Source organism: Lycorma delicatula, chromosome 9 (assembly GCF_047948215.1).
Source record: "Lycorma delicatula isolate Av1 chromosome 9, ASM4794821v1, whole genome shotgun sequence".
NCBI classification, from domain to species: domain Eukaryota; kingdom Metazoa; phylum Arthropoda; class Insecta; order Hemiptera; family Fulgoridae; genus Lycorma; species Lycorma delicatula.
This window is the reverse complement of record NC_134463.1, coordinates 118,772,743-119,807,795: the sequence shown is the minus strand read 5'-3', so window position 1 is coordinate 119,807,795 and position 1,035,053 is coordinate 118,772,743. Positions and strand designations below refer to the sequence as shown.

Sequence of the window (1,035,053 nt, the reverse complement as noted above, 5' to 3'; positions counted from 1 at the left end):
TCATCTGAAAGTTACTGGGTTCACATCTTCGAATTTTTGAGATTACTTGTACCTAAATTCTATGTCCGTCGTGACAATGGAATTCATCGATTCGATTATCGAAATAAATAAAAAATCCTCCAGTCTTTATTTTCCCGTCTAGATAGCGCTATGTGAGAGCTATAACTCTAGAAGGGAAAGTATTGTAATCGGTCCAATTTGGGCATATCCGGTTTTCATCGGATCTTCACGTTTTAACACCTAAGGAACCCAAACAAACGGATGGAAATTTTTCCGGATGTTGATCGTATGAACGTGTGTTCGGTGTTGGCCTATAAATCACCTTCACCTTATATCTCAGAACTACTGGACCGACTTTGACCTAACTTGGTCAGATTACTTCGGTATATGGGGCTGTATTGATGCCATTAAATTTTTAACTTAAAAGGACAAGGGGGTGAGTCTATAAAGGAAGGTCACCCTCAGTATCTCGAGATTTTGACTAATTAAGGTCATATTTTTCTTACACATATTTGTTAACGATTAAAAAATAACAATTTGTAAAAAAAAAATAAAATCACATCTCCGCTCCAAAAAATACGTTAAATTACTGGTATGCTGTGACGTCACAGATGAGCGGTAGAATTAAATAAATGAATAATATTTAAAGTATAAAAAAGTAACTCGGTCTGACTGAGTCTGGAACTCGATCGCCCGGTCCACTAGGTACCTGGTGCGTTAAGCCTCGCGGGTACACCAGTCTGCCGACCGTACAAGCGAAATTTGTTGTATGTAAGTTGAAATTACATTTGTTTACTTAGCGCCTACCAACGACACTAGTACCGCCACACCCGCGCGAATTAAATACGGTATGCGCGGGCACTTTAATTAGAATCATTGAATTAAATAAAAGAAATAAATATAATAATTATATAAAATTATAAATTTTTTAAATTAAGTGTGTAAATTGCGCATCAGAAACGACCCACAGTTGTTGGACTTTCCCAGAATGCGGCTTTAGCCGCCTGACGGGAAGGTCCCCTACACTATGTTGTCAGCTTTTTTTTTGTTATAATAAAATAAATCGTGTAAACTTTACACTTATTGATTTCCAGTTTCATGTAATTCAACGTCCGTTAATTGGTTTTTGATTACAAAATAACAATTTTTATTATTAATTAAAATAATTTTCATTAAATTGATGGTCGAGTTATAAACTATACATAACGAATTGTTTATAATCCGGTGAGAAAAATTTATTTTTTTTATACCGCTGTAAAAGTATTTTTATAAAAATATGTATCATTAAAAAAAAATCGAATCGCATACTTCTGTTTTATGTATTTACTGTCATTCCAAATTATTAGGACAGACGGAGATACATAGTGACGCAACTAAGGATTAACGACTCAGTACAGGTCTGCTTGTCATACGCATCATATCAGAAGCGATTAAAATATTTAATGTAGTAGATAAAAAAAAAAATAGAAAACGAAATGTTAAATAATAACTCTGAGATACTTTACAGACGCTATACTATTTCGATTGATTGAAATTTATTTTTCCAGTCTATTCATCTGATTAAGGACATCGTTACAACATATATGATAAATTGTCCGGGTGTAACGTTTAACACCATAACTTCAACTGTTATGGTCTAGGACTGTGATTCTCAACCTTTTTAGCTAAACGACCCCCCCCAACGCGTCTCCCCAAATCAGCTGATTTGGAAGTCGAGAGTTCCAGCGTTCAAGTCCTAGTAAAGCCAGTTATTTTTACACGGATTTAAATACTAGATCGTGGATAGTGGTGTTCTTTGGTGGTCGGGTTTCAATTAACCACACTTCTCAGGAACGGTCGAATTGAGACTGTACAAGACTACACTTCATTTACACTCATACATATCATCCTCATTCATCCTCTGAAGTATTATCTGAACAGTAGTTACCGGAGGCTAAACAGAAAAAAGAAAAAGCTAAACGACCCCCAAAAAGAAAAAAAATATATAATGAATATTTCGCGAACCCCAACCCAACCTGATGAAACCTATCTTTCCTTTTTCTGTTACCCTCCGGAACCATCGTAAGGTATTACTTCAAAGGACGAAATGTATGAACGTAAATGAAGTATAGTCTTGTACAGTCTCAGGTCGACCGTTCCCGAGATGTGTAGTTAATTGAAACCCGACCACCAAAGAACACCAGTCTCCACGATCTAGTATTCAAATCCGTTTAAAGTAATTTTATACCTTTATAAAGACTTTTTAGCTTTTACTAAGATTAGAACCTCAGAACTCTCGATTTCGAAATCAGATGATTTGCGATGACGAGTTCACCGCTAGACCAACCCGATGAGTTTAAATCGACGAAAGCTAGTTAAAAATTATTTAGCTACGTTAATAGCGATAGGTATAAAAATGCATGTATGAAGTGTACAAACATGAGCGATTTACAGCTTCCAACTTGATGTGTACGTGGTCCTTATTCGCTGAGAGATCGTCAAGTTTGAACATTCATCTGATACGTTTGAACACGTTGCTCTCAGCAGTATAAGAGAGGCGTAACGGAACGGAACCCAAGAATGGCGGGAGTTTCAATATTTCTCCCTACAGGTCGCAGAGCCTAGAAAATGTCCCTTGCTGCTGTATATTTCTATTATCGGGCGGATTTCAACGGTTATTTAGTGGCGGTTATAAATTTTAAGTTTTATTTATGGACGGATTTGGTAATTTGCGTTCCTATCCGCATGGACCATCGTGAAATTTATTTACCGATTCTGACCGTGATAGACTAAATGTTTAAGCCTAGTAATCCCGGCGTGATTCCCTTTCAGTCCATCCGCTGAAGTCCTTTCGGTACCAGCACCTATGTGTTAGCAGGAGTGCGCCTACCGGAGCCCTAGTTATTTTGAAGGAGAAATGCGCCCTGTTCTCCGAAGAGAGTCGCATATGCTGACTAAATGAAATTGTGGTCTCTTCGTGGGACGGTGTGGGGTGTTGTCTAGTTTTTTATAGTTTAAAAAAAATTTAATTGCGAAAACCGTCACTTTCGCGGCCGGAATTTTCGTGGCTTTCCATTTATAGGTTACGCGATATAAAGGCTCCTAAGCCTGGTTTATCATTTTTTTTTGACTCTCGTACCGCCTCTTCACGGTGGTTCGTTTAATACGGCATGGCGCCGTTTTCTTATATTTTGTGGAGTACGGTCCTCTCGGCAGATGTTCCGGAGATGGCCGTGTTCGGACACGGCCGTTCAACCGAACAGTTTGCGTGCCTGCGCCACCCCCCGCTTCGGATACGGTGTTAGTCCCGCATCGTAGCGAAGAGTGATATTTCTGATGAACCACGGTGCTCCAATATCGTCCGCAACGCTATGTTTTGGACAGCTTCTAATTTCTTTTGAAGCGTGGAGTTGAACAAAGCTCCCCATGCCGGGTAAAAGAGGCGTAAGGAATTGCAGGATGTCACTTTATTTTCGAATGCGAAGCGTGCGTCTTAAGTCTGTGAAAAGCGTTTCTCGTCTACGGTTGCGATAAGATCTATATATAGGAATTGTCTTTTATCGAATGAAAACAATTACTTTTGTGTTTCTAACATAGAGAAACTTTTAAACGAAAATCAAACGCAAGTTGCAATCTTGCAACTCATTAATTTGTTTTCTTTACATGGGTCCTTATAAATGTAAGTAAAATGTTTATTATAAATAATTTTTCTTATAAAATGATTTCATCGTTGTTTACGTGTAAAGTTTTAGGCTAATTTCGGATCCCCTTTCATAACCCCAGATTTAGAAACGCTGGTCTAGGACAATATAAACACTAATAAAAAGTTGAAAACGGAGTTGCTGTAATTTCCAGACGTTGAGAACTGAGATTATACTTTGGAAACTGATCTCCCCAACAATTTCAAGAATTTCCTACTTCTATTACTCTTCGACAAATTGCGAAAATTGGAGCCAAACAATTCCCTCTACTGTTTTTTTTTCAAATTTCCACGTTTATTTAAAAATATCGATGTAAAATTTTGAGTTTTGAGCCATAAAAGTGAAAAGTTTAGACGGTGATTGATAAATTTCTGAGAGGTGTGAATTTATTTTTGCAAATTTTTATTTTTGTAACGATTCTGAATCATGTTTTTATTCTATTATCGATATTAAATAATTTAAGAAATTTTAAAAGGTTGCTTAAAATCTTTACAAAATTTTCGAAAATTAAAAGGGAAGTATTCAAAGGTCAAAAAAGTTGTTAAATATGTATGATGTATGTGTTTATTTTATTCAGAATTCTGCGTGTGATTATTTTAAAGGATTGCTACTTCTGGCTATTACAAAAAAAATTTGCAAATTTTTTTAATGAAAGTATGTAGTACCTAAATGTTAAATTTTTTGCTAAAAATGTTTTTTTTTGTAAACCACCTAAGTAAAAAGTCAAAAATAAAAAATTCACAAACTTTCCTGTCCGTCGGAAAATGTTCACAAAATTTTAAATTTCGATACCTACTGAGTAAATTCGAAAAAAAATTAAGTTTATCTAACCTGAAGATTTCAGAGAAATTTAGTGCGACATACGTACATAAAAAAAATCCCATCTAGAAAAATGTATGTTTTTTTAAATGTTAACGAACTCTTAAGAGAGTGATACGCCGATATACGAGTCGTATGAGAAAAGTAATGAGACTGAATTTTTATTTACCAAAGTTTTTATTTTTTTCAAACTACAATATTATCCACTTCAAAGTAGTTCCCTTGGGCAGCTATACACCGGCGGAGTCGTTGTTCCCAGTACTAGTAGCAGCGCTGGAATTCTTCAACTGGGTAGGGCTTCTAACTGGTCGGTCACGGTCTTTTGAATGTTATTCTGAGTTCCAAAATGACGTCCTTTTAAGACACGTTTCAATTTCGGGAAAAGGAAAAATTCACAAGAACTCAAATCAAATGAATAGGGGGTAGAGGAACCGTAGGAATGCGTTTTGAGGTTTAAAATTCCCTGATGGAAATAGCCATGTGACACGGGGCATTGTCATGATGAAGCATCCACTTGTCTGCAATGTCTGGTCTCACGCGAATCACTCTTTTCCTGAGCTTTTCAAGGACACCTTTGAAAAACACTCGGTTGATAGTTTGTCCTAGAGGAACAAATTCTTTATGCACGATACCCCTACTGTCAAAAAAAGCAAATCAGTACGGTTTTGATCTTTGATTTGCTCATTCGATATATTTTCGGTCGACTCTTCGCTTTGCCGCTTTGTTCCAGGATCGTACTCAAATATACAGAGTTCATAACCAGTGATCACACGACTGAAAAATTCTTGGTCGTTGTCAATCCTCCTAAGAAGATCAACGCACACGTTTCTTCGATCGTTCTTCTGTTCCGTTGTGAGGTTTTTCGGCACCGATTTCGCGCAAACCTTTCGCATGTCCAAATCGTCTGTCAAAATTTGATGTACGGTGAAAGCGTTTAAATTTAACTGTTCACTCATCATCCTTATTGTTAAACGACGGTCGATCTCACAAGAACCCTAAAACGCTCAACGTTTTCGTTAGATTTTGAAGCCGAAAATCTCCCTGAGCGAGGTTGATCTTCAGTGTGCTCTCGGCCTTCCAAAAATGATTTGTGCCGGAGGAAAACTTGTGCTCTTCATAAGCAATGTTCCCTGTAGGCCTGTTTTAACTTTTCAAAGGTCACACTCGCGGATTCCCCGAGTTTAACACAAAACTTGATTGCACAACGTCTCTCTAAATTCCAATGCTCCATTTTCGTAACGCACAACAAAAACACAACTTCACTGATGGCGCTGTCAAAAATAATGTGTTGGCTGAAGGGATTTGAAACTCGTACTGAGGATGTAGAAGGGATGAAAAAACCGGTCTAGCACTGACCGGTAGACACAGCGTTGCCAGATCGCTCGCACTGTAACCAATCTCATTACTTTTCTCACACACCACGTATGTTTAAATCTGTTAGGTGATGTTTTAAGTAATCACCGTACTTCTCTTATACAGAGTGTTCTAGAATGTATTCCCCGAATTTCAGGTATTGATTCAGGACACAAAAATGGGCATAAAAGCTGATATCGACATATGTTCTTTTTCGCTTTTATTTTCCTTCTGGACGCCATTTTGTGATTTTCTACAAAAAAAATAATAATATTTCTCAGGAACGGATAAACTTACTTTAATTAAATTTTGGAAATGTAAGACTAGTGACTATTTCTAAAAAACAAAAGATTTTGAGAACGTCACCTTCAAAAATTTCAAAATGGCGGCCATCGTAATTTTTTAATCTTCAATATCTTTGTTATTATTATATTAGTATCATTGTTATTTTTTATTCATTTACTATTATTATTTATTATTAATAATTTTTATTACATTTAGTGGGGGAAATAAAAACAGGCTAAAGATGATCAGCTTGTACAGAGTAATTTTTTAGTTCATTACACAATTGTTAAAGTCTGGTAATTTTTTTCTAAGAAAGGGAAATTTTGTTTTGTGACACGAAGTTGGTAGCGCTACTCAACCGGTATAGATACGGCAGTGCGAGTTGATTCTCCTTGAGCTGTGTAAACCTTTGTGCCGTGTCCGGTCGTGTTACGAACATAATGTCTATTTTTACCATAGAACAACGAGTTTTCATTCCCGAACAATATTTTGCAATCGAGAAAACATGATTTTGCAATCGGAACCATCGAGATGGATGCTTCATCATTAAAGAACCCTGAGTTTAATAATTCGATTCCATTATCGTTTACGAGAAACCTAAACCAACGGCAATATTGCAATCGCTTGTTTAAATCTGGAGGCTGAAGCTCTTGGACTAATCGTACGCGATACGGATACCATTTAAATTTTTTAACAGCTCTCTGAACATTCGAATATGACAAACCGACTTGCGTGGAAAGTTTTCGTAAACTTTTCCGTAAAGAATTGAGCGATCTTGTTTTCACATTCTCTAAAACGTCATCTGTCAAGCGAGTCGGTCGACCGCTACGTTTTTTGTCTCAAACACTACCTGTCTCTCGAAATCGGTTTGCTAGCCTAGAAATTGACATTTTTTCTGGCGGTGGAACACCAACAAATTTAATTTGAAATGATTCTTTTACACTCGCGTACGATTTCGTAGCAAAATATTGTTCAAGAATGAAAACTCGTTGTTCTATGGTAAAACACATTCTGTTCGTAACACGACCGGAAACGGCACAAAAGTTTACACAGCTCAAGGAGAATCAACTCACACTGCCGTATCTATACCGGTTGAGTAGCGCTACCAACTTCGTGTCACAAAACTAAATTTGCCTTTCTTAGAAAAAAATTACCAGACATTAATAATTGAGTAACAGGACTAAAAAATCAGCCTGTATTATGGTGTGCAAGTCTACTGCCAGGTTAATTGTCTGCAATAACTCGATTGTTTGCCAATTGATTTTTTCAAATGAGGTGTCACTTTGTTCAAAATAAAATGATTAATGAATTTTGTAATAAGTAGAAATGTGATCAAACAAATAATTACAATGTTATCAAAGATTAAAAAATTAAGGTTGCCGCAATTTTGACATTTTTGAAGGTGACGTTCTCAAAATCTTTTATTTTTTAGAATTAGTCACTAGTCTTAGATTTGCCAAATTAAATTTAAAAAATACTAATAATTAATTTACGAGGGTAAGTCAATTATTATCCGCAGTGTAGTTATAAATTTTATTGCAATACAAATAGGAAACTTACATGTACATCATTTTTCAACATAGTCCCCTTGCATTTCAACACACTTGGTCCATCGTTGCACAAGCTCCCTGATGTTCTCATAAAAGAAGGTTTTTGGTTGAGCTGCTAGCCAGGAATGCACCGCTTCTTTCACTGTTTCGTTGCCGGACGAAACGAAACGAAAAGAAGTGAACAATGAAACAGTGAGGGCCGTATCGACGGCCCCTTATGGCCGTCGATTTACCTCGCACTGTTTATTGTCGTGTCCCTTTCCTCATAATGTTCCAGTACCGGGCCTTGTGAGTCACAAAAACCGTAAGCATCAATTTTCCTGCGGACGTTTGGGTCTTGAACTTTTTTTTGCAGGGCGAATTTGGATATTTCCATTCCATACTCTCCGGCTCGTAATGATGGATCCATGTTTCGTCACCGGTGTTGATTCTGTCTAAGAAGATGTCCCCCGTTCGTTACCGTAGCGATCCAAATGTTTTTGGTAGATGTCTAAGCGCGTTTGTTTATGCGACTGTGCGAGTCGTTTTGAGACCCGTCTTGCACAGACTTTATGAAACCCAAGTCTGTTGTGGATTATTTTGAAGGCAGAACCGTGACTAATTTGCAGACGATGTGCCACTTCATCGATAGTTACTCGTCTGTCTAAAAAAACCGTGTCACGTGCACGCTCAATGTTTTCTTCATTTGTGGCGGTAAAGGGTCGTCCGGCTCCTTCGTCATGCGTAACACTTGTGCAACCGTTTTTTTAATTTTCCGATCCGTTCGTAGACACTCCGTTGCGGCAACACACTGTTCCCGTACTGTACCGAAAGTTTTCGATGAATTTCGGCACCTGATACACCTTCCGACCACAAAAAACCGATCGCTGAACGTCGCTCTTCTTTGGTACAAACAGAAAGCGGAGCAGCCGTGGTTAACGGCAGGGCAGCGATAATGGAACTAACCTAGCAACATCAAACTTGCACAGACATAACAACAATTAAACTACGCATGCGTCATCTACGCAACACGACAGTACTACCAACATAAACAAAAATATAACTAAATTGTAGACAATAATTGACTTACCCTTGTAATTTATTAATTAGCATGACTGGTAAACCTACTTTAATTTTAGGACCCGTTCCTAAGAAATAATTTTTTTGTTGAAAATCACAAAATGACGTTTCAAAAGGAAAACAAAGTAAAAAAGTAGTTATGTCGATAAGAAGTTTTTTGCTCGTTTTGGTGTCCTGAATCAGTACCCGAAATTCTGGGAATACGTCTCGGAACGCTCTGTATAAAAATCTTATTTTGGTGATGGTTTTATACTTATTATGCCTGCATTATATATTTTCTTATCCGACCCAAAATATTATTGATTATACGAGTATTAATAAAAGAGATTTAATCACTAGATTTGTATTATTATACTTACAAATTGTCTATTTAATGCTTGAATGAGCAAGGTATATGAAGAAAAAAAAAATTGTTCAAAGAGATAATGAAAATAATATATATATATTTTTTGTTAACCATTAAAAGTAAGGCAATTTATTTCTAAATTTGCAAGCAACTAAGAGAAAAGTCCTCGGACTTGCCAAAATTTTGATTCATACTTTGGTGCATTATATGACGAAATTATTAGCTGTTGAATATTATTCATATTAGCTACTCAATATAAAATTACAGTAAGTTGATTAAGTACAAATTACATTACGTCCGTATTTGATGTAAATATATATATATATGAAGAAAAAAAATAGAGTGGTGTACCCCCAGATTAATTTATAAGTAATATTAAAATTATTCATCCGAAGTCCACGATCTTTTGAAAGAAAAGTAATTTTTGGAATTTTATTAATCAGAATGTGATTTATTTATTGATTTAAGGATAAAATCCCTTATACATACCGTATCATATTTATTTCTCAAGAGGATTAGGATAATAATAATTGTAAATTTTAATCAATTTCTATCTGTATTTAACTGCATATTTGAGTTATACCCTTTTATCTTTTGATTAATGATTTTCCATTAAGGACATTTTTCAAAATTGAAAATAATGGATATTTATAGCTCTTTTTTAGTATTGTTACTCTATTACAGAGCGCGCTAAAATATATTTTTCTTTATTCTTTAGAATTTGTAAAGAGATATCCTAAATTTTATTTTAATATTATTATTTATCGGTAATGGTGGCCTTTAATTTATAACTATTCAGCTAAAGAAATTTTATTTTTGTATTTTGCCTTTAATAATTTACTTATTACGTAGTTAGTCCTGCATAAGCCCCAGTTGATTCCGGTAGCGGTATACCCGCGTGCCATGCAATAAATGATTTGTTGGAGCTTTGTTTTGAAACGTTCTCTTCCTGGCTGTGTATATTATGTAAGTGTGTTTATGTGCGAGTTTGTGCGCGCGCGGTGTGTTTGTGTACGTATCGACCTGGTGAAGTGGTGAAGGTAGGTGGGAACTTTAAACTACTGGCTCCGCCCATTTATGGGTGGGATTTTACATGTAGGCGTGACGCTTGCCGCGTGTTACAACGTTGTAGGCGCATACGATCGAGTCAACAGGCCCCGGACGCTAACGAACTAGTCGCTTCCACTACACTTCTGTTTTTTATGTTATTATAGAGCCTATTTAAATGAAACCGACTTGCTGCATAGATTTCTATAACGAGACAAGCTTAAATATTTGACGTGATAACTTTCTTCTTCTTTTTTTTAACGTAGTGTAATCTTTTTAGCGGTTTTATCTTCATATATATTTCATTTACTTACTTTCAGACAGCGTGTAAACCTCATCTACTAAGTATTTCCCGTTAAAAATATTAGAAAAAAATTTAAGTAATTAAAAACTCTTTTTACTATTTTTACCATAGGATATATATATATATATATCAAGCTCTTTTTTTTACTGTTGACTGCTTAATTTTACATTATCAGTATATATTGAAAAATGTATTTAATTTAATGTAATCCCGTAAGACATAAATGCTGACTGCTTTCATATTCAAAATTAGCGTAAAAATCAATTACTATATAATTGTAGCATAAAATTTCCTGTTCTCTTCTTTACAAACACCAAGTTCTGTTAATTTTACTATTTATTTTACTTATTTTTTTGACGTAGCGTTCGTAGGATTCGAAGGCTTAATTATTAAAATACAATTAAGAAAAATTATTTTATTATATTTTAAATAATAAATAAGATTAGTTTTCGATTTGGTCAATGGATGGACCGCTTTTAATTCGCTTTTTGTTGTTTTTTTCTTTTTCCTTCATTTCAATTTGAGGTATTTTTATTTCTTCTGACAACTCTATCTTAATTTGTGGTTTAAAATATTATTTTATTATACATACATGTATATTTTTAAAATAAAAATACTAATAAATCATGATATAATTATTTATGAAAATGAAAAATTACCGTTAAATTTATTATAAATTGGAAAACAAGAACGCTTAAAACCCTTTTTTTTCTTTATTAAACATCAAAACTTTTTACTTAAAGCTTAAAATTTAATTTCCATTTCAGTTATTAAACTATCATCAGTGGTAATTTATTTTACTTTCACAATAATTATTTTAAAAAAAACGTAATTTTTTGTATGAAAAAGTGATCAAAATTTTGGAAACCCATTTTTTTCATTTCTCGATGTTTTGATGTGCATAAGAACAAAAATGAAAATGAAAAAAACACTCGGGAAAATTCTCTATTTATAAATATATATATGCAATTAATTCATTCATTATAATTGAAACGGATGAATATATCATGAAATTTTGTACGGTGAGCGACGTTATTAAATTATAATGAAAATCGAACAAGGGCGTAGAGAGGAGTTCCCCTTTAAGTTATGGTAGAAATAAATATAACTGGGAAGGTTTCGCAATCATGTGAAACATTGCTTTTCTTTTTCAAATTTTTATTACTGGGTTTTTATCCCGGAATAGTATTAAATCTAATATGTTTTCTGAGTATATATATTATAAATTTATTTTTTGCTCAAACAACTTACAAAGTACAAAATAAGCCGTGTATTATAATGTAATTGTGAAATATTTTTCAACATATTTTAACAGTTTAATTTAATTTATTCCTTTATTTTCCTTGTACAAAATATGACATAAAAAAATTACAATATATAATTAGGAAACATAAACCTGCAAAGGATAACCTATGCGCAGGTATAATATTTCTAAAAAGGGAATATAAAGATTTTTAAAATAAATAATAGTAAGTAAAAGTTCTTACGTAAATAAATAAAAATTCTTACAAACAAAAACTTAATTGTTAAAGAGTGAGATCAATTAAAATTAAAACTTAGAAATCTTAGAAAACGACGAAAGAATAAAAAAAATTGAACATATTAATACTATAACAAAAGAACATCCGCATCGATGCATTAAAATTTAACATTTTAGATTTAGTAATATCAAGTATATGAACACGATTTAAATAATATTTATATTGTTGTGCACTTTTATGCTTAGTACATTGTAAAAATTGAAGTACTGTTATATCTGTTTTGTTAAACTATTTTGTGACAATATAAAATAATACTAAATAATATTGGTATTAATATTATGACTATAATTATAAATTTACCCTTAATAAGTTTGACTTCCTTTGTTAGGAATTAGGTCCGTTATAGGATTTTGTATAAAAAAAAACCAAAATGTTATACAGATAGATTAGAAAATTAACTAATTTTCTATCATTTAGACAGGATGGGCAGAAATATGTTTAGAATAGTGATTCGTACACATTATTTGTCATTGTCATTATTCGCCCATCTATTTCTACGAAGTTTTTTCTTCGCTCTGCTATACGTAAATTTATCAGGAATAAGATTTATTAATTTAGCAGAAATATACATGAAATGTCTTCTGCAGACGAATAGGTCATTTCGAGGTATTATAAAGGTGATACTAGATAGTCTCAGATTATATAATGAATCACCGGTATTAAAGAGATTTATATTTTTATTAATATATAAAACAATGCTTTTGAAGTAGAGCTGTCTCTCATTGTCAACACGTTAAATTCCCGGAATAGGTCAACCGTAGGATAAAGTCTGGGCTTATTTAAGGCTGCTTTTATTAAGCGTTTTTGAAGCGCAAAAGCTTTATTAAAGTGTACGTTTCTTGCCCCACCCCATGAACGTATTCCATACTGCAATATCGATCGGGCATACAAGTCTAAACGGTACCGTTATTTTTTAGTTTACTAATTTGGTGGAATTTAAAGATTAAGTGTGTAATTATTTTGCGCATATTGTTAATGTGCGCGTCGCATTTAAGGTGAGGGTCTATCCATTTACCAAAATGTTTTATTTTATTTATTTTTTCTAGTTTGGAACACAGATGTGGAGTAAAATTTGGCGTTTTACAGGTTATTGAATGCACGGTTAAATTATTTAGGTTAGGAGGGTTGATTACCGTGATTTGTAGAAAACGTCATAAACACGCGTTTAATTTTTAACATGTAACGTTAGTAGATGTAGTTTATTTTACTTGTGAGAAAATTGTTTTACACGATTTTTTAATTTAATAAATAAAATTTTCATAGAGTAAATAACGTCTCAGCCCTCTTATCAGTGTAACTAAATTATCTTATCGTATTTTGTATTGATTTTCTTAACCTACTAATTTATACTATGCGTAACTTGAAATTTAATTTTAGCGCCAAATAAAAATACAATAATGTATGAAATTTTATAAATTCTTTATTGTATTTCTTTTACGTATTTTTGTATATCAAGAATAAAATTAACCGATTTCAGCGGAAGATCAGATATGAATAGGGTTATTTATAATAAAAATAAATCAATCATTTATCTTGATCGGTACATAATAATATGTATCATGTCAGGCGTAGATACATACGAGGTATGTGAGAAAAGTAATGAGACTGACATTTTAGTTACCAAAGTTTTTATTTTTTTCAAACAACAATATTATCCCCTTCAAAGTAGTTCCCTTGGGCAGCTATACACCGGCGGAGTCGTTGTTCCCACTCCTGGTAGCAGCGCTGGAAGGCTTCAACTGGTAGGGCTATTAACTGGTCGGTCACAGTTATTTGAATGTTCTCCAGAGTTCCAAAATGACGTCCTTTTAAGACATGTTTCAATATCGGGAAAAGGAAAAAGTCACAAGGACTCAAATCAGGTGAATAGAGAGGTTGAGGTACCGTAGGAATGCGTTTTGAGGTCAAAAATTCCCTGATGGAAATGGCCGTGTGACACGGGGCATTGTCATGATGAAGCATCCACTTGTCTGCAATGTCTACTCTTACGCGAATCACTCTTTTCCTGAGCCTTTCAAGGACACCTTTGTAAAACACTTGGTTGACAGTTTGTCCTGGAGGAACAAATTCTTTATGTACGATACCCCTACTGCCAAAAAAGCAAATTGGCGTGGTTTTGATCTTTGATTTGTTCATTCGACATTTTCTCGGTCAGTCTTCGCTTTGCCGCTTTGTTTCAGGATTCATCACCTATGATCAAACGATTGAAGAATTATTGGTCGTTGTCAATCCTCTCAAGAAGATCAACGCACACGTTTCTTCGATCGTTCTTCTGTTCCGTCGTGAGGTTTTTCGGCACCGATTTCGCACAAACCTTTCGCATGTCCAAATCGTCTGTCAATGTTTGATGTACGGTGAAAGCGTTTAAATTTAACCGTTCACTCATCATCCTTATTGTTAAACGACGGTCTGATCTCACTAGAACACTCACACGCTCGACGTTTTCTTCAGATTTTGAAGTGGAAGGTCTCCCTGAGCGAGGTTGATCTTTAACGTGTTCTCAGCCTTCCAAAAATTATTTGCGCCGGCGGAAAACTTGTGCTCTTGATAAGCAATGTTCCCCGTAGGCCTATTTCAACTTTTCAAAAGTCACCCTCGCGGATTCCCCATTTTCGTAACACACAACTTCACCGATGGCGCTTTCAAAAATAATGTGTGGGCTGAACGGAGATGAAACTCGTACTGAGGATGTAGAAGGGATGAACAAACCGGTATAGCACAGACCGGTAGACACAGCGTTGCCAGATCGCTCGCAGTGTTACCAATCTCATTACTTTTCTTACACACCTCGTATACGACTTCAATGATAAAATAAACTATTCCAGTATTTGCCTGGATGGATCAAGGGATAAAACTTTGATAAGAACAGCGTCAAAAAATACACAATTAATTATAAAATAAAAGGTGATGTGATTAAAGTCCATATTAATTATTTAAAATAAATAATTTGAAAAAAATGTTTTAAAATTAATTAATAAAGAGCAATCGTAATCGCCTATATTTTGCTATGTTAATATTAGCTATGTTGAAGACCCATTATCTCAGGAACTATTAATGCCATAGACTTCAAATTTCTTTCTGGATGCTTGGTATTCTAAGTAGATTAGATGCATCCAGAATTATAACCACAAACCACTTCCCTAATAAAATATTAATTAAAAATAATACATTTTTTTACGGATTTTGTTTTTTTTAACGGATAATTGTTCACATATTTTCATAATTCTAGGTGTATTGAAAGATATATAAATATAGAATAACGAAAAAAAAAAAATCAAGTTGTTTTCTTCAGCGGTTCCTAATATAACAAGTCATAAATATAAAAAAAAAGTTTTGAAAAAGGAGATTTAAAAATTACATAAACAAGAAACAAGTTTTTTTTAAGTTGCCTGTTTTAAAACTGTCCGAATTCATAATGTGGGTCATAGGTGTTAGCTTCCTGATCTTCTAACTTTAGCTTTTTGTTCCTGCTTGTATGTCTTGCCTTTTTCTGTATTTTTTGAACTGTTTTTTGCGCTTCGATTGTTCTCGTTCCTCGTCAATCTTTTTTCAAATGTTTACGGTATTAAGAACTAGATCGATTCCAATATGATGCAGAACTTCACATTCGTTGATGTTTCAATAATTAAATGTTGACACCGCATTGTGTACTCCAATCTCAAGCGTTTACTTTCTCACAAAAATATTTTTTGCAATCGGTTCCAAATTATGTAGTTCAAAGATTTGTTGGAGTTCTGCTTCTGTCCATGGAGAAATATTTTCAATAAATTTTTCATTAGATAAACTTTGAAATATTGACTTTATAATTTGAAGAAAAAAAAACAGACATCGGGAGAGAAGTTTTGTGAGAATAAAAACAGTTTTTACTGGTAAATGTGCCAGTTTTGCTGGCAAAAATCATAAATAAAAATCACTAAAAATCATAAATAATTTTTTTAAATCATAAAAAATTTATTTGTTAACATAAAGTTATGAATCTTATATCAAATGACTCAGAAAATATTGAAAAATAAACTAAGAAGAAATTTAAAAAACCCCTTACCCCTTACCGGTTACGACTTCCGTGATAAATATGTGAAGATACTAAATATGAAAATATAATGCAACGTAAATACTATTAAACTAAAATAATGAATAAATCACTATTTAAAAGGCGTTAATGAAAATTATTTCATTACATATTTTACGTGCACGTTGAACAGAATGAAAAAAATTCTGTTTAGATTTAAAAGTTTATCGACAGAATATAATATAATATTGTTTGCGTAAATGAAAAATCGTTATTAATTATATAGGGTGTCCCATATAAAACGCATCCCATCAATCACTCATACATGAAATTTCAAAAGTCAATCTTACTCCCCTACTCGTTACTGAAATGGACTCGTCCAACATCTGAACATCGCGGCACGCAGTAGAACACTACCGATAGTAACAACAATGCAATCATAACGTTCAGTGTATTGCTAGAGACAAGATGGTGTTTTCGCTAGATGAACGTGTTTTCATTGTCGAGTCGTACTTCAGTACGAAATCGGCGTTTGCAGTACAAGATTTGTTTCGCTATAAGTACCCAGATAAACCAGCTCCTAACAAAACCTCAGTATTAAGGTTAGTTGCAAAATTTAGAGAGACCGGTTCTGTTAATTACAAGGAACACAAAAGATCTGCGTCGGTGTTGAATGCAGATACAGTCACTTAAATCAAAGACCGATTACTCGCCTAGCCAAATAAATCGATCAGACGTTTATCTGCTGAAATTAATTTGTCTAAATCGACTGTTCATCGGGCGACCAAACGATTACAATTGCGACCTTATCGCATTCAAGCGGTTCATCGACTTCTTGAGCCCGACAAAGAAAAACGGCTACAATATTGTCAACGGTTCCGTCGATTTCTGCGTGAGGGAATTAACGTTATGGATTTGTTATTTTTCACAGATGAAGCACGGTTTCATTTGGACGGCTACGTAAACAGCCAAAAGAGTAGAATTTGGAGCGCTGAAAATGCAACGTTTATCACGAAAAACAATTACACCCGCAGAAGTCGGGCGTGTGGTGCGCGATATCGCGGAAGAAAATAATCGGTTCTATTTTTTTCGAGTACACCTTTAATGCAGAACGATATCAGGATATTTTATTTCAGTTCATCGCACTCTTAAAAGAGGAAGACAGACACTGCCGGCTACAACATGACGGTGCGACATCGCACTACGCAGGTTCAACTTCTGATTTCGCCGAGAAATTCTTTGGTAATCGTGTTATCGGTCGAGGCTTGTGGCCGCCAAGATCTCCAGATTTGACTGCGGCGGATTTTTTTCTACGGGGTTACCTCAAAGAAAAAGCCTACAGCGACAAACCACGAACACTTGAACGATTGAAAGTCAATATTGAACAAGCTGTATTAAATATCCGGCCACAAACTTTGAAAAAAGTTGCAAGAAACGCTGTAAAAAGAATTGAAGCTTGTATTCAAGATGGCGGCCACTTCCAACATTTACTCTAAATGTAAGGTAATAATAAAAATTACATTTACATTTACACATGCCTTTTTATTTTTTCAATACCTACCAATATAAGGATGGGTTGCGTTTTATATGGGACACTCTGTATTTTAAATAAATTATCGAAAGATACTATAAATGATTAGAAATTTATTAAAAATGGAAATGGAGACTCTTTCAAGTAGGACGAAGTATTATTGTTTGACCTAGATAAAAACAGTTTCATTGTCTGGTTCGGCAGTAGTGGATGCTATAATTTTGTTAAGAACGAATAACTTATTTTTAGCAACGATTGCATATTCATAAATATACGCAGTGATAAGTTAACATCTTTTATTTTTAAATATTGTCCTTCATGACTCTTACTTCTGAACGTTAGAACGTTAGTCCGTTTTTGTATCTTGAAACGTCTTTTTCACTTTTTTAGTGAACACAAAGAGATTATCTTATACAATGATATAAATAGAATGAAGTACAAAAGAAAAATGAATTTTATTACCGAAGCTGTCCATATTTCAAAAATTATGAATGAGATTTTACGCGTGTCTAAAGATTTGTCTGATCCCAAATGCATAGAAAATTATATAAGGGAAAAAGCAAAAACATTATGACAATCTAACACGAGACGAGGATAATATTATCTATAAAAAAAAACTTTTTAGTGTTGCTTTTCCCTTCATTTTCGCAGATATGAAGCTGTGACTAAATTAAATAAAGCCAAATTAGCCAAAATAGCCTCCGGAAGTACCGTAAAGTATTACTTCGAGGATGATATGTATGAATGTAAATGAAGTATATAGTCTTTTACATTCTCAGGTCGACCATTCCTGAGATATGAGGTTAACTGAAATCCAACCATCAAAGAACACCGGTATCCACTAATATTAGTAGTAGTAACTCTGGTAAAAGTACACACACCTATGACGAGGAAAACTGGTTTCAGCGATGATCAAAATGGATATTTCCGTTGAAATCTGAAAACCTAAATTTTTCGCGATTACTACTTCCTTTATTTCGTAAAAGGAAGTAAAAACGTGCACATATTTTAACTTTACTAATTTATGTTAAAACTTGGTGAGTGGCTATGTTTATTAAAAAAACGTATATATATATATATATATATATATATATATATACATTATATATGTATACACAACATATAATGTATAATATATATATACGTATAATGTATATATATATATATATATATATATATATATACATTATATTAACTGGTTCTCTTAATATAAGCTGTTATTTTGGATATCTTTAACCCGAACAATGCGTATTTATTTATCAAAATTCAAATATAGATATTATTTGTTTTTGTTTACTATACTAGACATGTAAAAAAAATTATTTTTTAAAAATGCTTTTATTTAACTAATATTAATATTAACATTAATAAAAAAAGGAAACAGATTAGAAAACCCTCTAAACAGTAAAAAATAACAATTAAATCAAATTGAGAATTTTAAACAAAAAAATGTAATATATTAACAAATATAAAAATTCACTGAAAAGTAAAAAATAAATTATATAAATATCTAATAAATAACCGATAAATAAAAAATAAATAAATGTAATAATTATTAAATTTTAAAATTAAAAGTAATGAAAATATTTAGTTAAATAATAGCGTGGCACAGTTTTTATAATTTATTTAAAAGAACACAACATTTATTTTTACAGCAATTAATCTTCATTTTCATTTTCAATAACGACGCGAGGAGGCGAAAAGGTCTGCTGGAACCTCTCCAGTTGAGACTGACTAGCTACAAGTAACAATCTTCTTCTTTTTCTTGTTCAGCCTCCGGTAACTACCGTTTAGATAATTCTTCAGAGGATGAATGAGGATGATATGTATGAGTGTAAATGAAGTGTAGTCTTGTACATTCTCAGTTCGACCGTTCCTGAGATGTGTGGTTAATTGAAACCCGACCGCCAAAGAACACCGGTATCCACGATCTGGTATTCAAATCCGTGTAAAAATAACTGGCTTTACTAGGACTTGAACGCTGTAACTCTCGACTTCCAAATCAGCTGATTTGGGAAGACGCGTTAATCACTAGACCAACCCGGTGGGTCTACAAGTAACAATCTGGGAAAATGCACCTGCTCGCTTTCTTTGTACGTTTTCTCACATAGTTGAAGTTCATCTTCGAATTCTGCTTGTAATCTAAGCCAAATTGAACGCACTCTTTCCGCTGAAAGTTTAATTTTAATTAATTATGAATTTTTATTTAACGAATTCATAATTACGATTACAATTATTATAACGATAATAATTAATAATTTTTCAGATTAGCGTCAAAATATAATAACTTTGTGCAAGATTTCTAAATTTAATTTTTATTTTTAATCTTATTAACCTTTAAAGGTCACTCGGTGCAAATTTGAACCATCAAAGAATTAAAACTTGAGTTATTTTATTGCAGAAAAATAAAGTATATACATGTACTAAACAACCTCATTAAACAAAAAATACATTTTAAAATTCAGCAAATTTCTATAAATACTTATTCGAAAACATTGTTATAAAAACCGCGCCACGCTTTTATTTAACTAAAATTTTCATTACTTTTAATTTTAAAATTTAATAATTATTATTACATTTATTTATTGGTTATTTATTACATATTTATATAATTTATTTTTTACTTTTCAGTGCATTTTTATATTTGTTAATATATTATATTTTTTTTGTTTAAAATACTAAATTTGATTTAATTCTTATTTTTTAGTTTTTAGAGGGTTTTTACTAATTTGTTTCCTTTTTTATTAATGCTAATATTAATATTAGTTAAATAAAAGCTTTTTTAAAAAATATTTTTTATAAGTAATCAAATATATTTTTGTTTTTTTATATTTTTTTAAGACTAAAAAAAAGTAAAAATATTTATTTTTACACAACGAAGTTACATACGTGTACCAAATTTCAATCATTTTCATACAATAGTTCATGAGAAATGAAACTTTTCAACTAAATGCATGAATTTAGCGTAGGGGTAGCGCGTGGAGGCGTGGGGGTGGGTCATATCAAATACAGTCACCGTAGTGCTGTATTGTTATCGAAGTTACATACGTGTACCAAATTTCATTGATTTTCAAACGATAGATCAAAAGATATAGCAGTTGCAACATTTGATTATTCCTAAAGCGAGTTAAATAAAAGCTTTTAATAAACTTTATTAATAATGCTTTCAATTCAATATCATTATTATCTTTAGTAAACTAGATATCGATATTCTTTTAAATTGACAGAATCATTTTCAGTCGACATTTGAGTAGCTTTTCAAAAAAAACAATCGAATAATAATTGTGACTGTCAATAGTAACAGACTGCTAAACCGGAGTTCCCGATCTGTTTTAGAATTTAAATCCGTCTGCATTGGAAACTGAATTTTAACCTACAGAACATACACTATTTTATCTATGTGGCTCCTAGATTATAATGAGGAAAAAATATTTAAATATAAAATCAAATTAAATTTAAAATATTTTTTCTACGGCTTATAACGTTTGAATTACGTGGCTGGAACCTACATCGTAATGAGGATCATTATAAAACAAATTTTTATTGTGTTCAACCGATCAAAAGCCTACTTTTCAATCACTGACCAATCAAAAGCGGGTATTGTTAAATGTATCAGCAATGCTTTTACTTCGATTTTAATCCGATTTAGTAGTTAGAAGCAGAAGTTAATCTGAAAGTACACCGATAGGTAACTAAGTTTCTATATTACACTGTTTATCCTTCTGTTTTACCAAAACAAAATATCTTTTACACCGATCGATATTAAAGAAAAGGTAGAACTTATAATTATACCTATTATCACAGAAATGTAATGTTTAATGTATTTTTGAGAGATTTTTAAAAAATATTCCGTTAACAATGTATTCTATCGTTGATTTAAATCAAAAATCGCAATATTTTCTCTGCCGTAGAAAAAATGCGGTATGCAACTCTATATAATGGCCATTAATGTACTCTTGCGAAGTTTACGACGTTCGCCAAGGCTCGTACTTTTTATTTATTTATTTTTATTTATTATATTTTTATTTATTATAGGCTCGTTGCATAATGCCTATTATGTAGGCTTAAAACCGGAAATAAAATTTTATTAAAGTTAATTTACATTTTCGAATATAAACTTTATTTTTACTATTAAGTTTGAGCAAAATGAAATGAAGAAAAAATAATTCATTTATTTAAAAAAATGAAGATTTTATAATATTAGCATAAATAAAAATTATGTTATGTTATTAACATTATATATATACTTAAGTGGTTACGGTAAAAAAAAATATGGGAAATAAAATTATTAAGGAACGGAGAATGACGTAACTTAAAATAATTCGATTGATTAAAAGGAAATATAAGACTGAATCCCAAAGGATAAGAAAAAATGAATTTGTTACAATCGTAATTTTACTTTCCCGTCTAGATAGCGGTGTAGTTCTAGAAGGGAAAATATTCTGATCGGTCCAATTTGAGAAAATTCGGTTTTCACCAGATCTTAACGCTTTAACACCTAAGGAACCCAAAAATAAAAAAAAGGATGGAAATTTTCCTGATGTTAATGTTCGTGTGTTGTGTGTGTGTGTGTGTGTGTGTGTGTTCGGTGTTGATCTCTAAATCACCTTACATCTCCAAAACCACTCAACCGATTTCGACCAAACTTGGTCGCATTACTTCTACATGTGAGGCACTGAACTCATTAGATTTTCGACTTAAAGGTCATGGAGATGAGGCTATAGAGCCGTGTCACCCTAAACACCCTAAATATCTCGAAATGTCCCCTAATTAAAATCATATTTTTGTTAGGCGTAATTCTTAACGATTAAAAAATAATAAAAATTAGCAAATATAAAACTTTTTAAAAATCTCACCTCTACCCCAAAAAAAATGCTATTGTAGTCGACTGCTATGTTGTGAAGTCACAGGTGAGCGGTAGAATTAAATAAATGAATAATATTTAAAGTGTAAAAAAATAACTCGGTATAGCCGGGTCTCGAAATCTAACGCCCGGTTGACTCGGTACCTGATTCGTTAAGCCTCTAGAGGCTATACAGTTACCAACCGTACAGGCAAAATATTTGTTATATATAAGTTGTGAAATTAGTTTATTTAGCGCTGACCGTCGCCGCTAGTACCGCCACTCCGCCCGAATGAAATACGGCATGCGCGCGCGCTTTAGTTAGAATCATTGAATTAAATAAACGAAAAAATATTATATATAAATAAAATGATAAATATTTTAAATTAGGTTTTGTGTGTGTGTGTGTGTGCAAGCGCGCGCGCGCGCGCGCGCGCGCATTAGAAACAACCCACAGTTGTAGGACATTTCCGTTACTCGGCTACTGTGTCGTCAGCTTTCTCCTGACCATTCCATCCTTTGTTTAGACATTTTTTTTCTGTACCGAGTCTATTTTAAAGGTATTTTACGTTTAGTTATATGGTTATTTATAAAGGATTGGCAAATATTATTCTGGGAATTCTGAATAGAAGACGGTTATAAAAAAACAATACGGATTTAGAAACGTAAGCGGAGATCTGGTATGCTACTCGGTTAATAAGCATTAGTGTTATTATGGAAAAGTGTATAAATAAAAAAAGGTAAATGAAATAAGCGGTTGTTTTATTGATATCAAAAAGTACTTGATAATAGAAAATAGGAAAATTTAATGGAAAAGCTGAAAAGTAGATTGGAAAAATAAAATATTTATTATAAAATTTTACCGGAATCAGAAAACGGTTATTTAAATTAAGGACAGAGTGCTTTGACCCGGGAAGAATGGTTTGACTTGTTTAATATTTATGTTGAAGATATCAAAATTGCTGTAAACGATGAAGGAATCACTATAAGAGAAAGGAGAATAAATTATATAAGATTAAACGATGATGTTGTGTTTTTTTTTTTTTAGTTTTTTTTAGGATATAAAACACAGGATAATTAATAAATGATTTCAAGATTATAAAACGCTACAACGTAATATGTAATAAAAATGAATGTTAGAAAAATTAAAATATTAAAAACAGGAGAACGAAAATCAATTAATCTCTGCATAGAAGAATTGAACAAATAAAACTATATAATTAACAAAAGTGAAGACTGAAAACAATGCTAGTAATGATAAAGAAAGCATCTAACAGAAACATCTTGTGAAGTGTTTTTATATGGATCGTACCTTTTTTATGGATATTAAATACGAATAGAAAGAAAAAGACTGAAAGCATTTGAAATAACGATATTGAAGAGATTGAAAAAGATAGATCAACAGACGAAATAAAAAAAGAAGTAATGCGCAGTTATAGTAAGAAAATTACTCGTTATTACTTTGAAGTAATGAAATTAGCATTCAAAAAAAAATGAAGATATTCACCTCAAACAATATAAACAAAACATTGAGAAAGTAATTGATGAAGACATTCGAATGTAGTGTTTTCATATATGGCAGTGAAGCATGGACCCATAGGAAGAAGGGAAAAAGAGAAGTGATGCATTTGAGCTGCACTGCTACCGACAGATCTTGAAGATTACGCGGAAGGAGAAAACAACCAATGAAGGAGTGTTACGAAGGATTGATAAGCTGCCATGTTTTCGGAACTTGTTAAAGAAACGGCGAGACACGAGTGTGGGACATGTACTACGGCATAACAGTACGTTGCACACTGTAATAGAGGGCATAGTCGAAGGAAACAATACAAGAGGAAGAATAAGACTAATGTATATTGAACAAACTATAAAGAATGTCGGGTGAAAAATATATATGGAAACAGATTAGCATAAGATAGAACTGCCTGGAAGAGGAAGACTGCTGCAAACCAATCCTAGAACTGATTACTATAACTTAAGAGGAAAATGATTTATGAGGCTAAAGCAGTGCTAGAATGGCAAGTAAAAAAGAAAAGAATCTGAAAAAGAGTAAAAAGGAAATAGGAGATATTAGGGGTTCAAAGGTTAACTTGTGAGTAAAGGTGAATGGAGAAACAACCAGTGCAAAGGACCTGCCTAAGGGCGGAAACCATTTGATGATGATGATATTTATTTAGAGAAATAAATAAATATTTTTATGCTATTTAGAAAAAATAGTTTTTAGTAATTTTTTCTTAATTGAAAGAGTAATATACGGAAGTAGTACGAATGAAATAAAATCAGTGTTTCTAATATTAATACGAATCAAAGAAGTTGTCTATCAACAATTTATATGGTTTTAAATTTTATATACGAGGGTTATTTTTTTTCAAGGTCCGATCGGTCGCGAAATAAAAACCCGCACAAAAATCGGATGAACCTTTGCGCATATGTGTTGCGCAGCGTCACTTCGTTTAGTTCTAAACACGCAGCTAGCACGTAAACATGTCTACAACAATAGCATCTCCCGCCAAGTGTGAAGTGCATGCGGAAATTCGATTTCTTCAGGCTGACGGGTGGAATGCGGCTGAAATACATCGACGAATAAGTAATGTGTACGGTGCAACTTCAATGCGTGACAGCAAAGTGCGACAATGGTGCAGGAACTTTAAAGCAGGACGTACAGATGTTCATGATGCAGGCGATCAGGGAAGGAAGCGAGTGTCAACCGATGATCTCGTTGAGCGAGTGGATGAGGCCATTCGAGAAAATCGTCGGTTCACAAGTTTGTATTGAACGATTCGTTTTCTGAAATTTCAAGGTCATCTCTACACCATTGTGAGTAACAGACTTCAGTACGGTAAACTGTGTGCGAGATGGGTTCTCAAGATGCTGTCCGACCATCACAAAACAATGAGAATGGACGCCTCCCTAACGTTTCTCCAGCGCTACCACAATGAAGGAGAAGATTTTTTGAAAATCGTCACAGTGGACGAGACATGAGTCCATTTCGAATCTGAAGAAACAAAAGGACAATCCAAACAGCGGATGCATTCTCATTCTCCCAGTAAACCAAAGAAGTTCAAGGGAACCTTCTCCAACAGAAAGCGTATGGCAACTGTGTTCTGGAACCGGAATGGAGTTCTCTTAGTGGAATTCATGGAACGTGGCACGACCATCACTGCAGCCTCATACTGCGTGACTGTTCGACGTCTACGAAGGGCAATTCAGAATAAGCGGAGAGGAATGTTGTCATCAGGCATTGTCTTTCTTCATGACAATGCTCGGCCGCACACTGCAGCTGTAACAAAGAAGCTCCTGCAGCGTTTTCGTCGGGAAGTGTTTGATCACCCACCATACAGCCCGGACTTGCTCCATCCGACTTTCACATCTTTGTTCACATGATCCGCTGGCTAGGAGGGCAACATTTTTGCACAGACATCGAGCTGCAGACCGGCGTAGAAACATGGCTGAAAACACAGGCAGCTCCGTTCTATGACGAGGGTATTGGAAAGTTGGTACCACGCTACGACAAATGTTTAAATCGGAGGGGCGCTATGTAGAAAAATAGCGTAACTATATAAGTACTTGTTACTAATAAATTTTTTTTTATTTTCACTGTGGTTTTAATTTCGTGACCGATCAGACCTTGAAAAAAAATAACCCTCGTAAAAAAGCTGACAATACAATAATAGCCGCGTGATGGGAAGGGAAAGTCCTATAACTGTGGGTTGTTTCTAATGTACGGGTTACACATAAAACTTAATTAAAAATATTTATCCATTTTACTTAAATATAATATTTTTTCGTTTAATTCAACGATTCTAACTAAAGCACGCCCGCGCATGCCGTATTTAATTCGCGCGGGTGTGGCAGTACTAGCGGCCACTTTAAATACTTTTAAGTAGATTTCATAAGAAAGCGACTTATTATAATGGGTACCATGATTCGACTTCCGGAAAATTTCGACATATCTTCGCGTTTCACATCCTCCAGACCCCAAAACCACCGTCAGTTCAAAATTTTATTTATATATATATATATATATATATATATATATATATATATATATATATATATATATATATATTCACTTTCTTGTGGACACGATAACTGCCTTAATTTTGCACTAATCTCTTTCAAATTGATACATAAAATATAACGACCGAAAATCTTGGTCGAGTTCGTTAACAGCCAAAATCGGACCATAGCGGTGAAAATGAGGGAAATTTTTCGAAAAAAATAAAATATCGGTATAACTTTCTTAGTAAGTAAAATATCGAATTCGTTTAAAGTTTCTACTATTCTTTGGATAAGAACCTAAAACTTATGCAACTAAAGTTTTTTGATATCACCAACCATCGGCTCAGGGAGTGTAGAAAACGGAGTTTCAAAAACTAAAATAAAATGATACTTCCCTTATTAGGGACAGTATCGAATCGGTTTAAAGTGGTCATTAGTCGTCTAAATATTACCTAAAATCTTTGTCTGAAACAATTTTTGATAAGACCAACCGTTACGGCAAGGGATGACCAAAATGTTGCTGGAATTGTAAGATGGGGCTTGTCGTATGCTAAACAGTGAAAATATTTTTCACATGCAACCATTGTATTGAGTAAATTTTGAAGTTTTTCTTAACTTTAAGGTGGACGTTTTTTTTTGTTACACTTTAAATATATTCATTTTTTTAAATTCTACCGCTCACCTGTGAAATTACAATATAGTGGACGACTACTGTTCAGTTTCATGTCCTCCTTATTAAACTATGTAATTCTTTCTTCTTATTTATGTAAGGCACATAAATATGTTAATCTAGTTGAGTTCAACAAGTGTTTTATTATATATATTTTGTCTTCATAATACTATTGTTAATTAATTCAATTCAGTAAAAGATGTATTAATAGTCGGTTCATTTCAGTTAAAGATGTAGTTAAAATTAAATTAGTTCAATAAAAGATGTATTTAAAGTTAATTCAGTTCTGTTAAAGATGTAACTTAAATGTGAATCTAAATAAAATACTTCTTAAAATATAAATATTCTACATTTACATCATAATTAACCTCAACAATGTGAAAAAATTTACTAATAATACGATATTAAAATAAATTAAATGTATCATCTTCTTTCTTTTTCCTGTTTAGCCTCTAGTAGTTATCTTTCAGATAATATACTTCAGAGGATGAATGAGGATGATATGTACGAGTGTAAATGAAGTGTAATCTTGTACAATCTCAGTTCGACCGTTCCTGAGATGTGTGGTTAATTGAAACCCAACCACCAAAGAACACCGGTATCCACGATCTAGTATTCAAGTCCGTGTAAAAATAACTGCCTTTACTAGGACTTGAACGCTGGAACTCTCGCCTTCCAAATCAGTTAATTTGGGAAGACGCGTTCATCACTAAACTAACCCGATGAGTTAAATGAAATTTATCATCGCACTAACAAGGAATTTATTGAAAGACATTAATGATTCAGCAGCATAAGTTCTGAATACTGGAAGGTGAATTTAGGTACAGTTCAAACAACTCCAACAGGATTTTTTTGAGGTGGAGGTGCGATTTTGCAAAAACTTTTTTTTGCAAATATTTGTTATTTTTTAATCGTTAACAAATGAGCCTTTATTAGGTAAAATCTCTAGATACTGAGGGTGACCTTGCTCTACAGCCTCACCCCTTTGACATTTTAAGTTGAAAATTTAATGGCATCAATTCCCCATATATAGAAGTAATCTGACCAAGTTTGGTGAAAATCGGTTCAGTAGTTTTGGAGATATAAGGTGATTTAGAGGCCAACACCGAACACACACACACACACACGTACATATGACATTAACATCCGGAAAATTTCCATCCAGTTTTTTAGGTTCTTTGGTGTCAAGATGCGTTGAAAACCGCGTATGCCCCAATTGGACCTATTACAATACTTTTCCTTTTAGAGCTATAGCGCTAACCAGACAGAAAAGTAAAAATATATGTTAAAGAAATAGGATAATTTCCGTTATGCCCAGTTGTTTAAATGTTACATGGATGTTTAGGGAGCTACCCCGTATTAAGATAGGCGTATCCAACTCACGGTCATAGATTGAAACGATTTCATAATTTACGTCTATTAAAGCATATATTATGAAATACTCAAGTCGTTATCATAAATAGGAGTGTTATTAGAGGTTAACAACTTCTGTTAATAATTACTGTTTCATGTAATTTTCCCAGTTTGAAAGAATGTGAACGAACATTCAAGGAATTTCAAGTTAAAAACTAATTAGTTGTAATGTAAGTTATAAATATAATACTTATTTAAATAACTATATTTTAACACTCTATTTTCTATTATTGCTCAGTCCTTTCTATTGTGGTATGATCTACAGAGATGTCAGCTCTTTATTATTATTATAATTCAATTTATTATTAGCTTCTTAGAACGCTATTTATATCTATTTGTTTATGTTACACTGCATACTCTATTAGTCTGTCCCTAACATATGTTCATGAATCACAGGACTCACGCTAAGAAAGGCGCAAAAAAGAGAGAGAGAGGATTCTGAAATACAAGGGGAAGATTTCTAAATATAATAAAATTTTTCCTACGGGTGTATAACATTTGAATTACGCGGCTGAAACTTGTATCATAATGAGGGTCATTATGAAACAGATTTTCATTATGATACATGTCTTCAACCGATCAAAATCACAATCAGAAGCGGGTATTGTGTTTAATGTAGCAGATGTTTTTACACGACTGCCCAAAAAGGAGTGTAATGTATTTAGGGTGTATGTATGTATGGGTGTATGTATTTAGGGTGTGTATGTATGTAAAACTATCGGCACGTAAGTTGGCACAAAAAACTACTAGCATTCAGGAAACATTTGGCACTGTATTAAGCCGACTGAAAACATTGTCAGTTTAGTTATAAATGATATTTATAACCAAAAATACATACGATGCTATTTAATTAAAACTATGTAGTATTCTAATTAATATTATTATTTTAAAGTACTTTAAATAATTATTTTTTCTTCTCACTTTATTGCTGTAGCTCGCAAATTCCGAAGTCTCTGTCGACGGTAGATTCTAAAGAGCTCATATCCGATTCTGAATTCATATTTATCACAAAATTATCGATGTGCAAATCATATAAATGTTCAACTTCAATGTATTTTTTTCAAGGTTGAAAACAGTTGCAAAAAATATTGAAATTCCTGTCCAGATAACTTAAGAACGTCCAACATGTTAAAAGTTGTATTTCTATTAGCTACTTGCCCTTTCACTTTACTCGAAATCATTTCGATGGCGTTTAAATCAGGATGATAAGGTGGCAACCGTAGAACTGTGTGACCATAATTTTCGAAAATGTCATCTATTAGAAATTTCTTTTCATTTTATTTGTGTAATTTTAAATCATATAATTCAGTTTTCGTCATAGCAGGAGAACAGTTAATTCGTTGTTCGGTTAACCATTTTATCATATAGCTTTTCAAAGAGTTAGAATTTGGCTGCTTTTGTAGCAAAACATTGCGATACGATGCGTTATTTAGTACAATGACCGAGCGAGGTGGCAAGTGGGGAATACACTTCTCCCGTAACCGTTTCGTGTACTTTTGGGAATCCATCGATTTGTGATTTTCATCTCCTTTCTTATTTGACTCATACGTAAGTAAAGCATTGTTAATGAATCCTTTATTAAAGCCGACATGAACAGTTATTAATAGTGAGGTCTTCCTCGGATACTGGTATTTTCAGTCCCTCATGCAGGTTTGTTGTCTACTCACGATTCTGGTGTCGTATGACTATGGTGAATGTAGGTTTCATCTGTGTAAACAATCGGTCTTTCTTCTTTGCGAAAGAGGGAAATTTTTCGTAGAAATTTTATTATTTGCGTTTTAATATCATGCCGTTCTATAGTATTTACCAGTTGTCTTCTGTTTTTTCCATCTAAATCCCATTTTACGTAATATTCTCCTTAAAGATTCTTTACTCCCTTTGTGATTAATTTCACTTTCGCGGGATTTCTGCATAATTCTCTTCATAGTAGGAACGCATTTTTCGGTTACATAAAATTTATTTATTAAACGCTTCGAAAGCATCCGTGTCAAAACGAATCTAAATTGCACACATTACTGGGCCGATTTACACGTTTTCTCGATGAAACGAACACGGATGGCTTCTCAGTTTCATTTGATTTCCCTTCTGTTATAAATTTTTGGACCGTTCGTTTTGATAGTTTTATCGCTTGAATAAACGTATTCAGCACTTCAATTTTCCTCACTATTACGGTTCCGGCATTGTTTCGTAAAAAGAAATTGTAAACATTGAATAGAATTTCCCTTGCCTGACTGTGAACTACCTCTTCTTCTTTCTTCTACTTTTTCCTGTTTAGCCTCCGGTAACTACCGTTTAGATAATTCTTCAGAGGATGAATGAGGATGAGTGTAAATGAAGTGCAGTCTTGTACATTCTCAGTTCGACCGTTCCTGAGATGAGTGGTTAATTGAAACCCAACCACCAAAGAACACGATCTAGTATTCAAATCCGTGTAAAAATTGACAGGCTTTACTAGGACTTGGAACGCTGGAACTCTCGACTTCCAAATCAGCTGATTTGGGAAGACGCGTTCACCACTAGACCAACCCGGTGCGATGACTGTGAACTACCATAATTTTCCTCCTAAATTTATATTTAAACTGTCTGAAAGTTGATCGGTCACCCATTCTTTTATTTAATTAAATACTGCGTAATGACGTTTAGTCCTTTATTTCCATATTTTGTTTTTTTTTTTTTAGTTCGATTAATTGTCGTTTTTTTTTTAGTTAAATTATTTATTTAAAAAAAAGTATTTTAGCAGTTGTTTTTTAATTTGTATATTTGTTTTTATTATTTTTTTTTTACTTTGATTTTAATCCGATTTAGTAGTTAACAAGCAGAGATTAATGTGAAAGTACAACAGTAGGTAACTAAGTTTCTACATTACACTGTTTATCCATTTGTTAATTATCTGATTCTAAGGAAGAAATGTTTTTAACACCGATCGATATTAAAGTATAGGCAGAACTTACGACTACTAATAGCATATTGCCATAGAGATTATTTTTTCAATAAAAATGTTGAAAAAATATTACCTAAATAACGTATTCTATCGTCGATTTAAATCAATAATGCCATTATTTTCTTAGCCATAGAAAAAATAAGTTATGCAACTCTCTATAATGGCCATGTATTACACTCTTGCGAAGTTTACGACACTTGCCTCGGCGAGAAAAACGAACAGTTAAAACAATTAAACTATTAAAATTAAATTCTGATCGTCCAACCCATTTTTGATTGGGCGATAACAATGTGTTTGTTTCAGGTAAGTAAGTTTAATTAAAAGAAGTATTAAAAAAATTGTAATAATTAGTTTTTTCAATTTTTAATTATTGTAATGATATTTGTGGTCAACTTTTTGGTTTAAATAGTTAGAACTTAATTTTTTTGATACCGTTTTGCTTGTCTCGCAAAGACCTTTAAAACAATCTATCGCATGGCATATCTCCTATTTAATATTTTTGAACCGCCCCTGAAGGCCTAATACTCTAAATTGGGGCTTACTGAGTTAGCCTCTCTTATCGGAGAAGATTTCCAAAGAGAGAATTGGGATACCTGAAATAAAAAAAAACATTAAGGGGAGCATACAGCCGTAGTTCTAGCTATCTGAAACGAGCACACTGTTGGCCGCCATTTTAGATTGGGTGATCAGAGTTCAATTTTAATCGTAGCATTTTTCTTGTCTCATCGAGCTTTTTAAAATGATATTTCAAATGACCGTTACTCCTGTTTGAAATTTTTGAGTTGTTCACCGTCCCCCACCGCCCAAAAATAAAAAAGAGTGAAAGTTATGTTCATTAAAGTAGCCCCTAGGTACAAGAAAGAATGCCGCAAACCACATCTAGTTATCTCAATATAAAAAATTTAGAGGAGGGGGTGTAAGTTACTTTTCGGCTACCCGATATTCATAAGCGAATCTTTGTATATAGAATGTCACTGCTCAATATAAATTCGTTTACAATCGATATATTTGCGCCACCTTTTCCTCACTTTTGGAAAAAGCCGACAGAGCACATTTTGACCCACGTTTTAGTGGCGTCTTTTCTTTTTTTTTTATTGCACCAAAGAGAGGAAACTCTAATTATGCAAGATCAGAGAAGGCTGTAGAGAAATAAGGAACGATAGTAAGTAACTTGTTCGTACGTGTCCACGCACGGGACAGACAGTCAGACAAGTCGCTACATATCCGCTGTGACATCAAGAACCCGTCGGCATTGCGTGTTCTTTCTTGCTAGCCGAATAACTGTTATTCTTATTGTTGCTATACACAAATAATTTCCTCAAATTACGGGAAATGGAAATGCATGATATAATACTTTTATATTATAATATATAAAAAAAGGTTTAGGATCGCTGATCGACTGCAATAATAAAAATAATAATAAATAAATATAGGTACTAATAATTTTGTATTATAACACAATTTTTATATTTTTTTTATTATAATATTTTTTATTTATTTTTGCGTCATACAGACGCAAAAATAAAAAATCTGCGTATCACAGTTTGAGAACTGTAGTCTTGGAAGATTTTTATTGATATTAAAAATGATATAAAATAATAATTAAATAAAATTTAAATTAAATTTATTGTAAGACATAGAATCGTATTTTTAATTTAAATCTAAATACCGATTGCTATTTTGGAATCTTTATGCTAATAAGTAATTTTAACTCTTTTGCAAACAAAATGCTAAGTAAATCATTTGTGGGATGGGTTGTGAACAAAAGAAAAAGTATGTAGAAACATTGTGAGGAAATTCTTTTCTTACTCGATATTTAAAAGCGATTGAAAGTTACTTTTCCTTTCTTTTGTTTATACGTTACTTTTTCTTGTTATATTTTATTAATTCTTTATCATTCTTTTTTTAATTAAGTTTACGTTCTTGTTTTTATTAAAAATAAAAATGTCTTCTATAAAGAATACGATTTCGTGAAAAAAAAAACCGTACATGTAAGTTGTGTGTCTGTTAACCGAACTTTATTAAAGTTTATTATTAATTTTACAGATTATTGGTTCTTTTCCTTTCCTTTCTTTTTCCTGTTTAGCCTCCGGTAACTACCGTTTAGATAATTCTTTAGAGGATGAATGAGGATGACATGTATGAGTGTAAATGAAGTGTAGTCTTGTACATTCTCAGTTCGACCGTTCCTGAGATGTGTGATTAATTGAAACCCAACCACCAAAGAACACCGGTATCCACGATCTAGTATTCAAATCCGTGTAAAAATATCTGGCTTTACTAGTACTTGAACGTTGTAACTCTTGACTTCCAAATCAGCTGATTTGGGAAGACGCGTTCACCACTACAACAACCCGGTGGGACAGATTGTTGGTTCTTGTCCCTTCAAAGTATTCCCCTCCCCTATTCACACACTTTCTCCAGCGGTGTTTCCAATTAGCGAAGCAATCCTGGATAGCTTCATTTGACCTTTAAGGTTCGTGACGAATTTTCTTTTGTCATCTCAAAAACGCCGTCCTTTCATCAGTGATTTTAATTTCGGAGATAAGAAATAATCGCAAGGAGCCAGGTATGGCGAGTAGGGACGCTGAGGGAAGACAGTCATCTGATTTTTGGTACAAAACTGACGAATTGATGAAGCTGAGTGTGCTGGCGCATCGTCATGGTGAACGAACCGTGAGTTGTCTTGCCATAACTCCGGTCTCTTATTGCGGACTTTTTCACGTAACAGTTGTAAAATGCCTCGATAGTGAGCACGGTTTACTGTTTCACCTTGAGGCAAGAACTCAAAACGCGCAATTTCATTAAAATAAAATAAAAAATAGTGAGAATCATTTGAAATCGGATCGAGATCGACGTGCTTTCTTGGGGCGTGGAAATCATTTGCCGATCCATTGTGATGATTGAACTTTTGTCTCGATGTCGCAGCCGAAAACCCGGATTTCGTCTTCCGTTATGATCCTTTGCATGAACGTTTCATCGTCATCGGCTTGTTAAGAAGTTGCTGACAAACGTCCATTCGATGTTCTTCCTGCTTTCGGTCATCAAACGAGGAACAAACTTTTCTGCGACTCGATGCATGTTAATTTTTCAATAAATTTCTCGATGTCACGGCATGATCCGATCTAATTGCTAACTTATTCTACAAGTTCTCTGTCAGTCGATCGGCGATTTGCAAGCACCAAATCGTTGGATTTTCTGAACGCTGGTGTCATCAATTGAAGTCGAAGGCCTTCCTGGTCGAGGGTCATCTTCGATTTACTGACAATCGCTTGTAAATCGTGAAAACCATTTGTAAAATTACGTACGACCCAGAGCATCATCTCCGTAAGCTTGTTTCAAAAGTTGAAACGCGTGTGTGAAATTTTTTCCCAGTTTTACGCAAAATTTAAATTTAAATTTAATTTCATGCAAAAAATTTTACGCGTATCGTTGCTTCCGAAAATCGCCGTTACAAGAATCGATACCAACACTTAAACACGTTGCACTCAAATCACAATAACACGAAAACTAAACGAGATATCAACAATCCAAGAACATGTAGTTATAGAGGAGGTTATGAGGAACACAGTGCTGCCAATTGCACGTCATATGCATATAATATAGTTTTATTCAGATTTGAATTATACGTTACAACATTTATGATAAATTGTTCAGTGTAACGTTTAACACCATAACTTCAACTGTTATGGTCTAGGATCGTGATTCTCAACCTTTTTAGCTAAACGACCCTCCCCCCCCAACGCGTCTTCCCAAATCAGCTGATTTGGAAGTCGAGAGTTCCAACGTTCAAGTCCTAGTAAAGCCAGTTATTTTTACACGGATTTGAATACTAGATCGTGGATACCGCCGGTGTTCTTTGGCGGTTGGGTTTCAATTAACCACAAATCTCAGGAATGTTCGAACTGAGACTGTACAAGACTTACACTTCATTTACACTCATACATATCATCCTCATTCATCCTCTTAAATAATATCTAAACGGTAATTACTGGAGGCTAAACAGGAAAAAAGAAATACCAAAATATAATAAAATAAAATTATAAAATAATATAAAATAAATAATATTATAAAATTATAATATATATATAATTATATGTATAAATAAATAATTATATATATATATATATATATATATATATATATATATATAAAATCAATGTTTGTTTGTCTGTCTGTTCCAACTTAACTCGAGATCTACCGGACAGATTTGTCTAAAATTTTGCACACCTACACTGAAGCCCTGCGGTGAACATAAGCAAATTTTTTTGGACCTCCGACATAACGAAATTTTACAACGAAATTTAAAACATTATTTCTTCCTTAAAGCTTATTTAATTTTCAAAATGACTTTGATTTTCAAGAAAAATTTAATTTTTAGCTAACATTTTTTTGAATCGATTAATTTTGAAAAGGGCTGAGGTTTTACCGTACAGTTATTCCTAAGTTTCAGTTGATTTAGCGCACATGCATATGTAATTTTTACGATTCATTCATTTACAATTTTTTTCAGCCGTTTAAAAACATAAATAAATAGCTGCTTTTGTTTATCATGTGTGTGTGTTACTAATTTAAAGTGTGTAAAGTATTTAACTGCAACCTTTTAAATTCTGTGATCTTTTTCAAAACATCATACCACCCCTAAAAGACATTCTTCAATCGGGAGAAATACAAAAAAAGCACGTAGGATGAAAAGTGTTCGTGCGGCAGAGACTGAAGACGAAAGACAGTCAAGATTAGAAAGCGACCGAATACACACAGCCCGATCTCGTTCGACTGAAACAATTGAGCGACGGAAAATACGTTTAGAAAGCGACCGAATACGCACAGATCAATCCCGCTCGATTGAAACAACTGAACAACGAGAAATGTGATTTGCCACCGTTACTGTTTGTGTGACTGACTGCACCTGCCTCCGGTTACTTGACTAATAAATATAAAATAAAAAGATTGACCACGACGGGAAACGCAAGTAACCATATAGCGCGAGCGAAGCTGTATATATATATATATATATATATATATATCAAATTTTTTCATAAAGCTTATTAATTAATTGATAAAATTTCAAAAATTGTTTAACCACGTGTTTTTTGTCAAACAATTAATTACTATGCAATTGATATCAATTTTAACTGAATTGGACAATAGTTTTACGACTGGTGTATATATTTAGTCAATATTTTTTATTATTTATGAAAAACAACTTTTTATGAATTCATAATAATTACGCAATTCTTACATTGTTATAACATCAAATCTTACGTTGTACTTACTTAAAGAAAGATACATTGTCCAATTTCGTATCTTTTGTTTTGCAAAACACACACTTCGCATGATTTTTATTCACAAATTAATTTTCAATTTACAATTATTTATAATCGGTTGTTTTTTTAATGCAATAAAAATAGGTGACTATTTAAAATATAAAATGAGAACACTTCTACTGCATCGGTTTAAACTTAAAACGTGTTTTTATCCCTACACTTACTTCTGCGCATGCGACGTTTCATTTTATTTAGTTTTCACTCATTTAATGGCGCTAGTTTATGGTTCAAAATTTTCAAATTCCAATACTTAGGATTCCCTATCCTGATACATAGAGATTAGTAGATCAGTGGTATTTTTATAAATTTACGGATCTACACGATTTGGGAAAATTTTGGGTTAAAAAAATCCCGGTTCATGTTATCGTTTTCTCAACAAATGATTTTTAGTATCCCTGGAGAAATTACCAAATTTTAAATTGCCAATTAATTTCTTTGAATTATTTTTCACGTACAGTAAATATAATTAAATGTATATTATTTTTTCTATTTCACGATCCAAGTCCAACATTTATGGTTCTAACTAAGAATAAATTTTTTTAGAAAAAAATAAGGAAATTTTTTTTCTTATTCCCATCAACAAATTTAATTAACTTCAAACAAAATAAAAAGATAATAGTTTATTTTTATATGTACTAAACAAGTATAATACATATTTGGATATTAACGGAACTTTTTCCATAGTTGGGTTAATTTTATTAATTTATAAAATCCAACATTTTTCTTTGATTTTAATTTTATTGGTGTAGCAATTAATCATCTTTTTTTAAATGTTATATTTAGATTAATTTTAGTTAGTTGTTTTCATATGACTTCCTTATTTACGTCATCTTTGATCTCTCCATTTATGAACAAATTCGTTCAGGTTTTTTTTTCTTTCAGGAAGTTTTGTTATTTTATGTAATTTAATATTGTTGTTTTTTCTCTATCCAAAATACTATGTAAAAGTACATAAAATATTAGTTTTCCATACAATAGATTCCTTAAAATATAAACAATTTTACAGATCTCATTACGAAAATGTGTAACTTAATTTAAGGCCTTCCAGCTTCATCATTACCTTGGTCGAACTGAGAATGTACAAGACTACACTTCATTTACACTCATACATATCATCCTCATTCATCCTCTGAAGTATTATCTAAACGGTAGTTACCGGAGGCTAAACAGGAAAAAGAAAGGTCTAAAGCTTCATCATTACCAAATTCATAAAAATTAATACGTAACTTATCTTAAAATTTATTTATGTAAAAGAAAATTTATAAAAATGAATTAGTAACTCTGCAGCATTAAAAATATATTGTAAATGCACTAAAAAAACAAAAATTTACATTTAAAAAAAATTTTTTATTCTCCTTTTATTTTTTATTTTTAGAAATTATAAAAGAAATAAATTACTTACTTTTATTTGGCTTCCGACTTTCAAAAGACCAAATTTTAAACGAGCATATTTTAAAGTATATTTCTAATTAATGCTTAATGTGTTTACGGTAATCGGTTTTATTATTAATCATTTATTTAAAAATTTCTATTTAAAATATGGGTTGGCTATAAAAAATGTAGTGCTATGAAAAAATCAGTTCATAAAAAACGTAATAAAAATAATAACTACTGAATGTGAGCTAAGGCTATTAGAGGTATTATGTCGGAATTTGTATTATATATTTTAAAATAAAAATATCAGAAAATAAAAATTATCAGAATAAGTTCAGGTTAGTTACATTATTATTCAATTACAATCCAAACTTAAGTAGTGATTACGAGAAACAAATAAAAAATAATAATTTTAAGTTATCAATGGCGACTATGTAATTTTTCATTTAAAGAAATCTTTCACTGATTTTATCTGAAAGAAAATTACTATAAGATCATCGATGGAAATTCGCATAAAAAAAAGTAAGATGGAAACGTCGAAATCAAAACATTGTTCGAATAGGTTTTTTTTACATACATACATATATATATATATATATATATATATCGGAGAGGCGAGGAGATTTGTCAGGGATTCAACGTTTTGTGCTTCACTCATTCCCACCATTACAAGTGGAGAATATATAAGATTACAATAAAGTTCAATTAATAAAAATGAGTAGATAACTCGTACAATGAAATAATTACAAATGATAATTATCACTTATCAATAACTCAGTAGCACACGAATTACAATATAAGATTAATTCAATTTAGAATTCAAATAATATTAAAACAACTTGCGATAGACCGAGGCTCAGGGAAATAACGAATTCGCGATCACCAGGACGTCTGTTCGATCTGGGTTCCAAAGCAAGACTACCCTTTCTCAATATTCTCAAATAATATGCCTACTGCATATTTCCTTTTCCTTATTAATTTAATGATACCCCTATCGTCCTGGGATCCCGACTACGTTGACAACCATGTGCCTACCTAGGCCTAAGCCTACCGCAATAAAACAATTTAAACCTTATTTTACAAAATATTACTAGTAATAGTACATTTCTTAAAACTACTAAAAATACAGTACTTTATTCTCCGACGGAGAATAAAGTACAGTGGAGTATCTTCCGACAAAACGATGAGAATATTCTTTAGAATATCTGTATTTTTAGTAGTTTTAAGAAATGTACTATTACTTGTAATATTTTGTAAAATAAGGTTTAAATTGTTTATTGCGGTAGGCTTAGGCCTAGGTAGGCACATGGTTGTCAACGTAGTCGGGATCCCAGGACGATAGGGGTATCATAAAATTAATAAGGAAAAGGAAATATGCAGTAGGTATATTATTTGAGAATATGGAGAAAGGGTAGTCATGCTTTGGAACCCAGATCAAACAGACGTCCTGGTGATCGCGAATTCGTTATTTCCCTGAGCCTCGGTCTATCGCAAGTTGTTTTAATATTATTTGAATTCTAAATTGAATTAATCTTATATTGTAATTCGTGTGCTACTGAGTTATTGATAAGTGATAATTATCATTTGTAATTATTTCATTGTACGAGTTATCTACTCATTTTTATTAATTGAACTTTATTGTAATCTTATATATTCTCCACTTGTAATGGTGGGAATGAGTGAAGCACAAAACGTTGAATCCCTGACAAATCTCCTCGCCTCTCCGACATATATATATATATATATACAAAGTATGTCTTAAAAGTTCCCGAACTAAATTTCTGTAGTCGATAAAAGTAGTGCCATCTCTCGTACAACCAAACAACTATGTCTGACGAGGGTGTACAAAATTTCATCACGTTTCGTCATTCCACATTCGAGTTATACTCGGCCGCGTACGTTGTGTTCATGTGACCTTGTGCGAGCTCCCGACATGGAACAGAGAAGCGCGATAAAATTTTGTGTTCAACTTCAAAAATCCTTCGTTGAAACTTACTCTACGAAACGACAAGCATTCGCTGATGAAGCCTCATCTCGTACTACAACATGCACGAGGTGGAAACGATTTAAAGACGGTAGAGAGTCGTTGGATGACGACAAACGATGCGGGAGACTTTCAACAGCTGTTCACGACGAAAACGTTGGGAAAGTGCGCGCGCAACTGGTTAAACTGTGAATTCTAAATTCTATTTGGAAGTAATGAAATGCCTGATGCGTTGCATTCGTTGATTTCGGCTCGAGTACCGGGATCCGGGCAGTTGAACTCTCTTACACGACAATGCCTTGGCGCACATAGCAACAGTTTTAACTCGTTATTACGTGGCAAATAAAATCACCGTCTTATCCCAACCGTCCTATTCACCAGACTTGGCTCCAGCAGACTATTTTTTGTTCCCGAAACTCAAGTTGAAGATGAAAGGCCGCTTTTTCGACAACATTCCGGCCATCCAAAGGGCTTGCACTGAATATTTGAAAGCGATCCTACAAATGATTTCTCCAGAGCGTTTGACGGGCTCTACCCAAGCTGCAACGAGTGTATAACTAGATAAGGGTTCTATGTAGAGGGCTGATGCGAGCAAATTCGCTTACCTTTAAATCTGTATTTTAATTCAGTTTAGTTCGGGAACTTTTCAGACGTACAGTGTATATGACAATTTAAAGAAACATAATGCGCTATATTTAATGTGGTTAGTTATAATATCAGATTTGACCGCATTAAATTATTAAATAATATTACAATTATTTGAGCAAAAGAATATTTAGATCAAATTTTTTTATAACAACTGTTGAAAGTGTCCACCATTTTCAACAATGCAAGTCCTTACCTTCTATTTCACATTCCGTGCTACCTTTCGAAGTGTACGTATTTTAATATCTCGTAATTCATGGTTTATATTGACTTTCAGTTCTTCAGTGGTGTGTGAATACATCTTTGAATGTACAACCTTTAAGATGTCTCCAGAGAAAAAATCTGAAGGGAGAAAGATCACGTGACCTAGCTGCCCATAAACCAGTCGATATTACTCGTTCACCAAACAAATTTCTCAAAAGGTCCATTGTTGCTCTTGCCGTGTGACATGTGACTCCATCTTCTTCAAACCACGAATTTCTCTCATTTAATTCTAAATTTGCAATAAATTACGTCACTATTTTTTGGTAGAGGTCTGCATTAAGAGTGTGTTTAAAGAATATGGAAATAATTAATCTTCATCAGGAAATTGCACATCACATTTATTATTTTCTGTTGGTGTAGAGATCCTGGACGGATGATGTGAGGATTGTTGGAACTCCAGTAGCTATCAACTATTAATGAAACCGAGCTTCATCTGCAAAAAATACATTATCCAACACTTTAATGCTCTCTCAAACAAACTAATTAAACCATGGATAGTAGTGGAACCTACCAGCATAATCGACTGGGTATAATTCATGTGATCAATGAATTCGGTATTACTTTTTGTTAAGTAGCCGGGAAGCTTTAAAGACATTATACATTAATATTCCTTTTTTTGCGCAAGTAATGATTACATTTTTTGTATTACAACCGAAAAAAACATGTTTTTAAACAAACGTTTGTGTTTTACGTCGAATATTATGAAAATACTGGAAATATCATTCTGGAACCTGTTTTATTCAATTTTTCAGGTCAAAAACTATAGTAAACCATCACGTTTACTCTTTAATTTCGATTCCTAAAATTTCAGTATGGTTTTATTTCACTCTTTGCCCAGAAATCAGAGCGAAATCTTTCGCTAGCAGTAACTCGCTAACGGAACCAATGTTTATGTAGACTTTTTTCGTTATTTTCGCTAGTAGAGTGTACTCAGAAAGCCCCGGTAAGACTAAGTGAATCACTTTGTATAATACATCTTCCTGAAATTTTTCTAAACTTTTTTTATGTTGTGAAATCGTAAAAAAATAATCCGACATCAACATTTTGGACTGAACACTATACTTTTCCTTTATAGCAATGATCCAGAAGCAGCAATAGAGCTATATATAGGAAACTAATAAAAAAAAAATTCATTTTTTTATTTTTTAACTAAAAGTTTTTAATCGAAATTTATTATTAATCGATTAGGTAAATAGAAGAATATATTTTATAAAATTAAAATAAAAATTTATTAACGGATCAAAATGAAAATCTTCTCCGTTTTTAAAGTCAGTTCTGAAGGACAATTTTTAGTTGTTTAAACTCTTTTTTTTTAATGGCGTAACTTTTTTCACATCTTACATCAAAAGACTGAGTTTTTCTGATTTTAAACAATTTATGATAGATAATATTCCTCAGAAGGAAATTTTTTTATAGTTTCTTTAAGACGCAACTGAAAAATGAAAAAAAAAGCCGTTTGTATTCTTGTTGTATATTAATAAATTTATAATTAACCGTATAAATTCTATTTTTTAATTTGCAGAGATAAACGATTATTGTTCTTAATGTTTTCAAAGTACGCAATAATGTAGCATTTAAAGGTAATATAACTTAAAAAATTACATTTTTTTGAACATATTTTTATACGGCCTTTAAGACCAGCTTAATTTATATAGAAATTTGATTAATGCAATATGTTTTCCTTTTTTTAAATTATATTAATATTCTCATTTCACCTACATGTTTTTTTCCTGTTTAGTAGCCTCGGAGAATCACTGTCAGGTATTACTTCAGAGGATGAATGAGAATGATGTGTGTGTGTGTGTATATATATATATACATATATATATATATATATATATAGCGAGAGAGAGAGAGAGGGGAGAGAGAGAGAGGAGAGAGAGAGTGAGTGAGAGAGTTAACGTACAGATAAAAATCTGACGTGACACCACATGACTTCCTTGTAGGCTTATTAAATTACATATACACATTTATTTAAAATGAAAAGTACATAAAATTTTATTTCATTAATAACTTCTGATATTTTTCATATATATATATATATTTATTATTACTATTGAATTATTATTTATCGTAAACATTTTTTCCATTTAGAGGTTAATAATTATTAATAAATCAATATATTTAAATAAAAAAAGAGATGAAGCCTGATTCGAACCGATGTGCCTTCCCTTTTTAAATCAAAAAATTTCACTAATTAAAATTTCATTTGGCTATAACGCTGGAACCAATGAAAATAGTACCATTTATGAATGTCATTGAAAAGCTCTCAATGGCTTATTACTGCATTTAAAAAAACGTCCAAAATCTAAATTGTTTTGGATTTTCGGCTTTTTGGAACACTTTTAGTTCAGTCGATAGCATTCAAAAGGGGAGTTGAGCAACTAGATGTTACAACAGTCCTAAATCCAAAATTTCAACATCTTACGGCTAATCGTTTTTAGTTATGCGAGATACATATATACGTACAGACGTCACGCCGAAACTAGTCAAAATGGATATTTACGTTGAAATCTGAAAACCTAAATTTTTCGCGATCACAGTATTTCCTTTACTTCGTACAAGGAAGTAAAAAAGGAAAAAATAAAAATTAATTTTATCAGTAGGTAAACAAATTATTTCGGTTAAAAATGACGTAAATAGGAAAAGGAAATACAACCTATTGTTTTGATTTATTTTTATTTCATTAAATGACTTATAGTAAAACATATATACACATTCACGGAGAGGGAAAGAGAGAGAGAGAGAGAGAGAGAAATAAATAAAGACAGAATGTGTCAGTGCAGTTGTTTATATAAAGAGTTCACTCCGGTGCTCGGGCACTGTCACTGTCGTTCGCTCTTTCATAATACAGAGTGGGAGCCGGTACAAGTGTATATGTTGTATATGCGCGCGTGTGTGTGTCTATGCGCGTAGAGGGTAAAATGAGGAGCGAGTGGTTTGTAGACAGGGAAGTATTATTCGGGGTTGAATCTGCTGGGGTTGGGGCAGGTCGTGTGCTTTACAATCGATAATGGAGATTTGCGCCGACGCACAGTTTTCCTTCCCCGGGTTTTAGTATATCCACTGCCCCTGGTACACGCTACTACTTATCTATATTTATTACAACCACTTTCTATGTATAACTGAGTACAATAAAAAAAAAACGTCGGTAGTATTTCTTCGTTTATCGCTGGGATATGTACATACTATATACTAATAAAAATATAGGTCTACGTATAAGTATTTATTCCTTATGATTATTCTAGAAATTGTACCGTATTGTCGAATGTTACATGCTAAATTCTGAATTCAACTTGTCATTTTATAGGTTGATACTTCCTGCAAATAATATTTTCTAAATTTATTGATTAATCTTACAACTCGGTTGGCTTATCGTTTTGTTAATATTTTGAAAAGCCCTTTAGGCCGTGTTCATCCAAATGTTTTAACCGATTTCTGAGAATTCAAGAAACAATCGTCGATTTTCATTAGAGTTCGTTCAGTAGTTTGAAAATTATTCCTGGATAAACAAACATATGAAATACGAGAATTTGTAAAAGCTTTCATAGCAACCTTCAGTTCTAATACATATAACAAAAGTTATACGTTTTTGATTTATTATCACTCTCTCTCATTCCCCCGTCGATTTTATTGAAACTTTACAATACTTTTAACGAAGATTCTAAAAATGTTCTGTAAAAATTTCAACCTTTTAGGATTCATAGAAACGAAATAGCGGATATCAAATAAAAATATCAATTTCAGATAAATCACATTTTTTATTCATTACATAATAGCTGATAAAAACGATTAAAAAAGATGTACGAGGTGTGTGAGAAAAGTAATGAGACTGATTTTAACTTACCTAAGTTTTTATTTTTTTCAAATAACAATATTATCCCCTTCAAAGTAGTTCCCTTGGGCAGCTGTACATTGGTGGCGTCGTTGTTCCCACTCCTGGTAGCAGCACTGGAAGGCTTCTACTTATAGGGCTTTTAACTGGTCGGTTACAGTCTTTTGAATGTTCTCCAAAGTTCCAAAATGACGTGCTTTAAGACACGTTTCAATTTTGGAAAAAGGAAAAAGGCACAAGGACTCAAATCAGGTGAATAGGGGGGTTGAGATACCGTAGGGATGCGTTTTTAGGTCAAAACTTCCCTGATGGAAATGGCCGTGTGACACGGGGCATTGTCATGATGAAGCATCCACTTGTCTGCAATGTCTGGTCTTAAGCGAATCACTCTTTTCCTGAGCTTTTCAAGGACACCTTTGTAAAACACTTGGTTGACAGTTTGTCCTGGAGGAATAAATTCTTTATGCACGATACCCCTACTGTCAAAAAAGAAAATCAGCATGGTTTTGATCTTTGATTTGCTCATTCGACATTTTTTCGGTCGAGGAAATTACGGAGTGTGCCACTCTTCGCTTTGCCGCTTTGTTTCAGGATCGTAGTTAAATATCCAGGATTCATCACCTATGATCACACGATTGAAGAATTCTTGGTCATTATCAATCCTCTCAAGAGGATCAACGCACACGTTTCTTCGATTGTCCTTCTGTTCTGTTGTGAGGTTTTTCGGCACCGATTTCGCACAAACCTTTCGCATGTCCAAATCGTCTGTCAAAATTTGATGTACGATGAAAGCGTTTAAATTTAACCGTTCACTCATCATCCTTATTGTTAAACGACGGTCTCATCTCACAAGAACCCTCACACGCTCAGGTTTTTCGTCAGATTTTGAAGTCGAGGGTCTCCCTGAGTGAGGTTGATCTTCAACGTGTTCTCGGCTTTCCAAAAATTATTTGTGCCAGCGGAATGCTTGTGCTCTTGATAAGCAATGTTCCCCATTGGCCGGTTTCAATTTTTCAAAGGTTACACTCGCGGATTCCCCAAGTTTAACACAAAACTTGATCGCACAACGTTGCTCTAAATTCCGATGCTCCGTTTTCGTAACGCACAAGAAAAACACAACTTCACTGATGGCGCTGTCAAAAATAATGTGTTGGCTGAACGGAGGTGAAACTCGTACTGAGCATGCGGATGGGATGAACAAATCGGTTTAGCACAGACCGTTAGACACAGCGTTGCCAGATCGCTCGCAGAGTTGCCAATCTCATTACTTTTCTACAAACCTCGTATTATTGGGTTCCGCAAACCACATTCGATTCCGTGCAAACGCAGCCGCATGAGATAGTCGAACTCGATGGTCCAGACGAGTGGACCTAATACACAGCCCTGTGGACATCCTTTTGACAGGGTCTTTCCTACCTGCGAACTGCCGTCACGAAGGACAACAGTTCTTTCGCTGAAGTAACTCGAGGGAGTCTTAATTTCATCCCGCGTGCAACCACGCTTCTGCAATTGAAACAAGGCAGAGGGCCACTACAAGTTATTAAATGTCCCGGATATATCCAAGAAGACACCGAGTACATATTTGCACTCACTGCCTGAAGCCAGATATAGGACCCTAAGAATCGCGTCCTCTGTACTCTTGCCGGGTCTAAAGCCATACTGGTCGTCCATCAGCATGTGATTTGAAGTCAGCCTACTATTAATGCGGAGGTAAAGTACCTTCTCGAAAACCTTTATAACAACTGGCAAGAGCGTCAGAGGACGGTAAGAAGAACTGACGGTGGGGTCCTTGTCGCCACCTTTGAATAATAGTTTCAAAATACCACGCTTCCAGCAGGCCGGGAAATACCCGGCGAATAAACACTACTATTGAACACCCTAGTCAATGGGCCAAAAATTACAGGCAGGGTACGAACAAGGAGCTCCACCGTAATACCATCATATCCGGGGGCTTTATTCCTAGCAAGGCTATAGATTACTTGGCGGACTTCCGCCTCAGTAATCTCCGAAGACACAGAGTCTGTGTTAAAATCTACAACCGCCGCTCGAACTCTCCGATGATACGAGGTCTCACCAACCTCGGCATCATCGGGGAGCAGATCGTCCATCAGAAGAGATAGAACACGATCTTTCTCAACTACAACGCCGTCTTGGATCGAGAGAGCCGACAGAAGATTGTCCTTTTTCCGCTTGTGACCAAGTACTCGATAAACAACATCCCAAAGGTCTATATTCCCTTGCTCTTGAACAAAAGAGCGCCAGGAATCTCGCTTCGAAGTCCTAATACTATGCAAGTTCCTTTTCTGACGATACTCCACAAACAGTACCTCGAGCCGGTCAGGATCACGCGCACGCTGTGCGGCTCTCCTGAGTCGGCCCACGGCCTGCTTTATCGCAGTCAAGTCCCGAGTCCACCAACCAGCTACTCTCTCTCGACCCGTGCTCCGGGGGATTGAGAGTTCTGCGGTTTCAACCACCGCAGAAGAGAAATTCTCTGCCAGGTTATCTAGAGGGACCTCGTCCAGGATGCGAGTGAACACCCGCATCCTGGCCGCAAGAATGCTAGAAAACTTGGGCCAGTCCGCCCGCCTGTGCAAGAAGCGCCCCTGCTGAACAGGGGCGTCCGCCCTAAAGACATCGCGCAGCCCACCTATCCAATCAAAAACTATTAGCCGATGATCGCTTTCGCAGTCATCGACTACAGACCAATTCAGAATCCTGCCAGGGATATCCTTACCTATGGTAACATCAATGTTAGTACCAAGGAAGGTCCTCCGCAATCCCACTGCGCCGGCGAAAGTAGCCAACTCGCCGGCGACATTGAATACTTCAAAACGGTGCTGCGCGATGAAGCCTTCTAGAAGTTCACCGCCGTCATCTGTGATCCCACTGTGCCAAAGAAGCGATTTGGCGTTCGCATAAACTCCAATAAGAATAGGACGACTCGCTATCAGCCTGACAATTCTATCCCATCTTTCCAAGTGTAAGTCAGTGGGATCTCTGTACTGAAAGTACGAACTAACCACAACTAGGTCGAAACCATCCACAGCAAGCTTAACAACGACGTGATGCGTGTCAGAGGCTTGGCGTATAAAGACACTATCTATAGACTTCCTGCACAGCACGGCGGATTTAATTTCGCCAACATGGAACTTATTCCAGCCTGAAAAACCTGGCAGGTCACTCTTGACAACGTACGGATGTTGTAGAAGTAAAACATCGAGGCTCCGCTTTTCAACGACGTTACCTAACTCTACTTGGACCGCATAGGCCCCCTGGGCATTAAGTTGACCGAACCTAACCATCGAGCGAGTTAAATTAGACCTCAACCGCTCTTAAATAACTACCACACTCCCTACTGTTGATGGAGTGCCTATGACTCTTGCGTAACCGCTTGCAGTTAACGCAAGTCGCAGCCTCTTTCTTTTGCGGACAATCGTCACGCTTGTGGCCCTCTTCACCACAATGCGCGCAGACCGACACATACTTACAAAACATGGCCCTGTGGCCAAACCTACAACATTTGAAGCACCTCTGCATGTCAAGGTATTCCTTGACACGACAAGAGGCAAAATCAACGAAGACCCTACCCTCGGACAAAAATTTCTGGTGGAGACCTAATTCGAAAACTCCGTGATACCGAGAGGCATCACGCTTTCCAGTCTTGAAGACTAGCCTGCACTGCTCTTTGAACGAGGTCTCATCCAAATCAGTATTCTGCTCCCGAATGAGAGACAGAACTTCCTCATCGGAGAGACTCCGCTCGATGTCATATATAATGACTCGGGGCTTCCTCAACCACTTGGGGTCCACCTTAACCTCAAGCTTCTGCACCGCTGGAGAGTCCTTGATGACTTGGACCGTCTCCTTATTATCCGCAACAACAACTAACCCTTTACTGGTCTCCCTTATGTCACGAATCCTAAGCTGATTCCGGAAGAGCTTCCCGGAAATCGCGCTTCAACTCGTGGTCTTCGAGCCCTCTGCCTTATTCACGAAAACAACCTTCGGCTTCTTTACCGCCTTGCTGGCCTCTCGTTTGGTTTTCAGAACCTCAGCGTAGCGCCTGGGCTGCACTGGGGCCTGGACAACCACCTTGGGAGCCTTGACCTATTGGGGCTTGGAGGCCAAGGCCTCGAAACCCTCACTAACCGCCGTAAAAAAGCTTCCCTCAACTTGCCAAGTCGAGGGAGAATAGTATTCCTCGCCCCCGAACTGACTCCGCCGGGAAGTGTCAGAAAATCTACCAAGTGGTCCAGGTCCTCCTGGACTACTTTCAACAACAGGGCAGAACTGCCAGGTCTGCCCTTAGAATTTTTGAAAGCCTCGACTACAGGGGAGGACCGCACCTGGGTGGGTGCCCCTGTATCCATCGCGTCGCTTACTTCGTCCTCTGAGGAGCTAGTCGACGGTACCGGCGCTGGTTTCCTCTTCCGCCTGGACTTCTTTACTTCTTGGAACTCCGACATGGCCGAAGATTCCCTAATGTCCTGACAAACTAACGAAATTCTCTCTGTCTTCCTCCTACTGAACTGGTTTGGGCAAGCCCACGATGTGACAACTACCCGCAGCGAGTACGGGCAACCGGAGACCCTTACGTTCTCCTGTCACGCTTTGTGCCTCTTGGCCGCTGCTGGAACGATTGATTGCAATACGAATCGTACGGAAAAAACCACAAATTACGGCCCTCGCTCTGATAAGAGCGCAGAAAGACTAAAGGCTCGGCCTTTTTTCTGTAACGGGGGCTAACGACCAGCAGTCGTTGCCACCTTTCAGCCCCGTTGAGGCGGACACACGTCGCAGAAAGCAATCTCCGTTCACTTCCGTAGAAAGCGAAAAGACAAGTCTTAAATTTCCTTGTGCTAACTGTGTTCGCAATCCCTCAATCGGTAAACTTGATACCACTGGAAAGTACTCACTCGACCAGCAGTCAAAAACACCAAAAGCAGATAAAAACACAGACCTCTGGACGCACTAAAGGAGACCAGAGATTCTCGTATTATAAAACAGCTGTTAAAATTGAATAAAACAAGTTAATAATTCCTTTTAATTATTCTTATTCTAATTTTCATCCGTTTTTAATTACTTTAACCAGCTGCTTTGTGGTTTATCTGAAATTGATGCTTTTATTTAAAAGCCACAATTTTGTTTTTATAAATCCTAGAAAGTTGAAATTTTCGTGGAACATTTTTAGAACCTTCCTTAAAAGGTCTGTAAACTTTCAATAAAATCGGTGGAGTAATAGACGAGTGATACTAAATGAAAAGCGTATACCTCTTCATTTAATTGCAGTAAAGAAAATTATGTATTAGAATAAAAAATTGTACTCGTAAAATGAATGGATGGTCTTTCATTTTCAATGCGACAATCAAATCCTAAGATTTATTTTATTTTTAAAAAAATTTTTAATTTTCAGGTTCAACGCACCCAATTGGATTTGTTTTAGTGGTGAAGCCGGGAGAATTTCCTATATAGTGGACGTAAGGCAGAGAGCAATAGAGAGGCATCAATTCTTGTTTTGTCAATGCAGCGGATCGGTATTGCCAAATATCAATAAATCTATTTATCGTTGGTAAACTGTAAGATTTTTAATTAAGGTCGTAGTGTAGCTTTAGCGTCAAAATACTTAAAATACATTGTTATTGTACTAGAGGGGGGCGCGATGAAAATTATGACTGAAAATTTGTTCGCAAATACTGAAAGGTTGAGAAACGCTGAGATATGTGATTGTCATTGAATTTCAGTTATCATTTAAGAATACAGAAAAAATATTTTTTTTAATACTTTTCATTACTTTGTCGCTATATCTCTATGTTGTTGTTGTTGTTACAGCATCATATCTATAAAAGGAAAGTATACCGCTGGGACAAAATTTTAAATACCGGGTTTTTGCAGATGTAGGCGTTTCAAGAGCTCCTTAGTCCAGGAAAAATAAAAACAGATTTATAAATTTCTGGAAGATATATGTACGTATTTGTATAGGCCTGTATTTTTACACGAATGCCCAAAAAAGAGTGTAATGTATTTACGGTGTGTGTATGTATATGTTTGTTCCACCGTAGCAGCTCAACAATAGAACCGATTTGGATGTATAACAGCGCGTTGGTTGCTTACGTTACCGAGAGTATCATAGGCTATGTAAATATATGTGTACGAGGGTACGTCAATTAATATCCGTAATTTAGTTATATTTCTGTTTATGTTGATAGTATTGTCGTGTTGCGTAAATGTCGCATGCGTGGTTTAATTATTGTTATGTCGGTGCAGGTTTGAAGCTGCAAGGTTAGTTCCATTATCGCTGCCCTGCCGTTATGGAATCGAAACATCCAAATTCGCATTGCAAAAAAAAAATTCAAGACCCAACCGTCCGCAAAAAAAGCTGATGATTACGGTTTTTTGGGACTCACAAGGCCCAGTACTGGAATATTATGAGGAAAGGAGCACGAAAATAAACAGTGCGCGTTACAGCGAGATGCTTACTGCTAAGCTGAAGACTGCAATTCGAAGCAAACGCCGGGGACTGCTGTCCAAAGGTATTGTGTCGTTGCACGACAATGCCCCACTGCTGTCACACTGCTGAAACGCTCCAGAAAATCAACTTTGATGCACCGGCTCGTCCTCCGATTAGTCCTGATCTTGCCCCTTCTGACTACCACTTGTTTGGTCCACTCAAAGAGGCATTAAGGGGCCGTCGATTTACGTCGGACCAAACAATGAAAGAAGCGGTACAGTTCAACCGGAAACCTTCTTTTATGAGGGGATCAGGAAGGTTGTGCAACGATGGACCAAGTACGTTGAAATGCAAAAGGACTGTGTTGAAAAATGATGTACATGTTAAGTTTCCTATTTGTATTGCAATAAAATTTATAGCTACATTGCGGATAATAATTGATTTGCTCTCGTATATATACAAAAAATGGTTTTTTAAAAAATATAGTATATACAAAATTGTCACCCGCACGCTCTTTGATTATCCTACATTAGTAATTATTTTGGCAGTTGTTTAATTTTTAACATATTTAAATTTATTATTAATATCTCCGGACTGTCTCAAAAATTGTCAACGTATGATTGCGTTACATTTTTTGACAAAATCAAAAAAGGGAGAGCAGTAGTTTTCGACATTTTAAAAAATTTTTGTCTAGTGGTCGTAGAAAAATGAATTTTAGGACGATGAAAATACTTATTAAATCGTTTAAAATATCAAAGTTTTTAAATCCATCGGTTTAGGAATGGGAAATATTTAACATTATTTCTAAAATGTTTTTAACTCGTATCTAGAAAATCCTTTGACCAAAAAAGTTGAAACTTGTCACAAATATTTGGCTACATATTTTCCAGCTTTGGCCTGATTATCGACCCCATCAGATAAGGAAGCTTCACGGTACCCATATTAAAATTATTTTTTTAATTTCGTTGAATAACATTAACAAATCGGCCCAATTTATTGTAGTAAATAATTTTTCCAATAATTAAATTTTTAAGCCCCATAAAACAAGAGTTGAATCGGATTTGTACTTAAAATATCAATTTTTTAAATTCAATGGTTTCTAGTATTAATGTAGCCATGGAAACTTTATAAAAAGAGATCCCATGGGACTCTTGAGAATTTTTAAAATTTGTTGATTTGTTATACTTGATCTGTTTTTCAATTTATGGCTGTTATATTATACGACGTAGCTGTCGAGCAAGGATATCAAATGGAATCCATATCTTTTTACTATTATTTTTTTTTTCAGAAATATACGAGGGTAAGTCAATTATTATCCGCAATGTAGGTATACATTTTATTGCAGTACAAATAGGAAACTTACATGTACATTATTTTCCATCATAGTCCCCTTGAATTTCAAGGGGACCACTTGGTCCATCGTTGCACAAGCTTCCTGGTGCCTTCATAAAAGAAGGTTTTCGGTTGAGCTGCGAGCCAGGAATGCACCGCTTATTTCACTGTTTCGTCCGAGGCAAATCGACGGCCCCTTAATGCCTCTTTGAGTGGACCAAACAAGCGGTAGTCAGAAGGGGCAAGATCAGGACTATACGGAAGACGAGCCGGTACTTCAAAGTTGAATTTCTGGACCGTTTCAGCAGTGCAGGCAGCAGTATGTGGACGGGCATTGTCGTGCAACAACACAGCACCTTTCGACAGCAGTCCTCGGCGTTTGCTTCGAATTGCAGGCTTCAGCTTGGCAGTAATCATCTCACTGTAACGCGCACTGTTTTCGTGCTCCTTTCTTCATAATGTTCCTGTATCGGGCCTTGTGAGTCCCAAAAAACCGTAAGCGTCAGTTTTCCTGCGGACGGTTGGGTCTTGAACTTTTTTTGCAGGGCAAATTTGGATGTTTCCATTCCATACTCGCCGGCTCGTAATGATGGATCCGTGTTTCGTCACCGGTGATGATTCTGTCTAGGAAGATGTCCAGTTCGTTACCGTAGCGATCCAAATGTTTTTGGTAGATGTTCAAGCGCTCAAGCGCGTTTGTTTATGCGACTGTGTGAGTCGTTTTGGGACCCGTCTTGCACAGACATTATGAAACCCAAGTCTGTTGTGGATGATTTCGTAGGCAGAGCCGTGACTAATTTGCAGACGATGTGCCACTTCATCAATAGTTACTCGTCTGTCTAAGAAAACCATGTCACGTGCATGCTCAGTGTTTTTCTCATTTGTGGCGGTAAACGGTCGTCCGGCTCCTTCTTCGTGCGTAACACTTGTGCGACCGTGTTTTAATTTTTCAATCCGTTCGTAGACACTCCGTTGTGGCAACACGCTGTTCCCGTACTGTAGCGAAAGTCTTCGACGAATTTCGGCCCCTGATATACCTTCTGACCACAAAAAACGGATCGCTAAACGTTGCTCTTCTTTGGTGCAAACAGAAAGTGGAGCAGCCGTGGTTAACAGCAGGGCAGCGATAATGGAACTAACCTTGCAGCACCAACCCTGCACAGACATAACAATTAAACCACGCATGCGTTATGTACGCAACACGACAGTACTACCAACATAAACAAAAATATAACTAAATTTCGCATAATAATTGACTTACCCTCGTACTTGTAATATCCATAATTTTTAAGGAAAAACGTTTCATTGATTTAGGAATTTAAATTGAATCAAAAATGTTTTACTGACAATTTTTCATTAATGTACTCTAAATATTGCATAATAAAGATATTAATATTTAAAAACTCTTTGTAATAAAAAAATTTGTTAATGGCAATCTGAGAAATAAAACTACTTTTTTAATAAAGAAACGATGATAATATAGTTACGTCAGGCTTATATATTTGTTTTATTCACCGTTTGTTCAATTTTTCTTTAAATTCCCCTTTACTAAAAACGATTTATAAGTAAATTATAAATAAATCTAACTAAGCGAATTATCTGTAGACGAAAAAGTTTCGTCGTGTCTACCAAAGACATAATTTAAAACGGAAATAACTTCCAGCGAAGCTTTTATGCGGTATTGATTTATTTTCGTTGTACAAGAGACAAGTATTGATCCCCCTCAAAAAAAATATACGAATGTCATTAGCCGATAAAGAAGCCACTGCTACTTAATTTAAAAAAAAACAATTTATTTCATTTAATCCATCAGATTAGCCCATCAGTTGAGTAATTTAAAATTATTAAATTTTACATAAAATGTTAAGAAATCAAATTGTAATGTTTATACACACATTTAATCTAATTGAATATCGGGAGACCAGAAATATAACCTATTTTGCGCAATTCATGCTTCCTAGTTCGTTAATATATTTTTTTTTTTAGAAATTCAGTTTGAAATCTATCAAAGGACTTTGTTTGATTTGAAGTTAAACTTAATTTTATTTTTTACCGGGAATCTGGTTGAACCCTTCAATCAGATCCCCTGCAAAATAATACGTTCAGATAATCCTTCATATTATAGAATCAAAGTATTGGCACGGGTTAACCATATAAGAAACCTGAAGGCTGTTTGCAATCTGAAGAAAAAACTAATTCTTTCAACATATATTTAAGCCGATCGATTCAAAAATCGTTGATTAATAATTTGTTATTCCCATCCTGAGTAAAGGTTTCCAATCTCTAGAAGTATTATAGTCACGATTATACGTAGAGGGAGTTTATCCTTGATTGATTATTTTTCGGTCTCATTTTATTTTATCCTTTACTGCTGAACGTTAGATATCCCCATCATATGAGTTATTAAGGAGGATGTAGGTGTCTCGTTGATTTATTAATTTCAACCTTTAGAAAACATCAAGGAAAATGCTCGGTAAATAAACCACATTTTTATGAAATTTTCAAGTTTTATATACCACTTAAACGCGACCCAACCACATAAATTTGGATTATTTTTAAATTTGGGATATTCCCGCCTGTAAAGTTCTTCAGTGTTTATAAATTCTATTTATTTTCTCTGATTTTAAAACACTCTCAAAAATATTGTTAACAAAAATGATAATATTTTTCATAATAATTGAGCGTGTTTACGAAAGTGATATTTTTTTATATACCCAAACTATAAAATCTTCAGCTATCCTTGCATATTACCTATTCGTTTCTATCTTTCTATTTTTTTTTTTTTTTAATTTAAAATTTGGAATGACATACGAAAAAATTAGTGCCCATTCAAAAAAAAAAAACCATATCCTCAACAAACACAAATGCAAGTAAAGTCCTGCGTCTTGGTAAAACGAAAAATATACATAAAATAATTTAATGATTTTTTTTTTTTGGGGGGGGCGAAAAACATTTTTATGTTATCATCGCCCGGAAAACAAAAATATGAAATATAAAATCTAATAAAACAATAACAAATATTAAAACAAAATAAAAACTTAATCTAAAATATTAAAAACTAAGACAAAATAAAAAACTTAAACTAAAATGTTAAACACAAAAACAGACAATTACTGCAAAACAAAATTAACCACGCTATTAAAAAGTAGTATTCGGAGATATAAAATCACCCGGTCCAAAACTTTATTATTGCACAGGATTTGACGAAAATTCCTGGGCAATTTAAATTTACGACGGAAGGCTGCGTAACATATACAATCTACAAGGATGTGGCGCATAGTCAAGCAGCAGTTGCATCGTACGCATAGTGCATTTACTATTGACATCTGCAACCTGTGAGTAGCTAGCTAGCTCTCTTCTGTTCTATCCGCAGCGGCAGAAGACCACTTCCTCTCGGTAAATTTACTAACGAAGGTTAGCTAAATACGAAATACCTTCTTTAATAAAAGTTTTCCAACGATAATCTTCTTGAAATATTTCGTGAATATACATTAAATATAAATATGTATTATATAAATATAAATATAATTACTTAACTAAATAGTTTTGACAACAAATAAAAAATATTTTCAAATTCTATATCACCATATAAATTTTCTATTAGAAAAATTTAATATTGATGTTACTTGGACGAAATATTATTTCTAGTTGAAGAAAGGAACTTCGTTTACAAAATATGGATCTCCATTAAGGAGTGGTTAGCGACTCAGCTTTTTATCCTAAAAGTCCTCGAGTCAGAACCCAAACCAAATATAGCTTTTTCATACGCTACAACATGTACATTACATGATCGTCCCCACTCGTGAACGCGAATTTTTCTGAATTAATTGTAAGATTCAAACATCCTTTTCCAACTCAAGAAGCTGAAGATGATCGCAGACGGATCACGAAGAATGAGGAAAAAAAGCCCAGCAGTCGCCAGACGAAAGAGAGAAGAGGCCTGCACTTTCCCTTATGTCATCCTTTTCAGGGCCACGGGATAATTCAAGGTTTATGAATTTTTTTTTTCTCGATGAGTCGGAGAAATATAATTTACGTACCCCTCATAAACGGGGGAGTATCGGAGTCGCACGGATTCGGCTAGATATTATTAAGAGCCTATGTGTTCCCGCACCCTACCGACTAAAACTCCTATCTCACCGTACCTCCCTCCCGGAGCCGGATCAGCATTTAAGCACTTACTCAGCTCCGGGGGTGCTTGCCTCTAACCACCAAAGAGAAGCCGCATCAGGCCCAAGTGTGCCGTTTCCAGCCGCCTCAATCAGTGGCCGGGTCTCGGTCTTTTCCACTCAAGTGGTCGGGATTTGGGATAAGATTTGTACACTATTTACAGCCGGCTTTACGAAAAGACAGGCTAAAGAAGACGAAAAGAAAGAACAGTGTGGTCGTCCCGCTACTACGGACTGGAATCCGACCGGACATGAATCCAACCGAGTTGCAGTAATGAAGACAGTCCGACTGAAAAAAGTTTCCTAGCTTTGTCTTACCACACACCCATCCTCCTACCTAAATCTTACAGTTATGTCACCGCCAGAACATGCGACTCTCTCCGGAAAGGGGAGCACATTGCATCCTCCAAACATAGTGCTCCTGAAAGGTGCATTTCTGCAACGCCGGAAAGCTCTAGCACCGAAAGGATTTTCAGGGAACAAACTGAAGGGAAATCACGGCGAGAGAACGAAGTTCATACGCGGCTAGTCTCCCAAGATCAGCCTCGGTCAAACAATTTCTTCCCGGTCTAAAGGATCAAAACGCAGCAAATAATTCCGCCCATAAATAAAACAAAATACATGTAACCGTCATTAAATAAATATTTACCCGTCCGTTAAAAAAAAAAAAAAACAGCAGCAAGAGACTTTTTTCCAGGTTCTGCGATTAGTAGGGAGGTATATAAATCTCCCTCTATCCTTGCATTCCGTTTCGTTCCTAACATTAAATATTTCCACGTATAAGCCTTCAGTCTTATTGGATGAATTAATCATTTATGAAGTAAAAAAAAATTATCGAAATTATCTGTTCAAATCTTGAAGTGTATGTAACACGTTAATATTTATGTATTACACATATATTCATGTATTATGCATATGTATAGTTGAGAGGAATTGAGCAATTTTTAGTTCCTTGTACAAAGTAAAGGAAGTATTGTAATCACGAAAAATTTCGGTTTTCAAATTTCAACGGAAATATCCATTTTAACCATCCCTGAATTCATTTTGACTAGTTTCGGTGTATACATACGTACGTATGTATATACGTACGTCTCTTGCATAACTAAAAAACGGTTAGCCGTAGGTTGTTGAAAGTTTAGATTTAGGACTGTTGTAATATCTAGTTGTGCACCTCCCGTTTTGATTGCAATCGACGAACCGAAAATGTCAAAAAAGGAAAAAACTAAAAAAAATATGGATTTTGGACGTTTTCTTAACTGCAGTAATAAGCCCTCACTGAGAGATTTTCAACCATATATCATAAATGGTACTTATTTTCATCGGTTTCACAGTTATAGCAAATTAAATTTTAATTAATGAAATTTTTGGATCTTAGAAGGGGAAGGCGCATCGGTTCGAATCAGAGTTCATTTCCTTTCTTTTTTTAAACTTTTTTTTTAATTTAAATATATTGATTTATTAATAATTATTAACCTCTGATTGCAAAAAAACTTTTACGGTAGTTAATACTTCAATAATAACGAACAAAAAAATATCAGATGTTATTAATGAAATAAAATTTTGTGTACTTTTCATTTAAAAAAATGTGTAAATGTAATTTAATAGGCGTACAAGAAAGTTGTACCCATCAGATTTTTTGTTTAAATCAATTTAAAAAATCTCTTTATATTTTACATATTGTAAAGTATAATTCAAAACGTGTAAGTTAAAAAGGTTTCCGCGCGACAAAATTCTTTTAAATTCATTTTAAAATAGGAAAAAAATTATCAGTAATTGTATAAATACGGTATAAATACGCGTATAGTAAGCTGGTAGAAGTTGTAAAAGAAGAATGGAGAGGTAAATGTTATACTTTACAAGGGTTTCTTGACGAGTTGTTCGGATTTGTTTCAGAGTAGAAGTTATGTTTTATATGGCGCAGCTGAGTAAAGACAGTATAGCCTTTACAAATAACTTTATTTAATTGTTTCAGTACAGAAAAAAATATATAATTAGTTAAAAATAAATTTTTGTTTATAAAAATTTTTTTATGATTAATTCACCATATAAGCTTTATGACACTTTCTTTTTCTGTTTAGTCACTTGAACCACCGTAACTTAAGGTATTATTTCAGAGGATGTATTACAGTATAAGAAGCTAGAAGTTTACGCTTGGAATAATTAAATGGAAATATTTAGCGCATGAAAAATGCCATGTCTGAGCGGGATCGATAACGGGACCTCCAGATTGAAAGGCTGAGACGCTACCACTCCGCCACATAGATCAGTAATTTGACCTGATGAGAATTATAGATTAAATATCATAAATTTTATAATAAAACATGTTTATTTGTCATTTAAATTATTTAACATAACGCTTATTCAAGTATTACTTAACTAATATTTAATGTTTTTATTTACCTTTATTTCACCCACTTTAGCAAACTAAAGAAAACACCTGAATTTAATTGTAATTATAAAAAAATAATAATGTTATAAAAATAAAATCGTATCGAAAATTAAAGACCTTACTTTTTACTTCCTTGTACGAAGTAAAGGAAGTATTGCAATCGCGAAAAATTTTGGTTTTCAGATTTTAACGGAAATATTCATTTTGACCATCCCTGAATCCATTTTGACTAGTTTCGACATGACATCTGTACGTACGTATGTATCTATTTGCCATATGATGTTCAAATTTTGGATTTAGGACTGTTGTAATATCTGGTTGTGTACCTCCCCTTTTGATTGCAATCGACTGGGCCAAAAATATATATACATTCAGACCTCTAAATAAAGCGTAGTTTCAATTTTAAAACATTTGGATTTTTGACTTTTCCTTAACTGCAGTAATAAGCCCTCATTGAGAGCTTTTCAACGATATCATAAATGGTACTTATTTTCATTGGTTCCAGAGTTATAGCCAAATGAAATACTTTGATCTTACAAGGCGAAGGTACATCGGTTGAATTCGACTTGATTTTATTCTTTTTTTTTAACTATTTTTTAAATTTAAATATATTAATTTATTAATAATAACCTGTGATTGTAAAAAACGTTTTACAATAAATAATAATTCAATAATAACAATAAAATAATATATATATATATATGGAAAAAAAATCAGAAGTTATTAGTGAAATAAAATTTTACGTAGTTTTAAAACTGTGTATATGTAATTTAATAGGCGTACAAGGAAGACATGTGATGTACACATCAGATTTTTTAGAAATACAAGCCGTTACAAATTACGCAAATGTGTAACGGCGGGTCAATGGCTAATCGATCATCGATCTCGATTCGTCGTTCTGTTGAAACCGTGCTACTTGTAAACTTGTAGTTATCATATATTAAAAATCTGATGCGGATACACAGATTTAATTTTTAGATATTTTAATTTGCGAATATGCCCATTAAAACATCAATCTTTAAATTATTGTAGAATTTTAACAAAAATTTAATGTTTCCTATGAAAACTTCTTTTAGGTACAAATCTAAAATCCGCATCATTGAAGCCGCGCGTAACAGCTTGTTACCAATAATTGTTTTGCTCCGAAAAAAGAATCTGTAGTTTTTATTTTTATTTTCAAATATATAAATTATATCCACTAATATTTGTAAAAGAAAAATTAAAATAGAAATCAAACAACCATCCATCGATTCATTTTGAGAATTTGTTAAAATTTAGGTAAAAATTAGCAGTTGGATTATATGTTGGTAATAATTTAAAATCTGCGATTCAGAATTATTAATCGGAATACGTTATAGGAAATTAGTTTTAAGTAATATAAATAAATTAATACGAGAAGTCCTAGTTTTTACTAAATAAATTTAGGAAATTACACATTAATAAATAATGAGGAAAGAGATTGTAGTACAGAAAGAAATTATCCCCTTTGTTATTTAATTTGTATTCGGAATACGGAAGAAAAAATTAGAGAATAAAATAATAATCAAAGAATATAAAATGAAACTGTTATTATAACTGAGGAATGAGACAGAATAACTATAAGTAAATCGTTAAGATTCATTCTCGGGTAGAGATTAATTTGAAAGTAAACCTGAATAAAACATAAGGAATGAAATTCGAGATAAAGGAAAATACAGAAGATTTATATGTTAAAATAAACAAAGAAGAAGATATTAAAACAGTCTTGAAATAAATAAAACGGAAAAGCTTTTATGACGAAAAAAATTTACATCAACTTTTTTTAATTTAAAAAAAAAATTATAAAAAACTACAAATGATTATGTGGACTGTAACGTTAACGGGAAAGAAATGTGGATTCTAGTCAAATTAAAAAAAGGATAATTATTTTTCAGATGTATTGTTATAAGAGAAAATTAGAAATGTAGATACCGTATTTATTCTAGTAAACCCCCCCCCCCCGCCCCTGAATAAGCCCCGCACCACTATTTTCCGGATCGAAAATCTTTAAAAAAAAATCGAGTATTTAACGGTATTTTAAAGTGCAACAGATATGATAAAAAAATATGTAAATACGTAAATATTCAGAAAGTAAAGCATTTAATACATTCATTTAAATTACAATATTAATTAATTACCGTAAGTACTAGTTTAGTTCAGAATCAGTAGGCCAGTAAAACGAAAGGAAGATCACGTTGAACAGGATCATTTCAATACGATTTTTAATACGGGATTTTATTTTTAATTAATCACTGTCACTGTCAATGTCTGTAGAAGAGTTACCGGTATTCTCCACGTCGCTCTGCCAAAGGTGATCCTCTTCACTACCATCAAGTTCATTAGATATTCCGCATTTTTTAAAACTTTTCCTTTCTAATTGCGTGGAAATACCTTCCCAACACAATCTTTTATCCCAACACAAATCCGGTTAAAATCTGGGCGTTTGATTCTTTCAGTAGGCGTGAGAAAGAAATTTTCATCAGCCATCCGTTTACTGTACGGTTGTTTTAATGCAGATTTGAACGGTTTATTAATGCAGACATCTAGTGGTTGCAATAGAGATGTCAATCCGCCTGGAATTATTACTTGGTCTGTCATACCCTTTTTAAAAATGTCTTTCACTTTATCAGTCGTATGCCCCCGATAACTATCCATTTACCGGTATTTTTTTTATTAAGTAAATCTCCTGATCGCTTTTGCCATACACACCTGATCCGATCTAAAATTAAGGTTTCGTCCATCCAACCTGATTCCTGTGCTCTGATAATAACTCCATTTACCTGTTCGGTAGGAAGAGTTTTTCTTTTATAAACAATATACGAAGGTAATTTTGATCTATCAGTAGTAATGCAAAGCATAACACTACACCTTTGTTTTTCATTACCACCGGTGCGAATAGTAACACTTTTTTCACCTTTTTTGTTTACGGTTTTGTCAAATGGCATTTCAAAATATACGGGGGTTTGATCAGCGTTTCCTATTTAAGAAGGCAAATAGCCTTTATCTTTTCTAAGATTTATTATGGATTTGTGAAAAAGTAATATTTTTTGTTCATAACGTCTGGAAGTCGTTGACAAATGGTCGTCTTTCGTCTTATTGACAAATCATTTTGTGCAAAAAATCGTGTTATCCATTCACGGTTTGCTTTAAAATCAACTTTATTCACTGATTTGGCGATTTCACGAGCGACACATTTCTGTCGTGACAGCATAACCGCATTTCCTTTTTTCCATAACAAAGTCGTACAATTTTTTTTTCTATGTCTGTGTATTTTGGTTTTAATCCACGAAAAGCCCTTTTATTACCAGCGCCTTTAACCAGAAGTTGTTTCTTCTTACGCCAGTCTCGAATGCGGCTTTCATCTACGTCAAATTTTCTTCCTGCCGCCCGATTTTCAATTTTTTCAGCCTCTTCTATAACGCGCAGTTTATCATTTACCGTAAAAGATCGTAGACGCTATCCTTTTGTACTCATTTTAATGCCGTAATTAAAATAAATCACCGTATTAAACTTTACAAGTAAAACTAAACAGATAAAGTGCACATAACCGTTACACATATACAAACAGTACAACGACTATGAATAAACATGACACGATGGGTAACTGATACTGTAACTGTAGTGTCATTAGAACCGGATGCAGCTTATACAGAATGAATTGGTTTTATAAAAATACCGTAACTTCGTTCCTATCGATAATATGAACAGGATGTTAATAATTAAGGATGTATTTTGTATAAGCGGCATCCGGTATTGATAAACGAAAGTTTAATGTAACTATATTTATGCGATTGAATTTTTTTTTTTTTTTTTTTTTTTATTTATCTTATTAAACACCCCAAGGCAACCAGCCTCCGCCCGTTAGGACATAGCATGGTCGCCTTGCAGTGTCGTGGCAGCAGTCTCTGCCCCCCCTATCTGCCTCCTGCCGGAGGATCTCCCGTCGGGGTCCCCAAAGCCTCTTCGGGGTGAGCCAACCACCTCATTTGGGCAGCTAACTCCCCCCTCCTCAATGGGGCTACCCTCCCCGTCCCTATCCTACCTGTAGCCGGCACGCCTTCCGCGTACCGCTACCCCCACGCGTTCCTCTCACACCTGAGGGTCCTTAGTGCCATCATCGGGGAGCTCCGACTCCATTATATGGGGCCAGAACACCCTAGGCAATAAGGCTACCTCCCTGGTCCCTAATCGTCGCCACGATTCATCCCCAGCCTCCAGAATTTTTTGAGGCTATGCGATTGAATTTAGGTACTTCTAAGTAAACGTTTACTTTACATAAATTATCCTGGCTAAAGGCTATGTTTCAAGTAAGCCCCGCACCCTTATTTTTTCTCTCAAATTCCAAGAAAAAAAGTGCGGGGTACTCGAATAAATACGGTATTTTCTATGAGGCAAAATATTATAAAGCAAGAAAGATTAGTGAATTTAATTCTAGATATTTGGTCTAATATACTGGTACAGAATAAAAACCAATTGAAAAGTACATAAAACCAGTTAAATTATTAAAAAAAAATTCTATTAAACAGCGATGAACTTATTTTTTCTGTCTGACATTTTTGCGTTCCCTGACAATCTATGAAGTTCCTACACCAGCTATAATTAAAAAAGAAAGTATGGTAATCGGTCAAATTTTTGAGTGTGCAGCTTTTATAAATCTCGAAGTTTTATGATCACTTATAAGCGAAAAACACAAAAAAACCTTTGACTAAGTATTGTATGACTTGCATGGATTTTTACAGTAAAACTTATCGGCTTCCCAGGAAAGTTTTTTGGGATTCAATCATTAAAAGTATTATTGCTATTTATTTTTTCTCTTTAGTCATTTAGTTGGTATTCATTTTGGGTGTGTGTAATTGTAACGCCACAGCTGCTGCAGTAGAATATGAAATAATTTTCCGAATCGCAGGATTCCATATCTCAAAACAATTAGCGCGACTTTCGCAATCTTCGGGGAAAAGGTTCACTATCTAGTATTCTTACTAGCAACGAACGATCTGTCAAACTCGACGCTGTTATTGATGAAATTATTAACGATGCAGTTCAGCGCAGCCCAGGCGTTACTACACAACGTCATTCTACGCGGATCGGATTTTCGCATTCGATGGTTTGGAAGACACTTAAACAAAACAAGTTTTATCCTTATCATAAACAGCCAATACAACATCTACACCCAGGAGACGATCCGCTTCGCTTGGAGTTCTGCAGCTGGTGAAATACAAATCGACAACTCTGCAAGTAAATTTTTTTTACCGAGTAGGCAAATTTTCACTCGAGACGGCTGGCGTGAACAACTTATACAACTAGCATACAAGGTTAGAAGTAAATTCTCGTGAAACGATGGAAGGCAATTTTCAACTCCGATTTAGCGTCAATGTATATGGTGGCGCCTTCTTCATAATCAGCTGTTTGGACCGTTTATATTACCTGTCCGCGTAAATGCTGAGGTCTGCTTGCACTTTTTCCAAAAAGAATTTCCGCAGCTTATTGATGATGTTCCTCTAGCGGTGAGATGCAAAGTACATTTCCAGCACGAGGACGCGCCTCCCCACTTCTCTTGTACCGCTTCCACTCATTGAAATCATATTTCCCTGAGAAATGGATCGGTCATAGTGGTCCGCATGCCTAGCCAATATAACACGCAATCGCCTCATATAACACCTTTAGATTTCTGTGTCTAGGGATGGATGAAAAATGTTTAATACAAAAGAAAGATACATTCTCGTGAGGAATTAATTGTCCACATTATGAATGCAGCTGAGTAACTTATTGACAGCCCTGAAGAACTAAAAACAGTACAGAAGCGTTCCGTAAAGTGTGTGCTTATTTTTGAACATTTTTATAAACCGGTATGTATAATCCACTTTGGTCTAGTGTACTGTTTCTAAATAAAATTCTAACTTTTCCTTGTTTTATTCAACTTATTACACCATTTTATTCAAAATTAAATTCTTTACAAGTTTTGTTTAAATGTTTTATGTTTTTATTTTACCCGTTTAACAATGTTATTGCACATCAAACTTAAAAAAAAAAAAAAACAGGGATTTTACCCCAATTTATTAGTTTTCACCCCAGATTTTTCAAAAACTACTGCAGATCCGGTTCTGGGACTCATTTTACTCGATTTTCCAGGTTAAAAACCATAAGAAGTCACTAATTTAGCTTCTTGATTAACGTCCTAAAAATGTCAGTAGAACCTTATTACATTTGGGTTGCTGAAATCCGAGCGAAATCTTTCGCTATCCGTAACTCGCAAACGAAGCATTTTAAGATATATGTTTGTATGAAGTTTTCCAATATTTCCACAAGTAGAATAGGTTATAAAAGTCCCGAGAGAACTTCGTGATCACCTACAAAGGGGAAAGCTTAATAAATTTCCTTAGGTAAACTCTTTTCTAAACCTAAAACTCCTTCAATAAAGACAAAAATAAGAATGTAAAAATTTCAAAATTTTTAATCGAATTTTTATAATCGCAAATTAAAAATTTGTTATCTGAAGTTAGTTTTTAAAATATTGTAATAAGACCGGTATAACGTTCCTGAGTAACTGTTTCTACCGATTATGAAGAAAGAAGTAGAAAATACAATACCGGGAGGAATCCAGAAAGGGGTTAAAAGAAACACTTTTAATAAAGGTAACAGGTCCGTTTAACAATAGTTTTTTGTAATACTACCCGCTGACACACCTAAACAGATGTTGTTCCGTAAGAAGAGTTACCGGACCCAGGTTAGGAATGCATGGGAATGAAAGGGCTCGGTCGATCGTTCTCATGCTCAACCGGGTCTGGTTCTGCAGGTAAAGAAGATAGGAGTATAAATACACCAGGGAAGACCAGTTGATATCAGTCAAAGCGAGACGTTATGATCTCAGTCGGCGAGATGCGAGTCTGCGATATCAGTTCCGCTAGATGTCAATCGAAGCGAGACGTTATGATGCGAGTCTGCTAGGAAAGTCTGCGAGAGTGCTACAATAGAGGAGTTATTATGCGAGTTCGACCCGATTAAGGCCAAGTTACGAGTAATTCCAGTTCACGAAAACAAGAAATGGTTCGGTGAGTTACTGTATGACTATAAGTGAAAGAGATAATGTACTAAATTTCATTCGTAAATTGTTAGAATAGTTTTATTTGTGAGCAGCAAAAGTATTTGCAGTAAAAGAAGTTTATACTTGTCTTATCTATTGTACTATTGCTATTAATACAAGACCAGCGATTAAAAGGGTTAAGATTATCGGTCATGTTAATGTCTTTTGTCAATGGGACTGAATTTTGCTTTTCAATATTTAACTACCTGTGAATAAATCCTGACGTGACGATTATTTTAAATTATGTTTTGTATGTTATCAGTGTTTGTTTATTATTATTATTATCGTGGGTGTGATTACTATTTTCATTATTTGTTTTATTATTGTCGTTATTATTATCATTATTATTGTTATTGTTTTACTTATGTTCTTAAAGTAATAAATTGTAATTATATAAATATTTTCAATTGTCAATCTCTCAATATCCTGATCGACCGGCGAACACGCAACAATATTTTTACATTTTGTATATAATAATAATTGATTTGATGAATTATAAGTAATACGAATAAAATCGGTAATATTTATATGAAATAATCTTATTTGAAACAAAAATCTGTTAGGGAAAAGTCAAGAAAGATATGTTGCCTGTTATTTTTTTCATTTTTCTAATTTTTATACTACGGGAAGAAATTTTTTTATAAAAGGAATATTTTAAAAATAATGTATCGTTCGAAAATGAAAAGGTAACGCAACATTTTTCAAAGTGCGCATAAGCTCTGCTGTTAGAATATCCCAATTTGTCGTATACATCCGTTTATAATATTGAAGCAAGCCGAAAAATATTCTGATGAGGGAGGATTGCATGCGTAAAACTATAATTAATATACGAGTATTTTCCGTCGTTTTGTTAAAGAAATATAATCCGATGACAGATGAGTTGGCTTATTCCGTCAGAATGAAATAACACTGGTTTCACTTTTACTGAGTTATTTATATACGTACCTTTTTCTTTATTTTTCATGATTTTATTACAATTTCCAGTTTCCCTATTCTTCCTTTGCCAACTAAAAGTAACTTCTCAATATTATAGAAAGTTTAAATTACAAAGTTAATCACATTAGTCTAACTAAATGAGTGCAAGAGAAAATAAAATTTTCAATTTTTTTTGTACAAAAAAATAATTCGTTTTCAGATTTTTAAAACCAAACTTATTTTTGTTCCAGAGGGTTTAAGTGCTTAAAGTTTTCTAAAAAATCATATTTTTAAATCCCTAAAATTAATGTTTTTAACCGTATAAAACAAAACAGGTAATATAAAATACGTAAGTATAAAGGGATTTGATAAACTGTGATGTTATAAAAATCATAAAAATTAATCTTTAAATATTAGCAAATTTATTTTTTTTATAATCTGATGTAGACACCACATGACTTCCTTATACACCTGTTAAATTACATATATACATTTTTTATTTTAAGTGAAAAGTAAATAAAATTTTATTTCATTAATAACTTCTGATATTTTTTTTTTTTTTTATTGTTATTGAATTATTATTTATTGTAAACATTTTTTACAATCAGAGTTTAATAATAATTAATAAATCAATATATTTAAATGAAAAAAAAGTTAAAAACAGGAGTTGAGTCGGATTCGAACCGATGTGTCTTCCGCTTGTAAGATGTTATTTGGCTATAACGCTGGAACCAATAAAAATACTTATTTCCATCATAATACTCTTCTTTTTTTTAAGTGGTACTTACCAGTTAAGATATATCGTTGAAAAGCTCTCAATGAGCGCTTATTATTTCAGTTAAGAAAAAGTCCAAAGTCCAAATTGTTTGAATTTTGGGCTTTTTTAAACACTTTTGTTCCATTGGTTTGCAATCAAAAGGGGAGGTGCGTAACTAAACGTTACAGCAGTCCTAAATCCAAAATTTCAGCATCCTACGACTAATCGTTTTTGAGTTATTCGAGATAGGTATGTATGTATAGACGTCACGCTGAAACTAATCAAAATGGATTCAGGGATGGTCAAAATGGATATTTCCGTTGAAATCTGAAAACCGACATTTTTAGCGATCACAATACTTCCTTTACATCGTATAAGGAAATAATACATATATTTTTTATAATTAATTTTATTATTAAACACATAAATATATGAAATAAACAAATCTTTTATTCAGATCGGTAAATATACAAAGTGTCCCACGAAGAAACGGAGACACACGAGAAATGAAAAATTTCATATAGTAGTAGTATTTAAACAAATTGTGATGAAAAAAATCAGTGTTTCCAACTCGTTTTCCGTAGGTCTAAAATTATTGTACCTACTAGACACATGTGTTTTCTTTTCTTCTAAGTTTTCGTCGGTCTTGTTAATAAAAGTCGACATGTTTAAAATTTTATTTCTTTTTTGTTTACATTATTTACATCAATCTACTTATAATTAAATTCTCTACAATATATGTTTAAAAAATGTATGATTTATCGCCAATTTAACAACGTTATTGTACGTCAAACGTAAAAAAAATGTGTTTTTTGACCTTATTTTTGGCGTTTTACACAGGATATCTTAGAAACTAAGAGAGATACAGTTCTGGGACCTATTTTTTTTCGATTTCCCAGCTCAAAAACCATAAGAAACAATCGAATTTGCCCCTTAATTGACCTTCCCAGAATTTCAGAAAGCCTTAATTTACCCGGAGGAACTGAAACTCGGGCGAAATCTTTCACTCTGTATAACTCGCTAACAAAGCGTTTTCGGACCTATGTTTATATGAACTTTTTTATTATTTTTAGCCTGTAGAATGAGTTGTCAAAGTATTGCCCTATCCTCCTGAATCACTCTGTATAAATTCCAGAAATCTTTATATTTCTTTTGTTTTTTTTTTTTTGTTTTACTAGAAGGTAAGCAGAACTAAATGTTTCGCGGGCCGAAACTCGCTAACGAGTCGTTTTCTGACCTATGTTTAAATGAACGTTTTTCTTATTTTTGACTACAGAATCATTTCCTGAGAAATTGCCGTCTAATTTGTAATCACTTTATGTAAAAATAAATAATTAATTCCAGGAAAGAATAACAATTTTGTCGAGAGCTTTTTTTATGTTTTGATAAATTTCTATATTTTGATTTTGAAATTAATTTACATTTCCCATGTGAGAATTTTTCTTAAAAATCTTTTCTATTGTTTCAATTTTGTTATTTGTAATTTTACCAAGTCTTTTCGATTTGTATGAACATTCCGGTTGAATTATTTTTTTATATTGTTTATTTTCGTGTTTCTGATATTAATTTTCTATTATAAAAAATTTTGGTAATAGTTGTACGCTATATTTACTTTTTTCTTTCTCTTCCGTTGATCAATAATTTTTATAATCAATTTGTTGTGAGATAATATCTCCTAAGTATTCTAAATTTTATTTAATTTTGTTTTTTTTTAATATACTTAATATTTGCTATAAATTCCGTTCTTTCAAAAAGATATGTTATAATTACTGGAGATTTTATGTAAATATTGTAATTTATTTTTGCACTTAATAAATTTGAAATTTTTTATTAATTTATAATTTTCTAAAAAAAATTGGATTATTAAAAAAAAATCAGTTTAAAAGATTAGCAATTATTATTCTTTATAAGAGATGATAATTTTGATTATTTTCTGATTTTTAAGCTCACGTAAAAAAGGAGTTATTTAAAAATGATATCTCTAAACAGACAGTAAACATTATTGTACGTAAATTTTTATACGGTTGTTTTAACCTTAACTTCTTAAGCCTGTACTTAATTATAACCTGACCTTCCAAACAACAAAACCAACATACGCCTTTATTCGCCTCCGAGTGCCAATTCACGGAAGCAAGGTTTTATCATTATTTAATACTTTGTTCTTTTCTTTAAAAAAAAAAAGAAGGATATTGGAAGGATCAAAGACTTTTCTTCATTATGTCTCTTATTTAAAAATAATTTTACGTTTCTACTTTTATTACCATCGGTCGTTTGACTGGCCAAATATAGCTTTCTATTCCTTTCCACTATGCTAATGTATTAGTCGCTACAAACCTTTTACATCCTACATTCTCCTTTAACTGTTTATTATATACCATTCCCTTTTAAAAGAAGAAAAATAAAAATTTGATTTTCAGAAAAATATAATTTTTCTAATTTTCCTTTTTATCAGTCGGTAATTGCACGATAGTTTTCTGTGTATTTTACTACATCGTACGTGCATATGTACGTATTTAACGAAAAGCATAAATAAAAAGATAGGAAAAATGCGTAGGAGGACCTTCTCCGGGAATCTAGAAATCACCAGTAATCGTTATTCTACTTAGCCGGCCTAATTTTACTTTCCCGTCTAGATAGCGCTATCGCAGACCTATAGTTGTAGAAGGGAAAGTATTGTAATCGGTACAATTTTAGAATATGCGGCTTTCGCTGAATCTTAACGTTTTGACATCTAAGGAACCAAAAAAACTATAAAAAAAACCGAATGGAAATTTTCCGGATGCTAATGTTAGTATGTGCGCGTGCGCGCTGCGTTCGATATCGGCCTCTAAATTATCTTATATATCCAGGACTACTGGACCGATTTTCACCAAACTTGTTCAGATTACTTCTATATATGAGTCATTGATGCCATTAAATTTTCAACTTAAAAGATCAAGGGGATGAGGCTATACAGCAAGGTCACCCACAGTATTCGAGATTTCGCCTAAGTAAGGTCATAATTTTCTTAGGCGCATTTTGTTAATTAAAAATAACAATATTTCCAAAAAAACATTTTGCAAAATCGTACCCTCACCCCAAAACAATGCTGTTGTAGTTGTCTGCTATGTTGTGACATCACAGATAAGGGGTAGAATTAAATAAATTAATAATATTTAAAGTGTAAAATAGTAACAACTCGGTCTGGCTGGGTCTCGAACTTGATCGCCAGGTTAACGCGGTAGCTGGTGCGTTAAGCCTCGCGGTTACACCAGTCTGGCTACCGTACAAGCTAAATTTATTGTTTTAGTTGTACCTTATTGTACCTTAAAAAATAAATCACAAAAAGGAAATCGATTATTTCTTTAAAATATTTTTATTTGTTTATTTATTTTTCAGAAATAACACGGTTTTGGAGAGTTAAATAAAAACAAAATCTACGACAGAATTGTTTCTCAATTTTTAATTTGACTTGAAGGAAAGAAATACTGTTCGGCTGCCTTCTTGTATGTTCAGCAGGCCTTCGACAACTTCTGGCTGCCTGGTCTGTTATAAAAGTTGAAAAAGAGCCTACATCAACCGTACTGTACTTGGTTCTGCGCAGCTACCTTCTTTTTTCCTGTTTAACCTACGGTAACTACAGTTTAGATAATACTTCAGAGGATGAATGAGGATGATATGTATGAGTGTAAATGAAGTGTATTAACTATCTATCCTGTGCACAGCTAAACGCCAGCCGTTATATGTACTCTCTGTTAATTCTAAGGAGATATCGCATAAACACACTGCCGACAACAGGCGCTGTGGAATAGTACGCCTAAAAATATTACATACCAAACTTACTATATTATGTAACTCCCCACAAAATTTTATACTTACTTTACACATAATTAATTTATTTAGTTATAATTATTATAATTTTAATTACTATTATAATTTACTTTATACTAAACGTATAACTTTTAATCCCTCACAAAATGTTTAATATAATAAACCCTACGAAAATAATAATATCCCAAACAATAACTACCATATTATTAAAAATAGGTTTATAGGTAAAATATATAACTTGAAAAAATCTTATCGCTTCGAAACGTTAAGAAAATTGCTTACCTTATTCTCTTTCAGTGTCCGATAAATACTGGATTCCCTCCATTATATCCGATTCTTCATCGCTCCCAGAAGTTGGCGTTGACGACGAATTATCTCTAACATTAATTATTTGTTTATCAGCCACAACATCGATAAAATTATCTTAAGTCCCACATCTTCTTTTCTTCTTCTGTAAAATGCTTCACACAATGTTTCCACTCAGCAGATGATACCTGATGAGTGCCTTTTTCAAGCAGGATTTTAACGTCTTTCATTTTATATATATTATTATTTCGGGCAACATAAACCTTTACTTGGCTCCACACTTACTCAATCGGATTAAAGTTACGGTGATAAGGGGTGAGCCTTAACACCGTATGACTTTTCGTTTCACCCAAATCATCGATTAAAAATGTATTAAATTTGTCACGATTGTGTTTTGCACGTTAAAGGAGTTCTGCTTTTAAACTGTTTTCTTCAAAGTGGATATTTTTTGTTCGTCGCCATAAAGTAATTTCTTGTTTCCTCCATGAACTGTTTGGAATATTTTCCAGTTTTACACTACGGCACGGATCATTGTCCATTACAACAATACTATTTTCGGTTAATAAGAACAATACTTTTTCAAACCTCTTCCTAAGAATATCTCTGTTCATGTTACCGTGGTAGTCTTCAGATTTTTTGGATTTAAAAACGAGTAAATCCTCCTCTAAAAATCCATTTTCATTGCCACTATGTAACACAATTAATCGCTTTCCTTTATTTTTTGGAGGTTGCAGGTCACTGCTTAATCCTGACAGAAATGCTGTTTTTGCCGATGTAACTGTTGTGTCACTCCAAATTCTTGAAGTGGTGTGGCCTTCATTTACCCCCGTCTCATAGAAATAAAATATATTTCTACCCGTTTTTCTATAAGTTGCTATGTTATTTAAATTACGCCGCCAAATTATGATCTTACTCGATCAACAATTATATTTTTTTATTTCTTTTAATAAATGTAAAATCTAACGACAACAGTAATTTGTATAAACTAGTGCGTTCAATATTTGGTAAACTCTTTTTACAGTTTATCACAGCCAGCAATTTTTTCTAAAGTTGGTATTTCATTTCGAAAAAAGAAATTATCAACGGTCAATCTTATTACATTTTTGTCAAATTCATCCAATTTTCCTAGCACAGGTTTTTCACGTTTTCTATTTTTAACAGGAGTTTCTACCTTTCCTTTCCTATTTATTTCAGTCCGTAATCTATTAGTACTAGTAACCGACACACCAATTAATTGAGAAGTAAGTTTCACTGCTTCCTTTTTAATCAACGTAGGATTTTTCTGCAGCAATTTATTGAATACGTTTAAAACTATTTTTTTTTCACCGCTTCGCAAATGTTTCCCTTTTCTTTGCTTGTTAAAAGATCAATTTCTCAGACGTGGTTACCGCTGATTTGTTAATAAATTATTAAATATTATTAAAAAGTACAAATCCACCTTAACAGGGATTAATTTTGAACTTCTCAAGATCTTTCAGTCCTTAGATGATTGTCAGTTAGTCAGTCATTGACTGCTTAATATTTTAATTCTTTAACTTTATTTTATAATGATATTTTAATCTCCTGACGAAGGTCTAACTAAATATTGAAGATCTTAAGAAGTTCAAAATTAATTGCTGTTAAGAAGGATTTGTACTTTTTAATAATATTTAATAATTTATTAAACGATGTTTCCGAATTATCAGCCATATCGATAAACTATTCGAATACGCACTATACAGGCTAATCACGCTATCAAATTTCACAATAATCAGTAATAATCGCACAGTAATCGATTATACACACACAGACACTCGTACCAAAACAAGTACTGAAACGCAGAACCACAATTAAAAGAAGATTAAAGATATCAAGTATGGAATAAGAGAATTTATACTGTTATTTCGAAGTCAGTGATAAACAAAGATGTTTTTTTTTTTTTAAATCTGGTAGTTACAACAGCTCAGCGCATACAGTAGTGTGCTGAATATGCACGCACTACCACACTGGTAGTTTGTTTATTTCATATCTCCTAAGATTTTTTTCCTTTCCTGTTTAGCCACCGCCAGGTATTACTTCAGAGGACGATATGTATGAGTGTAAGTGAAGTGTAGTCTTGTACAGTCTCAGGTCGTCCATTTCTGAGATGTCTGGTTAATTGAAACCTAACCACCAAAGAACACCGGTATCCACGATCTAGTATTCAAATCCGTATAAAAGTAACAGAGATCGTTAGAAATCAGCTGATTTGCGAAGACCCTGTGGGCTCTCCTTCTAAGAATGAACAGATTATAAGTATACGGAGCTATACAAAACGTTTTCATAAAGAAACGACTACCTAACTGTTCCACCCGTTCTATCCTTATATCTCTCTCGCACCTCGCATGCAATGTGCACAGTTATACGCCACCCGCTATACCACTCAATCCTTGGAAACAAATTAAGTAACCTCTTTTTTTATATAAAATTTCTAAATTTATTTATTATTGTTATTTCACTACAGATTAAAACTTATCGATTAAATAGGTTTTTTTTTGTAGCTTCCGGAACTACCGTAAGGTATTACTTCAGAGAATGATATATATGAATGTAAATGAAGTGTAGTCTCTTACAATCTTAGATCGACCGACCACTCTTGAATTGTGTAGTTAATTGAAACACGACCACCAAAGAACACCGATATCCATAATCTAGTATACATATCCGTATAAAAGTAACTAAGATGCCTAAGATGTGCCTTTACTAAGATTTGAGCCTTAGAACTCGCGACTTCGAAATCAGCTGATTTGCGATGACGCGTTCTCCACTACTAGACCAACCGGTGGGTCAATTAAATAGGCTATAAATTTAGCTCCCTCTGTGACCAACTGAAAATGTTTACTCAGCATGCTTTTTTAAATAGCGATGCCAATTAAGTTATTTAATTTATTTGTGAAAAAACTTCAATCATTTTAATTCTTTCACAACTATAAAATAATCAGTTATTTTTTAAAACTATATATCATAAAATTAGAAATAAATATTTTTAGATAAAAGTATAAAAAATAAAAAAAGAATTCATAATTTTGGTTATTATTTGTCTCTATAATTTTGGTTATTATTTGGTTATTATTAATAAAGAGTAATTATTTTATCATAAAGGTACAAAAAGAACTTTTTGTTTTTCTGTTTACCCTCACGGAACCACCCTAAGGTGGATGAATGAGGATCATATGTTTGATTACGGTCGATCGTGGTCGACCTGAGACTGTACAAGACTGCACTTCATTTATATTCATATATATCATCCTCTGACGTAATCCCTTACGGTGGTTCCGGGAGCTAACAGAGAAATAAGAAGCTCTTTTTGTACCTTTATGATAAAATAATTACTTTTTAATGACAAATAATAACCAAAATTATGAATTCTCATTTTATTTTTCATATTTTTATCTAAAAATATGTATTCCTAATTTTATAATACGTAGTTTAAAAAAAAATTAATAAACACAAAAAATTGATTATTTTATACTTGTGGAGGACTTAATGAAAGTTGAACGGTGGGATTATTTTTTGTATTCTTGTCCTTTTCCAAACGTATACAATAACTATAAGTACAGTAAGTGAATAATACACAACCAAAAATATTCAATTAGTCAGCTTGAGTTGGCTAATTGAATTGAATAAAAAAAAAAATTGAATTGTATTTAAATCTATTAATTTTAATTTTTGACGCCAACTTTTTTAACGAAATAAAGGAATAACAAAAATTTTTAATTAGTATTTTAGCACCACGATTTCGAAAAATATATTTCCGACTCTTTTAAAATTTACGGGTTCATACATCAGGGGACTTTTAATTATTAAAATATTCACTAAAACTGATTTTAAATAAATTAAAATTGAAATTTTAAAAAGGTTTTCCGATTATTTTTTTTTTAAACTTGGGAGTTCACAATTAGGAGAGGGTATTAAGTTATTTTACTGAGAAAAAGATCGTTTTCGATTTCAAGGCTCTCTTACTCACGGGGAAGCACTCGGGTTTAATTAATTTTTCTTATAATAATTCGTAAGTGGTGATAATAAATTAAAAAAAAACTTTTTATAATTACTTGTTTAAAAAATACAAAGATACAGACGTAATTATAAATAACAAAGTTGTAATTTTTAGGAAAGGGAGGGGTGAACATTTTTGGATAATTTTTTTCAAGAAATTATCCAGTAAGAGCTATAAAAAAGTTAACTTTTTTTTTCATTTTAATTGCAACGGGTAATTGCAGTCGCTTTAATGTGGATTTGAATGAATGCTAGACTGTGCATACCGGTGTTCTTTAGTGGTTGGGTTTCAATTAACCGCATTGGCAGGAGCGGTCGATCTGACTACATGAATAACGGGACACTTATCTGTTTTCATTGCATTACGTCCGCAGCTACGTCAGGCCGGGCAGGCCAGTAGTGGTAATTGCGGTTGCTAATCTATACACACGGACTCGTCAGTAGCTGGAAAAACTAATCGGGAAAAACAATTTAAAAAAATATTTTTTATTACCACAGACCATTGGAGCACAGACCTTTTCTGAAGCAAGATATAACTAAAAAATATAAATTACTTAATTTTTGGGGAGGGGTAAATATTAAATAAAAATTTTTGGTAATTTATGATCTCGATAAAAAAACTTTAACTTTTGTAAAAAAAAAATATTTTTGCTAAAGTGCCCCAGTAAAAATTTTTAATTTTATTTCTGCCAAAACACCCACCCCTTTTTCCAATTTTTATAAAAATTTAATACATTTTCCCCGAAGATAGTATCTGTCTACCGAGTTTGAAGAAAATCGGTCAGGGGAATCCAGAATTATAAGACACGCATACATGCGCATACTTAAGAACAAACGTTTGTCTGACAAAAATAGTTTTTTTGGTTTTCAGAGGATTGGATTAAACAATTTTTCTCAGATTATTTAAAATTAATTTAAATTTATTTTTTTGTTACAAATTTTTACTTTTACATTTATATAGCAGCGATAGCTACCAAAATTCAGCATATCCGGTTTTCACAGAGTCTTGACGAATTGACCCCTAAGGACCCCAGAAAAATGGCGTCGGTCAAAATTAGGTATATCCGGATTTTACCGAATCTTGACAAATTGACCCCTAAGGACCCCAGAAAAATGGCGTCGGTCAAAATTGGGTATATCCGGTTTTTACCGTATCTTGACAAATCAGGACCTCAGAAAACTGAAAATTAGCATAGAAATTTCTGCGGCAAAGTGTGCGTACGTATGTATGTTGGTGCGTAAATCACTTTACATCTCCAGAACTACTAGACCGATTTTCACCAAACTTGGCTATAATATTTCTATATTAGGGGCATTGGTACTATTAAATCTTCAATTCAAAAGGTCGTGAGGTGAAGGATACAGGGGGGAAAACGAAATCGTCTCAAGATTTTGCATAATTAAGGTTATTTTTTTAAATAATTTTGTGAATATCAATAAAGTAAATAACTTTTGTAATAAAAAACTCTTTTGCGTAATTTTACCGCTACCCCTAAAAATTACCGAATACACAGAAATCAGGGTGAAATCTTTCGTCAGCCGACATTCGCTAACGAAGCGTTTAAAAACCTATGTTTGTACGAACTTTCTTTTTTATTTTCACCAGTAGAACATGTCCTGAAAGTTTGTTACTTTCTTCGTGAATCACTGTGAATTTTCAATTTTCAAAACAGTTTTGTAGTTTCCGCTTTCTCTGTTTTATCTTACGTAAGCATTTGAATAATCCTTGTCAAATAAAAAATGTACTTAAAGCGCGAAACTCTCCTTTCTTTATAATGATTAAATATACAACATATATTAATTAATTAGATTTTCAAACATGAGTTAAGGAATAAAATATACCTTTGTACCTGTAAAATTTAACACACCAATATTTTTATTTACACTACATAAATAAATACGGTTATTTTTCAACATAATTCCCTTCTACTTATATCCACTTAGTATTTTGTTTATAAGCTTTTGAATTCTTTCCTGGAAGATGATTTTCGGTTTGGTACGTAGACAATTTTCCAATTTTTTCAAGATTTCTTCATTCAGTCGAAAATGATTCCTTCGTAATTGTTCGTTTAATGTTAAAAAAAAAATCGGGTGGAGCTGTGTCGGGGGACACGACCGTTGGTTTAACGTGAAACGTTACAGACCTTGGATGAAGTTCCTCCGAGCTACAGACCGACAAATCGGAGAGCCAGCATCGTAGTTTTTTTTAACAAAACTGAAAATCTCCAATGGATAATTTTAGCTCCTTCATTTGGCCAACTCTACAGATAAACTGGTCGATCTGTATGTCAGCGAGTCACTTTTAATGTATCGGATTAAAATAAAAACGAGACATTGACTGCGTACTAAATTTAATTTTAACTTAAAAGAAACTAAATGGTACATGATATTTATTTCGACTAATACTCGACGACAATTATTTTTCAACATTGGTCTGTGATATGAGAAATAACAGACATAAGGCATAATAAGCAGCGGTAGAGGTGCTCGCGCCGTCGGCGTCCTTCACTGAACCCGTCGTGCCCGATTTGCGACGCTCCCGAAACAATCTCTCTCGTTTGGCACCAGACACTGGGGTACCTGTGCGTGGACTATAACCTTCCCTTTCCAACGATATAGATAATTTATATTTCCGGCTGGCTTTTGCGCAGGCTGAGGCTGACATGTTGAATTTTTATACTTTTTAAAAGTTTACTTTAATTTCTTATACATAAATATTGTCCAAAATAGACTTATTATTAATTAAATCGATTTATATCGATTACTTCTAAACATAAACACACGAATTACAGAGCTATCACGTCTAAATTGTGAACTACACTGAATGGAAATGAGCGAGAGCGCCAGTTTTGGCCGATCTGCGCTGTGCCCCTTCGTCGCCAACCCGCTCGCCAGTGACGCAAACTCAAAGTTGTATCGGCGAGCTGACCGTGTCAGTTATAAAATAACACCGCACGAGACTAATAGTTAGGGAGTTATTAAGGCAGGACGATATAAACCTTTTCGTTACGCTACAAATATCTATTGTGGCACTCGTATGTTTCGGTGTGATTTTAAAGACGTTTTACGTCAACACGAAAAACGCTTGGAGACAGATCAAAATTTAACTGTGGGTGATGCAGCGGCTCACGACGGAGAACTTGAAAGAAGACCGTCAGTTTTATTGGCCGTTAAGAGTTCAAGGATTATCTTAATGAAAAATCGCACCTTTTGTAATTTTACTATGTCTTTTGGATTTGATTTTTGCTCTCAGTGATTGATTCCAGTAGCTCCTAATAATATTAATATTTACCGAGTCACCTTTAGGCATGAAATTAATAAAAACTGGCCCTTCATAATTCAGAATATTTTCATCATTAATTTTTCTGCAGATTTCTGCTTTTACACTAGGATTCAAAGTGAAGAACCCATGTTTCATGAACTGTAATTATCCAGTTCACAGATAAATCTCCTATGAAACTTCATAACGTTTCAAAAGACTCTGATAAATTTTTGAAACGATTTTCTTCGTAAATATCTGTCGATTGACATGGAACCTAGCAAACACAAACGTTTAAAGAATCGTCAATGATTACAGTTTCGAGCCGTGGTTTATATTCAACTCAGTTGTTACATCATCATAAGGGGTTCGATATTACCGGGTGTCAAATGGGCAAAGTCCCGTCTGTCAAGCTAATTTTCATTCATATAAAAAACCAGTAAAATAGTTGTTATATCATCGATTTTAATTCGTTGATTATTGCGGATGATTTATTTAACTGCTTTTATATTGTTGTTATTCTTTGAAATGAAACGCCTACCACTGGCTTAACTAAGGAGTGCAGAGGGTCGAGGTCCGCATCGGGTGTCACGTTGATGTAAGAATTTGCAGAAGATGTGTAAATTCTTTCTCAAATCTTATCCAACCGTTCCATGAATTCTCCAAAAAATAAATTATCTTTAAAATCGAGTGATTAAAAAAGACAAGCGGCTAAAATCGTCCAAAATGATTGCAGGAAGGTGTTTTTGTTGAAATTTTTGTAATTCATAATTAAAATTGAGTTTTGTGACTCTGTTCCAAACTTGGCTTTAGCAGTAACACTCTACTTGACAAATTGCTCTTCGACTGGTTCGTGTGAACGATGTTTTTCAGAGCTTAACTTGACTAAAATTTTCTTTCGTTCTACCGTGACCCGATCGAAGCTTTTAAATTCGTCTATTATCTCAGTCGAGCACAAAAAGTTGATATAATTGATTTTGGACGATTTAACAGTAAATTTACCGAAATCAAAATAGAAAGACACAAAATTGTAATATCTTGTAAAATCAAATTTAAAGTACTATTAGCATAATTTACTGTATGAATAAGAAATGATGTATTTAGTAAATTTCAAATTTCTTAACAGGTTAAAAGCGATATTAAAGTATTTTTAAATGGAAATGTGTATTTTGATTGATAGAAAAAAATATTTTTTCTTATAATTTTACTATTATTAAGCTACAATAAAATAGAGTTCGTTATATGAATTTTAGTTCAAATATGGGTCGTGTCCTAGTCAAGTTTAATACTGTATGTAATAAAATAATCACAGTACTACCGTTAACATTGTTTTGATGTTTCAGAATTTCTAAACGTTTCATTTGCATTGTTGAAAACCTAAAATTTATTTTTAAAATAGTAAAGACCAAGTCACTGGGTGTTATTATTAAGATATTATATGCGATCATTACTCGAATCTAAGTACTATTTAATTAGGGAGGTTTGAGGGTGTAACATTACGGGAGGGGGTGACAAATCTGAGTTCTGCATTGGGTAACCTAGCTACTCTACTGAGGCCATCCTTTCTGCTATTCACCACAGAGACAGATCATACCGTTGTTTTTTTTTTTGTTTTTTTAAGTATTAGATCAGTTTGTAAATTTCCTTCCAATCGAACAATACTATATTATTATTGTATTCTACAAATAATTTCAGACAGTTTTTAGCCTTCTTTGAATTGAAAAAAATATCACTGCTAGGATTTCTTACTTCGTCGAATCGGAATAAGGAGCAAAACATTTTAAATGATCTTTCAACATATAGATTCTGAACATAATGAAAAGATATTTATTATTATATATTGTCGCCGAATGGCTTCGACGGCACGTGGCACTTAATAACCTTGTAGTAGCCCTGAGAAGGGCTGTTGTCGTCGAATGGCTACGATGGCTCGTAATTTATAACCTTGTGTCGGCCCTGAAAAGTGCCGTTTTTTTCATTAGCTCTGACAAGAGCTGTTGGGGCCGGAAGCTTATATCCGGCGAAGTCGGGGAGTTGCGGCTTTCATCCATTTAAATCAGACCGGGCTTTCCCTCAGCGGGAGTTGGGTCCCCACTACAGCGTGGCAGTGGTAACCCCCAGAACCCCGCAGTAGGGTCGGCGTCGGTCGTCTTTCACCGGCGCGGCAAAAACGGTTCTCACCGAACGATCCCATGCTGGACCGGCTCCTGCTGCTAAGTCCGTCGGCCAGAGCGATTGAAGCCCGACGAGCTGGAGCGGGAAGGTAGCGTCTGCGTCCAGCGGTTTCCTCAGCGGGCCGGCCAGGCCTGCTGCTCCGACAGGGATGTTGGCATCCGCCGAGAGGTCCCAACTTGAGGCTGCCAGAGAATCTCTTCTGTCTTCTTCCATCTTCTCTTTCTTCTTGGTCTTCTCCGGGTGGTGGCCGACGATGAATTAAAACTTCGGAATGGAATGCAAAGTTGGCAGGAGTCTATTACTCCCTACTTTATCGCAGAACCTGGACAGAGTCCCTTGCTGCTGGATCATTCTAATCGGGCTTGTTTTTTTAAAAGGTTATTTTTAATCTCGGATCTAATTTTTCAATTTTTGTCTATTATTATTTTAGTGAATTTAAGACGGATTTAATTGCATTCCAATCCGTTGTTAAACCAGCGTTATCGAACCCATTTCATGGGCCGACCGCGGAAGGCTAGGCTTATAAAGCCTGTCCTCCCGACGTAATTCCCCTTCAGACCGTCTACTGAAGTCCTTTCGGTGCTAACTCTTTAATAAGCTAGCAGGAATACGCCACAACGGGGCACTACCTGTAAGGAGGGAGCAATGCGTCCCCTTTTCCGGAGGAGTCGCAATTGCTGGGTTATTTTATCTTATTGTAAGTTTTGAAAAGGAGAGGATGTTTAGAAGCTCTTCATCCGCTTCCGGTATGGCTGCCCTTCAGGACGCATCTCTGCTGGGCTCTGTTCCGGACTCCAGTCCGTGATGTTGAGACGAGTGGCTGGTCTTCCTTCTTCTTCATCTTCATCTTCTCCCTCTTCTTCTCCCGAAGACCTCTTCGTTCTTCTTTGGCCTGCACTTTCCTAGAATTGGTAGTAACCGAAGTTACATACCATTAACTAAAACTTCACTGTCGTGCACGCTCTTTTATTGGAGCCTGAAAGTGGTGGGGGCACAGCGTCGCTATGTTGGGAGAACTGTGCGGTCATCTGCGCGGCGGGAATGATACGTACCAGCGCGTACGTATACTGTGCTTCAGCTGACATCTGAGCTGTTATCGTGTTCGTCCGCCGATATTAACATATCTGTGGATATGTTAATATAACCACAGATATGTCTAATATATCGATATTAGACATATCTGTGATAACAATATATATATAGAGAGAGAGAGAGAAACGAAGTATTTGCCATACCTTACTTTATGTTAAACCAGTGCGGTAAGAAATTCTATTGATGCCCGGGCTACGTTCAATGTGCTGAATTAGGTTTGCTTCTTCTCCGACAGGATGAACTTGTCGTTCAGGAGTATATGAAAAAGACGGCATTTGCGTAAACACCGAAATATCGAAGCAAAAGTTGTGAGGTCTGGAATCTTGTTACTAGGAAATCTTTGATGATATTCTGGTTGTGAAGCTCATGCGTTTCAATTGCAGACCCACAAACAAAAATTTTGCCTGCGTATTCTTCATCGGAATATTTATAAGGCACTATTGGATTATTAGATAATGACATACCTACACTTATTTTGATTTTCATTATTCACCATTCACTTATTTTGATTGTTTGTCGCTGCTCAAACGCAATATAAAAAATTTAATTGTTGGATTCGGTTGTTACTATTACAAATTTGTGAAATAATTATTTCAAACAAATTTAGAAAAAATTAATTTTTAATTAGCTTTAAAGATGTCTAATAGTTTGTTTTATTTTATTTGTCATTCTTTTTTAGTTTTGATTGTTTGTTTTTCTGAACGATTTAATTCTTTCGTTTGGTAAGATTGAAAATTGTATTTAATACGTTATTAAAATCTGCCACATTTTGATTTGTTTTTAATAACCTTCAAATTTCACTACAAGTTTAGTTTAAAACTTTTACGTGTTTGTTTCCAATTTATTGAAGCTATTTTACGCCAAACATAAAATATGTGTGTTTTTTAACATAAAACATAACATTTTATGTCCTTTCCAATCTTCTTCTTTTATCTTAGATTTCTAGAAATCTACTAAAAATGCAGATCTATGATCTATTTTTTTTCTTCTATTTTTCAGGTCAGATTTCATATAAAACCACTAAATTTAACTCTTCGTTTGAGTTAATTTTATCAAAAATTATTAATTTATTTCATGCGGTTTAATGATGACTAATGTTAATGATGTCCATGATGACTAATGGAATTACTCAATTGCGCGTGCCACCTTGCGAGAATGTCGGGAATTAATAGTGTTAGGCGGAAATGAAATTTGAATACGTTCTATATTCAGAAACGGGTATCGAACAATTATGTAAGTTATTTACTTTTTTTAATTGTTAAAGTTTACTTTTGTAAAACTAATTTAGAAATATTCTGTATATCCTGAATGAGAAATGTAAATTTAAAAATAAAATTGAAAAAAGTCATTCGATGTTACATTTTGTGTTAATATATTTGTATAAAACTTAAAATAAAAATAAAACATTTCATATTTCCGCATTTCAGAAAGCTTAAGACATGTTCGATAATAATCTCTTTACTTAGTTACTCTGCGTATTTCTTTTTTTATTCTTAAGATGGTTATATCATTTTTTATGTTTCTTGAAAATGACGTTTTTTTTTCTTAAAACGTAGCGTTTCCTTGTATTTTACATAAAAATAAACAATATATAAATTAAAATATTATTTATTTATATATTAAATATATAAATAATTAAAACATAATTACTAAAAAATAATATCTTCCGTTTCAACTTTAATCCGATTTTTTTAATTTGGCACCAAAAGAAAAGTTTTGTAAATTGTTTATTTTTAATTAAGGACTCCTTTGACCGCCAGCTAATTTAGGGAAAACATCTAGAATCTACCAGAGCGATTATGAATTTGAGAAATTTGTATCGGATGATGGCCGTAAGGTTTTATGATATGGCCATTATAAAAAAAATTGATGTGAACACCACATAACTTCCTTGTACGCCTATTAAAATAACATATACACATATTTGCTGCAATTAAACTTATCTCATTTGAAAGTGAGATAAGATCCTCCATTTCATTAATAAAAATAGACAGTTTTACAATCGCTAAAATATTAGTTTTTATTAACATCAAATATTTATACAATTATTAATTCAACAAACATGAAATATTAGGTTAGAGTAAAAATCCTTTTATTACTCATATTATTAGATCAGTATTATTCGTATCTTCCTGAGTTGCTGATTAAGAAAAGTTTTAGATTTCTGGTGTGTCGTATAAACAAAAATTAATAATTAAACTATTCCGTTAAGTGAACTCCTGTATGCTGGTTACAAATTTTAATTTTGACCTTACGGTGTAAAATATTCAGTTTTTATTATTGGATTATTTGGTGAATAAACCGAAATGAAAAAGAAACAATCATACAGGAAAGAGAAATAAATATATCTCAAAAAACGACAATAAGATGAATATGAAGAGGAAGAAAATGTTAACAAACGGGGAAGAATAAAAAAATTAAGAGAAAATGATAAATATAAAGAGGAAGAAAACGTTAAAATCAAGGAAAGAGAGAGGATGATGAATGTAAAGAATTATATCAAACCAAAGAGCGATTAAATGATCGGCAACGAAAAACAAATAAACGAAAGGATGATCAACTCCGACTTAGGGAGAATATTGTCCGACAATATCAGAGGAGTAATGAACTAAAAGATAAGAATTTTTTGCAATTTATTAAAGATCGGGCATATATTCCTCAGTATATATGGTGTTCTTGTGAGAGTCTATTTTTCAGTCACTCTGTAGTTAACTTTAATGTAGATAAAATTAAACAGAAGTTCCAGAATAATTAAATAAAATTAAACAGAAATTAAACTACAAAATCCAAAAATAACACATAAATTATAACTTTCAATTCATGTTAAATAATCAGATGTTTCACCAGATGTATTATTTATACACATATGTAATGTCTATTAAATTACATTTATATATTTTTATAAGTACGTAAAATCATATTTCACCAATTTTTTTTCTTTTTTGTATTATCATTGAAGTATTATTTATTTTAATTTTTTTTTTATATTCACGGGTTAATAATTATTAAATCAATATATTTAAATTAAAAAAAACAAAAGGAAATGAAGTCTGATTCGAACCGATGTGTCTTACCTTTAAGAGCCAAATATTTAATTAATTAAAATTTTAATTTTAATTTCGATTGCAATCAAAAAGGGAGGTGCACAACTAGATATTACAACAATACTAAATCCAAAATTTCAACATCCTACAGCTAATCGTTTTTGAGTTATGCGAGATACATACGCACATACATACATACATAGTACGTACAGACGTCACGCCTAAACTAGTCAAAGTGGATTCAGCGATGGTGAAACTGGATATTTCTGTTGAAATATGAATACCGAAATGTTTCGCGATTACAATATTTTCTTTAATTCGTAAAAGGAATTAAAAAAAAGTTGAAAAGAAAGAAAAAAAGAAGATGAAATCTGAAGACCAAAAGTTTTCGCGATCACAATACTTCCTTTACTTCGTACAAGGAAGTAAAAAGTTGTTACTATATGAAACAATAATAATATCCATAAGGAGTTATAAAATATAAATTCTTGAATTATAGTTCAAATAATGCTATAATCCAGGGGTTCCTATCAAACATTTTGAGAATAATCACAAATGTCCTACAGTATGAAATTAAAAACACACAATTCATAGAGAGTTATTTGAAAAGAAAAATGTTCAACTTTGCTGGAAAAAGATTTAGAATTTTTTACAGTGACTAATAGACAAACGACAGAAATAAATAAATAAGTTTTCTATTCTGTTCGATACATAGTAACAAATTATGTAGTTTACGACAGGATTGGATAGATCCAATCGTGGATTTTTTATCCACTACATGGATAAAAAAAGGAACTGCCCCATCATTTACCTGGATGAATCAAGGGAAACCATAGTAAAACGTTGATCAGAGTAGCATCAAAATAATACACAGTTAATTTTAAAATTAAAGAAATAGATTTGTTCATTTAGAAGATTTTAATATAAAGTCCACATAGATTATTTAAAATAATATTTATTTAATTCATTCAAATAAAAATTAAAAGATATTTATTTAAAAATGAAAACAGTTCTTAGTCTAGTCTGATAGAGATGGACATTATTTATTTATTTATTTTTAAGAATAAGTGGTATACAGAGTGTTTCTAAAATGGTGGGCTGGCTATACTTTTTCGGATTCTACTTGTAAAACTAAATAAAAAATATCTCAGGAAAATGGCATTTTCGCCTTCATTCTCCCACCGTCCGCCATTTTGTTATTTTTATATAATAATTTATATCTCAAGTTCGAATAGAGGAATCACATTAATATTTGGTAAGCGTCTTGATAATAAGGTTTTAAAATTATAAAAAAACAGGACCTTTATAGCTTCGCAATTTACAAAATGGCGGCCATGTTTATTTTTCAATCCGTTATATCTCCATAAATATCAATTTTATCAAAATTTATGTTTTACTAAAATATTAAGCCTTTATTTTGAACAAAATAACATTTTATTTTTTTAAATCGGTTAGCAAATAGTTTTAGAAAAAATCTAAAAAATAATTATTTTAGGTACGACCTAAAATTTTCAATTTTGGTCTTTTGCTGGATCGGGGCTAAAATTGATCAAACGTTAAATCTTATATTGAGGAATATATTTTCCGAGTTTCTTGAGTTTTTACTAGTACGTTTTAGAACCCACCGGGGTTTTCTAGTGGTAAACTCGTCATCGCAAATCAGCTGATTTCGAAGTCGAGAGTTGTAAGGTTCAAATCCTAGTAAAAGGCAGTTACTTTTATACCGATTTGAATGCTAGACTGTGAATACCATCTTTCTTTGGTGTTTGGGTTTCAATTAACCACACGTCTCAGCAGTGGTCGGCCTGAGTCTGTTCATAACTACACATTTACCGATACATTTACATGCCAGACTCCACACAGATGCCTTGGCATCTCTATAGAGATGCCAAGGCATCTCGTGGATGCAGCTGTTCTTTGGTGGTTGTGTTTCAATTAACCATGCATCTCAGGAATGGTTAATCTGAAACTGTAAAAGATTACACATTATTTGCATTCATACAAAAAATTAAGTTCATTAAAATAAATTAGTTCATCCTCTGAACTAATACCTTACGGTGGTTCCGGAGACTAAAACAGAAAAAAGAAAAATACGTTTTGGAAATATATGAAAACAACTCATACAGTTTTACCGATGTACAAAATTTCAATCTATTACGATAACCCCGCAACAAATTGAAACGTTTAAAATGATGGTAAATATTCCACCCCCTTTTTTTGATTATGTTAAAAATTTAATGACATGAATGCCTCATTTACAGAAATATTTAAGCCAAATTTCAAATTTTAATGTTAAGGCTGTCAGGAGATATTTATCGAAATACAGCAAAAAATTTATATCTTCTGGAATTTATCATGATTTTTGTGTTTTTCAGTTAGGGGTGGGGGGTTCATAAAATATTGAGATTTGCAAAAAGCCCAAAAATATTCATATTTAACGATCACAAACCCTTTCTCATAGCTATACCACTGTAACAACTGTATACCTATTGCCGGGAAAGTAAAAATTACGTATTTAAATTCTTAGATCAGGTAATTTAAATAATATGTAATTTTAATATTTTTAAACAGTAAATAAACTTCTTGCTGTATTGTTCTATTACATTCCTTACAATCAATAAATCTCTTTAAACATTTGGGAAAAAATTATTATTATTATTATTTCTGTAGGTTATCAGATAAATCAGTTGTGGACATCTTATTTTTAAAGAAAAATATTTCTATCTTTTTTTGTCTAAAAATATCCTACAGGGAAGTAGTGTAAAGGAAGTGGTTAATTTTCTGTTTATTTTTTCTTTCTTTTTTATAGATAAAGTTTTTATCGGTTATAACTTTGTATCATTACGTCACGCTACGAACGAACTTTGTTTAACAACTTTGTGTTTATTCGTGCATTAATTTTTTTTTGTTGTGACGTCATTAGTTTTAAGGTGTATTTAAAAAAAATATATTTATACTTTCATTTAACTTTCTTGGGTTACGTTAAGGATATTTTGTTGAGCTAAATAACTTATAAAATTGGTTTACAGATTTTGGAAAACATTAACAAGAAATTTTGAATATATTAAAACGTTTCCCTGTTTTAGTAAATTAGGCGATCAATTTTGAGTACCACTTGAATATGTTTTGTAATTTTTTTAAGAAGGCCTATCCGTGTTAAGTTTTTTATTTAGAATAATTTACTTTTACAGGTTGAAATGTTACGTGAAGTAATTTTTAATTTCTCTTACTGCTGTTGTACTTTTTTTTTGTAATTTCATTATTTTTCGTTAATTCTACTCATTGCTTTTCATTTTTATTATGTTTTCCACGCCACTGCTTTCCGTATCTTTCTAATACTTCCTTGATGGTTAAAGAAATTTATATTTTATGAGAATTTATCTGGTTAGTGTTTATCCTTCTATAGAGTAAGCGTTTCGAATTTTTTCAAGAAATGCGTCGAATATTCACGGGAAAATTTATGAATGTCAGACTCCCAACTAAGAATGGCGTACACAATTTAGTTTTTAAATGGCATACAACGGGCTCGGTTTCGAACGCAAATTGACGATCTTCCTTTAGGACTCCAGAGGCTAGAGCCGATATTCAAAGAAGAATTTCTTCCGATCGGAAAAATATATACGTAAAGTTACAACAAAAAAGCGGTGTAATATATACATTTTCCCGTAAGATTCTTCGCGATTTAAATTATAAACGTATCGTATGATATCTTAAGAGATGAGATTAACCGAAAAATCTTAATTATTACTACCGGCTTGTCAAAAATATTGTCGATGAGCAGACGCATCGGATGCTGCATATCGTGTCAGATAAGGCACTATTAATTCGTACAATACTAGATATCGGATGACAGAAACTCCTTATCGGATATTTCAGCGTCCTCTTCAAGATGATAAAATATGATGAGCTGTTTCTCGTAATCGTATAGCGGGGACAATATATTTTTTGACCGGACTTTTAATAAAGAAAAGTACCGTAAAATTTTAGAAAAATTCTACGCTCTGTTAACAGATCGTGAAAAAAGAGTACCAGTTCTTTTAAAAAGACAAAGCAACGTATCTCACACGAAACGATTTACTGTACCCGTTCATGCGCCTTTTACAGAAGTACGAGCTATCAACAGAGGGCGGTAGCTTCCACGTTTCTCAGATTTGTCTAGATGCTAGATTTTTTCTTTGGGGCTCTTTGAATAGTAGAATTTACGAATCAAATAGGATTTTATGCTCGATAAATCGGAACGCAAAATTCTATCGCGGTACTCACTTTGAACATATTTTGTAAAAATATACATATAATATACTTTTATTCTGATGTGAATACTAGATCGTAAATACCGGTGTTCTTTGGTAGTTGGGTTTCATTTAACCACACATCTCAAAAACGGTCGACCTGAGACTGTACAAAACTAAACTTCATTTACGTTCATACATATCATCCTCATTCATCCTCTGAAGTAATACCTTACGGTGTTTCCGGAAACTAAATAGAAAAAGAAAAATACAGAATTCCCGGGTTCGAATCCCGGTCAGGCATGGCATATTTTCACACGCTACAACTTATTCATCTCATCTTCTGAAGCAATACCTAACGACAGTCCCGGAGGTTAAAAAAAAAAACAATTTAATTTTTTTATGTTTTAATTTTTTAATTTCATTCATAAAGTAGCCCAAATGTGTTTACTCGATAGCGGTTCGGTTTTAAGTTATTCATCTGGTATTATATAGTTAACGCGATGACTAGGAGAATCAACATATCGAAAGCGGACTTTTTATGCAGCCACCGAATGGAAAAGATAAATTCCTGACCAATCCCATAACTGTTCCGTTCCTGCCACAGAAATGCCCGACATCGCCCTTACATCGTTAGAATAAATCTAGAGAACGTCAAAATAATACTGTAAAAAAACAACTGCCCCGGTAATGATTTGAAATTTCATGTCGACCAAAACGCCCCCATCCCTTTTTAATTTTTTGCAAAAATGTAATATATTCTTTTCCCCCCGAAGGTTGAACCTGTTTATCAAGTTTGAGGGAAATCGGTACGGGCTCCAGAGTTATAGGACTAAATGCTTGCCAATATACATATGGAACTACCCACGACGTCTGTCACAAAAATAGATTTTTTTTTACACTTGGGAGCATTTGAATAAAAAGGTTTTTTTTGCAGATTATTTACAATTTTTTTTTAAACAAGTTTTTTAAAAGTCTTCTTAAGACACAAAAAATTAAAAAAGATCCATTTCTTTACCGAATTGTATACTTTCTCGTTATAACTACAGTTGCATATCGCTACAGCCGGGAAAGTAATATATAGAAAATATTTTTATTCAATTTAAAAGATTTCTCTTATTCTGAAAATCTGTCGACTGATCGTCTCTCCCTTTTAAAGAATTTTCTTTATATATTTTTATTTTCTAAATTCTTCCTTGTTTATTGTCTGTTAATATTTCAAAGATTCTTCGAAGAAAAAAAAAAGATCCCTTTTTTCCTCTTTCTTCTCACGATCTGGAAACAATTCCTTCTATGTATGTAACGAGTATCAGATTCCTGTTTCATTTTTCACAATGGCTCCCCATAATTCCTTATCTTTTCAATCCATTTTTCTTTCTCTTAAATCTTTTTTTTTCAATCAAATTCGAAAATTTTCTTTCATTTGTTATTTGTAATAATTTCAAAGATTTCATTAAAAAAAATCACATTTACAGATAAAACTTTGATATTAAAGAGAAAATTAGTTCTACATTTTGAGCGTGGTTTTTATTCTAAGCAATGCAGAATGGAGGTGAGTGATTTGTTCTTAATATAAATTTGATGTGGACACCACATAACTTCCTCGTACGCCTATTAAATGATTTATACTCATTTATTTAAAGAACATAAAATTTTATTTCATTAATAACTTCTGATATTTTTATTTTTATTTTTTATTGTTATTACTAAATTATTATTTAATGTAAAAATATTTATACAGTCAGAGGTTAATAATGATTAATAAATCAGTATATTTAAATTAAAAAGAAATAAGTTAAAAAAATGAGATGAAATTAGGTTCGAACCGATGTTTCTTCCTCTTGTAAGATCCAAATATTTCATTAATTGAAATTTTATTTGGCTATAACTATAGAACCAACGAAAATAAGTACCACTTATGATATATGGTTGAAAAGTTCTCGATGAGGACTTATTATTGCAGTTAAGAAAAAGTAAAAAATCCAAATTTTTTTTGGATTTTGGAATTTTTTTGGACACTTTTGGTCCAGTCGATTACAGTCAAAAGAGAAGGTGTATAACTAGATGTTATAACAGTCTTAAATCCAAAATTTCAACGTTCTATAGCTAGTATTTTTTGAGTTATGCGAGATACATACGTATGTAGAGACGTCACGCCGAAACTTCTCAATATGGGTTCAAGGATGGTCAAAATGGAAATTTACGTTGAAATCTGTAACTCGAAATTTTTTGCGATCGCAATACTTCCTTTACTTCGTACAAGGGAGTAAAAAATAAATAAAAAACATTGGAAAGAAATGAGACATAATCTTAGATTTAATTTTTTTTTTAATAATACTTTATAAATCTATTTTAGATTATATTAAGTTTGTGTAAGTCTGTCATATAGTAACCTTTTCCGGTCTAAGGTCGACTTTTCCTAAGATGTGGTTAATTGAATCCCGACCAGCAAAGAACACCGTTGTCTACGATCTAGTACTCAAAATCCTTATAAAAGTAACTGCCTTTAGTAGGATTTAAACCTTAGAACTCTCGACTTCGAAATCAGCTGATTTGCGATGACGAGTTCGCCACTAGATCAAACCGTGTGTTATAACCGGCATGTCTGCAGTAATGGAAGCTACAGCCGCTTCAATTCTGGACTTCAAAAAGAAGTACAACAGATAACAGTTCTGGAACTTATTATATTTAATTTTTCAACTAAATTCATAAGAGATATTTAATTCTATTCCGTAATCAACATCCTAAAAAAATTTCAGTACTTTTATTTTACTTGAGTAGTTTAAATTCGAACCGAATATCTTTCACTAGCCGTTATATGATTATAATGAAGTTTTTTCCATTATTTTTACTAGTAGAATAAGTTATGAAAACCCGTGGATAACTTCGCGACACATTCTATATAGAGTGATTACAAATCGCATGCAATCTCTGGGAGATGATTCTATTGCAAAAATAAAGAAAAGATTTATATACGAGGTGTGTGAGAAAAGTAATGACACTGACTTTTTACTTACCAAAGATTTATTTTTTCCAAAGAACAATATTATCCCCTTCAAAATAGTTCCCTTGGACAGCTACACACCGGCGGAGTCGTTGTTCCCACTCCTGGTAGCAGCGCTGGAAGGCTTCAACTAGTAGGGCTTTTAACTGGTCGGTCACAGTCTTTTGAATGTTTTCCAGAGTTCCAAAATGACGTTCTTTTAATACACGTTTCAATTTCGGGAAAAGGAAAAAGTCACAAGGACTCAAATCAGGTGAATAGGGGGGTTGAGGAACCGTAGAAATGCGTTTTGAGGTCAAAAATTCCCTGATGGAAATGGCCGAGTGACACGGCACATTATCATGATGAAGCATGCACTTGTCTGCAATATATTATGACGGTCTCACGCGAATCACTTTTTTCCTGAGCCTTTCAAGGACGCTTTTGTAAAACACTTGGTTGACAGTTTGTCCTCCAAAAGAATTTTAGGAACAAATTCTTTATGCACGATACCCCTACTGTCAAAAAAGCAAATCGGCACGGTATTCATCTTTGATTTTCTCATTCGACATTTTTTCGGTCGAGGAGATGACGGAGTGCGCCACTCTTCGCTTTGCCGCTTTGTTTCAGGATCGTACTCAAATATCCTGGATTCATAACTTGTGATCACACCATTGAAGAATTCTTGGTCACTGTCAATCCTCTCAAGAAGATCAATAAACACGTTTCTTCGGTTGTTCTTCTGTTCCGTTGTGAGATTTTTCGGCACCAATTTCGCACAAACCTTTCGCATGTCCAAATCGTATGTCAAAATTTGATGTACGGTGAAAGCGTTTAAATTTAACTGTTCACTCATCATCCTTATTATTAAACGACGGTCTGATCTCACAAGAACCTTCACACGCTCAACGTTTTCGTCGTCAGATTTTGAAGTTGAAAGTCTCCCTGAGCGAGGTTGATCTTCAATGTGTAATCGGCCTTCCAAACATGATTTGTGCCGGCAGAAAACTTGTGCTCTTGATAAGCATTGTTCCCCGTAGGTCTGTTTCAACTTTTCAAAGGTCACACTCGCGGATTCCCCAAGTTTAACACAAAACTTGATCGCACAACGTCGATCTAAATTCCGATGCTTCATTTCCGTAGCACACAGCAAAAACACAACTTCACTGATGGCGCTGTCAAAAATAATGTGTTGGCTGAACTGAGTTGAAACTCTTACTGAGTATGTGGAAGGGATGAACAAACCGGTCTAGCACAGACCGGTAGACACAGCGTCGCCAGATCGCTCGCAGTGTTACCAATCTTATTACTTTTTTCACACAGCTCGATATATATATATATATATATATATATATATATATATATATATATATATGTGTGTGTATATATATGTATATATACACACACACACGCCACTGTCAGGAAACGTTTCGTTAGCGAGTTTCGGTTCGCGAAACATTTAGCCCTGTTTTTTGTTTGCTCTGTGAAATTAAACCGTACTAAAATTCTTGGAATACAAATCGAGGTGTATGTTTGGTGCTTTGTTATGGTTTTTGATCTAACAAATTGAATAAAAGTTGTCCCAGACCTCTATCTCACTTAGGTTTTAAGAAAAATGGGGTAACATACAAAAAATGTTTTGTCGGAAAATATACTTTTTTACGTTTCGAATAAAATAACTTTGTTAATTTACTGACAAACAAATAAAAATTTCTAATTAACTTTTTAGAGAATTTAATTCTCAAAAAATAATGCAAATAATGCCTATTACAATTAGAAAAAATTGAGAAGTTCAGCTTTAATAAAAAACAAAATACACAAACCGGATCGGAAAAGTGATACGATTTTAAGCAGTACAATTTTCATCTACGCTTGAACAACATAATGTAAATGAAAACATATTAAGTAAAAAAGTGCGTTGGAAATGACTTGTAGCAGTCTCATGGAGGTTTTCTTCTGCCCAAGAATGAGTGTTTCGATCATTTAAAATGCCATTTCTTGTAAAACAGGATTCATCAATAACTAGAATATTATTTAGGAAATCGGGATTTTGTTCACATTTTATAATCAATCGTCGACAGAATTTCATCCCTTTAACAAAATCAAGTGGTAATAACTCTTGTACACGTGTTTAATGGAACGGGCATAATTATCGCTTCCGTAACGTTCGACACACACTTGATTGCAAAACATGAAAGCGATGTGACAACCTTCTAGTGCTTGAGGTGGGAGATGATTGTACCGCATTCAATATTGCATCATCAGCGTTGGCAGCGACCAATATTGAATCGTGGTTTTTAGGCATACCTGTTTCTGAAACTCGCCTCTCCAAAGCCTCAAATTACGTTTCCTTTTTTTTACGATTCGGTACTCTTTGATCTGGATAATTTTCCGGTACTCACGCACAGATCCGATCCATTTTCATTTACTTTACCGTAAATTAACAACACGTCCGTCAACCCTCCAAATGAAAACAAATTTGTGGCACCACCCGTTGCGAACGATTGACCGAGCAATAGCAGCACAAATATCGCTCAAATGAATATTCAAATATCAGTTTTTGATCAACTGTTATTGCCAACCTACAAAAAATAAAAATTTGTCATATGTTTTAGAAGGATGTCTTTCAAATTTATTTTATATTTTTTAGCATTTGTATGTAAATTGTTCTGTTTAAAATCGTATCACATTTTCGATCCGTTTGTGTGTTTTGTTTCTATTTTAAGTTGAACTTCTCCAATTCTTTTTTTTAATTTTAATAAAAGATTAAAGAAAAACAATCCAACATACATGACATTTTTAGACTTAAAAAAAAAAAAAAAAACATTTGATGACGTAGACTGGAATAAAATTTTCAGCATTTAAAAAAATTTAGAGTCAAATATAGAGATAGAAGAACAATTGCTAACATTTACAGGAACCAAACTACAACAGTAATAATCGAAGAACATAAGAAAGAAGCCGTAATAAAAAGGTAGTCCGACAAGAATGTTTTCTATCCCCGTTACTTTTTAATCTTTACAAAAAACTAGAGTTTTTTTATTTTGTCTTTGCTTTTAGTATTTTAGTTGAGTTTTAATTTTGTTTTTAGATTTCTACTTTACTTTTTCATTTGTTTTAATTTTGTTGTTGTCTAAGATTTTTTATTTTATTTCTATATTTCATTTTTTGTTTTCCGGGCGATGATAACACGGAAATGTTTTTGGCACCCCCCCCCCCCAAAATAAAGATGTTAAAGAACAATTTAGTTCCGAAGTAACAGTGCAAGGTAAAAAGTTAAGATGTTACGATTTGCTGATGATATAGTAAATCTAGCTGAGAATAAAAAATATTTAGACGAAGCAATGAACGGCATGGATGAAGTCCTACGCAAGAAATACCGCGTGAAAATAAACAGGAACAAAACGAAAGGAATAAAATGTAGTAGAAATAATCTACATGGACCACTGAGTATAAAATAGGAAGAGAAAAGATTATGGAGGTAGAAGAATTCTATTATTTAGGAAGTAGAATTACTAAAGATAAACGAACAGGAGCGATATAAAACGTCGAATAGCACAGGCGAAACGACCTTTCAGTCAGAAATATAATTTGCTTACATGAAAAATTAATTTAAACGTAAGGAAAACATTTTTGAAAGTATACGTTTGGAGGTACCATCAAATTTTCAACTTAAAAGGTCAAGCAAGGGGAGTGAGACAGTAGAGAAGGTCACCTTCAGTATCTTGAGATTTCACCAAATTAAGGTCATATTTTTGTTAGGCACATTTGTTAGCAATTAATAAATAATAATTGTAAAAAAAGGTTTTTTACAAACTCGCACCTCCACCCAAAAAAATTCTGTTTTAGTCGTCTACTGTTATGACGTCACAGGTAAGCGGTAGAATTAAATAAATGAATAGTATTTAAAGTATAAAAAAGCAACTCGGTCTGGCTGGGTCCCGAACTCGATCCCCCGGTTGACTCAGTACCTGATGCGTTAAGCCTCGCAGCTACACCGATCTGACGACCGTACAAGCTAAATTTGTTCTATGTAAGTTGTCAAATTACATTAGTTTAGTTAGTGCCGAGCGTCGCCGTTAGTACCGCCACACCCGCGCGAATTAAATTATGATATGCGCACGCGCTTTAGTTAAATCATTGATTTAAATAAACGAAAAAAATATTATATTTAATAAAATGACAAATATTTTTAATTAAGTTTTGTGTGTAAGCATCAGAAACAACCCACAGTTGTTTCCCGGTAGGACAAACGGTGTCTCCCACAGTTATAGGGACTTGTAAGTCCTGTAGGAGTCGTAAGTCCTACAACTGTGTGTTATAGTTTTTAAATTATTTTTTATAAACAAACAACAAATATTGTTTTTCCAGCTGTGTGTCATAGTTTTTTTTATAAGTTTTACTTCCTTGTACGAAGAAAAGGAAGTATTGTAATCGCGAAAAATTTCGATTTTCAGATTTCAACGGAAATATTCATTTTGGCCATTCCTGAATCCATTTTGACTATTTTCGGCGTGACGTCTGTACGTATGTGTCTCGCATAACTCAAAACGGTTGGCTGTAGGATGTTGACATTTTTTATTTGGGACTGTTGTAACATCCCCTTTTGATTGCCTCGACTGAACCAAAAGTGTCCAAAAATGCCCAAAATCCAAGAAAATGGATTTTTTCTTAATTGCAGTAATAAGCCCGAATTGAGAGTTTTTCAACGATATATCATAATGGGTACGTATTTTCATTGGTTCCAGAATTATAGCCAAATAAAACTTTAATTAATGACATATTTGGGTCATACAAGGTGAAAGCACATCGGTTCGAATCCGACTTTATCTTCTATTTTTTTAAACTTTTTTTTTAATTTAAATATATTGATTTATTTATTAACCTCTGATTGTAAAAACATTTTTACAATAAATAATAATTCAATAATAATAATAATAATAATAATCTGTATTCTGGTGTTGCATAATAAATAAAGTTTATTTATTAATATTTAATAAATAAAGTACTTTTTGAAATAATTTTTTTATTGTATTTAATTATTAATTGAAGGAGTAATGTCATAAATTTTGAATATTTTTAAAACATTTTTGTTGTACTTTTAATATTTAAAGATTTGAGTATTTTTAAATATTAATGGCATTTTTATTTAGCTTCCAAATTATTTTATATTTTATATAAAATGGAGCCTTTTTAGTAGAGTTCTGTACTTGTTAAACATGTTTCAAATACGCTTTCACAGTCACTATGCACTGCTCTAGTTGTATTGAACTAGGGTGTATTGCGCTATTGATTTTAACTAAGTGCTTTAAGGTACATCCATGTTAAAGTAGACATCACGTTAAACCTTCCGTTTACTTGTGTAAAATTCTGATTTTAATATTGCACAATAATATTATAAGACAAATTAATTTTCTCTTAATTTAAAAATTTTGTATTTAATAGAAGTTTTATTTATCGTAGTTATTATGAGAACATAGTTTTGGTATACGTAAGGTCCAACGATCGAATCTCGGTTTGAGCTTGGCGGTTTCTAATCGGCCAAAAATAATTTTTTTTTGTTGAATTCTTTTTTATTTTTTTATTCACATTAGCAACAAAAACGGTTAATTGTAGCCATCCTACTTTTTTTATGATATATGAATTTTTGTATTTAACCTACCGGTATTCGAACCCAGAACCTTCCGGATAATATATATATATATATATATATAAACGAAATTTTATTTTGGAATCAAATAAAAATGACAATTGTACTTTAAAATATTTCATATTGAAAATAAAAATCAGTAAATTTTTCTGTTAATTTATGCTATTTAGAACCTAACCTACCTCAAATAAATAAAAAACTGAAATACTATGAACAGTCGTAAGAAAAGGTTGATTTAAATATATTTTCTTTAAAACTGTTTTGCATATATATAAATAAAATATAATAGTTAAATGAATTACTATTTTTATTATTTTGTTTATTTATTCTTATTTATACTATTTTTAACTAGGCTTTCTGTAAACAATAGAACTCCCTAATTTTGTACTAAATTTAACGAATTATACATTATAATAAATTTGAAATACCGAAGTTTACTAAAATAAGCACAAATCGGAACCGTTGATTTTATTGAAATATTATGCAGAACCAAATATAATCTTAATGCGTTACCAATAACATGAAGCTGTTGATTTCAAGGTCACCGGATGTCAGTGACTTATGAATGTTTTACTTTTATTATATCCCCATGTTATTGTTTTTTTTTTTTTTTTTTATACTTTTATATTTTCAAATTGTTTTACAAACAGTTTATACATTAAACAGTATTTTTTTTTTTTTTTTTTTTTAGAGTACAGACAAAAAAAAAAGGATTTTAAAGCTAGTTAATATATCTTTTAAATTTGACTTACAGTAATGACTCACAAATAAAATGAATGATTAACTCTTACACTTTTCTCCGTGTAAGATTCAATGTGAGTGAGTACCTTTCTTTAATGTGTGTGAACACACGTCCAACCGACAAGAGAATTCCTATACTTTAACCAGCATTCTCTCTTTTTCTGTCTACCCTCCAGAACTACCAAAACGTATTACTACAGAGAATAAATAAAGATGATATGTATGAATCTAAATGAAGTGTAATCTTGCACGGTTTCAGGTCGACCATTCTTAAGATGTGTGGTTAATTGAAACCCGACCACCAAAGAACACCGGTATCCACGATCTAGCATTCAAATTCATGTAAAAATAACTGGCTTTACTAGGACTTGAACGCTGGAACTCTCGGCTTCCAAATCAGCTGATTTGGGAAGACGCGTTCACCACTACACCAACCCGGTGGGTTCGGTAATCTGATCTGATGTGACCGTCAGTTAACTATTCGTGCGATAGCTGAAAGTGTAGGAATTGACAAATTTGTGTAAGGCAAATTTTACATAACAATTTTTACATGCAAAGTGTATCCACGATATAGTATTGAAATCCATATAAAAGTAACTAACTGCCTTTACTAGGATTTGAACCTTAGAACTTTCGACTTCGAAATCAGCCGATTTACGATGACGTGTTCACCACTAGACCAAACAGGTGGGTTATAATCGGCATGCCCGCAATAATGGAAGCGACAGCCGCTTAATTCTGGACTTCAAATCGAGGAGGTCAGTACTTAGTGGAGGTACATTATTAATAAAACCTCAAACGAAAAAAAAATCACATCGGATTAGATCAAATAACCTTGGGGGCTCCCGCAAACAAACTCTGTCATCGGGTCCATACTGACCGATCCGGCGGTCGGAGAGAACGTCATTCAACCGATTCCTTACTGATTTATACCGGTGAGAAGGCGCACTATCTTGTCGTCAAATAAAATTCTCTGGTCCATCTTGCAGTTGAAGAAAGAGCTGCGTAGACGGCATATTCAAAAAAATCAGTTCCTGTTACGGTTAGTTTAACGAAAAACAACGGCCCAGAAAAACTTTTCGTCAGGTTTTTGGACAGAAAAAATATTTAATTTTGGAGAGTCCCTTTCTTACTGTAAGAGCTCATGGAGATATGACACATATATGCGTATATTATACGCGTTAACTTTTCCATTAAAATGAAATATCGATTCAAAGTTAAAGGCAATACTATCAAGAAAGTCGTTATCTTTATGTACCGACATTTCGATTGCGAAGTCGGCAAGCACAGCGTAGTGGATAGACTCAACTCAGTAACAGCAATAAACGGTACGGGAGTGTAAGTAACCGTTTCCTAAAACATTCTATACTGTTATTACCGGCATTGCTAATCGCAGATTTTTTTAGGACTTCGCAGGAAAGACTAGTACAATATTTCCTTCTGGCACTCTAGGGAGGGTACTTTTCCCTTTATACTGACATCCGGTTCTTTCAAATCGATTATGCTATCGAAGCATGTTATTGTCATCTGGCGAATCACAATTAAACTTCTCACTGAACGCACGAACTGTTACTACAGATTCTCATTTATTAAACTGTAAAATACAGAAGGCTGTTAAGAGTTGCGTCATCTTTGTTAGTGGCGCGTCAAGCTAAAACATAGGGAAACAACCTAAGGCCTTGCGCACAACTAAAACTGTCCTTTTTATTCTTTGATTCTAGCCTTAATTCAACACAGTACGCTACATCGATGAAATGTTATAACAAATTAAAACTTCGACTATACCAGTACAAAAAATAAGTATTCTATAACATTAATATTTACAAAGAGGTTGTCTTAGTGAAAAGATTGGGCTACCATCGACGCTCATCTAGTTCTACAAGTAATTTTTTTTTTTGTGTTGCTCTATTCACAATCAGTTTCCCGAACAATGAAACTATAAGTAAATTTACTGTAATAATGACATGAGAGGGAAGCATCTAAGAAAATATAAAGGTTTAAACACAGTACAGTACAATAAAAAATATAACGAATAAAAATATTACTTAGCGTAACAAAGTACAATTCGATAATTAACTGTTAAAAACAAAAACAAAAATTAAACGGTAACATAAATTAACTTTGGTATTTAGAACAAAAAAATTAAATGATTAATAACAGAAAAAGTTATAAAAAAAAATGTAACAAGTCATACAGGAGAAAAAAGAAGACATATATCAAATTAATACTAGTCACATAAGAAACAATGTCAAAACCACGAAAAAGTTCACAAAAAACAAAACAAAAGATTCTAAATTAAAATTATTCCTAAATAGTATCAGCTCAGTAACAAAAGTATGATATTCAACGCACAAAAGCCTCTAGATCTAATAGATGCAGCCTCTTTAGTCGTCTCACATCTTCGCTATTAACCAAAAAATTAATACCCAGATTGGTTTTCGTGCGCGTTAAAGCTTAAGCATATATTTTGAACTTTGCCGGTCGATTTCTTCAAGAATTAATGACATGCCTAGGAAATCGGGAATCTTCTTTTGTCTCATAAACCATGGCGCCTCCGAAAAGTACCTCAGCACTTTGTTCTTGAACTTTTGGATAATATCGATGATGTTGTTGAACTTTTGGATATTACTGTTGCTTGCCGTACTCTAAGCCCTTATTGGCTTTAAAAACGCCTTGTACAGCTTGATATTTAATCGATTCCTCTATTCTCTCACGTGATTTATTCCATGTTAAGTGGCGGTCCAAATGAAGTCCTAGGTATCGTACGTTGTCCGAATTAGGGATGTGAACTCCATCCAAGCAGACTCGTGAGCAAAATCCCCTCCTCATCGTAAACGTCACACGACTCGACTTTGCAATATTAACATGTTCCTACCATTCGACTAGCGATTCACTGAGAATGTCTAACTCCGAATTCAGTTTCTCCGACACTACTGTTAGGTTAACGTCAACCGGTATAATTACCGTGTCATCGGACGCAAGACATTTTCTGTGGAGGGAAGATCAGCAGAATAAATTGAATACCAAACCAGGCCCAAGACTGAACCCTGCGGAGCTCCCGATTTCGTATCAAAAAAGTCCGATTACTCTTGGCCATATTTAACCTGCAAGAGTCATTTTAGTCATTTTGAAACAGTGGCGGCTTGCGTACAAGTACTGTGGAACTGCAGCACCCGTATTTTCACTTGATATTATCCATAAAATTTAATGTAACGAGTCCTTTTTTCTATAATTCTTTCTTTATACTTGTACAATATATAATCCTTAAGCTTAATGTCAGTAGCTATCCTCCAGTTTATGAAAAAGATGTAAAAATCTTTGTATGAAACTGTGCTTTTCACAGTTCCAGAGGCGTGATGTTTGGCTGTTGTGCGTATGCGCTCATAAGAAGCTACACGCGAGGCTGCGAGAAAGAGAGAGCACTGTTTTTCCCGCAGTGCGACCCAGGCGTGCTGGTGGAAGGTAGTTTTTTTTTTTTACTCGCGTGTGTACGGACGTTCCTTTTTCTAGTTTAATCGGCCGAAGGAATATGAAAGGGGTTTAATTGTTAGCGATCAGAAGATGGCGGAAAGCAAGGGCTCTTTCATTAATAAATCTGTCCAAAATCATGCGGCAGGGCGAAACAGAAAGTAAATAGTAAAAACTAATTATGTTTTACTAAGCATTTGGCACCGTTGGTATTAACACAATTGTATAAATTAGAGTTCCACTTACCGACAATTTAAAAATATATTTCCAAGTACTTTCGTTAGATAATAGTCGTACACATCTTACAGACATGACGTTACAGTCTTATTGACGTACAAATTATTTTTATTTTTTGACAACCGACTATTATAAACGTAACAATTTTTAATTTAAATATAATTATACATTTTAATTATGAATTAAAATCTTATAAGAAATCCCTGATGATGAAGTAACAGCTCCGAAAGTAGTTGGAAATATATTTTGAAAATTGTTGATAAGTGGAACTCTAATTTATACAAACTAATTATGTATTTGTTTTTGGGTACATAGAAATTTAAACCGTAACCGTTCTGGGTACATTCATACTCGAAATTTTTACCGATCATCCTTGATCATAGCTGCTGCAGCAATCAGTTATTGCCATGAAAATTTTAAATAATCGTAATAGGGAAATTAGTTTTTCATAAGTTGGCAACATTCATATCACAATACGAACACATCGCATTGTTGTTATTATATTTAAAAATTTTACAGTTAATAATATGCCTTCATTGTACAGCACTCGTAAAATGTTTCCGTCAAACAGCAAAGGAAATGTGCTAATATAATTTATGTACAGGACAAATGTAAATTAATTCTAGGTAAATTATCATCTTAAGTCAAACGAACAGTTGCTCGCGTATAAATAACAAATAAATTCGTCATCGGTGACTGATAAGGATTAAAATTTAAAAAAATAAAAAACAGATTTCAGTAAAAAGCATTCGATCAGTGGATTTTAAAAATAAGCCTAGACAATTCATAGAGGGATTATGAATTCAGATATGTATTCTGATGTTTCAAAATCGAAAATGTTATGTACCATTAATAATGAACCACTTTTGAAGAAAACTTTTAAAACGAAAAAATAGACTTTTTTTTTCTACTTTTAAGGCCGCAAAGAAGCACTTTAGTCAGAATAATTCAAGTCTTTTTTGCCGATCTTTTGGCCTTTAAGTTCTTAGGTTTTACTTTCTCCCAATATTTAGTCATTCTTAATGATCTTGCTTTACGATCCTCTCCTGAATAAACCTTTTTTGTATAATTAAAAGTTCTTACTTTAAAGTCGGCATTCGGGTCTTTAATAACAAATTTTAATTTTTCGGATTTATTAAGTAAATCTTCGTAAGTCAAATTTAATTCTTGCATGTCTTCTTTAATTTCTTTGATCCATAATGGCGGATTTTTTAAAGACCAAAATCGATCGATAATTCTCTTAGTAATCCTATCCTGCGGTAATCTTAACAAGTGTGCTCAAAAAGAAATTCGCTTCTTTTTCATAGCATCGATTAAGGATTCCAAGTTTTCGTACAGAAATTTACTAGGTGATAATCTGTACTGATTTTCGTGTTTATATTTTTTGTTTATGTAAGTTCTAAGAATCCTGCGTTCAACTTTAAGCAAAGGTTCAGTCCTATTTTTCTGATTTAATCTAAATAAAGTCTCGCTCGCGTAAGTAATTACCGGTTTAACCGCAGTTTTGTAACGTCTAATTTTAGTGTAAATCGAGAGCGAGTTTTTGTTGTAAGTATTTTTGGTTACTTGTAGCACTTTAAATAATTTATTAAGTCTTTCAGTCCAATTTTGTTTTTCGTTACATTATAGATAATGATCTTTCCAAGCATATTTAAATTTTTCTATAAGTTCTACTTTGTTTCGATTAATATTCACAGAATTAATAATTAAAGGATCTATAGCCATCATTTTAGTCTTTTCGTAAGAAATTTTAAGTCCAATTTTATTCGCAAGTTCTTCTATATTTGTTATTTGTATTCTGGCTTCTGCGATACTATTAGCTAATAAAGCTAAGTCGTCGGCAAATCCTAGACAATTTAAATTTAAGTTATCTCTTTTCTATCCTATGTACTGGATTAATTTTAAACCGTTCACGCATCAGAAATTCTAGCGCACAATTAAATAATAAAGGCGAAAGTCCGTCGCCTTGTCTCAGTTCGGATTTTACGTAAAAAGGTTCGGAAAATTCGCCACGAAATAGACTGTTTACATAAAAGAGTTGAAGATATTTATTTTTGTTGTCGTCATTGATTAATATTGTATTTTAATTAGAGGGAATAGTTAAGGGATCAACATGGATCCTTTGATCCCTCCAGGCATATTATTTTATTCAGGAAATGTTTTATTCCTAATCTGATTATTGAATTTATTATTATATATGGATAAAATAAAATATTTATTTACCTTTAGAATAGGATATAAAATTTCTTTGAAGGTATTCGTATCAGATAATCTATAACCATCATAGTTCTTGTATTTAAGTACAACTTATGTAGATTCATTTCATTTTCTTTGACATGTTTTGAACTTTTTTCTTTTTTAATTATTTAATTTTGTGAATTTTTATAACTTTTTACTGGTTCAATAGAATAATTTAAAAAATATTTTTGATAACTAAATAATTAAGATTATAACAACAATAATTTAAAAAAATTATCACTGTGAAAAGGATAAAATTTTGAATTGTATGAAAATTTCAAGATAAATGGATAATTTTTTGTCCGGTTGTTTTCACGTTGCCTATTTATGATTTATTATTTTTATTACGTATTTAAAAGACTGATAAGATATATTCGAAACTTATTTTAGAGTAAAATTACGATAGCATGCTAAGAAATATAATGTGTTCTATTCATGCAAAAATGTAATATTTAAAGGCATGTTTACTAAAAAAATAAAATAAAAATGTGTATTGTAAAAGCTCAAATATTCGATTCTCCTTATTCCATATATTCCCATTTAAATATGGTATTGTGCTTTTAACGAAATTATACTAGCTACTTTTTTACTTCTTTTTACGAAGTAAAGGAAGTTTTGTGATAGCAAAAATGTCGGTTTCCAGATTTCAACGGAAATATCCATTTTAACCAACCCTGAATCCATATTGACTATTTTCGGCGTGACGTCTGTACGTATGTATGTATGTAAGTACGTATGTATCTCGCATTACTCGAAAAGAGATTAGCCGTAGGATGTTGAAATTTTGGTTTTAGGACAGCTGTAACACCTAGTTACGCACACCCTTTTGATTGCAATCGACTGAACCAAAGTGGTCAAAATACCCCAAAATCCAAACAAATTAGAATTTTGGATTTTTTCTTAACCGCAGTAATAAGCCCTCATTGAGAACTTTTCAACAATATATCATAAGTGGTACTTATTTTCATTGGTTCCAGAGTTATAGCCAAATAAAATTTTAATTAATGAAATATTTAAATGTTAGGGGAACGCAAATCGGTTCGAATCATACTTCATCTCCTTTTTTATAACTTTTTTAAAAATTTTATCTATTGATTTGTTAATAATTATTAACCTCTTATTGTAAAAAACGTTTTACGATGCATAATTCAATAACAATAAAAAAACCAGCAGTTTTTAATGAAATAAAATTTTATGTAATTTTAATTTTAAAAAAATGTCTCGATGTAATTTAATAGGCGTATAAGGAAGTCATGTGTTGTCCACATCAGATTTTTTATAGAAATGTTTCTTTATCATATAACTAAGAAATTATACTTATGATAAAATTAATAAATTTATGGTTGTAATCCGCTAAAACCTAAACCGACAACGTTTGTTAACGTCTATATGCCTACAAGCGCCCATGATGATGATGATGATGAGGTAGAGTGTGTATACGAAGAGATTGATGAAGCAATTAAACACGTAAAAGGAGATGAAAATTTAATAATAGTTGGAGATTGGAATGCAGATATTGGAAAAGGCAAGGAAGGAAATATAGTGGGTGAATACGGGCTGGGCAAAAGGAATGAAAGAGGGGACCGACTTATAGAATTTTGCACGAAGTATAATTTAGTAATTGCCAACAAAAACCTGAAGAAAAGGTGTCAGATGAATCGGTGGAATTTAGAGAAGCTTGAGGAAGAGGAGGTAAAGAAGATTTTTGAGGAGGACATCGCAAGAGGTCTGAGTAAAAAAGATAAGGTAGAAAATGTAGAAGAAGAATGGGAGAATGTTAAAAAGGAAATTCTTAAATCAGCAGAAACAAACTTAGGCGGAATAAAGAGAACTGGTAGAAAACCTTGGGTTTCAGACGATATATTGCAGCTGATGGATGAACGTAGAAAATATAAGAATGCTAGTGATGAAGAAAGTAAAAGGAACTATCGGCAATTAAGAAATGCTATAAACAGGAAGTGCAAACTGGCGAAAGAAGAGTGAATTAAAGAAAAGTGTTCAGAAGTGGAAAGAAAAATGAACATTGGTAAAATAGACGGAGCATACAGGAAAGTTAAGGAAAATTTTGGGGTACATAAATTAAAATCTAATAATGTGTTAAACAAAGATGGTACACCAATATATAATACGAAAGGTAAAGTCGATAGATGGGTGGAATATATTGAAGAGTTATACGGAGGAAATGAATTAGAAAATGGTGTTATAGAGGAAGAAGAGAAAGTTGAGGAGGATGAAATGGGAGAAACAATACTGAGATCTGAATTTAAGAAAGCATTAAAAGATTTAAATGGCAGAAAGGCTCCTGGAATAGACGGAATACCTGTAGAATTACTGCGCAGTGCAGGTGAGGAAGCGATCGATAGATTATACAAGCTAGTGTGTAATATTTATGAAAAAGGGAAATTTCCGTCAGACTTCAAAAAAAGTGTTATAGTTATGATACCAAAGAAAGCAGGGGCAGATAAATGTGAAGAATACAGAACAATTAGTTTTAGTCATGCATCAAAAATCTTAACTAGAATTCTATACAGAAGAATTGAGAGGAGAGTGGAAGAAGTGTTAGGAGAAGACCAATTTGGTTTCAGGAAAAGTATAGGGACAAGGGAAGCAATTTTAGGCCTCAGATTAATAGTAGAAGGAAGACAAACCAACATACTTGGTGTTTATAGACCTAGAAAAGACATTCGATAACGTAGACTGGAATAAAATGTTCAGCATTTAAAAAAAATTAGGGTTCAAATACAGAGATAGAAGAACAATTGCTAACATGTACAGGAACCAAACAGCAACAGTAATAATTGAAGAACATAAGAAAGAAGCCGTAATAAGAAAGGGAGTCCGACAAGGATGTTCCCTATCTCCGTTACTTTTTAATCTTTACATGGAACTAGCAGTTAATGATGTTAAAGAACAATTTAGATTCGGAGTAACAGTACAAGGTGAAAAGATAAAGATGCTACGATTTGCTGATGATATAGTAATTCTAGGCGAGAGTAAAAAGGATTTAGAAGAAACAATGAACGGCATAGATGAAGTCCTACGCAAGAAGTATCGCATGAAAATAAACAAGAACAAAACAAAAGTAATGAAATGTAGTAGAAATAACAAAGGAGGACCACTGAATGTGAAAATAGGAGGAGAAAAGATTACGGAGGTAGAAGAATTTTGTTATTTGGGAAGTAGAATTACTAAAGATGGACGAAGCAGGAGCGATATAAAATGCCGAATAGCACAAGCGAAACGAGCCTTCAGTAAGAAATATAATTTGTTTACATCAAAAATTAATTTAAATGTCAGGAAAAGATTTTTGAAAGTATATGTTTGGAGTGTCGCTTTATATGGAAGCGAGACTTGGACGATCGGAGTGTCTGAGAAGAAAAGATTAGAAGCTTTTGAAATGCGGTGCTATAGGAGAATGTTAAAAATCAGATGGGTGGATAAAGTGACAAATGAAGAGGTATTGCGGCAAATAGATGAAGAAAGAAGCATTTGGAAAAATATAGTTAAAAGAAGAGACAGACTTATAGGCCACATAGTAAGGCATTCTGGAATAGTCGCTTTAATATTGGAAGGACAGGTAGAAGGAAAAAATTGTGTAAGCAGGCCACGTTTGGAATATGTAAAACAAATTGTTAGGGATGTAGGATGTAGAGGATATACTGAAATGAAACGACTAGCACTAGATAGGTAATCTTGGAGAGCTGCATCAAACCAGTCAAATGACTGAAGGCAAAAAAAAAAAATCCGCTGTTGTTCGATATTTGTTGGGAAATTAATATACAGTTGTTGAAATAAATATAAAATAGAATACACTGAGAAATCACAAAACAACTTAAAATAGATGCGGATTTCGATTTTTAAATAATCATAATCAGTAGATACTGAGAAATTTCTATTTAAAATAAAAGAAAACAGTTGGCAAATTATTGAACGGCTATTTTTCAGTTTTTTTTTTTTTTTTAATAATAAAAATTAAAAAATACAGTCTAAAAAGCAAAACAGAATAAATAATTTTTAGAGGAATATATTTTAACAGAAGTTTTTCTAAAGATAATTATATATAGGTTAAACTTAACAAATTTGTGAAAACAGACTCTTATCTAAATCTAACACCACCTTCCATAGAGGCTAAAATAAGAAAAAGGAAAATTTCAAATAGATTTTTTGCATTTTAGGTCCGGAATATGTAATTTAAAACAATTGTAGACGTTTCTTAATAGCGCTATATATGAATTATAAACTTTCCAAAAAACTTAGAAAAATATTTAAACCGAAGGAAGATAGAGAAAAAAAAATATTTTTTTTAAATTTAATTAAACAAGTGGGGATTGATTTTGGGAAAAAAAATTTTTATTATGTATGCATTGTAGGTAACAAATTTCCTTTAATAAATTTTCCTCTGAAGAAAATCGAAATTGGTTTTCTGGACATCACCCACCTATTAAAAACTTTAAAAAAAAATTAATATGATCAATGCAACATATATATAGAAATATTTGAGCCAAATTTAAAGAAAATAGGTTTAGTCAATCCGATAAGATCAAAAGCAGTGTGACAAACATACTCGCATACATAAATATATATTTTTTTTAGTCTAGCTGAACTAGTTAGTCCCTAAACGAAAAATGTTCAAAAACCCGTTATTCCATTTTTGAAATGATCACCGTAATTTCTACTCTAATAAAGCTATTCTAATATTCGTCGGAAAAGTAAACTTACAAGGATGAAATAATCGATAACCAAGTAAAAGAAAAATAAGCATATAAGTTTATTATATCGGATATAAAAATAAAGCTTATTCAAAAATTTAATAACTTAATTTATTACCGAATTAAAGATGTCGGAATTAAAAGAAAAATAAATAAATAAATGAAGTATTATCTTTATATAATTTTTATTATTATCTTTTTTTAAAGGAAGTTTTATTTGAAAAAACTGAAAAGGCCTACAAATAACGTTCCCGGAAGATAAAAATCGCTATTAAGAAATGCAAAGATAAGAGACGTAGACATTAAAAAAGCGAATAATAAAAACAAACTACGTTATGAGATTACTTTCAATCATAATAGAGTATACAAGTAAGACTGATTTTTTAGAAATTTTATCTGATTATCTACTGACATCCGGGTATATCATTATGCTTTAATAATCCAATATTAATCAATGACAACAAAAATAAATATATTCAACTTGTTTATGTAAACAGTATATTTTTTCGTTTTAAAAGTTTTCTTCAAAAGTGACATATTATTAATGGTAAATAAAATTTTCGATTTTAAAATACCAGAATACACATCTGAATTCATAATCCCTCTATGAATTGTTAGGCTTATTTTTAAAGTCCGTTGATCGAATGCTTTTTACTGAAATCTGTTTTTTATTTTTCTAAATGTTCCCGAATCGGTACATTTACATTTGTCCTGTACGTAAATTACCATATGCCCTTTGCTGTTTGACGGAAAGATTTTACGAGAGCTGTACAATTAAGGTATATTATTAACTGTAAAATTTTTAAATATGATAACAAGAATGCGATGTGTTCGTATTGTGATATGAATGTTGCCAACTTATGAAAAACTAATTTCCCTGTTACGATTATTTCACTTTCATGACAATAACTGTACTATTGCTGCAGCAGCTATAAGGGAAGATCCGGTAACTTTCGAGTGTGAAGGTTTTTACTCGATGTTTCACGAACCATTGTAACCGATAAACAAAAACGTATAGAAAATTCTGGACGATGAATTTATGTACTTGTACGTGGGAGACGTTTGTATGTTGGTTTTCTTTTTATAAATAACTGTAGTCTGTCTAAATACTAAAACTTGAAATTAGCTTCAAGTATATATATATATATAGGACATTTATAAACCATAAACATGTATTTATATAGGACATTTATTTAACCAATACCCAGTCCAGAGTGAAATTCAGAGGTGAACTCTCTCAACCCTTCTACATAAAAACTGGATTGAGGCAAGGAGACGGCCTCTCACCACTCCTTTTTAACTGCGCCCTCGAATTTGTCATGAGAAAATGGTATGAAATAAATCCCAAAAATATAAAAATGGGTACTAAGAAAAACTCCATCACACTAAATTGCCTAGGATTTGCAGATGACCTCGCTCTTTTAGCAAATAATATTCAAGAAGCCAAAACACAAATCATGAGCCTTCAAAACCTAGCACAAAAGATAGGGCTTCATATCTCTTTCGAAAAAACTGAACTAATGGCCGTAGATCCTCTGGTAATAGAGCACATTGCGGTAAACAATCAGAAAATTAAAATAGTAAAACAATTTAAATATCTAGGGGAAATAATAACTTATAATTTAAATGAAAAAGTGACATGGCAAAACAGGACAAATAAAATGATTAAATCCCAAAAATTAACTCGGTCAACATATAACAAAAAATGCCTTTCTGCTAAAACAAAACTTAAACATTATAAAACTGTAGTACAGCCAGAAGTCACCTACGGAAGCGAGACCCTTTTCAAAATCACTCAGAAAAACCGAATTGAAAAAATTCTGAAAATAGAGAGGACAATTGTCAGAACGTGTATCAATAAAAAACACCAAAAAGAAGGCCGATGGTGGATTGTGCCAAATGAGGTGGTGTATCGAGAAATAGAGCCTGTTACTGATACTATGCGGAAAAAAAGAATCTCTTTCTTCGGTCATCTCATAAGGACACCGGAAACAAGACTGTCAAGAAATATCATTGAAAAGCTCTGGTTCCAAAAGCTAGAAGTAGGATGGATCAAAGAAATTAGAGAAGATATGAAAGAATTGGGAATTTCCCTGAGTGACCTACAGAATAAAACTGGAAAAATTACAAAGCTAAAAGATAAGAGCATTAGATTTAAACAAAAGACAGACAAACGACAAAATACAACGAAGAGGGTGTTTACGGATGAAGAAAAGAAAGCAAGATCTGAACGGATGAAGAAATACTGGGCAGCTCGAAAGAGTAAAATAACACGCTTTTCTCAGAAAAGATCCAACTAAAATTGACTTAAGTGGTCCCATGTTGGCCGTAAAAGCATAATAATAATAGGACATTTATGATCAATTGATACGCTGAATGAATTATGCAAGACTTATAATCTTGTAATTTCTGTCAACTACAAAAAAAATACGGTATTCAGGGGTAAGTGTCCGGTTCGTTCAAAGATAGTACTGGACAACATAATGTTTGAACAACTGTCTCGCTGCCAGTTGTCCTACAACTGTGTTGTCAGTTTCTTTTAGCAAAGATTGCACATTTTTAAATATAAGCATACAGATAAGTTAACATATTTAATTTTATAATTTTATTGATTCGTACTTATGGACGTATCAGTTAATGATCTGACAGCACATTTTTGTAAAATATAATAATTTTATATTAATAAAAATTATAATATTTACAAAAAAAATTTATTAATAATATTTCAGCGTTTTATTAAAATAATTCGAAGCAGTATGATTTGATTTCATATCAAACGACATGGACTGGATTAATCAAATAAAATTTATCATGTACTAAACAAAGATTCCGTTTTATGAGCAATAGAAATACTAACGTTATCGTTAATGGGAATTCCACCCGTACGATTAATAATGATACTGAAAAGTTCAATGCCACGATTTTATCCATATTTAAAGTTAGATGGCTACAATCCAATCGGTGAATAATTTACTGCTACGGAAAAGGTAAATTAAATTCCTTTTAAATAATAATCATAACACACCGGGTTGGGTGAACGCGTCTTCGCAAATCAGCTGATTTGGAAGTCTACACTTCCAGCGTTCAAGTTCTAGTAAAGTCGTCAGTTATTTTTATACGGATTTGAATACTAGATCGTGGATACCGGTGTTCTTTTGTGGTTGGGTTTCAATTAACCACACATCTCAGAAATGGACGACCTGAGACTGTACACTTCACTTACACTCATACATATTATCCTCTGACGGTGATTCCCGGAGACTAAACAGGAAAAAAATCTTGATAAACTTTGTATAATGACTTCTGAATACGGATTATTGATGGCATCTAATTTTAGTGTGGGCTTATTGATAATATTCCTCCTAAGTAGTAGGCTGACGATTGCATTGCCTTTTTGGCTCATAAATTGGTATTAGTCATACAGTAGTTTTATGTTTTAACCGATTGATCTTTAGATTAAGATATGAAATCAACTCTCAACAGATCTACTTCGAACCGATACCTCATCCTTTGTGGATGAGGTATCGGTTATACCTCACTTCTGTTCAATCAATTCAACTCACCGGGTTGGTCTAGTGATGAACGCGTCTTCATAAATCAGCCGATTTGGAAGTCGAGAGTTCCAGCATTCAAGTCCTAATAAAAGCAGTTATTTTTACACGGTTCTGAATACTGATCGTGGATACCGGTGTTTTTTGGCGGTTCGGCTTCAATTAACCACACATCTCAGAAATGGTCGAACTGAGACTGTACAAGACTATACTTCATTTACACTCGTACATACATCCTCTGAAGTATTATCTGAAAGGTAACCACCGGAGGCTATACAGGTAAAAGAAAGTTCAATCAATTCACTTTAATCCGATTATCGATTTCCTCTTTCAAATTTCATGTCATATACAGTAAATATCGTTTATAGTGACCTCGAAGGAACCGACGATTTTAGGCCACAATAACCGAGTTTAGTGGTACTACTTTAATATGCCATCTCTACATGGGTATTGTAATACAGTAATAACAATCATTAAAAATAATAATAATTTATTTCCGTAAAAAAATAATTTAAAAAATCCAAAATATCCAATAATAAATATAAATGCTGTAGAGTAAAAGAAGATAGAGAAAAATTGTAAAAAATATTTTTTCTGCAAAAAGTCGGTTATTTTGCTTTGTTTCGAATATTTCGTATTGTAATACAGTTTTTGAAGATCCTTTTCTAAGTCAAAACAAACACTCTTTGTTTGTTCCATAGCAATTTCTGTAAAACTGAGAAACCGCAAACGGTTTTCATTGCCGCTAAAATTTGTGGAAAATTTGGCGGGTTGATGTCTTCATTACCCTTCGCTGTCATTACCCTTCTATTTCTGGTAGTACTGAAGCCAGTACACCATCATCTATTAGTTTCATGCGTTTCTAAATCTTTGTCAACCTCTTGATAATCTTCAAATAATGCATTTGACACTATTGGTTTTGCAGACTATTGCCCCGTTCCGCTAAAGATTATTCTTTGCATGTAACGTCAGTAATTTCGCCAGACTGCGATAAAAATCCTGCATGTCGAACGCAATTTTTTACAGTCAGCAAAGAAACTTCATTCCATGATCTTTCTAACATAATTATAGCATCCAGAATAGATATTTTTGTTTCCTTTTTTTGATCTAAATCCTGTATCATTTATAAAATTAGGTGTTTTTTGTAGTTTGGAGAGACGTTAGAGAACGTATGGTGACCGAATGGAAGAACAGGTAGCGCGCAAGAGGAGTGGCACAGTGGACCAAGCGAAGTATTCATGACCTAGACGCGTGGAATAGTAGGAAGTTTGGTGAAGTAAACTTCTACATAGTGCAGATATTAACGGGACATGGTAATTTTCAAGATTACCTGCATAAAATAGGCAGACGTGTGTCACCGTCATGTATGTTTTGCGAAGACGACGACTGTGTTGAACATACAGTCTTCAAATGCCGAAAGTGGGATATACAACGGAATAGGGCGAGTATCGCACAGCGCACACCAGATACCCTTGTGAACTACATGTTACAAAGCGAGGAACACTGGAAGAGAGTCAACACATATGCCACGGAGGTAATCAGGAGTAAAATCAAGAGGAACGGTGCCGGGGCTATTAGTATAGGAACGGGAGGACAGCCCCAGAGGTGAAGGCTGGCACGCCCAAGTTTGCCAGTGTCTATGATCCTCTGGGGACTCCAGGGGATGGTAGACACAGTAAAAGAGATAGACCCGGCGCTGTGTTTTGGGCAGATATGTCCCCGGACACGGCTTCAAGAAAGGGCACAATAAAGACTCCTCAAAAGAGCTGACCGGCGAGCCCACCTACCATGCCGGATATATAGCCGGTTGGTGCGAAGGCTCGTTAGAGTAACCAGACACTCCTCTGGGTGGAGTTATATCCAACAGTCCGGACCGACCTAGAGGAAAAAAAAAGTTGTTTTTTGTAGTGGACTTTTACAGACTTGATATGTTTTGAACTGCTATTATTTTCAGTGGTAAGAACACTAATTTTATATACGAAAAATTTTCAACGTGTGGATGACCCGGACAGTTGTCAATGAGTAGCAGTATTTTGTAATTTTCAGTCTTTAATTCACGGTCCCATTTTCGTAACCAAGACGTAAAGTTATCACTTGTAAAGATATCCAAGCTTTCTTGTTACTTTCGTACATAACACGAAGCGATTTCAAGTTTTTAAAACATCGGTGTTAAGTACTTTTCCCTATAACCAGAAGGTTTTTTTTTCATTTCCAGTCATATTTGTAGCAATTAGTACTGTTAGTCCTTTTTGATAATCCCCCCCCCCCAACACGTTTCGCCTTTAAATCGAACGGTATTTTTGACGTCAGTTTAAAAAAAAGACCGGATTCATCAGCGTTTTAGATTTTTTGTCCGAATAGTCCTCTTTTAGTTTTGGCCAAATGGTTTCTAGCCTTTTTTCTGACACACCGGTTGGAGCTGCTGCAGCCTCGCCGCGTATTCTCCACGACATAATTCGCGACGCTGACGGTACCGTTGTATCCAAGCTGAAGTTATTTCAGGTGGTTTACCGAATCGTTCGTCTTAGTTTTCAATATAAGGCCGCTAATAAGGATATCACTAGCGCTCTGGTATTTAAACCATTTTAACAGCGCTTGGTCCATATCATTATGCTGACTAGGCCGTAATTTTTTTTATTTCATAGAATTTATTTCAAAATCTTTCTTAATTTTTTCACGGTTCTTTCTTATCACCGATATTGTCGAATGACCTACGCCTTGGGCCATGTTCTTATTAGTTTCACCGTTCTTTAACCGACAGATAAGCGAGCCTTTTCCTCTATCGTGAATGTTTTTCGCGAAGTCATAATTAAATCACTATTAAATGAATTACACAGGATACGTAAAATAAAATACGGTACCCGCATGATATGATACACCCACAGCAAAAGATTAATAATAACTGAATGTGGCTGCTTCAGTTTACAATAATCTGCTACAGGAAGTAGATAAAAAAACAAGAACTATAGTTCATATACAGGTCAAAAAGAAAAGGTGACTTATTTTAACCGTCAAAATATTTCTGTAGCTATACTACGTTACTGACTAGTCATTTCCGTCCGTCATTATAAGCGATAAATGTTGCATTGTAGTAGAGAAAATAAGTCATAATAATCGATATGTCACTACAACCGATGTAATTATAAACAATATACATACTGTATTTATGTATTAGCAGCAATTCAAATCAACCAAGAGGCAAGTTTCTGGTCACTGTTTCTGATATGTTATTATATCCGATGTCAATATAAACAATACTTACTGTATTTACGTTTTTAAAAAAATATTTTTCCATTACTGTTTTCTCGCTAGGGTTCATCAAGCATCACATGAACTTTGATTTATTAATATATGGTTACAAAACTACTATTATATGGGTTCAAATAAAGGCACTTGCCTTTATACGGATTTGAATAATAGATCGTGGATAACGGTGTTCTTTGGTGGTTGGGTTTCAATTAATCACACATCCAGGAACGGTCAACTTGAGACTGTACAAGACTACACTTCATTTACACTCGTACATATCATCCTCTGAAGTAATATCTTACGGTGGTTCCGGAGGCTAAACAGAAAAAGAGGGTGAGAGAGAGTTATATGGTGTTGTAGCGGCTAAATAATTTTGGTATTCGGCGTTATAATTTCTTATAACCTTTAATAATAATAATATCAAATATATTTTTTTTTTGAAACCAATATAGATATGTAGTGTTCAACTACGGGGCACGGCAAGAAAGTCAAATGTTTAAATCATAAAATGATTCAGAACAAATTAGCGAGGTGTGCAGCTGAGGTGCCGTGGTTTGCTAAAAACAGTGAAATCCACGAATACTTGGGCCTACGATACGTCAAGGAAGAAATACAGATTTCAGTTTGAATTATGAACTTTGGCTAAATGATCACACGTTAACCGCTTGGCCCTAAACCTCCTAGACAACGGTGAGGATGTTAGAAGACAAGTGGCTACAGGTTCGGTACCGTAGTAACTCTTTAATTGGTTCAATTTTTCATTCACTTCCTCTCTGATTCTCTTTACACTTTTACACATTTTTATTTTTTTCGTTGTGTTTCATCAATCTGCTAATTTTATTATTCTTGTTGTTTTTATTGTTTTCTACTGTACTACTCATAGAACAGTTCATCAAAACTACTCGTACGTACTACGTTCTACCCTCAGAAGTTCTACGTAGTACTGGTGTATAATTTTTGAAGAATTTCAATGGGGATTCCCTTTTAATACGTGTTTATATGTAACGTAATTTACTTAAGGTTCCTAAAAAATTTAACCGATTATAAATAAAAATTACAAACAAAAAAAAAGTATTTTTTTAGATAATCAAAATAGATTGATTTTATGTCTAATTAAATACTCACTATGAAGTAAGAGAGAAAGTAGATATTTTCCCACCCCCATAGAAAAAAAAAAGAAAAATAAAACCTTGAAACAATGAAGGGGATAAATAAACAGTTTGTAATATCATAGCCCAACTACCCGAAACAACTTTCTCCCATAATTTGTTGACTTATTTACTTCAAAGTTTATTCCAAGTAATATCTCTGTTAAATTTCTATAATAATTGTTCACTACTGTTTTGAAAAACAGAAACGATTTGAAACAACTAAGTTCCATTAGAAATTCGATGAAAGCCGTAAATTTAAAATTAAATTTTTATCCTAACCTACTAAACGACATTTGTATGTGTGTATGTGTCCGCGTCCCCCCTTAGATTAGCACCGGAATGTACCGATCACTAGCGGAAAATCCCGATTCATTGGAACATTTCTTGTGGTGGTCATTTGTATACTTGTTGTATTATTATATATTATCGATATATATAAATATCGAAGTTTTGGGAAAATTTAATACTTTTTAACCGGATCCGAATTTTCGGAAGAAAATCGTAAATATCTCGAAAACGGTCGGTCCTAGAGCTCTGAAAAAATTTTGTAAATGTAGATATACTGTATAATAAAGTACCCGAAGTTGTGCGTGAGAATATTTTATGAAAACTGGTCGAGTTGGCCGAATTTAAAGTCTAAAAATTTGAGCTGGGCAAGTTAGAAGGATTCGTTATGATGGTGCAAGTCGAAACGTTGACGTTTCTTTATCTGTAACATCTATTTTTATTATCTGCGGCGTCTAATGTTAGCAATATTTCGGCGTATTAAGGTAGCGTTATCTACTTTAGGGTTATGATGACCGGGTATGAGTTTAAGCGAGACAAAAGGAAACAAAATAAAATAACGAAAAGTCGGTCATCTTGAACAGAACTGCGCAAGAATTGTTTTGTGTTCATGATAGTTTTTAAATCTACTTTTTTATATTTTTTAGGGCATTATTTACATTTAATGTAATTAATTTTCAATTGAATATAAATTCATTATCAAACCGAAATAACTGTAATAAATAAAAACAAAGCAAATTGTCGGAAAAAATTATATATATTTATATATACACACATGTTATCTCTAAAAAACGTTTCGTTGTAAAAAGATTTATTCTGAAAACTTCATAAAAATTTTTCGTTGTTTCACGTGGCATGAAATCGATCAGCAGTATACCAAACCGACCGCAAGACTGTGGCCATCAGTTTGCCGTTCAAATAGCCGTGGCTTGACCTTTGTTGGTCTGGTTGGCGATTGAGGATGACGCCATTCACTTGACTGCCGTTTTCTCTCTGGAGTGTAATACGAAATTCATGTTTCATCGCCGTTAACGATTGAATTAAGGAACTCGATCACTTTATCCTGTGTGGCGCATCAAAAATTCCAAAGCAGATCCCATTCGGATTTTTTTTTGTGACGTTCCGTTAATACGTGCAGCACCCGAAGTGTAGAAACCTTTCTGAAACCTAAATGGTTATGAACAATGCGACCGATAACAGCTCTTGAACATCAGGAAAAAAAGGGCCAGGTCGGAAATCTTTGAAAGACTATCTTTTCTGATTTCATCAATGACGCGTTTCAACAAGTCCTCGGTGATTATTGAGGGCCTCTCCGAACTTCTTTCTTCGGGCATATTAATTCTGTTATTTCTAAAGCTTTCACACCATTGTCGGAATTTTCTTTCATTTGTTACATTTTCACCGTACACAGCAACCGACTGCCTATAAATTTCATCCGGCTTAATGTTTTGATGGTTTAAAAAACGTATGACAACATCGGCAACATCGATTTTCCTGTTCATCTTTTAACGCAATAACTCACACATAATCAAAGATACTACAACGCGACAACTTACAGACAACAATGCAGTGTGTACATTACTAGTGTGGCCAAGAACGACACAGGTTCGCCAACGTTAAGGAAGGAAATTTCCCAGCGGTCTTTACTTTAGAGATATCCCTCATATATCGCGTAAGCGGATAATAATTCAGATTTTTCCGGCACATTGTAAAGTCAAACGGTTATTGCAATGAAACTATATATCCTTTTATCAGTCGACTAGAAGACAAAATTTTTGGAGCGTACTTCCACCAAGATGGAGCAACGGCGTACACCGTCAAAGTTTCTCTAGATTTACAACGTGAAGTTTTCGGGACGGTCTCGTTTCAAAGCACATCTGGCCAGATCGAACATCTGCAGATTTTTATGTATGGGAATCGATGAAGGGATCTTTTTATAAAAATAATCCTCACGATTGAGCTGAACAACCCTGGATGAACTGAAAAATAAATAACCGAATAATAATAAAATAAAAATGAAAAAATAAATGAATAATAAAATAAATAACAATAATTTCTAAGCACGATTTAGAAATTCAACGTATATTTTCAAACATGGTGAAACGTGGAGGCCGTCTGAGCACTTCCTGTAAATAAAAGTTCATTATAGTAAGTATTATTTCTGTCGTTAATATTTAAATATAATAAATTAATTAATTTTAAACATCGAAACGTACCAAATTGTCCCCAACATTTGTGAATTGTACATAGGACAGTTTAAATTGGAACACCTATTACTGAGCGTTTTATTGAAAATATTCAATGTCGCTCAAGCTGATATTTAAAACTGCAGTTGAAGAAAGTTATTAATACTTTTATTCGTAGAATGAACTGGTGAGCTCACGTAATGAGCGCTCTACATCCACATTAGACAAAGAACTTACGGTTGGTAATGTTACCCAAGCTTATGTACAGATAATATATTTTAATTTATTTCACAGCCGATTAAAAATAATATATTCCGATTAATTTATATTTCGGTTTAATATAATATTTTCTTAGCGTATTTTTTTCCTCCTCTATGAATCATGAGACCTTGCCGTTGGTGAGGGGGCTTGAGTGCTCAGGGATACAGAGTAGCTGGACCGAAGGTGCAACCATATCGGAGAGGTATCTGTTGAGAGCCAGACTAAGGAATGATTCCTGAAAGAGGGCAGCAGCTCTTTCAGTAGTTGTTAGGGGCGTGAGTCAGGACGACTTAAACGGCCGTATCAACATCACTCAGTCCTCTGAGTACTGCGCAGCTGAAAGCAATGGAAAACTACAGCTGCTTTTTTTTTCCAAGAAAATGTGGCTCTGCATTTTCACATAACAATAATGGAGGCGCCTTCCTTGGTAAAATATTCCGGAGGTAAAATAGTCCCCCGTTCGGATCTCCGGGTGGGGACTACTAAGGAAGGGGTCACCAGAAAATTAAAAAATAACATTCTACGAGTCGGAGCGTGGAATGTTAGAAGCTTAAAAAAGGTTGGTAGGCTAGAAAATTTAAAAAGGGAAATGGATAGGGTGAATGTGGATATAGTAGGAATTAGTGAGGTTCGGTGGGAAGAGGAAGGCGACTTTTGGTCAGGTGATTTTAGAGTAATTAACTCAGCGTCAAATAATGGGCAGGCAGGAGTAGGTTTCGTGATGAACAAGAAGATAGGGAGGAGAGTGGAGTATTTCAAAACGCATAGCGATAGAATCATTGTAATAAGGATAAAATCAAAACCTAAACCGACAACGATTGTTAACGTTTATATGCCTACAAGCGCCCATGATGATGATGAGGTAGAGTGTGTATACGAAGAGATTGATGAAGCAATTAAACACGTAAAAGGAGATGAAAATTTAATAATAGTTGGAGATTGGAATGCAAGCATTGGAAAAGGCAAGGAAGGAAATATAGTGGGTGAATACGGGCTGGGCAAAAGGAATGAAAGAGGGGACCGACTTATAGAGTTTTGCACGAAGTATAATTTAGTAATTGCCAACACCCAATTTAAAAATCATAATAGAAGAATATACACTTGGAAAAAGCCAGGCGATACTGCAAGGTATCAGATAGATTATATCATGGTTAAGCAAAGATTTAGAAATCAACTCGTTGACTGCAAAACTTACCCTGGAGCAGACATTGATAGCGACCATAATTTGGTGATAATGAAATGTAGATTGGGGTTTAAAAACCTGAAGAAAAGGTGTCAGATGAATCGGTGGAATTTAGAGAAGCTTGAGGAAGAGGAGGTAAAGAAGATTTTTGAGGAGGACATCACAAGAGGTCTGAGTAAAAAAGATAAGGTAGAAAATGTAGAAGAAGAATGGGAGAATGTTAAAAAGGAAATTCTTAAATCAGCAGAAGCAAACTTAGGCGGAATAAAGAGAACTGGTAGAAAACCTTGGGTTTCAGACGATATATTGCAGCTGATGGATGAACGTAGAAAATATAAGAATGCTAGTGATGAAGAAAGTAAAAGGAACTATCGGCAATTAAGAAATGCTATAAACAGGAAGTGCAAACTGGCGAAAGAAGAGTGGATTAAAGAAAAGTGTTCAGAAGTGGAAAGAGAAATGAACATTGGTAAAATAGACGGAGCATACAGGAAAGTTAAGGAAAATTTTGGGGTACATAAATTAAAATGTAATAATGTGTTAAACAAAGATGGTACACCAATATATAATACGAAAGGTAAAGTCGATAGATGGGTGGAATATATTGAAGAGTTATACGGAGGAAATGAATTAGAAAATGGTGTTATAGAGGAAGAAGAGGAAGTTGAGGAGTATGAAATGGGAGAAACAATACTGAGATCTGAATTTAAGAGAGCATTAAAAGATTTAAATGGCAGAAAGGCTCCTGGAATAGACGGAATACCTGTAGAATTACTGCGCAGTGCAGGTGAGGAAGCGATTGATAGATTATACAAACTGGTGTGTAATATTTATGAAAATGGGGAATTTCCATCAGACTTCAAAAAAAGTGTTATAGTTATGATACCAAAGAAAGCAGGGGCAGATAAATGTGAAGAATACAGAACAATTAGTTTAACTAGTCATGCATCAAAAATCTTAACTAGAATTTTATACAGAAGAATTGAGAGGAGAGTGGAAGAAGTGTTAGGAGAAGACCAATTTGGTTTCAGGAAAAGTATAGGGACAAGGGAAGCAATTTTAGGCCTCAGATTAATAGTAGAAGGAAGATTAAAGAAAAACAAACCAACATACTTGGCGTTTATAGACCTAGAAAAGGCTTTCGATAACGTAGACTGGAATAAAATGTTCAGCATTTTAAAAAAATTAGGGTTCAAATACAGAGATAGAAGAACAATTGCTAACATGTACAGGAACCAAACAGCAACAATAACAATTGAAGAACATAAGAAAGAAGCCCTAATAAGAAAGGGAGTCCGACAAGGATGTTCCCTATCGCCGTTACTTTTTAATCTTTACATGGAACTAGCAGTTAATGATGTTAAAGAACAATTTAGATTCGGAGTAACAGTACAAGGTGAAAAGATAAAGATGCTACGATTTGCTGATGATATAGTAATTCTAGCCGAGAGTAAAAAGGATTTAGAAGAAACAATGAACGGCATAGATGAAGTCCTACGCAAAAACTATTGCATGAAAATAAACAAGAACAAAACAAAAGTAATGAAATGTAGTAGAAATAACAAAGATGGACCACTGAATGTGAAAATAGGAGGAGAAAAGATTATGGAGGTAGAAGAATTTTGTTATTTGGGAAGTAAAATTACTAAAGATGGACGAAGCAGGAGCGATATAAAATGCCGAATAGCACAAGCTAAACGAGCCTTCAGTAAGAAATATAATTTGTTTACATCAAAAATGAATTTAAATGTCAGGAAAAGATTTTTGAAAGTGTATGTTTGGAGTGTCGCTTTATATGGAAGTGAAACCTGGACAATCGGAGTATCTGAGAAGAAAAGATTGGAAGCTTTTGAAATGTGGTGCTATAGGAGAATGTTAAAAATCAGATGGGTGGATAAAGTGACAAATGAAGAGGTATTGCGGCAAATAGATGAAGAAAGTAGCATTTGGAAAAATATAGTTAAAAGAAGAAACAGACTTATAGGCCACATACTAAGGCATCCTGGAATAGTCGCTTTAATATTGGAAGGACAGGTAGAAGGGAAAAATTGTGTAGGCAGGCCACGTTTGGAGTATGTAAAACAAATTGTTGGGGATGTAGGATGTAGAGGGTATACTGAAATGAAACGACTAGCACTAGATAGGGAATCTTGGAGAGCTGCATCAAACCAGTCAAATGACTGAAGACAAAAAAAAAAAAAAGCGTATTTTACTTGTAGTTACGATCAGAAACTCGACGTCAGTCTACTCCTGCTTCGTTATTTACGTTTAATAAATATAAAATGTTTATATTAAAAATGTAATAAATGAATTTAATAAATTAATAATCTATTAAGAAGTAGATACTTAGACAGCGCTGACGTGTTTTATAAGTTAAAGAAAGTATTATTATTGATCGGTAAAATGTTTTAATCTGTAAATGTGCGCCTGTGAGTATGTATAGTTTCAAGATAGGGCGAGTTGTCTGGTTTTCTTCCTTTTTTTTCCTTTTAAAAAGTAGAAACACAACTTTCCGTTTCATTTAAAACACGGTCATACGTCACTCTCAATCTTTCCCCTTTCTCATTATTATTCGCTTTCATTCTTTTATTCGTTGTTTTTTTACGGCACTTTTATGTATTTTCTTTAAACATTAACTACTAAACTTTATGCATTAATGCGTAAAAGTTATTTCTTTCCATAAAAAGTAAACGTTTAAGTTTTTTATCTTTTTGACCGTCAGGTAGCGATCGTGTTTAATAATATCTGTATAGATAATGTTAGTTTTTAATGAAAGGATAAATTCCGTTACAATATTTTTTTCGGCTGGGGAAAAGAATAAAAATAGTTTCTGGGGCACAAACGTTTCCTTGGTTATTCAATGCGCATGTATTCGAATTCGTTTTACCTTTTTTTCTTTTTTTTCCCTACACTCCAGTGCCGGAACATAGAGTTAAGTAAAGCTCAGCCCAGGAGAGTGTCCTTTAACTCTAAGGGGTCTTCCCAGCTACCGGCAAGTCCGGCATGGCAGGTGTCAGCCTCCCCGGTTGGAGCTTTTATTTTAACGCCTGCCTCAAATCCTTGAATAGGGGTGAACCGGGCCCGGCTACGTCTTTCCCAGACCTCTCCCCAGAGACCGGGTTTCGGCCTGTACGTTTTAGTGCCTTTGCCCCTAGCCACCGCACGAGGAACCGGGTTCGACTATGTCGTTTCCGGGTCTCGAACGATGGTTGGGACTCGGTCTTTTATCTTATCCCATTCCTAAAGCTCCCCTGGAGTTCCCGGCCGATCGTTGAAACCGGCACACCTCAGCGGGTCCTCATGATTGGGGCTATCCACCCATCCCTAACTAAAAACCACGGTTCCTTCCTTCGGCGTCTTTGGTCCATAAAACCTCTCTTGAGAACTGATCCACGGTTCGCCAGTTATCCTCCGAAGCTAGTATATAGGTAACAAGGTTCTTAGGGCTCAAACACACAATGCTCGCTCGAGAGCGCAGTATATGCCATCTCGGGCAGAAAAATAGCGTATGCTTCGCCGTTTCGTCTGCATAGCAAAATATACATCCCGGTGTGTCACTTCTGCCCGCACGATGAAGATAAGACTAGAAATTTCTGTGCTCAAAAATTGATCTCACCTTGTCCCCTGTTGCACCAAATCATTAGATCAGGAATGATCCTTCTAGTCCATTCACCTTTTAGCCCATCTTTCCACCATTCACTCACCTGGAGTGAATGAACTCCAGGTGTTCATAGTAGTTAACGATTTTGCTCATGCCATCGTATCTATTTGTGCGTTCCCGCACCAAGAGATCAACAGGAAGTACAGTAGCTAGTACACATGCCGCCTCATACGATATTGTACAAAATGCAGAAATCACGCCCAACAACCCTTTACGATTTATACTCTGCATCCTTTGAAGAATCCTGCGCTTTTCCAAAGCCTTTCCCCAGACCGGGGCCGCGTATAATAATGCAGAAATAAATGCTGTCATAATAATTTTTCATTTGGACGACATAGGTGCAACTTGTGATGACATGATCCGCCTCAAGGTCACCAGAGTGTTCTCAGCCTTGTCACAATTGGCCAGAACGTGCTCGCTGAATCTACCACCTTTATCAATAAAAACTCCTAGGTAATTGACAGTACTTTTGGACTCAAGGTGTTGATCTCCAATCATCAGATTAATGCGGCTTATCCTCCTCTTCCCAGTTAATTTTATGTATTCACACTTCTCTGGGGCGGTTTCTAATCCGTGTCTCTTCATCCGGTTAACAATTATTTCTAAGGCCTCGTTTCCTGGATCCTGTAGTTCTATTTCCGTTTTATTACTAACCAAAATGGCAATATTTTCCGCATAAGCAATCAATTCTGTGTGTTCAGGTACTTACCTGGCTCTACGGATATATTGTATAGCTATACAGTATATTATTCAAGGGTCGTTTGGAAAGTTCTCAGACTGGCAAAAAAACGCAAGATTTTTCAGAATTTTTTTTATTTTTCAGTCTGGGAGATCGAGAGTGGCGGCTCGCATATAGGCACTTGTTATTATCGATAATATTTAATATAAGTTCTTTTTTTTTAATTCTTTCTTTATACTTGTACAATATATAATCCTTAAGCTTAATGTCAGTAACCATCCCCCAGTTTATGAAAAAGATACAAATCTCTTTGTATGGAAGTGTACGCTTCACAGTTCCAATGGCGTGGTGATTTTTCTCTTGTGCGCATGCGCACGTAGGAAGCTGCACACGAGGCTGCGAGGAAGAGAGAACACTATCGTTCCGGCAGTGCCGACCTTGGCGTGCTGGTGGAAGGTAGTTTTTTTTTTACTCCGCGTGTGTACGGAACGTTCCTTGTTCTTTTTCTTTTCTAGTTTAGTCGGCGGAAGGAATATGAAAGCAGTTTAGTTGTTTTTTTCAGTAGCGATCAGAAGATGGCGGAAAGCAAGAGTTCTTTGATCTCCAAATCTATCCAAAAACACGCTGGAAGGGCGAAAGAGAAAGTAATTAGTAAAAACTAATTATGTGTTTCTTTCTGTGTAAATAGAAATTTAAATGATGCACCGTTGGACTATAGTGTTTTTAAGCGGACATTTTATTAAGTTATTATCTGATAATACTAAGAAATTTTTTTCTGTACTGACATTTTATTATTTATTCGGTTAAACCGAATACCAGTTTTTAAGCACAATGTGCTTAAAAACCGTATACCTTATTCATGAATGTGATAAAGTGTAGAATCTTTCTTCCAGCTATTCTACTTAACCCACCGGGTTGGTCTAGTGGTTAACGCGTCTTCCAATATCAGCTGATTTGGAAGTCGAGAGTTCCAGCGTTCAAGTCCTAGTAAAGCCAGTTATTTTTACACGGATTTGAATACTAGATCGTGGATACCGGTGTTCTTTGGCGGTCGGGTTTCAATTAACCACACATCTCAGGAACGGTCGAACTGAGAATGTACAAGAGTACACTTCATTTACACTCATATCATTCTCATTCATCCTCTGAAGAATTATCTAAACGGTAGTTACCGGAGCCTAAACAGGAAAAGAGAGATTTTTTAAATATGGAAACAATTTTTTTTTTACTATTCTTAAAATCTTTTTTAAGTTGGATACAATAGTAGATTTAATTTATGGAATACAAATAGGGATAACACTCGTCAAAGTTTAGAAAAATCAGTTGATGCACAGGTCGGGAATAAATTGCTGGACCGATAAACTGGCTTCTTACAACGTACAACGTCCTTTCGCAATGCATTATCTTTTCCGTTATACTAATAGCAGTGCCGCTAATATTACAGATCCACTGGTATCTACTTGATATTCTACTTGATTCATTTTTTTTCAATTCTTTTATTTTACAAAAAGCGTTAACCATGGCCTTGAAAAGGTCCAGAAAAATATTTTCAGGAACACCACCCCAACTAATTTTAGCTACCAGCCGCCACTGAAAAACATACATAATAAATACAAACACATAAAAATTGTCCTATCTAGAAGGTGGACGCTTTTTCCGTCTGACGGAAAAAATTATGCTATTTCCAAATTGTAATGTGGTTTTCCACAAAACTATAAAAAATAAACATTTTTTGCCTCTTGCAATTTTTCTCGAAAAATTCATTGTTCTCGAGATATAAGCGAAAAATATGCTCGATATAAGGAACCAGGAATGCATCGCGGCTATTGTAAATAAAGTAATGAGACTAGTTTTATGCAGCCAAAGTGGCAACACTGAAAAGTTAGTAGTAAACATATGGTTATATGAACAGCTCATTTATATTAGGTATTAATATTTTAGTCTATTTTTGAGTACGACCCAGAAACAAAACGCCAGAACAAGGAGTGGCACACTTCAAACTCTCCAGGTCGCAAAAATAAGCAAATCAAAACCATGCTATTTTGTTTCTTCGATAGTAATGGTATTGTCCATAAGGAGTTTTTACCTACAGGACAGACTATCAATATATTTACTGAGAAATTCTTGAAAGACTGCGTTAAAAAGTTGCCCGCATGAGACCATCCATCAAAGACAACTTGATGCTGCATCATGACGATGCACCTTGTCACACTGTACTCTCAGTTAATGAGTTTTTTCATTCCTGTAGTTCCTCAACCACCTTATCCACCCGCTTTGAGTCCCTGCGACTTTTTCCTGTTCCCGACTTTAAAAAAACACCTCAAAAGACATCATTTTGGAACGGTAGAAAACATTAAAAAAAATGTAACCGACCATCTGAAGGATATTCCGGTTTTTGAATTCCAACCCCGCTATGAAGAGCGGGAAAACCGTTTGATGCGCTTCGTGGCTTCCCAAAGGAACTATTTTGAAGGTGATAAATCCGTGTATAATTTGATTGTAAGTAAAAAGTTTTTCTGAACCCGTCTCATTACTTTATTTACAGACCTTGTGTATATACGTTACACGCTACTTACATTATCATTCAAATTTGTATTTAAATAGCACAAGATTTCTAAGAAAAAATGTTTTATACCGGGTATCGTATCTAGTGATTAATATATAGAATGGTAAAGTTATTCAAGCAACAAAAGGCACTTTTTTTTTGTGTCTTAAGTCATTTGACTGGTTTGATGCAGCTCTCCAAGATTACCTATCTAGTGCTAGTCGTTTCATTTCAGTATACCCTCTACATCCTACATCCCCAACAATTTGTTTTACATACTCCAAACATGGCCTGCCTACACAATTTTTCCCTTCTACCTGTCCTTCCAATATTAAAGCGACTATTCCAGGATGCCTTAGTATGTGGCCTATAAGTCTGTCTCTTCTTTTAACTATATTTTTCCAAATGCTTCTTTCTTCATCCATTTGCCGCAATACCTCTTCATTTGTCACTTTATCCACCCGTCTGATTTTTAACATTCTCCTATAGCACCACCTTTCAAAAGCTTCTAATCTTTTCTTCTCAGATACTCCGATCGTCCAAGTTTCACTTCCATATAAAGCGACACTCCAAACATACTTTCAAAAATCTTTTCCTGACATTTAAATTAATTTTTGATGTAAACAAATTATATTTCTTACTGAAGGCTCGTTTAGCTTGTGCTATTCGGCATTATATATCGCTCCTGCTTCGTCCATCTTTAGAAATTCTACTTCCGAAATAACAAAATTCTTCTACCTCCGTAATCTTTTCTCCTCCTATTTTCACATTCAGTGGTCCATCTTTGTTATTTCTACTACATTTCATTACTTTTGTTTTGTTCTTGTTTATTTTCATGCGATACTTCTTGCGTAGGACTTCTATGCCGTTCATTGTTTCTTCTAAATCTAAATAAATAAATAAATAATTCTAAAAGGCACTAAATAAAATAATTATTAAAAAACCGACTATAATTGTTGATATCTACCTACAATAATTATGAAAAACGAACAAAAATAGTTAAACAAGTTTTTCTTTCTTTTCTTACAGGCATTTTTTCAGGATACTGTAAGTTAAACAGCGATATAAATTTTAATAGTAATTCTATATTTTAATAAGTAGTCTGGTGCCTGTATACGTACATGAAATTGTGACTTGAATGACCTGCACTTTGTAACTATTTTTAAATATTTTAACTATTTTTTGCTCGTTTTACATAATTATTCTAGGTAGATACGTACAATTAGTAGTCTGTTTTTGTTTTTTTTTTTAATAACTATTTTATTTAGATTAATTTTTACATAAATTATATATTCATGTATTTTTGTACTTATGTATTTTTTTTAAATTAATTTTTATTGTAAAGTAATTCATGATGTATCGAAATGAAATTACTCCGAGTAATGTTAAAAAAAAGTAAAATCAATAACCAAAAAAATATTTAGATTTATTGGTAATTATAACATCTTTATTAAAAAGTTCCTACATTCCATCCAGTTCGAATTAAATTTAATTTTCTTTCTTTTTTTTTGAAAAAAATTTCATTTTTAACTTTATAATGTGGAAGATAAACAAAAGGAAAAATTCTTAAATGCTGAAGTAAACAATTATAATATAAATAATTTATTAATATCTAACATAAAAGTTTAATATAAGTTACCTTTTTTATTTATTTGCTTGTGAATTCTTTTTGATTCGTATATAAGAAAAAAATTGATGTGAACACTTCATGACTTCTTTGTAACATATTAAATTACATGTAGACTTTTTTATTGCGCTTCATGTAAATTTATTTCGTTTGAAAGTAAGATACGATCATCCAATTCTTTAATAAAGCGGTCAGTTACAGAATTGCATTGTGTGTACACCACATTGCATCCCACTTTTTTTGTGGTGTCCGTATCAGCATTTTATATTAGTTTATATATTAATTTTGTTTCACATCCCTCAAGAAGTTATGTGGTGTAAGTGAGAACGTGTCTGATCCGTTAACAACGGACACATCGGTTCGAATCTAACTTTCATATACATGTATTTTTTTAACTTTTTTTTAAAATTTAAATATATTCATTTATTAATAATTATTTAACCTCCGTAAAAATATTTAAATTAAAATGAAAAGTACATGAAATTTTATTTCATTAATCACTTCTGATTTTTTTTTCTTTTTTTTATTATTAATTGTAAACATTTTTACAATCAGAGGATTGTAATAAATCAATATATTTAAATTTAAAAAGAAATATGTACATGAAGGCGGATTCGAACTTTTCTGCCTTCACCTTGTAAGATCCAAATATTTCATTAATTAAAATTTCAAAATTTTTTTGAATTTTGGATTTTTTTGGAAACTTCTGGTCCAGTCGAATGTAATCAAAAGAGAAGGTGCACAACTAGACGTTACAACAGTCCTAAATCCAAAATTTAAAAATTCTACGTTTAATCGTTTTTGAGTTGCGAGATACATACGTATAGACGTCACGCCGAAAATAATCGATGGATTGAGGGATGTTCATGGATATTTCCGTTGAAATGTGAAAACCGAAATTTTTCGCGATCACAATACTTCCCTTTACTTCGTACAAGTAAAAAAGTGTTTATATTTCGTTTTTTTTTATTAAATTTAAATAGGCCTACAAAAACGGCCTCCGTGACGCGAGTGATAGCGTCTCGGCCTTTCTTCCGGAGGTCCCGAATTCGAATCCCGGTCAGGCATAGCATTTTAACACGCTACAAAAATTGTTATTTACCTCATCCTCTAAAGTAATACCTAACGGTGGTCCCGGAGCAAATTCAATAACTGTGTTATATCTTTTAATTATTCCGTACGCATTCTCCAATTTCCAGTTGTTATCATGGATCGCCCCTTATGTTGCATCGTTTCTTTTAAATATTTAAATCTTTCGATTTTTTTTTAGGTTGGGCTGAATGAATTTTATATTTAAACAAATTATGTACAATTATTTATAATAATTATTATAATGATAATAATAACAATTACTATAATAATGTTAATTAATTATACATTCTATTTAAAAATAATTTTTTGAAACACTTTTTTCAATCGGTTACTCTAATTTTATCGTACATAAAAAAACGAAAGACGCACATTAGTTCATCATAATTAATTTTTAGGAAGTTACAGTGAGAAGTTCAAAGTAATCATCTAAAGTTAAAAAATTTTTATCTAAACTTTAATTATCCTAACGATTAAGAAACAGAGTTCTATTTCAGAATGAGTTTATGATAATGCTGGGTAGTAATCGCAAAACGTCGTGATGAGCATCAAATAGGTAGGTACTTCGATTATACGAAGGTTGCCAAATGTACCTTTTCGCGATATAAACTTCTACGTGGAAAAAAAAAAACAAAACATAATTCGTTACGTACCTTTATCTAAACCGATCAACAATTCATCGTTGTTACGTCTACACTTTACGCATATTATTACTACATCGATTTAATTTCACCGTTATTAACATCAACGGTTAATTTTGTATTCCTCGTTCTTTCTGTATTCTTAATTCTGTATTTTATTAATGTTTAAACGTAGTTATTCGACCATTAACGTACATTTAAGGCAGATAGTCTAATAATAATTTTAAATCGAACGAGATATCGGAGCAAGCGATATCACCTTATTTTTACCGAATTTTCAAACGAAAAAAAATAAAATAAAGCTTTCTCTGTATTTATTAACCGATGTTATTTAATAAAAACCATGAAATTTAAACGGAGATTTATTTAAAAATATTATTACAAATTTTAAAACATTTTTTTAACCGCTCTTTCCAACGCTAAAAATAATATATATAATTTATTGAATTTCTTATTCAAGAAAAGGGTCTCATGAGTAAAGTAAAATATAAATGTATATTTTTATTTTATTTTATTTTATTTTATTTTATTTTATTTTATTTTATTTTATATATTTATAGTTGTGGTCGTATAACCCACGAGACCACAAGAAAATATTATTTAATAGCTAATAATAAATCAATATTTTGAAATTAAAAGAAAAAAAATTAAAGAAAAAGGAGATGAAGTCTGATTCGAACCGATGTGTCTTCCCTTTCTAACATCCAAATATTTTAATAATTAAAGTTTTATTTGGCTAAACTCTGAAAACTATAAAAATAAGTACCACTTATGATATATCGTTGAAAAGCTGTCAACGAAGGCTTATTACTGCAGTTAAGAAAAAGTCCAAAATCCAAAAAATTTGGATTTTGAACTTTTTTAGATTCTTTTGGTTCAGTCGATTACAGTCAAAAGAAAATGTGCACAACTAGGTGTTACAACAACCCTAAATCCAAAATTTCAACATCCTACGGCTAATCGTTTCTGAGTTATGCGAGATACAAACGTACCTATAGTCATCACACCGGAAGTAGTCAAAACGGATTCAGGGAAGTTCACACTGGGTATTTCTGTTGATATCTGAAAACCGACATTTTTCGCGATTACAATACATCCTTTATTTCGTACAATGAAGTAAAATTATCGTCGATTCCTTTTTTATTTGACTGTAATCCTTAGGGTATGAAAAAATATATGTTCGTTGTTTATATATTCGTGTCCATTATTTATTACACTCTTTACAATTATAATTTATAAATATATAGTTAGTTATACGTAGTTGTATATATTCCGTTAGCACTTCTGCTCACTCTGAAATCAATACGAGAATACCATTTGTGCATAATCACATTAGTAATGACATTCATTTATGCATATGATCATTCATGCTGTTTGTTAGAAATAAGCTGATGTAAAAATTAGCGTCAAATTACAGATTAATAATAATAAATACTTACGTTTGCAATTTTGTTACTTAAAACAAAACACCCTAGTCGAACCTCAATTTCATATTAGTGCCTGAAAATATTATTTATTTATTTTTAAAATGATTTACCTAAGAATATATTTTTTATTAGGCGACTGAAATTCTTAATTTCTACTTTTTAACAAATAAGATAATAAATTACCATTTATCTGATGGTTTCAAAAAAAAGTATATATCTTATAAAACACATTCAAAAGCGTTCGTTATTAATGGCATCTTTAGCGACTGTTCAGACACATAAGTTGCGTAAGTGCTCCTGTCTTCTGATACAAACAAGCGTATTAATAATACATAATAAAATATTTGTTTTATGATCAGGTACCACCTTGTCGGGAAGTTCGAAAAAAGTTAAAGAGCGGACGAAACAGGGCGGTTGGCAATTTGCCGCCGCGTCATTTAGGGCCAGTCGAGGCAACGTCTAATAAGCGGTTACCGGCTACCCTTGAGTGTTTAAAAAAGGATAAAATAAATGGTATTATCTTATTATCATCTGATTTCGAAGTCGAAAGTTCTAAGGTTCAAATCCTAGTAAAGACAGTTACTTTTATACGATTTCAATACTAGATCGTGGATATCGGTGTTTTTATATGGTTGGGTTCCAATTAACTACACATTTCAGGAATGGTCGAACTGATACTTTACAAGAGGACTACACTTCATTTACATTCATACATATTATCCTCTGAAGGACCGTAATACCTTATGGTGGTTCCGGAGGCTAAAAAGAAAAAAAAATTATTCAAGAATTTTCTTATTAAAACAATCTGAATTTTTACTGATAAAAATATTAATATCTGTGGTACCGAAGGCGCTGGTTATAATTACTTAAAAGTCATATCTTACCAGTCCTAAACAACTATTTGAAATTTCACTTTAAATAAAAATATAAATACGAAATACAGGTCCTTACTTCAAGATGTAAAATGCAGAGTGCCATAGGATATATGCTCGGTACATCGCCTTTCTCATTTTTGTTAACGAAGCGGCTCAAAATTTTGAAGAAATAATTTTTACGCTTTTTCAGATGACACAACTATATCTATATCTGAAAATAATTATTTAATAGTAATTAAACGTTTTATGTCAGTAATTCAAAATATTATCGACATGATAAAAAATAAATAACGACGACAAACTTGTAAAAATAACTAACATAGGAAAATTAAATTTTGAAGAAAATTATATATCTTAAAATAGTTCGTTTAAAAAAACAGATTTACTCCGTTAATCGGTTAATATCCTATTAGCCAAAAAAATATGACGACACAGTTGTAGAATTCCCATCACGCGGCTTCCGGGAAAGTCCAACAAGTGTGGGATGCTTCTCTTTTATTTTCCCTCTTTAGCCTCCAGTAATTACCTTTCAGATAATGCTTCACAGGATGAATGAGGATGATATGTAACAGTGTAAATGAGGTGTAGTCTTAAACAGTCTTAGTTCGACCATTCCTGAGATGTGTGGTTAATTGAAACCCAACCTCCAAAGAACACCGGTATCCACGATCTAGTATTCAAATCCGTGTAAAAATAACTGACTTTATTAGGACTTGAACACTGGAACTCTCGACTTCCAAATCAGCTGATTTGGGAAGACGCGTTCACCATTAGACCAACCCGGTGAGTTGTGGGATGCTTCTATGCACGGCTTACATACACAAATTAATTTAAAATGTTTATCATTTTATTTAAATACTAACTGTAGGGCATGCCTACGGAACGCCTTCGCAGCTAGTAAAAATCTCTTGTGCAAAAATAATTTTTTTGAGTGATAAAAATTGATATAACGGAAGTTAAATTAAAAATTCAACCCTAAAAGTTGATACTAAAGAATCAGAATATTCCGCTAGTGATCGGTACATTCCGGTGCCTACTTTCTGGTTATAGTTCATTATTTTCATTAACAATTACATAAATAAAAAATATGTAAAAAAAATGTTTAAATCATTATTGTTAAACGCACTAAAAGGTAAAAATAATTTTAAAACGTATCTCAGAATGGATTTGACAAGCTTTGATGCTGATAGGTAAGATTATGTGAAAGATTATATGAAAGCGGGGTGCTGCAGGACCCACTCTTTAGACCATTCATCACGCAAATGAAAAAAATTGGAAAAAACATCAAATTTTTAATTTGAAGTTATGACCTTCACGTAATCTTACATGTCATCATCAAAGCTTGTTGTCAAATCCATTCTAAAATCTAATTATCCTAAAATTATTTTTTATCTCTTAGTGTGTTTAATTTCATAGTGCTGTTTTAAATTTTTTTTACGTATTTTTTATTTTCTACTTTTTATTCTTCATATGTTTATACTTTACAGCTGCGTTAGCCCACAGGTTTGAGCGTATTTAACCCAAAGATCGTATCGTTACGTTTTACGGTGGTTGAGTACGATCAAAGCATAGGACTAAACGATTTCATTTCCGGATAACCAAGATTCGGTTGATCAAGAGTGTACCTGATGCGTTAAACAGTTAGCGATCGATCTGCTGATACATACGCCGTTTGAATCGTGAAAATCGGACGAGCGGTTGCCGAGATAGTATGGTGGCATCCCATCGCAACCCTCTCCAATATCCGAACACCGTCCCGGGGGGGGGGGGGGGGCTTGAAAATATTATCATTCGACGGGTACCACTGGGATCGGATGGAGTTATTATCCCGTATGGAGGGTGGAGAGGAGCACTAGGATCGACCGATTTCGAGATAATTGCGATTTTCGTCCAAAAATTTGGATCTGCTTAAAATGTATTAAATTTTCCCAAAACTTCGATAGATACATAATAATATAACAAGTATACGACTGACTACCACGAAATATGTACTAACGAATCGGGATTTTCCGTTAGTTTTCGGTACATTCCGGTGCTAAGCTAAGATGGACGCACACACTGACACACATACAAATGCCGTTAGTAAGGTAGGATGATATTTTTTCGTTTATTTACTTCAATGATTCTAACTAAAGCGCGAGCGCATAAGTTACTGTAAGTTATTTAACTAAAGTGCGCGCGCATTTAATTCACGCTGATGTGGCGGTACTAGTGGCGATGGACGACGCTAACTAAATTAATTTAATTTCACAACTTACATAGAACAAATTTCGCATGTACTTTCGGCAGACCGGTGTAGCCGCGAGACATAACGCACCAGATACCGAGTCAACCGGCGATCGTGTTCGAGACCCGACCAGACCTATTTACTTTTTTACGTGTTAAATATTATTCATTTATTTAATTCTACGGCTCATCTATAACGTCACAACGAAGCAGTAGTTTAGAGAATTTTTTGGAGTGGGGGTGCGATTTTACAAAATTTTTCTTTGTAAATATTTTTATTTTGTAATTGTTAACAATGCGCCTAAGAAAAATATGACCTTAATTAGGCGAAATTTCGAGATACTGAGGGTGAACTTACTCTACAGCATCACTTCTTTGACCTTTTAATATATAAGTAGAATATTTAACGGCATAAACGTCTTATACAAAGAAGTAATCTAACTAGGTTTAATGAAAATCGGTTCATTAGTTCTGGAGATATAAGGTGATTTATCGGGCGACACCGAACGTTCACACATATATAGAGACGTTAACATTTGGAAAATTTCCATCCGGTTTTTGGTTTCTTTAAGTGCCAAAACGTAAAGATCCTGTAAAAACCGGATATGATAAATTGGACCGATTACAATACTTTCCCGTCTAGAACTACAGTGCTGTCTAGACGGGAAAGTAAAATTAAAAATATTTTTTAGAATAAAACAGTCAACCGGTAAGAATATCCGATAAATTTATTGATATTACATGAAATAATGGCTGGCCAATCACGGTTTAACTTATCCATTTAATCCTTTCCGATTCTTTGTCTCAAATTCTTTTGTCAGTTTTATTTTATATAATTCGCATTAAGTCGTTATTTTGTATGAGAATTGCAGTCGTGAAATTAAACATTAATAAAGTATTTCCATTTTTTATCGATTATTCTATTTTTTATTTATTAATTAATAATTTTTAATTTAACAATTTTCATTAATTATTTGGATAATTTTTATTATTATCACAAAAATACTGTTAACTGATAAACCCATCCAGTAAGTAGTTTTTTGAACCGATAATGTAGAATTTTCAAGTTCTTTTAAATATAATTATTTTCAAATATAATATCTTTAAAACAGATGTGTCATCAAATATGACAAATTTATCGACCTAATACACCACTACGTCATATTACAATCCAGCCAAACAGGAGCTGACATTGACTGATTCCTGTCCTTTATTCGGGCATTCTATCTGATTGGTTCATTTTTTTTTTCAAAATAATAGAAGCAATAAAATATTGTATAATATTTTGTCGTCTTAAATGAATCATTTGGTTATTACCAAACTTACAGTTTTATCGACACCGATGTTTCTTATTCATTTACAAATAAATTGGATTACATTTTGGTCATCGTAAAACTTTTCTCTAAATATATCGATTTGATAAGAGAAATGAAATAACGTAATTCGGTTAATCGTGAATCTTGGTTAAGTTATTCATCGGTTTCTAAAATCTATCATTTTACCAAATTTATTAAATAAAATTCAAATATAATTGATTCAAAATGATAAAATTAAGTAAAAATGTCTTCATTTCTAAATAATTTTTATATCCGTGTGTTTCAATATGATTATCGGGTTTTAACGTTATGTAATATTTATTGAGTTTTACTTACATTGATAAATTATACATGAAAGTGTACAATGCGAGCGCATTCGTCACACGGCAGACATCCAACAGATATATGAGTTTTATCACATTTTAATCAGCAAGTCTGGAGTAATTAATGCGTCAGCTGCTTCAATCCTGCGCCTCAAATCTGGTAGGTCAGCCTGTAACGGTGGTGGATACACTTGATCCTTTATAAACCCTCAAAGAAAAAGATCGTACGGGATCAGATCGGGTGAACGTCAAGGCCACGGCAACAAGTCCTGTCATCTGGTCTTCGGCGACCGATCCAGCGGTAGGGGAGAATTTCATTCAACCGATCACGTATAGAGTTATTCCGGTGAAGAGACGCACCATCTCGTTGTCAAATAATGTTATGTGGTTCGTATTGCAGTCGAGGAAAGAGATATAGTTGTAGAAAATCAAGGTAGTTCATTCAGGACACATTTGCTTCCGAGAAAAAGAACGGCCCGTCGAAATACGGCACAAAAAACATCCAGTTATGGGGATTCTCGTTTACAGTGCAGTATTTCGTGGAGATTTTTTAATCCGAACTTAACACATTATGAGTGTTTAATCTTCCATTAACATAAAATGTTAACATACGACACGATAAAGAAAGTTTTTCATTGTTACGGTTCACCGTTTCATTTGCAAACGATAATCTGCAGGCTTTCGAACTTGAACACAGCTAAAACCGTTTGTTATTTCATTCATGTATAATTAATACGAGGTGTGGTTATTAAATAACGAAACTAATGTTGCTACAGAAGAACTGCGCATGCGCCAAATTCGTATGACCGACAGCTGTGTAGCGTGAAGACTTCGCTTTCGATTGTTGCCACTCAGTTTCTGTAGACATATTAGTCTGGCCGTGGCCTTCGTTTGGATAACATCTATTTTTTTGCTTTCCCGAAAAAATAATAAGTTTTTATTAGAGCAAAGAATTGCCGTGAAATTTCATATGAAACTTGGAAAAATCGCAACTTCAAATTAATTTTTTGTTACAAAAAATATATGACAATGAATGTTTATCATGTGCGCGGATTTTTGAGTGGTTTAAGCTTTTACAAGATAGCCGAGAAGACGTTGAAGATGATGTTCGCTCGGGTCGCCCTTCCAGATCAAAAACGGATAAAAATATTGAAAAAATTGGTAATCTGATCCGATCTGACCGTCGGTTAACTATTTGTGCGGTTGCTGAAACTGTAGGAATTAATAATGAATACTTAAGGCAAATTTTACATAACAGTTTTATATTTTACAAATTAAATATGTAAGGTAAATTTTATATAACAGAAAGGAGTCCGGGACCGGTTGGAATCCCGGCTAAGGTGGTCAAGGGACTGGCTAATCTAGTAACATAAACCCTGGCGAATATGTTGAATAATGAACTGGAGAATGGATTATAATCCATTCCCAACCTGCTGAAAGGAGACTAAACTAGTCTTCCTTCCCAAGGGTAGAGACGAGAACCCAGTGGAGGGGTACCGCCCGTTGTGCCTGCTCAACAACTTGTCTAAGGCCGTGGAAAGAATGAGGTCGGTCCACGTTGATAGGATATATGTTAGAATCCAAAGATGGTTGGAAAAGGTTTGACGAATTTGCGAGAACAACGTTGCGTGAAAAGGATGAAGAGGGATGAAGAGGATTTTAGTTAATGTAGGGATGGGAAGGACAGCCCCAACCGGGAGGGCCAGCATGCCGAGGTGTGTTGGTTCAGATGAGCGGCTGGGGACTCCTTGGGAGATGATGTTAAATCATGGGGTTAAATTAAAGACCGAGTCCCGGCCACTGGGTTAGGACCCGGGAACGACGTAGTCGGGCCTGGATCCCCCTCCTGGTGGTTAGAGGCAGGCAATTGACTGACCGAATCCTGGTACCTGTGGGGGAGACCAGGAACAACATAGTCGGGTCTGGTTAACTGTCGCTGGAGATTTGAGGGAGGCGATTTAAAAATCCAACCTGTGAGTCAACCTGCCATGTTGGGCGTTCTGCCGGTAGGTGGGGGCCTCATTTGAGTTAAATGACACTCTTCTGAACTAAGCTTTCCTTGATTGTATGTCCGGTAAAGGGGAGTAGGGAATGAGAAAAAAAACAGTTTTAACATGCAAAAGGTGCGAGCGAAAATGGTGCCTAAAATTTTCATTATCGAATAAAAAGAAGCTCGTGAAAATGTTTGTTCTGACACTTTGAATGCCATTGAAATTGACCCGAACTTCTTGGAAAGAGTGATAACATGTCATGAATCTTGGTTTTTCACTTATGACCCAGAAACCAAGCATCAATTCATACTTTGGAAGACGTTAAATTCACCGAGAGCTAACAAAACTCGAATGAGTAAATCAAAATTCAAAGCGATGATTGGTTTTTCGATATTCATGGGATTGTGTACCTTCACTGGGTTCCTGAAGGTCAGAGACTATTAATCAACATTGTCACCTTGAAAACTTTGCTCAACTCCGAGAAAAAAAAAAGGAAATAACGACCGGAATTGTGGAAAAACAATTCACGGGTTCTTCATCAGGACAACGCAACGGCTCACACTGCATTGTCTGTCAAGACGTTTCTAGCCAACTATAACATCCCATTGTTAAATCATCCGCCTTATTTGCCTGATCTGAGACTATGTAACTTTTATCTTTTCCCTAAGATCAAATCTGTATTAAAAGGAACAAGATTTCAGATCGTTGTAGCGTTTAAAGAAAAAGCGGCACGTGTCATGAAAGACCTTACAGAAGAAGACTTTTAGCACTGTTTCGAACAATGGAAAATTCGCACGGAGCGTTGTAGGGATAAATAAGGGGGTGTATATTGAAGGGGATAATAAGTAAATATGTATAAATTTAAAATAAAATATTTTACAGCTTTTGTCTCGTTATTTAACAGCCACAACTCGTACGTGAAACTTGAGAAATAGTACGTAGCTTTAAAACCACGAAATTCATTTTGAAACACACGGTATCTATAATTTATTTATTAATTCAAATGAACTAATCCGTTTTGTAGTTGGTTCTAGTTTTTCGATTACCTTTTGCACCTTTTATTAACGATTTATTTTTTAAAAATCTTTTAACGATTGATTATAAATAAATTTTGAACGATAAAAAAAATCCAGTCAACCGTTTGGAATTTATCACAAATATGAATCGATCTGACCACAGAAATATTAGATAACAATATTTGGCATATCAAAACTCGTAGTTAATCTTAACTCTTAATTTAGACATTCAACTTAATTTTGCTCAGTTTAAAGATGGAAAATATAATTAATAAAATAAAATAAAATTCAAATTGCTTGAATAAAATAAAAATATAAAGTTAAAACAGCTACTTCTCTCATTTGTTTGTTATTTAAAATAAATTATTCTGCGCATGGAATGTGTCATACTTAACTGACATCCTGTACGGCCATTGTCTATCTATAATTTTTATTGTTGAAGTGCCATTTGTACGAGACAACAACCATATAAAAAGTTGAAAAGCATTTAACCAACAAAACTTAGGAAAATTATCAGCATTTTTACAAAATTACAAGATAAAGAAATCAAATCCAACGGGATTTAAGGTTAATGTATAATACATTTGTTTTCTCTTTCCCCCTTCCGTTGTTTTACCTTTTATATTTTGAAAATTAAAATAATTCAACGTTCTACTTTCCCGGGTGTATAATTATACTGTGTAGTTACACAGTATCCGAAGATCCTGGGTTCGAATCCCGGTCAGACACGGCACATTTTCACAGGCTAAAAAATTACAATTTCATCTCATCCTCTGAAGCAATATACTTGCCTAACGGTGGTCTTGGAGGCTAAAAAAAAAAGTTGTGAAGTATCCTATTCAAAGGAAAGTATTTTTATCGAGTCAAATTTTGCACGTCGGATTTAATGCAGGTCTCGATATATCATGATTCCCTCTAACCAAAAAAAACATATTTTACAACTGAAAAATCCCGGAAAGATTATATAGTCACATATATGTATAATAAATTTATTTTAATCTGGTACCAGAGGGGCGTGCACGAAATTTCGATGAATCATGATAGACTTGAGCACAAATCTAAATATGAAAATTATACTTTAGCAGGAAAAAATTATAAATCGTTTTAAAGATGAATAATTTAAGATTTGTGTGAAACTAGTTTCTTACATCTCATTTCCCCCTCCCACTCTCCCAGCAGAAGTTGAATTTCATCATACATTTACTTTCAAACAAGTGTTCTGAACGACTGCGTTGTCCGACTGCAATAAATTTAACGTCAAATGATAGGAAAAGTTTGAAATACTATATAAAAAATCGACAATTTGTGACAATACTGTCTGTTTTTAGATTTATGTAGCGTTTTGGAAAACATTTTATTGTTTTTCAGAATGTTGTTATACATAAACAATAAATACAATCAGAAATCAAGGGAACGAACACAGGAGAATGGATAAGAACAAAATTAATCGAGAAAAGCGACTTCACGAATTAACATCGACAGAACTAGTTAGAACTGTTTAGATAGCTAAACGCTACCAAAATAATCATAGCTGAAATAAGTTTTTTTTTATTTCTTCATCATCCAAAATCCATACATCCAAACATAGGTCATATAAAACATAAACACATTCACGTAAATACGAGGGCCGCCTTTAAGTTTTTACAAAAAGATTGAAAAAAAAAATTGGTACAAATCGTTTTATTGTTCCTCAAAATACTCACATTTTACACTTTTGCATGCGTTCGAACCAGTTCTCGAAACACTTTTTCCATACCGAACTTGATACCTCAAAAACATGGTTTTGGAAGGATTCAACAGCTTCTTGAGGAGATTAAAATAGTTGTCCACGCATTTTTTGCTTAACTTAAAGTCAATATTACAGACTTAATCACGAATATTTCCAATGCAACTCTTAAAAGTTTTTCTGCTAATATGCTGAAAAGAATCCGTACGTGTATAACAGCAAGGGGTGGGCATTTTGAGCATATTCTTTAACAGTTATGTATATAGCTTTTTATTAAATCTCTTTTGTAAATAACAAATACATTTCCACCTAAATTTCCCTTTCTTAAATTACGTTTAAAATTGGGTATCAGGACTAAAAAATCACTCTATAGTACCATACCTACCGAAACTACATTCCGTACCATACGTAACGGAATTATATGTTTCGCCATAAGAACCCTAAAATGTATGTTAATATTATTTTTGTCTAACAAATTGTTTTCAATTTTGACATACTTAGATTTTTTAAGGTCAAACTATAATTATTGATAGAATAATGTACCGAAAAATGTAGCTATTTCGTATTTATTCATTTATTTGTTATGATTAGAAATAAATATTTTTAACCTATTAATAGCAGATTAACACGTTCCTATTTATTATAGAATTTTTTTCATCTTTAAATGTTAAATCGATCTGAAATTAATTTTTTACCAGTAATACAGAGTGTCCAACGGAAAAACGAAGAAACTTTCAGGATATGTTGTACTGATAAAAATAATGAAAAACGTTAATATAAATATAGGTCTGGAACGTTTTCGAGTTACGGCTAGCGAAAGATTTCGCCCGGATTTTAGCTCTTTTAACAAAAAGAAGCCCTATTGTAAATTTTTGGACCCAAATTAAGGAATAAAGTTGGTGGTTTCGTATGCAATTTTAACTGGAGAATAGTATAAAACAGGTTCCATAACTGTAACTCTAGTAGTTTTTCATACATCTGACTTAAACCGCAAAATTAGGTGTCGATAAACAAGTTTTTTTTTAGATTTTAGTACGACCCACCGGGTTGGCCTAGTGGTAAACGCGTCTTCCCAGATTAACTGATTCGGAAGTCGAGTGTTCCAGCATTCAAGTCCTAGTAGAGTCAGTTACTTTTATGCAGATTTGATTACTAGATCGTGGATACCGGTGTTCTTTGGTGGTTAGGTTTCAATTAACCACACATCTCAGGAGCGGTCGAACTGAGACTGTACAAGACCACAATTCATTTACACTCATACATATCATCCTCATTCATCCTCTGAAGTAATACCTGAACGGTAATTCCTGGAGGCTAAACAGGAAAAAGAAAGGTTTCAGTACGATAACTTTGTTAAATGACTTAATAAATGAGGAAGATTTAGTAAAAAAACTTGTAGAGAATTTAATTTTAAGAAAATTAATAAAAATACAGCCAATAAAAAGTTTTAATAATCGGATTTTTATTGAAGCAAAACAGACGAAAATAGACAAAAAACCCGTATTTTTTTTAGACGCTAAATTTTATTTAGACGATTTTTAGAGGTACCTCTCCGCCATGGAAATAGGCTTAGTGACGATTAATTCATTCAATTTGAACGAATATAATTTATATTTTAATTTTAGAAAAGTACAACAAAAAATTTACTTCATCAATAAGATCTAAAGGTAAAAAATAAAATAAGACAAGAGAGCCGCGATTTAAAAAGTATGTTAGACAAGGAAGAATGCAATCTGTCCTTTTTACTTTTAAAGTTTTACGCAGATACGCAGAAGAATCAACATAAGAACTGAAGGACAAACTTGACATTTGTGTAAATATTTGAGAAGAAAAAAAAGTCATAATTCACCGATGACATTTGATAAAATTAAAAAAACGAGTTGAAATAAATTCAGAACGCTATAACTTACGAAAAAAGTTCTGTTTTTGAAATTAAATAAGATTTAAATAAAACAATAAAAAGCTTAAGCAAAAGACGAATAATAAGTTGAAAATTATTGTAAAGAAGCGTAATATCAAGTAATGTAAAGAAAAGTTTGACTTCTTTTGCAGGTTGGCGCAAATAAAAAAAGAGCGAAATCTCTTTTTTAAGTATGAAAATATTTACGTGACATCATTTTGAGGTATACTATCAATTTATCTTATAGAGAATGTATCACGAAGTTCTCCAGGAACTTTCATAACCTATTCTATTCGTGAAAATAATGGAAAAAGTTTATATAAACATATGTCCTAATTTGCTTCGTTTGCGAGTTACTGCTTGTGAAAGTTTTCGCTCGGATTTCAGCTACTAGTAAAATGAGGTCGTACCGAAATTTTTAGGACGTTAATTAAGGAGCCAAATTAGTGATTTCTTATGGTTTTTGAGCTGATTAATGTAATAAAATAGTTCCAGAACCCGATAAGCAAATAATCTTTAAGAAATCTGTGGTGAAAATCAATAAATTGGGTAAAACTTTTTTTTTTGTTTGACGTGCAGTAATTTTGTTAAATGGGTAATAAACATTTAAACAGAACTTGAAGAGAATTTAATTCTGAACGAAATGGTATAAGATAAATTGAATATTACAAAGAAAAGTTAGATAATTCGAATTTTGTTTAGAAAAATTACGTAACTAAGTTTGTCAGAAAAGTACTTAAAACAAAAACCAGTGGTGATGTGAAAAATTTGTATAAACCAAATTTTCTGTTAAAAAATTAAAATGGAAATTACATAATTGTAAAATAAAAATTATTTGGATAATAATTTTTACTTCCTTGTACGAAGCAAAGGAAGTATTGTGATCGCGAAAAATTTCGGTTTTCAGATTTCAACGGAAATATCCATTTTGACCATCCCTAAATCCATTTTGATTAGTTTCGGCGTGACGTCTGTATGGGAGATACGTACGTATCTCGCATAACTCAAAAACGATTAACGGTAGGATGTTGATATTTTTGATTTAGGACTGTTGTAACATCTAGTTGTGCACCTCCTCTTTTAATTTTAATCGACGTAACCAAGAAAGCCCAAAATCCAAACAAATTTGGATTTTAGATTTTTTCTTAACTGCAGTAATAAGGTCTCTCATTGAGAGCTTTTCAACGATATATCATAAGTGGTACTTATTTTTATTGGTTCCAAAGATATAGCCAAATAAAATTTTAATTAATGAAATATTTGGATGTTAGGGGAAGGTAATCGGATCGAATCAGACTTCATCTCCTTTTTTATTTATTTGAAATATATTGATTTATTAATAATTATTAACCTCTCATTATAAAAAATTTACGATGAATAATAATTCAATAATAACAAAAAAAGAAAAAAAATATGAAAAAATATCGTAAGTTACATTGACAAGCAGAATAAAATATTTTTAAAGTTATCTAAGTGTGATACAATTACTTGAATTGCTTGTAGCGTACATTACAGATCTGTAAATACAATTTTTCTATCACCCTTAGTTTTAAATAAATTACGCTACAAAAAAAAAATTAACGGAAAATATAGTTAAAATCTGTAAAATTTATAATTTTGCTTGGCCATGCCTGTGTTGGAATGATTTCGCTGATGCTTTTCTTTTATAAATATCCTCAGGCACATCTCGAATTAATATCCAACAGCAATCGGCTAGCATGTTGGTATTTCATTTCCTTTTATAGCGGCTTTCAATCACGAAAATGTCTTGGTGTAAACGTTCACTGTGTTCGTCACTTACGTCTCCGAGGTTGTCCGGGAAAAAATTCAGATGTGAGTGGAGGAAATGTATTTTCAAAGACATACGAGTATTATTACATCCTGTAGTTCTGTATGAAGTAAGAAGTTGATCAACAATATCGTGGTAATTGTCGGATTTTTGTTTGCCGAGAAAAGTTTTGTAAAAGTCTTTAAATTGCGCCCAACCTGCATTTTCTACATTATTTAAAATCGAGTTAAATACATCATCTTTGACCAACTCTCTTATTTGAGGACCAACAAATATTCATTTATTTTCCTTCACTTATATTCGGAAATTTCTGTCTGATGTACAAAAATCCGGGACTATCCTTCTACATTGCTTTTACAAAATTTTTCATTATTTTATGGAAAGGGATTTTTATGGATATGGAGAGGGAGTAAACATTTTTTTTGGGTTCAACTAAGAGCTCATGAATAATATTTTTCCCATTTGCAGTTAAGTTGTCTCGTTTCTTCCAGTCTTGAATAACATAATGTTTATCCCTAGCTCGGCTTTCTCATTCGCAAAAACATGTACTTAGTATAGCCTAATTTCATGCCTAACAAAATAGCTGTAACTTTCAAATCACCACATATATACCAGCTATGTTTTTTTATAATTTATTTTTTCAGGAACGTCTTTTATCACATCATATGTCTCTTTCCATTAATACCATTAGCGATTGGTATCGAGGGATATTTGTTACCGTTGTGTAGTAGAACCACTTTTAAACTATACTTGGACGAATCTTTAAAAAGGCGCCAGTCCTCAGGTTTATGAACTCGTCCTACGTGGAACATAAGCCCAACAATATTTGTGCAATAAACCAAATTATTTTCATCAATAATGTACTGAGAAATTTCTTTTTGTCGCCTTCGAAAGCCCGAAATTTTTGTAGTAAATTCCAATCTTGCAGTCTTGTTCCTAACAGTTCAGCTTGATTTTTTGATAAATTTAAATCCCTAACCAAGTCATTTAATTCACTTTGTGATATAAGATGTGACTTATTGGAAGATAATTCAAAATAAAAATCATTTTTGCCTTCTTCATCGCTGCTTTCGAAACATACATTCACAGGCGGCTCAGGAATTGGAATAATTTGACTGTCAGGTACAGGCCTGATTGCAATAAAAGATATTTTACATTACGTTTAGATTTTTTAGAAATTCCAGACACACTTGTTAAACAAAAGTAACAATCGGTTACATGATCCTTTGGTTCACGCCGAACCACAGGTACACCAAATGGCAAAGCCTTTTGTGTACGTTTCATCCATCCTATTAATTATATAGAGCAATTACGGCATATTATATGAGAAGCCAACGCCTTATCCTGATCACCAATTTTACACTGAAAGTACAAATAATATGGTTTTTAATTAAAGGTATAATGTTTATTTTATTTGATATTACGGTAAACTCACCATATACATAACAAAAGGCATCCACATCATTTACACAATTTCGAGGCATTATGATACTTCTTTTTTCTTTTCCTGTTTAGCCTCCGGTAACTACCGTTCAGATAATTCTTCAGAGGATGATATGTATGAGTGTAAATGAAATGTAGTCTTGTACATTCTCATTTCGACCATTCCTGAGATATGTGGTTAATTGAAACCCAACCACCAAAGAACACCGGTATCCATGATCTAGTATTCAAATCCGTGTAAAAATAACTGGCTTTACTAGGACTTGAACGCTGTAACTCTCGACTTCCAAATCAACTGATTTGGGAAGACGCGTTAACCACTAAACCAACCCGGTGGGTGAGGCATTATGATACTTTCTTTCTTTTCCTGTTTAGCCTCCGGTAACTACCGTTTAGATAATACTTCAGAGGATGAATGAGGATGATATGTATGAGTGTAGTCTTGTACATTCTCAGTTCGACCATTTCTGAGATGTGTGGTTAATTGAAACCCAAACACCAAAGAACACCGGTATCCACGATCTAGTATTCAAATCCGTGTAAAAATAGCTGGCTTTACTAGGACTTGAACGCTGGAACTCTCGACTTCCAAATCAGCTGATTTGGGAAGCATTATGATACCGCAATTATGAAACTTAACGCAGCAATAAGACTGTACAAAATTAATTCATTCTTAAATTCAGTTCGTAATACAAACAACACAACTGTGTTTTCAGGTACATGTTTCAACCTGCACAGACATGATTAATCTTGTCCATGAAGGCTCACAATTCAGTATTAGATAGATGTCATAATATGTGACTATGATATGATTTAATTCTTTGTCTAGTATTGTTTATTTGTAGCTTAAAAAGTATGTTAAAAAAAGTTAAACAATAAAAAATGAGCTAACAAAATACGATATAGAACCTTAAAAATACTAACTATATATAAATACTAAAAATACTAATTAAAATTTAATTTTTTTTTCAAAAATGATGGCTGATAGAAAGATTCTGAGTTCATATTCGTTTTCAGCATCAAAAAACAGATTAAAATCGTGTATCGCATGTTAGAAAACAAAAATTATGTTTATCAGTGTTATTAATAAAATAAAACTTTATGTACTTTACATTTTTTTTAAATGTGTAAATGTAATTTAAAAGGATTACGAGGAAGTCACGTGTTGTCCACATCAGATATTTTTATTTATGACAGAAAATACAATAAATTATTTGAAAAATTATTATTTCAAAGTTATCAATAGAATAACATCATCTGATCAACAATGCGGAATACTGTAACAGAAAAAATACTATTGTTATCATTAGTAGAAAATCTGTCCACACGATAAGCAATATTATATGTACCTGAAAAACATAATTTATCGCTTTCAACCACATTTGAAGTTAAATAGTTCTGGTGGTTTTATATTCTAGTGAAATTTTTATAACAGAAAAAAAGGGGACTGTTAAAATATTATGTTACAGGCGGGTATTGGAAATTAAATCGGTCGAAAAGATTTGATATGAAACTCTTAAAACTATAAGTAAAATTCCTGTAGTGTTGAACCGCGTAAGTGACTCATCTAAATTATAGAATCAGGTTTATTTAATTTGTTAATCGTGATGATTAAAAGAAAAAAAAGTCATTTTTCTGTAATATCGTTTATTGAAGGACGTAAGTTTCGTTTCGAACGAGAAGTTACTTTTCGAGTGTGGAGCTCAAAGCTAAATGAAAACGAATGATTTGATCAAACTGGCAACGCTGTAGAATTTTTAAACGTATTATTTATAAAAAGGTAAAAATTATTTTTACAACTATTTATTTTTCCTGTATTATATTTTACAGGATATACAAAGGGATATTTTAAATATTAAAAATGTATTATCGATTTTAATGCAACCGTATATTTTTTTCGTTTATTACGTATTTTTTAATCTACCGTAATATAAAATCAAAAATATTTAAATAGATATCTTTTATTACATTGGAAAGTACTAAAATTTTTATAACGTTTTAAAATAAAACGATTTATTCAGAAATTGTTATTTTTATTTTCTTCCGCGAAGTTAAAACCGAAAGGAAATGCAGGAGTTACAAGTAGAGCCACGTCTTTCACACAACGATCTGGTGTGGAATGTTGAATTCTGTCGTGTTGAACCGAGATATACGTGGAAGGGAGAGAGGATACTGTCCCTTTCAAACGAACGCCAATGCACATGCACACAGAGCTGTAAGGCGACTCGACAGCGAGAGTGAGACGAGTTCCATGTTGGTTGTGTTAGTGTGCATAACGGACAGGGGTGTAAGGGGGGATAGCGGAGCAGTCGACCGTAAACTACCGAACGTTTACGGATATGCTCGAACTTATCCCCTCTTTTAAACTCGTGCCACCTCTGTGCTTCACTGGCTCCGTGGTCCAACAACATTCGAGTAGGATACGGGCGAAGACGATTTCATTGTGAATATTATAAAACGGTGCATATTTTATGTGTTTGTGCGCGCGTGTTACGAAGTGTTATATTTTATTTATACAAATTTAAATTGTGCGCGTTACTGGAACTAAAGTGACGATAAATATAAAGGTTTGTTTTTTCAGAAAAATATTCTTTAAATGTTTTTAATTAGTAAATAACCTAACACACAAAGGAAATATCGAATGCGGTGTCTGTTGATAGTGCGAACCGGCCTGTATTGTTAGTAAGTATAGCGTCATTTGTTTAAAAATATTTAAACGTAATATCTAATGCATTTTTAAATTATTTATTTAATATTTACTATTAATTTTTCAATAATTTAACTGTACAATAGCCGTAAACGGTCACGTCTTTAATTAATTCGTGTTTTAATAATTATCTTAAACCTGGTTTTAAATAAAGTTAAACGTTTAATAAAAAAATTTATACATCTTTTGAAAGAATTAGTCAAATTGAATTGTTTTAACTCGTTAGACGTTAGATATTTATTATTAATTTTGAGTAAAACTTAAAGGTTCTATTTTCAGGAGTATTGCGTTGTAGAAGTAAAAAAAAAAAAAAAAATTGATATTATTACTGTTTAATTTTTGAGTATTTATCGAAGAGGTCTGTTTATTTAAGATAGAATATCTTTAATGGAATATATTTTAGTGTTACTGAAAGTGTTTCACTTATTTCTATCGAATTTCTTATAGTTCATTTTCCTTTTTTTTAATAAACATTTTGTATCGCCTTCGTACATTGTATTGTATCTTTTGTTAACAATTTTGTTTTTTTAACCGGTTAATAGAAAAATCCAACTAAATCCTAAGTATTTTTGGTTTTCCGGTAGAAAATCGTTAAATTTTGTTAGCAATATGTTATTTACATAATATTCTTAAGTCATTATTTGCTTAATTTTATACTGAAATTACATATAATTTTTATAATTGGTTTAGCTAAGTAAATTGATTTTAATATTTTCGTTTACTACAAAAACTGCTTAAAAAATATCTGCGTAATCTCGTTTTTATTATTTTTTATTGCTATTTTCCATTAAAATCGGTTGTTTTAAATATTGCGTAATATATCTGTTTTTTGTTTTTTTATTTAATAAATCATTGTTAATTTATATTGTTCGTTAAACGAAGAAAATAATTATATGACAGTTTGCCGGTATGGCCTATAACCATTTATTATTTATCATTGAAATGTTATTTTATGTTAAGAAATTCCTTATAGGCTAATGTCAGTATTCAAGATAATTAGTAAAAAAATGCTGTATATTTTTTTATTGTAGTTTTAGATTTTGTAATTTTTATTAAATTATTTTTTATCTAGTTGAAAGTCATTTTAGCTTCTAGGCTTATAATAATTTTTCTTCTTTACAAATTTAAACTATTTTGGTTGGTTTATATTTATTTGAGGAATTATTTAATTATAGAAAAAATTTAATGTATACTATTTTTATAATTTTATTTAATTTAAATTTAATTATTTATTTTAAAATTATGAATAATCATTTTTTTAAATTGTTTCTTGTTCTAATAATTTAAAACAATTTTTTATTTATCGTTTGATTTCTATATTCTGTATCATTCTGAGATATTTTTATTATTGCAATAAGAATTGTCGATATTTATTTATTTTAATATTATATAATAAATCGATTAACGTTGAAAAATGTTTGAATATTTGATAAAAAAACTGGTTTCTATTTTTCATTGTAAATTTATGCATAAACTTTAATATTATTTTACTTTTTTAATACTTAAGGCTATAAATTATTTTACATTGAATTCATTCCGTCTATTAATAATACTCAGGCCTTACTTCTTTTAATAGTTATTTTTAAAATAAATCTATATATTGTTTGTACTGGTAGTATGCATGTAGTTTTTTTTAACAAATAGTTTTCTAGGATTTATAAATAATTTTTATTAACAATAAAAGTTTTATTCCTCTCAGCATTTTATTTTTTACTTAGTTTTGTTCAGATTTTGAATTATAAATTAATATTATGATTATAGTAAATTTTTTATCGGTATTTAATTTTTAGTTACAAAAGTTAATCGAAAAAAATCTTTGTTACAATCTTGGTGAGAAGTTATATTAATTTCATAAAGGCCTATTTTTTAAAATATTGCTATTTAGTTTGTTGTATTTTAAATCGTTTTTAATATATATTTTTTACGCGTACGCTTGGATTCCATTTTATGATTTTTTTGCCTGTTAATGTTTCAGTGAAAATTAAATACCTTTACTGTATTCATTTTTTTTATCTGATGCTCTTTTAAAAATTACGATTTAATTAAATTTTTAGTTATTTTAAATTATTTCATGTTTTTGTGTTTTTATCTTGAAGAGAAACTTTTTATTGGCTAAAAGTATATTAACAAATTGGTTTAGATATAATTTTATTTCCCGGTTATTTAGAATATTTTATGTATTTGGGAGATAAAAATAAATTACCTAGAATTTTTTCTAGTTGAACTTTATTAATAAAAAATTACGGTTTTTACAACTATTATTCTTTATTTCTATAATTTAAAAAAAAATAAAATAAATGTTTATTTTTACGTCCTTTTTCTGTTATTATGAAGCCTAAATAAATGTCTATTATTTTTCAATTTTATTGCGATTTGATACTGTTATTTTTTATTTAAAACGCTTTATTTTTAAAAATAATTACTTTTATATTTTATAACTATAACAATAGAAATATTTTTAGATTTATATTTTGAAAGAAAAGAAAAAATGTAATTTTTCCTTATTTTTTTTTTAAATTATAAATTCTTTAATAAGTATTTTACGGCGTAAACGCTACCCGTTAAATTTAATTTTAACTTCACGATCGATATTATTTTTGTGATTTAATTTTTAACTCATATTCTGGCCGAAATAATTCCCGTTTATACTGTTAAGTATCGGCATTTAAATAATTTAAATGTATTAAAGTAATGAATTGTTTAAAAAATTCAGGAGGCTGGAATTATTTATTGAATTAGTAAAAAATTAATTAGTAGTAATTTTAACTCATTTTTCAATCTGTAATGTTTAAAATAAAAATTTATAAAATATTTTATACGGTTAAAGAATTATCGTTATATATTGGAGCCGAATTTAACTACAAAAGTTTTTTTTTTACACGTATAACTAAAATTTATAAAAATACTTATTTTATTTGAAAAAATATAATTTTTTTTATTAAAAAAATAAATATAACACGGCATTTAACACTTATCAATATTTTAGCCGTTTCAAAATAATGATTTTACATTTACTAAATTTTTAATCCTTTTTGAATTAATGTTGTATTAAGTTATGCAATAACTAAAACCCGTACTTTTTACTTTACAATGCAACCATGAGTTAATTGTAGCTTGGCATCCCCTTCCGAGTTTGTTTATTTTAAAAAGCCTATTCATTTCATTTAAAGGCCTAGTGTTTTTTTTTTATTTCATACAACAATTAAACGAACTTTTAGTTTTCTATCGTTTGTATTTAATGATCAGTGCGTCAACTTTTTTTCTTGTTGTATTATTTCACGTTTTATAATGTACTCATTCATCTGTATTTTTTAATAGTTTAATTAACAAGTTATATATAGCCAGACTTTTTATAACCGTTTATTTTTTGTTTAAAATTATGTACTTACAGTTATAGAAATTTTCTTATTGACAAGTTTAACGGGGAGATTTTAATTTCCGAAAATTTTTTTACGCCTATATTTTGCGCCATATTTATTATTATGCGTCGATGATAAAAATAGAATTCTTTTAGTATAGTCATTGTTGAAAAAATCATAATTAAGGAAATAAATAAAAGAAAAAAAATATTAGAATGAACGTAATTGCGTCAATCTCATTTTAAATTTAAACTTCGAGAATTGCGCGGTTGATTTAGAGAAAGAATTACACGAGTATATCGGCCAAAAAGATCCTTAAATTTTTTCTCAGATTTCACGCAATTTAAGCGTGACTGTGAAAAATTCTGTCTACAGTGGTCTGTTCTAATAGTATAAAAATAATAATTTAGAAATTGTATTTTTTTTTCTGGTTTCACCATGTCTAATCTTATATATTTAAACTACTATAAGCTCGAAGAGTGGTTGTTTTTAGAAAATGGCCGATCAGGCCTACAATTCGACTAGTAAAATAACTTACTATGTAACAGAAGCTCCGATATTTCCACCTTCCTCACAAGTAGCTTTTTCGTAAGATACATCGCGTACTACCGTCGGGTAAAAGCTTTATTGCGTATTTAAAGAACGGTTAAAGAAGTCATTTTTTTAAATTTAAAGAACTCATTCTTTTCGTCGTATAAAAAGACGATTAAAATCCAGATTTCTAGATCGGAAAACCAAATACATTTCTATTATGAAAATCTGTTATTAATTTAGAATTTTGTTTAAAAAAAAATATATGTAATATACAAATATATATATTAAACAATGTTTAAGCGTTCCATATAATAAGCAAAATATAGAAAAATTTGTTACAAAACTTACCGGCCCGATTTCTTTTATATGCAATATATACTACATTTGTTGTTTTAATAAATGAAATCGGCCCGGTAAGAGTTTTGTAAAAATATTTTCTATTTTTTGTTTCTTATATTGAACGTTTAAGAGTTTTTTAATATCGTGTTATTGTATTACTATTGTCTATAACGTATATTTAACGTGTATTTTTTTAAAGAAAATTCTAAATTAATAACGGATTTTGATAATAGAAATATAGTAAAGTACAATTAATTTTTTATATCGGTATCATTTCGCTGAAGAAATTTTGAGCGGAAGAAATATCTGCGAGACTTACCGTATACGGTTTACAATTTCATTGTAATTTTCTTTGTTATCGCTGTGATTTGTTAGATTATATTTTTATATATGTTTTTTATGAATTACCGATTGTTATGTTTTGGATTTATTATTAAAATTTATTTCCTTTCTAGAACTAAAAATATACATTTTTTAAATTTATAGGCCAATTTTTTTTATTATGGACATACCTACTTTACACACTATTTTTCCATTTTTTAATAAAACTATTATGTAATGCCCGTCACGAATCTAAGATCCGTGATATAATATTGCACTTATTATTTTGTTAATGTAACCTGCAATTTTTATCGTATCCGTGAACATATTTTATATTATTATTAAATTAACTTTTTTTTTATTTCTCCATCGATTATAGTTTTAATTGTAGAATAAAAATTTTACAGTTGGAATTTATTTCTGTTTTATGTAACAGATCTTTGTTGCCGCATTTGCAACACTTTCTTACTGTTCGTGTTTTTTGTGTTAGCAGCTATAATCTCTAGTAAACTAATACTTTTATTTTATTTTTAATGAAGTGATGCGAATCAAAAAAATTGTTTCGTCTTCAGTACTTAATTGAAATAAAAGCATTTACTATTAAAATAAGCTGTATTTTCTTTTAAATTTTATTATTTCAAGTTTTTGTACGGTACTTAGTAATATCAAGTTCTGCTATTTAACGGCGCGATTCGTAAACCCACACTTTTGAGAAAAAGTGACATATTCGAGTCCCGCGGTTCATCAAATGGAAGAAAAAAATGTTGTCTAACAAAATTCGAGGTATTTTTTGAAAATATTCTTTATTACAAATCTAATCGAACTGAAATATAATTTTTTCACGCTTATTTTTCCCCCATTTTTATTTTACTTTTAGGTTAGGTCGTGTGTAGAGCTGTAAACATAGTTCGTTGACTTCGTCGTGCCGTCCAGTTCTGCGGACTATTACCGGCGAAGTTCTAACGAACTTCTTAACAATAAATTCACGAACAAAAAAAAAACTATATTAATTGTTCTTTACAAGTACGGGATAATTGAGCGGTACACGTTTGTGAAACGCGTGAGGTACGCAGGAGTAAGTAAATTGTAAATTAAAAAATATTATACATAAAGGAATAACGTTGTATTTTCTATTATAAAATACAAATTTAAAATTAGGCTTAATTGAATGTAAAAAGCGTAAAATTTTATAAGTATATCTAGTACAATAAAAATGGATATTTAGAACGGAGAATATTACCGATTTAAAAAGATAAGATAATCATTTCCTTGTAGTAGAAACATCAACAAACTGGTGTTCTGGCGTAAATTATACACAGGAAATAATATTATAATACAGCACAGATAAAAATAAAAAAGGCTAAATTACGGTTGTCCGTAAATACAGGATTCTTTTTTTAAACAAAAATAATATTATTGTACTTCTTTTAATTTATAATTTATTTTGGTTTTTTTTTCGAAATCCGATTGCCAATTTTTAACTGTGGTTTTTTTTGTAACTTAATACTAGTAAAATAGCTAGTTTTTTAATGTTTGTTAAAATTATGTTGAAGAAATAGAGGACAGAACGATAACTTCACAGAAAATATTTGCGCTTATATATTTTTATTTCTAATCGTCGATTTTATTCAAATATCGGTCTTCCAAATGTATCTGAGAGAGGTCAAATATAAACTTTATTGCTTATAATTATAAATTAATCTAACGAACTTAACCTACGCTCGATAACCTTGACTAGCGAGCGTAGGTTAAATTTGGTTAGATTATATTTATAATTACTTTTTTTTAAGAAGCGATTAACAAAAAATTAAGCCCGAGAAATAACTCAAAATTACCCGTGAAGAAACAACCGTGTCTCTTCAAGAAATACGAACACCGGTTCGTATTTCTTGTATTTGTTATTTGTAAGTTGTTATATTGCTGAACAGAATGGCTGCATACACTTTTGTTTCAATCGTTCGAGATGTTAGTAGTACTGAAAAAGCAGTAAACGTTTTGCAAGAAAGAAAAATATTGTACCCTGTAAGATATTGTACAAAGAAGCGTGAAATGAAATGAAATTATAGCGCAAACAGTATTCGTCGCTTGTGCGATTAACGATCATACCTATAAAATATATATGTAAGAAAAGATACGCGGTTAAAAGGCAGCGATTTAACGCTTAAAAAAATTATTTTGTTTTGTCGACTAAATTTTGTCTTAAAAAATTGAAGATGCCGAAAATATCACCGATCGGAAGAAATATTATGTTTTAAGTTTGTGCAGATAATCTATTGAAAAATCCGATAAAAATTGGCGGTCCCGGTATGACAGTGGAGATCGACGAGTCTTCTTTCTAAAAAGGAAAATACAATAGAGGAAGAATTCTACCAAACCGGTGGATTTTCGGCGGAATCTGTAGAGAAACAAAACAGTGTTTTATGTATCCTGTTTCTGATCGTACCAAAGACGCTTTACTAATTATAGTTATTTCAATAATTATATCTGATAAATGGAAATCCTACGACGATATTTCTTATTTGGTAGACTACAACTTTCAACGCCTCACGTGAACCGTTTTGAAAATTTTGTCGATTCTGAGACATGAGAGTACACAAAATATTTAGAATTTTTGAATTGTGCCGAAGAACGAAATAAAAGGGAAAATGGAACATCCGGAGAATTAAAGGATATATTTTTATGGAGACATAGATAAAGAAATGAACGTTTTTTTGAAGTAATGTTTCAACATAGTGTGAATTTGTTTCTGTTTAATACTGAAAAAAAAATTGTATTTTGTATCGTCTAAATGTAAATTTTGTAACATATTTTTAATTAAACATTAAAAAACAAGCTATTTTACAAGTATTAAGTTAAACAAAAATTGGCCGATGGATTCCGAAAAAGTATCTTTGTTTTTTAATATTTAAAAAAAATCATAATTTCGATTAAATAGAGCGATTATAATTCTATCGATTTAATCATTTATCCTTCGCATTTAAATAGTAAAATAATTAGGCTGTTGGTGTATTTAATTTTGTTATAAAATTATGAGATTTAAAAAATATATCTAAGTTCTATTAAAATAAAAATGTTATTAACTTGGAACCGTATGATTTATATTAAACCGATTAATTTGTATATCTTTATGTTATAAGTTTTACATTATTTTTTTTAATTTCAGAAAAACTGTCGATATTTTTCCCCTGTAACAACCGTAGATGTTTATAATTTAAATCTTTATTTAGTATTTATTTACAGTCATTTAAACAGTTTTTCGTTTGGACCACCCACGATGAATAAAGTATTCAATTTCCTGTACTTCCAGTATTTAATCGTTCTTTCTCGACGCTTCTTTATTCTTTCTATTGCTCGTTCTAGGGTTTTTAAGATTTCAGAAATTAATTTCCTCTGGAAATTAATTTCTGAAATCAACGTTCTTAAAAGAAATCTGTCCAGTATATATTCTTTTAATATCTTAACCGGTTCGACTTCTTGAAACCATTTGATTTTAATTTTCCTGTCTTGAAAAAAAGTTAAATTTAGTTTCGTTAATCTACTGTTTCCTATTGTATACAGATGTCCGTAATATTTTTATTTTTTTTCCTCAAAAGAATCTAATCTCTCCCAGTTTTTATAAAATATTTTCTTAGTTTTTAGATTCCTTTCTCTAGAATCAGACCTTGAATTTTTTCGTAGTACATTTCTTTCCAAATTTTTTTTTTGTAAAGAAATTCAAGAATTCAGATAAAGGTGTAGGTAAAATTATTGTTTTATAATGTTCAAGTTTAGCGTTTCTCGATATTGATTTTTTTTATTATAAAAAATCTGTTGTAGACAGACATGAGTTTACGGCTATTAAATTACACATACACTTTTTTTTTTAATGAAAAGTACGTAAAATTTTATATCATTAATAACTTTGATATTTTTTTTGTTATTGAATTATTATTTATTGTTAACATCTTTTTATAATGAGAGGTTAATAATTATTAATAAATCAATATATTTAAAAAAAAAAAGAAAAAAAAAGATGAAGTCTAATTCGAACCGATATGCCTTCCGTTAACATCCAAATATTTCATTAATTAAAATTTTATTTGGTTAAGCTCTGGAACCGGTGAAAATAAGTACCAGTTATGATATATCGTTGAAAAGCTCTCAATGACGGTCTGCCTATGACTGCAATTAAGAAAAACTCCAAAATCCAAATCTTTTGAATTTTGGGCATTTTTGGAGACTTTTGGTTCAGTCGATTACAATCAAAAGAGGATGTGCACAACTAGATATTACAACAATCCTAAATTAAAAATTCAACATCGTACGGCTAATCGTTCTTGAATTATTCGCGATACGTACGTACGTATAGACGTCATGCCGAAACTAATGAAAATGGATTCAGGGATGGTCAAAATGGATATTTCTGTTGAAATCTGAAAACCGACATTTTTCACCATCTTTACTTCGTACAAGGAAATAAAAATTAGGTGTTTATAAATCATTTAAAAATTAAAATCTTATTTTAATATCTTATTAAACTATATGAATTTTATTAATTTGTTTTTTTTTTCAAGGTAAAAATTTTTAAATAAATTTATAATTTATTAAAAGTTAAAAAAAATTTGTAAATTTACATCATGACATGTTTTTATGGCCCATTTACGCTATATTTATTTAAATAAATCATCATTAACATGATTTTAATAAGATTGGTACTTAAAAGAAATATCTAAAAAATGAGATAATCGTAAAAGTTATTTTTAGATTCCTTTAAATCTGCGAAAAACGCCTTCAGATTTTAGAAAATTCCCTTCCACTGTTAATATAATTTTTTTTAAAATTATTTTATTTATAGACGCATCAACAATTAAAGCCAAAAACAACTTTATTGTAAATGTAACATTAAATGTGTTGTCTTGAACAAACTCAGAACGACCATTCTTAAGACGTGTAGGTTAATCGAAACCCAACCACCAAAGAACACCGGTATCCTGAGACTTCGAAATCAGCTGATTTACGATGACGAGTAATGTAATATTTATATCAAGAATAAAATTATAAAAATATATGTCAAAGAATTTTTTTTTTTTTTAATCTTAAATTTGCTAAGGTTTTTAACAGTTTTTTTTTCTCCGCGGATAGGCCTTCAAGGAATACGCAAATATTATTTCATGTAATTTCTTTTTTTTTCTTCCAGAAGTTCTTCATTTTTATGACTGTTTAGATCATTTTTAAGTTCGTTTTCCTCTGATAAGTTTTTTCTTTTCATCTTCAGCTTTCACCTTTGATAAAAAAAAATTATTTTTGTATTCTTTTGATCTAAGCATTCATTTTCTGTAATGTTGAACTTTTTTTTTTAGCTCTTATTTCTTCTTTTTAACGTAGCTATCTTGACCTTTATAGTTCCTAAATTCCTAATAATAAACAGTTAAAATTAAATGATAACAATTCCTAGTAAATATTAAAAAAAGACAATAGAAACAAAGTACGGCAAACAATTATTTTATTTAATTTACAATTATTATAAGAGTTTTATGAAAATCTGTTTTTTTAGCTTTGATCGGTTCATTCAGACTATGTGTCCACCGACAAGTTCAGCCGACGTTTTCTTATTGTTACTTTCAGGTCTTCAATTTTATTGTGTATTTCTTTATTTGATGTCGGTCTGTCATTTTTGTTGGAGTATAAATTCTTCTTTCTATCTTGAGTAGATTTACTATTCCATTTGTATTTGTAATTTCCATGCCGTGCAAGATTACCGCTCTTACAATTGTGCTATAATGCCTTAATTTGGATTTATAGAAAGGCCCTTTTTATTGTAAGTATTTTTTATGTAAACGTTTAGTTCTTTGTGATTTTTGGTGTCTATCATTAGTTCATCTGTTCCGTTTCTACTACTTATTTCTCAAAGATATGAAAAATTATATTTGATCTTAATTTTGCCATTCTTTGTTTCTATTGTATTTTTTTTTTTGTATATTTATTGGTGCTTGTCTTCATTTCATTTTAACTGCTTGTTAAATGTATATTTTCATTTCCGGTATAAATATCTAAAAATTAATACTCGTAAAAAGATTTTTATATTTTCATTTTTTCTACTCTTAATGGAATTTTATTTAATAAAGATGTGTCAACTTATTGAGCGTAATTTAATTATTTTTTAGTAATATATTTATTAAACAAGCAATACTGCTGATCCGCTGTGTTAGCGTGTTATTTATTTTTAAATTATACGAAGGAGAATTGTTAAATATAATACACACACAAACACTTTTTTTTTCTATATTTCGGGATTATTTTTTATTCTGCAGGTTTCATTTCCTTTTTTTCTAATTTTTTAAAATTAATTTTACTATATTGATACATTGAGACTTTTGGGTTTAGTTGCTATGTTGTAATGAGTTATTTTGCGTTTTTGAGGGTTTTTTGTATTTTCCGTACGTATTTATAAATTATTTTGTATATATATATGTTTAATAAAAGCGTTAAGTATTTTTTCTTTCTCGATTTGTTTGGCCATTATGGACCGAGTTATAGCTTTTATTTCTCCTTAATCTGTCGTTTTCTCTTTTCCATAATTCCTTCGTCATTTAATTGTAATGTTTCATTTTTCTTCCCATCATCGGGTCTTAATTCTTGGTTATTTTTATTTTTGACTTGAAAAATCTTCCAATTTTTAAAATTTTTTTCCCTTAAAAGGTTTCTCTATTTGAATTTCCTTTTCAGAAACATATGTTTTAATTAATATTTTTCCCGAGAGCTAAGTTAATTCATTTTTTTGTTTTTAAAAAATTCTAATAGTTCATTTGTCGATCTATTTGTTTCTCTATTTGAATTTCCTTTTCAGAAACATATGTTTTAATTAATATTTTTCCCGAGAGCTAAGTTAATTCATTTTTTTGTTTTTAAAAAATTCTAATAGTTCATTTGTCGATCTATTTTTGTCAGTTCTTAAAATATACCCGTAAAACATATTTCTTTTCGTATTTATCGAATCGGAAATTTTTTTCGCCTTTTTCGTTGAATATTTGAGAATTATTTTTTTATTCGTTCTCTTTTTTCAAATTTTACTATTTATTTAATTTATTCCCGTACGTTAAGACTTACGGGTTTAATTGTAGTGCTGTAATGCTTAATTTTTACACGACTGGACAAAAAGAAGTTAATGTATTGAGGGTTTATGTTTGTTCCACTGAACCGAATTTTATATATGACCCCACGTTGGAATCCTTACGTTACCGGGAGTGTCATAAGATATACATGTATATTTATATGTTTAAATAAATTTAAAAAATTCGAACAAAAATTATACCATATAAAAACACTATATACAAAATTGTCACCTGCCCGTTCTTTAATTATCCTATATTACAGAGCAATGTTTTTTTTTTCAACAGATAAGAGATAAATTTTTAAAATTTATCTCTTGCGTTTATGAAAGGTTTTTTTTGTCGCAGGTCCCTTTAATTATTTTGTACGCTTTCTTTGTTTTTAGAATTTTATAATGAGTAATCATTTTTTCTGAACAGTTCTGTAGGAACGTTTCTTATAAATATTTAAATTTTTCGATTCTGGTTTTTTCTAAAGTTTTGGGTACAACGAATTGGTGCGTTTATTTTATTTTTCATGAGTTTAGTTTTTCTATGCAAATCTTTAATCGGGGTTTTTCGCTGTTTCTTTGAAAAGATTAATTTAAATTTCTTACGATGGAAGTTTTCGGTTGATTTGCGAAAACTAAATACTTGATTTTGATTAATTTTAATTTCGTTCGCAGAATTATACGGTAGATTTCTAATTCTTTATACTAGAAATTTTATTTATTTTTTAGCGTTATCTACTAGGGTATACATTTACGGTAGAGATTAGACATAAGGTAGCCATTTAAAAAAAATTTTAAAATCGATTTAAAAGAATAATTTTATAACCGTTTTAATAATTTAACAGCATTTTCTAAAATAAAAATCGCTATAAACCTTTTTATTTTAAATTTTGATTTGATTTTAATTTTAAAAAAAATTGGGTAATTTACAACGGTATTTTCTGCAAGATAATTTTACATAAAAATATTTATACCTCTCCCTTCAGAATTTAAAATGAAATATTTTGTTAAAACCCGCTCTCTCTCCTTATTAGTTACTTAATTAATGGACGGCTCTTTAATTGTTGATATTAACGACAAGCAAGCAGTATAGTCTTATTCAGAGAAATTTATTTTTTGTAATAAAGTAAAATTTACGTTTATTTTCTCTATTATTTATTGACGAATACAAATTATCTATTACGTCTGGCGAAAATTGATTGAAAATTAGGTAAAAATATTTTTTTTTTAATTTGTTTTATAAATTTTTACAAATCTGTTTATTAATAAAATAAATAATTCATAAAAAATTAGCAATTTATTAAAATCAAGCATATATTACGCGTGATTGTTCTAAAAAATAACAGTATTGAGCAAAAATTTCCTTAGCCTATTTTTGTTGAAATTGTAACGTTAAAACAGAACATGTTACACCAAATTTCAATAAATGTATTATGTATATATATATATATATATATATATATATACATAAAAATATATATATATATATATATATATATATATACATATATATATATAAAAACTAACGAAATAAATTTTCTGTTTATTATCGTTAAGATAATAATTTTTTATTTATAAATGATTTCATTGTGTTATTTCTATCACGTCATTATTTAAAATAGTTTAATCAATAACGATATTTCTAATATTTGAAAATAAATATAATCAAAAATATATGAACAACATTTGCCGGTTATCGTTTAGCTTAATTACTTAAGGTCATTGGAAGTAGACTTTGAAATTAAAGAGAATAAGTCTACAAATATATATATATATATTATTTTGTGTTTGAAGAAATAAACGAATATAATATACCCGAAATGCCGACCTCCGTGGTAGAGTGTTACCGTCACTGCCTTTCATTCGGAAGGTTTCGATTTCGATCGCAATCACGTTTTGAATTTTTCAAACTAAAAATTCACGTATCATTAAACGATTTAAAATGCGTATATCATTAAAGCCTAATTTTGTTATTTACTTGATAGTTTTTTTTTGTCTTCAGTCATTTGACTGGTTTGATGCAGCTCTCCAAGATTCCCTATCTAGTGCTAGTCGTTTCATTTCAGTATACCCTCTACATCCTACATCCCTAACAATTTGTTTTACATATTCCAAACGTGGCCTGCCTACACAATTTTTTCCTTCTACCTGTCCTTCCAATATTAAAGCGACTATTCCAGGATGCCTTAGTATGTGGCCTATAAGTGGCCTCTTCTTTTAACTATATTTTTTCCAAATGCTTCTTTCTTCATCTATTTGCCGCAATACCTCTTCATTTGTCATTTTATCCATCTGATTTTTAACATTCTCCTATAGCACCGCATTTCAAAAGCTTCTAATCTTTTCTTCTCAGATACTCCGATCGTCCAAGTTTCACTTCCATATAAAGCGACACTTCAAACATACACTTTCAAATATATTTTCCTGACATTTAAATTAATTTTTGATGTAAACAAATTATATTTCTAACTGAAGGCTCGTTTAGCTTGTGCTATTCGGCATTTTATATCGCTCCTGCTTCGTCCATCTTTAGTAATTCTACTTCCCAAATAACAAAATTCTTCTACCTACATAATCTTTTCTCCTCCTATTTTCACATTCAGTGGTCCATCTTTGTTATTTCTACTACATTTCATTACGTATGTTTTGTTCTTGTTTATTTTCATGCGATAGTTCTTGCGTAGGACTTCATCTATGCCGTTCATTGTTTCTTCTAAATCCTTTTTACTCTCGGCTAGAATTACTATATCATCAGCAAATCGTAGCATCTTTATCTTTTCACCTTGTACTGTTTCTCCGAATCTAAATTGTTCTTTAAGATCATTAACTGCTAGTTCCATGTAAAGATTAAAAAGTAACGGAGATAGGAAACATCCTTGTCGGATTCCCTTTCTTATTACGTCTTCTTTCTTATGTTCTTCAATTGTTACTGTTGCTGTTTGGTTCCTGTACATGTTAGCAATTGTTCTTCTATCTCTGTATTTGAACCCTAATTTTTTTAAAATGCTGAACATTTTATTCCAGTCTACGTTATCGAATGCCTTTTCTAGGTCTTTAAACGCCAAGTATGTCGGTTTGTTTTTCTTTAATCTTCCTTCTACTATTAATCTGAGGCCTAAAATTGCTTCCCTTGTCGCTATACTTTTCCTTCCATTATTGCTTTTGAAAATGCAGAGAGCCACATTTTCTTGGAAAAAAAAACAGCTGTAGTTTTCCATTGCTTTCAGCTGCGCAGTAGTCAGAGAACTGAGTGATGTTGATGTGGCCGTTTAAGTCATTGTGACTCCCGCCCCTAACAACTACTGAAAGGGCTGCTGCCCTCTTTCAGGAATCATTCCTTAGTCTGGCTCTCAGCAGATACCTCTCCGATATGGTTGCACCTTCCGTCCAGCTACTCTGTATCCCTGAGCACTCAAGCCCCCTCACCAACGGCAAGGTCTCATGATTCATAGAGGAGGTCCCTTGATAGTAAATAATTAAATAGTGCTCCCAGGGTTTCGAAATTTTGGGTGTTTTGTTAGATGTTAAATTCTCGTAGGACGATCAGATTTCGTTTTGCCACAAAATCTAACTGTAGTATTTTCCTATGAATCATGATAATAAAGTGTTAGGCTTATTATTTCAATATGAAATATTTATTACGTCTCTGTAATATATCATCTCTTAAAAAAAGTTTTCAATCATTCATTATATGGCATCCATAAATATGAAAAATATAAACGATATTTTAATAAATTAAAATATTTATTTATGCGTTTATGAATGGACAGTCTATGCTAAAAAAAATTGTCACTTATTCGTTAAAAAAACTAACCAAACAATAAAACTTTTTTTGTGTAATTCGGCTTATGAAAACGGGCAATAATATGATCCGTTGCAATTTTTTAAAAATGAACCGTTTAAAAATCTTTCCATCAATTTATTTAAAATACAATTAAATTATTTTAATTAGAGAAACAACATTACTCTGTCGATAAATTTGTAAATAAAGCGATAAAAAAATGAATTCTCCACATCCGTTTAACATGTTTGAAATAACTGTACAAATAATTTTCACTAATGTTTTGACTTGCTATTATTCTGTAGTTTTTTAATTTTTTTTTATTTAGCGTCTGTTTTATTTAATATATTATTATTTTTAATTATTAATAAAGGATTTAACCGGTTATATTATATTTGTATTTTATAATTATTGTATATTTTGTTACGCTGATGTGATCAAAGTTTTACTTTAGATTTCTGTTGATAGAACCAAGGAAATTCTGAGGAAGTTTCTTTTTTCCGTGCATATCTATTTGTTCCGGATGGGATCTATATAAACACAGTAAAATATCTATTTTACCATATAAATATTTATTTTTTATGAAACTTTAATCTTTTTTATTGTTAATTATCTTTGATTATTGGTATTTCCGTTAATGGAACTATATATTTTATAAAATAAAAAAAAAATATTAAATCCCCTTTTTGTATAGTTTTTTAATATGCAATAATTATCGTATTCTCTTATAAGTTCATTCACTTTTCGAATTTTCTTTCATAATTTTTTATATCGATACAAATATTAGATTATTTTGTAATTTATAACAAAAATGTTTGTAATTTACAGTAATTATTTCTACTGAATTTCTTATATAATAGTGGTTATTTATTTGTTTTTATTTAGTGCCATTGTCTGTATATAATGGATATTTAGTCGCTATAAAAAATTCCGTCACCAGCATCCAGATTGAACAGCACTCCGAATCTTAATCTTAGTGATCTACAGAAATTGGTTCAAAGAATATGGTTTGCCATTTGGGAATTTATTTTACTTCAAAACCATCAATTTCAAAAAAAATTCCAATAGACGTTTTTTTATGTTTAAATTATCATTTAAAAATGGTCAGATATCAAGTTCCTCGGTGTTTTCCTTCTTCAAATGTACTGGAAATTTACACACACACACACACGCGCGCGCGCGCACACACACACACGCACACGCAAATATATATATATAAAGATAAAATGAAAAATTACCTATTCGCAAATTTGACAAATCTCAACTTTTCGCATTCCGAGTATTATGAGTCAAAAAAATATTTTTTTTTGGATGAATATATATATATATATTTTATTAGGGCGTGTTAAAATTATGTGTAAATTTTCCAATGGAAGTGGGGGAAATTGGAGATATTTGTTATTTTCGATTTTATTTATGTAGTTTTAGAAAAAAAACGTTTTGTACAAAACTCGCGTAGCTCTTATGTAATACTTATTTTCTTTAAATAATACTTTTAGTTTAAATGCAAACAGTTATAAGGAAAACTCATGAAATCATTGAAGGAACCAGTTTTTAAAATACAGCTACGATTTGTCTGTACCGAGAATATATAGCAACTCCTTTGCCAACTTTATCCACATAAATTCAGTGGAAGATCTTTTTAAACGAGTATTTTAGTATCTTGATGTCATTCTTATATTTTAAGTATTTACACGTGAAGTTAAAAAAAAAAAAATATATATATATATATTTATATTTCATTCCCACAGACTAAGAGAACGTTAATTTACTTACTAGGTAACAATCGTTTTACGTCATTTCTCTGTTTTTTTCTTTTTTAATAAAGTCTGAGGTTTGTACAGTTACGTTTCTTGCGAACTGCTTTTTTTTTAGGCCTATCTATATTATAAATATTTTTCTTTTTAAAATCAGGTTCATTTTTGTGGGAACCGTAAAAAAACTATATCACATATATTCATGTTAAAAAGGAATCCCAATTGAAATTCCTGAAAGGTTATTTATAAGTATTATATAGAACTTCTGAGGGTAGAAAGTAGTACGTTCACTTTGAAAAACTGTTCTGTGAATAGTAGAATGAAAAACAAACAAAAATCATTAAAATAGCGCAGATCGATAAAACGCTTAGAAAAGAAAAAAGATTACACCAAAAATAAAAAAAGTTAAAAATTAACGTGAAACAGAAATAGAGAAGAAGTGAATGAAGTACTTGACTGATGTCTAGGAGGTTTACGGCCAATTTGTTAAGGTGTTCGTTCAGCCGAAGTTTATATTTCAAACTGAAACGTTGTATTTCTTCCTTGATGTACCGTAGACCCAAATATTCGTCGGTTTCGCTGTTTTAGCAAACCACGGCGCCATTTTTATCCATCTCGCTAGTTTATTCTGAAACCTCTGTGTGATTTTAACATTTGACTCGCTTGCCGTACCTTACAGTCGGACGCCATTTTTCCATATATTGCCGAGTTTAAAAATAGCTTAATAGACAAAGATAACTCGTCCTTTTGCCCGGCAACCGGTACATTTCCTTGAACCTCGTATTAAATTATTTTTTCTACTCCTTCGCATGAGCCTTCCGCGTCAAACGACGATCCGGGTGAAGACCCGGGTACCTTACGCTTACAGTATGCGGAATTAAAATGCCATCAAGGTGAACCCGTGGGCAGTATCCTCTCCTCATTGCGAATGTCATGCGGCTCGTCTTAGTTTGATTAATCCTTATCTTCCGTGTACCCGGCCGCTTCAGATTATTGATTAGTTGAGGCCACAGTCGGGTTGTCATTAACAGTCAGAGTAGCCGTGGCAACGGCAAAAGTAGTAGCGCCATTCTCAACCGGAAGATCAGCAGTGAAGCGGAAGACCGGACGAATTTGGCAAAGGAAGAGACAATTTAAAAAAAAAATGTAAATGTGTAATTTAAATTCGTATAAAATTACAGCGTATAATAAATAAAAAAAAATTGAAAATAATTAATTAATAAAAAATTCAAAACTAATACCAAAAATGAATAAAATCCAAGTGGGTTTTACAGGGTTTTTTTGTTGCAAAATTTCATATAAAATAAATACAAAACCTAAGAATATTGGGCATTAACATATCAGATCATCGATCATAACCATATTTTACATATTAAAAATATAAGCATTACTACTTACAATTATAGATATAAATTAACCAAAGTAAACTTACGGTCGCTTCGCTCGTTAACCTCGTCTAATTAACAGTAATATTTTCATTATTTAACTAATAAATAATTGCAATAATTACCGAAGTTATTATTTAAATACTGAAAACATTACTGTGTTAATTATAGTCAAGGTTAGCGAGCGAAGCGCACGTAGGTTAAATTTGGTTAAATTATATTTATAAAATAGATAAATATAAATGTTTGTAAAAATGGTTATATCGGGCGATGTTAATAGTAACCCAGAAGTTTGTAATTTATTGGTTGACGGGCTAATACGTAAGTACCGAATATTATTATTAAAAAGAGGTCCTAAAAAATTCTGAAAAAGTTTAAACAATTTTAAATTTAAGCCATTCGTAGAAAAATAATAAAATCGTGATTATTAATTTTGATTACAAAAATTAAAAAAAAATAATTAAAATGTATCATAAAATTGAGTTTTATAAGAAAATTTTAATATTTTTATAAAATAAAGATTTAGCTTAAAAAATGTTTTAGTTAACAAAAATAGATAGGTGTAAAATTATAAAAAATAGTTTCAAAAATTATGAGGAACAAGTAGACGTAAATAATCTATTCAAAAAAGTAATATTTATTTAACGAGTCTAAATTTCAACATTATGTAATCGACGCCAAATTACGGATTGATAATAGTTTAATTGGTAATATTTTATTTGTCGTCTTATATTAATATTCGAAATTATAAATAGATTTTTTATTACAGTATTTTTATTTTTGCCGATATTATTTAATTTTATTTTTTTGAATAAATTGTTGGTTAAAAAAATTGTTATCTAACTTCCAATTAATAATTCATGACGCATTAAAATATTTCTTAACTAGATTGTTATTAAAATTTTTGTGGCATATTTTCAATAAATTTTATTTGTTTATATATATATATATATATATAAATTTTTTAATCTACTTATTTTGATATTCCGGTAATTATGGTTTGTTACTAAAGTCATTAGCGGTTGGAATGTAACTGTAAATGTACTGATAAACGTGTGTAGTATTGAACAGATTCAGGTCGACCATTCCTGAAACGTGTGGTTAATCCCAACCATCAAACCCACCGGTATCCACGATCTAGTATTCCAATCCGTAAAAAAGCAACTACCTTTACTATGATTTGAACCTAAGAATTCTCGACTTGGAAATCAGCTGATTTACGCTGACTTTTTTTTTTAAGCCTCTTTGACTACCGTTAGGTATTACTTCAAAGGATGAGATGAAATGCCAATTTTGTAGCGTGTAAAAATGTTATGCTTGACCGGGATTCGAATCCCGGATCTCCGGATGAAAGGCCGAGACGCTACCACTCGCGCCAAGGAGACCGGCACGATGAGTTTTACCGCTAGACTAACCCGGTGGTTTTGAGTTTTTATATTCAATAAGAAATTTAAAAAAATTCGGAGGTCCCGGTTTTGAATCTCGATTAAGCGTGGCATCTTTTCGTACGCTACCATCCATCGCGCTAATGATCAACTGTTGTTCCCGCTCTTGCAAAAAAATTTAATGTTGAAATTTAAAATTTTTGTTGCTAAATCGTACTCTAAAATTTAATTTATTTAAAACTGTATCAAACGTAAATTAATCAGTTTTACCGTTGAAATGTTTCAGTGTAATGAAAAAAAAAAAAATATATATATATATGATTTAGTCTATTTTCTAATTAATACATTTTCATATATATATTCTACATAAAAAAAGTTTGTTAATTATAAAATATATCCTGATATAAAATGGATATTGCCGAGTAATTTGCATTATTTTGAAAGTGGATTTATGTTGTTTTTTCGTTAAAATTGTTTTCTATTCATCGGAAAAAAAACGTAGAAAAAAATTGTCGACTTTCTAATATTTATAACGAGATAAAAATACTTTTTTTTATAGATAAAAATTCAGTTTTGTGAGTTGTACTGTCGCGCATTGACACAAACACGATTTTACTGTTTCTTTTTTCGAAAATTATTTTAATACTATAACGTAAATCAAACAATTTAAGATTTTTAATAGGAAAAAATATTCTGAATGTTTTTTTTTTTTTAAATAAATTTTAACGAAATGAAACTGTAATTTAAAGTCGTGTAGAACTTCGATTATCCGGATAGATTTTTACAAGGCTGAATACGAATAATTTGAAAACTAAAAAAGATTTATTATACGTACTTATATCATATTATGTTAAACGGGCATCACGGTTAACTAAAAAACAAAAATATAAAAAAGGAAATTGTTTCAGTAAAATTAAAGAAAGATAATTCAGAAGTCGAAGTGTTTTACAAATTGGAAAAATGTTAAAAAATTCAATAAAAACAAAGATCAATAAAAATACACTTCTTATTGAAGCGAAGTTTTATTTGAATTGTATTTTAGATTTTTAAATAGTTTATTCATTTTTTTTTTTAATGGATTAGTGTGGGTGTAAGCAGTCCTGATTATTCGACCTCTGGAAAACCGGCATCCAACTGTAGTCAGATGCTATTTTTTTTTTTACATTAAAAAAATATTTCAACGTTGCTTGTTGTCTGATAATATTGGAAATTTTATTTTCTTAGATAAATATAATTATTTTTTATATTTAATTTATTTATTTATCTTAATTTAATCTTTGATAATTAAAAGTTTTCAAAAAGTTTGATAATAATGTTTTTCCAATGTCTTACTGCTAGAATGAATGTAGATTTATCTAGGCCATTATTTCTCAAATTTTTTCGTCCCATCACCCACATTGAAAATCAAATATTTTCCAACGCCCCCCAAAATTTGTAAACTTATCATCTGTTAAAAATAATAATTGCAATTGCTGATTTTAAGATGCGCTCTTAAAAACAGCAATTATTGTTTTTAAACGTTACATATCCTATTTCTGAGTTGAAACTTTCATTTTAATTGAGAACAATTAAAACGCATATTTAATCATTTTTGGAAGTATTTATCTTAAAACTGTTTTCAAAAAAATTATAATTGTATCTATATAGCTACAGTAGTGATAGTATATTCATTTTAACAATACAATAATTAAAACAAAGTTTTCAGTTGAAAAATTACACTTACATTAATATGACCGATGAATCTGATGTGCTTTAACGAGTTTGTTAATGTTAGGCTCAAATTTACTTAAAAACAGCCGTAAGTCGCCGCGTTCGGTAACATGCAGCCGATTTTTCTGTTCGGTTAGTTACGTTGCTACAGCACTAAATCCACGTTCAGATAAATACGACGATGGGAATGCTATCGGAAATCGTTGAACAATCTACTATAATCCAGGATACATTTTCGGGATTGGCTTTTGCAGTCACAATTCCTGGTAGTCATACATAATTACAATTATTTTATATAATATATATAATAATTAATATACATTTATATAATAATATAATATAAAATAATTACAATATAAAATAGAATAAATCTTTTTACAATGAAACGTTCTTTAGAGATAATCTGTCGTGTAATATATACATATATATATGTGTATAATTTTTTGACAGTTATTTCAGTTTGATAATACAATTTTTATTCAATTGAAAATTAATTAAATTAAATTTAAATAATGCCCTAAAATATATAAAAAAGTAGATTTAAAAAACTATTATGAGCACAAAAAAATTCTTGCGCAGTTCTGTGCAAGATGACCGTTATTTTATTTTGTTTCCTTTTGTCTCGCTTAAACTCATACCCGGTCATCGTAACCCTACATTATTACCTTACCATCATAAGGTAAGGTCATCGTTACCTACCTTAGCGTAACCTAAAATAGGTAACGCTATCTTAATACTCCAAAGTATTACTAACGTTAGACACCACACATAATAAAAATAGATGTTACAGATAAAGAAACGTCAACGTTTCGACTTGCAACATCATAACGAATGCTTCTAACTCGCCCAGCTCAAATTTTTCGATTTTAAATTCGGCCAACTCGACCAGAGTTTTCATCAAATTTTCTCACGCACAACTTCGGATACTATATTATACAGTATATCTAAATTTCAATGAAATTGATGTAATAGTTTTGATAATTTTAGAGCCACAAAGATTTATATATAGCCCTATAAATAAATAAAAATATATGTAAGGAGATGCGAACTTAAATGAATGGTATTTTCGTACTTCTCGTAAATCAAAACGTAAAAAAAATTCAATTTCGCTTCCTAATCTTACCGCGTGAACGAAAATATTACCGTACTTTTCTTTGAAAAATTGGTAAAAAACAATCATTTAACTAAATACCCCCGTTTTTATATGAATTAAACATATAATAAAATAAAATACATATTTCAACATTTCAATAGAGCCTTAATTCGATTTATATATATTTTTTTATTTCTCTTTATTTTGAATTTTTTTCACGTACATATAGGTTTCTTATCTTTTTTTGTGAATTTCCTTATATATGTTTTATTAAAATTATATTGAAGATTTATAAATAAATTAATGTTTAAAATAAAACTGATAAATTTTAGTTAAGAAAAGGTAAAAATATATTTTTTATTAACATTTTGTAACCGGCGCCATCTTTTAAGAGTTCGTAGTGTAGTTTATATTTAGTTTGGCAACGCCTTAAAATGTAAAAATAATTGTAATTGTGTTGCTATTGTTATTGTTATTATTTTAAGTCTGTTATATTCTAGTTTATTTTATTTGTACCCATTGTTCCGATCGAAAGATCCATTCGCATCTGCGGAATAACTATTAAAAATACTTTCGATAAAACGGTTTCATTTAGTTTTTCGTTCTTTGGAAACGATGATATTTTAAAAATAAAAATACCCGCAAAAGATAACTTATAATTTATTTTCTTTTTATTTCATGTTTTATATAAATAAATAATTTTCTTTTTTTTTTTGTCTTCAGTCATTTGACTGGTTTGATGCAGCTCTCCAAGATTCCCTATCTAGTGCTAGTCGTTTCATTTCAGTATACCCTCTACATCCTACATCCCTAACAATTTGTTTTACATATTCCAAACGTGGCCTGCCTACACAATTTTTCCCTTCTACCTGTCCTTCCAAAATTAAAGCGACTATTCCAGGATGCCTTAGTATGTGGCCTATAAGTCTGTCTCTTCTTTTAACTATATTTTTCTAAATGCTTCTTTCTTCATCTATTTGCCGCAATACCTCTTCATTTGTCACTTTATCCACCCATCTGATTTTTAACATTCTCCTGTAGCACCGCATTTCAAAAGCTTCTAACCTTTTCTTCTCAGATACTCCGATCGTCCAAGTTTCACTTCCATATAAAGCGACACTCCAAACATACACTTTCAAAAATCTTTTCCTGACATTTAAATTAATTTTTGATGTAAACAACTTATATTTCTTACTGAAGGCTCGTTTAGCTTGTGCTATTCGGCATTTTATATCGCTCCTGCTTCGTCCATCTTTAGTAATTCTACTTCCCAAATAACAAAATTCTTCTACCTCCATAATCTTTTCTCCTCCTATTTTCACATTCAGTGGTCCATCTTTGTTATTTCTACTACATTTCAGTACTCTTGTTTATTTTCATGCGATAGTTCTTGCGTAGGACTTCACCTATGCCGTTTATTGTTTCTTCTAAATCCTCTTTACGCTCGGCTAGAATTACTATATCATCAGCAAATCGTAGCATCTTTATCTTTTCACCTTGTACTGTTACTCCGAATCTAAATTGTTCTTAATAATAATTTTCTTAGTATAAATTATTTATTATTAAGCGGCATTACAGCTGTTTTCCATTTCATAAAATTTAGTTTTTTCCCTAAAATTAAATTTCTTATTCAGTTTAAACAATTGATTTAAAAAAAATGTTGAAAACATTTGTGGTTGGAGATTGTATAATAATAGTTTTAAAAAATCTTGTTACACAAAATTAGAAATTTAAGTTAAGTGATTACCAAACTCTTATTGTTTTTTTTAATTTTTTTGTTATTTATTTTTTTAAAAGTTAAGTAGACAGATAATGATGACATTAAGTAATAATATAAGCACCCGAACGGAAGAGAACAATCGCGCTTACATATTTACGCAGTAACACAAACGTTTATTAAAAAACTATTAACTGTTAAAATAACGATTAAAAATAATTAACTGTTTCTTTTTTAAATTATCAATTTTTTTTTTTTGTAAATTTATGTATCTTTTTTTTTTATTTATTTTTTTATTTTCCTAACGTGTACGTTATAGCCTGTTCAACTAGTGAACAATAAACAACTCGCTCACGGTCCATTGAGATGTGGATGATATTTGTGTAATGCAAATAAGGTGTAGTCTTGTACAGGCTCCGGCTGACTGTTCCTGAGATGTATGGTTAATTAAACCCCAACTACCAAAGTACATCGGTATCTACTGTCAAGTATTCGATCCTATAAAAGCAACTAACGTTTATTATTAGGGTTCAAACTTAACTTCGACTTCTAAAATCAGCTGTTAATTGATTTGCGGCGACGAGTTAACCGGTGGGCTTGTATTTTATTAATAAGTGTGAAGAAAAATAAAAGGTATAAAAATATCTTTGAGAAGAATTTATTTCGGAAATGGAACTTCTATTATAATATAAGCGTATCAAGTTAAATATATTTTTGTAATCTCATTTATTTATATTTAAAAGAAAAAAATTATATTTATAAATTAATTTTATTTGTTTTTATTAATCGGTTAATTGTATAAGAAAATTTAAAAATCAAATTTTGTTACATCATTTTAAAAATATTACTCTTTAAGGGAGTTCATACACATATTCTATACCTTAATGTGAAAAAAAAAAATGATTAATACTACGCAATTCATATGAAATTTTTATTTGAATTGAATTAGGCAAATATTTATTTGCTTGAAACCGTTTTAAATAAAGTAAATTATGAATTAAAATTACAGATCTCCGTGGTGGACGGATAGAGTCTCATTCTTTCATTTGGAGGTCCCGGGTTCGAATCCCGATCAACCACGGCACTTTACGTACGCTACAAAATGTCCATTTCATATTCCTACGGCACAAATTTCGAGCTTATATGGTTAATTTATCCCCCAAAAATATATATAAAAATTGACAACACTGTTGTAAGACTATCACGTCACGCGTCTAAAAACCGCGTTCCGCTGTTAAAAGCCGCTGTTAAGCCGCGTTCCTGGAGAGTCCTATGACTGTAAGTTGTTACTGATGCACGGCTTCTACACTTATACACGTACAACTTAATTTAAAATATTTATTATTTTATTTAAATATAATATTTTTCCGGTTAATTAATGTAATGTATCTAACTAAAGCGCACGCGCATACCGTATTTAATTCGCGCGGGTGGAGCGGTATTAGAGACGACGGCCGGCACTAACTAAACTAATGTAATTTCACTTACGTAGAACAGATTTCGCTTGTACGATCGGCAGGCTGGTGTAGCCGCGAGGCTTAACGCAACTGAGCGATCAAGTTCGAGAACTAGGCAGACCTAGTTACTTTTTTACACTTTAAATATTATTCTGTTGTGTAATTCTACCGCTTACCTGTGACGTCACAATGTAGCAGTAATTTAAAAAATTTTTTGGTGTGGGGGTGCGATTTTGTAAAAAATCTTTTTTGCCAATATTGCTATTTTTTAGTTGATAAGTGTGCCTAATAATGTACCTTAATTAGGCGTATCTCGAGATACTGAGGGTGACCTTGCTCTACAGCGTCATCCCCTTGACCTTTTAAGTTGTAAATTTAACGGTTTCAATGTCCCCCATATATAGAAGTAATCTGGCCAAGTTTGGTCAAAATCGGTCCAGTAGTTTTGGACATTTAAGGTGATTTAGAGGCCAACTCCGAATACAAACGTTCATACGAACCTTAGAATCCGGAAACATTACCATCCGGAAAATTTCCATCCGGGTTTTTGTGTTCCTTAGGTGTCAAAACGACAAGATCCGGTGAAAACCGCATATGCCCAAATTGGAACGATTATAAAACTTTCCCTTCTAGGGTTATAGCTCTGTTATAGCGCTATCTAGACGGGAAAGTAATATATTATGTAATTGGGAGATATCAGAACAGTACCGTATGCGTTGAGCATAAGCTATTAATGGGAAACTACATTTCATTGATCGGGAGCTTCTCTCTTTTACAAAAATTACCGCAAAGAAAACAGTTTCTGTTTATACACATTCATCAAGACGTATTAAAAGAGAAAAATTACGTTTTTTTAATTAATTTTTTTTTTTAAACGAATGTTTTAATTTTGTATAAAAATAAAGTTTTTGTTTTCTTTCCACAATTAGTTTAGATTATTTAATTTAATCAACTTTTCTTTCTCTATTAATAAGCTCAGAAAGATTTAAGAAGTTTAACAATGTTAAGACGTAAAAAAACGAAAACCGTGTTTTTGAAGTTGTTGAAGTTAATTTTTAAATTGTATTAACATTAATTAAAACTGCATATTAAATTCTGTTTATTTACAAATAAAAAATTCCAGGAAAAGTATTTCTTCAAGAATGTCTGATTACTTCAATATTTTGACGATAAAATATTTTAAAAATATAAAACGATAGGGATTGAAATTTTTAAAACAGATATATATATATATATATATATATATATATATATATATATAATATATTAATATACACACACATGCAAACATATATTTACGATGTTTTTATATATGTTCAAAATTACTGAAAATATTAAGATTGATTTACATGAGTCTTTTCGCTAACTGTTTCATTAATTTTTAATACTAGAAAAAAGGCGGGCCTACGAGTCGTCGCGAAAATGTTTACATGGTTTATATTTTGTTAAATGTTTTTACCAATTATAACTAAATAACTTTCCTGAATTTAGCCTACTAACAACAACAAAAACTTTTACAACGAAAAGTTTCAAAATCCTGAAAATTTTTACCTTTTTTCCAAGTTGTGTTTTTTATCCCGATGTTTTTTCTTTTTATCCCTAAAACACAAATATAATTTTAGATAAATCTTTCGTATCAAGACGTATAATTCGTTCGAACGAAGAATACATTCGTGGGGCTGCGCGCAGCCGCCCGGCGTATTGGTCCGCTCTGGGCCAATAGCACCGAAATTGGTTACCTTACAAAAAATAAACCCACGCGCCATCATTTTTATCGGAAAGATTAAAGGTATAATTTTAAAATTTTAAATGATTATATATTCTAATAATTCGTACTTTTTTTGATATTATTTTTCTAAATTGTTAATAGTTAAATACATTTTAGATACTTACGTATTAACGCCACCGCAGCTACAACTTTATTTAAAAACAAAGTAGTCAATCGGATTTCGGTGGAAAACGAACAGTCTCTTTATTAATTTCAATAAATGGCTATTTATATTTATTTATTTTATTAACCAAACTTAACCTACGCTCGCTAACCTTGACTAATTAACAGGAGTGTTTTGATTATTTAAATAATAAATAATTGCAATAATTACTGAATTTATTAAATAAATACTCAAAAAATTACGGTGTTAATTAGTCAAGGTTAGCGAGCGTAGGTTAAGTTTGGTTAATAAAATAAATAAATATAAATAACCATTTATTAAAATTAATAAAGAGACTGTTCATTTTCCACCGAAATCCGATTGACTACTTTGTTTTTGTAAATAAAGTTGTAGCTGCGGTGGCGTTATTACGTAAGTACCACATTTTATAATTAAAATAATTTTTTTATTCTTATTTATTTCCTCTTATCTCATCTAATGTGATTTCGTTGTATAATTTATATATTACGTATTCGATATTTATTTTATCTAAAAATAATTATCAAATTAGATTTATAAAACAATTTTTTTAACTTTACCGCAATAAAATGTTAGTATTTTCTGTTTACGGAATTTAAAAAAAAATTAATTACTGTATGATTTTTAAAATTATTAAATAACAAAAATTGTTTTCTAGGCTCAGTTGTTTGGAGTTTGTTACATATGTGTAAATTATATAATGAATTTGGATGCAAAAAATTGTTGAAGTGTTTATTTTAATATAATTTCCTAATTAGAACATGTTTTAAAATTGTTTATAGAAATTTATGTAATATTTTCATATAGGGAATAAAAAAAATTATTTTGTTATAGTCATATTTAAGAATGTTTTCTATATATAAATACGTCACACTTTTTTTTCTGTATTCCTTTAAAAATAAATAATAAAAATGTAGTACACTGTTCTGTATTTCCGAGTGTTTTTATGTCAAAATGCTCAATCTTTTTATGTCGTCTTTGTATATTTTTTTATCAAGAAAAAGGTTTTACGCTTTCCGTTTATTGAGAACGGATTTTTTCATATTTTTTGATAGGTTTGTTCGTGCTATAAATAAAATAAAACTGAAAAATATAAAAGTTAAAAAAAAAATTGTAATAAATAAAAAAATTGAATTATTTATGATAGCGTTGTTAAGATTTTTCTTGATAACGTAAGTGGAATCCATAAAATATATTTTGAATCCAAAAATTATATGGTATACATGATAATTTAAAAATTATTTTTATTCATTTGTCGTTGTTATTCTGTACTGGAATTTTGCTGCACGATTATGTGTATAAAGTCATGGAAAAAGCTTGCAGCAATTTAAAAAAAGTCGTATCTCAGAAATTACTAAAGATAATCAAACGTGCATTTTTTCATAAAATCACCGATTCGAAAAGTTTTTTTTTTACAAGCCTTAGAATGAGGTCGGTTGGTTGCTCTGCATACATCCAGCCGATAATCGACTTCTCCCTAAGTCAGCTGGATCATCGCAGGCGTAACTTTAACAATAACAACGGTGGTCCGTTGTCTTAAATGTTTTGGCATAATTGTAGGATATGACGATTTCAGAAACCCAATAAAATTATTGAGTATGTACGAGAAGCCCCAAAAATAAATGTGTAGTGCGGATGTTGTCCGACCGTATAATCGACCAGTTCTTTTTTCACGAGCCTCCTATCACAGGGAATGTTATTATTTAAACTTGCTACAACTGTTCGTTTTATCGCAAGTGGACTAAATAGAACAAGAAAATAAAGTTGCTGTAATGTTTCAATAAGACGGTACGCCCCCGTAATTTAGCCTAGACGTTCGACGCGCTCTCGATGAAAGATTCCCTAATCGTTGGATCGGTAGCGCCCGGTCCTGTTCTCTGGCCTCCGAGAAGTCCAAATTTGACACTCCTAGACTTTTTTCTATGGAGATAAGTTAAAATCCTTGGCTACAGTAAAAAAAAATCAGGGATATACAACATTTAAGACAAGAGCGGATCACCGCTCTCATTGCCGCAGTTACGCCTGCCATGATCCAGCGGACCTAGGTAGACATCGATTACGGCTAGATGTTTGCAGAGAGACCAACGGAGCTCTGAACCATTCTAAGTTATGTAAAAAACCTTATTAAGTTTGCGAATTTTTTAAAAGAAAAAAGTAATTTGATTATCTCTAGTAGTTTCCGAAGTACGATTTTTTTAAATTGCTGCAACCTTTTTTCGATTACTGAATATTTCTCATAATCACTGAATTATCGTATGAAACTTCAAATAAAATTAGTTTCGAGATTTAAAATTAAAAAAATAAAATTAAATACATATTGCCTCCTAAAAATAGATCACGTTCTCGGTATAAAATAAAGGGCTGATTTTTCTTCTTAACATTTGCGTTCACAGTTACTGTTATTGTGTTTTTCCATTTAATTTCTTTTCATTTTTTTTTTGTTCGTCCAGAACACTACGGATCACGTTTGCATGATAGTTTGGAATTTCTTTTGTTTTCCCAATATTTTTTCACTCTGTTATTTTTTCTTCCTCGTTCCACTTTCTTCCTATATGCCTCTTATCCTTCTTCTCTGAAAACTTAGATTCACTGATTAATTTTCTAAATCGGCCTATATATTTAAACCGGTTTCTTTGAAGATTTAAAAGTTTTAAAATCGTTTTCTATTTCTTTTAACCGGCTATTTTTAATAGTTGTACTGTTATAAAAATTAAATGTTTGTTTTGTTAATCTGTTTTCGCTCATTCTGTATAAATGTCCATAAAATCTTTTTTTCGGGACGGTTTCGTTTATTTTTACTGTGTTTTTATACATTTCTGTTTCACTTTTTAGTTTGTAAATTCTGTTCTGGTAATCGGGTCTATATATGTTTTATATATTTTTTTTTCTATTTTAAAAAGGTGTTTATCCGAAAAATGTTTGCATACACTCAGCGCCATATAACGACTCCGGAAGAATAACTGTTTTGTAATGTCTGAGTTCAAAAGTAATTATTTTGTTTTATAAATTTCGTGTTTGAACGCTAATGCCATTTTCCGCGTTCTCTCTTTTAGCGCTTCCTTTTGTTGAGCGTTTGGGATGATTACTTCTTAGAGATATTTAAATTTTGATTTGTTTTTAATTTCCTATTTTTTGAAAATGTTTGGCGTTTGTAAAATATTAATTTTCATTTTTTTAATAAGATTTTTCTTTTTTAACTTTGTGAAGAGTTAAGAATTTCTCTAACAAGAAACTGGATAAACATTTTCTCTAACATGATTTTTTAAAGTTAAAGATTTAAAATTCATATTTTTTGGGATCTTTAAAAAATAAACGGTTAATAGTTTTTATTCCCGTATCCTTTCGTTTATGATATCGTTATATGATTTGTATAGGAATTTTTATTTATTTTAAAATTAAAGAAACGTTTTCTATTTTGCATCCCGGTATTATGGGGTTATTCTTTGAATTTAATTACAATAATTTATACAATTTTTAGTTTATATATATATATATAGGCATTTCTAACAAAAGATAACATAAAAAGTCTTTATTTGTCTTTTGACTTTAAAAATTAAAAAATTTCAAAACTTTAATTTAGTATTTTAAAATTAAATACCTAATACTTATTTTTAAATCCCTTCCAGATATTTCTTAAGACAATTTTACTTGTTTTAAAATTAAAGAGGTTTTTTTACATTCCCGGTAATTGGAAAATATTATTATTTATTTTAATTAGAACAGTTTATACAATTTATTTATTTGTATATATATATTTTTTGTGTGAGCAGTATTGAAAATAACAAATTATTGTACTTTTGGTTATATAGTTTAAAATACGTAGTTAGTTATAAATTAAGATAGTAGGACAAAATAATAAGTATATCATTGTCATTTCTTACGTCATCCGATTAATAAATATTTCGCTTTGATGTAAAAAAAAACTTCGCTTTCAGTAATATCAAGTACAGCTCTAAGTATGCTTGGTGAATTTATTTTTTGCACTGAACGTAAGAAAATTATTTTTTACAAATAATTTTGTTAGTTGTATAAGCAGTGATGTTTTTTTACGCGTAAAATCTGTGTAATACATTAAGAATTTTGGCACAAAACACATTCGTCTATCTTTTGTCGAATGAAGTATTATAAACAACTTCTTATAAATGCGTTTTAAAATAACTTTAGTGACGAAATTTTTTGTTAATTTTAATGGAATCGCAACGAATTACGTTACATTATTTTTTTAATCCTGAAGATGAACGTATGTCCCTGAAAACGTTTTTTCTAGTGAAATAAGTATGAGATTAGATTTATCTTAACTGTTTTGCTCTTTGAAGGAATTATAAGTTATTTAAAAATAACTACAGATTAACCGCCCACTTATAGCTACTTATGAAGAATGAATTTAGTAACGAATGAAAAATAACAAAGTTGATCGGAATTCCAATATTACGAATGAAAGACAGATAACGCTACCATTCTGCCGTGGAGGTCGGCTTGTTATCGTTTGTAACTAATATAATTTTATTTCCAAATAAAAAGTTTATTATAAGTTTAAATAATGAAAGTTAAAATTTGTCTTCACAAAACATAAAAGAAATATTATCAGCTGTAGCTTTACAGCAAAAACTTCTTAAGTAATTCTTTATTTAAACACAACAAAGGAAAAAGAAAAAGTATGTAAACTGTAAAAATAACAACTAAATTTCTTATAAAACCAATTTTAGTTCAAACGTATCAATATATATTAAACCGTTTTCCGTTTAACAGAAATAGTATTTTTATACGTGACGCGCACGAAAACATTTACATCCAAGGATTTAATAATACTCAAGGCTGTAAAATATTTCACAGACTCCCTGCGTTATCGATTCAGTCAATCCAATAAAAGTTTCTTGAATAAACGTCCATTATTCGTTGTACGAGGTCTGTAAATAAAGTAATGAGACTAGTTTTTTTTTTTGGCAGCCAAAGTGGCAACACTGTAAAGTTACTAGTAAACATATGGTTATTTCAACAGCTGATTTATATTAGGTATTAATATTTTTGGTCTATTGTTCTCACATGAGACGAAAACAAACTTTTCGTAAAACGAGTTTTTGTTTTGCAAAACTGAGTTTTTTGTTTACAAAAATGAGTGATAATAATTATGAGCAACGTTGTGCAATGGGAGGAACAACGTATAAATGCAGGACTGATGCATACCCGAGCGGAGCAGCTCTCGGAGTGGCTCTTGGCTATGTCCGGAAACTGAAATAATTTCGCAATATTTGCAAGAACAGTTATCAGAATAAAATAAGTTGAGGCAAGACGACTGGGATACTAAGGGGTGTAGATTATAGTAGGGCTGGGCGGACAGCCCCGTTCCTGAGGACTCACATGCCCTGGTGTGTGGGTTCCCGTGATGGAGCGGGGAATCCTGGGGTCCGTTAGGTGCGAATGAATGAAAAGACCGAGACCCGGCCGGCGGTGTGGGTTTCCGGATACGCTTTGGCGGCTTCGGCTCCTGCGCCGTCGGTTTGAGGCTGGCAAAAGGAAAGACCGAGACCCGGTCTCCGGCGGGGGGGCCGGGAACGGCATAGCCGGGCCAATTAAAAGATCCGGAAAGGACACGTCCCCGAGTCGAGTATACTTAATTGGATGTCCGGCTCCGGGATGTAGGCAAAAAAAAAAAAGAAAAAAAGAAAAACGTTGTGCAATCAAGTTCTGTGTTAAACTCGATTAGATTGCTAATGAAACTTTTTCAAAATTGAAAAGGGCGTATGGAGATGACGCTGTATCACATGCCCTAGTTTTTAGGCGGTTTAAAGCATTTTCAGGCGGCCGGTAATCTGTTGCGGACGATCCACGCTCTGGAAAACGGTTAACGTGAAAAGTGACGACATTGTTGAGCGAATCTGAGACTTGATACGGTACGACCGGTGATTAAATGTCAGAATGATTGCAAAACAATTGAATTTGAATCGTACCACAGTGCATCAAATTTTGAGAAACGAATTGAGATGAAAAAGGTTTTCACAAAGTTTGTCCTAAAAAACCCTCACTGTTGAACAGAAAAACAACAGGGTGGAAGTGTGTGTCGGGATCTTCTAGGGCGAATTAAAACCGATCCTGATTTTCTAAAAAAAAATGTTATTACTGGTGATGAATCTTGGATATTTGAGTACGACCCAGAAACTAAACGCCAGAACAAGGTGTGGCACACTTCAAACTCACCGTCCCAAAAAAAAGCAAAAACGAGCAAATCGGAAGTTAAAACCATGCTAATGTGTTTCTTCGATAGTAATGGCATTGCCTATAAGAATTTTTTGCGTATAGGACAGACTGTAAATCAATATGTTTACCGAGAAATTCTTGAAAGTCTGCGGAAATGAATTGCCCGGGTGAGACCAGCCATCAAACACAATTGGATTGCAACGCACCTTGTCGCACTCCACTCTCAATTAATGAGTTTTTGGCAAAGAGAAACATTCCTGTAGTTCCTAACCACCTTATTCACCTGACTCGAGTGTCTACGACTTTTCCGTTCCCGACTACACCTCAAAGGACACCATTTTGGAACAGTAGAAAACATGATAAAAATGTAACCGACCATCTAAAGAATATTCCGGTTTCTGAGTTCCAACACTGCTATGAAGAGTGGGAAAACCGTTTGAAGCGTTGCATGACTACCCAAGGGAACTATTTCGAAGGTGATAAGAGTCTCATCGTGTATAACTGGATTGTAAATAAAAAGTTTTTCTGAGCCAGTCTCATTACTTTATTTACAAATCCTTACACACACACAAATATAACATTTACGTTTCTCTGGAGAAAGAAATAATCATAATTTTTATTAAATAAAATTCCCTACACGAAGTACATACAATGTGCTATTTTCTCTGTAATAATATAAAAATTGTTTAGTTTCAACAATTTACCATAGCCGCCATATTTAAAAATTCACTCAAACTATCCTAACAAAAGTTATGAAAACTAAACTATTTTTTAAAAACAATTACACACTTGTGTATGTGTGTGTGTATATATATATATATATATATATATATATATATATTTCTTGTGTGCGTGTGTATGAAAGTGAACTCCTCCTAAACGACTGGACCGAGTTTGATGAAATTTTTTGTGTGTGTTCAAGGGGATTCGAGAATGATTTAGATTCACAATTTGAACCACTGGTAATTGTTTTTATAATTAATTTTCTATTTATAAGTAGTTCTTGATTTTGGAATGTTTTACATTGGATCCGGCAGACTGCACTACCATCGCGGTAACATTCAATAATATTCTATTTTAATTTTAGTTGTCCGGACAGTTGGTGCTGCGATCAAATTGAGAAAAATATTTCCTAATTTTGTGTTACAAAAAATCGCCAGAAAACAGTTTTTTAATAAATAAGAGGCTAATAAATCAGATGGAAATGTAAACAAAGGAAAACCAATCAGATCAATGTAAGATGGCCGCTGTCAAACACAAAGAGCCCGTATGGCTGTTGCCAATGTAAACAAAATCATAACTGACTAAGTAACAAGTAGGCAGCACTGCGATCTCGTTTAGAATTGTGCGCGTATTGAGAAATATTATATTATAGTATTATTTATTGAAATAACGTTTTAAAGTGTAATTAAAAAATATACATTGTGCAAATTTGTAAGGTACAGTATTGAAGTGAAAATGTTTTTTTAATTTATTTATTTGTTGTTGATCTTGAGTTGATTAAGGTTCACAATTGGGTCCGGTAGGCAGCGTGTGGGTCCGGTAGGCAGAGCTGCGATCGCGTTTTAGAAGTTTTTTTTTTAATTTTTGGTTTACAGTCAAACCCGGTAGTTGGTGCTGCGATCGGATTCTAGGAATATTTTTTATTTTGTTGCTTTTTCGCATATCAGTTACTTGCGTCATGGCTTAGTGTTGTTCTTACATTAAACTTCGTATTTTTAACGGACTACTGTGTTTAGAGAATAGTTTGTATTAAATCCGATAGGTAGTGCTGCTCTGACAGTTGGATTTATTTACATTCTGAATTTTATACAGTTAAAGGTGAAATTTTATAAGGTTTCGTAATGTTTTGTATGTTTTTTAATGTTCAGTATTAATTGTAATGATTTTGCAGCCACAACACCTTTCGTTAAAAAATATTTTCCACCGAATAATGTGATTAGACAGTGGTGTGAATTAAATCCGATAGGTAGTGCTGTTGTTTTGTCATTTGGATTTATTTACATTCTGACTTTTATAAAGTGAAAGGTTAAATTTTGTTAAATTGCTAATGTTCAGTTTTTTAAGGTTTTATGAAACTTTCAATTGTTGTCATTTAATCTGTATGTATACTCAGATCTAGCAATAGCGAAGCATTGTCGAGTCTGCAAGAATTGCGCGCTTATTGAGAGTATTATATTATATTATTATTTATTGAAATAACGTTTTAAAGTTTAATTAAAAAATGTACATTTTGCAAATTTGTAAGGTGCAGTATTGAAGTGAGTATTTTACATGATTTTTCATGAATTTTAATGATGTATACACGTGCATTCAATAACAATCAACTTACCTACAAATTTAAATTGTCAGTTCTCATTTGATTCTATGCAACTTATGAAGTATTGAACGGCTCTTTGAAAATATAAATTTAAGTTTGTAAAATAAATTATAACATTTATAAAATTAAAATATAAGTTACTTATAATATAGTTTAAAGTATATTTAAAAAATTGAATTTATAATGTTTTAGCCGATTAATTTTATAAAAAGTCTTCTAAAATTATTTTAAATTTACAATTATCTAAAATTTGGTAAAATAGATGTTAAAATAAAGAATGATAAAAATGATAAAAATTTCTATTAAAATTTTAACTACGTTGCTTTTTTACAGTACTTTAATTTTTTTTATTAATTGATTAATTAATTAAGCTGTTATATGGTTATGAAACATCAAAATTATTAAATAAAAAAAAAATATGTAGGAGGTACTTTTTTAGAATGATGTTAAGTGAAAATTAGTAGTAATGTGGATGAAAATTTATTAATCACACTAATTATTAATTTTACGACGTTCCGATTTTTTATTCAATTTTCATCGCACATCTCAATATTTAGTGAAAATAAATATTACCCATACTAAACATAATTAATCAATAAATCCATTACTGTAATTCAACAATCACAAACTGATAATATCATACTAATAGTCATTTTAATGAAATTTCGAACACATTCCTGCTAATTTTAACTTAAATAAGATACTTATATAAATGTGTTGTGCATGTACAGAATAATGCCGCGTCAGGACAACGTCTGTCGGGTCCGCTAGTATATATATATATATGTATTTTATAAAATTTTCCAATTTATCGGAAACTTTTTAAATTGGTTATTGCTTTTAGCTAGATAAACTTTCGGAACGGAACACTGGTATGTAATTTTTCTCACTTACTGGAAGAGATTGAACTGTAACTGAATTTTTCTTTAAAATTGATGATTTATTGGTAGCAGTTAAACATTTACGTACTAATAAAATATTTATTTCATAGTAGCTGTCAGCCAATATCAATGTTTTTTTTGTTTTTTTTATAATGTATATTGTTTTATATTTTTTAAAAAATCAATAAAACTTGAATTTGAGTAAATAAAAGAGATATTTTTTTTTTCTAAAAGAAAGATTACCGAAATATCATTTATCAATCTCCGTAACGGAGAGATAACTCTTTTGGCCATCCATCATTTGTTCGAATCAGGCATATCTTTTTTTGTACGTTACAAAATTTCTATTTATATTTCCACGATTAAAAAAAAAAAAATTATCGGTTTGTATCCTATAATAAGTAAGAAAAATTCAAAATTTTTCTTCGTACAATAATAAAACTGTTTATTACCTTGAAGAAAAAAAATCGTTTCAATATTAATATCTGGGAATTTTCGTGCGAAAGTCCCGGGTTCGAATTTCTGTCAGTTATGGCATTTTTCATACGTTACCACTTTTCACTGGACTAATGAAAATAGCTGTTGATGTCCGTTCTTTAATAACAAAAATTAAAATAAGGTGACGTATTAAAAATATAAAAAAACATTACTGACAATGATTGCTCTTTTTCTTGTGGTTTATAACAACGTGATTTTGTATTATATTAGCTAATACCCCGTTTTAATTTTTGCGAAAAAATGCATTTTGCGTTTTAATTTGTTGCAAAGATGTAACAAAATTTTCGAATAACCGTAATCTGTTAGATCGAGAGTTAACCTGATGCGTGCAAAAGTTAGCCTTCAACTTATTAACAAATATCCCGTTTGAATTTTGAAAGTCGGTTGATTGCAGAGATATTATAAGAGCACCCTATTGTACCTCTCAAAACAGCGCTTCAGAGGCACCCCGTTTGTTATTAGTTGACGGTGATGATCGGTCTAGCCTCGCCCGAGGTGCTTGCATGACCTCACCACTCTAGCCTCACACGCAGATGTTTTAGCCTCACACAGATATTTTTTAAATTTCTGTTATAAATTTAATATTATTTTATTTTATTTAACGTAAATTGAATTCTATTATTTTCATAATATTATTCATTCGATTCATCCGAATCATTCCAGGTTCAAATCGAGCTCACACAGTTAAAGAGGCCCACAGTTCACGGTTCATTATTTCAGTTCATTAAATTTTGTGCTTCAATCGGCAAATCTCCTCATACTCCTCAATTGTGTGTGTGTGAAATATAATTATATTCACACACACACACACACACATAATGTGTATTTATATGACCTATGAGACTCCCGGTAACGTAAAGATTCCAACGCGGGGTCATACATGTAAATCGGTTCAGATGTTGAGCTGCTACGGTGGAACCAATATACGTTTACATATATATATATATATATATATATTAGTAGACCCCTTTTTGGACAGAAGTGTAAAAAACCTCTTTGAATGGAAATTAAATTATGTTCATAACAATAAACAAAATAATATGAAATTTAATTATTAAATTAAATATTATAAAAGTGGGAATTTTAGTAAATCCCGTGATTTTTTTTTTTTTTATGTGGAATAGAACTTAGAAGTCGTTTCTAAACATCGAAAGTTTTTCTACGTTGTTATAAAAATATAAATACATTTATTGTTATTTAAAAATTAGTATGTAATTAAATAAAATAAATTCGAACATATTTTATTTAAAACAAATAATAGCCGTTAATTTGGGATGTGTGATTTTTTCATTATTATTAAAAACATAGGTAATATCCCAAACATAAGTGTTTACTTTTTTCTTTACAATCTATTACAGTATTATTTAGTATTTTTATTTCAGAAAATTGTTTTTTTTTTCATTACCAATCCAATAATTGAGTTGTAGCCCGTTTTATATGTTTCTAGAATTGCTTGTTTCGAAAAAAGAATAATTGCAGATTCTTCGTTACTAGGATTGCATTTTTTTTTCTTTAAAAATATGACGTAACATTACAATCGATATGTTTTCTGCGCTATCCAGGGCTGTAAACGTTCGTTTTATGTTGCCGTATTTACGGTGAGTCAGTAGTGAGCGAATGTTTACCAATTTTCTCAAATCTGTATTAACCAAATCTCAAATGTTCTATGTGAATATATCCAAATAACTGTTCGTGTCAAATTTTGAATTTATATTTTTCATGATTTTTTTAAAAAAATAATTATGTTGTAGATAATTTATATTTTTTATATAACTTTCTTTACTAGTAAAGTAATATCTGAAAATTGTAAAATTAAAAAAAAAATGATAAAAAAGAAAAAAACGTATTTACAGAATTTTTAATTTTAATTTTTTAACTACTTTACAACATTTCATAATTTGTACAATAGCTTGATATTTTTAATTTATTTCAGATTAATTCGAACGTTTTAAAAATTAAAGAATTTTTTTTTTGTAATGGTAAATTAATTTAACAGTTCATCACAGTTTTTTGAAACTTACGCTTAGGAATAAGGATATGGAATTTTGTAGCGTATGAAAAACTCCATGCCTGATCGGAATTCGAACCCGGAACCGAACGGCCGAGACGCTACAATTCCGCCATGAAGGTCGGTTATTTCTTTTCTTATCGCAAATTGAATTAGAAATCGCTCTATATAAGCCATATTTGACGGTGTTGTAAAATATTTTTTGGGATAATTCCTTTTAGCGAGCGTACTTATTTTGTCGTTATTTGAATCTGTTTTTGGAACTTGTAAGAGTAAGACCTATGCTTCACTGTCGAATATAATATTAACCGCATTGTAAACAGCGCTAGCGCTGTCGGTTCGTATGATGTGATATACGAGATGTCGAATCTTAAATATTATTCTTCATAATTTGGAAAAATCTGTTGACACTTTGGGTAGCTAGACCAGCGACCGGCTTCTTGTTACGATGTCCTGTCGCGGTATACTACCCCAACCATGAACGCTTTACTACTAGCCGTACTAACGCTACTTTAGACACTCCAAGTAGATTTAGTTTGCATCTTTGTGTTTTAATCTTAATTTTGACGAGTAATATATTACTTCTCGTCTACATAGCGTTATATTAGAGCTTTGTCAGATTACTTATATATATGGGACATTGATCCCATTAAATTTTCAACTTAAAAGGTCAAGGGGGTGAGGCTGTAGAGCAACGTCACCCTCAGTCGCGATTTTTCGTAATGAGGGTCATATTTTTTTTAGGGACATTTGTTAACAAGTAAAAAGTAACAATATTTGCATAATCGCACCCCCATCCCCAAAAAATGCTCTAAACCACTTCTATGTTACATCACAGGTGAGTGGTAGAATTAAATAAATGAATATTATTTAAAGTGTATAAGAGTATCTGTCTGCCTGGTCTCAAACTCGATCGCCCGGTTTACTCGGTAACTGGTGCGTTAAACCTCGCGGCTAAACTAGTCTGCCGACCGTACAAGTGAAATTTGTTCAATGTAAATTGTGAAATTATATTAGTTTTTTGTATCAACCGTCGCCGCTTTTACCGCCACTCTCGCGCGAATTATATACGTTATAGGCGCGCGTTTTGGTTAGATTCATTGAATTAAATATACGAAAAAATATTATACTTAAATAAAATGATAAATATTTTTAATTAAAGTTATATCTGTAAGCCGTGCAGCATCAGAAACAACACACAGTTGTTAGACTTTCCCGTCACGCGGCTGAAAGCCGCCTTCCAGATCCGGACCGCGGCTATGTTTTTTGTGTGTAACACGGTAATTGTGTTGTCAGTTTTTCTCTTGCTGTAAGACAAAGATCAAATTATTTCTGGTGATCGAATACTTACATCGGTACGCTACAAAATAGTCTTTTTATATAAATGGATTTACATATCCTGTAGAACTTTTAGATCGATTTATATGTATGTACTTAAGTATTGCATCAGTAAAAATTAAATAATTTTTTCTAATTCGACAATCAAAAAAGAAGAAGAGTTCTATTTTCTACGATCTATTTCAGTAAACCTTTTTTTTTTTTTAATTTTTTTAAATTATAAACAGCCGTTTTCTAAGCTTTTTAATCTTTGAGAAACCATAAACGATCACAAACATCGCCTTGCCGAATTTATTTTTCGTAAACAGGTTTTTGAAATTATCGATTATTGCGAGATCATTTAATATTAAACTCATTTTGTTGATAGAATAACGTATTTTCTTCGATTTATTTAAACCAAATATAACAATTCTGCATCGTTTCCTGTGTTATTATTGTCGACTGACATCAGTGACATCGGCGCTAGACCATCGCAAGTTGTACACGGCTCAGCGCTTATTCTCGAATGTTCGGCGGCGTGCAGTATCATTGTCTAACCGCTTGAACTCTTTCATTCCATGTAAGCGGTACCTTTCTCTATTGATCCTGTGATCTATTCTGTTATGTTCTTTCCCTTGATTTCTAATCGTGTTCATTGAGTATTTTTTTTTGTTTTTTTACAGAACGTTACACAAATCTCAGGTACCATATTTTATTATCACTAAATGCTGGTATTTATGTTATTTAAAAATTTTCTTATCGTTTAACGTTAAATTTATTGCGATCAGACAACGCGTTTGTTTGTTCACCGTGTTTATTGGAATGCGACTCATGAAATCCTTGTTTAAATTGCGAAGTTATTGAACAGTGGTAGGGGAAGTGAGAGGTACGTAAAAATATTACATCCTTCATCTTTAAAACGATATAAAATTTTGGTTAGCTAAAGTGTAATTTTCATATTTAGATTTGTAATTAAAGTCTATCGCGATTTCATTTCGTAGAATTTCTTGCGTTCAGTTCTACCGGGTAGTTATAGAACGATTCATTCGTGATATATTCAGATCAAAACTATTCCGATGTCAATAAAAACATTAATTTTATAACATGATACATTAAATATTAAAATTTAGCAGTTTTATCGTATTTTATTAGGAAAATTATTATAAATTTAGTTTTAGGTATTTTTTCTCGTATTATAATAATAATACGTATATATAATGTTCATTTATCTCAAATGAGAAAAAATGTTATAAAGTATTCGACAACAAAAAAAGTGACTGTTGGGGAACGACATCGTTGTGTAATATCGAATTTAAGTTAATAAAAAATAAATAAAACTATGTTTGCTGGTAATTCTGTGAACAGTTGACGTGACTCATGTACTTAAATTAAATTAAATTAATTTAAATGTCAGGAAAAGATTTTTGAAAATGTTTGGAGTGTTGCTTTATATGGAAGTGAAACTTGGACGATCGGAGTATCTGAGAAGAAAAGATTAGAAGCTTTTGAAATGCGGTGCTATAGGAGAATGTTAAAAATCAGATGGGTGGATAAAGTGACAAATGAAGAGCTATTGCGGCAAATAGATGAAGAAAGAAGCATTTGGAATATAGTTAAAAGAAGAGACAGACTTATAGGCCACATACTAAGGCATCCTGGAATAGTCGCTTTAATATTGGAAGGACAGGTAGAAGGAAAAAATTGTGTAGGCAGGCCATGGAATATGTAAAACAAATTGTTAGGGATGTAGGATGTAGAGGGTATACTGAAATGAAACGACTAGCACTAGATAGGGAATCTTGGAGAGCTGCATCAAACCAGTCAAATGACTGAAGACAAAAAAAAAATGTTGTACTTGAATTTAATAAATTGAGCTTAAAATTTAATTTTCATCTTTATTTTATCATGATTTTATTTCACTGAAATTAAAACGTTTTTACGTGAAAATTGTTTTGAATATAGAAATTCGATCGATACTGAATAGAATATTTTATACAGTAAAACTTCCCCAAAACGGAATCTGATGGGACCGAGTAAGAATTCCGTTTTGAAGAGGTTTCCGCTTTGCAGAGTTATTGAAAATCGAGTTAATTTATCTTGGGGTCCTGTGTTATGAATTTTATAAATGTAAAATGAAGTTAGACAAGGATAAACGTTTGGAATAATCCGGAAATTATACTGCTAGAGAACATTAACCCGTAATTTTTAAAAATTGCTCTGTTACACTAAAAGAGGGTATTTTATATTTTTACAATTTAGTAATTGTTCATTTAAGTTACGTTTAATTGGAAGACATATACTTAGCTTAAAAATAAATTGAAATAAAATCATTTTGTAAAATAGTCAGGTACAGTTTTTTGTTTCAATAATTTACTCTTGGAACTTTCGTTTTCAATAATATATTCTATTGTTTAACATATTCTGTCGCAAATCATCGCTGTTTATACGAATCGCGAATTATTCCACCTGTGCTACCATACCCAATGCTTCTCCCAAACTGTTAATTTTGTTTTCTATATCCTCTCCTTGTCCTTCTTCTTCTGAAATTTCGTTAATCTTGCTATTTTCAGAGAAAATAATTTCATCCACAGTCTGAAATCCTTTTTCGATTACCAAATCATTATCAATATCTACGAAGTCTTCAGTATGAACCGATGTGTGACCGCTTTCTACGCAACAAAAATTCAACTTCACGCAATACTGTTGTACTGCGTAAAGTACATGTATCGGGAACATAATCATTATCGATTTCAGCGCAGAAAATAGCTTCTTTAAACGGATTTTTAACATAGTTATTTGTAATTTGTTTGTACGATGAAAAGCGTCACCTTAGTGACGCGTCAGTTCTTGAATAGATGAACATGAATCAATATTAGCGACTAAGGAATGCAGAATGTGTTTCCGATATTGAATTTTTATGATTTAATAATCCCTTGATCCTTCAATTGAGTTACACTAGTTGTGTTTGGAGGAAAGAACACAAGTTTTATGTTAGAATAATTTTCATGAGGGTTACACGACGCATTGTCTACAGTAGAATGTTTCTATTTTCACTAACCATTTTTTCATTTAAATTATATATATATATATATATATATATATATATATATATATATATAGCCATTTTTCCATTATATTAGACGTCATCTAATACTTTTTATTAGCGTACCATTGCAGTGGTAACTGAACGACATTTTTGAAACAGCGAGGCGTCCAAGATTTACCTATCATCAACGGTTTAAGCAACGTGCCATCCGCAAAACCGCACAACAGAACAGTCTTTCTTTGGATTGTTTGCCTCTAATATGCTTTTCATTTTTGAAACACCGTATTTTGTTAGGTAAAGCTCGAAAAAAATAAATTGGTTTAATCGCAGTTACCGATAATTTTTGGTTCGTAACCTGCAGTTATTTCTTTAATTTTATTTTTCCAGTCGATCAATATTTCTTGTGTCTACATCTTTAGTCTCAGCTGAAAGTCCATCGTTAGATAAACAACAGTTACAGTACTGTATTATTATAAACAATAATCATCTCTACTGGATTTATAATTAGCAAACCGTGGCAATGTAAAATCTTCTTTTTTTTTTTATTTTTTGTCCGTCTTATGAAGACATTAATTTCTATAAAAATATATCGGGACTTGAGAAACCGTATGTTTTGCGGAGGTTCCGTTTTGTAGAGCTTTCACTGTATAATTTCTGCAATAAAAAAGGATGGTGCGTTGGTTTGCTTGCTGTTTGAGCTCACATTTTTACTTCCTTGTACGAAGTAAAGGAAGTATTGTGATCGCGAAACATTTCGGTTTTCATATTTCAAGGGAAGTATCCATTTTGACCATCCTTGAATCCGTTTTGACTAATTTCGGCGTAAATTCTGTACGTACGTATGTATCTCGCATAACTCAAAAACGATTAACTGTAGGATGTTGAAATTTTGGATTTAGCACTGTTGTAACATCTAGTTGTTGTTGTGCACCTCCTTTTTTAATTGCATCGGAATTAATATTAAAATTTTAATTATAAAATATTTGTATCTTAAAGGGAAGGCGCATCGGTTCGAATCAGAATTCATTTCCTTTTGTTTTTTTGTAACTTTTTTATTTATTTATTTTTTTTTTAAATATATTGATTTAATAATTATTAACCCGTGATTGTAAAAAAAAAATTACAATAAATAATAAATAATTCAGTGATAATAAAAAAATTGAGAAAAATTATTAGTGAAATAAAATTAGAAGTAAAATAAAATTAAAATAATAGATTTGGTGAAACATCTGATTATGTAATATTAATTGAAAATTGTAATTTAGAATCGTATTATTTTTGGATTTTCTTAGCAAATTCTTATAAAAAATGAATATTTATTTTAAAAAAATAATTTTTGTTTAATCTTTTGATAGAAAAATAAAATATATTTTTGAATTGTATTCAGTTTAAAGTAATCGTTGATTTTTTTTTTACTTGTGCGTAGTATGCACAAGATTTCTGGTGTGTCGTATAAATAAAAGTTAATAATAATTAAACTATTCCGTTTAGTGAAATCCTGTATACTTGTTAAAAATATTAATTTTGACCTTACGGTGTAGAATAATCGGTTTTTATTATTAGATTATTTGGTAAACAGTTTATTTAAAGAGTAATCAACGGAATTTTACTCTAACCTAATATTTCAGGTTAGATTGTGGAATTAAATATTTGATGTTAACAAAAACGAATATTTTATCAATTGTTAAACTGTCCACCTTTACTAAAGAATCGGAAGAACGTATCTCACTTTCAAATGAAATAAATTTAAATGAAGTGCAGCAAAAATGTGTGTATGTAATTTAATAGACGAACAAGGAAGTCATGTGGTGTCTCCATAAGTTTTTTATTTTCAATCACGCGCACTGATTGAAAATGTGCGCTTGATTGATCTAAAATTAGATTTCCGTTTTGGGAATAAAAAAGGAAACCATTAGGGTTAGAGCTGTGTTAAAAAAATCATCACTCAAGAAACGGCTAAAAATGTTCAGGATTTTGAACCTTTTCGTTGCAAAGGTTTTTTTTTTCTTAGGCCCCAAATTCATGAAAGTTATTTAGTTACAATTGGCAAAAACATTTAACAAAATCATGTGTAACGAAAAATAAATCATGTAACATTTTTGCGGTGGGTCTTATGTCCACCTTTTTTCTAGTGTTCTATAAATGTTTTTAGATTATATAATATTTTTAAATATTATAAATTTTCATATAATATTTGTAGAATTTTATAATATTATAAAATATCCTACAAAACGAAAAATAAATTCGAATCATTATTGCATTAAATCTTTTGTTTGTGGTTAAAACAAAATTGACATTGTGAACGCGATCAGAAGATAACTTAAAACATTTTGAACGCGTAAAGTAGCATAATACATTATAATTATTTATTCAAAAAACATAACTCCAATTTTTATTTCTTTCATATGTCCTTTCTTCCGAAAAAATATCCTGAAAAATTTCTTTTAAATTCTTTTAGAGTTAAGATATGATAGAATTCGTAAAAATATGGAATAACTCGTGATCTTATTACGCCCTGGTAATAAAGAAAAAAAGTAAATTCAAGTGTATTTATTAAAAAAAAAGTGCGCGCTCCCGCGACCGCTTGTGTAATTCTTCGTGTAATACACTTAGCATTTAATGACGTTTTTAATTACGTTATGATTGATTACTTTTATAAGGTGCTTTCTATAATTTATTATAATATATATTTTATGTAATGTAATGTAATTAATACATTCTCATTTTGTTGACAGTACATTTATTAATTGTGATAGTACTTTAATTTTTTTTTTCCTTTTAGTGATTATTTCAGCGGATCATATTACAAATTATTAATATTATTATACTGCTGCATAAGGTATAAATATGTTAGGCCCATTTTATCTGTGTCATTATTTTATAATTATCTACCAATATATATATCTTGGCAACGCGCGCAAACATACACACAGAGAGAGAGAGAGAGAGAGAGTGAGAGGGTGAGAGTGTGAGTGAGTTGAAGTAAGACAATCCTTAAATAACTTTACACCCGGTAACAAAAAAAAAAAAATAATGATATTTAGGAAATACTCCATCCTCGAAACGATCTATCTTTTCGGTATTAAATCATTGCATTTCGAGCACTCTGGGAACTAGTATGGGATGTAATTCAACAATTTTAAATGGAAAGAATAGGGTTATGATACATCATATTAAAGGTCATTGAAAAGAAAACTTTTCGTAAAACAAAGGGCTAAGATTTTCTTTATCAAAATGCAGTCATTTAATATTTTTTTTTTATAACTAGTTTCAAAACTGGTCTTCAGATAGATTCTAAACGGTGTTCTCATACCAAATATTTTTCGTTTTATGGTAGAAAAATTTGCTGAAATATGTTTTTTTTTTATAGTTTAAATTATTATTTAAATGGTGCTTTATTCCAGTTTTGAAGAAGCTGTGAAAGACGACTATTATGGGTTACAGTTGTCTTAGTCCGATGTTTTTTAAGTCGGAGATTTTTATTTTTCAATGCCCTGTAAAATAATGTGTCATATAAAATCTTACTACCGTTCCATTTAAAATTTTTGAATTGTCTCCTCTATGAGGGCCTCCTGGATTCTTGAGGTTGTGTTAGTCTCATAAAAAAATCCCTTTCGGCACGTCTGAAGGTGGAGGTAGATTTCACCGGTGCTAAGTAGGGGATAAAAAATATTTCCACTTTAAAATTAAGAAAAACTTCAAATTTACTCGATACGACAACGATTGCACGTTTAGCATACGACAAGCCCCATCTTCTTACAATTTGGTCATCCCTTGCCGTAAGGGTTGGTCATATCAAAAATTTGTTTCACAGAAAAGTTTTGGGTAATGTTTAGAGGACTAAACCGATTTGATACTGTACCTATTAAGGAAGATATTTTTTTTTCTTCGAAACCTCTTTTTTTCACCCGCTGGACGAATGGTTGGTGATATCAAAAAACTTTACTTATATAAATTTCAGACGCTTATCCAAACAATAATAGGAACTTTAAACGAATTCGATATTTTACTTAATAAGAAAGTTATAGCGATATTTTTTTTTTTTCGGAAAAGCTGCTCAATTTCCACCTCCATGGTCCGATTTTGCCTATTAACGAACTCGACCGAGATTTTGGGTCGTTTTATTTTATGTAATAATTTGACGCAAAGTGATTGACCCAAAATTACGGCAGTTTTCATGTCAACAATAAAGTGAAATAGATGTATAAATGTGTGCATAAACTTTCGAACTGACGATGTGTGCATAAACTTTCGAACTGGGGTCTCGGAGATGTGAAACGCGAAGATATGTCGAAATTTTCCGGAAGTCGAATCATGGTACCCATTACAATAGGTAGCTTTCTTATGAAATCTACCTAAATACATCATTTTCAAGTTGGATTAATTTCTTTTTTCTGTGTTTAACGGTTGAAAAGTTATTTAAGGATTGCCGTACTTTTTGAACGTAACAGCCTTCCCCATCACACATATATATATGTTTTTCCCCTCTTCTACATATTTCGTAATAATGCTAATTATTAAATTATATATATATTTATTAATTTTCTTAATGTTACATTGCAATCTATTCTACTAGTGAACAATAACCAACCTCCCATAAGACCCACTGAGATGATAATGAAATGTGTAATGTAAATGAGGTGTAATTTGGTACAGAATCAGGCCAACCATTCCTGAGGCGTGTGATTAATTTAACCCCAACCACCAACATATTCGAGTATCCATTGTCTAGTATTAGAATCCGTATGAAAGCAACTAACTTTTACTAGGATTTAAACCTCATAACCTCCGAAAATCTGCTGTTAAACAACTGATTTGCCACGACCACTAGACCAGCCAGACAGATGGGTTGCTAATTATTTCATCAAAAAATACAATTTATTTATTTATTCGCTATACAATACAGCAGGCTTAGCTTATAAAATATATCAGATTTGAACCGAGTCCGGATAAAAGTTAGTTACGCTACAACTTACGTCACAGAGGTCGGTAGTTAATAATCTTTATCTTTTTAATGAATATTTTAATCATGACCAACATTTTCTTTCTTTCTTCATTTTGTTACAAATAAACTAATTTTAATTACATTTAAAATAGCGTTAAAGTTTTGTATTTCAATAAATCTTCTGTTTTAATTTCCTTGTACGTACAAGGAAGTATTGTAATCGCGAAAAATTTCGGTTTTTAGATTTCAACGGAAATATACATTTTGACCATCCCTGAATCTATTTTGACTAGTTTCGGCGTGACATCTGTACGTACGTATGCATCTCGCATAACTCAAAAACGATTAGCCGTAGGATGTTGAAATTTTGGATTTAGAATTGTTGTAACATCTACTTGTGCACCTTCCCTTCATTGCAATCGAATGGACCAAAAGTGTCCAAAAAAGCCCAAAATAAAAAAAAAAATTATTTTGGACTTTTTCTTAACTGCGAGAGCTTTTCAACGATATATCGTAAGTTGTACTTATTTTCATCGGTTCCAGTTATAGCCAAATGAAATTATAATTAATGAAATATTTGGATCTTACAAGGGGAAGGTATATCGGTTCGAATCCGACTTCATATACGTATTTTTTTCGACTTTTTTTATTATTTTAATTTATTAATAGTTATTAACCTCTGATATAAAAAAAAATTACAGTGAATAATAATAAAAAAAATAAAAAAATATTACAAGTTATTAATGAAATAAAATTGTATTTACTTTTCATTTCATTTAAAAATAATGTGTATATGTAATTTAATAGGCGTACAAGGGAGTCATGTAGTGTCCACATCAGATTTTTTTTCTTTATGAAAGTTTAAAAATGTTTTTCTAAAAAAAAAAGAAAACAAAATTTTAGAATTATTTTTAATTTAACGAAGGTTTTGAAGAATATTGTACTTTTTGAACTTTTATTTTTCAGTATTTTTTTTTTTTCAATTAAAACTTTCATTGAAAAATTATTCCGGCTGTAATTTTTAAGATATTGACACATGGTTTTCATATCATTAAATTGAAAATAAAAAAAGAAATTAATTAAAATCGTAAAATTAAATTGTAATCTGGATTTTTTACAGAATATTATAAACAAATATTCAAGAATCTTATAGATACATTGGTATATAATTCCGAAAAAAAATACCTATGAATACATCCACTACTAAACCGTTAGATATTTCTACTTTTGTTTATAAAGCAATAAATATTAAACGAAAACTACGTAGTATAATTTTATTTAATCCCAGTTGAAACCGGAAAGTAAGTTTAAAAACAGTGTAAACCGCTTTGAGACTTCCAACTTTGTGGTTTTAACTATTTGTGAGTTTACTTTCCGCTTTCAATCGAAATTTAAAAACGATAATGCGTAGTAGTACTTAATAAATAAATATTCCATGTTTTTATCTTTATTTATAAACGTAGTAGAAACAAACCTACATTCAAAATTTGTTTACAAAATAATATCGTTTACTTGAAATCTAAAGATTGTATTAGATTGATATTTCAATTTTTAAACAATCATCACTAGATACTGAAGTAATAATATAAAATAAATAAATATATAAATAATAAATTAAATAATGAGAATAAATATTAATTCAAACAAATGAGCAATATTTAACGAAACACCGTAAAAAAAAACTGATATGGACGTTACATAACTTCCTTGTACGCCTATTAAATTATATTACATATTTTAAAAAAAAGAAAAGTATATAAAATTTTATTTCATTAATTCTGATATTTTTTTATTGTTAGTATTTATCATAAAAATATTTTTAAAATTAGAGGTTAATGACAGTTAATAAAAATCAATATATTTAAATTAAAAAACAGGAAATGACTTATTCAAACCGATGTGCCAAACCCCTTATAAGATCCAAATATTTCATCGGGTTCTAACTCTTGAACCGGTGAAGAAAAGTACCATTTATGATATATCGTCGAAAACCTCTTAATGAGAGCTTATTACCGCAGTTAAGAAAAAATCCAAAATCCTGATTTTTTGGATTTTAGGCTTTTTATCGACTTTTTTTGTCAAATCGATTGCATTCAAAAGGGGAGGTGTACAACTAGATATTACAATAGTCCTAAATCGAAAATTTCAACATTCTACGGCTAATCGTTTTTGAGTTATGCGAGATACGTACGTACGTGTACAGAAGTCACGACGAAACTAGTCAAAATGGATATTTCCGTTGAAATCTGAAAACCGAAATTTTTCGCAATCACAATACGTCTTGGCGTACGGTAATTGTAAATCCGTTATGAGGTTTTTTTTGTGATATTATGAAGGGTTGTGGAAGTATATTTTGTCACATGTCTAGTCTTCTTGCCTTGTGAGAAGTTTTCTCAACTTCAAGCGGATGTACGAGGTTTGTTAAAAAAAAAGACCGAACTTTTTTAATTGCGCGCCAACGGATACATTTAAAGATGTGCGCTTAGCAGCATTATGTTCCGTAATCTCCTCTGTAACCACATGTTCTTCGATTGTTGATGTCTCGTGTATGTTTTGTGTTATTATTATTTGAGTACAGCATGTACTCAACATGTGTTAGTAGCGATTTTTGTAACGCGTGATGTTTTGATGATTGAACTTTTGTCTCAATGTTGTATCCGTAAACCCAATTTTCGTCTCCCGTTACAATCCTTTACGTGAAATTTTCATCGGCATCGGCTTGTTCAAGGAGTTGCCGGCAATTGTCCTCTCGATGTTCTTTTTGCTATGCGGTCATCAAAGGAGGAACAAACTTTGCTGCAACTCGATGCGTATACAATTTTTCGGTCAAAATGTCATGGAATAATCCGATCCAGATGCTAACTCTTTCTTCAAGTTCTCTGACAGTCAATCGGCGATTTGCAAGCACCAGATCGTTAATTTTCTGAACGTGTGTGTCATCAGTTGAAGTCAAAGGCCGTGGATCATCTTCGATTTATTGACAATCGCTTTTAAATCGTAAAAATCATTTGTAAGATTGCGTACGACCCGGAGCATCATATCTGTAAGCTTGTTTCAATACTTTTTGTGAAAGTTTTCCCCGGTTTCAACAGAAAATTTTACGTTGTATCGTTGTTCCAGAAAAACCCACATTACAAAAATCACTTCGATTACCGGGCTTTTTTTTTTCCTGTTTAGCCTCCGGTAACTACCGTTTAGATAATTCTTCAGAGGATGAATGAGGATGATATGTATGAGTGTAAATGAAGTGTAGTCTTGTACATTCTCAGTTCGACCGTTCCTGAGATGTGTGGTTAATTGAAACCCGACCACCAAAGAACACCGGTATCCACGACCTAGTATTCAAATCCGTGTAAAAATAACCGGCTTTACTAGGACTTGAACGCTGTAACTCTCGACTTTCCAAATCAGCTGATTTGGGAAGACGCGTTAACCACTAGACCAACCCGATGGGTTTCGATTACCGGGCTTACAATTACCGTACGCCACCTGGCGAGCGCTACGAACCAGCGTGAGGAGATGCAAAATAAATCTCGCTAAACGGAGGTACATTGAAGGATATACAGTATGCTACATCATATTGATCAAGTATTACGAATATTTCCTGTTGTATCCTCGGTGACCTGATATAAAACAACTACAAGGGGATATCTACGTAACAGAGTACTATAAAAATCAAATGCCCTCCGGAAACGGAAACTAACTATTGTTGCGAATATACCGGCCTCTTTACTTTTTCCTTTGTTCTTAAAAAAAAAAAAAAAAGGTAAATTGTCATTCATTTTCTTCTCTTCAAAGATAAAAATAAAATAATGTAATAAGCGAATTTTTGAAAGTATCGTATTTTTTGAAAGTATTGTGTCGTGGTATTGTTAAAATCTTAGTCGGTTGTAGTTATTTTTTGTTATACGATTAATAGCTGTTGTCGACAATAAATTGTTGGAATCTATCGGCAGAGTTGTATGATAATTTGATTACGGGAAGTGACGGCGCCAGTGAATTTTATTGGGTGTAGTAGCTTTTTCAGGAGGAAGCCGGTTTTAGTTTAGTTTGTATGAATATCTTTACTATTCAAATTACGTATTATTATGCGTTTGTGACGGTTTTAAATTTAACTTTGTTTTTAGTTTGTTTTATATTGTTACTTCTCTTTGGGGATTTTATGCACAGGTATTTCGACGCCTTTTACGTATCTCGTTCTAATTTACTTTTAGGTTTTTAGAATAATTTTTTAAAATATATAAAAAAAATATTTCAGTTGTCTACGAAATTTAAAAATTAAAACGACCATACGAGAACTGCAGTTATAACTGTTACCTGCGAAGCGTCGGTTTGTTTTAATTACTATAAAATTGTTTTGACAGATGTTCAAATATGAACAATATTGCGTCGTCTATAAACGGTTATATATTTTTAAAACCGATAGGTAATTTATTATAATAAACAATTAAGGGCACCGGGTACCCTGAATCTTGGTAATGCTATTTTTCTGAATTTAAGACCAATTATCTCAGGATACAATAGAAATACAGCAGGGAAATTTAAGGTCTTTTTTTTAACTACTGAGGTTTTTTCACACTCTTACTACGGAAGTCTTTTTTCACTTACAATATTTATTCAGTTTATCTATTTTTAAAGTTTTTTTTTTACACAAAAAGTTATATATGCTTGAAAACATTGATCAATAACCAATAATATAGAACATTAGATCTTAAAAAAAAATTCAGTAGCTGTGTCTTACATACGCAAACAAACTGCAAAAATTTCATTTTCGTACTTTAGGCGGTTCATGAGGTAACGGATCTTATACGAGGTGTGTGAGAAAAGTAATGAGACTGACTTTTTACTTACCAAAATTTTTATTTTTTTCAAACTACAATATTATCTCCTTCAAAATAGTTCCCTTGGGCAGCTATACACCGGGAGAGTCGTTGTTCCCACTCCTGGTAGCAGCGGTGGAAGGCTTCAACCAGTAGGGCTTTTAACTGTTCGGTCACAGTCTTTTGAAAGTTCTCTAGAATTCCAAAATGACGTCCTTTTAAGAAACGTTTCCATTTCGGGAAAAGGAAAAAGTCACAAGGACTCAAATCAAGTGAATAAGGAAGTTGAGGAACCGTAAGAATGCGTTTTGAGGTCAAATATTCCCTGATGCAAATGGCCGTGTGACACGGAGCATTGTCATGATGAAGCATCCACTTGTCTGCAATTTCTGGTCTTAAGCGAATCACTATTTTACTGAGCCTTTCAAGAACACCTTTGTAAAACACTTGGTTGATAGTTTGTCCTGGAGGAACAAATTCTTTATGCACGATACTCCTACTGTCTAAAAAGCAAATCAGCACGGTTTTGATCCTTGATTTGCTCATTCGACATTTTCTCGGTCGAGGAGATGACAGAGTGCGCCATTCTTCGCTTTGTCGTTTTGTTGCAGGATCGTACTCAAATATCCAGGATTCATCACCTGTGATCACACGATTGAAAATTCTTGGTCGTTGTCAATCATCAAAAAAAGATCAACGCACACGTTTCTTCGATCGTCTTTCTGTTCCGTTGTGAGGTTTTTAGGCACCGATTTCGCACAAACCTTTCGCATATCCAAATAGTCTGTAAAAATTTGATGTACGGTGAAAGTGTTTAAATTTAACTGTTCATCGTCATCCTTATTGTTAAACGACGGTCTAATCTCACAAGAACCCTGACACGCTGAACGTTTTCGTCAGATTTTGAAGTTGAAGGTCTTCCTGAGCGAGGTTGATCTTCAACGTGTTCTCGTCCTTCCAAAAATGATTTGGTCCGGCGGAAAACTGGTACTCTTAATAAGCAATTTTCCTGATAGGCCTGTTTCAACTTTTCAAAGCCCACACTCGCGGTACAAAACTTGATTGCACAACGTTGCTCTAAATTCCCATGTTACACACAACAAAAACACAACGTCACTGATGGCGCTGTCAAAAATAATGTGTTGGCTGAACTGAGTTGAAACTCGTACTGAGCATGTGGAAGGGATGAGCAAACTGGTCTAGCATAGCCGGTAGACACAGCGTTGCCAGATCGCTCGCAGTGTTACCAATTTTATTACTTTTCTCACACACCTCGTACATATATATATATATTTCAATTTTTTCTTTATTTTATACATATACATATATATATATATATATATATATATACACATACACACACAGAAACACCACTGTCAGAAAACGTTTCGTTAGCAATCGCCCGCTTGGCTCGGCATCTGGTGCGTTAAGCCTCGCGGCTACACCAGTTTTCCGACCGTACAATCGAAATTTGTTTATATAAGTTGTGAAATTACATTACTTTAGTTAGTGCCGAACGTCGCCGCTAGTACCGCCACACCCGCGCCAATTAAATACGATATGTGCGTGCGCTTTAGTTTACAATCACTGGATTAAATATTAAAATATAATGTAATATTAAAAAAATATTATATTTAAATAAAATACAACTTTCAGTTGTTGACTGTGTCCTCATATTTTTTTCATGTTTAACTGTCTAGCATTTATTTAATAGATAATTACATCACTTTTTCAAAATAATCGAAAAAAAAATTTAACGATGATAATTTTGTTTAGGTTTATCGTAGACCTGTGATTATAACGTCAAAATTTTTGTTTTTCAATGCCTTTAAATATTTTATGTCAGAACTGTATCCTTTCCATTTAAAATGTTTCAGTTAATCCCTTATTCAGTGGTGGTTTAGGGGTATTACCGAAAAATAAAACGTTGAAAAGTTATTTTAAGGGTCGCCATACTTGGTTAACATACTTCGTTATTTATATATTGAGTTACGAATTGAGTTACGCGTACTATATATAAATAAATAAAAATAGATAAGATAAGCAATTTAGCAACGGATGTGATGGATATATAATATCGCATTGACAGTTATATTTAAAGTTCATACCGTATTTGATAAAATATAGTCATATGTTTGTACGGAATTTTTTTTCAAATATATATTTAAACGCAGTATTTTATAACTATTAAAACTGGTTTTGCATTTATAACATATATATACGCTTCTACCTACTACATTTAAAAATATTTTGTACAGCAGAATTAATTTGTTTTCTTCGTAATAAACTTTTATTATCTGGGTTATTATATATAAATAACATTTAATAGCAGTTGAACGTTAATATTGTCTAATAGCGATGGCGTTTTGCCTTTATGACTTATAATAGTATTATACTCGTTTTGAGCTACAATATACTATAATAAAACGTTGAAGTATAATTAAATTCTAACTTCTATTTTAAAAACATTTTGCAATTTTTTTTTTTAATTCACCATATAAGCGTAATATAAGCTTGCGCACTGGAATATGAAATGGACATTTGGTACGTATTTAAAATGACTGCCTACCAGGATTCAAACCCGGGACCTCTGGATAAAAGGCCGAGAGGCTACTACTCCGCCACGGAGATCATTTTAATATCGAAGCCTATTAATTAAAAAAAAAAAAAAAAAAAAAAAAAAACTATTTAGGTCGTCGATTGTGATTTAACTAATGATTTTAGTTAATCGAGACTAATAGATCATAAATTTATTTTTTTCTCAGTAATAAAATATGAGTAAATGTATAGTACGCGTAACGAAATAAAAATAATTTTTTTTTTTTTTTTTTTTCAAAGAGTTATAGAGTTATATTTTATTATCTACTCGAGTGCGGTATTTATGTTGTATACTGTATTAAATTTCTTATTTATTGCCTAGTTGTTATGATTTAAATTCCTTATTTTGAATAAAAAATTTAATTATTACCGAGAATTATATATTATTGAAAAGATTGATTTCATTCATATTTCAGTCCTCGAAAAAACTTCCCGCTTCCTTTTCAACATGGTGGTTTTTTTTTTACAAAATTATGTCATACAAAGAAATAATTATGTTAAGCAGTTACTAAAATAAATTCAAAATATACGAACTTACAAAAATAGTGTACATTGTCGTTTCAATTTTTAAACTATTATCGTTCCGATCCCTAGGGAAAACACACTTATGGCAATTCCTGTCGCCACATCACTTCCTCCGTTCCTTTTCCTGATGGAATGAACTGGAGGTATTCTTCTTGACCCTTGCGCACCGATAACGTTTCATAATCGTCGGCTGGACCTCTATAAGAATTTCTCCGATACAAACGATTGGGTAGTGATTTACACTGATAATACTCATTTATAAATACTGAAGAACGGGATCAGTCGACGAAAGGTAGATGGATTTGTAGTCTGTTTCTGGACCTCCAGAAACCGCAAGTACGGTGAACTGGAATACGAGGGAATACTTCACTAAATTAAAAATTCTTTTACACGTCGATATGCCAAATCCACCAATTATTAGATGATAATCAGCTCTGCGATAAGATTTTACCGTATTGCCTCAGGGGCTGTACCCTAGGATACCAGTTGACGAAGTCCCTGACCGGTCACGATCCTTTTAAAGCATACCTATGCTCGAACACGACCCTCCGCCGAGGGTGATTACCAGGGAAGGGAGGCAGAACACACCGTAATCGAATGCGACCGGTTCTAGCGGCATAGGGAAAAAAGATGAGGAGAGAAGTGCAAGGGTATATTTCACCTGATTCTTTGGGTCTGTGTTCGTAATCAAAATAGGTCTTTTGCGCCAAAGGAGAAATAAAAGAAATTAAAAAATCAAAAAAATTAGAAATTAGTTAATAATAATTTAATAAATTTATTTCCATTAATAAAATAATAAATAAATAACCAGTATAAAGTGAGAAGTCGTGGAAAAATAAAAGGTTGTGTGAGAACAAATCTCCGTAGAAAAAACTAAATTCATGACAGATATAAAGAATGATATTAGTTAAATTCAAACGTTACAAAAATAAAAAAAATAAAAAATAAAAATGTAATAAAACCTACGAACAACATGACCTAAAAAAAGTCCATCCACGAAAATAACGGGAAAATGGAGAAAGCAACAGAATAATTACAAGTAAAAAATTCCTTTTAACACAAACGCTAAAATAAGCTATTAACCGAAAGGTCTTAACGGATCGGAATGTTTAAACCTAAACATTAAAGGAGAAATAAAACTTTTAGGGCTCGTAAAACAGAACGAAACGTAGAGAATAATAAATATTCCAAAATATACTAAACTTTCTGATTGGATAAGAAAGAAAACATCAATAATATTTTACGGGCGCCTTGCAAGAACGGACAAAAATAGATTGACAAAGAAGTATTCGAAAATAAAAATTTGTTCAAAAATAAAAATCTGAATTGGATCTCCGAGATGAACCCACAAGGTTGGTCTAGTGGTGAACGTCTTCGCAAATAAGCTGATTTGTAAGTCTAGAATTCCAACGTTCAAGTCCTAGTAAAGACAGTTATTTTTATACGGATTTGAATGCTAGATCGTGGATACCGGTGTTCTTTGGTGGTTGGGTTTCAATTAACCACACATCTCAGAAATGGTCGATCTGAGGCTGTACAAGAATACACTTCACTTACACTCTTACATATTATCCTATGAAGTAATACCTGAAGGTAATTCCTGGATTCTAAACAGGAAAAGGAAGGATCTCAGAAATGAGAGACTTGACAGGAAAATTGACCTATGAAGAGGAAATGCGGTATTGGAAGATTATTAAGGAAAAAATCTAAAAATTGAATGAGTTCCGTATCAAAGTAAGAAAAAAATACAAATTAAGATCCACTGGTTAGGAAAAAAGGAACGGCATGGAAATGATGAAGGAATATTGGAACAAGAGAAAACAACCGAATTAGGTGAAATAAAAGTTGTAACTTGATCTTTAGTGGTAAAATAAATAAAAAAACAACAAAACGTTACAAAAAAATGTTTGCACGTGTTAATAAATTAAAATTAATTGTTTACAAAAAACGGCGCAGTTTTATTTTTTACATTTCAAGGCAAAGCAAAAAGTTACTATAAAAACGTATACCTTAGTTCATTATTGAATGCGATAAAGTTTTTATCTCAAGAAAAACAACAAGAATCTTAAAGTGAGTATCCGTTGCCAGCGGCTACCGCGCGAGTCGATTTGGAAAGGTTTTCCGCGGATAATGGAGATGTGGTTGTCTCGCGCGGTAGAGCGAACATTACTGTAATGAAATTTGCCTCTGGGCTAACTATTCATTGTAGGATTTTAAACCTGCGGTAATGAAAATTCAATACGAACAGTGATGTCGTCGGTGTAGACCAGCGGTTCCCGAAATTTTCCGAGTCGCGGCGCCCTTTTTTAATTAAAATCTTTCAATGGCGCCCTGCCGTAAGTAAAAAATAAAAATAAATAAAACTCGTGTATCTTATTTATTGTTTTACTTTATTAACATTAAATTAATAATTATAAGGTCTTCGTTCAATTAATTATGAAGATTTTATAATATTTCGCCGCGTACGGTTTGGGAATCACCGGTGTAGACGATTATAATGTGTTTCTCTTTTTGACGCGCGGCAGGAAATGGACGAATAAAGTGTACGAGTAATATGTTAATTAAGCTTTACAGCTCAAAAATTTATTGTACAACTTAAAATCACCTAATTATCAGTTGTCTACGCGAAGACGCTTCGGTTAATGGAAAAAGTTTTGTAAATCTGTGTAGTGTCTCTAGCGGCTAAGAAATTTAATATTACAGCTAATCTTTCCTGTACCGTAAATGGCTTTTTGAAAATTTGTGTCCATTTTCTCTACATAGATTTGAATCGGTGAGTATATTATGTTAAGGTAGTTTCTCTTCGTTCAGCTAAAATCTTTTATTGTATTTTTAATTGTTTGAAAAGACATCTTTTAATAATTTATTACCAAATTGAAATAGGTCGCGGTACGATTATTTAAACCAGATTAGGTGCTTTCGTTTAACAATTTATTTATACATTACGAATTAAAATAAATGTAACTGCGACAAGTGCTTTGTCCGCGTAACTGTTATCTAATGACTGACGAAAAAACCGGATCGCTTGTCGTAATAGGCGGATGGATTTTCTTGTCGAACTTAACCTCCCGCGGTAGCTGCAGGCAGTGGTTACTCACCTTTAAACCGACTAAATATTCCGTCTTTAAAAAAACAAATTAGTAAAAGAACAACTGTAAAATATTCTTATCGTAGAATCTTTACAAAAAATATAGTAATTTAAAAAATCTAAATTAGACTATTGGTTCGGCATCATTTTTCAATTTTTTATTAATAAAAATTAAGTAAATACCTCATGTTTATTAAAAACATTTATTTATTTATTTTTTTGGGTGGGGGGACCAGTGTCTCCCACTTGAAATTTTTAATTTATTAAAATTCAATTAAACTTTTTTTAAAACATAAGTACGGTCAACGATGACTGTTTGAAAGTTAATTTTATCATTGTTTATCGTGTAGATATTTTTTTTATCCAACCTTATAGGTTATCCCTTATAAGGCACATGGATTATAAACAATATTGAGCAATCATAGTTTGAGTTAAAATTAGTTAAGCCTTTTTTTAAGGTAACCTTTCCGCTTTCGACTGCGATTTAAAAAATTACATTTTAGAAGTGATTAAAAAAAAAGATACGCGTAATTTTTAGCCGACTGTTACGTTATAACAGTTAAAATGACCATTTTTTTTTATTAGATTTTATTTAAATTTTTTTGTAAACTGTTTATTCTTATTTCTTTTTTTACACGACTGCTCAAAAAGGAGTGTAATGTATTTAGGGTGTATGTTTGTTCCACCGTAGCAGCTCAATGGCTCAACCGATTTAGATGTATGATCCGTTACGTTACTGGGAGTGTCTTACGCCCTGTATATATATATATATATATATATATATGTGTGTGTGTGTTTAAATAAATTAAAAAACTTGAAAAAAAGTTACATATATAAATGCTATGTACAAAATCGTCATCCGCATGTTCTTTAATTATCCTATCTTAAAGAGCAATGTTTTTTTTTTTTTGGTCTAATTTTTAATATTTATTTCTTGTTTAAAATTTAATAACATTAAATTTGACTATTGATAGACATATAGTATGTATATATAATCGCATTTTATTTAAATTAACACTGAAAAAAATACTAAATAGTTTTTCTGATAATTAAACGTATTTTGTTTGAAATCGGGTAGAGAGATTATTTTGACGCGTTTATTTATTGTACGAATAATCTTGACCTTATTTTGTGCGTGCGTGACGTAATGGGACTGATTGATTACTATAATGAATGAATCATCTCTGTCAGGAATTACTTTAAATCTTATAAAATTGTACCGGTACATTTCCATATATAGTAGTCATTCCGTCTTCTGTATTTACTGTCGCCCACATAATTGTGTGTATATCCTACGTAATTTTTTTTTTGTTATTTACTCTTCATAATTAATTTATTATGAAAACTAGATTTTTACATTTTTTTTTAAAGTAGGGAATTTTAATTTTAATTTAGATGTAGGCTACAGTTTCAGTATAAATTTGTTGAAAAAATTATTTCCGATAAAATAATATTTTATAATAAAATTATTTTTGTAATTTAATAGTGCACAATATGGATATCATTTAGAAAAACATACGAAAAAACTTTTTTTTTTATCTATTAGTTCTTGCGGGTGAGCTTTATTTTGCACAGATATTGCTGCAGTCTCAAACTACATTTCCCGTAGTTTGATATAGGATTATAACAGTCAGGAATGTTGGCGATTATGGTGGGTTTTACATATCGATGTAAACAGTGGTACAGTGGTAGGGTGACCACCATCTTTTCATCCTATTTTACTTTTTCGGATATTAGATATTTTTTTGGGGACAGGTTATACGTTATATACTATCCGCGGTATATCGAGCCGTGTTATAGCGGGGCTGTATAATATATTTTATTATTAGTATAATTTAGTTTAGTTCATTTTTCCCTTACGATTTTAATGAAGATTGGATGCTTGAATCAAATTACTATTTGCAATTGTTAGTAAAGTTAGTTTTAAGTCACCATCTTAAGAGTAGAATTTACAAATGAAAACTAACTTACTAATCGAGTAAATAAAAAAACCGGTGCTTAAAAATGTGTATGTTTTCTTGAACATAGTGCACGATAAACGGAGCAAAGTTCTTTTGTTTTGTTGAAACTTTCTTTTATTTATCTTTATTGTAGGTCTTTGTTTTTTAAACTTTTCATTGTTTTAACTAAAATAATTTTTCTAACTAATAATGATTGTTAAATTTCTTGTTAAATCCCATTAATTTAAATCCTTGTTTTGGTTGTTTTTTAATTTTTAAATTGACGTAATTAAAATTTTCACGTCGCTAATTTTTATTTTAATTATAATGACGTATATATTTTTAATTTTTATTTAAGTACCAAAATGTTATCGGACTGGGTTATACTGTAATATAATTAAATCGTAAAACATTCTCGTAAAATCTTAGTATTTACAAGCAAATACTCTTATACAAAGTAATTAGAAATTAATTAATTGAACTAAAGATAAATTGTCCTAAGGATGCATTGGAATTATCGGTTACGACCGGGTAATTAAATACCAGAATTACATAGTTTAATTTTTTTTTTAATTAACAAATGCCCATAAAAGCTTTATTCATTGTATATAATAGTTATAAATGAGAATTTATAAAGAGAAAAAAATAAAAAATTAATTAAGCGTTTTATAATAAACGAATGTAATATGTTGTTTCCGCTTTCAATCCAGTTCTCTTCTGTTATTGAATAAAATTCACATGAAACAAACAACTCCGATGAGTTTAAGCCTTAAATTTTAAATTGTAAGATTGCTTTATCTTATAAGCCGACGTTAAATTTAAATTATTAAGATGTATGTATATCTTTTCCTTTTCCTTTTTATTATCGGTCCCTCGAATTATGTCTTTATATTTTACGTAGTTGTATTTTAAAAAATAATTGTAATTTTCTTAGAAAATAAAAATTTTTACCATATTATTATTTACACGATAAACAGGATGTCACTCGAAGAAATGTAAATAATTTCAGGAAGTGTTCTACAAATAAAAATAAAGAAAAACGTTCTTATAAACGTCGCTCCGGAAACGCTTCGACTTCGAGTTATAGCTCCGCTCTGATTTCTGTTGCAAGGATAAAATGAAGCCATGTTAAAATTCATAGAATATTTTCAAAACATTCCAACATTTTCAAACCTTTCTGCACATGTATAGTTACTAAATTTATTTAATCTGCATAATCTTCTAACAAATACCATATTGGCTATTTTCTCCACACACACACACACACACACACACACACACACACACACACACACACACACACACACACACACACACACACACACACACACACACACACACACACACACACACACACACACACACACACACACACACACACACACACACACACACACATATATATATATATATATATTTTTTTTTTTTTTCTTTTGTATTAATAGTATTGATGGTTTCATATGGCTTTTAACATGAAAAATTTAATAAAACAGATCCCAACACTAAACAACTAGTTATTTTTGCAAGAAAAATAATTATTGACGAAAAATACAATTTTTTTTAGGTTTCACGTGCAATATTTTAAGAGTAATTTAATTTTCAATAATTAATATATTTATTTATATCAGAAAATATTTATTTTTACAATAATTTAATTATGAGAAAATGTATGTAAATAACATAGACGTTACTATATTAAACACACTGTACGTCATTTACAGTCATCGAAAAAAGGTATCGGCAATTTAAAAAAATCGTATCTCAGAAAGTACTAGAGATAATCAAGAGTATTTTTTTTTTTAAATTCACCAACTCAAAAAAATGTTTTTACATACTATAGAATGTTTCAATATGAGCTCTGTTGGTCTCTGCAAACGTTCAGCTGATAATCAACTTCTCTCCAGGTCCCCTTGATCTAACCCACGGGTTGGTCTAGTGGTGAACGCAACGCGTCTTCCCAAAACAGCTGATTTGGAAGTCGAGAGTTCCAGCGTTCAAGTCCTAGTAAAGTCAGCTATTTTTACACGGATCTGAATACTAGATCGTGGATACCGGTGTTCTTTGGTGGTTGGGTTTCAATTAACCACACATCTCAGGAATGGTCGAACTGAGACTGTACAAGACTACACTTTATTTACACTCGTACATACCATCCTCTGAATTATTATTTGAAAGTAATTACCGGAGGCTAAACAGGATAAAGAAAAGAAATGTTCCCTGGATCATCGCCGGTATAACTGTGGCAGTATCTGCGGTGATCCGTTGTCTTAAACGTTGTACATCCCTGGTTTTTTCACTCTAGACAATGGTTTTAACGTATCCCCATAGAAAAAGTTCTAGGGGATGTCAAATCTGAGCTTCTTGGAGGCCAAAGCACAGGACTGGTCCTACTGATTCAACGATTAGAGAATCTTTCATCGAGAGCGCGTCGAACGTCTAAGGGTGGAACGCCAAAGTGCGGGAGCGCACCATCTTGTTAAAACGTTACTTTCTTCTTCAATTTGATAAACTCGTGGGAAAACGTACAGTTTTCGCATGTCTAAATAAACATTCCGTGTAAATAATAGGCTCATGAAAAAAGAATGGGCCGATCACACGATCGGACATCAAACCGCACCGCAAGTTTATTTTTGGGAGAATCTATGACATACTCAATAATTTCATCGGGTTGCTTAGATCCCCATATCCTGCAATTATGCAAAAACATGAACCACCGCTGCTATTGTCACAGTTACGCCTGCGATGGTGCAGCGGACTTTGGCAAAAGTCGATTATCGGCTGAATGTTTGCAGAGCGACCAACGGAGCTCATATTGAAACATTCTAAGGTATGTAAAGAAACTTTTCATGTTAGTGAATTATACAAGGGAAAAAATGTTTGATTATCTCTAATAGTTTATGAAATACGATTATTTTAAATTGCTGCAACCTTTTTCGATAATTCTGCATATTTTTTACAATTATTGTACTTACTAGATGTTGATAAGGAAATTATATTTACGCATCAAAATTTGGCATGTGGTATAATAAATAATCGCTTAAATAGAATTTTTTTACTTTGCCTCAAACCTATACGTCTCACAGAATTCATATTCGCTAACAACGGTCGATTTAATGACGTCTATTCTATCTTTGAGGCAAATATTCACATGCGGCTTGGAGTCTGACACAGAAGCTGGCTAGCGAGTATATGCATGATGTAACGAATGATGTCAGACCTGTACTACATTCGTTCCGTAAATGTTTCTCTAACTTCGACACGAGTGAATATCAACTTGAAAAGAGCGCATATATTCGTTTTACGAGTGGGAGAGGTACGGATAACTAAAGTCTAGAGGAGTTATGCTGCAAGAGGCGTGGTCGTACGTGTTTGAGGGAGAGTAACTGGTTATTTGCGATGGAGTGGGGACGCGAAAGATTCCCTTCTTAATTATATATTTAATTAGTCTGCAGTCCATGCGGAAATAATCACTATATACAATAAAAGTACTTGTAAATGATGCGATGATGAATTGCATTACAAATTCCTTTCACTACATCAAAAACTTTTGCGTACAAACGAAACGTGAAGCCTATACGGGTTTGGAACCATTGCCGGCCTCCGTGGCGGGAGTGGTAGCGCCTCGGCCTTTCATCCGGAGGTCTCGGGCTCGAATCCCCGTCAGTCATGGCATTTTTCACACACGCTACAAATCATCTTCTAAAGAAAATACCTAACGGTGTACCTGGAGGTTAAAAAAAAAAAATATTTTCGAACCGTGTACCTCGTTGAAGTCCTAAAAAAATTGCACTTATTTTAATTTATATCTTATTCTTTTGTGAATTTAATTTTACGCTATAATCGTTTCAGAAATATATATTCACTTTGCTACTTTTAATATTATAAAAATATGTACATTTTTCTTGTACGTCGCGATGTTTTAGGTTATGTAAAGAATACCCTGGTTCTGACTTAATAAAAGTTATGGAAAAGGATTCAAGCAACACTTTTGTAAACATATTATCAATATTTTTTTGTACAATTACATATCACTAGAATCTTTTTTTTACTTCTACAGGTTCAGCAGTTTTTTAAAATCGTTATTTGTGTTTACTTAACAGTTCAGAATATTTCAAACGCTAACATTCTTATACTGATAAAGAAAAAAAAATTATATATCTTTATATATATATATTTCTTGTGTGCGTGTGTATATCACTGGACTCCTAAACGGCTGGACCTATTTTGATGAAATATTTTGTGTGTGTTCAAGGGGATTCGAGAATGATTTAGATTCACAATTTGAACCGATAGAAAATGTTTTTTTTTTTTTTAATTTCTTTATTTATGTGTTGTTGTTGATCTTGGTAAGGTTCACAATTGGATCCAGTAGGCAGCACCGCGATCACGTTTAGAATTGTGCGCGTATTGAAAAATATTATATTATATTATTATTTATTTAAATAAAGTTTTAAAGTGTAATTAAAAAATATACATTGTGCAAATTTGTAAGGTGCAGTATTGAAGTGAAAATGTTTTTTAAATTTATTTATGTGTTGTTGATCTTAGGATGGTTAAGGTTCACAATTGGGTCCGGTAGGCAGCGCTGCGATCGCGTTTTAGAAGTTTTTTTTAATTTTTGGCTTATCAGTCGAATCCGGTAGTTGGTGCTGCGATCGGATTCTAGGAAATTTTTTTTATTTTGTTGCTTTTTCGCATATCAGTTACTTGCGTCGTAGCTTAGTATTGTTCTTACATTAAAATTCGTACTTTTAATGGACTACTGTGTTTAGAGAATAGTTTGAATTAAATCCGATAGGTAGTGCTGTTGTTTTGTCATTTTGATTTATTTACATTCTGACTTTTATAAAGTGAAAAGCTAAATTTTGTTAAATTGCTAATGTTCAGTTTTTAAGGTTTTATGAAACTTTCAATTGTGTTCATTTAATCTGTATGTATACTGAAATCTAGCAATAGTGAAGCATTGTCGAGTCTGCTAGAATTGCGCGCTTATTGAGAATATTATATTATATTATTATTTATTGAAATAACGTTTTAAAGTTTAATTAAAAAATGTATGTACCTTGTGCAAATTAGTAAGGTGCAGTATTAAAGTGAGTATTTTACATGATTTTTCATGAATTTTAATGATGTATACACGTGCATTCAATAACAATCAACTTAACCTACAAATTTAAATTGTCAGTTTTCATTTGATTCTATGCAACTTATGAAGTATTGAACGGCTCTTTGAAAATAAAAATTTAAGTTTGTAAAATAAATTATAACATTTATAAAATTAAAATATAAGTTACTTATAATATAGTTTAAAGTATATTTAAAAAATTGAATTTATAATGTTTTAGCCGATTAATTTTATAAAAAGTCTTCTAAAATTATTTTTAATTTACAATTATCTAAAATTTGGTAAATAGATGTTAAAATAAAGAATGAGAAAAATGATAAAAATTTCTATTAAAATTTTAACTACGTTGCTTTTTTACAGTACTTTAATTTTTTTTATTAATTGATTAAATAATTAAGCTGTTATATGGTTATGAAACATCAAAATTATTAAATAAAAAAAAAATATGTAGGAGGTACTTTTTTAGAATGATGTTAAGTGAAAATTAGTAGTAATGTGGATGAAAATTTATTAATCACACTAATTATTAATTTTACGACGTTCCGATTTTTTATTCAATTTTCATCGCACATCTCAATATTTAGTGAAAATAAATATTACCCATACTACACATAATTAATCAATAAATCCATTACTGTAATACAACAATCACAAACTGATAATATCATACTAATAGTCATTTTAATGAAATTTCGAACACATTCCTGCTAATTTTAACTTAAATAAGATACTTATATAAATGTGTTGTGCATTTATTACAGAATAATGCCGCGTCAGGACAACGTCTGTCGGGTCCGCTAGTATATATATATATATATATATTATATGGGCAAAGGTCTGCAATCTTGTCTCATCTCGGCTTTCTGTTGATGTAGGAAGGCGTTTGATACGGGGTTAGAAAGTTTATATAACATTAGAGCATCACATAAAGATATACCGCCATTACAGGTCAGGATGTGCTGAAAAGTTCCGAAAAATAATATTAGAAAATTATAATAAACAAACGTAATTTTTTTCTTGGTTACGTGTCCCTATTTATACGCGATTGCCCAAAAAGGAGTTTAATGTATTTAGGGTGTATATGTGTATGTTTGTTCCACTGTGGAGGCTCAACGGCTGAACCGATTTAGATGTATGAACCACGTTGAAATCCTTAAGATACCTAGAGTGTCATAGGGTGTGTGTGTGTGTGTGTGTGTTGTGTGTGCTAGTATTACTAGTGTGAAGATTTGTCGATTGAAGCACAAACTTTATGAATTGAATTAATGAACTATGTTATGAATTAAATTAATGAACTGTAAACTGTGAGCCTTTATCACTGTGTGTGCTGGGTTTGAACGAATGATTCCAATCAATCAAATTAATAATTTTACCAAAATAATAGAATTAAATTTACGTTAAATTTACGGGGTTGGTCTGTTAATATTACTCGTCATCGTAAATCACGTGATCAAGGTCAAGAGTTCTCAGGTTCACATCCTAATAAATGTAGTTGTTTTTATTCGAATTTGAATACTAGATCGTGGATACCGGTGTTCATTGTTGGTTGGATTTCAATTAACCGTACATCTCAGGAATGGTCGGCCTGAGTTTGTTCAAGAGACTACATATTTACCGATACAATTATATTACACCGATAAGTCTCTAATGACTTTAATTGTTGATGCGATTATAAATGAAAATATTTAAAAAAATACGTTGAATAAAATTGTCTAATATTAAATAGATAAAAAAATTCTCTCTAATAAACATTTCTATTTAATAATAATGGGATTCCTATAGGGGAAGGCTAGAATGGTGAGGCGATATGAGCATCTTGTGCTAGGCTAGACCAGGGGTCGGCAACCTTTTGAGTCAGAAGAGTTAAAAATTTCAAATTTACAAAATTTCAAAGTTTTTAAAGAGCCACAAACTTTTTTCGAAAATTGGTTTACTAAAATAACAATTTATAGGTACTTACACTTATTATTATTATTTTAACTCTAATTTTTAAATAATAAAAGCTATAAAATAGATAAATAATAAAATAGGTAATTTATTAAATATATATTTTAATAAAAACACTTTCGCGGTAATATCGAACAGTAGTACTTAGTTTCTTTTTTGACAATTCTTATTGACTTCAAAAAAGTAGTTAGGTATCTTATTTGGAAAAAAATATGTATTTTAAAAATATAATACTTATTATGTTACCTATCTTTACTTCGGTTTTTTTTTAAATTATTATTATATATATGTACATACATAACTTTGAGAAGATAATTCGCTTCTAACTCTTTTACTTGAAACAACAAACTACACGTCACAGCCAAAGCACTGGTGAAGACGCCAAATTGTCTTGCGTCGAAAGCGAATTAAAACCTACATAGAAACATCCGACGACGGCGTCATTCGAGAGCTTCTGACGGACTGACGACAGTGACGACGCGTGTCTCAGGGGGAGGGGTGCGGTGAAAAGCGAGTACAAGTGGCAAAGCGATAGAATCGGTGCCTAATCCTCGTTAATCGATTCAGAACGATTTGAAATTTTTTTTTTGATAAAATAAATAATATTTGCGTATGGACTAAAGAGCCGCAGCTTCACATCCCAAGAGCTGCATGTGGCTCGTGCGCCGCAGGTTGCCGACCCCTGGGCTAGACCGATCATCACCATCAACTGGTAAAAAAACGGGGTGCCCCTGGGGCTTTTTTTAGGGAGGTGACTGAGGTGCTCTTATAATATCTCTGCAATCGTCCGATTTTCAAAATTCAAACGGGGTATTTGTTTGTAGGTTGAAGGATAACTTTTGTATGCGTCAGTTACATTCTCGATCTAAAAGATATTTGGAAATGTACTTATATCTTCGCAACCAATCTTCCTATTTTCAAAATTAAAACGGGATGTTTGCTAGTGTAATACAAAATCACGATAGAACCATATTAAAGAGCAATTTTAATTTTTGTATTTGCGTTTTTTATTTTTTAATTATTATCACTTATTATAATTTCAAATCCTCCATTACAAAAATATTTTGATTATAATGGTTATTTTTTATTTTAATTACAAACTGACTTTAAAATTAATTTCTATGAAACAAAACTACGCAAAAACTATATGATTTCAAAACTAATTCATTGTAAGTCAGTTTGTTATTAAAGTAAAAAATGAACAGTTGTAATAAAAAAAAAACCTAATTCGTAGTTGAAATAATTATATGCTTACTGTTAAAAAATAAAAAAATAATTTTTGTAACATTTTGTAGTTTTAATGAAAACTTTCCTAACGCCGTCAAATATGTACACCAACTAAAAACCCTGATAAAAACATATTCCAATTTTCTGCCCAACCCTACATATATATATAAATAAACTAATAATTAGGTTCTGCTTCGCTGATTAGCGAAAAACTAATATTATTTTCAATGGATAATTATTTGATTTTATGTATTCATATAATTTTGTTCAGTCTTTTTAGATTCTCTCTTTTATTTTAGTATAATAAATTTTCTTCCCGTTAACAGATTTTAAATAAATAAGTATTTAAATATAAAACTGTACGATTTTAGTTCATCGCTGAATTCAAATAAATTCGTCAATAGACTTGGATATCGATTAGATACTCAATATTACGGATGATTTAACAAACTTGAAAATGTAACGGAAGAGCAGCTGCACGAATTGATTCAGTTTCTCTTTAAATGAAAAGGGGAGACTCTTGGGATGAATAAATGTACCCTGAAATTAAACGACCAAAAAAAATTCTGTTGAAATCGTACAAAGAATATATACTTGATACGTTTGGCGTTTGCATTAGTAAATTAAAATTTTCAATCGTTTGTGCAGTTGAATTTATTATTTTTTTTTTTTTTTTACATTCTTGTACTACTACAAAGAATTATTGTAATCGCGAAAAATTTCGGATTTCAGATTTCAACGGAAATATACATTTTCACCATCCCTGAATCCATTTTGAGTAGTTTCGTTGTGAGCTCTCGTGTATCATTCTCATCTCATTGAAAAAATAACTATTTTTTTTAGTTCTCTAATTTTTCTTTATTGTTCTTGAACGTTCAGAGAACGTTCTTTTTTATTTTTCTTCTAATCACTTATTCCCTTTAGATCCTCTTTGTAGTTTTTCTTCCTGGAAAACTTTTCATTCTTTCAAATTCATTCTTTCAAATATTAACCCTTGTTCAATTACTATTTTTTTTTCCAGAATTTTTCTAGTTTGTCCTCCTAACTTTTATTTTTGTTAAGTTTTCTATTTTCAAAAATATAGATTACGTATTTATTTAATCTTTCTCTGAACGGAAAGTGGCCATAAAAAGTAATTCTTATTTTACTAAATCCATCTGTTATTTTCTGGACAAAAAATGCTCAGTTCATAGTTTGATCGTATTCAATAACTCCCATCTTCTTTAATTTATAATACATATATTTTTTTAAGTTCTTAGTTTCCCTGGTAAGTAGAAAAAAAATTTAAAAAGAATTTACAAATGCAATTCATCTATCTAACTTTTGTGATGTTTTTTCCTTCTCGTGTTGTTTTCAAAATTGGTCGAACAATTGAATCTGAAATATTTATATAATAAAGAGTTATAGTATTATTTCATAAATTTGGTCTCTCTCGCTCACTATCTGTATCTCTATGTTAACGATGTTAATTACTAACGATAAAAAATAATTGTAAAATTACGTTTGAAACGTTTACATAATTTAACTGTAATATGCTTTGTAGTAATTTTAAATTATATACCGTTATTATAAAATTATTTGAATTAAAATTACTAGTTAAGAAGCTATTTATAATTATTCACCACTACTGAGGCGTCTGTAATCCTGTAATTACAGTTATTTACTTTCTGTGTATATAGAGTATACGTATATATATACGTGTATATATATTTTTTTAAACTAAATTCTACACGACGGCCCTTTAATACCCGTAGGGTATTTTTACTTTTTTTATATATGTGTAAATTTAAATTCCTTCAGGATAGTCGTGCATCAGTATAAAACAGTAGTTAAAAAAAGGAAAAAATTAAAATAATATGTATTATATTTTACATTGTAATTACTATTGTTGTTTACCGTAATTTTGTTACTATTATATGAAAATAATTAATCGTTTCATATTTAATTCATTCCTTACTTTATACTTTTTTTTTTTGCTATGTAATACTGATTATCCGATATTTGTTAATAAAATATTTGATTCAAATTATTGGAAATTCCAATAGTTGCACTCGTATAACTAAAATTAAGAATTATTTTAATTTTTGTTTTCTTCAAAAATTCGAGGTTCGATCAGTAATTCTTTTTTTTTCTTTTTACTGTTTAGTCTCCGGTAATTACCTTTTAGATAATTCTTCAGAGGATGATATAAATGAGTGTAAATCAAGTGTAATCTTATACAGTCTCAATTCGACCATTCCTGAGATGTGTGGTTAATTGAAACCCAACCACCAAAGAACATCGGTATCCACAATCTAGTATTCAAATTCGTGTAAAAATAACTGACTTTACTAGGACTTGAACGCTGGAACTCTCGACTACCAAATCAGCCGATTTGAGAAGACGCGTTCACTACTAGACCAACCCGACAGCGGTCGATCAATAATTAAAACGATAAATGACAACAGCGGAAAAAACTTAAACTGTTTGACGTTCAAGTTGGGACTCCTGACAGAAAATATCAACTCTTCGAAATGTTGGGTAAGCTTGAAACGTGTATCGCGGAAGAATAGCTTGCTGTGATAACTTGATAACGTTTTTATTTTTGAAGGTATAAAACCGGCTGAAATTCACTCGCGGATGTTAAAACGGAATTGTAAAAGGCATATTAACTGAAAACATTTTTTATTAGCGAATCGAACAGTTTAAATCGGGCAGTTCAATTAACCGATTTTCAGTGGCGGCTCGCGTTTAGGTACTGTGAAACCGCAGCATTCCGTATTTCCACTTGATATTATCGGTAACATTTAGTGTAATGAGTACTTTTTTCTTTAATTCTTTTGTTATACTTGTACAATATACAATCCTTAAGCTTTATGTCACTCCCCAGTTTATGAAAAAGATACAAACATCTTTGTTTTGTACTTTACGCTTCACAGTTCCAGCGGCGTTGTGTTTGGTTGTTGTGCGTATGCCCACATAGGAAGCTGCATACGATGCTGCGGAAACAGAACACTGTCGTTCCCACAGTGCCGACCCTTACGTGCTGGTGGAAGGTATTTTATTTTTTACTCCGACTGTGTGTGGAACATTCCTTGTTCGTTCCATTTTCCAGTTTAATCGGTGGAAGGAATATGAAAGACATTTAGTTGTTTTTTTCAGAAGTGATCAGTAGCTGGCGGAAAACAAGGGCTGTTTGATTGACAAATCTATCCAAAAACACGCTGGAAGAGCGAAAGAGAAAGTAATTAGTAAAAATTAATTGTGTATTTGTTTCTGTGCACATAGAAATTTAAATTAAGTACAGTTGGACTGTAGTGTTTTAAGCGGAAATTTTATTATTTATTCGGTTAAACCGAATACGGTTTTTAAGCACGATGTGCTTAAAAACCGTATTCTTGTGTGTACCTTGTATGTAAAAATATGTATTAGTTTTAACTATTTATTATGAATAAGCGTAATTTTTTTTTGCTTTTTGTGACAGCTTTTGTTTGATATTTCTCGTCTGGATTAACCTAATTTTATGAATTTTTTACGATGAATACAAAATTTGACTCGTTTATGCCATTTAATTTTGGTTACGGTTGGTGAAGTGAGTAAGGAGATACGAGTCCCGTGGTAAATTTTTCACAAAATTTTACTCGGACTTTAATAATTTTTTTCTTTACATAATTTTTTACTTATATACTTAATTTTTCACTTATTAATTAAAACTAATTTTCTCTATAAATAGTTGTCTTACGCAGGCAAAGCCAAAATTGCTGGCTTCTTTACTCATCGTATCATTGTAATTTTGACAATTACTATCTTTTTCCAATAAAAATTAGTCGATAACAGTGAGATTATATAATCTAGGAGTCCGCTTTACGGATCTGTATTATGCATGTTTCATGAAGATCGTTTAAGTGAAAATTATGTAAATAAAAAACACATGAAGTTTTATAATTTCGAAAGAAAATTTTCTTATATATTTGAATAATGTATTAGTTGAAATTTTAGAATAATAAAAATATAAAATAAAATTTCTAATATTTAGATTATCCACCAAAAAGGTTACGGAACAAAAATATTGTAAAGCGTTATTAATCAACCGATCAGAAAACTAATGGCTGTTTTAAGTTGACTTTTATTAATTTACTTAGGATTATTTCCCCTTAGTTGGTACAATTGTACTTATTCACATGTCCAAAGAGAAGAAATTTTATGTTTCATCTGATCAAAGTACTTTTGAAAAACAAATCTGGTTTCTAAGAAAACTGGTTTAGCATTATCTCATTTTTAATAAGCGAATTTGTTATTTAAATATAAAATTTATGTTCAATTAAACTGTGAATCAATGTAACCTTACATTGATTAGAACTCTTTGAAATGTCATTTTCAGAAGAAAATCTGCTGTTCAATCTATTTGGGTTCTGTATTAAACCGGTAACTCAAATGTCCTTCCTTATTTTTTCGATTCTTACTTCACGGTCGATCTATCTAATACTTTCCCATGATATAAAATTTATCGTATAAAAATATAAAACTGTTTTAAAATCGATTCCAATACAATTTACTTTAGTCTGATCTTGATAATATTCTGAAGAAACTTGATGTAATATAAAAAGTTAGTTTAAATTCTAATAAAATCTATTGATAATCGATTTTAATAACTGTTGAAATTATTTTATTTAATAAAAATAATTTATAAAAATTCAAAATCAAAAAAATATTCTATCTTTGATATAACTACATTTAAAAAAAAAATCTGATGTGGACATCACATGACTTCCTTTTACGCCTATTAAATTACATATACACATATTTTGATGCACTTCATTTAAACTTATTTCATTTGTAAGTGAGATACGATCCTCCGATTCTTTAATAAAGTGAACATTTACGCAATTGCAGAAATATTAGGTTTTATTGACATCAAATATTTATACAATTCAACAATCTTACATGAAATATTAGGATAGAGTAAAATTCCCTTTATTACTCGTATTACTAGATCAGTATTATTCGTATCTTCGTGAGTTGCTGATTAACAAAAGTTTCTGATTTCTAGTGTGTCGTTAAATTAAAAATTAATAATTATACAATTCCGTTTAGTGAACTCCTGTATACCGGTTACAAATGTTAATTTCGACCTTACGGTGTAAAATATTCAGTTTTTATTATTGGATTATTTGGTGAATAATCAAAAATGAAAAAGAAATAATCATACAGGTAAAAGAAAGATAACATGAAGAAATACAAGTAAAAAAAAAACGACTAGAAGTTGAATATGAAGAGAAAGAAAATCTTTCAAGAACAAGGGAAAAATAAAAAGATTAAGAGAAGATGATAAATTTAAAGAGGAAGGAAATGTTAAAACCAAAGAAAAAATAACAGGAAGCAAATGTTGCAAACCAAAAAAAATAATAAACGGGAAGAAATGTTGCAAACAAAGAAAAAAAAACATTAAGAGAAGATGATAAATATAGAGAAAGAGAAAATTTGAAAAACTAGAGAACGTTAAGATCAGATAATACCAATTAAGATCAGAAGAATTATTCAAACCAAAAGCGATTGAATGATTGGCAACAAAAAACAAATAAACGAAATGATCAAATCCGACTTAGGGAAATATTGTCTGATAATATCAGAGGAGTAATGAACTAACCAATAAAAGTTTTTGCAATTTATTAAAGATCGGGTATGTATGCCTCAATGTACATGTTCTTGTGAGGGTCTATTTTTCAGTCACTCTGTAAACTTTAATGTAGATAAAATTAAACAGAAATTCCATAATAATTAAATAAAATTAAACAGAGATTAAATAGAAAATCCACTAATAATACGATTCTAAATTACAATTTTCAATTAATATTAATCAGGTGTTTTACCAGATCTATTACTTATACACATATGTAATAATGCTTATTAAATTAGGTATACACATTTTTAAAAGTACATAAAATTTTATTTCACTAATAACTACTGATTTTTTTTTTATTGTTATTATTAAATTATTAGTTACTGTAAACATTTGTTTACAATCAGATGTTAATATTTATTAATAAATCAATATATTTTAATTAAAAAAAAAAAAAAAAAAAAGGTAATGAAGTCTGATTCGAACCGATGTGCCTTTCCCTAAAATCCAAATATTTCATTAGGCTCTAACTCTGGACCCAACGAAAATAAATACCACTTATGATATATCATTGAAAATCTTTCAATGAGGGCTTATTACTGGAATTAAGAAAAACCTTAAAATTCAAATTTTTGGGGAGTTTTGGCTTTTTTTGACACTTTTGGTTCACTCGATTGCAATCAAAAGGGAAAATGCTCAACTAGATGTTAGGACAGTTCTAAATCCAAAATTTCAACATCCTACTTATCGTTTCTGAGTTATGCAACAGACGTCACGCCGAAACTAGTCAAAATGAATATTTCCTTTGAAAAATGGGAACCGAAATTTTTCGCGATCACAATACTTTATTTCGTACAAGGAAGTAATTAACTTATTAATATGTCGTAACAGACTTGTAATTTAAGCCCTGTTTTTTATTTGTTTTCTCTACATGTACTATTTCTCTGTTGTGACATGCTACATTAACTCGGAATAATTCATGAACCTGTTAACCAAAAATCAATATTGTGCTACTACTAGATAATTACAAACCGATAACAAAATCAAACCACTGGTACACAGTATTTACTGATCGTAATCAGTAGTTGTGATCTATTGTACATGTTTACAGTTAGTTGATCCAGTACCAACCTAATAATCTCTAGCTTTCATATTAGAAGAAAAGTAAAAGAATTTTTTATTTTTTTAAATTTTAGTGTTGATTTATGGAACACCCGGTAGTATAAAAACACGATAAACGTTTAAAAAAAATAAAAAACATATACAATATTATATATGTTTTTAATAAATTATGATTTCCAAGCTTCATCTATTCGATAAACCAATGTAAAAAGAATAATGCCGTTAACCTATGCAGTATGTTAGAATATGGACTTTTACCTTTATGCTGATCAAATTCCACGTCGTTTCGTTCATTATTCGTAATGATATACTATTAAAACTATATTTTTTTACAGTAGTAAGCAGTTTTACAAAAATTATTTAAAAATTGGATTATCACGCTTACTGTACCGATGTTCCTGGGTTTGATTCCCAGGAGATTTGAATCTTATTCAGATCCTTATAAAAGGTTGAGTGGGGGTTAAACCTCCCTCCTTTTATTTATTTTTAACCATTTATTTTCTTTTCTGTCGATTCTGGACTCAAAGTAACATTCTTTTTCTAATTAAATGATTCCAATACATTAATATGTCATTTTAGTTGTTTATTTAGGCAGTGTCATTCGGGTATGGAGTTAATTTTTTGCGTTATTTCATCAGTTATGTAACCTGATTGACTAACTATTATGAAATTTTTACAACGGCTTCTAAATACGAGTCATTGATTCCATTTAATTTTGGTTGCAATCGGCCCAAGGATCAGGGAGATTAAGTGATCATGGGTCCCGTATTTAAAAATGTTATTTTTATTTAAAAAATAAAGTAATCATTATGTATACTAGAAAAAAGGCGGCCCTCCCACGAAAATGTCACATGGTTTCTGTTTTATTACATATGATTTTGTTAATTATTTTTGCCAATTGTTAACTAAATAACGTTCATGAATTTAGCGTACTAACTACAAAAACTTATATGACGAAAGCTTCAAAATTCTGAACATCTTCAGCTGTTTGTTGAGTTTTTATTTTTTAATACAGCTTTAACCCCAGTTTTTTTCCTTTTTCCTTCATTTTATGAAGTAAAGAAAGTATTGTAATCGCGGAAAATTTCGTTTTTCAAATTTAAACGGAAATATTCATTTTGACCATTCCTGAATCCAGTTTCGGCATGAGGTCTACACGTATGTATCTACGCACGTATGTAGCCCACATAACTCAAAAACTATTAGCCGTAGATTGTTGAAATTTTGGACTGTTGAAATAAGTAGTTATGCACCTCCCGATTTGATTGCAAACGACTTCAAATCGGTTCAAATCTTCCTAAAAATTATACTTTTATAGGGATCTGAATACTAGATCGTGGATACAGGTGTTTTTTGGAGGTTGGGTTTCAGTTAACCACACTTCTCAGGAATGGTCGACCTGTGGCTGTACAAGACTATACTTCTCTTACATTGATATATATCATCTTCATTCATCCTATGAAGTAGTAATTACGGTGGTTCCGGAGGCTAAATAGAAAAAAAAGAAGATAAATATTTATAAATAAAAATCCTGTTACAAGAAGAAGCAAAGTGCGTTGGTTTGTTTGCTGTATGTGCTCACATTTTTATTTTGAGTAAAGCGCTTCTTGGCAAAATGCAACAAAGTAATAAACCGCATTTGCTTTTTTATTTTTTGTTTTGAAAATTTTTCTTTTTTATGTCGAAAAAATAAAGCAAATTTATGCAATTCTTTTTATTATACTTCCATTGTTGTTGCTATTTTTAAAATAATTATTTTGTAGCTTTTCGTTGTAAAAGTTTTTTTTTTTGTTAGTACGCAAAATTCATGAAAGTTATTTAGTTACAACTGGCAAAAACATTTAACAAAATAATGTTAATGAAATATAAACCATATAACATTTCCTTGCGGATCATACGCCCGCCTTTTTTAAAAGTAGTAAAGAAGTATTGTAATCGTAAAAATTTCGGTTTTCAGATTTCAACGGAAATATCCATTTTTACCATTCCTGAATCCATTTTGATTAGTTTCAGCGTGACATGTGTACGTACGTACGTATCTCGTATAACTCAAAAACGATTAGCCGTAGAATGTTGAAATTTTGGATTTAGGATTGTTGTATCACCTAATTGTGCACCTTCCCTTTTGATTCCAATCGAATGGACCAAAAGTGCCCAATAAAAGCCCAAAATCAAAATCTTTTGGATATTGGGCTTTTTCTTAACTGCAGTAATACGCCCACATTGAGTGCCTTTCAATGATATGTCATAAGTAGTATTTATTTTCATTGTTTCCAGAGTTATAGCCCAATAAAAGTTTAATTAATGAAATATTTGGAACTTATAATGGGAAGGCACATCGGCGAGATCATCCGACTTCATTTCTTTCTTTTTTTAACTTTTTTTTTTTAATTTACATATATTGATTTATTAATAACTATTAACCTCTGATTGGAAACAAATTTTTACAACAAATAATAATTCAATAATAACAACAAAAAAAAACAACAAAAAATTGAAGAAAAAATGTAATAACAAACATAAATATATGCAAAAGGAAGTCATGTGGTGGCCGCATCAAATTGTATTATATTCATTTTGTTTTTTTGTTTTGTTTAACCTCCGTTAGATATTACCTCAGAGGATAAGATGAATGACAATTTTTGTAGCGTGTGAAAATGCATTTCCGACCGGGATTCGAACCCCGGACCTCTGGATGAAAGGCGGAAACGCTACCAGTCGCGCCACGGAGCCCGGCATATTCATATTATTAATTAATTTTTCATACACGATTGTAACTTATATTTTATTAACATACATCACTATATAAATAATTATCTATTATAATATCGTGAAGAAAAAATCATTGATTTTTTGCGGGCAGTTTGTTCAGTATCGTATTTCATTTCCTCTATATTTCTTATAAATAAATTTAACTACTGTCTCGTCTTCTTCTTTATAGAAAGCTGTATGTATGTTCAGTTGTCTTAATTACAGCTGATATTAATATATTTTATTATTTTTCAACGCATTGTTCACTATCGTTTATAACGACACACAGTTCATCTCGCTTTTTACGTTATAAATATAACGCAACAATATAATTCATGTTAAACGTAAAATATTTAAAATGTGTAAACGTTAACTAGAAATATTAAAACACTATTGAATTAGTGTAACCAGTGTATTTTATTTGATATAAAATGAACCGGTGGATTACAGATCTGGTACATTAAACAAGTACATACATAACATTTACTGACTGGTTTAATTGACCGGTAGAAAATGAAATCGCACTTTTTCTAACCAGGCTGTAATACATCTTTTCCGCGTGTCGTCTAGTGTCTTAAGATGTGGAAAAATGTCTGGTGTCTTTTTTATTATTATATAAAATTTTTTGAGTCATTATTAAATGGATATATATATATATATATATATATATATATATATATATATTATTATTGCATCTACTCAGTACTCGGTAGGAGTCTCCTACTGAGTACTGAGTAGATGCAATTGTGTTATATTAATTAATTAATTAATTTGTGTTACTATATTTTATGCAGTATAAAATATAATAACAGGAAAAGATGCACACGTTTGTTGCTTTATGCTACCTCCCCCGTCTTTCTTGTGGCTATTTTGTATATTATCTGAGCTACAAGTGAACAGGAGAGTCGTTTTCTTATGGAGAAAAGAGTTCACTTACAGCAGGGTTAGCGCTAGTGTTCCGCCGAAGGCAAACTCAAAACATCCACCCCCAAAAAAACATAAATTTTGTTTTTCAATAAAACATTTTAACGAGCTAACGACAACAAACTAAAACCGGTACTATAATAATATCATGGTACTAATAAATAGTAAATAACATTAAAGTAATCGAAATATATTTTTGTAGGTTGTGTTTATTTTTTTTTGTGCTCCAGTTCAGGCGGTTTTGCCGACGTAGGCAGTTGCCTACCGCCTAGGGCCGGCCCTGCTTAGAGCCATGGTGTGAAGGTAACACTTACAAAGCTGAACATTCCTACATTTCAGTGCCATGCCGAAGCACAACTATATGTTTGGTTCGGTAAAAAAGGGAAAAGGGAATTACTTCTTTACATTTTTGCCAGTAAGCTGGGCATGGGATGCTTAATTTACATTTAAGGTTAGTTGATATAAAACCTTTTTGATCATAGCACTTCACAAATATATAAAATGTAATTTCCTCATTTAAATGTCTCATAAAAATATTGAACATTTTGAAAAGAAGTGTTTTTAAATAAATTAAAATGGTTATATTTTGTTTAACTTTATTATAAATTTAAAATATTTTCAGTTAAACTATACTTTAGTTCTGTGCTTTGTGCATTTCATTGTTGTCCATGGTTAACAATGTACAAACATTGCAAACAAAAAATAAAAAAACATGTCTACTTGTATATACCGGTAAATATTATACATATTTAAAATATAAATTAAAATAAAATCACACTCAACTATTTTTATTTCAATAAAACCTGAAAATTTTGCGTTCAGTTCTCACTTTGTACACTTTTATTAATATTAAAATTCAAACAAGTTTATAAAATTGTAAAAATTTTAAAATAAGTTTTAGTTATTCTTCACTTTTTTTATCATGTGGCGTGTACAAACGCAAGAGATTATCAAAGCAATCTACAGAAAGTTAGAGAAAGGAAGTGGTTGACGAATATTAATTACAAAACACTGCCTTGTACGAAGTAAAAGAAGTATTGTGATCGCCAAAAATTTCCGTTTTCAGATTTCAACGGAAATATCCATTTTGTAACCATCCCTGAATCCATTTTGACTAGTTCCAAGATAACGTCTGTATGTATGTATCTCGCATAACTCAAAAACGATTAACGGTAGGATGTTGAAATTTTGTATTTAGAACTGCTGTAATATCTAATTGCGCACCTCACCTTTTGATTACAATCCACTGGACCAAAAGTGTTCATCAAAGCCCAAAATTAAAAAAAATTAGAATTTAGACTTTTTCGTAATTGTAATAATGAGCCCTCATTGAGAGCTTTTTCACGATATATCATAAGCGGTACTTATTTTCATCGGTTCTAGAATTGTAGACAAATAACATTTTAATTAATGAAATATTTGGATCTTAGAAGGGGAAAGCACATCGATTCGAATCCGTCTTAATGTTCTTTTTTTTTAATTTAAATATATTGATTTATTAATAATTTATTAACCTTTGATTGTAAAAAAAGTTTTACGATAAGTAAAAATTCAATAAAAAAAAATATGAAAAAATTTCAGAAGTTATTAATAAAATAAAATTATGTACTTTTCATTTAAAAAAAAAAATTTGTATATGTAATTTAATAGGCATACAAAGAAGACATTTGGTGTCCACATCAGATTTTTCTAGTTAAATAGTAAAAGCAAAATAAGAAAAAAAACGACAAAAAATTGAACTAACAGTTTAACTAACCACTGCTTCTTGGTACGAATGATATTTCAATATCTTTGACAAGGCTTGGAATTTTAGTATATTTTTTGCAAAGTTATTTTATTCGGAAGAGAAGTATAAAAAATACCACTGACTAACGGTTTTTTTATTTATTTATTGGCTCCTCTTGTTCAATTTTATTTATATCTTTAATTGTCGATTCAAATATTTCGTTTGAAAATTTATTTTAATTATTCGAATCTTTGTCAGCTTTTTTTTATCTTTAAATCGGAATTTATATTAAAAAAAAGTTTGGTGTGGAAGGTTGTTAAAATCATGTTTTATCCTCGTTCTTAAAAAGATTTATTATTTTGAATTTTTCTTGTTATAATTAATTGTTAATAAAATATAAATTATTACTAATGTATCTCTTTCATTAATACCAGTTTAAACTGTGGTGTTTTTTAACGGACTATATTTTTATATTCTTAAAAATTATAGTAAAATTGATACTAAGTTAATTACGTACCTAGGTAAAGTACATAAATATCACACAAATGTATTGTAATAAGAAGAAAGAAAAACTGTTCTCAATAGAAGAATCGGTAAATAATTAATCTTCGACAACATAAGACTTCTAAAAAAACTCTGTAAAGATAATAAAAATTATGTAGTGTTGTTCAGAAGTTAATTTATTGTGAAGTGTATAAAGACAGATAAAAGAAAACATTTTACTAAAAAAGAGTATTTTTAAAGAAATAAAGTTATTTTTAAAAGGTATATTAGCCTTTTTAATTTTTAAATGGATCTTTATAATTCGTCTTTAAAAAAAATTGTAAAACGGAATTTTTCAGTAACCGATTGTTTTTTTATGTTTGTTGGTGTCGAATAAGAATTAAATTTAGTTTCAAATTACGGTTTCCATTTTGCTCATAGGTTCATAATCTTTTTATGATCATTAGAGTAGGGATTCAACGGAAAATAAACCGCATTATTTATTTTTAAGTTAAGCAGTTTATTTCAATTTGAAAGAATGCCGTCTATCAAATAACTCGTTTATAATTTATAAACAGAAAATATTATTACGGAATACATGTTTGTAGTTGCTGAATTGATCTCGTTCATTTTGCGTATTATTTTTTTCTTAAATTATAGAAATTTTGTGATCACTTATTAGACGAGTAAAGTACATTTGTAACGGTAACTGACGAAGTTAAGTATATACGTTGATTTACAACAGCGCCACTCTCAAGGTACGTCTTCGCCAGTTATCAGAAGCGAACATTAAAGTAATGATAGGATTCAAATAAGTTGTAAAAAATTCTTGATTTTGTGCATTAATATGAGATTTTAGATCCGTATATATATATATATATAATGTAAATAAGTTAGAAAATTATCCAAATTAATAGAAAAATTTCTAATGCAATTCATTAGGTCAACAACCAAACAAACAAAATAACAAAAACAAAAGCAGAAAACTTCGACGTTTCATACAAGATGTAGGACTTTATAAAGACAAACCACAAATGACAAAAACAACGCCAACGAACACTTATAACCCCCCCCCCTCCACAGTTCTTCATCTTGGACGAAACGTCGAGGTTTTCATGCTTTTGTTTGTTTGTTTATTTGTTGACCTAATGGGAATTACATTAGAAAATTTTCTATTAATTTGAATAATTTTCTAACTTATTTAGTTTTTTTTTTTTATATTTGTGTAACCAAAGATAAGAGTTTAGTTATTATTTTTATATATATATATATATATATATATATATGTGTGTGTGTGTGTATATATATATACACACACACACACACACACACAGTTCGGATTATTTTAGAAGATAGTCTGAATTATTTACAAAACATTAATGTAAAATAATATTTTAAAAATAATAATAAAGAAAACAAAAACGTTCATTTTTTTGTGTTAATGTTGTTCGGTCTATCACAGATTTAATATTGTAATCTTTATTAATGATAAAAAATATGTTGTAGACACCACATGACTTCCTTGTACGCCTATTAAATTACATATTCGCATTTTTAAAAATGCATAAAATTTTATTTCAATAATAACTTCTGATATATATTTTTTTTATTGATATTGAATTATTGTAATTTTTTTTTACATTAAGAACTTAATTATTAATAAATCAATATATTTAAATAAAAAAATAAAGTTAATAAAAAGGAGATGAAGTCTGATTCGAACCGATTTGCCTTCCCTTGTAAGATCCAAATATTATATTAATTAAAATTTTATTTGGCAATAACTCTGGAACCAATGAAAATAAGTATATATCGTTGAAAAGTTCACAATGAGGGCTTTTATGGACACTTTTCTTTCAGTCGATAGCAATCAAAAGTGGAGGTGCACAGCTACATTACAACAGCCGCAAATCCAAAATTTCAACATACTACGGCTAGTCGTTTTAGAATTATGCAAGATATGTACGTACGTACAGACGTCACGTCGAAACTAGTCGAAATGGATTCAGCAGGGATGGTCAAAATGGATATTTCCGTTGAAATCAAAAAAATTAAATTTTTTGCGATCATAATACTTCGTACAAGGAAGTAAAAAAAATAAAAAAATCCGTTAATATTAAATTGTCGATTTTCATTAAGTTTACCGAATCAAATGACAACGCATATATTATAGTGATGATCTGTGAATAGAATGTTTTAATACCGCAGTAGCTCAGTTACTATCATCTTTGCAAATTAAAATACGATTCGCTGGTTCGATTCCTCGTAAGCTAATTTTTTTTTTAATGATTTTTACGGTATATGTTTCCGTATTTTAATTGAAGAATTCAAATGATTTAAATGGGATTATCGGGGAAAAAATGTTAATATTAACTATTAAATACTCTCTATACAATGGTATTAAACTCGCTGACAAAGCGAGATAAGCGGTCCTACTTTAATTCGGCCTTTCTTTCATGCCTCTGTTTTATTATTTGTGAATGCATTCAAGGCCGAACATGATTTCTTATTTTTATTAAATTTTCATGAAAGTTTTACGGTATTAACAGGAATAGTATATATTTATAATTTTTCATAAAATTTTCCGTCTCAAAGTAGCCGTTATAAATTGAAGTTCAGAGAGTAAATGAGAGAACACCACCAGAGAGAAAATTTGTGACGGGGAAGGAAATGAGTCTGGTGGAAGAAACTGGTTTGAGAGTCGGTTGGTGGGGAAGTTTCTGTCTGGACTGGTACAATTTAGAATCGGTTTAGGGATAGTAACTTCCCCTCTACCATGCTTTTGAGGGGAAGTTTCTATCAGCAAGCCATCAACACGTGGTGTTGGTCTTCGTATCTCTGCTTACATATTCACCATTTTAACTTGTTTCTCAGCGGATACGCCTTAGATACCTTCATTCTTTACTTTTTATATTATATTTAACTCTGATATTTGTCTTTGAGACCGTTCGTGCTTTTCTCTGCAGTATGTTAATTAATTTTACGGTAGTTTTTTATAAACATATTTTTAACACTTTTCCTTCGGACATTCGAAAAAACGTATCGATGTATAGGAAATATTTACTCGATGTTCTGTGGTTTCTAATGTTGCTGAAAATAATGTACGTTAGTGGAATATACAGAAAAGTTATTTTTGGCATCGGCTAAATTTTACACAATCAATTATAATTGGAAATTTGTTTTGTAGCTTAATTTTTATTTTTTATTTTTTTCGGTTTTGTTTTATATTTTAATCTGTTAAAGATTATTACAAAGCTAGTAGATTTATTTTCATACAAATATTAATGCTAATTTTTTAAGAATTTGGAAAAGGATGACGTGAATGACAAATGCTTCTTTATTAATGTTATTGCCAGAGTTTTTATCGATAGATTGATATGTGTATATACTTCCCTGCTGAATGTCCGTTGATGTTGGAAAAACTTCACTTTAGTATAAAGATTTGCTGATCTCCGTGGCGGAGTGGTAGGGTTTCTGCCTTTTATCCGGAGGTTCTGGGTTAGAGTCCCAGACAGGAACGTTATATTTTTTCATGCGCTAAATTAAATTCTTTTCTCATTGTTATAAGTTGGCAGATGTTACCACGATGCCAGCCAAAATAAGCGAGATATAGCGGAGTTAATATTACGGTTGGACTTTTTCTCTTTCAAGTTAATTATAGACGTTCAACACATATATTCATTGTTCCTAGGGAACAAATTATAGTTATTTAATCATTATATATACATATTTTTTTTTGTCTTCAGTCATTTGACTGGTTTGATGCAACTCTCCAGGATTTCCTATCTAGTGCAAGTCGTTTCATTTCGGTATACCCCCTACATCCTACATCCCTAACAATTTGTATTACATATTCCAAACGTTGTCTGCCTACACAATTTTTTCCTTTTACCTGTCCTCCAATATTAAAGCGACTATTCCAGGATGCCTTAATATGTGGCCTATAGTCTCTTCTATAAGTCTCTTCTTTTAGCTATATTTTTCCAAATGCTTCTTTCTTCATCTATTTGCCGCAATACCTCTTCATTTGTCACTTTATTTGATTTTTCACATTCTCCTATAGCACCGCATTTCAAAAGCTTCTAATATTTTTGTCTCAGATACTCCGATCGTCCAAGTTTCACTTCCATATAAAGCAACACTCCAAACATATACTTTCAAAAATCTTTTCCTGACATTTAAATTAATTTTTGATGTAAACAAATTATATTTGTAATTGAAGGCTCGTTTCGCCTGTGCTATTCGGCATTTTATGCCGCTCCTGCTTCGTCTATCTTTAGTAATTCTACTTCCCAAATAACAAAATTTTTCTACCTCCATAATCTTTTCTCCTCCTATTTTCACGTTCAGTGGTCCATCTTCGTTATTTCTACTACATTTCATTACTTAAGTTTTGTTCTTGTTTATTTTCATGCGGTATTTCTTGCGTAGGACTTCATCCATGCCGTTCATTGTTTCTTCTAAATCCTTTTTACTCTCAACTAGTATTACTATATCATCAACAAATCGTAGCATCTTTATCTTTTCACCTTGTACTGTTACTCCGGATTTAAATTGTTCTTTAACATCATTAACTGCCAGTTCTATGTAAAGATTAAAAAGTAACAGGGATAGGGAACATCCTTGTCGGACTCCCTTTCTTATTACGGATTCTTTCTTATGTTCTTCAATTATTACTGTTGCTGTCTGGTTCCTGAAAATGTTAGCAAATGTTCTTCTATTTCTGTATTTGAACCCTAATTTTTTTAAAATGCTGAATATATATATATATAAGTTTGTATGTACAGGGTGACGTTTAAAGATGAAGCCAAACTTTAGGAAGTGATTCTATTTAACATACTAAAAAAAAATGTGCAGCGAATATAGGTCCGGAAATGCATATTTTTCTTCTGTCCACAATTTTGTGTTTTTTAAGAACAACATATTTTTCAAGACCGGTTGGAAGTAATGCAATAAAGTTTTGTACTTTATTTTAAACTAACATTTTTTAATAGGAAAAAAATAACGATATTCTTCGTTGACAAATTTGAAAATGGCTATCGTTTAAAATTTGTCAATCTTAAATATCTTAGGAATTAGTAGATGTATCAAATTGTGTTATTATAAAAATTATGAAGCATTTTTTTTGTGAACAAAACGACACCTTAGTCGTAAAAATCCAATGAGACACAAAAAAAAGAGTTATTGTAAAAATTAGGCCTAAACCGATTTGGCGGCCATCTTGGTTTTTTATTATTATCGTGACTCACATGATAACTAAATCAAATTTTCTTTCATGGTTTCTGATTAACATTGCTAATTTTAGCTAGTAATTTTAATCAGAAACCGTGGTAATAAAAAAACAAGATGGCCGCATTATCGGTTTAGGCTTACTTTTTGCAAAACCTGTTGTTTCTCATCGGATTTTTACAACTAAGGGGTCGTTTTGTTCACAAAAAATGCTTCATAATATTTATAATACAACACAACTTTATTATTCTAATAATTCCTATGATATTTTAAGATTGAAGAATTGTGAAATGACCGCCATTATGAAATTTTTCAACAATGAGTATCATTATTTCTTCTTATTAAAAAATGTTAGTTTAAAATAAAATACACAATTTTATTGCGTTACCTCCAACAGTTGCAGAAAAATAATTTTTTTCTTAAGAAATACAAAATGGCGGACAGAAAGAAAAATATGCCTTTTCGGATCTATGTTCACTGGACATTTTTTCTTCAGTACATTAAGTAGAGTTTGGCTTCACCTTTAAAGGACATCTGTATATATAAAGATTTTGTTAATTCCGAAATTTTGAAAATTATTTTTTAAGTTATCGGAATACCTATAGACGATATCTGGATTATATTGTTTATAGAACCTTCAGTAGCTCAGACATTATCGATATTCTAGTATATCGAACAGCCCTACATAAATTGATTGATTAATCGAATAAATCGAAGTCAAACAAATTTTGCAGAAATAGTAACAGATACAAATGTAATTTACGTGGATCTATTGCGGTAAAAATTAATTTGCTTTCATTTCGTTTATATATCCTAAATCATCTATTTTATGATTAAATTCAAAAATTAATTAAATGTAGTTATTTAATATATGTTTTTTTTTTTTTTTTTTTAATTTTTATAATTTCTAAACATTACAGTGTAAATATAATTAAAAAGGAATTCGATAAAGACATCTTTAAATTATACATTCATATACTATGAAATTACGTTATGTTATTATTTTGTTCAATTTATTAATGGAGTGAGAGAGAGAGAGAGATTGATAGTGAACAGAAATAGCTACGTTATGCATATATTATCACATTCTTGGAATAATTAATTTATTGAATTATAGCAACACGTATTTATTTTTTCTTTCTTTTGTTTATCATTATTTTACATACCTTCAGCTGAGCTTATTCTTTATTCTAGGGTAATATTTCAATGAAGGTTATATTACAGTTTATAAAAAGAAAAACATAAATGAAAACAATTATATTTAGTAAAGCTATCTAACAATAATAAGTAATGATTTTTTTTTTTATTGCTAACAGGAATATAATTAATGTTTGCTGTACAGTCTTTTGTTTTTTTTATTTTTATACTATCTGAAATTTTCCTCATTGGTCTACGGGTTTTGGTAGAGGGGGATTCTCACGCCTCGTTAGCCTATCATTACGTAATGTAGTATATTACTCCCTCCAAATTCCTTATCGAACCACGGATGTGAGTTACGGAGAGTACGTGATATTAAATTAACGAATTTGGTTTACTACCCGTGTAAATGTTATGTACGGTTATGTTTATGGATAAATATCTCTGAATGTCAGATTTTTCATGAAGTATACGTAAAAGTTTTATCTGTTCATTTTATTATTGTTATATTTTAAAAAATATTTTTAGACGGTTAATTTGAATAGTTGTTTAAGGAAAATTCGAGAAAAACCTATGTTTAGACCTAACTTCGAAGGCTTTATTTATTACTAGATTTTTTCCTGATGAGAGGGGAATCCCATTTCCGGACAAAAGTGTCGGACTCACAACCGGTTCCGCTAGTTATTAAAGTGCGTTTAACGCCTGCGCCCTACCGATTAAACCTAACCAGCTCATCGACTCTCCATCTTGGAGCCGAATCCGCCATCAAACATTACACGGCCCAGGAACTGCCTTTGGGGAAGGAGGAATCCAGAATCTCCGCGCATCATCACCGCCGTCAACCTGCGCAAGCGCGGACAAGCGACCGCTCCGCAGGAAACTGCCCTTCACTTCCCCCTTCCGCGCTCAGGTCGCGTTCTTCGGCCTTCCAGCGGCCCTTCCCGTGCTGACACTCAGTCCTGACTCCTTATTCTCTAATGTAGGGATCCATGAAGGGGACCCACACACGGTGTCGGTTTTCTTCACGAAGGGACGAGGGAGTCCCAGTATCTCATCACTACCGCTCATCAGTGCAAGCACCGACGAATGGCGGCTCCGAAGGGGGCTGTACCTCATTCCCTAGCCGCTCTATCGTCTCAGCTTTTCCGTTGAAGAATACTTGTGGTAAAACTGGTTATTACCCGAAACAAACTCATCTACTCCGGACAACATACGCTCGACTGCAAGGGTCCCAGTGACCGTTTCACAACCGTGGCGATGTCCGGTAGTCGAACACGACGTGTTCCTGTGTGTCCAACTCCCCATAGTATAAACAGAGGTGGTTGTTTGCCCTCCTGGTATGTAAGCACACCCGGAACACGCTATGACCAGTCAGAAATTTATTACCAGATTACAACACACTAAAACCACGTGTAAAATTTTGAACGGTTATTCATTACAATACTTAAAGTGTATATTAAGTTGGCGTTCATAAAGTCACGGGACCCAAGTGTAAAACAAACTATATCCATATAATGATTAGAGTAATTTAATTTTATATGATGCAGGAAATTAAGTAGACTATATTTAAAATTTCTTTCCACTTAAATATCACTATAAATGTTAAAAATATCCACGTTGAGCGTTGATGTAGGCGTCAACTCGTTTCTTGGCGTTCATTGCAACTTTCCATAGATTCACACTGACCTTATAAATGCTGTCTTCGATATTCTTTCTTTCTTTTGGGTTCATCCAAAGTGTGAAGATCGTTATTGAAACCAGTATTTTTCAGGTGACCCCTCCCCTAAACCATAAATAAATATCTAGTGGTGAGAGATTTGAAGATAGTGGAAATTATAGTCGGCGAAACGGTTCTCAAAAAATTCACCTACTCTAAAATTCAAATCGACAGTATGAAATAGAGCTTCATGTTGTTATAACCATCTTTTTCTCCCTTTAATTTCAAACAAAGCTAGGAAATTTAAATGAATAACGTACTGCATTTAATGTTTATGTTAAATAAAAATGGATCCGACGACCACTTTTCGCCGCGAAATAGCATGTCAAATAGAATACCAACGCATTGAACTTTCACGGTAATAAGAGGATTCTCAGAACTTCATAATGTATTATTTTAAGCTTTAATATATCCAGAAAGATAAAATCTGACTAAAAACCGTTGCCCAAAATACGCAAACCACCTCGAATGTTACGTTTGATTCATTTTGCAGTATTTTAAATAAATGTGCCGAATATCAAAATATTCATGTTGTAATTTTTACGAACACTTGATTTATCCGCAACTACAATTGGCTAGGATATCGGGTATCTGTCTATTGATTTTATTATGAATTAAATTAAATATGAAAGTAAATTTATGATGAGATTTTTTTTTGCGCTGACCTGATTCCTCCCTGTTATAAAATGTTTCAAGATGTATAAGATGGTTTCTCCATAGGAATTCGATAATATTGTTGTCCCTTGCCATGTACAGATTTTTTTTTTTTTTTAAATAAAAATATGCTCATCGTAACTTTATTTTAATATCCAATTTATAACCTTATATTAGTATAAACGTCAATACATTATGTTCCATTTCTCTCAGAGTTAAATATACATTTTCGTAAAACGTATAAATAATGGAAAAATAAAAATATTTATTAATTTAAATTTAGTCCGATCCGTTTATAAAATTATGTCGAATCACGATTAAATTTAAATCATAAATTTTGTAAATTTTCATTAGTTAATATAAAGACTTTTGGAGAATAGGATTTTTTCTAGGATCTTTCTAAAAATAAAATCATCGAAATGTCTAAAAAATTTTAGCCAAAATGCAGTAAAATAAAAAAAAAAAGTTGTTTAAATTTATCAGGTCAAACTTTTACTCTAGTGATGAATTCATCATCACAAATCAGCTGGTTTAGAAGTAGAGAGTTCTAAGGTTCAAATCCTAGTAAAGGTTTTACGTATTTTATAGGATTTGAATAATAGATCGTGAATACCGGTGTTCTTTGATGATTGGGTTTCAATTAACCACACATCTTACGGACGGTCGACCTGAGGCTGAACAAGACTACATTTCATTTACACTCATACATATCATCCTCTGAAATAATACCTGACGGTGATTCCCGGAGGCTAAACAGGAAAAAAACGAAAAGTTTGGTTTACCGATTAGCAGATTGCGTTCACCGATGTTTTCTCTAATTCAGCGGTTATCAAACTTTTTAACTCGAAGCTCCATTGTTTGAGAATAACATATAATAGGCATATTTAACGTAAATTAGACGAGGTTATCGAGCGTAGCTTATGTTTGACTTAAATTTAAACTTCCCTTTTTTACGAGGGTTCTCGTAATCTATTTACCTTAGAGATCGGGTGATTTTTGTTTTATTTCTACTTATCATTTCGAGCCATACCAGAGCTTATCTGTTTTGGTCGACATATACCGGCGATGGTCAAAATCAGCAAATACTTCTTTCATTTATGTATTTGGTATGTGTCGACATTCACCGGTGAATATTGACATTTGCCAAATATTGATCTTTTACGGTAACATATATAAGTCAAAATGTCTACTGAAATTCGCTAGACGTTTTAAATGAGTATTTTACCAATATTTTTATTAGAATTTCAAAAGTCGTGTGTATTAATGTATCAAGTTAATTACATTACTGGTTGAACAGGAAATTCTAATCAGATAGCGTGTTTTGTTAAATAAATCACACAGATCTGTTACATAGATAAATATGATACCTACAAATGGAATTAGAAAAAAACAAACAATAAATAAATCTGTTTTTCACTTTAAACTATTCCCCGGCTATTACGATTTCTATAATTAAACAACTGATAATTTTTCGTAGCGAGCGCTATGTTCGATGAAATTTATAACGTAAATAAATAACTGTTAGAATAGTTTCTATTTTCACGGTATTTTTGAGTTCAGTATAAAAGAAAAAAAAAATCTTCGGTTAATATTACGAATTTTTTATAGCCGAAAGAATTTACACGATTGAAATTTTGTGTAAATCAGTTATTTTTTTCCCCTTGAAATATTTACTTTTGCACCCCCGCACCATGTTGGTAAAAGTAGGTTTTCGATATTTACTTACTCAGGATACAGTTTGCTAAGAGTCGGCAAAAAGTTGCATAAACTCTCCAGACTTCGCTCTTGACATATTTTTATTTTAAATACGTCAAAGGGTTTTTAAATATTAAAGACTTTATTATTATTTAAAATCGATCAAATTAATTATAAAAACACAAAATGCAAAACGATTTTAGTTAACAATTTTATATATTTTTTTTCTGATGTGACTAAAAATTCCTAAATATTAATATCCCGTTGTATAATTTCCTTATCAGGATGCAGTTTAATTAAATTTCTTGCTTTAATAAAAAAATATGTTAAATGATATTACATGAAAATTAAAAAAAAAAAAAAAAATTAAATAGGGTACCGTTTTACCCACTTTTCTGTAGGGACTTAAAACTTAATAATACAATTAAAATCTCATACTTACAAATATATTACCCTAATTTGGTGGATAATGCTTAAGCCGGTTTAGAAATATTATGCAAAATTAAAATAAAATAATAAATTGTTTTGCGTCTTCATCGATGCCAAAATTTAACGGCTATTTAACTTATGCAGATGAATTTTTTTTTTTAAAGTCTAAGTTTTTATTAACCCGGTTTGGAAATACGTAACAAAAGCTTTTAACACAATAAAGTTAATTATGTCTTCTCCCTTAGTTGCACAGATATTACCGCTGTACTTAATTTCAAATTCCTAGGATACTTCCACAAAAAGTTGAAAAAGTATGAAAAGTATTCTAATATTGTGGTAAATACCCCGCTTTCTTGTTTGATTCATTTAAAAATGTAATGTCAACATTATATGTAAATATTTGAGCCGTATTTCAATTTTAAGGTATTTATCAAAATGCAGGACAAAGTAAATAGATACTACATAAATTCATTCTTTCCGAATTTTACACGGTGTTTGTTTTTTGATTTTTCGGTTACAGGAATCATGAAACGTCCAATTTTCAAACAACTCCCATGCCGAAAATTTTCACCTTTTAACTGTATTTTCCCTTGCAGCTGTATTTAGCTATTACCGGAAAGTAAATATTATAAGTATTCAATATGAACATCATTCGTTACACGGCACTCATCTAACCGATAAGAAAGTTCATCCCGTACTTTAATCAGCAAGTCTGAAGTAATTGATGTGACAGCTGATTTAATCCCGTAACGGTGGCACATTTGATCCTTTATAAACTCCCACAGAAAAAAATCACACGGGATCAGATCGGGCGACCTCCAGGTTCGCCCGATCTGATAAAGCCAACGGTAAACAAGCTCTGTCATCTGGCCTCCGGCGATCGATGCAGCGGTCGGAGAGAATTTCATTCAACCGATCACGTATAGCGTTATGCCGTTGAAGAGGCGCACTATCTCGTTACCGAATAAAGATCTGTGGTTCGTATTGCAGTCGAGGAAAGAGACATATTTGTAGCGTATCCAAGATAGTTCATTCCAGACACACTTGCGTCCGCGAAGATGAACGGCCTCGTAAACTTGCCGTCGGGATACGGCACAAAAAACATGGAGAGTTTCGTTTACACTGGAATTTTTCGTGAGGATTATCTGATCCCCAATAACGCACATTATATGAGTGTTTACTTTTCCATTAACGATTGATTCGTCTCCGAATAAACGAGGTGTGTGAGAAAAGTAATGAGTTTGGTAACACTGCGAGCGATCTGGCAACGCCGTGTCTACCGGTCTGTGCTAGACCGGTTTGTTCATCCCTTCCACTTGCTCAGTACGAGTTTCAATTCCGTTCAGCCAACTCATTATTTTTGACAGCGCCATCAGTGAAGTTGTGTTTTTTCGTCGTGCGTTACGAAAATGGAGCATCGGAAATTAGAGCATCGTTGTGCGATCAAGTTTTGTGTTAAACTTGGAGAATCCGCGAGTGTGACCTTTGGAAAGTTGAAACAGGCCTACGGGGAACATTGCTTATCAAGAGCACAAGTTTTCCGCCGGCATAAATCATTTTTGGAAGGCTGAGAACACGTTGAAGATCAACTTTGCTCAGGGAGACCTTAAACTTCAAAATCTGATGAAAACGTTGATCGTGTGAGGGTTCTTGTGAGATCAGACCGTCGTTTAACAATAAGGATGATGAGTGAACGGTTAAATTTAAACGCTTTCACCGTACATCAAATTTTGACAGACGATTTGGACATGCGAAAGGATTGTGCGAAATCTTTGCCGAAAAATCTCAAAACGGAACAGAAGGACAATCGAAGAAACGTGTGTGTTGATCTTCTTGAGAGGATCGACAACGACCAACAATTCTTCAATCTTGTGATCACAGGTGATGAATCCTGGATATTTGAGTACGATCCTGAAACAAAGCGGCAAAGCGAAGAGTGGAAATGGCCATTTCCTTTTCCCGAAATTGAAACGTGTCTTAAAAGGACGTCATTTTGGAACTCTCGAGAACATTCAAAAGACTGTGACCGACCAGTTGATGCCTTCCAGCGCTGCTACCAGTGGTGGGAACAACGACTCCGCCGGTGTATAGCTGCCCAAGGGAACTACTTTGAAGGGGATAATATTGTTGTTTGAAAAAAATAAAAACTTTGGTATGTAAAACGTCAGTCTCATTACTTTTCTCACACACCTCGTATGTCACAAGAGAGTCTCCATCGTCAGGGTCCATCATTTCATTTGCGAAGCTAGCATGCAAACCATACTCCTTAGGCTTTATAGCTTGCCCATCGATAAAACTATTTGAGTTGCTCTTTCATTTCATGTATAATTAATCAATATACTTGAAACTAGAAAAATATTACGTACCTTAAAATCCCCGATATTCATTTTGAATCACACGCCCTTATTTTTACAAAACATTTTTTTTTTTAATTATGCACTCAGGATCAAATTTAACGAAAACGTTTAAGTGATGCACTATTAATATGATGCGATTGGGAATTTTTGTTAAAGACTTATAATGTTTAACACTGTAAGAAAATAGAATTCAGACATTTTTCTTACGAAATAGAAATTTATTTAATTTTTGTTTGAGGGTTTCCTTCCGGGTTAAAAATAAATACAATCTGATACCTGGAGAAGTAAAAAAAGGATATACCTTTTTTTGAAGTCTCAATTAGCGGTTCAATGGAGTGAACATATTTTTTTGAGTAAGAATAATTTGCAGTTTATTAATAATAACTTAAAAAATGTGTGACTGGTATTATTATTTTTTAATCTCCATGGTGGAATGATAATATATCTGGTTTTCATCCGAAGGTTCCGAGTTCGAGACCCGGTCACTCAGCATGGCTTTTCTTTACAAAATTCGTTATCATCCATCAAGTGACTATGTTTGGCCGTCGGCCTAAAATTTTCAAGTGTGTTATTTTTAATGATAGTGTGATAATCGTTACCGTTTATGAATAAATAAATTAGTTACTATTATTATGTATGTATCAAATATTTTTAGTTACTTTATATTATTGTTTAATTTAATTAAATCGTGTTAAAAAGTATTATAAAAAAAGAAGCATTCTATGAGAAGGAACTGCCTTGCTTCTATTCACTCATAAAAACTTTTGGTTCTTGTATTTTCTTCATCGTAGCACGAAGCTGCTGAAGTTAAATGAAATAACGCCGCGAGCCTCCTGCATTGAAAAAAGAACCAGCCAGATTTCTTTACAGGGAGTCCATTCTCTTCGCAGAGTTCACATCCTCTCTTCTAACAGACTGTATGCTCCACGTACTCTTAAGATTTTTAAGACTTCCAAACTGGTTTTCTATACATCATCCTTCAGGTCTCGCTATATATATGTGTGTATATATATATAAAATAAATTATACGTTATAATTTTTAACGCGATTGGAAATAAATATTTTTTTTTTAAAGAAAAAACATTTTAAAGGAAAATAACGTAGGTAATATAATTTATATTAGATTTTAAAGGCATTGTGACTAAAAATAAAAAATATATAAATGTAAACTATATATTAAAAATATCGACAATTAATTATTTTAAATATATACTTTGCATTCCGGTTTATTTTTTATTCTGTAAAAGCAAAAATATTATTTTTTTTATCTATAAATTAAAAATGTAATCTAAACCTGTATACAGGTGTCACAAAAAACGGAAATCATTTCAGGACTTATTTTTTATTTTATAAGTCGATACTATTAATTGTATTTGAATAATTTTATACGTTTTCAAAATTAAATTTTTCTTAATGTTCGGTTGACATAAGCAAAATCAACCGTATAAGGAAATTTAAACAAAAATCAAAATAATATTAATATTTAGTAAGAAAATTGTTTCAATTTTATTTACTTTAATTCTTTTTATCGATCAAAATGTTATACGAAAATTCCCGTCCATGCCGTTTTAATCATTCATCATTTAAAAGTTTTTGTTAAATTTGATCCTGGAGTGCATAATTAAAGAAAAAAACATTTATTAAAGGAGAGGCGTGTATAATAAACTATATGCAGCAAGCTATAAGGGAAAGTACCCTCACTCAGAATTAAATTCTTTACAAATTTTGTTTCAAAATTTTATTTCTGTATTAACAATTTAAGGAAGCTATTGAATTTCAAACGTTAACGATTTTGTTTTACGACACCAGTATTTTGCGTTTAAGAATATTTTTCTACAAAATGAGATGAGGTACACTTCTAAGACCTATTTCATTCAATTTTTCAGGTTAAAACCCTTATAGAAATATCAAATTTACCTCTTAATTTAAAGGATTTTAATGTAGCTTCATTTTACCCTTTGGAGAAGAAATATTTTTTTTTCATTTTCACTTGTAAAACATGTCTTGAGAATTTTGTTTATTCTTAAGATGTATTAATTAATATATTGTAAAAGTAAACAAATTGGGACTCTAAAACCGAAACAACTTTTTTTATTTTTTCATAGATTTTTATTACTTTTATTTTAATAAGAAAGATACGAAGAAATTCTAGTACGTGAAACCATGGAAAATGATTATTAAAAAAATGTACTGCTGTGTATAAATTAAGATGTCCCACTTTTTTCGTCTAATTTAGTAGATCAATCGCCAATACTTTTCTGTTAATAAATATTTTAGTTCGTAGAATTTTTTCCCTAACTTCCTTTTAGGAAGTAAAGAAAGTACAATAATCGCGAGGAAACCCACCGGGTTGGTCTAGTGGTGAACGCGTCTTCCCAAATCAGCTGATTTGGAAGGCGAGAGTTCCAGCGTTCAAGTCCTAGTAAAGCCAGTTATTTTTACACGGATTTGAATACTAGATCGTTGATACAGGTGTTCTTTGGTGGTTGGGTTTCAATTAACCACATGTCTCAACATCTCAGGAATGGTCGAACTGTACAAGACTACACTTCATTTACACTCATACATATCATCCTCATTCATCCTCTGAAGTATTATCTAAACGGTAGTTACCGGAGGCTAATCAGGAAAAGAAAGAAGAAGTAATCGCGAGAAACTTCGGTTTTCAGATTTCAACGGAATATCCATGACCATCCCTCGATCCATGTTGACTAGTTTCGACGTGACGTCTGTACGTACGTATGTATCTCGCATAACTCAGAAACGATAAGTAGGATGTTGAGATTTTGGATTTAGGACTGTTCTAACATCTAGTTGTGCACCTCCCCTTTTGATTGCAATCGATTGAAACAAAATTATCCAAAAAAGCCCAAAATCTCAAAAAAACTGAATTTTGAACTTCTTAATTCTTAACTGCAGTAATAAGCCCTCATTGTCAGCTTTTCAACGATGTATCATAAGTGGTATTTATTTTCATTGGTTCCAGACTTAGAGCCAAATGAAATTTAAATTAATAAAATACTTGGATCTTAGAGAAAGACACATTGGTTCGAATCAGACTTCATTGCCTTTTTTAAAAATTTATATCGTAAACAAATTTTTACAGTAACTAATAATTCAATAATAACAATAAAAAATAAAAAAATTAAAATTATTAGTATAATAAAATACTATATACTTTTAAAAATGTGTATCTGAAAATGAAATAGGCATTATTATATATGTAATAGATTTGGTGAAACATCTATTATTTAATATTAACTGAAAATCATAATTTAGAATCTTATTATCTTTGGATTTTCCAGTTTAATTTCTGTTTAAATTTATCTACATTAAAGTTAACTTTAGAGTGACTTAAAAATACACCCTCACAAGAGCAACATATACACTGTGGTATACTTGCCCGATCTTTAATAAATTGCAAAAAAATCTTATCTTTTAGTTCATTACTCCTCTGATATTGTCGGAAAATATTCTTCTAAGTCGGAGTTGATCATCATTTCGTACATTTGTTTTTTGTTGCCAGTTGTTTGGTTTGATATGTTTCTTTTGATCTTAATTTGTATACACGTTCTCTAGTTCCAGCAATTGTGTAACTGCCCACTTTATTAAAGAATTAGAGTCGTATCTCACTTTCAAATGAAATAAATTTAACTGAATTGCAGCAAAATTCTGTATATGTAATTTAATAGCCGTAGAAGGAAGTCATGTAGTGTCCACATCAGATTTTTTTCTTTAGGTGTCATCAGTCATTTGACTTGTTTGATGCTATTCATTCCTTTCTGTTCTGAGAGGAAATCTCTCTGGTCAGCCTACGGTATCAAAATCGTTTGGATCGGCACCCGAATTATTTGGCGGTCAATTTATTAGATAACACGTTCAGTGATTTTTCAAGATTGCTGAGGAACAATATTCTTGGTTTACCTTATATCGTTTCAATTAGGTGACTTTATGGTTCATATAAACCAGAGGTTTCCAAACTTATTTTTCTCATAGACCACTTTCAAAATTTTGCTGGTTCCGGTGGACCCCCTGCAGCTACATTTCTACCATATTTCCAGTCGATGGAAAATGTGAAGATTAGATCTAACTATGAAAATTTGCGTTACGGCTGAGTTCCACGAACTAACAGCTTCCGAAAAAAAAAAGTGAATATGGAATATGCAAGTTTTTACAAGTAACAGTCGCTGTGCTTCTCAAAACATTATCTGCCTAGATTCATACTCAAAGTCAAGCCAACATTTTATTTCTTTACTATCGAAACCAGATGAATTTTCATGGATCCCCGCTTACGAATTGTGAACCCCCATTTTTTTGTCACGCCAACGTCGAGTCTCCCGTGGACCCCTGGGGGTCCACCTGGACCACTTTGGGAATCAATGATAAACGTTCATCAGAAAATGTTAAATGTGCTGTTGTTATTAGATGTTAAACCAAAGGTTTTTCTTTCCTGTCCCTCTTTATTCAATAATTTTGAACTTGTGGATTTCTGACGGTGATTCTAATGTTTCACTCGACTCGTTGCTTTAGGCTTTTTGCAATTTAAAAGTTATTAAAAAATATTCTAGTAAAACGTTATTCCTAATTTTTATTTGTTTATTTTTTAATGAATTATTATAGTAATAATAAATCCGCCCAGTAATTCATCCTAAAAAAAGATAAGTAAAATAGAATAAATTAAAGTAAAAAATAATGTCAAAAAACATATCTGTGGTTATTATATATATTGCTCACCGGGCTGGTTTTAATGGAAGGTTCTGAGGTTCGAATCCTAACAAAAGGTATTTAGTTGCTTTAATACGGATTTGGTACCAGACAGTAATACCGGTGTACTTTGGTGGTTGGGGTTCAGTTAACCACACGTCTCAGGAATGGTCGGCCTGATTCTGTACATTAGTATTCCTTATTTATACGTCATACATATCATCTTCATGTCATTGATTCTTGGATGTAGGGGGTTGCTTATTCACTAATTGAACAGATTGCTATGTACGTATTAGGAAAATGGATAACAAATTTATATTCATTAAAAAAAAAAAGCAGCTGACCTCCCTGGTTGAGTAGGTAGCATCTTGGCATTTCATGTTGAGGTCCCCCGGGTTCGAATCCCGATCAGGCTTTGAATATTTTCATACACTACCAATTTCCAGCGGGCTAATTACTTTGAATTCTTCCTACTGTAATTTCTTAGTCTTTTCTGTTTTACTGTATTTTTCTCTTAGTTTCATTATCAATTAAATTTTACTTCAATTTTTAGGTTAATTAGTTTTGTTTTTGAAAAGATAAAGATGCTACGATTTGCTGATGATATAGTAATTCTAGCCGAGAGTAAAAAGGATTTAGTAGAAACAATGAACGGCATAGATGAAGTCCTACGCAAGAACTATCGCATGAAAATAAACAAGAAGAAAACAAAAGTAATGAAATGTAGTAGAAATAACAAAGATGGACCACTGAATGTGAAAATAGGAGGAGAAAAGATTACGGAGGTAGAAGAATTTTGTTATTTGGGAAGTAAAATTACTAAAGATGGACGAAGCAGGAGCGATATAAAATGCCGAATAGCACAAGCTAAACGAGCCTTCAGTAAGAAATATAATTTGTTTACATCAAAAATTAATTTAAATGTCAGGAAAAGATTTTTGAAAGTGTATGTTTGGAGTGTCGCTTTATATGGAAGTGAAACTTGGACGATCGGAGTATCTGAGAAGAAAAGATTAGAAGCTTTTGAAATGTGGTGCTATAGGAGAATGTTAAAAATCAGATGGGTGGATAAAGTGACAAATGAAGAGGTATTGCGGCAAATAGATGAAGAAAGAAGCGTTTGGAAAAATATAGTTAAAAGAAGAGACAGACTTATAGGCCACATACTAAGGCATCCTGGAATAGTCGCTTTAATATTGGAAGGACAGGTAGAAGGGAAAAATTGTGTAGGCAGGCCACGTTTGGAGTATGTAAAACAAATTGTTGGGGATGTAGGATGTAGAGGTATACTGAAATGAAACGACTAGCACTAGATAGGGAATCTTGGAGAGCTGCATCAAACCAGTCAAATGACTGAAGTTTTGTTTTATGTGAAAGCTATTGATTTTTAAACTAAAATATTCTATTTCATTTAGGCTTTAAGTTACTGATTATTATAATATCGACAAAGAAAAGTTATTAAAAAACGGCTCAAGATTTTGGTACACGATATTTTTTGGCCCATTACTCTGAAAATTTAGGTTTGCTTTAGTTTAAAAATAAAATATAAGATTGGCAGCAATTCTGTACTACTTATAAATACATTCATCGGCGTCTATTTAAGTTAATATCTTAGAATATATTAAAATATAATCATGAAATTTGATGGAGTGATAGGAATACAGCGATGCATTAAGACTACAATTTTTATGAAAATCGTACAATAGGGGTTGGCATAGCTCACAGCTTAACCCGTGGTGGAATTGAATACACCCAAGAAAGCTTTACGACCATGTCAGCTTTTTAAATAACTTTTTAAAAATAAAATTCAACACGTGCGATTTATTTTTTTTTTAATTTATTTCACCTATATGTGTTAAATTATTATTTTTTAGTTTTATATTCACTTATATTTATTTTGTACAATTATATTATTTAGAGTTAACTCCGGTTTTATAGTTGTATTGGTATAAATTACCATCGATTATTTTCGTCTTAAACAAAAAAAAAGAAAAAAGTTAGAAAATTAAACTGGCGCCCTGGAAAATTGCCCAGTTTCTTCCTACACATTTGGAAAGGGTTACTCGTACAGTTTTAAAATAGTATTATTTTAAGAAATGTTAAAATAATTTTTTTTTGTATTGTGCAATACAGTTTTATTTTTGAAAAAATTATTTTTAATGTTAAATATATTTGAATATTACATTAAAAAGTACAATACAATATTTTTTATTTATTTTTTAAGAAAGGTCATAGATGTAATTTTAATACAAATTTTAGTATGTCAGTGTTGTGTTATTCATAAAAATGAATTTTGTCACCAATAAATTCTGTTACTACGTATTAATAGAAATTATGTTTAGTAGCTGTTTTTAAGAGCATATCTTAAAATCAGCAATTGTAATTTTATTTTTAATACATGGTAATTGTAAAAATTGTCGGAGCCGATAGAAAATTTTTGATTCTCAATGTGGGCGGTAGGCGAAAAAGTTTGGAAATCAATGTGTTATAGAAAAATCCATTAGCGGATACATACGCTTGAATTCTAGTCGAATTGTTCCTTCTTTTCTAGTACATGACCTCTCCACGTTATACGTCGAGGGATACTTAGAATGCCAAGTCGATACGATTTTGGGGGTGCAGGGGATATTCAACATTATTTTGAACAGTTTTTATTTCGTTTCTCGAAAACCCGTCGACCAATAAAGATGAAATTCGGCTACTTATATTTTAACTTCGATCTGATTTTTCACCCCTTCGGAGAAGGAGGTATCTATCAAGTTATCTATTTTTTTTTTTAATTCATACATTTTTTTAGCCTTAATGAATTCCATCAATTTGAGCAGTTCATTGAAGTAAATAATTTCTTCGATCAATAAATTTTTAATTCCCAAAAAAAAGCGGGCTGAGTTAGACCCGTGGGTTAAAAAATTATTTTGTTTTTTATTTTACTTGTCAAGATGGAAAATCTAACTATTGTATACCTAGGATTAATCCAGATATGGAAACGTTTTAAAAAAACGTTTGTCCCGCGGTACCTGTAGGGTTTTAAAAATGTTTTAAGCTTTTACTTCCTTGTACGAAGTAAAGGAAAAATTTCGGTTTTCAAATTTCAACGGAAATATACATTTTGATCATATCTGAATTCATTTTGACTAGTTTCGGCGTGACGTCTGTACACGTACGTACGTATCTCGCATAACTCAAATTATTAGCCGTAGAATGTTGAAATTTTGGATTTAGGACTGTTGTAACATCTAGTTGTTCACACTTCCTCTTTTGATTGCAATCGACTGACCAAAAGTGTCCAACAAAGCTTAAAATCCAAAACAATTTGGTTTTGGATTTTGAGCAGGGAAAGGCGCATCGGTTCGAATCGAACTTCATTTTTTTTTTAAACTTTTTTTTTAAATTTATATATGTTGATTTATTAATAATTTAACCTCTAATTGTAAAAAAGTTTTACAATAAATAATAATTCAGAAATAACAATAAAAAAAAAACGAAAGAAGTCAGAAATTATTAGTGAAATAAACTTTTTTGTACTTCATAATTTTAATACATAATTTTAAATTTTATAATACTCCAAAACTTTATGGTAAAACGTCAAAATCGGACCAGTAGTTTTTATTTGAATATTTTTTACAATCGTATTGTAAATATTTCATAATTAAGACTTCACTTTAATATTTAGAAACCTATGGCAAATAAATCTGTCGATGGCAAAATCGAGAAAGTTATGTATGCAACTTTTTGTGGATTTTTTAATGTAAAATGAATAATTATATTCGGTTAAATAATGCATTTTTATAATAATTTTTAAGGCAAAATAATTGTCAAGGACAAAATAAAGAAAATTATGTAACTTTTTCCGGCTTTTTAGGTAAATTTCATAAGAAATGGGTACCATGATTTAACTTCAGGAAAATTTTCTACATAACTTCGCGTTTCACATCCCCCAGAGCCCATAATTATCGTCAGCTAAAAAATGTATATATATATATTTCACTTTCTTGTGGACACGATAATTGCCGTAATTTTCCGCCAATCACTTTCAAATTGTTCCTTAAAAATAACCGGTCCCAAAATCTCGGTCGAGTTCGTTAACGGCCAAGGTCGGACCATGTGAGTCGAAATTGAGGTCTTTTTCGAAAAAACAAAATATAACTTTCTTATTAAGTAAATATCGAATTCATTTAAAGTTCTTCTTTGATTAAGGGTCTAAAACTAAAAAATATATTCTAAACGGAGTACAAATGTCATAAATTTATTACCTTGCTTAGATGTACAATCGTGGCGGAAAAATAATAGTCTCTTCCTATAATCGGGACAAATCAGGTTCGAATCCCGGTCAGGTGAATCTTGTTATTTTTATTTTATTATTATTTTAAATAAAATGTTTAATTATAAACCATTAAAATAAAAATTATATTTCCCAACATAATGAAAATTATTAATAGTTTTGCAAATTTCCAATATACATCGTTTTATCAAAATTAACTAAATACAGTTGTGCTCAGCGATACGGAAATGTTCGATGAACAGTAAAAAAATCCATCGATACCATTTAATTGAACTGTGAAATTTGATTAGGTTTAAATATTCTGTGATAAAATTCATTCATCCATCTATAAATATTTTTTTAAATAAATTTTTTTCAAAAAATTGTTTAATCAAATTTTATATTAAAATTGTGTTTGGTTTTTGTACGTATCTGAACGCGTGCGGATGGTTTTCTATCAATTTATACTTTACAGAATAACATTTTTTATAAAAACAATTAAAAATAAACAAAACTGCATTAATTAGCCGAATTTATTCATTTTACATTTAAAAAAAAAAAACAATCATTTTTCAAAATCAAAATATGATTCTGATTCTTAAAATTTGTTTACATAGTATTCTAATGTTGGAAACTTTATTATTAGAAGTTTCATCGGTAGAAGTTTACGTTTACATAATGGATTAATTTAAAAGTTATAAGTATATTTAACTGTTTAAAATACATTATTAAACTTTAATTCCTTCTCCAGTTAGACAAAACCGTTTTTATTTGTAAATATACGCACGTTAAGCTTACTTTGCTAATTTCATGTAAAATGTATTTATTGTATTATACGCACACATATATATGTGTGGGTATATATATATATATATATATATATATATATACCTACACTAAAGGGTTACACTTAATAGCGGGAAATGGTTATAACACACGTTATTGTTGTTTGGTACACACCTTTTGATGCATTTTGTTTTACATATCTTTGTAATACTCTGTTGTATAACTAACTTATAAAGTACCGATTACGACCTTAACTGTAAACATACACCGGATGTTGTGTGTGTGTATATATATGTATCTGTGCTCTTTGTATTGTAAAACATTTGTCTTGCTTCTGATAAATTTGTATATAGGCTTGTATAAATACGTATCATAATTATTACAGTTATAATTAAAGGATTTTTTCTTTTTATTATTTTGGATTACATTTTCATAAATAATTTTTTTAATTTAATTTTCCTTAAAACTATTAAGTAATCCGTTGATTTATATGAAGGCTTATCGAGCATATAAAACTCAGGCTAATTTTTTTTTCAGTTTAATTCAGATAAATACGAAATTTGTAATTAAATTTAGCTAAAAATATTATATATATATATTTTTTTAAATCGTACAATAATTTTTTCAACTTTTTAGATTGTTATTCTTATAAAAACTAGAAAACAAATTTATTTGTTTGGCAAAGAAATACAAAAATACTTGATAATTAATTTAAATAATTACTTTAAGTTGGTTTGACATCACTAACATAAGTAAAAGTATTTGTGCGGTAAACTATATTCATAAGTAAAAAGTTGCTAGATAATATACATGATGATTATAAAGTCTGGGAATCGTTAAATCTTTTTTCAACAGTTAAACATAGAAAAAATAAATTTAAAAAATGTTCCTTTCTCAAAAAAAAAAATATTTTTTCGGTGTGAAACCACTAGAATTTCCTTCGCCTTGGCAAATCATTTTAAACCGAATTGAAAAAAATAAAATTTGATGTAAAATAGTTTAAGGCTACGACAACCTAAACCAAAATGGCGTCAATTTAATATTTTTACTTCCTTTTACGAAGTAAAGGAAGTCTTGTTATTGCAAAAATGTCGGTTTTCATATAACAAAGGAAACATCCATTTTGACCATCCCTGAATCCATTTTGACGAGTTTCGGCGTGACGTGTATGTACGTACTCAAAAACGATTAGCCGTAGGATGTTGAAATATTGGATTTAGGACTGTAGTAACAACTGGTTGTGCATCTCCCCTTTTCAATGCAATCTACTGAACCAAAAAAGCTCAAAATACCAAAAAATTTGGATTTTGATATTTTTCTTAACTGCAGTAAAAGCCTTTATTGAGAGCTTTTCAACTCTATATCACAAGTGGTACTTATATTCGTCGGTTCAACAGTTATATCTAAATACAATTTGAATTAATAAAATATTTGAATCTTACAAGGGGAAGACACATCCGTTCGAATCAGACTTCATCTCCTTTTGTATTTAAATATATTGATTTATTAATAATTATTAACGTATGATTTTATAACAAATTACAGTAAATAATATTTCAATAATAACAATAAAAAAAATGAAAAACATCAGGAGTTATTAATAAAATAAAATTTTATGTACTTTTCATTTACAAAAAAATAAAAATAAAAAATGTGTATGTAATTTAATAGGCGTACAAGGAAGTCAGTCATGTGGTGTCCACATCAGATTTTTTCATACCGAAACGAGAACGTTTTCAGGTAGATGCATTTGCTAAATTTACTTTTTATTAAATTAAATTTTCAAATTAACAGTTATTTTAGATGTACTGTTGACCACTTTTGTAACTATTCTAAATAATAAATCGTCGCAGTTTTGGTTGAGATTGTTGTAATCCGAAGTTTTCTTTTTATATTAAAAAGTTTTGTTTTTCAATATGCCCTGAAAAATGAAACATAAAATGCGGCTGAAAAGGGTATATGAGTCATGAATTTTTCGATCACATTCATAATACGTTTCCTTTTTCATAGTTTAAAAATAACTGCCCAAGTAACACGAGGTGGTAACAGTTAAACAAATAACAATCATTGTGAGTGATTGCAAAGACGAATAAAGTCAGTTTTGAAGTAGATATTTTTTTTTTTTTTTTGTTTTGTAGACATATACGTATAAATTATTATATACGACATAAAACGGAGGAAATGAATTAGAAAATGGTGTTATAGAGGAAGAAGAGGAAGTTGAGGAGGATGAAATGGGAGAAACAATACTGAGATCTGAATTTAAGAGAACATTAAAAGATTTAAATGGCAGAAAGGCTCCTGGAATAGACGGAATACCTGTAGAATTACTGCGCAGTGCAGGTGAGGAAGCAATTGATAGATTATACAAACTGGTGTGTAATATTTATGAAAATGGGGAATTTCCATCAGACTTCAAAAAAAGTGTTATAGTTATGATACCAAAGAAAGCAGGGGCAGAAAAATGTGAAGAATACAGAACAATTAGTTTAACTAGTCATGCATGAAAAATCTTAACTAGAATTTTATACAGAAGAATTGAGAGGAGAGTGGAAGAAGTGTTAGGAGAAGACCAATTTGGTTTCAGGAAAAGTATAGGGACAAGGGAAGCAATTTTAGGCCTCAGATTAATAGTAGAAGGAAGATTAAAGAAAAACAAGCCAACATACTTGGCGTTTATAGACCTAGAAAAGGCTTTCGATAACGTAGACTAGAATAAAATGTTCAGCATTTTAAAAAAATTAGGGTTCAAATACAGAGATAGAAGAACAATTGCTAACATGTACAGGAACCAAACAGCAACAATAACAATTGAAGAACATAAGAAAGAAGCCCTAATAAGAAAGGGAGTCCTGCATGGATGTTCCCTATCATCGTTACTTTTTAATCTTTACATGGAACTAGCAGTTAATGATGTTAAAGAACAATTTAGATTCGGAGTAACAGTACAAGGTGAAAAGATAAAGATGCTACGATTTGCTGATGATATAGTAATTCTAGCCGAGAGTAAAAAGGATTTAGAAGAAACAATGAACAGCATAGATGAAGTCCTACGCAAGAACTATCGCATGAAAATAAACAAGAACAAAACAAAAGTAATGAAATTAGTAGAAATAACAAAGATGGACCGCTGAATGTGAAAATAGGAGGAGAAAAGATTATGGAGGTAGAAGAATTTTGTTATTTGGGAAGTAAAATTACTAAAGATGGTCGAAGCAGGAGCGATATAAAATGCCGAATAGTACAAGCTAAACGAGCCTTCAGTAAGAAATATATTTTGTTTACATCAAAAATTAATTTAAATGTCAGGAAAAGATTTTTGAAAGTGTATGTTTGGAGTGTCGTTTTATATGGAAGTGAAACTTGGACGATCGGAGTATCTGAGAAGAAAAGATTAGAAGCTTTTGAAATGCGGTGCTATAGGAGAATGTTAAAAATCAGATGGGTGGATAAAGCGACAAATGAAGAGGTATTGCGGCAAATAGATGAAGAAAGAAGCATTTGGAAAAATATAGTTAAAAGAAGAGACAGATTCATAGGCCACATACTAAGGCATCCTGGAATAGTCGCTTTAATATTGGAAGGACAGGTAGAAGGGAAAAATTGTGTAGGCAGGCCACGTTTAGAGTATGTAAAACAAATTGTTGGGGATGTAGGATGTAGAGGGTATACTGAAATGAAACGACTAGCACTAGATAGGGAATCTTGGAGAGCTGCATCAAACCAGTCAAATGACTGAAGACAAAAAAAAAACCTATAAATTTTAAAATAATGGTAAGAAATTCAATGGTTGGTTATTTATCTACTATACGCTACAAAGAGAAAACCTTAATAACTTTGTAAACGAAAGTAGATTTATGCCCTTGTAAAATTACGAAAAATATTCTTCAAAATATATTTTAATAACCAATATTTTCCTATTAATATCGTTCGAATTTGGACGTTTTAGAATCTAGGGTTTACTGTTAACAAACAGTTTTCTTTCAATCAAGAATAGTTGTTTTTAAAAATTAAAAACCTAGTAATTTGTTTGAAAAGGTTTAGTAAGGAAGCGTATAGAATATTAAATATAACCCTTATTACAAGCCGGCCTGCGTGGCGTGAATGATAGCGTCTCGGCCTTTCATCCGTGGGTCCGAGGTTCGAATCCCTGTCAGGCATAGCATTTTCACACACTACTGATCATTCACCTCATCCTCTGAAGCATTACCTAACGGTGGTCCCGTAGGTTAAAATATATATAAATATATACACTTGTGATATCAAACAATACCTTTTCTTTCTTTTTCCTGTTTAGCCTCCGGTAATTACCGTTCAGATAATACTTCAGAGGATGATATGAGTGTAAATGAAGTGTAGTCTTGTACAGTCTTAGTTCGACCGTTCCTGAGATGTGTGGTTAATTGAAACCCAACCACCAAAGAACACCGGTAGCCACGATCTAGTATTCAAATCCGTATAAAAATAACTGACTTTATTAGGACTTGAACACTGGAACTCTCGACTTTCAAATCAGCAGATTTGAGAAGACGTGTTCACCACTAGACCAACCTGGTGGGTTTACACGCGTATATCTATCATTTTAATAAATTTCAGGACTTTAAACCTGAAATTCTTTGTAACGTTGGAAATAACGTTTCACTTGCAGTATTTATCAGCTACGCCGGTCTCGCTTGACTTAAAATTATTTTTTTTTGTATTCAATATCATGTAGTTGTATTTTATTAGAAGTAATTGAAGATAGATTAAGTGTATTATTATGTTTAATAAAAGTAATAGGTCAAGAAAATATGTCAACACAGCTGTAGAACTTACCCTTCACGCGGTTATTTATAAATAAAACATAATTAATATACTGACATATTGAAAAAAATCACACGTTAAAATTACAAGATAATAATATTGGCTTGAGGTTAAAACTGCAAATTTAACCACTAGATCACTACCACTAAATTTTCACTACTAGACCAATCCAATGGGTATCAATGAGTTCCTTTCTCTTTCTTTTTCCTGTTTAGACTCCGGTAACTACCGTTTAGATAATTCTTCAGAGAATGAATGAGGATGATATGTATGAGTGTAAATGAAATGTAGTCTTGTACATTCTCAGTTCGACCATTCCTGATATGTGTGGTTAATTGAAACCCAACCACCAAAGAACACCGGTATCCACGATCTAGTATTCATCAATTAGTAACTGGACTAATTCTGCGGCACGTCAACAGATAATGTTATAGAATTACGCGAACAGAAAACTTAACCTCTAAACTTTATAATGTAGTGTGCCAAGACATTACTGTGTTTATTTTGAAAGTTGTTAAATTGGTCCTTTTGTGACTAAGTGCGTGAGAGAGTCTACGATTACGCAATGGGTAAGAATTTGGAACGAAGAACCAACGTGAAATTTTGCGTTAAACTAGGAAAATCGTCTACTGAGACATTCAGTTGACTTCTGCAAACTTACTGCGATGAGGCAATGCTTACACTCAATATTTTTATCGGTTCGCACGCTTCAAAAGTGGAAAAGCGTTCCTGAAGGACGACGAGGATCCAGAAGACTTTCCACTAACATCGTCCCCGAAATATGATAAAAGTTCGGCGACTTGTGCATGAATACCGTTGGAGGACGCTCAACGTTGCTGATATTGTTGGTGAACATTTTTGGGGTTTGGAGCATAACTTTTGGCGAAAGAGAATAGATCTGTAGCTTGAGAAAAACTGGATTCTCCACGACGACCTTGTCACCGACCATTCCTTGTTCCTAATTTTCTGGCAAAGAACAACATATCGTTCCCACATCCGTCTTAGTCGTCAGATGTGGCTTCTGTGAATTTCTTCCTTTTCCCGAATATGAAAATGCAACTAAAAGGTCGCCGTTTTAATACCGTTTCCGAGATCCAACGCGAATCTCAAATTGTTTTTGACTCTCTTGCAAAAGACTATTTCAAGGCTGCATACCTGAATTTCGTGGAACGCTAGAACCCCTTACATTATTGTGCAAAGTGACTACTTCAAAGGAAATTATGTTTAAATTTAGATAAATAGAATACTTTTCTTTAAATAGATTTTGTCCGACACATTTTGATGCTGATTCGGAATTGTTGCAAAGAACTTCTATCAAACAATTATAACATAGTATTTAATGTAATTAAAGCGTACTTCTCGTAAGACAAGGTTGAGCTAATAATTTTCTGGCAAGAGTTAATTTAATTGTACATAGCCTTCTCTGGAACGAAATAATTTAAATATATTTTAATTTTAAAATGTTTTTTCGAAATTATTGTTATTCATACTTTTTCATTCAAATTAACAAAATGAAATTACGAGTTTTTTTTTTTTAATAACAATTCCTGACCGAAAGAGCCTTTATGGAAAAACGATTAGTATTTTGACATGTCCAAATTTATTGTAAAATTAAAAAAAATTCTTATGTGGACACCACATGACTTCTTAGCTTGCCTGTTTAATTACATATATACATTTTTGGTTCATAAAATTTTATTTCGCTGATAAGTTTGGATTTCACCATTTTTTTGGATTTTTTTTTTTTGGGATACTTTTGGTCCAGTCGATTGCAATCAAAAGGGAAGGTGCACAACTAGATGTTACAAGTCCTAAATCCAAAATTTCAACATCCTACGGCTAATCGTTTTTGTGTTATGCGAGATACAGACGTCACCCGAAACTAGTCTAAATGGATTCAGGGATGGTCAAAATTGATATTTCCATTTATATCTAAAACCGAAATTTTTCGCGATTCCTGTACTTCGTACAAGGAAGTAAAAATTAATTATTATATAAACAATGGGTATGTTTTTTATTTATTTTTATAGGGAATTAAATTCAACCCAACCGGGTTGGTCTAGTGGTAAACGCTTCTTCCCAAATCAGCTGATTTGGAAGTCGAGAGTTCCAGCGATCAAGTCCTAGTAAAGTCAGTTAGTTACTTTTATACGGATTTGAATACTAGATCGTGGATACCGGTGTTCTTTGGTGGTTGGGTATCAATTAATCATACATCTCAGGAATGGTCGAACTGAGACTGTACAACATTATACTTCATTTAAACTCTTACTTATCATCATCCTCTGAAGTAATAACTGAACGGTAATTCCCAGAGGCTAAACAGGGAAAAAATGGTGGTCAAATTCATCATATAAAGTTGAAGTTCGTGCTTGGGAATATGCTTAGTAAATTTTGTATTATATTAACAAATTACCTTGGCTGATTGGGATTCAAACCCAAGACCTTAGATTATTGTTTTTAACTGGATTCTTAAATAATATTATATTGGGTCACACATAAGTGAATGGAAAGTATAATCTAAATTAATCACGTTTCTTTACAGTTTTCATAAAGTAAATTATTAAAATTCAAACTCATCAGCAAGGATATAGAATCTAATATTAATCGGAACAATTATTTTTATGCATAAATACAGAAACAAAAAAAAAATAATAATGGTTTTCTTGTTTTACATTTAATTACAATATTATTTAAATATGAATTTATAAATATCAGTTTTAAATTGACTAATGTATTTTATTTGCATTTTTGTGTTTATTATCACCTAACTGCTTATTATTCTTTAATTAATATAATAAAATATTAGTAAGTTATTTTTAATGTATGTTTAATCTTGACTTTAATTAATGTTATTATAATTCTAGTAATTTTAATAATTATAGTATTATAAAAAAATTATTAAATTAAAAATATTTAGAATGCGATGTTTTTCTTTTATATATATGACTTGTAAATAATATATTAATAAAATTACAACATTATTTCCTCTCGAGATTTATTATTATGAAATTACAATTAACAAAAACATTTATTATCCGGGGTCATCGTAATAAGAGATGCCATTTTATTTTTTGACCATCACACATAAAACAAATGTTATTTATTAACAGTTTCACAATACTTCGTGGAGTTTTCCTTCGTCGTTTTGAAAAACTGTCTTGTACAGCAACTGTAAAACTAATGGATTAATTTTGAGAAAATTGGCCGAGTTAATTGATGTGAAAACATGAGCAAGGATATCATTATAACGGCATGTAAACTAAAAGTATTACTGCTGTTCGTCAATTCCATGACGTATTAACCGATCAAAGATTAGCTTATATCGCATTTTCAGTAAAGATCTTAGACAAAATTTTTACAAAATGCATCTGATGCGACAATTGAATTGGCGAAACCGTGGTAGAAGTCTAACGTTCGTCGATTTGTTATTAACAATTTGACCCGGTCATTTTTATAAAACCCTACCATAATTATCAAGCGATTTCTCTAGTTACGACTGGCTCTTAGGGGGGACGTTATGATAGGGCCGTATTTTTTCAAGAACGATAAAAGTACTACAATTGCAGTTAACAGACTGAGCCCTGTACAATGCTAACTAACATCTCCTGGTTTACATCGGACAAAATGGATGTAATCTATATTGATTTTCAGCAGGATGGCGCTACGAACTGTCAAAAAATTTTGTTATTACATGAAAAGTTCGTAGGACGGTCGTATCTTCTTAAATCGTTTCATGTAACTTCACTTCAAATTTTCCTTTAGGTTTTTGTGAAAGAATATTTCTACTCTGATAATTCACCAAGAGTTAAAGTTATTAAAGAGAATATTTAAGCTGATTATCTCAGGAAAATGATGTAAAGTAAAAATATGGTGCAGAAATTTCTTTTCCAGACTCCAGACTAAAATTTGTAAGCGAAACCAAATCAGCATTTATCAAATACTGTTTCACAGTTTATCGTAAATTTTATTTGATTTAAATTGAAATAAGAAAATTTTTCAAAATAATATTTATTTTATTATTAATTGAAAGTGTGATATATGTTAATGGAAAATAATTTTTTTGTTAAATTTTTTTCTGTTTTATAATAAACAAATTAAACATTTTACATGTAATTTAATTATCATTAATTTCCAGGGAAAAAAACCAAAATAATAGATTTTTTTAACTTTTCGAAGAAAAGTACGGTATGTACTTTCAGTCGCTGGGTGAGAGTGGGGGCTGAAAATGAATTTATTTACGTTTTGAGGTATGAGAAGTACAAAAATACCAATCATTTAAAATATAAGGAAACCGTTATATATTATATTTTTGTGTCTCGAAAATCTCCAAAACTACTCCATGAATATCACTGCAAGTTATGTATGCTGTAGTAGTGTAACTGAAGTTGTGCAAGTGACATTTTAATGAAGATTGGTTGAGTCATTCTTCAATTACGTTCAATTTAAGGTCGAAAAAAATTGGAGCGGGGCAAGTTAGAAGCGTGATTAGTTATGATGCTGCTAATTGAACTGGGAAACAGAATAAAATATCGAAAAAGTCGGTCTTTTTGTGCTGTACTGCACCAGATTTTAAAAAAATTTCTTTGTGTGTGTGTTAAAAGACTGATATCTGATAAATGTCGATACATACCAAATACGTCGGTGAAAGACCGAAATATTTGCTTATTCGGACGTTTCAGCTCTGTTGGGGCTCAAAACCTAACTAGAAATTCAAAAAAATCGCCCAATATCAATCTTTAACAGAAATACCTCGTAAAATACTAGAAAGCCTCGTAATATAGCCTCGTGAATATCGATATTTGCCAGACGTAGGTGTTTCATGTACATATTTATTTTTTGCTGTATTAATTTTACTTATACTTATTTTGTTTGTTATTCTAGCGAATAGATCTGTAATAATGAGGTAATGAAGAACTTTTCTAAGGTCTTACCACACGTTAATGGATATTTCTTGGCGCAGTGCCAGTGAACTTAACGTATATAATGTGTAGAAGCATCCATCTTATAGGGAAAAAGTGCATAAATAATATTTTAATTCTAGTGATTAAACTGCATTTTAATTATCTCCTCTTTCGCGTTCTATCTCTTTCTCTCTCTCTCTCTCTCTCTCTCTCTCTCTCTCTCTCTCTCTCTATTTTTTCCACAGGCATGTAGAAATTTTGAACGTCGATCTTAGTGGAATTTGTTTTAAGATTAAAAAAAATATTTTTAATAAATCTGTGTCTTATCTTAAAAGTTATATTGCTTCTACAATCATTTGTAGAAGGTAAAATGTTACGTTTTATTTTAATTCTGAATAATTTTTTTTACGTACTAGTAATATGTATTTAAAATAAATTCTGGCTAGATTTTTTAAAAAAATCATGTCATTTATTATTTTTTATTTTATTGCCTCAACTTGGTTTTGTTCTTTTAATTGTTTTACAATTATAGAAATTAGAAGGGGGTTGGCTTTATTTAATAGATATCTTAACGTATTGTCTAGTTATAGATTAAGACAGCTATTCCCAAACTGTACGCCGCGGCCTCTTCACACGGGCGCCGCGAAATATTGTAAAAGCATCGTAAATTAACGAACCAAGACATTTAATTATTAGTTTACAGTTAATAAAGTAACAAAGTAATGAAAATTCACGAGCTTTATTTATTTTTATCTCTTACGAGTATTCGTACTTTTACTTAGAGTAGGGCGCCATGGAAAATTGTTAATTGAAAAAGGGCACCGCGATTCGGAAAAGTTTGGGAACCACTGGGTTAACACATAATGAGTGCATAGTTTGGTTTCTTAGTTGATTCGTCCCCACCGTATCGCATAACACAAAGGACAAATTAATCATCAAATAACATAAATTAACATTCATAAAATAAATTTCCAGCCAAAACTCACGAAATACTATGAAGAAGAAAAATGGATAAGAGAGTAAATTACAAGAAAAGAAATTGTCAAAGCGGAACATCTTCTCAAAGAGGGACTCATAAAAAAAGAGAACAAAGCTCCATTTAAGTGCTTTGGAGGACACCAGAAAAAAAGGCTATGAGAATATTTGATATTTCCTTTTTTTTAAGTGTCATTTCCCTTTTTTAAGTTTGGAATGTCCCTTTCACCAGTTTGGAATGTTTGGGTGTATACGTTACATAGCAACTAACGATGATGAAATCCATACTGGTTTATCTTAACCTTTACCCGTTAATAGTTTATACTCCTGTATATATAATATTTTTGCTTGATAAATTCACCACAAAAGGTTTCAGAGAAGCTTGTACATGAGATTATGGAAATGGAATTTTGTAGAGTATGAAAAATGTTATGCCTGACCCGAATTCGAACCCGGGATTCCCAGATGAAACGCCGAGACATTACCACTCCACCACGGAGATAGGCAGATTAATGTTATTTTATTTGTAATTATCTTTTCTTTTTTTTTTTGTCGAAAAACGATTTCGCGTTACCGTCGTCCGGATCCAAAAAATTAACAAAAAAGTCCTTGTTTGATATTAAAATATTAATAAAATAAGTTAAAAACTAATGTAATAATTGGGTTAAAACTAAAATTATATAAGAAACGTAACCGTTAAAATATAAAATTATCTTATATGACAAAGATAGGTGAAATATCTGAAATTTTCTTAAATAACTTTATTCGACTGTATAACGAATTATTAAAGACGAATAAATTCATTGATCTTAAGGACAATATTTCATGACTCCGATTATTACTTTTTCTATCTCTGGCGTTAGATTTTTCCCATTGGTTGCATACAGTAATATTTTAATGTTAATGTTGTAATAATATTTTTACTGTATTGTAATTTTGGGATTATTCTGGAGCATTAGAAATAAAAGCTCTAAATCTCAAGTGTGAATCGTTTTAAATGCCGATCTTCGTGGCGGAGTGGTAGCGTCTCTGCATTTTATCCGGTGATCCCGGGTTCAAATCCCGATCAGACATGGCATTTTACAGACGCTAAAAATTTCTATTTTCATATTCCCATGTGCAGATTTCTGTAATGAATTAATTCATCAGAAAAAAAAATTATTACGAAACGTAATAATTTTATTATATGCCGTATATTGCTTCTTTCAGAAATCTAACAAAAAGATGTAAGTTTGACCCATATATACACACGCATATACACTCTTAATTTAATATATTTTGTTTTTAAGTAACAAGTCAATATTTTATGACTTGAGAAAAACGAAAATACCAACAGTATTGAAGCGAAATCTAAGTATGATGTTACAAAAATAAATCGGCGGTCGTAATTGGCAAATAATAAAGATATATATATTTAAATCTCTTATTCAAGGTGTTAAGTTAAGCAAAGTATGTTAGATTAAAGTATTTCAATAATTATATAAATCATAACCGCATTGTTGCAAAATGTTCGGTGTTCAGAATTAGGTAGAACGAATGAAGTCAAAATCTGCGACTTCAGTTCTATTAGTAGCGAATATTCTAGCTAAGATACTTCCTGATGGTGTTTGATCCTACTCAAATTTCTATAAACAGGGGGGAAAACACTTTCTTTATTGCAGTTAGTTTCTTGACCAAAAGTTTCATTCTTGTACAAATTAAATGATTCCTTTATATTAATATATTACTTTTGTTACATACTTGTAAAATTTCATTCAGTGGTGGGGAATAATAAGCCTGATTTTGTTCTTCAGTTATGTCATTGCTTCCCAAAATTTTTCAGTTCTCGGCGCCTATGGTGAAACCAGATTTTTTCAAATCGGTGTATGTCAAATTCTAATTAATACACTTTGCGAAATAGCCAATATGTTTTTACTTACTTTTACGAAGTAAAGGAAGTATTATGACGCGAAAAATTTCAGATTTCAACGGAAATATCCATTTTTACCATCTCTGAATCTATTTTGTCAAGTTTCAGCGTGACGTACATATGTATGAATCTCGCATAACTCAAAAACGATTAGCCGTAGGATATTGAAATTTTGTATTTAGGACCGTTGCAGCATCTAGTTGTGCATCTCCCCTTTTGATTGCAATCGACTGAACAAAAAGCCTCTAAAATACCCAAAATCCAAAAAAAATATTTTAGACTTTTTCTTAACTGCAGTAATTAGCCCTCATTGAGAGCTTTTGAACGATATATCAGAAGTGGTACTTATTTTCATCGGTTCCAGAGTTATAGCCAAATAAAATTTTAATTAATGGATCTTACAGCGGGACGGCACATCGGTTCAAATCCGACTTCATCTCCTTTTTTTTTAATTTAAATTATATTGATTTATTAATAATTATTAACCTCTGATTGTAAAAAAATTACAATAAAACATAATTTAATAATAATAATAAAATAAAATATGTAAAAATATCAGAAGCAATTAATGAAATAAAATTTTATGTACTTTTAATAATGTGTATATGTAATTAAATAGGCGTACACGGAAGGATTTGATGTCCACATCAGATTTTTTGTAATAGGTAAAAATAAATAAAAAATATTTTAGATCACAAATGTCATTGAATTTGAAAATGGTAATAAAATAGTGTAATATTTCACGGCGCCCCTGTCAGAAGGTCGCGGTTCCGCTGAGCGGTGAGGCGCACACACTTTGGAAACCACTAAGTTATGTTTCTCCCTTTCAATTAACCGATTGAAATTTTGTACATTGGTTACAGAATACGAGTCATTGATATTATTTAATTCTATTTACAATTGGTAAGTGGGAAAATACGATCGTTGTGGGTTCGTACCTTAAATTTGTTTTTCAAAAACTAAAATAATATTTTACATAATTCAACATTTCATAATAGAGACTTTATCAGCAAAGGAAAATGTTCGATGTACACTTATTTTGTCAGTATATGTAGCAAATAAACAGTATTATTTGTATTATCAGTATTATTATTTATTCTTTAAAACAGTATGCTGCAGAGAGTGAAGCCTTCGAATGTCAAATTTCCCTCGTTTTTGAACATGATAAAAATAAAATTTTCATGTGGTTATTTTTAAATGTATTAAATTAGCATTTTATATTAGGATTACGTCACAGTCTGTCTAATCTCACTGTTTTACAAAATCTATAAATATAAACTATTTTTCTTTTTTGTCATTTAATTTTCAAATATAATTTGTAGTAATAACCACATTTTATTATATATATATATATATATATATATATATATATATATATATATATATATATATATATATATATATATTATTGTAAATAAAACTAAAGTAATATAAATGGTTGGTCTTTGTGCTGTTATATATATATATTCCGGGTAACGAAAGATTAGATAACATTGCTGCAACAGTTGTAAATGTATTATGCCACCATATGACACATTTATTATTTAATCTGAAATTTAGTATATCAGTTTAAAAATATCCTTTAATCTCCCTTGTGTAATATAAGTGTGTGTGCCACACTTTTGCGAGTGCACAACGTAATTACGCACAATCTTGATCATGTATTCTAATATGCATAAATATATAACATCCGGTTTACGTATGTGGTTTGTTTCTTTTCTTCTCTTTATTTTGTTTAAAAAAAATAATATCTGACGATTTATAAATGTGCAACCGGTGCAATTTACTCTCTCTCTCTCTCTCTACCTTATGAATTATACTCATGAAAAGTAGTATTCGTAAAGTAGACTTAAATTATATAAGTCATCGAGACAGAAAGGGTTTTAACTTCAAAAAACCTTTGAAGTTTTTTTTTTAAAATTGTAACAGGATGAAGTTACGAATTGTTCAAAAAGAATGGAACTCTTAAAATAAATTAGGGTGTATATATGTTCGGATAAATTTTATGTTACAATTATTTATCAAATGGCAAGGTTGTATGTAGTAAATGTAAAAGGACATCGGTTGAAATAAAACTATGGCATACGTTAGTATCTATAATTTAATGTTGTCAGCTTTATCATTTAATGTTTTTGTGTTTTTTTTTCTTTTAATAAGTAGTAACTTGAATAACTGCTAAATACTGGAATAATAAAAAAAGAAAGAAATTTAATAAATGATCCTATATTGAAATTATCGGTTTTTATATGAGATTACTACTTGATGTCTACTATTCGCCATTTTTGAAACTGGCCCTGTGAAATATTATATAACCGGAATTTTATTTAAGATTATTATACTTCAATATTTTTAACGTCTATTTTTTTATTTTTCAATACCGTTTAAAATAATACAGGCTGTTCGAAAGTGACGTAACCTTGCGGGAAAATTAGTAAATAATAATAGTAGTTGAAAGTGGTCTCCATTATACGATTCACGTAATTGAATACGACTTTGCATGCTCTTAAACACATGTTGTTACTTTTGTTGAGGAATTGCAGCGACACTTCGTTCAATTTTGCTCTGCAATTCGAGAACCGTGTAAGGATTAGTTTTGTAAGCGGCATCCTTAAGGTATCCTTACAAAAAAAATCAGAGACCGAGGGGATCACAACCCCTTCGAAATCATTTGTCAATGAAAACACTGATCCGAGTAAGTTATTGTGTTCTCGGCTTCATGAGACGTAGCATTTTCCTACTGAAACTACGTGTACTCTATCCGGTCTACAGGTTTACAAATAGTTGCATTATCCAGTGGCTGCTCGCGTATAGACATTGTGGAACTGCAGGACCCTTTATTTCCATTTAATATGATCGATAAGATTTAATATAATGAGTCCTTTTTTTATACTTTTACAATATATAATCCTTAAGCTTAATATCTATAGCCAACCCCCCATTTATAGAAAAACCTACAAAAAATATTTGTATGGAACTGTGCGCTTCACAGTTCCAGCGGCGTGGTGTTCTTCGCATGCCACATAGGAAGCTGCACGCGAGTCTACGAGGGAGAGAGCGCAATGTTGCTGTCTGAGAGCAGTGCCGACTCTGGCGTACTGGTGGAAGGTAGTTTTTTTTTTATTCCGCGTGTGTACGGGGAACGTTCCTTGTTCGTTCCCTTTTCAAGTTTAGTCGGCGGATGGAATATAAAATAATAAAAATTTTTTTAGCAATGATCAGAATATGGCGAAAAGTAAGGGCTGTTTGATTGCCAAATCTATCCAAAAACACGCTGGAAGGGCGAAAGAGAAAATAATTAGTAAAAACTAATTATGTATTTGTTTCTCTGTAACATAGAACTTTAAATTAAGCACCATTGGACTAGTGTTTTTAAGCGGATATTTTATTAAGTTATTCTCTAATAATGCTAAAAAATATGATTTGTATTGTATTATTTATTCGTTTAAACCGAATACGGTTTTTAAGCACATTTTACTTAAAAACCTTGTCCACATTCTTGAACGTGATAAACTGTAGAATTAGATTATTATCCTGCTTCCAGCTATTCTATTTGATTCATTTTTTTTCGGTTATTTTATTTTACGGAAAACTTTAACCACGGGTTTGAAAAGCTCCAGAAAAAATTTTTCTGAAGCAGCACACCATTAATTTTAGCTGCGGGCCGCCACTGGCACCATTTGTATGTAGCGCTCACTGTTCAACGTCCCGTGAATGAATGACAAAGATTTTCTTTCATTGCACTTCTAACACTCATTTTTTATCCGTGCTACTGATGTGGATTTTCCGCACACATAATGCGTGAATTCTGTTTCATTCATGTATCCATCAAGGTGGAACCACGTCTCGTCAGACCGAAAGCAGTCGTCGAGTACTTCTCCGTTAGGCGTTACAGATAACTATGACCGCTGACAGAATGCTACACGTTTACCAGTGTCTGAAGGTAAAAACTCGTGAATAACACGAATTCTGTAGGTATGCATCTTTAAACTCTTACGCATTACCGTGTGGGCACCACCAATAGAGAGCTAGAAAGGCGTCGCAGATTTCCTGGGACTAACAGAATGTGCAGCTTGCACGTCGATCAACTTTCCTGGTTTTAGCATTTTCGGTCGACCACTTTTGACTGCATCTGCCATATTCCCTGTCTCTTGGAACTTTCCTATAACCGCTTGATGGTGGACTTGTTTGGTGCATCCACATCTTGTGAAGGTATTCTGGGTCTGGCACATCTAATATATTGGGAGACAATGAATATTCCATACCGCATTGTGTAACCCATTTTTCCACAATTAAACGTGCAACAAAAGAAGGAAATATTCTTCCGTTAGGTTGAGTCACTTTTTGAATACTCTGTATATTAGAATTTTGTCCATTTATATTTTAAATCTTTGAGTTGATGTTCCATGAAAGTATGATGGTCTCGTTATGAGAAATATATAATTTTATGGTTGGAGCATTTGCTGCTAAATTTTAACTTTTTTTTAAATATTTTACTGCGTTGAAAATGTTTGCCATAGTTTAACACCCGTTTTTTTTCTTTCAATTCGAAGGCTACGATAAATCAACATTTGAAAGTTCACTTTTTCATTTTCCTCTTAGATGTTTTTCTTTTTCTTTTAGGCCAGTACATTTTTTCAGAGAACTGTTGCTTGCGTTCCTCGCTCCATTTGAGTTTTTCTTTTTATGGGAATAGTTTAATCTTATTTTTAAATTTGTTCCTATCGTAAAATTTGTTTTTGTTTTTCATTTTTAATTCTTTAAGACTTTTCCTGACTTCTTTAAACCGGCTGGAACTTGCTTTTAGATTATCCATTTTATCAAAGATTTGTGTTGTTAAACTATCTTTGTCCATTTTTAAAAATTGTCTGTAAAATAGCACTCTTTTCTTCCTAATTCCGTTTGATATTTTCTCTATTTTGTTACAGGTTTCTTCCTTTGATGCAATATTGAAATACTTTTTATTGTATTTTTCTTTTTTTTAGGCCGAGTACTTGCAATTGCAATTGTGTTTCTATTATTTCATGTTTATCTTTTGAACCTTTTCTGTTGTAATTGAAGGTTTCCGCTGCGTAGAGAGCTTCAGGAAATATTACCGTGAAGGTCTTCAGCTACCGGTTTATAAAATAAATATACAGGTTTTTTTTAAACCATTAATTGCGCGTTATTTTTTAAAGTTTTTTTCCCATCAACAATCACATTCATTAGCGACTAAAATAACACTACATGATCATAAATAACAAAATTAAACAATAAAGAAACAGTAACAATGAAGAATAAACAAAGAAAATAAACAACAAACAAACTAAATTACATAAATCAGACAAAAATCGCTAAATTGCATTCTTCATTCCACTGTAGGAGAGGAACCGCAACAGACGTTTTATACCTTCTTTCCCGTTTAGTAGAGATTTCATATCTGTACCCAAGTCTAAGTTTTATCGGACGGTTCCAAAAATCGGGCAACTAAAAAGCAGATGGTGCACGGACTATTTGACCTTGTACGCCTCACGGATCTGCTGAGGAGAGCAAAATAGATGAGCGTTGGTAAGCCAGGTGTGTCCAATCCTTAGCCGAGTTAAGATCACTCGGTCGTTCGGGAAAAGAATTTTCTCGAGCACATTCTCCTGGATGTTATGTATAGCCGTGGGAGGACTCAGCAGCCAGAACTTATTCCATTGAGCTCGCAGTTTTACTCGGACAGATCTCGTGAAGTCTCTTTCACATTTTAATTGTACTCGTAGGCCATTTATCATCACTCTCCTTACAGCCTCATCGGCCCGTTGGTCAGGGACTTATACCGATACCACAATCTTATTTATTCTTGAAAGGATATCGTGAATAATCTAGACGATGGATTCAGATCGTCTGCAGCTCAAGCTCTCAAGTACATTCCTAGAGTCGGTAATTAATAGGAAGCAGTCGTTATTACGGCTCTCGATAGCTTTCAAGGCGGAGTAAATTGCATAGGCCTTGCAAAAGAACGCAAACGAACAGACATTAAGCTTATATAATATCTCGGTGTCCGGGAGTACAATAGAACAACCACATCCGTCGGCCGTGACAGAGCCGTCTGCAGGAATTAAAAGTGAGGACCTCTTTAAAAACGTATTTTCATCTGTCAACAATAGGCCATTAGTAAATCTATTTAACTGTTCAAATTTAGTTATAATTTGTTTTTTTATTTAGGAAATTTATTGATTAAAAAAAATCTGGTTTATTGTTAAAAATAGGAAAAGTTAATAATTTAATTAAAAGGTTTAAGATAATAAATTATTTAAAACTTAATTTATAATTTTCATTTGAATTAAGTTAAAGTAAGCAGTTTAGCAAAGTCTGTATCCCTACACGAGAAAATATTAAATTTTCTTCTTTTTTTCTTTACGCGATAAGTTGTTACGTAATAAGTGGATGACAATTTTTTTTTTCAAGTAAAATAGTTGAAGTAAACAAGAAAATCCTTTATTATAAGTTTTCTTGTAAACTATTTTAATTAAATAATTAATTATATATTCAAGGTTTATGAGAAAATTAATTTAACCTTAAGTAAATTAGCTTAATCAAACGAAGGTTGTATGTTAAGCGTTCGGTCATAAATATGCAATTTACGTATTTGTTTTGTTCTGTATATTCTAAGGAGACTTACGTCAGACGAATTTCCGTTTAAATGAAAGAATACGATTTTATAGTTTGTTTTGCTTGTTTGTTTTTTCTTCTTCTTAGACTATTTTACATTTCATTATTCGTCTTTTTTTTTATTATTTTGTTATGACGGAACGAAAATTTAATATTTTTAAATTTACGTAAGAAAAATATTTCTATTTCTATTTCTATTTTCAGGAAATTATTACGGATGTGCATCTCCCTCTCTACTCCTCCTCTTTCAACCCCTTTTCCTTTCTTTAATAGCCTCTCTTTTATTATTTGATATGAAATTGATATTTGTGGTTGTAAAGTGGAGTTAAGAGAGTAATCGAGTCGTAACTACGCATCTTCAATTAAAACAAATACGTAACAATTACGTTCCCTGGTGCCTGTAGCGGGAAATTATACAGATCGGTCTTTCCTTTTAAGTTTTGTCCCTTAAGGAGACATTAAAAAAAAAAAATTAAATAAATTGTAAATAATCTCCGAGAATGTTTTTATTCCAATGTTCCAAGTAAAAAAAAAAAGATTATATTTTTTAGACGGATGTGACGGAAGTATGTTGCTTTGTATTTGGTCATATTACTCTGGACCCCCCTCCAGTTAATCGTTTTTTTTCAAACTTGGTAGACGGGTACTGCCTTCGGAGGAAAAGAATTTATTAAATTTTTGCAAAAATTGAAAAAACGGCAAAAATAAAATTTTAAATCAATCGGTCTAACGGTAAACTCGTCGTTGTAAATCAGCTGATTTTGAAGTCGGAGTTCTCAGGTTCAAATCCTAATAAAGGTAGTTAAAATTTTATTCGGATTTGAATATTAGATCGTGAATAACGATGTTTATTTTTGATGTTTTGTGGGACCGAGAGGCTTATGAAACGTCAACAGAATTATTTTTGATGTTTTGTGGGACCGAGAGGCTTGTGAAACGTCAACAGAAGAAAAAACCCGATATCGAAATTTTGAACCGATCTGTATACTTTAACTTTAGATCTGTAGTTGATACATAACAGCGTAGCAACAATGGACGGGAAAGAAAGAAAAAATGGTTTTGAGACTACGATGAACGTATCTTCCGTTATGTAAGGGTGATGAAAAGAAAGAGAGATCGTTCGCTGATCGCACTTAGCAATAGTAACTTTCCTGTATATGTTTTAGTAGGATTGGAAAAAGTCAGAGCAGGTAATTTATTTCGTTTTAACATCTAGAAGATCTTAAAATAAAAGCTTTTCCTGTTTATTGATTCTTAAGTCAATTTTTTTCTGTTCTGCATCAGTGCTGCCGCTACATTATTTAACGATAATAATACTTCAACAAAAAAATTCTTTTATATTAAAAAACAAACATATATACTTAAATTAAAAGTATTTTTAAATTATTATTTCACAATTTAAATCAGACTCCCAAGTTATTCAGTGCATTTGAAACGTAAAAATCTAAATTTTTCTTTGTAGAGTTTACTCTTTCGTATTACACGAAAAAAAATTTCCCAAACATTATCACCCCCTTCCTAGAAAATTACATCTTTGTCTATTTAGAATTATGGTGTATCTTTGTATTCTTTAAAAATAATTTTGAAAAGCTCCTTTTTTAAATTTGGCACCACTTACGGATTATTTTCGTAAAAGTTATTTTTATCCGAATGCTTTCCCTTGAGAATGGAAACCCCCAAAATTAAAAAAAAAATATTTCGTAATTCAGATTTTTAATGTTCAAAACATATTTTACAAAAAGAAAAAACTGGCAACACAGTTGTTTCTGATGCACGGCTTACACACATAACTTAAGTTAAAAAACATTTATAATTTTCGTTAAATATATTTTAATTCAATGATTCTAACTTTTCGTTCTTTTTCCTGTTTAGCCTCCGGTAACTACCGTTTAGATAATTCTTCAGAGGATGAATGAGGATGATATGTATGAGTGTAAATGAAGTGTAGTCTTGTACATTCTCAGTTCGACCATTCCTGAGATGTGTGGTTAATTGAAAACCCAACCACCAAAGAACACCGGTATCCACGATCTAGTATTCAAATGATTCTAACTAAAGCGCACGCGTGTACCGTATTTAATTAGCGAGGGTGTGGCTGTACTAGCGGTGACGGTCGGCTCTAACTAAACTTATTTCACAATTTATATACAACAAATTTCACTTGTATATTCGAAAAACTGGTGTAGAAGCGAGGCTTAAAGCACCAGGTACCGAGTCGACCGGGCGATCCAATTTGAGACCTAGCCAGACTGAGTTACTTTTTTTTTTACATTTTAAATAGTATTCATTTATTTACTTCTACCGCGCACCTGTGACGTCACAACATAGCAGTAGTTTATAGGTATTTTTGGGGATGGGAATGCGATATTTCAAACAACGTTTTTGCAAATATTGTTTTTTTTATATCGTTAACAAATGTACCTAAGAAAAATATGAACTTAATTAGGCGAAATCTCGAGATACTGATAGTGACCTTGATCTATAGCCTCACTCCTTGACCTTTTAAGTTGAAAATTTAATGGTATTAATGCCCCATATGTAGAAGAATAATCTGACCAAGTTTGGCCAAAATCGGTCTTGTAGTTCTGAAGATATAAGGTGAGTTAGAGGCCGATACCGAACACACGTACATAAAAAACGTTACCATCCGAATATTTTCATCCGGTTTTTTGGGTTCCTTAAGTGTCAAAACGGGAAGATCCGGTAAAAACCGCATATGCCGAAATTTACAGTAAATTCATTACAGTAGTATTCATTCCTTCTAGACTGGTTTAGCCGGAAAGGTTATCCAGTTGACTGCTGGCGATTTTCTTGGATTGATACCCTTATATCTAAATCATACTCGCTCTCTCTCTCTCTCTCTCTCTCTCTCTCTCTCTCTCTCTCTGTGTGTGTGTGTGTGTATATATATATATATATATATATATATATATATATATACTATATATACATATATATATATATATATATATATTTACTTGCGCTCCAGTGATATTTTTAAAGTTATTGTTTTGAAAATTACGATCTATCTTCTTTTTGTTTTATATAAAATTGTCGGTTTCATATAAAGTTGTTTCTTTATTTTTTGTACTGTTAAATCAGATAATTTAGTTTCCTTCAAAGATGGATTAACGTGTGCGAAAAATTACTTAAAGCTGTCGTTTCATTTTTTGAAGATAGTTAATTATATAATGTATTAAATAATATTTTCTTATATTAAAAAATCTGATGTGCCCACTACATGACTTCCTTGTTCGTCTATTAAATTACATATACCCATTTTTGCTGTACTTCATTTAAACTTATTTCATTTGAAAGTGAGATACGGTCCTTCAATTCTTTAAAAAAACTGGACGGTTTTACAATTGCTAAAATATTAGTTTTTATTAACATAATAGTTATACTATTATTAATTCAACAATCTTATCTGAAATATGACGTTAGAGTAAAAGTCCCTTGATTACTCTTTAAATAAATTGTTCACCAAATAATCCAATAATAAAAACTGATTATTTTACACCGTAAGGTCAAAATTAATATTTGTAACCGGCCAACAGGAGTTGACTAAACGGAATACTTTAATTATTATTAACTTTTATTTATACGACACACAAAAAATCTGAAATACACACCAGAAATCTTGTGCATATTATGCACAAGTAGAAAAAAATTTCAACGATCACTTTAAATTGAATACAATACAAAAATGTATTTTTTTTCTGTCAAAAGATTAAATGAAATTATTTTTTTTAAATATGCAGTTGTTATATAAATTTGCTAAGAAAATCCAAAAATAATATGATTATAAATCATAATTTTCAGTTAATATTAAATAATCAGATGGTTTCACCAAATCTATTATTTTCATTTTATTTCACTTCTAATTTTATTTCCCTAATAATTTTTGTTTTATTAATGAATTATTATTTATTGCAATTTTTTTTACAGTCACGGGTTAATAATTATTAAATCAATATATTTAAATTAAAAAAAAAAAAAGTTAAAAAATACGAGAACAAGATAAAGTCTGATTCGAACCGATTTGCCTTCCTTTAAGATCCAAATATTTCATTAATTAAAATTTTAATTTCGATTGCAATCAAAAAGAGAGATGCACAACTAGATGTTACAACAGTGCTAAATCCAAAATTTCAACATCCTAGGCTAATCGTTTTTGAGTTATATAAGTACCTACAAACGTCACGCCGAAACTAGTCAAAATGGATTCAGGGATGGTCAAAATGAATATTTCCGTTGAAATATGAAAACCGAAATGTTTCGCGATCACAATACTTCTTCTCACTTCGTACAAGGAAGTAAAAAGTAAAAATCTGAAGACCGAAATTTTTCGCGATTACAATACTTCCTTTACTTCGTACAAAGAAATCAAAAACAGAAACAAAATTCGGTTAATTGAATAAATTTTTAAATTATTATTTCGGACTTTAATAATTATTATGTATAGATGTACGTTTGGAAGCATCCGGTCATGAAAGCTGCTCATGTTACGCCCGTATACTTTAGATTTTTTTAGAAATAGTTTTCATTAATATTTTTAAATATAAATATATGTATAACATGTCACGTTCTGTTAACTATTACAAATTTAATATTATTTTTTCACGTACAAAAATCTGCGAGTCATTAATTATATACTGGTCTACGTGCTTTGTTAAATAATATAATAATTTATCATTTTAGTAAATTTTACGTTTATTTTTATTAAAATAATAATAATAATTTATTTATTTGTTCTGTTTAATAAATTCGTCTTTCATATGCGTTTTATATATATGTATATATTGTCGTGAATGTAGGTTTATTTATACCTGGATGATTATTTTTATCAATGAAATACGTTATCGGTTATTTATTAGTTAGAAAATAACTATTTTACCTACGGATTTTACTTGTAAGTTATATCTTTTTTAAGGTAATTGTTCATTGTACGTTCTTTTATTAGTATTGTAGTTGCGTAACAGAATATAGTATTTATCCTTGACGCCTGATATTATATTCTGTTATTAATATTCTGCATATTTAAAAGGAAAGTATTAAACTTCTTTGCATAATTGCGCGTCATCTATATAAATAAAATGAAATATTATAATTTCTAGTACATGATTTTATTTATTATAATCTTAGCGTTACGTACTGAAAAAATATATTCTGTAATTTATTCTACTTAATTCTTTATTTTATCGATTTTAAGTAAAAAAAAGCTGGCAAAGTATTGCATAGCTTTTCTGGCTATTAATAATAAGACAAAAAAAAATATATATATATATACGGGTGATTCAAAAAGGATTTCACTATTTTGAAAGCATATAAAACTATATTGAGTTAACTTTCAGCTTTGGGTGAATTTCTATTTCAAGTTTCTCACCCTACATTCACTTTCGTTCGATATGGCTTCCATTTGTAATGCGACATACGTACCACCTGAAGTCGATTTCATTCCGAACTGTAGCCAGTAAGTCGGGGGTTATTCTCTCCTCTGCAGCTGCTGCGTTAATTCGAAATCTTAGCACAAATGATCAGCAGACAAAGGTGGAACGTAAACCCGATCTTTAATGAAACCCCACGTGAAAAAATCTAACTGGATCAAATCTGGAGAGCGAGGTGGCCGTGCAGTTGGATCTCCACGATCCATCCACCGACCTGGGAATCGAGTATCAGGAAAATCTGGGACTTCTAGGCGGTAGTGACGTAGTGCCCCTTCTTACTGATAATAATGGAGTCCATCTTGGTCATCATCGTCTAACTGAGGAATAAGAAAATTCCAGATAAAAGTCTGGAGTGATTACCAGTTACCTCCTGGATGAAAAAGGGGTCGTATAGTCTTTGTTTGCTTAGGGCACAAAAATCATTGATCTTTGGACTATTACGAATGTGCTGCAAAGTTTTGTTTTTTTTTTGAGGATTTTCGCTACCCTATATTCGGCAGTTACGGATGTTCACCTTGCCTCTGATGTAAAACGTCGACTCGTCGCTAAAACCAAAACAGAACGAGCACGTCTCACTATTAAATGTAATTTAACAACACTGGTGGCCGTATTCAGTACTAATGAACTACGTAAATCAAAACTTGATCTTTTTTGTTATGAAATGAGACTTCAAAACATTTAAACAAAACTTGAAGAGAATTTAATTCTGAACAAATCGGTGTTAAATAATTTAAATGGAAATAAAGTTAGAAAAATTCGAATTTTATTTACATACAGTACACTAGACCAAAGTGCATTATACGCATTATAGTAAAGTTTTAGGGGTTTATTATCCATTTAAGAAATTTATTATACGTCAAACATAAAAATCAGGGTGTTTTTCATCCCAGATGTTTTAAAAAACGATTGCAGATACGTTTCTGGGATCTATTTTATTCGATTTTTCAGGTTAAAAACTATAAGAAATTACTAATTCTGTCCCTTAATTAATGTCCCAAAAATTTCACTACTACCTCATTTCACCGGGGGTAGCTGAAATCAGATCGAAATCTTTCACTAGCCGTAACTCGCAAACGAAGCATTTTAGGGACATATATTAATATGATCTTTTTCCGTTATTTTCACTAGTAGAATAGGTTATGAAAGTCCCGAGAGAACGTCGTGATACACTATGTATATAGTTTAAGGGGAAAGAATAAAATTTAACATTTTTCAAAAATTATTCATACATACGTTAAGCTTAGATCGATATAAGTAAAATTTTCTCTAAATCTAATGCCCCCCCCCCCATCAATAAAGGCTAAAAAAAAAAAAAATTAAAAAAACTTTTCTGCGTTTAAGTTCTGAGGTTTATAATTTTTTTTAAATTGTAGACGTTTCTACTATTTTATATACAAAGTAAAATTTAACAAACTTTTGAAACATTTTTAAACCGAAGCAAAATAGAGCGTAAGAACAAATTTTTATATTACAATTTTAAGTGGGGGAGGTTGATTTTTGGGAAATGTTTTATTGATTATTTATGTGTTCAATGTAGAAAACAAATCCACTTTAAAGTTTTTCTTTAAGATGTCTCTGTAGAAAATCGAAATTGTTTTCTTCGCGATATCATCCCACCCCCTTTGTAAATTTTGAGAAAAAATTATTATGGTCAATGTCCATATAAAAAAATGTTTGAGCCAAATTTAAGGAAAATCGCTTATGTGAATCCTGAGATATAAAGTACGACGCACATAGATACCCATATTTTTTTTTTATTTTATTTTTTTATTTTTGTCTAGACAAGATAGTTGGACCCTGAAACATAAAGATTTAGAAAATAATCCGATACATTTTTTTAATATGATAATCATATTTTTCCCTTTAATTAACTCTTTGCTAGTTATATTCGTCGGTGAAGCAAAAATATAATGAACTTTTGAACCACTATAACTTGTCAGTTTCTTATGCATAAAATTTGTTAAGAATATAATTTTTTCCTTTAAAATTCATATATCAAGGGCTTACCTAAATAGTGATGATAGTATTAGATAATTAAGATATAAGAATTACTCGATAAAATTGATATATTTAGTCCTGAATTATTTTATTCATTTCAGCAGTATATTTACAATTTTTCACACGCGCACGCGCGCGCGCGTGTGTGTGTAAAATAAAAGTTTACATTTTAAGCATATTAATCTAAAATGATAAAATAAAAGTAATAATAACATAGCATATTCTTGTGATGAAATCAACATTTATTTATTAATAAAACTTCGGCTTACTCGTCAAATACAATTTGTATGACTAATCGAAGACAAACTTTAATGGCAAATTCAAATTAATAGCTTTTATTTTTAAATCTGATAATTAAATAAATGTTTTCTTCGATTTAAATTGTCGGCAATCTTTATTTACTCTTTAATTTTCAAGTCTGTCGCATCTATTAGCGAATTATTTTTTTAAACCTATAGCAACTAGAATAGCCTTACAAATATATCCTTTTTTTTTCAGGGTAAAGGACAAACAATCTCCTTTCTGACAGTTTTTATATTTTTTAGTGAAATCCCAACCCGTAGTACTACAATTTTCCTTTTATACAGAGTAATTCATGAAAAATGTAACAAATGTTTCAGGACATGTTCTGCAAGTGAAAATAAAACAGAAAGTCATATAAGCATAGGTTCGGGCAACTCTACACTTTTCTTTAGCTGTTAGACAACATTTAAATGCGACTGTTTTAAACAAGTAGATCGGACGTAACGAACCCATTAACTGGCCTCCAAGGTCGGATGACTTTTAATACATCTGGATTACTACCTGTGGGGCCGTCTGAAACCATTAGTATACGAACTAAAGTTTTATACGAGAGAAGAGTTAGTTTTTTAAATTCTCAGTGCGGTACAACTAATAAAAAAACAACCTTGTTGAAATACAAAAAGCCGACAAAAACTTTGTTCATCGGGCAGAGTGCTGCGTTCATTGAGTCGAAGGATGCTTTTAGTCGTTTATTTAATTATTTGTAAGTCGGTGTTTGTTTGTATTTGTTATTTTTCTAAAATATTTAATTATTTTGTTATGTTATCGAAAATTTTGTTTCGTTTAATTCTTAATTAAAAATCTACTACATACCGATATGTTTTGTTTATAATAAATTTCGAAATTGTTACGTTGTATTTAATTTTTGTGGACGTTATTCGTACTAAGAATCAAATTCTCTACAGATTTTATTTGAAACTTATTCGCGTTTATTATCCATTAACCAAGTTGTTTTACGCCAAACATAAAATAGTTCGTTTGTCGACCTCAATTTTTAGCCCGGATTTCTCAAAAATACTAAAAATACAGTTCCGGGTTCTATTTGTTTTTTTTCTCCAATTTATCATATAAAGCCACTTCTCCATATCCCAAGCCCGTTGGGGAAGACACCCGCTTTGTAACGCTTCCGGTTGCCACACCGACTCCCCCGTTCCTAGCCATGATGGGCTTTAACGGGAACATATAAAGCCACTAATTTTATCCTTAATTTGTACCCAATAATCACAGTGGAATGTAATTTAACTGAAGGCGCAGAACTCAGGGCGAAAAGTTTTGCCAGCCGACGAATAAAGCGTTCCCGGAGCTATGTTTAAATGAACTTTTTTCTTTATTTTCAGCAGTACATGTCCTTAAAGTTTGTTACATTCTACTGGAATCGTTTTGTAAAATTTTTAACATTATATATATATATGTTAAAATATATCATCATTTAAGTTGTCTTCGCTTAAAATCAAATATTCTCTTTTTTAACATTTGAAATCAGCTCTTCAGCCTCGTGGTCATTGGTAAGCCCTCATCCAAAGTTTTATATTATACATTACTATTTCTGAAAATTATATTTCCATATATATTTAAGAATAATTATATTACATATTTCAAAATATAAAAAATAGTATTAATTGCAATCTTTCTATAATTTTAGTCTAATCGTATTCTTTTTTTTATAATTTTCCTCAACGGTTTGGCGAGAAAGAAACGGTGCGTGGATACGATGTGGCTCGAACAAACAGGGCTGGGTCGCCTGAGAGGGATCGTTAATTGTTCGTTTGTTAAATTTAATGCAAATTTATTAATTTTAGCAGATGCGCGTATTTTCTGTGAGTCATATTATAATTTTTTCTAAAGTCTATTATATCGGATAAAACAATGGCAGTTGAATTATAATAATGTAAATAAATACAACTTTCGAATTTTAACAATTATTTCTAAAGGAAACAAAGTTTTATTATATCGTAACTTCTAATGTACTCTTTTAATTTTTCCCAATTTATTAATTGGTAATTATTAATACAAGTAGATAATCAATATTTATAAAATTGGTTTTTAGTTTCTTTTAACTGTAGCAAAAATACAAAAAAAAATAATGCGAAAACAGTTTTTTCAAACAATGCCGAGTAATTTTTTTTTACGAATGGTGAGGTTTTAAGGAATGAATTAAATAAACGGAAAAATGCGTAGTTATGTTGTTTTATTTATCAAATTCTCCATCTCAAATAGTTTTCTTACGTAATCAACAAATTTCAATATGCATGCCCTTCATATTCTAATCGATATTCTGTTTCTGTCCAAGAATGAAGTAAAATATGTTCTACTGTAATCGTTAATTATTTTCTTTTAAATTATTGAGATCACGTGATATTGAAAGTATTTTTACAATGAATCCGTCCGGACTTGGTAGCCAGTATATCGGGCTTTCTCGGCTTATCCATCTATCTGCAAATTTCTCATTCAAAGCCCGGTTAAACAATACATTAAAGTGTTAGCGTGCACCCATCTTGTCGGAAATAAATTCGATGTACGTTTTCGAGTTTAATGCGGTTGAGGTAAGAGACAGTCATTTAATATATCAAAATAAAAATTTCTATTCATAGTAATTTTACCAAAGAAAAAAGGCCTAATTGTATGATTTTTCATTAAACCACGACGAATTTGATTTTAGGAATTGTCCGTTTCAGATCCCAATAATCGTGTATCGTATCTATTAGTACATTTATTAAAGCAAAAAAATAGCTTCATTCGTAAAAAAACACTTTTTTTTCCAAAACTCCAATAACGAGCCAGAAAGGTTTTTTTTTGTGTCAAATAGATTTATTTGTAGTAACTGAATTGTGATGCATACAAGTGTAACCTTTTAGATAAAACTATGAGAAATTGTTTTTTTTTTATAATTACAAGAACGAGGATTTATTATTAATTCTGATCGCAGATCGTCTAATTTGTACAACACTTTTTTCTAATACCATGATCTATGGGTAATTTCTGTATAGATCCTGTTTATTTGAACCAATTAAACCGGGGTCGTAAAATATTTTCTTGCGGTGGATCCTTTATATATATATATATATATATATATGTGTGCTGACAACATAGTTGTAGGACTTTCCCGTCACGCGATTTATAATTTTATTTAAATATAATATTTTTTCGTTATTTAATTCAATGATTCTAACTAAAGCGCGCATGCGTAACGAATTTAATTCGCGCGGGTGTGGCTGTAGTCGCGGTGACGGTCGGCATTAACTAAACTTAAGTTATTTCACAATTTATGTACCACAGATTTCGCTAGTAAGGTCGGCAGACTGGTGTAGCCGCGCGGCTTAACATACCAGATACCGAGTCTACCGGGCGTTCGAGTTCTTGGCCTAGCCAAACCGAGTTACATTTATAGACTTTAAATATTATTCATTTATATAATTCTACCGGTCACCTGTGACGTTACAACACAGTAGACGACACAACAGCCATGTTTTCGGATGGGGTGCGATTTTGCAAGAGTTTTTTTTTTCTGTTATTATTTTTTAATTGACAAATTTGCCTAAGAAATGTATGACCTTAATTAAGTGAAATATCGAGATATTAAGGCTAACTATCCTCTTGACTTTTTAAGTTGAAGGTTTAATGCCCCTTATATAAGAGTAATCTGACCAAAAAGTCTTGTCCATTGGTCTAAATTTTAGCGGTTTTTCTATTCAGATTATATTGTTACCATAGTAACCGGCGAGGGCGTTAAATGATAACTATAATCTTAGATATGGAAGACAAGTCTTGTCCATTGGTCTAAATTTTAGCGGGTTTTCTATTCAGATTATATTGTTACCATAGTAACCGGCGAGGGCGTTAAATGATAACTATAATCTTAGATATGGAAGACAAGTCTTGTCCATTGGTCTAAATTTTAGCGGCTTTTCTATTCAGATTATATTGTTACCATAGTAACCGGCGAGGGCGTTAAATGATAACTATAATCTTAGATATGGAAGACAAGTCTTGTCCATTGGTCTAAATTTTAGCGGCTTTTCTATTCAGATTATATTGTTACCATAGTAACCGGCGAGGGCGTTAAATGATAACTATAATCTTAGATATGGAAGACAAGTCTTGTCCATTGGTCTAAATTTTAGCGGCTTTTCTATTCAGATTATATTGTTACCATAGTAACCGGCGAGGGCGTTAAATGATAACTATAATCTTAGATGTGGAAGACAAGTCTTGTCCATTGGTCTAAATTTTAGCGGCTTTTCTATTCAGATTATATTGTTACCATAGTAACCGGCGAGGGCGTTAAATGATAACTATAATCTTAGATATGGAAGACAAGTCTTGTCCATTGGTCTAAATTTTAGCGGCTTTTCTATTCAGATTATATTGTTACCATAGTAACCGGCGAGGGCGTTAAATGATAACTATAATCTTAGATATGGAAGACAAGTCTTGTCCATTGGTCTAAATTTTAGCGGCTTTTCTATTCAGATTATATTGTTACCATAGTAACCGGCGAGGGCGTTAAATGATAACTATAATCTTAGATATGGAAGACAAGTCTTGTCCATTGGTCTAAATTTTAGCGGCTTTTCTATTCTATTTATTTGTTTTCGCTTTCAGGTATATGTTATAATAGTATTAATACTATTAACTATGAAAATTAAGTGTTCTTTATTTTATTATTATTATTTAATTATGTTTATATAGTAAATTCTTTATGATGAATCATAGATTTCTGTGAAAACGATTAACGTGATAAAAAAAACATTAAGAGCGATATTCGTTTTATCCATATACATTTGTGTCGTATAATAATAAAAATCAACTTTGTTTTTAAAAGTAATTACCCAGATTATCTTCAAAATTGAAAAGAAATTAATTTTTATGTTTTTTTTCAGAAAATCAATAATAACTTTATAAGTGAACTTTCCTTTTTGTAATATTTCTTTAACGTCCCAGAAGCTATGCCTTTGAGCCATATTTATCTGGCAGACGCATTCTTTATCATTTTATTTTTTGGCACAAGCCTCTAAAATTATGTCGCAAAATAAATTTCCAGCTTAAATGCATTTTAATAAAGTATTTTAGTAATTCCACACTATAAAAGGGAATAAGAATTATTACATTTTTTTTTTGTTTTTCTTTTATCTTAAATAATTTTTATATTACATCTATAAAATGTATTTTGAACTAGTTCAGGAATGATTGATAAAGATAATAGGTAGTTTTATTTTTTTTATTGTAAAAATGTAGTTCCTAATCAAATTATTTGTAACAAAAAAATTTTGTAACTTGAATACGATCTACTTAGCACATTAAATATATTTTAATGCAAAAATGCAATGTTATAACATTGCATTTTTGCATTTCTTTCCTTTATTAAAAATTAGTTGTTTTTTAATCGTACATTATGTTGATGGAGGGGAAGGGGTTCTTAAAAAATATCTGTATATAACATCCCTGTTATATCACCAATTCAAATTTGTTAAGCTTAACCTCTATGTATAAATATTTCTAGAAAAAAGTTTCTTAAAATTTATTCCTCTCCACTAAAAAATATAGTTTTTTTTTTTTTTTTTTTTTAACCGGGAAATACTCTTTCAGTTTTTTTTATTTTTTAATTAATTATGTATTTTGTGACGCTGATCCTATCCATTTATCTGCCGCAGACAAATACTGTGGAATTCCTTTTTTTATTCTACGGAGTACCGTATCACCCCGTTCCTGACGTGATCTGTCTGTATAATTCGTTATTATGTATTGATCAGAATAAAACATTTTTTTATCATGAACCGCTTTTATTCTTTATTTAGCTTTCTTTTATTGTTTTTTTTCCTTTTTCTAATATTTCTTTATCGTTTTCACTTTGTCATTTCTTTCTTTTTTCCGATCGTTCGATCTAATTAGAAATTTTATGTTGGATTGGAAATGATCCAATTTTTGGATTTGTATACTCATGATGACGATCTCTGAAAACTTAAGTTAATTCAAGTTTTCTGTTTTTAAAGGATTAAAATATTTTTCATTATAAATCTATTTTTGTCCATCTTTTTTTTTTTTACTTTTTCTTTTTTATCGAATTGGAAAGTTTTTCTATTTAAAAAAAAATGTTTTGTTAACTATTTTTTTTATTCTTCATGTTTAGTTTTTATTTTATAGATGCTAAACTGTTTTTCTTAAAATTCTTCTTTTTAAATTTTCTATTTCTCTTATACTGTTTTAACATTAATTATCCCGAAAGCACTTTTTTTTTGTCTTCAGTCATTTGACTGGTTTGATGCAGCTCTCCAAGATTCCCTATCTAGTGCTAGTCGTTTCATTTCAGTATACCCTCTACATCCTACATCCCTAACAATTTGTTTTACATATTCCAAACGTGGCCTGCCTACACAATTTTTCCCTTCTACCTGTCCTTCCAATATTAAAGCGACTATTCCAGGATGCCTTTGTATGTGGCCTATAAGTATGTCTCTTCTATTAACTATATTTTTCCAAATGCTTCTTTCTTAATCTATTTGCCGCAATACCTCTTCATTTGTCACTTTATCCACCCATATGATTTTTAACATTCTCCTATAGCACCGCATTTCAAAAGCTTCTAATCTTTTCTTCTCAGATACTCCGATCGTCCAAGTTTCACTTCCATATAAAGCGACACTCCAAACATACACTTTCAAAAATCTTTTCCTGACATTTAAATTAATTTTTGATGTAAACAAATTATATTTCTTACTGAAGGTTCGTTTAGCTTGTGCTATACGGCATTTTATATCGCTCCTGCTTCGTCCATCTTTAGTAATTCTACTTCCCAAATAACAAAATTCTTCTACCTCCATAATCTTTTCTCCTCCTATTTTCACATTCAGTGGTCCATCTTTGTTATTTCTACTACATTTCATTACTTTTGTTTTCTTCTTGTTTATTTTCACGCGATAGTTCTTGCTTAGTACTTCATCTATGCCGTTCATTGTTTCTTCTAAATCCTTTTTACTCTCGGCTAGAATTACTATATCACCAGCAAATCGTAGCATCTTTATCTTTTCACCTTGTACTGTTACTCCGAATCTAAATTGTTCTTTAACATCATTAACTGCTAGTTCCATGTAAAGATTAAAAAGTAACGGAGACAGGGAACATCCTTGTCGGACTCCCTTTCTTATGACGGCTTTTTTCTTATGTTCTTCAATTGTTACTGTTGCTGTTTGGTTCCTGTACATGTTAGCAATTGTTCTTCTATCTCTGTATTTGAACCCTAATTTTTTAAAAATGCTGAACATTTTATTACAGTCTACGTTATCGAATGCCTTTTCTAGGTCTATAAACGCCAAGTATGTTGGTTTTTTTTTCTTTAATCTTCCTTCTACTATTAATCTGAGGCCTAAAATTGCTTCCCTTGTCCCTATACTTTTCCTGAAACCAAATCGGTCTTCTCCTAGCACTTCCTCCACTCTTCTCTCGATTCTTCTGTATAGAATTCTAGTTAAGATTTTTTATGCATAACTAATTAAACTAATTGTTCTGTATTCTTCACATTTATCTGCCCCTGCTTTCTTTGGTATCATTACTATAACACTTTTTTGAAGTCTGACGGAAATTCCCCTTTTTCATAAATATTACACACCAGTTTGTATAATATATCAATCGCTTCCTCACCTGCACTGCGCAGTAATTCTACAGGTATTCCGTCTATTCCAGGAGCCTTTCTGCCATTTAAATCTTTTAATGCTCTCTTAAATTCAGATCTCAGTATTGTTTCTCCCATTTCCTCCTCCTCAACTTCCTCTTCTTCCTCTATAACACCATTTTCTAATTCTTTTCCTCCGTATAACTCTTCAATATATTCCACCCATCTATCGATTTTACCCGTAAGCACATACTTTTCGGTTTTCGGTTATAATGTAGTTTGATGTTTATAGAAATGCATTTTTTATTGTAAATCCCTTTACTTATTCCTTACGTTTTCTCAGTTTTGCCAGTTTTTCCTATGCCATTTTTTCGGATCGTTTCTCCTAAATATTTTAATTATTAAACTCTTTAGATGTTCCCGAAGTTTTAATATAACGATTATGTGCATTTTTATATTTGTCATGAATATAGTTTATTCTATTTTTTATTATCCGGTATTTTCCGTTATTTCTTAAAAAAAACCATTAAGTTGAATCTCTACTGATTCCATATTTTCGATTAAAAGTCTTAAATCATCTGCGAAAGCTAAACAGTTGATTTCTTTTGTTTTCTTTCATATAATTATGTGGGAAGAGTCTATACATTTTTAAATTGAAAGTTCCATAGTCTAATTTCTTTGTAACAGTGTTGAAAAGAATTATTAGTAATCCATTTCTTGTCAGAAATGGTTTGGATATTTTCTCCGGAAAAAATAAAATATTTATTTGTTTATTAATAAATGTATATAATTTATGAAAGAGCAGGAAATATATATTTAATATAACTTATATATTAACATTAACTTGATAAAACATGATAGCATATGAAAAGATCCTATGCTGACCGAGGGATTCCGACCCGAGATTTCCGCATTGGATATTTTATTTTACACGTTTTTGTTAATATTTAAATCCAAAAAATTATACATTTATTTATATTTTGTTAATTTTTTTTATTACATTTTCATGTATTGGTTTTCAAAAAGGTAGTAGAAAAACTTTATATATTCAACTAATTTAAAAATAAAAATTTTTTAAATATGATTAATAGCAATATTTATGTTCTACAGGATGTCCCATATAAAACGCAACCCATCAATAATTCATCCATGAAATTTAAAAAGTCAAGCTTACTCCCTTACTCGTTAGTGAAATGGACTCATCCAACATCTGACCTTCGCGGCGACGCAGTAGAACACTACCGATAGTAACAACAATGCAATCATAACGTTCAGTGTATTGCTAGAGACAAGATGGTGTTTTCGCTAGATGAACCTGTTTTCATCGTTGAGTAGTACTTCAGTACGAAATCAGCGGTCGCAGTGCAAGATTTGTTTTGCCATAAGTAGCCAGATAAACCAGCTCCTAACAAAACATCAGTATTAAGGTCAGTTGCAAAATTTAGAGAGACCGGTTCTGTTAATAACAAGAAACACAAAAGATCTGCGTCAGTGTTGAATACAGATACAGTCGCTGAAATCAAAGACCGATTACTCGCCTCGCCAAATAAATCGATCAGAAATTTGTCTGCTGAAATTAATTTGTCTAAATCAACCGTTCATCGGGCGACCAAACGATTACAATTACGACCTTATCGCGTTCAAACGGTTCATCGACTTCTTGAGCCCGACAAAGAAAAACGGCTACAATATTGTCAACAGTTCCGTCGATTTCCAAGTGAGGGAATTAATGTTATGAATTTGTTATTTTCACAGATGAAGCACGGTTTCATTTGGATGGCTATGTAAACAGCCAAAACAAAAGAATTTGGAGCGCTGAAAATCCTCACGTTTATCACGAAAAACAATTACACCCGCAGAAGTCGGACGTGTGGTGCGCGATATCGCGGAAGAAAATAATCGGTCCTATTTTTTTCGAGTTCACCATTAATGCAGAACGATATCAGGATATTTTATTTCAGTTCATAGCACTCTTGGAAGAGGAAGACAGACACTGGCTACAACATGACGGTGCTACATCGCACTACGCAGGTTCAACTTCTGATTTCGTCGCGGAATTCTTCGGTAATCGTGTTATCGGTCGAGGCTTGTGGCCACCAAGATCTCCAGATTGGACTGCGGCGGATTTTTTCCTACGGGGTTACCTCAAAGAAAAAGCCTACAGCGACAAACCACGAACACTTGAACGATTGAAAGTCAATATTGAACAAGCTGTATTAAATATCCAGCCACAAACTTTGAAAAAAGTTGCAAGAAACGCTGTAAAAAGAATTGAAGGTTGTATTCAAGAAGATGGCGGCCACTTCCAACATTTACTCTAAATGTAAGGTAATGGATGGTAATAATAAAAATTACATTTACATTTGCCTTTTTATTATTTCAATACCTACAAATATAAGGTTGGGTTGCGTTTTATATGGGACACTGTAGAATAAACCACAAAATATTAAAATAATTCTTTTCTGTGTGAGAAAAAGTTCTTCTATTTAATAATTTTAATTTTAACTTAATTTTATTTTTAAATATATGTTAAGTAATAAGGTTTAAAAAATATATTTAATGGGGATTCATACTTGGCAGATTTTAAAACTATAATTTTATGGTCGTTACGATTTCTTAATAGAAACAATTTCTCTTCTTTTTTTTTTTGCTTTGTTTTTTTTACACTTTCTGCTACAGTTTTATCCTTTCTCAAAAATAAAAATTATTTGAAATTTTCATCACTTTTTTTTATATGTTAAAATTAAAACAAGAAAAAATAATTCTGTTTTCAGTTTTGTATATTTATATTCTAATAAAAACATTTGGTGTTATCTAGCAGGATTTTATTTTATAAGTTTATTATATTAAAAATGTTCTTTAATGTGAAACGTATAAATTTTAATTATGCGTGGATAAATTTTATTTTTTATTACTTGTGTTTTATATTCTTTTGTTATTATGTATGCTTATTCTCGTTTATCTTTATATTATTATGCGAATTCGTAAAGGTATAAAATTAAATTACTTCACTTGTACCTTGCTTTATTTTGAGTGGCGGTGAAGGAATCGCCATAAAAATTATGAAATTAATTTTAGCTAAATTAATTATAAAATAATTATCTGTTTTATATATTATATTATATAATACATATATACATTATATTAAAAAAATTTTTCTGTTAAATACACTTTATATACTTTCAAATAATGTGTATTAATTACTTTCTTATTGTATACGTACGTAGGCATATATATTTCGGTATAATTTTGCGTTTATGAATGTATTTAAAAGCTTAAAAATCAAATTAAATTTTAGTTTATATTCATCTTAGTAGGTTGTGAACGTGTTTTGAAAACTTTGTATGCTTTATCGAATAATATTTTTTATATTCATTTGTAATTATGATTGTAAGGCGTATAAATCCGTTTATAAAACAAACATTGAATGAAACATTTGAACCACGTATAGAGTACTTTTAAGTTGTTTGTTAAAGTCGGGTTCTTCTAGTTTTTGCACTATAATTCGATACGCATGTAACGTAATACCTTTTTCTTGTCTTGTGAACAATCCCGACCGAAAATTCAATTTGTCGAGAAGGTTTTCTTCTGTTTATTAATTTTCATGGAGCGAGCGGTGAAGAATACCGTGCAAATTTTCAACACGTAATACTTGATGGACGATCGGTTACTTTTCTATTTTCATGAGATCTAGACGCTAAAAGAAAAATAATCTATTCGTTTGATATCGAAATATCTGAAAAATTAGGTATAATAACATTCTGGTATTCGCTGTAAGACCGAGTGATTAAATATTCCACAATTGATATAGGTTAGGGTTGTGGAAACAGCACGTTTGTAGAACCGTTGCGAAACGACTGATTCAGGCGGAGGGACAACGATTCACGTGATTTATGCGTTTTGACCTTGCACAGTACAGTCTCAACAAAATATGTCCCTCTGTATGGACTTATAACAAACAACAAACTTTGAAGTGTATAATCAGCGTCCGTTTGGATCTCATGACTTTATAAACATTCTGTATAATAAATATTAATAATAATGATGAAATTGTACTATATATATAAAAAATGCGGTATTAAGAATGCATGAAACTGTGTTTGAAAGGTAAGTAGAATATATACTTATTTATTCAACGGAAGGTTTAATAAATAATTTGATCCTCTTTAACCTGAATCAGTCTTTCACTGTTCCAATAGAATCGCCGCTGAAAAATTAATATAGCTTTCCAAATTTGTATTTTTTATATACTTGAGAATGGAATCTCTTCTACCGTTTTTTTTTTACACGTAAGTCTCTATGTAGTGTGTCGTTTTTAATGTACCGTGGGATATTTTTTTAAATATTATAATTTATAAAATCGTTAGTTACAAAAAAAAAAAAAGGTTAATAAATGAAATACATATAAATAAAATTAACTGCGTAAGATAATTCAATTTAATATGAAGAATTTCCTGAATCCACTACTCACATATTATTCCTTAATCGAAAATTTTAAAATATTTACTTGGGGTTAAATTTATTAATTTGTAATAATAGTACTATTTGCCTTCTAATGACCATTAGTAAAATATGTTGGGAATTATTTAAGTAAGTTGAAAGTTATATAACCCACCGGGTTGGTCTAGTGGTGAACGCGTCTAACCAAATCAGCTGATTTGGAAGTCGAGAGTTCCAGCGTTCAAGTCCTAGTAAAGCCAGCTATTTTTACATGGATTTGAATACTAGATCGTGGATACCGGTGTTCTTTGGTGGTTGGGTTTCAATTAACCACACATCTCAGGAACGGTGGAACTGAGACTGTACAAGACTACACTTCATTCACACTCATACATATCATCCTCTGAAGTATTATCTAAACGGTAGTTACCGGAGGCTAAACAGGAAAAAGAAAAAGAAAAAAAAGGTTGAAAGTTGTAACCCACCCAGTTGGTGGTGAACGCGTCTTCCCAAATTAGCTGATTTCGAAGTCGAGAGTCCCAACGTTCAAATCCTAGTGAAGGCAGTTAATTTTATACGGATTTGAATATTAGATCGTGGATACCGATGTTCTTAGGTTAGGTTTCAATTAACCACACATCTCAGAAATGGTCGACCTGAGACTACACTTCACTTACACTTATACATATTATTCTCTGAAGTAATAACTGACGGTGATTCCCTGATTCCCGGAGGCGAAAAAAGAAAAAAAGTTTGAAAGTTATAATTACTGTGAAGAGATTGAAATTTTTTTTTGGTATTGTTTTCATGTGAAAAATGGGGTATCGGGTATTAGACTCCAACTACTCTATGTAGCCAAAAAAACATATGTATGCCGTAAGTCGCACTGTTTTTGATCTTATATCTCAGATTCGGTCGATTTACCGAACCGATTTCCCTCAAATTTGGGTCAAATATTTCATACATGTTGATCATATTAATATTTTTCTCAAAATTCTTTAAGGGGTTGGAGATATCGCGAAAAAACCAATTTCGATTTTATTAAAAATAAAAAATCGTTTCGATTATTTATATATGCAACGGGATAAACACATTTCCTGTAATGAAGTATTCTCTAAAATGCCTCTGAAGAAAATTGAAATTGATTTTTTTTTCAAAAAATTAATTCCCATCTCTTAAAATGGAAATATATGTTTTTGTTCTTGTGCTCTATCTCCCCTTTGTTTTAAATATTTTAAAAACATTTTGTGAAAGTTTATACTTCATATATAGAACTATGAAGACATGTCTACTTTTTTTAAAATAAATACCCGGACCTAAATGCAGGAAAGTTTTTTTGAAAATATTTTTATTATTTTAATCTTTATTCAAGAGAATGTTAGATTTAAAGAAAACTTTATTTAAATAAATTTGTTAATCTTAACCTATAAATGGAGTATTTTTTGACAAATTTATTTACACCTCCAAAAAAATATATTTTATTTTTTTGCCTCTAAATATTTTTATTAAAAACTTTTTAACGAACGAACAGTTCGTTATTGAATTTAATATGTGTGAACACTTTTTGTCTCGGATTTTGATTTTGAATTCGGATTAAGCATTTTTAGAGGATTACAAAGATACACGAATGGCTGCGATCGACCGTCAGGTTCACCTCAAAATGTCCGACGGTATTAAATTTTTTAAATAATCATTTTGCAATATAACGGTGTAAGCTATCAATTTGGTTCAAACGCACTAAGCTTTACTAAATTGTGTAAATTTAAATTTTGTAAATCATTTGTAAGACTCCAAAATAGCGTTAAAACTAACTTTTTATTTAAAATAAGTAGGAGTTAGAGATAATAGCTTTGTTGCAAATGAATTAATAATTGAGAGAACAGTAATAATAATAAAACGATCGTTTGGGAAAATCTTGCTAAACTTTTCATCGACAGCTAGTTTTATTATTTTTTTTTTTTCAATACTCAAAGGGCTATTAAATTAAAGTAGTTTTATCATCTACAGAGCTGCCCAGAAAGTAACTTATGTTTTGAAATAAAAAACCAACCAAATAAAAAAAAAAAATTATTATATACATTTGAAAGGGACAATCTTAAACTAATTTTCTACATATTCGCCACTTAAATTGAGGCTTTTATCATAACGATGTACAATCAATTCAATTCCTTTTCTAAACAAATCTGCCGCCTTAGATTTTTGACACCCATCTTGCACCAAGATAGCCTTGATAACCAAGCTTTCCCGATACAGTAAACTTCGTGAAATTTAGGGGAAATGAAGCGAACCCACCGGGTTGGTCTAGTGGTTAACGCGTCTTTCCAAATCAGCTGATTTGGAAGTCGAGAGTTACAGCGTTCAAGTCCTAGTAAAGCCAGATATTTTTACACGGATTTGAATACTAGATTGTGGATACCGGTGTTCTTTGGTGGTTGGGTTTCAATTAACCACACATCTCAGGTATGGTCGAACTGAGAATGTACAAGACTACACTTCATTTACACACTCATACATATCATCCTCATTCATCCTCTGAAGAATTATCTAAACGGTAGTTACCGGAGGCTAAACAGGAAAAAGAAAGAAAGAAAAGGGAAAATGAAGCGAAAGTTCCATAATTGTAAAGCGGCAATTTTCACGAATTTTATTGTTGATTTTCATCGTCAATTCATCAATCACAAGGCTACTCCGACCACTGCGGTCCTCATCATGAACACTGGTACGGCCATTTTTAAACTGAATGCTCTCTACTGCCTCACTCAACCTTTACTCATTATTCCATCTACGTACACCTCACAAAGTTTCCGATGAATTTCAATTGGTTAGAGGTTTTTTGAATCATTGAACGCATCTCACAACTCGCAGGATTACTTATTGATGCGCACATTTCAGTTATTCAAAACGAACAAAGTAGAAAAATCACAGTCCACATGCTACGACAGCCTGATGCGTACTGAGTGTAGAAACGTTTTGACGTCAAGATGGCGGCTCTATCCCCACCCATCTAGGCACAAACTTAAGTTACTTTCTGGACCGCCCTCGTTTATTATATTCCGGATTCAAAATTAGAAGCAATTTTTTTCATTAATTTTTACAAAAGTTTTACTTTTATCCACTTTTACTTGATTGGCGTAACCTGTAAAATAATGCAATACTTCTTTTTTAAATAAGTAAATAAAGCGTTTACATATAGTTGTTTAATCATAAAGAAATCTGATTTCTGCTTTTCTACTATAAAAGGGGTTTTCTAGCGGGAATAAACGCAATTTATTTTTTTTAATAACGAAAAAGTGTGGTTTATAAATGCGGTTATGACTGCGTTTAAAAGATGTGTTTTAATAATGATTAATTTATGAATCTGAACATCCAGTGCAGTTCCTCAAGCTTTTACATAATTCTGGAACAAACGCAGAGCATAAATAAAATATATTTATTTTGTTATAACTTCATTTTGCTTATTTTGTAAAATCGAACGATTAAAATGTTTATTTTTGCAGTCAGATAGAGCGCATAACACTTGTGTCTATTATGCAAAATATTATCAAATTAGTGAATATTTTAAATTCTTTCTACAGAAGATAATTAGCAGTTATTAAATGAAAAGGAGGCGTTATCGCAAGTCTGCCATTCAATTTTAATTTGATGCAAATGATTAGGATGTTTTTTTTTGAATTTGGGGAAAACGTGATAGACTTTATTTAGTTTTTATGTAGTTTAATGTTGGTATTATTTAGCTTATATCAACCTCAAAATCACTAATTCAGCCTATTGATAGCATTTCCCAAGAGTTATTTTAAAGAACAGTGTATCCAAGACGTCTTTCCATGATTACAAAAAAACTATTACAGTTACAGCAGTGCGGTTTGTGGCAAAAGGAAGAAAAAAATATCATTTTTTTTATCATGTCAATAAACTTCAACATAAGCGCCTTTTGTTGCTCGTAGAATGTCCAACCGATAATCAATTTCCCGCCATATGTTGGGCAACATCTTTTCGGTAACATTAACAACAGCTTCAGTTATTCTCCGTCTCAATGTATCGAGATCAGGTAAGGCTGTTGCGTTGACTCTATTCTTAACATAACCCCAGAGGATTAAGTCTAAGGGGGTAATTTCTGGTGATCGTGGTAGCCAGGAAGTGGGACCGTCGCGCCCAGTCATCTGCCGTGAAATTATTTATTTCGAAAATCTCGATCTAGTGATCCCAATGTGGTGGTGCGCAATTCTGCTGAAAAACCACACTAGGTTGCAACTCATTTAATTGAAATATAGCAAAGTATCGCAGCATATCCAGGTAGTTGTTAGAAGTTATTGATTGCTCGATGAAAAAAAGGGATCGATGATTCGGTTATGCATTAAACCGCACCACATATTCGCTTTAAGAAATTTCTAATTTTTTCCTTGGTAAAGTACGAATTTTTTGAGCCCCATATTCTCACGTTAAGCCTGTTTACTTCCTCTGAGATGTGGAATGTAACCTCGTCTAAAAAACACACGCTGCAGTTACTCGTTGTCGTTATCAATCCTTTGCAAAATTTCGGTCGCAAAGGCAGCACGTCGAGGGCCGTCATGCTGTAGATGTACCAATAACTGAATTTTATACGCAAGCAACCCTAATTTCTTGTGTAAAATTTTGTGCACTGTTGAACGGGGAATTCCTAGTTCACGAGATGAACTACGGGTAGATTTGGAAGGGCTATATAGAAATGTTTGCTGCGCAACTTCAACCTTCTCTTCACTAAAGGATGGCCGCCCTGTTCGCGGAAGGTCGAGTACACTTCCACTCTCCTTAAACTTTTCATACCACGCAACGATACTCTTGCTATCACTTGCTGGTCGTCCGTATTCACTTTTAAAATGTCGGTATTCCCTTCTAAAGTAATCGGCGATTTCCACTCGTGATACCACAATACACATTGCGCTTTCTTCTGGATTGATTATTAAAAATGTAGGTTTGGTTTGACTAAACTAGATTGAGTTTAGTAACCCACCGGGTTTGTCTAGCGGTGATCGCGTCTTCCCGAATCAGCTGATTTGGAAGTCGAGAGTTCCAGCGTTCAAATCCTAGTAAAGGCAGTTACTTTTATACGGATTTGAATACTAGATCGTGGATACCGGTGTTCTTTGGTGGTTGGGTTTCAATTAACCATACATCTCAGGAATGGTCAAACTGAGAATGTACAAGACTACACTTCATTTACACTCTTACATATCATCCTTATTCATCCTGTGAAGTAATAATACCTGAACTGTAATTCCCGGAGGCTATACAGGAAAAATTAAGATTGAGTTTAGTTGGTTGTGTTTCTTTTATGGTTGCTCATGGCTTTATTTCTTCTGTCTATTTTATTTAATTTATATTTTTTATGATCGTTTGGATAGACGAAGATTTTTTTTATTGTTGGGGGTCTTTTAAATTATTTGCTTTCTTTTATTTTGATTATATTTTGTGTGACGATTATATCTTGTCCTCCTAGATTAGTTCACTATTAAACCGTGTTAGAATAAGCTGTCAAAAAATATATTTCTTTTTAGAGAAGATTAATTGTTTTTCGACTCGAAATTTCCATTTCTAATCCGGGGCTTGATTTTTTAGAATTTATTTCAAGCGAATTATTTTTTATGGATGATGACATTTTTATATATTCGAAAACAATTTAAATATACGTAAATAAATTTGAATGTATAAACTGTTTTTCTATTTATTTGTTACTTATTCAGGTTCACCTTGTAACCTTTGCTACGTTTAAACGGTTGTAATACATCTGTTGTTATTTAAATCAGTTTAACTGCATGTCAAATCCATCTCTTACAGATATTTAATATTAAAAATTAACTTTGTAAAGCTACCGTTAGAAAAGAAAAGTTATCATTAAAATATAAGTAAACAACATTTTTTACTGTTAACTTATGTTCTTCACTTCGAAAAACAAAAAGACATTAAATGATTTAAAATCAGGTACGGTAATTAAATTTTAAATTACCGTTGTGCTACGCATACCTCATGATTTTTACATGCATTTGCTCGTAATTCATGTAATTTAGAAAAATAAATTTTTGCTAAACTGATTTAGATTTACACTAATACTCGTAGAAATACAAATACAAGTTAGTAGATTTGAATAGAAATTACCTTATTTTTTGATTTTTTTTAACCTCCGGGGCCCACCGTTAGGTATTGCTTTAGAGGATGAGCTGAATGACTGACTAGTAGCGTGTGAAAATTTCTTTCCTGACCGGGATTCGAACCCGGCACCTCTAGATGAAAGGCCGAGACTCTACCACTCGCGCCACCGAGACCGGCAGTAAAACAACACTGAAATGTTAAAATTATACTACTAAACGTCATATAACTTGGCGTTTAACTTTTCCGTGCTACTGTGTCGTCATAAAAACTGAATTAAAAAGGCGTGCATCGAACTACCTATCACGCACGCTTTTTTTTTTTTTAATTCGTACAATAAATTTATTTCCATTACGCGTCTCCTTAATTTTATATCAATGTCAAATTGTTATAATCGCAAATAATTGCTTTATTAATGATTCCAACCTGTTCTCAAGAAACGAACGCTATTCATATCCTGAAAAGCGCATTGCAAAATTCGTCATAGGTATTTTAAAAATCGTTTAATCGAACCGGTCTTTAGCGAGGTAACATATAAGAATTAGACGAACATGTTTGAATAAAAATCTGACAACACGGTTGTAGAATTTTTCCTTTGCGTTCCGGGAAATTCCTATAACTCTGGGTAGTTTCTTATGTACGGCTTACACACACAAACACACACACACGCGCGCGCGCGTGCACGCACGCACGCAAAACCTAATTTATCATATTTAACATTTTCTTTAAATATAATATTTTTTCGTTTTTTTTTTTAATTCAATGATTCCAACTAAAGCGCGCTCGCATAACGTATTTTAATTCGCGATGGTGTAGAGGTACTAGCGCCGACGTTCAGCACTAACTAGACTAATGTAATTTCACAGCTTACATAGAATAATTTCGCCCGTACGGTCGGCAACTGGTATAGCCGCGAGACTTAACACCTAGTATCAAGTGAACCGGGCGATCGAATTCAAGAACTAGTCAGACCGAGTTACTTTTTTACACTAAATATTATTAATTTATTTAATTCTACCGATCGCCTGTGACATCACAACATAGCAGACGACCATAGCAACATTTTGTGATGTGGGGGTTCGATTTTACAAAAATATTTTTTTTAAATATTGTTATTTTTGAATTGTTAACTGATCAGTCTGAGAAAAATATGGCGAAATCTCAAGATTCTGAGGGTGACTTCGCTCTACAGCCTCACCTCCTTGACCGTTTAAGTTGAAAATTTAATGGTATCATGGTCCATATATAGAAGTAATTTGACCAAGTCGAAATCGTTCCAGTATTTCTGGAGATATAAGGTGATTTGGAGGTCGAAACCGAACACACACACACACGTACATATGAACATTAACATCAAAAAAATTTCCATCCGATTTTTGGGTTCCTTAGGTGTCAAAACACCAAGATCCGGTAAAACCGCATTTGCCCAAATTGGACCGATTACAATAGTTTTCCTTCTAATGCTACAGCACTATCTAGACGGGAAAGTAAAAAATGTTTTAACGTATACAGTTTTTTTTATCTCCTGAGATAAAAAAAATTTTGTTCACGCCGATAAAAAAATAAATAAATAAACGGCAAACTACAAATACGCATTACTTCATACATTTATACGAAAAAAGGTTGATTATATTAATGGCAAAATTAAATATTTCAACAGTTTTTTTTTTTTTACGATTAAATAACAGGACAGAATTACACTACCATGTTGAAGACGCTAGTATAACTGCAATATACTTTTCTTTCTTTTCCTGTTTAGCCTCCGGTAACTACCGTTCAGATAATACTTCAGAGGATGATACGTATAAGTGTATAGTCTCAGTTCGTCCATTCCTGAGATGTGTGGTTAATTGAAACCCAACCACCAAAGAACACCGGTAATCCACGATCTAGTATTCAAATCCGTGTAAAAATAACTGGCTGTACTAGGACTTGAAAGTTGGAACATCGACTTCCAAATCATCTGATTTGGGAAGACACGTTCACCACTAGACCAACCCGGTGGTTTTAACTGCAATATACCTAACTACCTGTATGTTTACGACTTATTAATATTTGGAATTATTCAACATTTCAATTATTCATAGTTGGAAATTGTTCAATTAAAATTTTTTATCATCATGCGTTGTTTTATATAAAGGAACGACAAATTTACAAGTACATTCGAGATTGTTTATTTCAATTTGACCTTGAAAAACATCGGTCTCAAAATTTATTTAAATTTTTTTGAAAGTTCAGACTACGACATTTTATCGCACGATTTGTTCTTTACGTATTTAACGAGTTCATCAGTCACGAATGAATGTTGTCCTTTATTCGCCCCCTCGTCGTCCACATCTGTTCGCTTACCAATTATAGCCCCGACGATCGTGACTATCGCGCATGTATCGTGTTGCTATAGCAACCGGTTTATTTTCAACAGCCAATCGGAAGTCAAATTTTGAAATATTTCACGTACGTAACTGAAACTTTGAATAGAGTTGTATACGTAATATTTTCTACATATTTACCATTTAATTCAGGATTATCTTGATGGTACGACTGTAATTTCATTAATTTGCTAATTATTAATTATTGTACATCCTAAACTCGCGATACATAGAAATACATCGTTTTTTTGTTTAATTTTACACTCGATAGAGGAAACCGAATACTAAATTATATTCCGTTATATATAGTGTTATAAATCTACGATGATATTCCTCTTCTCATATTGAAATTATTAGAGGATTTTAACGGTTCGATATAGTTTTTGGGGACTTATTTTAACTCCAACGGAAGATTTTTCGTCTTAATAAGATTTTATCTATCTCTTTTGTGATTTGTTCTGTCAATATTTGTTTATATTTTTAGTTTGCTATGATGAAATTCTATCTTTTAAAACTACTCGTACCCTGTTTGTCTTATGTAGAACTTTGTTCAATTAAGAAGTCTTTATTTTTATGATACTTTTGTCTACTTTTTGTCCTTTTATAGTTCTTTTAGGTAGATTTCATAAGAAAGCTACCTATTATAATGGGTACCATGATTCGAATTCCGGAAAATGTCGACATATCTTCGCGTATCACATCCCCCAGACCCCAAAACCACCATCAGTTCAAAAATTTATATATATATTTCATTTTTTTGAGGGCATGATAACTGCAGTAATTTTGAGCTAATCACTTTCAAATTGATGCATAAACGACCCAAAATCTACGTCATGTTCGTTAATTGGCAAAATCGAATCATGGAATCATGGCAAAATCGAATCAGGAAATAGGGAGGATTTTTCGAAAAAAAAAATATCGTTATAACATTTTTATTAAGTAAAATATCAAATTCGTCTAAAGTTCCTATTATTTATCTTAGGAATTATTATTCCTAAAACTTATCTAAGTAAAATTTTTTGATATCACTAACCATTAGTCCTGGAAGTGGAAAAAATGAGGGTCCGCAGACAACAAAATTATACCTCCCTTAATAGGTACAGTATCGAATCGGTTGAAAGTGGTCGTTAGTCCTCTAAACATTTCCTAAAAGTTTTGTCTGTAACAATTTTTGATTTGATCATCCCAACCCTTACGGCAAGGGATGACAAAAATGTTGTTGGAATTGTAACAAGATGTCGTATGCTAACATGTTAAACTTTTTCTCATATTCAACCATTGTCGTATTGAGTAAATTTGAAGTTTTTTCTTAACTCCGCCTTCCGCTGTGCCGAAAGGGATTTTTTTTAAGTGTTTATGTTGCTTGATTTTTTTTTTTTTGGGAGTTAAATAAATTTTGTATTTCTTTTTTTTGTTTTTACAGTAATTTTACGTTTTTTTTTGCTTTGAGTTTTGTGAATAATCATTACTTTTGTATTCTTTTCGTTTTTTTTTTTTTATCATTACGGTGATATTGGATAAGGGCATCATCAAAGTAAATTATATATATATTATGGTTCTTAAATTTCGCCAATTTCTCGGTTTTTTTTTAGTTTAAATTTTTATTTTATTTTATTTCTTTTGAAATAGGATTAATTGGTTGTATTAAAATGTTATTTTATTTTTTTTTATGATTTCAATTTAATTTTTTTTAATTTTATTTTTATTTCAATTTTTTTTTTTTATTATTATTTTTAGTTAAAAATTTATTTATTTATTTTATATTTTTTGTTTTGTTCACAGTGGTTCCACATGTGTCCGTATTTTAAACGTGCAGTCAATTGTGGACTGTACCAAGTGTCATCTTCATCTGTGTTAACGCAAAGTACATCGTTGCATCTAGATTCAGCCGCTTCCTCTTCCACGACTTCTCTCATTGTTATTACACGAGTGACAATTTTCATTATCGAAGCAGTTTTATTTTACACAATATATAAATTATTACAACATTTTATTTTATTAAATATATATATATCGAAGTGAAGTGTTGTTCGTTGCCGTGGTGGATACTAACTTTGCAACAACCTGGCCAATAGATGGGGTGACGCTGGAACTGAGATTAGTCCCAGGTAAAATGATATTATTGTTATTATAATTATGATTATCAGTTAATTACAGTGAAAATTTCATTATTATTTAATTACCTTTACTTTTTTCATTTTACTTTAAATAATTATTTTTACGATTTAATAGTTGATCAATGTTATAAAATTCCTACGATATAATTTTATACCGTTTTAACTAATTATTTAGGATACGTTAGTTTTTTTTTTTTACTCACTCTTTCATTAAAAAAAAAAAATTATTTTTGATAAATCCGAAAATGTTAAACGTTATTCCAACAGTTAACATCCTTTTCCGTTCGAAATAGATTATATGAAATTTAAAAAAAACTCAAAACAGTCGCATGCTATGGAACCCCTTTTTTTAAATTTCTCATGTCGTGTACATTAATACGAGATTTAGTTGGGTTTTCAACCTTGAAAATTAAAGCTTAAAAAACTGATATTTTAAATACTGGTCCCCATTCGGTTACTTGTTTTTTAGGGCTTAAGGTTTATTTATTGGAAAATCGTTTACTTCAGAATAAGTAGGCCCTTTTCTATACAATGCTATTTCAAGAAGGATAAAAATTTATAGTTTTCAAAAAAAAAAAAACAAAAATGGGTCTCGTGGTACGCTTTGTACAATGAGGTCGAAAATCAAGCTAAAGCTGGGATATAGCCAAATATTTGTGCCGATCAGTTATTACGAGATCTAAAATAAACATTAAGTTACCGTTTACTAAAAACTTCCGTTCCGTATAAGTGTGAATTTTTTTTACTTCGTGATTTTGTTACGTCTCGGAACCCATTTCGAACACTTTTTGCGGTCATTCAGCTTTTCATGGATAATAAAATGGAGAGTGCTAGATGATATTTGCACTACGATTGCGTTAGTTTTTGGGTTTTTCCATGCGAATAAAATCATTAATGCGATTCGAAAACCGTCAATCCAATTGGTTTTTCGTTACGATGAAAATAAGTAACACTTTTTCTGCCCGATTTAAACTGTTTGATCGATTTATAAAATTTTACATAGTTAATACTCGTTTAACATATAGCTTAATCATCCGTTAGTGAATGTCAAATTTTAACATCTGGTTTTACATGTTCAAAGAATAAAAATCTTATCGCAGCACGCTGTTCTTCCACGGTACATTTTTTCAAATGCAATCAAATAGTTGAAATAAGCAAAACCGGTTGTAATTATGAAATTTTTTTTCTAGCGGTAGATATTTTCTATTTCAGAATATCAACTTTGACGTCAGATAATTTCAATATATTTTATTAAATAGTTTTTCCGCTGTTGCCGTTTGTCTCTTTAATTATTAAATGACCCTCGTCGTTTATTTCGTAAAAAGATCAATAACTTCTGTTCTTTTTATATATATTTTTTTTCTTTATATAATTTTTATCTATCCAGTTATAACATTTATTTATGGAATATAATTGTGAAATCAATACCGTTATGTTATCGGTACGTATAAATTTATAATAAAATAATTTATGATAAAAAAAGAAATTGTTTCCGTTAACTATTAAATTGCAATCGAATTAATTATTAGCAATAGATTTATTACAAATTACCTTTTTTTTCTTCTTCCTGTTTAGCCTCCGGTAATTGGAGGATGGTATGTATGACTATAACTGAAGTGTAACCTTGTATAGTCTCAGTTCGACCGTTCCTGTGATGTGTGGTTAATTGAAACCCAACCGCCAAAGAACACCGGTATCCACGATCTAGTATTCAAATCTGTATAAAGATAATTGACTTTACTAAGCCTTCAACGCTGGAACTCTCGACTTCCAAATCAGCTGATTTGGGTTCACCACTAGACTAGCCCGGTGGGTTTATTATTACAAATTAACTGGAAAATTTGAAGTTAACTTTATTTTATAGCATCTGAATGAAAAAATATATATTTTTTAATTGTCTTGGAAGGGAGGGCAATAAATTATCTATATCGGATATCCGTAGATTATATAATCATATATTTTTTACGTCCTTGTACGAAGTAAAGGAAGTATTGTGATAGCGAAAAATTTCGGTTTTCAGATTTCAACAGAAATATCCATTTTGACCATCTCTGAGTCCATTTTGACTAGTTTCGGCTATAACTCAAATCAATTAGCCGTAGGATGTTGAAATTTTGGATTTAGAACTGTTGTAACTAGTTGTGCTCCTCCCCTTTTGAGTGCAATCGACTGAACCAAAAGTGTCCAAAAAACCACAAAATCCAAATACGATTTGAATTTTGGACTTGTTTTTAACTGCAATAATAAGTCCTCATTCAGACCTTTTAAACGTATATCATAAGTGGTACTTATTTTGGTTGGTTCCAGAGTTATAGCCAAATAAAATTTTAATTAATTAAATATTTGGACCTTAGAAGGGGACGGCACTTAGGTTCGAATCAGACTTCATTTCCTTTTTTAAACTTTTTTTTTAAATTTAAATATATTGATTTATTGATAATTATAAACCTCTCATTATAAAAAAAAATTACATTAAATAATAATTCAATAATAACAATAAAATATTTGAAAAAATATCAGAAGTTATTAATGAGATAAAATTTTATATACTTTTAAAAATGTGTATAAGTAATTTAATAGGCGTACAAGGAAGATATATGGACCCGCATCAGATTTTTATTGTAATACTACTATTCCTGACAAATTCTACTCATTTACTGACGAAAAATTCAACCACTAGTATATTTACTTTACATATATTCAGTTGAACTTCTGAAATTTGTTTTTTTTTTTTGTCTTCAGTCAGTTGACTGGTTTGATGCAGCTTTCCAAGGTTCCCTATCTAGTGCTAGTCGTTTCATTTCAATATACCTATACATCCTACACCCCTAACCATTTGTTTTACATATTCCAAACGTGGCCTGCCTACACCATTTTTTCCTTCTACCTGTCCTTCCAATATTAAAGCGAATATTCCAGGATTCCTTAGTATGTGGCCTATAAGTCTGTCTCTTCTTTTAACTATATTTTTCCAAATGCTTCTTTCTTCATCTATTTGCCGTAATACCTCTTCATTTGTCACTTTATCCACCCATCTGATTTTTTACATTCTCCTATAGCACCGCATTTCAAAAGCTTCTAATCTTTTTTTTTCAGATACTCCGATCGTCCAAGTTTCACTTCCATATAAAGCGACACTCCAAACATATACTTTCAAAAATCTTTTCCTGACATTTAAATTAATTTTTGATGTAAACAAATTATATTTCTGACTGAAGGCTCGTTTCGCTTATGCTATTCGGCATTTTATATCGCTCCTGCTTCGTCCATCTTTAGTAATTCTACTTCCCAAATAACAAAATTCTTCTACCTCCATAATCTTTTCTCCTCCTAAATTTGTTTTTAACTTTAATAAATGTTATGTACATCAATTTTATCAGAATTAAATTCTTTACAAAGTTAACTAGAATTTTTTATTTGTTTCTTTAATAAAGTTATTTTATTCCAAACCTAAAAAAGTGCATTTCCTGACAAAGCCTTTTCGTATTTATCCCGTTTTTTTTTTTGAATTATATGTTTATAAGGGTGTATTTATCGTAAATTTTAAAGACTATAAAATGTTAAAAAGCAAATTCAATAATAGAATTTCCAATTTAAATTATTTTTGCACCTAATTATGCTTCGTAAGCTGCTTTTAAAACATAATCATTTTAAATAATATATCTATTATTGTTATAGTCGGGGGGTTAACTGTTCCTGTTCTTTTGTAAGTTTATATTAATATAAATAACTTTTTATACAAATTTATTCTTGAAACATTATTTTTTCAGAAAGGTTTTTCTTATTTTTATTTATTTTTTATTAATACGGTAGTTTTATAATCTAAATAAAACTGATTAAATCTTAATCAAAAGAAACGAGTTTAGTACTTTGAAAGCGGTACAGAGCTTTATATTCTGCGTTTAAATTAAAGAAGTTAGAACGTTATTAGATTTAATAAAACTTATAAAATGTTAATTTATTTATAAATAATTTTTGTTTTTTCAAATAGGATTTATTCTTTTAATTATATAACTTTGTCTTTCATAGAAAAAGGTATCGCCAAAGAAAATCCAGCTGATGTTAATAATATTGTCACGATGAAATAATTTTGCTCTTACAGAAAATATCATATTTTCTCTTCCATTAAAAAACAGTTGTTTGCGTAACTGTAATTTAGATAATATTTTTTATTAACTAAGCAACAAGTTTTTATTTTAAGTTCACGAACAAAAAACTAGCAGCACTCAGCAAAGTTAATCTGCGAAGTCATCTGTCTATCGAATTAAGAATTAAAAAGCTTTTTTTTTTTTTACTTTTTTTCATATTAAGTTTAAATATCGATAGGCAGGTCTACGTTAAAAAGTAATCAAGTACTGATACTTTGAAGTAAGTGTGAAATATAAAAAAAAGTAATTTATAAGAAAGAAAAAAGTCTTGATAAAGATAAGAAAAAGAAATACGTAGAAATCACGTTAAGCGATTTGTACCGATTTTTACTACAGCTCATTGAAAAATTGAATTTTTGAACCAATTTTTTTTTAGATAGAATAGTTTCGATATCAGAATGGTATCAAACTACACGTTGTTCTTGAACAACACAACACTATGCGGTGACAAAAAAAATCTTCCGACTCGTTTACGTTATCGTGTTTATTTTCATTTAAAAAATCTTCCACATAAATATTATCCGGGAAAAAACTTCCGACAAGACTATCAATGCAACTTTCTTTTTTTAAAAAAAAAAAAAGAATCGACGCTAGATTAAAGATTATTATATCTTATTACGAATATTTTAACGGAGTTCAAACAGGTATATTTGTAATAACAATACTTTAAACTATCATCCTATTGAAGTATGACTGATTACGTATTATTATTATAAAGTTATGAAACGTGTAAATATGTATAGTCAGGTACGGTTCGGTTGCTACTGCTAAAATACAAGGTTAAACAAGTTATCGTATTCTGCAGGGATGAGCGCGCCTCAGTTATCTGGTGACCCTTTTCTCTTGTTTTGCTTTAGATATTATATTACAATGAGATTGTTTTAATACGGCTTCATGTCATTCTTTTATTTTCTTTGATATCGTTTAATTTATATCATTACGCATGTACCACAGTAGATTATCTTAATTACAAATGCCGAGGTTACATGTGAATAGTAAAAATACATACAAAATAGTTTTGTTTTTCTTGGTTGGAGGATAACGTATTTCAGAATAATCGTAATTATTTTTTTAGAATGGTGATACTGTTTTTATGTTTGACTTATCTAAGTTTTTTACAACGTTTTAGTTTTTGGCAGCTAATAGCAATCGGTAATTTTTTTTTTTAAATTTGGATTTTATATAATAGGAAGTTTATTGTAATAAAACAGGAAACATTACAACACTCAAAAATCATTTACAAAAAATTTTTATTAAAATCGAAAACTATATACGCATTTCAGTTTTTAAACGATCATCACAGTAGATATACTGAGGAAATAGTATATAAAAAGTAATACGCGGTAAGACCAGGAATACGTTTTTTTTATAATCCAATTATACATAAACTCTATACCTTCGAAATAGTTCCCTTAGGAAACCACGCAACGCTTTAAACGGGTTTTCCACTCTTCATAGCAGTGTCAGGACTCAGAAACCGGAATATCCTTCAGATGGTCGGTTAAAGTTTTTTTGTTTTTGTTTTCTACTGTTTCTTTGAGTTGGATTGTGTCCTTTGAGGTATTTTTTTAAAGTCGGGAACAGGAAAAAGTCGTAGGGACTCAGGTGGTTGAGGAACTACAGGAGTGGGCTCCTTTGTTAAAAACACATTAATTGAAAGCGCAGTTGTCTTTGATGGCTGGTCTCACGCGGGCAATTCTGTTCCGCCGTTTTTCAAGAATTTCTCGGTAAACATATTGATTTATAGTCTATCCTGTAGGCAGAAACTCCTTATAGACTATGCCATTACTACCAAAGAAACAAATTAGCATGGTTTTGATTTGTTCATTTTTGCTTTTTTGGGACGTGGTGAGTTTAAAGTGTGCCATCCTTTGCTCTGGCGTTTTGTTTCTGGGTCTTACTCAAATATCCAAGATTCATCCAAGTAATAACATTTTTTTAGAAAATCAGGATCGGTTTTAATTCGCCCTAGAAGATCGCGGCATACTTCCACCCTGTTGTTTTCCTTTTCAACAGTGAGGTTTTTTGGGACCAGTTTTGCGCAAACTTTTATCATGTCCAATTCCTTTCTCAAAATTTGTTGGACTGTGGTACGGTTCAGATTCAATTGCTTTGCAATCATTCTGACAGTTAATCGACGGTCTTACTGTATCAAGTGTGATTCGATCAACATTGTCGTCATTTTTTAACGTTAACGGTTTTTCAGAGCGTGGATCGTCCGCAACTGATTCCCGACCATCTGAAAATGGTTTAAACCACCTAAAAATTTGGGCTCGTGACAAATGTCATCTCCATACGCCCTTTTCAATTTTGAAAAAGTTTCAGTAAGATTTTCACCGAGTTTAATACAAAACTTGATTGCACAACGTTGCTCATAAATATTATCACTCATTTTTGTATCTTACAACAAAAATTCGTTTCACTAAAGTTTGTTTACGTCTCACGTGGCAATAATAGACTAAAAATATTAATACCTAATATAAATCAGCTGTTGATATAACCATATGTTTACTTGTAACTCTATAGTGTTACCACTTCGGCTGCCAAAAAAAAAACTAGTCTCATTACTTTATTTACACATCTCGTGTGTGTGTGTGCGCGCGCGTATTTATAATTAAATACATTTTTTTAATTTTTTTGATCAAGACTATTCTGATAAGGAGAGAACTGCCACTAATTATTTTGAACACGGTTGTAGAAAAAAATAATTAAACATAATTACAGGCGCGACAACAAAAGTAATTAAACTTAATTTTGTAGCTGTTGTTGATTTGGAACTTTTAATCTAAAGCATGGAGTCGGCTTAAACAGAAACTTAATTTTCTCAATAATTAGCGGGAAATTACAAATCTCAATAGAAAAAAAAACTAAATTCATAACAAATATACAATACTTGGAAAAATTAAAATTAAAATTTTAATATTTAGGAAAAACAATCCGAAAATATGGCAATTCGTAAAAGGAATGAAAAAAAGGAGAAAACTTACGTAATAACTAAAGCGGTACTACAGAAAATGTATTTTTCATAAACTCAAAAATAAAAGATTTTTACACATCGATACGTTTAAATGTAATCACTTAAGGAGAAATAGAAAAAAATAATTTTTTAAGGAAAATTTTAGGATGTTCCTTAGAGAACAAAACCTTTTATTAATTCTCCTTGTTTAAAAAAAACGAATGATAATTGTACAACAGGACCAAAATTTGTTAAGCGTACTGTGAATATTGAAGCGTATCAATACAGTTTTCGAAGAATTCTACCCTCAGTTAACAGATCGCTAAAAAAGAGTAAGTACGCGTTCTTCCAATAAGACGGAGCAACGTGTCTCACATCAAACGATTCAGTAGCAAGCGCTTTATAGAAGAATGAATCTCTGAAAATAAAAAAAAGTTATGGACAAAAATAGATCGACAAACAATGTATTCGAATTGTTGACAAAAAAATAAAACTGAAATTAATTTGCTTGTAAGAGCTAAATAAGATTTGAGAGAAAAAATATCTCAAATGAGAAATTGAAGTATACAGAAATCTTTAGGGGAAAAAATCCAAAAGTGGTACTTCTGCAGTAGACGCCCCCAATTATCAATAAAAAAAAATAACTTAACCTAACCTAGTTGAATAGTAATAAATTGTGCGTGTTGCGATTCCGGCGGTCAGAAAGCGTGGACTGCTTTTATTATCTGGTCGAAGAACTCGGTCACCCGAAAGCATCTTCTTCAAAGGTATTCACAAGAAAAATTTTATAACCCGTAAAAAAGAAAGAAACCTGAAAAATAAAAAATAATTTCGAAAAACTTTCCAATGGAAAAACAAATTAATGTTTTACAGGTTTCTTTCAAGAATGGTAAAAAAATAGATTGAAATAGAAAATATTTAAATTGTTTAAAATTAGAAATTCCGAAATAATTTGGTTCTCAAAAATCATAAAAACTTAAGAAAAAAAGTAAATTTTCTTTAAGAAAATACTGTGTAGGAAACTTTTTAAGGAGAAAAACGGCAAGTTTGAAGGTTTTCGGGACAAAAATAAAAAAAAAAATCATCGCGAATTTAAGATCCAGTGATACGAAAAAGTAAAGAGACATGTTACAATGAAATGATTAAGGAATATAAAATAAGAGAGAACAGTAGAATTAAGGGAAATAAAAATTTTATGAACGCGGTCTCCAGCGGTTCAAAATTATACCTAAAAATAATGAAATAATACTTGTAATAAAAGAAATAAATTATTTGACTCCTCACTAAAAATTTAGAATATTCCTTTTTTTTTGTCTTCAGTCATTTGACTGGTTTGATGCAGCTCTCCAAGATTCCCTATCTAGTGCTAGTCGTTTCATTTCAGTATACCCTCTACATCCTACATCCCTAACAATTTGTTTTACATATTTTTAAACGTGGCCTACCTACACAATTTTTCCCTTCTACCTATCCTTCCAATATTAAAGCGACTATTCCAGGATGCCTTAGTATGTGGCCTATAAGTCTGTCTCTTCTTTTAACTATATTTTTCCAAATGCTTCTTTCTTCATCTATTTCTCGCAATACCTCTTCATTTGTCACTTTATCCACCCATCTGATTTCTAACATTCTCCTATAGCACCGCATTTCAAAAGCTTCTAATCTTTTCTTTTCAGATACTCCGATCGTCCAAGTTTCACTTCCATATAAAGCGACACTCCAAACATATACTTTCAAAAATCTTTTCCTGACATTTAAATTAATTTTTGATGTAAACAAATTATATTTCTTACTGAAGGCTCGTTTCGCTTGTGCTATTCGGCATTTTATATCCCTCGTGCTTCGTCCATCTTTAGTAATTCTACTTCCCAAATAACAAAATTCTTCTACCTCCGTAATCTTTTCTCCTCCTATTTTCACATTCAGTGGTCCATCTTTGTTATTTCTACTACATTTCATTACTTTTATTTTCTTCTTGTTTATTTTCATGCGATAGTTCTTGCGTAAAAAAATGTTTCACAGTTTTCTTTCTATAATATTCCTATCAGTATGTATAAAACAGTTAGAAAATACAAACTGCGCTCCTAATCGACAGCTGGAAGTTACCTTAAAGCATTCAATCTGTTAAAACTTCAAACTCAAGATTACCCCAGTCCGGTTGCATATTTTTCCACGACTGCCGAAAAACGAGTGTAATGTATTCAGGGTGTATGTATGTGTCTACCAAGGTAGCAGCTCAACGGCTGAACCGATTTAGTGTATGACCCCGCGTTGGAATCCTTTCGTTACCGGGAATGTCATAGGCTATATGTATGCTATATGTATATGTATGGCCATATGTAGGCTATATGTGTTATAATTTAAGAATTAAAAAAAAAATTATATACAAATACATAATTGTCACCCGCATATTAAAGAGCAATAGTTTTTGGCTGTCGTGCTTTTTAATTTTTATTATCTATCTCTTGTTTCGATTATAAAAATATTTGTATTTTGATTTTCTTGTTTACAGAATTAAATTGAAATGTATGCATTCAGATTTGTTTGGTTCCTATTAACAATTTTATTCTAGTTCCAGCTCCGCCTGTTTTTGGTAATTGTAAAGCAGAACCGATATTTTTTAAGCGGACTGCCAATACTGAAACGAACCATTATAGTTTACTGATAATTCTACGCCCAGTTAACATGGGAGAAAAACAGTACGGCTTCTTCCAGTAAGCAACGTGTCTCGCATGAAACGATTCAAAGCACACGCTTTTACTTCAGAACGAATTGTCAGCATTTCGTAGTTGCTTCACGTTTCCGAGATTTCTCTAGTTGCGTTTTTTTTTTCTTTCGGTACTATTTGATGGTTTATGCATCAAGTGAAACCATATATTCAACAATAAATCGACGTATGACAACGTTGTCGAAACGTTGCTTAGATACCGTTTTGCGTCAGGTGACTCACGATACGATCGACTCTAGCACAAATGCGGATCGCTGGACAGGTGATCACTTCGAACATCTAAAAATATGATAAATATTTAAAATTTTGATAATGTAATACAGAATTTAATTTTATTTACGTTTTTATTTTTCCTTTCATTCATAAAATGTTCATGTCTCATTTAGTCTTTAGCGGTTCGGTTTAAAGTTGCCAATTCGGTCGGTATTTGAATGATTAATTTCCTTGGAGAGCTGCATAAACCGGTCAAATGACCGAAGACAAAAAAAAATTTCCTGTTTATAGTATTTGCCTGCGATATACAGTATCCCATACATAGATAAAGTTTCCTTAGATAGAAAAAAAAAATATTTTTTTATGAAAACCATTTCTATTTATATAATATGCTCTACATACGAGGTGTGTGAGAAAAGTAATGAGATTGGTAACACTGCGGGCGATCTGGCAACGCTGTGTTTACCGGTCATTGCTAGACCGGTTTGTTAATCCCTTCCACATACTCAGTACGAGTTTCAACTCCGTTCAGCCAACACATTATTTTTGACAGCGACATCAGTGCAGTTGTATTTTAATTGTGTTACGAAAATGGAGCATCGGAATTTAGAGCGACGTTGTGCGATCAAGTTTTGTATTAAACTTGGGGAATCCGCGAGTGTGACCTTTGAAAAGTTGAAACAGGCCTATGGGGTACATTATTTATCATGAGCTTAAGTTTTCCGCTGGCACAAATCATTTTTGGAATGCCGACAACACGTTAAAGATCAACCTCGCTCACGGAGACCTTAAACTTCAAAATCTGACGAAAACGTTGAGCGTGTGAGGGTTCTTGTGAGATCAGACCGTCGTTTAACAATAACGATGATGAGTGAACAGTTAAATTTAAACACTTAACCGTACATCAAATTTTGACACGATTTGGACATGCGAAAGGTTTGTCCGAAATCGGTGACGGAAAACGTCACAACGGAACAGAAGGACAATCGAAGAAACGTGTGCGTTGATCTTCTTGAGATGATTAACAACGATCAAAAATTCTTGAATCGTATGATCACAGGTGATGAATCCTGGATATTCGAGTACGATCCTGAAACAAAGCGGCAAAGCGAAGAGTGGCACACTCCGTCATCTCCTCGACCGAAAAAATGTCTAATGAGCAAATCAAAGATCAAAACCGTGCTGATATGCTTTTTATCATGACAATGCCCCGTGTCACACGGCCATTTCCATCAGGGGATTTTTGACCTCAAAACGCATTCCTACGGTTTCTCAACTCCCTCTTCACCTGATTTGAGTCCTTGTGATTTTTCCTTTTCCTGAAATTGAAACATGTCTTAAAAGGACGTCATTTGGGAACTCTGAGAACATTCAAAAGACTGTGACCGACCAGTTAAAAGGCCTATAAGTTGAAGCCTTCCAGCGCTGCTACCAGGAGTGGGAACGACTCCGCCGGTGTATAGCTGCCCAAGGGGACTACTTTGAATGGGATAATGTTGTGATTTGAAAAAGTCAGTTAAGTAAAAAGTCAGTCTCATTAGTTTTCTCTTACACCTCGTAATTACCATTGTTTAGAAAATAAATTTCTGTGCTTGTCGTCCATTGTTGAAGAACACGTAATCCAATAAGTTTTCATACACAAAAAAGTTTTTTTTTTCTTGTATTCCTGAAGATGATTTATAAATGTTTTGTATCTTTTCCTGATGCACCATGGCGTTCATAAAAAGAAAAAAAAGGTTTATTTTTCCTATATATGGAAAGTTGTGGGACATTGTATATGCATAGTAGAATGCGTAATAGACTATTCTCGCCGTCATTTTCTTTCACGGATGGAATTTCTGTAGTTTCATTTTTGTTATCGGAATATTTACTAATTGCACAGATTCTGTTATCATTAATTCAGTATGACATAATGCTATTTTTTTTTTAATGCGGGAAAGATAAAATTACGTGTTTGAAGTGCACCTTACATAAAATAAAATGCTGTCTCATACAATAACTTTAATAGTTATTATTTTACTGTATAATTGTAACGTAACTGTATCCGTATAATTTTTTTTACCATCATTATTTTTAATAATATTATAATGAGAGAATTTTAGTCGCTTATTTGTGAACCGCGTCTCGGCCACGTGTTACGATAAGTAACGCGCTACTGCAAATCATTTCTTTAGTTAATAGTAGGGGACTGTTAGAATTCGAGTTCTATCTCTGTCTTCTTTCCCCTCTTAATATTCTGGCGTTACGGTGATCGTTCTATACGTTGTGAAGAGGGGGGAGGAGAATTTATTCTTTATCTCTTTTTAACATTATTGTACAATACTTTTTTTATTCCCTTCTCGCTCTTGTTCGCTTTATCTTTATCTTCTAACTTCCTTCCTTTTTTTTCTTCTTTCGTCTTTTCAAATCGTTCTGCCGGATTGGCATATTCTGTCGTCCTCTCTGTATATAATCACCCCTCCAGCGTTTTTGTTCTGTACTATCTTTACTTTTGATGTCAAGAACGAACACGGTATACGATTGCCTCCTACTTTGTTCGGTTAACGCGCTCGCTCGCGCGCGCGTATGTGTTAATTCGTTATGTGTACGTATTTTATAAAGAGTGTAGTTCGGGTATGACCATTAAAAAACGAGTCAAGGACTTTTTTCGACTTCATACCAGAAAACATTAAAACGTTTTTAATTTTTTTTAATGATGTGCGGTATTTTTATAACTTTTTTTTTTAACTGCCGCTTCAAAACAGGCTTTGGCAAATTGCATCGTAATAGAGCTAGCTGTTAATTAATCTGTAGTCGGGTCGTTGGTTGAATAAAATTCCAGTCCTTTACTATAATCTGTATACAGACCTTCGGTGTTAGATTAGGAATAATTAATTACATGATCTTTCGCATTAGAAAAAAAATTACAATTTTGAGACTGTGTGTGACTGTGTATGTATTTATGTGTTTTAAGTATAAATGAAATTAAAACTGTTATTAGTACGTTTTAGTTTTTTTAAATTATAAATATTTAAAATTTAGCTTTCATCATCGGATCGGGTAATTAAATTTAATTTACAGCTACTTTTTTAATTGTTATAAAAAACGATGTACAAGTGCTACACGAAGAAAAAATCCCTTTCGGCACGCCGGATGGCGGAGGTAGATTTCACCGGTGTTAAGTACGAGATAAACCCACCGGGTTGGTCTAGTGGTGAACGTTTCTTCCCAAATCAGCTGATTACGAAGTTGAGAGTTCCAACGTTCAAATCCTAGTAAAGGTACTTATTTTTATACGGATTTGAGTACTAGATCGTGGATACCGGTGTTCTTTGGCGGTTGGATTTCAATTAACCATACATCTCAGAGTTGGTCGATCTGAGACTATACAAGTCTACATTCATACGTATCCTTATTCATCCTATGAAGTAATACCTGACAGTGATTCCCGGAGACTAAACCGGAAAAAAAGTAAGAGGTAAAAAAGATTTTCAACTTAACGTTAAGAAAAAATTCAAATTTACTCAATACGACAATGGTTGCATGCAAAAACTTTTTCACATGTTTAGCATACGACAAGCCCCATCTTACAATCCCAGTAACAATTTGGTCATCCCTTGCTGTAAGGGTTGGTCATATTAAAAATTGTTTCTGAGAAAATTTTTAGGTAATGTTTAGGTGACTAACGACCGCTTTAAACCGATTCGATACTGTGCCTATTAAGGGTGGTTTTTTTTTTTGTCTTCGAAAGTTCTTTTTTTTTCACCCCCTTGGTTCAATGGTTGGTGATATCAAAAAACTTTACTTAGCTAGGTTTTAGGCCTTTATCCAAAGAATAGTAGGAATTTTAAACGAATTCGATATTTTACTTAATAAGAAAGTTGTAGCTTTTTTAAAAGCCCTATTTCCACCCTCATGGTCCAATTTTGCTCATTAACGAACTCGACTGAGATTTTGGGTCGATATATTTTATGTATCAATTTGAAAGTGATTAGCCCAAAATTACGGTAGTTATTATGTCCACAAGAAAGTGAAATATATATATATATATATATATATATATGTATGAATAAACTTTTGAACTGATGGTGGTTTTGGGGTCTGGGGGATGTGAAACGCGAAGATATGTAGAAATTTTCTGGAATTCGAATCATGGTACCCATTACAGTAGGTAGATTTCATAAGAAATCTACCTTATTTCAGCGCATATTCTTAAAAAAAAAGTGTGTATGTGTATATATATATACACATACGTATATATATAAGAAAAAAAGTTCATGTAGACGTAGTTCAGAAAACGGTTTATTAACAGTTTCAGCTCGCGAAACATTTAGCTTTACTTACTGCTCCCTTTGCAAAATTAAGCCGTGGGGACCTACTAAAATTCTTGGGATAAAAATTGAATGGTAAATTTGGTGGTTCCATATGGTTATTGGTCTAAGAAATTGATCAAAAATGTTCCCGGACCTCCAGCTTACTTAGGTATGAAGAAAAACTGGGTAAAACAAAGATTTTGTCACAAAATAAACTTTTTTAGGTTTACAATAATAATTTATTTTTAATTTACCAATAAAAAATAAAAATTTCTAGTTAACTTTGTATATAATTTAATTCTTAGAAAATTTATCTAAAAACGTCAATGTAAATTAAACACAAATTTGAGAAGTTCAACTTTAATTAGAAATAAAACCCACAAACTGAATCGGAAAAGTGAGACGATTTTAAATAATTTACATACAAATTATAAAAATAAATTTGACAGACATCCTTCTGAAATATATTAAATACTTTTATTTTTACTTTCCTGTACGAAATAAAGGAAGTATTGTGAAAAATGTCGGTTTTCTGATTTCAACGGAATTATCCATTTTGACCATCCCTGAATCCATTTTGACTAGTTTCAGCTAACGATTAGCGTAACTCAAAAACGATTAGCCGTAGGATGTTGAAATTTTGTATTTAGGACTGTTGGAACATCTAGTTGTGCACCTCCCCTTTTGTTTGTAATCCAATTTGACCAAAAATTTCCAAAAAGCCTAAAATAAAAAAATAAAAATTGGATTTGAACTTTTCTTAACTGGAATAATAAACCGTCATTGAGAACTTTTCAACGATATCTCATAAGTGATACGTATTTTCATTGGTTCCAGAGTTATAGGCAGATATAATTTTAATTAATGAAATATTTGGATCTTACAAGGGGAAGGCACATCGGTTCGAATCAGACTTGATCACCCTTTTTTTTAACTTTTTTCTTTTTAATTTAAATATATTGATTTGTTAATAATTATTAACCTCTCATTGTGAAAAAAATTACAATAAATAATAATTCATTATTGACAAAAAAACAAAAAGATCAGAAGTTATTTGTCAAATAAAATTTTATGTACTTTCATTTTTTTTTTTTTTTTAAAAGTGTATATGTAATTTAATAGGCTTACAAGGAAGTCACATGTGGTATCCACATCAGATTTTTAAGTAAATTATTATTGACATAAAATATTGATATCACAAATTAAGATTTTTTAGATTTGATATACAGTTATATTGCCGGTAAAGAATTAAAGTTTTGCAATAAAATTTGTGAGGATTTTAAAATTCTAAAAAAAAAAAAAATCGATATTACATCGACCGAACATGTAGACTATGTTTACATTTTTTTTCTTAATTTGAAAACTGAAGAATATGCATCGAATTTTTCTTTCTGTACATATCAACAAATGATCTTGCCGGATTTGGTAGCCTCTCGTCCGGAGTTTGTGGGTTCGAATCCCGTTCACGCATTATATTGTTTCCTCACGCTACAAAAAAATAATTTATTGTTATTATCTTCCATCGACAGCTGATTCAGCTTGAATAAAATTGCAAAGGAATTAATTACCGTTTTGTTTTTTCTCCTTTAAAGTCAATTATATTCGTTACATTTATTTATTGGACCGAGGGAATAGATTGTAGATATTTAATTGTATAAAAAAAAAGATTACATAATTTTATTAAAATATCGTATATTTAATTTTTGTTTTTATTTATTTTTAACAATTGATTACTGTTTCTAGTTATTTTCCAATATCGAAGTGATTCTTGTTTCATTGTAAAACATTGTTTTTATACCGCGTTTCGTTCTGTATTGTTTTTGGTAAATTTAATTTTTTTTAACTCTTTGCTCATTGAAGTTAATTATATTGATTTTCGTTGAATCAAATTCTCTATAAATTTTTTTTAAAGATTTACTGACAATTTGATGAAGCTGTTGTACTTCAAAAAAATAATATGTGATTTTGTGTCTTACCTTTTTGTGTTTTACCATAATTTTTTCAAACATTAATAGAGATGCTGTTCTTCAATTTTACAGGTCAAAAATTATAAGAAACATCAAATTTATTCCTCTAGGACTTTTAGTATGACTTCATTTTACCCTCTGAGCGGAAAATCAACGCAAAGCTATTACTTGAAAACAAAGCTTTTCCGGACCATATTTATACGATTTATTTTCTTTATTTTCATTTGCAGTTTACTTCTAGAAATTTTTTACGTTTTTTTCTTGGGATATTCTTTAGGTTAAATATTTATTTATTTTTTATTCCAAGATTCAGATATTTTCTTATCAGATTTGTTTTTGTTAAAGAAAATAATCCGTTTAAATTTAATGTAACTGTATTCCGTTCTACAAAAACCTTTGTGGAACCGCAAGTTGACCTGCATGAATATTCACCGGTTTAGTCGCTTAAGTTTAAATTTTAATATTTCTCGTTTTATTATAGTAAACGAATGCGATAATGCTTTGTGTCGTTTCAGTTTTCCTAAACGAGCCTCTATGACGATTTATATTATATCTTTTATCTATTTTAAAGTTCGGTTCAAAGGTTTTTTCGTTTTACTATTAGTTTATTGTTATTATTATTATTTGTGATTTATATTCACAATCTACATTATTATTTTATTTGTATTTAAAAAAAAAAATATGACTTTAAGATCGTTAACCTATTTAAATATATGAATTTATGCTGTAAAATTTCATTTTTAAAAATTTTTTGTTAATAAAGAAAACGTATAAAAGATATGATGATCTATTATTAACAATTGTTAAGGTCATCGATAAAATATATATTTTTAATCACCATTATTCGTCCTGAATTGTGTGAATTTTAAATACCTTTTTTTTTAAATTAAATTAATTAAAATTTTGTATTTATTATCTCATTAGGATGACATTAATTAATTTTATTATTAAAGTTCGATTTCTTATCTAATAAAGCCTGTATTCCGGTTGATCAGCTATGACCGATCATTCATTACATTTAAGTGTAGTCTCGCCAACTACAGTATAAACCACTTATCAATCTTATCAAATAATTTTATCTTCCATTAAAATACTTTTCAGGCAAATAGTGATTAAATGTTTTGTCAGTTTAAACTATTTATCTAATTATGGTGATTTGTTTTTAAAAAAAAAGCTGATAACGCAGTTGTAGGACTTTAACTATTTAAATCGTAAGCTAGATAAAAAGGATTAGGTTATTGTTGGTAAAACAAAAGAAATTTGATGTTTATTTTTTTTTATGTCATAGGAAATTTTAGAATTGCCAAAATACAGAGTGATTCAAAGAAACGGGAAAATTAAAAAATTAAAAAACGTTAATGAAAATTTTTTTTTAGAAAATGAATTTTATTTCATGTAATTGTACAAATGTTGCCATTTTAGGATACATACATTTTAGTTTATTTTTTAAAGATGACATCTTCCAGGTGACCTCCACTTGTACGTAAACACTCACGAAATCTCTTCGTTAAATTGTTCATAGTTTGACGTAACATCTCAACTGGAATTTCCGCAATCGCTTCTCGCATCTTTGCTTTCAGTTCTTCCGTTGTTGCAGGTCTACTGTGGAACACTTTGCTTTTAAGGTGACGCCACAAAAAGTAATCGCAAGCTGAGAGATCAGGCGATCTGGGAGGCCATCTAATGTCACAGTTTCTTGAAATGACACGTTGTCCAAACAATCGGCGTACAGCTGCCATCGATATTCGTGCAGTATGTGACGTTACTCTGTCTTGTTGATACCAGGCTGTGTTTAAAATTGGTGGAAATCTCTTTTGTTGTTCCACAACAAAGGTTTCAAGCACGGCTACGTAACGAGCCGACGTCACTGTAATCGCAAGACCGTTGTCATCCTCAAAAAAATAAGGGGCTATAACACCGTAAGATGACATAGCACACCACACGGTCACTTTCTGGCTGTGCAACGGACGTTGGTGTATCTGCGTAGGATTTTCTTGATTTTCTTTGTCCACTGAGGTGGAAATGCGCTTCGTCCGACATCCACAGTTCGTGAACAAACTCTTCGTTGTCATTAATCTTCTGAAGCATTACATTACAGAATTGTGCTCGCACAACTGCATCGTTCGGTTTCAGTTCCTGGACGATCTGCAACATGTATGGATGGTATTGCAAGTCCTTCACTAACATTCTTCGAACACTTGAACTATGCGATTGTAAAGATGCTGAGAGACGACGGATTGACCGATGTGGACTTCGTGTGACAGCATCTTGTAAAACTTGAACATTCTGTGGCGTACGGACGGTTCGCTCACGGCCTGGAGGTTTCTTTTTCGTTGCCGAACTAGTTTCCTCAAAATTAGATAACCATGTTTTAATTGCACGTGCTGATGGAACACGATCGTGCCGTCCCAGATTAAAATGACGGCGAAATTCTCTACGCGCTCCCTCCACACTGTCATTGTTTTTGTAAAACGCTTTGATAGCAAATGCACGTTGCGCACCACTCCAAGGATCCATGACAACTAAATGGCAGGTTAGGTTAGAGAGGCTGACGCCACTTATCAAGTGGTACCAATCGCCCACGGCTACCAACACAACTTTCAAAATTTCCCGTTTCTTTGAATCACTCTGTATAAACGGGTTTCGATAAATTTAATACGGCTGAAATCAGATGGATAATCCTTAAATTTTAAATCACCGAAGTATGACTTTCTATTCTTTTGAAAAATTTCCCGTAAGTTGTAACCGTTCACGAATAAATCAACCTAGTGCTAATCCGAGCGGTCCTCAAAGTTGGAGCTGAAGTGGGAGACTAGAGCTTATACTCAGCTCCCAATGGACCATACCTGAGGTCGTCTGGGACTTAGTTTATGCTGGCTGCACTCCAATCGTTTAATTAACGATATGTCGTTGCGGTGATTTAGACTGAATTTGCTGTTTGATATACTGTAGTGGCATACTTGTTGCATTAGTACGTACTGGGTACTTATAGTTTAGGGCTTTAAAGCGGTGATAGGCGCGGGGTCTCCGCGTGTAGGCATCTAGCTTAGTTCCTGAGGGCTACGCGGTAGTATTAGGTGGCTGATATCTTCTTTGAAGTCAAATTAATGGGGGTGAAATTACTGATATAGATGTCCCTCGGGGCATCTGCATCGGTGGCATCTCACGAGGCCGGAGTAAGCACTGTGGATTGTGATCAGTTTGAGGGCAAAAAGATGACCTCCGATTAAGCCACAACTGGCTAGGAACGGAGGGGGTGGTGTAACGACAAGACACGCTACGAGATGGGATCTTCTTTTCTCGGGGGCGGAATCGAGATGTTCACGAATAATTTTAAAATGAATTAGATATAAATTGAAAAAAAAAAACAAACAGACTTCTTAAGAAAAGAGCTCCAATTACATATAAAAATTTTGAATTTTACTTTCCCGTCTATAGCTCTAGAAGGGAAAGTATTGTGATCGGTCCAATTTGGGCATATGCGGTTTTCACAGGATCTTGACGTTTTGACACCTAAGGAACCCAAAAAACCGGATGGAAATTTTCCGATTGTTAATGTTCGTATGCGGGTTCGGTGTTGGCCTCTAAATGATCTTACATCTTCAGAACTACTGAACCGATTTTGACGAAACTTGGTCACATTACTTCTATATATATGTGGCGCACGAAATGATCCAACAATTGGTTTTGTGAAAAAATATTTATTTGAATACAATACAATAGAGAAAAGTAAAACACCGTATGTCTACTATATACCTGGAGATTATGTTCTGCTTATCATGTGTTCAATACGACCACCATCACGTCTAGCAACTTCTTCAACGCGAACTCCTATCTTGTTAATAACTCGACGACGCATATCTTCGGTTATCTTCTATCACGCCTCGACGATCAGCACTCGGAGATCCATCACCGTACGAGGATATTTGGGTAAAATGTTTTCCTTTAAAGATCACCAAAAAAAAATAATCACACGTATTCAAATCAGGACTATTCGGGGCCAGTTCTGACCACGCGCAAAACGATTAGAAAATCGGTTTGAAATGATGATATTTGCGTTGAAAGTTTCACGCAGAAAGTCTAAAACAACATTAGCTGTGTGCGGTCTGGCTCCATCCTGCATGAACTATTCGTTTTCTAATCGAAAGAAAATTTTTCAAGAAGCTGAGGAAGAAAATTATTTCGTAGTATGTTTATATAATGTTCACTGTCCAAAAGAGAATGGTCCTATTACCTCGTGACTTGAGATAGCGACCCGTACCGTAATTCTTGGAGCATGATGCAACTTTTCATGAAGCACGTATGGATTTTCGGAAGTCCAAAAACGCACATTTTGTTTATTAACAATCTCGTCTAAGCTAAAATGTGCCTCTTCTGAAAACCAAACGTTGTTCAATAATAAGTCTTGCTACACAGCCCGTTCAGCGAATGCCGTTCTTTGATGTTTGTTGTCAACCGTTAGTTTAGGCAAAACTTATTTTTTACGGATAAAAATCCAAATTAGTTTTTAAAATTCACTGCACAGATCGTCTAGAAATCCCAAATCGTTATGCTGCTTTTCTTGTTTCATTGCCCGGGCTCGTCAGCAACGCTGATAACTTCGACATTCTGTAGAGAAAGAACATCGGCCGGCCGTTCGCGCTTGCTCTCATATACTGAACTATCACTATGAAATTTTTCGTGAAGTGTACTTACTCTTTTAAATGAGGGCGACCACCGAGTTGGAAAAGGGGAATTAAATCGTCTTTGTGTAAGCACCAAACCTTTAGTTTTATTTAAAAACAATACAGTATTTACGCTCTGTTCAACAGTCAATCTTCGTTTGTGAGCCATCATGGAACCATACACAAACAGCGCACTCGGAAAGAGAAGAAACTCATATTCATGAACTACTGTCACTTCGGCCAACATAAAACACATTAATAATTATTAACAATTATTGCCAAATCATATGGTGAATCATTTCGTGCGCCATTTGTGTGTGGGGCATTGATGCCATTAAATTTCCAACTTCAAAGCTCAAGGGGATGAGGCTGTAGAGCATTGTTACCTTCAGTATCTCGAGATTTCGCCTAATTAAGGTCATATTTTTCTCAGGCTCGTTTGTTAACAATTAAACAATAAAAGTACATTAAAATCGCATTCCCACTCCAAAAAGCTTCTGCTGTGTCGTTTCCTATGTTGTGACGTCGTAGGTGAGGGGTAGAATTAAATAAATTAATATTATTTAAACTGTAAAAAATTAATTCGATTTGGGTGTGTCTCGAACTCGATCAACCGGGCTATTCTGTAGCAGGTGCGTTAAGCCTCGCGGCTACGCCAGTCTTCCGACCGTACAAGCTGAATTTATTCTATGAAAGTTGTGAAATTACATTAATTTAATTAGTGCCGACTTTCGCCGCCAGTACCGCCACAATCGCGGGAATTAAATACGGTATGCGCGCGCGCGCTTTAATTAGAATCATTGTATTAAATAAACGAAAAAATATTATGTGTAAATAAAATTATAAATATTTTCAATTAAGTTGTGTGTGTAAGCCGTGTATCAAAAACAACCCACAATTGTAGGAGTTTTTCTGGGAATGTTTTACAATGTATCGTCAGCTTTTTTCTAGCTTCCCTACCTACGTTCTGCTTATTATAGAATTATATATATGTATATTTTAGATTTAAACATTTTAACTGTTTTTATCCTTTAAACGTCGTTCTAAATTCAATTTCACCAATCCTGAATATATTAATATCGGTTTGCTGAATTTCTATTTTTAATATTAATGATTTTTAACGTACGAGTAAATTTTTCTTTTCACTGTTATTATCACTTTATGAAACTTTTTTAATTATATACTATGTCAAAACCTTTCCTCCTTGATTTTCAATACGATACTCCTTTAGTCTATAGAATTCTTTTAGATTATAAAATTTGGTTAGAGTACAGCGCAATTAAAAAATTTCTCATTGCATACGACTTTATTCGTGAAAAATTATTTCTTTAAAAATTAAAAACCACTAAATTAAATACTTCTACTTGTTAAGATTTTGTTATTTATTTTATTTAGTCAAATGGAAACGAATTTTATTATTCCATTATTGCGGTTGGTTAGTTTGTTGTGATGATGCAAACCGTAAAATATAAACGCTTAACTGATGGAACATGTTAAAAAAGGATTTAATGCCTTGACTCTTGCTTGGTTTGTTGGTTAAAAACCTGGTTGCTATTTTATACTATCTGACTAAAACTGCTTCCAGTTGTTCGTTAAATTAATAAAAAGCTGTTTGATAATTTCTTATATGTTTAATTTATTTATTATCTGTGTTTTTTTATCTTAAAAATTATTTACTTGTTTTATTTATTTTTGTGTTTTGGCTTAAGCTAGTCTCATATTATTATTCAAGCGATTTTTTGCTTCTCGTTTCTATGACTTAATGCAATATTGTGAAGATGTCTTTTCTTGAAAATTATCACTTCGATAAATACTTATCAAATTCTTGTAACTGAATTTGTATAAAAGTGGCACAAATTTCCTGATTTCTGTTATGTTTTTTCCAAGATGAGAATCAATGTTGTAAAAATACCTCAGTTGTATAATTTATTTTTCAACTTATTGCTTCATCTTTTTCTTCCTCTTTATTACTTTCATAGAGATCTCTATCTACTTCATCAAAACGTTTTGTATAGAAATAAAATTGAAAAAAATTAATTCAAAATATTAAAATTATAAAGATATTGATGTAAAATTGACTATTCTGTTTTTTTTTACAATTTTTTTCAGTTAATGTAACTATTGTTTTGGTATAAGAATTTAAATATACCATTTGTACAGTTAAAGTTAATTAGGTTAGAGATTGAATTAGGGACATCCTGTACTTTAAACGGGAAATAAAAAAATCAAAGAAATGAATGGAAAATAGTCTTTGTATTAAAAAAAAAAAAAAAATTATTTATGAAAAATATCTTTATCTGAAAAAATGTTTTTCTTTTCAATCATTTTTTTTAAATTTGCTATTGCAGTAGATAAAAAAGGGAGAAAAAATTTATATAATTATTAAAAAAAAAATATTGAACCGGTAAAAATTAGCCTCCGGTAATTACCGTTCATATAATACTTCAAAGGATGAATAAGGATGATGTGTATGAGTGTAAATGAAGTTTAGTCTTGTACAGTCTCATTCCTGAGATGTGTGGTTAATTGAAACCCAACCACCAAAGAACACCGGTATCCACGATCTAGTATTAAAATCCGTATAAAAATAATTTACTTTACTAGGACTTGAACGCTGGAACTTACGACTTCCAAAGCAGCTGAATTGGGAAGACGCGTTCACCACTAGACCCACACGGTGGGTACATCTGAAGGTTTAGATACGTTTTGGCATACTCATCGTAGTGAATATAGAAATTAAATACAGTAGAAGTCCGATAATCCGGCACGTTCGGGACCGGCTCGGTGCCGGACTACCGAAAATTCCGGTCTATCGGGCGGTAATTATAAGAACAATTAGGTTAATAATTAAACTACAAATACAGTATGCAAATACATACAACAAAGTTTATTTTACATTTCATATAATGTATGTACACGTACTGTAAAATATATTTCACTTAGATTTAAAAAAGTCACGAATGTCTTTTTGTTTTCTTGACTTTTGGCGTTTAGTATAAAATTTATTTCTAATGATATGGAAATCAATAATTTCTGAAGCACTGTAGCTAGTACTAGCCTCAGCAAAAGAGATAAAATTATTTAGTGATTCTGCAGCTTCTGCCCAACCATCAGTATAATTACATTCACTTTCAGCAACTCCTAAATCTTGGCCGAATTTCTTTGCCTTTTCAACAATCATTGGCCCTGTTACCGGCTTTCCTTCAGAACGTACTGCACTAAACCATTTGAACAGTACACTATCTAGCTGTTCCAGTTTTGGTTTTTTTAATGTTTGTCTAGAAGCCAATTTTTCAGTACTTACCGATTGAGAAGCAAACTTCATTAGTTCATCGTTTTGTCTTTTAATGTTATAAATAGTTGATGAGTCAATATTAAACTCATTCATTAAAATATTTCAAGTTTCTGATTGAGAGTCAGTGTTAAGTGTTTTCGTTTCTCTCCTTTTGAACTCGAAGGCTTAGGTTTTGAAAACACGGTCGCTGTACAGTTAGAACGCAAATCACTTTTTTTATAAACAGTTTCAAAAGTTACGTTTACTGCGATGTGAAAGGACACAAAACAACAACGCACAAAAAAATGGCGAAGACGCTTCGTGATTGATTAACGGAGCTGCACTGCACCTGAATTTGTTGTGACAGCTGAGACTAGCCGGCCGCTAATTGTTTCCGAACAATACCGAGCGCTTCCGGATGATCCCGAACTACCCCGAAAACTTCCGAATAGCTCTCGAGCGTTTTTATTTGGTTTAAAGACACAGTTTTGGAGAAAACCAAAATTTTTACAATTTTCCGGAGCGATGCCGGACTATCGGGCATTCCGGACTGTTGGATGCCGGACTAATGGACTTCTACTGTAGCAGAAGCATGGAAAATATTAATTTCTTTTGCCACGTCTTACTTCTGTGAAAATGGCATTTCGTCAACGGTTAGGCTAAAAACTAAGTATAGGAATCGTCTTTTATCACTTGAAAACAATTTGCTTTTGTTTGTTTCTAACATAGATCCAAGTATGGAGAAACTTTTAAATGAAGCAGCTATCTCTAATTTATTTTTTTATATGTGAATTTATCATTGTAAGTTAATTGTTTATAATAAATTATCTTTTTTTTACATAAAATGATTTCATTATTGTTTATGTGTAATGTTGTAGGCTAATTTCGTGACCCCTCCTTTTCATATCACCGCGACCCCCAGGTTCAGAAACGCTGTTAAAGATGAATTAGTTGGACTCTACAACTCCATGATACCCAATTTTTTATATGACCACCATGCTCTCTCTTTTGATCTAGTAATTCAATCTGTATTCTCCGGAAAAGTAAAAAAAGGAGATAGATGTAATCATTCAGTCCGTATTAAACACATGAAATAATGTTAATATTTATATATATATATATATATACCCGCGATTACATAAAGATTCTAAATTTTAAATAATAAATCACAATTCAGAAGGTGTTAATATTAATTATTTGCCACGTATTCGTATGTATATGTACATGTTAAACAGGTTGCAGAGAAATATATCTGTTTATTTATTTTTTTTATTTATTCATCAACAGAGTAGTAAAGATTATGTAAAAGAAAATCTATTAATAGTATTTAAAATAAATCAATTGGAAGATTTTTAATCGGTAAACTATTTCATAACGTAAACAATTTCAAAATACTTTTCTACATTGACATGTAACACAACGCCGTTCTGTTATTCACACAGTATTTTTATGAAAAAAATAAAAATAAATAAAATACTTGCAAAACAGGATGAAAATCAATATCTATTCATGAATTCTAGAGGGGTTTAGTTTATCCTGCAATATATTTTTGCGTCATCTCGCTGCATATATTATTATCATTTAGACGTAAGTCTGTTCCCTTTTTTTCTTGCGTACGAATTTTTTTTTAATATGGATTGTTTTTTTAAGACCCTATTCATAAAACTAATAAAAATATATATATATATTTTTTTTTTAAATTAAATTAAAAAAGATTTTAAGTACTAGAAATTGTAAAAAAAAATGTTTTTCTTTATTCATTAAATTTTAATTGTTTGAAAAGCCTGCGCGTCAAATTAAAAACTGTAGAGTTGTTTAATAATTTGTTTTTTGCGTCGATTTAAAGAAGAGTTATAAAATATTTTTCACTTTATTATGTTTTAATCAACGTATAAGAATAATTTTATTGTAAAAAGTGTTACGTAGAACGTAACAAATTTATATATAATAAGTTTAAATTAAATAAAATGTTTTAGTTTCTCGTCTAGATTGCGCTATAGCTCTTGAAGGGAAAGTATTGTAATCAATTGTAACCAGACATACGCGGTTTTCCCCAAATCTTGATGCTTTGACGCCTAAGGAACCCAAAAAAACCGGAGGAAATTTTCTTATTAATATTTGTATGTACGTGAGGTGTTGTTGGGGCATCCTTTCTTTTTCCTGTTTAGCCTCCGGTAATTATCTGTCAGATAATACTTCAGAGGATGAATGAGGATGACATGTATGAGTGTAAATGAAGTGTAGTCTTGTACAGGCTCACTTCGACCACTCCTGAGATGTATGGTTAATTGAAAAACCCAACCACCAAAAGGAAATCGGTATCCACGAGCTAGTATTCAAATTCGTGTAAAAAGAACTGCCTTTACTAGGACTTGAACGCTAGATCTCTTCACTTCCAAATAAGCTGATTTGGGAAGACGCGTTCACTATTAGACCAACCCGGTGGGTTGAGGCGTTGGCCTCCAAATCATCTTATATCTATAGAACTAACAGAGCGATTGGTCAGATTACTTCTGTATGTAAGGTATTGTTGGCATTAAATTTTTAACTTAAAAGGTCAAGGGGGAGAGTTTGTAGAGCAAGGTCACCCTCAGAATCTTGATATTTCGTCTAATTAAGATCATTCTTTTTAGGAAATTTTGTTAACGATTAAAAAATAACAGTATTTGCAAAATCGCAACCCTACCCCAAAAATATGACATCTGCTATGTTGTGATGTCACAGGTGAGCGGTAGAAATAATTTTTTTGTCTTCAGTCATTTGACTGGTGTGATGCAGCTGTCGAAGATTTCCTATCTAGTGCTAGTCGTTTCATTTCGGTATATCATCTCCTACATCCTACATCCCTAACAATTTGTTTTACATATTCCAAACATTGTCTGCCTACACAATTTTTCCCTTCTACCTGTCCTTCCAATATTAAACCGACTATTCCAGGATGCCTTAATATGTGGTCTATAAGTCTGTCTCTTCTCTCAACTATATTTTTCTAAATGCTTATTTCTTCATCGATTTGCCGCAATGAAAATTTCTTCATTTCTCAGTTATCCACCCATCTGATTTTTAACATTCTCTATAGCACCGCATTTCAAAATCTTCTAATCTATTATTCTCAGGTACTCCAATCGTCCAAGTTTCACTTCCATAAAAGCTACGCTCCAAAGATATACTTTGAAAAATGTTTTCCTGCATTTAAATTAATTTTTGATGTAAGCAAATTATATTTCTGTCTGAAGGTTCGTTTCGCCTGTCCTATTCGGCATTTTATATCGCTCCTGCTTCGTCCATCTTTAGTAATTCTACTTCACAAATAACAAAATTCTTCTACCTGCACAATCTTTTCTCTTCCTATTTTTACATTCAGTGGTCCATCTTGGTTATTTTTATTACATTTCATTACTTTCGTTTTGTTCTTGTTTATTTTCATGCGGTAGTTCTTGTGTAGGACTTCATCCATGCCGTTCGTTGTTTCTTCTAAATCGTTTTTACTCTCAGCTAGAACTACTATTTCATCAGAAAATTGTAGCATCTTTATATTTTCACCTTGTACTGTTACTCCGGATCTAAATTGTTCTTTAACATCATTATCTCCTAGTTCTATGTAAAGATTAAAAAGTAACGGGAATAGGAAACATCCTTGTCGAACTTTCTTTTCTATTACGGCTTCTTTCTTCTGTTCTTCATTTATTACTGCTGCTGTTTGGTTCCTGTAAATGTTGGCAATATAAATAAATTAAATAATTAGAATTAAACAAATGAATACTATTTAAGGTATAAAGAAAGTAATTCGGTCTGGATAGGCCTTGAACTCGGTCCCGGATGACCCGGTACTTGGTGGTTAAGCTTCGCAGCTACACCAGTCTACCGACCGTACAAGCCAAATTTGTTCTTTGTAAGTTGTTATTAATGATAGTGTTTAATTATGTAAGTATTTTTATTTAATACTATTTTTTAAAGTAAATTTTGTACGTTATCTGAATGATAGCTAAAAATCAAACTTCTCTCTCGCTCTCTCTCTCTCTTTCTTTTACTCTTATCAAGCCGGATGTGATAAAAGTATTACAAATGTAAAAACGCATTAAGAGTAAATCGTCACTGAACGTAATTGTTGCATAACTCTATAATCCGTTCCTCTAGCAATATTACCTTATCTTATTCACTTCTAGAATAATTTTGAAACTTTATAACATTATTTCGATAATATTGTTTCAACAGATGTATTAAACAAACATTATTTTAAAAGAAAAAAGCTGATAACACAGTTGTCCGTTTTTTTTATTATTATCTGTTATTATTTACAACAAACTATTTTACAGTAGAATACTTAGATTCGAACGGAAGAACTGTGGCATTAAAAGGAAATTCTCAGTAAACCTACCTCAATTTCAACAATTTAGTGTGCTGTTTTTATAATCCAATGCGTTTAAATATAGTTAAACACAATGTAGTTATGTTCATCAGTGAAATTAACCCTTAAACACTTACTGAAATAAATCCATTGGATGCTTGCGCATTTCAGATTTTGTATCATTTCTTCGTAGTGTAATAGATTTATTGGCAAATTATTTTTTCGTATTTATTGCTGAATTTTATAATTTCTTCTTTGATGAAAACGATTTCATCAAAAAGAATTCTGTATTATTCGATTCTGTATGAATAATTTTATGTGTAATGAACCATAGTGTTTCAGCAGAAATTTTGAATGGAATCACTGAATTATTTCTATATTTGAATATGATGATCTGCCCTGAAATTTAACTTCGTACGTCCATATTTTTTTTTTTTTAGTAGTATTTATGTAATAATTTATTATTAACTGGAATGTTGTTGAAAAAGCCAAAAGAATTGCTTAAAATTCGCGTATAGTTCTTGCGCATATGTCGGTAATATGTTTTTTACTTCCTTGTACGAGGTAAAAGAAGTATTGTGATCGCAAAAAATTTCGGTATTCAGATTTCAACGGAAATATCCATTTTGACCATCTCTGAATCCATTTTGATTAGTTTCGGCGTGACTTCTGTACGCGTGCATGTATCTCGCATAACTCAAAAACGATTGCTCGTAATATGTTGAAATTTTTAATTTAGAAATGTTGTAACATCTAGTTGTGCACCACCTACTCTTTTGATAGCAATTGACTGAACCAAAAGATTATGGAGGTAGAAGAATTTTGTTATTTGGGAAGAGAATTACTAAAGATGGACGAAGCAGGAGCGATATAAAATGCCGAATAGCACAAGCGAAACGAGCCTTCAGTAAGAAATATAATTTGTTTACATCAAAAATTAACTTAAATGTCAGGAAAAGATTTTCGAAAGTGTATGTTTGGAGTGTCGCTTTATATGGAAGTGAAACTTGGACGATCGGAGTATCTGAGTAGAAAAGATTTGAAGCTTTTGAAATGCGGTGCTATACGAGAATGTTAAAAATCAGATGGGTGGATAAGGTGACAAATGAAGACGTATTGCGGCAAATAGATGAAGAAAGAAGCATTTGGAAAAATATAGTTAAAAGAAGAGACAGACTTGTAGGCCACATACTAAGGCATCCTGGAATAGTCGCTTTAATATTGGAAGGACAGGTAGAAGGAAAAAATTGTGTAGGCAGGCCACGTTTGGAATATGTAAAACAAATGGTTAGGGATGTAGGATGTAGAGGGTATACTGAAATGAAACGACTAGCACTAGATAGGGAATCTTGGAGAGCTGCATAAAACCAGTCAAATGACTGAAGACAAAAAAAAACCAAAAGTGTTCAAAAAAGCCCAAAATCCCACCAAAAATGGATTTTGGACTTTTTCTTAACTGCAGTAATAAGCCTTCATTGAGAGCTTTTCATAGATGTATCATAAGTGGTACTTATTTTCATTGGTTCCAGAGTTATAGCCAAATAAAATTTTAATTAATTAATTATTTTGATCTTACAAGGCGAAGGCACATCGGTTGGAATCAGACTTCGTTTTTTTTTTTTTTTTTAACTTTTTTTTAGTTTAAATATATTGATTTATTAATAATTTTTAACCTCTGATTGTAAAAAAAAGAATACTATAAATAATAATTTAATAATTATAATGAAAAAAAGGTATGAAAAAAAATCACAAGTTATTAGTGAAATATATAAAATTGTATGTACTTTTAAAAATGTGTATATGTAATTTAATAGGGTTACAAGGAAGTCATGTGGTGTCCACATCAGATTTTTTTTTTCTAGTTAAACCTTATGTCCAAATACAAATATAGATATTTAGTAGTGTTTTTATTCGGTATTTATAAATGGCTGATAAATATATTATTAGGACAATATTCAACGCGTGTACGCTTCTTTACTTTTTTCGTTCTTAGGAGCTGTTCTCGAATAAAATTTAAATAATTTTCTAAATATAAAGATGGGTAGCGGGGTTTCTTGTACCGAGAGAATGTCAGTATCATTTTAAAAAAAAATACTATTATTTTGTAAGTTTATATTGGATAAGAAGTAAATCGAATGTATTTGAGAACTAATACGCTACCTTGTGGGACTCCAGCTATATAATAATATGGACTGTATTATTAAGTAGTCATTCTAAACTTTAACAATAAATGATCGATAGGAAACAATAATGCAAAAATTTCAAAGAAAGATAAAGTATAATTTATTTATTTTTTTTAATTTTGAAAACTAGATAAATATGTTTAGACCTTGTCAAATTCTTCAGTAATATCAAGAAAGTTACGTAGCATATTTTACGGTCTTAGAATGTGATTTTTATTTAGTTAACGAATCCATGAATTCGCCTTTAAGTTTCGTGAATCTATCGTAATTTGATTAGATCAATTTATTTTCAAAAGGTCGAAACCTTTGTAATAATTTGTTTCTAGTAATTTAGAAAATATAGGCAGAAGGCTGATAGGATGGTAACATTTTACGTCGTGGACCGGTTTATCTGATTTAAAAACAGCTCTATAACCGTTGCTTTACAATCATCTGAAAGTAATCGATGCCTACGGTAGAACTGAATAATATACTTAAATATTACACGTACTTGAGGAGATATCTAAGCCGGGTGATAAAATTATTTTTATTTTTTGAGTTATTTTCGAGATTCTGACGAGATTGAACTTTATCAATTCAAACATTTGCCTCTTTACATATTATACGTAACTAAATTTTGTGAGTATTTTTACAATTAATAATCCATTTAAGTTATTTTCGTTCTATAAAACGTACAGTGAGAAGGCCGACATTAAATCCTAAGATGGAATCTCATTGACATTTTTATTTTTGTACATTCTTATGGAAAGGAATGTTGCTGTTGTGTTGGATTTTTGTTTTAGTTAAGATTTAATAAAAAAATATTTATAATAGTAAAACAATTTAAAAATTCAGTTGTAATGATAATAATTTTTTTTCGCTTCATGTAAGACCGGTTTACGATTAAAAAAAACCGTTAATAAAGAGTCCAAATAGCTAGACTGGTGTGGTATTAAAGCGAATAATTATCATACGAAGCGTGTAAAGATCATTGTGTATATTGCAGCTCTAGAAACACGTAGATGCTTATAAATTACATCATACTTTTAGATGGAGGGAAAGATCTTTTAAAAACGTGACGATTTTGTGATGTAACTATAAAGAATTGAATGTCATGCTATTGCCGAGTTATTCAGATTTATATATAAAATAAAACTCCGCCAAATTTGATATATTTTTGTTCGCTAGAACTATTATACATTCCTAGCATTATATATTTTTTAATATATTATTACCACAATTTTTTTCAGGAATCAATAATATGAATTGTCTCTCGTAAAACTGCTAGGGGTATACTTTTCCTCCTGTAAAACAAATTCTCATAGTTTAGAAATAGAAAGATTTTGTGTTTTGGAAAATGCCTTAAATTAAAGGTTTTTTTTTTAAATTCAAAATAATACATTATGCAACGAGCCTATAATGATAGCCACTGTTGCACGAACGGGAATTAAGTTACTACACGAACCTTGGCGAGTTTCATAAACTTCGCACGAGTTCATTAGTGGCCATTATATAGAGTCGTACACCGTATTTTTTCTACGGCTGAGAAAATATTAGGATTATTAATTTAAATGGATGATGAATGATGGATGACATTGTTTACGGAATATTTTTTTTTCTTTTTACTTTTTCAAAAAATACATTAAACATTACGCTTTCGTGGTAATAGGTTATTAGTTAAAAGTTCTGCATTTTCTTTAATATCGATATTTGTTAAAGATATTTATTCCTCAGAATCCAACTTAATCATCAAAAAAATAAACAGTATAATATAGAAATATACCTGTTGGTTTTTCTTTCAGATTAACCTCTCCTTAAAACTACTAAATCGGACTGAATTCAAAATTAAAAATAAATTTTTTCTTATGAATTACGTACTTCAAATTTGATAGTTTTAAAAAGTTCCTAATTTATTTAATTTTCATTGTTTAGCGGTAAGTTGCTAATCTACTTAACCGGCAGTAGCTGGAAAACAGGTTGGAGAAAACAAACATAAGTTATTAGGAAAAACGTTCCTCGCTTTTAAATTTTGTGTGAATTTCTTTACATAAAATGTTAACGGTTTTAGATAATACATAAAATTTTAAGAAAATCAATTTCAAAATTTTTACCTTTAGTTAAAATTACTATTTATTTTTAAGTAAAATTACTAAAGATGGACGAAGCAGGAGCGATATAAAATGCCGAATAGCACAAGCTAAACGAGCCTTCAGTAAGAAATATAATTTGTTTACATCAAAAATTAATTTAAATGTCAGGAAAAGATTTTTGAAAGTGTATGTTTGGAGTGTCGCTTTATATGGAAGTGAAACTTGGACAATCGGAATATCTGAGAAGAAAAGAATAGAAGCTTTTGAAATGCGGTGCTATAGGAGAATGTTAAAAATCAGATGGGTGGATAAAGTGACAAATGAAGAGGTATTGCGGCAAATAGATGAAGAAAGAAGCATTTGGAAAAATATAGTTAAAAGAAGAGACAGACTTATAGGCCACATACTAAGGCATCCTGGAATAGTCGCTTTAATATTGGAAGGACAGGTAGAAGGGAAAAATTGTGTAGGCAGGCCACATTTGGAGTATGTAAAACAAATTGTTGGGGATGTAGGATGTAGAGGGTATACTGAAATGAAACGACTAGCACTAGATAGGGAATCTTGGAGAGCTGCATCAAACCAGTCAAATGACTGAAGACAAAAAAAAAAAAAAAAACCTTTAGTTATGAGAATATCACATATAGGCCTACAGTTTTTTTTTTAAACAATACAGCTAAAAAAAATAAGAACATATTTAATATGATCAGTATCGATATACTTGAACGCTACCAAACAAAAAAACTGCGGTAAATGCTCAACATACACTGGTACATAATAAGTAATAGCCATATATAAAATGATCTTAAGTTACAACCGTTCATCGGGAAATCTCTCTGGTCAGCCTACGGTATTAAAATCGTTTGGATCGGCATACGAGTTATTTGACGGTCAATTTATTAGTTAATACAATTCAGTGATTTTTCAAGATTACTGAGGAACAATATTCTTGGTTTGCCTTATCGTTTAAATCAGCTGACTTTACGGTCTGGCCGTACGGAGTGCTCTTCTATTTCATTATTAAATCACAAGCCGCTGGGTCTGTGGCAACTTAATGTTTGTTCAAATACATTTCATTTACTTATTGTTCAATTATCTTGCTGAACAGATTGTAAATTCGCTGTGTCGTTATAATAAAAAAAAAAAAAAAAACGGTGTAGCAGCATATATCGCTAGTGACGAAAAATTAAAAATCCTTTTTTCATGCAGGACCCAAGTTTTTTTAGTTCCATTTAAAAATAATTGTATATACAGAAAATTGTGGGTGTACATTTAGGAAAGAAAAAACACCGTATTATTTCAGTATAAACAATGTATATTGACTTTCATTACGTAAAACAATAACGTACTAGTAAAATTCCAATATATATATATATATTTTTTTTTAATTATTTGCAGTACTCCCAATTTATTTTTGGTTCAGGAAAATTTTTTCAAACATTTTCCTTTGCTGATTCTTACACCTACTATAGGATGTCGTGGTAACAAAACATTATGTAAATGGATACTGACCCATTTTATATATTTTTACTCTGTGTTACTTAATTTTATCATTCATATGGGAACATGTGTATTTAACACGTTTAAGGCCGCTGACCTTTGCGAAATATTGTGTAAATAAAAATAATATATTTATATTTACGTTCTCTTTATTGAATACGTTTATATAACTTGTTCGTACGTGCATTAAATTATTTCTAATTATTAAGAAATGTCATGTGTTTCTACTTATATCATTACGTAATAATAATAATTACTATTATTTATTTAATTGCTATATCGTAAAATCAAAAAAAAAAAAATTGTACGCTTCTCGAAGTGTTTTATATATATAAGGGCATTAAAACTTGTAAATTTCACCATATTTTTAACTTATAAAATTAAATGATTTCAGGAATAAAACTTTGAAAAAGATTTATGCTTTTAAATCGTTGAAAAAATGTTTATATAAAAATATTAACATTAGTGATTTCTATTCTTAAGCAATCATCAGTTGACACTAAAGAAAAAAAAAAAGAAAAAAATGCATTAATTCCCAAATAAACAGTGCTTATATATTATGAAATGAAAATTTTTAACACTGTTTTTTTTTTTTTTAAGTAAGACTAAAAAATATAAAAGTGTTATCGTTTTTATATTCAAATAAAAAACGTAAAACTGTAAAAATGAGGCTAAATGCTCCTTATGTAAAGTTCTAGGGCATTAACTTGGGGGCCGTGGCTGTAGGACCAGTAGCAAGAAATGTGACCTATCCGCTTTTCCTTTTGGGAACGATCTAGGGTTGGGACAGCCGCTTTCAGGAGGGGTGGGTCGCTCAGGTGCCCTGCTTTTGATGATTGGACGGGGACTCCCTTTCGAACTTCATAACGGGGTGAAAAGTAAGACCGTAGTCCCGGTGGGGGATCTCTCTGGGTTCCCAATTAGAGGTGTGGCGTCAAGACCGGAGTCCCGGTGGGGGGACTCCATTGGGTCCCCTCGTTAGAGGCATGGCAAATGATTAAAGACCGAGTCCCGGCTACTTGTGGGGGGGGGTACCTTAGTTCCTGCCGAGCTAGTTTGAGGCGATGGCACCCCCCCTGGACCTATGTACAAACTTTGTACGAATCCGGCTCAAGGGGGGGGGGAGATAAATAAAGGGTAACGATGAAAAAAAATAAATAAAAAGCGTTAATGCAGCTTCTTAAAAACATCTAAATCATGAAACTCCAATTTAGGTTGTTCGACATTATATATAAATTGAATACATAACAATTTATCTCAAGAAAGAATATAGCACAAGTCTTTAAGCCAATAAAAGAAATATACTTTCCCACGAACGTAATTTAAAATTTAAAGGGAGTTGTTTAATTTTCTTAGGATTAAAAAACTTTCGCAGAATTTTTTAAAAATATTAAAAGGCTTTTGGTTATTGGCTCCTATAATTGTTCAGTAAAGAAGTTTGTTCATCATTATTGCTACGTAAGTTATTTAACTTTGTCTAGTTTCTATTTCTTACAGACATTTTTTAAAGCTCTTTTTTTATAATAAACTAATTTTATGAATAAAATAAAAAGTGTAAATTAGAAACAAATCTGAACTACTAATATCATCAGTTGACATGATTAGTAAATTATTTGTATCGCTTAAAACAACTATTGTTTCTATTTTACTCTTATTCTAAATGTACTCATTTTATAGCGTGTCTCGTTTAGTTTTTCGTAGTGTCTACTGTAAATGGCTGTTTTACAATCGAAATGGCTATCTAGGTATACATTTTTTAAGTAAACATTTTGAGCGTAATTTTTTTTGTTTGATTTAGTGTGGCTCTTTATTTAAATATATATATATATTTAAGTTTAAGCTCACGATATTTAATTAGATGAAAGAAATCAAAGACCAGAAATAAAAAAAGAATCATAATTAATGGATCTTGGTGTGATCTTACGACATTGCAGATTTTGAAACTGCAATTCTTTATTTTTCTAAAAAAAGTTTATTTCTGGCATTTTATAAAAAAAAAATGATTAAATTACAAAAAAAAAGTCATCTATATATAAATTTATATTTATCTTTGTATTCATCCTAGAAAAATTGCATTCTTACAAAATACATATTTGAATAACCTTTGAAAAATATATTTAAAAAATACCTTTTCAAACTGTAACCTCTCACCGGAATTTTTTTGTGATTTACGTATTCGATACACGAATGCACAAACATACTCAGAAAATTTCTGCTGTACTTTATAGATGTATTTCTTTCATTATTAAAATAATGAAATATTTCATGCAAGAGTAGCTCTGAAAACGCTTCCTTTTTGGTTGACATTTAGCGATAGTTTTCCTTCTATTTCTGCTCTGAAGGTCAAATAGTGTTTTACTAAAACCCTACGGAAACAATTTTTTTGAGCAATATTAGTGGTTTTATACACAGTATTACACAAAAAAAAAAAAAATTAATTAAAAAAATAGATCCCAGAACTATAATACCAGTATTTTTGAGAGAAAATTATTGTTCAACACGAAATTTTGTAGTCAAAAAGCACACTTATGTAGGTTTGACCAGGTTTATTATGTCCTCTACTCAAAAAACCAAAAAAGGGAAGAAAGGATCTAGTATAAAAAAAACCATAATCCCTTTGAGGTAAACATAACTGAAAAAAGCTTAAAATTTAAGTGTCTGCCAAGTACTGGGTGTTTTTTTTTTTCATACAATTCTCTTCTACCTTTGGAATTATGTGACATCAATAAATGTCAGACTAACGAAAGACTTGTACTTTAAAGCTCAAATAATATTATAGTAAAGTTCTACGCATAAAAATTTACCGTGCAAAATCAGTGGTTTTATATGCAACCTTATAAGGAAAAGAATAGATGAAAAAGAGTATGTATAGACATAAATTTACGTTATTAAATTACTGATAACGAAATAAAAATTTAATTTAATTTTCAAAATCAATATAATTATATTATATATATAATTTTAATATTAGTGGTTAACCAACATTTCATTTGAAAAAAGTATATTTTTGTCTCAAAATAAAATTTATCGGTTACAATATTAAATAAATACGATCACGTACAATCATTTACAGAGTCTTCCAATGAAGCTACTCAAAACTTACACAGAGATAAGTCAGAAAACAGTACCATTGGTGGTTAAACACAACTAAAACAATCAAAGGATTAATATAAACAAAAGAAAAGAATGAAAGTAAAACTAGAATTAATAACGAAAGAATAGCAATTAAAACTGGGTGAAGTAAAATAATTAATTGATGGGTAATACTCAGTTGATGTACCGCAAACTCAAATCACATGTGTCACCAAGATGCAACACGTGGAGTCGTTTTGCGCCTTCTAACGTCTTTACCATTGTCTAGAAGGTTATTTGGTTTGCTTGGAATTTTTCCCGCCACCACCACATTCGGTCGTCCTAAAGCATAAGACCGAATGTATGTGCCATAAACGGCTACTGAGCCTCGAAACAGTTTACCGACCAGCGTCCTAAATAGCTCCTAGAGCTTACCTAATAGCATGAGCGGACTAAGCGCGGTGCCGTACACCACCGGCTTACGTATCCCAACCGCTCACTTGTCATAGATTTGCTAAAATGGGTAGGCGCACCCCATCAAATATATATGACATCTATAAATTAAAATTTACTTTGTCTAGACAGCAATTTGCTGCCACGCCTAGGTTGCTGAATGCCAGCAAGTACCTGTCCACTATATTAACGCGAAGCCTAAATTGGCTGGTGGTCAGTCATATATCTCTAGGTTAGCTTCCTACAGCAGTGCGGTAGGAGTCTTTCCTTTAAGTAAACTACTTATGTTGGTTGAACATAGCAACCGCATCACGGAACTCCCACACGTTTCGACAGTGCGGCTCTCGCCGCTTGTGAGTGGCCAATTTTCTCATTGACCTCTAAGTTCCAGGGTGGCCCGGTCTCTGGGCCCCTCGAAGGGTAGGATAGTCAAACATCAGATGTTCATTTGACTGGACCTCCCCGCAGAAGCACAGTTCATCAGATGCCAGGCGGAACCGAAACAGATATTGATTCAAATTATCATGGTTGGTGAGCACCTGGGCACCCGTTGCTCTTAAAAACGAACTCGAGGCATACTAGAAGGGGGGCATCTAGAAGGCATAATAACTCACATGGTTGTTTAGCCGTAGTTTATACTTTATACCGAATCGCTTTATTTCTTCTCGAACATACGATAACCAACGCAGATATTTGTGGCTCTCACTGTTTCTTACAAACTTCTGTTATGCTCCTCAGTAATTTGTTTTGGAACCGCTGTATGATTTTGACGTTGCTGCTTCTTGCAGTACCCAAATGCTGGATTCCACAGGTCCAAATCAGTTTTAAAATAGTCATATACAACCACTGCATGTTGAATAGTGAAAGCTTTGATTTCCTGCTCAGCAATCAGTATATTTCCTTAAACTTAATATCCAATTGTTTTCTCTTTTCCCTTGCATGAATTTTCCACGTAAGACGACGATAAAGATGACAGTCAAGGTACCGTACACTTTGAGCATGCAGTATGAAAAAGCCATCGAAGGGCATCCCTGAGCAGTCTACTTTCCTTATTGCGAATGTCACACGACTCGACTTCGCTCGATTATCCTTAATGTTCCATCTAGATAGCAATTTGTTGATTTGGTCAATTTCAGATTGTGGTTTAGTTGAACGTAGAGTTGGGTCAACATCGCAAAATCAAGCGACAGTGACTTAGTCCGGTGCCGGATGGTCCGCTGTGAAGATTGAATATAAATCAGGTGCTAAAACCGAACCTGAGGAACTCCTGATTTAGTGTCAAAGAACATAGATAATTCTTTATTATACTTCACCTATGAAAAAGTTCATCTAGGTGAACTACTCAGAAGCAAGTAATACGTTTGAGGTATGCTGTTTTTTTTTACTTATATAATAGATCTTACTGAGTTAAGCAACAAATTGGTTAGCAGCCTTTTCTCCGTCGCTGATAAAATTGAAATTAAATCTAATTCAAAATATTCTATACATATTTGTTTCTTTTAAACTTCGGTGTAGGTCTACTCTTCGTTAACGCACCGGGTTGGTGTAGTGGTGAACTCTTCTTCCCAAATCAGCTGATATGGAAGTCGAGAGTTCCAGCTTTCAATTCCTAGTAAAGACAGTTACTTTTATACGGATTTGAATACTAGATCGTGGATACCGGGTGTTCTTTGGTGGTTGGGTTTTCAATTAACCACACATCTCAGGAACGGTCGAACTGAGAATGTACAAGACTACACTTCATTTACAATCATTACATATCATCCTCTGAAGTAATACCTGAACGGTAATTCCCGGAGGTTAAAACAGGAAAAAAAAAGAAAGGTCTACTCTTCGTGGATGGATTTTACTGAAAATTTTTAGTAGTTAAAAATTAGTATAAAAAGAATTTGTTTAAGCTGTATTTATTTTTTTGGAAGAGTATTAAAACTGTGAAAGGGGATGTGTTCTCCTTATGAAAATAATATTTTATGATGTAATTGATAGAAATTTATTTTTTTCAAAACAGTTTTATTGCCCAAAATTTGAAAAACAAAAACTTTTGTTACTATTAATTTTGATGCAATATTATTATTGTTTTATTTATTTATTTTTCTGATAAGTAGATAAGAACTGCTTTCGTGAGGAATACTGGGTTACTCGTGTAATAAAGAAATACAAAATCAATAATTTAACTTCATCTCAGTGATCCTACATCTTCATAGATGACTTAATAAAACTAAAATAATATAATACTCGTAAATTAATCATTTTTTTTTTCATTTTTTTTAATAGACTTCTAACCTTAAATGATATTATTATTGTTTTTTAAGTATAGTCGTAAAGTGGACGTCTAGTTGTATTTTATAGCTGAAGATAATAGTAACGAGAGACAAGTGTTTTTAATAAGTTCATCTTGTGAACTGTGAAACTCAGCGGTTGATATTAATATTGCCTTATTGTTAATACCAGTATACAGTATATCGAATTATCTTTTAAATACGCAGTAACTTAAAATTAGTTCATGAATGTTATTTAATTTACTAATTCGGAATTTATATATATATATATATTTTTTTTTTATTAAAAAAATTCTTTCCAGATAATATTTCTCTCTTCAAAATTTTTTTTTCACCTTGATGTTCCTTTTATATTTCTAGTTGTGCTATAATATAGTATTAGAAAATATAACTGAAATATTCGATGAAAAAATGAGCTTCCGGACTTTTTTTTTAAATTCTTGACTTTCTAAGATCACTGAAATCTGAAATGAAAAAGTTTTCGCTAATTTTTTTTTGTATTGTTATATGAATTTTTTTATTGAATCACTTAATATAAACCATGAAATTTGTCGAATTAGGCTGAGTGTGAATTATAGATAATAATTAATTTATTATCTTTATTTCAATGCTAATAAATAGTCTAGCTAATTCATCTTAATTACAAAAATAATTATATATTAAAATAAATTTTCCTTTACTTACTGTTCATTATTTTTTTACTCTTTTTCATTATGTTAACTCCTTCTGCAGAGATCTCTGCTTCATTAGAATATATAAATGAATAGCTTTAAAAATATCGTTAAAAATAAAATATAGAAATGTGTTTCATTGAACGTAAACAGCCAAATTGAATGAATAGGTAAACATACCTTTTTAAATTTTATTATTTTAACTATTTTTTTAATTCAAAATTGATGTCTGATGACGATATCAACGAAAGCGCCCTGCATAGACAAATGAAGGAAAAAATTAATGAGAATTTACTTATGTAATTTTTTTTTATTCTCGTTCCAGTAACAACAAGGCATACACCCAATTACACTGTTCTTTTACTGGATAAAAATAAATTTAATATTGTAAAAATTACTTAATAAATGTCTATTTATTACACGACTGCCCAAAAAGGAGTGTAATGTATGTATGAATGTATCGTTTTTGTTCCACTGTAGCAGCTCAACAGTTGAACCAATCTAGCTGTATGACCCCAAACCCACCGGGTTGGTTAAGTGGTGAACTCGTCATCGCAAATCAGCTGATTTTTAAGTCCAGAGTTGTATACGGATTTGAATACTAGATCGTGGATACCGGTGTTCTTTAGTGGTCGGGTTTCAATTAACCACACGTCTCAAGAATGGTCGACCTGAAACTGTACAAGATTACACTTCATCCTCTGAAGTAATACCTTACGATAGTTCCGGAGGCTATACAGAAAAAGAAAGAAAGATTATGATCCCGCATTGGAATCCTTACGTTACTGGTAGTTTCATCATAGGCTTTATATATATATATTATATATAATATATATATATGAACATATATATATATATATGTTCATTAAATTAAAAAATTTAAAAAGAAAATTACACTATATACACAATACACGCACGCTCTTTAATTATTGTATATTAAAGAGCAATGTTTTTTTTTTAGGCAAGTCGTGCTTTTTTATTTTTAATATTTTTCTCTGGTTGATTATATATTTATTACTTGCAGGGCGTGCCTATGACACGCCTCCGCAGCTAGGCCTTCCGTGCGGGTTGTCCTAACGGGCGGCGTCTCGTAATGCTAGGTGTCCAAAATTGATTACCATTGGTGTAAAAATCTCTTTTTTGAATGATGAAAATTGATATAACGAAATTTAACTTTCGAAATTATAGTTACAGGATAGTAAGGAATCCCGTTTCTTCGCTAGCAATCGATATATTCCGTTGCCTATTTTTCGGTTATATTTCATTAACTTACGAAGAAAAATAATCATAAATAAATAATAAAATACGTAAAAAAAAAAAATGTTTAAAACACCACTTTAGTTACAACGCAGAAAAATGTAAAAAATAATTTTTAAACGGTATCTTAGATTGGATTATAAAAAAAAGCTTTGATGGTGATGCGTAAAATTATGTGAAAGTCAAATTAAAAATTTGATGTTTCCGTCAATTTTTGCAGTTACCTGATGTGGTGGGGGGTGCCACGGCACCCCACACCAACTTTTTAGTTTAAAGCTATGAATTTCACATAATCTTACATATCACCATCAAAACTTGTCGTCAAATCCATTCTGAGATACCGTCCTAAAATTATTTTTTTACATTTTAGTGCGTTTAATTTAATAGTGGTGTTTTAATTATTTTTTTTTACTTATTTTTTTATTTTCTACTTTTTAGTGCATTTAATATAAGAATGGTTTTAAAAAAGTTTTTTTATATCTTCTTTATTTCCTAATTTTCAGTCTTCATAAGTTTATACTTTACAGCTGCGCTAGCGCACAGGTTTGCGCATGTTTGGCGAAAGATCGGTAGGTTTTAAGGTGGACGACTGCAATCAAAATATAGGACTAAAAAATATTTAATTCTCGGATAACGAAGATCCGATGGCTCAATAGTACACTCGATGCGTTAATCACTTAGCCTTGACCTACTGATACATACGTCGTTTGAATCGTGAAAATCGGACGAGCGGTTGCCGATATATTACGTTGGAACCCCTTCCCCGATTTCCGAACGGCGCCCCGGGGACACGTGGAAATATTATCATCCGACGAGTACCATTGGGAGCGGATATGGTTTTCGTTCAGGGGGTCGAAAAAATTTTCAGAACGCTAGGACCGACGTTTTCGAGATATTTGCGATTTTCGTTTGAAAATTTGGACCCCGTTAGAAAGTACTCAATTTTCCCGAAACTGATTTATATATATATCGATTTATAATAATATAACAACTATACACCTGACCACTACGAGATATCTACAAACGATGACGATTTTCCGCTAGTGATTGGTACATTCCGCTGCTAAGGTTTGGAGCAAGCACACACACACACATATACAAATGCCGTTTAATTAGGGTAGGTTATATATCAAATTCCAGTTTTCTGAAATTGTAATATTAACAGGTTTATAATAATTGTGACTGGAAACCGTTCGGCAGGAATCACAGCCGATTACGCCATCATTCTGTTTCGAGCACACGTGTGTATATATATATATATATATATATATTTCTTTATTTAAAAATCGGCGTGGTAGGATTGAGGTCTGTATGTTTCTTCTTATACGTAATATTCAATGCGCCGAAGTGAGCGGTTACATTCAGCGCAATATTCGAATGTTGCTGACTAGTGTTATATTCCAGGTATCAAATCTCGATTAATTTTCAACATCCACCTAACACTAAAATGATTACCTTCGATAATTTTTAAATAAACGGGAGGAAAATAAGAAACCTCCACTTGCCACAATTAATTTGTAATTTTTTCTAACTTTTGACTTTTATCCAGTCGATTGAAATTTTTATTATTATTCGTTTTTCCAAAGTCAGACTTTAGTAATTTTTAAAATAATTTTCACGGTAATGCAACAATTGGCTGGGTGATTGGTAAAAGTTTTAATTTCATTTAAAATTATTTTTTGTTAAGTAATATACTATAAATTAAAAAAATAAATTCTATAATTTTTTTTATTGCAATAAAATTCATTGACTTTCTCCGAGTAAGGTTTATTATTTATATGAAAACATAAATTTTTAATTTATTATGAAAAATAAGCTAGAATAATAAAGGAAGTATTATTTAATAATAATAATATTACGCTAGGGTGTTTTTTTTTTTTTTTTATTAATTATTTTACGTATTACATGTTTATAGAATATTGAAGTACCGTGATTAAGTATAAATAATTTTTTTTTTCAATTTGTAACATAAAAGTGCAAGAAATGCTATAAATATTTCGGAAAGCTTATGTTTTTAATTATTTATTTGCACAAACACAACAGGCAAGGCACTGGCCCAATAATAATTAATAAAAATGAATTTTTTATCGTGTAAAAAAATTTAAAGGTTTGAGTAGGTCTCGAACTCACAATTTCCGAACGTAAAACAAAAACTTTACCACTACGCTACGACCTCGAAACAACTGTACTGCGACAAAATATCTTAATTAAGTCGATTGTAATCTTTAAATATATTTTATTTTAGAAGTATTTCCCTTTAAATGATATTTTGGTGATATCACGAATAATATTTTCTTGGAGTCTCGTGGGTTATACGACCGCTACTATAAATATATAAAATAAAAATATATATTTATATTTTACTTACCTATGAGATACTTTTCTTGAATAAGACATTCAATAAATTATATATATATTTTTTTTTAACGATTAGCATTGGAAAGGACGGTTAAAAAAATGTTTTAAAATTTTTAATAATATTTTAAAATAAATCTCCGTTTAAATTTCATGTTTGTTATTAAATAAGATCGGTTAATAAATATAGAGAAAGCTTTATTTTTTATTTCGTTTGAAAACTCGGTAAAAATAAGGTGATATCGCTTGCTGCGATATCTCGTACGATTTAAAATTATTATTAGACTATCTGCCTTAAATGTACGTTAATGGTCGAATAACTACGTTTAAACATTAATAAAATACAGAATTAAGAATACAGAAAGAACGAGGAATACAAAATTAACCGTTGATGTTAATAACGGTGAAATTAAATCGATGTAGTAATAATATGCGTAAAGTGTAGACGTAACAACGATGAATTGTTGATCGGTTTAGATAAAGGTACGTAACGAATTATGTTTTGTTTTTTTTTTCCACGTAGAAGTTTATATCGCGATAAGGTACATTTGGCAACCTTCGTATAATCGAAGTACCTACCTATTTGACGCTCATCACGACGTTTTGCTATTACTACCAGCATTATTATAAACTCATTCTGAAATAGAACTCCGTTTCTTAATCGTTAGGATAATTAATGTTTAGATTAAAAAGTTTTAACTTTAGATGATTACTTTGAACTTCTCACTGTAACTTCCTAAAAATTAATTATAATGAACTAATGTGCGTCTTTCGTTTTTTTATGTACGATTAAATTAGCGTAACCGATTGAAAAAGGTGTTTTAAAAAATTATTTTTAAATAGAATGTATAATTAATTAACATTATTATAGTAATTGTTATTATTATTATTATAATAATTATTATAAATAATTGTACATAATTTGTTTAAATATAAAATTCATTCAACCCAACCTAAAAAAAAAATCGAAAGATTTAAATTTTTAAAAGAAACAATGCAACAAAAAGGGCAATCCATGAAAACATATGGAAAGTGGAGAATGCGTACGGAATAATATTAAATGATTGTACAACAAAAAATGCATTGCAAAAAAAAATATATATATAAGACTGTAATTTAATTTCCTCTGGGATCACCGTTAGGTATTACTTTAGAGGATGAGGTAAATGACAAATTTTTGTAGCGTGTGAAAATTACATGCCTGACCGGGATTCGAATCCGAGACCTCCGGAAGAAAGGCCGAGACGCTACCACTCGCGTCACGGAGGCCGGTTTGTAGGCCTACTTAAATTTAATAAAAAAAAAACGAAATATAAACACTTTTTTACTTGTACGAATTAAAGGGAAGTATTGTGATCGCGAAAAATGTCGGTTTTTACATTTTAACGGGAATATCCATAACCATCCCTTAATCCATCTTGACTAGTTTCGGCGTGACGTCTGCACGTTTGTATCTCGCATAACTCAAAAACGATTAGACGTAGAATTTTGAAATTTTGAATTTAGGACTGTTATAACATCTAGTTGTGCACCTCCTCTTTTGATTGAATTCGACTGGACCAAAAGTGTCCAAAAAAGTCCAAAATCCAAAAAATTTGAAATTTTAATTAATGAAATAATTGGATCTTACAAGGGGAAGGGACATCAGTTCGAATCCGACTTCATATACATATGTTTTTTTTAATTTAAATATATTGATTTATTAATAAATTATTAACGTCTGATTGTAAAATTTTTTACAATAAATAATAATTCAATAAAAAATATATATGAAAAAAATCAAAAGTTATTAATAAAATTTTATGTACTTTTCTTTTTAATTCAAAAAATTTGACAGACGTTAATAAGTATTAATAAATGAATGTAATTTAAAAAAAAAAATGTTAAAACAATATATGTATATGAAAGTCGGATTCGAATCGATGTGTCTATGTTTAAGAATTTACACCACATTACTTCTTGAGCGACGTGAAACCAAATTAATATATAAAGTAATATAAAATACTGATACGTTCACCACAAAAAATGTGATACAAAGTGGTGTCCGCCACAATGCAATTTTGTAACTGTCCACTTTATTAAAGAATTGCAGGATCGTATCTCACTTTCAAATGAAATAAGTTTAAATGAAGTGCAGAAAAAAATATGTATATGTAATTTAATAAAGGTACAAGGAAGTCATGTAATGTTCACTTTAGATCTTTTTTTAAATTTTTATTTACAATCAATTGCATTATTTTATAGTAACCGTAAGTAAATTTATCACATATATTAACTTGAAAAGGAATACCCGTTGAAATTCCTGAAAGGTTTTTTTGTCTTCAGTTATTTGACTGGTTTGATGCAGCTCTCCAAGATTCCCTATCTAGTGCTAGTCGTTTCATTTCAGTATACCCTCTACATCCTACATCCCTAACAATTTCTTTTACATATTCCAAACGTGACCTGCCTACACAGTTTTTTCCTTCTACCTGTCCTTCCAATATTAAAGCGACTATTCCAGGATGCCTTAGTATGTGGCCAATAAGTCTATCTCTTCTTTTAACTATATTTTTCCAAATGCTTCTTTCTTCATCTATTTGCCGCAATACCTCTTCATTTGTCACTTTATCCACCCATCTTATTTTTAACATTCTCCTATAGCACCGCATTTCAAAAGCTTCTAATCTTTTCTTCTCAGATACTCCGATCGTCCAAGTTTCACTTCCATATAAAGCGACACTCCAAACATATACTTTCAAAAATCTTTTCCTGACATTTAAATTAATTTTTGATGTAAACAATTGATTTGATGTGCTATTCGGCATTTTATATCGCTCTTGCTTCGTCCATCTTTAGTAATTCTACTTCCCAAATAACAAAATTCTTCTACCTCCATAATTTTTTCTCCTCCTATTTTCACATTCAGTGGTCCATCTTTGTTATTTCTACTACATTTCATTACTTTTGTTTGCTTTTTGTTTATTTTCATGCGATAGTTCTTGCGTAGGACTTCATCTATGCCGTTCATTGTTTCTTCTAAATCCTTTTTACTCTGGGCTAGAATTACTATATCATCAGCAAATCTATATCATCATATCATGTAGCCTTGAAAAACTGTTCTATGAGTAGTCGATTAGAAAACAGTAACAGTTATCGTAAATGTAGTAGATTGATGAAACGCTTAGAAAATAAAAAAATAAACCAAAAATGAAAGTGAAAACAGAAGTAGAGAAGAAGGGAGTGAATGATTCAGCACACTCTGCGGTTGTAATTCCGTTATACATTTACTAAGGCCCGGCTCTTGTAGTCGCTTAAGTCCTCTAACATACTCACCGTTATTTAACAGGTTTACTGTCAAGCGGTTAACGTTTTCGTTCAGGCAAAGTTCATATTTCAAACTGAAACGTTGTATTTTTTATTGACTTACCGTAGACCCAAGTATTCGTTGATTTCACTGATTTTTATTTTAGCAAACTACGGTACCTCAGCTATACACCTCGCTAGTTTGTTCTGAAACCGTTGTATGATTTCAACATTTAACTTACTGCTATGCCCGATAGTTGAACGCCATAATACCATATTGGTTTTAAAACTTCTGAATATGAAAATAACATATTAGATAAAGATAACTCAGACCTCCTGCCCGGTAACCGTTACATTTCCTTATACTTCACATTAAGCAGTTTTCTCTTCTTCATCACAGTGTACCTTCAACGTCAAACGACGATCCAGGTAAAAATTGTAAAGAATATTTTTAATGTTTTTACTTTTCTCTTTTTTATTCATAAAAATAAGCATTTTTAAGTTAGCGCAAAGTAAGGATTGATAAATTTTCTTAGTATTTACTTATGATTTGACATTGATTTCTGATGTTGATATTTAAAAGAAATATGGCAAGTAGTTTTTTTTTTTTTTAATATAAATTGATCGTTTCTGGAAAAGTTTTAATGTTTAATTCAAGTACTTTTTTTATAATCTCTTATTACAGTGTTTGATGATTGAAAAAAAAATGATTCAGTTGTATGTAATTTTATTACTTTTTTTTGTCTTAATTCATTTGACTTTCTTTTTCCTGTTTAACCTCCGGGAATTACCGTTCCGGTGTTACTTCGAAGGATGATATGTACGGAGTGTAAATGAAGTGTAGTCTTATACAGTCCCAGTTTGACCATTCCTGAGCTGTGTGGTTAATTGAAACCCAACCACCGAAGAACACCGGTATCCACGATCTAGAATTCAAATCCGTATAAAAGTAACTGCCTTTACTAGGATTTGAACGCTGGAACTCTCGACTTCCAAATCAGCTGATTTGGGAAGACGCGTTAACCACTAGACCAACCCGGTGGATTACAGTCATTTGATTGGTTTGATGAAACTATCCAAGATTCCCTATCTAGTACCATTCGTTTCATTTCAGTATACCCCCTACATCCTACATCCTTAACAATTTGTTTTACATATTCCAAACATTGTCTGCCTTCACAATTTTTTCCTTCTACCAGTTCCTCCAATATCAAAGCGACTATTCCGGATGCCTTAAGATGTGGCTTATAAGTCTGTCTCTTTTTTTAACTATATTTTTTCAAATGCTTCTTTCTTCACCAATTTGCCGCAACACCTCTTCATTTGTTATTTTATCTACCCATCAGATTTTTAACACTCTCTTACAGCACCGCATTTCAAAAGCTTCTAATCTTTTCTTCTCAGATACTCCTATCGTCCAAGTTTCACTTCCGTATGAATCTAAGCTCCAAACATGTACTTTCAAAAATGCTTTCCTGACGTTGAAATTAGTTTTTGATTAAATTAAAATTAATTGTGTATTTACTACAATAATAATAATAATAATCTAGGAAGTGTTAATTGTGTAAAATATTATGTAACAGAAGTAGACAGTGGAGGTTAAATTCGTAGGCTGCCTACCTACTTCGATCGATGGAAATGTTTTATTAATTTAATACCATCTGCTAAAAATGGATTTTTTTTAGGCCTATTACGTCGCCAATTCATAATTTTATTATAAATCCGTTTCAGTATGAATACTTTTATTAAATAATAAGTTTTTTGATCACGAGGTAGAACGTATTATAATTTATTTAGGAAAAAATTGACAAGCAGCTGTTGGTCGGTCTTCGTGCGTTTTTATACTTATTACTGATATAACATAACCTATATAAAATATCGGTTTAAAATCTGTGCGTGTAGAAAATAATTACATTAAACAATTTTATGTTGAAATTTTAATGTAACTGAACAAATTTTGTTTTAAATTATATAGGTACGGGTAAATAATTATTTCTGTAAAAATATAACTTCCGTGTTTTGCCAAATTAAAATAAATCTTAAAAAAATATTAAAAAAATCGTGACTAGTTTTTCAAATATTCTCTATTTCTTAAAGTTATTATATAAATATTTCCAATAGAATTAAAAATTTAAACCTTAATTACACCAATATAAACGTTCATTTGAATTAAATATCTTATTTTTTATAACTTAAATTAATTTTCGTGTTTGATTTTACAACAAAGGAAAAAAACCGCAGTAAGGACTTACCTTGTCGTTAATTTACTCCAACAGCTAAAAAAAAAGTATAATATTTGAATGGGTCCCGGGCCAGTACGGCATCCTCGGGAACAAACGAGCTGATGAGGTTGCCAAAAGAGCCGCAACAGATGGCCTCCGTTTGGATTCGACTTGTGAGAACGACTTCACGAAGTCAGTTCGTGTAAAACTATACCGTTTGAATAAATTCTGGTTCTGAGTCCTCCACGGCTTACATGGCATCCGTGAGAACTCTTTGAGAAACATTTTACCTTTTTTTTTTTTGTCTTCAGTCATTTGACTGGTTTGATGCAGCTATCCAAGATTCCCTATTTAGTGCTAGTCGTTTCATTTCAGTATACCCTCTACATTTTGTTTTACATATTCCAAACGTGGCCTACCTACACAATTTTTTCCTTCTACCTGTCCTTCCATTTTACCTATTACAACAGAAGAGATCGAGTCATCCTAACGCGGCTGAGAATTGGGCATTACCCACGCCACCTATTTGGTTTTCCTCAGAAGAATTGTAAGGCGTGCAGTATAAAATGGGGCGTAAACCACTTAGTCATATATCGCCCAATGCTCGGAAATATTCGTCGTCAATTAAACCTGGATTCAAACGCGATGGGTTTGTTCAACCGGAAGTAATGTATCAAAAGACTGTTGCGGTTTCTCTGTGATAGCGGAATGAATTCAGTTTAGCGGTTTTGCTTACATAAGATCCAATACGGAGTATTGTGTGCGTAGTGAAAATAATCTGGTTATGTTCCTGTTTCTATATTTGTAATCCTGTGTGTTGTGTTTATTTCCTGATTACTTATGAAAAGTTAGCTTTATCTAATTCACTAATGACTCTTATCGTTGATGTGGTTATTTACAACAATAAAAAAAAAATAAAAAACGTAAATCGTCTTTGTGTTGAATAAAAACAGGTGATTTTTTAAAAATTTAACTAATATATAAAATTAAATTTTGAATTTATTGTATAAATTAATCCTAAAACGCATATGGTTGTTCAGCGTTCAGTTATGGGGAACTTCATCAAATCAAAACATAAAAATAATTCATCGTTACCACTTAATGTTTTTGAGAATAATTACTCAAGCACAATTAATATATTATAAACACACTTCTGTAATTCTTACAGATTTAAGCAAAATCGGTAAATTTAACTTAGTCTTTTTTTTTTTTTTTTTGTAAAAGATATTACAATTAAAAAAAAATCGATCGGGATATGAATTGTGATTATTTGATATAAAAAATATAATAAAAAAATTATATTTTTAATGTTTAAGAATATATATCCTTGTTTTTTATTTCTTACAAAAAAAATTTTTTTGCTTGGAACAATTAATGTTTGTATTTTTAAATTTAGTTAAACACAGTGTGATAATTTTAATTTTTAAAATTAACTTTTGAAACGTTAGTCAAAAAAGTCAATTAAATGTTTTCGCATTTTAATCTTCGTACTATATTCCGTAGGTAATACATTTATTTCCAAATTATTTTCGTGGGATTTCATTTTTTTCTTCTATTTATTGCTGAATTTTGGAATTTCATCTTTGACGGTATAAATGATTCTTAAATCTGTAAGGATTCTATTTCTATATAAATATATATTGTATTTAAATGCAGATATTTTGATTGGAAACGTTGAATTATTTTTGTATTTTAATTTAATGAAGGGTCACATTAGATGCCATGCATCCGTAACGACTTTAGGAATTATTTATATAAAAAAAAATTATTTTTTTATTATGTAATAATAATTTATGTACAGGAACCAAACAGCAACAGTAACAATTGAAGAACATAAGAAAGAAGCCGTAATAAGAAATGGAGTCCGACAAGGATGTTCCCTATCTCCGTTAGTTTTTAATCTTTACATGGAACTAGCAGTTAATGCTGTTAAAGAACAATTTAGATTCGGAGTAACAGTACAAGGTGAAAAGATAAAGATGCTACGATTTGCTGATGATATAGTAATTCTAGCCGAGAGTAAAAAGGATTTAGAAGAAACAATAAACGGCATAGATGAAGTCCTACGCAAGAACTATCGCATGAAAATAAACAAGAAGAAAACAAAAGTAATGAAATGTAGTAGAAATAACAAAGATGGACCACTGAATGTGAAAATAGGAGGAGAAAAGATTACGGAGGTAGAAGAATTTTGTTATTTGGGAAGTAAAATTACTAAAGATGGACGAAGCAGGAGCGATATAAAATGCCGAATAGCACAAGCTAAACGAGCCTTCAGTAACAAATATAATTTGTTTACATCAAAAATTAATTTAAATGTCCGGAAAAGATTTTTGAAAGTGTATGTTTGGAGTGTCGCTTTATATGGAAGTGAAACTTGGACGATCGGAGTATCTGAGAAGAAAAGATTAGAAGCTTTTGAAATGCGGTGCTATAGGAGAATGTTAAATATCAGACGGGTGGATAAAGTGACAAATGAAGAGGTATTGCGGGAAATAGATGAAGAAAGAAGCATTTGGAAAAATATAGTTAAAAGAAGAGACAGACTTATAGGCCACATACTAAGGCATCCTGGAATAGTCGCCTTAATATTGGAAGGACAGGTAGAAGGGAAAAATTGTGTAGGCAGGCCACGTTTGGAATATGTAAAACAAATTGTTAGGGATGTAGGATGTAGAGGGTATACTGAAATGAAACGACTAGCACTAGATAGGGAATCTTGGAGAGCTGCATCAAACCAGTCAAATGACTGAAGACAAAAAAATAATAATTTAGGATGTCAATTAAGCAGCAAAAAAATTTGTTTGAGCCTATGGTGGATGGATTTTTTCCTACTTTTGTCCTAAGTGTAAACGAAAATATTTGTTACAGTTCTCTGCGTACGTCGTTGGAAAATCAGTATTGACAGTTATGTCAACAGAGAGAGTAAATGTAACGTGTGTACTATTTCCTTAGTTGCTACGCGAAATAGTAGGCCTCTGTGGCGCAAGTGGTAGCGTTGTCGACCTTTCATCCGGAGGTCCCGGGTTCGAATCCCAGTCAGACATGGCATTTTTAAACACGCTATTGTCATTCATCTCATCCTCTGAAGCAATACCTAACGATAGTCCCGGAGGTTAAGAAAAAGAAAAGTGGTAGCGAAATAAACATTAATTTTTTAAAGAATCTAAAAATGTTAATTTTGAGCCTCCTTGTTGAAAAATTTCACAGTCTCAAATCTCAAATATTTTTGTATAATTTAAAAAAAAAATTGATAAAAATCTCAAATTTTTTATTGTTGAAATTTAAATTTTTTAATAATTATATTATGATTTAAAAGGTTCTACAACCCGTTTCTTTTATTAAAAAATTTAGTATAAAAAAACAATAAAATATCCTTTTTTGGAATTAAATTTATTATTTATTATTTGCTAAAAAAAATTTTTTTCCTAATTAGTTCTGAGAACATCGAATGCTTAATATTATTTATTTTCAAAGATTTTTCCTGTTAAGAAAATGTAGGACATTTTAACCTTTACATTTTCTATTAATATATTTTTTCTTTAACATCTTAGAATATATTACAGAAATAATATATCGTTGTGTAGTATTTGTTTATTAATTGTTTTAAGTACATTTGTTATTTTTCATTATCAGAAAGATATTATCAAATAAAATAACTTCTAATTAGGTTTTTGGGCGTAATTATTTAAATAGCATTACCAAAAGAAAAACTCTTACGCAGAACGGCGCAAGAAGTCCGACTTTTCGTTAATTTAATTTGGTTTAATATCGCTAACAATAGATACCGCAAATAAATAAGGTCAACGTTCTAGTATGCTGCAACATCATAAAGAATTACGCTCGTTCCTAACTTTTCCCGCTCAAATTTCTCAGTCTTAAATAAAACGTAACTTAAAAACGAGTTGTCCAGTTTATCATCAAATTTTCACATGTACATTTTCAAATAGCGTACTTACATTTCAATAAAATTGCTCTAATAGTTTTGGAAATTATCGAGCCATAAATTTTGAGGTTTACATTGACTTATTGAGCCTTAAGCGTTGTTTATATTTAAAAAAATTAAAAGATCAGTAAAAGAAATATGAGTAATTTAAACCGATCATTGAAAAGGCATTTCCACACATCACAAAATTTAAAAAAGGAATATTGTTCCCACATTCCACCTTCTTTTCTTTTTTCCTTCCTGTTTAGTCTCCGGGAATCACCGTCAGATGATGAATGAGGATGATATGTATCAAATGTAAGTGAAGTGTAGTCTTGTACAGTCTCAGGTCGGCCATTTCTGAAATCTAAAGTTAATTGAAACCCAATCACCAAAGAACACCGGTATCCACGATCTAGTATTCAAATCTGTATAAAAGTAACTGTCTTTAATAGTATTTCAACGTTGCAACCCTCGACTTCGAAATCAGATGATTTGCGAAGACTCGTTCACCACTAGACCAACCCGGTGGGTACATTCCAACTTCTTAGCGTAACTCAAGAACGACTCAAACAATCTTCATCGAATTTTCAGATGAACAACTTTAGATATATTACTTGATCAAATCTTTTTCTTGTTTATCCTCGGGAATTACCGTTCAGGTATTACTTCAGAGGATGATATGTATGAGTGTAAACGAAATGTAGTCTTGTACAGTCTTAGGTCGATTGTTCCTGAAATGTGTAGTTAATTGAAATCCAACCACCAAAGACACCGGTATCCACAATCTAGTATTCAAATCCGTATAAAAGCAACTGCCTTTACTAGGACTTGAACGCTGGAACTCTCGACTTTCAAATCAGCTGATTTGGGAAGACGGGTTCACCACTAGACTAACCCGGTGGGTTTAAGGTCAAATCTAAATGTTAATAAGATTAAACTAGTAATTTTGAAATTTTTGAGCCACAAAATTTTACACATGATTGATATTTTCGTACTTCTCCTACCTCAAAACGCAAAGAAAATTCATTTTCACCCCCCCCCCCCCGCAATCCTACAGTGCAATTTAAAGTAATACTGTACGTTTGTTCAGAAAATTCTCTAAAAAATTTTCTACATTCAAATTTGCCTTAAAATAACTGATACAGAAATTGATTTGCATATTTGAACATACATATGCTGCAATTACTAAAATACGAATTAAATATACTACAGAATACAAGTTAAAAATAATAAAACGTTATTAACCAGCCTATTTGAACAAGAACTGATGTTCAACACGTTTTTTGTTTTAATTAAGTTTCAAATTTACGTCTATCTAGAATTTTCATCAGTTTACTTCGATTTCAAATTTTTACAGTCAAATTCGTGTTATATTTGACTATTCCAACTATACAGATTTTATCTTAAAACAACCATCAGTTCCTGCAATCCGTTTTTTTTAATTAAAAATAAATCTTTTATGGACATTTTAAAAAGCGTTTACCCAGGATAAATGGAAGAATAGAAATTAAAATTTGTTTTATTATAATCTGTCATTTTTTATGTGTGTAAAACTTTGACTCTTTGAACAGGGAGAAAATATTAAATATATAAAAAACGACTGCAAAAAAAAAAACATTTCTCTTTAATATAGGATAATTAAAGAGTGTGCGGGTGGCGATTTTGTATGTAGTTTTTCCTTTTTTGTTTACATTTATTTTAACATATATACTCGTATTTATATAGCCTATGACACTCCTGGTAACGTATGGATTCCAACACGGATTCATACACCTAAATCGGTTCAGTCGTTGAGCTGCTACAGTAGAATAACCATAAATACACCCTAAATATATTACACTCCTTTTTTGGGCAGCCGTGTAAAAATCTGAAAAATCATTTTTCACTTCATCTATTTTCACTTCAATAAAAAGAAAAAATCTGATGTGAACACCACATGATTTCCTTGTTCGACTATTAAATTACATATACACTTTTAAAAAAAATGAAAACTACATAAAATTTTATTTCATTAATAAATTATTGAATTCTAATTTATGTTTATAAGCTTTTACAATCAAAGGTTTTATTAATAAATCAAACATGAACTTTATTTATACAATAAATATTATTACAGTTGGTATACATTAACTGTAAATAATTAACTTCTAACATCATTTTGCGTATATGTTAATGATGAATTAAATAGGACGATGAAGTGAATTGAACGAGTATTGCAGTAGAACTTTTCTCGACTAGAGAAGAAAACCAAGGAAAGAATAAGGATTAAAAAGGATGCGTTTATAAATTTAGATCAGAAGAATTATATCAAACCAAAGAGCGATTAAATGATTGGAAACGAAAAACAAATAAACGAAATAAAGATCAAGTCTGACTTAGCGAGAATATTGTCCGACAATGTCAGAGGAGTAATGAACTAACCAATAAAAGTTTTTGCAATTTATTAAAGATCGGGTATGTATGCCTCAATGTACATGTGAGGGTCTTGTGAGGGTCTATTTTTCAGTCACTCTGTAAACTTTAATGTAGATAAAATTGAACAGAAATTAAATAGAAAATCAAAAATAATACGATTATAAATTATAATTTTCAATTAATAATGCCTATTCAGTTACATATACACTTTTTTAAAACTACGTAAAATTTTATTTCACTAATAATTCCTGATTTTTTTTTATTGTTATTATTGAATAATTATTTATTGTAAAAAGTTATACAATCACGGGTTAATAATTTTTAATAAATCAATATACTTAATTAAAAAAAAATTAAAAAGGAGATGAAGTGTGACTCGAACCGATGTGCCTTCCCCTTCTAAGATCCAAATATTTCATTAATTAAAATTTTATTTGGCTATAACTCTGGAACCTATGAAAATAAGTACAACTTATGATATATCGTTAAAAAGTTCTCAATGAGAGCTTATTACTGCAGTTAAGAAAAAGTTCAAAATCCAATTTTTTTTTTGGATTTTGTGCTTTTTCGGACACTTTCAGGTCAGTCGATTGCAATCAAAAGGGGAGGCGCACAACTAGATGTACAAAAGTCCTAAATCCAAAATTTCAACATCCTACGTCTAATTTTTCTTTTTCCTGTTTAGCCTCCAGTAACTACCGTTTAAATAATACTTCAGAGGATGAATGAGGATGATGAGTGTAAATGAAGTGTAGTCTTGCACATTCTCAGTTCGACCATTCCTGAGATGTGTGGTTAATTGAAACCCAACCACCAAAGAACACCGGTATCTACGATCTAGTATTCAAATCCGTGTCAAAATAACTGATTTTACTAGGACTTGAACGCTGGAACTCTCGACTTCCAAATCAGCTGATTTGGGAAGACGCTTTCACCACTAGACCAACCCGGTGGGTTAACGTCTAATCATGTTGAGTTACTCGACGTACGTACGTACAGATATCACACGGAAACTAGTCAGCATGTATTCAGGGATGGTCAAAATGAATATTTCCGTCGAAATCTTAAAACCGAAATTTTTCGCGATCACAATACTTCCTTTACTTCGTACAAAGAAGTAGAAAGAAAATGACTCGATTTTTTTTTATACATATTACGCAGATAGTATTGGTGATTCTAATGGTGTAATTACTTATTTTTTTAATGACGCGATAATTCGTCAGTGAACGCCAAAGGTTCAAGAATATGTTCCTACAATTAAATTTTGTGACCCTTCGAAATCATATCTTTCATAATTTGTTGAATCCCCGAATAATTTTTTTTTTTATTACACTATATATTTCTATTTAATTTCCCCTTTTACCCATGTAACAGCCCAAGTTTATTTAATTCTTTAAATAAATTTATAGTTTGATTGTTGGCGATATCTTTGTCGTGCCGCATTGAAGTTCAGAAACCTGCAAATTGATACGGCAGTGGTATCCGGATTTTGATCTGTCGTGAAGTCATGCAGTGGCTTGTTTTTACATTATAAATATTTAACGTATTGTGTAGGCATAATAAAATAAATACGGACTTATAAAATGATGAACAATTATTTTTATTGAAAAACAAATATTTTTTAAAAGATACATGTTTTTATTTATTGGAAATAAATAAATATATATATATATTATATATACTAAGTATTAATTCAAACAGATTTCTTTCAAGTCTTTATCTTTAAATTTCCGAAAAGTTTATCAAGAGTGACTATCGCTTTAACAAAGTCAGTTATAAATTGACGTTTGATTTATTAGAAGATTTTTTAAAAACTTTTTTTCCTTAATCATAATAAATTAATACTAATGTTTGACGAACAGAAATAATTTTCTACCAGTATTAAAAAATAAATCATTTATAACCTACCTTTAACTAACTTTTTTTCTAATGCTGTGTTAAAAATTGGATTTTCAGGATAAAATTAAACGAAGTTTTCTGTTATATTTAACACCTAAATAAATTTATTTTTTGTACTGAAATTTAATTTTTATTAAAATTAAGGACGTTTCGGTAGAATATGTATGTATATATATATATATATATATATATATATATATATATGTAATTTTTTTTCAGTAAAATATTCGGTGATAATGAAAGGAGTATCTTGATAATATAAAGCAAGCGGTTTTCTAGTCGAGTTTTAAAACTTGGCCTGGTGCGGCTAACTCAAACAGGTGGTGTATGTAAGGTCCCAAACACACCACATCGAAGCCGTGTCGTGTATTCGACTTTAGCTACAACGATTCTCGACGTGAACGAGGAGCGACGGTCCCGCCACACGGGCTGTAAATCTTGCTTGTGTGCGGGTGAGTGTGCGGGTAAATGCGTGTGTGCGTGCTTGTATATGAGCCCTGCCTATTCTGAGAATCACCCCTGCCGGGCCTCTTCGGTCGCCCCTCCCACACTATCTGTATACCCGGCCCGCGTAGCTTGCTGAATTGCTCTCCACACTATTGCCTGCCTACCTATCTAGACGTCTGCTTCGACTAACTCCCCGCTTTTATTTTATGTATATGTACGTACTTAAAAACTTGTTTTATCATTTAAGGTTTTTTTTTTTTATTTTAAAACTGTAGATCACATAGATCGATTATTTTATGTTTGTGTGTGTTTTTTTTTTATTAATTTAAACATTTTTAATTGAATTTATTATGGGTTTCGCAGTTTAAAAAATTTTCTATATAAAAATCGTTTTGATTTTCCCGCTCAAATATTTTTATCGTTTAAAATGATTAATTAATGAATATTTGTCTGGTTTCAAATAAAGCCAGTCGGTTATTCGAGGCAGTGATTTATTTCTAAATAGAGGAAGTGTTAAATTATAACTTTAATTTTTGTATTTAAAGATTGTTTTTTAAATAATTATGAAATATGTTTTGTAAACTTTTAATTTCTTTTATATCAGTTTAAAGGTAAATATAAATTTCCATTTAAATAATTTGCTATATTTAAATGGATATCTCTTGTTTTTGTTTTTTTTTTAAATTAAATAAATAAATAATTTTAATATAGTAGTTATTAAATAGGGGTTTTAAACAAAGATATGTATCAATCTATTGTTATTTTCAGTTATAAGTGGAAGTTTTTTTTAAATTAAATAAATATTTTTTTTTTAATAAATTTATAGAAATAATTATTTTATTCACTTTTATAATAATAATAATCTTTTTGTACGATTTTTCTGAAACAAAAAAAAAACATAAAAACTAATATTTCGTCCATTTTTAAATTATATTTTTCATAAATAATAATTTTCTTACCTTGCAAAAAATATGTGTGTGTGTAAAGAAAGCCTCTCACCTTGCACACACACGTGCGCATGTAAAATTTATTATTTCTCTGTCCGTTTTTTGTAATTGTATCCATGTACTTTTTTAATATTTAAAATTAAAATAGCTCTTAATTTTAATTATAGTAAACATGATTATTTTCATAAATTCATATTTTCAAAGTATTTTTTATTAATATATTTAATTTTTATTCTAATAAAATTAATTTTTTTATTCTTTGTTTTAATTTTTACATTGATGTTTATGACGGAGTTGAAATGCGTTTTAGAGAATTGAAATGCGTTTGGGGAACAAACGAGTCTTATTGGTGATACGATCGCATTTCATGCTGCCGCATTTTTTGACCGACCGACTTAATTTAATTTTATATTATATTTTTTTTTATGTTTTCATAGTTTTTGAATAAAATTTGTTATAAGAAATACTGTATCCATCTACAAATCGCAACAAGAAGAATTCGGCACAAATAAAAATCTTATGGATTTCTACCCGTGTGAATTTTTGTGAGGATAGAGATAAGATCTGTTTTCGTTAATCCTTTCAGATATTACAAATTTTTGGCCACCAGATTAAATTTTATAATTTATAACTAAATTGTTTAAGCAATAAATTTAAATTTTTGGTCATTTTCTTAATCATTTTCATATATTTATATTTTCTTCGTATTTTGTAATATATTTATTTTTTTAATTTTTAAAATCACGGTAACCTTGAATATTCATGACGTATTACTTTTAATAGAGATAATTTTAATCTGGGCTGAAATCGTATTAAAAATAATACTCAAAAAATTTATTGAAGATATTTGTTAGTACGTATATAAAAAAAAAACGAAATTATTACATAATTATTTATGTGTTGTTATTATTAATATAAAACAATAATTATGTTTTTACTTAGTCTCTAAATAATACATTTTAGTATTGATTCCTTTTCCCAAAAAAATCAGTAAATCGTTAATTTTATTATAAACGAATCTCATATTATCTTTAAATTATGTAACATTTTTTCCGATATAAATTTCATTAAATTATAAATAATTTCTATTTTATTACAACATATTATTAATTTAATTTATTTAAATAACGGACGAAACATTATGTGTGTTATTATAATTTAGCGCCAATATTTAACGTAATTTTTATTACTCAAACTTTTAATCACGCGTCATCTTTCTATGTCGCTGGTTTTTCACGAATTTTCTATACTTGGGTAAAATTAAGTGGGTTATTTTTACTGTTAACTTTTAAAACTATTTTTTTTATATTCCCACATAAGCTTAAAACTTGAGCGTGAGGTATATAAATGTAATTTTGTAGCGTATGAAAAAATGCTCTGCCTGACCGGAATTGGAATCCGGGAGTTTAATTTTTCATTAAAATTTAATTACAGCTCCTTTTTATTAATTTAGTACTATTGACGAGAGGTCTTTTTTTGAAATTAATGATTATATTCCACATGAAGCTGGCCGGCTAAGTGGAATGGAATGTGAAGATTTTATATTTAAGCTTCAATATTAATTTCAGTTAAACTTGACAAAGTGATAAATTTTAATAATTAATTAAAACAATTGGAAACCACTTTACTGCTTGCTTTTCATAGGAATACTCATTTAAAAAAAAAAATTATATGATATATTAGGTATGATTTTTATTTTATAATAGGGATCGAGTTAACTTTAACTTTAACGTTAGATTAACTTTAACCATAACTTTTGTAAAATAACAATACCTTTTTACCTTTAACAGTATCTTTTTAAATTAAAATCTGTTTTTCAAAACGTGCTAAATATTCTTTACAAAGAAAAACAGTTTTTTTTAAAGTCATTTAACTTGTTTTATACCGTTCTATACTTCTTTCTCTTAAACAATCATTTTAAAAAGATGATTATTTTTACTTCCTTGTGCGAAGTAAAGGAAATATTCTGATCACGAAAAATTACGGTTTTTCAAATTTCAATGGAAATATCCATTTTGACCATCCTTGAATTCATTTTGACTAGGTTCGACGTGACGTCTGTAAGTACTTTTGTATCTCGCATAACTTAAAACCGATTAGCTGTAGAATGTTGAAATTTTGGATTTAGGACTGTCGTAACATCTAGTTGTCCACCTCCCCGTTTGATTGCAATCGACTGGACCAAAAGTTTCCAAAAATGCCAAAAATTCAAAAGATTTGGATTTTGGACTTTTTCTTAACTGCAATAATAAGCCCTCGTTTATAACTTTTCAACGATATATCAAGTGGCACTTATTTTCATTGATTCCAGAGTTAAAGCCAAATGAAATTTTAATTACCAAAATATTTGGATCTTATAAGGGGATGGCACGTCGGTTCGAATCCACCTTCATTTCCTTTTTTTAACTTTTTTTTAAATTTTAATATATTGTTTTATTAATAATTATTAACCTGCGATTGTAAAAAAAATTACAATAAATAATAATTCGTTATTAAAGAATTGGAGAATTGTATCTCACTTTCATGAAATAAATTTAAATGAAGTGCAGCAAAAAATGTGTATATGTAATTTAATTGGCGTTCAAGGAAGTCGTATGGTGCCCATATCAGATTTAAAAAATTTTAATTTTTTCAACAGATTGTTACGTTTTCTTGAAGATAATTTTTTTATAGATATATTAAAAACTTGTTTTGAAGTTAACTTTTAATCGCCTGACATCATGCGGTTAAGTTATTGAACCTTTATTAAACTTTTGTACAATTTCTCTCCGCTTTGTTGTTGTTACGTATTTATTTAGAGTTAGAATTCTATAAAAACCTTCTGATATGCGTAGGAAGATGATGTCTGCGAGTTGGTTTATTTTTCGATTCACAATAGATTCTTGATAATTCTGGGTGTTTGTTCCTCAAGATTATCGCAGGTATTAGAGAAGCTATATGTATATCGGTTTTCTTTTATGCATGTTAAAGCCCCTATCAAAGCCCTATGTAAAGGCTTAATTTCGTAACTTCGCACTAAGATATATATATATACTGAATCATTTCCACCGTAAGAACTAACAAATTTTTTTTTATTAAAAAAATTGAATTATTAGATAAAATAAACAATTCCGAAATAAACAAACAAAAAAATCGATAAACTTTCAGTTTTATAAGAAAAATAAACAGAAAGTCTAGGGAAATTTTTAGAAAAAAATTAGAAATTTTCAAGCCAAGACAAAAAAACACGAATCAAGGATCGAATAGTCGGAAGAAATGAATAAATGGCACAGTAAAATGATGGAGGAATATTAGAAAATGAGAAAACAACAGAATAAGGAGAAATAAAATTTGTAACGCGATCCATATTGGCCAAATCGAAACAAAAAAAAGAAACCTTATATATTTTTTATAAAAAGTAAAACAAGTTTTTTTTGGATAGCCATTTAAATGGTTTAATACCGTTTTGTACTTCTTTCTGTAAAAACGAATGATTTAAAATAAAAAAATATTCGTTTCTTTGTTAGATTTTAAATTTCCAGATTCTTTCGACTGACTGTGTTAACGTCTTTTTTGAAGATTATTTTTTTCATGTATTCCAGTTTTTAACTAATAAACAGTAACAGTAACAGTACAAGGTGAAAAGATAAAGATGCTACGATTTGCTGATGATATAGTAATTCTAGCCGAGAGTAAAAAGGATTTAGAAGAAACAATGAACGGCATAGATGAAGTCCTACGCAAGAACTATCGCATGAAAATAAACAAGAACAAAACAAAAGTAATGAAATGTAGTAGAAATAACAAAGATGGACCGCTGAATGTGAAAATAGGAGGAGAAAAGATTATGGAGGTAGAAGAATTTTGTTATTTGGGAAGTAAAATTACTAAAGATGGACGAAGCAGGAGCGATATAAAATGCCGAATAGCACAAGCTAAACGAGCCTTCAGTAAGAAATATAATTTGTTTACATCAAAAATTAATTTAAATGTCAGGAAAAGATTTTTGAAAGTGTATGTTTGGAGTGTCGCTTTATATGGAAGTGAAACTTGGACGATCGGATTATCTGAGAAGAAAAGATTAGAAGCTTTTGAAATGCGGTGCTATAGGAGAATGTTAAAAATCAGATGGGTGGATAAAGTGACAAATGAAGAGGTATTGCGGCAAATAGATGAAGAAAGAAGCATTTGGAAAAATATAGTTAAAAGAAGAGACAGACTTATAGGCCACATACTAAGGCATCCTGGAATAGTCGCTTTAATATTGGAAGGACAGGTAGAAGGGAAAAATTGTGTAGGCAGGCCATGTTTGGAGTATGTAAAACAAATTGTTGGGGATGTAGGATGTAGAGGGTATACTGAAATGAAACGACTAGCACTAGATAGGGAATCTTGGAGAGCTGCATCAAACCAGTCAAATGACTGAAGACAAAAAAAAAAAAAAAACTAATAAACATTCCACTATTTCCAAACTAACAAAATTTAATGTTTTAATAATGAGGCTTAGTTTTTCTAGTTCGTCACATTAAGGATTCTGCACTGTTTTTTCTCCTTTCTTGTTCACATTAAGGACTTCTTCATTTCGTTCTTAATTAATCCACTTAATTTTCTACACCTTCTGGTACACATTTCAAAGCCTTCTTTGTTTTTATTACTGGAAAAAAAAAATTTGCTTATAAATAGGTGTAAATTTTTTTTTAAAGTTTTTAAAAAATTATCTATTAGAAGAAAAGTCATTATTTTTACGAGTGTGTAACGGCGGTTAAGTTAATAAATAAATAATTTTTATAAACGAATATTTATGATCGTTTTAAGCTTTCGAAAATGTGTTAATTGATTATATCCGATAAGATGTGTGTATACCACATAATTTGTTTAGCGTCACCCCATATTTATCTTTAGGAGTTATAAGTAACAACTAGTTATGAAATCTGTAGCTTATTTTATATATATATATATATATATATATATATATATATTTATATTTTTTTTTTGCTTTACTGTGCAAAGTTTCATGTGAAAACTTCGTATAATTTTATATTGGAATAAAAAATTCGTTATGTTGGAATAAAGATTTCCACTTTAAGCTTCATTTTTACTTTCCCGTCTTGATAGCTTTTAGAGCTGTAGCTCTTCAATAGGAGGTAATGTAATCGGTCCAATTTGGGGATATGCGGTTTTCACCGGATTTTGATGTTTTGACACCTAAGGAACCCAAAAAAACGAATGAAAATTTTTCCGATGTTAATGTTAGTATGTACGCGTGTTTACCTCTAAATCACCTTGTATATCCAGAAATACTGGACCTATTTTGACCGAACTCGATTTCTTCTACATATGAGACATTGATGCCATTAAATTTTCAACTTAAAAGGTCAAGGGGGTGAGGCTGTAGAGCAAGGTCACCCTCAGTATCTCGAGATTTCGACTAATTAAAGTGATATTTTTCTTAAATACATTGTTAACGATTAAAAAACAGCAATATTTGAAAAAAATATTTTTTGCAAAATCGCACCCCCACCCTAAAAAATGCTCTAAAGTTTGAAGCTTTCTTGTGACGGCTATGATGGTAGTTTTTCATTGTGGTTTCTTCTGCTGTTGTCAAATTACGCTTAGAAATTAATTTTTACTAACTCGGGAGCCTTAAACCTCATCGAGCGTCCGACCCCAATAGTCGTGCATTTTTTAGCACGTCTTTCCGTTTTTTATTGTAATCAAGACCGATATAAAAAAATTAATTTTTTTTAAATTGAACTTCGATTCCCGCTTAGAGGTTCGCACAAAAAGTAAAAAAGAGGTATAAATTTATTTATTTTCAAGGGAGCTGAACACGATTTTAACATTTAAAGTTGTTGAAATAGAAGATTTTTTTTTAGTAATACCAGATTTGAAATTTGCAGTTTTAATCTCAAGCCAATTATAACGTGGGATTTTTTCAATATGTCATTAATATATTAATTATATTTTATTTATAAATAACCGCGTAACGGGAAAGTCTTACAAGTGTGTTATCAGCTTTTTATCTATGTATAAAAATATATTTTATAACTTTATTAATCTCTATAATTATAAAGTTATCAGAAAGCTAATTATGTAATAACTCCCTTAAATGGAAATTAACCTGTTCATCGGTACTTATAATATTTTGATTAAACGTATGAAATAGTTTTGCTAAAACTTTTCGTTAAATATTACTATAACTACAACTAAAGATGTTTGAAAAAAGTATAAAAAATAATAATGTGACTGGTTACCGAAGGAATGCGATAAGATTGTCATAGGATAGAATTGGATTGATAGAGAGTGTCATAGGAATCACAATTACCGATAATGTGATAGATTCCTATTATTTCAAAGAATTAATCGTTTTAAGTTTACGTAACGTTTTAGATAATTATTTTTTGATTAGATTTGAAAAATGATCGATTCTGATCTGTTGATTTTTTCTAATTTTATATCTTATGTAAAATAATATCATACTATTTTAGAATTTGATCACAAAAATTGCATTTATAGATAAATTTTTCATTGTTTACCAACTTTGCTGCTGTGTGTAGAATGAACTAATGTTAGTTAAATATCTTCTCTTACTTGCCAAGCCGTTTCTAATAATAATAAGTTTAATTTCTTTAGCCAAAAACCATTAGTCCTTGTTTGGCCTGATTTTTTGCTCGTTATACGAATTTATAATTTTAATATAAAACGTTATTTATTTTTAAAAACAAACTGGTATGTATAGTTTTTTTTGTTGAAGTAATAAAACGTAATATCTTTGGGTTTTTATTTTTGAGTTATGCAATATATACATACAATTATATTAATACGTCGTACGTAAATAAATTTCATGTTGCATATTGTAGTGAAATACTCGTACAATTGTTGTAGGCGAACCGATTAGAAAAACATCGTTCCTGAAAAGTGATTCAGAGATTACCTTCAGAATTAACTATAAACACCCGTGCAAGCATTCTGGGAAAATACCAGACCTGAAAAAAGAGCCTCTAAAAAAAATTACAAAATGCCTTCAACATAATTTACTTTCGTAGCAAATATAACTGGCTATATTAAAGGTGAAAGTGTCGTATGATGATCATTTGAAAAAGGGGTATCGGGTTTTTTTTCAAATCTACGTTTTATGATCCAGTTAGGTCAAGACAAAAAAAAAATCGGGCGGGGCTGTGTCGGGGAGCACAGCCGTTAACGTGAAGCGTTACAGACCTTGGATGAAGTTCTTCCGAGCTACAGACCGACAAACTTATCTGTAGAGTTAAATCGAAGAACAATCATATTTTTTTTTTAACAAAACTGAAAGTCTCCAATGGAAAATTTTATTTCATTCATTTGGCCGACTCTACAGATAAGTTGGTCGTTCTGTACGTTAGCGAGTCACTTTTAGTGTATCGGGTTGAGAAAAAAAAACGAAATATTGACTGCGTACTGATTTAATTTAAAAAAACAGACGCTAAATAGTACATGATATTTATTTCGACTAATATTCGACGAAAATTTTGTTCAACATCGGTCTGTGATGTGAGAAGTAAGAAACATAAGGCGTAATAAGTAGCGGTAGAGGTGCTCGCGTCGTCGGCGTCGTTCACTAAGCGCGCCGTGCCAGCTTTGCGACGCTCCCGAAACAATCTTGCTCGCTCGGCACCGGACATCAGGATACCTGTACGTGGTCCATAAGCTTCCCTTTCCAACGATATGCGTAATTTATATTTCTGGCTAGTTTTTGCGCCGGCTGAGGTCGACACATTAAATTTTTATACTTTTTTACACGTTTACTTTAATTTTTTACACTTAAATATTGACCAAAATACATTTATTATTATTTTAATCGATCTATCTCGAGAAACTCAAAACACAAATACACAAATCACCGCGTTGTCACGTCTAAGTCGTGAGCTACACTGAATGGGAATGGTGAGAGCGTCAGTTTTGGCCGATCTGCGCTGAGGCCCCTCCACGCCAACACGCTCGCCAGAGACACAACTCAGAGTCGTGTCGGCGGGCTGACCATTTAAGTTATAAAATGACACCGCATTTACGTGTCTGAGACTAATAGTTAGGGAGTTATTAAGGCAGGACCTTTTCGTTACGCTACAAATTTCTTTTCTGGTACCCGTATGTTTCGGTGTGATTTTTAAAGACGTTTCACATCAAAAACTATATGTGTTGATGTGTGCTATTCTCTGCTTTTGGCCTTAAATCTCTGGATTGACCTAACCGATTTTCATAAAATTTGGCTGAAATAGTCTATGTATTTGTATTGATAATATATCGTTTTTTGTTTTCAAAATTTGTTAAATGTGAGATGTCGGGAAAAGACCAATTTGGATTTTCTTCAAAGAGAAAACTTTGTTAAAGCAAACCTATAATGCGTATATAAATAATCCAAAAATTTTTTTTTCAAAAATTCAACCCTCATCTCTTAAAATTGAAAATATGTTTTTGTTTTTTGCTGCCTCCCTTCGATTTAAATATTTTTCAAAAATTTTTTTAATTCTTCGTATAGTATAGAACTATCAAGAAATGTTAACGAGTTTTAAAATTGTAGGCACTAATATTTTTTTATGTCAAAGTAAAATTGATATTCGGTTACAAATATAAAAAAAGCACAAATCACATAAAAGTCGAACCAAGGTCCAACACTTTGAGTCGTATTAGCCTTCCAACGTCTTCACTATTAGAAGGTTAATAGAAAAATAGTTCACGTGGTTGTTTAGCCACAATTTATATTTTGTACCGAGTCGCTATATTTCTTCTCCAACATACGGTAAACTCAGTTAGATAAACGTGGATCTCACTGTTTCGTACAAACCAAGGCGCTTTTGTGAGTCTCCTTAGTAATTTGTTTTGGAATCGCTATATAATCTCGACGTTGACGCTGCCTGGTGTCCAAAGCTGGATTCCATAGATCCAAATATTTTTCAGCATCGTCTTGTACAATAATTGTTAGTGAAAGCTGTGACCCCTTTGCCCAACAATCACCTTAAATTTAATATCCAGGTGTTTTTCATTTCTCTTATATGGAACTTCGGCGTTAGACGAGGATCAAGATAAAGAACAAGGTGATGTACACATTAAGCACGCGGTATGATAATGCCATCGAGGATCCACGGGAAGTCTCCTCTTCTCATTGCGAATGTCACACGACTTGACTTCGCTTGATACACTAATCTTCCATCTTGATAGACATCCGTTGCTTTGGTTCAGTTCAGATTGTAGTTTACTTTGAAAAAGATCGTAGTAAACTACGGTCTAATAAAAGTCTGTAGTCCCGGAGCGGGGACTCCTTTTGGAGGTTCGCAAACTATAGGCATAAAAGGCAGAGAGGACCTAGTCCCGGCTGTTCGGGTGGGCTGATGGGAATGGCATGACCATCCGATAAATTTAGAGACGAAAGGCATTCCCCCAAGTCTGAGTTATATAGTAATGCGGGTCCGCCCTTTGATAGGAGGGGAAAAAGATTGTAGTTTAATTGAACCTAGAGTCGAGTCAACACCTGCAAAAGAAGTGACACTGACGTAGCCGGATTTAAAATGAAGAAAAGGTTTTTTGACAATTTTATCGTTCTTATTTTATTGAATGGGGTGTTAGATTTAGAGAAAACTTTACTTGAACGGATTGATTATACTTAACCTATGTACGAATGTTTTTAGAAAAAGTTTTCTTAAAATATATTCCCAACCATTAAAAATTATACATTCTGTCTTTTGTTTTTGTTCCACCTCTTATTTTTTTAATCGCCAAGAAAGTTATGGAATACTTTTCCAGATTTTTTAAATATGTTCCAGCGTTCAAGTCGTAGTAAAGCCAGTTATTTTTACATGGATTTGAATACTAGATCGTGGATACCGGTATTCTTTGGCGGTTGGGTTTCAATTAACCACACATCTCAGGAATTGTCGTACTGAGAATGTACAAGACTACACTTCATTTACACTCATACATATCATCCTCATTCATCCTCTGAAGTATTATCTAAACGGTAGTTACCGGAGGCTAAACAGGAAAAGAGAGATTTTTTAAATATGGAAACAATTTTTTTTTTACTATTCTTAAAATCTTTTTTAAGTTGGATACAATATTAGATTTAATTTATGGAATACAAATAGGGATAACACTCGTCAAAGTTTAGAAAACTCAGTTGATGCACAGGTTGGGAATAAATTGCTGGACCGATAAACTGGCTTCTTACAACGTACAACGTTCTTTTGCAATGCATTATCTTTTCCGTTATACTAATAGCAGTGCCGCTAATATTACAGATCCACTGGTAAAATTACTTTGCATCTTAGTCTTTACACTTTATTGAACAATACATATTTTATTTTTATAATTCTATGAATTTAGAAAAAAAATCATTTTCAAGTGATTATTATAATTTACTATTATTATTATGTATTCTTTTTAGTTTTTTTTTTTTTTTTTTTATTGGAGAACGTTAAATTTATCCTTCAATTTTTATCCTTTCATAAAGAATTTTTTACATCCAACGAATTTCATTTTATTCAATGAATGACAGTAATCCGTGTCATAGATTACTGAAACGGGCAGCCCTGGTAAAAAAAAATTCTCCCCGTTCTAAAGGATCGGAACGCAGTCAATAAATAAAACAAAATAATTATAACCGCCCCTAAATAAATAATATCCCGCCCGATAAATGAAAGATACAGCAGCAGGGACATTTGTCCAGGTTTTGCGATTAGTACCGAGATAGAAATTCTCCCTTATGTCTTAACGACTCCCTTATGTCTTTAACGACAGCGATATATAACAAATAAAAGGTACAAAAAATCGTTGATTATCATTTAAATTACAAAGATTTAAAAACCCTCTAAAAAGATTTAAAAACCGCTATCCTTGCGTTCCGTTCTAGATTACTGATGAAGTAATTAGTTTATATTTTTATTTTGGGTTAAAAAATAATTAAAAAATACACACACGTACATTCTTAATTTTTTTTTAACCTCCGGGACCATCGTTAGTTATTGCTTTAGAGGATGACATGAATGGACAAGTAGCGTGTGAAAATGCCATGCCTGACCGGGAATCGAACCTGGGACCTCCGGATGAAAGGCCGAGACGCTATCACTCGCGCCACGGAAGCCGGCATTTTATTAATTTGATTCAATTTTTTATTTAAAATTCTCAATAGTTGTCTATATATTTTTTCTCTATTTTTGCTGTTCAAACTTTAGTTTTCACTAAATAAATCAATGATATGGAAATAACATTACTTTGGTGATTCCGACGTATGTTTTTTGTTTTCTCACAAAAAAAAAATCGAAAAATGTTTTTTAACAAAAAATAGATTAAAAAAGTGATTTTTTTCCCTTCATTGTTTTTGTAGTGCAATTATATATAATAATCTGATATTATTGTGGTATTTAAATTGAATTCACGCGAAAATTCAAGTCAAGGAAAAACCTTTGATAAAATTAATGTTAATTAAATCGGTTAAAAAAGAGATTACCGCATTCCGTAGAGCCTTTATACTTTTCCTGTGTGGTAAAGTTTTTTACGTCGTTTCCTTATATACTTTAATTATTCTTATTAAGATATAGATTTGTCTCCTTTTAGTATATTATTAAATGATATATATTTTTTTTTTAATGATGTAGTGTTTTCTTGTTTTTTCTTTTTATTGTAGGCGTGCCCAATTATAAGCGATTCAAAGTAAATTAAATGAAATTAGGATAATAATAATAGTTATGATAAAATCGACTTGAAAAACAGATAAATAAGGAAAAACTAAAACTGAAAAAATAATATTTTCATCAACATTTTTTAATTCAGTTTAGGATAGTTTTATTTTTATTTAATTTTAATTTCAAATACAATGCAACAGTGTTAACTTTTTTTAACAAAATTAAAATATTATTTAAACGTAGCTTATTTCGTTTTTTTAGCGTTTCTCTTATCAAAAAAAATATATACAACAGGTCGTATTGAGAATATTAAACAAAAAAATTGAATAAATTAAAAAAACTAACTTTTACCTAATGTACGTGTATTTTTAAATTATTTTTTTACCCAAAATAAAAACATAAAATGATTACACCATCAGTAATCTAGAACGGAACGCAAGGGTAGTGGGAGAATTTGTTTCTACGTTCTAATCGCAGAATTTTCTTACAGCAAACCTCAAATGAAAACCCCTTTTTTGAGGCAATCTGAGAATCGTATCCGTAAATTTTAGTTTAGTTTTAAATTTATAAATTTCTACTCTATTGAAAAATATTTTCTTTTTAACTTTTAAATGTAATTAAATTCAATAAAGTTACGTAATTATTAAAAATAATCATTGTGTTTCAAAAATAAAATTACACCATCATTCATAATATATCTTTTTCTTACAAATATTTTTTTAAAAAAAGCAGCGTGTAAGAAAAATAATATAAAAAAAGATTTTTTACTGAAAACTCCCGTATTACCAAAAGTAATTAATTGTAGATGTTTTCTAATTAAATAAATTTTATGTATTGAAAGAATAAAATTATTAATTATTTTATACACACACATAAATACATATATATATTAATTATATATATATATATATATATATATATGTCAACGTGAAAGACCGATATCTGGCAAACGACATTCACAGGAGACAACATATACCAAATACGTCGGTGAAAGACCGAAATATTTGCTTATATTATTGTATATTCCGATTTTCGCCGGTATATATCGAAAAAACACAGGTAAGCTCTGGTGAAGGTCGAAGAGATAAATATAAAAAATAATCCAATCTCTAATACCAATCTCTAAGGTAAAGAAATTACGAGAAACCCTTGTAAAAAAAGGAAGTTTGAATTTAAATCAAACATAATTTACTCTCGCTTCGCTCGCTAACTTCCTCTAATTACAGTATAGTTATACTTTATATTTAAATTAAATATAAGCCAAATATAACAAAGGTACGCTCGCTAACCTCGTCTAATTAACATTAAATATACAAATTATATTTGTAATTCTTCAACATTGGAAGCAATTAATTAAATTCTCCGCATTTATATAAAATTTAATCAAATTTTCAGTATTTTATAAATTGAAAGAGCCATTCAGGATATACAGAATATACATGTAATATACATCAGGATATACATGTTAACTGCACATGTGAACAATAACGATACAAATAAATGGCCAAACGGTTTGCCATTTGTTCAGTTTTTTACAAAAATATTTTTATTCAACTTTTACCATCAGTGCAATATCGACATATATCGTCGAAATATATCCGAATAAGCAATTTTCTTTCACCGACGTATTTAGTATGTGTCGAAATTCATCGGAGAATGCTGACATTTGCCAGATAACGGTCTTTTTCCGTGACATTTATATATATATATATACATACTGTATGCAGTTTATTAGCAGATTACTTAAATAAATTTTAAATAACTTAAAACGAACTCATTTTTTATATATGAGCCCACCATACGTAATGCTGTTAGGGGAAACTCATTTCAAACATTTTAAATTGAATAGATAGGGTTATAATATTATTTTAAAAACCATTGAAAAAGAAAAATTTTTTGTAAAAGACTTCAGGCTATAACTATCCTAACCGAAATGGTAGCTGTTTAATATTTTTTTACTGCTACGTTAAAAAGTGGTCTACACTTTCTGTTAAATAATTAGTTAACCGTAAAACTTCAAAAAATAAAAAAACTACTAATTTTTCGGTTTTTTTTTGTTTTTTTTGTCTTCAGTCATTTGACTGGTTTGATGCAGCTCTCCAAGATTCCCTATCTAGTGCTAGTCGTTTCATTTCAGTATACCCTCTACATCCTACATCCCCAACAATTTGTTTTACATACTCCAAACGTGGCCTGCCTACACAATTTGTCCCTTCTACCTGTCCTTCCAATATTAAAGCGACTATTCCAGGATGCCTTAGTATGTGGCCTACAAGTCTGTCTCTTCTTTTAACTATATTCCAAATGCTTCTTTTTTCATCTATTTGCCGCAATACCTCTTCATTTGTCACTTTATTCGCCCATCTGATTTTTAACATTCTCCTATAGCACCACATTTCAAAAGCTTCTAATCTTTTCTTCTCAGATACTCCGATTGTCCAAGTTTCACTTCCATATAATTTTTCGGTATAAGACCGAAAGAGTACTTGTTAAAATAGTTGAGACCTACGGATCTACGGCCTACAGTACACCCCAATTAGTAGTTTCACAACGAAAAATAGATCTGGTAGAACCATTTACTAAATTTCACATTTTTCTACGTTTAATTGTTGAAAAGTTATTAAAAGTTTGCCATACTTTGTTCTCTCCCTCACTAAATGTATATACATATATATTTATATTTAGAGAGAGAGAGAGAGAGAGAGAGAGAGAAAGAGTGTGTTTGTGTGCGAGAGAGAGAGAGAGTGATGGAAGGGAGAAAAACATACGATTTCCGATAGTAGTATATCTTTTATTTATATAATAGTTTCCAGTTACCGGAAATATTTCATAGTAATGTTCGAGCACTTTCGGATTATCAATCCATCCTCAGGAACAATGATCGTCAAAAAGTAAAATAATGTCAACGTTATCCGTTATTTGAACAATTGAGATATTCATATTGACATGACGGATAACGTTAACTTGCCACCGATGTAAATGCCTCGGTAGATATTTACATCAGTGATTTATAATTCAGCTTTTGCCTTCGTTGTAGGTCTCATCCGGACATCTTGAATGTCCTACATCGTTGCCCTCTGAACTAGCTAACCGAGTTCGCGGAAGCACGAACCCCGCGCCAAGTTCTACTTTTACACAATTCGTATGTAAATGTCTCATAATATTCGAGGCAATTGAATAAATAACAAACCACCAAAAATGTCGTTCGCAACAACGAAATTTATTCCTAGTTCCCTTAGTTAACTCAACTTTCAGTTCATACCACTGACTTGGACCAGAAAGGACCACCGGCCTCCCCGCCCAACTAGAACTCGTCAAATTCCGCATCATCGCAGTTTGGGGAAATGTAACCATTGACGAGGTTGAAAGGATTTGCAGTTTGGGGAAATGTAGCCCTTCACGAGGGTGAAAGGATTTAATTTCACTGCCACAATTCCCTTGCCGGTTGTGACATCCAATATAGCAAAGCGATTGCTGACATTCATTATTGCTACGTTACACTCTTCATCAACTAGCTAGTCTCTAGGGACTTTCTTGTGGTTCGGTTACGCTACCAAAATAAAGTCGATACTCATCTCCATCGCAACAGTCCACACACCTCATGTGCGACTGACCTTCTGCCGGCATTTATTTGAAGTCGATGATGTTCACACTCCTGGCCTCCGATCCGGTGTCCTCTTACGCCACAGTCTATGCACTTTGTAGGCTCTAATCATTCACCAATCTTGTAACGGGCCCACCTTTCATGATCCACCACCGGGTTATAAATGTTTTCATTTATGATCTTTTCTTCCTAATTCCCTCTTTTTTCAAGATTCTGCCACAAGTTTCTCTCCTCTCTTATTTATTTTTCTTAACACCTCTTCCTTTTGAATTTTAATTATCAATGTAATTTTATATATCTTACTATATAAAATAAAAATTCATATTTCTATTTTTATTTTCCTTTTTGTTTTTCGGTTGTCTGTATCTCGCTGTCATAAAGTACAACTCTCAAAATAAAATAATAATTATATGTAATTGTGTTTATTAATCATATAAGAATATACATTTCTATAAAAGGAAAACATTACAACTTACAATTAAATAATTATCATGGTCCTTGGACCGTCCGACGGATTGACAGTAAACATTAATACAAAAATCATTATAAGAAATAATAATACATTAAGAAATACAAAACAACATTAAAAGTATATATATATATGTAATTAAAATGAAATTTAAAAGTACAGCAAAAAAATTTTAAATTATATTCTTGAATCAAACGAAAACGTTAAGCCCAAGTAATATCTTTACAAAATTTACTCAACCTACCGGATAAGTCTAGTGCATTCGTTCTCAAAGTGGACGATAACGCCCCCTTATGGGTGCTGGAAGCTTTTTAACAGGGGGGCGGTAGAAGGCCCACAGAAAAGTGGGGGCGTTCAGGCGGTCTAGGAAGGCGATGGCTGATTTAGAAAAAAGGCAAAAATTATGTTTTCCTGATATTTCAGGAAAACGTAATTTTTACCATAAAACATAATTTTAATTTTATTAAAATTAAATACCTACTACACTAGTACAGAAATTAATGGGACACTACATTTTATGATAAAAAATTATTGTATTCAAACTACTTTATCTTTGCAATCAAGAGGCTTAGAGAAACGAATTTTTGACAGTATACTTCTGGTTTCAAAAATCATTAAATTAAAAAAAATCAATGAGACGAAAAGTTTTAATAATTTTGAAAGTTTTTCCTCGTGTTTGATCGAGCGCATGGGAGAAACGAAATTTTTTTCAGTAAACCGCATCAAAATCGTTTAAAACCTTCAGACTTGAACTTTAATTTCTTCTTTTTTTTTTGTATGTCTGAACCGAAATAATCCACTTTAAAGTGAAAAGGTCACTTTTGTCCTGCATATCTCCCGATCTAAGCAACGTATTGATACAAATAAATATGGAAACTGCCAATCCCGCAAGTGTACCCTGGATTATGGTCGATTATTCAACGATTTCCAATAGCATTCCCATCGTTGTATTTGTCTAAACGTGGATTTAGTGCTGTTGTTAATCAAAAAGAGAAATCGGCTACATGTAACCGAACGCGGTGACAGGCTCATTTTAAGTAAATTCGATCCTGATGTTAACAAACTCAAAGCAAAGCAAATCAAATTCATCCTTTACATTAATGTAAGTGTAATTTTTCAGTTGAAAGCTTTGTTTTAATTATCGTATTGTTATATAACAATTGTTACTATATAATATTATATTGTAATTGTTATAATATTATAACAATTTATTGTTATTATTGAATTTGCTATCACTATTGTTAAATAACAAAAGGGTGCCCCATATGAAACGCAACCCAACCTTATATTTGTAGGTATTGAAATAATAAAAAGGCATGTGTAAATGCAAATGTAATTTTTATTATTACCATCCATTACCTTACATTTAGAGTAAATGTTGGAAGTGGCCGCCATCTTCTTGAATACAAGCTTCAATTCTTTTTACAGCGTTTCTTGCAACTTTTTTCAAAGTTTGTGGCCGGATATTTAATATAGCTTGTTCAATATTGACTTTCAATCGTTCAAGTGTTCGTGGTTTGTTGCTGTAGGCTTTTTCTTTGAGGTAACCCCGTAGAAAAAAACTGCCGCAGTCAAATCTGGAGATCTTGGTAGCCACAAGCCTCGACCGATAACACGATTACCGAAGAATTTCTCGACGAAATCAGAAGTTGAACCTGCGTAGTGCGACTTCGCACCGTCATGTTGTAGCCAGCAGTGTCTGTCTTCCTCTTCCAAGAGTGCGATGAACCGAAATAAAATTCTTGATATCGTTCTGAATTAATGGTGTACGCGAAAAAAATAGGACCGATTATTTTCTTCCGCGATATCGCGCACCACACGCCCGACTTCTGCGGGTGTAATTGTTTTTCGTGATAAACGTGGGGATTTTCAGCGCTCCAAATTCTACTGTTTTGGCTGTTTAGGTAGCCATCCAAATGAAATCGTGCTTCATCTGTGAAAAATAACGAATCCATAACGTTAATTTCCTCACGCAGAAATCGACGGAACAGTTGACAATACTGTACCCGTTTTTCTTTGTCGGGCTCAAGAAGACGATGAACCGTTTGAATGCGATAACGTCGTAATTGTAATTGTTTAGTCGCCGGATGAACAGTCGATTAAGGCAAATTAATTTAAGCAGACAAACGTCTGATCGATTTATTTGGCGAGGCGAGTAATCGGTCTTTGATTTCAACGACTGTATCTGTATTCGACACTGACGCAGATCTTTTGTGTTCCTTGTTATTAACAGAACCGGTCTCTCTAAATTTTGGGACTAACCTTAATACTGATGTTTTGTTTGGAGCTGGTTTATCCGGGTACTTATGGCGAAACAAATCTTGCACTGCGACCGCTGATTTCGAACTGAAGTACTACTCAACGATGAAAACAGGTTCATCTAGCGAAAACACCATCTTGTCTCTAGCAATACACTGAACGTTATGATCGCATTGTTGTTACTATCGGTAGTGTTCTACTGCGTCGCCGCGATGTTCAGATGTTGGACGAGTCCATTTCAGTAACGAGTAGCTGAGTAAGATTGACTTTTGAAATTTCATGGATGAGTGATTGATGGGTTGCGTTTTTTATGGGACACCCTGTATATAGATAGATTTGTAATATTTTTTGAAAGCATTTTAATAAAAATACTTCCAAATATTATTAAATATGCGTTTTAATTGCTCTCATTTTAAATTTAAGTTTCAACTCAGAAATAATAGATGCCACGACTGCACCAAAAGTGTCCAAAAAAGCCCAAAAGCAAATTTTCTTAACTGCAGTAATAACCCCTTATTGAGAGCTTTTCAACGATATACGATAAGTGGTAGTTATTTTCATCGGTTCCAGAGTTATAGCCAAATGAAATTTTAATTAATGAAATATTTGGATCTTATAAGGGAAAGGCACATCGGTTCGAGTCACACTTCATCTCCTTTTTTATTTTTTTTTAATTAAGTATATTTATTTATTAATAATTATTAACCCGTGATTGTATACATTTTTACAATAAATAATTATTCAATAATAACAATAAGTTATTATTGTTATTGGCCCGTACTGACGGCAGTGTGAGCCCCGCACTGCCGTCAGTACGGGCCTGGCGGCGGCTGGCAGAGCTTTTTCCTCCGCTACGGAAATAAAAAAAATAATAATAATCACATAACAATAAAAAAAAATCAGAAATAATTAGTTAAATAAAATTTTACGTACTTTTAAAAAAGTGTATATGTAATTTAATAGGCATTATTAATTGAAAATTATAATTTATAATCTTATTATTTTTGATTTTCTATTTAATTTCTGTTCAATTTTATCTACATTAAAGTTTACAGAGTGACTGAAAAATAGACCCTCACAAGAACATGTACATTGAGGCATACATACCCGATCTTTAATAAATTGCAAAAACTTTTATTGGTTAGTTCATTACTGCTCTGATGATATTGTCGGACAATATTCTCACTAAGTCAGACTTGATCTTCATTTCGTTTATTTGTTTTTCGTTTCCAATCATTTAATTGCTCTTTGGTTTGATGTAATTCTTCTGATCTAAATTTGTAAACGCATCCTTCTTAATCCTTATTCTTTCCTTGGTCTTCTTCTCTAGTCGAGAAAAGTTCTACTGCAATACTCGTTCAATTCACTTCATCGTCCTATTTAATTCATCATTAACATATACGCAAAATGATATTAGAAGTTAATTATTTACAGTTAATGTAATACCAACTGTAATAATATTTATTGTATAAATAAAGTTCGTTTGATTTATTAATAAAACCTTTGATTGTAAAAGCTTATAAACATAAATTAGAATTCAATAATTTATTAATGAAATAAAATTTTAGAAAATTATTATTTTTTTTAATTATATTGATTTATTAATAATTATTAACCTCTGTAGAAAAAAAAAATACCATAAATAATAATACAATAACTATAACAAAAAAAATTATGAAAAAATATCAGACGTTATTAATGAAATAAAATTTTATGTACTTTAAAAAATGTGTATATGTAATTTAATAGACGTACAACGAAGTCATGTGGTGTCCATTTCAGATTTTTACGTTAATTGTATTCCCCTTTTTCTTAATACAACTAATTAACATCTTTTACATTCCATTACGTTTATAATTATTTAAATTTTCATACACCGATTTTCTATCTTATTAATAAATAATTCTGTGTTTATTTTAATTTATTTTTTGTTTCCGCTTAAAATTACGATCAGTAAATTTTAATAACAGTATTTCCATTCGTACCGCTTGACATATTTTATTCAATACTAATATTTTTATAAATGGTTTTTTTCTTTTTTTGTAAAATTAAAAAGAATTTTTCATTTCAGTTAATATTTGAGAAAATTGACAATATTTAATATCGGGGATATAGATAAGTATGAAATTGTAATTTCGTTTATTGACATTACTGTCTGTATAAGACCGATTTTTATAAAATGTAATCAGAATTTTGTCAAGCGTAAAAAGAATTTTATTCCAAATTTCGTTTGATCGCTGTCGTTTGGAATTGTCGTCGATTTGAGTTATTGATATGCACACACACTCACGCCTGGACGCAATCACTGTTATAAGAAATTGTTTGAAATGAAATTCGAAGATTGTAAATAAATCATTTCACAAAAAACTTTTCCTTTTTTTTTCTTTTTCCGAATGAAGTGATTTGATAAGGTTACACAATATATACGAGGTGCGACAATAAAGTAATGAGACTGATGTGAAAAAAATGTTGTTTACCGTTTTAGTCATGTTTAGTGTTGTCTCCTTCAAAGTAGTTCCCCTCTGATTGCATACACTTATTCCAGCGCTTCTGCCATTGACGGTAACATTTCTGGAACTCATCTTCTGTAATATCCTCAAAGACCCTCATCACAGCTTTTTGGACATCTTGTGTTGTTTGAAAATGGTGTCCTTTGACCGCCATTTTGACTCTTAGAAATAGAAAAAAGTCGCACGGAGCGATATCTGGTGAATAAGGTGGCTGTGGTAGAACTTAAATTTGTTTTGAGGTTAAAAATTGCTGTACTGACAAAGCATTATGGGTTGGCGCATTATCGTGTTGCAGAATCCAATCATCAGCGATGTTAGCACGGACACGAAGAACTCGTTTACGAAGTCTTTCTAAAATATCTTTGTAGAAATATCGGTTAACTGTTTGTCCAGGAGGCACCCGCTCTTTATGAACAATTCCCTTGGAATCGAAGAAGCACACAAGCGTGCATTTCACTTTTGACTTTGACATGCGAATTTTTTTTTGCTCTGGGTGATCCCTTTGAGCACCGTTGCGAACTTTGGCGTTTTGTCTCTAGATCGTATTGAAAAAACCAACCTTCATCGCCAGTGATAACACGGCTCAACAAATCTGGATTGATTTCCGTTTGCTCTAACAGACCGGCTGCCACATTTTCCGTGTTCCTCGCTGTTGTAGTGTGAGATTTTTGGGGACCATTTTTGCACAAATCTTTCTCGTACCAAGATCTTCAGTTAATATTAGACAAACCGTTTCTCGATCTATGTTGAGTTCTTCTGCGATAATTTTCACGGATAATCTTCGATCAGATCGTACGATTTCACGCACCCTGGTCAAGTTGAGATCTGTCCGTGAGGTTGATGGTCGTCCACTCGGGTCTTCATCTTCAACATTCGTTCTGCCTTCACTAAAAATTTTATGCCACCGAAAAACTTGAGCACATAACCTCCTCTGCAAAAGCCTTCTGAAGCTTACGTCGTCGTCGCGTTTTCACTCGATTTAACGCAAAAAGAAATGGCATACCGTTGCGCAATATTTTGCGGTTTCTCATTTCTGTGACGAGAGACACAAACACGTGTTCACTTATTACAGCACAACTCACGACTGAGCAGTTGCATCAATGTGCCGCTTGGACTAGAAGTAGCTTATAGACCAAGGTCGAAGATGGTGTGCCTACGCAAGCTGCAGGGTTGCCACATCTTGCAAAGAAAAATCAGTCTCATTACTTTATTGTCGCACCTCGTATGTATGTATGTAAATGTAATTCATGTTAAAATTAAAAATATTTATATATTTAACTAATACATTTCATTATTTCAGTTTAATCTTGTTTTTCTTTTGATGGATATGTTTTTTTTTTTTTTTTGTATGTGACGTGCTGTGGATTCTTTTTCTTTTACTTGACAAATCCAATAACAACTTAACTTTGTTATATAACGTTGTGTAATAGAAGAGCATTAAAAATTATGCAATCATATACGTATAAATTTATTTTTTGGTATCTGCGCTTCAGTGTCTTTTATATGAATATTATTTTTGCATATTTGATTTAAATTCCATTTAGCTTAGTAAATTTAAATTCAGATTTAACTTTTGACGATTTAATCTTATGTCGATCGTTGGTCATAAAACTATGTTCATTTTTTTTTTTAGATTTGAAGATACATGCATGTAAAATATTAATTTGAATTGTTTTTATTTATCACTTTATTTATTAAAAAAAAATATTTGTACAAAATTAATATTTTGTCTTCATTGAAGATTGGGAATTACTCTGAGCCCAACTTGTAAGTTTGTCGACTTTTTACGATTTCACTACTCGTAAAGTGATTGACAGATTTCGAAACTTATTGAATAGAAAAATCACTTCAGTAAGTGTTTTACAACCAAAAAAAAAAAAAGAAGAAGGGTTAATACTAATGAAAAGGAATTAATGTTTTACCCTTGGAAGAATTGCCATTCATACGAATCAAACAACCTCACCAAGAGCTCTCCTTTTTAAGGAACTAATCACGCGAGCCCATTCTCCATAAAATTCTTCAGAAATCGGTAGATAGTTTTACCCAAGTTAAAAATTAAATTAAGAAAAAAATTATTCTAGATATTTAAACAGCCACTCAGGAAGAGGTTAAGATTTACTACAGGAACTAATGAAACCTTTTCCTGAAGTTTTGAGGCGTTTTAAAGTTATCCGCAAACTATTCAACCGCATCTTTATTAAATATAATAATGTGCGAGTAATATGTAAACTCTTGTAGAATATTTTTTTTTCCGTGGTCTGGCAGAGGAATTTATAGTTCAATAGGATATTCCTTACGTCATAAAATTCTGAGGATGAAAAGGATTTAAAGGAATGCGGTAACTAATTGGTCGTAGGCTTAAATGTATCGGTGAGAAAGAGAGAGACATAGTCAGAGAGAATGAAAGACAATAAAATTTATCAAATGACGGTTATGTAATTAAAATATCTCACATTGTTTATTTTTAACAGCCTAGCAATTATATCATTATTTTGCCAACATTACAAAACAAAATCATCGTATTTAAAAAAAAAATTGTGTATTAATTAATAAATAATTATTGAAAAATAAAATTAAAAAATGTTATTAGGTATACATTTATATAATAATTATTAAATTATCTTCTACGTTATTAGTTGTACAGTTGTTCTAACTTTTATAGATTAGATATTTAAATCGCAAACATCCTATGCAATTAGAAAACAACAATACATCGTAAAAACGTTATTCTTCTACAACATACTTTTTTTTTTTAATTCCATCTTAGAAGCTTTCACTATAGAGAAGCTTGTACGTCGGAATATGAAAATGGAATTTTGTATTGTATAAAAAATGTTATTCCTGACCGGGATTGGAACCCGGGACCCCCATATAAAAGACCGAATCGCTACCACTCTCCCAAAAAATTTATTTCAAATTAAGTTTGTTTTCTTTTTAGATTTTTTTGTTAACATATTTTGTTGTTTAAATCAATAAATAAAGAAATTATTATTTTACAATTAATATTGTTAAAAACGTTCTTCATAGTTAAATGCTAAAAATATTTTATTATTTTCAAAACTATCCGTACTAAAATTTCAAATAAATCAAATTAATAACATATAATTTGACTTTTAGCTCGCCGTTTTCCCCTCTGATTATCACATTACATACATCATCTTTCTATTCGATTTTCTTTCAATTTTTATTAACCGTTATATGTTCATATATCTGTATTTCTTTATACTTTATACGATTTATACTTCTAGAACGATTCATTCGTTCGAACGATTTGTACTTCTTGATACAAACGATTTATCTAAAATTATATTTTTGTTTTGAAGATACAATTGGCAAAAACATTTAACAAAATCATGTGTAATGAAACAAACCATGTAAAATTTTTGCGGCGGTCCATAGATCCGTCTTTCTTCTAGTCTTGTTTTCCATAAAAAAGGATGGTGCGTGGGTTTGTTTTTTGTATGTGCTCACATTTTTATTTTAGCTGCTATTGGCGCAGAGCGGATCAATGGTGGTGTGCCGGGCGGCTGCGAGCAGCGCACGAACGATTTATTTAAAATTAAATTTCTGTTTTGGGGATAAAAAAGGAAAACATTGGGATTAGAGCTATATTAAAATATCACAACAGCTAAAAATGTACATAATTTTGAAACTTTTCATTGTAAAAGTTTTTGTTAGTACGCTAAATTAATGAACATTATTTAGTTATAGTTAGCAAAAACATTTAACAAAATCAATTTGTAATGAAACATAAACCATGTAACATTTTTGCGGCGGGCCATAGATCCGCCTTTTTCCTAGTATACGAGGTGTGATCAAAAAATACGGTGAATAATTTGTTATTAAAAAAATTAATAAGGTTACATAGAATTCGATTTAATCTCCTTCAAAGTACTGTCCTTGGTTAGCAAAGCACATATCCCAACGTTGACTTCATGACTGGAGGCATTTCTGGAAGGCGTCTTTCGTAAGGGCTTTCAGCTGCTCGGTCGTGGCCCTCTAAATGTCAGCAACGGTGTCAAAACGTTTTCCTTTAAGCGCAGTTTTAATTTTTGGGAAGAGCCAAAAGTCGCATGGTGCTAAATCCGGTGAGTATGGCGGATTGGACAGACAGGAACACTTTTTTCGGCCAAAGACGAATGAGAAGCGAGGTGTGACACGGCGCGTTGTCGTGGTGAAGAAGGAAGCCATCGGTCCATTTTTCTGGTCGCTTTCTTCGTACGCCGTTTCGTTTTGAACGGATCCGTACGAGATGTTAAGGTCTTCCGATAGCTCTCGAATAGTCATTCGCTTGTTTGAACGAACCATTGTTTCCACTTTTTGCACATTTTCAACTGTTTTTAAGGTTACTGGACGTCCCGCACGCTGCTCGTCTTCAACAGACTCATTTCCGTTTTTAGATAGGTCATACCACTTTATACAGTCTTCAAAGTTACCACATTATCACCGTACACCGATTCTAACGTTTCGTGAGCTTCTTTGACACTGTTTTGCAACTTAATGCTTTGTTCAAAATCCATGTTGCGTGACAGACACGATAAACACAACCACAATCTAGCGGCTCTGGCAGCCGACTGGCAAGCTCTAACGTGTTACAACTTGTCCCTGTCTGTCTCAGTTGATCACGCTATTGGACAAATTACAGCATATGGATGTAGTGGTTCTTAAGGGAACTAGGTCAAAATTTCGATGTTAAACTTTAGTGGGAAGTTTATTGTTGAGGCTGTTAGTGCGATCTGAGACATTCAGAAAGTGGCTCATTATAGCAGGATCTAGACGCGGGGTCTTCTTTCCGCGGTTAGGTTTCTAGCTTAGTTCTTGAGGGCGACGTGGTAGCTGCAGGTGTCCGTTGTCTTCATTCTGAAGGCATAAACTTGTAAATCTATCTCGGGGTGAACTTTACCGATGTAGATGTCCCTTGGGGCATCTGCATCGGTGGCATCTCTGCGGGGCCTAAACTGTAAGCTGTGGTGTGCATCAGTTTGAGGGCGAGAAGAAGTCCTCCGTTAAAGCCACTGCTGGCTAGGAACGGAGGGGGTGGTGTAGCGACCGGACACGCTACGAGGTGGGTTCTTCTCCCCTCGGGGGGGGGGGGGGAATCGAGATATGGATGTAGTGTCGGCAGTTGCCGCTATAAAAATTCATTCACCGTATTTTTTTATCACACCTCGTATGTAGAACCAAGTGATCATCTAACTGACTGAATCATCGACGTACACTCAAACCATTTAACTTAGGTATCCATTAAGAAAGAATTTTTGAAATTTTTGTCTTATGAGTGGGTGGAAAAGGGGAAAATGTTTTTTAATGATAATTCTATATTTTATTAAACTGAAGGTGTTACAGTCGTGAAAAGTAGTTCAGTATTAGGTTTTTCTTTAAAAACAAGAATACACGTGTTTTAATATTTTTCAAAAATCCAATTAAGGTAACAAAGAGGCGGACCAAAATTTTAAATCTGAACAGTATCTAATGGATAATGATTATATTCTAGGAGAGGACTCCGGTTCGTTTTTGAAATCGTTTTATCATTCAAATTCAGTGAGAAATATTGTTCTATTATCGCTCAAATAAAATTTAAATTTAAATAGACCGATTTGCCAATATATGCTGAAAAAAATCAACCTTTGAATTATGTTATAATTTTAAATAAAATCGAATGGTTTTTTTTTGAAAATTTACTCTAGGTATAAATCCAAAATCTACGCCATCGAAGCTGCGAGCAACTGACTAATATGTGAATATTTGTTAAAAAATACGTATAATTAATACTGTGGTGTAAATTTAAAATTTGCTATTATGTTGGATGAGTTAAATATTAAAAAGGAAATTTGTTATGTTGGGCGTTAAAATTATTATCTTTAGGCCTCAACAACGCCTATTCTCTCTAATCTTGTTTGATAAAATGTAATTTGTTCTTTGATTAGAAAATATTTATTATACAAAACTTTTGTTAGAAATTTAACAATAATGTATGTATTAAAAAAAAATTACCTAGTTATGCTATATCTACTTAGAATTTTGTTTAATTAAATAGTAATAATAAATTAATTATTTTAATTAAGTTTTATTCTTATGATTATAAAAATATAATTTCTTATGAAATTTTATGTAATAAACTACCGTAATTCTTTGCTTCATTAAATATAATTAAATTGTAGTTTACCTACATCAAATAATTACCTACATTATAATTTGCCTACATCAATTTCTCTAAAAAATGTTAATTTATTATTATTATTATTGAAAAACGGATTATTTTTATTGCTTTCTCGTCTAGATAGCGCTTCAGCTCTAGAAGGGAAAGTATTGTAATCGGACTAATTTAGACATATGCGGTTTTCACCGAATCTTGACGTTTTCATATCTAAGGAACCCAAAAAACCGGTTGGAATTGTTCGTATTTACGTTTTGGCCTCTAAATCACCTTATATCTCTATAACTACTAGACCGATTTTGATCAAACTTGGTCAGATTACTTCTATAATCGGGGGCAATCATGGCATTAAATTTTCAACTTAAAATGTCAACGGGATGAAGTTTTGGATCAAGGTCACCCTCAATATCTCGAGATTTCGCCTAATTAAGGTCACATTTTTCTTAGGCACATTTGTTACTACACATTAGTACAAATGTACTAAGTTAAAATTAACTCGGTTTGGCCGGGTCTAGAACTCGATCGAATGGTCGACTCAGTACCTGATGCGTTAAGCCTCGCGGATAATCAGTCTGACAACAGTACAAGTGAAATTTGTTCTAATTAAGTTTTGAAATTACATTAGTTTAGTTAGTGCACACGGTCGCCGCTAGTACCGCCACAACCGCGCGAATTAAATAAGGTATGCGCGCGAGCTTTAGTTAGAATTATTGAATTAAAGAAACAAAAAAAAAAATTATATTTAAATAAAATGCTAAATATTTTTAATTAAGTTATGTGTGTAAGTCGTGTATCAGAAACAACCTACAGTTGGGGCAGCTTTTTTTTTGCAAAATAATGTATCATAAATGTTTAGTTTAGAGTTTGTTTGCGTTTGATAAACTGTTTATTTTAATACATCATTTATGTAAAAATAAGAAAAAACCGATTTCGTGGCCGAGTACTTAGCTTCTCGGAATCTGGTGTGGTGGTTTTGACCAGGATTCGAAGCCGTCTCGGCTTCGAATCCTGGTCAGTTACGGCATCTTTCCATAATGTCTTTTTTCTTTCATCATATTTCAGTTTAATTTTTCTTTTTTTCTTCCGACTACTGGATCTTTGTTCGTATTTTTTTCTTTTTTTGGGGGGTTGGAAACCTTCCGGTTGTTAAATTTTCTCTCCAAAAATTTCCCTACACTAGATTTAATCTTCAGAATCTATTTTCAGAAATCTACCTTCAGAATCAAGTTTTTTCTAACTTCTGAAAATCAATGAAATCAATTCAGTTTATCATTTTTTAATTAAATCGAATATTTTTTTGGTCGACCTATTTTTGTTCTTAAAAGATAATCTTAATAAAACGTTTCTTTTTTATCGAATTAGAAAATTTTCGGTTATATATTTTTTTTGTTATATATTTTGGAATTATTTTTTATTCTTCATGTTTCGTTTTTTTTATAGGCCCTAAAACTTTTTTACTCATTTTACCTTCTCTGTTTTAATTTTTAAGCTTAATATCCCAAAGTGTCAAGCATTGACATGACAATACAAAAAAAATGCACCGAATTTTGTTAACTTTTAACTTCGAAAAAATTAATCAAAAAATGTAAGTATTTAGGAGAAACAAAACGATTGGTTTTTTCGCCGATTCTCTTAGCCGAATGGTATCGTCTCAGCCTATGATTTGGAGGTCCCGGGTTCGAATTCCGGTTAGGCTGGCTTTTCTCATACGCTATAAAAATTCCGTTTCCATATCCCATGCACAAGCATGAAGCTTCTTATATGGCGGTATCATCGAGCAAAGTAGAAAGAAAAGTAAGAAAATAGCTTAAAAAATATGGCGAACGGTGAAAGAATCGGAAAACTTAACTAAAAGGTTTTACAACAAAAAATTCCTTTCGTTAAACGCAGTTATAATATCTTACACGAATGAAATTATTTTTTAAATGATTTAAGAGTAAAATTCTCTCGTAAAAGAATGACACCTTTAGATTTTTTCTTGGAACTCCTTTTCATATTTTTACCCAGAAGTTGTTTCTCGTCTTTTGTGACTGACGTTGTTTTTTAATCGCAGTATTATAATCGTGAAAAATTTCGCTTTTCAGATTTCAACGAAAATATCCATTTTAACTAGTTTCGGCGTAACTTCTTTACGTATGTATCCCGTATAACTCGAAAACGATTAACCGCCGTAGAATGTTGAAATTTTGGATTTAGGACTACTGCAACATGTACACCTTTCCCTTTTGATTGCAGTCGCTTGACCGAAATGTCCAAAAAAATCCCAAAATCAAAAAAATTGGATTTTGGATTTTTCTTAACTGCATTTATAAGTCTTCATTGAGAGCTTTTCAACGATATATCATAAGTGGTACTTATTTTCATTGGTTCCAGAGTTATAGCCAAATAAAATTTTAATTAATGAAATATTTGGATCATACACGGGGAAGGCACATCGGTTCTAATCCGACTTCATTTCCTTCTTTTTTTTTTTTTATTATTTAAATATATTGATTTATTAATAATTATTAACCTCTGATTGTAAAAAAAAAATTACAATAAATAATTCAATAAAATAACATTAAAAAGAAATTTTAAAAATCAGAAGTAATTAACGAAATAAAATTTTATGTACTTTTCATTTTAAAAAATTGTGTATATGTAATTTAATAGGCATACAAGGAAGTTATGTGGTCCGCTTCAGATGTTTTCATACACGGTTTTTTTGTTTTTGTGTTGTAGGTTTACTGTTCGAAATAAAAATAACTTAAAACGTATAAAATTTAAAATAATATATAAAATCAACATAATTTTCACTAAAAAAACTAAAGAAATCATTAATTTCTTTGAAGTCGCTTTTAGTTTATTTTAATATTACATTATTTATGTCTTACTCGGTTGTATTTTTGAAGCTTCAAGAACGGAATTTAAATCTTGATAAAATCTATAAGTTAACCGTTTACAGTTCAGGGTAATTATTATGTTTAACTTGCTGCAAATTATTATCGGAATATATTGGGAGTATTCTGTTTCAAAACGTTTCCAGACTTAATACGACTAAATTCATAATTGTATTTTTTCTTCTTTTGATTACATACAGCAATACTGAAAATTCTTAAACTTAATTTACAAACTTGTGAAGTTTGAAATATTATTGGTAAAATAATGTAAATTTTCAGATTATTCCGCTAGACGGAACTACAGCAAATCGTTATTTATTTTATTTCAGTGAAGTGATAATGCTTGTATACCCTAAATAAAAAATAACTTTGAAGAAGTTATTTACCGTTACATAATTTATTTCTTTAACAATAAATTGTTCTAATGTAAGGACGAGATAAGTGAATAACGTTCTCCGAAGTTCTTTAAGATTGTAGTTAGGAAAAGATTTTCTTCCCGTGTTATTCTAATACTGGCTTTATTGAAATATTTATTTTTATTTTACTTTTAATTACTATTTTTCTGGTGTATTGTGGTCGTTGGGGTACAATTAACGGTAACAATTAATATTCCACTACTTTCAAAATTTAATTTATTTGTTTATTTATGAATACAGGTTACAGAATAACAGCACAGTGACATGTCAACATACCGTATCTACAGAAATGCCAAGGCATCTGGGTGGATTCTGGCATGTAAATGTATCGGTAAATGTGTAGTAATGAACAGACTCAGGCCGACCACTGCTGAGACGTGTGGTTAATTGAAACCCAAACACCAAAGAAAACCGGTATTCACTGTCTAGCATTCAAATCCTTATAAAAGCAACTGCCCTACAAGGACTCGAACCTTAGAACTCTCAACTTCGAAAACCAGCTGATTTTGCAATGATTTTGCAATGACGAATTTAACCTCTAGACTAACCCGGTAGGTTATTAAAATGGACCTAAAAAAATTTTCAAGTCGATTTTGCTTTTGTCTGAATAAAATGCAAACGATTATTTATGTTTTTAATTATGCAAATTTTTAGGTTTAAAATTATGTTTTGATGATTTTTAATTTATTAATGATAATTTTGGCTTTTATAAAATATGTACTGGAATGGAAAACGGACCAAATATATAGTTATGATGTATGTAGTAGACAATTCCTTTCTGTTTATTTTTGTAAAAATTTATATTGATTTACGGGTAATGCCGGTGACTGGTATATTTTAAAAGAAATATTTCTTTTATGTACTTTACTTAGTAAACTAAAATATTTATTCGGAGAATTTTTTTGTAATTTTATATATGCTGTTCAGATTTAGATTTTTTAAGTTTTTTCCCTCATTATCGTGTTTCGATTAGTTTATTGCTTGGTTCTTTTTTGTCGGATTTGTTGAGCATTCCGGTTTATTTATATTTAATTAATTCAGTAATTATGTGTATTAAAATAACATTATGAAATATTTTTAATTTTTTTTTTAGTGTTAAAATAATTTAAATTTGAAAAAGGGGGTACTTTATAGTTTGTTATATTAATTATTTTACGGACTTTCTGTGGTAGTTTTTATTTTTATTAGTTGGTTATGAAAATAAATAACTACTTTATTGATAACGCCAGCATTTCAAATCTGTGACAAGGTCAGTTATTTTGACCTTCCTGATATTGTTAGAAGTTGTTTTCTGTAGCAAGATACCTGACCTTGAATGTCTCAAACGTCATTTATCATTCGTACTTAAATACATTTTGATATAATCTCTAGATTATAAAATTTATATATATATATATATATTCAGGGTGTATCAGGAGATTCTGCAGGAACTTCGTGATTTCTCAAAAACTACTACAGATACAATTCTGTGACCTAATTAATTCTATTTTCAGGTCAAACATCATAAGAAAACACTAATTTACCCTTTCATTATCCTCCAAAAAATTACTGTACAATTTCATTTTTCATCGGGATAGCTGAAATCCGAGCGTAATCCTTCACTAGCCGTAACTCGTAAACGAAGTATTTTAGGACGTAAGTTTATAATTCATTAAAATCTCTTAACATACTTGGATAAACTTATATTTTTGAGATGCTTCAATCTCTTTCGAAAGACCGTTCATGCATGGTCAAAGTCCCGTGTGTTTTCGATTGAAAATAAATCTACTAACAATGCAGGTTTTTTGGTCGATTCCATTTTTTAGGGATTCGATTTTAATAAGAGAAATATTGTTTTTATCCTACGACGAATTCTACAGGATGAATTCAGTAACATATGAACACTATTAAGAATAACTTTTCCATTATTTTCATGCGTAGAATAGATTATGAAAGTCCTGTGAGAACTTCGTGATAAACTCATCTTTAGCATTTTATACCGATATTCCCTTTTTAAACATCTTTACTTCCAAGCCTCTTGCTACATCGTACCGCCAATTTCCTGTTATAGGTATTAAACCATATAAATTTGGTTACAAAGAAGAGTACATTGCAGATGTGTGCGAAACGAAAAGAATATCACGACGTTTTACTACAAAATAAAGAAAAAAACGCGCATTAAATGTGAATCCCGGAAATCCTTCGTTTTCGAGTTGTATTTTTTCAAAATTTCTCCCAGATTTCAAGAGATTTGACGGCGTCTTTAGATATTTTCCATTATTGATATATGATTTTATAAATTTAAAATTGTAATACAATATTTTTCAGATACATTTCGATTTATTTTATTTTTAATAAAAATGAAATTTTTTAAACTCTTTTTCACGTTAAGTTGACATTAGTTACGTAAATTTTCTCAGAATTAAATCTTTAAAAAAAATTGTATCTGTTGACTGTTAATTAAACGAGGCTCATCAAACCTAAAACATAGTCTTTTACGACACCAGTTTTTTGTGTTTTACAATATTTTTTTCAAAATTCATAGAGCTAGAATTCTGAACAATGTTTTATTCTTTTTGTTTGAACCGGATTATTTTTATTCCTTTCTCGACTAGATAGCGATGTAGCAGAGCTATAACTCTAGAAGGGAAAGTATTGTAATCGGTCCAATTTAGGCTTATGGAGTTTTCATCGGATCTTGACGTTTTGACACCTTAGGAACCCAAAAAAACCGGATAGAAATTTTCCAGATGGAAATGTTCGTACTTACGTGTTGGCCTCTAAATCACCTTATATCTCCTTAACTACTGGACCGATTTTGATCATATTTGGTTAAGTTACTTCTATATTCAGGACAATCATGGCATTAAATTTTCAACTTAAAAGGTCAATGGGGTGAGGTTTTAGACCAAGGTCACCCTCAGTAACTGGAGATTTCGCCTAATTAAGATCACTTTTTTTCAGGCACATTTGATAAAAATTAAACAATAACAATGTATTAAAATCGTCCCCCCACCCTAAAAAATGCTGTTGTGACGTCTCAGGTGAGATGTAGAATTAAATAAATGAATCACATGTAAAGTGTAAAAAAGTAACTCGTTCCGGCTAGGAACTCTATCCCCCCGTTGACTCGGTATCTGGTGCGTTAAGCTTTGCGATTACGACAGTCTGCCGAAAGTTCAAGCGAAATTTGTTTAATGCAAGTTGCAAAATACCTTAAGTTTAGTTAGTGCCGACCGTTGCCGCTATTACCGCCGCACCCGCGCGAATTAAATACGGTTTGCGTACGCGGTTTAGTTAGAATCATTGAATTAAATAAAAGAAAAAATTATTACATTTAAATAAAATAATAAATATTTTTAATTAAGTTGTGTGTGTAAGCCGTGCATCGGAAACAACTATTTTGTTACCTTTTTTATATAAATGTTTTAGTTAAACAATTTTTCCTTTTAACAATTAAAAAGCGAAATATTATTATTGCAATAATGTATTGTAATATAATTGCGGGAAAAGAAAGAAAAGGCTTTCTTCAACTGTTCTAAAGGATGTCTTTGTTATACAGTTAATTTTTTTTAATAAGGGTGCTTTTTAGAAACACAAGAAATTAATATTTTTATGATTTTTTTTTCAATTCATTATATATCGTTATTTAATTTTAGTTTTATACACCTGAAAACTACTGAATATTAATTTTTGTTTTTTATGATAAATAGGTAGATAATAAATAAATATTACGATGATTTATTTTAACTATTGTTAGTTTCAGTTCAGTTTTTTTTAAATTAATTTTTTATTGTAGGAACTTAAGAATTCATTTCCAGTGTAAAATGCTTTGCTCTACTTATCATCGAGGTGTGACGGTCTCTTATTACATAGAACAAAACCCTCCCCTCCACCAAAGTTACGTTAAGTGGGGCGTGTTCATAGTGAAACGGGGGTTGGTTTTAAACTATAATAGGAAGGGGTAAGTGAGTAGTTTACTTGCAGGGTTAAGAAGGATGTTGACCCTTTGACGTCATACTCTGCTTTCTCCTTTAACTGCAGAATTTTTAATCTAATTTTTCTTTTTAATCGATGTATTTTTAATTATAATTTTTTTGAAGTTAATTTTTAAATATTATTTATTTATTCCATACACCACCATAAATAACTAAGAATTAATTTTTTAATAAATAATAATGTTACTATTTTAACGAAATCACAATGCGCATATAAAAATAAGAATATTACCGATGTGAAAATATGTTTTTCATTTTTTATTAATTTCAAATTTTAAAGTTTGTTTTAATGTTGCCTAAGTTGTATTTCATTTGTTGCCTAGTTCAAAAATCGAAAATTAAGAACTGTTTTATTTATTAAATTTTTTTTGTTTTTGTTTTTTACTTCCTTGTACGAAGTAAAGGAAGTATGGTGATCGCGATAAATTTCGGTTTTCAGATTTCAACGGAAATATCCATTTTGCTCATCCCTAAATCCATTTTGACTATTTCGTCGTGACATCAGTACGTACGTTTGTATCTCGCATAACTCAAAAACGATTACCGCAGGATGTTGAAATTTTTGATTTTTACTACTGTAACATCTTGTTGGGCACCTCCCTTTTTGATTGCAATTTACTGGACCAAAAGTGTCCAAAAAAGCCCAAACTCCAAACAATTTGCATTTTTGACTTTTCTTAACTGCAGTAATAAGGTCTCTCATTGAGACCTTTTTAACGATATATCATAAGTGGTACTTATTTCATCGGTTCCACAGTTATAGCCAAATGAAGGTTTATTTAATGAAATATATGGATCTTAGAAGGGGAAGGCACATCGGTTCGAATCAGATCTCATCTCCTTTTAATTTCTACATGAAATAAAAATATTTAAGTAAAATAAAATATTAAGTATTTAAAAAATTTTTTTTTTAATTTAAATATATTAATTTATTAATAATTATTGTTAACCTTTGATTGTAAAAAAAAAATTACGATAAATAATAATAAAAAAATGTGTTTATGTAATTAATTAGGCGTACAAAGAAACCTTGTGGTGTCTACATTCAATTTTTTTAATAGAGATAGCCCAACAAAAACTATTATTCGTATGAAAAAAGTCGTGTGCAATAAACTTCAGGCAAGAAATTTGGAAATTAATTAAAAATGAAAGTAATTTCAGAATTTTTTTCGTACCGCTGGACTGTTCTCGTACGAGCTATTAGACTGTCTGGCGTGTTGGAATATTTATTACTTTATTAACATAAAAATTATTTTTTCTACAATATTTGTATATTGTATATTAGAATAACATCAGAGACTCTGTGCCAGTTTTATACCGTAACAATCTATATACTATTATATACAGAGGTAGAGGTTTTTTTCTTCTTCGGGATAAACAAAAAACCTACTTGATAAATTGCAAACTAATTTTTACCTGTGTTTTTTGGCATAACTGAGAAGTTTTAGATATATTTCATCTCGAATAATCTCAGAAAAAATACATATGTAGCATTGCAGATTTGCCGGTTAAAGCGAAAACTTTAATGAATTGAATTAATGAACTGTGAAGTGTGACTGTATCACTTTGTGAGCCGGGTTTGAACTGTACGATTCGAATCAATCGAATGAATAATATTACAAAAATATTAGAATTAAATTTACGTTAAATAAAATAACGTTAAATAAACTTTAAAAAAATTCTGTTTAGCAATAATGGGCTTCCTGTGGGGACTCCGCGTGAAACTAGAGTGGTGAGTGAATGCGAGCACCTCTTGCGAGATTAGACCGATGATCACCATCAAGCGGTAACGAACGGTGTGCCCCTGGGACGCTGTTTTGGAAGGTGCAATGGAGTGCTCTTATAATATCTCTGCAAACAATCGTCCTATTTTCAAAATTCAAACGGGGTATTTGCTGGTAGGTTGAAGGATAACTTTTGCATGCATCAGGTACATTTTCGATTTAACACATTACGGTTATTCGCAAAGTATATATATATATATATATATATATATATAGAAAATTTTTTGCCTGTTTGTTTGTTATTGCATCACGCGAGATCCAACCGACCGATTACTTTCAAATTTGCAGGATACATTCGTGTTATTTCAGGGAAGAAAGGTTTTAAGCCATCAACCGAGACTCTAACCTCCCTTGAAGGTTAAGATATTAAAAATATTATTTTTTCACTCCCAAGGAGGGTGAAGTTGTGAATTGCAGATATTCATCAAGGAAAAAATGTATTAAACCTATATATTAGAGGGTTTATTGAATTTCCGAGTTAAAGAGTTAAAATGGAGTAATAATGAGATTTACTATTTTTTTAATTTCTCGGTAAGATATCAGTTGGATTTTTAGTACGCGTAATCTTCGCGTGAATATTTAAAAACCAATTTCAAGATTTTCTGAAATTCGATCATGAAAGATGTCAAGAAAGGTAAAATAATTTTGAACAATGTTTGCAAATTTTCCCGATTTTTGACTTTATTTAACGAGATATTCAGTAGATTTGGTCTTGCAATAATTTTCAGATAAATATCTAAAAACCATTTTTCATTACTGTATGTGTGACACTACTGGCTACACCTGCTCCCCGTTTGACTAAAAAATATAAAATTAAAAAATTGGCCGCAACGGTAAAAGCAAGTAACCATATAGAGCGGTCGAAGCCGTGACGGGATGCTAATCTACGCACACGCACACACACGCATACCAAGGTGATAAAGAGTGGGAATACTTTTCAAAAGTGTTCAATAAAAAAAATATTAGAAATATTACGTCAGTTTGATAAATGGTAAATGCTCCTTTCTCGAAACGACAATTTTTTCGGTATGAGGCCACTGCGTGGGATGTATTTTAGACCAATTTAGAAACTAGCTGTGAAAAACATTAAATGGCCAACTTTTTTGGTTAAGGTTGTCGGGGGTTGATTTTTTTACATCCAAATCCTTTTTCAGGTACTTTTTCTTGTACCCACTTTTTTCACCTAAAAATTACTGAATATAGCATATTTTATAATAATTCATGAATAAAATATTAAGAGAAATACCGTAGTAACCCTATAATTCAATAAAAATAATATTTTCTGTTATTAGTTTAATGTAAACATAAACGTTATGGGACTGTCGTACGCCTTTATTTCTCTTATTTGCTATTTCAGTGACGAAGAGAGTGCTGCGAAATCTTTTTCATAAAAAAATCATACTTTCTACAAGGATTTGAAAAAAAAAACATCAAAATGAAATTGAAATTTCATTTAAAACATTCGCATCGGATGTGTATGAAAAAATTATCCAAATATCTTTTCTTACTCTTTTACTCGAATTAAATTTTCTCAGATTTAATTCTCAGAATTTTAATCAGATGGCTGGATAAAGTGACAAATGAAGAGGTATTGCGGCAAATAGATGAAGAATGAAGCATTTGGAAAAATATAGTTAAAAGAAGAGACAGACTTATAGGCCACATACTAAGGCATCCTGGAATAGTCGCTTTAATATTGGAAGGACAGGTAGAAGGGAAAAATTGTGTAGGCACGCCACGTTTGGAATATGTAAAACAAATTGTTAGGGATGTAGGATGTAGAGGGTATACTGAAATGAAACGACTAGCACTAGATAAGGAATCTTGGAGAGCTGCATCAAACCAGTCAAATGACTGAAGACAAAAAAAAAATTTCTCAATTTGGTTTGAGAAAAACACGTGGTTCGTGTCTAGTAAATTATTGCTACAAAATATTGTGCCGTTTATATACTGTGGGGCTCATGAATATACAACTAAATTTTGTTCTGGAGAATTGTAAATGTCAACTGAAGCGATAACAGATTAGAAAATATACCTGTAATAGGTGTGTGCTAATCGTTTATTAAAAGAAGGTGGTCTAAGAATAACGGTAGAAACAGACGGTTCTCATTTTCAAACGGGAAGTTTAATACAGGCAAAATACTTCCAAATTCGGAGATATTTGTAGAGAATACGTGATTGATTCATTTACGCTGTTCCGGATCGTACCAAAGATATATTTATTAATCGAGACAATAACAGCGTGCATTGAAAAAGCATCAACAATAATATCTGACAAGTGAAAAGCCTATGATGGATGATATTCCTCATGTAGATGGATTTAATTTTCAACATTATACTCTAAATTAATCAAAAAATGTTTTTCTATTCCATTACTGGACCTCATACATAAAATATCGAAAATTTTTGGGCTTGTACCAAAAAACGTAATAAAGAAAGTAGAACCGTTTGGTAAATATTATATTCATATTCATGCGAATTCATATGGCGTAATAGGCATAAAATGGAAGATTAATTTATTATTACATCAAAACACATTACTGAATTCTATCCAGTGAAATAAAAATTATTTTGTTTCATGTACATTATTTATATTTCGGTTTAGTAACTTAGTGCGTTTATTATGTTTAAACTAAACATCTTTGATTCAACCCACCGGCTTGGTCTAGTGGTGAACGCGTCTTTCCAAATCAGCTGATATGGAAGTCGACAGTTCCAGCGTTTCAAGTCCTTGTAAAGGCAGTTACTTTTATACGGATTTGAATACTAGATTGTGGTTATCGGTTGTTGTTTGGTGGTTGGGTTTCAATTAATCACACATCTCAGGAATGGTCGAACTGAGATTGTACAAGATACAATTCATTTACACTCGTACATATCATCCTCATTCATCCTATGAAGTAATACCTGAACGGTAATTCCTGGAGGTTAAACAGAAAAAAATAAAAATAAATTAATAATTATCGCTTACAATCGAGTTGTTTTTTTTAATATGTAAAATATGTTAATACGGAGAATGTTTAAAATGACCAGTATAAAACATCAGATCGTGGATACCGGTGTTCTTTGGTGGTTGGGTTTCAATTAACCACACATCTCAGGTACGGTCGAACTGAGAATGTACAAGACTACACTTCATTTACACTCATACATATCATCCTCTGAAGAATTATCTAAACGGTAGTTACCGGAGGCTAAACTGGAAAAAGAGAGAGTATAAAACATCATGCTATGATGTTTTCTGTAATGTTTTATTCATAAATTATTATAAAACATGCAGTATTAAGTAATTTTTACGTGAAAAAATGCGAATAAAGTGGGGGGCGTAAAATGAAAAAGCGCCTTTTTCCAAAGCGCTTAGAAAATGAACTTACTCATTCCATTTAAAATATTTGCGTCCCCCCACCACCAACTATGTGATGAATGTGTTGTGTTTATTATTTGATAATAAAAATTATAATGTCTTACATATCTTATCTTTCTCTTATCTAACCATTTTTACGTTTTCCACTTCCTTAGATTAGAAAATTAGCTAATACTAATGTCCTAGTGATATTATTATCAATTATTTGTATAAACTAAATTTTAATTGAAAGATTTTACCGATACAAACTTTTTTAAATTTATTTATTTTTACTGATCTTTATAAAGAATTATAAAGTATAATCTTTATAAAGTGATCTTTATAAAGTATAAAGAATTAGCTATGTAAATTGCTGGCTAAAATATTCACTATCTAATATACATTGAAAAAATTATTTATACGATTTAATAATAAAAAAATCTAAATGTGCATTTCAATTGATATACAATTATAAATAACAATTTAAGATCATAATTAATATGAACAGTAAATAGAAAACAACTTCAAAATTACAAAGAAATTTAAAAAAATACACCTAGTTATAAAATATAAAAAGAAAAATTTGGGAAATATCCTCTTCAGTTCAACGCATCTTCTTAACTTACCTACACGGATTGTTTGACGAGAACTTAAACCGTCTGAACTCTGATATTTAACTGGGCGTGGTGACTTTCGAGTGGTTGGATAGGTTGGAATTTTTTGTAGCTTATTCTTTAAAATTGATTATCTTTTTTCTAGTTTTAAGTTTTTATTTTATAAATATTATATGGGGAAACCGTTTTTGTGTGTGGGATTATTTCTATACTTCGTAATTATTTTTTATAATTCTATTATAATTATTGATAAGATTTTTTTTAATAATTGAAATGTACATTTTGTCCTTTATTTTCTCTTTTGTATTACCCGTTTTTGGTACCTACATTTTATTTATTTTATTATCCTTTTAGGTTTTATCTACTCCTTTTAAAAATCGTTCTGAGAAAATGTTTAAAAAATTTATTAACAATTATGTATTTCTTAAAGATTCTTGTTTTACACATATACAGTGTGAATATAATAATCTATTAAAATTAATTATATTCATATAGAGATACTTGGTTTCTCTCTCGCTCCATATTTCCCCTCTCCCTAACTCCTACAGGTTTTACGTTAAAATCTTTCCTAGTTTAAAAGAAATGAGTCGTGAAAACCCGTCAAGAAATATTGGACTGAAATAAAAAACTTTGATGTGGACAACATATAACTTCCTTGTACACCTATTAAATTACATTTACACGTTCTTATAAAATGAAAAGTACTTCAAATTTTATTTCATTAATAGCTTCTGATATTTTTTCCTTTTTTTTCTTATTTAGTTATTATTCATCATACATTTTTTTACAATGAGAGGTTAATAATTGTTAACAAATCAATATATTTAAATTTAAAAAAAAGAAGGAAATGAAGTTGGATTCGAACAGATGTGCCTTCCCCTAAGATTCAAATATTTCATTAATAAAAATTTCATTCGGCTCTAAATCTGGAACCAATGAAAATAAGTACCACTTATCATATATGGTTGAAAAGTTCTCAATGTAGGCTTATTACTGCAGTTAGGAAAAAGTCCAACATCCAACTTTTTTTTAATTTTGGTCTTTTTTTGGATACTATTATTCCAGTCGATTGCAATCAAAAGGGGAAGTGCACAACTAACTAGATGTTACAACAGTTCTAAATCCAAAATTTCAATATCCTACGGCTAATCGTTTTTTGAGTTATGTGAGATACATATGTACGGACAGACGTCACGCCGAAACTAATCAAAATCAATTCAGGGATGGTCAAAATGGATATTTCCATTGAAATTTGGAAACCTTTATTTTTCGCGGTCACAATACTTCCTTTACTTCGTACAAGGAAGTGCAAAAGAAATAATCAGATTTGGTCAGTTGTTTTTCTAACCGTTACTTTTAAGTATTAAAAAGATGGAGTAGGTGTTTATCATTCCCATTTAACTTTAGGTAAATATTAGCAAAATATATATTTTTTTAACATGAAAATCTTGATATCCATTTGTTAAATATTAAAAATTACGTACAAAAAAGTAAATACAAAATTTAGGTGTATAGATTTTTTTTGCCTTTAGAAAAAAGGTTTAGTAAAAACCTGGCGGATAAAATACATATATGTATACTAGCATCCCCTTTTCCCGCGCTATATGGTTTTTTGCGTTACCTGTTGCGGTCAGGTGATGTTTAGCCGGTCAGGACTCGCTTCGCTCTCTCTTCCCATCTAGCCAGCGGGCCAGAGGGATTCAGGCCGATTACTCCTGAGACGTTAATTGAAACCCAACCACAATAGCACACCGGTATCCACAATTTAACATTCAAATCCATATAAAACCCTTTAAATTAATTTAAAGGACTCGAACCGTAGAACTCACGACTTCGAAAATCAGCTGATTTTGTGATGACGAGTTTAACGAGACTAACCCGGCAGATTGTATTTTATATATATATATATATATATATATATATATATATATATATATATATATATAATTCTAATCGATACATAACATTACATGTACAACAACAATACAAGTAAGACAAACTGGGCATACGAGTGTTCAGACGGCTGATTCACAAGCATCTCCTGTAAATCCTCGTGCGTATAAAAGAAACTACGCGACGTTAGTTTTTTTTTTTTTTTGTCTTCAGTCATTTGACTGGTTTGATGCAGCTCTCCAAGATTCCCTATCTAGTGCTAGTCGTTTCATTTCAGTATACCCTCTACATCCTACACCCCCAACAATTTGTTTTACATACTCCAAACGTGGCCTGCCTACACAATTTTTCTCTTCTACCTGTCTACCTGTTCTTCCAATATTAAAGCGACTATTCCAGGATGCGTTAGTATGTGGCCTATAAGTCTGTCTCTTCTTTTAACTATATTTTTCCAAAAGCTTCTTTCTTCATCTATTTGCCGCAATACCTCTTCATTTGTCACTTTATCCACCCATCTGATTTTTAACATTCTCCTATAGCACCGCATTTCAAAAGCTTCTAATCTTTTCTTCTCAGATACTCCGATCGTCCAAGTTTCACTTCCATATAAAGCGACACTCCAAACATACACTTTCAAAAATCTTTTACTAACATTTAAATTAATTTTTGATATAAACAAATTATATTTCTTACTGAAGGCTCGTTTAGCTTGTGCTATTCGGCATTTTATATCGCTCTTGCTTCGTCCATGTTTAGTAATTTTACTTCCCAAATAACAAAATTCTTCTACCTCCATGATCTTTTCCCCTCCTATTTTCACATTCAGCGGTCCAATTTTGTTATTTCTACTACATTTCATTTCATGGCGACGTTAGTATTAAGTAACTATAATATTTATACAGATTTTATTTATACATATATATATATATTTGTATAAATAAAATAAATTCAGACAGTTTATATGAATGAATTTTTAAGTTATGAAAATGTCAATTGTTCATAAACAGTAAAAGTTTAGTAATATCTTAGATTAAATTTGTGTGATAATAAACAAATAATAAATTGAATTCAGTTTTCATCATTTGATTTAGAGAAATCCTTAGTGTTGCCAGTATTAAAAGAAACAACCGGAGGCTCAATTTTGTTTTCTGTTACTTTATCCGATTCCCAGTAATTTGGTTCAACAGTATCCGTTACTTGTTTTATACAGTGTTTCCATTCCTGCTGACCTGTTTTACCGATGGCTTCTAACCATAAATTATTAATATGAAATATTTTAAAATCAGTATTTTCTGACGCTACGTAACTTTATTTGTCCCCAAATTAACTCGATTTGAATACACAATGATAGAAAGGTAATCGAAGCGCGGTTTTACCACTGGAACTCATCAGTTTTATACAAAGTAAAATTACTTGTAATACGCGAATCCTTTTACAATAATTGGGCTTTAAGTTCAAAAATTGAACACGATTACAAAAGACTGATCATATGAAAAAATCAATGGTTTTAATGGAATTAGGAAAACATTACCGTTATATAAACTTTTGATTACATTTATTACTATATGGCAAATTAATTATACGGTGATTAATATATGAGTAATGATAATAGTGTTGTATATAGATACGGCCGCGTTGTGAATCGTCACTGATACAAGGGACGTGACTAAGCAGACTAATGACGAACTCACTCACACGAACGCAACGTTTCTTTATTCTTCACTCTACAAACTAACTGAATACAATTTAGGTTTAACTCGGTTGGGGCGGGGGGGCGTTATGGGTATTGAAAAACATTCATTATAATTTTTTTTTTACATTTGGGTGGTCGTGGAGCTGAACGGTTGAGAATCGCTGCTTTATAGATAACAGAAATCTTATCGCCATCATTAATGGAATTTTATCCAAGCGATCAGCAATGTTAATATACCTCAGAAATATAATTCAACGTTTTTATCCATATTTACGTACATTAATTAAAAAAATAATTTATCGAAGATATTTCATTGTAATACTCTGTATTTTACGTTTTGATTTGAAGATCTTCATTTTACGTATGTATTCTTGTCCAAAAATGAAATTTCCAACTTGATCGTCAATTTTAATTTCAATTTTCGTATTAATTTGACTTTATTGCTGGTCCAGCTTCTAATTTTATTTTCTTAATTTTCTCTTCCAGTTTACTTTTATCTTTATTCTGTTCCTTCTGGATGTTTTTCCTTAATCTGCTTGTTAATATATTTTTTTTTAAATTCATTATCCAACCGCAACATTCTTTCGATTAAGTACCTACCCGGGTAATCTACCGGGCTGGTCTAATGGTGAACACGTCTTCGCAAATCAACTGATATCAAAGTCGAGAATTCCAAAGTTCAAATTTTAGTAAAGGCACTAAATTTACAATTTACAAGTTTAGTAAAGGTACTTTTATACGAATTTGAGTAGTAGATCGTGGATACCGTTGTTCTTTGGTAATTAGGTTTCAATTAACCACATATCTCAAAAGTGGTCGACAAGACTACACTTCAATTACACTCATACATATCATTTTCATTCATCCTCTGAAGTAATACCTGACGGTGATTCTCGGAGGCTAAAAACAGGAAAAAAGTACCTACCTTGCATCCAGATGCAAGGTAGGTACTTTTTGTTTTAAATATATGTTTATGGAAAAAAATGTAGCCGACAGCTTGTAATTATTCGGTTAATTAATGATTTTGGATAGGCTACCAGGTGTTAAAACTTATAGTAAAATATTTCTATTTTAACTATCGTTAATTGGTAAATAGTTCAATAACCTTCCTGGCAATTACTGTGATTTAAAGACGTTTTTTACTATTTAACTTTTTAAATTTTTTTTTCGTTTTGGCCAACTATGAACTAATTTATCCTTTTTAAAGGGTTCTTCTTCTTCCTTTCTTGTCAGTTCTGTCTTTGGCTTTCTTCTACCATTAGTTTTTTAACCTTTTATTTAAGGTTTATTCCTATTTCACTAGAAATGTATCATTTAACTAGTGTTATCATAATTAAAAACCGCTTATTGCGTCAGAAAATTTAAATGTTTTTAATGAAACAAAAACAATTTCGACAATCGCTACCATATTACATTGTTATTCATAGACACTAATTTAGGTTTGATTTGAGATTTAGAATCTGTTAGGTCAGGAAAAGTAAAATGCGCATCTCGTTTGTAACTTGAGTTGACCGATTGAAATGTTCATGTTTTTAAATGTCATTATAATATTCATCTTTCTGTAAATTAACCACCAGGTTGTCCATTCCTTTTAGAAAAAACATAGTATTTTTATTTCGTAAAATTTAAAAAAACAAAAATATTTTCTATCTACCTATGAATTTTATATATCAAATTAAAGATAAAACACTGAAAAATAACTTAAAAAACCACACAATGTATTTAATGAGTTATAAGAAATATTTACGATCTGCCTGCTATTTTTGCCGATTAAAAAAATAAAAATAAAATAATAATAATAATAATGTATTGTCTTCAAAAGAAAAAACAATTCGATTTGTTTTTTAAATCTAAAAAAACATTTAAAAAAAGAAGGCTTAACAAAAAAAATATATTTTATATAAATTGATTACGCCTATATTAAACTGAATATATATATTATATTTGCTTCTGTATTAAATTTATTACTTTCTACGTAAACTGATTAACTCAAAAAATAAGTAGAAAAAAGTGACATTTTGTTTTAAATATATGTTTATGGAAAAAAATGTAGCCGACAGCTTGTAATTATTCGGTTATTTAAAGATTTTAGATAGGCTACCAGGTGTTAAAACTTATAGTAAAATATTTCTATTTTAACTATCGTTAATTGGTAAATAGTTCAATAACCTTCCTGGCAATTACTGTGATTTAAAGAAGTTTTTTACTATTTAACTTTTTTATATTTTTTTTTCGTTTTGGCCAACTATGGACTAATTTACCCCTTTTTCAGTGTTCTTCTTCTTCCTTTCTTGTCAGTTCTCTCATTGGCTTTTTTCCTGAATTCTTTTTTACTGTTTTTTGTTTTGGAACTTCTTCTTTATAGACAATACACTTTTCCAAGATTTCTTTTAATTTTTTTTTTATTGATTTTTTTGATTTTATTGTTTCAGAATTTGTATTCCTGTTTTGTTTAAGAAAGAAAGAAAACTCTTTTGTTTTATCTAAGAGAGATGTAAATCATTCTTAATTTTATCACGATAAAAATTTTTTGGTTTTCCTTTCTAGAAATAAGATGAAGATTTTCTTGGCATTAGTAATCGTTGAAATGTGGCCTTGAAATTTGTGAGAGTGAAATTTGTATGTGTGACATCCTTTAAAGGATCATATATTTTCCTTACAAAGAAATAATTTATGTTTCTTTTTGGATTTGTTTTAAAAGGTTCGTGTTGTTCATCGTTAAACATTCTGCAGCGTACAATGCTTTTGGACGAATCACTATTTAAATGGTTTAATTTTACATAGGCCAATTACATTTTGTTTTTGTCCGATTTCTTAGAGCTATTATTTTTAGTCGTTCAGTTATATTTGTTTCTCCGATCGATTTAAATTGTTTTTCTCGTTCTGTTTTTCCATAATTGATTTTTTTTATTTTAAATGAGGACATTTCGTGATTTTTGTCATATATTGCTATTTTTTTCAAAAGATATTTGTTTTGTTACTTTCTTTATTACTTTAAAAAATTAAAAACTGATAATTTCATTACTAATTTGCAAATTATATATTTTTTAATTCTATAAATTATTGAATAATATCACCACATAAGTCTGAAGCTTGTGCGTGGAATATGGAAATGTAATTTTATTAATTTTTCGGATGAAAAATGTCATGCCTAACCGGGATTCGAACCCGGGTTCTCCGGATGAAAGGCCTAGAAGCTGCAACTTCGTCATGGCAATCGGCGGGGTGGTAGCGTCTCGTATGATTTAAATCATCCATAGTTAAAATGAAATTCACTTGATATTAGATCTATTGGATTTCTGTTTATATATATATATATATATATATATATATATATATATATATATATATATGCACAGATTGTATCACGAAGTTCTTCCTAGACTTTCATAACCTATTCTACTCGTGAAATTAATGGTAAAAGTTAATATAAACATGTGTTCTAAATTGCTTCGTTTGCGAGTTACGGCTAGAGAAAGATTTCGATCTGATTTCAGCTACCCCGGTGAAATGAGGTTGTACTTAAATTTTTATGACGTTAAGTAAGGGGCGGAATTAGTGATTTCTTTTGGTTATTTATGTGAAAAGTCGAATAAAATAGGTTCCAGATCCGTATATGCTACTGCATTAACAAATCTTAGTGAAAATCAATAAATTAGGGTAAAAGACCCTGCTTTTACGTCTGACATACAATAACTTTCTTAAATGGGTAGTAAATACATAAAAATTTTAAACACATACTCGTAAATAATTTAATTCTGAACAAAATTTGTTTATGTTAAGTTGAATAAAACAAACAAAAGTTAGAAAAATTCGAATTTTTTTAGTTTAATCGGTTAATTCTGTCGTTTAATTAAACTCTTAAAAGTTTCAGTACGACCTCATTTCACCGGGGTTGCTGAAATCCGAGCGAATATTTCACTAGCCGTAACACGCAAACGAAGCATTTTAGGACATATTTGATACACATTTACGATATTGAATCACATTCGATTCAATCGTTGCAGATCTTAAAACACAGATGGTTTCGAACAAATGAATCGATTCTGAAAATAATATCGATTTAAAATCGTATGTATGATTTTTTTTTGGCCTTTTAGTTAAGTAAATAAACATATATACATATTTATGTGGCCTAAGACAGGCAACGTAAGGATTCCAAGGGGTCATATATCTAAACAGGTTCAGCCGTTGAACAGGTATGGTGGAACATACATATATTCTAAATACAATACACTCCATTTTGAGCAGTGTTGTAAAAAGGAATTTAGAAAAACAGTTCTCAACACAAAGGTTTCTGTGGTAGAAGAAAAAGACCAGAAACATTGATGTTCTAAAGAGAGGAGTAAAGCAGTAAAGGAAATACGGAAGAAAAAGAGAAATTAAAATGCGTGAGAAATTAAAATATGTGGATTAAAATAGTCGTGGTTTTCAGAAGGGCAATTTGTGAAAAAAGCGAGTAGCGAACTCTGACTGGAATATTTCGGTTATGTTTAAAAATTATTATTATTCTAGGATTAACATTATAAATAGGATTTTTATATTATTCTAGGATTATATTTAACTAGGATTAAAATTAATAAATTTTTTCGAAAAATATAATTCCGCTTTCCCACTCCCCCCCCCCAAAAAAAAAACTCCCGCTATATCATAATTTAGTATTTAAATAAAGGTAATTTTTTGGATGGACGGTCAAAGTTGTAAAAATTCATACATATTCGTATCTGGTAAATAATTAACATCGTAAAAGAAAATAGAGTTTTAATAAATTTTATTTATTTACTGTATACAGTTTAATATTAAAAAAAAAAGTTACATAATATATTTAATCTAACCTTCATTTTATGTAATATTATGGAAATAAACATTTTTTGTTCTGTTTCTAAAAGTGTTTAATTAGTGAGTACTGCAAAATTTTTATTTTCTTTTACATTGGCTTTATGACGTAAATCCTACTAAATATAGATTTAATCTTAAAAAAAAAAGAAAGATTAAGTATAATAATGTAGTCTTGACTAGATTGTTGTTAAATTTTTATAAGTAAGTTTTGGTAAAAACTTTTTTTTTATTGTAATCTTGATTATTGTGTTCTTAATTTAGTGTGTGATTACAAAAAAAAAATATATATATATATATTTTTACAAAGAAAACGGTAAGCTATAATGTAAAAATATATGTTTTTTTTTATTTTTATGCAGTGTCCTATTGGCGTGTTTTAAATAAAGTAAAAAATTAATGCGAGCACGCCATACTCGTACGTGCATATCTGATTTAAAAATTGCATGTTAAGATAAAGTTCAATTTATTTATTATTATTTTTTTTTTTATCAGATAATTTTCAACTTGTCCGATAAAACCGGAAGTTTTCTGAAAGTAGTTTTACATTTTTATAAAAATATTTTCCGGAAAAAAGTAATTTTTATAAATTCATTTTTTTATAAAAAAAAAAAATCTTAAAATCAACATTGACGTTTGGAGAAAATTTTAGATTTTCTTTATAATGGTGCTGATGTTTTTTTTTCTAACCGTATTTTGAAATGAATATCTTTCTAATTTTGATTTTTAATATATTATGGGTAGTGAATTTATAATTTAGGATTATTATAAATTTATAATATATTTTAAATAGTAATAGAATCTGTAAATAAGGCATTTTCTTGTAATCCGAAATATTGGGTTGAGTTATACGAAAACATAATTAATGTCTGGTTTGGTAGAATTGGATATTGATTTTGTTTTTAAAGAATAAGTAACAATTCTTTTTAGTAAAGATTCCGATTTCGTAAAATATAAACACAAAGATTTCGCGTGGATAAATTTTAATTAATGTCAACGACGTAATATGGTCAAATTGATTTCGTTTATATCAAAATGAAGCAGTCGCGTCGTACTGATTTGCTCTTAATTGCCTTAATAAAATGCTAAGCTTGTCATCAATATCATATATTTATTATGTCTACATTCTCGTGTAAAGTATAATATCATCTCTTGGGGGTTTCCTCAAAAAAGTATATATAAAGATACAAAAAAGAGCTACCTAATTATTAATTATTTGGCACCCGTAAACATGGCCATTGATTCTCAAACTTTTTCGCCCACCGCCCACATTGATAATTAACAATTTTTTAGCGCCTAAATTTTTTAATTTATCTTCTATTAAAAGTAATAATTGCAATTGCTGTTTTTAAATTGCCCTCCTGAAAACTACAATTACTGTTTGTAAACGTGGCATATCCTATTTCTGAGTTGAAACTTACATTTTACTTTACATTTTAGTTTGATAAATCAGGAAAACATAGTTTTTGCCTTTTTTTTTTATCAGCCATCACCTTCCTAGACTGACCGCCTGAACGCCCCCAATTTTCTGTGGACCTTCTACCGCTCCCCAGAAAGCCTCCAGCCCCCACAAGGGGGAGGCGCTATCGCCCACTTTGAGAACGAATGGCTTACATACACACAAAACTTAATTTAAAATAAAATCAATTTGTTTAAATATATTATTTTGTTTATTAATTCAATGATTCTAACCAAACTGCGCGCGCGTACTGTTTTAATTCGCGTAGATGTGGTGAAACTAGCGGCGATCCTCAGGACTAACTATACTAATGTAATTTCATGGAACAAATTTCACTTTCACGGTCGGCAGACTGGTGTACCCTCGGGGCTTAACACACCAGATACCTAGTCGACCGGGCGATCGAGTAAAGAGGTAAAAGATAAGACAAGCGAATGAATAGCGAAAAAGGAATCCACATTAAAACCACGAAACGCAATTAAAAATAAAAACGCAAAATATAAATATAAATGCATCAGTAACTGATACTAGGTGCCCTTTTTAAATTCCTTCGAGAGATCAGGGTATCTTTATCTAGACTTTTTTATTTCCTGTTTAACCTACGGGAATTACCGTTCAGATATTACTTCAGAGAATGAATGAGGATGATATGTATGAACGTAAATGAAGTGAAGTCTTGTACATTTTCAGTTCGACCATTCCTGAGATGTGTGGTTAATTGAAACCAAACCACCAAAGAACACCGGTATCCACGATCTAGTATTCAAATCCGTGTAAAAATAACCGACTTTACTAGGACTTGAACACTGCAACTGTCGACTCACAAATCAGCTGATTTGGGAAGACCCGTTCGCCACTAGACCGACCCGGTGGGTTAAGGCAATTGAACACTACAGCATACTTACCTCACGGGTCACCATCAGATGCGGGAGCGGAGTACCCATGGCCTCATCGCATCCAGGCGACCCCCACACGTACGGGGAACCCCACAGGCTCTCATCCGCGCGCTTGTCCGCCACCGCATCCTTGGACGACCCCTTCTTGCCCTACGATTTTTCTCGACAGTGTGTAATTTCGTCATTACCGCTTTTGCAAATCCGGAAACGGCAGACCAATATTCTTCACCATGTAGCATAATCCCCATTAGTTCCTCTGTTTCAAACATTACATGTCTTCCCATGGCATCCATCATCTCCTGTTGTACGTCAGACCTAAACAAATAATGTTTCAAAATACTAATTTTTGTATTATACAATAATGTTTTTAAAAACAATTCTAGATATACAATTGAGGAATACCTTTTTATTCAGTTTTACCGATCATAACCATTAAATCATGAAATTTACTTCTTAATTTCAGTTCTAAGAATTTCAGTGTGTCTTCATTTTACTCTTCGTTTTACTTCATTCACTCATTTTACTCTTGGAGCAAAAATAAAATCAAGACGACATTATTCGGAAGGTATAACTCAAAAGGGAAACGTTTTCCGGATCTATTTTGTGTTCTTTTTTCTTTAATATTCACTTGTAGTACATATCCTGAAATTCTTTCCTTTTTCTTAATGAGATACCTTGTGCCTAAAACATTTTTCTTTACTGGGAGTAGTATTAAAGCAGTTTAATCGTGTAAGGTTTTACATTGGACAAACAGGACATAATTTCAATTAAAGATACGAGTTTAGTAAAACGTAAAATAGTTTTACACAACATAATATATGCATTCTGCATCAATTTTGTAAATACAGTTACTAAGAACAGCTACCATTTTTGTAAGTTATAAAAAAAAAATCCTACATCTTAATTTATTAATTTTCACTTAATTAATAAATCCGTTGATTGAAAGAATTGATCGATTCTTACGACATTCCGGAAGTCTCTGGATATCTAATAAAACTTTCTTAATTTGGTTTCCGTTGGTAGTCCATCGTTTCGTATCCGGTAGTTGTTTACAGCTTATTATACCGATTTAACTGTATACCAAAATGTTTTGTTGATTAGAATCTGATGAGAGAATCATTTACGGAGGCAATATAGACGAGGTGTTAGCGTTAATATATAATCGGTTGAAAAAATAATCACCCGCATGGAAAAACTAACTGTTTACGTCACTCCGACTCAAGATAAACGTATATATAATATTATTCTTCTGATTAAATAGAGTTAATTAAAATGTAATACACTTTTTAGCGTATTTAAAATACGTGTATTCTCAGCCACAAGAAATCACCAGTAATATCTATGAATTGCTAATCATTATCCTCTGATTATAACAATTTCGAAAGCTACTAAGGTATAATTTTAAAATAAAAAAATTGACGCTAGCTTCATTTTATTTTCCCATAATTAATACTTTTTTTTAATAGGAAATCCTTTGAAGATAATTTATGCGGGTAATTTAGAAAAAAAAACTGACAACACGGTTGTAGGACTTTTCCCCCACGCGGATTTTTTCTGATGTACGGCATACAGACACATCTTTATTTAAAATATTTATCATTTTATTTAAATACAATATTTGCCAGTACAAAAAAAAAGTATAATCAAAAAGACCCACTGTACTGCCTTCTACAACGTTTCAAAATTATTACTATTTTCTGGAGTGTGGGTGCAATTTAAAATTTACAGAAAAGATTTTTTTTTTATAATTGTTCCCAAAAGTATTTAAAAAAAAACAAGTTTAGCTGCTTTTGAAAATGTGAAATTCCACACCACTATGTTTGTAACTTTCAGTGCGAACTTTAAATGGGGGTTTTTAGGGTCCGTCCGATAGGTGGGGGTTAGAGCCCTCATTTTGTGAAGGAAAAATTTTTGGGTACAACCAGAAGCCAGTTGAAAAAACTGCAACGATAATCACCCTTGTACTGCCTTATGCAACTCTTCAAAATTAAAACAATATTTAGGGATGGAGTGAAATTTAGAAAAAATATTTTTTTTACAAAAGTTCTTTATTAATATTATAAAAAAATTAATTATGCAAAATCTGGAGGCGATTTCGTTTTCCCATTGTATCGCGCACTCCCTGACCTTTTGAATTAAAAATTTAATACCATCAATGCCCTTACTATAGAAATATTATAGTCAAATTTAAAGAAAATCGGTCATGTAGTTCTGGAAATATGAGGCGATTTATATGCCAACATATATATATATATGTACGCACATTTTGTCGCGGACATTTCGATGCCATTTTTCCATTTTCTGGGGTCCTTAGAGGTCAATTCGTCAAGATTCCGTGAAAATCGGATATGCCTAATTCTAACCGATCAACATACTTTCCCTTTTATATACATAGGAAAGTAATAAAGGTAAAAAAAGGAATATTTATATTTTTTCAGCGGCTAAATATTAATTAGTAGGTTTTTTATAAAATTTAATGTTATACTAAGATTCTGGTGAAATAATGTGTTTGTCTTTCATCCAAAAAGTTTTATGTTCGAATTCAAATCTGACTAGCTATTTTACACTTATTACAAATTTTATGTCTTATATTCCCACGGCAAGGTGAAAAGATAAAATTTTTTTTTTTTTTGGTTGTTTGGAGGCGAAAAACGCCTGAGCGTTATCATCGCCCGGTAGTTATTATTAAAAGGGTAATATAACTCCAAAATAATAAGCTATGCAAGGTGTAAATGTAATATTAGTCATACAATAAAAATTTACTAAAACAAGCCAAGAAGGCAAAATAAAACCAAAAACTAATATCACAGACAAAGTTGTTAAAATATTAAAGATAAAATAATAGAATAAAGAAAGTATAAAAACTTACCTAACTCTGATGGGATGTGCAAAAATCCCCACCCCGGATAGTAAAATTAAACTAAAAAATCAAATCGAAAATAAAGGTTAAAATTATTAAAAAAACTCTTCTTAGAAAGATAAAGATGCTACGATTTGCTGATGATATAGTAATTATAGCTGAAAGTAAAAAGGATTTAGAAGAAACAATGAACGACATAGATGAAGTCCTACGCAAGAAATATCGCATGAAAATAAACAAGAAAAAAACAAAAGTAATGAAATGTAGTAGAAATAACGAAGATGGACCACTGAATGTGAAAATAGGAGGAGAAAAGATTATGGAGGTAGAATGATTTTGTTATTTGGGAAGTAGAATTACTAAAGATGGACGAAGCAGGAGCGATATAAAATGCCGAATAGCACATGCGAAACGAGCCTTCAGTCAGAAATATAATTTGTTTACATCAAAAATTAATTTTAATGTCAGGAAAGATTTTTGAAAATATATGTTTGGATCGTCGCTTTATATGGAAGTGAAAATTGGACGATCGGAGTATCTGCGAAGAAAAGATTAGAAGCTTTTGAAATGCGGTGCTATAGGAGAATGTTAAAAATCAGATGGGTGGATAAAGTGAGGTGGACAAATGAAGAGGTGTTGCGGCAAATAGATGAAAAAAGAAGCATTTGGAAAAATATAGCTAAACGAAGAGACAGACTTATAGGCCACATATTAAGGTATCCTGGAATAGTCGCTTTAATATTTGAAGGACAGATAGAAGGAAAAAATTGTGTAGGCAGGCCACTTTTGGAATATGTAAAACAAATTTTTAGGATGTAGGATATAGTGGGTATACCGAAATAAAACGACTAGCACTAGATAAGTAATCTTGGAGAGCTGCATCAAACCAGTCAAATGACTGAAGACAAAAAAAAAATTTTCCCACGCTCATCGGTGGATTATATATAATAAAAAAAATAGTAAAATTTTAAAGCAATATTAAACAAAATATATATTTGTTATCGTTGTTCGTAACAAATATACTGATCTGCATATAAAGGCTTTCTTAAAAATATTCTTTAAAAAACTTTTCTTAGAAAGTTACATCATTATTTATTGATTACATATAAAAAAAAAACTTGTATCCGGGGAGCCTTAATTAATAAATCCTTGATAAAATCAACTATGCTAATATTTTATCGCTTTCATTACCCAAGTTTTTAACAATTTAATGAAGAGATTTTTTCCTTTTTTTTTTAATTTATTTTTAAATTAATCTCTGATAAGTCTTTAAAAACTGTCAAGACGTTTTTTTTCATCTTTTGATTATAAATCTTGTGAATTTTAATTTTGAAAAGTTGGCAAGCGTGATATAATTATTTTTTCCTTAAGAAATAGTTATATTAATACGCTTAGTATAAGAACTAGATGAAATAAATCCTTGACTCGGAACATTAAAAGAAGAAAACTTACAAGGTTTTTCTTCCTAGTATTATATTTATTACGTAAATTAAATATTACATCGGCTAAAAATGGTATCGTGAGGTTTTCCTTGATAATTTTTTTCCAAGAAACAGAGAAGTATTTTTATCAACTCGTCTGTATTAATTTCTTTAATATTTATTTAATAATTTATTCATAGAACGTTTATCTAAATAATATTTCATGTTTTGCGGTTTTAGTTTGTATTTATATCGATTCCTTGTTTTTCTGTAGTCATTCGTTTTAATTTCTCTACTATTATAGTAACATCTATCGAAGAAAGCAGTGTACAGTGGAAAAAAACTAAGAAAATGATAAATGATGTCCACTCCCCTATTATTTTTGGGTTTGTATTCCTCCCTCTCATTGTTACTCAATAGAATAAATATTATTTCTGTATGATGTAATGAAGGGGTTCGCTTCTCACTCCTTTTAGAAAAAGAATAAATGAGAGATGTTGGGACAGAATGGGAGAAACCTCAACATCTCTTGTTGTTTCTAGTGTAGTTATTGTTGACCGTGATGATTTAATTTTAATTACAGAATACTATGAGGAAAATTATAAATGTTTAAGTAAATATCTGTCGTAAATTTTTGATGTATAATGTACATTATAGAAGTCATTTTTATTACAGAATAATATTTATTTTTTTTCAGTGAACGGACAGTTCGTTATTGAATTCAATATATTTGTATGAACACTTCTCGTCTCGGATTGTGATTATGATTACGGATTCGGATCGTTAGAGGTTGACGGCCAATCGCGGCCATTTGTATTTTTGTGGTTCACATTTCATTCGTATTTTGAAATTCACCTCAAAATAGCCACCAAAATTTATACTACTTATAATACACGGTTAATTTTTTTTCTTACGTAATTACTGTACATTGCGTAAGTCCTTTTCCTTTTTTTCTGTTTAGTCACCGGTAATTATCTTTCAGATAATACTTCAGAGGATGATATGTATGAGTGTAAATGAAGTGTAGTCTTGTACAGTGTCAGTTTGACCATTCGTGAGATGTGCGGTTAATTGAAACCCAACCACCAAAGAACACTGGTATCCACGATGTAGTATTCAAATCCGTGTAAAAATAACTCCCTATACGAGGACTTGAACGCTGGAACTCTCGGCTTCTAAATCAGCTGATTTGAGAATACGCGTTTACCACTAGACCAATCCGGTGGGTATTGCCTAAGTCCTAGGCAAGATAGTAAACTTCGATTTTATTCTGATAAGTAATTTTTTTTAAACCTTAACCGTCTTTTCTTTAATCTGGATCCTTTACTCTCGTTATCGGTTCTGCCGGTGTCGATTGAACCTGCTGAATTCTCAATGCTGAAAGTGTCTGGATCGATTCTTGTTTCCCTATACGTGGTTTCACAAAACGCCTATTTATGTTTTATTTTTTTTTGTCTTCAGTCATTTGACTGGCTTGATGCAGCTCTCCAAGATTCCCTATCTAGTGCTAGTCGTTTCATTTCAGTATATCTTCTACATCCTACATCACTAACAATTTGTTTTACATATTCCAAACGTGGCCTGCCTACACAATTTTTTCCATCTACCTGTCCTTCCAATATTAAAGCGACTATTCCAGGATGCCTTAGTATGTGGCCTATTTTTTATGTATAGTTTTTAAATTTTAAAAAAGATTTTTGATCATAATTTAGCGTTAATCAATGTAGTAGCTTATTTTTTAATTTTTAAAATGCGTGTTATATTTTCTGAATATCCTGTAGTGATTTAAAAGGTAAACTACATTTAAATTCTTACGATATACCCTACCTAACAAGGGTTTGTAATTTATTTATTATATCCTTCTAAATTGTCATATTTGTTAATTATTTTGTTATTCTTTTAATTAGATTTTGTTTTCAAAGATTTTCTGTATGAATTTGTTAAAATTCATTTTCCTTAGAAAAAGCTTTTTTTAAAAATGTGAATGTTTTCTTGTTTGAATTGGTTTTTTTTTATGATGAATTAATTTGTAAACAATTTATTATTATTTACCTGCTTATTTGCATTGATATCTTGAATTATCTAAGTTATAACATGTAATACTTACGTTTAGACTTTTTTTAAATGAGAATATTGTCGGTTTGTTTTAAAAGTGGATGAATCATAGCTAAGTAATAAATGTTGAGTTTGCAGTAGAAGTAGTTATTTTCTAACATAAATCTTTGAAAAGTTATCGTCCTTTCTTTTTATCCTTTTATTGAATCGGTTTATTCATTTTCTCTTCTTTTATAACCTGGTTCCTTCTTCCTTTTTTTTATCCTTCCTTTTATTATTCCGTATAAAAATTTCTCCGCACTCAAATCCTATTTTATGAAAAAATCGTGAAATTTTTAAACGGTCAGCGTATAAAAAAAATATTAGGCATAAGACATAAGTAGCGTACATATTGTTGGGGTTTTTGTCATTTAATAGAGAAAAATATGTAGATTTATCGTTTTTTAATTTAATTTTATTGTTATCTGATTTATTTTCCTTTTCTATAAAATTTGTATTTAAACTGATTTTATTTTTTTTAATTCTTTGTACGAAGTAAAGGAAGTATGTGATCGCGAAAGATTTCGGTTTTTAGATTTCAACGGAAATATCCATTTTGACCATCCCCGAATCCATTTTAACTGGTTTCGGCGTGACGTCTATACGTACGTATGTATCTCGCATAAATAAAAAATGATTAGCCTTAAATGTTGAAATTTTGGATTTAGGACTTTAGTAACATCTAGTTCTGCATACCAGGTTTAATTGTCGTCGATTAGATCCGAACATTGGGGAATCTATGAGTTACTGGTTTACGGACAATTTTTCATTGCACGCCTTATAGTTCTGCTGAGGAGAGCCAAATAGATATGGAAGTGGGTTAGCTTTATGTGCCCGATCTTCGACCGTGTTAGGTTTAGTTGGTCTCTTCTATTGTTTGGGATAAAAGATTTCTGGAAGATTTTTTAGAGACTGTCTTTGTGAAGTCGCTCTCACAGTTGTGCTCGCATATGGGCCCTGTGGAATTGCTGCACCGCTTATTTCCACTTGATATTATCGATAACATTTAATATGAGTTTTTTTTTTTAAATTCTTTCTTTATATTTGTACAATGTATAATCCTTAAGCTTAATTTCAGTAGCCATCCTCCAGTTTATGAAAAGATACAAAAATCGTTGTATGAAACTGTGCGCTTCACAATTCCAGCGGTTTGGTGTTTGGCTGTTGTGCGCATGCGGACGTAGGAAGCTGCACGCGAGGGCGGAAGAGCACTGTCGCTCCCGCAGTGACGACCCTGGCGTGCTGGTGGAAGGTAGTTGTTTTTTTTACTCTGTCTGTGTACGGGACGTTCCTTATTCGTTCCCTTTTCTAGTGTAGTCGACGGAAGGAATATGAAAGCGGTTTACTTGTTTTTTTTTCATTAATGATCACAAGATTGGTGAAAGCAAGGGTTTTTTCATTGCCTAATCTGTTCAAAAAGATGCTGGAAGGGCGATTACCTTCTATAAGAAGGTAATCAGTAAAAACTAATTATGTATTTGTTTCTCTGTACATAGAAATTTAAATTAAGCACCGTTGGACTATAGTGTATTTAAGCGGACATTTTATTAAGTTATTATCTAATACTATTAAAAATTATATCTGTATTGACATTTTATTATTTATTCGGTTAAACCAAATACCAGTATTTAAGAACGATGTGCTTTAAAGCCGTGTTTCATATTCTTGAATGTGATAAAGTGTAGAATTAGATTATTATCCTGCTTCTAGTTATTCTATTTGTTTCATTTTTTCAGTTATTTTATTTTACAGCAAACGTTTGAAAAGTAACGGCTTGAAAAGTACAGAAAAAGATTTTCGGGAACAGTACCCCCATTAACTTCAGCTACGAGCCGCCACTGAAAAGCACATACAATTTCATTTTGTAATTCCTGAGATATCGGTATTTCTATTTTTCGGAAATATTATTTTTGGCATATATTGAACTCCATCGGACTAGGGTTTAATGATTAACTCTTCGTCGCAAATCAGTTGTTCAACAACTGATTTTCGAAGTCAAAGGTTCTCAGGTTCGAATCCTCTCTCATTTACTGTTTAGCCTCCGGAATTACCGTAAGTTATTACTTCAAAGGATGAATGAAAATTATGTGTATATGTATCTAAATGAAGTGTAGTATTGTACAGTCTCAGATCGACCGTTCCTTAGGTGTATGGTTAATTGAAACCCAACCGCCAAAAAACACCGGTTTCCACGATCTATTATTCAAATCCGTATAAAAGCAACTGCCTTTACAGGTTCGAATCCTAGTAGAAGCTAGTCGCTTTTATACGTATTTAAATATTAGACAGTGGATACCGGTGAAATTTGGTAGTTGGGATTCAATTAACCACACGTCTCAGGAATGATCGGCCTTTTTTTACCGTTTAGATAATTCTTAAGAGGATGAATGAGGATGATATGTATGAGTGTAAATGAAGTGTAGTCTTGTACATTCTCACTTCGACCGTTCCTGAGATGTGTGGTTAATTGAAACCCGACCACCAAAGAACACCGGTATCCACGATCTAGTATTCAAATCCGTGTAAAAATAACTCCCTATACTAGGACTTGAACGCTGGAACCTCGACTTCCAAATCAGCTGATTTGGGAAGACGCGTTAACCACTAGACCAACCCGGTGGGTTGGAATGATCGGCCTAAGATTGTGCAAGATTACTCCCATTTACATATCATAAATATCATCCTTATTTCATTGGGTTTTATGGTGGGGATTGCTTATTGTTCACAGGTTGAACAGATTGAAACGTACACAGTAGGAAAATAATTATATTGAAGTCAATGCCGAAACAAAAATTACATGAGATAAACATTGATGTATTCGGTTTGTCACCAAGTGAAATATCACCAGTAGTATAATTTGAATATGATGGGTTCAGAACATCTGCAGCTCAATCTCTCAAGTAATAAGTAATTTAAACAATTTTATTAAAGATATAGATACGATTGTCATCCGCGAAGAGAATTCGATGACTCATACTGAGATCCCGGTCAGAAATGACATTTTTTCATACGCTAAAAATTGTATTTCCATATTCAACGCACAAGCTTCAAGCTTATGTGGCAAAATTATCAAGCAAAAAGAAAAGTACAATGAATGGGTCAGCATTTTGAAGTGGACCATTAAAGATCAATAAGAAAATCAACGGACCGAGGAAACTTCCATTAAAATTAATTAAATAAAGCAAACAAGAGGTTAATATATTAGTTTTATAAAAAGGAATATAAAACAATTAAAAAAAGTTAATCGATTGGGTAAAACCATAAATATTTATCTGCTAAGACATCCCCCATTTTTTTTTAGCGCGAAAACCTTGATCGATCAGTGTTATTGTGCTTTTTGTGGTGTTATTATGTTAAATAATGTTAGAAGTAAAACATTTCATCCGATTGGAGTTAATAATTGTAAATTTAAACTGGTTAACACCAGGTTAAGTAACTATGTGTTGTAGTAATTATGTGTTGCCGCCAACTTTTTCCCCTTTCGGTGCTACAGTTTGGTATTACTTCAGAGGATGAGATGAAATGACAGTTTTCTAGTGTTTTAAACTGCCGTGCTTGATCGGGATTAGAACCCGGGACTTCCAGATGAAAGGCCGAGACGCTACCACTCGCGCCAAAGATCCCTGTAATGTTCTTGCCACCAATCTTTCTTTTTTTTTCCTGTTTAGCCTCCGGTAATTACCGTTCAGATAATACTTCAGAGGATGATATGTGCGAGTGTAAATGATGTGTAGTCTAATACAGTCTCAGTTCGACCGTTCCTGAGATGTGTGGTTAATTGAAACCCAACCACCAAAGAACACCGGTATTCCCGATCTAGTATTCAAATCCGTGTATGTTGCCGCCAGTCTAGATAAAGATAACCCACCGGGTTGGTCTAGTGGTTAACGCGTCTTCCCAAATTAACTGATTTGGAAGTCGAAAGTTCCACCGTTCAAGTCCTAGTAGAGGCAGTTACTTTTATACGGATTTGAATACTAGATCATGGATACTGGTACTCTTTGGTAATATGGTTTCAATTAACCACACATCTCAGGAATAGTCAAACTGAGACTGTACAAGACTACACTTCATTTACACTCATACATATCATCCTCATTCAACCTCTGATGTAATACCTGAACGGTAATTCCCGTAGGATAAACAGGAAAAAGAAAGAAAAAGTCTAGATAAAGATGCCGTGATCTCCCGAATGAATTTAAAAGGGCACCCAGTATCAGTTACTGATGCATTTATATTTTTATTTTGCGTTTTTATTTTTAATTGCGTTTCGTGGTTTTAATGTGGATTCCTTTTTCGCTATTCATTCGCTTGTCTTATCTTTTACCTCTTTATCCCTTCCCCGAGTTATTGTGTATTTTTCGTTTAAACGTCCACTGGCGTAGAGAATTATGGGTTCTACGTGTTACGTAATTTAGTGGTTGTAATTGTCAGTTAAATGCTTTCTGAATTACAACCTTTACTTATCGCAGATTTTTTCCTACGTATTTATATTATTCTGGGTAATATTTACGGCAGGAATGTAATAATAACTGTAATTATATATACACACATGAAATTTCACTCCGATATAACTTAACTGAAGTAGATTTTGTAATAAGATTTATACTAGCAGAAATAATTGCTAACTTAAAACCGATAAAAGAAAAATTTTACACTTAACAAAATGGTAGTAACCGTAATTAAAAATAATTTTTCCTTAATAAATTTACTACGCATTTCGTTTCAGTTGATTTTTTTGTTTTTTTTATTTTATATTTTACTAAACAAACTCACATAATCTTAGGTAGATTTCATAAAAAAGCTACCTATTGTAATACCATGATTTGACTTCAGAAAATTTCGACATATCTTCGCGTTTCACATCTCCCAGACCCCAAAACCACCTCAGTTCAAACGTTTATATTTCACTTTTTTGGGACACGATAACTGCCGTAATTTTGTACAAATAATTTTTAAATTGATACATAAAATATAACGACTCAAAATCTTGGTCGAGTTCGTTAATGGGCAAAATCGGACCATGGCGGTGGAAATAGAGGGGTGGGGCTTTTTCGAAAAAACAAAATATCGCTGTAACTTTCTTATTAAGTAAAATATCGAATTCGTTTAAAATTCTTATTATTCTTTTGATAAGGCCCTACAACTTATCTAAGTAAAGGTTTTTGATATCATTAACCATTAGCCCAGGGGCTGGAAAAAATGGGGTTTCGAAGTAAAAAAAAAAAAAATCATTTCGCTCTTAAGAGGCACAGTGTCGAATCAGTTTAAAGTGGTCGTTACTCCTCCAAAATTAACTAAAACTTTTGTCTGAAACAAGTTGTGATATGACCATCCCTTATGGCAAGGGATGACCAAAATGTTGATGGGATTGTAAGATGGGGCTTGTCGTATTCTAATGTGAAACTTTATTCACACGCAACCATTGTAGTATTAAGTAAATTTGAAGTTTTTCTTATAAGGTTGAAATCTTTTTTATTCCCTATTTAGCACCGGTGAAATCTATCACCGCCTTCCGGCGTGCCGAAAGGGATTTTTTCTTTTTTACAATTGTATAAGGTAACCTTATTGTGTAGGTAATATTATTCAAATTTTAGAATTATAAACTTTTGTAGAATTATTTTTTTCATTTATTATCGTATCCAACTGGGCTAGTGGTTAATTCGTCGTCGTAAATCAGTTAAAACAGCTAATTTTCGAAGTCAAATGATCTGAAATTTATATCCTGGTAAAGTTGGTTGTTTTTATATAGGTTTGAATATTAGGCAGTGGTCACCGGTGTAATTTTGTTGTTGGGGTTCAATTAATCACACTTTTCGGGAGTAGTCCCTCTAAGTCTGTTTAAGACTGCACCTCATTTACGTGTCATACATATCATCCTCATCTCGTTGAGGGCCGTGGATGTTGGCTATTGTTCACTGGTTGAATAGATTGCACTGTACATATTAAAAAAAAAAGAACATTATTATTGTCAATAAAGATGTCAGATACATTTTAAATTAGCGGTTTTATGAATATAAGTTGACTTCATCCATTTTTTAATGATTTTTAAATTAATGAATTAATAAAACCCGGGACTGCCAATTGTAACCGATTTTGTAATGTATAATCAGTACCAAAAATAATCTTAATATTTTAGCAATAATCGCAGTTTGCTGGGACCCCAGACTGGTGATTGTCGAAGAGAATAAAGTACTTCTATTTGATTCTGTATTAAAAAAAAAAAAAAAATGTATATATATATATATATAATAATTATATATATATATACATATACATATACATGTAATTACAGGGTTAAATAAATATATCAAAGTTAATATTTACCTAGAAATATATACAAATAACAACATCCCCCTTCTGTGCTCAATCTGTAATACATTGAGTAAAAGGTTATTTTTGATGCTGTTTCTAATAGTCCCCTCTTGTCTACGATTTGGTCATTACGGACCGTATTACAATTTTTATTTTACCTTTACCAGTTTTTTTCTCTTTTTCCAGTACGACATCTTCATTTCATTTCGCTGTTTTTGTTCCTTTTAATCACTGGGTCTTAATTCTGTTTTGTTTTTTTTTGCCTTTGAAACCTTCCAATTATTGGATTTTTCCCGAAAAATTTCCCTACAAATGGGTTTCCTCTTGGGAAACCTGTTTTTATTTCAAGTTTTTTTTTTTTCGAATTCATGAGAACCAAGTCATTCAGTTTTTGTTTTTTTTCTCCTAAAATTTGAAAAATTTTCTATGCCAATATATTTTTATCCATTCTTGAAATATGACTGTATATTAATTTTTTTTTCTTACGGAGTCGGAAAGAATTTTTAATTACTCTTTTTTTCTTCTCCAGGTTTCGTTCTATTTTTTTTTTTTTTTTTTTTTGTTAAAATTGTCTTTTCTACTTCTACTTTATTATTCAGATTTAAATTATTATTTAATTCCATAAAGACTTTCGGGTTTAATTACAGAGTTATAATATTTATCTTAGTGTTTATAGAAATGTATTTTTTGATGTGGTTCCCATTAGATATTTCGTGTACTTTCTAAATTTCCACAATTATTTTATGTAACATCAGTTTATCGGATCATTTCTCCTAAATATTTGGATTTTTCCAAAATTTGAATTTTAACAAACTTTTTATATTTATAATGAATTTAGTATTTTTTTTAATGTAAATTTGTAAACCGATTTTTCGTTATTTCTTTGAGTAGTTAAATTGAATCTCTGTTTATTCGATATTTTTGATTAGAAATGCCAAATCATATGCCGAAGCAAAACGATTGAATTTTTTATTGTTTGTAGTATTTTTGGAATATATTTCTAATTCTCTTAATTGTTGATTCCAATGTTTAATTTTTTTTTACGACCAGATTGAAAAGATGTAATATTCCATCCGTTGTCTAATTTCCTGTATTTATTAAATTAATCATTTTATTGGGTTTTAAAAATTATAATTTATTTTTCTATGATGGTGGAGATAATTTTTAAATTTTAAACTGTTTTTTTAAATGTTAAAAACAAAACCTTTCGTCGTTTGGTCGACAGTGTATTAATTTTTAAATAATTTGTTAAAGCATCGTTAAATTATTAATTTATTTTTATAATTTAATTGCGTTTAAGTTATTATTTTTAACGTAAAAACTGCAGAGTACTTTTTCCAGTGAATTTTGTTGGCGGACCTAACATAATATAATGTGAAATGTACGCCGGATAATATTTAGTGTGTATTTGGCGAGCTGTTTTTTGTGTGTAGTTAGTCAGTCGGACGCGGGTGGCAGGCTGTAGGATGGGTTGTTCTATAGAAGTTTGGCAACGTCGCACGATGGCTGTTCGTGTAGGTATATATGTGTGTGTGTGTTTGTGTACTAAAACATCTACCTGAGTGAGCCCTATGCTAGCCATCCAGTTTAGTTTCGAGATGTAACTGACTTAACCTAGGCGGTTCTACTTCTTATCAAACCGTGCATCAGTGTGCCTTTTCCTTCCTTTTTTACGCTTCTTTCTCTATTGCTTTCTGTCTTCCTTGTACTTTACTTTGTTTTCCTGTTCCTTGCGTTTATATTTTAACATTTTTCGTTTATGCTATATAAACCTTCGTCATATTCAATACTTATTATGTGTTGCGTTTTAATCTTTTTATTTTTAATGAGGAAGTTTGGACGTGAACCAGAAACAAAAATATATTTATAACAAAAAAATCAGTACCTTATTGTATATCAACAAGTGGGCAGCGGAAATTTCCCGCAAGAGGTCACTGTTTCCTTTACACGGCTATATAGACGCATTGCTTTACCCGTTCCTTCTTCACTTCCTTCTACGAATTCTGTTGTAACAAAACTGGCGGGCTCGCTTTTTGCTCCGCCCACTTAAAGATTTAAGAAAGTTAAGGCCGTAAAATATAACACACACCTTTCTTCCTTTTTTTCGCGCGAAAAGTTTTATTTTGTTTTTTTTTTTCTTCACGATCGGTCCTTAATTGTATTAGTAATTGCTGTGTTTTCTGTATTTAATTATTATTATTATTTTTTTTTTATTAACTCAAATTAAAATTTATTGTTGTTGTTTTTGTTTTATAAGCGTTCCTAAATGCACGATTTTGATATTTTAAATTTAAACTTTAAAATAAAAAACTTGAAATCGTTGCATTATGATATCCTTTAACTTAAAATTTCGTTTTATGTGGAGCGCTGTATTCTGATAAAAGTTTTTTCTTTCAACAAAGAAAAAAAAATTAGTAAGAGATTAACTTCTTTAATTCGATCCTAACTATTTATTCGACTGATTTCTTCTTTTTTTTTAATCAATGAAGTAAAATCATTAATTTCATTCATTCTTCAACGAAATTGAATAAGTAAAATTAAATCAAATTATTTATCGTAATTACTTCTGGAAGGTGTAGTGCAATAATAAAATAATTTTGCTATGTCATCAGAATAGTAAGAATTGTAAACCAGTTATGGCTATTTGGTAAATGTCGAGGAAGTACTACCGCTATATTACAAATTAAAACAAAAACATTTTTTAAAATCTTTTTTAAATTTGTTGTTCGAAGGAAAACTACCTTAAGATTAAAAAAACTGTAATAATGTGCATAGAAAGGTATCACGCTGTACATTATTAGTAGAACCGGTTCACTGAGACAAATTCTATTATTATAGTTGAATAAAACATGAATACGTAAAAGTATCTTACGCGTAGCCGATGAAATACAGTTTGGAAACAGTGTGAAGTCAAAAAAGGCTGACAACGAAGGTTTCTCCTGAAACACGGCTTACACACACAACTTAATTAAAAATATTTATCATTTTATTCAAATATAATATTTCTTCTTTTATTCATATCAATGATTCTAACCATAGCGCGCGCGCATACCGTATTTAATTTGCGCGGGTGGTGGCGGTATACTAGCGTTGACGTTCGGGACTAACTAATGTAATTTCACAACTTAGATGTTAGTAATATAGAATAGATTTCGCTTGTAAGGTCGGCAGACTGGTGTAACCGCGAAGCTTAACTCACCAGGTACCGAGTCAACCGGGCGATCGATTTCTAGACCCAGCCAGACCGACTTACTTATTTACACTTTAAATACTATTCATTTATTTAATTCTACCGCTCATCTGTGACGTCACAACATAGCTGACAACAGCGTTTTTTGGGGTGGGAGTACGATTTTAATGCGTTGTTATTGTTATTTTTTTTAATTTTTAATAAATGTGCCTAAGAAAAAAATGAGTTTAATTAGGCGAAATCTCGAGATACTGAAGGGCTATCCTTGCTCTACAGTTTCACCCTCTTGAACTTTTAAGTTGAAAATTTAATGGCATTAATGCCCTTTACATAGAAATAATTAAGTTTGATTAAAATCGGTCCAGTAGTTCTGGAGATATAAGGTGATTTAGAGACCGAACACACGAACATCCGGAAAATTTTTATCTGATTTTTTGGGTTCCTTAGGTGTTAAAACTTCAAGATCTGGTGAAAACCATATATGTCCAATTTTTGACCATTAGAATACTTTCACTGATAAAGCTGTAGCATTGCTGTAGCGTTATCTAGATAGGAAAGTAAAAATGAATAAGAAACCCCGTGCTCAGTCTGTAACCCTAACGGTAGCTTGGTAACAGTTGGTAACACCCCACCCCCTATTATATAAAATATATCAACTGCCATTTTTTAAATTTTATGAAAAAAATTATTTCAAATAAATCGTTTCAACCACTAGCAACGAATCATATTATAAATTCTTATAAAAATTTGGAAACGCGTTTCGATTTAAATTCATCCCAGACACATTTAGAGACAAACGAAGTGCAAAAGATTAACTTAAAATAGGATCTCGCTTCGTCCGATCAAAAATAGTATTAAAATTTGGCATCTGAAATCAGCAATTTTTAATTTTTATTTACATTTAGGAAATACGAGTATTCTTCATAAACTTTAGTTTTTTTGTTGTGTATTTCAATCTAAAGAGCTGTTTCGTAAATTGAAATTATTAAAAAAAGATCTAAAAGTATTATTTCATCATAAAATAAATATGATCCAAGCACGTAATTTTTGTTTTTTTGTTAATTATTTTCCGGTGGTACTATTTTCTCATAATTATGTATGTTATACTCAACTTTTTTTTACGTGTGTTTTTTTTAATCAAAACTAAAAAATATTTAATAGAAAATAAAGAAAAAATTAATGTAAAATAATGTTTCATATTATAATTGAAGAGATAATAAAAAGAAGATAGAAACACAAATAATTATGTAAGATTTCTCACGCCTTTTGTTTTAAATCTACTCGTTCTTGGTCGATTCCTTGGAGATAAACATTTCACTTCATGTACGAAGTATTGTAATTGCGAAAAATTTCGGTTTTCAGATTTCAATTTTGACCATTCCTGAATCCATTTTGACTAGTTCCGGCGTGACGTCTGTACGTACGTACGTATCTCGCATAACTCAATAACGATTAGCCGTAGGATGTTGATATTTTAGATTTAGGACTCATCTAATTGTGCACCTTACTTTTTGATTGCAATCGATTGGACCAAAAGTGTCCAAAAAAGTCCAAACTCCAAAAAATTAGCGTTTTTGATTTTTTTTTAACTACACTAATAGGCTCTCATCGGGTGCTTTTCAACGATGTATTATAAGTGGTACTTATTTTCACTGGTTCCAGAATTGAAGCCCAATGAAATTTTAATCAATGAAATATTTGGATCTTACAAGGGGAAGCAGATCGGTTCGAATCCGACTTCATCTCCTTTTTTTAACATTTTTTTTTTTTTTTTTTTAATTTATATATATTGATTTATTAATTGTTATTAACCTTTGATTTTAAAAAAGTTTTACGATAAATAATAATTCAGTAATAACAACAAAAAAATGTAATAAAAATATATGTAATTTAATAGGCGTACAAGGAAGTCATGTGGTTACCACATCAGATTTTTTACGAGAGTTTCTCGTAATCCATTTACCTTAGGGATTAGTATTGGGTGATTTTTTTCAATCTCTAGTTATCATTTCGACCCCCACCAGAGCTTATCTGTGTTTGTCGACATATACCGGTGAAGGTCCGAATAAGGAAATATTTCTGTTTTTCACCGACTTATTTGGTGTGTTTCGACATTCACCGGAGAATATCGGTATTTGCCAGATATATGTCTTTCACGGTTACATATATATTGTAAAATTTTGTATACATAAATAACGATTTTAAAGGTCTTTATTCATTACATGATGTCAGTGCTCAAAAAAAAATTGTTTTGGGCATAAAGAAATTCAAGGGCAAAAAATTTTCTTGTAATTTTGATTTTAATATTTTACACAACGTAAATGATAAAGCATGGATTTTTTCTTTTATCGCTTGTAATAATATTTTTAAAAGAAATTTTGGAGGTTTTGATATATTCATATGTATCTTGCGTTTGATGCGTCAGTTAAAACAGATTAGTTTTAATTGAAAATAATAGATTTAATGGAAAATAAATACATTATCATAATACGGCCTGAAGTCTGTATTGTATGTATGTATGTACCTAACTCAAATCAATTAGCCGAAGGATGTTGAAATTTTAGATTTAGGGCTGTTGTAACATCTAGTTGTGCACTTCCCCTTTTGATTGCAATCGACCGGACCAAAAGTGTCAAAAAAAAATTGTATTTTCGACTTTTTCTTAACTGAAGTAATAAGACCTAATTGAGAGCTTTTCAATGATACACGCATCACTGGTTCTTATTTATATTGGTTCCAGGTTATAGCCAAATAAAGTTTAAATAATGAAATATTTGGATCTTACAAAGGAAAGGCACATCGGTTCGTATCAGACTTCATCTCCAGTACTTTTTTTTTAAAATTGAAATATATTGGTTTGTTAATAATTATTAACTTCTGATTTTAAAAAGTTTTTACGATGAATAATTCAATAATAACAGAACAAATATCAGAATTTATTAATGAAATAAAATATTATGTGCTTTTTTATTTAAAAAAAAAAAAAATATGTACGAGTATATGTAATTTAACAGGCTTACTAGGAAGTCATGTGATGCCCACATCAAATTTAATTTTTTTTTTTTAATTGGGCAGTAGCCAGAATATTTTGAAAACGGTCGTGTAAATTACAAACGATTATTTAAAATTTCATGGATTTAGTTTTTCTATAGAAAATTATAATTTCTTTGTTTGTCTATATAATCCTGGACACAATTCGGTATTTTTTTAATCTTTGATCAGTTAATCTAATAATGCTTCGTATATTCGTTTGGTTCGTGTCCCGTTAATCAAATGTTGTGACAATATTTCGTTTTACCGATCAAAGTAATGTTTTAAGTTCAAATTCGAATATAAAGTTGGAGAAATGATCCGATCTTTATTTTACCAAGCAAGAATAACGGATTGGTAGGTGCTGACCATTTTGTTGCGTACCTGATCTCCGCATTTATCGATGAAATCTGTTATAAAAATTATGAATAAATAAATCAAAACGATGTCTATTAGAAGCCTTTTTAAAGATTATAAACTCACAATATAATTTCTATAAAGTTCACCTTAAGCTTCTACTTTAAACGTATAAAAAAAGACTTAAATGCAAACTATAAGAGATCTCGCAGATCTCAGAGGATCATAATTACTTTCTACACTGGAAATTAATTGTATCTATTCAAAAGAACCAACCGATTTTACAAATGAATTAAAACTTCATTAGTAATTCCCTAACGTTAAATAAATTTTCGAAATTTTATAAGAAATGAAAAAAAAAAAACAAATTCAGTTTTATGAAAAATAATGATTATGAAGTTTCCTTATGTTTGTTAAATTCAGTGCACAGTGACTTTTCAAAATAATATTATATATTTTAACAAAAGAATGAAAAATAATTTTTAACTAAAGGATATAGTATTAAAAGGCGCGCGTGCGCGCACACACACATTATATCCGTATTTAATAAAACTCTTGCAGCTGTAGGTAGGTTAGGAACAAAATAACAGCAGATGTTAAAAGTTACGGCAAGTGCACAGTTGTGTACTGTACCATAGACTGGATTCTACCCGGTTAGTCCGTGTTATCCCCTCGTACAGTGACGTAATACTCAACTCATGCGCGCTCGCGCAGGTACGCACACATACATACATACAATGTGTTCTTTTTATATAGTATATAAATATATATATTTAAATATCAGCTGAGACAACATGTACTTTAATGCATATAATATGTAACGTGGACAGGGTTTATGTAGGTGCTAGTAAAATGTTTTTAAACTTATAATATTTTTCAGTATAACTTTTATTTGTTTTAATAAAAAGATACTTCTCTTAATTTTCATTTAACATTTTCTCGGTTAAAAAGTGTAGTTGGTTTTGAATTTTGTTATTACTGTAAAATCAATTTTAACCCGTGTTTCTCTCTGTTCTGCATATTTTTATCACCCGGAAGGGAACTGTTATTAATTGTATGTATTAAACTCCGTGTTTATATTTATATACAATAAATTATAAGAAATGTTTTATTAAAAAAAGACGATGAAACCCACGCCGGTCCTTTTGACGTGTAAAATAAAAAGTTTGTTCAAATTATGAAAAAAAAACTTTCAAAGAAAGTTGTTATAAATTTTATTTTCATCCATTTAATGTTTTTTTTTTTTTTTTTTTTTTTTTAAATAATCATCTAAAGACAAGATTGTAACTTTTACTTCCCGTTTAGATAGCGCTAAACTCTAGAAGGTAAAGTATTGTAATCGGTCCAATTTGAGCATATGCGGGTTTTCACCGGATTTTTAGGTTTTGACACCTAAGGAACCCAAAAAACCTGATTGAAATGTTCCTGATTTTCATGTTCTTATGAACGTGTGTTTGGTGTTAACCTCTAAATCAACTTATATCTCCAGAACTACTGGACCGATTTTGAACAAACTTGGTCAGATTACTTCTATATATGGGGTATTGATGCCAGTAAATTTCCAACGTAAAAGATCAAGGGGGTGAAGCTGCAGAGCAAGTCATTCTCAGTATCTCGAGCCTACTTAAGGTCATATTTTTCTTAGACACATCTGTTAAAAATTAAAAAATAAGCATATTTGCAAAATCACACCCGTACCCCAAAAATGCTGTTAACTTTGACGATTTGTTGCGATTGCTGTGTTGGTTGTATTTCATTGTGCATTGTGGTTTCTTCTATTGTCTTATTACGCATATAAATTAACCTTTACTAATAATTTTTGTTTCTTCTCCTCCGGGCCGGATCCTCAGATAAGTATTACACAGCCCAGGGGAGTGTCGTTTACTGTAACAGGCCTCCACGTCTCGGCCCGCCGGTCGGATCATCTTACTTTGCGCCCGCCTCAAACCCCCAGAGTAGGATCCACCAAACTCGGCTATCCCGTCCCTGGGTCCCCACTCCTGGAGCCGGGACTCTGTCTTTATGCCAATGCCTCTAACGGAGACACCCTGAGTGGACCATCCCCGCCGGGACCTCGGTCTTTTTCGCTCGGGAGTGCGAGAGTCCCCGCACTTCCGAGTGATCTTTACTAAATTGGGAGCCTCAAACCTAATCAAGCGTCCGGACTCGACCAAAAGTCATGCATTTTTTAACATATTTCTTTTTTCTCTTTTTTATTGTAATTAAGATAGATTTAAAAAAAATAATTTTTTATAAATTTTGATACCCACTTTGGGGTTCAATACGCAACAAACATGGTCGTGTGGGTTATCAATTTATTTATTTTCAACGGCGCTGAAAACGATTTTTATATTTAAAGTTATTGAAATGAAGTTTTTTTTTAGCATAACAGATTTTAAATTTGCAGTTTTAACCTCAAGCCAATATTATTATCTTGTAATTTTAACGTATGATTTTTTCAGTATGGCAGTATATTAATTATGTTTTATTTATAAATAGCCGCGTGAAGGGAAAGTTCTACAGCTGTGTTGACATATTTTCTTGGCGTATTACTTTTATTAAACATAATAATACACTTAATCTATCTTCAAGTACTTCTAATAAAATACAACTACATGCTATTGAGTACAAAAAAATTAATTTTAAGTCAAGCGAGACCGGCGTAGCTGATAAATAAACGTTATTTCCAACGTTACAAAGAATTTCAGGTTTAAAGTAAGCGCTAAAATTTATTAAAATGATAGATATACGAGTATAAACCCACCAGGTTGGTCTAGTGGTTAATGCGTCTTCCCAGATCAGCTGATTTTGAAGTCGAGAGTTCCAGCGTTCAAATCCAAGTAAAGTCAGTTATTTTTACACGCATTTGAATACTAGATTGTGGATACCGGTGTTCTTTGGTGGTTGGGTTTCAATTAACCACACATCTTAGGAATGGTCGAACTGAGACTGTACAAGACTTTATTTACACTCATACATATCATCCTCATTCATTATCTGAAAGGTAATTACTGGAGGCTAAACAGGAAAATAAAAGATATACGCAAATAAGTTGACATGTTATATATATAGAAAGGGTTTTTTTATAAAAAATTACTTCGGATGTTTCATCTATCTAGAAAGGGTTTTTTTTTTAGTTAAACTTCTTTTAAATTGAGAAAAAAATGGTTTACCCGATTTTTATGAATGCAATTAAAAAAAAAATCAATTTATTTGTTAATAAATTCATTTGAACAAAAGGATTTATTATTGAACATGATTTTGTCGGCGATTCAAAAGTATTATTTAAGACGCTGTAAAAAATAACGAATTTTTTTCGATTTAAGCTTAATTATTTGTTCAATAATAGGTTTATCTAGATAAATTTACAAAAAAGGTCTTCCTTAAAATTCAGTAAATACAATTATAAAAAAATCATTCAGATTTACTGCGATTCCTGCTTATAAACAAATATTTTCTCTGTACCAGATATATAGATTTGATTTTTTTATGTTTTTTTATGTAAGATTATATAACTAAATATAGAATATGTAAAATATTGATTTTTTTTTTTCATAATTTTGTTAGTTACAAAATTGTTATTCTTGCAAGTATCGTAAACAGAAGGTTTACATTACCGAATGAATAATCAAATATGAAAGTATAAATGCTACTTTGTACGTAACTTTTATTAATAGGTAGTCATTACTGCACACTAATAATAAAGCCATTTAACTATCAAGGTCGAAGATTTTGGTACAATAAACTATCTATAATCTGTAAATTCATCCCTTCATTCGATTGGTTTCTCCTTTACTCTTTTGTTCTGTAACCAGTTTCCCTTCTTTCCGATTCTCATTCTACTTTCCGCCTTCCCTTTAGCTTTTTATATGCGGGCTCCGTTGAATGTCCATTAATATTAATAAATATTAATGAAAATAGTAATTCGTCAAAACACCTTTACTCTTAAACAACTTTTGTTCTTTTTTTTTAAATTTTAATTATTTTAAACTTGGATTAATTTTTTTTATGATACTCCAGTATTACTTGGATTGTTTATTTTTTGTTATTATTAAGTAAATTTTAACACTAAAAAAAAATTGAATAAAATCATTTCTCTGGCCTTAAACGTTTTTCATTATTTTAATTATATTACTTTTTGTAATGGTAAAAATGATTAAAAAAAGAAATTTAAAAATCATATAAAATACTTTAACGTGAAAAATATTAATTGGACGGTCAAGATAAATTAAATGTAAATTGAAAATTACAGTCTGCCTCGTTTAATTTAATTTTCTATGCATATAATTTCCCTTCCTCTCCGTTATTACGTAGACAGATTATATAATTCATCAGAGCTCCATCGGAGCAACGGTCCATCCATTACGGAGATATTACCACATATTAAAATTTATTAAAATGATAGATATACGCATATAAACCCACCAGGTTGGTCTAGTGTTGAACGCGTCTTCCCAAATCAGCTGATTTAGAAGTCATGAGTTTCAGCGTTCAAGTCTTAGTAAAGTGAGTTACTTTTACACGAATTTGAATACTAGATCGTGGATACCGTTATTCTTTTGGTGGTCGGGTTTCAATTAACCACACATTTCAGGAATGGTCGAACAGAGACTGTACAAGACTACACTTAATTTACACTTATACATATCATCCTCTAAAGTAATATCGGAACGGAAATTACCGGAGGCTAGACAGGAAAAAAAGGGTCCGGAGATATTAAACAAAAAAATAGGCCAGTATAGTACGTACACAAGTTTTTCAAATATAATTTTTATATTTTAATAAGGAATGTCCATGAAACGAGAAGATCTGGAAAACGCTGACAAGTAATTTATCCTGAATATAATATTGTTCCTTATATTGTATTGTTTACTGTATAGTTATGATAAAACTTTGTCGACAGCAATCTAAAAACCCACCGGATTGGTCTAGTTGTGAACGCGTCTTCCCAAATCAGCTGATTTGGAAGTCGAGAGTTCTAGCGTTCAAGTCCTAGTAAAGCTAGTTATTTTTACAAAGATTTGAATACTAGATTGTGGATACCGGTGTTCTTTGGTGGTTGGGTTTCAATTTACCACACATCTCAGGAATGGTCGAACTGAGACTGTACAAGATTACACTCATACATATCATCCTCATTCATCCTCTGAAGTATTTTCTGAAAGGTAGTTACCGGAGGTTCCTGTCTTTCATTCAAAAAGAATGAAAGATGTAAAAATGAGTCATTTGTATTAGTAAGCGAGAGAAAATGTCGGCAGATTTATGATTTTTATTTAAAACTTCTAGAAAAATCAATAAAATTAGTGAAGTTATTTTCCAAAATATTGATAAAAGAATATTTATAATAATTTAAATTATTTATTAAATGTTCAGCTCTACAAAGAATGCATGTGGTAATTATTTATTTCTATATTATACAAGGCTGAATACTAGATTTTTTCCGGTGTAGACCAATCAAATTAGATTTCTACGTGCCAAAATTAACTTCGTTAGGTAAGACAAGTAAAAAATAGGAAAATTTTCGTAGAATTGAATGCACTACTTTTCCACCCTCTCATTTTTCCGCATCATTTTCAAAATGACGTCCAAAATAGGCGAAAAACAGTTTTTTTCGTTTTAAAGAAAAACTAAACTTTTACAAAAACAAGTTTTAAATAAAAGTTGTAAGCCCTGTCCCATATCAACTGATCTACAAATAAAATAGTTATTGCCAAAAAAAAAAAAAAACACAAAATAACGTTTTTCACAATTAATAATACTTTTAATATGAAAAAAGATTTTTTGACGAATTTTACATAATATGTACTTTGCGAGTTGAATAAATACCTTTTTGAATTTTGCAAAATATTCAATAGTTTTTGTAAAAATCGAGATTTTCGAAAAAAATACGTTTTCTTAAAATTCGAATAACTCATACTGTAATGCACCTACGTGGCCCATCCGGGGCTTAAAAGTTTCTTTAAGAGTTCCTCTGCAAGTAGTGTGGTGATTCCAAAGAATTGAAAATATGCAAAAAATCGAATAAAAAATTGACTTTTTTTTCGGCTCAAAAAACGTCAGTTATATTTTAAAGTTGGAATTCCATCGAAATAGCATTATTGCCATTCTATAGCTGCCATTTATCTACGAATTTAAAAAAAAAGTTTTGCTCTACGACCTACTGGAGCCAAAATATGTATTTATTTTTTTTAATATCTACAACCACATTTGTCAATATTAAGGTCTGAAATTCACACACGTTGTACTCGAATACTTGTATATTAATATAAAAATTATTCCGCAGCGATCGATTTTGTTTTTTGCACTGTAAGGTAAATTATGTTGGACCCCGTAAAATGCTTATTTCATTCGGCACGTTGATGCGCATGGTACGGGGAGATAGACTTCGACTTGGCGTCCTCAGCTAGTCTGTCAACCGACTAGTCGAAGACTCTCCGCCCACCACGCGCTTCAACGTGCCAAATGGAATAAGTATTTTACGGGGTCCAACATAATTTAGCTTACGGTGAAGAAAACAAAATCGATCGCTGCGGAATAATTTTTATATTAAAGTACAAGTATTCGAGTACAACGTGTGCGAATTTCAGACCTTAATATTGGCAAATTAGGTCGTAGAAATGTTTAAAAAAAAAATTATCTTAATAATATTATCTAATATTATTCAATAATTATTTAATCTAATATTTAATTAATTGTTCAATAAATTTAATTATTTAAATCTAATATTATTTAAGATAAATATTATCTTAAAATAATAATATACTTTTTTTGGCTCGAAAAACTTATTTTCGAGCCAAAAAAAGTCGTCTTTTTGGTCGATTTTTTTTGCATATTTGCAAATTGTTTTGCACGCAGGTTAGTACAACTCTTAAAAGAAAATTATAAGCCCCAGATTGGCCACGTAGATGCATTACATTATGAGTTATTCGAATTTTAAGTAAACGCCTTTTTTTCGAAAACTAGAGTTTTGCAAAAACTATTGAATATTTTGCAAAAGTAAAAAAAGGTAATTATTCTACTCGCCAGGGACTACATATTCTGGAAGTAACGTAAAGTAACGTAAATTATTAAAGATATTAATAATTGTAGAAAACGCGTTATGTTGAGTGGTTTTTTTTTGTGCAATAACTAATCTATTTGTTGATCAATTGATATCGGGAAGGGCTTATTTTTTTTTTTCAAAAAGTTGTACAACTTATATTTAAAACTTGTTTTTTAAAACTTCAAATTTTTCTTTAAAACGAAAAAAATTTTTTTTCGTCATTTTTAGACGCCATTTTGAAAATTATATGGAAAAATTTTAGGGTAGAAAAGAAGTTATTCAATTTTGCTGAATGTTTCCTATTTTTAAATATGTCTTACTCAACAGAAGCTAATTTTGACAAAAACGAGGTATTCTCGACAATTTGATTAGCCTAATAGGGAACCTTGCTTCTTCACACTCACTGGATGTAGTCAACAGTAAAAGATTGATAAAGATTTCCAGAATATTTAGTTGTATTGTAAAAACGGTTTCAATTATATTATATTTGTGACATTAAGTTTTGATAGATTTCATCGAAATATTTGAATTCATTTATTTTATATAGTTATTTTTTTTATGAAAATTGATGCGTTTTACTATATTATTGAATTTTCAGGTCAAATAAAATTAGCTTCACTGTAGGTTTTAGTATCTATTGAAAATAAACTGATTTAATCGGCATCCTTTTCATATTCACGCTGAATTAAACGGTATAAACAAATTCAACTGTCATATCCGGAGACCTAGTGTGTGAAAAAAATAAATAGATTATTATAAATGTATCATAAATTATTCAGAATGTTTTTTTTCTTTAAAAAAATATTTTAATCTATGCATTTTTATAAAACTGATATTTATGTTAAATTGGATTAAACTATCATCATAATCTTTCATTTTCTTTGTTAGAAATAAAAAATGTTTAGCGCATGACTTCCTTCGAATATTTATGTACAAAGGGTGGTATAATTTCCTCGTTTTTATTTTATCTATAAATTGCCTTTATAGTTCATTAAATTGTTTTGATATTTTTAAATTTAAATTATTATGATAGTTTTATTCATAGTATCGTTTATACAAAAAAAAACTTTTTTATAGGTGAAATAAAATATCGACCCAGTTTTTATCATTTTATTTCATCTATTTATTCACGTATCAGTTTAAGAAACTTTAATGATACTGAATAAATTTCTTTTACACTTGATTACAAGCTAGGCCTAAGCCTTATTTTAAATTTTTCCCAGAAATCCTTCCGTTCTAAAGAAATACTGGATTTATTATCCTCGAAAAAATCAAGAGTGTCATCATCTGGTGTTCTTTCTGGTCCCTTCCATCGCTGTCTCCAAGCCTTTTTCTTCGTTCCCTTGTAATTTCCAGTGTTCACCTCATTTATTAACTTCATCCTTCTTTTATTTCGCTTCCTTCTTCCCTCTACTGACCCTTCCGATGCAGTGATTCCGCTTCCTCTAACCATATGTCACAACCGGTTTCATTTTCTATGTACTTGCCGCATAAATGCCCTTTCTTATTTAATCCTGTCATTACTTCCGTATACCTCACTTTATCCTTCCATCTTATTTTCTACATATCCACATATCAAAAGCCACTCTTCGTCTATTTCATCGTCCATGATTTTCTTCCGTACAACAGGACACTTCTTTATACATAAACCTTTTGCTAACCTTTTCCGTAACTTTTTTCTGTTTAGCCTCCGGAACTAGCATAAGATGGATTCACTTCACAGAATGATATGTATGAATGTAAATGAAGTTTAGTCTTAGGTCGACCGTTCCTGGAGACGTGTGGTTAATTGAAACCCAACCACCAAAGAACACCGGTATCCACGATCTAGTATTCAAATCCGTATAAAAGTTGCCTATACTAGGATTTGAACCTTAGAACTCTTTGACTTCGAAATCAGCTGATTTGCGATGACGAGTTCACCACCAGACCAACCCGTGGGTTCTTCCTTAACTCCAGACTTTTAGTAATAAAATTCGTTTTTCTTACAGAAGGCTTCCTTTATCATCTTACCGTTACTTTTATTTGCATTTCTGTTACAGTCCTTTTTCAACATAGGGTGTCCCATATAAAACGCAACCAAACCTTATATTGATAGGTATTGAAATAATAAAACGGCATGTGTAAATGTAAATGTAATTTTTATTATTACCATCCATTACCTTACATTTAGAGTAAATGTTGGAAGTGGCCGCCATCTTCTACAATACAAGCTTCAATTCTTTTTACAGCGTTTCTTGCAACTTTTTTCAAAGTTTGTGGCCTGATATTTAATACAGCTTGTTCAATATTGACTTTCAATCGTTCAAGTGTTCGTGGTTTGTTGCTGTAGGCTTTTTCTTTGAGGTAACCCCGTAGAAAAAAATCCGCCGCAGTCAAATCTGGAGATCTTGGTGGCCACAACCCTCAACCGATAACACGATTACCAAAGAATTCCTCAACTAAATCAGAAGTTGAACCTGCGTTGTGCGATGTCGCACCGTCATGTTGTAGCCAGCAGTGTCCGTCTTCCTCTTCCAAGAGTGCGTGCAATGAACTGAAATAAAATATCCTGATATCGTTCTCCATTAATGGTGTACTCGAAAGAAATAGGACCGATTATTTTCTTCCGCGATATCGAGCACCACACGCCCAACTTCTGTAATTGTTTTTAGTGATAGACGTGGGGATTTTCAGCGCTCCAAATTCTATTGTTTTGGCTGTTTACGTAGCCATCCAAATGAAACCGTGCTTCATCTGTGAAAAATAACGAATCCATAACGTTAATTCCCTCACGCGGAAATCGACGGAACCATTGACAATATTGTAGCCGTTTTTCTTTGTCGGGCTCAAGAAGTCGATGAACCGTTTGAATGCGATAAGGTCATAATTGTAATTGTTTGGTCGCCCGATGAACAGTTGATTTAGACAAATTAATTTCAGCAGACAAACGTCTGATCGATTTATTTGGCGAGGCGAGTAATCAGTCTTTGATTTCAGTGACTATCTATATTCAACACTGACGCAGATCTTTTGTGTTCCTTGTTATTAACAGAACCGCTCTCTCTCTAAATTTTGCGACTAACCTTAATACTGATGTTTTGTTAGGAGCTGGTTTATCCGGATAAACACATCTTGCACTGCAACCACTGATCTCGTACTGAAGTACGACTCGACAATGAAAACACGTTCATCTAGCGAAAACACCATCTTGTCTCTAGCAATAAACTGAACGTTATGATTGCATTGTTGTTACTACCGGTAGTGTTCTACTGCGTCGCCGCGACGTTCAGATGTTGGACGAGTCCATTTCAGTAACGATTAGGGGAGTAAGGTTGACTTTTGAAATTTCATGGATGAGCGATTGATGGGTTGCGTTTTATATGGGACGCCCTTACTACCCAAATATCTAGAATTTTTTACTTTTTCTATACTTCTTCACGTGTTCTTATCATTAAATCTTATTATATTTATTTCCATTGCTTTAGTTTTTTTTTATGTTTCTTTTCATTGCTTCCTCCATTGCTGTTGCCAGTCTTTGAAGCGCGTGAATATCATCAGCTATTACCGCATCATAAGTAAAACATATACATCTTTTCGCCCTCCTATGCTTCTTCTTCTCTTTCTTCTAATAAATTCCTTATCGTATCCTCAATGTAAATATTGAACAGTATCGGTGAAAAGCAGTATCCTTATCTAACACCTCGACCTATGACCCATTCAATTAGTCATATTCCTATTTACTTTTCATACGTATGGTTCACATGCTGATTTATATATCTCATAGCATATTCCTGTCACGTTTGCAAAAATTAAATTTCAATATGTAACCCAAACTGCAAATTTGTTCTGAATTTTAAATTCCTAGTTCTTTTTTCCTCCCATCGTCTTACTGAAGATCACAGTTGAAAAAGATAGGGGAGAGTCCGCCACCTTGTGGATTGGCGAATTTTTATTTCGATCTGTTCTGGAAGATGATCGAAAAATTTTATTTTTGAAATTATTCTTTTTAATGTTTTCTTAATGATAATTATCTACGTTATATTTTTTGAAAAGCGACTCTGTGAATCGAGTGGTTTGGTTTCGTAAAATCTAAAAAAATTGATGTTACATCGTTATGAGGTGGATTATTATTATTAATTTTTTTTTTACAAAATTTTTTTGAAGTTTTGTTTGCTGTTTAATGGAATTTTACAATGTTTAAACGTTAATTATAATGCTGTCGGTTGCTGTTTTGTGTATTTCAACATTTCATTATAGTTTGCTGTTTGCTACTTTATTGTATGATGTTTGCTATCTCATTCGTGTTGTGCTGCTGTTTATTATACGTATCTCTTTTTATGCTTTACCATTCATTTACAATGCTGACTCGATTCTCTGAATAATACATTCATACCGTGCAGGATATTATTATGTATTGCTTATCAAATTGCGTTCCATCATGTGTAGCCTACACGTTCCACTGTTCTCTACGCATTCATTCACACTGGGTATCTTAATTCTTTGTGCCTCTTTCTGTGTACTTTACTCTCTTCTACATATTCTCTTTTTATCTATGTTTATTTAAATTTCAGTATTTTGATGTACTTATCTCTTTTGAACCCTTTTCCACGTTTACTTATACAAAACGTTTTATCGTTAGATTTTTTTTTTTTTTTATCTGACGTTTACATAACTTTGGAATTTTGTTATTGTCTTGAAATATTTTATTTTATATTTAACAAATAAAAGAAGAAAAGTTATTTCGCTTTGTCTTAAAATAATTTAAAAAAATATTTGCAAATTTATTTTGAAATTATTTTTTTAAAAATTTTAATAAATAACATTTAAATAAAGTTCACGATGCTACTGCATTTTTAACCTTTCAAAATTATTGACTTTATTTATTTATAACTGTGTGAGTTTTGCCTACCTCTGTGACGATTGATAATATATTTGTCGCTGATCTGTAAAGTTCTTGATTCAAATACCAGTTTGGCTTATTTTCACACTCTAAAAAGATTAATTTCTCTCATAGAAATAAGAGTGGTAGCTAACGTAATTGGGCGTAACCCATAATTAACCGAACGTAAAATAATTAATTTTGCTTAGTTGAGCGTAATTTAATGGTTATTTATATATTTACATATTAAGGTTGTACATATTACGGTGAAATTTAAAAAAAAAAAACGTCGTATTTGCACTTTCTTTAATGTTTAATATAGTTTTTGAGTTAAAAAACAATAATAATTTGTAAATTCGGAGCGGAATTATTATTAAATTCTAATTTTTTAGTAATCCTTAATTGTCCTTTTAAAAATTCCTGTATCAGTGTTAATATATTACTCGAGTTTTAACTTTTCCGATGATTATGACGTTTAATAACTCGCTTGAAAAAATTGAGATTGGTTTTTTCCTGCATCTATGTCAGATTCATTCCTAAAAAGGTTTGTAGATATTACGTTACGAGGTATAAGTCACTCCTAAAATTATTATAAGAAAAACAAACCAACATACTTGGCGTTTATAGACCTAGAAAAGGCATTCGATAACGTAGACTGGAATAAAATGTTCAGCATTTTAAAAAAATTAGGGTTCAAATACAGAGATAGAAGAACAATTGCTAACATGTACAGGAACCAAACAGCAACAGTAGCAATTGAAGAACATAAGAAAGAAGCCATAATAAGAAAGGGAGTCCGACAAGGATGTTCCCTATCTCCGTTACTTTTTAATCTTTACATGGAACTAGCAGTTAATGATGTTAAAGAACAATTTAGATTCGGAGTAACAGTACAAGGTGAAAAGATAAAGACGCTACGATTTGCTGATGATATAGTAATTCTAGCCGAGAGTAAATAGGATTTAGAAGAAACAATGAACGGCATAGATGAAGTCCTACGCAAGAACTATCGCATGAAAATAAACAAGAACAAAACAAAAGTAATGAAATGTAGTAGAAATAACAAAGATGGACCACTGAATGTGAAAATAGGAGGAGAAAAGATTACGGAGGTAGAAGAATTTTGTTATTTGGGAAGTAGAATTACTAAAGATGGACGAAGCAGGAGCGATATAAAATGCCGAATAGCACAAGCTAAACGAGCCTTCAGTAAGAAATATAAGTTGTTTACATCAAAAATTAATTTAAATGTCAGGAAAAGATTTTTGAAAGTGTTTGTTTGGAGTGTCGCTTTATATGGAAGTGAAACTTGGACGATCGGAGTATCTGAGAAGAAAAGGTTAGAAGCTTTTGAAATGTGGTGCTATAGGAGAATGTTAAAAATCAGATGGGTGGATAAAGTGACAAATGTGGAGGTTTTGCGGCAAATAGATGAAGAAAGAAGCATTTGGAAAAATACACTTAAAAGAAGAGACAGACTTATAGGCCACATACTAAGGCATCCTGGAATAGTCGCTTTAATTTTGGAAGGACAGGTAGAAGGGAAAAATTGTGTAGGCAGGCCACGTTTGGAATATGTAAAACAAATTGTTAGGGACGTAGGATGTAGAGGGTATACTGAAATGAAACGACTAGCACTAGATAGGGAATCTTGGAGAGCTGCATCAAACCAGTCAAATGACTGAAGACAAAAAAAAAAAAAAAAAAAAAATTATTATAACCAATTTTTACTTAACAATTATCTCATGTCAGGTTTAATAAGGAAAGGAAGCAGTGAAGTCGTTTTCCGTTGACATCTTAAGTTCGCTAACTTGTGGGCCACCAAAATATTGAGCACAAAAAGTGATAATCTGCATTCATTCCCCTTGAGAAACTGGTGGTGTAATGATGTTCTCAAAGAAAGCAACTATCTATCTACAAGTGTCTCGTGTACCGTAGGAACCTTACGAGCATCACAACCATAAGAAAATTGGGACAGAAAGTGTAATCCAAAAATGTAACGTATTCTTTTCGGAATAGATTAAATGTATTATTTAAAGTACTTCAACTCACCGGTACAAACGGGAAAATTTAAGTAATAAGATTATATATATTCCTGCATAATGTATAATATACATATATATATATATACCATATTATTATGGATGAATTATTATCTTTGATTTTTTTTAATAAGTTTTAAAACATTTCGTACTCATTATTATCTTACAAGTAGTAATCCCCAACACGAAAACAATTTAATCATCTGTATTACGTGGTTGTTCCAAGTACATTATTCTCTCCTGGGGAACAATTGTATTAATTTTTTTTTTTAAACCGCTTCATTTCGTTTAAAATAATGGTTACCTTTAATTATTAAAGTTCTTTTTTCTTCATTACTTCATCAAAATAAACGTTACAGTTTTTTAATTTTTAAAAATATAATCCCATTACTGACTAAAATAATATTGTAATTTAACGAAAAAAAACTATTGTTTAGATAACGCTCAAATTTTGGGAGTATAATTGTAAAGAATTAAGATAATATTTTGAATTTATTTGCCTATTTCATAGAAAATTTAATCGAGAAAGGTTAAAATGATTTTAAAATAAAAGTGATTCTTCAGTATTTGAGAACAAATTTTAAGAATTGTAATTTAATAGATAATACGAGGGTTTTCTGTACCTACATCGTTAAGAAGCAGGTCCTAAATAGTTCTGAACGTCCCAGATATCTCCCACCGTTTTATAACAATTTTCATGAAATAAAAATTGTTTTGTAAAGAAGGAATTACCTTTTAGATTTTTTTTAAATTCTTTTAACTATATCCCAAAATTTATTATCAAACTTGTTAAAGTTTGAGTGTAATTTACATTAAATGTTGAAATTTTGAAAAGGAAATCTAGTAATACTGAAAATTCAGCATTTATGAAAACCAGTGTTGTAAAATGGTCTTTAAGCATGTAATTTGGACCACGTAAATGCTTGTAACAACAAATTACGTAACCGACTTTTGTGCACCTTCATTCTTTTTCTGTTTAACCTCCGGAAGCATCGTAAGATATTACTTCAGAGGATGATATGTATGATTGTAAATTAAGTGTAGTCTTGTACAACCTCAGGTCGGCCGTTCCTGAGATGTTTGGTTAATTGAAACCGAACCACCAAAGAACCCCGGTATCCACAATCTAATATTCAAATCCCTACAAAAGTAACTTGCCTTTACTAGCCCAAAAGGCTGGTTTAGTAGTTAACTTGCCATCACAAATCAGCTGATTTTGAAGTCGAGAGTTCCTAAGGTTCAAATCCTAGTAAATGCAGTTACTTTTATACGGATTTGAATATTAGATCGTGGATACCGGTGTTCTTTGGTGATTGGGTTTTAATTAACCACACATCTCGGAGACGGTCGACCTGAGACTGTACAAGACTATACTTCATTTACTTTCATACATATCCTCTGAAGTAATACATTACGGTGGTTCCGGAGGCTAAACAGATAAAAGAATAATACTTAATCGCGCAGCAATACAACCAAAAATTCGGTTCTCAATCATCGTTATCGTGTATATTCATATTTAAAATCTACATGATTTATCATTAGTTTACGAGATATAGGTTAGGAAGGAATAACCCACCGGGTTGGTCTAGTGATTAACGCGTCTTCCCAAATCAGCTGATTTGGAAGTCGAGAGTTACAGCGTTCAAGTCCTAGTAAAGATAGTTATTTTTACACGGATTTGAATACTAGATCGTGGATACCGGTGTTCTTTGGTGGTTGGGTTTCAATTAACCACACATCTCAGGAATGGTCGAACTGAGAATGTACAAGACTACAGTTCATTTACACTCACACATATCATCCTCTGAAGAATTATCTAAACGGTAGTTACCGGAGGCTAAACAGGGCAAAAAAAAAAAAAAAAAAGGTTAGGAAGGAATACTGAACTGTCCGCGCGTGGCATTCATAGAAAAATTCTTGTGAACTACTTTGATTTTCCGGATGACACCTATAATTGTGAGATACTTCGGCGTTCTGTTGTGTTTCGATATTTTGCCTCTGTGCTCGGAGGAATAGAAAAGTATTCTATTTGCAGAACTTTTTTAATAGAAAACTGTTTGGGGGTAAATAAAACATATTTATCTTCCTTTTTGTTTATTACGAAGGAAGTTAGTTACTAAGATATAAACTCATCCGTAAACGTTTGTATTGCGCAACGAAGTATATATTAAGTACTATATATTTTGACGGTTGATTTACTTATCCGTGTTATTTTATCGTAACAAAAATACTTACAGAAAATCTTTATTACACCATTAGATTCATCAGTCTTTTTTTTTTTTTCGTAAAATGTTACAATTGTATTTTTTTTATCCACATAAAAAAGTAAGTTTTTCAGATTTTCTAAAATGTAAAATTTAAATAGCTATATCATTTTATATGACGATAAAAACTGTGTATTCTAACATAAATTGTTTATCTAACTCTAATTTATTACTTTGTTTAGTATCATTTCGATTTAAGGTTTACTTAAACGCCTACCACTTTTTTTTTTACAAAGGAAACGCGTTCAGGGATCTGTCGGGTGTTTTACGATAAATTTATTATCGATAAAATCATCAACGCAACGTGAATTCGACTATAAAAATTTGAAATCGAAATAAAAATGATGGAATCGCTTAATGGATTGAATCTGTTTGATTGATTAAAAACTTGAGCGTTGAACAGCAGTTTTCTCGTTTAAGTAAAGTCTGTTGAAAATATGTTATGTATCTGTAATATTTTTATTATCATGAAGTCGATTACGATGGTATAGTTTTAATCAGTTGACTGTTTTTTCTACCTTTAGCCTCCGGAATCATGGTAAGGTATTATTACTTCAGAGGATATGTATGAACGTAAATGAAGTTTAGTCTTGTACAATCTCAGGTCGATAAATCGTTCCTGAGATGTGTGGTTAATTGAAACCCGACCATCAAAGAACACTAGTATCCACGATCTAGTATTCAAATCCGTATAAAAGTAACCATCCGTATAAAAGGATTTGAAACTTAGAACTTTCGACTTCGAAATCAGCTGATTTGCGATGACGTGTTAACCACTAGACCAAACCGGTGGGTTGTCAAGACGTTTCTAGCAAAGTATAACATCAGTGTAAGAACATCCGCCTTATTCGCCTGACCTGGTACCATGTGATTTTTATCTATTATTCAAGGTCAAATATTCATTAAAAGGAACAAGATTCAGACCGTTGAAGCTGTGAAAAAAAAAGCGGTACGCGTCATGAAAGAATTCACAGAAGAAGACTTCCAGCACTGTTTCGAACAATGCAAAATTCGCATGGAGGGTTGTAGGGAAGTAGATAATAATTAAATATGTATAAATTTAAAATAATATATTTTACAGCTTTAGTCTCGTTATTTAATAGCCACATCTCGTATGCTATTAACACGTAAAGGGACTTTTCGCCCACTACATAGAATGGACCATTTTACTAGACCCATCCGGATACTTCAAAATTTTTTTGGCAAGGCTTTCGACTATTACTATCTTAATTGAGGCATGTTTCGGCCTCCGTGGTGCGAGTGGAAACGTCTCGGCCTTTCATCCGGAGGTCCTGGATTCGAATCCCGGTCAGGCATGACATTTTCACACGCTACTCCGTCATTCATCTCTTCCTCTAAAGCAATACCTTACGGTGGTCCCGGCGTTAAAAAAAAAATTGAAGTACGTTTAGGGACTTTTTCTACCTGATCTGATCGACAGAAAAATTTTGTCCCTATATTCATATTTTGAATCTAATGTTCTTACTCTGGATTCAAATAGCATTTATCGGGTAATTAATGATAAATTTATTTTTTTGTGGTGATGTAATTTTCTGTTACACAATTTATGACATTTGTAGGGTACAGTGATTACATTTGTTAGGGTTAGTATTATTATTGTAATCGTTATAATATATATAATTAATCGTTCGCTCATATTACATTAATTGGCGGTATCTTTTGTAAAGTTTATCACACTATGCTTTTATTATATTATTTATATTTTATTTTAATACGTTTATGTTATTCATTCTTTTTTTAGTTCGTCATTAAAATACTTTTATATAAATTCGTAAAAAAAAGTTGAATTCAATAACGGAACTGTTCGTTCGTTGAAAGTACAAGTAGTTGTTTTCAGATTGTTTATTGAGATAACATCAAACGACATTTTATTTGTATTTTTACTCTTATTCTGATCTAAAAATACTTGTTTAATAGTATTTTGTATAATACTGTTTATTTTTCAATCAGTACTTCATTATTGATTCCGTAACTTTTCATTTATTTAAATAACTTTTTTTTGTTGTAAACTTTGTTTTCAGTACCCGTTTATTGATGTAGATAGTTTAATAGCCATCCAGATTTAAATTTAGGTAAAATGTTTGTAACGGATTTTTAATCTTGTTTTCCAATTTATTTCAGTAATCGTTTAGCATAGCTTATATTTGTATAATTAAAGATTAAATTTTAATCGATTTAAAATTACATAGGGTGATTTTTTCCTGTCTTTAATTTAAAAATTTTCCTTCATTATTTTTATTTATTTGTTTACAGCAAGAACAAAATCATGAAGATAAGTTTACTGTTCATAATAATACAACAATAACATTTTTATTTATGTAACGATATACATAATAAAAAATGCAGTTTATGTATGAAATAAGCAGGTGCTTTAAACGTTATTACATCGAATAAAATTGTGAAAAGAAAACAACATATATCAAACCCAGCAATCATGATATAATTATGGTTTATTTGTTACATATAATAATGATTACAGGACTACATGCGCTACGTAAAAATTTAAATAAAGAATTACAAAAAAAAAAATTACTAAATAAACTTTCTTTTTTCTTTTATTAATTTTTTAAAATCAGAAATTACAAATTATAGAAATACCTAACATACTAATTTGAACACGAACCCCTTTTTAAGTTTGTATAAATTCTACGTACGTATTTTTTACGAAACTATTTCTGAAAAGCATCCAGACTTTCTTAAAACAGACACATAACTAAAAATAATCTACAAAAAAAAATTAACATACATCAAGAAGTTCGTTAGAACTTCGCCGGTAAGAGTCCGCAGAACTGGACGGCACAGCGAAGTCAAAGAACTATGTTTACAGTTCTAAACATGACTTAACCTAAAAGTGAAATGAAAATTGAAAAAATAAGCGTGAAAACATTATATTTCAGTTCAATTAGATTTGTAATAAAGATTACTTTTAAAAAATACTTCGAATTTTGTTAAGACTTTTTTTCTTCCATTTGATGAACAGCGGGACTTGAATATAATTTTTTCCTCAAAAAGGTGGTTTTAAGCGTTCCATATAATAAGCAAAAAATATAAAAAATTGTTACAAAACTCTTACCGGCCGATTTTATTTATATGTAACACATATGACATTTACAGAAATAATACAATTCTTCTGATTATTCGTTATTTAATAAAGGATATCGGGCCGATCCAAAATCTTTCTTGTGGACCGATAACTGTTAAAATTTTGCGCTAATCACTTTAAAATTGTTCCATAAAAATAACTCGTCCCAAAATTTTGGTCGAGTTCGTTTACGACCAAAACTGTACCATGGAGGTGGAAATGGGGGAACTATTTCGAAAAAAACAAAATATTGCTATAAATTTCTTATTAAGTAAAATATCGAATTCGTTTAAAATTCTTACTATTCTTTGGATAAAGGCCTAAAACTTATACAAGTAAAGTTTTTTGATATCACCAACCATTAGCCCATGGGGTTAAAAAATGGGGTTTTGAAGACAAAAAAAAATCATACCTCTCTTAATAGGAACAGTATCAGATCGGCTTAAAGGGGTCGTTAGTCCTCTAAACATTACCTAAAACTTTTATCTGCAACAATTTTTAATATGACCAACCCTTACGGCAAGGGATGACCAGAATTTTCTGTAATTGTAAGATGATGGGGCTTGTCGTATGCTAAACTTGTGAAATGTTTTTCACATGAAACCATTGTATCCAGTAAATTTGACATTTTTCTTTACTTTAAGGTGGAAATCTTTTTTATTCCCTACTTAGCACCGATGAAATCTACCTCCGGCTTCCGGCTTTCCAAATGGGATTTTTTAATTTTAAATAAGATGTTAAAAGAATCTTAAAAAAGTATTAAAAATTTCAGACTGGTTTTTTTCCCCCTCGTTTAAGTCATTTAATAGATTAAATACAATCCTTCATTCACATCTATTCTGTGCAGTTTTTTTTTACCCTTAATCCTATAATTATCCGTAATATATATATATATACAGGGCGTTTCATAATGTTCTTAGGAGTTACAAAAATTCAGTACAAAAAAAAGTATTTCACTTACCTAAATGAAAGTTGTACGAGGTGATGCAGGGACTCAAACAGTCTTTGTTAAAAATTTATAAATATTCAATATGTGCTCCTCTGGTAACACGGCATACATCAACACGAAAGTCTAGCTCTTGTCAAACTCGTTCTAACATGTCATTTTCGATAGAGTTGATCGCATCGATTATGTGATCCTTTAGCTCAGCGATATCTTGCGCCATCGGTGGGATGAACAGCTTATCTTTCACGTAATCCCAGAGAAAGAAATCACATAGCGTGAGGTCTGGTGATCTTGGTGGCCACGGCATAATGTGTTTTTTTCCCCCTACATTCCTGGGCCGGACATCCACTTAAGTATACCCGGCCCAGGAACGTGTCCATTTGACTCTAAGGGGGCGTCCCCCGCCCACCGGTTTTACACACGGCACGGCAGGTTAGCCCCCCCGGTTCCGGATCTTTTTTTTTAGCTCCTGCCTCAAATCAGCACATAATGTGTTGGTCTTCTTCAGACGCACGTCCTATCCAGCGCCGAGGTAATTTTGTGTTAAGGTACTGTCGAACCTCTTTATGAAAACGGGCAGAACAACCGTCTTGCTGGAAAATGAAGTCGTTGAGTAGCTGAGGCGTAAGCCATAATTATAACATATCCAGGTATATCGTGTCGGTTACTGTCGTTTCCATAAAAAAGAACGGCCCATACATTGCCTCACGAGAGATCTCACAAAAAACGTTTACTTTCGGAGAATCCCGAATTTGTTCTACATTAGCGTGTGGGTTTTCAGTTTCCCAAACTCGCACGTTATGACGGTTTACTTTGCCGCTAATATGGAACGTAGCTTCATCGCTGAAAATTATCTTGTTTAGAAAACCTTCATCTAACAACATCTTTTCCTGTAACTGTAAACAAAAATCGAGCCTACGTGTTTTATCTCCTCAGAAAGACGCTGGATTAATTGAAGTCGGTACGGTTTGCATAATAAACGTTTACGGAGAACTCTCCACGCTGTTGTTTTCGGAATTCCTAATTCTCTGCCTGCAGCCGCAGTCGATTTTAACGGGCTGCGAATGAAACTTGCACGCACACGTTCGACATTGACTTCTGAGGTTGATGGACGACCGGTTGATTTTCGCTTGCACAAGCGACCGGTTTCACTGAATTGTTTATACCGTGCACGAATTGAATTGTCGCTTGGTGGCTCCTTATGAAATTTCAACCGAAACGCACGTTTCACAGAAATTACTGACTTTGACAAGTGAAATTCTAACACACAATACGACTTCTCGCTTCCCGTGGCAGCCATTTTCTCTACGCCTAGCGAGCAAATTTTTTTCCACATATACTAACTGCCTAGTATATGTCAAAAAAAACTATTTGAAGTACTCTTTCGTACAGTACTTGTTTTCATTGAACTGCCTAGTATATGTGGAAAAAACTATTTGAAGTACTCTTTCGTACAGTACTTGTTTTCAGTGAAAAAGGTTGCAGCAATTTAAAATAATTGTATCTCATAGATACGATTTATGGTATTTTACTGGTCCAGGGAGCAGAGCCCCCGGCTAGTATATATATTCCAGTTTATTTATCCTTCAATTTTTAGTAATATGTACAATATTTCAAAATAAATCTAATTTAAATTTAAATTAGGTTTGATAATTAAAACGGGGTATACTTCATCGATATAGTTTTACTCTGTCTGCCCCAATATGAATACGACCTTAATCAACTTACTTAATAGAGTCCTTACTATAACTTTTCTATTTTCGTAGTAAGTCTGGTATTGCAAACTTATTATTTTTGATAACGTTATTCGGCTATAACACGTGGATCGTTTGAGATCACCTTCAACCATTTTGTTTATTTTGTAAAAAATTGTTAATAACATTTAATTTACAAAATAAAAGCAGTAATGTACTTTTATGAAATTTTAGTTTTCATTTGTGGAATACAATAACGAAATTTTTTTTAACTTTTTTATAATTAATTTTTGAAAAATATTACAAAAAGCGTGTTTATTATTATAAAACGCTCCAACGTTATTATTCATTTCGTATCCATTCCCCATTTGTGTATTAGAACCTCTGATATCATATAATCTATTTGTTTTATATAAGGCATGAATGTTATCGGTAGGTTTCACTCGATCTTAAATACATTTTTTTTAAATAATATTTTCGTTTTTAGAGTAAAATTCACAGTATGACTTTTAAAATGTTTCTTCATGTAGATAAAATTTACGAACCGAACATTTTATGGCATTATTTCTTCGTTAAATGACCGTTCAGAAATTATTATCTTGTTTTTACTTATCGTACCACTCTTTATCGATTTTTTCTTTATTCTTCTTCCCACCCGTCACCACAACAGCGGTAGCGTATATATTTATAGTCTTGTTTTTAATGAATTACGTAATATTGTGGTATTGTTTGTTTTTTTTTGTAATATTTATTAGACAATTGTTAATTAAAATACAGCGTGTTTTTGTCACTTAGATTTCTCCGCCATATGCGTTAGTCAATTCCATGATGACAGATCTCTCTCACCACTACTAGAATGACGTAATTTTTTTAATGATACTGGATTCTCAGAAGACCGTTTTCATGGAAATTTATAATTCTACAATTTTCTGGTTATAAATACAGATAAGAAATAATTTTGTTTAAAATCCCCGTTGAAGTTAATTTTTTTTTTATAAATATATGTATATTATTTTAGTTTGTATTTGTTTTTGTCATTTAATTAAGTGATTTCTTGTTCTATTAATTAATCTGTTTTGCCGGCCTCCGTGGCGCGAGTGGTAGCGTCTCGGCCTTTCATCCGGAGGTCCCGAATTCGAATCCCGGTTAGGATACAAAATTGACATTTCATCGCATCCTCTGAAGCAGTACTTAAGGGTGGTCCCGGAGACTAATAAAAAAATAATCTATTTTACCAGTTAGTAACTGGAATAATTATATCTATGGATGAGGATTAACAGCTGTAATGAAACAAAACCTTAGAAACTCAGTTTTTTATTCCTTTTTTGGTACATATGTTTTTTAAAGTCCATAACATCAATTAAAAAAATAAAATAAATCACTTAAAATATGTTATGATTATTCTTGTTTATACGTATTTTCATTTATTTTTTTTATATTTTTTTTATTATAACGATATAGCAACTTTACAATTTATTCAGCAAAATAATTGAACAATAAATAAATAACATGTATTTGAACTAACATTAAGTTGCCACAGTCACAGAGGCTTATGTCTTAATAATGAAGTAGAAGAATACTCCGTACGGCCAGACCATAAAATCACCTAATTGAAACGATAAGGCAAATCAAGAATATTATTCCTCAGAAATCTTGAATAAGCACTGTTATCTAATAAATTGACCGCCAAATAATTCGGGTGCTGATCCAAACGACTTCGATACCGTAGGCTGACCAGAGAGATTTCCTGCCGAATGGTTCGCAACTTAAGATCATTACATATAAGGCTATTACTTATGTACCAGTGTATGTTGAGCATTTTCCGCAGTGTTTTTGTTTAGTAGCGTTCAAGTATGTCGATACTAAAGTTGTACGCAGTACTCCACAATTCAAGCCCGTAAGTTCAAACAGGCTTCAAAACGGATTTATAAATCAATAATTTACTTTCTGCTGAAAACCGAGATGTATATCCTATCAGCCAGTACGCGTGTTTAAACTTGAGATCCAACTGTTTCCGCTTAGAAGTGATGTTATTCGCTCAAGAGCTCAAGAGCTGTTATTCGCTCAAGTAAGTCGTCGATCAAGATGAAAATCCAAATATTTAGTCTTGAGATCTCAGAATCGGATCATTTAAGATAGAAACAGAAGGACAGTGTTCCTTACGAAGGGTGAACGTTACGTGCTTTGATTTTGTTTCGTTTATTTTTATTTTCCAACATGTAAGCCACGATGGTAAAATGAAAAAAAAAATTAAATTGTGTATTCAATTTCAGAAATCCATAAAAACTTAATATTCACGATAATTAACGATTTAAACATACAATTTCAAATATTTTAATCATTCTTAATATTAAATTATGTTAAAGAAAGTGTAAAATAGATACGATACGCTAAGATGGAAATACCTTTTTCATTTTTAAAGGAACTATACTGGTTATCAGGCAGGAAATCCGGAAATATCTCTACCTAGCAAGCTATTTTTATACAAAGTGATTGTAAAACCAGTTAGGATATACGGAATCCTACTCTAGGGTACGGTGAATATCAGCAATATAGAGATTATTCAACGTTTCCATAATAAATTCGGGAAATGTATTACACAGGCGCCACGATTCGTACGGAACCACGAAATTCACGAGTACTTAGAGTTACTTGTAAGTTCGGGAGGAAGTCGATCGATTTTCTACTAAATTCAGAATAAACCTAACGACCACGTAAACTATCTAACTGTTAACCTCTTACACAGTGGGGAAATTGTAATGCGATTAAAGCAGGTACTTGTACTGGACCTAGGAACCTAATAGCTATACTTATGGCGAGGCCTTAAGTTATGCATCATCAAAGTTTTTATAATGATTTATCATTTATGTTTCTAATGTTATTTGTTCCAATGTTACTATTTATATTTTTATGTTGTGATTTTATTCGTAGTATTGGACGTTGTTGTGATTTCTATTTCATTACTGGCTGGACTTTATCAATGTTTATGCTATCTGTAATTTACTGTTGATGTCTAGAATGTATTTTATTAAGGTATTTCAATGGAAACTCTTTTATAAGTTGATTATTGCGATAAAATTTACTTACGGTTTTTAAAATCGGTCTACAAAACCGATTCCAAATACATAAAAAAAATTAAAGATATGCATCAAAGGAAAGGCAAACTTTTATCACTAAAATTAAAAGACGTGACATTTTATAAGAATACGTTAAAAAAATACGTATATATTTTTTCTCTTTAAATTGTATGGAATTTGGAAACCGTGTGTGTGCCCCAAAAAAAGTAAATAAAAATCTTTTTTTAACGTTTTTATACATATGAGGGTTATTCAATAATTAAAAAGACAAATAAATAGCTGTACAGCAAAAATGGTTTATTAAATAAATACAATTTTTTTGTCTACTTTTCCACGTAACTCCCATCAATATTTCTGCACTTGCCCTATCATTTTATGAGTATTCTTGTCCCCTCAGCAAAGGATTCTTTACCTTGATCTCGAAGCCAGTTTTGTACTTTTTTCTTCGTTGTCGTTGAACTTGAAGTCGCGGAAAGCTTCTTACATCGAACCGAACAAATAAAAATCCGAAGGGGCAAAGTCACGGCTGTAAAGAGGATGAGGTAGGAGCTTTCAACCCACTTTGCCCATAATTTCCAGCGTCAGTTGTGCCGTACGAAGTCGAGCGTTGTCTTGAAGAAAAAGCACAACTTTCCTTTGTCATCCCGGATATTTCCCCTTCAACGGGGGCTTGACTTTGTTCTCAATCATGGCTGAGTAGTATAGGCTGTTGATAGTGCGTTGCTCCTCCAAATAATCACAGAAAATCGGATAATGGACAGCCCAAAAGATGTTTAACATGACCTTACCAGCCGACGGTTGCGTTTTAAATTTCTTACGGACAGACTATTCAGGATGTTTCCACTGCACACTTTGACGCTTGGACTACGACTCAAAATGATGTATCCAAGTTACATCACAGGTTAAAATCCTGTCCAAAAATTCGTCACCTTCGTTATGGTAACGATTTTTAAGTTCGGTGCAAATGCGAAATCTCTCGACTTTGTGATGAACGGTATGCTCTCTGGGAACCCTTTTTTCTTTTTCCTGTTTAGCCTCCGGTAATTTCAGTTCAGATAATACTTCAGAGGATGATATGTATGAGAGTAAATGAAATGTAGTCTTGTACAGTCTCAGTTCGACCGTTCCTGTGATGTGTGGTTAATTGAAACCCAATCACCAAAGAACACCGGTATCCACGATCTAGTACTTGAACGCTGGAACTCTGGACTTCCAAATCAACCGATTCGGGAAGACGCCTTCACCACTTGACCAACCCGATCCGTTGCTCTCTGGGAACCCACCTTTCACAAGTCTTACTTACGGTAGTTCAGTTTGTTTTAAATGATGGAATGAGTTATACCAACACTTACTCGTCATTTTTCAGCTATTTGTTCAACTGTAAGTCGTCAGTCTACTTGGATAAGTGAATCAATACGAGAATCTAACACCGAGGTCGACACTGTTATCGGACGCTCGGAGCGGTGCTCGTCGGTCACGCTTTAGCGGCATTTATTGCCGTATTGTTTGTTCATTCAAAAGAATATTTGTGATGGTTGTACACTTTCCGAAAGTAAAAATCGGACCACAGAATTCTTTACTTCAAAAGTAATTTCTTCCAACGGACACCAAGACTTTAGAGTTTATGTTTACTTAAATATTAATCGAACAGCTGTCTAATACTCTTTGGAAGGTAACTAACACTTAAAAAAGTTTCAAATTGCCTGCATTAAGTGTTTTCTTCACTAAAAATATTTGTCTGTTTAATTACTGAATGACTCTCGTACATAAATTAAATGCTTATTATTTAAATAAGTTAATTTTTGTTTATTGTATTTCGTTATTTTTCCTTTATAGAAAGAAAATAAACGGTTTTTAGTATTAGATAGATTAAAAAAAAACTGGTTTATCTTTTTTATATTACGTAATAAATATATAGAAGGTTATTAAATTTATTAAAATGATGATAACGATCAGTTTAAGTATTGAAAATACCAGTAATTTAATTGTTCTTTTCTATGTTAAAGACAGTTTTTTTATTCATTTTTTTGTAGATTTTTCCCTATTTTATCGAAATGAAATAAAATTTTTTTTAAAAATATTACTGGAATAGTTTTTTTGTATTTACAATATCATCAACTATTTCAAGCCTTAGGCCTTTGTACCTGTTGCGAACTTGTCAATTTTCTTCCATCTCTTCTTGGGTTTTCCAATATTCCTGTATCTCATCGGTCTGTAGTGCATTATCTTCTTGGGAAAACTATAATTATCCATTCTATCTACATGTTGTTTCCAATTACTTCTATATTCAATAATTTTGTCGTTCAAATTGAAAATATTCAGTTGTTGTCCCACTTCGTCAATTCGTAATCTATCCCTTCGGGTAATTCCTGTAACAGATTTAAGACTTTAACTACTGGAAAACTTAAAGTAATATAGTTTTTTAAGTTTAGAAAATAAAAAAAATAATAAAAAGAAGTTATTTCATAAAATAATTTATTGGATGAAATTACAAGTTAAAATATTTTTAAAATAGCATATTTAGAGACTCGATTGCATTAGAAAAACAAATTTCACCCTATGAAATATGACGGAGAGTTAGATCAAGGCTACATAACGGAAGTTTTGTTGATAATGTTATCGCAACATGAACACTATATAATGTAGTATATAAATTTTTTATGCATATACAGACTATTTCAGGAAGTTTCTGCCATTTTGCATACACATTTTTCTCTAATCATAATAACGAACAATTTTACATAATATAACTCTTTGTTTTTAAGTTAAGGCTAACGAAAGATTTCGCTCAGATTTTTTTCTAAAATTGAAATCATTCTTTACTAAACTCTTGACACAAATTATAAAGTAAGCAAAATTTAAACATTTATATAAAAATAATGTTTTACTTGGAAAAAGGTGGAAAAGAATTTAAGAACTAATGTACAATAGCTTTCGAGAAAATTGATTTATAAAACGCAAAAGTTTTGTAGCCGAAAGCACGCTTTTTTTAAGTTCGTCCAGGTTTATCCTGTCTGTGTCTTATACCCGTAAATACCGTAACAGGAAAGAAAGGATCAAGTATAAAGAAACTATGATTCCTTCGAAAAAACAAACCAGAGGCACGATTAAAAGTTAAGTTAATCTCTTAAAACCAGGTTCCGTTTTTTATCTACTATTTTCCACTACTCCTGGAATTATGTGGCTGAACAAAAAATATTGAAATTAAAAAAAATATTACAATTTTAAATAAATATATGAACATTTAACAAAAATTTGAAATTCTGTTCAAACATTTCTACATATAGAGTATTGATTTATAGTAGTATTGATTTATTAGACCTTGATATATGGTTCTATTAAGATCTGTTAAATTTTGGCCTTGATCTGACTAGGATTTGGCGGTTTCCTGAACACTATTTTTTTTAGATTTTCCCTGATATCTCTAAAGAAGTTTAACTAAGTCCTAATTAGGCGCTTAAGATCTTAATTGTATTAAATTTTAAGCCCTACAGCAAAAGTGAATTTACGCGATACCCAATTCCATATTTTATTAGTTTAACTCCGATATCATTAAACAGATTTTTATTAAAGCGTTTGGCTTGAGAATACACATAAACGCACAAAAAAAAAACAATCTCAAGATCTAGTTCACAATTATCCCAAGTGTTGCATTTTTAATTATAATGACAACAACAAAAATTCAAATTAATTTCATTCTGTCGTTCCTGAGATATGATGTTTTTTGAAGAAAAAAAAATCACATATTTTGAAGTCAAGGCCTAAATAAAAATTACATGATATAGCGGGCAGCGTATATTTGTGCACATTGCGTGCGAGAGAGGATTATTCCAGGATAGTTAATAGCGCGGTAAGCCAGTCTACAGCTAATGTCCGCAACAATACGCCGCCCGATATAATGTTAAATTCGGCGCCCTCTATCCATTATTGATATATATCACCGGAACCTTTTGTAGAATCGTTTTCCACGTTCTATAATTGATTTTAAATGATGATAATAATAATAATGAATTTAATATTTAAAAACGCAATCGTATATTTAAAATCACAAGGGCGAAGGCGGGAAAGTTATGCAATTTTGTCCGGGGTTTTTTCTGCTCAGAGCATTTTTTACCCGATTTAATGTACTAATATGTCAATTAAATACCAGATTTTTCTTCTATTATGATATTTGAAAGGACAAATTTTTTTCTTTCAAATAGAGGACGTAGTCAGAGGCATTTTATATTATTTTGAATTAGTAGTTTTACTTTTGTATTATTATATGTAAGTTTTGTATAAAGCTAAAAGTAATTATTTTGTTTCCTGATATTTGGAATGATTGTTTGTATCGAATTTAGTCTTGATTTTATAAATAGAATATCCTAAAATATTATTGAGCATTTTATTTTATTTTTTTGTTGAAAAGTGATGATTTTAAAGTGTACTTTGAAAATGAAATTAATGCTGTTGTTTAAACTTTTAACGTAGGTAGATTCTCACCGACGCAAGTTATTCCCCAGGCTTGAACCATCGGGTATCCCGCTGAGATACGCTGTTCGGGTTAGACCATCTCCTTTAATTTTTAGCACAATAAATCATTTTATATTTTATTAAAATTGCTATCATCGTTAATAATGTTTTTTTTTAATTTTATAACTTTTAAAAACTTGTAAAAAAAATTAATAAACAAAAATATTTTCATATTTTTGTAAAATACATAGATTATTTATTTTCATATGAAAATTTCCAGAATTATTTTGTACTTTTTGTAAAATTGTTCGTTCTTTTTTCCCCAATATTTTGTCAAGATCTCTTTAAACCATTGGGGTTTCGTAGTACACAGTGTTTTTGACCTTATATGTTACTGTTTGTTTACATATCGTACTTTATTTCACAAGGCACGTTTATATCAACCCTCCCGATTCTCTTTGAATCAACCTCCGTCCGTTCTCTCTCTTTTTTTTAACAGAAGAAGCCTTTTTCCAATAACCGCTTTTATAAAGCCTATCTTTCTATCAACTGTATATCATTAACTATAAAAAAGGCGGGCTTATGGCCCGCTGCGAAAGTGTTACATGATCTATGGTTCATTACACATGATTTCTTTAAAGGGTTTTTGCCAGTTGTAACTAAATAACGTTAATGAATTTAGCGTACTAACAACAAAATCTTTTACAACGAAAAGCTTCAAGTCCTGAGCATTTTATCATGTTTCTTGAGTTGTGATTTTTAACACGGTTCTAATCCCAAATATTTTCCTTTTTTATCCCCAAGACACAAATATAATTTTAGATAAATCGTTCGTATTAAGAAGTATAAATCATTCGAACGAATGAATCGTTCGTGCGCTTCATTCGAAATAAAAATGTGAGCACATACAACAAACAAACCAACGCACCATGCTTTTCTATTGAAAAGATTTTTCTTTATTACTTAGTTGGAATAGAATCCGAGGTATTCAGATATAATTTTATTTACTTTAATATTTTAAATACTGATATTGCATACTTTTTTCACATACATATTGTTTGTGTTACAAATCCCATATTTCATTTTTTTTTTTAATCTAGATTTTTTTGTGTAGAATTGAAAAATCAGTTTTATTAACGTGATTTTTAATTTTTATTTATTTTAATTCTTGTCCATCACATTTTTCTTAAGTGCATACCGAATAATGTAAATCGTAAAAATAACTCTGCTAATGGGAGACGCAACTGTTTGAATTACCATTAAATATTCCTTATAACTTAATTAATTAAAATTTTGTTATATTGTATATTTATTTGATTTTTTTTTCAAAAATTCATTTTCTGAGAATAAATAATTAAAAAAATTATTCGTTTTTTGCTGCCCCTTCACCACTATGGAAAGAGTAGTAATTTTCGAAAAATTGTTTCAGAAAAGTTTTTTCGAATAAAATTGTACCGTAAATATATCCACAATTTGTATATAATTATCTAAAAAAGTATTACGATAATTTTCTATGACTATTGTTAAAAATACACAAGTAAAATTGAGGTCTCACTTCAAGTTTTAGAATACGGAGTACCCGATCATCCACCCCCCCTCCCACACACTCTCACTCTCTATCTCTCTCTTTTTGTGTGTGTGTGTGTGTGTGAGCGCGCTTTCCTTTTTGTTTTGTCATTAAAATGTTGATTTAAAGAAAAAATGAACCACAGTACCACGTATTGACGCATGAAGTACGATAACTAAATAAATATTAAATATTGTTATGTCAGCTAGACATAACATGGATAGAATTTCGATTAATGATAACGATAGTATTTCGGTTATGTATAAAAAAACCTGGTAGTTTTATTAAATTAAAATTTTTCTTGGAATGATAAACACTCAACACTTGAGTGTTAAACACTCAACAAAACTGTAACTTTATCATTATTATATATTTATTATTCTTATATACATATATATATATTTTTCTGTTTGAAATATATTAAAATCTCTTCTCTGAGCTTCTCAAAAAGTCAGAATGAGTTTTTAAGATATTTCTAATAGGCTATAAAATCATTTCTTTTTCCTAATGTGTACGTTGCATTTCAATTTTGTAAATTATAAGCAACCCCACGGCCCAATGAGATAAGGATGATATGTAAATGAGGTGAAGTCTTTAACAAACTCAGGCCGAGACCTGCCTTTCCAGACATACAGCCGGCGGGCGGGAAGGCTCGTTTGAGTCCCCTGAGCTGAGTTATATTTAACTGTGGGTCCGCCCCAGGGAAGGGGAATAAAAAAAAATAGAGGCCGACCTTTCCTGAGACTTGTGGTTAATTGAACCCCAACCACCAAATTATACCGATATCCACGGTCTAGTATTCAAATCCATATAAAAGCGATTAACTAGTCGGATATTTAGAGAATTAAACAACTTATCGTTGTTTAATTCTTCTTTGTTAAGAAGAATAGTCTGTTATTCTTAAATGCAAACAATAGCCACTTCTACAAAATAAGATAACAGAACTTTCTTTATTTCTTTTTCCTGTTTAGCCTCCAGTAACTACCGTTTAGATAATTCTTCAGAGGATGAATTAGGATGATATGTATGAGTGTAAATGAAGTGTGGTCTTTGTACATTCTCAGTTCGACCGTTCCTGAGATTTGTCGTTAATTGAAACCCAACCACCAAAGAACACCGGTATCCACGATCTAGTATTCAAATCCGTGTAAAAATAACTGGCTTTACTAGGACTTGAAACGCTGGAACTCTCGACTTCCAAACCAGCTGATTTGGGAAGACAACCCGGTGATACCACTAGACCAACCCGGTGGGTAAGATAACAGAACTGCTTTCGTGTAACTCACCTTAATAATCCGGGTTATTTGAAAGTGTCTTATTTTACTTCGGTTGCCATTTATAATAAATTAACGAACCGTAAAAAAAGATTTTCGTCAATTTGTTTAAAATACAATGTAAAACATTTTCTTTCTTCTACAGAAACAATAATATTATTTTTCCAATGATATTTAATGATAGATATTAAAAAAAAAAAAAATAAAAAAAACTGAATTTGTTTCATCTCGTTCAATATAAACGTATAAATATTCGCTGAAATAATTCACATTAAAGCCTTCTTAACTGTGATTAATTTTGTAATTATTGTTTTTTTTTTATTTAATATTTCCACATTTATATAACATATATCTATTTTCAATCAAAATTTTAAATTTTGTGATGTTTTTTATTACCGTTTTCCTTGATCCATCCAGGAAAATATTGGGGCTATCCGTGCTTCGCATATATTAAATATTCCTAACCTGTATAATATATTTTTAATGTCTCGATCAGAAAAAAAAGATTATTTATTTGTAATTCATTTCTTTTGTATTCCCCTTCCCGGAACAACCAAAAGATTATGGGCAGTTTAGACGGTTACAACCTCGTCTAAATAGGATTGTCGTCACCTCCTTTGGTTTCTATGTGAGCTGGTCGTCGGCACTTACCAGTCAATCATTTCCATCGTCTGATTCCTTCTTTTTTTATTTTTAAATTCTGCGAATGAAAATGTGATTCTACTAATTTCACGCAGAAGATACTACGGCTTGTATCCAGTATCTGCATCGTTTAAAAGTTTTTCAAGGCCAAAATTTCTTTCTCTCTTCTTCAGTCGCTTATAAAACCGCTTCATTTTATATTTTACTAGCCGGCCTGTCTAGCCAGAAACTGAACCTTCAGGGATTATGTCACCCCTGGCGAATTTTGCGGCCAATTCAAAGGCTCCTAGGGGCCTACCTCATACCGCAGAGCTCGCTTCGCTCGCCATTCCCAATTTGCCAGGGGCACCGGCGTCCTGGATACCTGCAGAGCATCCCATCTATCCGGAGGGTTCCACCCCTGGACCCCGCATTGTACGTTATCCTCATGGTTGTGAAAATAATACTGATAAATAATAATTATAGTATGACATTCAGGCTTTTTAGAAACCTGAAAAAGAACACAATTACAAAAGATAGAATAATAGTAACTATGGTAACTAAAAAGGTACACCTACCTTTGCGGATGAAAAATTCATAACTTACTTCTTTGCTTGTTTGAAGAGATATTATAAGAGCATCCCATTGCACCTCCGAAAACAGCGCCCCAGGGTCACTCAGTTACTAGGTTAAGTTTGTTAACAGTTGTTGGTGATGATCGGTCTAGCCTCCCACGAGGTGCTCACATCGCATATCTTACACCCGCAGTCCTCACGGGAAGTCCATTATTTTTAAACAGAATTATTTTAAATTTATTTAATATTATTTTATTTAATGTAAATTTAATTCTATTATTCGAATCATTTAGTTCAAACCCAGCTCACACAGTGATAGAGACTCACAGTTCATACTTCATCAATTCTTTAAAGTTTGTGCTTCAACCGCATATCTCCACTACTACATATATATATATTTATGTGTGTGTGTGTTTTTCGAGATTTTTCGAAATGAAATATATCAAAAAACCTTCTCAGTTATGCCATGAAACACGGCTAAAAATTTGGTTGCGATTGATCGAGTAGTTTTTTGTTTATTCCGAACAAACAAAAACCATCTTCCTCTTTATGCAACTGTATAAATTATTAACTTCAACAGGATGATATTTCATTATTTCCTGTGGTTTTAATCAATAAAAAGAGCGAGTACATTTAAATTTTTATGTATTAAGAATTTACTAAGCTTAAATATTATGATTAATCATCCATGTCTCTCTCTCTCTCTCTCTGTGTGTGTGTGTGTGTTTGTGTGTATGTATGTGTGAGCGCGCGCGCGCTTTCCTTGTTGTTTTGTCATTAAAATGTTGATTTAAAGAAAAAATGAACCACAGTACCACGTATTGACGCACTAAATACACGATAACTAAATAAATAAATATTAAACGCATTAACCAAGTTGCTTTGGTTTCCTTTGCTTTGCATTCGTGTCTAAAAATATATTTAACTTCTCACACGCAGTTTTATAGTTATATAAACTCACACATTCACTTGTACAGTGTTATATCAGTAACCCTCTCTTACTTGTTTATGTTTACAAGAGGAGACCATATGGTTCAAAATTTGCTTTTAATGAGAATTTTTTTTAAAGGCGTAGCTTTCATTAATTTTGTATTTTTATTTTTTAAATAAATTAGTTATATCAGTTTCTCAATTAACGTTATACGAGAATCATAAATTAAATGTCGATTGAAAGAATAAATTACACCTAAAATTGCCGACTTGAATTAATTTTAAACAAATATGAAAGATAAATATTTAATGTAGTTCATTTTAACATGATTATTTTATCATGAGTCCGGTTTAGAATAAATATATACTTACAATAAATACTACATAGTAGTTAGGAATTCTTATACTTAACAATAAATATTACTTTTGTTGTAGCCATAATGTTACCGAACTGGAGTAAGTTAATCTTCAGAGGTGTATATACTAACTTCCATGCTTTTAGTTTGGTAGATGATTTAATTTACCGATAAGTTCGAATTTTGTAGAGGAAAGAATAACATTATTTTTGTACGGCTCTAAAAACAGAACTATAAAAGAGACTATAAAAACGGAACTATTCTCTCAATCTCGTGGCCAAGTTTGTAACTTGTCGAGAGAAGTCTTGTGAGTAACTTAACCAAAGCTCATTAAGTTCGGATTAGCGGTTCATATTGTACATCGGTTTTTGTGAAGGTATTTTTTGTACCTATTGTCTGATTCTAAAAAAATGGAACAAAGAGCGAACATAACATTTTTTTGCTCGAGAAAAGTACTGCAGAAACGTTTGAAATGATAAGATAAGAACATAGAGATGAAGATAACTCTCGTTCGAGTTATTTGCTCGTTGTGATGGTCGGAATCATTAGATCACGTGAGTGGGGGTGGTCGGTAATCAGCTGTAGCGATGAAGAAATAACAAACGCGTGCGTGAATTACTGCTGCTATCTATCAAGATGCCCTGAAACGTTTATTTGACCGAATTCGTCGCGTGCGACCGCATTTTCATAAAATCATGGATCGGTTCCTGCTTCACATCCATACACCAGCTCACAGCCATTATTGTACCGCAGTTTTTGACGAATCGAAAGGTGACAGTGGTGAACCACACTCCCACCACCTTCGCCAGTTGTAGGCCCTGCGGACTATTTTCTATTTCTTAAAGTCAAGATCTCTTTGAAGGGGAAGCGGTACGATACGATAGGTGTCATATAAGAGAGTGTAAGAAATTTTCTCTAGAATCTTTGAAGATCTTTATAACTGACCTAAACATTTTATCTCCATGAAGGGGGACCATGTGGAAGTATAAATATTTTTCACATTTTCCTCTGACTTTTTGTGTTTCATTCATAGAAAATTTTGTACAGTCTGTATACGTTTTTAGCAAGGGTCCATCAAGTGTGTAGCCGGGGATCCGAGGACCAGTATAACGATTGGTTTTTCTCCAGATTTTTAGGAATCTCCTATTGAGTTGCAGTTTAGATTTCGCAAAACCCTCCGGTTTAGTCTAGTGGTTAAACTCGTCATCACAAAATCAGCCGATTTTCGAAGTTCTTAGGTTCGAATCCTTGTAAAATCAGTTGCTTTTATATGGATTTGAATTTTAGACTATGAATACCGGTGTTCTTTGGTGGTGGAATTTAAATTAACCACACGTCTCAGGAACGGTCGATCTGAGACTGTACAAGACTACATTTACATTCATTCATACATATCATCCTGTGAAGTAATACTTTACGGTGGTTCTGGAGGCTAAAAAAGAAAAAAGAGTTGAGGTCTCGTAAAGGAAAATTATTTCCTTGATTGTTCGTGAATTATATTAAAAATAATAAAATCCAACAAAATGACACATCGTTTCACCAATCTCAACACTGGTGGGACTCAAATTTGTATACAAGGATACTACAGGCTCGGAAAATAAATAATTAAAAAAAATACGTATTAGTAATACACTTAAAATAATCAGATAATACATTATCCTATATTTTATCACTTGGCTTTTAGTTATGTAATTTTCCGGCAGAGCGGGTTCCTGCAACATATTATCTTTTTTGGTCCATTATGAAGTAATTCTTTATCAACAGATGAAGTTAAAATTTATCGCAATAAAACTAAATGCAATGAACACTCTATTAAACGGCCAAATATTATTCAACGTATTTTTTAAATTAACCTGGCGATTTTTTTATTCGATATTCTGAGCCGATAACTTTCAGTCGTATTCGATATTAATTGGGTTGTGTACAAAAATATTTTTATATTTTTGCAAATAAAACAGGAAAATGACGAAGTGTTAATGATCCTATACCGCAGGACAGGCAGGCAACGTTTGGAATATGTAAAAAAAAAAATGTTAGGAATGTAGATTGAAGGAGGTATACCGAAATGAAACGACTGGCACTAGATAGAGAGTCTTGGAGAGCTGCATCAAACCAGTCAAATAACCGAAGACAAAATAATATTGCAGTACTTTATCATGTAATTATAATCAACTTCCGAAAAAATACTTCCTGTACATTTTTCTACGAATGGCACAGACGCAGGGAGATCTAATGTTCTCTCTTTTTATATCTGGTATACTAATGATAAACTGGTGTAGATTTCAAATATAAGTACAGTCAAACCTCTCTAATTCGAATCTGAAAGGACCAGATTTTTTTCAATTAAGGGATATTTCTATTTGTACAGGTAAAATAATGAAACACAAATTATACAAAGAAATTTCATAATTTAATAAAACGTTATGTTAATCTATAATAATGTACTACATTACTAAATTACGTCAGAAAAGACAAAATATGTATAGTGTTATATAAAAATAAAAAATAAAAGTACAGTACAATACCTTTAATTATTTCTTAAAGTCTAATTTTTTTTAATTTTCTTCTTGCAGTTTTGAAAATCAAGGGCATTCTCAATCTTCACTAATGCACTATCTTTTACTTCGCTTGAATTTTCGAAGGTTATTTGCTGCCGATTTCGCGGCTTTTGCTATAATTGTAATTTCTACTTATTACGTCTTCGTCATCGGAATCCTTATCGAAGGTTGAATGTGACACAAAGGCGATGATATGGCACTAACTGCAATATCATCATCAAAATGTGCGACAAATCAAATGAAATTTCGTCTATACTAATATTAAAGTTTTTACAAATTACACTCAATTTTTTTCCTAAAATTGAGAAATGGTCTACAAATTCTTTTTTATTTTTTCCTGATGAAAATTCTCAAGTTTTCACACAATTAACAATTGTTTCTGGGTAGACATTCCTCCACACTTTGTCAGCGAAACGTACAGCCTGTAACATAAAATTCACATTCCACACTAACGATCGCTATACACTATTAAACTGAATTTACAGCTATCTATGCTTCTTTGGAAATCGTGTACAGTAAGTAAATTCTTTATTGAAAACGTTTTCATCAAAGAAATAATATGTATATCAAGGTTTTCGAAATTTTCGAATGAAGCCGGTGAATTAATTCGATTTAAAGAGAATTTTTCAAGGGGACAAAGTAAATATTCGATTTAGGGAATTATTCGAATTAAGGAGGTTCGGTTTGACTATGCATACCTTTAGGTGGAATAAGAGCCGAGCCTTTTACGTGTACACGACTAAATAGTACTATATACACTATACTATATACATATACTATATATAGTACTATATAGTGTATATATAGTATAGAGATATACGGTTTTAGTGCCCCTAGTGAGGCGCACTAAAACCGGTTGGATAATTTGTTGTTGAACGCGTTGCAAGCGTTTACGGTCCCAAATTACAGGCTTATATAGTAGAACATTCTGCAACACTGCGGTTTATACAGATGCATTTTAAAAGTTCATATTATTAGATTTGTTTATACAAATTCGATACATTTTTTTAGAAGTAATGTAAAATACTCTCAAACTTTGTCAAGTTTTGACAATAAATTTCGAGGTATAGTTAACAAATTTGAAAGAAAATCAACCGTTTCTTTACAGATCGTTTTTATTTCGTGAAAATCGTTTATAAAATGATGAATATTTCTGGGACCACTCGAATCTATTTAGGACCTGCTTCTTAATTCGTAGGTAGAGAATCCTCTTTAATAAAATTCGAAACCGATGGAAAAACATTTCCGACGCTTTCATTAATGAAAATTTCCTTACCTTACGTAAGATATTAATAAATAAATATTTTATACTGATCGGTACATAATAAATTAATACAAAATACATTAATAATATATAGATACATATCCGTGCGGGACCTTCACACGAAATACCGAAATCTCGGACGAAATGTGGAGGTCCCGGGTTCGAATATCGTTCAGGCATAACATCTTTTCACACGCTACCGATTTCCACCGGGCTAATCAACAAAGTTGTTGATGCCCGCTGTTTCATAACAAAAAAAAAACGGATAAAACTATTTTAATAACAAATATTTTTTGTACGAATTTACGGAATGTGTTGCCGAGGGGTATACAAGTAAAAAAAGTTAAAACTGATGTTTTAGAACGTATAACCAACCAGCCGCCACACCGTTGAGAAGGTTTTTATTAGCTTGTCGGTTTAGCTTCTTCCTTTTCTTCCGCGCCTGACGTTATTCGTATTCGCACATGCGCTATTCATGTAATGACGTGGTGGGGACCCCCGCACAGTACATAATACAGCAAGCGTTGTTGCATCATTCCTTCAAGTTTTACTTTTCTTTATGTTATTCATTCGTTATATATTCTCAAGTTTTTAAGCGTACGCTTTAGATAAAAGAAAGTGCTTTAAATAATTTATGAAGTGTTTAACCAGATAATTATGCGACTTCTTTTTACTGTATGACAAGTCATTCGGTTGGAACTTCAAAATCGTCATCGTTATTATCACTATTTTTTATTATCATCATTCGCCATTCGCACAATCATTCCTGTTTTTATTATTACATCTATCTGTACGATGTCTTAATGAAATATTTGACTTTCGGATAACAAAAACAAATTAATAAAACCAAAAAACAAGAACAATAACTCATCCAATTAATATCACAATGTACAAAGAAAAAAGCGGATGGTTGTTGTCGGTTACAATTATTTAAAAATATTAATTTTACAAAATAAGAAGTTATCCGTAAATAAAACGTTTTAAAATAAATTGGAATGAAAGAAAGTACTTAATCGGTTAAATTAAATTTTATTTCAAATTTACAACTGAAGATAGTTCAGTATTTATTCAGAAAACTGTTAAGTAGTCATTAGTATTAGATTTTTTTTAAAAAATCTTAATACAGTAAAAAGGATATAATTGTATACAGAAGCCCACCGGGCTGGTCTAGTGGTTACCTTGTCATCGCAAATCAACGATTTCGAAATTTAGAGTTCTACGATTCAAATTCTAGTAAAGGTAGTTGTTTTTATACGGATTTGAATACTAGATCGTGAATACCAGTGTTATTTAGCGGTTGGGTTTCAATTAACCACCAGATCTCAGGAACGGTCGACCTGAGAGTGTACTTTATTTATATTCATACACTTTATCCTCTGAAGAAATACCTTACGGTAATTCCGGAGGCTACACAGAAAAAGAAAATATTGTATACCGGGATAGTGTTTGAAACATACCAGGAAGCCAATCCTGGTTCAGAGTCCATTTCCACCGTGCTCGTTAACTGAGCTTTCTAAATTTTTTATGAGTAATGCATGTTTTACGACTAAAAAAAAAATAGTCATTAACAGTAATATTGTTTTTACAAAAGGTAATTATTTAATTTAATTTTAAATCAATTATACCTGAGTAATTATGTAATGTAAAAATCAATCTGTTGGTGTTTTTATATACGTGAATATTTTTTTATTATTTTTTTTTAATTACAATTTTAAAAGTAACTTCCATGAAATTGTGTACATGACCAACTTTTTGTTTTCGACGCCCTCACTATTTCGCAGTCAGAAATGCACAGATTTTTAGAGTACAACGCACTACAAACGTTCGATATCTCGAGAAGACCCTACAACAACCAATGTGAAATTTCGATTCACTCGCCGCTGTGACTCACTGCATAAGCAGGTATGAAAAATACACCACTACGTAGTCAATTTAACCTCAGATTGAGGTTATATTGATTTTGTTGTGGTGTAAATTTTATGTCAAAATAGCCTCAAATTGAGGTTATGTTATCCTCAAATTATTACATGCATAACATCAGATGCAGTACTGTACGATAAGTAAATTTCAATGAAATTGATTTAGTAGCTTTGGACATTTTTGTGCCATAAATTTTATACATAGGCGTGTATACGAAAAGTTCCGGGACGTATTAGCCGAACTTAACTGATTCAGAACACCAAAATGAGTAAAAAAGTTTGTATCGACATAAGTCCTACTTTTACTTTGTTTTCCTTGTGGATGCCATTTTGTGATTTTCAACAAAAAAATTATTTCTCAGGAACGGATGACTTGTATAATAGATTGTGGATACCGGTGTTCTTTGGTGATTGGGTTTCAATTAACCACACATCCCAGAAACGGTCGAACTAAGACTGTACAAGACTACACTTCACTTACACTCATACATATCATCCTCATTCATCCTCTGAAGTAATACCTGACGGTGATTCCCGGAGGCTAAACAGAAAAAAACATTTTAATATAAGTCGACAACCTTACTTTATGAATGTGCTTTGTAAAAGAAAAGAAAATATTTACGACTCTCTAAATACAAAAAGGAAAATGAATCGAAGAATAAACCTTACTCTGAAAAGTTTTATAAATGTAAAATTTTGTTTTTGTAATATTTTACCTGACCTGAAATATTTAAGTGAAGAAAAACTGATAAAAATCTATTCTTTCCAAACAGTTACGTCGTTCCTAATAGAGGTTTTCTTTTGATTTTAGTCCCCAAATACACTTGAGATATTATTAATCACTAAAATTTTTACTGTTTTATTTTATAATCTTATTAATACTAAAACTTATTTTTGTGAATTTGTATATGTTAAATAATATAAAATAACATAAAATAACAGTGGTCGTTTTTTTAAACTCTGACGATTATGTCATTTTAAACTATAACTATTTTAGACTATGACGATCACCGTATTTTATATTATTTTACATAAAAAATTCACAGGACAAATAAGTTTTAGTTTTAATAAGACATACAATTTTTTTTTAATTTCTGATGATGGAATTTTATTTAGAAAACGTTTGAACACGTATATAAAAGAATAGTTGGAAAGTGGTTTTTTTAATTATTAATTATATTATCATGCCAACGGGCGATGCTTGATAAAATTATTATAAAACACTTGAGATATTATTTAAAAATAGATAAGCCCAATTTTAGAAAATACCGAATACTTGAATGTTTTCTGTTTTAAGGTGGAAACTATATCTTGTAATGTGGACTTGAGATCAGACAAGTTTTATAACTTATAAACTGGTTGTCAGAACAATACACTCTTTCTAGTTATTTCATTTCAAAACGTTGGAACTGCCTTACCGTATTATATTTCTTCTTCTTTTATCGTAAGATATCGGAATGGATAGCTTTACTTCTTCGGTGAAATATTAGTAGTCGGTTTTAAATATGTAACATCCCGTAAAAATATTTTACCTTTCCATGAATATTTGAAGCAAAACAATTTTTAAGTAATATTGAATGTATCTCAATTCCTAAACCTGATCAGAATAAAACTTTGGAATTTTAAATAAAATAATATGTCATTTCTTCAGACTAATGCTCAGTTTTCTACCACAAATTTAGAAAAAGTAAAACAAATATTAAAAATGGCAAAAACCATTCTTCCCCTTTTTTTTAATTTTATAAATATTTAATGACCTTTTACTAGAAATTTTTTGAGATATTTTCGAAGAATTTTATGAAGACTAGTTCGCGTTTGTTATTCGAAATACAGGGGAACATACGCAACCCATCGGGTTGGTATAGTAGTTAACGCGTCTTCCCAAATCAGCTGATTTGGAAAGTCGAGAGTTACAGCGATCAAGTCCTATTAGAGTCAGTTATTTTTACATGGATTTGAATACTAGATCGTGGATACCGGTGTTCTTTGGTGGTTGGGTTTCAATTAACCACACATCTCAGGAATGGTCGAACTGAGGATGTACAAGACTACACTTCATTTAAACTCATACATATCATCCTCTGAAGAATTATCTAAACGGTAGTTACCGGAGGCTAAACAGGAAAAAGAGAGAGGAGAATATACGTACGTACAAACATCTTCCGGAAATTTCTATAACTCTTTTTCTTGTATTTTGGACTTCTTAATTTTTCTGTTTAGCCTCCGGGAGTTACCTTTCAGGTATTACTTCAGATGAAGAAAGAGAATGATATGTATTAGTGTAAATAAAGTGTAGTCTTGTATATTCTCAGTTCGACCATTCCTGAGATGTGTGGTTAATTGAAATCCAACCATCAAAGAACACCGGTATCCACGACTTAATATTCAAATCCGTATAAAAGTACCTGTACTAGGACTTGAACGCTGGAACTCTTGACTTCCAAATCAGATGACATGGGAAGATTCACCCCTAGACCAACCGCTGGGTTCATGTTTTTGGACTTAACGTCATGTCCATAACTTTTACATTTAGGTAGCGTTATAGCTCTAGAAGGGAAAGTATTGTAGACGGTCCTATCTGGGCAAATTCGGTTTTCACCGGATCTTGACGTTAAGACACCTAAGGAACCTAAAAAACAGGATGGAAATTTTCCGGATGTTAATGTTCGGTTTTGACCTATAAATCACCTTATTTTTTAGACTTTAAATATTAATTATTTAATTTAGGTTATATTTCAAATGTTGGTAGCACTGAAGTACAGATGTTGTCGTCTGCTATGTTGTAACGTCACAGGTGGGCTGTACAGTTAACAGAATGAATAATATTAAAGTTTAAAAAAGTAAATTGGTGTGGCCAGGTCTCGAAGTAGATCGGTTGGTTGACTTGGGTACCTGGTGCGTTAAGCGTCGCGGCTACGCCAGTCTGCCGACCGTACAAGCTGAATCTGTTCTATGAAAGTTGCGAAATTACATTAGTTTAATTAGTGCCGATTTTCGCCGCTAGTACACCCACACCCGCGCGAATTAAATAAACTATGCGCGCGCGCTTTAGTTAGAATTATTGAATTAAATAAATGAAAAATATTATATTTAAATAAAATTATAAGTATTTTAAATTTCGTTGTGTATGCCGCGCTTCAGAAACAACCCACAGTTACGTCATGCGGTTAAAGCCGCGTTCTGGGAAAGTTCTACAACTTTGTTGTCAGCTTTTTCCGTCAGTTTTTGCGTCTTTTAACGTTGAAATTTGTAAAAAAATATTCCCAAAATTTTGGCTGATCCCTAATCTTTTCTTCTAGCAGCAAACAATAGTCCTATATATGAGAAAATAAAAAATACGAATTATAATTTATCAAAAATTAAATTGAAAAAAATTTCACAACTTTACTTATTTAATTTTTTATTATTATTACGTAAATTCAATGTTATTTAAATGCAAATGCTTGAATAATATTTTGTTGTCTCATTTCTGAATATTTATTGAGGTGTTGAAATATTTATTCTAAAATGTGATGTTGAGTAGGAGAACATGTTTAAGAAATACTGAGTTTTCTTAAATCTTTCTTATAGATTTATAGTAAATGACTCTGGTAGCTTCTTTAAGAAAAATAGTTCATGCGAGAGAAATTTTAATTTAAAAGTAATTTTTGCGAGGGAAAATATAAATATTTAAATAAGATTAATGTATATGCTTATTCAGTATATATTTGTTATCGTGAATGACCGAAATTAGAGAATGTCAATATTCTCCGGTGGATGTCGACACTTACTAGATACGTCGGTGAAAGACAAAACTATTTGCTTACTCGGACCTTCGCCGGTATAAGTCGACAAACATAGACAAGCTCTGGTCTTAACTATAACTAGAAATTTAAAAAAAAAAAAAAAAAACACCCAGTACCAATTTACAATAAACAAATTTCGAGAAACCTTCGTAAAAAAGGAAGTTCAATTTTAAGCAAAACGACCTACGCTCGCTAACCTCTCTACTTAAAGTTAAATATACAAATTATGTATGTTATTCTCCAAAATTGGAAGCGATTAATCAAAATTCAGATGCATTAATGGTGAAAGTTGAGTAAAAATATTTTTATAAAAAAGTTGAACAAAGGACAAACCATCTGACCATTTATTTACATCGTTAACGTTCATTCATCCGTGCAGTTAACATATTCTGTATATCCTGATGGCCCACTTTATAAAATACTGAAAATTTGATTAATTTATTTTTATTTTTATAAATGCAGTGAATTTGATTAATTGCTTCCAGTGTTTGAGAATAACATGTACGAGTATAATTTGTATATTTAACGTTAATTAGACGAGGTTAGCGAGCGTAGGTTTGGCTTAAATTTAAACTTCTTTTTTTACTTCCTTGTACGAGTACAAAGAAGTATTGTAATCGCGAAAAATTTTGGTTTTCAGATTTCAACTGTAATATCAATTTTGACCATCCCTGAATCCATTTTGACTAGTTTCAGCGTGACGTCAGTACGTACGTATGTATGTACGTATGTATCGCATAATTCAAAAACGATTAGCCGTAGAATGTTGATATTTTAGATTTAGGACTGTTTTAACATCTAATTGTGCACCTTACTTTTTGATTGCAATCGACTGGACCAAAAGTGTCCAAAAAAGTCCAAACTCCAAAAAATTAGCGTTTTTGTTTTTTTTTTAACTACACTAATAGGCTCTCATCGGGTGCTTTTCAACGATGTATTATAAGTGGTACTTATTTTCATTGGTTCCAGAATTGAAGCCCAATGAAATTTTAATCAATGAAATATTTAGATCTTACAAGGGGAAGCAGATCGGTTCGAATCCGACTTCATCTCCTTTTTTTTTAACTTTTTGTTTTTTTTTTAATTTAAATATATTGATTTATTAATTGTTATTAACCTTTGATTTTAAAAAAGTTTTACGATAAATAATAATTCAGTAATAACAACAAAAAAATGTAATAAAAATATATGTAATTTAATAGGCGTACAAGGAAGTCATGTGGTTACCACATCAGATTTTTTACGAGAGTTTCTCGTAATCCATTTACCTTAGGGATTAGTATTGGGTGATTTTTTCAATTTCTAGTTATCATTTCGACCCCCACCAGAGCTTATCTGTGTTTGTCGATATATACCGGTGAAGGTCCGAATAAGGAAATATTTCTGTTTTTCACCGACTTATTTGGTGTGTTTCGACATTCACCGGAGAATATCGGTATTTGCCAGATATATGTCTTTCACGGTTACATATATATTGTAAAATTTTGTATACATAAATAACGATTTTAAAGGTCTTTATTCATTGCATGATGTCAGTGCTCAAAAAAAATTGTTTTGGGAATAAAGAAATTCAAGGGCAAAAAATTTTCTTGTAATTTTGATTTTAATATTTTACACAACGTAAATGATAAAGCATGGATTTTTTCTTTTATCGCTTGTAATAATATTTTTAAAAGACATTTTGTGAGGTTTTGATATATTCATATGTATCTTGCGTTTGATGCGTCAGCTAAAACAGATTAGTTTTAATTGAAAATAATAGATTTAATGGAAATAAATAAATTAATTTTTTTTTAATTTTCTATAAATGATAAAAATAGAATTTATTCGTATTAATAAATTTTTTATCGAAGAATTTTACGGGTATTCCGTTAAAAATACTTAGGAAATTCCTCATATAAATTATCTTGGCGTCTTATTATCTAATACAATAACATTATGTCGTTACGATAATATCAGAAATAAAGAGAAATGATCCCTTATAGTAAACGTACCCAGACGTTGAGATGAGTCTCTTGTGACGCCTTTAAGAATTACAACTAAAAACTCTAATTAATATAAATTGACCTCATAAATTCCTTCGTAGTCTCTTTTGATAATAAATAACCGACCGGTTCCCAATTTCAAACTTGTATCTTTGACTTTAGATGCTGTATGACTCTTTAATTGACTTGTTACTCTCGATCCTAATGAATCTTCATAAAAAAAAAAGGTTTTAATTTTTCTGTTAAGTACGAATATCAAGAAAGTGAAAGTAATAATTTTTCGAAGTTGTATTACATTATTATTATATTACCTTTGTTATGGAGGCCAGAGGCTATGTATTTAATAACACGGTGGGTTTCAAAATTATGTTACAATTCAATCGGGATGAATATTTATCTATCTATTAACCATACACCAAACATGTACGGTATTGAACTTTAGCCTAAAGCTTACAGTGAATTACGTCGAAGTGGTAAGCAATCGCAACTAACACATAATTAACAAACACAAGCATAAAAACTAGTCCTAATTGAAGCTAAAGTTCAATGTCGTACATGTTTGGTGAATGTGTAATAGATAGATAGATAAATATTCATCCCAATTGAGTGGTAAAATAATTTTGAAACGCTCTGTATGTTGAAACAACCATAATCTTTGTGGCTCTGGTGCTATATAATCTCTCCACCAAGTAAGACAGTTCAGTAATCCTCGACTGACGACGCACTCCACTTTATTTCTTTGTTTGGTCAACTCCTTACTTTCAATCGATACCATCTAAGCCCTGTCGGGATGTATACGAGATTATGCCCACGGTTGACGTTCTTGTGATATATATTGTACGGTAAAGTTTCGAATACTCCCACAGGTACGATTAGGTAACATTCGTCAGAAATTATTTTGTTTTATTTTTTTCTTAGTAGTAGTAATGGTTTAGAAAACATCAAACAGTCGACTAAACTGTTGTTTCTCAACAACAAAAAAAAACTAACTGTTGTTTCATTTCGATACAAACTGTTTTTTTCCCGTCCAATAGCATAATATTGCGTAATAAACACGTTGAATCACCAGCTGTCAACTCACTCTTTTTTTCTCCGGAACCACCGTAAGGTATTATTTCATACGATGAATGAGGAGGATAATACGTATGAATGTAAATGAAGTATAGTCTTGTATGGTCTCAGGTCGACCGTTCCTGAGATGTGTAGTTAATTGAAACCCAATTACGAAAGAACACCGGTATCCACGATCTAGTAATTTGTTAGCTCACTATAACAAACCCTAAGTTGACGAAACCAGATAAATTGAATTAATTGTTAGCCGTTTGCTGAAAACGTGTCATTTACCCAAACCCACCGGGTTGGCCTAGTGGTGAACTCGTCATCTCAAATCAGTTGATTCATAAGTTCAGAGTTCTTAGTTTCAAATACTAGTAATGGCAGGTTAAATAAATATAGGTTAAATCCTAATAAAGGTGACTTTTATACGGATTGGAATACTAGATCGTGGGTACTGGTGTTCTTCGGTAGTCGAGTTTCAGTTATCCGCACATCTCAGGAACGGTCGACCTGAGACTGTACAAGACTACACTTCATACATACATACATACATATTATCTTCACACATCCTCTGAATTAATACTTTTACCCGGTGGTTGTTGTGGATGTTAAACAGAAAAAGAAGGAACATTTGCCCACCAAACTGTTATATCTACATTAATTATTCTGTAAGTTATAATACTGAATAATATAGCTGTAATAGATCTTAGCAGTTTTAATATCGAATAGTTTCACAAATCAAATAAATTTTATTCGTGAAAATACTCAAATATTAAAGTGCATAATGAATGGGTCATAAATCTGTCAAAACTTGTTATAAAATTATATATGGTATTGGCTGGCGTCAACGTGAAACATTCTGTAGTCTGCTGCCAATACATCGAGAAGTATATTAAAATGAAACTGTCTTTAAAAGCAAAAAACAAGCAGTTTAATAGAAAAATGAGTAGTATTAACAGATTAACAATTCAATCTGTTTTTTTTTTTTTTTTTTTTTTTTTTTTTGTTGAACAAACAGTTGTTTTCTCAACGAATAATTCGTTTGACTGAAACAACAGAAACGTACTTCAATTCAATAATAGGCAGCAATGTTTTCTTACATCTATTTTGCAACAAGGAAAAGTTCTTTTTTAGTCCTGCAGTAACCGTGGAAAACTCATTGCTGCGATAAGACCCGGTCTACTTTAATTTTCTGACATAAATTCATCGATTTCCACAGTTGAAACCGGTTGCCGATCGCCAATTGAGATTGTTTTAACAATTTATCGGTACACTTTTCGCGTATAATTTTAACGATCCACAGAAACAGTGGTTTATTTACAATTCTTGTTCACAGAATCTGACAGGCGACAAGCCGTCGTCCAGCAGCGATTATGAAATACAGTTTTACGAAAGTGTAACCTTTAACCCTTAAGAAATGTATCCTAACGAACCTATGTAAATTCCCAACCACCTTTTTGGCATACATCCAACAATTCCGTGTGCCTAAACGCAAAACCATATCGTGTTCTGTAGCTCATTCTCGCTGGTTATGTAAAATTCGATACGCTTGCAGAAACGTGACCGCATCTTGTTCGTCTTTTACGGGGTCAGCTAATATTATAAAATACCGATTCAGTCTAAACGATGTTTTATTTCATTTATTATTGTACGATTACCTTATCGCATAATGTAATAATATTACGCACGATAACTTAGAAAAAGTAGTAATTTATTTTCTTGACACTAAACAGAAAAAAATGCGGTAGTTGTACCTAAGTAAATATATTTAAAACAAATTACTTCAATACATGAAACTCTTTACATAAATTGAATGCTTGAATATTTTCTTTCCCGGTTATATAACTATAATATATTAAAAAAACTTTTAAAAACAACTCTTATATTAAATGCACTATAAAATAGAAAATAAAAAATACGTAAAAAAATGTTAAGACACCACTCTTAAATCCACTAAAAGGTAAAAAATAATTTTAGGACGGTACCTCAGAATTGATTTGACAAGCTTTGGTGGTGATATGTAAGATTATGTGAAAGTCATAGGTTTAGATTAAAAATTTGATGTTTTTGCCAATTTTTTCAAATTGCCAAAACAATGGGGAGGTTTTAAAAATCTTTGCTCTTTCAAATAATCTTACATATTACAATCAAAGCTTGTTGTCATATCTATTCTGAGATACTGTCCTAAAATTATTTGTAATTTTTTAGTGAATTTAATATAAGAGTGGTTTTTAAAAAGTTTTTTATATATTTTTTATTTTCTACTTTGTAGTCTTCATAAGTTTATACTTTACAGCTGCGCTAGCGCGCAGGTTTGAGCGTATTTAGGGAAAGATCAGATCGGTACGTTTTACGGTGAATAAGTGCAATCAAAACATACGGCTAAACGATTTACTTTCCGAATAATTAAGATCCGATCGATAAAGGGTGTACCAGATGCGTTATTAAACAGCGCTCGACCTACTGATACATACGCCGTTTGAATCGTGAAAATCGGACGAGCGGTTGCCGAGATATTACGGTAGCACCTCGTCGCTTTCCCTTCCCAATTTCCGAACAGCGTCTCGGGGACACTTGAAAATATTACCATCCGACGGGTACCACTGGGTACGAATGTGCTTATCGGTGTCGGGGGCAGAAAAAATTTTTCAGAGCGCTAGGACCGACCGTTTTCGAAATATTTGCGATTTTCGTCCGAAAATTCGGATCCGGTTAAATAGTACTGTACGTAATTTCTAGTAGCAACTGTATACACTAATATATATCTCGCTTGTTTATAAAACTAATAGTATGCTATCATTTAGCTCCAATAAGTTGTTATAGTAGGTAGAGCCTCCCTACGTTTCGGTAAAATTATGTATTTCATACGTGAACGAATTTTAGATCCAAACTTACCAAAACACTTGGTTATCTTTCACTAAGAAAATATGCATGTCAACGAGGTTACATAATTTCAAGGGGCATTTTTTTTTTCAGTCAGCAACTTAGGGGCATCTTAGCGACTTGAAAATTGTTGCTAAAAATGTGTTGTCATCAGGATCAAACCTGTATGCACAATTTCAGATCGAATGGATAAGCGGAAGTGCTTCAAAATTAGACTGCAAGGTTCCGTACCGTGAATCTCACATAGTACAACAGCGACTTCATATAAGAGCGGTAATAAAAATAAAAAGGGAAAGTACACTTGTACGGTTACTTTTGTATATCTGGGTTTTCGTAGAGCTTGCCTTTTCATAACTCCCGCTAACCAAAAAAACATAATTTTAGCATCGATAAATCCCGGAAGGATGTTTGTATTTGGTCTGTTTTTTTTTTTTTTTTTGCTTGATTTCTCCTGGTGGATGAATGAATTTGATACCATTATTTAAGTACATAATGCATGATCGCCATTTAAGTTTGGTTACAAACGGTCAAGGGAGCAGAGTCAACCCACCGGGTTGATCTAGTGGTGAACGCGTCTTCCCAAATCAGCTGATTTGGAAGTCGAGAGTTCCAGCGTTCAAGTCCTAGTAAAGCCAGTTATTTTTACACGGACTTGAATACTAGATCGTGGATAACGGTGTTCTTTGGTGGTTGGGTTTCAATTAACCGCACATCTCAGGAACGGTCGAACTGAGACTGTAGAAGACTACTCTTCATTCACACTCATACATATCATCCTCATTCATCCTCTGAAGTATTATCTAAAACGGTAGTTACTGGAGGCTAAACAGGAAAAAGAAAGGGAGCAGAGTCATACGTATCTCATTTACGGGAGGTCCGTATCTATTTTTAAATAACGACCTCAAAATCAAAAACAAATTTACTCAAAGGGTAAGTACGTCGTATTAAATAATTTAATGCTTCCTAGATACGTTCTGTGTTCTTATTCATTATCCACATCCGTAAAGGGAAGGGAGCAAGAAACATATATTTTTTATCGTTTCAGGACTCAAACTCGCATTTCTGTACCGATTAGATGATTTCATTGCATTAGTATACCACTGCGGTTATGTATTTTGGGAAATTTCATCTAGGGATTATAAACGTAATTTATTTTTTTACTTTTGTCGTCGTTTAGGGTTTCGTTTGATAGTTTTAGACTAGATTAACCGATTTTTATGAAATTTTGTACGATTACTTGTGGATTAATACCGTTTAATTTTGGTTAGATGGGTAATTTTGGAGAGCTGCATCAAACCAGTCAAATGACTGAAGAAAAAAAATTTGGTTATAATCAGTCCAGGGGGTGGAGAGAAGACAACGACACCATAACTGTATCTTAACATTTTATTCAAAGAGTAGAATAATTTTTTTTTTTACATAATTCTTTACTTGTTTATTTATTTATACACTAATGTTTCACTTAATTTTTCTCGGTATTTTAATTTACTTAATTTCAAGTAGTATTTTGTCGACGGTGAAGTCCTCTGTAATCAAATTTTCTGGCTTTTTTTAAAATATAAATTTTGTAAATGTATTTTTTTTTAATAATTTTACTAAATAAAAGATCATAATAAAATAAACAGTAGATTTTTATATTTTTATTTTTTTTACACGATTGCCGAAAAAGAATTGTAATGTATTTAGTGTGTACGTATGTAAGTTTGTTCCACCGTAGTAACTCAACGGCAGAACCGATTTAGATGTATGACCCAGCGTTGAAATTTTTATGATACCGGGAGTGTCAGATTATATATGTATGTAGAAGTACAGATTTGCCGGTTGAATCACAAACTTTAATAAATTAATTAAATGTGAACTGTTGAACTGTAAGCCTCTTTCACTGTGTGAATTACGTTTGAACTGAATGATTCAAATCGATCGAATGAATAATATTACAAAAATAATAGAATTAAATTTCTGTTTAATAATTATTAGTTTCCCATGTTGAGGCTAAACCAATCATTACCATCAACTGTTAATAAACGGGGTGCCCCTGGGGCGCTTGTTTTGGGAGGTGCAGTGAGGTTTTCTTAAAATATCTGTGCAAACAATCGTCCGATTTTCAAAATTCAATCGGGATATTTTTTAGTATAATACAAAATCATCTTGGACCCAAACAATAACAAAAATTAACCGATATACTCATAAATTGACTTAATTACACGACTGCCCAAAAACGAGTATAATGTATTTAGGGTGTATGTATTTGTTTGTTTCACCGTAGCAGCTCAACGGCTGAACCGATTAGATGTATGACCCTGCGTTGGAATCCTTACATTACCGGGATTGTCATAGGGTATATAAATAAATTTGAAAAATTTGAAAAAAATTATACTATATTCAAATTCTGTAACAAAATTGTCACCTGCAAGCTCTTTATTATCCTATATTAAAGAGCAGTGTTTTTTTAGAAATCGTGTTTTTTAATATTTATTTCTTGTTTGTCGACCGACTGAATTCTGCCAGTTTGGTTAAGTTTCAAATCCACTAGAGAGCAATTAATTTTTTTATAGAACTATAATGGTTTATTGTTTTAAAGCGATTTAAAATATTACTTATTTAATATAATAATAATTAAGAATAGTTAATTTAAAATCAGGATAAAATGTAATTAATGATTATGCATTGTTATTGTTATTATTTTTATTGTTAATGATTAATGTATAATATTATTTTATTTACATAAGTTTTAGCTATTTCAGTTAATTATAAATGTTCTGTTCAAGGAGTGTATTTAATTTTGAATTATCTACACATGACTTATTTTATGAAATTATTTCAAGGTCTGTAATTCTGATAAATATATCATATTATTATTATTATTACGTTATTTCCATGAAAATTTATAGGCCTACTTGTTTTCTGTGTTAATTTATTATAATATTTATCAGTTTTATACCACCTGCTTTTTATGAATAATAAAAATAAAATAGGAATAAATTAGCTTTTTGACATTTTTTAATATTGATTTTTATTCGTTATATAAATATTTGTAAACTGCTTTTATGATAATTAACTATTTTATTATTTTCTTAATTTTTATTTGATAAGAAATAATTTGTTTTTCAATCGTTATTTCTATGTAATATAATTATCTTAGCCATTTCCGGTGTTTTAGCATCTTTTTTGGCGTTCGTCGCTTGGAATATCCTGACTCGAATCGTCGGGTTTATCCACATATTTGTTATTCCTTAAAAACTTTGTTTACCATATTCCCCCGTTGCGGGGAGTTGGTAGTTACCTCCATCGGGCGCGTCCTGTGGAAATCAGGGACGTTCTCTGGCTCTATATAATTTCGGCCGGGGGGTACTGGCGAAATTAAATAGTCACCGTGAAATAAAAACTGTCCCTGCCCGGGACAGTTCCACGCTGGGTAAGTTTTAAGGGAGTAGATGGGCGTTCCCACCCGTGGCTCTGAGGGTTGGATCTTATCAAAGAGACAGCTCAGTAAAATTCAGGCAGCGGAAATGAGATAGCTGTATTCGGTAAAGGGGTGCACTTTACATTAAAGTGCACCCCTTTACCGAATGACAAGATCGTTTTAGGAACGAGGATATCAGAAGAGAGTTAAATGTTCTACCCTTGTGCGACACAATAGTAGAGAACAGGGAGAGGGGGAAGGACCATGTTAACAGGATGGTAGACGGAAGGTTCCCCAAGGAAATAATACACTGTCGACCGAAGGGCAAAAGAAGTGTGGGTAGGCCAAGAAAGCGCTGGTAACCCTTTGAAACCGGAATAGGTGAATCGCCTATACCGTGATGGAAGAAGAAGAAGACCTTATTCCCAACCGTAAAACTTGAACCTTATATTTTTAATTAATCATCTAAATAAAAAAAAAATAATGTTAATTTGTATAAAAATAGGTAGTTGTGATTAAAAATGGAAGACCAAGAAACCGAAATTCCAAGTATGGAAAAAGTAAAAGACAAAAATATATTTATTTAAAAAAAAAATTTCAGTTTACATTTACAAGACGCAAAAAATGATTTTATAGAAAAAAATTTAAAGAGAATTATCAATTAGATGAGAAAGAAATGATTTATTGTTAACATAATTACTTTTACTGAAACTGAAAGGAAATATAAGAAATAATGGATGGTAATTAATACTGACAGAAGAGAAATATAATTAATTTTTTTGACTTGATGATTTCACGTCATAAGCTTGAAACTTGTATATAGGAAATATGTACTAGGATTCGAATTCGGGAGCTCCGGATGAAAGGCCGAGACACTACCGCTCCGCCACGAAAATTTAAAATAAATAAAAATAAAATTAAATGCTGAAATATGATAAAAATAAAAATAATAAAAGTTATATTTTGAGTTAAGAAAACCTACCACTAATTTGAAAACTAAAAAACGTCCAAGAACTTTTACAATAAGAGATTATTTAAAATTAAAAAAATACAAACTAAATGATCAGTAGATACTGTTAAAAAACAAACAACAAAAAAAAAAAAAATTTGAGTTAGTTACACCTGCAAATTTTGATATGAATTTGTCTTATGTTGTTAGAATACGTGGATATTTATAAAATAAAAGGAAAAAGGTTTTATTTCAAAAGCGGACATTCCTTAATTGATATTCAGAAGAGAAAGGATTCCTGTCGATGTTACGTTTGCCCCTCATGAATTCGTATAAATAGGAGTCAACGTAGATTTCGATTTAGTACACTGCTTGCGATTCCATCTTTACGCTGCCGCCCGTAAAAGAATTCGGGCTGCTGCCCGATGTGTAAAATTGCAGCCTTGTGAATTACATAATCATCGTGATTGTCAAAACTCATATTCCTCCCAGGTGTAATATACTCCTTTATGACAGTAAATTTTATCTTTCGTTCAATCGGGGACCGAATAAACGAAACATTCTTTTGTTTCTTTGCAAATTCCCAGAAACACCAACCATTCTTCTTTTATTCTGTTTAGCCTTTGGAACCACCGTAAGGTATTAATTCAGAGGATGATATGTTTGAATCTAAATTAATTGTAGTCTTGAACAAACTCAGGTTGATCATTCCTGAGATGTGTAGTTAATTGAAACCAAACCACCAAAGAACACCGGTATCAACAATCTAGTATTCAAATCCATATAAAGTAACTGCCTTTACTAGGATTTGAACCTTAGAAATCTCAACTTCGAAATCAGCTGATTTGCGATGACGAGTTCACCATTTGACTAACCCGGTGGGTCCACAAACACCATCTGCTGACTGTAAACTATCCTCACATTATATTTTCGCCTTAAAAAAATAAATTTTTCTATTTCCACGTTCAAACCATTCCTGCCAGGGTTGAAGTAACATATCCGCGCGCACACTTCCGTTACAAAGTTTTTCCAAGTTATAATGGCATTACCTATACAAAATTCTTCAAAGTTTTATAATTGTAAAAAAAAAAAAATAAATTGGTATATTTTCTATTCCATGCTTACAGGAAATACAATGACTTCCAATTTCAGTTTGCTGGATTGCTCCTTAAACGACCAAAATTGCGATAACTTGCCTTTTCACAATGCCATTCATCTTTCCCGTTGCTTAACGAAAGACATATTTTTCATGACCTCTGTACGCAGAACCTAAGGTTATATAAAATAGCTTTGACTTGTAAAAAACGAACATCCCAACCCCGTTGGGGAAGACACCGCCTTATGACGCTTCCGGTCGCCACACCATACCCCCCCCCCAGCCCTGATAGGCTTTAACAAGATTCGTCTTTCGCACTCTAATTTTTTACATCTCACAGTAATAAGCCAGGTCTCGTGGGGATGCCACCGATGTAAATGCCTCGGTAGACATTTAAATCGGTGATTCTTAAACTGAGCTTTTGTCTTCGATGTAGGCCTCGTCAGGACGTAAAAAACGAACATGTTTATTTGTCACCTTATGGAAGTCATCAAATCCATGTCGGGTGAAAGTAACTAATTGCACCGACTAGTAAACGACTAGCATGTTAACTATGATAAGACAGGTTGAAATATAATTACTATAGTAACAGATAAGATAAACTTTACCTGTTTAATACTGTATATTATTACGGAATCCATAAATAAATAATTTACATAACTCAAAAAGTGAAAGTTAAAGAATGATTCCGTTTTCAAATTAAGACCCGACAAAAGTTATTTCAGTTTCTCCGGCTCTTCATATGCGTTAAAGAATATTTGATCAATCGGCTAATATTTAGGTACAAATATTCGTGTACGATTGATCGCCATTACTTTCTGTCCACACATGCGTAAAAAATAAAATAATTATTCGACTAGCAATAAAACTGAAAAAAAAAAAACATTTACTGATGAGAGCTTAAACACAAATAGAGCCTGTCCAAACTTAGTTTGCAAGTATGCGTGTGTGTCGAAACAGAAATAAGACGAATATTCTTCCACTTTCATTATTAATTTACCAATTCAAGACAGAAAATATTCATTTTCGAGCTATGAATACCGAGTAATCATTACCAAACATGAATTTTTTATCAGCACATATTTTTAATTATTAATGTATAATATTTTTACATTATTTCGTACGATTATATTCAAATAATTTTTACGGTATTAATCTCATGTATTTTTTTGCGTAATAATTTATGTTTTTATATTTATAATTTATCTTTTGATGATGCGGTCGATATAATGTATTATTCTGCACCGATCAGAGTGAGAGTTTATTGATTTATTTGTACGTGGAGTCAGGATAGGTTGTAATAGTTTATTTCGGCGGCCCGCTGTTTCTTCGTTGTCCTAACGCCGTAACTCGTTTAGTCGATGTGACCGGCATCTTTCTCGACCCGAGTTCTATTCTTATATGCCCTTTCTTTAATTCCTGATTGTATCCTTTATGAATTTATATCGATGTTCTGTAAAACAATTATTTTTCTTTTTACAGAACGCTACACAAATTTAACAAAACATTATATTTTCATTAATTATTAGTTTTTAGTTTTCGTATCGTTTGAGGCTAAATTAAATGCGATCGAACAACGCGTTCGCTTAGAATGCTTCATTGAAAGTGATTGTATGATGAAATACAAGCCCAACTTGTGAAGCTTGGTGGGGTGAAAGGAGGAGGTACAAAACTGGTTTTCCACATCTTAACATCCTTCATCTTTATAATGATATACAATAGAGTTTGCTAAAGCTTAATATTCATTTTTAAATTTGCGATTCAAATTTATCATGATTTTATTTCTTCAAAATTTCGTGTATCTACTTCTACCCTTGTTATAATACATAAAATGTATTCACGTCAAAAAAAAAATTACAGACGATGAAGAAGAAAAAATCTAATTAAACAATGCTACAAAAAAAATATATCTTTATATATTCATATATATATATATATATTTCTTGTGTACGTGTTTATGTCACTGAACTTCGCATAAACGGCTGCCCCGATTTTGATGAAATTTTTTGTGTGTGTTCAAGGGGATTCGAGAATGATTTAGATTCACAATTTGGTCCACTGGAAAATGTTTTTTTAATTAATTTTTTATTTATAACTAGTTGTTGATTTTGGAATGTTTTACATTGGATCCGGTAGACTGCGCTACCATCGCAGTATCGAATTTTCAATAATATTCTATTTTAATTTTAGTTTGTCCCGACAGTTGGTGCTGCGATCAAATTGAGAAAAATATTTCGTAATTTTGTGTTATTATTGTGTTACAAAAAATCGCGAGAAAACGGTTTTTTAATAAATAAGAGGCTAATGAATCAGATAGAAATGTAAACAAAGGAAAACCAATCAGATCAATGCAAGATGGCCGCTGTCAGACACAACGACCAATCACAAAGAGACCGTATGGCCGTTGCCAATGTAAACAAAATCACAACTGAGTAAGTAACAAGTAGGCAGCACTGCGATCGCGTTTAGAATTGTGCGCGTATTGAGAAATATTATATTATTATTTATTGAAATAACGTTTTAAAGTGTAATTAAAAAATATACATTGTGCAAATTTGTAAGGTACAGTATTGAAGTAAAAATGTTTTTTTAATTTATTTATGTGTTGTTGATCTTGGGATGGTTAACGTTCACAATTGGGTCCCTAAGGCAGCGTGTGGGTCCGGTAGGCAGAGCTGCGATCGCGTTTTAGAAGTTTTTTTTTAATTTTTGGTTTATCAGTCAAACCCGGTAGTTGGTGCTGCGATCGGGTTCTAGAATTCTTTTTATTTTGTTGCCTTTTCGTATATCAGTTACTTGCGTCGTAGCTTAGTGTTGTTCTTACATTAAAATTCGTATTTTTAACGGACTACTGTGTTTAGAGAATAGTTTGAATTAAATCCGATAGGTAGTGCTGTTCTGACAATTAGATTTATTTACATTCTGAATTTTATAATGTTAAAGGTGAAATTTCATAAGGTTCCGTAATGTTTTGTAAGTTTCTTAATGTTCAGTATTAATTGTAATGATTTTGCAGCCACGACACTTTTTGTTAAAAAATTATTTTCCACCGAATACTGTGATTAGAGAGTGGTGTGAATAAATCCGATAGGTAGTGCTGTTGTTTTGCCATTTGGATTTATTTACATTCTGACTTTTATAAAGTGAAAGGTTAAATTTTGTTAAATTGCTAATGTTCAGTTTTTTAAGGTTTTATGAACTTTCAATTGTCGTCATTTAATCTAAACTACCGTTTAGATAATTCTTCCGAGGATGATATATATGAGTGTAAGTAAAGTGTAAGTCTTGTACATTCTCAGTTCGACCATTCCTGAGATGTGTGGTTAATTGAAACCCAACCACCAAAGAACACCGGTATCCACGATCTAGTATTCAAATCCGTGTAAAAATAACTGGCTTTACTAGAACTTGAACGCTGTAACTCTCGACTTCCAAATCAGCTGATTTGGGAAGACGCGTTAACCACTAGACCAACCCGGTGGGTGTCAAGGAGGTTAGAAGCGTGTAATCCTCTTCCCACATCTCCAGCATCCTTATACTTCATGCTAGTCCATTCATGTACGTACGCTAGCCGTGAAGATATATGTTTGACTGAACCCCGTGTTAAAAACTTTGTAATTATAAAATTTTATTAATTTTTGTGAATTATCTGGCGTTATTACTAAATTCGCACTTAAACAAATTCCTTACTAATTTCCATATTATTCCTATTTTTTTTTAATTTCTATTCCTTACAATTTCTATTTCCATTAATTGAAAAAAAAAAAAACATTACTCCCCCTTTTGCTGGTAATTTACCGGGAAAATATAATGAAACTCATTTAACCTTGTCTTTAATCAGTATTTTATTAAATTAAACTGGTGCGCTAAATAAAAAAGTCCCTTATCTATTGATGCACTTGTCATCTAAGGGTCAAATAACCGACACGTTTTTGACGTCGGAGTGAGATTTATTATATTACACTGTTAAATGTAAATGTGTTGTTTATAAGATAAAACAGTGACATATGATAAATAGTTTTTACGTAATAAAAACAGTATGTTTAAAGTTCTCTTTCATTGTCAGTAAAAGAGTTTAAAAGGAAAAATGTGATTAAATTTTGAGAGGATTAAATTCATTAAAATATGCTTGTTTATTTATTTTTTATTTTTTTAATAATTTTATATTAATTCAGGTTAGTCAAATTTCTTTATTTTGATACATAAATCTTAATTTTTTTATTAAATTTTATTCAGATTTTATTAGGAATCCAACTTATGTTGGAACTTAATTTTTTTTTTTTGTCTTCAGTCATTTGACAGGTTTGATGCAGCTCTCCAAGATTCCCTATCTAGTGCTAGTCGTTTCATTTCACTATACCCTCTACATCCTACATCCCTAACAATTTGTTTTACATATTCCAAACGTGGCCTGCCTACACAATTTTTCCCTTCTACCTGTCCTTTCAATATTAAAGCGACTATTCCAGGATGCCTTAGTATGTGGCCTATAAGTCTGTCTCTTCTTTTAACTATATTTTTCCAAATGCTTCTTTCTTCATCTATTTACAGCAATATCTCTTCATTTGTCACCTTATCCACCCATCTGATTTTTAAAATTCCCCTATAGAACCACATTTCAAAAGCTGCTAATCTTTTCTTCTCAGATACTCCGATCGTCCAAGTTTCACTTCCATATAAAGCGACACTCCAAACATACACTTTCAAAAATCTTTTCCTGACATTTAAATTAATTTTTGATGTAAACAAATTATATTTCTTACTGAAGGCTCGGTTAGCTTGTGCTATTCGGCATTTTATATCGCTCCTGCTTCGTCCATCTTTAGTAATTCTACTTCCCAAATAACAAAATTCTTCTACCTCCATAATATTTTCTCCTCCTATTTTCACATTCAGCGGTCCATCTTTGTTATTTCTACTACATTTCATTACTTTCGTTTTGTTCTTGTTTATTTTCATGCGTTAGTTCTTGCGTAGGACTTCATCTATGCCGTTCATTGTTTCTTCTAAATCCTTTTTACTCTCGGCTAGAATTACTATATCATCAGCTAATCGTAGCATCTTTATCTTTTCACCTTGTACTGTTACTCCGAATCTAAATTGTTCTTTAACAACATTATATGTTTTTATTTTAATATTTAGTATATGAAATTATTTTAAACCACGAATTATCTTAAAAAAAGTTTTGTTGGTTTACTGAATCTTCATTCAAAACCATAAGATCATCTGTTAAAGGTTTATTTTATTTTCCAAATTATGTACTAGTAAAAAACAATCCGCATTTTTTTTTTTTTTTTTTAAGTAAAACGTATTTATTTTTTTAATCACCGGTTATAAATCGTGTATTAAATACATTTCTTGTCAGTATTATTTGTATTTTTTAACTCTAAATTTTTAAAATTTAGAGTTAAAAGTTTAAAAGCATTTGGTTTTATCTTTAAATTAATCAAAGTTTATCAGTTTATTATATCAAAACATATTTTGTGAATTGATTTACTATATATGAGTACGCAACGTTAGAAAAAATAAGAATATTTGCTTAGGCTTATCACATTTTTTTTTGTGATGACGTAATTACCATGATTTACGAGGTCGTAATTAATATTTATTCTATCGAGAACAAACATCTTTTTTGAATACATACCGATGGATATACAGTTAAATCATCATATTCCGGCAAAAAAAAAACCTAGGAAGTGAAATAAAAATATTAAAAATTAAATAAATTTGTAGTCAATTTATTTTTTAAATTTATTTAAATTTAATTTTAATTTTTAATTTAATTTATTTAAACTATTTTTCTTTCCCGGATATAGCTATGTTGTATGCAACATGATAATTCTAAAGGAAATGTAGAGCGATCGGTCAAAGTTTTTTGTATTGGGGTTTTTGCAAATATCGTGGTTTCAAAACAACCTTAATCCAAACAAATGTTATAGAAATTTCCAGAACACACGTATTCCCCAGTGTTTTAATTAATATTTCCGGGTTGCATTAACATAAATTTTGAGTCAAAAAATGACTTAAAACATTTCTGTATATAGACCAGTGATGAGAGGAATGAATTTTGGACATATTAAAAAAGGGGGAGGGATAGTTTTCAACAATTTTTTTATTTTAGGCTTTTTGTGTAGTCATGGATAATTGAACTTTAATACCATAAAAGTATTTATTAACTTATATAAAATTCCGAATTTTTAAATCAAACGGATTTGTGAATGGGGCAAATAATATTCAACATTACTTCTGTACAGTTTTTTCTCATACTTCAAAAACCCGTTGAATAAACTGTTGAAATTCCGTACAAATATTTGGCTTTCTCTATCTCTCTCTCTCTCTCTATATATATATATATATATATATATATATATATACACATACAGGGTGTCCCATATAAAACGCAACCCAACCTTATATTGGTAGGTATTGAAATAATAAAAAGGCATGTGTAAATGTAAATGTAATTTTTATTATTACCATCCATTATCTTACATTTAGAGTAAATGTTGGAAGTGGCCGCCAACTTCTTGAATACAAGCTTCAATTCTTTTTACAGCGTTTCTTGCAACTTTTTCAAAGTTTGTGGCTGGATATTTAATACAGCTTGTTCAATATTGACTTTCAATTGTTCAAGTGTTCGTGGTTTGTTGCTGTAGGCTTTTTCTTTGAGGTAACCCCCATAGAAAAAAAATTCGCTGCAGTCAAATCTGGAGAAAAAAAGCCTCGACCGATAACACGATTACCAAAGAATTCCTCGACGAAATCAGAAGTTGAACCTGCGTAGTACGATGTCGCACCGTCATGTTGCAGCCAGCAGTGTCTGTCTTCCTCTTCCAAGAGTGCGATGAACTGAAATAAAATATCCTGATATCGTTCTCCATTAATGGTGTACTCGAAAAAAATAGGACCGATTATTTTCTTCCGCGATATCGCGCACCACACGCCCAACTTCTGTAATTGTTTTTAGTGATAAACATGGGGATTTTCAGCACTCCAAATTCTATTGTTTTGGCTGTTTATGTAGCCATCCAAATGAAACCGTGCTTCATCTGTGAAAAATAACGAATCCATAACGTTAATTCCCTCGCGCGGAAATCGACGGAACCATTGACGATATTGTAGCCGTTTTTCTTTGTCGGGCTCAAGAAGTCTATGAACCGTTTGAATGCGATAAGGTCGTAATTATAATTGTTTGGTCGCCCGATGAACCGTTGATTTAGACAAATTAATTTCAGCAGACAAACGCGTGATCGATTTATTTGGCGAGCCGAGTAATAGGTCTTTGATTTCAGTGACTGTATCAGTATTCAACACTGACGCAGATCTTTTGTGTTCCTTGTTATTAACAGAACCGGTCTCTCTAAATTTTGCGACTAACCTTAATACTGATGTTTTGTTAGGAGCCGGTTTATCCGGGTACTTATGGCGAAACAAATCTTGCACTGCAACCGCTGATTTCGTACTGAAGTACGACTCAACAATGAAAACACATTCATCTAGCGAAAACACCATCTTGTCTCTAGCAATAAACTGAACGTTATGATTGCATTGTTGTTACTATCGGTAGTGTTCTACTGCGTCGCCGCGAAGGTCAGATGTTGGACGAGTCCATTTCAATAACGAGTTGGGGGGAGTAAGCTTGACTTTTGAAATTTCATGGATGAGTGATTGGGTTGCGTTTTATATGGGACACCTATATATATATATATATATATATATATATATCCCAGCTATGGGCTGATTTTCGATCCTATCGGACAAGGAAGGATCATAGTATTCATATATCCTTTTTAATTGTAAATTATATTTCTTTTAGGCTTGTTAAATCACATTGTAACAAATCGGCCCAGTTTACTGAAGTATAAGTACTTCAAAAAATAAACTTTTAAGCACCCAAAATTTTTAAGATTGAAAATCCAATTGCATATAGGGTTTTTTTTTAATTGTACAGTGATGCATAATTAAATTTTATTTAAGAATAACAATTTTTTTTAGTACTTTTTGCATCAGTTTTTAGATCTATTTTTTTCATCGAATAGGAAAAATTTACTTTAATCTGTATTTTACTTTCAAATAATTATTTAAAAATTTTGGTCATTTTGAAATGAAGCTTGTTTGTTTTTCTATATATGTATGTTCATGTGATGTATTTATTTAATTAAGAAATTATTTTTTTTACCTTGAAATTTTAAATAAATAGATAAGAAGCTTAGACGCCAAGGAAAATTTTAAAAAGAAGATTTTTTGGGACCCAATTTAAAAATTTGAAAATAAATTATATAATTTTTGGTATTTTTATTTTTTGAAGTACCAAAATCAAAAATTTTTTACTAAACGTTTTGACTTTTTTCTAGTTATCCTCTAAACACAATATAATTTTTACAATAAAGACATCATTTCGTCCAGGGGGTCATCTAGAACCCAAATGTTTTTATTAAGAATTATTGAATAATTCTTAAGGCAAAAATGCCATTTGCCTTATACATTTTGTCTTAAATGTCCTTTGCGTGAACACATACGGTACAAAATATCCAACGGTGGTCCCGGAGGTTAAAAAAAAAAAATGGAAAATTGATGCATTCGAAATTTGGGCATACAGAAGAATACTCCTGTCGCATGGACGAAATTGAGAACTAACAACACGATTATAATAAACGATCCGAGTGTACAGAGGAGGTTGTCCGTAATGTTCTTCCAGTGCATCCTCCGCTTGTTTGGCGAAAATCTTGAAAAGCTAGTCGTACAAGGAAAAATCGAGGGCAGCAGATCACGCGGAAGACCGCTGAAAAGATGCTGCACCAAATTAAAGAGATAATTGGAGGAACACACATTGATTCGAATGGCAGAGGATCGTGAGCCATGGTGGGAAATTGTCAGCGGGATATGATTCGGGCAACCAGTGCTACATCAGAAGAACGATCACTGGTGATTAAAATGTATTATAAATGTGCTTAATTGTTTTAAGTGCACAACATTAAAATCGCCGTAAAATTCACTAATCTTATAAAACTAATAGTGCTACGCATCCTTTTAGCCGTGTATAAATTTTACAAAAAACCGTAATGCTACCTAAGTTTTCAAAATTATTATTCGTTTAAAATAATAAATAAATAATTTTTCCCATGTAATAATGAAATTCTTTCTTTCCTTAAACGAACAGTAAAAATGTTTGTTCATCTATAATTTAAAAAAATATATATCAGTGTTCTGTTTTATTGATTTTTTTTTTTTAAGTTTTTGTTTGCTTGAGGGGGGTTTATTTGACATAACAAGATGTTTCTCTCTTTTGACCTCGTTGTACACTTAATCGATATTGGTTATTGTGATAACATCTCTTTAATTTTATTATCTTTTAATTTCTGGTAATTGACTTTTAGTATTTATTAAAAATCAATTTATAATTACATATTTTCTCCATTATCCTGAAAAGATTATGAGTTTATTAAAATATACTTTTTGCAACTAGCTGGTAATTTAAAAAAATTAATAATTTAATTGGAGTAATAGATTGAAATAAATTTACTCTATTAAAATAGACAGCCTTGTTTATTTTATTACATTTTATATTGCATTAGTCACATCAGAGACAGAGACACAGTTTATTTAATATAGTTTGTTTCAGTGTCGAATCCCTCGCGATTATTTTCACTTGCATCATTTTGTCGTCATCATCGTGGATGATGGCCTTTGCACCGAATTCACAACGTTATGAGTCATCGCCAACACATAATCATGCGCTCTGCTGGTTTTAACGACCACTTTTTATATTACAGCGGTTTTATTACCGGGGTTTAATTATATTAAACATTTCCTTGAAATAACTTTCAATTAAATTATTTTATTTTTAAAAATGTCCGTAAAATGTTACGCTATAATTATGAATATACTTTTGTCTATCGATGTGGTATAATCTACAGATATACATATAATTTATTATTTGTAGTTGTAGGGGTTTTTTTTTATTATATCAGCCCATCAGCTCTAAATGGAAATTTTGTAGGATACGAAAATTACCGTCTCAGACCAGGTTTCGAACCCTGTTTGTGCATTAGATTACAAAATGTAATTATCGCATAATGAAAACCTTAAAATTAACGGAAAATTAGTAATAATATAAAAATTATCTGTTAAGCCTTCGTCCCTCCCCGTAAGTTTTGGTATTACATTAAAAACGTATGAATAAAGAAAATTTTCTATAATATATATTCAGTGTTATGATCTGACTTATATAAAATTATTCAGTCCTTTGTCTGTTATCATTGTCAATGATCCAAAAGGAAAGTGCTTCAAATCAAGAGTAAAAGCGTAGTTACTTGTACTATTTTGTAATGTATTAACAGTACCGTCTTTGAGTTAGTTGTTAGTTGGTAGCAATGAAATTTCAAATTATAAAATATATATATTTTTTTTTTCCCCGCGTAGATAGCGCTATAGCTGTAGTAGGGAAAATATTGTGTAATCGGTTCAATTTAGGCATATGCGGTTTTCATCAAATCTTGACCTTTGACGCGTAAGGAACCCAAAACTCAGGTAGAAATTTTCTAAACCCACCAAGTTGGTCTAGTGGTGAACGCGTCTTCCCAAATCAGCTGATTTGGAAGCCGAGAGTTCCAGCGTTCAAGTCCTAGTAAAGCCAGTTATTTTTACACGGATTTGAATGCTAGATCGTGAATACCGGTGTTCTTTGGTGGTTGGGTTTCAATTAACCACACATCTCAGGATTGGTCGAACTGAGACTGTACTTCATTTACACTCATACATTTCATCCTCATTCATCCTCTGAAGTATTATCTAAACGGTAGTTACCGGAGGCTAAACAGGAAAAAAGAAGAAGAAGGTAGAAATTTTCTGGATGCTAATATTCATATGTACGTTTGTTCGGTGTTGGCCTGTAAATCACCTTATATCAGCAGAACTGCCGAACCGATTTTGACCAACTTAGTCAGATAACTTCTATACGCTATTATATTTTCAACTTAAAAGGTCAAGGAGTGTAGCTGCAGAGTAAGGTCACCCTCAATATCTCGAGCGCCTAATTAAGGTCATATTTTTCTATTTGTTAACAATTAGAAAAAAAACAATATCTGGAAAAAGGTTCTTTTTTTGCAAAATCGCACCTTTACCCGAAAAAATGCTGTTATGTTGTAACGTCACATCTGAGAGGTAGAATTAAATATGTGAATAATATTTAAAGTGTAAAAAGGTACGGTGACTCGGTCTGGCTGGGTCTCGGACTCAATCTCACGTTTGACTCGGTACCTGATGCGTTTAGTCTTGCGGCTACACCGGTTTGCCGACCTTACAAGCGAAATTTCTTCTGTATAAGTTGTGAATTTACATTAGTTTTAGTTAGTGCCGACCGTCGCTGCTAGTACCGCCACACCCGCGCGAATTAAATACGGTTCGCGCGCTCGCTTTATTTACGATCATTGAATTAAATAAACGAAAAGATATTATATTTAAATAAAATTATAAATATTTTAAATTACGTTTTGTGTTTAAGCCGTGCATCAGAAATAAATCCACATAGACGAGAATGCCTTAAACTACGTTGTCAGCTTTTTCAGTCTTTTATTTCCTACTATTTCCCTTCTCTATTCATTCTGTTTTTAACCGGTGATTATATCAAATCATTCAAATTATATTTCGCTAAAATGACCTTCTTTTAACTCGTTCTTAATTAGGAAGTAAAAAAAGTGCGTGCAATTTATATGGTAAAAGGGCATATCGCATGAAAATCGTTAATCCTTGAATGACTATTTGATAACTTATTACAGAAAAAATCTGATCAACGGCTTGGTTATTCGGAAGAATGGAGGACAGTAATCGATTGACTGTGATACGTAATTTTCTTTTTTTGTAGTTATTCAACGGCATATGCAAAATAATGATTTACTAAAGTACTGGAAATGTGTTTTTAATGCGTTTAGAGATTGGAAAAAATATTTACGAGAAATTTGTGCGATTTTCAACAAGCATCGCGCGGTAGTTCAATAATGATTGGACAGTTCCGGCCAAATCATTTTAAAATTGACGAATATTTTTGTAGTAAGTTCATATAATATTTTGGAATTCCGCTAAATTACAAAATAGACGTTAATGAGAAACGAGCCGTTACTGGACTCGTATTTAAGTTATGATGATGAAGCCGTATTAACATGACGAATGGCGGAAATTGTCGTCTTGCGGCCATCATAGTAACTAAACATCGTAGTATAGCATCAACATTATACACAAAAATCTTTTTTTTCATTTATAATGAAAATATATAACGTTCCAGTTATTACAGTGTAACAATTTTCATACTGAACTCAGATCCCTAGTTGAGGTGTATACTTTTGAAAATACTTCAATTGGAATTCATTTAAGTTTACGGACAAAATTTAGCGATAGGTGTATACAATCACATAAGTCTACATTGTTTGATCGATATATCTCTTATTGAATTGATTCATTAACAAAAACATGATTTTTCATGTTAATGTTGAAGAAAAAGAGTACAATATTGGGTAATCTCATCGTTGAACGATTGTAATAGATTTATATTAATAATCGTAATGTAAATTTATCGATTCTACAAAAACATGTAAATCTGATAATAAAAAATAAATTAAATACTTCTGTTTTATATTTTTTACCCTTTATATTCTCGTATTTTAAAAATTATTTCTTTTTTAAATTAAATATATTATTATATTTATTTATATATATATATATATATTTTTTTTTTTTTTTTTGTTATAAAATAGGGCACAGCGCCGGCCCTGGCCTGGCAACAGGAGGCGCTGTGGTGGCGGCCATGTTGGATCCTGCCGCTGGTTACCGTGCACCTGGCCGGCCTATTTGGGCACCTCATCATCATCAAACGCCTGCGGATGGTAAGATAAATTATTATTATTATTATTAATTTTTTAACTTTAAAATTACTATTTTAATTATTTTATATAATTAACGATTTTTTTATTATAAGTATTTTAATGTAATTTTTATTTTTAATAGTTACATTTTTTGTGTTTTTTTTTTAATTGTTTATTTGCGAAAAACGTGGGTTGGGGAATGGATTGGCGGGAGTTTTTCTTATTTTTTTTTAAATTTTATATATTCTTTACTACATTTTGTGTTAAGAGTGTGTTGGTTCGGTGAGATATACGTAATATATTATCTAAAATCTTCTTTCACCATTTTTTTCCCCTATAAATTTCCCTTCTCTGTAACACTTGTTGGTTTATGCAGTAAATAATACCGTCTTTTATAAATTTTAAGAGGATGAATAATAAGTTAACGGTTCGATGTAACGTTATAAACTACACGTGGTAAACGTTTTATGTACTTAACTTGATAAAGGATTCCATTACATTAAATTTGATCGCATATTAACTTTTTTATTTATTTTTATTTTATTGTTGAATTAATTCACCGTAGAAACTTTGAGAGTTTGTACTTGGAAATATGGAAATGGAGTTTTGTAGCCTATGAAAAAATGCCATTCCTGACCGGGATTCGACCCTCGGTTGAAAGGCCGAGAAGCTACCATTCTAGCACGGAGATCGACAATTAATTTATTTAGTAAAATTAAATAATTTTTTCTTCTAACCGGTACATAATTATAGTTTAATCTAGATATCTAAGCTGGACAAGCATTTGAATCATCTGACGCTCAATTTCCTGACAATTGAGGAGTTTGACGAGCGTTTGACCTGCGCGAACTCTTAGTTGTCTCGATCCAGACGGGAGTTTCGATCTGCAGATAAGAATATAGAGAGCAAACCTTCATCTGCAAAAGAGGCTGTAGACCTTGTGATGGAGGCATGTCATCTGGAGTGGCACATCACGACTAAGGGAAGATCCTTGTATAAATTTACACAGGATCTGGGGGGATGGTATGCCTCGGCTCGTTTTAAACGGCAACTGGTGCCCAAGTGCTCACCAACTATGTTAATTTAAACTAATATCCGTTTCGATTCCGCCTGCAGCTGAATTGTGCGTCTGCGGGGAGGTCCAGTCAAATGAACATCTGATTTTTGACTGCTCTTGTGAGGGGGGGGGGAGTGGCAAAGGCCGGGCCACCCTGGAACTTAGAGGTCAGAGGGAAAATTGGCCACTCACAAGCGGCGAGTCAGTGTGGCGAGACCCGCATTGTCGGACCGTGTGTGAGTTCTTGATGCGGTTGCTTTGTTTAACAGATATCAGTAGTTTACCTAATGGATAAGACTCCTACCGCACTGCTGTGGGAAGCTAACCTAAAGATATGTATGGCTAACCACCAGCCAAGCCAATTAAGGCTCCAAGCGCTTTAATATGGTGGAAATTCAGCAACCTAGGCTTGGCAGCGAATTGAGGTCTAAATAACAAAATAAATTTATGGATGTTATATATATATATATTTAGTAGTTGACGGGGTGCGCCAACCCATTTTAGCAAATATATGACAAGTGAGAGGTCGGGGCACGTAAGCCGGTGGTGTATGGCACCGCGCTTAGTCCGCTTACGCTATTAGGTAAGCTCTAGGAACTATTTAGGACACTGGACGCTAAACTGTTTCGAGGCTCAGTAGCCGTTTGTGGCACAGACATTTGGTCGTTTGCTTTAGGGCAACCGAATGAAGTGGTGGCGGGAGAAATGCCAAACAAACCAATCCTTCATCTACAGTAGTAGTTTAGAACACTCGGCTCCATAATTTCACTTTCGCCAAAGTTCCTTAAGTGTGTAATATATCACACTTCAGTAGCTAATCGTAAATCTACTTCAGTAAAACAAATCTTGTCTTCGATCTTGTCTTAACTATGTTTAGATAAATGATCGTGGATGGTGACATTAATTCATGATTTTTTTTATTTCTAAGAATCATTATTGGCTCCATAAATAATTCGTAATAGACAATAAATTATCACATTACATATAACACTTTTTTTCCAAGTTACTCTATTTCTTCAATTCCAGTCAGTATGCCCTCCTCTTCATCACCGAAGATCAATGGAACTGTCAGAACTAAATCAGTTTCATTTAATTTTACAATAAAACGCTCGGAAATCTCATCTAACATAGGTTCAGGTCATAACAAATAATTTTTCTCACAATTCTCCTCAGTTTTGCGAACTGCCTTTTATAAGTTTATATTTGTTTCTCTAATTTTTTTTTCCAGTTCTATTGCCTCTTCTAAACTGAATGTTACATTATTTTGGTTAATGAAATTTTTAATACATGTCCAGACATTCTCAGTAGCATTTAAGTCGGATGACAAGGTGGTAATCCGACAAAAGAATGATCTTTTTCAGCAAACAAAAAATTTATATTGTACATTTAAATCGCGGTTTATGTAGTTTCATAAGCGTATATACAATTCAGGTTTGAACATCTCGTATGAAAATGGTATCTTGTTTTTATTGAGCCAGTCGATCATGTCTTGTTGAATCATGTTTATGTTGTATCCCGGTCAGACGTGGCATTTTTCATAACCTACAAAATTTCATTTTCATATCCCAAGAAAAAGCTTGAAGTTTATGCGGCAACATCATCATGCCCCTCCCTCCCCACCCACCCCAAAAAAAAAGAAAAAAAAGGGCGATCCAGAAAGAAACTTACGTTTATGCCTAGCGTGGAGATGGGTGGGGATAAAGCCGCCATCTTGGCGTCAAAACGTTTTTACACTCAGTACGCATCAAGCTGTCGTAGCGTGTGGACTGTGATTTTTCTACTTTGTTCGTTTTGCATTATTGAAATATGGGGTTTAATAAAGAAATCCCGAGAGTTGTGAGGTGCGTTCAATAATTAGCGTTTTACTGGCAAAAAACCTCAAACCAATTGAAATTCATCGGCAACTTTGTGAGGTGTACAGAGATGGAATAATGAGTGATGGTGGAGTGAGGCAGTGGTACATTCAGTTAAAAAATGGTCGCCCCATTGTACATGATGAGAACCGCAGTGCTCGGCAAGGCCTTGTGATTGATGAATGACTATGAAAATCAACGAAAAATTCGTGAAAATCCCTGCATTACGATTTCGGAACCTCGCTTCATTTCCCCCATATTTCACGAAGTTTGCTGGATGAAATTATATCGGGGAACTTGTTCATCACACTTTGTGCAAGATGAGTGCAAAAAATCTTGACGGAAGACTACAAAAAAGCGTCTTGCTACATCGCTGAATTTCCTCTAAGCCTACGACAAAGATGGTAACGCACTACTCGATTATGTCATAACGGCAGATGGGACATGGGTAAAGCATGTCAATTATGAGGCAGAAAGACAGTCCATGAAATGGGGGTACACGATTTCTCCCAGAAAACCAGTAAAATGTTTGCAAATGTTGTCAGCCAGAAAGATTATGGCAACTGTGTTTTGGGACGCTTAGGAAGTGCTTCTGGTTGATTTCCTTGAACGTGGCAAAACAATTAACTCAGAAAAGTATTGTGAAACATTGATAAAATTAAGGCGAGCGATACAAAACAAGCGTCGGGAAAACTGAGCTTAAAAGTGTTTTTTTTTTTCACGACAATGCACGTCCACACACGACTAATCGTACCCTAGAGCTCTCGGATGGTTTGGGATGTGAGGTATTTGATCACTCACCGTACAGTCCGAATCTGGCGCCAGGCGTTTACCATCTCTTTCCAGCGATGGAGACCTTTTCTTTCTTTCTTTTTCCTGTTTAGCCTCCGGTAACTACCGTTTAGATAATTCTTCAGAGGATGAATTAGGATGATATGTATGAGTGTAAATGAAGTATAGTCTTGTACAGTCTCAGTTCGACCATTCCTGAGATGTTGAGATGTGTGGTTCATTGAAATCCAACCACCAAAGAACACCGGTATCCACGATCTAGTATTCAAATCCGTGTAAAAATAACTGGCTTTACTAGGACTTGAACGCTATAACTCTCGACTTCCAAATCAGCTGATTTAGGAAGACGCGTTAATCACTAGACCAACCCGGTGGGTTAGCGATGAAGACCTGGCTTGCAACACAGCGATTTGACAGTGACGCAGAACTTCATGCCGGTGTTAACCAGTGGTTGAAATCTAAAGCGGCAGATTTGTACAGAAAAGGAATTGAAAAGTTTGTACATCGTTATGATAAGTGAGTGCCTCAATTTAAATGGCGATTATTTAGAAAAATATTTTAAGATTGTCCCTTTCAAATGTGTATAATAATTTTATATATATATATATAGTTCTTTCTTTTTCTTTGTAATTAATAAAGAATATAGTCGTAAAACTGATTAGATAAAGTAAATTAAGAATTTTTTGATTTAGTTTTTCTAAATTTATTTTTTCTACAAAATTGTATTAAGAAATAAAAATTGTTTAGGTTAATAGAAAATTAAACTGGAACATAAAATACGTAAGACGAACCTCAATATTTTATAAAATGAGTTATTAGCTTCAAATTTATCGCCGATGATATAACCCGTTTTTTTTTTTTTATCTACTGTTATTGTGATTAAAATTTGTTGATGCAATACGAACGATATCTATATCATATAATTATAAATGATTCATTAGATCGTAGATACGGTTCCATCATTTTAAAAGCTGTCATTTTACAATCCTTTTACATATCTCTACTAATCTCACGTCAGCAAAATAGTAAGAAATAAAAATAATTTCCTTTAAAATGCTACGTTAAATTATTTATTTTTCAGTATTAATTGGGTTTTTTATTCGTCCTTTTACGTGCTACAATTAATTATTTTCAAATGTCATTACGGTTTTTGTATTTAATAAAATGTACTGTACATAATAATAGTCTTTTTTTATGTTTACTGCCAATCATTATCGAAATTACGTAAGAGTAATTTTTTAAAAGTATGGGCTTTTTTTTTAATCAAGAAGGATTATTTAAAAATTAAACAAAAATAATATATATTTATTTTTTGTAAATTGGATATTAAAATGTGTAAAATAATAATAATAACAACAACAAAAGGTCAATCATTACAACATGAAAAAAAAAATATTTGTAAATAAATATTTACACTATATAGGAAGGGGGATAACGTAGCGATCTGATGGATTTGATTTTACTCATCGTTTACGATGAGCAAAATCAAATGGTTATTTGGTTCGTGCTTTATCAATATATATATATATATATATATATATATATATATATATATATATATATATGTGTGTGTGTGTGTGTGTGTGTGTGATCAGATTGTTAATATAGAATAAAAACCCTTAAATAACTTTTCAACTGTTAAACAGAAAAAATAAATTTAGTAATCCTACCACTTAAAAAGTCCTTTCTTTTCTTTTTCCTGTTTAGCTTACGGGAATTATTCTTCAGATATTATTTCAGAGGATGAATGAAGATATGTGTGATTGTAAATGAAGTGTAGTCTTATAGTCTCACAGTTCGACCGTTCCTGAGATGTTAACCACACAATTTCAAAACTTTCTAACAAATAGCTTTCGTACTTGTAACGGACAGTTTTAGGGGATCATACGACCGATGATAAAAACTGAAGAATCATCGCTGTTAAGTGTGATCAGGTTATTATTCCTGATAGAATGACAACTATTCTTCAACTTCCAGACATCTGGATTAACCGACCATTTAAATTTTTTCCCGTTAGCTTCCGGGAATCACCGTCAGGTATTACTTCAAAGGATGATATCTATGAGTGTAAGTGAAGTGTAGTCTTGTAGAGTCTCAGGTCGACCATTCCTGAAATATGTGGTTAATTGAATGAAACCCAACCATGAAAGAACACCGGTATCCACGATCTAGTATTCAAATCAGTATAAAAATAACTGTCTTTACTAGGATTTGAGCGCTGGAACTCTCGAATTCCAAATCAGCTAATTGGGAAGACGCGTTCACCACTAGACCAACCCGGCGGATTACCTCAAAATACCTATTTCTCGGTATGAGACCACCACACCTAAGCATCCAGAGATGCTAAACATTTTAAATGGAAAAGATAGGGTTCTGATATCATTTTAAAGAGCATCGAAAAAAGATTTAAGTAAAAAAAATCGGGCTACGAATCCCCTTATCAAAGTGGTGGCCATTTAATAAAATTTAACAAATGCTTAAAACAATGATTTAAAACAATCTTAATTCTTCGTTATGAGAATTTCTTTTGGCGGTTTTTATAGACTTATTAAGTCCTATAATTTACGAATATAGTTTTTATTACTTAGTTTAGTCCTAATAAAAAGGCCACTTTTTAAAGTAGTAACAAAATTAAACAGTAATCATTTTGGTTTAATATGTCATAGCCTGATTTTTTTTCATATCAAATTTTTCTTATCCGAACCGTTTAAAACGATAGTCCACAATCCTACCCTATCCACTTAATTTTTTTAGTTCTCCCATAGACGCCCCCTGGTTGCTTGTAGCTGTGATGATGATCTTATGCTAAAAAGTTAAGTTGTTTTGAAATATGACCGTTCGCTAAATTTCCATTTTCTATATTTAACAGTTTTCATATTATTATCATCTGGTAAATACGAGTATATATAATAAAATATTCCTTTTGGTATATTTCTTGAGAAAAATTTACAAGATAATTTGTAAAATTTGAGCAACCGTGAATTATTTTGCTTGTTTATTTAGTGAATGTAAGATTTTTCATTCGTAAAGTGAAACTTACCGACTAATTACCGATTCTAGACGTTTACTTGAGAGCTTGAGCTGCAGATGTTCTGAATCCATCGTCCAGATTATTCATGATATCCTTTCAAGGATAAATAAGACTGCGGTACTGGTACGGGTTCCTGGCTATTGTGCCATCCTCGGGAACGAACGGGCCGATGAGGCTGCTACGAGAGCTGCAATAAATGGCATCCGAGTACAATCGACGTGTGAGAGAGACTTCATGAGATCAGTCCGTGTAAAATTGCGGGCTCAGTGGAATAGGTTCTGGCTGCTGAGTCTTTCCACGGCATTACATAACATCCGGGAGAATGTGCTCGAGAAACCTCTTTCCCCGAGCGGAAGAGTTCATCTTAACTCGACTAAGGATTGGACACACCAATTTTTTTCACAAGAGGGTAGCATAAGAATATGAAGGGAGGCAATCAAATACCAACATATTTTCGCGGAGCGCTAATCAACCGCGGATCATTGTGATGGGAAAAGGTTTATAATACTATTAAATGAAAAATCCACCAATATAAAACAAGCATTCTTTGAAATTCGTTCGTCGTGTGGTGTGTCGATCTTTACTTAATGAGATGGTGTGTTAAAAATTGGTTTGCTGGTGAAAAAAATATTAACCAGTTGAGTCCACAAATTATGGTTTGTAAATATTTCTACGTAATCCCCTCCCTATTTCATGCTTATTTAGATTTGGAGGGCCCCTCCCTATAAACATTTCTTGATCTACTTCATTATTGACGGTTTTTTTTATTTATTTTTTTTATATCGTACACTTTAAGTAATTATAATTTACTTGTGATAATGTCTTTTTAATTGCAAATTTATCACAGTTAAATAATATTTTTGTTATTATTCCTAATTATCGGTTGTAAATATTTAAAAAAAATAAAATAAAAAAAGAGTTTGTTTGTGTTTTGGTTTTTTTTATTATAACGATTATAAAATGAATTATTTTCGTAAATGTGTTGCTTCGAATAATCTTTAATAACGGGCCAAGTGTTTTTAAAATTAAAAAAATGACGTGCCTCTACTGAAAAACAAAATTATTTTTTAATTTTATAAATCGGTTTTCGGTATTTAAACATTTCAATTTACTATGCTGCGGTTATATTTATTTTATTAATATATCTTCCTCTATTTTTTATAACATTTTTAATTTGTATTCCATTTCAAAATATTTATAAAAATTGTTCTTATTAAATCTCTAATAAGTTTACTTTATTCGACGCATATCTATTAGTTACCTTAGTCGAGAGTTCCAAGGTTCAAATCCTAGTAAAGGAAGTTCTTTTTTTACGGGTTCGAATACTAGATCGTGGATACCGGTGAAGGTAGTTAGGTTTCAATTAACCATACATCTCCGAAATGGTTGACCTGAGACTATACATGACTACTCTTCATTTACATTCATACATATCATCCTCTTAAGTAATACCTTACGGCGGTTCCGGAGGTTAAATAGAAAAATAGAAAGATCGGTTAGTTAATGATTTGACCGGTATGATGCGCTTTTCAATTCCTTTCTGTTCTGTTTTATTTTATTTTTAATTAAATATATTTACTGCATCCTCAATTATTTGTTTTATTTATAATAATCTTCATCTTTCTCTGCAGTTTTCGTCATTTCATGTCCGGTCGTAATTTTTTCTTAATCTCTCAGAGAACTACCGTTAGGTATTGCTTCAGGGGATGAGATGAAATGAGAATTTTGTAGCGTGTGGAATTGCCGGGGATTCCAACCCGGGATATCTGGATGAAAGCCCGGGAAGTTACCGCTTGCGCCGTGCAGGTCGGCAAATTAATTAAACTTGGATTTTTAAATACATACAAGAGTTCACTTACAAGAGGACCGTGTATAACTTGGTGAAGTGATTTTGTAATGTTTGTCTCGTAAAAATATAAATAAAAAATCGTAGAAAAAATTTAATTACACCATTCGAATCATCAATCTTTTCTTAGTAAAAAAAAAATCAAATAGCACTTGCGTTGGGTTGTTTACTTTATTATTTTTTTTTGTTTATTTTTTTTAGCTGAAAATCTATTAAGAGATTTTAGAAAAGTATATAAAATTCTTGTTTAAATTCGGTCTAATTGATATTAATTATATAGATATAATAACAGTTGAATTATTTAATCACATAGTTAAGCAATTATGTAATTATTATAATAACAGATTGCTTTGACATTAGTTGAAATTTTATTGAGCTACTTAAATATGAAAGCAATAAAAACATACTGATTGAAAACAATTTTCCTTCCTTATTTTTATTTTTTTTTAATATTTCAAGCTTCAAGTTTTATATCACTTATATTGATCTAGATGTAGAATAAACAGCTTCTAAAAATAAATATGAACGATTTATGTAAGTCATATTTATCGATGTTATTTAAATTTAATAGAAAAAAAACTTTTTTTATAGATTTAGTAAATATTTAATAAATTTGTGTAATAAGAAAGAAAAAAATATTTTATTACTTGCAACAGAATGTTTGTTCAGGTGAAATTGTGTATACTTGAACGAGAGAACTATCGTTCCACGTGCATCTTTTTTAATTGATGAAATAATTTCCAACCTACAGCTATAACGTGAGGCGTATTGCTTTGCACATAGGCTGACGGTTGGCTTACCGCACTATTAACTATGCTGAAAATATCTTATACTAACTTAATTGCTGTTTTTTATTTTTTTAATTTAAACAACACAACTGCTGTTTATGCAATCTGTTAATATAATTATTATTACTAATATAATTACTAACATAAATAGCTTATTACCGTTACTTTAATTACCTTGCATGTATAAGGCATCCGTCAGATTTCTTAAAAAATGATTCGATTCGTCACTACTAGACGTATAAATGTCACTATCACTATTTCTAATTATAAAGGATTCCGAAACACTGTCTATTAAAGGCTCTCGCGATCGATATTCATTTTAGATGTCTATCATGTGATCACATTTCAGCACCCAGTCTTCTGGTCCCATTAAATTGGTTTGTTCCTCAAACAGACTTTTCACTCTTTCAATATTAAATTCCGTATTTCGATTGCGAATGTATTGTTTTACTTCTGCCCATTGAATGATATGGAGGCAGACGTAATACATTATGGCCTTCTTTTTCTAACACGTCATCCAAAAGGAAGCGCGCGAATCTTTTTTTTTTTTTTGACTTTATTATTTCATATAATTGCGTTTTAAGGAAGCTCTCACAAAATCCTATTCCTTTTTGTTTAAGCCAAGATATCATTTCATTTTTGGTGCTATTAGATGTCGGTCTTTTTCAGTTAAAACGTTGTGATAAAAGGCATTATCAATTACGAAAACACTTTTTACTTCTTTAGGAAAGTTAGATAATAATTTTTCACTGATCCATTTCGTATAAATTATTCTTGTTCATTTGGCCGTGGTAATCTGAACTGTGACTAGCCTGCCGCGTAGTGAGAACATTAGGAACAAATCCCCTTTCTCCTCCGGCATGGATAACGATCAAACGCCCTCCCTTAGAGATCGGTTGTCGAAGGACTTTTCCTGAGCAGTCTCTTCAGGAATTGCCAGAAACATCATTACTAGGACGTAAGTTTCGTCCGTGTAAACATTTTTACGGTCGGATTCCCTGTAATATTGTATGTCTTTCTTTCTTTTTCCTGTTTAGCCTCCGGAAAGTACCGTTAAGGTATTACTTCAGAGGATGATATGTATGAGTGTAAATGAAGTGTAGTCTTGTAAATTCTCAGTTCGACCATTCCTGAGATGTGTGGTTAATTGAAACCCAACCACCAAAGAATACCGGTATCCACAATCTAGTATTCAAATTCGTCTAAAAATAACTGCCTTTATTAGGATTTGAACGCTGGAACTCAATATTTTATGGCTTGCAAATACTTTATCCTTTTGTCCCGTGTATCACTCCTTTTCACTAGTACCAAACGATTATCTTGGGTCTTTCGCCACGTAAAACCGAGATCTTTTAATATAATTCGAATACTCTTTTCTCAACCGTTAAAGTCAATCCTGTCTTTTAATGCTGCGTGCAATAACTCAGCTATCGGAAAACGATCTTTTGTTATGTGAAAGTTATACATCGATCTTCGAAGATCACATTTATCAAAATCGTACAGTCCAGTTGTTGACCTTGATTTTCCCCGGCGTTTGGTAGGGCTTACAACGAATTATGAAAACGTATTATGAAATATTTGATTGTCCGAACTCGTAGAAGCAGAAATCGAAACAACCATTTTTCAAATTCGTTTTTAATTTTTATAATCAGTCGGGTCGAAACGCCAGTGGCTTGAGCAGCCCGATCTCGAGATTTTGTTAGTGGGATCGTTGGGGCATTTGTTAACGCCTCTTTTTTCACAATGTTATATACTCTCCAAACGACTTCTGTACTCTGAGTATGAAGCACTTTACTTCCAAGTTTTGATAGAAAATGAATGTCCTCCGTGATTATTGGATGATAACAAATACCGTAATTTAATTTTAAAGAATATACAGGTTTAGACAAAACACTCGCGACAGACACCAAATTTAATACATTCACTATGCCTATACATTCACTATATGGTTTAAACAAAAAAGGGACATGAAATTATTGCGCACTGTGTTGAATACACTCTCAAGACTGAACTGTATAAAGTTTAATGCTATTTTACTTCGAATTAATGACATCATTATACCTTGAATATTCAGCATTTCGCTATAAAATTTGTCATGACTATTAGCCCTAAATAAAATTAATAATCGATTCGTACCGTTACCAATAATAGGTAAAATTTTTCATGCGTAAGGTGATATGATTTTATTGTTTTGAAATTTATAAAGTAATTACGATATGTTTAGACCACGTACAGTAGTCGTTGGTAAAATTAAAGTATTTGTAATTAGTATTTTTAAATAAATAAAAGATGTAACTTGTAATAAATTCCTGACAATGCACTTTTTTCTTTTGAAATCCAACCACCAAAGAAAACCGGTATCCACGATCTAGTGTTCAAATCCGTATAAAAGTAATTGCTTTTACTAGGACTTGAACGTTGGAATTCTCGACTTTCAAATCAACTGATTTGGGAAGACGCATTCACCATTAGACCAACTCGGTGGGTTTCTGACAATGTACTGCATAGTATGTAAGTATACGGAGCTACAGAGATATTATTGTAAAGGAATGACTATGTAACTTTTCCAACCGTCCTGTCTTTCTTTTCTTTTTCCTGTTTAGCCTCTAGTAATTACCGTTCAGATAATACTTCAGAGGATGAATGAGGATGATATGTATGAATGTAAATGAAGTGTAGTCTTGCACAGTCTCAGTTCGACCATTCCTGAGATGTGTGGTTAATTGATACCCCAACCACCAAAGAACACCGGTATCTACGATCTATTATTCAAATCCGTGTAAAAATATCTGGCTTTACTAGGACTTGAACGCTGGAACTCTCGACTTCCAAATTAGCTGATTTGGGAAGACGCGTTCACCACTAGACCAACCCACTGGGTTCCACGCGTCCTGTCGTTTGTCTCTCTCACACGCAGTGTGCACAACTATACGCCGCAAGATATTTATGATATTAAATGAATTCCAACGTTCAAGTCCTAGTAAAAGCAATTACTTTTATACGGATTTGAATACTAGATCGTGGATACCGGTTTTCTTTGGTGGTTGGATTTCAAAAGAAAAATGATATTAAATATCATATTTAAATGATTTTATTTAGATTCCAAATTTTTACAGTCGAATTCATATTGAACTAACAATTCCAATACCGAATTTATCGCAAAAGATCCGTCGCATCCCTAACCCGTCTCTCCGCGAAAAAAAAAACAACGTAATGTGCGTTTTTTGCTATATCTTAAACTGTTATTTTGTTATTTACGCGTCTTATTATTATTATTTATTTATTTTGTAGATCCATGTTTATTCATGGATTAATACTACTTATACGTGCATTCATAAATAGGTATTCATTTACGTCACCTAATATTCAGTTGATGTACATTTATTTCTTTTACTTTTTAACAGTTACACCAGTCGAATAATAAATTTATTACTACTTTAAAATTAAAAATTCGTAAATATTTCTTTAATCAAAGCTGATAATGATGGTGTAAAGTATAAAGAAAAATCCATAAGATTGATGAAGATAAAACATTTATTTTAATATATTTTTTAATTTTTACCTTCTTGTACGAAATAAAAGAAGTATTGTAATAGCTAAAAATTTCGGTTTTCAAATTTCAACGGAAATATCCATTTTGACCATCCCTGAATCCATCCATTTTGACTAGTGTTGGCGTGACGTGTGTACGTATGTGCATATGTATCTCCATAACTCAAAAACGATTAGCCGTAGGATGTTGAAATTTTGGATACAGGACTACATCTAGTTGTAGTATAGTTACAACATAAAAAATTTGAATTTTGGACTTTTTCTTAACTGAAGTAATAAGCCCTCATTGAGAGATTTTCAACGATATATCATAAATGGTACTTATTTTTACTGGTTCCAGAGATGTAGTCAAATAAAAGTTTAATTAATGAAATATTTGGATCTTAGAAGGGGAAGGCGCATCGGTTCGAATCGGACTTCATCTTTTCTTTTAACTTTTTTTTTTAATTTAAATATATTGATAACTATCAATCTCCGATTGTAAAAAAATATTAGAAGTTATTAATGAAATCAAATTTTATACTTTACATTTAAAACAAATGTGTATATGTAACTTTATATGCGCAAAAGGAAGTCATGTGACCGTATCAGATTTTTAAATTTTTATTTTTCTACAAACTATCGATTACGGTAAATCATAAAATTACATATTAAGAAAATTTAGTTGGAAAATTTAATATCGAATAATAAAAATCGCCCAGTTTTGGCTCATTCTAATCGTATGAAGTTTAAAACGCCGACGTTTACAGACTCATCATTTGTATACAGATCACTAGGTAATAACAATATCAATAAAAAAGTAATAAAAAATGAAAGGGTATTGCTTTATAATTAGTCGTTTTATACATGAAGTTGAAGGCTGTTCTATGTTATGCTTAAGACTTAAAGGTTAACGCTGTTTTTTAATACGTCATAATAACTTGATTTCTTTTTTAATTTCAAATGCCATTTCACTCCTTTGTAATGATGATTGCTATAAATTCCATTATGCATTTTATTTTTCGGTTAATAAAAAATTAACTTACTAGTTTTTTCTTTCCCTGTTATCTAATTTGGCCGTATAACGTTACAGTATTTTATGTTTGGGTGGGGTGGTGGTTGGGTCGGTGTTTGCACGTCGGGCTTTTTGTAACTCTACTTTTTATGGTCTCTCTAAACAAAAATCAGAATTTTAACAAAGAAAAATTCTGGAAGATGTATATACATGCGCGTACATATGTATGTTGGCTTCTTTTTTGGTTGATATTTCCAGAACGGATAGACCGTGAAATTTGACACGATGATTTCTGTATTTGGGAAATTGATGCCATTTAATTTCATCAGAATTGATCGAAGAGGCAGGGAAAAAGTTTACTCAAAGGTTAGGTAAATTTTTCCATATTACCTCTTACTAAGATAATTTCCGATGATGTTTGATTTTATTCAACCCCCTTCCCCCATAAAGGAATGGGGTTCAAAATATCCTTTTTTTATCGCTTCTGGACTCGCATCAGATTCTTATATTAATTAAACTATTCTGTTACATCAATATCTCTCTTTGGACAATGAATTCATTTTATGTGAAATAAAAATTACAGCAATTCTTTCTTTTCTTTTTAAAGTTATTTAAATATCCTAATTTTGATAATAATGGTGTTGTTTTTAAATTTCATAATATAATGAGACGATGACGAAGCTGTGATTCTGTTTGACCGGCAAATTACACAGATGATTGATGGGGCCGTATCCATAACTCATTACGAGGGGGGGGGGGGGTCTTGTACCTAGGTGTTCAGGCGTCTTGAAGAATTATCGGGTTTAGAATGATTAGCAGAATGTATATCCGTGCAGTTTCACCTATTTGTATAATCAGATCCATATTTAAATCGAGCATATTTTTTTCGTATATATATATATAAAGCAAAATAGTTAATCGATCAAAAGCATAGAGCGTTTAATTTCAAGTATTGAATCTTTTATGTTGGCAATGCATTCTGCGATGTTTATTTTTCCAGTTTCGTATAAGTGGCAGATGTATTATCGTCTTTTATTGCCCGTAACAATCTGTTGAAAGTACACCTTAGATATTACGAGTAAGCGTTGAAACCAGCCAATAGTGTATTTCGTGGCAGAAATGAAACGTGTGTAATAGGATTTAAATTTATCTTTCCGGATCTGGATCGTTATCTATTACGAATGGCCCTTTAAAAGTGATTTTGACTTCGAATAATTTTCTCGTTTTTATTTCGTCGAACACCGTTCATTATAATAAGCAGATCGTAAAAGCAAATACTGTAATATATGTACAGTAATGTCTATACAGTATGTCTCACTTAATTTAAAAAAAAAAAATGTATTATTATTAACAAATATAACTAACTGATAATCATTTAATTAAATCATCCTTTTTAATTAATTAACTAATTAATGATTTTAATTTATTTATTGAATTTTTTAAGAAATTTTTTTCAAATTCTTGTGACCGCGAATAAGAGAAACCACGAATGGCGAGGGATTATAATAAGTTTACAAATATATGTGCGTAATTCTCACCTAATTTTTTATACATTTGAATTAACGTTGAACTAAAATGTATTTTTAGTTTTAATCTTCAAAACCAACGCAGTAACGTTAACTTTTATCTCGATTGACATTCGATGTACTTGTATACACAGTTGTCAATATTTAAAACCTTATCGAAAAAAAAATTTTACAGAATACGATAAACAGATTTAGTTGCCTTTTAAAATTGATTGGTACTATAGTTGTACTTATATAAAACTCCTTAGTATACTGTTCGAGAACCGTTTAATAACTTACCTTCTTCTATAATCATATTTTGACAATAAAAACTGTAATTTTTTTTTTTTTTTTTTTTTTTTTGTAAATTCGCTAATAAATTTTGAGGTTTTATGTATTACGAGTTCACGTATTTTTCGATTGACCGACTTCTTTTTACTTTATTTTATATTTTTTATCGTTTAATAGTACTGGATATTACAGTTTTATATACTAAGAAATAATCTATCCATTTTGTGAATTTTTTTTAGCGACAAGTAATACATTGCAAGATCTATTTTTGCAAATTTTTCAGTACATTTTAATGATTTATTTAATATTTGTATTGAAAACTGTACACGCATACAACCACGCTTTTTCAAAATAGAAATTTTTCTCCGTATTTATTTTAAAAATTAGTGATCTTTTTTTTTTGCAAAACAGAATATTTAGGGGCAAGTATGACTTTATCTACATGGAACTCTATGGATAATTCCATCTTTCAACTCTATGAAAAAAATTAAATCAAAATACATTCTATCAAGCTTAAACTTTTATTCGATCATTTTCCTTCTACATGGTTTCATTTTTATTTCAATATCGAATCAAAGTCCCGTCTATTTTCGATTAAAAATAAATCGAGTAATGGTGTGGGTTACTGGTCGATTACATTTTTTTTTTTTTTAGGGATTCCGTTTTAAGACGAGACATAGTGTTTTTATTCTAGCTACAACTAATTCTACAGGATGAATTCAGTTAGATACGAAAAAGTATTAAGAATATTATTTAAAAATAGGTTGCGATATATTTGTTCATCACATCTATTTCATTATGATCTAGTACATAAATGATCTGCAAAACACATTTAGCTCAATATAAATATGTTTAAGTTTGCAGTTTTATATCCGGGCTGGTCTAGTGGTGAACGCGTCTTTCCAAATCAGCTGATTTGGTAGTCGAGAGTTCCAGCGTTCAAGTCCTAGGCAAGGCAGTTATTTCTTTACGGATTTGAATACACTAGATCGTGGATACCCGTGTTTTTTGATGGTTGGGTTTCAATTAACCAGACATTTCAGGAATGGTCGAACTAAGACTGTACTACACTTCATTTACACTCATACATATCATTCTCTGAAGTAATACTTGAACGGTAATTGCCGGAAGCTAAACAGGAAAAAGAAAGAAAAAGGTATACAGCTGTATGTAGAAAAACATATCTTGTATTGAAATATACGAGTAAAAGAATCTTCATGTAGCAGGAAATGATCGAATGAAAGTTTCAGCTTGACAGAATGTTTTGATTTCATTTTTTTTTTTTTCATAAGTTAAATGTGGTATTACCCAAAGAGTTCCATTTAGATAATTATACTTACTCCTAAATAATCTTTTTTTGTAAAAAAAAAATGATCACTTATTTCGAAAATTGATTCGGAGAGAAATTTCTCTTTTGAAAAAGCACGGTTGTATGCGTGAACAGTGTTTAATACAAATATTAAATAAATCATTAAAACACTTGACGGATGTGTTTTGAAAAAAAAAAAATATATATATATATATATATGCCATATGTAGGCATATATAAGCCTACATATAAAATTGTGAGGGTCAAAAATCCCCGAACTACTACATCAGTTTCGTTGAAATTTAGATAACGCGTGTTAAAATTTCATCAAATTGGTTAAGTCGTTTTGACCGATCAGGATTAGCTGATCTTTTCTGAAGTCTGAATATTTTTATAATAGTTACTGTGGGATTTTAATGCGTTCCATTAAAAAAACAATAACGCTAACCGAAAAACTGTACTGCGCATAAGATTTCATTTTTATTCAGGATTCTTAAACACATTATTCTTATTTATTTAATGAAATGAATTTATAGGTACATAAGGTGCCGTCGAAAAACCCTATTTTACAGATTATAGTGATAGCGTTGCCGCTTCTCTGTCAAGTTGTCATACTTGCCAGTGGGGCGCTAACGACGCCCTTGATTTTTTGGTCAACAGAATAATCGGTGTAATGGCGGAGTGGTAGCTATCATCTGGAGGGTTCTGTGTTCGAATTCCAACTAGACTTCGTTTTTTTTTTTGTACTCCACAAAATTAATTTTCCATAAGTAACTGTGATTAAGTCGTTAGTCTGTAATAATTAAAATAAAAAAATAATTTTTAATTATATTAATACATTTAAATTTTCTTAACGATATTTATATTTTTCTTTATATTCTTTAATATATCTTTCATTTTTTTTATTTTTAAAAATACTTAATTCTTTAAATAAGTTTAAATAATATTTTAAAAAATAAATTGAAATTTATGTCACATCAGAAATGGTGCTCGTATAACTAGAACCAAATTTATTTTCTATTTAAATGTAGTAGGTACTCCTGTTGTATTGCTACAAGATGGCGTCTGTTTTAATAAACCAAAAAAAGATCGTTCTTTATTGTTAACCGAGGTATAAAATGTTGGAGAACTTCACATTTTTATGTTTGTTCTTACCTTCAACTTTTTTTTAAATTATAAATTCGTAAAGACTTTTTTTGTGGTATTTACATTTCAAAATGGATTATGGTTACAATTAAGATATTTTTTTTAAAGTTACAACCAATTAGTTTTGCTAGTTCGAAACTACGAAACACACATTACGTATACATCTATGTAAGACGCACATCAAAGTTTGAAAAATTAAAAAAATTGTTGCTTTTGCATTTTATAAATAAAATTATCGTAAAAAATTGAACGTATAACAATATTTGTTATTTGGATAAAAATCTCTCTATACTGTAATTATGTAATTAAAAGCATAAACGGACTTCAGAAGGTCTTAATTATAGTCATCAGTGTTCGAGTTCTGTCATACGTACAATTTTAACTATCTTCGTAATCATTTAACAACAAATAATCATCCTAACTTCCATCGAGAGCGTTTGAAATACAAAGTTTCTTGAACGAGTTTTTAATCAAATCATCCGGTATTTCGGACCAAGCCACAGTAATCCACTCACAAATCTGTATCAAAGGCAGTTCCTTAATTTTATCAGATGATGTAGTCTCCCGGTGGCCATTCAGTTTGTATTGTGTATGCAGAGTTCGGTTTTAAATGGACCAATTAAAACCGATGAAGTGAACATGATGAAGTGCGGGGGCTCTCGGGCCCCTGACCTAAAAGACTGAGTCCCGGCGGGGCCGTCCCTCCGCGGGTGTCCCCGTTAGAGGCGAAGCACAAAGGACCGAGTCCCGGTTGTTGGGTGATGAGGCCGGGAACGGCACAGCCCGGCCTGGCGTTTCCCTCGTCTGGCGACTAGAGGCAAAGGCACCTCCCGGAACCGTGTTCATACTTAATTGGGGGTCTGGTTCCGGGAGGTAGGGGAAAAACTCACCGGGTAAGTCTAGCGGTGAACGCGTCTTCGCAAATCAGCTGATTTCCAAGTCGAGAGTTCCAACGTTCAAATCCTAGTAAAGGCAGTTACTTTTATATGGATTTGAATACTAGATCGTGGATACCGGTGTTCTTTGGTGGTTAGGTTTCAATTAATCACACATCTCAGAAATGGTCAAACTGAGACTGTACAAGACTACACTTCACTTACACTCATACATATCATCAACATTCATTCTGTGAAGTAATACCTGACGGTGATTCCCGGAAACTAATGGTAAAAAAATTTAAATAGTCGGTTTACCCAGATGTCTGGAAGTTGAAGAAATGTCATTCTATCAGGAATGATGATAACCTGATCACACTTAACAGCAATGATTCTTCACTATTTATCATCGGTCGTATGACCCCTAAAACTGTCCGTTACAAGTACGAAAGGTATTTGTTACAAAGTTTTGAAATGTATAAAGTAATTAGGATATGTTTAGACTTCGTCTTTGGTAAAAAGAAAGTATTTATTACTAGTATTTATAATTATAGTATTAAACAAATAAAATATATAACTTGTAAGTACTCTGACAATATACTTTCTTTTCTTTTTCCTGTCTAGGTCTCCGATAATTACCGTTCAGATAATATTTCAGAGTATGAATGAGAATGATATGTATGAGTGTAGTCTTGTACAGTCTTAGTTCGACCATTCCTGAGATGTTTGGTCGATTGTGAAACCCAACCACCAAAGAACACGCTATCTGCGATCTAGTATTCAAATCCGTGTAAAAATAATTGACTTTACTAGGACTTGAACGCTGGAATTCTCGACTTTCAAATCAGCTGAGTTAGGAAAACGCGTTCACCATTAGACCAGCCCAGTGGGTCCTGACAATATACTGCATATTATTTAAGTATACGGAGCTATACGAGATGATTTCGTAAACGAATCTCTACCTGCTTTTCCACCCGTCCTACAAGTCTATCTATCTCGCACGCAATCTGCACAGCTATACGCCGCCAGCTATAAATATCATTATAAAAATGAAATTAAAATGTTAGACTCAAATAATTAAAGTAAGGTTATTTACTTGTTACGTAAGTATTTGGTCCCGATTTGGTTCTATACAAAACTATTGTTGCTACAATATTGTAAAAGTAGTCTTCTTATACAATAAATAATGACAATATTTTATGCCGTTGAATATTTCGATAAGATTCGAGTAGAAGTTTTAATGTTTTTTAAAAAACTGAATACTGAATACGTACAGCGGTGTACGTTTATTGTATGTGAATATAAAATAACACCAGGTGGGTTGATGGAGTCAGTACGTGATCGCGCGGTTCGCATAGCTTTGTAGCCCATTCATTATTGTTGATATTTGCCTTTTTCTCTCCACTGTGTTTGTTTGTATCCCCACCAACTTTATTCTTAGCTTCATTTGATGACGTCACTTACTACTCCCCGCCTTTTTTTCTTTTGATATCCCAGTTTGCCCTTTATTATATTTATTAACTATAATTTATTATTAACGTTACGTAATTTGTTATGCAGTTTATCCAGTTACTATCATTAATGTTATTATTTGTTATTTTATTTTACTAGCGTTTTATGCGTGCATTCATGCATGCATGCATTACGTAGTAAATTGGTTCTGTTCTTTTAAATTAAAAGATGCTTTATTCTTTGAATAAAGTGGACTTAAAAAACATGTTTCTTCCAAATTTTTTTAAGCTCATAATTATTTAGCTGTTCTTCATAATAAATATTTTTTTTTGTCTTCAGCCATGTGACTGGTTTGATGCAGCTCTCCAAGATTCCCTATCCACTGCCAGTCGCTTCATTTCGGTATATCCCCTACATCCTACACATCCTACATCCCCAACAATTTGTTTTACATATTCCAAACGTGGCCTGCCTACACAATTTTTCCCTGCTACCTGTCCTTCCAATATTAAAGCAACTATTCCAGGATGCCTTAGTATGTGGCCTATAAGTCTGTCTCTTCTTTTAAGTATATTTTTCCATATGCTTCTTTCTTCATCTATTTGCCGCAATACCTCTTCATTTGTCACTTTATCCGCCCATCTGATTTTTAACATTCTCCTATAGCACCACATTTCAAAAACTTCTAATCTTTTCTTCTCAGATACTCCGATTGTCCAAGTTTCACTTCCATATAAAGCGACACTCCAAACATACACTTTCAAAAACCTTTTCCTGACATTTAAATTAATTTTTGATGTAAACAAATTATATTTCTGACTGAAGGCTCGTTTCGCCTGTGCTATTCAGCATTTTATATCGCTCCTGCTTCGTCCATCATTAGTAATTCTACTTCCCAAATAACAAAATTCTTCTACCTCCATAATCTTTTCTCCTCCTATTTTCACATTCAGTGGTCCATCTTTGTTATTTCTACTACATTTCATTACTTTCGTTTTGTTCTTGTTTATTTTCATGCGATAGTTCTTGCGTAGGACTTCATCTATGCCGTTCATTGTTTCTTCTAAATCCTTTTTACTCTCGGCTAGAATTAGTATATCGTCAGCAAATCGTATCATCTTTATCTTTTCACCTTTTTTGTTACTCCGGATCTAAATTGTTCTTTAACATCATTAACTGCTAGTTCTATATAAAGATTAAAAAGTAACGGGGATAGAGAACATCCTTGTCTGAACCCCTTCTCTTATTACGGCTTCTTTCTTATGTTCTTCAATCATTACTGTTGCTGTTTGGTTCTTGTAAATGTTAGCAATTGTTCTTTTTTCTCTATATTTGAAACCTAATTTTTAAAAATGCTGAACATTTTATTCCAGTCTACGTTATCGTATGCCTTTTCTAGGTCTATAAATGCCTAACCCATAGGGTTGGTCTAGTGGTTAACGCGTCTTCCCAAATCAGCTGATTTGAAAGTCGAGAGTTACAGCGTTCAAGTCCTAGTAAAGCCAGTTATTTTTACACGGTTTTGAATAATAGATCGTGGAAACCGGTGTTCTTTGGTGGTTGGGTTTCAATTAATCACATCTCAGGAATGGTCGCACTGAGGATGTACAAGACTACTCTTCATTTAAACTCATACATATCATCCTCTGAAGTAATACTTGAACTGTAATTACCGGAGGCTAAACAGGAAAAAGAAAGAAAAGGTCTATAAATGCCAAGTATGTTGGTTTGTTTTTCTTTAATCTTCCTTCTACTATTAATCTGAGGCCTTAAATTGTGAATCTTACCTCCATAATCTTTTCTCCTCCTATTTTCACATTCAGTGGTCCATCTTTGTTATTTCTACTACATTTCATTACTTTTGTTTTCTTCTTGTTTATTTTCATGCGATAGTTCTTGCGTAGCACTTCATCTATGACATTCATTGTTTCTTCTAAATCCTTTTTATGTTCGGCTAGAATTACTATATCATCAGCAAATCGTAGCATCTTTATCTTTTCACCTTGTACTGTTACTCCGAATCTAAATTGTTCTTTAACATCATTAAATGCTAGTTCCATGTAAAGATTAAAAAATAACAGGGATAGGGAACATCCTTGTCAGACTCCCTTTCTTATTACGGCTTCTTTCTTATGTTCTTCAATTGTTACTGTTGCTGTTTGGTTCCTGTACATGTTAGCAATTGTTCTTCTACCTCTGTATTTGCACCCTAATTTTTTTTAAATGCTGAACATTTTATTCCAGTCTACGTTATCGAATGCCTTTTCTAGGTCTATAAATGCTAAGTATGTTGGTTTGTTTTTCTTTAATCTTCCTTCTATTATTAATCTGAAGTCTAAAATAAGTAGTAGTTATATTTAAAATTATTTTTATTATAATTGATAAATTCAAATGATTGATTTGAGTTGGAAAAATATTACGCAGAATATTTTCAGTAGAATATAATTAATCTAATTTAGAACTTAATTAAATACAACTGTTTCATCGATTAGTCTTTAATTTCATTTAAACCAGAATTAACGGATTTTTTTTTAACGATTCCGTTGTGGTAATATGAAATCAAGTAGTCATAAAGAATATTTTTTTTTTCAGTTTTTCATCACTTTTTTAAGTACAAATTTCAATAGTGAAATTAGACTTTATAATTTGATATAAAAATAAATTTGGAATAATATAACACTTAAATTTTAAATAAATATTATTATGTAATAAGATAATAAATAAAAAAACTCATCGACAATGGAAAAATTAGTTTAGGGATAATCTATTTTTAAATTATGGAACTTATTGGTTATTTTCCTGCCACGCACAATCGTTGAACTAACGTTAGTTCTTAGATGGCGCCACTGAAACTTTATATTGAAATAAGAAAATATATAAATATAATTTAACCAGACTTAACCTACGCTCGCTAACGTGAACTAGCGGGGATAGGTTAAGTTTGGTTAAAATATTTTTAATATATTTTTTTAATAATATTTAATATTAATATATTTTTTATTTATTTAGGTTAATATATTTTTTCATTTTCTTATTATTTCAATAATAATTTGTTTACATCAAAAATTAATTTAAATGTCAGGAAAAGGTTTTTGAAAGTGTATGTTTGGAGTGTCGCTTTATATGGAGGTGAAACTTGGACAATCGGAGTATCTGAGAAGAAAAGATTAGAAGTTTTTGAAATGTGGTGCTATAGGAGAATGTTAAAAATCAGATGGGCGGATAAAGTGACAAATGAAGAGGTATTGCGGCAAATAGATGAAGAAAGAAGCATATGGAAAAATATAGTTAAAAGAAGAGACAGACTTATAGGCCACATACTAAGGCATCCTGGAATAGTCGCTTTAATATTGGAAGGACAGGTAGAAGGGAAAAATTGTGTAGGCAGGCCACGTTTGGAGTATGTAAAACAAATTGTTGGGGATGTAGGATGTAGAGGGTATACTGAAATGAAACGACTAGCACTAGATAGGGAATCTTGGAGAGCTGCATCAAACCAGTCAAATGACTGAAGACAAAAAAAAAAAAATTATTTCAATATAGAGTGTCAATGGCGCCATCTAAGAACTAAATGTTCTTAGTTAATTCAACGATTGTACCTGGCGGGAAGATAACCTATAAGCACTAAAATTATTCTTTACCGGCTTACTTAAATGTTAAACAGTGAAAAACTAAAAAAAAGTTTAACTTATCAAATGCTCCTACCTCAAAACGATCCATTTTTTGCTATTAGACCGCAACTTAGAGTATACTGAAGAGCACTATTGAAACTATCGATAAAAAAATATTAAATAGCCGCCATTTTGGTTATGATTGTCATTGCCTGACGATTTTTACGTCAAAAAGTTTTTTTTTAATGCTCTTTAAAATTATAGATCACAATTTCACCCTTTAAAATTAGCTAATCTGTGATGTCCTGAGAATAATGTTTTTTTGTTATTTCTGTGATACAGTAAATATTATTTTTGTACTGGATAAATCTTCCACATTTAATTATTACCGATAACTTATGTTATAGAGTACGGTTTATTAAATTTCGTATAAAATGAACTAGGTGTACTCTTCACAGAGCTAATTAAGCGTTCTATCAAATATAATAATGAAACACAAGTTATTAAGCACATAAAATTTTTTACTATGCTCATTACCATTTATATTAGCGGCTTTCCCCACCACTTTTCGGTAGCATCTACTTGCCTTGTCATCCCCACTACGATCCAATTTTACTCCCACTCCGCGTGACCGTACAAGTTACCGCGAAAACAATGCCGTGCTTTCGCTGTTCAGTGTATGTGTACCCTATGAACTGGACAAAAATTACAGCGAGCAAAATATTGCGTACTGTTTTAAATAGCCTGTGTATGAGAGAGCATATGTGTGTATGAACGAATTCCAGTGGTGGGGGACTATATGCTGCGCGCGCAACCATTCTGTATTTATTGTAATTAGTATAGTTTTGTTTGATTATTATTATTATTATCATTAATCTTTTATGACCTGGGACACTTTTAAAATTATTTCTTTCATTTTCCTAAGTCGACAAAACTACGTGTACCCACCCTATGAACTGTACAAAAATAACAGTGAGCAAAATATTGCGTACTTTTTTAAACATCTTTTGTATGAGGGAGCATATGTGTGTATGAACTGAAATCTAGTGGTGGGGGACTATATGCTGCGCGCGCAACCCTCCTATATTTATGGTAATGAGTATAGTTTTGTTTGATTATTATTATCAGTAATCTTTTATGAGCTGGGATGCCTTTAAAATTATTTCTTCCATTTTTCTAAGTCGCCAAAACACTTAATATAAATATTTGAAGTTTTTGGTTATCCATTTTGGTTAGGGTATTTCATAGTCTGAAAATATTTACGCCGAAATGTTTGTTTATTAATGCGCTTTAGAATGATGATCCTACGCGCTTTCCATTTAATATTTTTGAATTATCCCTCTGGGGGCTTAGGACTGTGGTAAAATAACATCATACTGAAAAATAGATTATTTCAAGGTAGGAACATTTGCTGTGATTTGGAAGTCGAGAGTTCCAGCGTTCAAGTCCTAGTAAAGTCAGTTATTTTTACACGGATGTGAATACTAGATCGTGGATACCGGTGTTCTTTGGTGGTTGGGTTTCAATTAACCACACATCTCAGGAATGGTCGAACTGAGACTATACAAGACCGCACTCGTACATATCATCCTCTGAAGTAATACCTGAACTGTAATTACCGGAGGCTAAACATGAAAAAGAGAGAGAGCGACAAACATTGCTATATTTCATTTTTCTATGTTAAATTGTTGAAAAATCTATTTAAAATTTATTTTATTTTTTTTATGCAGAATAATCGCATTGATTTTTTTTATGTTTTGATATTTTTTGAGAATAATTTAATAATTAAAATATAAGCGTCATGTTTCTTGGCAAACACTTTAATATTTAATTTATACGAACGATACGAAAATATAAATTCGGTCAGGTTGCAGATAAATTTATTTAATGTAACGCTATAAACATTTTAATGCCCAACTATTTATTAATATTAAAATTCCATCAGTTAGTAGAATAATAAAATACAGTAGAAGCAAGGCATATTTATTTCATTGTAAATAATTATTAAATATTTTTCTTTGTGATTAATTCTTTTATGTTTATTCATTATATTTAATTGCTTGTAATGTAAATAATATTCTTTGTTTTCTACTCTGTACTGTTAGTCATTTCTCTTTAGGATATTTCATGAATAAATTTAGTATTGCCATTTACTTCTAAAAAATGATTCATAGAAATATCAAAAGAAAATAAACAACGCATGATATTAGATATGTTATTTTCTAATAACATATTTTCTTATGATGGTGTTTCATCGATTAACGACTGCGTCTAACGATCATAGAAATTATTCATTTTTAATTAAAGCGTCTGCAGTGATAATCTGAAGTTAGAATTTTCTTTTGTGTATTTTGTATTTATATATTTATTTCAAAATAATCGCATTAAATAAATAAAGTTTATTTTTGGACAATTTGCGAATGTAAAAGTAGTTTCGGATACTTTTTGGAGAATTTATACTCGTGTAATAATGTTCATGTTACCGTGAAAGACCTATATTTGTCAAATGTCGACAAATACCAAATACGTCGGTGAAAGACAGAATTATTTGCATATTCGGACCCTCGCCGGTATTTATTGACATTCAGTACGCACTGATGGAGAAAGTCGAATAAAAATATTTTTATCCAAAAATTGAACAAAGAGCAAACCATCTGATTATTTATTTGTATCGTTATGTTCATCCATATCGGTTAACATATTCTGTATATCCTGATTGACCGTTTCAATTTATAAAATGCTGAAAATTTGATTAATCGCCTCCAATGTTGAAAAATAACATATATCATTTTTATATTTAACGTTAATTAGACGAGGTTGGCGGGCGAAGCTAGTGTATGCTATATTTGGTTTAAATTTAAACTTCCTTTTTTTTGTGAGAATTTCTCATAATCTATTAACAGAGGATAGTATCGGGTGGTTTTTTTTTAATTTCTAGTTATCATTTTGATCCCCACCAGAGCTTATTTGTATTTGTCAACATACGAGGTGTGTGAGAAAAGTAATGAGATTGGTAACACTACGAGCGATCTGGCACACTGTGTCTACCGGTCTGTGTTAGACCGGTTTGTTCGTCCCTTCCACGTGCTCAAAACGAGTTTCAACTCCGTTCAACCAACATATTATTTTTGACAGCGCCATCAGGTGTGTTTTTGTTGCGTGTTACGAAAATGGAGCACCGGAATTTAGAGCGACGTTGTACAATCAAGTTTTGTGTTAAACTTTGGGAATCCGCGAATGTGACCTTTGAAAAGTTGAAACTGGCCTACGGGGAAGATTGCTTATCAAGAGCACAAGTTTTCCGCTGGCAAAAATAATTTTTGGAAGGCCGAGAACACGTTGAAGATCAACTTCGCTCAGGGAGACCTTCAACTTCAAAATCTAACGAAAACGTTGAGCGTGTGAGGGTTCTTGAGAGATCATACCGTCGTTTAACAATAAGGATGATGAGTGAAGAGTTAAATTTAAACGCTTTCACCGTACGTCAAATTTTGACAGACGATTTGGACATGCAAAAGGTTTGCGCGAAATCGGTGCCGAAAAACCTCACAACAGAATAGAAGGACACTCGAAGAAACATGTGCGTTGATCTTCTTGAGAGGATTGACAACGATCAAGAATTCTTCAATCGTGTGATCGCAGGTGATGAATCCTGGATATTTGAGTACGATCTTGAAACAAAGCGGCAAAGCGAAGAGTGGCACACTCCGTCATTTCCTCGACCGAAAAAATGTCGAATCACCAAATAAAAGATCAAAACCATGCTTATTTTCTTTTTTGACAGTTGGGGTATCGTGCATAAAGAATTTGTTCCTCCAGGACAAACTGTCAATCTAGTATTTTACAAAGGTGTCCTTGAAAGGCTCGGGAAAAGAGTGATTCGCGTGAGACTAGACATTGCAGAGAAGTGGATGCTTCATCATGACAATTCCCCGTGTCACACGGCCATTTCTATCACGGAATTTTTTACCTCAAAACGTTTTCATACGGTTCCTCAACTGGAATGGAATGGAATGCAAAGTTGGCGGGAGTTTATTACTCCCTACTTTATCGCAGAACCTGGACAGAGTCCCTTGCTGCTGGATGATTCTAATCGGGCTTGGTTTTTAAAAGGGTTATTTTATATCTCGGATCTAATTTTTTCAAGTTTTGTGTATTATTATTTTAGTGAATTTAAGACGGATTTAGTTGCATTCCAATCCGTTGTTGAACCAGCGTTATCGAACCCATTTTATGGGCCGACCGCGGAAGGCTAGGCTTATAAAGCCTGTCCTCCCGACGTAATTCCCCTTCAGACCGTCCACTGAAGTCCTTTCGGTGCTAACGCTTAATAGGCTAGCAGGAATACGCCACAACGGGGCACTAGCTATAAGGAGGGAGCAATGCGTCCCCTTTTCCGGAGGAGTCGCAATTGCTGGGTTATTTTATCTTACTTGTAAGTTTTGAAAAGGAGAGGTTGTGTAGAAGCTCTTCATCCGCTTCTGGTATGGCTGCCCTTCAGGACGCATCTCTGCTGGGCTAACAAACTGTCAATCTAGTATTTTACAAAGGTGTCCTTGAAAGGCTCGGGAAAAGAGTGATTCGCGTGAGACTAGACATTGCAGACAAGTGGATGCTTCATCATGACAATTCCCCGTGTCACACGGCCATTTCTATCACGGAATTTTTTTACCTCAAAACGTTTTCATACGGTTCCTCAACTCTATATTCACCTGATTTGAGTCCTTATGACTTTTTCCTTTTCCCGAAATTGAATTATGTCTTAAGAGGACGTCATTTTGGAACTGTGGTGAACATTCAAAAGACTGTGACCGACCAGTTAAAAGCCCTACCAGTTGAAGCCTACCAGCGCTGCTACCAGGAGTGGGAACAACGACTCCGCCGGTGTATAGCTGCTCAAAGGAACTACTTTGAAGGGGATAATCATGTTGTTTGAAAATAATAAAAACTTTGGTAAGTAAAAAGTCAGTCTCATTACTTTTCTCACTCACCTCGTATACCGACGAAGTTCCGAATGTAAAATAATATTAGCAAATATTTCGTTCTTTCACCGAATTATTTGGTATGTGTCGATATTCACCGGAGAATGTTGACATTCTCTATTTTCGGTCTTTCACTGTAACATATTTATTAATCCGCTCATATAGTAATATTTTTAACTTCTTAAAATATTAAGAAAAAGGAGTTTATAAAATCAATTCGTGTTCTTTAAATCAATATTCAAGCCTTATGTACCAAATGATCTGTAATTTCAGCAATTTTTTTTTTTGTATGGCCGAAGTGGTGGTTTCTCCTATAAAATTTTCCAGATAATTGAAATGTATAGTGTGTCAATAAGAACCGGTATTTTAAAAGACCATTCTCGATCTATAAAATTGTTAACTCTCATGTACAATATCTATTATTGTAAGACTTAGAGGTTATTAGATGTACCATGTTGCAGATTGAGAGCAAAGGTTATTTATTGGAAAAATCCGTTACGAAAGGCGGAAACGATGAGAAAATTATATACTTATTTCGGTAGACACAATGCCTTATCTCGGTCAACTGTTGAAGAGTTGATTAAAAAATCTGAGCATACATATTCCCTCAAGGACGATGCGCCGCGTGTGGGACAACTTTCCGGTCGGTCTGCACAAAATATAGCTGCGGCGAGCGACTGTAAAATCCTAAAACATAACGCTATCGAGTACAACAATTAGACATTTCACCGGCTACAGTGTTACGAATTTTTATAAAAGACCTTCGGGCGCACACAATTTAGTTGCAGATCTTTAGTGACGGATAATTTCAGTTTTGTGAATAAATGAAGTTGTTGAATTTGTGGCGGTGAAAACCCAAAGGTAGTTTACACGTATTCCATGCATCAAAAAAAGCGATGATATGGTGCGCAGTTTGGGCTGGGGAAAGTAATTGGGCTCTGTTTCTTCGAGAATGACAGTTGAGGTACTGTTACGGTAAATTCTGATCGTTATCGTGCGATGATCGAGTATAATTTTTGTCAGATTGGGAAGATGTGGGCATGGACGATATATGTTCTAAGAGGACGATGCGACTTGTTATACAGTACATACCTTTCTTTTTCCTGTTTAGCCTCCGGTAACTACCGTTTAGATAATTCTTCAGAGGATGAATGAGGATGATATGTATGAGTGTAAATGAAGTGTAGTCTTGTACATTCTCAGTTCGACCATTCCTGAGATGTGTGGTTAATTGAAACCCAACCACCAAAGAACACCGGTATCCACGATCTAGTATTCAAATCCGTGTAAAAATAACTGGCTTTACTAGGACTTGAACGCTGTAACTCTCGACTCCCAAATCAGCTGATTTTGGAAGACGCGTTAACCACTAGACCAACCCGGCGGGTTTGTTATACAGTACATGAAACCAACCAATTTTCCAGAGAAAATTTCTAGGATGTGAATCTCTCGTTTTGGAGTTCAAAACTGGCCAGCAAGGTCGATCTCTTACTTTCTATTTCTAGAAGATTCTCCACTAGTCTCTATTTTGGAAATTTAATATAAAATAATATTTTTTCATTCCAGAAAGTTTTTGTCTTTTGCTCGTTAATATTGTTTTTCTATTTTATCCAGGTTTTCAACATTTATTTTATTGCCCGTTTCTTGTTATCATACGCAAATCGTATTTTGGAGGCCTATTCAGATTTCGAAAAAAAAAACAGTTAAACCATGGCCTCTCTTTTACTTCCTTCCACATTTTTATTTTTTATTATCCCCTCTCTTTTTTTTTAGAAGAAAATCGTTGCACTGGTCCGGTACAGTATATTTTAGTTATTAAAAAATTATCTTAATTTCCACTTTAAAATTTGAAAAAGAAAAATTGATATTATTAGAAAACGATATAAAAATGTTTGTAGATTTAAAAAAAAAATATTTGAATCGGTTATTGATAATAATTTCTATTCAAAATACTCAGAAAAGATGGGCAAATTGAAAATTAAGCGGTTCAGGATTATGTTTATTGGAACCGTTTTTCGAAATTGTATGAAGGAATTTATTTGCGAAGTTATTGATTGTATTTAAGAGCCTGTAAACATATACAATCACAAGTTTCATGCGTATAATTCGCAGTGACAAAAATAAACTAATCTTTTCATAAATATTAAAAAAAAAAAAAAGAAAAAATGTTGGGGTGATAAATTTTACATTATTAAAATATATATATATATATATATATATAGGTGATTAAAATTGTTAATTTGCTGTAACAAGACAATTCGTGTCTTCTGTTCCCACGGAGAAACATTCTACCAGTCATCTGACTTTGAAAGTATTAGTTAATAACGAATAAGTTAAATTCATATTAATTACCATTTTCTATAATAACTGAAATATTCATAAATTATAATTTAATTTAATTACACATAGTTTTTTTGTTTTCCTAACCCTTAATTTCCCTTATTTTAATACCAAAGCATTTAGGCTATATCCGGGGCTCTTCTAGACACAGTTCTTATCTTCGTCAGTAAAATTTCCTTAGTACCTTTTTAGTTGCAAGAATTTTATATCGTTTCCGTTTATTTTATAAATATATATGTTTTTTAAGTTTAAGTTTATTATCAAAAGAGGAAGGAAATTGTTGAAGCAATAACCGTACAAAAATATTATAATCAAGTGCATTTTATCTTCACGTAAAACAGTAACGAAGAGGATGTCGTCGATCTATTATAGATATCTACATCCTTTCTTGATCACGATCGGTACTCGATCGAAAATCGGAATGTGTGTAAGTGCGTCATCACGCATCATAATCGATAATGTTATTTTAGAAACCTATCGAACGGTTGTATTTTATCAGGCTTCTTTTGTTTTATTTAAAACGTGTTAGGATTTTACTAATAAAGAAACACAAAGTTTAGCGCCGTTTAGTCGGAATTTTTAAGCGAAGATATATCCTCATCGATTCATTAAATTCCATTTTGATATATAAAATACAGATATTAATTCGTGAAATTTGTTTTCATTTATTCTGTCTGTTTGATAACGTTCCATTTTCTACATTATTAGAGTAAGATATAACGAACATAAATTCTCTTCGTCCTGATCTCTGCTCAGTAAAATATGTATTCTACGTTATTACTATCGATAATATCGTTATCGTTGTTCGATTGAATTTTATGTTTCAGTTTTATTTTACGTATTTTGCTCCTTACAAGTAACGCATTTACGAACAGACGGTGTTACAAAATATTGCTTAGGTAGTCGGTAAGTCTCGGGATATATTAACTTTAATATTGAAAATTTTTACGTCATTTATTTTAAATTGTTGCTTTCTATTTAGTTTCCGTACAAATATAGTGTAATTATATATTCGATTTTTTTTTTGCGGCGATCAGAATTGTTTATTTATGTGTTGATTCAGGATCATCAAGAGTAATAAATCTTACATAAAAATTATTTTAAGCTAATTAATTTAGAAAAATTATAATTTTTTTATACGGATATTTGAAACTTTCTTGAAATATATTGAAGTCCTCATAAAATAATAGCTTTAATTTAAAATTTATAAAACTATTTACTTGTTTACTTGTGTTATAAGTACTTCAGTTGACACTTTGGTATTATATTTAAAAAAAAAAAATGTGTTAGTTGCTGTGATGCGAGTTATCTTTTTATTTTATATTTAAACAAAAAGGTTAAAAAAAAATATTAAACAGTAAAAAAAAAGATTGTAAATTATATTGTGAGATAAGTTTTCCCAGTTTAATCCCATTTTGTATTATCAAGACTTTGATGTATATCGGCTTTGATGTATATTGACGCTTATTTAATTCTAAAAAGCTCGAACTTCCTAAAGCAATATTGAGCTCTATAACCTTGTATTAATTAATAGAGTGGTAGAGGAGAGCTTAGGGTAAATCTATCTCTAATCCGTTTGACATAGCTATGAATTTAACTTCATTATTGTTAGGTTTTAGGATTTCTATAAATTTAGTTTGGTTTTTATTTAAAATTATTATGTATTGACTGTCGAAAACTAAATCTTAAGACTATTTTATTAAAAAAAAAAAAAAAAAAAAAAAAAAATGAAATAATTACTAATAAAAATGAATATTCAATTTCGACTATTATACGAGTTTACTTTACTGTTTACTCTAGTACAGTTAATAGATATCTAGTTATGACTTACCGGGTTAGTCTAGTGGTGAACGCGTCCTCACAATTCTGCTGATTTGGAAATCAAGAGTTCAGCGTTCAAGTCCTAGGAGAGAGTCAATTATTTTGATACGGATTTGAATGCTAGATCTTGGATACCGGTGATCTTTGGTGGTGGGGTTGGGTTTCTTCAAACTCACTCACACATATTCTCGTTTATCCTCTGAAGTAATATCTGAATTGTAATTCTCGGAGGCTAAACAGGATAAAAAAGAAAGAAAAAGAAAGTAGATAGATATAAAGTATACACGAGAAAATAATTCTTGACGTTATTTCATTTTTTTCTGAGAGTGTGGTAGACGATGTGTTTAGTAATTAATTAAAGTTATTTTAAGAGACATTTTTATGTTTCTTATTTACAAACATGCATCATATTTTATTAAATGTGTGATACATAAATTATAATATGACACTAGATTTTAAAACTATACATACAGAGTCGTTCGGAAGGTTTTCCGCTTGATAACATAGATAGCGTAAGTAGAACTAAAACACCATGATATTTCTTAAATATCATTCTTTAGATAGCGTCATCTGAAGTTTTAGACGCCTGCATTTAGTTGCTTGTTTGTGGAGTCGAATAATTAGATACAGCAACCCACCGGGTTGTTCTAATGGAGAACTTGTCGTCGCAAATCAGCCGATTTCGAAGTCGAAAGTTCTAAGGTTCAAATCCTAGTAAAGGCAGTTAATTTTATACGGATTTTAATATTAGATCGTGGATACCGGTGTTCGTTGGCGGTTGGGTTTCATTTATTTCACACATCTCAGGAACGGTCTATCCGAGACTTTATAAGACTACACTTCATTTACATTCATACATATATCATCCTCTGAAGTAATACCTTACGGTGGTTCCAGAGCAGTGGCGGCTCGTAGCTAAAATTAGTGGGAGTGTTGCTCCATACAATTTTTGTTCTGAGCCTTTTCCAAGGCCATAATTAAAGTTTTCTGTCGAATAAAAGAACCGAAAAAAATGAATCAAATAGAATAATAGTTGGAAGCAGGATAATAATCTAATTCTACACTTTATCAGATTCAAGAATATGGTACACGGTTTTTAAGCACATTGTGCTTAAAAACCTTTTAGATTTAACCGAAAAATAATTAAATGTTAATACAGATAATATTTATTAGTATTATTAGATAATAACTTAATAAAATATCTGCTTAAAAACACCATAGTCCAACGGTGCTTAATTTGAATTCCTTTGTACATAGAAAGGAATGCGTAATTAGTTTTTACTAATTACCTTCTCTTTCGCCCTTCCAGCGTATTTTTGGACAGATTTTGTAATCAAAGAGCCCTTGCTTTCCGCCATCTTCTGATCGCTACTGAAAAAACAACTAAACCGCTTTCATATTCCTTCCACCGATTAAGCTAGAAAAGGGAACGAACAAGGAAAGTTTCATACACACGCAGAGTAAAAAGCAATCGAACTTCCACCAGCACGCCAGGGTCGGCACTGCGGGTGCGACAGTGCTCTCTGTCCCTCGCAGCCTCGCCTTTTTTTTCTTTTTGACTCTGCTCTCCTGGGCCAGCCCGACTGGTTGGTATTACGCCACCCAGGGGAGAGCCTGTTATACTCTAATGGGCCTCCCCACCTACCGGCTGTATGTCCGGCAAGGCAGGTCGGCCCACCGGTCAGGTCTTTTGAGTCTCATTTACCCTTCTGTATCGCTACGCCATACCTTGGAAAGTCGTGACGCATCGATGGGTGTTTTACACTTGTATAGACCTATTCTCCCTCGGAGTCCCCAGCGGATCCTTGGAACTGACACACCTAAGCATGCCAGCCCTCACCACTGGGGCTATCCACCCTACCCTAATCTATTCACTCAGAAGCCCAGTTTCCTCTCGTCTTCGTTTTTTACTGTTAAGATATTCCTGATAGTTCCTTCAATTCTTTTCCAATTGTCCTCACTATGTAGCATGTTACTCATAATCTCCTCAGGTCTCATCGTTGATAAATTTGTGTCCCGTCTATTTTGTATCCATCTGATGCATTCCTTGAAAGTATGGTCTGCATCGTCCTCAATGCCGCAGTACATACAGGCCGGCGTTTGTCTTCTCCCAACTCTGTGAAGATAATAATTAAAATTACCGTGGCCCGTAAAGTACTGCGACAAAAAGAAGTCCACCTCCCTGTGTTTCCTATTGATCCAACTCTCAAGGTCAGGGATTAGCTGTTTTGTCCTGCTAGCAGGTCCTACCTCTCTCCACCTTTCTTTCCACCTAGTTATCAGCCTATGCTTAGCCTCCTGAGTTTCCAGTCCTTGCGATATCTCTACCCTGTAATGGGCCATTAAGTCGATTCCTCCAATCGACTTAGCCTCGCCTGCAGCATCCTATGTGCACTTGCGCATAACAACCAAACACCACGCCACTGGAAATGTGAAGCGCCTAGTTAGATACAAATATTTTTGTATTTTTTTCATAAACTGGGGAACGGCTATTGACATTAAGTTTAAGGATACATTGTACAAGTATAAAGAAAGAATTAAAGAAAAAAGGATTCATATTAAATGTTATCGATAATATGAAGTGGAAATGTAAGGGGTGCTGCAGTTTTACAGTGCCTGTACGAGAGCCGTCACTGCTATGGACGCAAATCACAAATCTATCGATATCGAGAACTTTGATATTTTACACGTACTCACATATTGAGTTTTGGAGATAGGTCATCTTTCTCCCCTGTTTTAGTTCAGTTTTATTTCAAAAGTATAATTATATTTTAAATGAATTTCTTTATCCATTCAGTTAAATTTTTGTTAAAGAATCTCGTACAGTATAAACTCGTTTATCGGGAAGTTTATCCACTCATCGGGACGATTTCGGCAACGAATTGTTTAAAGTACATACATTCATTTTTCTACAAAATTTTAGAGATCCATTTTTTTCGTAATTTTGATACGAGTTTTCATTTTCAAAATTTACACAGTATTATGAAATGCAGCAGTATTCCCTTGGTCTCGCTTAAAAATATTAATCGCAATACGTGATTTTGCTTAACACACATCCGCATTTACATTTTTAATTATTTACATATTTAAATATTTCATATACATAATTAGATACGTATTAGTAGTAATAATGTTAAGTTTGCCTCTATTTAATTTAGTTCTCACTAACAGTAAGTGCTATCAAAAACTTAACGGTTACTTTATTTATTTTTCCCTCAGCTTTAAAAATACCATATTGCTATTTTCAATTCACTTCCAATTTTATTTTTTAGTTTCTCGTCTAGAGAGCGCTATAGCTGCATAAAAGAAATTATTGTAACGAGTCCAATTTGTGGGCATATGCGGTTTTCACCGGATTTTGAGGTGTTGACACCTAAGAAACCCTAAAAATCGGATGGAAATATTCCGGATGGTAATGTTCATATGTACGTAAGTGTGTTCGGTGTTGCCTTTTTTTTGTGGGGAACTCCACAAAAAAAGGAGGAGTTCCTCCTTTTTTTACTCCATTGTAACTCCAGTGTGGAGGAACTCCATTTGTGGGCGCCGAAACAGTGTCGGACTCGTTAACAGGTTACGCAAGCTGTTACATAAAATACGTATGTATTCCTGCGCACTACCGACTAAACCTCCACTCCTGGCAATCCTACCTCCTGGGAAACCGCTAATAAAGCATTATTTCATTGGCCGAGGGGGGGGGGGGGAAGCGCTCACACACATTCGTTCTCCACTAGAAAACATCATCCATACCAAACCACTACACGCACACACAGTATACACCACAAATACCTAAAGGAGGAAAACATCCAGAAACATAGCACACGTAACAGGTACTAAGACGTACCACACGCATTTCTACATTCATACAATCAAGCCAACACAAGACAAGTGCACCACAATCAAGAAGGCATGGCCACAAGACGTATCCACCAAAGCACACTCAACAGTTAATTAAATTTCCACAATCTCATCCAGAGAACACAAACTCAACTACTTACAAACTTATTACTTACCCATACGACCGTCAGCCATAATCACTAAAAACGTGAGCAACGCTCTCAGGAACCGGGAGCGGAGTGTCCAGGCCTCACCGCCGGTGAGGCTGACCTGTTGCCCTCTAAATCACTTTATATCTCCAGAACTACTGCACCGATTTTGACCAAATTTGGTCAGATTACTTCTATATATGGGGCATTGATTCAAATTAAAAGATGAAGGGGCAGGCTGTAGAGCAGTATGACCCTCAGTAATTCGAGATTTCGCCTAATAAAGATCATATTCTTCTTAGGCACCTTTATTAATAATTAAAAAATAACAATATTTGCAACAAAAAAAATTCAGTTGGACTTTCCCGTCACGCGGCTTCAAAAAGCCACGTTCCGTGGCTAAAAAGCTGATAACTGTGTTGTCAGCTTTTTTATTTTTTAATAAAGCTCGTAATTTTTTAGCCCGTTATCTACAGAAAACGTAATTTTAAGATTTTTTTATTCTTATATATATTTTCAAGAACCTGTTAGTACGTGTATTTTGTAATTAATTTTAAAAAGTTATTGTAAAATAAAACTAATCCATATATGTATAATTCTTGTCCAAGAACATAATAAGATTTCATATTTCATCCGGTATTTTAAAGTTCTACATAAAAAAAGATCTAATATTATTATCCTAATATTATTCAGTTATTACTGTTATTATTGTACGTTTTAAAAAAACAAAATATCGCTAATCTTTGAATATAGATATTGCATTTTGCTTATTTCTTGGAATTAAGTGAAATGATTTAAGTATAATTTATTACACAAGTCAGAATTATTTGTAGCTAGCTTCCTTTTAATATACCAAACCAGTAATAAATAAACAACCGGGTTTGCGGTTTCTCATCATTCAGTTTACTTTTTTTATTATCAAATGAAATACATCAGTAGAATTTAACCGTATTACTTATCAAAGTTTCGAAATTTTTGTTGACTTAGAGGGCAAGAATGGATCAGTTACTTCCTACGAATTCTTATCGCAGTAAAACTACTCCTTCCACTTTACTGTATTAAAACTGCCCACATTTTTGATACCATAATTAATTTAATTATGAAACATAGATGATTACTGCTAATGTTAACGCTTTTTAAACTTAGATGAGTAATATTCATATTTTCGTGTAATTTTTCATATTTACAGGAAGTATATTATAAAAATTTATCCTCTTAACTTTTGGATTAAAAACCTTTTTCATTCTTTATTTGAAAGATTCTTTAAGGTTAACCGAAAAAAGAGTTTAAAAAGTCGATTACAAAGGCCTTATTTTGTCTAAATACAAATCGTAAATATCTAAAACCTGATTTCTTCAAATTTTAAAACATTATTTTTTAGAGGAGTGATTCCCACCCAAACTGTGCGCCGCGGTGCCCCGGGGAACCGTGGCCGCTTCACAGGGGCACCACGAAATATTGTAAAAGCTTCATAATTAATTGAACCAAGACATTTATAATTATTAATTTAATGTTAATAAAGTAAAAAAATAACGAACATACACGAGTTTTATATATTTTTAGCCATTAGTTATGAGTAATCATACTTTTACTTAGGGTAGGACGTCATGAAAAAATTTGGATTGAAAAAGGGCGCCGCAATTCGAAAATGTTTGGGAACCACTGTGTTAGGGTGTTACATTAATTAAAGGATCTCCCAAATCTCAGATCTTAATTTTTGTTATTAAATAACTAATTTTTTTATTTTATAAAGATTTTATTTTTTGTCTTCAGTCATTTGATTGGTTTGATGCAGCTCTCCAAGATTCCCTATCTAGTGCTAGTCGTTTCATTTCGGTATACCTCCTACATCCTACATCCCTAACAATTTGTTTTACATATTCCAAACGTGGCCTGCCTACACAATTTTTCCCTTCTACCTGTCCTTCCAATATTAAAGCGACTATTCCAGGGTGCCTTAGTATTTAGTTTATAAGTCTGTCTCTTCTTTTAACTATATTTTTCCAAATGCTTCTTTCTTCATCTATTTGCCGCAACACCTCTTCATTTGTCACTTTATCCACCCATCTGATTTTTAACATTCTCCTATAGCACCGCATTTCAAAAGCTTCAAATCTTTTCTTCTCAGATACTCCGAACGTCCAAGTTTCACTTCCATATAAAGCGACGCTCCAAACATATACTTTCAAAAATCTTTTCCTGACCTTTAAATTAATTTTTGATGTAAACAAATTATATTTCTGACTGAAGGCTCGTTTCGCTTGTGCTATTCGGCATTTTATATCGCTCCTGCTTCGTCCATCTTTAGTAATTCTACTTCCCAAATAACAAAATTCTTCTACCTCCATAATCTTTTCTCCTCCTATTTTCACATTCAGCGGTCCATCTTTGTTATTTCTACTACATTTTATTACTTTCGTTTTGTTCTTGTTTATTTTCATGCGATAGTTCTTGCGTAGGACTTCATCCATGCCGTTCATTGATTCTTCTAAATCCTTTTTACTCTCGGCTAGAATTACTGTATCATCAGCAAATCGTATCATCTTTATATTTTCACCTTGTAATGTTACTCCGAATCTAAATTGTTCTTTAACATCATTAACTGCTAGTTTCATGTAAAGATTAAAAAGCAACGGGGATAGGGAACATCCTTGTCGGACTCCCTTTCTTATTACGGCTTCTTTCTTGTGTTCTTCAGTTATTACTGTTGCTGTTGGTTTATAAAGGTAAGATTTGATATTTACCACACGATGGAGATGAGTGGCTATCGACTAATTCCATTACTTACTTCAGGGGATTTTGTACTCTTTTTAGGATAACACCATTACCTTTTTTAAATTGTGAATTATTATTTTTTGTTATATATTTCGTTTTTCACATATCACGGACTTCGTTAGAACCTCATCGTAAGAGGCGACGAAGTCTATATACTATGTGTACAGTTCTAAACATGACGTAACCTAAAAGTGAAATGAAAGTGGAAAAAAATAATCGTGAAAACATTATATTTCAGTTCAGCTAGATTAGTAATAAAGAATACTTTCAAAAATTAACTAGAATTTTGTCAGACAACATATATTTTTTTCCAGTTGATGAACCGCGGGAACGAATATGTCATTTTATTCATTTTTTTAATGTACCTTTACGAATCGCGCCGCTAGATAGCAGTACTTCATAGTACTACGTAGCGTACGAAAACTTGATAATGTACTTGAAATAATAAAATTTAAAGAGAAAATATGCTACAGCTTGTTTTAATTGTAAATGGTGTTATGTATATCAAAGTACTGAAGATGACACATATTTTTTAATTCCCATCACTTCTTTAAAAAAAAAGAAATAAAAGTATTAGTTTACAAGAGATTATACTAGTCTTATTAAAAAAAGAAATAAATGAAACAGAAATAAATTCGATTGGTAAAATTGAATTTAACGATAAAAAACGAGGGTTACACTTACAAAGTAATAATTGCAATATTACATCACGGATTTTCGATTCGTAAAGGTCATTACACTAGTTTTTAAAAAAGGAAAAACATGGTATGAAGCGAATGATATGACTATCAACAAAAAAAAAAAAAATTGGCCGTGAAATTCAATTTGTTTGTTTTAGAAAGGCAATAAATTTTAACAATAAATCCATAAGTTAACAATCAGTAAGTATATCATAAAAAAAATAATAAAAGAATAATCTAACAAAACGCAGTGATATCAAAAAAATTTTAATGAAATTGTAAACCGTACGGTAAGTCTTGGGAGATATAATTTCTTCCGTTCAAAAAACAAAAATTCCTGTAATATAAATAAAATGTTTTTTTAATAACAAAACGATACTGATATCAAAAAAGACAATGTACAATAATAGATAATAAAAATTGTTACAAAACTCTTACCGGCCCGATTTCATTTATATGTATTACATATCACATTTACAGAAGTAATACAATTCTTTTGATTATTCGTTGTTTAATAAATTAAATCGTAAGATGTAAGAGTTTTTAACAATTTTTTTTTTTTTTTGCTTATTGTATGAAACGCTTAAACATTGTTTATTAACTATTATTGTGTATGTATTGTCTATTACATATATTTAACATGTATTTTTTTCTTAAATTATAAATTAATAACAGACTTTGATAATAGAAATGCAGTGTCTTACCTTTTTTAATATCAGTATCGTTTGGTTAAAAACGGTTTTATTTATATTGTTGAAATTTTTGTTTTTTGAGCGGACGAAATTACATCTACGAGACTTACCGTACGGTTTACAATTTCATTGTAACTTTTTTTTTAATATTATTTAATTTTTTTATATTTTAAATTATTAATTACATATATTTACTTTCTCGGTTACATTATTGCTACTGTAACATAGCTATAAAGGGAAAATGTAGCGATCGGCCAACATTTTAGGTATCGTGGTTTTTTTTTTGGATATGTGCAAATCTTAATGTTTCAAAACCCCATCGGTTAAAAAAAGTTATAAAAATTCCTGTAATGCAAGATGTATGTTTGTAGATATCTGTATTTTGATTAATATCTCCTAGACGGTTCAACGTTAAACTCACCGGGTTGGTCTAGTGGTGAACGCGTCTTCCCAAATCAACTGATTTGGAAGTCGAGAGTTCCAGCGTTCAAGTCCTAGTAAAGCCAGCTATTTTTACACGGACTTGAATACTAGATCATGGAAACCGGTGTTCTTTGGTGGTTGGGTTTCAATTAACCACATATCTCAGGAATGGTCGAACTGAGGATGTACAAGACTACACTTCATTCACACTCATCATCCTCATTCATCCTCTGAAGTATTATCTAAACGGTAGTTACCGTAGGCTAAACAGTAAAAAGAAAGAAAGAAAGAAAGAAAAGTGGTTCAACGTTACTTCTTCGAAAATGGCTAAAAATGTTTTTATGTATGATGCATCAACGATATTAAATTTTGGATAAAAACCTGAGAGGAATAGTTTTCGCAATTTTTAATTTTTTGTATAGCGGTCGTAGAAAATTAAACTTAGTTACAATGAAAGTACTTTAATTTAAATTTCCATCCGGTTTTTTGGGTTCCTTCGGTGTCAAAACGTGAGGATTCGGTGAAAACCACATATACCCAAATTAGATTACAATACTTTGCCTTCTAGAACTATAGCGCTATCTAAACTGGAAACTAAAAATCTGTCAAAACCAAAAACGGGAAGTTATGCAATCGTTTGCCGACCTTTTTTCCTTTGTATAACAAAATTGTCGACATTTTTGTTAATCCTGACCGATTGTATGATTTCAGAATGTTATATATTTACCGAACGCTTTGAAAATAAATATTTATGAAAATAATTGCACGTATTTTTTTATATTTATTCCTAATTTTTAATTGTGCACTTGAAGAAATTTTACGTATAATTATTTAAAAAAAAAAGTGTAATTACAATTTATTGCGATAGTAAAATGAAAATAATAATGATAATATGTATTTAATACTAGATACATTTACGTAATGATGAGAATTATAATATAATATTACAATAGTTATGTTTCTTCCTGTTATGCTTTAAAGCTCTTTATTGCTGTACTATAATATACTTATAAATAAATAACTTTAGCGGTAGTAACACTACGAATTGTATTGTAGGTGTTATTCTACGGTCATGTGATATAAAGGACAGCGGAAACAGAAATAGAATTCTTAGGAAAATATAACCCGTGAATAGTATCATTATATTATGTTGGTAGGTTGGTAAAAGGTGTGCGTTGTTTTTATTGTGTTGGCTGGAGAGAGAACATATACATGGTTTTTGTAAATTACAAAAGTTCAGGTAGTCAAGATGGACGTACGTAAACATTTTTAATATGTTGTAACCTTTATTCTGTTAAAATTAATTTTATCTTTTTTATTTTTGTTAACAAAACGAAATGCTAAAATGTTTAACCAAAATTTCAGCATAAATTTGGCAGACATATTTATATTAAACAATTCGACAGATGTTTCTACTAGAAGGAAGTTTTATATATTAATTCGATAAAAATAATGTAACAATTCTAATAAACTATCTTGTTTAATCATTTATTTATTATTAATAAATAATTGATATAAAAAATTAAAAAAAAAAAATTTAATTGATTTTTTTTTTTTATAGATATTTTTCGATATTGAAATGATTCTTGTTTTGATTTAAAAATTATGTATAATACAGTATTTTTCTGCCATATTTTGGTCTGTTTTATTTTCTCGTCTCGATAACGCTATACCTCTAAAAGGGAAAGTATTATAATCGGTCCAATATGGTCACATGTGGTTTTCATCGGATCTTTACGTTTTGACAATTACGGAGCCCAAAAAATCGCATGGAAATTTTCCGGATGTTAACTTTCGTATTTACGTGTTGGCCTCTAAATCACCTTATATCTCCATAAATACTGCATCTATTTTGACCAAACTTGGTCAGATTGCTTCTACGTATGGAGCATTGATGTCATTAAATTTTCAACATAAAAGGTCAAGGGGGTCAGGCTTTAGAGCAAGGTCATCCTTAGTATCCTGAGATTTCGCTTAATTAAGGTCATATTTTTTTACGCACATTTGTAGAAAAATTATAAAATATTCGGGAAAAAAATTTTGCAATATCCCACTCCACCCCAAAAAAATTCGGTTGTAGTCGTTTACAATGTTGTGACGTCACAGGTGAGTGGTAGAATTAAATAAATTAATAATATTTAAAATGGAGAAAGTAACTCGGGCTGGCTGCGGAGGGGGTCTCAAACTCAATCACCCGGCTGACTCGGTACCTAATGCGTTAAGCCTCGCGACTACACCAGTCAGTCGACCTTACAAGCGAAATTTGTTCTATGTAAGTAGTTCAATTCTTAGTAGTAGTAAATTAGTTTAGTTATTGCCTACCGTCGCCGTTAGTACCCCCACACTAGTGCGATTTAAATACAGTATGCGGGCGCGCGCTTTAGTTAGAATCATTGAATTAAATAAACGAAAAAATATATTTAAATAAAATGATAAATATTTGTGTTTTAAGTTGTGTGTGTAAGTCTTCCATCAGAAACAACTTACAGTTGTAGGACTTTCAACTTGTAGGTCCTTACTGTCAGCTTTTTTTCTCAAAAAAGTTGATAACCTTTCTTTTTAAAAAAAAAATATTTTCTTACATTTTTTATATGATTACAGTAAAGGAAGGATTGATTACACTAATAAACAAAAAAAAAATGTTTAATGTTTCTCTAAGTGTGATACCATATCTTGAATTGCTGTTTTGCGTACTTTACAGATCTGTAAATATAATTTTTTATCACCCTTAGTTTTAAATAAATTACGGTTCAAAAAAAATAACGGAAAATTTAGATTAAATCTGTAAAATTTTGCACGGTCATATCTATGTTAGAACGATTTAGCTGATGCTTTTCTTTTATAAATAGCCTCAGTCACATCCCGAATTATTTTACACTGAAAGTACAAATGATATGTTTTTTTAAAATTAAAGCTGTAATGTTTCTTCCATTTGATTGTATTACGGTAAACTCACCACATACATAACAAAAGGCATCATTTACACAATTTCGAGGCATTATGACACTCCACTGTTAACAAACTTAAGATAGCAGTAAGACTGAACAAGATTAATTCATTCCTAAATCAAGTTCTTAATTCAAACAACAAAGCTATGTTTCCAGCTACATGTATTGACCTGCACAGAAATGATTAAACTTGTCCATGAAGGCTCACTCTTCAGTATGCGACTATGATATGATTTAATTCTTTGTCTATTATTGTTTATTTATAGGTTACACATTATCTTAACAAAGTTAAAAATAAAAAATGAGCTAACAAAATACGATATAGGAGCTTAAAATACTAACTATATGTTAAAAAATGAAAAAAATCCTTTAATTAAAATTTAAACATTTTTCAAAAATGGTGAGTGATAGAAAGATTTTGAATTCATATTCGTTTTCAGCATAAAAAACAGATTAAAATCATATATGGCATGTTAGGTAACAAAAATTGTGTTTATCAGTGTTTTATGTTTCTGTAGTTTATTTATCTCTGGTCCTGTAATTCCAGATCGGCTTACTGGCAATAATCAAATAAATATAACGGATGATAGACGCCGTACAAATTTGAATTTATTATAACGCTATATAACATTAATCAACGAATGATACTTAGAACAGTATATATATATATATATATATATATATATATATATAGGCAGAAAATTTTACTTGACGTATTATACCATTTACGGATGAGTATTAAACATAATGATAACTTGTTAATAATAAAATTAAAAAAATTAGTGTCTTATTCGTTTATCCTTATAATTTTTCTGTTAATCTCTAGAATTTCATTTCATTCATTATTAAAGGAATCATTCAATCATTAAAGGAATTAAGAAAATTTTTATTTGTAGTTTATAATAATTTTTTAGTATTTGCTAGAAACGTCTAAAAAGTAAGAATGTACAACTGCATAATATAAAACAAAAACATGGTGGGGTTTACAGTTTTTCAGTTATCCGTCGTTTTTAAAGAAACAGTCATTTCGGCCAGGAATGATTATTTTTAAATATTAAAATAAAAGTATATTTGTTTTCATAACTTGAACGAGATAAGTATAGTACATGACTAAGCGAAAGAAAGTCCTATTAAAGAAGACTTAGTCACTTTTTTTTGTGTGGGTAACAGACATTCATTTTCGAATTATTTAATGAAATTTTGTAATAAATTTCCTTACAACTAGATGAAAAAAACCTAATTGCGTATTTCACAACGGTATAGGCAATCTGTAATGATGTTTTTTTTTCATAAAATTTTCATTTTTAAAATGATGGCGGCTTTTATTTTTTGGTATCGGTGGAGGGGTGGTAATTATTGAAACGGAAGGAGGAGAAGTTTGCCGGCATGAATACAAACTTCTCCTCCACGCCAGACGTCTACTACCATTTCCAGTCTTCGTCTATTGGTTACGCATTATACGTTTCGAGCTCTCACCTTTTACTCAGTTTGTAATGTAATATTAGAATTTTTGCGACCGGTTTTTCTTCCGTGTTGTTCCTGATGCGTTATTAAATTAGTTTGCTTTTAATTTCAAAAAAGCAAATAGTGAATTGTTTGTATGTAATAAAACACTAATTATATATATAACAATGTAGCACCTAAGTTTACGTAGAAGTACTTTATATTGTTTTGCAATTGAATTGTACATAAAATTGTTATAGATCTTTGCTAAAGCATTTGTTGTTAAAAATATATTTTAAATACCGGTTTAATATGGCTAAAAATTTAATTTTGTTTTATGAAATATTGTTGGCAGTGCACACATATTTATTTTATATGGAGAATTATAATTATTATAATAAAGAAGTCATTGAAATAATAAAGTTATCGTGTAAATGTTTTGCTTATTTATCGGTGATTCATTGGAGTCAAAACAAAATTAATTTAAGAACACATTTTGTACAGCAATTAGAAGAATTATATTAAATATTAATGTTATTTAATCAGTTTACATTACAGTATTTAAATGCTGCATAAATTTACGATAATAGATATCCTTGTATAAAAACTGCAATAATCATTTGTTTCAGTTCTTGGAAAAAAAATTATTATTACTACTAAAGGAAAAAAGGTCTTTAATATTTGTATAAATCGAACCGAATATTTCAAAAATATCTTTTCAAGTTCCTTCATTCACGATTCTAGTTTTGTAGACAAACAAAATTGTAAAATTACTTATTACTATATCAAAAAACTACTTCCGTTCCATTTATATAGATGGAAATTTTTTTTCGCTCTCTGAGCGAAATTAATAAAGGCCTGAAATTTTGTGAGAGTAAAAGTGTAAATTTTATGGAATTTTTTACATTAGAAATTTCACATTAAAATTTTTTGAATTTTCATACATTTTCCCGCAAACGTCAATATTGTCGCCGTTTCTTACTGTTAAAATGACTAAATATAATAATTTAAAGCAGATCAGTTTTTAATTCGGTTAGCATTATCCTTTATTCTGTTATAAAGTTTATAATAATTTAAACTCGGATGCTTTGTTTTGTTAATCGGGTATAAACTGCTATTTGACTGTGAGAAACAGTTGAACGACTATGTAGCCTCGCACCCAGGTTACTATATTACTTTTTTTCTGTTTAGCCTCCGGAACCACCGTAAGGTATTACTTTAGAGGATGGTATGTATGATTGTAAATAATATATAATCTTGTACACGACCGTTCCTGAGATATGTGGTTTATTGAACCTCAACCGCCAAAGAACACCGGTAGCCACGATCTGGTATTCGAATCCGTGTAAAATATTTTATTTGCAATGCCTTTACAATGACTCGATCTTAAAAACTTCGAAATCAACTGATTTGCGATGACGAGTTCAGCACCAGACCAGGTGGGTTAGATTATTATATTGCTAATAACGAAGTATCTTGCCTTATCGAGTAATCGCTATCGGTTTTTATGTAACAATTTGGTTGCATGGTTCTCTAATTCAAGCTAACGTAGCACGATTAAAAATCGTGCAACGATAGCTTGCATGATACCTTGCACGATATCTTGCAGGAGACCTCCTCTTCTACGTAAACACTCATGAAGTCTCTTCGTTAAATTGTTCGTGGTTTGACGTAACATCTCAACTGGAATTACCGCAATTGCTTCTCGGATCTTTGCCTTCAGTTCTTCCGTTGTAGCAGGTCTACTGTGGAACACTTTGTTTTTTAGGTGACCCCGCAAAAAGTAATCGCAAGCTGAGAGATCAGGCGATCTGGGGTGGCCATCTAATGTCACCATTTCGTGAAATGACACCTTGTCCAAACAACCGGCGTGCAGCTGCCATCGATATTCGTGCACTATGTAACGTTGCTCCGTCTTGTTGAAACCAGGCTGTGTTAAGAATCGGTGGAAATCTCTTTCGTTGTTCCACAACAAAGGTTTCAAATACGGCTACGTAACGAGCCGACGTCACTGTAATCGCAAGACCGTTGTTATCCTCAAAAAAATAAGGGCCTATAACACCGTAAGATGACATAGCACACCACACGGTCACTTTCTGGCCGTGCAACGGACGCTGGTGTAGCTGCGTAGGATTTTCTTGTGCCCGGTATCTGAAATTTTGCTTGTTAACAAATCCACTGAGGTGGAAATGCGCTTCGTCCGACATCCACAGTTCGTGAACAAACTCTTCGTTGTCATTAATCTTCTGAAGCATTACATTACAGAATCGTGCTCGCACAACTGCGTCGTTCGGTTTCAGTTCCTGGACGATCTGCAACTTGTACGGATGAAATTGCAAGTCCTTCACTCTCGTATAGCAACAGTGAAAATAAAATGATCTCATATTTATCGGTTTTTACTGATTAGTGTGCTAACATTATTTTTATGTAAATTGTGTATACTTTCCTAAAAAAAAAGACTTTTACCTCTTTTGTATATTATAATTATCTTTACCATTTTTTATTTTATTTATTTACTACTTTCGAATTACTGTTATGAAGAATGAATTATTAAAAAGAAAATCTGAAAGAGTAAAATGCATAATTTAATTCTTAGCGTCTAAATTTTTTTCGTTAGCTACTGTAGTTTTAAAAAGAGTTTGTTAATGCATTACGTAGTACATACACTGCTCTATGTACAATCTATTTACGTACAGTATTAGTGATAGTGAACATTTGTAATATGTTAATAAGTATTTTGAATAAACTTCTGAATATTACTTTTACGAGGTACGTAATAGCGTACTGTATTCTATTTTACGAGGGACGTTCAGTATAATTAACGAGACAAATTGATTTCGGGAAAAAACTATTTATTCATTGACAATAAAACTTTCACTGCTTTTCAACATAGTCTCCATTTAGACACCTGTTCCACCGTTCTGTGAGCTTTCTGATTCCCGCAGCGTGGAAGTCTTTACCTTGCTGTTTGAACCATTCGTGTACCTCTTTTCTGACCGCTTCGTTGACGTCGAACTTCTAGCCGCTTAAAATGTCTTTGAGCGAGCCCAACAAATGGAAATCGGACGGGGCGAGGTCTGGACCGTAAGGATTATGTGGCAACAGCTCCTGGCCCGACTTCTCAAGCGTTTCTCCGGCTGTCTTTATGGACTTGAGTCGATTATCTTGGAACTCGTCTCAAACACTGGTTTTTTTTTTAACTTCCGGGATTACCGTTACTTATTACTTCAGAGAATGAGATGAATGATTTTTAGCGTGTGAAAATGCCATACCTGACCGGGATTCGAATCCGGGACCTCCAGATGAAAGGCCGAGACGCTACCATTAGCGCCACGGAAGCAGGCCACTCGAACACGGTTTTGCGATAATTCAGCACTTCATCAGTGATTGAATACGCGGTTCCAACGCTAATATTACACACACTAGCAATTTCAGAAATTTTTACTTTACTATCTTCGCGAATAAGATCATTTATGCGATTTTGCAGCGCGCTAGTCGAAACTTCAACTGGTCTTCCAAAGCGATGGAGATCAGTTGGATTTGTTCTGTCCGAATTAAACTGTTCCATCCTCTTATACACATTACTGCGGTTTAAACGCTTTTCACCATATCGTTTCAACATTTCTGAGTAAATTTCCACCCGTTTCACACCTTCTGATAGCAAATATCACTGAACTTTTCCCTTCGGACGTACACGTTTCAAGCGGACCTGACATTCTGAAATCCATAAAAGAGATTATGTTTAGATTAATTATGATCGAACAGCTGATTAAATGTGTTACCAAGACTGCTGAGTTTGCCCTCAAAAAGGTTCTTTGTCACTGAATGAACCGTTTTACATGCTTTTCTTTATCTCACTTTTGTTTTACGATTAACGGATTGTACAGATACGCAGATGGAGAAGAGTAGTAGTACACATGCGCAGTAGGTTTTTGGGATGTACGTCGATGTAGTCGATCAACCAACGAACGCTTCGAACAACCTTGTACGAGATATAGAAAACCACCCGTATTATATTAAGTTTTCAAGATATTCTGTAACATTCAACCTTCTTTTTCCGTTTAGCCTCCGGAACCACCGTAAGGTTTTACTCCAGAGGATGAATCAGTGATACGCATGAATGTAAATGGAGTGTAGTCTTGTAAAGTCTCAGGTCGACCGTTCCTGTGATGTGTGGTTAACTGAAACCCAACCACCACAGAACATCGGTATCCGCGATCTAGTATTCAAATCCGTGTAACAGTAACTACTTATACTAGGATTTGAACCTTAGAACTCTCGACTGCTTATTTGCGATGACGAGTTAACCACTACACCGTCCGGATGGGCTGTTCTAAGATTTACATTCTAGTAAAGGCAGTTACTTTTATACGGATTTGAATACTAGATGGTGAATACCGATGTTCTGTTTGGTGGTTTTTTTTTGTTTTTTTTAAATCCCATCCCCTTAGGACCGGACCCGCCGCAGAAGCACACTCTGTCCTAGGGGTGCCACTGCCTCTAACCTTCCGGGCGACCATGCCGAAGCCGGCTATGCCGTCCCCGGCACGGGTACCACCCGGTCAGCCGGGACTAGGTCTTCTCACTTACCTGCCTCAAATCAGGAGTCCCCCAAAGAGGTTCCCTAACCGGGTCTCGGTCTTTATTTGCCTGCCTCAAATCAGAGGTACCCCAAACAGGGGACCTCCGACCGGGACTCGGTCTTTACACTTTCCCTTCCTACTCACCCCAGGAGTCCCCGCTCACTCATCGGAAGTGCGAAACCTCAGCATCGCACTCCTCATGAACGGAGCACACCCTACACTACCCCACTAGGTATCATCCTCTTCCTCTTCAACTTTCTCCATCGCCTTCCTTTTCAAAACGTTGCCCATCATTCTACCAATTAGGTTCCAGTTTCTAGGGCTATACCACATTGCCTCTATCACATTATCCGGTGTTATGGCACCAACAATAGCCAGCACTTCCCTCCTAGCCTCCTCCCATCTAAAACAGTTTAACACCGTGTGTTCAACCGTATCGCATAGCCCACAATACCTACACTCTAGCGACCTCTTCTTCTTCCTATCATAGAGGAACTTATTAAAACAGCCATGGCCAGTCAAGAATTGTGCCAATTCATAGTTGATCTCACCATGTTTCCTGACCGGCCATGGCTTTATCTGCGGCATTAGCCTCCTCGTCCACTGTTTGGTGGATGGGTTTAAATTAACCACACATTTTAGAAATGGTCGCCCCAAGACTGTACAAGATTACACTTCATTTACATTCATATATATCATCCTCTGAAGTAATAGCATATAGTGGTTCCGGAGGCTAAACAGAAAAAAGAAAGATGTTCTGTAACAACCACAATACCTCCATCTTTCGTCGATCTAGGTAGCATTTTCTGGTAGTATTTAAATATCATACAAATAAAAAAAAATTGAAATACAATTTTCAGATGAGGTTGTGTTTTAGTTTTTGCAATAAATTGAATTTTTAATAAGTCATCTTATTAAAGTATTCGCAAAATTTAGTGTCCTTTATAAAGTTAGCTCACTTCTCTTCAGTTTCTCTTTTTAACCACGGTAATTTACCCGTTTTCTTTTCTTCCTCTTTTTATTATCAAGTATTTCGACTATGATTATTCGTTATCGGAAAATTGGGCCATCTTGGAACGGTGATTTAATACTTTACAGTAGATATACCAATATGTGCGTATAGACTGTAGTATATGAGTAGATGCCCAATTACGCTTATGTAAAATTACGTTTTTATTAATTTTTTGTTGTTGTAATATCCACAAGACTGATCGGCTAACCAAAACACATTTATTTATCCCAAAAATAATTTAAAAAAATTTTTTGCCAGATTTTTAGGAAAGGTAAAATATTTTATCTTCCTTTTTTATATCTATCTCTAAAATGAAATGTTTCGTACATTTAAAATCTGATAAATAGCACTAATTGTAAGGTATTTTAAAACTTAACGCATTATATATTTTTCTATATTAATTTTAAGTAAGCTATTTTTTGAGTAAAACACAAAGTTTTAGCTTGTAAATTTTTTTCCTTTTTTTTTAAAAAGACAGAGCATCTACGTATCTTCTATTCAAGAACGATTACCTTTTTCCCTTAAGGAAAACAGTATGCCGTACAAACGTGCTCAGTAATAATAAATAATCAGTGAATAATACTTCAAGCAGTATATTTTCAGTTCTTTTAAATAATATTTGAATCAATGTAATAAATTACTGAATAGGTGTTGTTGAAAAGCAGGATTTTTCTTTTAAAGAAAAAAATTTATTTCATTTATTTTAAACATTTTTAATCGGATTTATTTATAACCAAACTTTTCTCGCTATATACTGATCTTCGTAGCGGAGTGGTTGCGTCTGTTTTTCATTCGAGGGTTTCAAGTTCGAATCTTGTTCAGGTTTGGTACTGTTTATCATATCCTTTAAAAATTTATTATTAACATCCATTAGGAGCTGTTATAGAGCGGTCAGCTTTTTATAAAAGATAATAAATGATAAATATTTAAAAATTACGTGTAATTATTATATATTAGCTGACCCGATAATTCTTCGTTATTGCTAGATTTAAGTATACGAATACATACATAAATATTAAACACGATACACACATACATAAATTAACTGAACACGATTGAAAGTTTGATAAAATATTAAAAAACTTAACATTGCGGAACTTTACAAAATTTACCTTTTCACTTTATAAAAAGTCAGAATTTAAATAAATCCAATCGGCAAACAACACTATCTATCGGATTTAATTCAAACTACTCTCTAAAAACAGTGGTCGGTTCAAAATATCCCTAATTTTCTTTCTGTTGGTCAGATCGAGGATTTCAGTAGCTTTAAATCTACTCCAGACAACGCGGACCATTTTGCACAAAAAAAAAACCGCGCGTAAATCGGTCCAGTAGTTTTTTAGTCTATAGCGGACACACATACAAATATTGCCTTTTATGTATATAGATTGATTATAATTTATAATTAATCAAACGCTCTAGTTCTTCCCGCTTAATTTAAATGTAGAGGAAAGTAAAGGGTAAACGAGAGATAATTTCATCTATTTACATCGGTTGATTAATAACAAGAACGGGGCCTGTCTTCAGCTATACTGTATTCAGTTAGCTTATAGAGTGAAGAATAAATAAACGTTGCGTTTGTACGAGTTAGTCATTATTCTGCGAGTTACTTCTCGTGTATCAATGCCGATTCACAACGCGATCATACCTATATACAACACTAGTAGTCGGGTTTGTCAATGTTGGTGTCTTGATTTTTAAATCTAGATCTACTTGAGGCTATCATATTGAGATGAACAGATAAGTCTTTTGAGAAATTGTTTAGCGATGTCTTACCCCTTCTGGAAGATAATACAGTTATTGTTTTAAACAACGCCCCGTATAATTCAGGAAAAAGGAATAAATTCCAGCCGTTCTTGTAAAACGAATGATATCAAACCGGGGTTTCGTTCAAAAGTGATTTTTGAAGAGGATGAACTTAAGGTCCGATTATTGCAAAGGGTTTCGCGTATTAAAAATAGTTTTAATGTATATAAAATACTTACAACAAAAAATCGCTCTCGATTAACACTAAAATTAGACATTACAAAACTGCGGTTAAACCGGTAATTACTTACGCGAGCGAGACTTTATTTAGATTAAATCAGAAAAATAGGATTGAACCTTTGCTTAAAGTTGAAAGCAGGATTCTTAGAACCTGCATAAACAAAAAATATAAACACGAAAATCAGTACAGATTATTGCCTAATAAATTTCTGTATGAAAACTTGGAATCCTTAATCGATACTATGAAAAAGAAGCGAATTAAAGCAAATTATAAATTAAAGCAGGAATCAAGAGTGTTCGTAAATATTGTAATAAAAAAATGCCTTGCGGTTACAGTTTTAGGGAAAAATAAGGTTAGAATCGATAAATGAGAGTGCGGCGCCTATCTCATATGAATGCACGTTAACCTATATCATTTGAACAAAAGGGAAAGTTAATGAAAGTAGGAAACCATACCCTGGTTTATCGACTAAAGTAGAATATTTTGTAATCATTACTTATTTCTTACTTAAGAATAAAGCTATGAAGAAAATAATTCTTTTCTAAAAACTAAGCGATTACAAAATTTTATTTTAGCATCGCGTAATTGTGATTTTTAATTTAAATTTTTCTTCTTTTAAATATTTTGATCGATTGGTTACTATTTGAAAAATAAATCTGTAAAATATATTTTATTTTAAATTTAACAAATTTTTAGAAATATAAATTGGTAAAAAAAAAGAAATTAAAATAAAAACACGTATATTTACGGAATACTTTTCTATTTGAGTATATCATAAACTTCAACCGATCAGATTTCAAGAATAAAATGAGAATTTTAAACAAAAGCTGACTACACAGTTGTAGGACAGTCCCGGAACGCGACTTAAGATTCGTGACGGCTAAACCTACAACTGTGGATTGTTTATGATGAACAAACGCATACACGTACAACTTAATTTAAAATATTTATCATTTTTTATTTAAATAAAACGCGCGCGCGCGAATACCGTATTTAATTCGCGCGGATGTAGCACTAACTAAACTAATCACAACTTACGTAGAACAAATTTCGTTTGTACGATCGGCAGACTGGTGTAGCCGCGAGGCTTAACGCAACAGATACCGAGTCAACCGGGCGATCGAGTTTGAAACCCTGCCTGATTGAGTTATTCTTTTAAATTTGAAATATTATTCACGAGTGTCTTTCGTAAATAGTGTTGTGTAGCCGTTTCAACACGGGTTCGGTTTTATGTTGCTCATTCTGCATAAGTACGCTTCCTCCGGTATTGACGTCAAATGGCTGCCGGTATTAATAAATATATTGAATACAATACATTTATTGTATTACTGAATACAACACATTTTTCATCCGTGCCTTACTATTTTATTGAGACATAAGTTGTGCTTTCATAAGATATTTATACATTAAAGTTTTTATTTTTTTTAAAATCGATGCAAGTTTCTTCCGAAATTTTCTTGTGAGGCAAAGGTGTCTGTAATCGATGATTTAAAAATATTATGGACGTTAAGCCTATTTTGTAGATTCTACTTTTATCAATTTCTAATTTTACAAAAATAGATTTTGTGCCATCTGTATAACCCGATAAAAACTACATACGTTACGTACGATTCCGAATAATTTACGGTGCAGTGTATACTTGGAAAAGTATGTGGTTTTTTTTTAGTACCATTTATTTTATTTTGCTCACATTTTCGAAAAGGGATTTCATTTAATGAATGTTATATAACAATTTATTTATTTTTAGCGGATTTCCAAAAAACTTCGAAATCGTTACTGCGCCAGGTCAAGTTTATTGTATACGTATACATACATGTATGTATTAGATTTTTCTTCCGTTTTTCTAGATCCAAATAAATCTTAACTGATTTTGACGTTACTTGCTGGAAATAGAGCCCTTAAACTTATTGGAAATAGAACCCTGTTGATTTTCATGAGAATCTGTTCCAGAAACCGGAGTTAGAGAAAAAAAAGAGGTTGATGTACAAAAAATCAATTTTTAACTTTTAATCGTTTTGAACTCCTGACACTAACATAACATGAAATACAAAAAAAATACCGAAAGCATTATTATTTTCAAAAATCATTAAACGAGTGCAGTGATTTCTTTCTTAAGAAAAACCGAAATCCGCACTCCTGACGCATTTATTGCGATAGAATTTTTAACTTAAGTTTGTACTATTACATCAGTAGGTTAGTTTTTAAAATTATATAAAATTAATTTTTACTGTTTGTTTTTCAGGGTATGGCGTATATTCGTTGTTCCCAGAGCCAGGTTATGCAGTGCCCAGACAAAGTTCACCATATCATGCTTTATTAAGTCCACATAAAGGTAAACAAATAATTGAAATAATATTTTTTTAAATATTAAGATTTTGTGTTAATTTAAGATAACATTTCTCTGCCGTGTATTGCGATGTTGATAGATGCCTTATTGATTTAATTATTTGAAGTCTTATACGTGTAGATATTGCGATTGATTGCGTTATGTTAGTACTTAGGCTTTGCAGCTCAATCAACTTTCTGCGTCGTAAGAATTATTGTTAATTTTAGCTTCCATTAATTTAGTTTATTATTTTTTTTAACACTTCTTGTGGAATTTATACTGGTAACTAATTATTTTGGACAATCTTAATTAAATTTGACTTATTTAAATTTTAAAAAAAAGTTAAGAAAAAGGTGATGAAGTTGGATTTGAACCGATGTGCCTTCCCCTTGTAAGATCCAACTATTTCATTAATACAATTTTTATTTGGCTATAAATCTAGAACCGATGAAAATAAGTACCACTTGTGATATATCATTGAAATCTCTCAATGAGGGCTTATTACTTCAGTTAAGAAAAAGTCCAAGATCCAAAAAAAATTGGATTTTGGGCTCGTTTTTGTCACTTTCGGCCCAGTCGATTGTAATCAAAAGGGCAGGTGCATAACTAGATGTTACAACAGTCCTAAATAAAAAATTTCATTATCATACGGCTAATCGTTTTTGAGTTATGCGAGATACATACAAAAGTCACGCCGAAACTAGTCAAAATGGATTCAATGATGGTGTAAATGGATATTTCCGTTGAAATTTGAAAACCGAAATTTTTCGCGATCACAATACTTCCTTTACTTCGTACAAGGAAGTAAAAATTACCTTACTGGAGTAGTTTTAACCGTGATTCTTTCTGTTTAATTCCTGTTATGTTACATTTAAAAATTAATTAAATAGTTAACTTTGCTTTTCGAAAAGAAATTGTAGCTTGACAGATAAAAATTAAAAAAAAAAAAAAAGACTAGTTTTTCTTTTGCTGTTTGCTGGCAAATCGATGTATTTTATTTGGGCATGCTGGTAATATGTGTTATATATATATATACATACAAGTTAACTGAATTTCCCCATTTCATTTTATGTATATTTGTTATAACGTTCGTTTGAGTCTCCTTACGTTGTTCGATCTCGTGGCCTTCCTAATAATCATCACATGTTTGTAGCCGACGAAACGTTGTCACACGCCGGGGCTAATTATCAGTTAAGTAGTTAGACTTTCCTCCGATAGAGGTGACTGTATGAGTTATGTATACGGTGTTAATCTTTTCGTCATTAGTTCGTACGCGTTGTTTACGGTGGTTGTATAGTGTGAATTATCAGTAGTACTCTTTGTGATTACTGTAATTTTTCTCTTTAGTGTGGATTATTATTTAGTTTATTCTATTCGAGGAGCTGTTATTATTATCTACTTTTTTTTTAATTGGATCACTAATCAGTTTTGGATTGGAATACAATGTTGGCGGGAATTAAAGTTATATTTAGAGCTACTTTAATAGATAACTCATGCGGAGCCGAGTTAAAATGAAAAGTTCGTCTGATCATTCCTTGATCTTCGTTTAATTTAGATAAATGAGTGTTAATGACAGTTATTTTGGAAGTTAGTTGCGAGTTATCTCGAACGCGAAATCCCACAGGATAGTACGATATAGGTTAGGTTAGTGATGTGATTTAATAACCGTTAGCCTGTTATAGTGCAGTTGTAATTTCATTTAATTTACAAGAAACACTTTGTTACAACAGTTTTGTTCAGTGTAATATTCTTTCCTTGGAATTTTAATTGTGTTTTTGTAACTATTATCGGAAACGTATAATCAATTTATTATATTCTTGTGTAATTAACCGTAAAACTTACAGACGATTTTTCCTATTCAGTTACAATTTTGTCCTTTGTGTACTAAAAAAATAGTTTTAAAAATTCAACTGTATTAATGTAATGATAAATTCCCTTTTCGTGTTATTTTTACGTAATATATTGAATGAATTTTTTTAGTAATTAAACATTTTATTCTACGGTCGTAATTTTTTCAGTTATCAGTTTTGTTTCCTGTGATAAGGTTCTACAAAAAGAAACTTGACTTCTAATAGTAATGGAAGAAATCTGATTATTTAACTTTTTTGGATAGAGGTGTTAAAAGGTGTGTTCAGGTATTTTCTTATTATATTTCTTTGTACTTCTCCGAATTTTTGTTATTCATTAGACAAAGAAATACATTTTTGAAGTGAAATGAACCGGTTAGGTCATTTTATGAGTTTTATGTCAGTGTGAGATTTAATTATTCCCATGGTGGGAAATAGTTGACTATATAAATGAAGAAACTTTGCAATGTAAGGTTACAGCCCAGTGTAATACATTAGGAACATTAATATGATACATTATTACTGTATCACAATTCACTGTTGAAAAATTCTATTTGAGCGATAGGAATTTACAATAATATGAAAAGAGTAACTAAAAACTAAACAAAATCATGAAAAAAATTGCAAGATAAATTAATATACTTTTAAAAAAATTTTGTAATTTTTTTGTTTTCTTAAAAAACAGATAAAAAGTAATTATAAGCAGTTACATGAGATTGGTGATTATTTGAGACTTAGTTTTTTAAATGTACAATATCTTGATAAAAATTACTTAAATTATTTTCTAGTAATGTTTAGTATCCAAGACATGTCCTCATCTGTAAACTGAAAAAAAATGATCTTGGATTTAGCATATTTTTATTAACTCATGTGGTTTTACTTTTGATTATTGATTTTAACTTTTTGGGGATTGCTAGTTCCATCTAGTATTTAATATAAAATGATTAGTATCTCATTTGATATAAGGAATATCATTATTTTGATGAAAAATTGAATTTTAATATATTCACATCACTAGTATACTATTTTATGAATATTGTAACATTAGATCTACTGTAGTATTTGTGCTTATATAATTAAATCCTTAAAAGTAGATTTTTTTAAAAATTAAAATGTGTTGTATGTTTTTTTAATGACTATTTGAAAATTTATTTTTACAAACAAATCAAAACTCAATAAAATTTGAAGTAAGATCATTTTAAGGAGAAATTTTGGTTTTACTATCACGTGAAAAAAATTAATCCAGCTTTTTATTTTTTTACAATGCTATTTTTTTCTCCTTTTCATCTTATTGTGAAATGTTATAAGCGAAGGGAATTATGTTAAAAATTGTTTTAAACTTACTAATATGCCAGATGTTATACTATGAAGTCAGATTTCTTTTTTCTATTGTATATATACATAAAAAAATAAACCAGTGTACTTGGAAGTCTGTTATAAATTTGCAATTAAAATTTCATTTCTTATATTTAGTATTTATATTTAGTTTCATTGCTTATATTTAATTTTGTTTTTTCAGCAGAGTCAATTGGTTATAATCTTAGTACTGTACACAGTAGTCATACTGGTATATCTTCAGTAATACCGGGTCATATACCGTCCCATTCTGCAGCACCACATGCACCAGCTGCTGCCGCATTGCCTGTTACCCAGCATAAGTCACGGTTATCTAAAAGTGCTACCATTAATGGTAGCAACAGCAGTAATACCAGTACTATTAATAATAATAGACGATCGTGGGATGAATTGCCGCAAATTAAACAAGAAAATAGTACACTCAGGAACAGCTGTGCATGTTCTTCAGGTTAGTGTATTAACTCTTAGTTTCAATCTTAAGATGTATTTTATTTTAAGGGATTGTTCTGGCTTTGAATTTCACTTACTAAACTGTTTATTGAAAATTTTCTGTAGTTTACTTTTTTATAAGACAAATGAATTTAATTATACGTTATGTGTGGAGGTAAAGGAAAATGATCACCCATTTACCTGTGACTTTTATGTACAGCAGTGCTTTCTTGGTGTTATGTAGGAGCTGTTGGTAGCATTGGAGAAAGCAGATCTATGTTTACTATGTTCTTATTTACTATCTATAAAAAAGTTAAATTAATTTTTCCTTTTGTTCCAAACTATGTGCTATAATCTACTTTGCTTTTTTTTTGGGGTGGGAAAAGTTTCAGGGCGGGACAGTTTTTCCCTTAACAGTCTGGACATCTCCGATTGTAAATGGTAGAAACTTTAATAGTATTTTGTTGCTAATATATTGTGGATAAGGTTTCCTGATGATTAGGAACATTCTATCATTTAGTAAGAAAAATTATAATAATAATAGTGAAAAATTTATTTAGCTACTCAACAGGTGGGTGGCTTGAACCTGAAATCTCTGGATGAAAGGTGCTGGTTGCTGTGCTACTAATCTTTCATGGAGGTTGATGGAGAACTAAAACTATTTCAAAAAATTATTAAAGCTAGAGATTTTTCTTCTAGGATTTGATACAAAGTATATTTTTCAAAATGTCGCTAAGAGTTAACATTTTTAACATCTGTTGCAGTTCTTAGTTATGAATAAGTATTTATTTTATAATTCAATTGGTATTTAAAATTGTTTATGGTAGTTAAGTCTATTTTTTAGTATTCTGCTTTTCATTTTTTATTACTTCACAAAGGTCTTAACTCTTTCTCAGTGAGATCTGGAGTTAAAAGTACTGAAGTACTAAAACTTATACACCCCCTCCCACCCTATTACTCTTGCATGCGTGTGCACACACACACACACACACACACAGACAATGGGTGTGTGCATCTGCATGCAAGTGTGGCTTTATATTTTAGAAATGTTTTACCGCTACTGGAGTAAAAGGTGGGGTAATGGGAATATATTACGTGTAATGTTCCTAATCATCAGGAAATAATTGACTAGCAAGAACCTTATCATTGCCACATAAGCAACTAAATAGTATTAAAATCTCTACCATTTACAATCAGAGCAGAGTTAGGAATAAACACATACCTCATTACAATGATAAAAACCAATGAAACCAAATAAGTAATGAATACTAATGATAAATACAGTGTGGAACAAGGAAGTAGGAAATGTTTAAGTAATTCTAAAAGTAGTAAAAATGAATTTACAAGTTTTATTTTTGAAAACAAAAAGTAAAATACGTGCTCTTAAGTGTCCCATCACAAAAGATTTCAAAAAACAGTGTTCATAAGATGGTCATTTGAATGTATGCATTTCTGGAAGCTATTGCTGAGACTTTACAAGGCACTTTGAAACACTTCCGTGAGAATTGCAGTGATTTCTCGAATCTTTGTTTTCAATTTGGCGATTGGTGTTCACTTTACTTTTGAAGTGGCCCCATAAGAAAAAATTTCCCACCGACAAAACTGGTGATCTTGGAGTACAATAAATGTTGCCAAACTATGAAATTACTTAGTTATCAAAGAGCTGTCGAATGGCTGCCGTTGAACCCTGGCAATATTGTGTGTGGTTCCTCTTTCTGAAACCAAAGATTATGAAGATCAGGAAAGTTTTGATGTTATTCTGCTACTAAATTTTGAGCATATCAACATATCGTTCAGACATTTTTGTCATTGCATTTCCACTCTCATCCTCAAAGAAATAAGGTCTAATCACACCTCATGTTGATACGACACACCGAACTGTAACCTTTTGGCTCTACAATGGTTGTTTATGCAGTTGACAAGGATTTTCAGCTGCCCAATATCAGCAATTCTGCTTGTTTACATACCTGCTGATATGGAATTGAGTCTCATCCAACATAAGGGTTGTCGGACAGTTCGGTTTAAGTTCAGTGCTGCTGTGTGCTTTGTTGCCGATCGTTGTAGGTTCCTTTCAATTGAGGCCTGAACTGCTTCAATGTTTTCGGGGGTTCGTTGAATTCATTGATCTCCTGGTAGTTTCTTTTTTATAAGTGAACCCGTCTTGATGGTGTAGCAAGATGAAACACGACCCTGATGTCCTAAATTGTAATATTGGAATTCCTGTTTGAGGAGCAGTCACACTGTCTCCATTCTTGTAAAATGCCTTCATGGCAAATGCATATTGTGTACTGTCCCACTGGTTCATGATTACTAAATGGCAGGTAGTTGTGCACAGAAGGATGCCACTCCCACCTTTGTACTAGCTCCTCAAGGCTGCGATTGCTATTTCCAAATTTATGTTTCCCTATGCCACTCAGTACAAATGATAAAATTTATTTTGCACAAATGATAAAACGGTAACTTTTGTGATGTTATTTATTGTTATTCATTATAGTTCTTCCTATTCCTATAATATGTTATATCATAGTATAAATATATATTTTTAAAGTCAATTTTAAGACTTGTATTCCTCTCTACTATTATACAAATATAAATAAGTAACTTGATCCATGAAGTACAGAATAAAATTAAATTAGATAGGATGAGACTTACCTTATATCTTTATATATGCACAAGAATACTTTCATGATTTCTCGCATCTTCAGTTGATACAATCATTTAATTCACATAAAATTACATGTTATAAATACACAACATTAACAAAATAAAATCTTGATAAATATAATAAAACAAAATTTGTTAAAACTTTGGATATAAACTTTAAAATCAATTCAAATCAAAATGGAATTAAAATGAATAACATTTTTAATTTTAAATTTAACATTTAAGATAAAAATTAAAACTTAAAAATTCCATACGTAAAAATATGTTGTCAATTAATAAAAATATTAATTATAAGTTAAAATGATGAAGTTAAAAAAGAATGAATATGTGTGTGTGTGGTTTGGCTGCTAGCCTATATTATATTACTGTGCCTGTGTAGACACAGTAATATAAGTTTTAAATATTATAAGACACAGTAATATATGTTTTATATTATATTTTAAAAAGACGTTTTATATTATATTTTTAAAAGACGGGCCCGATTATTCATATGAAGAAATGTCAGTCTCTTATAAAAGAGATTATGTTGTGTAGTTTCCTGCAATACTAGTTTGTTTTAATTGTAGAATTGTGATATTTCAAGGTTCGCTAGGGAATGTGAAAATGTTGTTTCTTATTGACTTCTTCACCAAACCCGCATTTATTGTATTGTAACCCGTGAAACTATCAGAATGGGCCTTATTTAGCCCTAAAACTGGTATCTTCATTCTGTTCACTTCATAATAAAGTTACCAAGTTTAGTAAACATCATTACTTTTGCAAAGAAACTGACTGGTAGATGTAGATATACCTCAAATGCTTTATTCATTACAGCTAGAAGAAAAATTAGCTAAATAATAGAAAATAAACAAATCAGTGTTTCTGTTTCTTTGAAATCAGTAGTGTATAATTATTTTGTTAAAATTAATTTTATTTGTATGGGGTATTTTTTGTTACCTCTGTTAAGTACTTTTACGGATGTGAATATTTATAGAAAAAAAACTACTGAGATTTACTACCAATTTTTTGAAATACAGTAACTTCTACTGTATTACATCTGTTGGTAGGTAATGAAATTACAATCAGCATAGAAAGTATTTGCAATTGAGTCTCAAGGCTTTACAAAAATAACTGCCATCTGATTTTGGAACAAAAACAAAATATTTTACTATAATGAGGACAGATAAAAGTATGGTTTCTTTTAGCTTTCTTTTGTGTACCTAACAGCTTGTTGTTACTAAAAACTCCCTGGACCAATCACATTCAAATTCTTACACAGACTAGCCAATTTTATTACCTTATTACCTGTTAAATTTCAGATCAGTATCTTTAATTATTTTTAAGTTATTACTCGATTTGAATTTCTGATAATTAACCTGTTTATCAAGTTGTGGCTTTAATTAATAAACTTGTAATAAACAGTAAGGAATAGAGTAGGATCCAATTTTTTTTTTGTCAAGGGGGATTAGCACCCAAAAGTTTTGCTGAACATTTTGATATGTTTCATAATGATACTATAAACATGGCATAATTGTTTCTTTTTTTGCCCAATATTTCTTCATTCTATCAAATCTTAATTTTCCTTCTTCGTTTGAAATCACCCTTCCTATTGTTTGATTTTTGGGTACTTACGTATTAACGCCACCGCAGCTACAGCTTTATTTAAAAACAAAGTAGTCAATCGGATTTTGGTGGAAAATGAACAGTCTCTTTATTAATTTTAATAAATAGTTATTTATATTTATTCTTTTTATAAATATAATTTAACCAAACTTAACCTACGCTCGCTAATCTTGACTAATTAACACCGTAATTTTTTTATTATTTATTTAATAAATTCAGTAATTATTGCAATTATTTATTATTTAAATAATCAAAACACTCCTGATAATTAGTCAAGGTTAATGAGTGAAGCGAGCGTAGGTTAAGTTTGGTTAAATTATATTTATAAAATAAATCCATTTATTAAAATTAATAAAGAAACTGTTTTGAATCTATGTTAAACTCTATATCGGCCCATTTTCCACTGAAATCAGATTGACTACTTTGTTTTTAAATAAAGCTGTAGCTGCGGTGGCGTTAATACGTAAGTACTGATTTTTGTTTGTAGTGTGGTCTTTTTGTCTTGGAGGTTCTTGATTTTGCCGTTTTGTTTTCCAACTCTTCTATTGTAATTTTGAGTTCCTTCATATCTTCTTTAATTTCTGTGATCCGTTTTAAGTTACTTTTACTGTTTCATAACATTTTTATTATTTTCCTGATAATGATGATATGTTCCTTGTAAGGTGTTGTGCTTTGATGAGTTCGTTTATCCTGTTTTGGCGTCTCTGTTTTTCTTTGAGTTTATATGTTATAATCTCCTCAAGATTCCTGAACCTGTTCACAAATTTTTCTTTACATTATTAATTATTTATTTAATTAATAACATATTTTCAGAATTTGAAATAAAAATTTCCTTTTTGTCCGTCTTTACTTTATAAGAGAAAATAATGATTAGAAGTGATAAGAATTAATTTTAATTAGTTAAATTCTGGTGTAAGGAGGAATACATTAAGTTTTTCCAGTCTTATATAAATTTAATAATTTTGAGTTTTGTTTGTTTTACATTTTTTTAATTGCTGTTGTCAATTTATTACGTATTCAGTTCACACTAAAAAAAAAAAAACAAAAAAAAAGTATAGTTTTCCCTTACAGCTATCAAATTACTATAACATTAATCAAATTTTTATTTTAAGATTTTTGAAATTGAATTCAGTGAATCTATTAAAAAGGTTGTATTCTGTTTTTTGATTGATAAGATTAGATTGTCTTATTGTTTGTTTCCTTTAATTGTATCATTTTAGATTTTGATGGGCAGTTTGGATTTATATTTGATTATTTTATGTAAGGCATTGTTTATTATAGTAATAATTCATGTACAGAAAAAATGAGGCATTGCAAAATTTGTAGTTTTTCTTACATATTTACAATACTGTTTTTTTTCTTCAATAATATTTAATTGGTTCAGCATTTTGTTAAAATATATTTTTTTAAATTTATTTCAGTGTCATCAAAAAAATTAAGTAACTCTTCATCTTCAATTTCCGTTACAGAATCTGGTTGTTCTAGAACGACACCAGTTAGTTTATCTGTTGTAAAAAAGGAGCCTTCCTCGACTCCATGTCAAGTAGCAGAGGTGACAACAAGTGTCAGGGTTAAACAAGAATTACCTGATCCTGTCCAGAATAATACACCTGCTACTAATTTAACTACTGGTTAGTCTATTATAATTTTTTTTTCTTGTAAATTATTATTTATTTTCTTTAGAATCAACAGTTTGGTCCTTCTAATTACAATTTTTTCAGGTTGATATATTATATAGCATTAGAAAAAATGCCAAACTTGACTGCTGAGATTTAGTTACAAAATCTTCTGGATGAAAGCCAGGAACTATTACTCTGCCAAGGAGGAGTTGAAAATATTTTTCAATAATAAGACACTTGTAGGAGGATTGATTTATTGTTTTTAAAGATAATCAGTGGTAGACTGGCTGATTGGAAAGTGTGGGATGTTTTCATTGAGTTTATTCTGATGAAGCATATATGGCCTGTCTTTTAACAATTTTAAAATGATATTTTTTCTTTCCCCCGATGGTGTCCTGAATGTGATTTTCTAGTTTAACATATTCTACGAAAATTTACATTTTCAAAACTCTTTGGTCAAATTGCTTTACTTTCTTTTATCACTAAAAAATGAAATTTTTTTAGACATCTGGTTATTACAATGAAATAATTTCCATGAAGATTTAGGGTATGTGCATAGTGAAAACAGGAAGTGTTTTCCGGCAGATAGTGCAAACATGAGCTGGTTGTCAGCATAGTTGGGGGTTGATAATGGAGAAAAATTATAGGCAAAGAAATGGTAGTAGTGATGAAGAAGCTACTTTTTTTACCAATAACTATAGAAAATGCAGCATTAAATTGAAATAAGTGGTGTTTATCATATTGATAAGTTTAGAGAGGCTTATGGTGAATACTATTATCTTTTTTTTTACTGACTTCAAAAGAATACAGTACTATTTTTGGTCGCATGGTGGAATTGGGGGGAGTCGAAAAAGAATTTTACGTTTTGAGATGTGAGAAGTATGAAAATACCATTCACTTAATATGTAAATTCCTTTTGTATATATATATATATATATATAGAAAGAGAGAGAGAGAATGAGAGGGCACTATGTATAAAACTTTTGGCTCTAAAATTCCCAAAACTACTTGATCAATTTCATTGAAATTTAGATATGCTGTAATAATCTACCTGAAGTTGTGCATATGAAAATTTGATGAAGATTGGTTTAATTGTTTTTCATTTATGCTCAATATAAGGTCAATAGCAGTCAACATAACCACAAATTGAGACTGTGTAGTGATGTATTTTTCATACATGCTTATGCAGTTTGAGTGAGGAAATTTGATGCTTATGTGGAGGGTCTTCTCGTTAATTGAAGGTATATGTAGTTCATTGTACTCTGAAAAATAATGTGTTTCTGATTCCAAAATGGTGAGGGCATCTGAAATGAAAAGTTGTTTTTCCATAGAGCTGCACAAGAGTTTTTTTTTTCAATTAAAGAGAGCCCGTGACAAGTTTTTTGATTGTTTTAAAATGGAGATAGAAACTTTTTATTCCATTTTAAAGAAAATTTAAGATTTTTATTGAAGATTGATGTAGTTCTTAAAAACACTTGTTATAGAGTTTCTGTATCTATTATTATGATATAAAAACAAAATATTATAAAGTAAAAACAGTAATCGTCTCAAAAATTAAAACAAAACTCAAAAAATTATTTTCAGAAAATTATCTTAAATTTTTAAATTTAGTTTTTAATTATTGTTTAAGTAAATGCTCTTATATCTGAAACCAGAAAGAACATTTTATTCCAAAAATTCATCTGACTCAGTCTACCAGCATGTCTGTGCTGATGTCTGCTGCCGCTGTGAGCTGTCTCATTTAAAGATTGGAAATTTCTCATGTTGATCAGCTGTGGTTGTCAGAATTCAACTTCCTTGTTGCACTATGCACATAGTTTAAAAAAAGTTAAGTCTAGAAAAAATATTTTCACCAATCTAATAATCCTAAAAAAAAACCTCTGCCAGCCATAGACATTTATACTGAAAACAACATGTAATTTTACTTTATACTCAACATTTTAAGATGAAATTTATAAAAAAAAATTAATTACGTGTAAAGTAACATTTAATTTTTTTTTATATGAAAAATTATCCCCAGTTGATGTTGAAGTGTGATGAATCAACATTATTTTTAATAGTGGTTTTGCTATTATAAATATTTTCACTGTATACAAGTAAGAAAATGTACTGATTTATTTATTTTTATTAATTTAGGTTCAAACTCGAATATTCCAGTTGGTATCGCAGTTGCAAGACAGCGATCATCACAAGATCATCATCACCATAATAGGCATCGTGATGATCCACAAGTTCCTCCTCCAGCACCGCATCCATTACCACCATTGTGTAAGTATAGAATTAATCACTTTTATGGTTGATATACGTTAAATTAATATTTTTATGTGACTGTTTACTGGTTTCCTTAATTTAATAGGTACATCTTTGCCTTCAGTACATTTATTGCAATTGAAAAAGTCAAAATTACTATTTGAAAAATTTAAATTTCTATTTAATCCATGCATTTGCTTTATAAAAGAAATACCCGATTCTGTTTTAGTTAATTGTTAGGCCGGATCAGAAGACAGCATGTTATCTGATAAAGAGTACCTGCTGTGTTCACGTGATAGTTATCTGAAATTGAATTGTGAATATGCATGCATTTATTGTCATACAAATGCCTCAACTGCCTGTAATTTTGCACATTACAGATGTTTGGCTTTTGCTAGCTAATAAAAATGACATTTTAAGATTTTACGCGTGACAATTTTTTTTTATTGTAAGTATTTAAAGATGGATCTATTTATAAAATTATGTTGAATAAAATTTGGGAGGTTGAACTGTGCATGTGGAGTATTTTTATGTGTTCATTAGTTAGTTAGCTGTGTAATTATTTTGGTAATGCTGTGTACAAGTAATTTACGGTATAATTATTGCAACAAATAACTTCCAGTCTGTTAGATTGTATTTACTGTGATCTGGTTTTTGTTTTGCTTAAGTAGTTTGTGTTATTAAAATTTATAGATACATTTTTTAAGTGATGGATTGAAATGTATGAATGAATAAATTTATTGATGAATTTTTTGAATTTATGAACAAATTGAATTGAATGCTGTTCAGTGGTAACCGTAAGGTGGCAACAAGAACTAATTGTTTATTGAGAATTATTGAAAAGGCAAGATATTGTTGGAACAAAATATTTGATATTATGAAATTAAATAAATAAATAAATATTTTATGATAATAATTTATAGCATTTGGTACCAATATATTTATGATGTATGGTGTGACTTTTTTTTTATGTACAAAGTAACAAATTTCATTTTGCTATGAACATATATTTAATAATTAAATGGAGATTTTTTGTCTCTTGGTATTTATTTATGGACTGATTTTATTATTTGTTAATTCTAGAGTAAAATTTGTTAAATTGTGGCACAGAGGTTTGTTGCTTCCTGTGCAACAGATAGACTATATGTTTGAGGTCAGGCCTGATTTGTATTTTAACAATAAAGACTCAAAATTACCGCATAGCCACCATTCAGTTGTCTCATTGTAGCCTGGAGTCAAGAAGTATATAAGTGGCAGTATTGCTTATATGATGACCCCTGTATAAACAAAGTTATGTAGAGAATTTCAGAATATCATACAATCAATCAAAACTATACGTTATTAATGATATCTCTTGAAAATAGTGCTGTCTGAATGATTATTTCCATAAAGAGTGTAAAATTGAATTTAAAAGGATTTTTGTTTAATTAATTTTTTATTAATGCAAAAGTTTTTTTATGTATGGATGAAAATTAAGTAGTCATGATGATTGTAATGAAAGATAGATTAGGTGATATCAGTGGACTTTAGAATTAAGGTTAGTTTGTAGATTAGTGTGCAATTGAATTATTTCTTAAAGTTTATAGAAGATTTTAATGCAGTTTTACTGTGTAAAATTGATATTTATAACATGACAAGCAACGAACAGACACAAAGTACATAGCAGCATCATCTATAAACATATAATTATATTATAGTCATAATCATATTACATATAATCATATATCATAATCAGCGCATATGTTACTTAGCTTGTTATTGATAATGAATAACGGTATCAGTGGAGTCATATGTTTATGTGTCTTAAAGAAGTTCATTCTAAGTTATTCTGGTCTGTTCGTTGCTTAGGTAACAATTATCTTAGCGTGTATTTGTGCAGTAGACCCCTGAATTATGACTGCTTGCTGTAACAACCCTCTTTATTTACTAAAACTTAGTGATTGATGGATCACACAGAGGTACGATATTTATTGCTGTCTATGAATCAGTACAGAAGTAGTAATAAATGTTTTTTATATTACCTCTTAAACCAAAACTTGACTTTTCTTTCATTTTAAATTTCTTCCTTTCCAATATTGGTTTTATTTCATTTTTACTCTATTTTGTTTCCCTCATACAGTATTTTTAAACATGATTGCAGTTTTACGTTGATGGTTTAAAATTTTGAAAATAAAAAAAATCTTTTGTTCTGATGTGAGTTCTCAACGTTTTTAACATTTTAATCACAAAATTTCTGTTATCATGCGTTTTGTAGTATGGTATACAAGAGTTGTGTGTGTGTCATTAGTGGATTTCCAAAGAATTTGGAAATTGCTACTGCACCTGGTCATGATTATATACATGTGTAAGATTTTTTTGTCGTTTCTACCGGAACAAATCTTAACCGATTTTGATGAAACTTGGTGGGCTGATCTAAACCTATTGGGAATATAGCCGTATTGATTTTTAATTGAATCGGTTCGTAGGGGCTGAAGTTAGAAAAAAAGACTGACTTCATTATTTTATTTTGATCTTCTCTGTTACCTTTCACCAGTGAATTAAATCATACACTTAAACTAATGTTTTCATGAAAATTATGGCTTCATTGAAGTATACATCAAATTTTAAGCTAATTATTTTAAAATGTATTTCATAGTAAACATTTTTTAAATTATACCAACAGTAATACTGATAAAAAATACAACTTAATTAGTTAAAAAAAAACATTAATTAAATAAAAAATAAATAGTACAAAAATAATAATTCAGAAAAAGGTATGGTTAAATGTATTTGCAATAAAACTACTTGTGCTGCAGTTTATTTTATTTGTTCTTAAATGGAGCTTTAGTTATTATGAAAGCATTAGTTTAAGAGCATGATTTAATCCAGTTTTGATAGATAACATACGAGATCCTTTTTGTGACCTTAAATTAAGTGTAAGTCAAGACAACTCTACCAATTTTCATCAAATTTTCACATGCACAACTTCAGGTACTTTACTACAGCATATCTAAATTTCAGTGAAATTAATCAAATAGTTTTCTTAGATCTTTGAGTCACAAAATTTTATATGTGGGTATTTAGAAACCCCATTTTAAGTGAATGGTATTTTCATTCTCCTCATATCTCAAAATGTAAAGAAAATTCATTTTTATCCCTCACTCCCACCATGTGAATACTGAAAATAATAATGTAAAAAAAGTAAGTCTGTAAAAAAACAATTAAATTTAAAAAATATTTTTACTGTAATGCTAAAGTCTTGCAATAATTCAAAATGCGATCTGGTATGAAGGAATTAGTGTCCAAAAAATCAATTACAAGTTTTAATTATTTTGAACACATAGGGTAATATGAAATACAAAAAACACTGAAAACAATATTATTTTCAAAAAATATTACAGCAGTACAATATTTATTCTTAACTAAAACCGGAAATCCTTTCTGATGCACTTACTGCTATGAAGTTTATTTTATAGTGTTTTTTATTTACATTAAATAAATATGTTACTAATGTCTGTTGAATGAATTATCAACATAATTAAAATAATTAATATAAATTTGTAGCCATAAATTAGAGTGATAATAATGATAGAAAAAGGAAATTGACAGTCTCTTGTTAAAAAAAATCTGAGGAAGATGATTAGAGGAACACGAGATTCTGAAACTTAAGTGATGTGATTCAGGTAAGAAAGTAAATGAAGTATCCTTAAAATTTAAATTGTCATGTTTAGTTATATATAATTTAAAAACGAGGACAAAACATTAAAAAAAAAGTGCTACTCTGACAATGTTAAAAGACTTGAAGGACTCTTACCAAGAGATAGAACAAAATTTTGTAAAATTGAATTCAATTTAACAGGTTGACACCCTTAGAGAATTTGACTCACTATGGCATATTAATTTTTGAGGGACTAATAATTCTCTCATGTAAAATTTTGAAAATTCTTACATGAGGGTGATTGGACACCTACTTGAAGTTATTCAATAGTGTGCATGTAGTTGCCACAGGGAGTTGTATGTCGTTGGTTTGATCGTGAATCCAGGACTCGTGCTATTTCTATTCTATAATAAATATATTTCATGAATATAATTATATTACATGGACAAAAGTTTTTTAAACAATAAAAATAAGATATATACATATATATATTTAATATTTATTAATGTATATAATTAATTTGATGTTTTATTTTGTTGATAAAACCAATTTAATTGAAAACAGAAACATTGCTACATGTATTGTCAAAAATTTACACACTGGAGTCTCACAAGTAGCGAAAACATGCAAAAATGTTATTTTTTACTTGAAGTAACTGATCGGACTTAAAACTAAAAAATAGCACTGAAAATATTTTCAAGTCTCAAAACAAATAATTCAAGTGAAAGAAACTGAAACTTCTGTAAAAGCATTTCTTTTTTTTTGATAAAAAAATTATGAAATTACCGTGGGTCAACCTGTTAATTAGAAAGGTATTTCTACTATGGTATTATTAACAGTTCAGTTATTAAAGCAATTCCAGTATGAAACCCGAGTAAGCAATTGAATCAGAAAAGGGTGATTTCTTTGGTTTAGAAGATGAGCCTGATTATCCAAGATTATAATACTAGATGAAGTAATAAGTGCAGATGTTTTAGATGCTGTTGATTGTTCTAACTTTACATGTAGGTAGTAGGTGAAGATGATACTATTCAGAATTGATGAAATAGGTGGCTACTGGAAATTTATTGTCATCACAACCACACATCTCAGGAATGGTCGACCTGAGACTGTACAAGACTACAGTTCATTTAAATTCATATATATCATCCTCTAAAGTTGGTGGTTCCGGAGGCTAAACAGAAAAAGAAAGACAAATATGCACAGCTAAGAAGAAATGATGTCTGGTTTTAAGGCCATGATACAGCTAGATAGCTGTGTTTTTATGTAATACAGAGTAACATGATATCAGATTGCTTTATGAAAAAACTAATTTAATAATTTAATTTCACAAAAAAATAGACCTGTTACTGAATCTGCAGCAATATTGCTGTGGGCTCAACTTACAATTCCCCGATGTGTGAATCCTCTCTTGAAACCAGTTAGGTCATTATAGTGGGGGTCTACTGTAATTTAAAAATTTAGGGTGTTACATTATTTTACTTATTATTGTTATTATTATCAGTGGTGGGTTGCGATGATAGAAGTGTGTGGCCAGCTGCTGCGGCGGCGACTGCTACACAGTCCAATTTACAACATTGGCAGTATTCAAGTAAGTACTTAATTTAAATTTATCTAAGTGTATTAGATCGTGAATATGCAATTAATATAATTTATTCTTTCTTGTGTGGGAGTTGATTAAACAACTTTGGTGTTTGGTTAATCAAATGTCTAATGTTTTAATACGAATGAAACTGTTCTGATTGGATTAAACATTTTTAAGTTGTTAGTAAAAAAGTATGGCTTATCTGAGGAATGGAGAAAAACTAAAATAAAGTTGTACTCTAAATTGTGATGAACCGACCCAGTCAGTCGGTGTAGTGGTTAGTATGTGTAGGCTTCCCCTTTGATTGGTCCATTGTTTAATTCCTAGCAGTATATGGAACCTTTTGAATTCAGGGTTCTCGAATTGTTAGTAATTTCTAATATATATATATTTGAGAATTCATTTTTATTTTATTTAAATATTTTGTTAATAGTTTAATTTTTGTTTATTGTACATATAGCTTGGATGTGTTTCTGATATGATTTTTGAAAACTTCTGTTAGTCATTTCTTAATAAAATTTACCACTGTCTTTTTTAAATTATTTTATTTATACCTTATTTATTTAAAATATTATTTGAACTTTTTTTTTTACTGAATGTTTTTTTATCTCTATTACATGTGATATTGTATTATTAAAGATGCTGATTTGTAAAAATTTTGCATGTGTTTTTATTATACATGATGGGTATGCAAATGTAAATAATTTTGTCTTATATTGTTGAATTCTTATCTATTGTATTTGTATTTAATTTTATTAATTCTTTTATAATTGTTGTACTTATTAACAATGTCAATGTAATTTATTCAAATTGAATACTCTTTAGTTTGGTATTACCACCTATATATTTCAATGTTCTGTTGTAGGTTGCAATTTTTTGTTGAAGTTGATATGTTTCTTGTAGTATAGATTTTCTATAAAATTCCCAAATAAGCTTATTAATCCTGTATTTATGTTAATGTCAATAAAATTAATTATATTTTTGCTTTATCCAATATAAATATTATATTCAAAGTTAATCTGTTGTAGATTTAAAGTCACAGATCCTATCAATAATTTTATTGTATGCATATTTTTAAAATTTAAAAATTAAATATATTTATATTTTATTATTGTAAACAGAGGTAATTTCTAATTTTTCATAATTATATTTTTGCTTTATCCAATATAAATATTATATTCAAAGTTAATCTGTTGTAGATTTAAAGTCACAGATCCTATCAATAATTTTATTGTATGCATTTTTTAAAATTTAAAAATTAAATATATTTATATTTTATTATTGTAAACAGAGGTAATTTCTAATTTTTCATAATTAGTTTTTCCAGTTTATGCATGTGTATATATTTGTCTATCAAACAATATAATAATTAAGTCAGTTGTTTAGTAATGACATTTATACAGCAGTGTTAAGCAAACTCTGATTAAAATTTTGTATTTTTCTACAACATTTTTAAGACGAAAATATCTGAGCTTACTAAAAGATATTGCTCCTACTGTAATATTGCTCCTCAGTTTAATATTAGGAGATTAAACTGAGCTCATCTGGCAGATTTAACTTTAAAAAAATCTCTGCCTTCATGCTTCAAAGAAGTAATAAATCTTTTATTTTATTCTGATTGGTAAATCCTAAAGAATGGGTAGATATGCTACAATAAGCGTATCATATCAAAAATGGGTAGATATGCTGCTCAGCAGATAAAAAAAGGAACTGTCCTACATTTGCCTGAATAGATGAAGGGAAACTGTTAAAACCTCGATAAAGAGCAAGGTTTTATGATTAACACTTGAGCAACACAATTAATTATAAAATAAAAAGAATATATGATTTGAGTCCATTCTAATTGTTTTAAAATATTGACTCATGAAGTAACATTAAGGTAAGTGCATGAAGATAAATGAAAAAGATAATTACAAAATAATTCAGAAGATTTTAATGAAAATTATTTTAGCATAATATTACATACATTGGATGAATAAAGAAAATTCAAGGTGTTTTTTCAGATTTTTTAAATTAATATTTTAAAATGAGGATTTGTAAGATCTGGTGTGCAAAATCCCAAAAAAGATAAACTGAAGCCAAAAATAAATTAATAGAAAAAATGCGTATCCACAGTTTTTTGCTTCATTGAAGACGTATTGCATATTTTAGCAGAATAATTCCCTGAGAACAGAAATCTAAAACAAAGAATGGGTGGTCAGAAAGGGCTTAAGATGCAACTGTGAACTGTACTAAGAAAACTAGCAAGAAAAATAATCTTGCATAGCTACTTTGAGAAAACAGCTAAATAGATTTATTTTTTCATTTTTATTAGTTTTCTTTTGTGTAAATATTATATTTATGTAATGTGAAAAATAAATTTAAGTTCATGAAGATAAAGAGCTTAAAGCAATGTTCATATCTGTTCATTTTAATCTTACAATATTTTTTCAATTCTGCTCTGTTTAACATACTTGTGGACTAGTAAACCAGTGATGTTTTACAATTTTCAATTTGCTAGTGTAAAATTGCTTGCAGTTGCTACGACGTCTGTTCAGAAAATAACCAAATATTTTTAATTTGCACCAACAGAGATATTTAGTGATGTGTGGTTGGCAGCATTGTATTCTGGACAACCTCCTTTGTAATCGCATGTTACATGTTGGTATCTCGTTTAGTTTTCATTTTATTGATATTTGAATGCAACATGTTTAAGTTTTGTAGCGATTTCTATATTGTGCCATTTCCGGGAACAACAATACGATGTAAAATTTTGCGTGAGACTGGGAAAAACTTCGACAGAAATGTTTAAACTTTTGAAACAAGCTTATGGAGACAATGCTCTGGTCATATGCAATGTTAGAAATGGTTTTCTTGATTTAAAAGTGGTCGTTAGTCAATTGAAGATGACCCTCAATCCAGACAGTCTTCAACTTTCACTTTCTGAACGTAACCCATGTTCAGAAAATCAATGCTCTGGTACGTGCAAATCACCGATTGACTGTCAGAGACTTGCAGAAGAGGGGGGTAGCATCTTGATTGGATCATGCCGTGACATTTTGACTGAAAAAATTGAACATGCATTGAGTTGGAGCAAAGTTTCTTTCTCGTTTGATGACCGAACAGCAGAAGAACATAGAGTGGATGTTTGTCAGCAACTTCTTAAACAAGCCGATGACAATGAAACATTTATGCAAAGGATCATAACAGGAGATGAAAGCTGGGTTTACAGCTATGACATTGAGACAAAAGTTCAATCACAAAAAAATCGCACCTTAAAAAAATTGCTACTAACACTTAAAGCATGCTGCACTAAATAACAGTAATATGAAAACTAAATGAGATATCAACAGTTCAATAACATGTGGTTACATAGGAGATATTGCAACACTACCATTTGTAATGCGGAACCATTTGTCACTAAATATTTATCTATTGGTGCCTAAATAAAAATGTTTGGTTATTTTCCGAACAGAGCTCATAGCTTGGATGTACGAGGTGTGATAAAAAAATATGTTGAATAATTTTTTATTAAAAAAAGTAATAAGGTTACATAGAATTCGATTTAATCTTCTTCAAATTACTGTTCTTGGCTAGCAATGCACTTATCCCAATGTTGACTCCATGACTGGAGGCATTTCTGGAAGGCGTCTTTCGGAAGGGCTTTCAGCTGCTCGGTTGTGGCCCTCTCAATGTCAGCAATGGTGTCAAAACGTTTTCCTTTAAGCACAGTTTTAATTTTGGGAAGAGCCAAAAGTCGCATGGTGCTAAATCCGGTGAGTATGGCGGTTGTGGACAGACAGGAACACTTTTTTCGGCCAAAAACTCGCGAATGAGAAGCGAGGTGTGACACGGCGCATTGTCGTGGTGAAGAAGGAAGCCATTGGTCCATTTTTCTGGTCGCTTTCTTTATATGTCGTTTCGCAAACGTTGCAGTACACCCTTATAAAATTCAGTTTACAGTTGTTCTCCTTGGAACGAACTCTGATTGCACTATGCCCTCATTAATGAAAAAAAACGAGATTGACCTTGATGTTGGATTTTGACTGACGTGCCTTTTTAGGGCGAGGAGATGAACTGGTTTTCCATTGGGAACTCTGCATTTTGATCTTAGGGTCATAGCCATAGACCCAACTATCATCTCCAGTTATAATTTTGGCCATGAAGTCTGGATCTGCATGAAGACGACCCTTCAACTCTGTGCAAATTGACACATGATTTTCCTTGCGCGACAGACACGATAAACACAACCTCACTCTAGCGGCTCTGGCAGCTGACTGGCAAGCTTGAACAGGTTACAACTTGTCCCTGCCTGTCTCAGTTGATCACGCTATTGGACAAATTACAGCATATGGATGTAGCGTCGGCAGTTGCCGCTATAAAAATTCATTCACCGTATTTTTTTATCACATCTCGTATATCTATATACTTACCACATTTTTACTTTGTCATAAGTTTTCACATTAAACCCTTCTATTTGTTTACTTAGTCCAAAAAAAAACAAAATATTCTTTTATTTAAAAAAGAAAAAAAATTATGATCGTATACATTCTTGGTTGTCAATTTTCAGTAATTAATTAATTTAGTATTTAACCATTGATTATTGAATATCAACCTAAACAATTATCAAAGCAGAAACAAAATTTCATCAACATTCATCTAATCTTAGTCATGCCATGCACAGAAAAATAGAATGTTGCTTTTTTCATTATAGTTTCTACAGATTTAGTCGCTACAGGAAATACTGAAAAAAGATGCTTTACATTGAAATGTAATAGACTTTTCTTGAATGTAGAATCCTAATTTTTTATAAAATTAACTAATTTGCTGAAACAGCAAAGAAATGACTAAAATTGTTAAAAAATTTGGATAATAATGCGATTGTAATAGAATTATACTAAATTTGGTTAATATTTTAGTTTTATTACTGTTCTGGAACAGTTTGTTATGTTCTGGAATAGTTATGTCATTAAACAAGAATTTACTATGTGCATATATATATATATATATATGCACACTCTGTAAATTAACATTCTACTACTGTAATATCAATAATTAAAAAGTATTATTTTTATTCATAGTTGGTGATCCTCAACCACATACAATCCCAGTTGGTTTTCAGCTTGCTCGTGACCCAGTTACAGGACATTTTCTACTTCTGCCTGCTACAAATGTTGGTTAGTATATTGGGTTTCATATTTGTCTATGTTGAATAAAATATTATTTTTAAAATAGTTATATTAAAAGTAATCATTTCTTTTTCTTTTGTTTATTGAAATCATATTTGCGTTAATTTTAAAAATTAGGTTCCATTTGAATCATTTTTGTAATTATAAAAACTGTACAATGGGAGACCAAAAAATAATCAGAGTATTTTAATTTTGTTTGCTGCCTTCGACCGAGTTCTTCTTTTTCTCTATGCGATGGCTGCACTGTACAACAATATTTTCAGCCATATAAGATGGATAGTTCAAATTTGACAGTCAATTAATTAGGGTGTGTTTTTTTCAAGTGGCGATTTATTTTGTTTGAAAATGTCTTAACAAAGAGTTTGTATTAAATTTTGTGTTAAAATGGAATAACATGCAGCGAAGTGGTGAAGGTGTAAGAGAAAGCTTTTTGCTGCTATGGTGATGCCAAGGGTTTATGAGTGGCACAAACAATTGAAGAAGGTCATGAAGACATTGAGGATAACAAAAAGGTGGTCAACATCCTAACACATCAACGATTAATGAAAAAATAGTGATCAGTAATTGTCAAATCATTATTAAAAGAAGTAGTTGAAGAGTTGGGAATCTCTTATGGATTATTTGAAACAAGTTTTAGTATGAAACATGAAAAGCAGCAAAATTTGTTCCAAAACTATTGTTTTGAAAGAAACATTGCAAAAACATCGCAAAACAGTAGTTAGCCGACATTGCTAATGAATCAGACTGATGTCATTAATTAACTGTTATGATGGATGATGTATTAGAATAGGTGATGAAATGTGATTAATGATATTGTCACTAAGGTCCAGTCATCCCGATGGAAGCTTCCTAAAAAATCAAGACCGAAAAAGCACGCAGAGTTTAATTGAATGTTAAGATTTTACTTACATTTTTTTTTTTGTTACAATGGTGTCGTCCATTATGAATTCTTACCACAAGGTTGTATAGTCAGCAAATAGTTTAATTTATGCTATATATTTGAGGCAGTCTGAAGAAAACTAACAAAGGTGGGCAAACAGTTCTTGGATTTAGCAACACTCTAATGCTCCTGCATTAAATTCATGATTATTTAGAAAAAAAAACAAACATTTTACTGATGCTGCAGCTTTCTTATTCCCTAGACAAGGCACCCTCTCTCTCATTTCTCTCTTTCCATTGATTAAGAGAACATTAATAGAATAATGATTTGTAGGGATAGATGAAAAATAATTTCTTTGTGAACTTAAAGCTAAATAAAAAAAATTGCCTTCTATAAATGTTTTGAGGATTTGAAGAAACTTAAACATAATTGTGTCATATTTCTGAGGGACCACTTTGAAGGGAGACAATTTCAGTAAGGAAGACGTATTTCTCTTTGATAAACAAAATTCTTTTAATTTTTTAGTACATCTCAATTAGTGTGTATTTAAATTCTGATTTTCAGTGCTACATGGGACTAAGAACATATGAGACATCAGTAAAAGTTGGATTTATTAAATTTAATTAGTGAAATCATTAATTCTTAATAATATCTATCATTTTTTACATTGATTTGTTCATAAAAAGTCAAAACATGATATAGAGGTTACTTAGCATTTGGCAGTGCTGCAAAAATTGACTTAACGTGTTTAACAATATTTTTTATCAAATGGATTTTAATTATTTTTTAATACGTCTTTGTATACAAATAAATGTGCTTGTGTGCAACAGTTATTGCAACAATACATTTTTTATATAAAGAAAAAGATAGAAGCATTTGGGTAGTAACATAGAAAATTATTTTAAACAGGACTGTGCTTATTTTTTTTTATGAACTATTTAGTACGGCAAAAGTATAAAGAGTGGTTCAGATTTTATTGGTCTTTAGGAGTATTGGTGTATAATATAGTATAACAGTATACTAGATAACATGAAGTTTTTAGATTTCTTATTTTTAAATTACTTGTAGCGAATGTAATTCAGGTAGCATTTTTAATTTTATGATATTTATTTTATTAAATAATTAAAAATCATTTTTGTTATTTGTGGTGGGAGGTAGGATATCATTATGGTATAATTTTAACTATGCAATTTAAATGTATTTGATTTTATTTGTCTTAAATAACAATTAAAGTTTTTAATCACTCTTTTTGAATATTGATCAAAGTATTGAATTGAATTGCACATGTTTATGTTTACAAATAATATTTATTTATGCTAATTAGTTTATTTCAAATGTAAAATTATGCTCATTGTGGAATACTTTTTTTATTTATCTATTTACATATTGTTTATATAACCAGTAAATTTTCATAGTTATGCTTTTCTAATGTATTATTTTATAGCTTTATTATTACGTACTTTAATATTCATAATATTTAATTGAGGGCTTTAACTTTTCAATATGGTGAATAAATTTCTTGTAAAACTTATTTTTGGTGAACTGTTTTTCTTTTCAAAGCTTGTTCTTTGGTAAATAAATTTTTACATTCCTATTTGTTGGAGTAATTATCATCTGTCATTTCTTGTTAAAAATTCTATTTAATCAAAGTTAATTATTATTTGTTTAACAACAAATAACTGAGATTTTGAATGATGGTAAAGAACATTTTTTTAATACATAATGGTTGTTTAGAACTTGGAATTTCTAAAGAAGTACCTTAGAAAAGGTAAATTGTGTATTTTTTTTACACAATTTCTTTTGAAGACATGTTTAATGAACTGGTTCTCATATAATATAGTTATTTAATCATTTTCATACTGCAGCACATTATTATGTAAAAAATTAAGAATTCATATGATAGCTCTTATTATTTATTTTGGATCAGAATTTGATCTGATCTTTATCAGTTAATTTTTATAATTTACAAATTTAGTATTCTTGCATTTTCCGTTTTTATAATAGTTTTTTAATTAACTAATTTTATATAATATTTGTAAAAGAAATGGCCAAGGTGGAAGACAATCTTGGAGTTCAAACTCTTACTAAACATAATCAGTCCCTCATAGAATATACAGATATATTTTCCTGAATCATTGTTCCTTTTTTCCGTATTTTTTGGTATTATGGGATTTTAGTCCCCCATTACTATAAAATTTTGATCTCCTTTTACATATGTGATTAGATTAAATCAGCATTTCTCAACCTTACAGTGTTTGCGATTCAATTTTCAACCATAATTTTCATTGTGCCCCCTCCCATACAATAACAGTGTATACAATAATAATGCATTTTGACACTAAAGGTACAGTATTACTTCAATTACAAACCTTACAAATTACCAAGAATAAGTAAATTTATTGATATTTGGTGACACTGATTCACTGCATTGACAAAACCAGAATCTATGACTCTATTGCTCTCTGTCTTACATCAACCGTAGTGGACATTCTTGCAGCTTCACGGGAAGTTCAGATTTGTCTGGAACATTTTGGAATGTCTGTATAAATGCTGCACCTCGTTTAATTCCAGCCAGTCCCAGTCAAGTCGATCGTTCTATCGCTATCAAATCTATTGTGAATGTGTATGTTGTAATTTATGTTTATTGCAATTCTTGGTATTAAATATTCATGGCACTTGATTTAAACAATCGTGGATAAATTTTTAAATGGGTGTAAGTGAGCATTAGGTAGTGAAACATTTACAAGTGCTAAGACGAGTGTGATTCTGAAAATAAAATCAAGAACATATTGCCCTGAGGTAGGTAATCCCCACGTCCGGAACACAACATCTACGTTCCACGTCCAGGGCGGTAACAGCCGTACTTATGTACAATACATATAGCTGGCTAACGGGGCTCCGAGTAAATTCCTCGGATATGCTTTCTTTTGACCTGTTTCCACCTTCAGGTCCCCTCATGGATTGGATTTTTTGGCCACCTGCAGGATATGAACAATTTATGGATTAGGAAGTGGACATATACCAAACTTAGAGCTGGCGATGTGGCGGCTATGGTCGAAGTTATTTGCAGGTGTAACGGAGACCTTTTGTTGTCCACATGCCCCTCGCGATGGCAAGCATGTAGTTAAGGTGCCCATGTTGTTCGGAGCATGGGAGCCCTGAAAGCCTCGGTGTGTAAGGGCCTGGAGACAGTGCAGAGACTGCGCATCCGCTCTCTGCCAGGACATATGCCGGTTCCACCGGAGTACCGGAACGGACCTCCAGGGTTGGTAGCCCTGGAGTGGGGGTGTACTCCGGCGGCTAGCCTTACTACAGAAGGGATTTATTGTTCATGCAAGTTGAGCAATTAAACGTGGCAGACGTAAACACCCTCGTTTAGAACCAGCCGTTTCGCCTGAGGCAAAACGGAGGAAAAGTGCCGAAACTAAAAAGATAGAGATTGAGGCTAGAAAAAGCTTACAAAAAGCTTTTTTCAAGAACAATAATACACCGAAACCTAAATATTTGGTTGTTACCAAGGAGGATGGAAATTTTTCGAAGGTGAGTCCTTTTCTCATCGCTCGGGAAATAACCAAATGCGCTGGTGGCCCTGTAAAAGAAATAAGGAAGACCTTCATAGGACTTCATGTTGAGACTGTAAATGATGTCCAGTCTCAAAAGATTCTAGGGCTTAAAAAGATTGGAGAACTGGCTGTGCATGTTGATCCCCACGGTACGCTCAACACCTCAAGAGGTGTGGTCGTCTGTCGGGATCTTTTAAATTGTACGGAGCAAGAAATTTGAGGAGTTGTCAACACAGGGAGTCATAGAGTGTCGCCGATTGAACATGAGGAGGAATGGCGAGGTCCTACCTTCAGCCTCTCATGTTCTCACATTTAACCGGCCTACCTTGCCGGAGAAGATTAGAGCGGGGATACATCGATTGGATGTGCGGGCATTTATCCCGCAACCAATGCGATGCTTCAAGTGCCAACGTTTTGGCCACACCGCCATCAAATGTGAGAGAACGCAAATATGCGTGTGCGGCGAAGAGGTGCATGAGGGAGAGCCGTGTAAAGAGCCCCCTACATGCATCAATTGCAAGGGACAGCATTCATGTAGATACAGGAATTGTCCTGTCTACAAAGAAGAAGTAGCTGTGCAGGAAGTTAAAACTCTGCAGAAAGTCAGCTACATCGAAGCTAAAAAGATTGTTAACGCCCGCAAACCCAGAGCAACAACATCTTATGCTCAGGCTGCGGCTACTGTTCCTGCTCCTGCTCCAATTGCTGTATATGAAACTCAGCTCATCAGTAAACTTGCTCCGAACTTGGCTAACATGATTGAAAGAATTATCGACAATAAAATGAAATCTTTCAATATTAAAGATACAATAAAGCCAAAGATATTAGTACAGCCTCCTCCCGAAGATAAAACAGCGAAAGCTGCTCTCGCGCTGAGGAAAACGGACCCCAAAGCAGAATACCAAGTCCGTCTTAGTGAGATTCTTGATGTAAAGAAAACAACAATACCTACAGAGACTGTTATGGAGGCTCCAAAGCCTCCTGCAACTGAAGTGGCCTCTAAGCCTCAGAGGCCACAAAAAATCACACAGGGGGGGCGAGTGTCCCCCCTCCCTCAGGCGGTTGCCGGTGCTATCCCCGTGTCGGGGAGTGGCCAGGTTGCCGCCTCTCAATCGGCGCCTGAAACCGGCGCCGATCCATGTCCATCGTCGTCGGCGGCTTCGGTGGTCTCCGACACGGAGACCGGAAGCCTTACAGGCGACGACCTTCTTTCTCCGCGAACATGCTGCTGTTCGCAACATGGAGAAGAAGCGAAAAAAAGGATGGCCGAAAGGAAAACCCAGACAATAATTTAATTAAAAATTAGCGAGTCGATAGTACAGTGGAACATCAATGGATGTTTTTCAAACATCCATGAGCTCCAACGCTTGGTACATGATGTAGACCCGATCTGTATATGTCTGGAAGAAACACATTTCCGCCGAAATGAAAATTTTAAATTAAAAGGATTCAATATATTTCGGCGAGATCAACCGCCAAATATAAGAGTTAGAGGTGGAGTAGCTATATTAACATCGACTAGAGCTACCACCGAAGCGGTTGTTCTAAACACAAACCTACAAGCGGTCGCCGTTAGAATGAAGCGTCCGCTCCAGGTCACTGTCTGCAGCATATACTTGCCGTATTTTGATTGGAATAAGGATGACATAGCAAGACTAATTTCCGAGCTTCCCCCACCTATTTTACTGGTGGGTGACTTTAATGCTCATAATTCTCTTTGGGGATCAGATCGAGTAGATCCCCGTGGAAGAGAACTGGAAGGGTTCCTGATTAATTCAGAACTTATTATTTTAAACGACGGATCAGGAACCTTTTTCAATGCCAGAGATGGATCGACGTCCTGTATAGATCTTGCACTTATAAGCGGATCGATAGCACCAAGGTACAGCTTCCATGTCATAGATGATCTGCATGGGAGCGATCATTTCCCGGTGCAAATTGTAACTGATGTTACAAGAACAATATATCCCATCCCTAAAAGATGGTTATTTGAAAAGGCAGACTGGACGAGCTTCACAGCTAGAACGATACTCCCGGAAACAACTGGAGTTATCGGAGACGATGTCGACGCCATAACAAATGCAATAATTGAGTCGGCATCGAGATATATTCCCAAAACATCTGGGAAACTTACAAAGAAACCCATTCCATGGTGGAACGATGAAATAAGTGAAGCTATAAAAAGAAAGAAAAGGGCGTATAACGCCTTTAAGAAGCGTCCTAGTATAGAAAATCTTGTTGCCTTTAAGAAATACAGGGCGTATGCAAAACGTCTTATGATAGATTCGAAAAAACGATCCTGGCAGTAATACGTGTCATCCATCGACAAAACTACAACTGCATCAGATGTTTGGAGGAAAGTGAAGGCGATTTGTGGGCGTAATGATTTTGCTCCCATAACTAGCCTTCAAGATGAAGATGAAATAAAAGATACTCCATATGAAATTGCAGAGCTGTTATCCAATCATTTCGAAAAGGCCAGCAAAACGGCCAACTACGAGGAAGGTTTTCAAACCAAAAAAGAAGAACTCGAAGGTCTACTAAATTTTAGAACTGAGTATAATTACTCATATAATGTACCATTTAAAATGGAAGAATTCGCGAAAGCGTTGGAAAAAGCAGGTAACACAGCTGCTGGTCCGGATGAAATCCACTATAATATGATCAGGCAGCTGAATACCACTGCAAAGTGTAGATTATTAGAACTTTATAATAAAATATGGCGGGATGGAACGTACCCGCAGCAGTGGAAAAAAGCTCATGTTGTTCCAGTACCAAAGAAAAATAAAAATTTAACAGACCCCAATAGCTACCGTCCTATTTCTTTGACGTGTGCTATGGGGAAAATATTGGAAAAAATGATTAATAATCGACTCGTCTGGGTTTTGGAAAAAGAAAACCTGATATCACCGTATCAAGCAGGTTTTCGACAATACCATTCTACCACTGATCAAATGATCAGCTTAGAGGACATTATATATAACAGCTTTATTACAAGGAAACATTGTGTCGGAGTCTTCTTTGATCTTCAGAAGGCTTTCGATATGACCTGGCGTCATGGTATAATGCTCCAGTTACATGAATGGGGCATTCGTGGCAATCTGCCTATACTGTTCAGCAACTACATGAATGACCGTACCTTCCAAGTACGCGTCAAAAATGAATATTCATGTGAAAGAATATTGGAAAATGGCATACCGCAAGGTTCGCCGTTGAGCGGTACCTTGTTTACCATTGCCATTAATAAATTGATATTAGCCATTCCAGTAGAAATCAGCAAAAGCGTCTATGTTGATGATCTGGCAATCGTATATGCCAGCAACAAGACTGCTATGGTGAGGTACAAATTGCAACGAGCGATCAATGCTCTAAATGAAGTTGCAAGGAATAACGGATTCCAATTCTCACCAGAAAAAACGTGCTGTGTACACTTTTGTAGGAAGAGAATTCCTCATCAAAGTCCGGCGTTGACAATTGATGATAATCCAATACAATATAGAGACAGCGTAAAGTATTTAGGACTAGTATTGGATAAATCCCTTACATGGGGATTACATATACAGGACTTGAGTGATAGATGCAAAAGAGCCCTAAACATTATAAAATGTTTATCGAACTTAAATTGGGGCTCAGAAAAAGAGACATTATTGAGACTGTATAAAGCATTGGTTCAATCTAAACTAGACTACGGATGTATCGTATATTCATCCGCTAGAAAGTCGCACTTAAGAAAGTTAGACGTAGTTCATAATAGCGGAATAAGATATGCAACAGGTGCTTTCCGCACAAATCCGGCGGCTAGTCTGATGTCTGAAGCCGGAATAATGCCACTACATATAGAAGAGAGATCCTCTTGTTAAGATATGCAGCAAATATATGGGCTTTCCCTGCTCATATAAATAATAAATTGTTTACGACTCATCCCATGGCTGCATTATACGAACGTCGTGCTACCTATTCCAGACCAGCCGGAATTAGGTACCACGAATTAAGAAGAAAATATGAAATTGCTATACCAGAGACTCTAGCAATTTCTACTAGAGAAATACCGCCATGGCTCTTGCCAGTGGTAAATACAAGTTTGGATCTCTCTCAAGGAGAAATAAAAAAGAAACCAGCAGTGATCATCCAGCAGGAATTTTTGGCAACCGTCAGTAACTACGAAGAACATATTAGAATTTATACTGACGGTTCTAAAACCGAACATGGTGTTGGATGCTCGATATATGTAAATGAAGAAGCCCACTTTTGGAGACTGCCAGATGTGGCCAGTGTCTACACGGCAGAACTCACTGCAATTCAGCAAGCTCTTCGCTACACTGAACACTATTGCGAAGAGAGAGTGCTAATATGTTCCGATTCATTAAGTGCACTCGTTGCAATTCGGAACAAGAACATTAAGGATGTCCTTATTGCAAACATCCTGTCCATTTTATACGTACTAAAACAACGAGGACAGCGATGCTTTTTTGTATGGGCTCCGGGGCATGCTGGTATTACAGGAAATGAAATCGCAGACGAAGCTGCCAGAAAGGCAACAGTCTGCGATGATTTGGATGCATTTCCTGTAAGAGTGGCAGATGTTAAAAACCGTCTAACCAACATAGTAAGAAACAAGTGGAACGCTGAATGGAGGAGTTTAAATACAAAATTAAACTCGGTTAAAACTTTTCCTTATAAATGGAAAAGCGACTTTAAGTTGACTCGCCGTGAACAAGTAGCGGTGACCAGACTTAGAATCGGTCACACGCGATTAACAAATTTATATTTGTTAACCAGCGAAGTGAGACCAATGTGCGGTGTTTGTAATAAAACACTGACAATCAAGCATCTAATAGAAGAGTGTACCATATATGAGGACCTCAGAAAGAGGTTCCGTCTTACAAATAATATTAGTGCTGATCTGGATAATGGAAATGAAGAAAATATAGTTGCATTTTTACACGCCAGTGGTCTTCTTAAAAGTCTATAAAATGGAAGTTTAAAGCTGTGGTAAAAGATACTCTAAGCGGTAGTTTTATATATACATATAAGGGAGTCTTATATGTATATATAAGACTCCCGAAGCGTGGCACGTATAGTGACGGGAGGTAGCCCTCTTGCCTAGGCCATTTTGGCTCACCTGCATTCAAGAGCAGTGAGTCGGCGTGTGTCCGATGATGGCATGGGGGACCCTCAAGGGTGGACTGAGGGCGCGAGGCTATGGGTGTACGCCGTGCATGCCTATGGCCTGATATAAGAAGGATTCAACTGCCACGGCACCCTGGCACGACTGATATACTGCTCAACGGCGGTTCTGGTTGCCCCGAGGGTGCTTAAGCAAACTATAAATGAGACTTCGTAGAAGAAAGAAAGATATGGTATTGATTAGTTTAATTTTAATTTTAAGTTCATGGTCTTTTGAGAACCTATCTCAAATTTTAATATTGGGGCCCTTTACACCCCGTAAGTGTTTGTGATTGTCCTTGTCTTTCATGTTTTAATGTTTATTGTGAAGTTTGTGTTTTTAAATAAAATGTAAGGGCCCTTTACACCCTTACATATGACGATCCTGTTGGAGATAATAATTTCTTTTAAAGAATGTGACGAGGGCTAATGACCTTAGCAGTCGATGCCCGTAAAAATTCAGTTAAAAAAAAAAAAAAAGAACATATTCTCAAGAATACTTAAATTTTGGGTTTAAAAGTACTGAAGTAAATGAAGAAGAAAGGCCCTTATGTGTCATTTGCTCAAAAATTTTGGCAGCTGACAGCATGAAACCTAATAAACATAAACGACATTTGGAAATGCTTGACAGTGAGTACTTTAACAAACCCCGAGAATTCATAGAATTATAATTAAAATCATATGAAAAGCAAACATCATTTTTAAAAAAAAACCTTGTGAAAGAAAAAGCTTTACTTGCCTTTTACAAAGTTTCATATGAAATAGCCAGTTGTAAAAAGCCTCACAGCATTGGTGAAAAGCTTATTTTTCCAGCTGCAGTTGGGATTGTAGAAACTATATTTGGAGATAATTTTGACAAACTATTGTAGTCCATACCTCTATCAAATGATATTGTTGCTTGTTGAATCAAATTATTTTCAGTTCAGCTTGATGAGGCAACAGATAGCAATAAACATAGATGCTCATTTCATTACCTATGTTCAATTTTGTGATGGTATGTCAGCAGTTGAAGAACTACTTTTCTGCAAGCCAATAGAACTCAAATCAACAGCACTCACATTATTTGCTATTTTAAGTGATTTTATAAATGAAGCAAACATAGAGTGGAAAAATTGCATCGGAAAATGCGCTAATTGTACTCAATCAATGTCTGGAAGATTTGAAAGTATACTAGCACTTGTGAAACAAAAATCTCCACAGTGTGTCTGGACACATTGCATGATACACAGAGAAACTCTGGCTTCCAAAGAAATGAGTCTTGGTCTGAATATGTGCTAACAACAGTTGTAACCATAGTAAATTATATAAAAATGAGACCCCTAAAATCAAGAATCTTTTCTGCACTTTGTAAAGACATGGTTGCAGTACATTCACCAATACTATTTTATTGCGAGGCAAGATTGTTCTCATTGAAATTTTTGCAAAGTGTTTATGAATTAAGAGATGAAGTCACCATTTTTCTACAAGAGGAAAACTGACCAGAAGCCAAGAAGTTTCAAAATAGTTTATTTGTGATGGAATTGAGCTACTTTGTCGACATATTCAAGAAATTAAATCTTCAACTCCAAGGAAAAAATACACATATGTTGGATATGAGTGATATATATATTTCTTTTTGTAGGAAATTGGTGCTGGTGCAGAAATTTAAAGCAAAAAAACGTAGAAATATTTCAAATGTGGATGAATGTGTTAAAACCTATAAGGCTGAAGAACATGTAAAAATTGTTTTTGTAACCATTGAACATTTTTTCCCATGTCAGCAAAGAATTTTAAAATGTATTTTCATATCGATGACAACTTTGTAGCAAATTACAACTGGGTTAGGGGATCCGTTTCAAAATACTCCCAAAGCACTTGCAACTGCCGAAGAACAAAGCTTCATAGACTTTGCAGCAAGTGGCAAAATCAAAAGAACATTTTATTGTATTTTGATAAGAGTAATAAATCACTCTTTGAATTTTGGGCAGATGTGGATGAGTTTTCTGGATGAAAACAAGAGCATTTCGTATATTATTATCATTTTCAACATCCTACTTTTGTGAAACCGGATTTTCTGTTGTGGCTGCTTTGAAGACAAAATATAGATCTTGGCTAAATACAGAAAAAGAACTCTATTTGAAATATTAAATAGAGAAAAATAATGTCTATTTGTAATATTAAACCTTCCTTCAAAAACTTTGCAAGACAGGTTTTAGGGAGTTACTAATAATTATTAAACTTGTTTTTAATTTAATATTGATAAGTTAATTATTAAACATTGTAAAGTACTGATATAATCTTATAAATAAGTGTATTATATCAATGTAAATGTGTATTTTATTATTTATTACATCAGAGTGTATTTTGTTTTGCTTTCTTTTCAGTAAATTAATAAATTTTTTAATCATATTTTCTTTTTCAACAGCTCATGCTCCCATTTAGTGTTACCAAGCCCTCGTAGGGGGGTGCGCCCCATAGGTTCAGAAACACTGGATTAATTTCATATATGCTTTCTACCTCTGGCAACTCCTTCTTTGTTATTTTTTTAGGCCTTGGTTTTGAATCTATCCTGATAAAAATACTGAATCTTTCTTGACCAAAAAATTGTGGATTTTTCACTTTATTTAATTCCATCTCTGTCCATTTCTTTTTTTAAATTATGATGTAGCGTTCACTTCTTATGCATTTAACATTCCATGCTCTAACTTTAAGAACAGCTTGTTTTTGTTTATTGATAATATTGAACAACGGGCTCTGTAAGAAAGATGTATAATGTATATTTTGAGAATTTTTTATTTTAAGACAAGTAATTTGTGTGTAATAAATGATAATAAACATTGTTTAACTTCAGTGATTTATTGATTTATTGTAGCAACTGATGTATCTATATAGTTATTAAGTTGTAAAATATTTTTATCAAGAGAAGTATATTGTCTTATATTTTCAGTATCAAGTTTAGGGTTTCATTAGGTAATTATAACAGCTGGATAACTTGAAAATTTAAAGAAATATTTTCTGAAACCTGTAGTTATTTTCTTGTAATTAATTTATGTCAATTAAAAATTACAAAAATTTTCTATGTTAAAAAATGATATTTAAAAAGATATTTTATTGTACATAAACCACATTTTCCATTATCTAAAAAAATAATTTGGGGGTTACAGGTAAGTCGTGAGAAATATTAATTTTAATGCAATGTAAGTAAATAAGAGTTATATTCATAAAGTAAGGGCCGCTTGGTCATTTTGAAAAATCAACTCATGAGGAAAGGTTTTTACTTATGTTTTAGTTTACTACATATCTACTCAGTTTTCCACATAATTGCCATTCAGTTCCAAGCACCTTTTGTAATGCTGCACCAGTTTCTTTAACCCCACTGCATATAAGTTCGCCACCTGGGAACTGAACCAGTTGACAATGGCAGTCTTGAGTTCCTTGTCGTTTTCAAACCGTTGTTCACGAAGCCACTTTTTCAGATGCAAGAAGAGGTAGTAGTCGCTAGGTGTAAGGTCAGGACTATATTCAGGGTGGTCAAAAAGTTCCCTTGAAAATCTTGAATCTTCTTGGTTAGACAGTGGTGTGTTGTCGTAAAGGAGAGTTATGCTGGACGACAATTTCCTACATCATTGATTATGGATTGCATGTCTCACTTTGGTGGTGTTTTGCAGTACACTTCACTGTAATTGTTGATCCATGTTTCATGAAATCAACCATAATGACATTCTTTTCATCCCAAAAAATGGCAGCCAACGTTTTTCGACTCGAGTACAGAGATTGGTTAAACTTTTTTATTTATTTTGGGGAACTTGAATGGTGCCACTGCATTGACTGTAGTTTCGATTATGAGTTGGTGTAGGATATCCACGTCTCGTCACCCATAACAGTGTGGGAAAACAAATCATCTCCATCTTGTCAGTAGCGGTACAAAGATGCTTGTCCACTGCACATCTTTGCTCTTTGTGTTCGTCGGTGAGCATTTTCAGTACCCACCTAGCACACAATTTGTTATATCTGAGCTTTTCTGTGACAATCGTGTAGATAGAGGTGCGTCCAACATGTGGAAATTTATCAGCCAGAGCACTAATCACCAATTGCCGATCACATCACAGTTTTTGGTTCACTTGTTCAACGGTTTAGTTTGTTGTAATACTGGGCCTGCCACCCTGCTCTTCTTCATGTACATTTTTGGAGCCATTTTAAAAGTCTTGACACCATTGTCTAACTTTTCCTTCCATCAGTACTGTAGGTCCATATTCTAGGCACAACCCCCAATGAATTTCAGCAGCTGAAGATCCTTTTGCACACAAAAATCAAATCACAGCGCACCCATCACAACTTGCGGAAGAAACAGTTGTTGCGGACATTGTGATCTGCATTCACCAGCAGGCAAACGACTAGTGAATCAAAACAACTACAGTGGCTTCGTAAATAACCAATAGATGGCCATGAATGCATGAAACTGTGTTCAGACCTGCTAATATTTAAATGTAAACCGACGGCCCTTACTTTATGAATATAAAAAAAAATCATACAATTTAAGTTGGCATAGTTCTAGCTTGATAGTAATATAGATTTATGATATTTCAGAAATTTTAGTGATTTTTGTTTATAGCTTATAACAATTTCACCAAAGAATAGGTTCCATGTGGCCTAACAATGTTTGTAGATTACCAAACATTTTTTTAATAATAATTTTATAATTATACTGTAAGATTGGCTAAAGAAATTGTTAGGATTGCATTATGCATAAATCTCATGGTAACCGTCTTAGTTTGTTAGGTTGCTAAGATAAAATTGCAGTAAGGGAGTGGTAGAGGATATTTACATTGTGAATATTTATATAAGTTGGTTAAGTCTTAAGTCTTTTCTCTTTGGTAGCAGTATTATTAAATATTATTATTTATTGTAATTTATTATAAGTATATTATTTCTTTTTCTGCACTCTCATTTGTTTTAAAAGCTGTGGTCTTATATTATTTTGTTAATTATTCTAATTTCAGCTAGGCATAAAAAATTGATGTTGTATACATGGAGAAAGGTTTTATCAATTATATAATTTACATAATTTATTAGTCTTCATAATTTAAAAACATGTAATTAATTTACTTTCATAGCATTTACAATTTGATATCTTAAAATAATCACATTATTTTAATAGGAGTAATGCTACCTTGTGAACTGGGATCAGCAGCGAAGAGTTCACCAGTTAATTCATCACAGCCGATGTTAGCTCCAACTGCAGCAGCAGCTGCCGCAGCGGCTGCTGCTGCATCAAATTCAGGTTTGACATTGATACAACAGTTATCGGCGCTCAGTAACACTCCACAATTCTCTACAGGATCTGTATTTATACAACATATATCAAATACAAACACTGTAAGTATTTGCGTTAATTTTGTTAGTGTGCATAATTTAATTTATATTATGTTCAGAATATAAAAAACCTAGGTTTTAATGATGTATATATTGATAAAAATGTATGGAAAATCTTACAAACTTATCTGAGCCAATGACATATTATCATTTCTTGCAGATAACACTCTGAACTAAAAAAATATAATAAATTATATCTTCATTTTTAAAAAAAAATCTACCTATTTAAAATATTTCGTTTGGGATTAAGCTTCTTCTGAACTATTTTTTTTTAAGAACTGTACAGAAACGGGTTTTGTGTTCAACTAGAGACTAAAATAATTGTGTTCATTCATTCCAAGTAAAGTGATGTTACCAAATTGTAATATTACCCTAGTTATTAGTTATGTTTGTTATTTGACTATCTGTATTCTTGTAATTTCTTGATTGATGGGTTGAAATGAATTAGGGAATTACTGGTTTAGAGTATTTCTTTTTCTAAGTAGCTTTTTAATGTGAGAGTATAGCCGATCGAATAAAATGAGGAGGATTTATCTATCAATCATATCCTACCTACTCCATTAGCAGTTTTCAGTAAAAATTAAAATGCTTATGATGTTGCACAGTATAGGTAGCATTAAATATATACATTTTCAGTTGTATTCTGTATTTGTAAATAAAGACTTTATATTAAAGGAGTATGGAATATGAATAAAAGAAATTGTATAACAGAAATATGCAATTTTTTATAGAGGAATTAACCCATTAACTGCCAGACATAAACATACACAATTTGTTCTAAATAAACCCCTTATTTTATCCATTATTAAGTATATATAGCTAGAAATACGAGGCTTGGCTGATAAATTTTGCACATATATGCTTAGCATGGGAATGAAAAGAGAATTGGAATGAAATAAAAAATGAATAAAAGTACTTCTTTGCTTAACTGTACTTTTAGATGTTCTTCTCTTTACTTGTAATCATTTACAAGAATTTAAAATAAATGCTCTTTGTTCTAGCCATGAACATCCCAGAACTAGTCGTTAATTGCAATTCTATGCTCATTTATTTTTAAAGCACACCTTTTTTTGCCCCTTTCATCACAGTTAGGCTTAATTTTGTGATTTAGTTTCTTAGTCTCTAATTTAATTTTCTTCCTTTCACAAATACTTTCATCATATTTTTTCCATTTTTTTTTTTTTTGGATGTTAGCATTGTCTTTATCTGATTTAGCAGATAACTGTGAATTATTGTCATATTTGTGATGTGCGACAGGAAGAAATTTCTGTTCCATCATTTCCACTGATATTTATTAAATAATCTACATCAGACTGATCATTGTCAACTCCAACATCTGTATTATTTGTAATATTAATGTCAAGAAAACTCAAGTCAGAAGAATGTTTTTCAATGCTAGAAACAGTTTGTGAATTTAGTTGATTGTTTTGACTTTCACCCTCAAATTGGCTGGTTATTTCAAGCCTTCGACCTACATTATTATGATCATTCTTGAACAAAATTTCATTATTTTTAAGCACAGTATTAGATAACATAACTGGTTCATTGCATTTAGAATGTTTTTATGCTTATTATCATTAGCTGTATAGGCCTAGAATTATTAAAATTGTAAGTTGAGTTATTACTAATTGCTAAATCAAATAATTGTTTTATTCTACTCAATATTGAAAATGAAAACTCAGAAGAATGAGCTAAACTCATTGTTTATAACTGCAAAAATATTTTGACAAAAAACACAACACAAACGCACCATGTGTACTACTAACACAGACAGTACTAAAATTAAAACAAAACACAGTAAATTAACTAAAACACATCATGAAACCAACTTAATTATGAACCAATATTATTTATTACCTTTACACGTGGTTATATTAACGTTAGTAAAACAACGTTAACATACCTTAAAATCAAATCCCATATAGTAACTGAATCAGATGTAATGAAAGCTGTCTTCATCTAAACAAGAAGGCAGTAACACAGTCCTAAGCAAGATGGCAGTAAATGCCATACATACTGCCTTTTTCCTTAGTAGTATGTAGTTACTGCCTTCGTACATAGTATTGTCTTTATTTTTGTGCAGATGCTGTTAACTTCTATAGCTGTATCTCCAAAACCACAGCAGATATGGCATTTTTGATTGACTAGTTCACTGAATTTCTTGTTCCAAAGTACATAAGAATCATTTTTAATCTGAAAATCTTCATTTTTGTAAATACTACCTTTTTCCTTAGCAGGGCAGTATTACTGTTGTTATTTGTTTCTAATTATTAAACGTTGCTTGTAGTCCATAAAAATTTTAATTCAATTCATCGGCATTTAGATCCATAAGTTCCTTTTAATTTGGTTTTCCTGAAATAAATTTGTGATAAATTAATAGGTGAAAATTATTTAGTTACCATTTCTCCAGTTACATAATTATTTTTATTTTCTGTAAATTTGTTAGTAACATCAGAGCATTGATCACAATGTGTGGTTAGTGGAGGTAGTGCTTTTCTAAATTCAGTTGGAGATTTGCTAGTTAAAAGCATTTTAATTTATGATATTTCATAGCAGAAATTTTTAGAAAAAATATTCAAGAGACTTCGGTAGATACATTGTGATTATTAACTAAAAATGTCACTGTATTAGTGAAGCAGTGAGTGGGTTTTTTTTATTACTTATATATATTGATTTTCTTTTTTGAGTGCGATTAAAACGTTATTGTTTTCTTTATTATTTTTAGGTACCACAACCACTGTTGCCTCAACAAAGTGCAGGTTCTGTATTAATAAGCACTCAACAGTTAAGTGGTACAGAAACGGCTACGGCTCAACCGATCCATTCAACAGGTTCAGTAATGATAAGCAATCATTTACCTTCCCTTAGTCCTCAACTACTCGGGCAGTTAACTACTGCTGGTGATGCTAATACTACACTGATAACTACCCCGAGTTTAGTTATTGGTCAGTCAACATCTGTGACATCAGCATCAGCCACATCAGTGTCATCAGCATCTTTACAATCAGATGAAACATGTCAAACCAGTCAGATTATTCCTAAATCTGAGAAAACTGATGTCAATGCAGTTGCAGTCACCGATTTGTCATGCCAGAATAATAATAATAATTCCTCTAATACTAGCAGTGCTGTTAATAGTAATAGTACTACTAGCACCGGTAACAATCATCTAAACAGTTCTGATGCATCATTTGTAACTCCATCGAGTGGAAGAAGATCACAGGTATGTAATTCAACATTATTTATTATGATTAGAGTTTCTGGTTGGAATGGATGCATGACGTAGTCAATTAATTAATATCACCATCTTCAGGTGACTGGTGATAATGTGCTTTCACAATTACATCATCTTTACAGCTAGAAGCACATTATAAAAAGACATGCATTTATCTTTTTATTGTTTTGTAATAAATACACTCTAAATACAACTCTTTCTTATATATATATATATATATATATATATATATATATGTTATGAAATAATGTAAGTATTTATTTAAAATCTTATAATAAACAGAAGCGGTTATCATCATATTCTGTGTCTAGTCTCTAATAGCTCTCTGTACCTAGCCAACAGTTTTTTCATATTTATTCTAATTTCAAATTTCTCGCTTACTTACAAATGCAGTTAATGTGAAATGTACTAAATTATTGGTTGTAGATTTGATATTTAATGTGTGAACTAATATTTTGAAAATTTTGTTGTTAACCAATTAGGGTAGAAAAGATTACATTTCATTATTAATTGTATAATTACTCATCAGGGTATATTTTATATCCAGATCTAAATAGACAAAAATACACTTAGACTCATTTTTAACAATGAGTGTTATTATTCCACGTCTATATATGTATTTGTATTTCTGTAAATGAAGAATGTTTTATGTTTTGTTGTATTTTTAATGGTCTGAGTATAAGTTTTATTTTATAGAGAATTGTGGTGTAGGACCTTGTTTTTTTTGACTACATAATTTACAATTTTAAGTGGTAGTAAATTTTTCTGAATAGATTTATGGAAAAAATTAACCATTTGATATAACAATTAATACAATGAAAAATAAAATTTAATTTATTTTAAAAATAGTAAAAGTGGAGAAAAAGCCCATTTCCAGACCACAGCAATTAAAAATCATTGATATCATTTAACATTTTCAATAGGAAAAGGTTGTACATTTAAAAATATATATACAATTTTTTCGAAATTTTAGGAGTGGTGGCAGCTTACTAGTTTATTGTGGTCTTTTGCAGGGTGGTAGGAAAGGGGATCCCTACTTTAAATTCAGAATGACAGCTTCCAACTAGGCTCTATTTTTAAATAAATTTCACTTAAAGATAGAATTTAAGTTTTTTGAGTGCTTCCAATTAACCTATTTTTTACCCACAGTCACAGCATTTCAGTTTCATAATCGAGAGGTCTCGGGTTTGTGTAAGTGTTATTTTTTAATTTCTATTTCTTTCTTACATATACAGGGTGTTCTGGGATGTAATACCCGAACTTCAGGTTCTGATTCAGGACACTAAAATGGCAAAAAAAGTTTTTATTGACATAAGTCTTATTTGCTTTGTTTTTCTTCTGGACGTCATTTGTGATTTTCAACAAAGAAATTATTTCTCAGGTACAGGTAAACCTACTTTAATTAAATTTGGCAAATCTAAGACTAGTTCTACAAAAAACACTGTATATAAGCGCTGATAATTTTTTTTTAAATTATTTTGAAGCAGACTTCTAAGGACCTGTACATTTATTTCCTTCTTTTTTTTTCTATATTTGCTTCGCTTCATATTCTTTGAGTGCCCTCGTTTTTCTTCTGTACATTTTATTGACAGAAGTTTTTATATACTCTTTGTCATAATAATATTTTTAAGAACTTGGAAAAAATATGTCTATTAAAAACTAATAATCTATTAAATAAATCTATAAAAACTATTAATAAAATCTCTTTATTTTAATTTTTTCAACTTTTATAAAAACAAAATCTGCTGTTGTGTATTTGTATTTTTTCATTCTTTGTGTGACCTGTGTTCCCACCTGTTCATAAGTATTCTTATGTTAATTGTTACATTCAAATAAAATAATTGAAAAACATGAAATTCATGTAGTTTTTTCTAGGTTTTTGTAAATACTATAAAATAAAAAAATCATTGTGGTATCTTATGTGTAAGAAAAAAGTAAAAGTTAAAAACAAAAAACAGTTTTGAACCCGAGACTTCTTGATTATGAGACCAGAATGCTCACCATTTGGTTACTGCTACTACGACTATGATATACAAATAAGCTAATTATTTACTTTGAACCACTCAAAGATCTTCAAATTGAATTTATTCCAAAATGGTGCCAAGGTGGCTGACATTTTGGATTTAAAGTAGGGACCTCAAACTCTAACCACCCTAAAAAAGGACATTAATAAACTGTTGTAAGCTGACCGACCACTTGCCCTTGTAATTATAGTATCATGTTAACACGTAATCAGTTGTTAGTATCAATATTATTCAGTACATACTGTTCAAGGTGTTTGACATTTTCATTTGAATTATAAGCTTCAATTTAAACAAAAAAGTTTCTTATTGTTTGTACAATTCAGATTCAGCTTCATTTTCTCTAAAAAATTTCATCCTTCCAGTCGTCATTGGAATGAATGAAATTTGTTTATCTTCAGATTTTTCTTTGTTTTAAACATCAAGAAGGATCAACTATATCAATAATGAAGTTATCCCAGAATGAAAAGTGAATAAAGTAGGAAACAGATAAAAAATAATGATCCTTGAAGTGAGTCTCGCGTTCTGTTAGTTTTTCTAGAATTATTTTTTTTTTTTTTTATGCTTATAATGTATTGTTGAAAAAGTATAATTCCAAGTGATATAACAACTAATTACTATATATTATTATTTTTTTGAGTCGTCAGTCATATGAATGGTTTGATTCTGTTCTCTGTTGTGTGCTAATTTATTAACCTCCTGTTAATGTTAATTGTAATGGTATATTCTCGGCTATCTACTTTATATATTAAAATTTTTGCCCTCCTCTTTAATCTTTACATTTCCCCCTACTCTTTCACTTTCCAAATTAACTAAACATTGATGTTTTATTGTGTGATTCACCGACCTTGTTCATCTATTTTTAAGGTTCTATCACAAGTTTCTTTCCACTTCTTTTCATTTTAACAGTATTTCTCCATAACTTGCATAATTTTTATTGTCCTCAACATAACAATTTCAAAGGCTTTTTATTAATTTCCTTTCTGCTTTTAGAATTGTTGATGTGTTTCTATGAAAAGGTTCTACACGCCTTACAAATATTTTGAAGATTTCATTTTAATTCTTGGATATATACTTTATATACGAGCATACTTCTTTTCTTCCATGAAAGCTCTTTGGTCATGCCCATTTGCTTTAGATCTCTACGTCCATCTTTGTTATTGTATCAACTAAGTAAAAAAGTATTGTAATCTGTAGAATATTGTGATTGATAATTTTAATATTTAATCTTTTATTTTTTCTGCCATGCATTATATTATTTCAAAATTAATCCTTAACGTTAAAATTTCCTGTTAACTTGTCACTTATGCCAAAAAAAATAACATTGTCATCAGCGATATACTCTTTTATTCCTTCTCAGATTGTTACTCCACTGTCAAAGTTGAACTTCTGTTATAGATTTTGCGAATAAGTTTTTTTTATTATATTTTAGTCCAGTTTTCCATAAAATATTAGTATATTTTGGCTTTTAACTTACAGATGGAATTGAAAAGAAAATTATTAGTTTAGAACTATCTTTGTTAATATCAGTTGGTTAAGTTTATGTACTATAAAAATAGACATTAGGTAGAATTTTTTAATGATCTTTTTATTCTTGAATGATTTGCGGGATTTAATTTGTAGTTTTTCCATTATTTGTAGATATTGGCTGTTTACAATATATATGACTGTCAAGACTAATTTCAGATGCAAACATGATATGATAGTCTTATTCATTTTTCATTATTCTCAATCAAATTCTCTCACTCAGAATTTCCCTGGCATTTGAAGAAGATTTAGAAAATGTTGCTTTATTGGTTACAGTAAGGCAAAATTAACATGTTATTAATTTTGGTATACTGTTGTGAAAAAATATCATGTTTTGTTTAAAGAGCAGAAAAGTTATTTTGTTATTTTCAAAATCATATTTGCATTATGTTCATGAATTTTTTATATCTTTCAATTCTTTTTACTAGGCAACATCTCCTGTACCGTGTTTAAGTGATGGCATAACAAATGGTGGTGATGTATTGGCCGAATCTGAGGAGGAACCACACCAAGTAGTTCATACTTCATCAAGTACAACAGTTCAGGATGCTAGTAACCAGACCGATACACCTCCTTTAAGTGAGGATGAATCCGGAATTCGTTCAAACACTCCGCCATCTGCATCCACACAGTTATTGCCACCAACACCTCATAAACCATCATCAACATCACAACTACTCATCGATGATGTTTCTGATCTTAATGGTCTGGAGTTGTTGTCATACAGTATTGAGCGATATGCTACTCACGCTGATACAAGAAATGTTGCAACAGCTCCTGTTATAACTACAAATACAGATATTAATTCACCAAAGAGAATAAAAATTGAGAGTGACAGTAGTTGTGATGCACATAAACATGTAACAGATGACACAGTTGAGGAAAAGTTTGTAAGTATTTCTTTTTTTTTTTCAGATATTAATGTAATTTTATGTTCCCTAACCTATTAGGTATCAGTAAAAAATGAATGTTAAAATTTTTATGTTTTTCAATGTTTAGAAGTTCTGTTATCAAAAACTTTTATAAAATTCTGTGTTATTGAACATATCATCAATTGATTCAATAAGTTACTTTTTTTTTTGTAGAACCCCAAAATCAGTAAAACAACCATTCAACTTAAAATGTTTATAAAAATTCCACAGTATTGTATGACATCTTTAGGCACATGCAATTGATGTTTTATAAATTATATAATAAAAATAATATAAGCTTCTTATGGCACCAGGCAGTTTTAAGATAAAATTTGTAAAGCAGAAGGTACTACAATCTTTCTATTTTAGATGTGGTACCGATTGGCATTTTGTTTAATTTGGCTCCAGTTTCAAACTGGTAAAATATGAGAAATAGCTGGCAATTGTAGTGTGCTCCAGAAATTTCATTATTTTTTTTAAGGAAATAATTATTTTATATGAAGAATTTTATTTATCAAAATGTGTGATTGAGGACAAGCAAGTATTGGGAAATTGTGTTAAATGGCCTTTATTTGCCATTAATATAAAATTCATTTTAAGGGTAGGTTAGTATTTATACAGAGCATAGTTTTTGTGGTGCTAACTAAAATTTCCTGAAATAGCACTAAATACAATCACATTACACCTAGATTTCACCATTACCACCTTCAGAGTAGTCTTGTTAAGAGCTTAGACACTAATATTAGCACTTCTGCCTTGAGCAGAATGCATTCTGCAAGTATTTTTCTTTGGTGAATTTTTTCAGACACTGATTTTGCTTGAATCTCTTCTGTTGTTTTAAATCTTCACCCCTTCAACTTGATTTTACACTTGGGGAAAAAGAAAGAAGTTGCACAGAGCCACATTTGGTGAAAATGGTTGATGCGTTACAACTGCTAATGTTGTTTTTCCCTAGAAACTGCTGCATGATGAAAGTGGTATATGGTATTGCATTGCCATCATGAAGAATCCATTCCTATGCCCAGTTTTCTGGTCACTTTCTTCTCGTGCCCTTCCTTCGCCCTTACAAGAGTACAATAGTCCTGTTCTCCATTAATTGTCTGAACAGGAAAAAAGACTAATTTTAGATAATATTATTAGTATTGAAGAAAGAGATCAATTTGATGTTCTCAATTTAGCAGGCTTTTTTGGCTTAGGTGAAAATGAGCTCTTTCACGAAGATAATTGCAACTTAGTTTCAGGGTCAGGGTGTTTTTTGGTGTAATGCCAGTTGTCCTGAACGTTCATCATCATCATCATCATCATCATCATGAAACTAGTTGGACATTTATGTTTAGCCAAGAATGTTGTTATTGAATGCTTGGACTACATTTTGTGGGTTTCTGAAAATGTTTTATCAAGTTTAAAACAGAACAAGATATTGATATGCTTTCTATGTGAATGTTCATTGCAAAATCACAGTTGCAGTGAAATGTGATGGTGGAAAATTGTCTGCCAGCAGCAGACTCATCCACTAAGATCAAACTCATGAATGATGTATTCTGCTATTGCTAATGCCATCTAAGCTAGCACTAATTCATGTGCGTAATATAATTATACCACCAGGCTGGCCTAGCGGTTAACTTGTCATCGCAGATCAGTTATTTGACAGTTGATTCTCAAATTGATGATCCTGAGGTTTAAATTCTAGTAAATGTTAGTTGCTTTTATATGAATTTGAATACTAGATAGTGGATGCCAGTGTACTTAGGTGGTTGGGGTTCAATTAACCACATGTTTCCAAAATTGTCGGCCTGTTTTTCTTTATTCTGTTTATCCTCCAGAACCACTGTATTGTATTACTTCACAGAATGAATAAGGATGATGTATGAATGTAAATGAAGTGTAGTCTTGTACAGCCTCAGGTCGACCATTCCTTAGATGTGTGGTTAATTGAAACCCAACCACCAAAGAACACCGGTATCCACGATCTAGTATTCAAATCCGTGTATAAATAACTGGCTTTACTAGGACTTGAACGCTGTAACTCTCGACTTCCAAATCAGCTGATTTGGGAAGACCCGTTAACCACTAGACCAACCCGGTGGGTTAAAAATTGTCAACCTGAGTCTACAAAACTACACACCTCATTTACATGTCATATACATCATTCTCATCTCATTGGGCCATGGAAGAATGAGGTTGCTTATTTTTCACTAATTGAACAGATTGCAATGTACACGTTAGTTGAAAAAGATTGGGAACTTTTAACTAGTACCTTGTACTTAATGAAATAATGGTACTGAGTCAGTTTTTTTAAAATATTTTCTTGGTGTTTCCTATTAATTAAATGAAACTTGTATTCAATTTTTTTAGTAAGTTTATTACACATGATAAGCAGTAGTGATTTTTTAAGCTTGCATAAAAAGATTAGATCTGTTTTTAAAAAATTGATGTCTATAGTATTTTCATAAGTTTTTTTTATTCATGTAGGTTTTGCCAGTTTTAAACACTGATAAGATGAAAGTTGAAAAACAAGAAGATTTATTGGAAGAAGAACAACTGTGCAGTGAAGAAATGTATAAACGCCAAGTAAAATCATTACATTCTGATATTAAACCTCTTATAATTGAGAATAAAACTGAAAAATTAGCTGAAAGTTCAGAAACATCTCTTAAGCAAACTGAAAATAAAATTGAATCTGATAATGTTTTGCCATGTAACGAAGTTGGTAATCTTGGTGGTCTGAATTTATTATTGTGTGCTTTAGCTCATCAAAAATTGATAGACCAACCCGAATCAGAAGTAAATGATGATAACTCCTTCGTGTGCAATGCAGATGTAACACAAGTTATGTCAGAAAAACAGCAAAATATAACAGGTAATTTTATGTAGTAGTTATTTTGAATCCATTTCTATTTTTATAATGCGTAGAGTAGTTATTTGTTAAAGTAGTGAAAAATTCATATTAACTTCTTGAAATTCGATTATAAATGCTGTTTAAATTATTACATTTATTCAGATTACATTACAAACTGTATTAGAGTGTTTTGTTGTTACAGATTTTTTTCAGGAGAAAATGGGAATATTCTGATACCTCAGAAAATTAAAACCTAAGTCAAATTAGAAATCTGTTTCCCTTCCATTCTATAGAGTTAATTACTTTTGTTTTAATAAAACCTATAATTGTTGTAATTTTGCTATATAAAAATTGCCAGAAGTAGGAATCAGATATCAGAAAAGAAAGCAGATATCAGTCGTTATGGATTTTGGTTTTGGTAGGCCAGTAAAACTTTTCTAAAGCAGATGTCATTGAAAACTTTCTATTTTTGTAGGTTTTCATTTTTCAGGGAATTTGTTTCACGTTGATGGAATTGTAAAAAAAAAGATTTAATATCATGACAGGTTAATAGTTTTATTAATACAAATTGTCTATTAATATTAAATTTAATTGTTCAAAACTGGGTTGTATCTTTCAATATATAATAGTATTTTACTCTTATTGCATTTACATACCTAGCCACATAGTAGACTTGTTTCCATATGAATTTGTTGTTCTTAAAGTACTTGAACTAACCACTCAGTGCTTTGAATGTGTTAAGATTTATTATAAAACTTAAAAATCATTGACCTAAAGAAAATTAGAGTGAAGTACAGTCGCTGCCAAGTAACGAGCTTGGAGTGCTGACGATTACTACCTGAAGTAAAATCATATGCCTCATTCTTAGTAATCCCCCTTGCCAAGTAATTATTTTTTTTTAACAAGTGATTGCAACAATTTTGAAATAAAGTACTGTACATTGTAAAATATAATAACAGATGACAAAATATTATTTCCAACTAATTACACAGTAAATATTATGATAGATGGTTATTACTGTAACTTTAATTACTTAATGGAAAATTAATTATCTGTTTTTCACAGCTAGAATGTTATCCTCACTGTCATCACGATCTTTAGTGTAATTGTCAGTATTATCACTGTCATTACATAAAGAGACAATGAAAGAGTCTGTCAGGTAATTATTAACGATTGTTGGCTCCAATATTCACCTTTGATTTTTTTTAACCTTTCACAGTAAGGGTTTCAGAGTTCGTTGCTCATTCGTTTTATCTTTACACAGTTTCTGCACTTCTACATCTTAAACATTGTAATTGTGGCTCGCGACATGTTATTTTCCTGTGACTGTATCATCTCGATTGGATTTAAATCAGGTTGGTAAGGTGAGAGCCACAGAACTTGATGCCCATTCTTTCCAATAATTCATCAAATTGGTATCATTTTCTGTTACTTTTGTTTAGCTTAATTAGTTCATACAGTTGTGGTTTAAACATTTGAGATGAAAATGGAATAGATGTTTCTGTAGCCAGTCATGTCTTGTTTCTTGCTTGATGACACTGGAAGTTTTTCATGAAGGATATTAAGATACGAAACATTGTCAATAACTACTACAGACTCAGGAGGAAGATTAGGAATTAATCTTTCTTAAGTCCATTTCAAATAATTTTTAGTATTCATGCTATCTTGATAATCACTTTTTGATTTGGCTGCCCAAGTTAAGATTGCATTAGGAATAAAGGTCATTTCACGTTCGACATGAATTATAATTAAATTCACCTGTATTTATTGGTTAATGATGACCTGCACCTCTGTTGTCAGCCCATGAGTTTGCCGTTGATTGAGATGATAAAACAGGATTCATCTAAGTATACGATTGCCAGGTTACATTTTCTAAAATCACTGATTGCCTGCAAATATGAAATCCTTTTCTGACTAATATCATATTTTGCAACTAAAATGTTCCTTTTGTTTTTTGTTTTGCACCAGTTAAAATGTAAGTCTTTCAAAATTCTTCTTAAACTACTTCATCGTTGATAAAATTAATTTTAATTTTCAGTTCTTTACAGAGTTTGTTGACTTTGGCAGCTCCCCTATTTTTGAGTAAAATTCATTCACAGTTTGCCTAACCGCAACTTTATCAAAGTAATCTAATCTAGTAAATAGTTTAGAACGTTTCTTTTTCAGGGTAATGAACGAACATTCTGGCCCCTTAGATCGAAGAAGTTCTATTTTTTTTTATTTAGGCTTTGAACTTGAGTCCTGGAAATGCCACAGGCAGCTGCAGTTCTCTTTTCCTGGAAAAAAGAATGACTGCCCAATGCTTTTAAATTTTTATGTAGCAAATATTTCAGAAATTGGAAGACAACTTTGAGAATGTAGTAAATATGTGAAGAGAAGGGATAAAAATCTTTAGAATCGGTGATTTTTCTTTGCTTAAATGAAAATGACATAAATCCTAAATGGAAAGGATTCATTAAGAAATTTGTTTTGAAACTCTCATGATGAAATACAAAAGAAAAGAGAAGTTAAACGACAAATTAAACATTAAAAAAGATCATAATATACCAGAAGTAGCAGAACGTTTTTATTTAGGTAATGCAATAACAAAGGAGGCAAAATAAGGTAGAGATCAAAAGCAGTCTGGCACAACCAATGAGCTTTCATAAAAGAAAAGAAATGTACTAGTATCAAATGTACTTTCTAAGAATTAAAGAGAAATTCTTTAAAATATTTCTGGAGTGCAGAACTTGGTAGCAAAACAATATGAAAAGCAGACAAGGAAAAGAATAAAAGGCCTTTGAAATTGTTGTGTTGTAGGAGGTTATTAAAAGTTTATGCAGGTTGATAAAGCATGAAATGGAGAAATATTAATGAGTTGGGGGAAAAAATTCTTCGTATTTTAATGCAAACGTAAAATACAGTATTTTTATGTTTCAAAAAAGTTTCAACCAAGTTCTGTTTTATATGCAGTCAAAATAGATTTGATTTTTTGATAAAACGGACTCCTGTTACTGTAGAAACTCTTTGTTTTCTGAATGAAAAACTGTGATTTTCACAGGCCTTTTAACTTTATACTTTAAAGATTTAAAACATACAAATATATATTATACACACACACATTTATTAACAAATAAGTATTTAAATCCACCAGATACAGTTCAATAAAAGGTAAAAACACTTACCTATTTGTCTGTAGTGCTTTCAGAGCTTTAATTCTATTATCAGCAGATCAATTTTTATAAAATACACATAATTATATGTAAAATATGTAGTTAAAAATATAGTTAAATTAAAAAAAAATATATAGTTAAAATGTTTAAATCATTAGTATGTATATACTATTGTCATATTTAAAAACTTCCTCCATCCACTATGATAAAATAAAGAATAATAATTATCAATGTATTCAATCATTATGTCAGGTCTACCAAGTTAATATATTATCAAATCCAATTTGTTTATTAGTAAGTTCATTTTTATATTTACTTTTTATATTATTTCTCTAATGTATCAATTTCTTTATTATTTTTTTTATCTAAAATCTTTATTGATGTCAGTAAATTTATTTTTTTATTAGAAGTTCTGTAAAATTTGAAAATTTAATATTAACTTTTTTGAACTTTTTTTAGTACACTGGAAATCTTTTTATAAATGACTGATGTCTCTATGTATAACAAAAATATAATGACTGGAGGGTACCGGTTCAGCAGTGGGTGTTTGTCTAAATAATAAACAGGCAAATGAAAAAGTTTTTCTTATTTGCTGTAGCAGATCTTGCCATAGTATTGTAATGATGCTTATGTGCAGTCATACTATCTCTAAGCAACACACTTAAAATGGCATACATATATCCTAATTGATATTTTATAGTTAATCTTGCTGAAAATTTTGATGATCTTAATCTGGTTAACATATAAGGTCTGTTAGGAAAATAACTGTACATTTTTAATTACGCGTCAACAGAGATATTTAGTAACATACCATTGGCAATATTGTGTTCCACATAACCTCTTCTGTAACCACATATTCTTGGGTTGTTGATACCTCGTTTAGTTTTCATGTTACTGTTAAAGAGTCCAGCATGTTTAAGTGTTAGTAGCGATTTTTGTAATGTGTGACTTTCAGGAGCAATGATACAACGTAAAATTTTGCATGAAACTGAGGAAAACTTTCACAGAAACGTTTCAACTTTTGAAACAAGCTTACAGACATGATGCTCAAGGTCATGCGCAATGTTATAAATGGTTTTCACAATTTAAAAGGGGTCATCAGTCAATTGTAGATGACCGTCAACCAGGAAGGCCGTCGACTTCTTCCTTTCTGAAGGTGATTTATGTTCAGAAAATCAACAATCTGGTGCGTGCAAATTGCCAATTGACTGTCAGAGAACTTGGTAGACGAGGTTACACTATTTTACAACGGTTATGTGAAAAATTCCACAAAAAGAGACCAAAGTTGTGGCAAGACAACTCGAGGTTCCTTCACCACGACAATGCGTCCGCACATTCAGCTTTGTCAGTTTTGTGCCAAAAATCAGATGACTATCCTCCCTCAGCCTGCCTACTCGCCAAATCTGGCTCTTTGCAATTTTTTCTTATTTCTGAAATTATAATCAGCGATGAAAGGATGCTGTTCTGAGACTATTGATGACATTAAAGTAAATTCGTCACGGATCTTATAGGCCATTTCAAATGAAGCTATCCAGGACTGCTTTGTGAAAAGTTTTGCCTGCTGGGAAAAGTGTTTGAGTAGGGGAGGGAATTACTTTGAAGGGGGCAAGGACCAAATAATGTGTAAAATTAATAATAAATATTAAAAAAATAAAGTTTGGATATTTTCTGAACAGACTTTGTACATCAGTAAATCTTTATAGTGCAATCATCTTTCTTCCAACATAAGCCATTTAAACTAATTTTAATGATGTTAGCAATAATTGGCCTCTTCAGCAGGTAAGTTTATATTTTTCAAAATTAGTGTACTACAACTGAAGAGGAAAGGTTTCATAGTATGGGAGAACAATTAACAGAAAAGTACTGTCTCTGGTCTTACCTTAGTGAGATAGTGTTTTCAAATTCCCAGAATTTGTCTTTTGTTAGAAAAAATCATTAATAATCTATTTTTCATCATCATTCATAAAAGCCCCTTGAATTAGATAATGTATTTTCTCAATGGTTTTTTTTTTATAATAAATATTTTCTGTAATTTAATACCTTTTGGTAATTTATTAGTGATTATAGCACGTAGCCAAATTCCAGTTTAACTAATTTTAGATGTACAGCGGTCTGCTTATTGAATATAACCAATTAAAAAGACTTATTTGCATCGAAATTTGACAGGATATTTTTAATAAATGTGGTTTTTATATATAGAATTTGTAGTTATTGATAGGAAATAGTATATCAGTTTCAGCTGTACTACCAATTAAATAGCAGTGGGGTTGTAATTTAATAAAATCTCTTAGTTTATATATTGTGTAGTATTTATTCAATATTACTTTTAATTAATTAAAAAAAAAGAAATTAACATAAAACTGATTAATTATTACTTGATCAGTTTACTATTAAACTAGGATTAAAAAATATTGCCTTGTTTTAAATATATAAAGATATAATTTGTAGAAATAGTTTTGAGTATTTTATATTTGTCATTTTATTTATGAAGAAATTGTAATCTATTTATTTTCTTGTAGATAAAAATGAGATTAAAAAAGGTGGACTAGATGATTTAAAAAATGCTTTACCATCTACATTACTTTCAGTAACCCAAACGACATCGGTTACTACATCAACAGTTACGACAACGACAACTGTGTTAGCTGGAGTTCCGCATAATTACAGATCAAGAGAATCTGAACAAGAAGTAAGAAAAATACTTGCTAGTAAACAGACTTATGAAATGTATCGTCCTTTAAGTCCATGTGATCCTGCAGAACGCAATATGAGAACACAACTTGCTGAATTACAAAAACAGTACAGAGCGAAACAACGTGAATTGTCTCGACTTTCACAACCATTACGTAAATTATCCACAAGCAGTCATCATAATAATAATAACGATAATAATAATAACGGATCTAATCATACCACTACTGCTAAAAGAGGGCCTGGTCGGCCACGTAAAAATACTGATGATAGTAATTATAGTTGTAGTAGCACTACAAGTGGTAAACATAAGAAGCATTCTTCGACTGAGCGACATTTGTCTCCTGAAAGAAAGGTAATTATATGGGTTTATTATTTAAATTATAATTATGTTATGTAATTTGTGTCATAACTTAACATTTATTTATTTTTCTTCATCTTTGTTTTAACCTTAAATAGTATATCGGCAACACTAATGACATTTTTATCTATCTTTATTGTGGAGATTTACTGTGTTGAGATGTCATGCCTGTAAATCACTTCTAAATTTAATTGTCATTTTTGTTTTTTCTGTTTTTCTAGAACCTTGTACCTCTTTATACTCTTATTTTTAACTTGTGGCCACAACATTTGGCCTTCCTTCCACTTATTTTTTTCACTGTGCTTACAGTTTTCATTTCTATTTGATTATAATTTTATTTAAAATTCTACTTTCTGTTTCTTTTTATAAAAACTGAAGACAATCTTAATGGTTTTGTCCCTGTTATATCATCTCTTACTTCTACTTTCCTTTTATTAATCTTCTGATATATGTAACATAACCGATATTAATTTTTACTTATATCCTAATTTTATGTTTTACAAAAATCTTATCCTTAAAAATTAAAAATGTTTCTCTTGATTTTTTTATCCTTCTTATTTCTACTTAAAATGTCCCTGGGATTTTCCTTTACTGTCCACTTAATGTTTAAAATTTGACTCTATCATTTTTTATGTACCACTTTGTCCATTTTTACATTCCACAAACATTAAAAAAAAGTGTCAGTCTACTTTCATTTAATGTTTCTGCATAATTATCACCCAAATCATCTAGCTTTACTTTTGAAATTTCATGGATGAGTGATTGATGGGATGCGTTTTGTATGGGACATCCTGTATATATATATATATATATATATATATATACAAAAATAATGTTTTTTAAATGATTGAAAGTATTATGCTCTATTCTATTCAATTACCCATATATTAATAAAATATATATAAATTATATTATTTAAGTAACATAAAAGATTATCATCATTATCTTGTTTGCCTGGTGGGGCAGAACGTAGTAAAGGCAATTCCTTTTATACAGATTTGAATACTAGATCGTGAATACTGGTGTTCTTGGTTTTTGGGTTTTAATAAACCACACATTTCAGGAATGGTCGACCCGAGGCTGTACAAGACTACACTTCATTTACATTCATACATATGATCCTCATTCATCCTTTGAAGTAATAGTTACAGTAGTTCCAGAGGCTGAACAGAAAAAGAGAAGAAGGTCCCTTATTTACCTCTTTCTTTTTTTCCTGTTTAGCCTCCAGTAACAGGAGGCTAAACAGGAAAAAAAGAGTTTAGATAATTCTTCAGAGGATGAATGAGGATGATATGTATGAGTGTAAATGAAGTGTAGTCTTGTACATTCTCTGTTCGGCCATTCCTGAGATGTGTGGTTAATTGAAACCCAACCACCAAAGAACACCGGTATGCATGATCTAGTATTCAAATCTATGTAAAAATAACTGGCTTTACTAGGACTTGAACGCTGGAACTCTCGACTTTCAAATCAGCTGATTTGGGAAGACGCGTTCACCACTAGACCAACCTGGTGGGTTCCCTTATTTACCTCTGCCTCTCCATTTGTATCCCAAGCATTCTTCTTTGTCCCCTTTTAGTTTCAAATCTTAAATTTATCTATTCACTTCATCCTTCTTCCATGCTTTCTTGCTCATTTTACCAGCTGTTCCAATGCTGTTGTCAAATTTCTACTCATAAACCAGTTTCCTTTACTTTAGTGTACTTCCTGCATAAGTGATATTTCTTCTTTAATCCTGTTCATTTCTTCCTCATTCCTCGCTTATCCATCTATCTTATTTTTTCCATCCTTCCCCATATTCAAGTCTCAAAAGCCTAAATCCAGTTCCTCCACCTCTTTCTCATTGTCTATGCTTCTCTTCTGTACCACACATACCATTCTGCTAACCTCTTCTTTAACTCTTAAATCCAGACTTTCACCAAGTTGTAATCTCCTCTTCTTACTGAAGGTTTCCTTTGTCATTGCTATTTGTCATATTTATTTCCATTGTGCTCTTCCAGTTCTCTTTGTCACCATAGTCCCCAAACATCTGTAATTCTTTACTTTTTCTATTTTTCCTTCTCGTATTCTTGCCTCTAACTTTTCTTTGTTGTTTATTTCCATTACTGTTGTTTTTCCTACTTTTGTTTTCATTATTATAAAAGATATAATAAGATAATAAACTTAATAATCTAATAATTATGTGTACATAATGTTCATTGATTAACTGTGTGAAATTAGACTCCTCAAGTAGATGAGATATATATTTTTTTAAAAGATATTTTTCTATACAAGGTGTATTCAGAAAATAACCAAACAGTATTTTTTTAATTTTTATTAATTTTACAGATTATTGGTCCTTGTCCCCTTCAAAGTACTTCCCTCCCCTATTTACTCACTTTTCCCAGTGGTGTTTCCATTGGGAAACACCACTGCTTTCGCGAAGCAGACCTGAACAGCTTCATTTGAAATGGCCTTTAAGGTTTGTGATTAGCTTTAACGATAGTTTCTCTGGTGAGTAGTGAGGCTGAGGGAGGACAGTCATCTGATTTTTGGCACAAAGCTGAGTGCCAGTGCATTGTCATGGTGAAGGAACTAGGAGTTGCCACAACTCTGGTCTCTTTTTGCAGATTTTTTCACATAACCATTGTAAAACGCCTTGATAATACACACACGGTATACTGTTTCACCTTGAGGCAATAATTCAAAATGTACATTTCCATTAAAAAAAAAAACATCACTGACATTGGATCAAGAAAGACTGACGTGCATGGGGCATGAGGATCTTTTGCCAATCCATTGTGATGATTGATTTTTTGTCTCCATATTGTAGCCATAAACCTGCTTTTGTCTCCCGTTATGATGCTTTGCATGAATGTTTTATCGTCATCGACTTGTTCACGAAGTTGTCGACAAATAAACACTCAATATTCTTTCTGCTGTTCAGTCATCAAACGAGGAACAAACTTTGCTGCAACTCGATGCATGTTCAATTTTTGAGTCAAAATGTAATGGCGTAAACCATTCTAGATGCTAACCTCTTCTGCAAGTTCTCTGACAGTCAGTCGGCGGGCGGCGATTTGCATGTACCAGATTGTTGATTTTCTGAGCGTGTGTGTCATCAGTTTAAGTCTGAGGCCTTCATGGTCGAGGGTCATCTTCAATTGATTGATGACCACTTTTAAATTGTGAAAACCGTTCATAACATAGCACACAACCCAGAGCATCATCTCTGTAAGCTTGTTTCAAAAATTGAAACCGTTCTGTAAAAGCTTTCCCCAGTTTTACGCAAAATTTTATGTTGTGTTGTTCCCAAAAGTCGCACGTTACAAAATCGCTACTAACACTTAAACACATTGCACTTAAATAGCAATAAGACGAAAACTAAACGAGACGTCAAACAATCCAAGAAAATGTGGTTACAGAGGAGGTTATGCAGAACATAATGCTGCCAACCGAACGTCACTAAATATCTCTGTTTACGCATAATTAAAAATGTTTATTTATTTTTTGAACAGACCTTGTAAACTGTAAATCAACTTCAGTCTTGATTTTTAACTAGAATTTTCATTTAAAAACAAAAGGTAGTTTTATTTAAATATAATAATTATTAATTCACTAATAATTGTTATATATTTACTTGTTAAATGTTGCGTATTAAATTCAGTGTTTCTATATGCATTTTAAAAAACTAATGTGTATTGTAATATTTAAAATGTGTGATTTTTTTTTTTGTAATAATTTTTATTTTCATGATCTTTCTAGGAAAAGACAGCAAAACGATATAGATCATTATCTCCAAAAAGACAATCATTATCAGATGGTGATTTATCACCTCCTGTTTTGGAACCTTCATGGAGTGCGGTACCACAGTGTAATGATTCAAGAGTACCTCCTATATTGACACCAAATGATGATAATTTGGTAATAAATAATAATGATGATCCTTTGGCATCATTTAAATATTCCAGTAATAATAATAATAACAATAATAATAATAATATTAATCATAATATTAATAAGAAAAAGATAAATGATAAGGTCGTCTGTGATAATGATGATAATAATGACATTATCCCACCTGATATTGTTAATGAAAGTTTTGTAAATAGTACAAACATTGATAATACAATTAATACAAGTGTAATTAAAAATACTATTACAGATATTGAAAATAATAGTTGTACAACAAATTTGATCACAAACACTTCATTAACAGCTACTACTAATTCTACTAATCAGGTAAAATAAAATAGTAATTTAGTAATTAGATTATCATTAATTTTATTAAATGTGCCAAAATATTAATGTTTTCAGGTATAATTAAGAGTGCCATTTGGAAAGTTCTTGGCTCGACAAATAAAACATAAAATTTTTCTGTTTTGATACATTTAGACTAATGACTTTTGAACTTTTTAATATCCTCAGTAGAAAATTTTGTGATTTGTGCAGCTGCTAAATAAGATGTTTGTCTTAGCTTTGAACTCATAATTTGAAGTGAATCTTTGCCCAGTGAGCTATTTCTTTAGGTTTGAAAAGAGGCAGTAATTGCTGGGAACCAAATCTAGTGAATACAGTGCATGTGAAAGCACTTAGAAGTGTAGGTCGTAGAGTTTAAATATCATCCTTTAATTGGTTCAGTAGTGAAGAACTGTACTCCCCATTGATTCCAAGGAGTCTATAAGAATCGCACCATGAGAATTCTAAATAAACTTATAGCCTTGACTTTTCATGCAGATGGAAAAACTGGTTTTGCTTTTTTTGGTGCATTTTTACTTGTTCCCACTCGACTGTTGTTTGGTTTCTGGCATACAGTGGTGAATGTACTGTTTTAAAATGTTTCAGCTGTTGTTAAAATACATAGAAGAAACACAGACTAATCTTATTTAGATAAATCTAAATACCCTTTATAAATTTTCAGTCGAGTACATTTTTGGTTGACTATTAACAAACGCAGTGTCCAACACAAGCAGAAAATCTTTTCATATCCAAAAGTTCGTATACCTCCAGTCTATGATTATTTAATATAGCATTGTGTATTTTTTTGATGATTTCATAGTTTTTGACATCCCAAGTATTCATCATTTTGAATTGACATGACCACATTTATTTTCAGCTGACCACTTCTTTACTGTCAAAAATAAAGGGGAAGAATCATTAAAGTGGAATGTTAACTCTTTTTTTTATGTCTATTGAAGTTAAACCTTTATAAACAAAGCAGTTCAAAACAATTTGGTCCTTTTTTTGTATTTCTTCTGAAAATGTCAAAATTTGTTTGCTTTACTTGATTGCTGTAGGCAAGCAACTAAACCCATCCGTCAAACTTTGCAGCATGCTGTCTAAAGAATTTTATTTACTGATATTATACTCATTTGTTCACAGTTGCACAATCTCTATGTCAGGTTGAGGGCTTTCTTATTTTAGTACAAGTAAATTAATTAATATCCTTAATAAATATTATTACACTGTACAAATAGATCTTTAATAATAGGATCAGCAGCATAAATCAATTTTTTGACTCATGTGCATTTTGAGTGTAGCAGTGTTATTAAATTATAGTAATGACCATTACTGTATTTTTTATTATAATCTTGATTTGATTTTAATTCTTTATCTGCATTAGAATTTTTTAAATTAAAATGTGGATTATATATTTTTTACTTTTTAAACATATTTATTTGACGATAAAATCTGTTTGGCACTTTTATTATAACTATGTTGCCTTTTATGTTTGTTGTTTATGCTTTCTGGTTTGTGTATTTGTATTGGTGTAACATTTCTTGCTGTGTATTTTTACATTATGTAAGTTATAAAATTAATTGTTATTGATTCTTTTTACCATGATTTTTTTTTTAAATAAAAAAATTAATTCAGGAAGGTGTATCAACCAAATTCAGAATTCTTTTCAATTAAAAAAAAAACACATTGGTGTTTTTTATAAATAATTTGTATTTAATTTAATTTCTGTTAATTCTTTGGTTTAGGGAAAATATATAGTGAAAAAGAAATGGAAAAAAATATGTTATTTTTTGAGTAAACTGATGAATAAAAATTGTATATCTATTTTGTACTTTATTAAAGAAAAAAAAAAGATTTAAAAATGGCTTGTAAACTTATTAATGTAGTTTGTCCTGCCCTGTAAGGATATCTTTATTGCTGATTTTGCTTAAATATTACGTATTTCTGTCCTAAAATAGATAAAGCATTAATAAATTTAAATACAGTGGAATTTATTATGAAGTCAGATGTGATGACAAAAAATTCTGTATAAAAATCCCATAGGTTCAGGTAGAGATTTTCAGGATATATTAGATAAACCCACCGGGTTGGTCTAGTGGTTAACGCGTCTTCCCAAATCATCTGATTTGGAAGTCGAGAGTTACAACGTTCAAGTCCTAGTAAAGCCAGATATTTTTACATGGATTTGAATACTAGATCGTGGATACCGGTGTTCTTTGGTGGTTGGGTTTCAATTAACCACACATCTCAGGTATGGTCGAACTGAGAATGTACAAGACTACACTTCATTCACACTCATACATATCATCCTCATTCATCCTCTGAAGTATTATCTAAACGGTAGTTACCGGAGGCTAAACAGGAAAAAGAAAGAAAGGATATATTAGATAATTTAGAAATAAAAATGTGTAGGCATCATGTATTGTCAAGGATTTTATATAACCTGACCACAGAATAAGCTCTCTCTCTCATGATCGTAAAAAAAACAAAATTTTTTGGAAAAATTTTCATTTATAAATATGAAAATCAATATTTTTTGATTAGTCAACAAGTGGTACATTGGCATGATGGTTTTTTCCAATTACAAGATAGTATAGCTTATATATATTCACAATAGCGTGCAAATTAATTCAAACATAAATAACATCTGTGTTCAAAAAAATAATTTAGAAAAAAATTCACACTTTTATAGCTTGTGAATATCTTGTAATTAATATAACCTCTTTTATTCTTTATCTCTTCATGTAAACAGTTTTGTATTGATTCAGCAAGTTTACTACATTTTTTTTTTCATCATGAAACCATACTTATATTATTTATTGCTTTAATGAGGTCAATTTTTGTGGAACAGTCCAGTTTTGAGACTCCAAAGATTTTCAATTGGGATGAAGTCTGGGGAATTGCTTAGTCATGGGAGCACTTAAATGTTTCACTCATCCAAAACTTTTTCCACTTGTTTGGTAGTTCGGCGTGGCGACAAATCTTGTTGAACCACTCCATTGCCTTGTGGGAATTTGTCTTGAAATTGTGTCACAACCTTTTCTTCAGGATTGTAATACATTCATCACTTTTATACATACCATCTACGGGAAGTAATGAACAAGGCTTTTAAATGTAAAAGAACACTAAAACATTTTTTCTGGATATGTTTAACTGATTGTTGGTTATGAGCTCGTGATGTATTTTTATGTGATTTTTTTTTCTAACATATGAACCCTTTGCCCTTGTACGTAAAAATATGAGTTGTCAAAGAAAACATAACATTTTTTCAATCTTCTTTAGTCCATTTAGTTCGTGCTTTGGTCTGCAAGAGCCTTTTTTTCCTATTGCTGATTTTAAAAGCAGCTTTCTAGCAAGCAGACTAGCTTCCCATCCAGCTGCAAGAAGTTGGCTCTAACAGTTGTCACATGTAAATCTGTTCCATTGGTTGTTAATTCTTGATTTAAATCCACAGCAGATAATTTTGTATCATGCGTACTTTTTCTCATTAATAACCAAAACTTGTGGTTAGAGAAGTTTTTCTTTTATGGCCACATTTGCCTTTGCAAGGTGAAAAGGAAGTATTTTTGAATTGTTTTAAATAACATTCACTGTCCCTAGTCTAATACCACACTCAGAAACTGTTTGTCATTGTGTCATACTAGTAAGCTGAGAAAGAGAAACAATTTTTGAACGGTTTCATGGAGTTATGTCCATCATTACTGTATATATTCAACACATATAAAATAAAAGGTACGATAATATGATTTTGTAATAAAAATTAACCAAACTTTCACAAAACACTATTTATGACATGAAAATTGTTAAATAACCAAAGAACAATAACCTCACATTACACAGACAACTTAAAGAATATGGTCAAGCTTGTAGCAATAGAAATAAACAAAAAAAATCTCCTGTGTTCGAATTAATTTGCACGTTATTTTATATATTCATACAATTGATAGTATGTAATATAATAATTTTTACAATGATTTCAGTGTTTACTAGTTTTTTAATTTGATTTTGTAGTAGTTTATTAGTAGTTAAGTTTAATATTGTATTAAATTTATATGATTTATTTCAGGAGTGGTTGGATCTTGACTCTCCTGCCAAATCACCACCACCATTATCTCCAGCAACATCTTTACCATCAGATTCAAATAATCTTTCATCCTCATCTTCATCTCATTCATCATCAAAAAAAAGAAAAGTTGGGCGACCGAAGAAAAGAGATGAAATGAGAGCTGTTTCTACAGAAATGATTGTGGCCAAAAAACCACGTTGTTCAAAAAGTTCTTTTGTTAATTATATATTGAATAATAATAATAACAACAATAATAATAATAGTAGCAACAATAATACATGTAATAACAACAGTGTTGCAACTCTACCCCATAAAATACGACCAAAATTAAAGGCTGAAGTTAAGGTATGATTTTATTAGTTGTCTTGTTTTTTAATAGTTAAAAATGTTTAGGTATTATTTTTACTGTATCATTTGGGTCCGGGGCAAATGGTAAATTACCTCCATCTAACCTGATCATAGAACATCCTTTCTTTTCTCATCAGTCAACACATTACAAAGGATGGAATCATCCACCCATTTTTCATCTTTTTATTTCCATAAATGGTTCTCTGGATCAGCCTGCCAAGTAATGACTAGCAGGATCTTTGTATCTAGAAGGGAGAGGGCTGTTTGTGAACTGACTTTGAGACTATTTACTGTTCAGTGGGTGCACAAGCCCTAAGATCGCTGTGCCTTTCAGGTAAAGCTCCTTATTCCCTTCCCCACCTATAATGATATCGTAGTAAACTGTCATAATTTTTATCATAAATAAGTCATCCAGAAATGTTAACCTTTTCCTGATGATAAGGAACAATAAATTAAAGGAAATCTATTATCCAAACATCTGAGTAGCATGAACTCTTGTCTGATTTAAGTATAAATACTCTGAAGAAATCACAAGTTCTAACTTGCTGCAAATTCTAAACAAAATTTTATTGATAATTACTTCAGATTTGGTTTTTTTATATTAGTACGTAGTTAACACTTTTAATTGTACTGTTAAATCGTGCTTAGCATGAGCAATGCTAAGCAAACTTAAGGGTAAAAATAAGTGATCAAAATAATGTTAACATCAAATTTTTTGTGAAAATCTGCAAAACTGCTACTGAAATATTGTTGGAAGTAAGTAGGTGCTTGATGCCGTTGCTCTGAAAAAAACATTAGTTACTTTTTATGGACGTAAGACATTTAAAGGCAAGATGTGAATGATTAATCTATAAGTTAGCGGTTGTAAGAATGTTGAAAACGAGTACAAACGGTGCAGTTTTTATTATGGTTGATTGAAAATAAGTGTTTGATTAATGGCTGATGAAATATTAATGTTATCGAAAAGATTACAAGATTGTAATTCAATCTGAGTTCAGTCATCCTTGTTATTTATCTGACTTAGTCCTGTTTGAATTCTGGCTGTTCCTATATTAAATAATGTACTAAAAGTCAAATGTTTTATGACGTTGATATCCGTATAATGTTATGAAAAGAAACTAAAGAATATTGCAGAAAAAAATGTCAAGTCCGTTTTCAGAAATTGGAACACCGATTTAAACAGTTTATAGATGCAAAAGGCAGCAGTTGTGATTAATTTACAGTTTGGATGCATGTTATTTACAGGTGCATTCTGGAAATTAAATTATCACATACACATAACTTGAAATTTATCTAGAATATCATACAGGGTTGTGGGCAACACCATATACCACCTTAATCTACCCTGTTGGGTAAGTCATCCTTTTTTACCGCCCATTCCTTTTCTGTATTCTTGATACCTTTGGTTGTTTAAGTGCTATGTCTGTCCTATTGGGCTCTCCACATGAAGAATGCCAGCATCTGAAGCAGTCATTTGCATCCTTGTTATCAGATAGAGGGGTTGCCTTTGGATGATTTAGGAACTTCTTTCATGTCTGGTGATTGTACAAGAATCCTAATGGCTGAAGTACTTATCATATAAAGCTTGAATTTGCAGATAAAATTTGTAGATGGATTTGGGAATTTGCTAATCTCCCCCAAAAAATTATCTCTTGTAATATTTTACTGTTTTAAAATGATTATTTTTAAATGTAAAATTATTTATGTGGTATAAACATAACTATGAGAGTAAGCTTAAGTTATAAAAAAACTTAATAATAAGAAAAGCCATATAATACTATCTAATAAATGCTTTAAAGAAATTGTTGATGTATTGAAAATTAATATTGGTAGCTAGAGAGAAGTTTCCCTTTATTTTCTCTATTTATTTTAAAGCCACTGAATGAAACATTGTGAATGTTAAGAAAATATGTTTAAAACACTATACTATTGAGATTTGGTTTAACATTTAAATATTTTCCATTATAATAATTTTATGCTTATACATGTTACATCTTAATTGTTTATAAGTGAATTTTTTGAAGTACGGCTTATATTCAAGTCAGTAAGGATAGAGATTCAGAATTATTTCTGTACGTATGTATATCTTCATTCTCAGGTTAAATCATGGTGTGAAGATGAAGATATGGATTGGAATGGGACTAATAATAGTAATAGTTCAAGCCGCAGTAATTATGAAAATAATAATAGTACCAGTAATAATAACAACAATAATGTTAATAATAATAGTAAGAAATTGGAACCTCTGAAACAAATTCATCGTAGGACAAGTCTACCAGAAAATACTGATTGGACTCCAGTTGTACCTCCTTCAATAAAGGTAGTGTTATATCATTTATCTGTTAATTCTCTTTGTTTTTTCTGATCTGCTTAATCATTTAGTATTGTTTCTTGATCTTTTTATAACACTGTAGTTTCCATTTCTGTTTCACTTTCTAAAAAAGTGACTTTCTATACAAGCCTGTTAAAGATCTTCTTTTTTTTTATAGGGCCAAATAAGAACTTAGTGGAAATTTAGTGAGCTTTTTGTGAATCAAATAGTACAGACACTTTGGAACCGTGTTAATAGTAGATTGGAAAGTTAAAAACTTAATAACAAAAAAAGTATTGGCTAAGAAAGAATTTATTAGACAGAAACAGTTTACTTACCAAGGCTAGTTTGTAAATCATTTGGCTTCATGTTTGATTCCAAGAGTCTGATATTTTTTCACCTATTGTTTCATTCAGCTCATCTTTACCGTTAAAATATTTGCAAGCGTATGACTGAAGTGATGAAAAAAGAAGCTTTTGTAGTGATATGTTTGTCTGGATGTATTTAAAATGTAAGCTTGAAAGAGGAGATTAGATAAGATTAAATATACAGAGTGGAAAGTGAAGCAATAAGGAGAATGAATGAGAACATATAGAAGCTTAATCACATTGATTCTGAATGGTAAAACAAACTGGCTGTTAGATATATGGTGAAACAGGTTTAATTTAAAATTGTGTTAGGAGCATCAGTAGAAACTGCAAAAAAAGCGGTGACTGGAAAAGAGTAAAATTTGAAGATGTTCTAAAAGGAAATGGAAGCTCCCATTAGGAATTCAAAAGGAATAAAGGAAAGTTCAGACACGGTGCATGGGCTCTGCTTAAGGGCTGATAATCATTGATTGTGTAGTGAAAGTAACATAAATTCAATTTATTAACTTCAGTTAACAATTTAGACACTACCTATCATTATCTGCTTGAAGTAGGAGAAAAAATATTTTTTACAAGTAATTTGTTGTCCTAGACCGGTTGGTAAAATGTGGAACCTTGCCAAAATGCATTGATATTTGATTTTGCTGTCATCTAATGATATTTCAGCTATTATCAGTACACATGAAACTAATATAGTAGTACTTATGGTCTGGTGAATTAGAATTTGGAGTAATATTTTGTAAGCTCATAATCTTATTTATTTTTCTTTGCATTTTGATGGCTTATGTTCCAGCACAAGGTATAAAACAACCTTTAACTCTCATTGGGCTGATAGATTAATTACCTCTCTATTGTTTTATTCTTTATCCATTCTTTGATGGACAGTTCCATAGAACTGTCCATTTATCATCTGGTAGACTGAGAAGAAAAAGCATCCATCATGGGCTTGAAGTGCTGGGGAATATGTCTATATTTCTGTGATGAGAATTCTGTTACCTATCCAATGGTTGCAAAAGTGGCCATCTAATAGCTGAAATGTCTAGCCATCAGGTAAATCCAGGCATCAAACTGTTATCAAATCTGAGTAGCAGTTAGATATTTTGATTTTTAAACAGTTTGTGATATAGAAAAAAAAAATACAATTACATAAAAATAAATATTATTGCAGATCTTTTCAATAGTTCTGAAGGTTTTCTTAGGGTGATACAGTTGATGAGGCCCATCTTATTTTTATAACTGATATTTATATTTTTTAATTTATTTTTCAGACAAGCTCTGTTGAAGGCTTACGTCGACCGATTAAAAGTAAATCATTACCTGGTAGCGGTAACAGTATTACAGAAAGAACAAGATATCATAGAAATAGTAACAGTTCTGTTACAGTAACTAAAAAGTTGAGGCTGAGATCGCAACAACAAAATTCACCATCTCCGACTAGAGTCACAACATCTGGTTCACCAACATCTAATGGAGGTAAGTTTGTTTCAGTTTGATGTGAAGAAACTTCGCCGTCATTTTAGGATTAGTATTAATCATAAATTTTCAATAATTTTTATTCCAAAATTAAAAGGGAATTTCAATATGTTCTGACCGTTAAATTCAATAACAATTTTATTTTGCTAATTAAATTATTATTATTCATTTAATTTTCTTTTTAAATGTTTTCAGTTGCAGTTGGTAATAGTAATTGTAGATTTACTGTTGAAAAATTAGCTGTTGATAAGTTTCCTCTTCGTGTACTTGTTGCTAAAGGTGGCTTATTTTATGCTGGTGAATTATCAGCTGTAAGAGCACCTGATTTATATGGTGTGACATTGGATGGTGAAAGAGCGCACCGTACTCATATACATACGCAAGAGGAAGTGTTGCAAGATATTGTAAGTATTGCAGTTATTATAATTTCCTTGTATTTCTTGTAATTGTAATCATTATAATATTTTAGTTTTAGTTTTTGAAATTTTTTTAAATTCCTATTCTTTCAGTAACTAAATAATTTTTTTTAATTTAAAAAATTGTTGACTGAAAATTTAAGACAGTTGCAGCTTTTCAGTGAGAATAAAAATAGTGTTCAAAGTACTTTTTGAGTTAATAGTTTTGTTTACATCTAAAAGGATGGGTTTATATGGATTTTTAAGCAAATAAAGAAGAATTTGTTCTTTTAAGAATGTGGAAAATTTGGTCATTAAGAAAGAGTACCTCCCTACCTAATGATTGGTTGATTGGTACTGCACCTAATGATTGCTGATTGCTACATTATTTGAATATATCTTTGTTCTTTGTCGCAAGAAATAGGAAAACATATTTGATTCTAAAAAAATATATCTGTGTATTTAACAAAATAAATTCTTTTTTTTATTTTTGTCCATATCCTCTTCTGTATTAACCAAAAGACCAAAAGTAAAACTCAGCAATCTACTACAGTACAGAATCCAGTAATATTTTGTAGCTTCTTTTATTACTTGTTCATTTGTACATCAAAAGTGCTTTCAAGGATTTTTCCCTCATCGTCAGTTGATCAAAAAATTAAAAACTTCAAAATTATATATTAAAAAATTAAAATTATTGTGTATATAGTGTAAAATATGTAGTCAAAAATTAAAATTAAAAATTCTTAATACCAGATTTTTTTAAAAATTTCTTATTCATGCCTATGGCCAGCCGCTACATACAGTGCTGTTCTAATATTTTATGAATTTTACTTAATATTTACAAAAGTGTTGCTATCTATAGCAGCTTTGGTAAGAAAATCGTTATCAAATTCTGTCTGCAGATTAATCAAGCTGAATTTTTGTCTATTTAATATTTTTCTAAAATGTCCAATTTTTTATTATTATTTTCTTTTGTAATTACAATTGTTTTTAAATTTGTTTCTAAATCAGTAATGTAATGTTTGTATGCTGTTAAATGGTCGGCAACATTAGAAAATCCTAACTTATTGTTTTTATAATGTCTAAAATGTTCTGTAAACTTTTCCCTAAATGATCTATTAGTTTTCCCAATATAAATTTTATTACAATTATTACATGTTATTTTATAAACCCCACATAAATTATTAGAATTATATTTATCATTATGGAATTTTAAATGTCTTATTATATGGTTGTTTGGCTTGTTTGGCTGGTTAATATATTTTATCATTATAAACATTAATTAAATTTTCAATAATATCATTAGTATAGGAATATTTTATGTAGATATTGTCACTGCTGTCTGTATTATACAGGTTTCAATGTTTTATTAGTAGATTTTAATTTTTGTTTTTTATAAATATTATCAATTAATGAGGTACTATATCCATATTTGCTGCAGTATTTTTTATGATATTTATTTCTGTATTTAATTTTTCCTTGTTCAAATCTGACAACGATCAAGATTTTAAAAGTGCATCACAGCCTCTTGATTTTAAAAGTGTCATTTTTGAAATTTTCTCATTATTATCTTATCTGTTGACTGAATGAAGAATATGAATATGAAAGAAGAGCATTAATTGAAGAAAAAACATTACTTACAATTGTAAGTAAAATTTAAATTATGTAGTATTTCAAATGAAAATGAAAAAAAAATTACACTAACAAATTAAATTTATCTATTTTTAATTATGTAATATAAGTTTCTATCCATTACTTTTGTGGTCTTTTTTACTATCTATATCTTTTCTTTTTATTTTACAGATAAGAGAGGTTAAGCCAGAAGCTGTTCCATTGCCAGGTACAAGAGTATGTGCTTATTGGTCGCAACAGTATCGTTGTTTATATCCTGGTAGTGTTGCTGCATATACTGATAGGATTTCATCCCCACGTCCGTATAATAATAGCGGTGATAGGCTTATATGTGTTGATTTTGATGACGGTGATAATGGACGAATTGCAATGGATGATATTAGGCTTTTACCAGATGATTATCCTATTGTCGGTTAGTAGTAATGACGATATTATTATAGTAAGTGATGATATAGTAATATTTAATATTAGTTTTACAAGTGATTAAGTTATATAAGTTTTTCTGATGTTAGAAGAGTAACGATAGGTTATAAATTTGGTAGTTGTACGTATATAATCAGATTTACATTTTAACTATTCACGAGTTATGTTTTAATGTTACGGGGGAGAGGATGAGTTATTTTTATCTACTTAGTCAAGAGGCAATTACTGCGGGGGTTGATTGCCCTGTTTTGTTTCCTTCTCCTTTGATTAACCTTCATTCCTTCTTCTACAGATGAATACAGTAGGATTCAGTTCTAAAAGTAGATGCTATTAAGTTTGCCTGCCTTTCTACATTTTATATATCTTCATTCTGGGATTGCAAAATCTCTTTAGTTTTGACTTCAGTAAAAAAGTTTTACAGATAGTTTGATACTGCTTGCAACTAATATATAATCTTTCATTCACTTCATAATATTCCTTTACTTATTAACCGATAGAAAGTTGCAGATGCAGGGTTTTCCATTCATGTTTTATAATTTCTTTCCTAGACATCTTATTAAAGAAATAAAAATAATCTGTTTTGGGGAAAAAGTTTTAATATTCTGGATGTGTTATTTGTTTTCAAGTTATTCATAACTACTTGTTGATAAATTTAATAACTGAACAATAATTTTAATTTAAGCATTGTCAAATAAAATTTATATACTGTGTGTGTGGCATGATTTATTTATTCCTTCCTGTGCCGTTTTCAAGGAGTGTAAAATATGAAAAATATTTAATTGAAATTCAGTTATGGATCTTGAAGTTATAACTAATGAATGAAGTTTAAATGCTTTATTTGAAACTGAATGTTGACATCTCTAATCAGAAATAAGTGGGCAGCTTAAATTTAAGGTCATGGTATTTATGCAGCAAGGTCTATCAGTTAATACTGAAAAAAATCAACTGTTTCATTAGATGAGGGCAAAGATAATTTTTAAAAATGATTGACTAATAATTCAAATTATTTATCCTAATTTGTATTAATTAGTTTTATTTTAAAATATATTATTTAGAGAAAATCTTATGGTTTGTTAATAGAGTATGATCCTAATCCATTGTTAACACTGGGTAAACGTAAACGTCGTAATTCTGCTGCTAGCAGTGAAAGCGTCAATAAACCTCCAACACTGGTACGTTGAAAATTTTATATTTATTTATTTAATTTTTTTACCTAAGCTATATTTTTATACATTATACTAATTTAAATTGAAATATATGTTAAAAAATGAATATTTTGGTCATAATAGTAATTATAATGTATTCAGGATTTGTAGTGTTATTGTCAAGTAATTAATGTTAATTTTACAGTGATAGCAATTAAAATAAATTTGTGAAACTTATTTGAAATTCTGATTAAAATTTAATATGGCAAGGGCTGTTTCAAAATAATGTTCAATACCAGGTAAAAAGAAATATAATGATAGATTTTATTATAAACATTGTTTATCCAAATTACTTTTCAATATAGTTATGATGCACATTCATCAGACTTGTATTTTAACAATAGTAACCTGAAAGTATAAGCTGTAAGGTAGTAGAAAATACCATACTGAATTGTTCAGGAAAAGCATTTGTGCAGTCTACAAACCATCAGCTGTTATGCAGAAGAACAATCTGATGTTGTTGTGTTTTCATAGTTTCATGTACCTCATTGGCATAATTTTCTACACTGACCTTGTTAGTAACATTAATATCACTTTCAGCTTCACTAACTAGAGGTAGCCTGCACTTAGAGGCTGGCTATATCTATATTTCTCATGCATAGCAAGGTATGTATGTTCACAAAAAAATAATTTTTAAGTTTACACCAGATTGAATTCTCTTCCAGGAAGGAATACTAAAGTTTGTTAAAAAAAAGACTATGCACATAGAAATAGTACTAGATTATGTTGAAAAATAAACATATTGTGGTTATGAAATGCAAATAAAAATAATAGTGTTTTAAATTTCATCTTATTTATTGACTTACTCTCATATGTTCAAGATGATAAACAATGGGAAAAAACTTTGATGTTATCGAACAGTGGAAAGCATTAACACGAAAGTAAAGGGTTTTTCATTTTCACAAAAAGTAAAATTGCAATAAAACAAAAAGTATGTGTAATGCCAACCAAAATTTAATTTTATTTAAAGCTTATAACATTTCATTTTGTTCAAAAACCAACATCATTCATTTGGTTTCCATGACTTTGCTTGACGTAGCCGAGTCTATCAACAAAATTTTCTTGACTTTCACACAAATCAGATTGAATTCCACTAATAACATGGTTGAATACTTGTTTTTAAGTCATCAATCATTAATGGTTTTTTGTTATAGACTTTTGGTTTAACGTAACCCAGAGAAAAAAGTCTAAAGGAGTCAAACCATACAATCTTGGTGGCCGATTGAAATTAACATTTTATGAAATTATTGAATTATCAAACTTTTGATGCAATAACTGAATTGTTTTAGCAGCTGTGTGTCATATGACACCATCCTGTTGAAACTACATCTTATTTAAATTAAAATTTTCCAAATTTGTGAACAAAAAATCATGAAATATCTTGATATAGCATTCACCATTACTGTAACAGCATCTTCTTACTCATGTTTTAAAAATAATGGCCCGGTGATGCCACCAGCCCGTAATCCACGTGAAACAGTGATTTTTTATTTTTCGGATATAATGGTTATTGTTGAATCATTTTTGGATTGGAATCATCCCAAATATGGCAATATTACTTATTTATAAAGCCATCAACAAAAAATGAGCATCATCTGAAAAAATTATTTTTCTTTGATGAAAATTTGGATCCGCTTCAAGCAGCTGTAGAGTCAAATCAGCAAATTGTTTACATAAAGAATATTCCCCTGGCTTTAATTCTTGAGTTAATTGAATCTTATATGGGTGTAGACCAACAACTTGAAGTAAAATTAGTCATGCTGAAAAAGGGCCAATTCTTGTGATCGATGTGAAACTGATGATAAACCTTGATTTTCAGGAACAGTTGAACTTAGCAACAGTATTATCTTGAATCTTAAATTTTTTTTGTGAATTGGTGTTTCAACATCAAGTAGCGAAAATTCTCTTTGAATTTTTTAACTAAATAATGAATTGTGCGTTTGTTTGGTCGATTAAGCACACCATAAATATCGTGAAGTGCATGATACGTAGCTGTAATTGATTCCATATTTCGATATTAAATTTTTATGATTTCTAAATGTTGAGACATTTAATGTTCTATGATTATTTGTCATCAACTACTGAAAAGAAACAACACTTGAAATATAAAAAAAAATTAATGTTGCTACCACAATCAGTTTTTTGCGCTCAGTTAGAAAGTTAATGTAAAATAACTGCTAGCACTTAAGTTCCAATTGATACTGTATTTTACAGTTAAAATTTAAACATATCACACAAAATTTTTACGTGAAAGATTATTAGAAATTTTTTTTATCTTACCTTACTGTGTACACAAATCTTGGTATACATGTACACAAACATTTTTACACATGAAGAATGTATTTTCTTTTATAGAGTTATATCATGTCTATACCTGCTATTGCACTTAGACAGCTTCTCTGTTTTTGAGAAATTATATGTCTGTATGAACTTGTGAGCTCATTCAGGTAAAAGGTTAGTACATGTCTTATTTGAGCCCAGTTCATAATGATGTCTTATTGTTTCATATTATACACTTCGGAGAAAATTGTATAAGTAGATACCAATTTCATGTGGGTGGACAATATTTTAGATGCTAATTTTGAAAGGTATAATTTTTTATCGTATCAGGAAATTTAAGTAATTTGTTGAAAATGAAGTAACTGCATAGTTATGTATAACAAATGCTAGTAACTGAAGTGCTAAAGAAAAATTAACCGTAATACATTCAAAAATAAAATTGAGATGTATAAATAGATATTTATATATATGTATTGGATAACTTATGAAAGGAAAAGAACATCTAAATATGTACATATGAATATGTTCTTTTCCTTTCTCTTTAAATTCAGCTAAAAACACTGAAAAATGTTCTTCCTCAATCTCTTTAAATTATTTTGATTAAAGCACTAGTTCCTATTAAAAAAAAAACAAAATAAATTGTATTGGTGGTATTAATCTTAGCGAAGATATGAATAATAGTTTAAGCAAGCCTCAAGTATCCTGTGAAATTATTTATAATCCTAAAAGATATTTCCATATTAGTTCTTATTTGAAACAGCTTGAAATTGAAAGAAAGGAGAGATTATTTTTTAGCTGTAATTTTATATAAGATGCTGTTAAAAAGCTTTGTCCTTTTCTAAACGATAATTTTATACATGTATATAACAGTTCAATCAGGGTCATAAAATCACATGTGCGTTTGTGTGTATTTGTTTACTGGGGTCTGCATCAAGCCATTTTTTAGACTTAATTTTTTTTACTGACTTCTTGAAGAAACGTACAGTGTAACTTTCATTTGCATGGTGGTAGAGGGGGTGAAAATTAATTTCTTTGTTTTGAGGTATGAGGAATATGAATATATTCACTTAAATTGAGGTTTCCATATATATGAGACCATGCATAAAATTTTGTGGCTCAAAAGTCTCAATAACTATTAGATCAATTTCATTGAAATTTATGTATGCTGTAAGTAGTGTATCTGCAGTTGTGTGTGTGAAAATTTGATTGTTAAGTCATTCTTGAGTTACGCTCAATTTAAGGTCAAAAAAATTATAGTATTGGGGAGGTTAGAAGTGTATTCGTTATGATGCTGCAAGTTGGAACATTGACATTTCTTTATCTCCAGTATCTATTGTTAGCAATATTAAACCAAAATAAAAAAAGCATTTAAATCAAATTAAATTAACAAAAAGTCGGTCTTGTGCAAAACTGTGCAAGATTTTTTTACTTAAATTTATATAAGAACTGAAGAAAAGCTATTGTATTTCTGGTATTTATTACATTAATATTTATTTTTTTATAGTAATATTGTCAAATATTTATGTGTTTTTTGCTTGTGTTGTGGTGTATGTTGTAAAATTTGTACTGCATGTTGTGTTATTTAATATTTTATTTAGAATATCAAGACTGTGAAGGAGGAAGATGAAGAGGAAGAAGAAGCTGTACAAGAAGTTTCATGTGAAATTGAACCTCCAGAACCTAAAATATTGATAATCGATAAAAAAGAAGCGATCCCAATATTATCACCTTCTGCAACTTTTGAACGTGAAGAACCAGCAGAGGAAGAAGAAGCAGAAGAAGAAGAGCATGAGGAAGAAATAGATCAAGAACAGAATGAAGAATTTCAAGATGAAGAAGAAGTAGAAGAAGAGGATGATGATGATGACGATGACGAACAACCTCAACAATTAAAACAAGAATCTGAACAAGAACAATCAGAACAACCAGAATTTGAACTCGAACATGTTTCATTACAACAACCGTTTGACAGTTCCAACATTTTATCGACAAAACTAACTGATGTAAGTTATTACATCAGAATAGTCAGTTATAATAACTGTTTTTTTTTTCTTTCATGTAATCCAGATTCACAGAAATGAAGCATTAATATTGCTTATTGCTTTTTTTTTTACCTAACATTTAATTATCATTAGCAGACACATGCATGCTTCTAGCTTTTTGTTTCTCCTTTGTAATCTGAATTATCTTCAATATTTTTTAAATAGCATAACATTTAACTGTAATAGTATTCTTTCCTGTCACGGTTGCTAAAGTTTTACTCCTAAGACGATTAGCAAATTTATTTATTTATATGCACCTTGTATTAAAGGTTTTCTGTTGCATATGTTATCTATTAATGTCCTAATAAATTCAGGCTGCTTTAACTTCATACTATTATTATTTTTTTTGTGAAAATTTTTTATATTTTATGAAATTATAAATTTATTTTTATTTTGTAATCATCCCATTTTTATACTGACTTGCTTGTTCTGTGTTTATTTTTATTCACTGTAACATTATTGTTTAAGGATAGTTGTTAAATTTAGTAATGCTAAAAAGGTAAATTACTTTCGAATGGTAAAATAGTTTTTTTATTTAATATATTGGCTGGATATTTAATTACAATACATGGCTTCTCTCAATTTCTGTTATGTGTAGCAGGTGTATTTTCTTCTACCTTCATCATTTTTTTTTTGTCAGGTGTGTTAAAAATATTGAGCATTTATATTATTTTAAAAAAATGTTTATAAATCATTCAATTTTTAATATGGAAATATAAGTAGATTGTCTACAAACTTTAGAACTATATTAGAACTCATAAATATAGCACTTTTGTTCTTAGTGAAGTAAATAACAGACTTATAAAATCATCAATTCATTCCCTTTCACTTGCGTTCTCTCCTCTCTCAACCCAACTTGAGTTACTGCAGTTTTGTTGTGTCACTACCTTCTCAGACATCAATCTTTTTTTTTTAAAACGTATAATGTAGTTAATCCTTATGCATATTGGTTGCTTATTATAAATTCGAATTGTTACTTTTAAAAAACAGATTCTTGTGAGCGAGAGAAATATGTTATTATAATATTTATATTAATATCCTAAAAAGTATAAAAAAGAATCACAGAATTCTGTTATTTATTTATTTTTTTTAAATTATGGTTACTTACAGTTAGCTATGTAACATAATTAAACTACTGTATGATGTTTTTACCAGACTACATATGTAGGAGGAGTGGTTATTGTATTTAACTGTTATGTATATTTGTTCCCTTGTAGCTACACAGATCTAACCAATTACAACCAACTTTTGAGTAGTAACAGGTCTTTGGTTTAGAAATAGCATGCATAGGCTATCTTAAAATGTCAACTGAATGGGGGGGGGAGGGTTGCTGTAATGGGGACAAAATTTTAAAAATATGCTATTTTCAAATTTTAATGATGATATTCCATAAGGTAATAAAAAAGAAAGACCTTTTGGCTTTTTATAATTTTTCAAAAAATCATCGTTCTTCTGATAAAAGGGTTTTTTACCTTTTTGTCTAACTTGTACAAAAGGAAGCAGGAATGCATTATGGCTTGCATATACACGTGTTATTTCAAATGTTAATGATAGTATTTCATAAAACAGTAAAAAAAGAAACACTTTTTACCTCTTGTGATTTATTCAAAAAAATTCATCATTCTCGAGATGTAAGTGAAAGATGTGCTCAGCAAAAGGAAGCAGTAATGCATTGCAGTTAGCACGTGTGTTACACACATGTAAATTATGATTTATTAACATTTAAATGTTATTTTTTAGAAACTTAACTAGCATAATGTTTATAAAAGTAAAAAAAAAAAAAAACTTATACCAGTAAGTTATGGAAACAAAAAACCCAAACTAGTAATTGTTCACATCTACCTAGAATAGTTATGAAAAACGAACAGAAAATAAGCAGGGTTTTTCTTTTCTTACAGACATTTTTTTAGGATACAATGAGTTTGTCAGCTATGTGAAATTTAATATTAGTTCTACATTTTATGTTGTAGACTGGTGCTTATGAAATGATGACTTTAATGGTTTCCACTTTGTTAAGATTAACAGGCACCCAAATACATCATAAAATGTAGAATTAATATTAAATTTCTCATCGCTGACTAACTTACTATATCTTGAAAACATACCTGCATGAAAAGAAGAAAAACTTGTTTTACTATTTTTTGTTTGTTTTTCATAATTGTTCTTGGTAAACGTGTACAATTAATTGATTAGTGGCTGGGTTTTTATTTTTTAATAATTAGTTTATTTTCAAAAAAAAACCTGAAATTTAAATTCATATATAAAATAAACTAAAATTAAGTAAAATAATAAAGAAATTTTAAAAGCCAGAACAAAGAGATTAACAATAAATTAATGAAACTTCAAACAAAAAGCTAGTTTAAACATGTAAACAAAGAAAAATCTGAACATTAGAAAGTTCTTTAATACTGGCATTTTTATAAAAAAAAGAAAAATTATATTGCTGCACTACTTGTCAACGTTATGAATAAAAATTAAATCAACTAATTGGTGTCCTGACTTGCATTACAGTTGGATACCAATAAATCAGTACCTTAATGTTAAAAAGATTAATTCCAATATTGAAAAATCTTATATAAATAAATTTTTTGTATTGAAACATTTATGATTTATTTCATTTTTTACTTCTAAAATACCCTGTACATTTTGTATGTGGAGAGGTAGGATTGCAATGTTTTTATTAGAAATAAGTGATGTTTAGCAACAAGTTTGGAAGATTAGATTAAAAATTAAAAAAAAAATTATTTGTCATTATTTATAAATTTTCTTCTAAAACATTTATAGCATTTACTTGCAAGTTGATGTAGAAAGTTTTTAGTGTTCCTACTTCCATTTTATCTGCACCCATTCTGCTGAAATATTGTAAAACTTATTTTATGCTTTACATGATTTAGCAGATAATAATGTTATAAAATTATCACTTTGGAAGTAACAAGAAAAATGTTTGAAAATTTCTTAATCTTTCTTAAAGAAGTTAATTCATTAAACCATACTGTAGAACTTGTTCATGTTAAATTTGTTATCTATTTAACATAATTTTTTTTTTTGAAATTGATAATTTAAAAGGAAGGCATGACGGTTTTGTTTAGCATGACTTATTTGATTTTGATTATTAATTATTTGGTATCAATCTTCTAATTTCTGTTTCTTTTGCAGTGCTTTTAATGAATTTTAATTTTTAAACTTTGCTTAGCTTCAGATGTTAATAAATTTAAAAAAAGATTTTTAAGATTATGTCATGTTTTAATTTATTTATATTAGCTATATAATTATAAATGAATTATTTTTTTAAAAATTTTGATTTAGAATTATTACATAATCTTAAATTGTGGATTCAGTTTAAAGCATAATTTTTATACTCATTTTTTATAGAGTCATTTTAAGAAATGGAAGGAAATTTTGCCCCTCTGGCTGGAAATAAACTTACAGCCATTGAGATATTACACTTAATATATTTGTTACAAATTTGTTTGTAGTGTGCTGTAAAATTTACACCTATTTTAACAGATTAAAATGCTTTAGCACAAATCTTTTCTTTATAGTGTTGTACCGAGTACTGTAATCTAAACACAACTCTCAAATCAATATGCTTACCCCTATCAAAGGTATTGAAAAATATTAATAGATGTGCTGTAAGTATATGTGAAGGCAGTTTGATATTAAAGTTCCTGTGATTAAAGCTCCTGTGATCTTCATCTCAGCAGTTAGAACTTTTTAAGTTCATACTGGAAATGTATGTTTCCTAAGAATTATGTTTTTTTATTGTAATTTCCTTTTCCCATGCATTCATATGCTGTGATAGCTTTATATTAACATTAGATTATTTATTAGGAGACTGGGAAATTTAGTTGCAAAGTATAAACTTAGTAAATTACAATATGGGAGTTAATTATTCCTACTTGCTAAAGCACTGCAAATGATAAAAACAAATATTTTTAACTTGTTTCTCCTTAATAATATACCTCCTTATTTGCTTTTAATTGAAATGTTTTTTCTTTCTTATAATTAATTGAAGTTTTATTTAATTAAAAATTAACATTTTGATTGTTACTTTAGGCTGAACTACGTGAGAGAAAACGACTGAAGAAAAAAAGAAAAGAAAAATACAGATTAGAGTGCGAACAACGCGGTGAAACAATTGTTGAGTCAAAAAAGCATAAACATAAGCATCATGATTGTTTAAAACCGCATCGACATCATAAACACAAACACAGACATCGTAAACATAAACATAAATATACTGTTTCTAATATAACAGGTAATTATTTAATTAATTAAACAGTTTTTTTGCAATGTAAAAACTGTCTTCTATACATATTTATGATATGTATTACATTTTAACTTTGAAATATTATTTTTTATCGTTAATGGTAACATTTTTTTCTTCAATTGATTTTGAAGTATTAAAGAAATTGTAGGAGCACAAGAAAGAAGCTGAAATTTGTTTCATTAGTAATTTATAATAGCAATTTTTATTTAAATGTTTTCTCATTGCATTTATACATTTGTTTTTTACATTCAGATCATGTATTTGAATTTACTTGTACCATTTGAGTATGAGATAAAAGTATATCTTGAAATCTATTACTGTATTCAATTGTAAAGTAATAGCACGTTTAAAAACATTTTTAATCCATATACAGTGCTTTATCGGTTTAAAAAATAATCTAAATTCATTGTTAAATGGAAAAAAAAATTTTGTGGGCAAAAGCAATCACTGTTTTTATCATGGATATACTTATAACATGGATCTTTGCCACATCTCTTCAAAGTATTAAATCCTTTGTATTTTATATGTATGAAGCGTTTTATTTTTGAACTCTGATTTTTTATGGAATGTTTTCTTCTTCAGCTCATTGATGTCTATAATTTATTAATTTTCAATTTAAAATTAATAACAACTCAATTATACAATACCTGTGGTTTATCTTGTAAAGGATTAGGCATTTTTGGAAAATTTAATTTGGAATGGATTTGATTCTCAGATCTCTTAGGTATGGAAGCTTTCATGCTAACAACTCAATCAAATCCGCCTATCAGTGAATTTAAAAAAAATGTGATGTATATTTTATTAAAATTTTTTATTGGGTTGTAAATTTTTAATTATTTCATTTATTGATTCATTTATTCTTATGATTTCTTTGATGCACAACTTGACACTAAAACTTCAGCATCATGTTACCCAAAAATGATTTTATCAGTCCATTTTATATAAAATATAACCAAACGTTCAAATAAAATAAAGAATTTTTTATTGGTATATTAAATATTACCTATAAACTGCACTATATTGCGTTACATTGTAAGTTCAGTAAGCAAAAAGAGCAAACAGTAGACTTTTTTGTACTACTGGAACCGTGTATATTTTGATTGTGATGATTCTCTTATTCCTAAAATATATCATGAAAAATGTTGTTTACTAATTCCAGTTGAAAAAAAAAACCATGATTATGGAGGGAGAACAACATAATACAAACTTGTATAGCTAATACGCTTCTTGATGTTCTGAAATTTTTTTTGGACAAATATTTATTAAACATTTTGAAAGAAAGTAGTAATTTTAGAAAAATGATTTTAATAACTTATAATTAATATGCAGGATTACAAAATAAAAAGTAAGTTTTAATTTTTTTTTTTTGTTTGGCCAGGAATATTACAAATCTACCTTTTTTCATTAGCAGTAAATTGATTATTATTTTTTCTCAGTTATTAAGATGATGACATCATTTTCACTGTTTGTGTTTGGTAATATTTAATTTTTTTTTAAGTTTTGATATTTTTATTTTATTTTTAATAAAAACATATTATTATTTATAGTAATAGGAGATGTGACAAGCGATGGTAATAAAAATGATGATGATGGTGATGATAATGATATTGAAGAAGCAGGCGATGAAAATAAGACTCCACCTACGTTATCTCCTTTAGAACAGTCACCACCATTAATTCCTGTTGATAGGCCTCAAGCTTCAGCTACATTGGCTTCACCTATTCAGGAAATTACCATCCCACAGGTATATTGAAGAATTTTTTTAAATTTCTATAATTTGTTGTAAAAATTTAGATATTTCATAGCCAGAAGACACAAAAAAAATTTGAATTATTTCGTAATTCTCTTTTCTTTCTTTCTTTATTTATTTCAGTTATGTTATTGAACTAGCCTTGATCTATTTTCTCTATCCCAAGCCATTCTCCCCTTTAGAGCTTTCTCTTCTTCTTCTTCTAATTTGTTCTTCCTCTCCAGCAATTTGATTGTAGCATCTGTCTACAATCTAGTCTTAAACTTCATTTCTTCTAATATCTACATTAAACAATGTGCAAGATTTGAGACTTTAATCATTAAAGTTCCAATTTTATTCATTTTTATTCCTGGTATCTTCAACAGTAAATTCTTTTTCATTTCAAGGTAACTTTTGTTGCTTTGAATCATCCTGTTACTCCTGGGATAGGAATTAATTTAACATTATAGGGTTTTATAGTGGTTCTTTGGTAGAGATCACGCTCTAAAAATGCTCAATGCAGTCCACCATTTATTTATCCGTGTGACGACTACAGATGCATTTCATTCAAGCCCTTGGTAAATCTGCTAGTGTTCAGTGTTGTGCCATCTCTTTAAACTAGACGAAACCAAATGAACTGCTTCTACGTAGCACGCATTAAATCACAACCATATCATCCTATCTGTCTTTGATGCAGTGTTCTCCAACCCATGTATTATTCAATATCAGGAACACCTGAGATCTACCGCTCTGCTAGGCATCAGAGTTTAGCACCTTTTCTTAGTTATAAATGTACAATTACCTCCTGTATCGCCCATTTTTCAACATTATTACTCCTCCTGATGGCCTTTTCTTGTGGCTTCATTTCGGTCTTCTTATTGCTTTAGTCTTGGTCAATATAAAAAAAGGACACCAATCCAGTTCTTAGAAAACAACTTTTTTAATACTATAAATAGTGAATCCAGATGTTATATTTTATACAGATGGCTGTAGACATGATAATTCTGTTGGTTCTGCTTTTGTGGTTGGTGATAGGACATTCATGTTTGGCTTTCTCAGTATTGCCAGTGTTTTCATTATGGAGATGTTTGCGATTAACAAGGCTTTAATATACGTAGCTCAGAATTCAAACATGTACTTGTTTTCTTAGATTCCGTGAGTGCCTTGTAAGCTATTAGTGACATGTGTTCCAGACATTCTGTTGTCTGTGATATACAGTCTTTCATCTCTGAAATGTGAGCTTCTGCTGGATCCCCAGCCATATTGGAATTTCAGGCAATAATAATGCTGATTGTGCAGCAAAAGAGGCTTGTTTGCCGCCTCCTTTCACTAATTGTGCTGTTTTGTATGATCTTGTCAGTTTTCTGAAGAGTGGTTCGTGATGAATGGCAGAGTGAACAGAATGTTACAATCAATAATACACTTCGACCAGTTAAGGATATTGTGTCTCCCTGGGGCTCTTCATGTAGGAATAACTGTTGCGATGAGGTTATTATTTGATGTTTGTGAATAGGGCACACCAGGCTCACTTATGGATGTCTATCTGATAACTCTGACTGATGCATTCATTTGTGTTAGCTGCGACTGCCAACTGTCAGTACACTACATACTTGTAGACTATGTCTGTTATACGTCATTGCGTCAGAAGTTTAAACTAGGGGCTAACATACAAAGTATCTTAGGCAACAGTGTATCGATATTGTCTAATGTTATAAGATTTCTTAAAGCCATACATCTGGATTCAAAAATTTGAATAATACAACATGTTTTTATAATCATTTACTATAGTAATTTTGTGTCCAGGTGCTGATAATACACCTCGTTCATTATCAGGAATAAACTTAATGGGGAGACTGTCACTTCACAACATTGAATTGAATTTTGAATGCTCTTTGAATTTTCTATCGTTGTTTTGACATACTGCTTATGTCATGTAATTGTGTTCATTGATGTATTTCGTGGTTATGCAGCCTTTGGATAGTCTCTCTGAGGTCATTAGTCTGTGTAAATTAGTATTTTAAATTGGTTTGAGATTCTTGAGAGGAATAAATTAATTTTAAATTTAAATTAAACAAGTTTAAATATAGTCTTGTTCTAAGGAACTGAGGGTGATGTTTCTATTGTTCATTACATAATTCTGTAAAATTTGATCTAAACCGCATAAAATGAAAATCTAGTTATAACAGTTACAGATTATAAAATTTTAACAGTTCTTGAGAAATTGTTAATTTTTTTTGCGTTTAGTATGTCCAGCCAATGCAGATTACATTATTGATTTTATTAAAAATGTAATGTTGGAGTTTGAAAAATTAATTATATGTTATAGATGTATTTGAGCATTATGAGACTATGAGATTTCATAAATATTGACAAGTTATGCTTGCTGCCATAATGAATGTATTTTTCCTATTCAAATGTAATATCTTTTAATGGATTATTTTAAGGTATTTCAAATTCCACTGCTGAGAACAGCAGGCAGATATTTTTGAATATTATAATATTATTTCATGTTTCGAAAGCTTTTTGATATAATGAAGTATAAATTATGATATTTTGTTTCTTAAACAATTTAATCTTTAGATTTAAAGGATTCTTCTCAAAATAATTTAGCAAACAGCTGTTTCATTACACGTTGGCTTATCTCCATTGTTATACTGTTTCTTTACCATTGTTTAGACTTATGGATTTTTTTTTATATTTAATTGTTTTATTGTTTATTTTATAATAGTTTATCAAAATCTATCTTATCTCAAAGTTATTGAAAATATTCTATATGTATAGACTGTATATAAACTTCCTGATTTAGAATTAATTAGTGCAAGAAATAAATAATTAAAAATTAATGTATTAAAGCTATTGACTTTTTTTAATGTAACTTCAGAAAGAAAAAAATTATTATAACTTTTGAATTATGTTTTCATTATTAAATTTATAATTTTTTTTTGGAAACTAATTTCAGATGTAAAATTTGTAAGCAAAGGAAAACTTACAAATAGCTTTTCTAACAGCTGTTAGAAAAGGTAATATATATTTTTGAAATTATGGTGAATATATTGGAAACAGGTTTAAATAGTTTCTATTATATTAGTCCAAAATTATTTTTTGTCTGAAGACTCGCTTTGTTCACCTGACCTTCTAGGGGGGCTTTGCCCCCTGAACCCCAACGCATCCGTTATCCACGTGGTTGTTAGAATATTAAATATTTTACAGATATTCATTAAAGAAAAAAAATGAATCGTTTACTTTCTTATATTTCTGTTGCCATGGTGACAGAAATATAATACTGAAGTAAAAGGATACTTTTTTTAATGAATGTCTTAAATTCACAAATTTACTTATGTGGTGGTGGCTTAAAACCTTCCATGGGATTAACACAAATGTATCCTGAAAATTTGAAAGAAATCAGTTGGCTGGTTTTCATGTGATGTATACGATTTTTAAGTTGTGATTTTTTAACACAACTCTAGCCTCAATGCTTTCCTTTTTCCTAGCCTCAATGCATTTTCCCAAAACACAAATATAATCTTAGATAAATATTTATAAACAAAAAATAAATAATAAAAATAGTTCTATTTCAAAAAAGTCAAATGAAGAAAAATAATGACAAAAAATTGAACAACAAATGTGTAATAACTTGTATTGTCTACTGTAAACAGTATGTTTGTTTTTAATGAATATTTATTTTGTAATTGCTTATTTTTATAAAATTTCAAAAACTTATGTCCACAATAGTTTTTTTTTTTTTTTTTAACAAAATGTATTAATATAATAAATGTTAATGCTAACAACATACTGTTTGTAATGTAAAATACAATTTATTATACATTTCAATTTTTTTTCGCTAGATGGAAGCGTTTCATTGAAAATAAAAATGAGCACATACATAAAACCAGTGCACTATCAATTTTTATTAGAAAAAATAAATAACACATTTTTTTATAAGCTTGTTTGTGTATAATATCAGCAAAAATAGTAGTTGTCATTGCCTTCCCAAGTGATAGATAAATAGTTCAAGGCTTGCCAAAACCAGTTATAGTTGAATATGGAATTGTAATTTTATTTATTTTTTTAATAAGTATTTTTTTTATTTATTCAATACTATTATAGGTTGAAGATAAAAGAGAGAAAAAGGATAAATCTTCGACCAAGGGTGATGGAAAATTAACTTCTACTGCTAGTAAAGTTAAAAAGGGTAGAGATCGACAGGGTAGTGTTGAAGGTCGTAGTAAAATGGCAGCATTTTTGCCTGCGCGTCAGTTGTGGAAATGGTTAGGCCGCGGTTACAAAAGGCCAGGAAGTAAGGGTCGTGGTCGTAAAGAATTTTATAAGGCTATACATCGTGAAAATGAAACTATATCGGTGAGTATTAATTCTCTCTTTTTTAAATAATATTTTTAAAATTGTAGACACCACTATAAAACTGAGGGCACCTGACTATTTAATGGCATATTATTATGTAAAGTAGTAAACATTAAAATGAAAAGTTAATTTAACATAATGAATGAATGTATTATTTATCTTAAACTCTTGACGAGTGGGAAAAAGTCTTATTACATATTCAACTTTGTGTAATATAAAGTATAAGGGATAATAAGGTGTTTTTGTTTTTTATTTTTTTAAAAGAATGGTTGTATTAAGTATAACAAATGTTTAGCTGTCAAATATACACGAATAGATATTGTACTAACTAATAAATTATTTGTAAGTAAACACTGCTTCATACATTTGCTACTTTGTACAGATGAGCAGTTATGAATAAGTTTTATCTAATTTGTTGTAAACAGGCATAATTTGTCTATTAGAGGGAATTTTTTAATGTATTAATAGAACGCAGAATATTTTCCGTCTTGGGTTTTTAAGTTTCTAATTTTGTTACACAACTAATTTAAAATTTTTAATATATTTATTTAGATTTTATGTTGTGTAATTTACATTATAACAAAACTTAATATAAAAAAAAATCTGGCAATGGAATGGATAACCTTCCCAGCATGCTTTTCTTCTGTTAAATAAATTTTTTTAGATTTTCTTTTGTGTTGTTTTTTTTTGGGGAGGGGAGCTTTCCTATCAGGGGGATATTAAGTTATTTTATTGACTACTGTTTTATAAAATATGTGTGAGTTTTTTATATGAAATTCTTTAAGAAAATAATCCCAAATGGTGATAATAAATTAAAAGGATTTTTTAAAAATTGTTTAAAAGATAAAAAATACAGCCGTAATTCAAAATGAACATTCTAATTTTCTAGGAATGGGGTAAAAAGTTTTGGCTAACTTTTTTCAAGTAATATTAAAGAAAGTAAGGGGTATCAAAAAATTAAGAATTTTTGCTTTTTAAATGCAACGGGTAATTTGCGAAATAGATTTAGATTTAAAATAAATTAAAAAAAAAAATATGTTTGTTACCATATTGTTATGAAACAAGTAAAACTTTTTATAGTAGTTTAAAGGAATCTTTACGTAAAAAATGTAGATGCAAAAATTCTCAATAACTCCTTTTCTGAAGATAAGAGCTAAATAAAGAAAAATATATAGTTATTATATGTTAATTATAATATATAGTATATTATAGTTAATATATGGTGAGGGGGAATAATGAATAATTCAATTTTTTCCTAAGTGCCCCGTAAAGGCTTGACATTTTATTTCTACCAGTACTCCCTCCCACCCCCTTTTTTCTTTACAAACATTTAATATATTCTTTCAGTACTTGTTTACAAAGTTTGAAGAAAATCGATCAACTGGGCTCAGAGTTAAAAGATCAGATATAGGCTAACATACATGTGCACTTTTGTCTCCTGACTGAAGTTGATTTTTCTTTTTTGCAAATTATTTAAAATATTATTTAATTCAGTTTTTTTTTTTTTTTTTGTTAAAAAATTTGTTGAAATGTCTCCTTTAGGCACAAAAGTTAGAAAAAACATATTTACCATTATTTTTTTTTAATTTCCTTTACCTTTTACAGTTTGTTCAGAAAGTTGCTGTGCACTCAAATTATGGAAGTGTAATGACAAAACTTTCTTTATTATTACTTTGTATTTTTATTTCATTTTATAGAAACAGATATTACAGTAACTGGAGTAGTTAATTAAGGTGTTAAAAATGACCTCTTCCAACATCAATACAACACTGCACATGTTTAAATTTTTTGAAACACTAATTAGCTGATGTACTGGAAAGTCTTGTATGTATGCCATTATTGCGGTTATTAGTTTATCAGTTATGTATGGTCTGTTGTGATACATTGCTTGTTTCGCTGCCTCCTCCATAGAAAGTAATTCGGGGTGATCATGCAGGCTGAAAATCTCACAAAATAATTCATTCACCAGAGGTATTTTATAAAAACTTCATTGACCTGCTAGCTGTGTGCACTGTGGTGCCATATTGTTGGAACCAACTGTGATTGATTTACACTTTTGTTAACTTAATGAAGTTTATTAAAACAGCAGAATAATGATTACTATTACCTGTATTCAAAAAGATTGAACCCACACTACGTGTTCTACTAACGCCAATTTTTGCATCATAAAAAAGATTGTGACTGATTCATTGGGGTTAATTTTGTGAATTATACTTTCCCAAATGAAACCTTGCTTCATCTGTAAAAAGGTACGTCAAGGATACCCACAGAATTTTAGTCAATAATACATTTAAATTATTGACATTAATTTAGTTTTTTTGCATGATCTGTAGGATTTATTTCTTGAACACATTACTTTGTATTTCACTTCTTTTCATATAGCTTTATGTGCGGTAACAAGTCCGATATCTTTCTGCTGTACTAACTTATTCAGTGACTTTGATGAACTTTCAGCTATAGCTTCTGAAATATCAAGCAGCAAAATATTATTTAGTTAGGTGGCCTTCTACTCTATCACCATCTTCTAGAGCCTGTTGCATAAAATTTTTTGATAAGAGTTCGAACTGCATTGCGATGAGGATCAGGAGAATTTGGAAATCTTTCAGTAAACTGCTTCACTGAATCAGTATACTTGTCACCTTTATGAAAGAACGTGTTCAGTGAGTAAATGCGTTCCTCTATCGAATGAACCATCATATTTCTCCCAACTGTTGATTTTGATAAACAAAACTACATGAACTGAAACAAAACACGTTCAGTCACAGCTCAACAACTGGCATCTTGGTTTACTACTTAGCAGCACCCAACAAATCCACAGGGCTATCAACCTAACGAACAGAATGCACTATCTAAAGAACAGAATGCGTCACGTAATTTTAAAGCATACTGCACAGCGACTTTCTGAACCTATTGTAGCTATTATATGAACCTGTTGCAGCATATATGGTTGTAGCCAGGAAAGGAATGTTAAAATGTTAAAAAAACAAAACTAAATGGTATTTAAGTAAGATCTTAGATCTTTATGTCTTAATATGATTTATTTCCCAAGAAAAACTTGAAGAAAGATATACATTTTTGTCATTTCATTTTAAATCTAGAGAAATAAATTTAGAAATAATTTATTAAAAATAATTTATCTATTATTTTATATTTTTTGAACATTATTTATCGACGAGTTAATTTTGAGCAATTATCATGCTTAATATTTTGCATGTTACATATGTGTTCACTAAAACTTAACTCTTGTAAAATTATATATTTGTGATATGTTAAATTAGCAGTATTATTAAACAATAATTAAAAAAGAAAATCCAAGGTCGTATGTACAGCATGACCAGAAGTAAACATCACATTTGGAGAATATGTTAACTAAACACTTTTAAACTGCTAGTTAATTCAGGTTATACAGTTTCAGGTAGGTGCAGTTGTCTTTTAGACAGTCTTAGCAGTTGTCTTAATAGACATCTATTAAGTAAGATATCTATCTCTAAGCATAGATATTTTCTTAATTATTATTACTAATAAATATAACAATTATTTTTTTTTTATTACTATTTATGTTTATTATAGATATTAATATTTAATTTTCAGTTATAAATTGAGTCTTGCAATTCTTTTGATTTTATTGTCTATCTCAATGTCTTTTTAGCATTTATTTCTCCAGTGGTTAAGACCATACAAGGACAGTCCACAAGTAAGATGAAACTACATTCATTCATAGTGAAGATTGAAATATTATTAGCAATGTTTTTAAATATTTTGATAAAGAGAGAAAAAAACAGGTAGATTACTTCATCTACCTCAATTGAAGCTGTTATTTCATATTTTTCTGCATGTGAAATTGAATTGGTTGTTGATTACAGTACTATGCCTATCAAATCCAGATGCAATGTTAATGTGGTTGCGTGGTATAGTTTTTTAAAGTTTTCTTTTAATTATTATATTTTAACCATTTATAAAACTTCAGTATAATCTGTATTTCAGTTTTTTCTGTGTCTTAATATAAATTTATTTAATGTGAATTGTCTCTGTTTATTAAGTTGTATAATGGATGATCTTCTGCAGTGTGAAAAAATTAAGCACTTGTTTTTTTTTAGATACCTCCCTATATGTATATATATAAATCTGTTTCTTAATTAAAGCATTTTGTTTAATGCATTGTTTAACATATTACAGGATTGCTTTCCTTGGTGTATGATGTTGTTATTCTTGTGAATAGTTATGTTATTTTTGGGAGTGATTTTTCTTTTGTCATCCTAAAACTGTTATAATTATAACACCTAACAAATAAAAACATCTAGGTCTTATATATTGTATAAATCTATTTTTAAACATATTGAATAATTATGTTTAATTCATATATTATCTTGTCATAGGTCGGTGATTGTGCTGTATTTCTGTCAACTGGGCGACCTGATCGACCGTACATTGGTCGTATTGAATCCATGTGGTCATCGTGGACTCATAGTATGATAGTTAAAGTCAAATGGTTTTATCATCCGGAAGAGACGATCGGATGCTTGGAGAAACTGCCTTATCCAGTCAGTAATTGTATAATAAATAAATATGTTTTATGGTTTTGAATGTTATAGAAGTGGTTTATTTTGATAGTAAAGTAGTAACATATCTTTCTTTCTTTCTTCTTTTGAATAATATTTTAATATCTTTATAAACTTTATAATGTTGAAAACAAATTCACTTAGATAGTTTAAGCTGTGTTGTTTAATGAAAATTTTTATGTTCCGTTATTAAAAAAAATTAGAGCAACTTTGATTTCTTGTTTTAGGAATTACATTAATCTATTAAATAAAAAACTGTATTACATGCATTCAGTAAGCTTTGTCTTATAGTATTTTTTACACAGATTTCAAATCTACAACTGAATGGAGGGCAGAGATTTTAGTAACACAGAATTAAAGCAGATATTTGTTAAGTTATTATATAACATGTAGTGTATTATATTACTTAATATCTGCTTTTCTTTAGTTTTCTCTTATATACAGCCTCTGAAATGCTTCTTTTCAGTCTCCAGCAGTAATCAACAAGCATATTTTGGCTTAATTTTCCCTAGAAGAAAGTTTCCATCATTGTTATGTCATGGTGAAAATGTTCACTGTGCCCATCATTGACTTTGTCAAGGTTTGGTGGAAAAAAGTCCAGATATGAATGCAACATGTGTATTTTTAGAGACATATTGCGTGACAGGTTTTTATAGTTTTCAAGAAGTTCTGAAATGCTTCTTTTCAGTCTCCAGCAGTAATCAACAAGCATATTTTGGCTTAATTTTCCCTAGAAGAAAGTTTCCATCATTGTTATGTCATGGTGAAAATGTTCACTGTGCCCATCATTGACTTTGTCAAGGTTAGGTGGAAAAAAGTCCAGATATGAATGCAACATGTGTATTTTTAGAGACATATTGCGTGACAGGTTTTTATAGTTTTCAAGAAGTTCACTCGACAATTTTGTATAGTTCTCAGCCTTCTTATTGCCCAGGAATAATTTAACAATATTCGTGCCGCTTTCTCAAATTCATTGAAAGTCCAGATTTTTCACTAACTTACATATCTGTGGTCCAACAAATATTATTACTTTAATTTTTGTGTCATTCATTCTGAGAAACGTGGTGTTAAGGTGTAAGAAACCTTGGCCATTATGATTTATTGCTTTAACAAAACTTTTCATCAAACCAAATTTTTTGTGTAAAGGTGGAAGATAGACTCTCTCTAGATTCACAAGAGCTTGACAAATAATATTCGTTGCCCAGAGAGCTTCTCTCTTTTACCAGTCATTTTTAAATGGTAGTTTTTCCTGTCTTTACTATCCCATTTTGATGAGAAACAACAGTACTTATTTAACCGAACTGCAGTCGTAATAAAATGGCTATCATTTTTAGGTCTCCATATAAATGCCAAGAATACCTTTCATTCTGTATCATCATCAATAAAAATTTCTTGTTTTTGTACATCTTTCATTTATGCTGAATAGCAAGACGAATTCATAGTGTCAAAAGAGGATTCTATTGTGAAGAGGATTTAAAACTCATAAACAATTAACATTAACTATAAACAATCCATTCTGTAGGATTGTTTGTTTTCTGTCCATTCTGTAGGATTGTGATACTATTTTAGTTAATCAAAATAAGAATTTACATCATTACAATACACCATATTATCTTTTAAGGAGAAGAGGCGCTGAAATCTTGCTCTCTAATATGGAATAAATAAATTTTATTGCCAGTTTTCAGAAGGTTGCAGCGTTTTTACCTTGAAGCCAGTTATTCTGATTGCATTCTAGACAAAGTAAGATCGCATACCAAATCATTAAATTCTGCTCAAGAAATTTTGTAAGGTTCATTGCTGTCCCCTTAGAAATCTGGATCCTCTTGTTCATTACTTTTTAATTACCATAACCTTCATTTCAACATATTCATCCAAATTCCATATTTCTGCCAGAACTGTGTGGAATAGGTCTATGGGTAAAGGGTGACTAGAATAAGCAACAGATTTCTTGAATTTACTAATGATGCCTTTGATTTTTGTGATACAAAAAATATCATTCTGTCGAGTGGTCCTTCGGCTCTCTTCGTATCATATGAACAGCAAAAGGTTTTGTCATGGCTTCTCACTTAGTCAGCCGCTTAGTAAAGTTACACAAGAATTACAGTAATCAAGACTTGTCCTGTTCTATTTTACACTCGGAATAGAGATCATATGATCTTTTAACCGAAGGAGTAATATTTTTTTTTTTTTTTGAAATTCAAAGTTTACCCACCACTCCCAAAGTAAAAATTGTTAGGATGATTTACCCAAGTATGAGGGATTTTTATATAAATTACTAAAATTACACAAACATGTATGAAGCACAACAAAAACAATAAATATCTGTTTCTGAAAAAGCAAGAATAAAACAAAAGACCAAACCCACAATAGTGTTCACATGAAAGCCAGAATGAAACGGATTCTTTGGTCTGGGTTACATTAAAAATAGTAACTAAAATGACTATATCAGTTATGATGCCATTAATATAGACTACTGATTAAATCTCATTACGGTGGTAAATTTATTTCCCTTCAAGGAATGAGTTAACTATTAACTAGTCTCAGTGTCATTCTATTATATGCCATATTGACTCCTCTAAATTATTCTACTCTGAGCCATTTATAAATATCTTCAGATGTTCATTTCAGTTTAATTATTAATAAAAATATTGACTCGCAACAAATCTTTACAAGTGTTTATTCTTAGTAGAGAAAATAAATTGTTTTAACAATTTTTCATTTTTTTACTAGTGACAATTACAAAAAAATAAAGCCCTTAGGGCAAATTTTGAGTTCATATTTGGATTCAGTATCAAAAAATGCATAAGAGTAAGCTATCAGTATCTTTATAACAAAACTCTTGTAGACCATTGGTATTAGTGACTTATAAGTTAATGATTTTTTAAAAAGTTTTTAAAAAATATATATTATTACCTAATATGTTTGTTATATAATTATGTCTTTATTATTATTACAGGGTGCTTTATTTGAATCGTCTCATAATGATGAAAATGATGTTCAAACAATTTCACATAAATGTGAAGTTGTTTCGTTAGATGAATATAAGAAATGGTTAGATACAGATCCACAGCGTCTTGAAACCGTTTATGACTATAATGATATATATTATCTTGCCGGACATTATGATCCTACTACACTACAGCTAACATTCGAACCTGGTGTTGTCTAAATAAAGTTGCACATTAATTGTGATCATATTTTTGAATGATGTACTATATGTTATAAGATAAAATGATATCTTTTAATCATTATAACGTATATTATTGTAAAATGATTATGACTGAAAATATGATTTACGACTGAAAATGTTAATTCATTCCATGTTGTATTTCTAATATGACTGATTTATATAATATTTTCTATATATATATATATGTTTTTTTTTGTTTATATTGCTTGTTATTAATAAAGTATTTATATATATTATTTTTTAAATTATCAGTTACCAGAAATCTCATTTAACAAAAAAAAGAACCAATTAATAAAATAAGAAAATTTTTAAATAAAAACCTTTTATATTGTGAAAATTACCACTTTGAATAACATTATGCTAAATTTATTATTTTTTAAATTGCATATACAAGTTTTGTTGTAAAAAATTTATCAACTTATAAAACTGAAGGATTGCCATTTTATTTTTAAAGCACTTTTTTTTATAAAAATTTAATACTTTTGGGAACATGAATTGTGAATTATATGTTAGTTCGTACAGTCCTGCTACAAAAGTATATTTCAAATACTTAATTCAAATTGTACTGAAACGTTTATTTTTGTTAAAAGGAATTATGCTATGTAAGCAAGACTATTGGAAAGAAGGATCAGTCTCAGTCAAACTTAAAGAAGAATAAATATAGTTTTGTTTTTTTTTTATAAATTTGGTTATAAATCATAGTTAAAAAAAATCAGTAATTTAACAAAAAAAAAAAATAAATTGTGAAAAAATAAAAAAAAAATTATATAACTTAATGTACACATTTAAAGTAGTTCGTGTTTACTCTGATATCAGTTATTAGTTTTGTAGTTATTAAGTAAAGTAATAAAACAAGAACTAAAGTTAATATTAAAATATTAATTTAATTTTCTTAATTGAAATTTTTATAACAAAACATGATTGTAGGACTAAATTTATCAAGAGGCAAACCTTTTTTTTTGTATTTTATTCTTTACTACTGTTATTAAAATTTATATTTTATCAAAAGTAAGATATTCCTGTTATTAAAAATCAAAAATAAAAATACCTTGTGTATAGGATGTGGTCTATATCATATAGTTACAGCTTGGGAGTTACATAATCTACAATCTGCAATATCCAGTATTACAAGCAGGTGTATTTCTGATTTATTTACCCATTGTTTTTTTTTGTTTTTCAGAATAATTTACTGAACCTGCCATTATAGGTTTGATCATTCTGATTGGCTATATATATTGACATAAAATGTCAGTTCCAAAAAAAACTATATAAACGAAAAAACAACCTTTTAATTAGTTATCATTATGTACTATTTATTTAGCTGTTGTAATTTTTAAGTAGAAATATTGATTATTTTCACATAGTGTATCGTAAAAACATATAAATAAATAACTGTATGTTATTACAGTTCAGTGTATATATATATATACTATATACTAGGAAAGGAAATAAAATATACTTCTCTATTAGGTTCCTCTACAGGCTCAATTAAATAAACAGTTGCTCATGCTGATTAATTACACACCTTATACCAGAGATGGTGAACTTTTTTGAGAAGTGGGCCAAATTTTGTTCATAATATTTTTTAATACTAGCCTGTAGGTCACTAATTCAGTAGCGTAACTTGGAAAGAGTGAAAAGGTGTGGTAAAAAGATTACCAATGATTAGAAACACTGAAAATTTAATAGAAAAACTTGGCAGCAGTTGCATTTTTTTTCTTTTGGTTCTCACTTTTAAAATCCTCTAAAAAGTTTTTTTTTGTTTTAAAACTTTTACTTTTGCAAGTGAAGAGCAAAAAATAAAGGTCGACGTAAAAAAATTGCTATCAACAGGGTAATACCATCAATTACTGCTCCAGGTAACACCATGTCTAGTCATGCCTCTGCTCTGAGTGTTTGAATGATTAAGGAATAAAGAAAAGTACATATATATTATGAAATATTCTTTATTAATAAGCATATTTACAGATATGTGTATGTATAATAAAGTTTATAAAAGTTCATATGAAATCTGTTTTGTAATATCAGGTCATATTTTACATTCATTATTTTTAACACATTTTGCAGTCAATTCATTCTCTTGTTTATTTCTGTTTGTAGATTTTATAAATTCATTGAGGAAAAAATTTTTCACACAGATATGTGGACCCAGACACATTGTTAAAAGAACATTAATAAGTTTCTTATTGATATAAAATTGTTTGGTAAAGAATCCCATACATTTAATATAATACTTTCAATTTTTATTATCGATCATTATTATCTGCACTATTTCCAGAAATTTTTCCTTCTGCTTTGGAAATCAGATTTTCAAATTTATTTTTCCACCCTATGTTGCTTTGAAATTCAGCTAATTCCATTTCTAAATCATGGATATCCAGCCATATAAATTCGGTTTACTCCATAGTTTCGAATTCAGTTTTATGTGGATATAAAATAAAGTGAAATGTATTTTTTAAACTTGTAAATTTATTAAATCTTTGGTCCTTACGTATTAATGCCACCGCAGCTACAGCTTTATTTTAAAACAAAGAAGTCAATCTGATTTCGGTGGAAAATGAACAGTCTCTTTATTAATTTTAATAAATGGTTATTTATATTTATTTATTTTATAAATATAATTTAACCAAACTTAACCTAATATAATTTAACCTACGCTCGCTTCGCTCGCTAACCTTGACTAATTAACACCGTAATTTTTTAAGTATTTATTTAATAAATTGAGTAATTGTTGCAATTATTTATTATTTAAATAATCAAAACACACTCCTGTTAATTAGTCAAGGTTAGCGAGCGTAGGTTAAGTTTGATTAATATATTTATAAAATAAATATTAACCATTTATTAAAATTAAAGAGACTGTTTTGAATCTATGTTAAACTCTATATCGGCCCATTTTCCATCGAAATCCGATTGACTAATTTGTTTTTAAATAAAGCTGTAGCTGCGGTGGCGTTAATACGTAAGTAGCAAATCTTTCCTAAAAAGCTTGCTTTATTTCCTGTATAATGATGAAATATTTTTTAATTGCACTTTCTTGAATGTTAAGCATATTTTCAAAAATTACTATTTTTTGAAAATGTTTTTGTATTTGAGGAAAATATTTCTTGATTTTTTATTTCCAGATTTTTAGTGAAGATGTCAGTCAAGTTTTGTCAGTATTTTAATATTCTCAAACATCATTAACACAATTTGTCCATTTTCCTTAAGTTTTTTATTCAGTTCATTGAATTTCTGAATGATGTCACATAAGAACATTAAATCATTTAACTAATCTATATTTGAAAATTCATCATAACTATTGTTTTTTCATTCAAATTGTTTGTGTTTCCAATTGTGTGTTCTCTCTTTTATGGTATAGAAAATAAGTTTATAAAAATCAATGCGTAAGTCATTTAAAACTTTTGTGAGTCAGTGTCTGACCCATGGGTCATAATTTTGCCACCACTGCCGTATACCATTCTTCCTCGTTAGAATTTTGTGACCACACATCTAGTATGTATTCATGCGACATACTAAGTTTATGAAATACGTAAAAGTAATATAAGCATTGTAAAATGTACAAGAAACTAATTTGCTTTCAAAAGTATGATTGGATAATTTTTTAATTTATTGAGTCTTATAATTTTTATTTGTAAACAGTAATAAAATATTGTCAATTCTTCTGTGTGTTCAGTACATCAAAGTAGCAGTACTTAATAGATCAAACTTTATATTTAACAAGATCATGGTCCTAAAAGTATGAATTTTAGTATTGTTTTTGCTTAAACTGATAAAAAGCATAAATCAGGCAGTTTATATTGTGCTTCCAAAATTAATCCTTTCACTCATTTTGATCAGTATATGATCCATTCTTACAATTTATACTTAATAATTTTTATAACCAATAGTTGAGGTATTTTCTTTTCCATATTTACTTTTGTAAATCGATTAATTTTTATTTTGGTGCATGTTAAATGCTTCTTTTTTTAAGAAAAAAAAATTCATAATTTAAAAATATTATTCATAATTAGATTTGGATTGTTCAAGAAACCTACTTAAAAAAATAAAACATTTGTTTTTGGATTTTTTAAATTAATAAATAAATAAACAACTTGTAAATATGATTTTTCAGTATACATGAAAAAATATATGTATAACAACACTCACTGTGTCCTGGAAAAGGTTTTTGAGTGAATGGTTAAGCTTATAGATTTATTTACTTTCATTTGTTATGTATTGTGGTAATTTTTGAAAATAAATTGAAAAATACAAAGTTACTTACTTCATTATGTCTAAATTAATTAATCTAATAATCATTTTGAGATTTTGTTAATTGTAATGATTATTATAATTTATATTATATTATTATAATTTTTTATTTATTTTGTGAAACAATGTTGTTTACATAAATAGAGAAAAATAAATGAAAAATCATTCTCATATTTGTTACAGATTAATATTTATCTTATAATTTTGATTGATAAATTTAAATAAATAAGAAGTATATTGTATAGATTCTGTAATTAACAAGAACTTTGTTTATGTGTTTATTTATATTTTATCTTAATTAAAACTATCATATTATGTTTAAATACCCTATATTGTTATGCAAAAGAGAGTCTTCCTTTTTACACTATGTATATTATTATTATTATTTGTATACTTATTTTAGTTGTAGTAACAATATTATGTTTGAAGCGCTTCAACAGTTACGCTTTGTTAAGCTTGTCTTATAGGTTTTTTCCTATTGATGTGTGTATTTTATGTATGTACACATTAATTTTTACTTTATATAGTATATAGTTATGTAAATAAATATCGTGTGAATAGATTTAAAATAATTATAATATTTATATATATAATTATACATATAAATAAATGTTAAAATATTTTTGTATTGCTATATAAATTTATAAATAATTCATGTATTTTTATACATATTAAAACAATACATGTTTTCAGTAGATGTATTGCATTTTACATCTCTTTTTTAAATTCCATTATAGTATTATATTCACTGAATGATATTCAAGTTTATGGGTTTTCAAATTAAAAATTGGGTGTTATGTATTCATTAAATATTTTTTAATGCTGATTGATTTAGGTTTGAGGAAATTTGGTGGTTGGCTCGATGAGATTGTGGTAATTTTTAAAAAGAGCTTATTTTAATCCCAGAAAGAATAACAGGAATTATTAAATTATATCCGGAATTGGAAAGCTGTGTTTTATTGACAGAGATGTTTCTTAAGATTACGTTATTTGCTTAATACAAAGTCCCTTTAATTTTTTTTAAGGAATATATTATCTTGAAAAAAATAATGGCATAGAAGATATTTTTTTTTTGTTAACTCTACTGGTTTCAATTAAACTTAAACTTTGAACTGTAGGCTTTTGTATAAAATGAAATGCAGTTTCATGAAGAAATTTTATTATGTCATATGGTACATAATATACATGTTTTGTGTAAAATCCATAAAAAATGTGGATTTCAGTACAGTATTAAGTATTATACAACATGTACATATTTTATTCGATAGATTTTTTATGAAATAATATTCACCCAAAAGAATGATTTTCATTTTGTAATGGATGAAGATATCTGAAAAAAATATTGTTGTTTATAAAACATAGTTGTCGCTCATTCATCAGAATTTTGGCCCAAATTGCTTTTAAATAATATGTTTAAATTACAAGATCTTAGCTTTTTCCTTTCTGTTCATCATTTTAAAATTTTTACTAACTTAAATGGTGAAAATACATGATAATTTGCAAATTATTTTTATTTATCTTAAGAGCAGAGATAAGATGATAAAAACAACGTAGAGATTATAGTGTGTGGGAAAATCTGGATACTTCTATAAACAAACTTGATAAAATTTATTTATTGTATAAAATCATGTTTATAGTTTAAAAAATAAATTATAAAAAACTTATGATAATAAAAATAATTTTTATTCATAAAAAGTTGATCACTTTCTAATATCTAAATTATGATTATTTTCCTATTAGAGTTGATCTCTATCTATAGATATAATTTGAATCATAATGTTTACAACTTGTCACATTTCAGGACAGAGAGACATAAACTTTGTAGCTTTATCGCTAGGATTTTATAAAAAAATACCCAGACTTCTGACCATATCTGATATAAAGATAATTTGAAACTGAGAGAAAAGAACTTCCCAATATTTTTAGGCATTTCTCTAACTCTATATAACAACAAATTGTTAATGTTTTCATTTTTTGGCACTAAACACAAAGAGAAATAGAATCACACAATTTAAAAAAGAAGTACATGTTGCACTGTTGCTGTTGTCACAAAAATATACAGGTGAGCCAAATAAAAATTTAAAAATGAAAAGCAAAAAGTAGTATTAAATTATTTACATTTATTGATTCTTGATTACAGTGCTTTCAAAAAAAGAATGTTCACAATGTTGCAATGTAATTTTAAAGTTTCTGTTCAAAATGCTCACCACCATCTGCTACACATAGTTCAGCATGACTAATAATGTTCTGAAAAACTTTCTGCAATTTTCCAACTGGAATGCTGGCAATCTATTGTCTTTCAACTATTCCAACGTCTGTGCGTTCTTGTAGACTATCCCTTTCAAATAATCTACAAGTCTTTCAGATTTTTCCCAGAGGTAAAAACCGCACAACGATAAGTCTGGAGATTGAGGTGGCCACAAGTCCTTACTGTTTTTTCTTTTCCTTTGTGAAATCATGGTGGATTCTTGTGAGAAACCAATCTGAAGTATGGCAAGTCTTGTTCAAAGTATCCATATGAAAGTTTTAGAGTCAAGTTATGCATAAATTCTTCATACAATCATAAATAGATGTCTGTATTAACAGTCTCCTCAAACAATATTGGTCCGATGATCTGGCTTCCAGAAATTGGACACCAAACGCCAATTTTTAAATCATGGAGTAATTTCATTTAGGTTTTGGTAGCTCAGTGCCACGTACTCTGAGAACTAACGTAGCCGATAAATGGAACCGTGCTTAATCTGTTGAAATGAAGAGAAAAGGATCAAGGACTCCTTCGCTAATATTCTGTAAGAGCCACTGGCAGTAATTTACTCATTTATCCTTAAATCATTCACATGATAGGCTGTCATTTATAAACCGTGAAGTATATGCCTACATGATATTTGAGAAACTCCTGTTTGTTGGGCTAATTGTCATTTTGACTTGTGAAGACTCCTTCCAATACAATTTGCTACGTCAGTGACAACTTCTCGAGTTTGAACAGTTGGTTGTTTTATTCTTCACATTGAAGAGACAACCGGCAGAGCTGGTTGTCTCATTACTAACTAATAGGATTGTCTCTTGAAACCTTTCACAAACCAAATTTATAAAGTTGTGCTGACATATTCCTCCTCAGTGTGTTATGAAAGCGCACTGCTTAGTTGAATATACTGTGACGCACAAATACTACAAACTTCTGAATTGGAGGGGAAGACTGAAAACTTATGAGTGAATCAGTGACCTTCAACAAATACTCATGCACGACAAACGTACAATCTTTTGACACTCTCTGTTAGAAGATACTATGTCAGACAGCTGAGACTGGTTTTATATGGCCCACCTGGTATATAAATTACTTATTAAATTTGGGTTATTATAATGGGTATTTAACTTATTAAATTCTCAAATATGTTAATTCTATGAATTGTATAATTATAATTCTTGTTGTAATTAGAGTTACTAATTATGGTTCATGGATATTGTCCGTAAAGAAATTTTGCTACATAATTAGATGAAGGCAACTGGGATTTGAAAATATTATACTCTTATTTACTATAAAAATAGTAAGGGAGAAATTTTTGTAATAATTTTATATTGGTGCAATTGCACATAAATTTTGTTAACTTTAGTAAAATATGCCCTTTTTTCAATGAATTGTTTCTGTTTTCAAAAAATATATCTTACCTTTTTTAATAAATTTGCATTTAATTTAAAACAGAATGATTTTCAGCATCTCTTCATCAACAGAATCAGTGTACAAGTTGAAAAGACATTGTATATTAGTTTTTTAATGCTACAGTCATCTGAATAATTAGGTAGTTTGCTCTCATTACATAGGAAAATATATAGTATAGTTTTTTATCTTAACTCATATTAATTTTTCTTTCTCATTTCTAGGGTTACATAGTTAACAGTCAAATGCTCTTCATGATCCCACACCATTAGATATTTTTTATGATGAAGTATGGATATAAATTTTTCACTTATCATCAGTAGAAAATTTTGCTCAAACTTTTGTTTACTTCTATTTTTATATGTTTATATTTTGTACAATTGTTTTTATATATAGGATCTGTTTTATTAAAACAAAGGACGTTATTATTGTAATTTCATGATTCAAAATTCATTTATTATTAAAAAAAAGGATTAGGATAGCTTTTATAAAGTAAATTTTAACTGTAGTTACCAAAGGAAGAATAAATAAATAATGCAATTAACGTTTATATGATATAATTAACAATATTTCATCGGTTTATACTTTTTATTTATGTTTATGCAAATCCCATTAAAATTTTAGTTGGTTATTTTAAAACTTATCTATATATTTTTAACATGTTCAGAGTTTTTGAAGTTAGTGAATATTACATAATTTTACCGAGGTGGTGCCTAATAGTTTTGTATGCCTCCTTAGGAAAGTTCAAGATTCATCCCTGCTTTCACTAGATTGATATTTACAGCAAGCTTCCAAGATATTTCTGCAATAATATTTTAAATGTGTCTTGCATATTTGAAGTAGGTTTGCAAATAAAATGAAGGAATTTGGATGTTGGAAAAATATATTAATTAATGCATATTTTTTCTACGGCTTTATTATAATGTTTGGATTATGCAGCTAGAACATTTGTCGTAATGAAGGGTCATCATTTTCATTATGATACAGGCGAAGGTGATTATGAAGATTTTCATTATGGTACTACAGGTTCGATTAAAAGTTCTAAAACAGATTCTATCAAAAGTTCTTTCAACCACTGACTGATCAGAAGCGGGTATTGTTTAATGTATCAGTTTCAATCAATTTAATAGTTAGAGGTTAATTTGAAAATATATCATCAATAGGTAACTTAAGTTTCTAAGCAGAACTTATGACTAATTACCTATTGTCACAGAAATGTATTGTTTAATCTATTTTTTTTAATTAAAAAAAAGGATTGTAAACAATATATTCTCATTGATTTAAATCAATAATCCCATTATCTTCTCAGCCAAGACTGACTTGCCAAGGCTTGTGTCAGAACTTACTTTGCACTCATGTTTTAATGACTATCATTATAAGTTCGTTGCATAATGCACTATTGTTGTATGTAATAAATATATTATTTAATACATTAAGGCCTTTGTGTTTCAAAATTTTAAGTTGATACATTAAAGGTTTTTAAACTTTAAACAGTAAAAAAACTTTTTATATTGTATTAGGGTGAATAATTTTTTTATAATTACTTTTTCATTGTTGATAATGATCTAATTTTTGTTATTGGTAAAGCAAAATTCCTTGGTTAAGTTTGAAGCAAATTCTGAGTTTTTGGCGTTGTACCAAATTTAATTTTGTGGTGTCAGGTTATTAAAAATATTTATATTTAGGAAATAAACCACTAAATGATTAAAAATACCCGACATTAATAATATACATAATAATTATTTAGTATATTTTTATACTATAAATTACTGTTGGGGAAAAAAAATGTTCAGCTCAGTTTTGAAAAATAATAAAACTGCTTAATATTTTATAGCAATACAAATAGAATTTGATAAAAGAGCTTGAGTGTAAATAACACCTTTTTTTAAGTAAATGTAACATTTCATATCAATTTGTCTTATTTATTATACTTAGAATTTAATTTGAGTGCAACATTTACAGTGAATAATGACATTTACATAAGCTTAATTTTCTGATAGTGAAAATATGTGGGTTTTTTTTATAAGCTGAATCATATTTTCAGCTTTATAAGCTGAATCATAGTTGTTTTTAAAAAAATGTAAATGAATAGCGCCACTTAAAAAACTGCTAAGTCCTATGTTTTTTTTATGATTGGTTAAAACAATTTGAAATTTGAGGTGGATTAATTTTTTTAATATTTTTTAATTACCATTCTGCTGTTTTGTTTTATTGGTTATTTACCATTAATAGTTTAGATACAAAATATATATATATAGTAAAAATCTGGTGGACAACTGTACAACTATTTTATGGATCCCCTTATTACAGTATTTCCTGATCCCCAACTCATATAACAAATTAATATTTCAGTCATTACGGCATTCCAGTCACCTTTTTAATATTTCTTGTAATTTTTTTTACTACTGATTAGTTTTTAAATATTATTTTCTTTTTAATTATTAATTTTTTACCTAAAAATTTGATTTTATTTTCAGATTTGAATTCATGTATTTTCCATCAAAAATAATTGATAGGCCTACACATTTATTTCCTAATGTGATTAAACAAGACTTTTAATCTGAAATACTTTATTATGTTTTTGCAACAACTAAATTTAATTTGAGATTATAATAATTTTAACTATTCGTCCAACTCGGATTGTTATATTCATTATGTTAAGATATTTATATTAATCTTGGCAGTGTCTGCTGTTAAGAGATTTTACTGTATATAGTCAGTTTTTTTTAATATATACATTATTTATTCATAATCTTATTTTTTAAAGTAATCGTTATATTAAAAATAATTTCTGTTAAATTTAGATAATGTTATATGTTGTTGGCTGTTAAAATAAAAATTAAATTATGAAAGTGCTGCTCATATAATATTTTATGTATTAAGACTTAACTTAAATTTAAATAAAATAACAAGAAGATAAATTTTTATTTAAAAGAAAAAGTAGAAAATAAAATGTATTCATGTTCTGCTAAATTAATGTATATTATAATTTACATAAATAATGTATTTAAAATATGTGATTGGAATTTTTTGTTTGATTGATTATTAGCTGAAATTTTCAATAAAAGTTTTTTCATAGTCATGAACATTAATTTAATTTTAATAAATTTGTATTGAACTGTTTAAATATTACTAAATAATTTAAAAAAAGTGCAAATCCACCTTACCAGCAAATTAAATTTGTACTTTTTTATCAGCGGTAACCATGTTTAAATATTCTTCGGTGAACCTTTATTTCAGTCGATTTTAACTGACTGTCCTCTTTATCTCTTCCTTAGTATCATTTCATTGTTGCTTCTTTCCTTCTAGTTTTCACTCCATGATCCTTCTCTGATTACAACTTTGGTGTAGAATATGCTCAAATTATGATGTTTTACTCTTTCCTATTCTTCTCAGAACTGAATCATTTCATATTTCGTCTATCCATTTCATTTTTTTGTTTCTTTTTCATAACCATTTTAAAACTATCAAAATCCTTTTTAATTTTTTTTTTGTTGATACTCCACGATTTAAATTCAGATAACATATTCTTCACAAAACATTTGGTAAATCTCTTCTTCGTTTAGTCGAGTTCCTTCTTATTATCATAATCTTTTCATTTTTCAAAAAACTTTTCCTCCATTGATATTCTGTTTCTTACTTTCATTCCAAATTGCCGCATTCTCCTATTACATAAATAGCCATACTTATAATAATTTTTTCCAGTGAACTTATATTAACAGCCTTTTATTTTCGGTTCTCATCATTTTATTTTAATTCTAAATTCTTTATTGTGAACTACAGTCCCTCCTCTAAATTCCTCTAAGACCACTCTGTCATCAATATACTTAAATAAATTTGTATTCTTTCCCCTCCCAAAACTCACACCTTTCGTCTTTTTTTTATTATATAGTGATAGAAATTACTTTCATAAATATTTTCAAACTTTTATAAATTTTTGTCATTTTTTCATCTGTTATATTCATTTCGTGTTCCTTATTAAAATATATGTTAAGGATTTCCAAGATCTTAATAAATGAAATAATAGAATATTCATTTTAACCAATGGAGGAGAGTGAGGGACTGTCATCTGTATCATATTAAAAAAAATATATATACATATATTTTTTAAATTGGAAAAGTTAATTTTACAGCACTTTATGTATTTTTACATAATATACAGATTATGTTTTAATTATAATAAAAAAGCAGAAAATATTTAGTTTATTGAATTGTCATTTATGTATTATTTATTAAAACAAAAAAAAATTATGCTTAAGTAATTAAAAATGTAATCTTTTCTTTTTCTTACAAAAAAGAAAAACTTAAAAATGTACCTGCTCATAGTGACAGTAGTTTTTAATTATTATTGTAGTTTAACTGTTAGAAAATATTCTAAGCTTTTCTATTATGTGTGTATTTGTATAGTAAGTGTGTTTTCAAAGTTATCTTTTGAATAAATTGCCAAGTACAAGTTAATAAAATGTTTATATTAAATATTGTTAAACTTGCATCTAGTTTTTAATAATAAATAAAATTAGATGTAATGTGATGTATTTTAAGAGGTTTCATGAGTTATATGAGGTGAATAATATTGTTAATAGTATTTATTAATAATCTGGAATGAATATTGTATAATTTGTTCTCATTTATTTTCTGGATTAGTAGGAAAAACAATTTGCAAATAATGTACCGGTAACTTAGTAAATTAAGTTGAAAAAACCCAAATATTTCTTAAATTTTGCTTTACCTCTATAAAATTGAAGCTAGAGGGTTAATTTAAAAAAAAAAAATTAATTTTGACAATGAAAATGATTGCCATATTGTTGAAGAATGTGGTTATGAGCATGTTATTTTGTAAATTTGGATATAATTTGGACTACTCAATTCACAGTTTTATTTTGGTGACCATTTTATCCAAGAATGCAAGTTGATAGTGGATAATGCTTTTGTAGATGATTTTTGTTGTGTTGTATTTTTTATGTTTCATTGCTACTTAGTTTATTTACATGTTGCTAGTTAAATGTAAGATTGCATATGATGACATCTGTATAGAGTAGAAAAAGAGATGGTCATTATGCAGTAACTATATATTTGTTGCTATTCATATAAAAATAAAACAAATTGACTAACTTTTTAATTAATGGAGAGCATGGTGGTAAGTGTGGTGGATATTGAAGGAATTTCCTGAAATTAAAAATTTTAGCAGTTTTATAATCAGTTAACATTAGCACATGAAGTAGACTGTATATAATGAAATTAAAACTAATAATGTTTGGCTGAGATAGCCTGCATGTTGTCAATATTGATCTTGAAATCTTTATTACTTTATTTTTTTAATGAAGTACTTGTAAACTACAACTCTGCTTCTTTTGTACGTCAATTTTCATTAATTTTATTTTTATCTCCTTAGATGAATTACTTCCTCTTTTTCCTTTTGCGCTAACAAACATGATAAAAAGTTCTCCATAACCTTAAAAATAAACAAAAACTCTTAATGAGGATCTTTTGCTACTAACATTCCAGATGTAATAAATATAAACTTCAAAATTTATATGTAACACCGTTAAAATACCTCTACTACATTCTTGAATATATTTTGTTCACAGTAGAAAAATATTTTGGAAATGATAGAACTGCAAACTTATACAAATAAGGGTCAAAGACTTGAGACACCAGGTTACTAATTGCACTCCAAAATTCTGCCTTGTCTTTAACTTGTTACAACTTCACAATTGAGTAGCTTATTTCCAAAACCTACTATTTTAGTTTTAGTAAATATGTTAGGAAAGGCAAAAACTGTGGTAAATTTTTCCATGATTCTATTTTAAAATTTCTTTTTTTAAAAATTACATAAAAAATAACTTTATGTTTCTCTAAATTGTATTAAAAGCTAATTAAACTTGATTTCCTATTGCTAATTTAGTTATAAAATAGCATGTGTTAGAAATAAACTTTAAAAATATTAAGTTTTGAAAAAAATAAAGGTTTCCAAGTATTTACATTAATAAAAGATGTATTTACTTTAATAAAAGATACCAAAATATAATAAAAGAGAAAACTTGACTACAGTTTTATTACTATTTAAGCATAACATAACCCTAACATTAAAATTTAATAAAAAAAAAGGTAATTTAAACTTTTTAGTCCATTTTGATCACCGCTTGAAGTAATTAAGTTTTGCAGTGATAAAGCCTCTTTATAAAAGTCCATTGTTTCCCACCAATATCCTACAGCAAGTAAAAGTCCTTTCTCATCTGTAAGTTTTGCTGAACTGTCATGTTTTGAAGGTGTAATGGTTTTCAGCAATAAAATATAAATTCATAATCATAGATATTGTATTTTTCTATATTATAACAAAAATATTATATATTTTCATTATTTTTTATTTTATCATAAAACTTGTACTTTGTAATTAATTTGTTGCTTAAATTTAAATTTTGTGATCTTTTTAGTAGATGTGTAAATATTTATTAATGTAAATATAAATTTATATAAGTAAGTTGGTTTGTTGGTTATTTTTGGGGGTGTATAAATTTTTAAAGATTTAGCTTGAGTTTGCTGTAAAAATTTGCTTATATACGTATAATATTATAATATTTTATTTTTAATTACTTAATGTCTCTTATATACATACATATTAGTCCATTTTTATATACTAATATGTTTGCATATTTGTGTATACAATATACATTAATAAAATTTTGATATGTTATTTCATTGAACGTATGTAAATGTTATATACATACAAAATATATATACATTGTAGTTAATACATGATATATATGTAAAATAAAAGTAAAAAAAGAATAAAAAAAATAACCTAGTTTAATAATTAGGTTCTGAATGTATTGTTAATTAAAATAAATTGAAAAATAATGCTGTATTTTTGATACATCAGTAGTTCATAAAAAAATACATATTTTTGTAATTTTAATATTTTTAATGATAAAAATATATTATTTAAAGTTTATTACAATTTTGTATTTTGTTTTGTGCAAAATAATTAAAAATAATCTTTCCTGATAATAAAAATATCTTCAGGGAATTCTTAATAATAATAATAATTACAAAAAAGAATAATTAAATAATGTTTAAATTAATATATTAATAATTAATTAGTCATGTAATTTTTCATTAATTAAAAAAATAGTTTATTTTGTCTTTTAAATTAATTATAAACATTTTATTTAATATTTAACGTGTGTGTGTGTGTGTATATATATATTAAATTTAGTTCAACTTGTTTAACATTATTCTTAAAAGGAATAAAAAAAATAGAGAATCATTCCAGATCCTTGTTAAAATTAAACCCTTCAATTTCTAAGTCTACTGATGTAATGTATTTTAAATCTGTATGATTATTAAACAAATTAATTTATTCTTAATTGTAATGAATTGTTCTATGCATAAATTTTTCAGAATAAATTCTGCCCAGATGAGCACATTACAAACTTGTCATTACTTAATGCACATCAGAATAGTAGACTGCTTGTGCTGTCTATGTATTGATAAGCATGTAAGATAGAAGATTGAATTTAAATTTATTTATGTTTGCCAGTTACCTGATTATATGTTTTCCAGCAGGCAGTTGGCAAACAGATAAACCATCTAATGAGTGATTGGTCACATGTGAATCAGTAGACATAATTTCACTTGCTCACATAAACAATATACTGGTTTTGTATGTGTATGTATACATGTGCCTCTTGTATTTATCACTGTTTATTGGTTAGATCATAATGTACTTTTGATTTTTGCAGTATTTAATAAGTATGATCCTTAAGTGTTAATTCAATATTATATAATATGGTTTTTGTCACCTGAATTGCAGTTTGTTGTCTAAATATGGAATTCTATAATTCCTATTGCTCCTAATTTGCTAGGGGGTTCTCCATAAGGAAAACCAGTATATTTTTCAACAATAAAATATATTAATTACATGTACATATTTCAGTGTATATGTACGTGTATCTACTTCTATCATACACTTAAATATGTGTTGTACATTAAACCAGTATTTCTCTGTAACCCAGTATTTAATACTTCTTTAGAACGGTAACAAACAGTTATTGTAACACTGTATGTACTTTATTACTTATTCTAGACTGGAAACAGTAGTCCATGATGCTTGTTGCATGAACTGTTCTTTGTGTTCTATCATATCATTTTAATGACACTATCTTAGTAACTTTTCCTATGAAATATACAAAAGTAACAAGAATTATTTTTTAGAAAATCATGTAGTTTTACATTTTGAAAATTTTGTCACCTTTAAACTACTTTCCATTACATCCAATACACTTGCCTAAATTATTTTCCATTGTTCAGAACAATTTTTGAGCTTGTCACTTGTTCTGTTTTTTGTTTCAAATCTGCCATGCCAAATTGCTTTCCTTTGAGGTCTCTTGACATCCTTGGAAATAAAAAGAAGTTGCTAGGTATAAGAGATAAGAGTGAATACAGCAGATAGAGCAAGGAGGTCAATTCTTTCATTTCTTGTCAAAAGCTAATGCACAAAGTGCAGTGTGGGCAGGAGTATTGTGATGGAAAAACCAGTCACATATTTACCATAATTTCAGTCTTTTTCCGTATAGAAACATGGGATTTTTTGAGACCTTCAGATAAAATTGTTGGTTCGTCGACAATCTTCATTGATGGCATCATAAATTTTTTTAACATTTTCATTGATTTGAATGTTGGAGGAGACCCAGATCACTGATGATATTCAGTCGATATTGCTCCTCATTTGAAGTGTGAAAATCACTTATAAATACATGTTTTGCTCATCACACATTATTTTGAAGGCTTTCTGAATCATTTCAGGTGTTTGCACTGTGTTTTTCCCTGAAAGGAAACCAAACTTGATGGCCGAGTGTCGTCATAATTTTCAGCCATCATGTTTTCACCAAAATCAGAAAATAATTCATGTTAAAAATTCACTGTGGTTCCATAGTACATCTCAAAACAGTGCTATCTCGCATACTGATTTGGAAGGGTTCTGCCTAGACTCTTCCTCCAACAAAAGTGGAAACTACTACCTTATCACCCACCATAATAGAATTCCCATTATTTTTGGCTCTCCCTCCTTGTACAGACTGATTTTGGTTATATGAATTACCATGTTACACAGTAGGTGAAATGCAAGATGTTTATTACAAACAAAACCACATTTGCAGAAATGCTTTTGATTCAGTTTCCAGAGCTAAAAATATAAGCTATTAAATTACCAAGAAGTTAAAACATAATACATACTTGGCTGTAATTATGGAACATGAGTTCAGCTGTGTTATGTTATTTACTATAATATCCCTACCTGGAGGAAAACATACATATTGTTTGTAATTTCAAGCTGCATACATAATTATGTTGTAATATCTGTTGTGAAGTGACAAGGATGACTTGTGTTTACATAATATTCATTTAATTTTGTTTATTGATCCTAAATTGAGTAGTTTCTTTTTTCCATTCTTACAGAATGTCAAACTTTTCCAGTTTGATTCTGTTTTACATTATTCATAAATTATGGTTTGACAATTTTTGAACCGTATATCAGTTAATAGAAGTTTGATTGTAACAAAAATGTAAAGCATTAAAATACTTTTAAATATTATTCAAAATCGACTGGCCTTATTTTATTTATTCAGTAAAACCATACTTAATTAATATTTTATTCTTAGATTTATCAAATTATTAAGATGCCATGGATTTTCAGTTAAATTTTTAACATTTAGTATAAAATTTTCTAATTTTTTTTTTATTATTTTATTTTTTAATTTTATTTACTAGCATGAATTGTTTTGGAAATTTGTGTATAATGAACATATTAATGAAGGCCTTTAAAGCTTACATTTGTATTTTGGGAGTATTATGTAAGATTTTATATTTTTTCATCTTTGTGAAATTTTTTCGTATTCCCATATTTCATTTTTGTTTATTATTAGTTTTTAATAAAAATATTAATAAAATTTCTGTGTTAAAAAATTTACAAAAAATTGTTTTACTACACTACTAAAATCAGAAATTACCATTTAAAATAAAATAATTTATTAATCAAAGAAACCATATTATTTCAATTTAATTTTTTTAAATAATTAATTAATTGTGCCATGAAAACATATTCTTCGTGATATTAATAAAATTTAATATTATGCCAGTTATTATCGTAATTTTTTTTTTTTAAACTGATAACAAATAAAGTTGAAATTATTGTATTATTAGTTATAATTAATAGTCATTACATTTATATTTTACTAATTTTATCAAATAATTTATAATTGTGCCATAGAATATATATTTTTTACATTGTATTATTACAAAAAGTGAACAATTAAAAATAAATATTAATATTTATTTTATTATTTTGTACATTTATTTTTTTTTAGTTATACATATTTATTTATAGAGATGGAATGCATAATAAAAATTATGGTTGAATACTGATAAAAGAAAAATCTACGTAATATGGAGGATAAAGATATTGTAAAATTTTATTTTATAATTCTTGAATAAAATGATAAAATGAATTTATCCTAGAAGTGTCAACTCTATTCATTGAATATTTCCAGGAGTTGATTTAACTTTGTACAGTAGTAAATTAGTATGTTATTTTGAAACTGATTTCTTAAATTATTTTATATTTACTATATAAATGTAATATTTAGTTTATTACAATTGAAATATATATAAACAAATATTTATTTTTAAAATAAAATTAAAAATTTAAAAAAAATGTGAGTGGCTCTATATTTTATAGAGCAGGTTTTGATAAATATTAATCTAAAAAAAAAAAAAATTGTAGATGTAATAATAGTGGGATAGGTGGATTTATGACTAATATCCTTTGCCTTAAAACCTTTTCTTTTTTTTTTATATTCCATTAGCTCCATGTTCCAAGTGTATGTTTTTACAGTAGCAATTAACTTCTTATTGTTATCATCTAAATTACATAATATGCATTCAGAAGAAATGTCTAGTTCAAAATTGGAATTATCTTCATTACTTTAAAAAAAAAAAAATTAAAATTACAACTCTCATCATTAAGTATATCTAGTCTAAATACAATGTTCTTTTTAAAAAATGTATAACTGATTTTTATTAAAAAAAATAATAAACAATGCAATATTTATGACATTCACAAAAAACCTATGTGTTAAGTAGTGGGGGATTTTGTACTTAAAAAAATATATATATATAAATAAAAATACCATTATATTGGTTGTAGTGTGTTCAACAGATACTAAAAGTAACAATGAACAAATCTACAAGTGGCTTTTCCAGTAGTAGAAAATATAAAATCAATCAAATGTAGCTTTTCTAACGTTAATATTTTGAATTTCATTGTATTTATAAGTTTAATTGAGAGTTTCTACTTCTAGGTTTAAAAAAAAGGGGGAGTAGTGTAAAATTATTTAATTTCTTGATATTTTTAGTGACATTATTACCCTATTTTGAACATACTTGAAGTAAAAAAAATTAAGATAAATCTCCTTTTGTTCAGGTTTTCTTTTATGAAAGAATTTCTAAATTTTTTAGGATCTTCTAGGTTTGTATGTCTTAGTAGTTGTATTTAATTTAATTCTGAGAGAGCAAAACAAAATATATTATTATTTATATATTATATCATTCTAAAAAAAAAGAAAAGTTGTTTAGGACAAAAATTAAACCCTTGAGAGTTAGTATAAAGACCTCAAGAATGAGAGTTCCGTTTGTTATTTGAAGGTTGATGGAAGGCTGACTTCTTACCTGTTGTTCTTCTAACATTAAATATCAGCAATATGTAATATGATTGAACTTTTTGATTGCAAGCTATTGGTATTTTTATCATATTTATTTTTGGTTGTCTATTATATATCAGATATCGTAGACCACCACCCGTCCACCCCTTCTAAAATTGAAGGAAGTGAGTGATCTTTCTGGAAAATTCAAAAATATTTGAAAACTAAGTTGAGGTTACTCTACCTTTTGCTCATATTGCCAACTTCCAGTTTCGACTGAAAGTTCATTTTTTTAAATGGGACATATTTTCACCGCAAATTTCTATTCTAGGGACAAAGATACGTACTTACAATGACAACACAAAAAAAAAATATTTTGTATATATATATATATTTTGTGTTCATTTATCTACAGAAATGATCCTGATAGGTTTTAATTCTTAGATACAGTGTAAAGAATGAGGTGGATGAAAGAACAGTAATATTTATAAAAAGATAAGTCATAAAATCATGTAATTAGTTTTGGTACTCATATGAACAAAAATTGGCAGTTTAACATAGCTCTTACTGGTTCCAAAGACACCATTGTATGTTTGGTGTAAAAGATGTGTTTGATTGTTCAAAGCATTTTTTTTTTCATGGATGAGAGCATAACTTCATCTTTGTATTATAAAAAAAATTGATCAAGTAAAAATATACATTTCAAGTTTTATTTTATTATACACATCTTTAAGGTAACAAAAATAACCACACCATCTTAATGAGTTAAAAATGAATGATACTGTATTATTAGAAAAAATAGTTCTAATAATAGATTATTTAAAATTGAATATGAACTTTCTAGATGAATTAGAAAATAATTTCAGATTAAATAGAATTAATTGTATATGCCCCCATTCAAGATTTATACTGGTGCATGGACAATTTTTGCCTAAATAGACACTTGGTCATGTTTCAAACCAGTTTATGTAAAAAAAAAATCTTAAAAATTATTAAATATAAACAAGACTATTTATTTACAAATGAAGGATATGTTGGATATGCAATTAATAAAGGAAACTCTTGCCCTGTTTCATTAATGCTTTATATTTTTTCTTTTTTTTTCAAAGATATAATTTATTAAGCCATAATTTTGGATAAATAAATTTTTAGTTCATCAAGACTTGCATCTTAATTATATAGAAGTTGATTCATTTGACACAGATACAGCAAAATATAAATTTATTAAAATGTTTATAAAAGTATATATTTTTTAAAAATTGTATGAATAAAAATGATAACTTATAAAAAATTAAAATTAACAAGTAATTATTAATTTAATTTTTTTAATTTTAAAATGTATAATAATAAAAGGTATTGTATTTAAATAATTTCAGAAAACCAGTTATAAATCATATATATATAAACAGAATATATTTGAAAAAAAAACCGATTGTGATATATTAGTTGTAAGTATATAATTGTACATAAATGTATTGAAAAAAGAAGCATTTACTAAAAAATAATCATTTTGACGTAGAGTAGATAAAGCTACTGTAATTTTATTTTACAGCTGGTTTAATAATATGTAGTTTAAATAGGTATAGGTTTTTTTTAGAATTTAATCGATATATACATATATTATTATTATATGGAGATTTAGGTTAAGTTAGGTTAGAATTAATTTTTATTATTGTATATTTCATTAAGTGTTTATAATGAATGTTTCTGATACTTAATATTGTATTAAATGTTGTTGAAACATTTTAATTTTATTGTAAGATATTTTTCTCTTTTTTTTAATTGGTGCTCTGTGTTTGAATGAATAATCAAAAATTTATTTTATTTTTTCATTTGTAATTGTAAACCATAACTATCAAAATGTTATTTTTCAAATTTATAATGACTATTAGAAATGCTGTGCTTACCAATCATATGTCCATCTCATTTCAGTCGTGTTGCGGTTAATTAGGTTATTTCCATTAGCAATATACTAATGTTGTAGTTATATTTGGGCAATAGAGGTTAATATTAACAAAAATAATCTTTGTGTAACAATAATTGATGGACATTTATTTCAAAATTTTTATAAAATACTATATTTTGTATCTTTATGTGTTGGCATGTTTAATATAAATGAATGATGATGTCTCTAAGCCTCTACCAAACAAAAAGTATTCTGTAATGTTGGCAGTTACACCACCCAGAACTTTTACTGGGCAACATAAAAATCATGATTTATTTGGAAGGAAGTTTTTTTTCTTAAAAAGAGATTTTATTTTTAATAACATAACTTAAAATTATTTTTTTTTAAATAAAAATACAGAGGTAAAATTTTTGATTCCGGATAGGTGATGAAGGTTATCATTAACTAATAACATTAATGAGGTTGTACCTCATTACTATTTTGATGTGTGAGAATCTAATATACACTACAAAGAGATTGGACTAAACCTTTACTGTACTTTAAACTCTGTAGGTTAGTTTTGACACTGATATTTATTATTATTGTTTAAATAAAGTTTTGTTAATGTATGTGTATTCATGTACTGCCTATTAGCGAGCAGTGTTTTGTAGATATAACTGTCTAACGCCCAGAAATTACTAAAACATTACAGGAATCAAACTTTTCCCAGTTTTTTCAGTAATCTTTTGATATATCCTAATCCCATAGGGGAAGATATTGCTTCCCTTACTGCCTTGTAACAATCCCAGTCACCACACCACCACTTCCATTGCTAGTCAATGGACAGGGTGGCCCCTCTGATGCAGCATATGTTTTCTTTATTCTGATTTTTAGTTTAATGAATATAATAAAAAATAAATGCTGTTTAAAACTTAAAATAATGAACTCCCAATAATTTTTTTTCTACTGACCTTAACCACAGAACCGTAAGAAATCCAGTTGTGGCAGTTTATTTTAATAGATTTTGAATGTACATTTTTTTGAAAATGTAATATTTAAAAATCACTTCATTATTGAAAACAAAATTTTTGTCTTTCTACTTTTTCTCTAATTTGTTGCTTATAAATTATTTTCAAAGTACTAGTGTCAAAATACACAGAAGTATATGTTTTTATGTTGCTTTGATACATGAATGTACGGTTTATAATAAATATCTAAAATAAAATTAATAGAAATTATAAAAACCTCATCATATGTAAACATGTTAGACAAAACTTGAACAGTTAGTTGAGTTTTAGCTATTGTGGTAACTTGTAAAATTGTTACGTCTAATATCAGTACCAAAAAATTAAGACAGTCAAACGAGAATTTATGATTGAAATATTGATTATTTTAAGCAACTCTGTAAGATGTATTTCCACTAGTGTGACTTAGGAAACAAAATTAACTAAAAAAAACAGGCAGGTATTAGTTTTTTCAGCAATTTTGTGTCTGTTGTCATGCATACTAGCAAATAAAAGCAACTTTTATCTAGTATCCAATTTTAAATTATGATAAAGGTTACTTACAACACTTTATGTGCTTAACCAAAATAGGATATGTTTTAAAACTTGTATGTTACTTGAGAAAGTCTTTAATTTGATTTGCTTGAGTGAGTAATAACTTGTTCAAAGACTTAGCTCTATAGTTCTGCAAAGCAGTCTATCAATAGTTATTTAATAATTCATGTGATTTAAGCCCATAACATATACAACAAAATTGTTGTATATATTACAACAATCTTAGTACATCATCGATCTGTTCGATGTACGGTTTTGGGAAAAATATTCAAATCTTACTTTCCTACTCGTAAATGTGGTGTGTAAAAATCATAAATTTATTGACTTCTGGTTTGTAGAAGGATTTTTATTTAATGTAGCATCATTGAGTTTATGTTCTGATCTTTTTACTTCATGTCTTATTCATGTTTTATATAGATAATGTATTTTTAATATAAAGATATTCTTTGAAATGAAGTTTTTCCTACTCATTGTGTATGTATTGCAGTAAAAACCAACAAAAAAAAAAACAATAGCAATTTTCTCTAATTTTTACATTTTGTGAAAAAACTGATAATTTTTTATTTATTTTAGTTTTAAATAAGTCTTGTTTGGCCATTTTCTCTGGTTTCTAACAAAGTTAGAAAATTATTCTCTGATTTCTCATTATTTTCATTACTGTTCTTTATCATTGATAACATGATTTCTCCTCTAATTAAGCTGCATTTCATCTTAAAAAAAATAATAAAAACCTGTAAGTGTTATTCAGATTGTGGGAAAAACACAAAAAAACCTTTAAAGTCTCAGTGGGAACTAATCCGTGAAATTAAAGTAAAAAAACCAGTGCCAACAAACCAAATGTATAATATGCTTCAAATATTAGAATTAATATTATTTTAAACCACTTTGTATATTTAATAAATTATTACAAGTATATGAAAACAATTACTCTAAATAATTGTGATAATGAATTCATTAAATAAATTAAATGTATAGAAGAAACCTCATATGCCTTCAAACAACACAAATCACAAACAAGTAAAAAAGTCTTAATCAATGTTATTTATTAAATTATGTTAATTTAGATACAATTATAAAAGAAAGGATTAAACGTTAAGTAAACTGCATATCTCTTTTTTCTTTGCAGTCGCCATAACATTCATTTCGCATATATTACCTATTTTCAAAGCAGTTATAAGGTACAACATATAGAAATGTGATGTTAACTATGTAAACACAGTAGACAAACAAGGTTTTGGCGCTGAAGTGATTTGCATTTTTGTAGATAGATTGCTCTGTTCTGACAATACACATACATGCTATTTACCAAACTAGAGAATGAAATTCTGAATCCACTGATGTGCATAACTCATTTTCAACCAAAATCACACTTATAAGGTTTTGAACATAGCCTTTGATATGTTAAAAAATATAACATTTAAATATAAATCTTTTTTTTTTGTTCTTCCTTTACCCAACTTCAAGTTGGATGGGGCCTCTCAGAAACAACCACCATTTTTCTCTATCTTTCCATACTTCATTTTGCAATACTAACAGCACATACTCTCTTCCTTCACCTTACCCATCTATCTTTTCTGTGGTCTTCATCTCTGCTGCTTCCCATGCTGAAGTTCCATACACTCTCTTTACCATCCTCTGAATTTTTATTCTCATATGCCCAAACCACCTCGATTTATTTCTTTTGGTCCTTTTAGACATCATACCCATTCTGACCTAACTTCTTCATTCATCAGTCTATCCTTCCTTGTTTTTGTCATATGAAGCAACTCATGTGTTTGTTAGGGTCGGTTCATAATATGTTTCGAACAACATTTCTTGGGAATATCTACTCCACATCAAGCTTTTCTCCATCCACTTCAATAACACCTTTTCCCACCTTCTCCCCTCGATGCCATAACTATAGTCTTACTTTTCTTCCTATTTAACTTCATTCCTCTCTTTTCAATGTCTGTGTTCCACACATATTCTTGGACTTCCTGTTTCCTTTCCTCCAACATCACAAAATCATCTGCAAACAACTACGCTTTCTCCTTCTTTGCCCTTTCTCATTGTACTTTCTTTTCCTATTTTTTTTTAATTGTTAGCTAAATCTAAAAAAAATTCTTATTGCTTTCTTTTACAGACAACTGCAGTAGTACAGCAGGAATTTTTAATTTGAAACACTTTTGACATGAGCTATGTTGGCTTGGGATAGTGGCATTTTTTTTTAATCGAAATTTGTTACAAGTTGTAATTTTATAATAAATGTTTAGTTAACATCACTTGAAAATTAAAAAAAAGTATTTATTTTATATATATTATATATATATATATAATAAAGATATTGTATACTTTTAGTAATGATCTGCCTTGAATAACCTATTGTAAAAAGATAAAAAAAAGTGGTTTAGAGTAACAATTAATTAAAAACTATATTGAATATTGTTACATACACTTTTGGAAACTGCAAGAAACATTTTAAGCTTTTGAAATGTGATGCTATAGGAGAATGTTAAAAATCAGATTGGTGAATAAAATGACAAATGAAGAGATGTTGTGGCAAATTGTTGAAGAAAGAAGCATTTGGGAAAATATATATATATATAAATAAATATAAAGAAGAGACAGACTGAAAGGCCACCACATATTAAGGCATTCTGGAATAGTCGCTTTGATATTAGAGGGGCAGGTAGATGGAAAACATTATGTGGGCAGGAATACGCAAAAGAAATTGTTTTTGATATAGGATGTAGAGGGTATACTGAAATGAAATGCTACTGGCACTAGATAGGGGAATCTTATAGACCTGCATCAAACCAGTCAAATGACTGAAGACAAAAAAAAAATTTTTTCTCATAAAACTGTGTTCCTTGAATAAGCCCAGATCACTTTCTTCAAAAGGTCCTTAAAAATTTTAATCATTGTCATAATCTTATTCTCCTTTGCATTTGGAATTGAATTGAAGAACTGATTTTTCAAAGACTTGTGCAGACCTGTAAAATAATATAAATGTTATTTTGCAAAATCATTGCAATACACTTTGGATCTGAATTAATTTATGAATAAGTTTTGACATGAAAGAAAAAATATATTGATTTTTATTTCAAAATTACATCCAGTAACCTAATCCACAATTAGGATTTATTATTATTATTATTATTATCATGTGTAAGCCCTGCCAGAATTACACGAGACAATTTCATGTAGTGTGGGCTTGGTTTTCCTCCGTTTTCTTACTTCTTGGTTGCCCAGCAAATTTCATTTTTTGACTAAGCTCCTGCTTTCTTCTGTCCATTTTGTAGCAGTCTTCTTTTTCTCTTCCTCCTGGTTCACCTCCTACTTGTGTATTTTATGTTTGAAGATGTTTCTCTCGTTTATATCATTTAGTTGATTTCAGGTTTCTGCAAGTCTTTTTGGACTTCTATGTTCCATGGGATGTTCTTGATTGATTCTGTGTAATCTAGGATTCTTCTGGTCAAACATGGAATTTTCTTTGTGTTCATAAAATTTCAACATTCTCTTTCTCATATCCTTTACTATGTTAGGAAGTTCTCTGGTTTCTTGATCTTAATCTGAAACCTTCCTGTCATTTTAGGACCAAGGATTTTTCTTATTATTTTCCGTTCTTGTTTTTAGAGATCCTCTAGTTCCCCTTTTGTGTTCATTACCAGTGGTTTACAAGCATATAAAACTTTGGGTTTAATCACCATTTTATAGTGTCTGATCTTTGTTTGTTTGGACATGCATTTTTTTGTTATAAATGTTTCCAGTTGTACAGAATGCTCTCTTTATTTTTTGTAGTCTATACTTCTGAGCTTCTCATTTTGTCCCTGTGACCTGCATGATTTCTCCTAAGTATTTAATGTTTTGCACTCTACTTATTTGTCCATATTTTGTGGTCATTTTCGGCGGGTTTGATGTAAATTTTGTTTTCTCAAAGGAAATTTGGAGCCCTACTTCTGCTATTTTCAGCATTTCAATCTATCTTGTGGGCGTTACAAAGTTATCTGTAAGTTATGCAAGACTGTCTGCAAATGCTAAGCAAGCAATGTTCAATTGTCTTCCCGCGTGCCCTCTTTTCAGTGGTCTCCACAGGTTTTATTATTCTTTTATAACTTTATCCAGTATTATGTTAAACAGTAATGGGAATAGTCTGTCTCCTTGATGGACACCAGTGTTTATCAGAGGTCTGGAAATTTCTCCCAAGAATTTCACTTTGGATTTTATGGTCTTTAATGTCTCTTTTATAAGGTGTATGGTTTTACTGTCCAACCCTCATTCTTCTAAGATATTTATTAAGGATTTCCGGTCTATTGAGTAATATGCTTTCTTAAAGTCAACAAAAGTGCAAATGGTATCTCTGTTCCTTTTAGTTTGATAGGTTAATATGATTTTTAGATTGAAGATTTGCCGAGCACAGGATTTGTTAGGGTGAAAACTTGCTTAGTATTCACCTACTTTGTGTTCTTTCTAGAGACACGGAGAGGATTTTGTAAATAACTTGCAGGAGAGAAATTTTTCTGTAATTGTTCACATCAGTTCAGCCTCCCTTTTTGTGCAACAGGTGAATCAAAGCGCAATTCCTACCTTCTGTAATTCCTCTGTTTCCCAGATGTTCCCAAGAATTTGAGTTAATTCTGACAGTGTGTTCGGTCCAATTTCTTTTAATAGTTCTCTAATAATTCTGTCTTCTCCAGATGTCCTGTTTTTCAGCTTTTTGATGTGCTTCATGATTTCCTCTACTGTAGGTGGTGAAGAATCTCAGGTTTCTTTTCTGAGAAATTTTTGCTAGGAATCTTTCAGTTGTTTCAGGGCAATCTAATAATTCTTCGAAGTACCTTGCCAATTCTTCACAGCTTTCTATGTTGTTGAGTGCTAGTCACCCGTCTTTATTATGGGAACACAAATTTTGTGTTTAATATTCCTGTTAATCTTGTTCGGAATGTTCTGTAAAAGTCCCTGATGTAGATTCTCAAGTTCTCTCTATGCTTTCCAACTGGCATTTTAAATGTTGTCTTTTAGTGTTTCTAATACTTGCAGCTGTTTTTCTTATCATTTGGAAATGTTCTAAGTTACTTTCTTCTTTACGACTACTATATTTCTGGAAGGCGAGTTTCCTATTAAGGATTGCATTTTCACACTCCTCATTCCACCAAGGATGTTTCTTCTTTAGTGGAATGAGTTCTGAACTCATTATGCTATAATGAGTTCTTTATACAATTAGGCATTATTATACAAATTAATTCAATGAATTCTAAATAATAAACTCCAAATTTATAATCTAGATCAAATAAGATTTTTATATATATTCTCTGATTTGCCCAATAATTTTTATTAGGAATAGAATAATTTAATTTCTCTTAAATAATTTTGTAGAAGTTAATTTTGTAATTATCCTCTTCTCTAATCAAAAAGAACACTTAACAGTGTTTGATGGTTTTTAGCTGTTAAAGTTATTGTTCTGGTGGTACTGTAGCCCATGATTTATCTTTTTTTTTGTAAATGTAGGCTGACATTTTTTTAAATAATGCTATATATATATATAAATGAAATAAATACATTTATTAACATTAGAACAAGTTATTAATGGTTTGCATTATCTTTTATGTTTTGTTTTCTGTAATTTCATAAGTTGGTAATTTTAATGCTAATTAAAAATTAAAGCAATTTATATGTCATATAATTTTAAATATATAAATATATTATTATATACATATATTACAAGAGTACGCTTAAATAATGACTGTTAAATGGTATAAAATAATAAAATACATAATGTATATATTTATATTATGTATTATGTTTATATTGTACAGAGGTGTTTGTATTAATTATTATTAAATGATAATGATAATAACAGTTTATTTTAATTTTGTCTAAATCTATTATAAAATCCTTTGCTTTATTATTTCTTTCATAGTTTTAAAATTATTACTAGTTTTTTTGTTTTTTTTTAATTTATGAAGTAGTAGACTAGTTTAAGAAATATTTTCTGAAAGATTGTTTTATTAATAATTTTTTTTTGGAATAAAAGGTGCTATTATGTTATTCTTTTTAAATTAATTACTTTTACCTTTATTGAATCTTTACTAAACTTTATTAAACCTATATTGCAAAAAGATAGAGTAAAAAGATAGTCTTTTTACTCTCGGTGGTTGTAGTTGTCATTCCCACCCAAAAAAAAAATTTGTATAACCTTGATCAAAAGTACAACTTTTCAATATCTGGATATTCAGGAATGAAATGAAATTCATTTTATATTTACAAAAATATCAAGCAAGCAGATCCTATCACATTATGTAAAGGGTCGTTTAAAGTTCTTGGCTTGACAAAGAAAACAAGATTTTCCAGAATTTGTTTAAATTTATTTTTCAATGTAGTCAGTCATTTTGTAATTTTAAACAAATCAATGACTTTACAAACTTTTTAATACTCCCAGTATAATGTGATTTGTGTATCTCTGCAAAATAAGTGGTTGTCTCAGGGTTGACATCATTTGAAGTGATTCTTCATCTAGCAAACCTTTTCTTCAAGGTTAGGAAAAGGAAGTAATCCCTGAGAACCAAATCCAGTGAATACAACACAGGTGGAAAGTTTTGCAGCAACAACCCAAGACGTATATGCAGGTGCATTATTGTGAAAAGCACTTTCTTTTTGTTCAGATGTTGACATTAGCCTGATTAGCATCCTTCAATTGGTGCATTAATGAAGATCAATACTTTCTGGTGGTGGGCCTTTAATCTCTGAGTACCACATTATGAGATTCCAAAAAACCCTAATGCTTCTTAAGCATGTTTTTCACATGCAATCAAAAAACAGGGTTGATCAATCATGACTATTTTTCTAAACTACCTGCTCATTGATGTATTCTTTCCTAGATTATAAAATTCTGTAATAGGCTAAGACTGCAACTCTTATTTATACTATAACTGTTTAGTAAAAAGTATAAGTAAACGCAAATTCCTAAGGTCTATCTATACAAATAACTTGAAAAATTCTTATCATTAACTTATGCAGTACAGTAACAAATAATAAAATAACATTATGCTTAGGAAGTACATTTAGTAATTTAATAGTGTATATTCATAAAATGTAATAAAATAATTAAACATTTAATATGGACTCTACACTCTGTGAAAAGAATTATTATTTCAACTATGAAACAGTGGCAGGTTATAAGTATTGTGCATGTATGGTATTAGAATTACATATAACAAAGTCATGAATAAAAGTAACTACTGAATTTGTAAGGGAAATGTGAGTCAATATGTTTTGTTTGTATAATTAAGTTCGGCATTGACAGTTTAAAAAAGCAAATTTTGTTTTACATAAAGTTGTTCATAATATATAATTTAAAAGACAAACTGTTTTTATGAAGAGTACTGTAATATTCTGCTGGTTTGGCTACTTTTTTGAATAACGATTCACCCAAAACTAATTATATTTTTTGTTAATATAGTTGTTTTTAATAAATACGTAAAGTTATAAATACATTAAAAAAAATGTTTGAAAGAAAAGTTAAAATTTTAATTTGTATCTGCAAACCATATAAACATTTCTTGTTTCTGAATCTAATTAAACAAAATACAAATTCATTAAGATTGAAATTAAAAACAAAGAACAAGTAAAATGTATTGAACTTCTTTTTCATCAAGTGATAAACTTACAAAGACATGGAGGAGCGCAAACTCCTTAGTAGGAGTTTGTAAAAGATGGCGGGGAGAAAACCTGGTTTTTTTTTTGAAAGCGTGTCATACATTTCTTGTTTCTGAATCTAATTAAACAAAATACAAATTCATTAAGATTGAAATTAAAAACAAAGAACAAGTAAAATGTATTGAACTTCTTTTTCATCAAGTGATAAACTTACAAAGACATGGAGGAGCGCAAACTCCTTAGTAGGAGTTTGTAAAAGATGGCGGGGAGAAAACCTGGTTTTTTTTTTGAAAGCGTGTCATTAATAGTTTTATATTTAATATTCATGATGATGATAAGGTAGAGTGTGTATATGGAGATTGACAAAGCAATTAAACACGTAAAAGGAGATGAAAATTTAATAATAGTTGCAGATGGGAATGCAAGCATTGGAAAAGGGAAGGAAGGTAATATAATGGGTGAATATGGGCTGGGCAAAAGGAATGAAAGAGGGGACCGACTTATAGAGTTTTGCACGAAGTATAATTTGGTAATTGCCAACACCCAATTTAAAAATCATAATAGAAGAATATACACATGGAAAAAGCCAGGCGATACTGCAAGGTATAGGATAGATTATATCATGGTTAAGCAAAGATTTAGAAATTAACTCGTAGACTGTAAAACCCTGGAACAGATATTGATAACGACCACAATTTAGTGACAATGAAATGTAGATTGGGGTTTAAAAACCTGAAGAAAAAGTGTCAGATGAATCTGTGGAATTTAGAGAAGCTTGATGAAGAGGAGGTAAAGAAGATTTTTGAGGAGGACATCGCAAGAGGTCTGAGTAAAAAAGATAAAGTAGAAAATGTAGAAGAAGAATGGGAGAATGTTAAAAAGGAAATTCTTAAATCAGCAGAAGCGAACTTAGGCGGAACAAAGAGAACTAGTAGAAAACTTTGGATTTCAGATGATATATTGCAGCTGATGGATGAACATACAAAATATAAGAATGCTAGTGATGAAGAAAGTAAAAGGAACTATCGTCAATTAAGAAATGCTATAAACAGGAAGTGCAAACTAGCTAAAGAAAAGTGTTCAGAAGTGGAAAGAGAAATGAACATTGGTAAAATAGACGTAGCATACAGGAAAGTTAAGGAAAATTTTGGGATACATAAATTAAAATCTAATAATATGTTAAACAAAGATGGTACACCAATATATAATACGAAAGGTAAAGTCGATAGGTGGGCAGAATATATTGAAGAGTTATATGGAGGAAATGAATTAGAAAATGGTGTTATAGAGGAAGAAGAGGATGAAAGGGGAGAAACAATACTGAGATCTTAATTTAAGAGAGCATTAAAAGATTTGAATGGGAGAAAGGCTCCTGGAATAGACAGAATTCTTGTAGAATTACCACGCAGTGCAGGTGAGGAAGCGATTGATATATTACACAAACTGGTGTGTAATATTTATGAAAAAGGGGAAGTTCCGTCAGACTTCAAAAAGAGTGTTGTAGTCATGATACCAAAGAATGCAGGAGCAGATAAACGTGAAGAATACCGAACAATTAGCTTAATTAGCCATGCATAAAAAATCTTAACTAGAATTCTGTACAAAATAATTGAGAGGTGAGTGGAAGGTGTAAGGAGAAGACTAATTTGGTTTCAGGAAAAGTGTAGGGACAGGGGAAGCAATTTTAGGCCTCAGATTAATAGTAGAAGGAAGATTAAAGAAAAACAAACCAACATACTTGGCATTTACAGACCTAGTAAAGACCTTCGATAACGTAGACTGGAATAAAATGTTCAGCATTTAAAAAAAATTAGGGTTCAAATACAGAAATAGAAGAACTATTGCTAACATTTACAGGAACCAAACAGCAACAGTAATAATTGAAGAACATAAGAAAGAAGCCGTAATACGAAAGGGAGTCCGACACGGATGTTCCCCATACCCGTTACTTTTTAATTTTTACTTAGAACTAGCAGTTAATGAAGATCCTGAGTAACAGTACAAGGTGAAAATATAAAGATGCTACGATTTGCTGTTGATATAGTTGAGAGTAAAAAGGATTTAGAAGAAACAATGAACAGCATGGATGAAGTCCTACGCAAGAACTATCACATGAAAATAAACAATAACAAAACGAAAGTAATGAAATGTAGTAGAAGTAATGAAGGTGGATCACTGAATGTAAAGAGAAAAGATAATGGAGGTAGAAGAATTTTATTTGGAAGTAGAATTACTAAAGATGGGCGAAGCAGGAGCGATATAAAATGCCGAATAGCACAGTAGAAACGAGCCTTCAGTCAAAAATATAATTTGTTTACATCAAAAATTAATTTAAACGTCAGGAAAAGATTTTTGAAAGTATATGTTTGAAGCGTCGCTTTATATGGAAGTGAAACTTGGACGATCGCAGTACCTGAGAAGAAAAGCTTTTGAAATGTGGAATAGGAGAATGTTAAAAATCAGATGGGTGGATAAAGCGACAAATCGATGAAGAAAGAAGCATTTGGAAAAATATAGTTAAAAGAAGATGCAGACTTATAGGCCATTAAGGCAAACTGGAATAATCGCTTTAATTTTATTGGGTCAGAGGTAGGAGGAAAAAACACTGCAGGCAGGCAACGTTTGTAATATGTAAAACAAATTGTTAGGGATGTACGACGTAGGGAGTATACCGAAATGAAACGACTAGCACTAGATAGAGAATCTTGGAGAACTGCATCAAACCAGTCAAATGACTGAAGACAAAAAAAAATTAATATTAAATTATAACATTCTATTACACATAAACGTATTGGAAACTGTGAGAAAATTCCATTACTTTCGCTTGATTTAAAAATCAAAGTATTATTAAGTAGTGAATACAAGTTAAATTTCATTCTGTATATCTTGAATAAAATGAACTTGTATTTTCTTGAATTAAAAAATTTGGGATCTTGCAAAATTACTCTTGGTAATCGGTAGTCGTAAATTTAATAACTTTTCAGAATGGACAATGTATTTTTAACTTGAAAAAGTAGTATGATTTGCGATTGTTGTGGAATCGTACTGTTGGCAATACTCCTATGGCGTACTGTTGATTGTACATACTAGTACACAAACCTGGATAAATAACAGAATCGTGCTGTCTTTTATGTAATCTTACTCTTGTTTTTGTCCTAGTGTTCGATTAATGATTATGAGTACAACCACCTTAGGTTTTTTCTATTTCAAGAAAAAAAAACAAGCTTAGAGTTCAAATATAATTTCACTCCCATGTACGGAGTTACTCTCAGGGATAAGTTATGTAATTTGAAGGCAGACAGTATTCAGACACAGAGGTCGGCAGAATTTACAAATAATAATTTTTTTAATTAAAAACTTGAAAAACCGATGAAAATGAATTGACATAGTGAACTGTTGGGTAAACTCTTGTCTGTAAAGGCGGTGATTTAGCTGTCAGGAAGCAATAAATACTCAGTTATTGTGATTTAATTTGTTTATGTTAAACCTTTTCATGGTTAATAACGAGGTGTCATAATGCGTCGTAGTGATTATTGCAGGTTATGTACTAAATTCAGTTCTTCTAATGTTCACATTTTTGAAGAACGAGGACGTAAACTACTATTGCATTTAAAAATCCTCAAACATTCGGGTATTGTTGTAAGTATGTACATTAAGTCAATAATTGAAATGTTTACTATTTTCATTTAATGTTTTTGCGAAAGTGATAAATCTGTAGCCATGTTTTAACTTTTAATTATAATTTCTATCATTGTTTTATCCAATTTTTAATTCATCCACTACTGCGTTTTAAACTTAAATATAATATAATTAGTGTTTGATTTTGAAAACAGTTTTGTTTTGTATAGATTAACAGTGTTGGTAAAAATAATGTAATGTGATAACAAAACTGAAGAGTAATATAAGATTATCTTACTGAGCCTTCTACAAAGATTAAACTAACATTAGTTCAGATTGGAACAGTGTTCATGAAGTCTGGTCTACATTTATAAATGATCATAGAAAAAATTAGGTGAATTATAGAAGTTATAAATCTTTTGAGCCATTTCAATGTGAAATCATTACAGAGGCAATGTAAGAAAACCCATAATGGATCTTGGGGGAGAATGTTTGGAGAAACTAATGAATATTTTCTTGTTCAAGTATCTGAAAAATCATTTCTAATGATCCTAAATGTGATTACTTGGAATGTAAAGCAGGAATTGTGATTTAGAGACAGGTTTCATCACTTTAAAGTGATTTTGTCAACACCATGACTTATTTAATCATGCGAATAACTGAAAGGTTTGGGTGCTTGAAATGGTATATCAGAAACAACAGGGAACTGTATATGTATATTGACTGGATGACCACAAATTGTTGTACATTATAAAATTTAAAGCTCATAATTAATAAGATAATGGATTGATAAAAAAAATCTGATTATCATACTAAAGAAATGAGTTACATTTATTCAGATCATAACTCTGCCAACTTTTGGGGTGAAGTGGTAGCATTTGTGAAAATAATCTGGAAGGTTCTGGATTTGAATCCTAGTCAGGATTCGCCTTTTTTTCATGTGGTATAATATTCATTTAATATCATTAAACAAAAAAAGAAGAGGAAATGGTTAGTTATAATAGGATAGGTATGGGCACAGAACTATGGTTACAAGAAAGAGAATAATTTACAATGATAGATACAGATCATGCAAATTGTATCAGAGGTGCTAGGTGAGCAATTCCACTGACATGAAAAAGGATGTCAAAATTTTTCAAAAATTTAACTTATTTACAGAAACATCTCTGAATGTATTGAAATTTCATTGGCATTTCTTTATTAACACAGGAAGGGTAAATCCAATTGAAGTGACAAGGGTGGTTGCTTGAGCAATTAAAAAAAATTGAAACTTACCCACTTGTTTCCTACATGTTTCAGGATCTTAAAACTACTTTTTTTAAATTTTTTATTTAAGCAGTTTATCTGTGGCAGACATTTTTGTTACAGTGCACAAACCTATTTTTGTGATTGTAAGGGTTTATGGAAAAAATCATAGCTAAAAAACTATTGGTCCTGGAAGGATGAAACAAAATGCAATTTAATTACATTTTTTCAAGGTAAAAGATTAGTCCAGTGGTTTATATACCAAACTTTCTTCATTTTATCAGAAAATTACCAATAAAGTTGAACATGAAAAACTGTGAAATTTCACTTTCGGTAATTTTTTTTTTAAGAGGAATGGATGACATACACAGTTTGAATTATTTTTTTATGTGTAGGTATATGTTAGTAGTTTAATCATAAATAATATTAATGATGATATGCTTACCCCTAAGTTTTTATGAATTTTTGAAAACTAATTTAAAAAACAAAAATCTAAATATGGCTTTAATAACTGATGGGGCTGGTGATAAAAATCTCAAATTTGCACAACTTAGTGTTTTTGTAGATGTTTATGGCAAATAAAAAAGTTTCTTGTGTATTGTACTAATAAAAAAGTTTCTTGTGTATTGTACTAATAAAAAAGTTATAATCTCTCAAATATCATGAATTACCTGTTAAAAGTGACGCCATTTTGATTCACTAAATAAGTGCTCCAAGGGGGTTTCTTGTCATCTTTGCATTTTTTTTTTATATTTAGCCCCTATGTTTTTTAAGTTACTGTTTTCAATATTTATAAAATAGTTTTTTTTTTAAATTATTAATTTAGGTCTTAATTTAATGATAACTTAACCAATACCAGTAACCTAATACAATTTTGATTCAGAAATTCTTGTAAAACTTAACCAAACTGAGATTTCAATGCGTACCTTGCATCTTTTTTCAAGAATTCAGTTTTATTTTTAACTGCCGTGTTCATGTTATAACATAACAGGTGCTTGAAGTCATTTCCAGTTGTCAGGAAAATTCTTGTTACAATATGCTCATTTCATCATTTAGCTTAGCAGTTACAGACTGGTCAGTCTGACAGTAGTCAGTAACCTGTTCATATCTGTACCAAGTGTCTCAAATTTCATCCTGTGTTTGGAAGTTTTTATTAAATAAAGAAGTTTTACGTAATAATATTATATTTGAAAATTTTAAAAACAGTTACATTTTTACATTATTTTCAACTAATTTCACATAAAACAATATTCCATAGGAAATTATGTGAATGAAGAGTGTCAAAACTGTATACAGTACAGTGCAAAAGAACTCATTAAAATTTGTGAATTTGGTGATGAAAACCAACAACTTATTTTTGATGTGTTAATTCATATGTCAGTAGTGTTTATAAATATCATGAAAAACGTTTTTGTCAAAATTCAGTCGCCTGTTTGGAAAGTTCTGCTGTGACCCTTTGAGAACTCATAAAAAAACAGTTAAGAAAAGTTAAGACAAATAACATTAGAGCAAGCTCTTATAGAACACATTTTTCATCATTTAAATTTAGTTCCTAGAAAGTCTCTTTCTGTTAACTTTCAAAAGTACTTTTTTCTCAGCAGAACAAAGAACTATGTAAATGTAAAGACCAAGAGAAATACATTGCCCCACATCACAATATTGAACAATTGGATACTGCTTGAAGCATTTTGGGAGTATCACCTCCATGAAAACTGAAAAAATTAAGTACGATTGAAAGGCCATCTGCATTAAAATTTAAAGTAAATGAGGTATCTGAAAAATAAAAATAGAATCTTGAATTGTGTTTTGACTCAAATGTTTTTAAAATTAAAATCCAGAATCTTCTTCACATGAATATGATGACTTTATTTTAAAACTAAACATGTTATCTTTATTTTAACTAAGAAAAACATGTTCTTGCTTCTAAAGAAGATAAGGTTAAAATTATCAGTTTACTTCCACAATGTTGGACAAGATCCAAAATAATATCATAGTTCAATGTGTCTGAGCATTTGGTTAGACTTACTAGAGAATTAGTTAATAAGCAAGGCATTCTACTGGAGTTAGGTAAAAGATATAAAACAGGACTTAGTAACAACACAAAAAGTTGTGTTATTTTATGAAGATGACAATAATAGCAAACTGTGTCCTGGTAAAAAGGTTTGTGTTGCCACACGTGTTGATGGTGTCAAAGTGCATAAGCAAAACCGCCTTTTTCTGATAAACTTAAATGCGTTGTCTCCTTTAAAAGTGAAAACCCTGAGGAAAAATTGGAAGATCAAAGTTCAGCGAACTCTGTCCAAAATGGTGGATCTTGGCTAGTGCATCTGGGACTCAAACAGTTTGTGTCTTTCCCCACCAACAGAACATCACACTCATGACTGATGGTTCCAAACTTAATGTTGATTATAATGACTTAGTAGCAGACAACTTTGCTTGTGACAAGGATAACTACAGCTGTATGATGGATTTGCACCAAATGTCCAGGTAAGCAGGCAGTGTTTGACATGCTCAACTTTTCTGAAGAGTATGATGTGTTGCCAGATACAATAATGTACTATGGGTAACATCTGATAGGACAGAGATGATTACTGTTCTTCAGACCAAATATGAGTTTTTCAAATCACTGGAAAAATTGAAAAGCTGAAAACTCAACATTTCATGTCAAAATCTCAAGCTCAATTTTTCAAGAAGAATGAATCAGAATTAGGTGAAGAAGAATGATTGATGTTTAGAGACTTTGCAGAAAACCTTTCATTTCATGTTCAAGATGAGATACAAAGCTTCCAGTGCGTCAACAGGCAAACCACATTTACCGTTTTTAATTTTAATTTCAATACATTTAGAGATGTTTCTCTAGATGAGTTAAATTTTGGAAAAAGTGATAAAGATTTTTAAGTTTTTTTGTACTATATTTTGTAACTTTTCAAAGATTTTATTAATAGTCTGAAACAGTTTGGCATTTTATTCTTTTGTGTTTCTCGGGCAGTAATAACCTTCCTAGTTTTTCAGTTAAAAAAATTGCATTATCTATAAAAATTCAACTTATAAAATTTCATACTATTATGGTATATGGTCTCAAAATTAAATTGCATGAAATTGTAAAAATTGAGTACCTTTTTTTAATTAACATTTAAAAAGTGGCCTGATTATTTATATTACTGGTATTGAACATTAATTACTTAAGAAAAGAACAAGCTTTAAAATGAACCCTGAATCCAATTTTTACAATTTCTCATTGATGAAATACATTGTTTCATTTTTCATTTTATGCACTATGCAAAATAAAAAAATAATTCTGTTTAATTCTTCTGTAAATCTTTTACTTTTTAATGTGATTTTTGAGTTCAATTTTATTATTATTTTAAAAATATTTTTAGTTTTTGTTAAAGCATTTGGACTGTACTCTTCTGTGGAAACAAATCTCTTTAATTTCAGAAAATGAGAGAAAGGACGTAAAGATTTTAACATATTAATGACAATTAAACTTTCGATCAGTATTGTTCGATCGAAAGTTTAAGAAAGATTCGATCGTAAAGCGTAAATCCTCCGGATTGGTGCATTTAATTAGTAATTTATGTGTGATGGGGGGGGGGGTTGAATTTAGGTTCACTCAGTTTGTTTTTTCTCTTAATTTAATTATAGAAATATTTTAGCCAAATAAACTACTGTGTCATGAATTTAATATTATTGAAATTTTTTAACTATACAGGTTACTGAACGTGATCCATTACCAAAATATGTGTGTATAGTTTGTGTTGGAAAGTTGGATTTTGTTGAAAGATTCTTCACAGATTGCAAAAATTCTCAGGTGTTCTTCAGAAGAGACCAGTCTTGGAAATTAAATGTAAGTGAATTTGTTATAAGGTAATTTTTTGCGTTTGTTATATTTCTGTATTCTCTGAAAATCATGTTATAGAATATTTTCATAAGTTCTTAAAATTTCTTTACTTCTTGTTACTCTTCACAATTCTATAGGAAGGCATCAATCTTCTGTTTGCTGCATTAGAATAGGTTCATCAGATTCACTAACTAAACATACTATGATTGTTCTCCTGTGAAAGTCTTGCAGTTGTAATGATTAGCAATCTGTAAACATTTGGGATTAATTTATATTTAGGGGTTACGTTCTTATATGTAAAAAAAAAGCAGGCAACGTGTTGCATGATTTTCCCAGCGAACTTTTTTTTTTTAATAATAAAAAAATATAATGAGTTAGAGCCAAAAAAAAAACTAATTTTTAGAGTTGGGAAATAAATTTTAAGGAAGATGTTTCTAAAAATATTCGTGTATATATTATACTTAACAAATTCTCTTAAGTAAAGTTTTTTTCTAAATCATCTCCTTTGATATAGGCTTAAATAAGTAAAACAAAATCTTCAGAAATATGTTTTTGCATTTTAGGTCCGAAATCTATAATTTAAAAAAATATTGTAGTCATTTCTTTATTACCGTATTTTCAAAAAAAACTTAATAAATAAATAAAAAAATAGAAAAATATTTAAATCAAAGGGAGATAAAAATAACAAAAAACACGTATTTTAGTTATTTAGTTAAGTGGGTTTGACTTAAAAAAATTTTTCTGTTTTTATTTTTATGTAGATTGTAGATAACAAATTTACGTTAATAAAGTTTTCTCTAAGATGCCTTTGAAGAAAATCAAAATTGGGTTTTTCACGATATCCCCAGCACTGTAATTAGTTTTGAAAAAAATTAATGTTTGATTTGTGTGCGACATAAATGAATGTTCATACACATATGCACAAACATAGATATGCTTTTTGTCTACATGAATTAGTTGGACCCTAGAATGTAAAGATTTTAAAAAACCAGATTCCTCATTTTTGAAAATATCACTTACTTTCTTCTGTAATATAGTAACTATTCTAACTATATTCACCTGGACAGTAAAACAATCTTAATAATAATAATAATGGGAATGTAAGTTACCCTTTGTGAGTATAAACAATATTTATATTGCATATCTAATTGTCATAACAATATCATCAACACAAAGTTCTTGCAGAATATCTATCACAATTTTGTTATACCATACAAGAGAAAAATAAAGTCCTCTTACAATTTTTGAATAATTTAATATTAAACTTAATCTTTTTATTCTGTAAAATTATAAATTGATGCTAGATATTGGAGATAGCACCACTGTCAAATTATTAAAATAAATAATATGGGTTGTTTAGTAACCAAATAATATATAAATAGAAACATCTGTTTTTTTTATTTTATTTTTTTAATATAATTTCTTGTTATTTGTGGTTGCTGTCTTCATCATGATGTAATTGTTTTTTATGTGAATATGAAGCGTTAATACATTAAATTTGTGTTCTAACAGTATCTTTCGTCATTTATAGCTTTAAATTTACAAACCTGGTGGGAATGAAGTAGCACCTATTAATATATGAATATCGATATAGTCCACATGTTATTCCATTTTTATATCTTTCTCCATCACTAGACTAGTATTCTATTTTAAAAACTAAATCCAACAATATTAAAAAAATCCTTTAAGTTTAAAAAACAAAATTAAATTATACATTCTTTCATATTTGTTATTAAGCAATTAATAGTTTTACATGCAATATATAAATAGTTCCTTTAAAAACACTCCTTTTTTGGCTTAGTATTATAATTTACCAGTATCTCTAAGAAGTGTTTCAGACTTAATAATTGAATTCCCCTTCACCACTCCTGAGGAGAAAAAAAAAATTAATATTACTTTATGAAAATATAAATTCTCGATGGCAATAAAACTGTAAAAGAATGAACTCTACTAAGTAATCAGAACTCAAGGTTATCCTAATAAAATAAACTCAAAATTATCCTTACCAAATGTTTTTGGCCAGAGATAATAGGAAAAATTTTATTAAAATAAGCTTCTTACTGTTTCCTTTTATTCAAAACCTTATCTCTATCTGGACTCAGTCAGCGCTTAGTGAAACATTTTCAACACTTATGTAATGCTCTTATATATTTGTTTTTAAAATTTTTGTATGGTTTTCTCCAGATAAATTAGCATTGATAGTCAAACCCAAACATCTAACATAATTGGCCTGTTAATTTTTGACCCTTTATGTAGATTTACTACCTTCAACCCTATCATATGAAGGAGTAATATTTCACTGTCACATTTTTGGGCACATTACCCTTTAACTAAAATTTAATGTAATTAGTAATTTTAATGTTTACTATTCTTATTAAGCCACCACCTTCACCTCATCAGGTAAAGTTTTCTTCTATCATTCTGTTCATTTCACAAAAATTTCCTCCTTCATAATTAAAAGTTGTGTCATCACCAAATTGAAGTGAGACTTCCTCAAAATCCACCAGAACATTTATCATTTACTCATGTTAAAATAAAATTGGCTACAATGCAGAAACTTTTGTTTATAGCACACAGTTAATTCATAAGTGATTTGCATTGATTCCCCTTGAAGAAAAGCCTATTACCTATTTACATGCAAAATATTTTATTATTAAATTCTATCAAATCAATAATAATTAAAAAAATTGTAATATTAAATGAAAGAAAAATATGTACAGTGATGTTATAATTTCATATTGTATGTCAAAAAGTTTCAGAAAAAGATTTAAATACTTGTTTATATCTGAGTTTTATATAATTTTTTTCCAGATATTATATAATACCACTGTTACTCAGTGGTATATAAGCAAGTAAAAGCATATTAATAATCTGCTTTTCATTCTTTTGCTGATTTGTGTTATGTTAATTTTTAATATTTCATATTAGATTTACTATTGTTTTAGGTGCTGAGTGGTTCAAATGGTGCAGATTGTTTGCTGGAAAATAGTGATCATGAAAATAATATGGTTTCAATTGTAGATGATGATGATGATGATGATAATATAAATGTGAGAGATCCTTTTGATATAAATGTGAGAGATCCTTTTGATATAAATGTTATAGAAATATTACCTCATGATGTTGATGGTGACTGTAGAATAACTGAAGTTAGTGTTGAAAATATCATTGCAAATAATGCTGAATTACAGAAAAGTGATGGTAATTTTTTAAAATATGTTGTATTTTATTTTTTGTTGTGTTTTTCTCCTTCAGCATTGCTCGATTACATGGTAGATTTTGACACAAGATAAATTGTTTTCGATACCTTTAAGTAAAACGTTTCATTTGATTTATTTTAATTTAAAAATAAAAATGGAGAAGAAAAATGGATTACAGTCATCTATTCATCAGAAAAATAAATTTACATGTTTGGTATAGCAATTTGTTGGTCCTCATGCGATCGTCATTTTTTTGCCCTGTGAAATTACTCATGAAATCACTCCCCTGGAATCCCAAGAGACTCCCAGGGCTCCTTCAAACCTTAATTGACATATGACGACTAATAATTGTGATTAGTTAGAATTAACGGTGGCCAGACTGTTAAAATGAGTAAAGTTTAGTAAAATTGAAAGTGGTAAAACGTATTATGTTGCCAATTTTTTCATATGTCAGAAAAATGTATAAAATGTTCATATGGATATTTTGAAATTGAAATTTTGAATTGGCCTTTTTTATGTCATTTTATGATTCTTAAATGGCATTTATATATCTGTTAAAACTTGTTCTTAATGATCTTGATTAATATAAATTTTTTTGGGTGAAATAGATACATTTACATCTCGGATATAACAATTCACGTCTGTGTATAATGAATAAAAATTTAACAATAAATTAATAAAAAAAGGCAATATAGAAATATTTGAATTTCATGGTTCAGTAATTAATAACTATTCAGTATAACCAATGATGATTATGTAGGGAAATTCAGAATTGCACTATAATATTTGAGTGCTGATTTGGAATATTAGCTCAGATTAAAGTTGAAAGTTTAAATCGAGGCCTATATTAAAATTCTTTGGACCAAATTGAGGGGAAAATTTATTGGCTTCATATGTTTTTGGCCTGAAAAATTGATTAAATCTGGTACCATAAGAGTGTGTGTACTGAGTTTTTGATAGAAAATAGTTCAAAATCTAGAAAATGGATGTGGAAAAATGTAGTTTTAGGCATCCCACATGTTGGTTGTATTAAGCTGTAAATAAAGTCTTGGCTGGTTCGAATTAACATTTATTATTCATTCAGTAAACTGTACTATACTATAAGATTAAATACAATATCGGCAATGCATCTGTATTGTATGGATGCATACAGTGCACTAACTATAAAACTACTAATGCCTGATATCACACTAGAGAGCAACAGCACTGCCTAAACATGATAAATTAACTTTGTTAAATCGCCAATAAAGAAAAAAATTTCTAGCAAAATTTGTAAAGACTTTATTTATGAGAAAATTGATTGAAATACTTAGTCAATAAAAAAAAAATCCTTTCAAAAAATTGACTAAAATTAGTTTCAAATCAAAATTTAGCAGAAAAATGTTTGATCTGTTTAAAATTATAATGCTATCCTGCCACATTTTGGTCTGATTTTTTTTTCTAAATGTGCAGTTTCTTAAATTTAGCTTACTTAGATAGTATGTTGTTTTTTGAAAATCCAACACTACCTTTATTTTTTTAATACTATTTTGTATTATAATATAATCCTTTAATAAATTAATTGTGAAATTGAATTTTATAAAATTACTTGCACTCTGCAGTAGTTCATTGGTTACTCAAGCTCTAAAAATCAGTATTACTGCTATTACATAGTTTAAATATTACTTCTAGAATTTTCCCCCTTCAGAGATTTTAAACCTAAATTTAAAGTATAACAAAATATGAATGTTTCAAAGCATATTATTTTGTTTTAGAAAGAGATGAATGTTCAATTAAAGATCATTTAGATTCTCGGGAAATAAAATAAAAATAAAAATCCTAAAATTAATTAAGATATGTGAAATTTTAAGCATTGATCCATTGATCAAGACTTAAGGTTTATTTAAATATCAGCCTACTTAGATTAATGATTTTTTTAGCATTTAATAGTTATATCTGATGTGCTAAAAAAATGAAAAATTGCTTACTTTTCTATTCTCATTCTTAGAAAAATCAAAGAATTTTATTTTTTTGAAAAATAAAAAAAATGAGGTAAAATTATGTATTCCAATAAAATATTTTTATTATATTTTTTCACGTGTATATTTCAGTGTAGAACTTCTAACTTAGGTCGTGTATTTCCTGAACAGAATACTAGACTAAAAAAGAGGGCAATTTTGAAATTAACTTTGTTTGGTTTGTTAAATAAGATAATAATATTTTGTTGTATAAATTATTTGCTTATCTACATTTCTTCATGGAGATGCGATCCACATTCATGCACTTGTGTTACAGTATCAACTTTTGGAGACCTTTGTCAAACAGCTCAAATTGGTTTTAAAAAACTGGTTAGCCAGCATCGTATAATTTTCATACTTAATGAGGAAAGGTTGGCCATTTGGTTTAAGATTGGGCTTTGTAGATATTGGTGATAAACATCCCGTGTGAACTGCTTGAAGTGAGACAAAGGAACTATGTGTAGTCTGTGGAGTAAGGGACTTACTACTGCATTGTGAAATAATTTTCATGAGAATCATTTGTTGTTTTTAGTTTGATCTCCGATTCATTGAGTAAATAGTTGTCAGTTGTGTGCGTAAATTTCTTGAGATTTATTTAAAAATTCAGAAATTCTGAGAATGTTTATCGTGAACCTTTTGAATAGATTTACCAGTCATGATTACTCGTTTAATTGATATCGATTTATGACAACCGAATAGAAAAAAATAGGAGACAGGAATGTAATAAGATTATAGATCATTGGTGACCATTGTATTTCTAGTGGTGTTATGTTGAACAAGTATTCAGATTTATTATTTTTTATTCAGGTATTCAATTTTTGGATTAGCCATGTTATTTTATAAGTAAAAATTCTTTATTTAAAATATATATTTAAGTTACGATCTTTAGAATTGTAGAACTTTTACTGGAGTACATTTAATTAAAATTTCCTTTTAGGTAAAATCTCTTTCATATCAAATTGTGATGAATTTAACAATGGAACTTTGGATGCCAAAGATGCGGGAACAAATTTGGAAAACGGTCTGATTGATGATAATGTGATTGTTATAGATGATGATTTAAGTAATAAAACTCATTGCGATACTGAAAGTGATGAACATAATAATCTTAGTGTTTTTAAAATTAGTGCTGCATTAGAAAAAGTTGTCACTGGTGATGTATCAAGTCGATCAAATTCGGTTATCGATGAATGCAGTCCTGATAGAGGTACTAGTGTTTTAAAAATATCAGAAAATTTATTTAATGAGAAGGAGAAATTTTTAGGCAGCACTGTACTTCATGATAACAGATTAGATTCTAGTAGTACTGTTGACAGAAGTAGTGTTTGTTGTATCGAAGATCAAGAAAGATTTGATAATCAGGAATGTAATCGTAGTCCAGATGTAAATGAAAAGGCCGATAGTGATGATGAAATTTCTTGTATACAAGAAGAGTTTGATGATCCAGAAAATTCTAATGAGGAGAGTTGTTCCAGTGATAATGGTGATAGTCTGCTAAATGTAGTTAACAAATTAGAGGTTGTTTATGGTGATAATGCAGTTGTAACTTCCAATATTGATCTGTATATGAAGTAAGTTTTTTACATATACATTTTTTTTATATTTGATAGTTTTTCTTTGTTCTTAATCCTATTTCCTAAAATAAAATTTTAGGAAAATTTCAAACAAAATTTGCTAAAATTCAAAACTGGTAAAATTTCTGCATAAGAGTAATTGCACCAATTATGTGGGAAACAATTTTCAAAACATCTACTTTTATTGTTAATAATGGTTAAAAAATAAAATGCTTATATGTATTCACATATTCGTTATATATATATATATATATATATATATATATATAATCTGTCACATGCTTATGCGTGCAATACTTATATTTAATAGCAATAATTGCATTTCTCATTGCAGTCGCTTGACTTGGGGCTTTGCTCCCTGAACCCTTTGTGTTCAATAAACTCCTGCATGTGGGAATAATAATGATAAATAAATATTAAAGCCTGTTTATAAAAAGTGTCAGTGTATTGTAATTTCTCCAGAGCAACAATTTTGTCAGTACAGGACCTGAAACTTTGCCTGATCTGAAGAATATGTGGGTTTCAAAATAGTTAGCCTCCATCTTAAAAATAGTTGATGTAGCTGGAACTACATCAACTAGGAGGTGACCGTACTTTGTCATTTTTATTTTTTTTTTATTTTATGTTTTTTAGTCAAGTAACTGGAGGCAGTCAATTGTGCTGCGCATATTGTAAGAATGGCAGTGTGGCTGTGTTGGTTGAGACGCTGCACCATACACCATTGTACCCCTTAAAAAATTGAAATTAAAAAACCCAAAAATGGTTTTTTAGATATTTATCTGAAGAGAATTTACAATCCCACATCAAGTGAATCTCATTTATTATAGTTGGAAATTGGGAAAATTGCAATTGTTACAAAGAAATTAAAAAATCTGTAAATTTCATTGTTACTACTTTTTAACCCACTTTTTCCCTCCATTTCAAACCGAATCTCAAAAAATCCTTTCTTAGTGTGCATTTACATCGTAAGAACTTGTACACAAACTTTCATTAGTATGTCTTCAGTAGGTTTTTCTGGGCGTTGATTAAACTTTGGTGAGTTGTGCGCATACCCACGAAGGTTTCTGAATCAGTTTGGATCTGCTAGGTGGTGCTGGGGTTGAGATGTTTAAAAAAAATTGTTTTTATGGTCTGATTTGGCTCATATTCAGAACATATGAGGTCGGTAAATAAAGTAATGAGAGTTTTTTTTGGCAGCCAAAGTGGCAACTCTGTAAAGTTACTAGTAAACGTGAACAGATGATTTATATATTAGGTGTTAATATTTTTAGCTATTGTTGCCACGTGAGATGTAAAGAAACTTTTTGTGAAACTAGTTTGTTGTGCATTACAAAAATGAATGATACAAGTTATGAGCAACGTTGTGCAATCAAGTTTTGTGTTAAACTTGGTGAGAATGCTACTGAAACTTTTTCTGAATTGATAAGGGTGTATGGAGATGATGCTCTGTCACGAGCCCAAGTTTTTAGGTGGTTTAAAGCAGTTTCAGATGGTTGAGAATCAATTGCGGATGATCCATGCTCTGGAAGACCTTTAACGTCAAAAAGTGACAACAATATTGAGCAAATCAGACACTTGATACAGTACAACCGGTGATTTACTGTCAGAATTATTGCACAACAATTAAATTTGAACCATACCACAGTCCTTCAAATTTTGATAAACGAATTGGATATGAAAAAAGTTAGTGCAAAATTGGTCCCAGAAAACCTCACTGTTAAACAAAAAAACATTAGGGTGAAACTGTGCCACAATCTTCTAAGGTGAATTGAAACTGATCCTTATTTACTAAAAAAAAATGTTATTACCGGTGATGAATCTTGGCTATTTGAGTACGACCCAGAAACAAAATGCCAGAGCAAGGAGTGGCACACTTCAAACTCACCATGTCCCAAAAAAGCAAAATAAGAACAAATCAAAATTCAAAACCACGGTAATTTGTTTCTTCAATACTAATGGCATTGTCCATAAGGATTTTTGGCAACAGGACTGACTGTAAATCAATATCTTTACCAAGAAATTCTTGAAAGACTGCGGAAAAGAGTTGTCCGCATGAGACCAGTCATCAAAGACAACTGGATGCTGCATCATGACAATGCACCTTGTTATACTGCACTCTCAATTAATGAGTTTTTGGCATAGAAAAACATTCCTGTAGTTCCTGAACTACCTTATTCACCCGACTTGATTATTCACCTGCGACTTTTTCCTGTTCTTGGCTTTAAAAAAACACCTCAAAGGACACCATTTTGGAACAGTAGAAAACATTTAAAAAAATGTAATCGACCATCAGAAGGGTATTCTGGTTTCTGAGTTCGAACACTGTTATGAAGAGTGGGAAAACCATTTTAAGCGTTGTGTGGCTTTCCAAGGGAACTGTTTCAAAGGTGTAGAGTCAATGTATAATTGGATTGCAAATAAAAAGTTTTTCTGAACCAGTCTCATTATTTTATTTACAGATCTCGTGTATTAGTTACATAAAAATAAATATTTTTGTGAAAAATGAAGTCGCCAGGTGGTGCTGGAGTTGAGATATTTAGAAAAATGTATTTATGGACCGATTTGAGCCAAATCGGCCCATAAATATAAATCATATTTATCCATAAAATTATATATTCAGAATATATAATTTTTATATGAAAAATATTTTGGCAAAAACTACACCCGCTAGGTGGCAGTGGTGTCAATATATTTACAAAACAAACATACAGACTTTCTTCTTCTATATACATAAAATGGCAATGTTCATATGTGTGTCTGCTATAGACTAAAAAAAATTACTGGACTGATTTATGCCTGCGGAAAAAGGAAGAAACGGAAAAAAGCAAAGAGGGAAATAGGGATTAATGAAAAAAAAGGAAAATTGGAAAAGGAAAACAGAAAAGGGAGAAAGTGATTAAGGAAAGAGGGGAATATGGAAAGGGGGTCTAGGGAAATGGAAAAAAGGGGGTAAAGTGAAAGGTTAAATTTTATGAATTCTGTAATGTTCAGCTATTTTATGTTTTATCAAACTTTCAATTGTGTTTATTAAATTTATATATACATAAATCTAGCAATAGCAAAGTGTTGTCAGGTCAGCAAGTATATGTATAAAAATGAATGTTTGTCCTGTATGTGTTCCTATACCATTCATCCGATCGGGATGAAACTTTGGTGAGTTGTGCACACGTCCTTGAAGGTTTCTGAATTAGTTTGGACCTGCTAGGTGGTGCTGGAGTCAAGATATTCTGGAAAATTTTATTTATGGTCTGATTGGACACATATTCAGAATAAGTGTTACTTACATGGAAAGAAATACCTCTGCAGAAAATGAACTTGCTAGATGGCACTGGAGTTAAGATATTTGGAAAAATCGCATTTATGGTCTGATTTGGCTCATATTCAGAATATATATTAGTTACACGAAAAGAAATATTTTTGCGAAAAATGTGAAAGGGAAGAAGAGAAGAAGGGAAAAAAGGGAAAGGTTAAATTTTGTGAAGTTCAAGGTTAAATTTTGTGAAGTTCTGTAATGTTCAGTTTTTAATGTTATATCAAACCTTCATTGGTGTTCATTTAATCTATATATATAATATATTTTTTTATATTTTGTTACCTTTATTATGTTTTTTATTTTGTTCCTAATTCTATTTCCTAAAATAAAAGCTCACAAAAATATCAAACTGGTAAATATTTGCTGAAGGTAATATTTTTTTTTTTATAAATTAACTAGCATGCCCATCATGGCTTCACCCGAGGTGTATGGTTACTTGCTATTCCTGTTGTGGTCAAGTTTTTATTTATCTGTTTTTTTAATCAAGTAACTGGAGATAGGGGCAGCCAGCTTCATTGCACATACAGAGTAAGTGGTAGTGGTAGTGACTGTGTTCACTGAGCTGCTACGCCGTACACAGTCGCACCCCTTAAAAGATCAAAATTCCAAAAAACTCAAAAATGGTTTATAGATATTTATTTGAAGAGTATTTAACTTGTACACAAGGATTCAGATTAACACACTTAAAAAATCAAGTTTAAAGTTTAAGTTTAATTAATGCATATAATGATAATAAATATTAACCTGCTTATAAACTTGATAACCATGTAATAAAACAATTAAACCATTATAATAATAAAGTAGTAAAAAATAAATTAAATAAAATGCAATAGTTGTGAAAAGATATATATTGGAAAAACAAATAGGTTTCTCAAATACAGCAGATCATTTATTAATTTAATTAACAAACATAACTAGTTTGGAAAATAATTTAGATATAATTGAAAAAGTAAATGTTGAACATGTAAGTAATAATAAAAAATTATATATATGTATAAATTCAGCCTCAGCCTCATAAATCGTAAGTCAGCCTCATGAATCTGCAGACAGAATTTGATGGGGATATTCTTATAAATATTATTTCTGTTGATAATACATTGATAAGAATTTACTCACATAATCAGTACATTACACTATTAACATACAAATATCATATTAAAAGAAAAATTTTAAATGTTTCAATTTTTAAAAAGAAATTTTATTGACTGAACAAATATTTCTTCAATAGATTGTAATGTATTATATTTTATTCTAATGTATAAATTTAAGAAAGAAAAAATGGAAAGGAAGCTCTAAACTAGGCAGAAATTTACAAGTGATTTGCCCCATTCAGAAATAGCCAAATGTTAGTTGAAGATGGACATTCAGGTTGCCCCTTAAGTTCAAGAACAGATGTAAATGTTAAAAAATTGTGCGTTGCCATCAGATACAATTGTTGCAGAACAATTGATGAATTGGAAGAAATAATTGGAATTTCCAGGAGTTCATATCAAAGATCGTAACTGAAGATTTTTACATGAAATGCATCGTGGCAAAGTTTGTTCCTTGACTGCTTTCTGATGACCAGAGGGAGAACTGTCTGAAAGAATGTCAGGAATAAAAAGAAATGCCTGATTTTTTGTTGAAAGTCATAACACGGCTAAATTTTTGTGCTTTGGCTATGATCCTGAAAGTCAAACTGCAGTCCAGCCAGTGGGTGACAGATACATTGCCTAGACCAAAAGAAGCACAATAAGTGAAATCAAATGTGGATTGTGTGATGATTTGTTTTTTCTACATCAAAAGAAGTTAACATTGAATTTTTTTCACCATAGGAACCAAGATTAATATTTGGAAGTGCAGAAGTGCTTGCATGAGGCAGTGAGAAAAAAATGGTCTGTGGTGACAGGGGACTGCCTGCTTCATCATGACAATATTTTTGCCTGCACAGTGTTGAAAATCAACCAGTTTTTGATTTTGACAAAAAATGGGATGATAACAGTTTCTCACCCCATTATTCACCCGATCTATCCCTATTCCCCTGCAACTTCTTCTTATTCATTCCCAAGAATGAAGAAAAACTTAAAGAGAAAGTGTTTTCAGGACATAGAAGAGGTTAAGAAAAATCACTTAAATGCATTAGTTGAGAAGAATATAAAAAAATGGAAAAAACATTTTTTATATTCTTCTCAAACCATTGGGACAAGTACATATCATCTAATGAACAATATTTTGAAGGTGATTGATGTTTTCAAGATGTTATCTTGAAAGATTTAAATAAATAAATAAAAAAAGATTGAAATAAATAATTCTTGTTTTTTTGGGTACCCCCTTGAAACACTTAGAAATGGAATGTTGGGTAGGCACTAATTATCAATTTTTAGATGATTAATTCTCCATGTAAGAAAAAGCACATGAGGGTGGGATTTACAGTTTGGATTTTTTTGGTATATGAAAATTGCGTAACTTGACCGGTATTTAATTCTAGAACCATATATTAAAAGGCTGAGAGATGCTACTACTAGTTTTTTAGACAGGTAACAGAGTTCAATACTCCATTCGATTGAACTATTTATTATGTTTTTATTAATTTGATTGATTTATTTTTACGTTTCAGTAATGTTGAAAAACTAAATATGAATAATCTAATGAGTGAATCATTCTCAAGATATTTTGATTGCGCTGAAAATATATTAAATGGAAAGTGTTCAATTATGCCTTATTTTATAAAGTGGCCACGTCCAGGTATCAGTGATCGTATTGGATTTAAATGCTTCATATGCACCAAATATTGCTATTCTCGAAAAGCAGTAATAGATCATTTGTATAATCATCTAAAGTTAATCTGTCAGTTTTGTAGACAGGTCTTTAGAATTAAATCTAAGTTTAAAAAACATGTACTCCAGAAACATTTTTTTGAATTGAATAACAAAAAATTGAGGTGTTCTGATTGTGATGAAAAATATTCTGATATCGATTTGTACTTAAATCATGTACAAGTTCATTGTGATTATTGTTGTGGTCTCTGTTCATATATAACAAAAAACCCAAACAGTTTCTCAATTCATATAAAAAAAAAACACAGCGAAGGTAAAACTAACTGTAATGACTGTTCGTTGATCTATTTTGATGATGAACAATCATTTAAAAAACACATATTGAAAATTAAAAAGGAAAAATATGTATGTTTGTCCTGCAGAATGATTTTTCATTCAGAAATGTTTTTAAAAATACATTATGAAATTTATGGAATGACTCATGGTGCTTCAACTTCATTTACTGAGGAAAATTCAAGGTATGAGTTTATAATATTATTTTTAATTTTTCTTATTTATTTTTTTCTAAATTATGTAATTGTTTCAATCAAAATGGTTAATTTAAGGAATTAATTTTTTGGGGGATTTGCTTTTAATAAAAAATTAGTAGTCTGCTGTGATGCTGTAAAAAAAAAAAATACCACAGCTTATACACTGTGCCATAAATGTTACCTATAATTTCAGCAAATAGTTCTTTACAATGATTGATTTTTTTATGTAGCCTTATTTTAAGTTGAATTTATAATAATTAAGTTTTATAAAGACAATCAGTATTTGTTATAAATACAACAAAATTGTCAAAGGTTATTGTCCAATCAAAATTGCAGAAAAGAATTTGTCTCCCAATGTTCAAAATTTAGTGGGACTTCAACCATCTTGAAAATCAAGATTTTCAAGTTTTTAAATGAAAATTTAGTTAAATTTAATTTAAAATTAATAATAGTTTTGTTTGGGATTAGAATAAAAGTTATTTTTAATTTTAAATAATAAAAATACGAATTTACTTAACAGTCGATTAAAAAAGACCATTTCATTAAATTGTCTAAAAGATATTCAATCTTTACAAAAAATACAAGGCATGTTTTTAATTTATGGTCCTTTCTGAATTTTCCATCCATCTACACAATGTAAACCGAAGTGCTTGCTTATTTCTGTCAGTAGTCATCTGTTGGCAACAGTAGTTTATCATTTTGTATTTCATACGCTTCCATTTATAATGAGTGTTATAATTTGTGATCCCACCAAGTTTGAAGTACAAGGAGTAATTTAATATTTAATGGTGAAAAATAATTCTGCAGCAGAAATTCACTGACAAATTTGTGAAGTTTACAGGCTGAATATTATGAGTGGTGCTAAAGTAACATAGTGTTGCCATTCATTTCCAGAAGGGCAAATGAATGTTCATAATAAAGAAAATAGTGGCTGTCTATGATATTGCATCCGTTATGAATGAAAAAGTTGATGACAAAATTTGAGAAATTGGCATTTCACTGTTACAATTGTTTTTAATTTTTCACGATCTTTGATTTATGAAGTTATGATTGAAAAATTGGGTGCCGAAGTTGTTTAACCAACATGCGTGTGCGCTCACACACACAAGGAAAAATTATGTTTTTGCAACATTACAAAAATGGAATTTGATCATACTGTTATCAGAGATGAAACCTGATTTCTTATTTGAACATCATAAAGCAGCACTCAGTGCAATTTTGGCATTTATCATCTTCTAGATCAAAGAAAAGTTTAAACAAGAACGATTGTAAAGAAGCTTATGACTACTAATTTTTAGAACAAAAAGGTTGTCTTGCTTGTTGAATTTAGTGATTGCAGACCAATTGAGAATACAGATACATATTTTGAAATGTTACAAAATCTTAGAAGAGTTGTAAAAAGCAAATTATATGGGATGCTATCTCATGGGCTTTTGTTTTGGCATGATAATGCGTAGCCACACATAGCAAATCAGTGTGACAGTGAGGCAACAGGAAAATCTTCCGCCCAATAGCCTTAGCTCCCAGCAATTATTTTATTTTGTACAGTGATTTGCATCACAAAGGTCTGATAATGATATAAAATTGAAATATGGTTTTTTACTTGTGGTTTAAGTCACTGGTGATAGAATTTCTTGAAGAGAGGAATGAAAAAGTTAAATGCTTTGAAAAATGTAGTAATATTATCTGTTGTTCAAGCCCATGATCATCAAGGATCTGTATCATCAGGGGTACATAACAGTCCTGTATAATTGTTTAAATAAATCATTTATTATGATGAAATAATAACTGATATATTTCCTAAAAAAAAAATTACCATGCTTTTTTTTTATCATTTGTGACAGCATTAAAAAAAGAAAGGTTTCTGTATAGTCATGCAGGTGAATATTTCTAACAATATTAATACTGTGCTGACTGCCTTATTGTATTAGCTCCATCTGAGACAATATGTTTTTTTTTTTTTTTTACCATTTTCATAATCGTTTAAAAAAGTGAAAAAATAAAAATCTTGCTAAATATAAAATACAAAGTAAGAAGTGAAGTTATTAAATAAATTATAAGAAAATTTCGCCATAGAAGATTGTGGGCAAATAGGAGGACATGAATTGTTATAATCATCATGAATGAAATAAACAGAAAATGGTACATCATGATCAGTAAAGTATAACAAACATTATTGTAGATGATTTTCTGTTCTGAATGAGGAACTGAAGAAAAAACTAGTATGAAATTTTTAAACAAGTCACTACTGGTTAATCTATTGCTTGTCTCATTTCTTCAAATTGCAATGTCTTATACATGAAATGATTTGTGAATATTTTGGATGTAATGCAATTTTTATCAAATGGTTACCCTTGACAAAGATAGTCTCTGAGCATAAAAAGTGAACAGGAGAAGCCTTGATGTCTCTAATAAATGATGAATGTCTATTGGTGATGAAAAATGGATGTGTCATAAAACTGCAGGAAGCAATTGTCAGCCGTTCACTCTGTATTCAAAACTAGAAAAATCAGGCAAATACATGGAACGTGTTCTCTTGACCATTTTCTGGGATCAGATAAATAACTCAGATTTCATGGCAAGTGGAAAACCAGTATATTAATGGGCTTATTATGGAATCCCCAGTGAATTTCATCGCATTGTACAGAATACCAGTGCAGCCAGTTAGCAGACTTAATTTTGTATAATGCAGATTTGCTGCAATAACTCTTGTACTGCTTTAAATATTTGCTTGGGAAACTGTGATCCCAAATCAGATCAGGATGTGATCCTGATCTGATTTTATTTTTTGTAAATTAAAATAATTTTTATGTAGTAGCTATTGTGGAAGCAATGGTAGGTAAAAAAATCTATTTCTGAATTGCTAACAAAAGTAGCAGTGAATAATAAAAATAAAATTAAAGAAATAAACAAAAGAAAAACATTTTTTAATTATTTGTTTCAATGAATGAGCCTCAAACTGTACTATTAAGTATATGAACTTATGAGTTATTTCTGATTAAGATTAACGGTTTTTTTTTTTACAGTAGCAAGGATAATTCTTGTAATGAAGTTAAATTGAGGAATCATAAAGAAATCATAAGATATTTTCAAGATATATTAAGTAAGAAAATACCATTGGAAAAGTTACAGCTATCAAGAAAAGAAGTTCAAGGCCAAAATTTGAGCCATGGATTCGAATGTCCATTCAGTTCTTGCAAAAAAGTGGTCGGACTAATAGAAGAAAACATTTTTAAGCACATTCAGAGTCATCTCTTATTAATTTGTTACAAATGTTGTCAACTTTTTTCAGATACTAAACGTTATGTAAACCACATGCAACATCATAAGAGTTATTCATGCTTTAATTGTTGCATATGCAACAACATTAAATTTGATGGTTTAACGCAGTACATGTCTCATGTTAGAGATCATTTTTGTAGGAGAGTGTGTTTATATTGTTTTGAGGTATTTTCTGATAGAAATGAAAGGGTTCGTCATACAACTAAGCATCATAAAGATAAAATAAGAGAAATCATATGTGATCAGTGTGGTAAAAAGTTTAAAAACAATCAAGCATTGCGAACCCATATAAATAGCATTCATGCTATTGTAAAGATCAATATGAAGAAAGTTTGTCCTACTTGCGGAAAATGTAAGAAAACTCATTGTTGTCCCTTAGGAAGTGATAATAAAGAAAAGGAAGAATTTATTTGTGCATACTGTTTAAAGATATTTCATAATAAATCATCATTAGAAACTCATATTTTAGCACATATGAATGAAAAACGTTTTGAATGTAAATATTGTATCAATAAAAAATTTAATAGAAGGACTTCCTTAGATAAGCATGTGAAAGATTTTCATACAGAAAGGAAGTGGAAGTGTGTGGTTAATGACTGTTCAAAGTCTTTTACATTTAAATCAGCTTTAGAAACTCATATGAAGGCAGGTCATAAAATAGTTTAAAAAAGTATTAAAATAGGTGTGTGCTTAATAAAATTTTGATTTGTTCATACCTAATTTTTAGTATTTATTTTACAAAATGTTTATTATTTTTTGTTTGATTGAGCTGTAAAATTTTGTGAAACTGTTGTAAAGTAGAAAATTATAAAACTATCAGACCTACAGTTGATTATGACAACTGTTCGTTTTGACTTATGATGAAGGTAATGGATTGCCTGGAAAAGTATTTTAATAACTAATGATTCTACATCCATAGTCTTGAAAAGGCTTAGCATGTTAAATGCTAAGTTTGCATCTATTGGGGTTGGCAAGAAGGTAATTTCAGTTTTCACAAATAGTTTTATGTTTGTTTTGAAGAACTTTGGAGATTTTTTTTGAAGAATTGGATCATCATATAACGGAGAGATTGTAGAAAGATTAAATGTATCGCACACAACAACTGAAAATCACATCGAATGTCTTTGACAAATTAAGAAGCTTGATATTTGGGTTCCACTTGAATTGAAAGAGATTCACTTAATACAATGAATTTATATTTGCAATATGCATCACAAACACAATGAAGTTAATTCTAATTTGAAACAAATCAGCATCGATGATGAAAAATGGAACGTGTACAATAACATCAATTGAAGACGATGACGGTGTAAGTGTGATGACCAGCAGAAGCCAGACCAAAAGCTGAAATTGCATAAAAAAAAGATCTTGCGTGTCAATTTGGTTGGATTACAAAGGTGTTGTGTGTTTTGTGCTGTTTCCAAGGAACCAATGATCAGTTCATGTGTTTACTTTTGACAACTAATGAAACTGGAGGAAGTAATCAAAGAAAAATGGCTAGAATTGGCAAATTACAAAGGAATTGTATTCCACCAAGCCAGTGCAAGGCTTCACGTGTTTTTGGTAACTTGTGGAAAAAAACTGGAACTTGTTTGGGAAGTGGTATCTCATCCCCCATATAGCCCTGATCTCAGACCATACGATTATCATTTATTTTGAAATTGAAAAACTTTAAATGGTAAACTTTCACTGAAATCACACTTGGTTCAGCTCTTTGCTGATAAGGACCACCGGGAGTTCTATGAGTGTGGAATCGTGAAGTTACCAGAAAGATAGCAAAAGGTTATTGGACAAAATAGAAAATATGTATTGATTAAAATTCATTGTTTGTATAAAATATTGGAGTTTTATTTCACACTGCAAAATTGAAATTACATTCTTGCCGACCCAATAACTTGTTAATTTTTCTGTGTATATTAATGATTTATGTTATTAGTTTATTTTACCAGTTATTTAAAACCAAACCACTACATACTAAACACAGTTTCAACATTTCATTCCCTGTCTTGATGCATCCATTAAAATCCAGAGATGTAACAAACTAGTAGTTCACTTGTTATGTATATAATCAGCTAGCCAGTGCCAGTTTAAAGTTGATTTTTAGATAAATCAACTCTTTTTCATTGGAAAATACGGTGTTCCGCTGTTGAAATAAACATATTACAATAAAAATATATTCTTCTTTATTACAAATAAAATCTTCCTCTCTTCAACTGGATTATGAATTAATACATCATATTCACACACACGTGTATATATACATACACACTGGGTGTTATTTAAGTGTGGAAACAGCTTTATACTGGGTATCTGAGAGTTATTTGGAGGCAGAAAGAAATGGGTTCTATATATTTAAAAAAATCTACATTATGGTTGGTTTTCGATTTTTGTCCACCATCTTGAATCAGACGTAATTTTTTTTAAAGAGGAAGGTGGGCATGTGATGCATGATTTCGATTTAAAGCAGTCTTCTTTACCAATTCATAAACATTTAAAATTGACAGAAAAATCATGTCAACAATAAAACAAGGTAAACACACTGGTTGGACAATTTTATTCCATTTTACATTCATAATGCATGCAATAACGAACTTATAATTAACAATACAGAATGGCAACATTATATGATATTATTTTATAAATAAAAATTAATTCCAGTATTAATATCAACTGATGTTTTTTTCACGTAGCTTTTAATTTACAACAATACAGTTTGTATTATTACGTTGAAACAATGCAACTTATTAACTCCTCAAAAGTTAAGAACTTTAGTATTTAAAAATATTTGTCATTTAATTATACAAAAAGATAAATTCTGTTCAAAAAAATGTAACATGTAAGAAGTAAAATTATTTTATATAAATAATATTTTAGTTGAAATTTTGAAAATTAATTTCTTTTCTTGATTAAAATGTAAGATGTATGTTTCTACATTTTATATTCAAGGAAAAAAATCTTTAAATTCAAAATTTACAATGTGACAAAATTACTATATAATTACACATAAAATAACACAAAATATCAATGATTGTGTTAAGGTAAAAGGTAATATCTTTTATATGCTTTATATTTATATGTTTTTCTATATATATAAAAGGTAATATCTTTATATATGTTATGGTTTTCCACAACAATGTTCTCTTTTTAAGAAAGGAACATTTATTTATTTCAATTAATATTTTACAAATAATATGCGTATACTTGATTAATATTAATTGTACAATTAATCATTATTTGGCATACATGCTGATAATGTAAAATAGGATGGTTATTATAAATTGAGTATAATTATACATTATACGAATGAGTATCTAAGAGCACTGTTTATCATACATGCTGACAGTTTGAATCTTGAAGAATACTGAATAAAAATTATAAACTTTTGTACTGAATAAAAATTATAAACAAAGGCTGCAGCTTGGAAACATTTTCTGAGCATAGTGCTTTTCCAGCAAATTAATGGGAATGTGATGAATTATCACAGCTGATGTCAGGTATAGAAGAGGAAATAAGTGAGATTAACAAGTAAATTTCAGCAATTTAAACTCAATCTTTAGGAAAGAGCTACGTTTAAATTATGTAAGTATTAATTAAATTATTATTATTATATTAATAATAATAGAAATATGATGGATTTATGATTAAATTCTAAAAAAAATTAATTTTTAAAAAGAAAAATTTTTTAAATATACACACACACACACACACACACACACATATATTACACACATATATTAATAAAACAAATAGGATATGCTGTAAATTGAAATAATGGTGACAGACATAAAAAGAAGGAATTGTATGAGATTTAAATATGTTCAGAGCAAAACAAACACAAGAAAATTTAACAACCACATACATGTAATTCTATTTAATTGTTTTTCATAAAACCGCAATTAAAAAATAAAATTTAAGCTTATTAATTTAATCATTAAAAATTATATTATGTATTATAAAAGTCATTTAGATAAATGTATATTTTTTTTATTCATTTTAAACTTAAAAATATAAATTTATTAAGAGGTATTCTTTAACTATACATTAATTTATTCTCAAACTGGCAACAACAGACTTTAATGTCTGATTTACAGTTATCCCTTTTTTTTTACAGATGTTAATGAACGATAATGATTTCTACACTTGCAATATTTTTTTATATGATAATTAGGTAGAACTATGGGGCCATTCAATAAATAATGTAAGCATAAAGGAGAGAGGATCTAGTAAATTCTTATTTATGTTGTGAGGAGGAGTGTGAAATATTTTTGTCAATGATCCATGGCTGAAATTTATAGGTTAACAATTGTAAAGCAATATTTTAAGTAAAAAAAAAAGGTCTTTTAAACTAAGCTAGAAAGTCAAAGTAGCACTAAATATTCATTTAAAAATCATCACTTTTGATTTAATACTATCTACATAAAGTCGCTGGGTATTTTATTTCTACAATGGATAGAAGTATTACTTTGTACATTATTTTACTTAGTAACATTATTATTACTTTATGCATAATGCTACTAAAAATACACCAAATTTACTGTATTTAAATTCTTATATTAAAAATCAATGAACAATCTAAGCACATTAATAACACAAATTAGGTACTTCTTGTTTAAATGGTTAAAAAACACAAACCGTATATGTGTTGTTTTATTTAGATTTGAAAAAATTTGAACATATAAAAAATGACTTTTTTCCTTAATTTCTAATTTAATTTTTGAAGTAAATTAGTTATTGAAATTATGAAGTATGTAAAGACATTTAATTTCTGCCTTATTTCTTTTTAGTTACTTCCAAAAAACAATCAGATTATGTTTTAAACATTGTATAGTCTTTTATGAATAATGTTCTGATTAATTTGGGTGGTTGTATTACTAATAAATAAGAACTAGGGTAGGAAATGTTATAAAAACTAGCGAATCATATTTGGTGGACAGAAATCTGGAAAACTGTACTGTAAATTTACACTTACATAATTTTATGAACAACACCTTCTAAAGGAAGTTCAAATTTTGAAATGTTTAAATTGTAATCTAAGTTAATAAAATTCATTGTTTTTAAATTGAAAAAAACTGCAGCAAAGCAATAATGTATGTAACAAATTGTGTGTAGATTGAAAAAAAAATCTATTTATTTCTATTATTATAACTACTAAATATTAAATATCTACTTATATTTTATTATTATAACTATTATTCTTTATGAGTGCATAGAATCACTTTAGTCCATTATCCAAGTCTCTTCAATGGGACTGTTTGGCCTTGCGGCCCTCCCAGTACTTTTTCGTATGTTCCAGTGTTGAAAATGTTTGTGTTGTTAATTTTTTTCTTGTGAGTGTGAAGCGAGTGTTTTTGTTCTTGATTTTCTTGTTCTTGATTTTCTTGTTTAATATTATTTTATCTGTGGTCTCTTCTGGTGTAAGGCCAATTTCCTTCAGATCCTCTCTTATTTCTCTCATCCATCTTCATCCTGTCTTGGTGTTTTTCAAGTCGAGGTTGCACTGTACTAGCTGTTTTAGAAATCTTGAATCCTCATGATATGTGTAAAGAATCCTTTACACATGGTATCAGTTATGGGTTGTAACTCTTTGTACAAGACTTTGTTGGGCCCAATCCTGGGGCTGCCCATCTTTCTGTTACTTTTTATTGATGCAGGTTCTTCCAATTCTTTGATTTTCTGGAGTCTGGTCTGTCTTTGATTGTTGATCAGCTGGAAGAGCACTTCTGCTGCATAAGTGGTGTCTGGTTTTTATAACTGTGTTGTAGTATCTTATTTTTGTGTTTATTTATAGGCATTTTTTATTGTAAGTGTACCAGGTTAAGTTTTGATCTTTAGCTAGTTTTTCTTCTAATTTGGATTTTTTTGGAAGTTTTTTTGTTTAGATTGTTATTATTTCTCTGAGATATTTAAATTGGGTTACTATTTTGATTTTATTATTGTATATATTTAGTTCCTTTTTAGGCGTTTTTAGGGCGTAATTTCTGTCTTTTCGATTGATATTTTGAGGCAAATTTTATTTTCAGTGATTTAAAGTTCTAATATCCATGATTTTGCTTTGTGGATGTCATTTGCTAGGAGTGCCAAGTTGTCTCTGAAACCAAGACAGTTTGTTCTGATTTTTTGGTCTATTTTTACTTTTGGGGGCATTTTTTGAGCCATTCTCTCATTACTATTTCCAGAGCACAGTTGAATAATAGTGGTGAGAGTCCATCCCCTTGGCGCAGAACTGTTTTGATCTCAAATGCTTCTGACAGCTCGCCTCTGAATTTTACATTTGACTTAGTGTTTGTGAGAGTCAATTTTATCATGTTTATTAATTTGGTATGTAGTCGAAGGTGTCTTAGAATTTTTAGTAGGGATTCTCTGTGGATGCAGTCATAAGCTTTCTTGAAATCTACAAATGTTGTCTCTGAGTGAGATTCCTCTGTAATTGTTAGGGTCTGTTTTGTCCCCTTTTTTGTGTAGTGGATGGATAAGGGCTGCCATCCCCTGTTCTGGTAGTTCTTTGATCCAGATGTTGACTAGCTGTAGATGATAGGCAATTTTTGCTGATCTTCCTGCATGTTTCCAGATCTCTACGAAAGTCTAATCTCCCGCTGCTTTGTAGACGTATTTTACTGTGGGAGGGTTGATGTTTTCTGGTGGTGTTGTTATTGGGATGTAAGTTTTAAGTTTGGAAGTTCTGTTGCTTCTTTGCAGTTTAGGAGTTTGTTGAAACATTTAACAAAGACTTCCGGGTTCTTTATTGTTGTTCTTTATTGTCAGTTTACTGTTTTCATTCTTTATTAGCAGGGTTGGGGGTTCATATTTTTGGAGCTGATTTTTTAAGGTTTTTTAGTAGTCTCTTTCTTAACTGTGTTTTATTGTTTTCAGTGTGTCTTTGTGGTGTGCCGTTTTTTATTCTCCTTATGGTTCAGGTGGTTTCTTTTTTTTATTACTAGAGATTTTGGAAGGATTTTTGGGATTGGTGAAATATCTATCCTTGATGTCTTTTCTCCATTGTTTTGTCACATTCACTGTGCCACTATTGATGTTTTTTACGGGATTTTATTAGGGCTAATTCTTCTATGATTTGTTTAAGGTTGTTGGCTAGATCTTCAAGTTTATCGGTAATTATTTTTTTTGGTTGTTTTTTTTTTTCAATCCAAATGACATCAACAAGACTGGAGTTCTACCAAGTAAACTGCAAATATTTGTGGGAGTCAAGATGATGTTAAGATCCAACATTGATGTCTCTTAAGGTTTTGTAAATGGTGCAATCAGATACATCATCAAAATTATTTGGCCAAACATTCGTCATGGGCAAAAGTATGAGATTGGCATTCCATCAATTTGCATAGATTTTGGTAGAGATGTCATACACAAAATTTAACTAAAGTCGATACAGTTCCTGCCAATCGAGGATATGGAATAGCTGAAATAAGAATACTGCCAATAATTTTATCATGGGCATCAACAGTACACAAGTTGCAAGAATGTTCAGTGGATTATACAGTAGTGTACTTCAAAGCTCTTCGAGGCATACATTGCCTTAACTCAGGTTCATTGGTGTGAGGATTGAAGAACTTGACAACATGAAGCTTACTAGAAAAAAAATCGTGCAATAATGCCGGTGGTAAGAAAAAAATAATAAATAAATAAAAATATATAAATTTAAAAAATGCTCTAAAAGTAGAAAATAATTTTTCAATGATTGTAAGATAATCAAAATAATCATTTGTAAAAAGAAAACTATTACGCACTTATAAAATATTACTGAAGAACTTGAATAGGTGTTCTGTGAGAATTCATAAAGGTAAAAATGTGAACATAAATTAAAATGATTAGACAAAGTAACATTTTTTAAGCATACAATGGTTTTCTTTTTACAAATGTTAAAAATTATTTTGATAATCTTACAATCGCTGAAAAATTATTTTCTACTTTTTAGAGCAATTTATTTAAAAGAAAATCATTGTTTTAAAAATCTTTTTTTAAAATTTATTTATAAATGCTAATTAACATTAATTTTAATTAATAATGTGCTCCAAAATAAATCACTGAATATTAACAATAAAATAATAAATAACTTACATATGAAATGTCGTTAAGTATTATTAAGTGTTGTAATTATTAAATTGATATTAAAATTAATTAGTTATGTTATTATTATTTTATATATACATTTATTTAAAAAGGCTTACATTGAAGGCACAAGGTCGATAGTTCACTTAATAAAATATTAAAAAAAAAATTTTATTTATAAATACAGTGGTTCTGAAACATACAAAAGTTCACAAATTTATGAACTAATTAGATTTTCCTGCAAATTTTTATTTTATTTAAACTATAATAAACTTATAAAATAAAATACTATACTGTAACACATAAAGAATAAAAGGTTTGCTAATTTATTAAGCAAATACTTTTAAAAGTATGAGGTAAAGTATTGTGTGCAATGAGGTAAGGTTTAAAAATTAATAATATATTAAATACTAAGCAAAGAGCTGTTTACTATATCTATGTTTTTATATACATACTGTTTAATGTATTTATTAAAATTCTTATAACCTGGCATAAAAATAATTATTTTATGGTAATAAACTCTGGATATAAAATAATTAATATTACAACTGGAAAAACAAATAATAATGATTTGTTATATAAGGATCAATCCATTGGTTACATGACCAATTAAAAAAAAAAAAAAACTGATGTGGATAACACATGACTTCCTTGAACACCTATTAAATTATATTCACATTTTTTTTTTTAATGAAAAGTAAATAAAATTTTATTTCATTAATAACTTCTGATATTTTTTCTTTTTTTTTTGTTTCAATTATATATCTTAAAAAAGTTTTTACCATGAGAGGTTAATAAAGCAATATATTAAATGAAAAAAGGAGATTAAGTCTGATTCGAATCGATGTGCCTTCCCGTAGATCCAAATATTTCATTAATTAAAATTTTATTTGGCTGTAACTCTGAAATAAATGAAAATAAGTTCCACTGATGATATATTGTTGAAAAGCTCTCAATGAGAGCTTATCACTGTAGTTAAGAAAACATCCAAAATCCAATTTTTTGGAATTTGGACACTTTTTTCAGTCAATTGCATCTCAATTCCCCCCCGAGGGGAGAAGATCCCGCCTCGTAGCATGTCGGGTCGCTACACCACCCCCTCCGTTCCTTGCCAGTAATGGCTTTAACGGAGGACATCTTGTCCTCAAACTGAAACACATTCCACAGTGTTCAGCCCGGCCACGGTGATATGCCACCGATGCAGATGCACCGAGGGACATCTACATCGGTAATTCACCACGAGAGATAGTAATGAGTTCTGCTTTCCGAAGAAGACAGCTGACACCTAACGCTACCACGTTGCCCTCAGGAACTAAGCAAAAGCCTAACTTGCGGAGAAGAAGACCCCGTTCAATCAATTGCAATCAAAAGGGGAGGTTGCAACAGTTTTAAATCCAAAATTTCAATTTTTTTTAGGCCGAAATGGCCTACAGCCTTTAACAGCCTATGGCCAGAAACTAATCAAAATGGATTCAGGGATGGTCAATATGGATATATCTGTTGAAATGTGAAAAATGAAATTTTTCACGATCACAATACTTCCTTTTTTCGTACAAGGAAGTAAAAATTGAAACTTAACCCACTTGTTTCCTACATGTTTTAGAACCTTAAAACTATTTTTTTTTTAATTTTTTATTTAAGAAGTTTACGTGTGATGGCCATATTTGTTAGTGTGTATGCACACCTGATTTTGTATTGTAAGGGTTTATGGAAAAAATCATAAAAAAACTATTGGTCCTGGATGGATGAGAAAAAGAAATTTAATCATATTTTCTCAAGGTAAAAGATTGGACCAGTGGTTTATTTACCTATCTCTCATCTTTCTATAAGAAAATTACCAATAAAATTGAACATGAAAAATGGTGAAATTTTACTTTAGATCATTTTTTCAAGAGGCAGGGTTGGCATACAGAGGATGAATTATTTTTTAATGTGTAGGTGTATGTTAGTAGTTTTACCATAAATAATATTAATGGTGATATACTTACCCCTAAATTTTTATGAATTTTTGAAAACTATTTTTTTTTTTAAATTCACATTTTGGCTTCAAATAACTCTTGACAGGGCTGGTGATAAAAAATCAAATTTGCACAACTTAACAGTGTTTTTGTAGATGTTTATGGCAAATAAAAACGTTTCTTGTGTATTGTATTAATTAAAAATATGTAACCTCTTAAAAATCATGAAAAACCTGTTAAAAGCGATACCATTTTGACTCGCTAAGTGGTGCTCCAAGTGGTTTTTTTTTATCTTTGCACGTTATATTTTTTTTGAGGTTGAGGAACCTCATTTACTACAGGTGCTGATGCAGTCTGACTCGCTAACAGGTCCCACAAGCTGTTGCAGAAAATGTGTATGTATTCCTGCGCACTACTGACTAAACCTTCTCTCCTGGCGATCCGCCTCCTGGGAAACCGCTAATAAAACATTACTAAAGGAGGGAGGTAAGCAAGCACTAACACACACATTCGGTCTCCACTAACAAACATCATCCATACCAAACCACTACACGCACACACTGCACACCACAAATATCTAAAGAGAAAAACATTCAGTAAATTGAACACCTATTTATACATTCATACAATCAAGACAAGTGCACCATAATCAAGAAGACATGGCCACAAGACATAACTTATCCACCAAAGTACACTCAAAAGTTAATTAAATTTCCACAATCTAACCCAGAGTACACACAACTCAACTAATTACCCACGCGACAGTCAGCCTTTAAAAACGTGAGCAATGCCTTAGGCACTGGGAGTGGAGTGTCCATGGCTTCACCGCACCAAAGTGACCCCCCTTCATGCTTGAGAGGGCCCCAAAGGCACTCAGCTGCAGACCTGTCCAACCCGGCACCCTCCAACGCCAAATTTTCTTGCAGGCCGCACCAATACTCAGTCTCCTACGAGTTTTTTCTGTTTTACTAAGTTCTTCTAAAACTTTTCTATTATATTTTTGCAATAATAGTCCACTGCTTCACTCCCTGAAGCATTATCTGCTGAAAATCCTCAGGTCTGAACATGTCCACCCGACCCAGGGCATCCAGCATGCACCTCCATGCAACAGAAAAAGACATGGTACAGTGTTTCCAACATACCGCAGGCTGGACAGCGGTCTGGATGGTCAAGAGTGAACCTAAACAGATACGATCTGTAACCACCATGCCCAGCCAGGAATTGTGTAAGACTATAATCAATTGATCTGAGAGTCCTACTGCACCAACTCCTTACATTCCCAATCATACAATAAGTCCACCGACCTTTCTCTTCGGCATCCCACTGTTCTTGCCAAGTATTCATCAACTGTTGTAAATTGGCCACAATCAATCTCTTCTTCTGCAAAGAAGGAAGCATCCTTAATTCTCTACGCTTCCTTCTGTGAGCAATTAGCAGGTGAATTGGCATAACACCAGCCAGCACCTCTGCAGCCTCTCTTTTGAGATCGTATGATAAGCTGCCAAAATCCAGAGGCAGTATCTCTTACGCAGCACAGCAAGTATTCCATATACCTTTTATACCTCAGAACATCTACCCAGATTTCTGCCCCATATAAGAGGGAAGAATACACCACACTTGTTAATAACCTCCTCCTGAGTTTTCCAGACCCCCTGGTGTTCGGAAATAAGATGGCAACCGCATGTATTGTCCTCTCCGCCCTCTTACAACTTTTCAAACATGGACTTCGTACCTCAATCGAGCATCAATCCAGATGCCAAGGTATTTAATGGCCATTCTGGAATCAACCCTCCTTCCCACCAGTTCCAACGACAATGTTTGACGTTAAAATTCTTTTCAGGGGCCATTTCAAGGCCAATCCCAGCCATCCAAATGCTGATCGTAGTATACTAAGCCTGAATTTTATCCACAATCTCTGTTTGTAGTAGCCCCAACTGTGAGTACTATGTCATCCGCATAGCTGATCACAGCCACGTCCTCCGGAAGTGAAATTGGAAGGACTCCATCATATACCGTATTCCATAAGGTTGGTCCAAGGACCAACCCCTGCAGCGCACCCCAATCAATGGTCCTAACAGTCGTGCCATTCTCTGCCATATAAGTCAGTCGCCTGTCTCTAGAATAATAATTTTAACAGATATGCAGATTTCAGAGAGCATTTGCAATGGCAACGTGAGAAACTCAATTGAATGCGTTTCTTACATCCAACTCCACCAACGCACACATTTTACACTCTGCAAGGTACATCCGAGCTGTGCCTGTCACCACATCAAGTGCAGACCTACCAGCTTGAAAAAATTATCAAGTTTTTTTTATCATGTCAATAAACTTTAACATATGCGCCTTTTGTTGCTTGTAGAATGTCCAACCAATAATCAATTTCACACTATGTATTGGTCAACATTTTTTTGGTAACGCTAGCAACAGCGTCATTTATTCTCAGTTTCAATGTGTCCAGATCAGGTTACGGGTGTTCACAGTTATATCTGGTGATAAGTGGTGAACAGGGAATGGGACCATTGCACCCAATTTATCTGCCATGAAATGATTCATTCAGAAAATCTCGAACTAGTAATCCCCAAAGTGATGATATGCCATCCTGCTGGAAAACCACCCTAGGTTTGCAAGTCATTTAGTTGAGATATAGCAAAGTGTTGCAGCATATCCAGGTAAATGTTAGCTGTTATTAATTGCTTAATGAAAAAGAAGGGACCAGTGATTCTGTTGTGCACCAAACTGCACCTCATATTCACTTTAGGGGAATCTCTAATTTTTTCTCTGGTAAAGTATGGATTTTCTGAGCCCCATATTCTCACATTATGCCTGTTACTTAACCTGAGGTATTGGTTAGCTGGCATCTCTCCCGCCACCACCCCATTCGGTCGCCCTAGAGCATAGACCAAATGTTCCGTGCCAAATAACGGCTACTGTGCCTCAAAAACAGATTTGCGACCTCGTTATTCTTAATGCTCCTAGTGAGTGGTTAAGCTGGGTGCCGTACAGCACCCGCTTTATGTGTCCCTACCGCTCACTTGTCACATTAAAACTAGATCGGGGAGGCGCACCCCTTGTTACAATTTAAAACTAAAAAAGTTATAAGTTAAAAAGACGGCAATTTAAGCCGCCATGCCTCGGTCGCTGTTTGCCAGGTAGTGCCTGCCCACCATTTAAAGCGCTGGAGCTTATTACTGGCTGATGGCAGCCATTATTTCAAGGAAGACTTCCCACAGACACGCTACAGGAATCAATATCCCATTAAATTAAACAATCTAACGATGACGGTTGAACATCGCAACCTCATCGAGGAACTCCCACACGGTCCGACAATGCGGCTCACGCCACATTGACTCGCCGTTTATGAGCGGCCAGTTTTCCCCCTGACCTCTAAGTTCCAGGGTGGCCCGGTCTCTGGCTCCCCAAGAGCAGGGCAGTCGAACATTAGATGTTCGTTCGACTGGATCTCCCCGCAGACACACAACTCATCAGCCGCTAGGCGAAACCTGAACAGATATTGCATCAAATTCACATGGTTGGTGAGCACTTGGGCACCCGCTGCCCTTAAAAATGAACTCGAGGCATACCATCTCCCCAGATCCTGTATAAATCTATACAGAGATCTTCCCTTAGTCGTGGTGTGCCATTCATGCTGCCATGCCTCCATCGCGAGGCTCCAAAGCCTCTTCCACAGGCGGGAAACGGGCAACTGTTCGAAATTTAAACCCGGTGCATTGTGATAGCCGTTCCGTTCCGGTTCTAGCCCGGCCCGAGGGCTAGAATAACCTGAGGTATGGAAAGTAGCCTCGTCTAAAAACCACCTGCTGCAGGTACTCATTGTCGTCATCAATTCATTCTAAAGTCACAAAGGCAGCATGACGAGAGCCATTATCTGGCTGTAGATGTTGCAATAGCTGAACTTTATATGTGTGCAACCTTAATTTCTTGTGTAAAATTTTGTGCACTGTTCATGGAAGGTCGACTACACTTCCACTCTCCTTCAACTTTGCATTACCATGCAACAATACTTTTGTTATCAGGTGCTGGTCGTCTGTATTCCCTTCTAAAATTTTGCTGTGCAATAATCTGTGATTTCGACTTGTGATACCACAACACACACTGCGCCTTCTTCTGGATTGATGCCATTTTATAAAAAAATTGATCACAGTGTCCTCTACCTGCAACAAACCAACATTATTTTTTGTTTCTTTTGCCACAAACCGCACAACTGTAACTGTTACAGTTTTTTTGTAGGAAATTTTTTTGTTATCATGGACAAACTTTATGTACACTCTGTATTAATAAACAACATGCTGTTGTATTGGGCTTGAAATTTTTTTCCGTTTCAATTTTAATTTTCTAAACACCTATTTTTATAGATTCATCTTGTTGAGAACAATGAATTACATACAACAAATATCAACATGAGTTGATATTTTTATATGACTTTTGAAATTCAGTGAATAGTTTTAAACATCAACATTTGATTTTCCTCTAACTCTTCATATGGATATAGGGTTGAATTTATCATTATTTTAATATTTTTCACATTACAAGAATCACATTGTGAAATTTCTTTAATGGCATTATTTTTTCTATCATTCTGAAAACCTACAATAACAATGCGATTTATCTAACTGTGATAATGTTTTTATATTCCATCTTATAGAATTTGTTTGAGGAACTGTTGGATTTTGTGAAGTTTCCCATTTTCATAAGCAATTCTTTATTTTTATCACGCAATTTAACTATTTCCAATTGAACTTAAGGTGGCTTTTAAATATAGTACATTTCATGCGATTTCTAATTTAGATTTATTATCTGAAATTACAGCATGGAATTGTATTTACATCATTATTACTATGTTTCAATACTAATTCTTGTCTATTGTGAAGATGTTTTTTTTTTTTTTTTTATAATCTTCAGCAAAACCCATTAACATCAATATTAGTATACACGATAGTAAAATTGCTATCGTTATCTATATAAATTGTATTATTTTCACCATAAATCCAACTGGCATTTTCAGCTGATGAAATTAAAGAATTTGTCATTGAAAGTACATTTTTCATGACTGTTGTTACACCTACATTTCTAGTATTGGCTATTTCTTGTTTAAAGAAATTTAATCTCGTCAAATAAAAATGCACCTGCAAAATTGACCAAATCTGATGTTGATTTTAGTTCGAAGCAATCCAACCCTGTTGACACTGTCAACAGCCATTGTTTTAGTGTTAGGTATATATTGTAATGCTCATTGTTATTGCATGTTACTTGACAACGGTTCGCAGTCAAATTTTATCACTGAGAAAACTGCTAATTTTTAAGACTACCATCAAGAAAAACATGTTACAATCTACGTGGTATAGGCACGGCCACAACCATTACAACTCATTCCATGGAATGTGCTATTAAATCAAGAGTGAACACTCAACAATTACCCACAGTTAAAATTAGAAAATCAAGTTTGCAATTACCACAGAATTTGCTACTGGGTGATCCAAATTTCCACAATCCAAGTGACATTGACATGCTTCGTGGTGCAGAATTATACTTTAAACACTAAAGCAAGTGAATCAAATCCAACATTTCAAAATACCCAAATTTGGCTGCGTAATTTACAGAAAAATATCAATCGGTCAGGATTCAACAGTTTTTACATCTGTATGCAATCTATCTGCTTTACATCACATCAATGAAAACATTAAAAAATGTTGGGAATTAGGAGACTGCAGCTCTACTGAAAAACAATTTACAGGAAATGACAAAATTTGTGAAGAATTGTATGAAAATAATATGGTAAGATACTGGATGAAGATCCCTTTGAAAGGTGATGTAAACCAACTTGGTGAATAAGGAACTGCTACTACTTTATTACTAATAAAGTGCAAAGGCTTCTTTCGCTTGAGAAACATCTGAATTCAAATCACAGTACAGAAACCTAGCGAACATGACAGAAATATCAGATGAAGAAGTTGCAGGGTCTAAATCATATTACATTCCACACCATTGTGTTATACGGGAAGATTCATCTACAATGAAAGTAAGAGTAGATTTTGACGCTTCCAGTAAGACAATATCTACCCACCGGGTTGGTCTAGTGGTGAACGCGTCTTCCCAAATCAGCTGATTTGGAAGTCGAGAGTTCCAGCGTTCAAGTCCTAGTAAAGCCAGCAATTTTTACACGGACTTGAATACTAGATCGTGGATACCGGTGTTCTTTGGTGGTTGGGTTTCAATTAACCACACATCTCAGGTATGGTCGAACTGAGAATGTACAAGACTACACTTCATTCACACTCATCATACATATCATCCTCATTCATCCTCTGAAGTATTATCTAAACGGTAGTTACCGGAGGCAAAACAGGAAAAAGAAAGAAAGTAAGACAATATCTGCGATTTCACTACACGACTTATCTATTGTTGAACCTATGGTACAGTCAGATTTAATCAGCATTATCATCAGATTCAGAACTCATGTATATACTATGACAGCTGACATGGAAAAGACGTATAGGCAAATTGAAATCTATGCTTCTCAAACAAATCTTTAGTTAATTCTTTATGGCATGAAAACTTCAGTGAGGAAATAAAAACATACAAATTGTTAACGATGTGTCGTATGGGACTTCAAGTGCACCGTACTTAGCAACAAGAATGTTAAAGCAATTAGTTCTAAATGAAAAGGAAACATTTCCAAAGGCATCTTTTGTAATGACAGATGACTTTTATGTGGATGATCTTATGACAAGTGCACCTTCACTTCAAGAAGTAAAACAACTTCAGAGAGATCTAATTGTTTTTGCTAGTCGTGAAGGATTTCACCTCAGAAAGTGTTGCGCAAATAATCAAGAACTAGTGTCCATTATTCCACATGAAGATGTATGTCAGACTGATTACAACATTGATCAAGATCCTAGAGTTAAAACTTTAGGATCAATTTGGAATCCTGTGAAGGATGCATTTCAGTCTTATTTCACAGGGAAAGCCAAACACAAAAACCAACAAAACGAACAATCTTAGCTGTGATCAGATGAATATTTTTTATCCTTTCGGATTACTTAGGACTGTCGTAGTCATTGCAAAACTTATTATGCAAAATCTAAGGTCTTGCAAGGTTGGTTGGAATGATGAGATTCCAAATTTATCTCAAATCCATTGATGCGTCAAACAAGATCATGGTAAACTTAATTACATAAAAGTCAAGAGTAGCTCCGTTAAAAAAGGTATCATTACTGTGGTTAGAATTATGTGGTGTGTTGCTTTTTTCCAAATTAACGAAAATTACCACAAGTTCATTACTACAATGTAATGCCTTCTCCAAGGAAAAAAGTGATTTCAAATCCTTGAAACCAATTCAAAACAATAGTCAACTAAAACCATTAAATCCATATCTCGATGATAATGATATACCAAGAGTTGGAGGGTGTTTACAGAATTCCAGTCTTCATTCTGACCAAATGAACCCCATAATTTTACCAAAGAATCACATCTTGACGATCTGATAAACCGACACGTATATGTCAAAAATTTGCATATTAGACCACAATCACTATTGAACATGATTAGACAAAAATATTGGCCTATTGGAGGAAAACCTTAGTTCGTTGAATATTTCATCAATGTGTAAAATGTTCCAAAGAACAAGAGAATCATCCAGATAATGTGAAACCTACCCAAATCATGTGTAAATCTAAGTCTTAGACCATTTGTAAGCACTGGGATTGATTATTGCAGACCATATTAGGTAAAATTATTCAGAAAACGTGGAGTCACAGCTCAGAAGTGTTACGTATCATTATTTGTTTGTTTCATCACTAAAGCCATTCATTTAGAGTTGGCTGAAGATTCATCATCAGATTCTTTCATCTCAGTGCTGAAATGCTTCATCGCAAGGAGGGGCAAACCTACCAGTGGTTCCTCTCAGTGTTCCACACTTTGGCATATGCTGGGAATCATCAGCAGTCAAACTTATTAACAGTCACATGAAAAGAGTAATTTGTACTAACAGTAGTAGAATTTACCACTCTACTGACCCAAATCGAGGCATGTGTAAATTCCCGACCCTTAACTCCAATATCGGATGACCCTTCTGATCTTTCGCTAACACCGGCACATTTCCTAATAGGTGATATCTTTAGCAGCCTTCCAGGGCCAAATTTGCAACCCTTTCCTGTAAATAGACCTAATAACTGGTAACAGATTCAGCAACAATTGCAGCACTTCTGGTATTGTTGGTCCAATGAGTACCTGAACAATCTACAACAATGATCAAACTGGAAAAACTGTATTCCAGATTTGCAAGAAAGCGATTTGGTCGTTAACAAAGAGGACAACCTCCCTCCATTCCAATGGAAAATGGCTCGTGTCATCAATATACATCCTGGAAACGATGCAAAAGTGCATGTGGTGACACTTAAAACTTCAACCCGAACATTAAAGACCAATTTCAAAAATATGTCCATTACCAAAACAACAAATTCAATGTTACATTATGATTTTCTTGTGTATTATGTGCATATCTTTTATATATATATAAAACGTGTATGTAGTCTCATGTGTTATTGACATTCATGTAATTAATTTTATTTCTTGAAGGTGTTCCTTAAAGGTGGGAGACATGTTGGACATTTTTATGTATGTGCATGTTTGTGTTTATGGTGTAGTGGGGAGTTTTCCCACTCCCTTGTTCATGTGTGTTGCTCCCTCAGTTGGGTTTGTGAAGTGGATATGACATCATTCTTTTATGTTTGTATGTATCGATTATGTTTTTATCACAAGTTTTCTTCAGTGTAATGGTATTCAATTATGATCAGTGTCATCTAATACAACAAAGGTGTCATAAAGTTTTAGTTACATTCAAACTGTGTCATTTTATTATACAGTCCACTTAACCATTTTATAACCAGCATCCATTTTCAATGATGAATGGCAAATTTACATAGTAATAGAGTGAATATACTGAAAAAATACACGATGAAAGAGTGGTTAAGGTGTAATGAAAAAAAGTACAATAAAGAAAGACTGTGGCTCAGCACATCAGGTTTTGATGCAAAATGTGAGGTTTTTATACTAATACTGTTTTTATGAAAAAAGTACTGTTGTATACAGCTGACTGCTATTTTTTGGATAAAAATTCCATTCAAAACTAATTTTATTTTTTTCTAATATATTCATTTTTTAATAAAGATACAAATTTATAAATACAATAAATAAAACCTTTTGTGAAAAAGTCAAGATTTCTATATTTTCAAACCGTATAAATATTTCTTACTTACGAATACATGGAAGAGTCTGAACTCTTGAGCAGGGGCTTATTAAAGAGTGGGATGAAAACATGTTAATTAATAGTTTTATGTCTATTATAAAATTTTATTACATACAAAAACGTATAATGCTCAGAAGGATTACGGGCAGTCATTTGCACATGGTGTACCAAGGTGTCTTTGAAAGTATGGCTTCTTATGCTGCGTCTGGGTGCATAAGTTGGACAGAAATAGAGCACTTATTCAGAATTTAAGAGTGCTCAGCGTAAAGCCTTAATAATAAGCACTGTGTTTTTAAAACAACCTCCTATTAAAAACCACCAAAACAACCACTGTATTTAGAAAGGCTCTCCCAATCAATTTAGTGGTGAAAGCTTGGGCAGTCATGTGGAAGTTGCGAAGAGGCAGAGAGGCCGAGGTATTTGGAATGTGGTTTCGAGCCGGGCCTGTACCGGAGCAGAATGGTGATCACAATGCATCGGTTCTAAATTTCGTTCAGTTGCCCATCTCCTGCCTGCGGAGGAGGCTTCACAGCCTCGCGATTGATGCATGGCAGCAAGAATGGCACACCACGACTCATTGAAGGTACTTGTATAGATTTATACAGGACTTGGGGGGGGATGTTATGCCTCCTTAGTTTTTAAGGGCAACGGGTGCCCAGGTGCTCTCCAACCACGCGAACTTGAACCAATATTTGTTTCGGTTTCGCCTGGCAGCTAATGAGCTGTGTGTCTGCGGGGAGGTCCAGTCGAACGAACATATGATGTTAGACTGTCCAACTCTTGGGGGGCCAGAACTCAGGCCACCCTGGAACTTAGAAGTAATTAGCTACTCTTAAGCGGCGAATTAATGTGGCGTGAGCCGCATTGTCGGACTGTGTGTGTGTTCCTTGATAACGTTGCTCTATTCAACTGGCATCAATAGTTTAAGGGAAAGTCTCCTATCTCGCTGCTGTGGGAAGCTACCCGAGAGTTATGGTTGGCCATCAGCCAATTAAAGCTCCAAGCGCTTTAATATTGGTGGACAGGTACTTGCTGGCATTAAATGACATATGCATGGCAGCGTATTGCTGTCTTGACGAGATAAATTTCATTTATTGAATGTCATATATATTTTAGTAGTTGACGGGGTGTGCCTACCCATTTTAGAATATATGACAATTGAGCGGTGGGATACGAAGCAAATGGTGTGTAGCACCATGCTTAGTTAGTTGAGCTAGTTAGGACACTGTTGCTAAACTGATTCGAAGCCGTTCCGTTTGTGGTACAAACATACGGTCTTATGCTCTAGGGCGACAGAATGGGATGGTGGCGGGAGAAATGCCTTGCAAATTAGTACAAAAACGTATTGGAAACTGTGAGAAAATTTCATTATTTCCATTTGATTTAGAAATCAAAGTATTACTGCGTATGCATGCAAGAGTTATATTTCATTCTCGATCTCTTGAATAAAATTAGCCAAAACCTTGGGATCTTGAACACTCGCTCGTCTATAAATGTTTGCTAATGGATAGTAGTAAAATTGATAACTTTTCCTAACGGATAGTACAGTTATGACTTAAAAAAAAATCAATAACGTTTCCTAACGGATAGTACAGTTATGACTTGAAAAATTTAATATGTTTTTGCGATTAAGCGTTATGGTACTATACTCGTGGCAGTACTGTCATAACCTTGTTTCTACTGTAATGAAAGTTTAATGGTAATGAGTACCACTAATATTACAGTTTTTCTTGTTGAAAAAACAAGCTTAGAGCTCAGATGTAATTTCATTCCAATTAGAAATAATTATCGTGTAAAATTAAAAACTTAAGAAACCAGTAAATGATTCATTGAAATTTAATTGACATAGTCAACTGTTAAGCTTTAAATGCGGGGGTTTAGCTGTCAGGAAGCTATTAGTGTTGCTGTGCTTTAATTTGTTGTTTGCTGTTTCTTTCAAGGGTAATATCAAAGTGTCATAATGCGGCGAAGTGATTATTGCAGGTTATGCACTAAATTAAGTTCTTCCAATGTTCACATTTTTGAAGAACGAGGACATAAACTAATGTTGCATTTAAAAATACTCAAACATTCGGGTATTGTTGTAAGTATATTCATTATGTACATAATTGAAATGTTTCCTGATTTCACTAAATCTTTTTGCGAAATGGATAAATCTGTGGCCATGTTTTAACATTTAATTATAATTTCTAGCACTTAATTTAGTAGAAGAACAATTTTTTCCTGTTTTAAAAAACGAGCAGTGGCAGAGTTTAAATGGATTTCAGATCAGTGTCTAAATATACTTTTACAAATAATTTTCATTTTATGTTTTGGAAGATCATATTTTAGAGTAAATATTACATTTTTTGTTGTTTATTAGTAACTGGTAAATTAAGAAATCCAAATTTGGAGTTAAGAAATAACCTGTTGATCCATGTTGTCTGTCATGGCAAAATTTTTTTATTCCCTGAAATAACTATGATCTGTCTTTAGTTATAAAGTTGCTATATTTTATTTGTGGTGATAGTTTTAATGATAGGGGAAATTTAATGATGAAAGATGTCAAGCTTGCCTACAATTTAAACATAAAATCTTCAAGGTAAGGCAAAGACCTCTGGGTGACCACTCCATCACAGGATGGAAAGATAAACTATTTTTCCATTTTACAATAATATATTGTTTTTTATACTTTTTTTTTAAATTCATCTATTATTATTCTTTAAACTTAAAATAATTTATTATAAATATTATAATTATTTATTTATTTTCTAAAAACAACTTTAATATAATTAGTGTTTGATTTCCAAAACAGTTTTGTTTTGAATGATTTTAAAGATTTGGTAAAAGTAATGTAATTTGGTAACAAACCGAAGAATAGTACTGGATTGTTTTATTGATCCTTATACAAACCGTAAATGAGTTCAGATTGGAACAACGTTCATTTATAAGTGAACATAGAACAAATTAGATGAATTACAGAAGTTATAACTTCTGAAATTCTTTTCATTGGGAAATCATAAAATTAGTTCACCCAGTTGGTTGTTCTCTTAAGTTAATTTTAAGCTGTATAAAAATATTTTAGCCAAATGAACTACTGTCATGAATTTAATATTAAGTTATTTAACTACAGGTTACTGAACATGATCCATTACCAAAATATGTGTGTATAGTTTGTGTTGGAAAGTTGGATTTTGTTGAAAGATTCTTCACAGACTGCAAAAATGCTCAGGTGTTCTTCAGAAGAGACCAGTCTTGGAAATTAAATGTAAGTGAATTTGTTGTAAGGTCATTTTCATGTGTTTGTTATATTTATGTTTTCTCTGAAAATCATGTTATAGAATTTTTTCATAAGTTCTTAAAATTTCTTTACTTTTTGTTAGTCTTTGCAGTTCCATTGGAAGGTACCAATCTAGTATTTTTTGGTATTCACTACCAAAAAGTACTATAAATATTCTATGGAAATTTTACAGTTGTAATTATTAGCAATCTTTGAACATTTGGGATTAATTTGTGTTTAGGATTACTTTCTTATGTGTAAACAAAAGCTGCCAAAGCATAGCATGATTTTGCAGCAAAGTTTTTTTTTTATAATAAAAAAATAAAAAGTTAGAGCCAAAAAAATATATGTAGGTTTTAGAGATGGGGAATAAGTCTTAAGAAAGATGTTTCAAAAATATTCATATATAGGTTAAGCTTAATAAATTTGATTCAGTAAAGTTTTCTCTAAATCATCTAACATCCTCATTGATAGAGGCATTGATGGCAATCAAGGCATTGATAAATGAGAAAAAGCAAATCTTCAAAAAACTTTTCTGCATTTTAGGTCTGGGGTCTAATTAAAAAAAATTCTAGATATTTCTTTATATAAAATAAATAAATTCATATAATTTCTTTATATAATATATATTTTTTCATCATTATATGCTACTGTATCAAATAAATTATTTAAAAAATAATTATTAAAATGCACCAAATAAGGTTCTAAGAACTCACTATCAATTGCACCTCTTTTTTTGCTCCAATAATAGTTTTTACTTCATCAGCACACCAAATTTTATAAATTACACATAAATTAAATTAAAATATATATTTAAATTTTTGAAAAACTTAAGCATGTATGTACTAGTATCATTATAAAACTTCATATATCCACTTATATGTTTTATAATATCCATTTCTTATATCCATTTATATGTTTTGTATCTACTACTTAGGATCAGTATCTACTTTCTTGGATCAGTATCTACTATCCAGTGACGTGTTTAAATTGGTAGACCCGATGTAACAATTTATAATTTGATAAATACTATTCATTATCTTATGACAGTGGATATTAGAAGTTTTAAATATGACACTAGTACATACTTAATGAAGTTTTTAAAAATTCCAACTAAATATTTTTAACTGTATATGAGATGCGGTTCAAAGTAAAGGCTGATCTTTAATAAAATGAGAACAATCGAAATAATGAAAAATTTATCAGTGGTTTCAAGTACTTAAATTTTACTTAATTTTTTCTACATAGTTACCATTTCATTACAAATACTTTTGATATTGTGAAACAAGCTTTAAATTCACTGTATAAAATTCTGCCACCTAGGATTCTAGAAACTTATACTGAGATTTTCAGCCGAGTTTTTGAGGTGTAGGAAGAGATGGTCACTGGGCGTGAGATTAGGACAGTAAAGGGATAATCAACATCTTGCATCTGAATTTTTGAATTGTTTCTATTGTGCTTTAGTGTTGTGTCAATGTGTGTTATTGTGTAGAACAATTCCTGACCTCAGCATTGCACTTGTCTGTTTTGAATGGCACAACGTAATTTAGAAAGTGCTCACAATAAACTTGTGATGCATTGAATGTTCCAGGTTCCATGAAATCAGTCAAGAGCCATACTCTTTTGGTCCCAGAATACAGTTGCCATGATTTTCCTTCAAGACCGGGTTTGTTTGAATTTTTTTGTTTATGTGAACAAGAGTGATGCACTTATATGCACTTAATATGGAAAAAGATTTCTCTCCCTTATGTTTAAAACGATCAAGAAAAGCATGTGCATATATCATTCTGTGATCTTTGCGAGTACTTGCCAACATTTTTGGCATCCATCGTGTACACAGTTTATGATAGCTTAGAGTGTCAGTCACGATTCTCAAAAAGGTTGTCTTTGATGTTCTGGAAATTCTAGAGAAAGGTTACTAATCGTAAAGTGACAATTTTCACTTGCATTGCATTCATACATTTAACAAGATTGTCAGTCTGAACTCTAGGCCTTCCATATTGCTGTTCGATGTGAAAATTTGAATAGCCTTTCTTAAACGTAAACAACATTGCCTCACTTTTCCTTCACTCACTGCAGTAGGCCTATATCACACAATTAACAGTGAATTTCAGTATAATTATGTCTTCTGCATTCAGAAATCTAATCGCTGATCGAACTTCACAACTTGTGGAATTTGTTATTATTGCACTCATTTTAGCATACTGTCTCGCAAAGACAAATAATAATGAACTGATGACTATGTGGCAGTTACATACCCAACATACCACTTAAAGCTACTGCGCATGCAGGAACTAATCAGTGTTGCCAATCGCTATTTAAAACTCATTGGCTCTTACTTTTGAACCACACCTCATATTTTAATTTATAATAATGTCCAATTTATAAATGCTGATGATTGAGTAAAAATTCTGAAAGTGCTGAGATAGGTGAGTTTTTTAACTTTTATTTTAACTGTGTGTATATTGTGGAGTTAAATAATTGTTTTTAAAATAATATAAATGTGTGTGCCTGTATATATATAGGGGCACACATATACATATACATAATATGCATTATTCAATACAATATTATATATTGTATTATTAAGCTTGTATACATTATACAAGTTACGTATATGTGCATAATATGCACATATACATAACTTGAATATATATATATATATATATATATATATATATATATATATATATATATATATGTATTTCAAGTTATGTAATTGTTGTTAATAAAAAAATTAAATTACTCTATTTCTAATCTGCTTTTTATTCTTCTACTGATTTGTCTTATGTTAATTTTTAATACTTCATATTGGGTTTTACTATTTTTTTTAGGTGCCAAGTGGTTCAATTGGTGCAGATTGTTTTCTGCAAAATACTGATCATAAAAATGATTCGGTTTCAGTTGTAGATGATGATGATAAAGCTGATATAAATGTGAGAGATCCTTTTGATATAAGTGTTGTAAAAATATCACCTCATGAATATTATGAGGACTGTAAAATAACTGAAGTTAGTGTTGAAAATATAATTTCAAATAATTCTGAATTACAGAAAAATGATGGTAATATTTTTAAATATGTTATATTTTATTTTCTGTTGTGTTTTTCTCCTTCAGCATTACTTGATTACTGGATGGATTTTGACACAAGATAAATTGTTTTCAATACCTATATGTCAGACAGTGCTTGCTAAATATTTTATTTGCTTTATTTTAATTATATAATAAAAATCGAAGAAAAATCGATTACATTCATCTATTCATTAGAAAACTGTATTTTCTTGGTGTTATGATTTGTTGGCCCTCATACAATCATAATTTTTTTGCTCTGTGAAATTACTCATGATTCTCCAGAAACCTTGGAATCCCAAGAGACTCCCAGGGCTCCTACAAACCTTAATTGACGTATAGTGATTAATAATCAAGATTAATTGGAATTAATGATGGCCAGATGGTCAAAATGAGTATAGTTTAGTGAAATTGAAATTTGTAAAACATGTTGCCAATTTTTTCTTTTGTCAGAAGAATTTATAAAATGTTTATATGTATATTTGGAATTGAAACTTTGAATCTGCATTTTTTTTTGTCATTTTATAAATCTTAAATGGCATTTATATACATATAAAACTTCTTCGTAATGATCTTGATTAATATAAAAATTTTTTGGGTGAAGCTAGATACATTTACATCTCAGATAAAATAATTCATTTCTTGTGTATGATGAATAAAAATTTACCCATAAACTAATGAAAAAATGCAATTTAGAAATATTTGCAGTTTATGGTTCTGTAAGTAATGACTATTCAGTATAACTAAATGATTATTATGTAGCGAAATTCTGAATTGCACTATAACCATATTTGGGTGCTGATTTGGAATGTTAGCAAAATGTTTTGTTTATACATATATTCAGAAATGCTTTGTTTTGTGGTACAGCTGTTGAAATATTTTCCCCTCCCAGATTAAAGTTGAAAGTTTAAAACGAGGCCTATATTAAAATTCTTTGGACCAAATGAAGGGGAAAATTTATCAGCTTTATATGTATTTTACCTGAAAAATTGAATATATCAGGTACTAGAACTGTGTGTACTGAGTTTCTGATAGAAAATAGTTCAAAATCCAGAAAATGGGATTTGAAAAAAATGTTTTAGGTATCCCCCCTATGTTGGTTGTATTAAGTGAACTGTAAATAAAGTGTTGGTTGATTTGAATTAATATTTATTATTTGATACACTTAATGATACTATAAAAGTAAGATTAAATATATAAGATTGGTGGCTCGGCCGTATTGTATGGATATGTGTTGTGCATTAACTATAAAACTACTGATGTCTAATATCACATTACAGAGCAGCAGTGCTGCCTCAACACCCTAAATTAACTTTGTTAAATTGCCACTAAAGAAATAAATAATTCTAGTAAAATTTGTAGAAACTTTAATTCTGAGAAAATTGATTGAAATATAGTCAATAAAAAATAAATTCGTTTCAGAAAATTGACCAAAATTTATTTCAAACCAAAATTCAGGGGAAGAATGTTTGTTCTGTTTAAAATTGTAATGCTTTCCTGTTACATTTTGGTCAGTTCTCTTTTTTCTAAATGCACAGTTTCTTAAAATTTACTTGACCTAGATATGTATTTTTCTGAAAATCCAGGACTACCTTTATTGTGGTAATAGTAGTTTATAATATAATCCTTTAATAATTTTGTTGTGAAATTGAATTTTATAAAATTACCTGCATTCTACATTAGTTCATGGGTTACTCAAGCTCTAAGGGTCAGTATTATTGCTATCAAGCAATAATGTAGAACTTTCCCATTCCGATTCATTGTTCAGATATTTTTAACCTAAATTACAAAAAGTATAACAAAATATGTGTGTTTCAAAGGACATTCTTTTGTTTCAAATTTTGAAGAAAATGATGAACTTTCATATTGCATTCAATAATTATATGAGACATGCTAAAAAGATGAAAAATTATCTACTTTTTCCATTCTCATTCTTACTATACATCTGAAAATTGATAGAGAAATCATATTTTTTGAAAAATGCGAAAAAACTAGCTAAAATTATATATCTGATTAAAATATTTTTATTACATTTTTCCAGATGTATTCAGTATAGAACTTCAAACTTAGGTCAATGTATTTCCTAAACAGAATACTAGACTAAAAAAGAGGGCAATTCTAAAATTAACTTCTATTTGGTTTGTAAAAAAGTAAAATAATATTTTGTTACATAAACTAAAATCTATATTTCTTCATGGAGAAGCCATCCACATTCATGCACTTATTGTGCCGCTGTATCAACTTTTGGAGACCTTCATTAAACTGCTGAAATTGTTTTTAAAATACTGGTTAGCCAGTATAGCGTAACTTTCATACTTTGTGAAGAAATTTTGGCCATTCAGTTCAAGATTGGACTGTGTAGATGTTGGTAATAAACATCCCAACCGAACAGCTTGAAGTAAGGCACAAAGGAACTTTGTGCAGTCTGTGGAGTAAGGCTGTTTACTGGCTTGTAAAATAATTTCCATGAAAATCTTATGCTGTGTTAAGTTTGACCTCGATTAATTTGAGTAAAAAGTTTGTCAGTTACGAGTAAATTTTTTTAAATTCATTTAAAAAGTTCTAAATTCTGAGAACGTTCATCATGAACTTTTTGAATAGATTTATCTGTCATGATTACACACTTGTTTCATCGATATTGGTTTACTGGCATTGAATAGAAAAAATAGGAGATGGGAATGTAGATTATAGTTCAATTGTGACCATTGTATTTCTAGTAGTGCTATGTGGCTACTGAAACAAGTATTCTGATTTATTGTATTATATTCAGGTATTCGATTTTGGAATAGCCTTGTTATTTTGTGAGAAAAAATTCTTTATTTAAATTGTATATTTACGTTACGATCTTTAGAGTTATATAACTGTGACTTTACTGGAGTACATTTAATTAAAATTTCCTTTTAGGTAAAGTCTCTTTCATATCAAATTGTGATGAATTTAACAATGGAACTTTGGATGCCAAAGATGCGGAAACAAATTTGGAAAACTGTCTGATTGATGATAATGTGATTGTTATAGATGATGATTTAAGTAATAAAACTCATTGTGCTACTGAAAGTGATGAACATAATAATTTTAGTGTTGTTAAAATTAATGCTGTATTAGAAAAAGTTGTCACTGGTGATGTACCAAGTCGATCAAATTCGGTTATCGATGAATGCAGTCCTGATAGAGGTACTAGTGTTTTAAAAATATCAGAAAATTTATTTAATGAGAAGGAGAAGTTTTTAGGCAGCACTGTACTTCATGATAACAGATTAGATTATAGTAGTACTGTGTGTGAAAGATTTGATAATCAGGAATGTAATCGTAGTCCAGATGTAAATGAAAAGGCCGATAGTGATGATGAAGTTTCTTGTGTACAAGAAGAGTTTGAAGATGATCCAGAAAATTCTGATGAGAATAGTTGTTCCAGTAATAATGATGATAGTCCGCTAAATGTAGTTAACAAATTAGAGGCTGTTTATGTTGATAATGCAGCTGTAACTTCCAAGATTGATGTGTATATGAAGTAAGTTTTATTTACATATACAATTTTTTTATATTTGATAGTTTTTCTTTTTTCTTAATTCTCTTTCCTAAAATAAAATTTTGAACAAATTATCACTAAAATTCAAAACTGGTAAAATTTCTGCATAAGTTAATTTTTTTTTATCTATATGTGGGAATCTAAAGTAAAGACCGCTGAGAAATTTCTTTCCTTGAGGTCGCCAACCTTAAGGAAAGAAATTTGTAATGCACAACACAGATTCGCCAAATCTGTGTCGTTCATGGCCACACTAGTAATGTACACACTGCATTGTTGTTTGTAAGTTGTTGCGTTATATCTTTGATTACGTGTGAGTTATTGCATTATAAAAGGAATAGGAAAATCGGTGTTGCAACAGAATGTAAAATATGTGGAGTCCATACATTTTTTAAACCATCAAAACGTTAAGCTGGTTGAAATTCATAGGCAGTTGGTTGCTTGTATGGTGATAGTGTAATGAATGACAGAAACGTCTGAAAATGGTGTGAAAGGTTTAGAAATAACAGAATTAATGTGCATAATGAAGAATGTTCAGGGAGGCAATCATTGAGGACTTGTTGAAACATGTTGATAAAATCAGAAAAGATTGTCACTCAACGATTTCCAACCTGGCCCTTCTTTTTCCTGATATTTCAAGAGCTGTCACATTGTTCATGACCATTTAGGCTTCAGAAAGGTTTGTGCAGGATGGGTGCCGCACATCTTAACGGAACGTCGCAAAAAATCAGAAGGGGATCTACATTGGAATTTTTGATGTGCTACATAGAGAAAGGTGATGAGTTCCTTAATTCAACTATTACTGGCAATGAAACATGGATTTCGTACTACACGCCAGAGAGAAAACAACAGTCTGAATGGCGTCATTCTCAGTCACCAACCAGACCAACAAAGGTGAAGCCATTTGGATGCAGACTGATGGCCATAGTCTTTTGGGATTGGTTTGGCACACTGAAGATTGATTTTATGCCATGTGAATGACCATAAATGCAGAAGCCTATTGTGAAACTACGTAAGTTACGGCATGCCATTCACAATCAGCGACATTGGCAGCTAACAATGGTGTCGTCTTGGTGCATGATACTGCATCTCCACATGTTGCGGGTCTGACACGTAATTTACAGATAACATTTGAATGGGAAATTTATGATCGCCCACGATATAGTCCAGACTTAGCTCCTTTTGATTATCATTTGTTTGGTAAATTGAAAGAAATTTTGAGTGGTAAGCAATTCGCAGGTGACAATGAACTTAAAAATGGTTAATCTGGTTAAATGGACTGGCGGCAGAAGAATATGACAAGAGAATATTGAAGCTGATGTATCACTAAGATAAATGTCATAATTCATGTGGTGATTACATAGAAAAGTAGTTTAAGGGGAATAAAAAATATTTGAAATAAATTTTTACAATGAAACGGTCTTTACTTTAGAAATAACCTCTTGTAAATTAATATAAAAGAATAATTGCACCAATTCGGTGGGAAAGAGTTTTCAAAACATCTACTTTTAGGGCTAATAATGGGTTAAAAAATAAAATTTATATATGTATTCGCATATTCTTTATATATATATATATACATACTGTCGGATGTTCATGGTTACTTGCATTTCTCATCGCAGTTAGGGGATGTTTGGCTAGGAGCTTTGTTCCCTGAACGTGTTGTGTTCATTAAACTCCTGTATGTGAGAATAATAATGATAAATAAATATTAAAGCCTGTTCCATTAATAAAAACTGTTGGTGTATTGTAATTTCTCCAGAGCAAAAATTTTGTCAATACAGGACCTTTGCTTGATCTGAAGAATATGTGGGTTTCAAAATAGTTAGCCTCCATCTTAAAAATACTTGATATAGCTGGTTGCTTACCTGTCCTTTGTATGGGCAAAAATATATTTATCCCAGTTCTTAGTGTTATCTGATAAATACCACTAGGAGGTGACTGTACTTCGTTTCTTATTATTTATTTTATTTTATGTTTTTTAGTCAAATAACTGGATGCAGGTGTAGCCAGTTGTACTGCGCTTACAGTAACAGTGGCAGTGGTTGTGTTGGTTGAGATGCTGCCCCATACACGGTTGAACTCCTTAAAAAATTGAAATTCAAAAACCCCAAAATTGGTTTCTATTTATTTATTTGAAGAGAATTTGCAAGCTCACATAAAGTGAATATATCATTTATTATAGTCAAATGGGAAAAATTGCAATCATTGTTCGGAATGTTTTTAACTTTTTTCACCCCTTTCATGAATGAATTTCGATAAATGTAGAAATTTGTTTTTAGATATTCACGTCTAGATTATATTCTCCAAAAATAAGTTGATATCTTCATTTATTACAAAGAAATAAAAAAATCAGTAAACTTCAGTTACTCCATTTTAACGCAGTTTTTACTTCCATTTAACTCTCTAAGATTATGTATTTGGATTCAGGTACGTTAAATTTATCTAAATCCAAATACATTATCTTCCAGTTAAAGGGTGAGAAAACTAGCAACTCGTATGTTAGATATCATAATCTCACTTGCTCTAGAATAGCGGCGTGTAGTTGCAGTAGTATTGATCAAGTCGATAGTATGTGAAATATCTAGGAGAAACTATTGATTGCAATCTTTCATGGGAAAAACATATTCCTAGTCTAAAGAATGAAATATGTTACGTGAGAAAGTTTTATTATCTTCGGGATTTCTGCCCGATCGGTGTTCTAAAAAATGCTTTACTTGGCTTTGGTTGAATCTCGTTTAAGATATGGAATTTAGTGTTGGGGTGGTGCATATTTTAATAAAATTCTACCTATAGTGGTAGGCTAGAAACATGTATGTATAATATGTAGAATACTTGCTAGGACGCATTCATTCTGGTTTTTTTTGTTACTTGAACTTGCTCCCCTTGAGGTATTTACACTTATATAAGGTAGTAAACTTTTCTTTCTTAGGAGTGGAGATAAGTCTCTTAAATATAGACTAATTGACTGAGATAAGCGACACAAGGGTAATTTTGTACTTCCTAGACCCCTGAAGGAGTGTTTTCGTAGATTTTCCACTTACGTGGTACCAAAGGTTTATAATTTTTTGCAAAATTGTGTGATAGGTAGTCTAGGTTTAAATTTGTTCAGAATTTCTCTTGAGCGCTGGCTCATTCAGTATGAAAATGTTGAGTTCTTTTTTGATTCAATTATGACTAAAATTTACAAGTCCTAGGGAAGCATTAAAGCTTATGGCTTTTGTGAATCACCTTCTCACTTTAATGACAAACTGAATGTTTTTCCCTCTCTTTAACATTTCTATAATTTTTAGCAATTCTTAAATATCTATTCAGCTACTTTTCTCTTCATTGGCGTATCTTTAATATAGTTCAATGTTTTAATCATTAATCGATGGTAATTCCTAAAGCAGAACTCTTGTCCTCAAGGAGTACCTAATTTTCCAAACTATTATTAAATTACAGAAAATATTATTTTATCATAAATTATTGCATCAGTTTTAAATTAGAAAACTATAGTTACTCTTGTGAGCCTGTTGTAGTCCAATTAGAACCTAAGGGAACAAGCTGTTTTAGGTCAACAGAAGTATTTATATAATTCATACGCTATGCCTAATTTGCATCTATTGTATATTGTAAATGATATTGTATTGTTTGTCTTAAAAAGTGTATTCTTAGTTTGGAAAATAAATTATTATTTTAAATTGAATCTCAAAAAATCCTTTCTTAGTGTGCAATTATATCGTAAGAACTTGTACACAAATTTTTATCAGTATATCTTCATAACATGTCATTTTATATACACGTAAAAAAAATTATAGAATGAAAACAATTATATTGTTTTTATGATTTATTTTATTGTTCCAGCGATAATGATGAGAATCCACTAAATGTAATTAACAAGTTAGAGGTTGTTGATAATAATAAAGATGTAACTTCCAATATTGATCTGTATATGTGGTAAGTTTTCTTATACATTCATTTTTTTTTTGTTTAGATTTTGATACTTTTAGTCTGTTTCTAATTTTATTCCCCAAAATAAAAGCTCACAAAAATTTCAAACTGGTAAATTTTTGCTTAAGGTAATATTTCTCTTTTATAAATTAATTAGCATACCCGTTGTGACTTCACCTGTGCTGTATGGTTACTTGATTTTCCTGTTATGGTCAGCTTTTTAGTCAATTTATTGGAGATAGGTGCAGCCAGTTGCACTGCACATACAGTAAAGTGGTAGTGGGTGTGTTGACTGAGCCCCACTACGCCTTACACCGTCGCACCCCTTAAAAGATAAAATTTCCAAAAAACTCAAAAGTGTTTTTTAGATACTTATTTGAAGAGTATTTAACTTGCACACAAGGATTCATATTAACACTTAAAAAGTCAAGTTTATATCTTCATTTGTTACTGAGAAATTAGAAAAAATACTAAATTTCATCGTTAAACCATTTTAACCCTTTAAACTCTGAACTTAAAGAGATCCTTTCTTAGTGTACACTTACCTGTAAGAAAAACATGTTCACAAATTTTCATCAATTCATCTTTAATAGTTTCTGCTGGGCCTTCATGAATCAGTCAGTCAGTCAGTACAAATTGCTTTTTTGGTAAAAAAATTATATATATATATATATATATATATATATATATATATATATATATATAAAGAATAATTGCAACAATTAGGAGGGGAACAGTTTTAAAAAATCTACTTTCAGAGTTGATGCTGGAATAATGTACAGGTGTCCCATGAAGAAACAGAAATTTTCAGAACCTGTTTTACTGGTAAAAATAATGAAAATATAAATATAGGTCTGGAAACGCCTTGTTTTCAAGTTACTGATGTGAATGTTTTGCTCGGATTTCAGCTCTTCTAATAAAAAGAAGCCCTACTATAATTTTTGGTACCCAAATTAAGAAGTAAAATTGGTGGTTTCTTATGTAATTTGAGCTGGGAAATAGGATAAAACAGGTCCCAGAACTATAGCTCCAGTAGTTTTTAAGATATCAGATGTAAAACACAAACTTTTGTGTCAAAAAACAAATTTTGGTGTCAAAAAACAATTTTTTCAGATTTGTAGTGCAATAGTTTTGTTAAGTGATTAATTAATGCAGAAGATTTGGTAACAAAACTTATACAGAATTTAACTGTGAGAAAATTAATGCAAATAAAGCCAATAAAAAATAAATAAAAACTTTTAAAAATGGGTTTTTTTAAGCAAAACAGATGAAAAATGGACAGAAAATCATATTATTCTGTACGTAATAAAGATTATTCTTAATATAACAAAATAAAAAAAGAAAATATATGATAAACGGTATCAGAATATCAAACCTCAGTTACAGCATTTGTTTGAAATCCCCTCCTTCACAATGAACATAGTACTTTGCCTAACTTAAAATATTTTTTGGTGGCTTTTCATATCATCTCAGTATTGTTTCATATAAAATTAATAGCATTTTACATTTTAATGAGTAACTCTTCTTTAGTATTAACCTTATCAGTGTTAGAAGCTAATGACAGAAGTTTAACTGCCGGGGATAGTCTGTTGGCTGCAAATTTTGAACCTTCTGCAGGTGGAAAGGATGAAGATTTTCTTTCTATAGGATGTGCCACAAACCAGTGCATTTTGTTTTCTCACAAATCAGTGTAACATGCAATTAGTCTTGTACAAGTGCGTGGGCTATGCTGAATCACACTATGTTCATTATTAATACGATGATTTACTTAGCGTTCAACAAAAAATGAACACGTTGGAAATGACACTTTTGTTTATTAATGCTGATATAGTGAAGAAAAGGTTTTCAAATATTTGGAATCCGCCTTCCAGGAAATCTTTCCTAATATTCATGTCTAGCAGTTTCAGAATTTCCATTACTAAATCCATAAACAAAAATTATATTGGCATATTTCTTGTTAGAAAATAGAAACAGCATTTTTACACTATGATATAACACTACACTTTCTTTATCTATATGATAATTTATGACAACAGATTCAAATGAAGTACACAATTTTCATTGTTAACCAGCTGTTAGTATCTCCAGTACCGTCATTAGGTATTGCTTCAGAGGATGAGATGAATGGTTTGTAGTGTGTATGAAAATGCCATGCCTGACCAGGATGAAAGGCTGAGACGCTACCTGCTGTTAGTATTGCCAAACTATACAATAACATTTTAAAAAAATATTTCTGAAGTAACATATATTTTAATTTAGTCTTTTATGTAATTATTTCATTTTACCTATATAAATTACTGAATATACAAACTAAAATATTGTTTTATACATTTTGTATTTCAAGTTTTTCTTCAGTAATTAGTTTTTGTTTTTAAAAAGAATGTTTATTAGGTGTAGAAAGAATAATATGTTTTCTGTTTACTTTTTGTCTGTTTTGATTCAATAAAAAACTGATTTTTGAAAGTTTTTATTTGTTTTTTATTGGCTGTATTTACATTAATTTTCTCATAATTAAATTCTCTAAAAGTTTTATCACATTTATTAATTATTCAACAAAGTTATTGTACTACAGGCCTAAAAAAAACTTGTTTTTTTACCTCAAATTTTGTGTTTTACGTTCGTCGAATATCTTATAAACTACTGGGGTTATAGTTCTTCAACCTGTTTTATCTTACTTCCAACCTTTTTAAAATGATTTTTTCTTTCTAGCAGTTTTTAAAGGTTTGTATTTGGTTTCCTACTTTGCTCATTGTTTATAAAATGTTTTTCCTGTAGTTGGATTTTACTCAAAAACTATTTAAATTACAAAACTAAGAGAAAATATAGTTTTAAAATTTTATTTTCTTTCAAATTATGATGATAAATTTTTCTTTCTTGTATTTTGGCTGAAGTTTGTGGTAGAAAACAAAAACACAACTCAGTTATAATTTTATTTTTTAAATACATTATTGGAAATCATGTTTTTACTTTTTATCTTAATTTTTACATAAATTGTGTTTTTGTGTAAAAATTTGACTATTGGAATTTTTGTATGGTTTTTGGGGACTGGACTTGGAGTAGAGTATAATCTATGAGTATACAGTCTTCAGAGAGAGAAAACATAAAAGTTTATTTGTAATTTTTATAAATATCACACTTTGAGAATGCAACAGTATATTTTGCTCATTGTATAAGTCATGGATGGGATGCTTGTTATTCATAGGATTGGAATGCCATGTTATGAGTGATTTTTTATTCTTTTTGTCATGTTGGCTGTAACCATTTAGTTACAGCATCTTTCTGTCACATATGGCTAATTGTGATCAACAGGTCAGTTAATAAATAATTAAAAGATTAATCTGTTTCTGGTTGAAGTTGCAAACTATTAATGAACTTTTTTGTCTTCCTCTTTTTATGAAGTGTCTAATCTTGAATATAATTGAGTTTAACCAGGACCGTTCCCAGTTGAACTTACTGATTCATGTTTAAAGTTAAAGGATATGCTAGAAATTTTTATTCTAATTCATGAGCTTATAAACTTTTACCTAAGCGTAAATTTTTACCTAATTTGCCCATTATGCTGCTAGAACATGGGGTGAATGGGTTGAAAGTGTCTTTGAAAGACTTGGAATGCTGATAAGGAATGGTACATTCAGCTAAATGAAGAAGACAGTAAGAAACAACTTCACTTCTTATTTCCTCTCTAATAAACATGATATGGTTGTTATTTTTGAAATTTGTTTGTTTTAAATAAATAAATATTGCTAACTGTCATTGACAAATAGAATGCTCTCTTTCTGATAAATATTTACTATAATGAAATAAAATAGTAATTATCACAAAATATGTTGGCATGAGGATAAAGTTTCTTTGTAGTGTGATAAATGGCTTTAGGATTACATGAATGTAATAGTATTAATGAAATTTGTCAAGATTTGCGTGCTTTGGAAAGGTGACAAATTGTTGAATCTTTTTTTAGGAAGGTTTGTTTATATTAGTTTATTTAAAAGTTATTGCATCTTGAAAATGAGTGAAAATAAAGAAGAAATTTCATACATTTTGAAATTTTATTACAAGAAAAAGGAAGAATGTTACTTGGGATATTAAAAAAGGTGTTGTTTAGGGATATATTGTGGCATCAGTACATGTAACACAAAGCTGATGCATGGGTTTTCAAGTTGAAGATTTTAAAATCAATGATGCACCTTCCTCTGGTCGGCCTATGACTGAATCACGGGTAAGATTGAACAAGATTGGAACATTAACAATCATAATATCAGTAACAAAGAATTTATTAACCACAAAACAGTTTTAAACATGAAGAAGGCTGGGTACCCCAAAAAGTGATGTTTGAGTGCCACATGATTTAACAATGAAAGATTTCATGAATTGAATTTTCACCTACAAATTGTTGGTGAAATGGAATGAAATTCAACTGTTGTTAAATAATCTGTTGGTAAAATTGAACACGTTTTGTAATGGCTCATTATGAGTAATGAGAAATTTATTATATACAAAAGTGTACAGAAAAGATTGAAGCAAGGTGAAGCTCCTGGAAGCAGTGACAAAGTCAGGATTTATGCCAAGAAAAGTGATGTGTGTGTGGTAGGACTGGAAAAGAATTGTTCACTATGAGCTGCTCCTATTGCTGAGAGTCAAATGATTAATTCTAACCTCTTTTAATCAAGAGTTAGAAAGATTACGATAGCGACCGAGATAAGTGACCAGAATTGATCAATAGAAAAGGCATCATCTTCCATCAGGACAACAGCAGACTCTGCACATATTTTGTGACCCATTGAAGATTGAGAGAGATTAACAAACAGGTTTTCACTATCAGATTACCATTTTTTTAAGTCTTCAGAATTCTTAATCGTATAAAGTTGGCTTCACAGAGGCCTGAGATAATCACTTATCATAGTTTTTCATCCAGAAAATTCAGAAGTTTTACAGTGACATGGTATGGGATTTTAATTTTACCTGAAGATTACAGAAGGTGGTAGATCAAGATGGCTTATATTTGGTTTAATAAATCTCATTTGAAATTTAGTAAAACCTATTTTAATTTTGCAATAAAATACAAACAAAAGTTATTTCCTCAACAGAATAATAAAAAACTGTTGTAAGATTTAATAAAAATTAAATCTTTTTCTGTATTAAAACTTATTCTTATCTACATTATTTTTGAGAGTTTTGAGTTATTTGAAGAAAATAGTTATGTTTAACGTAATGAGAATTATGAAAAATAATTCCCATAATGTTGGAAATTATGGGGAAGTGTGTATCCCATTTTTAACATTTAAATGTATTCATTACATTAAATGCTTACATGTAGGTGTAATAAATAAAAAAAACAACTTTTATTGCAATTTGTATATATTTATCAATGAAATTTACATATATTTATCAGAGTTTATATTTGTTGTAATTCTAAAAATAATTGAAAAATTACAAAAAAAATAAAAATACACTGGGATATGATGAAAGTTATTCTGGTTAGCGAATTATTCTCCAAAAAAAAAGAAGAGAATTATTTTCTGTCTGAATGTCAGTGCTGCTCTCTCTCCTGTTAGTACGTTTACTAGAGACCCTCCCTGCTCAGTTGGCCAGGTAGCATTCATAAGAAACCATTGCAGCAGACAGAGTGATTGTTTTCTTAAGCCCCCAAAGCTTTTTGCAATTTTGTAATGGCAAACTTTAAGGAGCAATGTACCAACATCAAATTCTCTTTCAATTTAAAGAAAACAGTGGTATAAATAGTTTCAATGCTTTGTGAAGCTTATGGAAAGGAAGCTCTAAACCAGGCAAAAATTTATGAGTGGTTTGCCACATTCAGAAATAGCCAAATGTTACTTGAAGATGGTGGGTGGGGGACTGACTGCTTCATTATGACAACATGTCTGCCTGGACAGTGTTGAAAATGAACCAGTTTTTGATTTTGACCAAAAACGGCATGATAACAGTTGCTCACCCAAGTTACATAATAGGTAACTTGGAAATGGAATGTTGGGTAGGCACAAATTATCAATTTTTAGATTATTAATTCTCCATATAAGAAAAAAACTGCGAGGGTGGTGGATTTACAGTTTGGAAATTTTGTGGTATATGAAAATTGGATAATTTGACCAGTATTTGATTCTAGGAAATTTCAGTTAAAAGGCTGAGAGATGCTATTACTAGTTTGTTAGACAGGTAACAAAGTTCAATAATCTTTTCAATTGAATTGCTTATTATGTTTTTATTAATTTGATTGATTTCTTCTTGTGTTACAGTAATGTTGAAAAACTAAATATGAATAATCTAATGAGTGAATCATTCTCAAGATATTTTGATTGTGCTGAAAATATATTAAAAGGAAAGTGTTCAATTATGCCTTATTTTATAAAGTGGCCACGTCCAGGTACTAGTGATCGTATTGGATTTAAGTGCTTCATATGCACCAAATATTGCTATTCTCGAAAAGTAGTAATGGATCATTTGTATAATCATCTAAAGTTAATCTGTCAGTTTTGTAGAGTGGTTTTTAGACTTAAACCTAAGTTTAAAAAACATTTACTCAAAAAGCATTATTTTGAATTGAAAAACAAAAAATTGAAGTGTTCTGATTGTGATGAAAAATATTCTGATATCGATTTATACTTAAGTCATGTACAAGTTCATTGTGATTATTGTTGTGGTCTCTGTCCATATATAACAAAAAACCCAAACAGTTTTTTAATTCATGTAAAAGAAAAACACAGCGAAGGTAAAAATAACTGTAATGACTGTTCGTTGATGTATTTTGATGATGAACAATCATTTAAGGAACATATATTGAATATTAGAAAGGAAAAACATGTATGTTCATCCTGCGGAATGATTTTTCATTCAGAATTCTTTTTAAAAATACATTATGAAATTTATGGAATGACTCATGGTGCTTCATCTTCATTTACTGAGGAAAATTTAAGGTATGAGTTTATAATATTGTTTTTTATTTTTATTTTTCTCTAAATTATATAATTGTTTCAGTCAAAACTGTTAATGTAAGGAATTAATATTTTGAAGGATTTGCTTTTAATAAAAAATGAGTAGCTTGTGTGATGGTGTAGAAAAAAGAATCACAGCTTATACACAGTGCCAAAAATGTTACCTATAATTTCAGCAAATAGTTCTTTGCAATGATTGATTTTTTTTTATCTAGCCTTATTTTAAGTTTTGATTTATTCATAATGAACATAGTGACTGTCTATGATAACTGATGATTTAATTGAAAGAGTTGATAAAATTTGATAAAACTAGCACTTCACTGTTACAGTTGATGTTTCACGATCTTTGACTTATGAAGTTGTGATTGAAAAATTGAGCGATAAAAAATTGTTTGCCAGATGGGTGCTGAAGTTGTTTAATCGACACATACACTCAGAAAAATGACTTTTTTGCAACATTACAAAAATGAAATATGATTATATTGTTATCAGAGATGAAACCTGATTTCTTATTTGAACATATTCATAAAGCAGCAGTCAGTGCAATGTTGGCATTTGTCATCTTTTAGATCAAAGAAAAGTTTAAATAAGAATGTTTGTAAAGAAGCTTAAGACTACTGATTTTTAGAACAAAAAGGTTGTCTTGCTTGTTGAATTTAGTGATCGCAGAACTATTGAGAATAGAGATACATATTTTGAAATGTTACAAAATCTTAGCTGTAAAAAGCAAAACTATGTGGGGTGCTATCTCATGGGATTTTCTTTTGACATGATAATGCCTAGCCACACATAGAAAATCAGTGTGACAGTGATGCAATTGGAAAATATTCCGCCCAATAGCCTTAGCTTCCAGCAGTAATTTTCTTTTCTTTTATTTTGTACAGTGGTTTGTATCACAAAGGTCTGACAATGATATCAAATTGAAAAATGGTGTTTTTACTGTGTGGTTTAAGTCATTGGTGACAGAATTTCTTTAAGAGAGAAATGAAAAAGTTAATAAAAAGCTTTGAAAAATGAGTTTAAGTTTAGGCAGCTGTGTTGAAAAGTAGTAAGTAAGTATAGTTTTTGCTTAAGCAATAAAGTTTTTCCACATTTTGCAGTTATGTTTTTATTTCAAAGCAGACCTTACTTTAAAATCGTGGTATTTTCTGAAGCCATTACTAGGTATTTTTTGTTTTTAAAGTACTGCTTTATATATATTTTATTCTTGTGTAACTTTATCTCTAGGTTGGAATGTTTATTTGTACAGCAGACTCATTTTGTTAAATAAATTTTATTTTTGTGTCCAAATCAATAAACTGTTTCTTATCTACAGAGCAGGTAAACAATCAGAAGCTCATTCTACCAGTCTACCTTTTAAAGTAATGAGAAAGAAAGTTGTATTAAATAGCAGTGTATCAGATAACCAAAAAGTGAATATAAAACGGTTATAGATTATAAAATACTATACTAGGTGGTTCCAGGTATACTGAATTATAATGAACACTATAAGTTAAAGGGAGATTGTACAATACATGATAAATTGTAAAATTATTTTTAATTAAGGTTTTCAGAAATCAGTAATTTAATCATAAAGCACTTTTTTGGTGTTGGCTTAGTGGTTTGATGTCCTGACTCTTCTGTGCTACTTTAACATCGATATACTTCCTATATCCTATACTTTAATTAAATAATATATATAAATTATGGCAGTGGTTATTAGTTGAGTAGTAGAGACTTTATGCGTAACCCTCCAACCAGATATTTGTTTTTGATTCAATTAAAGATGATAACTTAGAAATTTAAGAATTAAGTGAACTTTAGACTGAAAAGTTTCATCTGTTTTGTTTTTTGTGTAGTTTTGTTTATTGTGATGTACAGTTCCAGTGTTGATATAAAGGTAGTGAATACATAGTATGTATAAATGTTGTAATTTCTGTTTTGTTATCAGGTTTTATATTACTGCTTTTGTTGAATTGTAATTTCAACCGAGTTATGAAGTGAATTCTGATTCAATGTTATCAAGAATGACTCTAGAATTAAAAAAGATTACATAGAAAACATGACCTATTATGCCTATTATCTTCAATTATAGGGTTGTGTATTCCAGTCTGTTTTCCTTTGCAGTACTTATACCCTATACTCTGTTACCAAATTATCTAAATCTGAAAGCTTTAGTAAATGGTTTATCAATCTGGTTTGCCTTATTATAAGATTTTACTATGAATTTCTCTTCTCTCTGTTTGTCTTTAAGACTTTTTCTTTTTAAATTTTATCAAGTCGTCTAATTCTAGACCATTATTCATATCCATGTCTCGTTTCGTTTGATGTGATACTAACAAATGTAAGATTCTAGCAAATCTTTTTTTGCATACAAGCTGTTCTTGCTTGTATGAGTTCATCTATCCTTAATAATTTTACTACTAAGTAATAAAATTATGTAATTTCTGGTTTATTATGTTTTTTGTCTTAGCTAATTCCACATTATCCTCAAGGGAAACAAAAACTGTAAAAATTAATACGATTATATAGTTAAGAACCTTAAATAAAATAAAGCAAGAAGAAATGTGGACGGTTTTATTTATGTAATGGATAAATTATTTGTAGGCTTATGTTTCATAACAGCACCTATGAATTATTATTTAATAGTATCTTGAACGTTGAACTACACACCTATAAAAGTAATCACAAAAGTGAAGATCACAAATATAGGGAATCTACAAATGTTTAATAAGTCAATACACTGTTAGTAATTTTGATATATTAGTTTATACAATCTTCAGAAGTTTTTATATATATTGCATTTATTAATATTGCGTGTTGTTCAGACCCATGATCATTAAGGGTCTGTATAATCAAGGGTACATCATGACAGTTGTTTAAATAATCATTTATTATGATGAAATAATAACTAATATATTTCCCAAAAAAAATTACCGTACTTTTTTTATCATTTGCGAGTCTAAGGATCATTCAGAATTCAAAGAAGATAGAAGGTTTGTGCGTAGTTGTCATAGAGGTTAATTTTTTAACAATACTAATTGCCTGCTAACTTCTTTGCTGTATTAGCCCTGTCTGAGACAATCTATTTTTTTACCATTTTCATAATCGTTAAAACAAGTGAAAAAATAAAAAATTGCTAAATATAAAATACCAAGTAAGAAGTGAAGTTATTAAGAAATTTTCACCGTAGAAGATTGTGGACAAATAGTGAGGGAGACATGAATTGTGATAATCATCATGAATGAAATAAACAGAAAGTGGTACATCATGGTCAGTAAAGAATAACAGAGATTATTCTAAATGATTTTCTGTTCTGAATGAAGAACTGAAAAAAAACTAGTATGAAATTTTTGAACGTAGATAAGTCCCTACTGATTGATCACATATCTCATGTCTTCAAATTTCACTGTCTTGTAGATGAAATGATTTGTGAATATTTTGAATGTAATGTAATTTGTAAAATGGTTACCCTTGACAAAGATAGTCTCTGAGAAACATAAAAAGTGAACTAGAGAAGCCTTGACCATTTCTAATAGCCATCAGAATGTCTGTTGGTGATGAAAAATGAATGAGTCATAAAATTGCAGGAAGCAGTTGTCAGTCGTTCACTTTGTATTCAAAACTGGAAAAAATCAGTCAAATACATGGAACATGTTCTTGACCATTTTCTGGGATCAGATAAAGCTCGAATTTCATGACTAGTGGAAAAACAGTATATTAATGGGCTTATTATGAAATCCTCAGTGTATCTAAATATGTAGTACAGAATACCAGTGCAGCCAGTTAGTCGACTTAATTTTGCATAATTCAGATTTTCTAAAATAACTCTAGTACTGCTTTAAATATTTTCTTGGGAAACACTTGAGCATCGTGATCTGATTTTATTTTTTCTAAATAAAAGTAATTTTTATATAGTAAAAATTATTCTGGAAGCAATGGTAGGTAAAAAATTTATTTCTGAATTGCCAACAAAATTAGCAGTGAATAATAAAAATAAAATAAATAAATAAAAAAAAACATTATTTTTTAATTATTATATTTGTTTGAAATTATTGCAGATTACTTTATGAATGATCCCCAAACTGCACTATTAAGTATGTGAACTTTTGAGTTATTTCTGATTAAGATTAATCCTTTTTTTTTTACAGTAGCAAGGATAATTCTTGTAATGAAGTTAAATTGAGGACTAATAGAGACATCATAAAATATTTTCAAGATATATTAAGTAAGAAAATACCATTGGAAAAATTACAGATATCAAAAAAAGAAGTTCTAGGCCAAAATTTGAGTCATGGATTCGAATGTCCATTCACTTCTTGCAAAAAAGTGGTCGGACTAATAGAAGAAAAGGTTTTTAAGCACATTCAAACTCATCTCTTATTAATTTGTTACAAATGTTGTCAACTTTTTAAGGATACTAAACGTTATGTAAACCACATACAACAACATATCAGTTATTCATACTTTAGTTGTTGCATATGCAACAACATTAAATTTGATGGTTTAACACGGTATATATCTCATGTTAGAGATCATATATGTAACAGAGTGTGTTTATATTGTTTTGAGGTATTTTCTGATAGAAATGAAAGGGTTCGTCACACGACTAAGAATCATAAAGATAAAATAAGAGGAATCATGTGTGATCAGTGCGGTAAAAAGTTAAAAGACAATCAAGCTTTGCAAACCCATATAAATAGCATTCATGCTGTAGTAAAGATCAATATGAAGAAAGTTTGTCCTACTTGTGGAAAATGTAATAGAACTCTTTGTTGTCCACTAGGAAGCGATAGTAAAGAAAAGGAAGAATTTATTTGTGCGTATTGTTCAAAGATATTTCTTAAAAAAATGTCATTAGAAACTCATATTTTAGCACACATGAATGAAAAACGTTTTGCATGTAAATATTGTATCGATAAAAGATTTAATAGAAAGACTTCATTAGATAAGCACGTGAAGGATTTTCATACAGAAAGGAAGTGGAAGTGTATGTTTAATGACTGTTTAAAGTCTTTTACATTTAAGTCAGCTTTAGAAACTCATATGAAGGCAGCTCATAAAATAGGTCTGTTAAAATAGGTGTGTGCTTAACAAAATTTTGGTTTGCTCGTACCTAATTTATGATATTTATATTACAAAATGTTATTTATATTACAAATTCAGACCTACAGTTGATTATGACAACTATTTATTAGTTTTGACTTATGATGATGAAGGTAATCCTTATCCGAGAAAGTATTTCAATAACTAATGATTCTGAATCCATAGTCTTGAAAAGGCCTAACATGTTAAATGGTAAATTTGCATCTATTGCGGTTGGCAAGAAGGTAATTATCAGTTTTCACAAATAGATAGTTTTATGTTTGTTTTGGAGAATATCTTGAAGAATTGGATCATCATATAATTGTGCGAGAAATTGCAGAGAGGTAAAATGTATCACATACAACAATTGAAAATCACATCGAAAAAATTTTGACTTGTTAAGAAGTTTGATATTTGAGTTACATATGAATTGAAAGAGATACAATCAGTATTTGCAATATGCATCTCAAATGCAATGAAGTTAACCCATTTTTGAAACAAACTATCATTGTTGATGAAAAATGAATTGTCTACAATAACATCAATCGAAAATGATCATTTTCTAAGTGTGAAGATTGGCACAAGCCAGAAAGCTGAATTGCATCAAAAAAAGATTATGCTGTCAACTTGGTTGGAATATAAAGGTGTTTTGTATTTTGAGCTGTTTCCAAGGAACCAGTGATCAATTCACATGTTTAATGTCAACAACTAATGAAACTGCAGGAAGTAATTAAAGAAAAATGGCTAGAATTGGCAAATTACAGAGAAATCATATTCCACTAACACAGTGCAAGGCTTCACATATTTTTGGTAACTTGCGTAAAATTACTAGAACTTGTTTGGGAAGTGATGTCTCATCCCCCATATAGCCCTGATCTCAGACCATCAGATTATCATTTATTTTGAAATTTGAAAAACTCTGAATGGCAAATTTTCACTAATTATGATGACCTGAAATCACACTTGGTTCAGCTTTTTGCTGACAAGGACCAGAAGTTCTACGAGCTTGGAATCATGAAGTTGCTAGAAAGATGACAAAAGGTTATCAAACAAAATGGAACGTATATAATTGATTAAAGTTCATTGTTTTTATAAAGTATTGGAGTTTTATTTCACACTGCAAAATAGAAATTACTTTCTTGCCGACCCAATAATCTGTTAATTAATTTGTCTGTGTATATAGTTGATTTATGTTATTGGTTTATTTTACCAGTTACTTAGAACCAAACCACTACATACTTAACACAGTTTCAACATGTCATTCCTTCTCATGATGCATCATTAAAATCCAGAGACGTAACTAGCTGCTAGTTCACTTGTAATGTATTTAAGCAGCTAGCCAGTGCTAGTTTGAAGTTAAGTATTAGATGAATCAACTCTTTTTCATTGGAAAATATTATGTTCCACTGTTGAAATAAACATATTACAATAAAAATATTTATATTCTTCTTTATTACAAATAACATCTTCCTCTCTTCAACTGGGTTATGAATTAATGCATCATATAAATGTATATATATATATATATATATATGTACACATACACATACACACCCAGTGTGTATAACACACTGGGTATATAACACCCAGTGTGTATAACACACTGGGTGTTATTTAAGTGTGGAAACAGCTTTATACTGCATATCTGAGAGGTATTTGGAGGCACAAAGAAATGGGGTTCTATATATTTAAAAAAAATCTGCATTATGGCTGGGCTTTGTCCGCTATATTGAATCAAACTAAATTTTGTTTAAATAGGAAAATGGGCATATGACACATAATTTAGATTTAAAGCAATCTTCATTATCGATTCATAAGCATTTAAAATTGCAGTGATGGAAAAATCATGTTAACAATAAAACAAGGTAAAACGCCCTCAATCTATTGTATTTTACATTCATAATGCATGCAATAACAAACGTATAATTAACAACACAGAACGGCTTTATTAACTGATATTATTTTATAAATAAAAATTAACTTCCAGTATTAATATCAGCTGATTTTTGTTATTTAGCTGTTAATTTACAACAGTGCAGTTTGTAATATGTTGAAACAATGCAACTTATTAACTCCTCATTTCAGGTTTTTACTTTAGCATACTTGTAATGATAAAATTTGGTAATGAACAATTCCTTTCCAATCCAATGCACAGACACAGAGCATCAGTTTTGTTAGTATCAATCCTGGCTTTTCCACTGCTAGTGGAGCTTCTCCCTGCTTTGACAAAAATATTTCCTGAATATTGTTGTATGTAATCCATTTTTTAACGCCCACTTAATAAGCTGTTTCAAAAATGACTTGATTTAATTTCACTTTAGCACAGAACATGATTTTTAAACTTCAAAACCAATATGTATAAGTATTTTTAAAATTTCAATGGATGACATTATTCTCTGCTTCAGGGAGCAAAATCCATTCTACATATTTATTCAGTGGTATAAATAAAAAATGTTACCTAATTATTAAAGTTATTAAGAACTTTTTATATTTAAAAACATTTATGTCATTTAATCATATAAAAAGATAATCCTTCTGCCCTAAAAAAATTAACTTGTAAGAAAAAATTGTTTTGTGTAAATAATATTTTAGTTGAAATTTTGAAAATGAATATCTTTTCTCAATTAAAAAGTAAGATGTATTATTTTACATTTTATATTCAAGGAAAGAAATCTTTTAATTCAGAATTTACAAAATTACTAGACAAGGATAAAAAAACAAAATATAAATGATTGTGTTACAGGTAAAAGGTAATATATATATAAAATGTTAAGGTTTTTCACAACAATTTTCTCTTTTTAAGAACGGATCATTTGTTTATTTCAATTAATAAGTTAGAAATAATATGATATACTTGATTAATATTAATTGTACAATTATTCATTGTACATGCTAATAATGTAAAATAAGACATTAATTATACATATCAATGAACGAGTATCTAAGAGTACTGTTTATCGTACATGCTAATAGTTTGAATCTTGAAGAATACTGTGTGTGTGTGTGTGTGTGTGTGTGTGTGTGTGTGTGTGTGTGCATGTGAGTGTGTGTGTGAGTGAGACAACATTGGGACACTGATGAAACAGCCGATCTATCAACCACTGATCTTCAACGACTCGTTCTCAATGAGCAGCTGAAACTTGCAAGAATGCAGATGAAGACAGAGGAAATAAAAATTAAGGGATGACAGAACTGGAACAGGAGAAAATTAAATTAGAGAATAGAGATTTTGATCTCAGCCAATACATATTGTTGAAGTAATCCTTATTTAGTATTTCTGTTAAAATAATTATGTGTTTATTTTCGTATTTGTAAGCCTTAATAAAATAAAATAAAATCCTATCACTTCCAAAAAAAAAAAAAAATATTAAAAATCCATTTATACTTGCGAGGGCTGCGTGCGTGTGTGTGTTAACACATGTTCATTCATATGCAGGCACACACACCAGTATAAAATAGAAGTATCCAGTATAAATGATTAATTTTGTTTTTTCTCTTTTACTGATTTTTCCTTTCTTTATTTTTCTCCTGTTATTTATACTAATTACATTTTTTTATGTACAAAATGAGGTAAGGAAAAGGGTAACAAATTTATAATAATAATAAATTTTATTTAAGTTTTTAATAAATGATAAATATAAAAAAATGGTAAAATGATAAGGAGTTTATTCCAAATCAATTTTCCACAACAAAGCCATGATTTCATTTCTTCTTGCCTGCCCTCTGAGATGAATTCCATCCTCTTAAAGTTCTTCTGGTTCTTTGTTTTCATCCTCTTCTCTTTCATAATTGATATTTTCTTCTAACTCACAATATTCATCATTTAAATGTTTTGCAACATTGTGTAAAACAGAACATGCCACAAATACTTTCGGAATTTTTTCCAATTTTACACGAACAAGATTCGCCAATATCGGGAACCGTTTCTTAAGTTGACCAAAAATGCGTTCAATAACAACTTTTTCTTTAGAATGTTGTTTATTGAACACTTCTTCCTGCCTGTTTCCCTCTGGTTTAAAAGGTGTTATTAACCATGGGGCAATTCCGTACCCACTGTCTCCCAAAAGGCATACTGTACCATTAATTTTAGCCATGGTTTGGCAAACACTGCTCCGTCTCCAAATGCGACTGTCATGGGAGCTACCTGGCCAAGAAGCATCAACGTTAGTGATTTTTTCAGTGGAATCATATGTTACCTGAACGTTGATGCTGGGATACTTCTTACGGTTTATGTAACAGTCTCCGTAGTGTGCTGGTTTATTTATTTCAAAGTGGGTGTAATCCACAGCACGTATTACGCTCAGCATTTTAAAGCGAGAACTACATTTTCTCTTGGCTTCATTTAACTCATGGGCATTCTGTGGAAAGTGAATCCACTCAGATGCCTTTTCATTTATTTTGTTTAGAACGTAATTATAAGCTTCTATTCTTGTCAACAATTTCTTTATTATCTCTTCATTTTGCAGTTCATCTATTCATTTAATCTCCATTTTCTTAAGTATCAGTTTTGTTTTATTTATTCAACTGTTTTTTTTTTTTTTGTAGATATTCATGGGCTTATTTCTTCTTAACCTGATTACTTTTGTTTTCTTAACATTCATTGCCACTATTTTGTAATAATGTATTCTAATTTTGAATATTATGTGCTTCAGCTCCAAAAAAAAAATTGTAAAATTACTGTAAACATTTTACAATTTATTTTCCTTTCTCCTAGATTTATTCTAACATCTTTGATCATATCTTCAACTACATATTAAATAAAGGCAGCATCCTTGCTTATTCCTCTTCCTAGGTTAAACTCAGTTTGAGCATCCTTTATTTTAATAACCAATTTCCGATTCAGGTGCAATTCTGTAATTAATTTTGTATATTTGGATTGTACATTTGTTCTTTGTCTTTTAATTATTTACATTAGTTTTTTTATTTGACACTGTATACTTATTTCTTTACTTCTTTCCATGTACCTATTACTAATGGTTTTGATTAGCCTAATCACATCTGTAGTGCCTCATATTTTTTTTTTTTACTCGGTCTTTCTGTTGAAGAGAAGATTAAAAAACTTAACGACAACATGCTTCTTGGGAAATGGAATTGTGATTTTTATAAGAAAATTTGACTACATCCCACTGTTATAGATCTCATTTATGTAATATTGTTGTCTCCTGAAATCCTCCTTTAAGACTTCTGTTGATGCTGATGAAGCTTCCGATTTTAAGTTTTGCTGCTTCTACTTCAGGTTTTTTAATTTTATTCCAGCTTCTATAAGAAGATCATTTGGCTTCCTTTTAAGCAGTGTTGTTCCTTTATACACTTATTCTACCTTTCAAATATCTTTTCTTCTTCTTACAATACTATTATTTTTACTGGCAATTTCTTTAGTGTCTGTATCTCTACTTATTCCAAGTTGCTGTTTTTTACTATTTTGCACATAAGTTCATACCGCCTGTTTTCCTGAATTTTCTACGTGTGAGTGGTCTCACAAAACCATTTCTTTTTTACTTTTTTGTGTTGCTCTTCTTAATTCATTATTCAGTTTTCTCCATGATCTCTTGTTTTCGTATTTCTTGTAAGATGAAGAAAAATGTAAGAGGCAGATAACCTTGGTTTCGTTAACAAAACCAATCGTTCTTCTGTCGCTTTATTATGGAATTTTTCATATTCACATTGAATTCATTTGCTCTTTTGCCCTATTTATTTCTTACCTTCCATAAAATAAAAGTATATGAATACCTGTATGATAGCCTTTTACTATGTTTCACAAATATTTAAGTACTAGCTGGCCCGTCTAGCCAGAACCTGACCCTCAGGGCTCAGATCAGCCCAGACAAATCCCAAAGCCAACTCAGGGGCTCCTGGAGCCAAGCAGCCAGGGGGCCTACCCTATGGCCTCAGAGATCACTTCACTCACCATTAACAAATTGTGATTATGAACCTGACCTTCGCAAATTACAAAATGGCGGCCATGTCTATTTTTCAATCCATTAAAACTACGTAAATATTAGATTCATCAAAATTTATATTATTTGCTAAAACATTAAGCCTTTTATTTTGAATAAAATGACATTTTTTTTTTTAAATCGGTTAACAAATAGAGGAGTTATGGCAGAAAATTGATGCCTCCACTTTATGTTCAATTCTATTAAATATTGTTTTTATTTCTACAAACTTCAATGCAACATAGAATCTAATAATATATTTCTGGTAATATCATTAGATATTTGATATTTATGTGGACATCTAGGTCATAGCGGCTTTCTGGAAGGTTCTGGGTTTGAATCCTAGTTAGGCAAGGAATGAGTTTTAATGACTAATCGTTTTAAATCATTTTAAAAGCGATGGATTACAATTTAAAAAAATATATTCATTTAAGCTTTCGGGGAGACTCTATATACCGTTACGGTATCATTCGATTTTTTTCAGATTTATTCTTCCGTTAGACATTTACCAATGGAAAAGTGGTTATCTTTTGAACTCGCCGCATTAAACCCTTTAATTATGTACTTATCACCAGGATCAGGGTCGAGGGCTTCAATTTTGTTCATTAAATTAACTAAGGGAAATTTAGAAACTCTGGAATTTGAAACTGTATATTTATGAAAAATTATGATATTTCTTTTAAAAAAATAGGGTTAAAATTCGTTATATGCCCACAACGCTTCCTTACTTGCCCACCTACGCTCGCTAACCTTGACCAGCGAAGGTTAGCGAGCGTATGTTAAATTTGATCGGATTACATTTATAATTCTATTTATTTATTTTCTTATTTCAATATAGCGTTTCAGTGGCCCCGTCTAAAAACTAACAAACTGCAGAAGCGTTGTGTGCATATAACCGATTTTAACCAAAAATAGTAGGTCTAGCGATTAACGCGTCTTCCCAAATCAGCTGATTTGGAAGTCGAGAGTTCCAGCGTTCAAGTCCTAGTAAAGCCAGTTATTTTTACTCTGATTTGAATACTAGATCGTGGATACCGGTGTTCTTTGGTGGTTGGGTTTCAATTAACCACACATCTCAGGAACGGTCGAACTGAGAATGTACAAGACTACACTTCATTTACACTCATACATGTCATCCTCTGAAGTATTATCTGAACGGTAGTTACCGGAGGCTAAACAAGAAAAGAAAGAAAGAACCAAAAATAGTAATCGATCGCCTTTAAAATAATTTAAAACAATTAGTCATATAGACCCGTTCATTTCTAACTCGCCGGGTTGGTCTAGTGGTGAACGCGTCTTCCCAAATCAGTTGATTTCAAGGTCGAGATGTTCTAAGTTTTAAATCCTAGTAAAGGCAGTAGTTTTATACGGATTTGAAAACTAGATCGGGGATCGGGTGGTCGGGTTTCAATTAACCACACATCTCAGGAACGATCGACCTGAGACTGTACAAGACTACACTTCATTCATTCATATCATACATCCTCTTAAGTAATACCTTACGGTGGTTCCGGAGGATAAAGAGAAAAAAGGACTGAGGAGAAGTCCGACGCGGATGTACGTGTTTCATTGGTATCCGTAGGCTCCGCTGTGTTCCTTCCCGACCATTATCAGACAGGTCCGGTCTTCACGAGTTATTGTGATGGGGCGGGGGAGAGTTTAGACTGTGAGACCCGGCACTTAAAAAAGAAGACAACTAATATAAAATATTTGAAATAAAGGAAGGAAAGTGAAAGGAAGAATACAAGGGGAAAATGGAGAAAGCGCATATGGGAAAAACGAAAATGAGCACAAGGGGAAAGGGAAAAGGGCGAGAGGGTAAAAGGAAAGGTTAAATTTTGTGAAGTTCCGTATTGTTCATTTTATTAATGTTTTATCAAACCTTCAATTATCTTCATTTAATCTATACTCAAATTTAGTAATAGCGAAGCACTGCCGGATCTGCTAGTCTTTTAATAAGTCTGTTGTGCAATATATATATATATATTGTACAACATTTATATATATAATTTTTTTTTCCATTACGGAACGGAACGGAACGCAAAAGTGGCGGGAGTATCACAATTCTCCGTACGAATCGCAGAGCCTGGACAGTGTCCCTTGCTGCTGTGATACTATAAAAGGGCGTGTTTCAAGGGTTTTCTTTTAATGTCGGTTATAGGTTTTAATTTTTGTTTTATTTATGGACGGATTTAGTGATTTGCGTATTTTCCATTATTATAACAAGATATCGTATGTACTGAAGTATACAATTGCATTTCTTGGCATCACTGATCGTTTTACGGATTGATTTAATAGACATTAAAATATATATATATATATATGTTGGTGTTCACTTTCGTTTATGTAACTATGTAAGTAATTTTATCCCATGCTAATATTAGTTAATAGAATATAAGTGAGATTTTGTTGAGCTTCGTATTTTCCCAGATGTTAATTCTACGATTAATTCAATTCTATTTTGAAGTGCTATACAAAGAATTTTATTTGTCAAAGGTAAGAGGGGAAATCCCTATGTCGTTATTTACTTCTGTTTCATCTTATTTGTGTAGCGGATGTATTAGTGCATTTTCTGGTCTTGTAGGATTTTTTCAGGTTTCCATATCTCTTCTAGCAAGTTCTTCAGTTTTTACTTCGTTGTTTTCATGATTATTTTCGTAATTCTGTTGCAGTCAAGCTATCACCTTCTACATTGTTTAATTTCTGATTTATCTATTTTCATATAATTTTTTTTGTGGATTTTTCAGTTCATGTTGCTAGATTTTGAAATTGAAATCTTACCTTGGTGTTTGGTAGTTTAATAATTTTTCAAAGTACTTGCTGGAATTTTGCAATTGTCTTTGTTGTTATGACCTAATTTTCTATTTTTACCCTAAAGAAAAGGCTGGGTGATTGGTATTTGGTAAGTTTTTAGAGTTTGGTAATTGTGGTAAATTTTAAAGTGTACTTATTTACTTAATTGAAATAGACAGGCACAAAATCGATCAATACAAAATCATATTAAAAAGAACATACATACATAACAAAATTATCATTCATAAGTTAGAGTAGCTCTTGATAAGATATTAATTGTACCTTAATGTACATTATGTAGTAAATGTAGCCTAGTAATAGGTGATGTATAGAAATCGATTGAACCGAGAAAATATTGAAAATTATACCTAAGCAATCTAGTTCTTAATATATGCAAGTCAAAAAGCTGCAATAAATTAGGGGAGTCAACGTAATTGCTAAAAATTTTATTAGCAAATATTAAATCTGCCCTCGTCAGAGATGATTCAATTCTTGATATTTTTAACAAATTTAAAATACGAATAAGCTATGATTGGTAAAGAACATAGAATCACAGATTTTATAGGCGGCACATCTAAGAAAGATTCTATGTAGTCTTTCTAGTAGTTTTAATTGCAAGTCAGCTAAAGGTCGCCAAACAACAGATCCATAATTTAATACTGTATAAGTGTATGACTAAAATTCTGCAGAGTTAATATTTCTGTAATTTGTAGAGAATCTCTCGATAAATTTTCCCATTTTAGTGAAGATACAGTATAACAAGTTTATTCACTGAAGGATAACTTGCTATCAAAACATACAGCCAAGTTTTTAATAGAAGATATCTTTTGTATTGCAGTATTATTTTATATTATTCAGTTTCACATTTATATCATTATCTGCAAACCTTCAACATTGAATATGAAATTAATTTTTGTAAGTTAGAAGAAATACTATTTGTTGCATCATTTTTTCACAAAGTTCAAGTCAGTTGGAAGTAATTGAATGTAAACTAGTTTTGTAATAGGCTTAAACAATTTCATATTATCTGTGAAATATAAAAAAAAAGTGATAGGGTATGAATAAACTGTTATCTATAAATACTACAAAAATTGGAAAACCTAATAAATGCATGCTTTACCTTACTCCACATCTAACATAAATAGGCTTAGAGATAAAATTATCAATTTTAATGTAGGGAATTCTGTATGAAATGAATGTATCAAAGACAACAATTTATATTATTAAATTGACACGCAGCAAGTTTTTTTTAATAGGTAATTTGATATTAACTACATCAAACACACAATGAAAATCAGTATAAATTGGATCAAGATAATTACAATCATTTAGTGCATCAACAGTATCTTCCGTATGTACATACAAGTTTGTTCAAGTAGATTTACCTTCCAAAAAACCATGATGTTATAGAACGATATAAATTTCTTTATGCAAGTGTGTTTTTCTTATAAATTAACTTACCTAAGATCTTTGCAGAAAAATTGTATTTGCCAAGGGCAGTAATTATTGATATCTGAATGTCACCATTTTTAAATAATGGACATATGTAACAAATTTTTAACACTAGGATGTAGACTATTTAAAGAATGATTGAAGAGCTTAGTTAAGAACTGTATAAAAAAGACAGAGCATTTCTTCCCTAAAAGAGGATGAATATATTCTGTGCTTGTCAAAGAGTTAGCATTAAGTCAAATGGCCTCTTCAACATCATTTTGAGTTAAAATAATGTTTAACTGCGGCAATCATTACAACTAAATTTAATTTCAGTTAAGGAAAAATCATTGTTAATATAGACACTCCCAAATTTTTTAGTGAAGTTGCCCATACTCATTTCATAAAGAATACAAGATCTACTGTTGTCATTTTTATTAACAAATTTAAAAAATCTTTGGAAGCATCAGATTAAAGATCCTCAACTTTTAACAGTGTAATTTAATAACAAATCTTTATGACTGAGTATTGCATATACTTTGTTCTTAAATAATTCTTAATAATAAGTAGATCTATATTGTTTTTGAAGCTTATAGAACTTTTTGTTATTAGTAATTGTGATAATAATTTCACTACAAAATTACATTTTTTTTTTGCAAGTAGTTTTGGTACGTGACTTTCAACAATATTATTATAGTGGTTGCCATGAAAGATGGCACTTGTGTTTAAACTGTTGTATTTCAGTTTAAAAAAAAATCGCACAAAAAATGAAGGTATCATTGGAAACTGCAGTTTTTTTTTTGCCAACTGGATTTGGCCGATTTTAGTTAGTCATTTGTTTGAAAATTAGGGGTGTGAGAAGCGGAAAACTCACAATTTTTTGCATTTTTTTTGAGAATGTCAACTTTGATTGATGTAAAGTTAAACCCGATGTAGATAAAAGTCTTCTGCTTTTGGAGGTAGGTTAAACGATTGTTTCTCAATAATTATAATTAGGATTTATCCCAAATCTAGTATTATGTAAGCATGCAGAATGTTTTTTTATGAGACAAAAGTTTAGTTTCAGTGAATATTTTATGGAAAAACACATCGCTGTAATCATTGAAACAATTTGAATAAGATGACGATATTTTGAATATAATGTATTTAATATTAAGCTTTTAATTGAGATCGGAAAGGTATGAAAAGTTCATTCAAAAAGTACAGCCGCAACCAATGCTTGGCGTGTGTCCTGTTTGTTGCTATAATAATCAGCTACATGTAGGCATGGTTTAATATTGCCTTTCACACAGTTTTATCAGATTACTTTATACATGGTTAATATACATGGATAATATTAACTAATAAAAAAAGTGGTTGCAAGCAACGACTTTTTTGTGAAGCTACTGTTGGATTTCAGCTTTTCTCCAACTGTTGGAGGTAACTTTATTTACCGCAAAAGGGTAAGTTGTGTTATCTATTATTATTATTATTACATTCCCTTCTTGTAAGTAATTCAAAAACTCATTTGTAAACCAAATATTGAAACTGTTCCTATTCATTTTTGAATGATAATCACAAGAATTTACTACCAATACTTTTTTTAATGAACCCTTTCTTTAGCCTTGACATTATGACTGGAGATGTCAAAAAAGATTCCTTAGCAATTGAAGAGACCAACTTAGTTAAATCAGAAAATTTAAAAGTTGAAAATGAAGTGGTAAGAGTTTTAGATTTTGCATACAGTGGAACACTGATTATCCAGATGGACCTTGGAAGGCCAAATCTGGATAATAAAAGGATAATTTAAAGAATGTTGTCTTATTTAACTGCACATATCATTCTAATGTTTAGTGGGTAAGGCACTAAGTAAAAAAAATATATGTAAAAAATAAATAATTGTATTTTAATAAAATTAAAAAGAAATTCAGAACATATGTACTATGTAAGAAAAAAGATGTTCAGTAATACGGTTAATAAAATACACTGTGTAGATATTTATAATTAGTTTTATAAAGACTAAAATACATATATGTTTTTGCTAAATGAATTGAAAAAAAAATAACTTAAAAAACCTGGTAAAATTAAGATCTATAAAAAAAATTCCTATTGAAGCGAAGATCTATTTGAGTAGTATTTAAATTTTTCAAATTATGCATTAGTTTTTTTAAGTTGTGTAGTGTGGATTTAAGCAGTGCTGTTAGTTGGACATCTGGAAAATTGCTGTCCCACTTATATCTTTTAGTCATCGACTGCAGTGGTCATATTAGCCGTAAATTTTCATTATTACCATTATTTTTATTGTTATTGTTTTCATCATCATCATTATTATTATTTTAATTAATCATCAGCATGGTGACCAATGTGTCAAATTACCTCAAATAATAAAAAAAAATCACCAAACACAATAACAGAAACCTTTAAAAACCTAACACCAAAGTTGACTTAAGTAGCTTCCTGCATTATCAGTCTGTATAAAATTCCAAAAATATATCAAACAAAAACAAAAAATAAATAAATTAAAATTAAAATTTAGAAAACAAAAACCCCAATAACGACAAAACTTGAGGCCAACTGGAATGATAATCATTCCATTTGTTGTTCAAGTTTTGCCATTATTAGAGCTTATATTTTCTAAACTTTTGTTTTTATTTGTATTTTGTTTGATGTAATTTTAGAATTTTGCACTGACTGACGATGCAGGATCCATTCAAAGTTGAATTTTAGAATTAGTTTTTTAGGTTTCTGTTACTGTGTTTGTGGTTATTTTTTTTTGGTTATATATATATATATAGCTCACCAGGCTGGTCTAGCGGTTAACTTGTTGCAAATCAGTTGTTTAACAGTTATTTTTGAAGTTGAAGGTTCTCATGTTCAAATCCTAGTAAAATAAAAGTTACTTCTTTTTATATGAATTTAAAACTAAAGAGTGGATATTGGTTGTTGGGGTTCACCCAACCGCACGTTTCAGGAATGGTCGGTCTGAGTCTGTACAAAAGTACCTTTTGTTTACATGTCACACACATCATCATCATTTAATTGGGCCATGGTGAACTAAGTTGACATGATGATGACGATTGAAGGATCTAAATATGCATCTCCTACGTATATTTTTCTCACCATAAAAAAAAAAGTCTACAGAAGACATTTCATGTATATTTCTTCTAAACTAATAAATCTTATTCCTGATAAATTTATATATAGTAGAGTAAACAAAAAACTCCTTAATGAAATAGATGAGTGGATAATGACAAATAATGTATATGAATTACTATTTTAAACGCGTTGTCATCCTGTGTAAATTATACATAATTAGTTAATTTTTTAATCTAATCTTAATAATATTTTGGTTTTTTGTATAAAATCTTGTAACAGAGCAAATCAAAACTGAGGAAGGCAAACATATAAGGGTAAATCTATAATTACAATTATAGTCATAATATTAATACTAAGATTATTTAGCGTTATTTTATATTGTTACAAAATAGTGTTAACAACATAACAGATATAACAATATTCATTTTACTCCAATTTATACAATATTTCATTTTACATGGCAAAATAATCATATGTGTGAGCCAATTATTTAAAAAAAAAGTAATCTGTGAGGGCATTGAATGTTAGGTGTAATCTAGATACATAAAAATAAACGTTTCTTGGCTTTCATTTAATTTTTACTGCTTTCTCTTTCTGATAATGTAATTATTTAAGTATTCTCTGAGAACCCAAGTAAAGTATTTCTGCTTACTACTGATATCTATCCATGTACATAATATAAGAGAAATCTATAATAACCATTTTGCAAAAAAAAAAAAGTAAATGTTATTTTTCATTTATTATTTTAGTTAAATAGTATTGTAAAAATAATACATTAGATTTTACAGATTATAAAAATCTAAGATAAATACACATCTTACTTAAATAAATACACATCTTAAGAAGAAATCTTACTTTCAAACTTATGCATGTTCAAATTAAAATGTATTAAAAAAAGTGCATCTCCTGATTTTATAACACTTTTCTGACTCAGGTGCAATCCTTACATCTTCTATCTTTCCAATTTGTTCTCTGCCTTTTTATTATTTTCATTAGTTTGACATGATTGAAGGCATTTTATCCGTATCTTTAATAATAGATTCACTTATTTCTTTATGACTTTCTAAGTCATAAACCTCTCACAGCAGTTAATAATTAACCCGATTATGACCCTTGTGTCTCTTTCCTTTCAAAACCCTTATTGTTTTTCTGTACATTAAGTGCGCTGAAGGTTTGCCTCTAACTTTGTTAACTGATCTGTCAGCTGTCTTAGGCAGCATCGACTAACGAGGTTTGTTATCTAACTAAATGATATCATCTGGCTAATGTGACACATTTGTATATAAAATACAAACACAACAAACTAGTACAATACAGCAACTAGTACACTAGATGTAGCAGTCCACAAGGGGAAACTTTCAGCTCATGTATTGTAACCGTTTGCTTTATTTTCTCTACATTAGGCTTCTGATCAGCCAGTTCTGATCAGAATTATCAGGAGAATTTTTGTTGAATGTGAATTAATACAATATGATTACTAGTTAATTCTTTGCTGATTGCAAATTAAACTGGCTGTCCCATAATCTTAATGCTTTATTGCACTATGCCTTTAGGAAATTGGAATTCAATTTCGTTGTAAAATGTAAAATATCTTACATTTCTGCTTTATTTTAATATTTTAAATGCTATTTTTTAAGCATTTTAAATTTTATAATACCAATGTTTTTCAATAGTTTTTTGGTTGTTTTTCTTTATCTACTTCCACCCTTGTAACTCAGTTAATATTTTTACTTTGTTTGAACTTATCTTGCATTAAATCACCCATTTTAAACATGTTTTTTAGATATCTTAAATTTACCAATTTTTGTTCAAATTTAATTTACATAATTAAATATAAATAATAATATAAATATAATAATATAATATTTAAATATAAATATAATTAAATAATAATAAAAAAATGTCATATAAATAAAAAAAAGAATTCTTAGAAGGAAATTCTTTATCATAATTAAATATTTATCTTGTATATGTGAAGAAATTTATTTAAATTGTACCATATTAAACGACAGATTTGTTAATCCTGGCATATAAGAAGGAGAAGGGTATAGTTGCCACCAAGTTACGACGAGCTTAGAGGTGACGATTGCTACTCAACATATCGTGCTTCATGTTTATTCTACTAAGAGATGATTAATCACGGTATGCCAATATTTCAGAGAACAATAGTATAGCAGTGATGTGTGGGCTGATCATCCAAGCTCGCTGTTACATGTTGGCTGCTGTATAGTTAATTGAGATTATGAATATTTTCAGCGTAGTATAATTTCTTATTAAAAGAAAATATTTTTGATATTTTAATTAACAAGTTACATATCTTGTAACTTATACAAGATTGAAGTAGGTTACTTAATCTACTCTCAAATTTGGAATGAATTATTTTCTTTTCCATCTCCATGAGAATTTTGTTTTCGTGCCTAAAATTAAAATATTTTAACGTATCACGATTTCATATTTAGTTTTCAGGATGAACTTAATTCAGGAGTATTAAAAGTGATTTCTCCTTCACCAGCCTATTATCCAGATACGTCTAGACTGAGGATAACATTAGGTGATTCTCCAGAGAGAGTTTGTTGGCGTAATAAACAGAATTTAGATTTTGCATACTTAATGAAGTATTCTCAGCCTAAAGCGGTTTTTTATGTTCAACTAGAAGATAAAATTTTAGCTAAATCTCACTTTATAACGATTATAAAAACAGCAGCTTAGATCATATTACTAAAATTAAAAACAAATACGCACTCAAGTTAGTTTGCCGACAAGTTTACCTGTCTTTAGCTTTCTGACTGAAATACATTTACTACATGTTTTTAAATACATTTAAGACATTTTTTTATCAGAAAGCTGAAATATATAGAAAAATAAATAATACACTTGTCATCATTATATTGATTATTTCATAATCCTGTGCAGAAACAACATCGTAAAACTACTATAGAGTCCTCATATTCAGCGATTAATAACATCTCTACTTACAACATTTCATTATAGTTTGTGAACACAATAAATTTCCAGTGCGCTTGATCTCTCCATACCAAAGTTATGTAAAAAAATACCTTTAAAATTTATAGACAAGCCTTTACAACCGATAATTTACTTATTCTCCAACACATCTAATCTAATCGTTCCGATCACACAGATTGGCAACTTTCTCATATATTTAATATAGGCTTACCGTACAACTGGGATTAGCTTGGACAGTCCTGATTTTTTAGTGCTGTCCAGGGTTGCAAATATGTCCGGAGTTTGAGAATTTTATGACCGGTGAGGATTTTTTTTAATTTTAGTCCTATATGTTCGACATTGCATTTTTAAATATTCTCTTATGGCTGTACATCTCTCAGTCGACCTTGGAGCAAGCGTTGATGCTGATTTTGATGGAGGCGTGGCTACCGGTCTTGCCACAACTTTTTACTTAGTCACTTGGCAACACATCAGGGGCAATGTGTTTATGTTGTTTTTGTGTGTGAACTGACTTTTCTACACATTTTTTATCATTTTATCTCTTATTTGTTTTTTGTCTCATCGTTTAGCAACGAGCAAAAGAAAATGCACGTTTAATGTTAACCTGCAAAAGGAATACAAAATTTTGAAATTGTGTAATGACAGTAACAATGAACGTGTTTATTGCATGCTACATACTGGAGAATTTTCTGTTGTATGTAAAGGAAAGGGTGATATTGAAGACCACCTGAAAATGGCTAAACATAGGAGTGCTATTAATGCTACTGCTTCTTCAGCAAACATAAGAGATTTTTTTAAAGCCAAAAATGGGACTAACAATAACACTGATCTGGAGTATCCTGCTAAAGAAGCTATATTTTCATACCGCACTGCTAGACATGAATTCGGTTTCAAAACATCAAACCGGTTAAAAAGTTATATGACCCTAAATTTTCACTTGCTAGAACCAAAACCGAGGCGATTATTGTTAACGCTATTTCACCATTTATATTTGATAATGTGTTGCGTTTTTTGGAAAATATTAATTATGTAATAATAATGATGGATAGCTCAAACAGAAGTGAAATGAAACTTGTTTTGATTGTTGTAAGATATTTCAGTCTGGAGGAGGGAATTCAAGTTAAACTTTTAAATTTTGATGACATGTCAGGTGAAACTGCTTTAATTTTGACTTTGTATATTTTACAGTGTGTGAAAAAATACAAACTTGAAGAAAAGTTGGTTTATTATACTGCTGATAACACAAACAGTAATTTTGGTGGTGTGAAGAGAAAGAGGAATGCAAATGTGTTCAGAAAAGATCAAAGTGATTTAGATAGACCTATTTTAGGAACTGGTTGTTCAGCCCGCATTGTACACAACTCAGAACAAACAGCATGTGATTCTCTCCCTCTGGACATAAAAATTATTATAAAAGTTTATAGATATTTTCACATATATACAGTAAGAGTAACTAAACTTAAAGAGATTTGTGAATTTATGGAAGCGGATTACAAAAAAGTATTATCTCATAACAGCACAAGGTTCATTAGTTTGTTACCTGCAATAGAAAGAATTCTTTCCATTTTTGATGGCCTAAAATCATACTTATCTTGTGAAAAATGTCCAAAATTATTATTTGATTTTTTGAAAATCTAGAAAGCGACTGATAATAATAATCTGGTAAGCTACAGTTATTTAATAATGTAGTTCTGAAATTAGAAGCTAATTTTATCACCGCAATAGAAGCATTTCAGACATATTCTGAACTAATTTGTCAACTTCAGGAAAGAAAAACCCACAAATTTATACCATCTTCTGCCAAAGAATTGCTATGCACTCTAAAAGAAAATAATGATGTTCAGGAACAAATATTCTTCTCGAGCGTAGACAATTTTTATAATTCTAGTATCCAGTAAGAGTTGTGGAGAACCGGTTTTGATAAAGTTAGTAATATTTCAGTGGATAAATTTATGAACTGATTGCCTGGTCTGATTTAGAAGAGAGTGCACAAGTTGTTAATGAAATTATAAAAGAAGATTCCATAAATATTGATGACCTATTTGATGAACGTACATTGTTGAACCAGGTAATTAAAAAACCAAAAGGTAGGTTGTGGTTCAAGTTCTGAAAAATACCAGATATTATTGGAGAAAAGTGGAATGCAATTTTTAAGGTGTTTTGGAAGACCAATATCTCCAGTTGAGAGAGTTTTTTCAATTACGGGAAACATTTGGTCTGTAGAAAGGACTATCAGCATCTACTGCTAAACATCTGCTAAATGTTAAAATTAATTCAGAATTTTCTTGTTATGAATTTTATGATGTAATTAAAACAAATCTTTTCTGAAAAAAGAGTCATGTCTAGTAAAAAATACAACTGAATAAATAAAGTTTAATGTTTCAGTAAACTGCTAAGACTTTTAAGTTATTTAAAAAATATGTCCTGGGTCGGACCCAAAAAAATATGTTAAGCCTAATTTAATTTCACCTAATACACACATTTGTGTAAGCAGACAGTTATGCTGCTAAACTCAACACAGTTGAATATCTGATATAAGTTGGCTGACCATTATTTTTGTAATCAAAATACTATTAATAACACAGAACAAAGTCATGATTACATAGTGATATATTTTAACACCCAGAACTGCCACAATGTTCAAGGAAAAAGGTATCCATGCAGCTTTAAAACAACACACAAAATTCATGAACTTCATAAACAAATTTACAAAATATAGTAACTTTACAAAATCTAGAGTATGCTGATTGAAGTTTAGTAACTTTACAAATATAATATTAGGTAGATTGGATGGAAATTTACTTTCAGATATTTGGAAGATATGCTAGCAATATGCAGTATTTATTTAATGAATTTTGTAATTAAATTATAACCAAATATAAATCTGTAGTAATAGTTGATTTTGATTGAACTGTAGTTATCTCGTCCCTCACATATTAATTGCAGCGTACATGACAATTGAATTCTTTTGGCCATGAACTAACAGAATATCTTATGCTGATGTTGTCAGTGGAAAATCTCATTGGACACGATCACAAAATATGATGCATGAAAATTCTGGCAACATTAGGACTGCTACCTAACAAATGTTTTACAGATTTGACTTATTTTTGAATAGATGATGAATCACATAATTGATCTTACGGAAATTATTTCCAGCAAGTCAATCAGGCCATTCATTACTAATTTCACTGTAAGATGCAAACAGCTTGTTAGGAGGAAAACAATATTTTTTTTAAATGTAGCAACATTGATCTAATTTCTGAAGTGAGGTTATTTGCAGAACATCACCGTTAAGTGTTTCAATTTTTTCAGTTTCAAATAGTAAAGAAAGCAATAACAAAAACAAATTTCCTTCCTAAGGTATCTGCCAAGTTCTGAAAGTGATTGATAGATAAATAAATAAATGCAAATTTAATCACCGGCCATGTATTAGAAGCATCACCAGAAGCACGTATTAGAAGCATTACAATCTAATTTTCTATTTTTAAATATATATAAAAATAAATCTATTTTTTAGTTACAGTTATTTTCAACATCATTTTATGAATCAGACATTTCTCCAGACTTTTGAAAATAGCATAACTATTATGATTCATAAGCTGGTAAATATCTATGTGGTGTGAAATCTCATCCATTATTCTCCTTCCAGTATTGCTTAAAGTGTTTAACTGTTCTTTGGCTGAAATCATTTCTCTTTGATTTTATGAAAGGACAGTCATATAGCAAGTTTTTCCATGTTGTCAGATCGGACAAAATTATTTTTGAATCAAAGGAACTGTTTTGTCTGTGTATCTGGATGTTTGATAAGTTGCGGCATTATTTTAAATGTAAAAAGAACTATGTTTTATAGAACTATCTATAAAACATTATGGTAGGTCTTTCCTACCATAATGTTTTATAGATAGTTCTAAATTCATACCTTGAAGTAAGCTGTTTTTAAACTAGATTTAAGATGTTCTCACAGATTTGTACGATATAAAATCCAGTGTTCAACAAGGAAGTGTTCTTGGCCCAATATTGTATTAAATGTACACTGCAGATTTGCTTTAAACTGACACCCATTCTTCTGTTTATAGAAATCCACGTGTTACCTCGGAGAAACTGTAAATTTTTTAAATAGTCTTTGAAAGCGGTTAGATAAATGGAGGGTGAAGGTCAGTTAGTCGGATCTACTTATGTCACGTTTACAGTATCTAGGAACAACTTCCTATACAGGAATACTCACCAGTAAGTTTTGTTGACATCACTCTATTCCAAGCAGATGATGTACATAGGATTTTATCTTGACCATCACCTGTACATGAAGAAGCATATACTATCTAAAAAGACATCTTAAGTCTACAAAAAATTTATCGGTTACTTGGGTGTAAATCTAAATGAAATAATTGAGCATTTGGAAGCAAAAACGCTCACAAAAGTGTGTAATGCACATCCACAACAAGCATATCAAGATCTTAAAACGATTACTGTTATGCAAGAAATAATCTAATTCAGTTCAAATTATCAATAAAAGGTAATCAGTTTATCGTCAAGTAAAGTGTAATAAAAAAAAAGAACTAGGTATCTTTCAAATAAGAGCGAGTAATGATTATGAAAAAGGAATAATAAGGAAACTATTTTGAAAGATAAAAAGGAACAACAGAAGGCCAGAAGAAGAAAACAAAATTGAGCAAAATTTATGGGAAAGAAAAATATAAAGTATTTTTTTTAATAAATATAAATAAAATATTTACCACAAATAATAATACCCCGTAAATTTAGAAATAATATAGAAGAAAGAAACTATTATAACAAAAATGGAGTACACCAAATAAAATGTGAGTGTAACAATGATATATATATATATATATATATATATATATAGGACAAATGAGATGACAATTTAGAACAGGATTTAATGAAGTATAAAATATAAATATGGAAAAAAGGATTCAAATAATGCAACACATTTGGTACAAAAAGGACATATTACCAGTGAAATGATAAAAATCCATAAAAATTAAATATTCTAGAAGACATGGAAATATTCAAGCTGAAATTTAAAGATCAGCCGATAATTAATGTACAAATAAACACTCGATTTGATGTAATTTTTAAAAAAAATTTAAAATTGTTAAAATGAAGAATCAGGATTATTTTCAAGAAATTATATAACTGTTAGAGTAGGAGGGACAAAGTAGAATAGATGCTAGGATGCACAGAAAATAACACTCAATCAGTCAACAAAGGCTAATGAACGTCCAAATTTTTTAGCACCTAACCTCGTCGATAGTCGTTCATTCTGTAAGATTAAAAAGATACAATTTTATATAATTAATTAATTTTGGGTAATTACTGTGCATAATGTAAAAGTTTTAAATAGTTTAATTATAGTTTGTTAATTATATTAACTTTTGGTCAGGTGACTTTAGAGAAATTAACTCAGCGTCAAATAATGGGCAGGCAGGAGTAGGTTTCGTGATGAACAAGAAGATAGGGAGGAGAGTGGAGTATTTCAAGACGCATAGCGATAGAATCATTGTAATAAGGATAAAATCAAAACCTAAACCGACAACGATTGTTAACGTCTATATGCCTACAAGCGCCCATGAAGATGATGAGGTAGAATGTGTATACGAAGAGATTAATGAAGCAATTAAACACGTAAAAGGAGATTGGAATGCAAGCATTGAAAAAGGCAAGGAAGGAAATATAGAGGGTGAATACGGGCTGGGCAAAAGGAATGAAAGAGGGGACCGACTTATAGAGTTTTGCACGAAGTATAATTTAGTAATTGCCAACACCCAATTTAAAAATCATAATAGAAGAATATACACTTGGAAAAAGCCAGGCGATACTGCAAGATATCAGATAGATTATATCATGGTTAAGCAAAGATTTAGAAATCAACTCGTTGACTGCAAAACTTACCCTGGAGCAGACATTGATAGCGACCATAATTTGGTGATGAGTGGATTAAATAAAAGTGTTGAGAAGTGGAAAGAGAAATGAACATTGGTAAAATAGACGGAGCATACAGGAAAGTTAAGGAAAATTTTGGGGTACATAAATTAAAATCTAATAATGTGTTAAACAAAGATGGTACACCAATATATAATACGAAAGGTAAAGTCGATAGATGGGTGGAATATATTGAAGAGTTATACGGAGGAAATGAATTAGAAAATGGTGTTATAGAGGAAGTTGAGGAGGATGAAATGGGAGAAACAATACTGAGATCTGAATTTAAGAGAGCATTAAAAGATTTAAATGGCAGAAAGGCTCCTGGAATAGACAGAATACCTGTAGAATTACTGCGCAGTGCAGGTGAGGAAGCGATTGATAGATTATACAAACTGGTGTGTAATATTTATGAAAAAGGGGAATTTCCGTCAGACTTCAAAAAAAGTGTTATAGTAATGATACCAAAGAAAGCAGAGGCAGATAAATGTGAAGAATACAGAACAATTAGTTTAACTAGTCATGCATCAAAAATCTTAACTAGAATTCTATACAGAAGAATTGAGAGGAGAGTGGAGGAAGTGTTAGGAGAAGACCAATCTGGTTTCAGGGAAAGTATAGGGACAAGGGAAGCAGTTTTAGGCCTCAGATTAATAGTAGAAGGAAGATTAAAGAAAAACAAACCGACATACTTGGCGTTTATAGACCTAGAAAAGGCATTCGATAACGTAGACTGGAATAAAATGTTCAGCATTTTAAAAAAAATAGGGTTCAAATACAGACATAGAAGAACGATTGCTAACATGTAAAGGAACCAAACAGTAACAGTAACAATTGAAGAACATAAGAAAGAAGCCGTAATAAGAAAGGGAGTCCGACAAAGATGTTCCCTATCTCCGTTACTTTTTAATCTTTACATGAAGCTAGCAGTTAATGATGTTAAAGAACAATTTAGATTCGGAGAAACAGTACAAGGTGAAAAGATAAAGATGCTACTATTTGCTGATGATATAGTAATTCTAGCCGAGAGTAAAAAGGATTTAGAAGAAACAATGAACGGCATAGATGAAGTCCTACGCAAGAACTATCGCATGAAAATAAACAAGAACAAAACAAAAGTAATGAAATGTAGTAGAAATAACAAAGATGGACCACTGAATGTGAAGATAGGAGGAGAAAAGATTATGGAGGTAGAAGAATTTTGTTATTTGGGAAGTAGAATTACTAAAGATGGACGAAGCAGGAGCGATATAAAATGTCGAATAGCACAAGCTAAACGAGCCTTCAGTAAGAAATATAATTTGTTTACATCAAAAATTAATTTAAATGTCAGGAAAAGATTTTTGAAAGTGTATGTTTGGAGTGTCGCTTTATATGGAAGTGAAACTTGGACGATCGGAGTATCTAAGAAAAGATTAGAAGCTTTTGAAATGTGGTGCTATAGGAGAATGTTAAAAATCAGATGGGTGGATAAAGTGACAAACAAAGAGGTATTGCGGCAAATAGATGAAGAAAGAAGCATTTGGAAAAATATAGTTAAAAGAAGAGACAGATTTATAGGCCACATACTAAGGCATCCTGGTATAGTCGCTTTAATATTGAAAGGAGAGGTAGAAGGGAAAAATTAAAAATTGTAGGCAGGCCACGTTTGGAATATGTAAAACAAATTGTTAGGGATGTAGGATGTAGAGGGTATACTGAAATGAAACGACTAGCACTAGATAGGGAATCTTGGAGAGCTGCATCAAACCAGTCAAATGACTGAAGACAAAAAAAAAATTATATTAATATTGATGTTGCCATAACCGTAATGACATATCTTATCATTGATACTATAGTCTTCATCTTGTATAATTGCTGACTAAATGGCAAAAATAGTTCTAGAATCAGTAATGGATTTGATAATAAAAAAGGTGGGATACATGTACACTTTTAAAGACGAAAATAATATTGAATAATGTATAATAAATATGATATCAGTGACCAGATTTCACAAGTCTTTAGTTATAGGATTGTTAGATCCCAGGAAATTAAATTAAAAACAATAATTTAAGTGTTTATGAATGCAAGTGTTTATAAAAGAGAATAATATGATGTATTCCACCGCTTCTTATTCCGGATACACAGTTAACTGTAATTAAATTATTCATGGAAATATTGTTAAACAAATGGCTTATTTTCTTCCAAATGCATTGTCTTAAAATTTTCTATTTGAAATCAACAACACTGATAAACAACTTTTTTTCCTAACAAGCGATACATGATTTTAATATGTTTTTTGACGCTGGAAACGAATATGAACTCAGAATCTTTCTACCACCCAACCGCTTTTGAAAAACTTTTAAATTTGAATTTAAGGTTTTTTCAATTTTCAACGTATAATTAGCACTATAAGCTAAGCTCCTACATTGTATTTGATAGCTTCTTTTTTATTGTTGTTTAACTTTGTTATCGTAATTTGTAAGTTATAAATAAACAACATTAGGCAAAGAATTTAATCATATCATAGTCACACATTAGGACGTGATATCTAATAGTGAATATTGAGCCTTCATGGATAAGATTAATCATGTCTGTGCAGATCAAAACATATAGCTGAAAACACAGCTGTGTTGTTTGTGTTAAGCACCGGATTTAGGAACGAATTAATTTTGTTCAATCTCATTGCTGTCTAAGTTTATTAACATTACACCATTAATTAAAAAAGCATATTATTTGTACTTTCAGTGTAAAACTGGTGATCGAGATAAGACGCACTAATTCTATATTTAAGAGGATGTCTGAAAGGTACACGGAAGGCTTTGCCATTTGGTGTACCTATAGTTTGGCGTGAACCAAAGGATCATCTGACCGATTGTTACTTTTGTATTTGGAATTTCTAAAAATATAAACATACTGTAAAATATCGTTCATTGTAATCTGCAATTGGGCCTGTACCTCACAGTGAAATTATTCCAGTTCCTGAGCCGCCTGTGAATGTATGTTTTGATAGCAGCGACGAAGAATCAGGGAGTACTGAAGAAGACAACAATGATTTTGATTTTGAATTACCTTCAGATACCGTATCTTATATCACAAGGTGAATTAAACGATTCGGTTAGGGACATAAATTTATCAAAAAATCAAGCTGAATTGTTAGGATCAAGACTGCAAGGTTGAAATCTACTTCAAAAAAATACAAATATTTCGGGCTTTCGAAGCAGACAAAAAGAACTTTCTCAGTAGTTCATTGTTGAAAATAATTTGGTTTACTGCATAAACATTGATGAGCTTATGTCACATTTAGAGCAAGTTCATAAACCTAAGGATTGGCACCTTTTCATAGATTCGTCCAAGTACAGTTTAAAAGCGGTATACTACGAGTAAGTACATGTGTTTTCTTTGCGAACGGGACAGCCGAGCTAGGATAAACATTGTTACCAAAGAGTGGAATAAACGAGAGCACTTAACTCCAAATGGAAAAGATATTATTCATGAGCCGTTGGTTGAACCAAAAAAAAATTTTTTTACTCCGCTCACCATACGAAGCTAGGACTAAGAAAAAATTTTGTAAAAGGAATAAAGAAGGATAGGCCTGGATTTTACATCAGGCAGAAATTTCCGAATGTAAGTGAAGGAAAAATTAAAGAAGGAATATTTGTTGGTCCTCAGATAAGACAGTTTGTCAAAGATGATGTATTTATGTCGATGTTAAATAACGTAGAAAGTGCAGCTTGGGCTTCATTTAAAGTCGTTTGCAAACATTTTCTCAGAAAACACAAATCACCAATTACCACGATATTATTAATCGACTTCTTACTTCATACAGAGCTATGGGATGTCTTTGAAAATCCATTTCCTGCCCTCAAATATAAATTTTTCCCCGGACAAACTTCAAGACGTAAGCAAGACATTTCGGCAATATAAAGGAAAATGGTTAAATTACTGTTAATACTGAAAAAGAAGAGAGTTGACTGGAAAGAGAGGAACCTAATAAAAGTGCTATACTATAACCAGAGAATAAAAGTGAGGATAGGAGGCAAAATGACAGGAAAAAAAGGGATTGGAAAGGGAGTGAGACTGGGATGCTGTATGTCACCAACATTGTTTAGTATATATCTGAAAGAAATAATTAAATTCTGCCTGAATGGGAAAGAGAGATAAAGATCAGGGGAAGAATAGAATGTACACGATTAAGATACGAAATTAAGTTTTAGAGCAGGTGAAGATATTTCACTACATAGAGAGCTTTATAACTGATGTCCTGACTTGCAGAAGAGAAATTAAACAAGAATATCAAGAAGTAACCAGACATTTAGAAGGAAAGACTGCTATGCGGAAAGATAAACTTAACATTAAGGAAGAGATTAATGAGATGTTTTATTTGTAATGTGATGCTCTATGGAGCTGAAATGTGGACGATGAGAAGACAGACCAAAAAATGAATTGAGGCTTTTGAGATACAAATGTGGCACAGAATGATAAATGTCAGATGGCAAGACTATGTAACAAAAGTATTAAGGGGAATCGGAGCGAATAGAAAATGCTAAATGTAATTGAATATAGCAAAAGGAACCAGGTAGGACATTATATGAAGTGTTTATTAGTGAATGTGATAAAAGTCATGGTGAATGGAAGTAAAGGAAGAGATATCAGATGATGGATAGGATTATGAAAAAGGGAAAACATGCTGAAGATGATAACAAAGTATAGGACAAGGTAGAGAACAACAGCCATGGCAGGACCTGCCCTAATGGCAGAACACTATGAATGAATGCACCTATAATATATTCTGAATCCAAAAGAAGAAGCAATCTTTTAATTATTTTCATAAAAGTTATACTTTTTTTAATGTTTTTAAACAAATCTCTTTTTTAATTAATTTATTTTTTATAAATAATTTTTTAAGTATCACACCTTTATACAAAAAGCTTCACTAAATTGGCCCCACAGAGTACGGGATAATCAATAAAAAAAAGCTCCATTGACATGGGGACTCCAAAATTAGAAAAAAAATTCAACTTTTTTGTTACTTTTAAAGGTTTATTATGGAAATAAAAATAATACTTTTAACAACTGCATTCCAGTGACTTTCTGGCGAATTTACATTTTTTTTTTTTAAATTAAAGATGTTTTGAAAAAGTTAACATCTAACAAAATGTGATGCGATTAATACTATATACTTTTCTGTTTCTGTCTCAGAACTGTATCTCACATAGTTTTCACGATATCTAACATATAACAGAAAAATTTGATGATAAAAGACAGGTTATTTTAGGTTTATAATTCAACAACTTTGTTAAATGACCAATATGCATATGGTTTTTATAAAAGCTAGTGCTGGATTCAATTCTGAGAAATTAATGTAATAAATTCGATAAAAATCAACTTTTATTATTAACTAGAAAAAAGGGTAATATTTTACTGGTTTATGTTTCATTACAAATGATTTTCTTAAATATTTTTGCAATTGTAACTAATTAACGTTCATGAATTTAGCGTACTAACAACAAAAACGTTTACAATTAAAACCTTTAAAATCCTGTGAATTTTAATTGTTTTTTTCAGTTGCGAGTTTTTAACATAGCTCTAACCCCACCCAATGTTTTCCTTTTTTATCCTTAAAACACAAATATAATTTTAGATAAATCGTTCATATCAAGAAGCGTAAATCGTTAAAATGAATGAATTGTTTGATCGCTACGTGCAGATGCACCACCATTGGTCTGCTCTCCGCCAATACCAGCTAAAATAAAAATTTAAGCACATATAACAAACAAACCTACGCAAAATAAAAACAAATCTAAATGTCAAAACGTAATGAAATTAAAAGCACTTGTTTTTAGTACAATAAATGTAGACCTTTGAAAAATTTGTAAAAATTTAAGCAAAGAACACAACTTACATTTGAATTATCAATGATATTGTAGATTGACAAAGTATACACAATGATAACAATATATATAATGTATGGATATGCGATATCATATCCCAATAACAATAGAAATGTTCGTATATTATTAAGATATTTAATGATTATCATTTTTATTTTTAAAATAAATCTTTGGCTTTATTATACAGAAAAAAAATCTTATTAACACTCTTACCGCAATGCCTTTTTTTTTTCCTGTTTAGCCTCCGGTATCTACCGTTTAGATAATACTTCAGAGGATGAATGAGGATGATATGTATAAGTGTGAATGAAGTATAGTCATACCGGAGATGTGTGGTTAATTGAAACCCAACCACCAAAGAACACCGGTATCCATGATCTAGTATTCAAGTCCGTGTAAAAATAGCTGGCTTTACTAGGACTTGAACGCTGGAACTCTCGACTTCCAAATCAGCCGATTTGGGAAGACGCGTTCACCACTAGACCAACCCGGTGGGTTTTAGCGCCATGCCTTTCTTTCTTTTTCCTGTTTAGCCTCCGGTAACTACCGTTTAGATAATTCTTCAGAGGATGAATGAAGATGATATGTATGAGTGAAAATGAAGTGTAGTCTTGTACATTCTCAGTTCGACCATTCTAGAGATGTGTGGTTAATTGAACCCAACCACCAAAGAACACCGGTATCCACAATCTAGTATTCAAATCTGTGTAAAAATAACTGGCTTTACTAGGACTTGAACGCTGTAATTCTCGACTTCCAAATCAGTTGATTTGGGAAGACGCGTTAACCACTAGACCATCCCGGTGGGTTTTAGCGCCATGCCTAAATCAGTAAAACTTCACCCCTGGCCAGACATTTTTATGCATCAAACAAGACCATTACGTGTGCATCAAAATTATACACATGGCTGTTTTGACATTGCTAAAAATGTATCAGATTGATACGCATGGCACTAAGAGTGTTAATTAATTTAGCCAGAATTAAATTTCTGTTGAGAATTAAATCTAACCTATAAAACATTTTCATTCATTTATATAAATTGATAATAAATATAATTTATTATTACAAAGGATCATTAGGAAAGTTGTCGGTCTGAAACAGAGATGGTGCATGTCTATAACCAGGGTTCCCAACCCTATACCTGTGAACACAATGGTGCACATCAACCAATTTCTTTGTGCCCACTGCAATGCACTTAGGTGGCCTACTCGAGTAATGGTGGGTAGAAATGGATGATATTGAATTCTTCAAAGAAACTGATAATGATTTTGATATTCGATTATATTTTGATTTATTCAATAATTTTTACAATGCGTGATACGAAACTAGTAAATATCACGAAACGAATAAAAAGAAATCAAATTCAAAATTATTGTCAGATGTGATCTGATAGCAATTGGATTCTGTGTTCAAATTCAACCGTCCGGACAGTCTTCGTATCTTACGATACTTAAGAAAAAACTTATTTTTTATATAAAGGCCTAGTTAAGAGATCAAGATGATAAATTAGCGTAGAGAAAGAGAGGAACTTAATACGAGGTAGTGATAACGGCTGATGATTTTTAAGCTTGATTGAAGAAATAAAAAAAAGTACCCTAATGCCAAAAATGTTAATTTTGATGAACTAAATGACTGTTGATGGCCAATGGATTTGGGCTTTCTCACAGACATCGTGTATAAATTGAATCCTTTAAACACAGAGTTGCAAGAAAAAGATAAAAACATTTCACTAAAAAGATAATCTCTGTAAACTTATTAAAAGTAAAACTGGATTTCATGAATATCACAATCGAGGATGGATTATTTTGTTCGTTTCCCAAATAAAACAAAATGGAGTTGACTAAGTGATTCCGTAGGGGAAATAAGTATTGTCGGTTGCTCCGCTATTTAGTGGTTTTTGGATGGTTGACAATAATAAAAGCTATGACAAAAATACATAATCCACCAAAACAGGGACCTTCACGTTGCCGGGTGGCAGACTGGGGAATCAGGTGATGAAGATATTAGTCTACTTAACAAAAGATAGAAAAGACCAAGTTCGAGTCCTACTGGCAAAATCAGAACCTAGTCAGGAAAACAAGAGTTCGGGGATCAAACACTCTACCCCATCCATGAAGGGATAGCCACTCAATAGGGGTGAATGCCAAAGGTAGGGACATACATGGATTTCCTAAAGACAATGAAGCAAATGGTAACTTATGAAGCAGGAGAGGTACTCTCACTCAGGTAGGGAAACAACGAACTATGCATCCGGCATAAGGGGAAGGAGAAAGTCGAAGACTTCACCACTATGTTGCATAACAAGACATGAGGTGGAAGGTGGACAGTTGTTCATTTGAAAGGCTACGATTTTGATACAACTGAACAGGACATCAAAGACGCTATAGCACAGATTATTGAAAGAACAAACGACTTTAAGCTTACATCAATCAGACCAGCTTTCTCACAAGACAAGACTCAATTATGTTTCAACTATGGAAGACCGAGTCAAAGCACGCGAAATGCACCATTCCGATGACATGTGCGATATGCGGAGAGGAGGGCCATTGGACAGGAAGATGTGCGCCCCAGAAATAAATATCTTGCAGTTAAACATGGACCGCAGCAGAGGGGCACATGACAACTGCTGTGAGATAGCGATGCAACAGAGGAGAATAGATATTATTATTGCAGCGGAACCTAATGCATTAATGATTACTTGACCCGAATGGACCAAATTTGAGATCATGGTTGCGGTAATTGGTTTCCGTTCAATGGGGACACTGGTAGGGACATGCGGATCTGGCAAGGGTTATGTATGGACAGATCTGGGTGACAATGTGATCGTTTTGTATGTCACTCACCAAATGAGGGAGTCACAAGTTTTTGAACTTTGCTTGATGAACTGGGAAATGAGATCACGAAACTAAGAGGTAAAAAGATAATATTGGCTGGCGATTTTACTGCAAAGTCACCAGATTTTGTGGGGACAGTACATAACCTAGAGTGGCAGTATCTAGCTGATAAAATCAATGCTTTAAGACTGACGTGCATGAACGAGGATAAGCCAGTCATTTGTCATGGGAAGAGCTCTGCGATTGAATTCACCTTTATTTCTGAACAGCATGTCTCTATCTTATGTAACTGGAGAATACTAGAAAAAACTTATTTTTTATATAAAGGCCTAGAAGAGATCAAGATGATAAATTAGCGTAGAGAAAGAGAGGAACTTAATACGAGGTAGTGATAACGGCTGATGATTTTTAAGCTTGATTGAAGAAATAAAAAAAAGTACCCTAATGCCAAAAATGTTAATTTTGATGAACTAAATGACTGTTGATGGCCGATGGATTTGGGCTTTCTCACAGACATCGTGTATAAATTGAATCCTTTAAACTCAGAGTTGCAAGAAAAAGATAAAAACATTTCACTAAAAAGATAATCTCTGTAAACTTATTAAAAGTAAAACTGGATTTCATGAATATCACAATCGTGGATGGATACCGAGAATCGAGAATACCTGTCAGATCACCTCATAATAGCATATGAGGTCACAACGGAACCAAGACTAGTGAAGCCGGAAAGAGTAATCACCTTGAGGAGTGGGTATTCTAAAGTGATATGTGTAAAGTTGGCTGACATAGTCGATCCAGAAGAATTGACAGCAATAGTAACCGCAGAATGCGATAAGGGGAGAGTTTTAGTAAAAGTACCAGAAAAAAGACATGCGTACTGGTGGGTACCTGAACTACAACTACTGCGTTAAAGAGCCTGGGCATCCAAAAGAGTGTTACAACGAGCAAATAGACGTGACTGTCAGTCTCGTAAGGACAATGCCAAAAAGGAATATGCTGAAGCAAAATCCGTGTATGCGTCTTTACAAAAGCCAAGACTAAATGTTGGAAGGAACTATGCAGGGACAGTGACAGGTATCTGAGGGGAAGAGGCTACCAGTTGGTATCAGAAAGATTAGAATGACGGTTACTGGTGATCATGAAGGATAAGGTGTGTGAACACATATACTGGAGCTTAAGACTGCAGGTAAAAAAATGAAGCTGCATAAGAGTCCGGGTCCGGATGGAATTCCGGTTGGAGTTGTCCGGATCCTGGTAGAGGAAGCTCCAGTTACTATTCTACACTTAATGAATAAAATGGCAAAGGGTGATTTTATCCCTACTTCTTGGAAGACATCACGACTGGTCTTAATACAGAAACCTGGGGCACCGAAGAGCGCAGTACCATATAGACCGATCTGTTTAGTTAACAATCTCTGCAAGTTATTAAAGCGAATTTTAGAGGCCTGGCTGAGGAATTACATTGAAGAGAGAGGTGGCCTTAGTCAATGGCAATTTAGTTTCCGGTCGATATCAGCCACTGGTGCGGTAAAAGAGGTGATGAAAATTGTCGATAATGCGGCGAAACGTACTTCGCGTACACGTCAAATCCCAGTGGTCATATTGGTAGATGTCCACTCCTCTCAGTTGGGAAGCTGTATTCAAGGTGTTGAAAGAAGTCAATGTGCCTGCATACCTGAGAAAACTGATTTAAAGATATCTACAGGAAAGAATCTTGGTGTACCGTATGGGCAACAATGAGCTCAAGTTTAAAGTTTCTAGTGGGGTACCCCAGAGTTCAGTCTTGGACCCTATACTATGGAATAGTACTTTTGTTGGGATCTTACGCCTAGAGTACCCAGAAGGGGTGAACGCAGTAGCGTTTGCCAACTGCCTTGCTTTGGTGGTTGCAGCAAAAAAAAAGGAAATTTTGTGAGGGCAGCAAATGAAGCTTTAGACATGGTAAGTAGATGGATGAAAGCCAGAGGCCTTCGATTACACATGGGAAAATAGTGGCTATCTCTATGACAGGTAAGAGAATTATAGGACCTATACCGATTGTGGCCCATGAAGGACCGATCCAGGCAGTTAAGACTGCAAAATACCTCGGGTTTTCAATCAAGGAATCAGGACTCAAAAGAAGATTGTATTCACACATCGTAAATTCCATTTTGCTGTATGGTGTACCGGTACGGTACAGAGCTCTGAGGTATGATCATAACAGACGACAGGTGGAGGGAGTACAAAGGAGGATAGCTCAGAGAATTGCGTGTGCCTAAGCCTCAGTGTTCACAGAGGCTTTATTTGTGTGTTTCCGCTGCAGCAGTTGGCTGATTTACGGGTGAAGATAATTGAAGATATGAGTAAAGAGGTATGTTGTGAGCTATTAGAGAAGTAGCAGATAAGGTGGACGGTTTCGTGTAAAGGTGAATGGACAAGATGATTAATATGCGAGATTGGGTTGTGGATCGTGAGAGAATTTGCGAGCTAAATGAAATGTTTATAATTATATTTATACTATCATTATTACTAGTACTGTTATTATTATTACAACAAAGTAGATCTCCGTTGCGGAGTGGTAACGTGTCTGATATTCATTGGGAAGGTTTTAGTTTCAAATCCCAGTCAGGATTGGTATTTTCTTCATTACGCATAAAATTTATTATGATCCGAATGGGTGTCATCCCAGTCGCGTCTTCACCAGCACATCATGGTTACTCGCATTTCCCATTGCGGTCGATTTTTTTAAATTTTATGTTTTTTAGTCAAGTAACCAGAGGCTGCTACAGTCAATCGCATCGCACATACAATAAGAGTGGCAGTAGCTGTATTTGTTGAGCTGCCATGCCATATACTGCTTGCACTTTTGATATTCACATGAAGATTACACACACACACACACACACACACCAAATATCAAGTAGATATCAGAGAAATTCAAAAAATAATAAATTTCATTTAACTCAATTTGAACCTTTAAACTCAAAATTTCATAGAATTCTTTCTTGGTGCTCACTTATACTGTAAGAAAGACATGTATACAAATTTCCTTAATTTCAAATTAATCTTCTTTAGTGATTTTTGGAAGTTTTTTATAAATGACTCTCATGTTATTTTATATTTATAGATATATTTGGATACAGTTTTTAATATTCTTTCTCAATTACTTCTAATACACTCTTAACTTAATGAATTACCTTTGTAACAATGTCTTAAACTTGTAGTTTTAATTTGTTATACATGGAAGTCTAAAAAGTAATGAATGTTTTGTAAATTATATACTTTAATGTCCTAAATCCAGGGTATATGATTCGCAGTGGATCAGGCCGAGCGTTATTTGACAGCTGGCAGTTGAAGCTATTTGTGTGAATTTCTATCTGTGAATCTCTACCGAAACGTCACAAAACTGAGCCATTTCTGAAGCCATTTGATCATCAGTGATGAAAAGTGTATAACTTAACAACACAATGATGAAAAAGATTGTGACTGAACCAAGGAGAAACTCCATAGTCTGTGACAAAGCCCACACTAACAGCCAGGAAGATTATGTTGTGTTAGGTGTAACTGGAAGGGTGTATCACAAGCTGCTGCTGCCAAGCAGTATGATAGACTCAAACCTGTACTGATGGCATTTAGTGCGACTGCACTTAGCAATTAAAAAAAAAAAAAAGACCGGAATTACTTAACAGAAAGGATGTCATACACCACACTGATAACTGCCAGACTGCGACATCTTTAATGACCTATCAACAATTGCAAGATCTTGACTGGGAGGTTATGATGCATCCACCATATAGCCTGGACCTAGCACCGTTAGCATATTACTTGTTTCAGTCTCTGCAATAAATCTCTGAATGATGTTAAATTAGTTTCAAAAAAGGCCTGTGAAAACCATGTATCACAATTTTAAGAACAAAAACCTTAGAAGATCGATAGTGTAGGATTTATGATGTTGACAGAAAAATAGGAGAAAGTTATCAAAAAATATGGTCTTGGTAGTCTCAAAATGTTGTTTTTCAATAACAATAAATGTATTCTACATTTTGGACTCCAAATGCTCAGTACTTTTTAGACAACCAGAAATAAAGGAAATATGAATCATGTAATATGCAAGTTATTACAAAGCTTTATTAATAGAATTGTACATATATAATACAAATAGTTCCAAATGATCTTATTTATAAACTAATTAGTTTAGAGTAGTGTATACAATAATGTAAAAAGAAAAAACTAGACACAAACTGCACAGACCCTATAACAGAGACAATTTATACCACTCTGTAACTAATTTGATTTTTGTGTAAAAGTGTTTAGATAAAAATTACAAATGAAATTTTCTAACCCATATGAATAGAGAGATGTCTTTTTAAATTACCCCTGCGACTAAATGTTTTCTTACAAAAATTACAAGTGAATTTCTTCTCAACAATATGAATAGATAGATGTGTTTTTAAACTACTCTTTAGACGAAATGTTTTCTTACAAAAGTTACAAGTGAATTTCTTCTCACCAGTATGAATAGATAGATGTCTTTTTAAATGATCCCTGCGACTAAATGTTTTCTTACAAAAATTACAAGTGAATTTTTTCTCACCAGTATGAATATATAGATGACTTTTTAAATGATCTCTGCGACTAAATGTTTTCTTACAAAAATTACAAGTGAATTTCTTCTCACCAGTATGAATAGATAGATGTGTTTTTAAATTATCCCTGCAACGAAATTTTTTCTTACAAAAATTACAAGCAAATTTCATCTCACCAGTATGAATAGAGAGATGTGTTTTTAAATTACCCTTTATACTAAATGTTTTCTTACAAAAGTTACAAGTGAATTTCTTGTCACCAGTATGAATAGAGAGATGTGTTTTTAAATTATCCTTTAGACGAAATGTTTTCTTACAAAAGTTACAAGTGAATTTCTTCTCACCAGTATGAATAGATAGATGTCTTTTTAAATTATCACTGCGACTAAATGTTTTCTTACAAAAATTACAAGTGAATTTCTTCTCACCAGTATGAATAGATATATGTGTTTTTAAAGTACAGCTTTGATTAAAAGTTTTTTTACAAAATTTACAAGTGAATTTTTTCTCATTTGTATTAGTAGAGATATGTGTTTTTAAATTACTGCGTCGAATAAATGTTTTTTTAGAAAAATTACAGGTTAAGTTTTTTTTGACAATATGAATAGATAAGTGTGATTCTAAATTAGATCTCTGAGTGAAACTACTTTCAGTAATTCTTTCCTCCACATCATCGATAACTTCTTCAACAAGATCCTAGAAAAAAAAAAAATAAGTGTTAAGTTAAAAATCTATCAGATTAATTTGTTATTTTTAATAACGTCAACTACAAATTGACAACTTATACTCTAACATTAAATATCTTATGTTCATATTTATGCAAGCACAATATGTTTGTTTCAACGTAGCAAAAATAAAAATTTCTTTAGTATAAGAAGTTAAAATACAGAAGACAAAATATAACACAATCAAACTATACGCTACATAGCACAGAAACTAAAAATTGGCAGTCAACAAGCAATTTCATAATACGAAATAAAAAAAAAACAAATTTAAATAAAATTACTGTAGTTTATTTCTGTTAATATTAACCGAAAATAGAAACCTGACAATAAGTGTAGATATTTTCCAAATTCATCCCCAGATAATGATATTGGTCATGTGTTCTTAAAAAATCAAACACAGAGAAGAGTAATAAGATCGGTTTATCATTTTTATTCGATTTTCATCCTATGGAAGAATTGAATGAAATGAAAAATAAGAAAAAACAGGTTTAGTATTGAATGGGTGAGTCAAGTTAATAATCAAAGAATTAATAAGCATAATGAGTATATACAGACAGTGAAAATTAGTATTTTATTAGATTTCCAGGAATACTGGTTCCTAATCGATATAGTGTAAGAACACTAATCGAAGAATTTGGGGAGATTGGATCAGTAAAGAAATATGAGTGAAGTGGTAGACCAACAGTACGTACTTATGAAGACGTATCGACTACTATGTGATGTAGTCTTAACAAATCCGTACAAAAGTTAGTTAACAGAAAAACAACTGCAACAAGGCAATTTGTAATAAGCTCAGTCTTGTCCCATATAAAGCAATTCAAAGGTTATTAGGCCGAGACTTATCAAAGAGAATTCAATACAACATGGAATGGTTTCAACAGTTTCTAGTGGATGTTTGTGAGCTGCCAACTATTTAAGCAGAAATTTAATTTATACTACCATATAAATATGAATTCAATTCTCTGTGAAAAGAAACTCTAAGAAATTAACCTTGTTTTGAGAAAGCCGATGCCGTCCATGGCTTCAAAAAAGCAGGTTTTTTTTGCAAAAAAATAGTGACATTTCAATATATTCTACTAATTTTCAGATTTATATCATGCAATACTCATATTACTATTGTATAATTATTTTATTATAATTACCGATTATAATTTAATACACATGAAAAAAAGATTCTAATCAATGAGTACTGAAAAACCCCAGAGAAATGGCATTAAACCACATTAAAAATCCCAAGGAACCCTCAGAAAACTCATAAATACCACACAAAAACTATTCATGCTGTACAGATCCTGGAAGAGTAGCCTCATGGCTGTTATCAAAGACCAATAAGAATGATATTACAATATTTCTTATGTTTTATGGACATATGTTTTATGGACTTATGTTTTATGAACAGCAATAAAACAACATGCAGTCTGTTGGCAGGCAAGCAGTTTGTTATGTTACAGAATTTGATATGGCTGTGCCACATTTACAGTACCATAAGAGACACAATGAAGCAGTTTCTCTGAGGACAACAATGTACTTTATAAAACTGGTTTCTGTGAATAGATTATAAATTTACTTGCAAGAATATATCAGCTGCATTTCAGTAGGTTTGTTGTGTAATGAGGAACAGTATAGTTTGGCACTATGAAGAAAGAAACAAGAAACCTTACATAAAACCTTGCACGGAATGTTTATTCTTTATGAAAATACATGAGTTTTCAGGAGTGACTTGTGACTTCTCAATTGTACAATCCTACACATACTGTTTTATCATTTCACATACAGTTTGGTATCACTTTTTTAAGCTTTTAATCAAAATATCTAGTGTTAAACAAGAATGCTATTATTAGGTAAACCATCAAAAAGTAAATGAAAATATCTTACTTGTCTAGATGTTGTCAGTTTATCATCTGTCATAGCAACAGGAGCAATCAAATTTTCTGTTCGCTCTGTTTCATGTTTGATTTCATTTTTTATACCGAGAGATAATGGATCTTCATCAAAAAATGAACTATCAGTTTGTGCATCCATACTCTGAAGCAAAACATAAAGTAATAATAATAATAATAATTTATTATCGTTGTATAATTAACATCTATTAAAATATATCTATTTTTCTTACAATGATAAAATAAATTGATTTTCATAGAAATAACTCATCTGTGTGGTTACTTCTATAATAATATTCATCTGGAACCTTTCAGTAAATAATCACACTTGATAGTACCAGAAAAGGGAATTATTGGAGGCATTGGCAGTAAATTAATAGATCAATAGAAAAATATTTGCGCTTAAGCACAATCAAAATTGTTTGGTAAAAGAAACAGGTTGCTGGTGCAAATATAAAGAAACACATCAACCTTGTTTGGAAACGAAATTGTAGTGACATAGAATAAGGATTATCGAAACCTACAACAAAGTTTCTTGTAACTGAACATGCTTCATAAAGACAAGGATAGCCTTTGAACTCTTATATACAATGTTAAATGTGGGTATAAAATGAATACGTTAGTCACCTTTGTTTAAGGCATGAGGCATCTGCTCACTGTATTGTATTTGTTACGTATTGTACAAAAGTTTTGTCTACTATAAAATGTTAGATGCAATCTGTTAAACAAAGCTGTTTACCACCTATCCTTTACAAATAAATATTTTTTACACAGTATAACGGAATATCACCAAAAAATAGGCATGAGTAAGCAATAACAGTAGAGTTCATTGTTTCTTATTACCTACAAGATACACTGTTTTGCAAAAGATAAGAACAGTCACCTGGGGAAGCAGTCAGTTCCTTGTATCAGCTAATGTTTTAATTATTTTATAATAATGGTTAAAGAAAACTTCAAAAAAGACAGATCAAAAAATATTGCTTAAAATTTTCTATACATTCTTTTTCAACAGTATGCAAACACAAATGAATAGATGTATAAGAGATTATATGTTAATTAGTTACATCCTTTAAATCCTTTATTGTGTTTTACATTCTTTATGGATGTCTTACATCGTTTATTGGATCTCAGAATAGTTCAAAAATGTGTACATCAATTAAAACATGAATAACACTGAAATGTATTTACTATATGCTCTATGTTCACTTAACTGAATACAAAGTTTTCCTTTTACTAAATTTTCTGCTACTCTTGTTTAATGTATTTGACCAAACAGTTTTATAGTTCGTATTATATTAAGTCCGTACCGTTTTCTGATGGAAAAGTGGAAAAAAGCCTCATAAGTGTAAGAGGGCAACCATTAATTTAGTGCCAATCTACGAAGAATCCAAGAACCCAAAAACACCTTTTTTTCTTACTTCGTTAATAACTTTCTTTTACAATATAAATCAAAAAATTTCAAGTTACATATAAATGCAAAATGTTATTTGGGCTATAAACAGTAAATAAAAATATCATCATGAATAGAATAATTAAGAATTCTTACAATTACTCTGTTTTATGTTTTTAACTTACAACAAGACAAAGAATAAAACGGCTTACTTGTTTAAATATTGTTAGTTCATCATCAGACTTGGCAAGATGTGCAAACAAATGTTCTTGTTGTGCTGTTTCATGCATGTTTTCTTTTTTAATGGGGAACGATAATGGATTTTCTTCCATAACTAAATCACTAGTTTGTGCATCCAAACTCTGTAAAAAAAATATTATGTAATATTAATATTCTATTACAAAAGTGTGACTTAAAATAAGCATGTTAAATGAAATATTACTGAAATGTAACATCTGATGAAGTCAAGAGCTTGGAACTAATTATATTGTTAAAGATAATTTAAGACTTTATGTCTCAAAGCGGGTTTTTAAGCACTGATCAGTGTCTGAAATGTATGGATATGACTTATACAAATAATCTATGTTTATAATTAACACCACTTGAAAACCAGAGTTTTATGGTATAACTTAATTTCTAAATCTCTAAAAAATATACATATATCCATGAGTAGTCAATAACAGTAGAGGTCATCGTGTTTTATTACCTGAAGTGATACAGTTTTTTGCAAAAAAACGTTTTCACTGGGTATACAGACTTTGATGGTAAACTAACCAAGGATTATTGCATGTTTTTTTAATAATAATGGAAGCCAATTCAGTTGTATAAAAGACAAAAATTTAATTTTACAGAAACAAAAAATTTACACATAAAAAAAGATTAATATACTTAGATACATAAATAATACACACTTCTTTCACTCTGTAAAAATAATTTTAATGACTACCAACCACAATCTGACAGAATAGATTTCATATATATGTTACTGAGGGTGTCAACAGAAGACAGCACATAAAAGGAATGCATATCAGTTATACTACTATGCTACTGGGGTGTTCGTAATCATACATCACAGTCCACAATACATGTAAAACCAATGAAATAAGGCGGTGAGCTTGCAACCATCATGGATCCTCAAAGCCTGTACTAAACAGTACTGTACTGATAACACTGTACAGTACAGTACTGTACAAAGCCTGTACTGATCAGTTAAGATGCCAGTAACATAAAATAAGGCTGTCTTCCATGAGCTATTACAAGAACGCGAATCAAAAACGAGTGTCCTAACCTGACCCTAGTTATAACTCTGTCACACAAGCATCTTGGACTGACAAACGCCAGAGCTGATACTTATCGATTAGCATAATATGACATATGACATTTCAATGTTATACTGTGTTTTTAACACAGGCATACTATTCGGCTACTGTAATTGACAAGCGTCTTTCCCTTTTAATTAACTGACATAGTAACATTTAACATGAAAACTTGTAAAACTGCAGCCTCTCATATGCCATTATCAACCAACCATTAATAAACCCATTACTGATTTTTTTTTAATGAAAATTTCAAGAGAAGCATACGATTAACTAAACATCTAAATTTATTATACTGTTTCTGGTAATGCCTGACTACATTAACTTTCTGCGGTATACAGAAGCAATTGTGGAAAAGTTAAAAATTTAACAGAAAAATATCAGATTATCTTTTCTTATAGAAAGTTTACGAGAACCTTCAACAACTATCTTTCAGAGAACTGAACAATCACGACCAGTATATCAAATTTAATCAAATATATAATTTATATGATATGATTCTAATTGAAAAAACAGAAGCACATCATAATCTGCCTATTTCCAAGAATATGTTTAATGTTTTTGTTAACCTTGTTTCAGAATACTTCAAAGTATTTCGCCTCCAGAATAATACTGAATATCTGTGTCTCTTGTTGTTTACGACTAATTTCCCGTTTGCTAATTAGCAAGTCTGACTCTATCACGCTAAGATGCTATAAGCTCTATTAGATGCTTTAAAACAACACATGAAAAAAAGATTCTAACCAATGAGTACTGAAAAACCACAGAGAAATGGCATTAAACCACATTAAAAATCCCAAGGAACCCTCAGAAAACTCATAAATACCACACAAAAACTATTCATGCTGTACAGATCGTGGAAGAGTAGCCTCATGGCTGTTATCAAAGACCAATAAGAATGATATTACAATATTTCTTATGTTTTATGGACATATGTTTTATGGACTTATGTTTTATGAACAGCAATAAAACAACATGCAGTCTGTTGGCAGGCAAGCAGTTTGTTATGTTACAGAATTTGACATGGCTGTGCCACATTTACAGTACCATAAGAGACACAATGAAGCAGTTTCTCTGAGGACAACAATGTACTTTATAAAACTGGTTTCTGTGAATAGATTATAAATTTACTTGCAAGAATATATCAGCTGCATTTCAGTAGGTTTGTTGTGTGATGAGGAACAGTATATTTTGTCACTATGAAGAAAAAAACAAGAAGCCTTATATAAAACCTCGCACAGAATGTTTATTCTTTATCAAAAGCAACGAGTTTTCAGGAGTGACTTGTGACTTGTCAGTCATACAATTCTACACACACTTTTTTATCATTTCACATACAGTTTGGTATCACTTTTTTAAGCTTTTAATCAAATTATCTATTGTTAAACAAGAATGCTAAATATTAGGTAAACCATAAAAAGGAAATGAAAATATCTTACTTGTCTAGATGTTGAAAGGTTATCTTCTGTCATAGCAACAGGAGCAATCAAATGTTCTGTTCGCTCTGTTTCATGCTTGATTTCTTTCTTAATACTGGAAGATAATGGATCTTCATCAAAAAAAGAACTATCCGTTTGTGCATCCATACTCTGCAGCCAACCATAAAGTAACAATAACAGTAATTTATTATCTTTATATAATTAACATCTATGAAAAAATATTATTTTTCTTACAATGATAAAATAAATTGATTTTCATAGAAATAAATCATCCATGTAAGTATATCTATAAAAATATTCATCTGGAACCTTTCAGAAAATAATCACACATGATAGTGCCAGAAAAGGAAAATATTAGTGGCATTGGCCGTTAATTAATAGATCAATAGAAAAATGTTTGCGCTTAAGCACAATCTAAATTGTTTGGTAAAAGAAACAGGTTGCTGGTGCAAATATAAAGAAACACATCAACCTTGTTTGGAAACAAAATTGCAGTGACATAGAATAAGGATTATCGAAACCTATAACAAAGTTTCTCGTAACTGAACATGCTTCATAAAGGCAAGGATAGCTTTGTACTTTTTTAAAACATTTATATACAATGTTAAATGTGGGTATAAAATGAATATGTTAGTCACCTTTGTTTAAGGCATGAGGCATCTGCTCACTGTATTTTATTTGTTACGTATTGTTCTAAAAATTTTTATCTACCATAAAATGTTAGATGCAATCTAACCCCTTATACTCCACTAATAAATGTTTTTTACACTATAAATCAAAATATCTCTTGTCAGACATTAATGCTAAATGATGTGTTGGCTATTAAACAGTAAATAAACATATATTTACGAATAGAAAAATTAAAAATTCTTACAATAACTAGTTTTCAAGTTTTTAACTTAAAACAAGATAAAGAAGAAAATGGCTTACTTGTTTAAATATTATCAGTTCATTAGCTGTCTTCGCAAGATGTACTAACAAATATTCTTGTTGCCAAATTCCAAATTCCAAAACACTTTTTATTGTAACAAAACACAATTTAATGTAATTTTTATTATTGCCATCCATTACCTTACATTTAGAGTAAATGTTGGAAGTGGCCGCCATCTTCTTGAATACAAGCTTCAATTCTTTTTACAGCGTTTCTTGCAAGTTTTTTCAAAGTTTGTGGCTGGATATTTAATACAGCTTGTTCAATATTGACTTTCAATTGTTCAAGTGTTCGTGGTTTGTTGCTGTAGGCTTTTTCTTTGAGGTAACCCCGTAGAAAAAAATCCGCCGCAATCAAATCTGGAGATCTTTGTGGCCACAAGCCTCGACCGATTACCAAAGAATTCCTCAACGAAAACAGAAATTGAACCTGCGTAGTGCGATGTCACACCGTCATGTTGTAGCCAGCAGTGTCTGTCTTCCTCTTCCAAGAGTGCGATGAACTGAAATAAAATATCCTGATATCGTTCTGCATTAATGGTGTACTCAAAAAAAATAGGACTGATTATTTTCTTCCGCGATATCGTGCACCACACGCCCGACTTCTGCGGGTGTAATTGTTTTTCGTGATAAACATGGGGATTTTCAGCGCTCCAAATTCTACTGTTTTGGCTGTTTACGTAGCCATCCAAATGAAACCATCCGTAATCTGTGAAAAATAACGAATCCATAAAATTAATTCCCTTACGCAGAAATCGACGGAACCGTTGACAATATCGTAACCGTTTTTCTTTATCGGGTTCAAGTAGTTGATGAACCGTTTGAATGCGATAAGGACGTAATTGTAATTGTTTGGTTGCCCGACGAAAAGTTGATTTAGACAAATTAATTTCAGCAGACAAGCGTCTGATCGATTTATTTGGCGAGGAATCAGTCTTCGAGTTCAGTGACTGTATCTGTATTCAACACTGACGCAGATCTTTTGTGTTCCTTGTTATTAACAGAACCAGTCTCTCTAAATTTTGCAACTAACCTTAATACTGATGTTTTGTTAGGAGCTGGTTTATCTGGGTACTTATGGGGAAACAAATCTTGCACTGCAACCACTGATTTCGTACTGAAGTACGACTCAACAATGAAAACACATTCATCTAGCGAAAACACCATCTTGTCTCTAGCAATACACTGAACGTTATGATTGCATTGTTGTTATTATCAGTAGTGTTCTATTGCGTCGCCATGATGTTCAGATGTTGGACAAGTCCATTTCAGTAACAACTAGGGGAGTAAGCTTCACTTTTGAAATTTCATGGATGAGTGATTGATGGGTTGCATTTTACATGGGACACCTGTTTAGAGACAATACAGGGTGTCCTAAACTGACCGTTTTCATAACTTACTCAAATAACCTTGGTCTAGTAAATGCCAGAGTTGACGATATAAAACAACATTTCAATGGTTACTGCGTTTTTAACACAAGCTTACTTTCAACTTGCCTAATATCATTGATAAGCATCTTTCTCTTTTCAAAAATCTTACCTAGCAACATCTGATGTCAAAACATGTAAAACTGCAGCCTCTGGTAAGCCATTCTACACCATTATTAAACACATTACTGATATTAGCATGAAAATTTCAGGAGAAGCAAACGATTAACGAAACATCTAAATTTATTACAGTGTTTCTGGTAAATCCAGACTGCATTAATTTTCTGTAGTACAAAGAAGCTATTGTGGAAAAGTAAAACATTTAACATAAAATTATGAGATTATCTCTTCTTATAGAAAGTTTACGGGAACCTTCCACACCTACCTTTTAGAGAAATGAGCAATCACAACCAGTACATCAAATTTAATCTAAAATATAATACATATGTAGGATATGATTTTAACTGAAAAGTTAAAATCATATTTTACCTATTTCAACCAAACCAATCAGATTTTACCTAGGTAAAATCTAATTGGTTTGGTAAAACACACAGATTACTTGTGTAACCGTAAAAAAAAACATATCAGTCTAGTTTGAAAACATAAATGCAGTAACATAGAATAAGGATTATTGACAACAATAACAAAGCTTCTCGTAAGCAAGGTTACCTTTGTACTCTTTTACATCTTTATAGAAAATGTTGAATTTGGGTATAAAATGAATATGATTAGACGGCTTTGTAGCACGAGGTATCTTCTGATTGTATTTTCTTTGTTGCATATTGTTGTGTAAAATGTTTATCTACCGTAAAGTCTGAAGTGCAATCTGTTCATCAATGCTGTTTACCTCCCTATGCTTCGTTAATATCTTTTTTTGCACTATAAATAAAAACATCTCAAGCCAGACATAAATGCAAAATGTTATGTGGGCTATAAACAGTAAATAAAAATATCATCATGAATAGACTAATTAAGAATTCTTACAATAACTAGGTTTTATGTTTATAACTTAAAACAAGATAAAGAAGAAAATGACTTACTTGTTCAAATATTGTCAGTTTGTCATCAGTCTTGGCCAGAGGTACAAACAAATGTTCTTGTTGCCCTGTTTCATGTATGTTTTCTTTTTTAATGGGCAAGGATAATGGATTTTCCTCCAAAACTGAATCACTAGTTTGTGCATCCATACTCTGAAAAAAAAAAGAAAGTATTATTATATTCTACTACAAGACTGTAACTTAAAATAAGCGTGTTAAATGAAATATTACTGAAACGTAACATGTTACAAGTCAAAAGCTTGGAGCTAACTATATTGTTAAAGATAATTTAAGACATGATATATGTATTAACATAAAGCACTAACCTGTGTTGGTTGTGTATGGAAATGACTTGTTATACAAATAATCTATATTTATAACTAACACCACATGAAAACCAGAGTTTTATGGTATAACTGAATTTCTAAATCTCCAAATAATATACATAAGTAGACAATAACAGTAGAGGTCTTCTATTTTTATTACCTGAAATGATACAATTTTTTGCAAAAGAAAAGTTTTCACTGGGTATATAGACTTTGATGCTAAATTAAACAAGGATTATCGCATTTTTTTAAAGTATTAATGGAAGTTGTATAAAAAAAGATAATTTAATTTTTACGGAATCAAAAAAATTTTCGGATGTAAAAAGATAATTAAAGAGTTAAGGTGACAGTAACATAAAATAAGGGTGTCTTCCATGATCTATTAGAAGAACTCGTGTCAAAAGGGAGTGTCCAAACCTGACCATAGTTATAACTCCCGTCACACAAGCATCTTGACTGAAAAATGTCAGAGTTGACACTTATCGATTACATAATATGACATGACATTTCAATGTCATACTGTGTTTTTAACACAAGCATACTATTTGGCTTGGCTACTGTAATTGAAAAGCTTCTTTCCCTCTTAATTATTCTGACATAGTAACATCTGACATGAAAACATGTAAAACTGCAGCCTCTCATAAGCCCTTACACACCATTAATAAACACGTTACTGATTTTTTGGATGAAAATTTCAAGAGAAGCTAAATTTATTATACTGTTTCTGGTAATGCCTGACTGGATTAATTTTCTGTGGTACACAGAAGTCATTGCAAAAAAGTTAAATTTAACAGAAAAATATGAGATTAACTCTTCTTATATAAAGTTTACAAGAACCTTCTAAAACTATCATTCAGAGAATTGAACAATCAAGACCAGTAGCTCGATTTTAATCAATAATATAATTAACATGTAGGGTATGATTTTAATTGAAAAAAAAAAAAACACAACGAAATCTGCCTATTTCCATAAATATCTTTAATATTTTTATTATACATGTTTTGGAATACTTCAAAGTATTTTGCCTCCAGAATAATTCCGAATATGTCTCTTGTTTTCCACGACATATTACCCATTTGATAACAGGAGAGTCTGACTCTGTCCCGGGTGAGCTTCCATAATTTCACAAAAAATACATAAGGATTTCTTACCTTCTGGCTATGCAAATAGGATTAATTATTAAATGTTTTATTATAGAGTTTACTATATTATTATATTTATTTATAGTAATATACTTACAAAACGTATATAAAACACACTTCTTTCACTCAGTAAAAATAACTTTAATGACTACCAACCACCATCTGACAGAATAGACTTCACATATATTTTACCGAGGGTGTCAACAGATGAAAACACATGAAAGGAATGCATATCAGTTATACTACTGTACTATTAGGGTGTTTGTAATCATAGATCAGTCAACAATATATGTAAAAAACAATGATATAAGGTGGTGAGTTAGCAACCACCACGGATCCTCAAGGCCTGTAACCAATAGTCATGTGGGGAACCACTGAGTTCCTTGTAGCAGCTAATGTTTCAATTATTTTATAATACTGGATAGAGAAAACGTAAAAAAAGACAGATTCAATATATTGCATAAAATATTCTATACATTCTATTTGAACAATGTACCAAACACAAGTGAATAGATTTATAAGAGATTATATGTTATTTAGTTACATCCTTTATAGACATCTTACATTGTTTATTGGATCTAAGAATAGTTCAAAAATGTGTGCGTCAATTAAAACATGAGCCCCACTGAAATGTCTTCAAAATATGTTCATGTGCACTTAACACTAACTGAATACAATGCTTTCCTTTTTCTGAATTTTCTGCTACTCTTGTTTAATGTATTTGACCAATCAGTTTTATATAAGTGTTCAAGAGGAGAAAGTCCATACCGTTTTCCGATGGAAAAAAGGAAAAACCTCATAATGTTGAGAGGGCCACTATTAATTTTTTTCCAAGCTATGAAGAATCCAATGACGCAAAAACACCTATTTTTCTTATAGTTACAAAATAAATTGATTTTCACAGAAATAACTCATCTATGCCAGTGCTTCAGTAATAGTATGCAACTGGGATCTTTCAGTATATTATCAGTCTTCATAGTCAAGAACACAGTATTGGCATTGGCATTAATTAATCTATCAATAAAAAGTTGTTTGCACATAGGGAAAATCTAATTGGTTTGATATACCGCACAGGTTGTTTGCGTAAACGTAAAAAAATACATCAATCTTGTTTGAAAACAAAAATGCAGTAAAACAGAATAAGGATTATTGACATAAATAACAAAGCTTCTCTTAAATAACATACTTCATAAAAGCAAGGATAGCTTTGTACTGTTTTACATCATCTTTGTAAAAAATGTTGAATCTGAGAATATAATGAATTGTATATTTTTATTGCGATTTGTTGTACAAAATGTTTATCTACCGTAAAGTCTTAATTACAATTTGTTCATCAAAGCTAATTACCGCATAATTACCGTATAATTCATTAACTATTTTTGCACTATAAATCAAAATATCTCAAACCAGACATAAATGCAAAATATTATGTGGGCTATAAACAGTAAATAAAAATATCATCATGAATAGAATAATTAAGAATTCTTACAATAACTTAAAACAAGATAAAGAAGAAAATGGCTTACTTCTTTAAATATTGTCAGTTCATCATCACTCTTGGCAAGTTGTACAAACAAACATTCTTGTTTCCCTGATTCATGCATGTTTTCTTTTTTAATGAGCAAGGATGATGGATTTTCTTCCAAAACTGAATCACTAGTGTGTGCATCCATACTCTGCAAAAAAACAGTAAGTAATTATAATATTCTATTACAGTAGTGTGACTTAAAATAACTATGTTAAAAGAAATATTACTTAAAAATAACATCTGATGAAGACAAGAGCTTGGAGCTAACTATATTGTTAAAGATAATTTAAGAATGTTATGTATTAACATAAAGCACTAACCTGTGTCGGTTATGTATGGAAATGACTTGTTATACGAATAATCTATATTTATAACTAACACCACATGAAAACCAGAGTTTTATGGTATAACTGAATTTCTAAATCTCCAAAAAATATACATGAGTAGGCAATAACAGTAGTGGTCATCGTTTCTTACTACCTAAAATGATACAATTTTTTGCTAAAGAAAGGTTTTCACTGGTTATATAGACATTGATGCTAAAAAAACAAGGATTATTGCATGTTTTTTAAGTATTAATGGAAGCCAATTCAATTGTATAAAAGAAGAAAATTTAATTTTTACAGAATCAAAAAGTTTCAGATGAAAAAAGATAATTATAGAGTTCTGGTGCCAGTAACATAAAATAAGGCTGTTTTCCATGAGCTCTTACAAGAACGCGAATCAAAAGGACAAGCATCTTGGTCTGACAAATGCCACAGTTGATAATTATCGATTAGAATAATATGACATTACATTTCAATATTATACTGCGTGTTTAACACAACCATACTGTTCAGCTTGGCTACTTTAATTGACAAGCTTCTTTCCCTTTTAATTAATCCGACATAATAACATTTGATATGAAAACTTGTAAAACTGCAGTCTCTCATAAGCCCTTATGCACCATTAATAAACACATTACTGATTTTTTGGATGAAAATTTCATGAGAACCATACAATTAACTAAACATCTAAATTTATTACACTGTTTCTGGTAATGCCTGACTTGGGGTGTTCGTAATCACACATCACAGTCCACAATACATGTAAAAATACTGAAATAATTTGGGAATTTCAACCACCATGGACTCGCAAGGCTTCTACTGAACAAATATGTAAGGGACCAACGAGTTCCTCACGCCTTCAGTATGATTCTGAATACCTGTCTGTTGTTGTTCATAAGTGATTTCATATTTTCCAAAACGGCAGTTATTACTTGGTCCCATTATTTCACAAAAAATATGTAAACTTACTTACTTCCTGGCTTTTCTATTATGATTTAATATTCAATACGTTATTATAATGACATTATTTTTAGGTTTTGTTGTATTCCATTGTTCGATTTATCGATGTATGTTTTGGAGCATTCAATAAAATCTGTTTTCAGTATTCTATTAAATTTTCACTTTTGTCTTCGTTATTTATGTTTTAATTAGTAAATATTTTTCTATAATCTGAATACGCCTGTCTTTATTTAAATAGAAATATAACATTAATGCAACGAGGGGAGAAATTTGTGAACATAAAAAGTAAAAAAAAATAACTTGCTGTGTTTTTACACATTTAAACAAATTTGAGTAAAACGATCGACAGATGACATTCCATGACAAATTCCATGAATAAAATTTTGAATAAATAACACTTAAATTAAATAATATTTATTTTATACAGTCTCTTTAAATTTTGCAACTAAGCTTAATACTGATGTTTTGTTAGGAGCTGGTTTATCTGGGTACTTATGGTGAAACAAATTTTGTACTGCAACCACTGATTTCGTACTGAAGTACGACTCAACAATGAAAACACATTCATCTAGCGAAAACACAATCTTGTCTCCAGCAATACACTGAATGTTATGATTGAATTGTTGTGACTATCGGTAGTGTTCTACTGCATCGCCGCAATGTTCAGATGTCGCCATTTCAGTAACGAGTAGGGGAGTAAGCTTGACTTTTGAAATTTCATGGATGAGTGATTGATGGGTTGCGTTTTATATGGAATACCCTATATAAAACCTTGCACGAAATGTTTTTTCTTTATCAAAACCCACGAGTTTTCAGGAGTGACTTGTTACGTCTCAATTGCACAATCCTACACATACTGTTTTATCATTTCACATACAGTTTGGTATCACTTTTTTAAGCTTTTAATCAGAATATCTAGTGGTAAACAAGAACGCTAAATATTAGGTAAACCATCAAAAAGTAAATGAAAATATCTTACTTGTCTAGATGTTGTCAGTGTATCATCTGTCATAGCAACAGGAGCAATCAAATTTTCTGTTCGCTCTGTTTCATGCTTGATTTCTTTTTTAATACTGAATGATAATGGATCTTCAACAAAAAATGAACTATCAGTTTGTGCATCCATACTCTGAAGCAAAACATAAAGTAATAATAATAATAATAATAATTTATTATCGTTGTATAATTAACATCTATTAAAAATATATCTATTTTTCTAACAATGATAAAATAAATTGATTTTTATATAAATAACTCATCTGTGTGGTTACTTGTATAATAATATTCATCTGGAACCTTTCAGTAAATAATCACACTTGATAGTACCAGAAAAGGGAATTATTGGAGGCATTGGCAGTAAATTAATAGATCAATAGAAAAATATTTGCGCTTAAGCACAATCAAAATTGTTTGGTAAAAGAAACAGGTTGCTGGTGCAAATATAAAGAAACACATCAACCTTGTTTGGAAACGAAATTGTAGTGACATAGAATAAGGATTATCGAAACCTACAACAAAGTTTCTTGTAACTGAACATGCTTCATAAAGACAAGGATAGCCTTTGAACTCTTATATACAATGTTAAATGTGGGTATAAAATGAATACGTTAGTCACCTTTGTTTAAGGCATGAGGCATCTGCTCACTGTATTTTATTTGTTACGTATTGTACAAAAGTTTTGTCTACTATAAAATGTTAGATGCAATATGTTAAACATAGCTGTTTACCCCCCCCCCCCCTATACACACCACTAATAAATGTTTTTTACACTATAAATCAAAATATCTCAAACCAGACATAAATGCAAAATGATGATATGCGTGCTATAAATAGCGAATAAAAATATCATAATGAATAGAATAATTAAGAATTCTTACAATAACTAGGTTTTATGTGTTTAACTTAAACCAAGATAAAGAAGAAAATGGCTTACTTGTTTAAATATCATCAGTTCATTAGCTGTCTTCGCAAGATGTACAAACAAATATTCTTGTTGCCCTGTTTCATGCATGTTTTCTCTTTTAATGGGCAAGGATAATGGATTTTCATCCAAAACTGAATCACTGGTTTGTGCATCCATACTCTGCAAAAAAATATTAAGTAATAATAATATTGTAATATAATAGTGTGACTTAAAGTAAGAGTGGTTAATAAAATATTACTGAAATTTAACATCTGACGAGTCAAGAGCTTGAACCTAACTGTAATGTCAAAGATAGTTTAAAACATGTCATGGATCAGAGCACTTTCCATAGCATCAACCTGTCTTGGTTATGTATGGAAATGACTTGCTAAAAAAAAATCTATGCTTATAACAAATATGACGTGACACCAGAGTCATTCAGTATAACGGAATGTTCTCTGAATTTCAATATCTCCAAAAAATAGACATGAGTAAGCAATAACAGTAGAGTTCATTGTTTTTATTACATACACCTACAAAGATACTCTTTTTTGCAAAAGAAAAGAACAGTCACCTAGGGAACCACCGAGTTCTTTGTAGCAGCTAATGTTTTAATTAGTTTATAATACTGGTTAGAGAAAACTTCAAAAAAGACAAATACAAAATATTGCCTAAAATATATGTGATTTAGAAACATGATAACATTTCTCGACAAATGTGTAGCTCACTCTAGTAGGAAAATAACATACAATTATTTCAGGTTTTTTCCCGGCATACATTTCTTTTCTCATGGCACTCTAATTTTTGTATATCAGAATGTATTAAAGAGAAATTAAAATTCTTTGTTTGACATTTTCATGGTCAATTAATATAATTTTGGATCTTCAGTATATAATTCTTTCATTATTAACTTGACTCACCCATCCACTACTAAACCTGTTTTCTCTTATTTTTCATTTCATTCAGTTCGTCCAGTGGATGAAAATCTAATAAAAATGATAAACCAATCTTATTGCTCATCTGTGTTTGATTTTTTAAGAACAAATGTAATGACCAATATCTTAATCTGGGGATGAGTTTGGAAAATATCTACACTTATTGCCAGGTTTCTATTTTCAGTTAATATTAACAGAAATAAACTACAGTAATTTTTTTTTTAAATTTGTTTTTTTTTAATTTGGTATTATGAAATTGCTTGTTGACTGACAAGTTTTAGTTTCTGTGCTATGTAGCGTACAGTTTGATTGTGTTACATTTTGTCCTCTGTATTTTAACTGCTTATAATAATGAAATTTTTATTTTTGCTACTTTGAAACAAATATACTGTGCTTGCTTAAATATGAACATAAGATATTTAATATTAAAGTATAAAGTGTTCAATTTGTAGTTGGCATTATTTAAAATAAAAAATTTTTACGATAGATTTTTAACTTAACAGTTACATTTTTTTTTTAGGATCTTATTGAAGAAGTTATCGATGATGTGGAAGAAAGAATTACTGAAAGTATTTTACAGACATCAAAATGTGTGATTTGCAATAAATTAAAATATAAGTGCATTTGTGACTGTCATCAATGAAGAATATGATGATTTCAACACTTTTACTTTAAAAGAAAAGAGCTTGCAAATTACAGAAAAACCAGTTAAAGAAAGGAATGTCATATCTTCTCATCTTCCTGTTCACACGAGTTTTTACACTAGAGTGACACACAGGAGTCTCTCACTCAGAGTTCTACTTTAGAGTCACACTTATCTATTCACGTTGTCAAAAAAAACTTCATGTAATTTTTCTAAAACAACATTTATTCGACGCAGTAATTTAAAAACGTATATCTCTACTAATACAAATGAGAAAAAATTCACTTTTAATTTTTGTAAAAAAACTTTTAATCAAAGTTGTAGTTTAAAAACACATCTCTCTATTCATACTGTTGAGAACAAATTCACTTGTAATTTTTGTAAAAAATCATTTAGTCAAAAGAGTAATTTTAGTAAATTTAGCAATGGCAAGTGGCATGTTTGTTAAGCAGAAATAACAGTCAGAATAGTTATTTTTGGGTTCCCTCCAAATCACAGGTATAGCAATGGCATGTGGCATTTCTCCACACAGTGAGAAGCCTAGAACATGATAAACAACTGATATATGGGACCCAGGCCCTTGTTTGGTCCTGATTTTACACCAAAAATAAAGTTCATTACACTTTTTTACTAATGGAGTAAGGTTTTGTCTTTGGGACTAGACTGTTACTTCACAACATAAATAAATAAAAAACTTAAAATGATTGATAAAAACTCCAGGCATTTTGTAACTTACGACTAATTAAAGAAATAAAGTTGTAAACATGTAATACAAAAAAAATTCAAACATACAAAGCATTCACAATGACATGTTTACTGGTTCACTACTATCTCACAAGTGGAATTGTTCTGATGAATGTATGCAGCACTAGGTAACATTTGTATATGTTTATACACGTCTGAATCTACACAAGAATAGCAATGCTACTCTTTGAGTTAGTTCATTTGGTTCCACCATATTTATAATTCTTCAGGATCTTTTAGTTGACAATGGACAATAAAAGTTTTTAAATATTTAAAAAAATTATTATAACAAAGAAGCTGTAGGTAATGGAGAAATTATGAATACATATTTGAAAAAAGGATAAAGAACTGCATTAATTACACCTATTGGTACTCGTGAGACAAAAATCATGTTGACCAGTGTTATTGGCAACTTTACATGAGATATTTGGCACTTGAAATTTGCAAAATCAATCTGAATATAAAAGTGACCCATGATGAGCTTCCTTAACAAATTTAGAAGTGATGTTGTATTCCATTACTTTCTTCTGTGAGCTAATCATACTTTTTTGTAAATTTATATGTCAAACCTACTAAAATGTAAATCCTGCCTACTAGTGACACCTGGAAAGAAACTAATTGTATAGTGAGTATTATTAATTTGAATAAAGTAATTATTGTGGCTGATGCCACTTACATGTTTTCATTCAATCGACTCTTATTTGTTTTCATTCAATCCCCATAAAAGTAGCTACTTTTATGGGGATTTCAGATCTGCAAGGGCAGGGTATTTAGAAATACAAATTTAAAGAAAATCTGATTTTTTAAGGAATTGTATAGTACAACATCTCATTGTACCACGGGTTAGTTTATTGTTTACAAAACTCAGTTGGATAAACGGAAAGAAGATTCTGCAATTACCTCACAAAATGAGCACATGCTCAGCATTGTTACTATAAGCTGTTTTACAATTCTGCAAAACCCTTGGTTCTAACAAAACTAAGTGAGAAAAAATAATTATTTTAAAACTAGATTTAAAATACTACCACTAATTAAAATTCAGTTTTCTCGTGATGTGTTGATATGATTATTTGTTAAGCTTCAATTTCAATTGAGAAATCATTAAAAAAATTTTTTTTTACTATGTGTAAATAAATTATTTTTATAATTTTGAGCTTTACTCAAGCTTTACTCACTGTGTGGAAAAATGCCACACGCCACATGTCATTGCTATCCCTATAGCAATTCTGGTGATACAACTTACGAACAAAGCATTTTATCTGAGCCTCATTTACCAACTCAAGAAAATCTTAATGAACTCATAAAAGATTTAAAGTATCCAAAAAACAGTCTGGAATGCTTGCTTCCCAGTTAAAAGGATGTGATTTTCTTCAGAAGAATACAAAGAAATGTAGCACTTATCGTCATCATCATTCTGAATTTAAAGTCTATTTTTCTGAAGAAAATGCCTTAGTGTTTTGTAATGACATTTCTTCTCTTATGCAGACTCTTTGAAATGAACATAACCCAACAGAACGGTGCTTGTTCATAGATTCCTCTAAAGTTAGTTTAAAAGCTGTGTTTCTGCATAATGGCAATAAATTCCCATCAGTGCTACTATGCAAGAAACTTATCAAAATTTTAAATCTATATTGGAAAAGCTTCAATATGGAGTATCTAAATGGAGTATTTGTAGTGATTACAAAGTGATTCCATTTATTCTTGGTCTGCAGCTTGGTTACATAAACTACTGATGTTTATTGTGTGAATCGGATAGTAGGGACAGAAAAAGACATTTTATTAGAAATGAACAGCCTAAACCCATGGCCTAAAAATGTGTATCTACCTCTGTTAAATATCAAACTAGGATAATTGAACAATTGTTCATTAATCCTTCGTCAAGGACATGGACAATACTCCTGGTTCATGTACTTAAAAGAGAAGTTTTCTAAAATTATCTGTGAAAAGAAACTCTAAGAAATTGTTTTGAGAAAGCTGATGCCCTCCATGGCTTCAAAAAGGCAATTTTTTTGGCTAATAAATAATGGCATTTCAATATATTCTACTAATTTTCAGATTTATATCAAGCAATACTCTTATTGCTATTGTATAATCATTTTATTATAATTACCGATTATAATTTAAAACACATGAAAAAAAGATTCTAATCAATGAGTACTGAAAACCCCAGAGAAAAGGCATAAAACCACATTGAAAATTCCATGGAACCCTCAGAAAACACATAAATACCACACTAAAAACTATACATGAAGTACAGATCCTGGAAGAGTAGCCTCATGGCTGTTATCAAAGACCAATAAGAATGATATTACAATATTTCTTATGTTTTATGACATATGTTTTATGGACTTATGTTTTATGAACAGCAATAAAACAACATGCAGTCTGTTGGCAGGCAAGCAGTTTGTTATGTTACAGAATTTGACATGGCTGTGCCACATTTACAGTACCATAAGAGACACAATGAAGCAGTTTCTCTGAGGACAACAATGTACTTTATAAAACTGGTTTCTGTGAATAGATTATAAATTTACTTGCAAGAATATATCAGCTGCATTTCAGTAGGTTTGTTGTGTGATGAGGAACAGTATATTTTGTCACTATGAAGAAAGAAACAAGAAGCCTTATATAAAACCTCGCACAGAATGTTTATTCTTTATCAAAAGCAACGAGTTTTCAGGAGTGACTTGTGACTTGTCAGTCATACAATTCTACACACACTTTTTTATCATTTCACATACAGTTTGGTATCACTTTTTTAAGCTTTTAATCAAATTATCTAGTGTTAAACAAGAATGCTAAATATTAGGTAAACCATAAAAAGGAAATGAAAATATCTTACTTGTCTAGATGTTGAAAGGTTATCTTCTGTCATAGCAACAGGAGCAATCAAATGTTCTGTTCGCTCTGTTTCATGCTTGATTTCTTTCTTAATACTGGAAGATAATGGATCTTCATCAAAAAAAGAACTATCCGTTTGTGCATCCATACTCTGCAGCCAACCATAAAGTAACAATAACAGTAATTTATTATCTTTATATAATTAACATCTATGAAAAAATATTATTTTTCTTACAATGATAAAATAAATTGATTTTCATAGAAATAAATCATCCATGTAAGTATATCTATAAAAATATTCATCTGGAACCTTTCAGAAAATAATCACACATGATAGTGCCAGAAAAGGAAAATATTAGTGGCATTGGCCGTTAATTAATAGATCAATAGAAAAATGTTTGCGCTTAAGCACAATCTAAATTGTTTGGTAAAAGAAACAGGTTGCTGGTGCAAATATAAAGAAACACATCAACCTTGTTTGGAAACAAAATTGCAGTGACATAGAATAAGGATTATCGAAACCTATAACAAAGTTTCTCGTAACTGAACATGCTTCATAAAGGCAAGGATAGCTTTGTACTCTTTTAAAACATTTATATACAATGTTAAATGTGGGTATAAAATGAATATGTTAGTCACCTTTGTTTAAGGCATGAGGCATCTGCTCACTGTATTTTATTTGTTACGTATTGTTCTAAAAATTTTTATCTACCATAAAATGTTAGATGCAATCTAACCCCTTATACTCCACTAATAAATGTTTTTTACACTATAAATCAAAATATCTCTTGTCAGACATTAATGCTAAATGATGTGTTGGCTATTAAACAGTAAATAAACATATATTTACGAATAGAAAAATTAAAAATTCTTACAATAACTAGTTTTCAAGTTTTTAACTTAAAACAAGATAAAGAAGAAAATGGCTTACTTGTTTAAATATTATCAGTTCATTAGCTGTCTTCGCAAGATGTACTAACAAATATTCTTGTTGCCAAATTCCAAATTCCAAAACACTTTTTATTGTAACAAAATACAATTTAATGTAATTTTTATTATTACCATCCATTACCTTACATTTAGAGTAAATGTTGGAAGTGGCCGCCATCTTCTTGAATACAAGCTTCAATTCTTTTTACAGCGTTTCTTGCAAGTTTTTTCAAAGTTTGTGGCTGGATATTTAATACAGCTTGTTCAATATTGACTTTCAATTGTTCAAGTGTTCGTGGTTTGTTGCTGTAGGCTTTTTCTTTGAGGTAACCCCGTAGAAAAAAATCCGCCGCAATCAAATCTGGAGATCTTTGTGGCCACAAGCCTCGACCGATTACCAAAGAATTCCTCAACGAAAACAGAAATTGAACCTGCGTAGTGCGATGTCACACCGTCATGTTGTAGCCAGCAGTGTCTGTCTTCCTCTTCCAAGAGTGCGATGAACTGAAATAAAATATCCTGATATCGTTCTGCATTAATGGTGTACTCAAAAAAAATAGGACTGATTATTTTCTTCCGCGATATCGTGCACCACACGCCCGACTTCTGCGGGTGTAATTGTTTTTCGTGATAAACGTGGGGATTTTCAGCGCTCCAAATTCTACTGTTTTGGCTGTTTACGTAGCCATCCAAATGAAACCATCCGTAATCTGTGAAAAATAACGAATCCATAAAATTAATTCCCTCACACAGAAATCGACGGAACCGTTGACAATATCGTAACCGTTTTTCTTTATCGGGCTCAAGAAATTGATGAACCGTTTGAATGCGATGTCGTAATTGTAATTGTTTGGTCGCCCGATGAACAGTTGATTTAGACAAATTAATTTCAGCAGACAAGCGTCTGATCGATTTATTTGGCGAGGAATCAGTCTTCGATTTCAGTGACTGTATCTGTATTCAACACTGACGCAGATCTTTTGTGTTCCTTGTTATTAACCGTTTTCATAACGTACTCAAATAACCTTGGACTAGTAAATGCCAGAGTTGACAATATAAAACAACATTTCAATGGTTACTGCGTTTTTAACACAAGCTTACTTTCAACTTGCCTAATATCATTGATAAGCATCTTTCTCTTTTCAAAAATCTTACCTAGCAACATTTGATGTCAAAACATGTAAAACTGCAGCCTCTGGTAAGCCATTATACACCATTATTAAACACATTACTGATATTAGCATGAAAATTTCAGGAGAAGCAAACGATTAACGAAACATCTAAATTTATTACAGTGTTTCTGGTAAATCCAGATGCTGTTTACCTCCCTATGCTTCGTTAATATCTTTTTTTTGCACTATAAATAAAAACATCTCAAGCCAGACATAAATGCAAAATGTTATGTGGGCTATAAACAGTAAATAAAAATATCATCATGAATAGACTAATTAACAATTCTTACAATAACTAGGTTTTATGTTTATAACTTAAAACAAGATAAAGAAGAAAATGACTTACTTGTTCAAATATTGTCAGTTTGTCATCAGTCTTGGCCAGAGGTACAAACAAATGTTCTTGTTGCCCTGTTTCATGTATGTTTTCTTTTTTAATGGGCAAGGATAATGGATTTTCATCCAAAACTGAATCACTGGTTTGTGCATCCATACTCTGCAAAAAAATATTAAGTAATAATAATATTGTAATATAATAGTGTGACTTAAAGTAAGAGTGGTTAATAAAATATTACTGAAATTTAACATCTGACGAGTCAAGAGCTTGAACCTAACTGTAATGTCAAAGATAGTTTAAAACATGTCATGGATCAGAGCACTTTCCATAGCATCAACCTGTCTTGGTTATGTATGGAAATGACTTGCTAAAAAAAAATCTATGCTTATAACAAATATGACGTGACACCAGAGTCATTCAGTATAACGGAATGTTCTCTGAATTTCAATATCTCCAAAAAATAGACATGAGTAAGCAATAACAGTAGAGTTCATTGTTTTTATTACATACACCTACAAAGATACTCTTTTTTGCAAAAGAAAAGAACAGTCACCTAGGGAACCACCGAGTTCTTTGTAGCAGCTAATGTTTTAATTAGTTTATAATACTGGTTAGAGAAAACTTCAAAAAAGACAAATACAAAATATTGCCTAAAATATATGTGATTTAGAAACATGATAACATTTCTCGACAAATGTGTAGCTCACTCTAGTAGGAAAATAACATACAATTATTTCAGGTTTTATCTCGGCATACATTTCTTTTCTCATGGCACTCTAATTTTTGTATATCAGAATGTATTAAAGAGAAATTAAAATTCTTTGTTTGACATTTTCATGGTCAATTAATATAATTTTGGATCTTCAGTATATAATTCTTTCATTATTAACTTGACTCACCCATCCACTACTAAACCTGTTTTCTCTTATTTTTCATTTCATTCAGTTCGTCCAGTGGATGAAAATCTAATAAAAATGATAAACCAATCTTATTGCTCTTCTGTGTTTGATTTTTTAAGAACAAATGTAATGACCAATATCTTAATCTGGGGATGAGTTTGGAAAATATCTACACTTATTGCCAGGTTTCTATTTTCAGTTAATATTAACAGAAATAAACTACAGTAATTTTTTTTTTAAATTTGTTTTTTTTAATTTGGTATTATGAAATTGTTTGTTGACTGACAAGTTTTAGTTTCTGTGCTATGTAGCGTACAGTTTGATTGTGTTACATTTTGTCCTCTGTATTTTAACTGCTTATAATAATGAAATTTTTATTTTTGCTACTTTGAAACAAATATACTGTGCTTGCTTAAATATGAACATAAGATATTTAATATTAAAGTATAAAGTGTTCAATTTGTAGTTGGCATTATTTAAAATAAAAAATTTTTACGATAGATTTTTAACTTAACAGTTACATTTTTTTTTTAGGATCTTATTGAAGAAGTTATCGATGATGTGGAAGAAAGAATTACTGAAAGTATTTTACAGACATCAAAATGTGTGATTTGCAATAAATTAAAATATAAGTGCATTTGTGACTGTCATCAATGAAGAATATGATGATTTCAACACTTTTACTTTAAAAGAAAAGAGCTTGCAAATTACAGAAAAACCAGTTAAAGAAAGGAATGTCATATCTTCTCATCTTCCTGTTCACACGAGTTTTTACACTAGAGTGACACACAGGAGTCTCTCACTCAGAGTTCTACTTTAGAGTCACACTTATCTATTCACGTTGTCAAAAAAAACTTCATGTAATTTTTCTAAAACAACATTTATTCGACGCAGTAATTTAAAAACGTATATCTCTACTAATACAAATGAGAAAAAATTCACTTTTAATTTTTGTAAAAAAACTTTTAATCAAAGTTGTAGTTTAAAAACACATCTCTCTATTCATACTGTTGAGAACAAATTCACTTGTAATTTTTGTAAAAAATCATTTAGTCAAAAGAGTAATTTTAGTAAATTTAGCAATGGCAAGTGGCATGTTTGTTAAGCAGAAATAACAGTCAGAATAGTTATTTTTGGGTTCCCTCCAAATCACAGGTATAGCAATGGCATGTGGCATTTCTCCACACAGTGAGAAGCCTAGAACATGATAAACAACTGATATATGGGACCCAGGCCCTTGTTTGGTCCTGATTTTATACTCTGAAAAAAAAAAGAAAGTATTATTATATTCTACTACAAGACTGTAACTTAAAATAAGCGTGTTAAATGAAATATTACTGAAACGTAACATGTGACAAGTCAAAAGCTTGGAGCTAACTATATTGTTAAAGATAATTTAAGACATGATATGTATTAACATAAAGCACTAACCTGTGTTGGTTGTGTATGGAAATGACTTGTTATACAAATAATCTATATTTATAACTAACACCACATGAAAACCAGAGTTTTATGGTATAACTGAATTTCTAAATCTCCAAATAATATACAAAAGTAGACAATAACAGTAGAGGTCATCTTTTTTTATTACCTGAAATGATACAATTTTTTGCAAAAGAAAAGTTTTCACTGGGTATATAGACTTTGATGCTAAATTAAACAAGGATTATCGCATTTTTTAAGAGTATTAATGGAAGTTGTATAAAAAAAGATAATTTAATTTTTACGGAATCAAAAATATTTTCGGATGTAAACAGATAATTATTAAACAATGTTAAATGTCGGCATAAAATGAATATGTTAGTCACCTTTGTTTAAGGCATGAGGCATCTGCTCACAATGAGTTATGGCAAAGTGCGATAATGGTGCAGGAACTTTAAAGTAGGACGTACAGATGTTCATGATGCAGGCGGTCAGGAAAGCAAGCGACTGTCAACCGATGATCTCTATGAGCGAGTGGATGTAGCAATTCGAGAAAATCGTCAGTTCACAATTTCTGTATTGAGTGATTAGTTTTCTGAAATTTCAAGGTCAGCTCTCTACACCATTGAACAAAATTGTCAGAGGGTACAAGACATGGGTCCACTTTGAAACTGAAACAAATCCAAACAGTGTAGGCATTCTCATTCTCCCAGTGAACCAAAGAAGTTCAAGCGAACCTTCTCCAACAGAAAGTATATGGCCACTGTGTTCTGGGACCGGAATGGAATTGTCTTGGTGGAATTCATGGAACGTGGCACGACTATCACTGCAGTTGAAGAGTCACGCAGTATGAGGTGTGACTCTTCAACGTCTATGAAGGGCAATTCAGAATAAGCGGAGAGGAATGTTGTCATCAGGCATTGTCTTTCTCCATGACAATGCTCGGCCGCACACTGGAGCTGTAACAAAGAAGCTCCTGCAGCGTTTTCGTTGGGTGTTTGATCCCCCACCATACAGCCTGGACTTGGCTCCATCCGATTTTAATCTCTTTACTTACATGAAACGCTGGCTAGGAGGACAACATTTTGGCACAGATATCGAGCTGCAGACCAGCATAGAAACATAGCTGAAAACAGAGGCAGCTCCGTTCTATGACGAGGGTATTGGAAAGTTGGTACCACGCAACGACAAATGTCTAAATCCGAGTAACGATTATGCAGAGAAATAGCGTAACTATGTAAGTACATGTTACAAATAAAAAATTTTTTATTTTCACTATGGTTTTAATTTCATGACCAATCGGACCTTGAAAAATAAATAACCCTCGTATTAACCCCCCTATTCTCCACTAATAAATGTTTTTTACACTATTAAATCAAAATATCTCATGTCAGACATGAATGCTCAATGATATGTGGGCTATGAACAGTAAATAAAAAATACCTTCACGAACAGAAAAATTGAAAATTCTTACAATAACTAGCTTTTATGTTTTTAACTTAAACCAAAGTAAAGAAGAAAATAGGTTACTTGTTTAAAAATTGTCAGTTCATAATCAGTCTTGGCAAGATTTACAAACAAATAATCTTGTTGAAACAAATAATCATGCATGTCTTCTTTTTTAATGGGCAAGGATAATTGATTTTCTTCTAAAACTGAATCGTTAGTTTGTGCATTCATACTCTGCAAAAAAAATATAGATATATTAATATCCTACTACAAAAGTGTGACTTAAATAAGCATGTTAAATGAAATATTACTGAAACGTAACATCTGATGAAGTCAAGAGCTTGGAACTAACTATATTGTTAAAGATAATTTAAGACATGTTTGTATAAAAGCGCGTTTTAATGCACTAAACTGTGTCGGTTATGTATGGAAATGATTTGTTATGCACATACTCTATATTTATAACTAACACCACATGAAAACCAGAGTTTGATGGTATAACTGAATTTCTAAATCTCCAAAAAATATACATGAGTAGGCAATAACAGTAGAGGTCAGTTTTTTATTACCTAAAATGATACAATTTTTTGCAAAAGAAAGGTTTTCACCAGGTATATAGACTATGATGCTCAATTAAACAAGGATTATTGCATGTTTTTAAGTACTAGTGGAAGTCAATTCAGCTGTATTAAAAAAAAAATTTTATTTTTACAGAATCAAAAAATGTTCAGAAGAAAAAAGATAATTAATGAGTTAAGAAGCCAGTAACATAAAATAAGGATATATTCCATGAGCTATTAGAAGAACGCGAGTCAGAAGTGAGTGTCCTAACCTGATCCTAGTTATAATTTTGTCACACAAGCATCTTGGGCTGACAAACGCCAGAGTTGGTGCTTATCGATTAGCATAATATGACATGACATCTCAATGTTATACTATGTTTTTAACACAAGCATACTATTCGCCTTGGCTTCTTTCTCTTTTAATTAATCTGACATAGTAACATTTGACATGAAAACTTGTAAAACTACAGCCTCACATATGCCATTATCAACCAAACCAACCATTAATAAACACATTACAGATTTTTTGCATGAAATATTCAGGAGCAGCATTCGATTAACTAAACATCTAAATTTATTACAGTGTTTCTGCTAAAGCCAGACTGCATAGATTTTCTGTGGTACAAAGAAGCCATTGTGGAAAAGTTAAAAATTTAACATAAAAATATGAGATTATCTCTACTTATAGAAAGTTAATGAGAACCTTCAACAACTATCTTTTAGAGGATTGAACAATCACAACCAGTACATAAAATTTAATTAAAAATATAATTTATATGTAGGATATGATTTCAACTGAAAAAACACAAGCACATCGAAATCTGCCTATTTCCATAAATATGTTTAATGCTTTAATTATACTTGTTTGAGAATACTTCAAAGTATTTCGCCTACAGAATAATTCTGAATATCTCTCTTGGTGTTCCCGACTAATTTCCTGTTTGCTAATAGGCGAGTCTGACTCCGTCCCGGGTGAGCTTCCGTAATTTCACAAAAAGTAACATAAGGATTTCTTACCTTCTGGCTATGCAAATATGATTAATTATTAAATCTGTTATTATACAGTTTACTATATTACTATATTTAGTTATATTAATATACTTACGACACGTAAATAATACACACTTCTTTCACTCTGTAAAAATAATTTTAATGACTACCAAACATTATCACAAAATAGATTTCATATATATATATATATATATATATAACCGAGGGTGTCAACTGTGACAGCACACGGTAGGAATGCATAATCATACACCACAGTTCACAATATATGTAAAAATAATGAAATAAGTTACCGAATTAGTAATCACCATGGATTCTCAAAGCTTCTACTGAACAAATGTGTGAGGAACCAATGAGTTCCTCTCGCCTTCAATATCATTCTGAATATGTCTGTTGTTTTCCATGACTAATTTCCTATTTTCCAACAGGTCGGTTATCACTCGGATCAATTATTTCACAAAAAATAACTAAACTTTTCTTACCTTCCGTTTTTCTAATATATTCAATAGGTTATTATAATACTACATAATTTTAGTTTTTGTTGAATCCCATCGTTCGATTTATCGATGTACGTAGATTATCGATGTAACTTTTGGAGCCAGTCAATAACATCTGTTTTCAGTATTCTATTCAATTTTCACTTTTGTCTTTGTTATTTATGTTATAATTAATAAATATTTTTCTATAATTAGAATACGGGTGTCTTTAATTAAATAGAGCCATAAAACACGTTGCGACGAGGAGTAATATTTGTGTACAAAAAAAGTTAAAAAAAAACTTGCTTGTTTTTACACGTTCAAACATATTTGAGCCAAACTATCGACTGACGACATTAAATACATGAATAAAAGTTTAATTGACTAACACTTAATTTGAATAATATTTATTTTATACTGTTAAAAATGATTGAAATATTCGTCATATAAAACAAGTTCATAGAATATATTTTGAGTAGTTTAGTTCCACTAATTCTTCGGATGACGATTTAATAGGCAGGAGGGTTACCGGCGGCTTATGAAAGGATATGATACAAACAATTTTATTTTATTATAGTCCATTTTATCAGAAATTTTGTTTTTGGTGAATTTAAAATTATTTATGAAAAATCAACAATTTATGTCATACTATTTTCTGTATCATAAAAAATTTTACTCATAAAAAATAATACATAACTATAACCTCAAACCTTGATACACTATTTTTACAAAATAAATAAATAAATATGCGCTGCAATATAAATACATTTTTATGAATATGAACAACAATATTCACTGTTTGAAATATACATCCTCTCATTTCAGCTTCTGTGTTGCAGACATGTCAGAGACAAGACATAAAAAGGATGGCCACGCCGATGACTGAGTACTAACAACAAAATGTAGATCATTTGAAGAGTCGCAGGAGGTCCTGATGACTGACCAGGAGAAAATGGGACCACAGAGCAGAATAACGAAATCCCATGTATTACTCAAAAGCGCCGGGTTTTGACTTGCAACGTAAGACTTGGTCAACGCTAAACAGAATACAAACTCAGCATGGTAGATGCGCCTATTTCCTGTATAAATGGGGTAAAACACCGACGCCGCTTTGTGAGTGTGGTGAAAATTACACTGTTAAAACACATTACAGAAGTTTGCTCTAGGACAACTCATGAAGAGAATCCTGAAGATTTCCTGATGGCAATTCCAGAATTAATTTGTTGAATGTTTGTTTGTAATTTTTGACTGTAATTGGTGTTGCGAGTTGGAGCCATATGCTAAATAAATAAATAAATATATATTTATTACGACTCAATCAATATTATTAATATTTACAACTCGTGCTAATCATTTAATTGCACTGAACAACAGACTGAATTTGACACTACACACATGTGTAAAGTCAAATTTTTCAAAATTTGAAAAAAATTTCAACAATACAAAGAAAGATTTGATAACTTTCTTATTATGAAGCGATTAACCGTAGATAAAGGCACATCAAAAACAGTCCTGTTAAATAGTATAGACCCTGAAAACTTGGAGGTTTAAAGTTATCAGTGACACCAAGAAAACTACATACCCTAACGTATGACGAAATAGTTCAAACTTTGACCGATTAGTAAGTGAGAAAAAGAATCTATTAGTTGAAAGACATAAATTCCTCTCACAAAAACAAGGATCAAATCAACCAATTCCAGATTTTATCACACAATTACCTAAATATATTTCAACATGTGAATTCCAATGCAAATGTAAAAAGTTTATACCAGATCTTTTTCTGCATTCACAATTTACTAGAGGACTTTCCAACCAAGACTACGTCATCAATTGTTGCTAGATGATTCAAAATCTTTTCAAGATGCAGTTTCGAAAGCTCAAACCTTAGAAGCACCATTGTTGGCTATCAGCAATTCAATGTCCAGTAGAAAATTCCTCAACCAATGTACACAGAGTTTCTAGACCACGAAGTAGACGTACGAGCAACTATGAAAACTTTTAAGATGGAAAGTTTTTAATCTGTTTAAAATTACCTATAATCTTTATCGGATTTGAAGCTTGATCTCATCATCCAGTGGTTGTTTATTAATCATGTATTTGATTTTCTACTCCTATAAGTACATTACAGTCTAGAGATTTGTAAACAATAAATTAACCCGTGTTACAATGAGATGTTGTACTATACAATTCCTTAAAAAATCAGGTTTTCTTTAAATTTGTATTACTAAACACCCTGCCCTTGCAGATCTTAAATCCCCATAGAAGCAGCTATAAGACCCGATTGAATGAAAACAACATGTAAGTGGCATCAGCCACAATAATTACTTTATTCAAATTAATAATACTCACTATAAAATTAGTTTCTTTCCAGGTGTCACTAGTAGGCTGGATTTTCATTTTAGTAGGTTTGACATACAAATTTACAAAAAAGTATGATTAGCTCACAGAAGAGAGTAATGGAATACATTTTCACTTCTAAATTTGTTAAGGAAGCTCATCATGGGTCACTTTTGTCTTCAAATTGATTTTTGCAGATTTCATATCTCGTGTAAAGTTGCCTATATCACTGGTCAACATGATTTTTGTCTCACGAGTACCAATAGGTGTACTTAATGCAGTTCTTTATCCTGTTTTCAAATATGTATTCCTAATTTCTCCATTACCTACAGCTTCTTTGTTATTTTAATTTATTTAAATATTTTAAAACTTTTTTGTCCATTGTCAATTAAAAAGTCCTAGAGAATTATAAATGTGATGGAATCAAATGAGCCAACTCAAACAGTAGCACTGATATTGTTGTGTAGATTCAGATGTGTATAGACATGTACAAAAGTTACCTAGTGCAGAATACATTCATCAGAACAATGCCAGTTGTGAGATAGTAGTGAACCAGTAAACATGTCATTGTGACTGCTTTGTGTGTCTGAATTATTGTGTATTACATATTTACAACTTTATTTTTTTTAATTAGTCGTTAGTTACAAAATGCCTGGAGTTTGTTTAAATCATCCAAACTTTTTTTTTATGTATGTGGTGAAGTAACACTCTGGTCACAAATGCAGAACCTTACTCCATTAGCAAAAAAGTCTAATGAACTTTATTTTGGGTGTAAAGTCAGGACCAAATGGGCATGGGTCCCATATATCTGTTGTTTATAATCTTCTAGGCTTCTCACTGTGTGGAAAAATGCCACACGCCACATGTCATTGCTATCCCTATAGCAATTTTGGTGATACAACTTATGAACAAAGCATTTCATCTGAGCCTCATTTACTGACTCAAGAAAATCTTAACCAACTCATAAAAGATTTAAAGTATCCAAAAAACAGTCTGGAATGCTTGCTTCCCGGCTAAAAGGATGGAATCTTCATCAAAAGTATACAATGATATGTAGCACTTATCATAATCATCATTCTGAATTTAAAAGCTATTTTTCTGAAGAAAATGCCTTAGTGTTTTGTAATGACATTTCTTCTCTTATGCAGACACTTTGTAATGAACATAACCCAACAAAATGGCGCTTGTTCATAGATTCCTCTAAAGTTAGTTTAAAAGCTGTGCTTCTGCATAATGGCAATAAATTCCCATCAGTACCTCTGGCCCACTCTGCTACTATGAAAGAAACTTATCAAAATTTTAAATCTATATTGGAAAAGCTTCAATATGGAGTATCTAAATGGAGTATTTGTAGTGATTACAAAGTGATTCCATTTATTCTTGGTCTGCAGCTTGGTTACATAAACTACTGATGTTTATTGTGTGAATCGGATAGTAGGGACAGAAAAAGACATTTTATTAGAAATGAACAGCCTAAACCCATGGCCTAAAAATGTGTATCTACCTCTGTTACATATCAAACTAGGAATAATGAACAATTTCGTCAAGGACATGGACAATACTCCTGGTTCATGTAAACAGAAGTTTTCTAAAATTAGTGATGCAAAAATTATAGAAGGATTATTTGTGGATCTTCAAATATGGTCCCTAATGCATAATGAAAAGTTTGAGAAACTATTGAATCCACTGGAGAAAGCAGCTAGACAAGCATTCAAAAATGTTACTCAAAATTTTTTCGGAATATCGAAAGCCGGAAAATTACTGTGAATTGTCAACAATCTTATAAAAACTTGGGTTGTAATATATCCTTAAAAGAACACTTCCTGCACATGCACATAAATTTCTTCCTGGAAAATCTTGGCGCAGTGTGCGATGACCACGGGGAACACTTTCCTAAGGAGATTTCAGTTACGGAAAAGAGGTTTCAAGGCAAATGGAATCCTAATATGCTGGACGATCAAGAGGGATACTCCACAGGTGAAGTGTAACAGAAAATCGTCATTTCTTACTTTCTAGGTGAGCCAAATGTTTGAATATTTTGTAGTGAAGAATGCAGAAAGTATTAAAATGTTTGAATTATAAATTCTTATCTCTCGGAAACCTTGCGTGATGAGGAAAAATCAATATCATATTTCAATTCAGAAGAATAAAATACTCTCAGAATCACATATTTTTCTTCCTGAGACAAAAAAAGAATTCTTTTTTGTCCTCAGTGTTAGCTTTTGAATTATAACAATCAACATACATATACATATAACTTAAAATATTTTATAAAAGAATCACTTATTCTTACATGAATGGCCAAAAAGGAGTGTAATGCACTTAAAATGTATGTAAATTATTATATAATTTATTTAAATATATATTTATTTATATAGCCTGTGACACGTTTGGTAACATAAGGATTCTAAATCGGTTGAGTCATTGAGCTAATATGGTGGAAAAACATACGTACAATCTAAATACATTACACTCCTTTTGTCTAGTTTGGTTTCATCGTGATTTTGTATTGTACTAGTAAATAGCCCGTTTCAATTTTGAAAATCGGAAGATTGATTGTGAAAATATAACATTTCAGAAAAATCATCATTTGTTAGATCTAGAGTATACCTGATGCATACAAAAGTTAGCCATCAGTCCATTAACAAATACCCTCTTTTTAATTTTGAAAATCAGACGACTGTTTACAGCGATATAAGAGCACCTCATTGCACCTCCCACAATAGCGCCCCAGGGACACTACTTTTTTACAATTTGATGTTGATAATTGGCCTAACCTTGCAATAGATGCTCGTATCACACCCAGTTCCCACAGGAACCCTGTTATTATAAACACAAATTTTTTAATATTATTTTATTTTATTTAATGTAAGTTTAATTCTATTACTTTTGTAATTTTTTTCGATTGATTTGAATCGTTCAATTCAAACCCAGCTAACACAGTTATAGAGGCTCACAGTTCATTAAAGTTTGTATGTCAACTGGCAAATCTCCACTACTAATATATATTTATAAGTAATACATACATATACACATATATTTATAGCTTATGACACTCCTTGTAATGTAAGGATTCCAACGGTAGGGGCATAGATACTGTAAAATTACTTACACTTCCCATCGCCTTCCTACCGGTACGATAGTGGAGGAATGGAATCTCGCAGAATCCAGAAATAGCCAGTACAAAACTGTAGATGGCTTACGGCTGGATCTGGGAAGAGGTCATTGCCTCTCTGGTCTAATTGAAAAACGTAGTTGGAACATTCTGTATTACAAATATGCAGTACTAATGACTTTAACATTTAGCTTCCTCAACTTCATCAACATCAACTTCCTGTTTTCATTTTTATGGGCATAAATCAAACCCTGCTTTGTCCATTCTAAGATACACTTTCTTGATATCTGTTGTTAAGGAGGAGTAGTTACTTGTACTGAGTAAATGGCAAAATAATATTTTTGTCTGGAGGAGTTAGCATTCAACCCCCATTGAATAATTTTAATTTCACTATCAATTCATAATAAAAACTTTATTAAAATTAGTTCCCCCATTATTGAGTGATGTACAAATAAATTTACTTCACAGGTAACATAAACAAATTTGCTAATTATAGTAAAAAGGTTTATTATTATTATTGTAAAATACCTAAATAAAGTTAAAAAAAAGCTGACAACACAGTTTTACAACTTTGGGGTTTTTCTGATGTATGGCTTAAACACACAATTTAAGATATTTATTTTATTTAAATATAATATTTTTTAATTTATTTAATTAAATGATTCTAATTCGCATGGGTGTGATGATACTAGTAGCAACAATCGACAATAACTAATGTAATTTCACATCTTACATTGAAAACATTTTGCTTGTACGGTTGGCAGATTGGTGTAGTCATGAGGCTATATGCACCAGGTACCGAGATAACCGGGCGATCAAGTTTGAAACCTGGCCCAACCTAGTTACTTTTTTACACTTTAAATATTGTTCATTTATATAATTCTACCACTCACCTGTGACGTCCCAATGTAGCAGTAGTTTAGACCACTTTTTAGGGTAGGGTTGTGATTTTGCAAAAAACTTTTGCAAATATTGTTATTTTTTAATTGTTAACAAATGTGCCTAAGAAAAATATGACCTTAATCAGGTGAAATCTTAAAATACTGAGGGTGACCTTGCTCTACAGCCTCACCCCCTGACCCTTTTAAGTTGAAAATTTATTGGCATCAATGTCCCATATGTAGAAGTAATCTGACCAAGTTTGGTCAAAATCAGCCCAGTAGTTCTGGAGATATAAGCTTATTTAGAGGCCAACACTGAACACATGAACGTTAAACATCTGGAAAATTTCTATCCAGCCTTTTGGTTTCCATCAAAATGTCAAGATCTGCTAAAAACCGCATATGTCCAAATTGGACCGATCATCCTAGTACGTTATTAGTAGTAAGTCATCCTATTACTTTTTTTATACATTCCAATCTTTGTGCTATTTCTAGTGTTAAAAATATTGTGAGTGATGATATATCCGGAACAAATAGGAGAAATTTGTCTAGGGAACTGAATCTAAACACCGGAACGAGTTCCTCGACAGCAGGAAGAGCCACCTCGCCAGAAAGACGGGGGCGACTGGCCGACCGAACCGGTCCATAGGCATCCCTCATGGATCAGCATCCAGGTCAGTAAGTAATCAGCTCGTTCCAGACCCTACCCTAGCGTCCTTTATCGCTACGTTTAGTGAGGAAGGGTCGACCTGAGACTGTACAAGACTAAACTTCATTCACATTCATACATATCATCCTCATTCATTCTCTGAAGTAATATCTCGCGGTGGTTTCGGAAGCTAACAGAAAAAAGAGATGAACATAAAAAACCGCTTCAAAATATTAGAAATAAAGTAAAAACAATGATAAAAATTCTAGGCACCGATAGAATTATAGACATCAGTGTTAAAAAATATATTGCTAGTACTTAGAATAATGACTTTTTTTAATAAAAAGGTATACATAAAGATTTACCTCTTCATTCAGTTCGTGATCATCGAGGGCGGTATTCATTTTAAATAAGTCTTTCATGATTTCTCGAATCTGAAATTTCAGAAAAAACAAAATTTTTACTTATAAAAATTGCAATATATATTACGAATATATTCTAAATACTCATGTTTAAAAGAGTTAAATTTTTTATTTATAATTATTGTAAATGCTGTTGTAAAAGATTACAATACGCATCAAGATGATTCTGAATTATTTATTAATTATTACAAAAAGAAATATCTGTACGCTATTTTTATCGGGCTGGCAATTTTTGAAGTTATTACTTTAAAAATACGGTTTAATTTTCTTCATTTGTGCTGTATATTTTTTACTTTCTTTGAATTTATTTTTTTAATACGTAAACTTTTTTTATTGATGTTTAGGACCGTGATTGTTACGCCAGTCAACGGTATGAAACAAAACTATCGGTTAAATATTTACTGTTAATCTTTTCAATACTTCACCAGGAAAATGTATGTATTTTTCGTTTTTGCACGCTTTATTTTTGCCTTTAAATAAATCTCTGCTAGTCTTCTACAAGTTTACAAATATTTAAAGCGACTAAAGTATAATTAACAGCAGTTAAATTATTTTCTATAGCTAATTTAGATTAATATGCCGATATATTTTTTGACGATCAGACAAAAATCTTAAATTAAACCTAATATATTTTGGTTCTTGGATTAGATAAAGAAGGTTTCCGATATTTTTAGTTAGAAAAAACTATTTAAGATATAAAAAAATGCGATTAAGAGCGCATAAATTGTAAGTAATAAATGAACAAAAAATCGGATGGGGGTGTGTCGGGGTGTACGGCCGTTGGTTTAACGTGAAATGTTACAGACGTTGGATGAAGTTCCTCCGACTTACAGACCGACCAACTTATCTGAACAGTTTAAACGGGAGAGCCACAATCGTATTTTTTTTTAACAAAACAAAGTCTCCGTTGGAAAATGTTAGTTCCTTAATTTGGCCAACTCTACAGATAAACTGGTCGGTCGGTATGTCGGTTTTGGGCTTTTTTGGTCATTTTTAGTCAAGTCGATTGCGATCGAAAGGGGAGAGGTGTACAACTACAACAGTCCTAAATCAAAAATGTCAACGTCCTACAGTTAATCGTTTTTGAGTTATGCGATATACGTATATATGTATAGACGTCACACCGAAACTAGTCAAAATGGATATTTTCGTTAAAAACTGAAAACCGAAATCTTTCGCCATCACAATACTTCCTTTAGTTCGTACAAGAAAATAAAAAACATTACGCGGCATTTTACACCGTACAAAATCATTTTAAGGCGCTGCTGTTTTTAATTTTAATTTTGACCTGTCGATTAAATTTCACTTTTGATCAAACTTTCGACTTCCTGCTTTTAAACGTAAATGCAAATTCGTCAATAAGACGTTTAACTCTAACGGCGTGTGAAATCGATCAAAATTATTATCGTTTGAAATAATGGAAAAGAAATTAATAAATTCCGGTAGTACAAGAACAAGCGATAAGAAAAGGGGAAGATAAGTCGCTTAATATTTTTATGAAATTATGTATCCTGTTTCGTTATTAATTCCGCTTCCACTTTTGATAACCGCCCTGTAATTCAGTATAATATATACGAACAGTATAAATAACAGGAACCCATCGGGTTGGTCTAATGGTGAACGCGTCTTCCCAAATCAGCTGATTTGGAAGTCGAGAGTTCCAGCGTTCAAATCCTAGTAAAGCCAATTACTTTTACACGGATTTGAATATTAGATCGAGGATACCGGTGTTCTTTGGCGGTCGGGTCTCAATTAACCACGCATCTCAGGAACGGTCGAACTGAGAGTGTACGAGACTACATTTCATTTACACTCATACATATCATCCTCTGAAGTATTATCAAAACGGTAGTTACCGGAGGTTAAACAGAAAAAAAGAAAAAGAAAAGTATAAATAATAGTAAATGTATTCCAAAATCCAGGTGTACTGGCGGCCGGTAGCGACACTAAAGGATTTCGAAAAATAGCCGTATGAAAATTGTAAAATTAAAATCGTTAATATTGTTGCAAATATTAGCGTACAACTTGCAACAGTCAAATAGTAGTAAAAAGAAAGTGCAGAGTTTACTATCCAAAATATCTTGCAAAATTTATTTCCAAAAATTTTTATTCCTCTATCGGTAAAACTATTATATTTATGTACCTTAGAGGAGCAGTTAACTCGACGGAGTTGTGCAGGCGTAGGTGTATGGAAAAAGGCAGGGTGAAAAGTAAAAGATTCCTTAATAATTTGTTACAAAATAAATGTTCGCGTTCTCATCGATTAATTAAATTTTACACTTCGAATAGTTTTCTATATATCGGGAAGAAATAATTAAATCCTGTCTGAATGGAAAATGGAAAAAGTATTGGAAGAAGAGCCAAAGTAAACTAAATAAACCGCTCGATAAATTAAACGAAGTTTACCAGAGTCGGGGTATGACGAACAGCAATAAGAAGACAAAACGTACGGTATTACGCGGGAAAGAGGTGAAGATATGAAATTAAGTTTTAAGTTTTAGAACGGGTGAAGAAATTTCAGAATTTAGGGAGCTTTATAACCGATGACCTGATTTGCACGAAAATTAAACCAAGAATATCAAGAAGCAAGCAGGCATTTAATAAGAAGGAAAGACTACTGTGAGGAAGGTTAAAATTAGTATCGAGGAGGAGATTAATGAAATGTTTTATTTGGAGCGTGATGCATTATGGAGCTGAAACGTAGACGATGAGAAACACAAACGGAAAACGAATTGAAGCACTTGAAATGCGGGTGTGGCTAAGAATGATAAATTTCATATAGTAAGACCGCGTAACAAACGAAGAATTATTAAAGAGAATCGGAGAGACCAAGAAAATGCTAAATGCGATCGCATACAGTTAAAGGAAACGTTATGATATTGTACGAGAGGAATGTATTTATTGGCGGAATACGGTCGAAGGCTCGGTGAATGGAACGAAAGGAAGAGATTTCAAATGACGGATGGGATAATGGAAAAGGAAAATGTACTGTAACAAAGAGGTTAGCGAAGGATAGAACAACGTGGAGAACAGCAGCCTGAAGGACCTGCCCTATCGGCAGAACACTATTAATGATTGAATATACCGAGTCTAGATCAAATAGCAACCAAAAACACAAAAAAAAAATCTTTAACCCTCCGTGAATTAACTGAATTAGACGATCGCTAAAACGTAAAGGAGTTACAGACAAATCGAAGGCAAGGAAATGTATTTATAATAATATCTTCCTAAACAAAGATAAATCTGTTTCGTATCAGAAGTTTTATTATACATTTTTATGAAACAAATTAAATTTTACAAAAGTTTTATACATATTTTTATAAATCACACGTTTAAAAAACGCATCGATAATCTTAAAAATTGTAAAGGAAATATTGTTTTATATTGATTTTCGTTTTTATCCAAAAAGTTTTGAAGAAGAAATACAGTAGAAAAATAAAAAGGGATCATTACTGTACACGAGTAAACGAATCGCTTACACTCTTCTATCGCAAACAAAACAACCGGATTCAGATGTTGTTTCCTCTAATGGAAGCAGACCAACGGTTTTTTTTTAAAAAACAAAGCGTTTTAAAAAGAAGATTAATCGAATCATCAGTAATACCTATATATACCGACAAAAAACAAACCAACGAACTTAAATTTTCCATACCCCGACTTGTTACACGGAATCGTTTTGACTCTTTCCATTGTGGAGAACGAGCGTTCATTATTACATGTTGTTACCGGAGTCGCTAAAACTTGTAAGATATAATGAATATTTGGCAAATATTATTTATTGCAGCGATCTAATATTCCATTCGCTTCTAGATAGCAATTTAAATTTACCGACTTATCTCCTCGCACCAAATAAGATACTTGGTTTTCACCGATCTTCAGGTTTTGAAATCTGAGGAACCCAAACAACCAAAAAGCGGATGGAAATTTTCCGAATGTTTGTACGATAGTGGGCGCGTCTGTATATATATTTCTGTGTTCATTGATGGCCACTTAATCGCCTTATTTCAGACCGATTTTAACCAGACATGATCAGATTAGTTCTATATATATGGGGCATTGATGCCGTTAAATTTTTAACTTAAAAAGTCAAGGAGTCGAGGCTGCGGAGCAAGGTCACCATCAACATTTCGAGCTTTCGCCTGATTAACTCGTATTTTTCTCAGGCGTATTTGTTAACGATTAAAAAATAACAATATGTGCAAAAATTATTTTTTGCAAAAACCCACCGTAAAATCGATATAAACGATATGGATGTGGAATTTTGGGCTCGTAAACTAGTCATACATTTTCGATTCTGTTTAATTAAATAAATATGTTTATTTTTCAGATATATATCAAAATTTCTGGCCACCAGCCAGATAAGCTCAAAGCGCTGTTAATGGTGGACAGGTATTAGCTGGCATGCAGCGACCGAGGTGTGGCAGCTTAAATTGCTGTCTTTTTATTTAATTAACTTCGATAGTTTTAATTGTAACAAGGGGTGCGCCTCCCGGATTTACTTTTAATTTTGACAAGTGAACGGTTGGGACACATAAGCGGGTGGTGTATAGCACCCTGCTTAATCCGCTCGCACTGATAGGTAGCTCACTAGGAGCTTATAGGAAACGAGGTCGCAAAACCGTTTTAGAGGTACAGTAGCCGTTTCTTGGCAAGGACATTTGGCCTATGCTCTAGTGCGACCGAATGGGGTGGTGGGGGGAGAAATGCCAGTTAACCAAACTAACCGTTGTTAATACTATAAAAGTATGAAATTTTTTTCAAAACAAAAGCGATAAAAAAATAATTATCTAAGAAAATCCAAAAATTTTATTTTCAAAATAGCATAATCAAATAATTAAACTTTTATCTTCATAACATAATTTTCAAAATAACAGTAATTATTATTATCGTTTTAAAAATTAATCTGGAAGATATTCGTTCGTTAATATTCATTCGAATAATAATCGTTTAAAGCGGTCGTCTAAATCTTACAAACATAAGATTTTAATAATTTAGTTCGGAAATTAAAAAAATGGTAGCACCTATTGCGAACAAATAACAGCGTTCATATTCAACACAGGCGGGTTTTCAAAGTAGGTGACACGGGGACACAATATAAATCAACAGTGTTAATATCGGACACCGTAACATCAGCGGACAAACAGTATCGCATAAAAAAAGTTACAATTTAACCGGCGCAACAAATAATAATATTTGAAAGCGATAGTCGGGGTAAAGATCGAGCGAGAAGAAATAAATCTTAACTGACAATACGAAAAGACATTATCAGTCGGTATAGCCGACTTAAAATATGAAATATGAGAACGTTGAAGTAAGGAGAAGAGCAGAGAAATGGCTGAAACGTCTGAAAAGCAACAGCAGTTTAGAACTTCCTTCCCTTAATAATGTTAATAATATAAATCCTGACCGAACCTGGAACCGACAGTTGGTGTATTACTTAAAAAAGAGCTGCCGCGTCAGTACCATCGTCTCATCTCCTTTATTCACACCTCTTCTACAAGTAGTGTACAATTTCAACCCCGCCTGCTTTCATTACACTTCTTGTTTGTTTCATTACAAATATTGTTAATCTGTACCCTCTAATTACCCCTGAACTCATCTCTTTCTCTTTTATTTTGAGTTTCATTTACTTTCTCATATAATAACAACACATTTCAAATAGTGTTAAAATAGTTTTATTCAATTATTAAAATGAAATGCTACCTGCATTAGAAAAAACTAAATAAAAAGATAATAAAGTTTACACATTCCTTCTCTAGTTGTATAACTGAAAAAAAAAAATTCTAAATAAATATAGTTTTTTCTGCAGTATTGAAATATATTTAAAAAAATATATGTTGAGTATATTATAATAGAAAACTAAAGATAAATTTAGCTATTTCATTCGTTTAAAATACTAATCGCTAATTAAACAGCGTATATAATATTAAATGAAGTACCGACACGGTTTGATTCAAGTTTACTAAAACAAACAAACAAACATTAGAAATGAAATTTATTTTTGTCTTATCAACAACTAACGCTTGTTCAGTTAGATTGAAAGATCATTTTATAGCTTTGAAAGTATATTTGTTGCCGGGCAAAGTCGTTTAATAAACATCGCCCGGGTTGTGTTGTGAGTACTTTCTTTTCCTGTTTAGCCTCCGGTAACTACCGTTTAGATAATACTTCAGAGGATGATATGTATGAGTGTAAATGAAGTGTAGTCTTGCACATTCTCAGTTCGACCAATCCTGGATTTACCAACTGGCTTTACTAGGACTTGAACGCTGGAACTCTCGGCTTCCAAATCAGCTGATTTGGGAAGACGCGTTCACCACTAGACCAACCCGGTGGGTGTGTTGTAAGTACTGCTACCGATACATGTCACGTCTCATTATCGTAACATAATATAATTACAAATTAGCGTAAATGTAATCGGCGTGAAATCGATGTATTAAAAATATAAAATAACGGGTAACTTACCGATAACATTAATTTCAACAGATGTAACACAATATTAAATAATAATACAATTATTAAATTATAATATTTCCTCTACCAGAAATATTACCTTATTCTGTAATACTGTGTTGGTTACTCAAAAGTTAGGTATACTAGGAGGTATAAAGAACTGTGCATCTACGTAATTACAAAATTACTGCGTTACGTGTGAAATTTACTACTATTTATTTATTTTTTTAAATTTTATCCGCCTTGGATCTAACACTTTAAATCAAACTTTTTCAGAAAGGTGGATGTACCGATATTTGTTTTAATTATCAAAATATCTAATTTTAAATTTAGTTAAATGTTTTCGGTCCTGAATTATTTCACACAATAAATTTTAAAATCGTACCGTTCTACAAGAAATATTCAAAATGTATGTCCTTAACAGACTATGGCAGTGGTAAAATTGAAAGACCGTATAAACTGAACTGAGTATACACTTCTTTCAAGGTTGACTTCCACGTAAAGTAGTCTAGATAAAAAAAATTAAAACACCATTAGGCCCCGGGTGAAAGTTAAACCCGCGTCCAGTCCCCTTATCGATTACGATTCTATCGAACGTAAAGCAATGCAATTTAACGAACCGATAATTTTGAGTACCAAACAAATAATCGACAGGTACTTAGCGGAATAGGAATCTCTCGCCAAAATGTATAGGCACGAAAAGTTCTCGCAATATATTTTTATAAATCTATTGCAGATTTTAAACGTAAACGAGCAAATTATAAAATTAATAGCGCAGCTAAACCACACCGTCCACTCGCAGACCGTTAACACACCACACCGAAACATAGTGAACCAACACGCCCGCAGTAGACCGACTAATCGATAAATTTCAAATTGGACATGTGTGTACTCTTTCTATATGTGACCGTTGTAGTGACTGATCACTTATACTATACCAGTAACCAGAAAGGAACTACTAAGGGAAACCAGTCGCATCGTAGACCTAATTACGGCAAGTCCTTCAACGACCCACCGACTCTAGGATATAGCTCTACGAGCATGTTAGTGTGGGGGAATTGTAGCCATATACATCACAGAAATGAACCGTTAATAAATAGACAGACCAAAAAGCGAATCGTACGAAACGTCAATTTGACCTAGAAATACATCAATTCAAATCTGCGTAAATGACATCGAGCGGGAACTTGTAAACACATTCGACCGTCCCCAAGCGTCACAAAATGCGACTTGCTCATCCTAAAATGTTCAGAAGAAACATTAAACAACCTAGATATTTTACATATGCAGTTCTCTCAATATCATTTGCTAGCGGTCATTTTATATACTGTAATAATTTGAATAAAAATTTATTCTGGATTCCAGTCAATGACAGTGAAGAACAGAGTCCTTGCATTCATGCTAATGCCCTGCTGCACTACTCATGGATTCAGTAATAAAAAAAAAGATAACCAAAAAATACATAAGAGAGAGAAGTAACTGATAATTAGAAGTATGACTATCAGAATATCTCTAAAACATTTGTAAAGGAACAGTCAGAAAAGTTATTTAAAGAGAAAAAAAAAATTTATAAAAATTTTTAAAAATTTTTTAAAAAATCTTATAAAAGCATAGAATAAGATATGCAATAAAACCTACACTTGCCGGGGGTGAGGCCCTCGCCGCATTTCCCCTTTCCACGTTTCAAATGTTTTTTAAGTAAAACACCTTAAGTAAAATCGGTTTGTAACTCGCTACTAAATTACTACAGAGTGTTTTACTTGGTTTCATTACTACCGCGATTTTTCCAAAATTTATTGCTTATAATTTGATAACCAAGGCGTTTAACGACACACGGTTTCTACCGTCGATTTTCTCACAAAACGTTACATCAAAACCGTATGCTAACCTTCCTATCTAAATAAATCTTTTCGGTCAATATGGCGCGCAAAACGAAGAAGTAAAAAAACATTCATACCAAAAAAGAGTAGTTTTGTAACTGTAAATCCGCAGTTGTTTCAACAACCCAGTATCCTAGATTTTGAAATATGAACCCGTTTCTTCACTCTAATGTCACTTTGTACATTTATACATATATATAAACAATTATTTTTTCTATAGAAATTGCAGTTACTCAAAATCTTCTTAGGGAAAAAATTACATCACAGAAGATTTTTATTTACAATCGTAGATTTTTGTATAAATTAAGTTAGTTTATTAAATGAAACGTTCTATTAATATGAAAATAATTTTTCGTAAACAATGTTTGTCTATATTGTAATTTCAGTTATTTATAGTAAAAGAATCATTTTTCGAATGACTTTGTAGTATTAAGTTTTTTTTTTTTTATATATAAATTTCACTGAAATATTTTTAAGGTTCAAATAATCTTATTTATTTGTTTTAAATCTATTGTGAAACCTTTGCAATTACTACTTAATTCCTATATAATGTTTAAATAATGTTCCATGTAATCTTTACATGGAACATGGAACTAACTAAACATGGTTAATGATGTTAAAGAACAATTTAGATTCGGAGTAACAGTACAAGGTGAAAAGATAAAGATGCTACGATTTGCTGATGATATAGTAATTCTAGCCGAGAGTAAAGAGGATTTAGAAGAAACAATGAACGGCATAGATGAAGTCCTACGCAAGAACTATCGCATGAAAATAAACAAGAACAAAACAAAAGTAATGAAATGTAGTAGAAATAACAAACATGGACCACCGAATGTGAAAATAGGAGGAGAAAAGATTATGGAGGTAGAAGAATTTTGCTATTTGGGAAGTAGAATTACTAAAGATTGACGAAGCACGAGCGATATAAAATGCCGAATAGCACAAGCTAAACGAGCCTTCAGTAAGAAATATAATTTGTTTACATCAAAAATTAATTTAAATGTCAGGAAAAGATTTTTGAAAGTGTATGTTTGGAGTGTCGCTTTATATGGAAGTGAAACTTGGACGATCGGAGTATCTGAGAAGAAAAGATTAGAAGCTTTTGAAATGCGGTGCTATAGGAGAATGTTAAAAATCAGATGGGTGGATAAAGTGACAAATGAAGAGGTATTGCGGCAAATAGATGAAGAAAGAAGCGTTTGGAATAATATAGTTAAAAGAAGAGAGACTTATAGGCCACATACTAAGGCATCCTAGAATAGTCGCTTTAATATTGGAAGGACAGGTAGAAGGGAAAAATTGTGTAGGCAGGCCACGTTTGGAATATGTAAAACAAATTGTTAGGGATGTAGGATGTAGAGGGTATACTGAAATGAAACGACTAGCACTAGATAGGGAATCTTGGAGAGCTGCATCAAACCAGTCAAATGACTGAAGACAAAAAAAAAGTTTCAATAAATAATATGTATTTAAACACTTTACTATATTTAATTTTTTCCTTAGATCTTTTTAAAGATCGTTATTTATTCAATAACCTTCAAAAACCGATTAAAAAACCCCGCTTCATAGTTTTACGATGATATTACTAAATATTATTTTTTTACGAGAAAACTGTTTCGGTAGAATCGTAAAAAATTAAACTTTATAAAATATCTTCCGTTTATTTGGAAAATTATTTTATAAAAGACTTTACTATATCAGCGACATGGAAATCAAGTGGTATCCAGTAATTACAATTTTTTTTCTACTCTTACCCGATCGCTAACGGCTATATGAAGCCTGGCGTTGTCGTAAAGAAGAATCGCATCTCTGATCGATCGGCTGACGATTCTTTTGTTTCTATAGGAGGCTTTCACTTTCCCCGAGAGCCAGAACTAATACGTAACATTTATACCGCAACATTCGTGGAAAAAACGACGTGAAATAGGCTTTTCCGGTCTATAAAGACGATCGTGAGAAATTTAAGTTGACGAACGCGTTTTCGCCTTTACGTGCTTATCCTACCGTTTAAAAATGTTGCTCCCCAAATTCTCCCTCTTATCCCGGAAATCGACAAAATTATCTTTTCATTTATCGCACATTTTTTAACGAATTTTTTTCTTTTCATCTTCGTAAGCATAGTAATAGTACAAGTGTTGTAAGTGACCAAAAAACCTTTGGAGGCAATATTGTTGGTGGGGGAGTCGATGAAAGTTTAAAAATATAAGATATCAAATTTTGGAGTATTTAAAAAAATTAATATTACGATAATAAAAATCTACATTATTCACCCCCACCCCTAAAAAAGAAATGCTAGATAACTTAAGTCGTACATTTTTCAGTGGAATTTTTTTTATTTCTTCCATATAACGTAGTAAATGAAAACAAATGCAAAAATTTTTCTGAGAGGTGATTTGATGCGGGAGAGCAGAAAATGTAATAAAAATACTGATTTTTTTAAATTTTTCTTCAATTATTATTTTTGCACTATATAAGAATAAGTAACCAGAATCAGGAAAGTATTAAAACAGCTTTACACCGGTCACAAGCCACAACCAATAACTTCAAATGCGTTCTCAAGAACAACAAACAAAACGTACCAGGTTTACCTAGGAAACGTCAGGAGTGAAGCGGTTTCCTGTTTCCTTCGTTAAACTGAATACAGTGCTGTGATTCTGCCTTGAAGTAAAATTCTGGCAATATTCAGCTTTACAAATGACATCTCTCCGTTCTCACTATGATCGCGGATGTAGTAAACATCATTACTATCAGAAAAATTATTACTTGAATGTCGGTTCTTGTACTTCATTTGTTTTAAATGCGTTCAATTTCACAAGAAATACTGTAATAGATTATAAAAATATTTAAAAATCTAAAATATTCTGTAATTTACTGTAATCGCAACTAAAAGTAATCAAATGCAATAAAAACCACGACTGTAAAGGTTTTTTCTTGATTATAAAATTTATTTTTCCTTTTTCAATATTTATTTTATATAAATATATATTCGAATATAACAAAAAATAGAAGGAGTTTGTAAAAAATATTCAAAATTTATTCATTTATTCCACAATTTCTTTTCTGCTTACTGCTTTACAAAGGGAAAAAATGTAATTATTATTAATAAAGTTAACAAAGATTCATTCCAGCGTAATAGTATTTACAGTTATTACTCAAAAGTGATACCGACAGGAAGTTGTTACGCGTTCTAATCTTTGTGCTCATAAACAAAAATTAGATTATGCTGACAAAAAAAAAATCGTAATTAAATAAAAACATATTTATATACATCAATAATAAGCACTGTAACCGATTTATACATCAGCACTTTAAGGCGAAGTTACAAAGAGAAGAACAGCAATAAAAACATTATTAGAAATCCAATTATAAAATAGATGGAACTGAATTAAACAGCATACATCAATTTTACAAACCGTACAAAAAACAATCGCAAATAAATATTATTATCTAAATTACTTCAAAAACGTTTTCTCCCCGTTCGTGCCTTCAAAAAACTCTTTTAATTGACTTAAGAATCTTTTGATTTTTTTTAATGAAAATTTAGCAACTAATTAAATAATCTGGGACTTATATATTATTTGTACTAATAATTTATTTATTATTTAAAAAATAACTCTCTTGCTAGGAAGATTTTTGTGCTGTAAGTGCATTACAGTATTTATATGTTTTAAGAAATTGCTTCTTTTATATGTATAAATAGAAAACATAGATTTTTTTTCTAATTAAAATCACTGTTATTTAACTTGAGATTAAAAAAAAAAATCAGATTTACTATGAAAAAATAATATTTACAGTAAATAATAAATGTAAATTTCCATATTTCACGCACAAGTTTCAAGTTTATGTGGTGATTCAAGAAAAATAAAATAACGCACAACTGCACTGTAGCAGGAAAAGTTTAAAACTGATAAAAACAGACGATTAGTAATAGCAGTGTTAAACGCGACGCTAAAATAACTGCAGTTCGAGTTGATTAGGTTCGATTTTAAGTTGCTCCCGGTATTGCAATAATGAAAGAACTGCTTAAAAGTCTGCATAAGTGCATTTATTTATAAATCTATTCAAATTTTACCCAATTTTCCTGTTAGGCCGATTTTTGATAAACCGTGTTTAAATTAAAGTATGAATTTATATAATAATATGTGAATTTTTTTTTGTACCGGTAAATGCGAATCGTGTGAATTTAGTAAATTAAAATTTCTGTTTCCGTGCATTTACATTTACGAATGGTAACATTTGTTAAAAGCTAAATGAATTTAATATTTTATTAGAAATTAAAAAGAAAAAATTGCAATTATGTAACAGATTTCTTCCTTTGCGCGCGCGCGCGCGCGTGTGCAAACTCTTGCATTACCGATAAAGACATATACACATATAGTTTTATCAAGCTGGAACATTAGATTTTATTAAATAATAGAAAGCTTCATCAACCCCTTGTGTACACCGGCATGTTAGTTCAATCTAGTTTTGAAGGTACAGTTTTATTTACTGTAATACATAATTTGTGCTAGATTTAAAAAAAATTGAATTGTGATCAAAGCGAAGAGTTTAATAAAAAAATAAAATGAAATAAAAGTAATAAGTAAATTCTTTATAGTAATAAATGCTTTAAAAAAAAAAAAAAGAAAAAAAAAGATAGCCAATGATAAAATAAAACGATAATTTATAAAATTGTAAAGGTCATAGGCTGACAGAGGACTTTTGCTAAGATGAATTTTAGAGGTAATTCTTTTTTCGTTTAATTTTTTTGGGATGACGACGTACAAGTAAAAACATCTGTCTGTCTGCGACTATACGAGGGTGGTGGACGGCGAGAGGGGGAATGAAAAAACACAGGCTTCCTTCGCTCTGATTGGCTACCGTCGGACAGTAATGATCACGCCATGGTACAATTCAAATACAACCGTAAACTTGTGTATATGTGTGCGTACGTGTGTGTATTGTAGTCCAGCAACAATATTAATATCTCTATTTCTTATATAGACGTTCGATATAATTAAATTAAATCAAGATTTGTCGATTATTTTATGTTTATTAAATTTTATTTAAAATAATAATTAATCTCCCTTAATTTTAATAAATTTATTAAACATATTACGGTAAGGTTTATCCGTTTTGTAAAGTAATTTACAAAAAAAAAAACTTCTAATAATACATAACAGATAAAATTTTTCCAGTTTTATTTACAATTCGACCTCGTAATATCCTACACGTCTATTTTAACGAGCGAAGAATTTGCGGTAAATGAAATTAATGAGATATTAAAAATAAAGCTAAATTTTTGCCCAGAATCAAACCCGACACCGGCAGATTTAGAAGCCAACATGCTAACTTATCGACTGATCGACCGGTTTTTAATACGATAAAATGTTATAAACTTATTTCTAAAATGAAATACAGCATTAAAGGGTAAAAAAATGAATATGTAAAACTTGTAATTAACTCGATTATATTTAAGGTTGTAATAATAAAAATAAGAGACGTCCAGATAAATACAATGTTGCGTTAGAAGCGTCTAACGCAACATTGTTGTATTTATAAGCGACTTACATTCCTACATTTATGTAATCCTTTTATGTTTACATAAAAGGATAAAGTGACAAATGAAGAGGTATTGCGGCAAATAGATGAAGAAAGAAGCGTTTGGAAAAATATAGTTAAAAGAAGAGACAGACTTATAGGCCACATACTAAGGCATCCTGGAATAGTCGCTTTAATATTGGAAGGACAGGTAGAAGGGAAAAATTGTGTAGGCAGGCCACGTTTGGAATATGTAAAACAAATTGTTAGGGATGTAGGATGTAGAGGGTATACTGAAATGAAACGACTAGCACTAGATAGGGAATCTTGGAGAGCTGCATCAAACCAGTCAAATGACTGAAGACAAAAAAAAAGTATCGGCAATAGACTGACATCCAGTTCGTCACTTACTTTTATTTTAATTTTTAATAAAGCGTATAAAAAAGCCAATTCTGACCGGAATTTGAACCCAGCACTTTCTGTCTACCAGTACTACCTACAATTCTGGTATCTTTTGCCAGAATGTTTTATGTTATTATTATTTTTGTTTTTACTTTTTATTCTCGTAAATACAAGTTTAAAATTATAATTTATCACTGATGAATTATTTTAAAATACGAAATTTAATATTTCACAAGCGAATAAAAACGAAATACCGTAAAAATTTGGTAAGATAACATATACTTATTTAGGGAATACGATTATCAGAATAAGAGTCGCTCTTGCAAAGTAATCTAACATCACAATCACTATCATCACCGTCTCTCTTTAACCTCACTCTGTCCCTGCCATGCCTCATCGGGATTCGAACCCGGGACCTCCGGATAAAAGGCCCCGCAATTAGTCGAAAAATGTTTGAGATATGGAGGTCCGAATAATCGACGTTTTAATAAACATTAATCTCAGATTATATTTAATTTGAATCACAATTTTGTAACAAGGAAATCTCTCTGATAATTCGAGTACTTAAAACAAGCAATAATTTATGTAACTTTTACGGATAAATAAAATATGTAAGTCCGGTTAACTGAGGTCGGATGTATAAGATCAGTGATTATTTGACTAACTAAAATAATAATAATAAATATTAATAATTAAATATTTTATTAATAATTTAATAATTATAAATAATAATAATTTTACTAACAAAATTAAAATAAACAAAAAAGTTATCAAGTATGATTTTTAAGTTTTTAACGCTAATTCATAAACGATAAATATCAATATTGTCAAATAGAGAATTTAACACGATTTTATTTTATTTATTTTTTTAAATAATAGTAAAATAATAATATGACTCGTTATTAAATTTAAAAAAAATTAATAATAAAAATTTTATTAAAAATGATTTTTTGTATTCTTTTTGCTTACTGGTTTAGGTTGGAAGATTTATTCTACGTAAATGGGACCGATCCCCCTATCGCCCCTCTCTCAATTCCTCTCCATCAACCTCGCTCTCTCGCCCGGCTACTCTCTCGCACTCTTCCCGGTCTGTCTCTCACTCCCCTTTCTCTCACTCTCTCTCTCTCAGTATGCGGTGGGCTACTTAAACATGTTTGTATTTTTTCAATTTTCTCATTCAAAGTGCATTTTTACAAAAACTTTGTAATAAAAAAATTGACCGTTAAGGTTTTCTTAAAAATAGTTTTCCTCTAAAAGAACGATCGACTATACATTTCAACAATTTTGTGATTTTTTTAAATTTAGCTGAAAAAAATATAAATTAAACACGGGAAATGTTAAATATAAAAATTTGTAATGAACTATTTGTTGTATATATCTCGTTGTACTGTTTACGAATAATTTCTGCTTTAAATATTATGTACGCATAATTATTAAGATGATACACGATTATACAGAGTCCTTAACGGGAGTCGAACTCATATTATAAAATATTTGTTGCCTTCTACAAACTCACTACCGATGTTTTTTTCCTTTCTTACGATTAATTATTGTTAAATATATATGTTAAATAAAAAATACGACGATAGATTTCTAAAAATATTTTTACAAATTTATTAAAATGATTATTTGTAGCTTTCTTTCCTATCAAAAATTAATTTTTCCAAATTTTCGTGTTATTCCCGAGTATACATTCATTTATGAATATTTAACGACATTAACTGAGATCGGTGAAGAAAAGGTAAGCTATTTTGGTTGTCGAACCCAGGAGCTCTAGTCAATCAGTATATTCTTTATAACGATACAGATGCGAATTATTTTCTTGCTTTATCACTCACGAAATAACTTTTGCTTATATCAGTTTAGTTAAATATATAATGGCCAAATAACCTAAAATTACAACCGAACATATAACTTGCTTCTCTTTATTATTTTTTCGATATTGTTTAGTCGCTATTTAGAACTGTTTGGATAAATTATTAAGAGATAAATACAACAAATTTATTTATTTATTATTATTAAATTTATTAATTTACTTTGTAAAAATCAATCGGCATTAACTGGAATCTAACATTTTTAATCTAATAAGTAATTTGTAATACAAACAAAGAATAAAACAACTGCAAATTATTGTTTCAAAAATTGTAATAATATTTTAAAAATAAATAAAACTCACCTTAATCACTAATAAAGAATATCTCAATAAAAAGATGAAATTTGGATGATTTTACAAGTTAGGTTAAGCAAGAATGTTAACTGGAGGCATAATTACACTACGTATTCAGTCGCCTATCTACCGATAATTCCCGCCAATAACTAACTACAAGACAAAACATCTCGGTGAATTTCTTTAGTTACACTCATAATGGTTCTCATCGTCTCCCCACTGCGGAATGACGTCATCTATAGACTATTTTAAACAACAAAATTATTCCATCTAAAAACTTGGTTCGCAAACTGTTTCATTTACCATCAATTTTTTTTTAACAACCGACCATCCATTACACGCCGTCTAATATTAAATTGTTTTTAAAATTTACTATCAATCTTGCCGAACTTATAATTAGATAAAATATTAAAGAGAATAAATTTTCACTTAAAACTATAAATGGACATATTACTACAACAGCCAACCATACACAAAGGGGTTATAACGAGATTTTTAATTATTATTTAATTACATATAATAATTATTTTATATACGAAATCAAGCTCAAGATATAGTACATGTAAATACGGACCCGCACGCGCGCGCACATACAATGTTGTTATTAAGTGTTACTATATTTTTTAAATATCAAATCAGGAATTAAAAAAAAAAATAGTATAAATCTTTTTTAGATGTAACATGACCTATTAAAGAGGTAGCTACTTTACCTGCTAGACTAAAAGTTCCAGATTCTATACCCGGTTAAAATCTAAGAAATATATAATAGTGCAGTCTCTAATGACTTTCAGTCATCTTCTCAAAAAGAAAAATAACAGAACTGCATCTTTTATGATGTAGATTATAGAAACCACGAACGTTACGTAAGGAGGTAATGAATGATTAGTATTATTTCTAAATGTCAAAGTTATCACATCTAGCCGACCTCCATATTTCACGGTTCAGCCCGTCTACAATATCCAAATCAAATGGGTGTGTAAGCGCGTACATACACCCGTAGATCTATTTATTAATTCACTTTATTATAAATGTAAAGCCTAATTTTATTTTATTTAGATATTTAAAAATACATTTCGTCGTTTTTAATTAATACGTGGCTCTCAATGAATAAAACAATTTAATCCAAAAATTTTTGACTTTATTTAATTGTGTTATAAGATAAACTCAATCCTGCTATTGCGTAAGTGATTTATAAAAGCACTAAACTCTGTGTTAACCTTGAACGTTCGTAGTAGGTGGAGTGAGGAATGTTTACAAAACAACGAAAGCCGGCTAGACAGCGCAGAAAGAACTTTTTTTTACGCATTTAAAACAAATATTCTTATCTGTTTTAAATAATTTATAAATTTTAACTAGCAGACCCGGCAATGCTTCAATACGCTATATTTCAGTATATATATATAAATGAACACAATTGAAAGTTAGAAAAGCATTAACAAAATGATCATTACGGAACTTCACAAAATTTAACCTTTCCTTTTTACCCTTTCGCCCTTTAACTTTTCCCTTCTCCCTTCCCAATTTTAATTTTACCACGTTCCCTTTTCCTTTTCACCGTTTCTCTTTCCTTTGTCTGCCTCCCTCTTCCTTTTTCTCCTTTCCCGTTTTCTCCTTCTTCCATTTTTTGATTTTTTACTTTTCCGATTTTTCCCTGTATCGTATAATCTTTATCTTTTCACCTTGTACTGTTAACTCCGAATCTAAATTGTTCTTTAACATCGTTAACCGCTAGTTCTATGTAATGATTAAAAAGTAACGGGGATAGGGAACATCCTTGTCGGACTCCCTTTCTTAGTACGGCTTCTTTCTTATGTTCTTCAATTATTACTGTTGCTATTTGGTTCCTGTAAATGTTAGCAATTGTTCTTCTATCTCTGTATTTGAACCCTATTTTTTTTAAAATGCTGAACATTTTATTCCACTCTATGTTATCAGATGTCTTTTCTAAGTCTATAAATGTCGGTTTGTTTTTCTTTAATATTCCTTCTATTATTAATTTTAGACCTAAAATTGCTTCCCTTGTCCCTATACTTTTCTTGAAACCAAATTGGTCTTCTCCTAACACTTCTTTCCACTCTCCTCTCAATTCTTCTGTGTAGAATTCTAGTTAAGATTTTTTTTAATTAAAAGCGAACCAAATCGAACTGTCAGTTACAAATCCTTTTGTTTTTTTTGTGAAAAAATTATTAATTATACATTTAAAAAATACATTTTTAAATATATTATATTGATAATAGTTTAAAAGTATTTTAATATAAAAACTATTAACTCGAACATTAAAACTAATTAATGCAGATTAATAAGGAAATAATAATTTTAAAAAATCTAACAGTATAAAATAAAAAGGTGGCTTCTGAGCAAAGATATAGTGGAAAAAAAAATTAAAATTGTGGTAACTTTGTATTAGTGGTGATTGTATAGAGAGAATGGACACCAAGGTCACGTAACTTCTGAAGTGTATCTGTCACTCGTCCATCCCCTGGTTCGCGCCGGATTCGTCAAAACAACTTGACAACAGTGTCAAAATATGTGTTACATTGATGAAAAATTATATCACTTTATAATATTATTAGCTGCTTCCAATGTATAAAGCGATGTAGTGAAAATAAACAAAACTGACATAGTAATATTTTCTTTCTGATAACTTATTAATCTAATATAAGTATTATTAACGTTGTCAAATCAGCAAATAATATTTATTTCTGTGCGATCTGTGCGTTTTTAAAACAGTATCAAATTTCGTTTATATGATTATTTATAATTAGCGTATTCGTATATATAGGAGTATTTTATATGAATCTAAACAACCTTTTAGAAAAGAATTTCGGCGTGTAAACTTGGTAAGTTCTTTCAATAATAATATTTTATATTAAGAAAAGTAGTTACACAATTAAATAATGTGATTTGCATTTAAGTTAATATTAATTACAAGGTTAGGAATAGGTAGCATTAATTAATGGATTTAATGAAAACGTTTTATCATTTGCACTCTGTAGGCTTTAAAATATTATTATTTTTAGTTTAGCCGAATATATTTTAATTAAATAAAATAAAATTTATATATATTACTTTATAAAAATATACAATAAAACAAAATAATTTTCTTTCAAGTAAGTTCCGATACACTAGAAGAGGAATTGGTAATTCATTTGTAGATTTGAATTGTTGAATATTTTATAGTAATATTTTTTACAGTATTAAGTTAATATTTTAAAGCAGGTGAGCTTGAAAAGACCTTAGGTAAGAATAAGTTTTCAAATATGTCTTTTATCCATAACCTGAGTATAAATTCCCTCTTTTGCAAATATTATTATGTATAATGTTTCATGTGTTTTTTCATTACATGTCAGTTATTTTTTTTTAAATTTAAACTGAACATTTTCATTTTTGCATCTATATATATATGTATATATATGCAGCGATTTTTTCATGTCATCTCCTTCATATTCATATAAATGCGGTTATTTTAAATTTATCACATGACAGAATATATTCTACAAATATTCACTTAACTTCTCTTACAATCCTCACTCAAGTAAGAAAGTAAGAATAGTATGTATTTCCATTTCCTTTACTCATCTATCTTTCTTCTGCTCATTCTTTCTTGTTTTTTTTTTTCTTTTTTTAATGAGGTTAGGGTAGTTTTTTTTAGAAGTATTGTTTAGAAAGTGAACCAGCAAATCAATAATTTTTTTATATATTGTTTTGGTCATCGTGTTAATCACCAATAAACAAGAAAAAAGTGTTACTCTATCGTAGTTTTTAAATTTTACCATCTTTTTATTGTAATGATACTGATTGATTTTTTTTTACTTTTTCTTAACTTATGAGAAGGGCATAAGGTTTAATTATGACACAAATATTAGTAATCAAATAATCATATTTTTATAAACTTTTTCTAATGGAAATGACTCTCATATAGAAAAAAAGAACCAATTCAATTCATACTTTACTAAGTATCATCCGAGTTAGTCCCTCGTAATTAACAGACTATCCCCATGAAAAGTTTTATAATTCAGTACTGTGCAAATGTAATATACATTATTTATAGACTAAATAATTGGTTATTGTATACAATTATTTATAATTAAGGTTAATAAGACAACATTGGCGAGGGTTAGATTATGTTTCCTGCCGATATATTACGAAGTTCAGAAACTCGTTTAATTCTATTAAATGTGAAGTCAAAAAATGCAATATAGTGAAAACATTATAAGCCAAGATTATTATCTTTGAATGCGCATCATCTTTCTAAATAATTACTGATCCTGTTATTGTAATAAGTTATAAAAGAATTTGTTTTTCGATTTAATTACATATTTATTATTTTTTTATGATATATATCATGCTTTATTATATATATATTTTCCTGTATTTATAATATTTTTTCTTTTTTTCTGCATTTATAGAGGGCAGTAATGGCATAAGTCGTACAATATCACACATCATTCATCATCATTGCGGGGCGTATTTGATCCATTAACATCACCAGGTGTTGGACGTACCGGTCGTTTAGTTAATTTCAGCAGTTTTCGAATCTCACATAAATCGACACCAAACCCGTTGAGACGTAATACTACACGAGCAGGAAGACAATTGAGTCAACCGGTAGATGATACGCACGCAAGATCATATCAAAATATATGACAATTATCTGTCGATCCGACTTTACTACCTAGAAATAATAATCATGGTATTTTATCGGGATTACAATTAATTCAGAGATCGGCACCGCAAACCCCATTAATCGATAATAACAATCAGACGAGCCAACGATCAAATAATCCTACGATTACATCGAATGAAGCGAATCTACATCACAATCGCCTGTTAATAATAAATCGTCTTTATTTTTATCGTCTGTAGGGAAATCTGAATCGCCGAACGATATAAAATTAAATAGATTATCAAGTGATAATGTGTTTAATAAAACTACACACAGATCTGTCTCGATGAATTTTAGTACAACGTGTGGTTGTGGAAATTCTAATTCTCCATCTTCGTCGCATTTAACTGAAACTATACCGTCAGATAGCGTAAGATGATTTTCAGATTACTAAGATTATCTTTCTTTTTTATATTACAGGTGATTTTTTGAAAACGCTGAATTATTTACGATATAAAAAAAGGAGATAATCTTAGTCCATATTTGATTTTACGTCAATATAATTATTGTAATGTCGCATGATTATTGAGAACTTTTTAGTTTTTCTATTTTTTTTTCAAATATATAAAATACTTAGTCAAAACGTTTGTTATACCTGTTAAACATTTTTATTAATTGTACTTGGGTCTTAGCTGTAAGTAATTTAATTGCGTTGCTTATAATATTTTTGTAAAATAATGGTGGAATTTTTAAAAAGTCAGTTAATTGAATAAAGTAAAATGAAAAAATGATGAACAATTTTCCAAGAATTTTACCTGTTCATTAAACTCTGAAATGTCCTTCTTTAGTTACCTTACAGTCAACAAAAAAACATTCAACGATTTCCTGTACATGGGGTGATAGAAACCGTTTCAGTATTTTTCTTTTAAAAGTTGTAAAATTTCTTATTTCAACACTTGTGTCTAATGATTTCATATATAAAAAATCCATTGAGGTAAAATATGTATATATTGGAAGGCAACCTACTCGTCCTTTATGAATCCCTTTCTATTTGGGGCACTCCATATCCTTTTAAAATATCAAGGAAATTGTTTCCCATTATAGCCTATTTCGGGTAAAAAATTGGAATCTATAACTCGTGTCTCATGTCACGCATTAAGTTTTGGGTCATAAAATTGATTTCCAATAATACGTAGAATTTCAATACATTGGTACATATTCGATTGTTCAGATTTACTTGTCCCAAAACATGAAGTGTAAGCTTCACCAATGAAAACGTATTATCTTCTGTGGTGTGTTGATAAATATTGTATAACATCTGAATTTTATAATCTGTAAAATATAATTGTCTTTTTTTTTTAAATATGGTGAAAAGATTTTATTTTTTTGGAACACTTAACTTTATAGAACCACTTTTGTACTGTTTTTTTTACAAGCTACAAAAATAACATGTACACATACAATAACTTATACACTGATTTTTATTGTGGTTGTGACTACGTCAGTAGGTTGCCCATTTCACTTGAGTTACTTGTCCTGTTGGTGAGTATTATTTTTGATTGGTATTTCTTCATCAAATACGCAACGGTATTCATACCTTTCTTTTCCCTGTTTAGCCTCCGGTAATTACCGTTTAGATAATTCTTTTTTGGGTTTCTGAAAATCCACATGCTTAATGAAAAAGTGCATCACGCTCCAAGAATTACGGTATGGGTCGCTATCTCAAGTAACGGAGTAATACAGCCATTCTTTTTTGAAGACAGTGAACAGTGAACGTTTTTTTTTTCATGTTTAGCCTCCGGGAACTACCGTTTAGATAATACTTCAGAGGATGAATGAGGATGATATGTTATGAGTGTAAATGAAGTGTATAGTCTTGTACATTCTCAGTTCGACCATTCCTGAGATGTCTGGTTAATTGAAACCCAACCGCCAAAGATCACCGGTATCCACGATCTAGTATTCAAATCCATGTAAAAATAACTGGCTTTACTAGGACTTGAACGCTGTAACTCTCGACTTCCAAATCAGCTGATTTGGGAAGACGCGTTAACCGCTAGACCAACCCGGTGGGTTAACGGTACATACCTAACACTTCCTCAAACTTAGTGAACCACAAAATATGTTGAATCGTTCTCAGACTAACCAACCTTGTAACTTGAATTTATTTATTGAAAAACTTAAGAGTTTTTTCTTAATTTTTATGTATTTATGTGCCGTGCTTTGTTCCAATATTATGATTATTTGAAACCCACCATTATTTCACAGATATGTAAAGCATCATAAAGTTATAAGAAGTGATGTTTAGACAAATTTCAATTTAAAAAAAAAAAAAAAAATATTATAATTAATAAAAAGATTTATTCATTTTATTGTGGAATGGAAAATTATTTAATGATTGTTTTCAGTTATCTGCTGAGACGTCCATCTATATTTATTTTTATATATGAATCATTAATCATATTAAAATTTGAACATAAACTAACAAGGGAATGCTGATGTTTATCATCTTTTTATTAATAATTCAACTTTTTGTGGGGGGATCATAGGAACTTGAAATTTATTACACCGGCTGTACTATATGAATTGTTTACAATCCTGAAATTTTAAGTCGATCAAACTTAGTAATGGGAATATAATTAGCTTAATTTTATTAGAATTTTTTATGCATTTCTGAATTGGATTACTAAATATCCAAGAAACTTGAAAGATATATTCATTTACGTAGGATTTTTTACTATTTAATTTTAGCCGTGAACCAATATACAGGTTATCATAAAAGAATGGTGCGGTTATGAACATGGTTTAAATTAAAACAGAATTAATTACAGTTTATGTTTTTTATTTTTCAAATTGGTCGTCTCAAACATTCTTTTACATAATTAATAAATTTCAATATGTGCGCCCTTAGTCGCTCGACAAATGTCCAAATGATACTCAACTTCTCTCCAAACATTAGTTAACATTTCTTCGTTAATGGTTGTCATTGCTTCATTAATCCTGTTTTTTAAGTGGTTTAGGTCGCAAATTTTTTGTGTATAAATAACGCTTCTGATGTACCTCCACAAGAAAAAATCGCAAGGTGTCAGGTCTGGACTCCTTGGAGGCCAAAGTAGGGATCCTTGCCGGCCTATCCATCGATCTCCAAATTTTTTGTTCAAAGCGTCGTTGACCGATGCATTGAAGTGCGGGGGAGCACCATCTTGTTAGAAATGAAGTCGATGAATGTTTTCCGAGTTCATCCGGCTGAGGAAAGCAATAATCGGTTAACATGTCAAGATACGCAACTCCATTAATTGTTTTTTCAGCAAAGAAGAAAGGCTCTATTACACAATTTTTCATTACACCACACCAAACATTAACTTAGGCTAATCGCTTTGTTTCTTAATAATTGCGTGTGCGTTTTTAGAGCCCCATATACGTGAATTGTGTCTGTTAACGCATCCATTCACATGGAATGTAGCTTTGTCTGTAAAAATGATATCGTCTAAAAACGATTCGTTTTCACTTATTCTGTCCGACATTTCAACAGCAAAATTGTAATGTTTTACACCATCATCGGGTTTCAATTTTTGCAGTATCTGGATTTTATAAAGGTGTAATTTCAGTTTTTTACGTAAAACTTTGTGAACTGTTGATTTTGGAATACCTAATTCGACGGGGGATGGCCTTCCCAGGACTTCTAATTGCCGATCGTCTAATTAGTTCAACCGTTTCGTCTGGTACACTTGATCTGCCGGTTGATTTCTGTTTCTTAACCGATCTAGTTTCTTCTAATTGTTTGAACCGACGTGTTATGTTATTTTTGTGTGGCGGATCTCTTCCGAATTCACTTCGAAACGCACGTTGAACTAAAATTACAGATTTTAATTCAGCCATCAATAAAACACACTTTGCTTTGTCTTTATCCGAGACACTGCTGGCAAGGAACGGAGGGGGTGGTGTAGCGACCTGACACGCTACGAGGCTGGGATCTTCTCCCCTCGGGAGGGAATTGAGATGTCTTTATCCGAGAACATAGTAAATCACTAAACTCACTGATGTTGTGGTTATTACTGCTGATAAACAAACTTTTGGGTTGGACATCTAGACATTGGGTTGGACATCATTTGGGTTAACATCTAGAAATTTCCCTACATTCTTCCTATGAATTACTGAAACCGCATCATTCTTTTATGATAACCCTGTATTGTTGTAACAAAAATAATTGTCATTTTGATTAAGCTTATAATGTTTCAAAATCGACTTTATTTAACACAAGATTATGCCAGGGTACATGAGATCTTAATTATGTAAAGTTTTATCCCCCTGCAGACAAATGTTGTTAAGACGCTACGTGATTTCATCTGTTGTTAGTTTTCTTATGTTATCATTAAACATATTTTATAAATTAAAATGTTTGAATCGTTTAACTGGACATTAATTTTTACTCGAGTAAACATTGTTACGTACAGCACGTTCTGTCTTCTAGTATAATATCACCGGAATCTGTAGTAACACCTTGTTGTAATCAATTTCTAGTCATTTACTAAATTTGTTATGTAAAATGGTTTTCCATTTGAAATGGAAAACCATTCCTTTCATTTGAAAGGAAAATCTCTCATTTCATGTTATGCAATCCTTTGCTGATTTTTTGTATTACGATTTTAAAATGTTCGCACGTTGTACATCACTCCATTGTTTAATAGTAACAATACTATTGTGTTGCGGTGTGTATACAGACATGTTTAAATAAATGGCAGTCTTGCCATCATTATTATGAAAATTTCATTATTATATTGTATTAAACTATGACTGTATGTTATTTCTGATAAAATTTTTGTATAATGCAGGAATTATTAGTAATAAATAAAGAAATATTGATTTTGACTTGTTTTTTTTTTTTTTAGTAAACATAAAATATAACATTTCTTATAAATAAGAATAATTCTCAGTATAATTGTATTTTGTATATGTTTGTATACATATATATATATATTTATTATTCGTCATTTAGATTAGTAAATAACCGACTTACTACTATATGTGATTTATATGGGTACCATTATTTTAAATGTTTTTTTCTTTAAAAGGAAAAGCAAAAAAAAAAAAAAAAACATTAATTAAATACAAAAGTTGTAAATAGTTGATGTGAGAAAAATAAAACAGAAGAAATATATATATATTTATTGATGTGATGTAATTTAATTTATTAATTATTAATTTAGATTTAAGTTTATTCTGATATAATTATATTATTAAATAACTATCGAGGTGTGATAAATCATATACTTTTAATTTAAAATCAGCATTCTAGTTAGGATATGCGACTCCTTGTAAATAATTCCTTTATGGATGATTAATCCTTAAATGAGTTTAAGTTTATATAATATCTATTATTTTACGAGTATGAAAAAAATAAATGAATCAAAATACGATAGAGGTACGTTCTTGATTCACGATTCCTTGCCACGGCGGAAAAAAATGATTAATTATCCGATAAAACTATAGATTGATTATACTTTCTTTATAATTAGTGAAGTGAATAAACTATACTTTTTACTTTAAAGTAAATACTGGTCAAGTAAAGTAAACCCTTGAGACTAAGTGAATAACCTTTTACTAATACATGTTATGTTATATACATGTTAATTAATGTTACTAATAAATGTTACAAGTAAACACTTGTAACATTTGTAGTTGTCCAAGTATTTGCCAGTAGTTTTCCCATTTTGCTTTTACTTATCCAGTATTCTCTTTACTTATCAAGGAAACACTTATATGATTCATATCCTGTAGATCATCATGTTCAGGCACGTTTGTCAATACATCAAACGTTTCTTTTGTTTTAATCTTTTCCCATCGCAATGATCCGCGGTTGATTGGTATCCGCGAAAATATGTTGGTATCTGATCGCCTCAAAAATTACGATAATTTAATTGCAGAATTATTTTGCGCATTTCTACCGCGTTTTTTATTAGCGAAATTTTTTTTTTCTTTCTGTTATGAAACATAGATTGCTGATTTTAAAAATAATACTTTCAAGCAAATCGGTTGAAAATTGGGCAAAATATGATGAAAAACCCGTGTCATAAATCACAGATTAGTAACATATGTTAGTATAAGTGAACGTAGATTCAGAAAACTACGTTTTATAAAAATTCCCACCACTCAAAAGGCTATTCATATTGACAAAAAACCATTTTTACTGTAAACTCTTATTCATTACGAATCGTTATGTGTTACATGTTTACCGATATCATTTGTCAGAAAAGATATTTATAGACCTAAAGTAAAGTGACGTATTTATGACCACAAATTCTTCCTTTTTTTTTTTGCGTGTCGTATATCATAATTTATTATGTGTTTCAATACATCGATATGTTGCTAGTAAGATAAGCTATACATTTCTGAGAAAAAAATGGTCATATTCTTTCTAGTCTAAATAAAACATTTTACATCGTATAAACAAAATAAGCGACTTAGATGCCATATGAAATGATTTCGTAACAGCGTTTTAAAACTGTCTCCCAAAAGGCATACCGTACCATTAAATTTAGCCATGGTTTGGCAAACACTGCTCAGTTTCCAAATGCGACTGTCATGGGTGCTACCCGGCCAAGAAGCATCAAAGCTAGTGATTTTTTCAGTGGAATCACATGTTACCTGAACGTTGATGCTGGGATACTTCTTACGGTTTACCTAACAGTCTCCGTAGCGTGCTGGTTTATTTATTTCTAAGTGCGTGCAATCGACAGCACCTATTACGCTCGGCATTTTAAAGCGAGAACTCCATTTTCTCTTGGCTTCATTTAACTCATGAGCATTCTGTGGAAAGTGAATCCAATCAGATGCCTTTTCGTTTATTTTATTCAGAACGTAATCGAAAGTTTTGCATACTGTAGAACGGTGAATCCCGAAGTCTTCACTGACACCGTTTTGAAATCCAGGGTCTGATAAGTACCGCAAAAATACTTCCATCTTCTGTTGCGATGACAGAGCACCTCCTCGCTTTTCATTACTTTCTTCCAAAAAAGCGTTCGTCATAAATTCAACTGATTCTTTTGTAAAACGAATTAGTTCTTCATATCTTCTTGGACTCAATACTCGCCTTTCTTTGTAAGTTTTTGGTTGACAAATGTTGACAAAGGCAGCCATACCAAGTATAAAAAATTAAATGAAAGTTTGATAAGGTTACTAAATAACTACCTTGAAATTCTACCGGTAAATACTTGAATACTCTTCCGAACTTAGGATTTTATTCACTCGTTTTAAGTAAAGTCTGACCGGAATCAGTAATTGCGTGTAGTTACAAGTAAACGCTTGATAAGTAAAGGTTATTCACTTCCCTATTTTACAAGTAAAGAGAATACTTGTCAAGTATTTGGTTTACCGTTGTTTATTCACAGAACTGCAAGTAAACACTTGTATAATTGCAAGTAAAAGTAAATACTGGTTTTTATTCACTTCACTAAATATCGTGTTATTTGCAGTGAACAGTTTTATCATATATATTATGGAATAAACTTTGTTGTACATAAATACCTAAACTTTTTTTTTTTTATTTTGCCTATATTGCATAGCATTACAGTATACGAATACAGGGCGTTACATATTGTTTTTAGGAGTTACAAAAATTCAGTACAAAAAAAATATTTCACTTACCTAATGAAAGTTATACGAGGTGATGCAGGGACTCAAACAGTTTTTGTTAAAATCTATAAATGTTCAATATGTGCTCCTCTGGTGACACGGCACACATCAACATGAAAGTCTAGCTCTTACCAAACTCGTTCTAACATGTCATTTTCGATAGAGTTGATGGCATTGATTATGCTATCTTTTAGCTCAGCGATATCGTGCTGCATCGGTGTGATAAACACCTTATCTTTCACGTAACCCCAGAGAAAGAAATCACATGGCGTGAGGTCTGGTGATCTTGGTGGCCACAGCATAACGTGTTGGTCTTCTTCAGACTCACATCCTATCCAGCGCCGAGGTAATGTGTTAAGGTACTGTTGAACCTCGTTATGAAAACCGGCAGGACAACCGTCTTGCTGGAAAATGAAGTCGTTGAGTAGCTGAGGCTATAATTTCCTAAAAAAAGAACGGCCAATACACTGTCTCACGAGAGATCGCACAACAAACGTTTACTTTCGGAGATTCCCAAATGCATTTCGCATAAGCATGTGGGTTTTCAGTTCCCCAAACTCGCACGTTATGACGGTTTACTTTGCCGTTAATACGGAAAGTAGCTTCATCGCTGAAAATTATCTTGTTTAGAAAACCTTCATCTAACAACATATTTTCCTGTAACCGTAAACAAAAATCTATCCTACGTGTTTTATCTCCATCAGAAAGACGCCGGATTAATCAAAGACTGTATGATTTGCATAATAAACGTTTACGGAGAACTCTCCACACTGTTGTTTTCGGAATTCCTAATTCTCTGCCTGCAGCCGTAGTCGATTTTGACAGGTTGCAAATGAAACTTGGACGCACGCGTTTGACATTGACTTCTGAGGTTGACGGATGACCGATTGATTTTCGCTTGCACAAGCAACTGGTTTTACTGAATTGTTTATACCGTGCGCAAATTGAATTGTCACTCGGTGGCTCTTGATGAAATTTCAACCGAAACGCACATTGCACAGAAATTACTGACTTTGACGAGTGAATTCTAACACACAAAACGACTTCTCGCTTCCCATGGCAGCCATTTTCTCTACTGTCGATGCCTAGCGCAAATGGTTTACTAACTGCCTAGTATATGTGAAAAAACTATTTGAAGTACTCTTTTGTACAGTACTTGTTTTATTCTTATAAGTGAAATAGTTTTTTGTTAATGAATTTTCGAAACTCCGAAGAACATTATGAAACGCCCTCTATAAAGAAAAGTACTCTAATCAAATCAAATTTTGTATGTCGGGTTTTGCATATCTTAATGTTTTGCTACCCACTCTCGCAAAAAATAATTCACAATTTTGGTATTGAAAGATTCTGTAAGGATAGTTGTAGAATATGTATTTTGTACATAAGTCTTTTTTTATCTTAATGTCATCATGCTGTTTGGATAAAATTTGGCTTGATAATTTCTGTAAATAGAATATTGATGTTACTTAATTTTGTCAGTTACAATCAGTTAATGGGCCAAAAAGATGTGCAATTTACGGTTCCTATATCTCAAAAGGATAAGAAAAAAATTGTTCCTCATAATTTAATGCCTTTTAAGTAGTTAAAATATTTTCTGATGCTTTTTTAATATTCAAACCAAAGATGACCGTTTCTAACATAATTTTTCTGTTAAAAATGTTTCTTAAATATATTTTTTAGAAATTCCTTAAATAGTTATTTTTCTGAGAAAACGTATCCAGAATATATATCGAATTGGAACTTTTATGAACCGATCCCCGAGTGTAGAAAAAATTTGAAATTTTATGTGTAAGAAAAAAAAAGAAAAAGTAGTAAAAACTGTTCATTTGAAGTGCGTCATCATTCAAGATCTTCTGAAATAGAAAATTATGAAGAACTTTAAATGGAAAACTTATCCTAAATTTTCGAGTCCATTATCAAAAATACTCTTCAGGAATGTTTAAAATGTTTCCAGTAAGCCAGTAAATCTAACTTTTTTAAACAGAAATTATAAAAACATTTTTACGTATGAATTTTGTATCTAAGCTGTTTCCCCTAAACACAACCGCTCAGTAGTTACACCTCATCTACAAATGTACTTATTGTCAATATATAGAATTATATAACATATTTTTTAAAAAGTGAGACTTTCTAAGACTTTCATGGATTTTTTGGATTAACTTCCATAAATTTTAATCGTATAATAATTATTTTAAAAACTTACTTGCAAATTTATATGTATTTTTAAAGCTGTTTTTCCCAAACTTTTCAATTCTGAGTACCTTTGATGAATTCAGATTTTCCCAAAGCATCGTATGTCAAATTTTCACAAGTTTTCTTTGCAAAATCGCCAATAATTTTTCTAAGACTATGGACAAATGAATTACACAATTTTTGATCAAATGGTAACTAAGTGGTCTGCATCAGTTCCTACACTAAATATTTTGTTGTACGATATTGAATTGAAAATAGAAATAAAATGTTATAATGTAGTAGGTGATCTACTGATGTAGTTAGTTCTTAGATGGCGCCGCTGAAATGCTACATTAACATAAGAGAATAAATATAATCTAATCAAACTTAACCTACGCTCACTACTTAAAGTTGGCAAGCATAGGTTAACTCTTAGCGCCACGCCTTTTTTTTTCTGTTTAGCCTCCGGTAACTACCGTTTAGATAATACTTCAGAGGATGAATGAGGATGATATGTATGAGTGTAAATGAAATGTAGTCTTGTACATTCTCAGTTCGGCCATTCCTGAGATGTGTGGTTAATTGAAACCCAACCACCAAAGAACACTACCACTATAGATCTAGACCACTAGATCGGTATCCACGATCTAGTATTCAAATCCGAGTAAAAATAACTGGCTTTACTAGGACTTGAACGCTGGAACTCTCGGCTTCCAAATCAGCTGATTTGGGAAGACGCGTTCACCACTATACCAACCCGGTGGGTTCTTAGCGCCACGCCTAAATCAGTAAAACTTTATTTATCCCCAGGCCAGACATTTTTTATTTATCAAACAAAACCATTAGGTGTGCATCAAAATTATACACATGGCCGTTTTGACATTGCTAAAAATGTATCAGATTGATACACATGGCGCTAAGAGTGTTAAGTTTGGTTAATTTATAATTTTATGTCTGATGTAGGTATTCAGATATCAAGTTTAGCTAAGAGATGGATTTTGTTTTTGTTTAAGCGATAGTTTTATCTTTATTAGATAAACGATAAATACGTAAAACAAATTGTTAGGGATGTAGGATGTAGAGGGTATACTGAAATGAATCGACTAGCACTAGATAGGGAATCTTGGAGAGCTGCATCAAACCAGTCAAATAACTGAAGACAAAAAAAAAAGAAAAGATAAACGATAGCGATATGTAGGGAATACTAAATAAGTACATCCTATTTAGATATTCAGATATCCAGTTTACCCTTCCTTACTAGCTAAGCGATAGCGATAACCTTTCAGTGGCGCCATCTAACATCTAACTTACCGACAACAGATCGGTTGCAGGCATCTTCTTGAAAAGTACCCCATTTTCTTTGCATAGATTAAATATTTACAAACTTTTTTAAAATTTTATCACAGCTTGATTTAAAAATTGTTTTACAGCAAAAAATAATGCCAGAATAAATAATAAATAATTGTTTTATGTATAAATTAAAATTTGTTCCTTATTGAAATCAAATTTTTAAATAAAAATAAAATAATTTCAATTTGTTTTAATTTATTTATTAAAAACCTTTTTGTTATATTTACATTAAATTTTTTATTCCTCCTAAGATAGTAAGATGAAAAATTACGTTTATTTCAATTGATTAGTAAGTATCTTGGTGCTCCCTCAAAACATCATTGTTTAGTGTCGATAAATATAATCAGTCATGCAGTCCAATATTTGAAAAAAATAAATATTATAATAGCTCCTTGCATTTATATTTACGAATGTACAATCTTTACTAAAAAGAAAATGATTATTCGTTAAAATAAGTAGTATTCTCATCTAAATCAAACTACTGACAACGGTACACAGCTATTTTCATATTAATCAACATCAAAATATTTCAACTTATAAGAAAGGACTTTATTATTCATTAAGAAATATACGAACTGTTTAAAATAAAATTAAGAAGTTTTCTTTTACAGAAACAATTTTACTTTTTCGATGAAGTTTTAAATAATACTAATTAAACATTTTTTAAATGTTTAATTAGTATTAACACATTATTAATATAATCTTTGTAAGTATGTACTGGTCTGAATAAAAGATATTTTTCATTATTTCAATGTAAAATTTTTGTTATTCTTATTTATGTGAAATTATTTACAAAAACTCAATTCTGTGATTGTATTAGTATTTTTTTTACGGGTGAATATACATTTAGTCTTGTGAGATACCTCTCCCTTTATTTCCTGTGTGATGTAACAGGGTTGCTAGTTAGCTTGACGATAAATCTGACTGTGCTTTTAACTAAAGTAAAACGACTGACATTTAAAATTTAAAAGGATATTTAAGAGGTTAAAGTTGTAAAAAGAAACCTCATTAAATAAAACATTTAAACTTTATATTCTAAAAATTATCAACACTTAAAAATCATTTATTAATTTATATACTTTTATCTTTTTTTGCTGTTGAATTGTAACATCAGATTGCAATACGAGTACGAGACTTGTAGAACCTAAAAATAAAGTAAAAATAATTTTATTATCATTAAATTACTTAATTGACTTCTAACATTTTTTAAGTTATGCTTTTTTCTCCAATCTTCCATTCTTAAATTTCAGGGCTCACTGCTTTTGGTAAACTTTGACCTCTTAACAATCAAATTAAACTGAATACAAAACCTTTATATTCAGTTATTTGTCACCTCTATTTTTAACCGTACTTGTTAATCGTTTGATTTAATCAACGGATCAAAGTTTTATACTAAACATTTAAAGTAATCCCAAGAAGAGAATTTCTACGGCTTCAACATTATGAGTAAAAAAAAGTATCTATTTTGAAAAATATGCAACGTGCACAACAGTTTTGAAAGAAATATTACAATTAGATATGCTCTATATATATTTTTTTTTGTCTTCAGTCATATGACTGGTTTGATGCAGCTCTCCAAGATTCCCTATCTAGTGCTAGTCGTTTCATTTCAGTATACCCTCTACATCCTACACCCCTAACAATTTGTTTTACATATTCCAAACGTGGCCTGCCTACACAATTTTTTCCTTCTACCTGCCCTTCCAATATTAAAGCGACTATTCCAGGATGCCTTAGTATGTGGCCTATAAGTCTGTCTCTTCCTTTAACTATATTTTTCCAAATGCTTCTTTCTTCATCTATTTGCCGCAATACCTCTTCATTTGTCACTTTATCCACCCATCTGATTTTTAACATTCTCCTATAGCACCGCATTTCAAAAGCTTCTAATTTTTTCTTTTCAGATACTCCGATTGTCCAAGCTTCACTTCCATATAAAGCGACACTCCAAACATATGCTTTCAAAAAATTTTATTGACATACAAATATACATCAAAAATAATTAATTTTTGATGTAAACAAATTATATTTATGACTGAAGACTCGTTTTGCTTGTGCTATTCGGCATTTTATATCGCTCCTGCTTCGTCCATCTTTAGTAATTCTACTTCCCAAATAACAAAATTCTTCTACCTCCATAATCTTTTCTCCTCCTATTTTCACATTCAGTGGTTCATCTTTGTTATTTCTACTACATTTCATTACGTTTGTTTTGTACTTGTTTATTTTCATGCGATAGTTGTTGCGTAGGACTTCATCTATGCCGTTCATTGTTTCTTCTAAATCTTTTTACTCTCGTCTAGAATTACTATATCATCAGCAAATTGTAGCATCTTTATCTTTTCACCTTGTACTGTTACTCCGAATCTAAATTGTTCTTTAACATCATTAACTGCTAGCTCCATGTAAAGATTAAAAATTAACGGAGATAGGGAACATCCTTGTCGGACTCCCTTTCTTATTACGGCTTCTTTCTTATGTTCTTCAATTATTACTGTTGCTGTTTGGTTCCTGTACATGTTAGCAATTGTTCTTCTATCTCTGTATTTGAACCCTAATTTTTTTTTAAATGCTGAACATTTTATTCCAGTCTACGTTATCGAATGCCTTTTCTAGGTCTATAAACGCCAAGTATGTCGGTTTGTTTTTCTTTAATCTTCCTTCTACTATTAATCTGAGGCCTAAAACTGCTTCCCTTGTCCCTATACTTTTCCTGAAACCAAATTGGTTTTCTCCTAACACTTCTTCCACTCTCCTCTCAATTCTTCTGTATAGAATTGTAGTTGAGATTTTTGATGCACGACTAGTTAAACTAATTGTTCTGTATTCTTCACATTTATCTGCCCCTGCTTCCTTTGGTATCATGACTATAACACTTTTTTTGAAGTCTGACGGAACTTCTCCTTTTCATAAATATTACACACCAGTTTGTATAATCTATCAATCGCTTCCTCACCTGCACTGCGCAGTAATTCTACAGGTATTCCGTCTATTCCAGGAGCCTTTCTGCCATTTAAATCTTTTAATGCTCTCTTAAATTCAGATCTCAGTATTGTTTCTCCCATTTCATCCTCCTCAACTTCCTCTTCTTCCTCTATAAAACCATTTCCTAATTCATTTCCTCCGTATAACTCTTCAATATATTCCACCGATCTATCGACTTTGCCTTTCGTATTATAAATCTGTGTACCATCTTTGTTTAACACATTATTAGATTTTAATTTACGTTCCCCAAAATTTTCCTGTATGCTCCGTCTATTTTACCAATGTTCAAACTCTTTCCACTTTGAATCAGTTTTCTTTATTCCACTCTTCTTTCGCTAGTTTGCGCGTCCTGTTTATAGTATTTCTTAATTGTCGATAGTTCCTTTTTTACTTTCTTCACACTAGCATTCTTATATTTTCTACCTTTATCCATAATCTGCAATATATCGTCTGAAATCCAAGATTTTCTATCGGTGTTCCGCCTAAGTTCGGTTCTGCTGATTTAAGAATTTCCTTTTTAACATTCTCCCATTCTTCTTCTACATTTTCTACTTTATCTTTTTTACTCAGACCTTTTGAGATGTCCTCCTCAAAAATCTTCTTTACCTCGTCTTCATCAAGTTTCTCTAAATTCCACCGATTCATCTGACACCTTTTCTTCAGGTTTTTAAACCCCAATCTACACTTCATTACCACTAAATTATGGTCGCTACGAATATCTGCTTCAGGGTAAGTTTTGGCACGATTTAAGAATCAATTTCAACGCGTACCGGTTATGGAATACGTGCTCGATGCCCTAAGCTATATAAAACATTAGACCGATAATATTTACGGAACACGCTTGAAAGATAATACTTTGAAAATTAGTGACAAATCTATCCATTTCGATTAAGACGATGGAATTTTTATAGGCGACAAAAAATCCAAAGGCACTCGCGGATTGTTCCTTCTTAATAAAGAACCGAATCCGTACGTTAATACCGAAGAAGACGCGAGTACATCCACTCTGTCCAACGTAATAGTACAATCGGTAAAATTTAATATATACATTATTTTTTTTGATTTATAATTCAAAATATTACTGTAAACCTTTTCCAGAGAATTTTGACAATACTGTACGATATTTGGGAAAGAAAAAATTAGAAGCTTTTGAAATGCGGTGCTATAGGGGAATGTTAAAAATCAGATGGGTGGATAAAGTGACAAATGAAGAGGTATTGCGGCAAATAGATGAAGAAAGAAGCATTTGGAAAAATATAGTTAAAAGAAGAGACAGACTTATAGGCCACATAGTAAGGCATTCTGGAATAGTCGCTTTAATATTGGAAGGGCAGGTAGAAGGAAAAAATTGTGTAGGCAGGCCACGTTTGGAATATGTAAAACAAATTGTTAGGGATGTAGGATGTAGAGGGTATACTGAAATGAAACGACTAGCACTAGATAGGAAATGTTGGAGAGCTGCATCAAACCAGTCATAAGACTGAAGACAAAATAATGCTAATATATAAGTACAAGTTACCTTTAGTAAGAAATTTAAATCCAATACATATAAACCGGCCGGCTCCATTTTCAATGGTTTTTGAGTACCGATTAATAACATTTTGATTCCGTGTTTAAACCATATCGGTTTATTTTGCCACGGGCTTGAAGCTACCGCATTCCATAGATGTTCACTCTAAAAAAAATAATAATTATAATTTTACACGTAAAAAAGTACCGACTATCATCCGCAAACATTCAATAATAAGTTACGTTATCCAAAATTATCTTACCGTATTTATTAGATATTGTCCCATAACGCAGATCATTCCGTAACAGCCAATAGTTGCTAAATATGCCATCACATATTTTCCTTTGCCAGAAATTTTATTGTTCTAAAAAAAAAATATATCATTTTAAAATATAAATACATTTTTGAACGCTTAGTATGCTGATATATAAAAATATATTAAAACGAATAAACAACGGGAAACCAATTCACTACTAATTTCCTGGGCCCGTAACAAATTGACTTCATCGGTGATGATTGCCTATGACGTATGCTAAAAGCGAAATAAAACCGCGATGAATTATTACATTAATAATCCATATTAAAACAATAAAATTATCATCTACCGTACGCCAAAATATATAAAAATCAAATCTTTGAATATAAACGGACGGACTTAAGAAATCTAAAGCATTCGAAAACATCGTCTCATTTTTCCTAAGGTATTAGAAGTTAGCTTCTAAATTAAACTTTCGACGCGATGCCGCATAATAGACACAATCCGCAAGGGTGCTGTGTACAATTAATTGCAGGCAACAGAAATGGGACATCGTTCTGAGTCATATACGCATGAGATATGCTTGGTGTGTCCTATTCGCAAACGGCAAATTCTCCTTTCGACGGTTATTCGTGCACGGTAGCTCTACGGTGATAGAGTATTCTTAACAGGACCAAGTTGATTGTGGACGGTAGCATTCCGTACAGTTCACCACAGGTCACGGGCCACCCTCTTCATAAAAAAGGCAAGATCATCAGAAAGAACACAATTAGTGAAAGGAGGCTGAAAAAAATTCTTTTGCCGCCATACCGGCGCGCTCATCGCCTGTAATTCCAATATGGCTGGGGATCCTGCAGAAGCTCACAGTTGTGTTACGTTGAGTCATTTGAGAAATAACACACTGAATCTTACTGGTAAGAGGGTGACTGGAGTACATGTCACTAATCGCGTATAAGGCACTCATGAGATCTGAGTATATCATATTATGGTATTTACATTAATAAATGTGGAATAGTAATAAAATTAATAGTATGGAAATTAATTAAAAGGTAATAAAATTGCGTTTATCTATAATAATAAGTGATATAACAGTGACTTTTAATATGTTTTTATCGGACCATACTGTGATTCATGTGTTAATTGCGTTAGATTCATTTAAATATCTGGCATCTCAATCCTTCGTACTGTAAGAGGTTATAGTTTTTTCATTTGTAAAAAAATGCACGACAGAAGCATCACGACTGTTAAAAGATCAGGTGATCTTTTTACAATCATTCAACACACTTGTATATTAAATATTATTATTATTATCATTACCTGAAACATGCAATACAGAAGAACACTGAAATGGAAGCATATCACTTGATTAAATACCAAAAAAGTAAATTTCAGTGAATTATATACATCTTTCACCTTCCTGAAAAAAAAAATAAAAAATAAAATTTAGCCCGAGACAGAATTAAAAAATCTCTCTGTTTTATCCAACAGAATCTCGGTTTGAATCGCACTCAGGCTTGATATTTTCATGCCAAGCCTAATTCTCACCGTTCTTTCGACAGAGATATCTCATTAACTACTGTAACTTATGTTTTTAAGTTGAATTATAAGTTGTATTTGCTTTAAATAAAATAAATAAAGAAACCTACAAAAGTTTACAGACTTAAATTTATGTCAAAACTAAAAAACAAATAAATTTTTAAATTCAATTTTCTAAGGAAACAAAAATTTTTGTTTGTATTAATATTTTTTTGCGATCTGAATAAAGAATTCGATTTAATTGCGCATTTTTTATTAATGAAAAATCATAACAGATATGGCATCGGAATAGCTGTTTACAATCAGTTTCATTAAAAATTTACCAACCGCAAATAAGTAGGTGAAATTTCTTCTTTTGATAAGAATAGACATGTAAATTTAGATCTGGATGTAAAACGCGGATTGCCTTGGAGAACTGTTCTAGGTCCCTTGCTTTTTCTTTCTTTATTAAACGAGGTGTCACAAAATCTTAACCCGTTTATTATAATTATTCTCGCCGATGACATTACTATACATATATATATTTTTTTTTGTCTTCAGTCATTTGACCGGTTTGATGCAGCTCTCCATGATTCCCTATCTAGTGCTAGTCGTTTCATTTCGGTATACATCCTAGATCCCTAACAATTTTTTTTACATATTCCAAACGTTGCCTGCCTAAACAATATTTTCCTTCTATTTGATCCTCTAATATAAAAGCGACTTTTCCAGGATGCCTTAATATGTGGTCTATAAGTCTGTCTTTTATTTTAGTAATATTTTTCCAAATGCTTCTTTCTTCATCAGTTTGCCGCAAAACCTACTCATTTATCAGTTTATCCACCCATTCGATTTTTAACATTCTCCTATAGTACGGCATTTCAAAAGCTTCTAATATTTTTTTCTCAGATACTCCGATCGTCCAAGTTTCACTTCCATATAAAGCGACGCTCCAAATATATACTTTCGATTATCTTTTCCTGATATTTAAATTAATTTTTGATGTAAACAAATTATATTTCTGACTGAAAGCTCGTTTCGCCTGTGTTATTCGGCATTTTATGTAACTCCTGCTTCGCCCGTCTTTAGTACTTCTACTTCCGAAATAACAAAATTCTTCTACCTCCGTAATCTTTTCTCTTCCTATTTTCACATTCAGTGGTGGATCTTTGTTATTTCTACTACATTTCATTACTTTCGTTTTGTTCTTGGTTATTTTCATGCGGTATTATATATATATATATAAAATTTAATACAATCAAAAAATTATTCACTGGATTAAGTGTAACCACCTAAATTTTATATACGGTTAAAACCGTTGTTTTTCAAATAGATTTATTTTTTATTTTATTTATCATTTATTTATTATTTATTTTATGATTTATCATTTACTTTTTAGTGTAAAAATAAATGGGTCAAAATTCCATTCAAGATATCGGTAGGATTTTATTTGCCCGCAGAGCGAGATTTCTGAATGTTTTATAAGATGGAAAATTGTTGTGAAAATATAAAGAAATTTTGTTAGTAAGAAAATAAAACCGTACTGTTTTTTTTCGAAGCGTCTTAATAAAAATGTAATATTGCCGTAATTATTAAAGATTATATTTAATATTTCATTATTAAAGATTACTAATTATTAATACGATTCTAGATTAAAATTATTTAATATAATTTTCGTGTAATATCATTTCTTGGGCTCCCTGATGATGTCTAACAGAGTTTTTTTATGTATAAAAACAGGTTTTCAGATCATAAGTTGAATAGTGTAGACCTATATTTAGAAAAAAATGTTAACTTACTCTTGAGGTTATATTTATAAATGTAAAATTTTCGCTAAAATGAATAATAGTCACTAATTTTAAAAAAGAAAATATTCACCTTTATAAAACCACAAAACGGAACTATTTTCGTACCTAATTTTCTAAAAAAACAATAAAAAGATTTTTCAATAAAAACAATATTGCTTTATAGATGAATTGTTAAATTAATTAAAAATCTACATTTTCTAAATCATGTTCGACATGTATATAAAGAAATGTACAGAAGAATTGAGAGGAGAGTGGAGGAAGTGTTAGGAGAAAACCAATTTGGTTTCAGGAAAAGTATAGGGACAAGGGAAGCAATTTTAGGCCTCAGATTAATAGCAGAAGGAAGATTAAAGAAAAACAAACCGACATACTTGGCGTTTATAGACCTAGAAAAGGCATTCGATAACGTAGACTGGAATAAAATGTTCAGCATTTTAAAAAAATTAGGGTTCAAATACAGAGATGGAAGAACAATTGCTAACATGTACAGGAACCAAACAGCAACAGTAACAATTGAAGAACATAAGAAAGTAGCCGTAATAAGAAAGGGAGTCCGACAAGGATGTTCCATATCCCCGTTACTTTTTAATCTTTACATGGATCTAGCAGTTAATGATGTTAAAGAACAATTTAGATTCGGAGTAACAGTACAAGGTGAAAAGATAAAGATGCTATGATTTGCTGATGATATAGTAATTCTAGCCGAGAATAAAAAGGATTTAGAAGAAACAATGAACGGCATAGATGAAGTCCTACGCAAGAACTATCGCATGAAAATAAACAAGAAGAAAACAAAAGTAATGAAATGTAGTAGAAATAACAAAGATGGACCGCTGAATGTGAAAATAGGAGGAGAAAAGATTATGGAGGTAGAAGAATTTTGTTATTTGGGAAGTAGAATTACTGAAGATGGACGAAGCAGGAGCGATATAAAATGCCGAATAGCACAAGCGAAACGAGCCTTCAGTCAGAAATATAATTTGTTTATATCAAAAATTAATTTAAATGTCAGGAAAAAATTTTTGAAAGTATATGTTTGGAATGTCGCTTTATATGGAAGTGTAACTTGGACGCTCGGAGTATCTGAGAAGAAAAGATTAGAAGCTTTTGAAATGCGGTGCTATAGGAGAATGTTAAAAATCAGATGGGTGGATAAAGTGACAATTGAAGAGGTATTGCGGCAAATAGATGAAGAAAGAAGCATTTGGAAAAATATAGTTAAAAGAAGAGACAGACTTATAGGCCACATACTAAGGCATCCTGGAATAGTCGCTTTAATATTGGAAGGACAGGTAGAAGGGAAAAATTGTGTAGGCAGGTCACGTTTGGAATATGTAAAACAAATTGTTAGGGATGTAGGATATAGAGGGTATACTGAAATGAAACGACTAGCACTAGATAGGGAATCTTGGAGAGCTGCATCAAACCAGTCAAATGACTGAAGACAAAAAAGAAATGTACATAAATACGTGCTCAAAATTATTTTCAGTGTCGTCTTCAGAACAGTAAATTATTTTTTATTTATTAATTTTTTTTAATGTTTAATATTCTTTCATGCGTTTATACGGTAAATAACTAATATGGACTTTAATCAAATGTGTTTTTTATTTTATAATTTATCTTATATTTATGTACCTATTAGAATAGATATTTATTTATTAATGTCAGCTGTTAGGACAACTCTGTCGTGAATGCCGTACTATCATCGCGTTTCGAATATAAAATTTCCCTAACTAATTCTAAAAATCTTTTTTTAATCAACCTTACCGAACCTTTCCTATAAAGAAAATAATCTTCCGTAAAAATAAAATAAAAAATGAACACTTACTGTATTATTATGAGGTGATGGCGATGTACATTTATTAAAAAATCTTTCAATTTTAAATCACTTAATTCAGTGTCTATCGCTGATAAATCTCTATTAAAATTATTTTCATTCAATTTATCGATTACGTTATCCATATTTTCAATGATATCGCTTAAATATTTCAATTCTAAACAAACGAAAACCAAAGAACACGTATCTAATAATAACCACATCAAAATCGTTGTTAAAGATACAGTATATATTATTATTTGCATAATTAAATTTAGACTCAATATTATTATGTTGTCATTATTATAAATTGTAATCAATAATAGCGACGGAAAAGGTGTAATTACGTCATTTAAATCGATTTTTTCAGTATTTATCGCGTGTAAAATGTATGCGATTGTTGGTACAACGCACATAAATCCCCAGTACACAGCTGTTTCAATCGATATGAACCTGTAAATAAACCGATTAAAAACAATAATTACCGTTAAGGTTTATGAATTGACTTTTTATTTATCATTTTCAGTTCTCTTGTTTCTGTTTTGATAATGATGAAAAATTAATTTTACATGACGTTTGAAAAATATTAAGTATCATCGGGAAGCGAACGCAGAACTTTCTGAATCAGAGCTGAGACGCTTCCGCTTCCATTAAGCGGGTGATAAAATACTATAAAAAATCAGATTTAAATGTACTCACTCGTTTCTCATATCCCTAAAATATTTTTCTTTACCGACTGATGAATTAATGACCGCAAAAGCTTAAAAAGATGCTTATTGAACCTGGAACTACGAATGCAAATATAGCCTATTATATTATTTATATTATTCCGTTGCCTATTATACAGATTGAGCAACATAAAATTGAACCCGTAATGAAACCGCTACCCAACACTATTTGTGAAAGATTCTCACACAACTAGCGCGATTAGTGGATGTATGTTACTACCGATTGTTGCTGCCGTTTGTCAGGTGGTTACTTACTAGTGCAGTATACGTTTTGTTGCACTGCAGTTGTGTTTGTGTAAAATGCCTCATTCAATCCAGGAGAGGATAGCTGTAGTTGAGGCTTATATTCGTTTTGGATCGTTTAAATAATCACGTCGAGTATTCGTAGAAAAATTTCCAAACGTCTAGATCCGAGCGAAGAGTTGCAAACACGATTTAGTTAAAAAATGACGTACAACAGGTTCGGTTTCAAATGCAAAATTAAATAGGCAACCTTCCGTTAGGACTCCACCGTCCATTGCCGGTATTGAAAGGAGAATTGCTGCCGGTCCAAGTTATTCAAAAAAATCTGGTGTTAAATATACATCTTGTAAAATTCTTCACGAATTAAAATTAATCGCGTTACAAGAATGCAATAACTGAAGATAACAGGCAAAACGAAACGACTTGATAATTTTATTTGGTTTCTCGAAAACAGTGTTGGTGAACAGATAGACCCGATGTCGTATTTCATGTCAGACGAGGCATGGTTTCATTTATCCTGTCGTGTTAATTCGTAGAATACCAGGTATTGGATGGTGAGGAATCTTCACGAGATATTCCTCGTCTAATCACGATGAGAAAATTAGTGTTTAGTGTTCCGTTTCCGGTAATCGTATAGTGGGACCGATAATTTTTGACCGGAATGTCAATATTCAAGTTTACCTCACAATTTTCGAAGAATTCTATAATGAATTAACCGATAATGAAAACGAATACAGCTTCTTCCAAAAAGACGGCGCAACGTATCACATCAAACGTTTCATTGAATCACTTCATACAGCTTTCACAAATGAACGAGCTATCAGCAGAGGACGGTGGCCACCATGTTTCCCACAGTTATCTAAGGAGAGGGTAGGCATGTAATTCCCAACCACCGGGTTGGTCTAGTGGTGAACGCGTCTTCCCAAATCAGCTGATTTGGAAGTCGAGAGCTCCAGCGTTCAAGTCCTAGTAAAGCCAGCTATTTTTACACGGATTTGAATACTAGATCGTGGATACCGGTGTTCTTTGGTGGTTGGGTTTCAATTAACCACACATCTCAGGTATGGTCAAACTGTGAATGTACAAGACTACAGTTCATTCACACTCATACATATCATCCTCATTCATCCTCTGAAGAATAATCTAAACGGTAGTTACCGGAGGCTAAACAGGAAAAAAAAGGCATGTAATTCCCACAATATTGATGAACTGAAGGTGAACGTTCAATGAGAAATCAACGCAATTGACAACAACGTTTTGCGTCAGTCGAGCACAAAACCGCATCGATGCTCAAGGTAATCGTTTTGAACGTATTTTGTAACAATCAGGTAAATAAATACAGTTAAATAGAGTTAAATACAGTTAAATAAATACAGTTAAATTAGGTTTTATGTTTTTCTTATTTAATTTATCCGTATATTTATAAAATCTCATTCCAACATAACCAACCGATTTTGCAGCGGTTACGTTATGGGTTTGGTTTTAATTCGCTCACTTTATTATTACATTTATGTTATCAGAAATAGGGTTACAGTTTTATTGAAAGATCATTTTATTTTTAAAGCTTTTTTTAATTTCTGTATTTTTAAACTTTTAATTTTGTTATAATCCGTCCTTGACCTCTTATAAAAAAAAACAGAACGCCACCGTTACGGAGGTGCCGACCTCCGTGGCGCGAGTGGTACCGTCTCGGCCTTCAATCCGGAGATCCCGGGTTCTAATCCCGGTGACGCATGGAATTTTTCATACTCTACAAAAACTCCATTTCCATATCCCGCTCACAAACTTAAGCTTATGTGGCGATATTATCGGGCGAGAAAAAAAAAGAGTGACACACCCAACCGAAAAAAAAAATTTGTCCCGTACTTTAACCGAGATGTCTGGAGTAACGGAAACGAAGTTTTTTTTTAATCATACGCCTGAAATCGGGTAGATGAGAAGGTAGAGGAGATGCTTTATGAAATCCCAAAAAATACATCAGATGGATCGGCAAACAAGCTCTGTTATCGGGTCAGCGCCGACCGATCCAGCGATTTTGGAAAACATCATTCAACCGATACTGTACAGAGTTATACCGGTGAGAAAGCGCACAATTTTGTTGCCGAATAAAATTCTTCTATTTATGTTGTAGTCGCGGAAAGAATCGTACACGCTCAATATTCGAATTAGCGACTCCTGTTACGCAGAAAGAAAAACGACTCGTAAGAGCGCCGTTTCATATGTAAACAAAAACATTTCATTTTTGCGTTCATTGAATTTGTTTTCGAATTTTAAGAGTCGATACTGATTATATTACCTCAGGTACAGACATTACGTGAGCTGAAAAATTTTCTAAGATGAATCCACTAAGCGCAACAAGATCCAGGATACCGTTATTTCATGCCGTAACAATTCGATCGCGAAGTCTCCAAGCGCAGCGTAATCGGTAGTCTTCACAACATAAAACTGCTGCTGTAAACGTTGCCTTAAAACATTCCACACTGTTATCACTGACATCGTTATTTCACCGCCACCATACCGTGCAGATTTTCGTGCATTTCTTTTTACACAGATATCCGATTATGCCATCGACGATAGTTATATTATTACTCGAAGAATCACAATAAAAATTTCTACGGAACATTCTGTAACTACAGATCTCATTCGGCAAACTGCAACTGCAAACACATAAGGCTTTCTGCTCAGTAAGACACCGACTTAGAAAGTGGCCCTCTGAAGTCGATAGATGGAGAATCAATTTACGGTCATGCACGTATCTAAAACTGTCCTTTTTGCTCTTTGATTCTACCTTTAAATCAAAACTGTTCATTCCATACACAAGATATTATTACAAATTAAAAGCCTAAGTTTACTTTTGGTACACCCGGTGTATATTTTTCTCAAATTAATTTTTTTATTGTGAAGTGTTCAGAACAGAATTTTTTATTCTCTTAAATTCCTTCATTACATTCATTTTTCTAGAATCTCCTCCATTTCCGTATTTAGAATGCCACCAGATTTTTTTTTTCCTCGATCTATTTTCTAACATTCAGAGTGTTAAACTAGCAAAGTACACATACATTCACGAGGTGATCCTAGAATTATGATAACGGCAACAATCAATACATTTATAAATATGGATTTCAATGTTTTATAGTTACGGCTTCCGAAACATTCCACCCTCATTTTTGCTCTGTAATAATAATGTATAATTTTTTTGCATGCTATTTATAATAAAAATTATCCATTTTAGGTGGATTTCATAAGAAAGCTATCTATTGTAACGGGTACCGTAATTCGACTTCCGGAAAATTTTGACATATCTTCGCGTTTCACATCCCCCGGACCTTAAAACCACCGTCAGCTCAAAAATTGATATATATATTTCACTTTCTTGTGGACACGTTAACTGCCGTAATTTTACGCCAATCACTTTCAAATTGTTCTCTAAAAATAACTCGTCCCAAAATCTCGGTAGAGTTATTTAACGGCCAAAATCGGACCATTGGATAGAAATGGGGTGCTTTTTCGAAAAAAACAGAATATCGCTATAACTTTCTTATTAAGTAAAACATCGAATTCATTTAAAAGTTCCTATTGCTCTTTGGATAAGGGCCTAAAACTTATCTAAGTAAATTTTTTTTATATCACCAACCATCGGCCCAGGGAGTTGAAAAAATGGTCTTTCGAAGACAAAAAACCATCACTCCCTTAATGAGCACAGTATTGAATCGGTTTAAAGTGGTCGCTAGTCCTCTAAACATTACTTAAAGTTGCGTCTGAAGCAATTTTTGATATGACCAACACTTACGGCAAGGGATGACCAAAATTTTACTGGAATTGTAAAAAGATGGGGGTTGTCGTATATTAAATATATGAAACTTTTTTCACTTGCAACCATTGTCGTATTGAGTAACTTTTTAGCGGAAATCTCTTTTATGCCCTATTTAGCACCGGTGAAATCTACCTCAGCCTTCCGGCGTGACGAAAAGAAATTTTTTTATTTATCTTTAAAATTATTTTTTTTTTGTGATTCTCAGGAATGTACCTCTAAAAATCTGTTTAAAAAAGGTATTATTTTTAGTTTCTAAGTAATATTACTTTCCAAAAATGTCAATCGACTGATAAAAATAATATTAATATAACAAAAACCTTTGCATAATATAGACCGCAATAGTGAAATTTTATTGTACCTAAAAATTATATGAAAAATTAGAGGTTTCAATTTTAAAACTGAAGATGATTTCCATATCTGTGAAAAACAAAGATTTCAATCGTGCCGATAGAACATTTTTAATAATCTATTAAAAATCAGGAAAAGTATTTAGGTTAAAATCCTTAACAGCTTTTCTAGTTTATAAGAACTCAATGATGGCACGCTTAAAATTTATGCCGCGCACTTAAAAACACTGAATTTCTCGACTGTATATAGTTCAGTTTACGGTAAAGATCTATTAATTGAACTCTAACGACTAGCAAACATAATTTTAAGCGACTTACCGTATTACCTTTGTTGCAATTGAATCGGCTTTATCCATTAATTTATCGATGTCAGTTTCACTCATATATTTGTATTCTTTAAATGCAGAACGTTGCATTAAGCCGACTAATGTTTTACAATTATTTGGCGTAAAAATAAAATCGTACACAAATAATAAATAACTGGAAAAGGTTATAATATCTTCTAATATTACTTGCCTGTAATTTGTATCGTTCCAATATACGTAAATACTAATAATACTACAAAATAATGAAATAATTGCCGATAATAACAGAATTTTTCCCCTTAATGGTGTTTTTTTATTTTTTTCATTTATCAATAATCTGTTACCCATAAGTGCTAATACCGTAGTAAACATTTCAGCCACCGCATTACATTTACTCATGTTTGAATATTAAAAAATAAATTACCTGAAATTATAATAAATTTATTAGTAAATAAATAATATTTTAAATCTGGGAAAATCAGACAATATAATTAGGTTTTGCAATAAATTCTTTATGATCATAAAAAACAACGGTCGGGAAATTAAATTCTTAAATAAAGTACGGGATATTTAATTTTGAAATCGGAAATTAAATTTTTAAATAAATTATAGAGTTTTGTTTTTTTTAAACGTGAGATATTTCATTTTTAAATAAAACTAGTTTAATTCAGATGTTTATGAATATTTGTGACTAATGAGTGTAGGTAAAATAATACGAGGGGTATGAGAAAAGGAATGACACTGATTTTTTACTTACCAACCTTTTTATTTTTTCAAACAACAATATTATCCCCTTCACAGCAGTTCCCTTGGGCAGCTATACACCGGCGGGGTCGTTGTTCCCACTCCTGGTAGTAGCGCTGGAAGGCTTCAACCGGTAGGACTTCTAACCGGTCGGTCACAGCCTTTTGAATATTCTCCAGAGTCCAAAATGACGTCCTTTTAAGAACGTTTCAATTTCGGGAAAAGGAAAAAGTCACAAGGACTCAAATCAGGTGGATAGGGGGGTTGAGGAACCGCAGGAATGCGTTTTGAGGTCAAAAATTCCCTGATGGGAATGGCCGTGTGACACGGGGCATTGTCACGATGAAACGTCTGCTTGTGTGCAACGTCTGGTCTCACGCGAATCACTCTTTTCCTGAACCTTTCTAGGACACCTTTGTAAAACACTTTGTTGACAGTTTGTCCTGAAGGAACAAATTCTTTACGCACGATACCCCTACTGTCAAAAAAGCAAATCGGCACGGTTTTGATCTTTGATTTGCTCATTCGACATTTTTTCGGTCGAGGAGATGACGGAATGTGTCGCTCTTTGTTTTGCCGCTTAGTTTCAGGATCGTACTCGAATATCCAGGATTCATCACCTGTGATCACACGATTGAAGAATTCTTGGTCGTTGTCAATCCTCTCAAGAAGATCAACGCAAGCGTTTCTTTGATCGTCCTTCTGTTCCGTCGTGACGTTTTTCGGCACCGATTTCGCACAAACATTTTGCATGTCCAAATCGTCTGTCAAAATTTGACGTACAGTGAAAGCGTTTAAATTTAACCGTTCACTCATCATATCTATTGTTAAACGACGGTCTGATCTCACAAGAACCCTCACACGCTCAACGTTTTCGTCGAATTTTGAAGTCGAAGGTCTCCCTCAGCGAGGTTGATCTTCGTCGTGTTCTCGGCCTTCCGAAAATGATTTGTGCCGGCGGAAAACTTGCTATCTTGTTAAGCAATGTTCCCCTTAGACCTGTTTCAACTTTTCTAAGGTCACGCTCGCGGATTCCCCAAGTTGATTGCACAAAACTTGATTGCACAACGTCAATGTAAATTCCGACGTTCCATTTTCGTAACGCACAACAAAAACACAACTTCACTGATGGCGCTGTCGAAAATAATGTGTTGAAACGGAGTTGAAACTCGTACTGAGCATGTGAAAAGGATGAACAAACCCGTCTAGCCCAGACCGGTAGACACAGCATAGCCAAATCGCTCGCAGTGTTACCAATCTTATTACTTTTCTCACACACCTCGTATAACATGATGTTTCCCTACACCTCTTATTCCGTTTATACAATTTAATTTTGGTTTAACTAATCATGTTATCGATTGGAAAACGGACTGGTTTATAAAACGGATAATTATTAAATAGTAGTTTAATATTTTATTAAAGTAATTTTTGGTGAGTAATAATTTCCAGGTTCAGAAAATTATAGATTATTTAATACAGGAATAAAAGAGTCGGATTGAAAGAACCGATAGGGCATGCACATATATATTTTTTAATAAGTTTTATATCATATTTCGGAAAGTCGCTTCATAGCCGTAATTATTTCGGAAAATAAATAAGCAAGTGTATTGTATTATCTTTGTGGGTTAAGTGTACGTAATACTCGCAGGATGATTAAAAAAATATATCTAAAGAGTAAAAGGCGATTTATATAAAAACGTGGAAATTCGAATAATACTAATATATTAGATTATACGAAATAAATGGTCGGGAAATTAGAATTTTAGATAAAATTTAATTATTAAACAAAATACAGGATTTTTATTTTTTCAATAAAAAATATGGTATTGAATTTTCAGATAAGACTATTTGGGTATTTAATTTTTAAATGACGTATAAAAATGTTGAATTTTTCTTTAAAATTATTTTAATAGTATTTGTGCGCCCGAATTTATTATCTTCGTTATTAATTTTATAAAATTATTTGTATATTTAGATTAAAGCCGTGGGATTCTGACGCTTTTTAAAGAAAAATGAGATCTTCATACTTTCATCTATTCCATGTTAATGGGAGAAGGATTCGGCTCGAGGATTTGTACTTCCATCCGTATAAAATATAGAGGTGCAATAAGCACGATAAAGAGAGTTTAACGCAAAACTTGATAATTTAGAGCGACGTTGTCGCTCTAATTTCCGACTCTCCACTTTCGTAACGCACAACAAAAACACAACTTCACAGATGATGCTTTTTTTGAAAATTGTGCTAAGATTGACGAAGCGCATTTTCAGTTATCAAACAAAATGTTTGTTACTGGTCTTTTTGGAATTGCCCAGTAACGTCATCCTCTACACGACGTAAATGTAACGATCTGGTGTGTTATGACAAGTTTTGGACTCATCGGCTCTTATTTTTTGCTCCTGAAATACGTCACTGTGGGTTCAACTTGAACATGGTATTGTTCCGACCGGATGAAAGTAGATTTTCAACAGTCCATTTTATCAGGAACGGAGGGGGTTGTGTAGCGACCTGACACGCTACGAGGTGGGATCTTCTCTTCTCAGGGGGGAATTGAGTCCATTTTATCATGTGGCTGTTACTTACGTGCGGTAGAATTGTACTTCAATTCCTTGGATAGTTATTATCCTTCTTTGAAGCTTGGTGTTTGCACACAGAGTCAGGAGAGTTGTTGTTATGGGTCTCAGGGTTGTTTTTCAATACCGCCCATCGTCAGTCGGGTGATCTGCCACGTCGTGTAGTTGTTGTGTGTTAATATGATCCAACTCATTTCTGATGCGGAAGGCTGTATGTTGTTTCTGCGATGCCAAATCGCTTCTTTGGGAATTTATTTCTCGACCGCGGGTTTCTGGTTGTAAGGCTCTGTTTGCAGAGTCGATTCCGCATCGGACATGAGTGGATTCGGCCTTTAGGTTCTTAGTCCCAGTCTTGGACTGGGTTGCCGCATTTCTTGATGGTGTCGGCCTGGCAGAGATTAGGTATCCTAGCGGTTGGTGCCGCTGTATCCATAATTGACTAGCCAGTGCTTCTCTAACCTGTGTTGGCGTTTGCGAGGCCTTGTCCTGTAGGTTTCTCGGGTGGCTAGGGCACCGCCCAGGCAGTTCAACTGGCCAGAGGTAGGCGCTTTGGCACCGGCCTCGGTTAGATTTTTGACTTAGTTTCAATGGAGGTTGTGCCCGGGGAGTTTACTCCCCGAGTACGATTTACCAACTTTAGCATGGCGATTGGTCGAATTGGAGTGCACACTTATTAAGAGAGGTAATAAGTAAATGTTGGTTGCGATCAACCTAGTGCTATTCCAAGCGGCCCTCAAAAGTGGAGCTGTAGTGGGAGATTAGAGGTTATACTCAGCTCCCGACGGACCAGACCTGAGGTCCTCTGGGACTTAGTTTATGCTGGCTGCACTCCAATCGCTTAAATTAACGATATTTGTTTACGGGTGACTGAAGTTTTGCAGATTGATATGCTGTCGTGGCATACTTGATGCATCTACGCACCTGGGTGTAGTTTAGGGCTTAAATAGTGTAGTTTAGGTCTTCCGCGAGTAGGCTTTCAGCTTAGTTCCTGAGGGCAACGTGGTAGCTTTAGGTGTCAGATGTCTTCTTCGGACGGCATAAACTCAATACTATCTCTCGAGGTGAATTTATTGATGTAGATGTCCCTCGGGGCATCTGCATCGGTGGCATCTCACGTGGCCGGACTGAAAACTGTGGAATGCGATCAGTTTGAGTGCAAGAAGATGTCCTCCGTTAAAGCCACTGCTGACAAGGAACGGAGGGGGTGGTGTAGCGACCGGATACTCTACGAGGCGGGATCTTCTCCCCTCGTAGGGGAATTGAGAATCCATTTTATCAGCGCATCCGTTAATCGCTTTCGAAATCTCTTTGAACATCTCGGTTCAAGAGATACTCTCCGGTTACGTAATTTCCAGAGAAGGAGAATCAGTACGCGAGGATTTTTTCTGGGGTTATCTCAAGTCAATACCATTTACTGATAACCTAGGGATATTAACGAACTTAAAGCTTCCACACAAGAAGAAGTCACAGTCATGCTACACATCAAGGTGCGAATAGCGATGATCTACATTATACATTTTTACCAGTACAGAAAATGATGCGACACATTTATAAAAAATGAAATACCTCTTTTTATGGCATCAAATTAGTTGAAATTTGTTCAGATTCATTTGTTTTCTTTGTCCTCTTGCTTATGTAAACATCTCCTGTAATATTCTTATTTGTTAAAGAATCAGCCGTTCTTAATTATCGTTAAAATTATTAACGTACGAATTTTTACTTCTCTTTACAATGTGAACCGACTAACATGAAATGTATATCTGTGCTAGCCAGAATGATTAACCTAAATTCATAATTTAATAACCGATTAATGTAAAATTAAAATGAAAATAAAGAAAGTAATTATTAACAAATTTACGAATTGCTCTACGGCTGAAAATTAAATAAGTTTTTTAAGTTTTGATTTTCATTTTAAAAATCATCAGTTCCCATGGATTATCCTGTGTTTATTAATTACTAGTTTTTTCTGAAATAATTATACGACTGAGTAAGTAACAAGTTAAATTTTAACATATAATTACGTTAATGCGTTATAGTAATTTTGTAAATAATCGTATAAAACAAAGTCGTCAAAGAATTGCAACTTTCTCGGTACTGTTCCTTACTGTCAAAAAAATATTAAAAATAGATAATACAAGAAAATTAACTTGTAAATACTATTAGGCTTTTACGAAGGCAAGATTCAATCGATATCTAGCATCATGAAATTAATAATTTTGTTAAAATTAATAAAAATAAGATTTTTAAAATTATATATACTAGCCGGCATTTCTTGGGCTCCCTGATGATGTCTAACAGAGTTTTTTATGTATAAAAACAGGTTTTCAGATCATAAGTTGAATAGTGTAGACCTATATTTAGAAAAAAATGTTAACTTACTCTTGAGGTTATATTTATAAATGTAAAATTTTCGCTAAAATGAATAATAGTCACTAATTTTAAAAATGAAAATATTCACCTTTATAAAACCACAAAACGGAACTATTTTCGTACCTAATTTTGTAAAAAACAATAAAAAGATTTTTCAATAAAAACAATATTGCTTTATAGATGAATTGTTAAATTAATTAAAAATCTACATTTTCTAAATCATGTTCGACATGTATATAAAGAAATGTACAGAAGAATTGAGAGGAGAGTGGAGGAAGTGTTAGGAGAAGACCAATTTGGTTTCAGGAAAAGTATAGGGACAAGGGAAGCAATTTTAGGCCTCAGATTAATAGTAGAAGGAAGATTAAAGAAAAACAAACCGACATACTTGGCGTTTATAGACCTAGAAAAGGCAATCGATAACGTAGACTGGAATAAAATGTTCAGAATTTAAAAAAAATTAGGGTTCAAATACAGAGATAGAAGAACAATTGCTAACAATTGCTAACAGGAACCAAACAGCAACAGTAATAATTGAAGAACATAAGAAAGAAGCCATAATAAGAAAGGGAGTCCGACAAGGATGTTCGGCTAGTATATGCCAGAACCTGGATCCTCGGGGTGTAGGTTGTCCAGGCGAATACCAGAGCCAACTGAGGGGTTCCTGGTGCCTCCCGGGTTCTTGGACACACGCACAGCTTGCTTCGGTCGCCATTCCCATCCACCCCGTGAACTCCCGCACTATACGTTATCCTCATGGTTGTGAAAATAACACTGATAAATAATAATTATAGTATTCAGACTTTATAGAAACCAGGAAAAGAAACTAAATTAAAAAAAGATAAAATAATAGTAACTACGGTAACTACAGTACACACACATCTTTTTCGACGAAAAATTCACAACTTATTTCTTTGCCATGGAGGAAAAATATAATGAAATAAAAGGATTAATAATCTTTTTTCCCCTTAACAAATATTTTTAATACTCAACTTCATCCTCCTTGGGGGCGAAGAAATATAAATATATATGTACGTATATATTTATACGTACAAGGTGAAAAGATAAAAATGCTACGATTTGCTGATGATATAGTAATTCTAGCCGAGAGTAAAAAGGATTTAGAAGAAACAATGATGACATAGATGAAGTCCTACGCAAGAACTATCGCATGAAAATAAACAAGAACAAAACAAAAGTAATGAAATGTAGTAGAAATAACAAAGATGGACCACTGAATGTGAAAATAGGAGGAGAAAAGATTATGGAGGTAGAAGAATTTTGTTATTTGGGAAGTAGAATTACTAAAGATGGACGAAGCAGGAGCGATATAAAATGCCGAATAGCACAAGCTAAACGAGCCTTCAGTAAGAAATATAATTTGTTTACATCAAAAATTAATTTAAATGTCAGGAAAAGATTTTTGAAAGTGTATGTTTGGAGTGTCGCTTTATATGGAAGTGAAACTTGGACGATCGGAGTATCTGAGAAGAAAAGATTAGAAGCTTTTGAAATGCCGTACTATAGGAGAATGTTAAAAATCAGATGGGTGGATAAAGTGACAAATGAAGAGGTATTGCGACAAATAGATGAAGAAAGAAGAATTTGGAAAAATATAGTTAAAAGAAGTGACAGACGTATAGGCCACATACTAAGGCATCCTGGAATAGTCGCTTTAATATTGGAAGGACAGGTAGAAGGGAAAAATTGTGTAGGCAGGCCACGTTTGGAATATGTAAAACAAATTGTTAGGGATTTAGGATGTAGGGGGTATACTGAAATGAAACGACTAGCAAGCACTAGATAGGGAATCTTGGAGTGCTGCATCAAACCAGTCAAATGACTGAAGACAAAAAAAAAATGTACGTATAAGTGTGTGTGTTTGTTTGTTCGACAGTGTACCTGATGCATGCAAAGTTAGCCTTCAATCTAATAACAAATACCCCGTTTGCATTTTGAAAATCGGACGATTATTTGCAAAGTATTAAAAGATTATTACTCCATTGAACCTCCCAAAACACCGGCCCAGGGGCACCTCATTTGTTACAAGTTGATGGTGTTGATCGGTCTAGCCTCCCTCAAGGTGCTCGCACACCTCACCAATCCAGCCTCACACGCAGTTCCCACGGGAAGCCCATTATTGTTAAACAGAAATTTTTTTAATTTATTTAATATTATCCTATTTTATGTAACGTAAATTTAATTATATTATTTTTGTGATATTTTCATTCGATTGATCTAAATCGGTCAGTTCAAACCCAGCTAACACAGTGATAGAGGATCACCGTTCACAGTCCATTAATCCAATTCAAGTTTGTCTTCAACCGGCGAATCTCCTCTGCTACATATATATATATATATATATTCTTTTTTTCATTTTTTAGATGAAGTATATCTAAAGACCTTACTTTTGCCAAGAAACACGGGTAAAAATTTGGTTGCGATTGATCGAATAGTTTTTTGTTAATCCCGGACAAAAAAAAACGCTCTTTACTTTAAATAATAGTATAGATACATTTGTCTTCTAAAGTAGAACTGATATTTTGTTTTGTTTTTTCCCCAAAAAAATGATCAAATTTTTATAAAAATAATAAAGAAATTATCGATTTCAGAAAAAGTATTAAGATACAGTATTTTCGCACATAAGAATAACTTTAATTTGGCTTTCTTAAATCTGAGATAATGTAACTATTAAATTATTCCTTTCGTCGAGCAAAGTTTTGAGATATTGAACCCATGGTGATCGTATTTCTCTATCATCACTATTATATATATAAAAAAAAAAAAAAAAAAAAAAAAAAAAAAAAAAAAAAAAACTAGTAGGGTTATCTTCCAAAAAGCATTGTCTTTGACCGTCTTGATATTTTTCGTTATGGCTTTTGATTTCTTGAGTTTTTTGTTCGAGGATTTATGTTTTTGCTAGGTTTTTCAGTTTTTAGTTTAGTTATTGTTCTGTCTTGTTACTTTAGAATAATTTCACCCTAATCGATTCATCCGGTCTGGAACTATCAATAAAATTAAAAAAAATAAACAGTCCATTATAAAAAATTCCAGACGGATTCATATATATATTCTGTTGGAATTTTTTTATCTTAAATTTGTAATTTTTTTGTTAGTTTCTTTGAATCGCAAAGATTTATAAAATGCCTTAAGTGTCAAACTTTGAGCCGATTTGCTTTCTTATATAATATACAATATACTACAAATAAATCACAAAATAAAAAAGTAATGCTTTAATTTTACTTATAATTAAAGCATTCACATTTTAAAAATTTAATATTTAAAGTTAAAAAAAACATAAAAATGAAATGCTTAAAAAAACTTTTAAACATTACAAAACATAACGCTAATATATGAAAGAAATTTAAAGAACTTTCACTAAAAAAGAGAGAAATATATTTTTTTAATTGATACTGACTTAGGATGAGTGTTACAAATTTAATAAATATTTATCTATTCAAAATTTATTTCGAAATAAATTGTAACTTACGTTAGACGATAGATTAAAAGGAAATAATTTCCTTTTTTTATAAAAAAAATTAATATTTGTAAAATGTTTGGTTAATTCCGATTAATTTGTAAGCATAACCTTTGGCACCCATTACTTATACGATAAAAAAATTTAGATACGTTTTGTAATTATATAAAAATCTTATACATATTACTTACCCGACGTACGATGCGTATATTCACAAATAAAACGAAATATTCTGAAACGGGTTTTATGTACTATCAAATATATCGATTTCTTTTTTATACTTATTCATACTTCAAGAAATAGATGTTTCTTAGAAAAATACTGTTCATATTTAATGGAAAATTTGAATATTTTATTAGACCTCAGATATTTTGGTAACAATATGAAATTTTTTATGAAACCTTGAAATAGACGTTGGAAAAAATATTTTAACTTAAATATAAATTCTAACTTAAAAAAAAAATTATTTAAATTTTTATATTCAAAAAATATGTTTGTCGTGTAAAAGCTAAGCATATACTGATCACTAAAGTTTTTGAGATTTTTTTTAATAGAAAATAAATACCTTTACGTACTAAAAAAACTTTGAAAATAAAAAAACTATCTATAATATTGCCAACCGCGCGAAATTTAATTATCTTCTACTAATAACAATGTTTGATAACTATTTTTTTTAGGCAGTGCTGTTTTTTAATTTTTTTTTTTTATTGCATATGTTTTCAACACATTTTTTAAAAATATCACTATAAATCCTATATATGTTAATGTGTGTGTGTGTGTGTGTGTGTGTGTGTGCGCGCGGGTGTGTGTTTTAGTGTGTGAGTGTTGTGTTGCATGAGCATGTGAGGGTGTGAGAGTGTGAGTATGTGAGTGTGATTATGTAAGAGTATGTGAGTGTGAGTGTGTGAGAATGTCAGCGTGTGAGTGCGTGAGTGTGTGAGTCTGAGAGCGAGTGTTGAAAGTGTAAGTATGTGAGTGTATGAGTATGAATGTGTGAGAGTGTGTAAGTGTATGAAAGCGTGAGTGTGTGTGAGTGAATAAAAGCGTGAGTGTGTGTGCATGAGTGTGTGTGAGAGTGTGAGTGAGTGATGGTGTCAGAGTGTGAGTGTGTGAGTCTGAGAGTGTGGGAGTGTGTGTATGTGTGAGTGTGTGAAAGTGTGAGAGCGTGAATGTGTGTAAGTGTGTGAGAGTGTATGACTGTGAGCGTTTGAGTGTGTGGGAGAGTGGGTCTGTGAGTGTGAGTGTGGGACTGTGAGCGTGTGTGAGTGTCGGGGTGCGATTGTGTGAGTGTGTGAATCTGAGAGTGTGGTGTGTGAGAGTTTGAGAGAGTAAGAGTGAGTAGGGAGAGTGTGTGACTGTGTGACAGTGTGAGTGTGAGTGTATGTGAGAGTGTGAGTGTGTGCGCGCGAGTCTGTGAGTGTAGGTGTGTGAGTCTATGAGAACGTGGGTGTGTGGTTTAAGTGTGTTAGAGTCTGTGCGAGAGTGCTGGTGTAAGTGTGTGAGAGTGTGAGTATAAGTATGTGATAATGTGAGTTATGAGTGAGTGTCTGAGAGTGTGAGTGGGTGTGTGTGAGAGTGTGAGTGAGTGTGAGTGTGAGTGCGTGAGTATGTATGAGAGTGTGAGTGTGTGCACATGCGAGTATGAGAGTGTGGGTGTGTGAGTGCATGAGAGCATGGGTGTGTGGTTTGAGTATGCTAGAGTGTGAGCGTGTGAGAGTGTGTGCGAGAGTGTGAGTGTGTGAGTTTGATAACGTGAGTGTGTGAGTATGTTGCGTGAGTGTGTGAGAGTGTGAGGTGTGTGAGTGTGAGTATGTGAGAGTGTATGTGAGAGTAACGGAGTGTGAGTGTGGGAGAACGTGAGTGTGTGAGAATGTGAGTGTGTGAGAATGTGAGTGAGTGGGTAAGCGAGTCTGAGAGTGAGTGTATGAGAGCGTGAATGTGTGAGAGTGCGAATGTGAGAGTTTTAGAGTGTTAGTATGTGAGTATGTGAGTCTGTGTGTGTGAAAGTGTGAGTATGAGTGGGTGAGTATGAGTGTGTGAGTATGAGTGTATGATAATGTGAGTTGTGAGTGAGTGGGTGAGTGAGTGCTTGTGTGCGCGTTAGAGTGTGTGAGTGTGCGTGTGGGTGTGTAAGAGTGGGAGTGTGAGTGTGTGAGAGTGTGGGTGAGTAAGTGTGTGAGTGTGTGAGGTCATGGGTGTGTGGTTTGAGTGTGTTAGAGTGCGTGAGTGTGGGTTGTGAAAGTAAGAGTTTGAGAGTGTGAGTGTGTGAGTCTGAGAAATGAGTGTGTGAGTGTGTGAGAGTGTGTGTTGCGTGAGTGTGTGAGAGTTTGAGTGTGAGTGTGTGAGTGTGAATATGTAAGAGTATCGGAGTGTGAGTATTGAGAATGTGAGTGTTTGAGTGTGTGAGTGTGATAGTGTGAGTATGTGAATGCGTAAGTATGTGAGTCTGTGAGTGTGCGAGTCTGAGAGTACACCTACACACTCGGGTGTGTGAGTGCATGAGAGTGTGAATGTAACAGTGTGAGTGTGAGAGTTTTAGAGTGTTAGTATGTGAGTGTGTGTGTGAGTGTGTGTATAAGTGTGTGATAATGTGAGTTGTGAGTGAGTGCGTGTAAGAGCGTGTGAGAGTGTATGAGTGTGTGAGAGTGTATCAGTGTGAAAGTGTGTGTGTTTGTGAGAGTGTGTGAGTATGAGTGTGTGATAATGTGAGTTGTGAGAGAGTGTGTGTGAGTGCGTGTGTGATTGTATGAGTGTGACAGTTGTGTTAGTGTTAAAGTGTGATTGTGTGACAGTGTGTGCCTGTGTGAGTGAGAGAAGGTGCGAGTTTGAACGTGTAAGTATGTGAGTGTGTGAGTATGAATGTATGAGAGTTTGTAAGTGTACGAGAGCGTGAGTGTGTGTGCGTGAGTGTGTATGAGAGTGTGAGTGTGTGCGTCTGAGAGTGTGAGTGTCTGTGATTGTAAGTGTCTGGAAGTGTGAGTGAGAGAAACTGTGAGTTGTGAGTGTGTGCCTGTGAGAGTGTGTGAGTGTCAGGGTGTGATTGTGTGAATGTATGAGTGTGTAAGAGTGTGAGTGTGATAGTGTATGTGAGAATGTGAGTGTGAAAGTATCAGAGTGTGAGTGTGCGAGTCTGTGTGTGTGTGTGTGTGAGTATTGAGAGGGAGAGTGTGAGTGTGTGAAAGTGTGAGAGTTTGAGAGTTGGGGGAGAGAATGTGAGTCTGTCGGGAGTGTGTGTGTGGCAGTGTTAGTGTGAGAGTGTGCGAGTTGTATGAGTGTGAGTGTGTGCCTATGTGAGTGTGAGAAGGTGCGAGGTTGAAAGTGTAAGTATGTGAGTGTATGAGTATGAATGTGTGAGAGTGTGTAAGTGTATGTGTAAGCGTGAGTGTGTGTGTGAGAGTGTGAGTGTGTGATGGTGTCAGATTGTGTGTGTGTCTGAAAGTGTGAGAGTGTGGGAGTGTGTGTATGGGTATGTGTGATTGTGTGAAAGTGTGAGAGCGTGAATGTGTGTGAGTGTGTGAGAGTGTGTGACTGTGAGCGTGTGCGTGTTTGTGAGAGTGGGTCTGTGTGAGTGTGTAACTGTGAGAGTGTGTGTGAGTGTCAGAGTGTGTGAGTGTGAGTGTGTGATAGTGTGAGTGTGAGAGTATCAGAGTATGAGCGTGTAAGTCTGAGAGTGTGAGTCTGTGAGTATTGAAAAAGAGTTTGTGAGTGTGTGAAAGTGGGAGAGCGTGTGTGTGTGAGAGAGTGTGAGTGTGTAGGGGAGAGTGTGTGTGAGTGTGCGACAGTGTGAGTGTGAGTGTATGTGAGGGTGTGAGTGTGTGCGCGCGAGACTGAGAGTGTAGGTGTGTGAGTCTATGAGAGCGTGGGTGTGTGGTTTGAGTGTGTTAGAGTCTGTGCGAGAGTGTAGGTGTAATGGTGTAAGTTTGTAAGTGTGTGAGTATAAGTGTGTGATATTGTGCGTTATGAGTGAGTGTGTGAGTGAGTGAGTGTGAGTGCGTGAGTATGTGAAAGAGTCTGAGTGTATGCGTGTGCGAATCTGAGAGTGTGGGTGTGTGAGTGTATGCGAGCATGGGTGCGTAATTTGAGTGTGTTAGAGTCTGTGTGAGAGTGTATAGGTATGAGAGTGTGTGTGATTGTGAGAGAGTGTGTGTATGAGTGTGTGGTAATGTGAGTTGTGAGTGAGTGTATGAGTGAGTGCGTGTGAGAGTATGTGAGAGTGTATGAGTATGTGAGAGTGGATCTGTGATTGTGAGAGTGTGTGAGTATGAGTGTGTGATAATGTGAGTTGTGAGAGAGTGTGTGTGAGCGCGTGTGTGAGTGCGTATGTGAGTATATGAGTGTGTGAGAGTGGAAGTGTGAGTGTGTGAGTCTGAGAGTGTGAGTGGTTGTGATTGTGAGTGCTTGGAAGTGTGAGCGTGTGAGAATGTGAGTTGTGAGTGTCAGAGTGTGTGAGTGCCAGGTGTGATTGTGTGAGTGTATGAGTGTGTGAGAGTGCGATAGTGTAGTGAAAGTGTGAGTGTGAAAGAATCAGAGTGTAAGTGAGTGAGTCTGAGTGTGTGAGTGTGTGTGTGAGTATTGAGAGAGAGAGTCTGAGTGTGTGAGTGTATGAAAGTGTGAGAGCGTGAGTGTGTGAGACTTTGAGAGTGGGAAAGAGAATGTGAGTGTGTGGGGGAATGTGTGTGACAGTGTGAGTGTGAGAGTTGTATGTGTGTGTGTGTGTGACAGTGTGTGGCTGTGTGAGTGTGAGATGGTGCCAGTTTGAGGTGCCAAGTGTAAGTATGTGACTATGAATGTGTGAAAGTGTGTAAGTGTATGAAGGCGTGAGTGTGTGTGAGCGTGTGAGTGTGTGATGATGTCAGAGTGTGAGTGTGTGAGTCTGAGAGTGTGAGAGTGTGGAGTGTGTGTATGTGTGAGTGTGAGTGTGTGAAAGTGTGAGAGCGTGAATGTTTGAGAGAGTGTATCTGTGAGCATGTGAGTGTGTGTGAGAGTGGGTCTGTGTGAGTGTGGGTGTGTGACTGTGAGATTGTGTGTGAGTGACAGAGTGTGTCAGTGTCAGGGTGAGATAGTGTGAGTGTGTGAGTATTGAAAGGGAGAGTGTGGGTGTGCGAAAGTGCGAGAGCGTGGGTGTGTGTGAGTGTGTGAGAGTTTGAGAGTGTGTGAGAGATTGTGAGTGTGTATGAGAGAGTGTGTGTGAGTGTGTGACAGTGTGAGTGCATGTGAGATTGTGAGTGTGTGCGCGCGAGTCTGAGAGTGTAGGTGTGTGAGTCTATGAGAGCGTGGGTATGTGGTTAGAGTGTGTTAGAGTGTGTGAATGTGTGCGAGAATGTGGGTGTGTAAAAGTGAGAGTTTGAGATTGGAAGTGTGTGTGTGTCTGAGAGCGTGAGTGTGTGAGTGTGTGTGTGAGTGAGTGTAACAGTGAGTGCGAGTAAGAGTGTGTGGGTATGAGAGTGTGTGTCTGTGTGAGTGTGTGTGTAAGTATGTGAAAGGGAGAGTGTAAGTGTGTGAGTGTGAGTGTGTGTGAGCGTGAGTATGAATGAGAGTGTGTGTGCACATGCGAATCTGAGAGTGTGGGTGTGTGAGTGCATGAGAGCATGGGTGTGGTTTGAGTATGTAAGAGTGTGAGCGTGTGAACGTGTTGCGAGAGTATGAGTGCTGAGAGTGAGTTTGAGAGTGTGAATGTGTGAGTTTGACAACGTGAGTGTGTGAGAAAGTGTGTTGCGTGAGTGTGTGAGAGTGTGAGTGTGAGTATGTGAGAGTATCGGAGTGTGAGTGTGTGAGAGTGTGAGTGTGAGTATGTGAGAGTATCGGGTGTGAGTGTGTGAGAATGTGAGTGTGTGAGAATGTAAGTGTGTGAGTAATCGAGTCTGAGAGTGAGTGGATGAGAGCGTGAGTGTGTGAGAGTGTGAGTGTGAGAGTGCGAACGTGAGAGTTTTAGAGTGTTAGTATATGAGTATGTGAGTCTAAGTGTGTGAGTATGAGTGTATGATAATGTGAGTTGTGAGTGAGTGGTTGAGTGAGTGCGTGTGAGAGTGTGTGGGTGTGAGTGTGGGTGTGTGAGAGTGGGAGTGTGAGTGTGTGAGAGTGTGGGTGAGTAAGTGTGTGAAGTCATGGGTGTGTGGTTTGAGTCTGTTAGAGTGCGTGAGTTTGGGTTGTGAGAGTGTGAATTTGAGAGTGTGAGTGTGTGAGTCTGAGAACATGAGTGTGTGAGTGTGTGAGAGTTTGAGTGTGAGTATGTGAGTGTGTGAATGTGAGTATGTAAGAGTATCGGAGTGTGAGTATGTGCGAATGTGAGAGTTTGAGTGTGTAAGTGTGATATAATGAGTATGTGAGTGCGCAAGTATGTGAGTCTGTGAGTGTGCGAGTCTGAGAGTACACCTACACACTCGGGTGTGTGAGTGTATGAGAGTGTGAATGTGAGAGTGTGAGTGTGAGAGTTTTAGAGTGTTAGTATGTGAGGGTGTGTGTGTGTGAGTGTGAGTATAAGTGTGTGATAATGTGAGTTGTGAGTGAGTGCGTGTTAGAGTGTGTGAGTGTGTGAGAGTGTATAAGTGTGTGAGAGCGTATGTGTGTTACAGTGTGTGTGATTGTGAGAGTGTGTGAGTATGAGTGTGTGATAATGTGAGTTGTGAGTGAGTGTGTGTAAGTGTATGAGTGTGTGAGAGGGGAAGTGTGAGTGTGTGAGTGTGAGAGTTGTGTTAGTGTGAGAGTGTGAGTGTGTGAGTGTGTGACAGTGTGTGCATGTGTGAGTGAGAGAAGGTGCGAGTTTGAACGTGTAAGTATGTGAGTGTGTGAGCATGAATGTGTGAGAGTTTGTAAGTGTACGAGAGCGTGAGTGTGTGTGCATGAGTGTGTATGAGAATGTGAGTGTGTGCGTCGTCTGAGAGTGTGAGTGTCTGGAAGTATGAGTGGGTGAGACTGTGAGTTGTGGGTGTGTGCCTGTGAGAGTGTGTGATTGTCAGGGTGTGATTGTGTGAGTGTGTGAGAGTGTGAGTGTGATAGTGTATGTGAGAATGTGAGTGTGAAAGTATCAGAGTGTTAGTGTGTGAGTCTGTGTGTGTGTGAGTATTGAGAGGGAGAGTGTGAGTGTTTGAAAGTGTGAGAGTTTGATAGTTAGGGAGAGAATGTGAGTGTGTGGGGAGTAGGTGTGTGTGTGTGTGTGTGTGTGTGTGTGTGTAGCAGTGTGAGTGTGAAAGTGTGAGAGTGTGAGAGTTGTATGAGTGTGAGTGTGTGCCTGTGTGAGTAGGAGAAGGTGCGAGTTTGAAAGTGTAAGTATGTGAGTGTATGAGTATGAATGTGTGAGAGTGTGTAAGTATATGAATGAGTGAGTGTGTGTGTGAGAGTGTGAGTGTGTGATGCTGTCAGAGTGTGTGTGTGTGAGTCTGAGAGCGAGAGTGTGGGAGTGTGTGTATGTGTAAGTGTGATTGTGTGAAAGTGTGATAGCGTGAATGTGTGTGACTGTGAGCGCGTGCGTGTGTGGGAGAGTGGGTCTGTGTGAGTGTGAGTGTGTGAGTGTCAGAGTGTGTGAGTTTGAGTGTGGGATTGTGTGAGTGTGTGATAGTGTGAGTGTGAGAGTATCAGAGTATGGGCGTGTAAGTCTGAGAGTGTGAGTGTGTGGGTATTGAAAAAGAGTGTGTGAGTGTGTGAAAGTGTGAGAGCGTGTGTGAGTGTGAGTGTGTGCGCGCGAGACTGAGAGTGTAGGTGTGTGAGTCTATGAGAGCGTGGGTGTGTGGTTTGAGTGTGTTAGAGTCTGTGCGAGAGTGTTGGTGTAATGGTGTAAGTGTGTGAGAGTGTGAGTATAAGTGGGTGATAATGTGCGTTATGAGTGAGTGTGTGAGTGAGTGTGTGTGAGTGCGTGAGTATGTGTAAGAGTCTGAGTGTATACGTGTGCGAATCTGAGAGTGTGGGTGTGTGAGTGTATGCGAGCATGGGTGTGTAATTTGAGTGTGTTAGATTATGTGCGAGAGTGTTGTAAGTGTGTGAGAGTGTGAGTATAGGTGTGTGATAATGTGAGTTGCGAGTGAGTGTGTGAGTGCGTGTGAGAGTGTTTGAGTGTGTGAGAGTGTATCAGTATGAGAGTGTGTGAGTATGAGTGTGTGATAATGTGAGTTGTGAGTGAGTGTGTGAGTGAGTGCGTGTTAGAGTGTGTGAGAGTGTATGAGTATGTGAGAGTGGAAATGTGATTGTAAGAGTGTGTGAGTATGAGTGTATGATAATGTGAGTTGTGAGTGAGTGGTTGAGTGAGTGCGTGTGAGAGTGTGTGGGTGTGAGTGTGGGTGTGTGAGAGTGGGAGTGTGAGTGTGTGAGAGTGTGGGTGAGTAAGTGTGTGAGTGTGTGAGGTCATGGGTGTGTGGTTTGAGTCTGTTAGAGTGCGTGAGTATGGGTTGTGAGAGTGTGAGTTTGAGAGTGTGAGTGTGTGAGTCTGAGAACATGAGTGTGTGAGTGTGTGAGAGTTTGAGTATGAGTATGTGAGTGTGTGAGTGTGAGTATGTAAGGGTGTCGGTGTGTGAGTATGTGAGAATGTGAGTGTTTGAGTGTGTGAGTATGTGAGTGCGCAAGTATGTGAGTCTGTGAGTGTGCGAGTCTGAGAGTACACCTACACACTCGGGTGTGTGAGTGTATGAGAGTGTGAATGTGAGGGTGTGAGTGTGAGAGTTTTAGAGTGTTAGTATGTGAGTGTGTGTGTGTGTGTGTGTGTGAGTGTGAGTATAAGTGTGTGATAATGTGAGTTGTGAGTGAGTGCGTGTTAAAGTGTGTGTGATTGTGAGAGTGTGTGAGATGAGTGTGTGATAATGTGAGTTGTGAGAGAGTGTGTGTAAGTGTATGAGTGTGTGAGAGGGGAAGTGTGAGTGTGTGAGTGTGATAGTTGTTAGTGTGAGAGTTGTGTTGGTGTGAGAGTGTGAGTGTGTGACAGTGTGTACATGTGTGAGTGAGAGAAGGTGCGAGTTTGAACGTGTAAGTATGTGAGTGTGTGAGCATGAATGTGTGAGAGTTTGTAAGTGTACGAGAGCGTGAGTGTGTGTGCGTGAGTGTGTATGAGAATGTGAGTGTGTGCGTCTGAGAGTGTGAGTGTCTGGAAGTGTGAGTGGGTGAGACTGTGAGTTGTGGGTGTGTGCCTGTGAGTGTCAGGGTGTGATTGTGTGAGTGTGTAAGAGTGTGAGTGTGATAGTGTATGTGAGAATGTGAGTGTGAAAGTATCAGAGTGTTAGTGTGTGAGTCTGTGTGTGTGTGAGTATTGAGAGGGAGTGTGTGAGTGTGTGAAAGTGTTAGAGTTTGAGAGTTAGGGAGAGAATGTGAGTGTGTGGGGAGTAAGTGTGTGTGTGTGGCAGTGTGAGTGTGAGAGTTGTATGAGTGTGAGTGTGTGAGAGTGTGTGCCTGTGTGAGTGTGAGAAGGTGCGAGTTTGAAAGTGTAAGTATGTAAGTGTATGAGTATGAATCTGTGAGAGTGTGTAAGTATATGAATGCGTGAGTGTGAGTGTGTGATGCTGTCAGAGTGTGTGAGTGTGAGTCTGAGAGTGAGAGTGTGGGAGTGTGTGTATGTGTAAGTGTGATAGCGTGAATGTGTGTGAGTGTGTGACTGTGAGCGTGTGCGTGTGTGGGAGAGTGGGTCTGTGTGAGTGTGAGTGTGTGAGTGTCAGAGTGTGTGAGTTTGAGTGTGGGATTGTGTGAGTGTGTGATAGTGTGAGTGTAAGAGTATCAGAGTATGGGCGTGTAAGTCTGAGAGTGTGAGTGTGTGGGTATTGAAAAAGAGTGTGTGAGTGTGTGTGAGTGTGAGAGCGTGTGTGTGTGTGTGAGTGTGTGATAGTTTAAGAGTGTGTGAGAGATTGTGAGTGTGAAGGGGAGAGTGTGTGTGAGTGTGAGACAGTGTGAGTGTGAGTGTGTGCGCGCGAGACTGAGAGTGTAGGTGTGTTAGTCTGAGAGCGTGGGTGTGTGGTTTGAGTGTGTTAGATTCTGTGGGAGAGTGTTGGTGTAATGGTGTAAGTGTGTGAGAGTGTGAGTATAAGTGGGTGATAATGTGCGTTATGAGTGAGTGTGAGTGCGTGAGTATGTGTAAGAGTCTGAGTGTATACGTGTGCGAATCTGAGAGTGTGGGTGTGTGGGTGTATGCGAGCATGGGTGTGTAATTTGAGTGTGTTAGAGTGTGTGCGAGAGTGTTGTAAGTGTGTGATGGTGTTAGTATAGGTGTGTGATAATGTGAGTTGCGAGTGAGTGTGTGAGTGCGTGTGAGAGTGTTTGAGTGTGTGAGAGTGTATCAGTATGAGAGTGTGTGTGATTGTGAGAGTGTGTGAGTATGAGTGTGTGATAATGTGAGTTGTGAGTGAGTGTGTGAGTGAGTGCGTGTTAGAGTGTGTGAGAGTGTATGAGTAGGTGAGAGTGGAAATGTGATTGTAAGAGTGTGTGAGTATGAGTGTGTGATAATGTGAGTTGTGATAGAGTGTGTGTGAGCGCGTATTTGAGTAGTGTCTGAGTGTGTGTGAGAGTGGAAGTGTGAGTGTGTGAGTCTGAGAGTGTGAGTGGTTGTGATTGTGAGTGCCTGAAAGTGTGAGCGTGTGAGAATGTGAGTTGTGAGTGTCAGAGTGTGAGAGTGTGAGTGTGAAAGTGCGAATGTGAGAGTTTTAGAGCGTTAGTATGTGAGTATTGTGTCTGAGTGTGTGTGAAGTGTGAGTATGAGTGTGAGTATGTAAGAGTATCGGAGTGTGAGTATGTGAGAATGTGGGTGTTTCAGTGTGTGAGTGTGATAGTGTAAGTATGTGAGTGCACAAGTATGTGATTCTGTGAGTGTGCGAGTCTGAGAGTACACCTACACACTCGGGTGTGTGAGTGTATGAGAGTGTGAATGTGAGACTGTGAGTGTGAGAGTTTTAGAGTGTTAGTATGTGAGTGTGTGTGTGAGTGTGAGTATAAGTGTGTGATAATGTGAGTTGTGAATGAGTGCCTGTTAGAGTGTGTGAGAGCGTATGAGTGTGAACGCGTGTGTGATTGTGAGAGTGTGTGAATATGAGTGTGTGATAATGTGAGTTGTGAGAGAGTGTGCGTGAGTGTATGAGTGTGTGAGAGGGGAAGTGTGAGTGTATGAGTGTGAAACTTGTGTTAGTGTGAGTGTGAGTGCGAGTTTGAATGTGTAAGTATGTGAGTGTGTGAGCATGAATGTTTGAGAGTGTGTAAGTGTATGAAAGCGTGAGTGTTTGTGTGAGAGTGTGCGTGTGTGATGGTGTGTGGCTGTGTGAGTGTGAGATGGTGCGAGTTTGAATGTGTAAGTATGTGAGTATGAATGTGTGAGAGTGTGAAAGTGTATGAGAGCGTGAGTGTGTGTAAGCGTGTGAGTGTGTGATGATATCAGAGTGTGAGTGTGTGAGTCTGAGAGTGTGAGTGTGTGTATGTGTGAGTGTGGGTGTGTGAAATTGTGAGAGTGTGGGTGTGTGAGTGCATGAGAGCATGGGTGTGTGGTTTAGTATGTTAGAGTGTGAGCGTGTGAGAGTGTTGCGAGAGTATGAGTGTGTGAGGATGAGTTTGAGAGTGTGAATGTGTGAGTTTGACACCGTGAGTGTGAGAGTGTGTGTTGCGTGAGTGTGTGAGTGATTGCGTGAGTGTGATAGTGAGTATGAGTGTGTGAGTGTGCGAGTCTGAGGGTGCACCCACACACACTCGGGTGTTTGGGTGAACTCTGAGAGTGTGAGTGTGAGAGTGTGAGTGAGAGAGAGTGTTTATGTGAGTGTGTGAGTATGTGAAAGTGTGGGTGTGCGGATCTGATAGTGTGGGTGTGTGGGTGTATGAGAGCATGAGTGTATCAGAGTGTGAATGTGTGAGTGTGAGTGTGTAAGAGTGTGTGCGTTGATTGTTTGAGTGTGTGCGTTGAGGGTTTAAGTGTGTGGGAGAGTGTTTCTGTGTGAGTGTGTGCGAGTGCGAGAGCGTGGGTATGTGAGTATGAGAGCGTGGGTGCGTGGTTTGAGTATGTTAGAGTGTGTGAGTGTGCGAATGTGAGGGTGTGTGCTAGAGTGTGAGTTTGAGATTGTAGGCGTGTGAGTCTGAGAGCGTGAGTGTATGTCTGAGCTTGCAAGTGTGTGTGAGTGTGAGTATATGAGTATTGAGTGTGTGAGAGTGTGAGTGCATGACTGTGAGTGTTAGTGTTTCTGTGAGTTTATGAGTATTGAGAGTATCAGAGTATGAGTGTGTGAGTGTGTGAAAGTGTGGGTGTGCGATTCTGATAGTGTAGGGGTGTGTGTATGAGAGCATGAGTGTGTGTGTGTGTGTGTGTGTGTGTGTGAGTTTTTGAGATTGTGAGCATGTGAGTGTGAGTGTATCAGAGTGTGAATGTGAGTGTGAGTGAGTGTGTGAGTCAGTGCGTGTAGGAGTGTATGGGTGTTTGAGAGTGTGTTTCTGTTTCTGAGAGTTAGTTTGTGAGAGTTTAAGAGCCTGAGTGTGTGTGTGTGTGTGTGTGTGAGTATGTGATCGTGTGGGTGTGGTAGTCTAAGAGTGTGGGTAGGTGTGTGTGTGTATGAGAGCGTGGGTGTGCGGTTTGAGTGTTTTAGAGTGTGAGTGTGAGAGTGTAGCGAGAGTGTTATTGTGTGAGTGTGTGTCTGTGTGAGTATGTGTGTAAGTATGTTAGAGGGAGAGTGTGAGTGTGTGAGTTTGTGAGAGTGTGAGAGCCTGAATGTGAGAGTGTGTGTGAGTGCTTGAGTGTGTGTGAGTATGTGAGAGTGTGGGTGTGCGAGTCTGAGAGTGTGGGTAGGTGTGCGTGTGTATGAGAGCGTGGGTGTGCGGTTAAAGTGTTTTAGAGTGTGTAAGCGAGAGTGTTGCGAGAGTGCGGGTGTGTGAGAGTGTGATTTTAAGATACTGACTGTGTGAGTGTGAGAGCGTGGGTGTGTGTCTGAGTGTGTGTGAGAGAGTGTGAGTGTGTGAATAAGTGGGTGTAAGAGTGTGTGGGTAATTTGAGAATTGTGTCTTTGTGAATGTGAGTGAGTGTGGGTATGTGAGAGCGTGAGTATGTGTAAGAATGTAAGTGTGTGCGTGTGCGAATCTGAGAGTATGGGTATGTGGCTGTGTGGGTGTATGGGGGCATTGGTGCGTGGTTTGAGTGTATTACAGTGTGTGAGTGTGAGTGTGTGAGTTTGAGAGTGTGAGTGCGTGCGAATGTGAGTGTTCAAGTCTTCGAGCGTGAGTGTGTGGGTGTGTGAGAGTGTGCGAGTGTGAGTGTGCGAGTGTGAGTGTGAGTGTGAGTGTGCGAGTGTGAGTGTGCGAGTGTGAGTGTATTGTATGTGTGAGAGTGAGAGAATGGGAGTGTGAGAGTGTGAGTGTGTGCTTGTGTGACTGTGTTAGTATTTGTGTGAATGTGTGGGTGTGTGAGTATCTGAGATTGTGTAAGAGTGTAAGGGTGTGTGAGAGTGTAAGTATGTGAGCGAGTGAGTGGGAGTGTGTTTGAGTGTGAGTTTGGTAAGTGTGTGAGTGTATGTGTGAGTGTGAGAGTGTGAATGTGAGTATGTTAAAGTGTGGGTGTGCGGGTCTGATAGTGTGGGTGTTGCTGTATGAGAGCATAAGTGTGTGCGCGAGTTTGTGAGAGTGTGATAATGTGAGTATAAGTGTGAGTGTATCAGAGTGTGAATGTGTGAGTGTGAGTGTGTAAGAATGTGTGTGCGTTTGCGAGTGTGAGTTTGTGGGAGAGTGTTTCTGTGTGAGTGTGAGTGTGTGAGAGTCTGAGAGCGTGGGTGTGTGAGAGTATGAGAGCGTGGGTGCGTGGTTTGAGTATGTTAGAGGGTGTGAGTGTGCGAATGTGAGAATGTGTGCGAGAGTGTGTGTTGTGAGTGAGTGTGTGAGTGAATGCGTGTGGGAGTGTGTGGGTGTTTGAAATTGTGTGTCTGTATGAGTGTCAGTGTGTATGTGAGAGGGAAACTGTGAGTGTGTGAAAGTGTGAGTGTATGTGTGAGTGCGTGAGTGTGCGCGTGCGTGTGAGTATATGGGTATTGAGAGTATCAGAGTGTGAGTGTGTGAGGATGTGAGTTGAGAGTGAGTGTGTGAGTGAGTGCGTGTGGGAGTGTGTGGGTGTTTGAGAGTGAGTGTATGTGTGGGTGTGTGAGTGTGTGTGTAAGTGCGTGAGTATGTGAGAGTGTGGGTGTGCGAGTCTGAGAGTATGAGTAGGTGGGTGTGTGAGTGTATGAGAGTGTGATAGTGTGGGAGAGTGTGTCTGTGCGAGTGTGAGTTGTGAGAATGTTAGTATTTGTAAGAGTGTGAGTGTGTGCGTATGCGAGTCTGAGAATGTGTGTGTGTGAGTGTATGAGAGCGTGGGTGCGTGGTTTGAATATGTTAGAGTGTGTAGGTCTGAGAGCGCGAGTGTGTGTCTGAGCGTGCAAGTGTGTGTGAAAATTGTGTGTGTGAGTGTGAGTACATGAGTATTGAGAGTATCGGAGTGTGAGTGTGTGAGAATGTGAGTTGTGAGTGACTGTGTGAGTGAGTATGTGTGTGTGCTTGAGAGTATGTGTGAGTAAGTGCGTGAGTATGTGGGTGCGCGAGTCTGAGAGTGTGTGTGGGTGTGTGAGTGTCTGAGAGCGTGGTGTGTATGTGTGGGAGTCTGTGAGAGTGTGAGCAAGAGTGTGAGAGTATGTGAGCATGTGAATGTGTGATTGTATGAGTGTGAGAGTGTGAATGTGTGAGTGCGTGAATATGTGAGAGTGAGAGTGTCAGTGTCAGAGTGTGAGTGTTTGAGTCAGAGAGCGTGATTGTGTGAGTGAGAGTTGCAAAGTGTGAGTGTTTGAGTCTGAGAGCGTGAGTGTGTGAGTGTGTGAGTATTTATGTGTGAGAGTGTGAGTGTGTTTGAGAGTGTGAGTGAGTGTTTGTGTGAGTGTATGTGAGTGTTTGTGTGACTGTGTCGGTGTGTTAGTGTGCGTGAGAGTGTGAGTGTCTAGTGAGTGTGTTAATGTGTGAGAGTGTGTCCGTGTGTGAGTGTGAGTGTGTGTGACTGTTAGTATTTGTGTGAATGTGTGGGTGTGTGAGTGTGATTATGTGAGTGTGTTTGAGTATGAGAGTGTGAGTGTGCGAGTGTGTGAGATTGTGAGCGTGTGTGTATGTGAGTGTGAGAGTATTTGAGTATGTGAGTGAGAGTGTCAGATTGAGTGTGTGAGTCTGTGAGTGTGAGTGCATGAGTGTGAGAGTGAGAGTGTGAATGTGTTAGTGTTTCAGAGTGTGAGTGTGTGAGTCTAAGAGTGTGAATGCATGAGTGTGTGAGAGTGTAAGTGCATGAGTGTGTGTGAGTGTGGGTGTGAGTGTCTGAGTCTGAGATTGTGAATGCGTGAGTATGTGAGAGTGGGAGTGTGAGAGTGTGAATATGTGAAGTTTGAGGGTGTGTGAGTGTGAGAGTGTGTGAGTATGTGAGAGTTTGAGTGTATGTTTGAGAATGTGTGAATGTGAGTATGTGTGTGAGAGTGTGTGCGAATATGAGTATGTGAGAGTGTGAGTGGGTGAGTCTGAGAGTGTGAGTGTGTGAGAATGTGCGAGTGTGTGAAAGTGTGAGTGTGTGAGTCTGAGATTGTGAGTGCGCGAGTGTGTGAGAGTGTGAGTGTGAATGTGTGAGTGTGAATATGTGAATGTGTGAGGGTGAGTGAGTGTGAGTATGTGAGTCTGATAGCGTGAGTGTGTGAGAGTTGAGTGTGTGAGTGTGCGAGTCTGAGAGCGTGAGTGTGTGCGAGTGTGCGTATGTGAGATGTGAGGTGTGAGTGAGTGCTGTGAGAGTGTGGTGTGAGTTTGTGCCTGTGTGAGAGTGAGTGAGTGTGTGATAATTTGAGAGCGTGAGTGTGTGAGTGTGAGTGTATTGTATGTGTGAGAGTGGGTGAGTGTTTGTGTGAGTGTGTGAGGGTGAGAGGGTGTGAGGGTGAGAGTGTGTGATTGTGTGAGTATGTGAGTGTGTGATTTTGTGATTTTGTGAGTGTGTGTGTGTCTGTTTGAGTGTTCATGTGCGTGCGCGCGCGTGTGTGTGTGTTTAACGAAGAAACGGAAAAAATTTCAGCCTTTATACTTAATACGGAGTTTACGAGTGGATTATAATTTGTCTGCACCCTTGAGAATTCCAAATTTCGTATTGGGCACAGAAATATTTAAATTTTCAGCCCTCTGTGGTTGACAAAGCCGCCTGCGCTCGATCCTTTAGCTGCGGTCGTGAGTTACCACAAACTAACAGGAGACAGGCATCGGAGAAAGCCTGGGCCGTGACTCCTTCCGGCAATGTTAGTCCCAAAAATCCGTCGAATACCAGGTTTCACAGCAAAGGACCGAGAACTACGGCCTGCAGGGCTACGGGAACATTGCGGCTTTCCAACTCATAGGTTTCCGTAGGGTAAGGGGAAAGGACCAACAGCCGGATCTGCTCAGCCTGTCTTCGCCTCTCCTGATTGGCCTTCTCTCCTACCATTGATGCGATCGTAGTCGAGACACATTCCCATTTATCGGTATTGCTGAGCACTACTCTTAAGTTGCGCCATCTAGGGCAAAAAAACCCATATGCTCTGCTGTATCCAGTCCGCGCAATCAGACAGCAAGTTGTATGGAATCTGCCCATCCTGTACGGATAGTGCCGGAAACATCTATGTCCAGACAGGAACCGGGTGAATTCGTAGCCTGTGTTTCTGTGGTTTCGTTTCACCCAGTTCCTGACGTAACTGATAGCCCATCGGTCTGCCCATCTTCCTTCAGTGCTGTATGTTGTCTTTAGATTATAGGTTTTATATATTTCATGAAAATATTTGTAAAACGGTTTAAATTATATTTTTATATAAAATTTTATAAGTAATTATGTGATAATTTTATGTTGTCTTTTAAACATATTTTATTTTTAATTTTAAAATATAAAATTACTTTATATTTTAAAATTTATATTTTAAACATAATTATATTTTTAAAATTAAAAATATAATAGCTTGTATTATGGAATTTATATCGATTTCTAAAGCATTAATATTAAATTTTTTTTCAATGATCATATCTAAATAATTAATACTATTATTGTTTTTTCCCCTTCTCCCCCCAACCGGATATCCAATTAAGTATAACTCAGTTGGGGAGAGTGTCCATTTACTCTAAGGAGGCGTCCCCCGCCCACCGGTAGTACGCCCGGCACGGGAGGTTAGCCTCCCCGGTCGGATTTTTACTTCTTTGTTTGCCTGCCTCAAATTCCCCGCCTCAGAGATCTGAGGTCTGGCTACGCCGCCCCCCCCCCTCAGCAGGGAACCGGGTCTCGGTCTTTATGCCACGCCTCAAACCGGCAGCACCGACCCCACCGAGTGCCAGGGCACCCGCAGGGCCGACACCCCCGGCCGGGACTAGGTCTTTCTTTTACCCAACTTCTTCCCAGGAGTTCCCTCCATTCTCAGGAACCCGCAAACCTCGGCATACGGGCCCTCCACGGAGGGACTGTCCTCCCATCCCTACTACATTCCCCGTCTTCTAGCTTCTTCTTCCTTAGATCGGAGAACTTCACCGGGAACCTTCTAAACCAATTCCAGTTTATATCACTGAACACCAGCCAGTAGATTAAAATATCCGGTGTTAGCCTGTTTGCAGAGATGTCACTTCTGTTGCGTGCCCATCTAGGACAAACAAAAATAGTATGTTCAGCGTTGTCTATCTCTTGGCAGCAATCACACTGCGGTGTAGCCCTTTTTCCAATTTTATATAAGTTTTGACCAAAGGACCCATGACCCGTCAATAATTGTGTAACATAGAAGTTTACGTTACTCCTTTTACCTTTCCAATCTCTTATGTTAGGGATTAGTCTTCTGGTCCAATCCCCCACGTTTGAGCAAGCCCATGCATTCTGCCATTCCTGATCTATTACCTTGCAACCTCGTCTCTTGACAGTCCCGTAGATCTTAATGTACGCCCTTTGACTTGTAGATCAATAGGGGGGACCTCAGTCAGTATACACAGTGCATCATATGAAATAGTCCTGTACCCTGCAGCAACCCGTAGCAAAGCAAGCCGATGAACGCTTCTTAGTTTCATTTTGTTCCTCTGGATGTTCATAGCGTCTCCCCATACCGACTTGCTGCAGTTATCAACCTCCTAATCTCCATCCTTGGTGCGCCGTGGTTATGAATGAGACCCCTCAGAGCCTTGATAGTGGGGGTTACCCTCTTACTTATCATATCGACATAGTTCCCGAATCTTAGCCTTTTGTCCAGTATAACTCCAAGGTATTTTGCATTATTGACCTCTATAATTCGTTCTCCTCTAATGTCTAAGTTGCTATTCCTTATCCACCTTCTTCCAGAGAAAATTATACAGCTAGATTTTGTAGGGGATATCTGTAGCAAGTTCCTTTCTAGCGACTCATCTATTAGACTTAAAGCCCGATTGGCTTTTTCCTCTATGTTCACGACCTCCTTATCTTCAACTAAAACTGCTAAATCATCAGCAAACCCTACCACGAATACCCCCTCCGGGTAGTTCAGTCTGAAAACCCCATCGTAAAAGATGTTCCAGAGGATGGGTCCAAGTACGGGACACCTCCCGTACACTGAGGGACACCTCCACAAATTTGGAATGGACTTCCCCTCTAGCGTTTTCACTTCAATATATCTTCGATGAAGGTATTGATTGATTTGATTAATCAGGTAATCGCTAATGTTCATTCCTTGAAATGCTTCAATTATTGATGGTCATGGAACGGATCCGAATGCGTTTTTAATGTCTAACATTACCATTAAGGGGAGTTTCCTGGTCCTCCTCGATCCTCTTCTGCTTGTTAATGCCCAGTTCATGACTCTATTTATCGCATTTATCGTTGAATGTCCTTTCCTGAAGCCATATTGCTCTGGGTGTAGGCAGTCCCTCTCTTCGAGTTCTTCTCTCAGCCTGGCTGCTATTAATCTTTCAGCGACTTTGCCCATGTTATTTATGAGACTGATTGGTCTGTAACCTCCTTGTTTGTTGTTTGTTCCTGCTTTGGGGAGGAATACTGTCCTGGATGCTTTCCAGCAATCAGGAAAAGTGCAGTTTTGGAGACTATAACTGGCTATGTCTACCATTTCCCAGGGAACAATCTTTGTCAGTCGTTTAATAACTGCAGCCGGTATTCCGTCCGGTCCTGGGTTTTTTTATGATTTATTGCGTTAAATTTTTACCAGAAATTATGTTTATGACATTATCTGTTTTTTGATTAAAAATAATTAAAATATCATCGACGTATCTTTTACGTAAAAAGATTTTTTTTTTGTCTTCAGTCATTTGACTGGTTTGATGCAGCTCTCCAAGATTTCCTAACTAGTGCCAGTCGTTTCATTTCAGTATACCCACTACATCCTACATCCCTAACAATTTGTTTTACATATTCTAAATGTTGCACAATTTTTCCCTTCTACCTGTCCCTCCAATATTAAAGCGACTATTCCAGAATGCCTTAATATGTGGCCTATAAGTCTGTCTTTTCTTTTAACTATATTTTCCAAATGCTTCTTTCTTCATCAATTTGCCGCAACACCTATTCATTTGTCACTTTATCCACCCATCTGATTTTTATCATTCTGCTATAGTATTGCATTTCAAAAGCTTCTAATCGTCCTAAACAGTCTTCCATAACTCTTCCACACATAATGAAAGTTACAGTTTAAGCATGTTGGAGCTCCAATATTCAGTTTACATGTAAGGAAATGTCTGAACAATACACGGTCAAAAATGAACAGGGACAGGAGGACCAGTGCCATGACAAGCTTCTTCTGCTGTTAACTATATTGATATTTATTTGTGGGGATCACATGAAAATATTAGTGTTTAAAGATCTGTTGATAGTGAAGAAATGTTACACCAGCATGTATTTAACACCTGATTAACATTCAAAATCAATCAGGTATATTTTTAGTGTGACATAGTACGAAGAAGAATGTTCATGCTTGCATGCCTCGAATGGTGAAGCTAAAAATAAGCTAAATAAAATTCTAACTTATAATAAAACTAATTTTTAATCTAACTCTAACCCTAACACTAGAGTTTTCTTCTCAAACTTTCAATTTTTATTTTGGATTGTGATTTTTTTCTTAACAGAGGAAATAAAAATGACTGACAATTCAGTCTAACCCATTCTAATAATTCCCACCATTTTTGAGTTGTTTTAATCACATTTAAACAAATGAGTCATCATTTTTTTCATAACAAAATACTTAAAATTCTTTCAGTAAAACAAAATCCAAAAAATCATACAATTACAAATATTTTAATCGTTTAAATATATCATTGCTCCCATTTTTAAATCTGCTCGCAAAAAATTTTGGTTAGAAGAAAAAACATTGGTTTTTGTTATCCAGTATATATTTGCATTAAAATACATAAATAAAGCCATAGTTATTCAGTGATCAGTAATAATTCTTGGAAATGATTACAAATTGCATTATGATGAATCTTTTATACATTACTCACAGACAGTTCATACATTTGAAATAATGTAACTCTAAGATATATAAATATCCATTTTTATAACCAAAACAGTAAAGTTAACATGATTTTATCTCAAAGACAGTCAGTAAGTTCAATTGTCAATACTAAAGCAATAAAATATCATTTACAGTTTTAAATACCTTTAATAAAATATGAAAAAAAACTAATTTAAAATGGTGCTAATTTAAAAGCTGCATTGCTACAAAAATTCTCCAAACATTAATCAACATTACACAAGCACCCACTAATATCTTCTATTTCTCTCCGTCACAGTCATTTCAAAGTAAGCATAATCATAAAACAAACTAAACATAGCCATTTACACAGCTTTTTATGGTCATTAATCATTTCTTTTCAACACTAACAATTTATTGTGACATCCAATGTTCTAAAAAGGATTTGGTGATTTTTAAAAATGTTAGGTAAATATCTGCCATGATGGCTGAGAGGAGTGATCCTATAATAAGTCCTTTTTCTTGCTGGTAATATTTATCGTTGAATGTCAAGTAGTTACGATTAGAGAATAGTTTAAGTAAATCGGTTATTTCATTAATTTATTCAATATGTAAATTTGGTTATATATATTGTTTATAGTTTCTTTTGTATCAATATTAGTGTACGTATCTTTTATGTCCAGGGTTATGAATCTACTTGATATGTTTATTTTAATTTTGTTTCGATGATATTTATTAATTTGTAACTATTTTTTAGGTTGTATTTATTATTTAGATTAATGTTTTTTTTTTAATTTTTTAATTAAAAATTTTCTCGGTTGATGTGTGGGTGAATCGATGAAATTTATGAGTGGACGCATTGGGAAGCCTTTTTTATATATTTTGGGTAACGCTTTGAATACGGGGGCGTGAGCATTGGTTAAGTTAAATTCTGGTTTATTTTGAGTATTCTTCAACATGTATTTGGATTTATAAATTTTAGGTGATATGTATTTTTTAATTTTTGAGGCAGGATCCTATATTTGTTTAAAATTCGTCATTTATGAACCGACTTACTTGTTCAATATATACCTCATTGTAAATTACGACAGGCTTATTTGTTTTACAGGATTTTATTACGAAGGAATTGTTATTTTTCGTTTAGTTTTTACATTTTTACAAGTATGAATAATAACATTATAATAATTATCATTGTTATACATATATCCCGAATGTTTCTTTATAATTTTATCTATGATTTGGACGAATATTCTTTCTATCGTACATTAAATTTGTCAGAACTAAATTCTCTACAAATTTTATTCGTTTATAAGTAATTAGATGAAGTTATTTTAACTGAAAATATAAAAAAAAATATTTTTCCAACACCAAAATTTCTGGTACATTTATAATAATTTTCTGAACAATTTTTAGCGATACAGTTGGGGCACTTATTTTATTACATTTTTCAGCTTAAAAACCATATGACAACATTCAATTTACTCTTGGTCTAAAATTTAGGGTGAAATATTTCGCTCGCTAAAACTATAACTGAAAGATTTTTGGTCTATTTCTATATGAATTTTAATTTTGTATAACATGTCCTGAAAGTCTTACTTTTTTCTTACTTTTTTTGCAAGACATCTCTGTATATTTCCTGTTACTTTGTGATGTCACAGGGCTGCAAATTAGCCTGACGATAAATCTGATGGTGTTTTTAATTAAATAAAATGACCGATATTTAAAATTTATGAGGTTAAAGGTATTATCGTAAAAAGAAAATTCGTAAAATAAAACGTTTAATCTTTAAAATTCTAAAAATCATCAACAATAAAATCGTATATAAATTTACATAATTTTTTCTTTTTTGCTGTTGAATTGTAACATCAGGTTGCAATATGAGTACGAGACTTGTAGCACCTAAAAATATCAAAAACAATTTTATTATTAATATTTTTATAAAAATATATAAAATTGAAATATTATTATTATTATTATTAAAACTATTTAGTTAGCTTATAATTTTGTTTTATATTACGCCTTTGTTTCTCTTGCTTGATTCATAAATTTCAGATCTCACTACTTTTAGTGAACTTTGATTTCTTTACGAACAAATTAAATTGAATATAAAACCTCCTTACTCTCAATAATTTGTCACTTGTGTTTTTTAACCTTACTTATTAATCGGTTATTTAACCGATGGATCAAAGTTTTACACTAAATTAATTTTAATTAATAAAAAAAATAATTTTACACTAAATTATCCCGAAAAAGAATCGCTACAACTTGAACATTACGAGAGAAAACTAACAGTGTTTTCAGGAATGTGCAAAATGCAAAAACCTTTTGGAAGAAATATTACAATAATTAAATATGCTCTATACATATATGTATATAGTAGAGTATAAATTACAGTATAGTATAGTAATTAGTGTAAATTAATTAGTACAAATCAATTTCCTTTATATTGTAGCTTTGAAGGAAAATTTTTGCTGTTGCGAGTTTTAACTGCTTTTTGTTTTAAACAGAGTTCTAACTGCTTTCGGGCTGCTATGAGAGGTTGACTTTCATTATTAAACACTAGTCTGACCATTACGAGCGCAGTTAACAATTGCTTTCGAGGAAAATCTAGTGCCCCCATATAATCGGTACATGATGTGGTTTAAGGAATCTTTTCTCTAAAATGAAAGGGCAAAAACGGATGATAACCTAAAATATTTCCTAGAACAGATAAAATACGACTACAGAATACTAAAAAATTCATCTTCGTAAGTCGAGAAAGGATTTTCAAAGAGATTTCTTGGCTACCAGTGTCGGAATGCTTATTCAACAGTACATTGCAAGCTTGTTTATGCAGAGCTAAAGTCTAGAAATTTGCGTCTAAATTATCTACACGCATTTGACGTAACCCTAAGGTAGTTTACCAGGTCGGCTTAGTTTTGAAAGTTATATACCCCCTTTAGTAATAAATACAAACAAGCTTTCATTATTCTTCTTCTCCAACATGTTCCTTCTATTGCCTTATATAACAAGTTTCTTCGTAAAACGTTTTAAATAAACCGCTAAAAGATTCATTAATATTTAAACCCGATAGCATTTGCTGCGTCCATGCATAACTCTGGCTCCCAAAGTAAGTGAATTCACCATTCTCTTCCATCTGAGTACTCCCATAGAGTAAATACAGATTAAAATATTCATCTATTTCTATTATTTTGTTCTCTTTTCTATTTAATTCTACATCTTTTGAAAACCTCCTCCTATTTAACAGACCCTCAACAAAATTTTCCTCTGATATTACCTGATGATCAGCAATCCTTCCGTTAAAATCTAGTTGGGAGAATGTAATTACCATCATATGCTACTTTTTCCATCACATCCCATAAATTAAAAAAAATCAGAGACCCATTTTTTTCATTTTTTTTACCACTAATGTATACAGGAAACAACACTCACAATTCACACCCGATATTAATTTTTATGACATCCCTTTCATCTAAATTAAACATTTTTACACACCTTCCCAAACGTATTTGAGTACAATAAATTAATCCTTCCTTTGCATTACCACAGTGTGAATTCCTTATTGCAGGTTGTCATACTACATTATAATCAGGAAAGAATATTTACCAACTCTCTATAGAATCACTTCCTACATGTGTTTCAAAAAGGAAGAAAATATCAAATTCATTAATAAAAGTTAAAAATGTTAGGTCGGTTTCTTGTATTATTCAAACCACAAATATTACACGCTAATCAATTCTTACCCGGTACCATAATCCATTTTATCACAAGAACTTCCCTGCTGACAACCTTGTGCTGTTACTTATCTCAATTTTACCTTTTCCTATCTTGTGTCCGCTACACCCTCATAACGTTTACTACATTCCTCCCCAACAACTGTGTTAAGCTCTGAATATCTTCTTTTCCACTGGATTCCAACCCAAACTGATCGATAGAAAGTATGAAGTTCTTTTAACAACTAATCGATCCACTGTTAATGTTGTATTTATACTTGGATTAGATCTGTTTATTTCCTAGCAAAGAGCCTACAATTTGTCACACTTGATTCTAACTTACATTGCAAAATCTTTAAGTATAGTACATCGAGTTCCTTTCAGCTTGTTTGTATTTTTCAGAATGCTCTGTATGTCCTCTTGTTTCAGGTCAAAAAAAAAATACTTTGGAACTGAGATAAAAGTAGGTGAACTAGCATATATTTATTATACTGAATCTTACACTTAAAGCAGTTTTTCATTATCACCCTCAGATTTTTAGTTATGACCCCTTTAAATATTGAGAAAATTTTTACAAGCCTGATTTTTATTCACTGTAAGATTCAAAATGTTTTAATGAAGAAAATAAACTGAAATATTACAGAAATACTTAATTAGAAAAATATTTAAGTTTTAATTTATAAATACTTAATTACCTAAAATAATTCATAAAGTTTTTTCACCATGTAGTATAATAAAACACAGCGCGAAACAGTCACACACATGCACACACAACTTAACAAATATTAATGTTCAATAAAATAATACCAAACGTTGTTGTGTCATAAAAACTTTTCACTAAACTTATGGCATCACTTATGAACCAATCTTTATAATATGTGTATCATAAAACCACTACCACAACTAAAGAACACTGCAATTCACACCAAGAACTGAACTCATACTGAAGAAAATTTCATCACGTTGAATTACTCATTACTTGACTCACTGACATGTCTGTATATGTTGGGCTTGACATGAAATGATATCCTTCGACTGTTATGTGTCAGATATAGGACTACAGCACGAATTGCGATATAAATCAGATGCCAATAAGTAAACATAAAATATACTAACTTACACGTGTTTATATTGTTTGTTCCACGAATGATGGAACAAATAAATTTAAGGGGTTGTAACTTAAGAACGTTACATGAAGGGTTGTTTCAAAATACATATTCAGATTCAGCATATATTATATGACGTAGAACACCTACTCCCTTTTTATTTCCAAATTTTACGTTGACCAGTGTATTTTATGGTATAAAATTGATTCCATAATGAAGTACTTATGGTTTTTTATCACATAACAATAAAGGAACTCCAATACTTTCTCTTTCAAATTATTTTATAATTCAGCATTAAACATCAATTTCTTGCATGGAAATTTTATTTAAAATCACAAAGACAAGACCCACACAACTGCATTTAAATTAAATCAGTACTACCAACCTAATATTAAGTATTAGTTACCTTTAGAAAGAAATTTAAATCTAATACATATAAACCAGCCGGCTCCATTTTCAATGGTTTTTGTGTGCCAATTAGTAACATTCTGATGCTGTGTTTAAACCATGACGGTTTATTTTGCCACGGGCTTGAAGCAATTGCATTCCAAAGATTTTCACTCTTGAACAAAAAAAAAAACATTATTAGTTTTACACTTAAGTCTCAAGCACAGATGTACAATACTAAGTTAAGATATATAGAATTATCTTACAGTGTTTACTAGATATTGTCCCATAATGCAACTCATTCCATAACAGCCGATTGTTGTTAAATATCCGATCACATATTTTCCTTTGCCAGAACTTTCATTTCTCTGAAAAAGATTTTTTACGCAGTGTAAATGTATAAATAAATTCATCAAAATAGATTTTACATAAGTTACTTTCTAAAGTTTATAAATATTAACAAAGTGTGGAACCCTTAAATTACTTTTGATCATTAAAAGGGGAATTTATCAAATGCTCCTATCACAGAATAGTGTTTTTCATATATAGTATACCAACTCCTGGCAATCACCCACTTCGGCAGATGAAATTAAACCTTTTAAATGGAAAGGTTAGCAGTGTGCTACATCACTTTAAAGGGCACTGAAAACAAAAACACTGATTTAGAAACTTCTGGTTACAACTGGAACCAAAATGGTTGACATTTAATGTTTTTCTCAGCTAGTTTCAAAACTGATTTATATTACCTCTTAAATTCATATTCTTTAAAATAATGTGTCTTAACTTATTCTCTCTAAGTTGTATGACTGGTGTCGACTGAAATCTTATGCAATGATGATCTCATATTAAAAATAGATCAATGTACCAAATTATAACTGTAATACTAGGCTGCTACAAGCATAACATAAACTAAATTACCATTTAGTTCTGAAAATAGTAAATGATGCGCAGAAAAATCAATTAGATGGCATTGACACGTAGTTTTGAACCAATAAGATGGTGAAGAGAGCGAATTGTTTTCCTATGCCATAACTGGTAATGAAACACGGATTTCATATATCAATCTCAAACCCAAACAACAATCCATACAGTTCAGTGAAAAATTCACCAAAACTAACAAGAAATTTTAAATAAAACTCCATCTGCACAGAAGGTTTTTATTCTGCAACAAAATATGTGTACTATCAGAGGATTTCATTCAGCCAGCAATAATAATCACTACAGATGTGTACTATTAAATACTTACAATGCTAAACTATGCGATTCAGAATCTGTCATCAGGAATTGGTCTCATTTTTGACACCTCCACAGTCAAAAAGATTCATCAATCTTTCTGACCACCGCCACCCATTTACAGCCTGGACTTTTCACCTAGTCCTACTTCTATCTCATCCTTTACCTACAAAACGATCCAGCAATTCAGTACAGCCATTTGAAACAAATTACTTTTCAATCAAGTTAAATATTGGCTACCTGAAACCTTCCCTCTTATCAGAAATTAAATTGATTTTCTGATAAATCATAGCATCTTTATCCTTTCACCTTGCACTGACACTTCTGATCTGTTTTTCTATTTTTTCTGTTTAGCCTCCAGGAATTACCATTCAGGTATTACTTCAGAGGATGAGTGAGGATGATATGTATGAGTGTAAATGAAGTGTAGTCTTGTACAGTCTCAGTTCAACCATTCCTGAGATAGGTGGTTAAGTGAAACCCAGCCACTAAAGAACACCGGTATCCACAATCTAGTATTGAAATATGTATAAAAGTAAATGCCTTTAATAGGACTTGAAAACTGGAACTCTCGACTTCCAAATGATTTGGGAAGACGGGTTCACCCCTAGACCAACCCGGCGGGTTGATATTTCTGATCTGCACTCCGTTTTTTATTACCGCTTCTTTCTTATGCTGTTCAATTATTATTGTTGCAGTTTGGTTCCCGTAAATATTAGCAATTCTTCTATCTCCAAATACTTGAACCCTAAATTTTTAAAAATGCTGAACATTTTTTTTCTGTCTACTTTATTAAATACCTTTTCTAAGTCTATAAATGTCATGTATGTTGGTTTGTTTATCTTTAATCTAACTTCTACTACTAACTGATCGCTAAAATTACTTCCCTTGTTCCAATACTTTTCCTGGAACCAAACTGGTGTTCTCCTAACACTTCTTCAACTCTCCTCTCAATTCTTCTGTAGAGAATTCTAGTTAAGATTTTTGATGAGTGAGTTGTTAAACTAATTGTTCGACATTTTTCATGTTTATCTGCTCCTGCTTCCTTTGGTATCATGACAATAACACTCTTTTTGAAGTCTGATGGAACTTCCCCTTTTTCATAAATATTACAGACCTGTTTACATAATCTATCTATCGCTTCCTCACCTGCATTGCGCAGTAATTCTGCAGGTATCCTGTCTATCTAAGCAGCCTTTCTGTCATTCAAAACTTTTAATGCCCTACTAAATTCAGATCTCAGTGTAGTATCTCCTTTTTCACCTCTTCTTATTCTTCTTCTATAATACCAGTTCCTAATTCATTTCCTCCATACAAATCTTCAATTTATTCCACCCACCCATTGACATTTTCTTTTGTATTATAAATTGATGTACCACGTTCATTTAACACATTAGATTTTAACTTATGTACCAAAACATTCTGCTTAACTTTCCTGTATGCTCCGTCTATTTTACAAATGATCATTTCTCTTTCTACTTCTGAACATTATTCTTTATTCCACTCTTCTTCTGCTAATTTGCACTTTCTGTTTATAGTTTTTCTTAATTGTAGATAGTTACTTTTATCTTCTTCATCACTAGCATTCTTATACTTTCTAAATTCATCCATCAGCTGCAATATACCCTTTTTATATAAGGTTTTTTACCAGTTCTCTTTCTTCTGCCTATGTTTGCTTCTGCTGATTTAAGAATTTCCTTTTTAACAACCTCCTAATTTTCTTCTACCTTATCTTTTTTACTCACACCTCTTGCAAGATCCACTTCAAAAATCTTCTTCACCTTCTCTTCTCTAAATTCCACCGACTCATCTGGCACCATTTCTTCAGGTCTTTAAACCCCAATCTAAATTTCATTATCACTAAATTATTGTTACTATCAGTGTCCTCCTGGATATGCTTTGCAGTCAAGGAGTTGATATCTAAATCTTTGCTTAACCATGATATAATCTATCTGATACCTTGCAACTTCGCCTGGCTATTTCCATGCGTATACTCTTCTATTATGATTTTTAAACGGGTGTTGGCTATTACTAAATTATACATCATGCAAAACTCAATAAGTCAATCCCCTCTTTCATATCATTTACCCAGCCTGTATTCACCCACAATATTTCCTTCCTAGCCTTTTCTGGGGCTTGCATTTCAATATCCAATTATTATTAAATTTTCATCCCCTTTTACGTATTTAATTTCTTTGTCAATTTCTTCATATACACACTCTACTTCAACATCATCATGGTGCTAGTAAGTATACAGATGTTAACAATCGTTGGCTTAGGTTTTGATTTTATCCTGATTACGATAATTCTAACGCTATGCTTTTTGAAATATTCTAGTTACTTCCCTATCTTCATTACAAAACATACTCCTCCACCCCTTTATTTGACGTTGAATTAATTATTTTAAAATCAACTGACCAAAAGTCATTTTTCTATTCCTACTGAACCTCGTTAATCCCTAGTACATCTACATTTAACCTAACCGTTTCCCTATTTAAATTTTCTAACCTACCAACCTTTTCTAGACTTCTAACATTGCACGCTCCGACTCGTAGAATGTTATTTTTTAGTTTTCTGGTGACCCCCTTCCTTAGTAGTTCCAACTGGTGATCCAAACTGAGGACTAGTTTACCTCCGAAATATTTTAACAAGGAAGGGCCTCCATCTTTGTTACATAAAAATGCAGAGAGCTACATTTTCTTTGAAAAAATAATTAGCTGTAGTTTTCCATCGCTTTCAGCTGCGCATTACTCAGAAGACTGAGTGATATTGATATGGCCATTTAAGTCTTCCTAACCTATGCCCTTAGCAGTAGGTGAAAGTGCTGGTGGACTCTTTCAGGAATCATTCCTTAGTCTGGCTCTCTAGAGATACCACTCTGTTATGGTTGCACCTTTAGTTCAGCCACTCTGTATCACTGAGGACTCAAGCCCCTTAACCATCAGTAAGGCCTCATGATTGATAGAGAGGGTTATTAAATTATAAAATGTTAAATGTTCTAAAAAAATAAAATAAAAATAAATTAACAGTATTCATCTCTACCAAACCCCAACACAGAACTGTTTTGTAACTCAACATCACCACACTTCGGCTTATGAAATTTATTAAAAATTCATAGCTCTATCTTATTTAAAATACAATTAAAAGATTTTCTTTTACAAAATAATATTATTCTCTCGAATATCTTTTAAATAAAAATTACAAATGTTTTTTTAAAAACCCACCATCAAGGTGAATGAATATAATTAATTACATGCTCAAATAAGTATCTATAATGATTTCTGAATTGTGGACTATATTTTATGTGTATTATCTTTGTTTATTCTTTATATTTTAAATAATTAATTTTGTACTTTATGTTGCTGCTCTATTATGGTTTCCCATAACCCATCCAGGCAAATTCTGGTACACTACCTTGTTTTTTCTATGGAGTATCATTTTTACCCATTCTTTCTGTGATCTCTGTACCCTATTATTGTTTGTCAAACAGAATATTATTCTGATATGTTGAAGAAACATTGACACATTGCTATGAAAGTATATAATGTGAGAATGAGTAAATTCAGAATTTTTTTTACTATTGCTATGATTTTAACACAGATCTGGTGATCTATTTTTCACAGTTGAAATGCTTTAGTCACGTATTCAATACACTCATACATAAAAAATTAAAAACTACCTGATAAATTGCAACAATATCAAAATGTTATTTTTTCATTTTTATTTTACTAATTACAGAATCTTTTCAATTAGTATTATTATTACCTGAAACATGCAATATAGCATAACACTGCAATGGAAGCATATTAGTTGATTATATACCAACAAGGAAAATTTCATTGAATTATATACATCTTTCACTTTCCTGAAAAAAAATAAAAATAAATTTTCCAATTAAAAACTACCGCATGCAAGAGTTGTAGAATCTGTGCTTTCATCCAATATCATCTTGGTATGAAATCCAATCAGGCTTGGTATTTTCACGCCTAATTACCTCACACCGAGGTTCTGCAGATAGAACTCTCCTTAATGACTGTAACTGAACGATTAGCTTTTCGTTGTTCAGGAAAGATAACAAGTTAACATTGATTTATTTTATCGTAGATACAAATTTTATATTAATTTTTAACTCTTCAAATAACATTGTTCTACAGACTTGCAAAAATCTATTTTTTTTGTTCCTGTCAAGCAATAAAGTTAACAACTTTAGCTATCCAAGTATAAAGTTGTTAACAACTTTAACAACTTCACCCTCAATTGACTTTTTGAAAGAACATTAAGCGGAACAATAAATATGTAAGGATACAAGTAAAGAATTATGTAAAAAATTATTTTACTCTTTTACTGATATTTTGTGATAGGACCTAGAATGACTGTATCTCTTCATCTTCTGACCAAAATTAAATGATATCAGTGACTTGTATTAAGAAATCATCTTACAAAATTTCATAAAATTCTGTTGATTCTGATTGTGAAGATATCAAACAAAATAATAGATGACAAAACAAAAAAAATATTAGTTAACTGTGCCTGAATAAAAACTGAACAAAATGACATATATCATTTAATTAGTACAAGAAACCGTCGTTGAGAGTACAGATAACAAAAAATTCAAAATGAATTTGTTTTGCTTATTCTTTTATGAAGGTTTGAATAAGATGAAAAATCATCAGAAAATGTAGTAAGCGAAATAAGAGCTGTAAAATTGTGTGAAAAAATTGATATACCCTTTGCGTAAAATGATGAGATATGGGAACCTTAAGGTCCATATGTCTCTGCAAATTTGACTCCAATTGCGAACACCAAAACTGAATATAATCTAATGTCCCGCAGGCAGAAATAATTATGCCAAATTCTTTCTGAATCGATCCGGATACATCGAGTAAAAGATTATTGTTTCGTCCCCGTTAATTAACATGTATCTATCATTTTTTTAATTATAAGAAATCAGCACGACACTTTCTTCCATCTATATTTATTAGTTTGTAAGAATAAGCAAGGAAATCTTCTGGATCTGTTAATTAAATTCTTTTTACTTGCAAACGATTTTGATTACTATCGATGATCGGTTTGGATTCTTTTTCATTTTTATACTTTCCAAAACGGTTGTATTGACGATATTGCGAATATAAATTGGAAAAAGTTCAACTAAAACTAATTTTTCGGACATTTAAAAGAATTTCACATGAAATATATCTTCTACAATAAATATAAGCTAAAGTAATTCTTAAAAAAAGACATAATCACCGCAATATGAAAAAGTCGGACAAGAAAACCATAAAATGTTTTTTTTCGAAAGGTTATGGATATTGTGATGAATCTTATGTTGTTAATACAATATTAGGTATTAATATTTGTGGTCATTTTAATGTTTTTAGTAAATTAGACTGTATTCTCGTTTTAAAATTTAATTTTTTTTAAACAAATCTTGTCAGATGAATTACTACTTTATATGCCATGTATTCACTATTATTATTGTTGTTATTATTATTATTATTTATTCTATTTTCTATGTTCCTGGAGTAATAAAGTGTTATACGAAATTTTTAGTTTTTTAGTCTCTCAATATCCTGGACGAGCCGCGAACACGCGACAGTATATGGAATCGTGTGGATCTATATTTAGAAAATAATATAAGTTAACTTACCCTTGTGTTTATATTTAAGAATGTACAATTTTTTTTTTTTGCTTATATTACAAAAAAAGCATTTAATTTCGTTCTGATATTGTTGAATACTGAAAACTATGCAAATTTACAAAATCAAAACATATCTACAACACTTTTTACAAACAATCATGCAAACATGGACGACAACAATAAATTTAATTTCAGACGGACAAGAAATTCAAATCAAAGATATCAAAATCAACAGAGGAATATTCCAGGGTGACTCCGTCAGCGCCTTACGGGTTTCCCTACCCGTCGATCCTCTTTCAAATATGCTGAACAATACATCAAAATAAAACATCAGAACACTTCGCAACACACGATTAACCTTTTGTGCACGGATGACATCAAATTATACGCACAAAACAGAGAACACACGTAGTTACTAGTGAAAATAGTAGAAGAATTCACACAAGATACGTACACGGAATTCGATATTAACAAATGTAAAATACTTCACGTAACCAGACAAAAGTTCAGACAAGTAGGGGCAACAGAAATACTAAACAATGAAACACTTGAAAACATGAAACCACAGGAAACATACAACTACCTGGGATTTTAACAAAATTCAAACATATATTTCAAAATAATTAAAGAATGGCTCAAAAACAGATAAACGCCAAAAACATCAAGGCAATTGATACATTCGCATTCCTGGTTTTAACATATCCCTTTGGCGTAATTAATGCGTCAGACACAGACCGTGAACATCCAAACCGTCTCAATAGGACTAAAATAGTCGTAAACTACAAGCAAATTTGTGCACTGAAAGAAAATCAATTAGCTGGAAAGAAGGAAGAAGAATCATAAATCTAAAAATAATACACAACAAGCAAATAGAAAACCTAAGATCGTATTTCAAAAACTAAAACTGTCACTCCACAAAACAGCTATCAAAGCTGACAAGCAATACACACCACTCAATCTACAAGAAAAGGACACTCATATCATCCATACAACCACAACACAACAAACTAAAGAATCACGGGCAGGCAAAGAACTCCATGGTAATCGCTACAATATAATGCAAAACTCAAACGTAGACCGAACGTTATCGTATAAATGGCTCACAATTATCGTAAAATGGCCCAGGACAACTATTTCCAGAGACTGAAGGATTTGCACTAGCCGCACAAGGTAAAGTTATTACTTTGCCACGAAAAAATACATTATGAAAGAGGACATACGTGCAGAAAATGCCTACAGTTCAAAGAAACTATCGAATATATAACAGGAGGTTGTAAAATATTCACTGGAACAGAATACACTAAAAGACATAATAACAGAACACAACGAACATAATTCGTTCTTGTCGAAATTAATTTACCAAGAACTTGCAGTTAAATATGGACTTAAACATACATAATCTGAATAATCACTACGGTGAGAAACCTCTGCACAATAATTTTTTTTTGTTTGGCGGGAAGGTAGGTGGAAATGTATTTACGCAGGGAGTGATTCGCGCAAAACTGATTCGCGTAGTTCTTCACCTCTTCATGCCGCCGCTCTGTCCAAAAGGATAAGCCTTGAGGTCCATCGTCCTCTGGACTAATGGCCAGTTCTCGTGCCATACGAGAAACGTGCGAGTCCGTTTCTCCTCGGCGATAGTCTCCCGGTCTTCGGCTCCTTTAGGCCGCCTGGCGCTCCCTTGCCAAAAGACCAATGGGCGAGTATCGCTATTAGGTAAGGTTTAGGTGCTATTTAGGACACTGGTCGCTAAACTGTTTCGAGGATCAATAGCCGTTTGTGGCACAGACATTCGTTCTTATGCTTTATGACGACGAATGGGGTGGGAGAAATGCCAAGCAAACCAATGACGCCGGCAACCAGAACATTAGGCTCGGAAACCGTCCGTTACACGGAAGCGAGTCGCAAGGCCGCGACTCGAGCCGCTTCCGATATCTTTCGAATCTTAGCGACTGCCCAGACTTCCGCTCCGTATAACCCGTGGACATCAGCATTCGCTGTCTGCTGTCCTTCGGTCCACCGAAATTCGCCTTGAGTCGGCTGAGAGCGGTTATGGCTTTTGCAGCTTTGTCGGCGGCTCTCTGAAGCTTCTCACCAAAGTTGAATTTCCGGTCAATCATCATACCGAGATATTTCGCAGCCGGCTTGGTCTCGACATCCTAGTCCCCGACCAGCAGAGGGAGGAGGGTGTCGATACGCTTCTTCGTTAGAACCACGATCTCCGTTTTGCTGACAGCTCCCTCTACACACCGCCCTTGCGGATGTGGAGATGTCCGTTTGAGGCCTGCGTGAAGGCGAAATTTGATATGTAATTTACTGATTCAAATGTTGCCGAGGCATTTACATCTGTGACATCCGGACCGAAGCCTGGCTGATGACTGTGAGATGTAATCGGTTAGAGAATCTAAAGATGATCCTCAGGGTAACGCCCCACAGGGCTCGGAACGGAGGGGGTGGTGTGGCAACCGGTAATGTCACAAGGTGAGTGTCTTCCCCCTACGGGGTTGGGATAAGGGCTAGAGAAAACCCATCGTCGTCCAGCTAGTCACTGACCTTGTTCATAGCTCGGCTAAGCCACAGTTGAGCGCGCTCCACGTCGCGGTCTGAGACAAGTAGCTCATAGTCGTCAGCGTACCAACCAAGGTCGATTCTTCAGGCATTTCCAACCTTAGGAAGTCATTATAGACGGTATTCCAAAGGTCGGAGCCGAGAATTAACCCCTGCGCCAGCCCTTAATAATAATAATATTTTTTTTTAGGTGGCCTCTGCATTTCCCCTTACAGCTGTACCTGAAAAAAAATCAAGGGACATATGAAGCAGGGGAACGTCAAAAAGAATAAATTAAATAAATAAATACACAAAAATAACACAAAAAAATATATTAACCTAACGAGGCACTAACAAGAAATCCTACTCCAATAAACTTATTATGTTGCAGGGTTTAAATTGAAACACATCGACCACACAACCAATTTCATTTAGCCTGCTAATGCACCAAGATAAAGGTGTTGATCTACAATTTTTACACAATTTGAACTGCCAATGTCTATTATAGAGCGAATAAAAGAAACACGTTCCTTAAATCGCATTCAATAATCCCCATTAATCATTTTATGTGCAAAGACGAGATTTTGTACAGTGCGCCTGACCTTGAGCGACAGCATCTTCAAAAACATCACTCCTCCTGATATCTTTCAAAAGAAGATATATTACAACGAAGACGCAACATATAGAACAGTCACTAGGATCGAATTTTATAAACAAAAAGAACCAGCAAAACCCGCGTTGATGCAAACACCAATCGATATCGTGCGTAGGAATAAGGAGAGATCTGAAAAAGCCAAAAACAACACTTCTTCGACCAGTCATAAGACGAAAGAAGATGTGGCAAGGGCGCAGAAAAAGTCTCACGTTAGTGGGATGCAGGTGCAAGTAACAATAGAGAAAGCTCCGGATATAAAGATCATACAACCGCCACCTATGGAACCTCCAAAAGCTCAGAGGACACCTAAGGAGAAGACGAGTACTTCAGCCGCCAGAAATATGCCATCGGAGAGCGCATCAAGTTTAGATTCAATAACAACCGTGCTAACCGCTCCATCTAAGTTGTTGGTCGCGGCCTGATGTTAGTCGCGGAACATCACTGGTATATGAAAGGGAAGAAGATATCATGTCCGAGATCTCAGTTACCTTGTCTTAGAGGTAGAGGTTGTAAGGAGGATGGGAAAAAAGTTGCAAGAAAGGATGGCCCAAAAGAAAGCCTAGGCGGTAAATAAATGTGATATGTTCAAGAATCAAGATTCTCATAGAATAAGAATGAATTAACGGTCTTCAGCTTCATGTAAAATGTAAAAGAATTGAGCCTTTTTGCTTTTTTAAAGATGTACCTATCAAATGATTTATTTATGTCAGCTGTTACTATGTAATAATTTTAATAATAATTACTGTGTAATTATTTACTAGCTTTACTATGTAATACACCGTAAAATTTACCCGTACTGATTCTAAAATTTCTTCTTTAATCAATCTTACCGAACCTTTCCTAAAAAGAAAATAATCTTCCGTAAAAATAATTTAAAAAATTAACACTTACTGTATTATTATGAGGTGATGACGATGTATATTTCTTAAAAAATGTTTCCATTTTAGATCGCTTAATTTTGTTTCCTTCTTAAATAAATTTTTGTTAAAACTATTTTCATTTTTAATATTGAATTTATCGATAACATTATCCATATTTTCAATGATATCGCTTAAAAGTTCCAATTCAAAACAAATATAAATTAAAGAACACGTTAATAACAACACCCATATTGCAGTCAATATCAAAGTTATTGTAAAAATTATTAGCATAATTAAATTTAAAATCAATATTATTGTTTTATCGTCATTATACACTGTAATCAATGAAAGCGACGGAAAGGGTGTAATTACATCAATTAACTCAATTTTATCAGTGTTTATCACATATGAAATACATGCTAGCGTTGGTAAAACGTACAAAAGTCCCCAGTACATTACCATACCTACCGACATGAACCTGTTAATAAACAAATTGAAAACAAAAATTACTATCGGTTAAGATTTATAAATATACTTTTCTTCAGTATGCTCAGTTATCTTTGGAAAAAAAAAATAATTTTATATAACGTTTGAAAAATATTACGTCCCATCGGGATTCAAACGCATAACTTTCTGGATGAAAGCTGAGACGGTACCGCGTTCTCAAAGGAGCTAGATAAAGGACTACCAAACAATAAAATCAGATTTATTTTTACTCGCTCATTTCTCATGTCTCAAACATCTTTCTATTGACCGGCCGAGGAATTCTCTTAATTTTGTCTTCGATTAAAAATCACAAATGAAAGAGTAACTCATTATTTTGCCCTAAAGCGTTCAATGTGAGCACCTTTTGTCACGCAGAACACATCCATCCGACCGAAAACTTCTGCCTATACTTTAATCGGCATGTCTGAACTAATGGAACCGATCTATCGTGTAAAAACCAAGTCTCTTTTATAAAATCCAAAAGGAAAAAATGTCATGGGATTAGATCGGGTGATCTAGGAGGCCACACCAAACAAGTTGTATCATTTGATTCGTACGGAACTATCTAGTGATCGGGGAAAACGTCATTCAACCGTTTTTGTACAGAGTTATAACGGTGAGAAGCCGAACCATTAAACTTTCCAAGTTGAACTGTAACTACAGATTCAAGTTTAGCGTATCGAAAACACAGAAGGCTTTGTGTTTAGAAGTCTCCGACTTACCTAGTGGCTCTCTCAAGCCAATATATGGGGAATCATTCTAAGGCCATGCGCGTAACTAAAACTGGCCTTTTGGCTTTTTGATTCCAGCCTTAAATCAACGTTCTGCACCTTATCCAGAAGTTATAAGAAAATAAAAATCCCATATTATTTTTTGAATACAGAACAATTAGTTTAACTAGTCATGCATCAACAATCTTAACTAGAATTCTATACAGAAGAATTGAGAGGAGAGTGGAAGAAGTGTTAGGAGAAGACCAATTTGGTTTCAGGAAACGTATAGGGACAAGGGAAGCAATTTTAGGCCTCAGATTAATAGTAGAAGGAGGATTAAAGAAAAACAAACCGACATACTTGACGTTTATAGACCTAGAAAAGGCATTCGATAACGTAGACTGGAATAAAATGTTCAGCATTTTAAAAAAATTAGGGTTCAAATACAGAGATAGAAGAACAATTGCTAACATAACAATTGAAGAACATAAGAAAGAAGCCCTAATAAGAAAGGGAGTCCGACAAGGACTTTTTAATCTTTACATGGAACTAGCAGTTAATGATGTTAAAGAACAATTTAGATTCGGAGTAACAGTACAAGGTGAAAAGATAAAGATGCTACGATTTGCTGATGATATACTAATTCTAGCCGAGAATAAAAAGGATTTAGAAGAAACAATGAACGGCATAGATGAAGTCCTACGCAAGAACTATCGCATGAAAATAAACAAGAACAAAACAAAAGTAATGAAATGTAGTAGAAATAACAAATATGGACCAATGAATGTGAAAATAGGAGGAGAAAAGATTATGGAGGTAGATGAATTTTGTTATTTGGGAAGTAGAATTACTAAAGATGGACGAAGCAGGAGCGATATAAAATGACGAATAGCACAAGCGAAACGAGCCTCCAGTAAGAAATATAATTTGTTTACATCAAAAATTAATTTAAATGTCAGGAAAAGATTTTTGAAAGTATATGTTTGGAGTGTCGCTTTATATGGAAGTGAAACTTGGACGATCGGAGTATCTGAGAAGAAAAGATTAGAAGCTTTTGAAATGCCGTACTATAGGAGAATGTTAAAAATCAGATGGGTGGATAAAGTGACAAATGAAGAGGTATTGCGGCAAATAGATGAAGAAAGAAACGTTTGGAAAAATATAGTTAAAAGAAGAGACAGACTTATAGGCCACATACTAAGGCATCCTGGAATAGTCGCTTTAATATTGGAAGGACAGGTAGAAGGGAAAAATTGTGTAGGCAGGCCACGTTTGGAATATGTAAAACAAATTGTTGGGGATGTAGGATGTAGAGGGTATACTGAAATGAAACGACTAGCACTAGATAGGGAATCTTGGAGAGCTGCATCAAACCAGTCAAATGACTGAAGACAAAAAAAAAAATTATTTTTTGAATACCCGGTACAACCCGGTCGAATTAGTTTTCTTACTCTCTCTCGACTGTTCAGAATAGAAGCTTTTATTTTCTTAATTTTCTTCGTTTCTCTTATTTTTCACTGTATCTGTCATTTGTTTTCTACATCTTTTTCCATGTCCGTATTTAGAAAGACATCAACTTTTTTTTTCTATATCTTCTTTTACTGGATCTGTTTTCAGACATACAGACTTTGAACTAAGAAAGTACAGCTTTTTCAGATGGTGATCGTAAAAATAAAAAAAAATGGAGAATTCAAAATATTTGGTACGGAAATATTTGTTTTTTAGTTACGGCTTCCGAAATATTACACCCTGATTTTTTTTTCTCTGTATATAATACACAATTTCTTTTTGTATATTGTTTATGGTAAAATTTATTTTTTATTTTTCAATTTGACCTAAAAATTACAGTTTTAAAATAATTCCCAGAAATGTGCCTCTAATATCATTCGAAAGAAAAAACTCAAGTCAAAAAGCTTTTTTTTTTTAATTTTAGGTGATATCGTTTCCCAAATCGTCAATTAACTAATTAAAACATCGTTAATATAGAAAAACCCTTTGCTTAATATAAACCACAATACTGAGATTTCATTTACCCAAAAATGATGTAAAAATTATGGATTTCAATTTTAAAAAAATATGATTGCCGTATCGAAAAAATGCCAAATATTTTAAACGCAAGTATACAATTTATTTTTAATAAAACATTAAAAAGATAAAAAAAAGTCCTTAGTGTCTTTTCTATCTAATAAGATCCCGATGATGGAACATTTAAAATTAACGCTCTGCATATAAAAACATTGAATTTCTTTCACTTCTTTTAGATTACGATATAAATAAATCGACGTGAATCAGTTTACGGTAAAGTTTTATTAATATAACTATTTTGAATATTACCTGAGAGAACCGCCATGAATCTTCCCAGAGTAATGGCGAATACGATAGGTGCTCGACAAAAAAAAGGAGTGCTACTTGCGAGAGTAATAACCTCCAAAACTTCTTATGCGTGCAATGGCGTGATGCCCTGGCTGAGGACAGGAATAGGATAACACTTAATAAAGTCCAGCGGCGTATCGCATTGCGTGTGGTAGCAGGCTACAGAACGATGTCGGCTGAGGCCACATTTGTTATATCCGGAATCTCTGTTACACTTGAAGATCGGGAAGCTGTTGGAGAGAAGGAGGGAAGCTCCGAAGACGGTTGCACTGTTCGCCTTGTTGGACAGACGGCAGGAAAGTAGAAATCGAACAGCAGGTGGCCGCTGAACCTACACACTGATTCCTGATATGAAGAACTGGATCAACGGGAAACAGGGTGAGGTGGATTTTTAGACAACCCGGTTCTTAACCGGACACGGGTCGTTCAAATCCTACCGGGCAAAAATTACGAGATTTTATAGGGATGCGTGTCAATATCGTGGAGCTATAAACACACCCACGCATGTGATATTTTCATGGATCCGATCAGAAAAGGAAAAACAGCTCTGATGCAACATCACCGAATCACTCTATGAGGGATGCTCCTCTCAGAGTTCGGTTGGAATGCTGCATCCAAGATTATTTACAACATTCTAAAACTGAAGATGACTCAAGAAGACCGGCACGGACGTGTCTCTGCACGAGGAGGATTTGTCGGACCGCTTGAGGGAGGTAGACAACCAGCTGAGGCACGGGGGATCCTACAGGGTCGCCTCAGTCGAAGAGGCTATCGGGACTCCACTGAACTCGGGCAGAAGACAGAAGACAGCCAAGATGTGGATGAGTGTGTTCGAGTGTACGGGTATGCAAATGTGTGTGGAGAGGGTAAATTTCGACTGCGGTCGAGCCTTACTGGCCTTTATTCTTTCGGAAAACAGACTTTTAATCCTGTACTAAGCTGCGTGAGACCTTGGACTACTTAAGTACTACCTGTAACCTACGGGTTGGTAAAGTGGTGAACGCGTCTTCGAAAATCAGCTGATTTGGAAGTCGAGAGCTCTATCGTTCAAGTCGTAGTATAAGGTTATTTTTATATGGATTTGAATACTACTAGGTCGTGGATACCGGTGTTCTTTGGTCGGGTTTAGATATTAACCACATATCTCAGAAACGGTCGACGAAAGACTGTACAAGACTACACTTCATTTACACTCGTACATATCATCCTCTGAAGAAATAACTGACGGTGATTCCCGGATGCTAAACAGGAGAAAGGAAAGGAAAGTTCTGCTTCTGTAACGGAAGAAAGGCTTGTTCAAGTGTAGCTGTTAACGTATCTACGCTCTTACATCTTTCCTTGTGATGCGTCTGGGTAGTGGGTTACCTGGTCGCCGGGGTTGGGGATTATTGTCGTTTCCCTTCTCCTGAGTCTGGTGTTACAGCGGAGCGGCATGTTCCGAGTGATACCGAAAGATTGGTATCGTGCATGTCCCTTACAGGGGGGAGATTTAGTCGGTCCTGTTTGATCGACCCGGTTCGATTAGGGTAGAACCCGATATAACCAAATACGGGCGCGTTGTGGTACCTGCGCGCAAATTTTTTTAATTCCTCATACGTAAACCCTACCAAAAACCTCTATTGACTAGCGTACATTATTTTAAGCCGCTTACCGTATTGCAATCCTCGAAAGTGAATCGGCTTTATCTATTAATTTATCGATATCAGTTTTACTCATATATTTATACTTTTTAAACGCAGAATGTTTCATTAAATCGATTAACTTTTTGCAATTACTTGGTGTAAAAATAAAATCGTACACAAATAGTAAACAAACAGATAATGCTAGAATGTCTTCAAATATGAGTTGCCTGTAATTTGAATCGTTCCAATATACGTAAATACTAATAATACTATAAAATAATAAAATAATTGCCGATATTAATAATATTTTTCCCTTTAATGGTGTTTTTTTAATATTTTTATTTTTTTGATTTATCAATAATCTATTACCGAAGAATGCTAATATTGTAGTAAACATTTCAGCCACTGTATTATATTTACTCATGTTTGAATATTAAAAAATAAATTACCTGAAAATTATAATAAATTTATTAGTAAATAAATAATATTTTAAATCTGGGAATAACGGATAATATAATTAGGTTTTGCAATAAATTGTTTATGATTATAAAAAAAAACGGTCGGGAAATTAAATTTTTAAATAAAGTACGGGATATTTATTTCTGAAATCGGAAATTTAATTTTTAAATAAATTATAGAGCGTTATTTTTTTTTTTTAAACGTGAGATATTTAATTTTTAAATAAAATTTAGATGTTTATGAATATCTGTGACTAATACAGTGTAGATAAAATAATATAACATGATGATGTTTTCCACCACTTCTTATTCCGTTTATACAATTTAATTTTAGTTTAATTATACCGATACCGATGTGCCTTCTCTTGTAAGTTCCAAATATTTCAATAATTAAAATGTTATTTGGCTATAACTCTATAACCGAATAAAATAAGTACCACTTATGGATATATCGTTGAAACGATCTCAGTGAGAGCTTATTACTGCAGTTAAGAAAAAGTCCAAAATCCAATTTTTTTTGGAGTTTGATTTTTTTGGACACTTTTGGTCCAATCAATTGCAATCAAAAGCGGAGGTGCACGACTAGATTCACGGGCTCCTGGTGCCTTCCGGGATCTTGGACATCCGCACAGCTTGCTTCGGTCGCCATTTTCATCTACCTAGAAGCATCCACCCCTGAACTATTACACAAAACGTTATCCTCATCGTTGTGAGAATAATAATAATCAATATAATATTCAGGCTTTTTAGGACCCTGAAAAAGAAACTAAATTACAAAGTACAGAATAATAGTAACTATGGTAACTAAAATACACAAGCAACTGACGATTAAAAATTCATAATCTATTTCTTTGCCACGGTGGCAGAAATATAACAACCACGTAAAAAGATTAATTTATATTTCCCTCATGAATATTTTTTTCACAACTTCACCCTCCTTGCGCATGAAAAAATTTTTTTGTTTCTTAACCTACAAGGGAGCTAGGGCGTCCGTCGATGGTTTAAAACTTTCCCTGAAATAACACGAATATATCCTGTAAATTTGAAAGTAATCGATCGGTTGATTTTCGCGTGATGCTATAACAAACGAAGAGACGTATATATATATATATGTCGGAGAGGCGAGGAGATTTGTCAGGGATTCAACGTTTTGTGTTTCACTCACTTTTATTATTACAAGTGGAGAATATATAAGACTATAATAAAGCTCAACCAATAAAAATGAGTAGACAACTCGTACAATGAAACAATTACAAATGATAACTATCACCCATCAATAACTCAGCAGTACACGAATCATAATATAAGATTAATTTAATTTAGAATTCAAATAATACTAAAACAACTTGCGATAGACCGAGGCTCGGGGAAATAACGAATTCGCGACCACCAGGACGTCTGTTCGATCTGGGTTCCAAAGCAAGACTACCTTTTCTCAATATTCTCAAATAATATACCTACTGCATATTTCCTTTTCTTTATTAATTTTATGATACCCCTATCGTCCTGGGATCCCGACTACGTTGACAACCATGTGCCTACCTAGGGCTAAGCCTACCGCAATAAAACAATTTAAACCTTATTTTACAAAACATTACTAGTAATAGTACATTTCTTAAAACTACTAAAAATACAGATATTCTAAAGAATATTCTCATCGTTTTGTCGGAAGATACTCCACTGTACTTTATTCTCCGACATATATATATATATATATATATATGTGTGTGTGTGTGTGTGTGTGTGTGTGTGTGTGTGTGTGTGTGTGTGTGTGTGTGTGTGTTGTGTGTTAGTTCTAGAATATATCTGATGCATGTAAAAATTAACTTTCAACCTACTAACGAATACCCCCTTAGAATTTTTGAAATAGTACGATTATTTGCAGAGGTATTATAAGAGCACCCCATTGCACTTCCCAAAACAGCACCCTAGGGGCACCCCGTTTGTTATCAGTTAATGGTGATAATCGGTCTCGCCTCCCACGAAGTGCACCACTCCAGCCTCACATGCAATTCTCACGGGAAAACGTAATTGTTAAACAGAAATTTTTTTAATTTATTTAATATTATTTTATTTTATGTAACATAAATTTAAGTGTATTATTTTAGTAATATGGCTCACAGTTCACAGTCCAGTAATTTAATTCTTTAATGTTTGCGCTTCAACCGGTAAATATCCAGTACCACATACCCATATATATATATATTTTAGAGATTTTTCGAGATGAAACATATCTAAAAACTACTCACTTATGTCAAGAAACGTGGGTAAAAATTTGGTTTTTACTTCCTTGTACGCAGTAAAGGAAGTATTGTAATCGCGATAAATTTCTGTTTTCAGATTTCAAGGGAAATATCCTTTTGTTCATCTCTTAATCCATTCTGACTAGTTTCGGCGTGACATCTGTATGTACGTATGTATCTCGCATAATTCAAAAACGACTAGCCGTAGTATGTTGAAATTTTGGATTTGCGGCTGTTGTAACATCTGTTTGTGCATCTCCCATTTTAATTGCAAACGACTAAATCAAAAGTGTCCAAAAAAACCCAAAATGAAGAGAAAAAAAAACCGGATTTAGAACTTTTTCATAACCGCAGTAATAAGCCATCATTGAGAGCTTTTCAACCATCCGTCATAAATACCAGTTCAGTTCCAGAGTTATAGCCAAATAAAAGTTTAATGAATGAAATATTTGGATCTTACAAGGGAAGGCTCATCGGTTCGAATCGGAATTCATTTTCTTTTTTTTTTAACTTTTTTTTTAATATAAATATATTGATTTATTAATAATTATTAATTTCTGCTTGTTAAAAAATATTTACGATAAATAATAATTCAACAATAAAAATAAAAAAAAAAGTTAGAAGTTATTACTGGAATAAAATTTTATAATGTACTTTTGAAAATCTGTATATGGAATTTAATAGGCATTATCACATATGTGTATATGTAATAAATTTATTGAAATATCTGATTATTTAATATTAATTAAAAATTATAATTTACATTATTTTTGGATTTTCTAGTTTAATTTTATCTACATTACAGTTAACTTCAGAGTGACTGAAAAATAGACCCTCACAAAAACAACATATACACTGAGGCATACATGCCCGATCTTTAATAAATGGCAAAAAATTCTTATCTTTTAGTTCATTACTCTGATATCCTCGGACAATATTCTTCCTAGGTCGGAGTCGATCATCGTGTCATTTATTTGTTGTCTGTTGCCTATCATTTAATAGCTCTTCGGTTCGATATAATTCTTCTGATCATAATTTGCGTACACGTTCTCTAGTTTCAAAAATCGTGTAATTGTCCGCTTTATTAAAGAATTAGAGGATAGTATCTCGGTTTAAATGAAGTGCAACAAAAAATGCGTATATGTAATTTAATTGGCGTACAAAGAAGTCAAGTGGTTCAACATCAGAATTTTTGTTTATCTCGAAAAAAGAAACACGCTGTTCTACTTTATATAATTGTGTAGATATGTATATGAGTGTTTAAAAATAGAACTGATATTTTGTTTTGTTTTTTCCCCCCAAAAAAATGACCAAATATTTTATAAAAATAATTAAAAAATTATCGATTTTTGAAGCAGTATTAAGATACAGTAGTTACGCGCATAAGAATAATTTTAATTTGGATTTCTTAAATCTGAGAAAGTCTAACTACCGAGGGCTAGGATAAAAATAAAAAAATTATTTACAAAAGTGATTCCTTCCTTTGAGCAAAATTTTAAGTTACGGGACTCACGGTCAACGTATTTGACTATCTTCATTAATATTATTTTTTAAAAAAAGATAAAAAATAAGCTTATTATCTCCCAAAGGCATTGTCTTAAAATTTTTTTTTTTAAATTGCTTAAAAACTCTTGTGACCGATAATTTTAGAATTATTTTTATACAAAAAATTTCATAATTTTATCTTTCTTTGGGAAAAATCCAAAACAAGAAAAAGTATTTAAAAAAATGTTTTTAATTAAATTACTCGATTTATGCACCGGCAAAGTCTTAAAACTACAAAAAATAGTAATGAGTTTTTTTTTTGCGGGGGTTTGAATAAGATCAAGAAATATCTTAATTACCTATAAAGATGTAAAAACTACGTAAAAAGGGTTTCTGTCTGTTCTTTTGATCGATTGCAGCCAAAAATTACATGACCATTAATACCCCTGTACAGAAGCGGTGCAAAATTTCACCCTAATCGATTCATCCGGTCTAGAGATATCAATAAAATTTAAACAAAATAAACAGTCCACTGTAACAAATTCCAGACGGATGCATATATACTCTGTCGGAATTTTTCTGCCTTAAAATTATAATTTTTTTGTTTCTTTCTTTTGAATCGTAAAGATCTATAAAATGCCTTACGTGTAAAAATTTGACCCGATCAGCTTTATTATATAATATACAATATACTGCAAATACGCGTAAATCACGTACAAAGTAAAAATGTAACGCTTTAATTTTATTTTAAAAATGAGAATATTTTAAGTTTAAAAATCACTCAAAAATTAAATGTTTAAAAAGCCATTTAAAGATTAAAAAACATAACGATAATTTATAAAAGAAATTTAAAGAGTTTTCACTAATAAAGAAAGAAATATTATTTTTTTAATTATTATTGACTTTTAAAAGGATCAGTATTAAAAATTTAAATAAATATTTATCTATTTTAAATTTATATTAATTTAAACAAAAATAATTGTTTCCTATTTTTATAAAAAAATTAATATTTGTAAAATGTTAGTTTAATAAGCAAAGGGTGCGTTTTGTAATTAAATAAAAATCTTATACGTATAACTTACCCGACGTACGATGCGTATATTTACAAATAAAACGAAATGTTCTGTACGGGTTTTATGTATCATCAAACATATCGATTTTATTTTTTTACTTCTTCCTTTATTCATACTTCAAAAAATAAACCTTTTCAGAGAAAAATACTCTTCATATTTAATTAAATATTTCAATACTTTATTTGATGTCAGATATTTTCGTAAAAATATGAAATTTTTTATGAACGCTTCAAATAGATATTGCAAGAGATATTTAAATTTTTAAATATAAATTCTAACTTAAAAAAAATTTATTTAAATTTTTATATCCGACAGATATTTTTGTCGCGTAAAAGCTGCGCAATGATATCAACCGATGGCATCAACTTTTTAGAATATTTTTTTAATGAAAAATAGTTTTACGCACTAAAAAAAAATAGAAAAAATATACTATATGTAATATTGTCAACCGCACGCCCTTTAATTATCCTATATTAAATAGCATGTTTTTAAGGCAGTAGTGTTTTTTTAATTTTTTATATTTATTTCTTTTTTAAGTACACGTTTTTAGATTTGACGTTAAATTGACACTTAGAAATAAAATTCGTGTAAAACATAATTCTGAGAAATCCACACGGATTTCTCAACTTCTTTATTTGAAGTTGTTTATGCGTACACGCGCATAAACTACTTCAAAGATGGACCACTGAATGTGAAAATAGGAGGAGAAAAGATTATGGAGGTAGAAGAATTTTGTTATTTGGGAAGTAGAATTACTAAAGATGGACGAAGCAGGAGCGATATAAAATGCCGAATAGCACAAGCGAAACGAGCCTTCAGTCAGAAATATAATTTGTTTATATCAAAAATTAATTTAAATGTCAGGAAAAAATTTTTGAAAGTATATGTTTGGAGTGTCGCTTTATATGGAAGTGAAACTTGGACGATCGGAGTATCTGAGAAGAAGAGATTAGAAGCTTTTGAAATGCGGTGCTATAGGAGAATGTTAAAAATCAGATGGATGGATAAAGTGACAAATGAAGAGGTATTGCGGCAAATAGATGAAGAAAGAAGCGTTTGGAAAAATATAGTTAAAAGAAGAGACAGACTTATAGGCCACATACAAGGGCATCCTGGAATAGTCGCTTTAATATTGGAAGGACAGGTAAAAGGGAAAAATTGTGTAGGCAGGCCACGTTTGGAATATGTAAAACAAATTGTTACGGATGTAGGATGTAGAGGGTATACTGAAATGAAACGACTAGCACTAGATAGGGAATCTTGGAGAGCTGCATCAAACCAGTCAAATGACTGAAGACAAAAAAAAAATTATATAACACAGAGTTTTTCTGCTATGTTTCGAGCTGTTTTGTTTAAATAAATAAAAATAAAATTTCCTAAATTCTTTTTTATGTTCAGTTGATGTTTACTAAATTGATTTTCTCAGAATTTAATTCTTTACACATTTTTTTAATGGAAATTTAAAAAATACGTCCAATTAAATAACGTTTTTGATGCCAATTTTTTCGTGTTTTTTTTTTGTTTTTTTTTTTATAGCTAGCTATTTTCTAAAATATTATTATAGATGCAGTTGTAGAACCGAATTTATTCAATTATTTGGGGAAAAATTAATTATTCATCCATAACATAAGATATGTTAATGGAGCCAACATATATTATGTTGGCTCCATTTTACCTAGATATGCTCGAAAACTTAAAGTTTCCAGATTTAAGTTATATGAAATTTTTTGTTTATTTTTCGCTTTTAGAACGTGTCCTGAAATGCTTTCCGTTCCTTTATGAGTCAACTTCTGTATACGATCCTGTAAAAGGTGAAGATTTTCGTAAATAAAATTTTTTTGTAAAGTTTATCCGGACCGATTTTAATATCTTCTTTTTGTTCGAAAACTTTTCTCGAGTGTAATTTTTCTGATAAACCGGAAAATAATTCATCTAATTCCTTAAGTTTTGAAATTATAAATTTTTCACCCTGTTACTCGATTTCTTGTCTCTAAAATACTACAGAAGTTTTACTACAGTACCGGTTCGACGTGGAATGTAACAGCTATTAAGCTCTAATTTTTTTGTTTTCTTTATTTCAAATACGCATTTGATTTTGTTTGTAGAAATTTTTAGATTCGAGCGTGATTCTAGTTTCGGTTTAAAATTATAATATTGCCGCATTTCAATCCGTTTTGATTTAATAGAATTCAAATCCGATTTTTCATCGTGTTCAGTCGATAATACTTATATTGTTTTTTTTTTTTTAAACTAAATTCTTTACAAATTTTATTTTTTTATCAGTAAGTTAATGAAGGTAATTTAACTAAAACATAAAAAATCCCTTTCGGCACGCCGGAAGGCGGAGGTAGATTTTGCCAGTGCTAAGTAAGAGATAACAAAATTTCCACCATAAAGTTAAGAAAAACTTCAAATTTATTCAATACGACAGTGGTTGCATGTGAAACATATTTTCACATGTTTAGCATACGACAAGCCCCGTCTTCCATACAAATAGGATACTTACATGTACATCATTTTTCAACATAGTCCCCTTGCATTTCAACGCACTTGGTCCATCGTTGCACAAGCTTCCTGATGCCCTCATAAAAGAAGGTTTTCGGTCGAGCTGCGAGCCAGGAATGCACCGCTTCTTTCACTGTTTCGTCCGAGGTAAATCGACGGTTCGTTAATGCCTCTTTGAATGGACCAAACAAGTGGTAGTCAGAAGGGGCAAGATCAGGACTATACGGAAGATGATCCAGTACTTCAAAGTCGAGTTTCTGGAGCGTTTCAGCTGTGTGGGCAGCAGTATGTCAACGGGCATTGTCGTGCAACAACACAACACATTTCGACAGCAGTCCTCGACGTTTGCTTCGAATCGCAGGCTTCAGCTTGGCAGTAAGCATCTCACTGTAACGCGCACTGTTTATTGTCGCGTCCCTTTCCTCATAATGTTCCAGTACTTGGCCTTGTAAGTCGCAAAAAAACGTAAGCATCAATTTTCTTTCGGTTTAGCCTTGAACTTTCTTTTACAGGGCGAATTTGGATGTTTCCATTCCATACTCTGCCGTTTACTCTCCGGGTCGTAATGATGGATCCGTGTTTCGTCACCGGTGATGATTCTGTCTAAGAAGATGTCCCGTTCGTTACCGTAGCGATCCAAATGTTTTTGGCAGATGTCAAAGCGCGCTTCTTTATGCGACTGTGAGAGTTGTTTTGGGACCCGTCTTGCACAGACTTTATGAAACGCAAGTCTGTTGTGGATGATTTCGTAGGTAGAACCGAGACTAATTTGCAGACGATGTGCCGCTTCATCGACAGTTACTCGTCTGTCTAAGAAAACCACGTCACGTGCACGCTCAATGTTTTTCTCATTTGTGACGGTAAACGGACGTTCGGCTCCTTCGTCGTGCGTAACACTTGTGCGACCGTTTTTGAATTTTTCAATCCGTTCGTAGACACTCCGTTGCGGCAACACACTGTTCCCGTACTGGACCGAACGTCTACGATGAATTTCGGTCCCTGATAAACCTTCCGACCACAAAAAACGGATCGCTGAACGTCGCTCTTTGGTGCACAGAAAGCGGAGCGGCCACGGTTAACAGCACGGCAGAGATAATGAAACTAACCTAGCGGCATCAAACCTGCACAGACATAACAACATTAAACCACGCATGGGTCATCTACGCAACACGACATTACTACCGACATAAACAAAAATATAACTAAATTGCGGATAATAATTGACTTACCTTCGTATATATTGAGTAAACTAAACATCCCATTCCTAGCATTTCTAAATTCATGATCAAATGATCAAACCAGGGCTGTCCTTCCACTATTTTCCACCAAGATGTTCCCTCTACTGCCTTGTAACTAGATGCTTTATAAATCGATTTAAACAAACGACTAATAGATAAAATACCCATAAGTTCATCCTTGACTTTAGTGTCATTACTATTTCTCCATTGTAATTTAGGTTATAATGGAAGAACATCCCTTATTTCATTTCAATCCCCGCACTATAAATCTAACATGATTGGCCTACAGTCAGAAGTATGTTTGGAAAGAACCGTATCCGTAAATACGCTTAGTACCTCAGCAGATGCATGAACCAAATTTATCACCGATGAACCCTGGTTCTCAGGGTAAGTGAATTCACGATTCCTATCTCCCTGAGTCCTCTCATAGAGTAAATACAGATTAAAATATTCAAGTATCTATCTTTATTATTTTTCTCCCTTTTCTATTTAACTCTACATTTTTTTAACACCTCCTCTTATTAAATAGATCCTCCAGAAAATTCAGGGAATACTTTACAAAAAATAGGTGTAAAATATTCCCTAATAACCTTAGACATATAACTCAAAAAACTAACAGAAAGGGCACAAGAGAATTGATTACTTATATATTAATAATATTTGCAAGAATTATAACGAAACAGAGTGGGAAAAGGAAAAAGTATGTACGTAAAATTAACGAAAACAAAAATATAATAAAATCAACAAAAAAATAAATTTACAAACAAAAATTCTAAGATTTCAAAGTCAATGCCAACTATAATCTGATCAAGAGACTGAGAAATTAATAATAAGAATTTTAACCTTATCTGTTTTTTTTACATGTTGAACACTTTCTTACTAGACAGTTGTAATTAACTGTACTAGTGTTTGTAATCTATTAACTGTTCAAGGCCATTATATCCGTTGATTTATTTTCTAAGTTTATCTATTAAATCGGTTTTAATATATGGTATCAAATTAGTTTCAAAGCGAAAGGAAAAAATACTTAATGGTTTTTTCTATCGCATAACATAAAATGTACATCAGTACTTCATCTTTTAAATTATGTATAATTCCGCTTCAGACACCGCTTTTTTCCACTTCAATTTTAAATAAAATCACCGAGACAAAAAACATACAGCTTCATTCAAATTAAATCAGTATTGCCAGTTACCTTTAATAAGAAATTCAAATCTAATACATATACACCAGCCGGCTCCATTTTCAATGATTTTTGTGTACAATTAAGAACATTTCGATGGCACGTTTAAACCATGATGATTTACTTTCCCATGGGTTTGAAGCTATTGCATTCCATAGGTTTTCACTCTAGAACAAACAAAAAAATAAGTATATTTACACTCGCTAAATCTCATACACATATTAATACTAATTTAAAATATCTTTCATTTCTATTTAGCATCTGGAACCACCTTAATGTATTACTTCAGAAGATGATATTTACGAATCTAAATAAAATGTCTGGTACAATCTCAGGTCCACCGTTCCTAAGTGCATGGTTAATTGAAACCCAGCCACCAAAGAACACCGGTATCCACGATCTAGTATTCAAATCCGTATAAAAATAAATGTCTTTACTAGGTTTTGAACCTTAGAACTCGTGATTTTCAAAATCGGTTGATTTGCGATGAAATTAAGATATCCAGAATTATCTTATCGTGCTTACTATGTATTGTCCCATCATACAAATTATTCCGTAACAGTCAACTGTCGTTAAAAATGCAATCGCATATTTTCCTTTGCCAGAAATTTCATTATTCTGAAAGGAATTCATTTTGATATTTAAATATATAAATTAATTCACAAAAATAAATTTTACATAAATTACTTTTCAGAATTAATAAATATTATAAGTGTGAAATTACTTTTTTACCGATAAAAGAAAATTTATAAAATGCTAATACCGGAAAATATTCTATATTTTTGGTATAGAATACCCCAACTCCTGCCAATCACCTACATGGGCAGAGCAACGTAAACATTTTAAATGAAAAGGGTTAAAGTGTGATATATCGCTTTAAAGGGTACTGAAAAACAAAAATAAAGATATAGAAATCTTCCAGTAACAAAACCATCCAAATCAAAATGGGGGCCATTTAATGGTTTTTTCAGTTAGTTTCAAGATTTTTTACAGCACCTCTTAAATAACTCCTAAGAAGGAACACAAAAGAAAGATGAAATTAAAAATACTCGTAAATCAAATTCATCTATTTTTTAGTGTGACAATTACATAGGGCTTACTTTAGAACACTTTTGAAAATACATAATAACTAATATTAAAAATCTGTAATTTTTTTTGTTCTGCTCCCCTTGGCCGGCCTCTAACTGCTAAGGCCAGGGACACCAGGTTCTGCTATGTTGTTCCCGGGCCCTGCCCCAGCAGGCAGATCTCGGTCGTTATGTTTTTTCTTTTCTTAAATTAACTCCTCCCACTTCTTGTAATTCAATTCACTTTCTTCGTTCGTATAACTCAACCACGAATCTCTCTATTGTCAGCCATTCCTCTTTACCTCTCAACATATACTTTGTACTACTTTCCAAGGTTATCGCTTTTATTTTATATTTGGCTATTAGATTCTCCTAATGTACACATTCAAAAAAGGTGCGAGAGGGAGTGTCCTCTTGACCGCAGTGCACACAATTTGGGAGCTCCCTTCTTTTAAACCCGTGTAAGTATATTCCTCTCCGTGACCGGAGAGGAATTGGGACAGGTAGTACCTTACGTCCCCGTGTTTCCTCTCCAGCAATCTCATGAATAAGTTTCTTTGTCCATCCCCCAGTTGTAGTGAGGTTCCGCTTCTCTTGTTATTCTTGTAACAAGAGATCAGTGGCATCTGTAATTTTAGTTAGGGTTTTCATAATTAATTTTTTTTTTCTGTTTAGCCTCCAGAACCGACGAAAGGTATTACTTCAGAGGATGATATGTATGAATGTGAATGAAGTGTAGTCTTGTACAGTCTCAGGTTGACCACTCCTGAGAACTGTGGTTAATTGAAACTGAACCACCAAAAAACACCGGTATCCATGATCTAGTATTCAAACCCGCATAAAAGCAAATGTCTTTATTAGGATTTGAACCTTAGAATTCTCAACTTAGAAATCAGCTGATTTCATGGCGAGTTAATCACTAGACCAGCCCGGTGAGCAGGGTTGTCATAACGTGAAATTTTTATATCAAAATTGTATTTTTATTCAATACTCTCTATTGTGTCTCAATTCTACTGTTTCTATTGAGAGAATAAGGGATTGCCCTCCCTTGAATACTTCTACTGTGATGATCTCATATTGAAAAAAGAGATCAATTTTAAGTCATTATTGTAGTTATTAAGTATATTTAAAACGGTCATATGTTCGTTATTTATAGTCGGATTGTATATAACCAACATATCATTCGCATATCTAATCCGCAACAATATTTGATGCTTGTTCAAAATATTAACATGTTTTCAAAATGTTATACGAAAATTTCGTTTGTGAAGAAATATTCTATTGCGGTGGGCGAAACGTAACCAAATAATAACGGTAGAGAATGTACAGGCCTGAGATTAGTAAAGTTCTGAAGAAGTAGTAATGGAGAACGATTGTGAAGAACGGTAATCGCTTCTTTCTGTATACTTTTACCGAGTGAAATTATTAAAAAAAATTCTTTATAGAGAACTACAACGCATGTACATACACAAACTTATATTTTAACTCACGTACTCTCGCGCGTATACACGAACGCAAGCGTAACTTAACCAGAAAAACCTCGCAAATGAAGAAAAACGACATCCAGATGACAAGGGACTTTAACCCTTCGTCCAACAATTAACGAAAAACGTTTTGAAGGAAAAGGGGAATTCCAAGATGGCGGTGACGCGCGGCTAAGGTATCGGAGGGAAGAGACAAAAATAGTAGGCGGACAGAGGAAAGGTAATAGGTCTAATAGTGGAGAGGCGGGGCCAACGTCAGGTGATCGCCGAATGCTGCAACGGTTTCTCACGTATGAGCATATTTTCTCCCTTAAAATCAATTTCTACGAATAACGCATTTAACAATTTGCAGATCTATTCAGTTTTTCTTCTTCTTTTTTTAAGTACGTCTATTAGATCATATTTGGACGATAATTTTTTTTTTTATTACTGCGGTCGGTTTGTAAATTCCTGGTTTTTTAAGTTTTAAATATTTAGACGTCTTTTGTAAACATTTTCCCCTTAGACGATCGTAAGAACTGAATGTCTTAAATTGTAAAGATCGAGGATATTTTCATCTAATACGTTTTACATGCGATAGCTTAAAACAATTCCAAACGATTAGCCGATTTTAATGTCACGTTAAGAAATATACAGTAGGACCCCGGTAATTCTTTACCTATGCAACTGACGGGGTGATTAATTAAGGAAAATTACGAATTATCGAATAGCGTAACAAAAGTCGAATTACATAAAAATTAACGCTGTATTGCCTAACCGTTATCAATCCCCACCGTTAACTTACGTAAGTAACGCAAACATTAACATAATTTTTAATCAAAATTTAGTATATACTGTACTATAGTTAAAAAGTATAGAAAAAAATCACTACAAATACTCCACTATAATACGTAAGCCAAAGACATAGACACAGTAACTACATAAAATTGTAGACCTACGTTTTGTTATTTAAGCACTTCTATCTATAAAACCTAAAAGGTATTGTATTTAAATTTACGTTTACATATTTACCCTTCATTTTACTTTCTAAAAAGATCTGTTATTTTTCTTTGTACTTTAAGGTTCTTTTGTTTTTCTAATGCGAATTGACGAACTTGTCGCATAGTAATTAACTTCACCACCTGTGCTTCTTTTTGATAGAAATACCATTCGATGCATTTTGTCAGCACCTCTACGACTTCTTTGCACCTCAATTTACTCGCTGGATTATCATCAAATTCTTCATCTTCGGCATTTTCTTTAAATTTTCTTTATTTTTAATATCATTAACGATTTCTTCATCGTTAAATATTTCCTAGCCTAAATCTATGTCGTCTAATTTTACCCGTTCTTCTGTCTCCTCATTTGTAACATCATTTAAACCAAGAATCCTGTAATAAGTTTCTTTCGATTTAAAATTTTCGTCTGAATTTTCTTCTTCAAGTTCTGATAAACTGGTCAGGACACAGTTTATTCCAGCTCAAGGAGCTCAACAAAAATCTCAAACGTTTGTCAATTCTAAACTCTTATAACTTTTTTGCTAGATTTTTTTACACGTTGCTAGACATTTTTCCTAACGAAAAATGACATTTTTCCTCACGAGCCCGGACTGATGGAATGTGATCAGTTTGAGGGCATGAAGATGACCTCCGATTAAGCCACACTTGGCTATGAACGGTGGGGGGGGGGCGACCAGACACGCTACGAGGCGGGATCTTCTCCCCTCCCCGAGGGATCAAGTACTACTTTTTGGGGCAGGAAAGGAATTTAGTAAAAGATTGTTCGCAAAAATATTTAAAAAAAAAACACAATGCAACGAAAATCACTCCTTGTTTACCATCTTATATAACCCTTCAAAATTAACACCATTTTTAGGGACGGGGTGAAATTTAGCAAAAAATTTTTTACAAAATTTGTTTACTTTATTAATATCCTCAAAATTATAAAAAAAAAAATATAACCTTAATTATACAAAATCTGGAGATGATTTTGTTTTCCCTCTGTATCCCCCACCCATTGACCTTCTGAATTGAAAATTTAATAGCAACGATGTCCCTACTATTGAAGTGTTATAGCCAAGTTTAGTGAAAATCGGTCCGGTCGTTCTGGAGACGTACGGTGATTTACGCCAATATACATAAGCCCACACATTTTTTTGCGAAAATTTCGATGACATTTTTCTGTTTTCAGTCCTTAGGGGTCAATTCGGCCAGATTCATTGAAGACCGGATACGCCTAATTTTGACCGATCTCCAGATTCTCCCTTTTATATAGCTATAGCTGCTATATAGAGGGAAAGTAAAACGTAAACAAGTGTATTTGAAATAGCAAGTTTTTGAGTTTTACGATTATTATTGAATAATTAAAAATATTACCTTGTCGTTTGTGTAGTGTTGCTAACCGATCAGGGCTTTGCTTCGCTCGCCCTTTCTGCCTAACCAGGTCGCTGTGCCAGCCGGACCGACTGTAAACCCACTGTTACGAAAATAATAATGATAAATAAAAATTAAAGCCTGTTCAATGTACAAAAACTATCGATGTGTTATAATTTCTTTAGAGCGAGACAGTTTGATCGGTATATGATCCGAAACGCTGAGCGATTTTAAGATTCGGATTTCAAAAGAATTGTAGTTCTAGCCGGTTACCTGTCCTTTTTAGGGTAAAAATGTATTTTTCCGGCTCTTAGCGTTACGCGACAAACGCCGCTAGCCGATGACCGTACTTCGTTTCCATCTTTTAAAAAAAATTTCATTTTATGTTTTTTAATCGAGTAACCGGAGGCAGGTGCAGCCGTGCCGTACCGTCGTGAAAATAAAAATATTGAAATTAAAAAAAAAAACCGAAAACGGTTTTTAGATATTTATTTAACCGGCCTCTGTGGCGCGAGTAGTAGCGTCTCGGCCTTTCATCCGGAGGTCCTGGATTCGAATTCCGGTCAGGAATGGCATTTTTACACACGCTATAAATCATTTATCTCATTCTCTGAAGCGATATCTAACGGTGGATTCGGCGGTTAAAAAAAAAGGAAAAAAATTATCTGAAGAATATTTCTAAGTGGAAATCCAGAAAATATCTTGTTTAGTATAGTCGGAAACGGGGAAAATTTACAATCGTTGTTCAAAATGTTTTTCCTTTCTTTACTCCATTCAAGATCAAATTTTGACAAATCAAGAAACCGGGTTTAAATATTCCCACGAGGATTACACACAGTAAAAATCAATTCGATTAAGTAATGAATAAACGAATAAACCTTTATTTCCCTTTTACAGAAAAAGAATTTTTTGTGCGTATATGAGCCGCTTTATATATTATCTCTAAAACGGGAATTAAAAAATTAAAATTATTTAAAAAAAGTACTTAAATAAATGAAAGTACCGACAAACAAAAACTTAATCGTTAAAGATTGAGATCGATTTAAAGTTAAACTTAAAAAAACGACGAAAGAATAAAAAAAAAATTTAAATACAAAAATTTATTAGTTTACCAGAAACATACGTGAAATTTCTGCAGACCGACAGGTCATTTCGGGATATTAAAATAGGTGGTACTACATGGCGTCAAACTATATAATGAATCGTTGATTACATTAAATTCCCAGAAATCTGGGCCTTTTTTTAAAACCTTTTCAGATCAGGAAGCCAGTAAAGTGGCTCTGTGCGGTGATAGTTTTAAAACGCTGTTACAAAATCATTTTATATGGGATCTAAGTCGGTTATATTTTTTTATATTCACAAAGAAATCAGTTTTATTATACAATTTGAACTACGGTTATACGAATTAAAATGTTTTATTTGGACAAGAAAGAATATGACCATTTTTTTCTCAGAAATGTGCTTGTGTGTGTGTGTGTGTGACTGTGTATTATAATTGCTATGAGGGTTACGGATTTATTTATTATTTACAAAACTAACTTATTATATTAGCAACATAACGATGTATTGAAACACATAATAAGTTATGTTATACGGCACACACACAAAAAAAAGGAATTTGTGGTCATAAATGTGTCACTTTTATTTGAGACCTAATAAATCTTTTCTGACAAAAGATATCGGCATCAATGAAACACATACCGATTCGTAATGAATAACAGTATACAGTAAAAATAGGTTTTGTCAATCTGAATAGCCTTTTAAGTGGAGGGGATTTTTATAAAACGTATTTTTTACTGAATCTCTTTCTTTATACTAACATATGTTACTTTATTGTGTGAGTGAGTACGAGTGAACTGCAGTAAGTAACTTACTATCGCAAACCGGCGTTCCGTTGGTAATATATTATTTCATTATTTTTTTCAAAATTACATCGGTTTTTTTTTATTCAGTGCGATTTTTTTCACATATTGGGCGTTTTTTTAAATTTGTGATTTTTTTTTATTTGCCGTAATTTTTTTTTTCGAGACAATGAATGACGAACAGATTAGGTTTGCTCTTGACGAAGGACTTTCAGATTATGACGAAAATGACAGTGACGACCTTGAGGGCTTGGACGACATCAAAAATACTGAAATTAGGAGTACCGATTTTTGATGATCCAGGTCATTCGATTAGTGATACTGACACGGAACAGAAAATAAATGTAGCCGGTTCAGTTCTACATCCACATGCTGAAGGAAACTGTAATATATTTCATGAAATCCATTATCGTTCTCCAGTGCAGTTGGATGTTGAAATGCAACCAGCTGTTGATTTTCCTCTCCAAGATGAGGAACTTGACACGGCGGAGTTACAAGAAAATCCAACTGACCGGGCCCAAAATGACGAAACAGTTACAGATGACGAAGGTTACGAGTTGAAAGGTCGTCTGCCGGTTCTTGGAAATCCCTGGTTAGTTTGTACTGATAGGTGTAAATATGACACACTAAACAGTTTGCCTTTTACGGGTCCGGAACCAGGTGCATTTGTAAAGAATCCCGACCTTTTGGCTAAATCCGCTCCTCATAAGAGAGGTCGGCCTAAGAAGCGTGGTAGGAATTTACAGAATGTGCCTGAATATATTCCTGATCCCCGTATTCATGGGCAGACGCCGTTTGCCGTATCTATGTGGTTTTTTGGGGCTATCCTTGAAAAAGTAACATCACAAACTAATTTGTATTTTCAAAGCCGTAGACCTGATAGACCATTACCTAAGGACAGAATTCAAGGTGACGTTAGTCTTGACCAGATGAAACGTTTCTTTGCAATCATCCTGGAAATGGGTCATACTGTAAGACACACTTTACAAGAATACTGGTCGACTGACGAGGTTTCCCATTTCGCTTGGTTTGGGAATACATTACCGAGAACTGTCTTTCTTCATATTTTGAAGTATTTACACTTCACTAACCAGGATCCACCGATAGAATCAGAAATGCAAACTGGTAACTATGACCGTCTCTGGAGAGTACGCGAAATATTTTAAATTGCTCGTCAGAAATCTCGTGAACTCTGTAATCCACGACAACAAATTGTAGTTGATGAGGTTTTATGCGCCTACAAGGGTAGAGTCTTGTTTCGGCAGTATATACCTAGTAAACGAAAGCGCTTTGGGATAAAGGTTTACAGACTTTTCGATAATTCTGGGTACACATTCGATATGAATGTATATCTCGGGAGACAACGAGAGGAACAAAATGTAAACGAAACAATTACTGAACGTACAGTTATCGATCTAATTGCAGGTTATGAAAATTGTGGATATCATTTGTATATGGAAAATTTTTTTTCATCCCTGCAATTATATCGACGACTGAAAGATGTGGGAATTCTAGCTGATGGAACAGCTCGATCCAATCGTGCTGGAACGCCAGCTGAAGTCACACGAAACAGACGTAAACAATTAGGTTTGACCAGACACCGGTTAGCCTGTCGTACGACACTGGATGGAATATCTTGTATTCTATTCAATGACAAGCGAATGGTAACACTTCTGTCTTCTATTCATGGGCCTGCTGAAGAGGGTAAATACAGTGTAACAATTCACGGTACAGAAAATGTCGTGAGACCTGTAATGATTGTAGATTACAATAATTATATGGGGGCTGTTGATCAATCTGATCTTCTGTCTTCAAGCTATTACTTACATAGGCGCATGACAAAATGGACGAAAAAACTTTTTTTCCACATTTTTGATATGCTCTTTTTCCACATTTTTGATATGCTCCTTGTCAATGCTTATACGGCTTACAATAAATAATAAATAATACGGCAATAAGATGGAGAAGAACCAATCCTTCTGATGGTTTCGAAATGAGGTTTTGAAAGGGCTTGTTTCATAATCTCCTACGAGATTTTCTGCACGAGGATCTTATGTAAGAAATCGTGAATTTTTACGTCTTGAAAGTTGTGAACATTTTCCTAAACGTGAGGGAACAAACAGTTTTAGACAATGCGTTGTGTGCTCGGCAAACGGCATTCGCGTAAGATCAGTCTGGAGGTGTGTGGTTTGTGAGGTACCACTCTGTATAGACGGATGCTTTCTCGTGTATCACACACGCCAAAATATCACCAACTAAGGGTAAGAGCTTTTTATTTATAAATTTATTACTTCATTTTATTTGTTTAGGTTATTTATTATTTGTCATCTATTTCATTCTTTTGTTTTTTTGGGGAATCTCCCATATTGCGATTTATATGTTGGTGTAAAAACTAGTGCGCGCTCGTAATTTCTTATTTTATGTATTATATATATATAATATATATTACGATTTTATATACATAGTAACATAAAAAATACCTGTTGTTTGTACCGAATAGCTTGTAATTACTGGGGTAATTATTATGCGTTTCATGAACTCTATTGCCCCCCCCCCCCCCCCGTGGCGTGTAACAGCAATACTCTGTTGTAAAAAAAGTTTTTTTACGTAATAAATGCTCTAAGGAAGTCTTATAATTTTTAAAATAAATTTTACATTATATGTAACGCTAAGAAAAAATAAATAACTATAAAAATTTCTCGAAACTGATATGCTAATTAATCTGTAATTTATGACACGGGTTTTTCATCATATTTTGCCCAACTTTCAACCGATTTGCTTGAAAGTATTTTTTTTTTAATCAGCAAACTATGTTTCATAAACATAAATCAAAAAAAAAAAAAAATTTCGCTAATAAAAAACGCGATAGAAATGCGCAAAAAAATTCTGCAATTAAATTATCGTAATTTTTGTACGGTTTCAATTTTTTTGTTGTTACAGGCATAAAAAATATCCAATCGTAAGGTATTTTTTTTGTCAGAATCTGTTAAATCTCGTTAATATACTGTAATTTTTTGAAAATTTTTTCACAAGAGGGTAGCATAAGACTATGAAGAGAGGCAATCAGATACCAACTATTTTTGCGGAGCGCTAAGAAGCGCGGAGCATTGTGATGGGAAAAGGTTAAGGCTGCTTTTATTAAGTGTTTTAAAGCTCATACGGTTAAATACGTTTATTATCGTTAAGTGATTTCTGAATTTTTTGCCGAAAATTGTGACTTCATTATAACCCTTTAAACCGGGAATTTGAAAAACTCGTTACACCGTCTGCATTTACACCATAAGTATAACGTGTGTACAAATTTTCATCAATTTACCTTCAGTAGTTTTTGCAAAGCACTGATTATGAATGTATAAGGATATGTTGTTTTATAATGTAGCAGACCCGGCAATGCTTCGCTATTGCTATATATACATATGGGGAGAGAGAATTTAAATGAACACAATTGAAAATTTGATAAAAAAATTAAAAAACGGAACTTCACAAATTTTACTTTTCACTTATTCTCCTTCCCCTTTTCCCTTTCCAACTTCTCCCTTTCACCCTTCTCCCTCGCCCGTCTCCCAGCTTCCTTTTTACCCTTTCCTGTTTTCCCCTTTTCTTATTCCACCTTTTCCTCTTTTCCCCGTTTTTCCATTTTCCCTTTTGCACGCAAGTAAATCGGTCCATTAGTTTTTTGGTCTTTAGCGGACACACATACGAACATGCCTTTTTTTATATATATATATATATATATATATATATAAACAATAAAAAAGTCTGTTTGTATATTTCTTTGTTTGTTTCGTAAATATCTCGACACCGGGCCCACCTAGCGGGTATAGTTTTTGCAAAAATATTTCTTTTTCACATAACTAATATTCATATTCTGAATACGAACTAAATCGGTCCATAAATACAATTTTTCGAAATATCTCGACGCCAGCGCCACCTAGCGGGTCCAAACTAATTCAGAAACCTTCCCTGGCATGCGTCCAACCGTTCCACAAAGTTTCATCGCTATCGGACGAACGGTTTAGGAAGGCATAAGAGACATACAGACAAACATTCATTTTTATATATATAGATATGTTACGTCAACCGCATAAAAACTACAACTGACAACTTGTAACTTAATATGAAATTAATTTATTTATATAATCTGATAAATATATTTTTTGATGCATTATTTATTACCTTTAAATTAACAAATATATTATAAAATAAAATAAGCGATAACGTCTATTAATTGACTGTGGGATGAACGCATTATACTTATGAACGCATAATAATCGCTATAAAAGTAACGGTACTTAAACAATTTCAATATCCACCTTTAACAAACCACCAGACAACAAAACGACACAAATACTTAAATTTTTGAAAAAGTCCTTGTAATTCTTTAACAAATTACCGTTTAAAATTTCAACGGTAAACTTTTTAATAATACTAATCGTTTAAATTTTTAAAAATCCTACTTTTTTGGATTGGCTCAAAAAATTTCATTACAACCTTCTGAATTATGAATTACTTTTTATAAATAATATCTTCGCGTACTTAATTACATATTATTCCACGTGTTTATGCTTTATTCGATTCTACTTTTACTTTCCCGGTTTTATATCTGTAACATAAAGGAAATATAGTAACAGACCCAAATTTTACAGGCCGGTGTTGTTTCATGTCTTCCCCCGCTCACAAAAAATAAATACAATTTTAGTATTAAAAAATTTCAGAAAGATGTACTGTATCGGGTTTTCGAAAACTTAATTTCGGTGTTTTAATGTGAAATAAAACTCTTTTTTTTATACATAGAATGATATTTAATCGATCGTATCTGTTCACTTTTACCAGATAATTTTTTTCCATCTTTCTGGAAACTTCAAGATTCATGAAATTATGGATTTAGGACTGTTGTAACATATAGTTGTGCACCTTCCCTTTTGACTGCTATCGGCTGGAAAAAAGTGTCTTAAAAAGCCCAGAATCCAAAATATTTAAATTTTAGACTTTTTCTTAACTGGAGTAATAAGCCCTCATCGAGAGCTTTTCAACGATATATCATAAGCGGTACTTATTTTCATCGGTTCCACAGTTACAACCCAATAAAATGTTAATAATAAAAATTCGTTGAATAATGAAATATTTGGTTCTTAAAAGGGGAAGGCACATCGGTTCGAATCCGACTTCATTTCCTTTCTTTTGAACTTTTTTTTTTTTAATTTAAATATATTGATTTATTAACAATTATTAACGTCCAATTATTAAAAAAAATTACAATAAATAATTTAATACACAAAAAAAATCTAATACAAAAAAAAAATTTAATACAAATAAAAAATATATGTAATGTAATGGGCGTGGAAGGAAGTCATATGGTGTCCACATCAGATTTTTTTCTAATAATGTTCAGATATTGGTTAAGTTTAACAAATTTTCTTGAGTAGAGATTTCTATAACTCTAACAAACCCTTCAATAAAGGTTAAAATAAGAAAACAAATTTTCAAAAAGATTTTCAGCATTTTAAGTCTAGGATCAATTATTTTTAAAAAATTCTCGACAGATTGCTTATATGAAGAACAAACTTAAAAAAAAAATCTGAAAACTATTTGAACCGAAATAGAACGAAATAATAAAAAATATACATTTCATTTTTAAGAGACGGGGGTTCGTTTTTTTGAAAAAATATTGTTGAGATTATTCATATACGTATTGAAATTAAGTCGCTTTAATAAAGTTTTCTGTAAAATACCTTTAAAAAAAATGTAAATCCGTCTTTTGACGATATCCCAACTCAACGAATTTTGAAAAAAAATAAATACCTCTAGAAATATTTTAGCCAAATTTTAATGAAATCTTTCGGTGAATCCTGAAATACAAATATAAGAAAACAGTGCAACACACAAACTTACATAAACGCACAATATATATGTGTATATATATTTTTATTTGGTCTAGATGAACTAGTCGGACCGTGAAACGTAAATATTTGTAAAAAACCCGTTACCCAATTTTTGACACGATCATAGTTTCCCCTTTAATATACGTAATTTTACTATACTTTTCGGGAAAAAATAACATATTAAAATATTTCAGTCGTCGTTTTTATATAGAATTATTTTTCGCTGGAGCTACTTTTTATTTTTTTTTATTTTCATAGAATTTTTTTATGAAAAAAGAAGCAAATAGATTTGGAAAGATCAGGGAATGATGATTTTTTATATAAATTTTTATTCAAAAAATGCGGATACGTGTAAAACATCCCGGTCGCGAGTTCAGAGAGTAAGGAAACATTAAAAAGATTTACGGAAGATATTACATCAAAACTTGTCAAAGGTTAATTTTTCTTTGTTTTCTGTCAGTATACACTGAAAATACACGGGAAGGGATGTAAATCGATTTCATAATATACGTAAAGATTTACCGACGGTTAAAAAGTTTTAGTAATAGCAGAAAAATTCAGTAAAATTCTCAAGAAATGAATTGACCACGTACCGGATTAGTTTCTATTAGTTTTCTATCGAATAATACCATTCAAATCTATCGAATTTTGGTTTTAATTAGAGAAAACTTGAAAAATTAGAAAATTTACTATCGTTGAGAATGTCACAACGATTAAATAAATATAATATCTGATCGCGATCAAAAAATTTAAAATCGATTACAATTTACATTTTCTTAAATCGTTTGGTAAAAACAGTAAATACATAAAATATTCCGTACAGGTAATTTAAATCGAATAAATAAATTACAAACAGATAAACACTCGTTTTTACTTACCGCTAATTTCACTGAAACCGGTGTCATAATTGTGAACCCATATTAGAACGCCTTTTGTTCCATCCATACGTGGATTTGTGATGCTCCATTATTCAAAGGAAGTAACATATTGCTTTATTCGGGATTTCATTCCAGACCCGTTCCGGTATTTTTGAAAAACTCGCCGGTTTTTTATTTTCGGGAAAAACTGATAAAATAAGCGCGCGCACATGTACTGAGCTTAACGATAAAGTGGAATTACCTTTGCAAAATTGAGAAAATCTACCCCAAAATTTTATCAACAGATTGCCCCGTATACAAAACTGTACAAAATCGGTTCATCCGTTCAAAAGTTAATAAGCATCAAATATCCCGACACGGGTACATAAAATACGCACAAATATTCCCCCCCCCCGCTTTTTTTGTTTTGTGTTTTGGGGTTCCTGGTTCATGAAATATCAAGAAATGCAAAATAAAACCCGCACCCCATTTTTTTCACTTATTGCTATACCCCGTAACTTTCACCTTACAGCAGAGCTATGAAATTAAAACTAAGTGTTCTGAACCGATGTTTACGCGAACTTCTTTGTTCATATGTCCTACAAAAATATTTCATAATATAATAGATGACGGTAAAAATATGACGTTTGCAGTATCGGTGTATTAAATAGCCTATAATAACGTATACGAACGAGCGTAGGGGAAATTTTATTATTACATTTCCGCAAACAGAATAGCACATAAAAGAAATGATTAATTTTTTAAAATCACAATTAATAGAATCCGTGAATTTTACAATACATTATATTTAAATATGTATATGAGACGAAAAAAATTTTTCTTTCTTGCACGTGCTTTTATATACGCATTTATAATTTTGTTTCTCCTTTTTAATAATTAATTTGAAGTATTGAAACGAAACGACTGATATTTCATACAAAATATTTTATAAGCGAATCTGTTTTTAGACTTTTAACCACGAGTTTTAAATACATAATGCTGAAAAATATAATATAACGTACGAATCCTTATACAGTGTCCCATATAAAACGCAACCCAACCTTATATTGGTAGGTATTGAAATAATAAAAAGGCATATGTAAATGTAAATGTAATTTTTATTATTACCATCAATTTCGCATTTTAATGAGAAACTCTTTTAACATTTTGTTGGTATACTATCGTTTTTATATAACCCCAAATGAATTAATGTAGCGGCGTTAAGTCAGGAGATCGTGGTGGTCAATCGATCTGTCGACCGCGTCCAATCCGGTTTAAGAAATTAGCGTTCGATCGATTTCTAACGACTAAAGAAAAAAGCGGTGTTGCACCGTCGTGCTGGAAAATCATTTACGATCTAGTTTGGAAATGTTTCTCCAAAGAGCCGGCCGAAAATTATTTTTCAAGAAACGAACATCATTAATTCATTGAACATGAACATTAATTCATGAACATTTCATTAATGTGAAATCTACGTTCTAAACTGGTTTCCACAGTACCAAGTGAGCAGTACTACATTTAAAATTGAAGACTCCGTTTATCGTAAAAGTAGCTTCGTCAGTAAATAAAATTGTATTTATCGGTGTTATCTAGAAGCTTTTAAATCCTCTAAATAACTCTCGTTGTCTTGTCTTTTTACCGATCGATTCACGGGATTTAGGCGGTTCACTTCGTTTTTTCACAAATTTATCCGTTTTACGTAAGAATTTAATCGAAAAAAAAGAACAGTTTACTCCGTCTGACCGCACAGTAAAAAAAAACGGTACCGTCAGTTATTATTATCTTCAATGAAACTACGCTTTTAAAAATTTAAATAGATGCACCGAACGCACGCTTCGCATTCGAAACTACAATCGCGTTCTGCAATTCCTTACGCCTCTTTTATACTGGTGAGAGCATGACGTGTGCAGATGTATCGTACGCGTATTCCAACATAACGCTCTCGCTGTGAATATTACGGAAGCAGACCAAATTACAAGGAGCTCGTACGCATCAAGTCCGAATCTGAAATTTACTCGCGTTTGTATACTTCATATATGGATGTTCATACGCGTCGCTATCGACGCAGATAAATAGTTTTAACTAGATTTTATTAAGGGGTCGCGAAGTATTCGTTATATATATATTTTTTTACTTTTTGGGGATCGTGGAGGTTGAGAATCACCGTCTTAAACGAAGGAAAATAAACGTATACTACAAAATATAAAACCCGTAAGAATCGCGACGTTTAAACGGTCTAACCGAAGACAAAACACAATCATGATGCTTCAAAGCAAAAAAAAAATTAACATTTTTTTGAAATAATATTAATAATAAAACGGTTCTAAACGTATTTAAAATTAAATTAAAGTTCCAGCATAAGATCGTATTACTCTTTAAAATTTAATGTACCGAGTCGATTTGCAGAGTCAGTACAGTATCTCCTCTCCATTGTACTATTGACAGTTCCAGCACATAGTACAACTCAACGCATCTGCACGTATACGCTTTTTAAGCTTTAAAGTGAATTATAATTTGCAATTTTTTAACTATGAATGATAAATAAATTTTGTATGAAGTGTTAAATGTCATGACTGACCGGGATTCGAACCCAGAACTCCGGATGAAAGGCCGAGACGCTACCGTCAACATACCTATGTTGACGGTAGACAACACATGGTTGTGGTTTAGGTGACATATAGGTATATGTCACCTTTTTGTGGTTTTTTTTTTACACTGGGAGAATTTAAGGAATGCTTTGTACGCATGCGGTTGGATAAATAAACCTGATTAGTTTAAATAAGCACTACTAATTATAACAATACGCAAATAACAAACCGACTGAAATAAAAGCGTTTGGTTTAATCGTTCTAAATTTAAGAAATTTCGGTGCGGTAACACATTAAATTTATTATTTTTATAATTTATACAGAGTGTTCATAAAGTCGTGCAACCCAATGAAAAAAAAAACTACAACAGCAATTCAATTGTACGCAATAGAAAACTAAACGGACCATAATTTTTAGTTTATTTCTTTTATATGTCGCAGTAAACGTTCAAAATATTCGGTTTGATCGACACGTTTCTTCATTTTTGGTATAAATTTACTTAGAATTGCTTCACCGTATTTCTCTTCGATATTTTATCTTTCAATACATCGTTCGAAGCGTGCGGGTTATTCTTTTGAAAAAGTACGTTTTTAAGGCGATCCCGTAAATAATAGTCTGGTGGTGAAAGATTCATTAAGATCATAGTCTACGTGAGATTAGTCGAGTATCGACGGCAGTATAACTGTCTTGTAATCAACTATTTTCACTCAAAATTATGAAATCTACAATAGTATCTTAATAACGTTTTCCAATTAATGTTTCTGTGAAAAATCCGACAACAAAATTGTAATACGTTTCTGCTATCGGTTATCGATTTATTCTTATATAACGGATAAATTATACGTGAAAATAAAAAACAGGTTTTAAAAATTAAAAAAAGTTTATATTTTTAAAGTTTGATCGGCTTCCCCGCCCCAATATTAACTCTAAAGTATTATTTTGAGTCACTTGCACTACTTTATGCCCAGAAAAACATTTTTTAAAAATCGATTATAAAAAATGCGATGAATAAAAAGATAGATTTTTCGATTTTTGAGGAAGGGAAGAATTTTTGGGCAAATTTTTTTTTTTAAACGGTAAGAGAAGCACGCGCGCAAGTACTAATCTTAATATAAAGTAGAGCTATATTTGCAAATTTTGAGTCCGATAAAATATTTTCTCTACCCGTTGGAGATATTGAAACTCAAAATTTGACCAAAGAATGCCTCATATACACGAGTCTGTACAAAATATCATCAAACTCGATTCATCCAGTCAAAAGTTATTAAGCTTCAAACACCCCGACAACAACCTTAGATACGTACGTACGAACATTACCCCCAAATTAGTTTGTTTTTTGGAGTCCTTCGGTCGTGAAACTTAGAGAAATGCAAAAAAATCCTTACCCCGTTTTTTGATTAATTACCGTACTTTAATTTTGTTCAGCACAACTCTAAAACTACGATGTCAGGAAAGAAAAAGAAGATTCGTCCGGTTTCACTTTTTCACGAAATGCGCACCGATTTTTTAAGAATGTGATGGGCCATTGACGATACACGTGAAGATTCTCAGAATTCCTTACCGTACTGTTTCGGTTGATGATGTACCCAAAATGAAATGGGAATAAAAAAAATTTTGTCCAGAACATGCGCACCACCTGGAATGAAATATTTGAAATAGTCAGGTCATTGTTATAAGTCGTCAGGCTCTCCTAATTCTTACATTACTAGAAATCTATACGAATGTAATTCGGAATGTTTTTGTAGCCTCGTGATACAACCCGGATGGAAAGTCGAATTTGTAAAAAAAGTACGGTTTCCAGAGCGGCTTTCTTTTATCGAAGAACGTAAAAGCGAATAATGAATTTCGTGCAATTTAATAACGACAAACGAACGTTAAATTTACCGCCGGATACGTTCCCCGTTTAAAAAAGTTATACTCTAAACCAAAAATAACAGACTTTTCCGGTAAAAGCATTCTGTCGCTCGGAATACGATCGAATAATTATTTAATGCGTCACAATAAATAAACGCTAGGCTTGCAAAAAGTACACGCGTGTAATATTTTCGTAGATGGAGGATTAAAGCGTGACTTTATGAACGGGCTGTATATGTAGCTTCTGATATTATTTCCAAATCAGCAGGAGTAGTCTATGTTGATAAAGAGCAGAAAAAATAGTAGAACTGTAAAATATCATAGCCAGCGGTATAAAAAGGGGTGATGTATTTACATTATCATTACTATTTTTATTTTTTCTATTATGTTAATATACTTTTGTATTTAATCAAATATTAAAACGTATCTTTTCCTGTCTTATAAATAAAGCTTACTGGAAAATGTTTAAGGATCGATCTAATAATACTGTTAATTGCAGGAGTATACAAAATTAATTTTTCTACATACGAAACTTCTGGAATCCCCTGTTTGGTTTCGTAACTAATTTCCGAATTAAGGTGAAGCATGTACATTACCAAACCTATTTATTAATTTTCGAAAATATTACTAACATATGATCAACGATTCTGTAATATTCCGACGGTTTAAAGAGAAAACCGAACGCAGTTCGATTCGGAACAGCCTTATCGAAAACAAATGAACTTTATTAAAGTTGTACTAATAAAACTATCGATAATGTTTAGAAAAGAAGAGATCGAAAATATAGAGAAATAACTTTATATTAAAATAATATAGAACGTATGAATAAAAAAAAAATGCAATTTCATCTCGGAAATTAGTCTTATCCTAGGAAAAGCTAAAGATGAGCGTCGAAATATCAGACGATGATAAATAGATTAGAAAAACAATAATCGTTATACATAATCGCAAAGCAGCTTGCGTGCGAGGTCATCCTCGAAAATGTCCACCAGGATGCCATTATTATTTTAAGTGACGAGGCGCATTTTCATCCGTTAGGATTTGTGAATAAACAAAATTACCGTTATTGGGCTTCGTATAATCCACGGAAAATTCTTGAAAAACCACTTCACAGTCGATATGTTACAGTGCGGTGTGCGGTTTCAAAGTTCGGCATAATCGGCCCGTATTTTTTTGAGTTAAATCGCAGAGTAACAGTAACATCTCATCGATACGTAAACATGTCGGATGAGTTTCTGCAACCGAAACCGAATGACTTTCAAGGACGTGAAATTTGGTTTCAACAGGACGGTGCCACCGCCCAAACGGCGAGAATCGCAGTGGATGTTCTGCGAAAAAATTTTTCCTGGACATTTGATTTACCGATTTGGCGAAATTCCTTGCCCGGCGCGTTCACCTGATCTGGTTGTTTGCGATTTTTTTCTGCGAGGGTATCTCAAACGTAAAGTCTTCAGTAGTCGACCGCAGTCAATCGCAGAACTCAAGGAGGCCATTCAACGAGAAATTGAAGCGGTTCCACACGTGATGATCGAGTGAGCAATGTCAAAATTTAGGATGAGGTTAAGCGAGTGTGTGAGGAGGAAATGGAAAACATTTGGACGACATAATATTCAAACAACAAAAAAAAATCTATGTAATTCACTATAAATTGCAAAAATTGATCTTTAATTTGATATATTAAATGTTTTAATAGTACGAAACACAGTTTAATTATTACCCCTCAAACATCATCAGGTTTATATGCTCCTGTATATGATACGTAGACCAAACTAAAAGAAACATTGAACCAGAATAAAAACGGGACTAATGATAATAATAAAAGATAAAATAATACCTAAATATGCACCTCAGCGTTGCCTGGAACCTTGTAACAAAAATAATTTATTACGAAGGTTAGTAAATGTAAACGTATTAAAAAACATAATTCTTAATCAAAATAACATTTAAACAATTATCGCTTTCCTTTAGATTTTATTCTTAGGAAGGAATATCTATCTGATACACATTGCGTTCGGAAAGTAGTTGTACAATATGCTTCAGAATTACGAGATGCATTCTAATCGTTCGGCGTTAGGTTTGTTGCCCAGTGAATTCACTGGGCGTTGTTCAGTAATAAACCTCTCTTTTTCTGTTTAGCCTCCGGAACCACGTAAGGTATGACTTCAGAGGATGATATGTATGAATGTAAATGAAGTGTAGTCTTGTACAGTCAGATCGACCATTTCTGAGATGTGTGGTTAATGGAAACCCAACCACCAAAGAACACCGGTATCGACGTTCCGGTATTCAAATCCTTATAAAAGTAACTGCCTTTACTAGGATTTGAACCTTAGAACTCTCCACTTCGAAATCGGCTGATATGCGATGAGTTTAAGACTAGACCGACTCGGTGGGTTCAGTAATAAACCAAAATGTCAGCTGTTGAGTTGTCGCTGAACGATGTGCTTCATTTCGTTTGTTTATCGGAATCGTTAGTTCCGAGAAACGTAATGGTTTTTTTCGGTAGAGGAACGCATTTTTCTCGTTGAACAGGTCTTTCGCGAATAGTACACTGATATAGTGAAGCAGAATGTTTTTGAAAAGTTTACAAGTACACCTGTTCTTCACCGCAATACGGTTCGAAATCTTATCGAAAAATTACGGGCAACAGGATGTATTGAAAGACGCTGATCAAAGTAGAATATAACCTAGACTAAACGAACAGAAACTGCTTGATATTTCGAACGCTATGGCCGAAAGTCCATCGATGTCAACGCGTAAGTAAGCACAGCAGCAAGATATCGGACTTGCTACAGATCATAAATCTAACAAAAGAACTGCAACTCCCCTACAAAGCAATGTGTGTTCAAGAACTGAAGCCTACAGATCATACCGAAGGACTCAATTACTGGTAATAGTTTACACGTTTATTGACTAAAATTCCGCTGGTATCCTCGACACGACATTTTTTACAGATGAAGCGTGGTTTCATATTAATTCACAAAATACATTACTATCGCCTGCAACTAACCCCCGTGAATTACACGAAGCGAAAATTGGAGTCTGGTTCAGACTATTTTTTTACGTCAAAAATTGAATTAAACATGTTCCACAACCGTAACTGTTAGAAAAGTAATGTAAAATACAAAATTTAAATCGCAACACACAGTGTTATACTATTACGTTAAACTGCTGGAAAAGAAATAAACTTTCGATAAAATATATATGTAGATTATTTAATTTTAAGAAAATTTATGTAAACGACTGAATGTAAAGGAAAGTATAAAAAGATTGACCGAACAAAATAGAACGAAACGTGGAATAAGTAAATTTTATTATAATATTATTAAAGCAGACCAAAAACCATTTTATTATTAGTAAATATCTACGGAGAAAATAGCTCTATTAAAAATAAATAAAAAAAGCTGACAACACAGTTTTAGGACTTTTCCGTCACGCGACTTTTTTCTAATGCAAGGCTTACGTACAACAACTTAATTTAAAATATTTATCATTTTATTTAAATATAATATTTCTCCGTTAATTTAATTCGATTATTCTAACTAAAGCGCGCGTGTATACCGTATTTCATTCGCGCATATGTGGCGGTACTAGCGGCTACTTTAAATACTTTACTACACTTTAAATATTATTAATTTATTTAATTCTACCGCTCACCTGCGACGTTACAACATAGCAGTCGTCTACAAAAAACCCACCGGGTTGGTATAGTGGTGAATTCGTCATGCAAATCACCTAATTTTGAAGTCGAGCGGGCCAAAGTTCAAATCCTAGTAAAGGCAATTACTTTTATTCGGATTTGAATACTAGATCGTGGATACCGGTATTCTTTGGCGGTTGGGTTTCAATTAACCGCACACCTCAGAACGGTCGACCTGAGACTGCTCAAGGCTGCACCTCATTTACATTCATACATATCGTCCTCTGAAGTTATACCTTACGGTGGTTCCAGAGACTAAATAGAAAAACAAAGAGAGACGACTACAGCACCTGTATGTCAGTGCTACACTAGCGCTTCTTATGGTGAGAGGGAGTACTAATATTGAGGGTGACCTTGCTTTGACCTTTTAAATTGAAATTTTAATGTCATCAATGCCTCATATACAGTAGTAATCTAATTAGGTTGTGAAAATCGGTTCAGTAATTCTAGAGATATAAGGTGATTTAGGATATGGCACCTAACACCGAACACGCACACGTACATACGAATTTTCGGAAAATTACCATCCTGTTTTTTGGCTTCCTTGGCTGTCTAAACCTCAAAATTTGGTGATAACCGTATGTGCCCAAATTAGGCCGATTATCATAATTCCCCTTCTATAGCTGTAGCTCTACTATAGCGCTAGTCGGGAAAGTAAAGGAAAAATTAAATAAGGTGAATCGGTTGATTTCGAAGTCGAGAGTTCTAAGGTTCAAATCCTAGTAAAGGCAGTTACTTTTATACGATTTTAATATTAGATCGTGGATACCGATGTTCTTTGGTGGTTAGGTTTCAATTAAACAAATATCCTAGGAACGGTGGACCTGACCAGTTCACGTTTATGCTCCAAAGGGAAAGAGCATAAAAATGACTACACTAAAACAATAGCTCTGATGTTGAGCCGTATGACCTTCAAAAAAGGTCCAAGGTGATACGTGTGATTATATATTTCAATGTACAATTTTCTACTCCTTTCATCGGCGGGTCAAAAATAGGTCATTCCGTGTAAAAAAATTACATTGTTAACCTTAAAATAAGGTAAAAGTCACGTTCAAGGTAAAATTCAAGGTTACTATGAGATGTCTCTTTCTAATCTGAGTAGCTTTTGTTAGGTTTACGTAAACCATTAAAAATAAAAAAATCTAATGCGAATAAATAAAATTCTAATTCTGAAACTCTTATTTACGTACGTAAATTTTATTCGAATTAAATTTTCTACACTTTTTACTTCCTTGTACGAAATAAATATTGTGATCGCGAAAAATTTCGGTTTTCAGATTTCAACGGAAATATCAATTTTGATCATCCCTGAATCATTTTGACTAGTTTTGGCGCGACCTCAATACGTACATACGCATAACTCAAAAACGATTAGCCGTAGTAAGTTGAATTTTTTTTTTTTTTGTTTAGGGCTGTAATAAAATCTATTTGTGCATCTCCCGTTTTGATTGCGATCGACTGAACTAAAAGTATCCAAAAAAGCCCAAAATTCGAAAAAAAATTGGATTTTGGACTTTCTTAACCTGAGTAATAAACTCTCATCGAGAGCTTTTCAACGATATATTATCAGCAGTACTTATTTTCATTGGTTCCAGTGTTATAGCCGAATAAAAGTTTAATTAAATATTTAGATCTTACAGGGGAAGGCAAATCGGTTGGAATCAGACTTAATCTCATTTTTTTTTTCTATTTAAACATATCGATTTATTAATAATTATTAACCTCCGATTGTAAAACATTTTTGCGATAAATAATAACTCGATAGTAACAATTAAAAATATTAGAAGTTATTAATGAAATAAATTTTTACGTACTTCTAAAAATGTGTATATGTATATATGCAGTAGCTTTTACAGGCGTACAAGGAAGTCAGGTGGTATCAACATCAAAATTTTTTAGGTTAGACGTACAATAACTTTGTAAAATTAACATTAAATATTGTATTCGTTCATCTAATCGAATATTATTTTATTTTATTCAGGTTTTTAGGTCAAAAAATCGAACTTATCCTCCGACGTACGTTAAAATGTCTTCGTTTTATGTTTGGAGCACAAATTTGGATGTTTTAGCATCTATACCTGAAAAAACGAAGCGTTTTGTTGTTTAATGATCTCTTTAATTTCTACGTAATATATATATATATATACAAGAGAGACAGAAGTGTATGTGTGTGTGTTTTACAGAAAAATGAAAGAATTTCAGGAATGCTATGCCAATGTATGTAAAAAAGAGATCGTTAAACAACAAAACGCTTCGTTTACAATTATGTTAAATAATATTAATGCGTTAACACAATTACATTTTAAAATATAAAATCTTCAAACGTAAAATCTTATCTCGTTTTTATGCCTGAAACGGGGAGATTATTTTTAACGAATTTAATTTCTAAATTTCGGGAAAATTTATATGCGCAAAAATTTGCCTGGCTATGAAAATGACGATTACCACATATGTCATCGGTGTTACCTGTGGTTCTTGATAAAAGTGTATCTTCGTTTGTCTGGTTATTAAATAAACAATACGTATTACTTTCAAGCTTATTACTACGTAAATTAGAATCATTAATTTTGTCCATGTGAACGAGTGTTACTTTTTTGGTACAATGGCCTTTATTAAAAAAAAAAAAAAATATGCCCCAAAACATTTTTGCGTTCATCGTCGATGGACAAATCTAAGAATTTTTTACATTGTTGTAAATGATGCTTTGACTTACAAAAAATATCGCTATTATTAGAATTTAAAGTAAAACGTTTGGTTGAATTATTATAACGCTGTCCTTCGGTTTCGTCACCTGTATTTACTTGCCTGTTAGAAGTGAACGCATTAATACTTTCAGAAGTTGTCGAATTAAGAAATTCGATAAAATCTTTGAAGGTGGGAAATCTTTCATTTGGCAATTTCGCGTTCCGTAATCTTGAAGTATTGTAATTCAATTTTGGTGTTAGAAATTGGACGAGGATAAATTCATACTTGTTTGCAAGAAGTTGCATCGCTTCAAGCGAATTCACATTTGCGGAAATTTCATTAATAAATTTGGATAAAGTATCTACGGAATCTTTTTTCATAGAATCTCATCTTAAACTGCGCTCGGCATTTTAAAATGAAATTATTATATATTTGTTGTCAGATCGTACGTTTTATAATTCTAGAGCGATAATAAAATCGGCATATCTTTTAACGTTAGCTAAAACTTTTCATCCTTCAAAGAAGAATGTATATAGTGAGATTTTTTACCATCTTCTTCTTCTCGGTAGTTCCTGGTAGAGGTTCGCGATAGAATAGATTTTTCAGCACCGATGAATTACATAAACAGCCGCCTGCAAATGACGGAAGGGTTCCGCGGTCGGCGGGGAGAAACGCCCGTGCAGACGCGTAAGCGAACTGCAAGTTCATAATATTGTACGTTTATCTATTTCCGATATGAGTTCGCTAAGGGAGAACGATCAGAATTTTTAATAGAGGTTGAAACGCGTTTATTTTCAAGGGTATTCAACAAAAATACAATTTTAATATAAAAAGTCACGATACGACAACCCTGGCTAAAATGACAGTCGCATAACATTTTTTTTTCTTTTTATATTCGCAATTACGTAGTTTCAAAAGCGGTCTACAGTAAACCCCAAGTAATTTCACGCTAAATAATAAATTATTTTGCGATAGAAACATTCGATAAATAAATGAAGATTTATTTTTATATATTTATATTTTAAAATCTATTCTTTTTCAGAACAATGAAATGTCTGGGAAAGGAAAATATGTGATCGCATATATAATATCAGTCGGCTGTTACGGAGCGATTTTCGTTACGGGACAATATCTAGTAAACAAGGTAAAATAATTCTAGACATCTTATTATTGAATGTGTGCGCGTGGTACTTAGCATTTTTTATGTGTAAAAATTATTATTTTTTCTATAGTGAAAATCTAGGGAATGCAATAGCTTCAAACCCGTGGCAAGATAAACCGAATCGGTTTAAACACGGCATAAAATGTTATTAGTTGATGCGCAAGAACCATTGAAATTACAACCGACCGGTTTATATGTATCGGATTTAAATGTTTTACTGAAGGTAACTTGTACTTAAATATTAACAAATTCATTTCTACTTGTAGCAGAATTAAATCTATTCGTTTGAAAGTGAAATGAGGATAAGGAAATGATTATCCAAAATTAAATTTGAAATAAATATCAATAGTATTCGAGTAAATAAAATAATTTTACGACGCGATCCCTTTGCTTTTCAATACGCTTATTCTATCATCGTACAAGCTACTTTACGCCTAGAGAAAAAACAAAAACAACATTGAGATCCACATAATTGTGTTCTTCAGTTCTTGATCTGAGATGGATTAAATAAACGGTAGTCTGATAGAAAAAAACTGACAACACAGTTTTAGGACTTACCCTTCCTCGGCTTTTTCTGATGCACGACTTACACACACGACTTAATTAAAAATACTTATCATTTTATTTAAATATAACATTTTTTCGTTTATTTCATTCAATGATTCTAACCAAAGCGCGCGCGCATACCGTATTTTATTCGCGCGAGTGTGGCGGTACTAGCGACCACTTTAAATAAATTTTTACGCTATAAATATCATTAATTTATTTAATACTAGCGGTAACCTGTGACGTCACAACATAGCGTCGACTGAGCAGTAGGCCGGCCAGTAAGTGGAACGTCGGGTTTGTAGGGGTTGGTTTAAGACCCCACTTTGTTGGGGAAGAAATTTATGGATTCAACGAGACGCTAATAGAAAGAATTGCAACGAAAAAGACCCGCTGTACTGCCTTCTACAAAGTTTCAAAATTATTACTATTTTTTGGAGTAGGGGTACTATTTAGAAAAAAATTGTTCACAAAAAAATAAAGAACGAAACGAAAATCACCCCTTGAACTCCCTTCTGTAATTCTTCAAAATTAAAATCATTTTTACGGGTGGGGGTGAAAGTTAGCAAAAAGTTGTTTTTTCAAAAATTATTTATTTTATTAATATTCTTCACACTATTATGAAAAAATATATAACCTTAAGTATGCAAAACCTGGAGACGATTTTGTTTTTCTTCCTGTATCCCCACTCAGACCTTTTGAACTGAAAATTTAATAGCATCAATGTCCCTACAATAGAAATATAATCGTAAGGTTTGTTGAAAATCGGTCAAGTTGTTCTGGAGATAGAAAGCGATTTACACGCCAACATACATTCGTACATACACGTACGCACATTTTGTGGCGGAAATTTCGATGCCATTTATCGGTTTTCTGGGATCCTTAGCGGTCAATTCGTCTAGATTCGGTGAAAATCTGATATTCCAATTTTTACGCACAAGCAATTTAAAACAAAAAGCAGTAAAAACTCGCAAAAATCATAAAATTACTCATATAAAGCGGTTAAAACTCGTCAGAAGCATTTAAGGTTAAAGCATTTAACGCTTATAAATGCTTTATTAATCCTTTTAAATGCTTAAAGATTAGCATTTTGCTCGTCTTAAAGCATTTAAAGCTGGTTTCAAGTCAACCACTTGCAGTAAAAGTGAAAATTTAAGAAAAAAATTGTTTTGTCCTAATTACTTTAAGCACGCATTCTATAATTTTATTTATACTCTCTCCCTCTCCCCCCCCTCTCACACTCTCTCTCTCTCTATATATATATATATATATAAAATATATATCCATGAAATATGGTTGACAAATTATTAAATATACGACGGGTTTTTATTTTTTTACACTTTAATTTGACTGTAAAGAGATCAATGATCATTAGAAGTAGCGAGAGTAGAAATTTAATAGTCGAGGAAGAGAAGAACAGCATAAAATAATGACAAAGTTTTAAGCTAATTAAATAGTTTTAATAATAATTATAATAAAATTGTTTTTAATTTTATTTTTAGGTAGTACAAGTCTTACTTGTATTGCAATTTGATGTTACAATTCAACAGCAAAAAGGAAAAAGATATGTAAATTTATAATTGATTTTATTGTAGATGATTTCTAGATTATTTAAAATTAAATGTTTTATTTTACATCGTTTCTTTTTATTATAATACTTTCACCTTTTAAATTCTAAATATCGGAACCGCAGTAGAATCACTTCGAACAGGAGAAATCTGGCAGTTCTCCGGAGACTACTGCAATAAAACAACATCCAACCCTCTACGAAGAGCGACTTCATTGAGCTCAATCTGAACATTGTAAGCATCCTGTACATTTAGCTGCCCGAATTTAACCGTTCAACGCTAAAGAATTCAAATACCTAGTAACAGTCCTCTGATAAAAAACACATTTTTTACTATTCACAGAGCGCTTGGACTCCTTCCGAACACGCTTGCGATTAGCACAAGTCAGACCCTCTGACCTTTGCTGACACTCGTCACGCTTGTGAACATCGTCACCACAATGAGCACAGACAGCAGGATAACTACAGAACTTAGCCCTCTGACCTCACTTGCAGCACCACTGGACATCTAAAAACTTTGAAACGGTCTGGTTGAACCAGGATTCAAACCTAGAACCATTTTAATAAAAACTATCGATGATACCGCTAAGCCGCAGACGTTTGCATTGTGCAGCGCTGTATTACAGATTTACTTTAAAACAGAAACAGTGAAATGATTTTTAAAAGGTGATATTTCTAAAAATTTGTTTGATTAGAATAGTTTTTCATATCGCCTGTATTAGGGCACCTTTAAGTAAACAAAGGTTAAATGGCCAGACCCGTTCAAGTTACACGGGTTTTGAATATTTTTATGAACATTACTATTCAATTTTTTAGTTTTTTATATTATTCATTAAATTGTATCTACTATTGTTACATTTTTTTGTTTATTTTATTATTGCTAATGAATGACAAAAAATTTACACAGTTTCATCTCTTGATTTTCTTACAGTTTAGTTTCATATTTAATAAAATTTTCAGATTTACCGGCGTTTGGGTCTTTCTAAACTACTAATGAAGAATGATTTTTCCTTAGAGACTGAAATGTATAGAATTCACAAAATACATGGAATCCTTTATTTCAGAAAGCCAAGCAAAGTCAAATTTTGTTTTTGTGAAATCTCACTATCCCCCAACAATCTGTAGACTTGATACTGTAGCTTGACAGCTGCTCTTACTCGGTCTTGGGTTGATAGATTTTAACAATTTCATTGCTGCAACAGCAACGGCTAACTATTTTGATATTCAGAGCCGATTAAAAGTAGTTGTTGAACTTGAGTCCTGCAACATCATAGAACATGTTAAAGGATATTATTAAACTAGTCGGTTGGATAAGCTAGTCGGTTTGATGACCATATAGTTACATTTAGATGTAAACAGGAACCGAATTAGCCTCATGCCCCTCACTTTGAAAAAAATGAAACAATGTAAACAAACATCTCCCTTTCAGATATTAATATAGGTAGATTGGCGGGATTCACGATGTTCAAAAATTTTAAATTCCTCAATTATACCAAGAACAGATGCAAAGTTCTTCTATCTGCACAGATCGAATCTTATAGTCTGAAAAGTCATGCGCAAAAAATTGGCACCGATTAAACTTTACTGCATAGAATGAAATAAAAAGAATAAGTTTTGTTGATCTCACCATCTCAAAAAGTAACCTGAAAAAGACACTTTGAAAATATGAGAAGTGATCTTAGGTATTCGCCAAACAATAAGAACATAAAATAGCAGCTTTAGAAGTTTGATCCATAGACTAAATAATACAATAATGTTACCCGATGACATAATAGTATAACAAAACATTAACAGATATCATAACATACTCATTATCATCACACTCCTACACAAAATAAATAAAAATAAAAACAAAAAAGAATAGTTAAACTGAATTGCTCTCAGTGCTTAGGTTCTAAATCAATCAAATAGAAAACAGTTTGAAAAAAATTCAATAAACACAAAAGTTCTCCTAATAAGATAAAGTTAATATTAGTCAACCATGTTATAGAAACATATATGCAGATTAATAACAAGTTTAATATTTTAAACGTACATGAAAAAGGACCATATGTAAACAACTAGAACATTATGATATATATAAACACAGAAATACTATGTATTATATAATATTATTATATAATACTACATAATAAATAAACAAACAAAAACTATATAAAATTTAGACATAATTCAAATGCAACATACTTTTCAACCACATTTTAAATTTGTGTGCCTAATTAAAAAAAAAAATAACTGTTTACAATAACACTAGCTGATGCCGGAGATGAAAACAGCATCACCAGTTAGTTGTAAAGGCAATTGAAAATGTTTTGAAGAAATTCGTACCCGGGGCAGAAATATAAGATGTGGAACACATCTTCAGTGGCCCTAACGCTCTGGACAAAACCTTAATTAAGCAAACCAAATCTGGCTAACCTATCTCAACTATCTGCATACTTCTCGCATCAGCAAAAATTACATGCGTGTAAAGGCCATCGAGCGATTCAGTTCACCTGACCTGCCGTAAATGGAAACCCTGGACATCTATTTCTTTCATGTGCCCAGAGGCAACTGCCTGCAAGGATATCGATGGCTTAGTTCTAGAAATAATAAGGACCGACTCTGGAGAGACATTCCTACAGGCACTAATCACAGATAACAATAGGAGACGCTGGGTTCTTGACAAAATATTCCCATAACATTTGCACCTCATTCGATGAGCCAAGACAGGTGCAGCATACATAATTATAGCTTCTTATACAGCAGCATTATATAGAACGCACATGGTTCTGAATTTAAGCACCCGATCAGGGTAACTAGTCTCCAAACACCGAAGAAGGCAGAATAAGCCTTTTTGGCGGCATATTCAAAGCGCTTCTTGAATCGAAGATTCTCATCAAGGATAATACGTAGATACTTCTGCAGCAGGACATACCTAATTCGATAACCTGTCATTTATACATGAAGTCGTCTTGAAGCAGCTAGTCTGCTCTTGAGCAACATTATCGTTGTTTTCTCTGGGGTAACCACCATCTTTTGCTACAAACACCATAAATGGAGTATGTTGCAAGCCTGGGCGGTTCTGAATTGAATTTCATTCCTCTTTAATCGGCAAACACCCACCATCAGTATATGCGATGACATGGCATCCACCAGGTAACCTCAACCGTGTCAAAGAATCGAATTCAACAACCCAGATCAGGGCTCCTAAAACACTACCCTGCGGACAACCTTCATTTTTTTGCTTGCTTCTGAGATGCCGTCTCGAAGAACGTCTCGATTGCTGAAATAACTATATAACTCATTCTGCGTACAATCACGTTTCTGGAGCGTGATTGTAAAACGCTTAACATTTTTTTGTAATAACATAATATTTAAGTAAATCGGCGATTGCAAAGATATTAACAATTAAAAGGTTTACATGGCTGTCATCTTGGAATGGAACGAGAGGTCAGGTTCAATGTTTTGTAAAACAAAATTTCTAGGTTACTCAAGTAGTACACATAATTTCAGCTCAATACGATTAATGCATTCCTAAAAATAAGTTTTAAAGGAATTTTATCATACAAATAATTAAGCGTAATTAATTAATAATAACCAAATATCAATTAAAAGAAATTTTCTTGAAATACTGCTACAACCGTTTATTTTTAAACAAACATTCTTTAAATAATAATTTTATCAAACACGGCCCATTGGTATGACTATACAATAAATAATTAAAACATAAAACCCACTTACCAACAATCGTTTGATGTGTCGCAGCACTTTTAGAAAAAAATTCCATCTTCAGGAACTTAAAATCTTTTTATTGACTAAAACTTTGTTGTCATGAGTAGAACTGTTATGCAAGTGTGTAAAATATAGATAGGTAGTAGTGATGTGTTAAATTGTGTCGACTTAATGTCTTGTCATAATGAGTGTCTCTCTCATTTTACCACCGTTATGGTAAAATGGGAGAGAAATTCTATGGTCAACTCACTATATAGTTATTGTTTAGAACTTGTTTGTATAATATATCATTTTCAAATTTGTTCATTTATTAATTTATTATTATTAAGATATATATGCACGGGGTCCTCTCCTCGCATAAGAGTCAGGGTGAGGACCTCCACATCCGGGTGTGGGTCGACAGTAGTGCTGCTGAATGGATAAGCAAGTAGGATATTTCTGCAAAGGTCAAGGACACCACTACGGCTCTGACAGGAAGGAGCGGTAGGAGGGTACTCATCCTCATTAAGGATGTGGATGGACTTACCACTCAGGATGAGTTCATTACGGAGGAGTCGGTGTCGATCAAAGTTATGTCCATGCGACCGGCCTACGGTGCCAAAGCAGGTAGTCACTGTGGCTGTACCACCCATCCTTGCGCATAAATTATTGGTCGATAGGCATATCCGTATCTGACGGGTGGCTTGTAGGGTTATGAGACGTCCATCTGACAATCTTTGTTTTTACTGCTGGAAGCCAGGCCATAGGGCCAATTTGTTGTACCGGACCGGATCATAGCGGCCATTGTTTCACCTACGGTGAGGCCGGTCATCTACAGAAGGGCTGCCGACGAGAGGCTTTGTATCCTTTCTATCAGTTGCATGGACATACACCTGCGAGTAGGGGATGCAAGGTTATTTCTAAGGCGAAACAATTCATCTGTTCAAATAAGCTAACAGGATTCTGTTCAAAGACAAACATTTAAAGGGACCATTTTTATATCACATGTCATGTTTGATTACTTGTCATAAGTAAAATTGTGTAAAAGCGACTGAAATATCAAGATTTAAAAATATAAATACGCTGTACATGCAGAATTATCATTGAAATTTTACGATTGTATTCAAGACATTAAGTAAATAAATAAATCTTTTATTTCTGATTAATACATAAAACGTTGTATAGATCACAGGAATGAATAAATATGATACTTAATGCGCGATAAAAGGAACTGTTCGAGCAATTATCTGGATGAGTCAAGGTAAAATCTTGATCAAAGCAGTCATAAAATACATAATTATTAAATCAAAAATAGATTTGATTAAAATTCATCTTAATTATTAAATATACATACATATGAAATAATATTTAAGATAAAATACTACTAAATATTCTTGTTTTATTGTATTCTATTGAGTCGTGCAAAAACAGTTCTATTGTCTAGTTTGATTGAGGGAGATACTGTAGTTTGATTGAGGGAGATAGTGTTTCTAAGAAACACTACTGAAAAATCAAAGAGAATATCTTAACAAAGTTACTAGCGGATTATAAAAAAAATAGAAAATCAAGACGGTAGAATTCAACGGTAAACTGCCTGTTTGAAAAATGGATAAAAGAGAGAGAGAAGGGTGGGAGAATAAATATTAAAAAAAAATTATGACCAAAGTAATGTTATGGACATGGCTACTATAAAATGTTTACAGCATGAAGTGAATTACATCCAACATTTTTAACTTTATCATTCAAAATTTAATTACTTAAAATCATAGAAATGAAATGTTCCCCGAAACATTCCACGTGTTATGGAATCATCAGGTTGTGCGGGATAAGTTTCAGATAATTATCAATATTTTGTAATTACATGGGTGTTTAGAATTAACATAGATTAACTGTCCTTTGATGATGTAGAAAATATACAAAAGAATACGATATTAATATAAATTAAATTCTTATAAAAAATAGTAGTTTTCCAGATAAGAACAAGGACCAAGATGGACTGCCCCCTTAATTAAAAAGTTATAAATCATTAACTTAATTAAATGAATTAATACCATCGATAAACAAATAAAAATTAATGCACCAACTTGAATATAATTAAAAATATTATATTTTTATAAAAAAATCTAAAACAAATAAATAAAATATTTTTTTTAAAGTGTCTATATTTGATTTTATATCTTTTTAAACTAAAATAAAAACATAATTTTTATTAATATATTAATACAATGAAATATTTAATTTTAAATAATAACTATGCTCTCCCACCTGCTTTCCCACACAACTATCAGATGGGCAAGTGGGAAGATTGCTGCTGATGAAGCTGGAATTACACATGAGAAGAAACAACATAAAAACGGGTGTTAACATTAGTAACACCTATCTTGCATTGGTTTATATTACATTGATTTATGACTAACTCTAGTAGCCAATAAATTTTATATTCTCTTCAAAACAAGAGAATATTTTGATTTCACCATGTACCCTGCAGAGTGAACACACCTGTGATAGTTCATACTCAATATTTCCTGCATGACAGAGATCTGTCTTGCCCGTAGATTTTTTCCATACGTGGCTGAGAATGTGATCCTGCAGAACAGAGAACATGCAATGCTGATATTGTAATGTATGTTGAACAGTTCTATACCGGTTACTGGTTTAATTTAATATTGAACAGTAACCTTATAATTCATTGAAACTTGAGCGTACAACCGGAAGAATATTTATCTAGCAATAAATTAAAATAATAAATAGCATACACAATAATAAAAAATCCGATTTAATAGAGAAGGAGATGAAATCTGGCAGAAAATAGACTTAAATTTTCTGTGAAAAGTTGGTTATTTGTCAACCGATTTTCAAAAACTAAGGTGTCATTTTGTTCTAATAAAATACTTAACATTTTGTGAAAAACACGGAATATGATAAAAACTGGCATGGTCGTTATTAACATTAATACAGTGAAATACTAAAATAAATAAATAAAATAATCCGCCATTAAATAAATAATTAATACGATGAAATATTTTATTTATTAGACAATGTTATTAAAAATGTGTATAAAAAATATTATTGTTGACTTCTCAATCCGATTTTCGTATATAAATTTGTCATTGATAAATACAAAATGTCGAAGAGAAGGAACAACCAAGAGGACATCGAAATTTTTCCACAGCACACTTTTTGTTCACTTTTACACGTAGAATCCGTAATGTATACCGGCCTACCGTTTTACATACAATATGTATATGTTGTGCGCCAGTTTACGATCGAAAATCCTCTAGAATGTCTTAACATCACTCCCAAGTACAAAATAAAATTCATTTCGCGACAGAAATTCTACGAATAATTTTAAACGACAACAGAAATAAATTAAATTAATTAAAATGTTTAATAATTTTTTTATTCGAAGTTTTCCTATGTCGCGGGGAGACCCGAAGGGTTAAGTCCTACAGGACAATTTATAGAGGGGCAGTCAACTGCCACGGCATCTTGGATGTGCTGCTTAACGCCGGTTCTGCTTGCCCCGGGGATGCTTAAATAGAATAAGGGAGAAAAAAGGAAATTTTGATATTGTGAAGCCGGTATTTTTCATTTATATTTGTGTTTTATATACTTTTTAAATTTTAATATCGGGGCCCTTTACACCCTATAAGTATTTTCAATGTTTGCGTTTAAAAGTTCTGTCTTATTTATTTTGGTGTTTTTAAATAGAATTTAAGGGCCCTTTACATCCTTATATACGACGAACCTAGTGGTAATTTAATCCATATTTTAAAGAGTGTGACGAGGGCTCCGTAGAAGTCGATGCCCATATAACAAAAAAAAAAATAATAATAATAATATCCTTGACAAAAGGTTATATTAATATTATTTTACAATTTAATAATAAACATAAAACGGGTATAATTTCATAATTAAAATAATAAGGTTCAAACTGCACGATACACTTAAAAAAGAATAACGAATGTAACGGCAAATTTAAAAATAATTAAAGATGTCAATTAAATTCAAATAATAGTCAAATATTGTGCAAGGATATGATTAAAAGTTATGGGTATCCTAACATTTATTGATGTGAAGGAACTGAATATGGACGAAGTGCAACACTGAATTATCAACAGACCTTAGAACGTAGAATTAAAAAAATAAACTTAAAACAATTTTTCGATGGTCAGGAAAAATAATATGGTCACAACTGATATATCGATTTGGGTAGTAATATTATATTGTATATTAATTGTAATTGTTGTTATTATTGTATTGTATATTGAAATATTTATAAGAAAATACACCTGTGCCAGATAATCAACCATACGGTGTTTTATTTGTAGATGGGGGAGTTATGTTACAGTAAAATTTTGACGCATTGTATTCTATAAGCCTTCTATAATATTAATAAGCCTTCTATTGTATTCTATAATATTGTAATTTTTTGCGCGTATGCTTCATATCACATTTAAAAATGTACCGATTCAACTGCATCCTGTACACACACACACGCGCGCGCGCGGTTTATAACCCATTTAACAAAGTAATTAATGGCACTGTAAGTAGTGGTGATTCTTACCTGAAATTGCTACACGAAGTAGTTTTACCTGAACTACAAAATAATCCTTCGTTTGAAAATATTAATTTAAATTTGCAACATCATGGTGTTCCATTCCACCGCATTACAATTTGTCGGTAAGAGAATGTATTGGCAGCAACTCTTACGAGCGGGTCGGAAGACGTGGTATAACTGATCATGTGACGTTACACCGTTAAACTTTGGGGAATTTCGAAAAATAGTATTTTCTCTCATAAGCCTAAAGATTTGCAACAGTCGAGACAAATAATCGAATATGAATATAAACCGTCAAACGGAAACAAACATTTATGTAAAAAATTGATACAAGTGTGAAAAACCCTGTACAAATATGTTGAAGTACGAGTACGTGGGGAGCATTTTTAGCAATTCTTGTTCGGTTTTTAAAAAAATGTATAATAAATTTTACTATCTATAAATAATTTATTGTCGATTTAAAAGCACAAGTATTGTTTTCGGCTTTTGAAATACTGTATTTCTCGGTCAAGCTACTTTAGGGACACTATATTTTCTGATTCAGGGTAAGAAACGGTAATACGTACTCGTTAAAATTTTATTTAAAAAAATTATCCCCTGAAATCAGTTAAGAAATGGTCCGCAAATGAAAAAAAAAATATATATATTTTAGTGAAAAAACTGAGGAAAGGATAAACTAGTATAATACAAAACATTACCGTTAAATATAAGTAAAACGCAAGAGAACTGATCAAAGACATACATTATTTAACATAAAAACAATATATCATCTTTTACAGTGGACAGTTGTCCAGTGTAATATTAAACAAAAGTCAAGGTTAAAAGTTTCTATCTAATGTTGTATGACACACGAGTGCGTGTAGAAAGAGAGAGAATGACAGTGAGTGGGCTAGTAAGTGCGCAGCTGTGCGATATAAAGTAATTATTATGAACAACTAACAAATCTGTCGTATTTTATTCTTTAGGTTTTTTTGTCTATGCGATCTCAATACATACCACGCACGCGCGTAGACAAAGCAAATAAAATGTTTAGACTGCAGAATTAAAGGAAAGAACTATCGTAATTTTAATACTACATTTTCTATACGAATATAATTTTGTGTCCTTGATTAAATTTTTTGCATTTCCAAGCATACAATGTAGAAGGGACACAAGAGCAAAGCTGATAATTTTTATTAATTTACTATTATTAATAATTTTCATTACAGTTATTGGAGGAAACAAACAGACAAATCAGCTTGCATTATGGGTCAAAAACGTACTGCCGGGTTAATTGTCCGCAATAACTCGATGGTTGTGTCAACGGAGTTTTACAAGTGAATTGTCATTTTGTTCAGCATAAAATGCTTAATAAATTTTGTAATAAGTAAAAATTTTATCAAACAATTAATTACAAAGATATGGACGAATAAAAAATTAAGATGGCCCCATTTTGAAATCTTTGAAGTTGATGTTTTCAAATTTTTTTTATTTTGTAGAATAAAAAATTAAATTTTCCAAATTTAATTATTGTAGGTTAACCTGTTCCTGAGAAGTGATTTTTTTGTTGAAAATCACAAAATTGCGTCCAGAAGGAAAACAAAGCAAAGCAGGCTTATGTCGGTTTGAACGTTTTTGCACCTTTTGGTGTCCTGAATCAGTTTCTGGAGTTCGGCGAATACGTCCCGCAAACTCTGTACGTATGTTCTAATTATAAATATATTAAAATTACAGAGAGCTGTATGTTTGATATTTCAGTCGCTGATAAAAAATGAACTAACCTGTGCGCATCATTGAAATATGAATTTTTATATTCCATTGAATATTTTACATCCAATTTATACCGACGTGAATATATTTTTCAAATAAAATACATTTAACTAATTCGTCAATCGATCTTAAAATTAAAAATAAAAGGATCGGATAAAATAATTAATAATGAATCTTAATTCTAATATATTTAAATTAAACGTAATGTTTATAAAATATAATTTGAAGATAAAAATTATTAAAAAAAAAAACGATATAATAAATAAACCGCTATCAGAATCATTTACAGAAGTGTAGTTAAATATAATTCATTAATAGATTTTTTTTCTGACACATTAGGAAAAAATAATCACATACTTGTAGTAAAATATCAAGGAAATATTTTAAATAACGGCAAAAAATTTAAATCCTTTACTGTTGAAAAATATACGTTAACAGCAAAAAAAAAAAAATATAATTAACCTCAATTCTATACATATATTGACGGCGTGCCGATACCCGGTAACCGCAAAAACTAATGAACCAGTAACTTTCTTATGACACATGGAAACTTAACCGCAGTTTAAATCTCATCAATCTCATTGCTATGTAAATCATTATATAAAAACCTTATAAATAAAAATCTATAACTTCCTTTACCAATATTTAATGTCGTCTATGTTAATATCGACTTCAAACAGTAATTATTTGACTTACTAAATTTAATTCGTTGTCTATAAAATATCAGTTTGTATTAGTGCCATAATATACGTAAAAATAAATTAATTTGATAATAAAATTATAGGAAATGACAACAGTTTACAAATTTACGGCTGTACAGAGTAACATTCTGTATATTTTTAGTTCCCGAACTAAGAATTTACATCATCAGGGTAAGCCATTCTCGTAATTGGCATAGATTCGACATTCGATTTGGTAGTAATATTTTAATATGCCAAATTATGCATATAGCGCGGACGAGGGATCCTAGTGATAAAATAAAATTTGAACATGATGAATTAAGGAAACAATATTACTTACAAAATGTTCTGACGCAGCAGAGACGTCAGTGAAAATAGTAAAATCGAAGAATAAAAAATAAATTTTAGTCGAGAAATACGAGAAAAAAATACAGGATGGTGTCATTTTTTTACTGATAAGAGAAGTACTTTCCTTCTGTTGTAGATTTAACAATAAGTAAAATAAAATTGCTGCAACTACCTGTAAAATTGGAATAAATAAACCTACACCACATGTAAAGCTACTGAAATAATATTAGATTTCAGATATATATTTGAGTCAAGCCAATATTTTCCTTTTATATATATATCTCAGTTCAGTTAAAAATTCGCTAATTTTAAAGTTATTTTTGCTGTTGATTAGCGGAAACGGAATTCAATAACTTTTCTAGGTATTTAAATTATGAGTTTACTTAATTTTCCTTTACGGAATGGATCCAAAACTTTCTTAAAAACTCAACGAAGAATTTACTATTCTGTTTAAAAATGAATAAGATGAAATGGGAAATTTGTTACAAGGAAAGCCTACATTATAACTGCCAAATTCAGTTCTCTTATCAAAATTATATTTTATTTAAATTTTATAATAAAATAATATACTGTTAATCTATAAGGAAAAACAGTTTTACAAATGCCATTCTATTACAAAAAAAAAACAGTACACGCGCGCTAGTATATATAAAATGTTTAAAGCGTGAAAAATCAGATAATAAAACATAGGTTAAATGTATCATTAAATATTTTATTAGTTATCTGTTTGAGAATAGCTTTGTAATTAGTAAAATCTTCAAAGAATCACTCTTCTATCTCGCCTTAGAAGATCCCCCTTATCAGGAATCGAAACCAGGACTTTTAGTAAAAATGTTTAAAACTAAACCGTTCATCTAATGTGTACTTTTTAACGACTGACAATGAAAGAAAACAGTAACGTATACATTTTTATAACATCAACAGGATATTAATAACTGCTACACAAAGCTTAGACAGTATTAAAACCGTGTCCTCAGTCGAGATTTTGGTTACAAATATAATAGTGAATAATTAATAATAAAGTTTATTTTACATAGATAAAAATATTGTAATTTAAACTCATTTCAACTACATCTTATGTTACCTTAAGTCAGGGTTGAAACTACTCAAATTTTGTAAATTTTGACTACCGACTCATTAAACCGTGAATATTATTTATATTATTATCTTTTATTTAAGAAAATAAACAAATAGCATATGTTCAGAGCCGGGCGCTAGTTTCTACTTATTGTTAAAACAATTTAATACAACTAATAAAGACGATAATATTTAGAGAGATATTTTTCACTTCGATATTTCATTAGTTTATTAAAATCATACATAGTCTTTTAATTTGGTACTAATAAAATTCAGTCTAACTGTAGTACTGCAATTATCAATTTTATTATACAAATAACCTTTTCGCTGTCTTCTAATTAAGACAAATTGGAAAATTAGTGCGAAACGTACGATTATTTTAACTTCATAGCCCAGTTAATTTCTCGAATTTTCGTTATTGTATATCGCTAAAATTTTATTAATACGCTGTTTTAACTAAATTTTATTTAAGGATTCTATTTCATTTCTTTTTAAAGATTTTTCCACAAAAGTTAATAAAATTTTAACTGCAATTTTTTTTTCTTTAAATAAATTAAGAGTAGAATTTTCTTAATTACAAACAATTTTAACAATTAAATTAATAAACAATACGGTTTTTTTTTTTAGTTGCCGACCTAAATTTAACGAGTAGAAATATATAATTAAATAGTCCCCAGACATAAATATGAATAAATAAAAAAAAAATTGTTAACCGATTAAAATTATGACTTTAATTAACGAAATTTATTTAGTATAATTTTAAAATATGATGTTTACTTAAGGTTAAAAAACAGAAATTAAAATATGAATTCAAGTATGAAAAACTTAACCGCTGGCGATGAAAATTTACTTGATTTTTCACACGACGTTTTAACGTCTCCTCTTTTTCGTCGAACTTTCGAAAGGATGACATCGTCGTTGTAGATATTACGTAAAAATTACTAGGAATTAAGATAAAATTTGGATAAGCTTATTTTAATGCGACATTTATATATGCGAGAAAAACAATACACAATTTTTAAAAGTATTTTCAATCAGTGTTCAGTTTTAGTGCAACAGCTGTTTTTGTGTAAGACAGACGAGTCTAGTGATTTCTAGTGAAAATTTATCTTATACCGAATATCACCAGGTATTATATTGTAGACTATATTATCTATAGACTATATTGTTTATTATTATCTTAGTACTGTCTCAAGAAGGAATATTTTTATTCGGTGTCGTTTTTAAATAAGCGACATAACCATCTATTGAGCGTTGCTACGGACCAGCTACAAGCTATTATTCCTAGCAACAGCGAATCATCGCATGTAAACAATAACCTACTTTCTTTTTCCTGTTTAGCCTCCGGTAACTACCGTTTAGATAATTCTTCAGAGGATGATATGTATGAGTGTAAATGAAGTGTAGTCTTGTACATTCTCAGTTCGACCGTACCTGAGATGTGTGATCGCGTACTTACTTTTGCTGTTCTACATCAAATAAATTTAGTCTTCTTGAAAACACTGGTGACAACGAAGGTAGTCGTGCCGAATTATTAAAACCTGAGCCTATTTTTGAAACAGGCGTTAATGCGATAACCGAATTGAAAAATTTTCTGTCACAATTATTTCCTAATTGTAATGTTATTAAATATAAACTGACAACAATGAAATCGGGCCACACGGTAAAAGTGGAGTTTTGATGAATCGTCTTGAGAAAAAACGAACAACTGTCTCAGACTAGCAATCTGGAATGATAACAGGTTGTCTGATAAAAAACTAGAATCAAAAGCTGGTTTAAATATTATTAAGATAGACATAATGCTTATATCTGAAACAAGGTTTACTAACAGACATTCTGTCAAGTTTCATGACTATACAATATATATATATATATATATATTATGCTAACTGTTCGATCTCCCACTCTGTTTAATAAATTGACCAGTAAACGACGTTTTCGAGATTTTTTAGTACAAGGTTTGGACGTGTCTTTAAAATCACCCGCCCATACGGATAATGTAGTACACGAATTGACCAAATTTATTCAGTCAGCGGTATGGGCCCTCAATCCCAATCTGGATTCTGCTCCCTCCCCCCAGCTCTCTTTTTTCCTGTTTAGCCTCCGGGAATTGCCGTTCAGATAATACTTCAGAGGATGAATGCAGTCTTGTACAGTCTCAGTTCGACCACTCCTGAGATGTGTGATTAATTGACACCCAACCACCAAAGAATACCGGTATCCGCGATCTAGTATTCAAATCTGTATAAAAATAAATGCCTTTACTAGGTGTAAACGCTGGTACTCTAGACTTCCAAATCAGCTGATTTGGGAAGACGCGTTCACCACTAGACTAACCCGGTGGGTTAACTTAATATGTAACCTATAATACCTTTTTTTACCGATAAAGTACTGAAGTTACCTTTGCTGTTATAACAAAATGCAAATCTGTGGTGGTAAAAAAGCATATGAATTTTTATTTTTTTTTTACTCTAATCTGTTGTATTATATTTTACATTACTTCTCTTTTCGTAATTTATTGTATTTCAAATTTTTCATTACTACGAAATTAGTAAAATAATTAAAATCAGTGTTTGTTAATTAATTCTTATAGGATGTTAGTATATTTTTTCCTAATCTATAATTGAATATTTTTTATTAAAATAGGAATGCAAGATGCATTTTTATTGCTAAATCTAACCTTTATTTAAAATAAAGTTAATTAACTTTTTTTCTTTAAATTATTTTCTAAGTCACTTAGTTTTGAAAATAATGCATTACATACTGGGTTCGTTCTTACTGAACTATGAATTTAAGAGAAAAAATAAATAAAAATTGCAGTTAAACGTTAAATTTACTCGATATATAAACATAAACTATTTTTAAAATCGTTATATTCATTTTAACTGTGTAAAATCCATTTTGACCAAAACACGAAAATATTTAAAAAATTTAATTGTAAAAAAAAACTATAAAAATATTCAAAGTCGATAAATTAAAAACTTTAGTTAAACAAATTTAGCACCGTAATTCAGATTCTTTTCTTACTTTATTTTAAATATATAAACTGATTTCAACGGATTAAACGCTTTTTCAAATAAAACAAAAACAAATATTAATTTTAAAATAAATGATTTATCTTTTAACAATGACCAGTGTTTTACATTCTCCCTCTTGCCGACATGAACAGTAGTCGTGTACAAGCGTTATATAGTTTTTTTTACATTTGTCCTTGAATTGTTTACATACAATAGCGTTTGCGTCTTTGTTTTAACTACTGTCAGTTTTAACTGAATTTTTTTTTTTTAGCACAAGCGGCAGTGTAATTATAAAAAGAATTTTAGACTACATATATCTTACAGTTCTATACTTGTTCATCCATAATTTTATGTATATACAAAACTCTTTTGACCGAACAAATACAAAAAAATTTCAATAAAAAATCCTTTTTTCACGCTTACTAGGGAATATAGAATAAGAAATGAAATAATTTCCTGTCTTCACAAAAGACGAATATTATTTTAAATATCGATATACCGATTCAAAATGTTCATTATGATCGCTAAATGGATTGTCTAGTTAATATAAACATCATTACTTTTATAGAAAATATTACTCTTACTTAGTAATATTAGTTTAGCAGATATTTTACTTACATCACAGTCATTAGAAGAATATAAATGATATCTAAAACAATAAATTAATATAAGATACGTTTTGCGCAAAATCTTTTAACTAAAAGAATGACATTAGAATATGAATTATAACACTACAACAATCCAATGATGAGCCGATTACCTTACGTTCACATAATTTATAAGAAAACTTTTCTTAGGATTACCAGAGGAATTTCCGCTACAAAATACATGAAATTATCATTATAATCATTCAATCTAATGATCAGTACGCCTTGAACATCTATCATTTTTATTTTTTTCCGGGAAACTGGTCAGATTTGACCTCCATGATCAAATTATGCTTTTAATTTAAAAATGATGCGGTATTAAAAGCATTAATATGAAAAAATATATATTTGTAATAAAACATTTTGCGTCTCAGTTTTCCTTTTTACCAAATGAGGTTTTTACCGTCCAAATTACATTGTATTTAAAATTTAATTGCCAAAAGAAAAAGCTGAGAACACAGTTGTAGGACTTTCCCGACACGCGGCCTTTTTCTGATGCACGGCTTTACGCACAGACACACACACGCGCGCGCTTAGCGTATTTCTTAACGCGCTTACCCTATTTCACTACATTATTAAATAACTCATTTCATAGAATCTTTAAATTTCGACCTCTTAAGTTCGGCTGATTCAGAAACTTTTGCAAATTGTTTATTTGGCGGAGATTTTTTTATTCGTTTTTTAAGTGTTAATCAATTTTTTAAAAGCTTTATCATTTTTATGTGTAATATGAGCAGTACTTCAAATAAAATTATCCGTACAGCCCATTCTCAAGAAATGTAAAAGTGAAGCGAGCGTTCCGTTTAAAATAAAAAGAATATTTCTAAACGTAGTCGATTAACTTGTAGTAAACTGTAAAAAAGATTTTCATAAAATGAGGAAATATTTATTATTCCTTTCAAACAATTTTTTTTTTTAACTTTCCCCAAAAAATACTTTTCTACCAGGGAAGACAGTCGAAGTCGAACTGAGAATCTATTTTTGTTTTTTTTTTGTTGTTGAGATATTTAAACGAATGGTATTGAAAAAATTATATATAAAAGAGAAAAAACCCATTTACGAAAGTTAGAATCGTTAATCGCCCCAGTAGTTCACAAAAAAAATTAAGTAAAAATAATATATACATATACACACGCGCACCCAACCCTTCAAAACACAGTAGATTTACTTCGGAGCAAAAATAATTCAAACTTCAAAGAATCTCCTAAACTTAATCACAAATAAAATTATTTTAACACGAATAGAAAGCACGTAGTTTTCTTAGTGTTGAAATTAAACATTTAATTCAAGGAATTTAATTTTAAACTCGCCGTAATAACTGAAGGATATTAATTTTTTTCAAAAATTAATGCAATTAATTCCTCAAAAATTTCTAATTAAGTAAATTATAACCGAACAAATATACATATAAAAAAACTTTTTACAACAGTACGAATAATTTTTACGATCTTCGGAATTTTATTATGTTAAAAGATTTTTGTGGTGCGCGCGGTCGGGTAGAAAAAGAGATGAGAAGAGAAGTCGCAAAATTTCTCTTAAGTTCTCACCTGTTAACTACAGAAATGAAAAATTGTAACATCGATAATTCATAAAAACATGTATAGATCCATCCTCAAAGAGGAGGCTTCTAGAAAACTATTATTCTTAATTATGACAAAATATTTCTGGTTAAAACCACAAAATCTATAGTTTTACAAACGGACGTATAATATGCAATTTAAAACGATATCGGTCCAATTATTTTAAGTCTTCCGTATAAAACAGAAAGTAAAATATGAAATATAATATTTTCGTTATTACAAATTTTAGCAGAAACAAATAAACGCCATTATTATGCAGAATAATAATTAGACGAATGGTATATAAAAAAGCATAAATATAAGAGAAAAATCACACTTGCCAAAGCTAGAATCCTTAATGCCCCAATAATTCACAAAAAAAATGAAGTAAATATATATATATATTCAGGCAACCAACCAAATACCATATTATTAGTAAGTACGCCGTATCCCGCCAATATTTCAATACGCAATCAAAATTGTATAAAACATTACGAATCATTCTAAGAAAAAAATTAGAAATAACAACTTAATACAAAATAATTCCAAATAGTAATTAAACAATAACTATACGAAATACTGAGCAGTTTAACCGTACAAATTACTTTAAATAACCGCAGGTGGAAGACAATATAATAGCTGTTGCTATGGCAACACAAAAAATTCCATGAAATTTAAAAAACTTAATCGTTATCTTAGATAAGAAAAAAAACATATTTAAATAAAATCAATTAATAGCTTTTAAGAAGTGTTTTATGTCGCAAAAGGTTTTTCCCGTTTTATGAAAAACCATTACATACGTAAAAGAAACGAACCTTTTAATTAAAATATTATTTAAATTTATACCGGGGAATCGAGTTAGAGCATTTTAATCGCTATCAAAAATATCATGCATTCACGTTTAACGATGAAATTTAAATGCAAAATAATAATATACCGATTTAAAAAGGAAATTTTTAAAATTTTGAAAAGATGAGACATTTTGTAAATATTTTACCGTATAAAAAATAAATTGTAGAAACCACATAACTTCCGTGTACGTCTATTTAATTACATATACACATTTTTTTAAATGAAAAGTACATAAAATTATATTTCATTAACAAATTCTAATATTTTTTTATGATTTTTTTTTATTGTTTTATTTTTTTAGAATCAGAGGTTAATAATTAGTAATAAATCAATAAATTAAAAAAAAAGAAAAGATTTTTGGCTATAACATTGGAACCGATGAAAACAAGTACCCTACTTATGATATATCGTTGAAAAGCCTTCAAGGACAGGTACACAACTAGATATTACAAAAGTCTTAAATCCAAAATTTCAACATCCTACAGGGGAATCATTTTCGAGTTATCCTTTTCGACTAGGATTAAAGAACACACCAGCTGTATAAAGGACACAAATAACGATCTAATTTTCCCACACATTTTGGAACAGAATCCTAATTATAACCCAAATAATTTTATTAATATTTTCGAGTACTCTAATAATCTTTATAAAACCAATATTTTAGAAAAATTTCATTCGTACTGTAAGTCGTCACACCTATTAAAAAATACCGAAAACTGTTTTTTCGATATATATCTGAAGGAGTATTTGGAAGCCCCAATCTAGTGAATACGTATCTCGTTTAACATTGTCGGTAATGAGGAAAATTTGCAAATGTTCAAATATTTTTTTAAAATTTTCTTAGTACTTTCAATGCTGATTTTCAACAAAAAAAAATGTAGAAACTTGTTTTTAAATATTTAAATGAAAATTACATTCATCAAAAGCAAAGTTGATATCTTCCATTTGTTAGCGAAAAATTAAAAAAAAAGAAGAAATACTAAGTTTCATTGTTACTCCGTTTTAACTCTTTATATTCGGAATGTTTAAAAAAATCCATTTTATTGAAATGGAACACCGCATGAAGAACATATACTCACTCATTTTTGCTGGACGTTGACGAATCAGTCGATCATTCAGGACATGTTCTTTTATACACACCGGGTGATATTTAAGTTCGGGAACAGCTTTTTGCTGCGTATCTGAGAAGTATCTGGAAACTGAAAGAAATGGACATAATTACAAATAAAAAAATTGTTGGGTTTTTTTAATTTTGTCCGCCGTATTGAATCAAACATAATTTTTTTAAATAGGATGGTGGACCCACGATTTCGATTTAAAATTTTACAGGAAAAACAATCGTAAAACCCGTTTTTCTGTTAATTCCTTCGTTGTCAAGCGATAAGCAATCAAATTTGCTATGACGAAAAAATCGTTTCAACAATAAAACGAGGTAAAACGCGCTTCATGAACAATTTTATTGTATTTTACATTCATAATGTATACAATAATAGTACATGCCTTCCGATAACTTGATTAAAAAACATAAAATTAGAAAAATTGACCGCGTCGGGAAACGCAAGATAGTGGTGGCGAAGCGGTATGGGGATACTAGTATATATATAAGCTGTATTTGTATGTTGAAATAAAAGGCCAAAATGAGAAGTTAATAATTTGCATTGTTGTAAAATAATAACCGATTTACCTTCTAAATCTGTAACAAATTTTTAAATTTCAAAACCGTTTAAATTTTTTCAAATTTTGTTGTGTTAAGTAATTTAGTACTGAAAACATTTAACAAAATTTTAAAATTAAATATTGCGATAATTAAAGTAAATAATACCTAGGTTGTCCTAGCCGTTTAATTTGTAGTAGTATTGCAAATTACGTTATTTTTTATTATAACTATTGAGAAGGCTGTTTTTACTAGGGTTTGGGCCATAATTCCAACATTAACTGTTTAAAGTTTGTTATCAAATGTAATTCTGAACGGTATACGTAACAAAAAAGTTACTACGGGGGTTTTAACTCGTTTTACTTATATCGCGATTTTTCCGTTGATTCAAGGCGTTGATGAGAAATCGTTATTACAATCGTGTATTGTTTCCTATTTAAAAAAAAAAAAAAATTGATTCAATATGGCGGATCGAAGATGGCTGACGAAAGATTTCAAACGCATCGTAAAGTAGAAATTTTCTAACTACGTAGATCCGTATTTGTTTCTTCCTGAAACGCGAAGATATATCGAAATTTTCCCTCGAATCATGGTATCCATTACAATAGGTAGCTTTCTAATGAAATCTACTTAATAGCTTACCTACCTTCCAACACATGTATATACTACTTGGAATTCAGAATAAAATTAATCTGTTTATCTTATTTATTCAACTAGTTTAGAGGAACATATATCAAGACTTGAACATATTTTTGATCGATTTAATATTATACGCTATATATTTGATCCGCTAATATTATACCTCGCATTTAAAAATACATATCTAAAATTATACAAATGTGAAATTCGTTTAAAAACAAATCGTGAAAGAATTCCTTTAAGTTTAGAAATGAATTTGATTCCAACACCTAAACCATTGAAAGTACTTCATATCGACAGCGTTTTTTTTAAAAAAAAAAAAACAGACGTTTTTGTCAATTTAGATAGTATTTTAGGTATACACAAGTATAACGGATTGAAATATCACAATCGACCGAAGCAGCTGATAAATTATTAAATTAATTAACTCATTATAAAATACCTGAAAAAATTATTTCTAATAATGACACCGAATTCAATAATTAAAAAAATAATGCGGATATATAAAAATAAAATATATTTTAGAAACAAAACATCCATCGTCAACGTGAAAGTTTTCAGTCTACGCTAATTGAACATATTAGAATCTTTAACCAACGACAAGAAGTAAAAAATGAAAGTATTAAAAATAAAATAAATATGCAGTTATTGCGTATAACAGTAGCGTTTATTCTGTTACCAAATTAAAATGGTTTGAAAATTTTACGGACATAACCAGACTTCATTATTAGAAGCTGATATACAGCGGCAGGTAATAAACGATTACATTAGCAATCATAAAGAAAAGGTGAAAAAATTGCATAAACAAGTAAAGGAAATTAATGAAAAAAAAAATTAAAAATTCAAGGAAAAATAAATATAAATAAAGATTTACTGGATATCCCACCTGATGTTTATATGAAGACTCTCCAAAAACGAAGTAAAGCGAAAAATAGATAGGATGAAGGAAAAGTAAGTTCAGTGAAAAACAGCAGAAATAGATGAACGACGTATAATAAAAAAATCAAAATACATTTAACGACCTCGAAAGGTTAAACAAATACAACAGAAAAATCTTCCGAATACAGAAACTAATCGGTATTCGGTATTTTTTCTCTTGTAGGTCCTCCTGTTCCTAAATGAATTCATCCTGGAGCAGCTGAAATTAATTCGTAAATGATCCCGATAGAATTGGATTTAGCCAAATTAGAAGCCTCTTTCCGTACATTTATTCATTATTATGGATAAAGTTTTAAATCATTTATAAAATTTGAATAATGTTTCTGAATATGTATTAAATTTTTTTTAATCATAACTTTTAATTATAAATTCTATAATGTAAGTAAAAATAGTAATAAGTCTAGAGATAGAAGTATTATTCGTACAAAAATGTTAATAAATGAATAGTTAAAAATAGTCTTAGTAAGTAATTAAGTAAATAAAAGAGGAATTGTTAATGGTCTCGGTTCGATTGTTAAATTCTTTACTACCAATTTAGATGCTATGATGGAGAAAAATATAAAAAATTGTTAGAAGAAATAAAACAAAATATTGTAAATCAGATTAATTACCAGTACTCTGTTAGTACAAATATTATTAGTTTCATAAAACAGTTATATAATTGAAGATAATTTTATGGAATTACGTGTAATACGTAAATGATTTTGTTGACTTAGAAAAATTAAGAAATTTCGTGTATCTATATGTAAAAAAAATTAATTTGTAAAATAAAGTATTTTTTTCAAAAATATTATTCGTTAAAAGAAATAACTTATATAAATAGAAAAGATAATTGCCTAATTTTACATCCAGTATCCAAAATATAAAATTTTGAAAAATGTAAAATAATTATACACCTTTATCCACTGTTACAAAATTTATTTGAGTTTATTTAAATATTTCTCCAAATTATGAATTCGTGTCTGCTACTTTCAATATGTTACAATGACTGTGAATGTTTATTTTATAATGATCGCTATGATACAGAATTTATAAATATATAATTGTTTAATTTTTAACTTTATTTCATTGTTTTTTTTTTTAATTATTTTTACTTGCAATGTACAATTTTTTACTTCTGTTCAAATAAAGCAGTTAAGAACGTGCCTTTGATAATTGCACCTGCGGTTAAAGGTGTTGTCCAAATACTGAAAACTTTAACCTAGATCAGTAACCAAATAAATTTTAATATAACAGTTTTAAAATTAACCCACCGTGTTGGTCTAGCGGTGAACTCGTCTTCGCAGATCAGCTGATTTCAAAATCGAGAGTTCTAAAGTTCAAATCCTACTTTTATACGGATTTGAACAGTAGGTCGTGGATTCCGGTGTACTTAGGCGAGTTGGGTTTCAATTAACCACACATCTCAGGAACGGTCGAGCTGACACTGTACAAGACTAAACTCATTCATCTTCTAAAGTAATAATATTACGTGGTTCCGGAGGCTAAACAGAAAAATAAAAAAAAATTTAATGATTATTTTTTTACATAAAAAGTTTAAAAAAATAGGTTGTGTTTCAATCGCTACCGAGATACATATTATTCGATAAGACTGTCTACTACTCCTTCCTCTAATAATCCTACTGGATTTGGATTCACCTTTGATAATCGTGTACATATTGCTCGTGAAAAAAGTAAAAATCTACTTTTTGCTAGGAGAGGTTTGTACCACTCGGTCCTGAGTTCGATTCCGGCTTGATTTCATGATTATTTTGTACTTACAAAATTTTGTTACATTAATCTAGTTTACTTTATTTAGTGAAAGGTTATCTTAAAATAAACCGACTTCTCTCTTTTTATTGTACTCGTACTTAAAATAAGTTATTTTATTTTGAAATCTTACAGAGCAAATTTTTATCTAGCGGACCCGGCATTAAATTTGTTTGTACGAATTAAATAAATTATTGTATTATATTTGACAAATTATATTATGAAAATTATAAAATATATAATATTAATTCTCTATTACTTTCCTTTCTTTCTTCTTATGACTTCCAAAATGTTTACTAAAACAATGTTTAGAACAAAACTTTTGGCTAAATTTTTGTCGAAAAAAAAGTTAATAATAAGTCTGACCATCGAACATAAAACCGACCGCTTTGATCGGTTTCAATGAAGGTTTCAAGAAAGTGAGAAAATATTTGTAAAGTATTTCATACTAAACAACAAAGGCAATTTATCTTTCTAAAATATAAAGAAATATAAATATAAAATAAATATAAAGAAAAATAAATAATTATATTACAATTTATCTTTCTAAAATATAGCTAATTTATTAATCACAAAATGTAGACACAGGCAAAAGTTATTAACAGAAATCTAAACAAAAAAACAGAACTTCATTAGAATATTGATACCCAAAATAATAAGTGGAGCACATTTAAATAGAAATACATAAATAAAACGTTTAGTCTACAAAAGATTCAGAAAAACACCTGTTCTAGTGTATCGGAACTTACTTGAAAGCAAATTATTTTAGTTACATATTTTTATAAAGTAATCTGAACTTAATTTTAATTAAAATAACAAGAATAAAAATATATTTGACTAACCTAAAAATAATGATTTTTGCCAAAACAAAATGGAAATCGTTTAGTTCATTAAATTCCCATAAGTTAACCAATAATCACATTATTTGTGTACCATTTTTCTTATTACAAAATATTATTATTTGAAAGAACTTACCTAGTTTACACGTAGAATTATTTTCTAAACGGTTGTCTAGATTCACGTAAAATACAAATAATCAAAATTTGATACGATTTTTAAAACATTACAGAAAATTTTTAAAACACTTACAGAAGAGAAATAAAACATTATTTACTGTATGACAACGTTATTCGTTAACAACACTTTTAATAGATTAATAAATTACCAGAAATAAAATGTAAGCTAATATTATTATTATGTAAGATTTGTTTATTTTTTCTACATCGCTGAATATAATGGAAACAGCTAATAATATAAACAAATATAGTTTTTCATCAATCTAACACACATTTTGACACACGCAGTTTGATGAATTTCGACACGAACCAAGAGACCGAGAGTCAAACGAGGGGAGAGAGTCTCTGCACTCTCCCCCTCTCTTAATATACGGAGAATCTTAATAGGAAGCTTATATAAGAAATAATTCTAACATTAGGTATTGACAGGTGCTCCTATGTTGCCAATTAACCTGACTTTTACTTCCCCCTTGGCCCCGTGCCTGCCAAAATCGGCATCAAAAAATTAACTGCGTTGCGTATTTGACCTATTCAACAATTTACTAGAATAACCATTCCTAGCTATAACCGGTAAGATGAAAAAAAATTTTTTTAATTTCTACTGTAAAATTTTTTAATTTATTTTTTTAATTTTATTAGTGTTAAAACTAAAAAAATCATACTTAATAACTTTTTTATTTTAATTTTTACGTTTAATACAGTTAGTAAAATAATCACTGATTTTAAACATCCGACCCTCTGTTAACCGGTATTACATATTTTATTTATCAGTAAAATTTACATAAATTATTGCTTGTTATAGTATTCGAATTATTTGAGAGATTTTCGTGTTAGAAGATTCAGAGGTTAATTATGATTGAAGTTAAATATAATCTGAGATTACTGTTTATTAAAACGTCGATTATTCGGACCTCCATATCTCAAACATTATGTGACTTAAAAGCGGTGACAAATCTGAGAGAAAAATAATTATTAAAATGCTGAAAAAAATCGCGTTGAACAAAGACTCAGATTTGAACTTATTAAAAAAATTTACATTAGAAAAATTGAACTTTGTAGCGACCAAATTTACTTATTAGAGTCTAAATTTACTTTTTTTTTTATAAGGATTATGCGTGCAATTAGTAACATCTCTATTGTTATTGCCCTTATTTGTATTATAGATGTGCTGGGCTGTACTGTGAAATACGGTGGTCGACTTGAGGTAAATTTGGAAATAACTGTTTTATATCATAATCCCCTTATGTACTATTCATTAATATTTTTTTTATCATCTGTATTAAAACAAATGATCCTATTGTGTTTTTCTGATTAGTCCGTATCCTCTAAGTTCTAAGTGCAATTATAAAGTATGCGTGAGTAAATTATATTAGGTAAATTGAATATTAGTTAAAAAAATAATTGAAAACCTTACTACCGTTTGGATTCCTTGGTTACGTTCCTTTGTTAACGTTTATATATGCACTAAAACGTATATATACGTTTTAAAATTTGGTTTCAATTATTTTTTATGATTATAAGTTATCAAATGTTTAAAAATATTAATATTAAACTGTCGGTCGGTCGCTTGTTCTGAGAGAGTTATTTTCACAATTTAACTGTTGAAGAAATTTTAGGCTGTTGAACAAATTAGTTGTGGAAGGGACGGTTATGGAGGGGGGGTGAGACTGAATTACATGCGTGACACAGAATGAAGCGTATGGATCCAGCGGCCATCTTGGGTTGATTAACAGTTTCATTTAGATTCTCATGTCTGTGGTCAGACTTAACTATTAATGTTATATCTTATACGTTTATTTTAGATAACCCTCGTTGTTGGTCGAGGTAAGAATTTTTTATATATATATTATTTTAATGTAGATTAAAATAAGTGTCATTATTTTTGTTTGCCTATTGTATCCAAACTTATTACGTAGTGAATTTTAAAATACAATTTGCACTCTCCTATTTTTACAAAATAAATTAACTATTTCGTATACGCAAACGTTTCTGACTTTGTTTTCTATTTATAATACCGGCGAAATAATATCTCAAAAATAAACAAACGGAAACAAATTACGCGACTGGTTATAAATTTTAGGCTAATCGAGCAATAAAATAATTGACCGAGGAAATAAAATTATTGCACGATTTAAACGTACTGAACTCTGGGGTAAACAAAGTACGGTTTATGTGTTAAAAACAGTTTTATAATTTTAGATAATTTAACATTTTTAGTGGCAAGTTGAGACTGATTCGTTGCACACTTTCTGGATGTTATTTAAATAATTTAAAATTATTTTAAATAACATGTGATGATGGTCATTATTTCTTATTAAAATTAATATGAGCCAGCAAATTTATTATGTACCTTACTGAGGTATTACACCAAAACAGGTTAGGTTAATTAACATATTTTGGTCCTCTGACCAGGGATATATTGAAGGTTCTACAATTCAATACTTAATTCACAATTAATACCAGGGAAAGGATAGTGGAAATATTGCAACAATTCATATCAAAAGCAATTGCTATACAAAGAGGGTACTTTCATTAACTTAATTTAATTGTGGAATAATTTCTTCAGCTATCTAAAATTGTTTAAACTGGGGTAGTGAGCACAATTATGTTTTTGGTATTCGAAGGTGGCTGAAACAAGTTTTACAAATTTACAGGTTTCAAGATATTATGGAGATTTTAATGTCTTCTATTCATTAACAATAAACTGAAATTAAATTTACAAATACCTTTTTATGATGAAATATTATTTTTGAGTTATAATATATTTACAATATAACAAATACTAATGTAAGGTTTTTATTGAATTTACCATTTTGTTTCATTGAATCATTTTCAACCGGTTATGAAGAATGATAGAAACATCAAACAAAATAATTTCATCAATATTTGTCTGCTTATTTATTTAGATAACAATAAAGAAAAAACATTCTTTGGAAATAAAATATGGGCAAAGAACAGTTAATAATGAATTAAGTTTATAAGGTCAACAATTAAGTATAACCCTGATCTACTATTCATTTATACACCAGTATGCCAAATAATTTATTAAAAGTTGAACATCATTCATTTTATGAGTTATAGAGCGATGACCTAACAACGAATATTCTAATGCATATAAGAGTTTGGTACTTAAATGTATTAACACCACCGCAGCTACAGCTGCTGTTTAGGTTATGTTAACTTCGTGTACTGACAAATCGTACATATATCAAAATAACCTAATGAAATCTTTTATAATTAACATTAAATATGCATAATATATACAACTTATTAATAATATAACCTTAATGTTATAGCACCGAAATTCAATGAATGTTAATCCACCAAAATCCGATTGACTACTTTGATTTTAAATAAAGCTGTAGCTGCACTGGTGTAGGTTATATTTAGTTAGGTTATTTTGATATACGTACGATTTGTCAGTGCACGAAGTCAACATAACCTAAACAGCAGCTGTAGCTGCGGTGGCGTTAATACGTAAGTAACAAGATTTTTGACAGGTTATTTTCAGTATTCAGTAAAGATCTCAAATGAGTGAAAAGGTAAAGTAAAGAGATGTTCACATCAATCTAGGATTTAAAATATGAAATAGGTGCTGTGTTGCAAGACATTGTTGCAACACGGCTTGAATTGAAATTCTATTTCAAATGGAGTATTTTCTATTAGATTAAGTTAAAACAAACAAAGCAGTTTATTTAAATTTATCAATTATATCTGTTCATCTATTAAGCAGTGTAAAATTTAATTGCAGTTTGATCATAAGCAATTTCTTAATGATACATCATTTGCTGTTATTAGAAATTATGATATGCTTCAAAGATTTCTTAATGTGGCTTCTAGTTGTGACATGTATTATAAATTTGACATTATAATTAATAATTTGTGACTAATTATAATTTATAAAATAAATTTATAATTTTTGACATTTATTAATAATTCAGTTTTATTAGTATCGTGTCAAAGATTTATTGATTATATTAACAGGACATCACATAATTGTAGATTTTAGATTAGAGTTGATCAAACAATCTTTAATAGTACAGAGATGAGATGATTATAATTGAATGTTATTTTGGTAAATTTGGAAGTTTGCTAGGTACTTTCAATAATGAATCTTTTGATTTCTTATTTATAAATAGTACCGTGATTCAGTCTGTGAAATTTTGAAATTCTTCTTGGCACGCAGGTGTTTAGAATCCTGATCAATTCTTGTCATGCTTTTTCTGTTTCATTACTAAGGCTTATCTCAAGCTTTGTCTTTCTAACAAAGCTATCCATCTGGAATTACTATCTGATTTTACTTCAGTTATTTATTGCAACCTTTAAATTGATTCATATCAATTAGCAGTATACCTACTCAAGTCTTTTCTCACAACAGTTCTGACAAAATTTATTGTTCATAATATAATTATTGATCATTATCATTGAAACTGTTTGTATACAGCTATTCCAGCTGCGGTGTAATATGTTGGTTGTGGTAATAGCATACACTAATTGCCAGATAAATTATGGATAATTTACTTACACATAAGAATGTATAAGAATAGTAGAATAATCTTTGTAATAATGTACATAATATATTCTTGCACACTTGTACGTACAATCTATAACATGATGCAGGAGGTGTATCTGTGACGTAGTTTGTGATGCAGAAGTTGTGTTCAATGGTCCGAATAACCATGGTGCCATTGGATAAAGTGTAAATAATGACTTATTGCACATTTAGTGACTTATCGCACCTAAGTTGTACCTATAATCTTATAGCGACTTAGGATTTCTTTAAATATGTTGTTCGTGATGCAGTAGATGTGTCCAGTGGTCTGTGAATAGTCATGGTGCCATTGGATAGAAAGTGTAAATAATGACTAATTGCAAATTTGGTGACTTATTGCATGTTACATGACCATTATATAAATCACAATTTAAAGCACATTAACAGAATAAATAAATTACAATAATAAATATATTAACTAAATTATTTTAATATTCTCAATCGGTAACATGTCTGGGTCCCTATGATCTGTAGAAACAGCAGAAATGGGAAGAGAATTAGACAGGCTTAAACCTGTGTTTGATTGTTTGTCCTACGACACAACATAGATATTTCACGCTTTTAATTGTGCTCTCCCATAAGCCACCAAAATGGGCCGACAAGGGTGGATTGAATGACCAAGGTATGTTTTGTTTGGATGAAAAGATGATTTTAGATTTTCTGAATTTAAGAATTTAAATAGGTCTTACAAAATATTCTTGGCAGAACGGATGGACCATTATCGGAAAAGATTTTGGTAGGAATACCTCTTTGTCTATGGACTAGTCAAATCAGAGACTTAATTCTATTGCACAAAGACAGAATGGATGGAAACTTACTACTCAAAGAGAAATGATTTTACTTTGTTTTCATTTGATATTTGAATTCTATATATGTTATAATTCTAAGTGCAAAATGTTAATCTGGAGATTCACACCACAAAATGAGTGTATCAATGGAATATCATTAAGAGAAATCAATTAGTTTTTATCTTGCATAAAGGATTAATATTCCCCTTTAAGATTAGAATTGTTGCAATATATATCTAGCCGGAGTTGGCAAAATAAGATTTAAATAAAATCGGGGTCAGATTAAAATATAAGTATAAATAAATTAGTTAATATATTATTTATGCCTGAAATAGGTAAATCTTTATAGAGTTGAAGTCCCGATTTGTGAGCAAACATATGTGCAAAAGTTTGACTGCCCGAGTCAAACAAGACTACACATATGAGAACTTAAAATCAGTTTTATCAGTATGAACGAGTGTGTTGTCTTTTAGTCTCTTCATTCATCGTATAAATTAAAAAATTTACAGCATTTTTTTAACTGATGATCGAGCTTTCAAAATTTATTCTTGTTCCAATATTGAATTGTAGTACTTATAAGATTTTCCAGGATGTGTCTGTCATCTGGTCTCAAATTCTAGGAACGCCTGAAAATTTGGACAGCTCTTATTTGATAATCTTTCCTTCCATAGTCTGCCAGAATTATAAACTATCTTTGAGGTTAGAAATTGAATTAGAATGAATTCCAATTTAACTGTCATTGCTTCAAGTGAGTTGACAAATGAAGAAATGCGATTCTCTTTTCATCGTTTTATCAATAAGTTGTGATTTTATAATTCTCATTTGTTAATTGGAAGATTTTTAGCAACGGTTAAAGCTTTCATCTCTTAGCAACAATTATAAATAATGTAATTTTTGAATGTTTAATCTTTTTGAGTGTGGATTAAGTCATTAAATATTAAGAATATCGCGTTTAAACAACGGTAAATTGATTTGTTGCAATTGCAATTGTTCAATAGCTATCTACAGAATGTTCTTGATTACTTACTTAAATGTTGCTGTACATCCTATGTCGCATAGATTTCCTTAACTTGTTCTTGATCTAAAGCCAAATTAACATTCATTTCTAATTGTGACAGAATGGAATTGCAGTGCAGTTCAAGCAGATTTTGTAATTTGACTTGCCAGGCTTGGCTGTCACCTTGGCGCATCAAATTTGTCTGTGAATGTTCCAATTCTTGTAATGGAGGCTTTAATTGATATTTGTCTTAATAATTGTTAATTGTCTTAATATTATGTAGATAATGTAGGGAAGAAACTCCAAAATATTTTTGTTCAATCAGAAGTTTAATTGAAGATCACAGACGAAGATTGAATTTGCTAAGCTGCAGTGTATTTATATATATCACAATATTACAACTTAATTATCTGGTCTATTCAATTTTTTAAATATCTGGCCCGGAGGACCAAAATTAATGTACAGCCATGCCATTCCAGCTGCGATGTAATTTGGTTGTGGTAATAGCACACAAAGTAATTGCCAGATAAATAAACTAGGGATTATTTACTCGTTAAATTTACATTAATCATATTAAATCCCAATACTTTCATACTTTAGTTTACACATTTTTAAATATATGTTAAACATACTGTCTAGCTAGAACAGATATAAAATTAGTAATGTTTTGTCTAACATTTTAAAGGTGAAGTAATAACTTATTACTAGGTGTTAATTGCTTAACAATACTTAAGCTCAGTTGGTTCATGATATGTTGACACTAATCAAGAGTAGAAGAAAACACATTAATCTGAACAAATTTGATTCGGTTCAGATCTTTTCCTGAACTTAATTTCCAAAAAAATTCCAATTAATTGTTTAGGCAATTTGCAATTACTTCAAAAATTCATGCAACCTATTTGCAGCAACACCTTTATCATGTAATATTTCTGTTGGAAATTTAGTGTTGATCCTCAACAAGAATACTTAACCTTGCGTTGGAATCAACACACAGATCCACATTGTGCAAGTTATCCACAACGTAGCAGTGTTGTTGATTTAAATTCTATTAATGGTCAGCTCTGAAGATCTGTATGCCTAAATTGTTTGTTGCCAGTGTCTGACAATTAATTGAATATTAAAAGTACTTCACGTGTAACAGAATATTAAAATAATTTTGTAAATTGATAATATACTTTATCATTGTGACTTAATTATTGTTTTTTTTTTGTCTTCAGTCATTTGACTGGTTTGATGCAGCTCTCCAAGATTCCCTATCTAGTGCTAGTCGTTTCATTTCAGTATACCCTCTACATCCTACATCCCTAACAATTTGTTTTACATATTCCAAACGTGGCCTGCCTACACAATTTTTCCCTTCTACCTGTCCTTCCAATATTAAGGTGACTATTCCAGGATGCCTTAGTATGTGGCCTATAAGTCTGTCTCTTCTTTTAACTATATTTTTCGAAATGCTTCTTTCTTCATCTATTTGTCGCAATACCTCTTCATTTGTCACTTTATCCACCCATCTGATTTTTAACATTCTCCTATAGCACCGCATTTCAAAAGCTTCTAATCTTTTCTTCTCAGATACTCCAATCGTCCAAGTTTCACTTCCATATAAAGAGACACTCCAAACATATACTTTCAAAAATCTTTTCCTGACATTTAAATTAATTTTTGATGTAAACAAATTATATTTCTTACTGAAGGCTCGTTTCGCTTGTGCTATTCGGCATTTTATATCGCTCCTGCTTCGTCCATCTTTAGCAATTCTACTTCCCAAATAACAAAATTCTTCTACCTCCATAATCTTTTCTCCTCCTATTTTCACATTCAGTGGTCCATCTTTGTTATTTCTACTACATTTAATTACTTTTGTTTTCTTCTTGTTTATTTTCATGCGATAGTTCTTGCGCGTAGGACTTCATCTATGCCGTTCATTGTTTCTTCTAAATCCTTTTTATTCTCGGCTAGAATTACTATATCATCAGTAAATCGTAGCATCTTTATCTTTTCACCTTGTACTGTTACTCCGAATCTAAATTGATCTTTAACATCATTAACTGCTAGATCCATGTAAAGATTAAAAAGTAACGGAGATAGGGAACGTCCTTGTCGGACTCCCTTTCTTATTACGGCTTCTTTCTTATGTTCTTCAATTGTTACTGTTGCTGTTTGGTTCCTGTACATGTTAGCAATTGTTCTTCCATCTCTGTATTTGAATCCTAATTTTTTTAAAATGCTGAACATTTTATTCCAGTCTACGTTATCGAATGCCTTTTCTAGGTCTATAAACACCAAGTATGTCGGTTTGTTTTTCTTTAATCTTCCTTCTACTATTAATCTGAGGCCTAAAATTGCTTCCCTTGTCCCTATACTTTTCCTGAAACCAAATTGGTCTTCTCCTAACACTTCCTCCACTCTCCTCTCGATTCTTCTAATCGCTAAAGATGCAATAAGTCATCATTTACTTTCTATCCAATGGCACCATGGTTATTCAGACTATTGGACATGTCTTTTGCATCACGAACACATTCAAAGAAATCCTAGTTGTATAGACAAGTACAAGCGCGCAAGTAAATATATATTTTCATATTATTATAACATTTAATTTTAATGTTGTAAAAAATGATAACATGATATTTGGCGGGCAGTATGTTCAGACTCAAGTATCAATTCTTAATTATAAAAATTTCTGCCTTCTTACTAAATTTGTATATTCAGCTAGCCTATTTTATTAGCTGATATTTTATATATTAATGCATCATTATCAAAATTTAGAGCTCTTACTCCCAACATACACACTCATTAACATATCTTTTTCAACAATGTAATGTAAAATTTAAATGTTAACGTGTAATGATCGTAACTTCTATTTCATTTACTATGAAATATGAACCGGCAAAGTTCATATTTGTAGATTAATTACACCTGAGGTATTACACCGAAGTGGTTAGTTATTCGAACCGTATTTTGAAGTAAATAAGACTGTCTGATGTAGGCTTAATTTATTGTACATTCCACACAGACTGGAGACTGTAACAGATCATTTCCTGAAGAAGAGCTCGTTAATTTATCGCGTTCTTTTTTATGATTGAGATTTATGTAAATCGTCTGTGACATAGATGGAACTAATAATTTAATTGCAATGTAAGCGTAGTAAATGACTGATTATAAAAATAAACAGTAAAAAAATTAATATACTTAAAAAATATTGTATTTATAAATTTAAACAAAAGTGTGAAATGATTAATCAACATAATCGTTTTTGAAGATGTAATTAAAGATATAGTGGGTTGTAGCAGTTGGCAAGTGTGGTAAGATATTGGGCAATGGGGCATTGTTGTTGTTATGAAGTTTGTGGTCTAGGAGTGTTTGTTTTTTAAGCTTTTATTTCGTTTGTTATTGGTTGTTTTAAATCTAGAATTATGTGTACCTCTTGATGGTACGAGATCCCGTGTTGAATAATTCTATTAGTTTTTCTTTTTCTTTTAACGAGTTTCTGAAGTTCTTTGATATATATATAAATAAGATAGTGTTCAAGGCAATTATAACAATATTATTTTATGAATGATTTTCTAGTCGTCCAGTCATACGGATGTTGGCATTTTTCAAACAATATAAATCTCCTCTATATCATTTTATTATCATTATTCCTAAATATTTTATATGATTATTTGGGTTGTATTGTATCTATGTTTTTATTTTTTTTTAATAATACGGCAGCCTTTTTATTAAGCCCATCCAATATTTAAAAAAAGGATTAAATTAACTTTTTAGAAACTAATAAATAAATTGACATAATAAACCATGTAAAAACATTTTTATCCAATTAACACTTTAACAGAGCTACTGATCTGTAAGACCAGAGGTCTTATTTTTGCAGTAGTGGCAATCCTGTTTTGCTAAGATTGCCGCTTTACCACAACCCCCATAACCTTACCTAAGAATTTTTAGTTGTGATTAGTCGTTTAGCAGTTACACATGGATTGTTAAAACTATACCAGCCTCCCATACCCGCTAGCTCCATTGAAGAAACCTCCTTACAAAAAGAAATGAGAGCGATCCCAGACAACATGGTGGAAGCAATGATGCAAAATCTGAAAGATAACAGTATGTAGAGGTCGGTAGAGAATATTTGTCTGATATGTTATTTAAAGATTGAAGTATTACCAATAAGCAGCATCATATTTGACCTAATTATCAGGTTCCTGTGTATTAACTGTTTACAGTAAATGTAACTCTTGCTTAGTATTACAAAGCGTATGTTACTGGTGTAGGTAAATATTTGTGTAGGATACTGAACTAAATATTACGCCGATATGTTTTTTAAATGCAAAGTTTTTATTGTAGCTGATAATTGCCGTGAGCTTTTGGTGTTTGACATTAGGCTGTAGTTTATACAGTTGCAGAGTATACGTGATTCACTCCCCTACTTGAAAGTGAACAATTATCAAAATGCAAATGAAAATTTAAGTTTTCTAGTTTTTTAATTAATATGATTTTGATTTTATAGAAAATTACATTTTCAGTTACTAGAGATTGAGGCGATAACTAATTTATTTTTTCATAAACCTGCTATGACCAAAATAATTCTGAAATTTATTTGATTGTCTGTACAAAATTTTAAATGATATAGCTCATATTTGAAGTACTAACTAACATGGATAAAACTTACTTATTGATGTAACTGCAGGGCTAAAATTTTTTAACACATTTACATTTCTGTGATTTTTTTTGTCATAAATTAGATGAGTTGAAAGATCAGCGACTAAGCTTCCAGAGGTTATCAAGCATGGCATTTACCTTATGAAATCTCACTTACTTGAGATTTCTATTCATCCTAAACTACAAATTTTATATATAACCTCCACTACCTTTGTATTTTATCTATTTTGTTGTCACTAAATATGCCAGAACTTGGGGTTATTACTTAAAAGTGTGGTGTTTAACAGTGACATTAGGTTTATTTCTGTTCAGAAAAATTAATGTGCTTTTCTGAAGATCTGTGCGTACTTTGATGCTTCTAACTTTGTATGAGTCAGCACAAAAGCTTATTTACTTAAAATGTTTATTTTGTTTTTTGTAAATTGGTATCATATATTTCTTTAAACATCCTGTCTGATATGTTCATCTTCTGATAAAGCAGTTTGACATTTAAATCGCATACTGTAGTCGCCTTGGGTTTGGAAATTAACCCTAAATACAGTAATTCTCCTAGCGTGTAGGATAATTTCTTCTATAGCAATATGTTCTGATGTCTTATGTCTTATCACATGTCTTTTGTCTTATTCTTATCAGATATCTTCTGTTATTACAAACTAGAGAAAAACTGTAGTATATTAGGAATAACTGTCCTGACCTGTCTAAATGGTTTCAGCTTATGAAAAAAATGGGTACTTACGTATTAACGCCACCGCAGCTACAGCTTTATTTAAAATTGAGTATTTATTTTATTGAGTCTATTAATTTTAAGAAATGGTTATTTATATTTATTTATTTTATAAATATAATTTAACCAAACTTAACCTACGCTTGCTAACCTTGACTAATTAACACCGTAATTTTTTGAGTGTTTATTAAATAAATACTCAAAAAATTGAGTATTTATTACTAAAAAAAATTACACCGTAATTCTAATACATCACATTCATCAATTTATTCCAGAGTTTGAATCAATCGTGGAGTAAAATGTAAGTTGACATTAGGATCGAAATGCAGGAATGAGAAGGTATAAGTCCGCTCACATAAAAGAAAAGAGTATTTATTATAAGTGAGATAGTCGTAATATGATGGGTTAGGGATTCTGATGGTTTTCTAGTAAATTCTATTAAGAATTTCTATACCAGTATAGCTACTATCACAGCTCTTTTTAAGGAAAACAGGTGCTGAAATATTTTGTGATTTTCATGGTAGTTTTCCTTTTGAAGAAATTCCAGGTCGGTAAGTTACTTTTTTGAGTAAGTTTGTGAGATTTAGTGCTCTCACAACCAGTATAGAGTATTTAACAAATGAGTAACATTCCATCTTGGAGATTTAGTAGTAATTAATTTATCAATGCAACAAACAGCAAGAATTGTTAATGATTTAAACAATTACAAGACAGTTATTTATTAACTACTAGCAATACACAAAAATTAATATGTTCGATGCGGTGCATCTGTATTCATTATATGTTCTGTATTCAGTTCATTATTTTAAAAATATTCTAAATGTTTTGCATATTCTTATAAAAATTTTAAATTAAAAATAATTTATTTATTAATTAATAATAAATTTAATTATTTATTTTAATTTAGTTTTTAATTTCAGTACTGAAGAAGCATATGAAAGCAAATTTTCTGAAGCTAAATATGACAATTGAATCTCAAATTTAAAAAAAAAATCATAAAATTTATGTAAAGAAATGTATATTCCAATTAAAACAATTTGATCACATAAAATATTAATTTATTGTGTGTTTTACATTTAATATACTTTTGTTGTTTGGAAACTTGATTCAGTAGTTATAATAAGGATTCTAAAGTACAGAAGCAATAAAATATGGAAACATGATGTTAATATTAATATAATTTTACTCTTTTTTTATTATATAAGTAGAAGTTCCTTCCAACAATTAGAAAATATTCCACTTGCTATGTTACATTAAATGGTAGCTGCTGTAAAGTAGCAACTTATTCACCCTCATCTTTGGTTATATAAATGTTTGTTATACATAAACATTTATGTTATACATATGTTGATCTACATCAGAGAGGACATCCGTGCATAACGCCTCTGTAATATATTTGTTCCGGACAATAATGCGAAAGCTTTTTCACCCTACAAAAAAAAAACTGCATCAGTATAATTATTGATTTTTTTATTTTTATTAGTCTCATCCCACAGTTTTAAATTAGTAAGGATTTTATATATCGGATCATTTTATGTGGTATAAAATGATCTCTGCACCTCACACTAGAAATTGATCTTGAGTTTTTTTTGTACATTCTATGCTCAGTGTTTTTTAATTAGACACTGTATCAGTGTCATGAAGAACCATGCAGGTATGCGGTTGAACAGTGATCTTTACTGAGGTGTATAGTTTTTGATATGTTAATAAATGACTTCAGCAGCTACAATGCTTGCTAATACTTGTTCGCCGGTATGTTGATAGGGATGTTATGCAATGTTAACTAAACTGTTGACACTCGACAATGTTGAGTCTGACATCCAATTACATAGCTATTGTCTAATGCTCACATGTACAAAAATTAACACAATCTCCTGTTAGTCTTATTGGGTTTTACATTTAGTATCTGGTTTGGAGGACCAAAACGGTTAGCACCTTCCCTTGAATCATTCAAGGATTGCAATTTTTAATGGTATTTGATGTACTAAATAATTGAATTGTAAACAAACAATTAAAAAATTATTACACTTTCACAAAAATGTAAAAACTTGAAAAAATATTATATTGTCTGATGATAGCCACTGAAAATGTTTAGATAAATTACAAATGTACACTTATAGTTGAGGTTGAATTTAATTTGAATATAAAACACATCAAGATTGGAATAATTGAACGTGTTAAAGAATTGCTATGTGTGAATAATTTAATAATGTGAGTGTTGCTGTAATGAGTGGAGAAAGCCAACTGATCTATAAGAAAACTCTTAATTGCTATACCTTAACAAGACATTATTCTAATTTGTAATATGGCTAAAGTTAAAAAGCACCTTATAAGTTATAAGTGTGCATCCTTGCCTTACACCTTGTGTTGTTTCAAACATTTCTAGATTTTCAGTTTGTATTCTCACTTTTCCTGTTATCAATTGTATAGATTTTTAATTGGTTGTATGATCTTATATATATTTTAGCTGATTTCTGCTAATGAATGGCTGTTTTCTTAATTTCCATTGTTACATTAAGTTTCAGCGGTTTAAATAATTTTGTATTTGAAACTGGAAGTTTTTGATAAAATATTGTGGTAAATCATAATTTTATTTAAGCGGCTACATAAATTGCTAACTGTTACAGAGGAGTCGCATCTACTAGATCTCAACAGTAAACCCTATTTTTAATTACTCTAAGTTGAGTTTCTGTATGGTGGAGTAAATTAATGCCCTCTTCTATTACTTCTTTTTGTCATTTTGTTTATTTGTGGTCATACAAATATCCTATTTCTTATAAAATGTGTTGACTAGAAAATTTTTTGAAGAAATATTTGTCATTGGAAGCATTTGTCAATTTTTGTAATTATTTTGTTTTTTGCAACTTTTTTAGTCCAAAAATATGGAGAGAAATTTTCCTTTGTTTATTTCAAGTGTAAACTCTGTAAAGGGGTTTGTAAAGGGTTATAAAGACAGAGTTTACACTTGAAATAACTTTTACCTTTAAATCTAAAAATACGGTTAGTTTGCGTACATGTAATGTAGCAACTTACATTACATGTAATGTACTTTTTTTAGTTTTCTCTAAACTATATTTTTACACAATTGACCATTTTTCTCAGTAACCAATAAAGATTCTTACCAGGTGTTTTTGGCTGTAAATTATGCAGAAAGACACAAGGGGTTGTCAGTTTATCGGTTTAAAAAAGTTATAATTTTTTTATTTTTTTCAATGAGTGTTTTTTTTTCAAAAAACCATTGTGATTTAAAAATTTTTTTTTTAAATTAAATTTTCAGTATTTTCACTATTTAAAAATAATCTAATATTGTTTGAACGGGACTAGTAGCTGGAAAAAGTCTTGTTATCTGAATCTTATTTTTAGGTAGATATTTTTAGGTAATGGTAAAAGTTCAAAAAGTGTATATATATATATATATATATATATATATATATATTAGCAAAACCAATTCTTTTGTTATTGTATTTTTCCATATTCCCTCCTGTACTAATTACACCAAAGACAAAAAGTATAAACAGTTTACCACTAAGTGTACAGAATTCAAAAATAGCTTCAAAGATTTTAGGTAACGTTTAGAGGAATAACGACAACTTTAAACAGATTCGATACTGTGCCTATTAAGGGATGTGCCCATGTTCACAAGAAAGTGAAATACATACATATAGATATGCTAAAGATTAAAGTATAAACAGTTTACCACTAAGCGTACAGAATTCAATAATGCTTCTTACCTTATGCTTATTGTTTTTTCATAATAGTGCTTTCAAAGGTTCCCCTCATCAGTTAAACTTTTTCTTTTAAACAATCGCACATTAAATTCAGAATAAAATTGTAAACGTGTAAAAATATGTAGTCATATTAAATATTATAACATTAAATAAAAATTGAGTACAGTACTGTACGTGTGGCTAGCTGCATAATAATTTTTTTTTAATTTTATAACTGATGATGAGGGAAATCCTTGAAAGCACTATTACAAAAAAACAATAAGCATAAGGTAAGAAGCATTATTGAATTCTGTACGCTTAGTGGTAAACTGTTTATACTTTAATCTTTAGCATATCTATATGTATGTATTTCACTTTCTTGTGAACATGGGCACATCCCTTAATAGGCACAGTATCGAATCTGTTTAAAGTTGTCGTTATTCCTCTAAACGTTACCTAAAATCTTTGAAGCTATTTTTGATATGGCCAAAATGAAAGGGATGTTGCTGGAATTGTAAGAAGATGCAATCATTGTTGTAACTTCAGGGTAGAAATTTTTTTATCCCCTACTTTGCACTAGTTTTGCACCACCGCCTTCCGGCGCGCTGAAAGGGAGTTTTTTATTATATTTAAGTTTAGATTGTCAAGGATATGAATAAAAAAGCCATATTTATAATTTTTATTTTTCTTGTTTGTTTGATTATGCCGGACTACATTAATGATAATAACGCATTTATATTATCATTTTTACTTAGAATGTCAGAATCGTTAGGTTCAATGGCTGTGCTTGTGGCTGCAATTTCAATAACCGCAGCAGTATTCCCTGATTCTGTTGTAACTACTTTATGAACTACTATTACTACTGTATCAAACTGTGCTAATGTTTTTTTTTTTTTTTTACTGAATACAGATTTATCTGATATTATATATTAGGAAAACAACACTGGCTACCTACACCATAACTCTTAAGTTTAGTACGCATCTTACCAGCATTACTTATGCCTCATTATTGTAGACAACTGCTTTATTAACATTGAACTTCAATTTTTATAATTTGTATGACGTAACGGTGCTACTTAAAATTAATAAGTAACTTTTTTAAATTGTATAACCTAAATACAACTTCAAAACTATTATACCTTAAATAAATATGTAATGGTAAATTAGAAAAACTGTAGGTGCAGTTGTAGTTTACCTGTTTTTCTTCAATCTCAAAATGATCGGTCTTTGATCTGAAGACTGAGCAGTTGCAGGCATACCCATAAAAAAATGAGATGTAACATCACACTGTCGTTATACTAGTAGTATTTTATAAATAAAAATACCTTGCCCCACACTCCATCATACTGCAAGCTATATCTTCATTAAAACAATGAAATACAATGCATACATACACATGTATGTGCAATATGTAAGGTTTTTTAAATTTCGTTTTGGAAAGGGGTCGTGTAAATAGCTCGGTTATAAATTAAACGATTGCAAAGTCGGGGTTAATCCTGAAATAAGAGTCTTAACAACTGACAAATAAGTTTTCAAACGAACTGTCTTCATTGTCAGATTTATCAGTTAGATAATAAATATCTGATTTATTATCAGAAAACCACAATATATTTCATCTTCCTTCTAGTGCTAATTATATATTTTATTTTAAATAATTTTTTTGAGAAACTTTTATAGATCACTATTAGAAATTAATGTAATGGAAGCGTAATATAAGCTTCTTTCTCATATACATATTATTGAAAATTTTCAATAATATGTATCGCTTGCCAAGAAATGAATTTAAAAAAAAATTAATCTTTCAGTCTCTATTATAAATAAATAATTACATCCACTGTAATAAACACAAGGTATACTTACGTTCCGTCTACAGATACCGATTCAAACTTAAAAAATTAAGAATTTCAATGTAAATTTTCATCGTAAAACAGAATTTGAAAGAATCTTTATTATATTCAATTTTTTAAAAATTTGTACTGGCCAAAAGCCAATAATATTTTAAATAAATTAATAAAGTTTTTAAAATAAAATTTAATTTAACCCTATATTATTTTATGTAAACATATTTTTATAACTGCCATGGAAAACCAGGAAATGAAGGATTAAAATTTATATATCTTCACCGGTAAACAAATTATCAAAGAAAAGAATTAAATTTAATTATAAAATTTATCTAATCTTTAAAGATTTGCAAATAGATTTCGACAAAATTTCCTGATCAAAACCGCGCTAAAGAATGGGGAATCCAAGTATAATTACAACTGTTGTGATTTATTAAGAAGTATGTATATAACGATATTTAATAGAGTTAAAAACCGGAGAGGAAATTACTAGAAAAAGAATAAATTCAATCAAGTAGTTTAACATGTACAACGCATCAACAATATTATATTATATGTTCTGTCATAGTAGAAAAAGAAACAACTATTAGCAATACTTATCTGTAAAGCGGATAGTTTCTAAACTTCTGTTTGCAGATAAAAAAGTTATAATTTAAAAAACAAAGGATGAATAATCATCATCGCATAAATTAGATGCATCGGAGAAGGTATACACATGAAGGTATCAGAAGAAAAAACAAAGTTAGTCTATCTTATAGAACTAATGTACATTTCAGCCCATCATTAAAATGCACAATTAATTCATAAACTAGTTTTTTTTTGTGATAATACCATTTTAATAAATACACGATATTGCAGTATATGAGAAAGAAGCTTATATTACGCTTCCATTACATTAATTTCTAATAGTGATCTATAAAAGTTTCTCAAAAAAATTATTTAAAATAAAATATATAATTAGCACTAGAAGGAAGATGAAATATATTGTGGTTTTCTGATAATAAATCAGATATTTATTATCTAACTGATAAATCTGACAATGAAGACAGTTCGTTTGAAAACTTATTTGTCAGTTGTTAAGACTCTTATTTCAGGATTAACCCCGACTTTGCAATCGTTTAATTTATAACCGAGCTATTTACACGACCCCTTTCCAAAACGAAATTTAAAAAACCTTACATATTGCACATACATGTGTATGTATGCATTGTATTTCATTGTTTTAATGAAGATATAGCTTGCAGTATGATGGAGTGTGGGGCAAGGTATTTTTATTTATAAAATACTACTAGTATAACGACAGTGTGATGTTACATCTCATTTTTTTATGGGTATGCCTGCAACTGCTCAGTCTTCAGATCAAAGACCGATCATTTTGAGATTGAAGAAAAACAGGTAAACTACAACTGCACCTACAGTTTTTCTAATTTACCATTACATATTTATTTAAGGTATAATAGTTTTGAAGTTGTATTTAGGTTATACAATTTAAAAAAGGAAGAAGGTTCCCCTCATCAGTTAAACTTTTTCTTTTAAACAATCGCACATTAAATTCAGAATAAAATTGTAAACGTGTAAAAATATGTAGTCATATTAAATATTATAACATTAAATAAAAATTGAGTACAGTACTGTACGTGTGGCTAGCTGCATAATAATTTTTTTTTAATTTTATAACTGATGATGAGGGAAATCCTTGAAAGCACTATTACAAAAAAACAATAAGCATAAGGTAAGAAGCATTATTGAATTCTGTACGCTTAGTGGTAAACTGTTTATACTTTAATCTTTAGCATATCTATATGTATGTATTTCACTTTCTTGTGAACATGGGCACATCCCTTAATAGGCACAGTATCGAATCTGTTTAAAGTTGTCGTTATTCCTCTAAACGTTACCTAAAATCTTTGAAGCTATTTTTGATATGGCCAAAATGAAAGGGATGTTGCTGGAATTGTAAGAAGATGCAATCATTGTTGTAACTTCAGGGTAGAAATTTTTTTATCCCCTACTTTGCACTAGTTTTGCACCACCGCCTTCCGGCGCGCTGAAAGGGAGTTTTTTATTATATTTAAGTTTAGATTGTCAAGGATATGAATAAAAAAGCCATATTTATAATTTTTATTTTTCTTGTTTGTTTGATTATGCCGGACTACATTAATGATAATAACGCATTTATATTATCATTTTTACTTAGAATGTCAGAATCGTTAGGTTCAATGGCTGTGCTTGTGGCTGCAATTTCAATAACCGCAGCAGTATTCCCTGATTCTGTTGTAACTACTTTATGAACTACTATTACTACTGTATCAAACTGTGCTAATGTTTTTTTTTTTTTTTTACTGAATACAGATTTATCTGATATTATATATTAGGAAAACAACACTGGCTACCTACACCATAACTCTTAAGTTTAGTACGCATCTTACCAGCATTACTTATGCCTCATTATTGTAGACAACTGCTTTATTAACATTGAACTTCAATTTTTATAATTTGTATGACGTAACGGTGCTACTTAAAATTAATAAGTAACTTTTTTAAATTGTATAACCTAAATACAACTTCAAAACTATTATACCTTAAATAAATATGTAATGGTAAATTAGAAAAACTGTAGGTGCAGTTGTAGTTTACCTGTTTTTCTTCAATCTCAAAATGATCGGTCTTTGATCTGAAGACTGAGCAGTTGCAGGCATACCCATAAAAAAATGAGATGTAACATCACACTGTCGTTATACTAGTAGTATTTTATAAATAAAAATACCTTGCCCCACACTCCATCATACTGCAAGCTATATCTTCATTAAAACAATGAAATACAATGCATACATACACATGTATGTGCAATATGTAAGGTTTTTTAAATTTCGTTTTGGAAAGGGGTCGTGTAAATAGCTCGGTTATAAATTAAACGATTGCAAAGTCGGGGTTAATCCTGAAATAAGAGTCTTAACAACTGACAAATAAGTTTTCAAACGAACTGTCTTCATTGTCAGATTTATCAGTTAGATAATAAATATCTGATTTATTATCAGAAAACCACAATATATTTCATCTTCCTTCTAGTGCTAATTATATATTTTATTTTAAATAATTTTTTTGAGAAACTTTTATAGATCACTATTAGAAATTAATGTAATGGAAGCGTAATATAAGCTTCTTTCTCATATACTGCAATATCGTGTATTTATTAAAATGGTATTATCACAAAAAAAAACTAGTTTATGAATTAATTGTGCATTTTAATGATGGGCTGAAATGTACATTAGTTCTATAAGATAGACTAACTTTGTTTTTTCTTCTGATACCTTCATGTGTATACCTTCTCCGATGCATCTAATTTATGCGATGATGATTATTCATCCTTTGTTTTTTAAATTATAACTTTTTTATCTGCAAACAGAAGTTTAGAAACTATCCGCTTTACAGATAAGTATTGCTAATAGTTGTTTCTTTTTCTACTATGACAGAACATATAATATAATATTGTTGATGCGTTGTACATGTTAAACTACTTGATTGAATTTATTCTTTTTCTAGTAATTTCCTCTCCGGTTTTTAACTCTATTAAATATCGTTATATACATACTTCTTAATAAATCACAACAGTTGTAATTATACTTGGATTCCCCATTCTTTAGCGCGGTTTTGATCAGGAAATTTTGTCGAAATCTATTTGCAAATCTTTAAAGATTAGATAAATTTTATAATTAAATTTAATTCTTTTCTTTGATAATTTGTTTACCGGTGAAGATATATAAATTTTAATCCTTCATTTCCTGGTTTTCCATGGCAGTTATAAAAATATGTTTACATAAAATAATATAGGGTTAAATTAAATTTTATTTTAAAAACTTTATTAATTTATTTAAAATATTATTGGCTTTTGGCCAGTACAAATTTTTAAAAAATTGAATATAATAAAGATTCTTTCAAATTCTGTTTTACGATGAAAATTTACATTGAAATTCTTAATTTTTTAAGTTTGAATCGGTATCTGTAGACGGAACGTAAGTATACCTTGTGTTTATTACAGTGGATGTAATTATTTATTTATAATAGAGACTGAAAGATTAATTTTTTTTTAAATTCATTTCTTGGCAAGCGATACATATTATTGAAAATTTTTAAATTGTAAATTTATACAGCTTTATTTAAAATTAAAGAATTCTGTGGCTTTAAGATGTTTAAAGAATATCGATTTGCACTATGCCTAGAACGAAAATTTGTTTAAGGTTTAAAGTTATTTTTCAATATATTTTGTTACCATTTTAGTCTATATTCTTTATTTCAATAAGAATATATTTAATGGCAGAAATTTTTTACTAAAACATATCTGTAGTTCAAATTTGATATCGATAATGAGGGACATTATATTTAAAACTGTGCACTAATTTTTTTGTGGTGGATATGTACATTTGTACATCTTATTTAAAGTATTTTTACAATGTAATGCATTGACATTTATATATCTTACATTTCATTTTACTTTTTGTTTTGTAAATTATTTATTATCAGTTGTTTTCTTATAAGAGTAACCTACATGTCGTTTTACATTTTACATTATTTTTTTAGTAATTATTTTTGTTTATAAAGTAAATTTATACTGTTTTGTATTGTCAATATTAGTGTATTCAATATGAACTTATACTTTGTTATCGATATGAATTTATTATGACTTATTTCATTAATAATAAGAATGTGTGACTGTTTCATTAACTAAATATAAGTATATACAGCATGACTCAGGAGGATAGGGCAATACTTTGACAACTCATTCTAGAGGTTAAAAATAAGAAAAAAGTTCATATAAACATAGGTCTGAAAACCTTCGTTAGCGAGTTATACAGGGTGAAAGATTTCGCTGAGTTTCAGTTCCTCCGGATAAATTAAGGCTTTATGAAATTCTGGGAAGGTCAATTTAGGGACAAAATAAATTGTTTCTTATGCTTTTTGAGCTGGGAAATAAAAAAACATAGGTCCCAGAACTGTATCTCTCTTAGTTTCTAAGATATCCCATGTAACATGCCAAAAATAGGGTCAAAAAACACATTTTATGTTTGACGTAAACGTTTTTAAATTGGCGATAAATCATACATTTTTTAAACATAAATTGTAGAGAATTTAATTATAAATCACACTCTTGTGTTTAAAAAACGATGTGTAATCTTACCCTTTCAGTTTAACATTTTTATTGTCCCAACCACGGGGGTTTGAGGTGTGGTGGCATGATATAAAAAATGTCATATTTCTATGTTTAATGGTCAAATAGTTATTACTGTGTGTGTGTTTATACAATGTCTATACTACTTATTATTTTATGTAATTATTGTAATCTTACTTTATTTTTTTGTTTATGGACAGTGTTAAAGATAATTTCTTTCAGCCTTTTTTTCATGCTTTGACTAATTTTCTTTCTCTTTTCTCCAGTTCATTTATTTCCACAACCATCTTTTTTTCTATTTCTCAACTCATAATTGAAAATTAATTTTCTAAATACATCGTGACGTCAAGGAATCTTTTCCTAAGGAAAAGTGAGGAATTTTTAGAAGAAATCAACAAGAATTGCAAAAAAATTCAAAGAAGCATTTTTGTTACCAAATAAAGATGTTTAATTTTCAAATACACATTGTAAATTATTTATTTTGTAATCTAATATACAATGCTCCACAGAAAACAGGAAGATGTTAAAGTAGTGGTGACTCATTGCTCAGCAAATTGTAACTACATGCTTTAAGCAGCCTTTAACATGTCCTTTTCTTATTTACATTTTCCAATTATTTTTACGTATTAAAAGAGGACTGTTATTGGAATTTATCTCAAAACACCACAATTTTTTTTTGTTTAATTTTACGTAATTAATTGCTTTTAAATGGCATCTAAAAAGACTGTTTACTGGTGAGTGGTTAGATTAATCCCAGAATTCAGTCAATTGAGAACAGGTAGAGATGTTTTCTGTGACTTACACAGTTTACTGTTTTCGTAATTAAGGTAGTTTTCACTGAAAATTTAATCTGACAGCAATACTTCAACTTAATAGACGAATACTTTGATCGGCAGTTGTGAGAACAGTGGTTGTGATAAATATGTGTGTTATTTGCCCAGATATTTTGGTCAGTGTTATAGCATTTCAGCAACAAGTGATACATTTGATTCCTTGACTTCATTTATAGAAAATGTCAACACAGTTACTTCTTGTTATTGCAAGATGATGTTTCTAAGGCGGAGATTGTGGGTTGTCAATGTTGTAAAAAATAAGTTATACTTAAGTTTATATGAAGATATTGGTGCGACTTTTTAAATTTTTTCTTGATAGTTGTATAGCATCAAAATTCATGGTCTTGAACCAAACTTTGATGGCATCAGCAAATAGCTGAACTTTTTTTCTTCACTCATTTGACTGGTTTGATGCAGCACTCTGAAATTCTCTATAGAGTGCCAGTCATTTCATTTCGGTATACCCCATACATCCTATATCCCTAACAATCTTTTACATATTCCAAACGTTGCCTGCCGCACAATTTTTTCCTTCTATCTGTCCCTACAATATTAAAGCGACTATTCCAGGATTCCTTAATATGTGGCCTATAAGTCTGTCTCTTCTTATAACTATATTTTTCCAAATGCTAATCTCTATCAATTTGATGCAACAACTCTTCATTTGCCAATTTATCCACCCGTCTGATTTTTAACATTCTCCTATAGCACCGCATTTCAAAATCTTCTAATCTTTTCTTCTCAGGCACTCCGGTTGTCCAAGTTTCACTTCCTTATAAAGCTACGCTCCAAACATAAACTTTCAAAAATGTTTTCGTGACGTTTAAATTAATTTTCGATGTAAAGAAATTATATTTCTGACTGAAGGGTTGTTTCACCTCTGCTATTTAGCATTTTATTTCGCTCCTGCTACGTCCATCTTTAATAATTCTACTTCCCAAAAAACAAAATTCTTACTTCTGTTCTAGTTTTCTTACCTGTATTACTTTTAGATTTTAGTTTTCCTGTAAGCTGTGATCATACATACATTCTTTGTTAAATTGAAATCTGTGCATCTTATTATTTTAATGCAAACCAAGTTATTAAACATTTCATTTTACATGGCAAAATAATCATGTGTGTGAGCCAATTATTTAAAAAAAAGTAATCTGTGAGGGCGTTGAATGTTAGGTGTAATCTATATACATAAAAATGAATGTTTCTTGGCTTTCGTTTAATTTTTACTGCTTTCTTTTTCTGATAATGTAATTATTTAAGAAGTATTCTCTGATAGCCCAACTGCTTACCCATCTGCTTGCCCATCTGCTTACTACTGATATCTACCTATCCATGTACATAATATAAGAGAAATCTATCATAACCATTTTACAAAAAAAAAAAAATGTAAATGTTATTTTTCATTTATTATTTTGGTTAAATTGTATTGTAAAAATAATAAATTAGATTTTACAGTTTATAAAAATCTAAGATAAATACACATCAGAAGAAGAAATCTTACTTTCAAACTTATGCATGTTCAAATTAAAATGTATTAAAAAAGTGCATCCCCTGATTTCATAACACTTTTCTGACTCAGGTGCAATCCTTACATCTTCTATCTTTGCAATTTGTTCTCTGGCTTTTTATTATTTTCATTAGTTTGACATTTTATTCCATATCTTTAATAATACTTTCACTTATTTCTTTGCGAATTTGTAAGTCGTAAACCTCTCACATCAGTTTATAATTAACCCGATCATGACCCTTGTGCCTCTTTCCTTTCCAAACCCTTATTGTTTTTTTGTACATTAAGTGCGCTGAAGGTTTGCCCCTAACTTTGCTAACCGATCTGTTAGCTGGCTTAGGCAGCATGGGCGAACGAGGTTTGTTATCTAACTAAATGATCATCCGGCTAACATGACACATTTGTATATAAAATACAAACACAACAAACTAGTACAAAACAGTAACTAGTACACTAGATGCAGCAGTCGGCAAGGGGCAACTTTCAGCTCATGTATTGTAACCGTCTGCTTTATTTTCTCTTCATTAGGCTTCTGATCAGAATTATCAGGAGAATTTTTGTTGAATGTGAATTAATACAATATGATTACTAGTTAATTCTTTGCTGATTGCAAATTAAACTGGCTGTCCCATAATCTTAATGCTTTATTGCACTATGCCTTTAGGAAATTGGAATTCAATTTCGTTGTAAAATGTAAAATATCTTACATTTCTGCTTTATTTTAATATTTTAAATGCAATTTTTTAAGCGTTTTAAATTTTAAATGTTTTTCAATAGCTTTTTGGTTGTTTTTCTTTATCTACTTCCACCCTTGTAACTCAGTTAATATTTTTACTTTGTTTGAACTTATCTTGCATTAAATCACCCATTTTAAACATGTTTTTAGATATCTTAAATTTACCGATCTTTGTTCAAATTTAATTTACATAATTGTGTATTTATCTTGTATATGTGAAGAAATTTATTTAAATCGTATCGTATTAAACGATAGATTTGTTAATCCTGGCATATAAGAAGGAGAAGGGTATAGTTGCTACCAAGTTACGACGAGCGTAGAGCGGTGATGATTGCTACTCAACATATCGTGCTTCATGTTTATTCTACTAAGAGATGATTAATCACGGTATGCCAATATTTCAGAGAACAATAATATAGCAGTGATGTGCGGGCTGATCATCCAAGCTTACATGTTGGCTACTGTATAGTTAATTGAGATTATGAATATTTTCAGCGTAGTATAATTTCTTATTAAAAGAAAATATTTTTGATATTTTAATCAACAAGATACGTCTTGTATAAGTAATGTACTCTCAAATTTGGAATGAATTATTTTCTTTTCCATCTCCACGAGAATTTTGCTAACGTATCACTGTTTCATATTTAGTTTTCAGGATGAACTAATTCAGGAGTATTAGAAGTGATTTCTCCTTCACCAGCCTATTATCCAGATACGTCTAGACTGAGGATAACATTAGGTGATCCTCCAGAGAGAGTTCGTCGGCGTAGTAAACAGAATTTAGATTTTGCATACTTAATGATGTATTCTCAGCCTAAAGCGGTTTATGTTCAACCAGAAGATGACATTTTAGCTAAATCTCACTTTATAACGACTATGAAAATAGCAGCTTATGATCGTATCGCTAATAAACAGAGTCGGTTCGTCTTAGATTTTTGTCAGCTTGGATTTATTGGTAAGACAGAGCAATTAAGTTTTTCAGATGAGTTATTTGTAATTTAATTTTTTGCTTAATATATGTTGGCGGTCAGGTATTTATGTAGCTCTTACTCTAAACAAATATTTTTTCAAATCTTTTTGGCTGAAACTATATAATTTTTTTGTTCGAGAAAAAATGAGGTTTTTTCATGATACATCTGATCGTATCATTAATAAAACTTTTGTTTAATGTTAAATGCTTAATGAGCGTTAACCTTTTATTAAGAAGCCCGTAAAATTTTAGTTCTTTAATTTTTAAAAAGAAGATTTATTACATATTTTATCGTTTGATTATTAATCATTTCTTGGAGAGATTTTGTTTAGGAACATAAGCATTGTCAAACTTAAGAAAATTTTATATGCTTTGCTTATCGGCTTCGCTTATTTTAATTCAATTCCTAAGAATTGAACTATTGCTAAAAATAGTTCAATAATATCTTATACTATCATGTTCATTAACAAAAAATAGACCTAATATTTGATTTGCATACTTGTTAGCATTTATGGAAAACCATAACAGATTTATAACGTGTTTGCTTGATAAAAATGTACATTATATTGGAAAAAAATTCACATAATATGATGAAATTGTCACAAATACTTTGTACGATTCAGTATAACAATTATCGCTTGAAAAATTAAAATAAAATTTAATTTTTCATTAATATCTGACAGATCAGAATTATTAAAATCTATTACTAAGCATTAAAATAATTAGGTTAGGAGTAAATTGGTATATTTTTCCTTCTCCAATAATTCTATTGCGCACATTACTCGATTAATGTGGATGACTCATCGTGTTTGATTTCCTGTGACGGGTACTGTATTCTCTATGTAGTGAACAAATGTGTACTTTTCCTGCTATTTTAGAAGCAACTTTGACATACAGAATACTAAATCTAGCTTAGTTATGTTATTTAGATATTATCTAGCCTAGTAATTATTTAGATGAAATTTAAAAAATAAATTTCAAACTTTTACATTGTGTTTAGTTGTAAATGAAGATTATTAATTTTACTATAAAATTTCATTCTTAAAATTGTTCATGTAAATAAAAGAGTATTGTATATGTGTTGAAGAATAAAAAGGAGTTTTAACCGCTTTGAACATCGGAGAGATAAGGAAAATATAAGGAAGTCACTTAACTGAAATCGATATAATTCAACAGTTGAAGGAGACAACTCTGACTGATATCTATTTACAATGATAAACATAATTGAAAATGCATGCATCATGTAATAAACATGGTGTGATAAGTGATAAAATGTGAGACAATTTGTAACGGTTACTCCATTTATAAAAACATTTTTTAAACAAAAACTGCTATTTCATTGATGCAGAAAAATTAAAATGATAATTTACACTGCACAATAAAATTAAAGTAATTTTTATTTATTTTTATGATTACAGTTGCCTCACAGTTTTTCCTGTAAAACCCTGTTAAAAATTGGTAATTTGTACTAATAGTGGTAAAATTATTACAATCAAATTACAATTTGAGAAATTTTATTTAAAAAAATTGAAAGCGAATAACATATCAAGTCTAAAAAATATATCAGATAATTTTTCAACTAATTTATCTATTTAACTACTTAGGGATAGATTTAAATATATCTAATTTGTGCAGATGCATATTATTTAGATTAAATTTTATTCAGTAGCTAATATGACATTAGCATTCAAAAGTTAACAAGTAACTCTCACTTTGTTACTTAAAAAATTGAAAATAAAAACTACAAAACAAATTGCTAAAAGCTGTTACGGCAGGGTGAGTTAACGATTGTATATTATTTTTTACTTAATTAGTTATTCATCGTAGGAGTAAATTGTGCTCCCAAAATGATGTAAGTAATATGATTAGAAATAATGATTTTAATTTCCAGTTGAAATTCCTCTTAAGTTCATGCGACTAAGGTCGATTCACTTGTAGGTTAGTATGTTAGCCTCGTTGAATAGTATTCTCGTATATTTTTATATATTACTTATTATATATGGAAAATGCAATGCACCATGTAATCCTTTTATAATTAAAACAGCTCTAAGTTTAATTAAATATATTTTGTTTTGTGTTTTGAAGTATTACTTTATCATTGTTTGTTTATCTTTACTTATTTAAAAGTAATTGCTTGCATCATTAAAAATAAGTGTAGTTTAAACTTTTAATTACTTTTGACGAATGACAGTTAATCGTTTGATCATCATATAAGTTATTGTTTGTATTTAAGGTTTTTTTTTAGAAATTAATTATTTTTCAACCGTTTTTCAGGTAAAATGTTCAGATGTGTGGAACTGCCATGGCTTGTACAGTTTTTCTTTATGTTGTACAATGATAAACCTGTTGACCTATCATTAGATCATATGATTTATTCAAAGGCCTACAACTTGGAAAAAGATTCTGTTAGTACAAATCTGTTTTGTTGAATAGTTTTAATTCAGTTTTTACATTTAAGAGATATATCTATAAGAATTTTATAATCTGTAATGGAGTTTTGAATGCGGTATGTAGTTAATGATTATTGTAATAATAATCAATTTTCTAATTAAGTTCAGGATTAATACATTTCAGAAAATTCTAAACTTGTATCCTTTGGTATTATTTAATTTTTAGTCCTACATACATATATATTAAAGAAACCAGCATATTGCCAGAAGAATTAAAAAGCAATAACGGAATATCAGAACACATCAAAATGAAAACCTTAACGCAAACCGTTATATAGAAAATTTACTTCATTTGTAATACCAATGTTGCCTGGGTTCTAGATGTATTTGACTTTGATTCAATTCCTGATCAAGGTGTAGATTTTTCACACATTGCATCTATCTTACATTCCCCATTATTGATTTTGTTTCCCCGTTATTTATTTATTTTCATCAACGTATTTTGTGTGCCGTGTTCAAGGATCATATTACTAAAATTAAAAACAAATACGCACTAAAGTTAGTTTGCCGGCAAGTTTACCCGTCTTTAGCTTTCTGACTGAAATACATTTACTACGTGTTGAAGACATTTTTTTATCAGAAAGCTGAAATATATAGAAAAATAAATAATACACTGGACATCATTATATTGATGATTTCATAATCCTGTGCAGAAACAACATCGTAAAACTATTATAGAGTCCTCATATTCAACGATTAATAACATCTCGGCTTACAAATTTCATTATAGTTTGTGAACGCAATAAATTTCCAGTGCGCTTGATCTCTCTGTACCAAAGTTATGTAAAAAAATACCTTTAAAATTTATAGACAAGCCTTTACAACCGATAATTTACTTATTCTCCAACACATCTAATCTAATCGTTCCGATCAACACAGATTGGCAACTTTCTCATATATTTAATATAGGCTTACCGTACAACTGGGATTAGCTTGGACAGTCCTGATTTTTTAGTGCTGTCCAGGGTTGCAAAAATGTCCGGGGTTTGAGAATTTTATGACCGGTGAGGATTTTTTTAATTTTAGACCTATATGTTCGACATTGCATTTTTAAATATTCTCTTATGGCTGTGCATCTCTCAGTCAACCTTGGAGCAAGCGTTGATGCTGATTTTGATGGAGGCATGGCTACCGGTCTTGCCACAACTTTTTACCTAGCCACTTGGCAACACATCAGGGGCACAATGTGTTTATGTTGTTTTTTTGTGTGAACTGACTTGTCTACACATTTTTGATCGTTTTATCTCTATTTGTTTTTTGTGTCATCGTTTAGCAACGAGCAAAAAAAAAATGCGCGTTTAATGTTAACCTGCAAAAGGAATACAAAATTTTGAAATTGTGTAATGACAGTAACAATGAACGTGTTTATTGCATGCTACATACTGAAGAATTTTCTGTTGTATGTAAAGGAAAGGGTGATATTGAAGACCATGTAAAAATGGCTAAACATAGGAGTGCTATTACTACTACTGCTTCAGCAAACATAAGAAATTTTTTTAAAGCGCCTTAGATGGGACTAACAATAACACTGATCTGGAGTGTCCTGCTAAATAAGCTATATTTTCATACCGCACTGCTAGACATGAACTCAGTTTCAAAACATCAGACTGCACATCTTAACCGGTTAAAAAGTTATATGACCCAAAATTTTCACGGATTACAAAAAAGTATTATCTCATAGCAGCACAAGGTTCATTAGTTTGTTACCTGCAATAGAAAGAATTCTTTCCATTTTTGATGGCCTAAAATCATACTTATCTTGTGAAAAATACCCAAAATTATTATTTGATTTTTTGAAAATCTAGAAAGCGACTGATTTTGACATTTTTATACGGTAATCTACAGTTATTTAATAATGTAGTTCTGAAATTGAAAGTTAATTTTTCACTGCAATAGAAGCATTTCAGAATTTCAGAAACATATTCTGAACTAATTTGTCAACTTCAGGAAAGAAAAACCCACAAATTTATACCATTTTCTGCCAAAGAATTACTATGTACTCTAAAAGAAAATAATGATGTTCAGGAAAAAAAATTCTTCTCAAGTTGTAGACTTTTTATTTAGACTATTTTTATAATTCTAGTATCGTACTTCAAGTTGTGGAGAACCGGTTTTGAAAAAGTTAGTAAGTTTCAGTGGATAAATTTATGAACTGAAATTGGCTGGTCTGATTTAGAAAAGAGTGCACAAGTTGTTAATGAAATTATAAAAGAAGATTCCATAAATATTGATGACCTATTTGATGAACGAACATTGTTGAACCAGGTAATTAAAAAACCAATAGGTAGGTTGCTGTTCAAGTTCTGAAAAATACCAGATATTATTGAAGAAAACTGGAATGCAAATTTTAAGGTGTTTTGGAAGACCGATAATTTATGTTTGTGATGTCTTTGCCTGGGACATCTGCTCCAGTTGAGAGAGTTTTTTCAATTACAGGGAACATTTGGTCTGTAGAAAGGGGTAGACTATCAGTATCTACTGCTAACCATCTGCTAAATGTTACAATTAATTCAGAATTTTCTTGTTATGAATTTTACGATGTAATTAAAAGAAATCTTTTCTGAAAAAAATTGTCATGTCTAGTAAAATATACAACTGAATAAATAAAGTTTAATGTTGTTTCAGTAAACTGCTAAGACTTTTAAATTATTTCAAAAATATGTCCTGGATCAGACCCAAAAAAATATGGTAAGCCTAATTTAATTTCACCTAATACATACATTTGTGTAAGCAGACACTTATGCTGCTAAACTCAACACAGTTGAATATCTGATATAAGTTGCCTGACCATTATTTTTGTAATCAAACACAGAACAAAGTCATGATTACATAGTGATATATTTTAACACCCAGAACTTCCAAAATGTTCAAGGAAAAAGGTATCCATGCAGCTTTAAAACAACACACAAAATTCATGAACTTCATAAACAAATTTACAAAATATAGTAACTCAGGAGTATGCCGATTGAAGTTTAGTAACTTCATAAATATAATATTAGGTAGATTGGATGCAAATTTACTTTCAGATATTTGGAAGATATGCTAGCAATATGCAGTATTTGTTTTTTATGAATTTTGTAATTAAATTATAACCAAATATAAATCTGTAGTAATAGTTTATTTTGATTGAACTGTATTTAACTGCAGTTATCTTGCTCCTCACATATTTATCGCAGCGTACATGACAATTGAATTCTTTTTGCCATGAACTAACAGAATATCTTATGCTGATGTTGCCAGTGGAAAATCTCATCGGACACGATCACAAAATACGATGTGTGAAAATTCTGGCAACGTTAGGACAGCTACCTAACAAATATTTTACAGATTTGACATATTATTGAATAGATGATGGATCACATAATTGGATCTTGCAGAAATTATTTCCAGCAAGTGAATCCGGGTCATTCATTACTAATTTAACTGTAAGATGCAAACAGCTTGTTAGGAGGAAAACAAGAACAGGATATTTTTTTAAATATAGCAACATTGATGTAATTTCTGAAGTGAGGTTATTTGCGGAACATCACCCTTAAGTATTTCAATTTTATCAGTTTCAAATAGTACAGAAGGCAATAACGAAAACAAATTTCCTTCCTAAGGTGTCTCTGCCAGTGAAACAGTTTAGTCCATGAGAAGTTCTGAAAGTGATTGATAGATAAATAAATAAATGCAAATTTAACTCCAGGTTTCAATTTAATCACCGGTCATGTATTAGAAGTATCACCAGAAGCACGTATTAGAAGCATTACAATCTAATTTTCTATTTTTAAATATATATATTTACATAATATATATTTTTAAATATATATAAAAATAAATCTATTTTTTAGTTACAATTATTTTCAACATCATTTTATGAATCGGACATTTCTCCAGACTTTTGAAAATAGCATAACTATTATGATTCATAAGCTGGTAAATATCTATGTGGTGTGAAATCTTACAGATCCATTATTCTTCTTCCAGTATTGCTTAAAGTGTTTGACTGTTCTTCAGAAACTGAAATCATTTTTCTTTGATTTAATATCGATTCAATTTGATTTTTTTTAAAGGACAGTCATATAGCAAGTTTTTCCATGTTGTCAGATGAGACAACATTAATTTTGGATCAAAGGAACTGTTTTGTCTGTGTATCTGGATGTTTGATAAGGTGCGGCATTATTTTAAAATGTAAAAAGAAGAAAGACCTACAATAATGTTTTATAGATAGTTCTAAATACATACCTTGAAGTAAGCTGTTTTTAAACTAGATTTAAGATGTTCTCACAGATTTGTACCATATAAAATCCAGTATTCAACAAGGAAGTGTTCTTGGCCCAATATTGTACTAAATGTACACTGCAGATTTGCTTTAAACTGATAGCCATTCTTGTTTATAGAAATCCACGCGTTACCTCGGAGTAACTGTAAATTTTTTAAATAGTCTTTGAAAACGGTTAGATAAATTGAGGATGAAGGTCAGTTAGTCGGGTCTACTTATGTCACGTTTACAGTATCTAGGAACAACTTCCTATACAGGAATACTCACAATACTCACCAGTAAGTTTTGTTGACATCACTCTATTCCAAGCAGATGATGGTCATAGGATTTCATCTTGACCATCACCTGTACATGAAGAAGCATATACTATCTAAAAAGGAGCATACATCTAAGTCTACAAAAAATCTATCGGTTACTTGGATGCACATTAGCAACAAGTATATCAAGATCTTAAAATGATTACTGTTTTGCAATAAATAATCAAATTTAGTTCAAATTATCAATAAAGGGTAATCAGTTTATCGTCAAGTAAAGTGTAATAAAAAAAGAACTAGGTATCTTTCAAATAACAGTGAGTAATGATTATGAAAAAGGAATAATAAGGAAACTATTTTGAAAGATACAAAAGCAAAAAAAGGAACAACAGAAGGCCAGAAGAAGAAAAACAAAATTGAGCAAAATTTACGGGAAAGAAAAATATAAAGTATTTTTTTTAATAAATATAAATAAAATATTTACCACAAATAATACCCCGTAAATTTAGAAATAATATAGAAGAAAGAAACTATTATAACAAAAATGGAGTATATCAAATAAAATGTGAGTGTAACAATGATGTATATAGGACAAATGAGATGACAATTTAAAACAGGATTTAATGAGGTATAAAATCATATAAATTTGGAAAAAAGGATTCAAATAATGCAACACATTCAGTTCAAAAAGGACATATTACCAGTGAAATGATAAAAATCCTTAAAAATATTACATGCAGATAAAGGAAAACTTTTAAATATTCTAGAAGACATGGAAATATTCAAGCTGAAATTTAAAGATCAGCCGATAATTAATGTACAAATAAACACTCGATTTGATGTAATTTTTTATTGGATTTATTCAATGAACAGACACTCGATCTGATGAAATTTTTTTATAAAAATTAAAAATTGTTAAAATGAAGAATCAGGATTAGTTTCAAGAAATTATATAACTATTAGAGCAGGAGGGACAAAGTAGAATAGACCATGACAGTACGGATGGTTAGTGGGAGTGATATTTATTCGATGATCCCATCTCAGGAAGACTCAGTGTTAAAGTAGTTAAGAAAATGGAGGTACTCTGAAATGCATCAACTACAAATGCTAGAGTAACAATGCTAGGACGGGCAGAAAATAACACTCAAATCAATCAACAAAGGCTAATGAACATCCAAATTTTTTAGCACTTAACCTCGTCGATAGTAGTTCATTCTGTAAGATTAAACAGATACAATTTTATTTAAGATTTTGATTTGACGGTTAAAATTTTGGGTAATTATTGTGCATAATGTAAAAGATTTAAATAGTTTGTTAATTATATTAATATTGATGTTGCCGTAACCGTGATGACATATCTTATCATTGACACTCTATTCTTCATCTTGTATAATTGCTGTATAAACAGCAAATATAGTTCTAGAATCAGTAATGCATTTGATAATAAAAAAGTGGGTTACATGTACACTTTTAAAGAAGAAGATAATATTGAATAATGTATAATAAATAATAAATACGATATCAGTGACCAGATTTCACAAGTCTTTGTTACAGGATTGTTTTTAATTTCCTGGGATCATAGCTAAGAGCTATGCTGCAAGAAGGAAAGTATGGTAATCAGTCAAAAATGGGGTATGGGTTTTTTTTGCATTTCTTGATGTTCCATGACCCAGGGATTTAAAAAAAAGTAGGGGTAACATTTATATGTATATATGTACATGTGGATATACATACAATATCTTCCATCGGAGGTGGGGTAGATAAATTCTTTGGGATCAATTTTCTGCCAACATAATCCCGCTTCATATTAACCTCAGCACATGTGTGAATGTGTCTTAACCATTTAAAAAGAGTTTTGCCCCCAAATTCTCTATCTTTCTAAAATAAAAGCTACCATTTTATTTATTGCATATTTTTTAACTGGATTTTTAAAATTTTCAATTAAAATATCGACTCTTTAAACTTTTTTTATGTATATTTATTTCTCCACTATGTAGTAATAAGAACTGATGCCAGGAAAGTATAAAACTTTGTTGCCGGGTTTTTTTTATTAGTAAAGAATTTTTATTTCATTTTTCTTTACAGGCAGCATGTCGGAGAGCAAAAGATGAACTCTGGGTTCACTACAAACCTTCTTTATTCCAACATATTGGAACACAGCCTTCTTTAAAAGGAAAAGTTGAAAAATTAAAAGTAAGTTTTTAGCTAAGTTTTAATGCGTTTTTAAATCCTTTGTACGGATAAAATTATCTTTTACTTTTTAGCAACATAATTATTTAGCATTATTACCGACATACTCTGGTTTTAATTTATTAAAGTAGAATGGAATAAAAAATATCAGATGACTAAAATAATAAAGAACAATAATATAATTATTAGATTATCTAAATTTCATTATCAGATTGTTTTGTTTTTATTCATATTTTGTCAAATCTGTTGGTTTGACAACAGGCCATAGCTTTAAATCTTTTTTTTTTGTTTCATGTGGTTGTATAGTTATATTAAAAAGGCAAAAAAGGTTTTCTTTAGTTTTCCTTTAGATTGTTAATGAGAAAGAGAGTAAAAAGAAAGAGAAATTTCTGTAATGAAATTTCTTAGCGGCTAATGCATCAAAGAAGATTGCGACTAACCGATTTTTGAGAGTATTGTTATTCATTTGAATTATACGCTTTGTTCAATGTCAACTAATAGGATACATAGATATAAATTAATAATAATTTACTACATTATATTAAATCTAGAATATTACCTTGGAAATAGTCAGTACAAGACAGTCGCTATGAAGAAGTTGTCAGTCATCTGCATTTGGGCAGGTTAATACGTGGATTCCTCATGTCTTCTGATGGTCCTTAAATGTACCCTTTTGATAACTGCCGCATTACTGTATGTCAAATTCTTCTTGATCGTTTGTTACATGGTATTGTACCAAGGCGCTAGAATCTATCTGCATTACTGCATATATATTTAACTAACATCCCTATCGTGGTTTTGCCTGAGCTATATGGTTACTTGCATTTCAATTTCATCGATCGGGGATTTGATTCGTAAACTCTAACCTTCAAATAGCCCCAAAGAACTCGCTAGATAAATCTGGGGAATGCAGAAGCTACCGCCTTCTGCTGACAGTTCAGTCTTTGTAAAAGCCATTTCATTGTGCGCTATTGTTTTATATGCTAGATGTTGCTTTGTCTTGTTGGAAGAAGCCACACTCTTTTTCATGACCTGTTAACTAAGAGTAGAATTCTTTGATAATTATACAGTAGCTAGTGTTGTGTGAAATAGCATGACCAGAAATACTGTGCCTCAACTAACGTGAAATACAGCATCGGGTCTATCTGTCCATTGACAATGTTTTTGAGAAACCAGTCACAGTAATTAAGATGTTTTGTGTCTCTCCTCTTGAAACATGCACTGTTATAAGATTTTTATTTTTTTATGATGTAAAACTGGCTGAAATTCACTCACTGAAGTTAAAATAGTACAGTAAAAATCAAACAGTTTAAATAGAGCTGAACAAGTGTCACAGATTTCCATCACAGTAGAAGGTGGAAATTTCAACCACTGTTTTGCAGAATTACATTAATAATCGTATTTGCAAGAACAGATACATTGAAATTTGGTAAATTGCCGAAATTTATTTCGGGTGTATCTGTACTTATCATTCAGTTATAAACTGAAATACCACAAGATGTTTTTGAGATGGGTTCTAAGAAGGTCGACTCAAAATCACAAAAACACCAGCATTCACATTTCTACAAAATTTAAACAATTGTTTTTACCGGAAGAGATTGGAAAGTAAGTTTAAGTTAGTCACCGATTATTATGCAGTTATTAGAATTAATTTTAGACAGCACATCATTAAATTCATTTAAGAAGTGCCTCTTATCCTTGCTCTGTAACCTATATAGCGCAAGTATTGTATATTCAATACCATTGTGCACTAGGTCAATAAGAATCGCATCAGATGCAGGCAGAGATAAAGAAACCCTTCGGTAGTTCAATTTAGAATTGATATAAACAATTATTCCACCTGATCTATAACCTTCATCGCGATTAGCTATTATATCATAATTTTTTATTTCATATAAAGATATTTTATTTGACATTATCCAAATTTCCGATAAAACAATTAATTCTGGCATGTTTTTAAATTAAGATAAATTAACTAATAATTCATCAAAGTTCTTTCGCAGACTACTAATGTTTTGGTGCAGAATTTTAAATTCACAGTTCATTAATTTATTAAAATCGGTAGAGATCATTAGAAATGATAAAAATTTATTTTAACATAAAAGTGTGCTTACGGTAATTTGTTTAAGTCCTCTTCATTCCTAATCTGCACAACTTTGTCTTTTTCATTCATCCACATAAGTATTTTCCCATCTCGTAGCCAGATGTACTTGGAACCTTTACACTTTTTTGCCTGCCAAGTGAGGACGTATAGCCGTCTCCTTGGTGGACAGAACAACTCATTTATGTACACCGGAGTATCAGTTGTAAATCCCATGTTTAATGTAGTGATCAATTTTTTATCTCGTTTCTTCTTCATGAAATTTTCCTTATCTCGCTTTCTGACGAACTTTACAATGATTCCGTCGGACATATTATTTTTCCCTGGCAATCTGTGACAAGCATCGATCATCTCATCCGTAATTTGGAAACCAATTACGTCTCCCACTTTTTTAATCGTGTCAACATCTTCATCATCTTTTTTGGGGTTTATTTTATTAATAAACATCCATTCTCCTATTGCTCCTGTGTTTAATTTTATTTTAATAATTATTTTGTTGAACTCTACATTTTTTTAAAAATTTTTAAATTTATATATATATAAAGTTTGATATATACATTTTTTTAAAATGTTAGTCAGACTTTATGTAACTTATGAAAACAAGCAACAGATACTAAAAAAGATATTCCAAGATAGAAAATGTGCTCTAGATTTATTTATATATTTCAGCAATGAAAAAAATTCCTAAAAAATTATGAAGAAAGAATTAGTATAAATTTAACTTATGGTATTTTTTCTGTTTCGGTTATTTATTTAGAAGTGGAAATGCTGAGCATCCATCTGATAGGTTTTACAATACTACAGTACAGGTTTTACCAAAAATCTGAAGCTTCAGAGAACATGACAAGTGACGGTTATGTGATAATCGGTATGTTTTTATGTACTTTTTATTTTTTGATTTAAATATGTTTGTATTTAAAATTTGAAGGATCTGATTTGTAGAGAGAACTGTAATTAAAAATAAAATAAAAAAGATAATTATTAACATCTTATCTTCTAGGCTCTGCAGTATGAATAATATTTTCATTCTGGTGAAAGATTTCTGGGATATTGCTTGAAAAATATTGTCACGCCTAACAACATAAAATAGCAAGAATTCCGTGTTCAGCTTATGTAAAAAGCGAGGACTGAAGTGTTAAAACACATACTTTCGTGGCATCATAGCTCTTTTCTTCTTCACTGACAAGGGCAGGCAGTCGGCTTACAACAGAGGTTATTGATGCGCTTTTGCAGGATGGTAGAAGGAGAGGGATCCTTACTTTAAATCCAAAGGCAACTTCCAAGTCAGCCCCGTTTCTGAGTAAATTCCATTTAAAGATTTTTGTGAGGTTCAAGTAACTTATTTGAATATTTACAATTATAGCGGTAGCAGCAGTTGAATGGTGAGCATTCTAGTCTCATAATGTAGAGGGCTTGAGTTTGAGTCTCCATGTTATCATTCTAACATTTACTTTTTCTTACATATACACCGATGCAGATGATTTTTTTTATATATACAGTAGGATGATGATTATCTGAATGCCGATTTTCCAGATGTCTGACTATCTGGACCGCTTACATCTGCGCTAGGCAATCTAAAATAAATTAATAGACTATTATAAAAATCTAAAATACTGTTCAAATAAAGTTTTCAGCAACAAATGTATTTCTATCTACCTTTGTTTTTAGTGGGTTTTTTAATTTACTTATTTCAATTCATACATGATTTTGAGTTCTGAAGTATCTTTTTAATTTTACTGAAATACATATATTTTTTTACATTTTTGTTTCTTTAAGTATGATACCCATTATGCACGTGATTGATATGCCCAGAATGTATGATTAACCCTTTTTTAATTTTTCAGTTATCCAGATTTCTAATTACCTAGATTTTGCCTTGCAAAGATCAGTCCGGATAATTGGAATTTTACTGTGGTATTTGTAAGAATCTGAAAAAAAAATATGTGAATTTCTCGTTTACTGATTATTATTTTATTTGAATGTAACAATTAATAACCTTACAATTAGTAACCTTACAGATTTTGTTATAAAATTTGAAAAAAAATTAAAATAAATAAATATATTTAAATTTTTAGTTTTCCTGTTACAATCTGAAAATATTTATATTTTACTAGTATTCTTTTAAATTATTATACTATGGATTGTAACAGGCGTACTGAAAATTTAAAATAAATTTTTTTGTTATTCTCATAAAAAATTTTAGGATATTGAGTCTCAAATAAAATAATAATCAGGTGCATCAAGTTATTATAATTTATTTCTAGATTCTTATAAATTCTATATAATAAGAAATATTTTGCGTTAGTGTGAGTAAGAAAAGAATAAAAGTTAAAAAAATTTCAAGGAGACTCGAACTTAACACCTCTAGATTATAAGACTCAAATATTTGCCTCAAAGCTGCTGTCACTGCTGTTAGTGTAGGTATCCAAATAAATTGTTATAATCACTCAAACAATTTTAAATTGAGTTTTCTTGGAAAAGGGGCCAAATTGGATTTGAGGCTGCCATTTTAGGTTTACAGTAGAGATCCCTTCCCCTCTGCAAAAGGGCATCAGTAAACAATATTTTAAGCTGACCGCATGTCCTTATGAGCTGAATACACTGCTGCAGATCAGTGCATATTCCGCTTAGCTGATATCAATATTTGTTTACAATTAAGATGTGTAATGTCAAATGAAGGACCTCTGATTTATGCCTCTTCTATCTCAGAGCTGTTATAAGAAGAAGTACTGGATAAATAATATAGAGCGACAAATTAATTAACTTTTTTTTGATGCAATATAATACATAATTCCTCGATTTTATTTGAGAATAATAAATAAGAATTTCACTTTGGCTAGTGTCTGCCTCTGTTATTTTTCTATCAAGTTTATGATTTGTAATCGTGAAAAAAAGGTTCATATGGTGACTGCGTGAAACTAACTTACTCGCGTGTGAGTTTAATGCTATTCTATGAACTAAAATAATTGGAAGCTGTACAGTCAGGGAATTTTTTATCTTTTTTTTATGAGACTAAATTGCTGCTCATCAAGTAAAAAAAAAATGCTGGCTGCTTTACAAAATTGATGATAGTGATAATAATAATAAAGTGATATGAAAAGGGCGCTGCAAAATAGGTAAGTTAGATTCTCTAAAGATAACAAAAATTAGTTTTTATATTTGGGTAACTAAAATTTTATAACGGTATGATTAATTTGAAGAAATCGACTATTATAATTTGCGGATCTTTACTAATATTTAGTAATTTATTGATTTAGTAATATATATCTTGTTAAAGCCTCTTGAAATGGATTTTACATTCCGATTTAAGCCTGATTTATATATGCCTCTTCTATCTCAGAGCTGTTATAAGAAGAAGAAGTACTGGATAAATAATGTAGAGCGACAAATTAATTAACTTTTTTTTGTTGTAATACAATACATAATTCCTCGATTTTATTTGAGAATAATAAATAAGAATTTAACTTCATGTTAAACAAACATGAAGTACCCAATCATGTTTGTGTTAGTAATGTTTTACTTAAGCTGTATTTGTAGTGGTAATTACTATTAGTTGACTGAAATGCACTAATATGTTTGCTATTTCTCAAAAATTGACTAATTCTTGTAATGCAATTAGTACTAGCACAAGTAATATGTTACATATTTCTTGTGTACTTCTGTCCTTTCCTGTCCTGTTTACACTTCATCCGCTCAGAACTTATATTCAAGCAGTAGTTGCTACTACTACCAGAGTCTAAGGGTTCATTATCGAACGCAAATTCCATTTGCATTGAATTCTTTGCATCTATAGATTCAGGTGAACTAGAAATACTCAAAAACTAATAGCTGATTTTTTTATTTATTAAACTACACTATATATCATTGCTTATCCGTTGAATCTAGAAATCATTTTAATTAAAAAGCCCTTTACAGAGATTTATTTATCATTTTGTTGTTAATAATTAAAATAATTTCCTCCCCGATTACTAATCGTTCCAAGATTTTTTACTCATGAGCATCTCTGTAGTAAATGCTTTATGAGGAATATAAAAAATACTACAACAGTCTATTAGTTTAGTTGTGAATGTGATGCGACTTCTTAACAGTGAGATTATACTAATTGATCGAATTTGTATTTTTTACATTTTTTTAATATTTTACATTACATTATTTTAGTATTTTAGAACTTTTTAATTTTTTTCAGTCTGAATTGATGTATTAGTTTTTGGTAATAAGAAAATAAATAATAAGTAATATAGGTAATAAGAAAATAATTATTACACATTAATCTATTTTATAAACCGGTTAATTTTTTTTTTCAGGTAAATTCGATTCAAGAGGTATTGCAGGTGTTGTTAGTCAAAAACTTGGAGCATTTTCAGAATTGAGGTTAACCGTACATTCTGAAAGTGATAATCGGGCCATTCTTAGTGAAGTAAGTTTTATTTTTTATATATTAAAACTTTTGCTAAACTTTATTTTAGATTTAATTGTTGTATGAATTTTGGCCAGTTAAGTTGCATTGAGAAATAATTAGTTAAAAAATGACTGTCATTACTGTTTTTTTTCTGAACTATAAAATCTGTACATTGGTAAATAACCCTGTAATTATATTAAATTCAATTATTACTGACCTAAAATTGAAAAGTCTCAAGAACCACTCGAGCTACTTTTGAAGTAAAAGTAGATTTAATTTATGATGACCTTAGAAACTTTTACTTAAATCCTATATTATTCCCATTGTTTTATGAAGAATGTTTGAATATTGTTTATTGTAGCAAATGCATTAAAGGAAATAGTTTAATAGATATATTAAAGGAAACAAGCATAACTGAGGATTGTGCCATACTTATTCATTTATGCAACATGGCCTGCAGACTGACAAACATGAATACAGATTTAGGAGCATAATTATCAATTATTAACATAGTTTTTTTTGTGATTGAAGGTATCATACTGAATGTTATAAAATAGAGTATAAAAGATTTAAGAAATTAGGGGAAATTTTAATTAATTGTTAGAAACGGGTAAAAATAGAAAACCCCTAGATTCCCTGTTGCTCATGCTGACTATCTTGGCAAAATCTGTCATTTTGTCTCTAAAAGATTTAAAAGTAAATAATCAAATTTGATGTTCTTTAGAATTCATTAAAACCGATTTGCTAATTTACGGATCAAAAACAGTTATAGTAATACAAAAGAAATTAATGGAGAAAAACAAGAGAATATGTTTTTAGGGGCTTATGGTTGAAGTATCCATGTAATATTATGCATGATTCATAATTTCTTTTTATTTATCGCCTAACTGAAGCAAGACCTTGCATACTTGTTTTCTGAAACGTTCAGTAAAATATATCTACAAGAGTCATTCAAATATAAACCGGAATTTGTTTACATATCTTTATTGATATTAAATAAAATTGCAAATAGACTACTTTATTTTTCTATATAGTTTCCTCCAACAGAAATACATTTTCTCCATCAGATAGGTAGCTTCATGATCCTCTCATCAAAAAAACAAGATGGCTGCCCCGGCAACAAATTGCACACATAATGCTTGACTGCAGTATCAGTATTGAATTTTCCCCTCCTAAAGCTTCGTTTAGGAAACCGCATGTGGAAATCACACGGTGACATTTGGACCCTACAGTGGATGTTCAGGAGGTGTCTAATGAATTTTAGCGATCTATCACGAGTTTTATTGTTTGTATTTAGGATAATTTTTCTTAATTCTAACTTTATTACTAGATGCAGTGTAGTAATCCAGTGTTGCTGAAATCCTGACTGTGCCAGATTATTAGACTTCTAAAAAAATATAAGTGCAAAGTCATAATGATGATCATATTCAATCATCAAAAACTGTCCAGGATATTTTTATTTTAACTATTTCAGATAATTTTACAAATTTAATTTAGTCTTAACAGTCTTATAGACTAAAACTTAGAATACACTTAAAGTAAAGTAGCGGGATGATATTAAGGTTGTGGTAAGTTAATTCCTTATGATAATAATTTTTAATTAGTAAAACAAAAGTTGCACCTCATTTTTAAATAACTGATCGTTTAAAAATACAAACGATCCATCAAGAAATCTTATTTTAGTAAGGATTTAATTTTCAACAACTCCAAAAATTCTTAGTTATTTTAAGAACTCAGGAGTATATTAAGCGGGTATCTTGAGAATAATTAACATTTTTATTTTTAGATTTTTTTACAGGGTCAAGTAGCTAGATGACACCTGCTTTCACGGCTTCCAAGCCATTCTACATATTGACCGTAGTACCATATATTATGGAGCTGGTATACTATTTTAAAATGGTTCTATTAAATAAAATTCAAAACATAGTCTTTAAGTTAACATCAGCTTTTATGTTTATTTTATTTATTTTCTTACTTTTTAGTTTCATAATAAGTAATCATAATATTCACAAATTATTGATGAGTTATAATAAGCACAGATTTTTATATTAAATTATTTTGCGCTTCTTATTTTCTGTACTGTAAAAATAATGTAAATTAAGCATATATGTTATGATATATTTATGTAAAATATGTGTCCATGTTGTATATGTCCATAATATTATGTAAAGCTTTGCCAATCTGAGGATCAATTTTTAAAAACAAAAGAACAATTTTATATTTTATTATTACATTTTTGGAATGAAGTTTAATTTTGTATAGATTCTCATTTTAAAGCTTTTTTATTAGTAGATTTTTGAGGTTAGTTAAATCTATCAAGAAGCGTAAAATGTTTTCATGTCTTACAATCGATGATTGAATGAACACATCTTTTGGATTGATTTTTTTAGTTTTAATAAATCACAGAGAGAGCTGGTAAAATAGTGTTCATATTATTAGTAAGTAATAAAAAGTTACAAGCACAGTGTATTTGAATGTAAAACAAAAAACTTACTATCGGTAACAAAAGTAAGTGTAATAATTCACTTAATATCTAGCCAATTCATCAATGTTCCTTAACCGTTCGATATGCACTTCTAAATTAATTAATCTTAGTTTAATTACCGACAAATGTCTGGTATATTTTCATATTTATTTTCTTTTATTATATTCGTACCACATATTAGTCACGATGAACATCTGCTTTCTTCTAAGCTGTGTACTTTGTGTGATTGTAGAGTTAAGTTTAAAATCTAAATTTATGTTGGATTTAACTCTTCCTGCTCTGATAGTTGTAGATATTGACAAAATGAGAATAAAGAAATGCTACTAAGTGAATATGAAAGATTCATAGTATATTACTGTAATTTGCATCAGTGTCTCCTTCGACAAGAAGCGGTAATAGATATAGTACCAAAAATTCAGGCCTTAAGCATAAAATCCAAATATAAGTAAAAATATTTGTTTTTAGTACAGTTCTATTAACCGATGATAACAGTGATATCCTTTCTGTTATTTTACTGTAAATTTATAAATAAAATATATATCAAAAACAATCTATCGTTGTTCACAATTACACATACTCATTATTTTTTTTTGTACTGCAAAAGAATTCTAATATTTTGAATAGCGTGTTATCACACTATAGTACAATAATTCTCTCTGCTATTTATTAAATGTTAATATATCTTATCCGTAGTTTTCGAGAAGGGTTTTTTAATCCTAGATTTAAATTATATAAATAATACACACGCCTAATACTTATTGTTTTGTTCTTATATCTGATTTTAAATGAGCATAGGTTTGCAGACTAATTATAAACTGTAAGGGAAACCACTTTGCCTTATTTCTAATGTTAAATTAGAAGATTTCAGTTACATCTTCAGAGACACTATTATTATTATTATTTATATAATTTAAATCTAGGATTAAAAAACCCTTCTCGGTCTCTGAAGACTTATAATATAGCCTGGGATCTCAAAGTAAGCACGATTGCTGTGGGTGATGAGAACATATCAGTCAAAAATCAAATCGTGATGATATTTCTTATTACAGTACAACTTTTGTTATTTTCCATTAATGTTGAGTGTTTTGTTCATTCAAGTGGCTTGCAGTAAAAATGTCACATTAAACCTGGAGTACATAGACATATGTTTAAAAAATGTTAATGCATTATTAATTAAATGCTACTCAAGTTACGGGTGGTATAATTTTTATCTGTATGTAAATCAAGAACATTGTTGGAGATATTCTAAATAAAGAAAATATTATATTTCCAGAGATCATATAGTAGAAACGATCATAAGTCTGTTATTTTCACCGATAGAACACTAAGTGACGAGTTAGCTAGTTAATAATTTCTTTATTAGTTTTTCTTTTATATGAAAGCTTTCATATTAAGATATTGCCCTGAAAAATAAAAAAATACTGAACCGACTAATTTTGTAATAAATAAGAAATCATGAATTAAAGTGATTTCTTTAAGTTGTTGGAACATTTTCAGTCATGATTCCTAAAGGCAGGTAAATTAATAATCCTACAGTAATGTGTAATCAAAATTGTTACATCTAATCACAACAGAGATAGTTATTAATTTTATGTCTGGTATTAATTGGCCTTAGAATGTAAAATAAAAATACCTAGTATAACGTAGTTTAAAATTTCAATTAATATTTTATCAACTTGAATTGTTCTGTTTGTAAACTTTTTGTCGGTTCATTACTTAATATGAAAAATAATAAAAACCACTAAAAATGAATAAACTTTTTTATCGTATATTAAGTAATCATCTTGTATCTTATAAAGTAAATGTTTGCCAGTAATTTTTTTTTATACAAATATAAAAAAATTTAATAAAAATAAATCTGTGGTGATTTTATGTATATGTAGGGAAATTTCAGCGAGTAATTTGATGAAATTAGCAAAGTTGTAAGACACTGCATTTTATAAAAGACAAGTCAAATTTTTACTTAGTATGCATATTTTGCATTACAGTACTTTATTAAATCAAAAATATGTATTTAGGAATACAAACCTGATTTGTTGTATTAATTATAAATTGTTTTCCATTTACTTATCGTGTACAAAACACCTTTTTTTTTTAATTTTATCTATTTTATTTGACTTATTAATTTATATTCTCTTTCTTTGAACATAAAATCATGATAATTTAAAATTAGTCACAAACCAATGCATGGATTTTTTATGTATAGGAATTTAATCTTAATCCACCACACCGTGCAGTGATTAATATGAGAGGTGTTTACGCCATTGTTCCGTTTATTCCAATAAATTCAAGATTATGGTCAAGTCTTGTAGTTTACAGGCTTGGTAAATTTATTTTGCATTTGTAAGGCTTATTATACGTGTATTTTTAAAATAGGTTGTTTGGGTTTGTTTTCGATATCATTTCTCTCAGGCTCCAGTTTGACTTACTGTTGCATCATCATATTGGTGTCAGCTTATTTCTATCATGCATTATTTATTGCTGTTTAGTCTTTATATATATATTATTCTTAAGTGTTTTTTATTCTCTACCAATTTCAATATTTTCATAGTTCGTAGAAGTCTATTTCTCTTTGTCTGCCATGATGTCATTTCTTCAACTTGTGCATATTCAGAAATTTATTTTATCACTCTAATGTAATTCTTTAGTGTCCTGCTTGCTTGTAAATTATTTTTTGTTTTGTCTTCGTTCCCGAATTCCATAAGTTTTCTCTAATCGTTCTCATACTAACACTTAGACACTACTCTTGTTGCCAACACACAATCTCTTAGGTCCGCCTAGGTTTGGCTTCCCCCTCTTTTCACTCACGACATTTTTTTCGGCAGAGTAGATCAGACTTTCACCATGTGTGGTGGACTGTGACCTTTCTCTCTCATACTTAATGTTTTTAAATACTTTTGTCGTCTTCGTACTCTCATAAACGTTGTGGTATTTCTCCGTCTAAATATTCTCTAGTTCAACTCTTCAGTGTTTCGTGACTTCACTGATCTCTATGTTTTGTTTTGCCTCATTTCTTTGTTAAGTTAATCTTCAAATTCTGTATATTACGTCTCTCCGGAAAGTGTTTCAATCGCTACAAACTGCCAATTCTATCGACGCCGAATCTTCTCCAGCTGCTGATTACTTTTTTCATTGATGCAAATTCTCTCCAAACTCGTTGCTACATATCTGAGGTGCTATGTAATTATTCAACTTCTAATCACAAATTGTTACCTCTATTATTTTTGATTCGCCATCACAGACTACGCCAAGGATAAACTGTATGTATATGTGCACTTTAATTTCACGAGTTCATTTTTTACCGATATTCGTGTGTTATTAAGGGATGTTCAAATCCTTCATTATTTATTATAGTAAACAGTTACAAATTTTACCAATAACGTAAAACATTCAGTTAATCGTACATTATGCATTTCAATTTCAAGTTTGGTTTAAAAAACCATTTATTCACTCAAGTGCAGTCACGCCAAGTGGCTTAGATAAGGTTATGTTATTATGTCATGTGCAACTTATTTTATGTGCTTACTTATTA

General features: G+C 31.5%; 6 protein-coding genes and 1 pseudogene across 27 annotated transcripts; 4 read left to right on the top strand and 3 right to left on the bottom strand.

The window, feature by feature from the left end:
• The first annotated feature begins 150,458 nt into the window (after positions 1-150,458).
• LOC142330773 (uncharacterized) lies at positions 150,459-657,829 on the top strand. 5 transcript variants are annotated; one of them, XM_075376224.1, is made up of 27 exons: positions 150,459-150,596; positions 305,909-306,234; positions 503,956-504,084; positions 560,077-560,166; positions 563,527-563,811; positions 569,480-569,689; positions 571,814-571,945; positions 577,069-577,155; positions 582,210-582,305; positions 597,064-597,281; positions 600,004-600,501; positions 604,490-604,951; positions 607,445-607,832; positions 613,483-614,009; positions 617,760-618,236; positions 622,300-622,644; positions 624,746-624,967; positions 626,595-626,799; positions 626,995-627,203; positions 628,998-629,238; positions 630,330-630,421; positions 634,333-634,737; positions 638,833-639,034; positions 640,594-640,790; positions 644,883-645,134; positions 649,511-649,675; positions 652,650-657,829. In XM_075376224.1, exons 3-27 carry the CDS (start codon positions 504,006-504,008, stop codon positions 652,860-652,862), a joined length of 6,297 nt encoding a protein of 2,098 aa, XP_075232339.1. In that variant the 5' UTR covers positions 150,459-150,596; positions 305,909-306,234; positions 503,956-504,005; the 3' UTR covers positions 652,863-657,829. The 5 variants fall into 5 exon arrangements, with proteins under 5 accessions (XP_075232339.1, XP_075232341.1, XP_075232338.1 ...); XM_075376226.1 differs by having other exon boundaries at positions 150,459-150,711; positions 617,760-617,918; XM_075376223.1 differs by having other exon boundaries at positions 150,459-150,711.
• Positions 657,830-686,612: 28,783 nt separating this feature from the next.
• On the top strand, positions 686,613-711,521 carry LOC142329761 (uncharacterized). Of its 4 annotated transcripts, none has more exons than XM_075374522.1 (6): positions 686,613-687,203; positions 692,140-692,274; positions 695,214-695,469; positions 698,403-699,036; positions 704,949-705,626; positions 708,668-711,519. In XM_075374522.1, exons 1-6 carry the CDS (start codon positions 687,081-687,083, stop codon positions 709,584-709,586), a joined length of 2,745 nt encoding a protein of 914 aa, XP_075230637.1. In that variant the 5' UTR covers positions 686,613-687,080; the 3' UTR covers positions 709,587-711,519. The 4 variants fall into 4 exon arrangements, with proteins under 4 accessions (XP_075230637.1, XP_075230636.1, XP_075230639.1 ...); XM_075374521.1 differs by having other exon boundaries at positions 708,665-711,518; XM_075374523.1 differs by having other exon boundaries at positions 687,082-687,207; positions 708,665-711,521.
• Positions 711,522-729,702: 18,181 nt separating this feature from the next.
• On the top strand, positions 729,703-755,439 carry LOC142329696 (uncharacterized). 4 transcript variants are annotated; one of them, XR_012757567.1, is made up of 8 exons: positions 729,703-730,287; positions 731,317-731,451; positions 734,298-734,526; positions 737,437-738,043; positions 741,905-741,997; positions 748,243-748,920; positions 749,823-749,990; positions 753,069-753,196. XR_012757567.1 is itself a non-coding variant. In XM_075374401.1 (7 exons), exons 1-7 carry the CDS (start codon positions 730,165-730,167, stop codon positions 749,269-749,271), a joined length of 1,869 nt encoding a protein of 622 aa, XP_075230516.1. In that variant the 5' UTR covers positions 729,703-730,164; the 3' UTR covers positions 749,272-749,814. The 4 variants fall into 4 exon arrangements, 3 of the variants coding, with proteins under 3 accessions (XP_075230516.1, XP_075230515.1, XP_075230514.1); XM_075374401.1 differs by lacking the exons at positions 749,823-749,990; positions 753,069-753,196 and adding an exon at positions 749,268-749,814; XM_075374400.1 differs by lacking the exon at positions 749,823-749,990 and having other exon boundaries at positions 729,706-730,287; positions 753,072-755,439.
• Positions 755,440-788,938: 33,499 nt separating this feature from the next.
• Positions 788,939-843,125, bottom strand: LOC142330372 (uncharacterized). Of its 4 annotated transcripts, XM_075375597.1 has the most exons (12): positions 843,003-843,125; positions 826,512-826,580; positions 813,357-813,506; positions 810,910-811,059; positions 805,776-805,925; positions 804,822-804,971; positions 802,555-802,704; positions 799,564-799,713; positions 796,167-796,316; positions 793,624-793,773; positions 792,017-792,166; positions 788,939-790,112 (listed from the first exon to the last, which is right to left on the bottom strand). In XM_075375597.1, the coding sequence occupies exons 2-12, from the start codon at positions 826,566-826,568 to the stop codon at positions 789,168-789,170; spliced, it is 2,352 nt and encodes a 783-aa protein (XP_075231712.1). In that variant the 5' UTR covers positions 826,569-826,580; positions 843,003-843,125; the 3' UTR covers positions 788,939-789,167. The 4 variants fall into 4 exon arrangements, with proteins under 4 accessions (XP_075231712.1, XP_075231715.1, XP_075231713.1 ...); XM_075375600.1 differs by lacking the exon at positions 796,167-796,316; XM_075375598.1 differs by lacking the exons at positions 826,512-826,580; positions 843,003-843,125 and adding an exon at positions 818,982-819,228.
• Positions 843,126-859,761: 16,636 nt separating this feature from the next.
• LOC142330213 (uncharacterized) lies at positions 859,762-868,789 on the bottom strand. The gene is made up of 5 exons (XM_075375344.1): positions 868,656-868,789; positions 864,822-864,921; positions 863,511-863,612; positions 863,258-863,413; positions 859,762-859,897 (listed from the first exon to the last, which is right to left on the bottom strand). The coding sequence occupies exons 1-5, from the start codon at positions 868,787-868,789 to the stop codon at positions 859,835-859,837; spliced, it is 555 nt and encodes a 184-aa protein (XP_075231459.1). The 3' UTR covers positions 859,762-859,834.
• A 36,581-nt stretch (positions 868,790-905,370) lies between these two features.
• On the bottom strand, positions 905,371-987,211 carry LOC142330214 (uncharacterized). Of its 9 annotated transcripts, XM_075375346.1 has the most exons (8): positions 986,866-987,203; positions 985,395-985,625; positions 981,989-982,108; positions 935,134-935,288; positions 913,808-913,907; positions 909,076-909,177; positions 908,829-908,984; positions 905,371-905,502 (listed from the first exon to the last, which is right to left on the bottom strand). In XM_075375346.1, the coding sequence occupies exons 5-8, from the start codon at positions 913,880-913,882 to the stop codon at positions 905,431-905,433; spliced, it is 405 nt and encodes a 134-aa protein (XP_075231461.1). In that variant the 5' UTR covers positions 913,883-913,907; positions 935,134-935,288; positions 981,989-982,108; positions 985,395-985,625; positions 986,866-987,203; the 3' UTR covers positions 905,371-905,430. The 9 variants fall into 9 exon arrangements, 7 of the variants coding, with proteins under 7 accessions (XP_075231461.1, XP_075231465.1, XP_075231462.1 ...); XM_075375350.1 differs by lacking the exon at positions 913,808-913,907; XM_075375347.1 differs by lacking the exon at positions 935,134-935,288.
• Positions 987,212-1,013,068: 25,857 nt separating this feature from the next.
• LOC142330738 (alpha-1,3-mannosyl-glycoprotein 4-beta-N-acetylglucosaminyltransferase B-like) lies at positions 1,013,069-1,030,933 on the top strand (annotated as a pseudogene).
• The last annotated feature ends 4,120 nt before the right edge of the window (positions 1,030,934-1,035,053 follow it).

Excerpts from the sequence above, each read along its gene's own strand:
- LOC142329761 (XM_075374521.1), top strand. The coding sequence starts at position 687,081 with ATGCGTCGTAGTGATTATTGCAGGTTATGTACTAAATTCAGTTCTTCT. Across the intron at positions 687,204-692,139 it reads TCAAACATTCGGGTATTGTT|GTTACTGAACGTGATCCATT; the intron begins GTAAGTATGTAC and ends TTAACTATACAG. Across the intron at positions 699,037-704,948 it reads AATATTGATCTGTATATGAA|TAATGTTGAAAAACTAAATA; the intron begins GTAAGTTTTTTA and ends TTTACGTTTCAG.
- LOC142329696 (XM_075374399.1), top strand. The coding sequence starts at position 730,165 with ATGCGGCGAAGTGATTATTGCAGGTTATGCACTAAATTAAGTTCTTCC. Across the intron at positions 741,998-748,242 it reads AATATTGATCTGTATATGTG|TAATGTTGAAAAACTAAATA; the intron begins GTAAGTTTTCTT and ends CTTGTGTTACAG. Across the intron at positions 748,921-753,068 it reads TTTACTGAGGAAAATTTAAG|TAGCAAGGATAATTCTTGTA; the intron begins GTATGAGTTTAT and ends TTTTTTTTACAG.
- LOC142330372 (XM_075375597.1), bottom strand. The coding sequence starts at position 826,568 with ATGAAAGACTTATTTAAAATGAATACCGCCCTCGATGATCACGAACTG. Across the intron at positions 805,926-810,909 it reads ACCTTTCAACATCTAGACAA|AGTATGGATGCACAAACCAG; the intron begins GTAAGATATTTT and ends ATTTTTTTGCAG. Across the intron at positions 793,774-796,166 it reads ACCTTTCAACATCTAGACAA|AGTTTGGATGCACAAACTAG; the intron begins GTAAGATATTTT and ends TTTTTTTTACAG.
- LOC142330773 (XM_075376224.1), top strand. The coding sequence starts at position 504,006 with ATGTTGGATCCTGCCGCTGGTTACCGTGCACCTGGCCGGCCTATTTGG. Across the intron at positions 604,952-607,444 it reads ACACAGTTGAGGAAAAGTTT|GTTTTGCCAGTTTTAAACAC; the intron begins GTAAGTATTTCT and ends TTATTCATGTAG. Across the intron at positions 639,035-640,593 it reads TACTGTTTCTAATATAACAG|TAATAGGAGATGTGACAAGC; the intron begins GTAATTATTTAA and ends TATTATTTATAG.
- LOC142330214 (XM_075375345.1), bottom strand. Across the intron at positions 908,985-909,075 it reads GACAATATCTAGTAAACACT|AGTGAAAATCTTTGGAATGC; the intron begins GTAAGATAATTC and ends TTTTTGTTCAAG. Across the intron at positions 905,503-908,828 it reads ATTTAAATTTCTTTCTAAAG|GTGCTACAAGTCTCGTACTC; the intron begins GTAACTAATACT and ends TGATATTTTTAG.
- LOC142330213 (XM_075375344.1), bottom strand. The coding sequence starts at position 868,789 with ATGGATAACGTAATCGATAAATTGAATGAAAATAATTTTAATAGAGAT. Across the intron at positions 864,922-868,655 it reads CATCACCTCATAATAATACA|GAAGGTGAAAGATGTATATA; the intron begins GTAAGTGTTCAT and ends TTTTTTTTTCAG. Across the intron at positions 859,898-863,257 it reads ATTTAAATTTCTTACTAAAG|GTTCTACAAGTCTCGTACTC; the intron begins GTAACTTGTACT and ends CTTTATTTTTAG.